Source organism: Canis lupus, chromosome 18 (assembly GCF_011100685.1).
Source record: "Canis lupus familiaris isolate Mischka breed German Shepherd chromosome 18, alternate assembly UU_Cfam_GSD_1.0, whole genome shotgun sequence".
NCBI classification, from domain to species: Eukaryota; Metazoa; Chordata; class Mammalia; order Carnivora; family Canidae; genus Canis; species Canis lupus.
In genome coordinates, this window is record NC_049239.1 from 15,661,876 (window position 1) to 16,524,068 (window position 862,193).

At 40.8% G+C, this 862,193-nt stretch overlaps 2 protein-coding genes, 7 long non-coding RNA genes and 2 pseudogenes across 17 annotated transcripts; 7 read left to right on the forward strand and 4 right to left on the reverse strand.

The window, feature by feature from the left end:
* The first annotated feature begins 42,844 nt into the window (after nucleotides 1-42,844).
* Nucleotides 42,845-42,967, forward strand: LOC119864321 (annotated as a pseudogene).
* Nucleotides 42,968-45,470: 2,503 nt separating this feature from the next.
* Nucleotides 45,471-45,832, reverse strand: LOC100684455 (annotated as a pseudogene).
* Nucleotides 45,833-49,658: 3,826 nt separating this feature from the next.
* On the reverse strand, nucleotides 49,659-611,705 carry LHFPL3 (LHFPL tetraspan subfamily member 3). Of its 3 annotated transcripts, none has more exons than XM_038562767.1 (4): nucleotides 611,232-611,705; nucleotides 220,491-220,727; nucleotides 110,735-110,762; nucleotides 49,659-51,987 (listed from the first exon to the last, which is right to left on the reverse strand). In XM_038562767.1, the coding sequence occupies exons 1-3, from the start codon at nucleotides 611,668-611,670 to the stop codon at nucleotides 110,746-110,748; spliced, it is 693 nt and encodes a 230-aa protein (XP_038418695.1). In that variant the 5' UTR covers nucleotides 611,671-611,705; the 3' UTR covers nucleotides 49,659-51,987; nucleotides 110,735-110,745. The 3 variants fall into 3 exon arrangements, with proteins under 3 accessions (XP_038418695.1, XP_038418694.1, XP_038418693.1); XM_038562766.1 differs by having other exon boundaries at nucleotides 110,715-110,762; XM_038562765.1 differs by lacking the exon at nucleotides 110,735-110,762.
* Nucleotides 105,023-106,775, forward strand: LOC119864180. Its single transcript, XR_005373196.1, has 3 exons — nucleotides 105,023-105,330; nucleotides 105,574-105,896; nucleotides 106,455-106,775. It is a non-coding gene; the product is annotated as an uncharacterized LOC119864180 (long non-coding RNA).
* LOC102152655 lies at nucleotides 108,551-110,984 on the forward strand. Its single transcript, XR_005373192.1, has 3 exons — nucleotides 108,551-109,403; nucleotides 110,070-110,657; nucleotides 110,836-110,984. It is a non-coding gene; the product is annotated as an uncharacterized LOC102152655 (long non-coding RNA).
* On the forward strand, nucleotides 110,997-115,191 carry LOC111090905. The gene is made up of 2 exons (XR_005373198.1): nucleotides 110,997-112,498; nucleotides 114,273-115,191. It is a non-coding gene; the product is annotated as an uncharacterized LOC111090905 (long non-coding RNA).
* On the reverse strand, nucleotides 121,741-132,121 carry LOC111090904. The gene is made up of 3 exons (XR_005373197.1): nucleotides 131,999-132,121; nucleotides 128,410-128,487; nucleotides 121,741-122,625 (listed from the first exon to the last, which is right to left on the reverse strand). It is a non-coding gene; the product is annotated as an uncharacterized LOC111090904 (long non-coding RNA).
* On the forward strand, nucleotides 130,240-180,326 carry LOC119877233. Of its 3 annotated transcripts, none has more exons than XR_005373195.1 (5): nucleotides 130,240-130,719; nucleotides 147,188-147,335; nucleotides 163,651-163,757; nucleotides 166,987-167,271; nucleotides 177,427-180,326. It is a non-coding gene; the product is annotated as an uncharacterized LOC119877233 (long non-coding RNA). The 3 variants fall into 3 exon arrangements; XR_005373193.1 differs by having other exon boundaries at nucleotides 130,240-130,713; nucleotides 177,427-180,325; XR_005373194.1 differs by lacking the exon at nucleotides 163,651-163,757 and having other exon boundaries at nucleotides 130,241-130,713; nucleotides 177,427-180,325.
* LOC111090906 lies at nucleotides 521,620-543,350 on the reverse strand. 3 transcript variants are annotated; one of them, XR_005373190.1, is made up of 5 exons: nucleotides 543,245-543,350; nucleotides 541,452-541,652; nucleotides 524,738-525,206; nucleotides 523,989-524,148; nucleotides 521,620-521,817 (listed from the first exon to the last, which is right to left on the reverse strand). It is a non-coding gene; the product is annotated as an uncharacterized LOC111090906 (long non-coding RNA). The 3 variants fall into 3 exon arrangements; XR_005373189.1 differs by lacking the exons at nucleotides 541,452-541,652; nucleotides 543,245-543,350 and adding an exon at nucleotides 541,109-541,238; XR_005373191.1 differs by lacking the exons at nucleotides 541,452-541,652; nucleotides 543,245-543,350 and adding an exon at nucleotides 541,071-541,221.
* Nucleotides 611,706-705,505: 93,800 nt separating the features above from the next.
* Nucleotides 705,506-784,782, forward strand: ORC5 (origin recognition complex subunit 5). Of its 2 annotated transcripts, XM_038562768.1 has the most exons (14): nucleotides 705,507-705,679; nucleotides 709,024-709,116; nucleotides 710,301-710,501; nucleotides 718,669-718,743; nucleotides 722,243-722,354; nucleotides 728,053-728,183; nucleotides 735,850-735,898; nucleotides 735,988-736,078; nucleotides 740,828-740,880; nucleotides 742,643-742,755; nucleotides 743,737-743,784; nucleotides 748,294-748,404; nucleotides 773,917-774,029; nucleotides 783,982-784,782. In XM_038562768.1, the coding sequence occupies exons 1-14, from the start codon at nucleotides 705,608-705,610 to the stop codon at nucleotides 784,025-784,027; spliced, it is 1,308 nt and encodes a 435-aa protein (XP_038418696.1). In that variant the 5' UTR covers nucleotides 705,507-705,607; the 3' UTR covers nucleotides 784,028-784,782. The 2 variants fall into 2 exon arrangements, with proteins under 2 accessions (XP_038418697.1, XP_038418696.1); XM_038562769.1 differs by lacking the exon at nucleotides 773,917-774,029 and having other exon boundaries at nucleotides 705,506-705,679; nucleotides 783,982-784,247.
* A 15,341-nt stretch (nucleotides 784,783-800,123) lies between these two features.
* On the forward strand, nucleotides 800,124-837,995 carry LOC102152765. 2 transcript variants are annotated; one of them, XR_005373200.1, is made up of 4 exons: nucleotides 800,124-800,734; nucleotides 800,821-801,740; nucleotides 820,286-820,370; nucleotides 836,696-837,995. It is a non-coding gene; the product is annotated as an uncharacterized LOC102152765 (long non-coding RNA). The 2 variants fall into 2 exon arrangements; XR_005373199.1 differs by having other exon boundaries at nucleotides 800,317-801,740.
* The last annotated feature ends 24,198 nt before the right edge of the window (nucleotides 837,996-862,193 follow it).

The following is an 862,193-nucleotide window of genomic DNA, read 5'->3' on the forward strand; positions in this document are numbered from 1 at the left end:
ATCTGCCTTTGGCTCAGGTGGTGATCCTGGGGTCCTGGGATAGAGTCTGGGTGGCTCAGCGGTTAAGCATCTGTCTGGGCAGGTGCTGGGCCCCCGGGGCCGCGGCTCCCCACCGCTAACCGCCCCCTGAGCACCCCCCCGCCCCGGGCTCCCGCGTCGCAGCGTTTTCTCCCTTCCCTTCCACTGCCCCGCGGCTGTCTTGTGCCTCAGTTTCCCTCCTTCGGCCCGCAGACCCGCCCCCTAGCCCGGGTTTCTCTCCCTGCCGGCTGCAGGCCTCTCCCCCGCCTTCCACCAGCTGGGGCTCCGCGCGCGGCGCAGGTGCCCAGGCCCGGCGCCCGTACCCCAAGACGCTGGGAACCGCCTGAACCGCATCCTAGCTTGCACCCCCCGCCCCCCGCTGAGCCCACCTGCTCGTCCCTCCAGTACCAGCCTCACGAGGTAGTGCCACTGCCTCCCCCTGCCCGCCCAGCCCCGGGGGTGCGCTCCTCGGCGGGCCGTGGGAGCCGGAACATTCCCCAGCAGTGACGCGGCTAGGGCTTGGCAGAGAAAGACTTGTCCTAACTATCTTGAGAAACACATGTGGTCTTTCTTATCAAACCTGGTTTGTTCTTGGAAAAGAGAGCTCCTGGCTCTACCCCAGCGGTCTACGGCTTTTTAACAACTGCTGAAACAAAACGAAATGGAAAAGTTCGAGTGTTAAGAATAAGTGAAATTACTTGGCCTGCAGATTTCGTGGAATTTCCCCAAATCATTTACCCAGGCTCGAGCCTCGGTAACGGTTTCAGCTCAAACTGGGACTTGTTTCTCTTCGCTTAGAAGCAATCCCGGAGTCCTGCTGTAGACTGTGTTACCAGGAGTCTGCAAGTTTATACTACGAATTTTCTGTCATTTTTTCCCCTCTTCATTTGTTCGTATGCACGCGCTGCCCACAAGGAGGAGGAGGAGGGAATAATATCTGGCACAGGTGGCGGTTTTCCTAAATTTCTGAGGTTTATTTTTATTGTTTTTAACTTGCTAAGATTTTTGCTTAACGCCTCTCTCTTTTTTTTTTTTTAATTTTTTTTTTAATTTTTTTTTTTTATGATAGTCTCACAGAGAGAGAGAGAGAGAGGCAGAGACACAGGCAGAGGGAGAAGCAGGCTCCATGCACCGGGAGCCCGACGTGGGATTCGATCCCGGGTCTCGAGGATCGCGCCCTGGGCCAAAGGCAGGCGCCAAACCGCTGCGCCACCCAGGGATCCCTCTTTTTTTTTTAAGATTTTATTTATTTATTAATGAGAGACACACAGGGGGTGGGGTGGGGCAGAAACACAGGCAGAGGGAGAAGCAGGCTCCATGCAGGGAGCCCGACGTGGGACTCGATCCCTGGTCTCCAGGATCACGCCCTGGGCTGAAGACAGATGCTTAACCGCTGAGCCACCCAGACTCCCGGTACTTACACTTATTTAATGATGACTACACCCCTTGGAAAACCGGGCGCTGGGAGAGGTTAGCAATTCATGCAAGGTCACCCATACAGCAGCACAGCTAGAATTTGAGCCCCGAGCCTTTTTTAAAAAATATTTTATTTATTTATTCATGGTAGACACACAGAGACACAGGCAGAGACACAGGCAGAGGGAGGAGAGGCTCCACGCAGGGAGCCCGACGTGGGCCTCGATCTCAGGACCCTGGAATCACGCCCTGGGCCGAAGGCAGGTGCTCAACCGCTGAGCCACCCAGGCACCCCAAACCTCGAGCCTTCTGGTGCCAGGTGCATTTCTGTTCCCAATCCTAATGTGTAGGCTTCTTCTCCACACCAGGCGGTTGTCAGATGCCAACGGGGTGTCCCACAATCCAACTCAATTCTGAGACGATCTACCTGGAAAGAGCATCCTGTCGCACAGGTGAAGGGCTGTCCTACGGCAGTGCTCTCCCTGCCCACCCCACCACCACCCTTCAGGGGACAACTGCAAGCAAGTACAGGTTGTCACTTGTACTTCTGACCAAGTGACTATAGATTGGAGGTTCTAACTACCCCCTCCCTGTGTTCCGTTAATTTGCTAGAGCAGCTCACACAGCTCAGTTTACCTAGCAGATGGGTGACTTACTGTGTAACTCAGGAACAGCTGGATGGAACAGATGCATAGAGCGAGACACGGAGAAAGGAAGCAGAGTTCCCATGTCCTCTCTGGGCGCGTCACCCCCTCACAACTCCACCTGCTTAACTGGAAGCTCTCTGAACTCCTTTTGGGGTTTTATGGAGGCTTCATTACTGAAGCATGATTGATTACATCATTGGTCGCCGGTGATGGCCCCCACCCTCCAGCCCCTCTCCCCACCCTCAGGACAAGGCCATGGGTCTGAAATATTCCAACCCCTTTAATCACCTGATTGTTCTGGCAACCAACCCCCATCCTAAGGTAGGGATCTAAAAGCCACCTTGGGTTGTTTTTTTTTTTTTTTTTTTTTCCTGGACCTTTTGAAAAGTTTATTTAAATTCAATTAATTAACATAAAGTGTATTATTAGTTTCAGACGTAGAGTTCAGTGATTCATCAGCCTTACATAACACCCAGTCAAAAGTCACCTTGTTACCATAACAAGACACCTTTATGGATCTTACTGCCTACAAAACGCCAAGGGGTTTCGGACGGAGCCCTGTGCCAGGACTAGAGTCAAAGGCCAAATAGGTATTTCTTAGTGTGACTCGCAGTGTCACTCCAGGTATAAGCTCTTGAACCTGGGCCAGTCGGGGCTCCCTGGGTGGCTGAGCCCATTAAGGTGGAAGGGTCCTGGGTCCCTGCCCAGCAGGGAGTGCTTCCCTCCCCTCTCCTCCTCCCCCGCCCCTGTGCTCTCTCAAACTCTGCCAAATAAATAAAAATCTTAAAAAAAAAAAAAAAAAAAAAAAAGCATGAGCCGAGAGGTCCCAGTATGCCCTTGGTCTCCACGCCGCCCCCAGGCGCCGTATGTTTGCGGGGCCTCTCCCGGGCTTGCGGGATCTCAGGCACGCGGCCCCCGCACCGACGGGAGGGCAGGGCTGTGCGTGGCCCGTGGCCGCTGCCTCTGGTCCGGGGGGGCTTCTCTGGCCCCGACGGGCCGGTCGGTGAGGACCAAGCCTCCCGCCTGGGGGTGCCGTCCACCAGCTGGGAGGCCTGTGCGTGGGTCCCTGGGATCCGGGAAGCCCCAGCTTGGGGTTCAGGCCCAAGCCTTCAGTCTTCCTATTTACAGCCAGACTCAGAGAAGCCCCTTGTCCTGTGTCAAAGAGCTGGTTAACGGCAAGGCCAGGACCGGGCTTTCCGGGCCGCCGGCCACGCAAGCTGGAGACAGGAGTCGCTTTTCGTGCCAGGGCTTCTGAGGGTGGGCTGCTGAACCTGTGGCTTTCGCTTCTATATCTGTTTTTTATTTTTATTTTTTTTATTTATTCATCAGAGACACGAAAGAGGCAGAGACACAGGCAGAGGGAGAAGCAGCCTCCCTGCAGGGAGCCCGATGCGGGACTCGATCCCGGGACCCCGGGGTCACCCCTGGGCCGAAGGCAGACGCTCAACCACTGGGCCCCCCAGGTGCCCTCATCTCTGTACCTTAATCTCTGACACGGAGCGGCAAAGCAGGCCTAGGTAAAAGGGTGACACATGGTGCTTACAAGGAGCCAACTGTCCTGGAGGAGTTCCTGCTACCACATGCCTTTGGCAAGGGCCCGCACTTTGGGAGTCTGTTAACCGCTGTGGAGGCCAGCGCGGTATTCGCATAGTGTGATCTAACCTACACCACAAGGCCAAAGCCGTCTGGGGGGCGTCTGGGGGGCTCAGCGGTTGAGCACCTGCCTTCGGGCCAGAGTGTGATCCCGGGGTCCTGGGATCGAGTCCCGCATGGGGCTCCCTGCATGGAGCCTGCTTCTCCCCCTGCCTGTGTCTCTGCCTCTATCTGTGTGTCTCTCATGAATAAATAAATAAAATCTTTTTTTAAAAATGGGGCAGCCAGGGATCCCTCGGTGGCTCAGCGGTTTAGCCCCTGCCTACAGCCCAGGGCGTGATCCTGGAGCCCCGGGATCGAGTCCCACGTCGGGCTCCCTGCATGGAGCCTGCTTCTCCCTCTACCTGTCTCTCTCTCTCTCTCTCTCTCTCTTTCTCTCTTTCTCTCTCTCTCTCTCTTTCTCTGTGTCTATCATGAATAACTAAATAAAATCTTAAAAAAAAAATAAAAAGACCAAAGCCATCTTACAATGAGAACAAAATTTTGAGCATTCGCTCCACACCAGAGACTGCTCTAAGGAAGCGCTTTCTGTGCACTAATTTATTCAGTGCACCCTGCAGACCCTGTCAACTCTAACCTACACCCTGTCAACTCTAACCTACCTCATCATCTGCATTTTACAGATAAGGAAGCTGAGCCACAGAGAGGTCAAGTAGCTTCCCCAAGGTCGCATAGCTCGGGAGAGGCAGAACTAAGGTCCGGAGAAAGTATCTGCTTCTAGTGTCTGCACGCCTAACCCATGCGCCAGACTGGCTTTCATGGGATGTGGGGTATGGGAGTTTTTGAAGACACCCAGAAAGACCTAGGGATTTGGATTTTTTGTTCAGGGAGAAGAGACAGAACCAGTTATCACAGACATCTATATTATTTTTATTGTTAAGATTTTATTTATTTATTCATGAGCGAGGCAGAGACACAGGCCGAGGGAGAAGCAGGCTCCCTGCAGGGAGCCCGACGCGGGACTCGATCCCAGGTCTCCAGGATCACGATTTGAGCCAAAGGCAAACGCTAAACCACTGAGCCCCCCAGGTGCCCCCAGAGCTCCATATTCGTAGGTTCAGTCACCCACCCAGGGGAGACCATGCACAACCTTGATAGCCTACAGTCAGCTTTAGGGAGCTTTTCACTTTGCTTTTCATTTTAAATGGTGAGGAACTGCTATCTAACCCCTGTGGTTTCTGGGCCACTCTCCAAGGGCTATAAAGTCACCTCAGTTCCCAGGTTAAAGTTCAGAGCAGATAAGGTGCCCAGGAACACAGAGAAGGAACCAAATAAAACTACCAACAAAATAGAAGTTTGGCAAGTTTCAGATCTTGTTGCATAACGCCTTGCTTGGGAAGAGATACTCAAAAATCAACAAAAGGAGGAACAACAGGATGTTAAAAAACACTTTTATTATGTTTTTAGAAGTTTACTGCCAGATTATTTCTACCAAAAAAATAACATGCCTCCTCCCTCCAAACTACACAATTTGGGGTTTGCCGGGAATTTTGTGGAATGTTTTTTGGACCAAAACCTAAGTTCCCACCAAATTCATTTTCAAAAAGAACGTCCCAGAGCTGATCCCGCAGACAGGGAACAAGGCTCCTGGATGGGAACAGGGGCCCTGCGGCCCTATCGTGAGTGGCACGTCCCCTGAGCTTTGGCCTGGACACCAGCACCCGTGGAGCCCCCTCCCCGTGCACACGCAGATGGCAGGTCACCCGCTGACGGCCTCTGTCCCAAGGGCCAGGGATGCAAAATGCCAGCTGATCGTGCAGCCCGCACACAAAGAGGGGCTCCGATCCCAGACCCCCAGCATCTAGCGCTGTGACCTCTCTGAAGCTCCATTTCCTCATCCATGAAATGAGTGCTAAAATACAATCAGGATTGTCGTGAGGCTTTTTTTTTTTTTTAAGATTTTATTTATGGGCAGCCCGGGTGGCTCAGTGGTTTAGCACCACCTTCGGCCCAGGCCCTGATCCTGGGGTCCTGGGATCGAGTCCCGCGTCGGGCTCCCTTGCATGGAGCCTGCTTCTCCCTCCTCCTGTGTCTCTGCCTCTCTCCCTGTGTCCCTCATGAATAAATAAATAAAACCTTTAAAAAAAGAGAGCAAGAACCTTTACATTTAACTGCAGAGTTCGGACAGTCGAACAGAAATGCCGCTGATGTCAGAAAACCATGCCATGTGCCAAAGGAGCAGCGTGGACAGTGCATGTCTCAGAGGCTGGGAGGTGAGAGCACCCGCCACCCCATCTTTGGCTGGGCTTTGGGGCTCCTGTTTCAGAGAATGCAAGTATCTGTATATTCCAAAGAAGTTTATAGTTTGTAGGAGGAGTGACGGGTGGAGGTTATTTCAAAATGTGAGGCCCTGTTGACAGCTGAGCATGATCGTGTGTGTGTGTGTGTGTGTGTGTGTGTGTGTGTGTGTGTGGACTCTCGAGAATTGCTGTTCCTTGTTCGGGAAGCTTCAGGAGCCAGCTTCCAGCATCCGAGGTGGCCCATAAGGCCGATGTCTGTTGTCCTTGCCCGACGATGGTTGATTAGCTATGTGTACAAGGAGCAGCAGTTTGAAACAGCTCCTCCCAAGGCCGGAGAGCCAATGTGGGGTGACCCTCCCCAGAAGAAGCACTTTCTAGATGGACACTTGGCGGGCAGGACTTGCTTTGGGATTTGAGTGAGCACACGCTTCCTTAAGCAGCAGAAGCCATGGGTACGACTTAGAGGCACGGGCCTCCCGGTCCCCGCGTGAGTTAGAGTCTCACCTGTTTCTCCCGGGGCGGCCTCACTAAGCTGCCACATGGACGCCCCGACTCCTGCTCAGGAAGCTTCTGTCCCTGGCTCTTAGTCTCCTTATGGTGAGGTCAGAGCATTATTTCCCTTCTGCTCCGAGTGTCCCTCCCAAAGACAGAAATGTAGGCCTGTATTAGGGTTCACCAGGAAAACAGAACTAATAGGATGTATATATACAAAGGGATTTCTTTTCAGGAGTGTGCTCATGCCGTTGGCCAGGCTTGGCAGGCCCAAAATCTGAAGTGGGGGGGCCGGCCGGCTGGAGACTCAGGAAACGGTTGCAGTTCAAGTATAAAGGCTCGGCCCGCAAGCCGGGAAGGGCCAGTATTGCAGATGAAGTCTGAAGGCAGGCTGCCAACAGAATTTCCTCTTGCCCAGAGGAGGGTCAGCCTTTTGTTCTGATCAGGCCTTCAACTGCTTGGACGAGGCCCACCCACATTATGGAAGGCAACCTGCTTTATTCCAAGCCCACTGGTTTCATGGAAATCTCATCCAAAACGTCCTTACAGAAACAACCAGAAAAAATCTAACCAACTCTCCCAGGCACTGTGGCCTATCCACGTTGACACATAAAGTTCAACATCATAGGGCCTTCTTTCTTTCTTTCTTTTTTTGGTTAAAGATTTTATTTATTCATGAGAGACACAGGGAAAGAGAGACAGAGACACAGGCAGAGGGAGAAGCAGGCTCCATGCAGGGAGCCCGACACAGGACTCGATCCCAGGTCTCCAGGGTCAGGCCCTGGGCTGAAGGCAGGTGCTCAACCACTGAGCCACCCAGGTGTGCCATCACAGGGCCTTCTTACTAAGTGATGGGGGAATTGTCCCACGTCCTTGTGCTCTGACTTCACCCACTTCCAGGTCAGTCAGTTCACTATAGGCGACCTCCACCCCCCTGGCCTCCTGACCTAATATGGTTTCCCTTGGGGGTCAGGGATGGGGGAAGTGAAGCCGAAGGGCGGTGCTGGGCTGCCAGTTAGTCAGAAATGCTGGGCTTGGGGCACCTGCGTGGTTCAGTCAGTTGAGCTTCTGCCTTTGGCTCAGGTCATGATCCTGGGGTCTGGGTTCCAGTCCCACATCAGGCTCCCTGCTCAGTGGGGAGCCTGCCTCTCCCTCTCCCTCTGCCCCTTCCCCTGCTTGTGCTCTCCACTCTCTCAGATAAATAAATAAAATCTTAAAAAAGAAAAAAAAGAAAGAAAGAAATGTTGGGCTCAAAATGAGCTTTTCTCACAAATTCCCAGTCTGTATATCCAGGTCAAGCCAGAGCACACTCTTTCCCTCAGGACTCCTTCCATAGCAACTTTCCACCTCCAGGTCAAGGGAAGGCAGTTTTATGTCCTTCACCAACATCTCGCCCCGGAGCTGAGGTCTAGCCGACCACTGTCCCTCTGCAGAGCCAAATCTGCAGCTGGTCGGTCCCACGAGCCCCAGCACACTTCCGGAACTTCCTGGGTCCATCTGTGTGATTGAGCTGAGCCATGGTGACATCAATCATGCTATTGTTGACCAAACACAAAGGTCATCTGTAACCAAGGCCTTTGTGGGTTTTGACCTAAATGTTGCTCACCGGCTATGACACAACTATAAAAAGGCCCCAAATAGAAACTGTGTTTACAGTACGGGTGGACGGGATAAGAGACTAGACTTCTTTAGTGACAAAGTGGTTTGTCTCCTTCACTGGAATAAGTTTGAGTACATACCCAACTCAGTGTTGCCTGTGTGGTTTTTGTTTTCTTTTTTCTTTTTTTTTTTTTTAAGATTTTAGTTATTTACTAAAGAGAGATTGAGAGCACAAGTGGAGGAGAAGGGCAGAGGGAGAGGGAAAAGCAGGCTCTCTGCCGAACAGGGAGCCCCACAGGGGGCCGGATCCCAGGATCCCTGGATCATGACCTGAGCTGAAGGCAGACGCTTAACCGACTTGAGTCACCTAAACAGCCTTTAAAAAAAAAAAAAAAAAAAATAGCAGCTTTCCTGGAACACCTGGGTGGCTCACTTGGTTAAGTGTCTGGCTCTTGATTTTGGCTCAGGTCGTGAGATAGGAACACATGTCGGGCTCCATGCTCGGCACAGAGTCTACTTGTCCCTCTCCCTCTGCTCCTCACCCCTCACGCGTGTTCTCTCTCTCAAATAAGTAAATAAATAAATAACATCCTTTCAAAAATTAGCAACTTTACTGAGATATAATCCACATTCTATACAACTCCCTCATTTAAAATGGGTGACTCAATGGTTTTTAGTATATTCATTGAGTTGTGCAAACTTCACCACAATTTTAGAGTATTTCATCACTCCCAAGAGAAACACTATACCCCTAAAAAGCCATTCTGATTCCCCTCTCACCCCCAAATTCCCCAGATCCTAGGCAATCACTAATTTACTTTGTCTCTACTTTTTGTCTTCTGTCCAGATTTGCCTATTCTGCATATTTCATATAAATAGCGTCATAAAACATGTGGTTCTGACTCATTTTTACAAAGGTAAAATAAGCTTGGATGTTGTCATGACAACAAGATAACCAGAACAAGCATTCATTTCCCGGGGATGCGGGTCACACTGCTCAGCTTAGGGGAATAGGCAAAAAAGCATCTATGCAGTAAGAAAGACAGAAATCCCAGATTTCTAGCAACACTAAGCATGTAGAGATCCTGGAATCTGAGTAAATTTGATTTATAATTCAAAGAGATCCCAGGAGGCTTTTGGTGGACGAGGCACAAAAGCCCATTGAACGGTTCTGTCTGGAAGGCCAGGTGGCACATTTCCTGGAGTCTAGCTGCAGTTCAACATGCGTCTCATGGGACATTAACTCCCTTACCCCTTGCGGTTCTCTTCCCAGGGAGAATTCAGTAAGCATCAAACAGGCATTTTATTTTATTTCTATATTTTGATTGAATAAGAGTCAGGCACAGAGGGTATAACATCACACGTGCACTTTGAGGGGATCGCAGCATCAGAGCCTAACCCCAGGACCAAGGATCAGAGCTTGCTGTCTTGCAATGTTGTGCGTTTGACAGGTTATGAGACAGAAAACACCAAGAATGAAAGTCAGGGCTTTGAATCGATGTGACAAGCTGGCTGCTTGAAACAAAAAAATCGAATTAGCTGGCTCTCAGACTCTCTCTGGGCCTTGGCCTGTGGATTTGCTTCCTCAAGAGTTTGAGAATTCTTTTTTTTTTTTCATTCATGAGAGACACAGAGAGAGAGGCAGAGACCCAGGCAGAGGGAGAAGCAGGCTCCCTGCAGGGAGCCCGATCCTGGAACCCCAGGATCACGCCCTGGGCCAAAGGCAGACGTTCAACCGCTGAGCCACCCAGGTGTCCCAGAGTTTGAGAATTCTTAAACATTAAAGAATTTTAATGGGGGATCGCCTAGGTGGCTCAGTCGGTTAAGCGTCTGCCTTCAGCTCAGGTCATGATCCCCGGGTCCTGGCATGGAGCCCCACATCCAGATACCCCCGCAGCAGGGAGTCTGCTTTTCCCTCTCCCACTGCCTGCTGCTCCCCCTGCTTGTGCGCCTTCTCTCTCTGTCAAATAATAAATAAAAAATATTTTAAATGTACATGGGGCCCCTGGGTGGCTCAGTGGTTGAGCATCTGCCTTTGGCTCAGGTCATGATCCCGGGTCCTGGGATCGAGTCTCACATTGGGCTCCCCTCAAGGAGCCTGCTTCTCCCTCTGCCTCTCTCTCTCTCTCTTTCTCTCTGTCTCTCATGAATAAATAAAATCTTTTTAAAAAAACTTTAAAAAAAGAAGTGTACATGAGAGCTTAAGTGTGCTTTAGCCAATACACAAGGTGAATCAAGGACCTGCGTTAGTGACAAAGCTCACTGCAGGCTTTACAGCGTCGAGGTCACAGAAGGTCCCTGGGGAAAGAACTCCCTGGTGACTTGAACTGGAGGGAAAGGGTGCGCGAGCTTCCCGAGCAGCCGTGCCTGCGGTGAGAGCGAAGGGGAGGACGGCGGACATGGCCCCGGCACTGGCTTTCTCCAAACACTCTCTCGGTAGCATATGCCAGGGATGCCCCAACTTTGTACAGAAGTTTAGGGGACAGAAGACCATGGTGGCTCCCTTCTGTTTCCTGAAGATTCATACAAAGTGCAGGTTGTCTCACAGACCCTGGAGAAAGTGCCAGATTGCTTTCTCTGAAAGCTCACCCTTGGTCAGAGAGGGCTGCAGGGAACCAGCCAGTCCAGCGAGGCAATTCAACTGGCAGACAGGGCAGCCCGGGGGGCCCAGCGGGTTAGCGCCGCCTTCAGCCCAGGGCGTGATCCTGGAGTCCCGGGATCGAGTCCCGCGTCGTCGGGCTCCCTGCATGGAGCCTGCTTCTCCCTCTGCCTGGGTCTCTATAATCTCTTGCTGTTGCCTTCTCTCCCCATCTGCATGTGCATCCTCAAGGTGGGGGACGTGTATCTGCCTTTTATCTGTCACTCAGTGTGTCTGGCCACACAGGATGAGGCGGGCCATCCTGTAGGCTGGGGGCTGGAAGCAGGGACACCCCCCCCCCCCAATGCGCAGGCAGCTAGGGCAAGACCCGGGGAGGCCAAAATTCCAACAAATTTAAATAATCAGCTTGCAACTGTCAATAGTTCACTGTAACACCTTGAAATCCATTCCAAGACTTGGAAATTAATCCTGTGAAATGGATTGCACATTTTAGTGAACTAAAGCAAAGTCAGTTGTATTTGTTTTTGTTCTTTTTTTTTTTTTTTAAGATTTATTTTAGGGCACCTAAATAAATCTTAGTGGCTCAGTGATTGAGTGGCTGCCTTCGGCCCAGGGTGTGATCCCGGAGTCCTGGGATCGAGTCCCGTATAGGGCTCCCTGCAAGGAGCCTGCTTATCCCTCTGCCTGTGTCTCTGCTTCTCTCTCTGTGTCTCTCATGAATAAATAAAATATATATATTTTTAAATTTACTCTAGCGAGAGTGAGCGAGCATGTGTGGGGGAGAGGGAGAGAGAAAGAGAGAGAGAATCCTCAAGCCAACCCCACTGAGTGCAGAGCCTGATAACGGGCTCCATCCTAGGGCCCTGAGATTATTACCTGAGCTGAAAATCAAGAGCCAGCCGCTTAACCAACTGAGCCACCCAGGCACCCTCAAAGTCACAGTTCTAGAGAGGAATTTATGTTCTAATAAACCATGTGTATAATTCCTTGAAACAGTGTAGAAAATTTTCTTAAGTGGGTGCAAAGGTGATAAAAGAAGATGAAGGAGGGCAGCCTGGGTCATGAGCTCTGCCTTCAGCCCAGGCCTGATCCTGGAGTCCCAGGATCGAGTCCCGCATCGGGCTCCCTGTGTGGATCCTGCTTCTCCCTCTGCCTGGGTCTCTGCCTCTCTCTCTGTCTCTCATGAATAAATAAAATCTTTAAAAAAAAAAAAGAAGGTAAAGACTGGGAATGAAAATACTAAAAGCCTTGCACTGAAGAAGAGTTTTCTCATTCTGGGAAGAAAAGAAAAATCCCCAAACTTCATGCTGCTTTCCAAAGTCTTCAGCCAAAGAAAATAATGCAAGTATAAGTTGGATTAACTCAGATGAGTACAAAATAGTGAATATGTCTAGATGTGGGTGATTATGATGTGCGGGAGACTTAATATCTGCCCAGGAAAGGGGGCTGGGTGCTAGGACTCAGAGTCAGGAAGTCTGTTGGCCCTATGTCCTTCAACTCCGGAAGCAAAAGAAATGCAAGATAAGGGGCGCCTGGGGGGCTCAGTCAGTTGAGTGTCTGCCTTCGGCTCAGGTCATGATCTGAGGGTCCTGGGATTGAGCCCCACATCCGGCTCCCTGCTCAGCGGGAAGTCTGCTTCTCCTTCTGCCTCTGCCCCTCCTCCCGCTTGTGCTCTCTCACTCTCTCTCTCAAACAAATAAAATCTTTTTAAAAAAAATCCAAAATCAAAACAAGAAAGTAGAAACTGGGGGCATGAAGCTGGGAGTGGTTGGGTGGAACAGGTAAAGGGGATGAAGAGCACACTAATGATGAGCACTGACAAATGTATAAAATGCCTAACTCACTATGTTGTACGCCTGACACTAATGAAACACCATATGTTAACTCTACTAGAATTAAAATAAAAAACATAAGAAAAAAGTTTTGTTTTTTTTTTTAAAGATTTTATTTATTTATTCATGATAGTCACAGAGAGAGAGAGAGGCAGAGACACAGGCAGAGGGAGAAGCAGGCTCCACGCAGGGAGCCCGACGTGGGATTCGATCCCGGGTGTCCAGGATCGTGCCCTGGGCCAAAGGCAGGCGCCAAACCGCTGCGCCACCCAGGGATCCCAAGAAAACAGTTTTAATTAAAAAAAAAGAAATGGAAGCGGGCATGGAAATACTGACCTTATGAAATTTACTGTTTAAGTTGCTCCTTCCCCAGGTGTGGGTGCCCCTCCTGGCCTGGTCATTTCTCAGTCAGTGGGTTCAACAAGGAGGCTCCAAAAAGGGATCAGGAAACTATTAAAATAGTCAGATGTCGGGGCACCTGCGTGGCTCAGCTGGTTCAGCATCTGACTCCTGATTTTGGCTCAGGTCATGATCTCAGGGTCATGAGATTTTGGGTCCATGCTCAGTGAGGGGTCTGCTTGAGATTCCCTCTCCCTCTGCCCTTCCCCTCCCCAGCTCTCTCTCTCTCTCTCTCTCAAATAAATATATTTTTAAAAAACAATAAAATAAAAAAAAACAATAAAATAGATGCCAGGGTCCAGCTTGGCCCTCTTGAATCTGGGGCAAAGTTTCTGATATTGAGTATTTTTGTTTTTTATTTTAGAAACTGAGAAAGAGTGTGAGGGGAGGGGCAGAGGGAGAGGGGCAAGCAGACCCCGACATGGGCCTCCATCCCACGGGCCTGAGATCATGACCTGAGCCAAAACCAAGATCGGGTGTTTAACCACCTGAGCCACACAGATGCCCCCGTATCCAAATTTTTACGTGGAAGTCCTACCCCCCCAGTGTGATACTACTTGGAGATAGTGCCTTTAGGAAACAGGTTGAGCCCAGACCCTGAGGAAAGGGCCTTCGCGTTGGGATTAGAGAACAGACACTGAGGCACTGTCTGTACCCAGGTGAGGACACAGCTGAAGGCTGCTGCCTGCCAACAGGCAAGAGGGGTGTCGTCAGGAGCTGAAACAGCGAATGCCTTGATCTTGGACTTCTCAGCCTCCAGAGCGAGGAGACATTAATGTCTGCTGTTTAAACCACCCAGGCAGGGGGATGTCAACACGGCGGCGTGAGCTGACGAGGACAAGTGTGAAGCAGATCCGCAGAGCTGACCACCCCTCGGTAATGCCAGGGGTGCAGCCACCAGGACGCAGCCACCAGGACGCAGAGGCTCTTCCAAATAGTTTGAGGCCGTATTTTCCACACAAGTTCAAACCCATGTTATGCCAGGTTCTGGGAGACTGGGGCGTAGATGCCGAGGAAAGCTCTCGCCCATGTGGGATCCGGGGGGCTTCCACCAAGATATGCTCTTCCCTGAAACTGTCCTAGACAGACAGCCTGTTACTTGCTGGGGCACTCGGCATTTTCTCTCCTATTTCATTTGTGTACGTGCTTTCTTTGCCACTAGAGAAGACTATGAGCTCCCAGGGGGCCGTCATGACTGACCCATGTCTGTAGCCTCAGAATTTACCTTAGTGCCTGACCCAGAGTAAGAGTTCGAGAAATGTTGAATGGAATGCATATTAAGTGAATATTTTGAAGGATAAAATTTGCTGCTCAACAAAGCAAAACAAAATACGTCCTTGGGGCACCTGGCTGGCCTAGTCAGTAGGGCATCGGACTCTTGATCTTGGGGTTGCGAGTTTAGCCCCATGTTGAGTGTTGAGATTACAAATAAAATATTAAAAAAAAAAAAAAAACCCTCATTAAGGGGCACCTGGGTGGCTCATTTGGTTAAGCATCTGCCTTTGGCTCAGGTCATGATCCCGGGGTCCTGGGATTGAGCCCTGCAGTTGGACTCCCTGCTCAGCGGGGAGCCTGCCTCTCCCTCTCCCTACCCCCTGCTTGTGGTCTCTCTCTCAAATAAATAAATAAAATCTTAGAAAAAAACTCCACCCTTTTTATTATGGACACTTTCAAACATACAAAATTAAAGAAAATAGTAAAATAAGGTCTGGGGACTCATCGCCCAGCCTGGGACCAATCATGTTTCATCTAGACCCCCCTACTTCCTACCACCCCGCTCCAACACTCATGATTATTTTGGCAAAAAACTCGCATATTACATCATTTCCATTTCCTTCAGCATCTATCTCCTTGAGATAAAGACCTTTAAAGCAAAACAAAACATAACCACAGCAACATCAAACTTAAAAAAGATTGACCATAATTTCCATACCATCAAATGTTCAGTTAGTGTCCACGTTTTCCCAGTTGTATCATGAATAATATTTTTGTTTGGATCTGTCTGCATCAGGATCCAAACAAAGTCCATGTGTCAAATTTGCATAACCGATCTGTTTCTCAAGTCTTTTAACTTTTGAATTCCCCTTCTCTTTCTCTCTTTTTGCAACTCTTTTTGATGAAAAAGCCAGATCATTTGTCCCACACAGAGATTTCCACATTCTGGACTTTTCTGGTTGTATTTCTGTGGTGTGATGTTCCTTTTTTTTTTTTTTTTTTTAATGATTTGAAAAAAAAAAGATTTGTTTATTTATTTGAGAGAGGGAGAGAGCATGGGAGCACAAGCAAAGGGAGGGGCAGAGGGAGAGGGAGAGAGAATCTCCAAGTGGACTCCCCACTAAGCGAGGAGCCTGCCATGGGGCTCGATCTCATAACCCTGAGCTCGTGACCTGAGCTGAAACCAAGAGTCAGATGCCTAACCAATTGAACCATCCAGGTGCCCCCTCTATGTGTCCCTTAATCCTGCAAACTGGTCAGTGGAATTACACCTCGAGGCTTGGTAAGATCCAGGCCCCCCTTCTACTGGGGATGAGGGCTACAAAATGCTTCTGTTCTGGTTAGTATGGTTGCATCATAAATTATCCCCAGATTCAGCAGCTTAAACAAATTTTAGAGATTTCTGGGTGGCTCAGCGGTTTAGCGCCGCCTTCGGCCCAGGCCATGATCCTGAAGTCCTGGGATCGAGTCCCATGTCGGGCTCCCTGCAAGGAGTCTGCTTCTCCCTCTGCCTGTGTCTCTGCCACCTGGGCTGCCCGATATATAAATCTTTAAAAAAAAAAAAACAACAAAAAACACCCAAATTTTAAATTTTGCTCTTGATCTTACAGGTCAGGAATTTGGGAAGGGAAACAGGTATGGCTTATCTCAGCCTCACAGTGTCTAGGGCCTTAGCTAGGGGTAAAACTTAACCCCCCAAACACACACACACACACACACACACACACACACACACACTCCTAATACCAATATTACTACTACAACACAGAATATAAAGTTTCTTTACAGTTTGTTATGGGCTGAACTGTGTCCCCCCCAAATTAATATGTTGAAGTACTTCAGAATGTGACTGTATTTCGAGGAAATTAAAGTTAAATGAGATCATTAGTGTGGGCCCTAATCCTGTGTACTGGTGTGCTTAAGAAGAGGAGATAAAGACGAAGCCAGGCACAGAGGGAGACCATGTGAAGACGTGGGGAGAAGACAGCCGTCTACATAACAGGGAGAGGGGCCTCAGAAGAAACCAACCCTGCCGGCTCCTCGATCTCAGACTTCTAGCTTCCACGACTGCGAGACAATAAATTTCTATTGTGTAAGCCACCCACGCTGTGGCACTTTGTTATAGCAGCCCTAGCAGACTGACACTCAGTTCCTTTTTATCTTTAGGATGTATCACAGTAGGGATATAGTCAGTTTACTATATTTTAAAATCATTATGGGCAGCCCAGGTGGCTCAGTGGTTTAGCACCTGCCTTTGGCCCAGGGTGTGATCCTCTCTCTGTTTCTCTCTCTCTCTCTGTTTCATGAATAAATAAATAAAGTCTTTTAAAAAATAATAAAAATAAAATTATTAGAAACAATTCCTCTCAGGGTGCCTGGCTGGCTCAGTTGGTGGAGTGTGCAACCCCTGATCTTGGGGTTTTGAGTCAGGCCCTATATTGGGTATGGAGGTTACTTAAAAAATAAAATCTTTTAAAAAAAATCTTTTATTTATTTATTCACGAGAGACAGAGAGAGGCAGAGACACAGGCAGAGGGAGAAGCAGGCTCCCTGCAGGGAGGCCTGATGTGGGACTCGGTCCCAGGACCCCGGGATCACACCCTGAACCACTGAGCCAAACATGCCCAAAAATAAAATCTTTGAAAAAAAAAAAAAAAAAAGAAATAGTTCCTCTGTAGAGTTGTCATTAATTCAATACACAATTAGATTCATTAATTTCATTTACTTTCAATTTTTAGGAATTTTTTAATAGTTTTTTTTTTAAAGATTATTTATTTAAGCAAACTCTACACCCAACATGATGCTCGACCTCATGACCCTGAAATCAAGAGCTGTGTGCTCTCCTGACTGAGCCACCCAGGAATTTCTTTTAACCATCTCTATTAAATTTTGTTTTATAATTATTTAAAATATGTACATGGTTCCAGAAGGGCACCTGGGTGGTGCAATTGGTTAACAGTCCGATTCTTGGTTTGAGCTCAGGTCATGATCTCAGGTCCTGGGATCCATCTCCACATGGGGCCCCACACTCAGCATGGAGTCCGCTTGAGATTCTTTCTCTCCCTCTCTCGCTCATGCTGTTTCTCTCTTTAAAATAAATAAAATCTTTAAAAAAATTTTGAGAGAAGTCAAGTCTAGCTTCTATATCTCACCGCTTTACTTTATCCCCCCACCTCCTTACGGATAACTATTTTTTACTAGTGTTTGGTTTATCTTTTCATTAAAGAAAAGAAGCAAATACATGTTAGTAGTTGTATGTCCCCTTCTTGGATAATAATAGCATACTCCGCACACTGTTCTGTACTCTGCTTTTTTCACAACACATTATAGAAATCATATTAATATACAGAGCTACTACTCTTACTTTTCACAACTGCACGATGCACCATTACATGGGTGCCCTGTGGATGGACATTTGTGTTATGTCATCTTCTACTATTGTATACAGTGTGTGTTTGCTTCTTTGGGTGTCCAAGACTTTAGAAGGAAATTTAATTAAATTTGCCAGAGTTCTACATCCATCCCACCCCTCAAAGTAGGCTATTTCTACAGTTTACCCTCCTTGCTAAGATAGTACATTTCCACTTTTTCTTATCTCACATTACATAGGAAATCTTTAGCATGGGTAACTGAAGCTCTCACATTCAAAATAATATGCACTGGGCCTTCAAAGGAAAAAAAAAATCAGGAATCGATAGTTCTCTGGATAACTTTCTCCTCTCTTCCTCCTCCTTTAAGCAAGACCAAAATTAGGGATTATACAGATGCTCCTGGTTCAGCATGCCTTAGATGTAGAAAAAAGTCAGACCACCTCCTTTTTTTTTTTTTTGAAGATTTTATTCATTTATTCATGAGAGACACACGCGCGCACACACACACACACACACACACAGAGGCAGAGACACAGGCAGAGGGAAAAGCAGGCTCCATGCAGGGAGCCCGACGTGGGACTCGATCCCGGGTCCCCAGGATCACGCCCTGGGCTGAAGGCAGCGCTAAAGTGCTGAGTCCCCTGGGCTACCCTGGACCACCTCCTCTTAGGCACCATCTCCACATGGTTGGTGTGCAGAGCAACCTGATCCATTCTCTGTCTTATTCAGCAAATATTTAATAAATGTGGGCTGTGGGCCACCCACCACGATAGGTGCTAACAACAGTGAGTAAAACAGCCTCAGTGTCAGTCCTTCTGGAACTCAGACAGGGACTCTTAGATTCTGAGACTTGCTCAAGCCATCCTGGTCCCCACATAAAACAGCATTCATTTTCTTTTCCCAAGGAGCTCACAGCATCCGGACTGTCATCATCTCAAGACCCGGGTAAACACTGGACTTTTTCCTCATTTTAGGGAAAGTGACAGGAAAAGGCCCAAAGTACACCCAGGGCTTCACCATCAAGTGTCTGGATGTGGATCCCATGGGAGCAATCGCTCTAACGGGTGGCAGCCAGCCTTTCTTTCACGTATCTCTTCGAAATCAATCATGTCTCCATCTTAATTTTGCATTTATTTTGCTTTGGACTTCCACTTCTTTTTCTAACAGCAGCCGTCACCATACATTGAATACCTACCATGTTGCAGGTGTTGTGCCAGGTCCCTTACGCTTAGGTCATGTCGTCTTCCAAGTATTATTACACAGGAGGACGTGGGCTTCTGGAGGTTAATAACGGGCTGAGGTCACACGTCTAGTAGGGGCAGACGCAGAGCAGTCACACTGGTGCAGGTAAAGCGGCCTCTCTGGTAGGACGGAAAGGCCAGACTAATAATAGAAACGGCTACCATTTACTGGGCACTTCCCGTTGTACCCAGTGCTGGTGCTGGTGCTTAGAACAGGGTCGAAAAAATTTCTTCCTCTGCCCTGATGTTCTCTTCCAGCCCAAGATTTCTGACCTCCCTCTCTCTACCCCCCCCCCCCCCCCCAATCCTCCTAGTTGCGGAGGGAGCAGCAACTTCTCAGGGAGGAAATGGAGGAAGGAATCCCAGACCAGAGCTCAGACGCTCTCCTCCCCTTGGCAGCTGGCTCCTGGCCTGCGCGGCCGCTCCGGGTTTACAGGGCGGTTTGCCGAGGCTGCCCCAGCCTGTGGGGCCCGGCCCGACCCGACCCGGTCACTTACTTACAAACAGAAGCCACCGCTGACTCCAATATAAAATTTATTAGTGATAAAGTTACTATTTCTGATCTCATATGTTTGATTTCTTCTTGCCTATCTTACTCAAAACTTTTTTTTTTTTTTTTTGAAGATTTTATTTGACTGAGAGAGCACAAGCAAGGGGAGCCTCAGGCAGAGGCCGAGGGAGAAGCTGACTCCCCGCTGAGCAGGGAGCCCACGTGGGGCTGAGGCTCCATCCTAGGACCCCGGGACCATGACCTGAGCCTGGGGCTCCATCCTAGGACCCCGGTACCATGACCTGGGCCTGGGGCTCCATCCTAGGACCCCGGGATCATGACCTGAGCCGAATGCAGATGCTTAACCGACTCAGCACCCAGGCGCCCCTACTCAGAACTCTGTAAGGGATAGGGGTGCCCTTTATCCTATCCTCTTGGGTCCCCAAACTACTACCTCATTTAATCCTAACAAGAAGTCATTAGAAGACTACTGTTCCCTCCGACGAGGAACCTCGCAGCGCTGACGGGGCCTCTCGCTTGGAGAACCAAGAGTCCTTGGGGGCGCTCAGGGTTGGGGGGAGCGAGCTCGTGAGGAGGATGCAGACCCCACAGCCTCCGGCCCGGGCATCTGCGCGCTGCTCCCTGCGGGGGCCCCTCCGGCCCAGGCCTTTCCGACTCGGTTCCTTTACCAGTGAAGTCCGGGGGGGGGGGGGGGGGGGGGGGAGGCGGGCAGCTCCCTCCTGCTCTGAGCTCTGTGGCTGTGGGTCAGTGCTGAGCGGCCGCTGTCTCCCCGCTTCCTCGGCGTCCCCGAGGTCTGTCCGAGGCCCACTGCTCCCCTGACTGAGCGACACCCAGTCCTGGGGCACGAGGGGCTTGAAGCTCCGCGCGCTGGAGGGCTGGGCCTTCCAGGTGGCGCTCCGAGGCCTTGGTTGCCACGGCAACAAAACAGGCGCCCACGCTTCCGTTTCCGAGAGCTTGCTGGGGGCGGGGGGAGGGGAGGGGAGGGGGAGGGAGGGGGGGGAGGGGGAGGGGCGCGAGCTGCGGGGCGGGGCGGCCCGGGGAGCACCCCCGCTGGCCATCGGCGCGGCTCGTCCCGGCGGAAGCGACACCCGGCCTGTCGGTGGGTGAGCGCGGGGGGAGCCCCGAGCAGCCCCCGCCCCTCCCCCACCCCCGCCCCTCCCCCACCCCCGGCTCCGGGGCCGGGGCCGCACCTGATTCCGACACTGCGGCTTCTCGCCGGAACTGGACGAGTTCGCAAAGAACAGGAAGTGGAAAAAACACTTTGCCTGCTGGAAACCACCTCGTGTTCCCCGCATTCCTCCAAGACAGCGGTCAGCTCGGCCCGGAGCTAACCTGCTGCGGTGTCCCCAGACGGCGGATCCCCGAAGGGCTAGTCGGGGACTTTGAAGCCCTGGGTTTCAGGAGAGAGCTCCAGAGGCCATCAGGGCAACTTGGGGCCCGTGTCTCCCTGCCCCTATAACGGGGTGGCTCACTCTTTTTTGCATGTTTTAAAGATTTTATTCACTTATTAATGAGAAACACGCAGAGACAGGCCGAGACAGGCTGAGGGAGCAGCGGGCTCCCCGCGGAGAGCCGGCTGTGGGGCTCCCTCGGGGACCCCAGGGTCTCGACCTGAGCCAAAGGCCGATGCTCAACCACTGAGCCACGCGGGTGCCCCCTTTTTTTTCATTCTCTGAAAAAAAAAAAATTGCTTTGGCCAGAGAGGACAAAAGAAAGAAGACAAGCACACTTCTGACCCTTGCCCTCACAGGGCCTGTCCCCACTGGTAACCTGCAGACACTTCCTCACTTGGGTGGGGGCGGGTGGCTGCAGCCCTCCGTGGCATTGTTCCCAGAATGGAAAATGTGGGTGTTGGCAACCATATCAAAGGCCTTGGATTGTTCAAAAACCTTTGCACCTCTGATCAGCAGACCATAGAGCCCAAGGGCTGGTCAAGGTCTGTGGAAGCTTTGGAACAATAGGCTTGGCCCCCTGCCTATCTCTTTGCATGACTTTCTGAAAGAGGTAAATGGGCCCCCAGACCAGTTACCACCTGACCAACCTCCTTGCAGTGGCTCTCAGCAATTAAAGTCAGTGCCAGGCCGACACCAGTTAGAGACCCCAACTTGACCCTTGGGACACAGACTTAGAAGGAGGTGAGCAAGGTACTCACTAAACAGAATTTAAGGGGGTGCCAGAAAAACCTCAGTCATCAAAATAAATAATATTTTAATCGAATCTTTAAATTTTTTTGACATTTTCCTCATTGTGAGTTACTTTGCATTAATTTTGATTTTTTTAAAAGATTTTATTTATTCATGAGAGACACAGGGAGAGAGGCAGAGACACAGGCAGAGGGAGAAGCAGGCCCCCTGCAGGGAGCCCAATGTGGGACTCGATCCCAGGACCCAGGGGTCACAACCTGAGCCAAAGGCAGCCGCTCAACTGCTGAGTCACCCAGGTGCCCCCATAATTTCGTTTTTTGAAATGATTACATCCAAATATTATTTATCTCGATAACTGAGTTTGGCTTCCCCCACCCCACACTTAAATTTGGCACGGGGGGGGGGGGGGGCCGCGGGGGAGGAGCAGGAGCCCGCTCTCCTCACCCTGGTCTCGGCCCTGTTGAGAAATGGTGTTGTTCACAAACACTCAGAAATAGCAGACAGGGAGAAGCCCCACGATGATTCATCAGGAGGTGAAGATCCTTCCAGAAGGTGTGGAAAGTGTGGCCCATGGTACCCAGACCTAAATATCAAATATGGGCGGAGATGAGAGAACAGTCAGCCTGGTCACAGGCTCCAGACACCTAACCACTCGGCCAGGGAATGCCCCTGGCAAGCGGCCCCCAAGAGCCCCAGTCCGGCTCACCTGCAGACTTCCGCAGGGAGGCTGGGGCAGTTGTTAGCAGGGGGCAGGGGGCGGTTGCCTACGTACGTATTGTCTGGGAGAATTGGGAAGTCTCCCTTTGCTTAAGGGTCACAGCAAGTATGCTGTCAGAAGAGTGGTCAATTCCTTGACTCTTGAATTGTCGTGTTTTGGGTTTTTATTCATTTAAGATTTTATTTATTTAATAGAGAGAGAGAGAGAGAGAGAAGGAGCAGGGCGAGGTGGAGAGAGAATCACAAGCAGACTCCACGCTCAGCGCAGAGCCAGACACAGGGCTTGACCTCACCCCCTTGAGATCACGACCTGAGCCAAAATAAAAGTCGATGCTTAACTGACTGAGCCACTCAGATACCCGGAAGTTGTGTTGTTATTTATTTATTTATTTATTTATTTATGAGAGAGAGAGAGAGAGAGAGAGAGAGAGGCAGAGACACAGTAGGAGGGAGAAGCAGGCTCCTTGCCAGGAGCCCCATGCGGGACTCAATCCCAGGACTCCAGGATCACACCCTGGGCCAAAGGCAGGTGTTAAACCGCTGAGCCACCCAGGGATCCCCAGTTGTCTTAGTTTTAAAGAACCTTCCGTTAAAATGCAACCATCTTTGTAGGAAACCGTTATCTGCCGAGATCTTAGCAGAGATGAACTCATTCATTCAGTCAGTCAGTCAGTCGTCCAACAAACATTTACTGAGTACCACACACCAGACTAGAGTCGGAGCTACCCTGCCCAGTCTAACGACAGTCGGAAGTGTCAGCTTGGCGTGCTAAGGGCAGGCCTGAGTCCGGGGCAGGGTGGGGGACGGGCCCGCCATCAGATCTCCTAGCTGGGGCTGCACCTGAGGGCGAGCTCTGCTGGGGATTACAAAAACAGGAGTGTGCAGAAAGGGATGGCGAGAACCCTCCTGCTGCTCTGAGCTGCCCGGCCTACTTAGGGCCCGAGGACGTATCCAGCAATTAGCTGTGGTTCAGAGCTCTCCCCGCACAACATCAGAGGGCGTCATTCTCAGAATCCAATTCTGGCATCGGGCAGGTACGGAGGGTTCCGCTCCCGCCCAGGAAAGACAGTCTCTGAGACAGGGTGAACTTCTCCCTGGCAGAGTGTGACCGTGCATCCGGGGGTCTTGCACGAGGACTCCTGTCCCTTGGGGTAGGGGGAGCGGAGCCCAGAGGGACCCCACCTCAGGATCTCTGCCCGGCTCTGTGGCCCCTGCCCAGGTCCTGTGGTGAGAAAGGGTCTGTGACCCCAGCGAGTCCGCCTCCCTGGGAGAGATGCGCCTTCCTCGTGTGCTAGCTTCCCTGTGCCTCCCAGGAAGGGGCCCGGGGGCTAATCACGGATGTGGCAGCCCTGGGAAATGACAAGAGAGGGGACGCCTGGAATGTTTCTGGATCCTGACACCTCTCTCTAATTTTCTCTCTCTCTCTCTTTTTTTAAAGATTTAGATAAAAGATCTTATCTATTTATTTATGAGAGACACAGAGAGAAACAGAGACACAGGCAGAGGGAGAAGCAGGCTCCTTGGGGGGAGCCTGACGCAGGACTCGATCCCAGGACTCCGGTTCATGACCTGAGCCAAAAGCAGACGCTCAACCACTGAACCACCCAGGTGCTCCCTTTTTTCCCCTTTATAAACAATTAACAAACAAACATTGATGCCACACTTTAATATATATCATCCTATTTCTTTTTCAAGACCTCTCTGTTAGGAGAGGTTCTGTTTTTTCCATTTTCTAGCTGAGGAAATTGAGTCCCAAGAGGTGATCTAACTTCCGGATGACACAGTCAGTAAATGGAAAAGTTAGGACCTGAACATTATTACCTCTGTGCCGCCTTCCTGTGTCGCTTAGCCCTGGGACCCCCAAATGCTCCTGTGCCTCAGATGCCCGGGATCATCTTTTCTCCCTCCTCCTCACTGCTCCCTACACACAACTCACACCGAGTACTTCTCTCTGAGAGTCTATCTCGTCTGCCCATTTTTCTGTCTCCCTGCTGCCATCCTAGTGCCCAGCAACCCTCAGGGCTCACCTCACAGGTCTCTCAGCTGCCACTCCTGCTCTCCCTTGCATTCTCTTCTCTCCTTACCGGCTGTGTGTTCTTGGGCAAGTTTCTTAACCTCTCTGTGCTGAGTGTTCTCTGCAAAATGGAAATGAGAACAGCACCACTGGGCTGGCTCTGGCTGGCTCTGGCTAAGGATTTGGCGTGATCCTGTGCTGAGGGCAGGCCCTAGAGCAGCGCCTTTCAAGACAAATACAAATGTGAGACTGATGTGTCATTTGAACTTTTCTAGTTGCTATATTAAAAAGGGTAAAAAGAATTAATTGTAGTAGTGTAATCGATTTAACACAACATATAAAATAGTATCCATTTAGCATGTAAACAATATTTTTAAAATATTAGACATTTTTAAAAAGATTTTATTTATCTGAGAGAGAGTGAGAGAGAGCACGAGTGGGGGGAGGGAGAACCAGGGAGCCTGCTGCCGGGCTCCATCCCACCCTGAGATCATGACCTGAGTCAAAGGCAGATGCTTCACCGACTGAGCCCCCCAGGTGCCCCTATATTCCTTTTTCCAAATGAAGTCTTGACATCCAGTGTGCATTTTACCTTTACTACGTATCTCAGGTTTAAGTGTCTGGTAACCCCACGTGGCCAGAGGCTGGAGGACCAATTCGGAGCATTCCAGCAAGGCCCAGTGCCCGTGCTGGCGGCCCCACTGGTCGAGGTTCTGGGGCCCGGCCTCCCCAGCGCACCCCGCTGGCTCACACCCTCAGCCTGTGCCCTCGGCCTTCCCTGCGGGCGGCTTCGGTGTCCTGCCAGCGGAGAGCCTTCACGGGAGGCCGCCGAGCCTCCATCTCCCTGTTTGCTAGTGGGGAGCCCTTACACCCTGCTAATTACATGGAGTCAATCTTGGCACAATTAGCAGGTCTGTCCAGGGCTCCCGAGGGGTGGGAGGGCGTATGTGGGATGAGGAGGGTTCAGGAAATGCCCCTTAAAGCCTGGAGGAAAGGCATTTCCACATCCCAGAGCCCCCCCTGCTGAGGAGGAGGGAGCACGGGGAGCACAGTGGAAGGTGGTAATTAGGGAGGAGTTTCCAGGGCAGAGCCAAGCGCCTCAGCGGAGTTTAAGACGTCCTTCTCTCTCTCTCTCTCTCTCTCTCTCTCTCTGCTCCGAGGCTCCTGGGGCCTTGGCTTTGTCCCCTCATGTGTCTCAGGACTCAGTCTCTAACAGCACCACACACTGGTCGGTTTAGAACAGCAGACATGGGTAATCCTACAGTCTGGGAGCTAGAGGTTGGGTATCGAGGTGTCGGTAGGGTGGGTTCCTTCTAAGATCTGTCTCAGGCTACCCCCTGCCCCCCAGCTTCCGAGACCCTCCAGGGGTTCCTGGCTTATAGCTGATAGCCTTCTTGGATCCTCACATTCACTTTTGCTCCATGCACACGAGTCTCTGGGTCCGCGTGTCTCCTTATAAGGATCCCAGTCAAACTGGATTAGGATCCACCCTACTGACCTAATTTTAAAGACTCTATCTCCAAATAAGGCCACTTTGAGGATGAGGACTTCAACATATGGATTGGGGGAGGGGCACGATTCAATCCCTAACACCAGCCTAAGCTCCTTTTGCGAGTACAGGCATCTGCTCTCCTGCCCGGGAATTCAGGAGGTGGGTGAGCTTTCGAGCCTTCCAGGGCCAGTGGCCACATCCTCAAGGGTGTAGTGTATCCGACAGGGCTGCCAGGGCCATCGGCGGTAATTACCGAGCCAGCTCCCAGAAACTCGGAATTTCCTGGGGCTGCAGGCCCTACAATGACCAACAGAACTCAGCCTCCACCCTTCAGGAAATGTAGTCCAATAGGAGAGATAAGACATTAACTGGATAATAAAATCCAGGGCAGTGAAAGGTACAAAGAATAAAGCCATAGAAGAGGGAGTGCTTTCTGGTGGTTGAGAGATAAGCCAGGGTCGGGGAGATTTGCTTAGAATGGTCATTTTGGGATCCCTGGGTGGCTCAGTGGTTTAAGCGCTTGCCTTTGGCCCAGACCGGGATCCTGGAGTCCTGGGATCGAGTCCCACGTCGGGCTCCCGGCATGGAGCCTGCTTCTCCTTCCTCCTGTGTCTCTGCCTTTCTCTCTCTCTGTCTATCATAAATAAATAAATAAATAAATAAATAAATAAATAAATAAATAAATAAATCTATCTTTAAAAATAAAAAAAAGAACGGTCATTTTGACACAGAAGGTAAAGATGACAAAGGGGAGGAATTCCAGGGAAAGATGGGGATCCCAGGGAAGACTGGGTGGCTTGGCATGTTCGGGAGATGCAGGCAGCCAGGCGCAAATAGGGTGGGAGGGCAGGACAAGCCTAGCTGTGGTGGGCTCCTCCTGCCAGGCCGTGGGACCCACTGAGAGTTTTCCAGCAGGAGGACAACATCATGCACATCATACATCATACACTGGGGCTGTTAGTCTGGTCGTGAGAATGGGCTGGGAGGCGTTAAGAGGTGGAGTGGGGAGACGCCTGGGTGGCTCAGTGGTTGAGCACCTGCCCTTGGCTCAGGGCGTGACCCCGGGGTCCTGGGATCGAGTCCTACATCGGGCTCCCTGCATGGAGGCTGTTTCTCCCTCTGCTTGTGTCTCTGCCTCTCTCTGTGTGTCTCATGGATAAATAAATAAAATCTTCTTAAAAAAGGTGGAGTGGGAAGGGTGAGGACACACAGGAGGCCTGGTAGTCCTTCCAAAGGGAGGGAAAGGCCTGAGCTGGGGCGATGGAAACGCAAAGGAAGAAATGGCAATGGGGGAGTGGGAAGAAAGGGGAAGCTGAGGCGTAGGAGGACAAGGAAGAGCAGACAACAGTGGCTTCGGCTTTTCAAGTTGGGCCATTCGAAGAGGGTGGCTGCCACGAAGGGAAGGAAACAGGGAAGCCACGGGTGTGGCTGTTGCGCAGCCTTGGGCCCTCCCTGCCCACCGGCCGGAGTGGCCTCCCCCTCCTACCCCAGCTCTCTACCTCAGAGGCGGAATCTTAGTCATTTAAAGGCACACGGCTGTCTCCAGGGCGTTCTTAACGTCACAAAGAGGAAATGAGAAAGGGAGAGACCTTTCTGCGGTGTCTTAAAAAAAAAATTGAAGAGCCTGCAGTGGTGTGGAATGTGTAGTTGACAACAGAACCTCAGCCCTAAGCTGCCTCCAAGGCCACAGGATGCCTCCCACACAGGCTTCCCCCTCGGGGGCAAAATAGACACTTGCATTCAGTCCCTTGGTCCTGGCTTTTCTCCCTCTGAAATGCGTAGGACACAACTTTGTCTCCTTATGAAAGCTTTTAAAAATTTTTTTCTTATTTTTTTAAGGTTTTATTTATTTATTCATGAGAGACACACACAGAGAGTCAGAGACACAGGCAGGGGGAGAAGCAGGGATCCCTGGGTGGCGCAGCGGTTTGGCGCCTGCCTTTGGCCCAGGGCGCGATCCTGGAGACCCGGGATCGAATCCCACGTCGGGCTCCCGGTGCATGGAGCCTGCTTCTCCCTCTGCCTATGTCTCTGCCTCTCTCTCTCTCTCTCTGTGACTATCATAAATAAATAAAAATTTGAAAAAAAAAAAAAAGAGGGAGAAGCAGGCTCCACGCAGGAAGCCCAACATGGGACTTGATCCCACGACCCTGGGATCCTGACCTGAGCCAAAGGCAGGTGCTCAACCACTGAGCCAGGATGTCCCATCCTTATGAAAGCTTCTTATCTTCTGTTGTGAAGGGTCTGGAGCATCCCTGTGTGTGCGCACCTCTGTGTGTGTGCATATGTGTGTCCCTCTGTATGTGCCTTGTGTGCATGCCTGTGTGTGTACCAGCACGTGTGCCTCTCTGTGTTCCTCTGTGCCTCTATGTGTGTGTGCCCCCTGTGCATGCCTGTGTGCACGTGGGCGTGTGAGTGTGCTCTCTACTTGGCATCTCCTCCCCCCACCCCGTCCCAGCCCTGTCTCCCTGCAGGAGTGTGTAAACCCCTTGCTAGCTGTTTGTCTGGTCAGTCAGAAACTCTCATTTGGGCAGAGAGATGCCAGCAGTGTCATCTGGAAGTCGCTGTCCACTAATAAAAAATACAGAACGCTGGAAACAACATCCAGCTAAAACTGCCTGTTTTTGTGATCTATTATGTCCGAAGGTTAAGAAGGGAAGGGAAGTAAGATGATGCTATGGCCCCGACGACGCGTGTTCCTGGACGTGGCTCTACTGGATGGGATCTGAGTGGATGGCAAGGGAACATGACGCACAAAGTGCAGAGTACTTAGGCTGGAATGGGCCAGTGAGTGGCGCAGATGGCATGATGGGTTTGGGAACTTGAGGAGGCCAGGATGTCACCTCCGCTAGTCTGTGTCTGCTACTTCATAAAGGAATTTAAATTCCAGCCAGCAGGCATTCGAATGCACAACAGTAGGGCATTGGCTTAAGCCTTTATCTTTTATCCATATAAAGAAGCTCAGTTGGTGGAGCACATGACTCTTGATCTCAGGTTTGTGAGTTCGAGCCCCACTTTGGGGTATAGAGATTACTTAAAAATAAAATCTTAAAAGAAAGAAAGAAACACAGTGGCCACTAGACGGGAGGTAGCAGAGCAGCGTCCTGGCCTGGAAAATGTGCACCATCTGCTCCTGAGGATGCATAGAGTGGCACCTGGTTTTTTTGTGTGAAGAGCGTATGAATATTAAATGTTGGAAGTAGTTATGTCCTGGTTGTATTATGAGCAACTTTTCTCTCTTTTTTTGTAAAATTTTTAAAAGTTATTCTTCTTGGGACTACTGGGTGGCTCAGGGGTTGAGCATCTGCCTTTGGCCCAGGGCAATGATCCTGGGGTCCCGGGATCGAGTCCTGCATCCCACTCCCTGCATGGAGCCTGCTTCTCCCTCTGCCTGTGTCTCTGCCTCTCTACCTCTGTCTGTCATGAATAAATAAATAAATCTTTTAAAAAATTTTAAAAATAAAAATTATTTTTCTTTTTGGGCGTCTGGGTGGTTCCGTCGTTTGAGCATCTGCCTTCAGCTGAGGTCAAGATCCCGGGGTCCTGGGATAGAGCCCCACATTGGGCTCCCTGCTCAGCGGGGAGTCTGCTTCTCCCTCTCTGCCTGCTGCTCCCCCTGCTTGTGCTCTTTCTCTGTCAAATACATAAAATCTTTTAAAAAATTATTTTTCTTTAAAATTTCTTTTCTCCAATGAAAGAATACCACTTTTGAAATTTTGAAATAAATACAATTATTTCACAATAACACGGACCCTCAGGAATATTCCGTCGGTGCTCACGTGGAGAACAGAACTAGACGAAGCGCATCCCTTGACTGCCCTTCAACCCCACGCTTGGGGTCTCAAGCTTCCCCGGGATTTGTCCTCTGAGGCCTGCTGCGAGGGCCTAGTGACTCTTGCTCCGAAATCCCCAGTTAATTGGGTCCCGTAGGAGGTACCAATTGGCCTTCCTTTCTCTCTCCTTCTGTCTCCCAGCTGCCAGCTGCTCTTCTCATGAATACATTTTCTTCTGGTTTCAGTCCCATGGTTTTGCTCTCTAAGAGCTATTGTACCCACGCCAGCTGGTGAGCAGGACTGGCTTCTAGGGTCACGAGGGGTTAAGCGCCATGAGAAAGGCGAAAGTAAAGTTAGAAGGTCACCAGGAAATCTCGAGCAGGGGCAAAGGTGGGAGGTGAGGGCCGGGGAGGAGCCCGGCTTGACCAGCTCAGGTTAGGGGGACAGCGCAGGGGCCCCCTCGAGGCCTCAGGGCCGTGAGCCAGGCACCCATCCTCAGCTGCAAAAGTAGCTCTGCAGACTTTTGCTACTGCTTTGAAAGGTTAAATGGGTCATCCTTACGTGCTCCTCCTGCCTTCCCCTGCAAGGGTACCACAACCGCAGGTGCGGGGGTCCCCTGGAGTTCCAGTAGTTTCCGTGGTGTAGCTCTAGAAAGCTGCTGGGTTGCAGGAAGGACTGCTTGTTCTTTGTGAGTTGTTACTGTGAGTCAGCACCTCCACCAGCGCTTTCATAGGGCGAGATCTTACCTGGGAGAAGGGGAGCCCTGGGGACACCCAGACTCCCTAGGTCCCGGGGACCTCTGGGCTCTTTATGGCTGCTCGGTTTTCTTCTTCTTCTTACCCTCCTCCTCCTCCTCCTCCCTCCTCCTTCTTCTTCTTTTCTTCTTCTTTGATTTTATTTATTTACTACAGAGAGAGAGAGAGAGAGAGAGAGAGAACGAGCAAGTGAGAGCCCAAGAGCAGGGAAAGGGAGAAGCAGGCTTCCTGTGGAGCAGGGAGCCCAATGTAGAACTGGATCCTGGGACCCTGAGATCATGACCTCAGCTGAAGGCAGATGCTTAATCCACTTAGCCACCCAGGTGCCCCACTTTTTTTTCCTCTTCTAAGGATAAAATAATTCTGACCTCCTGATCCTACATGGTACAATCAGAAAATATGCAGCAGTGGTTTCGAGCTCTGCCTCTTGGGCTAATTACTTAATTTCTCTGAGCTTAGATTCTTCACATGTAAAAGGAAATATGAACAGTACATGCTTTGGTGTGGTTGTGAAATAGTGCATCTTCAAGAATTTAGAGGATGGTGCTGGGAGCATAGTAAGCAGAGATGGACTTAAAAAGCATGTCACAACTAGCAAGGGCAGAGACAGCGTCCTTCTTACTAGAATAGAGGGCAAGACCATTGTAGCAGCTTCTGGAGGACCTTTGGGTGCCAGGCATTGACTCATTAGCTGCTGGATCGTGGGGAATTTCCAGAGAGGGGCCAGGGTGATGAGAAGGGTAATGATATTTATCAGCAGGTGTGATATTCAGATATATTCAATATATGTCAGATATATTCAATTTATATGTATCTGTCTATTTCTGGAACCATTTCAAAGCTACCTCTCGGGATCCCTGGGTGGCTCAGTGGTTGAGCGCCTGCCTTCGGCCCAGGGTGTGACCCTGGAGTCCCAAGATCGAGTCCCACATCGGGTTCCCTGCATGGAGCCTGCTTCTCCCTCTGCCTGTGTCTGTGCGCCAACCCCCTCTCTCTGTGTCTCTCATGAATTAGTAAATAAAATCTTAAAAAAAAAAAAAAGCTACCTCTAAATACTTCAGGATACATTTCCAAAAGTAAGTCTTTTAACATAACCACAAATGACATTATCATACCTAGCAATAATTCCCTATATCTCCTAAAAGCCCATATTCAAATATCTTTACCAACCAAGACACACACGTTGAAATGGTTATGTCTCTTCAGTAGCTTGTATCTCTTAATTTTGAATGCATTCCTCCACCTTTTATTTTCATAGTATAGACTTCTTGAAGACATGAAGCTTAGAATTAGAACGTTCCAATTCCTGATGTCTGGTCATCTCCCCTGAGGTGGCATTTTATTTCAGGTTATTATGATAGGTAACCACACAAAAACCACTTATTTATATTGTTAAAAAGTTGTCGAGGACGGGACCTGGTGTAGCTGCAGTTCCTTATGTATGTTCCATATGAGAAAATTTCACCAGGATTTAGTGTCAGGAAAGAGTTGTGTCTCTCCCTACAAATGAGCATTTTCTTTTCTTAAAAAAAAAAAAAAGAAGAAGAAGAAGTTTCTTTTAAAAGATTTTTTATTTATTCATGAGAGACATAGGGAAGGGGGCAGAAACATAGGCAGAGGGAGACACAGGCTCCATGCAGGGAGCCCGATGTGGGACTTGATCCTAGGACGCCAGGACCATGCCCCGAGCCAAAGGCAGACACTCAACCACTGAGCCACCCAGGCGTCCCTTTAAAAAATTTTTTTTAAGTTTATTTAAGTACTTTCTACACTCATCATGGGGCTTGAACTCATGACCCTGGGAGCAAGAGCTGCATGCCCTTCTAAGTCAGCCAGGTGCCCTGGCATTTTATTATTTTCCAATGAGAGCCAGGAAACTTACTGTCTGTCTTTTTATTCAAGAAGTGTAGAGGGGCACCCGGGTGCCTCAGTGGTTGAGTGTCTGCCTTGGCTCAGGTCGTGATCCCGGAGTCCCAGGATCGAGTTCCTGGATCGAGTCCCATGTCGGGCTCCCTGCATGGAGCCTGCTTCTCCCTCTGTGTCTCTGCCTCTCTCTTTGTGTCTCTCCTGAATAAATCTTAAAAAAAAAAAAAAAAGAAAAAGTGTAGAGTCAAATTTATAACTGTGGTACATTTTAGGGGCATCACATCTGCTTCTCCTTTTTTCTTTAATCCTGGGTTCTATTTTGTTAAGTTGTATCTTTCCCTATAAATCCTCCTCAAATTCTTTTTTTGAAAGTTTATTTGTTTACATATTTTTAGTAATCTCTACCCCCAGTGTGGGGCTGGAACTTATGACCCTGAGATCAAGAGTCGCCTGCTTTCCAACTGAGCCAGCCAGGTGCCCCTCAAATTCTTCGTTTGTTTGTTTGCTTGCTTTAAAGATACAGGATATAAATAAATCCAGCTGATTTCCCCAAGGCCTTCCCTTTACCTCCAAGTTAAGAGATGAAAAGGTAGTGCAAAGGTGCTTTGCAGCCAACTGCTTTCAGGGAACCAAAGGATTGAAGAAAACTTGAGAAGACCAAGCCTCTCCCTGGTGCAGAGAGCTCCTCAGCACCGTCCTGATATAACACCCATCTGTCTTCTGATGGTGAGCAGGAAGTCGGCTCCCCCTGGTAATTTCCTAAGGCGATCCTGGCTCTCTGGAGTGACTTCAGGCCCACGTGTACTTGCCAACATTTAATTGTCCACCAAGCTCTGTGCTGGGAATGGTGAGGAATCGAAGGGAGCAGTTATGGCTTCTGACCCAAAGGGTTTAGGATTTATGGATCATTTATATTTCCCGGAGATTACAATAGGTCTTGATTTTCAAGGACTTCGGCACACCCATCTAAGGGAGCTACTAATCTCAGTGGAAATTCAATAGCCAGAAACACCAGAGGTCCGATTTTAGCAGCTGCTTTTTTTTTTAAAAAGATTTTATTTATTTTATTCATGAGAGACACAGAGAGAAAGAGAGAGAGAGACAGAAAGAGAGACAGAGACAGAGAGACCGGCAGAGGGAGAAGCAGGTTCCATGCAGGGAGCCTGATGTGGTACTCTATCCTGGGTCTCTAGGATCACACCTTGAGCTGAAGGCGGCGCTAGACCATTGAGCCCCCCACCCCCACCCCCCCACCCCACCCCCCCCCCGGGCTGCCCCACATTTTCTAGGCTAGAAACCAGAGGTTCAGAGATGCTAAGTAGCTAGCCTGAGTAAGTGGTAAAGCTAAGATTTGAACCTAGATCTGTCCCCTAAACTCGTTCTTTAATGTTATACCATATTGTGTGTGTTTTACTCCTTCACAGGAGATCGAAGAGGAGAAAGACACTACTCCTAAACTCAGAGTTAGAGGAGAGAAACTATTTTTTATTTTTTGACCTGGCCCAGTACCCATGGGGCCGGACTCCTCGAGAATGGGACTGGGGATGGGTCGATTCCGGCTTTTTCTTGGTCCCTTGGCTGCACGTGGCTTCTCCCCACCCCAGCTGCCAGTGGCACCTGACAGCATGTAGGGCAGCAGCCACGCCATCTGGTCACGGCCTTCCTCCAGAAGGCCCGACCCCCAGCCGGCTCCCCTTCCACCCGCAGAACAAAAGCATCTGCAGTCCCCCACCAGCACACTTGCCAAGAACTCAAATCCTTATTCAATAAAATGTATGTGGTTGAAGAGAAAGTTTGTGATTTGAATATGTATGCAGGCCGCATGGCTTCCTTCCGCCCCCCCCCTTGATTATCTCTACTAATGAGGTTATTGGGACCTGGATGCGAAATCCCCCTACCCAGACCCTTTGTACCCAGAGGAGGGGGCCCTTTACCTCTCTGGAGATTTTGAGGTCAAGAGGTGTTAAAGTGGGGTTCTTCCCTGGGCTCCGGGAAATCCCTGAAATTCTATATACACTTTATATCTGTGTATATAGGTGGATCCTTCTAGGAAGGTGGATCCTTCTAGGAAGAAGGGCCTTAATTGTTGGAAGACTTTCAGAGGTTAAGAGTCATTACTTTGGGACAAATTTAGATAATGTTTTGTTGGTTTAATATGAACTTGAGCTAATTTAAAATTAGTCTACCTTTCCTGAGAGATTTCTGTTCAGTTGCCTCAGAATTTGGCTAGGTGGTGGGAAAATGTTAAGTAGAGTGAAAAATGCATCACTGATTAACCAGTGAAAGCTGAACACAGTGGCTAAGAGCCCCAGGTCTGGAGTGAGGCTGGGCAGGTTCAGGCCCAGCTTTGTTGCTCAGTAACCACAAGATCTTGGGCACATTATTTAAACTCTGAGCTTCAGTTTCTTTGTCTACCTTACTACCTTATAGCATTGTTGCGAGGACTCAGTGGGTTAACCCACACCAAGTCGTCAGCCAGTATTGTTATTCCTTATTAAAGAGAATGGAATCGTTATTGGTGGCAGTGTCTTTGTGGCAGGGAGATGTCAAGGCCATTCTTCCAATTCCCATGTATGCTCAGAACATGCTGGGTCCTCCTACCTTACCCCTTCTTTCTCCTCTCAGGTCATTTATTTATTTTTTTATTTTTTAAAGTTTGTTTATTTGAGTAATCTCTGTACCCAGTGTGGGGTTTGAACTCACAGCCCCAAGATCAAGAGCTGCTCATTCCTCCAGCTGAGCCAGCCAGGTACATTTCATTCCAGATCATTTAAAACTGGCTTCGGGGGGCACCCGGGTGTCTCAGTGGTTGGGCATCTGCCTTCGGCTCAGGGCATGATCCCAGAGTCGTGGGATTGAGTCCCATTTTGGGGTCCCCACATGGATCCTGCTTCTCCCTCTGCCTGTGTCTCTGCTTCTCTCTGTGTCTCTCATGAGTAAATAAATAAAATCTTTAAAACAAAAAATAAAGCTGGCTTGGTCTTAAAGCCAAATCAAGAACCACTTTCTCTATCTCCTAGCATATTCCATATTCCAGCCTGGTTTATTTCTTTCTTCTTAATAGCCTGTAACCTATATATTAGAAATGGAGCATTCCTCCTCTATCAGGCACTATATATATATCATATATGTAATAATTATATATAATATAGAGCATAAATATATATGAATATACATATGTGTATATATATATTTGGTCCTTATAACAACTAATTGTTGAGGCATCTCATTAACATCTACCTTATTAGCCCAATTTTACAGATGAGGATATCAGGGCAGATGAGTAAGTAATTTTGCTTAAATCCTAAATCCACAAAGCTAGAAGACTGCAAATCTGAGATTAAGGTCCAAATAGCTTCAAAGCCAATCTGGTTTGCTGTGTTATTCAGTCATTTACTTTCTCGCAACTTCACTTATAGCATTATCTTATGGTATTTAGGTTTTCATGTTATTTTACCTAAAGAAGTCTGTAAATTCCTTGAAGATAAAGAAAATTCGTGTTTCATACCTTGCAGTACAATGTCTTGGGTATAATGGGTACCTCATAAACACTTGTTTATGGGCTATTGAATAGGGCACCTCGCCGGCTCAGTTGATAGAATATGTGACTCTTGGGTTCAGAGTTCAAGCCCCCAGTGGGGTGTGGAGCTATTAAAAAAAATACACACACACACACACGGGTTACGGAATGATTTATATACATGGGAAGCAGCTGAAACACATCGTGTGATTTTTTAAAAAATTTAACTACTTTCTTATACTATACACAGATAGGGTTTTAAAAAGTATTTCTAGGGCTGCCCATGTGGTTCAGTTGGTTAACGTCTGCCTTCCACTCAGGTCATGGTCCCAGGGTCCTAGGATGGAGCCCCATTTCGGGCTCCCTGCTCAGTGGGGAGCCTGCTTCTACCTTTCCCTCTGCTGCTCCCCCTGGTTGCTCTCACTCTCTCTCTGTCAAATAAATAAATAAAATCCTTTAAAAATAAAGTATTTCTATAAAACAAAATTTATTTTCATTTTATTTTAAAGGTTTATTTATTTATTTATTTTAGAGAGAGAGTGAGCAAGAGAGTGTGTGCTAGAGTGTGCAAGTTGTGGGAAGGGCAGAGGGAGACAATCTTTAAACAGACTTCCCAGTGAGCACAGAGCCCAACAGGGGCTTGTTCCTACAACCCATGAGATCATGACCTGAGCTGAAACCGAGAGTTGGACGCACAGCTGACTGAGCCACCCAGGTGCCCCCCATTTATATTTTAAGTATTTACATTCAATGCAGAGCTCAAACTCAGGACCCAGAGATCAAGAATGGCATGCTCTGGGACGCCTGGGTGGCTCAGCAGTTGAGCGGCTGCCTTTGGCCGAAATTAAGAGTCAGATACTTACCCAAATGAGCCACCCAGACGCCCCAGCCTGAGGAAATTCTTCGCTCTAGCTTTAAAATGTTGCAAAGAGGACTATTCTCTGTTCTAACTCCTTTCCTTTGATCCTTATGCAGCTTTTCGAGTGTTATGTCCCCAGTCGCTCGTGAGCAACCCGAGGCTCAGGGAAGTGGTGCCATTTGCCCAGGGAGTGGCAGAACCAGTATTTAAGAAACTGCTTATCTCCAAAACTCCAGCTCTTCTGCTAGTAGCACAGATATCATTACTGTGTGCCAAATGACCCCTTCTGGTAGCACTTTAAAGCAATAAGCATTTGTTATCTTCTGTGGTTTCTGAGGATCCAGAGCCCAGGAGCCCACAGCTGGGATTGCAGCCAAGCTGATCAGCAGGGCACAGTCCCTGAGAGGCTCGACTGGGGCTGGAGAAGCGGCTTCTGAGACCACTCACATGTGCCGGTGGGCTGCAGTTCCTTGCTGGCTGTTGGCTAGAGATCTCCGTTCCTTAGCATGTAGGCTTTCCATAGCCTTCCTGAATGTCCTCAAAACATGACAGCTGAGGCCTCTGTGAGTGATAAGAGAGACAGTGCAAGGCAGAAGTCATAGTATTTTATAATCAAGTTTGGAAGTTGGCCTATCACCTCTTCTGCTGTACGCTGTTGGTCACTGAGACCATCCCTGGTGGACTGTGGGAGGAGGTTATGCAGGGCTGTGAGTGCCAGGGGGGCAGGCTTCACCGCGGTCATCTTGGAGGTTGGCTTCCAGAAGTAAGCGGGCTGATGTGGGGGGCCAGGTGGATGAGGTCCTAGTGGTGGCAACTTCCTGCGCCAAGTGCACTGGCTGTTTTGTGGGGACTCTTGGGCTTATTCTTCAGGGGCACATGAAGCCCTTAATGTGTCCTTTGGGCTAAATGGGTACTTTGTACTGTTCAGCCTGATACAGTATTTCTTTCTTTTCTTTAAGATTTATTTACTTATTTGAGAGAGCAAGCATGAGCGGGAGGGGCAGAAGGAGAATCTCAAGTTGCCTCTGCACTGAGCCCGACGTGGACTTGATCTCACAGCCCTGAGATCGTGACCTGAGCCAAACCAAGATTTGGGCACTGAACCAGGGACGCCTGGGTGGCTCAGCGGTCGGGCATCTGCCTTCGGCTCGGGGTGTGATCCTGGGGTCCTGGGATCGAGTCCCGCATCGGGCTCCCTCCATGGAGCCTGCTTCTCCCTCTGCCTGTGTCTCTGCCTCACTTTCTCTCTCTCTGTGTCTCTCATGAATAAATAAATAGAATCTTTAAAAAAATACCTGTTTGAATCTCTGTTTTCAATTCTTTTAGGTAGTTACCTAGAATTGCTGAGTCACATGGTAATTCTAGTATTTAGAGACCTGACCATGGGTCCTGTGTGTCTAAAGATCTATTTGCAAATGGGATACAACAGGGGATCCTCTGCTATCCCAGCATCCTGGAGGGCTTTGCAAATTAGACTCCCAGTGATCTATGGATGTAATGGTACCTTGTGTTTCCGTTGAGAGCTTACCTTGTGTTAGTTTCTGGGGTGAACGTAGTCTTTTATACTACTCTCTGAGGCAGATTTGGTAAGTTTTACAGATTATGAAACTGAGTCATGGAGGTCTTATAACTTGTCCAAGGGCATTGCAGGTTCTGAGCTAGCATTTTAAAAAATGATTTTATTTATTTATTTATTTTTTATTTTATTTATTTATTCATGAGAGAGAGAGAGAGAGAGAGAGAGGCAGAGACACAGGCAGAGGGAGAAGCAGGCTCCATGCAGGGAGCCCAAAGTGGGACTTGATCTTCGGACCCTGGGATCAAGCCTTGAGTTCAACCACTGAGCCATCCAGGTGCCCCTCTGAGCTAGGATTTGAACCCAGACAACATTGTGTTAGTTGTCATGTGTTTGGCCTTTACACAATCCTGGCTTTCTAAATGGAGTGACCATTAAATTAATCAGCCAGGATTGGATTTATTTATCTAGGAGAAATGAAATGGCTTATGTGGGATAATTGTGGTAAAATTTAAAGGTAAAAGTGAAAAAAAAAAAAAACCTAATGTTAGGAGCCTCTGTGGTTTAAGAGGATCTCTATTGGGAGCTCCCTTTCATATTTATGTTAAGATTTTTTTCTTAGCCTATCAAGTATACGGTGGGACTGGTCTGTTTCACAGAGGAGCTAGTTCTCTCTATATTTGCAAGCATCAACCCTTGAGTCTACAATGTTTTTAGGGGTAACCCAGTGGACCCACAGAAATGCTCTACAGGGTGTTGAAATTTGCAATGAAATATAACACTAGGTGGCAGTACAAATCAACTTAAAAAATCCAACTGCTTTCTACATCTACAGTAAACTAAGCTCTAGGAAAGCAACTTCATCATTTTTGACATGATGAGGTCAACTGTATTTATTTATTTACTCATTCGTTCATTCATTCATTCATTCATTCACTTGATGGAGAGAGAAAACAAGCAGAGGGAGCAGCAGGCAGAGGGAGAAGGAGAAGCAGGAGCCCTGCTGAGCGGGGAGCCCGAGGTGGGGCTGGGTCCCAGGACCTGGGGATCACGACCCTAGTGGAAGGGAGTCCCTTCACCGACTGAGCCACCCAGGCGCCCCAAGGCAACTGTATTTAATTCCAGATGGGTTTTAATTATCTAGTAAAGAATCACAAGTTCTTTAAAATAAAAAGATCCTGAAAAGTATAGAAGCTTTGATATAAAAAAAAAAAATGAAAGCTTTGATAAATAAGCTGTTTCGAAAATTTTAGAAATTCCTGCTTTGGAGGAAGCAAAAAATTTAAGTAAATGTTTTGACTTGAGAAACCATCAGCAAGAGAACATCACAACCACATTTTTCCAGGATCCCTTCAGTTCACCATGTTGGCTTGGCAAGGATCAGCCGTTAGTCCATAATTGCAAATATAGTTGCCAATTTGTCCCTGAGGGTAAGTTCCTTTTAGTTCTTGCCAGAGGAAAAGGCCAGCGCTGAGCCCAGAGCCGACTTAAAGCTCAATCTCAGGACCTTGAGATCATGATGAGCTGAAACCAAGAGTGGACACTTAACAGAGTGAGCCACCCAGGCACCTCTCAGGGCGGAGTTTAATGATCTAACTGGTCTCCTACCCTGGAGAGAGAATGAATGTTTTATTTCAGAGACGGCAGTACATTTGTGCCTGGATGCGAAATGCTCTCAAAAATGAAAAACTGACTCAGCAATGCGTTATTTCTTTGTAGCGATCGTATGCAAGTTACCCTCTAGAAGGGTCACAGAGAACCAGCATGGAAGAAATGAAATCCAGCCAATCCCTCCAAGAAACTCAAGTTTCAGGACATAACTTTTGAAAGACAAACCGCAGGCTGACTCCTGCCCACAGACCAGTAAAAGCCAAAGCGTATCTGAAAGCCTTTTTTTTTTTTTTTGAAAGCCTTTATCAAAATAAGGAGTGAGGACATCTGTGGTCAAGCCCATCCTCGGTGATCTTTTTTTTTTTTTTTTTTTTTAATTATTTAAAGCAATCTCTGCACCCAAAGTGGGGCTTGAACTCATGACCCCAAGGTCAAGTCTTATGCTCCTCTGACTGAGCCAGCCAGGTGCCCTAGTCCTCTGTGATCTTAGGGGCACATTATCTGGCCTCTCTGAGCCTCAGAGCACTCATTTGTTAGATGAACATGAAAATACCTTCCAGGGTGTTGTGGGGGCAAATGACGTGAATGGACATGAAAGTACCTATAGGCTACGTGGTGTTGTCCAGATGTTGGCTATCATTGCTGTTATGTCAGCCTCATTGTCACCTCTACCCCCCTCAACACTCTTCTCATAATAATTTTGGATTGCCATCTCTCTAACCTCTTCCTCCTCCGCCTCTTCCTCCTATCTTAGGAACCAACATCACTTTCAGAGTAAGAAATCAGTAGCTCCCTTTCTTCATCTTCCACATCCAAACCACCAACAAGTGTCTAAAACACCTGTCTGTGGTAGAGGCCCCAAGGTGCCCCCCCAGGGCCCTCTTGAGACCCAGGCTTTATTCCCACAGTGACTGGCTGAGCTGCCCCCTCACAGGCCTCTCTGCCCTCTCTGGAAGCTGTCCTCAGTGGAAGAGAGTCACCACACCCATGCTCAGACCCCCTTCCTGGGGGCAAGCAACCCACATAAAGGGACTGATGATGGGAGCCCATCCCTGTCATGTGATGCAGGACAACCCTGAAATGCCATCCAAGATCTATGCTCCCTGTGGGTCAGGGGAGGCCTGCGTGGGGAGGCTTCCATCATCCCAGCCCACCTTCTCCTGCCTACCCGGCTGCTTCTCTGCCCAAGTCTGAGCCTGAGAGCCTGTGTAATAAACTTTCACCCTGATCTTCCCCAGTTGGCTTCCCAGGAAATCCAGCCTGCAACACCAACTCTGTTCTGGTTTCAGCCAGCACCTTTCCTCATCCCAACAACAGAAAGAGTCTTCCTCCTGTCTCCTTGCTTTTGCTATCTTTTTTTTTTTTTAGATTTTATTTATTTATTCATGAGAGACACACACACAGAGATGCAGAGACACAGACAGAGGGAGCCTGATGAGGACTTGATCCCGGACTTGGGATCACACCCTGAGCTGAAGGCAGATGCTCAACGGCTGAGCCACTCAGGGGTCCCAGCACTGTGATCTTAACCCTACTGGCAAACTAAGAAGCTGGCCTGCCACAATCTGTGGATGCAGACGGAACACATGAGACAAGGGCCATGAGAAGAGGACCGGGTGATACTTGTAATGGGTTGTGTTACAGAAGAGGAACCCTGAGCCTTAGGGAACCTGAATCTTTTATAATGGGCAATGAGCCAGACTAGCCTAGAGGGAGATGTTACCTTTATTACTGAACAATACAGAAATCTACTCTTTGCTCTAGAGGGAGATCCTGTCTCTATCTTCCCAAACTGTTTGCTATACAGAGTCTTGAAAAGACAGCCTGGAATAAAGGCAGTTAGTGTTTCTGCTCACAAGATATGCAGAAACACCAGTCTCATTAGAATTATCTCCCAACAACAAGCAAATGTTCCAGCACCATTTACTGACTTTTTCGTACTGATCTATCATGCCATTTCTTCTTATTTCAGTTTTCAAAAAAAAATACACTTATATACTTCTAGGCTTTCTATTTTGCCTCACTGGTTTGTTTATATCAATTATTATAGTCTATTTAAAAAGATTATTTATTTATTTATTTATTTATTTATTTATTTGGGGGAGAGAGAGAACGTGTGAGAGGGGTGAGGGGCAGAGGGAGAGGGAGAAGCAGGCTCCCCACTGAGCAGGGAGCCCAGCTCTGGACTCCATCCCACGACCCCAGGATCATGACCCAAGCCAAAGGTGACTGACCCACCCAGCCACCCCTCAATTATTATATTTATTTATTTATTTATTTATTAAATATCTTATTTATTTATTCATGAGAAACACAGAGAGAGAGGCAGAGACACAGGCAGAGGAAGAAGCAGGCTCCATGCAGGGAGGCCTGATATGGGGCTTGATCCTGGGTCTCCAGGATCGTGCCCTGGGCCCAAGGCAGGGGCTAAACCACTGAGCCACCCAGGGATCCCCTTATAGTCTTATAATAAATCAATATCTGATTGAGTAAGTCTTCCCATTTTGCTCTTTTTTAGGAGCATCATGGCTATTCTTCGCATCTGTGCCTCCACAAAAATTTTATAGATCTATATTTTTCATTATTATTATCTTTTTTAAAATTTTTTAAATTTTTTATTTATTTATGATAGTCACAGAGAGAGAGAGAGAGAGAGAGAGAGAGAGAGAGACATAGGCAGAGGGAGAAGCAGGCTCCATGCTGCGGGAGCCCAACGTGGGATTCGATCCCGGGTCTCCAGGATCGCGCCCTGGGCCAAAGGTAGGCGCCAAACCGCTGCACCACCCAGGGATCCCATTATTATCTTTTAAGTAGGCTCCATGCTCAGTGTGGGGCTTGAACCCACTAACCTGAGATCAAAGTCTCATGCTCTACTGACTGAGCTAGCCAGGTACCCTGTGTTTCCACAAAAGTTTAGAATTAGCTAGTCAAGTTCCTCAGAAAGCTCTAATGAAATTTTGGTGGGCATTTCATTGATTGTACAATTTGAGGAGAATCAGATCTTAATGATATTAAATTTTTCTATTAGGGAATATAGTATATTTCTACAGTTTTAAAGATCTTTAAAGTATTTCAATGAGGTTTTCTAATGTTCTCCATTAAGGTGCCATACATATTTTGCTGGATGTATTCCTGAGTATCATGATTTTTGTTGCTATCATTAAAAATATTTTTTGAAATTGTGTTAAAAAAAAGAAATTGTTTCTAGCTGCTTGTTGCCGTGATAGACAAATGCAACTTTAATACATTGATCTTAAATCTAAACATCTTGTTAATTTCTTATAGATTCTAAAAATTTCCACCTGTATTTTTGGTTTGTTTGGTTTTTATGAGGGCAACTATATATCACTTTTTGGCCTTTGACTAAGATCAAGAGTAGTATCTGTTCTTATTGGTTTAATATGAGGGCAATTACGATCATAAAATGGTAACAGCTTTGTTTTTTTCTTCAAATTCTTATACCTCTTATTTCTTTTTCTTATTTTATGTGTTGGCTTTATTAATATAATGTTAATGAACATGCTGATGGTGGGCTTATTTGTCTTGTCCTTTATTTTAACGGGACTACTATTTATTATTTATTTATTTATTTTTACATTTTTAAAATTTAAATTCAATTTGCCAACATATAGTATAACACCCAGTGCTCATCCTATCAAATGCCCTCCTCATTTCCTGTCACCCAGTCACCCCAAAGGACTACTTTTAACATGTCACAATTATAGGTAAAAGTATTGTTTGGTAGAAATTGTTTCTTAGGAAATTGTCTTTATTTCTAGTTTTGTAAAAATTCTTACTATTATAGATGATATTAAGTTTTATCAAATGATTTTTTTTGCATTTGTCAGGTAATCATATGGCTTTTACCTGTTAGCCTCTTAATGTGATGTTTGTATTAGGACACAGGTTGGCCTATAGTTTTCCTTTTTCTTTTTTTAAAAGATTTTATTTATTCATGAGAGACACACAGATAAAGGCAGGGACACAGGCAGAGAGAGAAGCAGCCTCCATGTGGGGAGCCCGATATGGAACTTGATCCCAGGACTCCAGGATCCACCTGAGCCAAAGGCAGACGCTCAACCACTGAGCCGCCCTGGCATCCCAGTTTTCCCTTTTTAAACTGTGTTGTGGGAGCATTGTTTCTTTCTACTCTCTGGATAATTATGTGCTAGATTTAAATAATCAGTTCACTGAAAATTTGATAGTTGTTGTCTTTGTGGGTGACTAACATTTAAAAAAAATTGAAGTGAAAAAAAAAATTGAAGTGTAGGGGCGCCTGACTGGCTCAGCGGTTAAGCGTCTGCCTCCGGCTCAGGTGGTGACCCCAGGGTCCCGGGATCAAGCCCCACATTGGGATCCCCACAGGGAGCCTGCTTCTCCCTCTGCCTGTGTCTCTGATTCTCTTTCTCTCTCTCTCTCTGTCTCTCATGAATAAATGAATAAAATCTTAAAAAAAAAATTAAGGTATAACACATAAGGTACGTAGACTTTACTAGAATAGGAGCAATATTAAAACAAGATTTGATATGTAGCAGTTTTATTATTTTTCGGGTACCAGTATGGCCTTTTACATGCCATTAAATTAGGCTTATAATTGAATTATTCAAATCTTTCCTATGCTTACTAAATATTTTTGTCTCTTTTTAAAAAATGATTATTTATTTATACATGAGAGACACAGATAGAGAGGCAGAGACATAGGCAGAGGGAGAAGCAGGCTCCATGCAGGGAGCCCGATGGAGGATCCCAGGATCACACCCTGAGCTGAAGGCAGATGCCCTACCGCTGAGCCACCCAGGAGTCCCTGTCTTTTTAATCTATTAATAGTTTGTGAAAAATTTGTTAAAGTCTTCCATTATGATAGTGGATTTATCTATTTCTCCTTGTAATTCTTCCACTTTTGCTATGCATATTTTGAAGCCATCTTATTAAATGCATACAAGTTTAGAATTTTAATATTCTGTGCGTGAGTTGGAATTTTCATTATTGTGTTTTGATTGTTGAAAATTCTTTGCTTTTTGGTCTGCTATTAAAATAGCTTTCTTTTGGTTAGTATTTGCCTATTATATATTTTTCTATTCTTTTCAGTTTTTCAGTGTCCATGTTTTGTATCTCTCATTTAAAAAAAATATTTGTTGGGCAGCCCCAGTGGCGCAGCGGTTTAGCGCTGCCTGCAGCCCAGGGCGTGATTCTGGAGACCCAGGATCGAGTCCCGCATCGGGCTCCCTGCATGGGGCCTGCTTCTCCCTCTGCCTGTGTCTCTGCCTGCCTCTCTCTCTCTCTCTGAATGAATAAATAAATAAATCTTTAAAAAATTATATAAAAAAATATTTGTTTATTCATTATATATTGAGAGTGTGTGTGTTGGTGGGGAGGGGCAGAGGAAGAGGGAGAGAGAGAGGATCCCCAGCAGACTCCCCACTGAGCACAGAGCCTGACTCTGGGCTGGATCCCAGGACCCTGAGATCTTGACCTGAGCCAAAATCAAGAGCTGCTTAATCAGCTGAGCCACCCAGGTGCCCCTATATGTATAAGCAGCATACTGATGGGTTTTCAAAAGTCCAATCTCACAATCTCTCTCTTTTTTTTTTTTTAAGATTTTATTTATTTATTCATGAGAGACACAATGAGAGAGGCAGAGACACAGGCAGAGGGAAAAGCAGGCTCCATGCTGGGGGCCCGATGTGGGACTCGATCCCAGGACCCCAGGATCACGACCTGAGCCAAAGGCAGATGCTCAACCACTGAGCCACCTGGGAGCCTCTCACAATCTCTTTTAACTGACAAATTTAATTTACTTATATTTATTTTGTTGTCTGCTTTGGTTTTCTTTCTTCTATTTTACATTGTGCTTTTTATTCCTTCTCCTCTTCCTACACTTTTCTTTTTGTAGCTTTGAGGCATTTTATTATAAAAAGCTGGCACTTGTATGCATGAACTAATAAGAACTTAAAATTCATCGCAGTTACTTCATTTTTTAGCTTGACCTTCTAGAAACTCTTTAGCTTTATTGATTTTGGCTGCTATATAAGGAGATCCTCTCCTGTCTGGGTGATTTCAAAGCATAACTCATCGATGAGCATCCCTTATTTTTTCTTTATTGTTGGTAGGGCTTATGCCTAGTATTAATGTTGCTTCTTGTTTTGTCATTTTGGATTCAAACCCACCTATATAGTAGCTACCACTGATGGCAGATTTTGGCAGATTTTGGTAGACTTTGAAGAACTTGTTTTACTTCCAGCTCCATATGTTTCATAGTTTGCTTAAACATAATGGCCTGCAAATCCTGCAGCAGCAATGGTCAGTCCAGCTGCTACCACTGTGTTGGTCATGGCTGTGGCTCAGCTCCGCAGCCTCCACCAGAAATGCGTTTCATCCAGTCCCAAGGGATGGGTGGATAAACTGCAGCCACCAAGTCCCTTCCTCTACCAGACAACAATGTGGCCATCACCTCCTTTAGGTTTTCTTATTCCACTTCCCCTCATTGTTTTGAATCTGTATCTTCCATTGTTCACTTTAAAATTTATCCTTTATATTTAACATTTTAAAGTAGCATAGAGGGTAATAAACTGATTTTAGAATCATGTTATCTGGGTTCAAACCCAGCTCTTTGCTTACTAGCTGTGTCACCTGGGGTAAATTATTTAATCCCTCTGTACCACAGTCTCTTCATCTGTGAACTGAGGATAACAATAGTATCTAACTTACAGGGTTGTTATGAGGAGTAAATGAATTGTTACATATCCCCCGCACACTATAAATAATCAATGGTTAGTTATTATTATTAATCTATATCTTAACCCTCTTTCCAATTATCATAAATTCCTTAAGCTCTGATCTCATTTCAATTGACATGGTATTGTTATCCAGTATGTTAGCTGTCTTTTTATTTTTTTTTCAGTTCTGTAAATTAGATGTTTTATTATTATTTTGTACAATGTTTGTTTAGATATGCCCACATATGTACCAAATTCTTTTTTGCATCTTGAATCTTACTTGGTTCGTTTTCAGAAATTCCTTCTGTGTAGCTTTATTGCTGGTAATCCCCTTAACTTTGTTCCCCTCGAAATGATTGTATTTCACTTTTAGTTGTGGAAAAAATTTTTTGCTGAAACTCAATTTTAGACTGAGAGTTATTTTACTTTGGCATTTTGGATATATATGCTAATGTCTCTGGTATTTATTATCAGTTTAGATATTCCTTTGTAGGCAATATGCCATTTCTCTTTGGTTACTTTTTTTTTTTTTTTTAAAGATTTTATTTATTTATTCATGAGGGATACAGAGAGAGACGCAGAGACACAGACAGAGGGAGAGGCAGGCTCCTTGCAGGGAGCCCGATGTGGGACTTGACCCCAGGATCACACCCTGAGCCAAAGGTAGATAGATGCTCAACCACTGAGCCACCCAGATATTCCTCTCTTTGGTTACTTTCATGGTACTTCCTTTCTTCTGTCTACACTTTACTGTCATGTTTGAATTTACTTTTTAAAAAATATTTTATTTATTTATTCATGAGAGACACAGAGAGAGGCAGAGACAGGCAGAGGGAGAAGCAGGCTCCATGCAGGGAGCCTAATGTGGAACTTGACCCCAGGACCCCGGAATCACGACCTGAGCCAAAGTAGATGCTCAACCACTGAGCTACCCAGGTGCCCCTTGAATTTAGTTTTTTTTTTTTTTTTAAGATGTTATTTATTTATTCATGAGAGACACACACAGAGAGAGGCAGAGACACAAGCAGAGGGAGGAGCAGGCTCCATGCAGGGAGCCCGATGCGGGACTGGATCCTGGGACCCCAGGATCACTCCCTGGGCTGAAGGCAGATGCTCAGCCACTCAGCCACCCAGGTGTCCCCAGCCAATTTCTATTCAAATATTGTCTTTCCCTTATTCTGTTTCTCCTACTGGAACTCTGATTAGACATATATATCTTTTCTGTTGCTGAACTGATTTCCATATTCCAATCTCTTGGCTTTCTGTATTTCACTCTGGGTAATTTCTTTAGCTCTGTCTTCTAGTTGACAACTTCTCTCTTTAGTTATACCTAATTTATATTTGACACATCATATTTTAAATTTCCATGATTATACTTTTCAACTCTTAAATTGTTTTGTTTTTTCTTCAAGTCCAACCAGTTATATCTACTGGCTTCTTTATATTGTTCATATTTTAGATACCATCTTTCTTTCTTTTTTTTTTTAAAGATTTTATTTATTCATTCATGAATAAGAGAGAGAGAGAGAGAGAGGCAGAGACACAGGCAGAGGGAGAAGCGGGCTCCATGCAAGGAGCCCGACGCAGGACTCAATCCCCGGTCTCCAGGATCACACCCTGGGCCTAAGGCAGGCGCTAAACCGCTGAGCCACCGGGGCTGCCCACCATCTTTATTTCTTTACATATAGAACATGATTATTTTACATCCTGTGCCAGGTAATTGCAAATCTAAACTCAATGGGGCAATAAATTTGTCGTTCATGATTTCGCTGATTCTCTCTTGTGCCTTATTTGTATGTTTAGTAATTTAAAAATTGCGAAAATATACCTTGTTGACTGAATTGGTGAGATCTGTGTTATAAAGACGGTTTCTTTCAGAAAAGATGTATATTTGGATCTGCCAGCTGCCAGGGCTCTGGCAAACTTTAATTTCTTGGTTTGAAGTATCTTTGACTGTATGGAGAGTGTAAGATTGAATCCCAAGATTTGAGGGGAAGGAGGGCATATCCATGGATTTCCTTTCTCCCTTCCTTCTGCCACCAATTCTATCTAGAGCTAATGTGGAGACAATTCTTGACAAGGCTTCTTTTGTTTGCTACCTTGAACATTTTTCCTGTGCTATATTTGTCTGGAAGTTGTGGCCTTTTTCAAGGGGCCTATTCTTGGGTGGGGCTTTCAAATCTAGCTCAGCCCCTCGCAGTGGCCCCAGGCTCAGCCTCCTGCTCCCTGCTCTGATGTATGCATTTGCCTTTGGGCAATCCCAGTTTCTGCATTTGCTTACACTTCTTGCTTAGTTTTCAGTTTCCTCTTCTTTTTAAAGGCCCTTGGGATTTCTCTTACTTTCTTGCAAGCTAAGTTGTGTATTAAAAATAAGCTCATTGTAATTTATCCAAGATCTGGGAGCAGTCTGTAAGGAAGGCTTTTTAAAGTATCTAGTTTATTCTGCTAGACCCAGAAGCCAAGATTCATCTTTAAAATTATAAAAGAGCTGGCATCAGTCCCCGTTAAGACCCTCCCCCCCATGGCTTTGTCTCACAAATGGTACCTCCTGGCCCACCTCATTCCCAGCCCCAATCAGGCCACTGGCTTCTGTGGCTTGCCCTCCTCAAGCCAGTGCAGGGGCCTTCTTGCCTTGAGCCTTGACACTTGCGCCTCCCCCGGGGCAGGTGATGTTCCCCCTTTCTTCACAGAGTTGGCTCCTTCTTATTCAGAGCTCACTTTTTTTTTATGTTTTAAAAAGATTTTATTTATGTATTTATGTATTTATTTATTTATTTATTCAGAGAGCTGGGGGAGGGGCAGAGGAAGAGGGAGAGAATCCCAAGCGGACCCACATCCAGTGAGGAGCCTGGCATGGGGTTCCATTCCATGACCCTGAGATGGTGACCTGAGCCCAAATCAGGAGTTGGACACTCAACTGACTGTGCCACTCAGACACCCCCAGATTTCACTTTAAATGCCATCTTTTGGGTTGAGTGTCTGCCTTTGGCCCAGTGATCCTGGGGTCCTGGGATCAAGTCCCACATTAGGCTCCCTGCATGGAGCTTGCTTCTCCCTCTGCCTGCATCTCTGCCTCTCTCTCTGTGTCTCTCATGAATAAATAAATAAAATCTTAAAAAGAAGGAGATTTTTCTTCTTTTTAATTTTTTTTTGTTGTCAGAGAGAAAGAGAGCATGCACACAAGTGGGGGTGACAGGAGGGGGCAGAGAGAGAGAATCTTAAGCAGCTTCTACACTCTGATAGGAGCCCAATGCAGGGCTGAATCTCTTGATCCCCGAGATCACAACCTGAGCCAAAATCAAGAGTCAGACATTTAACTGACTGAGCCCCCCACCCCTAGAAAGGAGATTTTTCTGAAGATAGCCATTTTGGTCACTGTCACTGGCTCACTGGACGAAGACACTGAAAGCACCGAATGTGAGCCACACATCATCAAGCCATCTTTTTAAGTAACAAAATCTTATTTTTATTTTTATTTTTTACAGAAATTCAGATATTCCAACAAATTTCTTTACATTTCCTGGACCTTAAAAAAATTACACACAACTTTTTGGACGCAATACAACAGAACAGAATGAGAAAGGGAGTCACTTCTTTTTTTTTTTTTTTTTAAAAAGATAAAAACATACTTCTTAACACTTAGTGATTTACATGTGTATTACCTATGTACAAATGGCACATCATCAATGATCCATCCTCAGAGCACTGTGGTACGCTAAATTACACTTAGGTTTTATGGAAAGAAATTTTACAAAACATTTGCGTGTGGATAGGAAGCACTTTTTCATTTTTGCAAACACCACTATCAGTGATGTAGGACTTCCAATGGAATCTGTAATTTACATGGATTAGAGAAAACCAACACCTTCTAATTTTATTGTAGATAGAGAGGTACCTCCCTTTAAATAAAAGATGAATTGTTGAAAAGTTGTGTGTAATTAAATTTAGTTAGGGGGTGTTTAGAATGCAGTGGGAGAGCTAATATTTAATGCAACAGGTAACTCCCAGAATGGCTAATGCTTTAGAGATAATAAGTATTTCCTTAATTTGGTTCTTTAGAAAACCCATATGTTTGTGATTTGGGGTTCACTCATTTGAGCATACCTATCATACTCCTAGCCATTTAAAACATAATCTTGTTTATGGTGAAAAGATAGCTTTAGTACCAGAAACATCTGGCAAAAATGAGAGTGTTGTCTTAATAGAGACAGGGAACAAGAAATCAACTCCGATCTGTATCACTTCTTGTCTTACCCTCCATCTGGTGTTCCAGTATGCTAATATATGCTAATTTGATCTTAATTTTGAGTCTAAAAATGAAGGCATTCTACATGTCCGTGTTTTCTGCTCTGGTATAGAACATGGTTTGGCTCACACTGACTACCCCCTGCATGTACATTTTCACTTGTGTCCATTCTCAAGAAGTTGGCTACTTCAGTATTAGGTATTTTTCTGCTGTTGCATATTGGTGAGATATGTGATGAGGGTGATGGTAGGGGAAGCCTGGGAGCAAAAGATTGCTGAAGACAACTGACCAGTTGTAACTACTTCCAAAAGCTCAAGGAAATCTGTGTATTCTTGAAACCAACATTAATAAACAAAAAGGCAACTTACTCCTACCAAGTTTCTTGACCTGTATAAGTATATATTCATTTATTTCTAAGGCTATTAAATTAGTATTTATTTTGTTAGTACCACTTACTATCATTTAGAAATAAGTTTAACGGAATGGTTTTTTTTTTTTTAAAACAAAAATGAGTACCTGTTAGTAAGGGAAAGAATGGATATGGATTTCTGATGACATGTATGGCAAAGAAATAGAAAAAAAAAAGAGCGCTTTTCGATGCCTATTTATAAAGGATATTAAATTCCTATGCATTTACTAGGGATAATTAGAAAAAGGTGTTCATTTGACAGCAGCCTATATATTACATGTGAGCATCCAAGGTGAGAATGAGCTTTCTAAATTTTTCAGAGTTCCTTGGTGCTGTTTTCCTGATAGGGATTTCTATGTTGCTTGGGAACCTATGATGTAAAGATGTACTTCCTGTAATATACAGCTTGATGGAGTTATAGTATATGTCAAAAACACTTTCTCAGTAATAACTTGTACAGACAGATTAAACTGAACACAGACTCTGTAAAAAGTTTGAAGTGTTACATCTCTTAACTGAGTGGTTGTAACTAATTACACAGTGAAATAAACGCACGGCAGAGATGGGGAATCAAAGATCAGGCTCCTGTGAAAACACTCAGAGGCATTTCCTAAGCTGCTTCCTCTGTAAATGATGATCGATCAGCCTCTTGGCTATTGAGATAGGAATAATTTAGGGTCGACTGCCTTTTTTAAAATAAGGTTGAAAGATTAAAGCTTTTTGTTTTGATTAAAAAAGGACAGTTTACAAACCTCAGTACATACATATTTTACATGTTAATGCTAGCACATTTCTATTCCTCATTCTTAAAGTATTTCCTGAATGTGATTTCTCATGAATGTGGTCTGATCTTATTCGATGATAGTCTCCCATGAGCTGGTGTTTAATCCATTATCACAGCTCCTTCCAGAAAATCACTCCCATCTCTGCCGATTCAGATTTAGAAGGTGCTTTGACAAGCAGATGTTTCCACTCTTGTCCAGATCTGTTTCTGTACTCTGATTTCTCCCAAGAGTCTTCCTTCTTGATGTTGATGTACAAAAGCTCTTATTCGATTTGTTTAGCTGTTATTTGATTTGTTTTGTGCTCATTCTAGAGAATATTGGCTTAGCAGAACTGCAGAAAGGGATGGGATGGGGTGGGGTGGGGCGGTGGGAGGAGAAAGAGAAAGAGAAAGAAAAAAAAAAACGCATCATTTTCTGTCAGCAAGATTTTTGTGCAAACTTGTCACAGAGAAACCACACCAGCAAATGGTTCAAATGCACTTTAGATTTGTTATCAAAGAAAACTGAAAAGTTTGAGGCTCCGGTTCCATAAACAAACAGCACAGTCTTCCAGCAAGGGGCCCTTGTAACCCAGACGTGTGGATTCTCCACATCTAGGTGAAGACTACAGGCTGCTACGCAAGAGCATGGAAGAAAGCGACACGATCCCAAGCATCAGAGATTTTTCTGCCTGGCACAGAAAGTGTCTCACTTGAGCGTTTTCCTTTTCTTTCCAAGTATTATTTATTTATTATACAATCAACACTATAATAGCCGCAAAAGAGATATTGTTTTCTTCCCACATGTCTTTCCATTCCTTATCTAAAAGTGCACTTATTTTATACAGTTGGAAGCACAGCATAGATGACATTTTAAAAATATTAAAAACAATTTTCTACATTTCCACTCTATGTCATCAGCATCTATTTCTTTTTCTTCCTATTAAAGAGTTTTAAACTTTAAAGTAATCTCTATACCCAACATGGGGCTCAAACTCATGACCTCGAGATCAAGAGCCGCATGCTCTACCTACTGAGCCAGCAAGGAACCCTATCCATCAGCACCAATCTCTAATAGCTACAGAATATCCCATTCCATTCTCATTCCTTTTACTATATGCTCAATATCCCATTCTCAACTGCTTGACCATTGTCAGATTGTAGGTAGGGTCCCCCCCACCCTTTTTTTGTTATCAAGAATAAATATCTTTGCATATAAACCTCTATTTGTTCCTTTAACTTCATTCTTAGGACAAATTCTCAGAGGATAAGGTGCTTTTCCTTTTTCTGAAGCACTGTATTAGGGACTATTCCTGTATTGACACAAGTAGACTACAAATAATACAATTGACTCCTTTCTTTGGATGATTTCCATGCACTCTGGCACTGCTCAGCAGGGTGGAGGGTCCCTTATATATTGTGAAGATGGGTAAATGCATCTAGCTGGCCAGAATTGGGCTGAAAGGAAACAGCCTGTTGGGTCTTCATCACAGAGTACTTAGAAACACAAATGATAATAAAACAATTGGTCCATTATCCAGTTATAGTCCTCGTTCCACATCACAAGATAAGATTATGGTTTCTGAATGAGTGCTAGAGAAACCTCTGGAAGACTCTGTTGTTTCTAGCATTTATCCCCTTGTTGTTTTCCAATGCACTTTAAAACACTTTGAAATATCTTATGCACATTATGGCTTTAATGAACTTCTCTCAGCGAGAGAACTGAGTTGCTTTAATGTACCCAGACTACACAGGGGATAATTGAAATATGATCATGTCGTAATGATGATTAATCTGTAACGATTCTCTGAGATTGCAACACGCTGGTAGAAGCCCTATGGAAGGGAATGCTCTCTTCAGATATTATTAAAAGCAACATAAGCAACTGATGGGTTTTACACAAGCTATAGGTGCTTTGGAGCCTTGAGTAGTCTCTGCTCTGCTGCCCTGGAGGTGGTCTTGCCAGATGGAATCCAAAGTCGGTTTGTGAGTCCATGATTCCACTGCTCTAGCATTCTCCACTCCGAATATTTTTCTATTTAAAATTCACAGAACTAAGTGTCAGGGTTTTCCAGTAAGATCCATGAAAGGTGTTAGCTGGGGTGAGGGAGAGGGAGGAGCTGGTGCAGGTGATAAATCCGTGACGGAGAATAGGGAAAGGGGTTTTGAAAAATGGCTATGCATGTGGAAGAGAAGGGAGCATATGGAAGTGCCAGGGCCATGTGTGTGTGATGCAGGGGAAGAGGGAGACGAGAGGGGAGCCTTCATTTTCTTGACGCTTATAAATAAATACATTCCTGATTTCATGATAGAAAAGCCAGCTTTGGTGCGAACCCTTTGTTGGCATCCAAGAACCAGAGACTCTCACTTTCTCTTTCCCTGGCTCTAGGCTGCCTGATTTGGCTTTGATGACATCACAGCGGGCTGGGAAGAGAGTAGACAGGAGTGGACGTGAATTAGGGACAAACAGGGCTAGGCGGGGCTACGCATCAGGCTCACAGGAATCCCAAAGATGCTGAAGTGTAAGGAAACTAGAGATAAGGGAGCAAGCCAGACCACGCTGCCCTAGGTGTGTGTGTGTGTTTTTTTTTTTATCACAGTCCTCTGTGACCAACAAAGAATAGCCAATAATAGACTCCAAAGAAGTAACCCATTAAAGATGTCACCAGTCCTAACTCAAACCAAGACAGCACAAGAATCTCGAGGCCACAAGATTCCCAGTGAGTTCTCAATAAGACTGCCACTACGAGCCTTCAGGGACACCCCTGTCGGGACCCCTCTCACTCCTGAGAGCTTTCTCTGTATCTTTGCTTAATAAACTTCTTTTGCTTTACTCATTATCCTTTGTCCAAGAGATTCATACTTGAGACAAGAATCAAGCTCTTCCCCACCAGAAGGCCTTAGGTCAGTGCCCGCCCCCTCCTACCCTGCCCGGCCCCAGCCCTGACACCCAAGCCTGAGGAGGAGTACACGTCTCCCTGGGAAGATCCTGAGCCTCCTCGTAGGAAGGGAATGATTGAAGCCAACCTCACAAGGTTCCTGTTTATACCCCAACCATCTGGGGTCTCACCCAGTTAGGGGCTGCCCAAAGTAGGTCATTCGTCACCAATCCTTCTCCCATCTGCTGCCATCCAGTCACCCATATCCTCCATGTGACCGGATCCCTCACTGGGTCCCTCACTAACCTCACCATTGATTTTTCAACCCTTCCCCCTGAAAGCCCTTTGTTGACTTTGCTAGCCTTTGGAAGTGCCCACCCCACCAGCAGGGTCACTGCTGGGCAGGGAGCTGCCTAGCAGATGCGCAATGAGAGAAGCCAGGGAGCCAGGCTGGACTGGGGCCGGCGGTGAGGACTTCAGGAGGTGCTCCCTCTGGGCTCTCCAGCGAAGGCCTCCCGACATTTTGCACACACGGTGAGGGTTTGCTTCATCCTAGTGCAGTGCTCCTCATGAGGCCTCCTGAGAATCTGGGCCTGGAATCTGAGCTACTTAGACATTACTAACCCTGGGGATTTTTTTTTTTTTTTCCTAGTGCATGACACCACCATACAACAGGAATCCCAGGGTACTGGAGAATTCTGCAGACTGCAAGGCTAAAAATAACCAGCATGTTGGTTCTGGTGGTGACTGGAACACAAACACTCTCCACACCATATCAGGAGGACACCTGGCTGGGGGCGGCAAAATTGGACCGCCACTAGGATGACTCAAGTAGCAGGCCCCGAGAAGACCCTCCCGCCTGCAGGCTTGGGAGGGGCTGGCCCTGCGCACAGATTTGGGAAGCCCGTAGGTGGAGGAGGATGAAAGGCCGGGTTTTCCTCTCCGGATGGGGCCCTCGGGTCTGTGGGCCAACGACTGAGCTACCAGGCAGTCTGCAGAATTCCGTGGAAGCGCTGGCGTGGTTACCCGGGGATCTTTGCTTTGTAAAACCCGGTTTCTTCTCGGGTCTGTTGCACCGTGGCTGTCGCGCAGCTCAGGGGAGGCAATTTAAGGGAGGTCAGGCCCCCCGGTTAGTAGGGCGCAGGGCCGCGCCAGTCAGCGCCGCTCTGGATCCCGGGGCGGCCGGGTCCTGGGGCTGGGGCTGGGGCTGCCCGGCTCCGTTTCTAAAGGGCTCTCTGCAGACGCTTTCCGAAGCTGTCATTCCAGGGGCTGCTCCTGCGAGCCGCGTCCTAACCGCCCCGTGGCGCAGACCGCATTTCCCACGTGTTAGCGGGCTTGGAAAGGTCTCCGGGGCCGCGTCTGCTGTGGCTCCCCCCAACCTACTCAGTTAGGCCCCCACCCCCCCCTGAGAAAGCGCCCAGCGGGAGCGGTCAGACCTTAGCGACCCGCCCGCGGGGCCTCGGGGTGACGATGGGCAAGCTGGGGGGCCAGCCCCGCCCACCTCTCCCCGGGCCTCGGGGCGCCCTGCGGTCCCGGAGGTGCAGCAAGTTGGAGCAGGTCCCGGAAAGGGCCTCGCAGGTGCTGCGCCCCGCGCCCCGTGGTGGGCGTGGCACGTTAGAGACGCTGCGGGTTCTTGGGCCTTCTCATTGACAGGTGGGGTCTGCGCCCCCCTCCCTTTGAATCTGGGCTTTTTTCTTTTTTGTTGTTTTCTAAGATTTTATTTCTTTATTCATGAGAGACACACACACACAGAGCAGAGACACAGGCAGAGGGAGAAGCAGGCTCCATGCAGGGAGCCCGATGCGGGACTCGATCCCGGGACCTGGGATCACGCCCTGAGCCAAAGGCAGGTGCTTAACCACTGAGCACCTAGGCATCCCTTTTTTTCTTTTTCTTTTTCTTTTTCTTTTTCTTTTTTTCTCTTTTTTTCTTTTTTCTTTCCTTTTTTTTTTTTTTTTTTTTTTTAAGATTTTACGTATTTATTTGAGGAGAGAGTGAGCGAGCACACAAGCAGGGGCAGCGGCAGAGGCAGAGGGAGAAGCAGGTGCGCCCCGGGGCAGGGGCCCGACGTGGGGCTCTATCTACCCCAGGACCGCAGGATCATGACCTGGGCGGAAGGCAGCTGTTTTACCAGCTGCGCCACCTGGGTCGCCCCTGAATCTGGGCTTTAAGAGTACTGGCAGGGGTGTCTGGGTGCCTCAGTCGTTAAGCCTCCAACTGGTGATTTTTGGTTAAGGTCGTGATTTCCCGGGTCGCGAGACGGAGCCACGTCCCCAACACCCGGCTCGGCGGGACTCCTGTCTGAGATTCCCTCCCTCTGCTCCTACCCCTCCCTACCCCACCCCCCCAATCTCCTAGAGCACTGTCTCCAAAATAAATAAATAAATAAATAAATAAATAAATAAATAAATAAATAAATAAATAAATAAATAAATATTTCGGAAAAAGAAAGAGTACTGGCAGTTTTGTTGTTGTGGCAAAAAACCCCACATACAATCAAATTAATTCACCATCCTAACCACTTCAAGGTATTGCAGTTCAGGAGGGTTTCTATCCTGCAAATCTGAAACTCCATATCCATTCAACAGCACTCTTTTCTCCCTTCGCCCATCCCTCAGCAACTGCCACTCCTCCTGTTTCTAGGGGTTGGACAACTTTAGTCACCTCCTGTGAGCGGAATCAGAGAGTCTCTGCCTTCTCGTGACTGGCAGATTTCACTAGCACAAGGTCCTCAGGGTTCATCCGTGTGGGGGCCCGTGGCAGGATTTCCCTCTTTTTTATTATTTTATTTTATTATTTATTTATTTTTGATTTCCCTCTATTTTAAAGGCTGAGGAATACTTCATTGTAAGCATATGCCACCTTTTATTTATCCACTCATCTGTTGATAGACATTTGGTTTGCTTCCTTCCACCTTCTGGCTATCGTGAATAGTGCTGCTATAAGTGGGAAGATTTAGGGTGCCCCGTTAAAAGAAAGATGAGGCATAGCTTTTGAAGGGGTTCAAGACAGCCACCCCCCTCTGAATGTGCTACTTTGGCGCATGGAGTATTTTGAGCTGAAGGCACTGGAGACTCTTCACGCTCAAGAGAAACTTTTGTTCCTCAAGCACACAGGACAATCTAAATTGGGGGTCTTTCCCAGAATAAGAGTTATTAGCATAGATCAGTTTTATCTGAGTGAGTCATCTGTATGGAAGGACAAACATCTAATTACCAAACATCTGCTCTTCCTATTGCCCTGTAGGCCTTCCTCTGATGTTCCAGGCCCCTACCCACTGAATGACATTTACACCCTCTTTTTTTTTAATTTAAAGATTTTATTTATTTATTCACGAGAGACACACAGAGAGAGGCAGAGATGCAGGCAGAGGGAGAAGCAGGCTCCCTGTGGGGAACCCGATGTGGGACTTGATCCCAGGACCCCAGGATCAAGACCTGAGCCAAAGCTCAACCACTGAGCCACCCAGATGCCCCCATCTATACTCTCTTTTGCCTGTCTTTGGGATTTCCATATCTCTGTGGATTCCCCGAGCATATATAGCTATTCTCCTGTTAATCTGTCCCATGTCACTTTGATTTTTAATCCAGCTAGAAGGACGTTTTGAAGGGACAGGAATTCCTATTCCCTGATGCTTTCTTGATCTAAGAGAAGTCATGTTAGGCCCCAACTATTCTGTGATCTATCCTTGATCAGCACTACTTGCCCAAGCACATCTTTTGCAGAACTTCCTGGGATATATTTAAACTGTAGGAAAAAAAAGACGTTGGTAGTTGATGATTTTCAGTGAACAAAAGAATGCAAGAACAAACAGCCACTACCAGGCCAGGAGATAATCTGACTGTATGATTAGGTAAAAGAAAAGTGGTAAAACTCTCAGTGCTGTTTTGAAAGGAAAAATTGAACATACACTCTTGAGTTGTTTTTGCAGGATATGAACCCCTTTGAGCATTCGAACACTGGACTAATTGGAGCCAGAGAATTAATGATGCTGACCCTTGCTGGCCTTGTGACTTCAATCATCTAGCACCTGGACTTTGTTCACGTAGGATGACTTTTGCCCCAATTCCATATGGGATGCTCCTTTGCCAAGCCCTTCCATGAACTATGCATGGACCCTTAGCTTAAAACTTCTCCAATTTTATTGTTCAGGGAGACACTGCTTTGGGAAATATTCCTGGTGTTCTTACTTGTTGCAAGGGAAATCCTTCCTTTTCTATTCTTTGGCTTGGTTGTATCTTTTGGCTCAACACCCACCAAGAGGCAAACCCAGTTTCCGGTTATAGTGCTATAAACATGGGAGTGCAAATTCCTCTTCAAGATCCTGCTTTCAATTCTTTTGGATGTATACCCAGAACTGGGATTCCTGGATCATATGGTAGTTCTATCTTTAATTCTTTGAGAAGCTTCCATACCGTTGCACCATTTTACAATCCTACCAACACTGCACAAAGGTTTCAATTTCTTCACGTCTCTCCGACACTTATTTTCTGTTTGTTTGGTGGTGGTGGGGATCATAGTGTTAAAAACAAAACCATAGGCCCCAAATGGTGTCAGTTAGGTTAAGGCCCTAAACAGTTAACCAAGACTTAATCCTTAACCTAACTGCAATTTTTTTTAATTAAAGATTTTATTTTTAAATAATCTTTGCACCCAACATGGGGGTTGATCCCACACCCCAAGATCAAAAGTTGTATATTCCTCCAATTGAGGCAGTCAGGAGTCCTGACCTAACTGTAATTTTAATTTTAAAAAAATTTTAATATTTAAAAAAAAGGATTTTATTTATTTATTCATGAATAACACAGAGTGAAAGCAGAGACAGAGGCAGAAGGTGAAGCAGGCTCCACGCAGGGAGCCCGATGCAGAGCTTGATCCCAGAACCGTGGGATCACGCCCTGAGCTGAAGGCAGATGCTCAACTGCTGAGCCACCCAGACGCCCCTCAATTTTAATCTTTAATCAGTCACCATGGGAATTGGCTGCTCAGTAGAAGGAAGCTGACTGATAGACCCTTTCCATTCCCCTTAGGAGGGTGACTGTGCGTAAAACAATGGGTTATTTGCTAGTAATGTCCTTTTTTTCTGCTCCCTCTTTACCTTTAAAAACATGGCCTTTTCTATAGAAAAGAAACCTTTGGAGCTCCCCTCTACTTTCTAGATGAGATGCTGCCCAAATCATGAACTGATTGATAAAGCCCATTAGATCTTTAAAATGTACTCGGTTGAACTTTTGTAACATAATAGTAGCCATCCTAATGGATGCAAGGTGACATCTCACTGTGGTTTTGATTTGCACTTCTTTGATTATTAGCGATGTTGAACATCTTTCGAGTACTGGCAGCTCCTGATTCCTCTGCTGGAGTGACCATATGGTGAGGCCTCGGTAGTAAGTATGTGGAGAGGGAGAGAGGTGCAGCTGAGCCCAGCTTTCCAGTCATCTCTTCCAAGGGGCCCACGTGTGAGAGAAGTCATCTTGGACCCTCCATGCCATCCTGCCACCTGCTGAATGCCACCAAATGATCCTGGTTGATGCTACGTGGAGCAGACAAATTGCCCAGCTGGATCCTTCCTGAATTCTTGATCCACACAATTATGAGATATAATAAAAGTGGTTGTTAGTAGCAACCCTAACAGGTGTGAGTTTTTCCAACAAAACTTTGACACAGTTTTGGGATCCCTGGGTGGCTCAGCGGTTTAGTGCCTGCCTTTGGCCCAGGGCGTGATCCTGGAGTCCCGGGATCAAGTGCCTCTCTGTGTGCCTCTCATGAATAAATAAATAAAATCTTTGAAAAAAAAAAACTTTGACACAGTTTTAAGCCACAAAGTTTTGGGATAGTTTGTTAACATGGCAATAGATGAACTGGAACAGTGGGCAAATGCCCTTTCTCCGGTTGTGGTTTAGAATTGCTGCATTAAGCATACTGTAAATGACATGTGTGGCTGGACAGCTGGCATGGTGCTCACAGGTCAGAGAGAGCACTGCCAGCTCTGACTTGCTGTTTTCTTCCTGGCACAATTTCTAGAGAAGCAATACTTGAAACCCCAACATCCACTTTACTATTCCATCCATAGTCTCTCCCTGGGCAATCATTTGTCCCTCAAGTGGTCTAACTGCAGGGGATTTGGATCTGTGCTGAAAATAAATGCATGCTCATTATATACTCTGGTGCTGAATTAAGAAGAAAATCCATGGTCACCTGAGTGGCTCAGTGGTTGAGTGTCTGCCTTTGGCTCAGGTCATGATCCTGGGGTCCTGGGATCAAGCCCTGCATCGGGCTCCCTGTGGGAAGCCTGCTTCTCCCTCCGCCTATGTCTCTGCCTCTATGTCTTTCATGAATAAATGAATAAAGTCTTTATTTTTTAAAAGATTTTATTCATGAGACACACACACACAGAGAGAGAGAGAGAGAGAGAGAGAGAGGCAGAGACACAGGTGGTAGGAGAAGCAGGCTCCATGCAGGGAGCCCGATGTGGGACTTGATCCAGGGTCCCCAGGATCACACCGTGGGCCAAAGGCAGGAGCTAAACTGCTGAGCCACCTAGGGATCCCCATGAATAAAGTCTTTAAAAAAAAAGAAAAAAAGTCCAGTACTGATTTTGGTTGCAGTATGATCACCACTAGCTTTATAGGTGATTTATAGAGTCTGTATTTGTTGTAGTTGTCTGTTGTGTAATTGGCCAATGGGTTGATGAAAGTCAGGGTATATACACTCCATCTTTCCTTGCTAAATCTTTCCTTGCATGCCACCCTCCCACTCACTACCCCCATCAGCACAACTCCCCAGCTCCGAGTATGGTGCTGTAGGAATACAGGAGGGTAGGAAGCTCCCTCCCAGTCACCGGCCCATCTCAATTCTCTAATGCCCTCTTACCCTAAGCAGAAAGGCAATAGCAGTACTTCTTTCCGGGTGCTATAGTTTACTTTGCATCCAAATTTTTATTTGGGAATGAGCTGGTGTGTGTGACTGCTTGCTCAGTGGCATCTACAGTGTCAGTAATCGCTGCTGAGGCAGAGGGATGGAGTGTTGGGAGAAAGGAAAGAAGGCAAAAAATATAGTAGTTCCCCCTTCTCCATGGTTTTGCTCTCTGTGGTGTCAGTTGCTCTGGAAGCACATGGTTGCCCTCTGACATCTGGTCAGGAGGTCAATCATTGCCTAACACTGTGTCACAAGGGCTGTGTCATTCACGTCTCTTCATCGTATCATGTAGGCACTCACGATAGGTATCAGCTCACCTCCTCGCAAGAAGGAGGAGTACAGGACACCAAGATATTTTGAGAGAGAGGCCACATTCACCTAACTTTTATCGTAGTGTATTGTTATGATTGTTCCATTTTTTTATTAGTTACTCTTGTTACTCTCTTACTGTGCCTAATTTATAAATTTAACTTTATCAGAGCTATTTATGATGAGGAAAAAAATATAGAGAAAGGGTTCAGTATTATTTGTGGTTTCAGGCATCCATTGGGGATCTTGGAACATGACTTAAGCTCTGTAGATCTGGCTTTTTTTTCAGGTAGGACCTGAAAAACAGTGACTGTTCACATTTTTAGAAGAGAAAGCAAGATACAAAATGCAAATAACTTACTCCTGAAGACTTCTACTGTGCTGTCATAGTTCATTCTGGTTTCTCTCTATAGTATTTATAGTTTATTTGCTTCATAGGACTACTTACAATCTGTAACTATTGACGCATTTTCTTTCTCCCTCTCCCATCAGCTCCAGGGGCTCCTCTGTCTTGCTCACGAGTATACCCCCAGCTCGTAGCTCAAGCCTTATCTGTGACAGGAGGTCAGTAAATACTTGCTGAACCGATTATAAATGGATATTTCAAAATGCTCACAAGCAAGCAAGCCTAAGAGAGTCTCTTTTTAAAACGGGGTCAGGGGGCTCCTGGGTGGCTCATTGGTTAAGCATCTACCTTCTGCTCAGGTCATGATCTCAGGGTCCTGGGATTGAACCCCCTGTGGGCTTCCTGCTCAGTGGGGAGTCTGTTTCTCCCTCTGCCCCTCCCCTGCTCATGCTGAAGCTCCCTCTCTCAAATAAATAAATAAATAAATACATAAATAAATAAATAAATAAAATATAAAAAATGGGGTTGGGAGGCCATAAGGGAGGAGGAATTTATGCATGTCTTCACCTCAGGAACCATGAACAATTTGCCAGGTGCAAGCCTTTAGCTGGGACTTAATTCTTGCCTCACCAAGACACCTGAATTATTAGCATCTTTCTGAAAGGAATCAATGATTCCACAAGTTTCCCTCCCTCATTTGCATATTAACCCAACGAATCCTAGTTAACCTACTTTCAATCCTTGTTTGTATAAAGGACCTAAATGTGAACTGTACTTGTGACCCTAAGCCTTTACAAGTCTGCCCCTTCCGGTGTCTTCCTCAGAACAAGAGCCAGGTTTCTACCTGAGTCTGTGTCTCTGGAATTGCAATTCTAACTGCCCAAATAAATGCCTGTTGCCTTTTTTTTTTTTCCTGTTGCTTTAATTTTCAGGGAATTCTTTCTGAGTCGACACAACAGAGGAGTTAAGAAATAGAAGAGAACCTCCCTGCCCTTGTCAATAATCCACCGGGTCAGTGCTTCAATACATCTAAGAATCACCTGGTTATCCTGTTAAAAATGCAGATTTGGATTCAGTAGGTCTGAGGTAAAGCCTGAGAATTTACATGTCTATGTCCCAGGTGATGCTAAGGCATTGGACTGCACTCCCTGGGTCATCGCGTCCTCTTCACCTTTGTATCCCCAGCTTAAGGAAGTGCTTGGTCTGTCACAGGTGCTTAAAAGGTGTTTGTTGAATAAAATAATGAAACCAGACCAGGCACAAGCATCTATGAAAAACCTGGCCAAACAAATCTTGAGCGACTAGGAGAGGTATTCAGTGCAAACTCAGTGAGGACTTCTAGAGAGGTTCCATTCCTTCCACCACCATGTAGGAGGAAAGGCCGGTGAAGGGCTCTCTCACCTTAGCCCACAGTTAGGGATTTTAACACTTGGCTTTAACCAAATATATAGTAGTATAAATATGTCAAGAGGTATCCGGGAGTTAAAAATGCACCATCTGAGACAGTCCTACCACATTTTCTTCCTTTCTTCCCCTAAGTTCTTCTTTTTTCTTTAAAAAACAAAACAAAACAAAACAAAACAAAACACTGGGGGTGCCTGGCTGGCTCAGGTGGAAGAACGTGTGGCTCTTGATCTTGGGGTTGTGAGTTGGAGCCCCACACTGGGTGTAGAGATCACTAAAAAAGTAAACTTAAACCCCCCCCCCCCATCTTTATATTCTCTGCCTTTCCCATGATCTTTTTCCATCTCCTACCTTCCTTTCAATCTGACATACTGATTTTAACACAGAGTTGGAGGATATTTGCCTCACTGTTCTTCTGGCCTTTCTTCTGGTCACTGATCTTCTTGGCCGGGAAGGGGCAGAAAGTGGCCTAAGAATCAGGTGCTGATAATCGGGTACTAGTCCTGTATGCAGCAGAAGATTGGACTTTGACATGAGGCACAACACTTTCTCATGTGACCTTTTCTAGGAAGTAAGTAATTAATGAGAAGGAATTTTGATCGTTAATTCACGAACATCTCTTTTTTTCCTCTTCTTGTCCCCATTGAGAAATACTGCAGAATCTATTATAAGCAAGAAAAAACAGGTGCACTTCCTTGGTAGATGTGTCAACAATAGAATGTTGGTGCTGGTTTATTAATCCTAATAATATGTCCAGCTGTAACATGAAGCCATTCCATATTGCATACCAGTTGAAAGGTTTTTATTAATGAAGCCCCCCCAAAACATGCATGGCAGGGTAGGAGGGTGGCACCCTCAATTCTTAGTGCATTGCACAGGAACTAATAAATCCCGTGTCAATCTTAATGTGCCAGCCCTAGTTTAGCAACGTCTATGTGCTCTTCTGAAATTTTTCATGATTGTCTTGCTTTTCCATTTTATGAACTAGCTTATGACTAACACGTCAGTGTGTGGTCATGACAATCCTCTACAAATATAAATAAAAGCAAAACCAAATTGGGTATTGCCACACACGAAATTGCAAATCATGCAACCCAAATGTGTGTTGGCTTCTCAAAATAATAAATATGTCTCTGTTGACACTGAATATTCAGCCTCACACATCTGCTCTCAAAGCTTCTTCCCCTTCCTGTTCAGGGAAAGACTGATAATTTGCATCATTTCCCTGTGCTCATGCACACCTCTCTCCCTCCCTCTCTTTCTCTCTCAAGCACAAACTCACAGGCTCTCTCTTCTCCAGACACTATCTTAAGAGTCACCTGGCCTTCCTTGATAATATGAATTTCCTGATTTTCTTGGAGGCATACAGTTTACTGTCAAATATATGTGTTCTAGAGCCATTTTCTCTGGCTTTGAATTCTAATTCCACCATTTATGGGTTGGGTAACTCTAAAAAAATTCCTTAATATTTTTGTACTTCATCTGAAAGATGGGAGTACCCCGTTCTTGGGGTACTCCCCCATCCTGGATCGAGATGATGGATCGAGATGATGCTTATAAGGTGTTCATGACTCAGCAGGCAAACCTGGCAAATAGGAAGAGCTCCATAAATGTTGGCAGGTTTTTTTGTTTTGTTTTGTTCTGAATGCACAATAGTGTTAAGTAGTACTATGTCATTCCAGAAATACCACGCATTTATATTAAGCAACAGTAAATCATGTAAACATTTACTTTTCCCTGACACAGGAGGGCCCAGTGGTTCCAACTGGTGACAATGGACAGAGAGACTGGTTGTGAACTACAATTTTACTCCCCACTGGCTCTGTGACCTTGGGCACGTGACCTGGCCTGTTGCCTCACGTATAAGACGGGGTGGCCTAGCCCTGCGTATACAGCTGTTATGGGCATTGCATAAGTTCCCACATGATGATTGTTCTTGCCGAGAGGTGGAGTTTTGCCAGGTTCCCACCTGGCCCCTCACTCCACTTTTCTTAGAGCATTTATGGAAATCTTGCAGTTGTAAATTTTCTCTATGTCTGAAATGTGTGTAAATCCTTTTAGAAACTATATAAGGCTCTTGACAGGTTTATGACTCAGGAATGTCTTTCTCAAGGACGGGAGGCAGCTCTTTGAAACATAAACGTCAAGGGAGACAGCTCCCCGTTGTGGGGTTTCCGTGGGAGGGTAGGAGCTGACCTTCGGTGACACCTGCTCCAAGTCGCAAAACTACTTCTGTCATAAAGATAAGGGAAGCTTATTTTTCCTGTGCATAAAACCAATTAACACAGGTGGTCACCCTCAAATAACCAGCTCAATCTAGGGTGAACTGTTTATAATAAATGGTCTTGAGGACTGGTTACTGTTTATCCTGAAAACATGCATGTAATGGGTTGTATCTGCTTGGCTTTATCAAAAGGTGAAATTGCATCCTGTCTTGGACATCTCTAAGCAGGTTGCCTGTGCTGTGCATCACATTCTGCTTTAATGCTTATTCAATAATGAAGCATTGAATTTTTTGTTTTCTACTAGTGTTATGGAGAGATTTAATGGGGGAAAGATTTTGTTTTTAATTGTATCACCTGAATGATATATGTTGATATATCTGCATTTGTGTGTCAGATTGCTTTATTTAACACCTGTCCTCTTTTAGCACAGAATTTACAAGAGGGAAGGGACTTATTAAAAAACATTTTTAAAATCAGTGTTATTAAAAACGGATTTGCTAGTAATTACTAGTAAAACCCAGCTGATGCTTCCCGGGCTTCTTTCAAACTAGTCTACAGGCTTCTGTGAAATTATGCAAAGGTACAGCTCTTCAACACCTAAACTCATTCTCTCTTCCAGGGAACAGGGAAGCTTTTGATCCTCAGGATAAGGATCTATGGGTTTGAGTGAGAGTCATTAGCAGGGAGTTCAGGATCATGAGGCTTTACATGGCCATTATTACCACAAATTTAATAGCCCTCATGCTAATTATCCATATGGGTGTTTGTTGTAATGAAATAAACATTCAAGCATGATGTATGCTTCCCCTCTAGGCCAAAGGGAAGTGGACTGCAGAGTCCAGGAAGCGGTGTATAATCAAGGTCTAATCAAACACACACACACACTACCGCCCCTATTGGGGAAGTAGCTAAGAATCCATGCATCTAGTAAATGTGTGATCCATCACTGATTGGCTGACACTGGTTTGCCACAAATGACATAGTGGTAAGGAAGAGCCAGAGATCACCTGAATTGGAGAATTTTAGGGCTCTCTATAATGCAGAAGTGAATAGACTGTGGTTTGCTTAAAACTTTTTCGGGGAGACTCTGCTATGGAATCAACCCTGTAGCTCAGTGCCACCCACCAGGCCTTCCTTGGCCTTTCCTAGTCACTCCAGCCTTCCCTCAGGGGTTCTTCACCCAGACTGTGTTCCCCTCACCGAATGTGACCTGCAGGCCTCAGAATAGATCCTCCAGGCCTTCCTCCCTTCTGCTGGAAACACCCTCTATCCATTTTCCAGCTGTTGAGCACCCTCTCCTGTTTCACACATCATCTCAAGTCACTTCTCCAGAAGGCCTGCATTTGCCCCAATCATCTGCTATCAGAGCTGCCTCGTCCTTCTATACAGCAAGCCCTCTGAGTGCAAAAGCCTCTGCTGATAAGCCTCTGTGTCCCAAACACCCAGAGCAGTGCTCAGCAGATAGTAGATGCTCAGTAAGCCTCTGGTGCTTTTTGAAAGGAGCTCCCCTAGGCATAGTTATGGACTGAATCATGTCCCCCATAGTTTCTATGAAATTGAAACCTTAACGTCCAAACGTGACTATATTTGGAGATAGGGTCTGCAGGTAATTAGGGTTAAATTGGGGTCGTAAGGGTGAGGCCCTGATCCAATAGGAATGGTGTCAAGAAAAGAAAGTGACAACAGGGGCATTCAGGCATAGGACAAAGGCCATGTGAAGACACAGCAAGAAGATGGCCATCTGCGAGCCAAAGAATGAGGCTTCCGGAGAAATCAGACCTGCCCATATCTTTGATCTTGGACTTACAGCCTCCAGAGCTAGTGAGAAAATCTATTTCTATTGTGTAAGCCACCCAGTCTGTGCTACTTTCTCATTGCAGCCGGAGCAGACAAAGGCAGGTATCAACAAAGCCAAGGTTTTGTTTTTCTTTGTTGATAGGTAAGTTCTCAGGGAGATAAAATTTCCCCAAAACATTCAGCTACTTAGCTGAAGACTTGGATTAGAATTCTGGGCTAGACTAGTATTTTTTTCTCCACCAGCTTTTCTTTTTTCCCCAGAGAAAAACTTTCTTCAAGAGAATCTCTTAGGGATTCCAGTTCTACACATCAAACAGAATTGAGGGCAGTTGCCTTGGTCTCGGGTTCTGAAACCCCCCTTCCCAGGCTCTCCCCTCTTCCTGCCTCTCTGCATTGTATCTTGGCGGCTCTCTAAGGATTCATAGTATTGAGTTTGAACTATTGCTATATCCCACGCTGCCAACTGAGTCAGCAGGGGACAAGGTACCACGGCACAGAAGGTGGAGGATAGGATTCCAGGGAAGGAAAGGCCACTGCAATTGATTTGACTCTATCCTGGGGAGATGATAAAGATGACTGCAATGGATAATATAGAATCGTCCAGAAATTGGGTGTGTCTCAACCACAGTCTGGGATCCATTTCCTAAGTCTGCAAATATATAAAATATACTCGTGGCTTCCTTTATTGCAAGGTGTACTGAGGTTTCAGTAAAGCTGCTTTGGTGATGACCAGGAGAAAAAAATCCTATGGCCTTAGAGAGCCCTGCCTCAGACCTGGGCTTTGTAAATGCTGTATGGCCAAGGGCCTTGCTTCTCCAGATGTGGCCTCTGGATCTTCTTGGATCTCACTCACTTGGGTATTTGTGAATATGTAGGTTCCAGGATCTTGGCTTGGCTTAATCCCCAGGTGATTCTCATTTGCACTGAAGTTTAAGGTTGTTAGCACCTGGGTTTCGGACTCAGAGAAAAGTCTGAATTTTAGATTGGCCACCTCCTAGATGTGTACGAGTAATTTTACTTGTCATAGCTTTGGCATTCTCATCTGTAAAATGAACATAATACCTATTTTATAGGGTTGTTTGAGGAATCAAGGTCAGTGTTGAACACTCATTCTCCCTCGGGAAAGACTGAGAGGAGATGAAATAGAGTAGAAGTGAGAAAGACCTCCCTGTGAATTTTTTACTATTTTGACACACACACACACAAATCCATATAGCCTCTAAGGGCTTTTCTGGAATTAAGCACTTAGAAATAACTCTTGAGGATTTTATGGGCACCAAGGATGACATTCAAGTGTTGGAAATACAACTCCCTTTAGGGGAAAGCCTTTGGCTTGGGGGAGGAGGGAAGGAGGAAAGAGCCATAGACTTAACCCCAGGAGAGGATGGTTCACTGTTTTATGGATGTGGTCATACCCTGAGTCAATCATGTCCCCAGTAAGGACATCTCCCCAAAAAGCCTAGAAATCAGCTGTGATCCTTGTTTCCTGTAAGACTACTGGCTGAAATTTTAAGGTTTCTCTATGATGATAACAGCTACCTTTATAGAGCAGACTGCAGGCCAGGCATTGTGCTAAGTCCTTTATGCACATTATGATGGTCAATGTATGTGCATAAAGTGGCAGGTAATATCATTAATTCCATTTTACCAATAAGAAAACTAATTCAGTGATTATGACCCTGAATAGTACTGTAAGGATAACAAAGACCAAAGGCAAACAGGATCCTGCTCTGCTGTTTTCTTGAGCATTCCACTTTGATATTGCTCGCCTAGATAATTCTGAGTCTTGAGATAGCCTTGCCTGTCACTCTCTTCCTTCCTCTGCTTTATACAGATGAGACAAGGGTTTCAAATAATATCAGGTTGTGAGCTTGAAGTTCAATAAATGGGATTTAGTGAGCATTTGTAAAAAATGCTCCGAATATACAATGATAACAATAAAGTTGTACACAGAAGATTGTGTATCATACAAAAAGTTGAAAGTAACCTTAATGCCACAAATATGAGGTTGGATAAATAAATAGTAGCATTTTCATATAGCCATTTAAAAGGAATGTAGATCTAGGGGTTCCTGGGTGGCTCTGTCACTTGAGAGACTGACTCTTGGTTTTGGCACAGGTCATGATCTCATGGGCTCATGAGCTCAGTGGGGAGTCTGCTTGAAGATTCTCTCCCTCTGCCCCTCCCCACACTCGTGTGTGTGTGTGTGTGTGTGTGTGTGCGTGTATGTACATGCTCATGTGCTCTCTCTCTCTAAAACAAATCTTAAAAAAAAAATGAATGTAGAGCCAAATTAAGTGAGTGAAATCTATAACATATTAAATGAAAACTGCAGGTTATTAAATAGAATGTGTGATCCTTTTTTGAAAATAAAATATGTTTATATGTACATAGAAAAAAAACATGGAAGGATCTATCCTCTACTAATTCAGTTCTGAACAATAGACTTAGGATGCTTTTCCCTCTCTGTATTGTCTGATTTTTCTTTTTTCTTTTCTTTTCTTTCTTTCTTTTTTTTTTTATAGTGAGCTGAGCATGCATTATTTTTATAATTAGAAAAAATCCTCTAGGGGATCCCTGGGTGGCTCAGCGGTTTAGCGCCTGGCTTTGGCCCAGGGCGGGATCTTGGAGTCCTGGGATTGAGTCCCACGTTAGGCTCCCTGCATGGAGCTTGCTTCTCTCTCTGTCTGTGTCTCTGCCTCTCTCTCTCTCTGTGTGTGTCTCTCATGAATAAATAAATAAAATCTTTAAAAAAAATTAGAAAAAATGCTCTATTATCTTTTTGAAAATTAAATGTCTTGGAAAGAAAAGGAAATTAAACATTGTGCCATCTGCAATGTCTTCATGGATTTGTTCTTGTTTTTCTAAAAGGGTGATTAGGAGATGATCTGAAAAGTGAGCACACCAAAGGGAGAGAGCCATGCGTGTATTTGTAAGCATCCCTTTTAGCACCTCCCATATACGCAATGCATACTCAATATATCACTCAATACATTCTTGTTGAATGAATAAGCCCTGAGAAGAAAATCTGTGATCCATATGCAAAGTATTGCAAAAGAAGAACACTTATAAGGACTGGAAGAAGTCGTAATGATGGGAAAGAAAGAATCACTCTCGCTTTCTTTTTCTAAGATTCCTGCTAACAGGATTAGCTTGTGTTGAAAGTGATTCAACAAGTCCAGCAGATAGGTCCCAGAATCCATGCAGAGCAGGCCAGGATCTGTTTAAGTCACTGCAAGAGCTGGCCCTGACATGTTTCCCATCAACCTGTCTACACAGTATCGGTCTTCTTCATTATTGTTGCCTTTGGTGGCTGTCACAGATAGGAGGGCTGAATAATGCTCCCCACAGCACACCCCATTTCTCCTTTGTCCATTGCTTGTTCACTGTAATAGGACATTATTCTTCCATAGATAGGGAACAGAATTCTGGTCTTCGGCTTCCCAACCTCCAACCAGACTTTGATGATTTTATTTGTGATTCAGGAGAATGGTGCTTGGCCAATACAATAGAACGCCAATCCGGGGGATCATTCAAAACTGACTCTTAAAAACAAACAACAAAACAAACAAACAAAAAAACCCTGCTCGAGACTATTACTTTGGCAATTGGAGGTCTCTGATGAGAGAGGAAAGTTGGGGCGCACACAGACATGGCACCAGATCAGCAGAAAGGCTCAACAGATTTGCCCAGCAACATGGTAGAAACAGAAATCATCTACCATGGGGCATTAAAATTAAATGAACATTCAAAGGCCATCAACTCTGGCCCGTGGCGGAGTGTAAGGCACACAGGGGGTGGCTGGTCAGTTCCAGGCCTCACATCCTGTTCTTAATCAGCCAGACGCAGGGGAGCACATGCAGCGCCCCCCATGGGCCATCCTGGGAGCCACATTCCATCTCCGTTTCAGGTAAACAAAGGCAGTCCTCCCTGTCCTGCTGAGCCTGCCTGGCTGCTGAGGCGCTTTGGGCTGAGGAAGCTTCCCTGCTGCTCCCTCTGTGGCCTCTGGCTTGAAATCTGTTCCTTTCTGCTACCAATTTATCTCAGCTCTGGGCAGTGAAGTTTTCACCAGGCAAGTGTTCAGAACCCAGTGAGGGGGAAAGACTGACTCATTTCTAAAGGGACCAACACAGCCAGTTTACGGGCATAGTGTCAGCCCCTTTGTGCAATCATCAAGCTAAGAGCTGTGGGTGAGGCTCCTGCTGGAGGCAGCGATTGAACATTTCCCCCTGAGCTCTCTAGGGTGGGTTGTAATGCAGGGAAGGAAGGGGATGGCACACAGATTAAGGAGGTAAGTAGGTCTAATGGCCTGTGACAACTTACAGCCTGCCTTGGGGTCCCCCTTTGGCTCTGCAGGGGTAGGGCAGTGGGATGCCTTCCCCACTATTCTGCTAAGCTGTGAAATATTCCTTTTAGATGTTTCCAGAGCCCAAGGACTGGATGAGGAAAGAAGAGAGAAGGAAAGACAACCTCTAGAAAACAGAGTTAAGGTTGTTCCCTTATAAGGAAAACTGATTAAACTTACATAGCTTTGAGATGGGCACAACATACCAGGTGGAGTATAGCAGCTTGAATTTTCAAATTTCTATTTTTCCAAGGCACTATGTGTATATTGTTAAAAAAAAAAATCAAAGCATGAGGATGGTCGTGTGATGAGAAGAGCCTCCTCACCTCATCCCTTCTCATACTGATTCTTACTCCCAGGAGATGTTCTCTTATCATAGCTTCCAGCTTTATTATGGTAGCTCCTTTGATAGTTGAAATAGTATGCTAATATTTCCCTATTTATTAATTTATCATATTTAGATAATATCTGCTGAGTCTCTTCTAGAAAAGTGAGAATTTACCTCCATTTCCCCTCACCTTTCTCTCTTGATTTTTAGTTGGTTGCCTGCATGTTCGTTTGTTCTTTCTTTCTTTCTTTCTTTCTTTCTTTCTTTCTTTCTTTCTTTCTTTCTTTCTTTCTTTCTCTTTCTTTCTTTCTTTCTTTCTTTCTTTCTTTCTTTCTTTCTTCTTTCTTTCTTTCAAGATTTTATTTTATTTTATTCATGAAAGACACAGAGACAGGCAGAGATATAGACAGAGGGAGAAGCAGGCTCCCTGTGGGAGCCCAATGCAGAACTCGATCCCAGGACCCTGGGATCATGACTTAAGCCAAAGGCTCAACCACTGAGCCACCCAGGTGCCCCTGTCTTGTTCTCTTTCTGACTTTAGTCAGATTCAAGTCATTTCTATTTGAGGTAAAGCTATCATATATTAAAAAAAGAGACAGATCCAAAATTGAGTCACTTATGCTAAGCCCATGTCATCAAACAAAGACTTAATATCTAACTTAATTTCAGTTTTAACCTTTTCTAGGAGTGGAATCTTAAACCTGCCAGTCTGGAATTAACTGGTCAGTACTGGTGAGGTCATCTGCCTGACAGACCCCTTCGGGCACCCAAAGGAAGGTGACTTTGCCACAATCTACTTGTTGCTAGGAACCTCGTTAATCTACCCCATTCTCCTTATAAAAGTCTTTCATATTGTATAGCTCTTCAGCGCTCCTTTCTGTCTGCAAGATGAGATGTTGCCTGATTCATGAATCATTGAATCAAGCCAGGGAGATCTTTAAAATTTAATTATTTAAATCTCATTTTTAACACTTATGACTGTTCCTTTCCCTTCTACCTTTTCAGCTTTGACCTTCTGACATGAACTTGACTTTTCACAAGTCAATTTGGGGATTTTCAGCAGATTAATCAATGAAAACAATTTAGAGAGGAACCTCCCCTCTTCCTTCTCCTGGAAAACCTAGTCTCATCCCAAATACGCAAATACCTTTGGAGAATGCTTTCTAAACATGATCAAGGGTAGTTTAATGCCTCTGATATCTACATGCCTACAGAGGATTGCTCATGCAGAGTTCACATGTGTAGCAATGACAGTACTGGAGTACTGTGCATCTGTGACAAGGGTACCTTTTACTGGTCCTGTGTGAGCCTTAATGACAAGAACTGGGCACATCATATTCTCGTGACCTAGTGGGATACCTGGTGCATGTTAGGCCTTCAGTATTTGTCTGCTGTGGAATATATGTACTTTTCTGTTATATATTTTTATAGAATTAGACCATTTACTGTTTAAAGGGATGAAGTACCTAAAAAACATGTCTAAATAGGAAAAAAATAATTGATGTTGTGTTTCTACACTCATGGTCCCCTGAGTGAGCAGGAATATATGCGTACATGTGTCTGAGGTTCTTGGTCTTGGAAAAAGTGGTCAGAATGGTTCTGAAAAGGAGGGTCAACCCAAGCAGGTGGCTGCCCTTCTGAGGGCCACCCCAGGGGAAGTGATAGCTTCTAGAATGAGAGCCAGGGTTGCTTTCTCTGAGTGTGTACACCAGATCCACTTTTGTTTGTTCTGACTCTCAGGCTGTTGAAATTTGTCACAAACAAAAGTCAAACCCAACTCAGAAAGCCCCACCACTAGATCCAGTCCACTTACCCTGAGCCAAGGTGACCTGCTTTCCAAACACTTCCCCAAGATTTCAGTTCTCACTGAAAACTTGCCACAGATTCCTGTTAAGCTTTGTTAACACACAAGAGGACTTTATTGGGGAACACCCATTTTTAGGCAGTGTTTTTTGGAAAAGCCAATACTCATGGAAGAGGCTGTTCGTTCTCTACTACTTTCCCCTTGGGCTTGACCACTTCAATGCCCACTGGACCAATGTCCAACTGCCAGCCCTGGCTTCTTTTTGCCAGAGGAATATCTCTGAATACTAGAGCTGTCTCTGTGTATCCATGTGGCAGACTGGAAATGCCAGGGAAGACTCTCTCTTACCCCCAGCAGTCCTTAGTCAATGGCTGATGAGAATTGATGTATAAATATCGCCTCTTTATCCCTGGACTCCTAGAGCTCTCTGGCGAGATTGAGCTTCACTTACCCAAATAGTGACTTGCTTGAGAACACATTGGCTGCCCTCCCTTTACTGCTTCACTTTCTCACCCCCTATCAGTGTTTTCTGGGATCTCTTTCTCACCACCACTTATCCTTGATTTCTTGTTTCAGGGTCTGCCTATGGGGGAACTCAAGCTAAGATGATATTCTTTTTTTTTAATTAAAAAAATTATTTATTCATGAGAAACACACACACACACACACACACACAGAGAGAGAGAGAGAGAGAGAGAGAGAGGCAGAGACACAGGTAGAGGGAGAAGCAGGCTCCATGCAGGGAGCTGAATGTGGGACTTGATCCCGGGACTCCAGTATCATGCCCTGGGCGGAAGGTGGTGCTAAACCGCTGAGCCACCCAGGGATGCCTAAGATGATATTCTTATAGACCAAGTAAGATGATCACCTTCGTTCACTCCAGCTATTCCTACAAAAGAGATAATTTTTGCTTTTTGCTTCACTCTACAGAGTAGCTACTGATGTTGTTTCCAGTGGAGGTTATGACCATCTTTGTGGGTACCATTTATGGGAAATGGCTGCCAGCATAACAAGCTTTGGCATGAAAGGAGAAAATACTATAAATTTCTTTAAGACACAGAAAGAAAGTCACAAAGCAGATTCTCCCACCCATAGTTAAATGTTGAGTGTAGTAAGCTGCTTTGTAAAGCTACATCAGGCTTCCCTTCCCTTGACCCCTGAGCCCCAGGGGGGCCTGAAAGAGTTTTAATGTGATTTCTGGAATGTGCTTAACTTTCAGAGAGGGAGCAGCTTAGCTCCTGGGAGAATCCCATTAATATATTTTGCAGTAGAAAGGCTTCCTATTGCCTAATCTCATTAACTCTGTTTTATGTACAGTAAGTGGGTAAAAGCTGAGTTTGTGACTCGGTAATTGTGAATACATAATTTTTGAGTGCTTGGTGGAATAAAGAAGAGATGTTCTTGCTTGCGAAGAGGAGGTCCAGAACTCCAGAAATGACCACTTATTGAAAAAGGGAATGAAATTGGGACATGCCTTATCTTTGCGTAGCCACCATAAAATAACACAAGGGGTGGGTAGGGTGGAGAGAGGGGCGAGTTATCCCATTCTTTCCTCCAACTCTCCTAATAAATAGGACCTTCAATGTAACCTGGAAACCACCTCTCAGTAGCCATCTTTATTCACGTTTGTAGTTTTGCTTCATTCATTCAACAAATATTAATTGTGCACATATGATATATCAGGCACTGTTCCAGGCACTAGGGTGGTGGGCAAAAAAGGGCATAAGTCCTATTCGCATCAAGCTTACATTCAAATGGGGAGATAAATAACAAGCAAATACATATATACTGTTATATATCAGATAGTTTTGAGTGCTATGAAGAAATAGAAATCGGGATAGGAAGAGAATTGCTATTTAGGGGGCAGGTGATCAGGGAAGGGTTCTCTGCATGAAGTGAGGGAACAAGATATTTGGGGGATCTTCACCTTCCAGGTGGAGGCCTCAGCAAAGGCAAGGGCAGGAGGAAGAGTAGAGTAGCCAGGGTAGCTGGAGATAGGAGATGGGGCAGCAACATGGATGGGGCAAGTCCAGAAGGAGCCTAGGACCACAGTCAGCTGTTTTGATTCTGAGGACTAAAGGGGGAAGGAGGTGATGAGAATTATGTATAAGGTTCAACTGTGGGGGCAGCCCAGGTGGCTCAGCGGTTTAGTGCTGCCTTCAGCCCGGGGCCTGATCCTGGAGACCCAGGATGGAGTCCCACGTCGGGCTCCCTGCGTGGAGCCTGCATCTCCCTCTGCCTGTGTCTCTGCCTCTCTCTCTCTCTGTCTCTCATGAATAAATAAATAAAATCTTTTTTTTTTTTTTTTTTTTAAAGTCTCAGTTGTGGCTGTGGGTGGCAACCAGACTAGAGAGGACAGGAGGCAATGAAGTGTTATGGGTGAGAGGCGATGCTGGCTTGGACAGGCTGGTAGTGGTGGAGGTGATGAGAAGGGGCCCAGATTCAAGATGCATTCTTAAGATAGAGCAGCAGGATTTGGGATAGGTTGAATGCAGTGTGTGTGTGTGTGTGTGTGTGTGTGTGTATGTGTGTGAGAGAGAGAGAGACAGACAGAGACCAAGACACACAGAGAGAGACAGAGAGACATATATATATATATATATATATATATATATATATATAGAGAGAGAGAGAGAGAGAGAGAGAGAGAGAGAGAGAGAGGGAGAGGGAGAGGGAGAGAGAGAGAGAGATTGATCAGTTGATGGATGACTCCAAAGTTTTTGATCCATTGTATGAGTGAGATGCTATTCACTGGGTTGGGGAACACTGGGGGAGAAATAGGTTATTTGGGAGAAAAACCAGGAGTGTGGTTTTGTACCTGTCAAAAGTATGAGCTGCCATTAGACATCTAAGTAGAGATGAGTACAGTTAGAAGGATCTGGAATGCAAGGCAGAGGTAGGGACTGGAGATTCATAGTTGGGAGTTTTCAGTTGTTCAGATGGTCTTTAAAACCATGAGACCAGAATTCACTTTACAGGTCATGAGACCTGTAAAAGGGAAGGGGGTGGGGTGGCGTCAAGGACTGGGGTCTATGCCAGGCTTGCCTTTAGAGGGAAGAGAAGTAGTCTGGAAACAGGAAAGGAGAACAAGGGAACGACTGCCCCCTTGCAGCTTTGTATTAAACGATTAAACTGAATAGCCAATACAATAGAAGTGTCAGTCGTGATTGTCTCTGGGCCTTCTGAACCTACTGAAGACAGAATGGAGTGATGGAGAAAGGACCCAGCTGCTGTCCCTGTCACTCCATTCCAAAGCTGTGCAAGTGGGGATCTTTGAGAGGATTCTTCCAGTCTCTCCCCTTCCGCACTCTTCCCTCAAACCTTCCTCAATTTCCCATTTTTCCTCCTTTGCCTTCCATTTCTCTTCCTCCTCTTTTCCCTTCTCTCCACCAGCTGGCAAGCCTGGCATTGAATTTCCGGTGGTTGGAGGAAGGGGGATGAGTGTGCTCCTACATCACATGCCCTTCCTTTCACCGCAGATCAAGCCTTCCCCTGAGGGAGTGGGTCATAGGTGAGGTCGCTTTTCTGTAAACATCCATCCCAGGCGGTTCACTAATTAGAAATTCGTTCAGGTTTGGAAATGTCAGAATGCAAATTCTACTGGAAGGGGAGTTTATTTGTTCTTCACAGTTCAGTGTGAATTACTTTAATCAGATAATCAGCTAATTTCCCTCCTAACAGCTGGTTGGGATCAATCTGCACTATATCTCTATTAAAAAAAATCTCACTAAGAATATGGTACATAAGATTCAGTTAGGAAACATTAAAATGCAGAATCCTAGGTTCCATCCCCAGAAATTCCCAACTTTGTAGGTCCAGACGATCCTGGTGCAGTGGCTCGTGAACCACACTGGGCAACACAAGGGTACATACAGAAGAGTGAATAAACTTTGAGGGGCATAGGGTATTTCTAGCAAATGGACAGAATGCAGATCTTTGAACTGACAGTATGGAGTAGATCTCAGGGTGTTCCTGGGGAAGGACCGAGGAAGGGGGAAGGGATCCCAATACATGCTTCTCCCTCTGCCAGTATCTCTGCCTCTCTCTCTGTGTCTCTCATGAATAAATAAATAAAATCTTTAAAAAAGAGAAGAGAGAGGGACGCCTGGGTGGCTCAGTGGTTTAGTGCCTGCCGTTGGCCCAGGGCATGATCCTGGGGTCCCAGGATCAAGTCCCACATCAGGCTCCCTGCATGGAGCCTGTTCCTCCCTCTGCCTGTGTCTCTGCCTCTCTCTGTATCTCTCATGAATAAATAAATAAAATCTTAAAAAAAAAAAAAAAAAAAAGAGAAGAGAGAGAGAGATCCCAATACAGAAGGGAATGGAAGGAAGCTAATATCTTCTCTCTGATATGGTCATTAGCACCTGACCCCACTCTATGACTTGCAGGGTGTACCTGGGAACTGAATATTTATCACACACCGGCATAGGATTGGTGTTTGTTGTTTTAAAGATCTTTCTTGGGCAGCCCGGGTGAGGATCTTTCTTGGGCAGCCCGGGTGGCTCAGCGGTTTAGCGCCGCCTTCAGCCCAGGGCGTGATCCTGGAGACTCGGGATTGAGTCCCACCTCAGGCTCCTTGTGTGGAGCCTGCTTCTTTCTCTGCCTCTCTCTCTCTCTCTCTCTCTTTGTATCTCATGAGTAAATAAATAAATTTTTTTTTTTAAAAGATCTTTCTTGGGACAGCCCGGGTGGCTCAACAGTTTAGCACTGCCTTTAGCCCAGGGCCTGATCCTGGGGACCCAGGATCGAGTCCCTTGTCGGGCTCCCTGCAGGGAGCCTGCTTCTCCCTCTGCCTGTGTCTCTGCCTCTCTCTCTCTGTGTCTGTGTGTGTGTGTGCCTCTCATGCATAAATAAATTAAAAAAATCTTAAAAAAAAATAAAGATCTTTCTTTCTTCCTTTCTGACAGACAGCAAGTGCATGATGGGGGGGGGGGGGGTGTCCATCCCAGGACCTGAGCCCAGAGCAGATGCCTAACCGATTTAGACACCCTGGTGCCCTCAGGATTGGATTTTAAGAACTTTCCAGGTACTGGGGTGCCTGGCTGGCTCAGTTGAGAGAGCATGTGACTCTTGATCTTGGGGTCATGAGTTTGAGCCCCACAATGGGTGTTGAGATTACTTAAATAAATAAAACAAAAGCCCCCCTCCCCCCCCAACTTCCCAGGCACGATCTCATTTAATTCTTACCACCTTCCTTTGAGAGAGGTACTTTATAATCCCTGTGCGTGGATTAAAGAAGCCATAATGGGGGATCCCTGGGTGGCTCAGCGGTTTGGCGCCTGCCTTTGGCCCAGGGTGCTATCCTGGAGACCCGGGATCGAATCCCACATCGGGCTCCCGGTGCATGGAGCCTGCTTCTCCCTCTGCCTGTGTCTCTGCCTCTCTCTCTCTCTCTCTCTCTCTCTCTGTGACTATCATAAATAAATTAAAAAAAAAAAAAAAAGAAGCCATAAAGGTTTTAAGTGGGAGATCCAGCTCTGTCTGGAATCCCTGCACTGTGCTGCACCTTTGAAATGCACAGTGTAGGCAGGGAAGCTCAAGGGGAAGGCTGTCGGGTCACGGGGTCACCGGGGTGCTCAGAAGTGAGCCGCAAAGGCCCAGGGACTTGCACTCTTTCCCCCGGATGGGCTGCTTCGGTGCCCCCTGGTGGCCACTAACCTAGTGTGCTGAGCAATTCCACGATGACCCATGAAGCAGCGGAACAGTCAATGAACCAAGTCATGATAGAGGGAAACAGGAGGTCTCCAGGACAGAAGCATAAGTGATTTTTTTTTTAACATAAGTGATTATTAAAATACTGGCCTCTCACCCGATCAAATACGCAAACCCTCTACTCCCAGTATCTGAGCATTTCCAGGGAGCTTGAGTTACAGCTATGTTCCCATCTTCTGCCTCAGGGACCCATGACACACTAATTTCCAAATTATAAGCCACAGCCTTTTAACCTGATCACAGCTGCATCCACCTTCCCTCCAACCATTAGAGTCAGAGAACTGGCTTCATTTTCATTAATCAGTAAGGAAAAGCTCCCCAGCTTGTCTACTCTACTAGGCCTGCTTCTATTTTTAACAGTCTGCCAAAGCCCTAGTAGGCTAAAAATAGGCTTACTTATAATACAATTCATCATGTACTCAGCTGCCAGGAGGAAGCTTAATTTAAGCTTCATCCAAGATGAAATACCTTTGAGAAACACATTATTTCATGCAACTATTTATTGTTTTTTTAGGAGTCTTTGATATGAACCTTTTGCCATAGATCTTGGAAATGAGAGAAATCCTATCAGATTTGAAGAAGTTCCCACAAAACTATTTTGCCATCGTACTGGCCAAGGTTATACAATGCCTTGGGGCCTCTCTTCCCTGACTTCAAACTTCTTTGGTCCCTCCTTGATTTTAATCCATTTTAATTCTTGATCTCTGTTTCAACCTGATCTAGGTGAATTGGATCATCTTGTAAAACCAGAGTTGCCAGATTTAGCAACTAAAAATACAGAATTCAGTAGTTAAATTTCAGATAAGCACCGAATGGTTTTTTTGATATAAGAGAAGCTTTTCTAAGTTTTACTGAGATGCAATTCACATACCATAAATGATGTTTTCAAATATATAATTCATTGATTTTTAGTATTTTCATGGAGTTATGTAATCAGCACTACCAACTAATTGTAGAATATTTTCATCACTGCAGACACCCTATGCTTTCCCAATCTCCCCTCCCTCCAGGTGCTAGAAACACCCATCTACTTTCTGACTCCATGGATTTGCCTATTGTGGACATTTCATACAAATGAGGTCATGCAATAGATGTTCCTTTAGGACTATTTTTTTTTTAGTTAGCATGATGTTTTCAAGGTTTGCCTATGGTGTAACATGAACCAGTGCTTCATTCTTTTTTTCTTTATTGCCAAATAGTATTCCATTGTATGAATATAGCCCATGCTGTTTATTAATTCTTCAGCTGGTAGTTATTTGGGTTGTTTCCATCTCTTGACTCTGATGGATAATGCTCTACTAACTGCTGTACACATTCTTGTGGGAGTTTTTTTTTTTTTTTTTGACAGGCATAAACATGTTTATTAAATGAAATGTATCGTTTAGAAATAAAAAAAAAAAGGGAAGCCTGTGTAGAACTTGTGGATTCAGTTAGTCAGAATTTATTCTGACTTGCACCAAACCACACAAAATCTTTTGAAGTCTAGTTAGTGTAGTCTAAATGGACACTCCAGAGTCTGTTTATGAATTCCATTGCAAGATCTCCACTTTCTACTTTCAAAAGGAAGGGGGATCAGGATGAGGGTGGATGGATGTTTTCACTTCTCTTGGGTATATACCTAGGAGTAAACTAGCTGGGTTTTACTGCCACTGTTTAACTTTTTGAGGAATTTCTAAACTATTTTCCCAAATGTTTGCACCATTTTATATCCCCATCAACAATATAGGAGGGTTTCAACTTCTCCACTTGTTATCTCCACTTGTCAGTTTCTCCACTTGTCTATCTTCTTCTATCTCCACTTGCCATCATGTGGGTGGGAAGCGGTTCTTCTTTGTAGTTTTGATCTGTATTACTCTAAAGACTGATGATGTTGCGTATCTTTTCATGTCCTTCTTTGCCATTTGTATATCTTGTGCATATCATTTGGAGTTTTTAATTGGGTTACTTGCCCTTTTGTTGTTGACTTTTAAGAATTCTTTATATATTTTGGACAAAAGTCCCTACCAGGTATGTAATTTGCAAATGATTTTCCCAGTCTGTGGGTTGTCTAAGAAACCTGCTTTTAACCTAGTGTTTCCCAAGTGTTATTAGATTGTGATGTTCTTCATTTTGAACACCCATACAGTGTTGAGTTTTATAAATTTTTTTAATTTTTGTATTTATTTATGATAGTCACACAGAGAGAGAGAGAGAGGCAGAGACATAGGCAGAGGGAGAAGCAGGCTCCATGCACCGGGAGTCCAACGTGGGATTCGATCCCGGGTCTCCAGGATCGCTCCCTGGGCCAAAGGCAGGCGCCAAACCGCTGCGCCACCCAGGGATCCCCCAGTGTTAAGTTTTAAACTGTTTGCCAGGCATGGGGCTCCCAGGATGAAGAGGAGCTGCCAGGGAGGAGCTCACAGTCTGGTGCAGAAGAGAGAAGCAGGCAAACAAATGATTTTAGGGAGACTAGGGAGGCAAAAGTTTCATTAATATAGGGTGCATCTTCATTTATCTCTAGCCTTTGGTGCAATGTGGGACACACAGTGGTGATCAATAAATATTTGAAATAAGAATTGAATCAGTAGCTTTCTAAATTGGAAATCTTCCCGCCTCTCTTTATTGTGTGTGTGAAGTTGCAATATTTTTGTTTGTCATGTAATTTAAAGCATTTTAAAAGGCTTGTTAAGGTCTGAAAAATCTCCTCTCTCTGCTACTAGCAAGTAACATTTCCATCACCTTTAAACATGCCTAAAGCTTTGAAGATCTTGGTTAAAATAGAGCTATATTATCTGGGAGCTATTATCAGGTAACATTTTCCTTTGAATTAATTCACCCATATGGGCTCTAATGACCTGTCAGAACTCAGGACCAGTAAATGTTCCCCAGAGTGTGAAGCAGGCTTACATCTTGTAGGCTGGAGGGAGGGTGGCAGGAGGGGTGAGGACTTGGGGGCGGGTGCAGGGAGGTACAGATAAGGGGGTCAAAGAAAGGAACATAAAGAGAACACTAAATTCTGTTTGCATAATTGTGCCAGGACCTGCCTTGTTTATGGGGAATGAGTATTCCACCTATGAACAGAGAGGACAAATTCATGTAAAATTGCTCTCTGCAAGAACCATCAAACTACGGAGTTTTATATATTTATTAAGATTTTATTTATTTATTCGTGAGAGACAGAGAGAGAGAGAGGCAGAGGGAGAAGCAGGTTCCCTGTGGGGAGTCCGATGCGGAACTCGATCCCAGGACCCCAGAATCACGACTTGAGCCAAAGGTAGACGCTCAACCACTGAGCCACCCGGGTGCCCCAAACTACAGAGTTTTAATGTCATGGGATTAAGGGCAATGGATGACTCTGAATTAACATTGCACGTACTGTGACGCCTAGAGCGTCCTGAAACCCAAATCACTGGAACAGAAGAAGGAATGACCTTAGCATTTAAAGGCTCCCTTTTAGGCACCAAAACACTGTCAGCAGAAAGACACTCTTGAAAAATCTCTCCCATCTCTTTATATATAAATCAAATATTAATTAAAGCAAATAAATTAGATTGCAATTATGTGCAATTGTGAATTGTAGTATGAAGAGGAAATGCTCTTCAGTACAGTTAATTGGCAGCAATTGTGATTTGTCCAAATTAATTTAATATCCAGAATGAGGTTAATATTTTGAACATTTTAGTAATAAAGAAAATTAGAGGAATCAGATTAGAGCAGCTGCCAGATATATGCAGATGACATTTCTTGGGAGTCCTATCACATCTCCAGGCTCACCTTGTGGTCACACCATCAATGCTTAATGTCAGGGAGGGGGGGCTCCACGGGCCAGTTTTCATTAGGGATCTCCAAATGCTTGCTCACCTACTCTCCTCTCCCCGCTGCCCCATTTCTCCACAGAAGCACTGTCATGCCCTTCCCGCAACCTTCTGAGGGCTGCAGAGACCCACTAGGTAACTGGGTGCAACTGTAAGCCTGCAGACGCCTTGCTCCCACTCTCATCTCCTGCTCTGTGAAGCCAGTGTGTGAAGACAGAGAGCATTTACTACCTGAAATCCCTTTGGAAATGCAGGAAGAGAAATAAAATGTGTGTGGGAGACTGTATGAGCACATTCATATATTGTTGGGTTTTTTTTGTTTTTTTTTTTAAGATTATTTGCTTTTTTGAGAGTGTGCCCGATGCATGAACCCAGTTGGGGAGGGGCAGAGAGAGAGAGAGAATCTCTAGCAGACTCCCCATTGAGGGTGGAGTGGGGTGCGGGGCTTGATCTCATGGCCTGAGATCATGACCTGAGCCGAAATAACAGCACGATGCCCAGCCCACTGAGCCACGCAGGTGTTCCACATTCATATATTGTTACAAAGCAGAATTTGAAAAATTAATTTACTAGTTTTAGGTGTTCTTCATTTTCTTTGTTTCTTAATAGGATCATCTGCCACTGTTTTTCTTGTTTTTTTTTTAATTTTTATTTGCTTATGATAGGCACACAGTGAGAGAGAGGCAGAGACACAGGCAGAGGGAGAAGCAGGCTCCATGCACCGGGAGCCCGACGTGGGATTCGATCCTGAATCTCCAGGATCGCGCCCTGGGCCAAAGGCAAGCGCCAAACCGCTGCGCCACCCAGGGATCCCTCTTTTTTTTTTTTTTTTAAATAGATTTTATTTATTTATTCATGAGAGACACAGAGAGAAGCAGAGACACAGGCAGAGGGAGAAGCAGCTCCCTGTGGGGAGCATGATATGGAACTCGATCCCAGTACCCCGGGATCATGACTTGAGCCAAAGGCAGGTGCTCAAGCACTGAGCCACTCAGGCATCCCTCACCATTTTTCTTTTAAAAATAATCTTACTAACAATATATTTACCTGACACATACTCCTTTCACAAAGATGAGTTGAAGACCAAATAAACTAGACAGAAATATTCATATAAACACACACACACCTGCTTTGTCTTCTTGAGACAGTGTTAAGCAGCCCAGTGCTTCGACCTGCACTGGCTATTAAAAGGATGAAAGCAGGATGCCTGGGTGGCTCAGCGGTTGAGCACCTGCCTTTGGCCCAAAGTGTGATCCTGGAGACCTGGGATCAAGTCCTGCATCAGGCTCCCTGCACGGAGCCTGCTTCTCCCTCTGTCTGTGTCTCTGCCTCTCTCTCTGTCTCTCATAAATAAATAAATAAAATCTTTAAAAGAAAATAAAAGGATGAAGGCACCCTGGTCCAGTATTTGGGTGGCCAGGGAAAGCGAGGCTGAAGGGGCCGCCCCTCAGCCAGTTGCTGTTTTGGCTTCAGTCCCATCCTGAACTAGGCAACCAGGGCCTCTGGGCTCTGGTCCATCTACATTGTCTATACAGCACCTGCCCTGCTCTCACTTTGGTGAGGAAAAAAGGGCAGAGTTGGGATCCTGCCCTTCCTTTAGGATCATTTTTGGGGCTGCTGTACATCTTTCACCATGGTAGATTTGGGGTTGGTCAAAGCCTCCAGACACCTAGGCCCTACATTCCAGAGTGTGGATTTGCCTCAGTGAGCATCCCAGAGGAAGTCAGAGTCCATGGAAAAACTGTCCAGGGCTTCTTTCTTCCATACATAAACTGGGCCTTCCATCTTGAGTGAAGTTCCTGCTGTCACAGGACACTGCACTTTAGGGGCAGTAGAGTTTTCCACTTTGGTTCTCCCACCTGGTTGAAAGGTCCATGAAGTCACTTTCTTGGACCTGAGTCAATGCCCACAAAGACACTGGCGGTTGACATATATTTTGCCCTTGCCACGTGTGAGGCAGGTACCATGCAAAGCCTTCATGCATTTTCACCTGTAACCCCTGCCCTGTGAGACAGATACAATGACTATTCCCATTTCTCAGAAACACAGGTGGGCTTAGAGAGGATAAGAGCTTGCGGTGGTCTTGGGCACTATGATGGGGTTGGTTAAGTGGCAGAGCTGGGATTTGCACAGCATTTGTGCCATGCTGTTGGCGATTCGTATATGGTGCTTCTTGGTACTCAGTACTGTCTCCTGCACAGAACTTTTACACAGAGGGGGCTCTACACGTTTGTTGATGAGCTAACTTTGTGCCAGGCAGTCATCCAGGTACTTCATGAACATATACATCCCAACGATTCCAAAAGAGGATGTGCGGAGAGGTTATGTACCTTGTCCAAGATCCTGTAGCTAGCAGGTGGTGGATCTGGGGTCTTACTGTAGGTAGTCTGGTTGCTCCAGAGTCTCTGATCCTGAACACAATGCATACCACCTCTCTCTTTCTCTTTTTTTCTTCAGTGGGCTCCACAGTGGGTATGGAATTCAATGCAGGGCTTGAACTCACAACCCTGAGATCAAGACTTGAGCTGAGATCAAGAGTTGGACCCTATGACTAAGCCACTCAGGCAGTCCACATACCACCTCTCTTGAGTAAATGCAAGCACATCTGAAGAGTGGAGGTTAGATTTTTGTTTTGTTTATTTGTACAGGATTCTGCTGGTATAGAAGGTGGGTTATCTTGGATGAGGAAACTACTCTTGGAAAGTCTCCTGACCCCTGTAGGCCTGCTTAGCAACTTCTCTCTGTTCTGAGAGTGACCAGTGCTTCATGGTTGGCTATCTTGATGACCTCTCCTTGGCAGGGAGTAGGTGAATAAATCCATGTTAATGAAGTAACAAGCTAAATGCAACTCCATCCACCCATTTCTTGACAGGGTAAAAAAATCAGCTAAGAGGGGAAAAGGGGGAGTTGATTTGGAAATGAGAAAGAGAATGAAAAAAGGCTGGGAGGCCAGATGAAGATGGGATTGTGGGAAAAAGAATAGTAGGGACAAGATTAGAATAGCATGAAGTTAAAAATGGAGACTTTTTTTCCTCCCAGAGAAATATATCCATCTGCATCAGGATGGGACCTGCCCAGCCCAATACGAGATACTTCCCTAGGCCTGCTTGCCTAAAGTGAATGACCGATTCCAGTTTTGTGGAGTTGAGTGCCTGATTCTTCCAGGGGTGAAATGGAGTGAGGAGCATGGCAGAAGGAAGAGGAAATGGGCTTTGTAATCAGAGAGAACTGGGTTCAAATCCTGACACAGCCAGTGACTGACTTACTGTGAGCCTGAGCCAGTTACCTGACGTCTCTGAGTCTGTGCTGTCACCTGTATGATGAGGACATTAACTCCGACCTGGGCGGCGGGGGGGGGGAGGTATGTAGAACTAAAGGTGATAGATAATTAAAAGAAAGTGCCTGGCATGTAGTAGGGATCCAGGAAATGTCAGCTGCCTTTTTGGCTGCACCTGGCCATCCTGACCATAAGCCGCCCCGATGCAACCCAAGACTTCTGCCTCTCAGAGCCCAGCCTAAGAGGAGCCAGTATAAGAGACCCTAAAAACACAGCACTCACATTTTAGTATGCCTTCAGTGTCACAGAAATACAGAGGTTTTAACTGTGCAGCTTTCCTTGTAACTGGCCAGTGACCACAAGGTGTTAGCAGATGGTCATTAAAAATGGAGGCAAGAGAGTCAATTTTGTTTGACCAGAATGCAATTCTATAAACCCATAGGAATACATTGAAATGCCTCCAACCAGAAGATCAAGCCGCCTCCCCATCATTTTTGCATTGTTCACTTTATAGGATTTTGGGATAAAAAGAGATAAGTCAAACAGAAGTCAAGGAAAACAAAAAAATATGATCTGGAATCACTAACACAAAGCCATTTCTATTCTTAATTTCTTTTTTGGGCAGGTCAGGGCTCTAATTAGGAAAACCCAGTATGCCAGATATGAAGGGCAGTTAGCAGAGCATGACTCCAGCTCAGTGTAATTGGGCTCTGCTGTCCGCATCTGAAATAGCGTAAGGGTGCTTAGAAGTTTCTCAGCTGTACAACATACTGTCCTGGGGCTGGGCAGTCCAGCTCTGACATGGGCGGGGCTGTGTGTGTGTGTGTGTGTGTGTGTGTGTGTGTGAGAGAGAGAGAGAGAGAGAGAGAGAGAGACTGCTCTCTTTGACTCTCCTGTAATGAGTGCTGTTTATCTGGCTCTACCTACTTCTGGGTTATTGTAAGGGCCCATGGGAGGGGTGGATACATCTCCTGGAAAACCTGGCCTGGGTGTGGCAGGTCCAGATCTGTGTCTGGCTTTGAGCTTTGCAGGGGTGAGGGGCAACTGGGCCCGGTACCCAGTCCGGGCCTGGGACTCAGGCAAGACCAGACAGGTGGCCAGGGAGCCCAGACCTGCCCTTCTCCAAATCACAGAGGCCAAGTACCAAGCCGTCTGCCGCCTGGAGGGGAGGGCAGTGCAAGCCCCCGCCTCAAGTCAGAGAAAGCGGGGCTCTCTTAGTTTCTGACCCTGGGTGATTGTCTCTCATCTCGGAACATCATTTTCTTATCTGAAAACTAACATGGATGTAATACCATCTACCTGAAAGGTAAGTAGGAAGATTGGGATAATGTGTTAAAGTACTCGGGGCCTGGAAATGGTCATATGTGACAGTTCCTACATTAGTTCAAGTTCACCCCTGAAGTTCATCCTCATCTCCTTTCATCTGCATTACAGCTCAGATGTTAGGGGGCTCTCAGTAGCCCTGGTCTGTGACTCCCAGTGAGAGGGAGACGTTGATTCTCCTAGCTGGCATACTACGTGGCATTTCTGGGCAGTTAGACTTGAGGTTTCTATTTGAAGGAGGTGACTATGAAGAGTATTTCCTATCCTCGAATCACTTTGTCTCCTTTCCCCCCTTGATAGTTGAAAACAAAGTTCTGGAAGACGGGGGAGGGAGGCAGTGCACATTATGGGCTGAGCGAGCTCTAACCTGCTTCCCGCAGGCCCTGTTGTCCCCGAGTGGGAAGGCACGAGCCATCCGCCTGTCCCTGGACACCTTCAGCAGCCCCCCACCTGCCCTGCTCCTCAAGGCCCAGGACTGCCCTAGGTCAGCAGTGCTGGAGCCCCGGCACTCAGTGCCCATCTGGCAGGAGAGAACCACCTCTGGACATCTGTGCGGGTCAAAAGCCTGCCTGACAGAAGTGCTATGCAGGGAAGGTTGTCTCAAAGGGATTGATGACCTCTCTTCCTCCCTTAGGCTCTCCGAGGTCACCATTGACCCCATTGGAACCAGGGAGACTGATGCTTGGACATCACCTTGACTTCTCCCAGAATCATCTTCACTGGCATGTACTTGACTTTTAAGGATTTTTAAAAGGGATGCCTGGGTGGCTCAGTGGTTTAGCACCTGCCTTCGGCCCAGGGCCTAATCCCGGGGTCCTGGGATCGAGTCCCGCATTGGGCTCCCTGCATGGAGCCTGCTTCTCCCTCTGCCTGTGTCTCTGCTTCTCTCTCTGTGTCTGTCATGAATAAATAAAATTAAATTAAAAAAAGAATTTTTAAAAGATTTTATTTATTTGAGAGAGAGAGACAGAGAGACAGAACAAGCAGAGGGAGGGAGAGAAGGACAAGCAGACTCCACAGACTCTACAGGGGCACGGAGCCCCATGTGGGGCTCAAGTCCAGGACTCTGAGATCATGGCCCAGGCTGAAATCAAGAGTCAGACGCTGAAATGAATGAGCCCCCCAGAGCCCCCCCTGGCATGTACTTTAAGTGTTATGCTCTGGGGGCGCCTAGCTGGCTCAGTCAGTACAGCATGCAACACTTGATCTCAGGGTTGTGGGTTTGAGCCTCATGTTGGTGTAGAGATTACTTTAAAATATTATGCTCTGATTTTAAGAAATGCCATGGAAAACACTAGTTTTTATTAATTATAAACCTGCTGTCAAGGCTACTGTCCATTATGTCACTCGGTGTCTTATATGAAAGGAAGTTTCCTCCATAAGAAATTTATTATAGTTTTTTTCTGGGAACCACCCCCACCCCCCACTTTCTTCTCCTGAGAAAATAGTATGTCGCTTCTTTTCTGAGAATGAGAATTGTTTAATTTACTGATCCCAAGAAACTCAGAATTGAATCTGATGCTCAGACACAGCAACCACAGTATTTATTTTTTAAATATTTATTTGTTTATTTGAGGGGGGAGAAGCAGAGGGAGAGAAACTCAAGCAGACTCCATGCTGAGCCTGGAGCCGGGTGTGGTGCTCAGTCTCACAAACCTGAGATCATGACCTGACCCCAAACCAAGAGTCAGACGCCCAACCCAAGGAGCCATCCAGCCTCCCCCAGAATAACTTTTATGATTAGCATATTGAACTTTGCTCCATTTCTTGTTTCTGATTTTCTCTTTCTTTTTTATTAACAATACATCTATCGGGGTGCCTGGCTGTCTCAGTCGGTGGAGTATGCAACTTTTGATCTCAGGGTTGAGTTCCATCCCCACTGGGCACAGAGCTTACATAAAAATAAAATCTTAGGGACACCTGTCTGGCTCAGTAGTTGAGCATCTGCCTTTGGCTCAGGTCGTGATCCCAGGGTCCTGAGATCGAGTCCCACATCTGGCTCCACGAAGGGAGCCTGGTTCTCCCTCTGCCTATGTCTCTGCCTCTCTGTGTGTCTCTCATGACTAAATATATGTGCTGCCGAAGCGAGCACTCTCATGACTAAATAAATAAAATTTAAAAACAAAAAAAAATCTTAAAAGAAAACCAGTATATGTTTTGTTGTATATATATCCTTCCTTATAAGTAACATATATAGAGATAAATGCGTATATGGTACATACACACTTTGATACTTTATTATACGTGGAGTCAAATCCTTGTTTGGAGGTGCAGTCCGTCCACCCCCAACCCACCTGCCCCTGCCGTGGAAGTAGCTGGCTGGCTGATGGTAATGTTTAGGATTCATTTAGGATGAATGATCAAAGCATTCATCACAAATAACCTTTGTCAGCATCTATGTCTCTGCAGATTCCCACAAATCTCATGAATCTGGGTTATAGCCTTGGACCTTCTATGGTCTTTGAAGGGCCATTAATCTCAAGCTTCAGTATAATCCCACTTGCCCCATTTACCTAATATAATGCTATGGGGATCAAATAAAAAAAATAATGAATGCCCTTTGAGTGGAGCCTTTTTGAAAAGGTATGAGTGGCCAAACAATTTCCAATTTACAGACCAGCATTGCTTGATGAGCAAAATGCGCCTGGCGGGGAGTGAGGAAGCCAACTTAAACCTGTGGAGTGCTCTACTTGATATTTTCTGATTCCTCCCCCCACCCCCCAGCTGCATTCTCCACTCCTCCACCCAGCTCTGATGGGGCCTCCAACTCTTCTCCCCCCTCCACCCAGCTCTGACTGGCCCCCCAGCTCCATCCTCCACCCGCCTCTCCTGAGCTCTGTGTTCTAGGAGGCACACCGTCTAGACTGCAGCAGCTGGGCTCTTTTGCCCTCAGGCTTCAGCCATAGGAACAGCTGGCAAAGAGGCCGAGGGATGGAAGCAGCAGCGGTGGGATGCCTTCGCTGCTTGGGGCCACAAGATGGGGGCCGCGTTGCCCATGGCGCCTGTGGGGCCTCCTCCTGCAGCCAGGTGCAGAGAGAGCTGAAGCTACACTTCTCTCTGGCTTCTGGTCACCACTCCGGGAGGTGATGGCTCCCTCGGAGGCCAACAGGGAGGCTCAGCACATGTGTTTCCTGCTGGGGTCTGGTTGTGTCCCCAACCCCCCCCCCCCAAAGGCTCGAGCCTCACAAAACCTCCTTAAGGTAGATATGCTTGTTTTATAGAGGAGAAAAAAAGACAGGGTTAAATATAAGTTCTTTCCGGAGTCATATAAGTTCTAAGCTATAGGTATCAAACTCAGATCTGTCTTATGCCCTTTCTACCTGTTCTCTTCGGTGGGTAAAGTGTTTTTGATGCTGTATTTGTTTACCTCCTCTTTTTTCCTCCTTCCACACTAAAACACAACCTAATACAAATCGTATACATTTAAAAATATCTGGGTTATATTATATTGAGATAAAGCCTTTATCAACGCTGAGATGGAGACTTCACCTGCTGTATCCTATCATCTTGTTTTACTTTTCTTTTAATGATAAATAGCACCTAATTGTATGTGACGGTGAAAGCATAAGATTGTCAAGGGAAGTCAGGCACTGCCTCTGGTAATTGTACTGATAAAAACATTTCAGAAAAGGAAATAAAAATAAAGAAGATTAGATTTTTCTGTCTCCTTCAGGCTGGGTTCTTAGTATTCTTTCAGTGTCCTACAAAATCTGGAGACAGGAGACATCAGTCTATCCAGATATTTGATTTGATTTTTCTCATTGTTAGCACGAGCAAAGAGAGGTGCTAGGAGAGAGAAGCATTCACTGCAAGAGCTTGGATGCTTATGTAATTTACATCCTATGGGATAAAATATACATCCTGATACTTTTATTATTTTGTTATTTTTATTTTATAAGGTTTTATTTATTTATTTGAGAGAGGAGAGTGAGCCAGAGAGAGAACACAGACAGAAGGAGCAGCAGAAGGAGAGGGAGAAGCAGGCTCCCTGCTGAGCAGGAAGCCCAATGTGGGGCTTAATCACAGGACCCTGAGATCGTGACTTGGGCCAAACGCAGATGCATAAGCCACTGAGCCACCCAGGCACACCCAGCCTAATATTTTTAATCCATTACATATAGCTGCCACTTATGGTAGAGTGGGCTCTTATTTTTTCGTCTTGGAGTGTGTAGTAGGAAAACCTAGATGCTTTTGCTAAGAGACTGCAAAAAGATGGAGTTGGTGTGGGAGGACTGGAGGGGGGCAGACCCATTAAGTAAGTCCATTCCCAGGGTTGCCTCCAGAAGACTGGCCCCAGGAACCCAGACATCTTTATAGCCTTGTGCACATAACATATAGTGACCCCCCCCCCCCCCCAGGATGTGATGAGCTTCCTTTAATAGTGGTACAATGCTTGATCTGCCTTGGACAAAGATACAGCAAATGATTAGTGGGCACTCAGAGCTACAACAAATATGATGCTGTGAGTAACCACACCACACAGAGTCTATTATTCAGCAGTGGATTTTTTAATAATCAACCCTCCTTGCATTAGGCAAAAATCTTAGGTGACCTAAAAACCTAGTTGAGTATCTATATTAGCCATGACATTTCCTCCTCTGTGAATTTCCTAATCATTTTTTACTAATGTAGAAATTTAAGCTTTTTTTTTGTAAGCACTATGCCCAACCTGGGGCTTGAACTCAGAACCCGAAGATCGAGAGTTGCATGTTCTACCAACTGAGCCAACCAGGTGGCTCCAGAAACTTAAACTTTTAATGTAGTTAAATCTATCATGCATTTCCTTTATGATTTGTGCTTGTATGTTTAAGAAAAAAATATATACATAAATACATATGGACTATGTATATATTTATGTTGTGGATATAACAGTAGTCTAAATATTCCTCTAGAAGGTTTAAAGTTTTGCTCTTTCGATAGGTATTTAATTCACATAAAATTTACTGTTTTGTGTATGAAGTAGGCATATGATTTAACTTTTCTTTCTCCATTTGGAGGGTCATTGTTCACTAATAATAGTTAAAAAGTTTACCCCTTTTTCATGGATTTGTAATGTCACATATCATATATCATGTATGTTCATCTAAATATGTCTGTTCTGGGTTCCGTCTATCAGGTTTTTGTTTTGTTTTGTTTTGTTTATCCAGGTGCAAAAAAATGTTTTAACCATTCTTAGTCCTTCATTCTTTTTTTTTATCAATATAGGATTAACTTGCCAAGTTTTGAGAAAATTCTATAGGGATTTTTACTGGAATAAAATTGTATTTATAAACTCACAATTTAAGGAGAATTGACATACTTAAGATTCTCAATCTTCCCATTCATGAACATTTACTTACACTTCTTTTTATACCCTTTAGTAAAGTTTTATAATATTTTCTTAAAAATCTAGAGCACATGAGCTACTTTGTAGTCTTCTTTGCTACTGTGAACAGGACATATAAAACATTTATATTTTGATTGATTGTTGTTGTTAGACAGGCACACTAAATTTTTGCATACTGATTATATGTTTAAGAAATACTGCTGAACCATCTTATTGATTCTAGTAGTTTGCCAGATTTTCTTAAATTTTATATAAAGACAATTATATCTTCTGTGAGTGATGAAATTTTGTTACTTCTAGCGCAATCCTTATATCTCTTATTTATTTTCTTGCCTTATCGCTCTAGCTAGGGCCTCCAGCATAATGTTTTAATGGTAGCGGTGGTGGAGGCATCTTCTTTTGTTCCTGACTTTAAAGGAAGGATGTCTAATATTTCATGATTAATAATGATGTTTGCTGTGATTTTCTACTGGATATCTTATCAAGGGTCAAGGAAGTTCTCTTGTATTTCAAGTTTTCAAATAAAAGAAAAATGTCTTAAATCACCAAATCCTTTTTCCTATGGCTTTAAGAATGAGCAATGGTTTTTCAACTTTAAGAAGCTGGAGAGTTCAGGTCCAGGCAGGTACACACAATCAAGGATTTCAGTGGCAGCAGAGATTTGAAGAGAGAAGGCTGGAATTGTCATGTTCATATCCACTGAACTTGGAAACCTCCCCTGGTTACCCACTAACTCCCCAAAAAGTCCCTTCTATGCTCTGCATCTTAGAGACTTGACAAGTTTTTCACTAGTCTATGCTGACACTACAGTATCCTGTAGTGTCTCCTCCTGGTGCTATATAATATGGAGTTACATAAAGCCTATCTAATCTCTCTTCTTCTGGATAGCCCTTTAGGGCATGGCCATAGGATCTGTTTTGAGTACTATCATGGTCCCAGTTGTTCCTTTCTGAATGTCCACCAAGCCTTGCTTTGAGTATGGTGTCCAGAGCTGAAATCAGCACTATGGGCAGACTTGAGTTGAATACTGTTCAATTGAAGAGAACAATCCTTTCCTTGCAGTAGGTACTTTATATTTCATAGCCCAAGATCCCATTTGCTTTTTTTTTCTAAGATATTATTTATTTATTCATGAGAGATACAAAGAGAGAGAGAGGCAGAGACACAGGCAGAGGGAGAAGCTGGTTCCACACAGGAAGCCCGATGTGGGACTCGATCGTGGGACCCCAGGATCACGTCCTGGGCGGGAGGCAGATGCTCAACCGCTGAGCAACCCAGGCATCCAGATCCCATTTGCTTTTCATAGTATTGGTACCCAACGACCTTGCCGTTTAACTAAATCCTTTCTGCCTTTCCTCTCTATAGCTCCTGATTATGACCTCTTTGTGTGGCTGGGTATTTCAAACCATGGTCAAGTCTTTATATTGACCTTTGTTAAATTTCATTCTGTTAGAGTCAACCTGTTAAAATCTTTTGGATGCATACTCTTCATCCAGCTATACAATACTCTGCATTTATTTGACATAATACTGGAAGTCCACACCATAATGGTTAGACAACATAAAGAAGTAAGAGGCACCGAAACTTGTAAGGAAGAAGTAAAACTCTATTTGCAGATGACATAATATTCTATATAGGAAACCTTAAAGACTCTACCAAAAATTCACTAGAACTGATAAAATTCAGTGAAGTCACAGGATACAAAATTAATGTGCAGAAATCTGTTCATTCCGGGATCCCTGGGTGGCGCAGTGGTTTGGCGCCTGCCTTTGGCCCAGGGCGCGATCCTGGAGACCCGGGATCGAATCCCACGTCAGGCTCCCGGTGCATGGAGCCTGCTTCTCCCTCTGCCTGTGTCTCTGCCTCTCTCTCTCTCTCTCTCTCTCTGTGACTATCATAAATAAATAAAAATTAAAAAAAAAAAAAAAGATTCTTGTTTAGAAATCTGTTCATTCCTATACACTAATAAGGAAGCAGCAGAAAGTGAAATTAAGAACACAATCTCATTTACAATTGCACCAAAAATGATAAAATATCTATGAATAAACTTAATCAAAGAGGTAGAAGATCTATACCCTGAAAACTATGACACTGATAAAAGAAATTCAAGATGACACAAAGAAATGGAAAGACATTCCATGCTCATGGATTAGAAGAACAAATATATTTTTTAAAGGATTTTTAAAATTTCCTTATTCATAAGAGACACACAGAGAGAGGCAAAGACATAGGCAGAGGGAGAAGCAGGCTCCCCATGGGGAACCTGATGTGGGCCTTGATCCCAGGATCCAGGATTACATCCTGAGCCAAAGGCAGAAGGTCAACCACTGAGCCACCCAGCCGTCCCAGGAAGAACAAATATTGTTAAAATGTCCATATCACTCAAAGCAATCTACAGATTTAATGCAGTCTCTATCAAAATATCAATAGCATTTTCTACAGAACTAGAACAAACAATCCTAAAATTTGTATGGAATCACAAGGGACCCAGAATAGCCAAAGCAATCTTGGAAAAGAACAACAAAACTGAACGTATCATAGTTCCAGATTTCAAGTTATATTATAGGGCAGTAATAATTAAAACAGTATGGTACTGGCATGAAAATAGACACATAGATCAATGGAATAGAACAGAAAACCCAGATGTAAACCCACAATTACATGATCAGTTAATCTTTGACAAAGGAGGAATGAATATACAACATACAAGGGAAAAGACCGTCTGTTCAACAAATGGTGTTGGACAGCTTCAGGCAAAAGAGTGAGACCCTTTTCTTTCACTATATACAAAAACACACCAAAATTGATTATTGAGGGCAGCCGGGGTGGCTCAGCGGTTTAGCGCCTGCCTTTAGCCTGGGGCATGATCATGGAGACCTAGGATCAAGTCCCATGTCAGGCTCCCTGCATGGAGCCTGCTTCTCCCTCTACCTGTGTCTCTGCCTCTCTCTCTCTCTCTCTCTGTGTGTCTTTCATGAATGGATGAATAAAATCTTAAAAAAATTGATTAATGATCTAAATGTGAGATCTGAAATGATAAAAATCCTTGAAGAGAGTTACAGGCAGTAGTCTCTCTGACGTTGGCCATTGCAACATTTTTCTAGATATGTCTTCTGAGGCAGGGGAAATAAAACCAAAGATAAAGTATTGGGACTACAACAAAATAAAATGTTTCTGCACAGCAAAGGAAACAACCAACACAATTAAAAGACAACCTACTAAATGGGAGAAGATATTTGCAAATGACAAATCCAGTCAAGGGTTAGTATCCAAAATATATAAAGAACTGATACAACTCAATACCCAAAAAACAAATAATCCAATTAAAAATGGTTAGAAGACATGAAGACTTTTCTCCAAAGAAGGCATAGAGATGACCAATAGATACATGAAAAGATGTTCAACATGACTCACCATCAGGGAAATGCAAATCAAGATCACAGTGAGATATCACCTCACACCTGTCAGATTACCCAAAACCAAAAACACAAGAAACAACGAGTGGCTGGCAAGGATGTAGAGACAAAAGAATCCTTGTGCACTGTTGGTGGGAGTGCAGACTGGTGCAGCCACTGTGGAAAACAGTATGGAGTTTCCTCAAAAAGTTAAAAAAAGTACTACCTATTATCCAGGAAACACATTTACCCTAAAATTACAAAACACTAATTCAAAGGGATACATGCACCCCTGTGTTGATTGTAGCATTATTTATAATAGCTAAACTATGGTGGTAGTTCAAATGTCCATGGGAAGGTGAATGGATAAAGAAGAGGTGAGATTATACATATATATATAATATATATATCACCTCTCTCTCTCTATATATATTATATATATATATATATAATCATGGGTAGAGCTAGAGGGTAAAGGGCATAATGCTGAGTGAAATAAGTCAGAGAAGGACAAATACCATTTGATCTCCCTTGTGTGGAATTTCAGAATCAAACCACATAAACAAAGGAAAAGAAGAGAGAGACAAATCAAGAAACAAACTATAGAGAACAAACTGATGGTCATCAGAGTTGGGAGGGGTGGGGGGCCGGGGGAAATAGAGCATGACGACTGAAGAGTTCACTTATCATGATGAAAAAAATCCAAAGTAAAATAAACTGGTTAAAAAAAAAATCATAGGGGGCACCCAGGTGGCTCAGTGGTTGAGCGTCTGCCTTTGGCTCGGGTTGTGATCCCAGCGTCCTAGGATCAAGTCCCACCCTGGGCTCCCTGCTCAGTGGGGAGCCTGCTTCTCCCTCTGCCTCTGCCTCCCTCTCTCTCTGCCTTTCATGAATTAAAAAAAAAAAAAAAAAAATCAGGGGATCCCTGGGTGGCTCAGCGGTTTAGCGCCGCCTTCGGCCAGGGCGTGATTCTGGAGACCCGGGATCAAATCCCACATCAGGTTCCCTGCAGGGAGCCTGCTTCTCCCTCTGCCTGTGTCTCTCATGAATAAATAAATAAAATCTTTTAAAAACAATCATAGAGACAGAAAACAGAATGGTGGTCCCAGGGGCTGGCTAGAGGGATGGGGAGGAGTCTCTGGGGCAGAAAAAGGAGAGAGACAGAGATGAAGGGATAATAAAAAAAGGGTGATGATAAAGAAAAGATTTGAGGTGGACAAGAGGAAATTTGAAGTTGTCACTGGACGAGCTTCATCTTGGCAGAGGGGCTGGAGGGGTCCACCCTGGGTGGAGGTGTTGTTGCAGGCTTGAGCCCAGAGCAGGAGGTTTGGGGCTCCTTGTGGAAGGCAGGTGTGAGGGGCCAGGAAGGATGTGCCCAGCGGCAGGGGATGCTCAGCAGAGGTTAGCTGTACGGAGGTGCAGGTGCGGTAGACGCAGCACTGCCCTCGGGGTCTTTCCCCAGCTATGTGCAGCCACCCAGGAAGGCAGGTGCAGAAAGCAGACAAGAGTGTTGGTGGCAATCCTGAACTGAGGGTTCTCAAGGTGGGGGAAGCAGCTTGGGGTGCTGACAACATCTGAGTGGGGACACTCTCTCTGTCTCCATTTATATTTGGGAGGGGGTCTCTGGAGATAGCCTTGCTTTGGGGGGACAGGGAGGCCTGTGAGTTGTGTTTGCTGTGGGTCTTTGAGCCTGTGGCGGAGTCCCTAGGAGGTCCCCTGCCCCACTGGAGCACCCCTGTATCGTCTGAATGTAAAAGGGGCTGAGGAAAATATGTACAGATTGATTTGTTTGGGTGAAGAACGTCGGCCACGCTCGCTTTCAGGGCAAGTCTGTGGGATCTTCAATACAGTTGGACACAAATTTTCGTGGCAACAGTGAGATATCCTGGATTGTGTTCAGCCTTCGGAGCAGGAGGCAGCCTGGGACGCAGCTAGAATTTACCAACTGATTTCAACTAGACTTTTAACTATCACGGAAGCTGCTGCGTAGTAATGTCTGCAAACCCTGTTTGTCTCCTGCAGAACCTTCAGCTAGAAACCTCTGCTGTCCTAACAGAGCTTTGTGATTAGGGATTACGTGGAGGGGGCCAGTATTGGGAGCCCAGGGCATTTTTTTCCAGCCTCCAGAAAGAAGGAAGAAGAAAAAGACTGACTTTAACACGCTGAAAGGGGTTAAAACATTATAATTCTCCAGATGGCACGACAAAGAGGACTCAGTTCCAAATCTACTGCCCCCAGGAGTGGTTTTGCTTGAGTGAGAAAAGCCCAACTGGCAGAGTTATTCTGACATCCTAAGAATGCCAGGGAGGTGGAGCTACCTTCCCTAGGAGAGTTTTAGAAAGGCAGGCCAGGCAGCTGACGGCCTCAACACTGCTCAAGGACTTTGGGGGGTTCTCAGTTCTAATTCTAGATTTTCTGTGTGACCGAGTGACTTGGTAATGGGGAGCCTCTCGAAGCATACAACTATTTGTCTTGTTTCCCCAGAGCCTGGCCTGTGCACACGCTTCATAGATTTAATATAGAAGGAATCACCAGTGGAATTGAAATGAGGTGGCCACATGGTGGTATAAAATATTCACATCTCATAGTATCACCTCCTGGTTTCTGCCTTATTAGGGAAAGGAGCACCACTCTGACAGCTGGAATGGTGTTGAATCAGAGCCTGCATTCTAGAAGCAGGCTGCTGGGAGGGAATCCCTGCTTCACTGCTTTCTAGTTGAATAGCCTCACGGAGCTATAGTGTCATTATATGCAAAATGGGGACGATATATTTGTGAGGACGAAAAGAGGCAATATAGACAGAGCCCCTGGCACACAACAAAATCACAATAATGCACAGGAGCTGGGAGTCTCTTTGTCGCCAGGATTCCCTTTTTTCCCTAATCCTAGGATTCACTTTTTTTTTTAAATAAAGATTTTTAAAATTTATTTATGAGAGAGAGAGGGAGAGAGAGAGAGGCAGAGATACAGACTGAGGGAGAAGCAGGCTCCCCACAAGGAGCCCAATGTGGGACTCGATCCCGCATCCTAGGATTAGGCCCTGGGCCGAAGGCAGATGCTCAACCGCTGAGCCACCCAGGTGTCCCCCAGTATTCACTTCTCATCCTTGTTCTGCAGCCTGGGGTCTTCCCAACAATGCCAAACATGCAGAATGTTACTGCTCGTAGAGCTGTGAAGGTCACTTAATCTACAGAACCTTGTGCAGTGCCCCGGTCATAAAACATCCTAAAAACCTGCTTACTCAAAGAATGAAGGTTGAAAGACATTTGCTCTCAATTTCTGGGAATTACAAAATGTGCAAATTAGTCTTACTGAGCAAGTGATTTAAAGATTTCCATGTGTGCAATAGAACTGTTGGACACTTAGGTGTTGAGAATACAACAATTCACTGAAATTTATGAAAGTATCTTTAGGTCAGTGGTTCTCAAGTTTGACCACCTAAGAGTTTCTGGATTAACTAAAAAATTCCCAAAGAGTCAGACTCAGAAGATCTGGGAAGAAGGTCTTCTTCAGCATTTTATTTTATATATTTTTTTAAAAAGATTTTATTTATTTGAGAGAGAGACAGCACACAAGCAGGGGGAGGGACAGAGGGAGAGGGAGAAGCAGACTCCCCACCAAGCAAGAGACATGGGGCTTGATCCCAGGACCCTGAGATCAGGAGCTGAGCCGGAGGCCGACTCTTAACTCACAGAGCCACCCAGGAGCCCTGTCACCAATGTTTTAAACCAATCCCCCAGGTAGTTGATGCAACACCTTCAGGCAGCCTAAAGGTCTCTATTGAGAAACTCTAGAAGTTACTTAAAAACGTGATGGCTGCTCATCTAAAAGCAAGAATCTGTTCTTTTACTTTTAGGTGTCCTTTTTTCTCCAATAGGTGAAGGAAGAACAGGATCGAAATTATCTTCAGTCACAGACTGGGCTGGGAGAATTGGATGTCGGGTAAGTCTGGACACGCTTAAAGGATTTGGCATAAAGATCTAGGGTCATTTGGACACACTATATGCCTGGAAATCATCCACAAGGGTCTTGCTTTTGGTTTGTTAAGCTAGGAGCCTATTTATCTGATTCTCAGTCTGACATTTCAGGGGGACTGTATTTTCTCCTTCAGGATTAAGGAAGAAATATTCCGCGGTGCTGTTGTAAATAATCCAAATTCTGGGATACCTGGGTGACTCAGCGGCTGCCTTCAGCCCAGGGCATGATCCTGGAGACCCAGGATCAAGTCCCACATTGGGCTCCCTGCGTTGAGCCTGCTTCTCCCTCTGCCTGTGTCTCTGACTCTCTCTGTGTGTCTCTCATGAATAAATGAATTTTAAAAAAATTTTTGAAAAATAATTTAAAATCTAAGAGAGGTTGATATGAACCACAAGAATCTGACCCAGAGCAGAGTTCCAAGTCCAAGGGGAATGCCTCTAGATCAGCATTCAAAGTCTATTACTAGGAAATAAATGCTAGGTCCATCATTCAGTAGGGTAGAAGTTTCTGTGTATTTCTACGACTTTTCTAAGGAATTAAAGTCTCCCAGAATCTAGACTCCACATTTAACCTCCATTTGAGGTCATCAGTCCGGGCGATCATGATACACACGTGCTACCTGGCACCACTCTCCCCTCCCTACTAATCTGTTGTTGTGAAATGTTGCCTTGAACGGATCTTAAGATTCAATTATTAATCAGAACCAATTTAACAGGCTGTTGATGCCAGGAATGAAAATTTTTTTTTCAATTTGCAAAGCTGGGATAAGCCGATCAAGGAGAATGGTATGATTTCACAGGAAATACATTAAGCTTCCCACGCCTGCCTGAAGAGCTAACCGAAGTTCACAAGAGTGCAAAGAAAGGTGTGTTTGGGTGGATACATTACCAGTGGATGGAAAGTAATTATGAGGAATTTATAAGCTATGGCAACCCCAGTTTACATAAAGTTTTCTTACCCTGGAAGGAAGGGTTGCTATCCTCTCTCTCGTGGATATGAGAAGCTATGAGCTTATTAATCACCCTAGGAGGCGCCAGATTTCAGAAAGGAGGGTGAAAAATGACCTAAGTCATTTGCAATATGCTGGAAACGCAGACTGTTGTGTTGAGTGTGAGGCAACTACATTCTTGAAGAGGGGCTCTCATAATGAATCGATCTCACCATGGAACCTCACGCTGCCCAGGGCATGCACAAGGTCACCTCAAAAGGTGACAGGTGCTCATCCAAATGCAAGAATCTCTTTGTTTTCTTACTTTTACATTTCCTCCTTTATTCTCCTGGTAGATGAACGGATGCTAAGATGGAAATTACCTTTAGTCGTCATAGACTGGCGACTTTTTCTCCCCACAGGATTAGAATTTCACCTCAGGGTGCCTGGGTGGCTCAGTTGGTTAAAGGTCAGCCTTTGGCTCAGGTCATGATCCCAGGGTCCTGGGATCAAGCCCCACATTGGACTCCTTGCTCAGTGGGGGGGCTTGCTTCTCTCTTCTGCCTCTGCCCCTCCTCCCTGCTTGTGCTCACTCTCTCAAATAAAATCTTCCAAAAAAGAAATAAAGAATTTCACCTCTAACACTGTGTAAGAATTAATACGATCATCTCCTAGTCAGGCGAGACTGTGAGGTACAGGCAATCAGCTGCAAAATTTGCAGGCCTAAGGCTAGATGAAAATTGTTCAGAAAGCCGGAAGCAGTGCCATTAAAGCTATTATAATACGAAGCTTTTCCCTTTTTTTTTTTTGTGGGCTCTCTCTTGCCTTGTCATGGCATTTGTTTGCATTTATTCTTTTTTCAAAAGATTTTATTCATATACTTGGAACAGAGAAAGAGCACGAGCATGAGCAGGGGGAGAAGGGAGCAGAGGGAGAGGGAGAAGCAGGCTCCTCACTGAACAGAGAGCCCCATGCAGGGCTCGATCCCAGGACCTTGGGATCTTGACCTGAGCCAGAGGCAGATGCTTAACCGACTGAGCCACTCAGGTGCCTCAACCTTTTCTTTTTCTTATTGGAAAATACATAGAACATAAAATTTGCCCTCTTAACCTTTTTTAGATTTGTACATTACATGCACATTTTGCACATTTTTAAACGGACAGGTTAGTGGTATTAAATATGTTCACACTGTTGTGCAACCACCACTAGTCACGGTGTATTTTATTTGCTATTTAATGTCCTTCTGGGTACATAAAGTTAAAACTTGTAATTATTAGCATGAATTTTATTCGTTTTTACATTGTGCCGTGCTAGTTTTAATGTAAATGTCAGAGCATTTAGCTCATTTGTGTAATCACTGAGATCACACAGTTTGTATTTAGTCTCTGGAGGATGCCTTGAACTGGCTGGAAAATACCAACACAGATTCAGGAAGACTGGGAAGGAAGAGAGGGTTCCCCGGGTGTAGAGCGGGCTCCAGGGGGCTGGCTGGGAGCCCCTCGCTGTGTCCCCACGCGGGCCTGATGGCTGCTGGCATTCCCCCTCCCATCGGTTGATGGACCCACACAGCTGGCCTGAAGCGGGTCCTGGGGAACCTCTCCTTCTCACTGGTGGTATCCCCAACCAAGGGTGCTGCCTACACCCCAGGGTACTGCAATCTCAGTACTCGGTAACGGGATCGGGAGTGGGCCGTAGGTTCATCCCTTACGGAGTTGTGGCCTCCTGCCCGACGTCCACCACACAGAGGCTGCACTGCCACCCCGGCCCGGGGCCACCAGCACCGCGCTCCGCCCTAAGACGCTGCGGAACAGGTGCACCCAGCCCGCTTCGTCCCCACTTGTGCCAGGCCCTTCCTGGGGCAGAAGGTGCCAGGGGGTCACTGGGCAGGCCCAGGTGCCAGGGGACAGGTGGAAGAAAGGCCCTCCCCCTCCCACCAGGGACAGGGGACAGGCGTGGGGAGGAGGAGCAGGACGCCGAGCAATTTCCGAGCCTCCCCACACCCCCGCATGCCCTGAACTCCCGCTGCCCCTCGGGCCCCAGGGCTCCCGCTGCCCCCTCACATGCCCCAGGGCTCCTGCTGCCCCCTCAGACCCCAGGGCTCCCGCTGCCCCCTCGGACCCCAGGGCTCCCGCTGCCCCCTCGGACCCCGGGGCTCCCGCTGCCCCTCAGACCCCAGGGGCTCCCGCTGCCCCCCAGACTCCGGGGCTCCCGCTGCCCCCTCAGACCCCAGGGGCTCCCGCTGCCCCTCGGACCCCGGGGCTCCCGCTGCCCCCTCAGACTCCGGGGCTCCCGCTGCCCCCTCAGACTCCGGGGCTCCCGCTGCCCCCTCAGACCCCGGGGCTCCCGCTGCCCCCCAGACTCCGGGGCTCCCGCTGCCCCTCAGACTCCGGGGCTCCCGCTGCCCCCTCAGACCCCGGGGCTCCCGCTGCCCCCTCAGACTCCGGGGCTCCCGCTGCCCCCTCAGACTCCGGGGCTCCCGCTGCCCCCTCGGACCCCGGGGCTCCCGCTGCCCCTCAGACCCCAGGGGCTCCCGCTGCCCCTCAGACTCCGGGGCTCCTGCTGCCCCCTCGGACCCCGGGGCTCCCGCTGCCCCTCAGACCCCAGGGGCTCCCGCTGCCCCTCAGACTCCGGGGCTCCTGCTGCCCCCTCGGACCCCGGGGCTCCCGCTGCCCCCTCAGACCCCAGGGGCTCCCGCTGCCCCTCAGACTCCGGGGCTCCCGCCGCCCCCTCACATGCCCCGAGCTCCCGCTGCCCCCCGGGGCTCCACAGAAAGCACAGCTCCAGGCCCGGGGGGAAGCCCAAGCTCGGGCCCTGCGGGGCCACACTGGTCGGCCCTCCCGGCGCAGGCCCGGGTGCAGGGGCGAAGAGCAAGGGAGGCCGAGGAACGGCAGCGCCCCGTGAGCCAGGCCAGCCCCCGCCCAGCAGGGTGGCTCGTCACCCGCCCAGCTCCCCGTCAAGAGAGGGTGTGTTCCTTGGGCAAAGCCTTCTCTTCTCCTAGGACTGCCCGCGGTCCCCCCCCCCGCCCCCCGCCGCGGGCTGCCCTCCTCTGGACACACAAGCCCGCCTGTGGGCTCCTCTCGGGCCTTCCTCGCAGCCCTGCCCTTGCAGCTTCTCCCTGTCAGGGGCGCGGGGAGATCTGCCGTTAACCGCGCTTGACAGCAGGGGAAGGACGCGCGGGGCGCGGCGCTTAGTGGGGAGGCCCTCGGGCCCCTGAGGGGTGGGCGCCCTTCCCGGGGCTGAGGGAGGCCGACGCGGGGAGCTAACGGAAGGGGAAGGCTGCGGAAGGCCCCAGGGCCCGCCGGCGGAGCTGGGCTGAGGCCGCGAGCCGGACACTTCGCTCGCAGGGCGCTTCAGGCCAGCGCCCCTGCGTTTCCGGGGTGACCGGTGCGGAGGTCACGTGAGCCAAGGGCGCTCCTCGCCCCTTTCTTCCCGACCGAGTATAATGAAACCGCCTCCTGCGCCCTGCTGGGAAAGCGCCCCCAGGGCTCCGGCTGCTCAGGCAGGGAGAAGGGCGCCGGCTATTGGGCAGGCCCGCGGGGGTGGCAGCTCCTCGCCGAGCCGGCCCTCCCCGCACCCGGAGCGGCCTGGGGCCCTGGGGGCTCAGTGGGGTAAGTGTCTGCCTTGGGCCCAGGTCATGACCCCAGGGTGGGGCCGGCCCCGAATCAGGCTCCCTGCTCGGCGTGGAGTCTGCTTCTGCCTCTCCCTCTGCCCTTGGCCCGTGCTCGCTCTCTCTGTCTCTCAAATAAATAAAATCTTAAAAAAAAAAAAAAAAAAAAAGAAAGAAAGAAAGAAAAAGAAGCCGCAGGCTTCCTCTTCTTCCCATTTTCTCAGTAATTAACATCACTTTCCAGAGAAAAGACTTCACTTTTGGATTAGGATCCAGATTCCACGGAGATTCTCCTCACGGTCGCAGGGAAAACGAAGTCCTCAGGGGAACAGCCCGGACGCCCCGGCGTTCTCCGCACCGTCCTGAGGCCTCTCACCACCAGCAAGACGCGAGAACGATCCTTGTCTCTAATTGAAAGGAGGAAGCGGCCCTGGGCCAGGCAGATGACCCTGCTCGTCCTGGAGCAGAATTTCTCAAAAACGGCGGCCTGTGGATCGTCCACATCGGAATTGCGTGGAACCACGGTTTAAAATCCGGTTTCTGCACCCCGCTCCGGGGCCACTGCAGGTCTGTGGGGAGGGGTCGGAATGTACGTTTTCAATAAGCCGAGGGGCGCGGTCCGGGGCGTGTTGGCCTGCGTCCGTGCCTGAGGCGGCTCTCAAGGCTGAGGGGGCCTCAGGATCACCTGGAGACGGGCGGGCCCCATCGCCAGAATTTTGGGTGCAGCGGGCCTGGGGGGGGGGACCCAGAGCCTGCCTTTCTTCTGAGTCCCTGGGTGATGGCGACGGCTGCTGGTCGGGGGGGCCCCACCTGGAGAACGCCGCGGGGTTAGGACGATGGAAACAATTTCGCTTTGTGTCGTCAGAGGTAACCCACTTGCTGTTCTCAGGAGGCCCTGAGGATGGCGCGCGGGAGGCGGAGGGGCTGGAGGGCCTGTCTGTCCGCTGGGGGCCGCGGGCCTGCTGGCCCCCAAGCCAAGCTGGTCTACGCAGAAAGGCCCTCGGGGAGCACACGGTGGGGGGGGGGGGGGGGGGCGAGTGCGTGGCTCAGGCTTCTGGTGGCTGGCTCCTCAGACTCAGGGATTCAGGCCGGTTTAGGTAAAAAGGGGGTTACGGGTCGTCCTAGGGCAAGATGTGAAGGATCGTCCGGCACTTCCAGAAGGTCCCAGAACTGAACTGGAATATCCGCAGCACAGAGGAGAGCTGGGATCTCATCACATTGGCTGCCAGCCGGACTGCGCACACGACAGGCCACCAGCCCTCCAGGCTGCCGCTTCAGGGGTCACAGACGCTGCCCCTAGTCCGCATCTATGCAGGGTCTCAGGCCGCCGCCGCCGCGCCCCGCCGGCACCTGCAGTTACCGACACGGCCACCAGAGGGCCCAGCAGGACCACGATTATCTTCCGAAGCCCCGACGGCGCCTCCCGGGCCCCGTGCGCCCCGCAAAGGGGAGAGTAACGGGGTGGGGGGTGGGGGGGGTGGGGCTCACGCCCTTGCCTGCCTGTCCCGCAGCCTCAGTGTGACCACGGGCCTCGCGGGGCTGCGCAACAAGGCCATTTTCCTCTTCAAACTGCGCTGATGGTTGTCACTGGAGAAGGGATGGGACTGCTGGGCGAGGATGTGCTTGCCAGGAAGGGGTCTGCAGGCCCTCAGCATAATTTCCAACAGCTGCTCCCCGCAATGGACCTGGTGGATCGACATTTTTCAATCTACTTCGTGGTACCGCGCAAATGCCAGAGTCCTCTGGCACAGGGGTGCCTGGGTGGCTCAGTGCTTGAGCCTGGCCTCGGCTCAGGGCCTCATCCCAGGGTCCTGGGTTCGAGTCCCGCTTGGGGCTCCCCTCAGAAAGCCTGCTTCTCCCTCTGCCTGTGTCTCTGCCTCTCTCTGTGTGTCTCATGAATAAATAAAATCTTTAGGGGGGAAAAACAGAGTCCTCTGGCACAACCTTTCCAGCCAGATTTGCCCTCTAAAGTCCCAGCTCCACCAAAATCTCGGAGCTGAAATTCTATCCCAGTGATACTTTCTGAGGTCACAGCTTTTTTGCAGGGCTATGTTTTGTCCGGAGGCATTAGAAGGTAGGAAGTAGGAGGCAAGTATCCCCCTCCGTGATGTTTCCCTCCCTGCTATATCCTGGCCTGCTCTTTCCACTCAACTCTGAATCAGGGGAAGCTCCAAGGAAATGGCTGCAGACCAGACGGGCTACTTTGAAAAAAGATGCACATTGAGCTAAACTTGATATACGGAAACCAGTGTGGGCCAGATTGTTAAATCGAGTAATGATTCTCTGCTCCAAAAATAAGATTCATCATAAAAGTGTCACAGATTTACCATGGAAAAGGAAAGCCCTGTGAAAATGACATTGCGAGTTTAATATCTGCATTTCTGTAATTTAAAAACATTATTTAGTTTTATTTTTTTCTTGACTAGCTCTGGTCTTTAATATCGAGTGTCCAAGATGTGATGGTGGGTAAGTGTCCATGATGACATCAGACAGATTTGGATTCCAATCCTGTCTGCCCCTTACTAGCTCCAGGATCTTAGGCAAAATGATGAACTTCTCTGTAACAGAGCTGAGTATCCCCATCTGTAGATAAGGGTACTGATTTGTCCCCTGGCTCATGAAATTGTTATAGTTGGTTTAAAGAGTGGGTAAATTTTCTGCTTGTGTTTTTTTTTTTTTTTAAGATTTTATTTATTTATTCATGAGAGACACCCAGAGAGAGGCAGAGACATCGGCAGAGGGAGAAGCAGGCTCCCTGGCGGGAGCCCGATGCAGGACTCCATCCCAGGACCCCAGGATCACGACCTGAGCCAAAGGCAGACACTCAACCACTGAGCCACCCAGGTGCCTTCTGCTTGTGGCTTTTTAAAAATTAACACATATAAGGTACAAAAAATAATAACAAATAATTGTGTTTAAAAAGTAGAAAATTAATAGCACCTTAGAAACCATTCATTCATGAGAGGCACAGAGAGAGAGGCAGAGACATAGGCAGAGGGAGAAGCAGGTTCCCTGTGGGGAGCCTGATGTGGGACTTGATCCCAGGACCCTGGGATCACATCCTGAGCCAAAGGCAGATGCTGAACCACTGAGCCACCCGGGTGTCCCTGTTGGGTTTTATTTTTTTTATTTTTTTAAAATTTAAAAAATTTTTTTAAATAAATTATTTATTTATTTATGATAGTCACACAGAGAGAGGGAGAGAGAGGCAGAGACACAGGCAGAGGGAGAAGCAGGCTCCATGCACCGGGAGCCCGACGTGGGATTCGATCCCGGGTCTCCAGGATCATGCCCTGGGCCAAAGGCAGGCGCCAAACCACTGTGCCACCCAGGGATCCCTCCCTGTTGGGTTTTAAATTATTCTTGGATTGCCTCAGAGACTTCCCCGGCCCTGTCAACCCAGGAAGCAATATACTGAAAAGAGAAAATGTAACCTTGTTCACATACTGAGCCTGGTGTCTTGTGACGGAGAAAAGAAGACATGAGCCACAGAGCCCCAAAGTGCAGAAATCGGACATGAGCAAGTGTGGAGTTCGCCGTGCCCACCTCGGTTTCAGGGGCCCGCGTGAGGAGGGAAGGCTACTTGCTTCTCACCTACACCTTCTCCCTCCTGCCCGTGTCCACCTTCAGTTCCTAACAGACTCCCGGGGCTCTTGGTCCAGTTTGTACAGCCCGACTAGAAGTTTTTCCATAATTCTGCAGTGCGAAATGAATACGGCGGGGAGGACCCCGCGTGAAAGCAACTGGAGGTTCACGAGCAAAGTTAGCGTCACATACTTGCTGTAATCAGCTCCTCTTATACTCGTGTTACAGGCGAGGAGCCCGAGGTCCAGAGAGGCCCAGTAGCTCTGCCAAGCTCACCCAGATGTTTATGGCACAGCCAGGACTGGGACCCCAGTGTTTTCTTGGGATGTTGGTTCCTTCACTCTCCTTCACTTCTAAATACAAAAGCTCTCCTGGCTGTGTGTGGGGGGGCCTCTCCCAGAGAGAAACAAGCTGGGATAATACACACTGAGAAGATCTACGATGCCAACAGGAGGGTCGAGTTTCAGTCGGGCCTCTGTCCCGTCCTGGGTAAGTTACTTTCCCTCCCAGTCATCTTCTGTGAGTTAAGGGGTTTGGAGTGAAGGACCCAAGGACCCGTCAGCTCGAAATGGTAGGTTGGGGTCTCAACACTGAGCACACACATCTCATGAGAGCCCCTTCAATTTCAAGTTCTTATCACCTCTGACAGCCAACTTGGAAAATGTCCTTCTAATCCCCCCTGAACACACACTTGAGATTTCAGTGAGACTGAGGACAAAGACTGATTCAACCCTGAAGTTGTCGGCAGGTGGAGAAGGCTGTACAGTAAGCCAGGGTCATTTTTTTAAATAAAGATTTTATGTATTTATTCATGAGAGACACACACAGAGAGAGGCAGAGACACAGGCCGAGGGAGAAGCAGGCTCCCTGCAGGAAGCCTGATGTGGGACTCGATCCCAGGTCTCCAGGATCATGCCCTGAGCCGAAGGCAGACACTTAACCACAGAGCCACCCAGGTGCCCCAGACAGGTTCATATTATAAATTCCTCCTCCCCAATTTATTAATTCTGGAAGTCTGGTTGATCACATATTAGAATCACTCAAAGTGGAAATACAGTTTATGTGGAGTCAAGGAACACCAAAAGTGACTGTGTGTGTATGTGAACGATGAAGGGCCCATTATTTGACTTAAAAACCATATCCTTTCTCCTTCAGGATTACACATTTCATAGAAGTATGTGTCTCCACTGTATACGTATGTACAGAGAGGAATCCTAAGTAAACGAGAAGATTACCACTTCTCTCCATGGCTCATTTCAGCCACATGGCACAGTGGCATTTATTTTCATAGCTTTGACTCCTAAAGAGGCTCACAGGACAACGAGCTGTTTAAGGGGGGTGGCCCCAGAAGAACACGGCACAGCACAGGTGTGCTATTGGTGGCCACGACCAGTGTGGAGAAGCCCACAGACCCGTTTCCACACTGGGAAGGAGTGCGTCCCTGCGAGAATGAGGCCACATGCCTCCATCCTGAGAGCCAACAGTCAGGGCTCATTGTCAGAGAACAGTAACCAAGCGCATTCCCCAGGAGCCCCCAGCTCCTTCCTGGGCAGGTGCCAGGCTCACAGCTGCAAGGGCTCTGGCTCTAACTGGGGCCGGCGATTGTGGGAGAGAGAAGCACGAATGTAAAACCAGGAACAAGACACGCGATCTAGGGCTTAAAAGCGACCGTGCATGCGGCCCAAGCGCCAAGCGGCGAAAGCGGGAGTCAGAGGCGAGCAGCGGAGAGAACATGCGGGAACGGTAGGCAGAAGCGCACAAAACACAGCCGGACCCACAAGGAGCCATGCTCACACTTACATGGCGTGCTCTCACACTACCTTGGTTTGCTTTAAGCATTTCCATCGTCTGAGAGTTTGGGAGGGAAAAACAGAATGGTTAAAGGTAAATTACATTAAGAGTTTGCACTTGTTTGTTAAAGGTCAAAAACAGCAGTGTCATTCCTGGCCATCCCAGTCACGGTGTGCACAAAGACACGCGTGGTGATCCGCCGTGATGAAAGGCACAGGTCTGGGAGCCAGACTGTGGTTTCATACCTCGCTTCTGCCGCTCGCTGGTTGTGTGACCCTGGCAAGTATCTTATCTTTCCACACCTCAGCCTCCTCATCTGTAAAATGGGTCTAACAGAGGGGCACTTACCTCGTAAGGCGGTGGTGAGGATGGCATGAATTAATACACGTGAAATACCTGGACCAGTCCTACCCACCACTAAGCATCATCTAAGTCTCAGATGTCACTGTTACCACTAGTTTTACCCTTGGCTTCCTCAGGCAATACCACCCAGATTAGCCAGTCAAACGTTTATGGAAGGCCAAGGACTCAGAGATTTTGAGATGCTCAGTAAGAAAAAACAATAGAAACAAATCAAAGCAAGCATTCAGGAGAAATAGACAAAGTGAGAAGTGTACAGGTTGGGCAATAATTTCATGTGTTGCAATAATTCTTTGAGGACATAATTTCAAATTCCAAAGCAATTCAGAGTAGCTTTTAAAGAAAGATAAATAAAAATCAATCACATTCACACAGATCAATTAGAACCCCGAGGCCTGGTTCATTTTGGACAATTCAAGGCTATGTTTACATCATCAGGGATTACCTTTGCCCTGATGGTGTCTTGTGTTTTCTAACTGGCCTCCATCCAGTGAATTGCTTAAAGGCACCAGCACAGGGGCGGGAGGGTCATGAGTACCAAGTGGTTTACACCAAGTCATGTAGGAGGACAGACCTCATTCCTCTGTTCCTTCCTAGAGCCATTCCATCGGCTCCCAGCTCCCTTGGCAGGATACTGTGGTCATGGGGGCAAGAATGGGACTCTGGTGCTCTTCCTGCTTCCTTCTTTTGGTTGCTACCTATGGCACTTCTTATTCATCACTGGCCTGAGAAAGTTTCCCAGATGGAGGCTTCAGGTTTCTCCTTTGTTACTCTAAGTTTTCCCACTCTTGCAAAGACGCGGGGGGACTGTGTTGGCTCTCTTTGGAACGTGAGTATCTAGATGAAGCAACTTGGTTCCTACAGTTGGGTGAGTGGATGCTAAATCTTTCCAAGGAAACATTAAAAGTAACGTTGGAAGTCTTCAGCTGGTAGAGTACAGAAGGAACAAATGGCAAGGAACAGGCCAGCATCTGTTTCCCCTAATCGACCTTTGCCAGAAAGTAGGAGTCACAGGCTGCCCCTGAAGGAGGACACTTACTCCCTAAAGCACAGATGCCACCATGGTGTTCAGCTTCCAGCTACGTGCAGGGTGTGTGTGTGTGTGTGTGCGTGTGTGCGCGCGCACACATGTATATTGGTGGCGCCCAACCATGGATGGGTGTGTTCTGAGAAGGCCCCTGCTTTAAGCAGAGTTTTAACCTGGGTAATATATATATATATATATATTTAAAGATTTTATTTATTCACTTGATGCAGAGAGAGAGCACAAGCAGGAGCAGAAGGAGAGGGAGAAGCAGGCTCCCCGCCAAACAGAGAGCTTGACATGGGGCTGGATCCCAGGACCCTGGGATCATGACCTGAGCCAAAGACAGACCCTCAACCAACTGAGCCGCCCAGGTGCCCCAACCTGGATAATATTCTTACGTGCAAAGGTACCCCGGAGTTGAACTGTCCAACTGCCAGTTGGGCTGCAGGCTTGTAAGGGCTGGGTCTGGGCTGTCCTGTGTCAGGCAGCCTCTCACCCTGTCAAGCACAGCATGCCCCCCATGGCAGGAGTGGGTTAGGGCTGCCAGGGATTGCAGCTTCATCTTCATTTGGGAGGGAAGCTGGCTTTTTAAAGACACAGTCTGAGATCTTTCCCAATCACAGGTACTGGTTTCAGGGACACAGATTACAGGTCCTGGGCTCTAGAACACAGAGAGACACCTTGATTTGTCCAATATCTTTTTGAAGGGATGCAATTTATGTCATCAGAATGTTGCTTGGGCAAAAGTGCAAATGGGAGAAAGGGGCAGAGGATATTTAGAGAAGCAAAGAGGTTTCCAACCAGGAAAAGTAGACCTAATGAATTGATGTTTGCAGAAATGGAGACATTTAAACAGAATTATTAAGCAATTAGCCAAATTATAACTGGGATGGGAAACACAAGATGATCTCAAAGGGAATCATTTCAAACAAGTCATTCTTTTGCACTGGAAGGCTTTCATTCTATGCTGTCTGGAAGGTCATTATTTTAGCAGAAGAGATAGAGGCAGTTATGTTTTCTGGTTGATGGGACAAGCAATGTCATGTTTTCAGGAGGATCAGGGAGCCCATCAGGCCACAGGGCCATATCTGGAAGGCTGGAGCCCTGGATGGAGTGAAGCTGGCTGTGGCACCAGCGTCCTGTAGTGTGAGCTTTTTAGTACGGTCCAATGGCAGTAGCTTCTAAGCACTACTCTGGGCTGCAAGGTCCCATCCTCATCAAGGAAGAGCAGACAGACCCAGGCATCAGGCTAAGCTTTAGTGGGTAGCCCACATAGGAAGAAGGCCAAAAGAATGGGTTCTATCACTGACTGAACGGCTGATGCCAGCGTCATTTTTGGAGCATTCAGATGTTCTAAGCTCTGCTTTAGCTATACACTCAGGTCTCAAGGCAAACTTCTTCTGGGTCCCTCTGACCCCTGAGAGTTATCCCCTGGACCACAGGTATCATGTTCCAATCAAGGCCTAAGCCATGGGACACACTTCCATCGACAGGGAGAGGACTTCGCAAAGAAAAGGAATCGCATTACCCCTCCTGAAAAGTGGGTCATGGACATGTGTGTGCAACAGCTCTTCTCTGCTACAGACACGTCTTGTACCATCCCTGCTCCTACTGGACACTGCTGACTGTTTAGAAGGCTCACCAAATACATCAGTCACTCTTACAGCAGTAGATCAACTAACAGCCTGAGAGTCTACTCATTAAATAATTTTTTCTATAATACTCAAAACACAGAAGCGACATAGCCTTTATGCTTCCCCTTGATTTACTCACACTTGAGTGAACAGCTGTCTCGTTCATTAGAAACTTTATAAAAACCCCAAATGTCCCTCTGAGTGAGTATTTCTTTTATATCTGGGTGATTTGCACTAAGCCCTGGGAGTCCGGGTTCGATAGTTTAATTTCCCACTTCCCAGGTGGTAGCAGATAATAGGTGGAACGCTGAGTGTTGACTGATTTCCCTTCAAATGCATCGCCTCCTGGGCCTTTAGTGTTCAGTGGCAGAGGGTAGCAATGAAAAGAACAGATATGAAACAGAGTCCTAGTGAAAATGATTTTTAGTTGAGAGGCCTTTCAGAGGAGAAATGCAAGATGGCACTGTAATTTATTGTTGGAATCAGAAATCTAGGCTGGATATGACCTTGGTAATTAATGACCCCGTCTGCTGCTTTGTTTTATAGATAAGGATATGAGGCCCCGAGAGGACAAGTGTCCCAGCCTGCTGGAGAGTCAGGGTTATTGGTGGACCCCCTGACTCATGATCCAAGACTACTGCACCGTGCTGCTCCCCAGTTGCAAGAGAAGAACATGATTTTCTAAGCAATGACATCCATTAGGAGTAAAATATGAGCATTATGTGCAGCCTGCCCTGCTGAGTTTAGAAAGGTTTAATCTCTTCACAAGCTAAGGGCAAAGTTAGTTAGGAAGCTACTTTAATTCTCCCAATAAGATAATCAAATGGTGTATATGGTCTGCCTTTAGGTCACTGATCCCCAAAGCTGAATAAACTATGGACCCCTTTAAAGGAAAATAATCCTCAAAGACCTATGGTATACTTCCTTAGCCAGCACTGGAGAATAATTTTTAAAAAATATTTATTCATTTATTTGAGAGAGAAAGATAGCGAGCAAGAGAGAGAGAGAGCACGACCAGGGGGAGAGAGGGAGAAGCTCCCTCCGTCAAGCAGGGAGCCCATGATGGGGCTCAATCCCAGAACCCCGGGACCACGACCTGAATCAAAGGCAGACACCTAATCAACCGAGTCACCCAGGCACCCTGAGAAACATTTTCTTAAGAAAGCTAAAATCTCATTCTTTGAACATGAGTTTCAACTGAGAACTGTCACTGATAAAGGACATTTGGTAAAATGAAAGCATCAAACTTAAACATCCTTCCTAACCCCTGTGACCCCCACCTCCTCGCAAGAATATGTCCCTGAAATTCAACTTGAGAAACACTGTTCTAGCTCAGAACTCATCTCTTGTTCTCTTCTCTGGACCCATTAACGAACTCCTTTCCAGTTTGTTCCTATCCACCTTTGCTCCTGGGATAGCTACCTTTTGTACAGAATGGATTAAAACGATATTTATTTATTTAGTTCACAATTTTGCAATGGGGCCTGTGTGTCCTATTACCTTGTCACCTGATCTCTCTCCGGAATCCTGGGTCCTCTGTGATTTTCTTTCTTTCTTTCCTTTTTTCTTTCTTTCTTTCTTTCTTTCTTTCTTTCTTTCTTTCTTTCTTTCTTTCTTTCTTTCTTTCTTTCTTTCTTTCTTTCTTCTTTCTTTCTTTCTTTCTTTCTTTCTTTCTTTCTTTCTTTTCTTTTTTAAGATTTTATTTATTTATTTATGAGAGACATAGAGAGAGAGAGAGAGGCAGAGGCACAGGCAGAGGGAGAAGCAGGCTCCCTGCAGGGAGCCTGATGTAGGACTCTATCCCGTGACCCCAGGATCACACCCTGGGCCAAAGGCAAGCACTCAACTGCTGAGCCACCCAGGCGTCCTGTCTGGGATTTTCTTAATCTTTGCTTTAGATGAAAATCCAGCCCAATCCTGCCTTGGCAGAACAGTATTTTTTTTTTACTGGAAATGCTAGTTTTGTAGAAAGAAGGAGCTAGAGGTCTGCAGTCTGACGTCCACTGGCCATCAGCCACTGTCTGGATTTCAGGAATGAAGTTCCACCAGTTAAAATGCACTTTAAACACCTCAGCTGGCCGTGTATGGTAGTTAAGTTCTGTGTTTTACAATCTTGCCAATTTAACATTGCCATCCTGTCCTCCCTCTGGGGTGACAGGTGGCTAAAAACACATTTAGATTTTCCTCTGAGGGGGACTTACTCTCTCCTTGACAGGCTCTCTCTGCTCCATGTCTCACAGACGACTAAGAATTTGCCAGGGACCTCCCCTTGGGAATGTCTCTTCAGGCCTACCTGCTTTCATCTACTCCTGGGTCAGAATTCACTTCATTAAGAATTCATTTCCCAGCGGTGAATGTAAGCATGCTAGAATTTCTTCCTGGCTCTTACAGTTGTTATTGTTTTTATCTTGGATTTTATGGAAAGCAACTTAAAAAAAATAGGATGGGTCTCAGTTCTGCATAATTGTGGTTAAAAAAAAAAGAAAGGCTGTTTCTTCATACTCACACATTCCAATACGGTAGCCACTAGACACACGTGACTATTGAAATTTAATTAAAATGAAATTCAATTAAAAATCTAGTTCCTCAGTCTCTTCAGCCACATTTTAAGGGCTCAAAAGCCACATGTGTCTGGGGTACTTACTGGATAGAGCTGACACAGAATATTTTCATCATTGTTCTTTGGCACAGTGGTGCGCTAAAAACATTTATTATGCATTAATAAAATTTGAATGCAAGATGCGTACGAGGCTCTAGAAGTCAGATTCTGAAAAAGATACAATGAAACATAAATATGTAAGACAACTTCAGTCAAAACCCGTCTGTAAAATGTTGAGAGTTATTTAATAAACAATACAGTTGGAAGTCTGGGTGTCTTTATGTTCAAGTCACACAAAGCCTCATCATTTAATTTAGATTCTAAGAAGATCAGCCTTTATTTAAATGAAAAGACAGAACTGACTTTTACTAAATGGAGTTTGTGTGTGTGTGTGTGTGAGGTTGGGGTGGTGGACATGCATGGATAGACCTATCAGAAGCATCTGGAAACCTGTGTCATACTAGACATTTTCTCCCCTATCCAGGTAAGACTAGGATTTTTTTTTTTTTTTTTTTTTTGGCGGTGGAAGGTGCTACAGGTGGAACTTTTAATTTGAAAAAGCTCAAGTGGAGTTTTCTCCATCCCAGCCCTCTAGTTGGGAACCGCTGCTCCCCCAAATGGCTAAACTGTGCAGAACGGCTAGGACCCTTTATGTACTTTATTTTTATTTATTTATTTATTTAAAATTTTTATTTATTTATGATAGTCACAGAGAGAGAGAGAGAGGCAGAGACATAGGCAGAGGGAGAAGCAGGCTCCATGCACCGGGAGCCCGACGTGGGATTCGATCCCGGGTCTCCAGGATCGTGCCCTGGGCCAAAGGCAGGCGCTAAACCGCTGCGCCACCCAGGGATCCCTATTTTTATTTTTTTTAAAGATTTTATTTATTTATTCATGAGAGACCAGAGAGAGAGAGAGAGAGAGAGAGAGAGAGAGGCAGACACACTGACAGAGGAGAAGCAGGTTCCATGCAGGGAGCCTGACACGGGACTCAATCCTGGGTCTCCAGGATCACATCCTGGGCTGAAGGCGGCACTAAATCGCTGAGCCACCTGGGCTGCTCCCTTTATGTACTTTAAATACCTAAGTCCTATATAACTTATGTTAGAATTCTCTAGAGAAGCTGAGCCAATAGGACATATTGGAAATATATTTTCCTGGAGAACCAGGAAAGCCAGTGGTATAATTTGGCCCCAGTTCAAATGTCTGAGAACAAGGGGAGCTGATGGTATAAGACTCAGTCTGAGTTGGAAAGTTCGAGAAATAGGAGTGCTGATGGCACATGTGAGGGGTAAGAAGAGGTGGACACCCTGCCTCAAGTGAGAGAGCAAATTCACCCTTTGACTTTTTGTCTATTCAGACACTCAGTAGAACACCCACTTGCATTGCTGTGGATGGTCTTTTTTACTCAGTCTATTCTATTCTGGAAATAGGCTCACAGATACACCCAGAAAAAATGTCTTCCTAGCTACCTGGGCATGCCTTAGCCCATTCAAGTTGATTCATAAAATTAATCATCACATGGGTTAGGTTGTGATCACAGGATCTCAACCTGTGTCTCATGGGAAACTCTGCACAAACTCTAAGTAGAGTGGGTATGCCTCTGGTTATATTACCTCTCCGAAGCAGCATGGGTAAATGCTGAAGGCAAGTTAGCAGAGCATTAAACATTTATGCATTCAAGGATGACTTATTGAGCATCGAGTAATATCTGCCCAATTCCTTGATGTATTATTGTGGAAATATATGTATTATTGTGGAGTATAGCAAAATAAGTAAGTATGATGCTCGAGTGTGGCATTGAGTGAGGCTCAATTCCTGCATGTGCTTTGGAGTTGAAGTCTGGTATGCTTCAGCTGAGTCCTTAGGCAAATTAACTTTTCTGAGGTTCAGTTTCCTGCATTAGATTGGGGATAATGCTTATTTCATGGGGTTATTATGAGGACTGAATGATATAAGGCGAATGTTCAGTAAAATCTAGTGACTACATTATTATCAGAATTTATAGTTTGGTGATGAGGATAAACTCACTGAAAAGCTGTACTCTTCCTAACTGCAGAGGTGGCTGGTCCAACTGATAAAATGGCGCTAAAGAAGTCAAAGCTGTAGGTTTAACAACATGGCATCCAATTAGCTGTAGGGTAGACCAGATGGCCCTGCCTCTAGCTCTGCTGTCTTGCAAATGTGGACCACCAGGAAATCAGGATGGTGGTTTATGGACATTCAAATGTGAGAGCTAAGCGTGATCCAAGATGGAGTCAGGTCAGGTTCCTTCCTTCGGAGATGAACAGACTAAGGATCAAAGTGCTTTCTCAAAATTTAAACAGAACCCGTCAGTGGCAGCAGAACCTAGGGTTCCCGATTCCTTGCCCCATGTTGTATATACATCAATAGCCTCCAAATGGAACAGAAACCTTCATCACGATGAAATATTAGGAAAGGTGCTTATGTTACTGTCACTGGGCTGTGGGGTTATTTTGAAACACACTGCATTGACTTCAGAACCACACTGGGTGCAATTTTCATGTGTCCCTAGAGATAAATTGATATCCTATGAGACGTACTTCCTACAAGGGACTCTAAAATGGCAGAGTCATAATCTATAAGAGCCAAGTGTTCTTGGGATCTAGTCTGTGGTACATCCCAAAAGTTGACCTAGGATTTCACTGCTCAGCCAGGGTAACCCTTCAATTCCTTCTGGAGTATGGCAATGACTAGGAGAGCACAGTGGACTCCTGAAAAACAGGGTGCTGGAAGGTAAGACCCAATTTTATGTTCACCACAGCCTTGGTACTATCTTTCTTGGTTTTCAATTTCCAGGGCAGGTGGTAAACTTCTTGCTTAATCCTTGTTTTTATCTTGTCATGTCCTGAAAGTGTGAAAGAACTGTGGGCTTTTCAGAGTAGAATATGTTGGCCTCTTGGTCTTCTGAGCACTTATTTCCATGTGGCGGCTGTATAGGATAGCATTTTCCAAAGATAATAAATACCTCAGCATGCAGGGCCAGCCACACCCAGTGACAGTAAAGAGAAGGGCAAGACAGTCAGGAGGCACCTTTAAAAATTTAACTATATTTTATCATTCCCTGTTCATAGTGATCCAATGGCTCCCATCACAGTTGAAATGAAATCCAAACTCCTTTCCCTGGCTTATGGAGCCTATGGGATCTGGCCCAAGCCTCCCTTCCTGCTTCCTTTCATACCATTCTCCCTCTTACTACCATTCAACCAAACGGCTCTTCATTCCCATCTTTGGATCTTTGCACTTACTCTTTCTATTGAATGAAATTCTTTCTCACTGGCTATTGTTGGATCCATATCCAGGTTTTGGCTTAAATGCCACATCTTCAGAGACCCTCCCTGAATAAACAACCTGTGGAGGAGTTTGGTCACTGTCTAACATATTACCTGGTTTAAATTCTCTGTATGGCACTTTGAGCTCTCTGATATTGTCTTGCCTTTTAAATTTCTTTATTGCCCATCTCTCCCCATCAGAAAACAAACTCCAGGAAGAGTGGGGTTTTGTCTACCTGGGTCTATCTTCTAGAACTGTGCTTAACACATAGTAGGTGCTCAAAAAATATTTGGTGAATGAAATGAATGGAAGAACAAGTGATGACCACTGCAGGCTCATATCTCATTTAAGCTTACCTTCTTGCTAGTGCTATTCATGCCTGCAGGGAATCTCACAGGCTCTGGACATTGCCTACCTAGATGCAAAGTGTGCAGCACCATGGAGAGCAAATCTAAACATCACTCTTAGGAATAAAACACACAGCAAACATTGGTTGATTGAACAATATTTAATGTGTACCTACTCTGTGTCTGATACTAGGGTCTTTATGAGGATTAACTCAATTAATCTCAAGACATCAATCTAGTAGGCCCTATTTTCATTTCCACTAGTGAGGATCAGTAAACTGAGGTCTTAAGGGTTAAATGTATCACCCATGGCCATATGGATGGTAAACTGAAGGGCCAAGATTTGAAGCCAGGGCATTTGACTCCAGAGGCTACACTGTGAAGTGTTACAGAAAATTCACAATGGAACCCATCCAAGGGAAGAGAATGCAAGGAAGGAATGAATGGCAAAAAGAAAATGCTAGAGAATGTGAACTTATATGTATTTATGAAATATAAATCTGGGGGATCCCTGGGTGGCTCAGTGGTTTAGCGCCTGCCTTTGGCCCGGGGTGTGGTCCTGGAGTCTCGGGATTGAGTCCCACATTGGGCTCCCTGCGTGGAGCCTGCTTCTCCCTCTGCCTGTGTCTCTGCCTCTCTCTCTTTCTGTGTCTCTCATGAATGAATAAATAATTTTTTTTAAAAAAAGAAATATAAATCTGGTTGACAATCGTCTCCTACCTGCATCTCCAAGGCTACAGTGCCTTCAGCGATCTGAGAACATCACTGTTCATTTCAGCTGAGATGACCACACTTTTCAGCATTACAGAGATCTAATAAATCCCTTGGGCATGTTGCATCCAAATCATCATGAAACCGAAGCTGCCTTCTCTGCCTCTAGGATCTGAGCAGGCTACACTGAGTGGACCATGCATATACGTGTTTATTTGCTGGTCAGTGGAACATTGGAAGTGTTTCAGCTGGCTATTGGCCCTAGATATTCCTTCTGTCCACTTGCCACTGTGCAAGTGTTTGTCTCTATAGGACAATGGCGACTGTCACACCTTATCTGGCATATGGGCTTGCCATCTTGGTCCCTCTTGCCCAGCCAGACCCCATTGATGTCTAATAGGTCTCAGCAAGTGATTTCAGGAGGCAAATGATGTTATAGAATATTGAAAGTCAGGAGGCAAATGCACTGGTGCTGTCCAAGCACATCTAAGAGATACAGAAGAGGGAGATAGAGGTGACGATTCAGAAGAAGCCTCAGGCTAGGTCCTAATGGAACCCAGAGACAGGAAAGTCCTCCTGAGGATTTAGTTATTCTAACCATCTGGTCTGACCTTTGCATCAAGTAGAAATACTAAACAGAAAGATCCCAAGACAAAGTAGCGAGCCATGACAGGCAAAGAGCTTGCTGAGGTGGATGAAAGAGTACTCTAAATGAGAAATAACAGAGCGAAAGATATGCTTTAAGACTCAATTTGCTAGGTTAAATATGCTTTACAGAAGTATTACTCTGTGACACATTTGGACAGAATGAACATGGGTTGTGAAGAAAATTCTCTCCTCAGATGTATGCACTCGAGCCCTATGAATTAAAGTCCCTGAACGTGTAGCTGGGAGCAAAATTTGGTCCTTCATAGTGACTCTTTATGTTCTGTTCTTTATGCTCATTGGAGGATGTAATGCTATGGGTATTAATAGTGGCTGACAGAGTGATGGACAATACGACCAACCTTAGGTTTTCCACCAGAAGGGGCCACTGAAAATTATCTGATGCATCTCAACCCTAACACGCCAAATATTCAAGTCTATCTTCTGTGCCAAGCTCTTTTATGGGAGCAGAAAATAACAAAGGGCAATGCTGATTTCTAGAAGTTTCAAGTTCTTTTTACTTCAAAGCTTTCTCGCTATTCCAGCCTGGCTTTCACCCATATGCCACCGAAATGGCAAAAGACAGAAAAATAGGAGAAGCAAGAGGGCTGGAAAAATTTACTTTACACACACATCATTAGTCCTCAAATAACTGAAGGGCTAATCATGGAGAGAGACTGAGAGAGTCTCTGGTACGACAGGCATTGCCTCACACTGTCTTACCCATTTGCTTGACATCCTAGAAGGTATTTCCAGCCCTCCTTTTACAGATGAGGACAGCGAGGCTTCAGTCTCTTACCCACAGGCACTAACTAGCAAACAGTAGATCAGGTTTGGTAAGGGTTCAGATTCATGTTTGGCTGCTCTGAATACAGTATCTCATATCTTCCTGTGTTGTACAGCATTCTGAACACCCTCTGCTGACGTATGAAGATGTTCTCTGAGACATTACTTCATTAATCTTCACAATCTTTTCACAATGCAGGAAAATCCCACTGCCTCTTATTCTTCAAATGAGAACATGGTGCTGCATGACGGCTCTCAGAGACTGGCAATCCTGTTGGGGTGCCTGGTGGTTTGGTGTAAGTAAGTAGGGCTCCTGGGGAGATGGCATGTGGGGGGTTGGGGTGAGGGCACGCTGGAGGGGGGAGCTGCAGGTTACTCTCCCATCATGGTGTTGTGCTGCCCTAGACTTTTTCTCTGATATAGGATATGGTTACACAGAGGCTGACATATAGCTCTTGGGTCCAAATGTTGCTCCTTGCTTGTCTTTTTTTTCTTTTTTAACAATTTTCTGTTTTTCCTTCAAAAGAAACAAACCATTTCTTAGAGAAAAAAAATACTTGTAAGTACAGAAAAGTTCTGAGAGCACGAGTAGTTCCTTCAAAGCTCTCTTACCTAAGTTGGAACTGTCTGAATTGAATTTTCTAGCAATCAGGGGGATGAAAAACTAAACTGTGCAGGCTGCACTTCTGTCAGAACTCTCAGTTAATTTCATATCATCATTATGCCTGGACAGTATTTTTTGTTGTTGTTGAGAATAAGAGGGCAGATTGATGACACAGTACTTTGATTAAGATAGCTTGGACAAGACTAAAATTTTTAATTTATAAAGCTGAACATGATCACATGGTAAAATGGTCAATTTCTTGGTATAAATATGAGTTACAGGGGAAAAGTTATCAAAACAATGATTTTTATTGCTCCTAGTCCCTCCCCAAGGTGGAGCCACCCTGTCATTTGTGGTCCAATCAGGTCACTCTTGAGAGTGAAACTGAGTGCTATCAGTAATTATTATTATTACTATTTTTAAAGATTTTATCCATTCACTTGAGAGAGAGCAAGTGAGGGGAGGAGCAGAGAGGGAGGGAGAGGGACAAGCTGACTCCATGCTGGGTGCAGAGACTGAGGGAAGCTCGAGGAGGTTGATCTCAGGATCCTGAGATCATGACCTGAGCTGAAACCAACAGTCAGACACTCAAACTGGCTGAGTCACCCAGGTGCCCCCTATTAGTAATTTCATCAGGTCAGCAGGCATAAACTGGGACTCCTAGGGAAACCAGGAAGGATCCTCATCCTATGCAAAGGGAAGCCACTCTTTCTTCTTTTTTATATTCCATGAGCAGCTCAGCAACCCATGACTTGAAAGGCACCTGTGTGTGACCTTGAACACTCTCTATTATAAGAGTAAGTCTTTTAATTTTTTTCTACTCTCTTCCCTTTATTTTTGCCCATTTCTGCTTGCCTTTGATGATGGGCAAGCCAGGCTGTGGACGCCTTGGTCAGTGAAAGTTGAACCCTCTGGGAGGCCTTCTTGGGGGTGCTCTGTCTTCCCAGAGAGTGAGAGCTGTGTCTCAGTCCTGAGACCAGTGGGCCAGACTGCAGCCTGGACCTCTTATGAGGCTTTGGACTTTGAGAGTCGGTATGTTTGACAAGTTTTTCCTCCTACCTTCCTATTTATTCCATATGTCTGACCTCTTTAGCTGCTCTGGCCTGGGGAGACTGCCCAACACCCTTATGGTTAGATACCAGGAGGGCCAGCTGGCTGTGCTTTCCTGAGCCCTGGTGGCCTTACTCCCTGGGAAGGACTGTCAGGCCAGTGGCTCCTGAACACATGTCCTGTACCCTTGGGACACTGCTCTTTTGCTGGAAGAATATCTGAGCATCTAGGTCCATTGGTTTCAGACAAGGGGACAAAGGAGAGGGCTAGATGTGAGTTACTGAGCTCTCAGTTTCTTGGGGTTGGGACTCTTCCCTTCCCATCCTGAGAGACTGTCCTCTTGACCTTTTTTAAAAAAAGATTTTATTTATTTATTCATGAGAGACACAGAGAGAGACAGAGACATAGGCAGAGGGAGAAGCAGGCTCCAGGCAGGGAGCCCAATGTGGGACTTGATCCCAGGACCCTGGGATCATGCCCTGAGCCAAAAGCAGATGCTCAACCACTGAGCCACCCAGGTGTCTGTCCCTCCTCTTAACCTTTTCCCTGCTAATTCAGTGGGCAGCGACACCCTCCTGCCTGCCTGAGAACTTTGAGACCCAGGAGTCCTGGGGTCCTCCAGCTTCTCTGCTCTGAGGACACAGAGCCAAGGGAAGTTGACCCGAGCTGTATCAGAGTCTCTGCTAAATGAGGTCCCCAGAGCTGATTTAGAAGTCAGGCATGGCAGGAATGAGTGGCAACGAGAGGGTCTGAAACTAGGAAGCTGATGAACCATTTCTGTTTCCTCTTGGGTTGCCCATACCTGGATCATTGAGTTCTACTGTGGGAGCCACAGCTGAAGAGAAATTTAGTTTAGAGAAGAATGTGCAGGACTCTGACAATATTGTTTGACCAGAAGGACCTGGGGCAAGCAGTATGGAACTGAGATGGCCTGATGAGCATAGGACAGCTGCTTTCAAATATGCAAAGGGCTGTGGTCGAGGGTCTAGACATCTTCTGAGGGAGTCAGCAGGGTGAATTGGGCCAAATATTTCTAAAATAGCTTTAAGAATGAGTGAAATAAAATAGCTATTATTCATGGAATGCCTTGCATTTGCTAGGTGCTTTACATAAAAGGAGAGATTGCTAATTAATTGTCCACTACCTAGTCTCCCCCTTTGCCATAATCTCCTATATTGTTGGGGGTACTGATGTTTATAGCTAAAATCCTAACTTTTCCAGTCTCTCTTGAAGACAGGTATAGCCAATGAATTAGAAATAGTTGAGTGAATTATAAATAAAAGCTGTGGGTTAAAAACTCAGCTGGGAGGCAGGTTATTTTGTTTTTCCCTCTTCTTCCTTCTTCCTGTCTGAAATGCAAATGTGATGGCCAGAGCTGCAGCAACCATCTTAAGATCACAAGGTAATCTCAAAGATAAAAGCCACATGCTAAAGAGAATACAGCACAATCAAGAAGGAAACTGGAGCATCCTTGACATTACAGAGTCCTCCTGTCTACCCTAAACTGCTACCATTAGGCTTCATATTATACAATGAAAAGTCAACCCCTATTGGGTTTAACACATTATTAATTTGTTTTTTTTGCTACATGCAGCTGACTTGATCCTGAAACATACATTATTTCATTTAATCCTCACAACAATTCTGATGATAGGTCTTATCACATCCATTTTACAGATATGGAAATGGAGGTCCCCAGAAGTTAAATACCTTGCCCAAGTTCACACAACTAGACAGTGGTAGAGTTAAGATTTTATCCTGTGTCAGTCTGATCCCAAGTCCATCATATTTCCATATTGATTCCCCTTTCACAGAGCAGCTAATGTGTGATGGTGAATTCTGTACCAATATATTGGACATAATGTGGACGACTCTTGGTGTCTGCATACACTCCAGTCCGTCAAGCTGACTGTTGCTATGCTTGGCCCATGCCAATCTGAGTGGAGAAGTGAAGTGAACATTTTTATCCTACTGACCTCAGTCCCAGTTCTTTCTATCTCTTTGCCACCTGAGAACATACTGTCTTTTTCTTTCTCATACATGCCTGCTCAAAATGGATAAAAGCTAAATCCTATTCCATCCTGAGTTACTAGACCTTCTTCCAGTGTCCACTCTGTGTGTCTAGACACCACCTGAGTCACATGAGCATAATTCAAAGAAGGAAAGTCACAAGCTGGGACCCTGTGCTTTCCAAGCTCCTTAATCTTGTTTGAATAGTTTATTAGACATCTCTCTTTTTTTTTTTTTTTCCAGCTTAGTGGCCATATCAGCAAATGTGGAGGTTGATTTACAGTTTGTACTTTGTGCGCTCTCTGAAGTGGAGCGAAAAATTGAAAGGCTTATGTCAAGCCCATTCATTCACAGGCACATTCAAGATCAAATTAATTTTAAAGCTCTTATGGGCTAATTTAATGTTTCTAAGTTTTACTTCACAAATCTATAGTGATTTTTATGGCATAATATATATTTCAAGCTAAAGATATTGCAGACTTGGAAATACAGATTTTTACATAGCACATTCTGAGATGAAATACATCGTAGGATGATAAATTAAGCTCAGAATAGAGAAAACCAAAACTGCTTATTAAGTACAATCACCTGGAGACACTTAGCCAAAAGGGCTCAGAGTCAGGGAATGTGGTAGCTAGAAGGGCCTGAGGAATGATCCAGCCCAGCCCTGCCATTTTAGAGATGGGGAAACGGAGACTTAGAGCAGTTAAGTGGCTGTCAGGGGTCATGTAGCTGGTTAGGACTGGACTAGGCCTACAACCTGGGCCTTCCAAACTCTTCGTTCAGATAAAAGATACTAACAAAATATTTGGGCAATAGAATTTAATGGAATGAACTCACCTTCCTTCTCTGAAATTACTTATTAATCACAGGAGCTTGCAATACCATTCTCTGCATATGGTGCTGCAGGACTGGCTCTGTATCCGACGTATCACTATTTCTGTATATCACATGCTGCTACTGTGTGTAATCCTACCATTGGACATGTCTCTGATCACCTCCTCATGCAGGCTATAAAGTTCTGCAGGCCTGGAACTCCATGATAGTATGGTTTTGTAGGCCTTACAGTGTATAGCCCCAAGCCAGCCACACAGTGGTCACTCAACAAACAGTTCTTGGGAGAATGAACAATGAAAATGAAGCAACCTCTGGATTCATTGTCCTTTAAAATTCTATCTTTTTCCTTCCCAGCCATGTCCCTTCTTTCTGGGTTAGCCTTTTTTTTTTTTTTTTTTTAAGATTTTTATTTATGAAAGACACAATGAGAGAGAGAGGCAGAGACACAGACTGAGGGAGAAGCAGGCTCCCTGCAAGGAGCCCGATGTGGGACTCGATCCCGGATCCAGGGATCACGCTTTGGGCCAAAGGCAGACGCCCAACCACTGAGCCACCCAGGTGTCCCTCTGGGTTAGCCTTTTGCTGAAGATCACAGCCATCTGAACCTCTGTTTCATCTAGAATTCCCCCAAGATGATATGGCTTATTTGGTGTTAGGGGTGGACACAGATGGGTTTGCTAACATGCTACCACCAGCTCATAGGGTGCTTTTGTATGAACTAGAAAAAGTAGCTCCTTCCTCTAGGCTGGTGGTTCTCAGCCAGGGGAAATTTTGGATCCTAGGAGATACTTGGCAATGACTGGATATATTTTGTTTTATTGCTACTGGCTTACAGTGGGTATAGAGGTCAAGCATGCTACTACATACCCTGTCATATACAAGAAAACTCCCCTCCCCACAAAGAACCAGTTGGTCCAGAATGTCAATTGTGGTGACAATGAGAAACCGTGCAGCAGAAAACAAACTTTCAGAATTAGACGAAGATGATTTAGGGACTTTGTTTTTACCTGATAAATGTGTTATACTAAGCATTTAGCATTTCCTGCATTGACTACCTCCTTGGACCACAACTGAATACTTCTGGACATTTGCATTTAGACACATCATGACTACACTAGAGTCATACCTAGGCTCTGTGTTTTCCACCTTTGATAAGATCTTTCAGACAAAGATCGCTTCTGGAATTCAGTCTGAGCCCTGGGTTACTGAAGCCCCATCCAGTCACCTAGTCTCATGGAAGACTCCTCAGGGTATAAAGCTCCACTTATGGTCATTGGGTTTGAACTGCCCCCCACTTCCTTCTCCGGATGATACTGTCACCAAGCTCTATGTTACAGTCCCTTGTGCCTCGCTAAATACACAACTTCTCTCTCTGGTGTTGATGCCTTTTTAATATATACAGGCTGTTCTCATCTCCACCCTACAATTCAGGGGAACTAAATAGCTCTCTAAAACTCTTGGTAAATTTACCAGCCTTTGATTACCGTACTTAATCTGTGTTTGCAAAGTGCTTCACCTATATTCGTATTTGTGCAATTTATTGTATCTAAATGAGGTTTCACCTGGAGCTGGGAGAACTGGTTATTTTATTCATTTCTTTGGGAACCACTGCTTTTGCAACTCTAAAAGCTCAACCTCTTTAAGGCCTCTAAAAATTTGCAAACAAGGTTTTATAAAGCAGTGTCGTGAGGTGGCCATGTCATAGGATAAATCAGATACCTCAAATTTAGTGGTCCACCTCATTCACATAACATGAAATACCCTTTTTTTTTTTTGGTTTTTTTTTGGTACATGAAATACCTTTAAAAAATCCAGCCTTTGTCTTCTAGAACCTTTGGCGCCACACAGTTTTATCTTCTGGGACTTGAAGATTTGGTTCTGAGGAACAGGGACAGGGACAGATAAATGTTCTTAGGGGGTAAATCACTATCCTATTTCAGAATATTCCCCACCTCAGCCCTCACATCAGAGGGAATCTGCATTAACTGTCTCTTGCCCACAGCTGCAAGTGCTTCTGAATCAGAACTCTTTACTTCCTTGCCTCTTCTCCTTCTGCAGAGAAGCCCTGCCATGCCCTGGGGTGGATGCTCTTAGCAGAAGCCTGTGCTGCTTAGGAGTGGTCCACAGGGCCTTGGAGAAGGATGTGGGGCAGCCTGCCCAGACTCAGTTTCCACTGTCTTCACCACTATGGATACTTGCTAAAACTCACAGAATGGACTTTCCTTGGCAAGCACACCTGTTAGACTTATTAAAAAATTCAACACCACATAATTTTTTTTAAGGCAGAAAACATGCCCTAAAGATTAGTCTGGGTATTCAGAAGAAGTGATATGAGCAAGATGGCTGAGTCAAGCATTTGTCACTTGTATCCCCTCCTCAACAACAGTTTGGAATATGTTCAAGGCCAAAAGTGCCTTTGTGGGAGTTGTGGGGTCTGGGTGGAAAACTGTGACACCCTGGGGTAGTTCAAGACGGAGGAGAACTGTTTTAGGAGACAGGCCTGCACCCAGGCAGCTGAGTTACCAACTGTGGTCCCAACTATATACCCAGAAACAACTCCATACCTCTGAGGACTAGGCTACAGACCTGTTCAGCTTTAGTTCTATCACCAGCATCATATGCTAAGGGATCTAGGTGGAGTCTTGTCCACCTGTGTGTCATGTCACAGACATACAGGCCTCAGACATACAGGCCATGGACTCCAAAGCGCCCCATGAACCAGATCCAGTCACTCTCAGCCATTATTCAGCAGTCCTGGGAAAACATCATCTTAGATAATCACCCAGGGATGAAAGAGCATGTGGTTAGAACCAAAAAATTTGAGATCGGATGCACTGAGAGAGTAAAGTGTGACTTTACTTGCATCACCCTACCCCCAAGGTGGCACAGCTCAGGGCTCAGAGAACCCTTCTAGGCCTGCAATTTCTCCCATGGGGGAAAGTAAGAGTGTGAACGAGTGAGTGGCCAGTTTCCTCAGTTGTGTGGGGTGCTGCCAAAGAGGCAGCCCATTTCTCTCTTGATGAATCTTGATAAGCTGCCCAGTAAGGTAGCCAAAACATAGCAAGGGTATGTGGATCCTACTAGTCACTTCAGGGAGTCTCCTGGAAACTATCACAACAAGCAATCTGAATTATTGGAGTTCCAGAAGGGAAGAGAGAGAGAAGAGTGTAGAAGGTATTTTAAAGAAATAATGGCAGAGAACTTCCCAAATGTGGGGCAAGATTTGGGCATCCAACTCCATGCAACTCATCAGTCTCCAAACTCAACTTAAAGAGGTATAGGCTCCTTATCTTATAGTAGTCCCCCCTAATCTGCAGGGGACACTTTCCAAGACCCCATTGGAGACTTGAAACTGTGGATAATACCAAACTATACAGACCATGTTTTTTACTATACATACATACCTATGATAAAGCTTAATTTATAAGTTAGGCACAGAGATTAATACGTAATGATAAAATAAAGGAACAATACATTGTAATAAAAGTTATGTGATGTGGTCTATCACTCAAAATATTTTATCTTAGTGTACTCATTCTTCTTCTTGAGATGATGTGAGAGAATAAAATGCCTCTTTGATGAGATGCCAATGTGATGAGACACAGGCTTTGTGACATCATGTAGGCTGCTATTAACCTTCTGATGGTACGTCAGAAGGAGGATCATCTACTTCTGAACCACAGTTAACTGTGAATAACTGAAACTGTGAAAAGCAAAGCCATGGATAAGGGCAGGGGGTACTGTGTAATAAAACTGTCAAAGACAAAATCTTCAAGGTAGGAAGAGAAAAAAAGCTTGTAACTTAGAAGAAAACCCCAATGAAGCCAACAGTGGATTTCTCAGCAGAAACCTTATAGGCCAGGAGAGAGTGGGATGTTATACTCAAAGTGCTCAGGTTTAAAGACTGCCAACCAAGAATACTCTATATGACAAAGCTGTCTTTCACAAATGAAGGAGAGATAAAGACCTTCCCAGAGAAACAAACGCTGAGAAAGTTCATTACCACTAGACATACTTTAAAAGAAATGCTGAAAGGAGTTCTTTAAGCTCAAATGAAAGGACACTAATTAATAACATGAAAATATGACAATCTACAACACACTGGTAAGAGTAAGTATATAGTCAAATTCAGAATACTCTAATATGGTGGTGTGTTAACAACTCTAGTATAAAGGTTAAAGGACAAAAATACTTAAAAAACTACAGCTACAATAACGCATTAATGAATACATAATATAAAAAGTAGTAAATTGTGACATCAAAAATATAAAAGGGGGAACTATAACAGTAAAGTTTTTGTATGTGATTGATATTAAGTTGTAATCAGTATAAAACAGACAGTTATATCTATAAGGTACTTTATGCCAACTTTATAAGCCAACCTCAAAGCAAAACTTAGAAAAGATAAGAAAGGAATCAGAGCCTACCACTATAGAAAATCATCATTTCACAAAGGCAAACATCAGGAGAGGAAGAAAGGAACATGGGAACTCCAAAGCAGCCGGAAAACAATCAGTGTGATGCCAATAGTAAGTCCTTACCTATCTGTAGCTACTCTGAAGGTAAATGGATTAAATTCTCCAATCAAAAGGCATAGAGGGACTGAATGGATAAAAACCAGACTCAGCCACCAGATGTCCACAAGAGACACTTCAGCTTCAAGGACACATGTAGGTTGAAAGTGAAGGAAAGGAAAAGATATTTCATCCAAGTGGAACCAAAAGAGAGCAGAGAGAGCTACATTTATATTAGGAAAAATGGATTGCAATTCAAAAGCTGTAACAAGAGATAAAGGAGGCCATTATAGATAAAGATTGGGAGATACACACACATACACACACACACACACACACACTAATATTACTTAGCCATAAAAAAGAATGAAATCTTGCCATTTGCAACAACATGGATAGAGCTAGAGGATATAATGCTAAATGAAATAAGTCAGTCAGAGAAAGACAAATACCATATGATTTCACTTATATGTGGAATTTAGGGAACAAACAAATGAAAAAGGGAGATAAACAAAAAACCTCTTAACTCTAGAGAACAAACTCATGGTTACTAGAGGAGACGTGAAGGAGGTTAAAAGCACACTTATTGTGATGAGCACTGAGTAATGTATAGGATTGTTGAGTTATTATGCTGTACACCTGAAACTCATTTAACACTGCATGTTAGTTATACTGGAATTTAAATAAATAAAAAACAAACAAATAAATAAATGGCCATTATATAATGATAAAGGAGTCAATTCATTAAGAGGATATAATGATTGTAAATATAGATGCACCCAACATCAGAGCATTCAAATATATTATGCAAATACTAATATATCTCAAGAGAAAAACAGATAATATAATACTTGTAGGAGACTTGAATATCCTACCTTAAAACAATGAAGAGATCATCCAGACAGAAAATCAGTTAGGAAACATTGGACTTGAACTATATTTTAGACCAATGGACCTAACAGACATATATAGAACATTCCATCCAAAAGCAGCAGAATACACATTCTTTGCAAGCACACACAGAACATTCTTCATAATCAATTGTTTGTTAGGTCACAAAACAAGTGTTAGCTAGTCTAAGACTGAGATATTACCAAGTATTTTTTTCCAACTACAAATCAGAGAAAAATGGGCAAGTTCACAAATATGAAAATTAAAGAATACACTCTTGAACAACCAATGGGTCAAAGTAGAAATCAAAAGGGAAATAAAAAGTAGCTTGAGATAAATTAAAATGGAAACACAACATACCGAAACTAATGAGATACATCAAAGGCAGTTCTCAGAGGGAAATACATAGTGATAAATGCCTACATCAAGAAAAATAAGTATCTCAAACAAACAACCTAACATTACACCTCAAAGAACTAGAAAAAGAAGAACTAAGCCAATACTAGTAGAAGAAAAGAAAGAACATAGAGTAGAAATAAATGAAATAGACACTAGAAGGACAATAGAAAAGATCAATGAAACTAAGAGCTGTTTTTTTTTAAAGATAAAGCTGACAAAACATTAGCTAGATGAAGAAAAAAGAGAAGATTCAAATAGATAAAATTAGAAAGGAGAAGACATTATAACTGATACCACGCAAATACAAAGGATTATAAGAGAATACTATGAATCAGTATATACCAACAAACTGGATAACCTAGAAGAAATAGATAAATTCCTAGAAAAATACAATATTCAAAGACTGAATCATGAAGAAATAGAAAATCTGAACAGATCAGTAGTAAGGAGATTGAATTAGTAATTAACTTCCCAACAAACAGAAGTTCACTACTAGGTAGTTTCCCTGATGAGGTCTATCAAACATTAATTCAAAAAAATATTTATTTATTTATTTATTTATTTATTTATTTATTTATTTATTTATTTATGAGAGAGAGAGCCTGTGCATGTATGAGCATGTGTGAGCAAGGCGAGGGGTAGAGCGAGAGGGAGAGAAAGAATCTCAAGCAGACGCCACAGTAAGCAGGAGCCCAGCTCAAGGCTTCATCTCTCCACCCTGAGGTCATGAGCTGAGCTGAAACCAAGAATCAGACGCTCAATTGACTGAACCACCCAGGTGCCCCTCTACTAAACTAATGCCAATCCTTTTCAAACTCTTCCAAAAATTGAATAAAAGGGAAAATTTCCAAACTCCTTTTATGAGGCTGGCATTACTCTTGTGCTAAAGCCAAAAAAGACCACTATAGGAAAAGAAAACTATAGGTCAGTATCCCTGATGAATAGAGATGCAAAAATTCTCAAAAAATGTTAGCAAACTGACCCAATGACATACTAAAGGGCTTGTACATCATGACCAAGGTGGTTTGTCTCTGGGATGCAAAGATGGTTTAACATTAGCAAACCAATGCTACACCAATAAAAGATTAAAACCATATGATCATTTCAGTAGACGCAGAAAAAGCACTTGACAAAATACAACATCCTTTCATGATAACATGTTCAACGAATTAAATATAGAAGGAATGTGCTTCAACATAGGAAGGGCCGTGAATGACAGATCCATAGCTAACGTTATACTCAATGGTGACAAGTTGAAATCTTTTCCTCCAAGATCAGAACAAGACAAAGGTGCCCACTTTTACTACCACTATTCAATATAGTACTGGAAGTCCTAAATGTACAATGAGGCAAGAAAAAGAAATAAAAGGCATCTAAATTGTTAAGAAGTAAAATTGTGTCTATTTGCAAATGATATGATCTTAAAGATCCTAAAGATTCTATCCTAAAGATTCTAAAAAAATTGTTAGAGCTAGTAAATGAATTCAGTAAAGTTGCAGAATACAAAATCAATATACAGAACTTAGTTGCATTTCTATACACTAAAAAGAAAGAGAAATTAAATGATCAGAATTTAAATGAAATTTAAATTTAAATGATCAGAAAAAGAAATTAAGAAATGCCATTTACAAATGCATCACAAATATTAAAATTCCTAGGAATAACTTTATCCAAGGAGGTTAAAGATCTATGACATTGATGAAGGAAATTGAAGAAGACACATATAAATGCAAAGATATTCTGTGCTCATGGATTGGAAGAATTAATATTTTTAAAATGTCCATACTGCCCCAATCTATAGATTCAATGCAATCTCCATCAAAATTTATTTATTCATTAAAGACACAAAGAGACAGAGGCAGAGACATAGGCAGGGGGAGAAGCAGGTTCCATGCAGGGAAGCCCCTCGAGGGACTTGATCCTGGAACCCCGGGATCACACCCTGAGCCAAAGGTCAATGCTTAACCACTGAGCCACCCAGGTGTCCCGAGAGAGAGAATTTCAAATAGACTCTATTTGAGCGCAGAACCCAACACAGGGCTCGATCCCCCAAATCTGCAATCAGGACCCTAGCTGAAATCAAGAGTTGGAAGCTTAACCAAATGAGACACCCAAGTGCCTCAAAACTGTTAAATTATTGAAGAAAACATAGGGAAAAGGATCCTTGACATTGGTCTTGGCAGAGATTTTTTTGGATAGAACACCAAAAGAACAAGTAACAGAAGCAAAAATCAACAAATATAAGTACATCCTTCTGCACAGCAAAAGAAGCAATCAAAAGAATGAAAAATCAACCTATGGAATGGGAGAAAAATATTTGCAAACCACCATCTGATAAGAGATTAATATCCAAAATATGTAAGGAACTCATGCAACTCAATAGCAAAACAAAACCAAAACAACCCTCCCCCAAATGAATCTGATAAAAAATGGGCAGAAAACTTGAACAGACATTTTTCCAAAAAAGACCTAAAAATGGCCGATAGGTACATGCAGCGGTGTTCAGCAATACTAATTATCAGGGAAATACAAACAAAGCCACAGGAGATATCACCTCACACCTGTTTGAATAGCTGTCATCAAAATTCAAGAGATCCTAAGTGTTGGTGAGGACAGGGAGAAAAGGGAATTCTTGTGCACTTCTGGTGGGAACATAACTTGGTACAATCTTTATGGAAATACAGTATGGAGGTCCCTTAGAAAACTGAAAATTGAACTACCATATGATTCAGCAATCCCACTTTTGGGTATATATTCAAAGGAAATGAAATCAGGATCTCAAAGGTATATCTGTACCCCATGTTCATTACAAAACTGTTCACAATAGCCAAGATGTAAAATCAACCTAAGGGTCGATGTGTGACCCTTAAATGGATCAAGAAGATGTGGTATATATTTGCATATATATATATTCAGCCATGAGAAAGAAGGGAATTCTTTTTTTAAAAACAGATTTTATTTATTTATTTGTCAGAGAGAGAGAGAGAGAGCACAGCAGGGGGAGCAGCAGGCAGTGCAGGCAGGGAGAGAAGCAGACTTTCTGCTGAGCAGGGAGTCATATGTGGGATTTGATCCCAGGATCATGACTGAGCCAAAGGCAGATGCTTAACTGACTGAGCTACCCAGGCGTCTCAAAGAAGGACATTCTGATGTTTGTAACAGTATGGATGCACCCCGAGAACATTATGCTAAGTGAAATAAGATAGAAAAGACAAATATTGCATTATCTCATTTACATATGGAATCTTAAAGAGCCAAAAAGCTGACTTCAGAGATGAGTAGAAAGGGACAGATATTGGTCATAGGGTACAAACTTCCAGTTATAAGATGAATAAATTTTGGACATCCAATGTATAGCATGGTAATGATAGTTAACAATACTGTATTCTATACTTGACAGTTGCTAAGAGAATAGATCTTAAATGTCTCACGCCTCCTCCCCCCAAAGATAATAACGTGCGGTGATAGAGGTGTGAACCAACCCTATTTTGGTAATCATTTTACAATAGGCATGTGTATCAAATTGTCACTTGTACACCTTAAACTTGTACACTGTTGTATGTCAGTTCTATCTCAATAAAACTCGGGAAAAAAGAATAAGTTTAGATAAAGATTACCCTAACTGCAGCAATGCTTTGAAGGTTCCATTTTGTGACTTAGCACGACAGAGGCTAATGTGGGGAAGCAAGCATCTGTGTGGTGTTTGAAGTTCCCAGAGAAAGGGAGAAATGCAGTCAGGTTTAGGCAGAGGAGACCCTGGGGGTGTCTCTCTATGCTCCTGTTTGGGATCAATTCCTTTTTTTTTTTTTTTTGTATTTTTTTATTTATTTTTTATTTTTTTATTTTTTATTTTTTGGATCAATTCCTGAAAATTCTCAAAGTCTATGTCAGAACAAACTTGTTGACAAGCTGTGTTTGCTTTCCTTGGCAGTGAGTGATTGCAAGGGAATGGGAATCATTTCCTTTTCCCCTGGAGAGGGTGCGGCCAGGATCTCACAGCACAGAGGTCTCTTGTTTCTTTTGCCTAGAGGGGGTGGGAGGGCAGTGGGGGTAGGGGTGGGCTTATGGTATCTCCCTAAGTTGGTGCTCATTGAGGTGACCCAGAGTGAGGCAAGCCGTCATAACAGAGGGGGGCTGTAGGCTCTGCACAGGAACTGAAGAAGGCTGGGCACGAGGTGGGCTGCTTGGGAGCCTTGGCGAAGACCCCTGGAAACACCCATTCATCTGTCTCCCCACTCAAGGACTTCAGCCTGGCCTAGAACCCCCGCAGCATCATATGGCCTACCGACTTGCCAGGGTGTGGTTGGCATATGAAAATGTTCCTGAGCACTTCACATTTCTTTGAGTATCTCCCCTTTCCTAATCAAAACCCAGAGAAGCATTTCAGCTTCTCAGATGCTGAGCAGCAGCGCTGACACTTTAATCTGGAGCCGTGGTACGTTATTAGCACTCTGCTCACCCTTTCATTCATTTGCTTCTCTTGCAGAAGAAGCCGCCTGTACAATTCTTTTTCATGGAGAATGATAAATGGGCTCGGTGTTTCCCACTCTCATTTTTTGCATGGTCTGTGAATGCACGTGCGTTTTCCAATTTTCAGATATAACATGTCCAGATGTGTATGAGTGAGAAGGTGCAAACCTCCCAATAAGCCCAATTTGCCTGAAGAGAATTCTGCAATAATATAAATATGGAGCCCACACTGTTAGACACACAAGGAAGGAGAACAGAGACAAAGCTCTCTCTCATTGAAAAAAGTCACAATCAGCTCATTTTGTGCCTTGCTCTGATCCTAGTTCTTCCATCAGAAGCCTGGTGATGGTGGGGACAGTTGTGGTCAGTGAAACGTCCCCATAGCCACACTTGTCTCTTTGTAATTTTTGAAACTCATCATTCCTTGACAAATGAAGGCTGCAGTGCTGGATTAGTAAAGATGGTGTGGCATCTCTGTTACAATAGGCAAATATCAACAAACTCCAGTCTAAAAGAACCGGAATCCTGGGTGGTCATGATTACTTTCAAGCAAAGGACTTCCCTGAGAACATTGTTTAAAGTGAATAACCTGGCTGCTGTGACATGGGGTATTAGTGTCTCAGGACATACACTTTATATTACAGAAGTAATACAACTGCTACTTTTCATGAGAGAAGACGAAAAAAAGGCACAGGCTTGCTACTATAATTTTTTTTTTTTCCTGCTGGGATATTGAGAAATCATTCAGAAGCAAGGGTCAGAGTTTTTTTGTATGTAATCACATCGGAGGCTCCTGTGCAGGCTGAATGTAAGTAGTTGAGAGAGCAGGTTGGTTGGTTGGTTGGTTGGTTTTCCAGATCCAAATGGACAAGAGGAATATATTCTTTTGGAGACAGATAAAGGACAGCAGAGATGGTTGCATAAAACTGAACTGTGGTGAGCCATGGTAGAGTCCTAGTGGTGATATGTTAATTGTGACGGTTGTAAATAGGGACCATCTGTTTCAGAATTATTGGAAATGCAAGCACATTCCCTATCATTCATGTGATTTACTACTTTCTTAGCAGGATCAAGATGAAAAATTTTCAGTTGCATTTACAGGGATCAAATTAAGCTGATATTAAATCCAGTTAGTAATGCTAGGAATGGTTTGGGCTTTGCTTAATGCTTGAAGGCACGTAAAATAAATGTTGTGAATACTGACAGGGGACCATGATCTATTTTCTCATAAAGTCCTACGTAGCTATGGAATGTACAAGAAGTTTCTTCTACATAGCAGGCGTACGATGACAGAAGAGAATCTCACAGTTGGTGATGGCACTACCAGATTTAAAAAGGGGAAGAAGCCTAAAAATTAGCACTTAGATGAAATCTTCAACGATCTTGAGTTTGCATAGGAAGTCCTCCTCCCTCTTTTTTAGCGAGAGAGAGAGAGAGAGAGAGAGAGAGAGAGAGAAAGGAAGGAGAGAGAAAGAGAAAGAGAGAGAGAGAGAGAGAGAGAGGAGGAAAGATTTACTAAGACAACAAATTCCCAAACCCAACCCATGTAAATAACCTCGTTATAGGAAAAGTGAAATGTCTTCTGTTTTTCTGGCTTGCTCCTGTTTTCCCTCTCTGTGTTCTTTTGAACACCTGAAATTAAGGGTATTGATTATTTTACTTATAAACTTGAGTCCACAATGCTATGCTCACCCCAGGGTCAAGCACAAAAGCAGCTCAGCAGAGTAAAGCATAAAACTGAAACTGCAATGCCCAGCATTAAAAAAAATCAAGACAGATATTTGAAGATGCGATGATACTGGGCTGCCCAGGTCAGCTGCTTTGGGCAGGCAAGGAATTCCACAAACAAGGCAAGACTTTAGGGAGAACTTCCTGAACCTGTCGATTGCAACAAGTTTGATAAATTGCCCAGGGGCTGGTGAAAAGACTCACTTCGAAACTGACAGAAAATGAAAGAGGATGGGAAAACGAACCACCATGTTCCTCAGGGAGTGTAGGCACATTCAGCCCTAAGAGCTCCTCAATAAGCCAGGTGACCCTTGCTAGCTAAATAAATCCTCTCTTCTCCTGCTTTCTCTTCACTTCTACTTGCTTTATGTCAGCACTGTCCAACAGAACTTCTTGTGATGTTGGAAATGTCCTAGGCCTGTGCTGTTTAATACGATGGCCACTATTCATCATTTGAACTGTAGGCCAGTACAACCGAGGTAATGAATTGTGTTTAATTTTGATTAACTTCAATTTAAATAGCCAGCATGAGTCTAAGTGCTTGGTATTGGAAGAGTGTTTCAAGTAAAGACTTTATGATAAGTCAACAATGGGAAGATTTCAAAGGACAGCTGGTGATGTCATGTCAGGGAGGGGCTGTTCGGAGCAGGGAGAAGTGATGGTGTGGCTGAGGGGGTTCCTATGGGATAAGGATGGGCAAAATGGTGCTGTCTGGGGAGGAGGTTTCTATACCTAAAACTGTCAATCAGCCAATCAGGGAAGGCCTCAGGGAGTCCCTGTAGGATGTGAAGCCCTTGGGGCTGTAATAATAAAGCATAGGCATAGCTTTGGTCCTCAGTTTTGTTCCCAGTCAATGGAGAGAGAGCTACAGAGCAAAGAATATACTATTGATCTAAACACGAGCAGATAAGTATCTCACTAGACTGGGAAGGGATGCCTGGGTGGCTCAGCAGTTGATCCTCTGCCTTTGGCTCAGGGCGTGGTCCTGCAGTCCTGGGATCGAGTCCCACATCGGTCTCCCTACAGGGAGCTGCTTCTCCGTCTACCTATGTCTCTGCCTCTCTCTCTGTGTGTCTCTCATGAATAAATAAATAAAATCTTAAAAAAAAGAGAGACTTGGAAAAATATGAATTCAGAGACTGTGTTGGAAAGCAAGGTTGTTAAAAATAAAGGTGGCATTTAATGAGAAAAGTTCCCAGGGAATCAGAAAGACATGCTCTTCATTTGGGGTTGAGCTGCGTCAAGACAAAGGTTAGAGATAGTGAATCAGGTGAGCAGGAAAAGGGGAGGCATGCGAAGGTGATAAGGTAAGGCTAAAAGCAATCCGAGCCTTCAGGCAGCACATCAGTATTGAACACCCAGCATGACAGAGTGCCAGCTGTGCACACACATCACTGGACAGGTTCCGTCAGGGAAATGGGAGGAAAGGCGGGCGCTCCAACCCTACATAGACAGAGACGAACGGCAATACAAAACAACACTATGTGAAGTGATAGGGAGGCAGAGGTGGGGAGGTCCTAACTTCAGAGCAGGGACACGCCCCCATGGGTTGAGGTTGTCCGGGTGTGTGTTGGGGGGTGCTGGGGGTAGGCCAGAGTCTGGGCCAAAAGAGGATGAGGGAGGAGGAGACGTTGGAGGGGAACCACAGAATGACTGGAGAGGTAGCTGTCTGGAAGTTTAAGTAGTCATTGCCAGAAGTGTGTGCTTGACCAGACCGAGGACTCTGGAAGGCCAGAGCAGTTAATGAGGCAGGCTTGGAAAGTGTATTTTCTTTACTTACTTTTTTTTTTTTTTAGTTTTAAAGATTTTATTTGTGTATTTGAGAGAAAGAGAAAGAATGAGCAGGGGAAGGGCAGAGGGAGAGAAACTCAAGCACAGTCTGCACTGAGTACAGAGCCCTATGCGGGGCTGGATCCCACAACCCTGAGATCATGACCTGAGCCAAATGTAAGAGTCAGACACCTAACCAACTGAGCCACCCAGGTGCCATGGAAAGTGTGTAGTGGTGTTAAAACAGCCTGATCCTGGGAGGCTTTAGGGAGAGGCGGTAACTGGAGCAAGATGGGATGTTGCCACCAGGGCAAAGATGGTTTGGGCCTGAGCCTTCTGGCATGTTGAGTGTCCTGAAAATGAAACGCTCAGCTCTGACAGCCTCTGTCTGCCTTTGAAAGCAGCTTCTGAAGTTCATTTTATAAGTGAGTTGCCACCCAGACCAGTGCAGAAATTTCAGAGGGGGCTTAAGAGATTAAACCCAACATCCCTTTTATGCAACACCTCATAGTAATTGAAAGAAGGATTCTGAAACCATGGTTACCATAGAGGACTAAAATTAAGATCAAAGGTGATGATTTCAAATCCAAGGAAATAGAATAGGTTCAAGCTAGAGCTCACATTTATGCTTTGTATAGACTATCTGATTATCTTTGGCAAATGCATCCTTTTATGAAGCAACCTCAGGAGACAGCACAGTGATTCACACAGCCCTGAACTTTCATACAGACCCTGAAATCCCAGGTAGCAGGATGGAATCCTGTTAGGCTGAAAGGAAACTAGGTTTGTAACAGGTACAAGAATTGTAGACACAATTCTTAAATCATGCTGCTGATTCTTGTCACCCATGGTGGGCCTAGCTGGGGAAAAGCTTGGAATCTACTAGCAAGGGTGGTTGCAATAAAAAGATTTTCCCAGGAAGACTTAAGAATAAAGATGCTCCTGGAGGGCTTAGCTCTTCAGGTTGTTCTTTTCTGCAGGGATCTCCATCTCATACTCAACGAGGGGCAAGACTATTGTAGAATGTCTCAGAATAGGTAATAGGAAGCAGACATCATGGGGCTAACTCCCCTCACCAGAAAGGGGGTGCCGGCCTGTATAGAAGGCTGGCCAGCTGTAAAGAGGGGTTTGGCCTCTCCATTCTGAATGAGCAAAGCAGTTCCATGCATAAATCTGTCATTCTTCAAAGAGGGGGGGTACACTGTCAATACTGTTAAGTTTGATGGGAGGCCAATTCTCACTAAGGAGCCTCCTCCCTGGTACTGCTGTGAGGCAGCAAGGCGGTTTTCCTACATCCTCCAATCGCCATACCTGCAGCGTGCCAAGAGGTTGTGTCAGAAACCGAGAGAGAGGGTTCAGGGTGTGAGACCCTGTGGATAGGGGTGAGGGGACAGCACGAGCGGAAAGAAAATAAAGGTCTCGGGATACCTGGGTGGCTCAGTGGTTGAGCATCTGCCTTTGGCTCAGGGCGTGATCCCGGGGTCCCAGGATTGAGTCCCATATCGGGCTCCCTGCGTGGAACCTGCTTCCTCTGTCTCTGCCTCTGTCTCTGCCTCTCTCTGTGTCTCTCATGAATAAATAAATAAAATCTTAAAAAAAATAAAGGCCTGATTGCGGAGAGGGTGGCATAGGGGAAGAGCTCTGAACAGAGGGAGGAGAAAGTAGAATTAGAAGAATTCCTCTTCCCTTTGGATAAATAATTATAACTAGAACTTTAAAATGTACAGATTTTGGTCCTCCCCTATTTAAAAAATACAGTCTAACAATTATAAAGTGAACACTCATGTGTAGTTCTCTCCAATCACATGCCAGCCCCTTCCCCTGGAAGTAGCACTATTCTGACTTGATGATCTCTTCCTTGCTTTTCTTTATGGGGTCATCGGTATGTAACACATCTCAACATAATTCTGAGTCTGGTTTTTGATCCTCGAATAATACTATATTTATTCTTTCGTGTTTTCCTTCTTTGGCTCAACATTGTACATTTTCAGGCTTATCTATGTTGATGTGGGGAGCTGTGGTTTTGAAATTTCCACTGCTGTATAGTATTCCACAGCACGAATATGCCAATTTATTCATCCATTCTACTGGGGAGGGCCACTTGGGTTGGTTGCCCTTTCTTTTTTTGAGATCACTGCTCTCTCAGCAGCTGCTGGCTTTCAGTCAGCAGTGGTCATTGCCCCCCTAAAAAAAAATCACTGAAGTTTTAATGGAGACTTTCCAAATTGTCATAAGGATCAGTTACTGAGGAAGTGTCATTGACCACTTTCCAAGTAAGACAGCCTATGCAGCAAATGGTAGAGGTCATGGTGGCTCAGATGCTGGAGAAGTCGGAATCTCCATACCAGCCACTCTTGAATTTTAATGAACTGCAGTTCTGTCAGCATTAGAGAAATAATTATTGCAGTCAGGTTAACAAATTATCAAATAATAATCTAAACCTTGTTTGTAAGATGCTTTAATTCTGCATGCTTACCTGCCAAATCTTTCACTGTTGTGTGCATTCTCTAGAATAGCTTTCTCTTAGAATGATATGATCAGCTAGTAGGTGACAGCAATAAATGTCTTCATGTTATTTTCAGGTTGAGCCTTCAAAATGAGAATGAACTAAAAGTGGAAAGAACTTTAATATATGCATTCATTTACGCTAGCATTGACAAAGACTAATGCTTAGCATCACCATGGCATCTGTCATAATAATAATGATAATTGCTAATGATTATAACAACCACAGCAACAACATGCTGTCATCCAGATATAAAATGATGCCACTAATCCAAAGTCAGTACACTATCTTTTTTGAGCTTCCCTTCCCCTCACCCCAGGATTGGGGATATATGTGTGCTCATCCATCTTTGCTTGAACTGATGTCCATTAAAAGTCTGACCTTAGGCAAGTTGCCTTGATCACATTCATTCTGACTTCAAGCTGGAGATGGTTCTCCTGGGCCCACCTGATAAAAGATACACTGTAAGCGAAGGATGGAACAATAGTCCCTAGCTGCCAGTTTCTTTTGGCATGCACAGTGACAACAGTCATAATATGTCTCTTAATTAAAGATCGTAAAGCAATTGGGAAAACCCACCTTCCTAAATTGTTCCCCTGGTGGAAGACTCTTTGGTCAAGAATTTCACCTCAAGGTCAGACACATTATCTGCTGCCCACTTATTATCTGCCCTTGGATATATTATCAGTACCTCCAACCTCAATATGTCCCCGAACTAGAATGACCAAAAGTCTGGTTTGCAAGGTACAGTTTCAGTTTATGCTGTCCGGATAGCACCAACGGTGCCTCCTCCTATTGTCCTTCTGTCAGTCTGGACAATAAATGATATGGTCGCCCTACCAAAGGGAATTCATGGTCTTCTTTCTCCAATCTCTTTCATGTCTCCAACTTGTCACATCCCACTGATGTTCCTTTTCTCAGTTATGATCATAATCATTCTTCCTGTGACCCAAAGTGAACCAGAGGAATGATCCTCTCTCATCAAGTCTTGTGAAATATCCTCCAAAAGAGCACTCCTCTATCTCCCTGCCACTATACTTCTCCATATGCCATTATCTTTTGCCTGAGCCATTCCATGAAGCTTCCTCACTGATCCTCCTGCCTCTACTCTTCTCTATGACTTGATTTCTTCCCTTTGAATCCAAGGGTGCATGTCACCTCTGCGTAAATCTTTGCAATGGCTCTCATTGCCTTCAGATGAAGTCCTGTGGTTCACTGGACCCATCATGGCTAGACCTCTGGATGCTTCTTTTGGCCACATGTTATCCTTTGCCTTCCAGGCATTCGGGACCTCAGTGTTAGGAAGCACTGTGCCCGTTCTCTCTGGTCATTGCATTGACATCTCTGGTCTGGCACACACTTCTCTTCACCTGGCTTGCTCCTTTAGATTTCAGCTTAGCTGTTGCTTCTTTCAAGAAGCCTTCTCTGACCCTTCTAAACTAGATTCAGTGTTCCCACCAAGTACAGCCTGCATTTTTCCTAGCGGAGCACTTACCACAATTTATTCTAATTGCTTTCTTATAGACTATGAGTAGCTCTGAGTGGCTAGGAACTCTGCTTGTCTTGCTCATGATTACATCCCCAGCACCTGGCTCAGTGCACATAGCACATTGTTGTGCTCAGAAGAGTCATAAATGAAATGACTAACATTCAAATCCAGGGTGTCGGAGCCACAGTAGAATGAACTTCCTCTGTGCTGTTTGGGTCAGACTTTTCTTTACCTTCCATAGCAAGTTCCTTAAGCTATTCATTTGGTACATATATATATTCATATATAAAACATATATATATGGATGTGACTCATATTATTGACATGATTTTTTAAAAAAAGATTTTATTTATTTATTCATGAGAGACACACACACACAGAGGCAGAGACACAGGCAGAGGGAGAAGCAGGCTCCATGCAGGGAGCCCGATGTGGGACTCAATCTGGAGACTCCAGGATCACACCCTGAGCCAAAGGCAGACGCCCAACCACTGAGCCATCCAGGCGTCCGGACATGATTGTTCTTAAAGGAAATACTATTCAACAAATAATTCAAAATTAAAAGTGTTGCTGTTGTGAGAGTACTGGCAAGATATTTTAAGAAGGACATGTATCAAGACCTGGGGTGGGGGACACTGTTGACCTTGGGATTTTTCCTAATAGAAAACCTCTTGTGTCCAAGCTCAGCCCCTCAAAGGCACATGTGGATAGTTCCTCTAGTACCTACGGCAACATTCACTAATCTGCTCTCCTAAGTGGGAACTGGAAAGGACTCTTCACATTTTGCTCTGTCTCTTCAGCACATGTACTAAAAAAAGAATCAGAAGGCCTATGTGCCTCTTCTTCCTGTCTCAGGAATCTGACATTTAGGAAAAAAGATGTTAAACGATTTACAAACTTCTGGAGAGCCCCAGGCTGGAAGACCTGCACTTTACTTTTTATTTTTTTTTAATCTGCCCCTCCTCTCCACTACACAGCTTTATTGAGATATAACTGACATATACTGTTGTGTGAGTTTGGGGTGCACAACATGCTGATTTGATACACTCCTGTATTGCAAAATGATTCCCACCTCAGGTTAGCTAACATTTCTATCACATCATGTAATTATCATTTCTTTTCTGTGGTCAGAACATTTAAGATCAACTCTCTTGATGACACTTAGGTATGCAAGTGTTTCAAGTATAACACAGTATTATTAACTACAATCACCAAGCTGCACATTGTATCCCCAGAATTTCTTTGTCTTATAATTGTTTTTAGCTTTTTAAAAAAATTTCTTAAGATCTTATTTTTTATTTGAGAGAGAGCTTCAGCAGAGGTTGCAGGGGGAAGTAGTGGAAGGGCAGAGGGAGAGGGAGAAGCAGACTTTTTGCTGAGCAGGGAGCTCGAAGCAGAGACCTCAACATGGAGCTCCATCCTAAGACCCTGAGATAATGACCTGAGCCGAAGGCAGATGCTTAACCGACTGAGCCACCCAGGTGCCCCTGGGAGTTCGTACCCTCTGGTCAATATCTCCCCAATTCTCTAGCCCCAGAGACCTCTGGCAACTGTCATCCTACTCTGTGTCTATGAGTTCACCTTTTTAAGGTTCCACACAAAGTTCCACATTAGTATTTCTTTTTCCGAGATCTATATTTTTAGATCCATTCTTAAACTCTTGGCAAGATGATCAAAGACCAATAGGGTTTGTGTGAGGGGACAGCAAATGACCAAATGGTAATTAGTGGAATCAGTGTTTTGTGAAGGGGTTACCCTAAAATCAAAGAGACATTCCTTATGACAATAATCTTTGCTGTTGTTGTTATTCACCTGTTTTGAAGACTCACTAGCGTAAGGTATCTAATAAATACTGCCTTGCAGTGTGTGTAATTACTACAAGTTGATTAAATCAGCCATTGGTAGAACAAAAAGAATGGAATACTTATCTCTCAATACACAGACTCCTGTCACCCAGAGCTTTGGCCTTAGGTTTGTCAGCTCCAGCTCTTCTCCAGTTCCAGAGAATTTTACCATGTTGTGGAAAGAGTACAGGCTTTGGGAGTCATGTAGGCCACAGAATACTCATTATGAACACCTATTACATACCAGTCACCATTCCAGGGATTGGGTCCTAAGCAGGCAGTCACAGAGGCACACGTTCAAATCCCAGCTCTTTCACTCCCTAGCTGGATGGTCCTGGGCAATCCAGACACTTGTGAGGGGGGTGGTATTTCAAAAGATGGGAATAATAACAAGTCTTCCATGCTGGAAGTAGGGGTTGGTGGGATTCATTGGAATTATGAACACTAAGTGTCTGACCATGTTTTAAATATCTAGCATGTGCTTGATAAACAGCACCACTTAAAATAACCTGGACACACTGGTTCCTGTGGGATGTGGGCATCATTTGCTGTTTGATGGCTCCTCATCTCTATCCAAAAGGATGTCACTGAAGGGAGAGCAGAGTAGTCAGAGAGTCAGAGCATTTAAAACACAGACACAGCCCTTGGGTGAACATATCATACCACTTTTCTCCTCTTCTACTTGGCTGGAGGATAGTACTGGCTAACGAGGCAGAGTTCCAGACTACCTGACCACAAATAAATACTTCTGTTGAATGAACAAGGGGACCATATACTGTGATTTCCTCTCAAGGGCATCCATTAATGGTCAATGATCAGTGCCCACCAATGTAGGAATGGACATTCAGAAGGTTCAGTCATGAATCTGCTCTATAATTTGGGTGGGTGGATGTGTGGGGGTGGGGAATACATAGATAGAAAAGACACCCATATTGCTGTGACCATTAATATCTCTTGTATTTCACAGAGAGGAGCCAGGTCCGTGGATTCATTCTCTTTTTCTCCTGCTTTGTCTTTTGCTTCTTCTCCCCCTTCTTCCTCTGCCATGCACCATATTTATCATCCTCATCCTCATCCTCAGCAGCAGCAGAAGTGAGAAGCACCATTATGTTTCAGTGAGTACTTGTGAGGGTACAAGCATTGGGTTCTAGAAGCCCTTTCCGTGAGTTTGAGAAGGCTGTGCATCCCTTGTCAATCAGGCAGGTTTGAAGAAGGTTTTGAGGTAGAGATGACAATTTGGGAGTTGAGATCTGTATTCATTTTCTAGGGCTGCCATAACAAAGCCCCATTGACTGAGTGGCTTATATGACAGAAATTTATTGTCTCAAAGTTCTGGAGGTCAGACGTCTAGGATGAAGGTAGTGGCAGGGTTGCTTCCTCCTGAGGGCCATGAGGAAGAATCTGTTACAGGCTTCTCCCTTCTGGTGTTGTGGTGGCCATCTCTGGTGTTGTGAGGCTTGCAAAAGCATTATCCCTATCTCTGCTGTCGTCTTTACATGGTCTTCTCCCTATGCTTTCTGTCGTGTGTCCAAATTTCCCTTTTTGGAAGGACACAGTCAGGAGTGGTCCTGGCTTAGGGGCTAATCTGTGACTGCACTGTAACCTTATTACCTTTGTAAAGGCTGGATTTCCAAATATGGTCACACTCTAAGGTACTGGCAGTTAGGAATCCAACAGTTTTTTTTTTTTGGCGGGGGGGGATGCAGTTCACCTCACAACAGGGTCATGGAAATAAAAGGAATTGTAAGAATATGTAGAAAGAGGACTGAGAAAAGGAGAAGAGAATTTCCAAAAGTAGTGTTTAATGCCTGAGAGGCATTATGAATAATATGAGGTCATTGGCTGCGGCAGCTCTGAGGGGGAAGGCAGATGCCTGATTTCCTGATCTGTGCATGGCCCCCAGTAGGCCCTCATTCCAGGGCCCAGCCCTACAGGTGCTTGATAAATTTTTGTTCACAAATTAATGAGGGCAAAAGGACCTCCTTGTATTAACACATAATTAATTTTCATTCTAGATGTGTCCAGAGAATTTAATTATTTTGGTTTGTTTTCCATGTTGAAAACATTCAGATGATGTTCAGATCAAAGAACATAAGGGACAAACATCCGAAAAAGATCCTAAGTGCTCTTTGTTTTAGTAGACACTCCAGAGAAAATGTTCACAGTCACCAGGAGAGCATGTATCATTACTAGAAAGAGATTTTTTGATAATTCAGTTCCCAGAATCCAGAACTCGTATTTTTGTCAAAAACAACTTTGGAGTCAATGCAATCCCTTTATTGGTGTAAGAAACTGCAGAGATCAAGAACCATTTGCAGATTCTTGGGATAGACTGTTGTAGAAAAATCCCTCCCCCCATCAGAATGAGTTTTATCTTTAATTAATAATTCAGAAGATGTAACACATCTCAAAACAGTCTATGAATAACTCAGTCCTGGACAAATTGACACTTAAGTATGAGTGAATCATTATGCTCCATAGCATATTGCATCAGAACTCTGGGAAAAAACCCACAGTGAGACAAATGCCTAGCATTTTCAAGTGGTTATTACCCAAATGACCTAAACATCAATTAGGAAAAAAAAGTAGTGAGCCTCCCCCTCATCCTATTCTTTTGTCTGAAAGCCTGCATGTAGCAACAGCTATGTGACAGGCAGAGCTGTTTCTTCACCCAGGATTGCTGGAAGTCCTACATCATCAGTCTTATGCATTATAACACAGCCTATGGCAGGCTTTAATTACCCACAAATGTGCCACCTGTCGCCTTCTTAGCGCTAAATCATGAAATGCACCAGGGTTTACTGTGCAATGAGATTCAAACACTATACAGAGTTGCAGAATCACAGAATCCACAGAAGAATAAAGCTCAGGCTTCAGATGAAGCAATGTGGCTAGGGCAAATCTGGTCGATCCTATTCCCTGAGGGGTAAGGGATCCAGTCTGAAAACTGCACACAGTGCAGAGAGGAGATGGGTGTGAGCAGAAAGGGGACTTGGGGCCAGCCTCAAAAGCCCCATAGGAGAGAGAAAATATGACTCTCCATGTAGGATTATGGTTCTCCGAAGAGCTGAGAGACCCTGGAGCCTGACTGAAGGAAAGGCTTTGTGCTTTGGTGGCTGGAAGCTTTTGTGTAGCACTATGAATCCTCCTTCAGTGCAAATGCAGTGTGGGCTCTGTAAGGCTGCAGCTGGGCATCCTGAAAAGCATTAAAGAGAACAAGAGGAAGGAACTGAAGACAGAAAGAAGACTGAGGTGGGACCACGTAGGTCAACTCTGGCCATTCACGGTGACTCCAGATAGGAGAAGACTTCAAAACCAGTAACAGGTGATGATTGCCCACATCATCACAGGCAGTCATGATTTGCCATCAGCAAGAATTACCTTTTCACTTGAGTCATTTCTGTCTCAGAGCAATTATTTTGGGGTCGAAAATGCTTCTTTACCCTTCAGCTCTGCAGCGTGGAGCATACTAGTGTAACAGACCCTAAAGGATGCCAGGAGGGCCCCAGATACCATCAATGAGAAATGTCACCAAAAATCCTTTCCTTTAAGACCTGAGGCATCTGTGATAACAGGCTCAGTCAGATGCTTTCTTTGAACAGTAAACTGAGGGCAGTGCATAGCTGAAAGAGGGGAGTGCATGGGGAGCAGAGAGTGCTAGACCTTTCCCAGGGTATAGAAGTCTCTGGTTGTTTAAGATTAGTATTGTGTTCTGGGTAGGGGGGACCATGGTAGAGCTGGGAGAGATTCTGAAAGAGATGTGGGAGGGAAAAAGAAGTGCATTGGTTGTTTACTGCTGAACAACAACATGAGTACAAACTTAGTGACTTAACACAGGACATATTTATTAACTAACTTTTATGTCCCCTGTCCCAGTATCTCTCACAAAACAGCAATTAAAGTGTTGGCCAGAATGGAAATCTCATCTGAAAGCTCGACTGGGGGATGATACAATTCCCAAATATATGGTTGTCAGCAGACTACAGTACTTTAAGGGCTCTGGGACTGAGGGGCTCAGTTCGTATCTAGAAGGTATCTTCAGTTTAGGGCCATGTGGGCCTCTCCAATGTGGCTGCCTGCTTCATTCCAGCATCCAAGCCAAGAAGTTTATAGAGACTCTGCGAGTAAGATGGAAGTCACAGTCTTACACCCTAATTGCAGTAGTGACATTCCATCACTACTGCCATATTCTGTTGATTAGAAACAAGTCACAGGTTACACCCACTCTCAAGGAGAGGGCATTACAAAAGGACAGAATACCAAATGTTGGGGATCAGTGGGGGACCACTTAGAGGCTGCCCACCACAGGGAATAAAGAGGGATAGCAGATATCTGGCTTTCTTCCCCACTGCTTTCTATCTCATATTTCTTCTGGTAATTATACCTAGATTTTCCTTTGAGGGAAAGCACTTTCTATTATTCCTTTTAAAGTAATTCTGGCAGTCTCAAGTTCAGAGATGGACACGTTACTCAAGTGTGGTCAACTGGAATGTCCTATGCCTGATGATAGTGACTGGCTTAGACTTGGACACACGACCCAACAAGAGCCAATGAAAAACAATGAAACTTTCTTGGGATCCCTGGAAATATATGGTTTATTTTTCAGAATGATTTAAAGCCAGAGAGGACTTAGGGTCTGGAGCTGCTACTCCATTTTCTATGGCATAAAGCCCAAGACTGAAGGTAACATAGCAGAAGAAGAACCAAGAAGAGATACCGAGTCTTGATGTTATTGTTGAACAAGCCTTGAATCCAACTGTGCCTTAAGTGAATTATTCCTACTGTGTTCAGTCCAGTTTGGGTCAAGTTTTCTGAGATTTGCAGCTGAAAGTGTCCTAATTGACAGATAGGAAGAAACTAATATTTATTTGACACATTTTAGGGTTATGAACATCCCATAGCTTATTTGAGGGCAACTTTTGACTCCTCCATAGTTTTTTTTCTTGAAGATTTTATTTATTTATTCATGAGAAACACACAGAAAGAGAGAGGCAAAGACATAGGCAGAGGGAGAAGCAGGCCCCATGTAGGAACCCCAACATGGGACTCGATCCTGGGACTCTGGGATCATGCCCTGAGTCAAAGACAGATGCTCAACCGCTGAGCCACCCAGGCATTCCACTTCCACAGTTTTATTTAGAGTTGACAAATTATTTTACCCATACTGATAAATATTTTACCCAAAATATTTAGCCCATTGTGAATTGTCCTAATGTGAGGCATACAAGAGTAGAGATAAGGGGGGTGGGATCACTTTCCTTCCATCTTTGACTTTGTGATATTTTTAGCAGCCTAGAGAACCATAGGGATTCCAAGATATTTATATATCCTTCATAGGAATTCATAGCTTCTTCTAGAGCAGATTTATGGCAATATACCTTATTTTTAAAAAAAAATCAAGGTAACTTCCAGCACAATGTCTTTATTGATATGCATTGTGTGCTTTGTACATTCTAATATTCTCTCACTCCCTTTCTGTACCTTCACTCCAGAAATGAAGGAATATGTGTTGACATTTCATTTTATTTCAACTTGCATCAGAGTCTTTTGGTGGCTTTGCCTGGCCTCTAAGTTAGCTCGAAGGCTGAATGTGTTAATAGGCTGTGTCAGGTGTGGGTGCACACACCAACTGGTTGGGTGTTAGGGCCATTAGTATGAAAAACAAACAGACCTAACTTTAATAAGCCACTAATATTCAGGTTGCTGTTATTTTTATGATATAGCTAATTGGTACCTAAAATGCAATCCCTGAATACAGTTCATTTATTTTCAGAGATAAAATGGGGATAATGGTTATATTGCAACCATTAAAGGGATTGCAATATAATGTCAAATATTAATGCAGTTTTATTTAATAAGCATAGACTGGTTACCTGTGCTGAGTACTCAACAAAATGTTGGTAAATAATTAATTTTTCAATGATGCTGCAAACATCATAGTATAAGTTTCTCTGAGTAAGTCTGACATTAGTTTATTAATGGCATGCTGAGGATTGTTTGATTATTGGATATAGTGTGATATAAAAACTATATAAATGGCAGAAAAACAGTTCATATAATATAAAAGGGACAAAGGTAGGGGCTATTTCCTAGACAAGTTCATTTATCAACAGTGATTTATTTTGCTCTTATTACAGCTTAGATCTAGGACTGTTGCATACCAATGGGTAGTTTGTCCCCTAAACAAAGGCACCTAGCCAAGGGGGTATTTCCATTGGATATAGAAACCAATCTTCCTTCTATTTATCAATCCTTTACCCTGGTGTGGAGATGAATCTACTATGGCTTGGGGGTGAGTAGGAGTTCTGCTCTGTGAATAGCCCATCTGTCCCTCTGTTAAGGTGAGTTGGGTGGAAGGAGTGAGCATAGTAGAAAGGTATGGCTGTAAAGATTAATCCACATATGCTTCCTGATCTTTAGGAGTTTAACTCAAGTGTAGGGTTTAGATAGGCAAACTGAAGATGCAATAAAGGCTAATGATGGTGTTGGAACATATGGTCCTGGCCTTGGAACCATAGTTGAGGAATATGATCTACAAATGAAGAAAGGGTACCTGGAATGGGGGAAACAGCAAGTGCAGAAATAAGTGGAGTGAAAGCATCTTGTCTATTCTAGGAATGGTAAATAGTTGCTACGGCTTGAACTTGCAATGTGTGAGAGAGGGTGGAGTGGTAGTAGGACAGGCTAGACCAGAGCTAGATAGAAAGGTGCTTCTAGAACAAGATATGGAGTTTGAACATCACCTTTTAGTCATGGGGCATCATTGTAGATTTGAAACCTGGAGAGCAGAGTGAATGAGGATGGGTTGTAAAGAGGGGATATAGAGATAGGGTCACATCATTCAGGTAAGAGATGACCAAAGTGAATCTTGGCATTGGCACTGGGAATGGAAAGAATGTAACATACACGTGAGATAGTTCAGAGGTATACAGCTGACCCTTGGACAATACAGGACTAACCTGTACAGTTGAAAATCTGCATATAACTTTTGACTCTCGTAGAACTAAACAAGATGCCTACTGTTGACAAGAAATCTTACTGATAACATAGTTGATTAACATATTTTGTTACATTTTGTATGCATTATGTACTGTATTTTTACAATAAAGCTAAAAAATGATAGGAAAATTATGAGGAAGAGAAAATACATTTATAGTAGCATATTATTGAAAAAAAATTCATGTATAAGTGGACTTGCACAGTTCAAAACTGTTGTTCAAGGGTCAACTTTAGTCAAGGGTCAGCATGTAGTCTACATGCTCTAGTCTACTGTTGGATGGTGGTAAAGGGAGGGGCTTGGGTAGAGGTTAATAGCAATGTCAAAGGTATAGCAATGTCAAAGATGTCAAAGATGTACTACTACAACTCAAAGTGTAAAAAAACCCCACAACTTTTTAAAATTGTCTATTACTTAGTTCATTTTTGATAGCTCTTAACCAATAGTGAGGGAGAAAAAAACCTATATGAAAGAAACACCTTAGTTCAATTAAAGAAATCCCACTCTTCCATAGATCCTTTCAGGTTAAATCTATTTCTTCTGGTTAGACTCAGACTTTCAGGGTCTTTTTGCTTTACCTTGCTCTCCAACCTCTTCTTTCATGAGTATACAGATCATCCTTGGTTTACTGAAATCCACTGTAAGTTGAAAATATGAAAAGCCAAAAATGCATTTAATGCACCTAACCTACCAAGCATCATAGCTCAGCTTAGGGTGCCTTACACGTGCCCAGAACACTTACATTAGCCTACAGTTGGACACAATCATCTAACACAAAGCCTATTTGATAATAAAGTGTTGAATATCACATTTTCATTGAATACTGCAGTGAAAGTGAAAAACAGAAGGGTCATCAGGGTATTGGTTGTTCACCCTCATGATCCCATGGCTAACTGGGAGCTACAAGTCATTGTCCTCACCCAGTATCATGACAGAGGACTGTCCCATCTATCACTAGTCCTGGGAAAAGATCAAAATTTGAAATTCAAAGTACTGTTTCTCCTGAATGCATATCACTTTCACATCATCATGAAGTCAAAAAATTGTGAGTCACACCATCATAAGTTGAGGATCATCTGTAGAAGAAAGCTCATCTGTTCTCATGGTGATGGGAGGGGACTTTCTGGGTCTGGGCTGGTCCATGGTGTGAGGGCCCTACATGGGCTGTGCTCGTCCTGGGGCCTTGGTGTTTGTACTGGTGTCTCTGCAGTCATGTTTGGTGCCCAGGTCACCTGCTGCTTGCATTCACCATTTCGGCTAATATCCTTCCCTTCCAAGTCCTCACACTCTGTGGCCTCTTTTTTTAAAATTTTAATTTTTATTTATTATTATTTTTTAATAATAAATTTATTTTTTATTGGTGTTAAATTTGCCAATATACAGAATAACACCCAGTGCTCATCTCGTCAAGTGCCCCCCTCAGTGCCTGTCACCCATTCACTCCCACCCCCCTTCCTCCTCTACCTTCCACCCTCCTCCCCTTCCACCACCCCTAGTTCGTTTCTCTGTGGCCTTTTTGACCAGCTCCCTAGGCTCAGCCTGGCCACTGGTTTTTCCAGAACTTCTCTGGTCCCCTCTGGGACAGGCAGGAATTTCTGAGGCCCCTACATGCCTGAAGCAACCCTTGGGAAAGTGGAAACATTCTTGGGCACATTTGTCTGGTCGCCTGTCTTGGCTATTTCTAATCTGTGGCTCAGGTACCAGATGACGTAGATTTCTGGATGAGGCTGGCAGTTTCACAAAGGAAAACCAGGCCAAGGTCCTATCTGCTCTGGGGTCTTCAGAACCTATCAGGGGCTTCTTACTGTACTCTTGCCTACTGTCCACTCCCTGGTTTTGCCCCAGATTTGAGGGTATGCCTAGAAACTCTACCATTTTAATGCCTACCCCTAGTTCTAGCTCCTCCTTCCCACACTGTCTTACTTTGGCTAGAAAGGAGAGGAAGTAGATCACTGAGGAGTACTCCAAGATGTGTTTGCAAAGGTAGGCTAGATGATAGTGGCAGTGGGCAAAGTTATGGGTGTGGGGATAAAGGGACAATTCGCTCAGTTTAGACAGGGTGAATTTGAGGTGTCTGAGGTATTCTAAGGCATTCTGCATTTGGCAGAAAGAAATCAGATTTGTAGACAAGAATGGTTGTGGCCAATGGTGGTGATGGGGGGCCTCCTTTGTAACAAAAAGAAGCCCCTGAAAGAAGAACATATTCTATTTATTTATTCATTCAGTCATTCAATAAACATGAACTGAATGCCTGGTATGTGTCAGGGCCTGTTTTTGACTCCAGAGAAAGCAGTTAATAAATAACAAAAATCCTTCCCCTCATAGAGCTTACATTCTTCTGTTAGCACAAGAATGCCAGGGTGATTACAATTAATAACATCATTTTAACAGAAGAAAAATGCATTTCTTGGATGAGAATAGACCATACTATCCTCAGAAAAAAAAAAACAAAAACAAATATTTCACAATGAGGAAAAAAAAGAAAGAGTAGTTGTGGCCAGAGTTGCAGGTTATGGGTAGTTCAAAACAACAGAATGGGTCAAGTTAAGGAAGGCACAAGAAAGAGATGGAGGGGAGGAGACCCTGGAGGATGAGGAGCTAGAAGAACCCTGGCAAGGAATGGTTGGGGAGGCAGGAGGAGGGTTCTCGCTGTCTCTTAGGCACGAAGCCTGAGCCCATCACATACAGACTCCGGAGAGCTTGAGGCCTCTTGGAAAGTGCACAGAAACCCACTTAAAAGGCATTATGGAAAGTTCATTTTGCCTTTCAAATAAAGAGGCATGCACTAGGCAAGCTGAAATGGAAGCTCAGTTGTCGGTAGGTAGGTTTTCAAAGGGAACAGCAGTAAAGGACAAAATTGGGACCCAGAGTCCTGTACTTGCAAGAAGGAAGGTCACCTGAGGAGCTGAGGAAGGTCACCTGAGGAGCTGAACGGGAGATTCCGGCCCCCGCGGGCTCTGGGGCAGGAGGAAGACGGATGCCAATGCCATTGCCAAGAAAGAGGGAGACCGACTCTGAAGATCAGGGCAGCGAGTGTACGGCTGCAGGGTGAGTTGTGGGAAGGCAGGCTAGCATGGGCATTAATCAAGGGAAGAGCAAAAGGAAAATGAGGTGCTTCAGGGCAGAGTATGTGGGAAGGAGAGCACCACGGAGATCATTAGGAGATGACCATGACTCCCTGGCACAGCAGGCTCTTGGGTCCGCAGAGGGCTGCTTCCTGCTCCAGGCATCGGGGCGGGTCTAGAGGCCCAGATCCTCAATGCCAAGGGCATTCTAGAAGAGCCCCCTGCTGTGCCATGGAAGGGGGAGGGTCTGAGGGCCTGGGGGCTTTGCCATGCAGCTGGGCAGTGCTGGCACTTCGGGGATCCATAGTGACCCCACCGACCTGGGAGGGTCATTATCAGAGGAAGGGAGTCTCTTCTCCAGGTAAGGCTGGTGCAACTGCCTGGATGTAACTGTGCTGCACACCTTTCCCATCAGCAAGTGTCTGAGACTCCGCTCACATCCAAACTTTGCTGTCTTGACCATGAGCCAGCCAGGACAAGGGCCCAGAGCCCATAGCCCAGAGCCCAGAGCCCAGGCCTTCTGGTTCCTGGGCCAGTGCCCGTTTGCAAGTCAGCAGACACCCTAAGAATAATTCCCATGCTTTTGTATTTTCATCTCTGAAAGGAGGATAGTAAAAATAGCTCTCACATAGGGGATTAGGACTGAATTTCAGAAGAGGGCAAAAAAAAAAAAAAAAAAATCTGAGAAATGAGCATCCTGTCACTAGGCAATTGTTCCCTGTTTTGAAGATTATGACCTAATCAAAATTACCCAGGTATTCTGCTCTGGAAGCTCTCAGCAACCAGACAGGATGTTTTTGAATGCAGGAATAAGAAATTAACTACAGGAGAAAAACCCCACTGAATCTTAAACATTATTCTCAAGGAAAAAAAAGAAACCTCCTCCAAATCATTTTCAGATTATACCAAGGAATTCTGTACAACTTATTTCTTGCTGAAGTGGTTAGGAAAATTTTATAATATGCACAGGTGAGTCAATCCCCAAAAAGCAGTAGCAAGGACAGGAGTTGGTTTTTGAATATTTTTTGAGAAAGAAAATACGGATGGATATATGGAAGAGATATTTTAACTATTAATCACTAAAAAAATTGAGACTTTTTCTGTTTTATTTTCATTTGAGAACTAGGCTATAAAAACTCATAAAATGAGAGGCTTTCTATTACTTCTCTTTCCTGGTTCTAAGATAATTCTATATAATTCTAAGATATATAATTATATAAATAGAATCTTAAAAACAAAACAAAACAAAAACAAAAACTAAAATTTATTTCAGTGAGTGTTAAAAATTTTTGTTTTTTACTTTGTAGGCTATTTTTTCCCATAATGTATCTATGGGAAATATATTTTCTGATCTTAAATAATGTTTTTAAAAGATTTTATTATTTATTAATGAGAGACACTGAGAGTAAGAGAGGAAGAGACACAGGCAGAGGGAGAAGCAGGCTCCATGCAGGGAGCCCGATGCGGGACTCGATTCTGGGACTCTAAGATCACACCCTGGGCCGCAGGCAGGCGCTAAACCGCTGAGCCACCCAGGGATCCCCTTAAATGATTTTTTATAGGAATTCAGATTTCCCTGATCTAGATAATTCTTTTTTTCCAAGTTCTTGAGTAATTAATTAAAAAAAAAAACACACCAGAAAGCAGATTCCTTTTGTTTGTTTTATCCTTTTTATTTCTTACATGTGAGGCACATATTTTTGTCCTTAAGATTATTAGACTTTTTTTTTTTAAAAGATCATTAGATGCTTTAAAAGGACAAATGAGGAATAGTCTTTTTCTTTTCTCATGAGGACAAGAACCATAGTGGTAGCTCTGTGTATAGGAGGGGAGTCTCAGGGAAACTTTGCTTTTTTCCTCTAGTGCATACTTGCTCCCCCTGGCCTGGGCATACCTAGCTGATATGTGACACTGGGTTCCACCTAACCTGGCCTCCCTACCTAGGACAAGACGTCCATGCTAACATCAGCTGCTGCCATGTATGTTGTTGAAAGCAGCATCAAGGATAGACTAAGATACACTGGGGGAAAAAAAAGAAAAAAAAAAAAAGAAAAATCTTAGTGGTTTTTAACAGCAGAGGTTTATTTCTTGTTCATCTCCATCATGGGTTCTGCTCTATGGAGGCTCTGCTTCACATCTCCTCATTTGGGGATATATACTGGAGCAACAGTGACCATCTTGAGCAATCCTGGTCTCCCAGGCAGATTAAAGACAGGTCTGGAGGCTTCACATTGGCCATTAAGCTTTCTGGCCTGGCAGTGACACATGCCACTTCTGCTTGTCACTTACTGACTATAATTGGTCTCATGGTCTCATGGAAGTACAATCCCCATCATGTGCCAGGAAGGTGGGAAGCCAGAAACACTTGGTGAACAGCCTTAGCGATGGCTATAGTCATCCATGCAGAATGCATGTCCTTTTCCTTCTTAGGAGGATGCTGACTTTGATTAGTTATCTATCTCTCCCCCATGCTGCCCATGAAATTAGGTAAACCTGACCCTATTTTCCTGTTCCTGGAATAGACCTTGATGCACTTTAGTCAATTGAAAAAAAAATATTTTAACCTGGTTGTAAATGGTTCAGGAAGGAAGACAAGACAATTCAGGCCAATGAGAGGCTATGAGAGCTTTGCAGAAGCTTTGGGAAGGTTTCTTCTCATTCTTCTGGGACAGCTTCTAAGAGTAACTCCCTGGTTTTCCCTGGATGTGAGGAGGAAAGCATGTAAGTCCAAATGTAACTCGCAGCCATTCTGTGACCCAGAGGAGCCAGCCACCATGGTTGTTGAGCCAACAGGCAGAAAAACCTGGGTACCTGATGAAATGACTGGTTGGAAGGTCAGCCAAACCTAAAGCCTCTCCTACCTTAGGATTTCCAGTTATCCTTGCCCAAAGCATCCAAACTGATTTATCTGCTTACCTGGGTTTTCTATCATGTTTTCCCTCCTCATGTGTAGTCCCTGATCCCAACCTGGGCTCCTCATTCACACTCTACTAGCTGCCTCTCCCTCTTGTCACAATTCACTGATATAGAGAATATAGACTTGCCTCAAACTCCCAGAATCATACAAATTCCTTCCTTTGGACACTGACTTCATGACCTTTCACATGTTGTCTGCTGATCTTTAACTCTCTGCCTCCAACCACTTGGACCATTCCTGGCCTGTTTGGAGTAGCAGCCCCCACACCAATGCTAAGAAGGGGACCAGCTTCTCAAAGACATTTTTGCTTCTTTAAGGCATGTCCTTTGTATTTTGTATGTCGCCTACACACTGGTTGAAACTAAAGTGGCCTGCATGGTCAAATGCAATAAAATACAAAAGGTCAGTGGAAAAGTCCCTTCACTCTGTCAGGGGCACATAGTATCACAGAGCTGTGCGCTTTGCAATTGATTTAATGACTGGCTTGCTTGAGCCCAAAATTAGGGTTGCACTATTGAAGCCTAAGCAAACTGATTTAAAGCTGCCATTGAAACATGTCATCATATCCCATCCATGAGCTGAAGGGTGACAGTAGGGCCCATTTCCGTGGCACTTGTCAGAGCAAAGAGCAGAAAGCCCAGCACCAGTTGGGCTGGGGTGTGCTTTTCAGATTCAGATTTTAATGGGCACATTTTAGGTGAATTCTAATAGGCATGAAGTTAACACATTTTCTGTGTCTCCCAGCCCAGCTCATTTACCATCCTAAATGTAAGAAGCTGTGCCAAGTTAACTTACCTCAAATAGTTGAGGAAAAATCAGGGATGAGGCAAAGCTGCGAGCAGTCTAAGAAACAGGACTATTCTGGGAGCTGTGTGGGGGTGGAAGGCATGGTGTTACTGATGTGACTAGACATGTGGAGTCTGAATTGGCCCTTTTCTTAATTATTAATACTTTCTAAAGCCATACCACGGAAGACCTGGACCTTTTACATTTGCTGCCCTTGTATCTAACAGGAATGATTCCAGAGAGACTGCTGGCAGGTTCTAGGAAAATATTCTGAGACTGACAGTTGCTTTGGGGAATAAAGAGACAGCATGTGTCTGCTTTCCCCCCGCCCCCCATTCCGTTTCTTTAGCTCATTTTATCAAGTCATGCAAAGCTTTCACTAATACAATTGAGGCTTACAAACTGTTAGAAGAATTGCTGTCTTAATGAACATCATTTAAGGAAGAGAGGAAGAAAGAAAGCAGGCGAGGGATGGGGAGAGAGAACAGAAGGCTGTTATCTCGCTGGTTTGGCTCCCTCTCATCCAGAAGGCCTGACTTTCCGGCAATGGGAAGGAGGCCGGGTCAAATTATGGTAATTAGGATCTTATGTGGCAGCTCATGATTTGCATTTCCTTCATTTCATTGTTTCTCTTCATGTTTGCTGGAAGACTAAATAATACACTTCTATGTTTGTACCAAAGGATTATTCTTGGGATTCAGAAGAGGAATGGCCATCAGAGAGCCTGTCTGGCTGGGTTTTCCAGAACGGTTTTCAGGGGGATGAAGGCAGGTGGTTTTGTAGAATAAGGTGACCAGTTTCCAAAGGACTTTAAAGACTTTAGAAAAGGATCATAAGATTTTAAGAATTTCCCTGTGGATCTATTATGCAGGTGCTGACTACCTAGTTTGATTGTGCAGGGGATTATCAAAATCATTTATTTTCCCCTTCTGTGTTCTATTGAACATATTTTGCCTTCCAAGAGACTTAAGTTGTAGGTAAAGCCCACAGAGAGTTAGGTATAGCTTATTTTCTCATCAAATGGAGGTCACAGTAATTTCTCCTATCAATCCAGCAAATGCCCTCTAGCCCAGGCTCTGGACTTTCCCATCCATAGTGAGATGTGATTGGCAACTTCTCGCTGATAAATAGAGATTCTGATTCTCTTCAGCTGCCAATCAACCACCATACAGATCACCTTTAAATTCACTTTATATTAAACAAGGATGAAAAAGAATAGCTTGGAACACCAAACTGCAGGATTGTTTGGATGTTCCTGGAGTATATTTTAACAGAATCATAATTTCCAGGGGCTACTTTTGAGAAGAACCCATTAGAGAAACATTGGCTCTCAAATTTAGTGTGATTGCACACATTGCTGTGTGATGAACATCTGCTTTTAAAGTAGGGGTCCATACTGACAGCCATCCTAATTCTACTTCTTTGCTATCAACACCAGCTCTGTAATTCCAATTACTCTACATCATTCCCCACCTAGCAAACTTACAGAGCCTTTCAGTGCATAGCCTTTTCTGGGAAGGCCTGTGGCAACTTTGCCCACATTCTGATTATTATTCAAGTCACTAATGGTAGGAATATCAATGCTATGCATTCATCTTGTGCCAATGATGACAGCACTGAGGAGCGTCGGGGCTGGGATCATCTGGTCCACCTTTTCATTTTGCAGAAGAAACCAGGGCTCAAATTGACCTCCCCCCAAATCTGTTGGCTATTTAGAGCAGATCTGGCAAGAGAATGCAAAGGCTTCTTTATGTGAACGATTTACTGAAGTATGTGTATTATACAGGAAAGTATGCGTGTCATACGTGTAAGCTCAGGGAATTGACAAAGTGGGAACACCTGTCTGGATAGCACCCAGCTCAAGAAACAGAATCAGTACCTTGAATCTCCCTTCCCAACTATACTATGCCCCCCGACCCCATCTTGACTTCTAGTACTTTAGACTAATTTTGATTTTATATTAATAAATCCAAAATCCTGTAAATCAGCACTCCCTGCATCACCCCAGCTTCTTTGGATGCCACATTCTCCTAAAGGGGGTAACACAAAACAGTTCAGGGGTTTTAAAGGAGAGTCAAATGCTACCGGGAGGTCATATGTCCATTATAACCATGTTGGCGGCTCTGTACTCTTTCACAATTAGGGACAAGGCCACTTGATTGGAGCCAATGTGCTAAAAAACCAAAACAGGCCAAACCCAGCTCCTGTCTAGTCAGCTGTGACTGTAAGGCCACCTAGTTGGTTCTTGGCCACTCTGATGACAGTTATAATTCTATAAAGTGTGAGTTACAATCATTCTTTAGAAAAATTTATTACCATTTTTGTGGCTATTGATTTTCCTTCTGATATATTACCATCCTTGATAATATTGCTTTTTCATCACTAACATCTTAGTGGATCCAGAGAAAGAAATATCATGAGTACTTAGTAAATTTCTTCACAATGAATAACCAACTTTCTATATCTCATTTTTGTAATGCAATGCTAGTCTTTCTGTTTGCTTGTTTTCATTTTGGTTGAAATAGTCAGTTTTCTGTGACAGCTGAAATGAAATACTCAGTTTTCTTATCTCTCCTCTGTTTTCTCCCTTTTCTCTGGGCAGTAATATAAATCTACATGCTTCATTTACCACCCAGTTGTGCAGTTGACTGCATCTTATAAATGCTAGCAAATAGCAGGATCTGATACAGACGGATGGTCAGCTCACAGGATATCTGTGAGATCTGCCTGTTTTGGTCACGTATCCCTTTGCACAGATACTTATCAAAGCTTTATGGATGGAAATATAAGTGGCTGCAAAATTGGGTCTACCAGCTGTCCAAACTCTTTCAGCATGTCTGTGGATTATCTTATTTTTCTGCTCTGTAAGTTACTGAATATGGGAAAAACAGAATAGATCTTCCTCATCTAGTAAATGAAGGGGTAACATTACAGTAGTAAAAACAAGGTACAGGAAAACAAAGTGTTTGGGTTTCCTCTCCCGAGAGCATTTTATACAGCTATGTGCCTTCTTCCCCAGAGGCAGCAGAATTCTTTTGATATTTGAGTCTGGAAGCATGGGTAAGAGCCAAAAATGAAAAAGCTATTTAGTCATGGATAGTACCATGTCAAAGTGAACTGAAATAAGTAGCCATGACGGAGGTGATGAATTCATCTGTAATATAGTTTGGACTCACAGAGAATTCTAGCAATTTTTGGATTCAAAATGGGAGAGATATATGTTGTAGCTTCCAAGAAAGAAGCTGGCCATACAGAGATCTCTCAGATTAAAAAAAAAAAAAAAAACCAACCAACCAACCAAACACCCTAGGCTGCCAGCATGCTAGCTAATGAGGAGGCTAAGAGGCACACACTTCTATCCACTCTCCTTCCTGGGGTGTATACCTGTGTGGCGCTCTATCCTTTGGATGGTTGTAGGCAGCAAGCCCCTGTCTATGGAGGGAGGGATGGAGGGCAGAGATAGCACTGAGGGGAAAATGCTTTACCTTTGACTTAATTAAACTCTTTTAAATTATGCCAGAACTAGCCCCATCAATAAAATGTTGCCCACATGCTCGGTTCCCAGCCTTTTGAAATTTCCTTTGTACTTTTGTGTTTGTTTTGTGAACAAACAAAGTTTCCTGAAGCCAGGGAAGTCTAAGCCAATGACCCCTCCATTTCCTCAGATCAGATCACAGGAGTGACAGCTTGGTTACTGGAAAAGAATCAGCTCAGAAAGACAGTTCCAATTACACCGACAAGAAGCATGGAGAGAAAGGGGGCAGTTGTGGAGGTAACAAGAGAATATTAATCATAGAAAAACAATGAGAAAGTCTGGAACTTATGGAAAATATTCCAGAAAGTTCAAGATGCTCTATTCATGCTTTTCATTTATGTCAATGACATACAGAAAGACCAAATGACTTGGTGATAAAGCCACACATTTGAATAATATTTTTATAGATATGAACTGCTTTGCTTATCCTGTGTTGTTTGATTCTTATTTGAACCGGCAAGTAGAGAGATATACAATATATTCATTTTGTGTACAAGGAAATGACGCTCCAAAAGGTTGTCACTGGTTCAAAGTCACAAATGACTAGAAATCTGGTCGTCTAGCAAGCAGTCAAGTGTGAGTTTCAGTGCACTAGAATGTCCTTTTTAATGTATTTCAGGCGGGTAAGTTATAGCAGATGACATAAATTGTAATAACCAAGATTATGATAGCCTGTTCTAGACACCGTGGGTTTCAAAAGGAAGAAATGATGTGATGTTGTTCACAGGTGGTTTACAATTTGGTTGTAGAGTGTGGCCTCCATCCTGACACTGCAGGATTGGGTGGTACAAAAAAAAAAGTGTAAGCAAATTCCAGAAAGGAGACCTAAATATGGCCAGGCCAGGCTGGGAAGGTTTTCAGATGGAAAGCAGGATCTAGATGAACTGAGCAATGTACAGAAGCAGGTTCTGCCTGTGGGGAGAGCAGTGGGGTGTCTGAATCTGACCCAGGGAGCAAAAAAGCTACTTGGGAAACATCTTGATTTTTAGTTACATATAAGAAGATTTGGGAATTTGTGGGGAGAATTGCCACGGGTGGTGAATAGACCAGGCTATGAGGACTCAAATCATTTAAAGCCTCAGCATACACTTCAAGACTCGGATTTGCTTTTGGAAGCAACCAGGCAGCCAGGCCAGAGCACAGAGCCCTGGCAAACACAGATGATCCATTTGGCTTCTGCTATTCAGCCCTGTTGCCACCAGCTTTCTTCTTGTCCTGCAAGGCAATTTTGAATACAAAAAGATAGCAGGATAAATCAAGAAATTCAGAAACCCAGTGACAGATTTGGTTGGCTGGCAAATTTCACAATGTGTAATGTTACTTTAGTGCCTTCGTTACATGGTAGAGAGAGGAAAAACTCCTGGAAAAAGTTAGGGCCTGAAATCAATATGAATGTTGACAAAGACTCTTATATAGGACTTCACTCCTCCTCGAAGATGTATACGGAGGGGAATTCTCTCAAAGAACATCTAAGTCAGCCACAGGGCTTGTAATAACGGAAAGCAACAGCTTATGAATGGAGTAATTTTTGTTTTCCTACAGTTCTTTAAGGTATCCAAACCCTTTTTAAAAAAAGATTTTATTTATTTGACAGAGAGAAATAAAGAGTGAGAGAGGGAGAGGGAGCGCACAGCAGAGGGAGAGGGAGAGGGAGAGGGAAACGGAGAAGCAGGTTCCCTGATCAGCAGGGAGCCCAATGATGGCCTTGATCCCAGGATCCCAGATTATGACCTGAGCCGAAGGCAGATGCTTAACTGACTGAGCCACCCAGGTGCCCTATTCCAAACCCTTTCTAAGGTACACATGGATTTCGCAGAAAATGATGGGGAGACAGCGACTGGTGCCTGACAATAGGAGCCAGTTTCTTCTGGTAGGTGGGGTAGTAGGACATGCAGCTGGAATCTAGGTTGCTCTGTTAATTTTGTTTTTCTCATGGCAGCATCCTGTGCAGATAGTTGAAGGTGGTTGGAACATGAAAAAGGCCAGAAACCCAGTAGAGTTAAAGAGGTCCCCATTAGCATTTCTCCCAACCTCAGGAGTCTGTTGGGGTTTACAAGCCTTAAAACTGACCTATTCCCTTACCTCTGTCCCTAGGACTGTGCTAGATTGTATCCATATATTTTATCAAGAACATCATATCCTCATGAGGTATAGTATGAAAGAGAGAAAGAGAGAGAGAGAGAGAGAGAGAGAATTTAAGTTGTGCAGGTTGGCTACTGGCCTCCATTCTAGTTAGGGAAGGCAAGCTCTCAGCGGGCATGTGTCAGGGGCTATAAATTCATCTATACTTGCTTCTTCTCAGGTCCCCTGTGCTTTCCATAGTGTGAGCATCTTGCCATGGTGTGTATTTTAGAGTTTAAAGAAATTATTTTTCCATAAATACAAGAATGGTGCTCAACCAGGAAGCAACAATTGCTTCCCATGCTGGTGGGAAGAAATGTTTGATGTGTTGGATATAGAGACACGGTGGTGCTTTCCTAAAGGGATTCTCGAGGGCAATTGGCTCTACATAACTTTTTGCCCCGACACTGACTTTATCCACAACTCCTGTGTAAATGCAATCTTGTTGAAAGATGAGAGAGAGAATGAGTGAAGGTGAAGAGAAAGATGATAGAAGCAGCAAGTATGGCATCGAGGACTCTTTCACCAGCACTTCAGGACACTGAGTCCTTGCCCATGAGTGGTCCCAAGTTCCAACTGTTCAAGTAGCATCTTTCTCTCTGGCTTTAGCAAGTTTCAGTGCATTCATATGAGGAAGGCAGGGAAAAGACAGCCCTACCCTCATTAAAAACAAAAAAACCCCCACGAAAGTCAAGGTACTGACTGGCCTCAGTCAGTGAGAAGCATTAGACATTGAACTGTGGATTCAGTTTGTCTTCTTACATGTATAATTTAAGCACAAAATAGAGCACTACATGCTTTCTCAACAGCGAGAGAGCAAACATAACAGAAAAAGGTTTTTATAGTCCCATTGGAGGAAGCCCTACAATAGATTGAAAAGATAAAGTGTGAAATGGTGTGTGAAGAGAATGAGCTAAGTTAACGGAGGAGTCAGTCTGAAAAGCTGTAGCTGACAGGATTCGGGATGGAGGATGCTGATGCCTTCTGGAAAGCGTGGTCGTGAATAGTCTGTTGATACTCCTTGATACATGCTGAGCTCTCCAACAGGCTGTAGGTGATTCTGTACTGCTTATTTGACTACATTAGTTGACCTAAGTCACATGTCAGAGATTATGAGAACAGAGCTAGGAAATCTGCTGAGAATACTCGTCATGGAGGAATTGCGTTTTCTTCCATGTGTGAACAAAGAGAAATGGTTTCTACTCTGTCTATGGTACTATGCATGATTTATAAAAGCATCACTAGGGACAGGTTGTATTGCATGGGGTTTAAGAATTCAATGAGAAAGAATGTAAGGAAGACAATCATCTCAAATCTATTGTTCTCATGCTTTCTATTGTTTTAGGACATGTGACTACACTGGGAATGAGCTCACATTACTTTTTGGCTTCATACCTGCTGTGTTTCAAGAAGTCACCCGAATTATACTGAAAGCACTTGTAAGACTCTCCTATACCTGAAGGGCAGAGAGCCGAGTAAGGAGAACAGGAGGCCTCAGGGATCATGCTAGGAGGGTTTCTGCGTGATTCCCAATGCAACGGTGAGCACGAGCCCACTTCAGAAGGGAAGAATATCTGCCATATTGCCCACTGCTGAAAACATTTAAAAGACAACAAAACAAAGCATGAAGGTAAGTGGCTTGCGATAGCAAAGATGCAGCATGATAATTACAGGTTGTAACTAGGCCTAGTCGCACCCGGGGCATGATGAGAGAATTTTCTAGAACTGTCTTGTTGGTTCTGAACAATGCTGGGTTTTAGTAAATATATTACATTGTCTCTTTAAAAGTTATTGTTCTAATAATGCAAATGCATTCATATGATCTGGGTAATTAAACTTAATTGTGTAATTAGAACAAACGAGCAGAATTAGATTGCACTAACCATATGTAACAACATTATTAGGTACATAAATCTTTTCTCCAGTTTTATATGGAACCCATCCTCCTGCCCCTCAGAGTAGCCCACAATGAACTGTCCCACAAGACCATGAACTGTCATCTTGTGTTGTTCAGGATGGCACCTATCATTTCAGTCCCCCTTACTCCCCCCACCTAAAAGGAATTATACATGGCACTAGAGGTATGCTAGTGAGGACCCATGCCTAAGTAACAGATTCAGAAAGTCGATTCTATGACAGTAATAATAGCTGCTATTTATTAAGCAATACATTACACCAGGTATTATATTAAAGCAATCATTTAATATATAATTTCATCCAAAATTGGATAACTCTAAGAGGTAGATGTTATTCTTATACTTACTTGACAGAGGAGGAGGCTGAGCAGATAGCAACCCAGCTACAGGTTATTCTAAAGCTCAGCTCTTAATTATGCTACTTTGATAAAACTGACTATTTTAATTCTAAATATTGCCAGTTAAAGAAAGCCTCCACTCCCTGCCTTTACATCTTTCTTTGTAGACAGCTGGATTTTATATAAACATTTCAGTCTGTAACCAGTAGCTGAGCCAGGTATGGACCATTGAGCTAGGGTAGGAAAATTTTCAAAGTGAAATTGTTTCCATCTAGTTGTATTGCTCCTTGCTGAGTGTTCATTTAATACCCATGGATCATGAGTTGTTTCCAAGAAGGGAAGTTGGGGATAGTGGAGTCTCTGTCCACAGAGAAGGTCTGGCATGGACACAGACATGGAATTATAGAAGGGCCCAGCACACGAGGGTTAGTGTGTCTGCAATGTAGGGGATTTGGGGTTGGAGAGGAGGACTGGTGGAAAAGGTGGGGGTCAGAACACAGGGGCATTGTTGGTCTCGCCAATGCTCATGGAATGAAATCTGTAGGAGGTGGGAGTGGATGGTGGTGGTGGTGGATGTGCTAAAGAGGTTAAAGCTTAAGCAACATTACTACTACTGAGATTTGTCCTTTAGAAAGAAAAAACTAGCACTAGTGTGGAGAATGAACTTCTTGGGGGAGCAAGTGCAGACAAGGACTTACTGCCATAGTCCACTTGAAAAAAGATGAGGCCCTGGAGAAGGAAAGAAGTGGCCAGATTCTCCAGACATTTCCAGCTTAAGGTCAACTGGATTTGGATAATCAATAAAAACAGGCTGGGAAATTTGAGGACAAAATTAAGCAAGATTACAGGAAGGAGGTGGTTTTTCTTGTTGTTGTTTTTTTTTGGAGAGAGGGAGAGAGAGAGAGCCTGTGAATGAGCAGTGGGCAGGGCTGAGGTAGAGAGAGGGAGAGAATCTCAAGCAGACTCTGCACTCAGTGCGGAGCCCCAAGTGGGGCTCGACCTCATGACCCTGAGATCATGAACTGAGCCGAAATTAAGAGTCGGATGCTTAATCAACTGAGCCCCCCAGAAGCCCCAAGAGATTCTTTGCTTCCCCTAGGAAAGGTTAAATAAATTAACTCTTGGATATGTTGAAGTTGAAAGAACCATGGGATAGTTAGCTGGAGGTGTTCAGACAGCAGATGGAGCCTCAGGTTGAGTAGGGCTAGAGATCTAGATATTCATTTACTACAGGTATTTACTGAGTGCCTACTAAGCTCCAGGCCTATTTTAGAGACTTGGGATAGAGCAGAGTAGAACCATCAACATGTACGTGGCTAGTAGAGCTGGGGTGTGGCTGAAATCCTCAGCAGTGCAACAGCAGGAAGAAAGGATATCTGAGGCCAGAACCCTGAGGAATCTGCACCCAAAATGCGGGTGGGGAAGGGGGAGGAGAGAGGTAAAGGGACTGAGTCAGAGTGGTGAGAGGGGTAGGAGTACACAGCATTATAGGGAATAAAGGGAACAGGGTCCAGCTTTTTAATTTAAAACATTTTTTAAAAAGATTTTATTTATTCATGAGAGACACAGAGGAGGAGAGACATAGGCAGAGGGAGAAGCAGGCTCCCTGAGGGGAGGCTGATGTGGGACTCGATTCCAGGGCCTGAGGATCATAACCTGAGCCAAAGGCAGACGCTCAGCCACTGAGCCACCCAGGGGCCCCTAATTAAAAAATTTTTTTAATGTGGTTGAAAAAACCCAAATAACCTAAACTCCACCATCCTAACCATTAAGTATATGGTTCAATTTTATTCACACTCCCCATTTCTCCCTCCCCCCAGCTTGTGGAAGCCAACACTCTGACTTCTATGGGTTTGGCGACTTTAGATACATCACATAAGTGGGATTGTGCAGTATTTATCTTTTTGTGATTGGCTTATTTTCTTAGTGTAAAGTTCTCAAGGTGCATTCATGCTGTAGCATGCGACAGGATTCCGTTCTTTCTTAAGGCAGAATAATTTTCCATAGTGTATGCCATGTTCTGTTTATCCATTCATCCATCAGTGGCCACCTGGGTTGCTTGCACCTCTTAGCTATTGTGAATAATACTGTCCTGACATAGGGTGGCACATACCTCTCTAAGACTCTGCTTTCAATTCTATTGGATATACACCTAGAAGTTGGGGTACTGCCTCCTATGATAGTTCCGTTTTTAATTTCCTGAGGAAACACATACTGTTTTCTACAGTCCTTTTATTTTTTTTTTTGCTTGTTTGTTTTTTCCACAAACTGTTTATTTTTTTATTTTTTTTGTATTTTCTTTTTTTTTTAATTTATTTTTTATTGGTGTTCAATTTACTAACATACAGAATAACCCCCAGTGCCCGTCACCCATTCACTCCCACAAACTGTTTATTTTCCATCAACCTTATTTCCATTTTGTTTGCCTTTGTGGAAGAGCAGTTTAGGATGACTCAGTGGTTGCTCCTATCCATTCAGTGGCCTGAGGAGTGGGAGCCGTGGGCCAGTCTTCAGTGGCAGGCTGGACGCTCTAGTCTTGGGTAGGGAACTGTTGAAAGGCACAGAAGGCACCTGCCTGCCTTCAGACCAACCAGTCTGTGACTTCAGGTTGAGCAGCAGCGAACTCAGGAGCTGGAGCAGCCACTCACCCTGAAATTCCTCCTTGGTCACAGCCTGTTCAGCAGCAGCCTGCTCTTCCTTTTCAATGTCTTCAGGATCTCTGTAAGAGTAGACCCCAGGCATGACCTTCCATGGGTGCTCATGGGAAATGGTGTCGCACACTTGCAGAACCTCCCGGGCCAGCACCCACCACATCAGACCCACTGAGTGAGCTCCCTTATTTGTGGCAAGGGATGGCAATGCCACACAGCACAGAGGAGAGTCTGTGTTACACAGAGTGATGGTAGGAAGGTCAGCATAAGACTCAGGCTGGTGGTCAGTGCTGGGATCAGTAACCACCAGAAGTCTCAGCACCTGGAAGGCTGCCTAGATCTGGTTAGTGAAGGTTCTAGGAGTGAAGTGGCCAGCCTTGGGAATGGTTCCAGTAGCAGCAGCAAACTTCATGTAGCTCGCCGGCCATATTCCTGGATGATATGACATGACGTCAACTGGGTTTTCAGTGGCAACAATGACATAAGCTGCCAGCATAAGCTTCTCTCAGGTTCTCCTGAGATTCGTGATGTAGATCCCATCGCCTTTCCCTCTGTAGATGTACTATTCCATTTGGAAGTCAACGTTGGTCCCAGCTAAGTGGGTTCCCTGTTGCAAGGAATTTGAGGACATGCTCATCCTTCATATGCAGGACACCAAGGTCTCCAGATATTGTCAAAGTTTCCCTTTCAGTTACAACAGGAATGCAAACAGTGCCAGATGGACGCTTCCCTGGGTAGCACAGAAAGGCAATCCACTTGGTTTTTGATATCATTGTCTTAATTCTGACTACAAAAGATAGAAATGACAGCTATTTGGCATAATATTTGGCATAAAAGCTGCCTGTGTGTTGAGTGGAAATCTGCATCATCTTCTTTAATCCTCAAAACAACATTCTGAAGCGGTATTATTGGTACAGTTTGCAGATGAAGTATAGAAATGTTAAATAGGCCAAGGAACTAGTTAGGGCCTGGGACTTGAATTCAGGTCTCTCCTGATTTTCAGATGCAGCCATTTTCATGTTTTATTTCTTTTTTTAAAAAAGATTTTATTCATTTATTCATGAGAGACACACACACACACAGAGGCAGAGACACAGGCAGAGGGAGAAGCAGGCTCCCTGCAGGGAGCCCAATGTGGGACTCGATCCCAGGACCCCAGGATCAGGCCCTGGGCTGAAGGCAGCGCTAAACCGCTGAGCCACCCGGGCTGCCCTCACGTTTTATTTCTGGTGCCAAGGGCCTGTTTTCCCAAATTCCCTAGGGATTTACGAGATGTTTTTCACCATTTGGAGAGTATTTCATGAATTACAAGGTAACATTTAAAAGAACTGGGAGTCAGGAGTCATATTGCCACTCTCATAATTCTAGCCCCAAAGTCTTAAGTAATCATCTCTCTCCATGCAGCACGTGGAAGCGGGTCGTTCCTACACACTGCCAGCGACACCCAGGCTGGCACCACAACAAGCCTCTCTTCTTCGGCGCGGTGTCTGCATTGTAACCGGTTGCTGTCATTGTTCAAAATTAATGAATAGTTTGCAAACTAGCATCACTTCTGTGAAAGTTGATGGACATATTAATTATACCTTATTTAGATTTCACAGTTGCGTGACCCAGATTCTTCTCTTCTGCCAAATTTCCAAAGAGGCAGTGGCATTTTAAAAACTTCAGTTAAACATAGTTAGTGTATTAAAATGCAAACAATGGAGGAATTGGCCATGCAGAAATGGGAAGATGATGAGCTTAGTTTATCTCACTTCAGGACTTGAGTCAGATAGTCCATTTTCAGGGTTTTTGGTTGATTCAATAGAGCACATATTTCCCTTCTGGGGTTTTATTAAAATCTTTTGTAGGCACTGTATCTACTCCGTGTCTCCTTTCTATTATACAAGAATCAAGGCATTTACTGGAAGACTGATCCCAGCTGCTGATTAACAACATCCTCAGTGCATTAGATCTCTTGTTTTGGGTGTTTATAATCTACATTGATAGAAGATTGGGATGCACACAGGGGTTTGAATCTTGGCTTCACAATTTCATATTGAGCTACTGCCAATAGGACAGGCATTATGTAGATGCTGAGGATATGGTAATACTTATGATACAGCCCCTGCCTATGGGAGCTCAAAGGGGGCCCTGCTGGGGGCATACAAGTAAGCAGGTAATTACAGTACCCTATGATAGGGATATGATCGCGGGGAGAGAGGGATGACAGGAAATCTGCAGGAGAGATCCCTATCCTAGTAGTTTGGTGGAGGATTAGGTCAGGGAAAGCTGCCTGGGGAAATGTTGTCTAACTGTTTCAGTGTTTCTCAGGCATCAGTATGCACCAGACCCAGGTGACTGAATCAGAAGACTGTCAAAATAGACATTTCTGGGCCTCACCTCTAGAATTTCTGATTCTGTACATCTGGGGCCTGAGAATGTGAATTTCTAACAAGTTTCCAGTTGATGCTGATGCTGCCTGCTTTGGGACCACATTTCAAGAATCATTTGTCTAAGCCAAGATCTGAAGGAGGGTGAGAATGGAAAATGTGTGTGTGTGTATGTGTGTGTGTGGTCCATACTTGTGCTCAACCATGGGAGGTGGAGCATGGGGAGTGCTGGGTAGAAGGATATTCCAAAGGGAAAAGAATGTACAAAGTCTTGAAGATAAAAGAGAACATGGCATACCTGGGGACATCAGTATTGTAGAGTTGAGAGTATAAGAAGTTGTGAGGGGTGAAGTGATGGCATCAGGAGTGACAAATTGCAAAGGACCCACAAAGGACTCCATGCTAAGGAGTTGAGTCATGGCAGTGGGAAGCTGCCAAGTGGTTCGGTCAGGAGAGTAATGTGATGGGATATGCATTATAGAAAGGTCTCTCTGGCTTCACTGTGGATAACAGGACGGAAAGGGCAACATAGGAGCAGGGAGACGAGTTAGGAGGGCCTTGCAGTGACTCAGGAGAAAGATGATGGTGGCTGTGTGGAGACTGCTCTTTGCCAAGGAGAGGGCTGTGGTGGATTGAAGTCAGCCACAAAGTCCTAGATCCCTCTTTCCATTGAGAGATGAGGTCTATATCTCCTCCCTTTGAATCTAGGTAGGCTTATGATTGGTTGGCCAACAGAACAAGGTAAAAATAATGCTGCATCAGATTCCAGGCCCAGTTTTGAGAAATTGGCAGCTTTCTCCAAGATCCCTCCATCTTGGAGCACTTGTCATGGCTCCCTGGTCTGCCTCATGAGATGACCAACAGCCTTGCTGGAGAACCTCTGTGGAGAGGTCTAAGACCCCCTGGAGAGGGAGGGTGCCAGTTTTCTGCTTCTCCCTGCCAAGTGCTGGGTATGTGAGTGAAGACCTCATGGACCTTTCAGCTCAGCCGAGCTGCTGGCTGAACGTCACCAAGTGACCCCTGGCAATGCCATGTAGAGCAGAAGAATTGCCTTGCAGAGCCCTGCCTGAATTTCTGACCCACAATATTATGAATGTAATAGAATGGTTGTTGCTTTATGCTGCCAAGTTCTGGGGTAGTTTGTTCTGCAATAATAGATCACCGGAACAGTTTTAGTAATTGACACACACAGAGCACCAATATCTAAGGGGCGGGTGGGGGGAAGAGAGACCCTCAAAGCAGAATACATTTCAATGAAAGAGAAAAACAAGAAGAATATGGTGTCGTGGAAGCCAAAAGAAGACAGGGCTCTAGGCAGGAAGGAGTGGTTAGCAGAGACAAATGCTACAGAGGAGCAGAAAAGGATAAAGACCAAACAGTGTTCCTTATATTTAGTGGCACAGAGGTCACTGGTGACATTGGTGAAAATCTAATAAGCCAGAAGACAGCTTATAGTGAGGAGACAGAAGGTGAAAGTAACTCTGTCAAGAAGCTTCAAGGAGAGGGGGTAGTTCTAGGGGTTTGTAGGGTTGAGAAAAGGTTTTTATTTTTAAGTTATCAGACTTGAGAGCACATCTCATACTGATGGGAAGAATGCCAGGAGAGGGTAAAGAGAGGTCCTGGGGCAAATGATACTGTGAGGTTCTGCAGAACACAGAGAGCTGGGTTCCAAATACAGGCAGAGGGATTTGCTTAGGGTGGAAGGAGGGACCCTTCTTCCACTGTGACAGGAGAGAATAGGAAAATGAGGGTGCAGAGGAAGAGAAATGTGAAGATGCATAGCAGCTGTAAGGTGACGCTTATCTGATGGCACCTCTTTCTCCTCTGAGGTGGGAGACAAGGCTGCGTGCTTAGAGAGGTGGGGGAATTGGGGAGATGAGACTTTCAGGAGTTTGGGAAGACTTGGGATAGCCACTGTGGGGATAGCAGAGGACCAAGCAGAGAGACCCAGGACTGCATCCATGAAAATGGTACCTACTTCTATGCTTGTGTGATCTTCTTTTCCCTTTGGTCCCATCTAATGGTCCAGGGCTAGAATCAAGGAAAAGCAGACAGTTTGGATGAATGTTGGGTTGGCATCTTGGAGGACTTGTATAAGGACACATAGAAAAAAAAAAAAAAAAAAAAAAAAAAAAAAAAGGACACATAGTAAAGGACTTCAGGATGCTGGCAAAGGAAGGACTGAAGTGAGGGTGCACGCATCAGAAAGCCAATGATGACAGAGAAGAGTCAAGTTTGAGGGATCAAGGTCTTGATCAGCTTGAAGGAGAGAGGATAGGGATCTGATTTTGCTTTTTCAGAGGTTCTAGGTAATGGCAGAGTCCAAGGTCTAGAGTTGGTGGCTGGGGTGCACAGGAACTGAAGGCAAGACAGAGAGGAAATCTATGTGGATGGTCTCTGACAAGGTCTCTGGAGGTGGCAGGGTTTGAGGGTGAAGGAAGACTAGGGGGCAGCTGCCAGAGTGTTCACAAAGTGTGCAAGCCTGGGAGGTTTGACTGTTATCCCATTCTACAGGAGAAGAAACTGAGGCATGGAGGTCACATAGCTATTGAGTAGCAGAGCCAGGCCTCTGAACCCAGGAAGTCTGGCTGCAGAGTTCATGCTCTACAACACGAAGCGGCCTGTCATCACATAGATGGGAAAATAGCTGTAGAAGGCTCACGTGTGGGGAGCAGAAGAGGGAAGGCCAGGTTTCTGAGGACACGTGTAGCATTCCAACTGGATCTTGAAGAATAATTGTAGTTCACACATATTTGGCCAGGATTTATGGCAAGTAATGTACATGAAATCATTCCATTGAATTGACCTCTCCTGATGTCCCTCCATGGTGGGCTCAGTCATCACTGTCTCCATTTTATTTTTTAAAAAGATTTATGAGAGAGAGAGAGAGAGAGAGAGAGAACACACCTGCAGGGGTTGGGGAGAGGGAGAGAGGGAATCTCAAGCAGATTCTCTACTGAGTATGGAACCTCTGTGGGGCTCAATCCTATGGCCCTGATTCATGACCCTGAGATCATGACCTGAGCCAAAACCAAGAGTGGATACTCCACCGAGAGCCCCCCAGGTGCCCCTCACCACCCTCACGCTAGAGAAGAGGACACTGAAACACAAAGTAGTTCAGCACTGGCTGAATGTGACAGACCACATGTTAGAGCCTGGATTGTAACTGAGGCAGGCTGGTGCCAGAGCCAGGGCACCCAACCACTGCCCTGTAGGTGCCTCACCCTGGAAGCTCCGGGAGGACGGTGGGAGGGGAAGGAGGCCTTGAGGTCAGCGGGAGTGTGTGTTGGCCATGGCTGGAGGAGCTGTGTGTGGGAAATCAGTGGATGTTATAGGTTCAGGGAGCTCCTGTAGGGTACACATAATGGCTGGAAAGCTGGAGAAACAGAGTGAGGGAATCAGGATAAGTATTCCTTCTAGGTGAGTATGAAGAGCTTGGGTACTTCTTGGGTCAATTTGTGGAGTGGTGATGTCTGTGGTTGGCATGTCCCTGCCTCCCCTCCCCCTACACCAGACCTCATGCCCCTTAGTGACAGTCAACCAATGATGGCTAGGTGATGCAAATGCTCATCGAGGCACAAGGGCCTGAGGTGGTGTGGTCGCCACCCACACATGGGGGTGGGGAGAATCAGCTGATTCACAGTAGAGTTGGGCTTTAGATGAGTGGAGGTGGGGACCACTGAGAGCTCCTGACAATGACAAATCTGAGCCCCCCACCCTTGCTCAATCTTGTGGTTCCAATGGCATGGGAAGGACATTCTGAGAGTGGTGCTCAGGGTCTGTCAACTGTGGCACCTGCGGCTCCACCACCCTGAGAGGTCCTTCTCTTTCCTCTGAAGCAGGGCTGTGGCCCCAGGAAGCTGAGCCCAGGTCCTCATGGAAGGAGCTTGTGGGAGCACTGTTTGGAGAAGGAGAACAGATTAAATACACCCCCGAGTCTCTCCTCGACATCAAACCTGCACAGCCCAACAAGCAGCTGGTGACATTAGGCTGCCACAGTGCCTTGGTTCAATCACAAGGGGTCCCTGTCTTCCCCTTTCCTTTCACGTGGGGGAATTTCTCAAAAGAACACGATTTCTGCTGTGTCTCCACTCCACCTCTGCCTCCTGCTCAGTCACTCAGATAGGGAGAAAGAGAAGACAAGAGGTTTTCTCAGCTAGCAGCAGCCAGAGAGGACTCGGATACGCTCTGCCCAGTTTTCTGTGCTGTAATTAAGTAAGACAAGCAGTTTTCTCTGAAGTGCTGGTGATGAGCCACTGGGGATTTCTGGGAAGGTTGCCTTTGGGAGTTTGGATCAGGCCAAGGGAATAATTAGCTGCAAAGGGAAGTGAGGAGCTGCAGACAGAGCAACGGGGAGAGCATCCTCGGGAAAAGCCTCGTGACTCCTTACTCCCAACAGGCCCTGGGCCCACGGTGACCGAATTGGGAGGGATGGGGCTGTCCGCCAACGGGCTTCAGGGCTCATTTGAGTACCATTCCCTGCTTACCCCTTGATCCCTGTTTTCTAGGAGCACCGGGGAGGAAGATACCAAGTGCTCAAGCCTGAGTGCTCATCTCCAAACACATCAAAGAACATACAAGGATCCATTAAAAATGATACATGGAACATGGTCCTTTCAAGTCAGAATATGAAGACGAGAGGCAGCTTCTTTCTCTGCAGGCCGCACTGTCACCTGCAGGGCTACAGTTGAACTCCCTGCGACAGTGGCCCAGACCACCTGACGCTCGGGACCAGATAGCCCTGTGCCCTCTGGAAGATGCTGGAGCATAACGGTGCTTCCCAGCAGGATGGCCAGGGATCACTAAATCTGAGCACGGTTTTACTTCTCAATGGGGCTGCTTGTCACAGTTGAATCAGGAGTGAGGGGTATCCAGCCTTGAGCTGTGTTTGTTCCCCTTGTAAAGGCCTGTCACAGCTTCATACCTCATGAGATTAGTTACCCCCCAGTCTAACAGCCCGGCCACCCACGGTGACCCTCACAGTCCCACGTGCTGTAAAGTAGGAGACTAGGCACAAGGGAAATATGCGATGAACAGAACCCCTCACCCAAACGTCAGGATAAATATCTGGGACATTGCAGTGGCATTTTCTTGTCAGTTTAAGAGCGGAGATTCTTCAGGTGTGGTCCTGGGACCACCAGCAGATTCATATAACCCGGGAGCATGTTAGGATTCTCACTCTTGGCACCTCCTCCCCCACCCCAGGTAACAGACACCCTGGGAGTGGGGCCCAGCAGAGGAGGCCTTGGGAGATGATTCTGAAGCCCAGGGTTATGTGGGAACCACGAGTAAAAGAGTGAGCAGTCAGGGGGCTCTTGTGCCCGGACTAGGACTTGGGGTGTTTCAGACCCGAGATGTCTTTGCGAGAGCTTGGGAGGAAGGCCTGAGAGAGAGGATCATATTGGCAGCAGGGGTGGGGGGACCCATAGGTATCTTGGTAGCACGGATTTGAGGTGTGGTTTAAAAAAATTCGCTCTGTTTGGTATTGTATTGTAGTAACGGCAAAGTGTAGTATTTCCAAATAATTTGTCAGTGTAGGCAGATAATTTCAGCTGTAGCCCAGATGACTTTGGACCCACAGAAGGGATTTACTTCCTAGTCCTTCATGTCTATGATGTTCACCACAACAAAGCTTTGATGTTATTAGGAATGCATTTAGATTTATATCCACTGGATCTAGATCCCCTCTTTGGCATTGGTCTGGTACTAGCTAGCTCATACCTTAAACCCAGACTAGAAAATATGGATAGAGGCTATTTTTGAAATTACATTCTCCTTCTCTTCTTCCCAAACAATGCATTCTGAGATTCTGATACGAATAGGAGGCATTTTAGGGCACATGTGGAAAATCACGATTTAAGAAAAATGTGAGCATGCATTTTTTATGTTCTGAGAAGCTAAGAAAAAAATACGGAAGAGAAAGTTCAGAGAATCTAGGAGAAACCCTGAAGAATAGCCTTTTAGCCAAGAAGAAAAATTGTTAGTTGTTGGCTATATTCAGAAGATTTGCATTTTTAAAGTTAATGACTTATATAATAAAAGGTTCCAGTTAAATTATTATAGTGGCTGCTTGCTTCAGGGCAAGTGAAAACCTTTGAGGTTTTAAATCATATTCTTCAGTCTGGCAGGAGAGGGCATTTTAAATTCTTGCAAACTATTTCTTTAATCTCTGTAACTTTTCTCTACCTGGTCCCCTATATGTAACTGGCAGGAAAATGAAAAAAAAAAAATTTTTTTTTTTTTAACCAAAAATGTTGGTATTCAGGCACGAATGGGTAGGTAATGTTAAGATTGCTGAGGCTTCCCTGGAAGTATTATTTGGTTGGTAACCTATGAAAAATTAGTAGCTGTATTTAACTGCCTGAATATAGCATATTATGGTTATCCTACTTTTGAGCCTTGGTGTGATTCAACCTTTGACCTGTGCATTGACAATGACTCTTGAAATCAAACCCGTCCCAGAAAAGCTAGCGATTTAACTGTTTTAACTGTAACGATGGCTCAGCATTTGCCTTGCATCAAAGAGGCAGGGCAAGTGGAAATTTTACAGTGTGGTTCTGCTCTAATGTAGAAAGATGCTAAGAGTCATATATTTTGCCTCCTGACTGAGGACTTTAATCCAGCATGCTCTGGGTACTGCAAACAGAGATCCTCAGAGCAAAACTCCATAAAAGGAACAAAATCAGATAGAATTGAATATACAAAAGCACTTGAATAAAATGGACTGTATCTTGATGCCCAGAATATAAGTAGTCAAAAAACTCTTTTTCCATAAAGCTCAAGTTCTGGAAAAACACTGGGACATAGTGATGCGCATTTACGTAGAAGCTTTACTGGGGTTTAAGCTCTGGAAGCCTGATGTGGAGCTTGATCCCAGCACCCTGAGATCATGACCTGAGCTGAAGGCAGACACTTAACTGACTGAGCTACTCAGGCTCCCCTGTATAATATTTCTTAAATTTACCTAACTGGAGAGCACTTTGGTTCTGCTGTGGAGAATCATGACAGCCTGATGCTAATTGTGATGGCCTTTTGGGTGGTGCTGATGGGGCTGTGACTTCCCCGTCATGAGTAAGGACAATCAGGGCTGATCGGGACCAGGTATAGAAGGTCCCCCTCCATATCAGGGCAGGGCCCACCCTGACTCCCCCACAGCAGCACCCTGCCTGTCTGTGGTCAGCTCACCAAGACGGTGGGTGAGGTACAGCCAGCAGCCCCTCATTGCCCCATCAGTTCCTGGGTGGGGGAGAGACCCCCCCAGAGGGCCACTCTGGCTCTGAGACAGCTGCTGTGGATGACAGGGAGACTGGGTGGCTTCATTTACATTCAAGCAGCTGTGATCCCATACAAGCTAGAAGGGAAAGCCCACAAGGGAGAAAATGACTTACTCATAAAATTTTAATAAATAGGTTAAAAGAAAAACCTGCCTCAGCTCCTTTTTGTGTTGCCGTCAGCAAGCCCATCTCTTGTAGCAAGCTGACATTCTTGTCGGCAGTACTGTTAAGAGCACTCCAAATAAGATAATTACCCAATAAAGTTAATATTAACCAAATTGCATGGGACTTGAATTAAAAATATATTTGATTGCAAGATTGAAGTCCAAGTCATGTGTCTTACCCACCAAATGTGCAGTTTGCCTGCCTCGAGAGTAGGAAGTGGCATGGGGAGGAGGCTGCCATTTATATTCTGAAGGTGAACCCACTCTCAGAAGGAGGACCTCCAAGGATGCTTTATTCTCTACTTCAAGGCAGCAAGGGAATGAGGTTTCTGCTTTCTACTTTATCTCTGCATGATGTTTCCGTTCACTTTGCTGGGCAGCAGTGCCGGTTAGCACAGCCAGTCCTTTCTTGTGAAGAGTGAGCTAAGGTGGCCTTAGAATGGGAAAGGGCACTGCTGGGTGGGTTCCAGTGTCCTTGTAGGGCTGTTGCGAGGAGGCAATCCGAGCCATTGTCTGAGCTCTCCTGTCAGCATGCCCTGGGACTGCATGGCTGGAGACGGCACACAAAGGCCATTACATTTGAGCAGAAAGAGCTCAGGACGTGGGGTCAAAAGACTTGAGTTCTAATAGTCTCTGTGTCATTAACTAATTCAATGATTTTTGGCAAGTCAGTTCCCTTCTTTCTGCCTCATTTTTCTTTTCTGTCAAATGATGGTAAAAAATTCACTCTATCCCTCTAGGGGAGAGAATAAAAAGAATAATAGACATGGAAGTATGAATTTAAGTAGTTATCATTAGCCTCAAGTGATTGGTCAACAGGAAAGTCATCATTTTAGGGTATTAAAACAACAAGATGAAACAGAAATTGATAAAAATCAAAAATAAAACTAAAGAAACAAAAGTCCAGGACTAGATGGCTTCACTGGTGAATTCTACAAAATGTTCAAAGAATTAATACCAATTCTTCTCAAACTCTTCCAAAAAACAGAAGAGGAAATATTTCCAAACTTACTTTACAAGGCCAGCATCACTCTGATACCAAAATCAGACAAGGATGCCACAAAAAAATTATAGGCAACACACATGCAAAAATCCTCAACAAAATATTAGCAAATCAAATTCAATAATACATTAACAGGATCACATACTGTGATCAAGTCAGATTCATTCCAGGGATGCAAGGATGCTTCAACATCTACCAATCAATGTGATACACATATTAACAAAATGAAGGATAGGATTATGTGGTCATCTCAACAGATGCAGAAAAAGCATTGACAAAATTCAGCATCCATTTATGATAAAAATTCTCAACATAGAAAGTACAAAGGTGGGGACACCTCGGTGGCTCAGCGGTTGAGCGTCTGCCTTTGGCTTGGGTCATGATCCCGGGGTCTTGGGATCGAGTCCCACATCGGGCTTCCTACATGGAGTCTGCTTCTCCCTCTGCTTGTGTCTCTGCCTCTCTCGCTCTGTCTTTCATGAATAAATAAATAAAAATCTTAAAAAAAGAGAAAGTACAAAGGTAAGGTTTCTTAACATAATGGAGGCCACATATGACAAGCCTGCAGCTAACATCATACTCAATAGTGAAAAGCTGAAAGCTTTTCCTCTAAGATCAGGAACAAGACAAGGATGTCCACTCTCATCACTTTTATTCAACATGGTATTGGAAGTCCTAGCCAGAGCAACTGGGCAAAAAAAAGAAATGAAATGCATAAAATAAGATGGAATGGAAGAAGTAAAACTGTCACTATTTTCAGATGACATGGTATTATATAGAGAAAACCCTAAAGACTCCACCAACAAACTGTTAGAAGTAATAAAGGAATTCAATAAAGTAGTAGGATACAAAATCAATATGTAAAAATCCATTGCATTTCTGCATATTAATAATGAACTATCAGAAGGAGAAATTTAAAAAATCCTATTTGCATTTACATCAAAAAGAATAAAATACTAAGGAGTTAATTTAACCAAGGAGGTGAAAAACTTGTATGCTGAAAACTATAAGACATTAATAACCAAAACTAAAGAAGACATAAATAAATGGAGAGATATTCCATGCTCATGGATTAGAAGAATATTGTTAAAATGTCCATACTATCCAAAGCAATCTACAGATTCAATGCAATCCTTGTCAAAATTCCAATGACATTTTTCACAGAAATAGAACAAACAACTCTAAAATTTTTATGGAACCACAAAGGACCCTGGATAGCCAAAGCAATCTTGAGAAAGGAGAACAAAGCTGGAAGCATCATGTTCCCTGACTTCAAATCATATTACAAAGCTACAATAATCAAAGCAGTATAGTATTGGCATAAAAACAGACACAAAGATCAATGAAACAAAATAGGGTCCAGAAATAAACCCAAGCAAATATGGTCAATTAATTTATGACAGATTAGCTAAGGATATAAAATGGGGAAAGGACAGTTTCTTTGATAAATGGTGCTGGGAAAGCAGGATACCATACACAAAAATTAACTCACAATAGATTAAAGCTTGAATATAAGACCTGAAACCATAAACTCTTAGACGAAAACATAGGTGGTAAGCTCCTTAACATTAATCTTGTGATGGTTTTTATTGTATTTGACACCAAAGCAAAGGCAACAAAAGTAAAAATAAACAAATGGGACAACATTAAACTAAAAAACTTCTACATAGCAAAAGAAACCATCAACAAAATGAAATGCTATTGAATAGGGGATCCCTGGGTGGCGCAGCGGTTTGGCGCCTGCCTTTGGCCCAGGGCACGAACCTGGAGACCCGGGATCGAATCCCACGTCAGGCTCCCGGTGCATGGAGCCTGCTTCTCCCTCTGCCTGTGTCTCTGCGCCTGTCTCTCTCTCTCTGTGACTATCATAAATAAATAAAAATTAAAAAAAAAAAAAAGAAATGCTATTGAATAGGAGAAAATATTTATAAATGATATATCAAATATGGGCTAATATCCAAAATATATAAATAATTCATACAACTTAATAGCAAAAAACCCAATCTGATCAAAAAATGGATAGGGGATATGCATAGACATGTTTCCAAAGACATACAGATGGCCGACAGACATGGGAAACCATGCTCAACATCACTAGTCAGCAGGGAACTGTAAAACCAAACCAAAATGAAGTACTACCTTACACCTGTTAGCATGACTATTATCAATAAGGCAAGAAATAATAAATGTTGGCAAGGACATGGAGAAAAAGGAACCTTCATGCACTGTTGGTAGGAACATAAATTGGTGCAACCACTGTGGAAAACAGTGTAGAAATTGCTAAAAAAATTAATAACAGAAATACCATATCATCCAATAATTCCACTTCTGGAACTTTCACTTCTGGGTGTTTATCCAAAGAAAGTGAAAACTCTAATTCAAAAAGATATATGCACTTCCATGTTATATATTGAGCAGCATTGCTCAATAGCCAGGTCATGGAAACAACATAAGTAAATACTGATGGATAAATGGATAAAGAAGGTGCAGTATATGTATACATGTATTTGTTTAGCTATAAAAAGAATGAAATCTTGCCATTTGTGACAACATAAATGGACCTTGAAGGCATTATGCTAAGTGAGATAAGTCAAAGAAAGACAAATATGGTATGATCTCACTTATATATGGAATCTAAAACAAAACAAAACAAAAACACAAGCTCATAGATACAGAAAACAGATTGGTAGTTGTTGCCAGAGGTGGGGAGTATGGGGTAGGGATAACACGTGAAACGGGCCAAAAAGTACAAAATTCCAGTTATAAAATAAGTAAGTCATGAGATGTAATGTATAGCATAATGACTCTAGTTAATACTATATGGCATACTTGAAAGTTGCTAAGAGGACAGCTCCTAAAAGTCGTCATCATAAAAAAATTTTGTAACTACGTATGGTGATGGATATTTAGACTCACTGTGGTGATCATTTTGCAATACATACAAATATCAAATCATTACATTGGACACCTAAAACTAACATAATATTACGTGTCAATTATATCTGAATAGAACAAACTAAAATAAATAAAACTAAGGGTAAATTCTGGGCCTGGGGCGGGGAAAAATCCAAAGTCTCTTATCTTCTTCAGAGAATAAGGAAAAGGAATAAAATAAGCAAATCACTCAGAGTTATGAGCAGTATGTATTAGTAACTACCATAATAGAGTCAAAATACCAATATTCATTAGGCTAAAAAACTAGTTTTCTTTTAAAAAAATCTAGAGAAATACTCAAAATGCATTCTAACTACAACTATGTAACTAGTATATATTTGCAAGACTGCAGACCTGGAGAATTTGATATAGTCTCAACGGAAGCAAATGATACAGAAAAATGGCAGCGGTCTCATGGAAAGAGCACCAAGCAGACAGGTACGACCTCTGGCACAAGCAAGTCATGAGAAAACCACCTGTGTGCCATGTTCTCACACCTATATAATGGAGACAATTCCCAACCTAATCAACTCACAGGGTGGAATGAAATGAAATGAAACACCTATCTGAAAATGTGCAAGTACCATATCTCTGAGAAGTGCCATTATTTTAATTACTTAGTCAAGTCTCTGTTCTTATTGTAATTCAAGTCAACAATCATTGGTTGAGGGTCCACAGGCCAAGTGTGGTAAATTTGGTCAAGAGGTTACTCATCCTGTGTGGTTTTGTCAAGCAAGAGGAGATGGAGAGGGGTTGGTTCCTTACAGAGGTGGTGTGTGAGCTGATCAAGTAAAGAGTCATTCATCCCGTCATACTGTCATTCAGTCAATATTTGTGGGGCTCCATCCCTGTTCCAAGCACTGTCTGAGGGCCTTCTGCATTTATAAACAGAAAGAAGATCCCTGCACTTCAAGAATTTATATTCTAGTGGATGAAGGTGGGGGCTAGGTAAAGCGGGTTGTCAGGGTGAGGAGAGACCATTTGGGTGGTGTTAACAAAGACAAGAAGGGGAACACAGAAAGGGAAAAGTTTATTTTCTAGGTTTACTTTGGATTACTTAGTAGTGACTGTTGGAATCTACGTCAAGAAGGACTCTGAGACTTCCTTCTGGCTCCAGTAGAAATGTCTGGCCAGAATCAATTAATTATATCTGCAATGGTGTGGGATTGTAGCCTGTGTGCCAGAGACCTGCTATTCCCAGTGAGGTCCCACGTGGCTGGATTACACCTGAGTCATCATGGTCTGTGTCCTTCCACTCTCCGGGGACTGTTACGAAGCTCAATAAGTCAGTTTATTGAGTCCAGCATTTATGTGTATGTGCAAAATTATTTGAATAATCTCAGAGAAAGCTCTTCTACCAACAGGGAAATGGTACAGGTCTACTTTCCCCATCTTTCGTCTCCTCTACACTGAAACCACAAGCAGTCATGTGACTCAGCTATGTTTCATAGAACGTGTGCCTGTTTGCGGTTACACTTCTTTGCACCCTGGGCCCCAACTCAAAGTGATCTTCAACCTCTTAGACTCACAGAAGTTTTAGTTCCTTATTTGCTACTTTTGGAGTATCTAATTCATCCCCATCATAGCATTTTAGAAAGAGAGTGGTCTACTTCTCTCCTTTAAGTCTCCCGAGGAAGCCATATAGTCTCCTTGTTGACTTATTTCCCCCTCAAATTTCTTATGGTGTACTAAGGTTCTAGAATCTTTCATACTAAGATGACTCTAGCCTTCAGGCTGGGCCTTAAAGGGAGATGGAAGGAAACACTCTTACATGGTCTTTGATATGTCAAATTTAGAAAATCCTTTCTCTGTTGAGATTGTATTACTTTGAAGCTATCTTCTTAGAGTAAAATTTATTTTGTGTATCAAAATTGCTCATTTTTTTCCCCTGTTGGTTGAACTGTGGGAAACTGCCATACCTTAGGTCAAAGGTTGACTGCCAGAAATTTCCTATGGCTCAGTCTACTATTTGTATACCTTCTGTAACAATCCTAATCTTGAGGATCTGAGATGTTTTATGGAGTACTATGCTTTAAGATGTTTTATGGAGAATACCTAGTACTTAGAAAGGCAAAAAGAAATAAATATTAATATTTTGTTAAAACATGTCTCTCTGGGGGTGTCTGGGTGGCCCAGTGGGTTAAGTATTCCACTCTTGATTTTGGCTTGGGTCGTCATCTTACAGTGGTGATATCAAGCCTGATGTTGGGCTCTATGCTCAGTATGGAGTCTGCTTTAGATTCTTCTTCTCTGCACATCCCCTCCCCATACACACATGCATGCACATGCTCTCTCTCTGAAACAACAACAGGGGCACCTGGGTGGATCAGTGATTGAGCATTTGCCTTCAGCTTGGGTCTTGATCCCGGAGTCCTGGGATCAAGTCCCACATAGGGCTCCCTGCATGGAGCCTGCCTCTCCCTTTGCCTATGTCTCTGCCTCTCTCTCTATGTCTCTCATTAATAAATAAATACAATTAAAAAAAAACCCCAAACAACAAAAAACATCTCTCTACTTTCAAAGTCCATTCTTCCTATATTCCCTCCTTAATGACAGTAAGAAAAGCTGCTCAAGGCTTTTCTTTCCAAACTTGAAGAGTTGGAATACTCTTCAGCTTGGTTTTTATAGATGACATAAAGCCAGAAGGCACCTGTCCCCTTTAGTGTTCACTGGTTGAATGGTAAAAGGAAGCATTTCATGAGAAACTCCTGGGATGTTTGAAATGACATCCATACCTATATTTGTTTCTCAGAAGTCTGAGGGCAAACTAGTTTCTCTATTTGCTACTGAATAGCATCTGTATTTAATCTGATGGAACCTTCCAGGAAGACAAAGCTGGTGTTTATAGAAGTTTTATATGATCATCCCTTTTTATTTTACTCATGGCATCCAATGGCTGTGGTGTGCATGCAGGTGTGGTGTAGAAGTACCTGAGTATTTTAACATTTGTATGAAGGACTGCAGAGCAACTAAATAAAGCAACAGGACAGGCTAGTTGGAGAAGGCTGCTTTCATTTGATAGAAGGTGATAACAAGCCCTCTTCCAAAAGGGGGGATGCTAGGAGTAGTGATCTATTTTTGGAAATAAAAGTCAAACTTATCTTTTTCTGTGCCAGGGGCTTTGCTCACTGGGCCTATTTCTCGTGGTCTGAAAAGGGTCAATCATAGAAACAATGCCACCAGTTGGCTAATTAGCAGAGACTCTACTGCTCAGGAGGGGAGCATCTACAGATGACAACGAGAAACTAAGAGACCTTAGTTCCCTGCATTGCCATCTCATACCTCTACCTCTGTGGGCAAAGGAGCATATGCTCACACCCAGCCCTGCTGACCACTAACAAAAATGGCAGCACTGAGAGGAATCTTCACTCCCCAGAGATAGGAGTGTGAAATCAGTTCACAAAAAGCCAGTGAGATGTTGCCCTTGGGTGTCAACTTTTTCTCACTGAGCCAAGAAAAGTGTTCTCAGCAAATTCTTAGATTCTCTCTGCCAACTCACCAGGTGCTGTACTAGGAAAAAAAAAAAAAAAAAAAAAAAGAACATGAAGATCAAAACTAGAGACCTGAGATATTTCCAGTAAGAAGGAAGAAAGAGGCAATGTTCCCGCCCCACTTCGTGTTTTTTTTTTGTTTTGTTTTTTTGTTTTTTGTTTTTTGTTTTTTTTAGAAGAGAATTACAAGTATTTGGATGTCTGCTTCAGTCTTTCTTTTTTTTTTTAATTTATTTTTTATTGGTGTTCAATTTACTAACATACAGAATAACACCCAGTGCCCGTCACCCATTCACTCCCACCCCCCGCCCTCCTCCCCTTCTACCACCCCTAGTTCGTTTCCCAGAGTTAGCAGTCTTTACGTTCTGTGTGGGAAATATCAGAAAGGGAGACAGAACGTAAAGACTGCTTCAGTCTTTCATAGGTACTTTCCTTGGAGGCTGATGTGGAGGTCAGTAGCTTCCTTTTACTTTGCTGAAAGTCATTATCCCAGAGATTTAGGGATTAGAAAACTAGGAATGCTTTGTGGTGGGAATGAGAAGATAGAGAACAGAATCTGGGAGTATTTGCTTTTAGGGAAAGATAAAACCACATTTCCTCTATCTCTGCTTTGCTTTACCATTTCCTTAAAAGTTATGTCACTTGGGGGTGCCTGGGTGGCTCAGTCAGTTGTCAGTTGGTCTTCTGACTCTTGATTTTGGCTTAGGCCATAATCTCAGGGTGGTGGGATAGAGCCTGGTGTTGGTCTCTGTGCTCAGTGGGGGACTCTGCTTCTCTCCCTCTGTCCTTCCCCCAGTCATGCATGCATGTATGCACTCTCTCTCTCTCTCAAATAAATCAATCTTTTAAAAAAGTTATGTCATATGAAGATAATATAAATAAAAATTATCTTACAAGGAGGGAAAAAACCTCAAATTGAGGTGTGATTATCAGGAGAGGGAGTCAAAAGCCACTGAACCCTGGGCTTTTATTTGCAAACCAACCTGTGGATTCATAATATGCTTTGGCCAATTCATTTGACTTCCATGATGTTTTTCAACAGAATAACTCCCTGCCTCATGTGGAACTGCAAAGTTGGTTTAGTTAAGTTTTGTACTTTGAGAGGTTCAATGAAAGGTGCTTAGAAATGCAAGGCAGCAGGGCACCTGGTGGCTCAGTTGGTTAAGCATCTGACTGTTGATTTCAGCGCATGTCATGTTCTCAGGGTTGTGAGATCAAGCCCTGCATCAGGCTCTGCACTCAGTGAGGATTCTGCTGGAGTGTCTCCCTCTCCCTCTCCCCCCTGCTCATACTCTCTCTCTCTCCTCCTAAAAAACAATACATCTTAAAAAAATAGAAGAAATGCAAAGTAGCATAAGAAAGTAAGCTGAGGACAACTTAGAAAAGAAATGTATACATGGTACCTAAAACCCATTTTTGAGTTGCCTAAATGCAACTTTTCCCAGAGACTGCATATATACCAGCTGGAGAGAATCAGATCAGCTTCCACATGCCTCATAGGATCAGAAATGGGGTGATTCTGTTAATCTTATCCCTCTGGGTATTACCTTAATTTTCAGGCCTTCTCTCTAGGTCCTCTCCAAGATGGAAGCCATCTGTCAGAGGCGCCTCTGGGTTTATAGCTCCTCCAGCATTCACACTCCATCTTCCAGAGCTCATTCCCTAACTGCAGGGCCAAATCACCTTTCTCAGCTCCATCTAACCCACAGCTGTTCTAGGCTTGACAGTTTCCATCGGATCACTACGAGTCTCCTGAGAACATTGAACTAAAAGACTGTAGGGCCTATACATGGTAGTTGCCTTGACAAATATCATTTTCAGAAAGCACCAGCTTATCCCATTTGATCTTTAGCCTTTTGTTATTGGTTTGGATTATAACTTCATCATTTATAATTTGGAGACATCCAGTTATTTTTTTAACTTTTACAAAGGAAAAATCCAAGTTTCTTACAATAAAGACAAGCAATTACAATGCTTCCCATGGTTATAAGTTCTGCTAAATGCAAAGAATAATGAAAATTAAAAGTATGAACTTGGTATGCAAACCAAGATTAAGCTAGTTTGGATTTGGTGCCAATCAGAGATATTGACTAGAAACCCCTAAAGTGGGTTTTCTGTCCCAAAATATTATTCTGAGTGAGTGAGTTTGATTTTTCAGGGACATCTTGTATGGTTTTCTAAACCCACAGTTCGAACTTTGCCACAGACTGGTGGGGTGATAGAGGAGAAAAATTGAGAAGGAAATTAGGAGAAAAAAATGGGAGCGGGAGATTGAGGAATGAAAGAACAAATGTTTGCTCTCTTTCTCATCATTCTGATGTCACACTTCTGTCACTCATTTCAGAGGCCCAGAATTAGAGGATCTTGCACAAGGCTAGAAGTATGACAGTGATTTTCAAACCGTGTGCCAAGGAACCCCAGAGGTTCTTTTCAGGGGCTGCCTCATAGATAAAGAAGGAGGGAAAGGCTCCATTTCCCCTTTTCTCCAGACCTCTCATGGACTTGACAGTAAGATGGAATCCTAATGAAAAAGCCAACTGTAGTTTTCTAGGTGAAATTTAACCCATTTAGTATTTTAGTTTTTAAAATTAGAATTATTGTAAAATGAGCAAGGTAGAGAAAATCAGCATAGGTCCCAAGTGATCCAAGTGAAAGAACCTCGTCTTGTTATTGGTTCACGCCCCTCACAGTTGAGCTTTCTAAACTCAGGGCTCCTCATACTGCTTCTGCCAAAGCCTTGGTCCCGTAGCATTCAGACTCCCAAGAAAGTGCAGGTTAGCTCTGGGGCATCCCACTCCTCAGGCTTCAGGTTGTCTCCCACTCTCCTGAGTTTCTTTTGTCCTCTATAAAGCCAAGAGAACAAGTGAGCTCAGCTTTATCATTGACAGAAATTACCTTAGGGTCATTCCAGATAATCACTGGGGATTTGTGTGCCAATTCAATAACAAAGAATTTTGTTATACAATGATGATGTAGCAGAAAAGATACTGAACCAAGCCGTAGAGCAGGGTTATGGAGCTATGACAGCTGACTACAAAGTAGGGAAGCATATGCTGGAGTTTTAAAACCGTTCTCGAGTAGTGGTCAGAAGTGAAGTGGGTTGCATTGAGCCTGATGTTGACCATGGGGGGGCTGCCAGAACTTTGCCAGAAAAAGGGAAGGATTTCTGCACAGAGACTGGAGCCTGGACTCCCATCACCGTGCCAGAAAGTAATCAAACATCTGCACTGCACATAAACAGTAGGAGTGGAAATGCCTGCTGAAAGCTCCACTGAGAGAGAATTATAATAACGGAGTTTTCTATCCCGGGGCTCTGACCTGCTGCCACAAGGTCACCATGGAAGAAATAATGGAGCAGCCTGCAAAAACCTAGAAGTATTTGGTCCTTTGCATGCCCTGTGTTGCACTTTGTATAAGATAGCAGCTCAATAACTATTAAAGACAGTTGGATCCCTGGGTGGCTCAGTGGTTTGGAGTACCTTCAGCCTAGGGTGTGATCCTGGGGTCCCGGGATCGAGTCCCATGTCGGGCTCCCTGCGTGGAGCCTGCTTCTCCCTCTGCCTGTGTCTCTGCCTCTCTATCTCTCTGTGTCTCTCATGAATAAATAAACAAAGTCTTAAAAAAAAAAAGGATGGTGCAGAAAATGCCCTAGTAATTTCTCTTGAGAAATGTCTTTCTTTGCAAAAGTTAGGTTAAAAAAAAAAACAAAAAACCCTTTAACTACATCTCTGAGTGATGACAAAAGCAAGGATGAGTCCTTCATGCTAATCCTGTCCCCCGACAATAGAGATAATTTCCAAGGTGTATTAGACTAGGAAGGTCATTCAGATATCTCTTTGAAGTACAGGAAGACACTATAGCAAGGTCTGTGACCAAATACGGAGCTCAACAATGCTCTGCAGTGCATCCTCATCTTTAAACAGTGAAGAGAATCATCAAGTTCAGGAATGGATAGCAAGTCACCCAATGTCTGTAGCATCAATTTTCTTATTTGTAAAATGGGGATAATGACAACAACGAGACTGTTGGAAGGATTAGATGAGTTAGGGGATATAAAAACACACTGCAAATTGTGAAATGCTCCTGAGATCTAATTATGAATACTAAAGAAGCAGTGATGGTATGGTGGAATGAGCCTCAAATTTGAGGTCAGGAGATATGGGTGTAAATCTTGAGTCTTCTGCTTACCCGTTGTGTGACTGGGGCAAGCCATGTAAACTAAGACTCAGTTTCTTAGATTGTAAAATGTGAATTAATGAACTACCAGAAAGCTTCACAGGATTTTGATATTGTTAGAATAGCCGACTGAACTAGAGGTAGAAATCTAAACTATGCCACTCAGTTTCTCAGTTTTTCTCCCTCGGGAATATGGGATGAGGCATAAAGGACCGTCCATTATTTCTGAACAAGGCTATCATAGGAGAGCTCAAGGTGCCTTGTATGAAGGATGATGAGTAGAGGAAGTAGGTTTACTGAGAAGGAAGGCTGAAGGAAGTGAGAGAGAGAGATACATGCATACACAGAGAGCAAAAGACTACTTCCATTTCTAGGTGACATCCCCAAATATCCTTATTGTAAACTCCTTCAGGATATCAGTCAGGGCTCAGTTGCAGATAAGAGAATCCATTCTAGCTAGTTTAAGCAGAAAGGGATTTAATGTAGGAATTGGGTATTTACAAAGTTGCTGGAAGGGAGAGAGCAGTCTCTAGGTCAAGCTTTCAAGACAACAACCCTAAATAATCCCACAGAAATGGCCCATGGAGAGAGTTACTCCCTACCCTTCCAGGAAGCTAGGAAAGCTGCTGCTCCCATGGCCACATGGGTTTTATCCAGATCCACACCAGAAGAATTCTTGACACTTGTGAGGCCAAGACCTGGCCACGGAGATATCTGTTACCGCTCTCAGCCTCCATCCCACACACATCTGCTCACCAACTTTGGAGCATGGCTCCAGCTTTTGAGGTAAACTCTGCTGGCTGGAAGCTAGGCAATGTGCAGAATTATGCTCTAAGGAGTCTAAGCAATGTAGTTTCTACTGCCCCGCCTGTGGCATGCAACAAATCATGCATGGAATAAAATGTGATTCAATGAGTGAATCTGTATATCTCCACCATATCTACTTTGCTTTCTTTTTGAAAAATTATTTATATATTTGAGGGGTGGGGAAAAGCAGAGGGAGAGAAACTCAGGCAGACTCCATGCCAAGCACAGAGTCATCTCAGGGCTTGATCCCAGGGCCCTGAGATGAAGACCTGAGCCAAAATCTAGAGTCAGGTGCTTAACTGACAGAGCCACCCAGGTACCCATACTTCACCTTCTTTCCTCTCACGCTAGGTCCAGTCAATTTCTATTTATTTCAGCTGAAGAGTAGTCATCAACACATGCACATGACATCTTGAATATGCTGCAGTGGAGCCATTTGATTTCCTTTAGTGAGCTGTGCAGAGATAGCCAATTCAGAGACCAACATACAGAAATCAGGACACCGTCTGGCTAAGGTTGGGACACTGTGACCCGTACAGTGTCTCTCCTGTCCTCTTTCAACACTTTCTGTGAATTATCGACAAGCCCAGAGCTTAAGATAAGGTACTTCCTAGAGGAAATGAGATAACTGCAGAACTGCTAACAAAAGAGATTGCTCTTGGCATAATCACAGCAGATCTTCACTATGTCATGCAATGCCTGGCACCTCATCCTCCCCTCCCTCTTCTATCTTCAGTTCAGGCCACTTGCCACATATAAGGCTCACCTCCTTTCTTGGATCCAGGGGCAGATTGTAGGAGCCCGGGGTTGACATTAAGTTACCTCATCAGTGTGCCGGTCGGCCTGCATGAGGTCATGAAAAGAGTGTAGACTATGAGTTGTTTGCTTTGCCCTTTATTAATAAGGGATCTTTGGCAAGGTATGGAATCCCTTTGAATCTCGATACTTGTCCAAAATGGGGTATTAATGCCTGCGATACAGATTCATGAGAGTGACATATAACAGTATGAAGCCCTTTGCAGCAGGGTCTGGCACATAGACCAAGCATACTAAAGAACAGCTTCTTTAGGGCTGAGTCTTTTTTATTTATTTATTTATTTATTTATTTATTTATTTATTTATTTATTTATTTATTAATTACATTTTTAAATTGGAGTTCAATTTAAATTTTTATTTTTTTTAAAAAGATTTTATTTATTTAGTTGAAAGAGAGAGAGCATGAGCCAGGGGGAGGGGGAGAAGGAGAGGGAGAAGCAGATTCCCTGCTGAGCAGAACGCAAGGTGGGACTCAATCTCAGGACCCATGACTTGAGTCAAAGGCAGACTTAACTGACTGAGCCATCCAGGTGCCCTAGGGCTGAGTCTTTCTATCTGTGGGCTCAACCATATTTCCAAAACTCCACTTTTAGTAAATGAATGCTTGTCTTGTGGACCTTGATTTGAGTCTGTGTCTTAGCTCCCCACCATCTTCTCGATCTCGCTGAGACCTCTATCACCCTCTCCTGTCTTCTCCCTCAACTCTTTGTCTCCTCTTTCATGTTTAGTTCTATGGCTACATATCCATGACTCAGCTGTCTGCTCATGCAGATATCGGATCTTTTTGAGATTCCCCACTGCATACATTACCCTTTTAATGATCCTCACATCCTAGACTGCTACTGCTTGCCTAGCTACTATCACCTGCTATTTGTCACGTTACCCTCCGGATGCCAAGTTCCACTTGCCTTTCTCTGGTCACTTGTAGTTGGGTGCTTATTTTCCCTCCTTGCCACCTGTGTGTCTTAACAAAAGAGACTGTTTTTGGCATAATCACAATCATAGGCTTAGTACAGCAGGTCTTCACTATGTTACGCGACACTGCAGTGAACGATCTACTTTCAGCTCCTGGGTCTTAACCTTGCCATGCCAGGCAGTGTTTCTGTATGTGAAACAGTCCTCCAGGTTCTTGCTACCCCAAGTGTGGTGCACTGGCATCATCTGAAGCTTTTTGGAATCAGAATCTGTGTATTAACAAGATCCCTAGTCGACTCAGAGGCACATGAAAGTTTGAGAAGCACTGAGCTATAGCCAGGAAATGTGGCTAGGTGGTGCCTGACAAAATCTATTAACTTCTTCTTTGTGATGTTCTAGAGATGAAAGGCTGTTTCCTAATACAGCCTGCTGGTGCTGCTACCAAAGGGACTGCAGTCTGGTATTCCAGGTCTCTTCATCCTAGACATGGCCTTCATGTTTGAAGGATGAAGTCCATGCTTGTATGAAGATGCAGTTAAGTGGAAATTCTTGTAGGCTATGGATCTAAGGAAATTCACTTGAGGGCAGTTCCACTTGCTTCTGAATCAAATCCAATGAAGGGATTCTGCATTTATGAACAGCACTCCAGCCTTCCCTAAACCTCCCTTCTTTTCACCAGTTCCTCTGGAACTAGCACCCAAGTACAGAGCAGGGTCCAGGGGTTGAGGGGGAAAGCTTGGAGAACTGGCAGGTATTTTTGGTGATGTGACTGACTGGGTGGCCTTTCCTTCTAATGTTTTTGTTCAAAACATGTCTATGTGAGATGGGGCGTATTATAATTTTTAGTCTTTTTCATTTATTCAGATACACCAAAACCTCACCCTGTTTCTTCTTAAAAGCTCTCAGAGCTGGAAGGATGAACTATTCTAAATTTATAAACATCCCAAAGATTTTGAACGGTTGTATCCATTGGAAGAAAGACAGTCTCTTCAATAAATGGTGCTGGGAATATTGGACATCCACATGCAGAAGAATGAAACTAGACCACTCTCTTTCACCATACACAAAGATAAACTCAAAATGGATGAAAGAAAGATCTAAACGTGAGACAAGATTCCATCAAAATCCTAGAGGAGAACACAGGCAACACCCTTTTTGAACTCGGCCACAGTAACTTCTTGCAAGATACATCCACGAAGGCAAAAGAAACAAAAGCAAAAATGAACTATTGGGACTTCATCAAGATAAGAAGCTTTTGCACAGCAAAGGATACAGTCAACAAAACTAAAAGACAACCTACAGAATGGGAGAAGATATTTGCAAATGACGTATCAGATAAAGAGCTAGTATCCAAGATCTATAAAGACCTTATTAAACTCAACACCAAAGAAACAAACAATCCAATCATGAAATGGGCAAAAGACATGAAGAGAAATCTCACAGAGGAAGACATAGACATGGCCAACATGCACATGAGAAAATGCTCCACATCACGTGCCATCAGGGAAATACAAACAAAACCACAATGAGATCCCACCTCACACCAGTGAGAATGGGGAAAATTAACAAGGCAGGAAGCCACAAATGTTGGAGAGGATGCGGAGAAAAGGGAACCTTCTTACACTGTTGGTGGGAATGTGAACTGGTGCAGCCACTCTGGAAAACTGTGTGGAGGTTCCTCAAAGAGTCAAAAATAGATCTGCCCTATGACCCAGCAATTGCACTGTTGGGGATTTACCCCAAAGATACAGATGCAATGAAACGCCGAGACACCTGCACCCCGATGTTTCTAGCAGCAATGTCCACAATAGCCAAACTGTGGAAGGAGCCTCGGTGTCCATCGAAAGATGAATGGATAAAGAAGATGTGGTCTATGTATACAATGGAATATTCCTCAGCCATTAGAAATGACAAATACCCACCATTTGCTTCAACATGGATGGAACTGGAGGGTATTATGCTGAGTGAAGTAAGTCAATCGGAGAAGGACAAACAGTGTATGTTCTCATTCATTTGGGGAATATAAATAATAGTGAAAGGGAATATAAGGGAAGGGAGAAGAAATGTGTGGGGAATATCAGAAAGGGAGACAGAACATAAAGACTCCTAACTCTGGGAAATGAACTAGGGGTGGTGGAAGGGGAGGAGGGCGGGGGGTGGGGGTGAATGGGTGACGGGCACTGAGGGGGGCACTTGACGGGATGAGCACTGGGTGTTATTCTGTATGTTGGTAAATTGAACACCAATAAAAATAAATTTATTATAAAAAAATTTATAAACAAAAATCAGGAGTGCCGGGGAGGCTCACTTGGTTCAGTGTTGGACTTATGATTTTGGCTCAGGTCATGATCTCAGGGTCATGAGATTGAGCCCTGCATTGGGGGCCATGCTGGGCATGGAGTCTGTTTCAGATCCTCTCTCTTCCTCTCCTTCAGCCCATCCCTACTCCATATCTAAACAAATATAAAAAAAAAAAACACCCAAATCACTCAATCCATATTCAGATAAGGAAACAGGCTTAAAGCATCTGCTATGAAAGGTATAGCCTCTGAGTTAAGTAGCATAGCCATGAGGTTTCTAGTCTAACTGCCCCATACCACCACCCTTTCATTTACATCACCATCTGATGACTAAGGAGAAAGCAGGCCTTGCTGCCCTTTTTCTGTTTGGAACATACAGATGTTACTCAGATTTTGGCTCTATCATCTAATGAAGGCAACTCCTCCATTCTCAGTGACATTTTGGCCTGGTCCTGGCCCATTGGCACACTGGGGACTGCTGCCATATTGTGAAAATGATGGGCCCCATGATACACAGAAGGTGATCTGTTGTTTCTCTTCAGACATGGCAGGGTGTGGAGCTGGGGTACAAGAGAGGGCTTAAAAGTCATTAAAAATAAATGAAAGGAATGGAAAAGATCCTCCCATCCAAGAATGAAAAGGGCCAGAAGTCAATGGCTAAGAAGACTGAAAGTGCTCCTAAGCTACTTCGCATAGCAAGAGGTGGTGGAGCTTGTGGTTAGGTGGAGAGGTAAATAATTTCTTGCTTTTTGAGCACAGTAGTAGTGGTTAGAATATAGTTAAATTGCAGACTCAGATGGGATTTTTCTTTCTTTCTTTTTTTGGGGGAAAGATTTATTATTTATTTGAGAGAGGGGGAGTGGCAAAGAGCCAGAATCTTCAAGCAGACTCCCTGCTGAGTGCAGAGCCCCGCCTGGGGCAATATCCCACAACCCATGAGATCATGACCTGAGCCAAACCAAGAGTCAGCAGCTCAACTGACTAAGCCAGCCAAGTGCCCCCCAGATAGGATATTTTTGAGCTGTGGCAAATACACAGTGACTCTCACTTGCCTTTTAAAAATGCCACTGGGAAAGTACTTGGTGATGTGACTGCATCTTCAGTGAAAGATACTGTATGAGTTTTTCAAAAGGCAATAGTGATGACTTAGAAGTGTCTGTACTTTAGAAGAGACTACCCAATGTTTACACGGTACAAGACATCCACATGTATAATTTCCTCTTCCTTGATTGTAATTACACATTGAGAAGAGGTGCATGCTTCCCTACCTGCAATGAAGAACTTATGTTCAATGGTTAATTATACATGAATAAAAAGGTTCAGAATGAGGCGACCTGGTTCAGTCCAAACTACGTGGTAGTCAGCTTTAGCTAAGAGAACAATGGATACATTTATAAATCAAAGTTTGGTTTCTGGCATCACAGGGAAGCACCACTATTGGCTTAAGACAGACAGGCAAACAGACCCCTTTGATTCAAAGGCATCAAATCCAGTCTCTATGTGAGAGGTTCTCAAAAGGGTCATTGTTGGACCAGCAGCATCAGCATCTCCTAGGAATTCAGGAGGCTCCACCCTGACCTGCTGAATCAAAGACTCTGGGGGGTGAGGGAGCCCAGCAACCAGTGGGCAATAAGAGCTCTAGGTGATTTGGAAGCTCATCAGTTTGAGAATCACCTGCTACTCAGTGATGCCAGAGAGGAAATGTGATAGAATGGAAGTGCCTGGGCTCTGAGCCAAGCCTGAGTTCCTGCCTCCCCTTTGCCAGCACTGGCTGTGTGACCTTGGCAAGTCCTTGGGCTCTCTGAATCTTGACTTTCTCTTCTACGAAAGGAGGACCATGTCCTCTCCTCACAGATCTGTTGTACAGCAAATGAGATGACCCAAGTCCTTGCTTTTATAGTAGCTTAGGAAATAATGGTGCTTCTCCTCTTCCTGCCTGGAGGTGGGTTCCTGCTGGGAAATTTAGCAGGTAGGATTCATCAACATTGGGGAAAATTAAGAGATTTTTCACATGAATATTCCTCAGTGCAAGTCAGATATCTTTTTTTTTTTTTAAAGATTTTATTTATTCATTCACGAGAGACACAGAAAAAAGAGGCAAAGACACAGGCAGAGGGAAGAGAAGCAGGCCCCATGCAAGAAGCCCCATGTGGGACTCGATCCCAGGAATCCAGGATCATGCCCTGAGCTGAAGGCAAACCCTCAACTGCTGAGCCCCCCCAGGTGTCCCAGGTCAGACATCTTGTACTAAGTGGGCTGCCTGCTGCCGAGGCCCGGGCTGTCCTACACGGGAGCCACTGGCCATGTATGGCCACTGAGCCCTTGAAGTGAGGCTCATCTGAATTGAGATGAGGTGCAGGTATAAAATACGCACCAGAGTTTTAAGACTTAGTATGAAAAAGCGAACTATAAAATTTATAATTCCTTATATATCTTTTAATTTTAAAAAATATTTATTTATTTATTTATCTATTTATTAATTTATTTATGATAGAGAGCATGATCTGAGGGGGGATGCAGAAGGAGAGGGAGAAGCAGACTCCTCACTGAGCAGGGAGCATGACTCAGGGTTCCATCCCGAGTCCCTGGGATCATGACCTGAGCCGAAGGCCGAGGCTTAGCCCACTGAGCCACCCAGGTGCCCCTAATTTCTTATGTTGATTACATGTTAAATTGAAAGTTCAGATATAGTCATAAAATTAATTCATCAAACGAATTTCATCTTAAATCAAAACGCGGCCCATGAATGGCAAGACTTGAGCGAATTTCAGGTATACAACGCAGTGTTATTGTCACTGTAAAAAAATGTGGCCACAGGAAGATATAAATATGTGGCTCACATGACATTTCTGTTGTGCAGTGTGGGTCTAGGCACCCCCAGATTCACTGCACTGTCCTCATGTCACACCCGGGGAACAAGGGAGGAGGAGCCTTTGCTAAAAGCTGCTTGTTAGCTTCTTGGCTACAAAACTTCTGATATCTGTGGAATTATTCCTCCTCATCATCTTTGCAGCAGTTTGTAGCTGCAAAGGATTCCATAATCTTTTTATCCATTATTCCTCATGACATAGCCTGTGAAGCAGGTCACTGCTGAATTATGAGACTCTTGATGCTGCTCGTCATCATTCAAAGGCTCTTGGAGCCCCCCTGCAGACACCCCACCCCCCCACCACGGTGGGGAAATGAGAACTCAAAGCAGAGGCTGCAGTAGGGAGCAAAGGCAGAGGTAGGGAGCAAATGCAGATGGGGGCCGGGCTCCCCACCCTGGGCTTTGGTACGCCCACTCTCGGGGTGAGTTCACTGAGCCCTCCTCCTCCCATCTAGCATCACCTCTTGCCCAGTCCCCACCTTGCTTTCTCACAGACAGAACTTGGAGACCTGACTAACCCTTCAGACATTTTTAACAAGTCCATTTTCAGGAAAGGAGGGTTTCTTAAGCATCAGCCCACTCCATCTTCCCTTGCTTAACAAAAGACAGCAAAATGCAATTCCCTCAGATGTCTACTTGTCCTCGGCTCGACTTAAAAATCAGCTCGGGAAATCATCTGTCAATCAAGCATCTTACAGAGAGAAACACTCGTGGAATTACCTGAGTTGAGATGTTTCAAATGACAATTTCGTATTTGTACCTCTTAAATTATTCAAGACGACATAAGCCTGCTCTAATCTTTAAAAAAGATAGGAGGATTAAGGAAACTTGGCACTCTGTGTTTTAAATATTTAGTCTTATTTTAAGACCTAACTCTTACAGGAGACTGAGAGAGCATTCTAATAATAGGAAGAAGCCCCTTGGTGTGAGTTCCTAGGATGGATTATGTGCATCTGTTTCATAGCTTGTTTGGGTGATATTTCCCCTTGAAAAGCAAACAATGACATGTGGACCGGGCCAGGTGGTAGAGACAAATGAATCTATGCCTGGAAGACTGCATGTGTAATATGTGGAATATCTGATCACTCTTTTATTTCACATTTTTCATTTTGGGTGGAGTGCAGAAAGTTCCTAGTTACTTAACTCCAAAAAGGTAGTGACCACTTGCTGATGCCAGGCCCTAAGGGTGCAGAACTGAGCGAGACACAATCCTCATTGCAAGTTAGACTGAAATAGAAATAAATGATAATCCACTCTACATATCCAGTACTATCATTTTGTTGATTTTCATGTATTGGGCTCTTTGCCTTTTTTTTTTTTCTTGCTTGCAGGGCACCATTCCAGGTACCAGCCATTGGGTACATCATATATTTGAAATATAAAAGGCACATTTAAATTGAATTTTGACACAGAGAAAGGGATATTTTACACACAGCAAAACGTTTTCAGCATCTGTCTTTGGTATGAATGCTTCTTTAAAGGTAAAACTATAGCATTCATAATATAATATGATAGACATTTTTGGCCGTTTAAGCAGGTCTACCCCTTCTTTGGGACCAAGGATTTATTTTTCTCTTAAAAGAGACTTGTGGATAATCCTCTATTTCATTAGAAATGGACAGTTTTGTATTTAGATTTTATATACATCAGACTGTAGCTGTTGATAGATATTAGTATGAACATCAACATTAGGCCATGACAGTGAGCCTATCAGATGTTCAGGGCAATATACGGTTCCTTAAAGGTCAGGAACAAACTTTACAGAAACTTGTAATTCAATCTCAGTCCTTCAATGTCTTCACCTTTGTTCTGGATTCAAGAAAGTTTTCCCTTTTTCAAAAACCTCCCCTCACAGCACTATCGATCCAGCTGTCCACTTCTTTAAGGACTGATCGACCCCCTGGCCCATAGTAAGACCTGTGTATCCTTAGTTAGCAACTGACAGTATTAAAATGAATGCTACACTAGTCGCTAGGGCTTCCGCCATAATGTGGATAGGTATTTCCTGGTGTGTGAGAGAGGCCTTCTTGGGCCTGTTTTCCTCCTGTTTCTCCAGCTAGGCTGTGTTTCCTCTCTCTTGTCACTCATAAGTATGCTGCTCTCTGGGTGGATTGCATCAGTGGCTCCAATTCTTCACCCTTCCCTGTTCTTTGCCTTCTCATTTTGTTGTGCCTTCCTCCTGTGTGTGGGGGGGTATAGTTCCCCACCCAGGATGACTTACTTAGACCAATGTTAGCAAATGTGATGCAGCCATGGCTTCAGAAGTCCCTGTGTTACTGAGCTTGGTTTCTCTGTGCCCCTGTTATCACTGCAGGAAGGATAGCCTAGCCTATTAGTTCCAGGAAGAGGATGAGAGACATGTGGAACAGAAACACCCCAGACAAATCTAATCCAGATGCTCCAACCATCAGATAATGCACGGGCATGTCAGGGATAACACACGATGGTCTTAAGCACTGATGGTTTGTACACAACAATAATCAAACGACATGTTCTCTGCTTTCTCATCTCCTCACCCCACACCCCAGGTCCTCCTCTTTTCTATTCCCTGGGCTTTTCCCAACTAACCTTGCTCTGTCCTAGCACCTGGGGGCAAGGAGTGGGACCTGCTGTGGTTCTGGGGAAGTAGCGGAGGGCATAAGGGGAGGAAGCTGGACAAAGGAGAGAAGAGTAAGGCCAACTATGAGATTCTCACGGGAAACTTGGAGAACTTAATCATCACCATCCTGCTCCTGCCTCAATTCTCCCATCACCTTTCTCTCCCCAGCCGATTTCCTACTCTTAATTCTTTCTTGTTAAAAAAGATTTCTTTATTTTATTTAGAGAGAGAATGAGAGTGCAAGTAGGGGGAGGGAGAGAGAGAATCTCAAGCAGACTGTGCTGAACACGGAACCGGGCAGGGGGCTCGATCCCATGGCCCCCGAGATCACAGCCTGAGCAGAAATCAAGAGTCAGAAGCTCAACCAACTGAGCCCCAGCCCTTAATTCTTTATGTCCCCACAACCAGTCCTTGTGATAAGGCTGAAGGTCTAGTATAACTATTGCTAACATTTATTGAACACTCACTGTATATATTAAGCACTGAGTTAAGTGCATTACTTGGATTATATCTTTTAGACCTTGCTATGCTGCTGTAAGATACATAATATGATCTATATTTAATGCATGAAGAAGCCTGAGGGACATCAAGTGATTTGCCCAAGATCCATAGCTAGTGAGTGGTGGAGTGAGGTTGCAACCTTGGCAGTCTGATGACACAGCCCACTCTTTACATCTGCACCACTGCTGCTTCTACCGGGAATTCCCTCGTCCCCATTTCCCACTCATTCTGCTCCCCCATCTGCAGGCAACCAATATATTTAGATCTCTATCTATCTGAAAGTAAGCTCCACGTCCAACATGGGGCTTGAATTCATGACCCTGAGATCAAGAGTCACATGCTCTACCAACTGAGCCAGCCAGGCACCTTTAATGTATACATTTTTATTTGAATACATTTTTGCACAATGTGGATAGTTGCTTGGTATGTGCTAACTTTAACCTACATAAATGATATTTTATTACCTGTTTTATTCTGTTTCCTTTTCTTCATTAAGCATTCTTAAGATCCATCCAGTTGCTATGTGTTCATTTAATCTGCTGTCTCTGACCTGCCACACAATAGTACAGTTTCCATGCACCCCAAATGGTTTACTCACCCCTGAATAAGGAACATCCAGATTTTTTGCAACTTCCCACCACAAGTGATACTTTAGTAAGCATCCTTGTACTCAGTCCCTCCTTAGGACCCTAGTGAGAAATTCCTGGATATAAATCCAGGACCAGAACTGTTAATGCCACAGTGTATGTTTAACAATTGGACTAGATTGCTCTCTAGAACAACTGCTTCAGTCCACACTCCCCCTAATAGTGCACAGAAGCAAATCTGGACCTGTTATCTTGTCTAAATTCTGTGAACCTAAAAGGTCTCAGTTAACAACTCATTGCTGTTTTAATTTACATTTTTCTAATTACCAATGATTTGGGACATTTCTTCATATGCTAGTTCAGTTCTTGAGCTTCCTCTTTTCCAAACTGTCTATTCATTATCTTTGTTCATTTTGTAAGTGATTTTAGTTTTTTTCTTATTAATTTGGAGGAGTTCCTTACTCGGTCTAGATACTTGTTGGCTTGATATATTCCAAACAACTTCTCCCAATCTGTCACCTAGTCTTTGTCCTTGTTGTCCTTCATGTACAGAAATCCTATTTTGATGTAATTCAATTAATTTTTTTTTTTTTTGCTTAAGGTCTGTGCCTTTGAAATTTTGTTCAAAAATCCCACCCACCTCCAGTTCTCAAAGATTAAAAAAAATATTTTTGTCTACTAACTTTATGGGTTTACATTTCTCTTGCTTCCTTTTAAATTGTAATTGTTAAGTAAAAAAACCAAAAATAAATAAAATGCAATTGTTAAAATAACCTTAGTCCTATACATTATGAATGAAATAAGCTCTAAAGGGCAGGTCCAAGAATTTGATTGTTGTGTACCTCAATTCTTTCTATGAAAAAATATGTGATCTAAAATCCAAAACACCAATCTAGAAATAAACTTTTGGAATAGAGCCTATTTCCCCATGGAAGATAGCCAAGATATTTATGAAAAGGAACTCTAAAGCAAGGATACTGGTCTGGCTATGGTCATTGGCCTCTGTATCCTTACATTTTAATTTTAGTGTTAATAGGTTACAAGTGGCTTAGAGCAGTGTTGCTTAAGATGTGGTCCTCGAATCAACTGTATCACATGTATTTAAATGTGCTTATTAGGGCGCCTGGGTAGTTCAGTTGGTTATGCATCTGCCTTTGGCTCAGGTCATGATCTCGGGGTCCTGGGGTCGAGCCCTGCTCATCAGGGAGCCTGCTTCTCTCTCTCCCTCTGTCCCCCTCCCAACTCGTGTGCACATGTGGTCTGTCAATTAAATAAAATCTTTAAAAAAAAACAACAAAAGTGCTTATTAAAATAAAGATTCCAATTATCAAAACCCAGAAAATGTACAGCACAAAGAGTGAACCCTACTGCAAACTATGGACCTCGGTGTTAATGTTGGTTCACTGATTTTAACAAATGCACCACACTGATGTGGGATGTTGATGGTGGGGGAGGCTGTGTGTATGGGAGAAGGGCTATGTGAGAACTCTCTGTGCTTTCCCTCAATTTTGCAGTAAATCTAAAACTATTTTTTAAAAATAAAGTTAATTAATAAAAGATTCCAGATGTCAGAATTTCATTTTACTTTAAATAAGCATCCCAGGTAAATTTTGTGCTCCTAGAAGTTTGATGGTTACTGTATGAGAATTATTATCATTTGAATAATAATCACGGCAAGGCTTGCTATAGGTGTTACCTAGTGGGTGTGAGGGAGCTGATGAGCCAAGGGATCACTTCAGAGGGCAGCAGGAGACACAGCTGGAGAGACATGGATTTTATTTTATTTTTTAAAAAATATTTTATTTATTTATTCATGAGAAACACAGAGAGAGGCAGAGACACAGGCAGAGGGAGAAGCAGGCTCCACGCAGGGAGCCCGATGTGGGACTCGATCCCGGGTCTCCAGGATCACGCCCTGAGCCACAGGCAGATGCTTTAACTGCTGAACCACCCGGGCGTCCCGAGAAATGGATTTTAGTATGATGGGGGAAGAGTCTCACAATTTGTTTTAACTTCAAATAAAAATTTCGTTACTTGGGATGCCTGGGTGGCTCAGCAGTTTAGGGCCTGCCTTAGGCCCAAGGTGTGATGCTGGAGACCTGGGATCAAGTCCCACGTCGGGCTCCCTGCATGGAGCCTGCTTCTCCCTCTGCCTAGGTCTCTGCCTCTCTCTCTCTCTCATGAATAAATAAACAAATAAAATCTCAAAAAAATTATTTCTTACATTTGTTTGATATGTGGTTTTTATTAGCCATGTTTATAGTGGGTGAAATAAAGATGGGTTCTGATCCAAACACAGGGACCTGCCAGCCTCGGGGCACTACATTTTTATCACCTGTGAAAGAACTGAAGTGATCATATCCTCTTACATTCAGGAGATGTAGGAGAATATGGGTGGACCCCGTTTCTCCATCACTTCTGAAAAATACCACTCAGAGGCATTTTAAATGTAACAGGTTGGTTTGTCCTTCATATGTCCAGTAATACAGCGACAATAACTCTTAGGCAGGTTAAAAATAGGTAACATTGTAAGGAGCAAGTCACATTTCCATCAGGGGATCACAGGTTCTCCTTGGTAACTGTCACTGCATTTCCAAAGCCAGCTATGGAGTGTGAGCAATCTGGACAGTGAATGTACATGGATAAGCTCCCCCCAACTCATCCCAAGATATAGGCTCAGGTGGGAAGGTTACACACAAAACCAACCCAACCCACCAACAAATTAACCCTCATCAGTCTTATTAAAAATATTCATAAAGCTTCTGGAGGAAAAATATTATATTTAAGCATGTGGAGAAAGCAATCTCTTGACCTTAATAAGGCCCTCATTATGACAACACACAGACGTAGGAACAAAAGGTAGGGGAAGGTGGTTAGGGCATGTGCTCTGCATCACATGAACATGGCATATGATAAGCACTATATATGTGTCAAATAAAATCAAAGCTCTAAAAAGAACAATAGTTGATACCTGCCAGAGACTGTGACAGTTTACAAGCATGGTCTTATTTCTACATGCCAGTTTCTATGAATGTCCTTACAGTGGGGACACTGAGCCTTAGAGAAGTTTGCCCATGTTCACATTGCTAGCAGGTGGGACAAACCAATTTCCCAGCGCTGGCAGAGAGGTCCTTCTCCAGAAAAGGCTGCAATGGAGCCATATCAGCAATGATTATTTAGCCTATTACAGAGTGAAACTGGACTACTGTCATGGGTTACTAATGATGCGATGCCCTTTATTTTCCCTTTCTGGGCCTTGCTTCTTTATCTGTAAAAGGACGGTGTTGGGTGAACCCACTGGTCCTCAACCAAAGCTGTACATTAGAACTTTCTGGGGTGTTTTCATACTTGGGTCCACCTCATGCTAAATGAATTAGAACCTCTGGGATGGGACCAGAGAATACTTTTCAAATCTCTCTTGATGGTTTCTGGCTCTAAATGTCCTCCCTCTGTGATTGTATTTCTTTAAGATTATTTATTTATTTGACAGAGAGAGTGGGAGAGCATAAGCAGAGGGAGCAGCAGAGGGAGAGCGAGAAGGAGGCTCCCTGCTAAGCAATGCATGGCTTGATCCCAAGACCCAGAGATCACGACCTGAGCTGAAGACAGACACTTAACTGCTGAGCCTCCTAGGTGCCCCTGATTGTATTTCAGTGTTCCTTTAGCTTGATCTCCACTAGAGATACCAATAGGTCATTATCACCCCACATCTGACGAGTTATTAAGTCTACCACCAAGCTGACTAAAAAACAAAAACAGAAAACCTGGCTGCTTCCAGTTACGGAATGAATGTCATGGGAATAGAAGATACAGCATAGGGAATAGAGTCAAGGTAACGCAATAATAGCAAGTAGGATGGGATGGGGCCTAGGCCCGCTGTAGTGAGCCCAGCATGGAGTACAGACTTATCAAGTCACTATGCTGTACACCTGAAATTGTGTGTCACTGTGCATCAACTATACTCAAAAAAAAAAAAAAAAAAAAAAAAAACCCACAAGAATATAGGAGACAGAAACAGAAAGAAAAAAAAAAAAAAACCCAGCTGCTCATGCTTTTAGAAAATTTTCCCAAAAGACAGACTTTGAGACCGCTTCATTGATTCATACGCGATCTTTGCACCCCACGCCCCTTACAAGGTCAGGAAAAGCTTTTTTCCTTTTTTTGTGTGTATGGGTGAGCGAGATCTAAAGCTCCCAGAGGCCAAACAATTGCACCTCTATCTGAGCAGCCGGAGAAACCTTGGATCTTTTTGCAGGGGGCACCGGCACGGCCAGGCCAGCCTGGGGAGGGGCAGGGAGAGCAGCCGCAGAGCTTGCTCGCGGGCCTTCTGGGCTCGCCTCCTTCTCTGGCAGCGGGGGGTTGTCTCGGGTTTTCTGGGGAGGATCTGGCCCTTTAGGGGGCTCCAGGTAGGGGCGCTGCGTTCTCACCTGCCGCGTGCTGGGCTCCGGTGGCTCTGCCGGGCCCAGGTCACGGGTGACACGGACACCGCCGCTGCTTCTCCCCGGTTGACCCCCGCCCTCCGGATCGCCGGCAGCACCCTCACCCCTCCGACGGCTGGGGCCCCTGCACCCCGGGATGCACCCCTCACCTCCTGATTGTTCCAGGCCCGGCCTCAAAGGGGACCTGGTCAAGCTAGGTTAGGGAGGGGATATGTCTCAGGCCAGACTGATTCTCCATCCTGTGAAATGTGAGGCCCAGACTCGTGGTCAGTAAAGCCGGAGGAGACATTGGAAGCTGCACAAATAGAGCCCTTGCCAGGTACCAGCTGGCTGACCACGGTTCAGGGGGGATCGTGCTGGCCCTTAGGGGTGACTGTTCCCCAAAGTCACTTTGGAGGGCTAGATTCTAAATAGGCTGCTCTAAAATTAATATTTTAGCAAGAAGGGAAAACTTCCCATCTTTCCTATCTTTCTTGTCCCTGCTTCACATCAGTCCTATTTTTTTTTTTTTTAGATTTTATTTATTAATTCATGAGAGACACACAGAGAGAGGCAGACACAGGCAGAAGGAGAAGCAGGCTCCCTGTGAAGAGCCCAACAGGAGACTCGATCCCAGGACCCCAGGATCATGACCTGAGCCAAAAGGCAGATGCTCAACCGCTGAGCCACCCAGGCGTCCCTATTTTTTTGTTTCTTCATAATTGTGTCTTCCTGTGTTTATTTAATACTAATAGACTGTGGATGTATTTCCAGAGCTGACTTTTAAAAGCCGTTCAGGGGATGGAACTTGTAGGTCAGATTGTCCTTGGGAAACCATTTCTGCTTATCACAGGCATCATCTTTCCCTGGTGCAGGAGTAAGTCCACTGTTGGGGAGGGACATTTACCAACACAGTGAAGCCACGGATATCAGAATAGGATTGGGCTGGAGAGATATAACCTCATACCTAACACTAAGTGTCTTCCCCCAGGAGACTTAAGGCAAAGCCTCTCACACTCATTTTTGAACGTCCAGTGTCTATCACTAGGCTGGACATGCATGAGGCGGGCAAGAAAGGTCTGGTGAGTTGAATGTCATACTTTTGGCCATTGCTTGGCACACAGTAACTGCACCATTTTTGTGGCTGTTGAAACAAGGCTGAAAGAGGTGTTATGACTGGCCTAAAGTGGCAGAGTTACAGTATATTTAGTATTCTAATGTACTACTTTAGGATTCTTTTTTTTTTTAAGATTTTATTTATTTATTCATGAGAAGAACAGAGAGAGGCAGAGACACAGGCAGAGAGAGAAGCAGGCTCCATGCAGGGAGCCCGATACAGGACTTGATCCCAGGACCCCGGGATCATGCCCTGAGCCAAAGGCAGATGCTCAACTGCTGAGCCACCCAGGTGCCCCCACTAGAATCTTTTTAAATATGCATCTGTGTGTAATGTGTAGGCAAATTTATTTTCTTTGCAATTCATGAAGGGACAAACTGCTTCATGTATACAAGTGGGGACATTCATTAAATATGTACACATTTTTTTTCATCAAATTGAGTCAATAAAAACAGTAAATACTCAAATTTAAGCATTTACTAGGTCCCGGGATTTGTGACACCAGAGATAACAGAAAGAGAAGATATGGCCCTTGTTGTTAAGACAGAGTAAAAAATGAAATGTGTAGGGTTTGGAAAGTCGTATTTTAAAAATTTTACTTATTTGAGAGAGAGAGCATGCATAAACAAAGAGGGGGAGGAAGAGGGACAAGTAGACTTTGCGCTGAGTGCTGAGCCCACTTTGGGGCCTGATCTCAGGACCCCCGAGATCACGACCTGAGCCAAAGCCGAGAGTCTGTCGCTTAACCAACTGAGCCACCCGGGGGCCTCTGGGGAGTCATATTTTATGAAGCATTATAGAGGCAATACTTACTTAGGCAGGTTTCTTAACATTTATTTATCTCAGCAGAATTTTGCTTGGCACTGGGTTCTTACCCACCCCACCAGATGTTAAGAACAACTATGTTTCTTCTTTGTGAGGGCCAAGTAACAGGTTACATCTTCACTGTGTTCTTTGAACTTAGAATAGAATCACTGAATAGGTAGCAAGAGTGTAAATGTCTGCTCTGCCAACAAAATTTTACATATCTTAAAATAAATAAAATCTGAGGGGGAAGCTGAGGCCAAGGATATTCAACAAGAATTAAGCCCAGAATACTAACATTTCCTTTGGTACCTGTTTGTCTCTGATAGGGCATATGGAAAGAACCAGAGGCTTCAGAATGCACAGAAGTAAAGAGGTTCATGGTTGGGAAACTGTATGAACAGGAAAAGAAACTACTTTTGGTATATTTATGCTGGAGAAAAAATTTCCAGAGGTATATCTGTGGTTCGCAAGCATAGATAAATGGGCTTTAAACAACAGATGTGCCCTGAAATAAAAGCGGTTTACTTTAATGAGCAAGTCTGTATTACATGTTAAAATAAAAATAGCAAATGTAGAAAGAGATAACTGATCACTAATTGACTCCAAATATTGAGGCACCTATTGAAGCTATCCAGAGTGTTAGAGATCTGAAATTAGACCCAGTCTTAATAAAAAAAGATTTGGCCACAGAGCTATAATTTAGAAAAAAAAAATCCTTAAGCCTGGGCTGTGTCTCTGAAGGTCATGATTCTCCCTGTTTTCAACACTCACAATGTTACTGTTAAAAGGGAGAAGGCAAGAGATGGGAGGGCAAGGCTGGTTTTAACCTAATTACAAGGCTTCATTTAAGGTTATGCTGGAATGTTGACTGAAAATTTATTAGTAGGGTTAAATCTCAGACATCCTGACTCTGTTATATAAGGTTTCTTTATTTTTTATATACTCTCTCTCCTCCTTCCTTTCTTCAAGCTGATGTAACATTTGCCCAGTGATCCTTTCTCTGGCACTGAAAAGATCATTAAAACGTGAAAATAATTTTGTCTTTTGGAGTGGAATGGATAAGGATGGAGCATTCAAAGTCAGCACTACTTTTGCCCTCTGATTCATAAACCACTTCTGCCTGCAAGTCCACTAATTGGGGAAGGCTGAGAGGAATACACTGATTTTGAGGGTATCATCTGAGGTTGGGTACTGGTCAAAGAGAGAGCTCCCTCCTTGAGCACACCATGGTACATTTATGACCTCAGTGTGTATTTGTCGAATGGACTGGAGTTAATCTTGCAACTCAGATGTTCTCCAAATTACCACTAGGCATGGAGGGTAAACTGAAGGAGACCATCACTGACAACACATTCATGAGTGACTCCTGTAGAATTCTCTTCCTTCCACCACACTTCTGGATGTCCTGTCTCTTTTCTCTTTCTTCCCTGGTGCCTTGGGTAGATAGAGAACAGCAGTGATGACACAGACATCTCCAGATGCCCAAGACATGGGGAACTATGCCATTTGGCCAATGTGCAACTTTAGCCATTACAGACATGATAACTATGTCTAAGTAAGTCAATAGCTTAAAGTATAAGAGGGAATAGCAATGGATGGACATTATAAGAAGGTGTATTTCAGCTCAACCAAGACCAAAAGTTTCTAAGGTTAAGATCTGTGCATCAATGGAATGACCTCATACAAGAGAGATCGGAATAGATGCATTCTTTCATTCAATAATTCACTCATGCAGTGCATAGTTATTGAAGCCCACATATGCCAGATGTTATTCTAGGCACCAGGAACATAGTGAACAAGAGACAAAAATCTCCACTCTTGGGAGGTAAACTATTCAGTGGGTTAGATGGAATACATACGTATATGAAATTTTTGAGAGGCTGGCCAGGGAACATCTCATTGAGAAGGTGCTATTTGGGTAAAACCTGAAGGAGATAAAGGAGCAAGCTACATGGTTTCAAAGGAGAACATCTCGGGCGGACAGGACAGCAAACACAAAGGCCCAGAGGGGACAACCTGGTGTGTTTGAGAAACAGTAAGAAAGTTGGTGTGTCCGGAGCAGAGGAAATGAAGGGGAACCAAACAGAGAGGTGGTCAGAGTGGCAAGGTGGAGGCAGGTGTGCATGGTCTTGTAGACTGTATGCACTGAAGGACTCTGGCTTTCACCCAGAGTAAGATCACCAGAGGGTGCAGAGCCGCACAGTGCGGCTTACCTGTCAACTGCACCACGTGGCTACTCTGTCATGATCCGACTGAAAGGACAGGCGGTGGGACCTGGGAAACCACGTGGGAAGGTCTTCCAAGGATCCCTGAGCCGGGACAGCAGCTGCGAGGGGCGGGGGTGGGGAGGGGTGAGAAGTCGGAGGATTCTCACTCTATTTTGAAGGTAGAGCAGCCATGACTTTGGGATGGGTTACATGCAAGTTATGGGGGAAAGAGAGGAGTCCAGAATGATTGAAGTTTTGACCTGCGCAGCTGTTAGGATAAAGCAGCCATTAACCAAGATGGGGAAGAATGGGCGACATGGGGCTTCGTGGAAGAAGAGAGAACAGCAGGAGCTCAGTTTTGGAAATGTTCAGTTTGAGATGTTAGGTAGAGATCCAGAAAGCGAATCAGTGGGCAGTTGGGTAGGGGAGACCAGATTTCACTGGAGGGGTGCAGGTGGATTAAACCTGCGGGTCATTGGCGTGATGTCTCCTAAAGCCTTGGTGCCAATGAGATAACCTAGGGAGTGAACACAGGGAGCAAGAGTGGAGACGTGGGGAGGGAGCCCGTAGGAGACTCTGCGGCAAGGGGATCTGGGCCAGGGCAGCTGCTGGAAGTCAATGAAGAAGTCTCAAGATGCTGTGGATTCTGAAAAGGTAATATAAGAATTATGACCACGAGGTCCGACACTAACCCCACTGGGAAATAGGGGCCTCACCATGGCCTTCTTAAAGCTTTGATGCAAGCATTTGATACTATTTGCCAGGTCTTCCTGCTCTTCCTCACTTGGTCTTCATAAAGTTACGTAGTCAAGTAAGAGGATCAGCTTTAAAGGCTGTTTCTCAGTTTTGCGACTAAACAACATGCTACAGAACCATCAATGGGTCACCGAAGACACCAAAAGGGAAATGAAAAAAATACCTCGAGACAAATGAAAGTGGAAATGCCATATACCAACACTTACAGGAATAGTCTGTATAGTAGAATTTTTATTAAAGGATGTTATCTAAAAGCTACCAAATGAAAATGAGACTAAGCTCTTTTCTTGTACAGGGCTAATTGGTCAAGTTGAAAGCAACAGAATCAGCATATTTTAAGAAATGATTCCATCATCTTGTTTGGTAGGAAAAGTTGAAAGTTTGAGTAAAATGACATGTTTGAGCCCTGGATTCATTCCTTCCCAGCTGCGGAAGTTTAGACAAAATATTTAACTTTTCTGAGCCTCAGTTTCTGATGTGTAAAACTAGGAAGATGATAGCTATCTCACAGGATTATTGCCAAGATCAAATAAGATGTCATACAAAAAATGATTAGTAATGAGTAAAGCTTTCAAAGATATTATTGATTATATTATTGATTATATTAGTAATGAGTAAAACTTACAAAGATATTATTGATTATGTTTCCACGGACATACTTTCACTGGACTCTCCCAACCCTATGGGGAAGGCAGACCTGGGTATTATTCTCATTTTACAGAAGGGAAATCTGAGGTTCTGGGTAGAAGGACTTGCTCAAAGTCATAATGACCCTGTGTGCTGGAGGTGAGACCAGAAACAAAGTGTTGAAACTCTGATCTGGGGCTCTGTCTACCGTCAAGCTGTCCACACAGGCACCGCATAACATGGGGGTTAGTGGGGCTAGGAGGTGCCTCTGCTGAGGGCCAGACTTTCTCAATCTGACTCTCTCCACTTGGGGGTGTGAATGAAGGGGGTGTGACACACCCTGGGTGACCTAGAGCTCCTCCTCCTTGACCTTCATCTTTCCTATCTCTTAGTTACTAAGAGTTACTCTTAACTTGTCGCTAACAAGTTCCTAAGAGCCATCAGTGTAGTCACTGCTCTGAGGGCAGGAACTCTTACTGCCTTTGGAGCATCGTTAATGAACACCTGTGAAGATGTCTCCAGAATTAGAATATCTTAGAGTTGGAAGAAACCTCAGGTGCCATTTAGACAAGTTTGCATTTTCTAGAGGAGGAAGCTTAATTCTGGAACTACTGAAATCTGGGGGCAGGGCTCTCAGGTAATGTCAGACAACACTAGCTCCAGGTAGCACACGTTCCTTCCACTACCCCTTGCTGCCACTCACAGTGTGGCTGTGGTGTGGCATGCCGTGGCACCTTAAATCAAAATTCCAAAGGGGTTCTCAATTAGTTTTTTGAGTAAAATGAATTTAACTCCACCTATTAGAGCATTAAAAAGAGCTTAAGCCACTTAATAAATGGTAGCTAGAGTCACCTCTTAATGGATAATCATGTTTTCTCATTTGCAGTTTAAGTGCTAGAAGACAGAGTGACTTTAAAACTGCTCATGAGAGGACCCAATTATCTGATAAGTAATTCCAAAGACCATATACACAAATGCAGAAACATACTTTTTTATGAACGCCGTCTGACAAGGAAAGAGATTTTTGTGGTGCAGGAGTTCTGGAAAATGTAATTATTTATCCTTTCACAATTAATGAAAGAAACGGAAAATGAAGCTTTCATTTCAAATCCTTTTTATCTGGATGAAACTTTAATTTTACATAATTAAATTGACTTCACAGTTCAGTGTGTTAAAATATGCAATTAAGCAGCGTATCAAGGTGAAATGCCTACTGTTGTTGGCTCATTGAGAAATTATACTGCTGAGCTCCCAAACAAGAATGAACACCTGCCTACCTGCTCTTATCCACAGAGCCAGGGATGGCACACATCCTGCAGGGCTGGCTTCCCAAAATCATAGTCGAATTTTCTTACATGTGCCAACTCCTGTATAAGTTGGATATTTAAATATTTTTCGCTTTTTTTTGTCAGTGCCTTTTTTTTTTTTTTTTTTTTTGCATAAGAACATATTGTGGGACTTTGATGATGCAACATAGATGATTAACTTTATCTCTCGCAGAAGTTCCTTCTAGGGCAACTGTTGCATCTGCAAAGTTGCTGCCTTCTATTGGTTGATACTCTGTTGAAACTCCCTTATTCCAATTTTGCCATTTTACAATTTGTGACAAATTTCAGCTGAGACTTCTCTCAATTATTGTTGCACTCCTGGAAAAGGCTTCAGAAATGTTGCAGGCAGTGTTGAAGGGAGATGCTGTAATGGGACTGGGGAAGGTTCCCTGGAAAGTTATCTTAACAGGCGATGGTCTGTTCAGGTAGAAACAGAGCTAATCTGTGTGCCTTCCCCTTGTTTTCCCTTCGAACAGTACCTTTTTGATGGTTAATTTATGGCTCAGTAGCATCCTCTATTCCCTTAAGGAATCTATGAGTGGAGTACAGTTCAACAATTAGAATGGAGTTCCCAAATCATCTTAAGATTTGTGTGGAATCAGAAAAGACCCCGAATAGCCAAGGGAATATTAAAAAAGAAAACCAGAGCCGGGGGCATCACAATGCCAGATTTCAGGTTGTACTACAAAGCTGTGGTCATCAAGACAGTGTGGTACTGGCACAAACACAGACACATAGATCAATGGAACAGAATAGAGAATCCAGAAATGGGCCCTCAAATTTATGGTCAACTAATACCCAACAAAGCAGGAAAGACTATCCACTAGAAAAAAGACAGTCTCTTCAATAAATGGTGCTGGGAAAATTGGACAGCCACGTGCAGAAGAATGAAACTGGACCATTCTCTTACACCAGACACAAAGATAAACTCAAAATGGATGAAAGATCTAAATGTGAGACAAGATTCCATCAAAATCCTAGAGGAGAACACAGGCAACACCCTTTTTGAACTCGGCCACAGCAACTTCTTGCAAGATACATCCATGAAGGCAAGAGAAACAAAAGCAAAAATGAACCATTGGGACTTCATCAAGATAAAAAGCTTCTGCACAGCAAAAGAAACAGTCAACAAAACTAAAAGACAACCTACAGAATGGGAGCAGATATTTGCAAATGACGTATCAGATAAAGGGCTAGTTTCCAAGATCTATAAAGACCTTATTAAACTCAACAGCAAAGAAATAAACAATCCAATCATGAAATGGGCAAAAGACATGAACAGAAATCTCACAGAGGAAGACGTAGACATGGCCAACAAGCACATGAGAAAATGCTCTGCATCACTTGCCATCAGGGAAATACAAACAAAACCACTATGAGATCCCACCTCACACCAGTGAGAATGGGGAAAATTAACAAGGCAGGAAACCACAAATATTGGAGAGGATGTGGAGAAAGGGGAACCCTCCTGCACTGTTGGTGGGAATGTGAACTGGTGCAGCCACTCTGGAAAACTGTGTGGAGGTTCCTCAAAGAGTTAAAAATAGACCTGCCCTATGACCCAGCAATTGCACTGTTGGGGATTTACCCCAAAGATACAGATGCAATGAAACGCCGGGACACCTGCACCCCGATGTTTCTAGCAGCAATGGCCACAATAGCCAAACTGTGGAAGGAGCCTCAGTGTCCATCAAAAGATGAATGGATAAAGAAGATGTGGTTTATGTATACAATGGAATATTACTCAGCCATTAGAAACGACAAATACCCACCATTAGCTTCGACATGGATGGAACTGGAGGGTATTATGCTGAGTGAAGTAAGTCAATCGGAAAAGGACAAACATTATATGGTCTCATTCATTTGGGCAATATAAAAATTAGTGAAAGGGAATAAAGGGAAAGGAGAGAAAATGAGTGAAAATATCAGTGAGGGTGACAGCACATGAGAGACTCCTAACTCTGGGAAATGAACAAGGGGTAGTGGAAAGGGAGGTGGGTGGGGGGTTGGGGTGACTGGGTGATGGGCATTGAGGGGGGTACTTGGCGGGATGAGCACTGGGTGTTATGCTAAATGTTGGCAAATTGAACTACAATAATAATAATAAAAAAGAATGGAGTTCCCTTCCCTTTTCTGATCTATTCTAGAGTTTATGTAGCCATGATTCTTGTTTTATCCATTGGAGAAGTTGTTACGAAACGACTCATGGATCTCAGCAGTATCCTTACTGTAGTGGACACAGGGCAAGCCTGAACCCATTGAGGGGCTTTTCCAGATACACAGAGAAGTGTGTTGCTAGATTAATTACAAAAGCCACAAAAAGAAGATACGATCTTATCATGAAACTACTCAGGACAAACTTCTTTGAATTGGGGACATATGCTCCACTTGCAGGCTTATTATCTCTATAATGCTCCTGCTATTTATTGTAGGATGTAGGTTGTTAGGATGATCAGCAGACCATAAAACTAGAAGATTGTAAAAGGTATGTTGTAGCATGTATAGTAATATAATGTATATCAGAACATATGAATGTTTTACACTTTTGAGCTAAGACTTGAGATATGGTATCATCTGCTCTAGGATACCAAAGGCATTATGGAATTAGCAAATTCTTTTAAAATTCTGTGAGTTAGATTGGCCTCTGTCTCATTGCATTACTCTGAAACCCAAAGGAGGCCTTGGCTACCAAGGGACAGACAAAGAATAGTGAAAAAAATAGTTTTAATAAGTGAAAAGTTATATTAATGTATCCAAACTGTAAAAGTACATATTTAAATATAATCAATTCTATATTTAGAAATCATCTCCACTTATCAGATCTCTCCTCCCCTAGGATTTATAGAAAGTAATAGTGATATAGTTTTGGTTATTGCATGCACTTGAAAGCAAACTACTGTTTAGTGAGATTGTTCATACACAAACATACAAAACCACTGACTGGTCCGCTCTCAAACAATCCAACTTTGGAAGTTTCAACACTGAACCAAGTGTTTAAATAATACCAAACCATAAATGCAATTTTGTATAGCTACTACAAGTGTTGTACCATTTCTCAGAAACATGTAGGTTTGATTACATTTTCGACAATTCCAGTCTGGTTTTATACAGGCCCTATCGTATGAGGATCTGAAATGTCTACACAATAGAGCTGCTGATACTTTCTCAGAATTCAGATAATCGAAAAGAATTTCGACTGTGAAATAAGAATGAAGCACAAATGAAATGTTCCTCAGCATGGCCTGATGCTCTCTGCTTCTTTACTGGATCCAATTTGATACAGATGAACTGCTATAGATTTGGGTCCTTCAGAACCAGATAGAAGAAACTATGGACTCATGCAAGTGTGATACAAGCAAACAAAGACGAGAAACACAGAAAAATCATGCCCAGATAGTCCTCAAACCTTACACTGGCTTCTTTTAAAAAAAATTTTATTTGGGAGACAGAGACAGAGACAAAGAGGGTGGAGGGTGAGGAGCAGAGGGAGAGGGGCAAGCAGACTCCTGGCTGAGCACGGAGCCTGACTTGGGGCTTGATTGCATGATGCTAAGACTATACTTTACCTAAAATCAAGAGTTGGACGTTTAACAGACTGAGCCACCCAGGCGTCCCTTTATTGGCCTCTTTTGACTTCCTTTCTCATCAACACTTTTACCAGGGCGTTGGAGTAGAAAACGACGCTTTTTAAAACGAAAACCTCAATGGAAGGGATCAGACATCAACATGCCAACTGAATCTAGTGGAAGACCCATTTTGAAAACTGTTGAGGGTTATCCTCTAATATTGTTGTTTCTTTCTGAAGCATGAATTCAGAATTGTTGTCACTCATATATGTGGAGAGAAGTTAGAATTCTCAATTGCCAACTTAAAAAAAAACTTCTTTTGTTATTTAAAAAGTTTTTTTTTTTTTAATTTCCTTATTTGGGGTCAAAGGATGTCTGGAAAGTTAAACACTGTCAATATACCTTTAAATTGTACAGTGAATAAATAGCACTCCAGTCCATCATTAGGTGGTGGTGGAAATCAACCAGTTGCAGAACAAAGCGGAGTTTTCTTTAATTTACTCCTTAGTGAAAAGTAACTTGTTCTAATATTGAGCTGTTCTTATTAACTTTGAAGCCAAGTTAGATCACAAAGTGGAAAAGGGCTCCAAATGAATAAGCGCATGTGAAAGCACTTTCGATCTGTAACAGGCTTCAGAAATTATAATGGTCATCTTCATATCATCCTTTTTATCTAGAAAAGACAACCATGAGAGGGAAATAATTGTGTTGTGTTTTGTCTCCTCGTGACAGATTTTTGTGTTTAGAATATTTAAAAATTATTTTATTTATTTAAATATTTTATTTATTTATTCATGACACACACACACACACGCACACACACACACAGAGGCAGAGACACAGGCAGAGGCAGAAGCAGGCTCCATGCAGGGGGCCTGATGTGGGACTTGATCCTGGGTCTCTAGGATCACGCCCTGGGCACTAAACCGCTGAGCCACCCAGGCTGCCCCTATTTATTTATTTTAGAGAGAAAGTGCGAGTGTGGGTAGAAGCAGAGGGGGAGGGAGAGGGACAAGCAGACTCCCCCCTGAGTGAGGAGCCTGACACAGGGGTTGATCCCATGACCCTGAGACCATGACCTGGGCCAAAACCAAGAGTCGGATGTTTAAATGACTGAGCCACCCACGTGCCCTGTGTTTAGAATATTTTGATGGAGCCAAGTAAACTAGTATGTGTTCTGTCCATAAATCAGGAAGATAAAAAGCTCAAGGATCACTGTACTTTCCCAGACCTTAATTTTCTCTCTTCATAGTTCACAGTTTACAGCATCAACAGCGATGGTCCAAATACAAAGCTTGCTACACTATCATTACATGTGACATTCCTGTAGACGCAAATACATATTTCTATCTGAGGCCTGTTGAACCACTGAAGAGTTTCTGAAGTTGGCAACTACTTGAAATCGTAAGTGAAATTTCATAATTCAAGGGTGGATTTAGTTTGAATTAGAAATAAACACTAGAAGCAGCAGCCACTCGACTGAAGGTGCTGATATAAATCCAAAGTATTGATGTTAAAAATAACATAAAGACAAAACAGTGAAATAAATCTAAATCTGCGACAGGGATGGTAAAATTCTATCCCCCAACAAGTGGTTTAAAAGTCTAGAAAGAAAAAGGAGATTCATCTTGAATAAAGACTGGCTACTTCTTATTGGCACAATAGAACATTTATGTGATCATTCACCAGCCAACTTCCTATTTTTTATTCTAGTTTGTGTTTCAGCAGACATTTTCTTTTTGAAAAGAAATATGAGAACTTTTCAATCACCCAGACAACACATTTAAAATTCAATTCATCAGGTAACTGTTGAAACCCCTAACTGTAATGACTTAGGGTCAATATTGTTCCTTCTCTCTGAGAGGAGTCTGAATTCAAAGAAAATGATTAGGAACAGTTTAATAAAGACATTTTTAGATAGTTTTATGAGATCCCCCGGGCATTTATTTCAATCCAGGAAAACAGCAGAAACACATGGAGAGGATGTACGCTCTATTTAACCATATAGACAAAATAAATAAATAAAAAATAAAAAATAAAAAAGCTGTATAATAGCTATTAACTTAGGGAAAAAGAAACTGAAAAAATGCATTTAAATAATGATAATAATAGACTTGGAGAGCCTTATAAAGGGAAATGTGAAAATCCTCTATTTCAATTGTGTCTATGGGAAATTTCTTGCATTGAGTCTATGGGAAAGCCTATGAACTTGACAGCATTAAAAGATGCAGCAAATTAGCCCCATAAGAGAAGCACTGGTACTTGATGTGCATGAGGCATCCAGATAAGAGTTCCCTAAAGCAATCTTACCTTTGTTTTCTGCCTTCAGTTCCTCTGCCATCAAGCTGTCTTGTCGGTTACCAAGCACAAATGCCAGAAACGAGAGGATCAGGGCATCCAAAATCCCAATAATAGCCAGGATGTACGCCCAGCGGACTGAACACGCCCCCAGAGTGTACTTGTCTGTCTTTTCTCCACACATCCGTTTTACTTCATCTGAATCCCAGCCATCAGGGAAAATCATACAGCCAAGCACAAGGCAGGCAGCTGAGAGAGAGAGAGAGAGAGAGAGAGAGAGAGAGAGAGAAGTAGTTAACATAAATGTTACTTTAGCAAATATTGGTTCTATGTGTCAAACCATTGCTTCAAATTCTTGCTTTAAGGAATAGCAAAGCTTACTACTGTCCTACCCTAAATATTTGTGTGTCGCCCCCCCCCCCCCTCCCCCGCCAGTTACTTAAAAGCAACCTAGTCCTGCAGCTCTGGGAACACTTTTTACTGCAAACCTGAACATTCTGAGAGAGGTTAAGGTATGTTGATCTAAAAGAAAATGCTAAAAAAAATTGAATTTTGGTGTGCATTTGCAGAAAGGCTTTCATTGCAAATAAGCCATAAGAAATCATAACACCGCAGAATGACAATTCAACACTGGCTTTGAAGAGCTCAACAGCAGCCAGATAAAGGATTAGGATAACATGGAAAATACCACAGTATATATTGACTTTGAGTCATAGTAAAAAATAATTTCATATTGCAACCTCCTACACACACACACACACACTAAAAAGTTTCTTGAAACTATACTTAGCAAATGCAGTGCACCCTGATATTTTCTTTTCTATTTCATTTCTAAAAAGGCTGAAAAACACTGCAACATGGTGTGGTACCAGAGTTTTTTTAATGGAAATTCAGGAATGGAAGCAGAATGCTTATATTATGTCTCCCAAATATCACTATGGGAATCCTATGAACACTATTTATAGAATACGTCACTTAGCAGATGAAAGGTGGTAAGTGACTATTTGTTCCCACTCTCTATTTAATTATTTAGGGGTAAAGGAGGATAGTTTTAAGTTATATAGGGCTTTCTGAACAGGTGTCTTCATGAATTCACTAATTTGTTAATTCATTCACTCATTAATTCAACAGCTACATATCCATTATCTCCTATGGAGTGCCAGACACAGTTCTCATTGCTAGAGATACAGCAATCAAGAAAAGAGACATAGTTTATATTATGTTTTAGAAGGGAAAGAGGCAAAAAAAATGAGTAACATACAAATAAAATAGTTGGAGGCTGAAGTACTACATAGGAAAAGAAACAAAAGGCTCTGATAAAGAATAACGGTATGGCCTCTTGAGAGGGTGACATTTAAGCTAAGACCAGAAATGGACAGGGCCCTAGACCTGTGAAATTGATGGAAAAGATGTTCTAGGCAACAGCATGTGCAAAGGCCCCAGGGTTGGAAGGAGGCCTGGGGTATTTGAGGATTGACCAGGAGATCAGTGATGGGATGCTCTGAGAACGTGGTCATGTTGAGGTTGCAAGGGAAGCAGGCGTGAGGCATCCAGGCAGGTTATGGTTTCCAGGGCATGTCACTTAGGAAGACTCTGATGGCACAACCAACTTAGAGCTGTGTGATGGTCAGGGCCAAACAATTCCTGAAGCTGGCAAGCTGCTACCTCTTGAACAAGCCAGCAGTGGACACCTAATTTCCTTTTTTAACAGGAGCATGACTCTACAAGGCAGGCGTGGAGGACACAGAGACCAAGAGGGGTGACACATAGGAAGACTGCCTGGGAGAACTTAGATGTAGGGTCCCTTGTTATTTTACAGAATAGCATTTTACAACTTTGGGTCATACATGGTTCTTCTTTCCTTTGCCCCACAGCCCAACTATAGCCATGCTTTTCTCATCTACGTGTGCAATATCTCTGCATAGGGACGTGTCATGGACGCTCCTCTACTTTATGCCTCATTATGTCTCAAAAGGAACTCTAACTTCCCTCTGCCTTCAGTTCACCTCACTCTAATCTCTAATCCAGATCACCTATGACCACAGAGACCATCATGCTCCAAACCTTTGGTGGCTCCTTGCTGGTACTGAAGAACATGTAGACATCTTAGGTATCCAAAGGCTTCATGACCCAGCCCCCACTTATCTTTCCCAGTCCCCTTCCCTTTTATTTATTTTTAAAAGATTTTATTTATTTATTCATGAGAGACACAGAGAGAGAGAGGCAGAGACACAGGCAGAGGGAGAGGCAGGCTCCTTGCTGACAGCCCGATGTGGGACTCCATCCCCAGACCCGGGGATCATGCCCTGAGCCGAAGGCAGACTCTCAATCGCTGAGCCACTTAGTCATCCCCCCCCTTCCCTTTTAGATGCTCCATTTCACTTGGGTTGAGCTGCATCTGACTCCCCATCTATGCACCAAGTCTTTGGATCATTTTCTTTTTTCTTCTGCCTTGATTACTTGCCACCATTGTCCTAAATGTTCCACTCTTAAATATCTTTCAACCATCAAGTCAAATGTAACACCCTCCACAAAGCAATTCATCTTGAATTCTTCTTGACCTACAATATTGCCCTTCTCAGAACCCCTGTAGCTTCTTACTGTATCTACCTTAAAGTCCTTTTAGCTTTTTACATTTGTTATTTATTTATAAGTATTTCAATTAACAAACTGTAAGCTTTCTGAGGAAGGAAGCTTTGGTAAGTTGCTATACTCATAGCACCTAAAACAATGTTTTGTAGATAGTTGGCATTAGAATACTTTTGAAAGGGAAAGTAAAATGAATGAATAAATGAATTCTAACACCTAGACAGTATACTCTGAAATACAGCTTAGAGAAGTCAATATCACAACTACCCAAGGTCACAAACCTAAAGATTCATCTTTAAATGGTGACATTCAACAGAGACATTTTTTTTATGATCAGACCACAGATTACAAGTACTAGGGAGAATAATTAGAAAAAAGTAGATGATTTAAAAATATTTCAAATTCCCACTCCTTTATTGCCTAGCACTCAAAGCAACATCCTCTCCAAGACCTTTCTAACAATAATGATCTGTGTGATTTTTAAAAATGTGATTTCCATTAGCAAAAAATAACTTTATTTGGGAAGACACACAAGATGCTTGAATCCGAACCATAGTTGAGAAAAATCTCCTCTGAAAACCTTATGTTACTTGGAAGATTTAAAAAATATTCTAAATGCCATTTTATACATTAATGTTTATGAGAAAATTACTTTCTTATATAGAAAAAAGAAAACCAATTTTTCCCCTTTATGAATGGGAATAACTTGGAGAAGGAAACTACCTATAGCTCTAGCAAAACTTAATAGGAATCACCAAGTGACACAGTTTGGGCAGGTTATTGGCCATTGCACGACAACCTCACTGGAATAGGAGGTTTGTAAAATGGTGACATCAACAAAGACATCTTTTCTCAAGGTCTTTCTTGGTACAATTGTGCTTCATTTTATGTAATGACTGTTTTGCTCCAAATTACAAAAATAGAATTTTTGAAGTGCAATTCTTGTTTTGATAAGCTAAGGGAGTAGCTATTTAGAGAAATCTTTTTTTTTTTTTTAAGATTTTATTTATTTATTCATGAGACACAGAGAATGAGGCAGAGACACAGGCAGAGGGAGAAGCAGGCTCTGTGCAGGGAGCCCGATGTGGGACTCGATCCAGGGACCCCAGGATCACACCTCAGGCTGAAGGTGGTGCTAAACCACTGAGCCACCCGGGCTGCCCTATTCAGAGAAATCTTAAGATAAAAACCTAGGCTAAAGGGGTCGGGCTCTCGCTTCCTAGGGAAAATGTTTAAGTTGCCGCCCCCAACCCCCTGAAGTAAGGGTACTTCACTCTAGGTATCCTGTAGGCCGTAAGGCACCGGAATGCGTCCTGGATACCCCACCCACTTCTTGTTGGCTTTCTCTTAATTTAGAAAAAGACCAAATATTTCACCATATCTGTTTTGAAAACTGAAGGCCATATAATAGAATAATAAAAGTGAAGCTCAATTGCATTTAAAAACTTTGAAAACTTTGTAAGTGAAATCTGTGATTAAAATCCAATTTTTAGGGACGCCTGGGTGGCTCTGCGGTTGGGTGTCTGCCTTTGGCTCAGGCCATGATCCCGGAGACCCGGGGTTGAGTCCCACGTTGGGCTCCCAGCATGGAGCCTGCTTCTCCCTCTGCCTGTGTCTCTGCCTCTCTCTCTCTCTCTCTCTCTCTCTCTGGGTCTCTCGTGAATGAATAATAAAAAAAAACCTTTAAAAATCCAATTTTTAGGGGCACCTGGGTGGCTTAGTCAGTTAACTGTCTGCCTTTGGCTCAGGTCCTGATCCCAGGGTCCTGGGATTGAGCCTCGTATTGGGCTCCCTGCTCAGTGGGCAGTCTGCTTCTCCCTCTCCCCTTGCTCATGCTCTCTTTTTATCTCTCAAAGAAATAAATCTTTAAAAAACTAAAATCCAATTTTTAAATAAATAAATCCAATCCTTTTTTAAAAAAAAAATCCTATCCTTTTGAAAACTGTGCTTCTAGATGGCCATTACATAACAAAAATTTTAGTTTCTGATAATGTATTATCAAAATATACATTTTTCTTCTCCCTCCATCCAAACTTCCCCTACTTGGCTCTTTTAGTTTTGAAATGCGAAGTCCCCCAAAAGTTATAATGTATTTAAGATTAACTGAAGCCATTAAAATAGTTTAGGCCCTGTTAGTTTCTTTGGAAAGGTATTATTATGTTCTGTGTTGATGCTTGAGTGCTATAATAAATTCTGTTTTCTGGCATCCTATTAACCAGAACCTTACTAACCTGTATAATGTGTATAGCCGGTGCAAACCAACAGCTGTTCCTAATCCTAAGTACCTGCAAGATCCTAGCCGAAGGTCTCAATGAAAAATTAAATAATATTCCTCTTGGTTTTATAATTATTTCTAATTCTTTACAAATCGATCATCCTAGAAGATGTAGCAGCATCCCTATACTAAACATTAGAGTACACAAGGCACTGGAACATTTGATTAATTTGGATGCGCTACTTCCTGACCGTGGGGGATACGTGGAGAATTAGTTCCGACTGGACTATTCTCCCCAGATGGGTTTCTTATTAGAATGTCACCTAGGAAATGACTGACTGACTTAGGGCTATGTATTCCTTCATTTCATCAGCAGGTTTTCTGGAAGTATATCAGAGAACATGTTGAATGTTAAAGAGCTCACAAGCTGGAGGGGAGCAGAGAAAGATGATGGAAGGAGACCCGGGCCCTTACTGTATATTGTCATGACATCTTCTAAGTTAGAACACACAATAAAGGTGTCCTTGTGAGGACAGGACTGTTGATTTCGATTTTAGGCATATCCCAAATGGTTAGGAACCTTTCACATTCTAAAAGAACCCTCTGTCTAAAGGACGCTGATGCCCACAGTGGGTTCTTCTGAAGTAGCACACAAACAACTAGTGGCTCCCTAGAGCCACTAATTGCTCTGGCAGTTTTCTGGCCAAAGAGCTGAATGTAAGCTCTGTGAAGGAAACGTCCTTAGAAAAAGCCACAAATGTTTTTAATTGGGTCTTTCTGCAAAGGAAAATTAAGCAAGATGAGAAAAGCAATGGATGGGGAGGGGGGCGGTAAGGCTATGATTTGGGTCACAGGGGCATGTGGATCCTGCTGGTCCAACTCTCCTAACCTTTTAACCCTGGGGACCTGAGAATGGCTTATTTTTCAGACAGAAGAGGAAGCCTAAATTCATTCTTTAAAAAGTCTACGCACTGTTGCACAAAAAGCATGATAAATTGCCTCGTGTTGCTGAGGCACTCACGGGGAACCTGCTGAAAAAACGAACCTGCATTCACTTCACTCTATCAATTATTCAGGTGTGCGGTAATGGAAGGAACTGATGCCAGCAGAGCCGCTGTGCCCTGCGAGGGGACCCTCACGCGACTGCCACTCTGAACACCTGGGGAAGGGACGCCTGCATTCCCACAGCTTCTTCACTAGCACACGGCCAACCGGAGCTGCAGGATTTCTCCATCTGGAGAAGGGGTGGTACTGATACCTCAGTTTACCTCTGGACAACTGAGCTGCTAGGTAACCCAGGACAGGAACTACTGTGAGTTAGAGTCTGCTGGGGAAAACAAAGGGGCTCCTGATAAATTTTTGTTTTAAACCCAGTCTAATTTTATGAGCATTTAACTTGAGGTCATAGCACAAAAAGTACAAAATCCCTTAGAAAGTGTGTGTGTGGGGGGGAGACGGTGTAAATAAACCCTGGGCTCTCAGAAGACAGAGGAGTCAGGGTGTGTATGATGATGATAAAAGCTCCTCTAACGCTGCCTGGGTGCTCAGCTCTAATTGCCCGAGCGCAGGCCATACATCTATCTGAACCTTGTGCTGAATCAGCCGCGTGGCCCTGGGCACAGCTGAAAGGAGATCATCAGGAGTCTGCCCACACATGCACTTAGGAGCCACACAGCGGAGACAAAGCTTTCTAGAATATGATGCCAGACAAGAGGAAAAACAGTTCACGGTACAACATCACTTGCTAATTTACCCAAATGTTGAGACTTAATAGCCAAGTAGAACACAATTCAGAAGTTAGGATTGAAAAACACAATGCAGTCCTGATCTCTAGAATGTTCACTAGACAGCTTTTGATATGTATCTTAGATCCAATCAAATTTCTCAAGCTCTTGATAGTGACATAGTTAATAGTAATAACACACATTGTAATAATAGCTAGTAATTATTGACACTTGCCACGAGTGGGGTCCACGACACATGGTTCACTTAATTCTCAAAGCCAAGAGAAACATGCAAGCACTTGCTCCTGGCTTTTCTAATTTCCACAAAGCAGGGTTTTTCCTAAAATACCCTTGGCCCCATCCCATACCTTACTCCTCTCTATGGAGATGGAGTGATTTCCCCAAGGAAAAAAATTTTTTTAAAGATTTTATTTATTTATTCATGAGACACACACACACACACACACACACACACAGAGAGGCAGAGACACAGGCAGAGGGAGAAGCAGGCTCCATGCAGGGAGCCCAATGTGGGACTTGATCCCAGGACTCCAGGATCACACTCTGAGCCAAAGGCAGACGCTCAACCACTGAGCCACCCAGGTGTCCCTTCCCCAAGGGAAATCTGAGCATGCCAGCCCAGCCCTCTCCTGACCTTACCTTGGGAGCTGTTTGCCTACACGGGGCCTGTGTCCCACTCTTCTGGGCTGGGGATCTAACGTGGGGCAGGCTTGATTTTCCAGTGCTGTCTAGGAGTAGGAAAGTAAGTAGGCCTAATTTTGAGGTAGCAATTTAGGAAGTCCTTTTGGCTGAGAGACCCAGGGCCATTTCTTCAACCTAATCTTTCTCATAATAAAGGAGATATTTTGGTTTCCTGCTGCCAGTTCTTCTCTCTCTCTGTGGGTTCAGAGCTTAGGAGGATTTCCCAGTTTGGGAGATGAAGTCTTTAATTAGAGTACCAGGATGGTTGGGTTGGGGCAAGCACCTCTTCTTCTTCTTCTTCTTCTTCTTTTTTAAAAGATTTTATTTATTTATTTATTTATTTATTTATTTATTTATTTATTTATTTGAGAGAGAGAGAGAGAGAGAGAGAGAGAGAGAGAGAGAGAGATGCAGAGACCCAGGCAGAGGGAGAAGCAGGCTCCATGCAGGGAGCCTGATGTGGGATTCGATCCTGAGACTTGGGGATCACGCTCTGAGCCAAAGGCAGATGCTCAATAGCTGAGCCATTCAGGTGTTCCAAGGGTGAGCACCTCTTCTAGGTGGCAGATGGCTGGGTTGTATCCTCACAGGGTGGAAAGAAAGCTAGCATGCTCTCTGCCCCTTCTATGTAGGCACTAATCACTCATGGAGGCCCCATGCACACGACCTAATTACCTTCTAAAGGCCCCACCTCCTCATACCATCATCACGCTGGGATTAGAATTTCAACCTATGAATCTCAGGGAGACATAAAAATCCAGTCCATTGCAGAGAGGGGACAGAGGACTTTCATTGCTTCTCAGTCAGCCCCAACATTATTTTCTGTTTTACATCTGAGTTAGCTGAGGCACAGAACTTTCAGAGCTTGCTGAAGATTGTACAAAGCCCAAGAATAGGACAACTAGATTTGAATCAGACAGTCTAGTTTTGGAATCTATGCTTTTAACACCAACTATGCTATTACCCTTTCCTTATCAACAATAATCATGCACGAAAAATCACTTTAGAATATTGGTTTTAGTCCTAAGAACACTTTCAGAATCTTGGCAGAGCTTAGCATGGTGTTTCTAATTAGACATTTATTCTCTGAGTTACAAGAGCTCCTACTAAAATGATACTTAGAAACTGTGCTTTTATATGTATAAATATTTCCTTTGTTTACACTACTATTCACCTAATCAGTATTTCATCTTACATGTAGTGCCAAGATCATTAGGGTAATTATAATGTCTACATGGGTGGAATGGGAATTAATGAGATTTTACTACATAAATGCACATATATTTGGATTTATACACATTTCACAAGAAAATCCACCCTGATTTTTTGGCTTGATATTTTGGCTTGATATTTTAAGTTGCCTATGTGTCAGCCAAACATTCTTGTATGCTCTTTAATGGTATATATTCCTTTTGAGATTATATATGTAAATATTTATGTCTATGAATATATATGCACCTCCTTAATTTATACATGGTTACTTGTATGTAAGATAATATCTGCTTTGGGTAAAAATAAAGATATGAATCAATTAGGTTCTGTATAAGTTTTTGGGTAACTTGTCTGGATTTTAATAGACACGTTGTTTTAATGAACCCTTTGATAGACATAACTGAAGGTGCTGGCAGGTCACAAACATGTCTGATAATTGTTTTCGGGTGCTTGTTTGCAGGAGAGTCCTTGAATCAGGCAACATTTTCATGTGCTAAAATCTACGCTGCATTTCAGCTACAGGACCTGAGAAGAGATTATCTTTCTCCATGGCCATATGAACAGAATCCTTTGTAGTGCACGTATCACCATTCTCTCAGCAAAATCCGCTCAAGCCAGGATAACACCGAAAGCAAAGCACCACAGACTAATAATTACCCAGCCTGCAGTTTTCCATGTGGCTTGTCATGCCACGGCTATTTTATCTCTAAAACAAGGAGGCCAGTGGAGATCATTGAATGTTACCTCCTATTTACCTTGAGTTAATCATATTCAGGAATAAATCCATACTTATTTGATGCTCCATATGTACCCATATTATGGGAAAGGATGAGCTTGTAAAAATGCTTCACAAACTGACCCAGTGTCTTCCTGCACAGCACGTGGACAGAGGGTGGCACACTCGCTCTCTGTCCTGATTCACCATGGGACTCTGGGAAAATCACTGTTGGCTGCAATTGGACAAGGTCAGGGATCTCATGCCAATCTGGCTGCCAGTATTTCATTTCTCAGTACAAGGGGTAACTTGAGAAGCAACTAAATGCCTTCCCAGGGAGGATGAGCTCTGTGAAGTCTGCTGGACCCCCTGGAAGCAGAGCACCCATTTCTACACACTTCCCTGAAAGAGAATTTGGCACCAGTACAGTATTATGGTGGCGAGCTTTTCTTTGACACAGCTTGCTCACCTTTTTATGTCGTTTTAAAAAAAGATTTTATTTATTAATTTGATACAGAGAGAGAACAAGCAGGGGGAGCAGCAGGCGGAGGGAGAGGAAGAAGCAGACTCCCCGCTGAGCAGGGAGCCCGATATGGGGCTCCATCCCAGGACTCTGGGATCACGACCTGAGCTGAAGGCAGGTGTTTAACTGACTAAGCACCCTGGTGCCCAGTTTATGTTTTTTTTTTTTTTAATTTTAGTGCAGTTGACAATATTATATTAGTTTCAAGGATACATAGTGATTCGCCCTTTATGTACATTAGAAAAATGCTCACCATGACGAGTGTAACTACTATCTGTCACTATATGTAGATATTACAATATTATTGACTATATTCCTTATACTGTACCTTATATCGCCATGACTTACTTATTTTCTAAGTGGAAGTTTGTACCTCTTAATCCCCTTTCCCTATTTTGCCCATCCTCCCCCACCACCAACTCCATTCTGGCAACGACCAATTTGTTCTCCGTATTTACGAGTTCGTTTGCGCACTTTTGATTTAATTCTCCTGAAGTAACATTTTAATGCTTTAGAAACTTCAAATGGCAAAAATTGATTGTTGAAAGGAAACTGGAAAAACTAACTATTGCATGCTAAAAATGTCAGAAGCAGAACCAAGCTCAAGAAAGGCGAATGCTCCTCCATCCTTTGTAAGGAAGGATCTCACTTTCAAGGGATTATCAGATAGACACATTTATACATTTCTAACAGACTCCCAGGCTGTGCTTTTTTCACAGTTTAGCTGATTTTCTAGCTATCTATCTGTCTGTCTGCCTGGCTGCCCATCTATCTTTATCTACGTATCCCTCTGCACCAGTTCTGGTCCTTACACAGTTAAAGAACAGTTGTATAGGCTATAGAGCGCTGTCATTCTCTTCGCAGAAAGGACTCATAATATCATTCAGAACAGACATGATCAAGACCAGATACTGAATTATTTTTCCACCACATTGAAAAGGGCAGAGCAGCATGATGGGGCTCTGGGTAACAATCTTCAAGCTGACTGTTCCTTATGTCTATTCTGCTTCTCTTCAGCGTCACTTCCTCCCTCCCATCCCCTCATTCCTTGGATGCTTAAGATCAAGGTTATATGGACTCAGAGGAACTGATTTATGACATTTAAAACAAAAAAATATATAAAGAAAAGTACAACTGTGGCAAATTGTTTAAATCCCCCACCCCCCCTTTTTTTTTCTTATTTCTTGCTCCTTTTTCCCCATCAGATTTTCCTTAAAGTGTGTTTTTAGGCTTCCATTCTCTTTGCTGTCCCTTCAAAACAAATTATGCAGACTTTGGAAAATAAATAATTTGAGATATATTAGGCTTTGACCGATCGATGGCAAGATCTTCTGGTAATTTATGTATTTATTGCTGCTGCTTTAGAACAAGAAACTCCCCAGAGAAACTGAATTGGAATTGGCAGTAGGTATCAAAAAAAGTGTAGGACAAAAACCAGGTCAAAAAAGGGTAAAAGAAGTCAGTGTGTTAAATGTTCTGTCAAAAAATTTTCACACATCTTTCAACTTCAAATTCTGAAAGCAGTAGCCAAAAGTTTATAGATAAAACCTTGACCAGTGTGACATTTGAACAATGCTTGAATCAGAACAATGACTTCCCTTGACTAAAATGAAATTTAACCCAGTCTTAACCCACCAGTGAAATGTGCACAAGGTGGTTTTGCTTTGAACTCAGGTGCTACACAGTGGCCTCCGGCAGGGCTGAGAGTAAATTCTAGAGCCTGAGGAGGAGCTTGAGCTTTTGCTCTCTGCCCTTGGGGATATTTCCTCCCCACAGGGCTCTGTCTTTCACCCCTTATCCACAGGGTCCGGGTTCCTTCTGGGAATACAAAAGATCTGTTGTGATTCATTTGCTACTCTCCCATCTGAGGCTAGGGTTTGCTGATGGAATTGTAGTACTGGGATGATCTAAGGCATTTTAAGTTCTGGGGTGAATTACTGATAGACTCCACTAGTTAGAAACATTTAATAAAGTGATAGGATGGTGCACTTGTTCCAATATATTTCACTAAAGAATTTCCTTGTTCTTCTTTTATTTATATATTTTTACTACTATCTCAATCTAGACACAGTACCAGTTACCTGTTTGCCCAGACAGAGTAGGAGATACTAGTTCTTGTTGAACACATATATGACCTGCGCAGAGCTTAACATTTCTGAATGGATACTGAGAACAGTCTAAAATAGCCATCATCCAGGCTTGGTCTTGGGTCTGGTCCCTATCTTTACTTGTGCCCAGCTCAGGGGAGTCAAGAGAAGATGAATACACGTTCTCCACCCTGCAACACTGCCTGCTGCCCCTCTCCAAGGCCTCGTTTGTAGTTCTTCAAAGAGAAGTCAACTTATTTTTAAAGATTTATTTATTTATTTATTTATTTATTTATTTATTTATTTATTTAAGAGAGAGAGAGAGACAGGAGAGAGGAGAGAGTGCATGAGTGGGTTGAGGGAGAGGCAGACTCTGCTGAGCAGGGAGCCTGATGCGGGATTTGATCCCAGGACCCCAGGGTTGTGACCTGAGCCGAAGGCAGATGCTTAACCGACTAGCCATCCAGGTACCCTGGAGAAGTCAATTTTTATATATAAAATAAATAGCATTTAAGACAAATATGGTGTTGATTCTAGAGTCACTTGCAATTTAAACATTCCCTTATTCATAATGTGTATTTGTCTTCTATTGTTACTGGAACACGTCACTACTGCAAACCTAGTGAGGGTAAGTTAAACACCACAAATGGATTATCTTATATTTCTATAGATTGGAATTCTGATATAGGTCTGAGTGGGCTAACATTAAGGTGTGGTAGGGCTGCGTTCCATTCTGGAGGCTCCAGGGGACAATTCACTTCCTTCTCTTTTCCAGCTTTAAGACACTACCAGCATTCCTTGCTTCATGGTGCCTTTCCATCTTCAAGGCCAGCAATAGCAAGTCAGGTCTTTTTCATGAGCCATCTCTCTAATCCTCTCATTTGCTTCTTCTTCTAGTTTTAAGAATTCATGTGATTATGATCCCAGGGTCCTGGGATTGAGCCCTGTGTCAGGCTCCTTGCTTAGTGAGGAGTCTGCTTCTCCCTCTCCCTTGGCTGCTCCCCCGTTCTCTAAGTAAATAAAATGGTTTTTTTAAAATGTATCATTAAATATATATATATATATAATTCATGTGATTAGATTAGGCTAACTTGGATAATCTCCCCATCACAAGTTCTGCTGATCAGCAAACTTAACTGTGTCCACAAACTCCCCCTTCCATGTAACCTAATATAGTCACAGGTTCCCAGGGCCAGTGTGTGGACATCTTTGTTAAGCTTTATGCTACTTGGCATCTAATATTACGTATATTGTGTGTTGTTAAAATCTTGTTCCTGTCTTCCGATTTGTAGTTACTGGGGTCCAGATTGAGGCACATAAAGTCAGCTGTAGATTTATTGTATGGGATGAACCCTGAGTACCCGTGCCTCCCATGGCTGGCCTTCCATGATCACTGCTGGGTTTTCCCAGCCTGTAATATGGTTCTGTCTTGGTTTCTTGTTGGGACCAACATTTGATCTTATTTTGAGTCTGCTTGTCTGGAGTCCTGATATTCTGCTTGGCTCTGGCTGTGTAAAAAAAAAATTTTTAAGTCCTTAAAGCAAGCTTGAGTTATGTTCCAAGAAAGTGGATTGCCTTGACCAAAGCAAGTGATGTTCAGGAAGGCCTTGACTTGTGGGCCTTGTTGCTGCAGAACCTAATCCACCGCTTGCCCACTCTCTGGCTTGGATACTACCTCCAGCTTGATCAAGCCTGACTTTGGAATCCTTTGTGCCACTGGCTATTCCCAGTAGTGGCTCAGTGTAAAATCAGTCTTGCTTGTCCCAATATTCTCCCTTTCAGCACTGGCTTCCTGTTGGGGTTACATCTGGCTAAACCCATCGAGACTGCAGCAAACAAGACCATCTCAACAGCTTCAGCCCTGTAGAGGTCATCACCAGAGGCTATATTGTCTCCATTCTTTCTTATAATGTGGGTGATACAACACACAAAAACTGTGACATCTGCAGAGTGACAGGGCTAAAGAAAAGTTTCCTGAAACTTCTGCCACGTGACACACTTGGAAGTTTGAGTAAGAATACATATGAGTTGTCCCCTCATCTCTAGGTACTGGGGTAATCAACCTGTGGCCCAACCTTGACACCTCTGAACCTATCTTCATGAAGGCATGAAACACACTGGGAGGTCCAGACGTAGTTGCTGGGAGTTAGTTATGGGTCTAGTGTATAGAGTGAGCTCAATATCTCAATTCTTACCCATGACTCCCATGTGATGAATGCTGATCTCTGGACACTAATGACATTATTTTATATGAAGCCAGAGTCATCCTTTAGGCTTCCGAGAGTCCAGAATCCCCAGTGAAATTATTAGTTTGAACAATTTTGAAGAAAATAAAAAGATCTGTCAGAGGAATTGGAGCAACAAGCAGTAGTGCCTTCATTTGCCTGGACTATTCTGTAATGTAAAATAAGAGCAAACATCATTGAATACTGGTGCCAAGCATTCTCTTATATGAACCAACCCATTTAAACTGCATCACATCCCTATGAAGTAGGTACTATTATTCCCCGCATTTTATAAAAGATGAAACAAGAAGGGAGATCTTAAGTACCTTGAAAAATGTCACAGTACATAAGTAAGGTGCCAGGACTGACACCTTGGGTACTCTGACAGCTGTTCCATCTCTTAACCATTATATGGTTATAGAGTTTAATTTTTACTATTCTGGGAAAATACATGGCTTTCCTCCAACAGTAAAATTAGAATGCTAAAAAAGAAGTAGATTCACCCAAGAACTGGTGAGACTGATGTAGATAATCTGGCAAAGACTGGTCTGTGACTTCATTAAGTGCAGTCAGCATGTAAGGTCAAAGTCGGTTGGAAGGCATGCAAACATTGGACTCACCAACAAATATCTGTATTGCAGTACATCGCTAGAAGGCTATTACTGAGAAATTGTCTTGTGGTGGAACAATGCTAGAGCTTCCACGAACATTAAGAAATGGACCAACTTATCTCAACGTATTGGCATTCTGAATTGTCAAAATGACATCCCTAGAAATAACTGGCAGCAAAATCTCAGTAAACTAAACATAGGAACTTCATTGATTTTTGTTGTTGTTGAACGTTAGAGCAATATATTCCCAGCTAAGGGAGTTCTTGTCAGGGGCTGATGGGAGTCTTGAAAGGGGCCATTTTTTGAATAGCCAGACATAAAGCAATTTTACTTATCCTTGACAAACAGACTCTTCATTCAGGTAATTATTATTTATGTCACAGATCTGGGGATATCAATGATTAAAACAAATCTAATTCCCTTTGTCAAGGGACTTGTGATCAAAAAAGTTCCCCACTTTAGCTGCTGTAATGAGTAACCAACCAAATGAGGACAAAGGGAGACAGAGCCTGCTGAGTGTAAATGAACATATAATTTTGAGCCTCCAAGCTATGCTTTGTTTGGAATCTCAAATTTAAGATTTCATTTTGTTTTGTTCCAGACCATTATTCTTTCCACCAGATCTAAGATTTGGATGAGGACGGGGCACAGAGGACTGAGATTTGGAGGAGGGAAGTAAAACAGTATCGGGGGGGTGTCGATTTCATTACAGCATAGAAATATATAACTATAGGTATAAATATAACTGTTAAGAATAGGAAGGTAACTAGTATCAAAATAGAAATATGCAGTGGAACTTCCAATTACCAGGGAGACAAAAGAGATTTTTAAAAAGATAATAAATTTAGCCAAAGAACTGTGAACTTAGTTTAGTCTCAAGCTGAAGGAGGTCTGGGAATGTCTCTGTTTTATTGCAGTATGATTCAAACGCCAGCTCCCTATATCATCAGTAGTGTGGTGTGTGGTGTTCATCTCTTCTATTGAAGTGTAGACAACAACAGATATCAATGTCAGATGTTTCCAGAGTGAAGATATGTTTCTTGAAAGATCCCACAAACAGGGAAAATGACTTACCATTCCTCTATTTTGGATGAGGACACCTCATATCTTCTCCAGTGCCAGATCCCAGAATGCTACCCAGAAACCTGAAGTGATCTATGGACTGGAAAAGCTGACAAGAACCTCACTCTTGGGCCTTTCTGTAGTGATGGGTTTTTGGTTGTTTCTGCTAGCCCTCTAAGCTGGCCGTTGAAGGTGAGGGGGAGAGAGTTCTAGGCATTCACACTTCTGCTCTCCTCCTTCCCTTTTATTTCTGACATATCCTAGGCCTTTCACCTCTCTGATGTCCCTCTGAATTTTCTTAGTATTTTCTGGAATTAAGCACCATTTCATTTTTTTGGACTACTCTTGCTTGGTTTGGATTGGATTGGCTTGGCTGGTAGCGTCATGGCAAATATGTCCCCCTACACCTCACTTCTTCTTTTATGCATCCCCTTTCCTGTATTGGGTAGAGAATCACACTAGTTCCTTAAATTCTGAGGGAAGTTTTTTTCAGTCATGCAGATGATATCAGTGGAGAACTCAGCATGTCTTATTTATAAGCCAGGATGGAGCCGGTGTACTGAAATATCTAAACAATATCTAAACAGAGAAAATGGAAAAGGCACAGCTCTGTACCTAAAACTCTTCATGTGTAAGAGGGACAGAAGAAACGTTCTCTTTGTGGTCCCAGCAGGACCTCTTCAGGGGTAGTTAGATTCCTAAAGGCCACTGAGTTTCCTTGAGGTTCCAGCTGACATGTGGCCATTACACCCTGGTCTTCCTAGGACATCACTTGCAGCAATATCATAGACTGCTCTCCTCTGGATTATGGCTCTTTCAACCTCATGGTTTCTATGGGGTTCCAATTATGCACATCAAATGTGACCAGGAAGTTTCCACATCTGGCAAGGAGGTGATGTTTATTTTATTCATCTCTGGCTGATACAATTCTAAATTTGTCAGAATATATTTTTCATTGAACAGCTGGTTAGAAAACCTATGCTTCTGGCTCTTCCCTGAATGAACCCTATGTACTCTGGGAAGTGGTGTAGTCTAGAGTGAATTAAACCTAATGGAGCATGAACATAGGGCTCCATCCATCTGTTGTCAGGCACTTTGAGATATTGGGTTTGACTGGAGGTGGTGCTTTGGATGTGCTTGAGTGATGATGCCACCATTCCTCTGGCACACCCGGGATGCTGAATGCTTGGTGTCAAATTGAGAATGAAGATCTAAAGCTTCTTTTTGTTTTCTCCTCACCATGCACTGAGAAACCAGGACACTGGTCTGCATGATATATCAGTGTACTTGTGCATCAGAGCTTGTAGCTACCACCCCTAATTCCCCACCCACTTGGACAATTGCCACTACTCATCTTTACCAGTTTTAATTTTTTTAAAAGATGTTGCCAAGGGGAGCTCCTGGGTGGCTCAGTGGTTGAACATCTGCCTTTGGCTCAGGTTGTGATCCTTGGGATGGTGTACCGCATCGGGCTCCCTGCAGGGGGCCTGCTTCTTCCTCTGCCTATGTCTCTGCCTCTCTCTCTGTGTCTCTCATGAATAAATAAATAAAATCTTAGAAAAAAAAATGGCTGGATCCTCAGTCTAGAATGCTACTAACATTGATGCTGACCCCTGAAATTTCATTACCAAGACATACATCACCCACACAACTGACCAATGATGACCTTTCTCCTATTTGAAGAGAGCAGGCCATTATAGGATATTTCGTAAGCTTTTCCACACCAACCTGAAAACTGGCTTCCGGTGAATAGTTAATGCCTACATTTTACTACCCTAACACAGTCAGTTCATACATCCTCAAATGATGCAGTCCTGGAAAGTGATCTTTCCTGAAGATCACTTGTGCTGGTAAATTTTAGCTTTGCCTCAACCTGGAGAAAAAGCTACATCAAGGATGCATGATTTTGCACATGAGACCTTGTTGGTCAGGAAAGTGAGAATATTGCCCATCTGGCCTGACTTGTCCAGCTCTGACAATGTACAGAGGTGCTGGTGATTCTCTTACCCAGTGGTCTGTTGGGCTGCTGAGTCACAGGCCAGGGCTAGATACTACACAGCAGTATCCTGGTTGAGGCCTCCCTGTGAGTGACATCTCTGGCTGGTTTATCCACCAGTGGTGTCACTAGCTGGCAGCAGTGGATATTCTGGAACTTTAGGAATGACAAGTAGCATGCCTGTCACTGCTTTGGTCTGACCATAGGTAATGGCTACCATCACCTTGAAATAGGGTCAGACTGCAGGCCTAGGACATCGTTAACCACTTTGCCACCAAAAAAACATAGGGATATGGAGGCCTGAGAACAGGTCCCTGACTCATTGCTCTTCTTGAAAACACAATGAGCAAGATGAGGCTGCCAGCAGAGCCTGGAAACCCTGTGCCAACCTGAGAGTTAAGGTCTTTGCTCCTTGTGGTAGAGGGGGGAGTCAGAAACACAGAGAAAGGGGTACTTGGGTGGCTCAATCGGTTAAATATCTGCCCTTGGCTTAGGTCATGATCCCGGGATCTCCGGATGGAGCCTTACATTGGGCTCCCTGCTGAGCAGGAAGTCTGCTTCTCTCCCTGCCCCTCACCTCACTCATGCTCTTTTTCTCTCTCTCCCTGCCTCTCTTTCTCTCTCTCAAATAAGTAAATAAAATCTTAAAAAAAAAAAAAAAAGAAAGAAACACAAAGGAAGGGATCCCTGGGTGGCGCAGAGGTTTGGCGCCTGCCTTTGGCCCAGGGCGTGATCCTGGAGACCCGGGATCGAATCCCACATCGGGCTCCCGGTGCATGGAGCCTGCTTCTCCCTCTGCCTGTGTCTCTGCGCCTCTCTCTCTCTCTGTGACTATCATAAATAAATAAAAATTAAAAAAAAAAAAAAAAAAGAAACACAAAGGAAGAAGGCAAAATTGAACTGGATCTGAGGACTTCTACTGCCACAGAAGTGAAAAAAAAAGTGGGACAGAACACGGTGACGCATTGGTGCTCCTTGAGGAGATACAGCTAGAATATACAAGACGTCCTCAATTTATAAAGAAGGAAAAAAAAACTAAAGATGGCTGTTCTTGAGGACTGGAAGAGGGTTTGGAAGACCTGGTAAAACAAATGGCACGAAAGAACAAAATCCCAAGGACAGGAGGGAAAAGACAAGAGATTTGGAGGCTAGAGACCTACGATATAAATATAGTAATCCTTGCTTTCTCTCCCCTTATCTCCAGGGGATACATCCCCCGACCCCCAGTAGATGCCTGAGACTGTAGATAGTACTGAGGCTTACGTATACTGTTTTCCTCTACCTACATACATATGAGAAAGTTTAATGTCTAAATTAGGCACAGTAAAAGATTAACAACAAGAGCTAATAATAAATACAGGATGATTATAACAATATGCTGTAATAAAACTAATGTGAATGTGGTCTCTCTCAAAATAATTTATTGTCCTATGTTCACCCCTCTTCTTGTGATGATGTGAGATAATGAAATGTCTATGTGGTGAGGTGAATGGCATAGGGATTGTGACATAGTGCTTGGCTATAGTTGACCTTTGGATGATTTGTTAGAAGAACTGTCTGCCTACAGACCCTGGTTGACCGTGGGTAGCTGAAACCACTGGCAATCCAACTGCGCATAGGGGGCTACTGTGTTAAGAGCTCCAAAAAAGAAAAAAGCAACGTCGTTAGAAATACATTTTTTTTTAAAGAGGGAAATTTCTCTGGAGAAATGTAAGTTTTTAGATTAACAGTTCCCAAGACTCAGGTGGGATTAATGAAAAAAAAATTACATACCCAACTTTATCTTGATGAAGTTTATAAATTACTCAGATCAAAAAAAATCTTTTAAGTTCTCACACAGAAAATGACAACAACAATGACAGCAAAAATAGATTAGTTAAAGCAATAGTTACTGCATGTTACGGAGTTTTGGGAAAAAAAATACTGAAAGCGTAGATACTATCCCTGAACTAGAATTTTGAGGCAGCCCAGCACAAAATCCACACCCTTCAGTGGAAGCAGAAATGCAGCGTTGTGCTGGTAAATGATTAATGACTCACTCTATAGAATAATGATAAACAAGAACCAAAGCCCTGCTTTGTAGTGCTTGCCAATGTTCATGGTATAAATACTCCTTTTGTGGCCAATTTCAAACTATCAAGGTGATGTCTCCGAACACAGAGTTGGGAAGGGAAGAGTTGATAGGAACTGGTTTCAGGACACCACGTAGACTCAAGAGGCGGGTACTGTAGATAGGAAGAAGTTACAACAGCCTCAAACTTCCATCTTTGTAGAATGTGGGATGAGTAGGCCAAGGAAATAGGTGGGAGGATACTTTTAATTCTGATATGTTAATAGAGAAATACAAGTATGACTACACCTGTTTGGGGGAGACGGTAAGCCTTGGCAGAATTGAAAACAATCATTAGTACTGCCAAGTCGACAGGGCAAAAAATGCAATGAAGAGAGAACTGGCCAAGCCAGAAAAGTAATTGTCATTGTTGTCACTCCTGTCCATCATGTAAGGAGCTTGGAAGTCACCGCTTCGTCCTAAGTGTAAGTAAAAAACAGAACGAACTAAAAAATCAACAACTTCTCACATCTGTCAGGGAAGTGAGGTCACAGGGCAAACCCAAAATCCGAGAGACAGACAGGCAGATCCAGAGCATCACAACTTACTGGAGCAGAAACCTCCTCGGGAACCAGTTCTGGGGCAGGAAGAGCTGACCTGTAATTGATGAATTGCTGGAGGCTCAGTGTGGACAAGTCTGGGAGTTAAAAACTCCTGGGGACCCAATCATAGCTCAGCCCCCACACTTCTGTGAGTCCTGCATCCGGGAGCTTTGCCAGGGCCTCAATAAAGATGGGAGCAAAATTCCCTCATGCTTCCAGCAGGGGGAGGGGAACAGGAACCATTTTGGAATATGCTAGAGCATTCTGTTATTCTTAACAAGGCCTGCTGCCCTCAAGGGAAATGGTTTTGTTTTGTTTTTTAAAGCTTTTGTTTATTTATTAATGAGACACACACAGAGAGAGGCAGAGGGAGAAGCAGGCTCCCTGTGGGGAGCCCCATGCGGGACTCAATCCCAGGACCCTGTGATCATGACCTGAGCCAAAGGCAGATGCTCAACCACTGAGCCACCCAGGCATCCCAAGGGTAACTGTTTTACCAGAGCCTAACCTATTAGGATTTTATCAGAACCTAATCAACCTGGGAGAAAGAAAATGCACTCCCTTCTAGCGATGCTGTCCCACCTAAGGGGCAGGAGTGGAAACAGAGGCACATGTAAAGAAAAGTAAGTGGACAGAAAAATAAAGGATGTCAACTATTAAATCTAAAATAATAAGACAAAGAGTATCAGTTATTACAGTAAATATGAAAAGTCTGAATTTCCCTATCAAAATACACAATCGTAACAGACAAAATCCAACTACATGTTAACAAGAATCACAGTTAAAACAAAGTGACAAAGAAAGGTAAAAAATAAGGTAACGGGCAAAGAAAAACTTAGCTCATGCAAACACAGTTAAGGAGGAGTAACAGAATTCAGTCAAAAGCATTTAATGGGACAAAGAAGCTTATATACTACCAAAGATGACATCTACGAGAAAAATAAGCTATAACCAAGTTATGTACAAACATAGCCAGCAATGGATAAGGAAAAATTTGCTAAAAATTTGAGGACAAAATGATAAAATTACAGTGGGAGATGTTAATAAATCTCTTTCAGAATTTGACAGATAAAACAGTCTAAAAATAAATAAAGGATTTGAATATCATAATCAACAAGGTCAAATTAATTGACATTTATAGAATTTTTACCCTACAAACAGAATAGAATAGAATAGATCATCTGAGTCCATAGAATACTTACAAACATCAATTTGGTGATAAAGAGCCTAAAGAAATTTATCTAAGTTGGGATTTTAAAAGCTACATCTTGATTTGAAAAGACCAGAAATCAACAATAAAAAGATGACCCAAAAAAACAACTTGGAAATTAAATAGATACCAGGAGCTAAAAAAAAAAAAGATCTTGAACAAAAGGAAAGAAGTCTCTATAACAAAACCTACAGGACTAAGTTTTTCAAGACAGAAGTCTGATGACACATGTTTATTTCATTGTTCTGAGATTCTCATTAAATTGACAATAGGGAGAAAAAGATAATCCCAAAATAGGAGAGTAGATGAAGGGGAGAGTTGTTATTGGCAGCTGAGACCTTCCAGAATTCTACAGATACATGGAGCAGATGGAGGAAGAGTGAGTGGTTCAACAAGTTGCAAGCAACCACAGCTTCAAATGTGAGATGAAGGGGCCGGGGCTGAGGAGGGACCCTATCAGGAAACTAGAAACATTAGGTAGAACAAGGATGAGAAACGAAGTGGAAAATAGGAGTTAACTGAAGGTATCTGTCTGGAACAGTCAGCCCATTCCTTTCCCAGGTGCGTAATGGCCCAGGCAAAATAATTGGAGAATTTTTTCTAACAAAATTGAACCAATAGTCTGGGAAGAACTAAGGCAACCAGAGTATGGGAATTGACTTTTAAGAGAAAAGAGTGTCTTGCTTTGGTATTTTTGTTTTTTATTTCAAAGACCAATTTATTGTCTGCTTATCTTCAAGTGAAGTCCACCAGTTATTAGTAAGCCCTATTCAGATATGCAAGGTTTACAGAGCTTCTTTTTGCCTCACTCTGGATTTTGAATGGAAAATTAAGGATTAATAGATATTTGAGGAGAGCCTGTGAGATAAGCAAGAATAAGAAAAATAAACAGAAAGAAATGACACCGAAGGAATAAAAAATAATGTAGGGAAAAGAAAATAGAAAGGAAAACAGAACATAATCCTATTGTTCCCCCATACATAGAAATTTCTAGGTAATATCCTCTAAAGAGTTAGAATGGGAGTCACAACAAAAATAATTTCTCAGAAATACAGAATTTCTCAAAGCTGAAAGATGTAAATTATTTTTTCCTGGAGAGAATCTTTTATTCAAATGTTCAAATCCATATTTCCTTTTCAAAAAAAGAAATTTATTTATTTATTTCTAGAGTGTGAGTGGGGGGAGTGGCAGAAAGAGAGAGAGAAAAAGAATCTTAAGCAGACTCTGTGCTGAGTATGGAGCCGAGGTGGGAATTGATCCCAAGATCCTGAGATCATGATCTGCACTGAAATCAAGAGTCAGATGCTTAACAGACTGAGCCACCCAGGTGCCCCACAATCCATATTTCTTAAATATAGTGTGTTTCATAATTTTCTGCCACAAGGTAATTTAACAAAATTGTTTTAAATTAGAAATCTAGGACAGCCCGGGTGGCTCAGTGGTTTAGCGCGGTCTTCAGCCCAGGGCCTGATCCTGGAGACTCGGGATCGAGGCCCACTTTGGGCTCCCTGCATGGAGCCTGCTTCTCCCTCTGCCTGTGTCTCTGCCTCTCTCTCTCTCTCTCTCTCTGTCTCTCATGAATAAATAAAATCTTTATAAAAAAATCGAAATCTACCTAATTTCTATATAGTTCTTTTTTCCAATTGTTTTGTTTATAGTAACTTTTTATTTGAGTATCTATCATTGACTATATTCCCTATGCTGTGCCCTTTATTTCAGTGACTTATTAGTTCTATAAGTGAAAGCCTGTACCTCCCACTCTCTCCACCCATTTTGTCTATCCTACCACCCTCTTCCCTCTGGCAACCATCATTTTGTTCTCTGTCCTTATGGGTCTGATTCAACTTTTTTGTTTATTTATTATTCATTTGTTGGTTTTTTTGTTTTGTTTTGTTTTTTCAGATTCCAAGTATGACTGAAATCATTTGGTATTTGTCTTTCTCAATTTGACTTATTTCACGTAGCATAATATTTTCTAGGTCCTTCCACATTGTTGGAAATAGAAAGATCTCATTCTTTTTTTTTATAGCTGAGTAAACCCTTCCCCCCCCCATATTTATTACAGAAGATGTGAAATTTTGGATTAAAAAAAAACCTCACTAAAAAAAAAAAAAAAAAAAAAAAAAAAAAAAACACCTCACTAAATATTGAGAAGGATGAGTGGAATGGAATTCGGTGACACATGTCTTTGTAAAACTGTAGAATGCCAAAGATAAGGAAGTGATGTTAACAGTTTCTAAAGAGAAAAAAGTTCACCCACAAAAGAAAAGCAGCAGGCGGACATCAGGCTTATTAGCAACACCTGGATGCTTGAAAATAAAATGGCAATTCCTTAAAAAGGAAAAAGAGATTTTCATCCCACCATTCTACACCCAGAGAAATTATTTATCAAATGGGAGAAGTGAGTAAAGTCCTTTCCAGGCATGCAAAGATTCAAAGTTTACCACTCACATACCTATTATTAGGAGTTATTTGAGGACATACTCTAGCAAAATGAGAGTATAAACAAAGAAAGAGGAAGGCATGGGATGCTGAAACAGTAGATCTACACCAGAAGAGCCATAAAGAGTGACTCATGCTACTGAATGCAGCAGGCCTGGAGACAAACTGGTACAGATTGGATAGGGGGATGGAGGGCTCTAGAAAAAAGAAGGAATTTAATAGAATAGAGAATACAATGGATGTTTGGGGAGAAAATGGAGGACACAATAAAATCCAATAATAAGGGATCCCTGGGTGGCGCAGCGGTTTAGTGCCTGCCTTTGGCCCAGGACGCGATCCTGGAGACCCAGGATCGAGTCCCACGTCGGGCTCCCGGTGCATGGAGCCTGCTTCTCCCTCTGCCTGTGTCTCTGCCTCTCTCTCTCTCTCACTGTGTGCCTATCATAAATAAATAAAATAAAATAAAATAAAATAAAATAAAATAAAATAAAATAAAATAAATCCAATAATAATGCAAGACAAAAAGGTACCTAGAACTAGAAATTAAATTCTGTAAATTAAAATATGGCATGGATTTAAACAACTGACGGAATGTAAGAAAACTCAATCCATTAATTTCTATGCTAAATATATTCTCCTTTCAGTCACCCATAGAGGAAGGAAATATAATCAAACATATCATGTGACCCAAGACAAAAGCACATTTGCAAGTCATGTTAACATAAAGGCAGTTCAGACATTTTCAACTTTCAGAGTCACCAATGGATAAAGTACAGGTGATGTAATAGCGCTCGCAGAATACGTCATGTAAGAAGTCACATTCATTCTCTCCATCCCAGGGCAGGAGTAGTGAAATCAGGAGAGGGGGGATTCATGGGCAATGAGTAAAGGGTGAAGACCCTGACTGGGTCCCTCATGAACCCAGGGGCTCACCAGTCCGGGCCTTGGTCAAAGAGGTTGGGTGTTAGAGAAATTATGGAAACTTCAGATAGGCTAAAACGAACGCCAAAAGTAGGGGGGAACAGTATTTTCTTTGCTGATCATCTTTGAGGCAATATTGGGAAGGGAGGGGAGAAAATGAAGTGGTGGTATGGCCTGTTGATTTTGGGGGGACTCAAGACAACTCTTGGCTATTCCCCACAGCCTGTAGATCCTACATGGCCCTCATTTGTGGGGGATGTGGAATATGCCTCAAGATGTGGGTAGACTCCCAGATTGGGGAATGAATGCAAAGTTCAGCTGATTCCAGGGAATTTGTGAGGCCTGATGGCTGAGGGGGAGCCTACTCACCAGAGGAAGATAGAGAACTCCCCAGGAGAACACACTAAAGATATAATGCTGGAGGCAGTATGAGCAGAGCATCTTTGGGTCAAGATACCCCAACTAATGTCAGCATGCAAGGCTATGAGGATATCTAAGTCCTGGGAATGAGGCATACAGCCAGAGAAGTCTGGAAAATGGGGAAAACTGCCCTTACAGGTGTTTTGTTTTTTGTTTTTTTGTAAATAAATTGTGGTAAAGTACGCATAGCTAAATTTACTATTTTAACAATTTCAAATGTACAGTTCTACGGCATTAAGTACATTCACAGTGTTGTGTGACAATCACCACCGATCATCTCTGGAACTTTCTCATCTTCCCAAAATTCTGTACTCATTAAATACTATTTTCCTCAATTCCCAAACTCCCCAGACCCTGGCAATGACCATTCTAATTTCTATCTCTGTGAATTTGACTACTGATGGAATCTCATATTAGGGGAATTACATGATATTTGTTCTTCTGTGACTGGATTATTCCACTTAGCATAATGTCTCCAAGGTTCATCCATGTTGGAGCATGTGTCAAAATTTCCTTCCTTTTATTTATTTTTATTATCACGATAGATGTACTCTTTAATCCCTCTCCTCTATTTTATCCATCCCCCAACCAACTCCCCTCTAGTGTCCATTCATCAATCAATGGACACTTGGGCTGTTTCCATAATTTGGCTATTATAGATAATGTTGCTATAAACATTGGGGTGCATGTATCTCTTTGAACTAGTATTTTTGTATTCTTTGGGTAAATACTCACTATTGCAATTGCTGGATTGTAGGGTTGTCTTATTTTTAACTTTTTGAGAAACCTCCATACTGTTTTCCATAGTGGCTGCACCAGTTTGCATTCCCCTCAATGGTGCAAGAGGGTTCACCTTTCTCCACATCTTCACCAATACCTTTTATCTCTTGTGTTGTTGATTTTAGCCATTCTGACAGGTGTGAGGTGATAGCTCATTGTGGTTTTGATTTGCATTTCCCTGACAAGTGCTGTTGAGCATCTTTTCATGTGTCTGTTGACCATACAGATGTCTTTTCAGGAGCAATGTTTGTTCATGTTGTTTGCCCATTTTTAAATTGGATTATTCATTTTGTAGGTGTTGAGTTTTGCAAGTTCTTTATGTATTTTGGATACTAACTCTTTATCAGCTACATCATTTGCAAATATCTTCTCTCATTCCTAGGTTGCCTGGTTCCATAGTTTTGTTGATTTTTTCCTTCACTGTGTTGTAGCTTTTTTACTATGATGTAGTCCCAGTAATTTATTTTTTATTTTGTTTTCCTTGCCTCAGGAGACATATCTAGAAAATGTTGCTATGGTTGATGTCGGAGAAGTTACTGCCTGTGCTCTCTCCTAGGGTTTTTATGGTTTCAGGTCTCACATTTAGGTCGTTAATCCATTTTGAGTTTATTTTTGTGTATGGTGTAAGAAATGGGTCCAGTTTCAAACTTTTGCATGTTGCTGTCCAGTTTTCCCAACACTATTTGTTGAAGAGGCTATCTTTTTCCCATTGTATATTCCTCCTGCTTTGTTAAAGATTGATTGGCATATAATTGTGGGCTTATTTATGGGTTTTCTGTTCTATTCTATTGATCTATGTGTCTATTTTTATGCCAGAACTGTACTGTTTTTATTACTACTGCTTCACAGTATAACTTGAATTCTGGAACTGTGATGCTTCCAATTTCACTGTTTATTTTTTTATTGTTGTTGTAGTTTTGTTTTTAGGGGATGGGGGAGCAGCAGAAGAAAAGAGAGAGAGAATCTTAAGCAGGCTCCATGTCCACGCTGGGCATGGAACTTGCCCTGGGGCTCAATTTCATGATCCGGAGACCATGACCTGCACTGAAATCAAGAGTCAGATGCTAAACTGACTGAGCCACCCAGGAGCCCCTTATTTTTCTCTTTCAAGATTGGTTTGGCTATTTGAGGTCTTTTTTGGTTCTATAAAAATTTTAGGATTGTTTGTTCTAGTTCTGTGAAAAATGCTATTCATATTTTCATAGAGAATGCATTATATCTGTAGATTACTTTGTGTAGTATGGGCATTTTAACCCATGAACATGGAATGTCTTTTCATTTCTTTGTGTCATCATCAGTTTCTTTCATCAGTGTTTTATAGTTTTCGGAGTCCAGGTCTTCCACCTCTTTGGTAAGGTTTATCCCTAGGCATTTTATTGTTTTTGATATAATTGTAAATGGGATTGTTTTATTTTCTTTTAAGATGTTGTTTATTTAGTCATGAGAGACATAGAGACGCCGAGGCATAGGCAGAGGGAGAAGCAGCCTCTCTGCAGGGAGCCTGATGCGGTACTTGATCCCAGGACCCTGAGATCACAACTTGAGCCAAGGCAGACACTCAACCACTCAACCACCCAGGTGCCCCTGGGATTGTTCTCTTTTCTTTTTTTTTTTTTTTGGAGGGGGGATTGTTTTCTTAATTTCACTTTCTGCGGTTTCATTCTTAGTGGATAGGAATGCAACAGATTCCTGTACATCGATTTTGTATTCTGTGACTTTACTGAATTCATTTATCAGTTCTAGTGGTTTTTGGATGGTCTTTAGAGTTTCTCTATATAGTGTCATCTGCAAATGGTGAAAGTTTTACCAATTTGGATGCCTCCTATTTCTTTTTGTTGTCTGACTGCTGTGGCTAGGACTTCCAGTACCATGTTGAATATTAGTGGTGAGAGTGGACATCCTTTTCTTGTCTTGTTCCTGATCTTAGGAAAAGCTCAGTTTTTCACCATTGAGTATGATGTTGGCTGTTGGTTTTTCTTTTTTCTTTCCTTTCCTTTATTTTTAAAGATTAATTTATTTATTTGAGAGAGAGAGAGAGAGAGACAGAGACAGAGAGCATGAGTGAGAGGGGCAGAGAGCCAAGGAGAGAGGGAACTCAACATAGGTGTTAATGCAGGGTTCGATCCCATGACCCTGAGATGATGACCTAAGCCAAAACCAAGAGTTGGATGCTTAACCAACTGTGCCACCCAAGTGCCCAGGTGGGTTTTTCATATAAGGCCTTTAGAATGTTGAGGTATGCTCAAAGTACAACTTCCATTCATGATAAAAATCCTCCACAAAGAAGGTCTAGAGGGAATATTTCCTTCCCTTTTAAAGCTGAATAATATTCCATTGTATGTTGGAATACATTTTCTTCATCCATTCATCTGTCAATGACATTTGGGTTGTTTTCACCTTTCAACTACTATGAATAAAGCTGCTGTGAATACAGGGGTACAAATGTCTGTTCAAGTCTGCCTTCATTTTTTTGGTATGCCTATTTTAAAAATTTACACAGAGGTAGAACTGCTGGATCATATGGTAATCCCATATTTAATTTTTTTGTGGAAAATTATACCATTTATATTCCTATCAGCCATTTACAAGAATTCCAATTTTCTCACATCCTCACCAATACTTGATAGTTTCTGGCTTTGAAGTAGCCTTCCTAATGGATATGAAGTGATATTGTGGTTTTATTTTTTTTTCTTTATTTATTTATTCATGAGAGACACACACAGAGAGAGGCAGAGACACAAGCAGAGGAAGAAGCAGGCTCCATGCAGGGAGCCCGATGTGGGACTTGATCCTGGGTCTCCAGGATCACACCCTGAGCCAAAGGCAGATGCTCAACCCCTGAGCCACCCAGGCGTCCCAAAGATGGGAAATTCAATGGAAGTTTTAAAAGGCAAAACAGAATTTCAGAAGGAATCAATCTGTGGTCACATCTGTTGCCTTCCCACCAGGTCCCTGGGACACAAATTCATTAACTGGTATTCTCTCTGTTGCCGATATTCTGTGGGCTCAAGTTAAGGAATTGACAAACTGGCATATTTACCTTCATATTTAATGATATAAATATTTCATCAGCACCAGAGTAAAACTCAACTATAATGACTAGATGAAATGCTCAGAAAAGCTTTGCTCTATAGTTTTATTGTCCTTCTTAAGTCCAATATAGAGAAACGTGTCCCAAACTCCAAAGTACACTACTATTTTTGAAAAGGCAAATGAATTATTTTTTAAAAGGATTTTATTTGAGAGAGAGAGAGAGACAAAAAGAGAGAGAGGATGAGCAAGGGAGCAGAAGGGGCAGAGGGAGAGGGAGAAGCAGACTCCCCCCTGATCAGGGAGCCCAATGTTGGGCTCCATCCCAGGACCCCAGGAACATGATCTGAGCCAAAGGCAGACAATTAACTGACTGAGCCACCCATGAGCCCTAAGACAAATGAATTATTATACTTACATTCTTCTAATACATAGTAAATCTGATTTCTGTGTTACTGGTGCGTCTAAGAAGGCTATAAATCTCCTTTTGGCAGGAAACATCGCTTTATATTTTATTTTGTTCTTAAATTATGTGCTATTAATACTCTCAGGCAGTGTATTTTCTCAATCCTCGCTTGTGGATCCTTGCAACATATGAATTACGTGACCGTCCTCCTAGATCTGCCAATTTGAAATAAATTGTAAGTTGTCATACAGACTGTGTAAAGCACTTGAGCTGTTTGCTAAGTCTTTTGCTCAGAGCTTCTCTCTTATTAAATGGTAATGCTTGCCTTTATTTTTGGAGCCGGTGTTTTCCTGACAACGTTCTCCTTGTCATTCAAGGTCTCCTTGACGTGGAAGGAAGAAGTCCTACCCTGAATGACTTGCTTCTGTCCTCGCCTCTGGCCTGTTGATGGGAACGTTTCTAACAAAGTGATAAAATGATGGGTGATTTCACTTTACCAACGGATACAGCTTAGGCCACATTTATTTTTCCTTATGGTTCCTACTCACCCTTTACTAATTAGTACTATTTTTGTAAGTTCATTCCTGTGCTATGAAACCCCTCTGCAATGAGTCTGTCTCCTGCTATGCATTTATTTTTCATAAAACAGCTCAAATGCCAACTCCCCAAACAAATTCCTGGTTTAGAACTCTGCAGGGACACCCATTTTATCAGTGCTAAAAAATCCTCAGAGCCATCAATTTCTTTCATTTTTGGTGGCATGACCTTGAGCTTTTCAGTTCTTGCTGCCATAGTCCTCTTCTCTAGTGGTTGTGAAGCAGGATTTACACTTGTTTACACCTTCCCTTCCAAGGCGTTTCCTCCCCACCCCCTTTGCTATGTAAACCCAGGCTCTCAACGCCCTTTATGAGGGAAACTTTGATGAATTTTACAAACACACATATGCCCATACAGACACACTCAGTTTAGTGACATTTTATCTTTCTCCACTTCATTCTTCTAAATTTTCACCCACTTCTTTATTTAAACTCCCATTTACTGTACTTATTAGACACTGCTTCTCTGCAATGTATGCTCATTTAATCCTCAAAACAATCTTGCAAGTAGGGATTAATTTTGGTTTGCAAACGAGAGGCTTGAAGCTCAGAATTGAAATTCTCTGGCAAAGGGCATGCACATTTACAAAGTGGGAGAGCAAGGATGTGAGCCCAAATCTGCTTTTTCTTTCTATCGCCTAACTGCCTTTGTATATGGCTCTCTGCACAGCTTCCAGCCCTTCTGCTTATTTGCTTGTTGTCCTGGTCTTTCTAAGCTAAATATATGCTAGGTTTAGTAACTGCATTGCTTATTGCTGGTAGGTCCCTTGGATAGGTGGTAAATCTCCCCTGGACACTTGCCATTCCACCTGTCACCTTACTTCACCCCCATGGACCTTACCCAGCAGGAACAATGTGTCAATCTTCCAGACTGGAAACACCTAGACACTTGGCCCTGTTTACAAATTAGGAACTTTGCATCTATTCATTGGCATTTCTCACCAGCTAATTGTTCTTACCACAATATTGAGGATTCAAAAAGGTAGGAGACCCAGCATCAGGTCCTACCCTTTTAGCGGTATCATCTGTCTTCTTGCTTCTTTGTTGCTTTGCATGTTTTACTGTAATACTCGCAGTTCTGCTTCAATAGGGATGGCTCATCTACAGCAATTATACTGTATCAGCAAAGTTGATCCAGTTTTTATTTGATTAAAAACCTGACAAACTTCCTTTTCCTTTCTTAGGGGTGGTGGTGGTGGCGGTGGTGGTGTTAGACCTCCGAAGCACTCTGAATTTTTCATTCCATTTTGACACATCATGTCCACAAACCTTTATTTAGATTTCTATCATCACCACTTTTCTACTTTCAGAAAAAGAAAAAATGGGCGGGGGAGGGGATTAAGGTTTTTATTGAATAAGTAAATTGATTATGTTAATTCAAGCTGTTAATGAGTGTTCTTTGGATATACTTAGGCTAAGACTATTCAGTCTGGGTTCCCAAATTTTCCAGGTAACAATAGACCAGTGTTTTTCAACTTCTGTTTTTTTTGTTTGTTTGTTTGTTTTTTTTTTTGTTATTCTCCTCCAAGGAGCATTTTTTTTCCTAAATGGCTCCCTAAAATTTTTTTAATATCTGTTTATGTACTGAAGCCCTTTGGGAAGGGGACAGAAACCAATAAATGGATACAGCCCCCATTGAGAAAGTATACACAGGTGATCAATGTAAATTCTATGACATCTCAATTAGATGTTAAAAAATTCTAAACCACTTTTTATGGCCCTTGCTATTTTGGAACAGGGAAAGTGAGGCAAACACTTCTCCATTACGACTCTATCAGCAGACCTAGCTGCATTCCAGTTTATGTAGGACAGAAACTAATCCCTAATTATGTGTGTGGTTATTAAGAATCTCAGATCACAAATTCAGGTATGCAAGAAACTCAAATTCCTGTATTTTTCTATAACGGAACTTAATTTCTATCTCCCCTTCCGCTGGATGTTAGAATCAGCACCTGTTATTATCAAGTCAGGGGCACCTAGGTGGCTCAGTTGGCTAAGCATATGCCTTCAGCTCAAGTCATGATCCTGGGATCCTGGGATGGAGTCCCATGTGAGGCTCTTTGCTCAGTGGGGAGTCTGCTTCTCCTTCTCCCTCTTCCCCTGCTTATATTCTCTCTCAAATAAATCAATAAAATCTTTAAAAATTATTTATTATCAGGCAATTTACGGGTTGTTATCTCTCTTTTCTCTTGGGTTTTGTTTAAACTCCAGGTAGGCTTACAGAGGTCTGGGCCTAAGTTCCCTGTCAATGCTGGTATCTGCTCAGATTCCCAGGCTTTGAGCTGCTGGTCCAGGTAGGGCACTCTTATATACACCCTGTACCCAAAGGCAAAGCCCTTCAGGTTGGCCAGCTGTCTGTCCTGGGCAGTCCCACTCTTGGCGCCTGGGAGTCACACAACTGCTCCCATACCATGGTGTTGTAGTGAGTTTTACTTCTCCCCCATACCCCTCAAGGGTAATGTAGGGACCCCTGGATGCTGTTTGGGGCTTGTCTGCCTAGATACCCAGCTATTCTTTATTGCTGGCTCTGTGCATATTGAGGTTTGGAGCACACCCTGCTAGAGATGTGGCCCCGGGTGGGATGGGGGATAGGACTTCTCATTAGAGACCACCTGTGCTCTCCTAAATCTTCCTCATACCCTGGGGGCACTTTGCTCTCATGACTCACACTGCTTCCAAATCTTTGGTCATATGTTAGGAAGTAGGCTTTTTTTTTTTTTTTTTTTTTTTTTTTAAAGCTTGTTTGTTAAGTAATCTCTCCACCCAATATGGGGCTCAAACTCATGACCCCAAGATCAAGAGTTGTGTGCTCCTCTGACTGAGCCAACCAGATACCCTAGGAATTAGGCTTTTGAAACCCAAGAGTCAAGAATTTGACTCTCTCAAATACCAAAGAGGAAGGGTAGTAAAAAAAAAAAAACAACGAAGGAAAACATAAATCTCACCCATCCTTGGGTACTTATTTCTCATACGCTTCTGGATAAGGGACTACTTCCTGACCTTTTTGTTGATCCAGTTTCCATGCTTAACAGATTCCTATCACTACAGTTCTGTTTCAGTAGGGCAAGGCATGCTCCATCATTGGAGAATCAAAGATAACTATCCCTCAATGAATCTGGTGAGGTGTGCCCATTTAGATCTCAAATGCATAAGCCACCTGAGAATCCTTCCTCCTTTCTGAGAGTCTGCTGTGTTGTTTGGACTTTCATCTTAGAGTCTAGACCCTGGAAGCAGAGGCCAAGTTTGAGATTGGGGTTTAAAATGATGGCGAAGGACTGACTCTGTCCAATTTGTACTTGGTCATTCTTAGAGACAGTTGGTGAGGGCAACCCAGGAAAGAACAGACTTTTTGTGGATCAAACAGTTGAGCTGAAAGTATTAACCCTGAGGCTAAAAGCAGGAGGATGGCCACTCGCATGTACTGCCTGGTTAATTCTGATCATACCAGTTTCATGGGGAAATTTATTCTGAACCTGGCCTTAAACATTGAACTGAAATTTCTGTACACACTGCTGAGTGTTTGAAACTTAGTCTTTACCACTCTTCTCCGAAGACGGACAAGGTCCCAAGTAGTAGACAGTGCAGAGAGTTTAAGCAGAAATTTATTTTCTTAACCAGAAATTTCAGAAGGTACCCATCCAATAGAAAGTCATTTCAGAAAGTATCATTCCAATTTTAAAGAAAGACAGGGTCACCTTCTATTCTCTTCCTCTTGCTATCCCTTCCAGCTAAAAAGCACACTTTGGGCTTCCGTCTTCCTCTGCAACACCGGTTGAAAGATCAAACCATGATCACATGCTTGGAATCTTTAGCCCCGCCAACTGTTCTCTGGAGAGGAGGGGGCTAGAAATGGGGTTTGTGATCCATCATGCCTCTGGAATGAAAGCTCCACAAAAATCCCCAAACTCCAGGGTTCAGAGAGCTTCCAGGTTGGTGAACACATGGAAGTGCTGAGGAAGTGGTGCACCACCAGTGTGTTCTCTGCATTTGTAGGTCTGATTCTGCTTTTTGTTTATTCAGTTTTTTAGATCCCACTTATATGATATTTGTCATTCTCAGTCCTACTTATTTCACTTAGCATAATATCATCTAGGTCCATCCGTGTTGTCTCAAATGGCACAATCTCATCCTTTGTAATGGGTATGTAATATTCTATCATATACATATATGTGTGTATGTACACACACTCTCCACATTTTCCTTATCCATGTGTCTATGATGGACATTTAGGTTGCTTCCATATCTTGGCCATTATAAATAATGCTGCAATAAACACAGGGGTGCATGTATCTTTTTCAATTAGTGTTTTCATTTTCTTTGGGTAAATTGTTGGTCTTTTTTTTTAAAGATTTAATTTATTTATTTGAGAGAGATGGAAATAGTAACAGAGATAGTGAGAGAGAACAGAGACGGGTAGCAGAAGGAGAAGCAGGCTCCCCAGTGAGCCCAGAGCCTTATGTGTGGCTCGATCCCAAGACCCTGGGATCATGACCTGAGCTGGAGGTAGATGCTTAACTGACCGAGCCACCCAAATGCCCCTGAGTAAAAACTTAATTGGATCATATATTTCCATTTTTAACTCTTTGAAGAAACTTATGTTTTCCACAGTGGCTATAGCAACTTACATTCTCACCAACAAGGCATGAGAGTTCCCTTCTCTCCACATCTTTGCCAACACTTGTTATTTCCTGTCTTTTTGATTTTAGCTATTTACCAGTGTGAGGTGATATTTCATTCTGGTTTTGATTGCATTTCCCTGATGCTGAGCAATGTGGTGTATCTTTTTATAGGTCTGTTGACCATCTGGATGTCTTCTTTGGAAAAATGTCTATTCAGGTCCTTTGCCCATTTAAAAATTTTTTTTGGTGCTGAGTTGTATAAACTCTTTATATATTTTGGATATTAACCCCTTACTGAATATATAGTTTTCAATTATCTTCTCTCATTCAGTAGGTTGCCTTCTGTTTTGCTGATGATTTCCTTTGCTGTACAAAATCTTTTAATTTAGATGTAGTTCCAACAGTTTATTTTTGCTTTTGTTTCCCTTGCCTTAGGAGAGATATCTAGGAAAATGTTGCTATGGCTGATACCAGAGAGTTATTGCCTGTGTCCTCGTCTAGGATTTTTTTGGTTTCAGGTTTCACATTGAGGTCTATAATCCACTTTGAGTTTATTTTTGTTATTGTGTTAGAAAGTGGTCCACTTTCATTGTTTTACACGTAGCTGTCCAATTTCTCCAGCATCACATATTGAAGGGACTGTCTTTTCCCCTTGTGTATTCTTGTCTCCTTTGTCAGAAGTTAATTGATCATACAGAGGAGATGTGGAATTTTGATAGTTTTTTTTTTTTTGTAACTTGGTGATACTATTGAAGTTTACTAAGAAGCAAAGAATGCAAATCAAAATAATTACCCATCATTATATTGCCCCTCAATTAGTAGAAACTTAAACACATGCACTATCTACGAAAAGCCCACAGCAAATATAATTCTCAATGGGGAAGCACTGGGAGCCTTTCCCCTAAGATCAGGAACAAGACAGGGATGTCCACTCTCACCACTGCTATTCAACATAGTACTGGAAGTCCTAGCCTCAGCAATCAGGCAACAAAAAGACATTAAAGGCATCCAAATTGGCAAAGAAGAAGTCAAACTCTCCCTCTTCGCTGATGACATGATACTCTACATAGAAAACCCAAAAGCCTCCACCCCAAGATTGCTAGAACTCATATAGCAATTCGGCAGTGTGGCAGGATACAAAATCAATGCCCAGAAGTCAGTGGCATTTCTATACACTAACAATGAGACTGAAGAAAGAGAAATTAAGGAGTCAATCCCATTTACAATTGTACCCAAAAGCATAAGATACCTAGGAATAAACCTAACCAAAGAGGTAAAGGATCTATACCCTAAAAACTATAGAACACTTCTGAAAGAAATTGAGGAAGACACAAAGAGATGGAAAAATATCCATGCTCATGGATTGGCAGAATTAATATTGTGAAAATGTCAATGTTACCCAGGGCAATTTACACATTTAATGCAATCCCTATCAAAATCCCATGGACTTTCTTCAGAGAGTTAGAACAAATTATTTTAAGATTTGTGTGGAATCAGAAAAGACCCCGAATAGCCAGGGGAATTTTAAAAAAGAAAACCAGAGCCGGGGGCATCACAATGCCAGATTTCAGGTTGTACTACAAAGCTGTGGTCATCAAGACAGTGTGGTACTGGCACAAACACAGACACATAGATCAATGGAACAGAATAGAGAATCCAGAAATGGGCCCTCAAATTTATGGTCAACTAATATTCGACAAAGCAGGAAAGACTATCCACTAGAAAAAAGACAGTCTCTTCATTAAATGGTGCTGGGAAAATTGACAGCCACGTGCAGAAGAATGAAACTGGACCATTCTCTTACACCAGACACAAAGATAAACTCCAAATGGATGAAAGATCTAAATGTGAGACAAGAATCCATCAAAATCCTAGAGGAGAACACAGGCAACACCCTTTTTGAACTCGGCCACAGCAACTTCTTGCAAGATACATCCATGAAGGCAAGAGAAACAAAAGCAAAAATGAACCATTGGGACTTCATCAAGATAAAAAGCTTCTGCACAGCAAAAGAAACAGTCAACAAAACTAAAAGACAACCTACAGAATGGGAGCAGATATTTGCAAATGATGTATCAGATAAAGGGCTAGTATCCAAGATCTATAAAGACCTTATTAAACTCAACAGCAAAGAAATAAACAATCCAATCATGAAATGGGCAAAAGACATGAACAGAAATCTCACAGAGGAAGACATAGACATGGCCAACAAGCACATGAGAAAATGCTCCGCATCACATGCCATCAGGGAAATACAAACAAAACCACAATGAGATACCACCTCACACCAGTGAGAATGGGGAAAATTAACAAGGCAGGAAACCACAAATGTTGGAGAGGATGCGGAGAAAAGGGAACCTTCTTACACTGTTGGTGGGAATGTGAACTGGTGCAGCCACTCTGGAAAACTGTGTGGAGGTTCCTCAAACAGTTAAAAATACACCTGCCCTACGACCCAGCAATTGCACTGCTGGGGATTTACCCCAAAGATACAGATGCAATGAAACGCCGGGACACGTGCACCCCGATGTTTATAGCAGCGATGTCCACGATAGCCAAACTGTGGAAGGAGCCTCGGTGTCCATCGAAAGATGAGTGGATAAAGAAGATGTGGTTTATGTATACGATGGAATATTCCTCAGCCATTAGAAATGACAAATACCCACCATTTGCTTCAACGTGGATGGAACTGGAGGGTATTATGCTGAGTGAAGTAAGTCAATCGGAGAAGGACAAACAGTGTATGTTCTCATTCCTTTGGGGAATATAAATAATAGTGAAAGGGAATATAAGGGAAGGGAGAAGAAATGTGTGGGAAATATCAGAAAGGGAGACAGAACATAAAGACTCCTAACTCTGGGAAACGAACTAGGGGTGGTGGAAGGGGAGGAGGGCGGGGGGTGGGGGTGAATGGGTGACGGGCACTGAGGGGGGCACTTGACGGGATGAGCACTGGGTGTTATTCTGTATGTTGGTAAATTGAACATCAATAAAAAATAAATTTATTATTAAAATAAAAAAAAACATGCACTAACTCCAAACTTAGTTGGCTTTGTGTTTAGATTAGTTCTTAGACTGCTTTTGGCACCATGAATGGATAGCATGTATCAAAGTAAAGGTATCAAATACTCTTTGATTCAGTAAATTTTAGGCTGCAACCAATAGTAAGAAATCACCAGTCACCAACTATAAATAAGAATGTTCATCATAACATAATTTGAATTGTAAACAAAGTTAGAAACTACATATCTTTCCAATTAGAGGTGGTTAAATTTTGATACAGTCACAAAATTAAATAATAGAACTCCATCTAATTATCTTCAAATTATATAATATGGGAAGTGTTCAGGACAAGCAGAAAAATCGGGTCACAAAATTCCCCAGTATAATCACACTTCTGCTTGAAAGAAGACTAGTAAGAAACGTACACATGCTCACAGCAGTGGCTCATGTTTTCTAATTTGACTATAATAAGCATGTATTGCTTTTATAGCTAGATACAAATAAGCACCATGAGAAGGAAGAAAAACCCTCCATCTGAATAGGACCTTGAATTCAAATTGTTGCATATTGAAATTAATGTCAAAGAATATGACACAATCAAATCCTAACAATGGCTCAGCAGTTCAGAGGATAAAAATAAACTTGCAAACACACACTAGAGCAGAGGGAGGGGGCATATTTATTGAAAAAAAATGTTTTTTCTGTTGGCACAGTTCTAGTCCAGGACTCTATAAAGCCAGACCCTCACTTGACCCTGTGGCACCAGAATAGTTGGTCTTCCCAGAGACTTCAAGGTAACTGTTATCGTAGGGGCTGTAGGCATAAAGAACAAAATCCTGCTGAGCACTATCAGGTACTCTTTCAGGCACTTGAATTCTCACGTTTTACTAGATGAGGTCGCTGAGACTTTGAGCTGTGTTTCCCAAAATTTGGTATATCTACAAGTCACCTGGGGATCTGAAAATGCAGATTCTGATTCAGGGGGCCTGAGGTGAGGCCTGGACTCTGCATTCTAACAAGGTCCCTGGCGAAGCCTGCACTGTGCTCCTCAGATGACACGTTGGGGGAACAAGAATTATAGAAAAGAGTTCTTGATCCAAAGTCCTATAGCTAATACAAAATGGACATGGGAAGACCTTTTGCCTTTTCTGGTTATTTTAAAATAAAGTAAGATGAGTTTGAAAAAAAGACACGTAAAACATCAGTTTTTCCAGATGCCTACTGAATTATTTCCCACAACTAGTGAGGCTGCTAATAACAATGCTTTGCAATTATGTAGTTCAATATATTTTCAAGGGTTTTTTTTGGCAACTATTAATTTGCTAATCCACCAATTTATCTTGAAGAGCAGCAACTATTATCATCTGTACACTATGACCCAGTTAATTGTATACAGTATCTCCAAATCCATTATAGGATTTAACTTGAATCTGGATTTTAAGTAGTATGCACGAGTCACATAGAAGTGTATGAGAATCTAAACCAGGACCGTGTGTGTGGGATCTGCCCTGTGTGTGACCAAGTGTTTTTTTTTTTTTTTTTAAGGTTAGAAGAATGATATTTGTTGAGTGAATACATGTGGAAATCAAGTCTTTTGTTAGCTATGTGGTTTTTTTTTTAATTTTTATTTATTTATGATAGTCACACAGAGAGAGAGAGAGAGGCAGAGACACAGGCAGAGGGAGAAGCAGGCTCCATGCACCGGGAGCCCGACGTGGGATTCGATCCCGGGTCTCCAGGATCATGCCCTGGGCCAAAGGCAGGCGCCAAACCGCTGCGCCACCCAGGGATCCCAGCTATGTGGTTTAAGCTTGATAAGCCTCAATATCCTTCTTTGTAAAAGAGGGAAAAATAAGACCTTGTGGGGATTAAATGTGGTAACATTTCCTGCCTTCCTTCTTCCTTTCTTCTCTCCTTTCTTCCCTCTTTTCCTTCCTTCATCTTTTTTTCCAGCTTTATTAAGATATAATGGACATATAACATTGTGTAAGTTTAAGGTGTACAATGTAATGATTTTTTAAAAAGATTTTATTTATTTATTTGAGCTAGAGCACAAGTGGAAGGGAGAAGCAGAGGGAGAGGGAGAAGCAGAGTCCTCCCTGAGCAGGGAGCCTGAAGTGGGGTTCAATCCCAGAACCCTGGGATCATGACCTGAGCCAAAGGCAGATGATTAATGGACTGAGCCACCCAGGTGCCCCTACAATGTAATGATTTGAAGCACAAATCGTTAAAAAGCAAACCACAGGCCCAAAACAGCATCACTTATATTAAGGCCCCAAGTCCCAGTAAACCAAGACTTAATCTGTAACCTAACTGTGTAGTGTCAACTCTCTAGGAATGTAGCCTTTAACCAGTCCACGTGGGAATTTCCTGGTCAGCACCCCTTGGGTTTCCCCCTTAGGATGGCGACCTTGCCTAAAAGAATGGATTCTAATAAATTCCTTTTTTTTAAAAAAAAAAGATTTTATTTATTTATTCATGATGGGGAGAGAGAGAGAGAGAGAGAGAGAGGCGGAGACACAGGCAGAGGGAGAAGCAGGCTCCATGCAGGGAGCCTGACGTGGGACTTGATCCCGGGACTCCAGGAGCATGCCCTGAGTTGAAGGCAGATGCTCAACTGCTGAGCCACCCAGGCGTCCCTCTAATAATTTCCTTTTATCTGCTCCCCTCTACCTTTAAAAGCCTTTCCTCTTCTGTAGCCCCCTAGAGCTCTCCTCTACTTTCTAGATGAGATGCTGCCTCATTCATGAATGGATTAATACAGCCAATTAGATCTTTAAAATTTACTCAAATTTTTGTTATGTAACAGTACATACTGAGAAATGATTATACAATAAGACTAGTTAACACATCCTTTACCTCAGATAATTACCACTTTTTAAATTGTAGTGAGAACATTTAAGACAAACTCTCTTGGCAATGTTCAAATATATAATACAGTATTGTTAACCACAGTTACCATGCTGCCCATTTGCTCCCCAGAACTAATTAATTTTAAACTGGAAGTCTGTGCCCTTTGACCTTATTCTTCCTTTTTTCAATAAATAATTTTGGAATACATACTTTGTGCCAAGAACTATTTTAGATGCTGTTTAGAGATACTACAGTAAATAAGACAGAAAACACCAGGGCTTACTAGCACACAGAAACAGAAACAGAAACAAAAACAAAAATAAAACAGAAGAAAACCAAAAAGCAAACAGGTAAGATATGTTAAGTATTCAGAACAATTCATTTCACTTAATGACTGCTTAATGAATTAAATATTGTTATTAATACACCAGAAAAGAGGCTGTATTTTATATGATGCAATCTTTTTAAATATATGTTTACTTTCCTATATGAAATAACAATATTTGAAAAACTTAAGTTTGGTAGAGGTTTGATGGATGCTATAGTTCTGTGTAGTCAGCCAGTAACTCATTCATTCAAGAAACATTTAGAACCAGACTAACTTTTTCTCATTCAGATGTTTTCCTTCTTGTGTTTTGGCTCTTGGGGAGAACTCACCCAGTCTAGGAACTTCCAAACTTCACTTGTCTTTTTTCACCTCCATCAAATCATCTTTTTCTTTTTTTTTTTTTTTTTTAAGGTCCTCGTTCTTCCAAGCAATGGCCTCTCAGAGATGACAGCGAGCATCTCCCATTAAATGGTTCCAGGTAATGTGTAATTTTGTAATGTAAATACTCTTTCCTGTAAAACTACAGAACAAAACCTACAATAGGCCTTTGGGACCAACTTCCCTAGAAGGAACACACACTTGAGGTGTGTTAGGCGCTGCAGGGGTAGTTGCTTTGAAGCCCCCTGAGGTATGAATGATATGTGAGAACCAGAACATAGTAGGGCTTGGTAAAAGGAAGTATGAGGGGATAAAAGGAGGTATTCAGGGAGCAAAATGACTTCAAAAACCCTTAAACCACATCAGAATATGTGCTCATGTCGCCCACAATCCTGAGCAGAAATGATTAATGAGCAATCCCCTGTGCTGGTGAACATTCCTGCAACCATGACAAACGATAAAAGCTGTCACATAGGAAGTGCTATACCATCCAAATAGGGCAAATCTGTTTTTGGCCTGGAGACCAATTAGGAAATTACTCCTGCTGCCAAAGGAGTGGGATATAACTCCACCCATTCCCCTGGCACAGGGAGCAGCACAGCCAACAGCAGAGGCAGTGAAATAGGGCCCATTTTTCAGGGGAGCACCTAACACTCAGTGCTCTGCACGCTTATCTCACTGCTTTTCCTCTTCCCTGTGACTCTCAAGGAAATATCCTGCTTCGGACAGGGTAAGTTGGAGAAGCCAATTAATCAGACCAGCAGAGGTGTTGAGCCATCGGGTAGACGAGTCCAAAGCTCAGGGAGAAGTCTGAGCTGGGATAAAATGTGAACCTTGTTGAATTGCATGAGATCACCCAGGGAAAGAACGCAGGCATGGAGAAGCAGAGGGCAAGGGGTTATTTCAAATAGAAAGCTTCCATCTGAGAAAGCAAAGCTCCAGAGCACTCACTATTATACTATTTGGCCCCTCTTTCTTCTGAGTTGAGAGACCACCTGAGTTTTCTTTGAGCTCTTCTTTCATAGCGAGCCTAGTAGAAATCTCGAAAAACAGAGTGGAGAGTGCATTTTTTTGACTTTCGATCTCACCAAGGTACATTCTTAGTGGGAAAAATGTGTCAGACACAAAATGACAAGTACTTGCCTAACAGAACTCCAAGAAACAAGGGAAGAAAAGTATATGCAAATCTGACGTTTGGCTGTGGACCACAGCGAGTAAGTTCCATTCAAGTTCTAAGTGTGGCTTTGCCTCCTCCTATTTGACCAGCATTCCATTTATGTTTTGATTTAAAATTTTAAAAAAAAGATTTTATTTATTCATGAGAGACACACACACACACACAGAGAGGGAGGGAGAGAGAGAGAGGCAGAGACACAGGCAGAGGGAGTAGGCTCCATGCAGGGAGCCCGATGTGGGACTTGATCTCGGGTCTCCAGGATCACACCCTGGGCTGAAGGCAGGCACTAAATCACTGAGCCACCCGGGCTGCCCTATGTTTTGATTTAAAGTGAGTAGACACATTCCTATGGTCTTCAAGAGGTAGAATGTCATTCCTAACTCTTGAATATGGGAGTGACTCTTCTCATGAACACGATAGCCAGAAATACAGCTATGTGACTTCAAGGTTGGGTCATAAAAGCCATTGAGGTTTAAGACTTCCTCTTTCGGGTTACTAACTCTGGATGAAGTCAACTGCCATGTAAAGAGGATATTCAAGCAGCCTTGTGGCAAGATCTATGTGCTGAGACTTCGGTTTCTACCAACGCCCAGTAAGGAACTGAGGCTTCTTGCCAACAAGTCATATTTGAAGTGGATCCTCCACATGGAGGCTCAAGTTAAGGCTTCAGACCACCAGAGCCCTGGTGGACAGCTTGACTACAATGTCATGAGACACTCTGATCCAGAACCACCCAGCTAAGCTGTTCCCAGATTCCACACCTTCAGAAACTATATGACTAAGATATGTTTAAGTTGCAAAGTCTTGGATAAATCTGTCACACAGCAATAGATAACTAATAAATATACATTATGAATTATTATCATTTGAAGTATATCTTCTACTTTTTGCTATTTTTTTTTGAAAACTTATTGGGATCTTAATTTAATTTCCCAGGGGACTTCTCAGACTAATGTGAAAAGACAAAACAAAAAATATTCATATGTTATTTTTAAAATGCAAAAACAAGTGAAGCCTATGGCCACACTAAGTTAAATGCAGAGTTAATTGCAATGTAATGGAAGGCTAATTGAAATTTTTATTGTGGGTATATAATTATAACTAAATGCTTCTGCCATAATTTCATTATTTTTAAAACATTATTCTCCCATCAGAGTATAATCATTATATTACCTCAAGCGTTTTAAAATTTAATAATCCTGGTTAAAAAGAATTAAGAATTGTGACTTTTTATCCTAGTCAAAAACAGACTGTAGATTTTTGGGAAGCTTTTAAATACATTAACTACAACAAAATAACTCTTAAGACATAAGCCACATACGCAAATAATATCAGAAAAGAGAAGGTCTTCTGTCCTCTTTTTAAGAGGTTATTATAGGGTAGTACTTCATATGAAACTCTTAAAGTTGCACAGTCGGTAGTAGTAATAAGTCTGTTCAAAAAGCAACATTTGGGGGAAGGGGTGCCTGGGTGGCTCAGTCAGTTAAGTGTCTGCCTTCAGCTCAGGTCATGATCCTGGGGATTGAGCCCTGCATGGGGCTCTCTGCTCAGTGGGGAGTATGCTTCTCCCTCTCCCTCTGTGCTCAGTCTCTCTGTCTCAAATAAATAAAAATCTTTTAAAAAGGCAACATTTTAGGGCTTTATCCCAGGACCCTGGAATCAGGACGTGGCCAAAGGCAGATGCTTAACTGACTGAGCCACGCAGGTGCTCCAAGTTCTGGCAGTTTTTTGGTGGAGTCTTTAGGGTGTACTATGTATAGAATGTCATCTGCAAATAGTGAAAGACTTATTTCTTCCTTACCAATTTGGATGCCTTTTATTCCTTTTTCTTGTCTGATTGCTGTTGCTAGGACTTCAGTACTATGTTGAATAAGAGTAGTAAGAGTGGGACATCCTTGTCCTGTTCCTGATCTTAGAGGAAAAGCTCTGTTTTTATACCATTGACTATAATGTTAGCTGTGGGTTTTTCATATATGGCCTTTATTATGTTGAGGTATGCTTCCTCTAAACCTACTTCATTGTAAGTCTGATGAATGGATGCTGTACTTTGTCCAGTGCTGCTTCTGCATATATTGAGATGATCATATGGTTTTCACCATTCTCTTGATGTGATATATCACATTAAATGGTTCATGTATACTAAACCACCCTGGCATCCCTGGAATAAATTCCACTTGATCATGGTGAATGATTTTTTTTTAAATGTATTGTTGGATTTGAATTGCTATAATTTTGTTGAGGATTTCTGCATCTATGTACATAAAAGATATTGGCTTGAATATACAATGGATAAACAATGGGGAAAGACACTCTCTTCAATAACTGGTGCTGGGAAAACTGGACAGTAACATGCAAAAGAATGAAATAAGACCATTTTCTTACACCATACACAAAAATAAACTCAAAATGGATTAAAGACCGAAACGTCAGACCTGAAACCATACAACTCCTAGAACAAAACATAGGCTAATGCCAAAGAAATATTTTTCTAGATATGTCTCCTTAGGCAAAGGAAACATCAACAAAATTAAACTATGGAGACTACATCAAAATAAAAGACTTTTGCCCAGTGAAAGAAACCATCAACAGAACAGAAAGATAACCCACTGAATGGTAGAAGATATTTGCAAATGATATATGTAATAAGGGGTTAATATCCAAAATGTTTAGAGAACTTGTACAACTCAGCAACAAAAACCTCACAAATAATCCAATTAAAAATGAGCAGAGAACCTGAATAGACATTTTTCCAAAGACGACATACAGATGGCCAACTGACACATGGAAAGATGCTCAGTATCACTAATTTGAGGGAAGTGCAAATCAGAACCACAATGAGAGATCACCTTATACAAGTTGGAATGGCTAGGATAATAAAGACAAGAAATAACAAGTGCTGATGAGGATGTTGACCAAAAGGAACCCTTGTGCACTGTTGGTGGGAATACAAAATTGATACAGTCACTATGGAAAACAGTATGGAGGTTCCTCAGAAAATTAAAAATAGAATTATCATATGATGCAGTAATTCCATTACTGGGTATTTACTCAACGAAAATGACAACACTAATTTGAAAAAAGATATGTACCCCTATGTCTACTGTAGCATTATTTGCAGTAGATAAGATATGGAAACAGCTTAAGCATTCATTCATAGATGAACGGATAAAGAAGATGTATTATATATCATATGGAATATTACTCGGCCACAAAAAAGAATGAAATCTTGCCATTTGCAATGACACATAAATGGGACTAGAGAGTACAATGCTAAGTGAAATAAGAGTGAAAGACAAATACCATATGATTTTACTCATATGGAATTTAAGAAACAAAACAAAAAAGAGACAAACAAAAAAATAGACTCTTAACTATAGAGAACAAACTGATGGTTACCAGAGGGGTGGTGGGTGAGGGGATGAGTGAAAGAGGTGAATGGGATTAAGAATATACTTATGGGGGCAGCCCCGGTGGCGCAGCAGTTTAGCACTGCCTGCAGCCTAGGGTGTGATCCTGGAGTCCCAGGATCCAGTCTCACGTCAGGCTCCCTGCATGGAGCCTGCTTCTCCCTCTGCCTGTGTCTCTGCCTCTCTCTGTGTTTCTCATGAATAAATAAATAAAATCTTAAAAAAAAAAGAATATACTTATGGTGGGTGATGAGTAATGAGTAATGTATAGAATTTTTGAATCATTTTATTATACATCTAAAACTAATATAACACTGTATGTTAATTATATTTTAGTTATAAAATGAATAAAAAATACCAGATATGCTTGATAAAATATTTTCTACCAAAATAGAATATGTGCATCATAAACACATGATATGGGAAGTTTCTTGATGAGACTCTTTATTCTATCTTTGCTTTTTTTTTTTTTAAGATTTTATTTATTCACGAGAGACACAGACAGGCAGAGACAGAAGCAGGCTCCCTGAGGGGAGCCCGATGTGGGACTTGATCCTGGGACCCCAGGATCATGATCTAAGCCCAAAGTAGAGGCTTAACCACTGAGCCACCCAGGTGCCCCTCTAACTTTGCTTTTAATTTAGATTAGGTACTTAAAATACTGTGTTTTTCACTCCTTTGGAAGCCAAAGATGAATTTTTTTATTTTTTATTTTTTAAATATTTATTTTTATTTATTAATGATAGAGAGAGAGAGAGAGAGAGAGAGAGAGAGGCAGAGACACAGGCAGAGGGAGAAGCAGACTCCATGCGGGGAGCCCGACGTGGGACTCGATCCCGGGTCTCCAGGATCGCGCCCTGGGCCAAAGGCAGGCGCGAAACCGCTGAGCCACACAGGGATCCCCTAAAGATGAATTTTTTTTAAAGAAAAAACCCGATAAACATAAAGCTTATGATTTCCTGATTTCATACTTGTTCATATATGTAACACTTTTCTGCACTTAGTGTTTCTCTTAGACATTTTTGAGGTTTTTGTAGATCAGGGATATTAACCCTTTGTTCAAAAAACTCCTCCAGTCTTGTTTTCTTAGTTTTAGTTTGTTGTTGTTGTTGTTGTTGTTGTTTGGTTCCAGATATAATGTGCAGTGTCCGCAGCAGTGGAGAACACTTCATAGGCATCAAATGAGTAGGTGAGTATAAAAAGAATAGAGCAAACCATGAAGTAAAAATCCGACATACGTGGCTACGTAAAAATGTTACTCCTCTATACTTCTGGGTCTTGGCTGCCTCGTCCTCAGGAACCGGCACAATGGAAGGGAGGGACACCCTGAGAAGGGTGGAGGAATGCTGATACTCAGCATAAATATCGGAAGGGAGAGAGAAAAGAACAAGAAAGGAGGGAGGGAGGAAGAAAAGGCAGGTGGAGGAGAAAGATGTAGCTTAAGGGGGGCAGGCTGGGTGGTGATGGGGGGAAGGATAGGACCCCGGGTCGCTGCCTACAAAGGAGGCTGGGATTTCATCTTAAAAGCTGCAGACTTTGAATGAGGCAAGAATGACGCGGCAGTGTGTCTCGGAGGTGGGGTCTGAACCCACCCCCCCACGGGGAGACCAGCACCCCCGAGGTGGGAAGCAGACCCGAGCGGCACCAGCCCGGCCATCGGCCCCACGGGCGAGGAGCCATCAGTGAGCTGCGGCCTGACCGCGCTGGGCCAGACGCCTGTGGGAGACGCGGGCAGGGGCGCTGGTTGGAAGCCAGAGGCTGACCGGGGCGTGACCCGGAGCCTGACCCGGAGGCTGACCCGGAGGCCTGACCCGGAGCCTGACCCAGAGGCCTGACCCGGAGGCCTGACCCGGAGGCTGACCCGGAGGCCTGACCCGGAGGCCTAACCCAGAGGCCTGACCTGGAGGCTGACCCGGAGGCCTGACCCGGAGGCTGACCCGGAGGCCTGACCCGGAGCCTGACCCAGAGGCCTGACCTGGAGGCTGACCCGGAGGCCTGACCCGGAGGCTGACCCGGAGGCCTGACCCGGAGCCTGACCCAGAGGCCTGACCAGGAGGCTGACCCGGGACCTAATATATAATAAAAAGATTTTATTTATTCATGAGAGACACACAGAGAGAGGCGGAGACACAGGCAGAGGGAGAAGCAGGCTCCATGCAGGGAGCTGGATGTGAGACTTGATCCCGGGACTCAGGATCACAGCCTGAGCTGAAGGCAGGCGCTCAACTGCTGAGCCACCCAGGTGCCCCTAAAAATCATTCTTACCCCGATGACTCCCAGTGTCTATTCACAGTGCCATCCTTTCCTCTGAACTGTAAACCCAGGCACCCAACAGCTGTGGAGGGACAACTCAAACGAGGTATGCCCTAAAGGCAAGTCCTGAGCATTCCTCTCAAACCAAGTGTCCCCACGCTGGGGACATGCTGCAAATCACTTCTGGTTGCTCAGGTAAAAAAAACCTAGGTGTCACTTGAGAGTCTTCTCCTCACATACCACGTTGGATCCTTCAGCAATACCTACTGACTCTGCCTTTAAAATAGATCCAAAATAGATCCAAAAGTGATTTTTCACCACCTGCCCTCCCCTTGGTCATCCTTGTCCAAACTACCCTCATGTCCTACCTGGATGGTTACAATTCCTCTTAACTCTTTCTGCTCTAGCCTTTGTCTTCTCCACACTTCACCCACATAGCAAGCAGAGCAATGATACCTTGAAACCTTATGTCACTCTTCGCTCAATTTTTGAGGGGCTTCATATTTCACTCAGAACAAAGGCAGGGGGTAGCAGGGGTAACCCTGTGTGGCCTGCTCCTACCTACAGCCTTTCTGACCTCATTGCCCATTGTTCTCCTTTTTGCAAACTGTGCTAAGCCACACTGGTGGCTCTTATTTTGAAGACATGAACTACTCTCTGCCTCAGGGCATTTGCATATGCTATCCCACTCTTCAAGAAAGCTCCCCTCTTAGATATCTATTTTTCTTTTAAGATTTTATTTTTATTTATGAGAGAGAGAGAGAGAGAGAGAGAGAGAGAGAGAGAGGCAGAGACACAGGCAGAAGGAGAAGCAGGCTCCATGCAGGGAGCCCGACGTGGGACTTGATCCCGGGTCTCCAGGACCAGGTCCTGGGCTGAAGGCAGCGCTAAACTGCTGAGCCACCCGGGCTGCCCCTTAGATATCTAATTAGGAGTGTTCTCTCTTCCCTCTGCTCAAATATCGCCTCCTCAGAGAATATACAGTCTATCAACCCTTGGGATCCCTCATTGCTCTGCCCTGCTTTATTTTTCTCTAAAGTACTTTTCACCATCAGATATACTATGTTTTCACTTCCTCCTAAAATTTGCTTATTGATGGTCTTTGCACATCACCATGTTTTTTTTCCACAAAGGCAGGAACTTGGTCTTTTCTTAATGTCATACCCAACCACCTAGAATAGTACTTTGCTACACAGTGGGTGTTTAATGAGTACATTTATATTTCTTCTCTTGTGAATGGCTCAGATCTTTGATTCCTTTTTCTTTCAAGTTTTTAGTGTTTCTCTTATTGGTTTAAAAGATGGATTTACATTTACCATTTTGGGGGGACACTGTCTCCTAATTTGGATTTTCATTGAAATTTTATTTAGTGTATCCTCTGAAACATAAAAATATTTAAATTTTATATTGTCACGTGTTCATTTTTCTGCCCCATAGTTATTCCATTGCTTTTATGCCAAAGTCCTTTGTCCATTTGAAATCTTAAAAAATAATCATACACATTTCCTTGTGGAGTGCTTTTAAAATGAACTTTTCACTCTACCTAGGATCTCCTTTGCTATATGACTGATAGTAAGACTGAGGTATGTGAGAACTGACCAGAGCAGGATGAAGAAATCAGAGCTCCTAGGGGCACCTGGGTGGCTCAGTGGTTGAACATCTATCTGCCTTTGGCTCAGGTCATGATCTTGGGGTCTTGGGATTGAGTCCTGCATTGGGCTCCCTGCTCAGTGAGGTGGCTGCCTTTCTCTCTGTGTCTCTAGTGAATAAATAAATAAATCTTTAAAAAAAGAAATCAGAGCTTCTAGAACACATGGTTCATTTTGAAATTACAGTGAGCTTGTATTTGGAAGTTTTCCTCATCATGGACAAATCAGAAGGTGCCCCCATCTAGGCTATTGCAATTTTCTCCTTCTGAGCAGATCCTGGAAAAGCCATGAAGGTCCTGTTGAAAGCTGAGCATGTCACGCCAGGGATCTGAACAGTCCTGCAGAAATCCTCTTCAGCAATCCAGTTCCTTCCTTTTTCAATGGGCACAGGATATTGTTTGATGGAATACATGGATGGGCGACAAGAATCACGGAGATACAGTTCTAACAGAGTGGCTAAAGGGGCTATGCTTTCATTCCATTCCCAAGTCTAATTGAGGCTCTAGCTTCAAAAGAAAGAAATATCTGTCTTTACTGTTCTCATTCAGTTCTGAGCTCCTGCCACTAAATGAGGATGCTCTGGCTTCAGAGCATCAGATCCACAGCTTACTATGGGCAGTGTCTCTTAACTCACACAGCACTCCACAGTCTCTAGCAGGCAATTTTGCCTCCCATCAGATTCTCTCTTCTGTACCTGCATGTTCTATTTCCCCAAAGAGAAACAAAGTGTGTGTGTGTGTGTGTGTGTGTGTGTTTCAATGTAATGCACACTGCTTTTGGAAAACATCAAAAAGCATTACATCTGGCTTCATTTGAGCTAAGATTTCATGCAGCGCATGTGGCAAAGGTGCAAAGACAGGTAGTAACTGCCAGCCAGAAGGTTCCCTGTGTGCCGCTTTTGATTACAAAGATCTCTGATTGTATATCAGCCATTTTAATCATAAGATTACATAAAATCAGTGACCCTCCAAAAAATGTTGGGTGAGAACACATAGCATAGATAAAAAGCAAATAATTTCATACTTAATATTCTATTTTACTACTTCTTCAGGTAAACTGACAAAGTACTGATTTAGTGTTTCTCCAAAACTTTATACTATGTGTGGCTAAGTCACTTTGCATCTATATATAAACTCTTTTTATATTCTGCTTGAGTGTTTTAAAAAAACTAAATTCTAATTTAGTTCAGATTGCAAGTAATTCCTAGACTTTTCAGAATATACAACCTACATAGAGGGCAAGCTGTGAACCTGTAGGGGGTCTGCTGGATGTCATAATGGATTTGTATGTAAAAGAAAATTAATATCTGCAATAGCTGCAAAGGATAAACATATAAGGTTAAATGAAAACAGGAGAATTATTTCACTCAGAAATAATTCACTTTAGAAATAAAGAACAGTCTTGGGAGAATCATGCAGAGAAATGACCATATTTAGGACCATATTTTCTTTTTTTCCTAACTGGGTAGAGAAAAGATGCTGGAATCCTGAGGGCTCATGCACTCTAAAGAGGAGGGCAGGATATGAAGCCATTCCTGGAATTGACCAAAATGGTGGAAGAGTAAGAAAGATGAAGGAAAAGCTAAGGAAATTCTCAAGGGTTCAGGATGAAGTGAAAAGGTGAGACCACAAAAAGCAAGACTAGATTATTTTGTGAATCCACAACTTAACAGTACTTTGGGAGACAAGGGAAAGAAACAAATATTTGGAGTTCCCAGTAAGAGCCAGGAACATCCATGGTCTTTGGATGCCAACTCCTCACCTGTGTAAGAGGCAAGGAGAAGAGACAGGGTTGGTGCTGCCACTTTGTAGTCATGGACCTTACAGATTTCATTTCTCTGAGCATTGGTTTCATGTCACTTACTTTTTTCTTTGTTTCATCCCCCCCTTTTTTTCCATAAGATTTCTTTACTTTAGAAAGAGAGAAGGGGGAGGGGCAGAGGGAGAGAGAGACTCCCATGCCAGGCTCCCTGCTGAGCATGGAGCTCAATCCTGAGATCATGACCTTAGCTGAAATCAAGAATCTGATGCTTAACCAACTGAGCCACCCAGGTGCCCCTCATGTCACTTAGTTTCTAGAAATTTATCCATTCATCCAAACAGTTACTGATCACATTCACTGTGCCAACCACTATGCTTGGAACTGAGAACGCAAAGATGAACGTGGATGTGGCATCTGGTGCCCAGAAGTCCTCAGTTCAGAGGTGAGAAACATGCACTTAGTATACATGATGGCCCGTGCAATTAAGAGGACGAGGTTCTGTGAGCCCAGGTCATTATCATGGGATGATATTCAAAATACTTGTTAACGTGGGCCCAGTGAGTCAGAAAGAATGCAGCCAGAGAAAACTAACCCATTGGCCCACCATTTTGGCTCCTTCTGTGCCTACTGGCTGAATGTCTGACCTGTGTATCTCACCACAGAGGAGGTCTGCACGATAACTATTGCTGTAGCTACAACAACAAAGGATGTACTTAGAAATAAAGAAAGGAAAAAATATTAGAAGAAATACTTTTCCACTTGCTTGTATCAATACTTCTTTGGTCCTGTCATCATCATCATCCATAAGAGTAGTAGACAAAAGGCACAATTCTTTCAAAAGAAACAGGGATGTTGATATTAGAGAAAAGGAAACGCAAACATAAATTTTCCAACAAATCATAAAATGGATATAGTATGATGTTGCTGGATGTTACTAGGAATAAATTAAAGATGAAGAGCTATTTCAATGCTTAGCACGTACAGGATCCTAAAAAACTGGGGCTATTAATGCCTTTTTACCAGATGAGAAAACTGGGACTGAAAGAAGTTAAAGAATTGGTTCAAGTTCACAATGATTAGTTATTGTTAAAGCCAAAACTTAATATCACTATATGACTGTACAGTGGAAAGTTCACAATTTTTCCCTGTATTTTTAAAATTACTCCTCTAAGCTATGAATTGCAGATATAATTGTGTGTTTACCTTAGTTACTATTTACCCTTTGTGATATCAACAAGTTCAACATTGTACCCGAAAGGGATAACGAACATTAGTTATGCTCATATTTGATTCAATTACAGGGCTTATAGGAAGACTGGCTAAGCTGACCACAAGTTCATCACCCACATGACATTGATCCTGCTGGGGCAGCTAATTTAAATTATAGGCATAAGCACCCAGGAGGATGATGAAAGCAGCCTCGGGGTTGTGAGCCTTGAAAAGTCAAATCGATAAAGTGACAGCAATGGCCCATAACTGGAGATGCTTAATACAGGCAGGGAGTGTGAAAGTGATTTGTGATTGAAGAATGTGAGCGTAGCCACATAAAATATCTTTATGTGCTCATTTGTTCCAATGCTATGCAAGCCAATTAAGGATTTTTTACACTCTCTCTCTCTCACACACACACACATACACACACACACAGATGATGGTAGGAGGGGATGTTTGCATTGGGAATTTTTGTGTTGAAAAATGTTTTACCAAAACTTATTTAGAAGCTGTAATAGGACATTTTACATAGGATTTGTAAAGGTAATGCAATGTGCATCTGCAGTGAATGAGTTGGTTTGAAGCTTTGTGCCCAGAGGGAGAACTCCAAGAGGGAGACAGAATTGGTAAGCAACAGCAGAACTCACGACTCACACTGTTGGAACAGGCAGTCTTTTCTGATAGTTAGGAGATTATGAAGATACCTGTCAATCTAGGCAACTGGAAAAAGTCGAAAACAAAGCCCAGGATCGATTCTTTCCTTATCTACAAGTGCATCAGAGATAGATCATTCTCTCCTCATGCATCTGAAATAACTTACCTTGGAGCAGAGATAAAATATATGTAAAGCTCTGCCAAAAACCATCACATTTTCTTTCAGACAAGTCATGAAAAAGGGACACATGTGAACTAGGGTGTCTGTAGTCATGGCTCTTGCTGCTTTGGACACAGCTCGGTCTTGATATGGTATCTTTGTAGCCACACAAAGCAGTTTATGCACATTGAAGAGTCAAAGTTACCGTGGAAACTACAGTTTTAGAAATTCCTGGGATTATTTTTTCTTACAATTAAAAAAATCTCTTGATGGCTGTATTTTTTAATCGAATGGATTGCTAGCTTTTTAATCTCTGAACCATATTTTCCTCATCTTCTGAAGAAAACACTTCAACCATGGAAACAAGGCAAGGTCTTCATGGATGGATCCACCTGCTGAGTATTCTGATGAAACCTCTACAGAAAAGCCAACATGTAATTATAGATACACAAATGGCCACTTTCCATTAGATGCTATGTGTGCTGATAATATTTCAATAAAAATACCATCTATTATTTCCTATACAGAGTGAATTACTTCTTTTGAAACCTAGTTTTATAACAGCAGCCTGGGCCAAGAAATTTATAACCAGTAAATCAGTGATTATGTGCTAACATTCTTTTCTATGAATAGTACTGCTTTTAAGAAACCTGAAATTCAACATGCATTCCTTTTATGGGACCAGCAGAATAAGTTCTACGTGTGTGCTATGCCTGTGGCTGAGATGGCTAAATGTCTATGAAGGAAAGATTCATATTTCTCTTCCATGATGTAGAGGTATTACAGGGAAATGGCTTTCCAGCCGGGGACTTCATTTCCCAGGGACCCTTGCACCTAGGTGCAGCCAGATGAGTTCTCACCAATGGGAGTAATGCGTGACACTTTCAGGGCAAAGCGACTCAGTAAGGAGAATGTGTTCTCTACCTTTTCTAAGAAGATTCTGAGACTTAAGGGCAGGGGCCAGCTGCATATAGGCTGTGGGATAAATTTAGACTGCCATTTGTTTTTATAAATAAAGTTTTATTGGAATAAAGCCACACTTAGCTGCCTGTGGCTGCTTTCTGTGTTATAACTAGAGTTGAGGAATTGCAAATGATTGTGTGGTCTACAAAGCCTAAAATATTTGCTGTCTGGCTCCTTAAAGACAGAGTTTACCAATTCTTGCTATAGGGGATATTGGAGACAGATTATAGAAGGAATCTGGGTTCTTGATGAGGATCCTTCATGAGATTCTATGATAATAAATATAAATACAAACTTATCTTTAATAATACACCATTGAATTCCCAGGCCTTTCAGTTTTCTGGCTATTCGCTTTCACCATAAAATACATATTTTCCTAAATTTACTCTCCCACACCTGGAAAATTTTGGCATATGCTCAAACTCCCCTTGGTTTATCCATGACTGCCAACAGGATATATGACTATAGCTCTACATGTTGTATATGAATTCTCCAGCCAGATGGTGTAGCCATGTTTCCTTTGTAACCAGCAGCCTGCTCTAGGCTCAGTGAGGGATGAGTGAACCTTGGCTTCTCCTGCAGACGGGGAGTTCCATCCAGAACTGATGTGTGGTATTCTTTAGCTAAACCCCTCCAGATAAAAGTTCAACTCTTTCTGGATGGGAATGTTAATACTGGCCACCCAAAGGTGTTGAGGAAACAAAGGAGAAAGCCACATGGATTCTCTTTATGGGTTGGTTTTTTGTTACTTCTGATGTGTTTTCTCCCCCCAGTGTATAAGTTGGTCTTGTAGCATGTAGTTAGAATAATTTGTTTTAAAAATCCATAAAGGAGGGCACCTGGCTGGCTCAGTTGATGGAGCATGAGACTCCTGACTTTGGGGTTGTGAGTTCAAGCCCCACATTGGGTGTAGAGATTGCTTAAAAAATAAAATCTTAAAAAAACCCATATAGCATTTCAGATTGAAATTCACATGCACTATAAACAAGTTTGACTACAAACTCAAGAGGTTGAACTAGAAAACCTTCAAGTTCTTGGGTTTGTGATCAGGGTTATTTTATTTTAAGTACTAAAGTTAACATAAGAGAAGTAGTCATTCAAATAAATAGTTTTCCAATGTCAAGCATGGTTAGTTTGGAGAAGAAAGGTTACATGAGGAATTAAGACGAGACCTAAATCATTGTGGAAGGGAAAGTATTTTTATTTATATTATTATTTTCATAATTTTTATTTTTATTTTTATTATTTTTGATTTTTAAATAGGTTCTACATCCAGTGTGGGGCTAGAACTCATGACCCAGAGATCTAGAGTCCCATGCTCCACTGACTGAGCCAGCCAGGCACCCATGGGAAAGTATTTTTAAATATAGCTGGGCATGACTTATTTGAGATAACTTTGAGAGAATGAGTTAAAAATGTCTACATAGTGTTTCTGGAAAATCACACATTTTGATTTAAAATTTGAAAAATTGATGATCTAATGGTAATCCTACAGAGCTTTGATTAAATTATTCTTTTCCAATGTTTGGGAAAATAGATGCCATCAATAGGAAGTACCCAAACACTTCTTTTTTTCATTGCACGTTGGTTGAATATTCACTTGTTTGCTTACTCATTTGTTTGTATCATTCATCCAATGAACGTTCAATTAAGTGCTTATAAAGCATCTTCATTACTCTGGGAGCTGAGTATTGCTCCCACATCTCACGGGGCACATAGTTATAGAGAAAGTTAGCTCCAGAGCCAAGCTGCCTGAATTTGACTATAGGTACTTCCATTTATTAGCTGTGTACCTTGGACAAGTCATTAAAGGTCATCATGCTCAGTGTTTTCATCTGCAAAATGGACCTTATTAACAGTAGCTACATTACTGGATCTTTGAGGGGATGAAATGAGATGATTTGTGAAAAATTCCTGGAGCAGTGAAGACAAACAGCAAGTAATAATATAATTCTGCTATAATATTTACCTATAAGATGGTTCAGTTCAAACACATCACCGAGCTGAACAACAAAATATCACAAGCTGTGCCCTTGTTATTATACCAGTTATTAGTATCTACACATTATGCAGAAAACACATTTTGGATTTATCAAATATTTCTGTGTCTCCATCCCAACATAACATATTATTTTCTCCTCTCACCAAATAAACCAAGACAAAAGAGTCAGGATATGGGTATTTTCATTTCCTGATTTACTTGCCTATAGTTCACAGAAGGGCAGTTCACATGGCCTGTTTTGGCAAATGGTGGTTGAAAATAGCTCAGCTCAGTAAGTAACATGTCCATGTATGTTGTAACTAACTGGGGGCGGGGGGATCCAGGAAGAGAGTACAAGGATGAAATGGGTAGGACAGCCACCTTCCCAATCCTCAGTCAGCAGAATGACACTTCCAGAGGCCAAGATAGATAGATAGATTGATTTTTCTTTCATTTTTTAAAGGATTTATTTATTTATTTGAGAGACAGAGAACATAAGCAGGGGGAAGAGCAGAGGGAGAGGGAGAAAGAAGTCTCAAGCAGATTCTTTGCTGAGCACAGAGCCTGACATGAGGCTTGATCCCAGGACTCTGAAATCATGACCTGAGCTGAAATCAAGAGTTGGACGCTCAACCGACTGAGCCACCCAGACACCTCCAGAGGCCAGGACTTCTGATGATAGTCTGCATCTACCTATCCAGCCACTGCTGCTACCTCATGGGACCCTGAATTTCCCTCAACACCACCTTTTTTTTTTTTAAAGGTTTTATTTATTTATTCATAAGAGACACAGACACACAGAGAGAGAGGCAGAGACATAGGCAGAAGGAGGAGCAGGCTCCCTGTGGGGAACCCGATGGGGAGTCCATCCCAGGACCCCTGGATCATACCCTGAGCCGAAGGCAGATACTCAACTGCTGAGCCACCCAGGCATCCCTCCTTCAACATCATCTTAATTAAGCTCACCATGCTCTGAGTCCAGAAAATTCATGGACTTACTGTACCATTCCTAATCCTGCCTGGTATCAGTGCTCACGTGAGCTTAAAATGCAGGCATCTATCTCTTTAAGAAAGTTAGTTGTACGGGCGCCTGGGTGGCTCAGTGGTTGAGCATTTGCCTTTGGCTCAGGGCATGATCTTGGGTCCTGGGATCGAGGCCCAGATCAGGGTCCCTGCAGGAAGCCTGCTTCTCCCTCTGCCTGTGTCTCTGCTTCTCTCTCTGTGTCTCTCATGAATAAATAAATAAATAAAAATCTTTAAAAAAAAGTTAGTTGTACTACTAATGGAAATGTGATGTCTCCATGACCACACTGCCAACGGCAGTTGTACCAGTTTTAAGATTTAAGCCCATCTGAGTTTGCATTTGTAGGTGAATATGAAGATGTGTGGCATCTAGGTGTAGGGGAAGTGCTCTAGTGTAAGAAAAGAAGACCAGATACAATGGTGTACAATGGAGTTTATGACCTTGGGAAAACCATTTGACTTGTGAGATGAGATGAATATTGATGCCCAAAGGGCTGTTGTGAGGCCAAATGTGAAGTTTTTGAAAAAGGAAAGAGCTATGCAAACATGACTATTAATATAACCTTCAAGGCAAAGATGAAAGTCTTCAAGGATGATTTAATTGACACTGAATAGAGAGTAATCTATTTCTTTATGCCTCCACATGCAACAAAAGGTGACCAGGAAGTTCACATTGGGTTGTTTACATAGCAACTTTCTAACCCACTCTGACATGCAAATCATGTACCCTCTGCTACATTTGCATCTAGTTGACAGAAACAGACAACTCAGCATAGTACAAATAGGCAGCGTGCTATGACTAACAATCCTCCCCCACACTGACCGAGGGAAAAAAAATTCCACGTGTTGTCTAAGCCACACATGATCAGATCTCAGCCTGGGCAGAGCTGGGCTGGTTGTGCTGACAAAGATGATTGTACACTGATCATATGCTGTACATCAAGTTTGACTAAACAAAAAGGGTAGCTATGAGAAACTAGAGGGCTGGAAAGGAATCAATTTGAAATACTGCGTAATGATTAGAAAACAAAAGGTGACAATGGGGCCCTTCTCTGGGGTCAGTGGGCCAGCAGAGCATATAGATGGCCACCTCTAACTAACCCTTTCTCTCTAATATTAGTGTTGGTTGGCCCAGAAATACGGTCTGTGGCTAAGCAAGATAGTTTTCTATGGTATCAGCCTAGCATCTTCCTAATGTTTTGAGTCTGCAGTTTTGAGAAGTCAATGTGACAGCCTCCCATCAGTTCGGTTGCTTATTTAGAACATTCATAAGGTACCCAGACTGATGATTTCAATATCTGTGTTGAAAAGTAGTCCCTTTTATCTCTTTCAAGGCCTTATATCATTTCCTTAATCTTGCCAAGCATTCCTCTACCACTGTGGATTTAAGTCACCAGCAGTATCCAGGAGAAGCATTGAGTATACTGTGTATTATGGAACACTTGTGGAGGGCATCTAAAAGTGCATGGTCTGCTGGAGTAGTGTGAAATTTCCTGGTGAGAAGCAAAGAGCATGGAATGGTTGACAGAAGCTGGTGGTCTGGATCCTGGCTCTACCAGCTGGGTACCATTTTTAAGAGGCACCTCCTACCTTCCAGACACTGGAAAAGGCACTGGGGATCTGAGATGAAGTCTGCCATGGAGGAACTGAGTCTGTGGAGGCACCAACAGCTATAGAATCAGACCTCTTCAATATCAAACCCTCGGAGCAAGCCAAGGGCACTATAAGCAAGAAGAAGATGAGGAGTTCTGCATAAACAGAGATGGGACCTGAAGGGCAAGAGGGGTTTCATTAGAGTAGAAGAAAAGAGGGTTCCAGGGGCACCTGGGTGTCTCAGAGGTTAAGCGTCTGCCTTTGGCTCAGGGCATGATCCCGGGATCTTGGGATTGAGTCCTTTATCAGGCTCCCTGCAGGGAGCCTGCTTTTCCCTCTATGTCTCTGCTTCTCTCTGTGTGTCTGTCTCTTATGAATAAATAAATAAAATCTTAAAAAAAAAAAGGACATGGGAAGATCACATGTAAAGGCACATGAATGGTGTGCTTAGGGAACCAGATGGAGTAAGTAGTGGGACCTCACTGAACCTCAGATTTTCCACTGGTAAATTTTGATCTCATAGGCCCATCTTGAGAATGAAATATGGTCATGTTTGTTATGCTAGCTCCTCTTTGGCTTTTCTTAAGGTAGGGTTTGGGGCTCACCTGTGTCAGAATCATCTTGTCAAAAAAAAAAAAAAACTTGTCAAAAATTCAGATTCCTGGGTCCCAACCCAAATATCCTGAATTTGTATCTGGGGTGTGGATTCCAGTGATTTTTAAGTAAGTACTCCAGATACTAAAGACAGAGAACCACTGATACTGTCTATAGGGATTCTGAGCAATTCAGAGGTGAACTAAACTGATTTCACAGGCTGTGTAGTTAAAGGAGTAGGTTAGCATGTTTTCAATGTTGGACTAGAGTAAAAGAAAATACAGAAAAGTGTATGTTTATACGTTTTGGGAAAAAGTATCCCCTGAGTCTTTCTTCTTGATCCGCCTAGAAATGCACTTGATACTTAAAAGAAGTCAGAACTGAGAACTTGCAAGAATATATGGATATACTTAGTGGGACATAAAATGCTACATGTATAGCATTTGACCAAGTCAGCATCCAATACCACGCAATTTTAACTGCAAGGCAGCAAGAAATTTGAAAGCTCTCCATAATTTTACTTGAAATCATGTATTATTTTCTTCCAATGAACACTTTATGATTTAATATTATAGCTCTTTTTTTTTTCCTACCAAAGGCTTAGCATTGAAAACAACTGCACTAATATCTGCAGGAAAATATGCAATTAAGTGGGCCCACCTATCACTGTAATTGTTTTCTATTGGAAAGTTAGTAACCAAATAGAATGGAACATGATTCAACTGCCAAGACTCAGGATTTACTATCATTAGAGCAGTTCAAATAGAATGTGATTGTGGAAGCTTCCAAGACAATGGAGAACACAGAGTTTAAAGCCATGACCTCTGAGTTGGGGAAGGGGAAGTCTTCCCAAAGCCAGGAAGGAAGCTCCAGAGAAGGAAGATGGAAAGCCAGAAGGGTGAGTGGGAATGAAATATAAAGAAAGAAAGAGAGAGAGAGAGAACAAGAGAGAGAGAGAGAACAAGAGAGTGAGAGAGAACGTGCAATTAATTGTACTGGAAAGGATGTGGGAACCAGAACCAGACCTGTATCCACATGGAGGCACCTTCATGTATTTGGCAAGGTACCTAGCTATAGAGACCTCAATTTCTTTAGTAAAGTGAGGATATTACTGTCTCTGTCGCAGGGCTTCTAGGTGGGTTCAATCTCTGTAGCTATTGAACACTGAGTAAGTGATAACTCTTGAAACTAGACACTGGTATATCTTATAGACACTTAAAAAAACCTTAGATTTTTAGTCATAATGAATTTCAGCCAATGATTTGCTGCCTAAAGAGTCAAACTGAAATTTCGCTTCTCTAATATCATCAGCGACATGGGCCTTAGAACAGGTGAAACTACTGATAGGTTTACGAGAGCATGCCTTTCGAAAGCAAAGTTTCTTTAGCAGCATTTAGTCTGAATTCTTCATAGATAAGGTTATACAAACAAACTACTGGTTTTAGAAATACAGGGTTGAAAAGCAGGTTGGTGTTGGAATATTTTGATGCCTCAGAACCACCTGGAGAGGGATTCATAACACAAATTAGTATGCACATAGACTGCTCAGCATGCATTATCTTCTGTTATATTATGCATGATTGAAAAAAGATAAATTGAAAAAGGGTATGTGGAGAAATTGAATCATCACAATCAGCCAAGCTCCTAGTCATAACCTTTAAAAAAAGGTAAATGGAAGGCCAGGGCTTTGTTTTCCAGCCAGGTGTGTTCTTTCTTTCTCAGGGGTGGATTTGTGGACAAGCAGAGGTTCAGGAAATGTAAATAACGTGGGTTCCAAAAGGCAGTGGCAGGCACCCATGACCTTTCTTTAAAAGGACAGTAGAATGTGAAGAATGTTCACATAGAGAGTTAGAATATCCATGTGATGTCTTAAAAGGAAAATAAATTGCAAATTTAATTTGCAAATGGTCTTACAATGAACAGATATTTGGCCTGATGTGTCCATGGTCCCTCAGCTCATGGAGTTCTAGAAAAGTCTGGCGGGAATGCTGTTAGGATGGAGAGCAGAGTAGCTTTGTGGTGCATGGGTTGTGGATTGCCTCTGGGCAGGCTCTTCTCTGGCCGAGCAATGTCCAAAGGGCCACCCCTTTCAGGAAGCATTGATGGGGACGATGCCCATGCGGGTCATTGCCAACTCAGGATTGTATATTAGCCTCTGCCAGGAGATCTGGGCACTAGGTTCCAGGCAGCAAGGAGGGAAATCTAGAAGCAGGTCTGTGAGCAGGGAGGCAGTAGGGTCACATCCCTGAAAGCAACCCCAAGGTTTGCTCACAGACATTTCTCAGCAAGACCCACTCCAGCTCATTTTACCTCCTCTAGGATCTACACCAGACCTCACCAGACTAAAGGATTCAACTGGGTTAAGCTCATGGGAACTCACTCTTGCATATAATAGTACTTAGTCATCATGCAAAAAATATGGGTATTTCACATGTACTCCCTAATTCCCATCTCACCTACTTCCTCCTGCAATCATATAAAACACATTTAGCCAATTCAGGGATGTTGGAGGGTCTAAAAAAACATAGCAGCAGTAATCTTGTTTATTTTATTTAAGCGGAGAAACTCAAATTATTTTTTGTGCAACCAGACTGATTATATAGAGTTTAAATCAAATGTCAAAAATTCTGAAATCGGTGACAAGAAATAGAACCTCTCCAGTAAAGAAAACCTCTATGAGTCATTTTCTATTCTTTTGTTACTGTAGTAATTTTATTGAAAAAACAAAATGCAATGCTTTTCTGAAGACAAAAGCACAACCACTAGTTCTAACCTTTGTCAATGCAGCACAAAAGCAGAGAGATTTTTGTTTAACACCAGAAACCCACAAATGAAAAACTGAAAGTCATTGGTAACCAAGGAAACTAACAATGAATGGTTGGGTGTCGCTGGAACTCTTTCAGAGAAAGAGAAGAAGGGGCAGGAGGAAGATAATACAACTATAGGTTAAATCCCACTGCAAGAAAAGATGCGCCATGCCCAAGGATCCTGTAAATAACATCTCTATTTGCATTTTGCTGATTCCCTGTATCAAAATTTCCTGCTACAAATAATTCTGCATAAGGAATACCTATTTTTGGCTTCAGCTCATAGCAGCATTGTGTTTTATAATAACACCCATTTAATGTTTCATTTTGCCTGTGGCCTTTCAGGTATCCCCAATTTTGCCCTCAAGCGCTGTTGTCCCAATGTTCTATTTCCTGCCAAGATATTTAGTCCCTGCTGTGGTTGCCAAGTTGTCACTCCTGGATATAACATTGCCAATCGCACCTCTTCATGAGGCACACCCAAATATCTGCTCACACAATCCTCTCTCTTGCTTTTCAGTCGCCAAACACGTTGCCAAGATGCCAGCCGTGCACCGAGAGGAAAGACAGAAGAAATTAGATATAGAACCCCAGGCCAAGGAATTGACAACCATGGAGATGGAACAAACATATGGAATGGAAAAATAAAAGACATCCAACTGGAAGTATAGCCAGAGAAAACATAAAAACTCTCCTTTGCCAAAGCTGGCTACACAGCACTGTATGCCTGTGTGGGAGTCAGATGGAGTAAGGGGAGCCAGGGCTGTCATCACTCAGGGCTGGCTTCCTGGATTAGCTGGAGGAGGCGCACGGGGAGGTAGAGATGGAGGGTCCATAGGAGGTTCCTGAGGTAGGGAATGCATCAGGTGTTAACGCTCATAGGTATGAAAAGAACAATTTGTACTTGGTATAAGGGGGGGAGAGAGAGAGAGAGAGTGTGTGTGTGTGTGTGTGTGTGTATTTGTATGCATGCACACACAAGGTTTGCTTAGCTTGTATATGGAGTAAGCATACATGATAAGGAGGGTCTGGTGGGAAAGCACCATGAACAAAACAAAAAGGCAACAACCTACTGAATGGGAGAAGATATTTGCAAATGACATATCTCATATGGGGTTATCCACCAAGATATATAAAGAACTGATCTCAACGCCAGAGAGCAAGTAATCCAATTAAAAAATGGGCAGAGGACCTGGAACAGACATTTTTTCCAAAGAAGACATACAGATGGCCCACAGACGTACGAAAAGATGTTCCACATTGCTAATTATCAGGGAAATGCAAATCAAAACCACACTGAGTTATCACCTCACACCAGTCAGAACGGCTAGGCTAAAAAAAGACAAAAATAAAAAGCATGGGCGAGGGTGTAGAGAAAAAGGAACCCTCGTGCACTGTTGCTGGGAATTTAAATTGGTGCAGCCGCTGTGGAAACAGTATGGAGCTTCCTCAAAAACTTAAAAATGGAAGTATTATACAATCCAGTCACTTCACTATTGGGTATTTACCCTAAGAAAGTGAAAACACTAACTCAAAAAGATATATGCCCCCCCATATGCAGTGTTATTTACAGTAGCCAAGATATGAAAGCAACCTAAGTGTCCTCCCATGGATGAATGGATAAATAAGAGGTGATACACACACACACACACACACACACACACACAGAGGAATATTACTCAGTCATAAAAAGGATAAGATTTTGCCATCTAAGACAACATGGATAGACTCTAGAGGGTATTATGCTAAGTAAAGTCAGAGAAAGACAAATACCATATGATTTTGCTCCTATGAAGAATCTAAAAACCAAAACAAATGAATAAACAAAAAGCAGGATCAGATCCATAAATACAGAGAACTGATGGCTGCCAAAGGGGAGTGGGATGGGAGGGTGGGCAAATGGGTGCAGGGGGAAGGGAGGGAGGGAGATACAGACTTCCAGTCATGGAATGAATAAGCCATGGGGATGAAAGACACAGCCTAAGGAATATAAGCAATGGTATTGTAATAGAGTTGTCAAATCACTCTACTGTACACCTGAAACTAATTATGTGTCAACTATACTCAAGAAAAGAAAAAAGAAGAGGCTGGTGGGGTAAAGCAGCACATGATGAGGAACCCGGAATTTATAGAACTAGAATGGAAAGAGACTTTGGAAAATAAAATCACGCTAATCAGCCATTCAGCTTCAGGTGAATGAATATCCAAACTGTTGGGCATAAACCACACCTAGTTTCTTTTCTATTTTCTGAAATGAGACTCTACTACTATTATTACTACAACCACTGAATGTCTTCTGGGCGCTGGATGCCTCATTTGGAAGGTTACAAGTATCATGTCTAATCCTCATGATAATCAGGCAAGATACGCACGATTATTCTCATTTCACAGTGGAGAAAGTCCATGATTCAGACAAGTAGGGTAACCTGCTCAAGGTGACGAGATCTCGGACTCTGGGATTCCCACCCAAGTCTGATCCTAAATTGGATCAGTCTGGATCCTAAATTGGAACGTTCCCCCGATGACATGCTGGTTCTCTGAGAGGTGCCCTTCAGAGGGGACAAGGTTCAGGAAATCATTTCTTCATGGCACCCCACCTACACCCCGTGGTCCCAGAAACAGGTCAGAATATTTAAAACAAACAAATGACATTCTCAGACATCGTTAGCTGAAAGGTGCAGATTCCTTTGGTCAGCCAGCCCTTGGCACCTCTGCCAACGACACAGGGCTGAAGTATTAGCACGACGCCTCGGACAGATACCGCCTCTGCGTGCCCGTTGCTGTTCTTAGATGATGCAACCAAGAAACCCATTAATTAAATCACATGTGGAGCTGCAATCCAAGGGGACCTGGAACTGCCTACTGGTGGTTTCTTTCTGGAAGCAAGTCAGGAATTCCTTGGCACACGGTGAATGGGCAGACCTTAGGTGCCATCCTAAGATATTTTTAATGTGAGTGTTGTCATGCAGGAAGTTGCTCCCAATCAGGCTTAAGTAGTGGGCAAAAAGTGCTGTCTCCAAGGAGACAGCATCACCTGGCTCTGAATGGAGACTGCTGGCATGCCGCTTGATGGAATGAATCCGGCCTGAGGATTTGGGGGGATGCCAAGCAACAAATTAGTTCTGCATCAAGTAGATGAGGTTGTAATTTATTTTTCTTGGCTGGGAGGAGGGGATGGAATTTTGCAGGTGAACATTCTGAGAAAGTCCCCACAGACAGGTGGAAGTGTACAGATGGGGTGCACGAAGGGTCATCTTCACACACACACACACACACACACACACACACACACACACACACACACAAGGGATCAAACCACAGCTTGGAAAAGGGATCAGCAAGCGATGGCAGGTTCAATCCAGCTCACAGCCTGAATGACTTTTGTGTTTTTAAAGGGTCAAAAAAAAGAAGGTTCTGCAGGGACCGTAGTATACGGTTTGTATTTACTCTCTGGCCTTTTACAGAGAAAGTCCCGCTTACCCCTGGTTTGAACGTCACCACTGTGAGACTTAAGACGTCCCTGCCGGCCTCCTACTCCCACCCTGTGTATTTGCTTTGTAGCCTGTTCTCAGTTTCTGGTTCTTTCTTCTGTGTCTGATCCTTCCACTCAGTTTAAAAATATCTTTACGTTTTCATGACCCTGACTCCTCTGACAAAGACTCTCCTTGACCAAACTCAGGCTCCCCTGAGCCCTCCTCTTGACTAGGCCTCTCCCCGGCCCCCAGCCTATCAGAACCGCAGACACTCACCCAGATTTTGTCTACCCTCCATTCTACTAGGAGACCCGAGCAGACTCTAGCATGTTTCTAAGGCCACGTCCTTGGGCCGACCCAGCCCTTCCTTCTGTGCGTGCTCCGGAGAACTCAAGGCTGCCCAGAGAGTTTACTGTTTGCTCCAAAAAACTCTAGAAGAGAACACCCGTATCTGCCGGTCCCTGTGGGAGCCTAATTTCCATCAGCGTCGGTGAGTAAAGCCACATGGCCTTATCACACTGACCCACACCTTTACCCACATTTGCTAAGCCTCTACTTCCCGGACAGACCCCGCTAGAGCCCTTGATCGATCCCCCTGCCCACTCCCTTCTTCTCCCTCAAAACTCCAGGCACCTTGGCATGTCTCAGTTTACAGTTTACACCGGACAATCTTTTTTTTTTTTCTAAAGATTTTATTTTTATTTATTCCTGAGAGATACACAGAGAGAGGCAGAGACACAGGCAGGGGGAGAAGCAGGCTCCCTGCAGGGAGCCCGATGCGGGACTTGATCCCGGGACCCCAGGATCACCACCCGAGCTGAAGGCAGACGCTCAACCACTGAGCCACAGATGCCCCTGGACCCTCTTTCTACTGCAGCGGTCACAGAGTAGAATCAAAGTGCCTGCCTTTAGTTAGTATCCAGCTTTCTCTCTTTGACACCAACCCCAACTTTGGTCCTCCCTTAGAGCGGCCTTCATTCACCACCTCTGATCTCTCACCTCCCGCCCACTCATCAGTCCCCAGCCATTAACACCCTGATGATCTCACTGACCACCCCTCACACCCACCTCCTACCCCATTGACCTCCTTTCGTCCTCACCCTCTCAGGCCTTTGCTGCCTCTGCTCCCAGGAGGAGACCTCGTTTCTGAAACTTCCCGAGTCTAGGGAACTGTCAGCAGCTGTTTCCGCTCCTACTTCTCTGACTTATCTCTTTTCTCCACTCCACCTTTCAATGTTGGTGCTCCCTGGAGCTCTTTCCTTGGCCTTTTCTTCATAGTCTACATGCCCTTGCTTTTTTTTTTTTTTCAATTTTAAAATTTTATGTATTCATTTTAAAGAGAGCGCCCATGGGTGCATGCACATGAATGGGGGAGGGGCAGAGAGAGAGGGAGAAGCAGACTTCCCGAGTACGGCCTGTGGAGCCCAGTATGCAGGACCCTGAGGTCATGACCTGAGCTGAAGTCAAGAGTTGGATGCTTAGCTCCTATATGCCCTTGTTAATGCTTTCACCCGACACCACCCACTGTCCAGGCTACCAGTTCATCTTTCCAAGTTTCTCTAGACCTCTCCTCCTCTCAAACTCAGCATGTGTCAAACCACGCATCTCACCCCATACTTAGTGCTCCTGCTACATTTCCTTCTGAGTTAAAAGCAGCCCCTGGAACCTACTCACCAACCTTAGAAACTCAGAGCCTTCTCTCCTGCTCCCTTTCCACGTCGCATCACAAAACCTCTACCGCATAGGGCAGACACAGATGCGGTAACTACCAACCACGGAGCTTCTACTATGGGTCACAAAACCACACAAGACGCCCCACGTATGTGATGTCGTTTAACCTTCACCACTACGTGTGAGACTAGAATTTTTATCACCATTTACAAATCCGGAAATGGAGGCTCAGAGAGGTTAGCGACTGCCTTTCCCAGGTCTCACTGCTAGTGACAGGCAGAGTGATTCTAGAAGGCCTGCTTTGATGCGCTTCATGGGCGGGCCCAAAGCGGTGGTGTAGGCTGGAAGCACAGAAGGTGGGATCAGAAATGTATCTTTGTGTACAGACTTGGAGACAGAAGGACGAACACCTGGCTCAAGTCATTTGTATTTCATTTGTACACCTTTATGAAAGACATTGTGGATCTTTTTTTTTTTTATTTTTTTAATTTTTTTTATTTATTTATGACAGTCACACAGAGAGAGAGAGAGAGAGAGGCAGAGACACAGGCAGAGGGAGAAGCAGGCTCCATGCACCGGGAGCCCGACGTGGGATTCGATTCCGGGTCTCCAGGATCGCGCCCTGGGCCAAAGGCAGGCGCCAAACCGCTGCGCCACCCAAGGATCCCCACATTGTGGATCTTTTGTATCGAACCTAGCTCTGTATGAAAAACAAAGACAGGCGGTGGCCTCCCCTCCCTTGCCAGGCCGTACAGCTGAGGGCACGGGCCACAGGGAACGGCTGATCCACTGCCAGGCACAGAGGGACCTTGGGGCAGGTGCCAAGGCCCTGGGGTCAGAGCTGCAGAGCTGGGTTTCTCCCCGCATCTTAATCCCTCCTGCATCCAGGGTTCACACCCTCCCAGGGCCTTCCAGCCTCCTAGCCTCCGCTTTAAAATCTCTATTTCAGAACACTGCCAACAAGTATCCCAGACAATCGAGTCTTAGTGGGAATTGCTACCAGTTTAGAGCTTGGGGAGGTTTGAGTTTTAACTCACGGAACAGAAACCGCATCACCAGGGAAAGCGCTTCTCCACGTGGCCCCATTGAAAGGGTAGCCTCTCTTCCATTTGTTCGAAGATCTGACAAGCTTCCCTGACGGGCTGGGTTCAAACTCACCCTTGTTCCGCACCCCACGTGGCGCTATGCAGTCTGACTTATTCTGATGGTGGCTGCGTCCTCACCCCCGCGTTACTCAGAGGTGACCCTGCCCCACGAAGACAGGCAGTTAGGTTCTTAAAAGTCCTTTGAGATGAAGACAGGCCCTTACTGCAAGTCACCTGCGAGTTTTTTTTTTTTTTTTTTTTTTTTTTAAACCAGACTGTCTTTGGTAACCGGGATCATTCGTTTCAGGGGCTCCAGGGTGATGCCCCATAGGAGCCTGAGTCACCTTAAGGGACACCCACTCTGCTTTTACCGCCTGTTCCTCTTCCTCCCCGCATCCAGGGGGCCCTCTGGGGAGTTTCTAGCACCCACCCCGGGTCTCCGCTGATGGTAGGAAAGGCCAGCAGCAGCTTGTAGCATTAAAGGGCTGGCTTTCTGCAGGCTCTAGAAGAGTCTTTGAAGGTCGCCAACTCTAGGAGGCCTGGCGTGTAATGGAAATCACGCTTTGAGCAAGGAGTTCAGGAGTGTGGCCGGAGTAACTGCCTACGCGCAGCTCGGGCCTGGAGCCGGCCGTGGGGCAGGTGCCCCCTCATGCTCCCGGGTCACTAATTCAAGACATTCCCCAGGGGCCTCCCGAGAGCAGGGCTGCTGGCCCCGGAGGGACAGGGATTGCTGCTGCGGCCCTGCGGTCTCCAGCACCTTCGGAGGCTGCCGGGGAGGCGGGTGGGTGGCGGGGTCGCAGCCTGGAGAGCCCCTGCCCGGGGCCTGGGGCTCAGGACGGACCCTCCTCCAGCTCCTGTTGCCCGCAAACTTGAGCGGGCCCAGGCCTTGCCCGCGCACCCTATTAGAACTGCAGACGTGTGGACACCGTCGGGGGCTGCAGGCTCGCCGTCCTGCCCAGGCCCACGTCCTGCCGGAGGACCACCCACCCGACTCCAGAGTCAGACATTCAGGGACACTGCTAGGGCACCCTCAGGACATCCCCCTTCCCACCAAGCCCACGTTCCACTTGGGGTGTCAGAGTCACTTTCTTTTCTTTTCTTTTTTTCTCTTTTCTTTTCTTTTCTTATTCATTTATTTATTCACAAGAGACACAGGCAGAGGGAGAAGCAGGCTCCATGCAGGGAGGCCGACGTGGGACTCGATTCCGGGTCCCCAGGATCACACCCTGAGCAGAGGGCAGGTGCCCAACTGCTGAGCCCCCCAGGGATCCCCATAGTCACTTTCTTTGCTCCTGTGCCTCCCCGTCATGTCACACTTCTGTGCTGTCGTGTACACACCAATCCATCCTCCTCCCTGGACCTCAGCGCCTCTGGCAGCCTCGTGCCCTCTCAGCAGGAGCTCAGATTTAGTTTGTCAAACACCAAATCCAGCAAATAGCTCGGTTCGACCTCTAGCTTTCTGGGCTGGTCTCCTGCTCCCCCCCCAACCTAATCACCATGTGGAGAGGTTGCTCCAGGCCAGGCCCTGCCTTTTCCACCCTACAGACTCTCCAAGCTCTTTTGTTCTTCAGGGCTCTTGTGCACACCACCCCTTTACCTGTCCTCTCTCCCCTTCTCTGCTGTTGAGCGGTAACAGGTCCATGCCACCTCCTCTGGGAAGTACTCCTGGATTTTCGGCAGAGTTATTTTCTACTATGTACTCCCACAGCTTTCAGGACAGATCACTTTGTTCATTTGCTTGTCTCTCTCCCTGAAATGCATTTTCCAGATCCTGAAAATGGGACTTTTTTTTTTTTTGGTATTTTTTTTTATTGGAGTTCGATTGCCAACATATAACACCCATGCTCATCCTGTCAAGTGCCCCCCTCAGTCAGTGCCTGTCACCCCATCCCCTTGCCCACCTCCCCTTCCACTACTCCTTGTTCATTTTCTTTAGGGGCCTTCAATGTATTTTGTTGTTCCTAGCATTGATCCCGGAGCCTTTCCCTGCTCTTCAAGTTAATGCAATAAAGTGAATTCTGCTAGTTAACCTATTTGCTCTACTGGAATACAGGAGAAAAAAAAAAAAAAAAAAAAAAGGAAGGGAAGGCACATAAAAGAACTGAAGGCTGGGATGTGTCCAGAGAGGCCCCTCTGGTGTGGGCCCCATGGGGAACTGACAAGTCATGTCAAATACAGGAGAATTAAATGTTCCCACGGGTCCCTCTAGGAACTAGTACCACACAGTGGTAAAGGATATGGCACCTGGGAACAGGTAAGTTGACTTTAATATAAGTAACTTTACTTTTAGAATCTGTTTTCCCAGGACGCCTAGGTGGCTCAGTCAGTTAAGCATCTGACTTTGGCTCAGATCATGATCCCAGGGTCCTGGGATCAAGCCCCACATCAGGCTCCCTGCTCAGTGGGAAGTCTGCTTCTCCCTCTCCTCTCCCTCTTCCCCTGCTTGTGCCCTCTCTCTGTCAAATAAATAAATAAATAAAATCCTTAGAATCTGTTTTTGGATGGGACTTGTGCTGACTAGGACCAGTAGTCACTGGGCAGCTGCTGTGTGGATGAAGCAGTCTTCTCTATGACCAGCATGTAGCTCAGTGCCTGGCACAAAGTGAGTACATGCACACAGTTGTTACTATATCACATAGTACCATGTCAGTCTGAATATAAAAAAATTGTGCTGGCCTCGATCACACCAGCTTGGTCTCTAGAGCTGGAGATGAGCACTGGGCGAGTTATCAAAACTTACCTTTACAAGCTTTTGTGTCTCAGATGGAAATAATACTATAGCTCTTGGTTTCTTCGATGCCACTGATGGAAAGATACTTCATTGATTTAAGGACAGCTTTCCTTTTGGTGGGGGTCAGGAGAAAGAAACTATTCATTGTAGACATCTCTACAGAGCTTGGTCTTTGGATTGAGGAAATAGAGCGATTGGAGGGCCCAGAGAGGCCATCCCGGGTAAGCTCACTTCTGAGCACAGGGCTGGGCCATGGGCAAGCACTCAGTACAGAGTTGTTATTGTCACTTTTATGAATAGAAGCAGCCCACGAATGGACTAGCACTCTTCAGAACTCCCACCTCTGCCACTGGTTTCCTACGTAGGAGAGGTACAGGGATAAGTATATTGATGCTTTGATTTGTCAGATGGAAATGGCCCGGCCTACCCAGTAAAAAAGGTGGAGAACACACATCTAAATATCTAATAGCAATAATATATATTTCACTCTCCAATCAGTTCATTGGAAGCCTCCTGCAGAAACCAGGTATCACTGCCTATAAGAATCAATTTGTTTTAATTAGCAGACACGTGAAGCCAATTAACCATTTATTCCAATATCATTCACTGCATCCATGAGAGTGGTGAAGAGCTGACTCTGGCGGTTGGCTGACTCACTCCCTTCCCAACTCCCTTTCCAGCCTAATAAATTGTCAGCAGAAGCCTGCTGTAGGCTCCCTGGGAAGCTTTTGCTTTCCTGATATGAATGTTGCCCCTCCCTCTACCTCCTTCTTCCTAGATGAACATAAAAACAGTGGCAGAAACTGCAGCAGCCAACCATGACTGTGAGGACAAGGACAAGAGAATCAAGTTTTCTGCACTGGCCTTATAGGATTATTGAAACTAATTCCAGCAATTGTACATGAGAAAACTATTCTTTAAGTCACTCTAGTTGAGCACTAAAACATTTCTAAATATCATATGGCACTTTTTAAATGAATATTTGATATAGCAAAACCCTGCAAACATGTGCTAAGTACCAAGGAAACAATAGGAAGACAAACTGGGCCTTTCCTAGATGCTTGTAGAACTCAAATTCATAATTCCAGCCCTAGTTCATTATATTTCTTTGGATGCTGAATGAGTTCTTTCTTAGTCAGGAATCACAGCTCAAGCTGAATCCAGCTACTAGAGGTCCAGAGCTACCTTGAGTTGGAAATGTATCAACCTGACTTAGTTTAGGCCCTTTTACTTGCAGTGCTGGGGGGGGGACATGAGCCTTTGAGATCTAAGGAGGAAGCTTTCCAGACCTGGTCCAGAGAGAAGAATTTCTCGTCCTGAAAAACTTAGGTTTACAACTCATACATTTAAACTATTACAGATAGTTAAAAAAAATAGGGAGACTTCTGCTTTTATTAGGCTAAATGAACAGAAGTAAATAATTAAGACTTCCCTGAGACTTCCAGACTGTTCTGTGATCTTCGCTGGGCAGAGGATAGGATGTTTGACTTCAAGATAATCAATGCCTGTTTCTAGTGGTGCTATAGTGCCCTGTAGACTGAATTGAGATATTCATGCTCACAGCTCCATAGAGGCTCCCGGGGGTGATGTTTGGGGCAGGCACTGTGCTTATTCATCTTTGTATTCCAGCACTTAGCACAGAACTTGATATTCAGTAGAAGCTTGCTGAATACTGAATAAATGAAATAGCTTCTATTAACAGTGAGCTGATAATTCAAATCTCATTGTTATATTCTAAGTGTATTAAACTTGCAGAAAACCAACTTAGAGACTAATGATTTAGGTTATGTAAACATTCAATAGCACAATCTCCTATAATTATATTTATGTTTGATTAGGACAACTATAATTTGTGCCTGCCCATTTAACTTGTTTTAGTACAATACACATTAGAAGTAAATTTGGAGAGTCTTCCCAGTTAAAACGATTTTCTTGTTGAGTTTAGAATCTATTTTTCCCAATGGAAACCAGATAATGCAGCCAAAAAGTTTTCAGATCTTTTTTCTCTCTGTTTGCCAATTTTTATACTCTATTTCACAGAAATAAAACTGTGAATCATAATTCCTCATTGTACGCATATATAGCACTATTTTTCTTCACTTACAATGATGTTGATGATCATTTGGAAAATGTTAATAGCACACAGAGTGTGCTGCAGAAAATAATTGGTGAGCAACTAGCAATCCAAGTGGAAGTGAACAAACTCTTTAAAATCCACATTTGCAAACTGAACAACCAATTTGTTGATCACTTAAGATACACCTGGCGCTGGTGTTGTTGCTCTACATAATTTACTTAAGTCTCATCAGCATCAATGGAGGTCAGGATATGCCGTCCTCTCATACGTCCTTTGACATAAGGATCATTTACAACTGGATCAGCAGATCAGCAGTTGCAGAAAGAGTTATCTGCCTGAAAACCAGGCATAAATTTCCCCCCTCTCCTGTTCTAGGATAAGGAGATCACAGGGGATGGAGAGCCATCCCTGGCATGAGTCTGGATAAAGGGATCTTACTAAAATACCCCTATTCTTCCATTAATTCCCTCTCCTCTATGTCCTAGTCACTTCTCCACAATTTATCATCCCTTGAAGCCAAAACCTTCTTTATTTTGTTAAGAAGAGCATATAAGCTCCTGAGTCTAACCACTTCTTTGGGTTTTCGTTTCTTTTCTGGGAATTCCCATGCATGTAAGGATATGAATACGTTTATATCCCTTTGCTCCTGCTAATTTGTCTTGTGTGCATTAAATTTACAGGCCCCCACTGACCTAAAAGGGCAGAGAAAAATTTGTACTCCCCAACAGCATTATTATGGCTCTCTTCTGTAACTAGGGAAAATGACCTCAGAAGATTAAGTATCTTCTTTTTGGTTAGCTAGTTAGGAAGAGGTAATAATACCTGGAGTCAAACCCAGATTTGTCTGAGAGAAGAGCCTCAGGTTTCCAGAGGCCACAGCGCCTGGAGAGTGGTGGTGGGGTCTCTCCGTGAGGCATCGCTCTGCTTTCTGAGGGTGATCCTGGTCCTGAAGAGCAGCAGTATGGAAAACCTACCCCCGACAGAGCAGAAAAGCCTCACATCACATCACAAGAGGAGTTAGATATGATTTTTTAGAAACATTTTTCTGTATTTATAAATGATTTCTTTCACAGAATCACCTCACATTCTTTTTGTCAGGAACACAATTATTGTGAGATATTCTGAGAAAACAGTATTCACCAAGGAATTTCTAAAGATTTCTTTAAAAAAAAAAAGATTTTATTTATTCATTTGAGAGAGAGAGAGAGAGCATGAGCAGAGGGGAGAGGCAGATTCCCTGCTGAGTAGGGAGCACGATATGGGGCTCAATCCTAGGACCCAGAGATCATGCCCTGACACCCCTCTAAAAATTTCTTTTCACTGGCAATTATATTTCAGGTGACAAGACCAAATATCATTCAGTTGAATTTCTTATTTCTATGATGAAGTAAAGGATGAATCTATTTTGAAAGATACCACTGAGGACTAGATTGGGAAGGGTTTGGAGTGCCCACAAGGGTTGAGGCAACTACTAAATTAAAAAAAAAGAGAAAAAGAAAAAAGAAAAGGTCTCCTGTTTTATTTTTTAAACTGAGGCAAAATTTTTATCTTATGCCAACATATGTTTATTCTGTAAAGCTGTACTTATTGCAAGTTTTGACTACATTATAACACATGCATATAGCTCAGACAGAAAAAGTCTAAAAAGCTTAACAAAAAATCTTTATGCCCACCTTCCCACTTGCTAGCCCCCTGCTAAAGAGATCACAGTAAGTTTCAGTCACTTGTCTTTCCTTTCAGAGATGTTTAGACAATAATGAAGTAAATACAAGTGCATGCCCACACATGTATTCTTTAATCCTCTTAAAATTATATTTGGCACATGATACACTTTATTCTGCACCCTGCTTTTCTCCCCCCACCATTGCTTTGCATTGTGTGTGTGTGTACGTATATATATATATATGCCACCGTTTATTGAACTAGCTCTCATTTGATGGACTTCTAGTTTCTAATTTTTTGCTGCACTGAAAAACCTTGTGCAGACATTTTGTAAATTTCCAAGCCTATCTGTGGGATCAATTCTCAGAACTTCAATTTCTGGGTCAAATGATGTGTGCATTTCATTTTATAGATATGGCCATATCTCATTCTTTGGAATTGAGCCAATTTACACTTCATGAGCTACATACGAAAGGTGATCTCTCCATGATTTCACAAACATAATAGCTTATCAATTTTTTGATGGTTTGCTAATTGATAGGTGAAAACTGGTGTCTCAGTGCAATTCAAATTTGCATTTCTCTTATTATGAGTGAAGCTGAACATCTGTTCAATCAAACCATTTTTAATTTTTTTGTGACCTTTTTCATATCCTTTGTTTTCCTTCTGTTTCATTTTTTCTTTATTGATTTCTATGAGCTTTTCTATATAATCAATATATTTAGCTCTTTGTGATAGGAGTTACAAATATTTTCCCCACTTTGTTTTTCAGTTTTTGATTTTACTTAATGTGCTTTTTAGCCACTAAGAAGTTTTTTGAATTTCATGTATTTGAATATATCAATTTTTTACTTTATTACTCTTTGATTTTTAAGTCATAGTTGGAATGTCTTTCTTTTTACTCTGACATTATATAAAAATTCTTTCAGTGTTTTATTGAATTTCCATGGCCACATTCTTTAATTTTTAATTTATTGTGATGTATGGTGTGACATGAGAGTCAAATCTTGTTTTTATTTTCCAATTGCACTCAGGTGTTCTAACATCATTTATTGAGCAGACCACCCCACTGACTTGCAATACCATCTTGGTCATAGAAAAATTCCATCTAGGAGTTATGATATTTACAGGGCATTCCATTCAAAAACAACAGAATGCATATCTTTTCAAGTGCACATGGAATAGTCTCCAGAATAGATCACATTAGGTCACAAAAAAACTCAATAAATTTAAGAATATTGAAATCATATCAAGAATCTTTTCCCACCAAAATGGTATGAAACTGAAATAAATTACAAGAAAAAAAAATGGGAAAAAACACAAATACATGGAGACTAAACAACATGCTACTAAGCAACCAATGGGTCAATGAAGAAATCAAATAGGAAATTTAAAAATACATGGAAACAAAAGAAAATGCAAAAACAACAGTCCAAGATCTTTGGGATGCAACAAAAGAAGGATGTTTATAATGATGCAAGCCTACCTCAAGGAACAAGAAAAATGCAAAAAAACAAAAACCAAAAAAACCAAAAAACCCCCACAACAACCCAATAAAACTTTCTACCTAAAGAAACTAGAAACAGAAGAACAAAGGCCAAAGTTAGTAGATGAAGGAAATAATAAAGATGAGAGTGGAAATGAATGATATAGAAATTTAAAAAACTAGATAAGATCAATTAAACCAAGAGCTGGTTCTTTCAAAGATGCAATTGATAAACCTTTAGCAAGACTCATCAAGAAAAAAAGAGGACACAAATAATTAAAATCCGAAATGAAAGGGGAGAAGTAATGACCATCACCACAGAAATACAAAGGATTGTAAGAGACTACTACAAAAAATTACATGTTAACAAATTGGACAGCCCAGAAAAAAATGAATAAACTCCTAAAAACATACAATCTTCTAAAACTGAATCAGGATGAAAGAGAAAAATTACAACAGACTTATTACTAGTAACAAAATTGAACTGATAATCAAAAAACTCTCAACAAAGTGGGTTTAGAGGGAAGATATTTCAACATGATAAAGTCTACAAATGATAAATCCACAACTAACATCATACTTTTTTTTTTTCTAACATCATACTTAATGATAAACAACTGTTTTTCCTCTAAGAATAGATACCCTTCTCATGTTTGTGATCTTATCACTTTTATTCAACATAGTACTGGAAGTCCTAGCCACAGCAATCAGACAAGAAAAAGAAATAAAAGGCATCCAAATTAGTAAGAAGGAAATAAAATTGGCACCCTTTGCAGATGACATGATACTATACATAGAAAACTCTAAAGAGTTCACCAAAAAACTATTAGAATAAATACATTCAGTAAAGTTGCTGGATACATAATTAATAAACAGAAATCCATTGCATTTCTATACACTAATAATGAAGTAGCAGAAAGAGAAATTAAGAAAACAATCCCATTTACAATTGCACCAAAAAAGAGTAAAATGACAAGGAATAAACTTAACTAAGGTGGTTAAAGACCTATATTCTGAAAACTATAAAACACTGATGAAGGAAATTAAAGGTGATACAGGAAAGATACTTCATGCCCAAGGATTAAAATAATTAATATTGTTAAAATGTCCACACTATCCACTGAAATCTACAGATTCAATGCAATCCCTACCAAAAGACCAACAATATTTTCACACAACTGGAACAAATGATCCTAAAGTTTGTATGGAACCACAAAAGACCCTAAAGAGCAAAAGCAATCTTGAAAAAGAACAAAGCTGGAAGTATCATATCCCAGATTTCAAACTGTATTAATTAAGCTGTAGTAATCAAAACAGCATGGTACTGACACATAGATCAATGGAACGGAATAGACAGCCCCCAAATAAACCCATGCTTATTTAGTAAATTAATCTAAAGGAGGCAAGAACATACAATGGGAGAAAAGACAGTCTCTTCAACAAATGGTGCTGGGAAAATTGGACAGCCAGATGCAAAAGAATGAAACTGGACCACTTTCTTACACAAAATACAAAAATAAACTCAAAATGGATTGAAGACCTAAATGTGAGACCTGAAACCATACAACTCCTGGAAGAAAAAAATAGGCAGTAATCTTTTTGACATGAGCCTTAGTAACATTTTTATAGGTAAGTCTCCTTAGGCAATGGAAACAAAAGCAAAAAATAAACTATTGGGACTACACCAAAATGAAAAGTTTTTCCACACTGAAGAAAACCATCAATAAAACAAAAAGGTAACCTACTGAATGGGAGAAGATACTTACAAATGATATCTCTAATAAGGAGTTAATATCCAAACTATATAAAGAACTTTACAACTCAACACCTAAAAAACAAAGATTCTGATTAAAAATTAGGCAGAAGACCTGAACATTTTTTCAGAGACATCCAGATGATTAACAGACACATGAAAAGATGCCTAGCATCACTAATCCTTGGGGAAATGCAAGTCAAAACCTCACATAGTCAGAATGGCTAGGCTAAAAAAGACAAGAAGTAATAAATGTTGGTGAGAATGTGGGGAAAAAAGGAGCCCTAATGCACAGTCTAAAGGACTGTGGGTAGGAATGCAAATTGGTACAGCCACTGTGGAAATCAGTATGGAGGTTCCTCAAAAAATCAAAAATGGAAATATATCATACAATCCAGTAATTCCACTACCGGATATTTACCCGAAGAAAATGAAAAGACTAACTCAAAAAAATATATGCACCCTTATATTTAATATAGTATTATTTACAATAGCCAAGATATGGAAGAAACCCAAGTGTCCATCCACAGATGAATGAGTAAAGAAAATGTGTGTGTGTGTGTATATACACACAATGGAAGGAGATCTTGCATTTACAACAACATATTTAGGTCTAGAGGGTATTATGCTAAGTGAAATAAGTCAAACAGAGAAAGACAAATACCATATGATTCACTTATATGTGGAATCTAAAAAACAAGACAAATGAGCAAACAAAAAAAGCAGAAACAGGCCCATAAATACAGAGAACAGATGGTTGTTAAAGGGGAGGGAATGGGGGGATGGGCAAAATGGATGAAAAGGAGTGGGAGGTACAGTGTTCCATACGGCATGTGTAAGTCATGGGGATGAAAGGTACAGCAAAGGGAATATAGTCAATGGTATTACATGGTGACAGATGGTAGTTATCTTGCAGTGAGCATAAAATATATAAAGTTGTAGAATTACTATGTTGTACATCTGAAACTAATGCAATATTTTATTGAAGTACAGTTGACACACAAACACAAAATCCCACTACTAGAGTCCACTTCTGAACTTTCTACTTAATTACATTGTCTAATTGATTCTTTATACACCAGTACCACACTATACTACTTGTTAAGGCTTTATAGTCATAAAATCTAGTTGAGGTTAGTTCCCAATAACAGGTCATTTTCAAACTTTCCCTAATCATTCTTGCTTGTCTGTTTTTCAATTTCAACCTAATTACCTTATTTGCTTCCAAAAAGGGAGGGGGGGGCTCTTAATACCTTTATCGATTATGATTGAGCTAAGGGATTAGCCTAGGGAGAGTTGATATCCTTATTACATTCAAGTGTTCCCATCTACAACTTGGTCATTTGCACAAATAATTACATTTACTTTAATATCACATAAAATTCTTCCTCATCTCCAATCCAGGAAGATTTCTACCAGTCACATTTCTAGATCATCCCTGGAAGTACGTAAACCTACTTTGGAGCAATTCAAGTTCTAAAGGACTGTATTTAAGACAAAAAAAAATTTATTCATTATAATATAGTTGGTTCACCACATGAACCATGATCATTTAAACCGCAGATTAGCTGTGTCTTCCAAGTTACCTTAAGATCCTCCTCAACTCTTTCTTTGTAGGATTCTACTTACCCAGAGCCCACATACAGTGGTAGGCTCCCAGCAGCCATTTATAAAACACTGCTCTGCTCTGGAGTTCATGGGTGGCTTAGTCAGTTGAATATCTGACTCTTGATTTTGGCTCAAGTAATGATCTCAGATGTGAGATAGAGCCTTGGAATCTGCACTGTGTGTGGACCCTGCTTAAAATTCTCTCTCCCTCTCCTTTGATCCTCCCCCCACCCCCACAAAACAACAAAACAAAAATAAAACAAATAAAAACCTCCAAAACATTGCTTTGCCCTGACCTCAGTGACTGGAAATCTGAGACCTGTATCAAGAAATTTAGGGTTGGGATTGAGAGAGACCAACTTGATTTCTTTTGGTAACTGGGCCTGTTGGCAGCTAAGTTTTGCTAAATGACTGAGGAGGAGATAAAGCTGGTCTAGCAAAGAGGAAGGAAGCAGGTGCACAGAGAATGAGAGCAAAGAGGAGAATCACAGAGCAGTCCCTGGCTCTGGTCCTTTCCAGGCTGTGTTCTGATCCTTGAATTCTATTAACATCTCTTTGTATCCTCCTAATAATTCAGGCTGCTTAAGCAAGCTGGCATGGGTTTTTGTTTCTTGCAACCAAAAATATGTTAATACAGCCAGTCAATGCTTCTGTGTAACATGCTTTATATTCATTCCATGGTTATATGGGAAAAAACTTCCAAATTAAAAAATGCTCCTAAATACCTAACAATAGCAATTATAAACATAAGCTGCATGCTTACCACACATACTGTCTCATTCAACCCCCACAACAGGCCAATCCTATTTGGTCCATGTGGACACTGGGGCACAGGTATGTTCAATAAATTGGCTGTTCCTAGTTTTGAGAAAGTCAAGATTTATACCAGGGCCAGAGGTATCACCCGTGAGCTACGCTGTCTCAAACACACTTTACTTCACAAGAAGCGGTGGGAAAGTTGAAACCAACACATCCTTGAAGCAGCCCAAATTTTCCTCAATTGGACAGCTGTGCTTGCCAGGGCAGTTCTCTGATGGAGGAGTTGAGGGTGAAAGATGTGGCCTGAGTACAACTAACACGGGGGCGCCTTGGTGGCTTAGTCTGCTAGGCCTCCAACTCTTGATCCCGGTTCAGGTCATGATCTCAGGGTGGTGAGATCAAGCCCCAGGGGGAAGGTAGGGACACTCTGCACTCAGCAGGGCATCTGCTTAAGATTCTTTCCCTCTGTCTCTCCTCCCCCTGCCCTCTCTCAAATGAATGAAGAAATCATAAATAAAAAATAAAAAGAACTAATATGTAATCCAGGAGACCCAGTGGGTTTTGGACTGCCTACTCCTCTCCGCCACCAGAGGATAAGACCAAATTGGAAATGTGCTCTGAATCTGGACACCAGGTAGCACATTCTCCCAGAGAACTGCCTATTTGGAACTGACATAAATCTAGGGACATGAAGTCCTGGGAAAGAACGATTTCCAACTACTGAAATTTACTTAAACACAAATTAGGCCACGGGCACACTGTTTCATAATAGGAGAGCCTTTTGGAGTCCATTCTCCATTCAGATAAATGTCTCATTCTGTTTTTCAGGTGTGCAAGCAACATTTACCTTCAGATAAAATTGAACTAATTTGCAAGACACGTTAAAAAGAAAATTTTAAAGAACAAGGATTTTAGAAAAAGAAGCCTTTGCTGTACCTTTGGGACTTCTAGCCACGGAGGTCTTGAACATTTCACCTCTGCTGAATACCCAGGGATGGAGGGGTGTTTCCGTGACGCCACCCTTGTTTCAAATGCTAACGAAGGCCTGGATCATATGCACACCATCCACCCTTGTTCCAGTTTTGCTTCTAATTCATTTTTGTGCCCTGCTGTCCTTTTTGAAAAGAATCATGAACAGGATGAACAGCAAGCTAACTGAGAGCTTGACCGCTGGGCACAATTCATCTTTGCAAATCAAGTTAGAGCACAGTTTTTAAAAAACAAGAGTCAGACAAATGCGTCAGGATAGAGACCCGTTTCTGCTGGGAGCCTCGTTAGGAGTGACCCAGCCCACCAGGTAAAAAAGCATTCGAGGTTGCTCTGCAGGTGTGGAAGAAGCAGAGCATAGGCTGGTCCCACATGGAGGAGGCCATAGGGAGAACCTAGATAATGCAGATTCAACGGAAAAGCCTGGGCGATTGCTGCTTTGTTATGGGGGAAACATTTTTGGAGATTGGGGCAGAGATGAGGTCTGAGAACTGGGGAGGGGCTGGAGTGGGGTGAGAGCCAGGTCAGTGATTTGAAACACTCACTATATATCAAAACCATGTGGGAGCTTTTAAGGAATACCAATACCCAGAAGGTTTTTTCAATTGATCTAGCATGAAGCTTGGGCCTCCTATCATTTAGAAGTTGCTCCAGGTGATTCTTATGTTCAGCTGGGGCCAGAAAACCACTGTGAACGATGATAGACGTCTCTAGGGGAAGTAGCAGGTGCAGGCAGGGGAGGGGCGTCTGCCCCAGGGCCTCACTTACAGCTCGGCTCTGAGCAGGGCTCTAATGGCTGAGGAGAAAGCCATTACTTCTGCTGGATGTCACACACACTGCCTGATACCAAGTTGTCTTTCTACCAAGAAAATGCTGCTACTGGCTCAGTTTTGTTATCACCAATTCTAGATGTTGCTTCTTCCGGGAGCAGGCATGGATGCTGCTAATTAACCTGTTTTTTTTTTTTTTTATGTGTGTCAGCTTGCTCATAATCACCCAATACTGTTTTGTGGCTGTGTTAGAGGCAGTATGTAAAGAAGAGGTTTCCTGGGGACCATTGGGTAAAAGAAAGTTAGTGAAGAACTCTTAACGGTGCTGGCAGGTCACGCCTGGGTTTTACTTGAGCAAGAGCCCTGGGTGAGAGGCTGTGGAGGATGTGTGAGGTTGGCACCTTGCAGCCATGGGGCTGATGATCCGAACAGACACAGGTCTTGAATCTAATGGAAAGACTCAGAAACTGCAATTGGGATTTATGACTGTGGCAGTGTAATATTTGTCTGGTGATAGAAGAGAAACTTGATAATTAGTATTTTGACTAATCTGTGAATTCAATGACAAGTTATTTTGACTACTGTCAATTCAAAAATGGGAAATGTTTTATCAGTGGCTATAGTCTCCTACGACAGGTAACGTCAGCAAAGAACTAGTAGTTGATACAATGATGCTTGGATCTGAACTATGTTAGCTTATAAGAGCTCACTAATAGATTTCTCAGGGCCTCTCGTGGGTAGGATCATGGTTCAATAGCCACCCGAGAACATCCTCCAGTTCTTACCAAAAAAGGTGGAGAGTTCTTTCGTGAATGGGCTACGCGCTGGCATTTTTTAGAAGCTGTATGCTGAAGATAGAGCCCTGTGCTAGATTTCGCTCAGGGGGGCTTGAATCTAAATCTAAACAAAAATGGTTGTTTTCATCCTCAAGTTACCTGCTGAAAACGCCTGGGGAGTTTTTTTTTAATGCCAAGCTGCATCTCAAACTGAATGATTTAATAACTCTGTGGGGAGGGGAGAAGTTTCTAGCCATCAGGAATCTGTGATCCTCTCCAGGTGATTTCAGTGTGTGACCCCCCTGACCTACACCTCTCCGTAAGACACTCGATTTCTCCCACTGCTCTAGCTTTACTCTGGAAGGTGCAAGATAAATGTAAAAATTTCTAGAAAACTTTCAAGAAAATCCATACGAAAGAATCATCACGTATGCAGGAATCGTGATGTATATGACATACACAGAAGGTTCTTATTTTTTTTAATTTTTATGTATTTATGATAGTCACAGAGAGAGAGAGAGGCAGAGACACAGGCAGAGGGAGAAGCAGGCTCCATGCAGGGAGCCCGACATGGGATTCGATCCCGGGTCTCCAGGATTGCGTCCTGGGCCAAAGGCAGGCGCCAAACCGCTGCGCCACCCAGGGATCCCAGAAGGTTCTTATTTTTTAAAAAATAAGAGCACTGAGGCTTGTGAAGGCTGCAGAAGTCTTAGAGGAAGGCTCCAGAAGTTTTAGTTACTGTCTCCCTTTTCAATTTCCTGCTTTGGGAACTTGGGAGAGAAGAGGTCAGAAGAAAATGAGGCCAGAGGAGCTGCCTTCCTGCAAACAGCTGGGTGAAAAAGTCAAGGCTCCCCCAACAACACAAGTGATGTGAAGGAGAAATGCCTCCCTGACGAGCCAATTTTAGCCCAAGTTTAGACTTCAGATTCTGGTAGGTGTTCACCCCCTGTCCCTCCTGCAGAATAGAGACCACGTTAAACTTATTTGAAAAAGATTGAAGACAAGAGAGATAACAAGTAAATAAACTTGAAAAAAAGCCTTGGCTAAATATCCCTGAAGTTAGACTACAAAGGGAGGTCAGCTTTTAATTTCATAAAACCAGAGAAAATTAAGGAGAAAAATCACTGTATGTTACAAGATTTTAAGAAAAACAACAGCTCCAGAGGCAGGTGCCGGGTTATAGTTTGATCATCTTCGAATGTTCGGAGCGCCAGCTGGTGAAGGGTAAACTTTCAGAGCTGAGCCTTGCACCAGATGTCTCATAATCAGCTCTGGTGGCAGATGGGAGCGTGACGTCCTCCAATCCTCTCCTATCGTGTTCTGCGTGCACAGTGGGACCCAGGTTATGGGAAACAATGGGGGTGGGGGAGAGTGGGTAAAAAGTGGCTTTATTTCCATATGGAAGGGAAAAAAAAAACACTCTATATGGCTAACAAGGAGAAAGAGGAGAGAAACTTCCCAAGTGAGAGGCTTCATTCTGGAAATGTTAGAGGTAAGGAGCCCTGAAAATTGAGAGCGAAGTAAAGAGAGATTTTTCAGTTGGAAACATTCTTTTTTTTTTTTTTTTAAAGATTTTATTTATTTATTCATGAGAGACACACAGAGAGAGGCAGAGACACAAGCAGAGGGAGAAGCAGGCTCCCTGCGGGGAGCTGGATGTGAGACTTGATCCCAGGACCCCGGGATCATGACCTGAGCCAAAGGCAGATGCTCAAACACTGAGCCACCCAGGCGTCCCAGCTGGTAACATTCTTACTTATGTTTATTCTCTACCATATTTATTCTAGAACAACCAGATTACTCCAGGGGAGGAAGAGAAAATAAACCAATTTGTGAAACTCACCAGTTACGGGCCAGTAGAAAATCTCAGCGTGAAGCATTTTAACTATTGTTCCTGAGGAATTTAAGAGCAGTAACCAAAGACTTATTATTTTTAATGTCTATTTTGTTATGTCTGGCTATAAAACTTGGGTTGTTTTTCATTATTTACATATTACTTCAAAAACAATGGCTGATACTGTCGTACAAACAACAGATACCCATCACACCCATAAAGCAGTCTTTTTTCTACGTATATAATAAAAGAACGTTCTTTTTTTTTTAGAGATTTATTTATTTATGATAGACATAGAGAGAGAGAGGCAGAGACACAGGAGGAGAGAGAAGCAGGCTCCTTGCTGGAAGCCTGACGTGGGACTCGATCCCGGGACTCCAGGATTGCGCCCTGGGCCAAAGGCAGGTGCTAAACCGCTGGGTCACCCAGGGATCCCCTATAAAAGAAAGTTATGATGTACACAGGATTATATGCCAATCATATCTCAATAAAGACAGAAGTGCAATATTTTATTTTATTTATTTATTTATTTATAAATTTTTATTTATTTATGATAGTCACAGAGAGAGAGAGACGCAGAGACACAGGCAGAGGGAGAAGCAGGCTTCATGCACCGGGAGCCCGACGTAGGATTCGATCCCGGGTCTCCAGGATCGCGCCCTGGGCCAAAGGCAGGCGCCAAACCGCTGCGCCACCCAGGGATCCCAGAAGTGCAATATTTAAAAAAAAAGTTCTGAAGAGCCTAATCCTCCAAGGAGGTGAATGAGTAGAATTGTAAATAATTTAGCATGGAATTTTATAATCTCTCTCATTTATTTCTACTTTTGTATAAAGCTTTCCCCATTCAGTTTTAATTTGTCACTGAAACCACAGGCCAGAGCACATTAACAAAAGAGAGTGATTAGGCACCAGAGAAACCCTGTCATATTTTACTTAAAGGAGACTGCCAAAATAATGAGAAGTACCATCCTCTCCCCAGAAGAACCCAATTCTGGTTCCCAAGTTCACCTCCAATGAAAATGGAACAAATGAAGGCTGTGTACTTACTGAGAGATAATCATTCTGTAAATAGTAGGGCTGATGCTCTTTGATAACACAATTTGCGCACTCATGTATCCTCTACATAATTTACTGAGCACATTCTATTCGCCATGGTGCGTGAGGAAGGGGGTAGCATGGTCCCATTCAAGGGAAGCTACTCATGATTCTGATCTCACAGACTGATGATCTGAAGCCTGGGAGTGCCAGCTCTCTCTATCTTGTGCATTGCTGGGGATCAGAAGGAAGGCCGGGGATATTTTGACATTCAGACTTTTGTTACTTTTGATTCTTCTCAAGTTGTGTGGGATCCCACTTGGAAGTAAAATAGACTGTCTAGGAAATAATGTGATGCCAAAACACAGTCAACATACGCTTACTTAATTCGTGTCCTACTTTCAACCTAGCTCACCCACTTCTTGCTCCCCCACCCACAGCATATGTTCACTTGGGAAAAGCATACCCATCTTTCATGCGAGTCAATCTAAGGAAGCATCATGTAAGGCGTAAATATGCTTCTAAAATCATGTAATGTGGTTCAAAACCAAACATAAATATTTTCCAGGCAGTGTTTAGATTATCTATGCAATTTCCTCCATTAGCAGAATCAATCAAAAGTTAACTATTATGTGCCTAATTGCTCAAAGTGTCCTTATCTGGGGAAGAAGGACACAGTTTTCTTTGGAATTAGGTGTACTGCTCCTAAAAATGCAAAATTCTCAAAAACTATAGAAAGCCCTGTGTCATCTATGGATGGCAGGTTTTCCAGCTATGCTTGAGAGGAGAGAGACCAGACTCTACATAACAGATGCTAGTACCGGATACTCTAAATGAGACTTACTTACAAACATCAGTCTATTTGTAATCCAAAATATTTTCCCCAACACCTTAAAACTGTAAAAAGATCACAGAATAATTCAGGACTTCTGAAAATTCAAGTACATTCCCAAACGTATAGCTGAGTAATTATTTGATGTCAATGGTTTTACATATATCAATTCAAGTTATCAACCCACATGAATCTGGCATATAGATAAGTAAATATTAATCTCTGATGTGTGTGGCTTTCAGCTTCTTTCCAAGAGCCAAATGATAGTTTCTATTGCATTGCTTTTACTTTATTTTTTTTAAAAGATTTTATTTATTTATTCATGAGACACAGAGAGAGAGAGGGAGAGAGAGAGGCAGAGACACAGGCAGAGGGAGAAGCAGGCTCCATGCAGGGAGCCCGACCTGGGACTCGATCCCGGGTCTTCAGGATCAGGCCCTGGGCCGAAGGCGGCACTAAACCACTGAGCCACCCGGGCTGCCCCATTGTATTGCTTTTAAAACGTTCCTTCCTGCTCCAAAATACTGCTCTAAATATGAGGTGAGGATTTGTATCCACTTTCCCCCCACAAAATATTACTTTAATAAGAATGTTACATATACAAATAGTTCTAAAGTCAAACAGTACTACACTTCTTATAATAAAAACTATCAGTCTCCTGTATCCCATCTTTTCCTCATCCCTCAGAGGTAACCCCTTTCAACATTTGAGCTGTTTCTTCTGGCATTAACTTCCATATTTCTAAGTAGTACAAGTACTATTACCTTTTAACATATCTGCTTTAGACACTGACTACTGAAAAAAGGCTGAATTTCCCTTATGATAGGTGAATATTATTCCTCCATTCCCAATATAATTAGACTTCAGCTTTCGTTAGGTCCATACATATTCAATGTTTTCATTATAATGACTACGTATGAATTGTTCGCTGCTGAACCAGAAAGTTAATATGACTCCATTTCCTCTCTTGAATTATATTTTATTGTTCCTAGAGATAATAACTGCTTTTTAAATTTACTCATTTGGAAGGGGAATGTCTGATTGTCTTTCCACAACCTCCAACAGCTCTATAAAATATCTCTCAGTATGATTTTCTACATGGTCAAATTTGTCATTTAACTTTTTGGCCTGTTTCTCCCCTGGACATATGCCTCCTAGAGTCCTCTGGTTTCCTGCTCCCATCTTGACTGGCTATGTTCTGACCTGGAGCAGAGCTGTCATGCTGGGGCTTCCTTTGATTCTCATACTGGAGGTTTCCTTCATCTCCTTCTTATATTGGATCTACATTCATCTTCCTCATACTTGGTTCACTCCCTTTGGTTATGTGGACCATATTCTTTCTTTCTTTTTTTTTTTTTTGTAAATGTATTTTTTATTGGCGTTCAATTTGCCAACATATAGAATAACACCCAGTGCTCATCCCATCAAGTGCCCCCCTCAGTGCCTGTCACCCAGGCACCCACAACCCCCTGCCCTCCTCTCCTTCCCCCACCCCTAGTTCATTTCCCAGAGTTAGGAGTCCTTCATGTTCTGTCTCCCTTTCTGATATTTCCCACTCATTTTTTCTCCTTTCCCCTTTATTCCCTGTCACTATTTTTTATATTCCCCAAATGAATGAGACCATATAATGTTTGTCCTTCTCCGATTGACTTATTTCACTCAGCATAATACCCTCCAGTTCCATGTGGACCACATTCTTCAGTAACTTCTTGAGTAATGGTGCAGAGAGAGAGATTTTTTGTGTGCTTTCCTGCCTGAAAATGTCCTTTCTATCTTCCCATTTACATGACAGTCTGGCTAGATATAGCATTCTTGGTTACAGATCATTTTCTTTCAGTATCTTGAAGTCATTGCTCTATTGCCTTTGAGCTTCCAACATGTCTGTTGGGAGGTTAGATACCATCTCATCCCTTTTCCTTTAAATTTTGTCCATTTGTTCTCTCCAGAAGCTTCTGGGCATCCTCTCCTTCTGCCTGGTGTTCTGAAATTTCATTATGGTGTACTTTGGAGTATACCTTTGTTCATTCATTGGCTACTTGGTAGCCTTCTCAAACTAGAAATTAATATCTTAGGAAATGCTGTGCCATTTCTTTTAAAATTTCTTCCTCACTCTCTTTTAAGTCATCCCTTTCTAAAACTCACATTAGTTGGATGTTGGGCATTCTGGATTAATAGACTAATTTCCCACCTTTTCTCTATATATACTGTCTTTTTTTGTCCTACATTCTGAGAGATCCTTCCGTTGAAAGACATTATTTGGCTACATCATTTAAGATTTACAAATGTTTTTTTTTCCTTTGTCTTTAATTATCTTTATTTTTATATAGCACCTTATTCTTGTTTTGTGTTTTCTTCTCTTAGCTTTCTGAGCATTTTAAGTATAGTTTCTTTGACACTTGATTCTGTTCTGTTTGGTACTGTTTCTGTTTCCCCTGAGCTCTTTTTTTCTGCTTATTTGTTTTTGTTTCTGCATTTCATGCTGGAGACTTGATTCAAATGTCACATGGTCCTTTTGTGTCCATTAATATTTAAGAGTGAGGCACTTAAAAGAGTGCCTTGGAAGTTCTTCGGGTACAGGCAGGGCTGGTATACTGAGGGGCTCTACTGTAGAGCAACAGGATGGCCAGCTGGCATCTTGGGGGAAATGTCAACATTTCAGTACCTGTAGTTGTTGGTGTGGCTCATTTGCTTCACAGAAGGATCTTACAATCTTCTGCTTGGGAGATATGATTCTGGATGCTAGAGCTGGAGTGGAAAAGAAGACTCTAAGAGTCTCACTGTTCACTACGAGGCTGACTTAATCCAACCCCCCCCCCCCAACTTTAAGTCCAACACTCTTTTTTCCTTGGTGCTTGATGCCCTTAATCTGGAACTTATCTGATTCATTTTTTCCAGGGCAAAAACCTTATTTTCTATAGAGGTGGGAGAAGATTTGTCTCTTACATGGGGTGGAGGTAAAATTCTGAGAGGTTCTATTTACTCCTTATACAGACTTTTAAATATCCTCCCCTCTTTTTCAGCCACAAGCCTTCTTTCTCCTGTGGTGCACAATGTCTCCAATTTCTTTCTTTATTATTATTTTTTTAAATATTTTATTTATTCATTCATGAGAGACACATACAGAGAGGCAGAAACATAGAGGGAGAAGCAGGCTCCTTGCAGGGAGCCGGATGTGGGACTCGATCCCAGGACCCTGGGATCACGACCTGAGCCAAAGGCAGATGCTCAACCACTGGTGCCCAAATGTCTCCAATTTCTAAGACTTTTCAAGACTCCCACAGAAGAGAGCTTTGTTTTTTTGTCATCCTTCTTCTTCCCCTTGTGTGTGGTAAAGAAGATCAACTTTACTCTTTTTAGGTAATTCATCTACCATTCTTCTATTTGCTTTCTCTTTTATATTTTTGTGATTCAGGATGGTATCTGCCTCTTTGTTTAATTCAAGATAAAGTTTTTGCTTCTGCTTTTGTTCTCTCTGTTGTCAGTGTGTGTGTGTGTGTGTGTGTGTGTGTGTGTGTGTGTATGTTTTGAGAGAAGGATCATAAGTTATAGGATCAAAAAGACAAGGGCACAATTCCTCAAATAACCTGTATCCATAGGCCAAAATAGCTATTCAAATCATTGAATAAAATGTTAGTCTAATAAGTTGTTTGCTCATAAGGTATGGACAATGTATTTTTCTTTTCTTTCTTTTTTTTGACAATTTATTTTTCAAGGCAATTTGGGATAACTGGAAAGAACACAAACTCTGGGATTGGAGGGAGCTGAGCTTGAATCTGAGCTCTCAGTTTTCCTAGCTTTCTCATCTTAGTCTATTTCTTAACTTCTTAGATCTTAAATTATCTACACTATTACTAAATTCAAAGTCATAGTAAGGATTAAGTGAATATATGGTAAAGTTTTTAGCATAGTTCCTGGTACTCTGCAGCTAATAGTTTAGGAATCCTGAAGACAGAGTATATGGACTGAACTGTGTCCCACCAACCCCCCAAAATCCTGTGTTGAAGCCCTAACCCCCAATGTGATTACATTTGGAGACAGGATCTGTGAAGAGGTTATTAAGATTAAAGGAGGTCATAAGGGTGGGGCCCTAAGCCAATAGAGCTGGTGTCCCTGTAAACAGAGGAAAAGACACCACAGCTGTCTATCTCCACCATGTAGGACACAGTGGATAGAGGCTATCTATAAACCACACAGAATACTATCAGCAAGAGTCAAAACTGACCATGTGTGGCACCCCAACCTCAGACTTCCAACCTCCTGAACTGAGAAAATACATTTCTGTTGCTTAAACCATCCAATCTATGGTATTTGTTTTGGCAGCTTGTGCTGACTAACACACATGGTGACCATATATTTTACGAAAAAAAAAAATGGTTATCAACGATTGAACTTTACATTTACTACAGAAAATGAGGAGGACATCAGTGAGGAAACAGAGATGTTTGTTATATATTCTTCTAAGAGTTTAGGCTAATTATGGTACTCAGCCTGTGCTGTATTAGAATCACTGAACTATAGAGGGGAATAGAGAAAGGTGTTTTGCCAGTGGTGTTCCCACCCACTTGAACAGAAATAGTCAAACAAAATGCCTATCACAAGGTAGGTGCTCAGTTATTGGTTGTGGAATGAATGAATGTTTTTCCCTAGAAAGTCCTATAAAAAAAATCAAACGAAAGTCCTATTTGTTGAATATAATCTAGGAACTCAGAATGGAAGACAAATCACTAAATTGTGCTTCCAAGTGTTTAGGACTCAGATTGATGTTTTCCAGAGAGTATCTGACATTGAGAAATCTAATAACTTGTAGACATCCCAAACAGAAAACTTAGCCAGGGTTAGGAAGGTTTCAGCAGCCACTCTTAGCACTAAAATTGTCTTTAGACATCATTATCATCTTTATCATTATTAAAATCATCCTTTGTATTTACTGCAAAAACACCTACTCTGATGTGCTCAAGCATTATTGAGACTGTCCAGCTACTTGCATAAAATCCATAGTTTCCATTTCTATACTCTTATCATTTAATGATATCATTAGATATCACTAGATACCAGTTATCTAACCTGTGACCTGAATTGTATGTAACTTTGACTTAATTTAAAAGAGTTATCCGTATCAAAAACTAGAGAGACCGAATCAAATTTCTTGGAAACATTTATGAAAGTTATTCACCTTTTAAATCTAATCGGGAGGTGGGCGCTTGACGGGATGAGCACTGGGTGTTATTCTATATGTTGACAAATTGAACACCAATAAAAAATAAATTGATAAAAAAATAAATGTAATCGGGTTATTTTATATAGTTATATTTTAGAAATTGCTTCCCATTATAGGACTATAATAATCTTTAGGCTAAAGAATTCACATACCAGTTTAAGATGAACCATCAAATCCTTTCCTTTTATTATAATAATGTCTACATCCTGAAGAGCATATTCAAATAGTAGTCTTAGCAATGGCCCTATGCAACTTAATTATGCGCAGGGATTTAATTATTTGGATCTTTAGGACTAGGATGATTGAAAGTTTTACTGCTGTCTGGATATGAAAAACTGACTTTAGAGTTCTCTTCATTGTTTTCTTCCTAAAAGAGATGTGACCTCATCAGGCACAAATAACTTATAGGGTAAGTTAACTATGAAGTTTGAGGCTTGTCTCTTTGATGGAATATTGGGGTAAATAGAGCTGCCCTGGCCTGCTCACAGAATCTCATAAAGGACCAGAGAAAGAAGGAAACCCAAAGAAATGTGCCCCACCTCTACCCAAAGATAGGTGACTCGTCAGCACCTAAAGCCATCCCTGACCTTTCTCAGCAACACTAATGTTGAGAAAGGCCCTCTAAGATTGCATCTCACGTTCCTTCCCATAACTTTTTCCTGATGGTTCCTCTTCTGTCCTAAATTATCCTCCAATGTGAAAGTGCTTGTGAAGGTTGCAACCATGTCTTGCTGGTGCCTTCTTTTACTAAGGCTAATGTCCTCAGGTCCTGTCACTCTTCTCAGGCTCCTCATCATACTGGTTTGGAAGCGCTAGAGTTCTTCACTGGCTTTCTTTAGTGGGTGTGCCTAGATTTGAATGCAATATTCAGGCCATAAGAAAAGCTCTGGAGATAAAAACAGGCTAATATATCTCTTGCTCTGAACCCCATTAATGCATCCTAATGTATTAGTGGGTTTTTGTTGTTTTTGTTTTTTTTAGGGATCATATCAAATTATAGGCCCATAATATACTTAGAGCAAACGAACTCCCTCTCCCTAAGTTCTTTTTCCCCAAAACTGATAAACTCATTCTTCCTCCATCCCTTCCATGTCCCTACTAAATATCAGCATGTTAATTTAGACTGCTGATTCTCATTCATGGGTCATGCTCCGTCCAAGGACCATTCAAGATCTCTGGAGGAGATGGAGTTAGGTTGACAAGCAGGGCACTGGTGACCAGTTTCAAAGGGATACCCAATATGGCTTTATCTTTGAAAAATAAGAGGATATCAGTAAATTTTCAGGAAATGAGAAGTTACAGTGTTCCAATTATCAATTTATTACCTCAGCTGCAAATCCATTCTTCATTGCCTGCAAAAATTGAGATGGACATTGTAAATACTTTCCTTTGTCAGCTGGTATGAGGTTAAGTGTGGTCAGAAAGGGGTGTTGCAGAGATACCACAGGAGATGAGATACCTCCTCGTGAATAGCTTTTCCTGGCACCCAAGGGCAGATTCCAGCGTGTTCTATCATCACCACACCACAGTGACTTCTCTGCCATTTAATGAGTCATAGTTCTTCCCTCTCCAGTGAGGTCTGGATATTTCATCCTGAGGTAGGGGAAGCTCTTCCTTGGATAGTTTGTCTAAGCTCTAAGGGGAGTGACTGCTCCTTATAATCTGATTTTCTTATCTTCTCTAGAGCTCTTTACTTTTTTACTAGCCAATCTCTTGTTGCTCCAATCCCCTCCTGTAAATAATAATTCTTTATATTCAATTTTCCCAGTTCAATTTACTGTGTATTTTTTCTCTCCTAATAGGACCGTGAGTGTCATACAAGGGCTTTGAGAAAGAGCTGGCTCCGACTTGAAAAGATCAGGTAAGTAAATATCTCTGCAAAACCTGGCAAATGCAAAACACAGCAATGGAGCTGTGCTCTTGCCTTGAATTGTCTGGTGCTGAGTCACTGGATTCAACTCCTGTGCCTGGTGTTCCAGGTGTCCCATTGATGGTCTCTGTTTTTGCTCTACGATCTCAGAAATCTCAGTTTTCCTTTATCTCCTGCCAGCATTCTTTATTCCGGCCCAATCTGCAATGCTGCCCCTCAGAAGGTGACCTAATTTCATAACCATCCATGCCTTTCTTGCATGTAATTATCTCCTTCTTGATGCGGTTTTTTCTCCTCTGAATCAGTTCTGCCACCTTACAAAGATGGCTTACCATTCAGTTTCTCTAAAAAGAAATATTTCTAGGTGAACCTAAACACATATGATTCGCTCTCTTTTTTTTTTTTTTTTTTTTTTTTGATTTGCTCATTTATCCTGCAATTGCCCTTGGCAGTTCTGGGGCCCTGGTGCTAGTGCATTTCAAATGTTTGAAATCTTTGTAAGTCCATTGAGACTCTGACAATAAATCACAAATTCCTCCAAAGCAGGGATTTTCTCTTTTATTTCTCTTGTATGCCTTCTTGAGGGACCTGGTTCTATGCTCAATGAGGTCAGAGCTAACTGAATGACTAGGGACAGCTGGAACCTTCAGTTCTTTGACAAATGATGTCAAAACAACATGATGTGTTGACAACAGCTGCAGGAGAAGAAAAATGCACAAAGAAGTACACACACTCTTGAGGCATGTGTGATGTTCAAAAATGCACATGGTCCATTTTATATACTTCCTACTTAAGAGTAGTAGTCAGAAGTGAATCCCATCCAATACGGCATCAACCCTATCAAGATGGAGAGTCAGCTAGCAGTTACAGAACAGGGGCTGCATTTACTGGCCAGTATTGGCTAGGATACAGACTGGCTCTGGCTACTCTAAGTGGTTTCTTAAATAGTTTTCTCAACACCTTTTATGCATCAATTGGCAAGTCTAAGTCACGAGTGGTGAACTGGAACACAGCCACTATATCAGTATTGAAGCCAAGCTTGGAGTAGCATTAGCTCTGCGGGGTTGGAAATGTTCAAGTGACAGAGAGCAGAAGGCATGCTAACCAGCCTCCATGTGGGGAAGGGCAGGCGAAGACTTCTTGAGGAAGACATAAGGTGCTGCTACCTACACTATAAATATTGCTAAAGCAGCGAGCTACTCAACCTGGCTTGTGGCCCTCTGAAACCAAGTAAATCATTCTGAATGGCAGGACCACAAATTCTGGAGAGTAGAGAAGCAGAACTATGAACAGTGACCAGGCCAGCAGCTAACTTTCCAGAAGATGTGCATGGATGCAATGAGTGGGGAGCTGATGAACCCTCATCAGCCCTTGTCACCAAAACACATGAGTGTCAGTGAATCCAACAACATTCTGCTATGAATACAAAAAAGCAGTGAGTGAGACAGGTCTAATATGTTAGAAGAAGTATGGGAGAACATTGACCCTGTAAAGGGGAGACAGATTTTTCTGGTCATCAGCTGGTAACACCTATATTTTTAGTTATTACAGTGACACAAGAGGAATAAAACCCAAACAAAATTTATCTGACAGAAGGCAAGATGGTATTTTATTTTGCAACATTCCCAGATACTTAGACAAAGAATATTTTCCACATATCTTAAGTCAACACTGATATGATCAGTCATTGATCCCTGGATCTGAGAAGCTTGCTTCATATCTGATATCAAGAAAGATTCCTCTTTATGGTGTAGCCTCTCCAAATTATGGCCTAAGTGTCCAAAGTCATCTTAAAAATAATCAATGAGAGTAGAATGGAGGCCAGTTCTTAATTTCTTTAAAAAGAACTAATATTTGGCTAAAATTACACAGAAAACTCCTACAAAAATGATATTTAATTTTACCTGAAAAAAACAAGTTTAACTCCAGGGCATCTCGGTAATATGAAAATTTCTCTCTCTCCCTCCTGCTCTCCCACTCCCTTTCCAGCCCCAACACATATCACACAGGGCCACTTATTTCCAATGACCAAAAAACACTACTACTAGTTGTAATAATTTAGCAATTCTGCACATGCAGTAATATTTTTGACAATTTTTACCTGATGGGACCACAAGGGAAGATTTATTAACTAAATTTAGTATTCCGACAACACAGGTTCAAAGTAAATATTACTTACATCATCACAGAGATCTCCCCAACAAATATTTTGTAAATAAAAAAGGATCCTTGGTACATCATCAGATAAAAAATAATCCTTGAGCATTTGATTTTTGTGGCTTGTCAAATTCTACAGCTTGATTTAATGCCAGTATCTGGGGATTATATATGCCAAGGCAATGCTGTATTTTGATTTCTGGTGCTTTATCTTAGCTGAATATGGAAGTGATTTACGGAAGGTTTTGTCTAGAGTAGTAGCTGCAGCAATAAAGAACCATTCTATTTAGGGCTTGCTTGGTAATGTACCTAATACAGCATCACCTGCAATAAGACTCCATATCCATGTATAATTACCAGCATTGATGTAGAACAGGAGTGAGCCATGTGTATCTGATTTTCAGAGGACAAGAGAACACTTCTCACTGTCATATACTCCAGCCTTGTGCATTCCCTCTGCCTGCACTTCAGGCATTTCTATTCAAGACATTTAAGAGTTACCTGTGGACACAGCTTCCTTGACCCCTGATGATTCAGGTTGAAAAAGATCATACATTTACTCCCTCTAATGGATTATGGACATCTGGTTTGGATAATTCATAGTTATGGTTATTTCCTTATTTCCTTTATTGCAAGAGCAGTAGACAACTGAAGAAAGAGAATATTTGATTTTTCAATAACTCTCTGCCTATCATACCACATAGTGAGGCAAAAGTGCTTTCTTTAGGTTCTGCCTTGGAGGCAGTATAGCCTAGAAGTTTGATCATGGTCAAATTTTAGAAATTCAGAGTTTTTTAAAAACCATATTATCCAATTTAGTATCACTATTAATGGAACTGATTAACAGCATGTGATTCCTGATATGAAGTACTAAGATACCCTCAACACTTGTATTACTACAAAAGGTATGAAATATAATCATAAAGAAACATTAAACAAATCATATTATTTACTTGGCTAAAAATAAAAGAGTCATGGTCAATAGCTAATGGCTTTTCAGGATATTGTCAGTACCTCCCATGTGGTTTTTCTGACACATACCAACTTGGCACTTTTCAAAGGATCATATTCATAGCTTGTGTTAGCTGAGATATCTAGGATATATGAGTTACAGGTAGACACAAACCTATAACAGCTCAATATAGGATAAGTTTTTTCTTCCTCACAAAAGTCAGACTGCTTAGAGGAAGTAATTTTTCTACAAAGTAATTCCTGAGTCCTGCTTCTTCCATGTGGTTGTGGTACTCTTCCATCTTCAGTGTAGAGACAAGAGACCGAATATAAAGGATGAAGTATTTCGTGGGACTTATTTTAACACTGACATCTACATTCTACTACATAGAATTTATTGCAGATTGACTTCTGTTAGAATTTCCCAAATCCATTACCTTCATAAGATTTTTCATCTGGTTGACATACTATGAGTTCTGAGTTCTCTACCACTCAATGCATTTTCTGTTGTCCAGAGGAAGGTGGTTTTTGGCTGTAGTTATCATACATTTATTACTTCCTAGATTTTTTTCATTCTCTACTTACTGAGATTCAATCTTTCAACAAAAAATTATACATTATTATTACTTTCTGTGTTTCTCCACAATGGAAGTTTACTGAGGGTTGAATTTATACACAGTGTTTCCTATATTCATTACCTCCAGTGATTTTTTTTCTTTCAGAGAATTTCCTGATGTCCAATAAGACCTAAAAGTATCCTTAGTAGCTGAAAAGCTGTTTATGTACATTTCAAGAGTCTCCTTCCAGTGTAAGTTCTTGCTCTAGACTGAATGTAGGTATTCTTCCAAAATTCCTATGTTCAAACCTAATCCTCAATGTGCTGGTATTTGGAAGCAGAGGACTTTAGGAGATGATTGTTAGGAGAGTAGAAACTTAATAAATGGCATTAGTGTTCTTATAAAAGAGGTCCCAATGGGCTCCCTTGACCATTCTTCTATGTGAGGACAAAACAAGAAGATGGCCATCTATGAACCAGGAAGTGGATCCTCACCAGACAATAGCTCTTGATCTTGGACTTTCCAATTATCACAACTAAGAGAAATAAATACCTGCTATTTATGCCGCCTGGTCTTGGATATTTTTCTTACAGCAACCTGAACAGGCTAAATCAGTTCTCTTATGAACAGTGAGGAACTTCTTGAGGAACATCCTTGTTTATTAACTTAATAGCTTATAGCTCCTTCTCTGAGTTCTGTTATCTTTTCTTAGCCCTGACATGTGGCTGATAAATTTCCCTACATACGTTGTCTTTATACTTTCTCCCCTCTGAGTTACCTGATGTTCTCAAAGGTATGCTTTCTGGCTGAAAGCATTCCAAGACCCATGACATTTACTGGGCTATTCATGTGTTTCAGTTGTCTGATGTAATACAATATTTTATGTCTGGATGAAAGTATCTCCATATTCATTATATTCATGTTTAATTCTATGAGTCTTCTGATCCTGATGTTTTTTTTTTTTTCCTGATCCCAACGTTTAACTCCTGTGGAAATCTTCCCTATATCAATCACATTTATATGGTTTCTCATGTATGATGAAGGGGATCAGAGATTATGGGAGAATATGCCATGCCAGTTTGGCATAAGTATTATTTTGAGCTCAAAACAACTTAAAAAGAGCAAATGCAGAAAAATCTCTCCATCTTCCTCCTATCTACCAAAAGGTAGGGCATGAATCTCCTTTTGTGAGGGTGTCCCACATCTCCTCTCCCATGAGAAAGAGAAGATGGCACCAAGTAACATCTGCATAAGGAGACCCTACTGAAATAACCTTTATCTTACATTCATTGGCTCACATATTTACCTTCCCAGAATATACCACCAGTTTCCTTTGTCTGGACACTTCTCTGCAAATGAAAATGAAAAGCTGTTTATGTACATTTCAAGAGTCTCCTTCTAGTGTAAGGTCTTGCTCTAGACTGAATGTCTTTGGTTAAAGTGGCATATAAGCCTCCAGATCTGATGACCTCTTTGGGGGTTTTCATTTCATTCCTGTGAGACGTCTCCATGTGCATGTGAAATAAACCTTCTTTTCCTGTTAATGTCTTTAAAATCACATGGCCCCAGCCACTCAGCCTGAGAGTAAAGTTATTTTTCTTCCTCTTAGCTTTTTACATATGACAACCCTCTGAAAATCTTCCCATGTTGCTACATCATAGGCTGTCTCTTCTTCCTGAGTTTTCTGACACTTTCATAAGGTGAGACTCAAATTCAGAGTTCTAATCTCAAATTCTCAACACAGAGCAGCTACAGCAGGCAAGGAACTGTCCTGGGTGCTGAAACTCCTAGTGTGTCACCGAGAGTGCAAGTAATGAAAGAAATGGCACCTTCATGAGGGCCTAGCAAAAATAAGGAGGGTCTTTGCTTTTGAAAAACAGCCCAGTAGGACACCTAATTTTGTGTATAAGTCTGCTCACCTCAACTCTGTCCAGTGGTGCAATATCTTCTCGTTCTTCCTGAAGATGTCCCTTCCATCATCATAAAAAGCCACACTTCATAATTTGGTTATAAAAGCAGCAGGATGTGTACTCTATCATTAAATAGTTTTGTTTTTGGATGTTCCCAACCAGGACATATCAGCACTTCATAATGTCTAAACTCCTCTTGTCCTCACAATGTCCATCATTCACATGTTAAAACTCCTGAAGTACATAAATTTGTATATTAGATTGGACTTCAGGTCAGAGGGCCTTAAAAGTGAAAGATGGAGGGGGGAGGTAAGTACTCTAAGGTACTTGATGAACAATGAGAGAACAAGGAAAGGATATTATGCAAACCTGAGCAATCAGCTTATTGTAGATTCCTATTTGGGAAACTGAAAAAAATAGAATGAAAGTTTGAAACTTTCTGCCTCAGATATTCACACTTGTAACTGTGAACAGCTGGACTCTAGAGGCAGGAAGTCTGATGCTCAGAGCCCTGCCATGAAGTGTCTTTGGGGCTGATAATGAGTCACACACATCACCCTCTCTGGAAAGCAATCTTGTAAGGAGCAGACACTCATGTCTAAAATGTTCAGCTCTGGAGCTAGTACATATTTTGATTAAAGTGAAAAAATTACATGGGCTTGGAGGATGTTTTTCTCATAATATTACTGTCTTATTTATATAAAAGGAATAACTATAGTACATTGTGTTGTTTATTCTTACTGAGTATATATGCCAAGCATGAGAGCAGAGCTTATTAAGGCCTGTCAGGCAAACTGGTTCTGGCAGGGCTATGGGAGGAAAGATGACAGCTGGCTGGCTGGGGTGTTATTTTGGAAACTTTGAAGAAGTTTCATGATGAGAATACCATGTGAACATTTTATTTATTTTATTTATTTTTTAGCAGACCTTATTTATTTATTTGAGAGAGAGAGAGAGAGAGAGAGATCACAAGCAGGAGGGAAGGGTAGAGGAGAAGCAGACTCCCCTCTGAGCAAGGGAGCCCAATGTGGGACTCGATTACAGGACCCTGAGATCATGACCTGAGCTAAAGGCAGATACTTAACTGACTGAGCCACCCAGAAACCCCCCATGTGAATATTTTAAACATCACCCTCTTCCTACAGACACATGTAAACATGATCAACATCTGGTGGGAATGCATACTGGTGCAGCCACGGTGGAAAACAGTATGAGGGTTCCTCAGAAAGTTAAAAATAGTAATCATGTTACTGGGCATTTACCCCCAAACACTAATTCAAATGGATACAAGTATCTTATGTTTATTACAGCATTATTTACAATAGCCAAATTATGGAAACAGCCCAAGTATCCACTGATAGATGAATGGATAAAGAAGACGTGATATATAAATATAGATAATATAATATTATTCAGCTATAAAAAAGAATGAATTCTTGCCCTTTGCAACAACATGGATGGAGCTAGAAAGTAAAATGCTAAGTGAAATTAGTCCGAGAAAGACAAATGCCATATGATTTCACTCACATGTAGATTTAAGAAACAAAACAAGCAAAAGGGAAAAAGGTAGACAAACCAAGAAATAGACTCTTAACATAGAGAACAAACTGATGGTTACCAGAGGGGAGGGAAGTGAGGGCATGAGTGAAATAGGTGATACGGATTAAAGACTACACTTACCATGATGAGCACTGAGTAATGTATGGAATTACTGAATCACAACACTGTATGCCTGAAGCTAATAGAACACTGTATGTAAATTATATTGGAATTAAAATACAAATTAATAGAAGATGCTTAACAACACTAACCCTCACAGATATGAAGATAAAACCACAGTGAGATATCACTTCACACCTGTCAGAATGGCTGGACTCAAAAAGACAAGAAATAACAAGTGTTGGCAAGAATGCGAAGAAAAAGAAACACTTATGCACTATTGGGAATGCAAGCTGGTGCAGCCATTGTGGAAAATAGTATGAAGTTTCCTCAAAAAATTAAAAGTGGAACCACTATATGATCCAGTAATACTCACTAGTGGGTATTTATTTACCCAAAGAAATGAAACCACTAATACAAAAAATATATGCACCCTACATTTTTCACATTATTTATAGTAGCCAAGATATGGAAGCAACCAAAGTGTCCAGTGATAGATGAATGGACAAAGAAAATGTGATATATTTATAACATATACATAACGGAATACTACACAGCCATAAAAGGATGAGTTCTTTTGCCATTTGTCATAACATGGATGGACCTAGAGGGTATTATGCTAAGTGAAATAAGTGAGACTGAGAAAGACAAATATCATATGATTTCACATATGTGGAATCTAAAAACAAAACAAAACAAAAAACCCAAATCAACGTACAAACAAAAAGCAGAATCAGACCTATGAATACAGAGAGCAAACAGATGGTTGCTGGGAGAGGGTGATGGGCAATATGGGTGAAGTGTTATGGGAGACACAGGTTTCTACTTACAGAATGAATAAGTCATGGGAATAAAAGGCGCAGCATAGGAAACACAGTCAATGATATTATAATAGCATGGTACGATGACAAGCTACCCTTGTGGTGAGCATATAAACATAACAGAGAGAAGTTGAATCATATGTTATATGCCTGAAACTAATGTAACATTGTGTGTCAACGATACTCAAATTAAAAAAAAATTAAAAAACCATCAACACTGCCATCTTTGTGTGCACAACCTTGATTGTATCTGTTTGGCAAAGTCACATGCAGTGCATGAAAGAGCCCAGGGAAGAGCTCACATGGTGGTAAAATTTCCTCTTGAAGTTCCAAATTTAGGTAAGCCATTGATCACTTAGTGATTGAAAGTTGTTCGTAATTTGGAGGTGGAGAACAGCCAATGAGCAAGGGAGCCTGGTGTTCACATCACAAATAACTGGTGATGTCACTCTCAACAGAAAGACCAATGCTAAAAAGGATAACATGATCTTCTCCTTCCTTTATGCATAAAATATAGAGGAACAGCAATAAGGGAGTTGTGGTAAACACTTTGAAGATAGTAAATGCCAAGTGTGACTTCTCTCTTTTCTGGAATGCCACGCTTATTACTGCTTCTGGGCTTTTGTTCGTGAATGGGAGGATTCTGGTCTCCAGTTACCGTGGAATTGAGATGGGCAGCATTTTGCTCACAGAACAAAAAGGCAAAATTATAAGTTTGCTGTTTAAACTGGCTCTTTCTTATGAGAGCCCCCAAAATGCCAAAAGTAATTAAAATCATTGTTTTCAAATAGATGTCATAATTAATTCAGAATGGTTGCCTTCTTTTCATATATTTTGTTGGGTGAAGGAGGACAACATATTCAAATGCAGTTGGTATCTTTTAAATAATTGCCTAATATTTAACACTATCCAGGTGGAGACTTAATGCAAGGACCATCTTAAGAGAAGAGTTCATCTGACTATATATGATTTTCTAAGATGTTTTAATAAGTTAGAAGCAGGAAGATTCCCTCTACATATAACCTTCAGGCAGATGTCATCTAACCCATTGTAGGAAGATAAATATTTAATTCTTCATAATCTTTTAGGAGGTGAAAACACAATGCTTATTATCTACAAACCATCTCAATGATTAATATCCTACATGATCAGAAAATTCTTTTTATACCTGAACCCAGATTTATTCTCCACTTACTATTTAATGAATTCTCTGGACATAAATATCTCTCATATATGTTAAACCAATCTATCCAGCTTTTTCCACTAGGAAAGAAAGGAGAAAAATACACCCTTTGTAAATCTCAACCTGCCACTTTTTGTAACACTCAATTTTTTTGAGTTGAAGGGACACCATTAAATGGTCTCTCAAAGAATATTATTATTTCTCCTTCCACCCACCCATACGTCCACCCATTTATCAATCCATCCATCCTACCCCATCTTTAAAAAAATTATTTGAAATAATGACTCTTCTTTATTACAAATTTAAATCAGGAATAAGTAGAGCTGCTTTGCCTAAAGGGATAGTGGTAATGGGGAGGCCCACTCATGGCCTTGTCCTCCTTTCTCTTCACTTCTTTCCTGCTGGGAGTGTAACTGAAGTACCTCCACACACACTGTGGGACACTGAGGAAGATGAATTCCAAGAAGAATTCCCCGAGTGACTATCAGAATAGTTGAAATTCCATGGGAGTTCTTGAATTTCGGTAAGTCACTATTTACAGACCACAAGAGTTGATTAGAACACTCTGATTCCTGATTTGACTACTAAGGTAGTAGCTGGGTTGCTGAGCATAGCTGCAGCTCCACAAACTGCTCCCTGAATTCTTTTTGGAGGTGGATTTTTCACTTTTAGATGTATGTAAAAGTCTCAGGATATTTGGTTTATTTTATTTTTAAAAAACATTTTATTTATTCATAAGAGACACATAGAGAGAAGTAGAGACATAGCCAGAGGAAGAAGCAGGCTCCCGCAGGAAGCCTGATATGAGACTTGATCCCTGGACCCCAGGATCATGTGCTGAGCTGAAGGCAGATGCTCAAATACTGAGCCACCAGGGCGTCCCAAGATATTTGGTTTAAATTTGAAGTGATATAGTGGTTGAGAAGTCACTACTGCCTAAATGCCTGAAAAACCTCACATCGACAATATTCAAGACTAGGATCCTTATAATAACACCAAAGAAAACCATTTCTTCTATAACAAGTTTCTTCAATAAATATAACCTGCTGTTTCTGAACTAGACGCAACTAGTCACTTACTCAATATTTCAGTTACCCATTTTTATGAAACAAACAACACTATTTTATTTTCTCATCATTCTGAGTCAGGAATTTGGGCAGGGCTCCTCTGCATTCCCCTGCTTCACTTGCATTGACTGGGGTGCTGGAGTAAGTACCCAGAAGGCTCCAAATGGCTTCACTTACATGACTGGTAGTCATGCTGGCTTTGGCTAAGAGCTCAGTCAGAGCTGTTGGCCAGGAGCCTTGGACCTCCTCTATGTGGGTTTCTCCACGTGGCTGCTTAGCCCTCACAGCATGGCAGCAAGGTTCAAGAAGTTCTTGAGATTTTAAAGGGAAATTCTGCAGACCCTGCAAGATACAGTTTCAGAGGTTACTCAGTGTCACCTCTGTCACATTTCCTTGGTCAAATGGGCCAAAGAGTCAGCCCACACTGAAAGAGGAATGTCCACATCACATTGTAAAAGAACATGCAAAAGGAGAAAATAATCTGCTCATCATATACGATTTGTACCTACAATCATAAAAAAATCTCAAAATTCAATAAAACCCAAATAACCCAATTAAAAAATGGACAAAGATCTTAAATAGGCATTTCTCCAAAGAAGATTATATTAATGGGCAATAAATACATGAAAAGAAGCTCATTAGCCACCAAGGAAATGCAAAGGAAAACCACAGCGAGGGAACACGTCACACCCAGGAGGATGGTTACAATAAAAAAGACAGATGATAACAAGTGTCAGTGAGGTTGTGGAGAAATTGAAACCCTCATGCACTGGTGGTGGAAATGTAAAATCGTGCAGCCACTGTGGAAGGCATTCTGGTAGTTACTCTAATGGTTAAACACAAGAGTTGCCATATATTCCAACAATTCCACTCCTAGGTGTACACCAAAGAAAAAGAAAAACGCATGTCCACACAAAAACTTTTACATGAATGTCAGAGTAGCATTATTCCAAATAGCAAAAACAGTGGAAACAACCCTAAATGTCCATTAACTGATGAATGGATAAATAAAATGTGGTACATTCATACAGTGGAATATTACTTGGCAATAGAAAGGAGTGAGATATTAATGCATGCCACAATAGGGATGAGCCTTTAAAACATTATGTTAAGTGAAAAAAAGTGGCTAAAGAACACATATTATAGAATTCCATTTATATGAGATGTCCAGAATAGGGAAATCTATAGAGACAGAAATTTTGCCCCATGGATTGCTTATGGAAGAGGAAATATATAAAAATGCTTGAAAAGAGCCAACTTTGTGAACAGGGGATGAGGGCTTTCCTAAAAGGGGTGGTTGTGTAGGGCTGTGGGGTAGAAGGAGTAGCAGGGAAGGGGAGAGTGACTGCTAATGAGTATGCAGATTTTCTAGGAGGGGGAGTGTAATAAAAATGTTCTAAAATCAATTGTAGTTGATGGTTGCACAACTGTGAGTATACTATGAATGGCTGGATTGTGCACATTGAATAGGTAAATTTTATGGTTATATGAATTATGTCTCAACAAAGCAATTTATAGGATTGGGAATATTGTTGTAGCCATTTTGGAAACACAATCTACCACACTAAGAGGGATTCATTGTTTATGCCACAATAAGTGGAAATCAAAGGGATTAGTTAATTATAAACACATGTGTTGTGTCTTCCGGGGTGGGGAGAGTATTTTTTGATGGGTGGAAGATGTTTTTTATGTTGATATGCTACTCAAAGACTGGGCAGGAGAGTCCAATTTTCCTTCTTTCTTTGTTATGTTATTTGGGAACTTAGAGCTCAAAGTTGCTATAAAGTCAAAGTTTTATAACCTCTATTTATTAGAGGAGGAGTCCTCTGTTCTTGTCCTCTTTTCTTCTAACAGTTCTACAATAAAATAAGAGCATTGACGTTGGAGTGTACATGTCACCTCTGTTCCTAGTTACAGACCCAACCAGCTACAACTGACAAGCCAGCTACAACTCCCTTGTGAGAGAACAGTTCCCTAGTATGACATCTCCACAGATGGCAGAAAGTTTAAGTGATCATCCAGCTCCATGGAGGGAAAGGTATCAATGACAGCACCTCTGTTGGGAGGTTCTGGGCTCCCCCACCTTGCTCAGCCCACTCTCCGATGGTCTTTCTCATTCACTGCAGTAGCAGCTGCTTCTTTCAATCTGAGTCTGCTGGAGTGGGCAGCAGTTCAGTTTGCAAAAGCGTTAACTCTGGGAAATCACATGTTAGCATGGTGCTTGCAGGAAAGGCCAACAAAAACATAAGCATGCTTGCTTCTGGAGTGGCAAATTCTTTCAGCGCAACCTCTCTCATTGAATATTAGAGCTTTCCACTACCCATCAGAGAGAAAGAACACAATTCTCAGTAAACCTCAAGAGCCACAAAACTAATTTTCAGTTCCAGATCTCATTCGTCGCCTTTTGGATGGGTGACAGAGGCATCATGGGATTATGGGTGGGGTTGAAGAAAGGGTCCACAGGTTTGAGAGGTAAAGAAATGGAAGACTCCAAGTCCTCATATTGCTCCGCGGATTGCCATGTAAGAGGAAATGTATAAAGATGCTTGAACAGGGCCAACTTTGTGAGCTGGGGGTGAGGGTTTTCCTAACGAGGGAAAGTGTTGAGGAAAAGGCTTTCTCTGTGACAAAGGCTTCTCGTTAATCATAAACCCCCAAATGGGGCTCCTACAGAAATTATTGCCATTTCAAGATCTTCAATGATGAACTAGAGAGCTCTGGGCCATTATGTACCTAGAAATGGAAAATCACTGGGGGGAAAGTGCTACACTAAAGATAAAATGTATTTCTACATGGCCAGAGTTGCTGCATATAACAAAGGAATTAGTTGAAGGCTTAGGCAAGGGGTTAAAACTGATAAGGAGTACCAGTAGAAATGAAATGGATGTTGATTTATGAAAGTATTCCAAGAATCACAGACTTGAAGGAAGAAAGCAAAGACTGTCATACAGTGATAAATGGTCAAATGGGAAGCAAATGTTGTACAGTTTGACAATGAAGCAAAAGGTGAGGTAGAAGCAGAAAATATGTAACACAATCTATATAGACAAAAGGGTATATGCATCATTGTTCCATCTAAAATACTTTTTAAGAAAGATTTATTTGCTTACTTATTTTAGAGAGAGAGCGAGAGAGTGAGCAGGTGTGCAAGTAGGGGGAAGGGCAGAGGGCGAGAATCTTCAAGCAGACTCTCCACAGAGTGCGGAGCCCTAGCAGGGCTCAATCCCATGACACATGAGATCATGACCGGAGCCAAAACCAAGAGTTGGCCGCTCAATTGACTGAGCCAACCAGGTGCCCCCCCCATCTAAAATCCTTGACAAATACCTTTATAAATCTATAGTATAGTGATAACTGTTTCTTTTTTTTTTTTAGATTTTTCAAATTTTTATTTTTTCAGAATTTTTATTTTGTTTTTTAAGGTTTATTTATTTGAGAGAGATAGAGAGAGAGAGAAATAGCGAGAGATAGACTGTGAGCAGAGGGAAAAGGAGAAGCAGGCTCCCTGCTGAGCCAGAAGCCCAACATAGGGCTAGATCCAGGACCCTGGAATCATGACCTGAGCCGAAGGCAGACACTTAACAGACTGAGCCACCAGACACCCCAGTGATAACTGCTTCTAATAACAAATCTATAGTACTATTAGATCCCAACATGTCCTCTGAGTCGCTCAAGATGAAATTATATTTAACGCGATGTGCCTGCATCCCTGATTTCCCAAGGATGGGTTACAGTCTTGTCTAAAGGTGCCTTAAGTGCTATGTTCTTACCCTCATCATATGACTCTTGCATTATTATGTGATACTTGTCTAACACCCCAAGGAGACCATAAACTCCTTGAGGAGCAATATTGTGACACCGTTATTTTCCCAGTATCTAGAACACTGCTTGATCCATGTAATAAATGATTTCTGACTTAATAAATTAATGCACATTAAGTAGTTACATATGCTTACTTTGAGTTATTTGAGAATTGTTACCTTAGTATGTTGATTTAATACATACACAGTATTCTATTAACTAGAATATCAATGGTTCTATTAACCAGAATATCTCTCATCCAAATCACTCTGATTTAATATAAATTTTAATTGGATTATATAAAAGAAATATGATGAGCATTTGGCAAAAAAAAATTTCTAAAATAAGAAAAAGCTGCTATCACCACAAGCTGATATGTAACCTTAAAATACCAGTGGTATAATATTAGAAATTTTAAAGCAAATCACAGTAAAAGGAATATATGAAAAATAATAGAAGTACAGAGAAGGGCTAAAGAAAATCAACAGAATTAATGATAACATATTTCATACCTGTGGTCTAAAAACAGCATCAGAAATAAGCATTATTAGAGACAAATAAAGAAGATTATAAGTTGGACTAGATGTAGTATGTGAAATGGTATTACTCTTACCAAATCATTTATATCTAAAAAATTGATTTTTACAGTCTTAAAAAAGCCTTGAGAATTTCCCACTCTCCACGGTACACACGGCATGCTGTCTTGTTTCTCATGGAGTCCAGAGGGAGGGTGTGAAGCCTGAGCAATGCTCCTGATACAACCACAAATAGTCTTATTTGATCACTAGGTGAAAAAACTAGGTGGAGGATGAACTGAGAATCCACCAAGGGGCCTGTTTTTTTTTTTTTTTTCCAGCTGTCTTGCATTCCACTGATCTACCCTGTTAGTTACACGTCATTTTGAATTTAATTAAGATATCCCCAAACTTAGCTAAGTAGCTAGCATGATATGTGGATACAAGTCCCAGCTCTACCATTAAGGGGTTTATAGGACTTTGGCTAAGTCATGTGACCGTTCTGGATCTTACAGTTTCCCATGTGGACCAAATAATCTGAATCTAGTAATTTTTATATTACTCTTCCCTTTCAGAATCCTAGGATATAGCTTTTCTCCCTGAAAACAAGAACCATTTTGTTTTGTTATTTTTATTTCTATTTTTAAAAATATTTTATTTATTTATTCATGAGAGACACAGAGAGAAAGAGGCAGAGACACAGGCAGAGGGAGAAGCAGGCTCCATGCAGGGAGCCTGATGTGGGACTCGATCCCGAGACTGCAGGATCATGCCCTGGGCCATAGGCAGGTGCTAAACCACTGAGCCACCCAGGGATCCCTTCTTTTGTTTCTTTTGTTTTTAAACTAATATGTTTCCTTAGGTTATTTAGGTCTGTGACACAGCCCAAGTAAGTTTTTCATTAGGAAATGGGAAGACATGTAAAGTTAAGATGATCAAACAACATACAATGACTTGGAAAAGGTAGGGTCTTCAAAATGAGCATGGTGTTTAAGAATGTGGACACCACAGACCGATTATCTGGGTTTGCATCCTGGTCCTGGCACTTACTAGCCATGAAACTTGGGCCAAGGCACTTAGCCTCTTTATGCTTCAGTCTTATCATCTGTAAAATGGAAGTTATAATAGTAACACCTCCTCCAGGGGGACTGTGGTGAGGATTATGCAAGCAGGGGTCAGAAAGCCTATGGTAAGCACTGGGTAAGGTGGCGAATATTGTTGATCAAGCATGTGTTCATTACAGCCCTGGTAATATTGTTTTCCTCATTATGGAATTTCTTTATTTTTACTTTTTTTTCATGGTTTTAAAACATACTCCCTAAAATATAGCGTATCTAAAATATAGTAATGGGTATCATATATTGCAGTAACTGAAAAGTCTCTAGCCATTAAGGAAAAAAGGAACAGCTGTTTTATGGAACTAGTGTGGAAAGAAATTATAGGGGAAAAAATTCAACAGGCAAGGAATAAACATAATCCTTTCCCCCCCGGGTCCTACCTGGGAGTTGTACTGTTGTGAAATAAGCATGCACTCCACAAACAAATATGTATTAAAATCCTACCCTGTGCTAGGCACTCTTCTGGCTGCTGGATACAGTGGTGAATAAAATGGGTCACATGTAAGAAAATAATGACTTTTGGAATTGTTCATGATGTTGGGGAAAAGGTGTGGGAAAGCGGAACCCTTGTTAAAACAGTAATTACCTCTGCTGCCAAACCGCTGGGCAGCAGGGCCCACCCGCCAATGTCGTCTCAGGATGTGCTGCTCCCTTCTGCCCACGTCAAGTGTTCTGGCCGGACAGATGGGAGTTTTATCTACACGCACTTCTGGGCATAGTGTTTGCTAGGGGGCTTGGCTTTCACCACTTTGGTTTTTGAAACAAAGATGTTGCCATCCTCAGCCCCATTCCTCAAGGGCAGGCAGGTGCTCCAATGAGACGTCCATCTCCTCCATTTAACCACAAAAGACCCTGCCAAGGTCCCCAGTGTTCGCCTGTTGCTAAAGCCAGTGATCCGCACCCGGACCTTCCCTCCTGATGCCGACCCTGGCCCTCATCCCTCATCTGAGTTAATGGGATACTGTTCTGCTGGCCGCCCAGCCCAGGGTCTCTGCAGTCACCCTTGACTTCCTTTCTCACCACCACATCCCATCCTCCAACAGCAAACCCTCTTTTCTCTATCTTCAAAACATATGCGGAGTGCCATCGCGTCTCACCCCCTCCACTGATACCCTGAGTCAAGACCTTCATCATCTCTCACCTGCAATGTGGCAATGGTCTCCTCGGAGTGTTCCTATGCCAGCCCATGCCCACCCAGAGTCTATTTTCTAAAAAACAGAAGTCTGGGGGCACCTGGGTGGCTCAGTGGTTGAGCGTCTGCCTTTGGCTCAGGTCGTGATCCCAGGGTCCTGGGATCGAGTCCTGCATCAGGGTCCCCACAGGGAGCCTGCTTCTCCCTCTGCCTGTGTCTCTGCCTCTCTCTGTGTCTCTCATGAATAAATAAATAAAATCTTAAAAAAAAACAACAACGAAACAGAAGTCTGGTCACATTAACTCTTCTGTTCAAACCCACCAATATCTTTTTTCTTTTTTGTATATTTTTTTTATTGGAGTTCGATTTGCCAACATATAGCATATCACCCAGTGCTCATCCTGTCAAGTGCCCCCTCTCAGTGCCCATCAACCAGTCACCCCATTCCCCCGCCCACCTCCCCTTCCACTACCCCCTGTTTGTTTCCCAGAGTTAGGAGTCTCTCATGCTTCGTCACCCTCTCTGATTTTTCCCACTCATTTTCTCTCCTTTCCCCTATAATTCCTTTCACTATTTTTTTTATATTCCCTGTATGAGTGAAACCATATAATGAATATCTTCTTTTTTCACTCATAATTATATCCCAAGTCTCTGCTCAAGTGACACTTACCAGTGCGGTCTTCCCCAAATGCCGCATATAATATAGTAACATCCCCCGCCCCCAGCTACACCAGTACAACACACTGCCCTCAGAACCAGAAAATCCCTAGCCCGTCACCTCCCCCCACCCCTCCCCAGCATTTATATCCTAGTCTATCAGGTTTTTGTTTTCAATTTTAAACATCTCCTGCCTCTAGGCTATGCACTCAATGTGGGCAGGGCTTAGCTGTTTTGCTCACTGCTCCATCTCCAGGGTCTCCAGGAGGCACTGAGAAAGCGGCAGCTGGCTGAACTCCAGGAGTTTCAGAATTCCCTGGGGGTTACCTACTCAAAGCCATCCCCTCCTTCCTTGCTGGAGAGCCTGGCTCCATCCGGGCATCCTATCAGGGGAAATCCTGATGATTCTGTCTTGGACGATGGTCGCATTCTTCTTGCAAGTGACTGGCTTAGGCTTGTCCATTTGATAGAACGATGTGATATGATGCAGTATGAAAGACTGCTGGGAAAGTTTCCTTCACTGATAAAAAGACACCTGTAGGAAAAGGTGTGCCTTCTTCTCAACACACTCTATCTGGTGCTGGGGAAGTTAACTTTTGGCCTTGAGGCCAAGGAAACCCCTACTGTTAACCTTGCAGGTTCAACTAGTCTGGAACTGCCTCACCAATGAGCTCTTGTTCAGTGAAATAATTTAATTCCTTATTGTTGAAGCTTAAGGCTTAGGATATTTTGAGTTTGTTTTCTATTACTTGGCAGTGGCAAGCATTATAATTGATACGCTGTGCACAGATTGCAAATTTCCTCTAGATACACGGACACTGGCTCAGTTTTGTCTTCAACAAACTATGGAATTACTGTTGTAGTGAATATATTAAAGAAAACCCTAAAAATCTAAAGTCTCAGCTTGAAGTCATTATTGAAGGCATGGAGCAGTGAGCTCTGGGACTAGGTGACATTCAAACACTTGGATGAAAGGCAGATCATTCATCTAATTATTTACTGTGTCAAAAGTTCAGAAAAAGGAAAAAGAAATTCAGGAATAACAGAAGTAAAATCAATGAGGGCACCTGGGTGGCTCAGTGGTTGAGTGTCTGCCTTCGGCTCAGGGTGTGATCCCAGGGTCCTAGCATCCAGTCCCACATCAGGCTCCCCTTGGAGCCTGCTTCTCCCTTGCCTGTGTCTCTGCTTCTCTCTCTCTGTATCTCTTGAATAAATAAATAAAATCTTAAAAAAAGATAAAATAAAATCTTAAACCAATGAATCACCAAAGCAGTAGCTTGTATAAGTTTATCATGTACGCACCCAAAAAAATGCTTTGCATATGAGAAGCACTCAAACCAAAACATGGAATGAGACTCAGGAGTGTATTGTTATAATTAAATATGGATTGTATAATTAAATTGGATCTTAAATACATGTACAGTGGGAAATCAGTGATTGTCCATCCTTCACAGTGATTGGTTTTATTAGAATTTTCTTGAATAACAGGGAATTGGTCAGCGGTTACCTCATATCAACCTTGGGAAACAGTTCCCAAGGAAACATTTGGAAACATTTCCCAATAGCACATTTTTTTCATACTTAGTAGAGCTTATCTATTTGAGCCAGCTCATATATGTGAAAGAATATTTTGTGCATCTTGTGTGTAGACTTTTCGTATAATTCAGGTTTTACTTATCATTTCCAAAAGCACAAGCAAGAAATGACTCAGGTCAAGTTAGTCTTGCAAAATAAGCTAATTTAAACTTTGTTTGTATGACTAAACGAGTTTTGTCTGCTCAGGGAATTTTCACGGCTGGTCTCGGTTTTTATTTTAACAGGGGACAAGTATGTGTGATTCAGGCATCTGGAAATATTTGGATATTACATATTATCTAGAACAAATCAGAAGGCTTTGAATTAGAGTTTTCTCTTTGTGTCCAGATGTTTTATTATGAAGTCAACATGAATTCTATCTAGAGAAAACCAAAGAAACGTAAGATGCCACTCTTATAAAGCTCTCCGACTCAGAAACTTTGGAAGGGACGGATTAAAAATGCAGAGGAGAAAATCAGCTTTTGTTTTCTTTATCGTGCAATCACAGGAGGGTCTGGCAGAAACGAAAGCCTTTATTTCATGTTGTGATTTATGATTGTTGGTCCTTATGACACATGAAAAGCCACGAGTGATTCTTGGTGGCCAGGGAAAGTGCTTAAATTTCTAGATTGATTGTAAATAAAGTCTGTTTCGTGGGGTTTCACATTTAGTCAATAATCAGCTTCATTTTATTTAAAAGGCAGCTGAATCCCTGAATTTAGGGGATCCATCCCTAGTGACAAGCTTGTGCTCTACATTCTGTAAATACTTTAATTCTTCCATTAGAACTTACTCTCCTAGGCCAAGGCTAGACTTGAGTGATGATTTAAAATGTTTCTAAAACTACAGTGACTGTTTCTGAAAAAGAATGATCAGTGGGTGATTGGAAAGGCTTTTACTTGCCACAGGGAAGTATTTTCAAGAAAAGAAAAAATGACATTAGCACAAACATTTCCCAATAGCAACATTTTTTTCATACTTAGTAGAGCTTATCTATTTGAGCCAGCTCATATATGTGAAAGAATATTTTGTGCATCTTGTGTGTAGACTTTTCATATATCATTTTTATTTGACTTACCAAGGGAAAATCAGGTAAGATAGATTCTACTGGGACAGGACAGTGCTCTAGTCATGGTAAGAAATATTTATAAATTAATGAATGAATTCCTTCCCTAGTTATCCAATATTCAAATGAGTCTTTAACCCTGTGATACCAAAGAAAGAGCAGGAAAGAACTCTGAAGAATCTGGGATTTTATAGAACTCTCTCCTTTTCCCACAAATATTCAGTGAGAGTCTACAATGTGCCAGGTACTTTGAACTAAGAATATAGTGGTAAACAAATAGAGACATTGTCCCTGCCCACATGGGCAGATATTAGACAAATCACTTACAGTCAGCACAGGCACCTTTGGGGCTCTCATCAAGAGCTCTTCTGAAGATTATAAATTCACAATAAATGTTTAGAAGCCAAAATAAAGAATTATAATTAAAGCAACTATTATAAAAGTGCCATGACAACATAAAATGGGCAGATTCTAACCAAGTTGTCCTTCATATTGTCTTCATTTTGACTAAACCTTAGACAGGTTGCTTCCTTACTAATTTGTAAGTTCTTTCTGTCCCTTTGAGATGTAAGTTTTCTCCTAGCCTCTTGGTGGTTTTACAACCAAACATATCTTTCTCAAAGACCTGGAAGCCATCCCTTTGAAATATAATCATCAAGAAAGATAGCACCTCCATCTTTTAGTTTGGTAGTAGAGGTCATGGTGGTGGTAGTGGTGGTAATTGTGTAGGAGTCTAACTTAAATGCCAATGAGCAAACAGAGATGGCCTAATCACATTGACTAACCTTGCCTCTAATGTCCTCTAGGACTTTCCCACCAGCATACCCCAGGACTTAAAAACTCCTCCTCGTTTTCTTTCAACAGAGTTGAGTTCAATCTCTCTCCCCTATGGGAATAGTCTTGAATAAAGTCTTCCTTGCTCAATATAATTTTTCTTTGACAACCCTAATCTAGACTGAGTGGCAGAGCAATTGAGGACACTTCATGGAGGAAGTGATGATTAAGCCAAGGTCTGAAAGTTGGAATTACCTATGCAAGCACTGACTGGGTATGAGTAGAGGGTAAGTGGGTTGATGCTGGGGTGGGTGTGCAAGGCAAGAAGGGATATACTATTCTCTATTAACACCTTTCATCAACCATTGGCCACTTTTAGCCTTCCCACTGGTTCTGAAGAGGTAATTTCAAAAGCATGATCAATTTCTAAGGCCTGGATCTTTTTTTCTTTGATAGCAACAATTAAAAGGTATTGAGGGTCATTTGCAATTACACAGAAAAGAAATTATAGGATTCAAGACAGTAAGGTTCATGTTCTTAAAATTCTTCTTGAATAGCTCAAGTTGCTTTTAAGCTAGATCTGCCCTAAGTTGACCTGTGGAGTTTTCACTTGAGCATTGAGCTTTTAAAAAGTTCTGGGGTCTGGCACTATTTAGTACTGACTGGTTTTTCTTTCCCTGCCCCCAGCTTTATAACTGACAAATAAGAATGGGTATATATTTAAGGTGTAAAGCATGATGTTTTGACACACGTATACACTGTGAAATGATTATCACAATCAAGCTAATTAATAGCCACCATTTAGTTATTTTGTATGTGTATGTGTGGTGAGAACACTTGCAAATTTTAAGTATACAATACATTATTATTAACTGTAGTCATCATGCTATACATTAGGTCTCCAGAACCTATTCATCTTCTACCTAAAAGCTTGAATCCTTTGACCAACATCTCCCCTTTCTTCCCCTTCCCCTAGTTCCTGGTAACCTCTATTCTATTCCCGTTACAAATTTGACTTTTTATGATTCTATATATAAGTGAGGAACTCTCATTACAAGCACTGTGATTGTTAAATACATTTCTTTGCATATTTGTTTCCGAATGAATTACTCCAATTCCACCTCTCTATCATAAACATGAGAGCTGAGTGTAGCATGGGAAAACACTGATATGAAAAATTCTGGAACAAAGAAGCTATGATTAATGCCACAGGTTAATTCACAACATATGGATTTTCAAAGATAGTCTATGGAGGAGGAGGAAGAGAATCATTTGGCAAGGCAGTTAGGAAAATGAAATGTCTCTCTGGGCAAGGCAGTGTCAACATCCTTCATAGCACTCCACCTCCCTGTATTGACCTACAATTAAATGATTAATCAGTTGAGAGGTGTGACAGTTTAGATCTCTACACAGATGCCTATGGAGCTCTCCTCAAGAGCTCTTTTTAAGCTTTTAAATTCATAGTCAAATTTTAGAAGCCCAAGCAAATCATATGGGCATGCAAATACTTTCAAAATTACTAGTAGCTAATACCGAGGTCCTAAAAATTCTTAGGACCTCTCTTTATTCCAACATAAGTCCACTCATTTTTTTGAAGCATTCACTGACTTGTTTTGTTTTGGTTCTTGGTCATCCATCCATCCATCCATCCATCCATCCATCCATCCATCCATCTATCCATCCATCCACCCATCCAATCTATTCCTCCATCCAATCCATCCATTATCACTATGGAGGCAACAAGATAATTCTTGACACATTTTGTTCAATTCTCAACAACCTGGGAGGTAACTATAATCAGCAGTAGTCTACAAATGTGGAAATGAGGCTCAGAGAGATAATCATTCTAAAGGTAGAGGAGCTGGTATTAAAAAGCTGGTTTGACTACAAAGTCTATGCTCTGAATCTTTGGTCTTGAATTTCAAAACATACATAATTAATCCCCCTAATGTTTCATATTTTATGTTACTCCAAAAGAAGAAAATTAGACTGTTGCTTAATAATGGAAAAGTAGTTGTTGAGATAATCATCTATTTCAATTTGGGAGAATGACAATATTTTACTGTATACTTATTGTAGGCAAATTGCTATGTCAGACGCTAGATGCCAGAAATGATGACATGCTCTCAATAGCCTACATGCCAACATGAAGTGTCCAAGGCAGCCCAGGATTGTATTATCTATTATACAAACCACAACACCTCAGTATTATCTTCTTTCCTTCAAATGACCTAAATTGGAATTTAATTCATATAATTGTAACTACTCTTGTTCTATTATTGTTATCCCTCCATAGAAACCCATCTGAATCTTTTTTCTGCTAATATTTTCTGCCTTTTAATCAACTATCTTATTTTTGACCCCATGTTTCTTTTCTTTTCTTAATAATTAATTTCAAACTTGAGGATGGGAAAATTGGGCAAAGATGATTCTATTTTAATAGAAACCCATCTGAATCTTTTTTTCTGCTAATATTTTCTGCCTTTTAATCAACTATCTTATTTTTGACCCCATGTTTCTTTTCTTTTCTTAATAATTAATTTCAAACTTGAGGATGGGAAAATTGGGTAAAGATGATTCTATTTTCCTTTTACCCTTTCTCTTTTCTTTATTTGCTACATCAACTATCCTTACTGACAACTTCTCTGAGTTAAGCTAAACATGAGACTAGTTTTCCTTGTTTTGCCTTTGGATTCATACACTTTCAAGTGTTCTAACAAGCACATCCTTCCTCGAATTAGTTAGAGCATAACTGTGCAATGCATGCTGTGTGTTATGATGTATTTCCTGCCTGTATTTCTTCCCACGCAGCCTGCATTGCTTAGTATTGATATGTCCTTCCAGGAGTATCACATAGTAGTCTGGAATTTCAACCTGGTAAATGACCAATATCCTGTGACTTCAGATCTAACCTCCAGAAGTCTCAATTTTCTTATTTGTAAATGGAGATAATAATGGTAGATACCTCATATGATTGAATAAAGTTAGGGTTATCATAGTACCTGCCTAATTCATTATAATCATTTAATAAATTTTATTTGCTATACCCATCACCACCACCACCACCACTATTACCACCACCATTGTAGTGTTTACTCCAACTCCTTATCAGCTTATGTCCACCTTTCCTGGTCCAGACATCTCAAGAATTCAAGAATGCTTTGTTTTCTCACTCTTCCTGTCTCACTGAATTTTAAAATTACCAGCCTAGTATCTCATTCATAGCACTCCAGTGATTCATGCTGCTGTTCAGCTGGAAAGACAATTAGAAGGTTGTTCCAGACAACCAGAAACTAGGTATTTAAAATGAGTGTATGTTTTAATAAAGGAAGGTGCTCCCCTTTTTCACATTCACGATGTGATGGGTAATTTTATATGTTGACTTGACTGAGTCATGTGGTGTCCAGGTATTTGGTTAAACATTATTTCTGAGGGTGCCTGCAAGGATGTTTCTGGATGAGATTATAATTTGAACTGGTAGACTGCATAAAGCAGATTCTCCTGGCCAATGTGAATAAGTTGCATCTAGTCCATTGAAAGCCTGTGTAAAAGAAAAGGCTGAGTAAGAAAGAATTCTCTCGAGCTGCCTGTCTTCAAGGTGGGATATCAGCCTTCTCCTGCCTTGAGAACTCAGACTCGGTCAGACTGGAACTTACATCATTAGCTTCCCTGGTTCTCAGGTCCTCAGCCTCAGACAGGAACTGTATCAGTGATCCTTTGTGTCTCCAGCTTGTCAACTACAGATCTTGTACTTCTCAGTCTCTATAATGGTGTGAGATAATTCCTTATAATAAGTCATATATGTATATATACATATACTATTGGCTGTTTCTCTGAAGAACCCAGGCTAATGCAGATTTTGATATTGAGAGTGGTTCTAGAGGAACAGAATTATAAGGATGAGTCTTCTGAATTCATTCTTAGGTTTCTGGAATTGGCTCTCTAATCTGATAAATTTAAACATGCTAATAACTAATTCTAGTAGTACTGATAGTTCATGGCATGCTCTGACAACAGAGGTATGCAAAATATCTCTGTTGGGTACCTGTGATGAAACCACTTAGAGAAATAAGAAGCTAAGCGGCTCTATATATGATACCTATGAACATTTTTGGAACTCTAAAGAATAAGGTGTTGGCTAGTTACTCCTAATGTCTCTTGACAAAGTGGTGAAAGAAAAGGATGAGCTCAGGAATTCAAATTCTCAGCTCGAGTGTCACAGAAATGACTGAAAGCTTCTGTGTGCCCTGAAGGAGACCCTTATCGCCTGTAGCCCCAGGGCTGGGGCTGCTGAACATCAAATGCAGAATCTCATTCTGCAATTGGTTAAAATATAATGCAAATTGAAGTCCCAGTCTACTGTTAAAGTGAGGGCATTGATTGGAAAAAAAAAAAGGGATCCTGTTAAGTTGGAATGGAGATATGTGGGAAAACCCTGATGAAGATGGGGACACTGTGCCCCTAAATTCTGATATGTCTTCTTTGCCAGTGGAAGAAGTCTCTCTATGACCAGAGAACAGCCTCCCCTACTCCAGTGGTAGCAGTCCTTCCACCCCTGTCTGAGGGAATTAACTATGAATTGTCTGAACAAAGTGTAATGACCACAAGATAATGCTGATTCTCTTTAAGACCGATCTCACTCTTTGCTTCTAGACCTATAACTAGACTCAAGTCCCAGCTGGCACTTAAGGATGGGGTGTGAAGTATTACCCATGTGGAGGTGTGCTACATTCCAAAAGAACTACTTGAGTTTTCTAATTTATATAGGCAGAAGTCCAGAGAATGTACGTGGGAATGAATATTCACAGAATATAGGATAATGGTGGAAGGAATGAAATTTATTTATTAATATGAGCTTATTAAGCAGAGATTTTGCATTTAATAGTGCAACTTGGAAAAAAAAATAGTGCAACTTGGGTAGTCAGAAAGGGCTGTCACAGAATTAGACCGATAAATACGGAGAACAAACTGATAGTTGCTAGAGGGAAGAGGGGTGGAAGGAGGGCAAAATGCATGAAGGGGACTGGGAGACACAGGCTTCCAGTTATGGAATAAATAAATCATAGGACTAAAAGGCACAAAACAGGGAATATAGTCAATGATACTGTAATAGTGTTGTGGGGGGACAGATGGTAGCTACAATTGTGGTGACCATAGTACAACATATAAAAAAGTTGAATCACTATGTTGTACACCTGAAACTAATATAACACTGTGTGTCACCTATACTCGAATCAAAAAACTAGAAAGAAGAATGGGCTGTCTTGGTTGGTTGGTTAGCTGAAACATGAACCAAGAGGTAGCCTATAGTAAGCAAATTGGAAATACTGGACAGGCTTTAATTTAAGATATAGGAAGGGATTCAAAAGCTCAGGGAGATTATAGTGTTAGAATGGATTTATCACTTAATACTATTCACCACCCCACCCTGGGAGAGTCCAGAAGACATATCTTTCACCAGTACTATAAGAAAGAAGTTTGTGAGGGGACCCCCAACTCAACATCCTTGAAAAGCTCTGTGATTGCTCTTCTATGTAGGCCAGAACTTACAGTAGGGACTGTAGTCACTGAATTCAGTAAACCAAATGTTCTGTGAATAATTCCAGGATGGCAGGGGCCAAGTGACAGCATTCATCTGCTAAAGGCAAGGTGGGTGTGGTTATCACAATGGTCAAGAGTCAAAGCAGTTATCAGAACAATCCGACTCCTGTAAACCTATGGCGTTGGATAGTTGTTCAAAGTGTTCATAGAAGTAAAACAGATAGGAAGTCTACTCAATTCTTGATCTATATAAGCAGAAACCTTCTAGGTCAAGTATTCAAAAGTCCAACCTAAATCACAAAAACAGAATCATGGCACCTCAACCAATTCCCAGATTTCAGCTAGTTTACAGACCCAGAAGTTCCTGAATGAAGGGGAGGTAGGGCAGCCTTGAGGAAGTACCCTGACATACTGCCCCAAATTTGTACTATTTATCTTTCTTCTAGCCTTCCTCAAAGGGATCAATGGTCTTTAACCAAAGTAAATGTACCCTGAAGAAAAGGAAATAATTAGACTTTTTTAGGGGGCCACTGGACACTGATTCTGAACTGACATGAATTCTGAGAGATCCAAAATGTCACTGTGGCCCACCAGAGGGGGTGCTTAGGGAGGTCAGGTGATCAATGAATTTTTAGCTCAGGTTTATCTCACAGTGGACACAGTGGGTCCCCAAGCCCATTCTGGTTTTTCCCTCTAGGTTCAGTAGGCATAATTGGAATAGATATACGCAGCAGCTGGCATAATCCCCACATCGATTTCCCAACCTGTGGAATGCGGGATATTATGGTGGAAAAGGCCAAGTGGAAGCCATTTAGGAAAATAATAAACCAAAGTAATGCATTCCTGGAGGAGTTGCTGAGATCGGCACTGCCATCAGTGATTTGAACCATGCAGGCGTGGTGATTCTCATCACATTCCCATTCAGCTGACCTACCTGGCCCATGCAGAAGATGGATCTTGGAGGACGCTGGATTATAAGCTTAACCAGGTGCTGCCTTCAACTACAGCTGCTGCACCAGATATGGTTTCATGGCCTGAGTAAATGAACACATCCCCTGGGGATGCAGCTATTGGGCTGGAAAATGCTTTTTTTTTCCTTTTTTCTTTTTTTTAAATTCAATACCTATTAGTAAAAACCACCAGAAACAGTTTGCTTTCAGCTGACAAGGGCAGCACTGTACCTTCTCTGTCCTACCTCAGGTGGATAGCAAGTCTCCAGCCCTATGTCTGAATTTAGTTTGCAGGAATCTAAATTGTCTTTTCTTTCCTTCCATTAGATATCACGTTGGTCCATTACACTCATGAAATTATGCTGCTTGGACATAGTAAACAAGAAGTAGAAACCATTCTAGACATATGAAGACATTTGTGTGTTAGAGGGTGGGAAAATATCTGACAAAAATACAGTGGCCTTCGAACTTATTGATATTTCTAGGGGGCCAGCGGTAAGGGGCATGTTGTGATGCTTCTTCACCTTTTAAAGTGAAGGAGATGTTGCTGCATCTGGTCTCTCACAACCAGGGCAATATATTCCTCAGTCGGGTTTGTTACTCTAGCCCATTTACTGAGTGACCCAAAAAGCTGCTAGTTTTGAGTAGGGTTGAGAACAAGTCCAAGCTGCTATGCAAGCTGCTTGCGTCATATGATGTAGCAGATCCAATGGTGCTTAAAGTTTGTCAGTGGTAGATAAGGATGCTGTTTGGAGCTTTTGACAGGCCCCATAAGGTGAATTGCAGTGCAGGCCCTTAGAGATTTAGAGCAAAATGACTACTCTCCTTTTGAGCAACAGCTGTTGGCTGGCTAACAGGCCTTAGAAACAGGGGCCACCAAGTTACCATGTGATGAGGTGCCCACCAAAAGCTTGGTGTTAACTGGTATACCAAGCCGTAAAGTTGGGCATGCACAGCAGCCCCCCATCATCAAATGGAAGTGGAATGTATGTGATTGGAGTTTGAGAAGGCCCTGATAGCACAAGTGAGGTACACGACTAATTGGCCCAAGTACACTTGGTCCCCACACCTGCTACGCTGCCTTCTCTCTCCCAGCATGAGGCTAGGATCTCATGGGGAATTCCCTATGATCATTTAACAGAGTAGGAGAAAACTGGGGCTTTGTAGGATATGCAGACATCATCTGTATATATCTTTATCTCTCTCTATATATCTATATCTCTAATTGGTTCTTTCTCTCTGGAGAACCCAAACATATATCGACCCCATAGGAATGTGTTGTGATTAGAATTCCAATTGATTAGTAGGGCAAGTGGCAAGTTGGTGGGGAAAATATTTTTGAGTAAGTAGGATCTATAAGGTGCTTTATTATTTTTTTAAAAGACTTTATTTATTTACTTGAGAGAGAAAGCACGTGCATGCGTGTGCGCACACAAATGAGGGGAGGGGGTGAAGGAGAGGAAGAAGCAGACTTCCCACTGAGCAGGAAGCCTGATTTGGGGGCTAGATCCCAGAACCCCGGGATCACAACCTGAGCCCAAAACAAACACTTAACAGACTGAACCACACAGGCACCCCTATATAAGGTGTTTTAAATCATACCACCTATTGGAGAGTGTTGATTTTGCTTTAGTGAGTTAAAAACAAAAACAAAAACAAAAACAAAAACAAACCCCCCAAAACCCTGACTAATTCCATCAAAAATACCCTGATATTTAGTGAGTCTCTTAGACGATTCAGGATACTGGGAGGATTTTTTATTTACAACTCAGAATCTAACATTTACTCCTATGTTTTAATTTATTGTATTGGATCTCTAGTCCCACAAAATAGCTATATAGCCAAGTAGACTCAGAACTAGAATAACAGAATAATTGGATATAGCTTTGGCTTTAGCAATACCTCTGAGGGAATTGAGGGAAAATGTTGATGTCTATTTAATTTCAGTGGTGAGAAAATGTATCATATTAGTTTTGGTACTTTTTTTAGTTTGAATAGTTTCATTATGAAAAAGTAAAGAAGTAATTCTGCTTCCCTCACAAGCTCCAAACGTCTCTATGGACAATGTCTGAGAACACAATCCTGTGTCTTCTCAGCTTTGTTTCTCCCTGTTATCCCTTCACAATTGCATTATTTAATTACTGTACTTTTTAACTAAAATATTTTAAAACTAATTAGATACTGTTTTGTTTTAACCATTTTTCCAGATGTCTTTCTTGCTTACCAGCCAAATTTTGGAAGTGATGGCAAACAAGTTTGGCAGGAACTGCATGTTTAACTGTTTTATGGGCACTGTGTAATACCAATATTGTCATTTTAAATGTACTTTACTGTTCTCCTGGGTTTTTACACTCTCTGCACCATTTCCATTACTGTGATTCTGTGCCCTTTCCTGCTCATTTAAACTGAGACCCCTTATTATGTACGACTTGTTAAACCAAAGGGAGTATTACTCTTGAACAATATTTACTTCAAAATTTAAAAAAATCTACTTATATCTCTCAAGCCATATCTCAATTACAGGAAAAAAAAACTATTTCCAGGAAACGTGTAGTTGCTTACATTTATATTATAGATGAACAAATAGAGTATTGGAGTTTAAAACCTGAGTAAGATAATTAAAAATAAGACTAATTGTAGCTAACATTTATTGAGACCTTACTATGTTGCGGGCATTGTTCTAAGTCCTTTATTATCTCATTGAATCTTTTTAATAATCCCTTTGCATGGGCATTATGGCTATCTCCATTTTACAGATGAGAACACCCAGGCACAGAGAGGTTCTGTAATATACTCACTGGTTAGGTGGGTGGAGCAGAATTTACTTTTTAAATTCTATACTTGACTGACTTAACCACCGAAACTAGATTTGAGTGGGTTTGCTGAAAAGGTTAGATTTCTGCCATAGTTGTCCTAATTCTTCCTACGGGACTGACACAGTGTCTAAAACAGGGTCCAGGGATGCCTGGGTGGCTCAGCAGTTGAGTGTCTGCCTTGGGCTCAGGGTGCGATCCTGGGGTCCTGGGATCGAGTCCCGCATCGGGCTCCCTGCCTGGAGCCTGCTTCTCCCTCTGCCTGTGTCTCTGCCTCTCTCTGTGTCTCTCATGAATAAATAAGTAAAATCTTTAAAAAATAAAAAAGGGTCCATATCTCTTACCCCTGCTTCTCAGTCAAGAAAATGTCATGTACTCCTAGATATTGGACGTGGTAGTGCCTTTGGTGTCATGCTTAGGTGAGATTGACTCTCCTCTCCCGTGAGCCCTGAATCTTCAGTCTTATTGGACCCAGCCCTGGTGATGGTCTATAGAGGGGATATCACACAGGGGGTTTTGCAAAGCCTTTGGCAGACAGGCGAGCGACCGATCTGAACACATGGCTCTGCACGTAGTTAGGGTTTCAGGATTGCTTGATGTGTGTCAGGCAGACAGCTCTTCTGAGACCATCAGAACGAAACCATACATTTGTGCAGTGCTTTGTGGCTTTCAAAGCTCCTTATCATAGAGGATCTCATTTGACCTTCCTCCCAATCCTTTGAGGCAGGCAGGAGTGGATTATCATTATCTCTACTTTTTACATTTTCGTGGAAACCTGAGTTTTCAAAGAAGATAAGTGATTTGCCCGCTCACAAAAGATGGAGCATTTCAAACACAGAGTCAAAGCTAGTCCAGCGCTGGACACCTGTCAGTTATGCTCAAAACAACAAAGCTAGTTGTCTATGGACTTGACCAAATGATCCATTTATAAAGAAAAAAAAAAGAGAGAGAGAGACAAAAGAAACAATGCCTTCCAATAGCTCTGTTTCTCTATTTCTAAATCTTCCTACTGTCTGTCCAAGCCCGAGGCACCATGAAGTGACCCAATCCATAAAGGTGGCTGATGAGGAGACAGGTGTGGCTGATATCCCAGGTTCTCAGGTCCCCGAAGCTCCCAAATTCTGCCTTCCAGACAGGTCTTCTCGGACTGGCTCTAACCAACACCCTCATATATAATAACGAGAGCTTGTCAAAGTCTGTGGTAGCTTTTCAATATTTTTAAAGACATTTATTTTTTAGAAACTGTTATTTTGATTCCGACCAGCTTCAAAAAGGACTTGAATTTTCTGCGGTCTCCATATGACAGCAAGTCTGGTATTTTTTCCTGTGGTTGTATCAACTGTGGTAAACATTACTTTATGCAAGAGTAATGTTCTTGAAAGTTATCTGTAAACTAAATCATCAAAAAATGTGATTTGAGGCTCTTAAAGGAAGATTGCTTTTATAAGAAGTATCACATACTTAGGTTGGTGAGTTTACAATTTTACAGTTGGCTTTATCAAATCAGAGTACACCTCAGAATTTGTGTGTGTGAAAGATTCTGTATGCAATTTGTAAATATATACTGATAAAATATTTTTCTCTCATTACTCTATAGCCAGCCTGCTTGCTTATTTATTTATTTATTTATTTATTTAGCACGAGCAGAGGGAGGAGCAGAGGGAGAGGGGGAGAAATTTCAAGTGACTCCCTGCATGCGTAGTGAGCCTGATGGAGATTCACAATCATGAGATCATGACCTGAGCCAAAATCAAGAGTTGACCATTTAATGGACTGAGCCACCCAGATGCCCCTGTAGCTAATATTCTTAAGTTATAAATTTGTACAACTGCAGTAGTTATAACATGAATGAGCATGATTTTGAAAAACTTAACGGAAGACAGAGTAGCCATTAAAAAATTAATATACGTGCCTATCACTGTTACTGGAAATCAGTGGAATTGACCATTTTCCTTACTTGCTTTAATAGGAAAACATGGTTCATTTTTTTAAAAAAAATTCCATGAATAAGAAGGTAATTCTTTGGAAATTTGAATTTTTAGAAAATTAATAAATTCTTAATTCCAATGTAGCTAACAGTCAGTGTTATATTTGCTTCAAGTGTACAATGTTGTGATTCAACAACACCATATATTACTCAGTGCTCATCAAGATAAGTATACTCTCAATTCCCTTCACCTCTATCACCCTGTGCCCCACCCACCTCCTCTTTGGTAATCGTCAGTGTGTTCTCTATAGTCAAGACTCTGTTCTTTGGTTTTTCTGTTTTTCCGGCTTTGTTTGTTTTGTTTCTTAAATTCCACATATAAGTGAAATCATATGGTATTTGTCTTTCTTTGAGTGACTTTTTTCACTTAGCATTATACTCTCTAGCTCCATCCATGTAGTTGCAAATAGCAAGAATTCATTCGTTTTTATAGTTGAATAATATTCCATTGTATATATACACCACATCTTCATTACCCATTCATCAATAATTGATGGACACTTGGGCTGCTCCCATATCCTGGCTATTGTAAATAATGCTGCTATAAACATAGGGATGCATGTATTCCTTTGAATTAATATTTTTGTATTCCTTGGGTAAATACCCAATGGTACAATTACTAGATCATAGGGTAGCTCTATTTTTAACTTCTTGAGGAACCTCCGTACTGTTTGCCACAGTGGCTGCACCAGTTTGCATTCCCACCAACAGTGCATGAGGGTTCTTTTTACCTCCCTCTCAAAGAAAAAAGAGGGAGGTAAAAGAATTGCCTTTATGAAACAAAGTGAAAGCCATTATTTCGATTGAGAACGGTCAATTAAACATTTAAGAACCTTATTTGATTGTGTAGAATGTCTCTTGCAGATTAGGAAAAAAAAGATAGCTTCTGTGTTTTTACTACCCAAATCTCGGTTATTTCAATATTTAGTTATCGATACATTTTATAGATAGTTGAAAATGACGGAATTGTGTGTATTGAAAAACCTTTCAGAACCCTGAAAGATGAAGGAAATCATTGGTAAATCCCAGCAGGAAAGTATCTATTTCCCCCCCCCCAATAAAGTACATTTAATTTTGACAGTCCTTTGTGACCATTTTGAAATAATTCTCAGGCTCCCTGGAGACTGACAATCCTGATTGCTTCATATGACAGTGGAGCAGTCTTGAAACCAGTTTGGCATGGCCCAGCAGCTTCGACGGCTGAACAATTGAATGGAAAAATCTATTATTGGAAAAATTGGATTTTCCTGCTATTTGCTTTCCCCAAAAGTTAAAAAAAAAATCATATCATAGTGACAGTTTATCCTAGTCTCTTGGAGGAGCTTATTTCAGAGTTTCCTGTCAACTTTGGTAGATTCAAATGAGATATTTAAGAACTTTTAAGTCATAGAAACCTCAAAATTAAATCATCAGGACTTACACAGATTTCAAAAATGGTTAAATGTTATTTTTAAGTATGTATTTTAAAATCTGCGAGAGGCAAGCTGATCAGCATAATATATGGTAAGGGACACTTAATGAAAGAATAGTACTACTTGAGAAGCTCATCTTAGAAATTCAGAATTTTGTCCAAATGCATCAATGCAAAAAATTAGGAAATGCCTAAGGGTCTGAAGACAACAAATTTTATTCAGCAAATCTTCGTTATCTACATACAAGACACTGGGGGGTTATGAAGGTGAAAGACGTCTGTCTGTTCACGTTGAGATGGGAAAGAGAAACACAAATTACAGATTAATGCAACTCAATACAGAGATGCCATTATAGACACACCAAGCATAGTGAGAGGGTGGGAGTGTGTGAATTCCAACTTGGAGTCATCAATGCAGGTGCAAACCCTGAGCCCAGACAGACAAGTTCTACAGGTTCTACTTTATTTAAAGATTGGCTTTGTGAAAAACACTCTTCCAGCAGGTTCCAGCATTTTCTTTCAGCTCCAACACAGACCAAGAGGAGCAGAACTGAGTATAATGACTGTCATATTTCCATTGTATGCGTTCTTTTCTTTTCTTCCCTCACAAAGAGAAAAAGGAATGTTAATTTGAAAACTCTCCCTAGGGCCATTGGCCTCCTTTACTCCCATCACTGATCTTTTAGGTTAGAGTCTGAAGTTTATGTTTCACTTTTAAACATAAACTTGGTTCCCATTCACTTTAAGCCCTAGCCTGATCTATTTCAGTGATTGCTTTGCTATGAAACACTTCTACTGATACTGAGAACATCATTGATTCTGTGTCCTTGAGTTTTAATTCTAGGAAACCACCACTTAGTCACCTTACCTGCAGAAGTTACAGGACACGGGATATAGACATGTCAAACAATGAATCATGAGCCATGTTGCTTTCCAGAATCTAGTTGCTACCGGCTCCACAGATCACCTTGTTTCCAGCGTGTATGTTAAGTGCCATTCAGAGGACAGGGAAAGAAAAGAATCTGAATCCTTAACAAGACAACTTGATTTATAGAAAAATCAACTGCTAATGTAAATGCTTTTCAGTTTTGAAAGAACTGATATTCTGAAGTCAGCTCTAACGTGAGTCAAGGGCTCTCTCTGTATAGGTTCCCACCCATGCTGCAGAACAACAGGTACTCCTGCGGATCTGGGGAGCTGTGGGACAATGTGTGGGGCAGTCTGTGATTCCGGGTCATGGGAACCAGAGCCAGCTCCAGGCTTCCATGAGAGAAAGGCCTGGCTGGCACTTTCCCCCCGACTGGCCAGAGCTGGGAGTCAGGAAGGCTGAGTTTGTGCTTGCTGCTTTTGTGGGATGATGAGAGCACTGCCAGTGCCAGCCATGGATGAGAAAATATCCAAGATCTGACTCCAGCTCTTTGAAAGACTGACTGCTTTTTGCCTTGCAGTCTTGGCCTCAATGTCACTCCTCAGAGAGGACATCCCTGACCATCTTATACAGCAGCCACTCTCTCCTCTGTCTACCTCATCATTCTGTTTCATTCATTCCAAGAACTTGTCACTCACTGGAATATAAGCTTCATAAGTGTAGGGGCCTCACAGATTTTGCTCATTACCATATCTTCAGCCCCTAGTACACAGTTGGCACACAGAAGTACTCAATAGATTTTTGTTGAGAGGACAAAACAGAGATAAAATTGGATCTTAAAAAAAAAAAAGACTATTGTAAGAGTGAAGAGATATAATAGTCACTAATCAGGGAGGGGAAGAGTGCGGATTTAAGCTACTCTCTCTCCTGAATGCCCCTCCTCACAGCAGATTCTGATATACCTCCTAGGGGACCAAACCGTTCATCAAAAATCTCTGTGGTACAAGAAGAAATATTATCAATGAACATGGGCTCTGCTTATGAATGGATTGGAGATGGGAAAAAGCTGAGAACTTCTAGCTTAATGAAAAGAACATGAGAAAGGAGTTTAAAAATGGACTCCACTGCTGGTTAGTGGAGGTGTGCATTATTAACTGGTTTACTCTTCCGTCAGATATGGATAATGGTACCCATCTTACAGATTGCTGTGAGATTAGAAATAACACTATATGTGAATGTACTCAGCACAGTGCCTGGTCCAAAGAAGCTGCTTAATACCTGTTGGCTGGACGTGAATATGTATGATCTTGGGTACCTACATCACCTCTATCACCTCAGTTTCCTTATCTGTAAAAGGGTGGTAATTCCAACTCACAGGACACTGTGAGGAATGAATGAGATAACATAGTACAGCCACTTATGAACTACTGAGTGCAGTTCAAGCATGAGACTCTCTATTCCTGCCTTCACCAGGAGCTAAGTGACTGAGTCAATCTTTGGTGCCTCTAAATCTTTATCAGTAAAAAGAAGATTTTTATCTCATTATCTACTTTTTCACTCTGAGGATAAAATGAGATAGGAGTTTGGAAAATGTTTTGTAAAAGTGAAAAGCATTATGAAACGAGCTTTTTGTCATTACTATCATCAACATCAAAATGACAGCTCCAATGGCTCTGGTGACAGCTCAATTGAACATGAAGGGTCCTATTAGAACCTGCATGACAATAACTTTTCAGTCATAGATCAGCCTGGTGATATGGAAAGTATATAGAATTAATGGTAATTCCTTATACTCCACAGAAGAGAGCTCAGTATCTCAGTAAATGTCGAATGGAAAGAATGAAGGATTAATTCTCAAAAGTAGCCAGCCCAGTATGTATTCAGTAGTGAAACAATGTTATGATGAATGTTAACCATTCTCCTACTATGACTTCAGATATCTTCCCTGTCCCTCACTCCTCAGCATTTCTGATGAGTCAATGCCAGGAGTGCCCTGGAGTTACAGTTCCAAGAGTTAAACATCAAAGTATGGCAAGGAAGGCCAGGTGCATTACCATACAGGATATCAGGCCAAGGACAAAGAGGCCTAAATCCTTATCTGAGGCTTCTGGCTTCCATTCAGATGGAAGCCAAAGTAAAGTTTTCTATTATCAGTAAAAATAATATGTTGATGTGGTTGGGAGAATATTTACCAATTTAAGATATTTTTTTAGTTTAAATAAATAGTTTAAAAATTTGAAAAATTACAGAGCACAATGTCTAATCTGAGAGAGAAAGAGAGAGAGAGAGAGAGAGCACACAAGAAAGAAAAGCAAAGCACAGCTTTCTGGTCCCTTAGAAGCATTCATATACATGCAAAAGGGGCAATCACAATGTTAGCAGAAACCAGTATTCTCAATATACAAAGTAATTTTATATATTGATTGAAAGAAGATAATTCTAGTCAGAATTTTGGCAAAGATAAATCTAGGTCCTTAAAAATACAGTCTATTTCATACTTAATTACTGAAGATTATTTTTCCTCTGAATTAATGTAAGTAAGTAACCACATTTTTTAAAAAACGACATATCTCAATAGAGACAGGCTCTACTTGTCTATTTATGTAGTGAAGTAAAGTAGACTTGAACAATCTAATGAGAATAATAAGCATTTAATTCCTCCTGGTATGACTGTATTATCAGGAGCCTGCAAACTAGCTTTAATCAAGGGGGATCAATTTAAAGATGCATCTGCAAGTCTTAACTAAAGTGCTTAATGATTCAGTTGCATGGAAGCTTGAAATGTAAAGAGTGGATACGGAAACTTTATTTTGTAGTTAACTCTAAAGGCAGCTCTAATGAATATTCACAAAAAGAATGACTGAAATGAATGAAGTAGTATTCAAAAGACAAGAGGAATGAACAACTACCCAAAAAGAACTTTCAATGGAGAGAAATGCTTTCATGTGCTATATACACAAATTAATAAAAGGATGTTACTCCCATTAGGCAAATTATTATTGTTATGGAATCTTATACATCCATTTATCATGCTATAGCTATGTGACTTAAAAACAGATACAACATTAATTTATCTGGAGGGCAAATGATTACAGCTGCTTTTAGAAGGAAAGAACAGAAGAGACAGTGTTTGTGAGTGCCTGTAGTTCAACAAACATTTATTCAGCACTCAGATGTGGGTCAGACTTTGGGACTCCTGCTGGGGATAAAACAGATGAACAAGGCAGGGTCACTGATTCTCTCAATGAGCTCATGGTCATTTAGGGGGATGGAAAAGTCAGAAGATAATGATTTAGAGCTCACTGGACACTCTATTAATAAAGAGCGCAAAAGCCTAGCCACACATCTATAATCACTTTTTAAAGTTACTACACTAACTGTTGTTGAGTGCCTTCTATAAAAATGCAGTGGGTAGGGGTGCCTGGGTGACTTAGTGGTTAAGCATCCGCCTTCAGCTCAGGTCATGTTAGGGTCCTGGGCTTGAGTCCCACATTAGGCTCCTGCTCAGCAGGGAGTCTGCTTCTCCCTCCTCCTCTGACTCTCTTCCTCTGCTCATTCTCTCTCTCTCTGTCTAATGAATAAATAGAAGATCTTTAAAAAAAAAAAAAACGCAGTGGGTAGACAACACTAATTCTAAAATATGTAAGATGTTGTACTCATTGGAGATCTTAAAAGATTATTTAAGTTCCTTAAAAAGACACAGATTTAAAACAACATTTAAAAAGGGGGATCTGAATAAGGTAAGATAAATTAAATTCAAATGTGTTTTACTTTAAGTCATCTCACCTTTTTATTTTGGAATGCTTTGTATAATTATATTTTTTGAACAGGAAGGATAATTTACATACACATCATGTTATCTCTTCATTGTAAAATAGAGAAGAGAAATAATCACCATATTGTACACCTGAAACTAATATAACACTGTAGGGTAACTACGCTGGAATTAAAATAAAGACTTAAAAAAACACAAAGGAGAAATAAAAAATGTATGTACAGATGACATCAGGGAGAAGAGACTTATACGTGGAAGTGCTACATGAATTATAGTAGCTGTTTTCAGCATCTAAAAAAGTGAGAGAAGCAGGGGTCCCTGGGTGGCCAGTCAGTTAAGCATCCAACTTTTGATTTCAGTTTGGGTCATGATCTTAGGGTTGTGGGATTGAGCCCTATGTCAGGTTCCACTGTACTGGGCGTGGAGCCTGCTTGAAGTTCTCTTTCTCCCTCTCCTTCTGTCCCTCTTCCCTACCCCCCACCTCAAAAATGGAATAAGTGGGCATAAAATGAAATAATGTGGCTTACCCAACCATCCTTAACTCCTCTTTCTCTTCCTCCATTAGAACTGTTCAATCCTTAAAATTTCTCCAGGTTCAAATTCCAACACATTTTCTTTCATTTCCTCCTTCTGAATTGAACATAAATGAATTTTATTTTCATGGTTCACCTTCCCCACAATTTATGCACGTTCTGATATCCTAATTTGGATTTTCATTCTATTCACTTTTCACATTAATTCTCAACTGACTGACCCTCTTCATCTGTAATTATTATCATGAAGGTTTTGAATATCATTAAACTCTTCTCACCGACTGCATTAACTTTAAGGTAATTTGATTAATTTGGCAAGCCACGGGTAGATGCAGATTTAACACCTCACAGAATTTGTGCATTATCACTATTTTGCAGCAAGTAGATCTAAAAGATAAATGTAATCCTTGGAGACCAGATAAAAACAAGGCTGCTTGTTTCCCTGTGAGATTTCAAGTAATTTTGTTAAGCTTTCTAAAGTGTGCTCCAAATTGTTTCCCCCAGAATTACAAATAGAGCATTCCTCTGCATTCCCCTGCAGTCTTGGTTTAATAACTTTTCATTTCTGTGGAGTGTGTGTATTTCCAGGGCTCAGCCAAAGGTTCTTCACTTGGGAAAACACAATGACTTGGAGGCAGCAAAACTTATCAGCTGATAAATTGTAGAACAATGTAGCCTGCCAAAACCTTTACTGTGGAAAGGCTTCTGTTCTCTTCAACGTTCATCAGGGACAAGACCATGTTAGTGTGTGTGTGTGTGTGTGTGTGTGTGTGTGTGTGTGGTTTTCCCAATGTCATACTTCACTTCCACATCCCTAGCTGCATCATATTCAAACAAAGTGGCTATATCAAAATGATGTGGGAGTTGATGGAGAATGCTGAAGAGCCCATTAGAGATCTGACAAAAAGGAATACGTGTTCCTGGCAAATGTCAACATCTTCCTTTGGAGGAACAAAGAGTGGGTTATAAAGTTTTCTTGGGTAGAATCCTTTTAGACACAGGCATCCCCTCAGGCAACAGTCTTAGACATCCCCCAGGCATAGTAGCCCCGTGGGAGTCACCAGGTACTACAAGAAGCTGTGATAGAACCATGGCACAGGGAAGACAGAAGGCAGATGGTAAGAGGAAGAGAGGGAGGACAGGTAACATACTACACAAGAGTGCTGGGAACAGGGAGAAGGAGATAGGATAAAAAAGTGAAAAAAGCACCAATCATGGCAGAGAGCTGTGAGGCTCGGGTGCCACTGAGGGACTATAGTGTCATAGAATGGCCATCCTTCATGTACATGCATGAGGCTTTGTTGTAAACATAAAACATATGAAAACATAAAGCCAAAAAAAAAAAAAGTCCTACTGATGCTACCTATATTGGTAAGCCTCAATATTTACTTGATTTAGGTTAGTTGGGTTCACTGAACTACTGTGCTGATTCCTATTTATCCTGTGGACCTCTAAGACCAGTGAGTTTTTTTTTTCTCTCTCTCTTAAAGACTTACTATATAATGAGTCTTTCTTATTTTGATGGCTTCTGGGTCTATTTCTTTCCAGTGGTAATGTGTGTGTATTTCCTTAAGGAAATGCATTTTTTTCCCAAATAATCAGGATTCTTTACTAAGAACTCAGTGAGACTTTCATTACCTTGGTTAACCTCCTAATTTGATATATAATAACTGAACTCTACTACTGGATAATGTCTTAACAATTGTTTTACATTTAGATGACATTTTAGTTAATTGCTAGGGAACAGAATTAAATCATGTCAAAACTATTAATAAAGATGAAGTAAATTATCTCAATTTTCTATTTAGTTATTGGACTAAAGGGGAGGAAATGGATGTTTGCAATGTTTTGGTTTGGACAAGCCAATTTTCGCAGAGCTCAGCCAAAGGTGAGACCTCACCTATCCAGATGCTCTCTGAAATGGCTTCAGGGGTGCCAGACCAACTACTCAATGATTTTAAATATTATATCTTATTTTATTAAAAGATAACATAAATTCAAAAATTCTTGGCAAAATAATCAATGTATTCACTACGTTAACAGACTAAAAAAGAATTACAGAATAACCTCAATAAACACAGAAAACACATCCGACAAAATTCAACATTCATTCTAATTAAATACTTGCAAAATAGGAATAGAAGGGCTTCCTCAATCCAGTAAAGAGTATCCACGGAAAACCTACAGTTAGCATCATTTCCAATTATGAAATGCTGAGTATTTTCTCTTATGATCAGGAAAAAAGCAAGGAAGTCCATTCTTACTACTTATATTTAATAGTGTTCTGGAGATCCTAATCAGTGGAATAAGGCAAGAAAAATAAATAAAAGGCTCATAAATTGAAAAGAAAGGGAATAAACTACTTCTACTTACAAGTGGCATAATTACATAAGTAGAAAATATTTAAAAATTTAAAAAATAATTATTAAAGTTAATAATTAGATTATAGTAAATTGGTAGGATATCAGGTCAATATGCAAAAATTGGTAACCATTCTATGTATTAGCAGTGAAAGATAAAATTAAATAACATTTCCATTAATAATAGTATTAAAAACACAAAATAAATTTTAAAAAGGGATTTTAAAAAGAGGAATAAATATTTAAAGATGTACAAACCTCTCTACTGAAAACTATAAGATACTGCTGGCAGAAGCTGAAGCTTGGATTGGAAGACTCAACATAATTATCAATTTTCTGGATATTGATCATAGACTCAGTGAATTCTGATAATAATCCCATCAAGGCTTTCTTGGGTAAAAATACAAATTTTAGATTTTTATGAAAATGAAAAATATCCAGAATATCCAAAGCAATTTGAAAAAGCTTTAAAACTTAAAAACTTACTATCAAGTTCATTAATCAAAATAAGGTGGTAGTGGCATAAGAAGAGACAACTAGATCAGTGGAACAGAATGGAGAGCTTAGATATAGACCCACACTTACAAGGATACAGATCTTCCTCAACTTAGGATGGACTTCTGTACTGATTAACCCATCATAAACTGAAAATATGCTAAGTCAAAAATGCATTTAATACACTTAGCCTACTGAACATTATAATATGTTCAGGACATGCATTAACCTACAGTTTGGCAAAATCATCTAACACAAAGCCCATTTTTAAATAAAGTATTGACTAACTCATGTAATTTATTGGATACTATACCGAAAATGAAAAACAGAATGATTATATGGGTACAGAATGGTTGTAAGTATATCAGTATTTTATCCTCATGATTGCATGGCTGACTGGGAACTTCACCAAGCACCATGAGAGAGTATTGTACCATATATTACTAGGCTAGAAAAAAAAATAGAAATTTAAAATTTGAAGTACAGTTTTTACTGAATGTCTATTGCTTTTGTATCATCATAAAATCAAAAAAATTTAAGTTGAACCATGAAAAGTCAGGGACTTTCTGTGTTTGTTTTTTGATAGATGTGCCAAGATAATTCAATGATTAAAAACAGTCTTTTTAACAAACAGTGCTGGAACAACTGAATAACTATATGGAAAAAGTGAACTTCACACACAGAAATTAAGTTGAGATGGATCATAGACCCAAATGTAAAAGCTAAACCTATACGTCTTTCAGATGGAAACAGAGAATACCTTCACAAACTGAGAGTAGGAGAGGACACAGCAAATATGCACAAAATTGAAAACATGATAAACTAGTCTTCACCAAGATTAAAAACTTCTGTTCATCAAAAGATACTGTTGAGAAAATGAAAAGGCCATCTACACCATAGGAGAAAATATTTATAAACCATTTGAAAGAACTTATATCCAGAACATTAAAAAAAATCTGCTACAAAATAATAAATGGCATACAAATCAATAAAAATGGGCAAAATATTTGAACAAACACTTCACAGAAGAAGAGATATGAGTGGCCATTAAGCACACAAAAAACTGCCCAACATCATCACTCTTTGGGGATTTATAAAATAAACCAGAGTAATACAATACTACACATCCACCAGAATGGCTAAAACTGAAAAAATTGACAATATCAAATGTTGGTGAAGATGTGGAGCAACTGGAGCTCTTATACTTTGCTGATGCAAATATGCAATAGTTCAACCACTTTGGAAAATGTTTGTTCTGGTAGTTTCTTATATAACTAAACATATACCTACCTGTGACCTAGCAATTCCATTTTTAGATTCCTACCCAGGTATAATCAAACATATCCACAGAAAGACTTATTCAAGAATGATCATTGCAGCTTTATTCATAATGATCATTAACGGAAAATAACAAATGTCTATCAGCAGGAGAGCAGATAAACAAACTGGGTACATTCATATATTGGAATACCACTCAATGATAAAAAGAACTAGGATACATACAACATCATTAATGGATCTGAAAAACATGCCAAGTGAAAGAAACCTGACATAAGAGTTCATTCAACATATGAAATTTTAGAACAGGGAAAACTAATCTTGGATGGAATAAACCAGAAGAGTGGTTGCCTTTGAGAGTAGGAGTTGGGAGTTGATTGGGAAGAATGGGAGTGAACTTTCTAGGGTGATGGAAATGTCCTAAATTTTTACAGGCATTTGAGCTATTTGGATGTATATATTTTCCAAAATTCACTGAATGGAATGCTTAAGATTCATACTTTACACTATAACGAAATATTGAACTCTAGTTAATGATATGCATGCTAAAGTGCTTAGGTGTTAAGGTCACTAGTGCCCACAACTCACTTTGAAATGTATAAAAAGATGGATTAATGGAAGGATGGATGAAAAGATACATGATAAAGCACAAACTTGTTAATTCTAGAATCTACATGGCAGGTAGATGGGGGATCACTGCACAACTTTCAAATTTTCCTACGTTTAAAAATTTTCATAATAAAATTTTGTGAATAAGGGAAAAATAACATGTACTGCAATTGTCATTTGTAACACACTGTACTCCTGGGCCTTCACAAATAGTAACCAATAATTTGCATATATCATTTCAAAGGGAGCCTGACTGGTCAGCTGAAAGAAGTTTAAGCATAATCACATTCTCAGAACTTATTCTGACTAAAGATGAGTGAGTGTTTTAATTTCTATACATCTCCTGAGAGTCTCTGCAAGTACATTGCTGGGCATCTCACCTTTTCCACTTAGGATTGAACATTAGAAAGGTCTTTTACTTATAGCACTGAATCTACCATCAATTCTTTTTTTTTTATTTTTTTTCTACCATCAATTCTTAAGCTAAATACTGCATTACAAAAAGTGTAGTTTTGAGTTGTAAATCTTGCAGTCAGCTAGTAAAGAGACATAACTTTTAACCCCCAAGAGCTATAGCACATCCTCTAAGCAAGCTTTAGCTCTAGCTTAGCCACATAGTGACTTCCAGGAAGGTGGAAACTCTGTCTTAATTTACTACTGTGTCCCCATCGCTGACACAACTTCCCTGCACATGGTAGATGCTCAGTGTTTATTTAATATATAGTATGCATTTAATACAATAATTACCTCTTACGTTAAATGGCAGGGTAACTTTATGGATTGGATTCAGTTTTCTCACTAGAGGTGTAATCCAATTTGTGTAGTTTGCCTCTGAATGGAGTAAGTTAGATAACTATAAAATACAAAGTAAGTGGTCAATACTAATGACAATAACAATGGCCAATGTTGGCTCAGTGGCTGGTCTTTAGTATCTGGGCCTTCAGAAAATGGGGGAGAGATCAGCATAAGCTAAGATCAGGCAATGTAGTCCAGGCCAGTAGACTTCTCGAATGCTTCCAAAATCCATTTTTAAAATCCTCAAAAACTTAGTCAAAGAATGAGGACCCCCTAGGAAATTGGTGGGCAAGGCACTACAATTAAATTAGGAGACTTCAACTCAAATTCTACTTTAGAGGTCCTGGGGGGTTCTGTCAGTTGAGCATCTGAGTCTGGGTTTTAGCTAGGTTATGATCTCAGGGTTGTAAGATCGAGCCCTGCATCAGGCTCCCTGCTGGGCAGTTGGCCTGCTTAAGATTCTCTCTCTCCCTCTGCCTCTCCAATCTCTCTCTCTCAATCTCCTTCTTTAAAAAGAGAAAGAAAGAAAGAAAGAAAGAAAGAAAGAAAGAAAGAAAGAAAGAAAGAAAGAAGAAAGAAAGAAAAGAAAAGAAAAGAAAAGAAAGAAAAGAAAAAAAAGGAAAGAAAAGAAAAAAGAAAAGAAAAGAAAAGAAAAGAAAGAAAGAAAAGAAAAGAAAAGAAAAGAAAAGAAAAGAAAAGAAAAGAAAAGAAAATTCTACTTTAAGCTCAAGAGTAGCCAAGCATGGTTTTTTGGCTGACCACTCTTAGTTGTTAATCAGTTGACTTTGACTTCATCTGCTCATCTGTCCATCTACCAATTCTAACTCTATTCAGAGCCACACCTAAATGCAGAGTGAGAAAGATAAGGTATAGAGTGGTTTTTCCTGGGGACACAGTCCAGTGGCATCCAACATGCCCTAGGGTTGGGAACAGGTGGGCAGGCCCCAAGAACATATGCTGGGGACTGGCCAGGAGAAACAGTGAAGCAAGGTTAGTGGTGCAAAATAGGAGATGATAATGTAATAGGCCTGGATACGACACAATACAATATAATGTGATATAATACAATATAGTATCAGACATTTTAAGGCTTTGAGATATTTTCAGATATTTTATTTGATTCTCCGAACATTATTGTCTGGCTGCCTTGAGGCATAGAACCCACAGGTAAAGGTAGGGGGTGCCACTGGCTGGAGAGGGAGAGTGCAGATGGGGTAGCCGAAGGCAGACTCTGTCTACCATGAAAGGGAATCCAGTGTTCAAACATCTGTTGAAGTGGGATGGAAAGTGACAAGGATTATAACGGAAGCAGGTTAATCACACATGTTTCTACGGAGCCTTCTTGGCAGTGGGACTCACTAGGACCTACCCCGACCTGGAGAAGGCCTTTTGAGAACAAATCTATAATACCATGAACCTTAAAACACAAATCACGATGACTCATTCTAAAACTACTTCCCTAGAAAAGCGGGCTACAACTGTTTCGTGACCCATGGGGCACAAGCAACCAATATTAAGTGACTTAGAAAAATGCCTTAAATAATTGTCTTCTACTGCCTTTCTTTATCTCAGGTACCATTTGCCCCTATATCCTATATAGGTTTCTCCTGACATCTGAACGTAGAGCATTCCTACAAAAATGTTTGTAAGCTGAAATGGTATAAAGCAAAGATGCAATTACCATTAATTTATATGGAAAAGATTTTGAGTATTTCTAGACCTCAAAAATAATATTTCTTAAGCTCTTTTGATACCTTAGGACACATCTTACTAATGGATGCATGAAATAAATAGAGATAGAGCACAGATGCTGCTCACAGGCACAGCTCAAAGCTACCAGGGCTCGATGCCAAGATGCTGAGTGTGGTTCCCCAGAAGAAGCTTGACGGGGCCATTCTCACCATTCAGGGTACCTGCAGCCTCTACAGAGACCGGCTGCAAAACATACAGTGAACTTTCACTTTTCACCTTTTTCTCACCAAAGCAAAAGTTGGATTTCCTTCAGTGAGTGAAAACAGGTACTAATGTAGGTCTTTTGTAAAAGCAAACTTTCAAAAACTAGGAGACATCTGCATGTGTCTCAATAAAAACTGATTAACCGACAGAGTTTTCTTCCAGATTTTTGTTTTTTGGTTCCTCCCTAGAGAAACAGACTCAGATATATATTTCTCACTTCCCCATGGTTGAGGGGGGTAAAAAAGAATCTGTATGACACTGGCATGCTTTAAATATTATTAAAGATGTCAGAATGCATTAGGGGTCTTGGGGCAGAATGGACACAGTGGTGGTTTTCTAGGAAGTCCAAGGTGATAATGACAGTGACCACTCACAGAAACCACAGAGCAATATGCCTCACGTTATGAAGAATAAACCCTATCTCCTGCTTAGGTGTTTGCATTCAATTTATGAAACCAGAAGAGAGCTTCTAGCAAAACCAAGTATCAAGGGGGACCCTAAAAATAAGGGAAGGTAGAAGAAATGTGTGGGAAATATCAGAAAGGGAGACAGAACGTAAAGACTGCTAACTCTGGGAAACGAACTAGGGGTGGTAGAAGGGGAGGAGGGCGGGGGGTGGGAGTGAATGGGTGACGGGCACTGGGTGTTATTCTGTATGTTAGTAAATTGAACACCAATTAAAAAAAAAATAAAAATTAAAAAAAAAAAAAAAAAAAAAAAAAAAAAAGGGGGGGACCCTAGTGGAAACCACCTGCAAGTTTAGATAAAATTTCTGAGGCAGCCTGGGTGGCTCAGCCAGTGAAGTATCTGCAAATGCTTAACTGCATTTGCAGATCAGGCTCAGGTCATGATCACAGGGTCCTGAGATCAAGCCCCATTAGCCCATGTCAGGCTCTGCACTGGGTGGTGAGTTTGCTCTTCCTCTCCCTCTGCCCCTCCCCCAGCTCATGCTCTCTATTTTCAAATAAATAAATAGCTCTTAAAAAAAATTCAACAGCTTTAAAAGTAAACCAATAAAAATTCATTTCGCAAAGGAAATCCATACATGCACACACATAGACATATATACATTTATAAATATATAAACTACATATACTCGAGGAGGAGGGGCAAGATGGCAGAGGAGTAGGGTCCCCAAGTCACCTGTCCCCACCAAATTACCTAGATGACCTTCAAATCATCCTGAAAATCTACGAATTCGGCCTGAGATTTAAAGAGAGAACAGCTGAAACGCTACAGTGAGAAGAGTTCGCGCTTCTACCAAGGTAGGAAGACGGGGGAAAAAGAAATAAAGAAACAAAGGCCTCCAAGGGGGAGGGGCCCCGCGAGGAGCCGGGCTGAGGCCGGGGCGAGTGTCCCCAGGACAGGAGAGCCCCGTCCCCGAGAAGCAGGAGCTGCACCAGCCTTCCCGGCAGAAAGGGGCTCACAGGGAGTTGGAGCAGGACCCAGGAGGGCGGGGATGCCCTCGGGCTCCCCGGGACAGTAACAGCAACTGCGCGCCCAGGAGAGTGCGCCGAGCTCCCTAAGGGCTGCAGCGCGCACGGCGGGACCCGGAGCAGCTCGGGGGGCTCGGGGGCGGCTCCGCGGAGGGGGCTGCGGGGGGGAACAGCTCGGAGGTGCTCGGGGGCGGCTCCGCGGAGGGGGCTGCGGGGCGGGAGCGAATCCACCAGCGCAGGCCCCAGAGCACAGGGCGCCGGGACACAGCCCAGGATCCCGCCTTCCCCAGGACAGGCAGAGGCCGGGAGGGCCCAGGACAGCGAGGACGCTCCTGCCCCAGCTGAGCAGATCAGCGGCCCCGCCCCGGAGCCTCCAGGCCCTGCAGACGGAGAGCTCTGGAGCTACTGCGGGGGCTGACTCCAGGGCTCCAGAGCTGGCCCCGCCACTGGGGCTGTTGCTCCTGGGGCCTCACGGGGTAAACAACCCCCACTGAGCCCTGCACCAGGCAGGGGGCAGAGCAGCTCCCCCAAGTGCTAACACCTGAAAATCAGCACAACAGGCCCCTCCCCCAGAAGACCAGCGAGACGGACAACTTCCAGGGGAAGCCAAGGGACTTAAAGTACACAGAATCAGAAGATACTCCCCCGTGGGTTTGTTGTTGTTGTTGTTATTGTTTTTCTTTTGTTTTGTTTTGTTTGCTTTTTGATTTGTTTCCTTCCCCCACCCTTTTTTTCCTTTCTTTCTTTTTCTTTCTCTTTTCTTCTTCTTTTTCTTTTTTTCTTCCTTTTTGCTTTTTTCTTTTTCTCTTTTCTTTCCTTCTTTCTCTCCTCTCTTTTTCTCCTTTTCCCAATACAACTTGCTTTTGGCCACTCTGCACTGAGCAAAATGACCAGAAGGAAAACCTCACCTCAGAAGAATCAGAAACAGTCCTCTCTCCCACAGTTACAAAATCTGGATTACAATTCAATGTCAGAAAGCCAATTCAGAAGCACTATTATACAGCTACTGGTGGCTCTAGAAAAAAGCATAAAGGACTCAAGAGACTTCATGACTGCAGAATTTAGAGCTAATCAGGCAGAAATTAAAAGTCAATTGAATGAGATGCAATCCAAACTAGAAGTCCTAACGACGAGGGTTAATGAGGTGGAAGAACGAGTGAGTGACATAGAAGACAAGTTGATGGCAAAGAGGGAAACTGAGGTAAAAAGAGACAGACAATTAAAAGACCATGAAGATAGCTTAAGGGAAATAAACGACAGCCTGAGGAAGAAAAACCTACGTTTAATTGGGGTTTCTGAGGGCACCGAAAGGGCCAGAATATGTATTTGAACAAATCCTAGCTGAAAACTTTCCTAATCTGGGAAGGGAAACAGGCATTCAGATCCAGGAAATAGAGACATCCCCCCCTAAAATCAATAAAAACCGTCCAACACCTCGACATTTAATAATGAAGCTTGCAAATTCCAAAGATAAAGAGAAGATCCTTAAAACAGCAAGAGACAAGAAATCCCTGACTTTTATGGGGAGGAGTATTAGGGTAACAGCAGACCTCTCCACAGAGACCTGGCAGGCCAGAAAGGGCTGGCAGGATATATTCAGGGTCCTAAATGAGAAGAACATGCAACCAAGAATACTTTATCCAGCAAGGCTCTCATTCAAAATGGAAGGAGAGATAAAGAGCTTCCAAGACAGGCAGCAACTAAAAGAATATGTGACCTCCAAACCAGCTCTGCAAGAAATTTTAAGGGGGACTCTTAAAATTCCCCTTTAAGAAGAAGTTCAGTGGAACAATCCACATAAACAAGGACTGAAGAGATATCATGGTGACACTAAACTCATATCTCTCAATAGTAACTCTGAACGTGAACGGGCTTAATGACCCCATCAAAAGGTGCAGGGTTTCAGACTGGATAAAAAAGCAGGACCCATCTATTTGCTGTCTACAAGAGACTCATTTTAGACAGAAGGACACCTACAGCCTGAAAATAAAAGGTTGGAGAACCATTTACCATTCGAATGGTCCTCAAAAGAAAGCAGGGGTAGCCATCCTTATATCAGATAAACTAAAATTTACCCCGAAGACTGTAGTGAGAGATGAAGAGGGACACTATCTCATACTTAAAGGATCTATCCAACAAGAGGACTTAACAATCCTCAATATATATGCCCCGAATGTGGGAGCTGCCAAATATATAAATCAATTATTAACCAAAGTGAAGAAATACTTAGATAATAATACACTTATACTTGGTGACTTCAATCTAGCTCTTTCTATACTCGATAGGTCTTCTAAGCACAACATCTCCAAAGAAACGAGAGCTTTAAATGATACACTGGACCAGATGGATTTCACAGATATCTACAGAACTTTACATCCAAACTCAACTGAATACACATTCTTCTCAAGTGCACATGGAACTTTCTCCAGAATAGACCACATACTGGGTCACAAATCAGGTCTGAACCGATACCAAAAGATTGGGATCGTCCCCTGCATATTCTCAGACCATAATGCCTTGAAATTAGAACTAAATCACAACAAGAAGTTTGGAAGGACCTCAAACACGTGGAGGTTAAGGACCATCCTGCTAAAAGATGAAAGGGTCAACCAGGAAATTAAGGAAGAATTAAAAAGGTTCATGGAAAGTAAGGAGAATGAAGATACAACCCTTCAAAATCTTTGGGATGCAGCAAAAGCAGTCCTAAGGGGGAAATACATCGCAATACAAGCATCCATTCAAAAACTGGAAAGAACTCAAATACAAAAGCTAACCTTACACATAAAGGAGCTAGAGAAAAAACAGCAAATAGATCCTACACCCAGGAGAAGAAGAGAGTTAATTAGGATTTGAGCAGAACTCAACAAAATCGAGACCAGAAGAACTGTGGAACAGATAACAGAACCAGGAGTTGGTTCTTTGAAAGAATTAAGATAGATAAACCATTAGCCAGCCTTATTAAAAAGAAGAGTGAGAAGACTCAAATTAATAAAATCATGAATGAGAAAGGAGAGATCACTACCAACAACAAGGAAATACAAACGATTTTTAAAACATATTATGAACAGCTATACGCCAATAAATTAGGCAATCTAGAAGAAATGGACGCATTCCTGGAAAGCCAGAAACTACCGAAAATGGAACAGGAAGAAATAGAAAACCTGAACAGGCCAATAACCAGGGAGGAAACTGAAGCAGTCATCAAAAACCTCCCAAGACACAAGAGTCCAGGGCCAGATGGCTTCCCTGGGGAATTCTATCAAACGTTTAAAGAAGAAACCATACCTATTCTCCTAAAGCTGTTTGGAAAGATAAAAAGAGATGGAGTACTTCCAAATTCGTTCTATGAGGCCAGCATCACCTTAATTCCAAAACCAGACAAAGACCCCACCAAAAAGGAGAATTACAGACCAATATCCCTGATGAACATGGATACAAAAATTCTCAACAAGATACTAGCCAATAGAATCCAACAGTACATTAAGAAAATTATTCACCATGACCAAGTAGGATTTGTCCCTGGGAAACAAGGCTGGTTCAGCACCCATAAAACAATCAATGTGATTCATCATATCAGCAAGAGAAAAACCAAGAACCATATGATCCTCTCATTAGATGCAGAGAAAGCATTTGACAAAATACAGCATCCATTTCTGATCAAAACTCTTCAGAGTGTAGGGATAGAGGGAACATTCCTCAACATCTTAAAAGCCATCTACGAAAAGCCCACAGCAAATATCATTCTCAATGGGTTAGCACTGGGAGCCTTTCCTCTAAGATCAGGAACAAGACAGGGATGTCCACTCTCACCACTGCTATTCAACATAGTACTGGAAGTCCTAGCCTCAGCAATCAGACAACAAAAAGACATTAAAGGCATTCAAATTGGCAAAGAAGTCAAACTCTCCCTCTTCGCCGATGACATGATACTCTACATAGAAAACCCAAAAGCCTCCACCCCAAGATTGCTAGAACTCATACAGCAATTTGGCAGTGTGGCAAGATACAAAATCAATGCCCAGAAGTCAGTGGCATTTCTATACACTAACAATGGAACTGAAGAAAGAGAAATTAAGGAGTCAATCCCATTTACAATTGCACCCAAAAGCATAAGATACCTAGGAATAAACCTAACCAAAGAGGTAAAGGATCTATACCCTCAAAACTATAGAACACTTCTGAAAGAAATTGAGGAAGACACAAAGAGATGGAAAATATTCCATGCTCATGGATTGGCAGAATTAATATTGTGAAAATGTCAATGTTACCCAGGGCAATATACATGTTTAATGCAATCCCTATCAAAATACCATGGACTTTCTTCAGAGAGTTAGAACAAATTATTTTAAGATTTGTGTGGAATCAGAAAAGACCCCGAATAGCCAGGGGAATTTTAAAAAAGAAAACCATATCTGGGGACATCACAATGTCAGATTTCAGGTTGTACTACAAAGCTGTGGTCATCAAGACAGTGTGGTACTGGCACAAACACAGACACATAGATCAATGGAACAGAATAGAGAACCCAGAAGTGGACCCTCAACTTTATGGTCAACTAATATTCGATAAAGGAGGAAAGACTATCCAGTGGAAGAAAGACAGTCTCTTCAATAAATGGTGCTGGGAAAATTGGACATCCACATGCAGAAGAATGAAACTAGACCACTCTCTTTCACCATACACAAAGATAAACTCAAAATGGTTGAAAGATCTAAATGTGAGACAAGACTCCATCAAAATCCTAGAGGAGAACACAGGCAACACCCTTTTTGAACTCGGCCACAGTAACTTCTTGCAAGATACATCCACGAAGGCAAAAGAAACAAAAGCAAAAATGAACTATTGGGACTTCATCAAGATAAGAAGCTTTTGCACAGCAAAGGATACAGTCAACAAAACTAAAAGACAACCTATTGTTGTTGTTGGAGAATATATTTGCAAATGACATATCAGATAAAGGGCTAATTTCCAAGATCTATAAAGAACTTATTAAACTCAACACCAAAGAAACAAACAATCCAATCATGAAATGGGCAAAAGACATGAAGAGAAATCTCACAGAGGAAGACATAGACATGGCCAACATGCACATGAGAAAATGCTCTGCATCACTTGCCATCAAGGAAATACAAGTCAAAACCACAATGAGATACCACCTCACACCAGTGAGAATGGGGAAAATTAACAAGGCAGGAAGCCACAAATGTTGGAGAGGATGCGGAGAAAAGGGAACCCTCTTACACTGTTGGTGGGAATGTGAACTGGTGCAGCCACTCTGGAAAACTGTCTGGAGGTTCCTCAAAGAGTTGAAAATATACCTGCCCTACGACCCAGCAATTGCACTGTTGGGGATTTACCCCAAAGATACAGATGCAATGAAACGCCGGGACACCTGCACCCCGATGTTTATAGCAGCAATGGCCAGGATAGCCAAACTGTGGAAGGAGCCTCGGTTTCCATCGAAAGATGAATGGATAAAGAAGATGTGGTTTATGTATACAATGGGATATTACTCAGCCATTAGAAATGACAAATACCCACCATTTGCTTCAACGTGGATGGAACTGGAGGGTATTATGCTGAGTGAAGTAAGTCAATTGGAGAAGGACAAACATTATATGTTCTCATTCATGTGGGGAATATAAATAATAGTGAAAGGGAATATAAGGGAAGGGAGAAGAAATGTGTGGGAAATATCAGAAAGGGAGACAGAACGTAAAGACTGCTAACTCTGGGAAACGAACTAGGGGTGGTAGAAGGGAAGGAGGGCGGGGGGTGGGAGTGAATGAGTGACGGGCACTGGGGGTTATTCTGTGTGTTGGTAAACTGAACACCAATAAAAAAGAGTAAACAATGGAAAGAACAAAACACCAATATCTACAAAGGACATGATTCCTCTGTAGAAAATCAAAGGCAATTTTATAAAAAAACTAAGACAATACCAGCAAAGTTGCTGGAAACAAGATCATATAAAACACAGTATAAAGCAGTAAAAAACTGATCAGGAGGGAGTTTTTGTTTTTTGTTTTGGGGGTTTTTTAATTTAGCATTTGTAATAGAAAAAAAACTGAACTGTACATTAAGATGAATTTAACAACAAGAAAACTGTATAAATAAAAAAAAACTACATATACTCATACTTGTATTTATCTATATCTATACCTATATCTGTATCTATATTTATTTATATACTGCTGTAACTTAATCATCCATCCATTTAGCCCACCTTCCCAAGCACAGAACATTCTATGTCTTAAAATAGAAAGTATCATTGATTAGGTTTCTTAAACTATCCCAACTTAAATAAAATCTCAAACAAGTTTTAAAAGCTAGAAGCAAACCATCAGGTTGAAACCTACTGTAGTGTTGCCCCAGAGGAGGAATGTGGGTATTTTGCCTGTGTCCTACTTCATCCACTGCTTCTACCCCTGGCCTGGAGAATTTTTCCCAGGGGGGTTAGAAAGACCCTCTAAGTACTTAAGAAAACTCCATCTACTTAGGTTATATAATTTTAGTTGCCCCTAGAAATACCTTCACAGAATTGCAGTTTAATACCATTCTCATTAGAATATGCCTTTTATGGGCACTTGGATTACTGCTACCTTGGCTCTGCTATGTCCAGTTACCACTCCGCTATCTGCTCTTCTCTGTCTTGTGAAAATATATTTTTTCATTTGAAACAGTCTTTCTAGTTTTTTGGGTGGGAGTGGTGGGTAGTCGGGAGTTGTATTACATAATTCCTGCATTGTCACTGTACTGGGGTTTCTGAAGGGACTGCCATGTTTAACGGGTATCCTACTTATGTTTTTAGCTAGCCCTAGTCTCCGTTTAAACAAAAAAAAATTTTTTTTTTAATTTTTTAAATTAAAAAACCTTTTTTCATTGAGGTATAATAGATATCCTAGAGTTTTTTCACTTTTAACTATTTTAGGTAACTTTAAAAAATCTTTATTATAATTATTCTAATGTACTTTATTTAATCCAATCTAAGATTATAAAACATTATTCTATGAAGAACTCAGAAAGAAAAACACTGCCAATTAACCTATGAAACAATGCTACAATCTATTCATTTTATGAAGCATACTGATTTCAGAGAAATATAAATGAGAAATGTATATTTTTAGAATTGATAAAATATGGTATCTCTCTTGTATTGTTTGCTCCTCATATCCTGTTTGGAAGCAGGTGGAATGTTTATAATAAATAAGCAAATGAGCCTCCACACTGCACTGAGTTTCCCACTTGGATTGAGTGCAAGCTATTGACAAAAAGGGCAGGCTCCCTACACCTCTGGCATACGCATTCGTATCCTGGTCACACAGGGACACACTCATAGTCTGAGAAGTGTCTGAGATGTACACAGTAAAAAATTTTTTCCTCCGACATCTGTATCTTTAAATCCCACAACAATTATAGACCTTGCAAATGACACACACTCAACATAGATTTGTGGAATTAATCTCTAAGTAACTTAAATGATAAATGTACAGAAAAAAAGCCTTTAGGCAAACTTCTACTGGCTACTTTTTAAAATAATATGCCAATTCAGGGATGCCTGGGTGGCTCAGCAGTTGAGCGTCTGCCTTTGGCTCAGGGCATGATCCCGGGATTCGGGATCGAGTCCCACATCGGGCTCCTTGGAGGAAGCCTGCTTTTCCCTCTGCCTGTGTCTCTGCCTCCCTCCCTCCCTCCCTCTCTCTCTCTCTCTCTCTCTCCACTCCCTGTGCCATGTCTCTCATGAATAAATAAAATCTTAAAAAAAAATAATATGCCAATTCAAACCACTGATTAAATTTAAAGTATGTTTTGATACTATTTAATGATAGTAAATATTTCACTGAACACAATACCTGACCCAGAGCAGGTCTTCAGTGAACATTTGCTGAATAAGTACACAAAATTACTAGATCTTTCTAAAGTCATCATGAAACAGAACTTTGAAATGTTAACTGGTACAGTTGAAATGGACAAAACACCTCACTTTGTTCATTCAGATGATTCTATGATCTTGATTCTTGTATCACTATAGAGTATCACAGCGCCACGTGGATGATGTTTTTTAAGACTAGTCAACACAGTATGGACTTCAGCACCAGGTTCTGTTCTAGCCCAGGAGCCAGACAGCCTTGTGACCTGGGCTGACAGCTACAGCTTAGGACCCTCATCCAGACAAGGAAGGAAACTAACTAAGTGAGGTCCTTGACCCTTTCAGCCTCTGGTGTTGAGTTTTTAAAAACTTACAGATGAAGTCATGAGGAGATCTCTCATTGAATTGCCATGCAAGCCTGACCCCTTTGCTTTCCAAGGAAACTCCAAGAACAGATGTTCAGGGACTCTTGGGTGGCTCAGTGGCTGAGCCTCTGCCTTTGGCTCAGGTAATGATCCCGGGGTCCTAGGATCAGGTCCCACATTGAGCTCCCCGCAGGGAGCCTGCTTCTCCCTCTGCCTATGTCTCTGCCTCTCTGTGTGTCTCTCATGAATAAATGAATAATCTTAAAAAAAAAAAAGAAAGAACAGATCTTCATATCCTTCAAACATACCTTTTCTCATTAACATTCATGGAACAGCCTTTTATTAAATACTCTGCCTTCGGTAATAATCATAGCTTCCTTGAAAATGAACCTATCAAACAAAATATCAACAGTAATGATTTTAGGTAAGCGAATACTATTTAGCTAATAACAAGGACTGAATTTAAACCAGAACATAATTCAATTGATGGTGTTATATAATGACACCTCTGATCACTAAATCTCTCCCTAATGGGGCCCCCCAGCAGTATGTAGGAAGGAAATCTGTTGTTGCTCTGATATGACAGCCTATTTTTCCACTCTTTTAAGCACCTCATAAGGATACACTCACGTGGAAAATATCTTAATTGCCTATTACTCGCACAATCTATTAAGCACAGAGAGTAGATTTTCACTAATAAAACAATGTAGTTTAGGAATGCAAAAATAAATTTCTCTGACATAGCCAAAGGGGAACAAAACCCCTTAATTTAAATGTTTGATAGTGTATCATCCAATAGGAGTTTAATGACACTCAGAAAGTAGGAGTTCAGTGTAGGAGGGACTAGATAACTCAAATTGCAGACTCTGAACAGAAAGAAAAACCTTAGAAAAGGGTGAAATATTTGAGCATGGGTAGAAAATAAATTGTATGTGGTCTCACAATGAAACGCAGTGACTCAAAATTTTAAGATCCTGTAAACACAAAGGTTAAAGTACAGAGGAGAAGGATGTGATTCTTTTCTTCACATGCATCAAGATAACTCTAAGTAGAATACAGCGTTTTCAATGTCAAAGGAGGTAAAAAAAAAAAAATCTTGGCATGAATTCAGAGAATGGCAGCAGCAAGTGATTAACACAAACCAACTGAATTATGAGACAAGATTAAAGGAGTTTATCACGGGTAGGCAGGGCACGTGTGACCCAATGCCACAGAAGAGAAAGGCAGGAAAGGATTTTGAGATGTAAGAACATTAGTCCCACTGTTGCTTCTGTTGCTTCTGTTTACATGGTAGAGAAACTGAGGCACAGAGGGAGGTTATATGATTGATCTGAGAGCTTCAAGCAGAAGTGTGCTGAGATGAACACTTAGCTCTAATTTCCAGTTTTTTGGGTATCCCGTCAGGTAAGATAATCAGAGAAAATCGAGCTCATGTAAGCATTTCTCTCATTAAAGTGCTGGGGGGTTTTGGGATCTTGAATTTTCCTTATTTTTTCATTTGCTTACTTTTTCCTTACTTCATTTCATTTGATTTTCCTTAATTGGTCATTACTCTGTTTCTGGACTGCTAGCCGTATCAGCCAAGTGCTTTTGAGTTTTGGCTCTAGACTATTTAAATCCCTAAGCAAGAATGAACTTTCTAAAACAGAAACTTAATGATGGCACTGTCACCTTCCTTTCCCAAAGCCTCTTGCTGTCGCAGCTGTCTTCTCACAGTGACAATGAGGTGGGCACATCTTTGACTCCTTGAAGACATGCTCCATGTCTTGCTCACTTCTGTATCCCTTGCAACCAGCACACAGTCTGGCACATGCTAGGTGTCTAGCAACACCAATTTAGGTGTTCTAAATATTTGTTGAATCATAAAGCCAATACAGTTTTCAAAGAGGATGTTTCAAGCAGTCTAGCTAATTAACTAAAAGAAATACAGTCTAAGTATGTGGAAAATTTCCAGTCCATGAGTTCTGGAGGGAAAACACTCTCCTAAAAACTTTGATGAAACTCCTATTCATTTCTCTTATTCCCAGAAAATTTTAATATGAGCAAAGGTGGCTGATCAAACATTTTAACTGTGACTTGAGAAATCTTCTCTATCATGATAATGATCCTTGACCCTAGATCATGACTGATTCTTAAACTACAAACTCAACAGGATCGATGATTCCAGATTTTTCAAATGTTCTCAGAAGGGAGAACTGTGCAAGTCGGTCTCACTGTTCCTTCTGTGATGGACTCTGACCCACTAAGTAAAAGTGTCTCTGACATACTAGCTAGTCTGTGGTGAAGGACAGGCCAGTTCATAGATGAGCCAAAAATCCTGTGCTGCTGCTCCAAGTCAGCAGCCATCTGAAGTCTGATGCCTGAATTTTAACTGCCAGAGTTCAAACACTTTCTCTGACATCAAATACTTTTCTTTGACATCAGTTAAAATACAGCTGGCACTAGAACAAAAAAGGTTTAAGCTCTCATTTTCCCATTGCTGGGAATTAAGAATCACAGAACAAATTTAGATCCAGGGGAGAGAAGAGGTCAGAATAAAGAGAGGAGAACAAGAAGGTTACAACATTAAACTCAACCGTTGGCTCTTCATTAATACCAACGACATAGATGGGCGCCTGGGTGGCTGAGTCAGTTGAGCGTCTGACTCTTGGTTTTGGCTGGGGTCATGATCTCATGGGTCGGGAGATCGAGCCCTGGCGTCGGGCTCCACACTCAGTGGGAGAGCCTACTTGAGGATTTTCTCCCTCTGCCCCTCTCCACCCTCTCTCTCTCAAATAAATAAATCTTTAAAAGAGATCCCACCACAGACATATATGCACAGACACACCACTGACCATGGAAAGCAAGTCTCTGAAACATCACCGTGAAAACTGGCCTGATTTGCTCACTGTTAGCATCAACTAAATTATCCTCTCCAGGAGCATTAGTACTTTCAAAGACAAGGGAGAGTGATTCTCTCTTTCTTTTTACATCCCAGCAACAACCCTCTTCTACCCCCATCACAGCTTATCTGCTACCACCACCTACTAGGAGGGGTTTGAAACTAAGACAACTCAGGCCCTTCCTTTATTGGCTAATGAGGCCCAGCATCAATGCCCATCCTCCCAAGTGGCCAGAAATCCCCAGAGAAGTGTCTCTCTCATCAATCTCTTTTATGTCTTCAGTCAGCTCTTTCCCATTTCCCTCTCCTTTGAAGTCTTACCTCACAAGGGGCCACTGGGTATGATCTCATGCAACTTCCTGTTCCAGGTGCCCCTAATATTCTCCCGTTTCCATATGCATACTCAAATTTCAGAGGATGAATTGCGTGAGTCCAATATTCTCTCTGTGCCCTTCACCACAACCTCTCCAGTAAACTCTAGAACCATGTTTATCTGACAGCACCTTGTCCCTTCCCTGAATCTTCAATCACTACCACTCTTCTGCTGGTTTCCTTCCATTGGTTGTATCCCTGTAATTATTGATTCATCCTCTCTTCCCTTTTCCTTTTTTTTTTTTAAAGATTTTATTAATTTATTTGAGGGGGGTGGAGAGAGAGAGAAAAGGAGAGAGCACAAGCAGGAGGAGGGACATAGGGAAAAGCAGGCTTCCCGCTGAGCAGGGAGCCCCACGTGGGGCTCGACCGACTGAGCCCCCCAGGTGCCCCTTCTCTTCCCTTTTCATCCATGATCTCAAATATACCTTTGCTTCTTCCCATCCATTCATGCAATCTGGCCTTCATCTTCTTCCTCACTATCCTACTAAAAATTCTTCTGCATTGGTTTGTAAAATCGAATGGGCATCCTTTCATCTTTAAACTACTGAACCTCCCTGTTGAACTTAACTACTGATGATCTTTTCCTTTCTGAAACACTCCCCTTGCTTGGCTTTCATGACACCATGGGCTCTCAGTTCTCCTCAATTCTTTCTAACCTTTTTTAAAATCTTTTTTTTTTTTTCCCCTGGATTTTCTTCCTCTGCTTGCTCTTGAAGTGTGTATTTTCCCCGGAGTCTCATTCATATCTTACTCTTTTTATCATTCCATAAAATTTCCCTGGATGATCTTATCCACCTAAATATTTTTGCCCAGTACGTAAGGTTCCTGTATTTCTAATTGTGTGCTACACTTCCACATTTGAATGTCTGATGGTCTCCTCAGACCCACACAGTCCAAACCAAACTCATTATTCCTCCTCTGAACCAGCTTTCCTCCTTCATTGTCTGTTCCAAAGACAGATGGTGCTGTCACTATCTACCCAACCCTTAAGCTAAGAGCCTGGTCCTTAAGCTAAGAAGCCTGTTGCTTCTTTCTCATACACCCCAAGGCCAATCAATCACAAAGTCTTGCTTATTTTGATTCTTATCTAGCTATCACATTTGCCTTCCCCCTGGTCTAGTTCAGGCCCTTACACCTTTTTTTCTTTAGATGATAGCCACGGCCTCTTCACTTACATCTCAACTTCCAGCTTTGGACATCTCAATTCATTCAGTCTTTAGTGAGAGTGATCTTTCTAGACTATAAGTTTGACATTACTCTCATGTTTAAAACTCTCCAGTGACTGCCTAGCCGTGCACTTCTTCCTAATGCTTTATGTTCCCAAATGCCAACCTATTTGAATTCTCTATATTCTGTACTGATTTTTTTTTTAGATTTTAAAATTTTATTTATTCTTGAGAGACACAGAAAGTGAGGCAGAGACATAGGCAGAGGGAGAATCAGGCTTCTTACAAGGAGCCCGATGCAGGAATCGATCCCAGGACCTTTTTGATCACGACCTGACCTAAAGGCAGATGCTCAATCACTAAGGCACCCAGGTGCCCCTTCTGTTCTGATTCTTATTTCCAGGACTTTGTGTATGGTATTTGTCTGCCTGGATACCTTTCTCTCTCTAATCATTCTTTCATGCCTACTCATCTTTTAAGATTCAAGTCAGGATGTGCTTATCTACACACTCCCATAGCCTCTCCTAAAGCACATTATTGATTATTTTCTTAACATGTCTGGCCCCCAATATATGTCCCTCTTCCGAGCAAAAACTGAGTGTTTATATCCTTAGAATTGAAGTTTCTGATTCATGCGTGATGTTTAGTAAATGTATACTGAATGAATAAATCAATGAAATTCTGGATCCTTTACATGGAACACAGAAAATCTATGAATTCAGTTGATTTTGAATTGCTTCATAAGAGAAAGAGTCATCAAAAGACAACCAGTTAAACAGAGGATTGAGCTAGAGCCCAGAGCCCAAAGAAGTTAGAAGAGAACCTTTGGGAAAAGATTCATTGTGGACAAGGGTCCAATGAGAGATGTCAGAGAGATTAATACCTGGGTGGCTCAGTGGTTGAGCTTCTGGCTTTGGCTTAGGTTGTGATTCTGGGGTTCTGGGATTGAGTCCTGCTTCAGGCTCCCCCTAGGGAGCCTGCTTCTCCCTCAGCCTATGTCTCTGTGTCTCTCATGAATAAATAAATAAAAGCTTTAAAAAAAAAAAAAAAAGCTCTTGGTGGTACTGTCTGCTATTTTACCCACTTCCTGCACTTTAAAAGCAGGCTTATTTGCCAATAATACACAAAAAATATACACAGTACTTCCAGAATTTTACGGTCAGAATTGCACAGCTAGTCATACTCCATTTCTATTATTACATTCCTTAAATAAACTAATCTTCAAATTTCTTTTCAAGATTCATCCTTTCAAAGTAATTAGGGGTATTTCATAGACTTCATGCAAACCCTTAAGGAGAATTCTTAAAAGCAAGGGAGAAGAATAATGGTGCAGCACAAAGAGAGAGAGTTTGACAGGCAAGAGTCTTGATATGTAGTTCTGGTTTGGTGGTTAACTGAGTCAGACACAATTTCACTGGGCTTCAGTTTTCTGATTTGCCAAACTAGAGAAATTGGATTCCTTCTAAGAATACTTCCAATTCTCAATTTTAAAGAACTAGTAAAATGCAAAATATCCTTAGCCTCTTTTATTTTTTTTTATTTTTTTAAAGATTTTATTTTATTTATTTATTTATGAGAAACACAGAGAGAGAGATACAGAGACATAGGCAGAGGGAGAAGCAGGCAGCCTTATAGGGACTTGATCCCTGGACTCCAGAATCATGCCCTGGGCCGAAGGCCATCTAGGTGTCCCTCCTTAGCCTCTTTTAAAAAGTCTTCTCTTGGGATCCCTGGGTGGCGCAGCGGTTTAGCGCCTGCCTTTGGCCCAGGGCGCGATCCTGGAGACCTGGGATCGAATCCCACATCGGGCTCCCGGTGCATGGAGCCTGTTTCTCCCTCTGCCTGTGTCTCTGCCTCTCTCGCTCTCTCTGTGTGACTATCATAAATAAATAAAAATTAAAAAATAAATAAATAAATAAATAAATAAATAAAAAGTCTTCTCTTACATGTGTTGCATTTCCATTCCCTCACAAATATGTAAGTAATGTGTTATTTCCATTAAATATTAATGATGATTAAAGAGTTAATATTTATCCATCGAAAGCAGTGATCATTTTCTCATAGATTATATTGTGGTTAAAACACACAGAGCACCCTTTCTTATCCTTTCCTTAGGACCTGCATGCAGAGAGGATCAAATTTTCCATCCGTCATCCTACTGCTCCTCTTTCTCAGCTGCCTTCTCTTTTACAAAACAGTGACATATACAGAATATTACTAGTGGCAAAACCCTAAGAGTATGCAAGACTGGGGGAAAAAATCCTAAATTAACAAATAAATTAACTATTAAATAAAGTAAGCTTTACAAAATCAAAAAAGATATTTTAGCACCTATGCCTTCAGAGTAGGTAGGTAGGTTTTTGTTTATCAAAGAAACTTATAAATGGATGGACTTTTGACAATATCTATGTTTACCATTCTCAAATTCTTATGGCATTGTTTTCATTTTAGTGTTTAGAGGGCATCTTACTAATTCCTCTCCCTTCTCCCCCTTTTAAAAATGAAAAGACTCCAATAGGATTGGGAACTCTAATCTGTTAATTGCTTTGAGTAATCTTGCACACATTTAGCATTTACCAAAACTCTTTCTTTAAAAATGTGAAGTTCAGTGTGTCTGGGTGGCTCAGGTGGTTAAGCATCTGCCTTAGGCTCAGGTCATGATCCCCGGGTCCTGGGATAGAGTCCCACATCGGGCTCCCTGCTCTGCAGGGAGTCTGCTTCTCTCTCTGCCCCTCCCTCCTGCTCATTTGCTCTCTCTTTCTCTCTCTTCCTCTCTCTCATAAATAAATTAAAAATCTTTTTAAAAAACCATGAAGTTCTTTAAGGGATTTTCTGAATAAAAAGGTAAGAGTTACCTTTTCGGCAAAACTTTATGTTAAGTGTAATTTGCTCTACTTTAATTCTCTAAAAATTAATAATCCATTAATCATATTCTAGAATTTTTATGTATATTATTCTTACTTCCAAGACTTGTTCCTGTCCCTTAATGAAACTCCATGCATGAGAATGCATGCTGGTGAACTGTTGTTGTATGTTTCTTTTCAGCTGAAGCAATGGTTACTGGGAAGACAATTAAGTCATCTTCATGACACTTAGATTATTGAGAACATCTACAATTTCTTAATTTTGCTGGGGTTTTTTATAGGTATCTATTTTCAGGACCACTTGTATTGCTTTGATCACAATCAAGAGATCTGAATTAGCAGTAAGTATTTTTAAGCTATGATGCATTCATCTTTTATCGCAAATGTCCGTGATTCCCTCCTTCTGTCTCTTCCAATTTATGCTCTTTTGTGAATGGATGTCATTGTCACTGATACCAAAGTTAAAGTCAAATACTTTTCCTTTTTAACAGTCTTTGCTAAGGAGTAAACTTAGATGGGTCACTCTGAAAGGAGAAAGGAGCACCCAGCACACAGCTGTGCAATGCAAAACACTGTGGCCAGAATCAGTGATGGTATTGAGAGAGAAGGGATATGTCCCCCAGGAGACACCTTTCCATGGGGAAGGGCCACTGAAATGAACTTGTTGAAGAAAAACCAAAACAGTCACAGGTACCACCCCCGTGCCCCTGCCCCAGATTCTCACTGGTAAGACGAAGGGGCCATTTCATGACTGGTGCTGATTGTAGCTGAGACCAGGAGAGACCAAAAAATTCCAAATGGAGCTGATGCCTAAATAGGATTATGCTCTCATACTACCTGGCATATCATTTACATGTGGGTTTCCTAAATCCATCCAGATATGGCTTAATAGCCAAATACCACCTGTGCATTACTTATTAAGTATTTTTCTTCAGATCAACGCATTTTTCTTCCCTAAATGAACTGATTGAAAAAAAAATTCCTATTCTAGCTTCAATAGAAAATGAGGGTTAATTGCCATAAATATAAGGTAATTGTTAATGTAAATAAAGTGAAAATAAAACAATTCTATCTAATTCTAGCTAAATCTTGTGGTCAGGCAGTGAAAAAAAGTCATTCTTTCTACTTAAAAGGAAACTGGTTAATGTTAGAAACCAACATGTGATTTTGTTCTTCTTTTAATTAACAGAATTGAATGAAAATTGAAGAAGAAATACTTTTCTCACTTATGAATCAATGTATCGATGGTGGTCCCTAGAATGCCTAAAAATCATCTGCTGTAATACCAGTAGTGAAGTTCCACACTCAGGAAAACACTGATCTACTTTAATCCCTGTACAAGATCAACCCACTGAAGCAGAGCACTATTAGGAAATAGGTGGTGTCATGAACTACTAAGAAACTTTTTGCTCTTTTGCAAAATTATCAAGGAGGAATACAACAGAGTAGACACATTTTTCAAAGAGAAAACATAACTCTGTGGCATTATTTTATATAAAAATTGTTGAACACTATTATGAATGTTCCCAGTGTTCAAAGAAAAGGAAATCTCTGCAAAAGTCTTGAAGTCCATGAAGCTATAAAATTCCTCTTCTCAAGTAGAATCTCCTTTTTTAAAATTGAAGTATAATTGATGCATATTATCCTCTTAGTTTCATATGTACATGATAGTGATTTGATATTTTTATACATTACAAAATGATCCCAGGATAAGTCTGGTTACCATCTGTTACCATATAAAGTTATTACAATATTATTGACTAAATTCTCTATGCTGTACATTACATCCCCAAGAATTATTCATTTTATAACTAGAAGTTAGTACCTCATAATTTTCTTTATCTGTTTAACCTGCCACCTCTTCCCAATCTCTCTCCATTCTGGGAATCAATAGTTTATTTCTTGTATCTGTGAGTCTGTTTCTGTTTTGTTTTGTTTTTTAAATTCCCCATGTTTGTCAAATCAAGATGCTTGCCTTTCTCTGTCTGGTTTATTTCACTCAGCATAATACCCTCTAGGTCCACCTAGGTTTGCAAATAGCAAGATCTCATTCTTTTTTATGACTGGGTAATATTCCATTGTGTTAATAGTAGACCACATCTTCTTTATCCATTCACCTATTGATAGACACTTAGGTTTCTTCTGGCTATTAGCAATTGTAAATAATGCTGCAATAAAAATAAGGATGCATACATATCTTCAAGTTGCTCTTTTGTTTTCTTTGATTAAGACTAGAAATTGAATTGCTTGATCAAATGGTATTTTTGTTTTAATTTTTTGAGGAACCTCCATACTGTTTTCCATAGTGGTTACACCAATTTATATTCCCACCAACAGTATATGAGGGTGCCCCAATACTTGTGGGGTTTTTTTCATCTTATTGGTAAGAGACAATCTGACTGGTATGAGGTGATAGCTCATTGCTATTTTGATTTGTATTTCCCTGATGATTAGTAATATTAAAGCAACTTCTCATGTGCCTGTTGGCCATCTAGATGTCTTTGAAAAAATGTCTATTCAAATTCTCTGCCAATTTTTTCTCAGATTTTTTACTTTAAGTTGTGTTCTTTATATGTTTTAGATATTAATCCCCTAATGGATGAATGATTTGCAGACTTAATCATTCCCCAAATGGAAACCCACATTTCTCTCTTGCTTCCAAAGCCACATCTCTAAAAGGTGGGTCATAGATGAGCCTAAAATTATAGTTGTATGTTATTTTTTTTAGGAGTTTATTTATTTGACACAGAGAGAGCACAAGCAGGTGGTGTGGCAGACAGAGAGAGAGGGAGAAAGTAGGCTCCCCAGTGAGCAGAGAGCTCGATGTGGAGCTCAATCTCAGGGCCCCTGAATCATGACCTGAGCCAAAGGCAGATGGCCAACCAACTGAGCCATCCAGATGCCCCAGTTGTATGTTATTTTTTAAAACTTAAAAAAATAACAAAATATAGTTTCAAATCTGTGAGGAAAATACTTGAAAACACCACAATGCTTTTTGATTCCACAAATTTGTTTTTTCAAAACTTGGGTGGTACGTCTCATGAAGGGAACAGAATTACTCAGTTAAAATCTGTACTAGAGACAGACTGCAGACAGAGGAATACACAACACATGGCTCAAAATGGTTACCCCTTGGGGAGGGTGGGGAGATGTTTCCATTTTAGAAGGCTTTATAATCTACTTTACATATTGCATATTTTCAGATTTTTTTTAAAATAAGAAAAAGTATAATTTTAACAAAGATGTTTACCAAGATAGAGTGCAACTAGAGAATCAACAGGATGGTAAATATACTAAACACCATGCTTCTGAGGGAGGAAGAGACTGAGAATGTTTAGCCTGGAGAAAACATAGTTGTCTGCAAATACCTACAGGGTTGCCAGGAGGGAAAAAAAAAAGAATGAAATGTATGCAGTGTTTCTTCTGAAGGCAGGATTCAGGTTAATTGGTGGAAATAACAGGGAAGTAGATTTTTATTTCTATTCAAAGAGCATTTTTCTTATAACACGAGCTACCAATTGGTAGATTTGGCTTCCTTCAAAGGAGTGAGCTCCTTTTCACTAAATGTGCTCAAGAAAAGGCTTGGGAACCACTTGGCAAGGACTTTAAAGATGAGATGGCTGCACTGGAAAAAAGCAAAGGATGGAGAATGGAGGAGCTTTGAATCTCCTTCCAACTGAAATATTCTTGGATTTATGCTGAAACACAGAACTTCATTCCATACCTCATCTTTTGCCATTGATTGAAGACTGAAAAAAACAGAAGTTTGGTTTAATGGAGAATCATTTACAGCCTTTGACTGGACAAAATGATGAATTCTTAACTTTTTCATGTCCTTTTTGTTAGATAGTCTAAAATAGTCACTTCAGGGCATCATGCAAAAATAATAAATATGAATTACTGACAAACCACTTAGGGTGAGGCTGCTGAAGGAGTTTATACAGGGTTTTTAACACTGAAGTAAGACAAATTTAAGCAAAGTGTGAAATATAATCAAATTAACATTTTTAGTTCAGATGCTACTCTTATTTACATATGCTGGGTTCTTCAAAAGAGCTCTTTTTACAGGTGAACACTAAAGGCAGGATGTCTGAATAACCTAAAAATGCCTGAATCTTTTTAAAGATAAACACAGCCAATATTCCAGGATGATTATTGGAAGGAAAAGCAGAATTATTTAGGTAGAATGTATATTTACATATATGAGTTTGAAAAGAAAGCAGCATAGAGTTTGTTAGGAACACCTCTACTGGTAGAAACATGATAGAGACTGCATAGCTCCTAGGCATCACCCTAAGATAAACAGGAACAGGCACTGGAAGTAAGTTATTTTCAGATAGAGCATCTGTCCTTTTACAAGAGAGATGGAAGTTTAAGACAATTGCTCCAATTTTTGGCTTGTCACATAATAAAAAGTGCAAAACCCTACCATCAAGGCCAAGTCCTGATTTGAATCCAGATCTACTGAACACATTGGCTGAGTAAACTGGTGTCAATGAAGACATAGCCAGCTGAAATTTCACTGTAAAAAGCCAATCTTTGGGGCAAAGCATTCTCATACACGTAAGTCACCAGGAAAATCTGATGCACAAGCCTTTCTTAGCGGACCTTTCTGGTGCCACCGCTAGGGGTATAAGGGGTGCTAATGACTGCTGAGCATGCGAGGGCCAACACAGCAGGCAGAAGGTAGAAATGGGAAGACTTCAATCAATCCATCAGTTGAAACTGCTCTGTAATGACAAATTCCATTCATCTCACAATTTCCCAATGGCTGGTGGAAAGTAAAGCTTCCGTAACGCAGAAACAGTCTAATTTAAGCAGCACTTTAAACATTTAAGAGCAAACATATTTTGGAGAAATTAACATTTTCCTATAAGACTCTGGTGCTCCAAAACATAATGAGTCATGACTTTGCTACAGCAAATATTTATACGATTCTCATGAGTTTGTTTTAAGATTATCCTTGAAGATAATCAGGAAATTGGGTGGCAGCAGGGCAGGGAGGGTAGTATAGTGTAGCCGTTGAGACGATAGTTTCTGGTGTCAAGCAGAGTTGGGTTTGAGTCTTACTTTCATTATTTACAGACTACGTCACCTGGGGCAAGTAACACAACTTCTCTAAATTTGTTTCATATCAGATACACACAGGGGAAACAGTAGAATCTACCTAATAGGGCTCACTGTTGGAATTAAATGGCATGGTATCCAAAACTAAGCATTGTGCTCAGCAAATAATAAACTCTCAACAAATGTTAGCCATCATTATGCATACTGTATTTATGATTATTGCTATTGAGAACACTGAATGATGAAATGTGGGACTAAGTCATGTGCAATTCTTTCTAACATTGGCATGAAAGTAAGAATATTTATCTGGAATTTGTCGGTCAAACATCATCCATTCATTTAAATGTGTTTATTATCAGTTGGGTGCTGATTATACAAAGATGGACAAGATATTTCTCTGCCCTTATGTGGCCTGGAGCCTAGGAGAGGACATGGTCATAAAGACAAATATTTGTCTTTGACATTTGTACAATGTCATGGTGCTACACTAGAGATCACTATAAGAGAAACCATGGCCCGAGGATGGAAAGTAAGGACACAGTAAGACTTCATCCTCTGATTCTCTGTACTTCAATCACTATATTGTCTATAGTGGGCCATCTATCCAGGGCTCCAATATAAAAGATGAGTTGGAAAACCTAATTTAAAAAAATATGGCAATAGAGGCTGTAAATCCTCTAATGAAGACCAATCACCAAATCTATTGATTCTTAGGGGAATCTTGTTGTTAAAAGATATTTTTTAGCCTGTCCCTTTCGCATATATTCCATACATGTGTCAATATTTAGTCAATACAGAGATTCTTTTCTTCTTAATTCACATAACTCAAAAAGAGTCCACTAGATTCTTAGTAACATTATGTTGTTTTGCATCCCAAGAAACAGCATCATGGGAAACCTAACAGGAATCTTAGGAGCTGACTGTAAAGTTTAGTCATTGACTTATAATGATTTAGGAGATGAATTCTGGTTCCTCTAACCTCTGGGAGTGCACCACCTATGTTTCTTGGAAGATAAGAATCTACACCATATCATGGATGTTAAGAAGACAGAGACAACCAGAAGGGAACAGAACATTGCCAGATGGGCAGCACGGTTTTTAGCATGTCATATCAGCTTCAGTTTGGGGTTAGGTCCCAGCAGAAAGAGGATATGCAGATATTATAAAGTTAGAGGGTAAAGCTCAGATGACAGTACTGGAATAATAAAAAGAATAATGAACTGAGATGATCCATGCAACAAATTCATTCTGTGACCTTGGCTAAGACATTTAACCTGCAGAAGCCTTGGCTTTCTGAGCTAAAGAACTTCCCATCTCTCCTATAAATACTGACTACCTACCATAAGATAGGTGCTAAGATTCAGGGAAGACTAGGACATGATCCCTGCCTTCAAGGAGCTCGTAGTTTGGTGAAGGAGAAGAGTAAAGCCCGAGTACCTTTGCACAAGAAAAAGATTGCCACAGGACTGCACAGCAGAACCACCTTGGGAGTTGCACCTGCCAACTCAGTTGCCACCAGTGGAGTCTGAATTTGAAAATTCTCCCCAGGTGAATCTCAGATATATACCTCAAGGATCCTTCTAGAATGAAAATCTGTTTGTCTCCAGGGTTCCTTGAGAGTCCATGGAATGGGGGACAGGAGAGCTGAAAAAAAAAGGGTAATTTAAAAAAAGATTTATTTATTTATTTGAGAGAGAGAGCACAAGAGCATGAGTGGGGTAAGGGACAGAGGGAGAGGGAGAGAAGCAGACTCCTTATTGAGTGTAGAGGCCTCTCCCAGGGCTTGATCCTGCAACCCCAGAGATCATGATCTGAATAGAAACCCAGAGTTGAACACTCAACCAACTGAGCCACCCAGGCAGGCATCCCTAGGAGGGAAATGTAAGTAAGGGTATGAGATTCAGGCTCTTTCCGTCGTGACATCTTTGAACCTATAGAACAGCAAAGCACAGCTCCTGGGGAAGCCACTGTTGGTACCTGGAGACCTGACTGAGATGGCAGCAGACAGGAGTGCAGGTCCAGGGCTCAGAGACATGGGAGGAAAAGTATCTCAGGTCCTGGAAGAGGTGGAAAGGTCCACTGGACAATGCAGGTGGCATGACTGCTAGTTCAACAGCAGAGCTTGTCTATTTGTACCAAAGGTACACCCGCTACAGCACGAGGAGAGTCACAGGGGCACATGGAAAGTGGTACTGGATCCCTGGGGCTTATATCTCCACACACAGAGGTAAAGAAACCTGCTCACCCACCCACCAGCCCCACTTGCTTTCTTCACTGTGGGCTGGTCTTTGACAAAACAGCCTTCTCAGGGGGCTCCTGGGTGGCTCAGCTGGTTAAGCATCTAACTATTGGTTTCGGCTCAGGTCATGATCTCACAGTCATGAGATCCAGCCCCACATCTGGCTCTGCACTGAGCTGAGCAGGAAGCTTGCTTAGGAATTTTCTCTCTCCTCTCCCTTTGCCTTTCTGCCTCTGCTCTCTCTCTCTCTCTCAAAAAATAAAGAAAATATAAATTTTTTAAAAAAAAAAACAGCCTTCTCAGAGTGTCTAAATAAATACTAGAAACTTCCAACCAAGAAAATTAAACACATCAACCTTTGTGCCTAGAAGAATACTTTTGTCCTAGCTGTCTGTTGGAATACAGGTCCTCATTTGATGCAACAGATGGACTGACCCACCAGCTTCGGAGATGTGAGTCTATTCAAAGAGAAAAATCCGGAATGTCCACATCTCCAGACAGTGTGGTGTGGGTCTAACCAAGGCAAATGACAGCTGCACTTCCTAAAGAAGACTCATCAAATCAGTGGCCTTTCCTAAGAAAGGCTGATTTATTTAGAGGGCCTGAAACGTTGCTCTGATGAAACACGCTCTATTGCACATGTGTTTCTTTGGATACAAGTTTCGAGAGGTCATTGAACTCACTAGCAAAGGAAATATAATCTTCTAAAATATGCATGGGATCTCAATCACTAGAAATCACTTTGGAAACTGCTTTCACAAAAAGCCTGTATCACCTAAAAACTTATTTTGATATAAAACTGACTATATTTTATATATATCATATATTTATATATAAAATATATAGCTGTCTGGGGAAAAAGCTATGCAAATAAAGCCACGTTTGCCAATAATTCTAACAGTCATTGGGGGAATTCTGGCTCGAAGGAGTGTGAGGGATGAGCCACAAGCACATTACTTGGAGAGAAGAAGAAGGAGAATTTTTTTTTTTTGTTTCATTTGAAAGGTTACAACATTTTCTCCTTATGAAATACCTCCTGCCATGTAGTTATGAAATGAAAAATTGCATTTAGGAAATCAATAGTGTTTTCCCTTGGTGTGTGGGTAAACAAAGAAAAAAATAGCACAGAGAAGACTTGGTCCAATCACATGTAGTATTTCCTCAGAAGTTCTCATCTTAAAAAATGCTAATTTATTCTCAATGAATTAGGGTACCCAACTGCCCCGGTGTCATCTTTGAGGGAGAAAGGCAAGGCTTCCAGGGCCATGGATTGACTAGTGGGAAAGAGATTACAACAAGGTGGTTGTTCTTTCTCCACAATTCTCAGTTTTAATAATATGAGCAATCTTTGGATCTTACTCAAAAAAACCACTGTTTTTTTCTCCATAATATTAAAAAGAAACACTGAAAGCCCTTGTATAAGTATTATTTACAACCCAATTTCTTTTTTTAAAAAAAGATTTTATTTATTTGAGAGGGAAAGAGAGCATCAACAGGGGGAGGGGCAGAGGGAAGAAGCAGACTCCCTACTGAGCAGGGAGCCCCACAGGGAGCACGATCCCAGGACCCCAAGATCATGACCTGAGCTGGGAGGCTGATGCCCGACTGAGCCACCCAGACACCCTTACAACCTAATTTCTAAATGTGCATAGAAAGACTTGTCAGGAAAAGTATGGGTATTTTTATTTCCATGATTGGGAAACTGAGGGTAGCCAGTGAGTGTAGGGAAAAGGTGGGTTCTGAGCCACAACATTGATTACAGCTGACCTCGTAATTCCTATCTCTGGCTCTTCTAGTTGAAATGCCATTTCCCTTTGGTGAAGGTGCAGCTACGGGCATTCATGGTGTCCCGTGCTTGCTGGCCGTGTCACATATGGTCACAGTCATCACTCATCAGCGGTTGCCGCAGAATGGGAGTCCAGAGTTCTATTCACTGATAATATGAAGGCTTATAAAAGGGGAAGATGAACAAAAACTCATCTATACCTTCACAGACACACAGTTTTTATATAAAAGCCACTTATTATCATACTTTCTGATAAATAAAGCTGCAACCTGACACATTCCCTTGACTACACTTGTGCCAAAATTGATCCTTTGGAGTGATAGGTCATACGGCGAGATAATTAGAATTATAGACAGTCAGGAAGATAAAGCGTGGTGCCATTCATGTAAGGAGGATACTTGTTATCCAAGCAGATGAAGTACATACATTTGCTCAATGACCTTCAGTAACATGCCAAGCAATAAGTGATCTGTATTTTAAATTACTATTTCCCCAGATATAAACATTCTGGGGGACAGCAGACAGCTTCCATCTTTCCCCTTCCGTTTCTAGTCAATCATTTCTTTTCCCTCCTTCCCCCAACACAACTTCTCCACCCATCTGCTGAACAAACCTGCTGCAGACAAACTCGATCAATTTATCTAATAGGCCAGTTTAGTCCTGCATCTTAAATACAGCCTTTTAAAGAATGTTCAGGGGAAACAGCAGCATTTCATTTTATGCATTAGCTTCTTAAACATATTATTTGAACCACAGAGCTTTCCAAACAGGAGGTAGACTTAAATTTATGATTTTCTGGAGGGCTTTAGTTTCTTTCAAAAATATCTATGAGCCACAATGCTGAATAAGGTTATCTCCACAGGACTTAATGTTTTTCAGTAAATCTGATTCATTCATTCGAATGCTTAAATAATTTCAAAGCCTTACTAGTATTTTTCTAAAAATTACTGGTCAACTCTAATATTAACTCTAATTACTAGTATTTTCAATCGATGATAAATTAAGCCATTTGCAAAATGACTTTCCAGATCAATGCAGGCCACACACTGTTATTTAATTTTCCAGGTTCACAAGATTACATCACTGATGTCCTTCAGCTTATATTTTATTGTCACTACAGGAGAGTTGTTATAATGGGAGCAATGAGCATGGGTAATTCATGTTCACACAGCCAGATTCCAAGCCCTTACAGCAGCACTGAAAGGATGGTGCTTTCTTTCCTAGTGTTCTAGACCCCCTGGGAATCTAGACGCACTTCTCTTCTACGCAGAGACAAGGTGGGTGTCATGGGGTGGCCCTCATGGGCTTCAGAACCAGAAAGCCCAGCAATATGTGATTTCAAGGCCAGCCTTCCCACCCTCAGCCCCTTCCCAATGCCTTCTGAACTAGACTGGGTACAGACCTACATCTGATTGCCTGGGTAAGGCATTATTGAAAGCTTACAGGAAACATTCAGAACACATTATTTTTTAAAAAGATTTTATTTATTTATCATGAGAGACACACAGAGAGAGAGAGGCAGAGACACAGGCAGAGGGAGAAGCAGGCTCCATGCAGGGAGCCTGACATGGGACTCGATCCTGGGACTCCAGGATCACATCCTGGGCTGAAGGTGGTGCTAAACCACTGAGTCACCACCCGAGAACACATTTCTTTATGTCCAATTTTGTCTGTTTTCTTTCTCACATAAAAACATAATTTTTATTTAGATGACCAGGTATCTCTAGATGAGTTCATTATATTATTCAAATATCTTTGCATCTTTTCAACAACCAGTTCTATATCTTAGAAACCATAGGCCCTCAGTCAATATGTGTTGAATTGGATAAAACATAACTGAATGTCGTAATTTCCTAAGGCTGGCTATTTCACCCATCTTAGTGATATATTTTATAATGCAGGGAAGTGGTATCACTTCTAAAAGTGGTATCACTACATCAAGAATTACTGAGTCTTGGATATGACAAGTGAGGCTGTGACTATACCTGAGGCCTCTGAACATCAATCAGTAAAAGTAGAGGCAAAAGAGTCTAGAACATAAGGGTCATGGACACAAGTCCTAAGTCAGACACACCTAGGTATAAATCCTAATTAAAAAAAAAAAAAACTAATTCTATCTGGTGTGTAACTTTGGTCAGGTTGCTTAATCTCTCTATTGTCTCTTATATGAAATTACAATAGCTATACCATAGGATTGTTGCGAGAATCAAGTGAATTATTACATGTGAAGTGTTTAGCATAATGCTGGGTACATAATAAGCACACAATGGTTATTAATAGTAAATTATAGATTTAAATGGTAGCTATTACTATTGTTATTAGAAATTTTCTATAGTGGGAAGATCAGTGATTACAACTTCATTAGCCTGATATTCAATCATTAAGTCCTTGGCTGAATGCCAACTTTAATATTTCTGCTTAGCCAGTTGATTTCTTAATTATATTTATTGAGTTTTATATGATAAAATATATTCCAGTGGTCTTTCCAATCAGGTTGTTGACTTGCAATTTGGTTAGTTGCCTTGCAAGATTTGGAACATGATGACAAGATTTGTAAATCATCTAGAATGCACAGGAAAAACAAATATTCATGAAAATAACTATATTATTGGGACGCTTGCGTGGCTCAGTGGTTGAGCATCTGCCTTCAGCTCAGAGCATGATCCCAGTGTCCCATGATCGAGTCCCACATAGGGCTCCCACAAAAAGTCTGCTTCTCCCTCTGTCCATGTCCCTTGCCTCTCTCTCTGTGTCTCTCATGAATGAATAAATAAAATCTTTAAAAAAATAAATAACTATATTATTATAATACTTTTCCTAAGTGAAGGTAAGAACATCAAATCAGCTAAGATTGGTAACACTGTGTAAAAAAACAAACGAAAGGGATGGCTTAGGTTTCTAAGGTTGGTTAAATGTCCAACTCTTGATCTCAGCTCAGGTCTTGATCACAGGGTTGTGAGTTCAAGCCCCACATTGGGCTCCACACTGGGAGTGGAATCTGTTAAAAAAAAAACAAAAAAACAAGGGGTGCCTGGCTAGCTTGGTTGGAGGAAAAAAACAAAGGGTGCCTGGCTAGCTTAGTTGGAGAAATGTGCAACTCTAGATCTCAGGGTCGTGAGTTCGAGCACATTGGATGTGCTCCACATTGGATGTAGAGATTACTAAAACAAAACAAACAAAACAAAACAAAAAACTTTAAAAACAGAAACAGAAACCATATTTGCCACAAAAATCTTGAGCTGTTCATTACGACCAAATAAATAAGAACGACTGCTTTAAGATTGGTGAACAATACAAAAGCATGGTGCAAAAGGTCAGATTCTTCTTCTTTTTTGTTTCTTTCTTTAAAAAATTATTGAGGTATAATTGACAGATAATAAATTGATTTCAAGTGTACAACATAATAATTCAACTTTTAGGGATCCCTGGGTGGCACAGCAGTTTGGCGCCTGCCTTTCGTCCAGGGTGCGATCTTGGAGACCCAGGATTGAGCCCCACGTCGGGCTCCCTGCATGGAGCCTGCTTCTCCCTCTGCCTATGTCTCAGCCTCTCTCTCTCTCTCTCTCTCTCTCTCTCTGTCTTTCATGAATAAATAAATGAAATCTTTAAAAAAATAATTCAACTTTTATATGCATTATAAAGTGATCAACACAATAAATCTGGCCACCGTCCATCCCCATACAAAGTTAACTTTAAGGATTTAGTCCCTTAATAACTTTTAAGTATTACAGTATTGTTGACTGTAGTCACTATGCTGTATACTGCATCCACATGACTTATTTTATAACTTGAAGCTTGTACTACTCAACTCGCTTCAATTATTTCACCTACCCCAAAACTGTCTTCCTTCTGGCAGCCACCATTCTTTTCTGTGTATCTATGGGTTTTGTTTCATTTTGTTCATTTTGTTTTAGATTCTACATGTAAGTGAAGTCATTTTATTTCTTCCTGTCTGACTTATTCCACTTACCAGGATTCCCTCAAAGTCCATCCATATTGTCACAAAGGGACAAGATCTCATCCTTTTTATGGCTGAATAATATTCCAATATTCTACTACATATATATACCAATTCTTCTTTATATGTTCATCCATCCATGGACACTTAGGTTATTCCCATATCTTAGATAATATAAATAATGCTGTGATAAACATAGAGGTGCATATGTTCTTTCAAATTAGTGTTTTTGTTTTCTTTAAGTAAATACCCAGAAGTGGAGTTTTCTAGATCATAGGGTAGTTTTATTTTTATTTTTTTAAGATTGAAGTATAATTGACAGAGTTAGTTTTATTTTCAATTTTTCAAGGAACCTCCACACTGTTTTCCATAGTGAATGCAACAATTTAGATTCCTATCAAGAGTGCATGAGGGTTTCCTTTTCTCCACATCCACACCAATACTTGTTATTTCTTCTCTTTTTGATAATAGCCATTCCAACAGGCGATGTCTCATTGTGATTTTGACTTGTATTTCCCTGATAATCAGTGATGTTGAGTGTTTTTTTATGTGCCTGTTAGCCATCTGCATGCCTCTTCATCTCCTCTGGCTACTTTTAAATCAGATTTTGGGGGGTTTTGCTACTGAATTGTGTGAGTTCTTTATATATCCTAAATGTTAACCCCTTATCGGGTATATGATTTGCAGACCTTTTCTCATTCAATAAGTTGCCTTTTCATTTTGCTAATGGTTTCCTTTGTTGTGCAGAAGTTTTTCAGGTTGATGCACTCCCACTTGTTTTTGTTTTCATTTTCTTTGTTTTTTTAAAAGATTTTATTTATTTATTCATGAGACACACACACACACACACACACACACACACACACACACACACACGCACACAGAGGCAGAGGCAGAGACACAAGCAGAGGGAGAAGCAGGCTCCATGCAGGGAGCCCGATGTGGGACTCCATCCTAGGACTCCAGGATCAGGCCCTGGGTGGAAGGCAGGCGCTTAACCTCATACTAGCTTTATAAGTAATTAATTCACTATTTTACTATATATATATATATATATATACCTTTACCATTGAGATTTCTACTTTTATAAGCTTTTTTGTTAGTATAGTGCCTTTTCTTTCCAGCTTAAAGAAGTCTCTGACATTCCTTACAAGGCAAGTTTAATGGTGATCAACTTTTGCTTTTGCTTGTGTGAAAAATCCTTTATATCTCCTATTCTGAATGATAACCTGTCAGGTAGAGTGTTCTTGGTTGGAAAGTTTTTCCCCTCAGTACTTTGAATATATAGGATCACTCTTTTCTGACCTGCAAAGTTTCTGCTGAAAATTTGCTGAGACTCTATTGAGGGTTGTCTGTATGTAACAAGTTGTTTTTCTCTTGCTTCTTTTCAGATCTCTTCTTATATACAATTTTTGACATTTTAATTATAATATGTCTTGGTATATAACTATTTGGGTTCATCTTATTTGGAACTCTCAGTGTTTCTGGCACCTGGATATCTATTTCCTCCCTCGGGTTACAGAAGTTTTCAATTATTATTTCTTCAGATAACTTTTCTTCCTCTTTCTTTCTCTTCTCCTTCAGGGATCCTATAATATGGATGCTATTCTGCTTAGTGTTGTCCTATAGGTCTCTTAAGGTATCTTCACTTTTTAAAATGTTTTTAAATTTGTGCTGCTGTCTGGATTGGTTCCATTGCTTTGTTCTCCAGCTTGCTGATCCATTCTTTTGCTTCATACAGGCTGCTGTGGAACCCTCTAGTGTATTTTCCAGTTCACTTATTGTATTCTTCAGCTCTGTAACTTCTGTTTGGTTACATTTTTTAAGTCTTTTATTTCTTTACTGAAGTTCTCATTGTATTTCAGGCATTCCTTTTCTAGGTTCAGTAAGCATTCTTATGACCATTACTTCGAATTCTGTATTAGGTAGTTTATTTATCTTTATTTCATTGAGGTCTTTTCTGTGGTTTTATCTTGTTCTTTCATTGGAACATATTCCTGTTTCCTTATTTTGCTTGACTCTCTGTGTCTGTTTCTATGCACTAAGCAAAACAGCCACCTCTCCCAGGTATGAAGGAGTGGCCTTATGGAGGTGATGAACCTTATCCTTCAACCTTGCCCTAGCTCTTGGTTGTCTCTTGAACCTTTGAGATTGTATAAGCAGCCTGATTTATTCTTGACAGGTCCTAGTTGTTGAGGTTGTGCCAAAACTCATTAGTGTTCCAAGGTAAAGGATCTCAGCATCTAGTTTCTGGCTGATTTGAAGCCAGACCTTCAGGAAGTAGTTTTTAAAATATGCAAATATATGCAGTCCTGTGCAGTCTCAATGATAAATCCTGCTGGCCTCCAGACCAGGAGATCTGAAGATGTTCTTGGGCAACAGCTGCAAAAATTTGACTCCAGATGGGTATGTTAGCCCCATCAGTAGAGATGGGCATATCAGCAAGCTGTAGTGAGGGTAGGAAAAAGCACAAGGATAGTGTCTCCCTGTGTACATTTCCTGAGAGTTCCTCTATAGTATCTAGATGTGTGGCAAACCTGAAGCCTATCCTCAGGCTGAAGCTCCAGGATAAATAAAGTCTTTCTTTTTCATAGAAAGACCGGGAGTGTGTCAGTCCATTGTTTGTGCAGTGCCCTGGGAATGGAAGTCTGCCAAGAACCATCTCCAGTTGTTCCAGTCCTATGCAGCCCAGAATTATATGACCCCTGACCACCAGGGTTAGGTGATCAAGGAGTAGTCCGCTGGGTGGACTGAGTGTACCCTCTGGCTTTAGTGTCACAGCTGGAGAGTGTGGAAGAAGTGCCTTGGTTGTACACACCTGTCTGCTTCAGTGAGGCAGAAGGAATGTGTTGTGTCTGCACAAGCCCATCAGCTCCGGTAAGGTAGTGGGAGAGTGCAGCATCTATGCATGCCTGCCGGAAATAGTAGAATACAGGAAGAGTGCAAAAATGTTGCTCACCAGTGTCTCTGTAGCTGGAAAAAGTTCCAATTATTTCCTGCCTCTCCAGCAGAAGATTTAAGATTAGCAAATAAATCCCCTTCACATATAGTCTAGGTACTTTTCAAACTCCTGCTTTTGTCCTGGGTTCCAGAATGAGTGAGACTGCATGGGAGTCCTTTAAAAGGATTATCTCATTTCCTTACAGCCCTCTGGGTCCCTTGGAGGTAAGGCCTTTTGGTTTTCTAAGCCAGATATTCTGGGGGCACATGTCTCTGGTGCAGGTCCCAGGGGTTAGGAGGTCTGATATAGGCATAAGCCACTTGCTCCTTTGGGGAAAACCCTGGACTTGTGAGATCCCATCCTATTGTGGGTCACCATGCTAGCATGGGGTTTTTAGTGAGACTGCCCCTGCCTCTCCTACCTTTTCAATGTGATCTTTTATCTTTTGTTGTGGAGGAGCAGTTCAACCAGTTTTCAGGTCTCTTCAGAGGGAATTTTTCTATATGTAGCTGTAGATTTCGTGTGTCCCTATGAGGAACCAAGTTCAGGGTCTTCCTATGCTGCCATCTTGGACTGCTTAATCAGAGATTCCCTACTGATGAATTGCCATCAGCCAGAAATAGTCACATCACAAAGAATCTTGAGAATCATTTGGAAAGGACTTTGGGACAGAGACATCTTGAGCAAATACTGGGAGACAGAATAAATCAGAATGAATCCACAATCCATAATAATTCACATTCACGCTGTCAACAGCTGAGCCTCTAGTTTGGCCAGACACTGCTTACTGGGAATGAAAGATTCCTTCAGGCCTAGACTAATAAAGTTCCAGTGTTTACTTCTCAGCATGAAATGTCAATAACAACTGGGATGTTAGTATGGCAACAGAAGGGACTTGCTAACTTGTAGGGTATGAAATGATCTCAATATTTTGTGGTTTTAATTTGTAAATTGCCTTAAGGCTCGTGAAGAGTGTGATGTAGAGCAGTAAGGCACAGTAAAAGAAAAGTTCAGCTGAAAAGAGAACTGGGAAGAAGGTGACTTTAAACCACTTGAATTTATTTTTATTTATTTATAATATTTTTTAAAGATCTTATTTATTCATGAGAGACAGAGGCAGAGACATAGGCAGAGGGAGAAGCAGGCTCCCTGTGGGGAGCCTGATACGAGACTTGATCCCAGGACCCTGGGATCATGACCTCAGCCAAAGGCAGATGCTCAACCACTGAGCCATCCAGGTGTCCCAAAACCACTTGCATTTTGGATTCATTTTCCTAAGCATGTACTGGGCATAGTGGCATTTTCATATCCAATCAGGGCAGTTAGGGTTAAAAATGTTCTGTAAAGTGCTCAGAGACGAGGGAAGTAGCAAGTGGTCTCAAGTCATTCCTCCCCCGCTCCCCATATTAGGGATAAAAAAGGGCCTAAGTCTATCTAAGTGGAGGATGCTGGTTCCTTTATAACTTATTATCAAAATAGACAGAAAGGTAGCAAAGCAGCAGAGGAGAGCATATTTTTGTGTTTCACAGCACAGTTTCTATGGGCTGCCTTCTGCCCTGAGTTATTAATCTGAAGGCCAAACTCTGGCTCCAATTCAAAAGGTGTGAACTCTAAGAATGTGAAATGTTGTTTCTTTGGGCAAGGATATTGCAAAGCATCTATAAAACAAGACCTGGATTCTTATTTTAGATCCAGGATCAAAATAACATGGTAGAAAGCTGTACACTGAGCTGGGGGTATGGAAGGATACCCTACAATGAAGAAATCTAATATATAAATAGCCATAATCATAATGCAGATTAATATGTAAAGAGGCAGCCATCTAAGTGGATAGTTATGGATGTATTTATGGATATTAACGCATCCGATCATCAAAATAACACAGAAAATATGTACCACTCATATCCTTGTTTAAAGAGGGAAAACTGGGATGTAAAAAAAGTTTTAGGGACTCCTGGGTGGCTCGCAGTTGAGCGTCTGCCTTCAGCTCAGGGCATGATCCCACGGTCTGGGATCGAGTTCTGCGTCAGGCTCCCTGTGAGGAGCCTGCTTCTCCCTCTGCCTATGTCTCTACCTCTCTCTCTCTCTGTCTCTCATGAATAAATAAATAAAAAATCTTTTAAAAAAGTTTTAAGAGGCATGCTGGTCACACAAATAATAAAAGGTAGGACCAGGATCTGCACCCATCAGCTTAATTCCTACTTTATATTTCTAGGTGATAAAAATCTAGATTAATAAAAGAAGAAAATTAGGAGAGAGCAATTTACTTCATTGGATTCATTAGATTACAATCAGCAAGCTTAAAAATCTGCCACACTTAAAGATATTTCCATTGTAAACCCTCCACATATATAAATTTCACAGCTTAGATTAATTACAGGTAACATAGGCACATTCTTAAAAATGGCCCCAAACTGAGTTTGTTCCTTTTAAGGCTCCAACCCTAATTCGGACCTCTGTTGCTTAGCTCAGAAGCAACAGTAAGTCCCAAAGAGGACTTCTAAGGGGAGAGAAAGAGATGCCTTCCTACTCCACCCATAGGAAACCTAAAGTCTCCTCACAGGAGTCTCGGTGGTATCTCAATCAGGTCAGAAGATGTCAAATAGCCCAACCATGGACAGAGTGACACTCTGGTCACCTCTAAAATACAGTGAGGACTAATCAATTAGGAGGAAACTGCTATAGCAGGAAGTCAGAAAGTGAACCATTCCTTAGTGGAAAGGCCACTGTCTGCCTGGTTTCTGTGGAGCTGTCAGTGGTGCTCACCTCTGTCTGAACCCGGCTGCTGAGCCAAGGTTTTGCCAGTGTCTTTAGCCCTCATATCTTGATTACTTGGTTCATGTCTTGTTCATTTGGTTGCTGTCTGATACGTCTCTCATGTTGCTGAAGACTACTTTAAGCCCTGGGGCCAAGCTGGTGGCAGAGACCATCCCCTTGATATCCACATAGAACCACTTTCCTGAATAAAGGTCAACAGACTTGAGGTAGACCTCCAGAGAAGCAGGCAGGAGGCAACAGGCCAGGAAACTGAGAGTCCTAGAGCAGAGAAGGTGGCTGATGAGCATGGCACACCACATAATGAGCAAATGACCAGTTGGCCAAGTTGCTATAAAGTAAGAATCTCCTCTTGGAAACTGATGTGCTTCAAAAGTAGTCTTCCTGTCCTCACACTCTTCCATGGGAGAAATACTCAGCATTTCCCCTGATTATTTAGCTTTCCTCTATTTTTATTTCTGAGAATCACCAATACCTTTTATTTTAAATAGGATTGCCAAGTTCAGGTTATTTTTGAGTAGGTGTGCTGCCAAAGGGTTAGGAGAGTATGCTTGGCTTCCCACATTGTCATCCACACTGTAACTAGTATTATTATTAATACAATAATAAATAATAGAGTGGAGGCATTTGTGAACAAATGTGATTCTGCAGTAAAATACCTTGATACTGTGACAGAGGTCTCCCTGAGCAAAATCAATCCAAAGAAGTAGGGCCAGTAAGGCTGAGGGAGGACTGCGACAGAGAAAAGGGGAGGGTTCATGTTCCCAGGAAAAACACTATACCCCTGCAGGTCCATCTCTGCACACAGCTCCTACAAACCAAACCCAACCTGAAAAATAGAAGCCAAGGGAGAGCTATTCAAGGTAAGATTTATAGCAACTGAAAACATGCCAACATTATTCAAACAGAAAGAAAAATTTCCTAAGTAAGGAAGACATACAACTCTATGCCTTCGCTAAGCTCAAAGAAATAAGGCCTATTTAAAAACCTATATCAGTGGCAAAATTACACAACATCTGTCATCCCCTGGACCAACTTGATAGTTGTTTTCCCAAATACTCTAAAACATGAATGAGTGTATGCTTTGGGCGTGTGTGTGTGTGTGTGTGTGTGTGTGTGTTTGTATGTGTGTGTGGATGAGGCTGGGGTTGGGGCTACTAAGTGCTCATTCAAGTCTATTAAGAATCGTTCCGATTAGTGCATCGTGTTGTGTAGTCTATTCAAAAGGTCAAGGTCTATAGCTGAGCTAAATATAACCTAGTGAGAGAGAGCTGAGAGAGCTCTGGAAAATTTTGAGAGGCTTTCATACTGTTTGGCAGATAAGAACATTTTTTGAAGGGATTTCATTCTCTTTATGAAGTGTGTGACTGAAAAAAAGAGGTATCAAGGACAAATATAACTTCCTATACAAATAGCTTTAAAGAGAAATCTAGAATAATTTTTCACTGTTTAAAAAATCATAAAAATAACACTATACTCCTCCGGCTGACCTTTCTCTAAGAACCTGAAATCATTTTCACAGGTTTCAATAGAGCTGGTAATCTCGCTGCTTTTGTGAGAGCTGAGGTCAACGTGACCTTCCTAAGACACACAGCTGACCAGGATGGTGTGCTGCTAACCCCAATGACTCCTCATGGCCTATGGGAGAAAGTCCAAAAACCCTTTACCCTGCAATCAAGGCTTTCGGTTTTCTGGCCAGTAACTACATTTCCACCTGTGTCATATACTATATCCCTCCCACTCATTCTGTTGTCCTTCAAATGACCCATGATGTAACTGCGAGCCTTTGGACAGAATGTCCTTTCCCACATCATCTGCAGACTCTTCCTCACCATAGCACACTACCTGACAGCCCTGCCCCATCCTCTATTCCTCTCCTCAGGGTAAAAGTGATTTGATTGTCTTTTCCCTTTGGCCTCCACTGAACGTTTTGCAAGCCTATGATATAGCAACAGCATGTTTATGATATTTATTGGTTAATATCTCTGTCCACCCCTTGGCTGTAAATTCCAGGAAGACAGTGCTCACCTAGAACACTGCCTGGGACATGGTAAGTTGAATTATAAATAATCAAGGTCTCTAGATAGATATAGAAATACGGAATTTAAGCCAGTTTTCCCCATTGTATGAAGACATCCTCAGATTATAATTTTTATTTCTAATCTGATCTCTTACTCCTCATTATCTACCAATTATAAAAGCAAAACCTTAAAAGCAATGTCCTTTGTGATTTCCTACCACCCCAGCACATATTTGGGTAGAAGTAGCACATAAGAAATGTGTACTGTATGTGTAGGTGCACGTGTGCATGCTTGTGTGTGTGTGTGGCGCTGAAAAGTATACCTTGAAAATGTACTAAGCTAGTGAGTGACCCCACTAACCCTCTTTTAATCAATTTTGACTATCTGTGCCAGGTAATGACAGTTACCATGTGTCTAGCATTACAGAATGTTAAAAACGATTCCACATTATTTTCGTACCATTTTACATGGCAGGAGACTGAGACTTCATTTGCATTTATCAAGACTCTTCAGGTCTCCTGGACCAATTTCTCTCTTCTTCCCTTGCACTAAGCTGAGCTCAATGACAGAAAATCACATGTAATGTTCCTCTAGTACTTCACTTCAAGAGCACTATAGGGTAGTAGTTGAAGGTTATGTGTGGAACTGACTGCCTGGGCTCAAATCTTAACTCCATCCCAGGTTGGCTGTGAAGCTATGTTGGTTTACTTAACCTCTCAGGGCTTGAATGTCAGTATCTGTTAAGTGGAGATTAACAACATCCACTTCATAGGGTTGTGGCAAGGGTTAAATGATCTATGTATTTATATAAATATATATTTAAATATATATATATCTATTCCTAATCTTCAGCAGCTCACCTTGATTACTGCATCAAGTCTGAACTTTCACATTACTTTAAAAATCATCTTTGTTACTTACTCCTTTCTCTACTGATGCATCAGATTCCCCCATCATTCCCTGTATAGATCTTATTAACTCCCATTTCAGCCTATAGAGGTCTCTTTTTTCCACAAGACCAACTATTGGATCCTATAAAGTTATGTAAAGTCCAGTTCTTCTATTTTCTTGACTCTAAAATTCTGCTCTGAGAATCCCTTACGGACTGCACAACTCTATCAAACACTTAAAATAAATGTACTGAGCTACTGTCTAGCTGTTTTGTGTGGGCAGCCAGACTGTAGGGTCCTTGAAGGCAAGAACAACAGCTGCAGGCTGCGTCTCAAGCCCTCCCTGGGCTGGCTCACAGTCAGCTGGTCTTACTTGTGTGCTAATTGGTAGAGAATCAAAGGCTGCTTTGTCTCTCTCTCACACAGAGAGGCACAGAAAAGGAGTGTGGGCACCTCATTCTTCCTCCCACTTCCCTGGACTGGCTAACCAGTCCAAGCTTGGCCAAGCCATGTCTCTCCTTGGCAGGTCTTTCCTCTGGAGCCCTTAAATAGGAATTTCTCAATAGCAGTTACAAATAGAATGCTTAATTTAAAAAAATCAGCAGTTATTTATTTTCTTTTAAGCAGCTTGGGTCTCTATGTAGATTATAAATGTTTATATTTACTTGAGCTCACCATTTGCTTCTTTTTTCTCTTTCTTTCATTTTGTTGAAATTTATGTTTTATTTATGTGTTTACACACACATGCAACCAGAAAACAAATGTTTAAATAAAATAAGAAATCTAGACTGAGAGGAAAACATTAGTTATTGGAAAAATAATTTTATGGTTAAAAGAATATTAGTTTCAGACATTTTTGTTCTGATTTAACTTAAACATGGGATGAAAATACTATTCAGATAAAACAACACCCTAAAAATGTAGTAAGCTTTAAATTTTAATAAATACTTAATTACTTAATTAGGGATGCCTGGGTGCTCAGTGGTTGAACATCTGCCTTCACCTCAAGTCATGATCCTGGGATCCCGGGATCGAGTCCCACGTCGGGATCCCTGCATGGAGCCTGCTTCTCCCTCTGCCTGTGTCTCTGCCTCTGTGTGTGTGTGTCTCTCATGAATAAATAAATAAATAAATAAATAAATAAATAAATAAATAAATAAATAAAATCTTTTTAAAAATACTTAATTATATATATTATCATAGTTGCTTAGATGCATTTTATATTTCTAAAAATCATGTTATATTATTTTTTCCAGACTAGGCATAGCAGGGATTTAACTTGTACGTGCTGATGTTCACCATAAGAGGAAATGAAAATATTTTTTTCTAAAATTCTATAACTCTAGCTGGTTGTTATATTAATTTTCACCAGATGCATTTGATATAAATAAAATCTGAAAAGGAATGGCCCAAATATTCCTTCTGCACACTTTTCTGGCTCCTGGAACTTGGAAGGGTATAAATCCTACTTTTCCTCATGTCCTATGCTATAAGAAAGGCCAGCAAACTGGTAGGTCAATGTGCTGTTTCCTAAATCTGGGAAGTGTATGTACAGACATGGCCCCCAGACAGCTACAGAACCCCACCTACTCTCACCATCATCAGGAATCATGACTAATTTATGTAGGATATATATGTACACAAACTCCTCTTATATTCAAGAGGCAACCTTGAAGGATAACCCCAGATACATGTCACACCTATTCTAATTCTCCTACTCCCAAGTCCAGATTCTAATCCCTGGAATACACAATTTTTTAAAAAATTTTATTGATTTGAGAGAGTGAGAGAGTGTGTGTGTGTGTGTGTGTGTGTGTGTACTTGAGAGGGAGCACAAGTGGAGGAGGGACAGAGGGAGAGGGAGAAGCAGGCTCCCTGCTAAGCCTGACTGGCAGCTTCATCCCAAGACCCTGAGATCATGACCTGAGTCAAAGGCAGACACCTAACCGACTGAGCCATCCAGCTCCTCCTGGAATATGCTATTGAAAAAGAACTGAATGACGGCCGATTGAAGTAATCAATGCAACCATCCACCCTGACAAGGTGAATACATTAGTTCCACCTGCAAACAGGGGAAATTAACTGGCATAAATTATACTTATTTAAAGCCACCATTTGCTGAATTCTTGTTAACATACGTAACAAACCTTACATTTTCTTCTCGAGTCCTCTTAACAACACTATAAGGTGGTACAGATTATTACTTTCATTTTACAGAAGAGAAAACCAAGACACAAAGTAATGATCAACGCTACATTTCTGAGAGCAGGCCATGGAACTGGAACCTGAAGCCAGGCCTCCCAATGCAAAGCAGGCATGTTGTGCTGCCTTGGGAGGACCTAAATTTATGGTAGGTGATGAGCTCTCTGTACGCTCCTCTAAAGCTACAGTGAATCTTTAAGTCAATGTGGTGCTAAGAAATCGGCTATAGTAACAATTAGTACTACCGTGAAAAAAATCTACATTATCACTTATATTATAGAGAAGGACTTACTCATTAAGAAAGCAGTCCTCATGTCAATTACTAGTTTCATTATCTAACTTTTTTTGTGTCTTTTGCCCTCCCCCCATTACATTATCTAGGACTCATGAATCTTCACATACACAGTGGGTTGGCAACGAGTCTTGGATACATATCAAGGGAAATTCAAAGATAAATTAGTTTACTGATCCAAAGGAGCTAAATTAAATATTTTGTTGTGGATTCATGTATTTCTATTAGAAATATACAATCATATGCAAACCACAAATGAGGTGTTAAATCAAATTCCATGGTTCTTTCCCTGGGATATTTCTTTCAAAGTCAGGCTGCAAACAGCAGGTGCCCACTAAAGACCTATTAAGTACATTCTGATTCAAAAAGTTAGTTAAAACATTTATGTCATAACGGAACATGCCTCAACAGCCCGGAACTAGTCTCTGAAACAAAAATTTAGTTTGGTAATACCAGGCCAAAATTTTCTCCTTTGTAATGTGTGTATCTGTGTGTGTATCAACTATGCTTTGTAAGATTTTTAGCTCACAGTGGGCTCACAGGCAGCCAACAATCCTTTAAACATTCATGTCTGAAGATTTTCACACAGGTAGAGAAAGAAAGGAAAATGCCTGCTGTTCCATGTGGAAGAGAGGTGCTTGGCTGCTGTGAATGTTTCAGTCTGCAATGCCCCATGGGAAACAGGCCTGGTGGAGGCAGGAGACAGACGCAGGAAGACTGGCAGTCATTGCCTCACTCTCAGGCTTTTCCAATCAATATGCTAAAGCACCAAACTCCAATTCTTTGGAGGGTGAAGGAAGGAGCCACTGGTGGAAGGATGCAAATGGCTAGGCAAAGTCCCCTTGGTGCAGGAGCCTCTCTTGGGGCCATCCCTATGATGGGAGGGCAGGTGGTGGCTCACACAGCTTTCTACCAAAGCCAACCAGATCACAAGCTGCCTAAGGAAAGCCTCTACACCCCTGCTGGAAAGCCAGCAGGCAAAGATGCAGATGAATTGACTGGTGACAAGATTTGATTATCCTCCGAGGCCAGTACTAGAGGAGAAAGAGGATTGAGGGTGTGATGGGAATTTGCAAGGGTGAAAAATGGAGAGGAGGCTGGGAGCAGGCTCTTCAGAGGTAAAAAGCTTGTAGCTTGCTGGGCAGATACCATTTGGGGAGACTTCTATGTGACGGTGGATCTTCTGCGACAAGTAACAAGGCCACAGAAAGATGAAGATAAAAATGGGGAGAAGCATGTATTTTTAACAGGAATGGTGTAAGTGGGAATGATTTTCTTCCTCAGGTGGCCTTAAAAAAAGGAAGAAATTGGACAGCTTTCAAAGGTAATGATGACGTAAGAGCTCGGTGGGAGAGACCAGGACACAGAGGCTTGATTGCAAGATGAAATGAGGCAGCATCCATTTTGGTATGAACCTCAACGGACACACTCTCAGGTTTTATGTGAGGTCCTCATCCAGAAATCTTATACCTCAGGTCTAAATGAACTTGCCCTCAATTAAGCCAGATACCTTTTCAAAGGGTTAAAAGATACTTCTCTGTTACTCCAGAGCCTGCTTTGTGACAACAATTCCACTTCCGGTATGGGGCACGGAGAGGACATGTCATTTCAAGGAATTTCACAATTGCATACCCCTTCCCCCTCAAATGATTTCCCACTGAGCACCTGAAAACACACCTCTTTTCTTCAGAAATCATGTGTGCAGAAAAATAGAGTATGGAGGATGGGATGGAGGAGAAATGACCTGTGGGGTGTGCTGTTTTTGTCTTTGTCAAGAGCCGGCATCATTGAGGCTGAACTGCCCTCACCCATCATTTCTCCGCTAAAACTCCTGCTTGTCCTAGAAAGAGCCAACAGAGAAATGACTTCGGGGCTTGAGGTTAATGGGAAAAGAAAATGTTATATTTCTGAGGGAGAGGACAACAGATGTCCCATCAAAATGCATCTGACCTATAATGCTCCAAATTTTCGTCTTTGCGAAGGCAAATTATAATCTTGTGGTTGCTTGCCTAATCACCATTAGCTACATAAAGTGACTTGTGTACATAGTTAGCTTGTATCCTGAGATAACCTCGAAGTCATAAAACTTTCCCCCAAAACCTATAAATGTGAATTTGAGTTTTCTGCTGGAGTCACTTTCATTTCTCTAAAACTGGGATCTTAAAGTTCACTGGAAAGGGACTGCAATTCCAGTTATTAATGTTTTATGACCATCAGCACTGGAATTATAATGCGCTAATTATTCCCACTTGCTCAGAATGGCATCTAGTTTAGATAGAAAAATGAAAAGCAGATGATTCTGTTCTTCCTCACCCCACTTTTGTGGGCTGAATGAACTGAAATCTCCTAATAGTGGGTATTCTTCAGGAGCTCTTGCACTGAGGAAAGTCAATGAAAAAGGAGGCAGCATCAATGCTCTCCTGAGTCCACCGCACACGGGGTGGGCCCAGCCACCTCCCACCTGGGACAGGTGTGCCTGGAGAGAAGGCAAGGGCAATGCCTTACTGAAGACCCTGACTTGTCTTGGCCAAGATTCCATTTTAGGGAAGGTGGGGCAACAGAATTGGGTATCAGAGCACGTTCTGCACAAGATGAATTTGGGAAGTCTCAAAGAGCAATCTGGGTCTGTGGGGTTTTTTTTTTTTTTAAAGATTTTATTTATTCATGAGAGAGAGAGAGAGAGAGAGAGAGAGGTAGAGACACAGGCAGAGGGAGCCTGATGCAGGACTCGATCCCAGGACCCCGGGATCACAACCTGAGCCCAAGGCAGACGCTCAACCACTGAGCCACCCAGGTATCCCGGTCTCAGGTTTTTTAATGGCAGTGCCCACACCTGCTTCTGTGCAGCTCATCACTGGCTCATCCATCACAGTTATTGAATGAGCCCTGCACCGGCGCCTCAAGACACTCAGACAGGTGGAGGGCTTTAATCTTCATTAGTTGAGCTGGCTTATCTTGTTTAGGACAACAAAGTCATATAAGGAATGAAAACACTTTTAGGCCAGGTCTCCATGACCAGGTTCTGGAAAACCAAGCTGCCTCTCCCTTTAGCAGTCATCTGTGCTCCTCTCAGTGGCCGCTGGAAAGCCTCTACACCCCTGCTGGAAAGCCAGCAGGCAAAGAGGCACTCCTGGCACTCCTGGACTTCCACTGCCAGGGAGGAAAGCTCTGGAAAATGGCCACTTCCTGCCAGTGGCTCCCTCTCTCTCTCGGCAGCACAGCTCGGACACAACAGTTTCTTTCCTCAAAAACTCTCCTCTCCTGGCTCTCACAGCACACTCACTCTTCTGGTTTTCTGCTACCTTTTGGCATCTGCTTTTTCCTCCTCTTCCCAGCCTCCTCCTTTAAAGACCTATACCCTGGGAAATGAACTGGGTGGGGGTGGAAGGGGAGGTGGGCGGGGGGGTGGGGATGACTGGGTGACAGGCACTGAGGGGGGGCACTTGATGGGATGAGCACTGGGTGCTATTCTATATGTTGGGAAATTGAACACCAATAAAAAGAAATTTATATAAAAAAATAAATAAAAGATCATTCTGAACACACACACACACACACACACACAAAATAAAGACCTATACTTTTTGGAGTTCCCTGGGTTTTGTCGTAGGCTCTCTCTCTTCCTTCTAGGTGTTACCGCTCAGGGATCCCATTTATTCCTATGGTTTTAAATACCATCTGGGCTCTATTTAGATGTTTCTCAAATTTGAAGAAAAACAGCGAAGTTTATTTCCTCGAAATTTACTGAGAATTTGCAATAGAGCAGCATGCTTCTCTGTTATCATACCTGACGACCTTGGCACCCCAGTCCTCCACACTTGGTCACCAAGCATCCTTCCTTCGCAGTTCTCGCTCCCCATCCTCCCACACTGTCCATCTGTCAACGAGTCTTGGAGACTTGTTTCCTTTGTGTATGCCCCGTCTTCCCTCTCCTTCCGCACGGTCAGACCTTATTCAATATCCTTAACGCCTTGTGTCTAGAGGGAGAAAACGGTCTTTTGTCTGGCCTTCCTCGGTGGAGAATACCGAGCCTGACTCGATGTGATGTGTAGTGATGACGGGGTCATTCACCCAACACATACCATTTGGTGCCTACTATGTGCCTAGCGCTAGGGGAGTATATCAGAATTGTGCCGTGCTCGCTCTCAGGTTGCTTACACATTAGAAGAGAGACAGGTGCATCACTGACACACGGGGTGGCTGAGGCAATGATGGCATATGCACAGGTACCCTGAGGGCCCCCACGTCACCCTTGGGGATCAGGGAAGCTCCCCTTCTGAGAGTTCTGAAGGAAGTGGAGTAGGAGCTAGCCAGAGAGGTAGGGGTATGTGCGTGTGTGTGTGTGTGTGTGTGTGTGCACGCACATGCATGCTGTGGAGAGGATGTGGCTACGAGAACAAGCACAAGCATAGTGAGGCAGAGAAACTGCCACGGCCTCCTCACTACAGGGCTTTAAGCAAAGTGATGGGGTCAGAAGCACTGTTTAGAAAGCTCCCCCTGACTTCAGCAGGGTCCTTGAAGGTTGCTGCATTCGGTAACCCGGGCAACAAGGCTAGCTTTGAAGTAAGATAGCGGCAGTGTGGACGGACAGAAGTGGAATAATCAATAACTGACTGGCCTTGGTGAGTGATTAAGTTGGACAGGTCCACGTTCAAATCTGATCTTGGTCATTAAACGGACTGCAGGCCGATCACTACCTTCCCTAGCTGCGGGTTTTCGCATTTGTAAGAGGGAGAGAACAATAACTAACACAGGATCACTGTGATGGTAAAACAAGATATACACAGAGTCGTCAATAAATTTTCATTTCTTTCCTTCCTCAAACCTTGTATTGATCTTGTAACACCCTACCCCAGAATGTGTAGAAGTTCCCTGTTATTTTATTACATTGAAACTGACTTCCTGTAGAGCAGTGTTTCTCAGCCCTGGCACTACTGACATTGGGATCTGTGAATTCTTTGTGGGGTGGGGGGCAGCGGCTGTCCTATGCATTGTGGAATGGCCTCTACCCACTAGATGCCGGTAGTACCCTGACCCCAGGGATGACAATCAAAAGTGTCTCCGGACATTGCCAAACATTCCTGTAACCTGGAAGGAAAATCAGCTATAGTTTAGAACCATTGTTCTAGAAAGTGCCAACCACAATCTCAATCCCACGTCTTATCCTCAAAGCTACAGCTTCTTGATTGCTTTCCTCATGGACCACCACTCTAGCCAGGAAGGGTATGTTACAATCTCATCCCCATCTCACTCCATGTAATTTCCCCACACCTTAAACAATGCCTAGCACACAGCAATGACTGTCATGGAATGATATATTCATCAGTTCTCTATTATCAAGAGATTAAAGCCTAAACTCAGCATGGCAGTCAACCTAAATCCAATCCTACCAACTCTCCAGCGGAGTCTCATTATCTCCTTTTATTCCCTCAATTCATCCTTTGCCAGAATGAAAGATGGCAACTTCCAGACTTCTACAGTTCATGAATCAGGGACCACTCCCCACCCCAGCACACCTCATGAAGAAAACCAACATAGGCTTGCCAACTTTTAATTTTTCCAGATAAGAGCATTTCAACAATAGTAATAGCAACAACCACCCACCATCATTTTGTTAAAAGAAATTTTAATATCAAAAGATAGAAATTTTAATACCAAAAAAGACAGAAAACATAGTCTCAGGATAAAGGAAAGGGATTTAAATGGAATGAATTTAGCTTTATAAAAGAACTCACTACATTGTCCTTATTTTCCTCATTTCTGAGAAAACCCTGTAGAGATTTCATCATGCATCAGCATTTAGGAACCACTGATCTCATTTCCAGGCCAATGTGATCTGACTTATCCGCTTTCTTGACCTGAACCTCTTGGCCTATGCCTTTCTGTATGCTCCCACCCCAATACATTCTTCCGACCCATCCCTGTCTGGAAATCTTCTACTCTTTCTTCAAAGTTAGCATTCAAAAATTAAGTTGTAAAAAAAAAAAAAAAAAAAAAAAAAAAAAAAAAAAAAAACAAAAATTAAGTTGTGCCCCAAACCACAGGCAGATTTTTTTCATTCCTTAGCTTATGTCTTGGGGACACTTCCTGTATTCTACTTACCAGAGTTGTTTTTATATAGGTCACAACCACCAGCACAGCACCTCTTCAGTTTTGAAGAAAAGGGCCTTGCCAGTTAATAGTGTGCCCCTGGAAAATGCATGCCGCATTAAGTGGTCAAATTGACTCTGGGTTTGGATATTCCATTCCCTCTAACCAGGAATAACTATTCTTAGTTTTCTATTGCTGCCATAACAAATTATCACAAACTCCGTGGTTTAAAGCAATACAAATTTGTAATCTTAGAGTTCTGTATGTCAGATCCGATGCAAATCTCACTGGGCTCAAGTCAATGTGTTGACAAGGCTACTACTGTCCTTTTTGGAGGCTCTAAGGGAGATTTTGTCTCCTTGTTTCCAGCTTGTACAGGCCACCCGAATTTCTTGGCTCATAGTCCACCCCCCCACCCCCTACAAAGCCAGCAGTGTTGCATCTCTCTGATCATTCTTCCATAGGCACATCTCTCTCTGACTCTGACCTGAATCAGAAGAGCTTCTCTAATTTTGAAGATCTACAATTAGAGTAAGTCCACTTGGATACTCCAGGGTAATCTCTCCTCGAGGTCCTTAATTTAATCACTAGTGCAAAGTTACTTCCACCATCTCAACTAACACATTCACGGATCCTGAGGATTATGCCGTTATTATGCCTACTACACCCACACTCAGTTCTTCATCAATCCACATTCCTTACTCTTTATTCATGATCGGAGACTTGCTCAAGATCACAAAAATAACAAATGACAGAGTCAAGATCTGAACGCAGGTCTATGTGGGATACAAAGCTCCCTCCAATGCCTTTGTGATGAAGAAAGAAATGGCAAAACGTCCACCCTGTGCAGTGGACAGCTGCCATGTGGAGTGGATGATGAGGTCTTGAAAATATCTTATTCTGAGACATTTGAAAAGGCACTGATGCCTTCCTCCAATTCCTAGGTAAGTATGGTTTTATGTTCAAAGACAAATGTTCCTGGCCACACAAGACATCTGAAAGACAATCTTCTAAACTGGGCTCCAGCTTTTCGTAACTTGGTTCTGTGCGGTCGGGCGATGCTCATTCCTAGGTGTCACTGTATTTTTAGCATCTTGGAACCTTACACAGTGAGGCTTCCTGAGCTTTGATCTAAGAACACATCCCTCTCAAGCTCCCCTTTAGCTGTCACACTGTTCAGATTTGCAAAGCCTTTGTGGGGTAGAAAGGGCTATTTTTGTTTTAAAATTTAGCATTCATTATGCAGTGGTGATTCACGGCTTGGGCACTTCAGGGCTTAATTAATATAATAGTGCATGGTAAGTAAGGTCTTTGTGGCAGCATTCATCACTAATTACCACTGAACTGAAACCCAGAGTTCAGTCTTATTTTCTTTAGCAGGGCTCAGGAGATACTTTCTCACAGAAGAAATCTTGCCTTGATTTCTACTCACTGTGACCTACTATCTGTTAGGTGCTTTGACAATGACTAAAGCTACCTCTGGCTTCCAAGTAGCCTTTATCTACCCAAGGAAGACCTTGGTGGTAAGGAATCTAGAGAAATCACCTGTTTGTAGGCAGGACTGTACGTTAAGCTATCCTAGATAAGTCTCTTCAACTTCCCTCAACCATTTGCTCTAGAGACCAATAGGGAAAGAATGTGCTCTCCTTTTTGTTTGGCCTTATTGAGGTATAACTGACAATGGAAATTGGATGTATTTAAGGCATACAACTTGATGTTTTGAAATATGTATATGACGTAACATAATCAGCACAATTAAATTAATTAACAGTATATACCCATCACACAGCTACCATTTTCTTACCTTATTTTATTATTATTATTGTTATTTTTTGGTGTGTGGTAAGAACTTAAGATCTACCTTCTTAGCAATTTCAAGTATATAATAGAGTATTGTTAGCTACAATCAACCATGTTGTACATTAGATCTCCAAAACTCATTCATCTTGCATAAATGAAATTTTATACTCTTTGCCCAATACCTCTCCATTTCCCCCACCCCTCTGCCCCTGGCAACTACCACGCTACTCTCTGCTTCCAGGAGCCTATTTTAGATTCCGTGTATATGTGAGATCATGAAGTATTCGTCTTCTCTGTTTGGCTTATTTCACTTAGCAGAATGTCCTCCAGGTTCAGCCATGTTTTTGTAAACAATAGGATGTCTTTTTTCAAGGCACAATCATATTCCATTGCAAATATATACCACATTTTGAGAGTGCTGTCTTGATTAAGGTTAGCAAAAGGTGTGTCATTTATGATAATCCATCTACATATGATTATCTGAAATTCAAAGCATTCACATTCATGAAGCAGGGAACCGACAATTTTATTTACATTAGTCAAAGCTGACAGATGCATCACAGATTTACATGCACAACCTTTATCAGTCATCAAGACAGAACAGTTAGACACACTGGGTGATGGTTCAGGTGCACACTTAGTGAGATCACCCTGTTCTATCACATAGGCTTCAGATATGGGCAATGCACCTTGGAAAACCAAACAACTGGGGCTGGCACCCATAAACAACTGAGTAGGAGGAGGTAACAAAGAACCAAAAAACAAAGCCAAGGCTGCCTAACTGAGGAAATGTAGCACCAGAACTTCCTTCTTATAATCTCATTTTCTAAGAGTCCTCTGTGGGAGATGGAAGCATCAAGAAGGAGGAGGAAACATGAAAAGAAGCTGAGAGCTTTTAGATATAATTACTATTAACTGGAAATGTCACTCTCCCCCACATCCCCAAGTCTCTTTTTAGATTAGCAAGCAGCAGTGACCAGATGGAGGCTGTGTGCTGAAATGCCTTCTGTGATGTGAGCCAAACAATTACAGTAGTCAAGCTCCTCTTGAACAGATGGACCACCAATTTCTTGGGTTAAAGATCAGCCAGGCTCATTAAAGAAGCTGCAAGGGTTCAACAGTTAAAATTCCTTTTTGCCTTACATCTTGAGTAACTAAAACATCTTTTGGAACCTAAGGAAAAAAAATAAAAGGCTAACTGGAGTTGGGGGATTAAATAGTCCACAACATTGATACCAAGGACTACAGGAAAGAATACAGAAGAAAAAGGATGAAATCAATGGTCATTTAAGCCATTAATGCTATTGCTCATCACTGACATTCTTCGGTACTTTTCGATGTATTCTGTTATAATTAAGTGTATCGACAGGAAAGGCAACAGTAGAAGAGCTCTCCAGTAAATGCAAGCTTACTCTGCTACCGTTCTCAAGTAAACAGTACAGGTTGGATAGGGAAAGTAAACGGTAGGGGCATCTTATCAGTGTAGAAGGATTAAATTAAATAGAAAACTTGAGGCTGGCACTCAAGGGGAAACATGTGAGAGGCCAGAAGTCCAAAGGTATGTTTCCTGAGCAAGATCAGATCACAGAAGTTTGGATCAATAGCTTCCTCAACAACTTTAATTGATAGTGAGAAAGAGCCAATTATTTATTCCTACACTAGGAGAAGACTTTGTGTAATGGTTTGGGAAATCATCCTTGGGGGAAAAATTTTCAAATTGGCCTTGAGATGAAATCGCAAGTGTTCCCAGGCACGTGGGCTGTGTGAAACATGAAATGATGCGTGAACTGGTCAAAATTTAACTTCAAAGTCCTCTCCCACTCATCTGTCTCCCATCTTCATTTATTGCAGCTTGGGGTGGCAGGTGTCTCTGGAAAAGATTTTGTTCTTTTCTATTTTGTGTTCCTTGTTTGAGGGTCCATACAAAGTATTTCTAAATTAGAAATCTTTAAAAATGTACTATATACGTCTGTGACTTTTTTTTAAAAAGATTTTATTTATTTATTCATGAGAGACACAGAGAGAGGCGGAGACACAGGCAGAGGGAGAAGCAGGCTCCCTGTGGGGAGCCTGATGCAGGACTCGATTCCAGGACCCCGAGATCATGACCTGAGAGCCAAAGACAGATGCTCAGCCACTGAGCCACCCAGGCGCCCCCATCTGTGACTTTCTAAACAGAGAAAACTAAGTGGCTATTTTATCTTGATTTGGGTTTGGTTCCTCTTTATGACTGTGAATCATTTACTCTGCCCTCCATGCAGCTATGGCTACAGACAAAAGCAAAAATGGTGTGGGCCGCAGGCAGATGAGGTAGCTTATTCAGGGGGCCCTGTAGACACAGGGATGGCCCCTAGTGTGACAGAGCTACACTAACCGTGCTAATGAGCACACACAGCTGGCTCCGGGGTTTGCTAAGGCAAATGCGGATGCTAGTTTGCGTCCCACTTTCCAATGATGTCTTTCTGTCTTTCCATTAGCTTATATCTCAACATCTGTAACAAGCCTATGATTTCCACGGCTTGTTATCCCTGCTGCTTCTAACATTCATCAACACGCTCTTCTCTCTGCATTCCTTCTTTCCTGCCCCTTTGGATGCCCATGTTCCACCCCTGTTCCTTAGCTCTCAAAAGCTAGCCTGGTCCTGAGGCCTTCCTCCACTGGCACAGGGCCTTGTCCCTCATAATACGGCTAACAACTAATCACAGTGTTCTCTGTCTGATATTTAGGTGTTTGTGGCTTTCACTGTTGCTGGGCTCCAGGGTTACTCCTCTGCTGATAAAGACCCTTTTCCATTTACAACTGTGATTAGAACAGAACTGGATGCTTGAGGAGGGCTGGCGGTGGGGTGAATGTCTATGAATTAGCAAAAATGTACTGAAGTGGGTCCTGAATTATTTCACTCAGTAATAGAAACTTAATGAATATTTTCCAGCTACTACATGGGCATGCACAGAATCAAAGGAAGGGTACAGTGCTGAATGAATGCCTTGGAGATTGCATTTTGGTACATTTTATTGGATTGTAGCCAAACAACCTCTTGTAATACAGACCCAGAATGACAATTTGCACTGCTTGATAGAAGCATCATTTGGATTTTTGGCAAATTCTCAAGTTATAAGATGTGATCAATCCTTTTCCAGAGATAAAAATATTACAAAGTATTCCATTTTCTCCTAGATTTTCTTTCTTACTGAAGAATAATGGATCTTGAGCGAGCTTATTCACAGTTCAATCAGAGAAATACTGATGCCTAAAAACACCCAACGGTAGGAGTAATGAGCATCTTAAGCATGGCTTAACATGAAAAAGATGACCAAAAGGGGAATTAGAACTTATGGTCCCTAAATAATCTTGATAAATCCACCCTATCGTCTCCTCTCCATATTTTATGCCCAATTCTGGGTAAAGCATGGGAAATATCAGTGAAGCTGGAGTCTTAATTGTGAGTCATAATTGCTATCCTCAACGGGCTTATAATCTATTTATCCAAAGCAGAAAAACCACAATTTAAGAACTACATAGAAGAAGAATGGAATAATTCAGGAAAAGTTATTGCCTTATGGAAGAATGGATTTCTAAATTAATAGCGTGGAAGCAAAATGCATACGGCTTAGTTAAGTGATGACTAAGTGAGGACATAAAAGCAGTCTATAAATACTTTAAAGGTGTAAATACCAAGTAGGGTGAGGAATTATTTTGTCTAGTACTCGACAGAAATAGCACTGAACATGAAATTAGAAAAGGAATACACGGAATACAGTGTGAACAACTGCAAAGGAATTCTTTCAACTGTAGCTCCAGGTCCTTAATGACCTCAAAAAACAGCTCTTGCTCTTTGATAATACTTGCTGTCATCCTGCAGCAGTCCAGTGAATGTCAAAGAACATCAAGACTCTAACAGACCGTAGGATAGGGAACAGTAAGAGATACCCTCCAGCTCTCCGGGAGCCAGAGGTGGGATAGAAATGTGGGTGGAGGCAGGCCATGGTGGACTTGGCAGGGCCGTGCTAAGAGATTGCCGATCAAAGTCACTCAAGGAGGTCTTGCAGCACACTGATGACACAGCTCTATCTCAGATCCCCTGAATTATCCTCCCTGGTGTTGAAGCCAAAATCAATAGATTTGAAATGTTTCATGATTTTTTTTTCCTAATGAGATACCAGGATTGCAAATATTTGCTGATGAGTTTTAAGCAAAGGAATGTTCAACACTGCATTTTAGAACCATCATTCTGGCTGCTGTGTGGGGAACAACATGGGACACTGGAAACCACGTGGAAGTTGTTTGAACATTCCAGGGAGAAGTGGATGAGGGCTTAAATTAAGGCAGTGTCTGCAGAGTCCAGAACAGGTTCAATGAGGGGTTAGAGATTAACTTAATGTGAGGAGGTGGAGGCAAGCAAGGAATCAAGCAGAGCCTGGAAGCTTAGAAAGTTAGCCCCACTGGTGGAGGGAGGTTTCTTCCAAGATTGCGTTGGACAAGAACAGTCAAGTATTAAAGAGATAGAATGGGAGCATCTGGGTGGCTCAGCGGTTGAGTGTCTGCCTTCAGCCCAGGTTGTGATCCTGGGGTCCCAGGATCTAGTCCCACATCATAGGCTGTTTCTCCCTCAGCCTATGCCTCTGCCTCTCTCTCTCTGTGTCTCTCATGAATGCATACTACATATAAATAAGTAAATAAATAAATAAATAAATATTTAAAAAATAAAATAAAAAATAAAGAGATAGAATGGTCAAGTGTTAAAAGGGAAGGTGCAGTTCAAGAAGCAAAAACAAGGGATCCCTGGGTGGCACAGTGGTTTGGCGCCTGCCTTTGGCCCAGGGCGCGATCCTGGAGATCCGGGATCAAATCCCACGTCGGGCTCCCGGTGCATGGAGCCTGCTTCTCCCTCTGCCTGTGTCTCTGCCTCTCTCTCTCTCTCTGTGTGACTATCATAAATTAAAAAAAAAAAAAAAAAAAAGAAGCAAAAACAAGACTAGAGAGGACCAAACCGGCAGGGTCAGGCACAGAGCCGTCACCCCTGAAGTCCCAAGGCCAGCAGGATGAGAGCCGTGATGAACAGTGCGGGAGTCCAGCTGGAGCTGCTGGAGCCATCCCTAGCACAGCTACTGATTCTGTGTGCCTGGATGGGCTGGTCGAGATTAAAGAGCAGGGAGGGAATTCCAACCGTGTGGATAAAGAGAAATCATATGGAGGGGGTACGGTTAGTGGGATAGAAGGTGAGGCATTTTGCTTGGGAAATGTTGAGTGTGAAGTGTCAGGTAACATTCAGACAGGTGTTCTGGAAAGCTGACCCTCCCTTCACTGTCTCCTCATTGGCACGTTAAACTAAACTCCGTTTCTCTTTCACCTTGAAAAGTGACAAATTCCCAAGTTACTGAACACATACGATTTGTAGGCCCTTTTGCCTAGTGTGCATTTTATTTGTTTGGTTTGTTGGGTATTTTTTTTTCCAGGGCAAAAATGAATCAATGAGGCATTTGCCTTTGAGAATGCATGCATACATTCTATGCTAAGATAGCTTTTTGTGGTAGTAATTTATGATTTTCACTCTATATTTTGTAGTTTCTCTTCCCTTTCAGGGAAAGAAACAAAGACTTGCCTATCCAAACATCCTTTCTTGACTTCTGTTTCCAGAAGCAAAAGCCCATTGAGAATAATAGGGTATTGAGGACATGGGGTATTTATAAGGAAATAGGAGAGAAAGGTTTTTCCAGGATAAAAATAGATTCCTAGGGGTCCAAGGACGAGGAAAGAGACTAGTCTATGTGGGTGCTTCTGATGGAAATAGGGAGAGAGGGAAACTTTTCCAAAGCTAAAAACAGATTATCTAGACCAAAAGGAGGAGGGAAGTGTGTGGTTCCTCAGGCATTAGAATCCATGTGCTGGTGCCTGACACTTCCAAGAAGTGACTGAACCCAGGAGGAACCAAAGCCCAGGACTCAGCCTTGACACAGTGTCTTGTGTGCCCAGTGTCAAACTAAAGCCATTCATCAATGTACTAATGACACAGGTTGGCGTAATGTGGAAACAGAGGCTTAAAGGCTAGAGGGGCCAACCTGCCTCCTATAACCTGAGCACAACCACAGGTGGGTGGGAGAGCCCCACAGAGAGCTGAGGTTATAGCCTAGCCAGATACGGTGTATCGCAAAGTCATAATTAAATTGTTAACTGAGAAATAAAGAAATATGATATATCCTAGGCTCTTGAGTTTGTGGCCTTTTAACTCCAATCCCCCACATAAATAATTTCCCATATAGACTCCATCATTACACATCTGGATAATCCTCAGGAAAATGCTGTTGTTTGCAGACAACAGGTGGGCCAGGCTGTCTTTGTGAGGATCTCAGGTTGCAGAGAAAAGGAAAACTGACACTGAGGCATCTCTGAAAGTCGATTCTCATTTCAAGGCCAATGACATAATTATGTGAACATCATGCCCAAAGTTCATCAGGATTCTGAGTGTGTTAATCAGCAGAACTTGAACCCTCCTACTAGGAAAATAATCAGCTCAGACCCGAGGGCCCTTGCCAACTCTTATTTTATCTAGTGGTTAACAGATGCTGTGATTGTTAGTTTAGGATGACTGCTTTATATCTTCACTCCAGTCCTTACAACTCCCTGAAGTTCGTAGCCCACCAAGTGAGTGGGTTTGTCTGGACATCTCTGTGGAGAGGAAAGCGTTGTAGAGAGAAAGAAAAGAGCACTCGGTACTAATAGAAATAAATAAAAAGTGATGCATTATTGTCATAAAAATCATACACCAGAGATTTGGTGCAAGAAGCATTAGGTGAGCATCCTTGAGCACAGACTTGACCTTGGGAACTCAGACCCATTCCAGGCCCTGTTCTCACTTTCAGAACTCTTATTTATTTTTTAAATACAGACCGTATTTTGGTTTCAGACATTAGATAATTGTAAAGTGCTTTCCACTAGAACAATGCAGGAGCATTATGCCCCTGCCATGATGAGAAAGTATAAATGCAAATCGATATTGTGTATTGTAAATTACTTTTTATTATAAGACAAGTAAATGATTGCCTCTGCAAGTGGACTTGCTTGCATGGTGTAGGATTAAAAGAATGTTTATTGTTGCAATTTAAACCTTTAAAACAAACCCCTCGGAGGTAGAAAGATAGATTTTAGTGCTTCTATTACTACTCCAGGATACGCTGTTGAATCAGTCCCATTTCTTAAAGCAGCCAGTAATTTATTGCTCCAAATATGTTGCAGTTGTCATCTGTGGATTCGGAGTCACACAACTGTTAAATTTAACGAACTATGGTTAAGAAATGAATGAATAGTTATGAGCTTCACAAATCAAAGTCTCAGATCTACACTTGGCTTTTCTTGAATTCTCAATGTGTTTACAACAAGCACAGCTCCACCCCTCATTGGCTTGTCACACTCAATTTTACAAGGACAAGCAAACAACCAGCCGTACTCGCTGTCTGCCAATTACAGTGGTGGCTGCGCTGGGTCCTGGGTGTACCGGAAACGTAACTACCAGGGGGAAAGCACTTTCCGGGCCATATGCTTGCTGTTTGTGGTCATAAAGAGCCACATGGCCTCCACTGAAAACAAATTTTGGCTATATTTGAGTCGCTGGAAAATAGAACCAATATCTCATCTTCTGCAAATCTATGGGAATGAGCTTGTTTTCATTTCAGTGGGATGTAAAAATGGCTTAGACCTACACCTAAGGACCGAGTCTCAAACCCTGGTTGCAGTCATAAACAGGATTATTCAATCATAACATCTTTCCTTTCTATGTATCTCCCTTCCGATGCTACGCTAGTCTTAGCACTTCAGCAGAAGCTCTACAGACCATTTAGACTAAGAGGATAAAAACACAGCACGGGAGCATGCGTGGATGGAAAGCACTTGAAGCAATACTCCCTCCTGGCTCCGTGTCCTCTGGGCCTCGGTACCTGCACAGCCTTGCTCTTCTTGTCAGGTCTACACTCCCTTCAGAGCCTGACTCATTCTACCCGAGTCTGTTTCAGATTTGCCCCTTGTTAGCTCCTCCCACCTCACTTGTTTGACACCAGACTCCCACCCAGCACCTCTAGCCTCTGTGAGGATTCAGCCTTTCCTGAATTCAGTCCTATACACAAATAACTGCTTTGGACTCCCCACGCCACCCTGCAGGCCAACTGAAGAACTGGCCTGAGTCTTCCGCCATCTTCCCAATGAGTCTGGCCTTCAAACTATGGACTGAGTCTCCCAACACGCTCTGCCTTTCATAGGGAAAGAGGGATAGTCAGCCACAGATAGGTGGTGGGAACCACCTGATGACGACTTTCATGGAAGAGTGTGTAATACCCAGTATTTGACATAGGTCCTTCCGCCAACCACATACATGATGTGTCTTTCTCCACCACACTTCTTGGAGGACCCTGCACTGGTCAAGCAGGAGCTGGATCTCAAAGGGTGACACTGAGTTTTCCTGAGGAGAGGAAATGCCATCACAGGCAGTAGGACAGCCACTGACCTAAGTTTATAATCCTGAAGAGGGCTCCACGTCCTTAGGGAAGAGGAATTACTTTCTGGTCATTGGAATGCTGGGGGATGAACAAGGAATAGCAAGCAAGAGACGAAGCTGGGGATTTGAGGCTTCACTGAGGAATCACATGTTTAAGGTATGTAGCTTTGCTGTTCTAAAGACAACAAAAGAATATACAAGGGGATCTATATTAAGAAGGTCTGGCCAAGTAGTAGCGCACCCTTCTGACTACGGTCATTGGTTCGGAGATGGACATTTGATCCAATCAGATTCAAGAGATGCAATGAACCTCCTGCAGGACCTCTTGGGAAGAAAGCATATGCTGTTTGTCTGTGGAGACTGTGAGCCGAGAGCTGCCACGAGCTCTCACGAGTAGAATCTGAGACTGAAGAAGACTGTAGGAGAAGGTTTCCCTGAGAGCTGGGGAGAAATGAGCTCCTAGATCAAGCCATGCATGAAAATAGCCACCTCCCAACACCCGCCCCCTGCCTCCGACAGGACGGGTTACGTGAACTGATAAATTTCCTGTCCTGCCAAGGCCAGTTTGACTTGGGTTTCGAATTCCATACACCTCTCAAAATTCTTCAGCCATACAGCTTGGATGGAACACTAAGGTGTTTGGACTTCCTTCCATAGAAAATAAAAAGACAAGGCATGAGGACATGGAATTTCTGTCATTACGACTATCTAAATGACTAGGAGAGTCATAGTTGATGTTTCACAATCCTGAAAATGGCTCCATGTTCTCAAGGAACAGTAAGTCATTCCATGTGATTAGAAGGTTCTTTAACATATTTTGTGGGACGTGGTTTAACCCTTCAGTTATATATTACCTTAGATGGTTTATCATTGCTTCTCGCATGCTCACCTGTTCACTTGCTCTTCCCTTTTTGATACCAGGGCCTGTGATTCTGTTTGCACTACATGGTCCTAAGCGTTAGGTAGGTGTTTTTCAATTGCTTATCTGCCTACGGTGAAAAGAATGAGAAACGGAAGGCAAATCCTTCTACTGGAATCTGTGAACCCTTCTCACCAAATTTAGCTTCAGTCCCTGTATCACAACATTGCTTATTCTCCAAAAGGAAGCTAAGTGACTCTATTTACAGAGCTGCAAAGTCCTCCTACTCCTGTGTGTGTTTCTACCAATCACAGCAACTCACCCAATTGCTTTGAAATATGTTGATAAATCCCCTGGTGGCTGCCAAACCCCAAAGGAAAACACTGATCCTTTTGAAATGATCAAACCAACAGAGTTCCTGATGTAAAAACAACTTATTTCGGTTTCCTTTGTGAAAATGTATCACAAGGTCTAAAGAGCTATTAATTTAATTATCAGCCTTCTACACGAATCCCCTGCTCTCTTGAGAGATTAATTAATTTGGAACAGCCATTTCTAAGAGATGGAGAAGGATCGAGATCAATGTCCCCAAAGATAACCATGTATAAACTTTGATTTGTGGTTTACATTCAAATAAATATGGTCACCCACTTTGAATATTAAAAGTACAGGTTCCTGTCCTTTTCACAGTAATTTGTTTAAGGTCCTATTTGTTTATTTAGAGAGAAAAAGAAGGCGGGGGTGGGGGGAGAGAAACACGAGCAGGGTAAAGGGAAGAAGGAGAGAGAATCACAGGCAGATTCCGCACTGAGTGAGGAGCCAGATGTGGAGCTTGATCCCACGACCCTGAGATAATGACCTGAACTGAAATCCAGAGTCATACAGTTAACCAACTGAGCCACCCAGGTGCCCCTTTTTTCATAGTTTTTTGAGTCCCAGGCTATCACATGTCAAGAGGGGAGGGAGAAGTAAATGGGTATTTCTGAAAAAGTTCAGGAATTGAGAAGTGACTTTCCTTCTACATTCAGACCTATACCGGAGGTGAAGTGAGCTGCATGGCCATATGGAGACCAGGCTTTCAGAGGGGCCATTGTGGGTCTGTGACCTGACCGTTTCTCATAACCCAGCCCCATCCTCACTCCTCTGCTGTCCAGCTTTGTCTCCAACACTCTCCCTGCACCTCTCAAAGATCACATACTTCTATTTAAAAATAATAACTGACCTGGGACATCTGGGTGGCTCAGTCAGCTAAGTGTCTGACTTCGGCTCAGGTCATGATCCTGGGGTCCTGGGTTCAAACCCCCCACATAAGTCTCTGCACTCAGAGGGGAGTCTGCTTCTCCCTCTGCCCCTCCCCACAGCTCATTCTTTCTCTCTCTCATAAATAAATAAATAAATAAATAAATAAATAAATAAATAAATAAATAATAAATAAATAAAATCTTTAAAAAATTCTAATAACTTACCTACTGTTCAATCCAGGGTCTTCTCCTCAGGCATCACTCTCCCTATTTCGGGAGAGTCTTAACATTAGTCCCTACCCTCTTCTTACTGAAACTCTCTTCCCCTTGTTCTCCAATCTGGCGTATTACCCTTCATAATATATCCAAAATCTGTCCATGTCACACACACCACCTCCACTGGGGACAGTGTTTCATGAACTCCTACCCAATCATTCAGCTTCTACTTTGGCCATTCAATCTATGCCCTACACAGAAGCAAGGGAGATCTTACAAAACTTAAAAGCTGGAGATTTTAATCAATCACCACTGCCACCCCTTACCCCAAGTCCCCCAGCTGCTTCCCACCACATTTGGAATATAGCCCCAACTCTTTGCTGTGGATTGCAAGGCCTTATAGTATCTGCCCCCTGTCCACCTCTTCAACCTCATCCACACCGCCCCCCCCCCAAGTGCTGCTCTAGCAACACCGGTACAAACACAGCAAACTTGTGCTCACCTCAAGGCCTTTGCCTTTGTGCTCTTACCCCAGATCTACACTGGCTGGCACTCTCACTTCATTTCGGTATCATCTTCCTAGACCCTTCAGCTAACATAGTCTCCCTGACCCCTTAACGTTCAGCTTCATTTTTCCTCATTGCACTCACCACTATTTGGCCTTTTATTATATAGGGTGTATTTAGTTACTCTTTCCCCTCTAGAATGTAAGCTCCATGAGGATAGGAATTTTGAATCTTCCTCATCACTGGAATAATGTCTCTCATTCAATAGGTACTCAGTACAACCACTGAATGGTTTAGTGGTTCTCTGTCTTCACTGATAAGAATTCCATGTTATTAATATCGGGTCCACAGAAGCAGAACTAATTTCTAAATCTTAAAATTGCTTTCTGGGCTCTGCTGTCAGTGCACCAAAAAAATCTTAATTGCAATGTCAACAAAAGTCTGCATAACACTTCTCAAGCGGGTCAACAGCATTGTTGATTAGTATCTCAGATTGGTAGTTTATTTCTTACAATTCTGGAGGCCAGGAAGTCCAGATCAAGGTACTAGCATGCATGGCCAAGTGAAGGCTCTCATTCTGGTTCACAGCTTGTGCCTTTTTGCTGTGTCCTCACGTGATGGCAAAGGGCAAGGGAGCTCTTTGGTGTCTCTTCTATAAAGGCACTAATCCCATTCATGATGACCCAAGCACCTCCCAAAGGTACCACCCCCTAATACCATTAAGTCAGGCATTAAGATTTCAACATATGAATTTAGGGGGCAATACAAACATTTAGAACATTAGCACTTAGCATTTTAAAGAAATGCTTAACTAACTAAGGGGTGTGCCAACCTTCCAAGTTGACACTGGCCATTATTTATTTAACTACCGAATTGGCATTTCTGCTGGTGGTACATGGGAATCTGAATTTTCAAAAGTTGAGAAACCCTGATCAAAGGGGTAGGAATAGGAATCATGTGAGACCAACCCTAAAGCCAAGGAGAGACAAGCAGGTTCAAGAGGAGATAAAGATGGAGATCTGGAGGCAATTACTCTGGACTTATCCCCAGGACCTGATTCCCTAAGCTCTTCTTTCAATCTTGTGAACTAGCTCTGCTGCATGAGCCAACATTTCCTCCTTTTGCTTAAATTCACTGACTTGGATTTCTGTCACTTCCCAAAGAATCCTCCCTACCCTAGAGTAAAACAATGCCCATGAAACTCACGCTCTGGAAGACTCCTTGAATATTTATCATGTATGTTTAAACAAGTGCTGTTCATCTTCAGACTTCGAATGCCTGATGTGGGTATATTCCATTAGGAGTGGAGTAAGTACATATAGAAGTGGTGATGTGAGCCAATGGAAGAGGAGGGGAGTTGCTTCTTTGGGGATGCTTTGAATTTGGTAGTTTTAGAGCTAAAACAGTGAGCAGCATATTGAGATTTAAGATGTGTGATGCACACCGAGGAGCTCAACTCTTGAGTGGGAAACAAACACACCCACTCCTATTTTAAGGGGAACTGTTACTCCAACAGAAGCTGAAGGAACTGTTAAATCAGCACCACCTTCTCATATTTCCACTATGATGTGCATGGCCACAGCGCATTCTGCTTCTCTAGGAAGCCAGCATTACAGCAGAAAAACTAGGTGTACGTAATTTGTCAGGGGTTGAAGCACTGTGGAAGCCAAACCAGAAATTGATGAATGAAAACCGTGTGTGTGTGTGTGTGTGTGTGTGTGTGTGTTTAAATAAACTGCTGAGAGTTAAAAGAGAACGAATAGGTTGAGATGAGTAGGAGTTGAAAGAGTACTTTACGGGAAGCCCAGAACTTAAAAAATTTTGGAAGAAATCTGAAAGATTACGGGCCAAAACAATGCAGTCTTGGTCTTTATTCAACGTAGCATTGTAATTAGTGTTCAGAATTAAAACACACTTTCTTCCCTGTGGATAATATTTTATAAGACTTTTGATCGATCCTAAGGGTCTGAGTCTGTCAACACTTGTGGATTCAGTTTAATTCAGATCAATAAACTGACAAGCAGTGGGCTAGGCCTGAGGACATGAGGGTTGAAGGCATGGAGCCATATGCAGATCATTTCACTGATGTTAGGACCAGAGGGCCACTTGCTGGCCCCTCATAAAATCAGTAAGGAAATTGGCCTCCTATGAAGAACAGGGGATAAGTTTCAGATTCTTGAGAGCAAGACTTCCCTAATTCTGGGTCTTTTGTTGCCTGGCCTTCCCTTAGCTATCTTCTTGTAAACTTAACTCCTCATGCCTCAGCTCGAAGGTCTATGTGTGTTGTATGTCTCCCTGCCTCTTTTGTTGCCATAAGTCTTGTTTGGGGGCTTACCATCCTACTTGCCTTATCCTCCTCCTCTCATTTATTTTTAAAGATTTATTTATTTATTTATTTATTTATTTATTTATTTATTCATTCATTCATTCATTCATTCATTCATAAGAGAGAGAGGCAGAGACACAGGAGGAGGGAGAAGCAGGCTACATGCCGGGAGCCCGACGTGGGACTCAATCCCGGGTCTCCAGGATGGCACCCTGGGCCAAAGGCAGACGCTAAACCACTGAGCCACCCAAGGATCCCTGTCCTCTCCTTATTTTATCCTCTGCCTCTGTGCTATAATCTGGCCAGATTTGATAACTACATATATATATATATATATATACATATATATATATATATATATGTATATATATATATATATATGTGTATATATATATATATATATATGTATATATATATATATAACTGTCACTTAACTCAACACATATATGATATTGCCAGAGTGTAAGGCAAAGGAGAAAGGAGTCCTGTTATATTCATCAGCATTCTGTAATATTCCTGGACAGAAATGGTTCCTGAACACCAGTCTGTGGGACAACAGACTGCATCAGAATGATTAGGAAAAAAAATTTAAGCCTTTGGTTCCTGAGATGGATCCAGAAGCTTGTTCCTTAACAAATTCAAGATGAGAACCATGAATCTGAATGTTTTAAACTCTCGCTGGCAGTGAAGCCAGGTTGGAGGATTACCACTTCAGAGGCCCTGTTCCTCTATTACCAAACCAGAAGGAAGGCAGCCCAAGTCCTGGATCGGCTTGGACCCTTGCATTGTTGCAGTTACTCACTAGAGACTGGTCATCTGTTTCCAGGTCAGAAGGGACCATGAAGCATGTGCATGCATCGCATATCTAAGTGGCTACATGTATATTAAACATTCATTATAAAGAATCTGTTTGGGGAGCATAGAAAAGATGCCTGGACACTGCAGATGAGGGGACCAACTGGGGAAGGAATGAGAGGCAACATCTGGATGTTTCCTGATCAGGATTCACCCAAAGCTTTGGTGAATGGATTGGTCATGAGATAAGCTGTGCTTCACTTCATACATTTCCCACTGTTAATACACATGATACACATGTAAAGGAAAATCCAACTGATATCATAACTAATTTTTTCTCCCTAGTCCTAGAAAGTGTCTTGTTTCGTTATAAAAAGGGTCAGAAAATACTTTTAATTCATTTACTTTTTTTTCAGTTTTATGGAGAAGGGATTGACATACATTACTGTATAAATTTAAGGCATACAGCATGATCGTTTGACTTACTTATATTGTGAAATGTTGCCACCAGAGGTTCTGCTAATATCCATCTTCTCATGTAGACATAATAAAAAGAAAAGAAAAAAATTTCTCCTTGTGATGAGAACTTTTAGGATCTGCCCTCTTAACAACATTCCTGTATACCGTACAACAGCGTTAACTACAGTCATCAGGTTATCCATTCCATCCCAGGACTTATTTTTATAATCAGAAGATTTTACTGTTTAACCGCCTTCCTCCAGCTCCCCCTCCACTCATCCCCTGCCTCTAGTAACCACAAATCTGATCTCTTTCTATGAGTTTGGTGACTTGTTTTTTTTTAAATTAGATTCCATATCTAAGTGAGATCATAGAGTATTTGTCTTTCTCTGTCTGACTTATTTCATCTACCATGTCTTCAAGTTCCATACAAGTTATCACAAATGGTAGCATTTCATTCTTTTTAGGTCTGAGTAACATTCCACTGTGTATGTGTAACAACTTGTTTATCCATCCATCCATCCATCCATCAACAGACACAAGCTGTGCAAGTACTCTTTCTAGATTCTCCAGTGTTTGTGTGTTTTATATAATCCAGAGACAAATTTGCCACATGAGATCATTAAATTTAATAATAACATAGTTATTCATAGGGTCTATTGCAGTGTCTAGCACATGGTAGGAGTTCATGAGTGGTTAATTATTATTACTCAGGAAGGTGCTATTAATCAGGATCAATTTGAGAAGCATATTTTATATAAAATTGTGAGTAAACCATTAGAAAGTAAGCTCATATGTATCTATCTCTCTATCGTCTATCTTTACAGTTCACATTCACTAATTTTTTTTTTCAGTGAGTTGATACCTTCCCACTTAGCAAGACCTTGACAATTGCAGAAGTCCAAAGAAATAGGCAGGATGAATTCTACTAGTGCCAAGTACAGCCCTGTTTATAATTTATAATTGTTCATTTGTAAAAATGATGCTCCTGACCATTGCCCAGTATGACCAGCTACAGTTGTTTTCCCCAGAAGCACAAGGAGGCATCTGTGCACAGCTGGCTTGTCTTCTCTATATCAATTATTGTCTATGGCTCCTAGGCAACATAAGATTAATAGCCAACACAGTCATCAAAGCCATGACCTTGACCTACTTAGAGGAGTTTTTGCAAAGGAAAAAGAATCAAAAATGTTTTCTTGACACAGTGATCTGTTGGAAGAAAACAGAGTCAGTGTAACATAAAAAAGACCCACAAACAAACCGAAGAATGCAAATCATCAGCTTCCTTAAAGTGTTGGAGTGGGAAATGTCAGAAACATCATAATTAAAATATAAAAAGCAACACATATCTACTGAATTTAATTTTCTTAGTCACAAGTTTAACCGAAACTCTCTTTGAGCCATGAAGCTGTCTGTCCATGCCACCTCTCCTGACAGGGCAGTGTAACCTGAAATCAGAGAAGGCCCAGCAAATCTCAAAACACCCATGTGAGTTCTGGGAACTATTCCTTTTCCCTCAGATGTCTTTGTCCCTGGCTGAAAATTCTTATTCAAACATCATTCTTTGAAGCTACATTACTGTTTCTAGGAATACTTGGTACAACACAAACACCTTTTGAGAAGACTAAGTAATGAGCAGTCTCCCACACCAGAGTGAGAATGAGCCTGTCAGGCTGTAAGGGAGCAGTGAGGGTTCTGAGGGAAGGAGGAAGAGAGTTTTGATGGAAAAGAAAGAAAAGTTCTAAGGCAAGGGTCTCCAAAGCATTTCTGTTCATATATTCCAGCATCCCCCCCCCCAAACTTGAAGCTATGCACCTCCTTTGTATACTTCTCGAGTTAACATCTAAAATTCTTTATTGTAAAATTGAGAAATTATAAAGGAAGTATATCAATATTCTAAAAAACTGTTACATCACTCTTTTAAACATATCCAGTGGAATTTAAATATCATAGAGATTGGATATCCATTATGATTCATTTAAAGAAGACAGGCCCAAGATCTTTTAAGCAGGTATTTTTATATCATTTCTTTGCTCCTTTAACTTGTATTTGCCTTCCACTGTCCCCACTAATTATTATTCAAACATGACATATTTTCACTCCTGAAAATCTTTTGTTGATTATCCTATCCTAGGTATCTGAAACAAGCATATAACTTAGAGTTTTTAAAATATACTGTTATTATAGGTTGCAAAAAGTTTAAACACTTTCTTCCGAATGAAGAATTTATAATTATTAACATATAAATATTAGTAGTATGAGTGATCAAAACAATTCATGCAAATCATAAATTTTGATAAGTTATCAAAGTAAAATGTTACTAGAAATGCAGCTCTTAATGTTTTGTTATTATTATGGTTAATCTAGTTCATATGTTCCTAGATTAATATTTACTACTAAGATGAAACAGAGCTCACTTTCAACTTGATTCCTATTTTTCATTTTTAATAATAATAACACCAACCAATTATTTGAACAGATTTTGAGTTATATGCCAAAAATGGCAGGGTGATCTATTATAAAAATTACTTAATAATTTAATCAATAACATTTCATTGTATTTATTTTGTCAGATAATTTAATTAAATTTAGTATATTATTAAAATTAAGTTTAATGTTTTAATTCATTTTTTTAAATTGGGGCATAATTGACATATAACATTAGTTTCAGGTGTACAACATACTGATTCCATAGTTGTATATATTGCAAAATAATCACCACAGTAATTTTGGTTAATATCCGTCACCATACAACTACAAGTTTCTTTTCTTGTGATAATAACTTTTAAGATTTACTCTTTTAGGGAGTTTCAAATATGCAATACAGTACTATTAACTATAGCTGCATGCTGCACATTACATGCTCATGGCTTATTTATTTTATATAACCAGAAATTCCTACTTTTTGACTCCCTTCACCAATTTTGCCCATTTCCCTACCTCTGCCTCAGACAACTTTTAATTCATTTTGGAAAACAGAAACCTGTCTAGTAAAAACATGTGATACTTATTCATTACAGAGTCATTAGCTTATTCGTTAGAATCATTAACTTTATCAGGTCTAGGAAGTGTACCAAAAGGATTTTACAAAGACTTTTCAAATGACTATCCATTACACCTGTTTTTCTTTCACTTAAAGGCGTCTTATTTAACTCCATGTACTCAGAAATAGTTGGGGAAGGATCCCTGGATGGCGCAGAGGTTTAGCGCCTACCTTTGGCCAGGGCGCGATCCTGGAGACCCAGGATCGAATCCCACGTCGGGCTCCTGGTGCATGGAGCCTGCTTATGTCTCCGCCTCTCTCTGTGTGACTATCATAAATAAGTAAAAATTAAAAAAAGAAATAGTTGGGGAAATAAAAATATTGTTCATTTCAATATTCGTTTGCCAATACAAACTTTTATAGAGCATAACAAATTTTGGTCAAAACTTTGGAGCCTAAGATCTAGTCATTCAATTTATGGAAGATCTCTTTGATATCATACAATCGGCAAAGCAGTCCTTATTGTCAAACAATTGGCTTGACAAGCTCACATTTCATGAGAAACAGTCTAGCCTCATGTTTCAGTTTAAAAATTGTGCTAATATGCATCTTTGTGGCAGCTACCTCACTTCAGATTTTTAATTCTCAAATAGGTGGATAGGGTATGAAGCTCTGCCAAGAGTTTGTTGCAAGGAGTTTGTTGCAAAACTAAACTAAACCGCTGTCATCTTCAGTATTTCTTTTTATGATTTGTTTACTTCGCTCTCAAAAAAAAAAACAAAAAAACAAAAAAACAAAAAAAACCCTCTTCCTTAGGAGCAACGCATTCTTTGATAATAGTTGGGGAATGGGGGAAATGAGGTCATTAAAGGAAAAACTGCCATCACTCTGGGACTTTAGAACATCTCAACAGGACCAGCACATTTGCTACCTAAGACCATGCTTGGTCTGTAACAGAATTGTGCCTAAGACAGAGAAGATGCATGCCCTGCCTACGTGTTTTAAGGGAGGCTTCCAACTTCATTATCTCCAGTTGTCCCTTTGTTTGACATTCTGGAAGTTATGGTAGTAAGACTGCAGAAGGGTAAAAGAAACCTTCTTTTATAAAGCAGGAAAAAAATAAAGCAGGAAAAGGGTGAGTATGAAGGAGAGGCAGGAAGGAATCGAATCCCAACATGGTCACTGCAAGTCTGCTCTCTGGCAGTTCAGTTTTAGGAAAGAGCACATGTGCACACCGAGGATCTAGAAATGGATCCCCTTATATTCTGTGTGTGTGCCTCCTGCATGGACACTGGACACTCTCTGGGAGTCCTGGGAGCTCTCGACGCCCACTCTGGAGTTCTCTGGCCTTTGGGAGCCAAGAGGAGGATGGAAGGCAGTGGTACAATCAGTGTTTGAGTATCCAGACACAGAGATTATGAGGGCAGTTGGCTACCCTTTAGCCAACTGTGCAAGTTTTCCTGAGTAAGTCACACTTCCTAATTTTTAGGTTAAGAGAACCAAATCTTTTATTTGCAATGTACACACATAATATGGCAGGAGGTATATTTTTTGCTGTTACATTGTTCAATGGTTAAATTTAGGCAAATATACAAAGTCAACAAACCTTATTCTAAATGGCCTCTAGTCTGTCCTATCTGTAACATTCCTGATTCCTGGACCTCATTCCTATGCTCGGGCATCAGGAAGTCTCGGACTGATTCTAACCATTTAAAATTGCCCACCCTGGAATGCCGCTCAACCTTCTTTCCTTAAGCTCTGAAAGTAACCTCACTCATCTCCCTCCCAATCCAGACTCCCAGTCTCTCTTTATGGCTGACTTTCCTGAGGAGGAAAGTGACCGGATTTTCTAATTTGCATAATTCAGACTAAAGTGTGAATGGTCAAAAGGCTTAGTTATCCCAGAGGTTGCCTCCGCTCTAAAAGAGGAGTGCAGGGATCCCTAGGTGGCGCAGCGGTTTGGCGCCTGCCTTTGGCCCAGGGCGCGATCCTGGAGACCCGGGATCGAATCCCACATCAGGCTCCGGGTGCATGGAGCCTGCTTCTCCCTCTGCCTATGTCTCTGCCTCTCTCTCTCTCTCTCTCTCTGTGACTATCATAAATAAATAAAAATTAAAAAAAAATTAAAAGAGGAGTGCAATACGGCCAGAGTTATTTTGTTTGAGGGGTGGAAGTAAAGAAAGGCAAGTTTCTTTTACTCATCACCCCTCCCCAATACAGAAAAATAAAAAGTCAAGTATTCTGTTTGCCTCCTCCTACTCCCAAAATAAAAGGTCTTCCTATGCCTAACCTACTCAGGAGTACATTCAGGCCTCTGTCTTTTAATGGTACATTGTACACTCGGGAGGATACCATATAAGTAACTGAATGACTGAAGAACGGGCTCAAATAGCACCCTTCTGTCTTCATGAAGTGAACAGGCTTCTTAGACACTCACCTGAGTATCAGAGTGACTCAGGCTGGGGAGGAGATGTATTTGTCTATACTCCTGAGGACGAAGAGGGCAATCTTCCTCATTACCGCCCAAAGACCTACAAGGTCCTGGTGCTCTCCCACATGGTTCCCACATACCCTCTGGATGGACCACCATAGAAGCGGATCTCATCTCAAGGGCTGCCAAGACATGGAAACAATCCTTCCTCCTCATACCGCTTTTTTTCCTTATGCCAATGATTTTTTCTAATTAGAATGAAATCACACTACTACTTCAAACCACGATTCCTTTATAATTCCAGGCATTCTACTCATCAGTGGAGTTAATGTCACAATGCCAGTAAACGACAGCAAAAAAAAATAATACAACCTGGAGGGAAGGGGAGAATGCAGCCCTGACTTTTTACTTCTGGAACAGCCTCTTCGATGCCTGGCTAACAAACTCCCTATTTGCATTTTGTGATCCCAGTTCTTTGAACAGGGGTACTGCTCTGTTATGGATAAAAGTCATGGAACCCAATGAGTTCTTTTAGATCTTAGAGTCAATTACAGCTCAAGAGTGACAACAAATGAAATGTGGCGTTAGGCTTTATTTTTAGTGCCAGATATTAAAAACCAAACCAGGAGACTGTTAAAGAGTGAAACATCTCAGGGAATTAATCTTCAATGCAGATTAATCCCTCTGGGCATGTGGATGGAAAGATGTGTTTTTAAACTCCTATTCTGAAAGAGCAGAAAGTTAACAATCAAAGGGGCAAATTTTTATTCGTTCTGTTTTATGTCAATAATTAATTCCCAATTTCCTTGTACCACATACAGCACCGTAACACAATCTCACTTCATAGGGTGCCAGCAGGCCAAGTCTGTGGAGAGATGGCCCCCCATCAAACACCACCACGACTGAAAGCAAAAGAAGCAGGAAAAAAAAATGAATGTGGTAGGTTATAAATACCTTTCACTTTGTGTCTGCCCCTGAAGTTATCACGAGCTTGGGTTCCCTTCAATGCACTATCCCAGCGGTAAAGGAGGGTTATTTCAAAAGGAGGTAGGTTACTTTATATGACATTAAAATTTTATAATTGTGCCAGATTTTAGGCATCATTAAGTTCAGCTAGCGGTTCTCAGCTTTGACTGTGTATCCCATCACTCTAGAGCATTTAAAAATGTCCAATACCCGAGTTCTACCTCAAATCAGTTAAAAATATCTGTGTTGGTATTCTAGGTTTCCCAGGGTTTTTATTTTTTTTGAATTTTTAAAAAAGATTTTATTTATTCATGAGAGACACAGAGACATAGGCAGAAGGAGAAGCAGGCTCCCCGGGGGAGCCCAATGCAAGACTTGATCCCAGGACCCCGGGATCATGCCCTGAGCTAAAGGCAAACATTCAATCCCTCAGCTACCCAGGCGTCCTTCCCCAGTGGTTTTTAACATGTGCAGCCAACTTCCAGAACCGTTTTCATTGTCACAGACACAAACAGTGAGCCACAGGAAGAACCAGTGACCTGCCCAAGGTCCTGTTAACTGTTTTAGAGTTGAACCATGCCTAGCTAACTACTTTTGTGACATCCTCTATCTCTGGTGAATACTTCCCAAGCTTCTAAACAGAGACTAGTTGGTTCATTCAGGCAAAAAAAATATTCACAGAGCACCTACAGTATATGAGGCACTAGGCTGATGGCTGGGGAGCTTTTTACAGGGGAGATACCTGCCATCAAAGAGTTCCCAGTCTAGTGGGAGAGACAGACATTATGGAATAATTATAAAATAACCGTAAAATTGTAACTGTGACATGTACTGGGAAGGAGAGGTTCATGGTAGCATAAGACACTGGTTGACTTCTCTTCAGAGGTGAAAAGTGAATGAGAGCTGAAGGAGATTTATTAGGCAAAGGAGGGAAAGAAGAATGGGGTTGTATGAGAGGGAGGGAGCGACTTCTTGCTCTGGGTAGGACAATGGCATGTATCAAAAACTCTGTGGCAAAAGAAAATGTGCAATGTCCTAGGAGCTGAAGGAAGGCCAGTGAGGCACACTGGGAAGTCTTGGAGGAGTGAACAACCATGTTAGTTGATATGATTTATAAATATAACCTCTACCTTAAAAGATGTACTTAACCTTGTCTCTACAGGTACAGTGAAACAATTTATACACATCACAACCTTGTCCCTTCACATTCGATTTAAAACAAATGCATGACGTGTACCCACAGAGAAGATTCAGACAGGCTGTGGATCCCCACTTGGCCAGTGGTTCTCAACCCCAGCTATGCTTTACCCACTTCAAGACCTGTAAAGATGCTGATGCCTGGGGTGTCTGGGTGGCTCAGTCAGTTAAGCTTCCAACTCCTCCTAGTTTTGGCTCGGGTTTCTATCTCATGGGTTGTGGGCTCGAGCTCCAGATGGCTCCACACTCAGCAGGAAGTCTGCTTGAAGATTCTCTCCCACTCCCTCTGCCCTTCCCTCTACTCCCACGTGTACATGCTCGTGCTCTCTCTCTCAAAAAATATTTTAAAAATATAAAAATCTTTTTTTTTAATGCTAATGCCCAAGAGATACCCTAGATGGACTTAATCAGTGTCTTTGGGGTGGTTGTGGTGGGGAATCAGGCATCAGCACTTTTTTTTTTTTTTAAAGCTTCCTTGATGATCTCAAGGGAGAGCAAGCCAAGATGGAGAACCATTGAGGACTTGATCTGGAAGGACCAAAGGAGGAGAGAGATAAATTGTGTTTGTATTTGCTACTCTCCATTTTTAATTATTGCCTCCACTCAATGCATTAGGGCTCACCATGTAATGGAGATCTCCTCTGTGTTATAACTTCTTAATAAACAGCTGGATTGGAATTAAAACTGCAGGAACACCAGGGACAGCTCCTAAATGAAAAGTAAAACTCCCTGTTCCCATTTCTTCTTTACATTCTCTCTTCTCATCTTCAGTCTTTCCCTTTCTACTGGTTCTGTGCATGTTGTTTAAAAAAATTTAAAGCTTTTATTTTGAGATCAATTATAGATTCATATGCTGTGTAAGAAACATGTACCTTTCATCGAATTTCCCCCAAAGGTAACATCTTGCAAAACAACAGTAGGATATTACAACCAGGATATTGACATTGATACATTCAAGATACAGAACACTTCTATCAAAAAAAAAAAAAAAAAAAGAACACTTCTATCACCATGAGGATCCCTCATGTTGTCCTTATTTTTTAAAAAAAGATTTTATTTATTTATTCATGAGAGACACACAGAGAGAGGCAGAGACACAGGCAGAGGGAGAAGCAGGCTCCATGCAGGGAGCCCGATGTGGGACTCGATCCCGGGACCCTGGGATCACAACTTGAGTCCAAGGCAGATGCTCAACCACTGAGCCATCCAGGCGTCCCTTTCCTTGTGGTTTTAATTTGCATGTCATTAGTGGCTAATGATGTTGACTATCTTCACCCATGTTTATTTACCATTTGTGTGTCCTTGATAATGAAATGTCTTTTCATGTCTGTTTTCTGACTGGGTTGTTTGTATCTTACTGTTGAGCTTTGAGAGTTCCTTATGATGCCCTATATGCTAGTCTAATACGTGGTCTGCAAAATATACCTGCCCATTCTACAATTTACACTTTCACTTTCTTAACAACAGTTTTATACTTTAACAAAATCCAATTTGCCAATTTTTCCTTTTATGGATTTCATTTTGATGTCAAGTGTCCTTAGCCTTAGCTCACAAATATTTTCTCCAAGGATTTTTTTTTCCTAAAGGTTCTATAGTTTGACATTTAAATCCATAAACTGTTTTGAAATAATATTTGTAAAAGGTGTGAGACTTAGGGCAAGATTGATTTTTATGCCTATGGATGTCCAATTGCTCTAGCACCATTTATTCAAAAGGCTATATTTGCATCATTAAAATGTTTTTACACCTTTGATCATTTTGGGGTTAATTTGTCCCATTGATCTATGCATCTATCCCTCTGCAAATACCACTCTACCAGTCTGTCTTTTATTTCCCGTGTTTAGAACCATTGACACTTAATCATTAATATGTTAGGGCTTAAGTTTGTCATTTTATTTTTTGTTTCATTTGTTCTCTTGTTTTTGTTTCTCTGTTATCTTTTTCCTGCCATCCTGGAGTAACTTGAATATCTTTTTTATAATTCCACTTTGATTCATCTGTAGTGCTTTTTAGTGTCTCTCTTAGTATAGATCTTTTTGATAGTCGCTCCAAGTAGCCTATTATTTATACATAACTTGTAATGGTCTATCAGTGTCATAATTTAAGCAGTTTGACTGAAGTATAGAGACTTTACCACCATCCACGTCTCTTTTCTCTCCCTTATTTATAAGATTGTGATAAATACTTCCTCTATATTCATTTAGAATTAATTATATGTTGTCATTTTTGTTTCAATTGCCAAATATAATTTAGAAAATTCCAGGGGAGAAAGAAAGCCTGTTGTATTTACCTATATTTTTGCTTATCACATTCTTTCTTCAATCTTAATGTTCCAATGTTCATTTTCTTTAAAAAAAGTTTTTTACAGATTTTATTTATTTGAGAGAGATTGAGCATGAGCAGGTTGGAGGGGCAGAGGCAGGAGGGAGAAGCAGACTCCCCAAGGAGCAAGGAACCCAATGTGCGGGCTCGATCCCAGGACCCTGAGATCATGACCTGAGCCAAAGGCAGATGCTTAACCAACTGAGTCATCCAGGTGCCCCGCAGTGTTCCTTTTCTTACTGTTTCCTTTCTGTTCTGAGAATTTCCTTCAGCCACTCTTTCAGGATAAGTCTACTGGTGACAAATTTCTTAGTTTCCTATTACCTGAGACCATGATTTCTTTCTGATTCCTAAAAAATCTTTTTGCAAGGTATAGGATTTGCGGTGGATGGTCTTTTATTTCAGCACTTGAAAAATAAGGTTCTAGTTCTTCTTTTCCTCCATGGCTTCTGATGGGAAATCCAACACCATGTGAATTTTTTCCCCTATGAGTAAGTTGCCATTTTACTCTGACTGCTTTAGAGATTTTTAATTTTATTGGTCTGTTTTCATAAGTTTAATTATGAAAAGTCTCAGTGTGGGTATCATTGGGTTTACCCTGTTTATCCTATTCAACTTCCTGGATCAATGGATATAGGTTTCTTCCCAAAATTGGGAAGGTTTTAGCCAATGTTTCTTCAAGTACCTTTTCAGCCCCGTCTTCTTTCTCCTCTTCTACTGAGACTGTAATGACATGAATGCTATATCTTTTGTTTTAATCCCATAGGTTCCTGAGGTTCTCTGTTTTTTTTTTTTGTCTCTTTTTTCCATTTCTTAGACTCAGTAATTTCTATTGTTCTCTCTCAGTTCACTGAGTCCCCTGACCTCTACATTCTGCTGTTGATCCCATCCACTGAGCTTTTAATTTCAGTTAGTATCTTTTTCAGTTCTACATTTCCATGCAGTTTTTCTTTATATTCTCTGTTTATTTGCTGGGACTTTCTGCTTCTTTCCTGAGGCTGTTTTATTTCACTTGTTTCAAGCGTATTCATGCTTACTCATTACTCATTTATCATAGTTGCTTTCAAACCTTTGTCAGATAATTCTAACATCCCTGTCATCTTGGTGTTGGCATCTATTGATTGTTTTTTTTTCCCCCCGTTGGCTTGAGATCTTCCTGGTTTTTGGTAAGACAAGTGATTTTTTATTAAGACCTGAATATTTTCTTGGTATGTTATGAGACTCTGAATCTTATTTAAACCTTCTTTTTTTTTTTCTTTAAAGATTTTATTTGACAGAGTGAGCTAGAGAGCAGAAGCAGGAGGACGTCAGAAGGAGGAGGGAGAAGCAGACTCCCCACTGAGTAGAGAACCTGATGTGGGGCTGGATCCCAGGACCATGACCTGAGCCAAAGCCATACACTTAACCAACTGAGGCACCCAGACCCCCTTGAATCTTGTTTAAACTTTCTGTCTTTGCTGGTTTTCTCTGACATCATCTGGCAGAGGAAAGGGGAGATTAATCATGCCGCTACTTCAAGGTGGAGGCAGAACTCTACATTCCCTACTTGGGATCTGTTGACACCCAAGGGTGTGGGCTTCTTGTCACTCCTGGTGGAAGAATGGGAGTTGTGCTCCCCATGAAGCTTCCACCGACACTGCAGTGGCGTGGTCTGTGGACTCATTGCTGCTGGTGATAAGGGAAGCCCTGACTCAACATTAGACCTCCTCTAAACCAATCCAGTGGGGAGGGGCGGAGTACCTGGTTACTGCCAAGTAAAAATGGAAGTCGAGGCTTCCCCTGTGGTCTCCTCTGACACCAAAGCATGTGGAGGGGAGGAACTCAATACAGTGCAGAGAAGAGTGGAAGAATGTGCAAACATAAGGTCCCCATTTGGCTGCTGTTGGCATGAATGAAGGTGGGACCATAGCTTCATCTGTAATGTTTGGCTGGAGTAGATTGGTTCTAATCTAAGAGTTTTCTGTTTGCTAGGCTGCCTCTTCCCTGGTGTTCTGGCTAGCAAGAGCAGGCTCTTGTTAGGACGTTTGTTTCATCAGTGCCCACTGGCATTTCTGTGTGCCTGGTCTCTTCAGTTCCAAGTCTAGGAAAACCCTAGGAACTCAGTTCCATATTATTCTTTGAAGCCTAAAGGTCCCTAGTCCATCTGATTTCTTCTCTGCATTGTTCAGAGTCTCCTTATGTTTCTTTTATCTATAACATCCAAAGTTTTTAGTTGTGCTTAGCAGGGAGAATAGAAGAAAATACACCTCTCTATCCACCTGGAGGCGGGAACTTGGCTCCATGCTAAATGTGCACCAGGTCTTTCATTCTGAAAAAGAATTTTTTAAATATACCTTCTTAGTGACTACCACATTTTTGTGGCCTCCGGTGAACAACTTTGTGAATTAGCTATTTCTATTATTCCCTCTTTATTACCATTTGTTTTCTCTGAATTTCCTGGATTTGTGTTTCCATTAGACTATTCTCAAAGATTACATTACCCCACACCCTTTTCTTTAAATTAAATCCAAATGTCTGTTGTATTTAGAACTGTTCGGCCACTCCTGTTAAAATTCTATCTCCCTTGGTTTCTAAGAACAAATGTTTGAATCCCAGCTCTTTCACTGTCTGTGTGTGCTTGTGCAAATCACAGAAGCTCTTAGAGCCTCATTTTCTTCATTATAAAATGGGGATTATAATCCTGACCTCTACCTTTTAGGGTCAAATTGAGGCCCAAGTGATACTATATGTATTTAATGAATACCAATCAGTGTCACACACTATGGTAGAATATACACAATGTGAGTATATACAACTTCAAGGACTTGACATATAAGAGACAAGTAAACACACATGGAGTAAGTAGAAGGGAACATGACATGCATAGCAATTGTCATGGGAATATTTAGGAGACTTGAGGGCTCAGGCAAGGCTTCCCAGAGGATGTACATCTAGGCTGAGTCCTGAGGAACAGGAGTTTAGGGACAGGAGAATGGATGCAATGTGCTCAGCAAACTCTGAGGTATTGTGAGAAAAAAGTGTATTTTCCATATAAAAACTTTTCAGTTTTCATGCTATTCCAACGAAATGAAAGTGAAGCTCAATTTCAAAGAAATGTGTACATATTATATATAATTAAGTCCATTTTCAGCTTTGAAGAAAGAGATCTATACAAGATGTCTTTTCACTATATAACTTCTGGTCTCTAACTGTGATCTTTGAAAATGGAAAAGTAACTTTTTAAAGACTTGTCATTAATCTACTTGAGAAGGATTAGCAATGGCATGCTCTGATAGTTTTAAGTGATTAATTCCATTAATTGCCTTTTATTCATATTTGAATATTTGATTGGGTTCTTCTACTACTGCCATACATTCATTACCTTGTGTTTACTTTTTTGTATATATAAATATATTTTATATATATGATAATTAACCAATTGCCATATTCCCAGAGAGTTTAAATTTCTTCTTCTCAAACAAAATAACTCAGTCATCCATACTCAGACAGTTTTCCCCTTGACACCCAACACAATCGATGTTATGCCTTTTTCATCTGGAGCTCACTGACAGCTCACCGTTCTCCATCTTCACCAGCTCCAACTTTGTACCCTCTGCTTTCTCATTACCTTTAGGCATATCCGGGAGAACACAAGGTTGTGCTTTGTGATTATCATCATTTGCTTCTAATTTGCTCTTCAACATCAGCAATGTGAAAGCTTTTCATTTCCATATCTCATTTCAATGTGATGGCTTTAAAAATAAATGCAACCCAGGTAAGATGTTTTCTCCTATTCATGATTGAATGTAATCATGGAGTTAGAAGACAAAAAAATCCCACTGGTTGTATGATTTATGTCCCATAGGACAGAAAAGTAACATATATTTTCTTTTATGCTCATCTTGCTGAATATTGATTTTGGGAGTCAATGCCACTCTGACACAACTGCAAATGTTGAAGAGATTTCCTCTGATGCACTACCTCCCACATATAAGCAGTGTGACTTTGTAATCCTTGAAGACTAGGAAAATTTCATCAAACTTACTGTTCCATTGCTAATGATCAGCCAACAAAAAACTGCCACAATAATCCTATGAAGAACAAAGCATGTTTTGATGATATTACCACACAGTAAAAACAAAGGGATAGTGACTCCAGTAGTTTATCTTGAAATATGTATGGCAAAGGCTTTAACAACATTATACATCATGTCTCATCAATGAGACAGGAAGTTAGGTTTTTATTGCCCTTTTGTAATATGGGTAGATAGTTGAATCAAAGATGCAACCTGGAGGAAAAAGTGATGTGGTGTGTATTGGAATTAGCCATGAGGCCACTGTATTTATATTCAACATTCATGACCCAGAATGAGGAATACATTTACCAAATCTGTGGAGAATTCTCAATCAGAAGGGTTGTTACAGCTCTTAACGCCACTGACAGCATTCAAAATGACTTTGGCATTTTTTGAGATAGTTCAGTGTCAAAAGAATGCAACTTAATGACATAGAGTAAGCATATAAGTGAGAAGACATTTTGGACAAAAATCTAACAGCAGAGATTAAAAATCGGGATAAAATATAATAAGATAAAAATATAGCAAAAAAAGAGAAAATCCTGGGAAATATTAACTACTTCTAAGCGTAAAGTGAATACACAATGAACTATGACTATGGGAAAAAACCCATATCATATTCTTGAATAGCTAATGGTTGAGAACAGCTCCTTCCTCTGTAGTCAGTCTTAGCTACGTTTTTCTATGATTGTCTCCAATTTGCTCACTGCATTTTAAATTCTACACAAAAAGAGTTAGAGAAGGTTCAGAGGTGAACAGCAAATAAAGATTAAAGGAATAGAAAATCAGTTCATGAAGAAAGATAAAAGGAATGGAGTCTTTGTAGGCCTGGGGAGAAATATGAGTAACAGGTGACTTGATTACTATCTTCAACTACAGGATGGATCATGCAACTGTGCTGAAGAGTTATTTTTCATTATCAATCAAATAAAGACAAAACAAGACCTATAAAACAAGAGCCTAATGAAGCAAAATGTTGGTTGAGACTTAAGAAAAAATTTCCTAAATAGGGACACCATCAGACTACAAAATAGAATACTTGAAAGCATCTTGGAAATCACTGCCTTGAACATGTAAAAGTGATTTTACTGTTGGGGGCGCATAGTTGGCACAGTCAGTTGGGTATCCAAGTCTTGGCTTCAGCTCTGGTGGTGATCTTAGGGTTGTGGGACGTAGCCCTGCCTCTGCTCTGCACTCAGTGTGGAGTCTGCTTGTCCTTCTCCCTCACCATCTCATGAGCATGCAGAAGCATGTGCATGTATGCTCTCTCACTCTCTCTAAAATAAATAAATAAAATCTTTTAAAAAATGATTGTTTCTTATAAAATGAATGTTCATTATAGAAAATCTGGAAAAAATTGATGAGCAAAGAGATAAATATGCAAAGCATCTATAATCCCACAAGCCAGAAAGAGCTAAATTATTCCAGTCTTTTATTCACATATATGTATGTGTGTGCATATCCATGTTTATTTTACCATAATGAGATACTTTATTCATTCAATTTTTTAACCTGATTTTTCCATGTAAAATTATATGTGATCATCTTTTCATAACTTCATAGTATTCCACTGTCCTATAAAGCCTACTTTAGTTAACCAATTCCATATCTGGGGTATCTAAAGTATTTCTAGTTTTTATTTTTACAAACATGTTTATATCATTAAGTATTTGCAAACATATGTAATTACATTTTTAATATAAATTTCTAGAAGCAATTGCTGGACCAAGGGTTTGTAGAATTCTAAAACTGTTATTAACTCTTTTTTCATTATATTCCAGAAAACTTGAAATGGCTTACACTATCACTGAAGTCTGAAAGAATGCCCTTTTCTAAGGACTCAGATATAACTGGGTATTATCATTTTAAAACATAATGAACATAAAGCAACCTTTTAAAACTAGACCTACCCAGAACCGCCCTAAAACCCAGTTGGTATGGAGAGTTGAATAAAGGAAAAAAATACTATTTATGGCCCAACAATACTGACATTGGAAAAATAAATAGTTCTCTTTGGTTGTAAGGGTTAGAAAAGCACTTTGTGCAAGTTACACTGCCTAAGTGTATTTCACCTTCTTTACCAAGAGCATACCCAAATTCTTCAGGAGATGATGCCTATAATGGGGTAGGTGGAACACTGGCCTCCTAAATCTACCAGGTACAACAGGTATAATCTTCTGTAATCTTAATGTTGAGCAATAATTCATGTTGTCAGAATCAAGAGCTCTGTACATAACATACCTTACTGGCCAGATGGCTTAGTCAACAAGCAGACAAAACACTCTTTTTGTGATCTTTTCCTGCATATCTTTTTGACTTCAAATAAGAAGGTTATAAAATCATTTCTTTTATTTGGTGGTAACCATTATATCTTTTAAGAACTGAAGCCCGAAATATTGACTTCTTCCCTACTATTTAGGTAAAAGTGGAATGTATTTTCAAATTCCAAACAAAGACAACAAATTTTAACTAGTTCAAGCATTACCAAAAACAACTGTGCTTTGCACTATTACATTTTATATGTAACACAGAAAATAATGTGCTATACATTTAGGACACCAGGTCTATAGTTCTTGTGGACATGAACCATTCTGAATTAATTGTTTCAATATCCATAAAATCTCAATAATAATATGTGAAGGTTTGATAATTCATGTCTATTTGCACTGAATCATTTTCCTTATAGGTATCTCTAGGAATCTAATTTTCACTCCTTTGATCACATGTATTTACAATAAATAGACCACAATCTGATGATTTTGAAATTCCATTCAGTTAGTTTGATACATAGCACAGTACAATTGATCTAATTTACTGTCAGAAATCCAGTTATTATAGCCAGAAAAAGAAAAAGAAAAGAAAAAGGACAATAACCATCAAATCAACTATGTTACAGCTAATTCAATAGCAGAGCTAGACCTAGCTGCAGAATATATTTGGTTTTCTTTGAGATTTTTCTTGAGTTACAAGGTTTCCTTTCTCTCCTATTTCAAACAGAAATATCATTTTTAGAACTCCCTTTCAGAAATTTCTCTTAACATACCTGAGCCTTAGGTGTATCATCAAGTCAACTAGCCCAGAACCTCTGAACTCAGGGTATTTTTTTTTAATTCAGGGTATTTTATGGTCGACCTCAGAGAAGAACAGGGCCTGGGTAATAATCCCCAAGCCCCCAGAAAAGGAGTGAGGGCTTGTCCAGTATGATTCACCATGACACTTAAGGGACAGGGATAATCTTGAGTTCTACAATTCACGATAAAACCACATGTAAAATATTCTATTTAGATGGAGCCCAAATTTTATTAACATAGTATTTGCTCTTACTTCAAATCTAAAAATGTTTGCCTTCAGTTTAAATCATATTAGCAATTTTATAGAGCACTAACTGCTCCCAACTGACAGGAGCAGTTTAGTTGACTGGTTTTGAAGGCTTCGTCTTGCATAATAGCTTTTAAATTAGTAGAACAAATATTGTTGAAAGAAAAGCAGCATTAAAGTGACATATAGTATTGGGTTATTATATTGTAAAGAGTGCAAAAACATACTTCTGATTAACCAAAGAATAGTATTTGAAATTCAAAAGTTGCTTATTCCTTCCTTTTTTTTATTCTCTTCTTCCTTCAATCAATAAACATTTATTGAGTACTTCTGGCAGACCCTGTGATAAATCTTAGGGATATATAAATGAGAAAGATGAGGAGGCAAGAGGTAAATACAAAGTTGCACAAAATGACAAGGGTACATACCAAGATAACTATATACCGGATAAGCTAGTGGGTGAAGCTGCCTGGAAATATAGGAAAGATGGGTTAGGTCTAAGAGAGCATCTTGGGGACACAAGACACTTAAAGGATAACAACACATTTAAAAGGTCAGTAGGGCTATTCCTGGGAGAGGAGGTTAGAAGACATGAAGGAGCATGGAGTAGTCAAAGAACTGCACACACATATGAACAGAAGAGACAATTTATTCTACAGGCAGGGGTTTGCTAAGGAATTTCAGGCTGGTGAATAATCTGATTTGTACTTAGAAAATTCACAATCTTCTGTGGGGAGGGAAGAGTGTGGAAGAGGGAAAGATATAAGTATGAAGGACCAAAAGGCGCTCATTTACAATGGTCCTGGTGAGACAGGATGAGTCTTGAGGAGCCCAGAAATAATGTGGAAAGAGACACAGTGGGTAGATTTAAGAGACAGCACAAACCACAGAGATCTCAATCCCGCATCACTGCACAAAATGCTCAATGATGAAATTGTAAAGATTATAGATATATGTATTTCACTTCATATATATATTTCACTTTCATATAAATTTCACCAATCATCTTTTTGCTACCTTCATACAGGTGAAACATTAGCATATCTCCAGCTTTATAAAGCAAAATTCAGTAAGTAATAGCTATAGCAAATTCTATTTTGTTTTTCAAAATATCTAATACTTATCTCCAGTTGATAAGAAGGGTTACAAAGATGTTGATAAAATCAGCAGACTGCTGGAATACCTTTCCAGAAGCTGACTAACCCCCTCACCTGTCTCTGAAAAGAACAACTCTGAAAACAACTATATCACCATTAAAACTAGAGGTTTAGGATCACCTGTGAAACCTCTGAGGTGCCAATATTCACCCATATTCCCACTTCTTGGACTCAGTCATTCCTGGAAATGGCCACCCAATCAAGGATGACACAATCAATGTAAACATTTACCCAGCTACATACCATACTCATCTTTATGATTCAATCCTCTGTTAAAAGGATTCATAATCCCTTCAAATATATTATTGTGTTTAATAAGTCTTTAATAGGATAACACATTTACTGCATTTGGAAAAATAAAAGTTGTAAAACGTCTTTCTAATCTGTTGGTTCATTTTGTTATTTTATTTCTGGCAGTGTTTTTGCTTCTGCTGTTAAGAAAGCATTATTAAAAATATAATGGAATCTTTTAAAGCAATTTACCAAGTTCAGTAGAGTTTTGGGGTTAAATGTAATTATAACTGCATGTGTTTTATTATCTTGCTTCGAAATATGGATGAGATCATTAGTTTAATGATTTAAACCTCCCAATAAAAAGAAATTAACGTAACAGATCAAGCCAATTCATCTTATTACTAGTCACCAGGCCTCTTCGGAGAGGGAAAACACTCTGTAATTAATGATACAGCACTGGTGCACTGAAAGCTAACACAAACACCAAGAATTCCCTCATTTTCATAAAGGCCTAGGAGCCACCAAGACTAGCTGGTGGTATATATTTCCAATAGGGCCTGTACAAGGTGACACCAAAGTAGTTACTTAAAGGGTAAGACCTGAGTCATACTTCATTGTAACTTTAACAGGTTTCCTCCCTTATGAGCAAATAACTAACAAAAATGTGAACAATCCAAGTTTGGGCTAGCACTAAAAAACAAAAATCCAAAAAAACAAAACAAAAAAACGCCACCTTTTTTCAAAGCCCACTGACATCAATCACTTCCTTTTATAGTAAGAGCTCTGCTAAGACAAGTGGGGGAGGTGTGATTCATTTTGCAGGACATGAGGGTTAAGTGGGTTGGCCAAGATCACCCATCAAGTTGATAGCAAAGTAAAGCTGGATGCCATGTCTCCTGACTCTTAGCTCTGTGTTCTTCTTTTCCTCCCAAAGTAGTTAAGATGACATTGCTTCCCTTGGGAACAAAAGTAAGGGAATACAAAGCCCTCTTAACCATGTTCTATGCCATCACTCTTGGAGTAAAAATTATTTTCAGTCATGCTTTGCTTCATTTCAGCTTCCATGAGTGACTGACTATAGCTGGGAATGGCCAGGACCAAAGCTCAGACCCACTGTCGTCATGGAAGGAAATTCACTGCCCATTGTTGGAAGTGGTCCTCAAAGGAGAAATAGATGAATACATCTTTCCATTTAAAAATTTACTTAAATGTTCCATTTTTAGCTTAGAATTGACTGTGGACCCATTTTCATCCTAACAGCTGGCATTTCTAAATGTTCTTATTGCCAAGGGAAAAGAAAACTTTATTAAAAATTCTTTCCATGTATGGAGAGTGAAACATAGGGAATGCAACAAATGAAGATTAAAATTCATTTCAGATGAAAAATTCTTGGCCCAATTGTCTTCTAGTGCAAAGGTAAGATACCCAGAACAAGTGCAGAAGCGGGTCACAGGAGAGACCTCAGGCTTCTCTGTCAAAGCTTCAGATGGTTTGACAGACACATAGGGATTTTTTATCCAGTTCATGGTTGTCATGGTTGATTGTGTCGTCATAGTAATAACCATAACCACAATGATTAAAAACGGTATTTTACAGCACTGTGAGCACTGTGAGCCCACAAAATATATCCACAATGGTTATCCCATCTAATCTTCACAATAACTCTGTGGGGTATTATTTTTTTGTCTTCACGTTAGAGATTAGGAAATGGAGCATCAAAGATAAATCTGTCTTAAAACAAAAACCAAACCAAAACAACAACAACAAAAAACTTGGCAAAAATCAGGCAGGCCTTGGGCACCTATGCCTGGCCCATATCCATGCCTAGCGCTCTTGACTTCCTTAAAACCCAGGCCTTTGGGTTCTGGCTTCTCTCTTGTCATCTGTGCCAGACTATGACAGGTTAGGACTCTGGGCCTCAGGGGCCCAGCGTCCATTATCAAAATGAGCCATGCAGGGCTCTGGCTTGGCCTCGTCAGCCCTTCGGGTGTCTGCTGCCTTCCACAGGGGCACTGGAGATGGGGTCAGAGAGCAACAGTGGCAATCCGTGCCAAGGGATTTCTAACCAGGCTCCAGGCAGGTTCCCAGCGGTGGAGAGACCTATGGCCAGCTCTTTCCACACCCCAGCGTATCCCGTGTCTGGTTTTGCATAGTTAAGGAAGGATGTTAATATTGAAATGTATGTTTGTGCTCTTTTCCTCTCTTTTCTATTGGTGTGCACAAGGATCCTGTAGGATGGTAACCATAGTAACAACAGAATAAGAGAAATGAGATTTCACCCCCAAAATGCATATCATAGGCTGTTTACTAAAAGTGGCAGAGCTGTCAGGTCTCCCAGCTGAAGACAAAGGCTTCTAATGTGGCTTCCAGTTGGCTTTATCATCATCCTACCTTCAGTACAGATGCCTCCACATTATACATGTGTAGGGGTTTTTGTTGTTGTTGTTGTTAATGTTCAAAGGGAAATTTTGCTTTTTGAGATTGAAAATGAAGAATCTTATTCATCAGATAAATGAGCAAAGCTTTGAAAATATATATACCTTCATATGATGTGTGTTTATTTTTTAAATTAACAATGTTCAAAAAGAAATTTTACTTACCTAAGAATATTCTTTATCTAGTCAATTAGCAATGCTTTGTTCCGACACATAAATAAACACTGTAAATGCATAAAACATGCTCCTGGAAAAATGCTTTTGTTTTTTGCTTTGTCAATCATACTTGATGACCATAATAGTGGTAATCAGATAATCTAGTCTTCCACTCTCTCCTGGCACCTCAGCCTCCCCGTAAATCACCTGTAACAACCAGAGTCTCTAACCACAAAATAGGCCGAGGGATGATTTCATCTGGTTCTAGGGAGACTGGGAGATGTTTAGGGGAGGAATGATAGATTGAGCAAAAGAAACCTTGTTCTTCATTTAGGCCTTGAATTTTATATCATAAAAGGTACAAATGACATCTGGGAAATGTTTTGGAAAAGCTCCTAAGATTTGAAAAGTTTATAAGAACTTATGCTACAATTTCTCCACATTCCCCTCCACCCCTTTCCATGAATGTTTTGGATTCACATCCTACCTGCACTGCTCTATGCAAGGCATGGAGAAAGAGCACTGCTTCTGCCCTCTGTGGGCTCAGCATCTAGCAGTGATGATGAGATACACAGTCAAGGGCATGGGTTCAGTTACATTTAAGCTGAAGGAAGTACAGATTAATGGCTAAATACAGACTTTGGAATCAGTAAGACTTTGTTAAAAATCCTGGTTCCTCCATTTAGTAGCTATGCAATTTCAGGCTATTAACTTATTGTTGCAAAGTGAAGTAATAAATGAGGATTAAATGAGATAACACACAGAGTATCTGGCGTGCACTGACAACAAAATGAAATAAAACACTGCTCAAATAAAGGTGCTGTGAAAATCCAAATAGGGTAGAGGCTGTGTGGCTGGTGGGGGATAGAAGAGGAAGGTGTTGAGCCTTCCCTGAGAAGATGTTTGAACTGTAGAAATGCTGTAGGATGGCTAGCAGTGCAGGGAGATAAGGTAACACATTGGGAAATCAACTGTAATACTGGCTTCCACCTCTTACTACAGATTTTAAAAGAGGAAGGGGATCAAGCAAGCACAATTTTCCTGAGGCTCGTGGAACAACTTTGTGCATACTATGCAGAGTGCTAAGGAAGTTGAGAGTGGATGGAGGAGTCTTTTTCAGGCCGGGCAGATTCACTATTACGGATAGTGAAGGATGCGAAGGTATGGATATGTGAAAATGAGAAGAGAGTTCTAAATAGAGGGAACATTATAAACAGGGGATTGGGAATGCAAGGGCACAGATGGGAAGTACATGGCCGGCAAGGTGTTGACTATGGAGGGTACAAACAAGGAATAGGGGGATGGTGCACAACTGCTGCAGGAATGCATGAATAAATGAATGAATGGGAAACATGGGTTGGGACCACATGGTTCAGGGGATGGAATATTGAAAGAAATGATTTGGATCCAATACTAAAGGAAGCATTACATAAAAGCATACACAACGTATGCTTCTACTGCCAATATCATTTCATGGTAAGGAGACACAAAGTTGGTGAAAAACATCAGCTTCACTGTGTGCTGCGGTGATGCTCCCTAATAGAAATAGATTTAAGGCCACCTATGTAATTTTAAACTTCTGAATTACCACCATAAAAAGATGAAATTAATTTTAATATATCATATTATCATTTCAACATGTAATAATACCAAAATTATTGATGAGATATTTTACATGATTCTTTCAGAATTAGGTACTCAATACCAGGTACGGATTTCACACTTACTGAATATCTCACTAGGGATGACCCACATTTCAAGTGTTCAGTAGCACTTGTGACCAATGGCTCCTTATAGGTGGCACAGGTCTCTAGGATGATGTGGAGAAGTAAGAGACCAGGAGAGAAGAATAATCAGGAGATGGCTGAAGCAGCACGGGAGTAACAAGGGCCTGAATCTGGATAGACAACAGCAAAAACAAAAGATAGCTGCTAGAATTGCTGCAGAAGTAAAACCAATGGGCACCTGAAAATTAACTTGACAATGGGATCAAGGGCTAGGGAGCAGCCAACGTTGATCCTAAGGGCTCCAGGCCTGGGATGGTGGGGGTGTCAGCAGGACTAGGAATGCAACAGGACTAGTGGCTTGGGAGGGGAGTTGGATGGCAAGTTTAGTTTTGAATGTATCTGAAGGACACATAAGTTGAAAAGGCCAGCGGGCTCTGGGGATACGAGGGTTCTAGAGAGAGGATGGGCACTGAAAGGTAGATCAGGAGCTCATCACCCAGAGGAGACACTTAAACCCAGAAGTGACATCTCCTCTGATGGGGAGCTTTGTGGAGAGAGAAAGGAGCCAAAGATTAAAAATCCCACCTACACATAAACAGGGAGGAGTGGGAGAGGAAGAAGAGATGGAGAAGGAGCAATCAAAAAATTCAAAGGAGAACTGGGAGAGCCTTATATCCAAGGTGAAGCACACTTTGAGAAGAGAAGGGGTCAGATTCTGCAGAGAAGGGGAGGAGGATGAGCACCTACACCTGAGAGGGGTTTTAATGAGGTCACTGTTGTGAACTTTCCAGATTCCAGGGCATACTGGGAATAGTAACTAATTACATGGGGTTAAAGAGCGTGTGCAAAATGAAGTGGAACAGTGCAAATATTACTATTTTAATACATTTGAAAAATAAATAAGTGAGGAATAAGGGAGAACAGCTTGAAGGAGAAAGTGAAGTTTTTGATGCTTTGTCTTCTAGGATCAGTGAGAGTCATCCTTGTTTATAGACTCAGGAGAAGGGGCTGGTGGAAAAGGAGGGATGAAAGCAGGGAGTGATAATGGATGGATGAAGGCTCCCGAGGAGGCTGGAGGGAATAGGATCAAAGATTCAAACAGAGGGAACATCCTCCTCTAGGTCAGAGAGGAAAGGACAGGGGGTAGAGTAAAATAACACACTTTAAATTGGAAAACAATGAGGCTCTTATAAGTCAAATATCTTTTCAATTAGTGGGCACAGTAGTTACAAATGAATGTGAGCAGAATAGATTTTCTTTTTTTTAAGTTTTTCTTTTAATTTTTATTTATTTATGATAGTCACACAGAGAGAGAGAGAGAGAGAGGCAGAGACATAGGCAGAGGGAGAAGCCGACTCCATGCACTGGGAGCCCGACGTGGGATTCAATCCCGGGTCTCCAGGATCGCGCCCTGGGCCAAAGGCAGGCACTAAACCACTACACTACCCAGGGATCCCCAGAATAGATTTTCATAAGAATTTACATAAGAATCTGGAACCCATGTCTTGAATATTTATTAATTTACAATATTTATTAAGCTCTCCTCTGCTAACTGTTGAAGGTTCCAAATGGAAAACACAGCCAACGGAAGAGTTGGAATGTGCTAGCCAAAGCCTGAATACAGAGCTATTGCCCAATGCTCCTCTCATGGTAGCTTTCTTTGGTAAATTCAATATAGTCTAGGGTCTGACCCCCAGTTTCAGGCATGTTTTCAATGAACTCATCTCAGAGATACCCAGTTCGAAACATTCTTCCTAAAATGAATAAGTTGGGTCAAGTCAATCTCCTCCTCAGAGATTAAAGGGACCAGTGCTTCAGCGCACTAGTATCCTGCTTCAGTTGTAGAAATTTTGATGTTGTCTCCTGTTGCCTACTTGTAAGTAAGGAGAATAATCATTTAATGAAACAACAAACATAAAACCAACATTTAAAAATAAAATCTGGGATCCCTGGGTGGCACAGCGGTTTGGTGCCTGCCTTTGGCCCAGGGCGCAATCCTGGAGACCCGGGATCGAATCCCACATCAGGCTCCCGGTGCATGGAGCCTGCTTCTCCCTCTGCCTATGTCTCTGCCTCTCTCTCTCTCTCTCTGTGTGACTATCATAAATAAATAAAAAATTAAAAAAAAAACAAAAAAAAACAAAAATAAAAATAAAAATAAAATCCAATTCCTAATAGCATCATTACTCAAACAATCCTGTAATTTTTAATCTACTGGTTGAGAATTTATGGCAGAACAGAAAAAAAATTAATAATTTTAAAATAAGTTAACGCCTGGTGAATCAGCACATACTACAGGAAAGAAACATTCAAACCCACTTAACATATTCTACACACACATTCTAACAGTAGTACACACACACACACGTTTCCTTCGAACACAGACCTAATCTGTGTGTGTGATTTTTGAACAAATAATGTCTGTTAAAAATGTGATGGGAATTAAGTTGGTATAGATAAATACAATACTTACAATAAATTAGTAAGTATAAAGAAGTTTCTGATTAGAAAATTTATATTTTGTGTTCTGTGTTGGTCATTTTAATTTGGATGGGAAAACTTTAGATGGTTTTGGATATAACATTTAATTTGGATGATATAAACACACACTGCAATAGAAATCACTTTTTAAGTAGAAAAGAATTATAATTCTGTACTTTTGTTTATTTCATGCCTCCATGCTTCCTCCTACATTGCTTAGGATTTTTGGTGCCGAGAGAAATGGTGGGAGAACCTTGCACGGCTGGTCAATCAGCCTTCGTCTACTGTGATTCGAGCTACTCTCCTGCCCTGATATCTCCCTGCCCAGCCTGAGGCAAGATGTGGGCTGCTGTTTTTATGTCTAGCTCCTCTCACTCCATCTATATAATTTTTTCCATGGAAAAGTTACTATTACTTTGCCAAGCCTGACAGGGTCATCTTCTCATTTGTAATACTAAATGAAAATACCCAGAAAGGAATATGAATGTGGAACTTCAGCAGGAACATATCCTGATCTACAAGGGGAGATACCTAGGCACACGTGAAAAACCCTCTAAAGCTTGAATAAAAGGGATCGTTTTCCATTCCATTTCCTCTAACTCTTCAGTGGGGAAGTACTATTCCGCAGAATTCCTAGTGAACTGATCACTGATATAAAAGGTAAATTTTTGGAGTTGGGAAAAAATGAAACATCAGCATGGCATGTCTGAGTCTCTGGTCTAATCTAAACCCTAGGTTGTCTCCTAGAGCCACAGCTGAAGTGAGGCCATGGCTCCTTCTCTCTGGGGTCTGCTCTTCTGGACCTGAGCACTCCTAAGGGTAAATCCTGGGCCCCTGGAATCTTTTTTTTTTTTTTTTTTTTTGAGCCTCTGGAATCTAACTACCAATCCTTACAGGAACTTTCTCTGAGGCTCAAATGAATTTAGTATGTAAAAGCACTCTTATGAAAATTCCACAGGGACCACAGGGTCTACAACAAGGCAGGAAAAGGACCAAGCATGGGTGGCTGTGGCTATTTTAAATGTAGCCCCCTAAGAAGGCCTTAAAAATAGGAGGTGGCACCCCAAAAAGAAGCATGTGAGAGGAGGAGGAAAGAGTGAATTTCAGAGAGTAGTATTTAGATAGAAGAGAATCAGTGTTTACATTGTACATTGTTCTATCTGGAAAAAGAATTAGAGCAAGAGTTTTGGCAAAACAGTTGAATCCATTTTTTCCTGGTTATTTTTCTGATTATTATTATGTCTTAAACATAGAGATTGAAGTTTTTATATTAGAAGCTTTAGATCTTTAGGCCCTTCCATGGCTTTCTATGTACCCAATGGAGAGTGGAGAGCTCGATGCCCGTGTGTTTCAGGGCTGCTTAATGTGACCAGGGATACTTCTTGGATCTGAGTCCCCACGGGCTGATTGTCAGATATTCTGCTGCAGGTCAAAAAGAATTAATATCCCCACACATTTGCTACACCCTCCAGTCTGTCTGGAGAGGGAGCATTATTTACGTGTACATTTCTTATGAATTAGAAAGAGGTATCACTCTACCTGGGGTGACGTGGCTGATTTCATGTAAAAATCACCTACTAGCATGGGAATAAGAGGGAAGTACCTAAAAGGATGAAGGAATGTTGGTCACTCATTTGTGGATTATTTTCATCTTATTTTTTTTTATTTTCATCTTATTTAGTAAGGGGATTAGGAAAAGAGGGTTGATCAAGAAAAGTCTAGTTTTAGGGGCTCCTAGGTAGCTCAGTTGGTTAAGCGTCTGCCTTCGGCTCACACCATGATCCCAGGATCCTGGGATCGAGCCCAGCATTGGGCTCCCTACTCAGTGGGGAGCCTGCTCTTCCCTCTCCCTCTGCCTGCCATTCCCCCTGCTTGTTCTCTCCCTCTTTCTCTGTCAAACAGATAAATAAAATCTTTTTAAAAAGTCTAGTTTCTAAATAAAAAAAAAAAATGTGGACCACTAGGAAGGTTAAAAGTGGGACTGATGATAAACTATATAAGAGGTCTGAAAATTAGCCACAAAATGGCCTAATAAGGGCTTGATGATGAGGTAAACACACAGCTCTTGGTACAAGCTCCTACACTAGGCTGGCAGGTGGCTGGCAGGTGGCTGGCATATACAGCAAGACTCACCTGATAAGCACATAGTGACCCTGCAGTGGGCACAGAGTGAAGCAGTGGGAGGAATCAAAAAAGCCTAAGGTGACAGCAGTAAGGAGGCAGCAAACTGCAGAGCTGTTTACGCTCTGCCACAAGGCAAGTAAGAGTGAACAGACCCTCAACAACAATCCCTCAGCTCCCAAGTATTCCAATGAACTGCAAGGTCATACCTACCTGGATTCGGGGTAGGAGGGGCTCACCAAGGTACTATGGTACCACCCATGTGGTACTACCCTGCATCACCCACCCAAGGTCTTCAACAGCCCAGCCCCCTGTTCCCACACGTCACGATGCCTAGAGTTGAGAAACCCGTGCTTCTATTCCCTCCTCAGGTTCTGAATTCCATCTTACTCTTGACAAAGGGGGAACTGAAAGAACCCAAGGTCAATTACTTGAACCTTAAGCTCCCCTCTGGTGACCATCACACTAATTAAATATTTACAGTGGTACACTCAATGACACATCAGAGGCCACAAAGGTAAGAGAGGATATAGTAGAGTGTTTGAACTGAAATGTAAAGAATAAACAGGAATTCCCAGGGCTCTATCCTGACTTACACAAAACACTCACTAGAATTTGCAGAAAATCCAGGGCTCCTTGTTCCAAAACTATTAAGTATTTCAAGACTGTGACAGTAGAGCAGTTGAAGGGGCCCCCAGTTGATCACCTGGGGGCCCCTTCTGAGCATGGAATCCTGTGACTGCAGCACTGGCTAAATGCTCACGAAGCAAGCCGCGGCTACACAACCTTATTTTCTTTGCCTAAAACCCCAGACTCCCAGGAATTTGGAACCTGCCTTTTACCACTTTCCACTCACTCTGAGTGGTGGAGTCTGCACCCTACTAAGTGCTGGGAGACGTTACTGGCTGCCTAGAACACTGTTGTATGCTGTGGACTCTCAACACGCAGTGTCACTGCAGCAGGGGTTGAGGATACCACATTCCTACCTGAACTATGCCTTCAAACTTTTGCCATATGTCTAGATGCCCTATGTTGCCCAATCAATAGGACCTCCATTTATGGTCAGCTGGACTTCCTCTCATCCCTTGATCATCTGACATCCTCCCTAAGGGGCTGAAAGGGCAAGTTCTGGACCTTCCAAATTCTTAGTCCGGCTCTGGAAGTATGACAGATAGTGAAATCATAACCCTATGGTGAAAAGAGTTGTCCCAGGATCCCAAACTGTAGTGGATCAGATGAAAGGAACATGACTGCTTTCCTGGCCCTTTGATATCAAAGACCTTACCACTCTCCAAGGAAAAATGAGCCGGTATGAATAGCATTGCTCCCTTAAGATCAACAAGGAATTCTGGTTTGAACATAGCTGCATAATTCAGCATTCTCCCTTTCTCCTCTTGAAAATCATCCAAAAACATACTCAATTTCTGGCAAAACTAGAAGAAACTCTAAAATACTTGTTAAGGGTTGCCAAAAGCAATCAAGTTCACTCAGGAGCTTCATGGAGGATACTGGAGAGAAGCCAAACAGAGATTACTATGGCAAGAACACAGCTGTGGGAGGTCTCGCAAAGAACTGGCAAAAATAGACTCTTGGATATCAGGAGGTCCATTCCAAGGAGACCTTGCCTGCAACAGTGGGGATGGAAGTGAGAGTGAGGCGACCTGATTTGGTTCAGAGAAGCAAAGGAGAATGAATTACATGACGAATCACAAAGACAAGCCATATTTGCAGGAAGCAGCCTGTCTTGATGGAAGCCAAAAAGCAGAGAGCCTCAGGTTTCTGAATCCCAGCTGCATGCAAAACTACCCTTGCCCCTTCCTGCCTTCAGTTAAAAAAAAAAAAGTGATAGAAAATCTAAAGTGGGGATCCCTGGGTGGCGGAGCGGTTTAGCGACTGCCTTTGGCCCAGGGCGTGATCCTGGAGACCCGGGATCGAATCCCACGTCGAGCTCTCGGTGCATGGAGCCTGCTTCTCCCTCTGCCTGTGTCTCTGCCTCTCTCTCTCTCTCTCTCTCTCTCTCTCTCTGTGACTAACATAAATAAAAAAAAAAAGAAAGAAAATCTAAAGTGTCTAATTTCCATAAATGAAATAGAGGAAGACACTATCAAGGGATCCCCACCCCAACTCCTAAAAAGAGTTGCTACCAAAGGAAAATTTTACCAAGTCTTTAAAAGGAATATAATTATACTGTTATATAAACTGTCCCAGAGGAAAAAAATAATTAAGAAACACACGCTTAATATTTTTATATAGCAATCATAATATTAATACCAAAAGATGATGAAGAGTCCACGAAAAACATTCTCAAACTATAGGTCAGTATCACTCATGGATAACATTCAGAAAATCCTAAATAAAATACTAGTAAATGGAATCCAACAGTACATTAAGGAAAACGACCAAAGGATGGTCTAGTGTTTAGAATCATATTAATATAATCCACCACCAGTAGTTTCAAGAAAATAAAAACAGATGATCACCATTAAAAAATTTTTTTGAAGAATGCATCATAAAATGAGAATTAAGAGACATCACCTCTGCATAATAAAATATATTTTTCTTTCTTTTTTTTTTTAGAAATTTATTTTTTTTAATTTATTATTTATGATAGTCACACACAGAGAGAGAGAGAGGCAGAGACACAGGACAGAGGGAGGAGCAGGCTCCATGCACCGGGAGCCCGACGTGGGATTCGATCCCAGGTCTCCAGGATCGCGCCCTGGGCCAAAGGCAGGCGCTAAACCGCTGCGCCACCCAGGGATCCCTAAAATATATTATTCTTAGTGCAAAAGTGAACATAATGCCTAGGAACTGATACAATGAGAATAACATAAAGGAGAAAGTGCTGCCTATGTCTCTGTCTCTGTCTCTGTCTCTCTCTCTGTGTGTGTGTGACTATCATAAATAAATAAAAATTAAAAAAAAAAAAGGGATCCCTGGGTGGCACAGCGGTTTGGCGCCCGCCTTTGGCCCAGGGCGCAATCCTGGAGACCGGGGATTGAATCCCACGTCGGGCTCCCGGTGCATGGAGCCTGCTTACTCCCTCTGCCTATGTCTCTGCCTCTCTCTCTCTCTCTCTCTCTCTCTCTCTATGAGTGTGACTATCATAAATAAATAAAAATTTTAAAAAAAAGGAGAAAGCGTTTTCACTGTGTATTTTTATATATATATCTCATGATGTTCAAATCACATGAATAAATTACCAATTAAAAACTACAAATAATATGTTAAAAAGGAAAGACCTTTTAATCGGGCTTTTATTTTTTTTTCAATTTATTTTTTTTAATTTATTTTTTATTGGTGTTCAATTTACCAACATACAGAATAACCCCCAGTGCCCGTCACCCATTCACTCCCACCCCCTGCCCTCCTTCCCTTCTACCACCCCTAGTTCGTTTCCCAGAGTTAGCAGTCTTTACGTTCTGTCTCCCTTTCTGATATTTCCCACACATTTCTTCTCCCTTCCCTTATATTCCCTTTCACTATTATTTATATTCCCCAAATGAATGAGAACATACACTGTTTGTCCTTCTCCGATTGACTTACTTCACTCAGCATAATACCCTCCAGTTCCATCCACGTTGAAGCAAATGGTGGGTATTTGTCATTTCTAATGGCTGAGGAATATTCCATTGTATACATAAACCACATCTTCTTTATCCATTCATCTTTCGATGGACACCGAGGCTCCTTCCACAGTTTGGCTATCGTGGCCATTGCTGCTATAAACATCGGGGTGCAGGTGTCTCGGCGTTTCATTGCATCTGTATCTTTGGGGTAAATCCCCAGCAGTGCAATTGCTGGGTCATAGGGCAGGTCTATTTTTAACTCTTTGAGGAACCTCCACACAGTTTTCCAGAGTGGCTGCACCAGTTCACATTCCCACCAACAGTGCAAGAGGGTTCTCCTTTCTCCACATCCTCTCCAACACTTGTTGTTTCCTGCCTTGTTAATTTTCCCCATTCTCACTGGCGTGAGGTGGGATCTCATTGTGGTTTTGATTTGTATTTCCCTGATGGCAAGTGATGCAGAGCATTTTCTCATGTGCATGTTGGCCATGTCTATGTCTTCCTCTGTGAGATTTCTGTTCATGTCTTTTGCCGATTTCATGATTGGATTGTTTGTTTCTTTGGTGTTGAGTTTAATAAGTTCTTTATAGATCTTGGAAACTAGCCCTTTATCTGATATGTCATTTGCAAATATCTTCTCCCACTTCTGTAGGTTGTCTTTTAGTTTTGTTGACTGTATCCTTTGCTGTGCAAAAGCTTCTTATCTTGATGAAGTCCCAATAGTTCATTTTTGCTTTTGTTTCTTTTGCCTTCGTGGATGTATCTTGCAAGAAGTTACTGTGGCTGAGTTCAAAAAGGGTGTTGCCTGTGTTCTTCTCTAGGATTTTGATGGAATCATGTCTCACATTTAGATCTTTCATCCATTTTGAGTTTATCTTTGTGTATGGTGCAAGAGAGTGGTCTAGTTTCATTCTTCTGCATGTGGATGTCCAATTTTCCCAGCACCATTTATTGAAGAGACTGTCTTTCTTCCAATGGATAGTCTTTCCTCCTTTATCGAATATTAGTTGCTCATAAAGTTCAGGGTCCACTTCTGGATTCTCTATTCTGTTCCACTGATCTATGTGTCTGTTTTTGTGCCAGTACCACACTGTCTTGATGACCACAGCTTTGTAGTACAACCTGAAATCTGGCATTGTGATGCCCCCAGATATGGTTTTCTTTTTTAAAATTCCCCTGGCTATTCGGGGTCTTTTCTGATTCCACACAAATCTTAAAATAATTTGTTCTAACTCTCTGAAGAAAGTCCATGGTATTTTGATAGGGATTGCATTAAACGTGTATATTGCCCTGGGTAACATTGACATTTTCACAATATTAATTCTGCCAATCCATGAGCATGGAATATTTTTCCATCTCTTTGTGTCTTCCTCAATTTCTTTCAGAAGTGTTCTATAGTTTTGAGGGTATAGATCCTTTACATCTTTGGTTAGGTTTATTCCTAGGTATCTTATGCTTTTGGGTGCAATTGTAAATGGGATTGACTCCTTAATTTCTCTTTCTTCAGTCTCATTGTTAGTGTATAGAAATGCCACTGACTTCTGGGCATTGATTTTGTATCCTGCCACGCTACCGAATTGCTGTATGAGTTCTAGCAATCTTGGGGTGGAGGCTTTTGGGATTTTCTATGTAGAGTATCATGTCATCGGCGAAGAGGGAGAGTTTGACTTCTTCTTTGCCAATTTGAATGCCTTTAATGTCTTTTTGTTGCCTGATTGCTGAGGCTAGGACTTCCAGTACTATGTTGAATAGCAGTGGTGAGAGTGGACATCCCTGTCTTGTTCCTGATCTTAGGGGAAAGGCTCCTAGTGCTTCCCCATTGAGAATGATATTTGCTGTGGGCTTTTCGTAGATGGCTTTTAAGATGTTGAGGAATGTTCCCTCTATCCCTACACTCTGAAGAGTTTTGATCAGAAATGGATGCTGTATTTTGTCAAATGCTTTCTCTGCATCTAATGAGAGGATCATATGGTTCTTGGTTTTTCTCTTACTGATACGATGAATCACATTGATTGTTTTACGGGTGTTGAACCAGCCTTGTGTCCCAGGGATAAATCGTACTTGGTCATGGTGAATAATTTTCTTAATGTACTGTTGGATCCTATTGGCCAGTATCTTGTTGAGAATTTTTGCATCCATGTTCATCAGGGATATTGGTCTGTAATTCTCCTTTTTGGTGGGGTCTTTGTCTGGTTTTGGAATTAAGGTGATGCTGGCCTCATAGAACGAATTTGGAAGTACTCCATCTCTTTCTATCTTTCCAAACAGCTTTAGGAGAATAGATATGGTTTCTTCTTTAAACGTTTGATAGAATTCCCCAGGGAAGCCATCTGGCCCTGGACTCTTGTGTCTTGGGAGGTTTTTGATGACTGCTTCAGTTTCCTCCCTGGTTATTGGCCTGTTCAGGTTTTCTATTTCTTCCTGTTCCAGTTTTGGTAGTTTGTGGCTTTCCAGGAATGCGTCCATTTCTTCTAGATTGCCTAACTTATTGGCGTATAGCTGTTCATAATATGTTTTTAAAATCGTTTGTATTTCCTTGGTGTTGGTAGTGATCTTTCCTTTCTCATTCATGATTTTATTAATTTGAGTCTCCTCTCTCTTCTTTTTAATAAGGTTGGCTAATGGTTTATCTATCTTATTAATTCTTTCAAAGAACCAACTCCTGGTTCTGTTGATCTGTTCCACAGTTCTTCTGGTCTCGATTTCGTTGAGTTTTGCTTGAATTTTAATTAACTCTCTTCTGCTGGGTGTAGGGTCCATCTGCTGTTTTTTCTCTAGCTCCTTTACGTGTAAGGTTAGCTTTTGTATTTGAGTTCTTTCCAGGTTTTGAATGGATGCTTGTATTGCGATGTATTTCCCCCTTAGGACTGCTTTTGCTGCATCCCAAAGATTTTGAACGGTTGTATCTTCATTCTCATTAGTTTCCATGAATCTTTTCGATTCTTCCTTAATTTCCTGGTTGACTCTTTCATCTTTTAGCAGGATGGTCCTTAACCTCCATGTGTTTGAGGTCCTTCCAAACTTCTTGTTGTGATTTAGTTCTAATTTCAAGGCATTATGGTCTGAGAATATGCAGGGGACGATCCCAATCTTTTGGTATCAGTTCAGACCCGATTTGTGACCCAGTATGTGGCCCTCCGAGCTGCTCCCGCCCCGCAGCCCCCTCCGAGCCCCCCGGAGCTGCTCCCGCCCCGCAGCCCCCTCCGCGGAGCCGCCCCCGAGCCCCCCCGAGCTGCTCCGGGTCCCGCCGTGCACGCTGCAGCCCTTAGGGAGCTCTGCCGCGGGGTGTGGGGCTCTCCCGGGGCGCAGGTGTCTGTTACTGTCCCGGGGAGCCCGAGGGCATCCTCGCCCTCCTGGGTCCTGCTCCAACTCCCCGCGAGCCCCTTTCCGCCCGGGAAGGTCGGTGCAGCTCCTGCGTCTCCAGGCCGGGGCTCTCCTGTCCTGGGGACACTCGCCCCGGCCTCAGCCCGGCTCCTTGCGGGCCCCTCCCCCTTGGAGGCCTTTTGGTTTTTTTTTGTTTTGTTTTGTTTTGTTTATTTTTTTTATTTTTTTTATTTTTTTTTTTTATTGGTGTTCAATTTACCAACATACAGAATAACACCCAGTGCCCGTCACCCATTCACTCCCACCCCCCACCCTCCTCCCCTTCTACCACCCCTAGTTCGTTTCCCAGAGTTAGCAGTCTTTACGTTCTATCTCCCTTTCTGATATTTCCCACACATTTCTTCTCCCTTCCCTTATATTCCCTTTCACTATTATTTAAATTCCCCAAATGAATGAGAACATATAATGTTTGTCCTTCTCCGATTGACTTACTTCACTCAGCATAATACCCTCCAGTTCCATCCACGTTGAAGCAAATGGTGGGTATTTGTCATTTCTAATAGCTGAGTAATATTCCATTGTATACATAAACCACATCTTCTTTATCCATTCATCTTTTGTTGGACACCGAGGCTCCTTCCACAGTTTGGCTATCGTGGCCATTGCTGCTATAAACATCGGGGTGCAGGTGTCCCGGCGTTTCATTGCATTTGTATCTTTGGGGTAAATCCCCAACAGTGCAATTGCTGGGTCGTAGGGCAGGTATATTTTTAACTGTTTGAGGAACTCATGGATTGGCAGAATTAACATTGTGAAAATGTCAATGTTACCCAGGGCAATTTACACGTTTAATGCAATCCCTATCAAAATACCATGGACTTTCTTCAGAGAGTTAGAACAAATTATTTTAAGATTTGTGTGGAATCAGAAAAGACCCCGAATAGCCAGGGGAATTTTAAAAAAGAAAACCATATCTGGGGGCATCACAATGCCAGATTTCAGGTTGTACTACAAAGCTGTGGTCATCAAGACAGTGTGGTACTGGCACAAAAACAGACACATAGATCAGTGGAACAGAATAGAGAATCCAGAAGTGGACCCTGAACTTTATGGGCAACTAATATTCGATAAAGGAGGAAAGACTATCCATTGGAAGAAAGACAGTCTCTTCAATAAATGGTGCTGGGAAAATTGGACATCCACATGCAGAAGAATGAAACTAGACCACTCTCTTTCACCATACACAAAGATAAACTCAAAATGGATGAAAGATCTAAATGTGAGACAAGATTCCATCAAAATCCTAGAGAAGAACACAGGCAACACCCTTTTTGAACTCGGCCATAGTAACTTCTTGCAAGATACATCCACGAAGGCAAAAGAAACAAAAGCAAAAATGAACTATTGGGACTTCATCAAGATAAGAAGCTTTTGCACAGCAAAGGATACAGTCAACAAAACTCAAAGACAACCTACAGAATGGGAGAAGATATTTGGAGGCCTTTTGTTTCCTTATTTCTTTTTCCCCGTCTTCCTACCTTGATAGAAGCGCAAACTCTTCTCACTGTAGCATTCCAGCTGGTCTCTCTTTAAATCTCAGGCCGAATTCGTAGATTTTCAGGATAATTTGAAGGTTTTCTAGGTAATTTGGTGGGGACAGGTGACTTGGGGACCCTACTCTTCTGCCATTTGCCCCTCCTAATCAGGCTTTTATTCCTTAGCTCATCACCTCGGGGAGAACACTTCCTACTATGTGTGAGGTACCTTAAATTCTTTACCTCACCAGAGAGAAGAGAGACTTCATGAAGGTAAATCCTAAATAAATAAATAAATAAATAAATAAATAAATAAATAAATAAATAAAAATCAAGAAGCCAATGAGATCAAAAGGAATCACTCCTTGTGGGCTTTAGAGTTTTTACCTTCCCCTCTTTCCTCTTGCCCCATGATTCTCCATCCCCAGCACTTTGGCCCAGAAATGTCCATGCTCTGAGAGATAAAGTGAAGGAGGGGAGGAGATAGAAGATGACCCTTCGTCATGTCAGGCTGAGTACAGTGGGTAGTGTGCTTTGAGGCCCTCTGTACATTGAGGTATACTTGTCTAGCTTCCCTTTCAGAGCCAGAGGTACCATTCCAATCTGATGAGGGAAGAAGTAGAACACAGCCAGGTGAGTTATCTTATTAGAGAAAGGACATAAGAGCTTAAGGAGCCCCAAATCATTGAAAAAGAAGGGAAAGATATTAAAAATGCTACTCTCCAGACCTATTCTGAGTAATAAGAATTGAAAATCTCAAGGATACTGCAAAGACATATCAGTTGTTACATAAGCCAACTCTGCTCATCTACTTAAATCAATATCTTGTGTAAAATGATTACATGTCTAAAATACAAGTTTAAGATTTTTTACTAAGTTGCTTGGAAGAGCTACAAATATATCAAATGTGCCCACAGTATCTCACTCACATATCTTACTTTCATATCTTCTTTACATGATATACCTTTTTTTTTCCCTGAGACCAACAGTAAAAATTACTGTGTAGTTTTAAAAGTCTGTGGATCATCAATTTTAAAACCTTGCCCTTTGGTTAAGGAAAGAAAGGAAATTACAACTGAACATGAAATTTATAAGATGGTGAATTACAGTGGTAGTCATAGTGATTTATATCTTTCCTGTTTAATCTCAGTACCCAAAACCAGTTTTTCAAGACTTAATTAAGCAACACTACTAGCTGGAGGTTGTTTCTATCCTACTTTAGGACAAGAAGGGCATCTAAGAGAAAGGAATCAATTTTGCAAAAACAAATCAGGAGTAAGAGTGAGAACAAATAACTGCTCTCAGACTTTTGTTGTGATTACAAGGAGTATATTTTTACAGAATTTAATGACTTTCATCTATTTTGGAGTCTATATGCTGTGATCACTTCAAACTCTCTACAATACCAAGGTTGAGAGCATCCATGTGGTTCCATATATGTCCATATCATCAAGGCACGAAGTACATCCAACATACTTCTTATAATCCCATGTTCATTTCCATATGGGTAGGAAATAAACACTGTCCAATGAACTAACCCAAATGAAGACTTGGCTTTGTAAAAAATTTTGTGAAGTATATTTTCCCAGGTCTTCTCCTCGGACTGGACCATTAACCAGCCCATGAGCGGCCAGTCAAGAGGCAAAATACCTATAATGGAAACAGGGGACATGTGTACACACTGGGGAACGTTGACAGCTGCCTTCTAGGTTCTAGATCTGCTCAATGTCCATGGGATGCAAACAGTTGCTCTTTTAGGGTGCGAGGAGGTGGCAGGGAGAAGGAACAACATGAAAAGCAAAGCTTAGAAAGGCAATATCTTCTTTTAGTCCCAGATGTGGCCAAATGACTGACTCAGTCTGCCTCCTACACACAGCAAAGCAGGGTGTAAACACATGGGAGTCTAAAAGGACAGATCCAATGTAAAGAAGGTTTTGCTAACTACCCCACCGATGGCACATTTATTCAGCGCGAGAAGAGTGGCTTGAAAGAGGCTCCATCTGGGTAAATGCACGACTTGCAGCAGCAACACTTAGGAACCCCTTATTCAGAAAGATCTGGCTCCAGAGAGGACTTCCAGGCCACCCATGGGGCTTAGACTGGCTCTTCTTGGAAGCAGAGGCCTTGCCAAGTAATTATGCAAGTGATTTGTGAGGCAGTGTTCTCAAGAGACAAACTTGTAAGGAAGTGAGGGAAGAAGGAGATGCCAGGGGAAGGATAAAGCAAAGATAGGAGTCCACTGAAATCTAATCTCAGTGTGATCCCCTGAAGGGCTCTAGAGTGCAAACAGATGCACAGCAGAGTTCTTTCACCTTGAGAAAAAGGAGCTGGGCTTTTGTATCCCTGGTACAACTCATCAGTTGCAGGTCCCCTCTGGAAGGAGGGAAGTGTGTAACCATTCAGGCAGGACAATGACCCTTTAATATAGACAACTCTGCAGTGACAGCTACATGTGTGAGCCCACAGCAGCCAACGTTCATGGAGCAGGAGGGGTAGGTGGGTGCGCCCTAGCAAGTGTGTGCAGGGCATAATAGCTGCTACCACACGGTGGCATAGCCTTGACTACAAGATCAACCACTTAGTGCTCAAGTCTACATCCTTTCTAAAATAGCTATCTATCTTCATAAGTTATGGCTCTTATATTGCTAAAAAAAGGCCTGGAGTGGGGTGCCATATTTCTTGTATTTAGGAGACATTTAAAAATTTCAGCTTCCCATTACGCATAACGATAGTCTCTTTAAAAATATTTCCATGAACACACTACATCCCTCACCAAGTTCCCACGCCCTCATTCTCTTTTCTGATTCCTAGTCTCCAACCATATCTCTTTTCCCATCTCCTTTTGTAGCCATAAGACTTCTCAGGTCCTACCCTTCCTCCTCCAGACTGATGGTATCTATGCTTTCTAAAAGGAAGCACAAGTGACCCAAGCTTAGAACTTCTCCCTCAGAGAACAAGGAGTCGCCTGTCTGTACCAGTGATCTCCCCAAAATTAACTGCATTGGGTTTCTGGATTCCGAATTGCCATTTTTACGGATCCAGGTGTGCCTGGAGCCCTGCAAATATTGTTTATGGCTGGAGCCTACTGTGAGAGATCAGGCAGGAATGAGAAGCAGAGCGTGATCATGGAGAGCCTTGCATGTCCTTATTCAAGGCCTTACTCATGGACATGTAGAATGCCTGTGTGAGAATAAACCAGCATTTAATAGATGAGAATTATATTGCCCAGTAAGACAAGTGACATGACTGACCAGTGGCAGAAATGAGACCCGAATCTGGTTTTCTTGCTTCATCCCAGTGTTTCCTGACATGTTGTTTCTTAAAAGGCCAGATCTGGTGCTTTTATTTCATGAGAATTTAAGTCTCACACTTTTCTAAATAAATCAGAATTCCCACCACCCAACCCTCAGCCATTCTAGTTTAAGAGCCAGCACAAATACCTACTTACCTAAATTCCTGATTTTGCCCACAGGTTATTCAAGATTTCATTACTGTTGGCTTATTTGCATACCAAACATCTTGTCTGGGCCAAAATTTCAGCTCTGGGATGCTCTGTGTACAATAGCAATAGGATATGTTCCACAATTTGTTATTTTTTTCAGACACTTAACTTTCTAATGAAGTGTTTCAAAACAGCTTACGATGGAAAGTTGTACAAAGAGGCGACTCTCAACTTGCCAACTGGGCATAAATAACTAATGTCCAAGCCTTAAAATCACACATCCTTGAAATATTCTGAGAATAGTCCACTCCAATTGTCTAAGGAAAGTCATTTATTTTCTTTTCTATTCCAAATATATTTTCCATTTCATGGAAGGGCATTTTCTCTGCCAGTTTTCATCTGCAGGTGGGCAGGGATGTGTCACCATTAGTCTACTCACAATTAGGTGTTAATCTGAGTACCATTTCATTTTATGCCTTTGGATAATTGTGGGGGGGTGACATTCGTCGAGCACCTACTATGCATCAAGTACTGAACTAGATGACTTGCGTATGTAATCTCATTTAATCTTCACAATTCTGTGAGGTAAAATCTTATTTCCTATTTTATAGTGAAGGAGAGAGGCTCAGAGAGGTTAAATGATTAATCAAGTTCTCATGGCACCATGATTCACATTGGAGTCTTTTTTCTTCAAAGGTCTTGATTTACCTACTACGCGGTCCTTTTTTCTTTCCATACTTGTATCCATGATGGAATGCTTCAAAGTCTTGTGTGGTATAAAATTGTGACGAGTAAATACAACTCAAGCAATAAACTTCACTCTAAAGTTCCATTTTCTGTTCTGTTTATGAAGATAATAAAACCTAATCTTACAGAATAACTCTGAGGAACAGATTTACTTTTGATCAACAAGAAAAGTTCTAGAAAATAATCAACTGCTACACAAACAGAAAGTATTATTATATGTGTGGCATATAATAAGTACAACTGTGAAATTTGAGGGTAGAAAACAGATGCTAGGGCTGAAAGACTTCAAAAATCATGCAGGTTTGGCAGACACAGAGTCTGGGAACTGAACACATTTCCTTCTTGGGGCTGTTTAATGTTGGTACCAGTGGAAGAAGTGCCCTGTATGTCCTCTCAACATTTCCTGGTAGTTTGGTGTGCTGCAGAGCTAGTAAACCTAAGAACCCCTAAGGGATCCTTAGAGTGGCCATTTAGACAGTTAAACACCTGAGGAAAATAATAATTCCCTAATGAAGACTGTTGGTGCTAATACGTTAGAGCTTACTATGAAGGACACACAATGACTAGATTTAAATAAACAGAGCCCACTCTTTTCTCTGCTTCCAGATAAGGGTCCTGTGGGCTCTTGGAGATTTCTTCTGGCATGAAGTCCTTTACCAGGTGAGCTGAAGCCAACTGGCAATCCCAGCTTCACCAACTCCAGCTCACTGCAGACTCCAGTCAAGACAGGTTTGCTTGGGAGTGGTTCTCCTCGACGATGAAGGGAAATTTCCCATTACAGCACCAGCATGTGGCTTCACCAGTTTTTCTGCACAGCTCTTAAAAGATCATTGTATTTTTAAACAATTTTTTTTAGATTTATTTATTTGTTGGGGGGGAGGGGCAGAGGGTGAGAGAATCTCTAAGCAGACTCTATGCTGAGCCCGGAGCCTACTTGGGGCTCCATCTCATGACCCAAGATCGTGACCTGAGCAGAAACTAAGATCACGAACTGACCCGAAACTGAGCTGGATGCTCAATAGACTCTGCTACCCAGGCACCCCACAAAAGACTGTTTTAACTAGATCACTGTCCCCTAATTTGGTTCTGGGACAGTGTTGTCCTGTTACCACTTGCCCTCAGGCAGTGTTCACTATCTCCATAGGATAGTCTTGCACCTTCTTTGTGATTTAGAGATGAGACTAATTAAGAACCGATTGCAGCAACACACTAAGGAGTGCCTGAGACTTGGGAAGGCTCTTTGATTAGTACCCTTAGTATTTATCTAAGTCTTCCTAAGAGAGAGATTTAAGCTGCAAGGACAGAACTCATGGACAGAACCCACTTGTATATAGCACTTAGAGGACGCATATATTGCCTGTTGCATGGGAGCCTCACACCGGGGACATGCATGATACAAGAAGAATGAAAAAGGTAAACCACTGACCAGTGATGGGCCAAGATGAGCAGAAGTGTCTTCACCTCCACCCTGCTGCCATGTTCCCACTGGAGGACTCCATGCCTCATTAAGACCTTCTGTGTCCAAGTGAGTGGAGCAATGGAGAAAAAAGGACAAAGGACCAAAAAGCAAACACCAAAACTGTTCCAAGAACCACCCCCCAGGGCCATGATCTTGGCTCTTTCCTCCTTTAGGAGCTATGATTTCCAGGAACCCCTGATGACTGAAGCTCCAGAACCCCACAGACCAAACATCTTCCCATGCTAGATAATTTTGTGCAAGTTGAATTCATTTCTCAACCAGTCATGAGTTTTATTAAAATAATGGAGCCTCATAAAAGGGTTTCTATAAAACCTTCAATCTGATAAAGTCCTTTTTGATTCAAGGGGATTTTTATAACCTCTTTTTTTTAATTTTTATTTATTTATGATAGTCACACAGAGAGAGAGAGAGAGAGAGAGAGAGAGAGAGAGGCAGAGACATAGGCAGAGGGAGAAGCAGGCTCCACGCACCGGGAGCCCGACATGGGATTTGATCCCGGGTCTCCAGGATCGCGCCCTGGGCCAAAGGCAGGCACTAAACCACTGCGCCACCCAGGGATCCCTTTATAACCTCTTAACTTTAAAAATATTTTATCTTCATTGTTAAAGTGGGGAATAGGGCAGCCTGGGTGGCTCAGCGGTTTAGCGTCGCCTTCAGCCCAGGGCCTGATCCTGGAGACCTGGGATCGAGTCCCACACCGGGCTCCCTGCATGGAGCCTGCTTCTCCCTCTGCCTGTGTCTCTGTCTCTCTTTCTTTCTGTGTGTCTTATGAATAAATAAATAAAATCTTTAAAAAATAAAATAAAGTGGGGAATAAAAACAGAAAGGCAATAATACACACACACACATACACACACACACACACACACACACACACACAAAGCACTGACATTTAACATTTTTATCCTTATTCTTCCAATCTTTCCTCAATGCAAAATGGAAAGAAAGCTTCAGAGATTTCAGTATTATTTCCCCATGGGAAAGGGGTCACCATGGACCAGTCCCTACTGCTTTTCATAAGCTCTTCATATGTTTCTAGAGCTTTTCCTCTCTCTCAACATCTGGTTACTTTCTGGTCATCCTTCAGATCCCAGTTAAGTGAATTTCCTCAATGAAATCCTCCTCGACCTATCATGTTCTTTTGTTAATTCCCTTATAGGACAGCATTCCTTTATAAAAAGCCACATCATTACGTTCATAACCATTCACCCATCCATGTGATTATTTGATTAATATTTATCTTCTCTTCCTAATGGTAGGCTGCATGAGAGCAGAAACCACGCTGGATTTGTTCACCACTTTATGCCTATAGCCAAGCACAGTGCCTGGCACACAGGGATATTTGATAAATATTTACTGAATGACTGAATAAATGAAGAAAGAAAGAAATTATATTCTGTAGAGACCAGTATCACAATGAACTATATAACACAGATCAACAGAAAGTCGTCAAATGGTCCCTTTCCTGCCTTAAAACAGCAATTGCCCAGATGTGTGATCCCATGCAGTATATTTGTTTCTAACTTATCTAATAATAAGACTTTAGTGAAAAGAATTCTTCCAAAACATTTCCTTTCTTTTTTTTTTTTTTTCATTTAGCAATAAAAGAAGAGGGAAGGTAAGGAGTCATATCAGGCTTTTAGAAGTCATATTCCCATTTCCTCCAACATTTGGGTCTTGTCACCCCATGGGTGACAAAAATCAGGAGTAGTATCAACAGTTGACATCTGAAATCTAGTTTCCCAATCCTTACACCGGAACAGTTCTGTGACATTACCTTGTTAGTTAACATCTCTTGTGTGGGATCTCCAAGTTGGAAAATCTTTGATGGGATTTTGCATTTGTTTAATTTTTTATTTTTCTATGATAATCATTGAGAAAGAGGCTCCTTTGGGCATGTCCATTTTAATTTTTTTAAGCTTTTACTTATTTATTGGAGAGAGAGAGAGAGAACAGAAGTGGGGTGAGGGGAAGGATAGAGAGAGAGAAGCAAACTCTTGGTTGAGCAGGGAGCCTTATGTGGGACTCCATCCTAGGACCCTGATATCACCATCTAAGCCAAAGGCAAATGCTTAACCGACTGAGCCACCCAGGTACCCCTGGGCATGCCATTTTAGATGGAAGTAAGTAGACATCTGTCAGTGAAAAATGCTTGGAAGACCCTCTAATAAGGGTTTTTGAAAGTAAACAAATGCTATCACTCCAATTTCTCTAGGCTCAGTATGCACAGGTTCAAGACAGGCTACCCTAAGGCAAGAAGAAAATTATTTCTTAAATAGACTAATGTCAGTGAGAATACCTGTTTGAAGTTTTTCTCAAAAATAAGAGCCTAAGAATCAATAGCAAAAAAAAAAAACTGTTTTATGAATTTCATATTATTCCATTCAAGAAATACAAAAGAAATCATCCACCATTTTCTAGTTATATAGACTAGACAAGCATTTCCAAATACTGTCATGAGAAAAACTAATGTATACTACTATGTTTAGAAATTTAGCTCTAAACAAAGTTAAATGGGTTCCTTTATTGCAGGAGTTCTCAGTGTCTTTGTGAACTGTTAAGTCACCAGAATGATATCAGAAGTATGCATGTTTCAAAAGCATATTAGACCACACAGCCCTTTCTGTAAGGTGTTTTTTAACTTTTAATTTTAAAATGTTTAATTGGGTTAAAAACACATAACATAAGATGTATCATCTTAAATATTTTAAGGTGTATAGTTCAAAAACATTTGATAAAATTCACCATCCATTCACGATAAAAACTCCCAACAAAGTGAGTATAGAGGGAACATACTTCAACAGGATAGAGGCCATATATAACAAACTCAGTTAATATTATACTCAATAGTGAAAAGCTGAAAACTTTCCTCCTAAGATCAGGAACAAGAAAGGATGTCCAGGCTCACCATTTTTATTCAGCATAATACTGGAAGTCATATTGCCCATAGCAATCAGACAAGATAGAGAAATAAAAGGCATCCAAACTGGTAAAAACAAAACTAAACTAAAACTAAAACTCACTATTTGTACATAACATGATACCATATATGGAAAAACCCTAAAGACTCTTAGAGTCTTTAGAACTAGTAAATAAATTCAGTAAACTTGTAGGATACAAAATTTATATATTAGAACTAGTATATAAATTCAATAAATTTACAGGACAAAAATTTATATATGGAAATCTGAGGGCACCTGGGAAGCTCAGTCAGTTAAGCATCTGACTTCAATTCAGGTCATGATCTCAGAGTCTTGGGACTGGGCTCCACATCAGGAACCCCACTCATTGGGGAGTCTGCTTGTCCCTCTCCCTCTGCCTCTACCCCCTGCTGTGATCTATCAAATAAATAAATAAAATCTTTTAAAAAGTACAGCTTTGGGGTAGCCTGGGTGGCTCAGCAGTTTAGCACCAACTTCAGACCAGGGCCTGATCCTGGAGTCCCGGGATCAAGTCCCACATCGGGCTCCCTGCATGGAGCCTGCTTCTCCCTCTGCCTGTCTCTCTGCCTCTCTCTCTCTCTCTCTCTCTGTCTCTCATGAATAAATAAATAAAATCTTTAATGAAAAAAAGTACAGCTTAAAAAAAAGAAATCTGTTGTGTTCCTATACAAAAATAACAAACTAACAGAAAGAGAAGGTAAGAAAATAATGTCATTTGCAATTGTATTGCATCAAAAAGAATAAAATACCTAGGAATAAATTTAACCAAGGAGGTAAAAGATCTATACTATGAAACTTGTAAGACTCTGATAAAAGAAATTGAAGATGACACAAATAAATGGAAAGATATACCATGCTCATGGATTAGAAGAATTAATATCATGAAAATGTTCATACCATCCAAAGCAATCTACAGATTGAATGCAATCCCCATCAGAATACTAACAGCATTTTGCACAGAACTAAAACAACCCTAAAATTTGTATAGAATCACAAAAGGCCCTGAATAGTCAAAGATATCTTGAGAAAGAAGAACAAAACTGAAGGAATTACAATCCCAGATTTCAAACTATATTACAAAGCTATAGTCATCCAAACAGTATGATACTGGCACAAAAATAGACATACAGATCAACAGAACAGAATAGTGAACCCAGAAATAAACCCATGCTTACATGGCCAATTAATCTATAACAAAGGAGACAAGATTATACAATGGGGCAAAGAGAGTCTCTTCAATAAATAGTTTTGGGAAAACAGTTATACACAAAAGAATGAAATTGAATAACTTTTTTACACCATATACAAAAAAAAAAAAAAAAAACAACTTTAAATGGATTAAAGACCTAAATGTAAAACCTGAAACCATAAAACTCCTGGAAGAAAACATAGGCTAAATATTGCTAAGAAAACTTAGCAATATTTTTTGGATCTGTGTCCTCAGGCAAGAGCAACAAAAGCAAAAATCAAAAATTGGGACTACGTCAAACTAAAAACTTACATCAAACTAAAACCTTTCGCACAGTGAAGGAAACCATCAAAAAATCCAAAAAGGCAATGTACTGAATGGGAGCAAATATTTGCAAAGAATATAACCAATAATAAGTTAATACCCAAAATACATGATATATATCTTAAAACATAATATCCAAAATATATAGAATATGTAAAATGCTAGCAAACAGCATCACATGCTACAGAGAAATCATTTGTGAAAGGAAGTCAATTGATACAGCAAATATCATTGCTGTCTTACTTTAATTGTCACAACCACTCCAACCTTCAACAACCCTGATCAGCCAGCAGCCATCAACACTGAAGCAAGACCCTTCACCAGCAAAAAGATGATCTGAGCTGAAAGCTCAGATGATAGCACTTTTTAGTATTATTTTAGTATTTTAGTATTATTTTTTAAATTAAGGTACACACATGTTTTTAGACAATTGCTATTGCTATTGCACATTGAATAGACCACAGTACAGTGTAACTATAACTTTTATAGGCACTGGGAAAGCAAAACATTCATTTGACTCACTTTACTGCGATATTTGCATTATTGAAGTGGTCTTGAACCAAACCTGCAATATCTATGAGGCATGCCTGTATGTTTCAGTTGATCAAATAATGACTTCTTAACGGTGGTTCTCATAGCCTAAAAGACGAAGTTCAAGTTTCTTTGCAAGGGTCTGTGCCCGTTGTGATTTGGTCCTGGTTTACAGTTCTTTTTTTTTCAATACTCAGTGCTGCAGACATACTGCTATTCCCCACCACACTGTATGTTATTTTTAAACCCTTGTACCCTTTTATGATTTTATCTTGGAATGTGCTTCCCCCATGCTTTCCACTAAAGAAGAACTCATCTTTGGGGCCCCTGGGTGGCTCAGTCAGCTAAGTGTCTGACTGAGGCTCAGGTCATGATCCGAGGATCCTGGGATCAAGCCTCACTTAGGGCACCCTTCTCAGCAGGGAGCCTGCTTCTTCCTCTCCCTCAGCCCCTCCCCCTGCTTGTGCTCTCTCTCTTCTCTCTCTCAAATAAATAATATTGCTAAAAAGATGAACTTACCTTCTCTCTCCATTCCAGAAAATAAAACCTCTATTTATATAACTCCTTGCTTATGTCTTTTCAGCATATATGTCTGCTATCTACACCCCTATTCTAAAGCTGCAGGATCTTGGAGGTCAAGGGTAATTTCTTAATATTTTCATTCACCTTAGCCCTAGCGAGGTGTCTTTTTTTATAAGAAATATTCAAATATTTGTCCAACTGAATTGAACTGAATTCAAAAAAAGGTCTTTAGAAGCATATCAAATTCTAATTGTTCAGGGATGACTTATATCTGTGCTTTCCAGAAGGCCAGGAACAAGCTAAACTGGGCTACAATGATTTTATTGTACTGTGGTGAATTGGGGAAGAAGCAAGAGATCTTTGGATTAATTTTACCCAAACTTCTCTGCTGAGTAGATCATATGTGCTTCCTGGCTTGGGAGGTTTTCCTGCTTCCTTATACAGGTAGGTTTGAGGGTTGAATGGTGAGCTTATGGACAAAAAGTACACCATGTGCGCGCGTTTGTGTGTGTGTGTGTGTGTGTGTGTGTGTGTGTAAGATAAGGAGGATATATGTGTCATGCAGTTTTATAAACACTTTTTTTGCAAATAAATGTTTTAGTTTTCTTTCTTCTCATAGTGAAGGATAAATATCAAGAAATATGTTTCAGTGCAGCGCCTTCAGATCCTATTTGTCAAACTCAATTTTTAAAACAAACTTACTCTAAAATTTATTTAGTCCTTTCCAGGTGTTAGCCACTACTCTATATGATTGACATGAGTTTCTCACCGAATTCCCACAACAACCACATGAGATGTAGACTGTTTTAGTCTAATTTTACAATCAAGAAGAATGAGGTACAAAGTGGTCATGTAATTTGCCCAAGGTTACACTATAGAGAAGGGATTTAAAAACATGATGTTCTGACTCCAGAGCTCAAGTTCTCCACCACAGTGCAATGGATAGATAGGCACAAAGTTAGAATTCAATAAATATCTGTTTTCTTGGCAAATAGTGAAAGCAACTGATGATAGGAAGATTATAAGAACCAAGCATAATTGCAGTAAAGCTCTGATAATGTTAGTTGACTTAGTCACCATTTGCTATTCATTGTGTAGTAGACACAAGTGAAAAAAAAATGTAGGGTATGTAGGTGTTCCACTGAGAAGAAGTCCTACTGAGAAGACTCTACATAAAGAAAATCTTTATCTTCATTAAGAGAAAATTTTACAAAGACCAATCACAAAATACACAGGAAAACATTTTAACAGGTGGTAAAACTTAAGTTTGAAAGAAGCATGTATTCCCTACAGAGTTCCAATAGTTGTTCTGAATGCTGACAATGTGTTGGTAGGATTTATATTTCATAATCATATATTTCACACATATAAATATGTGAGTATAATTCTGAACCATTTGTTTGAAAATAGTTCTCCATTTCACTGCCTCTAGTTCCACCAAGAATAAAATCATAATTTCATTAAAATTTATAGCTATTTGAAATTAGGAATTTCTTTTATTAGTATCGTTAATATTTGTTACCAATCATGTAGAGGCTCTAATGAAGGAGGCTTCTGTAATGCCACTTCAAATTTTATTTTGATCAGGTTTGAAATCCTCAATCAAGGATTGGATTGTGACATTTCACAATGAAACTACATTTTTTTTTTAAACAAGCCAGTGTCATAAAAATGGACTGTGTTAAATTAAAAGAGACTTAAAGGGATAATAACCAAATATAATGATACAGGTTTGAAAAAACCAAAGTACAGAAAAATCCTGGGTCATTTGGGAAAATAGGAATATGGACCTGACTGAGATGACATGAAACTTTACCTAAATGGAAAGGAAATCTTTGGTTGAAAAACCAGATCACCTGATTGTATGCATAGGAGTATTAACATTTTGATTAATTAAAAAAATAGTCACAAATACTCACATACCTATATTCATATAAGGTATATGAAAAGATCCACAGAATGCTACAGTTATGATCTCTGAGTAGTAGAAATGTAATGATATCTTGTATTCTTTATTTTTGCTTGCCTATATTTTCTAATATTCTACAAAACACATGTAGTATTTAAACGTTACTGAAAATAGAAGAAAGTAACTTTTGAGGACAGTACTTCATATCCATTTGATGAAAAGGGAAGTTAGCTTCTTAAAAATGCAGCTTCCCTCCACTTCCTACCTTTCCTTCATAAAAGCATATAAAATTCATCAGTGGCAAGAGGCTGTTCTATATTATTTTGCTCAATGATAGTGACTAAAATAGCATACATTCGGTAATCTTGAGTAATGAAAATTTTACCTGGAGTAAAACACTTGATCAAAGCATTAATGAACCAACTTCAGTGTGAGATTTTTCATAGCATCTATTTGTTAATGTAATTCAATTTCTAAGTATGAATCGAAATGGAAAGTACTGAGTGTGAAACTGCATTATGCTGCTTTCTGATTCTATTAATTAAAACAAAGTGTATCTAGGAAAAATGGGGCAGAGAGTGGTTATGTAATTTCCCCAAAGTCACAGAGTAGAGAACCTTTTATCTGAGGTTCATCAAGGCTTCTGTAAGCTAAATACAGTAATTATCAAGACCACAGATTCTGAAGTCATTGTCTTCATTTTGATTCCTGGTATTCCCATCTATGAGCAGGGCAAGTTATCTAAACATCTGTTGTACACTGTTGAGGAGGCTTAGATGAAGCAACGTGTATCAGAACTGTGGCTGGTACAGTGTAAAACATAGTCACAAGGATGGAGGAGAGGGAGGAAGAAGACAGCAATGAAGCCATCTCGCTTTGTATCAACAGTAACAGCAAAACATCACGTTCCCATCTGGCAGGTAAATTTTGTCATTGTCAGTAACTGTTACCACAGCCATCAAAGGTATTTATTAAGAACACTCCATGGGATGCTTTGAGCTGAATTACCAGTACTGTTCCTGATTTCTAGAGTCTACAAGACCATTAACACACATAGAAAATATACTACCAACAGTAAAAGGGCATACCTGATGGAAAGAAATATTTAACTGTCTTAATGTATGCAGCATGATAATCACACATCAGGAATATGACGAATGAGAAAACCATGAGAATTCTCCATGGGAATCCATGGAAATGTGTTTATAAAGACAAACTGTCTTTTTATTGGTCAGGGATACCTCTGCGGAAAAGCTGAGATCTGTCAGACTCCTCGGAAACTAAGAAAGCACCAACAAGAGGCACCTGGGGGCTCAGTTCGTTGGGTGTCTGCCTTCAGCTTGGGTCATAATCTTAAGGTCCTAGGATGGAGCCCCACATCGGGCTCCCTGCTCAGCAGGAAGTCTGCTTCTCTCTCTCTCTCTGCCTCTACCTTCTGCACAGAAAAGCTCCCACCAGAAACTGGATGAGAGTTGGAGTAAAATGGAAGAAGAGGAGAAGCCAGAGGAGTTGCTGTGAAGAGAAAGCACCCATGAAGATAAATTACAAGCATTTGTCCATGTGGTGGTGTTGCAGACACGGCCTGGTTCAGAACATGGACTCTAGGGCCAGAGGACCTGGGTGCAGATTTTGCTTCAGGACTCACTAGATGCATGACCTCGGTCAGTTCCTTATCCTCTTTGTTCCTTGGCTTCCTCATCTGTCCCACAGGGAACAACAGGGTTGTTACGAGAGTTCGGAGAGGTCATATTTGTAGAGCTGTCTGTAGTCGCACAAAGCAAGCACAACAAGTGCTCGCTAGATATAACCCCCTGGTTCTGTTCCTGGGCAGGTGCTCATGAAGATGAGCCGCTCTATCTAAGCCAGGTTAGTTTCAGCTGAGACACTACAGATGCCTTAAAATCCTGTCTTACACACTGCATTACCTGAGTGGGAAACAGAGGGTCACAAAGGAGTAGTTATTTAATATGGATTAATTCCTGTTTGTGAAATAGTTCATTTTCTCACATTCAGAATTATCCCACCAGAGAGAAGTAGACAATTCTGGCCAAAGCCACCCAAATTGATCATTTTCCCTTTTCTTGCTTTTGAAAATATGGGGCCAGGTACAAAGAACAGAGGGGAAGAATTCCTAATAATATTCATTTTCTTTTCTGAGTACCAACCTGCTGGTTCATTCTTTAACCTCTCAGTACTGGTCTTTCCTTTCAGAAGGAAACATAAGGCAATGTATGCTCTAATCTAACATCTGAACGCCCACATGACACACTTACCTAGGGTCTGGGCATTCTCAGAGTACGGCATTTTATTGATCGATTGATTGATTGAGAGGAAGGGTAGGGAGGCAGAAGGAGAGGGAGAGAAAGAATCTTCAGCAGGGTCCATGCCCAGCACAAAACCCGATGCAGGGCCCGACTTCACGACCCTGAGATCATGCCCTGAGCCCAGATCAAGAGTCAGATGCTCAACCAACTGAGCCACACAGGTGCTCCTCAGAGTGTGGCATTTTATTTATTTATTTAAAGATTTTATTCATTTATTCGTGAGAGACAGAAAGAGAGAGAGGCAGAGACAGGCAGAGGGAGAAGCAGGCTCCATTGCAGGGAGCCCGATGCGGGACTTGATCCCCGGGCTCCAGGATCAGGCCCTGGGCCAAAGGCAGTTGCTAAACCGCTGAGCCACCCAGGGATCCCAAGTGTGGCATTTTAAATGCAGCCACCTACTTTCCTACACTTTTCTGTTATTATGCTACAATTGTGTTCAGAGGAAATGGTAGACTAGGGGTAGATATTAACACACTATTTGTCTCACATTTAGGATGATAACTGTACTTCATTCATGCTGTGGAAGTTAAGAAATGTCACCTTTGTCTAACCAACCAAAAAATGCTACTTTGATTCAATTCGGTTAAAGTTTCTCTGACAACCATTTTTCATAGACCTTTAGGAAACAAGAAACAAAATTTAATGCTTACTATTAGGGAACAGAGTTCTACCACTATTAAAGGTAATTTAGAAGGGGGGGGCATCATGAATCCTGGAAATCTCCAAGAGCTGAATTCAATTAGAGTAGGCAAGAAAATTGATGGGAAATGCAAATTTTCAGTTACCAGCTACCTCTGTCATACTGCCGTTCTTCGGAGATTTATACCAAGTCTTAGGAGTTCTGTAAACTGGGTAAATAACATTAAGGATGGTTAATAGGGTATTTATTTGAGGAGGAAACTTTTGCATACACAAGAAAGAAAAAAACAGGCACAAACAAAATCCAGTTTGACACCACTCCCAATTAATGCCTACCAGGAAGTATTCACAAAATGAATACCGTTGCACAGGTGCTTCAAGTCTACATCATCAAATATGCTGATCATATAGGTCCTGCCACAAAGGGTGGCAGAGGTTTAGACAGTCCCTGACCTTTTCCTATGGCCATGAAACACTGCTGCTGAGCCAGGAGAAGCACCATCTACTTTTAGCCCCCCTGCATGACAATGCTTCTCTGTTTCTAGAAAGCACTTATAATGATCCACAGCAGCCATTTCAGAAATAAATCCGTCAGCTCAGAAGCTGTTGGCACTCTTTATTTACTCCAGTGTCTAGAGGCTGGATCAAACGGTCCATATGTCCACAGGGCAAAGGTCTGATGTGAGCTTGATAAATTGGAGTCCCCATAGAATGAATCACACAAGAGCCAAGGGAATCAAAGGGTCCTTCCCTGGGAAGCACCTCAATGGTTAAAGGTAGGAAATGTTTTCACAAGTGCTTCCTACTTAGGGAATTTGTCATTCTCCATGGAAACCATTCCATGCTGAAACATGCCTACAGCACTCTCACGCTGGTGGCAGATCTTCCTGTCTTTGCTCTTACTCACAAGGGTACCTAGTGATGCATCCATTTTATTGGTTTTCTATAACTCAAAGCCCTTATTTTCGCCCTTTCATTTCTGAAAACTTTAGAATGACCTGGCAACGTAAGCCAGCCAGCTTCTCAAGCTGAAACTATTGGCAATAGTTTTCATTCTCACCCCATTCTTGTAGAGGATGGGAATTTAAAAACTGCGTTTTTAGATTCTATAGCAATGAGGTTTCTGGATGCAGTGTATGTTCTGCCAATGAGATGTCCTCATGTGAGTTCTGGCTGGCAAGATAGGTACTTACAGCCTCAATAGCTGGATTTCATATTCTGGTGTCCAGTTACCAACTTTCAGGGTACAAGCCAATTAAGGCAAAGGGAGGAGGGAGTAGGGGCAGAGAGAGGATACTAGCAGCTTCCTGACCTCTGGCTTGCAGTTAAGGTAGTTAAACCTTGAAATCAATAGACCAGATTTCTGCTCCTCCAGCCCTTTCAATAATTTTGTGAATATCTAATTCTCTCTATCAAATCCTTCTGTTTAAAATATCTCAAATGGTCCCCAAAGGCAAGGAAAACAAAAGCAAAATGAACTATTGGGACTTCATCAAGATAAAAGGCTTTTGCACAGTAAAGGAAACAGTTGGCAAAACCAAAAGACAAATGACAGATACTTCCAAATGACATATCAGATAAAGGGTTAGTATCCAAAATCTATAAAGAACTTATCAAACTCAACACTCAAAGAACAAATAATCCAATCAAGAAATGGGCAGAAGACATGAAGAGACATTTCTCCAAAGGAGACATACAAATGTGAACAGACACATGACAAAATGCTCCACAGCACTTGGCATCGGGGAAATACAAATCAAAACAAATGAGACAAATACAAAACAAAACAATGAGACACCACTTCACACCAGTCAGAATGGCTAAAATGAACAACTCAGAAAACAACAGATGTTGGCAAAAATGTGGAGAAAGGGGGACCCTTGTATACTGTTGGAGGGAATGCAAGTTGGTGCAGCCACTCTGGAAAACTCAAAAAGTTGAAAACAAAGCTACCCTACGATGCAGCAGTTGCACTACTGGGTATTTACCCCTAAGGTATAAATGTAGTGATCCGAAGGGCCACCGGCACCCCCCAATGTTTATAGCAGCAGTGTCCACAATAGCCAAACTGTGGAAAGAGCCCAGATGTCCATCAAGAGATGAATGGATAAAGAAGATGTGGTGTATATATATATATATATATATATATATATATATATATATACAATGGAATATTACTCGGCTATGGGGGAAAAAAAGAAATCTTGCTATTTGCAACAATGTGTTTGGAACTAGAGGATACTATGCTACGTGAAATAAGTTAATCAGAGAAAGACAATCATCACATGATCTCAGTCATATGTGGAATTTAAACAAAACAGGATCACAGGGGAAGAGAGGAAAAAATAAAACAAGACAAAATCAGAAAGGGAGACAAACCATAAGAATGAAAATGATGAATGAATCATGTTATATATGAATCACTGACCTCTACTCTGAAACCAATAATACATTGTATGTTAATTGATAAGTTTAAATTTTTTAAATGAAATAAATAAATAAATAAATATAATATCTTGAATGCACTGAAAACTGACAGATCCATCTCTCCTGGGTGAGAATCAGAGAACGACCTGCCCAATACTGCTAATGTTATAGGAAAGAAAAACACTAAACAGGAAGGAAATCCATGAGTCAGCCTACAGTTGAAAGACATGGTAAACAATACAGAGACCTGGGGAGAGGAGAGGGAGAGAGAGAAGGAGGGAAGGCGAGAGAAAAGGAGGAGGAGGAGGAGGAGGAGGAGGGGGAGGAGGAGAACGTAGAGCAGAATGAGCGGGAGGGATAAAGAAAAAAACCAAATGACCTAATGTCTAAATTGCTAATTTGCTCAGAGCAAATCCCTGCTTTCAATCTTTCTGTCCTCAAATATGGTCCTATCCAAATGTATCTAATTTCGTGATTGGGTGAGGAGAAACCAACCCAAGAAATGTTATTAAATTGGTTATGCATCTATACACAGTTTGCCAAATCACAGAATATAGCCTGTTTGTCATGCAACACAATCTAATGCAGGGATAATGAAACAGATTAATCCCCCATAGTCAATTTGCCACTTTCTTCTTAAACAGAGATAAGCCTGTATAACCTACCCTGTATTGCACTTCACAGTGTACGAGCTATATTTACATATCGTATCTCATTTGCTCCCGATACACTTTTCTGAAATGGACGGGTAGGAATTATTATCACTCTTGTTCTCCAGTGTAGGAAACTGACACTCAGGAAGACCCCATGTGACTGAGTTACAGAGCTGTAAGTCAAGCTACAGTTTTCTGCCCCTCCCTCAGTCCTAGGACCTTTCTGATACCCCCCAACCTTCCCCCCGCTGCCTCCTATGACTCTTGTCTGAGTGCCACACCAGCCACGCGAGATAAGGGAGGCCAAGCAACGCCTCCCTTCCCACTTCTAAATGAATCATATGATCCCACCCAAGAATAATAAACTGAAATCATGGCCCTTGCACTGACTAATGACCAATGTTAGACACTATTTGACTTTGTAGATGCAAACACAAAAATGAGAACCATTTTGTTCTAGAGAGAATGCTGGGAAGGAAGGACACTAAGATGAAGCCAGAGATGAAACTGATGTAAATGAAGGAGTTGAACACTGGAGAATCGTTATGATGAGTAGGTTCCTAGCAGAAGTGAGGGAGATAAAATTAAAGGGAAGCATCAGAAATACCATCCTTGAGAAATGAAACCATGAGAATAGTAACCAAAACTTAGATGCTGATTCCGGGCAAATGCTATATGCTGTCGGGACATGTGGAGTCCTGCAACATGGCATCATGGACTCTCATCAGAAGATCTGAATTCCAAACAAAATCCCTTTTAATCCATAGGCAGGGATTATAGCTAGGTCAAACATCTAACTCCACTTATCATAAAGTCTCAGCCCAACAAATGAAAGGTGACATAAAAGCCAGTTTGCTTCAGCTGGATAGAACTGATAGAAATATTAGCAGGGCCATACCCAAAGAACTGACAACAACACGGGAACTTAACTTGATGGTATAGAATTTGGGGAAAAAAGAAAGAAAAAGCAAAAAAATTTAAAAAGTCGCTTTTTAACAGTGGAAGAGCAGATTATTCCCAGATGACCTAGGTATTTGTATTAGGTATTTGTAGTAGTAGCATTAGTATAATGCTATAGAATAATTTTGTCTCCCCAAAATTCATATGTTAGGATACTAACCCCCCAATGTGATTTATTAGGAGGTGGGCCCTTAGGAGGTGGTTAGATTATGAGGGCTAAACCCTCATGAAATGGGATCAGGGCTCTCAAAAAAAAGATGCCATAGAGCTCCCTCAAACTTTCTGCCATCTGAGGACATGAAGATGCTGTGAATCGGGAAGCCAAAGTCTCCAAACTCAAAATCTGCCAGTGCCTTCGCCTGGCCTTCCCCGCCGCTAGAACTGTAGGAAGTGATTTCTGTTGTTTGTAAGTCATGCAGTCTCTGGTACGTTGTTATGACAGCCTGAATGGACTAGAATATACGCACAGTTGTCTGTGTAACACAGTCTACTTATTCTCGTTTCCAATGTTGATATTTTCTGCTCAGCTGGGAAAGGGCAAAGATGTTACATACTGTCTTTAAAAAATATATATGTATGTCCTTCAGTTATCCTTTCAATTCAAATGTATACCTAACTTCTAGGAGGTCTTCAATAACCACATTTTTAGAAGACTGGAATCAGAAACGTACCTGCACATTTCAACAATATCAGGGTTTTGTTTGGTTTTTGCACATTAATAGCAAAAGTTAGAGATTTTTAGATATGTAAATTGTTGCTGAATAAAGGTGTTACTGACTTTTTTTTTTTTTTTTTTTGGTAAATCTATTTAAGCAAAAAAGGTTTTTTAAAATCAAGGTTAACACTCTAATACTCTACTGGAAAATCATATACAAAAAGGAGGATACCCTGCTCAAATGTTAGATCTCATTATTAATCCTGGAACAAAAAGACAAGCATATAGACACCTAACTACTTATTTCCTCTCTGGTGGCAGTCACCAATGAGACCCTTCTCCTTTTGCCACTTTTCAAGGCAATTGCTTGGAGCGGGTGTGATGTAGCTACAAACAAGATGGGTAGAGCCAGCCATAAAAGTACTTGGGTCCCTATACCTCCTGCCTTCCACATCCTCCACAGTAAAACATTCAATAAAGTATTCTTTGGGTGGTCAATGGTGGCAGCTTGCATCATGAATTTTGATCTCCTCAGACCAGTATTTCTGTCCACCTCACCCTGTTATACGGACTTCTTTGAAGAATACTCACGGTGAAGTCTAATGCCCAAGGCTGCAATTCCATTTGCATTTAAATCTGTTACTTCAGGTAAAACTCAGGGTGCATTAGCATACTAGGATTTGGACACATTAACAAGTAACAAGTGGTACTTAAATGTAGGATTGAATGCCATGCATTAGGAACTGAATGGAAAAAGGAACCACTCTAGATATTTCACAAAGAAGAAATTTAATAGAGGAATTGGTTACACAGGTGTTGGAAACATTTAAGAAGCCAAAGCCAACAAGGTCAAGTTATTCAAAGATCAGTAACTGTAGGAAACCACTGTGCCCCTGGGTGGAGGAATAGAAATACTGGGAGGCCAGGGCCATCTGGCACAGCCTGGTTCTGTGCACCTGCTGGGGGAAAGCTCTGCTCCCCAGGCCCCCGTCCCACCCCCACTCCCATCACCAGGACACACAGCACTGTTACCTCTGTTGCCCTGCTGGAAATGCTCCCAAACCAGGATGCCTCCCATCTCCTTATCTTCCCTCCTCCTGCTAATGCCTTTCATTAGTAGACTCCTGTGAAAAGGCCACTGACAACAGGGTGTGAGAAACACAGTCTGAGAGCTCTGGGATGGAGCAGAACACAGGATAGCTGAGAGCAAAGAGGCAACAGAGCACACAGGGTTTGAAAAAAATAGAAGACTCTTTCAAAAATGAGTTGGGGATGAAAGCTGAGAACAATCCTGAAATATTGAAAACTACAATGTGAAGCCACTATATATTTCCTACCAGGTCTTTGGCAACATCTTCTAACTTTGTTTTTATATATTGGGTTTTTTTTTTAAATTATAGTCTGAATACACTTACATAATATATCTCTTTATTGTTTTAATTTCTTAAGTAACCTTTTTTTAGAAAGGTGTACATTAGTTCTCTGTGCATTTCCTCTGTCCACCCTTCAATCTTTCAGGTAAATCAAAGCTCTTCTAAGAGGTTTTTGTTCTGGTGCATTTGTCTGCTTATTAAACAATTTTTTAAGTAGGCTTCATGACAAGCACAGAGCCCAACATGGGGCTTGAACTCATGACCCTGAGATCAAGACAAGCTGAGATCAAGAGTGATGCTTAACCAACTGAGCCACCCAGGTGCCCCTGAGAGCTTCTTAATAACTCCATCTGGAGTTAACTACTGCATCATCATTTTTGAACTTCAAAAACATAAAGCATCAGACTATATAAAATACAATTTTATAAATGAAATATGTATGCATAGGTGTATATATATGTATTATTCTTTTTTTATTCGTGGAGTGCATAAAACTGTAAAAGACACTTTTCATCTATATACGCATGACTATAATAATCAACTTTCTGAAAACTGACTCCTTGATCATATTAATAAGTACAGATGACAAGAGTATTCCTGGCACTTAGGTGTTCTATGCTGTGTTAGATGACAGAAAAAAACAAAAACAAAAAACTTCATAATCAACTAACTAAATTGACTTAAAATATAAAGTAATTACCACTGGATAATTACATGCAATGATTTATGAAACTAGAGGTTGCTCTGACTTCTTGAATATTTTTCTTACAAAATATTTGTACAATCTTATAAGGAATATACTTTCTCAAGCAGCTTAAGAGAAGTAACTATTAAATATACAGAATTCAAAGTTTAAGTCTCTTTTTTTTTTTACGGCTCAAGTTTTAGATTCTGTTTTCTGAAGGGCCTGCTATTCATTGTCCAAATTTTAAGAACAGAATTTTTTCAACTAGTTGTGAATCAACTAATTTGCACATTACAGACCTGGGCTAAGCTTTTTGTGACTCAATTAATTTGCCTCATCACCAATAACTCATTAAATGCAAAATGCTAATTAATGTGCATTTTTAAATCACAAGATCCATTTTTGGCAAATCAGGCTACTTATAAGTCAATGTTGATACTGGTGATGAAGTGAAAAGTTGTGATCTACACCTAGGTCGTGCATCAAGATTAAACGAAACTATAAAGGAAAAACACTGAGGAGGCTCTGAGGCAAAATGACAGACACAAGACGAGGACATCAACTAATTCATCACAGCTAATAAGACGGGATGGAAGAAGCAGGTAACACTCTTGTTTTCTGTTCATTCAGCATCCATATACACTACAGACTGGGCCATGAAATCAAAGGATAGGATTTCCAAGTAATGTGTAACTTTATAGATGGGCACTACAGGAATTAAAGAATCAGACAGGCAATTATGCTCTTCATGTCTTTTAATCAAAATAGGAGTGCCACTTATGGGGTTGAGAAGGCCATATGGTAGGGAAGGAAACAAAAATTGAGTTCATTCTATGGGAGATACATGGACCGTGCATTTTGTATACATGATCTTCATGAACTATATCAATGATCTTGAATAGAGTTATTACCCCCATCTTAGAGGAAAGGCTGCTGAGCCTCACAGGTTAAATTACCTGTCTACAGGGTACTACTAAATAATAGAGCTGTGATTAGAACCCAGGCCTGCGTGCCTAAAGGCTCTTGCTGTTCCTTAATGTTATGGGTACCAACTCTAGATATCCTTTACCACCAAAATTTGTGGCAAGTAAGGATACAGTAAGTCCAGTAGGAAATTGCAGAACCCCAGTTCTGAGTGTCCAGTAATAATTCCCATTTCTCACACATGAAGACTAATCTTAAAACATTTGACTGCCTGCTTAATTTGCCACAACTTGACCTTGACGGAGGGCTTCAGGGAGATAAACAAGGGGTTACCTATGATCCCACTGATGTCCCGACCATGTTCCTTTTACTTTGGTACATACAGGACATGAATTCCAATCCTAGCTCCTGCCTGAGAAGTGCTTCCGTTGGTACACGGAAAAACCAGACCTCTTCATTTCTCCCCCATCTCTCTCTTTGATCACCTTCCCTATTTCTGAGAAGGCTATGACCATCCCCTGGTGAGCAAGATAGGAACCTGACTTCCATAACTGCTGATTAATAAACACACATAGCCTCAATTGCATTGACTGCACTCCCCCTAGTCTAAAGATCCTCCAGTACTTTTGTACTACTTGATTCAAGTACTTAAAACACCACCTTCTGTTTCGGTGAATTCAATCTCTGCCTATAACATAGTCTTAAATAAAGTCTTCCTTGCCTGTTTAACCGATCCAGTGCAATTTTTCTGGTTCACAAGCAAGTTGCAGATCAAGAACCAGCCGACTCTAAAGGCATTATTACGTAGGTTTTTAAAGACCGATCGCTAACTGGAGAAGTAATTGAAAAACAAAACCGGGTTAATATCTACTTCTTTAAAGAACTTTTACAAATCAAAAGGTACAAAATAGGCAATTCATTAAAAAGGATACAAATAAAAGGATAAGCAAAACATCACTAAAATATAAATAAAAGAAAAACATGCAAGTGGATAGTTAATATATGAAAAGGTTAAGTCCATCCAGTAAACAAAGAAATGTAAACTGAAACTATAAAATACCAGTTTGTCATTAGCTATAAAACGTCTTTAAAATAGGCACTGACCTGGAAACTACACTTCTGGAATTGGCCCTAAGGAAATAAATTGAACAAGTGAACAAAAGTTCCAGGTACAAAAATGTTACTGTACCACTGTGAAAACTTATAAACAACTTCAACGCCCATCAATAAAGCAATGGTAAAATAAAACTCACCCCCAGAAGGAGATACAATGTAGCCATTAAAATTGATGTTTGATTTGAAAAGTACCCATGCTATTATATTTCGAATAAATAAGCAGATGTCCTTCACATAAAAGTCACATAATCAATCCACACCCATGCTTACAGAGAGACATGCTTCTAAGAAAAGAACACCAAAATGTTAGTAGTAGCTATTGCTGGGTGATAATTTGGGAGAAATTTTCTTTATTTTGGGTACTTGGCCATATTATTTGAAGATGTTAAACAAGGAACATGTGTCATTTTTATCAAAACAGTAAAATATTTTAAACATAAAATACATATTCTAGGGGGACCCTGGTGGCTGAATCAGTTAAGCATCTAACTTTTGCTTTTGGCTCAGTCATGATCTCAGGGGCGTGGGATGGAACCCCACATCCAGCTCTGCATTCAGTATGGATTCTGCTTGAGATTCTCTCTCTCTCCCTCTCGCTCTGCCCCTACACTAGTTTACACACACAGCTTCTCTCTCTCTCTCTCTCAAAATAAATAAAATTAAAAGAAAACAAACTCTAAAACCAATTTTATCATATATATTTAGGCATAGAAAGACATTTTTACCAAAATGTTGACAGCTATTATCTATGTGTACTAGATGGTTATTACCAATTTTTACTTTTTTCATAATTTTTCTGTGTTGTTTTCATATATATTACTTTTAAAATCAGGAAAAGCTATTGCATTAGAAAACAGAAAAAAGCTGCATCACCAGCATCAAGGCATTCTTCCTTCCCTAATACCCCACTAGTTTGCATATTAGACATGTTTAATCAATTTGTAATTGATTAGCTTGCCTTGCTGATTCCAATTCCTTCTGTTGTCTTAACTTTATTTTTTAAAGATATTTTTATTTATTTATTTATTTATTTATTTATTTATTTGAGACATAGGCAGAGACATAGGCAGAGGGAGAAGCAGTCTCCCTCTGGGGAGCCCGATGTGGAACTCGATCCCAGGACCCCGGGATCACCATCTGAGCTGAATGCTCAGGTGATCTACCAAGGCAGATGCTCAACCACTGAGCCACCCAGGTGCCCCAATAAATAAATCTTTAAATCAATCAATCAATCAATCAATCTCGCCCCATGGCTATCCCATCTCAGTCCCAATTTCCCAGTCTTACAGGGCTGGGGTCTTCCCTGATTCCTCTTAATCCTTTTCCCCCACCATCCACTGTGTTACTGTGTTGTCTTAAGTTTAAACATGGCAGCCAAGTTCACTTTCCAGCCTTGCCATCTTCTCACCAAGAAGACATTATAAAGGTCGTCATCTGTATGAGTGGTGTCCCCTCTGTTAACACTCTGACATTCTCCATGAACCATCAAATTAGCCATTACATTAATTTGACATCCAGAAAAACAAAATCTAGGTCTATGATTCCAATTGCAGTTTCACTTCTCTCTGATCCTAGTCCTACTAGATTTTTAGGAGGAGCTCTGGGCTCCTTGCTCAGGACACTGGTCCACCTATGAGCCTCCCACTCACGAGGGCCCCACTGGATGGAACAGGGAAGACTTAAAGCAGGGTTTATAGAAGCTTTATTCATCCATTTCCAGTCTGTCTCTTCAGTGAAGGCATTTCAGAGGGAGAGAGTAAGAAGACTCACTGCAGAATGGGAATAAGACATCCAAAGGTCAAGCCATGAGGCAGAGGCAGAGCACAGACCACCATTCTTTGTCTTTTGTCTCTATTTAGAAGGGTAATTTCATTTCCTAGCACTACTTTTTAAAAGGTACTACTTGAAATTTAGAAGTCAGGAGAGAAGGGTCTTTTAATGCTAAGGATAGCACTTTAAAATATATATATATATATATATATATATTATTTATTTATTTATTTATTTATTTATTTATGAGAGAGAGAGAGAGAGAGAGAGAGAGAGCGCGCGTGCGCGAGAGCACACAAGCAATGGGGAGGAGCAGAGGGTGAAGGAGAAGCAGACTCCCTGCTGAGCAGGAAGCCGGAGGCAGGTCCCAGGACCATGATCTGAGTCAAAGGCAGATGCATAACCGACTGAGTCACCCAGGCGTCCCAAGGATGGCACTTTTGATGCCAAGCACCATAGCAAAGCTTTTTTTTCTCTGCCTATCCCTACTTTCTAGATTTCTCTCTGAAAGGTTCAGGAGATTCTTCTTCCTAAGGAGTTCTCAGGGAAACTCATTAGACCACAGATCTTTCTGGGGGCTTGGTGGGGAGGGAGCACAGAAAGATCATTGCCATATAGTAACCATCATAAAGGGATTTTTTTTTTTTTTGCCCTTTTCCCTGAATAGATCCATTAAAACAAGGGATTAAAATGTGAAAAAAAAAACCAGAAAGTTTTATGCACTGAAGGAAAAGGTTGAAGTGTCACAAACTGTCCTCCCCATGTGTCAGAGGCCAAGAGAATCCAGGAAGGATCTTTTGATTATCAAACAAGTGACTGTGCAAGATGGAAATCGCTACTAATATTTCACCATGCTTAGGGAAGACAGCCTACAGTCGTTGGCTGGAGAGAGAAGGTGTACCCGCAGGGGATGACAGGAGAGCACCATGGGGAGATGTCCTTTGTCCTCAAACTCCATTTTCTGCCTGGATTCTGATTAAATCACACCTGGATTAGCAAGATGGACTGAAAGAATATTCTCAGGAATGTTGGTGGATTAAGGCAAACTGTACAGCTAAGACCTAAAAGACACACTGAACTAGGAACCACTAGGTGAGGAGCAATCAAGATTTTCTTCTCTGTCCTTGTCCTCATAGAGTTATGGAATGCAGCAAAGCTTGATGTGGTTTGTGGGATTCCAATCTGAAGTCCTTATGTGATTCCATCCTAATTTCCCACTCCTGTGCCCTGCAGAGATTTGCTAAATATACTTACATTGTCGCACCTGTACTCAATATACATATCATGCCATCAGGGAAAGAAGCAAGAAACAGCATGATATTTTCCATCAGGGCCCGGCAGCACCGTGTGGCAAGGAAGCTATTTTTGTCTTTCAGGGAAAAAAAAAATCATTACAGTGGGTAGGAACTCGGTCTACATCCTAATGCGTTGCTTTGTTAGAAAGCCTTGCATGACGCATCACTAAAAGAAATAAGCATAGGATCCTTACCAGCATCTCTCTCTATGGGAATTCTGTCTTTGAGGTCTGAACTCTACTTCTTGGGTGTTTGTCCCTCAGGAAGGCAGGCCAAAAACCCTACACTGTTATTTTATCGTGGAGGAACTAAAGCCTTTCAAAAGATACATAAAAACATCACCTTAATTTTTTTTTAAGATTCTATTTTATGTATTCATAAGAGACACAGACAGAGGGAGAAGCAGGCTCCCTGCAGGGAGCCCGATGCGGGACTCGATCCCAGGACCCCGGGATCACGACCTGAGCTGAGGCAGACACTCAACCACTGAGCCACTCAGGCACTCCAACATCATCTTAATTTTAACCTGAAAGGCATCTCTGTGGAACTGACTACAAGCGTTAACACTCAGCCTCATCAGTGCACACCGGCTTGGAGACAGTGACAACAGACACATCAGCATACCCTCCTAAATGGGTTTGATAATTCTGTCATTAAATGACCCTAGATTTAAATGATCAAGTAAAAATTTGGCTGGGCCCTAAACATTATAAAATCATTTCTTTTCATTCCTTAAAAGCAATCAAGCCATTTTCTTTTCTATCAAAGCAATTCACGTTAATAGCCCCAATGCTGAGTCCTGGTATCAGGACTGGTATCAGTCCAGGTATCAGGTGTTAGAACACGAAGGGGGACCGTTCATACCAGAAATACCTATAAAATCAATCATGCTAAGTGATTTTTACACTGGAATAGACCACTGTATGGGCTTCATATAGTACAGTGATAGTTTTCACAAAGAGGTTCCAAATATTCATAAGGGGTGATAGGGAATTAGCTGAATGCTGTGGATTGACAGGCTATCAACGAAATAACACACATTTTTCATGAAAATGGCTAAATCACTATTTACTTGATGAACTGCAATGTAATGGCTCTGAAGGAGCCATTTTGCTGTATTGGCTAAATAATGTGTGTTTACCAAAACTGGGTAATTATAGAGTCATCATATAAAGCACTGTCTGTGCCTGCCAAGGAGCACGATGAACCTGCTACAGGGTGAGACCTTGAAATTTGGCTATGATTATTTCTAACTCTGGCACTGCAGACAAGAATGAATAAACTACATAGTAAAGAAAAACAAAGGAAGGAAAAGAATTTTCCTGTCTTTTTCACTATTCAGTATTACTCAGGAGAAGACAAAAAAGTCTACTGGTTTAAATCTGAGTCCAATAAATTATTTTACTGGAAAAGAACTCAAGGATGCCCTTTTCTCTTGCAATATTTATACCATATTAATGATAGTGGAAGTTATCCACATGACTTGAGGAGGGAAATATAACATCAAAATAAATCAATTTAGTTGAAAATGAGAATTTTTTCATTAAAACGTATTGGAAAGCCTCAAGGTAAATCGTATCTCAATTTATAAAGTAGAAGATGGATTTCCTACATGGTAGTAGAGAAAGCAAATAAAATATAAAAGGAAATTACAAATATGTGACCATTTTTGACCTACAAAAATAGTAATTTCATATGGTCCAACTTAATATTGTACATGTGTCCTGAACATTTACTCGCAGATAAGTGGCTATTTTCATTTATTCAAACTGACTGATAGAAAGATGTAAAAAGTATAAAGTAATGTTCTAAAAGCTTTTTTATAAAAATGAACGCTTCAGAGGGAATAGAAATGCCTGAGACATGAACCTTGATAAAAATCTCTCTTCAGGGAACACAGAAGTCAAAGGGTAAGTAGAGTACCAGCCTAGGGTTCTCAGAATGAGGGGCTGGATGATGCTAAACACTACTGGAGCTAAAGAAAACAGTACTCAAGAAAATGTCATTGGACTTCAACATTTAGAGACCATCGGTGGCCTTGATTTATAAAGAACCTGACTGGCTTTCTGACTTGTACCTGCAAAGTAGATGAGAAACTTCTTGAAAGTAAGAAACTGGCAATAGGTTCTTGTATATTGTTCTCAACAAAAAGAATCGTGAACTTTTTAGTCATGTAATTAGATCACAGAATCTTAGAAATCAGATCACAGAATCTTAAACTTGAAACTTGAAGATAATCCAGTAATCCCTTCTCTCACTAGAGACATCTATTTCACAACAGATTGGCACAGAAAATAACCTAGACTTTCTCTGATTACTTCCACTAACAGAGATCATGACTTTAGGAGGCATCCCATTCTATTTCTACGTGAAGCCAAATATTAAGCGTATCTTCCTTATATAGTAAGGAGTTAAATCGGCCTTCCTGTCATTTCAGCCCCAGGGATACAATACTTGTCTTTAAAATTTTGAAACCTGCAGTTTTTTCAATCATTCACCTAGTACCAACGTCTGCATCCATTAAGTGCTTTGACCAATTAGAGAAAGTATTATTTTTTTTAAATGCAGGATTTAGAAAGTGAGTCCCGAAGACCACCAGGAAGGGAAATTTGTAACTTTTTGTTCACTGCAGATTAAAGTTACCATTGGAGGTTTTCAGAGAAAGAAAGAACCCTACCCCAGAAACATGGGCAAGTCCCCATACTCTGCAGTCTCAGACCCAAGCTCAATTTGATATTCAGCTATCTATATAATACACTAGAACAAGAGTTGTAAAAAAAAGGCAAAATGTATCAGAAAATTGCAGTCAGGACCCAATGCACAACAACAAGTACAGATTTCAATACTGCCCCTCAAGTGACATAGTTTTCCTATCTGTGTTTTTCAAAACTGAAGTTTTCCTAAAGTTAAGAATTCACTTATCTATTAGCATGAGTTAATCAGAGCAAGCATTATTTTGTCACTGATAGTTAAAAGAAAAAAACAGTGCCAAATACAACTGTTTTCTGTTTTCTCTGATGAAGAATCTTCCTACTCAAAAGGTCGTAGATAAAGAAAAAATATTACATAGCCCTGACTGATCTTCTGCTGGCCACATCTTCAGTGATGGTTTTTATCATTATTTCTCCACTGCTCCCTTCCTCCTGTAATCTAAAAGGCCAATTCCAAATGATCAGAGAGCAGAAAACACAAACAGAACTGATTTCACTTAAGTCAATTTCTACTGAAAATTACGTCTCAAGTCCAAAGATTTTTTTTATTCGTTTTTGGGATAATTCCTAGGCCTCTTGAGGAAAAATCATAGAAACTGACCTATGAGGCGTTTTATCAAATAAATATCCAGCTTTGTCCAATTACCCTGTGTCCCTCTGAAAAGGTACTGACTAATAAGCCTTCCTGGTGATGAGAACAATGTCTTATAACACTTGACTTTCATTAGTGGCTCCTGCAGAAGATGAAAGGTATTGCTTTACGGATGAGGGTCAAGTGGCTCAGATTAAATCAAAGGACAGAAAAAATGGTCTTGGTTCTCTCCTTGCTTTGCTACTATCTGCAGGAGAGATATTAAGAGGGCTGGGGTCCAAAAAATTGGTGGAGTATTGCAATGTGCAAAATCCCCTTTTAAGTTACATATAAAATGGGATGTCTGGGTGGCTCAGTGGTTGAGCATCTGCCTTCAGCTCAGGTCGTGATCCCAGAGTCCCGGGATCAAGTCCCACATCGGGGTCCCTGTGTGGAACCTGCCTCTCCCTCTGCCTGTGTCTCTGCTTCTCTCTCTGTGTGTCTCTCGTAAATAAATAAATAAATAAATAAATAAATAAATAAATAAATAAATAAATTTATTTTTAAAACTACATATAAAATAATGAAATTAACGGTTTCTAAGTCTTATATATTCAACTTTTCCTGGGCAAAAATTTGATTGTTATAGATGGGGGAAAAAGTATCTCTATATAAAATAGGAGCTCTAGGCTAGATATCTGACCATTCTGTGTCACTTCTTTAAGATAAATGCAGCACCCAGATAAGGAAGCATTAACTCCAGGGGCAGGCACCATTTCTCAAGCCCATGAGTAGGTTAACAGATGAGATGATAAAAGTTTCGTGAATGTCTACTGAGTGCTAGGTCCTGTGTTTAGTGGATTACTTCATTCAATCTTCACAACAACCCTATAAGGTATGTATTCAATATCCATTTAACAGTGAAGAAATCAAAGATTACAAAGATTAAGTGCTTGCACAAGAACACCTAGGAAGAAGCAAAGCAGGAGCTAACCACAAGGACTCTGACTTCAGAACTAGTGCTCTCATCCATCATGCTACCCTATTTCCCCATATACTAAAGCTTGCAAAATTGATTTTTCCAAAAAAAAAAAAAAAAACCATCAACCTGTGTTTTAATAACATAAGGTGTTTAAGTTTTGCTAAGAACAAACAGATACACAAGACTACCACGTCTTGGCCAGGTGACCAATATTGTACTAAAAACAAAAACAACAGCTACCATAAACAAACGAAAAACTTCCCAGACAACACAAAACTTCAGATCAACTATAGAGTACATTCAAATTAACAGAGATCCAGAAGGATTGCCACATCTATGGTACTCTTTAAAAGAAATGAGGGGATCCCTGGGTAGCTCAGCAGTTTAGCGCCTGCCTTCAGCCCAGAGCATGATCCTGGAGACCCGGGATCGAGTCCCGTGTCGGGCTCCCTGCATGGAGCCTGCTTCTCCCTCTGCCTGTGTCTCTGCCTCTCTTTCTCTGTGTCTTTCATGAATAAATAAATAAAATCTAAAAAAAAAAAAAAATTACCAAGCTACCCTTATCGGGTTCCTTGCAGTTTGATCCTGCCAGTCCATGTTTATGATTCAATAAATATGGTGATTGCAAATCATGGTTAAGAATCTTTGGAAAAGGACCAACAGTTAGTGTTAAATTAATTAAAGGACAAACAATCTATGTGAGGTTGACAGAAGGTACTAACACAGTAGTGGTGCCTAGAATCTTCAATGAAGAATTTGAAAAGTCCTTTAAACATAATCCATATGCAACAGATCTCTAAATATACTGAGGAGTGGCTTCTAAGGCATGCACAATGTAGGTAACACTCAGGGAAGGGATTTCAGAGCAATCACAAACTAGCACTCCTTTAGCTGACACACATATTATTGTCCTGACAACACACAAAAAAACAATGATATTTATTGTTTGCTTTCTACAGGGATGTGTACCCAGCCAGAGTCACCAGGCATGGATGTCTTTTAATGAATGGTGATGGGGAAATGGGGTCACAAGTGGCCCCTTTGATGGCATCTGCCTCTCTATACTGAACCAGGCCTGAGAAGGGGACTCAGTTTCACAGTATTTAACTGCTTGTGGAATGACAGGTTTCCTACCCTGTATGAAATGCCCAAAGGTGGTGTTAATTTGCAAACAACGCAAATTACATAGTAATGATGAGTTGACTTTTGAGGGATGAATATTGCATTAATCTACATTTTGGTTCAATAGGTCCATCAAGGTGCCAGACTTTGATAAATCATCCTTTTATCACTACCATTTCTCTTGTGCTTTCTGTATGTTCCTCTATTACTCTCTTTCCATTGTCAAAAGAAACACACCCATTCTGCTTTTTTCTGGCCACTGAAGAACATCTCTATAATTGCTTCTGTATAGGCTACCAGCATCTACAGAATACTGTTAGGGCAGCCTTAGTCTGACATGAGGATGGAGTTCCAGATTCCTCATTTAAGCCACCTGCCAGGGGCCAGGAGTCAGAGCTGCTCTGGGATTAAGGAATTCTATAATTACATGTTCCTATTGGTTAAACAGCAACAGTTGGGGTCAATCTCCTTTTCTTTTGTCTTGAATCTTCCTGAATTTTCTCTTGGCTGTTATAGAGGATCTCTTTAAATGTTCGACATTTCTGAGTCATGTGCTTGATCTATGAGTATGGACCTGGTGGGTAGAGGGGTTCGTGCCAAGATGTCTAACAGTGCTTACAACCAGTGCTAACACAAAATAATTAGAACTCACAGGAGAACACAGACCTGCAAGGTCAACTGCCCGTACACTGGAAATAATGGTCATGGACTCCACTCCTCCTGTCTCACCTGACAAATTGTTCACCCTAAACTATGCCATCCAGTGTGGGTATAGTCCTAGTATGGGGATGGGATGCTAGTATTGTGTGACACTGTGCTATTCACTTTGGGGACAGGCTTGGGGCTACATCTTGCCTGTCTTTCATCCCCTTAAATGGCCACAAAGGACCACAAAATCAAGTCTCTCAGGCATCTACCAGCCACACTGGTCTATGTCTTCTTAGGTTAACCCTAACCACACTTTCTGAAAATGGGATTCTGACATGGTTACTAACTGTCCAGGTAAAACTTATTTCTACTCCTCAAGATGACTCGAATCAATGAAGGGACTTGAGGTCCAAATCACCAATCATTAGATCATCTACAACAATCACTCCAAAGGAGCTCCACATATTGCAAAAATTAAGACTTAAAAATCAAAAGTAACCTTTGCAGGAGTACAGTGAAGTCCAAAGGTAAGGAAGCCCTGTTCTTTGGCATTCTAGAGCATGGGAGAGTAAGTAGTGAACTCTGGCAGCCCCAGTTATATACTTAAAAAAACAATCACCACCCCAAACTCAGCAGTTCGCCATGGAGACACTAAAAAGGTACAGTATTGTTGCCAGAAAGAGCAAGCTGTAATAAACACACAATTAAATAATCTAACTAAACACTGCCTGGTCAGATGGCACCCAGCCTGCAGAACCATCTGGCTAAAGAAATAGAGAATTATCAACCTAAAAACCCAGATTCTACCTGTAGGCCACAAATCTAGGCTCCTAGATATAAATTGCTTCATGAAAAGATGATACAAAAAAGCCTAGCAACCTATTCTTTTACATATTTTCTTCTAAATTTTGTATACTTTTTTCCTCAGCCTCCATAAACTTCTCATTCAATTCAACATATGATGTGTTATCCATTTTATCTTTTATTTTTTTTGAAGATTTATTTATTCATTCATGATAGACAGAGAGAGAGAGAGAGAGAGAGAGGCAGAGGGAGAAGCAGGCTCCATGCCGGAAGCCCGATGCGGGACTCGATCCCGGGACTCCAGGATCGCGCCCTGGGCCAAAGGCAGGTGCTAAACAGCTGGGCCACCCAGGGATCCCCCCGTTTTATCTTTTAAAAAGCAAGAATCCCAGTGGCACCTGGGTGGCTCAGTTGGTTAAGCATCTGCCTCCAGTTCAGGTCATGATCTCAGGGGTCCTGGGATCAAGCCCAATATTGGGCTCCCTGCTCAGCAAGGAGCTTGCTTCTTCCTCTTCCTCTGCTGCTCCCTCTGTTTGTGCTACCTCTCTCTCTCTCTCTTTGTCAAATAAATAAAAATTTTAACAAAAATAATAAATAAATATTATATATATATATATATATATATATATATATATATATATATATATGAACCCCGGAGCACCTGGGTGACTCAGTCAGTTAAGCGTCTGCCTTTGGCTCAGGTCAGGATCTCAGGGCCCTGCTCAGTGGGGGAGTCTGCTTCTCTTTCTCCTTCTGCCTCTCTGCCTCTGCCTTCCCCCCGACCCACACTTGTGTTCTCTCTCATTCTTTCTCTCTCTTTCTAATAAATAAAATCTTAAAAAAATAAAAAGCAAGAATCCCTGTATCAAAGCGTCAAGTTGATGTCCATCAGCATAGGCTGAAATGGAGAAGAATTACAGTCAGACTAGGATTTTCCAAAAAGAACTGAAGCAGATAAGGGGTTAATATGGAAAACAGACAAGGAACTCCTACAACTTCATAGCAAAAAGTGTAAATAATCCAACTGAAAAACTGGCTCAGGACATTGAAATAGACATTTCTCCAAAGATGACACACAAATGACCAGCAGGTATATGAAAAGTTTCTCAACTAATCATCAGAAAAATGCAAATCAAAACCACAATTATAAATTATTTCACAACTCTTAGAAAAGCTATTATAAAAAAAGAAGTGTTGGTGAGAATGTGGAGAAACTGAAACCCTTGTACACTGTTGGTGGGAATGCTAAATGGTGCCACTACTACGGAAAATAGTATGGAGGTTCTTCAAAAATTAAAAATACAAAAAAAAATTAAAAATACAACAACCGTATGATCCAGCGATCCTAATTCTGGGTGTATATCCAAAAGAACTGAAACCAGGATCTCAAAGAGATGTCAGCACTCCCATGTTCATTGCATTGTTATTCACATTAGCCAAGATATGGAAAACAGCCCAAATATTCATTGAAGGATAAATAGATAAAGAAAACATGGTATAGGGGCACATGGATGACTCAATGTTGAGCATCTGCCTTTGCCTCAGGTCATGATCTCAGGGTCCTGGAATTGAGTTCCACGTCAGGTTTCCCAGGGGGAGCTTATGTCTCTGTATCTCTCATGAGTAAATAAATAAATAAAAAATTTTAACAAAGAAAAAGAAAACATGGCATATACATACATTGAAATGTTACTTAGCCTTTAAAATAAGGAAATCCCGCCATATATGATAACATGGTTAAACCTGGAATTTGCGTCAAGTAAAATAAGCCAGTCAAAGAAGGGCAAATATTGCATGATTCCACTTATAGGAGGTAACTAAAATCAAATTCATACAATAGAAGAGTAGAATGATGGTTGTCAAGGATTTCGTGAAGGGAAAATGGAGGGGTGTTGTTTAATGGGTATAAGGTTTCAGTTATGCAAGATGAATAACCTGCACAGGTCTGCTATACAACATAGTACCTATAGTTAGCACTGAAGAAAAAGAGGGAGAGAGAGAAAGAGGGAGGTAGAGAGGGAAGGAAAAGAAGGAAAGAAGAGGCACAAGGTAACTTTTGTAGGTGATGAATACATCTTACCTTGATTGTGGTGATGATTTCACAGATATATATATAAATGTCTAAACTCATCAAATTGTGTATATTAAGTATATGCTGTTGTTTTGTATATCAATTATAACTCAATAAATCTGTTTTAAAAACTTTAAAAAAATAATTGAAACAAACACTCATATGATTGAGGTCACAAATCAGACATTGGCATATATGGAGATATCCTACAAGAAGATATACCATCTTCCTTAGGATTGATGGTTAATCCAGGTGATCACACAATTCCTTATAAAGAGAGTCCCATAGTCCGTATGTCTTAAACCAAACAGAAGGTGTCTGGGGTGATGATCCCTCCTGACCTCTGCCCCCCAGCATTCTAATTCAGTCAACAAGCAATCGTATGCCATGCTACTAAAAAGCCTCACCTTCTCTTCCTTTTCCCTTTCCCCCTTTCCCTCTCCAACCGTTTCTGTGCTAATTAGTGCTACTGTGAAATAAACTGGAGCAAAGAGAAAATAAGCCAATGAAGTGTTCTCTTCAAATGATGAATGTCCAAAGACAGAATGTTTAAACTGAAGGTTGACAATCATTTGCATATGTATATAAGTATTTATTAGCTATATAGGAACTTAAATTACTCAAATTTTCCTTTCCCGTTTCATTAGGCCATTCCAGATAACTGTAGTTCAAATGGGTCAAAATTTCATATGGCCAAACAAATACTTTATTGTTTCATTTAAAACCATAATCTATGGGTGACAAGTTTATGATTTTGTATGTATACTGACCTTGTATTCTGAAACTCACTTATTTATTTGAATAAATAAATATTCAAATTTGTATTGTATACTGGCCTTGTATTCTGAAACTCACTTTATTTCTAGTGTGTTTTGTTGTGGTGGTTGAGGTTGGGACTACTTTAGAAATTTCTATGCAATTGTGTTGTTTATTTATTTATTTATTTTTGGGGGGAAGATTTTATTTATCTATTAGAGAGAAAGAGAGGACATGGGGAGGGGCAGAGGGAGAAGCAGACTCTCCACTGAGCAGGAAACCCAACACAGGGCTCCACCTCAAGACCCTGAGATCATGCTCTGAGCTGAAGGCTTAACCAACCCTTAACCAGCTGAGCCACTCAGGTGCCCTGGGTGCAATTATGTTGTTTATAAATAGGGACAGTTTTACTCTCTCACCAATTTTTAATTCTTTTTTTTTTTTTTTTTGCCTTATTCATTGGTTAGGATCTCTACCACTATTGTTGAATAAAAATAATGAGAATAGATATCATTGCTTTGTTTTTGATCTAAAGGGGAAAGCATTCAATCTGTCACCATTGCTATTTAGCTGTAGGCTTTTTGTAAATGCCCTTTACCAGATTATGGAAGTTTACTTCCATTCCTCATTTACGATAGTCGCTTTTTTAAAAATCATGAATGAACATCAAGTTTTGCCAAATGATTTTTCTGCATCATTTGAGATCATTGTATGATATTTAATTTGTAGTCTGTTAATACGGCAAGTTAAATTGTTTAATTGTTAAATGCTAAATTTTTTAATTCCTGGGATAAATGTATCTGGAATTTATTTAAAATATATATCATATGTATAATGTTTTTATAAGTGTTGATGGATTTGACTTTCCAATTTTTAAAGGATTTCATGTCTATGTTTATGAGGGATATTCATTTGTTGTCTCTTTACCTGGTTTTGGTATCCAGGGTTATTCTGGCCTTATAAAATTAATTACAAAGTATTTCTTCTTCCTCTGTTTTCTAAAAGAATTCATGTAAGAGTATTTTTTTTCTTTATTTCTTTGACATAATTCAACAGTGAAACTACCAGACCTGAAGTTCACTTTGTAAAGGGACCTCTGTTAATAAATTTAAGACTGTTTATTGAAATAAGCCTATTCATATTTTCTACTTCATCTTATGTCAATTTTGATAAATTGTATTTTTCAGGAGATTGTCCATTTCACCTAAGTTGTTTATTGGCATAGACTTGTGTGTATACTATTTCTTCATTATTATTTTTAGTTTATAGAATTTCTAGTGATAAACCTTTTCCTTGATATTGGTAATTTATATTTTCTCTTTTTTTCTTGAACGATTTTACTAGAGATTAATAATTTTGTTAATGTGTTTAAAACCCAACTTTTAGCTATGTTAATTTTCTTGTTGTGTGCATTCCATTTCATTTATTTCTTGCCTCCTTTTTTCTTTCTTCTACTTACTTTTGGGTTAGTTTGCTCATCTTTTTCTACCTTAACAAGGAAACTTAAATCACTGATTTTTAAGCATTTACTCCTTTCTAATATAAGCATTAGAAGCTACAAATTTCTCTTAGATATTGTATCTCCAAATTTTGATACATTGTATTCTGTTGTCATTTAGTTCAAAATATTTTTGGGGCACCTGGGTAGCTCAGTTGGTCAGACTCTTGATTTCCACTCAAGTCATGATACCATAGTCATGGGATCAAGCCCCACATAGGGCTCTGCACTGAACATGGAGTCTGCTTAGGATTCTCTCTCTCCCTCTCTCTTCCCCACCACTTGTGCATACACTCTCTCTAAAAAAAAAAATAAAAATAAAAATAAAATAAAATATTTTCTAATATCCCATACACAAAATACACCTCAATAACAAAATCATAAAGAATTATTTTTGTAAACCTCTAAATAAAAGATATATCAGAAAATTTATATGCTCACAGTACATGAATTATTTGACGAGAACAATGTTTTACGGAAAATCTGTGAAGTGTAACATGTAGTAAAGTTAACTTTTATAAAAAAGGTTTTATTTATTTATTTGGGAGAGACAGAGCATGAGTAGTGGGGGGAGGGGCAAGGGGAGAAAGATAAGCAGACTTCCAGATGAAAAGGGAGTTCAACTCGGGGCTTGATTCCAGGACCCCAAGATCATGACCCGAGCCAAAGGCAGATGCTTAACTGACTTGGCCACCCAGGCGCCCCTAAGTAACTTTTTAAGTAAGGATTATTTTTTAAAAGTACTTCCAAGGTAAAGTTACAGAGAAAGCACCACATGTGGTCATTCACTGCAGTCAAGTGGAAAGGAAGATAAAAGTGTACAATGTGAGAGAGTATCATCAATTTAGTTCATTTTGTATCATATTTTAAAGTAGGGGCACTTGATCAGATGAGCACTGGGTGTTATGCTATATGCTGGCAAACTGAATTCCGATAAAAAATAAATAAAAAATAAAGTAAAATCTTATAGAATCTTTACAATACTTTCAAATAAGATTGTTGCTAATTATAAAAATTGTTTTATCTCTGGTATCTTGTGACAAAGTACAGAACTTAATAAAATTGTTGAACTTAAAGACGTCACACCTTTTTTGAGAAAGGACAAGTGCTATAAATTTTCTGAACTTATCTGTGATGACAAGTGGTTAACAGTAGTATGCTATGGTCATAGATATTTTGAAAAAATGTAATCATACTTTATTTGTCCTTAAAAGTAAAGGTGTCATTTTTTGCAAAAAAGGAAAGAAAGATTTAAAACATAAGCATATGGAAATATTTAAACATACGGAATTTTAAAGATAAACATATGGAAATGTTTCCACTTCAAAAAAATTGCCTCTAAAATCTCACATCATTTTAAGCCTGTTTAAAATCTTTCAAACAAAGAGTTTTAGTAGGACCCATTTGATAATATAAAAATGCAACATCATGCAATTAGTTTGCAAGAACAACTTAATGACATGAGGCGAAATAGAAATCTACTAGCTGAATTTCAATAAAAACCTCTGAATAATTAATGAGTGGATAAAAAGATTGAGCATCATGATTTAATATATGCAGTCAATGATGCTTTTCCTTCTACGATGCACAGATCTTTGTAGGGTATGTATTTCAGCCATCGGATCCATTAAATGCATGCATTTAAAAATGAATGAGACCTTCAAACTGCTTTATCGCAAAGTAAGAAACCAAGATTTTAAAAAATAAAGAAGGATATTCAATCACATTGCTGTCCCTGGTGGCAAAAAAGAACTGACAGGCATGCTACCAGAAAGGCTGGAGACTACTGGTTAAGAACATAAACTAGGTTTGAGTATTGGCTTTACCATGAATCACTTGGGATAAGTATTTAATCTGTCTGATTATCAGTTTCTATGAAAAATGAGAATATTAAAGATACATGACTCATAGAATTGTCACAAGGATTAAATGAAACTAAAATGTATACAAAGTGCCTACACCCATGCTGGCCACTTATATAACTTTATATAATAATATTGTGCAATAATATTACATTATATTATTATAGTCATAACAATAACAATACAATTTTATATAATAAATAATACAAGCCACATATGTAACATTAAATATTCTAGTAGATTCATTAAAAAAGCAAAAAGAAACAGATGAAACCAATTTTAATAATGTACTCTTTTTAACCCTGTATCTCCAAAATACTGTCTTTCAACATGTGGCATCGGTCACATTTCAAGTGATCAGTAGCCACGTGTGGCCAGGGGCTACCACATTGGCCAGTGCAAATCTAGAATATAATAAATATGTATAATGGCTATTATTTGAAATATTTTTATTATTATGACCACTACTAAAATTGCCCAAATATCAGATATCCTTACATTCAAATGCAAATCAAACTATATTCCTAGATCAAATATAATAGTATTATTTTTGCCATTTATCTCCTAGAATCTCGGAAATGACCTTATTTTTGTTGTTTAAAAATCATAAGGTATGCATTTGACCTTATTAAATGAAATCACAGACTATAAGGCCAGTCTATAAATAATCAGTCATTTTTTTTCAGTCATTTTATAATTACCTAAAACATAAAATGAATGCAGGAAGAAATGTACAGTTGAACAAGAATTCAACAAGAAACATACTTTCTGGAGGTGAACTTTCAAAATAGAGGAAAAAAAAGAAAAGATATTCAACAAGCCAAGCAAGGGGCCTTTAACTGGGGACACATTTATGCTCTAAAAAATACAGAATATGGGGCGCCTGGCTGGCTGAGTCGTGGAGTGTGCAACTCTTGATCTCGGGGTTATGAGTTCAAGCCCCACAGCTGGTAGAGAGGTTACTTAAAAACAAAATCTTAAACAAAAATACAGAGTATGTCCTACAATAATGAGTACAAGTATGTGTATTTTAGGCGGGGGGGGGTGATAAAAATTTTTTTTAAAACTCTAATCTGGAAGAAAAAAATATCAAAGTCACCTTTTAACAAATGAATATTAGAATATTATGAAAAGCACTTAATCTCACTTTTCATTTCATTTTCACTTTTAAATGTTTGCTTTTCCTTTAACACTGGTATTAAATATGGAAGTCACATCTTTAACAAGAAAGATGTATCCCAGATGCAAACAAAATACTTATTAAACAATAAATGGAACCGTCAATTAAACACTTGATAAAATGAATCATATTATTAATGAGTATCTATATGAAAAATATTGGTGTTTTTAAAACTGTCTACTGAATTGGTCAGCAACTGAAATAAGATCTTACAAAATAGCTTTTGGAGCATGAGGCTATCTTGGATGTGATTTATTCACATAACCTGAAATTTTGGGTCTGAATTTACCTCTAATCACTTTCCATTTGCAGAGTAGCTGTGCACAGTCTATTTGCACAGCAGCTGTCTGATTTAGAAAGATTCACACCCTCAGTTCCTATTAGATACAGTACAGAATCCCACATATTCAATAAAAAATTCTCAGAGAGTCATTGTAAGTACAAACATGCCATTGTAAAACGCACTTGGGACCCTGACTGAACTTGCACCTAAGCTCACTCGTTTTCATAGAAAATAGTATAGCCCATTACATACGGAAAACAAGTAATTAATCGTGAAGGAACTCCTACACTTCTCTGAATTCCCAAAAGCTTTCAAAGGTAAAAGCCGTGTGTCTCCTTCTCAGAAAAATTCACATCTTCAAAAGGTTTTCCATGCAATTTCCATAGTGTCTCCTCTGGTCCTCTGCCCCTAGATTAATCTATCACTGGCACAGAAAGACAGCCCACAGGCAAAGAGTCCATAGGTCTAGTGGCCCTTAGAAAGCAGTCGCACATACTTAAAAGAGTCACACATCCTCTTTTGATGTCCTAACCCCACCACACGGATTTCCTGGTGGCTAGGGTGAAGGCGGACAGCTAGCCCCCCCGGCACCATCCAATAAGCTGGTCCACAGCATATATCCAGTAGCATCCACAACTAACACCTCACCAGTGTTTTCAAATTTGAATTTTTTAAACAAAAGGAATGAATTTTAATATATATGTAATAGAAAGCCATAACCCTAGCTTGCGAAGAAATTAAAGGAAAAATACATAAGTCAGTTATAAATGTCCCCTACTACACTATACATATACTTTTTAGCCACTGATTCAATAATGCTATTAATACATCTACTACGTGCCTGGCACTGTGCTAGCCACTCCCGAGGAAGACCCAAGGATCTTACAGTCCAGAGAGGAAGGTGCAAATGAACAAGTTACAAAAGAAGTGGATAAATGCTGAAATGGGTCTAAGTTCAAAGAAAGCAGAGGAAGGTCCTGGTTTTCAGGGAGGGCCTCAAGCATGTTGAAGATAAAGCTGAATGCCAAAGAATGAGGAGGGGTACGGGCATCTCAGGCCAAGAGAAAAGCAGGAGCCACAGCCAGGAGAAGAGAGACCAACAGGCAAGTCAGTGCTTGAGGCTCAAAAGCCTTTCAGGGCAGAGGAAGCAGAGTTCAGAGGGCAGGCATCGCAGGAGGGGAGTCTGGAGAGATGAGCAGAGACTGAAGGGTCTTGCATGTCTGGCTGGATTTTCCAGACGTCATCCAGAGAGACAGTGGCAAGGCTTAAAGTGATTTAAACTAGGAAGCAAAGGGGTAAGATGGAACAATTAAGAGTGGTTCCCAAAGTGTGGCCCACAGAATGCTCTGGGGGACTCCCAAGACTTTCAGGAGGTCCGCGAGGTCAACGACATTTTCATAATAATAGTAAGACATCAGGGCACCTGGGTAGCTCAGTGGGTTAAGCTTCTGCCTTTGACTCAGGTCGTGATCTCAGAGTCCTGGGGTCAAGCCCCTCATCGGGCTCCCTGCTAAGGGGGGTCTGCTTTTCCCTCTCCCTCTGGCCCTCCTCCCTGCTGTGCGCTCACTGTCCCCCACCACCCCCCATCTTAAATAAATAAATAAAATCTTAAAAAGAATAATAGTAAGATACCATTTACCTTTCTCACTCTCATGCTCTGAAGAGTGTACAGTAGAGCTTTCCAGGGGCTACTCCTGGAGTGATGATGCCACTGGTCTGATGGCTCTCAGAATAGATGCTGGTGTTAAATTTTCTGTTTTAATTTCTAATGAAGTAAATGTCTCTATCTATATCTATAATGTCTGGATCTATAGCTGCATCTATGTTTACGTCTGCGTATCTATGTAGACCACATACGTGAAGCTCTTTGGGGCCCTCTGCAAATTTTAAGAATGCCAAGGTTGCCTGAGACAAAAAGTTTCAGAACCACTGAATTAAGTGTTGCTTCAGGGGCCCCGGGCTGGCTCAGTTGGTGGAGCATCTGACTCTTGATCTCAGAGTCGTGAGTTCAAGCCCCACACTGCACATGGAGCCCACTTAAAAAAATAAATAAATACAAATTTTAAAAAAATAAAGGTTTCACTTTAACAGAACTGAATGGATACAGGGAGACAGAGGGCAAAGCTGGGACAGTTAAGAGGATCATTTCCATTTTGGGTAAGTGATGACTGTGGCCTGGCTTAAAGATTAACGTAGAGTAGAGAAAGGGGGGCGGGGCACCTGGGTGGCTCAGGGGTTAGCATCTGCCTTGGGCTTGGGTCATGATCTCCTGGTCTTGGGATCAAGCCCCACATCGGGCTCCCTGCTCAGTCTGCTTCTCCCTCTCCCTCTGCCCCTTGAGTCCTGCTTGTGCTCTCACCTGAGGTCTTTTTTTTTTTTTAAGCTTTTATTTATTCACTCATGAGAGACACAGAGAGAGAGAGAGAGAGAGAGAGAGAGAGAGGCAGAGACCCAGGCAGAGGGAGAAGCAGGCTCCATGCAGGGAGCCCGACGCGGGACTCGATCCTGGGACTCCAGTATCATGCCTGGGCCAAAGGCAGATGCTTAAACGCTGAGTCACCCAGGGATCCCCTCACCTGAGGTCTTTAAAGGAAAGGAGATCATCTCTGAGGACTGGGGAGGGTGACAAGAAAGCAGGATTCCAAAAAGAGACGTGGGCAGAAGAGAAGGACTCTTGGAGAAGAAAGTATCCCCTAAATGCACTGTCAGGAAGGTAAGGCAATTGTGTTTGAGGAAAAAGGCATGAGTCAACCGTGTCAAGCACCGCTGAGAGGGGTCTCGGGGGCCTGTCAAGATGGCGAACCAAACCTGGTTGCTGCCTTCCTTCCCAGGATCAACACTGGAGAAACTAGAGAAGCAAGCGGATGCACAGACAGAAAGAAGCAGCAACACAAAAACTGAGAAGATCCTGGCTTAGCCAAAGTCTGCCATGAATCAGCAAGGTCAAGTACAGCCTGGTGCAGTGGGAGAACAGACTGAAGGGGAGCGTTTATTTTATTTTCTAGATTTTATTTATTTATTTGAGAGAAAGAGAGTAGGAGGAGTGGCAGGCAGAGGGAGAGACAGAAGCAGACTGTCCTCTGAGCAGGGAGCCCGATGCTGGGCTCGATCCCAGGACCCTGAGATCAGGGCCTGAGCTAAAGGCAGACGCCCAACCCACGGAGCCACCCAGGCATCCCTGAGGGGGAGCTTTTATTTATTTATTTAATTTTTTTTTTTATTGGAGCTCAATTTGCCAACATATAGCATAATACCCAGTGTTATCCCGCCAAGTGCCCCCCTCAGTGTCCGACACCCAGTCACCCCCACCCCCCAACCACCTCCCCTTCTACTACCCCTTGTTCATTTCCCAGAGTTAGGAGTCTCTCATGTTTTGTCACCCTCACTGATATTTTCACTCATTTTTTCTCCTTTCCCTTTATTGAGGGGGAGTTTTTAAATTCTGCTCTAATCTCCATCACCTTTCTGATGACAGAGCCAGCAGCAGTAGCCTTCTCCTGTGGTAAGGTAACAGCAGCCCAAGGGCCAAGGGTGTGTGTGTGGGGGGGGGGTGCTGGAATATACCAGCGCAGCTGACCAACCCCTGGAACATTTTCTCCTCCACCCCTTCTCCCTTGCAAGCTTCCAGACCAGGAGACCAGAAGCCAAGAAGACTGGCGGGAGAGTGAACTGTAAGGCAAGAGAAAACAAAGAACCTTGCAGAAACAGCTTATCGTCTCCAAAGGGGTAAAAATTTGAATGAAAACATCTCTCTCAATAGAAAAATTGGATGCCAAAATATAATTAGGTAATATTTTTAAATGCTGAAGAAAAAAATCTTCAAACCTACAATTTTATGTCCAACAAATTATTATATACTTGTGATGGTGAAATAAATATACCCTCGGTTTATACGTTTGCCACACAAAGGCCTACTTTGGAAAGATTTTTAGAACTGCTTAAGGGGTGCCTAGGTGGCTCAGTAGGTTAAGCTTCTGGCCCTTGATTTTTGCTCAAGTCATGATCTCAGGGTCATGAGATTGGGTCCCCGAGTGGGGCTCTGTGCTCAGTGGAGTCTGTGTGGATCTCTTCGTCTGTACCTCTCTCCCGCACTCATGTGCTTGCTTCTCTCTCAAATAAATAAATAAATAATTTTTCTTTAAAAGAAGTGCTTTAAAAAGACAAGAAATAAATTCAGGAGAATCAGACAAGAGAAACAGGAAACAAGAATAATCAAATAAATTATAAAAACATAGAATCCTTGGGGACCCTGGGTGGCTCAGTCACTTAAGTGTCCGACTCTTGATCTCAGCTCAGGTCTTGATCTCAGGATCGAGAGATCAAGCCCCATGGTTGGACTCCATGCTGGGTATGGAGCCTACTTTAAAAAAAAATAATAATTTGATAACAATGAAAATAGTGATCTCACAATTATGACAGAGGCCAAGAGAAACCATAAGAAGTATCTACTGATGGAGGTCATTCTTGACTATCATGTTAATCAGTTTTTAAAAGGCGGGCGGGGTGGGGGGGGGGGGAACACCTGGGTGGCTCTAGTGGTTGAGCATCTGCCTCTGGCCCAGGGCGTGATCCCAGGATGCTGGATCAAGTCCCACATCGGGCTCCTTGTGGGGAGCCTCCTTGTCCATCTGCCTATGTCTCTGCCTCTCTCTCTCTCTCTCTCTCTCTCTCTCTCTCTGTGTCTCTCATGAATAAACAAATAAAATCTTTAAAAAAAAAAAAAGGTAGGGGGGGGGGAGGCTAAAGCCAGACAGTCATGAATTTAGGAGTGAGACATAAACACAAACAGAAGTTATAGAAAAATCTTTTAAAATTGTCTCTAAAGGAAAAGAGAGGAAACCACAGACAGGTGAAATAACAGGTTGTGGGAGGGCATCTCAGACAAGAAGGAATTGAACATTTTTATTCATTTTATTTATCATCATAAAATAAATGTGAGGTGGTTTTGAGATACATACAAACCAGATGAGCAAGTTAGGATAAAGGGGAAAGGAACATGGAAAAACCTTGAACCAAGGGATATACAAAAATGCACACCCAAAATGCACTTGCAAAAATGGGGCAGAGGTGGGTGCCGGGCTTCCTAGCAGCCAACGCAAAGCCGAGAACCCTCGGCTTAAAAATCAACCTGCTTAAACACGATTTTTAACTAGAACACAGGTCTGCCTTCACACAAGATGCTGCCACAGGATCTGGAAAGCTGGCTAAATCCTTACCTTGGTCCATCATTTTTCTACTCTAATGTCCTCATTAGCTTCCACAGAGAACAGATGTCTCCTGGATAAAGGATCAATTACTCCCACTTGAAAGCAGACAGGACAAAGATTGAAAGGATGTTTTCTGCAAACCTGATCTTTTAAAGAATGTCTTGAATTTAGTTTTTTTTTAATCTTTCCATTGTCTCATTTATTCCTTCATGTTTTCCAAATGACTGTCACTGTCACATTACATTGAAATTGAAGCCCTGCCAGGAGTAATGGCCAGAGCAGCCTGAAGAGCCACTAGGCTGTTTCTCCTTGATTTTGTCCTCCTGTATCTCAAGTAAAATAAGCTTGCCTTTATTTTTTTAAAGTTTGTTTGTTTTTGTTTTTGTTTTGTTTTGTTTTGTTTTTTATTCATTCATGAGAAACACAGGGGGAGAGAGAGGCAGAGACACAGGCAGAGGGAGAAGCAGGCTCCATGCAGGGAGCCCGATGTGGGACTTGATCCCAGGACCCCAGGATCACGCCCTGGGCCTAAGGCAGGCGCTAAAGGGCTAAGCCACCAGGGGATCCCCATAAGCTTGCCTTTAAAGAACAGTTCAAACATCAACAGACACATCGCTTTTCATAAACCACAAGTCTACTTCTGTCACTCTTCTTTCTTTCCTAGATCTGTAGACTTACTTCATTGTTCTTTGTTGATTTGCTTCAGTCCTGTTTCAAATTCATATACACACATAATTTTGTTTAAGCTTCAAAACAACCCTATTATGTATTATTACCCTACCTTTATAGATAAGGAAAAATAAAGTCAAAGAATTTGCCCAAGTTGCACTGCTTATAGCCCAAGTAGTGGTGCTAAGAATCCAACCTTTTCATTAGAAATAATTTTTAAATGTCACAAAAAAGACCCATACATGTGTGTGTTCTTGATCCTTCCCTGAATCTTTAAATGTCTATTGCTCTTCTCTGGTATTTTCCACAATATTTTGTTTGTCTATTTTTGTTTTTATTTTTGTTTTTAAGTACCATCAGATATGATTAACATATAAACTTCTGGCTAGGAGTGCAAATCTATTTCCAAGTGCCTAGCAAGGGCATGTAGGGAAAATTTCCATCCCTTGACTGATTCAGAGGAAATTTGTTTCCTTTAGAAAGCTGAGCAAAGGGGCAGCTGGGTGGTTCAGTCGGCTAAGCGTCTGCCTTCAGTTCGGGTCATGATCTCAGGGTCCTGGGATCGAGCTCAGTGGGGAGTCTGCTTCTTCCTTTGCCTCTCTCCTGCTCATTCTCTCTCTCAAATAAATAAATAAAGCCCCTGGGAGCACATCAGTAGGTGTTGAAAACTATTTCTATAGGAAAAAGGCCACATTATACATGTAGATTTTAACTAATTGTAGACAGACATCTGTAAAATTACTATCATTTAGGATGCTAGTAGGCAAAGACAGGATAATGTGACTGCAGTGTCTAAGTCGCTAAATGACCATTTATTTTTTTAAATTTTAATTCCAGTTAGCTAACATACTGTGTCATACTAGCTTCAGGTGTTCAATACAGTGATTCAATACTTCCATACATCACGCTGGGCTCATCATGACAAGTGCATGCCTTAATTCCATCACCTATTTCATCCATTCTCCAACCACCTCTCCTCTGGTAACCATCAGTTTGTTCTCTATTAATTAAGAGTCTGTTTCTGATTTTCTCTCTATCTCTCTCCCTCTTTTTTTTTTTTGCCTTTGTTTTGTTTCTTAAAATCCATATACGACTGAAATCATATGGTATTTGTCTTTCTCAGACTTTTTTTCACTTAGCATTAATATTCTTTAGCTCCATCCATGCTATTGTAAATGGCAAGAATTCATTCTTTTTTATGGCTAATGTTCCACTGTGTGTATGTATGTGTGTGTGTACATGTATGTGTAAATACATTTCACATCTATGTATATATCACATCTTCTTTATCCATTCATCAATCAAATTGATGGACACTTGGGCTGTTGTAAATAATGCTGCTATAAACACAGGGATGCATGTATCCTTTTGAATTAGTGCTCTCATATTCTTTGGGTAAATACTCAGTAGTTTGAGTGCTGGATCATAAGGTAGTTCTGTTTTTAACTTCTTGAGGAACCTCCATACTGGTTTCCACAGGGCTGCACCAGTTTGCTTACCCACCAACAGTGAGTGAGTATTCCTTTTTTTCCACATTCATATCTATACCTCATTTCTTATGTTGTTGATTTTAGCCATTCTGATAGGTGTGAGATGATATCTCATTTTAGTTTTGTTTTGCATCTCCTTGATAATAGGTGATGATGAGCAGGTCTTCATGTGTCTGTTGACCATCTGGATATCTTTTTTGGAGAAATATCTGCGCATTAAATGTCCATTTAAAAACTACATGACCAAGGTGAAATGTTACCATTACCTACTGGTGCATTATGATAGCACTTTCCATCTATTTTAATTAGACAAGTTCTATCCCAGTGTGTGCTATATAATCTCGTCTTTCATATTTTGAAGAAGCAGTTTAGACTGCTGGTGATAGTTCTCATTCATGATGCTCATCACAGCAAAAACTGATTCATGAGGTGTTTCAAGTTGTGATTGCTTGAATTGAACAATCCAAGCTACTTTGTCCATGACCTTGCGTATAAAAATGTCAAGTACTTGAAGAACTAGATGATTTGAATCTAAAATAAGAGTTCAGAACTTCTGATTCCACATAAACCACAGGTCTGCTTATAACTTCAGATGGAGAGAGCACAAATGATTTCAACTTACAGCAAAGAAGAGCCCTAATGTGGATCGAATCAGGCAGGCTGCATCAGTACAAAGCATGAACGTAGGATGTTTTTTTCAGATATGAGGCTTACCTCTTTCAAATTTACACAGTAATTCAAACTACATATTGACAAAACATTTTCAAGTAAAGACCCTGCCAGACCTGCTTTAAAGAATGATCTGACACCAATACCATCTGTTTTTATACAAGCAATTTAACAGATTAAAAAGAATAATTTGCTTCCTTTAGGAAGTGGAGCAGAAGCTCTACATCGATTCACCTCTTATTTTTTAGCATAACCTCTACTTAGATAGTTTAGTGTAGGCTGGGATAGATTTAGGAATAATGATATTTCACTCATCCACAAAGTTAGCTTTTCAAGTTCACAGAGGTTTCTTTTCTGTTTTTAAAGATTTTATTTACTATTCATGAGAGACACACAGAGAGAGGTAGAGACACAGGCAGCAGGAGAAGCAGGCTCCCCGCAGGGGGCCCAATGTGGGACTCTATCCCAGGACCCCGGGATCATGACCTGGGTCAAAGGCAGATGCTCAACCACTGAGCCACCCAGGTGCCCAAGTTCACAGAGGTTTCAAATAAGAACTAGACTGGTCTTCTTGAAGAGATTCAAGGACATCGAATGCTGTTTCCCTCTCATCTTCTCCTTCTTCCATCTTGCCTCTCACCCTTCCATAAACACCACTGACTATTGGCCATGAACCATAGTCTGGATTTGACTAGACAGACTCTGAACACCTTAAAATATAATATTTTGATCCCTATAATTTAGCAAAGTACCTAGAACACAATAGTTACTCTATAAGTATTTACTAATTATTCATTAATTTACTTCTATTCACACATTTTTTGAATGCTTATTACATGTCATGAATTAGGCTAGTGTCAGCTGGGACAACAGTGAGAGTAATGAAAAATACATGATTTCCCCTCTCTCAAGGAATCACAACTAGTAAAGAAAAAATACCATAGCAAATAATTATAAAGCAGTGTAGAGGGATCCCTGGGTGGCACAGCGGTTTAGCGCCTGTCTTTGGCCCAGGGCGCAATCCTGGAGACCCGGGATCGAATCCCACATCAGGCTCCCGGTGCGTGGAGCCTGCTTCTCCCTCTGCCTGTGTCTCTGCCTCTCTCTCTCTCTGTGTGACTATCATAAATAAATAAAAATTTAAAAAAAATTTTAAATTAAAAAAAAAAAAGCAGTGTAGAGGTTCAATGCTAAGACATTCATCATGCAGTTTATTTTAACCTACTAATGTAAATGAAAGCATGAGTTGGTACAAAGAATAAAGGATGTCTTAGGGAAAGAAAATTATTATTCACAAAATATATACATGGTAGAAAACCATCAGTACAAAGTTACTCCCTGGTACACCTATTTTTAAATTCTTTGATCTGTTCTTAATTTGGTTCATTTTATAAACACTGAATTTGTTTTTTTGAGACTTTCACCATGTTTCGAAACATAGTATAGGACATAGGAATAAAAATATCATATATAAGTCAAACTAAAATCCCAATCCTTAAAAAGCAAAAAATAAAAAAGAATTTAAATCCCACCATACAATAGAATACATTGCTTAAATGGACAGTGTTGAAAATGCCTTAACAATAAACTAGAGGCTACCCTAATGCCACTTGCATCACCTGAGGTATAGTAAGGCATTTTACACTACAGTATGGGTACTTAACTACAATTTTGCCATTGTGAACAGAAGTAATAGGTAGTGTTGATGGAACAATTTTCAAATGACGGAGAAGTTTCCCTGAAATTTATCTTCTACGTATAATACTTTCAGAGTATTTAGCCCAATATAAAGGAGAGCTGGGAAAAGATAAGAGCCTATCTATTTTCTAAGTAAAAGGTTAAAAATGGGAAGATGAAAGAAATACTTAATTTGGTCTTCTACATAAAAATCTTCCAAAAAGTCTTGAAGAAATAAATTTCACCAAATCATTTCTTCCCAGAGTTAAAAGAATTCCTCAGGCATTCCCAACTGTGAAAATAAAAATATAATTTCATCACACAAAAATATAAATTAGTAATATAATTAGTCACCTACAGATGTAACATTAAAACTAAGAGGGAAGCCAAATCTTCAAGAAAAGCATTTCACCTAGACTCTTTTCCTTTTTCTTTCATTTCTTGCCCCTCTTTTCCCCCTCAGGTAACAATATAGCAAATAACCATAGCTGTCTTCTTTCTAACCATCAACATAATAATGATAACATTTATTGTGTACCCAATGTGTACTACACAGCACTATATTTAGAGCTTATATAGGAAGCAATTCAAGATAGCCTTGTAGGAAGATCCTGAACTTATACCCTCCTACAGATACAACAAATCTGCAGATACATATGGAATAATATCCTCTGAAAAAGTCCTGAAAGCTAAATGTATAGTGCCTCCATAACAAGGATAAAAGGGCAGAGGCAGAGAAGTGCTCTTGCCAAAAATCTCACCATAGGCATGACAACCCACAGTTACAGGGATCTCAAAAGTACAGAACTTTTCCTTCTGAGGAAAAGTGGTTTAGCCTCCATATCATGCACCCCAATGCTTGGGTCCTGCACTGGAGGGAAGAGCTCCTTCAAATGTTTGGCTTTGAAAATGAATGAGGAGAACCACAGATCTATAGGGAATAGAGAACCTACTTTTAGAGGCCTGGTTTGCAGAATCACCTACCCATCCTGGGGTCCAATGCAAAAGCAGCAGTTTGAAAAGTGTCTACACCATATGTGAATGAGACACACTTACTAATCTTAAAGTGACTGTGGGGGAGGCAGGAACCTGATGGGATGCTCTCCAGGACAAAAGCACTGGTAAGCACCATTCTGTGATCTCGCTCTACTCTGCTAATGCTAGTGGGATTGGGCACCATTTTGGCAATCTCCTTCTAACCTCCATGACCCACACCCATCCTGTAGCCACACCAAAATGGGTCAAGCAAGCTCCTCCATTCCCATGCCAGAGTGCCAGAGGGAGCAGGGTTAGCACCTAGCCTCATCCCTCCTATCCCATACCCTGTGCTGTAGCTGCACCATAACCAGCTGGATGAGTGCTCCATATGCTCCCTGAGGCACAACTAGCACATAAGCAAGGGTAGCCCACAGACCTCCTAAGCACCTGAGCACCTGGTGGGTAGAGGTGTTGTACTTCTAGGCCTCATAAGTCATCTCCTACACAAGGCCACTCCTTTAAAACTGGGAGAAATAGTTACATTACCTAATACATAAAATTAAACACAGAGAATGAGGCAAAATGAGGAGACAAAGAAGTATGTTTCAAACAAAAGATCAAGGCAAAACTTCCAAAAAGGCATTAATAAAATGGAGATAAGTAATCAACCTGATATACAATTCAAAGTAACAGTCACAAGCTCAGGAGAACAGATGAGCTTAGTTAAGAGTTTCAACAAAGAGATAGAAAGTATAAGAAAGTACCAAACAGAAGTCACAGAACTGAAAAATATAGTATTTGAACTGAAAAATTACACTTGAAGGTTTTAACAGCAAACTAGATAAAGTAAAATAATGGATCAGAAAACTGGAAGACAAAGCAATAGAACTCAGAAAGATAAAGCCCCACAAGAAAATATATTTTAGAAAGAGGCAATACCTTTGGGAGGCCTATGGGACATGTAGTGAAATAATATCTGCACTATAGGGATCCCTGGGTGGCGCAGCGGTTTGGCGCCTGCCTTTGGCCCAGGGCGTGATCCTGGAGACCCGGGATCGAATCCCACATCGGGCTCCCGGTGCATGGAGCCTGCTTCTCCCTCTGCCTGTGTCTCTGCCTCTCTCTCTCTCACTGTGTGCCTATCATAAATAAATTAAAAAAAAAAAATTTAAAAAAAAAAAAATATCTGCACTATAGGAGTCCCAGAAGAAGAGCAAGAGAGAAAGAAGCAAACAAGTTTTTTTGAATAAATAATGGCTGAAAATTTCCATAATCTTGGGAAGTGAAAAGACTCTCAGTCCCAGAAGCGCAGAGAGTTCCAAATAAGATGAACTCAGAGAGATGCATACCAAGATACATAATTAAAATGTCAATAGTTAAAGAGAGAATCTTAAGAGCAGGAAGAGAAAAACAACTTGCTATGTTACAAGGGAAACCCCATAAAGCTACCAGCAAATTTTTCAGCAAAAAGTTTGTGGGCCAGAAGAGAAGGGTAGGAAGTATTCAAAACACTGAAAAGAAAAACTTCCAAGAATACTCTTCCCAGCGAGGTTATCACTTAAGTTAAAAGAGAAATAAAAAGTTTTCAAGATAAGCAAAAGCTAAAGGAGTTAATCACCACTAAACTGGCCTTACAAAAAATCTTCAAGGGACTTCATTAAGCTGAAAAGAAATGGTACTCATTAATAACCAGAGAACATATGAAAATAAAAATATCACTGGAAAAAGTAAATATAGAATAGATATAATAAAGTAGTAATCATTTATAAAGCTAGTATGAAGATCAAAACTACAAAAGTAGCAAAATTAACAAAAATTACAATTAGTAAATGGATATATAAAATAAAAAGATGTAAAAACACAAAATGTGCTGGGGGTTGGATAAAAATGTAAGGATTTGGAGTATGTTCAAATTTAAGTTGCTGTCAACTTAGCATAGACAGTTATATATACATAGGATATGTATACATAGGATAATAAACTTAAGATAATATAGGTGAACCTCACAGTAACGACAAGCAAAAACTTATAGGGAATACACTAAAGAAAATGAGAAAGGAATCTAAATATAATAGTAAAGGAAGTCACCAAACCATAAAGAAAGAGAGAAAGAAAGCAAAAGGACCAGAGAAATGAAAAAAAGACAAAAAAAAATCAATTAAAAAAATGGCAATAACCACATACCTATCAATAATTACTTTAAGTGTACATGGACTAAATTCTCTAATCAAAACACAGAGAATTGCTGAATGGATTAAAAAAAGCAAGACTCATCTTTATGCTGCCTACAAGAGACTCATTTCAGAAGTAAGGATATTCACAGAATGAAGTTGATGATGGGATGAAGGTGAAGGGATGGAAAAAATATTCTATGCAAATAGACATGAAAAGAAAGCTGGTGTTATATTAGACCAAAACAAAATCCTATTAAAAAAATCAATAAAAGATGAAGAAGGGCATTTCCTTATGATAAAGGGGTTAATCTAGAAAGCTGATATACCATTATAAATATAAATGCACCCAATATAGGAGTACCAAAATGTAAAAAATGAATAATAACAGACCTAAAGGGAGAAATTGATAGCAATACCCTAATAAATAGGGGATTTTATTTTTTTTAAGATTTTATTTATTTATTCATGAGAAACAGAGAGAGAGAGACAGAGAGATGGGCAGAGGGAGAAGCAGGCTCCCTATGGGGAACCCATTGTGGGACTCAATCCCAGGACCCCGGGATCACAACCTGAGCCAAAGGCAGGCACTCAACCACCAAGCCACCCAAGTGCCCCAAGTAGAAGACTTTAACACTCCACTTACATAAACAGATAGATCATCCATACAGAAAACCTATAGAAATTGGCCTTAACCAACACCTTAGACCGGTAAGACTTAAAAGATACCTAACAGAACATTTCACTCAAAGGCTGCAGAATACATATTCTCTTCAAATATATATGGAACATTCTCCAGGACAGATGATATGTTAAGCCACAAAACCAACCTGAATAAATTCGAGAAGGCTGAAATCATATCAAGGATCTTTTCTGCCTACAAGGGGATCAAACTAGAAATCAATTATAAGAAGAAAACCTAAAAATTTTTAATAGGGAAATTAAACACATGCTACTAAACAACCAAGAATCAACAGAGAAATCAAAGGACAAATTAAAAATACCTAGAGATAAATGAAAACAAATATGAAGTGCCATAATCTATGAGATATAGAAAACACAGTTATAAGAAGGAAGTTCATAGCAAAATAGGCTTACCTCAATAAACAAGAAAAATATAAACAAAACAATTGAACTCTGCTCCCAAAGGAAATAAAAAAGAACAAATGAAACCCAAAGTTAGTAGAAGGAAGGAAATAATAAAGACCTGAACATAAATAAAGACTTAAAAAAAAGAGGAAAATATCATTGAAATTAAGAACTGGTTCTTTGAAAAGATAAACAAAATTGACAAAACATTAGCTAGAAAACCAAAGAAAAAAAGAAGGGAGAGGGCCCAAATCACCAAATTAGAAATGAAAGAGAAATTACAACTGACAACACAGAAATACAAAAGAACATAAGAGATACTGATAAACAATTATATACCAACAAATTATACAACCTAGAAAAAATAAATTCCTAGAAACATACAATTTTCTAAGACTATTCATGAAGAAATAGAAAATCTGAATAGACCAATACTAGTATGAAGATTGAGTCAGTAATCAAAAACCTCCCAACAAACAAAAGTCCAGGACCAAATGGCTTCACTGGTGAATTCTACCAAACATTCTAACATTTAATATCTATCCTTCTCAAAATCTTCCCAAAAATTGAAAAAAAACTCATTTTATGAGGCTAGCATTACCCTGATACCAAAGCTAGAGAAGGACACCAGAAAAAAAAGAAAAATACAGGTCTATGATAAATAAAGATGCAAAAATCTTCAACAAAATATTAGCAAATCAAATTCAATAATATTTTTAAAAGACCATACACCATGATCAAGTAAGATTCATTCCAGGGATTCAAGGATAGTTTAACATCTGCAAATCCATCAATGTGATACACCACATCAACAAAATGAAGGATAAAAATCATATGATCATCTCAGTAGATGAAGAAAAAGCATATAATAAAATTCAACATTTGCTCATAATAAAGCTTTCAACAAGTGGATACAGAGCAATGTACCTCAATATAATAAGGTGATATATGACAAATTCACAGGAACAGGAATAAGACAAGGATGATCACTTTTGCCACTTTTACTCAACACAGTATTGGAAATCCTATCCAGAGAAATTAGACAAGAGAAAAAAATAAAAGGCATACAAATTGTAAAGGAAGAAGTAAAACTGTCACTATTTGCAGATGATATGATCCTTTACATAGAAAACTCTAAAAATTCCATGAAAAAAACCTGTTGGATCTAATAACTTCAGTAAAGTAGCAGGACACAAAATTAATATACAAAAATCCACTGCATTTCTATACACTAACAAAAAGCTATCAGAAAGAGAAACCAAGAAAACAATCTCATTTATAACTGCATCATAAAAAATAAAATATCTAGGAATAAATTTAACCAGGGAACTGTACACTGAAAAATATATGATACTGATCAAAGAAATTAGAGATGACACAAAAAAATGGAAAGATATTCCATGTTCATGGGTTAGAAGGATAAATATTGCTAACATGTCCATATTATACAAAAATCTACACATTAAATGTAATCTCTATCAAAATTCCAGTTTTATTTTTCACAGATCTAGAACAAATAAGTATAAAATATATTTGTAGCCACAAAAGACTCCAAAGAGGCAAAGAAATCTTGAGAAGGAAGAACAAAGTCAGAAGTATCATGTTCCCTGATTTCAAACTACAGTACAAAGATAGAGTACTCAAAACAGTATGCTAGTACACATTAAAAAAAAAAAACACCTATAAACCAATGTAATGGAATAGAGCCTAGAAATAAATCTATACATATATGGTCAATTAATTTATGACAAAGGGGGCAAGAATATACAAGTGATGTTGAGAAAATTGGACAGCTATATTCAAAAGAATGAAACTGGACCACTTTCCTATATCATATACAAAAATTAACTCAATATGGTTAACAGACTTGAATGTAAGATGTGAAACCATAAAACTCCTAGAAGAAAACAGGCGGTAAGCTCCTTGATATAGGTCTTAGCAACGCTCATCTGACTGCAAAGGCAAGGGCAACAAAAGCAAAAATAAACAAGAGGGGCCTTAATCAAAACTGAAAAGCTTCTGCTCAGTCAAGGAAGCCAACAATAAATGAAAGTCAACCTCATTAACAGGAAAAAACCATTTGCAAATCATATAGCTGATAGGGGTTTATATCCAAAATATATAAAGAAATCATACAACTCAGTAACAAAAAACCCCAATCCAATTATAAAATAGACAGATAACCTAAATAAATATTTTTCCAGAGAAGACATAGAAATGGACAACAGATATATAAAAATATGCTCAACGTCAATAATCATTAGAAGAAAGTAAATCAAAACCACAATGCTGCACCACTTCACACCCGTCAGAATGGCTATTATCAGAAAGACAAGAACTAACAAGGGTTGGAGAGGATGCACAGAAAAGGGAACCCCTATACACTGTATATTGGTACAACCACTATAGAAAACAGTATGGAGCTTCCTCAAAAACCATATATGATCGAGGAATTCCACTCCTGAATATTTACCCAAAGAAAATGAAAACACTAATTTGAAAACATACATGTACCTCTATGTTTACTGCAGCACTATTTACAACAGCCAAGATAGGAAACAATCTAAGAGTCCATCCATGGATGAACAGATAAAGAAGATGTGAAAATATCTAGATCTATACCTAGTTCTATATAATGTAATACTATGTAGCCATAAAAATGATTTTTTCCATTTGCAACAACATGGATGGACCTAGAGGGTATTATGCTAAGTGAAGTAAGACAGAGAAAGACAAATACCACATGATTTCACTTATAAGTAGAATCCAAAAAACAGCAAAAGAAAACTCAGACTCATAGATACAGAGCAGTGTGGTAATTGCCAGAGGGGAATGGGTTTGAGGGAAATGAAATGGATAAAAGGCATCAAGAGGCACAAACTTTCAGTTATAAAATAAATAAGTCATGGATAAGTAATGTACAGCACAGGGAATATAGCCAATAATATTGTATTAACTTTGCATGGTGACAGATGGTAACTGGACTTATTATGATGATCAATTTGCAATGCACACAAATGTGGAACCACTATGCTGTACACATGAAACAGAATATTGTATATTAATTATACTTCAATTAAAAGAAGTGTAGTATGATCATTTAATCCTATGTCTAAAAATACAGTGAACTGGGGTGCCTGAGTGGTTCAAATGGTTAAGCATCCAACTCATGATTTCGGCTCTGGTCATAATCTCAGGGTTATGAGTTCAAGCCCCAAGTCTAGCTCTGGATGTAGAGCCTGCTTAAGATTCTTTCTCTCTCCTCTGCTCCTCCAACCCCATTCCAAACCCCCACTTACACATACTCTCCCTTCCCTACCAAAAAAACAAAACAAACAAACAAACAAAAAAAACCCTACAGTGAACTATTAATGTATGGTACCACAGAATGTATGTATTCTTTATCAAAGAATGTCATTTCTCCTGCAATAAGCAATTTAATTGCAAGCAATAAACACTGTACTGCTCCTGCTGCATAAAGAATACAGGTAGTAAAATGAAAGAAACCCAACTTGTACAATTTGAGCTTGGGAGAAATAATACACTGCTAAGCAGGCCAGTTTGAAAGGCTTGTTTCCTTCATGCATTTATGGCCATGATCTCTTGTCCTCATAAATCCAATCAGACCTAAGACGTGTGGATGATGCCTGGGAGCTCCACTGTTGCTCCAGCATTCTTAAAGTGAAAAAAAAAAAAAAAAAAAAAGAAAAGTAGAAACCTCTAAGTCAGAATTCATCAGAATCTCTAAAAGATGGCCATGCTTTTCCTCTCTTTGTATTCTGCCAAAGTCATTTTCAACACCTAATAAATCATCAGCATCTAAACAAAAGGAAAGAGCTTACGTATACCATCTCATTCAATATTTCTAGGAGACAAATGAGGAAAACATCCAGTTTTTGCAGATAAGACAGGCCCAGAGAAATTGATGAAGATCACAAAGTCACTACACGTTGGAATGAATGCTCAAGTTCACATCTACCAATGTTCTTTGTCGATATCAATAACTGGAACACTCCCCCACACACACAAAATCCTTTGAAGCATTCCCACTCTCCACCCCCGCATCTACTTTCCACAATTCCAGGACACTTTCCCCCTTACTGGACTCTACAATCAAGTCACTCCACCACTCTTCACTGCCCCGTGTGTACTCCATGTCTTGCTCACTCCTTTCCCAGCTTCACATCCTTAGCCTTGGCAGGAGGATGACTGGGGCTGGACAATTCCTTGTGATGGGGGCTGTCTGGTGCACTGCAGGCAATTCAGCAGCATCCCTGACATCTATATATCCTAGGGTTAGCCTCTACGCACCAGACGTCAGTAACTGACATCCAACCAAAAATGTCTCCAGACCTGGCTGACTGACCTTTTAGATAAACCAATATTTGGATGTGTGGCTTGGGAGGCTACAATGGATTTATTCAGGTAGTCTAGCCTTTTATTATGTATCTTTCTTTGGTTTTACATAACCTCCTCTGTAAGGGAAAGCTGTGAGCATTCTGAACAAATTCAAAGGCTGGCTAGTTCTGGTGCAGACCCCATGAGTCTCTTCTGTGCCTCAGTGGAAGGCCTTCTTTCTTTCGGGATCTTCATTCAGCAGCATTTCTGTGAATTACAACAGACAATTCTCAGGCTCCCCAGCAGAAGTACCTCAAGCCAAGTGGGTCTTGCCCTCTCTTGCACAGCAAGCAAATGCCTACCAAGAGATAGCTAAATCACAAAACCAATTTCTCTGTAATAATACCAGTAAATCACACACTTGGTAAGGTAGCCACAGTCTGAATAAACTTAATGTGAAAAACACTATAAACTAAAGCCCCCCCCCCCCTTTTCGTACAGGAGAAAAGCATTCACAGGATCGCTTCATATCTAAAGTACTAGTTGAGTGATTTTTTTTTTTTTTTACTATGTTCTGTTTTAGGAGAGCACATTAGGGTGTATCGTATTGCTTCTTTTATTAACAAAATTAAAGCCCTCCCAGACTACTCCTTCTCCATGGGCCAGTTCTACGCAGCTTTTCTTTCACTTTTTACTCCTAGCTTTGTTGAGATACAATGGATACACAACATCACCTAAGTTCCAAGTGTACAACGACGTAATTTTATATATCTTATTACAAAATGATTATCAAATAAGGTTAGTTAACACATCCACCACCTCACAGATTTAGTGTGTGTGTGTGCATATGTGTGTGTGTATACATGTGTTGAAAACTTTTAAAATCTATTCTCTTAGCAATTTGCACAAATACAGCACAGTATCATTAACTACAGTCACCATGCTGTACACTAGATCTCCAGAACTTATTCATCTTAGAACTAGAAATTTATATCCTTTGGCCAGTCTTTTCCTACTCACCCCCACCTCCGACAACCACCAATCTGTTCGCTGTTTCTATGAGTTTGCTTTTTTCAGATTCCTTGTATAAGTGAGATCATACAGAGTTTGTCTTTCTCTGACTTCTTTCACTTAGCATAATATCTTTAAGGTACAGCCATGATGTTGGGAATGACACAGGATTTCCTTCTTTTTATGGCTAAATAATATTCTGTTGCCTGTATATACCTCATTCTCTTTAGCCATGCATGTACACTTAGGTTTTTCCGTGTCTTGGCTACTATAAATAATGCTTCCATGAACATGAGAGTGCAGATATCTCTTTGAGTTGGTGACTTCATTTTCTTTTGTTTATGGCCAGAAGTAGAATTGATGGATCATATGATACTTCTATTTTTAATTTTTTGAGGAACCTCGGTGCTGTTTTGCACATTCTTTCAGCCTTTCTGATGATGGCTGCTGGCCCTTTCTAGAACAGACATCCTCTAGACTGGGAACCCTTTAATTTCTCTCATGGCCAGGTCAAGTTGGACAGCCTACGTCTGTACTTCCAGAAGCACTAACCCATCTGATGACTTCATTATAACTGTGCATCACAACCCCCACACATCTTGCTCAACAAGGCCTACCTTCATCACTATTTCTCTATTTTAACAGGCAAACCCATCACTGCTCCTCATCCTAATTATCATTACCATTAGCTTCCATTATCATTCATTTCCATTACCATTTACACAGATAGCCTCCTAATAGACTGTAATTATTTGCTCTACCATTTATTTATTATTCTTCTCTCCCCTTCCCCTAATGCAAACTACCTGAGGGTAAGGAATCTTGGGATTTTCACTCACCAACATATCCCCAGCACCAGGAACATCGAGAGGGCCTCAATAACTATTTGCTCAAAGAATCAGTTAATTTTCATGTAACTGAGTCCTTGAGAACAGGGACTATGTTTTATCCATCTCTGAGCTTCCAGTGTAGTTGGCCATCACCACCACCGTCATCATGGTAACCGGGAGTATTAACAACTGTGTACTAGTTGCCAGTTCTGTGACCCTTCTTTTTGGTGTAACACCATATTTAATCTTCATCATGAGGGAGGCAGTGTACTATGATCCCCTTTGTACAGGGGAGCAAACTGAGGCTTAGAGAAAGAATAACTTACCCAAGTCACAGAGAGACAGTACACCATGGAGCTGGGATTCAGGCCCAGGCAAGTCAGAGTAGTTCAACTCTAGAATTCTTGCTTAATTATTTTTGCAATAAATGAGAGGTGAAGTGAAGTGAATCTCTACAAGTCACATAGCCTAACCTCATTATTTGGGGGTAGTTGGAAATTAGAGAGACCATCATTAAGAAGACTATGGCAATTTTGCTTTCCACGTCTAAACAATTTCAAAATCCATCTCTCCCTCCAATGTGTCTTGATGACTTACATTATTCTTCCCCCCTTGTATTTTTCTGCTGAGCTTTTTTTTCTCTTGCAGTACTTTAACTCTCTATTTCCAGTGTTGACAGCTATCATCTTCTCTTTGACTTTCCTGGCCAAGCCTCTTAACCCTGGTGAAGACTTCATTTCCTCTCATCCAAGATGCTCTGGGGGAAAAAAAATCCTTTCTTGGCCTCTCCCCAAGAAGACTTCTATATGCCTTTCCCCCATCCAATGCAATGCTCCTCCACTGTATCAGGCCTGTTCAGCCCATTTCTTCCTCCCCATTGTGTTTCTTTGGGTCTTTTCCCTAACAATCACCTGCTAACAGGAGGCCATCAGCACATCTGCACCATAAGCATTATTCTTTCTCACATCCTTCAGGATCATACTTTAATAGGTACACATTTCCCTTTCGCATAAACTTACTCTACTTGTAGGTTCCTCTCTTGGCCAGCCTTCCCCACCTTTCAAACAACATACAGTAATAACGTCTTTGAAGTCTCAGGCTGGCTAGGTCCTGGGGTCGTTAGCCCATCTCATTCCTTTGGATCCAGAATTACTCCCAAGTATGGTTGACATTGATTCTTTTCCATGCCTCCCACCTCCCTATGTTTCGATCCTAGCCATTTGATTCAAACCTACTGTTCTACTAAACCCACCCTTTGGAAGGCCACCAGTAACCATCTAAAACTTAAATGTGTACCTGTCTTCAGGGCTGGCCTTCCTCCGTCCTTCTATGGAGCTGACACTTACCACTTCTCTGTCTCTCAGCTCTTCTTTCCTCTCTGATGAGCTTCTTTGTTACCCAGCTGTCCCCATGTCTTGTCTCTTTCTTAAGCAGAAGGCAGAGTGCAGCTTTAACTGTTCTATGTCCTGCTTCCTTCATCTACAAGCAGAGGGAAGGCTGCCGTGGACTCTGCTAACCGCTCGCTGTGCATGTGGCATGGGCTCCACTGCTAGTGTGGCCCTCTGGTTTTCTTCCTTCTGTGTGGTAAAGCAGTAAGAAGGCCTGGTGGTAACAATTGGAAGAAAGCCCAGAAAAGTGTTTTCCATCCTGCTTTGCCTCTGGCCTCTAAGACTTATCCAGCCTGGGCAGATGGAATCCTCCACATGGCCGAGTCTAGGCCCCTGGACTTTTTCTGGGGTTGGAGCCAAAGTCTTCGACTAGTAAGTGCTCCTCTGCCTTTGCCTTTCTTGAACTTGTTTTTTTCCACTTTGAGGCCTGAAGATGAGAGTAAATTTGTCAAGGGTTATGACTGGGGTATTTTCAGGTATTGTTTGTATCCCTCCCTGCCCCCTTTCCTTCCTCCCTTCCATTCAGTATATTTCCCAGCTTCCAGCCTCCAGCTCATCCCCTACTGCTTTGCCTTCAGTCAATGCATATGGCCACTGTCTTCAACTAATATTTCTACTCAGAGGACCCTCAAATCTGTGGCATTAGCTTCATTCCTCCCCCAAGGTCTAGTTCTGAATTCTTAAACTTTTTGATAAAGACATCCACATGAAAATCAACATGTTTAAAGGCAAGATTATAATATTCCCCCTAAAACCCACTCTCCTTCTAACATCTATGTAAGTGATTTTAATGGTATCATAATCCTCCAGTGACCCAGATCTGAGACACTGGTACATCTTTGACTTCATTTGACTTTCATTTTCTTTTCTCCATTTTTCCATGGGTCACTAAATTCTGTTCACTCATCTTGGAAATGTCTTTCAAATTCACAGTTGTTCTATATGAATCTCTTGACTATATCTAAGTTCTTGTTACCTTACTAGTCAATGATTATTATTTCTTTAAGTGAACTCCTGAACTCTGGTATTTCTCTTTCCAATAAATCCTATACAATGTCACCAGATCATCCTTCCAAAGCAACACTCCGAACCTCTCGCTCTCCTGCTTTAGAATACCAGCAGCACTCTAGTCCCTACTAGAGCTCAAAATCCTTCATCCAACACTCCATAGTTTTTCGTCAATATACCTCTTCTTCTGGTTTATCTTTCATCAGTTTCCAACTTGCATTCTAAACTGCAACCAAATGGGATCTGCTAGTTTTACTGTGTGAGACAGTTTCCTCAAATATGGTAAAGAGCCTGGGCTCTAGAGTCAGGAAAACAAGGATTCAAGCTATAAATTCTGCCAATTGTGCCTGTGTGTTCTTGGGTAAATTACATAACCTCTCTGAGATATAGTTTTTCATCAATAAAACCAAAAAAAATAAGGGTATTTATCTCATGGGATTTAAACTGATAATGCATGTGCAGTGCACAGTTAGCACATGGTCTGCTGTCCAGAAATGCAAATTGTAAACTACATGTAGAAAATATTTATTTCTTTTAAAGATCAACCAAATTAAATCAAATCAACTGGAAGGTACCACTTTATACCTATTTTTACCAGTTAAAAAAATATTTTTTTAAAAAATCATTTAATACTGGAATTATGAAGAAGCAGGCACACATTTATACTATTTATGAAGTTGTAAACTGAGAAACTGCTTTCAAAATAAAATCTATGAATATGCAGTGGTAGTCATGAAGGCTCTAATATTCCACTCAAGATAAAGCTCAATAGTAGCAAAAACTTACAGGTCCTCAAATGTCACCATGTAAAAACCAGCAATCTGAAAGTTACTCTAACTTCTCGATTAAAGTGGAAAAAACTTTTTATTAATGGTATCAACACAATGGAATATTATGCAGCCCTTAAAAATTATAAATATAGGGGCGCTTGGGTGGCTCAGCTGGTTAAGCATGTGACTCTTCAACTCAGATTATAATCTCAAGGTTGTGAGATCACGCCCCATGTTGGGCTCCATGCTCAATGCAGTCTGCTTAGGACTCTCCTTCTCCATCTACCCCTCCCCTCCAACATGCACACACACTCATTCGCTCTCAAATAAATAAATAATACAATTCATAATTATGAAGTCAATTATATTGGACATTTGTCACTCTTTTTGGTTGCCTGGCATTTGAGCATATGCCCTAGAATTCACTGCTCAGATGCTCCTGCCATGCTGTCGAGGAGAGCAGATGATCCCAAAAGAGGGAAGAGGCCCAGTTTCTTTCTGGAGCTAACAGGGGAAGAGGGGTATGAGGAGGGTGGGCAGTGAGTAGGTGATATGGTGGTAGGTGGTTTAGTAGTTTGCTAGGGCTACTATAACCAAATACCACAAGCCAGATGGCTTAAAACAACAGAAATTTATTATCCCATGGTCCCAAAGCCAGATGTCCAAAATTGGTGTCAACAGAGCTACAGTCCTTCTGAAACATGCAAGGGAGGATCATTCCTTGTTCTTTTAGCTTCTGATGTGTGCTGCCAGTCGTTGGCATTCTTTGGCTTGTAGCTGCATCACACCACGTTCTGCCTTTCTCATTACATGGCCATCTCCTCCTTGCATGTCTTTCTCCTCTTACAAGGATACTATTGGTCATGTGGGATTAAGGACCTGCCCTATCCCAGTATAATCTCAATTTAACTAATTACCTCTGCAACTATTTCCAAATGAGGTCACATTCTGTAGTACCAGAGGTTAGGATGTCAATCTACCTTTTTGGAGGGACACAATGCAACCATACCTAGTATCTACTCGAAGCACGCCAGCATATCTCCAATGCAAGCTGCAATGTCTAGCGCTTGGTGGCAGGTGGTAGGGCATCCTTACTCCTAATGGTTGTAACCTGACCGGAACATTGCCTTGGAGTCTCAGGTCAACTATAGCCCTTCTGGAAATTCTAGAAGCCACCTACTGTCCCTTAATAAATCTTTTTCTACTTGAATTGGCTATATTTCTATTGCTTCCAAAAAAGAATGTTCTACAACTATTCAAAAGTATAAAAATATTTATATATCGGGGTCCCTGGCTGGCTCAGTTGGTTAAGTAGCTGACTCTTGATTTTGGCTCAGGTTATGATCTCAGGGTCATGAGATTGAGTCCTTGTATCATGCCCGTCACTGGACTAGGCACTGGGCTCTGCACTAGGAATGGAGCCTGCTTCTCTCTCTCCTCCCTCTCCCTTTGCCTCTCCCCTCTGTCTCTCTCCATTAAAAAAAAAAAAATCCCCAAACAACTTACATATCTATAGGTTTTGACAAATGTCTAATATATCGACTCTTACAGTACCATACAGAATAGTTTCACTGCCTTAAAAATCCCTGTTCCACCTATTCATCTTCCCCTCCCCACTAACCATGGCAACCACCGATCTTTTTTTGTCTCCATAGTTTTGCCTTTCCAGAATGTCATATAGTTGGAATCATACAGTATGTAGCCTTCTCAGACCGACTTCTTGCACTTAACAATATGCATTTAAGGTTCCTCTATATCTTTTCTCATCTTGATAGCTCATTTCTTTTTATCATCGAATAATATTCTCTTTTCTAGATGTACCACAGTTTATCCATTCATTTTTTTTAAGATTTTATTTATTCATAGAGACAGAGAGAGAGGGGCAGAGACACAGGCAGAGGGAGAAGCAGGCTCCATAAGGAAGCCCGATGTGGGACTCGATCCCGGGTCTCCAGGATCACACCCCGGGCTGCAGGCGGCGCTAAACCACTGAGCCACCGGGGCTGCCCATATCCATTCATTTATTAAAGGACAAATGTACAACATTTGTTGAATGAGCTCCAAGGTATATTGTAAACTTTAGTTACTATCAGTGCGTCAATGTTGACTTATCAACCGTAACAAGCAAGCATGCCACGAGATACAGGATATTAAGAGAAGAAACTGTCTGCAGGTCAGGGGGTGGGGGTTAACAGGGGAATTCACTGTACTTTCCGTCCAGTTCTTCTGTTAACATAGAACTAACTGTTCCCCCAAAATCTGTTACCTAAAAATATATTGATGGCTCACTGAAAGAGACCATAAAATGGAATGCATTTCAGGGTTGTAGGCATATGAAAATATGTACTTAGGTAGCCAAGAAAAGGGAAGTAACACTAGGAGAACACCGTGTTGTATTGGTTGGGGTGAGGGAATAGCAGTGGTTTATTAGTTTTTCACAACTATCTTTCACATTATATGAGTCTCTTAATTTTCAAAAACTGCAGAAGAGGTAGAAAAGAAAAAATAAATGATCCAAAGTCTGCCTTTAATCTGATACTGTAATTTATTATTTTCTTAGCAGGAATTTCATAATAGTGTTTGGACATAGGGAATACCAACACTCTAGTATTGAGAAATAAAATATGAAGCATCATTCATAGAATAGTAAGGAGTGACAGCCAACCAACCAAGCTCTCAAGGCAAAGATTATATGTTAACTGTTTTGTTGTTAGCATCTAGTATGGACAACACAAACAGAACCATGCTCAACATATATTTGTTGTTGAATGGTTAAATCATTGATAATTGCACAAATAAGCAAGTATACTTGATGTAGGATTAAGAATTTATTCTCCCATTTTTCTATTTCCAATTTCTTGGCTCCGCTCAAACTGATACCAATTGATGATTTTTTAAGTTATGCTCTTAAATCAATTTCTGAATTTATTGTTTTCTGGCATGATCTCAATTATATGCTAATCAGAGTTAACATTTACTGGTAGTCTAGCTACATGGGGCAATTTGTTTTCTGAATGAATGCTATCATTAAATCCAAACACACTAAGCAATGCCATTATTAAATATTGGAAATACACCCATTTGGAATGGTGGATACAACTTTTAGATGGCAACATGTTCTGAATTTGTCAAAGTCCTTTTTAAATTAGTAAGAGAATTCAACCCTCAATACCAAAAAGTTAAGACCGCTGGTTGGCAGCATGAATTGAAGGCAATGAGCCTGTTTTTGGATCACCGCTTGGCCGCTAAGGTCAATAAGACCTTGTTTGTGCCATCTAGAGGTTGTGCATAAATCTAACAGCATAAACAGATACTCTAGCCAATTTACAGTCTTAACAGCAACTCTGCATTTACAAATTGTTTCTGTCTTCTGAAAGGGGAAAAGAACAATTTAATTGATTGCACATAGTGTCTCCCTCACAATTTTCTTAAAAATATCACAGCTGTGTTTCATTTCAGAGTTCCCTGTCCTCAGAGCTGGGCACAATCATACGTTGCTCAGACTATAGAGGCTCCCCAGAACTCTAGGAGATGCCTAACAATGTTCTCCTTCTGTAGGATTCTTTTAAAAATCAACACAGAAATTCCTCTGCTAGGGGATCATGAAAAACTCATCAGTGGCAATTTCCTCTTCTTATTCCTGAAGCTCTGTATTTTTCTTAAAAAGCAAAAGGGAAATTCTAATTAAGAGCATATTTTTTACGTGGGTAAAATATGAAAGTCACTGTGACTGATGGTTAATCATTTTTGGCATAACTTTGATTCCCTATCTACTATTCATGCTAAATGCCAATGAGCAGGTTTTAAAGAAAAACTTTTGTGTGATACAGTTCTCTTTCACTGAAATAATGAAAAAATATAGTGCCACATTTAGAAGAGATAAAAGAATTCACTTAAGTATTCATCTATACTGTAATATCGTACCTTTAAAAGCCTACCTTTTCTAATGAATGAGAGATTCTTATATTTTAAATCATTTTATCTGCAGAAAAGAAATTCATCTGGACAGTGGGTCAAATGGAAAGTAAAAATAGGGTTCCTGGCAAAAAATAGGTGATCCCATGTACTGGAAGCTTTGCCTGTTGTTTGACCATGATGGGAAGAGAAGAGGGGTCACCAATGATGACCTTGGGATACTAAAAACAATGTGAGATGGTATTTCTATGAGTACACGCAGAAGGTTTGCCACGCAGAACCACCATTTGGAGCATCCCAGAAAGGTTTCACTGGAGGTCAGGGATGTGGAGTAGAATTCCTTTAATGGTCAAGAACATGGACTCTGGCACCATATCATCTGGGTTCCCATTTCCACTCTACCCTGGACAGACTATGTGATCATGAGCAAGTTATCTTGCTGCTTGTACCTCAGTTTCCTCAACTACAAAACAGGTATGCTAGGGTTCCTCTGAAGATTAAATGAATTAATATAAAAAGACCTTGGAAGAGTTCCAGATAAATAAATAACTTTCTAAGTTTTAACCACTGTAACTATTTGTAGATGGTGATGATTCAGAGAAGCAGAACCAAAGGGCAAGGGCCTACTAGGGGAATAGGCATAACCTGGGCAGAGACAAACATGGTGGGGGAGGGGTTACCTACATCATGACATTTATGGCAACATGGGTTCAATAATAACTAATTCATCCAAGGGAAGAAGCAGGACAGTCCCACCTGGGGTCTCACTCTGCTGGCTGATGTTGGCTACCACGCTGACTGGTCTGTTGGGGAAGGAATCTGCAAGTAGCAACAAACAAGGCCCTCTCTCCTTCTGTTTGTCTGGCATATTTCTGATTTTGAAAAGGGACCAGCAGCTACCTAGAATTCCCATACCTGGAATCTGCAGATTTATGGGGCATGAAATAGAAAATGTCACATAAGCTATGGAACTCTCTAGTATAAAAATGGAGATCCTTCTTCTGTGCAAGTGATGTGAACTCTACCCATCACTTATAAACCTCCTGTGTTGACCCTGTCTAAGAGTATATCTTGGTGGAGCAAGAAATGACCCAGGGTGCCACACTGGAGGTCCAACACCACTCCCAGCTCAGCCTGGGCCCTGCAATTATATATCGTTGAAATTACTAGTGAAGCTTAACACTGGATTAGCATCTTCAAAATGTGTGAGTATGGATGGGGGCATCTGGCTGGCTCAGGCCATAGAGCATGTGACTCTTAATCTCAGGGTCATGAGTTGGCCATAAAGATTGCCTTAAAAAATTGTTTGTAATGGGGCGCCTGGCTCGTTCAGGTGGTTAAGTGTCTAGCTTCTGCTCAGGTCATGATCCCAGGATCCTGGGATGGAGCCCCACATGGGCTTATTGTTCAGTGGGGAGCCTGCTTCTCCCTTTCCCTCTGCCCCTCCCAACTGTTTGTGCTCTCTCTCAAATAAATAAATAAAATCCTTAAAATCTTTAATTAAAACATTTTAAATAAAAATGTAAAATGTGTGAGTATGATTTCACTATCTGATGCTTTGTGTTATCTAGGCTTATTCTGAATAATTGATGAGGAATTCTAGTTTCTAGTGCCCCCCCTCTGTGACAATCTTCACACAGGAAGGCAGGGGAGTGGAGAGGACTGGTAAAGAGCAGGGCTCTGGGTGTGAACTCTATCCCTCAGTGTTTGCAAAGCTACGGGCGAGTATCCAGCCTGTCTTCACTTCAGCTTTCTCATTTATCAAATGGGGAGAACCATGCCCGCTCTGGAATTGCTGCAAGGATTAAATGAACAACGGAGTATATTGAAAGTTTAATACAGTGCTCAAAAACCACAGTAGGTGTGGCTAAATCACACCTCCTGTTAAAATTAAGGGGAGATCTGACTAAATATTAGATCAGTGCCGTTTGCTGGCAGATAAGAGAGGGGACCAAGACAATAAAATGAGAACAACCTCGTTTCTTTTGCCTTAATTTTTTGCCAATGTTTTCCTATTCTGATCTGAACGGTCTGAAAGAGATTTGCACAAAGAACTACAGCCACATTTTCTGAAATAGATTTTTTAAAAAGAATCTAAAATATTGCTTCTTGCTTTGTGTGTTTTTTGGAGTTAGCAAATCCAGGTCTATAGACTGCACCAATTTAAAGAATTGTTGTTTTTTTTGGTTTTTGTTTTACTTTTTAACAGCTGACTTGCAGTATTGCAGTACCACTTCTAAAAGGAAAATAATCCTTTGGTTTATTTACAATACGACCCTTGTCTGAACTTCTTTTCACATGTGTGCTATTTGTCCTGCTGATATTCTGAGAGCCTGAAATGAAATTAGAACAAACTCACAACCATTAAAGAAAGGAGTTGGAAAGAGCAAATTTTGTTTTCTGAGTACAAAATTATTATTCTCAACCTCAATTAGATTTATGATGGATGATTTTAGGAGGAAAGTAGGAAGGCTGCTTAAAGGACAGACATTTCCCCTGCATGTCCCAAAGAATTAAGACTATCGAATTCCAAAAACTGACACCAACTGTTTCCCCTCCAGCCATCTCTAGGTCTACCTAGAGGTCTACCAATCAACCCTTCTGGTTGTTACACTGCAAAAAACATAAACACATCAGAGCAAAATAACCTCATACCAAGGAATGACTTCAAGGTTCATAAAACAGTCATTGGCACTGTAGCTATATCTTGTTAATCCTCTCACATATAAAGATAAGTAATCAGCACTCTTATCAGTTAAAAAAAAAGACTACTGGCACTCAGAACTGAACTTCTAAGTCATACATCAAAAAGTTAAATACATTCAAAACCAACTGATCACCGACAAGCATGAGAACAGCTATAACATGTTCCACACAACTAAGCTCATATTATCTTTTAATTAAAATACCCTCACTGAAATTAATCCACTTAGAAAGCATCTACTTTTATGAAGGCATAGTCAATATGTCTTTTCTCTTCCTCAGTCTTTCAATCACAGGAGGAGGTACTTTCCATTAAAATAATTCCTAGTTGGGTCCTATTTTGCCCGGATGGTTGAAAAGATGAATCACATTTCTGAAAAATCATTCAGAATCACATTGAGACACTCAAGCTTTATCAGCATTAGACATTTTGCTTTGCCAATCCGTATTTCAAGTGTTTTAATTTACATGTTTACTAATAATGCTTCTTAGCTGCTTCCTTGTTGAGTTATTAAGATCATTTGGTGATTATCTTTGTATGATCCATATTAATCAACACGATATTAATATTTTCCTCGGTGCTACAAAATAATGCACTACTCATGTCCTTTGCATGACCTTGTTTGAATCTTTAATACGATGTGTTATAGCTATGAATGATTTGGTGGGTCAGTTTAACGGCAAAATATTTCAACTTGTGGATTGTTACTTTCTTTAGTCACTTAACAGACCTATATTTATGTTAACTTTTGACTTGCTTTCACATTCATTACTTTTATGTCATCCAGCTGATTCTCATAACAACCCTGTGGAGGTAGGATAGGTTTTTCAATGAATAACACAGACACACGTTACATAATTTGTTCAAGTCATGTAGCTGGTTAGTGAAGTAATCCGGACCAAGTCTCCTGGTTTGGGTTCAAATGCTATTCCTAAAAATCAGAAGATACCACCTCACATCTGATAGGATGGCTATTATCAAAAAGATGAGAGATAACAAGTACTGGCAAGATGTAAAGAAAAGGGAACCCTGGTGCACTGTTGGGGGAAATGTAAATCAGTGCAGCCAATATGGAAAACAGTACAGAGGTCCCTTAAAAAATTAAAAAGAGAACTACCATATGATCCAGCAAGCCCACTTCTGGGTATATATCTAAAGGAAATAAAATCACTAACTGAAAGAGGTATCTGCACCTCGTTATTCATGCAGTATGCAGCATTATTCACAATAGTCAAAACATGATAACAATCCAAGTGTCAACTAACATAAATGGATAAAGAGGTTGTAGTATATATACACAATGGAATCTTACTCAGCCATAAAAACAAAGGAAATCCTGCCATTTGGGAAAATATGAATGGACCTTGAAGCATTACACTAAATGAAATAAGTCAGATACAGGCAAATACTGCATCTCACTTACATGTGAAATCTAAAGATGCCAAACTCATAGAAACAAGGAATAGAAGAGTGGTTGCCAGTGGCTGGGAGGTAGGGGAAATGGAAAGAGGTTCCCCAAAGGGTACAAATTTCCAGTTACAAGATGAATAAACTCTGGGGATCTAACGTATAGTATGGTTACTATAGTTAACAAAGCTTTATTATAAACTTGTAATTTGCTAAGAGGGTGGATCTTAAGTGCTGTCACCACCAAAAAAAAAAAAAAAAGGCGATTATGCAATGTAATGAAAGAGTTATCTAACCTTACTGTGGTACTCAGTTCATAATACCTAAATGTGTCAAATCATATTGTACACCTTAACTTTACACAATGTTATCTGTCAATTATATCTCAAAAAAGCCAGGTGCAGAGGTGGGGGTTAAACTTAATGAACATTGTTTAAAAAATGGGTATTGAAAACAAAAAAGATGGAGCACCTAGGTGGCTCAGTGGCTAAGTGTCTGCCTTTGGCTCAGGGTGTGATTCCGGGGTCCCAGGATGGAGTCCCACATCAGGCTCCCTGCAGGGAGCTTGCTTCTTCTTCTGCCTGTGTCTCTGCCTCTCTGTGTCTCTCATGAATAAATAAATAGAATCCTTAAAAAAAGGAAAACAAAACAAAAAAAAGAGGTCCCTCCACATGGAAAAAGCTGGGGTAGGAAATAAGTGTTCCCCTCAACATTATAAAAAAGGAGGGAAGAAGGAAGGAAGGAAGGAAGGAAGGAAGGAAGGAAGGAAGGAAGGAAGGAAGGAAGGAAGGAAGGAAGGAAGGAAGGAAGGAAGGAGGAGACATACACCAATATTTTGCTTGAAATAGTATCTGGTTATCAATCCTTGACTGATTGTCTTTCTTTATCCCTTTTACATTTCTACACACACACACACACACACACACACAGTGGGGAGAAGAAGGAAGGGAGAGATAGAGAGACAGAGAGACCTCATAGGGCCATGAAATGGCTCCAGAAATGGAGCTTGCCACACACCTCCCACTGAGATAACCACGGACTCCGGGAAGACAAGAGGGATGTTGTCCCCACAACTGAGCTCCTGCCCCCACTACCCTTGCCACCTGGCTTCAATAATCCAGCACCTGAATCAACCCAAAATCTTTGTACTATCTCTCTGCCATGTACTTGCCGCATGTGCCTACTGTCACCAAGCACTGGCTCCATCCTTTCTCTTCAGGTGCTTCCTGCTACATTCATTTGGAAATTCTTACAGGCAGAAAACCACAGGAACCAGGAAGGGAGGAATGGGAAGAGAAAGGAAGCATACCAGCCGTGCATTGCTTTCTGAGAGGTGTAAGTCCTAAGGAACTTGGCAGGAGAGCAAATCGATACAACCTCTCTAAAAGAAATTTGTTGGTCTGTAATAAGAACCTGCTCATTTATAACACCCCACTAATTCCATTTCTAGGAGTCAAGAAAAATTGTCAGACATACAAGCAAATATTTATGTTCAAAGATATTTGTCACATTATTTGTAAGAGCAACTAATTGAAAATCACCTAGGGGGCAGCCTGGGTGGCTCAGTGGGTTAGCCACTGCCTTCAGCCCAGGGTGTGATCCTGGAGACACGGGATCAAGTACCACGTCGGGCTCCCTGCGTGGAGCCTGCTTCTCCCTCTGCCTGTGTCTCTGCGCCCCCCCACTCTGTGTCTCTCATGAATAAATAAATAAAATTCTTTTTTAAAAAAAAGCACCTAAACATCCAAAAAGAAGGTGAGATTTAAAATATTTCAATTATTTAAATACAGTGAAATAGTATGCATTCATTTTATTTTCAAGACTACTGAACAACAGGAAAATGCTTGCAATCTGCTCAGAGGATAACATCTGCCAACAGTGCTTATCCCTGGGTAGTGAAATTATGAAAGATTTTTAATTTCCCTTAACTTTCCAGCATTTTCCATTTCTTAAAAAGTCTATTTTGGGGGCACCTGGGTGGCTCAGTCACCTAAGTGTCTGCCTTTGACTCAGGTCATGATCCCAGGGTCCTGGGATAGTGTCCTGTATTGGGCTCCCTGCTCAGCAGGGAGTCTCCTTCTCTCTCTCCTCTGCCCTCCCCCTCATAACCCCACGGGTGCTGTTTCGCTTTCTCTCAAATAAATAAATAAATATATTTTTTAAGTCTATGCTTCATCAGAAACAAATCTTCCAAGAATCAGAGCAATGCCAAGGGCTCACCCAAAATTCTCTTATATTTGTAAGACAATGACTTTCAGACATACACACACACATAAGTTTTAAACTTTTTGGTAGATTTTATGAAAGCAAGATGTAGGAAGACCAAAGAGTAGGGTTTGGGAACTACTTTCCTCCCTTTCAACAGGGTTAAACAATTACCTGACTAGAGCTGCCACTCATTCTTTCTTCCTCCCTCCCCTCACAGCAAAAAAAAAAAAAAAAAAAAAAAAGGTAGATATTGTCAGTTTGTCACAGCACTCATTCCAATGAATGGGGGACATGTTTCAGCCTTCTGCCTCAAGTAGCCTGATAGCCCCTATCCCATTGTTCAGAATTGGCATGTGTATTGTAACCAATTTGCTCTTTCTGAGACAGACTCTATTGATCAGCATTATTAATCTGTGATACAATTAATTTGACCAGATGACTGTCTGGTTCAAGAGCTTATCTCCAAAGATAGGGCTCATGGAGGTAATCTGTTCAATTCACATGACACGATGGTTAGAACATCAGAGTTGTATCACATTGTCCAACATTGATCAATATTTCAGAGATGCAGAAGACCACATCAAATTTATTCCAGATATCTTAAGATTTGGCAAGCAAATCTACTAGCTGGTATGTATAAACACTACAAATTCACATGTGAAAGTTAAATCCAACCTGGGGAAAACCTGTCCCACAAGAACCAGATGGCTCAAAAATTAACCCTTGTCATTGGCTAAAATTGAATAATAAAGGGAATCTAAAATAACAAATGAGAAAAAAATATATTTTAAACACACTACTCTTATATAGATTAGAAATGCCATTACAGCCAAAAAAGGGGGGGGGGTTCAAGACTCAAAATAATGGTCTGAGTCATTGCATACTGTTGGAAAACAGCATTGGTTAAGAAAAGTCTCTGGGTTAGCTGAGCCAAGCAGATGGGTCAACCATATGCAGCAAGGAATTTCTGGGTTTCCTAGACCATCCCATTTGAGAAGAGGGCTCAAAAGAAGAACAAGTCAGAAGTAACCGATTGGAGTTCCACAGCCAGAGAGTGAATAAGATGACAACCAGGATGTTGAAACAAACATCACTGGATTTAGAATTATAATACCATCTGGGTCCAACTGCAGGCTGCGCCACTTACTGGGTGTTCAGCTTTTTTTTTTTTTTTTTTTTTTTTTTAGACAAAAGAAATGTATGCTCTTTATTGTTAGGAATTATGTAAATCTTAGAAATTAAATCTGAACATCAGCACTTTGAGGACACAATTTAGCAAAGAGATTAAAGATTCTGTTTTTAATAAGGTAAAGAGAAATAATCTTAATTTATTTCAAATTACATAATGTAGCCAAGGATTGAGAAGAATCAAGCTGTACTGTAAGCTCCTTCTGTGAGTTAATCTACCTTTTTATAAAAGCTCATAGCCACTTTGTAAGCTGTCTGGGCTGCCTTACTTCATTTTGCAGAAATAAATAAATAAATAAATAAATAAATAGTAATTCTTTTAAGCTGTAGCTGGGTCAAAGCTAAGTTTTATGCCAAGAGTAGTTTAGACTTGGATAATGAAAAATTGCCCTGAATTTTAAATTAAATTTAAATTTAGTATACATCCATGTTTCAGCATATCTGAAAAATATACATTAAATTTCTTGAATGATGAGCCTATTATCCTCCGTTTAAAAGGATGAAAATTGGGGACGCCTGGGTGGCTCAATGGTTGAGCATCTGTCTTTGGCCTAGGGCGTGATCCTGAGTCATGGGATTGAGTTCCGCATCAAGTTCCCTGCATGGAGCCTGCTTCTCCCTCTGCCTATGTCTCTGCCTCTCTCTCTCTCTCTCTCTCTCTCTCACTAATAAATAAATAAAATCTTTTAAAAAAAGATGAAAATTGTAAAACAGCTTGGTTATATTACCTAAAAACAAAGCAGAACTCCTGTTTTGCCCCCCACTACTTCCTTTCCCTTCCCCAGTGTAACAATGTTATATGCTCTTTCTTTCCTCACTACACCAGCTGGTCACCTTTTGACTTTGTATCTTCATTTTGCCGCCTTTTATCCTTGAATTTATTAACATCACTCTTTCCTAGTACGTCTTTTTTGTTGTTGTTTTTTCCTCTCTGATCACATCTTAGACTTCTACATGTTCCACATTTGTGTTTTTTATCTATTTCCCCTTTAAACTGTTGCTCCTTTCTTGTTTTTCTACTGAAATCACTGAATTTTCGGGGGCACCTGGCTGGCTCAGTCAGAAGAGCATGCAACTCTTTATCATGGGGTCATGAGTTTGAGCCCCACCTGGAAGGGCAGAGACTGCTTAAATAAATAAACTTTAAAAAAAAATTTAAGATTTTAAGGGTATGATCTGCCTTTGGCTCAGAGCATGAACCTGTGGTCCTGGGATCAAGTCCTGTATTAGGCTTCCCACAGGGAGCCTACTTCTCCCTCTGCCTATGTCTCTGCCTCTGTCTCCCGTGAATAAATAAATAAAATCTTTTAAAAAAAGATTGTATGTATATATTTATTTTAGAGAGAGAAACCACCAGCAGGGGTAGAGAGAGTGACAAGCAGACTCTGCACTGAGTGTGGGACCCCACACAGCGCTCAATTCCACAACCCTGAGATCATGACCTGAGCGGAAACCAAGAGTCCGACACTCAACCAACTGAGCCACCCAAGCACCCCATAAGTAAATAATTTTTTTTTAAATCACCTAATTTTCTTTTGTAAACTTATTTTATGGTAAGAACATAACATGAGATCTACCCTCTTAACAAATTTTTAAGGATACATTATTGTTGACTGTATATACAATGTGATACAGCAGATCTCTAGAGCTTATTTATCTTGCTTAACTGAAACTTTCTGTTCTTTGAACAGTAACTCCAAAGAAAACATGCAAATGACCAATTGAAATAGAAAAGATTGGTCAATATCACGAATCATCAGGGAAATGCAAATTAAAAGACAATGAGATATCACCACACATCTACCAGGATGGCTATGACCAAAAAACAAAAGGCAAATGTTATCAAGGATATAAAGAAATCAGAACCCTGGTGTGCTGTTAGTGGGAATGCAAAATGGCAAACCATTATGGAAAACAGTATGGAGGTTCCTCAAAATATTAAAAATAGAACTACTGCTTCTGTATATTTATTAAAAGAACTAAAATTAGTGGGGCACCTAGGTGGCTCAGTCAGTGGCTAGCTCAGCATCCAATTCTTGATTTTGGCTCAGGTTATGATCTCAGGGTGTTGGGATCAAGCCCCATGTTAGCGGGGAGTCTGCTTGTCTCCTTTTCCCTCTACCCCTTCCCTTGCTCATGCATTCTCTGTCTCTCAAATCAACAAACAAAACTCTTAAAAAAAAGAACTAAAATTAGTATCTCAAAAAGATATTAGCACTCCCATATTTCCCATATTTTCCTCCCATATTTCCTCCCATAATTCACAATAACCAAGATGTGGAAACAACCTAAACACCCATCAACAGATGAATAGAGGGGCGCCTGGGTGGCTCAATCAGTTGAGTGTCTGCCTTCGGCTTGGGTCATGATCCTGAGGTCCTGGAATTGACTCCTGCCTTGGGCTCCCACTCAGCGGGGAATCTGCTTCTCCCTCTCCCTCTGCTCCTGCTCTCTCCCTTTCGAAAATAAATAAATAGCATCTTTTTTTAAAAAAAATAGATGAATGGGGATCCCTGGGTGGCGCAGCGGTTTGGCGCCTGCCTTTGGCCCAGGGCGCGATCCTGGAGACCCGGGATCGAATCCCACGTCGGGCTCCCGGTGCATGGAGCCTGCTTCTCCCTCTACCTGTGTCTCTGCCTCTCTCTCTCTCTCTGTGTGTGACTACCATAAATAAATAAAAATAAAAATAAAAAACAGATGAATAGATAAAGAACATGTGGTTTATACCACAATGGAATATTATTTATTATTAAGCTTTTAAAAAGGAGGAAATCCTGTAATCAGTGACAACATGAATAAACCCTAAGGACATTATGATAAGTGAAATAAGCCTGTCATAGAAAGATAAATACTACATAATTTCACCTATATGAGGTATCTAAAATCAAATTCATAGAATCAAATAGTGCAACTATAGTTTGAATTCTACTATATAACTATGGGCATATTATTCACCCTCTGACTCTGTGATAATATGTCAGTTAAAATAGAAATAGTTATAACATCCCACAATGATTTTGAAGACTCAACATGAATTTCCTGGCATATAGTAAATAGGCAATAGTCTGTACAGGCTGCTATACCAGAATACCATTAATAGGGTGACTTATAAACAACAGAAGTTCCCACAGTTTTGAAGACTGGGAAGTCCAAGGTCAAGGCACCAGCAGATTCAGTGTGTGGTAAGGGCCCAATTCCCAGTTCATAGATAGCCATCTTCTCGCTGTGTCCTCATATGTCTGAAGGGGTGAGGGAGCTCTCTGGAGTCTCCTTTATGACCTAATCACCTCCAAAGGCCCCACCTCCTAACACCATCACATTGGGGATTATGTTTTAACATGAATCTGGGGCATGGATGGGGACAGACATTTAATCTATGGCAGCAATTCATAATCGATTATCACTTTGACCCTTTCTTGGACAACTGCTGCTAGTGTCACGTCCGAAATTCTGTAAAGGTAAACAAGTTTACCTCCACCTGGATTCCACAGGTAAAGCGCTCCCCCTATCTCCTGCATGCAAGGAAGCTTCACTGGTCCAAGTCTGCAATCTTCAGATTCACCGTCTTCTCCAGACAAATAGGAATGTATCTGTAGCACAATTATGCTTCTGTTCATACAGGTCCCAGCTCACTAAACAGCTCTCAACTGGCAAGGATCTAGGTGGAGAATGGCTACATAATAAATGGAAAGCTTTAAATTATGAACGACTCCAACTTGACAGCATACTTGTTGAAAGTAATGAATCCTTATCTAGAAGACAATAAAGGAAAAAGAGATCCCCAGCCAGATGCATTGAGAGTTGCTGTGTGTGAGAATTCCGGCTGTTGCTTTACCTGTTTAACACAGGGAAACCCGCTAATGTCCTTAAAATTTGGTTTCCTATTTTATAAAACAAGAATAATGAATCTTATATCTCAACACTCTTATGAGGATTAAAGGGAATTACAGGAAGCGAACATCACTGGCCTAGGGTCTATCTAACATGTTAAAAACAATTAATGCAGGCTGAATCCAAATGGTCTCAAATATAACCATGCTTTAAATGTTTTGTTCCAAAATTCTAAAAACAAAATTTGTAATTAAAAAGTTGCCAGGAAGGGGACCCTGCCTGGCTCAGTGGGTAGAACACACAACCCTTGATCTCAGGGTTGTGAGTTTGAGTCCTGCACCAGGAGTGGAGTTTACTTTAAAAAAAAAAAAAAAAAAAGTTGCCAGCAAGATAATGATTAGGAGGCAGCATAGCATAGTGTTAAAATCACAGACTTCTGATTTAAACAGTCTGAATTTGAATCCTAAATCCACAGTTACTTTAAACAACTTACCCTCTCTTTGCCCCAGTTTATAGAATGAGAATAATCACAGTACCTACTTCATTAGACTGTTGACAGGATTAAGGGAGAATTTTAATGGAACGCATTAGAGAATGCCAGGCACAGAATTCCCCAGTAAATGATAGCTATCATTACTCGGGAACATCTGAATTTTATTTTCCTTTGCTGGTCATCTGATAAATTAGGTATTAAATGTACTGCTGAAGTCAGCAATGAAAAACATTTTAGTCTCAGTCAATTCTACATTATTTATAAGTAAAAGTACAGGGGGGAGAAATAACTGTTTTTACACCATAAAATATTCATTAGGAGAAAATAATATTTCTCTTTTTTTTGAAAATAATATTTCAAATGTCAGTTTCACCTCACTCTCTAATTCCATCCCACTGAAATTGTTTTTGTAGGCTCAAAAATCTACTCATTAGAAAAACAGACTGACAAATCCCATCTTGATTTTACCTTAAGTAAAAAGTAGTATCTCACAAATAGTATCAACACTATCTTGAAAACTACCTATCTGAATTTATTAGAAACAATCACATGGACACACATATGCATGTACACACACACACACACACACACACACTCACTCCCTCACACATCTCTCCTGAAAAACAAAAATAACTAAAGTAGATGGAACTACTTGTTGAGTAGGTTATATGGACTTGATCAGTCAATGCCAACTATCAGCAATACACCAGGGTGAAACTACAAATTTGGGAACAACATAACTTTCCTGCCCTTTATCTAGGTAATTCCACAGATGTTTCTTTGATTATTTTTGTTTAAATGACCTGGAGAATAAGCTATGAAATCGAGGCATGTATGGTCCCTATAAGATAGCATAGGATGAAAATACAAAATGGCTCAATAAATATTTAGCTAGGTTCCTAGGTGGCTCATTACTGGCAAGAAAGGTACCACCTACTCACCCGAATTTTTCAGGTCAGAATCATGGAGCTCAGCTACTTTGCCTCTTAAAAAGGCTCCTCTCTGACACAGGCAGAGGCAAAACATCAAGGCGACAGAACCTGCTAGTTTGAACTAGTGTAGTTTGTCTTGCACTTTTATGGCTCAATTCAGATTCTTTCTTTATGACAGGAGAGGTGACTACTGTGATTTATTGCTACTAACCAGACTCAAAAGTCAGTAACCTTGATTCTCAAGCCAGACTTTGTGCCTCAAAACACTGTCTCTAAAATGATGCATTTTCCAAACAACTTGACATGAGTAAAAATGAACGTATAATCAAATCATCATTGATCATTTAAAAAAAAATTTAAGCATTAAAGAACAAATCTTTGCTTCATTTGGCTAAGAGTCCAACTTCAGAGATTCTTCATTAAATGTAATTACATTTTGAAAATGAAAAAATGTTTAGTTTCAAATATTTAAACCATGCCTATTTCACCAATAACTATCACAGAAAGTAAGAAAATCCAAAAACAATTAACTAAGTGATCTCATTTAAATAACTATTTAATGATTGAGCTTACTGGGATGCCTGGGGTGGCTCAGTCAGTTCAGCATCTGCCTTCAGCTCAGGTCAGGATCTCAGGGTCCTGGAATAGAGCCCCAGGTCGGGCTCTCATGCATCAGAGACTCTGCTTGTCCCTCTGCCCCTCACCCTGCTTGTACTCTCTCTCTCAAATAAATAAATAAAATCTTTAAAGATTTAGCTTATTAATCAAGATACCATTCTTCACAACAGTTTGTAGAACTCTATTATCTCCCTAGAGCAAGGATCAGCAAACTTTTTCTTTAAACAGCCAGGTAGACATTGTAGGTGTATGAGCCATAGATCTCTCTCAACTTCTCAAATTATGCTGTTGTAGCACCAAAGCAGCCATAGATAATATGTACACAAATGAGCATGGCTGTGTTCCAATAAAACTTTATCAATGGACATTGAGATTAGAATTTCTTATATTTTTACGGATCCACAAAATATTATTCTTCCTTTGCTTTTCTTCAACCATTTAAAAATATGAATATAACTCTTAGATAATAAGCTATATAAAACAAGGTGGCAGGCCAAAGCTCTGCTTCAGCCAACTCCTGTTCTAGCCACAGCACAGGTATGGCACCTCTACCCTAGGCATATTGCCATATAAAGAGAGAGGGGATCCTATGCTCGCAAGAGGACATGCTTGGAACCCCAGTGCCACCAAAACCACAAATTGTAGCAAAATCCTGGAGGGTTACCTTAAAGTCTTTCTCTCCTCCTTTTTTTTTTTTTTCCTTCAAAGGTATCTTTAAACACAAACAATGCTACAAAGAATCTAATAATCAAAAACTTACCCAGAGACCAAACTAATGCATTCAAAAGAAGAACTGAATAATATTGTCATTACTTATATCTTTTTCTCTTCATTCATTGATTCATTGATTCATTCATTCATTCATGTAGTAGACTTTTAGAGTGCCTGTTTTGTGCACAGTGCCCTGAGACGTGCTGGGGATGCAGAGATGAATAAGACACAGTTCTTGCCCTGAAGGAGTAAAGAGTCTCGCAGGGGAGACAGACAGGTAGACTCAGGACTCCACCACACTGTGCTGTCATCCTAGGGTACAGCCATCCTCATTCCATCTCGGGAGGACCCAAGTCAAAGGCCCAGCCCTCACCTGGTGCCAAAGGGTTCTCCAGTATAATATCTACACTGGGTCTCAAGGAAAGAATCAAATGTGACAGATAAAGGTGAGCTAGAGCAGCATCAGCTAAGATTACTGGCAAAAGCCCTTGGCTAAGTAAGCCTGACACAATTTCCTAATTTAAACTTCTGTATAAATTTACCTTAAGTAGGTTGTGGGATCCACCTCCCTGGAATTTGGATCTGGGATGTTCATGGACTAAGTGAGGAGACTAATAAGTAATAACAAAGAGGGCCTTTTTATGTTTTATTTGATCAAAAAGCCCAATGTTTAAAACCTACAGCACTTCTAGTGGGAGTAAATATTCAGTCGCTGAAGTATTCACTGGTTGGAAGCCGTTTTGATAGCCTTTTTGCGTTTATCCTGTTATTTTTGATTTTACCCATGTGGCATCATACTATATAATTCCTCTTTCTTCTCGGTGTTTTACACCTTTTAAATGTTTGTAGACTGTTATTATCACTCCCCTGAGTCACTTGTAAGCAAAGCTAGACGTCCTTTGCTACTTTAATCTTTCCTCATAAATTAATTCCATTGTTCCCTTAATAATTTGTATTATTTATTTTCTCCTCACTGGATTCTTTTTTCAATTTTCTGAATCTTTCTCTTAATGAAAGGTCCACAATTGAGCCACTCATATTAACAATAAAAACAGAGAATGTATTAGTTTAATTATGGCTGTTTTTATAAATCTAATTTGTCTTGACTTTTATTTTCTAAATATTCTCTTTCCCAAATTGAATTTTGAAAAAATATCTGGTACAAGGTATCTTCTTTTTCCTTCAATAAAATTCATTTGCGTTTAGGACTTCTGCTTTTGTTTTTGTTTTTTAATTCTAAGTCACCCAAAAGGTTACACTCATATATTTTTTTTTCTTCTCCATTGGTCTCTGTCCTTTTCTGTTTGGTAAATACAAATTATTTTCTGGTCTTCTGAACACTGCTGAAATTGATTTGGCTGTTTTTATTTAATGAAAATATTCGCTTAAATGTTATGCCAAACACATTTTAAAAATTCCATCCTACAGTCTTTGAAAAATGCATAAAAATAGTATTTTCTTATTTTCACAAAAATAAAGTCCTCGTTTCCTCAAGAATCTCAAAGATCTTTATAAACCAACTTGGGGTAAATATTAGGAATGGGCTTAGAATAGCCGTGTTCTATCATGTTTAGAGTTGACAGCTGAGGATCTTGATTTTCTCCACACAAAACTCAATAGTTGTGCTACTTCTCATCACTATGTAGGGATGAGAGCCTTTGCCACTGACAGGGGAGAGGTAAAGTGACCCAACGGCCAAGCCCAGGACCAGGGCCTACCCCAGACTAGAACTGGTTCTAGGGCTTCTCTTCTATCTAACAAACAAGACAATTACATACATTTTGCCCCTTCTGTAGGATTCCATGTAGATGTCAATGTAAAATTCATAGCTCTAAATTAGAACAATGTAATAAGGCACACTGAGAGGTCAGCACATCTTTACAGATGGTGGCTCTCCTCACCAATGGGGAGTATTTACAAAATAATTCCAAATGATGTATAATGGGAAATTCATAAACAGTTCCTTATGAAAGGTTTGGAGAGGACCCCTGGGTGGCTCAGCGGTTTAGCGCCACCTTCAGCCCAGGGCGTGATCCTGGAGACCCGGGATCGAGTCCCATGTCGGGCTCCCTGCATGGAGCCTGCTTCTCCCTCTGCCTGTGTCTCTGCCTCTCTCACTCTCTGTGTCTCTCATGAATAAATAAATAAAATATTTTTTAAAAAAGAGAGAGAGAAAGGTTTGGAGAAGGAGGTTGAAAATTTTTAGATGAAAAGATTGAGAAAAGTTTTTAAAAGCCTGTGGTTTTCACAGGAATTGTAGAGGAGAGTAGGCCATTTAGATAGTGTTAAAGGGTATTTAAGTTTGTTGGTTTGGCTGAGTGGAAAGCATATTGTCTTTGGGTTCAATTCTCTGGAGTTTTTAATTTACCACTTATGCAACCTGGCAAAAATCAGATGACAGGTAACAGAAAATGGACATTATTGGGCAAACACTACTGATAAACTGAACAACCTCATATGTTCTGTGTATATGATCTATTTTCTTTTCTTTAGTAAAATGGCAATCAAATGACTTATCACGAGCAATTTTAAGAATATTCCCCTAGGTAGCTGAAAAAAATTGATGTACCTGATAGGGTTAATAATATTCTCCCGTTGAGTGTCGGACAATAGTATAGTTGTAATATAATGTATGCCAAACTGTTCTAACAAGTTAATTGTAGGTTCAGACACTTCTCGTCTCATCATCACTGCTGAGAATGCATGTCTTCTTTGAACTTCAATACGTAACTCAACACTGGAAGACTGCTCGAAGATAGTATTCTGAATAAATGTATGGCAAGACAAGTTGGCGATTTTCTCATGGAGTCTTTATACAGCCCTCAAAACAACATACGTAAGATACCCTTCCAGGCTAACGTAACCGTCTTACGAACAGAAGAATGAAATGGAACTCTCAGACAGTTGACTCTGATTTCACCCAGGGATAGGTGTGAAAAAAACCATCCGAGCAATAAGAAATGATAAATAAAAATCTTAAGTTACTCAGCAAAAGTAAAACTGCACAAAATACCAACATTTGTTGTAACTCCAAACAATCTGGTGTCTCAGTCCAGCAGTCAAGAACCCAGGATGTCCAGGGAAGTGAATGGACATCAGGAGTAGCAGCTTCTGGACCAGCACACAGAAACCATCCCTCAGGAAACTGCTGGGGGACGCCTGGGTGGCTCAGCAGTTAAGTGTGTCTGCCTTTGGCTCAGGGAGTGATCCTGGGGTCCCGGGATCAAGTCCCACATCGGGCTCCCTGCATGGGTCCTGCTTCTTCCTAAGCCTATGTCTCTGACTCTCTCTGTGTGTCTCTCATGAATAAATAAATAAAATCTTTATTAAAAAAACCCCCAAAAAAAACAAACAAAAAACTGCTCTGGAAGCGACATCCTTCTTCACCACTCCTTGCCACCTGCAGCTGCACACAGAAGCTCCTGGAAACTGGTGCCTTTACTCCAACCATGACTATTACCCCAGTCAGTAGAAAGGAATGGACCAGTTTTCAGCACCTACTGTACATCAGACCCTATGGTAAGCATCGAGGGTAACAAAACAAGTAAGACTCACTCCCTGTTCTCAAGATGCTGAGACCAACATGGGAGAAAACTCTGCAAACAAATCCTTGTAAGACTGTGTGACAGGGGCTGCGATACGGGGGTGCAGGGCTTCTACGACAGCACCAGGGGGGACACTCTTCTGTCGGAGAGTTTCCTGAAGGAGGGAAAATAGAAGCTCACCAGCGAAGAACAGAAGAGTAGGAGTGAAGTATGGGGTTACAGCAGCTGTCCACTAGACTGTAAGAAGCTGCAAAGGGCAGGAAGACTGGGCTTGAACTTGCTAACAGCTGGAGGATACTGAGAAGTTGCCTAATCTCTCCGTGTCTCACTTTTTTCTTCTGTAAAATGGGATAATAAACACAGGATGGATGTGAGAATTAATGAGGTGATACACTGGAAAAGCTCTGTAACTGAAAAGCTTTAAAAATGTTACTGCTTGGGCAGCCCAGGTGGCTCAGTGGTTTAGTGCCGCCTTCAGCACAGGGCGTGATCCTGGAGACCTGGGATCGAATCCCACATCAGGCTCCCTGCATGGAGCCTGCTTCTCCCCCCCTCCCCCTCTCTCTCTCTGTGTGTGTGTCTCGTGAATAAATAAATAAAAATTTTTTAAAAAATGTTACTGCTTTCACTGGGACAGTTCTTCCCCAGCCTCCTCACTTTGCCCTAATTTTGCCACAAAATGAGAAAAGGGAGATGCATAAATAGCGTGAAAAAATGATCTAGGTGGAACAGCAATAGATTGCTGATGCTGACCAAAATTCCTTTTGCATGCGCAACACTTGTGGTCCCTCTGTTCAGGGAATATTTGAAAATTAGAGAGTGATCCCTAAAGCTCTGCTTCCTCATGCTTTTCACATGGAAGATAATCCAGAGTTGCTTCCCAAGGAAAGGGACTGAACTCTGATCCAGTGAAAAGACTCCTGTGAGCTTTTTACAAACTGGCAACAACTCATTCACTCATACAATTCACCCTGGTATGATGACTGGTAGTAAAACCTTTATAGGAGGATCTTGCATAGTTGTGAAACTTATGTTTAAAAAAAAATTGAGGAAAAGCTGAAAAGGCTTATCAAAAACCAAAAACCCAAAAACCAAAATGAAACAAAACAAAACCCACTCACTTTTCAATGAATAGAAAAAAATATACCCACGTTAAAAATTAAAAGGGATTGGTTTCTCATCGTGGAAGAGAGAAATTTAAAATAAACATTCATTCTTTCTATTATGAGAAACTGGATGTAGAAGTGTTTTCGGGTTTTTGCTATCTCCATGGAGCTCAAGATAAATTGTTTACCCACAGAAGCCTTTACTTGTGCTGTTAGCTTAACATGGAACGCCTATTCTCTGCTCACTATCATATGCCCACTCTCCCTTCGACACCCAAATCTATTTCATCTCCTTTTTGAACTACACATGCTGGTTTATTCCCATGAACACTGCTTCTTTTTGGCTTGTTCACACACACACCCCATCTGCCTTTCAATTAGTAGATGCTCAGTAACTGTTTGCTAAATAAGTGGGTTATTGGAGGGTAACAAATATGCCTTCTGATCTGAGCAGGTGCAGTGGGAGGACATACTGCTTCCAGAGAAGGGGTAAAGGAAAGTGCTGTCACTCGGGAAAAACTAGAAGGCAATGTGAAAAAGTAGGTGAAGACTTTACCAGTAGTTACAGTTTTCTTTCCCTGCTACCACTGAGGACGTGGCCACCACCTCCCCGGAATTCCCAGGAATGTCTCTTGGGTTTCCTTAGGCGGTGTGGTGAGAAGGTCAAAAATCAAGTATAAATTTAATCCCAATTTATATAAATTTTTTAATGACTGTGGAAAGTTAGTAGGAACCTAGTGAAATGGTCTGTTGGGTAATGAAACCCAAAAAACCAGCAAGATTCTCTACTCTTGGTATTGCAGCTATATAGAGTATTTTTTAGAATGTTAGATGATGTAAAATTATAGCCTCTAATTTTTACTTTAATATGATTTGTATAATTTTATTGAAAAACTCACTTTTTTTTATATTTTATTTATGAGAGACACACAGAGAGAGGCAGAGACATAGGCAGAGGGAGAAGCAGGCTCCCTGCAGGGAGCCCGATGTGGGACTCGATCCCAGGATCCCAGAATCACAACCTGAGCCAAAGGCAGGCAGTCCCAGGAAAAGTCATTTGTTACTAATTACTTTAAATTAAATGCATCCCAAAATCTATAAGAATGTTCTTTATATTCTAACATGTGTTTTCACCTTTGATCTTATTTTCGATCTTCTCTGATTTCAACTTTTTACTGGGACTCCTCGAATATATTAATCTGATGTTTTTCAACCAAACCAAGCAAAACACTATGGCTAACACTGAAAGAAAACCTCTGCACATTTTTTTACCTTCTTTTCCCTTTCTTAATTCTTTATTATCATGCTTTTATATCCATATTTCAGGATAAAAACAGAAGATCTAATGAAAAATATGGGTTGGAGAAAAGAGGATGCTCCTGATTTCCCTAGATTGAGCAGTGACGAACCTTTCATTCGATAGCCCTATCACTCATTCCTTCTCTGGAGGAGCTCCGAGTAAAGCACCATAACTTTACCACTGCCACCCACCACAAGTGCTTCTGGTCAGTCTGTTGATCTGTCACATTTCTCTGGTATCCTAGAATATCCACTCCTCCGAAGTCCTTCATTCCTGGGCCATTATCTCTACTGTCAATGCCATTTCATGTCATTTTGTGCCCTTTCCATCTTCCTATATTTGACCTCCTTCAACAGCCCCATGTGGCAGTGGGTTTGAGGAAGCCATTTTGTACAAACCTGACATAAGGTGGGCAACTGAAAAGAAATGGGCCAATTCCCTTCCTTAAGAATCGAAAATAGGTCTAAGGGAAAGTTGGTCCCTCTTAGTGTGACTAAACCTATAGGCTTATGAATACAAATTCAGAGGTGATGGGAGTAGTGAAGTTTTCTATCACATGGACTCAAGGGCAGGGAAAGTTGCTCTACAGAGAGAGAAGAATGAAGGAGTGAGTCTTGGGTGGTCTTCCAATATTCCTGCCTTCAGACATACCAGCCTTCTTGTTCTTGAAGCCAGTGAGACAACCTGGATTTCCCCTTTAGGACTTAGGTTTATGTTGCCTATTTCTCTCACTTTTAGCCAGAAAGAGCCTTTATTAATAAACACACATTCATCAAAATCAAGGTTTTATTTTGGAGGATGTTGAAAATCTAAAGCTAGCCAAAGACCATAAACATTAGGAAATAAAGAGAAATTGTCACTCTGACTTCATCCAATATGAGAAATAACCTAGTATCCTAGAAAAAAAAAAAAAACCAGGCTGAGAAAATCTACTCTCATAAAGTATTGAAATTTATTCTCATAAAGTATGTTTGGGACTGAGAGAAATTGAGACAGAAAAATATGGAAGACAGTCAGTAGCTCCGCAGCTGACAATTTATTTCTTCCACTTGTTATGCAATTACTCCCACCTGTCCTCACCACTGCCAGTCAGTGGGCTCTTCTGATAACTAAGTAAATAGAAACTGTGGAGAATGTCTCTGGGGTAAGAGTAGAGGAGAAAGTCTGAGAGTAGGTGGCAAAGAAAATTGGCTTCCAGTTTCAGAAAAAATTATTCCCTGTAATGATACAAGTGACACAAGTGGCAGACTGGCTGGAGCACACAGGTACGTCACTGAACATACTCAAGGATGTTTGTGCGCGTGAAGGCAGGGGGATTCAGCTCCTGCAACAGCTGACCTGCTCTGAAGTGACAAACCAGGGGTCAGCCTTGCAAAATGCCTATGGACACATCAGATATAATCTGAAAACCTCCATGTTTGTCCATCATGTTAAAATGAGCCTTGGGGCAGCTGGGTGGCCCAATCGCTTCAGCATCTACCTTCGCTCGGGTCATGATCTCAGGGTCCTGGTATCAAGTCCCCAGTCGGGTTCCCTGCTCAACAGGGGGGGTCTACTTCTTCCTCTGCCCCTTCCTCTGCTTGTGCTCTCTCTCTCAAATAAATAAATAAAATCTTTAAAAAAATAAAAATACAGGGATCCCTGGGTGGCGCAGCGGTTTAGCGCCTGTCTTTGGCCCAGGGCACGATCCTGGAGACCCGGGATCGAATCCCACGTCGGGCTCCCGGTGCATGGAGCCTGCTTCTCCCTCTGCCTGTGTCTCTGCCTCTCTCTCTCTCTCTGTGTGTGACTATCATAAATAAATAAAAAAATTAAAATAAAATAATAAAATAAAATAAAATAAAATAAAATAAAATAAAATAAAATTACAATAAAATAAGGCTTGTTATTTAACAAGGTATCCAGGTGTTAATAAATAACTATAAGCTTCTCATAAATCAAATCTTTAGAATCCCTTCTTCTTTGGTGTCTTTCATAGCAATGTAGCATAATAGGTGTTGGTAATTGTGATATATTTTAGCTAATTTTCTAGTTCTCTGGGCAAGAACCAGTCATAGTATATGGTAGTGTTGATCCTTAGCAGATAACAGTAGTAATTATAACTAATCTCAATTGCCTTATTAAAGCTAACGAGAATGTTTAAGAAGGAAATATAAAATCAATAATAATATGAACGTATATATTTAGATTTTCACCCATAATTGCTTTACAAAATTAATTCTCCTGGCAGAAATGTAGGATAGAAAAATAACTCTAGCATAAAACAAACATAACATACTCACAAATAATTTCTTTTCCTTTTTTAGAAATGGTTATTTACTTCTTTCTGATTCTTTTTAATCTCTATCCCTAACGTGGGGCTTGAATTCATGACCCCAAGATCAAGTCACATGGTCTACTGATAGCTAGCTAAGTGCCCGTCTGATTTTTTTTTTAAAGAACATTCAAAGAATCAGAAAACTTAGAAAGGTATAAAAAAATTAAAATGATCTAAATTATACCACACCCATTAATAATATTTCAAAAGTTCTTTCTAGACATTTTTTTTTCTGTTTGCAAGTCTAATACTTTGGGGACTGGAAGCATCTATGTCACCTGGAACTCATTTGAAATGTTGAATCTCGGACCCCAGCCCATACCTACTGAATCAGAATTTTAATAAGATTCTCCAAGTGATTTGATGTACACTAAAGTGGAGAACTACTTACTAGGTAGACTCTTAGTTTGCTTTACTATAATGTTGAACCAGAACTTTTTTTGTAACAGTTTTATTGAGATATAATTCACATACCATAGGATTCACCCATTTAAAGTATACAAATTGGGGTACCTGGGTGGCTCAGTTGGTTAAACATCTGCCTTCAGCTCAGGTCATGATCTTGGGGTCCTGGGATCAAGCCCCACATCAGGCTCCCTGCTCAGTGGAGAGTCTGTTTCTCCCTCTCCCTCTTCCCACCTCCTCTTACTCATGCTCTCTCTCTCTCTAATAAACAAAATTTTTTAATAAATAAATAAATAAAAAATAAAGTATCAGTAAATCAGTTTTTAGTATATTCATAGCCTTTTGTAACCATCACTACTATCAGATTCTATAACATTGTCATCATCCTCCCAAAAAGCCCATACCCATTAGGAGCTAGTCCCCACTCCTGCTTTCCACCAAGACTCCAGCAATCATTAATCTATTTTCTGTCTCTAAGGATTTGGCTATTTTGGAAATTTTATATAAATGGAATCATACAATATGTGGTCTTTTGTGGCTGGCTTCTTTTACTTAGTATAATGTTTTCAATATTGATCATGTTACAGCATACATCAGATATATCAGTACTTCATTTCCTCTTTTAGCTAAATAATATTCCGTTGTATAGATATATGACATTTTGTTTATCAATTTATCAGTTGATGAACTTTCTTTTCACCTTTTGGGCTATTATGATATTCATGTGCATGTTTTTGTATGGACATATATTTTCATTTCCCTTTGGTACATAGCTAGGAATGGAATTACGGGGTCATAATGGTAAATATCTGTTTAATTGTTTGAAGTCCAGACATTTTTCCAAAGTAGTGCCACCATCTTACATTCCTATCAGCAGGATATGAGAGTTTTGATTTCCTAAATCCTCAACAGCACTTGTTATTATCTGACTTTCTGATTCTAGCCATCCTACTAGATGTGAAGTGGTATCTCACTGTGGATCTGATTTGCATTTCACTGATGATTAATGATGTTGAGTATGTTTTCATGTGTTCATTGGCCATTTGTATATCTTTCTTAGAGCAGTGTCTCTTCTGATCCTTTACTTAAATTGGATTGTCTTTTTATCACTGACTTACAAGAGTTCTTTATATATGCCACATATAGATCCTTAACAAATATATGATATTGTCTCTCATTCTGTGGGTTGTGTTTTCACTTCTTACTGACGTCCTTTGAAGCCCAAAAGGTTTAAATTTTATCTTTGATGAAATCTAACATCTATTTTTTTCTCTTGTTTGTGCTTTTGGTGTGTTTACAAAGCAATCATTACCCAAGGTCAGGAAGATTTATAGCTATATTTTCTTCTAAGAGCTTTATAGTTTTAACATTTAGGTCTGGGATCTTGTGTGAGTTAATTATTTTATACAGTGTAAGGGAGAGGGACCAATTTCATTCTTTTTTTTTTTTCCAATTTCATTCTTTTGCATGTAGATATCCAATTGTTGGATAGAATTCTTTCTATCTTGTTGAAGACTATTGAAAAGTCTTGTTGAAAAGAAGTTTGTTGAAAAGACTTGTTGAAAAGTCTATTGTTGTTGTTGAAAACAACACTTGTTGAAAAGACTATTCTTTCCCCCATTGAATGGTCTTAGCATCCTTGTTAAAAAATCAGTTGACAACATATGCAACAACATGGATGGATCTAGAAGGTATTATAATGTTAAGTGAAATAGGTCAGAGAAAGACAAATATCATATGATTGCACTAATTTAAGAAACAAAACAAATGAACAAAGAAAAAAAGAGACAAAAAAACAACAGCAATAACAGACTCTTAACTATAGAGAATACACTGATGGTTACCATAGGGGAGGAGGATGGGGGGGATGAGTGAAACAAGTGAAAGAAATTAAGAGTAATTTGCCACGATGAGCATTGAGTAATGTATAGAATTGTTGAATCACTACATTGTACACCTAAAATTAATACAACACTGTATGTGAATTATACTGGAATTAAAAATTTAAAAATAAAAGATAATTAACAAAACAATTGCAGATAGTTAATTAAGGAAATGTATATTTCTGGATTCTCAGTCCTATTTCCTGGTCAAGGTGTCAATTCTTAGACCAGTCTTCCATTGGTTTAAATAATGTAGCTTTGCAGTAAGTTTTGAAATTGAGAAATGTGAATCCTCCAAATAACTTCTGTTATTTGTTTTCAAGATTTTTTGGTTATTTTGAATCCCTTACATTTTCACAGGCATTTTAGGAGCAATGTGCTGATTGCTGCAAAGAAGCAAGCTGAGATTTTGATAGGGGTTGCATTGAGTCTATAGATTAATTTGAGGACTATTGCCATCTTAATAATAATATGCCTTCCAGTCCATGAATTATAGGAAGTCCTTATACTTATTTAGCTTTTCAATTTTTTTCACACTGTCTTATAATTTTCAGTGTACAAGCCTTACATTTCTTTTTTTAATTTATTCCTAAGCATTTTTTCTTTTTGATACAATTATAAGTGGAATTGATTTCTTTTTTTTTTAAGATTTTATTTATTTATTCATGAAAGACACACATAGAGAGGCAGAGACATAGGCAGAGGGATAAGCAGGCTCCCCACAAGGAGCCCCATGTGGGACTCAATCTGGGACCCCAGGATCACACCCTGAGCTGAAGGCAGACGCTCAACTGCTGAGCCACCAGGCATCCCAGTGGAGTTGATTTCTTAATTTAATTTTCATATTGTTCATTGATAGTGTACAGAAATACAATTTGATCATTGTATATTAGTTTTTTTTTATTTTGCAAACATGATAAACTCATTTATTAGTGCTAATCCTTTTTTTAATGGATTCCTTAGGATTTTCTAAATACAAGTTTATGATACAAGTTTATGTCACCTGCAAACAGATAGTTTTACCTCTTCTTTTCTAATCCTGGTGTCTTCTATTTCTTTTTCCTGCCTAATTACCCTGGCTAGAAAGTACTGTACAATGATGAATAGCAGTTGTGGGAGTGGACCTTCTTGTCTTGTTCATGACCTTAATAGCCAGCCAATGATTGGACAAGGATTTTAATTGCCTTGAACCAACAATCTCCTGGCCTTTGCTGAGGGACTCTATGTGTGTATTGGGGCACATTTATAATTCTCTGAAAGTTTACAAAGCTGCTTAGTGCCTTCCCTTCCTGCTTGTACAGAGCCTCAAGGTCAGCCAAACATGAGAAATTAGGAGATTCTCTGGTCTTTTTTTGACATGATTACAACCTTGCATGTATATGTGGCCTTCTAGGTCCCCTGGACTACAGCAGAGCTTTTCAAAAAAGTCCTATGGACATCTTGCTTCTTGCATCTTCCTTGTAAATTTTCTACCATACTCTTGTCTACTCCAGTTGGCACTTGCAGCTTCAGAAAGCTGTGATACTAAACAATTGTCAGTGATTATTTTTTACCTGCAGGACGAGCTCCAAATCAGGTCAAATAAGAACAATGCCCTGCGAATAAAGTTTTTCTAAGGAACTGTAAGACAAGTCAAACAATGACAATGCTCTGGAGATGGGACTTCTTAAAGAGTTCAAAACTTATGATACCCAGTGCAGAGACTGGTAGGCTGCCATTTTCCACAAGGCCATCACAGAGCTGGGAACAGAAGATGGGTATAGGACAAGTAAAAATGCCATAAATCTCACTGTTCTAAGATTCAACAATTTTTCTTGAATAGATGCTTCTCAGCTTTTGGCAAGCCTGCTGGTAAATTTCCAGGACTCTGAAAAAGTTGATTTTGATTACTTTTACCAGTGCTCTCATTGCTTTTAAGGAAGTGCAATTTTTGAAAGTCCATTCCAGAAGTGTTTCCTCCTTTCAAACTTTTAAAAATAAGTATTTTAGTACTTACTTCTACACTAAAAAAAAACCACAAAAGAACAGAATGTGACATTTCTTGCACTGATCTTCAGTTTAGAAGCACTTGTAGGTCACAGTATTAAAATGTAGGCAGGAAAGTGTAGTTACCTTAATTCATCCTAGCATTAAAGTAAAACTCACTCTATTTCTTGAATGAATAAGTGAATTGGTACAGGAGTGGGTGAATGAATGAGTGAACATACGCATAAATGATGAATATCTATCCTCCTAGGGATTTCAAGTGTCATCAGGAGAGGCAGGTTGGCTGCCTCCCAAAATGCCTTCTAGAGAGACAATCATTATCTTGGTGATTTTACTCTGGTGCCAAGTCTGGCCTTCAGAGCTGCAGACTCAGCCTAAAGCCAGTCTGTCAGCCTGTAAGTGGGGCCACATCTCTCAGACAGCTTCTCATTAACCCAGCTCAGAGAGATCGGAATGCCAACATATTAATTTACAATAGGAACTATAAATGCCATGAGGACCATAATATCAGCAGGCCTAGTGCCTTTTCCGCCTGTAGATAGACCTACATGGGAACACAAATCCTTTTGAGAAGTCTGCCAGATGAGCACACTGAGAAAAGGACAGTGAGAAATGTTAGAGAATTCAAATGTTTAATGATAATTGAGCTATTGAGGTCTAAAAATGTATTAAAATCTTAACTTCTGCCTTGTTCCTGTTGTTTTAGGAGACTGGGAATTATAAAAAGGTAATCTTCCCAAGCAATATCTCATGCTCCTCTTATCTAGAGGAATAACAGGCAGGGAGGTAGAAGAGACAGAGGGGAAAAAGCACCCTCTTTATGCTCCTTTGGGCCACTCCCAGCCTTGGTGCAGTAGGCTGAGCTCAGCAGGGAGTCAAGCCCGGAACAGCCACACTGGGAAGGAGAGATAGATGTTTAAACACGATGAGGGGGATCCCTGGGGGGCTCAGCAGATTAGCGCCTGATATTGGCTCAGGGCATGATCCTAGAGTCCTGGGATTGAGTCCCATGTCGGGCTCCCTACATAGAGCCTGCTTCTCCCTCTGCCTGTGTCTCTGCCTCTCTCTGTGTCTCTCATGAATGAATGAATGAATGAATGAATAGAAAGATAGATAAATTAGTTAATTAATTAATTAATTAATTAAATCTTTAAACACAATGAGGAAGTGGCCTGAACCAGGGAGTACACGGTTTCCCTGAGCTTGAGAAGGGTGAGAAGGACAGAGTTTGGGACAGTAGTCTACAGCTGTCCTTTTGAAAGCTAGACATTCAGTGCCTGTCTTCTCAGCAGCCCCAGGTTCTCAAATGGACCATTCCAGCCACAGAACGAAGGCCTACTGAAAACCAGAGACCCTCTGGTCTAGCCTGGGGACCCCACACAACTCCCCACCACAAAACACGACAAAGATTTAATCTCCCAGCTGTTCCTTACCCTTCTGGGGCCAAGGACTTCCCTCTCATGGGCAAGGCTTGATGGTACCCTCAGACCCCCTGTGCCGACTTCCCTTTTAACAGATGCTGTTTCTGAACACCCACCCCCCTTTTGATATGGTTAACTCTTTAGGCTTATGTTAGCTTTATTCAAGGTTCTCCAATCAACTTTAGAGACAGCTGCCCTGACCCAATTTCGGGGAGACATCTCAGTTTTGCCACCACCTCTTGACTACCATTGTTTTGTATTTATGGGGTCTGCACTGAACAGGTTACTGTGGTATTTTGTGTCCAAATCCCCTGATCCTTCTCTTCTCCCCTACACCCTCTGTTGGCTATCCCCCTTATATTCTTCAATCCCCCTCAATTCAATCCCCCTCAATTTCTAGAGTTAAAAACATTTTTTGACAGGCTTATCTACTCAGAACCTCCGCTTCTTCCATCCTCAATATGCCACATGGTTGGTTTCATTTAGTCTCCTTTTTCATTATTACTGGTTTAACTTACTGTTCCCATGTACTCTTCTCTAATTATTCTTTCTCTCATTTCTATTCTGCCCCCCCCCCTTATTGGTTACAGGTGGAAAAAGTAAAGGCAGGTGAATAATACGTCCACCAACCTTCCAGGATTCACCAGATCCTCTTTTTGAGAACTGAATGGTTAACACTAGAGATCAGACAATGGAGAATGTGCTTAAAAGTAATTCCACAAGGCAGAAGAAACAAGCTCTCTTGATCTTGAAGATTCAAAACTAAACTTTAGGGCAGCCTCAGTGGCTCAGCAGTTTAGTGCTGCCTGCAGCCCAGGGTTTGATCCTGGAGACCCGGGATCGAGTCCCATTTTGGGCTCCTCGAATGGAGCCTGCTTCTCCCTCTGCCTTTGTCTCTGCCTCTCTCTGTGTGTCTCTCATGAATAAATAAATAAAATCTTAAAAAAAAAAAAAAACTCTAAACTTTAATGAGGGACCATAAGACCTCCTCCACGCCCTTTGATAAGGAGACAAATTAAAAAACAAAACACAGTGCCACTCCTTTCTTGCATATTTAAAGCTTTTTTTCTAAGCAATACATGCAATTCCTGTAATTTTACCTTGAGGCTTTAAATACTGTCAAAAAGAGGGGCACCTGGGTGGTTCAGTGGTTGAGCATCTGCCCCTTGACTCAGGTTCGTGATCCCAGGGTCCTGGGATTGAGTCCTACATCAGGCTCCCCATGGGGAGCCTGCTTCTCCCTCTGCCTGTGTCTCTGCCTCCCTCTCTCTCTCTCTCTCTCTCTCTCTCTCAGGAATAAATAAATAAAATCTTTAAAAATATTAATAAATACTGTCAAAAAGAGCAGCAAACTCACAACAAGGTCCAGGCTTTCAGAGACCAACATTTTTCCATCCAGAAATCAAATGAATTTAAAAGGCTGCTCCTTAGAAGACCATTTCTTTCAGAGTAACACTTTGAAAGAGAAGCCAGGTGCTGTGTATTCAATCATCAAATGCTAATGAAATGCTAAGATCTGAACACAAAAACTGCTGAACAGAAGATCTCGAAATGCTGGTTCATCTGAATATGTGGTTAAAGGAAGTAGACCCACAGGGGTCAATTAGCATGTTCATTTAAAAAAAATTAACTTTAATGATGACTGACAAGGCCAGCCTATGTCTGAGCCAATTAGGAAGCCACGAATTTGTGACAGGCATAGACCATCCTGCGGCCAAGACCCCATCTAAAGTTTGTCTTGGCACCAGAAGCCTCAACATGGTTGTCACTGTGTTAGAAGCCTCCGTAAGGACTGAACTAAATCATGCACTGTTCATAAGAGGAAAGGAACGGGAGGAAGAGCACAGATATTAAAGTACCGCTAGGGTTTCCCACATTCGGTACTAGGTACACTCCTCACCAAAATCTCACGAGGTCTAACTGACAGTTGTGACACTGAGACATTCAAGGCATGGTGGTAAGGAGCAGGGCCTGTAGAATTACACTCACTGACTCAAAGTCTGGCTCTGTCGTGCACTAGTGTCTCACTGGTCCTCGTCTTTTTCATCTGTGAAAGGGGGCAACTAATGTACTGATCTCATAAGACTGCTGTAAACAGTAGATTACTGATGGCACATAGGCAGCCTTTAAGAGTGGCTGGCACGTGGTAAGTATGGAACAGGTATCTTGATTAGTATTTTTCAGATGAGAAGACTCAACCATAAGGAAATGAGGTAACCTGCTGACAGTCATAGAAGGTAAAGTGCCAGAGCCTTCAACAGCAATCAAGGCCATCTGCCTCGAAGCCCAGGCATGCACTTTGCCTACCATCTCACCACAGTAAGATTTTAATGAATCTGGCTGTTTTGTTTTTCAGATTTCTTTGTGGAAATGGGATATAAATATGCAAACTGTGATCAGAAATGGGACAGAAAGAGAATGACAGTCTATAAAGAACAAGGCCAGTGGCACTCAACCTTGTCTGTACAAATTCAAAATTCCTGATGCTCAGGCCACATCCAAGAACAATTAAATTCAGCATCTTGGAGGTGAGACTCAATCAGTAAGTGGCTAAACTCCCCAGGTGATTCCACTGTGCAGCCATCTTGAAGACCGCCAGATCATAACCACCTGGAGAACTTGTTAACTACAAACTTCTCTTTTTGTTTTTTTTAAGATTTACGTATTTATTTGACACACAGAAAAGAGTGAGCAGGAGGCGAGGCAGCAGGAAAGAGAGAGAATCTCAAGCAGACTCCCCACTGAGCATGTAGCCCAATGCGGGGCTTGATACCATGACCTTGAGATCAGGACCTGGACCAAAACCAAGAGTCAGATGCTTAACTGACTGAGTCATGCAGGTGCCCCTAAATATAAACTTCTAGGCCCCACCCCCAGGGTTTCTGATTCAGTTAGAGATGGGATAGAGCTTGAGAATTTGCATTTCTAACACAATTCCCTGGTAATGCTCATATTGCTGGTTCAGGAAAATCCTTGAAGAACCACCGTCCTAGATCATCAAGAATCTCTTCTGCTTCCAGGCACCTGGATGAGTCTCAGGAGCCAGAATATTGTAGGACAGCAAATATATGGAGAGATAGGGAAAGCAAAGTATACCAGAATGGAGTCAGGGAACACACACTGGGGAACAAAACTCACAATTTCCTTACAAAGGCTCACTCAAATGATAAACAAGGGTTTGCATTTTGGGCCTATCTTTGGGAGTTTTAATCAAATTAATGTCTTTCATCATGCCGCTGAGTCTGTTCCAGTGGAAGCAGTGAGATTTCACCCAACACTGAGCTTACAATGAAAGAGATTGGATTTTTAAGTCAAAGTTGACTTACCGTTATCCATTTACAAAAATATTTTATGGTAAATGGATGAGCAGAGATTCATCAGGCAAATAATGAAAACGGGAGTCACAACTTAATTTGTCATTAGGTTTTACGTTCTGTGAGAGCAAGAACACAGTTGTTTTACTTACAACTTTATATACAGGATAAGTACAGTGCCTGATATCTACTAAAGATTCAATAAGCTGCATGTTGAACAAAAAAAATGAAGAAGAGAGGAGGTTAAGAGGGGAGGAAGGGGAGAGGGAAAAAGAAATCATAACGTCACGCAAGGCAGAAAAATAATAAGTGGGCAAGGGGGATTAAGTGGACATAGTCTACAGTAGAGAGATAATAGTCATTATCTTTATCTATTGAAAAGTATAACATGGCAACATGGAAAAGACTGAGGCCTGTGGGGGGCTCCCTGTTTAGTGGGGAGTCTGCTTTCCTCTCTCCATCTGCCCTTTCCCCCACTCCTGCACGTGCGTGCTCTTTTAAATAAATAAATAAATAAATAAATAAATAAATAAATAAATAAATAAATAAATAAATAAATGGCAGAAATGCTAGAAGCTCAATAGTAGTAGAGCTTTTTGAGTCACATGTGCTCTTATATAGAGCATTCTGGACTTGATCTGTGAATCTTGGTTAGTACATAGACTAGCAGCACCCATTGGAACTTACAGTCAGAACTAAATATAGTCATCAATAAACACTGGGTTTTAATCGTGTCATGCTTCATGTTTTTTATTCCGTATAGTACCTTGCTCTTTCCTTGGCAGTCTGTCTTTTTAACAACATGGATTATATTTTATTTTTCTATACTTTTTAAAAGCATCTTTATTTTAGTATAATTTATAGGCCTTAAAATTCACCCATTATACATGCCTATTGGCAGTCTCTATGCTGTTTGGAAGATACAGTTCTACTTCAAATTCTACTTACGCATACCTTAAACAATTCATTGAGCCTATGACACTAATTAGCAGCAGGAGAGTCAAACAATACTTATTAACTCCCTCTCTTGACATTAAAAAATGAATGTATTTACTATTTTTCTCCTTACCACTTCTCACACTTGCTATTTTAAAAAATAATTTAAGATTTTTCCAAGTTTATACATTCTAAACTAGCATTTATTTTCTCTCATAATTATTTATTACGATTACATTCTACTCAATAAACAAATTTTCAACAATTAAGAATGAAGTCTATACAGCGATTTCAATGTTCACAATGATGCCTTTCATGACATGAATTCCCCAAGCTTCTTGCTTTCTTTGTTTTTATTCATTTCTTTCTTGGCTAGAGAATGCCTTTAAGTAAAATTTTCAGGATTGTATATAAATGACATATTTTCTAAGCCCTTCCAAATCTGAGAATGTCTTTCTGATTCCTTCAGACATATATAGTTTAGAATTCCTCTGTCACAAATGTTTTTCCTAAAATCCTGTTGACACATGGTCTTCATCTTAAGGAGATGTCTAAGATTAACTTGGCTTTTTATGCCATTGTATGAAACCTTTTTCCCTTACTGAATGCTTGCCAGAATTTCTTCTTACTCTTGAAATTCAAAAATGTCACACAGATTGTGTTTAGATTACAGCTATTTCCATTAATTTTTCCTGAAACATGGTAAACTCAATCTGCAGATTCAAATCTTCCTGAAGCCCTGGAATGCTTTCCTTTACTTATACTATAAATTCTGCTTATGTTCCATTTCTTCTTGAACCTTCTGTTAGAAAAGTCAGTTACCAAAAAAAAAAAAAAAAAAGAAAGAAAGAAAGAAAAGTCAGTTACCACGTGCTGGATTATTTTTTCCCATCTCCACATCTAATATCTCTTAATTTTCATCTCTCCATATAGATATAAATATATCTCTACAAGCATATTAATTTTAAATAAAATAGTAGTTATTAATATGCCCTTAACCACCAGGCTTACCAAAAAGAATATGATATGTATCATAATGAAACAGATAAAGTTTTAATATACCAACAAATAGAAAGCTAGTTGTTTGTTTGTTTGTTTATTTCAGAGAGAGCAAGAGAACATGAAAGAGCCTGGAACAGGGGAAAGGGAGAAACAGACTCCCCACTCAGCAGTTAGCCTGATTAGGCACTCTACTCCAAGACCCCAAGATCATGACCTGAGCTGAAGGAAAACGCTTAACCAATGGAACCCCCCCAGGATCCCCTAGAAAGTATATTTTTCTCATTAAATCCATGCCATGGACAGAATTCAATTGTCTGTTCTAGTCAAAGAATTTTCATATAAGCAGTCCAATAAATAGTGGAATACGGCATTTCCCATCATGATAAGCACGAGATTTGGTGAAATCTGGGCTGGTACTGTGACCAAGAGTCCCAGACTATGGCAAACACTTTCTCCCCATCTCTACCTCCCCTTAAGTTCCAAATGGATCTGCACATTTACATGAAACTTTGTGACTTCCTTCCAAAGAGGTTCAGTGGCTTTTGCTCTGTTAGATCTTGTCCTAGGAGCATTAACTGGTGCACCTACAGGAAAGTCCATCAGCCAACTTCCTCCTGAGATGCCCCACTTCCTTACTGCCAGCTTGGACAATAGTTGACTTGTCCAAGATTTGAAAAAAAAAAAAAAACAAGCAGTTTATTATTTTAGATATAGCACTTCTCTCAGATGCATCATGATATTAAAAAAAAAACTCCTTTTTCTAGCTTCTTGGAATAAGGGAGGAACTCCATTGTCATGTTCAAGAAAGCATCAATAATGGACAGGAACACTAACAAACTTAAAAGGGAAATTCCCAAATATCAGCAGTGAGTTTGGTCTGGTTCAAGCTGATCCACACTGAGGAACACCCAGAAAGTGTAGACTGTTCCTCCAGATTACCTCAAATTCCCTGAGAGACCAATTTGGAGACCTGGCTCAGTCCTGGAGCAGCACCAACAATCTGCCAATCAACCTAGATTTCCCAGCTTGCCCTAGACGTGGACCTGGTTGGACTGAAGGAAACCAGGCAGAAAACAGCAAGGTCCGTAGGCCTGGAGAAGCCACCTGGCACCATTTCTTTCAAAAGTTCTGTGCAAAGTTTATAAACCAGAAGTCAGCACTCTCACCCGATGTGATTGGTTCCTGGTTTCAGAATTTAGGAGCAATACAATGGATGATGTGTTGGGAGACTTAAGAATAGAAGTTCCCACATTCCAATGATAATTGCCAGAAATCAGAGCCAGTTTTCAGTTCAATGGATCAATGATAACTCACCCCGCTGAACATGCTTTTGCAAGCCCAATTAAGACAACCCCTTGATTCTGAAAATCAGCCAACCAAAAAGAGACTCACTTCAATAACCATGCCTCTGAGTGCCAACCAATCAGCAGTAGTCTCACCCAAGTTATCACTCCTCTAGATAACGTCAACATATTTAGAGCTCTGAAAGTTCACCAATCCCTAAACTCACCACTTTCTCAAAATCCAATACAAGATTAACAATCTGGTCTGCTCAAAGCCTGTGCCTGAACAGTATGGCCCTGTCTCTAGTAAACAACTAGCTGTGTCTTTTCATTTCAAAGAAAAAATTTTAAAAATGATAAATTGATCTAAAGTATAAAGAAACACATTGACAAATTGAATACTTTGAAAGACTCCATTAAGAAAAATGAAAAGGTGACTCACAGACTGGGGTGGGGGGAGGTTGGATATTCAAGATCTACATATATATCAAAGGACTGGTATCAGGGATATATGAAGAACTCTCACAACAAAATCTTACAGAAGATTTGAAAAGACACTTCACCGAAGAAGATACACTAGTGGCCAATAAGCACATGAGAAGATGTTTAACATCATCACTAGTCATCAGAGAAATGCAAATTAAAACAATGAGATACCACCATTACATCCCTTGAATAGCTATAATCAAAGGACGGGCAATACCAAGTGTGAACAAAGAGAAAGAGGGACTCTCACACATTGCTGGTAAGGATGTGAAATGATGCAGCCAGTGTAGAAAACAGTGCAGCAATTTCTTGGAAGTTAAACATGGACTTAACCCATGTCCAAGAAATTCCATTCCTACATATTTGCCCAAGAAAACATGTTTTCTTTGTGTTGACAAAGACTTGTACATGAATGTCATGACAGCTTTATTCGTAATAGCTAGAGCCTGGAAACAACATCCTTATCAACAGATGAACAAATATTGTACAGCCATGCAACAGAATATCATTCAATGATGAAAAGAAATGAACTACTGATAAATGTAATGAACTGACGAATCTGAAAAAGAAGCAGAAGACTACACATTGCATATTCCAATTCTCTAAAAATAAAATGTTAACTAATCTATAATGACAAAAAGTAGATCAGTGGTTGCCTGGGTCCAGAGTGAGAGGAATGATGGCAAAGTAGCAGGAGAAAAACCTGAGGGGTGGTGTAGTTTGTCAAAACCTAGGGGTACAGTTTGTCAAAACTCTCAACTGCACACATGAAGTGAGTGTATTTTTTAAATGGAAATTATACTCCCCAAAGAGTTGATATATTTAAAAGATTAAACTGAAAAAAATTTTAATTTGGGAAAAGTTTAAAATTCTAGTGCAGTGCTGCATCCATTTTATTTTCACATGATGGAATTTTTTTCAAGATTTGAAGAAGCCACAGGCACGTAAACTCTAAGTCTCCAAGTTTAAGGCAAACAAAAACTTATTATTATTGAGAAGACAGGGAAATGTGGGAAGCATTCTTAATTTTTTTACTATGCAGATTTGTCCTTCCCAGAGGTTATGTAATGCTGAGGAGGCGCTGCAATGATTAGGGTGGGGATGGAGGTGAAATGTGGAGCAATCACTGTTTTACCAACTGTCACGGAAAGCAGGGAGTCAACTTATGTTAATTGACCCAGTTCCTTACAGGTGCAAGTTGATTCTTCAGAGACACCAATAGAAGGTTCTAAGTCTTCCAAGCAATGAGGATTCTGTTGTTTCTTTAAAAACTGAATCCAAAGAGTGAAAGGATATTATGATGAAGAGATGCTTTTCCAGGCATTCAGTTTGAAGTACCCCTTCTCTCTCCAAAAATTCTTCCTTTTCCAAATTACATGTGCCTTTGTGAGGCATCAAAACCTGATTTCCCTCCTTTGCCTATAAACGATGGAACTATATCTCCCTCCAAGTAACAAACAAGCAGGGAAATAAAAATAGTGTTTTGCAAGAGGTATTCAGCATTTTACAGCACCCCGTGATCCCTGTCTTGGTCACCTTTCACGCACCTGGAGGATGACAGATGAGTCAGCAAATTCCTTCCTCCTATCCCGCGATTACACAAGGCATGGAACTTTACAAGATGTCACAATGCATCCAGTTCCCTGCCACCCACAACTGGGATATTTTTGACCTTCCTGCAGTCCTAATGGAGTTAGTGGAAAGCTGGCAACTGTCCAGATATTTGGGAAAATGTGGCCAATTTGTGATGTTTCCTTTTTGTCCTTACCAAGCAAAATTACCACCATGAAAATTAAACTTTTTTTAAAGGTCATATTTATTTATTCACAAAAGACAGAGAGAGAGAGAGGCAGAGACATAGGCAGAGGGAGAAGCAGGCTCTCTGCAGGGGAGCCTGATGCAGGACTCTATCCCAGGACCCCAGGATCACGACCTGAGCCAAAGGTAGACACTCAACCACAGAGCCACCCAGGCGTCCCCAAAATTAAACTTTATACTGCAACACACATTGAAATTTTAAAGGGATCACCCAGGTATGCTATCTACCAACAACAGTGCTAACGTTTTGCAGGACTCCTAGAACTTTCAAGGGAAAAAAACAATATATTATGAACCGTAGATGTAGAAATATCACTGGTAAAATGACTAAAATAACATAATTTATCAATATATTCTAGCAATGAGGAGGAGGACTCTAGCCACAGCTTCCTTGCCAGCCAAGAGCAGAAGTTTCACCAACTTTATTACTTTATTGATGTTCACCAAGAAGTATACTTTAACAAAAACTTTAGTAGCGTAGAGATTCCTTCTCTGGATTCAACTTTTCACAACCCCCTACCAGTTCAGCACCAAGTTACCACCATGATAACCTACATTCCAAGAAAAGTAGCAGAGATCCTATCAGGAGAATGGAAAGGAGAAAATTTCCAGTGTTACCCTTGCCCCTGCTGGGGAGTTGGCTGATGTCAAGGATCTCATCAACCATCTCCCTTCCTATGGGCTCCTGGCCCTGAAGGATGCAGGGAAAAGTTATGTATGAAAAATTTCTTTACTCTTTATTCATTGCAATTAAAACTATCTGAAAAGGGGTGCCTGGGTGGCTCAGTTGGTTGGGTGGCTCAGGTCATGATCTTGGGATCCTTGGACAGAGCCCCAAGTAGGGCTCAGTACTCAGGGCAGAGACTGCTTCAGGATTCTCTCTCTCTCCCTCTACCCCTCCTCCCATTCACTCACTTTCTCTCTGAAATAAATAAGTACATCTTTAAAAAGCAAAAACTATCTGAAAATACATGCTTTTTACTTGTGTAGTCAGTCTTTCACATTAAGATGTACACTTAATAGGGGTAGGGTCTTGATCTTGTTGAATACCTCACATAACTCCAGCATGGGGAGCAGAGACTACCACATAAAAGTGTCCACAAACTGTGTGCTGAATGATTGGATAAATCAGTGAATAGATGACTTTGTGCTGTCCTAACATCCTGCCACCATTGGTACTATTTTTTGTCCTTTGCCATACCCAATATCACAAACCCTACATATTAACCAGTAGTTCCCAAACTTTAATCTGCGTAAGGGTCAGTACAATGTAATATGCAGTAAAGATGCAGATTCTTAAGACAAACCCTATAATTTCAGATTTAGTAGTTTAGGAAGAAACTCAAGAATCCAGATTATTAGCAAGTATTTTAGATGATGCTAAAGCACTTTGGGAAACAGTGAGCTAGGGAAGAGAGGATGGCAAACAGTTTAATACAGGAGATGAAAGCAGCAACTATAATGATGCTAGAGAACTATAATATTGCATTTTCTAGAAAACAAAGTGAGAGAAACACCAGCCTTTGCAGGTTTGCCTCCAGAAACCCATTACCAAAGTGAAGGATTCAGGTTAGTGTCTATGAGATTTCCTTTACATCCATTGTTTCTACCATATTCAGTTATTTTCCTGGGGTCAAATCTTGCACATCTAAATACTGTCATGTGAACTCTTCGCCAATAATAAATTTGACCATGTGTGATTCTGAGTCTTGTTAATTTTATATCACTTTGATTACTCTTCATCAAGTCTAATTTCTCCCAGGTCAAGTTTTCACAGATTCAACTTTATCACACAGATTTGGTTTTAAAACCAGCTTTCCAAACATACCAAGTTTTACCATGCACATCTTCATTCTTATTTTGCATTATCATTTCAATAAAATTATTATGAATTGCATTTAAAGTAAACACATAGTTTGTATTTAGTGCTTGAAGCAAGTAGCATTAGCAAGGCAAAGAAATAGAACCTGAGTGACAGGTGGGGTCAAAACATTCTGCTTCTAATCCTACCAGTGCACTGAAGAGTAAAAAAAAAAAATCATGTTTACCATGTGCCCAGGACCTAAGAATGGAAAAACACAAAGTCCATCCTAAGAAGCTCATAGTCTGGCAGAGGAGCCCACACTTCTAGTGGCCTCCAAAATTATTTGCAATAACATTAGTGCCTGTGATGGCCAATCATAGGAGCTTGTTACCAATATTTCCCATTAGATCAAGACAGGGATCTGTGTATTTGTTATATCTCAAGCAACCCCCACCTAGTGCTTCTCATGCTGTCTTAATGTTCATTTTTAATATATGTCTTTTGCCTCTCCGACCCTAGTCTGAAAAGAGACTTTAATATCCATTCATAGATAAGGGATTTATCCTCCAAATCAACAAATATTCAGGACATGTTTATTCCAGCATGGGAGTTGAAGGGATGGCAGGTTATAATATACCATCAATAAATAGAAACCAAAAATAACTTCACAAATATTAAAAACTTACATAATACTTTCAAACCAAGTGCTTCCTAGGTTCATCTAATCAAAGGTCCATTTCATTCACTTCATAATTTGTCCTGAAATGGGGCTTCTACTGTGCAAATATGTACGGAAAGATTTTTTCCTTTGATGTTATTTCCAAGTAAAATTCAAGCACCTTGTCTTGAAAATTTTGCTTAAAGCAGAATATACCAAATGGATACACTATTCCATTAGATGTTACATGAGAAGAAGATCTAACAGTCACATAAGTAGAACATGTTGGATTAACAAAGTTCACCAGCATTATTTATTGTGGGGCTTCTCAAAACCTTTAATATGCTAATAAGCTTTATGAATCTTTAGTAGAAGACTAGGGCATACAGCATTTCACAAACTTATTTGCCTATGGAATCTTTTTTTAAAAAAGCATCTCTCGGGAAAACTTTGGGAAATACATGTTTAAATCATAGACATTTTCCTTTACTCAGAAGCATATCAATGACAGACACAGTGTTTTATTTATTTTCATTCATTATTCGACCATTCACTAGATAATGTATAATAAAATCACAAACAGCTAATGCTAGAAATAATAGGATGTAAATAGCATCCTGGGAACATTGAAGTCACAGATGAATCAAGAACTATACTAATACCTAAATGCAAGTATCAGATTTATTGCTCCTGTTGTTCTCTCATCAACATCATACATTTAGAACTGTGACCTCAAAAAAAATTTAAATTTAAATTTAAAATTTAAAAATTTTAAAAATTTTAAAAATTAAAAAAAATAGAACTGTGACCTTGAATTTCCATTTTATAAGCTCCCTGATCAGAAAAGAACAAGAGCCTAGAAGACCAAACGTATGTGAGAAAGTAGCTTCCTCACCATCTCCTGGACCATCAGAGGCTGGATTTTTGTGTTGTGGGTGGACCCACGCATCCTTCCAGCTACAATACTGAAGTCCAGTTTAGGTCCTGACCACTCTGGATGAATTCACACTGTTTTTAGTGGCTGTTTGAAACAGTAACAAATTATCATCAAAGAGCAATGGTTCTCGTGGAGCCAAACACAGGGCTTGAACTCATAACCCTGAGATTAAGACCTGAGCCAAAATCAAGAGTCAGACACTCAACTGACTAAACCATCCAGGCACCCCAAGGGCTAGATTACTCCTAAATATGCCATAATGTTTGCTGAAATTAACTGATAATCAACAATCCACCCACCAAAAAACGTTATCTTCTCTGATGTTCTCAATGTGTGCTTAAATATTGTGGGCCAGCCTTTTGGTCTGGATACATCTGTGAAGGAAAATATCTATCTCCTGTCTATCCATAAAATGGGGAAATACTCATATGCTATGTGCATATCCCAGGCAGCTGACTTTATTTTGTTGCAACACTATTTGTCTATGCAAAGTTCTGTGCCTATACTCATACAAGAATTCTAAAATGTCACTTTCAAATGCTAAGCAAAGGAGTACCACACAGACTACTGAACCAATTGTGCCTGTGTAACATCCATATTGTGACTCATTTGGAAAAAAAAAAAAAAGAAAGAAAGAAAATGTGCTTAATTTCTCAATTGGGAAAAATATAACTATTCCAGTACTTGCAAGCTAGGCAACGAAAGCATCAAATTCAAGCCCAAAGTTAAAACAGTGAGCCGCGTTTTGAAACTCGTAGAACTAAAAGCAACTAAAAATTAGGAGAGAAGGGTATACTCAACTAGAAAGCATGGAATCAGGTGAATTAGAATCTTATCATAAGAGAGAACTGTATCCTAATGATTGTCCTCTAATGCCAAATACCTCCACCCCTCATGGGTAACAATAGGGAGAAAAACCATGTGCCCTTGATAGTAAACCATTTTAATATTGTAGGAAGTGGAAAATCAAAACTGGGAGACAAAGGTATGGGGGAGAAAACAACATAAATCGTGTAGATTGGCTTCTGTTGAAGACCGGATCTGAGTAGAATCAAGAACGCTACTGTTCTCCTACACTTTCAAGAATTCAAAAAAACTGTGGTCTCTCTCAACTAACAAGACCACAGGACCACAGAAGAGCCAAGAATTCAACAGGAAGGAGCACTGTTTGCATTTGTTTTACTACAACATATGGCCGGATGGGAAAGGCAGACTAAGTAGCAGTTAAGAAAAGGAGCTCTGGAGCCAGACACGTGAGTTCAGATCCCAGCTGTTACTTATCAGCTTGAACATCCTAGCAAAGTTATATAACTTCTTTATCCCTCAGTATACTCCCCTGTAAAACGGGAAGAGTGGCGGCACCTACTCATGTTGGTCATTACGCCACAGCCTATCAGCTCCAATCCCTCCCTCTGTGCTCTATGCTTTGATGCTGGCTCTGCCTACCACATTTCTGCTTTTGCCATCTCGTTCCCCTTGGGTGGGCGGGGTGCTGGATGGAGACAGGAAGGCTGGAGGAGGAAAGAGGAACTTCTTGTTCTTTAGCCAGTGGTCCACCCTTCTTCCCATCAGTGGCAGTTAGTTCCAGGGACAGCACTTGACTCTGGTTTGCAGTTTTCCCAACACCGCAAGAACCAGCCTCATTGTCCTCAGAGCCACCAGCACCAACTGGACAGCATCCTCTCCTCAAAGGATTAAGTTTTAGTTCTTTCTTCATGCTTCTAAGTCCTGTGCTTTCAACCTCTGCCCTCTGTTCCTCCATCCTTAGAGGTGTTAGCTGCCTCTTGCAGTGGTTGCCTCCGTGAAACTTTTATGTTCTTTTTTTTGCCTTTTCAAGACTTCCACATATGGTTGACATGTATGTCCACATGGTTAATAATCCTTCATATTAAATTTTCTCTACTAAAATAATTAGTGTGCAGAAAAAAACCAGCTATGAGTTGGGAGAAAACATTTGCAAATTATATATCTCAGAGAATATATATCCAAAATATATAAAGACGTCTTATAAGTCAAAAATAAGAAAACAATAAACAAAAAACATGAATGGACAATTTTCCAAGTAAGACATGAGAATGGCTAATAGGCACATGAAAAAAAAGTGCTCAGAACCATTATTCATTTGAGAAGTGCAAATTAAAACCACCACGAGATGCCATTGCACACCTATTCATATAGCTATCATCAAAAGGACAAATAATACCTAGTGTGGACAAGGATGCGGAGAAACTGGAGCTCTCTTATATTGCTTGTAAGAATGTGAAATGGTACATTCACTCTGGAAAAAAAACAGTTTGGTAGTTTCTTAAGTTATGCATAAACTTCTCATACAACCAAGTAACTCTAGTCCTAGGATCTATCCAAAAGAAAAGAAATATATGTCCACATATTTTTTATAGTAGTCAAAGCTGGGAAAAATTAAAGTGTCCATCAACTGGATTTATAAACAAAATGTATTGCATCCATACAATGAAGTCCTACTTAGCAATCAAAAGGAATGAACTTTGATACACGCAACAAGTATAATGTTCAAAAGCATGATGCAAGTGAAAGACCCCAGACACAAAATACCATATGGTATAGGATCCATTTCTATGAAATGTCCAGGAGAAGTAAACCGATAGAGATATAAAACAAATGAGTGGTTGCATGAGGCTGGGAATGGGAGCCAGAATTAACTGCAAACAGGCTCCAGGGGATTCTAGGGAATGACGGAAATGCTCTAAAACTGGCTTATGGTAATGATTTCACAATCTACCAATTTACTAAAAGTCATTGAAGTGTATAATTACAAATTTTATGTTATACAAATTATACCCAATAAAACTATTTTTTAAGCAGTGTGGGTTCTGTCTCCTGGATAGACGCTGCCTGATGTAACTCTCATAGGGTTGCTGTGAATAGAAAACAAGTCAATACACAGAAGGTATGTACAGTGGTGCTTGGCACATAGGGTTACATAAGTGTTAACGCTTGCGTCATTATTACTTTGCCTATTGCAAATTGAATATTATGTGTACATAGCACTTGACACAATGCTTGACACATACCAGGTGCTTAATAAATATTAGCATCAGCAAAGAATAAGCTGTCCATGCCCTCCTAGGAGGTCAGCAGAGAGTATCCAAAAGGAGGTATCCATTTGGAAATAACAGAACCGTCAGTCTATGGAAATGCTATGCAAAGAAAAATAAAAACAAAGCAAAACAACACACACATATGTCTGGAAACAGGGCAAAGATGCTGTGGCTGGGAATCAGGGGCAGAAATGAAAAGGAAAGAGACAGAGGCAGGAACAAAGAAATACATGAAAGTCAGGAGGTGGTAGTGAGCATAAAGGAAGAGATGATAAGCCAAATAAGTCGGTCCCCACCTCCTCCACCCCATTCAGGTAGTTGGGTGTCTACAAGCATCTTGCCTTGGCCAAGGTCTGGAAGCTTCTTGCTAAGCTAAAATTTGTCTTAAAAGTCCCAAACTGAACCATTCCGTTTCCTTCCTTCCTTTTTCCCCCTCACACCTCCTTTCAAAATATGCTGGACAGGGGTTTTCACAACAAGGTAAACGTTATTCAAATCCAGATTATCCTGCTGGGGAAAATGAAGTGCAGGACCCACAGCAAAGCCTGCCTGGCAAGGCCTCCTAAATTCAGCCCTCCTGAATTCCAAGTACACCTAAAGCCCACACCCTGCTGCTAATGAGCTGACAGCTCCATTCAGTACCACTCTCTGCGGATAAACAACCCAGCAAGAGCACCGAACACCCAACAGAGGAAAGCTGGCTTCATAGACAAGAAATGATAGCCAAAGAATTACAATGACAAATTTCTGAGTGCTTCTGAGCTAACAGCTCAAAGTTCAGAGGTATGAGGGGAAAGTAAGTCTTGATGATACAGCTACTTAAAGTAAATGGACCATTACAGAGAAGCATTTTTTTTCTTGCGTCAATTGAAATTTTTTAAAAAAATATGTTTACTGTGAGATACTCCCCCAAACTCAAGGCCCAGTAATCCCCTAGCAGCAGCTATGTTCATCTGCAAGTAATGACAACTCAATTTTATTTGTCTGGGTGGCAAAACTAAAAACAAATAAATCAAAATACACACACAGTTTTTTTCTTTAAGAAAAAAAAAAAGGATTTATTAAGTGGGGAGAAAGGCAGAGGAAAAGAATCTCAAGGAGACTGCTGAGCACAGAGCCTGACCCAGGGCTTGATCTCATGAACTGAGATCATGACCTGAGCCAAAATCAAGAGTCTGACGCTTAATCAACTGAGCCACCCAGGTGCTATCACATACTTTTTTTTTTTTTCTAATACTTTGTGAGCAGCTTTAGAATTTCTAAATTAGAAAACACGTATCCATTGTGCTGATGTTTCCAAATCCATTATTTTTTGTTCTGGTTGTCAATAAGATAGCAGTCTTCCCACTTCTACCTGCTTATAATCTGACAGTCTGTATCCCAACAACATCGATACTAGGTAGGGGTTTCCACTGAATCCCACCTTACAACACAGAAGCTTGACTATAACAACATACCAGTTCTTTAATTTGGAAAGAGGAGAATAAGAAAGATGTTCACTCAGGTTATGAGTGAAACAGAGGGTATCCCATTCCCAAGCTGGCAATAAAAGGGTTGTCTGGACACTTATAGCCCATAAGGCCCTCAGAACTCAACACCGAAATAGTTCTCTCTGATGATTAAATGCATTATTTGTGTGTCGTAAAGCTAGAAACTTTATAGAACTTCTCAAAAATTAAGAATGTCTGTCTGGTATTTTAGTTTGATCATCATAGCCCAGCTACACCCACCCCAATATAATTAATCCACAAAGACCATAGCAAATTTAAACCACTTCCTAGGTCAAATTTAATAGCAGAACAGTGGAACAAGACGGCACCATGCAGTCCAGACTTTATTACATTTAGAAAACATGCTTCAGGATATCCACAACTAAGCTATGAAGTATTATCATAAATATGTAATTAACAGCCATCCACACTTAGCAAAATAAATGAAAAAAAGAAAAAAAAAAAGAAACCCTACATTCGTCAGGGCTAGTTGTTTATTTCTTTTCTATTTCTTGGCTATTTTTCAAAATTGAGCAATCCACAAATGGACTCACCCATCTCTAATACAAATTAGCTGGCTTCTCATTTTTTGTTTCATCTTCTCTGTAGTGTATTTACCAAGCCTCGACGAGTGACTCTTTAACAAGAATATCGTCAAAGTCATGACCATAAAACGTATTCACGTATTCATGGAAATTTGGCATAGTTAAGGAGGCTACCCCTTATTTGTGGAACCAGCTGTTTAACAGTTGTTAAGGAAAGCCTTCGAGGGGCTGCCTGACGAGAGAAATTAGGTCACCTCCTCTGAATGAGATGAAGCCAGCATACTCCAACCATGTGTACAGCCCCATCACTGAGGAATTTACCTCCTGACTCCACCTTTTGCCACCATCTCCTGGATAACATTAGCTTAATTGACTCTACGAAGATTGAGCGTCCCCAACGTGCTTGATGACATGCCAAGGGCTAGGATATCCAGGTAAAGGAGTCTTTGGCCCCGGCCTCACTGGGCTCACGGTCTGGCATTCTGCCTCCCCCTTCCTCATCCTTCTCACAAAAAGAGTTTAATTCCGACCCCACTTCAATCACTCACAGATCTTAGTACCTCCTTGCCAACTATCGGTTTTCCTCCGGCGTTCCCTGTGTGTCCAAAGCTTCTGTCCCTCCATCTTTCCCACACTCCGGTGCCTACTAAACCTTTTCTGTTTCCTCACAGAAACCACAGGAAACCTTCAACTCTTCCGTTTTCCTCTCAAGCCAAGTTGCCAAGGGCCCTCATTCCAAGATGGCGCCGTCTTACACCTGGACTCCCTCATCCCTTGTCCTGGGGCATTAAATTATGAAAAACATGGCAACCGGCTCCAGCACAATTCCTGTCGTTCGACTTCATTTGAGTCCTTGCTATGTTACCACTTGTTTCCACTGCTCTCTGAGTAATTGTCTTGATGGCTCTCCACACAGGTGTTCCGCACTTCTTCTCTACTCCTTAACATGTCCCTCTGTCCACCCCACCAACACATTCTAGGTAGATGATCAAGCTGGCATGAGGCTTTTTATCCCCTGGATGCTCCCTCATCTTTCTCAACATCTGTACCCCCACCCGTGGCATCCTCACTCCAGCCTGTCATAGAGGGAGGGGCATCCCAGCCACTCAGGACTGAATCTTCCACCCTGGCCTCCTAATGCAATTCTCTTTCACCTCCTCCGCAACCTTGCTACAGCACAAATTCTCCTTCCCTCAACCCTTCAGAAACTCTCTCAACCAACTCCTTCACTCAGCCTTTCCTCTCTACAAACTTCTAACATAAGAAAGAAGTTTCTCGGTCCTGCTATCCCTTCTGAACTGACAAATCTCTTCCTTTACTTTCATCACCAAATTCAGAGCTACAGTCCTTTCCTCCAGTTTCATCTTACAAGGGAAGGAAGCAAAGTTAAATGGTGACACAAATGTGCGTGCTACAGTGGACAAAATGGGAGGATGCAATACTTTTTCACCGTGATACAATTCCCTTCCTCCTAATACCCTGCCCTCTCCCCAACATCTAAATTCCCCAACCTCCCCCCGACATCTAAATTCCCAACATCTCCCCAACACCTAAATTCCCCAACATCTCCCCAACATCTAAATTCTTTTAGTTGACATGTTGTATTAGTTTCAGGTGTACAACACAGTGATTCGACAATTCTGTACATTAGTCTATGTTCACCATGATAGGTGCAGTCACCATCTGTCATCATGTCACCGCGATATTATTGACTATATTCCCTGTGCTTTATTTTTCATCCCCACAACTTACTTATTTGATAACTGGAGGTTGGTGCCTCTTAATCCCCTTCACTTATTTTGCCCACTTCCATCCCCTTCTTCCTCTGGCAACCACTACTTTGTTCTCTATATTCATGACTCTGTTTCTGTTTGTTTGTTCCTTTTTTTTTTTTTTTTTTGGATCCCACGTATAAGTGAAATCATGGTCTCTCTGTCGGACCTATTTCACTTAGCATAATATCCTCTAGGTCCATCCATGTTGTCACAAATGGCAAGATTTCATTCTTTTTATAACTGGTTATTATATGTATTATATATATAATATATATACAATGGAATATTATATATACACTTTATTATATATACATGTATATGTATATATTACATATTATTATATATACAAAGTATATATATTTACTTTATCCATTCATGTATCGATGGATACTTGTGTTGCTTCTGTATCTTGGCCATTGTAAATATAGCTGCTATAAACCTAGGGGTACAGATATCTTTTCCCATTAGTGTTTTACTTTTCTTTGGGTAAATACCCAGCAGTGGAATTACTGGATCACATGGTATTCCCAGTTTCAATTTTTTGAGGAGCCTCCATACTATCTTCCACAGTGGCTGTACCAATTTACATTCTTACCAACAGTGCACAAGAGTTCCTTTTTCTCCAATTCCTCATCAAAACTTGCATTTCATGTCTTTTTGTTATTAGCCATGCTGACTGGTGCAAGGTGGCAGCTCTTTGTGATTTTGATCTGCATTTCCCTCATGATTAGTGATGCTGAGCATCTTTTCATATGCCTGTTGGCCATGTGTATGTCTTCTTTGGAAAAATTCAGGTCCTCTGCCCATTTTCAATTGGATTATTTGGGGTTCTGATGAGTGCTTAAATTCCAATCTTAACGGTACCACACTATTTTTCACCACCAGAACTTGGCCCCAAAACAAAAGTAGAATTTTGGTAGAGGATCTGGACTTCTGAACAGGGATGAGCAGACATAAATACCTAACATCTGTGATCGGCTTTACTATTATTTGTTCAAAGCCATTTTTCTCCTTGCAATACCTCTTTGAAATGCATGTGTGCGTGCAGCTAATGTTCCTTCTACATTTACTCTGGTTGTGTGTCCAGCTCACAGAGAAAATGTAGACTACAACAAAAGAAGTTGCTGAGCCACATGCTGAAAAGGACAACAACTCACAAATGAGCCCCCACCACTATCACGCTGTTATAATATCAAACTGTGCCTATTGCCAAAGGCTATTATTACATGTTCAAGACAAAAATCTTTGTGTAATAATTGCCTGTCTGTCTCCTCTGCCTCCACAGGCCATCTAGGAAATGGCTAAATCCCAAGATTAGCTTTTGACTGCTGATTTGGTAGTAGGAACTTTTACAGAGCACCTGCCTTGTTACTCAAATACCCAAATCCAAAAAGTTTCAGCTACAGCACTTGGTACTCTGAATTTTCCATAAGACCACAAAAGGAAAGTCAACATTTAAATTAAACATATTCCAAGTCATAATGATCTGCTTCATAGCTTAAACTTGTTCATCTGTTCACAAGAAAAGGAAGAGGCCTGTAAAAATGATTTAAGTCAAACCTACTCAGGGAGACTCCATTACTGCTCACCAATATCCGATGTCCTTCCTGCTTTCTCAATGAAATGTGAACAGAAACAGCATGTCCCCCTGGGTGAAAGTTTTAAGAGGCTATGCATACTTCCCCAGGCCCTCTTCCCTCCACTGCTTGGATTAGACTAGGAAGCAAGGCACCTATGGTACAAATTTTAGGAAGCACTCATTCCCAAGGTCATATGAATGTAGGGTCACCACTTGCATGACCCTGAGAACGAGTGCCAGAGGTGCCTCGCTTGCCATACCCCGAAGCCAGAACTGCCAAGACAGTGGCTATCCCATCAGTCTGAAACCTCAACTGAAGATGCTCTTAACATGAAGCCACCCTTGCCACACACATGGACACGTACTAAGAGAAAAAAGCTGTAGTTAAATCACTGAGATTTGGGGGTTATCTGTAACTGCAGCAGAACTTCCCCAATATACACCCATCTTCCCAACATTACAAATTAGAAACAACATAAATTGTAGTAGGAAGCAGTTACATTCTTATAGAACATAGAGGAAAGAGCATGAGCAGGGCAGTTAGGCACACCTGGATCTGTATGTATCCTAGACCTAATACTTGCCAGCTAAATGACTTTATGTAATTTATACTAGGTTCTTATTGTAAAATGTGACTAAAGGTGCCTTTCCAGATCTTTTTCAGATTTAAACAAAACTACTTAGGGGCACCTGGGTGGCTCAGTGGTTGAGCATCTGCCTTTGGCTCAGTTCATGATCCTAGGTTCCTGGGATTGAGTCCCACATCATGCTTCTTGTGGGGACCCTGTTTCTCCCTCTGCCTATGTCACTGCCTCTCTATGTGTCTCTCATAAATAAATAAATAAAATCTTTAAAAAAATTTTTTAAATAAAACTACTTAGACAAAGCTCTTGGCACAATGTAGACCTCAATACCTGACAATGGTCATTTTTCTTATATAATGAGTTGACTAACCCCAACTTCCTTCAAAAGGACAATTGAGGCTTACTCTGCCCAGTGGCTCAAAGTGTCCTCAGTGACGGAGCCAGAGCCTTGGTTGTCCATAAGTTAATCACCAAAGGAACACACCCTCTACTGTCTGTTCCTCTTCCTTATCCTCTCTCTGCTCCCACACTTTTCTTTCTCAGCAGCACCTCCCCCAAATTGTCTTTTTAAAAATCAAAACAGATTTATATATCTTGAAGTCACTATGATCTCGCTCATTGCTCCAAGATTTCCTTGCTACCTTAGCTCCATCACAAACACACACTTAATCATCAAATCTAAACGGTTTTAATAGAAACCTATTATTTTGTGAGTCAGAGATGAAGATCACTCCCTCAAGGCCCTCTGTGTGTTATTAATAATAATGTCTTATGTAGCACCTTTCCTCGAGAAGCACAAAATCCTGCCTATATATTATCTCATGGCAGCCCATGAGGTGGCCCAGGGCCAAAGGCTGCTATTCCCATCCCACCCTTTTCCCTCAGCTCCCACTCTCAGATGCAATGGTTCAAAAGCAATTTATAAATTAAAACTTCTTTACCAAAATCAATCATGAGAGATTTTCCAGATGCTATTAGAATGTACCTTCACAATGTACAGCAATTACTCCAGTCCCTTCACATCAACACAGATTCAAGTAAGACCAAAAATCAATAGGCATCTATAAATAAAATTCATATGCTCCTCTAAAAGGCTCCTGAAACAATGGAAACGTTATTTTGTTTTCCCACCAGCCTTAAAAGGGGTGACACTACTATGGCGTAGAGCTAGGTGGCAAACTTTTTCAGCAGAGAAGCTGACAGTAAATATTTTAGGCTTTGTGGGCCATGTGGTCTCTGTTGCAACTACTTAGCTCTGTGGTTGTAGCACAACAGCAGCCATAAATAATACATAAGTGAATAGGTGTCACTCGGTTCCAATGAAACTTTACTTATGAACACTGATGTTTGGATTTCGCATAATTTTCACATATCATGAAATATTCCTCTTTTGACTTTTTTCAACCACTAAAATATGTAAAAATTGTTCTTACTTTGGTTTTTGGAGGACCATAAAAACCAGACAGCTAGCGGGGCTTGGTCTAGAGCTTACAGCTACCCAATCCTTTAGCTTATAAACCAAAATGGGGGTTTTTGAATCTTCAGAGCAGATGACCTCCCCATTTTCACTCTCCCTGAAGTCTTTATCCATATTCTTTCTTGGTTTTCATCTTGGGCAAGAAGGCATGTGAATGGATGAATATGAGTGCAAGCGTGCACATGCACACACACACACACACCTACACACACACACACACACACACACACACACGAGAAAGCCCTTACTTAAGAAAACAAGTCTGCTGTAGAAATCAACCTCCCTAAAGCTGAAAATACAATGAATAGAAAGCCTAGCTGTAGGGACACCTGGGTACCTCAGGGGTAGCTCAGTGGTTAAGCATCTGCCTTTGGCTCAGGGCATGATCCTGAGGTCCTGGGATCGAGTCCCACATCGGGCTCCCCACAGGGAGGCTGCTTCTCCCTCTGCCTATGTCTCTGCCTCTCTCTGTATCATGAATAAATAAATAAAAACTTTTTTTTAAAAGAAAGCCTGGCTGTATCATCATGTCTGTCACCATATTTACATTTCAGGTGCCAGGTGACCTATTCTCAGGAAAACACAGTAAAGAGTGGCTCATCTTCTGGCTCTCCCACACTCTGAAATGAGCCTGGATGCCTTAAACCTGATTAATTCAATCAGCACTCATTAAGGTCTCACTCTATGCCAGGTTCTGTGCCAGACACAATAAAGTATGACAACTGTGAGTAGAGACATATGGGCAGGTGTACAGCAAGCACAGAAGACACGGTTAACCGTGGAACAGGATGTGTGGGAGCACAGGGCTCTGAGCGGAGGAGATTATGCTTAAGTTGTATTTTCTCAGAGCCCAGAAGCTCTTCAGGTGAATTACTTGCCATTGCCCAGATCTTAATCAGGAAACTTCCCTGGATTGGCCTCTCTCCTCTTAAACTGTAGGTGCCTTTTGTGCTGTTTCCTGGCGATTAGCTGCTACGGTTTGAATGTTTATGCCCCTAAAATTCATATGTTGGAATCCTAATCCCCAAAGGTGATAGTATAGGAGGTGGGGCCTTTGGAAGTTACTTAACGCATGAGGAACCCTCACGGATAGGATTAGTGTCCTTATAAAAGAGGCCCTAGGGAGCTTGCTGGCCCATTCTACAATGTGAGGATATAAGATGTCCATGACCCCAAAGAGCTCTCACCCAACCATGCTGACACCCTGCTCTCAGAGTCCAGAACTGTGAGTAATAAATTTCTGTTGGTTATAAGTGACTGACTCTGTGGTATTTTATTCTAGTAGCCAGAACAGACCCCGACATCAGCTCTGTGGCTAAAAGTTCTGAAACCCTTGTTACTTTAGCATGGTGCAATGGAAGTGACTCTTCCAGGTGGAGGATCAGACTCTCCTAAGTCTGAAGTCAGCTCTTGTCACTTAATACCTATGGGGCGGCGCTGAGCAAGTTCCTAACCTTTCTGACTGTCGGTTTCATGATATGACACATACTGCACAGAACTGTCAGAAAGATACGTCCTGTGTATGGAGTGCCCAGCACATCTTCAACATCTCACATACTTACGTCACACTCCTAAATAACTGTCTTCCAACAGGTGTCTCCTCGAGAGAGGACAGCCTGAAGTGAGGATTCTGACAGTGGCCATCTGAGCACTGCACTAGGCCTTTGGTATACAAAGCTCGGTAGAATTGTTCCTCCCATAAATACAAAGCTGTCCAAGACCCTCGTGTGTAGGACTCAGGGACCTGAGTAAGTCAGAGGATGCCTGAGCTAGGTAAGTTGGCTGATTCTATTTTGTGGAAAGAACCACATCAAACTGTTAGTTTTTCACACATTTATTGAGTCATTAAGGATGGGAATATTTACACCTCAAAATATTAATTTTGTCTAAAATCTGTTTCTTAAAGGCTGAAACCAGGGGCGCCTGGGTGGTTCAGTGGGCCAAGCGTCTGCCTTCAGCTCTGGTCATGCATGATCTCGGTGTCCTGGGATGGAGCCCTGCGTTGGGCTCCCTGCTCAGCTGGGGGTCTGCTTCTCCCTCTCCCTCTGCCCCTAACCCCTGCTTATGCTCTCTCTCTCTCTCTCTCTCAAATATATTAATAAATAAAATCTTTAAAAAAAATAAAAACAAATAATAAATAAAGGCTAAAATCAGTCATGTGAAATCAACATAAATGATGGTTTCTAGTAACTTTTAAATTTCATTTTTAATTTGTAAAATGACATAGACAAAGCTCAACACCGATCCTTTCAGTTGACTTAAGTCCCTCTGATGCCACTAAATAAAATCTTCCTTAGTGACTTCAGATACTTAACGTTGCTTTAAAAAGTGCTGAACATGAAAGACTCCTAACTCTGGGAAACGAACTAGGGGTGGTGGAAGGGGAGGTGGGTGGGGGGTGGGGGTGACTGGGTGGCGGGCACTGAGGTGGGCACTTGATGGGATGAGCACTGGGTGCTATTCTATATGTTGACAAATTGAACACCAATAAAAAATAAATGTATTTTAAAAATAAAAATAAAAATAAAAATAAATAAATAAAAAGTGCTGAACATATGTCCAAGGAGAGGGCTCTGTATTGAGGGCATTAAACATGCAACATGTTGTTTCCAGTTGAGAAGGAAGAAGCATGGACACAAACAGAACATAAACATGCCAGTCTGGCCCTCTCTCCCCTCTGTGCCACCGTGAACATATGCCCCACGCAGCCTCTTCCAAGGAAGGTCCATTTCACTCCCTGGCTCCAGGGCACTGTCACAGCCCATTTTCTTGGCGATCCGTAACTCTAGTTGGGAATTCATCTGTGTCTGTCAGTAGCGACAAATTTGAAAAACATTTCTCTGAACTGTCATCACTGCAAAAGGATCATTATGCTGACATCCTCCATACACTGAGCGAGAGCGTATGCTATACACAGAGGAGGGGACCCACACGTCACAGCTCCCAATAAAGAGCAAGTCTGAAAAGCATTTATCGAGAAAAGAGCCATGGCAGTAAAATATTCCCAGGAACCCAAGTACACCAGTCAAGCTAAATCTCCGTTTTCTTTCTGACAGGCCAGAGCTTCATGACCATCTTCCCGATCAGCACACTCTAAACAAAAGCTCCCTGTACCTGAAGATCTCCACCACCAGCTCTGTGAAAGCCACCCCGTCCTCTATTATCTTTATTCCTCGATTCACTCTCAGGTCATCTAAGCAAAGCCTGCCTGTGCCCTCACATTACAAGTGGGGATTCAGAACAACAGGTTTGAACGATGTCCACCTCAAGTGTCTAAGGCAGCTGGGGTTGCCACTTGTCAAGCCCCTGAATCCCTTGCTAAAACAAAGGTAAACACACGAAATTGACACTTTTAAATCACAGCCTGGTGACCCTCAGTAGGAGATGTGTTCCAATTTCGGGGCCGGTGCAGTTGGATGTACAGAAAATTGTTTAATGACAGTTACATTTGGTTATTTTTCTATTATGGTAAAAATACACAAACCATAAAGTTCACTATTTTATTTTATTTTATTTTATTATTTTATTTTTTAAAGATTGTACTTAGTTATTCATGATAGACAGAGAGAGAGAGAGAGAGAGAGAGAGAGAGAGAGAGAGGCAGAGACACAGGCAGAGGGAGAAGCAGGCTCCATGCCGGGAGCCCGATGTGGAACTCGATCCCGGGGCTCCAGGATCAGGCCCTGGGCCGAAGGCAGATACTCAAACCACTGAGCCACCCGGGCTGCCCAAAGTTCACTATTTTAAAGTGTATAATTCAATGGTACTAAGTACATTCACAATGTCATGCAGCCATCACCACCGTCCAGTCCCAGAATTCTTACTTCATTTCTAAATGGAAACTCCACACTCCTCTCTCTCGAATAAATAAAGCTATTAAAAGGGGCAAGGAGGGGAGGGGTGCCTGGTGGCTCAGTGCATTAAGTGTCCCATCCAGCTCTGATTTTGGCTCAGGTCATGATCTCAGGTTTTTGGGATCAAGCCCCACCTCAGGCTCTGCACTCATTGGGGAACCTGCTCCTCTTCCTCTCCCTCTGCTTTTCCCTGACTTTTTCCCTCCCTCTCTCTCTCAAATACATAAATAAATCTTTAAAAATAATAAATAAATAGAGATCACACACTTATTAAACAGTCACCCCACTTCCCCCTTAGCCTAAGCCATAATCTACTTTCTGTCTCTGGATTCGTCTATTCTGGACTGTCCTCTGCATAGATTCACATAATATGTGGCATTTTATACCTTTGATAGATTCCCCTCTGCCTTTGCCGTAACCTGCTTGATCCTGTTGTTAAGAGCCCTCACCTTAACATCAGGGTTGGTCTGTGGGAGGGATGATGATCCATTTTACCAATGTCAATTTGTCTAGGCTAGAGGCCCCAGTTATTCATCAAACATGAGTCTAGGTTAATCCACTTAGGTATTTTGTAGATGTGAAGAAGTCCATAATCAGAAGGCATTAAGAGAGAATCTGAGGTCGAAGAACTTCCATTTATGGACAGCAGCTTCCACTCATGCCGAGAGTGCCCACCTGCCCTTCCTGACAGCCTAACCTACAGATCTCAGACTTGCCCAGCAAGTTCCCCACAACTGTGTAAGCTAATTTTCTGGAATACATCTCTTAATATCTTATCTCCCATTGGTTTTGTTTCTCTGGTTGAACCCTGACTGATGCAGAAAGAAAAAGACTTAACTACATAATATTCCAATTTGTCTAGTCCACTGAAGTTGGCTCCCTAAAAGTTAGTGCTTATCTTAATGACCTATTTTAAAGGTCACTTTAGTCATTTGCCCCTGATGCCCTAGTCAATACCTATTAATTACCATTAAGAGCAGGGAAAAGGCCTTATTCCACTTGTATCCAGGTTCAGACTCATACGTGCTGACCAGGTATCTGGCCGATACTGCACATGACTTGTCAAAGAAGCAAGGAAGCCCTTGTCTCACAGCTCTGGGTAATCTTCACAATGTATGAGGCCGTAGAGCATGGCCGCAGACACCTTTACTACTTAGACCTTTAAGTATAACGGGCAAGAAACTGCCTGCCTAATACCATTTGGGACCCCCCTCTGAAGGAAGAGCCTAGCATACTTTTTCCAGCTCATTTTGTCTGTGGAAATCCTTTAAAGTTCACCTAGAAGACTATCTACTTGATAGCTCACCCCAAGTCCCCAAATTAAATTAAATATGAAGGCTTCCCCCTTTGAACTCCTATAGTATTCGGTGTCTCTCGTAGGCCACTGAGCACACTCTGCCCTTGATTTCATGTCCATGTGTTTGTGCCATCTCTCCTCCATTAGATTGTGGGGGCAATGGACCATTCATCTTTAAGATCCTATACAGACTAGCACAGTGTCTGCTAGGAGACTGTTTGCTGAAGTGAATTAAGTCCTAAGAATGTAGGGAGACATGAGGGCCAGAGACCATCTTGAATCTTTTAGGGTCAGAGCTAGGTTTTTCTTTATTGTTTTCTCCCAAACACCTTTCCTCTTCCTCTGTTTATCAAAGCTAAAGGAACTCCATGGCTTCCATGGTCTGAATGAAACTCTTCCTAGAAATGATAGGAAATGGGAATTGAAAAGGTTCACATAAAAATGATTTTAGGCCTACATATCTTCACATTTCTTTAATTATTCCTTTCCACCATGTGTTTCTCATCCTGGTCCTCATCTGATTTAAGGATGAATGCCATTATCCCTTTCTCTGGATATACGGTCAGGGGAAATCAGTGGTCAACACTAAGGAGCAGAGAAAACACAGAAGGTTCTTTTATCTGCTATATTGTTGTCTTTCTCTTCCATCCCCTGGACTGAGCAGTGACCAAGTCTGCATATGTGACTGCATGTTTCAAGCAACCACATTTTTCTTTCCTTTGTTATAGCATGTTTCCTCCTGTTAAAAAAGCTCTATCCTAATATGATCATTTTAATGATGCTACATTTTCCTACAATCTTTCACATTATCTTTATTATTATGCCTACCATATTGCATATCATTATCTCTTAATTTGGTTCATCTGTGTAATGAACTATATCGGCATCAAGATGAAAATTTATCTTTCCATATCATATTTTTCTTATTAAAATGAGATTGTGTTGGCTTTCCCTTTGCAGTAAAATATGCTAATCCTTATATCAGGTTAACAGGACATTCAAAGACTGTCCTATCCACTGGATCTAGACTCTTGGCTGAATGGGTACTAATGGGAGAAGATGCTTTCCACCAATTTCAGGTATAAAAAATTTCTCCCGTACTTAAGATATGCTACAGTTATTTCTGAAGATGGGTCTCTGAGGGCTTTTGGGGAGGAGTTACAGTGGAGAAGGACTATTTTACTTAAAGAAATTTTATTTTTATAAGCTTGATTCTCTTTGCTTAGAAATTACTGGAAGTAGGAGGTCACATCTGATCTGTACCCTTAGAGGCATATTAAACATACACCGGATACCTGAAGAACATCAACAGATGAATTACCAGACAAGATGCAATGGCCGACCAAGTCCAAATGTGACTCCAAAAAGCTAACTTAGTTTCATGTTACACTGGTGGTAGCAGAGTGTCTGGGTCAGAGGAAGCTAAAACTCATCTGAACACCACCCAATGTATAGACTACATCTGAAGAAACATGCTGCTTCTGGTGCCCCATCTTAGAAAGATATGGACAACCTGTAATGCAATCAGCCCAAGGACTCAGAGTGATTAAATGAAGGAACTATGTCATGTGAGGTATAACCAGGGGATGTGCAATGTTTCAGACTTCGTTTGAAAAAATATGTAAAATATATCATTAATAATTGTTATTTATTACTTACATATGGAAATAATAACTTCCATCTATTGCATTAAATAAGACATGTCATAAAAAATAATTTCGCCTATTTCTTTTTACCTTCTTTAAGGTGGCTACTAGAAAATTTGAAATTATATAGGTGGTTTGTATTATATTTTGAATGGTCTGGAGAGAGCGGCAGGGCCCTGACTACGATCTTCCTCCCTTCAACGGGAATACAATGTAGCAACAGAAAAGAGTGTGGCTAACAAACCTCTGAAGAGATGATTTTTGAAAAACTTCAAAATTTTAGAGAAATACAAACTAAAAACTAAGATATCACTTTATACATACAGGCTGAGCAGAGGTAGAGAATTAGAAAAATTCGACAGCTGGAAGCGTCAGTGGGGATGAGAGGATTTGGGGTGCTCCTCCGTGGCCAGTGGTCATGTGGATGGAGCAGCCAGCCTGGACAGCACACTGATCCCATGTGGTCAAAGCCAGTGTATGTGTTCCCTCTGGCCCAGCAATTCTCAAACAATCTCCCTCACATTCATCAAGGGATGTGGACAGAGTATTCACTGTGGGGTTATTTGGTGTGGTGGAGACCCAGGGGCAACCTGAGGTCTGTCACCAGATGAAATGTGGTGGATGCTACTCTGGAGTCCTGTGCAGCTGGCAATAGTGGGCCTGAAGTACATAAAGCCCCACAGATGGATCTTTAAAACCTAGTGCTACACACACACACACACACACACAAATGTTTTAAATAAATAAATGGATAACAAAATGAAAAAGAAATCTATAGCAAAATACCATTGACTGAAACTTAAAATACAGGAAGACAAAAGAGAAAGCTTTTTTTTCTTATAAGAATCCACACGAACAAAAGGATACACAGCAGACTCATTCTAATGGTTTGTCAGTGGGAAGGCAATGTGAGTGGGAAATGAGGAGAAAAGGAATTAACCAGAAAAAATACATGGGGGTGCCTGGGTGGCTCAGTTGGTTAAGTGTCCAACTCTTGACTTCAGCTCAGGTCATGATTTCAGGGTCCTGGGTCAAGCCCACACATCTGTTTCCAGCTCCGCCCTCAGCGGGGAGTCCCCAGGAGGATTCTCTCTCCCTCTCCCTCTGCCCCTCCTCCTGCTCAAGCAATCTCTGTGTCTCTCTCTAAAATAAATAAATAAATCTTTTTTTTTTTTTTTTTTTTTTTTTTTGCAAAGAAAAAGAAAAAAATACACAAAAGGGGAGAGACACAGAACAGAGCCTTGCTTTTCCGCTTGGTGGCCCTGGACAAGTCACATAACCTCTCTGAGCTTTGGTCGCATCATCAGCAAAATAACAACATCCCCCCTGAAGAGTGTGAAGAGAAGCAAATGTGTGGTGTGTAAAGCCCCCGGCACAGTGCTGGCCTATCCCAGGGTTTCTTCAACGACAACAGCCATTATCACTTGGGGTTCATGCAGGTTCCGCTCGCCATTTGAAGCAAATCCTTCCTCCTCTATCAGGCAGTGATGCTCACAGCTTACTTAATCTCTGGCTAACCAGGCATCGATGGAGGAAATAAGGTGCCATCATTCAGCGTTTAGGTAGTTATAAAGGATTATCCTTTATCTTACAGAAATTACTCCCACTTTGCAAATACTTCTTGCATCCAGAGTGTGCTCTTTATTTATATACAGATGAATAATTTATCACTGTATCTATCAGGAACACAGACCTAAATTAAGGCCTGCAGAAACATAAATAAAAAGAACTAACATGATTCAATGTCAGAATATTAAGAAGTTCTAAGAAAACTGTGATCCCTCCATACATTCCGTCATTTATTTCCTCTCATTGCACATCACACCACAATGGCATAGGGTACTTGAATTCACTCCTCCTTGGGGCAGTTGCCTATAAGCTCAGCTAATTTTAAAATGTGAATTCCTAAAAAATAAAAAATAAAAATAAATAAATAAAATGTGAATTCTGGAGCAGCTGGGTGGCTCAGCGGTTGAGCGTCTACCTTTGGCCCAGGTCGTGATCCTGGAGACCAAGGATCGAGTCCCATGTCGGGCTCCCTGCATGGAGCCTGCTTCTCCCTCTGCCTGTGTCTCTGTTTCTCTCCCTCTCTCTGCGTCTCTCATGAATAAATAAATAAAATCTATAAAAAATAAAATGTAAATTCCTCCAACATTGGCTACTGCTAAATATCTTACATTTCCTCACAGAGTGGCCCGCAGTGTGCTATATTTCTCTCTCTCTTTCTCTCTCTCTCTCTCCTATTCTTTTGGTAATATAAAATAGACAAAATGCCTGGCTTTGTGAACATGTCAGAGCTTTCAGTGCTCCCTCCTCAGCACATTACAAACAGAAATCAGGAAATTTCAAATTTCTGTGAGGCGTCCAGAACTGCAGAGGGAAAGCAGCCTTTCTGTGTCACACTCACAGGCTCCCCCCTCCCTTGAAATCAGGTACCTACCCAGTGCAGCTGAAGACTCACTCCTGCTCAGCTGCCAACTTTCAAGCTTTTCTGGGTTGTATTGAAATAGGGTGGGAGCCTCAGCTGTCACTGGAAGATTAGTAAGGAGCACAACAGACTGGTTCTCCCTGGATCCCGCTCACACCCACTGGACCCAGATTCTTGGCTGGAGACTCAGTGGTGGGCCCACATGACCCACCCTACATTGAGAGAAAAGGAGGAAGAAAGCTCTGTCCCTGAAGAAACAAGCTTATATTATTTTCTGCCTTGAGGCCTTCCCTTTAGATTATAAAATGCTTGTGAATAAATGAAATCTCAACAGGACCTAGCACAGAATTTTTGAAAGTTGTGAGGGTAGAGGAAACTTCCATCTGCAGGACGGATTCAAAGGAAGAGGAGGGCAATCAGCGCTCACCAAAGGAGATGCGTACTTTGTGTGAGCTGCTGGGAATACAGAGGTGGGACTGGAAGAGACAGGTGGGTGATTTAGTGAGGATTGGATTGGGCAACATGCAGAGCAGAGCAAAGTAGGACGCACTCAGGCAAGACGGCATAAACAAAGAGAGGAGGGTACTGGGAATAACAGTAATAGCAGCTACCATTTAGGGAGTGCTCACCATGTACTTGGTACTATTCTAAGAATTTTACACGTAAAAGTATTCTGTGGGTAAAGTGCTTAGAATACAAATATAAAAGTAATATTTTACAGTCTTTCATTAATTTTGTCCTCACAGCTAAGATGAGAAAGTTGTACTAGATCATAACAGAGAAAAGGAGACATGGACTTGCACCACTTACAGGATGTAGAAACAGGGAGGGGAAGTGCTACAGTCAGGGAGGACAGTGCAGGCAAATTCCTAGATATTGTCCTATGGAGCAAAGCTTTCCTAACACTTGGCAAACAGAAGGTTCAATGTATCCTTACGAGTTGCCAACATAGTTGCCATCTGGAAAGATTTAAATTTACTCAAAGACGGGATTCATTTTCCATGTTAAACCATTAACAGTGAAAAATTAGATTCATAAGACTGTTTCTTGGGTCTAGGAATAAAATTTTAGACCACGGGTTAGTTTCTTTTCATCTTAATTTTCTTCTAAAACTGACGTTATTGTCCTGGCTTTACATACAATAGCTTTTGATCCGAGAGGGTCGACTCTGTTTAGAAAGGGAAGAGGGCCATGGAAGGCAGAAAGACTTTTCCATCCAATATGATCCTGTGATCCCATGAAGACAAGGTCACTCACACAAGGGGCCTAAGATTTTCTTTTATGTTCCAAAGTCTGCAACATCCAAAACTGATAATATTTGCAAGAGAAATGCAACGGGCTCCGATGGCACAAAGGAAGAGGTACAGGAACTGGGCAAGAAAGGTGACACCATGCCAAGGGCAAGGAAGGCTGAAGAGTTGTATGAGAATCAGGAAGAGAAGGAATGTCTGTGGGTGCCCACCCTCTTCTGTGGCACTCAATTATGTCAAGGATGACCTAGAACAGTGTCTCTCACTCCACAGGGGCTCTAGAAATATCCGTGGAATGAATGAATGAATCCCTCATTCAGTCTTTAGTCATTAGTCTTGCTCTTTATCCTTCATTTTAACATTAACTCATCAACTGTCAGTACAAATCCTTCTATTATTAATAGAAGGAGAAAATAAGAAAGTGCAGCATCGCAGTGATGAGTTTGGACTCTGGAACCACACCACCTCGCCTTACCCTGGCTTCACTGCTTCCTTCAACAGCACTAACCAATGGAACTTTCTGCAATGATAGACGGTCTCCATTTCTCCATCCTACACAATCCAACACAGTAGCAACTACCCACATGGACCCTTGAAGTTTGCCCAGTGTAACCGAGGAAGTGAATTTTTAGTTCAACTTAAATTTACATTTAACCAGCAGCACGTGGCTAGAAGTTACAGTATTCAAAAGTACAGTTCTAGCTGTGTGATCCTGGGCAACACTTCCCAATCTCCTTATGCCTCCGATTCTCCATCTCCATCAGTGAGAGGGTGGTAGTAATCATCATAATAACAACACAGCAGCAGCACCCCAAAGGATTTAGTGAGGACTGGATTGGGCAACATGCAGAGCGCTAAAACTGCACCTGGCACATAGTGAGCTCCCTGTTCACCAGTAGCTCCACTGCAAACAAAAGCAGCAGGCTTTGCAATAGCACTGGATCCTTACTCGGACACAGCAACAATATTAATCTAATATATCAATAGACATAGGGAAATAGGTGCGGTTCCAAAAAGTAAGAATATATCAAATATGTTTTAAGTCAGAAAACTGGTAAATGTTAAGGGACATCTGGAATAGCGTGCCAACAAGCTGACGATTTTAGTTGACGATCAACGATACTCTTTAATAAAATAGCAGTTACCATAGCAGCCAGACATCGCAAAGTCATTTCAAAATCAGAGACAATGAGCATCTTCTTAAAAGAATCCTTGTGAACAATGTAATGGAGCAATATAAGGAAAGGGCTCCCCTGTCTGCCTGGGGTTGATCATAGGGAATAATTCACTCCCTAGCACTTGCCCCTAGTTTTCCAGATCGATTTTACTGCATGCAAGATTTGACACATTTTGCTCATGTCTGAAGATTTATTTATGTGTTTTTAAAAAGTCCAAATGGTGGGGCACCCAGGTAGCTCAGTCGGTGAAGCATCCAAATCCTGGTTTCAGTTCTGGTCATGATCTCATGGGTCATGGGACTGAGCCCCCGTGTGGGGCTCCTTGCTCAGCGGGAAGTCTGCTTCATAGATTCTCTTCCTCTGCTCCTCCCCCCCTCATGTACATGAACTCTCTCTCTCTAAAAATAAATAAATACATCTTTAAAAAAAAACTCACAACAGTGAAAAAGAAAACAACTATTTTATAAGAAGAAAATGGTTAGAGAGTATATCTTATGACACCACTTTCTTATTGCTCTGGGAAGCAGCAAACTGATGTTATTGTATTTTGAAGGAGACTTGAATTAATTTTTTATTATTTTGTATTGTCTTCGTTTTAGCCTCCAAATAAAATGTTCTCTCCCTACCTACACAGGTGTTTTTTTTTTTTTTCTTTTTCTTTTATAAACGTTTCAATTTGTCACCCTTCTCAGAGAATTTGAATGTCAAGATTACGGCTGCTTTGTCCCTGCATGCCAGTTCCCTCTGCTTAGCGCCTTGACCTGTACTCCCCTGTGTCTTGTCTTATTCCTGTCCTTTCCCACATTGCTTGACTCTCAGATTTTGTGGTTGTTACGGTAAAGGCAGAGAATTAAAAGAATTCATTTTGGAAAATAATCTGTTTAAAAACAAAGTTTATATTCAAATGTGTTTAGTGTCTCCTGGGTTCTACAACATTTTTATTCTTTGTGTTAAGGTAAAAAATTACAAGCCATGGGACTCACGTATCCAGTTTTAACAAAATATCTGCTTTTCAATGCCAAATTTCTCCAGTCAAGGTGAGCCATTTAGAATGTGCCATTCTATATTTATGTATATAAGATATTAAAGTATAATCAAGTTTGGTTCACAGTTCATGATTTTGAAACTTGAAATAAAAATAGGACCTTGTTTTCTTAAGTAGAGCTTAAATCATATGAAAATGAGAAGATCTCCGGATGTACTGACTCTGTGGGAAAATCACTATGTTGACTCCTTCTCTAAAAAGAGCTGAGAAATTAAGGCATTGAAAGAGGAGGCAAACTGCAACAAAACCACCCTAAGCATTAAATGTACAACAGTAAATTAAACCACCATGATCCCTGCCCTCAGGAAGCTTCCAGTACGTAGGGCACAAGGAATCACAATCTCTTAACTGCTACACTTCTTCTCTGAGCCCTAGTAATATCATTCTACAGAACCCCAATCTTCAACCCAAGAAGAGGACTGAAAAGGCACCCACTTCACAGAAGTTCCACAGCTTCCTTCATTCTCTGTTATAAAATTCCCACATAGACCAAGAATGGAAAGGGCTAACCTCACCCAATAAAAAATGGGGTAGCAACGAATTTACACCTTCAAAATGTACATGATTTCTTTTCTAGATTAAAAGAGAAATAATGTTAAAATAAATAAAATAAATAAAATAAAATAAATAATCTGAGGTGATATGGGGTTTCTATAGAACAGCAGTACCTTATACTTTCTTTTGTTCCTTCTGGGACCAATTTCTAATGATGATGATGACAACACTGATGATGGTCATATGCATTCCTAATATTTATGAGTGTCTTCTGTGTTCCAGACTTGAGATGGGTTCTGTATTTATGCTCACTTTACAGATGAGGAAACTAAGGCATAGATATGCTAAAGAACTGGTCCAAGGTCATACAACGACCTTGTAAATGACGCAGCCATCACACAAACCTAGTTTTGGTTTCAGAGCTCATGCACTTCTCTAGTATGTGATAGCTGCCTCCACATTTTTCTTCTTAGGAATTCAGAACTCTTTCCAATCCTAAGAAGAAAAATCAATCACGAAGAGATATTTAGTATTTAATATTAGAAGTGCTTTAGGCCCCATATCTTCTCTAATACACATACTAGGCATGCAATAGGGAAAGATAAATGAATGAATGAAAGAATAAAAGAACTGAGAACCCAATGACAATATTTATGTCAGGTAATTTGGTATTTTTATATTAAAGCTGAGAGGAGGGCATCCCGAGTGGCTCAGCAATTTAGCATTGCTTTCGGCCCAGGGTGTGATCCTGGAGACCAGGGATCGAGTCCCATGTCGGGCTCCCTACATGGAGCCTGCTTCTCCTTCTGCCTGTGTCTCTGCCTCTCTCTCTGTCTCTCTCTCTCTCTGTTTCTCTCTCTTTCTCTCTGTGTGTCTCTCATAAATAAATTAAAAAATATTTTTTAAAAAAGCTGAGAGGAATCTATATTACATGCATATGTCACTGGAAGTAGAGACTCATTCTTTTGCTTTTACTACATGGCTTATCTTAGAAAAATATGACTCTGGGGCACCTGGGCAGTTCAATTGGTTGAACATCCAATTTTTGGTTTTGGCTCAGGTCATGATCTTAGGGTTGTGAGATCAAGCCTCACATCAGGCTCTGCACTGGGCATGGGCATGGAGTCTGCATTTGATTCTCTCTTTTCCCCCCACTCCCACCCCTCTGTCCTTTCTTTCTCTCTCCCTCAAAAAAAAAAAAAAAAGAAGAAGAAGAAGAAAAAAAATATGACACTAACTCACTATGGGACATTCATGAATTTTGAGTAGTAGATTCAGAAAGTATAATTAAATTATATGCATCAATCCACACACACTCTTTTGATCGTTCCCCCTTTCAGCAATGGCATAAATTGGTGACTTGGCACTTGGAAGTTTAGAGTCCATGTGGCCATAGAACTAAACAAAGTCAACTGAATATTACCCATGGGATCTACATTTTGGGAAACATGGCAGATAAGATGACCCAAAAAACACTCCCACATAGAATACCTAAAAATGTTGGATAAAAATTCAAAACTTTTTTTTCATGTGCATGGCTCAGCAATAGTAAAGTAAGAAAAGTCCTTTATAGGTAAGGAAAAAAAGAAAACAAAAATCCAGAGAAGCAACTGAGCTCTATAGCAAATACTGACCTTGGTGGCATCCACTGATCTTTAGTGATCTTGAGTTTTTCTTATATTTTTCATATCATGATGCACACAGAAAATATTATTACAATAGCAATTGCTAGAATAAATGGGAGCATCTATATGTGATTTTGTAAAAACATTCAAATTTACTTCATAGAAGACACATAGAATATAAAGTATTAATACAAAATATATTGAATATATATCCAGTATTAAATATAAATATGTAATTTGAGCTTTCTTTCATGAAGAACATATATTCTTTATTTTGTGTAATGCTTGAGATGGTTGCATACAATTCCCGATCAAAATTTTTAAGGATGGTCTCTTCAAAAGTCTCACTAGAGATAAAGGAGTTTTTTCCATAAGCTTGTAACAGATAAGAATTAATGAGCTTGGTAACCAATTAAGAAGTTAGGAAAAGAACAAGAGAATAAACCTAGAGAAGATAGAAGGGGAAAAAAGTAAAAAATAAAAGCAAAAATTAATGCTATTGAACAGAGAAATGTAATGCAGAAGAATAACAGAGATAAAGCAGGTTCTTAAAAAAAAATTAATAGGGAGGCATGGGTGGCTCAGTGACTATCTGCCTTCAGCTCAGGTCGTGATCCTGGAGACCCGGGATCGAGTCCTGCATCAGCCTCCCCACAGGGAACCTTCTCCTTCTGCCTGTGTCTCTGCCTCTCTCTCTCTGTCTCTCATGAATAAATTAAAAAGTCTTTAAAAATTAAAAAAACTAGTAAACCTGACAAACTTTTGGCAAAATTGATCTAAAGAAAAGAGGAGACAAACACAATTATAAGAGTATAGTACAAACAGGGATCCCTGGGTGGCGCAGCGGTTTGGCACCTGCCTTTGGCCCAGGGCGCGATCCTGGAGACCCGGGATCAAATCCCGCGTCGGGCTCCCAGTGCATGGAGCCTGCTTCTCCCTCTGCCTGTGTCTCTGCCTCTCTCTCTCTCTCTCTGTGCGACTATCATAAATAAATAAAAATTAAAAAAAAAGAGTATAGTATAAACAGCTTTATGCCACTAAATTTGACAATATAGATGAAATGGACAAATTCTTAGAAAAATATATCTTTATAAACTGACTGAAGACAAAATTAAAAACCTGATTCTAAGACAATTAAATATATGTAATAAGTAGTTTAAAAATCTTCCTATAAAGAAATATCAGGCCCAGACATTTTTACAATAGAATTCTATTAAATACTCAAGGAACAGATAATTCCAAGAATACACAAATTCTTTCAAAGAACAGAAAAAGAGACTTCTCAACTACTTTTATGGATCTTACATAACCCTGATACTTAAACTAGATGAAGATATGTGACAATGCAAAAAATTAAAAATTGAAAAAAAATAAACAAAAAAACTCTACCATCCACACAACCTTACACATGAAAATACCTTAAAAAATAATACAATACAAGAGACTCTCATGATGGGTGTGAAAGTTGGCTTTGGTTTTAAAATGTATTAACATTAGAAAACCCAGTATTATAACTCATATCATCAGTATTAATTCCAAAAAGTCATTTGACCATCTCAGTAGGTACAAGAAAGTACATTTAATAAATTCAACATACATTCAAAATCTAAAAACTTCTTATCAATGGAGGAATGTTAAGTGAACTTTCATAACCTATTAAACAGTATTTGCACCTATTGCACATGTCATACTGAACAGTGAAATATTGAAAACATTTCTTTTAAAAACAGAAACAGTAAAACATTAACTTGTTACTTGGGAATATATTGGATATATATTCAGTATATTTAGTATTAATGCTAACTATAAGGAATGTAGGTTAATAACACAAAACTCAGGGAAGTAGCTACCTCTGGGCAGATATCATCAGGAGAGTGGTTAGTGGATACACAAGTGGTCATTTTGTTAATATTTTTTAAACTGTACACATAAAAACACACAGGTATGTACACACAAATATAAAGTATATTATCCATAACGCGTTCGCAGATAAACTGAAACGATTCATTCTGCAAATGTTAAGCAAAACCGGAATGATAGCTAGTCTAAATAATGTGGTAACTGCAATAAAAATTTATTTTTTTTTATTTTATTTATTTATTCATGACAGACACACAGAGAGAGGCAGAGACACAGGCAGAGGGAGAAGGAGGCTCCCACAGGGAGCCTGATGCTGAACTCGATCCCAGGACCCTGGGATCATGACCTGAGCCAAAGGGAGATGCTCAACCACTGAGCCACCCAGGCGCCCCTACAATAGAAATTTAAATCACCTCCTCTTTTCATTGGACAAGTTCAAGCTTGCCTCCGTATAAGTCATATTTCTACACTAAACTTAAATAATATTTTAACATATTTAGGAATAAATTCCAAATGAACTGCTCATGTCACCATGAGACTTACAGAATTAGAACCGTATGTGAGACTCACTCTATTTCCTAAATACATCTATCACGATTAAAACTTTAGTGTTCAGGGACTACTTCTCACAATCATTAGGTTAGTTTTTTAGAAACCTTTTGTAAAAAAAATCAATTCTTTAATAGTACACAGAGGAAGGGAACAGCTCTTGTCAAATGAACTCCTATTGATTGCAGAACATTTCCCCTTTGTTCGATGCACATGAAACGCAGCCCCAAATCCTAACAGGTCCCACAGTGATGCTAGTGTGCCATATTAAACCATATGACCAGTACAATTCCAGATTTTCTGCTTGGCCTGTTCAGGAACAGACACTTTGTCAGGCACTAGGGCCAGAGTGGGGGACCTCGGGGCTAGGTAGGGGGAATTCTGGTGAGGTTTTTTAAAAATGCTTTTTGAGTATGAGATGGAAAAAAGGCTTTATGTTGAGCAGGCAGTGTGCTTTTTGAGTTTTCCTCTAAAGAACTTTCTGCACTTCGGGTTCCTAAAGAGATAAAATAGAAACCAGACTGAGTTCAGGTCCCACTTAAAAAAAAAAAAGGAAAGAAAGAAAAGAAAAGAAGAAAGGAATTTGGAATTTGTGTTCTTTGGGTGCTTCCAGTGGAGAACAGTATGTGTGAGTATAGTAGGCACTCACTCCTTCTTTTCATTTTGCTGTATTTAAGGAAATGGAAACTAGGATGTATAGGTAGGAGCTCGTAATGCAATTAGGTGCCCATTTGCCTATGGCTGGGGTCTGTGTTCTGAGTTACTGTAAACATTATTTTTAAATTCTGAACAGTCCCTAAAGTTTCCCAAGGAATGTAATTTGCAATTCTGCTTTTCTCATTTTCAAAATGTGCTCAGGCTGCTGCAGAGAGGCAGCCATAATGCATAGTTCATGACCACCAAGATCAAACAGCTATTTCAAATTCTGCAGTTCTGTATTCTTCTATTTCTTTTGAATTTTCCAGTAACCTACTATACCAGGTCTCCAGGGACCTGCCTATTCTCCAGGTGATGTCCAAGTTATTCCAAAGTGTCCATCTCCAGACTAAGAAAAATTAGCCAAAATGTTCTGATGGGGAAAGACCATCCCAATGAGTCCTCTACAAAAGTAGGTCACTGGAAAGTCAAAACAGCTTTTTAAAAGGTCAGAGAAATTACAGAGAATAATTTCAAAAAATTTATATAAAGACAAAGGACTACAGAAAAGTCTAGGAGGAGTTGGCTTTTTCTTGGTAGGTAAAGGAACTTTTTGTTCTATTGCATGTATTCTGAGTGAATCCATTTTCTTATTCTTTTGCACCCTTCATATTTTATCCTCCACTCTCTACCCTCTAAAATGTTATCTTGCAAGTAGTATCAGGGGGAAAATGACTCTGGACCTGACCTTATAAAAGGGAAAGTTCTGAGAAACACAAGATGACAGGGCTGGAGCTCCCTCTAGAGCCCATCCTGCACTCAATGGAGGGGTCTCAGTAAAGTGAAGTAGGGCTCCGTAGAACCTGGCCCATTTCCCCATCTGAGTTCATCTTGCTGGAGAGCCCTTTCCAGAAGACTGAGAGGTCGGGAAGAAAAGAGTTATTCATTATGACCTCCAGGACACAGTTGGGATACTGCCCGGCAGTGCTCACCAAATATCTCTTCACCAGCGGTCTAAAAGCAGAGTCTGATGGAGCATCACCATTTAATAAATTCTCTTGTCAACCTCAACTCTAGATATTTACTACAAAAGGCATCTTGATACTATGTGGAGCAGAGAATGTTCATTTGTTAAGTATTCGATTCAGTGGTTTGGGTCAAGTCATACATGTAGCCATAACAAACTGCTATTCTCCTTTTATAAAAGTTGATGACTTTAAACTTGAACTAAAAATATTAATAAGAAGCAATGTTGAGTTTGTTTTTCTTACCTTCTTTAGGAAAGCTAAAGAAATTCAAGGAATTAACATGTTAATGAAAAAGAGAACAACAATCACCATTTGACTATTAATCTGAGCATCTTAAATCACTTCTTTCTTTGCTTAGGAAGAAAAAAATAAAGACACACACATAACATTGAGAAACCTAATTTTCAACATATTGCAGCTACATTTAAAACCGTACAGGAAAAAAATGCTACTTCTAAATTGTTCCTGTTCCAGGACGTTACTAAAGATCAAGAATATTCAGTGTTGCTTTTGATAACTGTCAAGAGGAAATATTTTGAGTAATATCTGATAATATTTCCCTATCATTTGGGGGGGAACTTAATAAGAATGCCTAAGTACTTAGGTCTTGACATGAAAGATTGTCCACATTGCCTTCAAAACATGGCTTCTTGTGATAAGTTTGTTTAGCTTAAGTTATTAAGCATTCAAAATTATCTCCAAAATACATTTTTGTTACTTTGAGCCATCACTCTAGATAAATAAAATGGAAGAACTAGACACTGTTAACACAAACTTAAACTCTGTTAGTGATGTAGAAAAGCCATTACAGGAAGCACAATGGCATTTATATATAACACCGTGCTGTTTCTAAAAGGCTTTCACTGCCATTATCTTACTGGATCCTCAGAACAAGTTAGGTCTGACATACACAAGTTGTGAAATGAAATCGTCCTTCTTTACGTTGTGTATTTGGAGTTCAGTTCTTCTGTCTACTAAATTTTCTGAATCCTACCCATTGCTCCAGCCCTGCTCTCTTTAATAGTAATAGAGTAACAGTAACAACAGTAGACTCAGCCAGTATTTATAGAGTGCTTACTGTGTGCCAGGTCTAGTTATACATTTCACATGCATTAATTCAATAATCCTAAGAATCCTCGTAGATAGGTAATTTTATTTAAAGTTTCATTACATTGAGGAAATCTAATTCTGGATACCTATCGTCTAGGATTGTTCTATATTTGCTTTCTCTTTTAAGTGCACCCTACCTTTGGTGGTTTCCCTACCAGTTACTTTGTCAGTAAATGCACAGCAACAACTAGTTAGCAGATGATGTATTTTTAATGTCCATAACTTGCAATCTCTTTTTATGTATCTGTAACACAGTTATATACACCTTAGAAAAATGAAAGGAGTGTAGAAAATGAAAAGCCAAGAGTAATCAGATGACTTGCTAAGTGGACAGGTCAAGATAGACATCTTCTGACCACACACCAGTTCCCCTTCCCCACCCTGATGCCTCTAGAAGCTGTCCACATCTATTATTAACCTTCCTGGAATTGTGTCTGTGACTTGGCAATCCTGTCCAGGGGCATCACCACCTTCGACACCACCATTGGTAAGCAAATCTACTAAGAACATTTCTGTGTTTGAGCCAGGGCAGGAATGGGTAACAGAGCCCTTGGTCCATACGAATTCAGTCTAAGGATAATAGCAATGAGCCCAGAGGCATAACCAAGAGGATGCTGTGGGCAAAGAACCACCCAGGCTCTAGGTTAGGAAAATGAAAAGGAAGAGATGAGGAACACCTCCACACTCCTAAGCAGGCTTGAAGAGAAGTCTGGTAAACATTTGGCAATTATTTTCCCTATAAAGACCAGCCTCTTCCCTTGACACGGCATGATGAAAATGCATACTGGAGGCATATACTACGCAAATGCATGTCAAGTTGGGAAACAAAAGAAAAATAGTAGAAATAAAACTGCACTGGGAATCAGATGTGTTAGTTTTAATTCTACCAAAGTGTAATTTTGGCAAGACTCCTCTCTCAGATTCAGAGGCAACATTCTGCAGGAAAGGGGAGAAAGTCTGATTTTGGCTCAAACCACTCACTGGCACAAGCCCTTGAACAATTTTTCAGGCCTCAATTTCTTCATCCGCAAAATGGGTATAATAATACTAACCTTATACAACTACTGTGAAAGCTAAATATACTAAACAAAAGGTTTTTGCAAATGGTAGTTGCTCAGTAGTATTTTCTATCACTTTTTCTTTATCTAGAAAATGAAGAAGCTGCTAAATAATTATTAATATCCTTCCAACTCCTAAAAGCTTTTGAGTCTATATCCATTTGGCACTGGGTTAAGTACACTCGTTTAAATGTTTGCTTAGAGATGGACTGTGTCATTTCTCATAGCATGAATGGCCAGTCAATCACAGCTGGAAAAATAATTCTCTTTTTCAATCCACCCACAATCTAATTGGGACACATCAGTAATCAAGGTCATTGATAGAAAAAAGAAAAGCAAAGAAAAATATCTCAAATATACTTAGGTTAAGTATATTTTACCTAATCTACTCTCTAAATACAAAATTACCTATGAATTGGTGCCAAACTTCCACAATTTTCCAAGAAGAGATCATTATTTTTCTAAACCCATCCAATCGTCTTTCCTCTAGAATAGCATCTTTCAAACATTTTGAATCCAGCCCACAGGTAAGCAATACATTATATATTGTGATCTAGTCCACATACACATATGTAAATATCGTAAGAAATAGAGGTTTCACAAAATCCTTACTATTTACATTATGTTCATATTTTCTATTGTTTTAATTCAATATCAACATAATGACCCATCAAAAGGTCACCAACCATAATTTGCAAAACGCTGCAGGGCAGCCTTCCTTTCTCTACAAAGGTTTTTAAGAAATGCTAACTATTCAGTGCTACATCTTGCTCAGCCAACTGGTTAAAGTGTAGAACTTCTATTAACTGATATTTGGCATTACAGAGATTCATAATATTGCTGGGTCTTAATCACCTGAATCTTAAATTTAATTAGTCTAGCTTGCAACTCTCCATGTTCTTAAAATGCTCTGTAAATATATTTATCCTAAATACCGCCTGTAAGTTCCCTTTCCCCATTAAGGGCATTATAGAAATCCATTTAGCTTCACAATCTGTAACCAGATTTTCAAAGAGAAACTATAGGAATTCTATTTATCAAGTTTCACAATGACCTTTTCTTTCTTTGGTTGGCTTATTTTAATCCTCCATATTTTCATCTGCTACAGGAAGTTCGATCATCTCTCTCTTTGAATAGCTTGATATTAGAATCTATTATGACTCCTGAGAGGTAGGGGGGTGTACAGCACAGCCTTAATCTTTCCTTCTTGGGAATTGGGATTTGCACACAGCTTTGCCCTACAAATGCATATTCCAGCTCTCTGCTTGTCCTGTGCCAATATATTTTTAAGCCATTGATGATACCAGCCTCAACAGGCTTTTAGTGTTGTCAAATTCCACAGGCTTTGCAACCCTGAATTTCTTCTCGTCTTTTCTATTCATATTTCATTTATTGGTGTCACTCTTTGCTTTCCCTGTCATTCTCCACAGCTGGATCTATTTGCCCGTTTCTCAAAGGCTGAGCCTTCTGTCAATGATGATACACGTTTCTCATTTTGATTTCTGCAACCTCACTCCTGATCTTCATTAAAGCAAAAAAGGGAGATGCAGAGCACCCTGCCCCCCAGACTATTTCCACAAGGCATCTCCAGACACTTAGGCAAATGGGCCTGTGATGATTCTATATACCAAAACTAAGGTAAGCCATTGTTTTCTAAGTGGACAAAGAATGAGGAGAACTCTCTTGATTCATTAAGATCTCTCTGTTTGGAGCTAAGGCCTCTTTTCTAATTGACCATCATTTACCACTAATTTCACTACCTTTCATGCCTCTGCTACTAGCTCTTTTATTGATAAGTCATAATCTCAAAATTCCATGCAATTAGCCTAATTTCAGGTCCTATTCGGCATATAGAGACGGCCTCTATGGTGCTGCAGACCTGGTTTCACTAGTGTGGGAAAGACGTCAGAATCCAGGTACGTGAGACCTAGTACGGTCATCAAAGGCCAGCAACTCCACTTCAGAAAGGTTTACTTTCTTCTTTCATTCTGTCCAAAAGTAGTTAGACAGGGTTCATGTCTCTGGTGGTCCAAAATTTATCTTTCTCTTGCAACCACCCATTTTTCTGTTCCATTTCAGCAGAAGAGATGCAAAATGTGTTTAAGATTACAGTTAGGATGGTTTAATCTAGGAAGATGCTCTGACCCGGAGCAGTAGGAGCATCACAGAATCATAGTCACAATTGGAGAGCTGCGTAAAATTAATTACATGAACATTAAGAATGCTAGCGGAGGTTGTTTTGCTTATTTCTTTTTTGAATCGCCCCAGTGACTCTTCATAATAGTGTTCTGTTTAAGCCATCAAACAACTTACCTACTATTTGCTATATGAACCAGCCTCTTATTTTCTGTCATTATTTATACCTTCTTGTTATTATTAAGAATAAAGGTCAACTCCTTGGTCTTCCCTCGTATCAAATAAAAATTCCAGTTGACTCATGATAAGCAAAAATCACATTAATTAAAGCTGGTGCTGACCCCCAAAGTTCAAATGTATTATGGAAATTATGCTTTAAAACTCTCCCAGTTATCATGCTATTAAGCCCCCAAATTAGAATTCTCTCAGGGCGTTTGCTCTTTGCTTCATGCCAGTGTGATGTGAAGTTCTCTCTACTACTTTCTCCATAGCCTCACATCACACACACAAGTGCCCAGACCTACACACGCCACCCACAGCTATATGCTCTGCTCTGCTCTTTTCTCCACTTAAAATTTCTTACTCACTTTGAAAGATTTCTAAGGTAGGAACATAATACACTGGCCTGGCCATCTGGATTCTCTGATACAACGTCATACCAAACGTAAGCACTAAACGTATGACTAAACGTCATACCAAACGTAATCACTAAATAATTGTTTTCATGTTAAGCATCTGATTCCACATTCTGGTTAAGTATTTATTTATTTATTACATAACAGAAGTATGTGAGCACCTTGTTAACATTTTTTCAATGGGTAAAAAAAATTTCAATGGTTAACTTGTCATCTTGGTGGCTCTTCTTGTTGGTATACTCTAAGTGAAGGGAGGGACGAGGCACCTTTGTTCATATTTTTCAATGGGTAAAAAAGCCATTTAATATGCAGCCCTGCACCAAAGGAAAAAAACACCCAATAATACACTGCATGGGGTTATACAGGGTCTGTTATTTTTAACAGATGTTCACTTAAAATCTGTTATAAAAATCATTTGTTTTGACATTCGCATTAATATATTTTTCAACATCTCTTCAATTGTCACATCCCTTGTCACACTGCATAAAAGCAAAAAAAAAAAAAAACAGTTTCTAAATTCTCATTTCAACTCACTTTCTTGTAAGTCTGACTTGGTAAACAGAAAATTCTTAGAAGTAGAACATGTCGTTAGAAAATGAAAACTGCCCTCAGCAGTTGTACACTCTTCCCTCTGCATCTGGGCTAGTGTTTGGAATGCCTCGACAGAGGAAAACCCCCTTTTAAGGTCATCCTGCAACTCTGAACATAGAATGGATTTGCAGCTCTTTGAGGCAGACCTCATTCTCTCAGATGCCCAGTACCAGCCTAACAGTAAAAACTGGTGATGGTGGGGATCCCTGGGTGGCTCAGGGGTTTAGCTCCACCTTCAGCCCAGGGCGTGATCCTGGAGTCCCAGGATCCAATCCCACTTCGGGCTCCCAGCATGGAGCCTGCTTCTCCCTCTGCCTGTGCCTCTGCCTCTCTCTCTCTCTGTGTATCTTTCATGAATAAACGAATAAATAAAATCTTTGAAAAAAAACTGATGATGGTCCTGAGGGCCAGTAAATCCCAACCTGGTCCCCTCTTTGGAAACCAGCATCATAGCTCTGAACACAAAGGCCACCCATCTGAGCAGTCTGGCAGGACCTCTAGCAAGTCCAAGAACACATCTACAATGATGTGCTACATCATTTGTCTTACAGAAAGACAAAAGGAAAGCCTAGACGATACATCCTCCTCCATCTGAATTGCTCCTGAAGGTATGTAAGAAAAGTCAATCTCTAATGGGGTCCTTGCTCTTATGAAAGCCTGATCTTTTGATTCTTACATAAAACCTCCATTTTGAATTATTTTTTTCATGAGAGATCAAATGGTAAAGAAAAACCTGCTGAATCCTGAGTTATGATTATGTCCTATGGTTGCAATAAAGGTTGTTATGCCCACATCAGAAGAGACCTCCACTTGGAAATAAGTTCATCACAAATTAGGCTGTCAAGTCACAATCATTGCTGTCAAAGAATGTTGGAAGAGATCCTTTAGTGCAATTACTGCCGATGCCACAAACCAATGAGAAAGATGAGCGTCGTGACTTCAAAGAATATACAAGATTTACTTCTCAACATGACATGTGGGAAATGTTAAATCTCTCCTTTCATTCTTCACTCCATTAATCATTCTTTCTTCTATTCAGTAACAACAATTTATTGAATATCTGCTATTCAGTATATGGCATACACACACTACAGTGTGCCAAGACCAAGAAGTAATAGCACAAGAACAGTAACCACAACTAACACTCATATAGTGCTTGCTTACTAAGTGTACCAGGTACCGAACTCAGTAGACACATTAGCTCTTTAACCCTTGCACCAATCTCCTGAGGTAAGTCCAAGTACGTGTCCACTTTGCAGATGAGCAATTGAAGTATAAAGAAATTAATTCCCTGGGTCATACAGTCAGTGAGTGTCAGAGCCAGGGTTGAAACCCACATATTTTTACTCCAGTGTCCACGATCATGACCTTTGTACGATATGAAGAAAAACAGAGATGGCTTTGTGGAACTTTCCATGCACTAGAGATGACAGACGCACAAACAAGTTTATCATCTCAAATGTTGATTAAGATATCAAAGAAAAGAGGAGGTGCCATGAGACAGTATCATATAACACTGTATAAAGGCTCTTCTTGCAGGCTAAGAAATGCAGGGATTACCTCTGATGATCCTCATCTCACCTAAACAACTAAGTCATAAAATTTAAGAAATCAAGTTGGCTAAAAAGAGCTGGGAAAAACTAAGGGTGGGAAGCCGGGGAAAGTGACGAAGCAATTCAGCCCTTGCCATGGAACCTTGCCATCTTGGTGGCTCTTCTTGTTGGTATACTCTAAATGACAAGAGGGGAGGGATGTGGCAAATGTAATCCCTTCTCCTAACCTTATCCCTCCTGAATAAAGAAATCCAACCTGGATCTGGTGCCCCTTCTTCACAGGTGAAAGAAATTACCTCCCCATCTGCTGCTTTTGACCAAGAAGCCCATGGTGGATGCCTAGAAAACCTTATATTGTACCTTAATGCTTTAGCTTATTTAGTTTTTTAAAGATTTTTTTTTATTATTTTTAAGTAATCTCTACACCCAGTGTGGGACTTGAACTTACAACCTCAAGATCAAGAGTCGCCTGCTCTACTGATGGAGCCAGCCAGGATCCCCTTAATGCTTTAGCTTATTAAAAAAAAAAAAGAAGAAGAAGAAGAAGAAGAAGAAGAAGAAGAAGAATAAGAAGAGGAGTGAGAGAGGAGAGGAGGAGAGGAGGATTCGCACCCCTGTACTCCTCCTCCTCCTCTCCTCCTCACTCCTACTCCTCCTCCGACCTCTCCTCACTCCTCTCCCTCCCTTCCGTCCTTCCTTCATTCCTCCAGTTCCTTCCAGGCAGCCTTACAATATGAACGATTTCTTTGGTCTATAATGGCTAACACTTGGGCATCTAGAAACAATTCCAGACATGGTTTATAGTCAATAAAACAAATAAACAAAACAACACCTTTATGAGACTTGGCTATTAATAGACTTGCAAACCGACCAAAACTCACTGACTTAAACGAGAACATGGAAACAGAGAACCAAGTTCCCAGAGCAACAAAATTCCCTTTCCATCCTGATTATAAGTAAAAAAAAAAAAAAAAATCTGGACTTTATTACCCTACTTGACCAATTACAGATCTACCTCTTTCCTGTTAATGTTAGAGACATCATACAGAAAAAAAGAAAGGTCTCTTTTCTTCTCAAGTTGTTTCTCTGTAGATTAGGAAAGGTTTGCATCTCTGATTGTTATTACTTATTTTATATATTTTTGTCTTCAGTCTTTATATTAGGCATGGCCCATAAGTATAGGATTATATCCAGAAGTAGTATGACATATTAGATCCTAATTCAGCAGCTTCACTCTACTGAGGTTAATAATGATTTACAGGGGAGAGCAAGAGGGACAGGGCAAGGTGTTCATAATAGCACCATTAATTATATGTGCTTCACATATCTAGCTAGAAGAGCAACATCATTTTCAGGTCCAATAAATTAAGTACTTTTTCTATTCATTGTTCAGAATCACAAAAAGGATCACTCTTGGTACTGTAATGCCCCCAAAAAAGTCTCCTGCTTCATCATCTTCTTATCATTTCATATGGGATTTTATGTTCTACTTGGCTCTGGTTTACAATGTTACTACATGAAAATGCTTAGATACCTAAATACACAAGTTAATCCTTTGACCTCCAGTGAGGGTTAAATAGTCTCTAATAAGCAAATAGCACATTAAGTCTCATCTTTCACAGCATGCAAATTACACTTGAGATCAGCCTAGGTACAGTTAAATTATGAGGAAAGCTTAACATTACAGTCTAAAGGTTAGAACCAAAACTCTGAAAATAACTTCCATCATGCGAGATTTCTCGTTAGTGCCATGAGACTTTAAAAAAGAGAACCACGGTAAATGAGATATCCTTCAAAAATATCCTCTATATCCCACTCTTTCAAAATCTGTGGATATAGCTGACTTTGACTCTTAACTGCCCATCATCATAATCATTCTTCCTTAATAAATTGTATTAATAAATAAAATTATGCTCTTCTGTAGCTTATTGAGGAATAAATACAAAATAAGTTGCAAATAAAGGTTTTAGAAAGTATGCCTAGAACTTAACGACCTGGACTCTTCCAAAAATGAGGCAAACATCCAAATATCTTCATTAGTACAAAGGCCATCATCACATTTGATGTTGACATATGGGAAACAGGATAGTATATTTATGTGAAACTTCTGAAAACATGACATCGCATTTCAACTACCCCAGAATGATTCCTGTGTGCTCTATTCCAGAAAAAGGAAAGAAAAAAAAAAAAAACTCTATCATAGTTACAGTTGTATTAACTCCAAAACTGGTCATTCTTTCCCAAAGATTGTTTTCTTTCCTTTTGAAAATAAACTAAAAACAAAAAAAAAGCTTGGGTTTAGAGTACAAAAACTCATTAAAATAAAATAAGGACATGTTGTTCAGCAATCACCTGCAAATTTCTTTTAAACCTTCAAAAAACAATCTAATTTGAATCATCAGTCTAAATAGGTCATTTAACTTAGAAAAATTAAAATTAGCTGTGCAGGGTCAATTCTTTTTCTAAAGCATCTGCATCCTCAATGTCTTATTGTCTTCAAAGTCAAACCGGAGCCAAATGTCAAGAACTGTAATAAATGAATTCATTCCCAATGTCAAAGTTAGTCTGCTCCTGAAATTGCCATAGAAGTTAACATTATAGATAAAAACACAGGGTGTCCATGGAGTGCTTGGAGCATTTCGGGAGGATAGCAGTCTGGAGAAGGGGGGGGGGACGCATGTTTCTCAGCTGGTGCTCACTTCTTGCCTTTCACCTGCACGTGTTCTCAGAAAGAACACGGCAAATCACAATCAGCTGAGACACACTTCATACAAAGCAAATACTTCCATAACCCAAGCTTAGTCTCCCACAAGTTTCTCTTATATCAACCAGCAATAGAAGATCAGGGACCTTAATGCTCTCACCCAGCACCTCTAAAAGGACTTGATCATCCTACAACACTGGTAAACTCAGGAATCAGATCCCTTCTCCCCCAAAAAACCTCTCCAGGCAGAAGTACAAAATCTTTGAAGGTAACAGCTTTTAAAAGGGGGGGGGGGCAATAAAACAGGACACAAATTAGACAGCCTGACTGCCTGAGATATCCTACGGTCTTCCACAACCAGACCATCCATAAAACCAAAAGACCCCCGCGGTGTCGGAACAGGAGGGTGTCCAGTGCCCGAGCGACGAGGCTGCCCTTAGAGGGCAGGACACCCAAGGTGCCAGGCAGAATGGGCAGCCGAGAGGGGCGTCCGTTTGGCCCCGGGCGTCTCCAGAGCCACCGAGAAATGCACCTCCCATCCTTCCTGGGTTAAAAGTAACTTTGATGCTCAGGGAAAAAAAGTACTTTCATATCCTCCAGCTCGCAACAATCTCGCATGCACGGGCAAAAAAAAAAAAAAAAAAAAAGTGATCAGAAACGCTACAGAAACGAGACCTTCCCTGTGAACCCATGTCCCTACAGCCCCTTCCCCGGGATGAGACCCCGAGACGTCCTGACCCCCTGGGGCTCTCCGTTGGAGGATTTCAGGTGAGGACCTTCGCGGACAAGGGAGCAAGCGGAGGACGTGACACCTGGGGAACTGCGAAGGGACGGTCTAAGCTGCTCTGTTCTTCAAAGAGCGGAACCCAAAGCAGAATCGGCATTTACTCCCTTCCAGGTGGAGGATGCATTATTATTATTATTTATTATTTATTTTATTTTTTTATTTTTATTTTTTTTTTTTGCATAACTGCCCGGGACGGAGTGAAACAGTTTCCCTCCCGCGCCAGCGGCTCCCGGGGCGCGGCCGGGCCCTGCTCCACGGCGGGCTCCCCCAGCCGCCCCCCCCCCCCCCCCGCCTCCCGCTCGCGCCCCGGGCGCCCGGGGGTCGCACCCCCCGGCCCAGCAGGCGCCCCGCCTCCCGCGCGGCCCCCGCGCTCCAGAGCTTGTGGGAAGCCCGGGACAGGGCGCCGGGGCCGGGCTGGGGAACCCCGGGGCTCCCCCCGCCGCTCCCGCCGCCCCCGGGGCAGCGCGCACTCACCGGAGGTGAGCTGCATCCAGGCGCAGATCTTGTACACCGTGGCCGTGTTGCAGAAGAAGAAGAGGGTGAAGCAGACGATGCAGGCGATGATGAGCATCATGGAGAGGCCGATGAAGAAGGAGGCGGCTTTGAAGGCGCCCGAGGGCAGCGTGGAGAAGTCCGTGAAGCTGCCCCTGCAGGTCAGCTCCCGGGAGAAGCCGTTGCCGATGCAGTAGTGGAAGAGCCCGAAATAGCCGGCTTGCGGGGTGTCCACGCCGTCGCCGATCCAGTAGGGCTGGATGAAGCACACCACGTTGACGATGGCAAAGCAGATGGTGAAGATGGCCCACAGCACGCCGATGGCCCGCGAGTTCCGCACATAGTTGCTGTGGTACAGCTTGGCAGCCTCCTGGGCCGGGAGCATCGCGGCGGCGGCGGCGGCGGCGGCGGCTCCGGGCATCTCCCCCTCCTCCCGCGGCTCCCCCTCCTCCGCCTCCTCCGCGGCCTGCGCCTCCCCCCGCCCCTCGGCGCTCCCGAGACGCCCTCGCCGAGCCGCGCGCGCCGCCCCTGCCCGGCCTCGGCCTCAGCCCCAGCCCCGCGGCGCCGGAAGGAGGGCGGGGAGCGCGGGCCCCCGGGCTCGCGGGGCGCGGCCCCCTCCCCCCGCCCCCCCCCCCTCCCCGGCTCCGGCCCGCCGCGCCGCCCTCCACCCTGCAGCTGCGGCAGCCGGGGCGCCGGATCCCGCGCGGGGCAGCGGGGCTCCGGGGCCCCCGCTCCGCTTCCCGCCTTCCCCCCCCCACCCCGACCTCCCCCCGGCAGCGGCGGGCGGGGGCCCGACCGGCGGGCCTGGACTTGGGGATCCCCGGCTGGTGTTGGGGAGCACTTGGGCGCCGCACGGCAACGTGCCTGGACCTCGGCATCCTTGCAGGGGCGGCGGGTGCAGGCGAGAGGCGCCAGGCACAGGGGACGTGCGGCCCCCGAGAGCCTCCCGGTGACCCCCGCAGAGCTGCCCGCGGCGGGGGCAGGAGTGCGCAGGGGCCCGCCGGGCGGAGGAGCAGAGGCACACCTGCAGGGCGCTCCGTATCTGCTCCACCGAGCTATGCCCTCTCTGCACCCCCCACCCTGCCCCGAGCCCCAACACGCAGCCCGAAGAACTGTAGCCCGCGGAGGCCCTACACTCTCCTGGAAGTCAGGTCATTTCCCCCAGGAATCCTGCCTTAGATGGAGACTGCGGGGCGTGCAAGTGACTGTGTCACGGGAATGTGTAGTTTGTCTGAAAACACCGGGGACTTGGGCTGCTGTTGTGTTTCTTACGCAGATACTCCCTGGCAACTGTTCCGTGTCGAGGCGCGGTGCTGGGGTGCCAAGGCTCCGGTGAGGAGGAGGCAGGTGATCGTTTGCACCGTCCGGGTCCCTCCCCTCCCTCGCACCCCAAAGTTCCAGCGACCCCGAGAGTTGTCTTCAGAGCAATTTCCCCGTGAAGCAGCCACAGTGTAATTCCTTACACTCTCGTGTAGCATTGCCGTTTTACACCTGCACTTCGTACTATTTCCTTAGCTTAATGTTTTCCCTTTACAGTCATTCTGTTGCTCTTTTAACAGTTCCTGCCTTTCCATCTCCATTCCTTTATTTCAGTTGGCTCCTTTTCTGATTCTTTCGGATTCCGATGTAAAGAAATAGGCAACCTGCACTCAAAGCAATGAAACCAGAATGCGCAATAGCAGCGACCCCATTGGTAATAAACCATTTCGGGCCATATGACCGTTGAATTCTCTAAGCAGAAAGGAGAGGATTCTGTTAGAATTTGACCCATAAGTCTCCACTCACTTCCACAATTTACTATGATGAAAAACATATAAAAGCTCCTGGACCTCATCTTGCCATTATGCCCAAATTGACCACCTTACAAGAGCAGTGAGTAACGGGGAGTACCAGGTGGAATTTGAAACTACTAGGAATGGATAAGAAAGCTAAAACGGTTCAATGAGGGGCAGAGGGTGTTGGGGAGGAAGGAAGGGGAGAAGGCAGGCAGGCAAGTTCCAAAAGGTACTGGGCTACTTACGCACCTATCATATGGAAGAGGATTCAGATGTACCCTAAATGATGAAGACCAACCATGCCCATCATTTGATAACCTGAAGATTTGAGATTGTATGGGGAGAGAGAGGAAGTGGAAATAGGGATATGAAGGCAAGAAATAATGAAGGGGCAGTTGCTGGAACTGGGAAAGAATCTAAAAGGATTACTGTTAAAAAAAATAAAATAATAAATAATAAATAAATAAATAAATAAAAGGATTAGTGTTGGAATCTTACATCTGGTGTGTCCTATAAGCATGATGTTCAGGTATTACAGTTCCAGGTCCTTTAGGCAGGTCTTTGGAGATTAAGGGGACAGAATTAAACAGAAGCATGAGTGAGACTTGTAAGTTTAGGAGGCTAAGAATTTTTTTGCAAGTATGGTCGTAGATTCTCAGAAGGTCTTTAAAAAATCAGAGGGATTTGGAGGAGGTGGGAAGATGACCTAAATATCAGCCAGCCCAATATAACACTTGTAAGCCTCTAAAAATATAATTCACAATGATGCATCATCAGTGCATTGGTGGCAATGGAGGGTCAGAACTTCTGTTAGGTTTTATTTGTTTTAACTCCCCTGAAGTTGCTGGTATATCAGAAAATCAGAAGAGTTTTAGCATGGAAGAAAGAAGACGAAAGGTGAGGGTAATCAGATTTATGGGGCCATCTGGCAGGCCATGGTTCCCAGGGGCAGACATAGCTTTACAACATGAACTGACAATAATTTCTAACGATTCTCCCAAGCCCTCAAATCCCCCCAAACTTGCTTGTATGAAGTGGTCTTTCTTTAAAATCAATGCCTAAAAGAGATCTTACTGCTCCCATGGGGTAGTTGAGATAGAAGGTTGCTGAGAGGGGAAAGGCAGAGAATCAGAAAGCCTAGTTTAGACCTCAGTGCTTAAATTGCCTTTATAGGACAGAGAAAAGACTGGCGAGTGACTCAGATTCAAATGTTGTGATTCAAAGAGCTTTTCTATTTGAGTCATACCCAAGGAGAGCCTTATTCTTATTCCAGGTTCAGAAATGCCTCTAGGTTCGTGCTCAGAATCACTACACCAGGGGACACACTCAAGGTGTCTACTCTGGTCAATGGCAACTAGAAACAGACTGGTGTTGGTGTATTGATGAACTTAAGTGCGTCCATGGATTCCCCTGAGAATTTGAGTTCTTGCTCCTTGAGATGTGGTGTCCATCAGGGATGAACTGAATGCTGCCAATGGCTGTTCTCTGGAACTTTATCCTGCCCTGTACCACAGCAGATTTCCAGGATGAGCAGGAGTTCCCAAGATTCTTGGAACTAAGAATGAGCCAGAACTCCTGTAAACTCTTCAGTTCCCATCCGTGAATGCAGATTATCCTTCCCCATCTTCCCAGAGCCTTCCATTGCCCATCTCAATCTTGCCCTTTGCAACCAGAAAGCCCAGAGGTCGCACCGTCCCTAAAATGAATGTAAAGCTTTTGTCTGGCACCATGTAGACTTTAGGACTTCAGACACCTAAGCACCTGGGCAGCTCATTACATTTATCAAATATGATGTGACCAGGAAAGCTGTTTTGGGGAAGAGGAAATAATAAAATTAGCCTGATTCATGCTAAGAAGTTACTATTGATAGAAGAGTATTTTGAAACTATAATATGATTCATATGTGCTAAATAACTAGTAGAAGTCAGTGTCACTGACAGCCTCAAATTAGACACACTGAACATTCAAATCTCAAACCTGACTGTTAAAAATGCTTTTCCCTTACTGCCACAAAGAGTCAGTAGTGAGACCCACTCTTTTCCCAAACTGTGTGTTAATGAACGAGAGGACCATAAAACAGAAAACAACAAAAGAAGAATAGTTGGATTGTGTAACACAACTGAAAAGATTCTGGGTAAGTTAAAGAATGAGATGTTTTGATCCCAAACTAATCTGCGACGGCTTGGGAAAGTGTGAAAGCCTTGGATGACAAAAGACAGGATCCAGATGCAATTGTCATCTCTGCCTAGCTGGGAGAGCCTGAAGCTCTTGGGGCTCCATTTTCTCATCTTTACAATTATGATGAGGGAAAGAGGATATCAGATGAATTCCAAGGTCCCTTTCCTCAGTAGAATTCTATTCTGTTCTACAAAGACTATTCTATGCTGACTTTGCAAAATAAATAAATAAATAAATAAAAAGATAAAACCCAGTACTTGCAGAAAAATGAGGCGAGACCTAACAGAGATATCAGACTCGAGATGCAGACATTTTATTTGAAACTGAAAATCCGTCCTGAAGTCCAACTGTGATCATTTTTCAGGCAATCGGTACTTAGTGTTTTCGGGTAACTCATTACTGTGACCTTGGAAAATGGAGAAAGAGATGATTTCTAAAATCTGATATTTCATCAATTTCTAGGGCTATTACCAAGGTCAGTATCAGATCCCACTCCAGAATATATAGATTCTAATATTGAATCTCTTTTCACTGACCAGGGATTTCTCTCTGTCCCTGCCCCCTCTCAGTTCTCTTTTAGGGCTTTTCAGATGTCTGGAAACACCTCTTAGTTCATCAGTTACTAGGTCAGTAGTGGCAATCAGAAGCGTTGAGTGTTTCAACGCCCCCTGCAAATCAAGATCACATTGATCACAAGGCTCTGATTTCATGGCACCTTAGAAAATACCACTTGCAAAGAGATATGAGTTCCACGTATGGGAAGAAATGGGAAATAGGAATATCAATCATTCTTCTTTCACTTTTCCTCTGTTTATGCACCACAATGCCTCCTCCTTTTTCTTCTCTTTTGAATTGTATTCTATGTAAGAATCAGTCCTTTTATAAGTTCTTTCCACTTTTCCAGATCCCAGCAAAGAACAGAAGTTGTTTTCTCATAGGCTGAACACCTCTACAGCCTGTGCTGGAAGAACCATTTCTCCGTTAACCTTTTAAAGATGATTTCTGAACAATTCTATCTGAGGTTAAGTAGTGACCTCTATTGAATAAAAGACTATAGGTATGTAATCATCATTTGAAGTATGACTTTTTAAGTCTGTAATGAAGCAATTATATTAAAGTTTTCAGTTTGGTATGTGTGTTCTATTCTCTTTCCATCTTGCACTCATTTCATCTTCCTGATCTTTAAAAAAATTGTATCTGCTGTTAATTCTGAAACTGCTTTATGGAGTTTCCATTCAATGTGTGCACTTCGATTGACAATCAACACCTTCATTTGGAACATGTACCCTTGTGCTTTCAGTTTTGAGCTCTTATTTGAAACCACTGCTTGGATTCTCTGCTAGACACATCTTTATTCAGAAACCTTGTCTCTCCCCCTTGACAATCACTTGAGTCTCTCAAACCTCAGTTTCAGCCTTTCTGAGAATATCCCCAATCCACAAAGCATGTATTTTAAGTCTTATCACCCCAGATACCCCTCTTAATGTAAAGGAAACCCACCCACATGCTTTCTTTTACTGCTATAGCAATACAGAAATATTAATTTTGATGATTTGGTGCTTTTGTTGAAGAGGCACATTTTTATGCCAATTTTAGTCAGCTTTAACCACAGAAGGGCACCCAGATTCACGGCCTCTATCCACAAACATTTACCTCCACCCTACAGCGCATGATGGTCGCCAGTTGGCTAAGGTTCTGCTCTAGGCAGTGGACCTAACTTCAGGTCTGCTTGTCTTGTAATTCTGAGGTCCAAGTTGAAGGAGCACTCTCCTACCTGGGATGTGTTGGCATAAGGACAGAAGTATAAGAGGCGGAGGGAAATTATAAAACTGTATCTAAAACTTCTGCTCAAATATAGCATGTCATCTCATATTCCATTGACCAACACACATCATATGCAGAAACCAAAAGTCAATGTGCTAGAGACATAAAACACTCTTACAGAAAACACGTGAGTGAAAAATCAAGAACTTTAATAAAACCTACCACATCCAGCCTCTGATAAAACTTTAACACCAACTTACTTTTCAAATGTTTCCTGGAAAGACTATATGCATATTTGATTTTCACCTGAATGGTACAGACTATTTCACTTTATATAAACACTTCATCCCATTTATTCTTTATTTTTTTAAGTATCTGCCACTTTTTATTTCATGGAAAATTAATACACTGCAAAAAAGTTCTTATGAGAAGCTAAATTCATAATGAATTTCCTCACTCTACAGTATTCAGACACGATAGGTGATTCTTCCCATTGAGGGGTGTTTGATCAGAAACGGCATTCAGTTTCAAAGTGAAGTAAATACATGTTGCCTTGTGAATTCTCACACGTCTACAGTGTTTCACAAACTGTTTACATCTTTTTAAAAAGTAAAAACAACAGGGCACCTGGGTGGTTCAGTAGCTGAGTGACTGCCTTTGGCTCAGGTCCCGGGATCCTAGGGTCTTGTCCTACATCAGGCTCCTCACAGGGACGCCTGCTTCTCCCCCTGCCACTCTGTGTCTCTCATGAAAAAATAAATTAAACCTTTTTTAAAAATTAAAAAAAAATAAAAGCAACAACAAAAAAATGTAGTACACTGACAGTAATGACTTGTAATTATTATTGCAATGTTACTTAAATGTACAGAGTAAATAATAAAGGAATAACAATTAACTTTCACTCAGGGCAGCATGAAGAAGGCAGTGCATCCTCTCCCCCGAAAGCAAATATAAAACCGAATGAAAGTGTCAAAACAGCCATTTATTTTAAGGCTCTGAAGTTTGACCGAAGGCAACAAACTGAAAGAACTTCTGGAATTTGGTTAGATCTTTGGAAGTCTGTGGTCTTTTTGCCTGGGGTAACTTTCTTCCTACTTACCCTCCCCCACCCCCAACGCTGGCTCAATCAGCATATCGTTTTAGCAAAGCAGGGATGACAGTGAACACCACCAGCTTCTGCCTGAAGGAGAAGACTTCATTGGAGTGGAGTACATAAGTCCATGCCAAACAACTTTATTACCAAAATTAGCAAGCTCAGTAGGAAATGAGTGTGGAAAATCCAGGGCTCTACTAGCCTGAGGTCCCACTTGGGACAAGCAGCAGATGAGATACAAATTTGATGGGGATGGTCTGGAAACGAGAGAGCCATACACAAGCTAGATAAGCTCTCCAACATATTCCTGGACAAGTGAGGAATAGTGTGCACATTCAGGGGAGGCAAAAAAGGATTTGGTGGAAAGTGAAAGCTGAGGAAGACTTGGGGTGCTCCTGGACAACTCAGTCAGTAAAGCAGGAGACTCTCAATCTCAGGGTTGTGAGTTCAACCCTCACACTGAGCATGAAGCATATGTTAAAAAAAATTAGGGGAAACCTCTAGGAAATCAGATTAAACAAATATAAATATAAGAATAATAATTTGGGGCACCTGGGTGGCTCAGTGGTTGAGCATCTGCCTTTGGCTAGATGGATTCAGTAATATCAGCAGATTTGATATCATACAAGAAAGCATCAGTGAGCATGAAGATAAATCAAGAGAAATGATCTAATCTGAAGAGCACAGAGGAAAAAAGATTTAAAAAAAGGAAGAACTTCAGACATCTGTAGGACAATATCAAATGTACCCAAGAATGTGTAATGAGAGCCCCATTAAGAGGCAGGAAGTTTATGGCCGAAAACGTCCCACATTTGATGAAAAACATTTCAGATCCAAGGGCAACAAATCTCAAGTAGGATAAACACAAAGAGACCTGTATCTAGGCATGTCATAGTTAAACTGCTGAAGCTAAAGACAAGGGGAAATTTTTGAAAAAAGCAAGAGAAAAACAATTCATAGGAACACTGGAACAACAATGCAATTTATGGATAACTTCACATCAGAAACACTGGAGGCCAGTGGCATTTGGAGGATATATTCAACATGCTGAAAGGAAATTAACTATAAGCCAAGACAGGAAAACTGTCCTTCAAAACTGAATATCAGGGACGTCCCGGTGGCTCAGTGGTTGAGCGTCTGCCTTTGGTTCAGGGCCTGATCCTGGAGTCCTCGGATCAAGTCCCGCATGGGGCTCCCTGCACGGGGCCTGCTTCTCTCTCTGCCTGTGTCTCTGCCTCTCTCTCTGTGTGTCTCTCATCAATAAATAAATAAATATTTTTAAAAAACTGAATATCACTTAGAAATGTTTACAAAGGAAATATTGTTACATGCAATAATGTAAGTGAATATCCAGTTAATTAAACTGAGTAGAAAAAAAAAACCAATTCCAGAACATTACATACTGCATGATTTTATTCATATGACATTGTTAAAATAACAAAATAATAAAAATGGAGACCAGGGCTGTCTGGCTGGCTTAGTCGGTGGAGCGTACGACGCTTACTCTTGGGGTTGTGAATTCAAGCCCCATGTAGAGTGTAGATGTTACTTTAAAATATTAGAAGGAAAGAGAGAGAGAGAGAGAGAGAGGGAAGAAGGGAGGGAAAAAGAAAGAAAGAAAGAAAAAAGAAGAAAGAAAGAAAGAAAGAAAGAAAGAAAGAAGAAAGAAAGAAGGAAGGAAGGAAGGAAGGAAGGAAGGAAGGAAGGAAGGAAGGAAGGAAGGAAGGAAGGAAAGAAAGAAAGAAAGAAAAAGAAATGGAGACCAGATTAACAGCTGCTAAGCATCAAGAAGGGAATAGTTATGGGAGGTAAACGGGTATGACTGTAAAAAGGCAACTGGTTGGGGGAATCCTTGCATTTAAGGAAATGTTTTGTATCTCGACCATATGGATGTCAAGATCCTAGTTGAACTATAGTACTAGAGTTTTGCAAATGTAACCAATTGGGAGAAAGTAGATAAAGGGTAAGAATCTCTCTGTATTATTGCTTATAACTGCATGTGAATCTACAATTATGTCAAAATAAAAGTTTAGGGATCCCTGGGTGGCGCAGCGGTTCGGCGCCTGCCTTTGGCCCAGGGCGCGATCCTGGAGACCCAGAATCGAATCCCACATCGGGCTCCCAGTGCATGGAGCCTGCTTCTCCCTCTGCCTATGTCTCTGCCTCTCTCTCCTCTCTCTCTCTCTCTCTCTCTGTGTCTTATGAATAAATAAATAAAATCTTAAAAAAATAAAAATAAAAGTTTAATTTTAAAAATTATGTGTAAAAATAAACATATATATCTTTTAAAAAAATTTATTTTTAGGGCGCCTGGGTCACTCAGTCAGTTAAGTGTCTGCCTTGAGCTCAGTTCATGATCTTGAGGTCCTGGGATCCAGCCCCGTGTTGGGTTCCCTGCTCAGTGAGGAGTCTGTTTCTCCTTCTCCCTCTGCCTGCCCCCTCCCCCGCCCCCAACTTGTGCCCTCCTCTAACTCAAATAAATCAATAAAATCTTTTTTAAAAAAAGATTTTATTTTTAAGTAATCCCTATACCCAAGGTGGGGCTTGAACTCACGACTCTGAGATCAAGAGTCACATGCTCTAGGACTGAGCTATCCAGGCACCCCTAAATATATACATATTTTAAACTTAATGGGGCACCAGCATGGCTCAGTTGGATGAGTGCTGGACTCTTGATTTCAGTTCAGGTCATGATCTCGGGGTTGTGAGATCAAGCCCCAAGTTGGCTGTATGCTCAGTAGGGAGTCTGCTTGAGATTCTCTCCCTCTCCTTCTGCCCCTCCCTCCACTCCCATGCTTCTCTCTCTCAAATAAATAAATAAATCTTTAAAAAAAGTAATGGATCAAACACTCCAATCAAAAGACAGAAACTGTCAGACTGGCTAGTAAACAATACAAATATCTGATAATTCATAGACAAAATGTATTTTACCTAAACAACAGAACTTATTCCACCATAGACATGAAAAAACTGAGACATACTATGAGATGTATGAACCTTGAAAGCATTGTGCTAAATGAAAGAAACCAGGTGCAAAAGATTCCATGTGCAAGAAGTTTCCAGAAAAGGGAGCTATCTAGAAACAGTAGATAAGTAATTGCCTGGAGCTGGAGCTGGGAGCTGCGATTGACTTCACATGGGCAGAAAAGAACTTTTTGGGGAAATTAAAATGTTCTAAAACTGGGTTATGGTGATGGTCGCACAACTGTAGAAATTTAGTAAAAAGTCATTGAACTGCAGTTACATTGGTTGACTTTTATGGCATATAAATTATACTTCAATAAAACTGTTTACAAAATTAAATTTAAACTCCCAATCTTTACATTTTGAAAACCTACTCAATGAAATTATCAACACAAAAGTTATTTACAAATTAAGCATAGGTCAAACTACCAAACTAATAAAATTCAAATTAACATTTCCAGAATATAACTGAGAAATTTAAAGATATTATCTAATAAAATTTTTTTTAAATTTTTATTTATTTATGATAGTCACACAGAGAGAGAGAGAGAGAGGCAGAGATATAGGCAGAGGGGAAGCAGGCTCCATGCACCGGGAGCCCGACGTGGGATTCGATCCCGGGTCTCCAGGATCGCGCCCTGGGCCAAAGGCAGGCGCCAAACCACTGCGCCACCCAGGGATCCCTTAAAAATATTTTTTAATATTAGTCATTTATACTAATGCCACAAGTTGATATGCATAAAGATAAGATCAACTCAAAAACGTCCTCTCTCCCATGAGACACTCTTAATTCCGGGAAATAAAGGGCTGCAGAAGGGGAGGCAGGTGGGGGGATAGGGGTATCTGGGTGACATGCACTAAGGAGGGCACGTGATATGATGAGCACTGGGTGTTATACTATATGTTGGCAAATTGAATTTAAATAACATAAAATAATAAAAAAAATAAAAAATAAATAAATAACATAAAATAAATAAATAAATAAATAACATAAAATAAAAAAAATTTTTTTAAATCCTCTCTCACTGTAAATGTAGTCATGATTGATTTGGCACTGGTTTTTTGAGGTGACAACATCTGTAGTAAAATGTGCCCTGTGACACTCAATTCTTTGACCACTTTTTTCCCTTCAAACTACTGCAAAATTTTTCTTGACACAGTTGGATCATAACGTGATTGATTTGGCTTTATTTGGTGCCTAGATGTCACTCACTTGAATGTAAGCTCCATAAGGACAGAGACTTTTTCTGATTCACTCTGTGTCCCCAAAGCAGAGAACAGTGCATGGCATATTGCAGATATTGAAAGAAAGGAAGGAAGGAAGGAAGGAAGGAGAAGGAAGGAAGGAAGGAACGGAAGGAAGGAAGGAAGGAGAAAAGAAAGAAAGAAGGAAAGGAAAGGAAGGAAAGTAAAAGTAAAGAAAAGAAAAGGACAGGAAAGGAAAGCAGGAAGAAGGAAGAAGGAAGGAAGGAAGGGGAAGGAAGGATGAAGAAAGAAGACGAAAGAAAGCACGCAAGAAATCCAAGACCAAGACTAAGAAGACACAAAAGAATAAAGGAGTAAGTACATTAAGAAGTCAGGAGGAGGAATAACAGAAGAAAGAACAGAGAAAGAAAGAAAGAAAGAAAGAAAGAAAGAGAAAGAAAGAGAAAGAAAGAATTTGCACATAAAGACCATTTCTGGAGAGCCTGGCTGGCTCAGTTGGAAAGGTGCCTGACTCTTAATCTCAGGGACATGAGTTTGAGCCCCATGTGAGGTGTAGAGATTACTTAAATGAATAAAACTTAAAAAAAAAAAAAAAGACTCCTTCTATTATGTGTTATTACTTCACCACATGACTCTGAAACTATCACTTTCAAATGATAGTATCATAGTTAGGAAATAAGAAATTAACATCTTATTCTATGAAAATGATTTTCAATTGCAAGTTATCACAGCAAAAATGAAGAGGTGTGTTTTGTTTTGTTCTATGTTTATATTTAGTAAGAGTTATATAATGGTAGTTGTGGGATGAGTGTCATCATCTAGACGTTAGGATGTGTCGTGGAGCTGGACATGCTTACCAGTACATTTAAAACTAAACTCTTGGGTGGATCACTGAGCATCAAAGAGATCATATAGACGAAGTCTTCCTTTGTTCTAAAACTGTCAGTACTGCTTTTCAGCCTGTTTCCCCACCAGACAGTAAATGTATCCGATAATTTGAGTTACGCTATATTAATTTTTAAATTAGCACCTAATTAAAAACTAAAATTAAAAATCCTTCTAGAGAACTCATAAATGCTAAGAACATGTCATGCGGATCTCAGTTTAAGAGACACTGGCCTAGATCATTATGCATTTCACCTGGTGGTATTTCTAAGTTTTATGAGGCTATTTCGTTAGGGTCCCCACCAAAAGCATGAAATAGTGCTTCAGCGAAGTATTCTGTTGGGAAGGTTAGTCTACATATTAAGGTTTTTATTGAAAACACCTGCTTTTAAATATTTTTCAGGCCCAACTCCTTGCTACTGTATTTTATGATGGCAAATTCTGAAATCTCAGCTGAGATTTGAAGTATTCCTTCAAGTGCTGAAGCAGATTCTTGGCTGGGGGTGAGGTGTGGTTGCACACTGGGGAGGGAAACAGTTCACCAGCAACCTTCTGGCCTACTCTGCGCAGACGCAGCAGCAAGTATTTATGAAAGTTGTCCTCTGAATTTCCCCTCACAGAATGTCAGCCGTGACACCCTCTTATGTGGGGGTCTTACACACAGAGACGTCATTCCCTCTGTTCATTGATGTAAACAAATACTAACGAGGGCCTCCTATAGGCTGTTGACTGTACTTGCTGCTGGGGCAACACATATGAACAAGACACGATCTCTGTAGGAGGGAGCTCACGCAATCAGGTAAAAGAGACAAATGGAGTATTGTAACGTGGTGTGGTAAGTTGTGACAGATGACAGAGAAGCCTTCTGAAAGGGGAAACATCCAACCAGCTCGAGATCCAAGAATGCTTCCTTGGTGAAGGATGGGTTGACCAGGGGGTGGGGTGGAGAGATGTGAGACCATGAAGGCAGATGTTGCAAGAAGAGAGCAGTATAAGAAAATGCAGTAAGGCAGGCGGGAACTAGGGAGATTGGAACTGAAAGGGAGGTGTGTCTGTTTTCATACTCATTCTCCATCCATCCATCCATCCATCCATCCAACCACCCTCCAGTAAACCCTCCTTAATTACCTCTCACATTCCAGAGGCCGGGCTAAATAGTGTAGATTCAAACGCTATTAAGATTTGACCCCAATTGCTCTAGAGAACCAGAATCCAGTGTCTGAGGGGAGCCCTAAGTAAATGCAGAACCTCTGACCCATTTCTCAAATCTGTTCGGTTCTCTCCATCTCTACCAACCAGGCTAGTGTGTGTTGTCTGTCACCTCTTGCCCAAACTGTGACGACAACAGCCACATCCTGTTCTCTCGCCTTCCCCCACTGCTGTTTACCCTCCACGCCAGGACAGGGTACTTTCTGAAATGCAAGTCTGACTCTGTCCTCTGCTCAAAACATTTCAATGGCTTCTTGCTGTTTTGAGACTTAAGGCAAAACGCTCTTGTGCGTCCCTGCTTGGTCTTCTACAGCTCTTCTACCGGCCTCTCCAGCCTCAACTCCTACTTTCTCTCTCATTCGTTTCTCCAGCCACACAGGCCTTCTTCGTGTCCTTGGTCTCACCATGTCCCTCCCTTCTCCGAATGGCCTTTCACATGCTGTTCCCTGTGCCTGGAATGCCATTTGAGAAATTTACCCTTCCTCAGCCTTAAGATCTCAGCATAACTCACATTTCTTTTTCTGGAAAGAAGCCTTGACTGACGTCTTAGATCTCCTCACATTCTCTCCTGGTCTCTCATTTGCACCATTTATCACTGTTATAATCTCAGATCTATTTCTGGGACTGTTCGAATAAAGCCTATTTCCCCCACCACACAGTAAGTGTATATTTTTCCTCACTACTGAAAACAACTCCTAATTCAGTGCTCAATAAATATTTATTGTATGAATGAATGAATGAACACATATGGTGTGGCAAGTTGCACTTTCCAAAAATGGCCACAGAATCTCCCATCCCACAAGCTTTCTTAAAGTGTGGCTTCAAGGCGCCTCCTGTTGAGAGGTGGGAACCATGTTCCCTCCTCTTGAATCTGGGCAGGCTATGATTATAGCAGAAGTGATGTCGCGTGATGCAGAAGCAGAAGCAATGCTAGGCCATAAAAGGCAACAGCTTGTGCCTGGTTCTTTTGAGATTTTTGTTCTTGGAACTCAGCCACCAAGCCATGAGGAAGTCCAAACAGCCTATGGAGAAGCCCGGAAGATGAAGAACTGAGCCCTTCATCCCACAGTCCTGGCTGAACTCCCAGCTGACGGCCAGTGTCATCTCGTAGTGATGTTTGTGACCCATCTTGTAAATGGGTCCTCCAGCCCCCCGTTGAGCCACCCCACTAGCACAGTGTCGAGCAGTGATAAACCACCTCTGCAAAGCCCTGTCCACCAATATATGATTGCTGCTATTTGAAGCCTTGAAGTTGGGATGGTTTGTTACACAGCAAGAGATAACCAGAATACATAGTAAAAGAGATCCATATCTAACCGACAAAATAGCCAGATTAGGTTGTCAAGATCGCTGAATCTTTAGTATCTGATCATTCACTTAATGCTTTTCAATCAACCATGTTAAAACTTGAATAGAACAGAAGCAACCATTCGAAACAGCATAGCAAAGAGTCATAAAAGAAATCATATTAATGTAGAGGATTTATGCTTTTCACTCAGTCCAGACCCCTACTGTATGCTTTGTTTCTGTCTACTCCATTATTTTTCTTTAGTCTATCACTTCCTGTCTTCATCTCCCATTCTCGTACTATTTAAATCTAAATTGCTGTATATTCATCTTTGTGATACAGGGTTCAAGCCAATGATAATTTTGGGACCGATAAAGAAGCAGCTTAAAAGAGTTATTACAAGAATAATGGAAATAGCTTATCAAAGGAATTTTCAGTGACATCTCTTCTGGATGAAAGTGTCTGGAATGCTTTAGGTTCTTGATTTTACTTTTGAAAGTTTTGTGACATGTGTCTTGCAGGATATGTATAAATTGGACCTTGTGAATCCATTGCAAGATTGCTGCTAATTAAGCTGGTAAGGTTATGGTCGTGGTTGGAGATATATAACTAATCTCTCTCCAAAATATACCTTGAGAAAAATTGCTCCAGTCTCCCCCAAAAGGTTAAGTGTCGACTTACAGGGTGCAAATAGAGTATAGAGCAATTGTGAATAAAGAATGTCAGATCTTTGGGGCACCTGGGTGGCTCAGTCAGTGAAGTGTCTCCCTTTGGTTCAGGTTGTGATCCCAGTTCTCAGAAATGCCTACCTTACTTTCAGGGAACCATTTAATAAAGTTTAAGTAAATCTAGATGAACAACTGTTTAAATGTGATCATAAGAATGTTTTCCCAGTGAGATTAAAGGAAGAATAACGCAGTACGTTTCCTTTTTCTAAGGTTTTATCTACATAATGCAGTGGAATTTCACTTCCATTAATGCATAACTGATACAATAAAATATAAAAATGGATTAAGACAACTGAAGACTTGGGACACCTGGGTTGATCTATTGGTTGTGTCCTGCTCTTGATTTCACTCAGGTCATGGGCCTGGGTGGCTCAGTCAGTTAAGCACCCAACTCTTGGTTTCTGCTCAGGTCTTGATTTCAGCTCAGGTCATGATCTCAGGGTCATAGGATTAAGCCCCATGTCAGACTCCGAGCTGAACAGAGAATCTGCTTGAGGTTCCCTACCTCCCCATCTTTCTGCCCCTGCCCCCACCCCATCTCTCCCTCTCTCTAAATAATTAAATCTTAAAAAAAAAAAAAAAAAGAAAAGACAACTGAAGACTCAAAATCAACTATGCTGGAAAATCAAATAGATTCTAGACAAGGAGGAAATTCTCTTCAACTCCACTGCATGACCCAGGCCTGCAATACAATATCAGTGTCAGAAAATTTGTTTATATATTAAATTTATATGAACAAATTAATTGTGTTTACTCACGATGCGAAACTATTAAAATTGTGGTTTTACTACGTATATATTTTAACATGGGAATAAAATAATGATTATTACATTGACAATGAGTGGACTATAATAAACAGTTTGCATACCTAGTATTATTCTAGATGCTTCACACAAATGGTCCCCTTAAATCTTCATAGAGAGTTAGGGACAGATAGGGCTAGGCAGGAAAAGATAAGGGGAAGGCCCCAGAGTCAAACTCCCATAAATCCCAAGGACACCAAGATGCAACAAAAACAGAGATAATGCCAGAAAAGGGAGATAAAGAAGTAGATCCAGCCACCTTGGCCCCAAATGTTAGGGAGTATCTTCCTTTGACGGCTACAAAGTAATCACAGAGACTCACCAGATCCCCCCAAAAAGCCATATGTCATTCACTCAAGAAGCATAAGAAATGTCAAGGCCGTAAACTCCCTGGTCAGGTTCTGTATAAAAGGCCAGCCAAAAAAAATCTTCAATGGCAACCCTGTCAGGACCCTCTCACTTCTGAGAGCTTTCTCTGTATCTTTGCTTAGTAACCTTCTTTCGTTTCTCCTCTGTCTGAGAGATTCATTCTTCGACTGCGAGACAAGAACGGAGCCCTCCTGCATCAATAGCACTACCATGTAGGAGATGAGATTACTGATTCCATTTTATAGATGAGAAAACTCAAGTTTAGAGAAGTAAAACAACTAACAGAAGTAGGATTTTAACATACATCTCTCCAACTTCAGAGTCTTTTTTTTTTTTTTAATTCATTTATTTGTTTTAGAAAGAGAGCGTGTGAATGGGGGGGGGGGCAGAAGGAGATAAAGAGAGAGAATCCTCAAGCAGACTCCTCAACGAGCTTGGAGCCTGACATGGGGCTCAATCCTATGACCCTGAGATCATGACCTGAGCTGAAATCAAGACCTGAGCAGAAACCAAGAGTTGGGTGCTTAACTGACTGAGCCACCCAGGCGCCCAACTAAGTGTAATTTAAATAAATACGTGAAACAACAAAAGAAAGAAGAAAGAAAGAAAGAAAGAAAGAAGAAGAAAGAAAGAAAGAAAGAAAGAAAGAAAGAAAGAAAGAAAGAAAGAAAGAAAGAAAGAGAAAAAGAAAAATGTGCAAACGGGTCTGGCTATTGTCAAGCTAAGGTTGCTTTTTCCCCCTCTAGCAAAGCATTAACATTAAGGCCGTGGTGCACATCTTGAGGAAAGTCACACTCTGCCTGTCTCAGGTATTTATCGATGGGCTGCAAATTGTAAGGAAAGTTAATTTTGTCTACGTTTCTTTTGCCTTTGTTCTCATCAGATATAGCTCAGGAAAAGCCAGATGGAAGAAATATATAGGCCAAGAAGTTCCCCGCTCTCTTCCAGGTGTACCACTTTCTGCCCATCTTTATACATCCACCAACAGGAAGATCTCGAAATCCCTGTCCTTTGGGGGGGTTTTTTTTGGAAGCTTCATTACAGTCATGATTGATTAAACCATTGGCCACTGGTAACTGATTTAACTTCCAGGACCCTCCTGCCCAGGTTAGTTCCCCTGTACTCCCGTGGTTGTTTCCCCAACAACCAACCTCCATCCTCAGCTAACCTAAAGGCTTTCTGTAAGTCACCTCATTAACTTAACAAAAGACACATTTACCGCTCTGACCTTAGGAAATCCAAAGGTTTTTAGGAGCACTATGCAGAGAATAGAGTAGGAAATCAAGTATATATTTATTTTTTTTCTAAATTTTAAAAAAAGATTTTACTTATTTGAGAGAGAGACAGAGAGAAAGCATGAGCAGAGGAAGGGCAGGGGGAGAAGCAAGCTCCCCACTGAGCAGGGAGTCTGATGTGGGGCTCCATCCCAGGACCCTGGGATCATGACCTGAGCCAAAGGGAGACGCTTAATGGAATAAGCCACCCAGGTGCCCCCAACATATATTTCTTTTTTTTTTTTTTTTTTATATATTTTTTTTTTATTTATGATAGTCACAGAGAGAAAGAGAGAGAGAGGCAGAGACATAGGCAGAGGGAGAAGCAGGCTCCATGCACTGGGAGCCCGACGTGGGACTCGACCCCGGGTCTCCAGGATCGCGCCCTGGGCCAAAGGCAGGCGCCAAACCGCTGCGCCACCCAGGGATCCCTATATTTCTTATTATAAATCACAGTATTGCATTCTCACAGGATATTGTTGATAAATGGAAACCAAACACAGAAGTAATCAGATGATTCTATTTGCAGAATTTAAAAAGGCAGAACTAATTGACAATGACAGAAAAGGGGTAGGACAGAAGGTGGTAGTAACTCGGAAGGGGTCTAAAGAAGGGTTCTGTTGTGCTGATAATATTCTATTTCTTTATCTGGGCAATGGGCACGTGAGTATGTTCACTTTGTAAACATTCATCAAGCAGTTCACAAAATATTTGTGCTTCTGTATATATGTTATACCTCAGTTTAAAAAAAGAGCGAGAGCAAGCAGCCCGACTCAAGTTTATACTCCTAATTCATAGCTGTCAGCTGATGGTACATCATATAGATTTGCAAGTTGTCCAATATCCCATTTTTTAATATTCATAGACATGACATGCTTACATTATATCTCACTCACCAGACTGTGGTCAGAATAGGAATTAAACTGAGCTTTGTCTCTTAGAAAACTTGCTACTCTTTTTTTTTTTTTTTTAATATCCCCACATCAAACTTATTTATTTACTTTTAAGTAAGCTCCACACCCAGTGTGGGGCTTGAACTCATGACCTGGAGATGAAGAGTCAGGTGTTCTGTCAACGGAGCCAGCCAGGCGCCCCCAGAGTTTGCCACTCTTAATTGTGATTGAGATTGGGACCCAAACAAGCATAATAAGCAGTGAGAGCTATAGAGGAAGGCTGGCAGAGTGGTTTTTGAATAGTGCTTCCAAGCATTAACTGAGAAATGAAACACCAAATCAGAAATAGAAACAGTTGAATAAAGTAGCTGAGAATTACAATTCTAAGAACTCCAATTTTTCTGTGACTTTCAACTGTTGCTTGAAATAGCCATAACTACAGGTTATAACAGTATTTTATGTATAATAATAATAAATTAATATTTGGAGTATTTAGTATGTGTCAGGAGCTGTGCTAGTCCTTTTCAAAAAAAATTTTATTAGAGAGAGAGAGCCTGTGCGTGCACCAGCAGTGGGGAGGGGTACAGGGAGAGGGAGAGATAGACACCCCACTGAACAGGGAGCCTGATATGGGGCTGGATCCAAACTGAGACCCTGGGATCATGACCTGAGCCTAAGGCAAATGCTTTAACCAAGTGAGCCACCCAGGTGCCCCGCTAAATGCTTTTATACACATGATCACATTTAGCCTTCACAACCATCCTGAAAGAGCTATCATAATTATAGTCCTCTCCATTTTACAGATTCAGAATTTGAAATTTGGAAATATTAAGTAAGTCACCCCAGATTGCCCAGCAAACAAGTGGTAGTGTTTGAATTTGAGCTTGGATCTCTGGCCCAAAACCTCACTATCTTAACCAGTATATCCTACTACATACTTATTGTGTAATAGATAAGGTGTATGCTCAGTGGAGATCAGGGTGAGAGCCTATACGTGAGGGTTGAAATGAGTGTATTACAGTAAAGTGTCATAAAGATGGAGCAAAATCCAACGCTTGAAACTACACATGATGCTAGTCAGGTTTGATATGCACAGACCATCATTAAACCCAGCCATATGCTGTATTATTTTATTTTATGAGACCTAGATGCATTGTACATTCATCAAAGATGTCTCTACTCTCTTAACATTCATCAGCATGTTATTTGTTTAGAAACTCAAGGTTGTTGTATGAGTTAACTGAGACTAATTTATAAACATTATGGGTTTTACACATCATCTGGGACCATTCTTTACTATTTAGTGCCAGTACTAGGAAAGAGAAAAAGGAGACTCAGAGACTGGAGGCTTACTTTTCCCCATATTACCGTTGCCATGACAACTCCTAGGCTCTTCTCTGATGAGCTGCTGTTATCACTCAAAAAAAAAAATACTAAGTTTTGCATTTTTATTTTCTATCATTGACTTTCAGTATGTTTTATTTCTTATTTCTTATGACCCCTGACCAAACTACAATGCATAAATAATCCTCTTAGTTGCTTTGGGATCATGCTTATCAGTTTGCATAATTCAAAAATTCTAAAAAAAAAAAACATAAAATAATTATTGTGCTTTCATTTTAAATTTAAGATATGTTATGGTTGAAGTAGTCATAATGTTGGTTTGGCTGGTTCTGAAAGATTATGGCAAAATCAGTAGACCACTGTATAAATGACCAGGACCAGGCTTTTCAGTCTAGTGAGCTGGACTGCAGAGAGGGAGGTTGCCTATGTGAGAAGCAGAGTAAACAGTTGGATATGTAATGTTCCTGAAGGGAGTATGGATCTGCCCACCCTACCCCAAAACATCTTTCCTGTTACATGTCAGACATGGTGGCTGAAATGACACAATTGGCAGCTTTATTTCTGTAAATCTCAAAAGATTTCCTTTAAAAAGATTTTTTTTTGGTGTGATATATAAGATACATGTTTAGAAGTGCATAAACCATAAATGAAGTTTAGTGATTACAGTAATTATTAAGTGAACATCTAAGTAACGACCACTTAAACCAAGATATAAAACACTGACAGCACTTTCCAAAAGCCTCCCTGTATCCCATTGATGTGGGAAACAAAGGGAAAAAAAATATTAAATTTTCTTACTACCTACAGCCCATTGACAAGTCCTTGAAACAGGCAGAGACATTCCTCTAGGGACTCAACTGTCTGAATATAAATACCCTGCTAAGGGCAAAAGGCAATCATAGCCTGACCCCACCCCCTCCTCCCCAGGATCCTGTAAGTCTACTTTAGCATGTAAAAATTCCTTTGGAAATTTCCTTTATCTCTAATCCTTCCAAAATAGTGTTGGCAATCATCCCCCAAGCATATGGCCCACACCCACCATACATATCTGAAGGCTCTCATGACTTAGGTTTTATTAGACAGAAATAAATGACCCTTTCCCAATAGCAGCTAGCCCCCTCTAGGTCCTAGAAACCCTGCTTCCAGAATTCCTTACTTATGCTTTCCCTAACCCCCTCCCAACTTGAAAGTACATCATGGGCCACTCCTCATGACCCCAGTGCAGCTCTTTCTGCCCACGGGTCCTGTTCCTGTGCTTTAAAAAAAACACCTTTTTGCACCAAAGACGCCTCAAGAATTCTTTCTGGCCATTGACTTTGAACCCTAACGTCTTTTCCTACATCATCATCAATTCACAGCCCCTTCCCTCTTTTCCAGAGGTAATAGTGTTCTTCTATTTACAGTAATAAATTTCTTTTCTTCATACTTTTACCTGCTTTGTATGCATTCCTAAAGAACACAATTACATTTTGTCCATTTTTAAAAGCTATATAAGTGGAATTCTGCTATAGGTATTCTTGATGGTCTTGCTTCTTTTGCTAAGATTATATGTAACACTTATTTGAGTTGTGGCATTTAGCTACAGTTAACTCACTACCCATGTTCCCTGAGCCTTTGGGCTCTCTAAGCAACAGAAATTGGCCAGAGCCCAAACAGGAGTTTCAGGCAGAGCCTTGGGGGGGGGGGGGGGGGGGGGGGGGGGGGGGGGGGGGGGGGGGGGGGGGGGGGGCTTATGCTGGAGAACAAGAGAGACAGCACAAAAGAAATTATCCTCAGGCTAAGTTTCCAAGGAGAGGTCAGGGAGATTTTCTTAAAGAAACTGAGGTGGGAAAAGGATGATATTAAGCATGGAGAGGCAGGGATTTTCAGCACCCGTGCATTTAAAAGTCATGCTTCTTCATGCACTGTGTGTCTAATGAACATGCACAATTTGTATTTCTAGAAATGATTGTTATCATTAGAATGAGAGGGAAAATTGGGTGAAAATTTGGCTCTGGGGTCCATCTTGGTGCTGACTGGTTTGATCCAGTGCTGGCCAGTCTTTGTAGTCCAGTTCCTCCTTTCAGCAAGCCTCCTGCCTCCATTCCTGCAAGATGTGTTATCCAAGGGCAGAGCTTTAGCTATTGAGGAATGCTGGATTTGGTGGTCAGGGTTGAGAGGATCTGAATTAGGTCCCTGCTCTGTGTCATCATGGCTCTATAGTGGAGGGTACATACGGTATTCCATTGTACCCTATTGGTGACAAACATGGGCTATGTATTCTTCATCTTTTGAATTGATCCTATGATCTTTCTAGTTCAGTCTTTTGTGTGCTAAATTAATTGATTCTAATGTTAACCCCATCTCACATTCCTGGGGTTTCTGTTTTCATTTATTGAAATTAGCCTTACTTTTTCTTGTGCATACCATCCTCATGGAGCTTTGGAATCAAGGATATGCTAACCTCACCAAAAGGAGTTGGGAAATGTTCTCTCCTCCTATTCTCTGTAAGAGTTTGTATCAGATTGATTTCATCACTGAAAGATTTCGTTGTTGAATATTAGGTAGAATTTGCTGGTAACAGACTTGATTTCTGTCCCCTCAACCCCTGAGGCTGAAGAATCCAAGTTTGGGTTTCCCGGTATGTTTTCTATTGCTGGCAAATGCCCCTCAGTCAGCATTAGTGCCTAGTGACTCTCCTTGCCTCTTTGGGATTAGGTTTTCTTGCAGAAATTTGTCTGGCACTTCTCCACTATTGTGTCAGTTCTTCAGTGTTTAAAGTTGAATTTTTAATATTCTTAATTTGTGTTTTATTTGTTTTCAAGTCTGCATTTTTATTTATTTTCAAGTCTTAGGAAGGTGTATTGGAATAAATGTTTAATTCCAGAAAGAGTCCTCCTTAAATGCAAATAGACTGGGAAGGTAAACTCTTTGAATACCTGATCAAGTCACTTGAGTTCATTGTGCTCCTGCTACATTCCAGAACTAAGCTGGGTAGGGACTGGGGACTGATCGACCAAGGTAAAGAAGGATGCAAGGCGGTAGCCCTAGTAAATAAGACTGACCGTGGAAGTGACCCTTAGTTCTATGCTACACCAGCTTCAACTTTTACTGGAAGAAGCAGTAGGTATTGTTGCTCTCCCACAGCCTATTTGCATCATTGTTTCAGTTTGCTTTAAAAATATATATATATTTTTATTTATTTATTTGAGACAGAGAGAGTGAGAGAACAAGCAGAGGGAGCTACAGAGGGAGAGGGAGAAGCAGTCAACCCGCTGAGCAGGGAGCCTGATGCAGGGCTCAATCCCAGGACCCTGGGATCATGACCTGAGCAGAAGGCAGATGCTTAACCTTAAGTGACTGAGCTGCCCAGGCACCCCATCATTTCAGTTTTGACTACAAAGTAACTTTAGTCTCTGATGCCACGTGCTGACCCCACTTCTGGTCCCACACTTTCTCTGGTCCCAGCACTGCCAACCGGCTCTGTTTCCATCTCTACCACACCTTCAATCTCTAATGCATCACAGCTCATTAGTCTCTGGAAACCATGAGGGCACCCAGCCTTTGAACCTAAGAGAATTCACTTCAAAAGTGAAGGGATTCAGGTGACCCAACTTAAAGAGTCATCACCTGGTTCCATGGGTAGAGTAGACAACCCTGGCAACCACTCTGTATTTTGAAAGAGGGCCCAGGCTATCTGGGTCAGATTAATTTCCTGCATTATTGAGGCTTCCACCTCCCTTAAACATTTCCTTATAGCCCTGTCATCACTTTTTTTTAATGTATTTTACTCTGAAAGTGAGGAATCTGACCATTAGTCTCAAACCCTTTCTGGAGGCCCTTCCCATGAACCTTAAAAGAAAGTGGTAATAGAGAGGCAAAGAGGAATATACGATGATAAAAGTAACATTTTTTGTGGGGAATATACATAAATCTGAGAACCAACTCTTTTGCACATAGACCACAGCTATCCTGAGAGCAAAGACAAAATCTCCTTTTTCACAATCTATCATAAGCCAAAGCTGCCCATCCCAAAACTTCTGGGATTTGCCATCTTGCTGAAATATACAAGCTATTTCCTTGTCTCTATTGCTCAGGACTTGATGGAATCTGGGCCACTGCCTGAAATAACCCCACAATTAAGAATCTCTATACACTGACATCATATTGCCTTTCCTTTTCTGTTAATCTCTAGTGTAAATAGACAAATGTTTTTGAAAATCTATATTTTGAGACATTCTATGAGTGAAAAAGTTACCAGTCTGGTTGTCATCAGACCCAAGCAAGCTCTAGTGCTGTTACTCACTAGGTGTACAACATTAAGTGAGTGGCATTTCATATCTCTGGACTTCAGGATTCTTATTTCTTAGATGATGAGATTCAACTAGATGATATTAAGAATGTCTTGATTCTGAAGGCAATTGGGATGACAAACTTTCTTATAAATTCAAGAGGTGAGTGGATAGACAGTTGCCATTTAGAGGTGGGCATTTTAGTTTGGAGCTATGAGCCCCCTAGAGCACAGATGTCATCCCTACTGTCTACCTGAGTTCCCAGCTGTCCACCAGAGATTATTGAGCTCCCAGGTATCAGGAAAGTTTGGAGGATAAGACATCATAGGTTACATTAGCTGCTGAAGAGACTCCCATATGTCTTTGGTTTATAGCACTTATTTTGCAATGCCATTTCATTTATCACCTGGATAAGCTTAGACATCACTTATAGACTTTTTAGCCAGGCACTGTAGGAGCTCTGCTTCCATTTTAAACAACTTTTTTTTTTTTCAATTCATGAGAGACTTTGAGAGAGAGAGAGAGAGAGAGAGAGAGGCAGAGACACAGGCTCCAAGCAGGGAGCCCGATGTGGGACTCAATCCTGGGACTCCAGGGATCACACCCTGTGCGGAAGGCAGGCGCTAAACTACTGAGCCACCTAGTGATCCCTTTTAGTCAACTTTTTTTGCCTTCCAGTCTATTGCAGGATTGTCATGGATATGTATGCATAGCAGAGTTTGGTGTGATGTATTTCTAATAGTTAACAGGGCAATAGGACGTGAACTTGTATAATGCATGAAAATTGGGTCACAAACTCAGGTTTTCAAGAAATATCACTTTTCCATTTCTCTCTCTTTAATATTTCATTTTTAGCTTTAAGCCCTCATTCCACCAGGGTAGCAGGAAATTCCACTATAGTTACTTTGGAGTTCTCTCAGTTCCCCATCTTTCACGCTCATCCTTGAGTTATGCCAAGACCTCACTTTCACTAGTGAACCACACTAGATGTGAGCAATGGGGAGGAGGATACTCCGATCATCAGCCATTGGTTTACATTGGTCATAGTCTTCAGGTAGCTCCTCTGAGTTGTCCAATGTTTCCTCCAGATCCACAAGCTCCCAGTAGTGTGTCATGTCACTCATGGGTGAGGCCAATAACCTCAAATCTTATGTTTTTTCTAGACCAGTGGTTTTCAACAGGGGCAATTTTGTCCCCAGGAGCATTTGGCAATATCTGGAAGTATTTTTAGTTGTCACAACTTGGAGTGGTTGGGTGTTACTGGAATTTAGTGACTAAAGGCCAGGAATGCTGCCAAACATCCTACAATGCAAGGATAGTACAACCTCCCCTGCCACCAAAGAATTATCCATCCAAAATGTTAATAGTAATGAGCCTGAGAAATTCCACCCTAGACCAGTGAATCTGACTACTCATTAAATTACCTGGAGAATTTTTTAAGAAATACCTATTCTTGAAAGAAAAAAAAAAAACTACTCTATTCCTGGGCCCAAACCAGAATGTATATATCTGAATCTTTGGAGGTAAACTTGGATATTGCTATTTAAAAAAACAAAAAACAAAGTGCAAAACAAACCAAAACAAAAATAAATTTTAAAAAATAAATAACCAAAAATTCCCTCTGGATTACCTGATGTGCAATTATGGTTGAACTGTCTCAGGATCCTCTAGACCACTTGGCTCTTCTTTATCCCAAGAGAGTCTTCTTTTAATCTGAGGGAGCCTTTCTCTCCCTTCTACTTCTCTCAGTCCACTGTTTCATGCTTAAACCTCTTCTAATGGACTTCTGCTTTTAGAGATACTAGGTCTTATAGACTATTTTTGGAATTTTTGCCTTTCCCTTACTCTCCCATAGTCAACCAAGCATAGAGTCTACTACTGAATTAATGGAAGAAAATGAATAGGAAAACGCTGGGGAGGTGTGCAGAATATGAATTAACGTCTCCAAATATTACCCAAGCATATACTTCATAAACATTGTACAGTTTCTCTCTTTTTAAAAATATTTTATTTATTTGAGAAAGAGCATGAGCAAGGGGAGAAGGAGCAGATTCCCTGCTGAGCAGGAGCCCAATGTGGGGCTCAATCCCAGAACCCTGAGATCATGATCTGAGTTGAAGGCAGACGCTTAACCGACTGAGCCCCCAGGTTCAGACCCCTATTCTACAATTCCCTAAAAACCATCACTGTTATCCTCCACTGAAGCACCTGAATGAGTTCTAATTGATCTCTGTAAAAGGGTTCCTTTAGGGCACCTGGCTGGCTCAGCCGGTGGTGTGTGTGACTCTTGGTCTCAGTGTTGTGGGTTTGAGCCCTATGTTGGATGTAGAGATTGCTGAAAATAAAATCTAAAAAAATTATATATAAAAGCATTTTTTATAGTTTTAAGTTTTTATAGTTTTACCAAATGCTTACCCAAGTCTATAATTTCACTTTTACAATTGTTAAGGGACCATTCCAACAGCACATTCTGCCAATAACCTCATGCTCAACATTTCCAAATCCAAAGCAAATTCATCATCCTCCATTTAAACACTCCCCTTTTCTTCTCCACCTCTTCCTTCATTTCCAAATTATCCTAAAGAGGACAGCATTCCTCCACCGCTCAGGGGTGAAAGGGTGGAATCACTTTTGACAACTATCAATCCTTCATCTGCTGATTCTATTACATTATCAAGATCCATTGTTTTTACAGATGTTCCTTATTCCTACCCCCATTTTTCCAATTTCTACAGCTACCACTTGAGCTGTCACCACAGGCCCGTGATACTGCAGTGTCTTCTATCATACTTGGCCCAGTTGACTGCCATGCTCCATCTATTCTTTGGCCAGGATATTTAAGTCATTTAGCCCTACTTTCACCAACTCATTGTTCTACTAAAGAAATTCCCTACTGTGAGTTGGATCAATTCCAAACTCCCCTATGCTGCCTTCAAGTCCCCCACAAGTTGGCTCTTTCATGTCTATACCTCTCTAAACCCATGGAAATGCTACCAGCCTGGTGCTTCCCACCATGTGCTCATGTCTTTCAGCAGTTCTACTGCAAACTCAACCGAGGAAGAGCAGCAAGCCAGATGTGGTGTCTCTCCTACAGCAGATTAATGCAGCCTAGTGATACAATATGCAGTCATTGATCCGGTAAGTGCACTTTTTAAATCACTCTCAGGAAGAAGAATCAGGAGTCATTTACACTAATGTGGCATAGACAACAGTATACATTTGTGTCTTGATCCAGGCCTGTATTAATTCTCTTATTCTCTGCCACAGTCTGAAGGGCGTAGAACATCGAGACATTCTGCAGAACATCCCACTGGCCCATTATAGCAGTGGGATCACGTTAATCAGACTGAGTTGAGCAAGAAATGATAAGTATGTTGGAGACTTTGGTAAGACACACACTGCAGACAGTAAGAGTTCGATAATAAAACGTAAAGTCTTGACCTCCTTCCTTCAACTAGGGATGACTCTGAAGGAACATCTCAACTCCACTGCTATCTGTGGAGTGAGCTGAGGCCTCTCCCAGGGCTTCTTCACTGAACAATTTCTCCTCAGTCTAACCCTACTTCCTTCCCTGCCTCACAAGTGTTGTGCCACAACGCACTCTCCTGCATGCAAATATTCCAGAGTCTGTTTCATGGGGAACCCGAATGTAAGATAATGACTAAGGTAAAATCTTCAAATAATGAGAGTCGGCAGGTGATATCAACCAGAGAGGTAGAGGATGATGGCAGATTCCAATGACTCAAATTTCTGAGCTGGTATTTGTGGGCTGGAGGAAAGACCAAGAATGGTCTACAAGTGGCAAGGAGAGGCAACAACCACCTGCAAGCCCAGTTGCTCGGAGTGTGGGCAAGAGAGCAGCCTTCATTTGAAACCGCCAGAGAGGAGCAGAGTCCTGAGGGGAATGCCACCTATTGGGAAAGGAAATGTTCAGAGAAGATTGATGAGAGTTCCTGATGGTGGCGCATGAGTTTCAGAGAGCTGGCAGGAAGAGAGGGAGTGAGAGAAAATCTAAAAGGAGGATATGCCAAATTGCTTGGAGAGTAGGTGGCAGAAAAGACCACTTGGCATCCTGGACTCCTGTAACTCAAGTAAGCAGGGATAAAGAACCGGATGAAATCAGCACTGAGATTGTCAGAGCAGGGCAGCCCCAGAGGCTGTGCCTGTGGGGAGCAGCAGGGGTGGGGGTGGGGTGGGGGGTGTGTGGGGGAGAGACAGGTGAGAGCCTTGGCAGGGTTGCAGCGCGTTGGGGTCTCATTGCCTTCCACCAGAGTTGATGTGAAGGCTTGGAGAGAGTGACTTATATTGAGCATCAGACACTCTGCAGCCCTTTCTTCGATTCTGCACAGGGGAGAAGCAGTGTTTGCCTAATTTAAAGCTCGCCGCACATTTATGAGATCAGGTGAATGATTTTATTCTTTCTCACAAACACAACAATCAGTAACTGAGACATTTACTCCTCATCACAAAAACTTTCCCTTTCTAATTGCTGATATAGCATCAAATTAAAGATGTTTGGTTATAATAAGAAGCTTCAGAAATTGAAGTTGTCAAGCAAAAATATCCATGTTAATCTCAGCTCCATTAAACATACACACACAAAGGAAAAAACGGTTATCTGCCAAGTGGAAAGAATAAAACCAACAAGAAATGAAAATATTTTCATATTTATTAGAAGCTGAGATGAGGAATAGACACGGGCAAAAATAAGGAGTAAATTTCAAAATATAATCCTGGTGCTTTTTTCTATAATAGTGTTTACATTTGTTATTTGGAAAAACATTTCTTCTGACAACTTCGGTCAGAACAAAGCCTTTCCTTTTTGTTCAAAGAGCTGATCAAATACCTATGGAGGAAAGGTCTTAATTCTAAGGTCATCTTTGCCCTGACTAACTTGGGAGAAAATCATGTGTCGATTCATTCATAAAGCAAATTATTTGTCTTGTACCTACTATGTACCAGCACTGAACTTAGTTTTTTATTTTATTTTTTTTAAGATTTTATTTATTTATTTGGGAGAGAGAGAGAGAGAGAGAGAGAGAGCATGAGCAGAGGGGAGGGTAACAGAAGAGGGAGAAGCAGACTCCCCGCTGAGCAGGGAGCCTGATATGGGGCTCAGACCCAGGATCCTGGAGTCATGACCTGGGCCCAAGGCAGATGTTTAACCAACTGAGTCACCCAGGATCCCTTTCTTTTTTTCTTTTCTTTTCTTTTCTTTTCTTTTCTTTTCTTTTCTTTTCTTTTCTTTTCTTTTCTTTCTTTTTTTAAAGATCAACTTACTCTTGAAGATTAAACCTATGGAGGAGACAGAGATGCTCTTTCTCCTCATAGAACTGGGGGTAAGTAGCTGGACACAGACAAAGAGGCCACTATGGTTCAGCATGATGGGAGCTAAGGGAGAAAGCACGGGCATTCCCAAGCACACGGGAAGGGCCCTACATTAAGATAAGTAGGAATGGGATAGTAAGATGAGTAGTAGGGTGTGTGAGGCAGAAGCAACAGCTCCTGAAAATGTAGAGGGGATCTTAGCAAAACAGATTCAAATATTTGATATGTGATGGGTGGGTGGGTGGGGAGGACCAACTAGAGTATTATCACTGGGGGAAATGGTTTGGTCTTTCCCTTGAGGATGGTGAGTCATTGATTGCATCTGCATTTTAGAAGGATCGCTCTGACTACTTAAGGAAAAAAATAGACCGTGCTGGGTGGGGGTGGGGGGAGTTGGTGCTCGAAGGAGAGAGGCAGTCTTTGTTTAATGTATAATCAGGTGATATTTAAGTTTTTCCTTTCCACCACAAACATTCCATGATTTGATGAAATAAATCACACAGACATTCTGTAAGTCATCACTAGGTCATTCAGAACAGCCACAGATTTCATAAGGGCTAACATTTATTACAAGCCTACTGCAGATCAGGACTTATTCTGGGTACTTTGTATTAATCAATGAGTTTTAAAACTCATCAGGACCCTATGACCCATGTTCTGTTATTGCTCCCACTTTACAGAGAAGGAAACTGAGACATAGTGAAGGTAAACAGTAAGTGGTAAATGTGGATTTGCTGCCAGGTAGTCAGGTTTCAGTGCCCAGGCTTTACACCTTCGGAGGGAAATACACTGACTACTTTCCTTCCCATTATTCAGAAATTTCGTGTCCTACAGGAAGTGTTTCCCAGGTGAAAGGAGAAGAGATTTTCCTTCATGACTAGGAGTGACAACCTGTAATCTGTACCCAAAGTTGGAATGAACCCAATAGGAAAGCAGGAAAATAACCAAGCTGATTTCCTTCAACGGCTGTGCTCAGAGATCAACTTTGTTTTGTCATAAATAACAAAGGTTTCTAGCTTTTATTAAATCTGTTTCCCAAATCCTTCCTCTTTTTGAGTAATAAAATTAGAGAAAGAAAAGTGTAAGAAGCAATCTGAGCCTTTGGTCATGTCCTTTATAAATAGAGGTACTCTTTTTTTTTTTTTTTTAACTAGGAGTAATTATTCCTAATTTTCAACTGAATTGAAAGTGGCTTGCCTTAAGTAAATTAAATGCACGACAAAGAGGAAGTCACTTTGATATACCAGTTTTGGTGGCCAGAAGTGTCACAGTTCTTCTCTAAAATTACTGTTAATGACCGTTTCAGAAAACCTGTAGTTTCTAGGCAGCCTGGTGGTTAAAGTGAATAAACTTCGCATCTTTACGATTTTTCAGAAGAGAAATGGTCCCTGAAAATTGGGAGCCATTAATGTACTAAGATATCAATTTAAAAAGCCACCAGTTTCTTAACCTAGCAGCAATGCTCCTAAATACTCAATAGTTTAAATTCCTAACATGTGGGTTCAGCTTGGGGAAATTTATCTAAGTGGTCTACATTGGAAATACTTCTTATTTTATTAATTACTTTGGTAAAACATTATTCAAGATCTCAACAATCTATTTTTTCCCTTTCCTTCTTGGCTTTTGGTGTTCTCTCTCTCACTCTCCATCTCGGGTTATTTTATCCCACCATAGGGAACAAAGTGTTAGGAGTTTACACTTACAAAAACACACACATCACACCATATCGTGTTAGGACACTTCATATTTCCCTTTTAACGGAGGAATCAGAATGTAAAAGGCAGAGAGAAAGTAAGGACATGGGACTTAGGAAACTTACTAGTAGGTTGATAAGAATGGAGGACAGGAGGTCTGTGCAAAGGAAAAAGATATCTGAGCTGCAGATAAAGGTGGAAAGTTATAATAAGAGGAACACTCTGAGAGGCTTTGCATGCCATGCAAATGATGTAGCTTTGTTCTCTAGGGAATGGGGAGCCAGTGAAGACTTTCCAGTAGAGAAGACAGATGCATTAGATGGGAGCTATGAAGGGAGAAGGGTGGGGGTGGTCGTGGGAATGACTGGAAGGAGACTAACTAGAAGACTAGCAATAGTTCAGGTAAAGGATGAAGGTACCCCAAAGTGAGAGGAGTCAAGGTGAGAAAATGAGAGGATAACTGATTCTAGAGTTTTAAAGGCAATGGAATTCTACATAAATGAGGCAGAAGAAAAAATCTAAGGTGACTTGTAGGTGACTTGGTAGCTTGATGTTATACTTTCACTGAGAGCGGGTAAGGTCTAAGCTAGAGAAATCAATGGAGGCATTGTTAACACAGCGGTGGTAGGTGGAGAATGAACATTTCATGGGCACATACCTTGTGGCAGACCCATGTCTTTCATGTCTTTGTGAAATTCATAGTCTCACATTTATTTCTTACAGGGACTTGATGACTTATGCATGATTAGTCCCATCTTACTGAGGACAAGGAGACAGGTTCTGAGAGGTCAGTACTTTGCTCAAAATCATATGGTCAATAAGTGCAAGAATCAACATTCCAACCAATGTTTCTGGGAAGTGAGAGGATCAAGAATTGAAGAGGTGAATGGAGCAAGAAGGGTCCTAATGAGGGTGGTCTGAGAGAGGGGGGCAGTTAGAAGGAGTGCTATCATAAAGGCAGTGGGAAGGGAGAGAGATTCAAGATGGAAGGATGGCCAGCATGATCATTGCTCTGAGATGAACCATAGAAAAGTGGTTGCTAGTGATCTTAGGAGAACAATCTCGATAGTGTGCTGCCCAGTTGCTGGTGCCTGAGGTGAAACTTCGACAAATGAGCAAGGGCCATATGTGCAGACAACTCCTCCTTCCTTGAGCCTGGCTGTGGATGGAAGGAGGATTAAGAGCTCCGTCCCAGGTGCTCAGCGTTTAGCTAAGACTTTGCTTGTTTATAGGATTAGTCTGGACATAAGGGTGTTTATCACCTTCTGTGCCAGTGGTCAGGGAGGTCAGAGAGATGTGTGGCAGATCTGGGAGAGGGGAACTACAGAGGGAATAACACTTTTCAGGTGACAGTAGAAATCTCAATCTGGACAGAAATGTCAGACTCCACCTTGGTGTTCAAACAGAGTCTCCTCCCTGTGTGGCCAGGAGTGACTGTTCCTCTGCTGTCTTGAAGGTGACCTACTTGGTTCCATGACTATGCGTGCCCTTGAGGACTGAAATCTCTGAGGCCTAATTCAAAATTCTACTTCTGCAGGGCAGCCCCAGATTACAAAAAAAGAAGTTCTAATACGATTTCTGGCTCGACCACAAACATTCTGTGTGATCACTGTTTCTTAGTCTTTGCTCCTTATCTCCCTAGATCCCTGAAATATTATAAGGATTTGAAGGATCATTGTGTTCATCTTTCTATGTCTGTCTCGTGCTCAGCACAATTTTATGCACACAGTGGGGGTGTAATCGTGTCGATTTGCATGTGCTTTGATCCTGAGGATCAAGTCCCTGCGACCCTCTTAAGGAAGACTTCCATGTTTTTTACTTGGGAGGAAAATATATACCCCAGAATTTAATTCCTGCAATTCGTAAGCTAGATGTGAGGTCATACCATATTATCTAAGCAGCCTTTGTTGTATTTCTTATTAGGTAAAATTGTAACAGCATCTAAATAGACTGTGATTTAGTAGTAAACAGAGCCTCTCCCAGAAACTGCTAGCTCCTCTCTCCTTCAGACTCTGGAGATGTCCTTTCCTCAGCGTGCAGGGACAGAATAATTGCTAATTCTATATGTATCAGTAAGTTGTTTGCAAGTGGCCATTACCAAAATGAGTTAATTAAATAATAGCATGACGAGAGTGAGTTGAGGTAGAAATTTGACCCAGAGGCAAATCCATTAACGTGTTGCTGCTTGCTTCCAATTTTAGAATTCTATCAGATTAAGGCAAAACTGAGTCAGTCAAATTATCATTCAGTTTGACATAAACTGAAGATAAGAGGTTGCTCTTCTTCTATGTGGAAACTTATTCTAGCCAATATTTAAGTTAAATGTAATATAATAGGCATATGGTTGGTACATGCAGGATGATCAAGCGAATTTAGAGCAGCTCACATCTAGAAGGGGAGACGTATCCAGCTCTCCATCCAGGCATTTTTCATATAGTGGTTGATTTTTTCAACTCTTCGTCAGGTTGCTTTGATAGTGGGTAGTGACTCTCTCCAGATCGTGTATCCACCTGTAGAAGAAACCCTGACCCACCTCCCACCTCGGTAGCCCTTACTCTTCAGCCACAATGAATGTGGAAATCCCAGAAGGAAGCTGTCAGGGTGTTTTCCACTCTAACCAGACCCAGGACCGAGTTGAATCCCAGTAACAACCCTACTGCACTGGACAAAAAGAAACACTCTGGCTGTCTCACATTGTATTCTCCTTGTGTCCCTGGGTAGACAGTCTGGTGGTCAACCCTGTTTGGAGTCCAGGGATAGAAGAATAAGAAGGGACCGCCTCTCTAAAGTCCTGAACAGCATTCCTGACTCTGTCATAAATCTTCATTGCTGGGAGTACTTGGAAGCCACGTGCCCGAGGGGCCAGCCATCCGCCTAGACATAAAGCAGTGCTCTTGGCTGCATGTGATCAATAAATATCCCTTGGCCCCTCTGTGAATAGCAAAGATGGTGACCTCAGTGTCACAGAAAATTTCTAATTTGGATAATTACATTCTGCTTCTCTCTGTTGCTCCTGTGGCTTAAATAGAAAATGGAATTCTTCATTTTTGTTCGTCAACTGCTGCTTAAGTGTCGCTGCTGTGAGGTGTCACTGTGGGCTGTTGAACATCTGCTGTGCCCCACTTCGGAGGTGGTTGCATTTTAATTGAATTTGACTTTAATTGACTTGAACACACTACATAGGTAATAAATCTGTTTGCAAAAGGCTTTTGAGTCTCTTTAAATAGAAAGATTCACATAAATATGAAAACACAATAATTAGCTTTATAAAAGATATTTTGGGGATACATTTTTCTTAAAAGATATTTTGTGAAACAAAGTCTATTATTGTGTGTTTTCCATAAATGTACAATAAAATGCGTATTATTTTTCTTTATGAAGCTAAGAGTTTTGGGGTAGCAAATCAGTGAATCAGTGACTATGTTCTCTACACCTGCCTAGCACAGGCCTAGGCTCTGACTCTTGTAAAAAGGTGCTGAAGAGATAGAAGAATAAGTTTTTTCTTCTAGAGGTCCAGCCTATCTTGCTAAGGCAAACATTGGTGGATACCAAAATACGGTGGGTAGGAAGGGTATTGGATCCTCAGCTTGCCCCAAACCACCTCTCCTTCCATTCTCTCACAAATATAAAAAATCCCACTATTAAAGTTCTGTGGAAGATCCATAGCAATGAAAATTTATGTCTTGAAAGGACCACAAAACTATTGAATAGTCTTGCAAGTTTTTCTTTCTACATTTGCTGAGAGCCTTCTATATACTAGAAAGCTTGCCTATGGCATCATCAGTATTGGGCAGGTGAGGACATTTTCTATAAATTGGCAAGGTTGCATTGTTAACAGATACTAGAAGGTGGATTCAACTCTTGGCAAGCTGTTTCCACCTCCCCAGCCGGTCTTCCCACTGATCAGTTAGATGCGGCTTTGTCCCACAGGCTGAGGGGAATGTAGATGCCTACCTAACTACACAACAGTGTGACAAGAACTGCCACAGAGAAGTATGTACTGTGACACCAGAACTGGAAGGAGGAAATGACTAAGTCTGCCTTGGGGGTCAGAAAAATTTTTCTGAAGAAGGTGGCATTTCAAACTGGGTCTTAAAGGACAAAGAGAGTATGAGACTGAGAGCACAGTCTGATCTTGTGAAAAGTGCTTGCACTTTAGAATCAAGAAGATTGAAGTTTGAATCCTAGTTCCAGCCCTTAATCATTCTATGAATTTGAGGAAGGTTTTTAATTTTTTTGAAGCGTGATTTTTTCCCTTATTTTCAAAAGGTGAAAAAAAACTAATTTCTAGGAGTGCTGGAGGACAAATGGGTAGAACAATGGCCTCATCCATGGCAGACAGTCAGTGATGACCCATCACCCTTTCCTTTCTCAGGCAGAGAGATGTAACATGTACAAAAGTTGGTTAATGTGAGAGACAGAAATTTGGTTTGGCTCCAATAGAGGAAGAGTGGGATATCTTGGTTGGAGACAAAGTTTGCCCAGGTTCTGAAAGGGGTTGGGTGTTCTGCAAGGAGTTAGTATTTTATCCTGTAGGAAGTTGGGAGCCATTAGCCATTTGCAAGCAGAAGAACACCATGATCAAATTTCTGTCTCAACATAACTGGTGTCAGTGGGGAAGTTGGATATAAGGGTGACAAAGAGGTCAGTAAGGACACCTATATAGGTGATATATATATATATATATATATATATATATATATATATATAGTGAAAATAGAGATAGGAAAATTACTCAGTAAATGAAATGCCATTGACATTTTTGACTTCTATAAAGTAAAGTGACTTGAGATTTTTAATTAATGGGTATATGTAAATGGTGCTGCTACTAATCATTTCAGGGAAGCAAAAATGTTTGGGAAAGAAAGATTATTAATCTTATTTATATAATAGAGTTTGATTAGCTTGCATACTTAGAAATTAATAAGAAAAACAATATTTCTATATAAAGAACCTTATACCAGCCTTCTGTACTTCATACCAGAAGTCTTGATGTTAAGAAAAGTAAATGTGGAATTGCAGCTGGAAGGCTTTGAAAGACAAGAAATTATGGGAGAAAAGGTGGGAAAAGAGAAAGCTTTGAGGGGGCACAGTTGGTTCTCACCAAGGTGGTTTCCAGGAAACCCCTGAAGGGAAATCTCCCACCTAAGCCTGCCCAGTATACAATTTACTAGAGAGGAGTAAGCAAGAACCATTCCTGACAATAGTAGGGTGTGCAGAGTTCTCAGGCAGCATGCCAGGAACTTATTTGAATTGCTGATGGTTGATGATGAGCATTTTTATTTGAATTGCTGATGAAGCAGGAGGCAATTTTGGTATATCAAGGTTCAGATGTGTAAGGAAGTACCTCCAATCTTAGGGAAAAAAGGGATCGGATATCCAACACACTAAATATCTGTTACTAAAATCCTTATTCATCTCCTTTCCTATCCTTAACTATATTCTCTTAAAGAATCTCGACCCATCAGTCTTCAGGCTACTCACCAAGAGTCAATTAGAGATTTCAAGGAGAGTGGAGTGAATGCAGAAGATTGGCCTTGGGGACAGGTCTTCCAGACAGAGAGATTTTACAGACCGAGAGGCGTAACTCAGTGGTTAAGCTTCTTTGCAAGCAAGAGAGGAAAAAAAAAAAAGCTAATTTAAGCCAAAAAAAAAAAAAAAAAAGGAAGGCAGAAAGAAAGAATGTCATTGAGGTGACTTACAAATTCAAACCAGCTGGTAATGCTGTAAGGACAGGGTCCAGAGCGGTCTGGGACACCAATAACAAAAACCAATGGACAGTCTCTTCAAAGTGCCATCACTGGAATAGGCCAGGTCCCTTGTATCAGTCTTAGTTCAAGAGTCAGATTGCCAGAAGTAATCCTCCAAGGACCTAATGTGGGATGGCAGGACATTTTGATAGTTATACCACCTTGCTGGAGATATACATATATCTATATCAAGTCTGTATCCGGTGAACGAAGGAGGGCTAATTCTCCCACGCAAACCTGGGGCAGGCACACTGACATAGTAGGGATCAGATGCTGATTAGGGGACAAATCACTGTGCCAGCACCTCCTGTATTCAGCATAACATGCTGATAATAAAAAGGCAATCCCAGGAGACCTTACTGGGCCCAGAGGGGACAGAGCAGCAGGCGTGGATTCCGAGAGGCCTGGGATCCTCACATGGCTCATGTCCAAAGCAAATGCACTTGACTGCCTGCATTCCTTTCCAGGACTGAATTTGGAATTCAAATCAAACATTATTTGGATGGGAGAGATATGACTTTGCTGGGCTGTTTCAAAGAGCACATCAAAGGAGCTCTTTGTAAATAAATCATACTGTTATAAGTGTTACATAAATCTTGAAGGACTGTAACTGCTCTTCATTATGCAACTGGGTTATGTTACAATTAATGGCAAATGCCAAGACATTGCTGAATATATTTTTTTTCCTTTTCCTTTTATCCTTTCAAGAGGTGAAAATGTTGATTCCCATGCCTTTGGGAATTATGGATCAACTCATCTATTCTTCTGTTCATCACCTTCCATGCCATCCCACCTTTTAACACTCTCCCAATGTAAATTTGGCTTTTTCTTATGCAAATACAGGTCTTTACTGTGAATACTAGATTATTTTTAAGTCAGAGGAGAACTGGTAATGCCACTTTCTGAAATGAACAAACTTCACACACAAATGGAGATGCATCTCTTCAGTAAATGTAAGTAACATACTACCAGCATACAAATCCACACTGTTCCTACTACTGCTGCTCCTTCTGCTTCTGCTGTTGCTACTTCCAGAGTCCATGAGCCCATCGGAGGCTGAAATGTCCATTTGTGATCAGACTTTCTCTTTTCTTTCTTTTAAGATTTCATGTTAAGTAATCTCTATACCCAATATGGACTTCACTTACAACCCCGAGATCAAGAGTCACATGCTCTACCAACTGAGACAGCCACAGGCACCCCTGTGATCAGCTCTTCTTTCCCCAGAAGACAGAGGTATATTAGGAAAGAGTGCTATTTGCAGATCTTGAGTTATATAAAATATGAGCTCCTGGCCTCATGATCTGTCCTTATTAAACACTTTCAGTAATCCTCTAATTGCCACTCAATTTGCGGTCTCTGCTGCTGCTGTTCCCCAGTAAAACCACACCTTTGGTGTGAAGACAATGCCAATTCTTATGTTAAGGTCAATGGTATCTGATCTTAGTGCTACATTGGGGATGTCAAACATGGAGCTACTTACCCAGATATTCTCATGAAGTTTAGGACTAAAGAACCTCCAGATTCCAACTTCTGGACCACTTGCTTTCATTGTTAGAGAGTTCTTTAATGTTGCATAGGACGCTTGGGACTACCCATTTGGCTAAGACTATTTCCCCTTATAAGAATAGATAATCCATTTCTGAAGAGTGATTTCTGACTGGTTTCTATGAGGCATATTAAAAGAGAGAGAGAAAAAAAAGAGAGAGAGAGAGAGAGAGAGAAATGCAAAAGCTCACAGTAGAGCAACAGAAACAGTGTAAGGCCACCATCTCTTTAAACCTATGGATGTTAATCGTAGTCAGGGTGGAGGAAAACAACTGAGGGATAATGAGGGATCTGAGAAGGCCATCTGCTTTGTGTAAGTGGAATTAGATATGTCATCAAGTCATTCATGCATTAACATTTGGTCAGAGGACGATGTCCTACCTTCTGATAGAATACCAATTTCACTGAAACTGGACTTACGTATTTACTTAATGGATTTCATACCTTTTTCTGGTTGCAGTTTCCTTGAAAATATGCCAATATAAATGAATGAAGATAAATATATCTGTATATGCAGTTCCTCTGTACCATTCTAGGGAAGGCTTTTTCTAAAAATATTTGCTCAGAATGTCTAAGCAGAAAAATTTTGTGAGATTCACAGAAATTTCAGCAATCTAGGTTTTATTTCATTTTCCAAAAATGAATCAACCAAACAAATATAAAGTTCCAAGTTATTTCTGTATCATAAGAGTGTAGTGTATTTCAAGTTACTAGCCTTCCTCATACATTATATGTAATAACCATGGATCCTCACTGTGCCTGGGAAAATCTATACTAATACTTTATATTTTGTTAGTATAGATTTAACATAAAGTATTTATATCTAAGCAACCAACTAATTCTGCTAGCACTAATGTCAGCCTTACTGATATACCACCACTTCAAAATGTTGAATATTGAAAGTTCATATTTGGTTTTTCCAGATGAAATATTGCATTTTTCATGACTTGGGTCAACTTGAGGGGTAGACTAATTTTTTTTTTTATAAAAGAAAGATTACTTTCATATCTCCTGGGCTTTCTCTTTCCTGAAGATGGTTATTTATGGGGGCACCTGGGTGGTTCAGTACGTAAAGTGTCTGCTTTTGGCTCAGGTCATGATCTCAAGGTCCTGGGATCTAGCCCCACAGCCTCCCTGCTCAGCAGGGAGTCTGCTTCTCCTCTCCCTCTGTCCCTCCCCTCTGACTCATGTTCTCTCTCTAATAAATAAATATTAAAAAAAAAAAGACTGGTCATTTATAGGGAATCACCAATAATTTATCATTACGTAGACTGCTAACAAAATTTTTGGTTGGAAGAGTCATCTTCTGATCTCCAACATAGCCACTTGTCAGAGGCTCTCACTAAGAGCCATGACTTCATCATTTTTATCAGAAATTACAGTTGAACTCATGTGAGACTTCTTCCGAGGGGCACACAGAATCAACTTAAGTCAAATGCTTCTCACTATGCTCTTCAATAGTTCATTATAACCCATGAGGTTTGGGAAAAAAAAATACAATTCAATACAGTTCTTAAGTTCTTAAAAGACTTAATTAGAGGCCTGAAAATTACAAAGGAGGTATCAATTGTTTGACTTCCTTTTGGCTATTCTAGAGTTGAATGGCAATTTCAGTTTTCACTGTACCCTAGAGATTTTTTATGATTCCCTGTCTTGGATGTCTCTGTACCTTAGGGTAACTATCAATCTAAGAATTACATAATTAGTTAAAAAATGGCCACATATGACCAGATTTGGGGGGTAGGGTTGTTTCTTTTTGTTCCCCCAATTTTTAATCTATAGTTTTCTTTTTTAATTTAATTAATTAATTAATTTATTTATTTATTTATTTTTCTTTAAAAAATTTTTTTTTAAATGATAGAGAGAGAGAGAGAGAGAGAGAGAGAGAGACATAGGCAGAGGGAGAAGCAGGCTCCATGCACTGGGAGCCCAACGTAGGATTCGATCCCGGGTCTCCAGGATCGCGCCCTGGGCCAAAGGCAGGCGCCAAACCACTGCGCCACCCAGGGATCCCCTGATCTATAGTTTTCTTGAAATAGTTGTCTTAAGGGACTGGTTCAGACTTTCCACTGCTCTTTCTGGCCAACCTCCCCACTTCAGAGCCAAACTTTATGTATATCTGGCTCAAGAGCAAGAAGAAAATAACTCCCCTACCAAAAACAGAACCTTCTACCTGCTGACTGTGGCCTGAAATTCTTTTCACAGGAATCAAAGTGTCTCATTTCACAGCTAGAAATCAGGGGCAAACACCTGGAAGAATTAAGCTTCGGTGTGGATGAGATTGGATCTAACTGCAAATGTTGCTTATGAGGGTTGACTGTTAGGCTTGAAAACATAAAAGATAGACCAATAATTGTGAGGTTGGGATGCTGTCGGTGATGGGCAAGAGACAGGAAAGGAGGAGTTCCAGCAGAAATATAGCCTGATAGCGGGTGGCTGGAAGACTAAGAGAGCCCCTACAGCTGTTCTGTCCTCTTGGGCAACTCTCTAATGACAAATAGATCAGGGGAAGTCTAGAAGAATCAAAAACAGAAAGGTAGTGGCATTTATACTTGTGTATGTGCTTGGCTAAGATGTTTCTGGAAAGCTGTGAAAATTGGGAAGGATCCTAAACGATCATTTTTGAGGCAATATTTTGGAATGTGCAAGAATCTTGAGGCTAAGCATTTGTACTCCAATCAAAGTGTTTGGAATGTTTGCAACGGAGTGTGAAATGAACCCATGATATGAACAATCAGTTTCCTGAATTATACTTATGTTCATGTGCCTGGGTTTAAAATACCAAAGAAAAATCACACTTTGAATCTCCTAACATACTGAGGAGACTCTGATTTGTAAGGGACAATGAAAACATGGTTTATATTTGGGGAACTCTTGTGTGCCACATAAGACTTACGGGAGAGGAGGAATCTATATTATTCAGGTTATAGAGAGGTTCTCATCACTGTAACAAACCATGCTGCAGAACTGTGTCAGCAAAGTGTCCTAGACATATTTTGATGTTTAATAACTATTTGATGAAGATTTCCATGACAGTCTTATGGATAGGTTGTTGGCATGACAGCAGCATTGGTGAGTTATAGCAGCTTACACATCCACGGTTGATGCTAATGAATGATACTGTGTGGGTCAGCCGCTTCCAGAGCAAATCCTGAGTAAAGCACACAACACAGCCAGTGAAGCAGCATCTTCAAAAGAGTATTAGAGGCTCTTCCTTGATTTCACCCTATTCAATAATATCAGTGACTTGGATAAAGTCCCAGAAAGCAAGATTATCCAAATTTCAGAAGGTAAAATTAAGAATAATGATTTATTCAGTAGAAAGAAACTACACAAGAGATTACCTAAGTGCAATTTATTATTTCTATGAGCCAGAATACTGGATTAAAAGTCTGCAGAATGAACTTTAATAGCGATAAATAATACTTCATGTGTTTTTCAGTTTTATTTTTATTTTTTTAAAAGATTTTATTTATTTATTCATTAGAGACGCAGAGAGAGAGAGAAAGAGAGGCAGAGACACAGGCAGAGGGAGAAGCAGGCTCCATGCAGGCAGCCCGACGTGGGACTCGATCCCAAGACACCAGGATAATGTCCTGGGCAGAAGCCAGGTGCTAAACCACTGAGCCACCCAGGCGTCCCTGTTTTTCAGTTTTAAAAATACCCCAAACATGTGCTTTGGAAGTGTGGTTTGGAAATAGAACATCATTCTATCTTTCAAAGAATAGAGTTCAGGCATGAAACTAATAATTCATTCAGTCTTAGAATATTGTAGTTGATTTTCTTAGTAGCACATTCTAAGAAAGACATTGACAAATACTGAAGTATCCAGAGGTGATTGGAGCAGCCTAGAGTCCATAGCTACTGAAGAGCAATAGAAGATAATATGCTACTAGTATTGATAATAGAAAATCAAGAAAGTCAATATTAAATATTTTAAAACACAAACTTCAAGAGTTTTGCTACAGACATGAGAAGCATTCGTTTTATATTGCCACAAAAGGAAGAAACCATAATCACCAAGGTGGCAGATTCCAATTCTATCTGAAGAAATGTTTATTTAAATAACATGGACAGTGGTACAGATTGCCTGGTAGACAAGGAGCTCCCTTTACATCATGGACAGAGAGGTCCATGGGAAATCTACCACAGTATAGAGGCAATAATGAAGACATGGGGGTAAGTAGAAGAGGAGAATATAGATTGAACGGAGAAGGGCACTAAGGATGGAACCCTGACACTGTCCCCGAGGAAGACAATGCAAAGGATATTAAGGAGAAACTCCAGAGCTAGGTGAAGGCAGAAAACAGTATCATTTCTTGGAAGCCTGAGGGAGAAGCAACAAATAAACAAAATGGTCAATAGCATTGGCCAAGTAAGTCAAGAACTGAAAAGGAATCTTTGAACTTCACAAACATATCTTAGATGTCACTTACATTATAAGGATAGAAGCCAATGTGTGGAGAGGTGAAGGAAAATGAGAAGTGAGGTAGAGGAGCAGGAAGGAGAACTATCCTTTCCCAGATGTCATCTGAACAGCTCCAGAGGAAGGAAAATGAGGTGAAAATTAGGGATTGTAGGTTGACGTTCCTTTCCACCAGATCCATATGTTGAAGCCCTAACCAATAATGTGAGGATATTTGGAGATGGGCAGATGGAGGTAATTGGGGTTACATAAGATCATTAGAGGGGGGCTCTCATGATGGGATTAGTGACCTCATAAGGAGAGGAAGAGAGAGAAATCCCTCTGCCATTTGAGAACGTATCTACAAACCAGGAAAAGAGCTGTCACCAGAACATGATCATCCCGGCACCCTGATCTTAGATTTCCAGCCTCCATAACTGTGAGAAGATCAATTTCTGTTGTTTAAGCCTCTCAGGCTATGGTATTTTGTTATGGCAGCCTGAGGGAACTAAAACAGATAATAATCAGGGCGCCTGGATGGCCAGTAGAATAAGCATCTGCCTTTGGCTGAGGTCATGATCCTGGAGCTCTGGGATTGAGTTCCACATCAGGCTCCCTGCTCAGGAAGGAGTCGGCCTCTCCCTCCGCCCTGCACTCTGCTGGTGCTCCTGCTCTAGCTCCCGCTCTCCATCTTTCTCAAATAAATAAATAAAATGTAAAAAAAAAAAAAAAACCCACAAAACCCAGACAATAATCAAAATAAGGTCTATATCAAGGGAATGGCTTTTAATTAATTAATTTTATTTTTAAAAATATTTTATTTATTTATTCATGAGACACACAGAGAGAGATGGAGACACAGGCAGAGGGAGAAGCAGGCTCCCTCCAGGATGCCTGATGCGGGTATCACTCCCTGAGCTGAAGGCAACCACTGAGCCACCCAGGCATCCGGGGAAAGGTTTTTAACTTAATTTTTTAGGATGGACAAGATTATGCACACTTCTAGGCTAAAAGAAGAAGTCAATGGAAAGGAAAAATTGAGGAGACAGTAGACAGGATGGATAATTAGTGGAGCAAAACTACAAAGGAAGTAGTAGGGAGTAGGACAAAAAACATGACTTCGGGATTAATCTAAAAAATAGAAAGAATAGGGATCCCTGGGTGGCGCAGCAGTTTGGCGCCTGCCTTTGGCCCAGGGCGCGATCCTGGACACCCGGGATCGAATCCCACATCTGGCTCCCGGTGCATGGAGCCTGCTTCTCCCTCTGCCTGTGTCTCTGCCTCTCTCTCTTTCTCTGTGTGACTATCATAAATAAATAAAAATTAAAAAAAAATAGAAAGAATACATATTATGTGTATATGAAGCAGAGTTTTCAAAATTGTTACTCATAATTGGTTGTTGAAGTGTTTAATATTCTGCATTCACGAAGTGTTAGAAGAAAATAAAGTGTCAGGGTGGAGAAGAGTGGATTCTACAAAACGCTTAATTAATCAGGAGCTATGGTGGTTGACTACTAAGTTTCCAGAAATTATTTTCCTCCAATTATAGGAACATCCACCTATTTCTAGGGATAATGACAAAAAATATTTTCATTGTAGCTATATGGTGAAAAACCACAGTGATGACCCCCACCCCTCCCAAAGCAAAGATCAAATAACTGCTTCTCAGTGAGGTTGGTAAAAGCCAGACACATAGGTCTATAATAGTCAGTGAAAATGAATAACATATTACTGATGCTGCACAATACTCAGCCAAAAGCATTTTCTAAAGATTTCCGATGCAAATCCACGTGTCAGAATATTTTTCAATGGGGAGAATGATTTCACCTATCCCAGGTTACTAACTCCCCATTATATAAAACATAAACCCCTATTTCAGTAATGGTTTTTGTAAAAACACATTTAATGTTGTCTGGGCTCTTTTAGTCTCCGCTGATGACCATCTTCAGCACAATTTAACCCTGACTTTTCCTGTTTTCATGGCTCAGAGAAATCCTTGTAGTCCCCAAGTTAACACCCAGCACCTCTCAAGTATACCGATGTTTGTTAATTCAAGTTTTATTGCAGTTTAGCATTTGTCCAGGAAGTAAGAAATGTGAGAATTAAACCATGACTGTTTTGTATGGACTCATCTATATAAAATATAAATAGTCTGATTAAAGATAATCATCCAATTGTCCTGATTGCGAAGAGGAAGTTTTAAAATACTGCCATCTACTGCGGTAGCCACAAATTGCACAGGGATTTTATGAACTGAGATACAAGAGAAAATATTTTACCATGCCATACCCAGTTTTATCATTAAACTATTGAAGATAATTTGAAATAATAATTGTTATTGTTCTTCTTAAGTGCTCTACCATGAAAGGTTCATTTATTTATGCACTGCCATGACACTTTCGAGAGTGGTCAGGCTTCTTCAAAGGCAGTGTTGAGGAGCACCTGTAGGTTCTGACAAAGGGAAGCCTGATGTGAAACTAGTGTGTTTAGGATACCACTTCTGTTAGTGGGCAAGAACCTCCTGCTGCGAGTCACTAAGTAATAATCACTTTGAATGTTAAATCCAAGCTTGGTTTAAAGGAGACATTCATACAGCCTTCGGTGAGACTAAATAGCTTTTTGTCTGGCTCTCTGAAGTCCTTAAGAGTCTCGGTTCAAGGGAGGTCAAATAATTATATCCTAATGTATAAAGTTAATTCATCTTTTGCTGTGGATTTTATTATAAAAAAAGTTGCTTTCAACAGAATAATTCACCAATTCTTTTTATATCTCATTTGAGTATATGTATTTGGTAGAGAAATTTTTATGAGAATATTATCTGTAGGGCCTCTATCACCCTAATATCACGAAAAAGTAACCCTGGCTGAATTAAATAAAAAGAGTGTACTTTCATTGTTAAGTCTGCATTTGTCTGGGGACAAAAATGTTCTCTAAATCTCATTTTTATCTCTTTGCCTCTCCCTCACTAGAGTGTATGATCTATCCCGTGATTTTGTAGTTATTGTCTATAATACACATCAAGAAGACATATCTTAGGATTTCCATTGGCAAGACAAATATAAACAAGAAAGATCAATAGCTTGATGACCCCATGGATCAGAACTTTAGAGTTTTAATGTTTACCCATTATCTTTCACAGATTTCTATTTAGAGATGTGCCATGAATAGCAAGTTTACCTGCTTGGAATCTCTGAATAAACCATATCGACTGAGAAAAGAATTGAGACTAAGCATGGTAGACTGGTGCCCTCCTATTCTAGCCATTAATCATCAGAAAAAGCAATTTTAAAAAATGGATAGTACAGAATTTTGTAGTTTTTAAATTCAACATTTTAAACTAGACTGAAAATTACATTGTCTTAGTCATTCACTTTTTGAGTGACTTACAAAAAGACTGAATACAGTCATCTCTAGAAATAATTCTGATTTATAATGCAGATGTTCAGTATTCTTCTGATAAAAAGCTTTTTAAAATCTGGTGTGAGAGTTAATTTGATCTGTCAGTTGGCTGGGCCAAGGTGCCCAGATATATGGTTAAACCTTATTCTGGATGTTTCTGTGAGAAGGTTTTTGATAAGACAAACATTTAAATAGGTGGACTTTGAGGAGAGCACAGTGGCCTCCATTGGATGGGACTCATCCCATCAGTTGAAAACTAGAGTAAAACAAAAGACTGACTTTCCCAAAGCAAGAGGCAATTCTGCAGCAGATAGCTTGTGGATTTGGACTGTAGCACTGGCTTTTTCTGGGTCTCCAGCCTCTCAGCCCACCATGCAGATTTGGGACTTGCGTTCTCCATAATAGCATGAGCCAGTTCCTTAAAATAAATATCTTTCTATGTATATGCCTATCCTAATGGTTCTCTTTTTTTCTGGGGAAACTCGAATAATACAACTTACTTAATTTTTAAGATTAAAAATACATATTGTCTTAGAATCTTCGGTTTCAAGTAGCCATATCTGATCCTGGCTGAGTTAGTTACATTTTCCACGAGCCCCTTGAGAAAGCCTTGGACTGGCAGAGGAAAGAGGTTACCTGACAGCCTCTACATGTGGATCCAGGGGATCATCAGAGGGCTGGTAGGTGCTGCTAAGTCTGGTTTCAGTCAACCAACTAAACAACAGTACTTATGTAATTCAAATATTAATCCAGAAACTCTGGTAAGTGTACTCACATAGATAAATTTTGTCCAATAAAATTATTTACTCTCCTCTCTTTATTTTTTATATATCTATTATTTATTTGACAGAGAGAGAGAGAGAGCACAAGCAGGCAGAGCAGCAGGGAGAGGGAGAGGGAGAAGCAGGGTCCCTACTGAGCAGGGAGCCTGGGGCTCAATCCCAGGACCCTGGGATCATGACCTAAGCCATCCAGGTGCCCCTCTCTTCTCTTTATTCTCTCTCTTTTAGAATATATTTCAATGCGTATTCTCTTTTCTTTCATTCATCAACACAGTTAGAAAATCTTGCAAGACTTTTGGTGTGTGTCTTTGATTGTTGGGCTTGACATTACATTTGTCTAATTTGGGTTTGTTGGGAACTGATTCCAGGTAACTGATTCTCCAGGTCTGGAGATGGAGGGAGATGGTATAAGTGGCAGGAGAATTGCCTTCCCTTTGTAAGGAAACTGTGATAATCACAGGTCTTTTCACAAGGCAGGAGTCTCAGACAGAGGAGCAGATGGTGCTTCTCCTAAAGAGAAGCTCAGCTGAGTTTATGAGTTGGAGTATTCTGAGTCACTCACATCTTCCCAGAAGTTCCCATTCCAGTTCTTGGGGTCTAGTTTTTTACCCTGAACTTTCTTACAAGAAAACAGACTTGGCTGTGAATTCCACTCATATGATGAAACAATTCAGAGAATCAGATGTTTGATTTGATTGAGTTTGATTTTGTTATGTTTTCCTGCAACTACGTTTGGTGAGAGGTTCTTATATCTTAATCATGGACCGGGCACGGTGTTCTGTGAGGTTGAGAATAGATTGAGACTTTTCTTCTCTTACTTTAAGCTATCTACTTCAAGTGGTAGCAACCATTTATCCCATGGCCCTTAAATTCCTCACAACATTCCTGTTTTTTTCTGTGCTGTGGTAGCAGCCACTCGGTCACTCAGAGTCTTGCCTTCAATGGGCACTTTATTCCACACATCTACGGGTGTTCGTTGTACTACCTAACTTAATTAGCTCTTTTGTCATGGTGCTTGTCATGTAATGCCACAGTCCCTTAACATTAGCTGGATTTTAGGAGCTACTAGCCCCAACTAGGCCAAATAACCCATTTCAGATTTTCTCCCTTTCTCTGAGGTTCTGTTGCCAGTAGCGACTTCTTAATTGATTTCTGTATCATGAGCTCTTAATTGTAAAGAAGAGAAAGTTACTTGTGCTGACTAAGCATAAATTTAGGAATTAAGAAGCTCATGGAATTGTAGAGATAACTAGAGAATGAGGTTTGAGGCTAATTTTCTAGGGGAAAATTGCCTCAAAGCATACTTTAGAACTACTCTGATAAGGACACATAGCTCTCACCAAGCACTGACATCAAGACTTTGACTGCTCTGCAAACATTGCTACTTCAGCACCAGGGACTTGACCTTGTAGCCACTGCCTTCCCTCAAAGCTAAATGCCTCTTGTTTTACTCTGGGTCCTACTAGAAACAGACACATTTTATTAGGGGGAATACCTCTGTGAGAGAAAATGGGAAGGTGCTGGAATAGGAGGAGAGAGCTATCAGATCTCTAATCAAGTCTGATCCTGAGTGAAGGGAGAAGAGAGGAAAGCTGAGTAAAGTGTGCTAGACTGCTACAGTCTAAAGAAGTTTCTGGAGGGTCCTTCGGGGAGTCCTGCAACTGAAGTTGGTCATCAGAGGACAGGAATGGACCTTCCTGAGTGTTTCTGTGTCACTCACTGACATGTAGAAAGCATGGCAGCAGTATAACGAAGCAATGGTTCTCAGGGGGCAGTAGCTGGGGTCCATGATCAATTATGCTCCCCGTAGCTGGAGGTCTGGCGTGCATTCTCATGGTTGCCACACTTCTGTCCCCTTGCTTTGCCTTCATGCAGAGTCTCTGGCTCCATGTTATCTTCTTCCAAATTGCAAGTCTCTGTGTGGGTAAGTCCATAGATGGAAGCTAACTAAGTCCTTTGCCTATGATTTAACTGCAAAGAAGCCTGGGATGGGGTGGGGGTGGGGGGGCACACTGAATTCATAAGCTGTGACTTCCTCAAAGATAGCAAGGGTGTTAAAAAGTATGTTGGGGAAAAAATATGTTGGACAGTCAGAGCACATGACACATGCCCATCGCAATAATGAAAAAAAAGACAAACTGTGTATACCTTTATTATGAACATTTGGTTAATGGTTAACAAAGAAAAGTTTTGTGAATATCTTTCAGAAATAGAAGGAGAAAGCCATAGGGGAACAGTGACTAGGGGAAAGAGAAGGAGAAAGCACAGAGGGCAGAGATGGAAGAGACAGAAGCAGAAGGGAGAGGAATGGATTTAAGACATGTTGGGGAAAGAAGCTAGGAGACCTTGAGGAAGGGAGAAGGACTGGAAGAGGAGGTCAAAAACCACATCCAGGAACCAGCCTCCGGTGGTCATACTTTCAACATTACAATCCAGGATTACACAACTAATAAGTGGCAAGAGGACTTGAACCCAGATCTCTTAACTCTTTTTGTGAGAGTCTCGATTTCATTAAAATGCCCCCTAGATGACTCAGAGATACAAAAAGAACTTCTTACAAGCTTCTTTTCATTGATTTGGTGCATAGAAAAATCATAAAACCTTGTACAAATGAGGGTGGGAACTCACTTCTTGAACTATGCAGTTTACTCCATTCACGGAACTCAAAAGTTGTAATTACCTAGCTCCTTTGATTCTGTATTTTGCTTTGCCTTTTGAGACTTTGCTTCTACATGTTCTCCATCCTAGACATACCCTATAGGTTTGCCTCCTGTTAACTAGATATCCCGGCAATAGATAACCTTTGCATTTTCTGTGATACCCTGTAGATGGCACCTTGGTTAGTACCTTCATTTTCTACCAAGTTTGTACAATTCTAATAGGGCTATGTGATGTACAATTTAGATATGAGGCATTTGAGTTAAGTCAAATGCAAAATGTAAGTAAATGGATTAATTTTTTTTCGGGTACAAACTCTCATTTTATTTAGGCCAGCATGATTACAGTTTTATAACATGATTTCAGACTATAATGACATTACTGTGCTAATCCTGAGGAAGTCAATTGGATTTTATATACTAGCTATAACAATCAGTAATATTTTATAGCTATATGATGGCTGTTATGAATATTAATTGCCACTATCAACTGTTCCTGGACTGCCACCATTTATTTTCCATTCCTTTGGCTTTACAATGAAGGCTCTATAATGAAATCTACTTATTATTATCTGTGCAAAGCAATTTTTAAAAATGCCTTTTAAAAAATCTTTTGGATTACTCTAATTCCATCTTCCAATTTTTAATGAATGAATATTGTAGGAGTAGATTATTTTGGAGTTGGAAGCCTGATTTTACCCTTCTACAATATCAGCCAGTCTTTATCCATACACATAAAATAGATTAGTTTTTAGTTTTTCTAAAGAAAGAACATTTTTAAGAAAAAACTTGAATGGAAAGAAGAGTTAACACATAAAAGAAATGAAGTATAAAATTCTGGAAAACCACGTAAGTTTCAGAATAAAATAATTATGTTTAAAATCAGTAAGTCAATAATATTTAAGTTCTTTACAGTATTACTATACATAAAAACAATACATCCCAACTATAACTATAATCTTTTTGTCACAAAATTTTGTCAAAATACTATATGATGGCACTCATATGTGGAATTTAATATACAAAACAAATGAGCATAGGCAAAAAAGAGAGAGCCAAACCAAGAAACAGACTCTTAACTATATAGAACAATCTGATGGTTACCAGAAGAGGGGGGTGGGGAGATAGGTGAAATAGGTGATGGGGATTAAGGAGTTCGCTTGTTCTGATAAGTCCCAGGTGTTGTATGTTAAGTGTTGAATACTAAATGGTACACCTGAAACTGATATTACTGACAATTGTACACCTGAAACTAATTATTACATTGTATATTAACTGAAATTTAAATAAAAACTTAAAATAAATTTTTGTTAAAAATAATTGGGGGCCCCTGGGTAGCTCAGTTGTTAAGCTTCTGCTTTCAGCTCACATCATGATCCCAGGGTCCTGGGATAGAGCCCCAAATTGGTCTCCCTGCTCAGCAGGGAATCTGCTTCTCCCTTTCCTTCTACCACCTTTCCCCCAGACCCCTGCTCATGCTCTTTCTCTCAAACAAATAAATAAAATATTAAGAACATTTTTAAGCTTTTTTTTTTAATTTTTATTTATTTATGATAGTCACAGAGAGAGAGAGAGAGAGAGAGAGGCAGAGACACAGGCAGAGGGAGAAGCAGGCTCCATGCACCGGGAGCCCGACATGGGATTCGATCCCGGGTCTCCAGGATCGTGCCCTGGGCCAAAGGCAGGCGCCAAACCGCTGCACCACCCAGGGATCCCAAGAACATTTTTAAATGGACTCTTAAAACTCAATAATAAGAAAGCCAACAACCCAAGAAAAAAAATTGGGCAAAAGATGTGAACAGGCACTTCACCTAAGGATATATACAGATGACATATAAGCATATGAAAAATGCTCAACATCATGTTTTAGGGAATTGCAAATTAAAACAATGAGATACCACTACACCTCTATTAGAATAGCCAAAAAACAAAAACCAAAAAACCAAACAGCTGAGAATCATGACACTAACCTGGCAATCATGTGAAGCAACAGGATTATTCTTTCATTGTTGGTAGGATGGCAAAATGGTATAACAGCTCTGGAAGACAGTTTGGCAGCTTCTTACAAAGCTAAACAGACTTAGCATATGACTCAGCAATTGTGCTCATAGGTATTTACCCAATTAAGTTGAAAATATGTCGATGCAGAAACCCGCACAGAAATGTTTATTGCAGCTTTATTCATGATTGCCAAAGCCTGGAAGCAATTAGATGTCTTTCAGTAAGTAATCAATAAACAAACTGTGGTATATCCATACAACATAATATTATTTAGCAATAAAAATGAAAGAGCTGTCAAGTCTCAGAAAGGTGTGGAGGAGCCTTAAATGCATTTTGCCAAGTGAAAGCAGTCAGTCTGGAAAGACTGTAGGATCCAGTTTTATGATATTCCGGAAAAAGTAAAAGTATAGAGACAAGAAAAAAGATCAATGGTTCAGGATAGAGCAGAAGGAATAGAATAGGTGAAGCAGGGGGATCCCTGGGTGGCTCAGCAGTTAGGCGCCTGTCTTCGGCCCAGGGCGTGCTCCTGGAGTCCCAGGATCGAGTCCCACATCAGGCTCCCTGCATGGAGCCTGCCCCCCTCCCCCCTCTCTGTGCCTCTCATGAATAAATAAAAAATAATAATAAAATAAATTTAAAAATCTAAGAATAGGTGAAGCATGGGCAATTTTTATGGTGGTGGAACTCTTCCGTGCGATAGAGAATGGCAGATACATGACATTATTCGTGAGTCAAAACCCATTGAGTTCTACAACACAAAGACTGACTTGGTGTAGGCATATTTTAAAAATATATCATTTAGGAGGTTTGAAGATCCCAGAAAAAAAGTAGTCTGTGGAAAGAGAATCTAATTGTATTGCAAATGCATGAAATGGCCTCACTGAATGTGGTGGGGAGAAGGTACTGGGCTAAGTAACTTTGGAAATGAATGAAATGAATGTAACATGAAAGGTAAAAGGAACTGTACATAAATAATGCACTCTGGTCTATAGAGTTGTTTCCCCCAGGAATATGGGTTAACAATTCAGAGATATCTATACGTGTTTACTGGAATTAGACGATTAAGTAAATGGATGGCTGCTGGTGGGAGCCAGATACCTTCCTGCTAGAGGGGAAATTGACAGATCAGCAAGGGGAGAAAGCTGGAATGATCTTTGTGGTAATGCGTGAGAGTTGGGGATATCCGTAAGAGCTCATGTTTATTTATTTTTTTTAATTTTTTTTTATTTATGATAGTCACAGAGAGAGAGAGAGAGAGAGGCGCAGAGACACAGGCAGAGGGAGAAGCAGGCTCCATGCATCGGGAGCCCGATGTGGGATTCTATCCCGGGTCTCCAGGATCACGCCCTGGGCCAAAGGCAGGCGCCAAACCGCTGCGCCACCCAGGGATCCCAAGAGCTCATGTTTAAATTCATATCGATAAGATGGTTCCATGTAGAAATATTTATAGGTTATGTGCATATGCATAGGTTAGTATACGCTTATGTATTTCTTTTCTCTGTCAGCTGATAGAGCCTTTAAAAATGATACTCCAATAGCAATGAGCACACCTAACACCTAGTATGCGTTTCTAAAACCATTTTCCAATAAAAGGAAGAGAGGTCTTAGAAGAAATGATTGATTCTGGGACTGGGAAAGGAAATATGTAAGAGGTGCCCGGAGCATCTTGTAGCACCAGAAAGGAAGGAAACTCTCAAAACAAAGCAACCTACATCAATAGACATGTCAAAGGGGCACAGGGTCGACTAAGAGAGCTTCCCCTGACCAAGGCAGCACCAATCTAAGCCATAAAATAAAATAGTATTGGATTATAACTCAAAGTTTAAATAAGTCTCCATGAGTCCATACTGATATAGACAAACGATTGAACAAATCAACAAAGCGGTGGGAAGAGACAGATCTCCCATGGGGAAGAAGTCCAAGTAAGTTATGTAGATACTTCACCTTAAGGGAGGGGGTATGTAATTCCTCTGTCTCTAAGTGTGGGATCACACAGTGACATTCCCGCCCGAAGGTACAGTATGGAAAGTGGAAGGAAAGGGCAACTTCACAATGGAGAAACCTGACAAACACCACTTCAGTCAGATGATCAGGGTCAGCGTCAATAGTTATAAATCATGGTGATAGAATGTAGCCTTCATATGATATGATCAAAGTGGAACTTTTCCTCTGTGATCGTCCTCTGAAAACCCCAAACTCCGGTTTAACCATGAGAAAAACATCAATTTCAATAGCAGAACATCCTATAATCTACCTGACCTGAACTCCTCAAAACTTTAAAAAAAATTTTTCTTAGAGAGAGAGAGAGAGTGTGAGTGAGTGAGTTGGGGGGGGGGAGGAGCAGGGAGGGAGAGGGGGAGACAAAACCAAGCAGGCTCTATGCTCAGCGTGGAGCTCAACATGGGACTCGATCTCACAACCCTGAGATCACAACCTGAGCCAAAATCAAGAGCCGGAAACTGGACTGACTGAGCCACCCAGGTGCCCCCAAACTCCTTGTTTTAAGGAAGAACATCTTAGAAACTGTCATAGCTAGGAAAAGCCTAAGGAGACATTATGACTAAATGTAATTTAGTATTCTGGGTGGAAAACCCTGGAATAGAAAAAGGACATTAAGAAGAAACCAAGGAAGTCTGGATAAACAATGGACTTTAGTTGATAACAATATATCGATATTGGTTCACTAACTGTTAACAAATGCACCACACTGATATAGTTAATAGTAGAGGAAATTGTCAATAATAGAGGAAATAGTAGAGGAAACTGTAGTTAATAGTAGAGGGGATACATAGGGGCTCTTAGTACTAGCTGCTCAATTTTTCTCTAAATCCAAGACAGTTTTAAAAAGTAAATTCTATTCATTAAAAAGAAAATAGATGCCTGTTATTTACTAGAGACTGTACCTGAATTAATTCTAATATTACTTCATCTTATCCTCAAAATTAATGGCAAGAGATGCAGTACTACTAAGTAAAAGCAGGGATTTAATATGTCTTAGTTTGGTTGCAAAGCCCACCGTCTTTTCACTAGATCAGCATTTCTCAATATATGTGCACTGGAACACTGAGCCTATTAAAATCTGTTGGAGAAAAAAACGACTTTCAAATAAATGACTTCCTTGTTAAATGATAATGGGAAATTTGTCATAGAGCTCCCTGGGACCTTTGAGAGATTCCTAATAGACATTAACAAATAAAGGATTCTGGGAAATCTTACAACAAGGAAACCTGTCTAACTTTGTACCACGATTTTCCCCAAACTTGTTTTATACAGTATCCACTTTTCATAAAACTTTTACTCCATTGGCCTTGCTCCACTAGGCTGCACTCTGGGGCTCTAGGAGACCGTGATGTGGTGGTCTTCAGGCACTGTGTGTTCAAGTCCTGGTGAGTTGACAGTCTGTGACAGATACTGCTCCTTGCCTCCAAATATCCACTCACTCTTTCTTCCTTGGTAATAAGCTCAGTTTTTTTAGTTTGACACATTATTGGCTGGCTAAAAGACTACTTTTCCCAGCCTCCCTCACCATGAGTTCTAACCTTGAGACTAAGTTCTGGCCAATGACACATAAGCTGAATCATCTATGGAACTTTACCAAGTACCCTTAAAAGATCGGGAGATCTTTCTGTCTCCCTTGTTTCTTCTTGCTGGGTACAGTGCATGTGTGATAGCCGGAACTTTGACAGCTATCCTAACTGTGAAGCGGCATACTAGGCCAAGCGCAGTACAGCAGCCGAACAGGAAAAGCCAAGATCCTCCACAATCATGAAGCTACCCTCCCAGCTCTAGAGTTCTGACCTCCAGAGTTCCTTTACAAGAAAAGAAAGTACAAAGACATATACTCCTATCTTGTTTAAGCCACTTTTGTAGATTTTTAAAAATTTAAAAATGTGATACGTTGCTGATTTGGTTGATATGAGATATGATAGTTCCCTAAAGGGAACTCTAAATGAGACACATTCTGATTTATTATTTTTTTATTTTTTAAACGATTTTATTTATTTATTTATTTATTTATTTATTTATTTATTTATTTATTTATTTATGTGTGTGAGAGAGAGAGAGAGAGAGAGAACAAGCAGGGGAGTGGCAGAGGGAGGCAGAGAAGCAGGCTTTCCACGGAGCAGGGAGCCCGACGTGGGGGTTCAGTACCAGGATACTGGGATCATGACCTGAACTGAAGACAGATGTTTAACTGACTGAGCCACCCAGGTGTCCTGAGACACATTCTGATTTAAAATAAAGCCATCAGAAGAAAATAATACATAAGCAAAAAGAAATTCATTAAAATGTCGATTATTTGGCTTTTAGGAGAGGAGATAGTCTTTCTTTGCTAATAACTGGCACACAGTTTCAATAAGCAAAGCCCTTGGGAGGTCAGTGATGGCAACCTCTTCTTTCTTCAAGGATTAGCACAGAACATCACCCTCTGTCAAAAATTTCCATCATTTCCCAGCAAGATTAAGATGCTGCTATTCTAATTCCTACCACACCTGGAGATATGCCTTATAAAACAACCATACACTGTGGTAAACGTCAATCTTCCAGTTAGAATTTACTACGTAAAGAGAAAATTTTAGATCCTTTCCTCTGATCTCCCATGCCACAGGCCAGGAAAATCATTGAAGTTCAAGACACACCTGTTGGATGAATGAATGAATGAATGAATGAGCAAACAAATGAACAAAGAAACTTGCTTGAGCATTCCAATTAGCAAATATGTTCTTTTCACTGAATCTCCTGTATCGGTGAGACAACAGGGAACAGACACAGTTCCATGTGGTCTTCCTTCTAGCTTTTGGTTGTTCCACTTGAAGTGGTTTTTCCTACGGACATTTCCCTTTTCACACTCTGCTTTTTCCCTCAATGGAGAGTGACTACTTCTTTGTCCCTTGTAAAGCCATGGCAAGCCCTTCTCTTTTATCTCAGGTCTGATGCACAGGCCAGTACTTTAGAAGGGCGAAACTGAAGGGTATTTTGACAGGGTAGAAATCCATCAGGGCCCTTTGCTATTGGGCACAGCTTCATAGGTGACACAGGCTCATGAGAAATGTGCCTTGGGGTTGGAAGATGGATTACTTCATGCTCCTAGTCTTCTTGGCTTTTTTTTTTTTTTCTTTTCTTTTTAAAAATATTTTATTTATTTATTCATGAGACACACACAGAGGCAGAGACATAGGCAGAGGGAGAAGCAGGCTCCCCAAGTGGGCTCCCCTTGGGAGCCCAATGCAGGACTCGATCCCAGGACCTGGGATCATGGCCTGAGTCAAAGGCAGATGCTTCATCAACTGAGCCACCCAGGTGCCCCTCTTCCTGGCTTTCTGAGCCCAGACTTTCCAAAGTTCATTGGATTGGGGGCTGTGGGGAGAAATGGTAGGTCCCAGAGGTCTCAAGACTCTCCAGTCAGCTTAGGTTCTCAGAATATTTTTGAGACCTTTGCAAGAGGCAGGATTCTGGACATGTTTAAGACTGAGAGTCTAAGAAAACCCCTAATTTCAGTTTGTCTTTCTCTAAATGTGTAGGTTCTTTTGCTTTCCGGTGTAAAATATGCTTAAATGTTGCAAGTAAGATAGGGAGGTTCTATTCTCTCATTTTTTACCTGAAAGAGAAAGCAACCAATCTAGAATTTTGAATGTGGCCACCTATTGGAAGGGCCAGCAGTATGCTTTGCTGTGGACCCCCTACAGTCATCTAGAACTTTACATTTTGGGTTACTTGCCTAACAATAGAGGTTTTGGGGATCTCTGCAAGTAAAACTATTTTCAGAACTCTTCTTTTTGTTTTGTTTTGTTTTCTGTTTTTTGCTTTTTGAGAGAGGGGAGCAGAGGGAGAGAAAAGAATCTTAAACAGGTTCTGTGACCAGTGTGGAGCCCAATGCGGGGCTCAATCCCACAACCCTGAGATCATGACCTATACCAAAATCAGGAGTTGGATGCTTAGCCTATTGAGCCACCCAGAACCCTGAGAATTCACTTCAGTAAGGAAAAATTATGTTTCAAAAATTTCTATGTGGGGGCACCTGGGTAGCTCAGGGGTTGAGCATCTGCCTTTGGCTCAGGTCGTGATCTTGGGGTCTTGGATCAAATCCCACATCAGGCTCCTGACAGGGAGCCTGTTTCTCCCTCTGCCTATGTCTCTGCCTCTCTCTCTGTATCTCTCATGAATAAATAAATAAAATCTTTAAAAAATTTCTATGGGGAAAATAGCCAGGGATGTTCATACCCTGTCTGCCTTCCCCTTCATCTCAGCGACTAGACTGTCCCTCAGATGCCTGTAGGAAAACGATCAGAACTTGATTCAGTTTAGGTAGTTTTAGTTTTTAGAAGGACGGAGGGGGAAGAAATTGTGAAATCAGGTAAAGCTTAGAGTAGAAGTTCTTAACCATTCTGGAATCATGGGGTATCACTTTTAGAATCTAATGAAAGCTGAGAATCCTCCCTCCAGAAAAAATGTATATGTTAACTCATGCATCTTCAGGGTGTTTGCAGACTTTATCCAGAGAAACCCAGGCTTGGAAATATTGACCCCAGCAAGAACCTCCCAGCAAGGACCACGTCACCCCAGGGTGAAAAGAGGGAAGATTATTTTTTTCCCCAAGATTTTATTGATTGATTGAGTATGAACAGGGGGAGGGAGAGAGAGAGAATCTCAAGCAGACTCCACACTGAGCTCAAAGCCCAAGGCAGGGCTCCATCTCAGGATCCTGAGATCATGACCTAAGCTGAAATCAAGAGTTGGACAGTGACTGAGCCACCCAGGCACCCCAAGGGAAGATCATTTTAAGAGAGGAAATGGAATGGCATTTTCTCTGCCTGCATTTTAGCTGAACTGTTAGAGATTCATTTGGGTGATCTCGTAGTTCTTTTTGAAAATAGCAATAGTATTTGGTGAGCCATTAACACTGTAGTGTAAATTAATTCAATCACATTGCTTGGGTGTTAGAAAACACCTGGGCAAGCAAGATCAGCTGAATGAGAGAACAAGATTTTTAGTTGGTCTGGAGCTTGGAGTACTCTGGGCAATAAGATCGACCTCGACAAGGTTCTATATCACAGATCTCTACGGAGTGAAGGTGCTAGAAGTGAATAAGGCGTGCAGAAAGGAGGCGGCAGCTTCAAATGTCAATTCCACCACTGCCCAGGCAAGGGGAAACTCGATTTTTTAAATCTCTAACATGTGCCAGGAATTGTGAAAGTCAATTTACGTATATGATCACACTTAATTCTCCCAACAAAATTTGTATCATTTTCCTCCACTTTATAGATTAAAAACAAAACAAAATCCCCAAACAAAAACAAGTCCCAGAAGCTTGGCAAGAGAGAATAACTCGCCCAAGTCAGCTGACTAGTGACATAGCTGGGACTGATTGAACCCAGATTTGTTTTCCTCTAAATAAAGTCCTCCTTGCCACAGTGGAGTTTTTGGACTAGAACCTAGCTATTCCCCATGAGAGTATTTCTATGCAGAAACGCCTGTCAAAGTCTTGGCTTGTAAATAAATTCTGAAATGCAACCTGTGTTTTAAATGGAGGCTGTCTACGTTCATTCTGAGCATAATGCTGTTATCTGCCCTGGGGTGGAAAGGGGATTCTTCATAATATACAGAATTGGCCCGATGGGCTTCTTATATCAGCACTTGCTTTTCCGATGATCTCCCTGCAAATATGCTGGTATTTTCCAAACAAACATATGCCTGGGTGTTATTTAATTAACCGTGGAGTTATGAACATTGTGAAATTCAAGTTTACATATGTTTTCAAACACCATATTTTAAATAAAATTATTTGCAGCCAGAAGAGGAAGCTCATTTATTCTTCATTCATTTAACTAATATCTGTAGAGCATTTCCTCTGTGCCCAGCACTGCAGTAGGAGGAGACCGCAGCAGTAAACCAGAGAGTCTCTTTCCTCAAAGAGACCTTGTCTTCTGAAAACCTCTTCAACAAAGTTTGAGATGTGGTTTTTTGCAATTATTTTTTTTTAAATTTATTTATGATAGTCACACACAGAGAGAGAGAGAGGCAGAGACACAGGCAGAGGGAGAAGCAGGCTCCATGCACCGGAAGCCCGACGTGGGATTCGATCCTGGGTCTCCAGGATCGCGCCCTGGGCCAAAGGCAGGCGCCAAACCGCTGCGCCACCCAGGGATCCTGAGATGTGGTTTTTTGAAATGGTGCCCCTGTGAAGTAAAACTTTAAAAATTCAACGTATTGAGAAAAAAAGGCATGGAAATAGCCTTTCCATCACATAAAATAGAAATCACTTCTAGATTTTCCCACTCATCTGATGCACTTGAAAATGTTCCTTGGATGGATGCCTGTCATTCAATCAGAAATTCCACTTTTCCATTGTATGGGGCGTATTCAAAGTCACAAAGCGGGAGATACTGGCCTGTTCTTAAGCAGGCTGCAGTGCGATGGGGGAGACCAGACAGGCTAAAATAAGGAAACTTTAGGTCAGGTGTTGGCAAACATTCTGCAAAGGGTAGAGGCTGAATTTCAATTTTCGGTTTTGCAGGCCATATGGTCTCTATTGCAACTGCTCAGCTCAGCCATTGTAGCATGAAAGCAAGCATAAACAGTATGTAAATGAGTGCGTGTGGCTGTGCTCAAATAAAGTCACATTTACAAGAACAGGTGGCAGGCTGAATTAGACCAGCAGGCCCCAGTTTGCTGACCGCCTGCTCCAGGTGAAGGTAATTTTGCTCTATCCACCCTCCTGTGGGTGGTGCAGGGACTCCCTTCCTTTCTTACCATAGGATGTGTGTCCTTTCCATTTTTTTTTTTTTTTTTTTTTTATTTATGATAGTCACAGAGAGAGAGAGAGGCGCAGAGACATAGGCAGAGGGAGAAGCAGGCTCCATGCACGGGGAGCCCGACGTGGGATTCGATCCCGGGTCTCCAGGATCGCGCCCTGGGCCAAAGGCAGGCGCCAAACCGCTGCGCCACCCAGGGATCCCTGTGTGTCCTTTCCAAAGAGACAAGGCCATCCACCTAGAGAGGCGAGCCATGCCTAGGACCGCTACTTTCTGAGTCCATGCATTCCTATGCCAAAATATCTGAAAAGCACTTATAGGGCCATGTTTCAAGATTAACAACCTTTAATTATCTTCCTAGTGGGAACTTTTTCTACTTTACATAAAAGTTCTGTATGTGTAGAAATAAATAAATATAAAAAAAGAAATAAGTAAGTATATAACAAAGTATGATTTTCAGGAGGAGGTTGTAAAGGCCATGTTGCTAACCTTACAGAGATGTTTTAAGTAATGGAAGAAGCATCCGTCAGTGTCTTTCCCCCGGTTACACCAGAGGCCTGAAGCTAAGATTGGTCTTTAAAATCTTGTAAATATATAGTGGCCATTTCAGTATCTCTTATCAGGCCTCATATTGAACTTTAAACATTTTCTAGAATTTGCCTAAACATCCAAGTATCATGGGTCAAACCATATCGATCGACAGAGAGAGTGAGGCTGCCAAATCAGGAATAGCCCGCCCCAAGAGCTTCTACTCTGGTCCTGAGCTGACTGGTTTGGGGTGATCCTCCTTCTTGGAGAAGCTCTTTTGGATGGCAATGTGCTACTGCTATCTATAAATTAAGGCATTTCTGAATTGTCGTAAATGGAATATTTTAATCTAAAGATTTTCGGGCTACTTGAATTTTTTTTTTACATTGAGCTTTATTTCTGCTATTTACCCTTTCTTTTTTGTTTATCAAGTTTTCATTATACTTAAAACTGTATCTTGAAACATTGTGAACCAACTTGCTGTATTTGCACTTTGAACTATTGAAATAAATGTGATTTTTTTGGTCTGATTATCTAGTTTCTGATTTTGAACATCATTAGTGATTTTTTTTATATCTTATTCTTATAAGGAAAAGTACAGAAGTCATTAAATTACTACGTTTTGTAATAAAAGGAATAATTTTCCTTAAAAAAAGAAATATTAAATTAAAATTACAATTACAAATGGTTAGTGAAGAAAAGTGGGGAGCCCATTGCAAATGGGAAGTAGACGAGACCCAGCCTCAGGAGAGGGAGACTATGAGGGCAAGGGTAGTGACTTGATGGGGCAAAGGGTGTGCCTGGGCATGAATGAATGCAGCAGGAGGTTTCCATGGGAAGATAAGGATGGAATTTTACTTTGATTTTAAAAACAAGTGAGGGCCCTCAGGTGGAGAGAGAAACCCAATGTAATAAGAGTGGAGGCAGAAAGAAGACGTCGGAGTCTGGAAGCCAAGAGGTGTCTAGACCCAAAGTCCAGGCTGTGGCATGGGATGCTTGAAGCTTACTCTCCAGTCCAGTCCGTGGCTTACTGCTGAGGGATTGCCAGGACCTTGGGGAGCTGTGGGTGTGAAGTTGAAGGAAAGAGAAAGATCTAAGGCTAATAATCCATGAGCTGATCATCTGTACTTAGAGGACTGGGTGACATGATCTCCATGAGGGCACCCTGCAGAAGTGAGCTGAACACCCTAATCTTTACACTGGCATCTTATGTAAGCAGCAGAGGCAGGTGATGTCATAATCCTGAATCGGGTGCCTGCACGTATGCAGCACCCCACCTCCCGCTGCCCAACACGGGGCATCCAGTGCACCCAGATACTGCCTTCCAATTAGCAGCACTCAGAAGCTGTGCTTGCCTCATATAGGACTGACACGCTTCTCAGTATTTTGTCTTTCAGAGACCTACTCCAACTCCCTTTCCCTGAACCTTACCCCTGGGGTTGAAACTGTCCTCCCTGTGTCTCCACGTCCACTTGGTGCTCAGAATTTGTTGTCTTGTATTTTCTCTTCTCTATAGGTATTTCCACATTTTTCATACTTCATGACTTTTCTTTTTTTTTCATTTCCATGTGTTGCTTCTCCTTAACATCTACCCTGTTATAATGACCGACTTTCCCCACCATCTGGTTCAATTAGGCCCAAGAAGTATTTATTGAGCGTTCCCAATGCCCAGATACCGTCTTAGCTTTTGGAAGATACTCTATTTCTCCTCAGTGAGTTCATAGTCAAATGAGATGCATTTACAATTGATATACAGAGAGATTTGTTGGGGGACGCCTGAGTGGCTCAGTCCATTAAGCATCTGCCTTCAGCTCAGGTCATAATCCTGGGGTCCTGGGATCAAGCCCCACCTTGGATTCCCTGCTCAGCAGGGAGCCTGCTTCTCCCCATCGCTTTACCTCCACCCCTCTATCTCTTTCCACCTCTCCTTTTCCCCCTCCTCCTTCCCCTCCTCTCCTGCCCCCTCTCATGATCTCTCAAATAAATAAATAAAATCCTAAAAAAAAAAAAGAAAGACTTATCTGTAACTTATTAGACATTGTTAGGGACGCATGCACCATTATAATAGTGGGAGTTTCTTTTAAAGCATTGATAATAAGATCTTACATTTGCATAAGCAGAATTACAAGCAAAAGCCTTCAGGGCCAGGCAGTTTATAGAAATTAATGAAGCCTACCAGGTGTTAAATCCATTGGGGACTGTCATTCATCTGAAAGTGCCCAAATTTTAAAACATTACGATACTGTTCTGTCACAACCCAACATGTCTCTGAGCTATGTGATTGAGATCATTGGCTCAGTGCTTTAGTTTTTATGAAATGAACTCCTATGTTTTCATTTGAGCAGCATAATAAACTGTGAGGCAGCCTGGATAGGCATTGTTGTGCTTCTTTTACAAACAAGGAAACCGATGTTAAGCCCCCTTCCATCTGCCTGGGTGAAGCTAGACCTATTATTCTGATAAAACAATACAAGGTGTTTATCAGGAGAGCAACTGGTCTCTGAGGGAGAAGAGCATGTGTGTAAGAGTGTGCAATGCTGAACATGACTTTGCTTGTCTGTAACCAGGATTCTGGGCCCTGACCTCTTCAGTTGCTGTGCTTAAATGTAGGCCGATGGAAATAGACTCTTAGGGCCACCCAGCCTTAGGAATTACTTGGCCTACGGAATAGGGTTCAGTGATTGGTACTTGGTGAGCACCCTGGATGAAATCATCATCCTCATCTACCACCCAGTGAAGATAAGGCAGGAGACCCCCAATTGTGGTATTTAGTCCATTACTGGACTCAGGCTTGAAGCACCTCTGTGAAGGGAACAGCTGGATATCTGATCCTGTGGTTGGGAAGACAGAAGGGCAGACAGGCTGGGATGAGTTCAGTCACTCTTTCTGAATGTTGCTTTTGAAGCTCACAGCAATAGTTGCACTCCAAAGGAAAGGAAGCATGTAATGTGTAAAAACCTAAAACGTTTTGCTGCTCCTGGGTTAGTCTTCAAAAGAGAAAATTACTAGTCCAGCACATTTTTGTAAGCTCTTTGGGAAAAGACTTAATTCATCTCTGTAAACTCCCAGATGGTAGCTGGGTATCTGTGCTGCAGTAGCTGTTCAATAAACATTAGTTGAATTGGATTTCCTTTTCTGTGTAATCTTCTGAATGGGATTCAACCCCTAACCAGACTTGTAGGGTATTCCAAGGCTCCACATCTGAATACAGCAGCCATGCTGGGGAAAATGTGAAGGCTTGAAATGGGCTGAAAGATGGCAGGCCAGATCGACTTCACCTGTAAGAGGACCCTATGAGCTGAAAGCAAGGACTTTGACCTTCAAGAGGATTGATGCCAGGTCTAAGGAAATGATGAACAGTGTGTGAAGATAACCCTCATCCAGGACTAATGATGTGATTTGTCATTAGGGAAGAGTCACAGGTTCCGTTCCCAAGGAAGTAGAACCTTAAGTTCCAAATCAGAGCAGAGGCATGCAGATGTCTGCTGAAAAGAGTCCTTGAGGGCACCTGGGTGGCACAGTCAGTTAAGCATCTGCCTTTGGCTCAGGTCACGATCCCAGGGTCCTGGGATTGAGTCTTACATCAAGCTCCCTGCACAGGGGAGAGTCTGCTTCTCCCTCTACCCCTTCCCCCTGCTTGTGATCTGTCTCTCTCATTCTCTCTCTCTCTCTCTCAAGTAATTAAATAAAATCTTAAAAAAAAGAGAGAGAGAGAAAGTCTTTAAGATCAATACCTGTAGAAGGTAGAGGAAGGAAGGTAGACTGGAAGGGGGAGAAGTGGAGCTTCAATGTAGCCCAATGACGGACAGTCTTGGCTGACTGCAAGGAGGACTCAGGCTTCAATGGACCTTCAAGGTTAGTTCAAGTTGCCCCAGGATAGCCAGGCTTTTTTACTTCCACACTCACTGATTATCACATGTGGGCTTCCTTGGGAAGGGGCATGACTTTGGGCAAAGCCACTGTCTGCAGCTGAGGCAAGCCCTGGAAGGGCTGACAGCTGAAGACCATCTGCAGCTAGCACTTCCAGCAACTGGTGCAACCAACCCTTCATTGAAGAGGGATCTGGGCAGTGCATCGCAGCATCTACCACAGTGTCGCTCAGATCCACTTCTTTATATTTATTCTGGAAGTGGATCTTCCTGGAGGAACTTTGCAGAGAAGGTTAGTGGGGTAAGTTATACCCCTGCCCCTCCAACTGGGCTCAAGGCTACAACTGATACTCATCCCCTCCCTCCGAACTGTCGATTCTAGATTCTCTTCACCCTCACCTAGTACCTCTGCTGGTTTCAACATCACATCACAAGGTCAGACCCCGATCACCATGATTTTCTCAGGATGAGATTGCTGTACTTCCCCATCCACCATAAAAATTGGGCATGGAAGTACCAAGTGATGGCCCAGTGGGTCACCCAAGTGTCACACATATTCCTCCCTGCTCCCATTGTGTAGCTCTGCCTCCGTAAGCTCTGCTTACGGTCAATTACCATTGCCAGGATGGTGACTCCCCTTCCTACCTGATGGTCCCTTGGCTCAAGGATCCATGCATGGCAGTCATAGTTTATAACTCAATGGGACTTTTACTTTGTCCCCTGGTAGAACTATTTCCCATTTTGGAATTAGAACTTCCAAACCTGCCAAAGTCAGAGTTGCATGGATAGGAAAGACCAATGCCTCACATGGAAAGCCATGGGAGTTACTTGGGAATGATGGCAAGCAGAGCCACGCTTGCTTTCACCTCTTTGTTCTTGGACCCATCTATTTTTCCCACTGAAGAACACTTCATTAAGTTCTTTGACTTGGAGTATATATATTGCACACTTTCATTCTTGTAAAGTATTATCTCCAAGCTTCCATGTTAGCTACATGTTAGCTATGCCTTTAATAGGATGTTCTAATGCTCTCTCAGGCTATTAACTTCCGGGAAGTGCAGGGTGACAGGAACAGTAGATCCCTCTGGTTAAAAGCCATTCTCCTCCTCTTCTTCTATAAAGTGAGTCCCCTGGTCTGAAAGGATATTATGTGGGATCCTACATTTGTGGGTCAAACATTCTTTAAGCCCTTGAATAGTGGTGCTGGCTGAGACCTTGCAGAAAGAAAAGGCAAATTTATACCTGAATATGTCTCCCTTTCTGTCAACATGAATTGCTGGCTCTTCCTGAGTGGAAGAAGTCCAGCATAGTCAACTTGCCACCAACTGGTAGGTGGATTCTTCAAGAGATCATAACATAACAGGATCTTAGCATTGGTTTCTACTGATAACAATTTGAAAATTGTGCTGATAGGTTGGATAGATATTAGCATTGGTTTCTACTGATACCAGTAACTAGAACAGTCTTGGTAAGTGGTAGTCCATGCTGCTGGACCCATTCTTATCCTCCATTCCTGCCACCATGGCAATTTCACTCATGGGCCTTCCTCTCCAAACCATTTTCTTGCTTAACTGTGAAGATGTAAGAATCCTCTGGTTTTTCATCCATCACCAAGTTTCTTCTTCTCAGTAGCTTTCTGATTCATTTTCCTCTGCTTAACTCTCATATATTGTTGACACCTAAAGTTCTGTCCTCTATCATCTTTTTTTGACTAATCACATATTACCCTTGGGTGAACTTATCCATTGCCAAGGCTTCACTAATCGATTCCACGCTAATGGGTCTCAGCTTCAGGGTGACCATGATTCTTAACTCCAGACTCATATTTACATTTTAGGAAGAGAACTGTTGGGACATTATGGAAGATGAGTTCAGTCAACCATACATTCATTTACTTGATGAATATTCATTGAGTTCCTATTATCCAGTTACAAAGGGAGAGATTGGAAGCAGAGAGAACAGCTTCGGGCAGGTGGTGGTTGAAGCCATGAGAATGAATGAGATCGAGTAGTCTGTGTGCAAGGGTAAGACAAGGCAAGTAAGAATCAAACCTTAGGATTCATTAACATTTAACAGACAGAACATGCTCTATAGAACCTGGATGAATTGAAGAAGGGTTAAAATCAGCAGATCCAAAATTCCCCCTGTATGTTTTTTTCCTCTTCCTTTTTTCTTTTAAGATTTTATTTTTAAGTAACCTCTACACCCAACATAGGGCCCGAACTCACAACCCGGAGATCAAGAGTTGCATACTCCATCAACTGAGCCAACTAGGCACACTTCCTCTTTCTCTTTTATCCTTTTGTTAAGCATCCCATTCTCTGAGTTGGAAACCTGGATGTCATTCATGTCACACCCTCATCCTCATCTTCTACATCCAACTGGGAGCAAAGGCCCTCCCCCCCCCTTTTTTAAGTAGGCTCCACATGGATCATGGGGCTTGAACTCAGGTGCCCCCAGGTGGCTAAGGCCCTTTAATTCTTCCTATGACCTATTTGTATTCCCACCCCTCAGCCCCCTATTTGTTTAGTCTTTTATCACCTCTCACCTAGAAATGACATTGGCCTTCTTACTGTCTGGGGCCAGCTCATGGAACTAGAGAAAATCTGGTTTGAGCAGCCTCTAAGAAACATACGTTGATGTGAGAGGTCTTAAGTCTATGCCAAAGGGGTTTGTAGCCAATTATTACTCTGTGAGATTTCCTACAAAGTGAGAGATCTTAATCAGAATTTAGGCAGTGGTTCAAAAGGGCATGGGCCAGGAGGAAAGTCAATTTGTGTGGCAGTCGAGAGGAGCTAGGCTGGAAACTAGAGATACACATATATCACTTGCATCCTGACATTCTTCTCAAGTGTGTTTTAATTACCTATGGGAGCAAGAGCCAGATTTTAAAGAAACTAAGTGGAGTGAGGTGTTAATGGATCTCTTTGCCTCCAGCCTGTCCTTCAAACCTGGCACATGAGAGGTGATCAAGTGACATTCTCTACTCTGCTGTAAGAGTAGTTTTTCTAAACCACAAATTTTATTATGTCACTGCAGTGGTCCCTACTGCCTTCAGCAGGGTTCTTAACCTGAAGACTTTAATGAAGGGGGTGGGAAATGGGGAAAGGAAATCTATGAATCATGCTGGAGTTTTTTTTTGCAGTGAGCTATATGTGCACTTCCTCAAGCTAAGAATCACTGACCAGTTGGATAAAATGCAAACTCCATCTGACCTCCATTTATCTTTCTTGTCTCCTTAACTTTAGTTAACCTCCAAGTTTTCGATCTCTGTTCTAGCCAAATTAAATTAATTGCTCTTCTCCAACATTCATGCATCATTCCATGCTTTTGCATAGGTGCTTCACCTTTCTGGAACTTTCTTTTTTGTCTGTGAGACTTCTAATTATTCCTCATGACTCAACTAAAACATCAAATACCCTCTGAAACTTTCTCTTGACTCTCCCTGGCAGAGTTAGACTCTCCTAAGCATTTAGACATGTTTCCATGTCTGAACCTATATGTATACAAATGTCTTTCTTCTTGGCTAAACTTTGGGCAACATATTTTGGAGGAGAGGGACAGTGGGTGAGAGAGAATCCCAAGCAGGCTCCATGCTCAGCACAGAGCCTGATGCAAGGATCAATCTCATGACCCTGAGATAATGACCTAAACCAAAATCAAGAGTCAGAGGCTCAACTGACTGAGCTACCCAAGCACCCCAACTTTGAACTTCTTCTTGTTTTTAAGACTAGGACTATTTTTTTAAAAAAGACTGTATTTGAGAGAGAGAGAGAGAGAGAGAGCAAAATTGAGAGAGCACAAGAGAATACAGACAGGGACAGTGGCAGAAGCAGGCTCCATGGTGAGCAGGGAGCCTGATGCAGGGATTGATCCCAGGATCCTGGGATCATGACCTGAGCTGAAGGCAGATACTTAACCAGCTGAGCCACTGAACTGCCCCAATTTTGGGCTTCTTGATGGTCAAAATCACATCTCTTTCATCTTCATGTCCTCGGTATCTCTACCCTGGTATCTTAATGAATATTTGAAGAATGAAAGAGTAGGTCCAACATGTTTGGAGGTGGAGGAATCTTGCAGTTATATTGCATTATCTTTAAAGATAATGCCCAGGGGCTCCTGGCTGGCTCAGTCTGAAGAGCATGCCACTCTTGATCTCAGGGTCTACACGCTGGGTATAGAGATTACTAAAATAAATAAATAAATAAACTTAAAAAAAGATAACACCCAGCTTCTGGATGCCATTTCAACAGAAATGGAACTACTCAATGGTACTTTTTGCCATGAGCCTCTCAAATATAAACTTGGAATTACAAAAACACCATTTTTCATTTATGTGTTTTACAAGTAATTAACATTTGAATTTTAGCCAGAAATGTTAAATTTTTAATCAACTCATTAGACCATAACAATTTAAACTCTAGGAGCTTCTTTTTAGAAACCACAGCCATAACTATTGTTTGGCCATCAATGATGTTTAACTGTTTCCTCCAAACCTACTGACAGGTAACACTATTCCCATGTAGAACTGATTACTGGTTATGATGTGATTGGTTCAAGTGCAGAATGAAAACTGGACTTTGTTATACTGAATATTAAATGGGAAGGAAAAAAGTTCCATATGTGGGCAGATATCTTCACTCTAGTAGAATCATTTCAAATCTTAATACTTTAGATTTCCTTTTAAAACACAACTTTTAGGGGCACCTGGGTGGCACAGTTGTTGAGCGTCCCACTCTTGGTTTCAGCTCAGGTCAGGATTTCAGGATCTTGAGATCAAGTCCTTCATTGGGCCCCTGCATTCATCATGGAGTTTGCTTGAGATTCTCTCTCTCCCTCTGCCCCTTCCCCTGCTCATGCTCTCTCTCTCTCTAAAATAAATCTTTAAAAAATAAACTCAATTTGTAAAATTATTCTTACATCCAGACTGAGACACAGTGTTAGTATTTAAAGATCACATCTATTTGTGACTGATGAATAAGGTGTTCCTGAACAAAATAAATAAAGCTTTTCATTTTAGCCTAATTTTCACATAGTTCTCACATTTTTCTTAGAGAAATGTCAGATCCTAAATATAAATTTCAAAGGAGAGATAGAGGAGAAAAGGAAGAGGTGAAGGAGGAAAGGATACTATATCACCTGGCTATATAGGAAACAAACTTCTTGAACTTTATTTACATTTTGAAATCATTTTAAGCACATGGTTACATAAAAAATTAAAGATATTACATAGAAAGTTGAAAGCTTTTTTCTTAAGTTCCTTATACTGGTGTGGTAAAAATAAGACATTCCAAATTTAAAAAAAACAAGCAAAAATCGCATGTAAGAAAACTATGTGTAAATCAGATATTCCAACCATGTGCCTCTATTAGAAGTGAGGTTGTCTATCTGGGCACTTGTAAACCTGGAGCAGATGCCCAAAGATACTGCACCCAACTGCTTCTCCTGTTTATGAAGTAAATGATGAAAATGATTTCTCTTCAACTCCTTTATACAATTCTCTTCAATTCATACATATTTCTTCTTACATGCTTTCATGGTGAAAGTACCTTGTTTTTCGAAATTGTGAGATAGTTAAGATTTTGACTTAATATTTGTTAAAACACCGACTGCTTAGACAGTGAGCTACCTCCCTTAAACCATTTTGTTAGATTTACACATGAGCAGAAATGGATTGCAACAGTATCATGAGTCTAAGGAAAGAATTTTGCTCCTCCTCCCAAAGTGTTTTTTATTCCATTAACTTAAAAAAGGAAAGAGAATCCTAAAAATCTGTGTAGTTAATAGACATTTAGTAGGCTTTGTCTCTGTGCCCTTCCTTCATTTTTACTGCAAATTCCAGGAGCCATTTCTTCTTCCAGACTGCTCCATCCAGATTGCTTTAAAGCAAACTTCTGGGGCACCTGGGTATTTCAGTCTGTTAAAGCTGTCAGCTCAGATCCTGATCCCAGAGTCCTGGGTTCGATTCCTGAGATCGAGCCCTGGTATCGGTATCCGGTATCTCGCTCCCTGCTCAGTGGGGAGCCTGCATCCTCCTCTCCCTCTGCTGCTCCCCCTGCTTGTGTTCTTCCTCTCTCTCTCTGTCAAATAAATAAATAAATAAATAAATAAATAAATAAATAAATAAAATCTTTAAAGAAATAAAAAAATTTGAAAAGTTAAAAAAAAAAAAAAGGCAAACTCCCTGCTTTAAGGGTGGCAGCACGTCCTCTCCTGTCACAGACATTGTCGTAGTCCTCAGCTTTCGCCCCATCGTCTGACTGTTCTGACTTTATTAACCTTTTCTAACTGATGGCTGTCGCCACAGCTCTATTTGAGGTGCCTCTAAATGAGACATATTTTGTGTTTCTCTAATTACAGAACTATCTTGACAATGACAGTCACTGCCTATAATTACTCACCCTGGTTTCCTCTGAATCTGAAAAAAAAAATTGTCAAGGCTGACAGGCTACTCTAACATTTCAAAAATAGTTATTTCCTTAGGTGCAAAATTGTCTCCTATCTCGCCTTCCCCATCCTGCCTGCTTGGTCGTCCTCATCTCCTCCACCCCAGAAGGTCTCTATGCAAAGAGTGGCTACACTATTTCTCCTCTCCGTGGCCACTACCCCAGAGCCCCCAGAATACTGAGTTGAACACGTGCATTTGAGGGCCTGTGCACATCTCTGCAGCCAGCCTACAACCCACTGCATTTTCCACCAAAGAGTGGGAGTGAGAGGAACGTAATGAAAATTTACCAAGACATCAGTCTCCCAGACAAAGAATCTCACATCTGCTAGTCTTGTTAGTGTCCCTATGAAAAACAATGAACAGACTAATGAATTATCTCGAAGCATACCAAAGAGGAAAATAGACACAAATCTGTTGAGGTAATGAGACTTATCTCTGTGGGTTTTTTTTTTTATTATTATTAATGAGAGAAATATGCCTTTTCTATACAGAATGAACTCTTCAGGCAAGAAACAATTACTCAGGAAAGATCACTGAGGTCAATGTATTATCATTTGGCTAACAACTCTGATTTATATGTGTGCTCTGACACAGGGAGGAAGTGAAATGTGTCGCTTTCTGGCACCAGAAATATTTGTAACAATACAAGACAAATTTAATCATCTGACTTTTCTTGCACTTATTTTTTTTTTTTATTTCCATACTCCTCCCCTTAAGCCTCTCAGGGGGAGAGAGAGAGAGAGAGAATTATGATAGCAGGCCATACCGTGGGTGTCTGTGCTGAGAAAATATGACTGATGCGTTGGTGGGTGTTACTTCTCTATAAGGCTAATTAGGAAGAGTGATAGCATATCTTTATTCGTCGTTATTAGCATTCGTATGACATCACTGATTTCAGGCTAGTCAATAAAAATAGCGTGAATCCAGAGTCTGTGTTCGTCACTACGTCAACCGCTGAAAATCTGATCAGGTTCTGTTATGTCAGAAGAGTCACAGAGTACTGAGTATTAGGGTAGAAACTTAGAGACAATGTAACTTACATCAGCTGTGCATCAGAATCATGTGTGGTCCTTTTACAGTGACAAATGCCTGCCTCAGCCACACTCCTATAAGTTTTGATTCAGGAAACCTAAGCCTGGCACGGAGCTCAGGCATCTACATTTTCTAAAGCTCCACAGGGAACTCGGATGACCAGTAAGGATTGTGAGTTACTGTCTGAAGCCACTTATCTTTTTTCAGAGGAAGAGAAAACTGAGATCTTTACAGCTTTTGATCCTCTCCAAGAGTCCTATAACCAGTACGTGACACTATTAGGCCTAAATCCAGCTTTCCCCACTCCTTGTCCCCTGCTCTTTCATATTAGTTGGGATTCTGGTTGCAAAAGGCAAAACTCCAATTTAGACTAAGGAAGTACACTGACTTATGTAATGGGAAAGTCCAGGATAACACTGGGACCAGAGGCAGTGTCTCTCTCTCTCTCTCTCTCTCTCTCTCCAAGTCTCTCCAATATGCCCACAATTAGTCTTAAAATCACAGTATACCAGTTTGGCAATTCCAGTGGAAAGAAAGAGTTTTTCTGATAGCTCTCGGGGAGCTAGAAAATCTCAAGGAACACTCTGATTGGACTGGTTTGTGCCACTTGCTTCTTCCTCAGCCAGTTATGGTGACAAGGGGATGGGTTTCTCTAGCAACATGGCTGGATGGGTGGGGAAAACACTGACTGGGTGGGGGTAGGGTGCCTGAGTGGCTCAGTCATTGGCAGAGGGTGGGGAGGGGAGGTACCTGGGTGGCTCAGTCCTTAAGTGTCTGCCTTCAGCTCAGGTCATGATCCCAGGCGTCCTGGGTACAAGCAAGCCCAACGTCTTTGGGCTCCCTATTCAGTGGAGAGCCTGCTTCTCCTGCTCCTTCTGCTGCTCCCTCCACTTGTGCTCTCTGGTTCTCTCTCTTTGTCAAATAAGTAAATAAAACACTAACCGGGAATGAAAGCAGGGAATGGAAGTGGTTCTGTTGCCAGAAATACGGCTGGAGATGTTACACAAACAAAAACAACAAATGTCTAGTTCATCAAATCCACTCTGCATTTTTTAACCTTGACCTACAGGGATGAAAAAGAACTGATCCTAAGATTCCTACCCTTTGTGAAACACAAATTTTAGAAAATAATACTCTGTTTTGCAAGGTACCGGATATTTTTCATTCTAGCATATTCTACTTCATTAAAACAAAACAAGCCAAACCCTAGTCCTAACTCACCAAAGTGTTTTCATGACCACAACTGATTGTGAGTGGTTTGAAAACGAGTTTGATTGATATTCAACAAATATTCAATGAGCAGTTAATAGTGTCCAGCGATGTAGATAGCTATTATGCAGAATTTAAAAGACATGTAGGGGATCCTAGAGTGGCTCAGCGGTTTGGCACCTGCCTTTGGTCCAGGGCGTGATCCTGGAGTCCCAGGATCAAGTCCTGCATCGGGCTCCTGGGATGGAGCCTGCTTCTCCCTCTGCCTGTGTCTCTGCACCATCCCCCTCAATGTGGATCATGAATAAATAAATAAATATTAAAAAAAGACATATAAGGCAGTCTCCAGTCTCTGAATGTGTAAATAATCAAGGAGAGACTGGTTAAGAGTGTGACATAGAAGGAGGAGGCTAATCAGAGAGAAATACAGCCTCTTTTAGGAAGAGGACTGAGTGAATGGGGGTAAACTGGATCTAGCTAGAGACGATGATGGATGGGAGCCAAGCAAGCAAGCAAGATGGATGACACTGCAAAGCCAGGAAGTAACAAAACTAAGGGTGAACAGAAGGTAATCTCAGGAGGTAGCCCCCCAAAAGTGAGAAAACAGAAGCTGAGAGTAAAGACAATTAGCAAGAATGCTGGAGGTAATCTCAGATGAGAACCAGCAGCTCCTGAAAGTAGGTCAGTAGCCCTTTATATGTCTTGTGTCAGGGGGGCCCCCTGTGACACAGACGGGTGGAAGACCCCCTGCCACATCACAACCTAGACAAGAGAATGTGACCCTTACTTCAATTGTTCCTGAGCTGTTGAGGAAATCAGCCTGCGAATATTGCACCCTGTCTCCACCTCTTGATGAGAATGTGCATCATGTGCATCATTCCTCTAGTGTGTATGGTTTATAAGGATCCTACGGGAAAGATAGGTTGATAAGTCTCCAATGCCGATGAAAGATCCTAAGCCCATCAAATCCCCTGGTGAGTTTCCTAAAGCTCACAGCAATGGCATGGTATAAGAAACACACTAAATATCTCCAAGATAAGTATGTTCCATATATGTTGTGGTCTATGACTTTAAATGATACATATTTATTTACTTATTTACACCTCTTTTGTTTATCAAATCATTTGAACCAGCTCATGTTTATACTTTCTGATGCAATAAAGTCTTCACATTATGGATGCTTCCTCCTACTGTGAAAATAACCCTCAGATGTCTTTTCACACCGTGACAAAGCTGTGAGGTAATCCGCGTGCTGGTGCCTTTCCTTTTGATTTTCTTGGATTCTTGTCTGCATTTTCACCTCTTGGAGAATTTCCTCTTTGTGTATTAACTCTCATCTGCTCATGTAAAGAAACAACCCATTTCCTATTGAAATGCCTGCCATTTCATTTCCTTTACTGCTTTCTTTTGCTCAATTACATCTTTTTCATATAAAGCTGAGATCTAATAAGCTTGTGGTCTCTACTGGGCAAAGCCCCTTAGTAAGTTGTAAGACCTTGATTTGTATTCTCCAAAAGATCTCTTTGTGCTAGAAAGCTTCCTGCTGGGCAACAGTGACTGCCCACTCCCTCCTCCTTCTACCCTTCACCTCCATCTCAAGGCCATAGAACCCCCCACCCTTCCTCTGTCATTCCTAATGGTTGAATAAAGCCCAACCAGCAGGGAGGGAATTACTGAGTCCTGAGCCTATTGCTTCTTTGGCCAGTAGACTTACTTACCGCACAGAGAGTCAGACCTGGCCACAAGCTACCTCTCTTTATTCATTATCCTCTGTCTGCCCTTAGGAGAGACCAGGCTCTCAGGTTCATCAATCTTGAGAGTGATTACTCAGAACTTCTGTTCTGATGTTATATTTCCTTGTGGTTGGAAATGAGTGACTTTAGGAGTCCACCTTGGAACAATTTTGTGCATGAGCCAGTAAGTTCCAAGTACACGAGTTAGTTCCACAGTCATTTTTCTGAAATCCTTATGGTTTAATCTTTCCAAATTCAGATTTTTTTCAATTTTATGAAGAAAATACAGTGCATGGGCCATCTATTATTTAACACTCCCAGCAAATCTGAGACCACATCCTTTCATCAAACACATTAATACCTCCCCAGCAAAATATGTGACTACTTACAGAAACAAGGCAAATAAAGACTATAAACTGTTTCAAGATGGACCAGGCCAGAGTTTGCTTCCAAATGAGTACCGAAAAGCTTTTATTTTTCAGAGCTTTCTGGATTTCAGACATGTATTATAGATAATAGCTAATAATGGATTGGGTGCCACTGCTTGGTTATTTATCCAGCACTGGCCAATCACCTGCTGGGTTGGTTGCATTGCTAGTATTGTCAATCGGGGGCTTTGATCAGACACTGTCCCTTTTGAGTCTGAGAAGTGCAAGCTGACATTCCTGTGTGATCCATTTACTGACTAATCAAGGGTGCTGAGCCTGGCGGAGATTATACAAGATTTCTTCAACTTTAATGTGAAAGGATAATTTGTGGAGATATTGATTTTTGCTTTTTTTCTCAGATTTTTCTCCAATCCTCCAGTTTCAAGAAGGTAGGCAGCTCCTCTGTGTTCCTTTGCTTCTGGGTAGACAAGAAGCATTTGTTTTTGGTATTTGTTTCTCAAAAGACTGAAATTCTTGAAGGAATTATATTAGGAAGAACTAGAAGTAAATGATTTTGAGGAGTGACAGAAGAAGAGAAAGCAGATTTTTCTAGTACTTGGATGAGTCTGGCGGTCAGCAGTTTCCAGAGGGAGTGAGGATCTGAGGCTGCACTGGGAAAGGTGGCATGACTTCAGTGGGAGGTTGGCGGCACAGGCACTGTCATGGACAGAACACTTGTGTCCCCACCTCCAAACTCATATGTTGAAACCCTAACCCCCCATTTTGATGTTATCTGGAGGTAGAGACTTTGGAAGAAACTTTGGTTTAGATGAGGTCATAAGGGTGAAGACCTCTATGTGATTAGTGTACTTAAAAGAAACCAGAGCACTTGCTCTCTCTTTCTCTGCAGTGTGAGGACACAGCAAGAAGGTAGCCCTCTGCAAGCGAGGAGGAGGTTCCTCATCAGATCCAAATCTTCCAAGCTTGATCTTGGACTTTCCAACCTCAAGAACTGTGAGAAAACAATTTTTTGTCCTTAAAGCTACCCAGTCTATGATATTTTGTTATATAGCAGCCTGAGCTTAGGCAGTAGCCTAGCATTGACAAAATTTCACATGCCCAAAGAAGTAGAAGAGCCCTGCCAAGGTCTAACAAGGACAATGGGGATATTACTGGTAATCAGGGGGGATGGAAGATGGGAGGTGCCACCCCCAATATTTTGTAAATCTCCTGGCATAATTCATAGGATTGGGTGAGAGCAGAAGTTTCCAACATGATTGAGATTAAACTTTCTGCCAACCTGGTCATAGAAATTGAGACCAAAGTCATATTAAATTGAATTTTAAAGAAATAACATGAGGTAATGATTTTGCACACCTGAGTATATAGATTCATATTTACCATCATTGATTTTCCAACATCTCTCTCTCTCTCTCTCATACACACACACACACACACACACACACACACACACACACATTTCTTATCTCTTGGTTGCTTTTAAAAATAATCTCTACACCCACTGTAGGGCTCAAACCCATAACCCCAAGATCAAGAGTCATACAACTCCACTGACTGAGCCAGCCAGGTGTCCCTGGGCTGCTTCTCTGGATGTATTCCCATCTCACTCCTGATACCTACAGTTTGATTTGTACTTTTTATTTTTTATATTTTATGCTTTTTCATGTCTTTGCATTTCTTTCTTAGCCCTCTATTTTATTCTCTTTTCTTGATAAGGATCCATCTGTGACGTCTCCTAGGTAAGGCTCTGGCTTGGGCTAGGATGTGGGAACAGAGACTAAATGTGAGAATGGAAAGGCTCTAAGAACTTAGATCTGTGCTCCTTGCTTCTGTGCTGACAGCAAATAGCAGTATAAGAAGGTGTCAAGTGTCCTAAACACATCTTCCATAAGTACAACAATACTTTACAACTGACACCACTCAAGTAGTGTTATATCTTTGAGAACAAAAAAAAATTGAAGTATGAACCTCAGTAATTGTGTATCAAGGTCTAGGAAGGGCATCCTAGGCACTAGAAAGGTTTTCCCAAGAGACCATGGGATGTCCCTCAGGAAGAAGCCACCAGTAGATGCTTTGGCTATCATTGCACATCTTGAATGGGCCATAGGTGTCTGGCTGGGAGGTACTGCAAAGGAGGAGCAATACATACAGAGGGCTTCCTGATTGGACAAACACCCAGCTTCATTTAAGGTCTTCTTGGCATCCTGCCTCCCTACAGGGTCTTCCTGCAAGTGACCCTGAGGATTTTCCCATGTCTCTCCTGAGCAAGTGCAGGCAGGACCAAGTAGCTCAAAGTTTTCATACAGGTATATATTTTTAGAGGGCTAAGCTCATGGTTTCTTTTTTAAAAAAAATTATTTAAATTCAATTTGCCAACATATAGTACAACACCCAGTGCTCATCCCATCAAGTGCTCTCCTTAGTGCCTCCCATGCAGTCACCACGTCCCCCCCATCCTCCTCCCCTTCTGCATTCCTTTGTTTGTTTCCCAGAGTTAGGAGTCTCATATGGTTTGTCTCCCTCTCTAATTTTCCCCCACTCAGTTTCCCTCCTTTCCCTTATAGTCCCATTCACTACTTCTTATATTCCACATATGAGTGAAACCATATGATGATGGTCCTTCTCCCATTGACTTACTTCACTCAGCATAACATCCTCTAGTTCCAGACACACTGAAGAACATGGTGGGGATTTGTCCTTTCTGATGGCTGTAAGCTCATGGTTTCTTTTCTTTTTTTTTTTTTTTTAAGCTCATGGTTTCTTAAAAGTCTTGATTATTTTCTTAGATTTACTGTTAAAACCTTATTTTATTGCTACTGTTGTTTGGCAAATAATTTCTAAATTACATTCTTATACTGTTTATTACTGGCTTAAACATTTTTTACTTTTGTCCCTTGTGCTTTCAATGTTGTGAAATATTTCTGAGCATTCCTTTAAGGAGAAGATTTTTGTTGGTGTAATTTCTTTTTCATTCTTTTCATTACAACTACTAACCTTATTTATGTCAATAAGTTCACCTTCACAAAGTTCCTCTGGCTATGTGCCTAGAATTTCTTGAATGGCAACACTGGCAAGTTACCCACAGTCACCTGTAACTTCTATAAATCCATTTGTGCAATGACTCAAATTTCTCTTCCAACACTATCACTTTTTCTTTGCTGCACTTTTACCTTTGGTGACAATTTCCCTCTTTTTAATATTCATTTTTGTAAAATGTCATATGAATCTATCACCAGGAGACAGCAAAAGGAGGCAGCAAAACTACATGCTTACCATTCCGTGTTTGAACTTAAGAACAAGTGCAAGGTGACCAATCAGGGACAGATTTTGAAGGAAGTGATGTGATTGGTCACTGATCATGATGTTCATCTGTTATGTCTGCACTGATTTGCAGACTGAGTTCTATATGCCATTACTCAGAGCCAATAAACCCTGGTAACTGAGATTTGAATCACGTTGTTGGGGAACTGGTGTTATATAACTAAATCATGGTACCTGAAATTGGATATTGCATTGAAACTGTGCAAAGTGGGGACTATATTGATGACATGAAATTATATAAACCTATAAGACTCAGAGCAACAATCAGAATGTACATTTTAATCTGGTTAGAAAACTGGTAAGAGAAATACAAGGGAAAATATTCACAATAACCCCAAATAGTAATTGTTATGGGTAAGGTCAAAAGAAAAGGACATGTTTATATTTTAAAACTATAGGGACACCTGGCTGGCTTAGTCAGAAGAGCATGTGAGTATTGACCTCGGGGTTGTGAGTTTAAGCCCTCTGTTGGATGTGGAGATTACTTAAATAAATAAAACTTTAAAAAAAAACAAAACCCTATAACACCCTACTGAGAGACATAAAGGAAGATATGGAGAAATGGAGAAACACATGTTCCTGGATAATAAGAGTCAATATTATAAAGGTTTCAATTCTTTCTCGAGTTAATCTATAAATTTAATTTAATTCCAGAAAACAGGTGCTAGAAGATTCTTCAGTGTTTTTATAATTGTGGGATGGGGGAGACCTTTTAATTGTGAATCCAAACATAAGAGTCAGGGATCCCTGGGTGTCGCAGCGGTTTAGCGCCTGCCTTTGGCCCAGGGCGCAATCCTGGAGACCCGGGATCGAATCCCACTTCAGCCTCCCGGTGCATGGAGCCTGCTTCTCCCTCTGCCTGTGTCTCTGCCTCTCTCTCTCTCTCTCTCTCTGTGACTATCATACATAAATAAAAATAAAAAAAACATAAGAGTCAGATTATAAAGTACAATAATCCACAATTAAATATAAGCAGAACTTTAAGAACATCTTAGAGAAATTATAATATCTTCATTATATATAACAAAGGATTCATATTTAAAATACAGAATGAGCTTTGGGCACCAACATGAATGAGTCTCAAAGTAATTATGCTGAATGAAAAAAGCCAAACAAAAAAGAGACTACATACTGCATTATCTCCTTTATATAAAATTCTAGAAATTATAAACTAATGTACAGGGACAGAAAGTGGATTATGTTTGCCCGGGGCTGAAGTGGGGTGGAAGGGCAGGAGGATGGAATTATAAAGAAATATGAGGAAACTTTTTGCAGTGACAGAGATATTAATCATTGTGGTGATATGTTCACAAGTACATGCCATACCAACATTTCTCAAGTTGCACATTTAAATCACTTTAAATATGTACAATTTATTGTATATTGATCATATCCCCCCCCCATTAAAACTTAAAAAATCAACTTAAACCAGACTAAAAGCTAATAAAAACAAGAAGAGGAGATATATAGCCAATTTGCAAAAGTAAACAGCCAATAAAATAAGAAGATACTTTTATTAAGTCAAGGTAATGAAATTTAAAACAATACATTTCAAACTCATTTTATAAATCAAACTGGAAAAATCCAAAAGATTTTAATTCCTGGTGTTGAGGAAGTTGCAGGGGAACAGACATTCTCATTTATTGGGCTGTGAATTGGAGATGAATTTGACTTTATCAAAATTAAAGTTACATGTAATCTTTGATCTGTTTCTCATAATCTACCCTATAGAAATGATCACACAAATTGTCAGAGATATATATGGGACTATCTATTGGGACACTAAAATAACAGTGGTAACAACAAAACCACCAAATTATAAACGAATGGAATTAAAAAAAATTATGGTACCTTCAGACAGTAAAATATTATGCAGAATTAAACAGAATGGGATATAGTGTATGTGTATACACACACACACACACACATATATATATACTGAATTACATGAACTTAAGTATATATCTGTTGATGACAAATTCTCTAAGTGTCTATTTACCAAAACAGATTCATTCATTTATCTGGCTCCCATTCTTTTTTTTTTTTTAAGATTTTATTTATTCATTCATTCATGTGAGACACAGAGAGAGGGGCAGAGACATAGGCAGAGGGAGAAGCAGGCTTCCTACTGGGAGCCTGGTATGGAATTCGATCCCAGGATCCCGGGATCACAACCTGAGCCACCTAGGTGCTCCTTTGGTTCCCATTCTTGACAGGAGGTTTTCTGGGGACACAACTTGAGACAGGTATTTTCTCTCAGCTCTTTGTCTATGGTCTTCCTTCCCTGGTCTTTGTTGTTAACTAGGAATCTCCGATCAGTCTATTCGTGGTTTCCTGCTGGGTATCTGACTTTTCTCTTGGGCTATCTTTATGATCTTCTGTTTGTTTTCACTTTTCTGCAGTGTGGTGAGGTGGATAAAGGTAAATTCTGCAATATCACATGATGTGGTAGGGAATATGCTTTATTGGGGAAAACTCAAAAGCCAAAGGCATCAAGCAAAGACCTCAGTGCCCTAATTCCTCCTGCACCCCATTGAAATCTGTGCTACTGTGGGCCACACAACCAAGCTGCAGCAAAGAGACACCCGCCTCCTCTCTGCTCCCTTTTTAGTGGGCAGCAGGAGAATACATTTCTCAATGGGGCAACTGCAAGCTACTTGGTTTCTAGGTAATCCTGAATCAGATATTAGGTGTTTACAAGGGGCTTTCTGAGAACCTCACTGCCCAGCACCTTGAAGATCTTGGGGCCAATAAGACAATACAGCCCCTCTTCTTGGGGGGTATGAGGTAGCTACCAGCCCAAGCTAGTTCCTTGTCCAGGCCACAGAGAGATGGATTCTTTTTCAGGTAATTCAATTGTTGTACCATAATTCCAGCCCCTAAACTCCCTTCTCCTCACATTTCTGACATAGGGAAAGAGATGGCATTTATGTGCCCCCATTTCCACCTCCCTCAGCCCACAGTTTTGGGGTGGGATGTGTGTAAGTTCTAATTAGGGTTTGTCATCCTGCCTGAGGGATAGTAAAGGTAGATTTAGAAATCTAGGAGGGTTGTGCTCTCAGGGAGCCACGATTTGTTATTCGGACTCTAAGGGCGACATCTAGAGGCAGAGAAGAGTAGTTACAGGGATGCGGGGAGCCACCTGTGTCTGAATCATCCGCCGTGTGCTGAGGTCCTCTTTCCCCCACCAAGGGCTCCTGCCAAGGGTAGAGACTGCTCCCTTAATATCTGACCCCCTCCCGCCCATTTCAAACTCATTCCGGTTGGGCTGGGCCTCCATTCTGAAAGCTAACCCTAACCCTAACCCTAACAAGGAGACGTGATGAGCTCTCCTGGTTTAGCCAAAAGCCCCACGACTAAACCTGGTACGTGGGGTCCTCCCTCTGTGAGCATCAGCAACCCAGGGTGGGGGTGGGAGGGCGTGGATGACCAAGCTCCACGTCTAGTCCCAACAGAAGCAACCAGAGTAGTGACTGTCTGGTTCTGGAAGGACCAGGTTAGTAGAACCTGCACCAGACCTGGAGGGATGGGGAACAGCCTAGTGAGTCCCCCTCGTCTTCAGAGACTGCAAGGGTGCGGGTTTGGAAAGCAAGGACAAGGGCTTGGATCTCTAAAAGGAATCTAATTTCCCCATCCCCAGGGCCTCCTCATGCATTATCTTTCTTCCCTCCTCATTGACCCTCCAAGAGGTTTTCTTTCTCTAAAAACTGCATTAACTTTTCCCTTTCCCATTTTCCCAGCCTGGAAAGTGTTGTGGATCGGACCAAGGTTTTTCCCCCAGTCCTCTGGCTTCTCTTTCTCTACCCTACAGCTGCAGCTGCCTGCAAAACCCAAAGACTTCGGCCCAGAGCCAGAAGCACATCACTCTACTTGACAATCCTGCTCAACTGAGGGATTTTCCTCATTTGGCATGATCTCTCCAGATGGTACAGCCTCAGGCTGGGAGAATGTTCCTCTGCTTCTGCCCGTACTGTTCGAGAATGTGGGGAGCATGCCTGCCTCCTCCTCTTTGGTCAGTCCAGCAATTTTATAGTAGGGGCTGGGGTTGGCAGGTTTCAATCCATGGAGACCCTGATAATAGATGCTTTTCTCTAGAAAGCATGTCCATTTCCTTTTGCCCAGAATCAGGTGGCATTACTGGCTTGTGACCACCCCTTCTCTCTCCCAGTCACTCCCTGGCTTAATTCAGAAGTCTCAGGTTTAGCTAAATGGAGCAAATTACCAGAAGGCAATTTGGTAAGTATATATCAAAAATCTTCAAAATCTACAGACATTTTGACCTAATGATTCCAATTCTAGGATTTTAACTGAAGGACATATTTGAACACATGTCACCGTCTATATACAAAGATATTCACAGAAATTTTTATAAAAGCAAAAATAAATAATTTTGAGTTTCAGTTGATGATTGGTTAAATAAATTATGATGCACCCATACAATTGAATTCTATGTAGCAGCTACGTTGTAGCTATTTAAAATTATAATGCAGATCTATAGTCACTGAAATGAAAAAAATGTTTGCAATATCGTTTAAAGAAAAAGACCATTTATAGAACACCATTTTTTTTATATGATCCCGATATACATTTCATTTGTCCTCTGCAGCATTTGACATTGCTGATCATCCCTTTTCTTGGAACTTTCTTAGTTTTATGACACATCTTTCCTCACTCCTAATTTTCCTGTTCTCTCTCTGGCTGTCTTCTCAATCTCTTAATCTATTCTTTTGCCACTTCTGAATGTTGATATTTTTCAGATTTCCATATTCACTTTCTTTTATCTTTCTCATTCTATCCACTCTCCTTGAGTGACTTCATTTTTAAAAAATTTATTTATTCATGAGAGACACACAGAGAAAGGCAGAGACATAGGCAGAGGGAGAAGCAGGCTCTCTGCAGGAAGCCTGATGCAGGACTGGATCCCAGGAGCCTGGGATCATGACCTGAGCCAAAGGCAGATGCTGAACCACTGAGCCACCCAGGTGCCCCACTTTTTGTTTTTTAAAGATTTATTTATACATTTGAGTGCGAAAGAGTGTGTGCTCGCACCCATACTCAGGGGCAAGGGGCAGAGGGAGAGGGAGAGAGTCTTCATCAGACTCTGCGCTGAGCTCAGAGCCAGAGGTGGGCTCGACCTCATGTCCTGAGATCCTGACCCCAGCTGAAACTAAGTCAAATGCCTAACAGGCTGTGCTCACCCAGGGACCCTGAGGGACATAAATTTTTACATGAATTTAACAACCATTTAAGTGTTAGGGAATCTCAAATCTGTTTAGCTCCAGTGGCTTTCCTAAGTTCCAGAACCATTCAGCCAATTGGGCATCACTATTTGGATATCTTCCAGGATCCTCAAACTCTGCTTGCCCCAAACAGAACTCATTTTCCCTGTCCTTCCAAAACTGCTCTGCCCAGTATTTCTCATTTTAGGGATGGTCACCACCTCTATTCAGGATCCTAGCAGCCACTCTTCTCTACTTTCTCTCCTTAATCAAATAAGTCTGTCAATTCTACCGTCTGAATAGCTCTCAAACCTGTTTATCTTCATTTCCCTTCCTGCTGTCAGATTATCTAACAGATGGCTTCACTGCATGACTAGGGCACTAGCAGAATATGGGGTCCCAGGAAATCCTCAAACACCTACCTTGTGGGCCAAGACTCTTGACTATTTGTCATGTAAGAATTCTACACTCACCTAAGAAAAAAATGAACTTGATAAATGGGCACTGGAAGACCAGTACCTTCCCTATCTTGTTCCCAAGAAATAATTGATGTGTTATACAAGAGAAAGACACTAAAACATTAGATGTTTTTCAGAATCTTCTTATCTTGCTCAGTCACGAGAATTTTTATATATTTGTTCCTTAGTAATATTTTTAACAGACAATAGAGGAAGCCCACTTCTGAGTGTCCCAAATAAGAAAGGAAAAGTTGTATTTAGACATCGTAACTGTCAAACATCTCAGATATAAAAAAGAGAGGCACTCAATTTGCATCCCACCCCCAACTCCCCTGGGAAGCATTGATAAGATCATGTCTGCAATGTTTACCTGTAAATAGATATCATTTTATCAGCCACCCCAGTGATAGGAGAGGCATTCATTAGAATTATGGGACAGTTCCAAAAAAGAAACCTCACCAATAGAGAACTGAGAACCAGCACATAGATAAGAGTTGATATTATTAATAAAAATATTAAAGAAATGAAAATTACTTTAAAAAAACCTTTTGACTGATTTTTATCATTTAATGTTCTGAGTCTTAATTGACACCGTGACAAGCAGGAGGAAGTCTTACCTGATATTTATTTATTTATTTATTTATTTATTTAAAAGATTTTATTTATTTATTCATGACAGAGAGAGAAAGAGAGAGAGAGAGAGAGAGAGAGAGAGGTTCCGTGCAGGGAGCCAATGTGGGACTCGATCCTGGGTCTCTAGGATCACACCCCGGGCTGAAGGCAGTGCTAAACCGCTGGGCCACTGGGGCTGCCCTTACCTGATATTTATTAAATAATTTCTCTAAAACCTCAGGAATCAAAAACAAACAAAAAATCAAGACAAAATTTGGAAGGAATTTTAATATTTTCTATATGAAAAACATATTCAACATAATTCAGGACATAATTGAATTTCTTTACAAATATTTTTATGGATTAATATAGTTTTTATTTGAAATATGCATGGGGGAGACTTGAAAATGTCATAATGTTTGCAAGATTTGAGTCCTTAATCTGGCTCTGCTTCTGCTCTTTCCTGCTTAAATTCCTTAAATATTCTAAACCAGTTTACTAAATCAGATATTTAAAAGATCTCTGTGTTTTCATTCCTGCTTATTTCAATGTTCTCAATACTGCTGCCACTGTGATCTTTCCAAGGTGCAAATATCCATGCTTAAAATCCTTCAGTGGCTCTCCAAAATCTTCAAGATCATGTCTAAGCTCCATGTTATGGCATTTAAGACCCTTAGTGCCCAGGATACTCTTACCTCTCCAAATTTTTTGACTTTGTCTCTTAGTCTTCTTCTTCCATTTCTTTCCCTCTACTCTGGTTCTGCCAAGACATCTGAAACTTTGTTTTCATGCTCTTTTGCACATTGAACCTTTACACATTCTTCTTATTTACCTAACTTCTACTTATATTTCAGTATTCACATCAGATACTATTTTCTCTAGAAAGACTTCTATGACACACACTTTTAATTCTATGCCCCATATTAGCATTTCTGTGTGAATTGCCCAAACATTAGTTCCTGAAAAACAACACAACAAAGACCAGACAACATCCGCACACATGGTGAGTTTTGTTACATGAGAGGGAACCCTGAGTTTGGGGAAACTGAATCTTTTATAACAAGCAGTAACAGGGATCCCTGGGTGGCGCAGCGGTTTGGCGCCTGCCTTTGGCCCAGGGCGCGATCCTGGAGACCCGGGATCGAATCCCACGTCAGGTTCCTGGTGCATGGAGCCTGCTTCTCCCTCTGCCTGTGTCTCTGCCTCTCTCTCTCTCTCTCTGTGTGACTGTCATAAATAAATAAAAAAAAATATTATAAAAAAAAAACAAGCAGTAACATGCCTATTTTTTATTTTTTATTTTTTATTTTTTTGGCCCCTGAGAGATGTGTTATCTTTACTATACTGGGCAGAAAGTTTGCCTGTCCTCTTGCTCCAGAGAAAGATGCTATCTCTATTTTCCAAAGCTAGACAAACTTCTTAGAAGAGATAGTCTTGAGAAAAGGGCAGTCAGTGACTTGTTCACAAGATATGCAGAAATGTGAGAGACGCATGAAAAAGTATTTCACAACAGTAATTTGAAGACAGAGCCAGGGTTTATGATGGATTTTATTTTTTAAAAAAAGGAAATAAATATGGCTTCCAACTTTTTGGCCTAAGCCAGTGGAAAAATGTAGTGCCAATTTACAGAGATGGAATGACTATTGGAGCAACATGGTAAGAATTAAAAGTTTGGTTTTGGTCAGGTTAATTATTCAACAAAATAATTACAACCATAATGATATTTATTGGGTATTTGTCATGTGCTGGGTACTCTGATAAACATTTACTTGACATTAACTTATAAGGTGACTGATCACCTTATACAGGCTGGTCACTATCCCAGGATCTGGAGTTACAGAATTGGATAAAACCAGCAAAATCCCTGCCTTCTATTATAGTGCTTGCATTCTCACAAAGGACAGTCAGCCTGCTGAGGAGGTTCAATGTGAGTGGGCATCATCTCTTCCTGGAGATAGAGATGTCAGCCTCCTGAAGTAGTATTTTTTATTTCCCCCCACATTATAGATGAGGAATCAAGGCTTAGAAAAGTAATATGCCTAAGGTCACATTTAAGAAGTGTAGGAGCCGGGGATCCCTGGGTGGTTCAGTGGTTTAGTGCCTGCCTTCGGCTGGGGGTGCGATCCGGGAGTCCCGTGTCGGGCTCCTGGCATGGAGCCTGCTTCTCCCTCTGCCTCTCTCTCTATGTCTATCATGAATAAATAAATAAAATCTTAAAAAAAAAAAAGAAGTGTAGGAGCGAAGACACTAACTCATCTGTGTAACACTGGAGCCTATGCTTCATTATTTATCTTTTGAGTAAGAGTGTAGTCATGAAAATTCACTAAAGGGAAGATAATGTCATTTAAGAAGTGTTCAATTAGCCATCCAATAAACTGTCCTTAGAAATGCAGTACTGAAAATTTAAAAAGATGTAATGTAAAAATAATGGATCTGGCTATTGCAGTGGAAAAGTTAACTGACTTGCTTTTTCTACTTAATATTGATTTAATCGCACTCTGATATTGGATTTTCTTATATTTCACTACATAAATTACTTTAAATATAGTTTCATTACATATTTTTATTAATTTTTCTTTTGTGATATAATTTTAAAAATTATCTCATTGAAATAAATTTGAACTGAGCTGAATTTCAAAATACTTGTCCCATTCAATGGAATATTTAAAAAGATTTCTAATACATATTAGTTGCTCTCAGAGGGTAAGGTGCACTGAAAACTGTGGTCCTGTTATGAGAACCCAACATTGGGAAGAGCTACTTTTTGATCACTTATCAAAGAAGAAACTCTGTGAAAAATATTTCCTGAGGCTATATTCAGTGAAATTCTCAAATAATGTGCGAGGGGCCATAGGAAACATTACATTTTAGGCTAAATGTAATACAAAGAAAAGAGGAGAAAATTGTGAAGAAGGTTATTATTCATATATTTATTCTATATTCACTCATTTATTCTATAGGCATTGTAGTAGTTTATTATTTTTTTACTGAGGTTTGGGATTTGTAGGGCTTCTAATAAGCTTCTAATTATGTCTTCCTTGTCTTCCCCTCTGGATTGTAAGTTTCACAAGGACAGAGTACAATGTCTCTCTTGGTCATACTGCATCCCTGGCACTCCAGCATGGCAGTCCACTTAAATGCTAGATTAATGAATGAAGGAATAAATAAATGAATTGGAGTATTTTAATCCCACTGGTGCCCCAAAAACTGTCGAGCACAAATATCCATAATACAAGGCTGAGAATTTCAGGTGTTGTAGAGTGTAAAGTAATGAATCCTATGAGACTTGAGAGATTGGAAAGTTTTTGCTGAGAAAATTGGAGAGTTTCATGGCACTGGAGCTTGGACTTAAAAGATGCAGATGTCTTCGGTTTGGTTTCCTATAAGATACAGCTTAAGTCAATGATGAAAATGCTTTCAGATGAAAGGTTCGAACCAAAGGCACAACAAGGAAAAAAGGAAATGAGAACATGTGTGAGCTTGGATTTAAAAAATAACTGGTTGAGGTGTCCCTGGGTGGCTCAGTCGGTTAAACGTCTGCCTTCAGCTCAGGTCACAATCCCCTGGGATCAAGCCCTGTATTGGGCTCCTTGCTCAGTGGGGAGCCTGCTTCTCCCTCTCCCTCTGCCTGCTGCTCCCCTTGCTTGTGCTCTCTGTCAAATAAAATCTTTAAAATAAATAAAGAAAAATAAGAAATAACTAGTTGAGTTCCACTATAATCCAGATTGTAAAAATCTGGAAAGAGCATTACTCCCACTCTAACAAGAAAAAGTAGACAAACTAACAATTTTTCTTTAACCCATAGGAGTTAAAGAAGAGCTAAGGTCACAGGGAAATGCAGTAGCATGAAATCTAAGGAAAGATGGGCTCACCTGTAGCAAAATAGGAGGTAGGAAAGAAGGTAGGTGCCATATAAGCAGGTAAAAATATTCAGCTAAAATTTTTAATGATTTGGTGGCTAAAATAAAGCCACAGACACAGAGGGAGCTTACATTCACAGGCTCATCTCCATCGACCTCCACTGGATGCTCACAAGAAAGATCAAGGAGGGGACAGCAGAAGAGAACGTCCCCCAGAGGTATAAGATAGAGGACATGAGAAATGAGAGAATTAGAAATGTGGAAATTGGGACATGAACAAAATACTGCCCTGACTCTTGTTCTGTATAAAATAAAAGTCTTAAGCCTTCAGAAGAAAAGCAACTAACCCTCTTACCTACAGAGTACACATGAAAAGCTAAAACCACAGCGGGGAGAAGGGTTAATGGAAAACACCCTCTGTTCCTAGGGTCAGAGCAGGGAATACTCTAACAAATAAGATTCCCCCCAACACTGCAGAGTTTAGCTGCTATGGAGAGAAGGACAGGTTTACTGAGAAAAAACCCACCCCTAAATTCCAGGGCCAGCCCAAGACCGCAGCAGGACAGGACAGAAGAGAAAACTCCCTAACCCTCTGATCAGACAGGCAAGTAGTGAGTAAAAAAAGTAGCATTCTGTCTCTGGGGCAAGAGTCTAGAATGTGGAGAGAGACCACCTCTGAACTGCAAGTCCACAGGAAGGCTCAAGGGTTGAGGGTGGAATAAGAATTTTGAAAAAAGGGATACCTGAGTGGCTGGCTCAGTGGCTGAGTGTCTGCCTCTGGCTCAGGTCATCATCCCAGGGTCCTGGGATCGAGTCCCACATCCGGTTCCCAGTAGGGAACCTGCTTCTCCCTCTGCCTATGTCTCTGCCTCTCTCTCTGTCTCCCGTGAATAAATAAAATCTTAAAAAAAAAAAAAAAGAATATCGTAAAAAGCAATGGTTTTATGTATGTCTGGCAAATCCAGGTTGTTAATTGTGTTTGTAAAACCTCCTATATCCTTACTATTTTTGTCTGGTTGATCTAACAGTGTTTAGAGACATTTGGTTGAAATCTCCTGCAATAGTAGTGGGTTTGACATCTTTTTCTTGAATTTCCACCAGTTTTGGAATTTTAAGTTTTGATGTAATTTTAATAGGGTTGTTTTATAATTTGATGCAATGAAAAATTTATAATACTTCAAGGTCCCTTGTGTTATGATCTTCACCCTTGAAATCCATGAGTAGAGACAAGTATCCTTTTTAACCATTTTAATATCCCTAAATTACTTTCAAACATGATCACTAGGAAGACTAACCAATATGAGTACTAAGAGTGGCGTGTCTATATATTTTAAGCCAGCAGAAAGGTCAGGATGAACTCTAACGTAACGAGTGGTCCATTAGTTTTCTTTTGTCACTGTAACAAATTACCACACACTTAGAGGCTTAAAACAACACAATTTTTTTTTATAATTCTGGAGATGAGGGATCTGAAATGAGTCTCACTAGGCTATCATCAAGGCTTCAGCAGGGCTGCGTTTCTTTCTGGAAGCTCTGGGTGAGAATCCATTTTCTTCCCCTTTGCAGCTTCTAGAGGCTGTATGCATTCTTTGGGGTCATGACCCAACCCTCCAGCCCCCATTTCCAAGCCAGCAACATCAACCCCAGTCTCTCTCACACTGCCACCTCTCTGGCTCTCCTTCTGCTTACCTCTTCCAGTAATAATGACTCTTGTCATTGGCCCATGTGGATAATACAGTTTAATCGCCCCATGTCAAGGCTAGCTGATAACCTTCCCTCCACCTGCAACCTTAATTCCCCTTTGCTGTGTAATCTAACATATTCATAGATCCTGGAATTAGGTTATGGCTATCTTTGGGAGGCCATTATTCTACCTATCATGAGCGGTAACTGGAAGGAGCTGAAAAAATGGACATCATACTTAGATTGAACTAATGAGACATAGAATAAGTTAAGGTTAGAGAAGGTACATAAAATACAGCAATCTGCGAAGTATGGCACTGTTTTCAATATAGTTATCTATTACTTAATTAGTATTTATTTACATGTTATTAAAATATATTTATTTTGGAAAAAAAGTCAATATTTGGTGTATTTTCAAATAATACTGTTAGCAATGTCCTCATGTACCTGGAGGGACTTTCACAAGAGCATTATGTGGTACTGAGGATATATTACCCCATTTCTTTCTCTTTAGTAATCTGTATAATCAACCAGGTGCTCAAACTAACGACCCCCTGAGATCAAGAGTTGCATGCTCTTTCAACTGAGCCAGCCAGGCAGCCCTTTTAAAAAAAAAATAGTTTAATTTTATTATTTATTTATTATTAAATAAATAAATTATTTAATTTATTTAAACAAATAAATTAATTAAATAAATAAATTAATTAAATAAATAAATTTATTAAATAAATAATTATTTATTATTAAATAAAAATTTAATTTTATTATTTATTTATTCATGTGGGGAGCTTGTGCAGGACTTGATCTCAGGACTCCGGGATCATGACCTGAGCCAAAGGCAGATGCTCAACCACTGAGCCACCCAGGTGCCCCTTTTATTATCCAATTTCTAATGACCATGTTGGTCCTTTACATTCAAACTTCAACAGTCAATGGCCCAAGGACCTAAGGGTAGTTTCATTTCAGAATAAACTGCCTGGATATTAACCCAATTTTATTTATTTATATGCTTATTTTATGGACAACCATTTCTACTTTCTTTTGAGCTCAGGGTAGTCTCCAAAGTGGCTACAACTACCATAATCAGACTATTGAGTAAAAATGGGATGCTAAATTTCAAGGCACAGAAAACATTTTTGCAACTAAAACTAGGACATTTGGGGCTTTTTTTGGTGTTTTAGATTTTTTCCTTAATAGTTCATTTCATAAAGCAAATGTGATTAAACATTACTGTGTACTAGAACTCATGCTGGTTATTTGGAATAAGTCACTAATTAATTCAATAATTATGTATTTTTTTGAGAGACAGCACATATGAGATGAAGGGGGAGAATTTTATTTTATATTATTTTATTATTTTATTTTAGAGACAGAGTATGAGCATGGGGAGGAGCAGAGGGAGAGGGACAAGCAGACTCCTGGTTGAGTGGGGAGCCCAGCCAGCACAGGGCTCCATCCCAAGAACCCAAGATCATGACCTGAGCCGAAGGCAGACGCTTAACCAACGGAGCCACCCAGGAGCCTCTCAACAATTGAGTATCTACTCTGCACTAGGAACTTTTTTAGGTTATTTAAGCTCCTCAGAGACTTTACATTTTAATTTTAGTGTAAGAGACAATTAAAAAGTAAAATACATACTTAAGAAGTACAGTGAATAAAAATAAAGAAAAAAAAGGGGGAGTGTGGGACATTAGTTTTAGAGACATTAGAGACTTAAGGGGTCAAAGCAGGCCCCTTTAGTAAGGTGACATTTGAGCATAGACAGTGAGTTGAGAAGTGAACCACATGAATAAGGTTGAGCAAATGATCTCGGAGGAACAGCAAGCTCAGAATCACAAGAAGCTGGAACATGCCTAGCCTGTTCCAGAGAAAGCAAAGATGCCAATATGGGTGAAGGAGAGTGAGCAGATGAGGTGAGCGAAGAGGTGAGGTGGGGAGCGGAGCATGTTCTACAGGGTCGTGTACTTGTTGAGGAATCTGGTGGAATGGGAAATGAGAAGGATCAGAGCAGCGGGATGACAATTTACATAAGACTAGATTATTGCTATACCAAAATATTGTTTTCCATCTACATTTGGGTTTATCTCTAGTTTATTTGATGGCATGGCTAAGTTCCACAATCATTACTTGAGATTTTCTTACTTCCAGATTACTTTTTCAACAATTTATTTTTATTTTTTATAAGATTTTATTTATTTATTCATGAGAGACACGCAGAGAGAGGCAGAGACACAGGCAGAGGGAGAAGCAGGATCCCTGCAGGGGGCCCGACGTGGGACTGGATCCCGGGACCCGGGGTCACGCCCTGGGCTGAAGGCACACGCTCAACCACTGAGCCACCCAGGCGTCCCTAAACTAATCCTGGGATGCCAGTACATCACCATGTACATTAGACTTTCACAATGGTATTGAAACTCCGTATCTCAGGACTAAAACATCTTTGTTTGATAAACAAAACATTTAGTTAAAAACCAAAGAATAAGTAACTGAAGATCCTTTAGACCACGATTCGGACCATCATATGCACAATTAACTCTATGTACCAGACACTAAGTATATGACCTTTTACTCCTAGCAATATCCCAGCTATTATCATCCTTATTTTACGATAAGGAAGTTGAGGTTCAAAATGAATGGTTCAACGTCTTTACGGAGGTCTCTCTGCTCTTGTTTTAGGACCCCAAGTTCTTTCTCTTTTCACACACATTTCTCTTTACTTCTGTATCTTTTTTACAGAATCTTCCAGGGTCTGTTTTTTTTTTTTTTTTAAAGATTTTATTTATTTATTCATGAGAGAGAGAGAGAGAGAGAGAGGCAGAGACGCAGGCAGAGGGAGAAGCAGGCTCCATGCAGGGAGCCCCACGCGGGACTCGATCCCGGGTCCCCAGGATCACGCCCCGGGCTGCAGGCGGCGCTCAACGGCGGAGCCACCCAGGCATCCCCTACTTCTGTATCTGTTTCACAGAATCTTCCAGGGCCTGGTTTCTTCCTAGCAGGTGTTCCTCGAATAAATCCACAGAAGGCCTTACGCTAAGGGCAGCATTACTGTCATCCCCGGCGCCCGGCCAACACCTTCCCCTTAGAACTTCATCGCTTTGGAGGGAGAGGCATTCCCGGACGTGCACGTAGGCTTGCGCGGAGACCAGGGATTCAGCTCCTCCTCGGCACCGGGGAGCCCTGACTGCCACACCCTCGTGGCGGCCATCCAGACGACGGGTTTTCTCAGCCGGCCTTGCAGGCCCCGTAAGGAGAGGGCCTCAGCCGCTCGCCGGCCTCGTCTTCCTCGGTGGTGCTCCACGATGAAAGCTCCTGGGACCTCAAGTTTCCGCAGGCAAGAAAATCGAACCCAGGGGCTCCGGCCAGCCGTTCTTCGGTCGGCGACGGCACCCCCGCCTGGTCTCCCGGCCTTCGGGCGGCGAAAAGCGCGACCCGAGGCGCCCGGTCACCGACAGCCCGCCTCCTCCGCCTCGGGAGGGAGAGGGCGGGGCGACGCCGCGCGTGCGCGCTGCCGTCACGCCGACGCACGGGGACGCCGGCCCCGCCCACAGCCTCGTAAGTCTGGTTTCCGGCGGGAGCGCGGACCGAGGGCGACGCGGTCCTGCGGCCCCGCGGTGGCGCCGTCCCGTACCCGCCGGGATGCCTCACTTGGAAAACATGGTGCTTTGTCGCGAGCCTCAAGTGTCCACCCTGCAGGCCCTGTTTGGAGAGGTACTGTGGCCGGGCTGGCTTTTCTCTTCCAAATCCTGCGACGCGCTCCTCTGAATTTTCCGTCTCCGTGTTGGTGTCATGAGGGGGCGGTCCTCCGTCGGTCGGTTGGTGGTTTTGCCTCGAGAAAGGGGTTGTTGTAGGTCGGCCACACTCCCGCACCCAAAGTAACTTCTGATGAAGCCCTTTTGGGGGAAAAAAAAAAAACAAAACGACCCGGCGCAGCAGGGGCGGCCGGCCCCTCAGGAAGGTGGCCCGGGCCGGCTGCGTTCCCACACGCCACGCTGCTGAGGTGATGTTAGCGCGGCGTCGCCTCTGCCAGATGCTCCGAACAGGCGTGTTCGCAGGGTCGTCGTTCTCTTCACGCGTCCGCTCGCACGTTTCGTTGAGGGACTAGGTGATGAGGTGGTGGTTTTGAGGCCTCGGGGGGCGGGGCAGAGCAGGCTTCAGGTTAACGACTAAAACGGCTTTTCCAGAATGGCAGAAGCCTTGCAGAGATCTTGTCTAGAACTCTCTCTCTCTCTTTTTTTTTTTTTCCAGGATTTTATGTATCTCTTCATAGGAGACACAGAGAGAGGCAGAGACACGGGCAGAGGGAGAAGCGGGCTCCATCCTAGGACCCAGATCACGACCCGAGCTGAGGGCTGAGGGTGGATGCTCTGCCAGTGAGCCTCCCGGGCGCCCCCGCCCCCGCCGACTAGAATCCTTGACCAGCAGTTCAGGGGGAGCCCGGGAGAAGAGATGAAGTGTGTTTGAATGAGCACAGCTTAGGGAGTCCTTTCCTTAGGAGGTAGCATTCACCAATTCAAAACATCTCTTTTTGATTATATTCTGGTGGCCTTTGAGGAGTCTTTTGCTTCAGCCTCATTCCTTAGACATGGAGTTATTAAGTTCGTCAGACTTGGGTTTTATGTGTGAGGGGAATAACTGATGGTTTAGGCTCATACTCCGCCCTCCTCCCCACCCATCTTTTGGTTTGCTTTCTTAACTACTTAAAGCACTTGAATCCAGCAAAAAAATGTTGGATGGGAGTCTGAGTCTGTGAAGTAGTGAAAGAAAAAGTACCACCCTTCTTCCAAAAGCGCACAATGCTTAGGGAAATAAGAGGATAAGGACTGCATCTCTAGTGTTCTAGTTTTAATGCTTCCAGATAGAGCCATCCATACCATCGCAGAAATATTTTCTTGGTTACAGTCTATGCATTCCTTCCTTGGAGATGATAAAACTAGGTAACTCTGAGAGCCGTCCTCCAGGAAAAGCATATTGTCAAATAGAGATGACTAGTATTGGTTTAGTGTTGATAACATAAAGGGTCCCGACCTTTGCTTTTACAGCAGTTCACGTTTAACAGTCATTATCATCGCTTTTCATCAAGGTGTGATGCATGTTGGAGATGCAAAAACTTTAAAAAAACAAACAAACAAACAAACAAAAAACCCAGTTCTTATTTCTAAGCAGATTCATTTATTTGCTCAACAGATATTTACTGAGCATCTTCTCTGTGTTAGGCACCTTCCAGATACTGGCTAATTACAGTTTGTTAAGGAGATCTAGGAGGGTGAAAGATTGAGTAACAGGCAAGAGTTCAATACGATTCTAGGTAATGTTGTAAGATGGAATATCACTAAGCAACAAACAGTGGATGCAGACTAATTTCAGGATTTCAGAAAAGGAGTGTTTAGTGTAGCTTGGAAAAACTTCCTGCAGTATGTCTTGACCTTCTCTTTAAAGGTGAACTATAGTATTTGGATAACAGATGCTCAACAAGCATACATTTAATTCTTGGGATAGCATTTTTGAGCCAGTTGATTTACAGCATTGTTAGGTATTAACATAAAGGATTCATATACTTAAAGATCCATCTTAAGTCTCTTTTGGGACTGCTTTGGCACATGCTATTAGAAAATTTTCTCCTGTAGGGGATCCCTGGGTGGCTCAGCGGTTTGGCACCTGCCTTTGGCCAGGGCACGATCCTGGAGTCCCGGGATCGAGTCCTGCGTCGGGCTCCCAGCATGGAGCCTGCTTCTCCTTCTCCTGTGTCTTTGCCTCTCTCTCTCTCTCTATGTCTATCATAAATAAATAAATAAATCTTTAAAAAAAAAAAAAGAAAATTTTCTCCTGTATAAATCTTAGGCCCTAATTTGTCTTGCAAGAGGAAATGTGTAACTTAGTGGCTAGAATGTAATAAATGTTTAATAAAAAATAATAGTAAATATAGAGTAAATATGTAAATAAAAATAAGTAAATGATTATTGTTGCAGTGGTAGATCATGATGATACTACTCTGCTTTCTTGTGGGAATTGCATCATCCCATTTTTTTTGTAATTATTTTTTAAAGTGAGTGCATCCCACTAGGCTATAAACTCTTTCAGAGCAGATTTTGTCTTTAACAGATATTTGTACTCTTCAATCCATCATGGTTTTCAGCATTGATGAGTGTCTAATAAATGTATGAAACATATTTGGAGTATTAATGAGTCCATTTGACAATCTTTACTTTTCAATAGGCAACTGACTCTTAACACATAGCAAGAGTTTCTTGGGAATCAGTGTTTTGAAATATACATAGATTTTATCATTGTTTTATTTGACGAAATGTGTACATTCAGGCCAGGGTAAATATAGTATGCATAATTTAAAAATACTCTGTTAAGTATAAAGGACTCTTAAAATTCTTTCCAACTTTGTGATTACATATTCTTTGTTTCAGAGATTTATTTATTTTAAAGATTTTTATTGAGAGCGTGGAGAGAGCACAAGACAATAAGCACAAGCGGAAGAGGGAGAAGCAGGCTCCTAGCTGAGCAGGGAAGCCGATGCGAGGCTCGATCCCAGGACCTTGGGATCATGACCTGACCTAAAGGCAGATGCTTCACCGACTAAGCCACCCAGGCAACCGTTTCGGAGCTTTAAAATGTATAGTGAAGTTGCAGCCTGTGAGATTAGATTCTTTAAAGTGAGATTAGATTCTTAAAAATGGAGTATGATCAAAGTTATCCTTGAAAAATCTCTGAAATCTATATATTTGAAAATACAGGAATTCGTACATATAAACCTACACAATAGTAACAAGTATAAATATATATGTTATACGTATCGTATCATACATGTAGTGTATACTAAATATGCCAAAGAATAGTTTTTCAGAAATTTTAATTTCCTAACAGAGAAAGTGCTTAGAGTTCAATTCAGGTAAGTTCAAAGTGTAATCATGGATCCAGTATGGTCACTGTTGAAATAATTCGGATTGAATGTTTTACTTTGCCACGTAAAACTTTCTCAAGAGTTGATAATGATTAATTTTCTGTTTTGTATGTGCAGACTAATACTTATCTTTCTCTCTTAGAGGCATCATTTCAGCTTTCCATCAATTTTTATTTATGGACATACTGCCAGTGGAAAGACCTATGTAACACAAACTTTGTTGAAAACTTTAGAGGTAAGAGTAACCATTAATTGTGTTTTGTTTTGTTTTGTTTTACTCATAGACTCCTAGAAATGGAAGGAATATGGGAGATTATTTAGAACAGTTTAGCTTTCTTTGAAGGAATATCTTCTACATGAAACATTTCTGACTAACTTTTGTTTTCGTTCGAGATCTTGTGACTCTAGTTCATCAGGGAATAGGGATAAAAAAGCCCAGCAAGTGTTAGTGAAACTGTGACTGAGAATATAAGGTAGCCTTAGTTACATTGTTGCTCTGAAAAGAGAAGGAAAAGCTTCCTTCTTGGGTGAGATTTATGGAATGTCACTAAAATTAGTTACAGGTTCCATTACTTGTGTTCCATGCCAAAAGTTATCTTCCTCAGATTGTGATTTTGTGATTTCATTTCCAGAACAGACTATATTTGTAAGGAAGTCTTTGTTTCCTTGTTACTTCTGGAACTACATTTTGATCTCTAAATGAAGAGCTAGCTTAATCCTCATAGAAGGATTACTATGGTTTCAATTTCTTAAAATTCTTTTTGATCTAGGTTAATTATTAGAATATTATCTTAAAATAATTAGTAGGAAATTCCTGCTAAGAATTTTAACATGTACTAGGATTTCTTTCTAAGAATTCTTTAAAGTATAAGTTTGCTCTGAATCTCTGTAGGAAACAAATGGCAAACTCAAATAATTGAAGTGAGTTTAATGAAGATACTGTTGTACAAAGGTTGAAGAAATGTTAAGGGAACCGGTGAGGGATGGTAAAGCACTGAGAACTTTTACCTCCCCCAGATCTGAACAGACCATGGGAAGTAGCTGTTCCCAGATCAGTGTAAGAGCTGGAGCCTTAGATGAGGGGCTGCCCAGCTGGAGCTGTGGCCTTTGGTACAATCATGTAGCCATGATAGAACTGAGGGCCAAAGGGTAGGTTAAGGGAATATCCATCTTGTTTCTTCTTATTGCTTTCCTTCAGGCTTCAGGTTCTTCTCTTTGGCTGAATCCAAGCAGAGCTAGAAAATAAGAGTCTAGGTGATGCAGTCTGTAGTGGTCAGCCTCCTGGGGTGCACAGAGTCAGTTGGGGGGTTCGGGGTGGGGTATAAAGTAGAAGGACCAGTGGGCAATATCCAGCAGAGCCATTATTGTATATGTGGATTTTCTTTCCTGTTTACACGTTTTTTAAATTTTTGTTTTCAGCTCCCACATGTCTTTGTGAATTGTGTTGAATGCTTTACCTCGAGGCTACTTTTGGAACAAATTTTAAACAAATTGAATCATCTTTGTTCTTCAGAGGATGGATGTTCTACTCAAGTAACCTGTGAAACATTTAATGATTTTGTTCGCTTGTTTAAACAAGTAACCAAAGCTGAAAGTCTTAAGGATCAGACTGTATATATTGTGAGTAATATAATTTCATTACCACCTATTCGAAAACTGCCTATTAGGTCAATTTCTGTATATTTGTTTCAAGTCTTATTATATTACACTGTGCAAGGTGCTTTTGGGATACAAAAATGTTTTAGATATATTTCTTATCCAAAGGGAACTTCAGTTTAATGGAAGAGTTGTGTCACATACTACATGTGACTGCGGAGTGTGATAAGTGATAGCCATGAGATGCAAAGTACGGACTCGGGCATATGTGGCACAGCTTCATGAAGTGATAACTTTTGAAGACTTAAGAGGATGATTAAAGGATTATAGAAAGAAACTGAAGAAGGGGAATTTCGTATGGTAGTAATTATGTAAGGAAAGGTATGCAGATCAGTGGAGGGTAGGAAATGCAGATAGTACAGTTTTAGTTGGTAACAGTGTATGAAGCGAGAATAAAGCTAGGAACGTAGGTGAGGCAGGTCATGGAGTATCTTGAAAACTCTACTAAAGTGCTATATTTTATTTAGGCAGTGAGGAGGTAGTGAACATTTTAGAGCAACATGTGTTTTGGGAAGATTACTTTGCAAAGCATGTTAAGTAGATGGATTGAGGGGTGGCTGTGACAGACAGTCTGAAAGAATGGTGGACCTGGACTAGACCTGGGTGGAAGATGCAGAAAGGAGTAAATGGAAGAGACCTTGAATGTCAAAATATTTAATTGTGTGTGGAATAGGTTTATGGGGAAAGATGAATCATTTGATTTTGGGGTGGCTACAGTCTGAATCGTAGTTGTTACATCAATATGAAAATGATTAACAGACAACTGAGAATGTGTAAGGTGTTTTATTTTAGTGGATTTTTTTTTTTTTAATTTATTTATTTATTCATTCAGAGAGAGGCAGAGACACAGGCAGAGGCAGAAGCAGGCTCCATGCAGGAAGCCTGACGTGGGACTTGATCCTGGATCTCCAGGATCACACCCTGGGCTGCAGGCGGCACTAAACCGCTGCGCCACTGGGGCTGCCCTTTAGTGGATTTTTAAATAATACTGTAGTCCTTTTAAAAAAATGATTATCTTTAGAATTGGAATTAAATTTTAATATAATGCCTTATTATAGCAGCTAAGTTATAACACTAAAAGGACCAAATCTTAGGCATTCTTGCATCTCCTGAAATGTATAAAACTGTTCCTTCCACATTTTAGTTTCATTTATTTATCCAGCAAATAACTATTGAGCACCTTATAGATGCCAGGTACTATTTTAGATACTGGAGATAGAACAGGGAACAAAATTAGTCTCTGCCTTCCTGCAGTTTATAGTGTAGTTAAGGAAGGTAGATAAATAGCAAGTTAATATGTAGCATGTCAGACACAATATGTTAACAGAGTAAATTAATTGGGTAGGGGAGAATAGTTATTTTTCTAAAAAGGGAAGACAGAGAACTCACCGAGATGATAACTGTACTAAAACCTGAGGAACAAGGAAGGAAGTTAGGAGCAAGCCATGAAAATATGTGGAAAAGAGTATTCCAGGTAAAGAGACTTACATAAGACTGCAAAGGAGACTGGACTCTGCTTTGTGAATTCAGAGAATACCAAGGAAGCCATTGTGGCTGGATTAGTTAAGTGTGGGGGAGAAGTAATGTTGAGAATGAAATGAAGGGTAGAAGAATAGAAGTATGCAGACTAGTGTTACAGGTTGAATTGTTTCGTCCAAGAATGCATATGTTGAAGCTCTAACCCCTAAAACCTCAGAATGACCTTATTTGGAAATGGAATCATTGCAGTTCTAATTATTAAGATGAAGTTATACTTCGAGTAGTTTGGACCCCTAATTTAATATGACTGATGTCCTTCTAAAAAGAGGAAATTTGGAGATTCACATGCACACAGGGAGGATGCCATGTAAAGGTTGGAGTTAAGCTGCTGCAAGCCAAGGGACTACTAGAAACCAGGAGGGAGACTTGGAACAGACCCTTCTCTAGCATGTTTGGAGGAAGCATGGCCCTACCAACACCTTGATCTTGGACTTCTAGCTTCTGGAACTGTGAGATAATAAATTTCTGTTGTTTAAGTCACCCTGTTTGTGGTACTTTGTTATGGCAGCTGTAGGAAACTAATACAACTAGTTCTGAGGAATTTATAACAATCTGGGCAAAACATCACATTGGCTTAGGCCAGGGTGGTAGCAGTAGATGTGCTAAGAAGTGGTCTCAATATATTTTGACAGAGTTTTCTGATAGAAGGACTACAGAGGAGGAAAGAACAAAGTTAAGGGTGGCTCAGAAGTTTCTGTGCACTTAAAGTATATAGTTGTCATGATAGTGGAGAAAACTATAGCAGTTAGGGTCTTGTTGGGCAGGAAAAGAGTGATCAGGAGTTTGGTTTGGCATGTTAAATCAAAGTACAGATGTTCAGTTGGCACTTGGAGACTGGAGTCCTACGTCAAGAGAGGCCCATTGTGGAGATAGGATTTGGGAGTTGTGAGTATATAGTAGTTCTTAAAACTGTGAGACTATTAGGTTACTGGGAGAGTGAGTGAAAAGAGGTGAGTCCAAGTGCCTGAGTCTTGTGGCGATCTATTGGTTATGGGAATAAGGAGATGAGAAAACAAATGAGGACGGAGAAGAAATCAATGATGTATAAAGAAAATTTGGGTAAGTACAGTGTCTTAGGAAAAAAAAAAAAAAAAAGAAGTCTCACTATGCTGCCCCATTCCTACTCTTGACTATGAAAGGGTTTTTTGGGGGGCATTTTTGGTTTATGCTCATCAGCCTTTCTGTGTTGCTGTCTTTGACAGCTCCACATATGGGTTGTGTGAGGCAAAAAGACAACTCAGACAATATACCCTCTGAAGTGAGCATTCCTCTGCTTTTGAGGTCCCTAGATGGTTTGTCTCCTTTCTACCTTTCAGAGCTCTGTTTTGTTTGGTTTGTTTTTAAAGATTTTATTTTATTTATTTATGAGAGATGCACAGAGAGAGGCAGAGACATAGGCAGAGGGAGAAGCAGGCTCCCTCCAGGGCGCCTAATGCAGGACTTGATCCCAGGACCCTGGGATCATGACCTGAGCCAAAGGCAGACACTCAACCACTGAGCCACCCAGGTGCCCCAGTTTTGTATATAATATTCAAGATTCTTAGTTTTACTTAGCAGAAGGAATGGGAAAAAATATATCTACCCTCATATTCTTCAAGATAGAAGTCTAATTTCTTTTAAAATGCAGTGCATGGTGATGAATACAGCTACTATTAGTACAGCACCGCACCATTATTACCTTGATTTATGCTAAGGCAACTCCAGTTTAACCCACCATTACTTGCACCATCAGTGCAAATATCAACATGGTGAAAAAAGGCAAATAATGTTTCAGTATTATTATGATAATAGTTTTGACCTTGCTATCCTTTTGAAAGGATATCAGGGACCACCCTTCCTACCCCAGGGGGCCGCAGACCAAAGCTCAAAAATCAGTGATCTAAGAAATACAGTTGGTCTTCCAGTGAAGTAAGGTAGGAGACAAGATCACTAGTGGAGAGGAATTTAAGGAATTAAGAGTCCCTATCAGAAGGGGGGCATTAATGTGGGTTTTGAAATATCCAAAAAAAATATAGGAGCTATCATAGGGAAGTGTTAGTAAGAAACTGTTACATTTAAAGAATGAAGAGGAATGATCTCTGTATATATGACAACAAGGAGAATTTCAAAGCTAAATGTCTTTAGGTAGGAGGGAAAATCAATATTTTGGAAACAGCCTTGACGAGTAAGTAGGGCTGTTCTGTTTTTCAGATCTATTGGGTAAAAGTAGGTATTCAGTAAGTATTTGTTAGATTACTAAACACTAAGTGTGAGAAAGTATGCAGGTGTTTGGAACATATTTTAGAGTACATCTGTAGATGGTTCGGCTATCTAATATATGAATTGGTAAGCTTCAATATTTAGGAAATACAGAAAAAGAAAGGTGGCTGAGAATGTTTTTCTAGTCAGTAAACCAGCTTGCAAATCAAGTCTGTTAGAATGCCTTTGTGTAAATTATTAAGATAAATGTTTGGATCTGAATTAAAATTTTTACTTCTCTGAATATTATCTGATAATTGCTTTTGAAGAAGGATCATTTATTAGAATATCATGAAATCATTAATTATAGTGGGTTAACTAAATTAGAAGAATGAACTATTAATTTATTGCTTCAGCTTTGTGATTCGCATTAGAATGGGCATAAAAATGGACCAATTATTTGAATTAATCTGTGTCCTGGATTAGAGAGTTATTCAAATGGAGATTGATGGGGAAATTGTATAATTGCATACTGGAGAAAATAATTTATATCTTTTTAGCAGTAAATAATTTTAGCTTTATTTTGTCTAATTAGGAATGAGATGTCTTAAGTTGATTACTCTCATAGATTGTTTCAAGCTGTCAATTAATAAAACCTATAACAATTTGGAATACTTAGGGAAACAATATATTCTTTGCATTTTAATTTTATTCCTAATTTAAATGATTATAATTTCCAATAAGATTTATTAACAAAGTGTAAATGTGAGGGATCCCTGGGTGGCGCAGCGGTTTAGCACCTGCCTTTGGCCCAGGGCGCGATCCTGGAGACCCGGGATCGAATCCCACGTCGGGCTCCCGGTGCATGGAGCCTGCTTCTCCCTCTGCCTGTGTCTCTGCCTCTCTCTCTTTGTGTGTGTGACTATCATAAATAAATAAAAAATTTTAAAAAAAGTGTAAATGTTTAACAAAACAACAACCCAGCTTTCTTTATTTCAGTTCTGAGAAGAAAATGTACAAGATGAACCCAGAGAATTTTGCTATAATAGAAAGCTAGGAAACTATCAACTCTAATGAGGGTCATTTCAAAAAGACACAGAAGCTCATGTTTTAGAAAAATTAATATTGTTAAAATATCCGTAGTACCCAAAGCCATCTATAGATTAAGTGCAATCTCTATCAAAGTCCAATGACATTTTTCACAGAAATAGAGAAAACAATACTAAAATTTATATGGAATCACAAAAGACAGAATAGCCAAGGCATTGCTGAGAAAGAAGAAAAAAGCTTGAAGCATTGTACTTCCTGTTTTCAAACTATACCACAAAGCTATGGTAAAATAGTATGGTACTGGCATAAAAATAGATACATAGACCAATAGAACAGAATAAAGAAGATATGTGTATATATACAATGGAATTTTATTCAGCCATGAGAAGGAAATCCTGCCATTTGTGACAACATGGGTATATCTTGAGGGCATTATGCTAAGTGGAATAAATCAAGCAGAGACAATTATATATGGAATATAAAAAGCCAAACTCATAGAAACAAAGTAAAATGATTGGTTACTAGGGGTTATGGGATAAGGAAATGGCAAGATGTTGGTCAAAGAGTACAAGCTTCTAGTTATAAGATGAATAAGTCTATTCATGTAGTGGTCATAGTTATGCTATACCGTGTTACATATACTATGCTATATTGTATATACATATATGTTGCTTAGAGAGTAGGACAGACCTTGAATGGTCTCACCACAAAAAAGAAATGAGGTGATGGAGGTGTTAGCCAAAGCTATCATGGAAGTCATTTTGTAGTATCTAAGTGTATCAAATCAACAGTTGTGTGCCTTAAACTTATGCAGTATTATGTGTTAGTTACATCTCAAAGCTGAGAGTACAAAAAGGACCTAAAAGCAGTTTGAAGGGGCTTCTACTGGCCAAACATACTACAATTTGGCCATCAAAAAGAAAAATCAACTTAGTAGATAGAAGCACATTAGATGTGTTAAAATCCATGAATTTATAACGATACTTAACAGATATATAAAAAGCTACTCATTGGTTAACACAGGAGTTTGATTTACTAGAGCAGCGCAGTAGGCTGAATAATGGCCTCCGAGAATATCCGGTCCTAATCCCTGGAACCTGTAAATAATTCATTTGGAAAGAGGGTCTTTGCAAATATGATGAAGTTAAGGTTCTAGAGATGGGGAGATTTACCAGGTTTATCGGGGTGATCCCAAAATGCAATCACAAATGTTTCTGTAGGAGAGAGGTCAAGGGAGGCCTTCACTAAACCACACACACCCAGGGGGAGGCCAGATAATGGAAGCAGAGTAAGAGAAATGTGAAATGCTTGCCTTGGTTATGCAGTGGTGCAGCCACAAGCCAAAGCATACTGGCAGCCACCAGATCTAGAAGAGACAAAGAATGGATTCTACCTTAGAGATGCTGGAGGAAGTGTGGCCCTGCAGACACTTTGGTTTTGGCTCTGTGAAGCTGATTTCAGACTTAAGACTTGCAGAACTGTGAGGGAATAAACTTTTAGTCTATTTTAAGCTACCGAGTTTGTGTGGTAATGTGTTACAACCACCACAGAAAACTAATAGAGGCATAAACTTACTCTGAAAATTGATAGATAAAAGAACCAAGCATTTATCCCTTCTGTCCTGTGTGAGCTTTATTTCTGAGTAACTAAATAGCAGATAAGGGCAAGTTCTTTGTAGAAGAATGTCCTTCAATAATGCAGAAAGAATCATAGAAAATTATAGTTTTGCAATACCTAACAAAATTCTGGGTAAGGCAATGATCATCAATTGATGCAGAAATCATTTGGTGAAAGGCTGCTGGGGAACCTTATAATGAATGGATGAGACTGATACTTGAACCTCTGCATCATTCTTAACATCTCAGAGACAGCCAGGTATTCTATTCCTGCTGATGTGATTCAGTAAGAAATTTGCTCTTTGGAAGTATTTTTGCCCAAAACTTGAACCTGAACCTGATCAAACCTTTAGATTTATTGACCTATTTTACAGGAAAGATAGAAGATGTAATACATAAAGTAAGGCATAATAACATGTTAAGTGGTACTAAAGAGATGTAGTCAGCCAATTTAGGATATGGAAAATTCTACATGCCAGATGACCTATTTTCTTCAATAAGTACATAACAAGTAAAACAGGAAGGGTCAGAGGAAATGTTATAATTTAAAATTGACTAGATGACAAATCAAATATGATAAGATGTAAAATACCAATCTTTTTGGATCTTGAATCAAGCAAGTGAACTCTAAGGAGACTTTTGTGGGACAAGTGGGAAAATTTGATTATTGGTTATTACATGACATTAAGAAACAATACATTTTTAAGGAATGATAATGATACTGTGGTTATGTTTTAAAAAATAGAAGGTTTTCATCTCTTAGAGCTACATACTGACAAACTTACAGATGGAGTGGTATGTCTGGGATTTGTTTTAATATAATCCAGAGAGATGGTGGAGGAGAAGAGTGGAGATGTATAGAAGAAACAAGATTGACCATATGTTGATGTTAGTTGGGGTTGGATGAAATATATGTGGGAGTTACTGATCTCCCTGTTTTTGTATATACTTTAAAATTTCCATAACAAAAAGTAAAAACAGGATTAGATTATTTTAGTGCTATGAAGACCTTGATTTCAGTTTTATGGACTAATGGATGACCTCTTGAAGCAAGTTTTTTTTTTTTATAACATTTTTTTATCATCACGATTTCAAATATATAAATAGTGTAATGTACTCCAATGAACCCATCATTCAGCTTCAGTTATTATTAACATGTGGTAGACTTGTGTCATCTTTACCCCGTACGTTGTTCCTTGCCACCTATTATATTATCCATAAAAACATATATGCATTCTTTCTACATATCTGTATGCATTGTATATGTGTTATCCATGAATATATGTGCTATATCTATACGTACTATATATCTGTGGAAGAGAAGTATCTTTTAAAATAACATAATACCAATGGTTTTATAATTGAACAAAAATTTAACTTTTATTAGATGGAATCAAAAATGCATCCACCAAAGAAAAATACATCCAGTTATTTTTCTTGTATGCCTTGTAAGGTAGCCTTAGAGTTTGATAATATAGCTATAAAAGAAACCTTTTTAATGTAGCTATGATTCATTTTCTGTTCAGAAGTTTGGGTTCCAATACATTGTAAGTAGTCTGTTTTTTAATTTACTAATTTGACTTGTTTGAAATATCTTCTACAAATGTAAATACCAGTTAAAAATTAATTCATAGGTTACAGTTTTTTTAACATGGAAAATTCAAGTCTTGAATTATGTAGTATATAATGTAAATGTTTTATAGAGAGTTTTGTAAATTGATTTTGACACTGCATTTTTTTTTTATAAGGTTCTAGATAAAGCAGAATATCTAAGAGATATGGAAGCAAACCTTTTGCCTGGGTTTCTTAGGTTACAAGAATTGGTAAGTAATGTATAAGTCTTTTTGCCCTGTGACCTAATCAACAGATGGTCTTGTCAGAGCTTTTTGTTTTGCCAATTTGACAGGTGAGAAATGAAGCTTATGTAATTTATATTTTCATTTCTCTATTAGGAATTTTATTGAGCATTTTTTCCAAAATAAAAACAGCTTACAATTTGATAACGTTTATTCTTTAATTATTTTAGCTTTCTATTTCTAATTGTGAAGTGACTATGCTTTCTTTTAAAAGTTGTAGGTGTTTGCTAGAGTCAATGGTAGGGGCCTAGACTTTAGACTTTCTGTAAGAATTTTTAAATTTTCAGTAATCTAGGAAAAGAATCTCAAGTTCTACTATCTCATGGCCAGTCAGTGTCAGAACCAGCTTTGAATTACAATTTATAATTGTGCTGGCACTAAATAGTATTAATACCACTGTTAATTGTCATGGAGTAATGAGAAAAGAATAGGGATGGACTTAGTGTGCATATGTGCCAGGTCAAAACCAAATAATAATATTATGGCAGAAAAGGGTTTTGCAGAAGTTTGAGTAAAGACAACTGGGGAGAGATTTCATGGTCTACCAATACCTGTTGCATGGTATGGCAATGCTAAACTCAAAAGTTTTGAGTTTTCTGTTTGTACCATAATCACAAGTGAGCAAATATTTAGTTTGATCAAAACAGTATTGTTAATCATATTTAGTTACTGTTAATTTAAGTTTTATTGATTTTATAGTTTTGTATGTAACTTACAGGTTTATTTTTGTTTTATAATCCTTTAAGTGCTTGGAGCATAAATAGTTTATACCTACCTAGTTTTATGTCTGCGTTTAAGTATTAAGTAACATTATAATGAAAATTAATATTTGGAGAGACAGAGCTTATGACATTTCCACTTTTGAAAAGTTAAACAGTTACTGAATATAATTACTGAAATTTGAAAAACCGTTAGAAGTTGAGAGAGGCTTTGCAAGTGCTGTTGAAATCATTATGTGCCTAAGGTTGATTCCTGAAATCCACTTTTAGTAATAGTATTGGGTGGGGGTGCCCAATGGGAAGAAAGGAGGAGGGACAGGTGTAGCTCTTGGTAGCCATCCGTAGCCATCCTGGAAATTTCCTCATACAGTCTAGCCTTTGCTAGTTAGATCAACTCTTGGCATTTTACTACTGAGACCAGGAACTCGTTGTCTTTGAGTAGATGCCTCCTCCTTCATTTCCTTTTTTCTAGATTTATTCATTTATTTTAGGGGAAGAGAGAGAGCGAGAGAGCGAGCGCGAGCAGGTGTGCACTTGAGTGAAGGTAGGGGTAAAGGGAGGGAACCTTTTGAAACAGACTCCCTGCTGAGCATGGAGTCATAAGATCATGACCTGAGCCAGAACCAACAGTCAGACACTTAACCTACTGAGCAACCCAGGCATTCCTCTTTATATTGTTTTGTTGTGCTGTGTTTGTGTTTTTGTTTTTGCATACCTTCATTCATTGTCCCCCATTGCTCTAGGATTCCTTGTCTGGTGTCTAGAACACATTCTTGCTGTCCTCTTGCTCTTCCACTATAGCTTTCCTTGTTTCTCCCCCCTCATGCCTAGTGGTGGTCCTCATGTGTCCCTTCATAGTAGTTAGGCCTTTCATATTTTTTTAGTTGTAATTATGGAAACTGAAGAAAATGAAGATTTATAGTAACCTAAACTCTACCAGAAAAAAGAAACATGCTTGATTTTATTTTATTTTATTTATTTTTTTTTTACATGCTTGATTTTAAAAAGTGTATTTCATTTAGGAGAAGTCAAGTAAAGACATATCATGATTTTTTTTTTCTTTTAAGATTTTATTTAGTTAGAGAAAGCACATGTGTGCACACGAGCGGAGGGAAGGGCAGAGGAGAAGAGAGAAGCAGACTTCCCACTGAGTGTGGAGCCCAATGAGAGGCTCCCAAGGTGGGACTCAATCGCAGGACCCTGAGATCATGACCTGAGCCAAAGTCAGATGCTTAACTGGCTGAGCCACCCAGGTGCCCCAGCATTTTATGTTTTTTATATTAAATATTTATTTGAATAAAATGAAGTTTGAGTTATGATAGATATCATTGTATATTGAATGTACTTTAACAGATGTGAATATTACCAACTTAAAATCCTTAGATAAATATCTTCTATTTTTTTAGACCTATTTTTGAACTGATTTTATCAAATGCTTTTTTCTTTTTTTAAGATTTTATTTATTCACAGGAGACACAGGCAGAGGGAGAAGCAGGCTCCCTTGGGGAACCTGATGGGGGACTCAGTCCTGTGACCCTGGAATCATGCCCCAACTGAAGGCAGATGCTCAACCACTGAGCCACCCAGGCATCCCTCAAATGCTTTTAGATAATCTTTTTTTTTTTTTTAGATAATCATTTTTTAAAGCAAAATAACTCCATGCTTTGTAATCAAGATTGTATTTGGAGCATACTTTTTTACCCCTATAGAAATTAATTCAAGAAGATAAAAAGCATTTGAAAGTAAAAATCTTTTCCTTTTTTTCATAAAGAAGCTAGATTTTTGTGGAATTATTAATTTATTGAACTCAACTATCTTTGTTAGCCAAAAAACTGATTTTCTAAGTAATGAAAATTGGAGCATAAGATTACATATGAGTTAGGAATCAATAAACAGCAGATCACCGTCAAAGTATGGTATAATTTGAGTGTTTGGATCCTAAGAATAGTTATAGAACAAAACAGTTAATCATGTCTGCTCTGTCACCTTAGGAGATGTCAAAAAGAATATGGAGAAAAATAAAAACTTGTGTTGAAAATACAGAGGCATGTCCATAGATAAATTCTTAACTGGCATGCATAGGCCATTTGTGGCCACTCTGTAGGATAGTATACATATTGAGCTTGTTTTCTTACCCTTCCTTTTGGTATACTGATAATACTTTCTAAATATACTTCAGAAGATGACTGTTCACTTAACAGTGGTGTTTTGTGTGTATGTTTAATGTTTTTAATGTATATTCAACATGTTTTGCTCAGTAGTTTGTATGAAAATAGCCTTTTAAAAAAACCCTTAAAATTTCTCAATATATGGTTTTAAGTATGGCATATCTATTTTCCTTTAACTCTTATTTCCTCTTTGGGTTTCTGTAGGTATCTTAATGATGAGGTAGATATATTCCACACCTTTTTATTAATTGAAAGCTAATGATTTCTTTGAAAATTCCCATAAAAAGACCTTGTCATTCCTATAAAGCAAACCCTTGTGTGACTGTCCTAGCTTTCATGGGTAACTGAAATGTCAATTAACCTAAAAGTTCTATGGAAATTCTAAGTAATTAGGTATGAAAATTTGCAAGTGGATGAGCTCCTTGATTAGGTTTTATAAATAAGGCTTATTAATATGCAAATAATTTGTTACACCTTGTAACTTTGCTGGATTTATTTGAAAGAAAAATTCAAATGGAATTGCTATTCTGATTAAGATTTTCAAATGCAAAGTTACTTTTATTTCTCTTTCTTTTACAGACTGACAGAAATGTGACTGTTCTGTTTCTCAGTGAAATTGTTTGGGAGAAGTTTCGTCCAAATACTGGGTGCTTTGAGCCATTTGTCTTGTATTTCCCTGATTATAGCATAGGTAAATTTTAAAACTTCATTTTGATAGATGATATTCACCAGAAGAGTTTTTGTTGTTTGAAAGATTAAGCTAGCATATTCAAATGCAATTCTTTGATATCTTAATCTGTTCAGGTGTGATGCCAAACTCAAAATGTTATAGATCTGCACTTAGAGAGGTTTTATTTTGGAACTGTGAGGGGTTATTCTCATACAGTTACTAAAATTTTTTGAGTGTATTCCTCACATATTTGTGCTAATAATGGTGTATTATCACATTTTTTAATCATACTGATTACCATACTGGTAAGATGCATATATTATGATGGTAACATCTGTGTAAGTAAAAGTTAGACTAGGTTGGCAGAGCACATTTAAATTGTATAGAAATCTTTATTTACCATGTATTTGGGTTAAGTACTATGTGAAATGTGTCTTTTAACTTTGTAAATCTCATTTTATTTTTCGTTAGTGTTCCTCTTATAATACCAGCTGCCAGTTGTGTTTCTTATTTCTTTTTCGTTAGTATTTAATCTTAAATTTCATAGATCTTGATTATTTTTGTCTTTGGAAGAACACTGTAGCTTTTTGTGTTGCTGAATAGTTTTGTAGATTAGTATTGTGTTGTCCCTATACAAATAGGACACTTCTGATTCAGAGTTTATAAATGCGAAGCTTAAAGTGGTTACAAGGCTATTAAAAAATAGCATTTCTTGACCTTGGCCTCATTAACACTAGCCCTCTGAACTAATCAGCTGTGAACATTCATTGTTAAGATAAACACATTTTTGCCTATTTACACCCAAACAGCAATCAAATGACACATTCCTTTAGCTAATTAACTGAAATAGAAGAAAGGAACCCAAAATAGATGAAGGGAGCCCTTATTTTCAATAGTTTCTCTTCCATAAAAATTGTAAAAGAAAGGGGTAAGAAGAAAAGGAATAAATCAAAGGAATTCGTTTAAAATATTCCTTTGTATCTGTGTCATTACTGTTCAAAGTTAACTTTTTTCATGACCCTTTCAGGGTGTAAGTACTGGAAAACTATTTCGAATTTAAGAAAATTATTTTTTAAAAGCTGATTTTCTACATCTTAGTGAAGTATTAAAGCATGGCATAATTGTAGAATATGATTGAAAATTTTAGAAAGTAAAGATACAAAGCATCATAGATGGAGAGAATTTGGGGACATAGTTAAATAAAGCGATCTTGCCAATTTCAGAGAGTATAGCTTACTAGATTTTGAAGTATAATAATGGAGTCACATTTAATCTGATAATCTGATGATTTAATTTAGGTCCTTCTGTATGCCAAGATTTTTTTTTTTTTTAAAGCAAAACACTGTAATCACACAGAAAGGACATTCAAAAAGGAAACATTAATTGATAAACCAAATTGTAGTTAGAGTAAGCATGGAACCAGAGCAAAGGGATAATCTTAGTGGCTATGTCATCCAATCATAACTTGAATCACATACCATCTGTAAGAATATGATATTTGATGTTCAGAATGCCCTCTCTCAGCAGTGAATACTAGGGGCCCAGTTTGGAATTCTTGTTTCTGACCTCTACCACATACAGACTACTCATCTTTTGGTAAGGCTTTTTTTTTTTTTTTTTTTTTCCTTCTGGTGAATTATAATGTACTTCATCAGCTTTTTGGTTTGGTTTAGTATTGTATCATTCAGGATATATTATACTCCAGTAAGCACTCTGAAAATATCAGTGACGTAGCTTCCTATCTCACAACCTTTGTCTATTGTCCTGTGTTTTACTTCTACATTTATTATAAACCCTGTATTTTTTCAAAAGATTTTATTTATTTGAGAGAGAGAGAAGGAGAGCATGAGCAGGAGGAGAGCAAAGGGAAAGGGAGGGAGAGACTCTCAAGCAGACTATGCGCTGAGCATAGAGCTTGACTTGATCTCACCACCCTGAGATCATGACCTGAGCCAAAATCAAGAGTTGAACACTTAACTGTCTGAGCCACCCAGGTGCCCTATTATAAACGCCATATTAAATTATTTGGACTTGAAAGAAATAAAAAATCTTTTATTGTTTATCTTGCTTGAACTTCTTGGAAATATGAATTGTATAGTTTCATCGACTTTGGAAAATTTTCAGCCCTTATTTCTTCAAATACCTTATCTTTGTTACCTGTGCCCCCTTTCCTTTCCTGTTCCTGGGACTGCATTACATGTGTGTTAGACCACTTGATATTGTTTCACTGAATCTGTTTACTTACTTAAATTTTATTAAATCTTTCTTCTCTCTGTTTTATCAAGGATAGTTTTTTTCTGTCTTTAAGTTACTTTTTTTTCTACAAGTGTCTATTCTGTACTTAATCCCATCCAGTGGAATTTTTCATTATAGATCTTGTACTTTTGTTTTCCTTTGTATTTTTGAGATTTTGAGCATGTTTATAATAAGTTGTTTTAATATCCTTATCTATTGATTCCATGACCTCTTTCATTTTGGGTTTGTTTCTGTTGAGTAATTTTTATCTGTTATTGGTATTCATTATGTTACTTTGTGTATTTAGTAATTTCTTTTTATTTTTTCTTTTTTTTAATTTAAATTCAATTGGTCAACTTATAGTGTAACACCCAGTGCTCATCTCATGACATGCCCTCCTTAATGCCTATCACTCAGTTACCCTATCCCCCAACCCCACCTCTCCTTCTGCAACTCTTTTATAATTTTTTATTGAATAATAGATACTGTGGTTTTTGTTATTATATGCAGGACATTTTTCTAGGTAGCACTTAAATTTCTTAAAGATATATCTGATTCTTTTAGGGCAGTTCTTAAGCTTTTTTGAAGGGATGTGCTGGAGTAATCTTTATTCCAGGGGTAATTTAAGCCTTCCTTCTAAGACATAGCCCTTTTGAGATCTCTACTTGGTTCTACAATATTTTGTGCATTCATTCTGACTGGTGGCAGTATGAATGATTTATAGTTCTGCATGAGCTCTGATAATTGTTTGATTGACACCTTTCCACTAATTGTTTAACCCCAGAAATTGTTCTTACTTGGCCTGTGGGGTTTTACTCTGTGCATATACAGATTGGTATTCAGACAAGACTCGGGGGATCCCTATGTAGATTTCTGGAGCTCTTTCTTTCCATAGCTCTTTCTCTCTTATACTCTACCCTGCACATTCTAACTGCCTTAAATAGCTCCCTCTACTCTGATCTGTATCTTCTCAACTTATTGGGATTAATGATTCCTTGGAACTTTCCTGTACCGTAGTTCTAAAATTACAGTTACCTCTTATTAGAAAGCCTGGCTGATGGCTCATTTGTTTCCTTTTTCTCAGATATCACAGTCCTTTATTGCCTGTTGTTTGAAGTCTGAAAATAGTGTTTTTCTGTATTTTGTCCAGTTTTTAGTTTATTACAGGAGAGTATTTCTGGAGCTTCTTACTTTTTCATGACTAGAAGCTGAAGTTCCTCTTCAAGTTAGAAATGATTGTTCTTTGTGTGTAAAGCTGTTCTTTGATAGTGTAATTTTAAGACAACAGGAGACCAATCAGATGGTTTCTCCTTCCCTTTTACTACCTGCTAGTGCACTATTTTTGGCTTCCTATTAGAGATAGCATTTTTCCGTAAGTTTGAACAGTCCCAGATAATTAGAGTTTCTATAATGTACGGTTGTACTCTGCAATTTTGCCTGTAGTCTAACTAAGCAGCTGGTTTATTTTTATAGCCACACAATGAGCTAACTCTTACAACACTTTCATCAGGATTGGGCCAGTGGTAGCACCTAATCAACTTTCACGTGAAGCACTTAGAGTCACCAATAAGGGTTATCTAGATAGAGATGTACAGGAGGATGTTAGGAGTGCAGTCTCAGCTGGAGACTGTTTTCCAGATTTCTGCACCCATGCATTTGTAGAGCACTTTTTTCGCCTACGTATGTTCATCTGACCAACCATTCATCCCTTCTATCTCCAAGTTTTAAGGCACCTTTTAGAAACTTTCAGGTATCCAGTATTTTCCCATGCATAGTTTTAAAAAGCTTAGTAACAATAAATTTAAAATGTCTTATTAGAATGTAAAAAATACATAGACTTCAAAGTTAAGTTTTGGACTTTGTGTATTTTTTTTTTCAGTGGTCATTATTTTAAAAATGCAGATCTAATAAGAGTCTCCCATCTAGAATCCCTTCAGGGTAATATTCCAAGGATGTGGCTAGGCTTTGAAATGTTGTTCTATGTTTTTTTTTTGTTTTGTTTTTTTGTTGTTTTCCCTTCAGCAGCAGCCCTATCTAAAAGAGCCCCTTAATATAGCTATAAGTTTATATGTATCCAGTGATAGGCCATATATATTGTTTGATCTTGCACCTATATCTAATTGATGTAAGGAACAAGAGAGTGATAGAGTCAAGGGCTGATGGTAAATAGCATAGTGTCTATGGTAAAAATACTCACCTAAAGGGAACCCTAGTTAAAAGGAAATTGACTTGATCAGAAATCTTCTAAGACTTTTTACTTGTTAAGTATTACAAAAATCCTGAACCTGTGGAAAGAGGTTTAAAGTATTAGTCATAGGGAATCCCTGGGTGGCGCAGCGGTTTGGCGCCTGCCTTTGGCCCAGGATGGGATCCTGGAGACCCGGGATCGAATCCCACGTCGGGCTCCCAGTGCATGGAGCCTGCTTCTCCCTCTGCCTGTGTCTCTGCCTCTCTCTCTCTCTCTCTCTCTCTCTCTCTCTGTGACTATCATAAATAAATAAAAATTTAAAAAAAAAGGTTTAAAGTATTAGTCATAGTCAAAGAACTCCTAACCAAGGAGTCTAAAGACACCATTCATTGCACCAAGGACTCAGAGGGAATTATAATAAGGAATGAATGACTGATTTCATATACTATACCTGGGAAATTTTGAATAATGGGTGGTTGTTTCTCTTTTAATTTTAACTGTGCTTCTACAATATATTTCCAGCAGGATAAAAGAAAGTTTAGGGTTCTAAACCAATGATATTATATAAAGAGTTTAAGATAGAAGAGAAATAAAGATACCAAAGCTTTAGGCAGAAAACATGAATGATTGATTTAAAAAAATTTTTTTTAAATTTATTTATTCATTCAATCATAGAGACAGAGAGAGAGAGAGAGAGAGAGGCAGAGAGAGAAGCAGGCTCCATGCAGGGAGCCCGACGTAGGACTCGATCCCGGGTCTCCAGGATCACATCCCGGGCTGCAGGCAGCCCCCTAAACCGCTGCGCCACCTGGGCTGCCCCGAAAACGTGATTTATAAAAGGGGGAATGATAAAGTAACGATGATGATTTTCATAAAAACTTATGAATTCTTTTTATTTTTCAAAAAGTGAAGAGCACTTTCCAGTTTGGTGGTAGTTTGTGTAGTACTCTTGTTTTTCTTAGTTGATTTACTTGTAGGCAGGAAAATAAGTAGAATATATATTATTTTCACTCTTGATATTGATTTGCCTACAGGGATTCTTGAGATTTTCTTTAGATGTCATTGTTTAATATTTGTTTTAAGCAATTTTTAGTACCTCTTTTTGGAACATTAGATTCATAATTCTTTAACCTTAGTTTCAAAAGTTGTGTTATATTTCTAATCTTGTAGCAGTTTTCTTATTCTTTAATATTTGCTGGGCTTGTATATTTATTATTTTATACCTCTGTTGTAAAATGCTAGAAGATAACTGGGGTTCTGGGTTAATCCTTAAGTTCATTTTTGTCCTCTGAACAGGGAACCTTCAAAAGATCTTGTCACACGATCATCCTCCAGAGTATTCAGCTGATTTCTATGCTGCCTACATTAATATTCTTCTTGGAGTTTTCTACACTGTCTGCCGAGATTTGAAAGAGCTCAGATACCTGGTGAGTGAGCATTTTACTTTTTAAAAAAGCACATCTTTTAATATTTTTCCACATAAAAATGGTGTGAGGTAGGCTAGCCGCTGAAAATTTATTCTGGAAATATGGATAGGCTTTTTGAAGCTAACATTAAGTAGGTGGGTGTCTGTGCCTTAATTCAAACTTCAATCTGATCAGAAAGCCTTCATTCATTTTTAGTTCTATCTTTTCACTCTTCCTTAAGAGTGTTTTTGTTTCCTTTTTTCTCTTTTTCTAATTGCAGAAAATGTAAGACTTCATTAAAATCAAAATGAAGAGAAATAGAAGATGTAAAAGCTTAATAAGTAATTGTCTTTTAATTTTTTTGTAACATTTCTTTCAGGTTTTGTGTATGTAACAGTCGTGGTCTGGCGTCTAGATGAACTTGAGGATAGTCAGAAGCCTTAATTACAGGTCTTTCATGAGCTACTGACCTTGAATTAGTACTTTACATAAGGGGTTACTTTTAATATTTATATAAGTTTACTTAAAAAGTTATTTAAAAGAGCAGAAAGCTATTTATATTGCATAGGTAATTTGGAAAGTAATCATTTAATTTTTCTTTGATCTTTCTACTTTTTAATTGGATGTGAAGGGGAGGGGGCAAGAATATCTTGTTTCCTTTTTAGAAATGTTCCATTAATACTAAGCTTTTATCTACATGTAAGAGAAAGTAGTAATATATCTTAGGCTGGAAAACCTTTATTTTAAAATAAACGGATTCTATAGATCTTAGCACATTTTCTTTTACTTTTTGCACTGAAGAGTCACTTAGAGGGATTCAGTATGTGTTTGAATGTGTGTTTGAGACAGAATGTAGAAGAAGGTGCCCGTTTAAAATTGTGTTCACATTTAGTATGTTTTCTAAGTTTTAGATTTTAGGCTTCTTCTGATTTAAATGTAGCTATTAAGTGTCTTTTCAGTAGGGAAGAAACAAGAGACAAGCTGTTCTAGTTCAAGCTCATCACTAACATCTGTCCAGCAGTTGAACGTCTTGGATCCCTGGTGCCCAAAAGGGCTTACAGAGAGGAGGGAGGGTCGGTACACAGTCCTTGTATAAGGTGGAGTCACAGGAAAATACTCCTCCATCACCTGGGATGTAACTCGCAGTTAACACAACTTAGCACTGATGTCCTTGAATCCTGTAGGAATCTGTCCTGGAAGATTGTCCCATGGACGTTTGGAGTGTGGGAAGATGTGGGTTCCGGGCTGCAGGATGGTGAAGGCAGCTGGCACCGAGTTTTCTGCCTTGCACATAACTCACCTGTCTCACATGCCGCTGACCAACCCAGCATAATTCTACTTCTAATGGTCATGACTCTCAAATCTGAAATTCTTTCATGTATTTTTCAAACTATTATTATTATTTTTTATGAGCAAGAATTGTCACAATTCTGAAATGGTTGCAGATTTGTCCCCTTGGTCTCTGTTGACTCAAGAGGACAGTATACACCAATGTGTTTCTATACATATTAGTTATTTTTACTTATTTATGATATGATTGTATGCTAGGCAAAAATGGTCCCTGAGAACTAAAATGAATTAGATTATAAAATTTTGCGAATAAAGAATCATGGGGTCTGGCTTCACAACATAGTTTCATAAGTATTATAATACAACTACCTCTTAATAATAGCCAGTTTTATTGAGTACTTATTGTGCACTGGCCACTGTTTTAAGCCTTTTACCAATATTGACTCAATTCTTGTAACAACCCTCTGAAGGAAGGCATTATCACGAATTTTCATTTTATAGATGAAGAAACACAAGATGAGTCATTTACCAGCCGTATGTTCTTGGCAAGTTAACCTTTTTGAACTTGAGTTTTCTATTAAGTAGGTTTAATACCTGCCTCAGAATTTTGTGAGGTTAAAAAAATCACACACACACAGAAGCAAACACATGTAAAATGCCTGATAGCTGAAGGAGATCAGTTAATTTTAGTTCTTTTCCTCCCTCTGTTGAGCAGAGGTTCATAGACCTAAAATCTATTGTAATCTTACTGTCTTCAATGACATCAACCATGGCTTGGCTATGGAGACTGCTCACCAAAACTGCTGTAGGATTTTGCATCATATTAAAGTCATGTTATTAAAGAAATATGAAGTTTGAAGGATGACCTGTCAGAACAGCTATCATTCTGTTGATTGCCAGGTTTGGTTTGAGAGATGGCTGGGTGAGTGGGTGTCCTTCATCATTCTTTTATATCTTCATACTGATTGATTTATGAATGAGGTTGTCTTTTCCACATAGAGAAGAGCTATTTTTTGGTGAAAGGTACTTAAGGGGGAAGCACAGAGTCTTCAATTAGGAGAAATAACTTAGTTTGGTTTGTTTTCCTTTTATTTTTTCTTGTTTTTTGATTAAAGTATAGGATATATAGAGAAGAGCACAAAGGGTGCCTGCATGGCTCAGTGGGTTAAGTGTCCAACTTTCGATCTCAGCTCAGGTCTTGATCTCAGGTCATAGTTCAAGTGCTACTTTGGGCTTCATACTGGCTGTGGAGCAGAGTTTAAGGAAAAAAAAAAAAGTAAAGCACAGCACAGAAACAATACATATATATCACAGTGAATTATCACAAAATGGAAACATATGTAAACATAATCCAGATCAAAAAGTAGAAAATCCAAGGAACCCACTTCATGCTTCCTCCCAATCTCTACCTCTTCTTCCCTCCCCAGAAGTAATCAGTATCTTTGCTTTGAACATTAAAGGTTGGTTTTGCCTGTTTTGGACTTTATCTAAATGGAAACATATAATATGCATTCTTTTTTATCTATCTACTTTTGCTCAACATTTTGAGATATTCATCCATGTTAAATGAAGCTGTGGCATATTTTAAGTGGTCTCGTAGCCATCTTTAGACTTGGGGTGAGCAAGAAGCTGTATTTAGCTAGCTTTTCCAGTTGGGCTTTTACTGGATACCTTTATTTTTGGCCTTGAATAATTAAGAATTCTTTTTGTATTACAACCATGTTCAGTGGTATTGGCATGTTAATAGTTTGCTCTCATTAGTCTATTAGATACAGTATTTATAAGATAAAGAAAGTATTGGATAGTTTTAAATTTAAAGATTTCAGAAGCAATTTCTAATTTACAAAAAAAAACTGCAGGTACAATAAAAAGAACTTTTCCTTCTTTTTTTTCCCCAGATAACCTGAGCTGAGTTTGTGATGTGATGCCCCCCCTTGACCCCAAATACTTTAGTGCATATATGTGGAAGGCATTCTTCCACATAACTACAGTACAACCATCAAAATGAGAAAGTGGCCTTATTGCTTCAACCTAATTCAAACCCTATTCAGTATTTGCCAGTTGTCACAGTAATGTACCTGGGAGCAAGAGTCCAGTTCAGGATCACAAACTGCATTTAGTTGCTGTGTTTCTTGAACTTTCATCTGGAAGAGTTGTTCAGTCTTCGACTTTCATGGTCTTGAGTGAGACCTTTGAAGATTACAGGCCAGTTGTTTTGTGGAATCAACTTCAATTTGGATTTGTCTAATGTGTGCTTGTGGTCAGATTCAGGTTATGCATCTGACAGGAATATCACAGAAATGATGCTTTGTTCTCATTGCAGCTTATCAGATGTTACAGGATTTCATTTTGTTTTGTAACTGATAATGTTCACTTTGATCATTTGGTGAAGATGGTATTTTTTTCTCCTTTTTGTGGGGAAGTACCTTTAAACCTTATAAATACCTTACTCTTCATCATATCTATCTGGCTTCAAGATATCCTTATTTAAGATTAGGGTAGTTACCAGGTGGGTGACACCTAATCACATGAGCATTTTAAAAGCAGAATTTTCTGTGGCTGACCAAAGAAGGGGAAGTCAGAGATTGGAAACATACTTTAACTTCTCTGTAAGGTGGGGATGATAATAATGTCTACCTCATTGGTTCATTTAGAGGATTTTATTTTTTAAAGATTTTATTTATTTATCCATGAGAGACACAGGTAGAGGGAGAAGCAGGCTCCCTTTGGTGATCCCAGGACCCCAGGTTCACACCCTGAGCAGACACTCAACCATTGAGCCACTCCGGTGCCCCTCATTTAGAGGATTAAATGAATTAATGCATGTAGTAAGGCATCCATTGCTTGATTAATGTTAATACAAATGTTCTCAGTTCTGATTTTTATTTCTCTAATGTTTCAGAGATGAAATGTAGTCTTAAAAAGGCAGAAGAGTTCAGAGATTATTTCTCTGTGACCTTGGAATATTGGAATATGTCTTTACATTTGTACTTGAACATGTGTATTATTAGCTTTCTGTGGCTGTATAACGAAATGCCATGAATTTAGTGGCTTGAAGCAATACACGTTTATTAGCTGACAGTTCTGTAGGTCAGAAATGCAGGCACTGTTGCTGGTTTCTGCTCTGGATGTCACTGATGAAATTAAAGTTTTGGCTAAACTGTATTCTCATATTGAGGTTCTGGGAAAAATAGCTTCCAGGTTCATTCAGACGACAGAATTTGGGGGTTTTTTGGCTGTAAGAATGAGGTCTGAAGCTGTCCTGCTGGCTGTCAACCCAAGTCTCAGGCCTCTTAGAGAGCGCCTGTATTCTTGGCATGGACCTACCCATTTATCAGCCAGCAAGGGTTTATTGAATCCTGTACTCCTAATCTCTGATTTCTGTGACTGGCCAGAGAACACTCTCTGCTTTTGAAGGGCTTGTGTGGTTAGGTCAGACTCATCTGATTGTCTTTCTCCCATAAATAGTACAGTCTTTGAGACTTTGATTACATCTACAAAATTCTTTTATAGCAGTACCTAAATTAGTGTTTGAATAACTGGGAGAAGGTGTGCCTGTCTGTCAGGGGCTGACAGTCTTGGGGAACTATCTTAGAGTTCTGCTTACTATAATATACATGTATTAGATGAGGTTTTTTTTCTTTTTTTAAGTTTTTATTTGAGTAATCTCTGCATCCAACATGGGGCTCAAACTCACGATTCTGAGATCAGGAGTGACACACTCTTCCGACTGAGCCAGCCAGGTGCCCCATCAGATGATTTTCTAATAAATAATTTCAAATAGAATAATGACGTTTTAGTGAAAATCTCCCTGAGGAAGAGTTGGAAGTTTCCTAAATTGCCTATCTCTGTCTTGTGGCAGCTTAGTCACTATTCACAATGGATCTTAAAGCAATGTAAGTTTTCCTTGGCAATATGGGAAGTAGTTTTTTCACCTGGATCAGGGTTCAATAATATTGCACCCTCAGTTGGGACGCCTGGGTGGCTCAGTGGTTAAGTGTGCAACTTTGGCTCAGGGAGTGATCCTGGGTCCTGGAATCAAGTCCCACATCAGGCTCCCTGCATGGAGCCTGCATTTTCCTCTGCCTATGTCTCTGCCTCTCTCTGTGTGTCTCTCGTGAATAAATAAATACAACCTTTAAAAAAATTGCACCCTTATTGATTTAGAAATAAATTCCCAGAACATCTTATAAATCCATGATCATGAATTCAGGGACTGGAATCTGTCTGTAGGCAAATTACTCGGCTGATAAATGAGTATCAGAAGAGTGCAAATGTCAGGAATAAGTGAGATAATAGGTGGCCATAACTAATAATTATCATACTATACTTCTCCTGTTAATATTATGAGCATGATCATTTGCTGAGCACATGGTCATTTCTTAAAGTTATGCCTCTGTCTTGCCTACCGTGCAACCCCTTTTCATGAATGTGACCAGGTAAGAGTATAATATATACTTAAGGTTTAATGGAGAGATAAATGGGAGGAATGTTCCGTGGGAGTGAAAATTTATTATATAAAAAAATTATCTAAAAATTATATCTGCCTGGGCTTTGGAATTATTATTTTTTTTATTTTATTAGCAGCCTTTTTATTTCCATTCTCTGGGTAGTTGGGAAGACAGTTTAAAATACCAGTGGACCTGAAGTTAGATTTGCTGTAAGTAATCCTAATACAAGGCAGTAAGATTCGCTTATATTTGAGGATTTATATTGGGCATAATATTGGAGAGCACATTTGAATGTTAATAGTCAAAGGTGTGAAAATAATTATTTTTTAAAGATTTTATTTATTTATTTGGGATAGAGAGCACAAGCAAGGCAGAGGGAGAAGCAGACTCCCTGCTGAGCAGGGAGCCCGATGTGGGACTCCATCCCAGGACCCCAGGATCATGACCTGAGCCAAAGGCAGACACTTAACTAACTGAGCCACCTAGGCACCCCATGAAAATTATTTTGTATTTGGACAGATTATTTTGTCAATTGCCTTTTTTAATGAGGTCTAGGATTTATAGATTTCCTTAGATACAGAGCTTGTATTTGGATAGTTAAGGGTACTCACAATTATAGTTTTAATATACTCAGCAAGTTCTTATGGAATGACATGGGGGAAAATACTAACTTACTAAAGTAAAACAGGAAAATAGTCTCCTAAAATTATCTTCATTACCTCTTTACTGCTATTTGTAAATGATTAAGTATATATTTTAATGTTTGGGCCAAGAAAAAAAAAAAGCAGTTACTCAATTTGTTTACCAGTTACTCCTGATATTGTGACATGTTACTGAATTATGAAGCAGTGTTCTGATCTGAAAACCTGAAACTAAGTTAAGAAAGTTGGCCTCTCTACACTTAATATTAACAGAGTTTGGAAGATTTTTCTACCCTAAACAGTTGCTTTTTATGGAGTAAAATAGGAAAAACTGTTTAAAGGATTAGTTCTCAGCTCCCTCTTACCTTCTAGATTTGAGGTTGGATAGTTAATACATTTACATCTCTCTTTCACCAGGCTTTATTATGGAATCATTTAAGTAAGAAATACTTGCAATCAAGTTCATAGTAATAAGTGACAGCAGTGTGTTTTTATCCGTTTCCTCAAACTACCTCTCAGTAGAATTCCAGTGTTGATTCATGAAAAATTATTAAGTAATTATGATTAGTTAGTGCTTCTTGGGGGTGCCTGGGTGGCTCAGTAGGTTAAGCATCTGCCTTCAGCCCAGCCTTCAGCTCATGTACCCAGGGTCCTGGGATGGAGCCCAGTGTTGGGCTTCCTGCTCAGTGGGGAGTCTGCTTCTCCTTCTGCCCCTCCCCCCTGCTCATGTTTGTGTATGCTCTCTCTCTATTTGGAAATAAGAGTTAGTACTTCTCAGACTTTGGAATACATAGATTTTTGGAGAGATTGTTAAAACATGGATCCTGGATCTCATTCTTAGAGATTCTGATCTAGTATGCCTGGCATGGTGCCAAAAACTTGAATTTATCGTCGTTTCAGGTGGTATTGCCAATCTCATAATTTTGAATTGTACTGAATGAGATGATGTTTGTTTTGTGAGAATGTTCAGACCTTAGAAAGTAACAGGTTAATTATTTGGGCTAGTGGTATTGTGTGTTTTATGGTCCTTTGCAACAGAATTATAAACTAAAATGACAAATTACGCTTTACTATATTACTTTATATCTAGAAGCAAATACATTAGGATTTAGTCAATTCAGGAGTATTTTACATGTTTTACTGTCATTTTCGATATTTGTTTTATTGTTGTAATAAGCTATAATAATATTTTACTTTAATTATATTGAAATAAAATTGCCTACATTCTAATAAACATTTTACTTGAAAATAATTCCCAGTTGTGGTAGATAAGTGCTTTTTCTCTTTTTTTCCTTTTATTTACAGGCAGTGCTTAATTTTCCTAAATATTGTGAACCTGTGGTTAAAGGAGAAGGTAACTATGTAATTTTACTTCTTAATATTTGTTTTGAAGCAATTTCTGTAAGATCTGAATTTTTGAAATTTTTCTGTCTTTTGGAGTAGCAAATGAACGTGATACTCGCAAACTCTGGAGGAATATTGAACCTCATTTGAAGAGAGCTATGCAGACTGTTTATCTCAGGGAAATATCAAGGTAATTTTCTGTTTAGTGTGTATAATATTTTTATCTTTAGTTTGGATGTTTTTTCTACTAAACTGTATATGTTTTCCTTCACCTTCTTCACATTAGGAAAACATGAGTTTTGAATCGTTTCTTCTTACTTTTGGAAGGACAGTTTTTAACCAGTATATCACACAGTTTGGAGCAAGGCATATATCTCACAATTGCTGTTTTTTTTGTTTTTGTTTTTGTTTTTTTTAAGTCTGGAAAGCTACAGAAAAATCAGCTTTAGCTTTGTTTTTTATATTTGTGTTAGATATTTGAATAGGTTTAATGAAAACTTGATTATTAGAGCAATGTGTAAATCAAGTTGTAGGTCTACACTTGTCTTATTAGAACTTCATAGGTAGTGAAACTACTCAGGAGATATGGTAGCATTTAGTGCAGTGGGAAGAACGGGGTTATGATTTCTATTTCAGCCATTTTCTGCCTTGTGTGATCTTAGCAAGTCACCTAGAAACCTCTAGGCCTCAGCTTCCTCCTCTCACAGTTCTTCCAAAATTTAAAGGATGTGTGTGAAAATGTTTTGTGAATGATACAGTGTCTTACAGGTGAGTAAGCCTCAGTTACAAAACAATATAGGAAATTTAAAAACATCAACAACACAATCTACTTTTCTCACTGGTCAGTACAGTAGTGTTATGATTTTTCTTTCATAAATACCTTAATCTGTAATTACTTTTCATACTAACTTTGCTTTTCATTTAATTAACTGATTAGGGTGGCTGGGTGGCTGACTGGGTGGCTCAGTTGGCTAGGTGTCTGCCTTTAGTTCAGGTCATGATTCTTGGGTCCCTCTGCCCCTGGAACTGAGCCCTGGATCTGGGGCCCTGCTCAGCAGGGCGCCTGCTTCTCACTCTCCCTCTGTGCCTCGAGCCCTGCTGTGCTTTCTCACTCTCTCTCAAATAAAATCTTAAAAAACAATTAGCTGATTAGACTATAATTCAGGGAGAAATTTACGTTTTTAAATAAATAGAAACATTACAAAGGTACTGTTGTTCTCTTCAATAATAAAAAGTCATTTGATGATTTTTGGAAGTCACAGAGTAGAAAAGCTTATGATCTGTTCTTTTAAAGGTAGGAAACTTTGGATGCTTGTTAAAATGATTTTACATGATAATGAAAGTACTTAGAGTTTCCTGTAGGGTAGTGATGGCCACATATCCAGTTTTCTTCACAAGGTCAATAAGAGCAGAGGTACTCCTGGGTGTCTCAGTGGTTGTGTGTCTGCCTTTGGCTCAGGTTGTGATCCCGGGATCCTGGGATCGAGTCCTGCATCAGGCTCCCTGCGTCTGCCTATGTCTCTGCCTCTCTCTGTGTGTGTTTCCCATGAATAAATAAATAAAATCTTTAAAAAAAAAAAGATCAATAAGGAGAGCAGATAAAATCACTCATAACTCTTGCCTGCCTTATAACTAGGAGACTATGGAGTTAACTACAAACTTCAATTTATATGTAATTAGTGAAAGGAAGGCAGGGGAGCCAGCTCTGGAGCTCATGCTGATGTAAAACATTAGGCAGTGACTGCAAGGAGAGGACAGAGGAAGTAGGAGATGGGGTCACTAGTAGTAGTGAAAGACAGATGAAATCACTTTAGGATTTTTGGACCGGTCAGTGAGTTTTGGCTTCAATGTAAAGTCACCAGCCTCATTGGCCCCTTATAAGAGAGTCAGCTCTCTAACTCCAAAAGTCCTAGATGGCATCTTCTGATAGAAGGCTGTTCCACCTAAAATGAAAATCTGTTGCTTAGTGCAGCCACTTTCATTCACGATCTTAGCCGGATCTGGAATAACGCTGCAGCTTTTATGTCAGCACCTTCTGCTTCACCTTGCACTCTTATGGAGACGGCTTCTTTCCTTAAATCTCATGAACCAACTTGTTTTTCTTTGGCTTTCTCTCCTCTCTCAGCCTTCATAGAGAGTTAGGGCCTTGCTCTGGATTATGCTATGGCTTCAGGGAGTGTTGTGGCTGGTTTGATCTTCTGTCCAAACCATTAAAATATTCTCCATATCAGCAGTAAAACTGTTTTGGTTTCTTATCATTTGTGTGTGCACTGGAGTAGCACTTTCAGTTTCCTTTAAGAACTTTTTTTTTGCATTTACACTTTGGCTAACTGTTGGTGCAAGTGGCCTAGCTTTTGCTTCCTCACTAAGCTTAATCATTTCTAACTGGTGATTTAAAATGAGAGACCGGGACTTTTCCTTTCACTTGAACACTCAGAGACCATTGTAGGGTTATTAATTGGCCTAATTTCAATATTGTTGTGTCTCCGGGAATAGGAAGGCCCAAGGAGAGGAGGAGATGGGGGAATGGCCAGTCCATGAGCATTAAAGTTTGCCACCTTCTGTGGGTGTGGTTGGTGACCCCCAAAACAATTAGAATAGTAATATCAAAGATCACTGATCACAGATCACCATAAGAAATAATAAAAATGTTCTTTTATCCATTCATCTTTCGATGGACACTGAGGCTCCTTCACAGTTTGGCTATTGTGGACATTAGAAACGACAAATACCCACCATTTGCTTTGATGTGGAGGGAACTGGAGGGTATTATGCTGAGTGAAATAAGTCAATTGGAGAAGGACAAACATTATATGGTCTCATTCATTTGGGGAATATAAAAAATAGTGAAAGGGAATAAAGGGGGAAAGAGAGAAAATGAGAGGGAAATATCAGTGAGGGTGATGGAACATGAGAGACTCCTAACTCTGGGAAATGATCAAGGGGTGGTGGAAGTGGAGGCAGGCGGGTGGGGGGTTGGGGTGACTGGGTGACGGCCACTAAGGGGGGCACTTGACAGGATGAGCACTAGGTGATATGCTGTATGTTGGTAAATCAAACTCCAATAAAAAAATTTTTTTAAAATAAAGAAATAGGGATCCCTGGGTGGCGCAGCGGTTTGGCGCCTGCCTTTGGCCCAGGGCGCGATCCTGGAGACCCGGGATCGAATCCCACATCGGGCTCCTGGTGCATGGAGCCTGCTTCTCTCTCTGCCTGTGACTCTGCCTCTCTCTCTCTCTGTCTGTGACTTAAATAAATAAATAATAAATAAAATATTTAAAAAAAAATAAAAAAAATGATAAAAATGAAAACATTTGAAATAGGGGGTGCTTGGGTGGCTTAGCTGGTTAAGTGTCTGCCTTTGGCTAAAGTCATAATCGAGCCTGCTGAGCAAGGAGCCTGCTTCTCCCTCTCCTTCTGCCATTTCCCTCACTCATGCTCTCAATCTCTCTCAAATAAATCTTTAAAAAAAACTGAAATAGTATGAGAATTACCAAAATATGACAAAGAGACATGAAGTGAGCAATTTTGGGAAAAATGGCACTGATAGACTTACTTGATGCAGGGTTGCCACAGACCTTCCATTTGTAAAAAATGCACTATCTGCAAAGCACAGTGAAGTGAAGCATGGTAAAATGAAGTATCCCTGTATTTCCATAATTTTCAGCTATGCTTGTAGGTTTGAAAAAATACATTCAGTTTGATTTGGGATATTTAGTCCTGGTCTGACATTTATTTTTAAATTAGTATTTTAAGGGCAGAGTTACAGAGTTGAGAAGGTCCTTAGAGATCATTGCATCTAACTGCCTTATTTTTTGGTGAGAAGGTTATTGATTTATTCAAGGTCATACAGCTACAACTTGTCTTTCAGGGCAGGTTTTTTCCTTGCACTGTAGTATATTTCCTAATGAATTTGATTTGTCATATCATTACTTCATATTCTTAATAATATTTGAGGCCGTTTAATAGTTTTAATGGTAAGATCAGAGGGAGATAGTGGAAATGGCATGAACTTTATAGGCATTCTACAAGGATTCAGTTCTTAGCTTCATTACTGACTGGCTGGGTGTTCTGGGGCCTGGGGCAACTTAACCTATGGTCTTCAACTTTCTATTTTTTTTTAATAGTTTATAAGATTTTACTTATTTCAGAGAGAGAAAAGGAGCAAAGGGAGGAGCAAAGGGAGAGGGAGGAGCAGGCTCCCTGTTCCACAGGAAGCGCAATGTGGGACTCGATCCCAGCACCCTGAGATATGACCTGGGCCGAGGGCAAGAACTTTAACTGACTGAGCCACCCTAGTGCCCCCTATTTCAAATTTTTTCATTTTTATTGTCTCTTATGGTGATCTGTAATCTGTGATCTTACCATTTTAATTGTTTTGGGTACACAAACTGTACCCATAGAAGATGGTTGCATCTGATACGCTCACTGGAGCATTGGGAGTTTTACTGAAGGATAGGTGATATTTATTTATTGGTACTTTTTGGTAGCTTCAGAATTATGATCAGGAAAAGAGATTAAAAAATTATCATTTGGGGGACCTGGGTGGCTCAGTGGTTGAGCGTCTGTCTGCCTTTGCCTCAGGTTGTGATCCTGGGGTCCTGGAATTGAGTCCCACATCGAGCTCCCTGCAGGGAGCCTGCTTCTCCCTCTGCCTGTGTCTCTGCCTCTCTCTGTGTGTCTCTCATGAATAAATAAATAAAATCATAAAAATCAGCATCTGGATATTGCTATGTAAGTTTATATTGTTCTAATACTCACTAAATGATTTCATTGAGGTATCAACATGTACAGTTACATGTATATATTGTCTTATTTATAAGGAGATAGACTATTTCCTTCAATCAAAAAATTTAGTTTTTCTAGAATTCTTTTAAGTACAGTATATTGATTTTTATATATATTTTCAAACCATTACTGCTCTTCTATTTTCTTTCAGTTCACAGTGGGAAAAGCTACAGAAAGATGACACAGATCCAGCACAACTGAAAGGTATCAAAGGAAGTATTGAGACAGTGAACAGAGACATTTCTTTAATTACTAATAATCAAGATACTGAAGTTAATACTAAAGATAGCATCAGTCAATAAATAGTGTTACAGAAAAGAATTTACAAACTACGATGATACTTTAATTAATGATTTTCTCTTAAATGAAGCTCCAGTTTATGAGAGGAAATAATTTGAATACCAATTTTACATTTTCTAAATGTTGGATTATATCATGTAGAAATTAAGCAGTTTAATTTCTTTAAGTGCTTTTGTTCAGTTGGGTGACACAGTTTTATCATATATGTATTTCTTGAGTTTTATGTTAACTCAGTTTAGGGGTTGCATTTCTATTGGTTATATTTAAAACTGCTTTGTGCTTTTGTTTTCTTTAAAGAAGCTATTACTTTGGATTTATCCCAATAGAACAACTTTACTTAAAAAAATGAGCGAGTATCTAAAATACTCTTATTTTAAAAAGTAGATCACTGGCTAGTGATTGAAAGAAATAGTGTGAAATTAAGTGGTGTTGCAGTTCTTTTTACCTATTTTGGTTTCTAAGTGCCCTAGATGCTATATAAGTAATTTTCAATTGTGTGTTCTAGTAGAAAGAAATAGATGCTGGGCATTAGAAAATCTCAGTAATTGGTCCCTAACTGTATGACCTTGAGCCCAACTCAGTGTCTGCATCTAAAATGAACAGAAAGGTGCCTAGGTGGCACAGTCGCTTAAGTGTTTGACTCTTAGTTTCAGCTCAGGTTATGATCTCAGGGTACTAGAATTGAGCCTCCCATATCAGACTCCATGCTCAGCATGGAGCTTGAGATTGTCTCTCTCCCTTTCCCTCTACCTCTCACACTTGTGCTATTTCTCTCCCTCTCTAAAATAAATAGATCTTTTAAAAAATAAAATGAGAAGAATATCTAAGTTACTGTGAAGATTTAGAGATGCCTCGGTAATAAGGTGGCACCTCACAGTGTCTAACACATACTAGATATTCAGTAAACATCAGATTCCTAACTTTTCTGTAAACATCAGTGCTATTTGACCTTTGTTTTTCTTATGCATTCAGTTATTTCCTTTGTATGGAGTACCGTAGGGACACACACACATACAAAACCGTATTAGATGTGATTTCTTCAGTAAATAGTATAGCTTGGTAAGAAATAAAATTTACGTACAATTAACTTAATACAAGGTATAAAGTTACATGAGTCATAAGAGAAATTCACAAAGTAGGAATTCATAGGGATAGATTTTTCTATTTTGGTATGATAGAAAAGCAGCAGGGAAAGTTTAATGGAAAGTGTGGCTTTGAAGGGAAGAATGGGTAGGATTTAGGCTTCTGAATAGGAGAAGCTAAGCAAAAATAATAGAATGAACAAGCATATGATTGATAGTAATGTTTATCACCACTGCCGGTGCATTTTAATGGCACTTTAAACTCGGAGAGGAGGTGATTTTTACCAGGGAACACCATACAGAAGTCAAAAGATCAGTGAGAAAAGATAAGAGATACTTAAAATCTAATAGTAGTTTATTAAATGCCTTCATAAGGACGCCTGGGTGGATCAGTGGTTAAGCATCTACCTTCAGCTCAGAGTATGATCCCAGAATTCTGGGATTGATTGCCGCATTGGGCTCCCTGCAGGGAGCCTGCTTCTCCTTCTGCCTTTGTCTCTGCCTCTCTCTCTGTGTCTCTTCTTGAGTAAATAAATAAAATCTTTAAAAAAAAAAAGGCTTCATAAAAGATTTTTGTTACATAGGTCTCTCGGCATATACTCATGTGGAACTTCCATATTACTCTAAGTTTATTCTAATTGCTGCATACCTCGCTTCATACAATCCAGCAAGAACTGACAAGAGGTTCTTCCTTAAGGTAGTTATTAATTCTTTTTACTTTGTTTTCAAAGAGTCCAGGAGTGTTTTGAAGTTTCTAAACACCTCTAAGTTTTTCAGGGGCAGAGATTAGATTGCTAATATATACTTATTATATTTAGCACTTATTCTTCAAAGACTTTAAATTATGGTCACAGCCTAAATGGGGGAAGTAGGTAGTTTCACAGATGAGTTCAGATATACGTTAGGTAATAATTCTAGATTTAAAAAATAAATAAATAAGGTTTTGTGTAAAGTATGAGAGATGGGAATAATTTTAAGGATGGTAACTCCTTTATTGTTCTAGAGCTTCTATAGTAATAGTGCCATGCACTGCATACAGCATTATCCAGAGCATTCAGAAGCTGCTTCTGCATGTACATTAGTTGGAGAAATCCCACTTTGGAATTGTTTTCTTTTTGAAAAAAAATATGCAATTTGATTTATTATTAAATGTATTTGTAATAAATTTATTTGTTGTTTTGCTTATGTCTTGCACTAGTCTTTAGTATCATGAAGGACCACATCTGTTTGTTTCTCTACAAATAAGTACCACGTGCTTAACTGAATATTCTCAATCTGTGTTTCTATGTGAATTGACAGTCTACCTTAAAGATGAATAAAAACCCATTTATCTTTGGAAGTTTTGTTTTTATAGAAACAAATATGTTGTCAATATAAGTTAATCTTTTAGGAAATACCAATATTTTATTTTAACACCTTCTTCTTTACGTATGTAAAGAAGTAATCTTGTATACAATCAAAATCTTAAGTCAAAGCAGCCTAAAATATGTTGATATTTTAAGTGTTAGTAAATAAAATAAGAAGCCTAAGATACATAAATTAGTATTATATTTTTTTAATTGTTTTAGATTATGTTTTAAATTAACAGTTTTTTTTAACTGTTTTAAATTATATTTTCTGTTTTTGTGGACTCTTACCTTTTTTCCCCCATCTTAACAGTTATTTTCCTTAATTGCAGCATCATGGGAAAATTAAGAAAACGAACTTTCTAAAGAAACATGAAAAGGTATTTACATTTTAATTTTTCTGATGAGAAAAAGTCATGAATTCAGGATACTGTAGGAAGTGGATGAATGCATGCTTTTATTAGTCATTTGGATGTAAGAAGTTCTTTATTGGTAAGGTGCCATTATAATGTTCTATTAGTATTTGGTACAGTGATGAAAGCACATTAAACGAGCTGGTAGTAGATATGAAAGTGAGTTGACAAGTTCTTTTAGTGAATTCATAGATGAAAAAGACTACCCTAGAATTTTTAACTAAACACAGCTGGTTTTCCTCTTTTACCCTTTGAAACCCCCACAAAAATGACACTGAAGAAATAAGAAAGACGAACATGGAGGGACTAAGAAATATACACAACGTGAAACTGCATTGTAGGTAGATGCATAGATGACCAAGCGGCACCTAAGCCCAAAAGCAAGCAGATTTGACCTGAGGAATCTGGAGCAGCTTAGAAATTAGGGGACCTTAGAGTGTTTGTAGGCCAGGTATGGGGCCACAACGAAATTGGCTGAAGGGGAATTTGGACCATCCCTTTGGAAAGAGTGGATTTGTACAAGTCCCCAAGAAGGACAGTCTTGACAGAGGGAACCATGTGAACAAAGACTTCATGAAAATGTCTTTAGTTGTAAAGGGACTGTAGTTCTTTTGATGTGATTCTTACTGATTTGACTTACAGATTTGACTTTTGCCTCTTGTCTTTGGTTCATGTCGTTTTAAAATCTGAGCTTAACTGAAAGCTCCCTGTGTATACCTACTAGTTTGTATTTTTGTTCCTATCTTCCTGAAATCTTGATTGAATGCTTATTTTATGCCAGGGACTCTGCTGGATGCTATGGATAGAGTGGAGAACAGAATAGCCATTGTCTCTGCCTTCATGAGGCTCTCAATCTAATCAAGACTTTAAATATTAGGGATCCCTGGGTGGCGCAGCGGTTTGGCGCCTGCCTTTGGCCCAGGGCGCGATCCTGGAGACCTGGGATCGAATCCCACATCAGGCTCCCGGTGCATGGAGCCTGCTTCTCCCTCTGCCTGTGTCTCTGCCTCTCTCTCTCTCTCTGTGACTATCATAAATAAATAAATAAAAAATTAAAAAAAAAAGACTTTAAATATTAAAAGGAAACCACATGAATAATTATAGTAACAGTTGTTTTAAAAATACTATATATCTTCAATTTGTTTTTAAGATTTTATTTATGTATTTGACAGAGAGATAGAACACAAGCAGAGGGAGCAACAGAAGGAGAGGGAGAAGCAGACTCCCTGCTGAGTAGGGAGCCTGATGTGGGGCTCCATCCCAGGACCTTGGGATCATGACCTGAGCCAAAGGCAGATACTTAACCAACTGAGTCATCCAGGCACCCCTATATATCTTCAATTGTATAATTCTTTTTCTCTGAGTATCCTTAGCTGACACTTATTTTTTAAGAGTTTGCTTTTTAATTTGGCTAATGTATGCGTGATACCAGATTACTTACCAATCAGTTTATGGAGAAAAGCAACAGTTTTTCCCCTCTCCTCACCATAGTCTCATTCCCCTCTTCTTTGAATTGTTTCTAGTTTTAGTTTTTCTAGTGTAAATATCTATAACTCTAAAGTTTCTGTCTCTATTTTTCTTGGTGTAACTTGACAGCAAATTTGATGTCATTTAACTCAAGAATTTGATTTCCATTTTTGATTTTTTTTTTAAGATTTTATTCATTTATTCATGAGAGACACAGAGAGAAAGAGAGAGAGAGGGAGAGAGAGAGGCAGAGACACAGACAGAGGGAGAAGCAGGCTCCATGCAAGTTGCCCGACGTGGGACTTGATCCTGGGACTCCAGGATCATACCCTGGGCCGAAGGCAGACGCTGAACTGCTGAGCCACCCAGGGATCCCCTGATTGTTCTCTTTTGACAAGCCTTCATTCTCTTTAATAAGCTCTATAGTGGATTTAGTAGGTATTTCTCAGACTTTTCCATCTCCTCTAGGAGGGAATCCAATTTGCATGTATAGCATCAAAACCTATGGTAAATAGGAAAATAAATATCATATACCTTATATGCCACTAGAACACTTTAATTTTAAATTGGATATGTATTTTCTAATCAGAAAAATGTAAAAAGTGAAAAATTTTCCATTTCAAGCAAATGGATTTGGTGAGGAAATTTCCCTGCTAAACTCAGACCCTGTATGAAGAGAGGAAAAAAAAATCTTCACTGAGAATTTCAACCAGAAGCTAGGGCTTAACACTGATGTGGGGGGCAGAATTCATAGTGTAGAGAGAGGGGGGAGAGAGAATCTCAAGCACACTCTGTGCTGAGTGCGGAGCCCAGCGAGGGACTTGATCTCATGATCCTGACTTGAGCTGAAACCAAAAGTCAGATGCTCAGCTGACTATGCCAGCCAGGTGCTGTGATGTTAACCACTGTTCTTAAACTCATGCAACTGACAAATGTTTGGTAACAAATGTTGAGTATCTAGAATTTTTTTTAAAGACTTCTTTAAACCAGTAAGAAGGTAAAAATACAATCAATAAGTGGGTAAATGATACAGAAAAGAACCTGAATGTCTAAAAAACCTGACATGATTATCAGCCTCATTCACTAGTGAGAGAAATGAATCTTTATTTTTATTTTTTTGAGAAATGAAACTTTATACAACAGCTGTTATTTTATGTTCTTGGATTGGCAAAAGTAAAAAAAAAAATCTGAGGATTTAAAATATTAGTGATAATGTAGAAGAGTAAGAGCCTGCATATTCTGTAGGTTGGTAGTAATGAAGTTAATATGTGAATGTATTTTGTATTGGTCACGATAGGCCAGACTATGCAGTAGCAAACAACAAACCCCCAAACCCTCAGTGGCTTAACATAACAAAGATTTATATGTTGCTCATGACACAATGGAGTGTGGGTTGGGTAGCCTTTTATAGTGATGCCAAGTGAAACATGGTGATTTCCAAAGTGGCCTCCAAAGGGCAAGAAGATTAATGGATTAAAAGGAGATTAAAGGTTTGAAAGGCCAAGCTTAGAAGTAGGTGACATCACATTCACCCACAGTCATCTATGGGCAGGAGATACTAGTCTTTTCTGCGCCCTAGACGAAAGTGTTGCTTAACACACAGCATTATCTCTGCCTTCTACTTTAATTTCTCAGTCCCACTTAGAGAAACTCACCCATGTGCTGAAGGGGAAGTGTACAGGATTGTCTGTCACAGGATTATTTTTGATGAGTTATAGTGATGAATTTTTAGGAGTAGATAGTGATTTGTCATAAAATGGAATTCCATAGGGTTTAAAAGTGGGACTTAGAAGTGCATGTATCAATATGGATAAACCTCAAAAACCTATTGAAGGATAAAAAGCAACATGATTGAGTGGTATGTCCAAAATAATATCATTTATATGAGATTAGATCTTGCAAACTGTGCTATATATTGTCTATGAATACATATGTAGTAGTAATATAAAAACTGTCATGAAAGTGGTAAAAACATCAAATTCCAGATAGTGGTTCCTTCTAGGGAGAAAATGGGATGTGAGAGGAGTGTAAGGGAGCTTCAAATCTGTAATGTGATCTAATGTTTTCTTTGCACATATTGCATAATGTTAGGGATTGATAAAATTGGGTGCTGGGCCCACTGTTATTTATTGTATCAGCTTCTGTTGATATAATAAATAGAGAAGTAGAGAAGCCTCTACTTCTCTAAATGTTTGAAGTATTTAATGAGAAAGGATCTAAAATTTAAGATTGGAAAATGATTTCTAAACTATTTTTTAGATATAAATAGCTAAAGTAAATACATACTTCATTTTGTAATTATGTGTATTTTTCTTTATAGTCATTCTTAAATAATTTTTCTCATGCATGTAAATATAGATTTCCATTTATTTGCCATCGCTAATAGAGAGTACTTACATTCTAACAGTACTACTAAAATTATAGAGTGGATCTTGAGCACTTCAGTTTTCTGATGACAAGAAATTGTACCATATGGTTTTGTACACAAGTGTTTAAATTTTACATTGTTTCAGGCTGATATTCACAAACTATCAAATCTTTTATTAGTTTTCTGAGCTGGTATTTACTATAACTGATCTTTTTAGAACTATTAATGTTGAACAAATATATTTTCCTGGTGATGGTACAAAAAAGAATGAATAGATGTAAGCAGTAAGTTCTCGTTGAGTTAGTACCTGGACCCTGGTTTTGGTTATGCACCATTTTGACAAATGACTTGCCTTAACTCACCATCTGGTTGCAAAAACAAAATAGGTGTGATATTCAGGATTAGGAATGGATCACTGTGAGTTGTTCTCTTTAATATCTGTTTATGCTAAGTCAGAAAATCTTGAAGAAAATGTTGAAAGATAAGTCATGATCATACCAGCTAAGGTTTTAACGTAGGGAATGGAAGTTAGAATTGGTAGGATCTTTGAGGAGCACTATACATATATTGTTACTGGGAATTTGTGGTACAGAAAGCAAGTGCCCTGATATAAGAAGAAAACCATGTTCTTTTTGTTACAGACAAGCAATCATCTTCTTGGACCAAAACCATTTCCACTAGACAGATTATTAGCAATATTATATAGTATCGTGGACAGCAGAGTTGCTCCAACAGCAAATATCTTTTCCCAGGTAAGCTTAATGATAGGTTATCACTTGTCCCCTCTGTCTTTATGGAATTCTTAAGGTAGCATAGTTGGTATAGTTCCAGGCATTTAGATATTCAGTCAGCAAATGTTACTGCTTGAGCTAAGTAATGAACAGTGTTCTTGGTAAGTACTTGAAAGTTCTAAATATATAGAATCTTTGAGGGTATTCCTGAATTTGCTTCTATTTACAGGTATAACTTGATGACAAAACCAACTTGATGTTTCTGATGTTTTCTTTTTTCAGTAAAGGAATTTTTAAATTGTTAGAATTTTCTTGCTGATTAAATAAGTGGCTTTGTGATTAAATTGATGAATTATAATGTGGAAATATATAATGAACACAACATTTTAAAAAATTTATTTGTAAGAAAGTAATCTGTAACATCCTTATTCCTTGACAGTGTGATACAAAAGATTTTCCAGAATGATTAAGTTCTCAAAATTTTCACTAGATGGCAGCAGTAGCATATAAATATGAAATATGACTTTAAAAAAATAAAGTTGTTCAGTGTTTTTTTTTCAGTTGACATTTTAAGAAAAACTATTTATTAAAAATATAGTCACAATAGAGATCTTCAATGGTCCAGAAAAACAGTTCTTAGCATATGATATGAATGACTGGAAGATAAAACAAATGATGTGAGTAATATTCTTGAAAAGCATCTTAGATTTTGCAATGAGTATTTTGTTCTATATATATATGTTTCTAGGTTGAGAAATATTAAATAATAACATTTGCATTTTAATTCACTGCAAATAAATTTAGTACCTGAATGGATGTTTGACTTGTAATCCAGTGTATGGTGGTGACTTAATTTTTCATGTAAAGAAGACTTTGAGAACCAAACATAGATGTGTTCTCAACATTGAAGTTAGATAATTTTTTTATGTAAATCAACATTTCTAGAAAATTGTGTCTTCACGTATTGTATTCTTGAAGAAAGGTAGTCTGGTTGGTTGATTAGGTTATGTACATAACTAGCTTAGGTAGGTAGATTGGCAGCCCCTAATGCTGGTAACTTTAAAAATGTAATTGAGTTTTAATCTGTATTATAGTGATTTTTTCCCCATTTTTTAAAAAGCTTTGTCTGAAATTAGGTTTTAATAAAAATTTACACTGTTAATAACTTTCTACATATTGTAGATGATTTTTTTTGTCTTGTTTTTGCTGCTGCAGTAACTATGAAACAGAAAGCAGGTATTATTAATCTTTATTAAAGGAATTGAGCTTTAGAGATTAAATCATATTCCCAATATGATGCAATGAGTATATCTTTGAGAACCAAAGCCTAGAGAAATGAAGTAGGCAGTTCTTTTTAACAGGAAAGGAGGGACACCTGGGTGGCTCAGCGGTTGAGCATCTGCCTTTGGCTCAAATCGTGATCCTGGGGGTACCGGGATTGAGGGCATGGAGCCTGCTTCTCCCTCTGCCTGTGTCTCTGCCTCTCTCTCTCTCTCTCTCTCTCTCTCTCTGTTTCTGTGTGGCTCTCATGAATAAATAAATAAAATCCTAAAAAAAAATAAACAAACAGGAAAGGAAGACGTTTATATCACATTTGATTGTACTTCTCAAGTGCCCAAAAATTACCTTTGTGGGAGACAGAAGGATAAGATAGTGATTTATTCTGAAGGGATAAAACATGTACATTAAAATAATGATGTAGGGCTGTAAATGGATGCTGGATAGTGCTGCTGAGAATTTTAGAGTAGACAGAGATCGCTTCTGGACTGGGCAGAGTGAAACAGATTCACAGAAAAGGTGAAAAATGGAGCTGGGCTGTGGAGGATGAGCAGGATTTTTGTTTTTTTAAGTATTTCTAGTTGACGTGATACCCGTCATTTTTATTTTTATTTATTTTATTTGGTACATTTTTTATTGTACCAAAAAAAAAAGCACAAAAGGGTAAATGAAAAAGTAATAAAGTTGACACCTTCCTTTCCATGGATAGAGTTCAGTTAGCCTAGAGATTTAAGAAGGGGAGATGAGGGGATCCCTGGGTGGCTCAGTGGTTTAGCACCTGCCTTTGGCCTAGGGTGTGGTCCTGGAGTCCTGGGATCGAGTCCCACATCTGGCTCCCTACATGGAGCCTGCTTCTCCCTCTGCCTGTGTCTCTGCCTCTCTCTCTCTCTCTCTCTGTCTCTGTCTCTCATGAAAAAATAAAATATTTTTTAAAAGAAGAGGAGATGATATGAGCAATGGGTTGGGAGTAGGAAAAAGCAAGGTACATTTGTGAACTAATGCACTGATTTTGTTGAGAGTGGATGGGATGTATTGTTACTAGTGGTAGCAGTGCTTGTCACTGTGGTCCAGTAGTAGAAGTACTGCTACCACCGCACATCATGCCTTGCTGTTGATGCCTTACATATCGTTCCTTACATGTGTAGAACACTTTGCATTTTATAGTCTTGCCATGTACTAAGTTAATCTTCAAAAAGGAGAAGGAACTGAAGCTCAGATTGCCTACAAGATCTACCCAAGGCCACACAGCAAATCATCGTCAGGATCTGGACCTGGATGCTGATTTTCCCAGCAGCAGGCCTGGGCTTATAGGGATAGACAATCAAAACCAATAAGAGGTTACTGATTTGGAGATTTACTAGTTACTCTGAGGCTTTTATTAGAGAAGAACAGTATCACCAGTCTTTAGGCTTTCAACAGTGTCTGTAATGTAATTAAGCAACAGCTTGGCCTAAATGTATTTTTACTTTTTAAATGAAGTTAAATTCTCTTCAACCTTAACCTATACGAAGGTTTTATTCTTTATTTCTTTAGTAGTAATCAAAATGATAGTTTTGTGTGTTTAAAACATGACTTTAAATGAATTTAAAAGGATTTGATTTCAGTGATTCCCTTTTGGGATACAAAGGGTGAGGGAGTACAGTGGGATTAGATGCAACTAACCCTAAGAAGTTAACCTCTACTTTTGCTTGGTCAATAAAGTATCCAAGAAAATCAAGAAACATACATACAGTATTTGAGAACAAAATGTGACTAAAGTCACATTCAGAAAAAGGGTATTTCTCCCACAGTTTTATTTTTTTCCCCTCCCATTGAGTCCCAGTGATCTTTTCTATTTTTATCATTTCATTCAACTGTCAAACTCTACTCTTGCCCGCAGGAATGACAATTTACTGGTGTTCACTTAATTTTTTAAGTCAAGTATGCCCACGTCTGTATTGGCAGTGCTTATTTGATACGAACACTAGATGGCGATATTGCTGCACTCTAGCTTTAAGATGAACTAGGAAAGCAGCTGTACTCAACTTCATAGTCTTTCATGTTTAGAGAAAGCTGTTAATTGAACACATTGATTTATTTGAACAAAAATACAATTGCCTGAAGACGTTTAATGATATATGTGTGTATGTGTAATGTGCACACATATTTACACATTCATGAAAATGTAAATAAGGTTGGTAAAGAATTATGTTGCATGAGTATTTTCCACCTAGAAGTAAATTGCTTTCTATTGGCTGTAATGTGTCTATGTGAGATGATAATATATTATTTTTCTAATCATTCTATATACACCTGTTTTAAGATTTATTTCATAATAGTGTGCTGTTCTTATAGTTTGAATTATCAGTTTATAATTATTTTTACATATAATAAATTGATCAAATGTATATATGTTCACAATTTTCTTGAAGTGAAATTTTATTTCCATTGCATTATATTCAAATCTATTTAAATCTACTCTGTAAAAAAGTTACAAAAATAGTAGCTTAAGGAATTTTTAAAGTTAAAATTTCAATTGAGAATAATAATCAAATTCATAATAGTATTAGTAACAGTAGTATTGTATTATAGTTGGTATTCTTAATTTATTTTTATTTAATTTTAAATAAAATTTTATTCATTAATTTTTTAGTCTCATAAATCAGTAAAAGAATATTAGCATATTTAACATTTTATATAGATTGTAAAGATTAACAGATTAATGGTCAGAGTTATTGAATTGAAATAGGTTTTTGCAGTTTTTCTGAGACTTTTAAGATAGTCATAGCCTTATCCAGTTTAGTATAATCTTGTAGTCAAGATCATGGATCATTTTAAAATTGTCACTCACATAAAACAACGTAGCTCTTATATATGTATCTGAACTTTGTGAATGGCAATGCATTAATTCTGGTGTTTTCGTTCTTTTCTCCTGTCACTGTGGTTAGAATGGATGAACTATATGCCATTTAGATACAGGAAGTAGTAAAGTTTAGAGATATTACTTTCAAATTTTAATTTGACTAGATGTTACTGAAGACCATTTACCATCTTTAAAAGAAATACTACTGAATTGTCTTTTTTTTTCAGAAGTATGTCAAAGCCACGTTATGCTTTTTTATTTTAACTTTTTTCCTAGAAAAAAATGATAATTTGCTTGGAAATCTTTACATGATCTGTTTCATCCTTTTGATATGCTGTGTCTTACCCTTGCCTACCTCCTCTATAGTCTTGTAGTTAGGTGAAGATAGTAGGAATACAGTTCTTTAAGATCTTAGAGTATATTACTTATTTTAAAATGTTAAGATGGGAATCCCTGGGTGGCTCAGCGGTTTAGCGCCTGCCTTTGGCCCAGGGCGTGATCCTGGAGTCCCAGGATCGAGTCCCACATCGGGCTCCCTGCATGGAGCCTGCTTCTCCCTCTGCCTGTGTCTCTGACTCTCTCTCTATGTGTCTTTCATGAATAAATAAATAAAATCTTAAAAACAAAAATGTTAAGCTATATTGCCTTATCTTTTCCCAGTGGATAAACTTGCTGAAGAGTTTATTTCTAAAATTATTGGCATAGGTTTCTAAAGTGACTTTTAAGAGGAAAATTGTCTTTAAAAAATTAAGGACATTCAATTACAAAATATTACATATTATCATTGATCTTATTAGTTACCATTTTGGAGAATTATTTTTGAAGATAGTTCATTATAATTGTACAGTTTAGAAGTTTGTTGTTTTTATTATTTTATTTTTTAAAAGATTTTATTTATTCATGAGAGACACAGAGAGAGAAGCAGGCTCTTTGTGAGGAACCTGATGTGGGACTCCATTATAGGACCCCGGGATCGTGACTTGAGCTGAAGTGCTCAACCACTGAGCCACCCTGGTGCCCCAGTTTAGAAGTTTATAATTGTTATATTGCTGTATTATAGCAATGCACTCTAAATTAGTATCTTGAAATAGCTGAAAGAAAAGGAGCGTGCATTATTCCTTTAAAAGATAGTTCTATGTACCATATTGATAAGTTGAATTTTTTCAGTAATTTATATCTAATTTCTGAATGGCTTCCTAATTAGGTGTATATAATCTCATAAGGAAAAATTAAATCAAAACCTCCTTATTAATTAATTTTCATTCTTAAGAGTATAAAAATTTTTTTGAGCAAAGTGTAATATACAGATACATTTTAAAAAATATATACATTTCATTTTCTCTTTGCTCTTGAATTCACATATGATACCATATACATCATGAGATATATTTGTACTGTATCTGTTACATCAGTTTAATTTTTTGGTCATGAATCAACTTGATCTTTCCCCATAAAGGTTGCATTAATTGTAGTAGCATTTAGATAACCTTAAGCTTTCTGCTCATTTCATTGTTGGTTTATAAGCATATTATACAAGAAATGTTTGAGCTAATAATTGTGATATTTTCCAAATCATCATCAGTCAGAACACAGAATGATAATTTGGTTATCTGTTGAGAACTTTTTGAAGCAGATGCTTCATCTCTAATTTACCATAGCTGGAAGATGTTTTTGCTATACTTGTCAGGGCCACTAACCTTTCATTCAACCAGTAACAGACTTTTGGCATTTTTCTTCAAATATAGGTAGATGCACAGTAAATGTTTATAATTTCCTGTTTTTTTAAAGTATAGAAGGGATTTTGTTAATATTTAACTTGAAAACATTTAAAAATTAAAATTTTAATCTATTTAATATACTTAAATTCATACTTCAGATTCAAAGTTAGTATTAATCTTTTTTCCCTGTTTGGAATTAAATTTCTCTTTCTTTGCTTAAAATTTTATTTAACAGATCCTTATTGAGGCCTGCTATGTTGCAGGCTCTGTGTTAGATCAAGAGAATACAAATGTGAAGAGAATGCTGTTCCTGCCCTCAGGACTTTCTAGACAGTCTGTGGCTTCCACTGCCCTTCATTTGGTCTTGGCGCAGCTGCCAGCTTCTAGCTTGTACTAGGGTTAATGGCCCATGTGTGTATTTATTGGGAGGACAAACGTGCTGAATGAAGGAACTAATAACTTAAAATACTTAAAGTGAAAATTAATGCTTAAATATTAAAGGTGAATAGTTGAAAATAGGATTTTTCCCTTCAGTAGTTGCTTTTATTTGATAATATATGTATTTGAGTGTCTTCTTTCAAGTAAAATTAACAAACCTGTTTGTTGAATCTTTCTGACATGCCTGTGTCATAACCAAATTTTGCTAATACCCAATTAAATTTAGCTGTAACTAAATTAGATTTGGTTAGTTGTGTCTATTGCTATTGAAACAATCTCAGTTAAGACTTGAAACTTGTTAAGTTATGGACAGATAAGTAGTGTATTATATTTGGCTTGTTGTATACTAAGTGGGTCTTAAAAAGTTACATGGGCGTATTTCAAATACTTTATGATTAAAAATTATGCTATTATGTCACTCTTTTATATACAGTATTTCAAACTTTATGTAAATTTTTAACCAAAACTACTTTAACCAAATAAGATGATTTTATAGACTTTGCTTATAAACCTCTTTACCTTAAAAAAAATCAGTTTATTGTATAGTATTACAGTTGTTTGATTCATATTTTTAGAGAAAAAGTAATTACATTTGTCAAATGATACATAACACCAGAAATTATAGTTAATGAAATATTGTCCCATGCATATATTAGGTAAGAATTTGAACTTTGTAAACATAAAGGGTAACATCCTAAAATCTAGCTGTAATATATTCATATAAAGTGACATTAAGTATGATAATTTTCTTTATATTTAGGTTGGCAAACAAAACAGTTTTCTTGAGAACAAATTCCCTGCATACTAGAGTATTAGAAAATGTGAAAAGGTATTCTTTTGTGATTTCTCTGTGCTTCATGTGGCTTGTACAAGCATTCCAGTCTTTCTGTAATATCCAACTTAAATACTTGATGCTATGAAGGTAAATTATATAAATCACAGAAAATACCTTGAATGCTAACATTTTCTAATAACTTACTATTTTTTTAACTGCAGCTGAGACTGTGGAACATTTCGTTGCAAACATGGTAAAGGAGGCTTATTTAATGCCTACTTCACTGATGAATAGATCGGCAGGGGTGCTGTTTGACAGAGGCAGACCCTTACCTCGCAGTGAAGGGCTTGCCTGCCATGGAGCTCTGTCTCCACTGGTGCAGTAAATTAGATTCTCAAATCCACTCCTACCCCTGATGTGGGTGTATTACTCTTCTACTATGAGACCACTCTGTTTTCCGGAGATTTTTAAAAAACTATTCTGGGATATTTCATATTTGAAAAGAGCAAAGTTACTTTGGTGGTAAGGAATACTAATATTAATTATTACTAAGTATGAAAAAAAAGCACAGTATATTATACTCTATTGCCCAGGGGTAAAGGTTAAATTTCTTGTTGTCATTTGTAAAAGAACAGTGTTTACCCCTACTCCGCTCCTCTCTTGTCTTCCCTAAATCTAATACTAAATTTCTTTGGCGTAGCCATTTTACCTTTGTGAATATATCAGCCCAGCAATAGGTGTTTTTACCTGACTCTGGAAAAATGGGACCATTGCTTAAGGGCAACATGTAAAATACTGCCTAAGGGATAAAAAAAAAATTGCATAAATTATGCTTTCAACTTCTAAGTAAAATAATACATTGGTACCTTATTTTCATAGGCAGTATTTTATAGTCACCTTTCTCAAAGCTTCATAAGACTTCTAATAAATATCCCAAATGTATGCCTTTTGTTCACATTTTAGGGGGAGATATATTCAACACTAATAAATTTTATTTGACTTGGCAGATTTTGTTTTGCTGAAAGCACGAAAGAATGTATGGGAGTATGTGCCTGTACATGCATGTACAGTAAAACCTGTACTATTATAGTGACTATATGGGCAAATGTGTACTTAGAGCTTTATGACTAGTTTGTTTTAAAGAGGAAAGAAGTTTTTTTTTTTTTTTTTTTGGAAAGAAGTTTTAATAACAGATTAGGAGATAAGTGATTTGGAAAAAATCTATGTTACAGGAATGTGTACTGTATTTAAAATACTTCTTCAAAAAATGATAATGACAAATGTTCATGCTTAAGGGGATTTCCTTTTTTTTTTTTTTTAAAGATTTTATTCATTTATTCATGAGAGAGAGAGAGGCAGAGACACAGGCAGAGGGAGAAGCAGGCTCCATGCAGGGAGCCCGATGTGGGACTCGATCCTGGGTCTCCAGGATCACGCCCTGGGCTGAAGGCGGCACTAAACCGCCAAACCACCCGGGCTGCCCCTTAAGGGGATTTCCAATGAGAAATTGTCTTGATTCCTTGTTGGCTCACAACTAATTGAAGTCCTTTGGAGAACATTGGCCTCACCTGCCTATACAAAGACATATTTCAGTTTTTCAGTAAGAAATTGGAGTTCTCAGTGCCAAGTCATCTGTAGAACCTAATAGCTCCCTCACCGTGGACATCCTAAATGTGATAGAGTTGAATTCTTAGGATCAAAAATAACCATGCTCTTGTTAGGAATCAGAAAGTGAAATAAGTGTACCCAGAACTATCTTATCTATTCCCTTCAAATGCTGTGTGTCTACTGATATCTTTTGAATCCTGTATTTCTAGCCATTATCCTCTCTAGGTCTGGACTCAGATTGTCAACTGAATAATCATACATAGGGGTACTGGTTCCATCACACACGTGTATATATCCAAACAAGAAATTATTCCCTAAACCTTTTTTCTGTTTTTCAGCCTCACCTAGATTTCAAAATTATTTATTCAGCCTTTTACCAAGCTCAAACTTTGTGGCGTACAGGATGTTAGGTGCTAGGAAAGCAAAGATAATACTGGTTTTTTTTTAGTTCACTGGAGAAATCATCTCTGAACACTTCTGTTTCCCCATAGTTGGTCACCAAGTTCAATCTTTTTTCTTCCTAAATACGGATGTCTCTTGGACTTATTCCTTCCCACTCACATGGCCTTTGCCTCAAATACATAGATTCATTAGCTCTTAGACTAGTGTACCAGTGTCCTGACTGGTCTCCCTGTCACCATGTACTTTTAAATTTATCTTAAAAAGAAACTTGATCTTGTTCTACTTACACTTTTTAAAACCAGTTACATGGGGCACCTAGGTGGCTCAGTGGTTGAGCGTCTGCCTGTGGCTCAGGTCGTGATCCTGGGGTCCTGGGATCGAGTCCCACATCGGGCTCTCTGCATGGAGCCTGCTTCTTCCTGTGCCTGAGTCTCTGCCTCTCTCTCTCATGAATAAATAAATAAAATCTTAAAAATAAAAACCCCAAAACACAAAAAAATGAGTTACTTCATCTGTAAAATCAATTCACCATTCCATAGCATTTCCTCTAAGGTTCTTCACAGACCGGCCCCATTTTCTGCCACTTCCTTTATTCACCATCTACACCATTCACAATAAGCTGTTTCCTGTCTGAAAACACACCAGTTTGTCTTTTGTATTGTAACATGTGCTGTCACCTTACCACTGTTGAGCTCTCTTTTATGCTTCGTGATCCACACTCCAAATGTCTTTTCTCAGTGAGTCCACATTTTGCCTCCCCCCTCCATTACTCACTCTCTCCTCTGTAATCAGATAGCCGAGTTTACACACATCAGTAGCATCTCTCATATTGTGTCATTACCATTTGATTTATGTGATATATTGAATCCTTTGAGGTCACAAAGATTCTTGTCTTTTCATTTTTGTGTCTTGCACAGTGCCTTCAACATGAGATTCACTTATTGAATGAGTGATTTCCCATTCTCCTAACTTTGCAGTTATCGCCTTCTAGATATGGACAATTTGCAGTCATTTATGTGCTAATAAGTTCCAGGGATTATAGGCACTCTCTGGTTCCTCTGTGTGAAAACATACATGCCAGTTTTTGTTTATCTGAGCGTAAGGGAAGACTAGCTACTCCTCGCCTTTTCTTTGGGAAATAAAATTCCAAAGGTGATGGTTTTAAGTTGAGCAACTTTGACAGTATTTGCCTGTCCCTTCCACTGCCCCACTCATCAGCCCTACCTTGTGTGTGTAAAACTGTCAGTTGAACTCTTGATGTCCGCCACATGCTCATGAACTGTCACGTCACCTGAAATCAGATCAAATGTGGTGCTGGTTGGTTTGTATGAATCTCATGTATTAACATGTCACATGTTAAGTGCTTTTATTTAAATAATTTAATATGTTTCAGGTTGTAAAACTCCTCCAGGACAAACAGGACAGGATATTTCACAAATCAATTGACATAGATCTCAACCTATGAAAGTATAAAAATAATGAGCATGTTAAAAATTAATTACAGTTGTAAATTGATTTCCTTTTGTTGGCAGAAAGAACATAGTTTATTAGCCCAGGAGCAGGTTCACACTGTTTTAACATCAAGCACTTCCAGCTGAAGCTTGTTAGTGACTGCCTCTCAGATTAAGAAAAAAATCCTCACTGTGGTTACATGAACCCCTCTTGTTAAGACATAAATAATCAGCTCATCCCCTACATGGATGAGAACAAAGAACATAATAGTACACAGAGCAAAGATTAATAACTAAGTAAATATTGCACGACCCCATTTAACATGTAAATTTAAAAATTTCCAAGCATAAGGTTTTCACTTGTAATTTTTCTTTGAATACCTCCCTTGTGACCTAGGAGCTAGGCAGAGGGGAAAAATATACTTTGGCATTTGAGTTAGGCAGATTGATTATTTAAAGCTAAAGTGAAATGAAAGTATTTAATTATGATCAATATGCTGCTAGTACATAAAAGCTAGGGCAATACCATTCTCTTTGATAGCAAGATGCTTCAGACTTTTAGGAGTTTTGTTTATTTTTAAATCAAGTACTAAAACCCAGAAATTTTGAGGAAAAGCATCAGTGGCAACATACGACTAAAACTTAACACTAACATTAACTGTTCCCATAGCTCTTTTTCCCCCTTTTCTCAAATTTAGTCCATATCCTCTGCTAGATCCTGACTTCTTCCAGTACAGCTTTTATTTTTTTAAAAACTTTTTTTTTTATTTTTTTTATTTTTTTAAAAACTTTATTCTGTATTTTTAAAACTTTATTCTGTATTTCTTGGCACAAAATCTAAATCCTGACTTGAAAAAAGAAAATCCACTCTGTAGGCTACTTTGATGTTGATTTGAATTTCACTCATTTGAATTTCAGCTTGACTCACTAGACAAGAGAAACAGCTGTAGAAAACAGTATATACCCTCCTAAAATCTGAAAATTATTGGCAAAAGAATGTGCCTTATATAGGTAAAAGAAACCAAAAAAGGGCGTAATAATTTCCACACAAATATTTAAACCTACTTAAATAATTAAAATGTTTCATTAACTTTGCTTTTTAAAATTTTAATGTTTATCCTAACTTAATGTTTTAAACTGTTACTTACATATTATGATTTTTTTATAAATGATCTTTAATCCACAAATGGGAAATTTTGCACTGGGATACCATTTTGAGTGTTATGTAATTTCAGATTTTAAGAAATCATGTTTTTCCCCACCCTTAATTATCTTTTAAAAATTAAGTCTTAGAAGCAGTAATTTTATGTCTAATGTCTAGTCTGATTTATGAAAAGTTAACATAATGAAATTCATTAGGCTATTAAATTCCACTCAATATTTTACTTTGGTGACATCACACCCTCACATCTGACAGTTTTGTTCATGAGGTTGTTGATTATTAATTCTCAAGGCTTTTACATGTATCCATGGGGCTGGACATTTGCCTGTGTTGAAATATTTCTTTATCCTTTTTGCTACAGTTTCATCAAGGTCTTTGTTTTGACTGCAGTATCTTTGCTGCTGGGTTTCTAATCTCCAGCAAGCATACTTACAGAACCTACTTTCAGTGTGTAATGTTTCCAGAGTTGTATTTTACTCCTTCCATAAAGCTTTCCTTAGTCTGTCCCAACAAAGTTACCTTTTTCCTGTATTCTGTAGCTCCCTTTTGGGGTAGTATAAGGACTGTGGGCTTTGGATTCAGATGGTGTTCACATTCAGTGCTGCTCTTACAACTATTAACTCAGTGACCTTAAACATTTACTAACCTCTTTGAAGTTGTTTCCTTATCTAGAAAAAGAGGTACATACCTGACTCGTGGGGTTCTTGTGAGGTCTGAAGAAATTAAAGTGCCTACCACAGTGTCTGTATCTATAATCTAGAGATCCAGATCTGTCAATGTCTGTATTTGATCTATAGAGCTTGGATTCAATAATAAGTTGCAGTCCCCATGCTAGTGTTACCCATGGTCTCTGATATTAACCAGTCCTGTAGCTCTTTTTCCCTCCTCTCAGGTTTGTCCATATCCTCTACTAGGTCCTGAAGGAAAGAAGGAATGCTAGGTTACATATATGTCATTCTCAGGAATTTTGAAGGACACTAGAAGAATAGATTTAAAAAGCACTGACTGGGGTCTTTAGTACAGTAGCTAGTAGCCTTGGCAGACCATCTTCTAATATTCACCAACACCCAAAGTGAGGCATTATTTTGACTAAACATTTTTAATATGTTGAAGATTCTTAAGATTAATTGCTTAATTTAAAATTTATTATTACAACTCTAAGATGTTTTTGTTACTTGTAAATCTCTAGTATGATATACATGTTATATGTATTTTTCACTGGGATTTTTGGATTAAATAATTTTGAAACATCTGCTAGAGTGCCTCAACATATTTGTTTGGGGTGACTGACCAGGGACTGATAATGCTATTCATCCTTTTATGATGTCTGTTTTCTCATCCGTAAAACGAGGCATTGATCTCCAAGGTTCTCTGTCCTGATGGACTAGCTTAGGTTTTTATTTTGTAGTCATTTTTATATTGAAACATTTTGTTTTTTAATAAATTTGAAGCGTTTGGTTTTTATAGACCCAACACAAAAACTTTCACAGTTTTAAGAAATAGAAATAAAAAGTAAATTTTTGGAAAATGTGGAACATTCAGGTTGGGATTTACATAGTAATAATTTTGCTATAATCGTATGGTCTAGAGGAAATAAGTTGTACAAGTCATGGGTTTCGAGAAACTTTGTGAGACCTTTATGGGCTCAGAGCATGAAACCGGCAGCTACAAATCCTTTGCTGCTGAGCCACAAGTTGTAACTAATTATCTGGCTTTCAGTAAGAAAACCTGTAATCTATATGCTTTTTAAAATCCACGTAGCCTCACCACAATAACGTCTCTAATTTGCCCATTTTAAGATCAAGTAATTTCTTTAAGTCCCTGTAAATATGAGTCAAAAAATGTTTTTATTTCTACAAGTAGATATTTCTAACTTCATAGGTACTTAAACATTTTGAGAAAAAATTTATTCTGGCAGGTTTTAAGGTTTTTCTCAAAGCCCTCTCTATTTTGTGTATTTTATCAGTATATTTATGTATGTATGTACATTTTTATTGGGGTATAATTGACATACAATGTTATTCTAGTCTCAGATATATAACACAATGAATTGAGATTTGCATACACTGTGAAATGATCACCACAGTAAGGTCTAGATAACATTTTTCACCATACTTCCTTACAGATTTTTTCTTGTGTATTTATTTTATTGGATCTTGTATGTTTATTTTAATTAATAAACATTATTTAATTATTTAATTAAACTTTTGGGGGGAGGCAATTGTAGATTCACATGCAATTGTAAGAAATAACATTGGCTCTTTCTGTATGCCCTGTATTCAGTTTCTCCAAAAGGTTATATCTTACAAAACTATAGTGTCACAACCAGGAGATTGGCATTCATGCAATCCACTGATTTTATTCAAATTTCCCACTTTCCTATATATTTATTTTTGTGTATATCTATCCATGTATATTTGGGTTATGTGAAATCTTATCCCATGTGTAGGTTTGTATATCCACCACTATAGTTAAGACACAGACGTTGACATCACCACAAGGACCTCTGTTTTTATAACCGCACTCACCTCCTTCCTGCTCCCTCTGCCAGTATCTGGCAACCACCAGTCTCCATCTCTGAAGTTTTATCAGTTCAAGAATTTTTATAAACAGAATTATATAGTATGTAATATTTTGAGATTGGCTTTTTTTCCACTGAGCATAATTAACTCCTTTGAGATTCATCCAAATTGTTGCATGTGTCATAGTTCATTATTTTTCTTATTGCTAGATAGTATTTCATGATATGGAAGTACCACAGTTGGTTCAACTGTTCACTCCTTGAAGGACATCTCAGCTTTCCTACTCTTTGTTTTGTTTTGTGTAGTTTCATTTTTGGCTATTACAAATTAAACCTGCTATTAGCATTCGTGTGTAGGTTTTTTTTGTTAACATGCAGCTCTCTGGGATAAATGCCCAGTACAGTTGCTAGGTAATAACTGTATATTTGTTTTATAAGTGGTGTCCGTGTTTTACCACTTTCTGTGAAGTATGGTAATCTTCCATTTAAAACCCTTTGCTTACCCACTGTTTTTTTTTTTTTTAAAGATTCATCCACCTTTTTTTGGCATTGTCTTTTTTTTTTTTTTTTTTTTTTTAGTTTCAGAGGTAGGATTTAGTGATTCATCAGTTGCATATAACACCCAGTGTTCATCACATCAAGTGCCTTCCTTAAGGGCCATAACCCAATTATAATTATCTCTTCCCCCATACACCTCTCCTTCAGCAACCTCAGTTTGTTGCCTAGAGTTCTGTGTCTCTTATGGTTTGCTTCTCTTTCAATTTTCATCTTATTTTTCCTTTCCTTTCCCTATGTTCATCTGTTTCCTAAATCCACATATGAGTGAAATCATATGGTATTTGTCTTTCTTTGAATTAATTCACTTAGCATAATACCCTCTAGTTCCATCCATGTCCTTGGAAAATGGCAAGATTTTGTTCTTTTTGATGGCTGAGTACTATTCCTTTGTGCACATGTGTGTGCCCATGTATACCATACCTTCTTTATCCCTGTCGATGGACGTATGGCCTCTTTCCTGGCTATTGTGGACATTGCTGCTATAAACATTGGGGTGCATGTGCCCCTTTGAATCACTATATTTGTATCCTTTTCATGAATACCTAGTAGTGTAATTGCTGGGTCATAGAGTGGCTGTACTATTTTGCATTCCCATCAACAGTGTACGAAAGTTCCCCTTTCTCTGCATCCTTGCTAACATATGTTATTTCCTGAGTTGTTAATTTTAGCCAGTCTCATTGGTGTGAGGTGGTATCTCATTGTGGTTTTAATATTGTCTTGAATATCAAATGGTGGTATAATTTTTAATCAGATATGATTTTTTAAAGATTTTATTTATTCATGAGAGAAGCAGAGACATAGGCAGAGAGAGAAGCAGGCTCCCTACTGGGAGCCCAATGCAGGACCCCAGGATCACAACCTGAGCCAAAGGTAGACACTCAGCCACTGAGCCACCAATCATACATGCCCCAATCATAGGATTTTAAAAACTCACAAAGAGATAGTCTTTTTGATTTATCTATATATTCATGCTCTTTCCACTGTTTTGTCTTGTTTCTCAGCACTCAGGTTTCCTCCTTTGATCATTTCCTTTTTGTTTGAAGAAAATCCATTAACCATGCTCTAAAGGTAGATCTGCTAGGGACAGATTCTTTAGTTTTCCCTCATTTTGAGAATATCTTTATGTCCACTTTATTCATGAAAGACAGTGTTTTGAGACATAGAACTCATAATTGCCAGTTTTGTGGAGGAAGGGTTTGTGTTCAGTTCAGGGAGAAATTAGGCCTACGTGGTTAGGTTTCTGTTCTGAATTGAGAATTAGGGGTCATTTTGTGCTTGTTGGGTGGGGAATCCCAGGACTCCTTGCTTTTATATTGTTCCTCTAGTTATGGGTCCGTAAGTGGTTCATCCTCCTCTTTCTACCTTTCACAGTCCTCCTTTGATTGCTTCCTAGGTTATTTCCAGAGTGTGTGGTTGTCCAGGGAAGAACAGTAAATATGAATCTATGCCATTTTGTCTGGACCAAAAGTTCTCCTGTATTTTAATTTTATTTTTTTAATATTTTCTTTCTAACTTTACTTTCTAGGCTCTTTGTTAGTATTTGTTTATAAAATATATTCAAGGGTAATTCAAAGTTCAATTGCATGAGAAACCTTCTGAAAATTAGTGCTAAAATTATTTTCAGAATATTCAAGTATATTTTACCATTGTTATTTAGGGAATTTATACCCAATCAAGATTAAATCCTTTTAAGACATTAATTTTATTGACTGCAGTATATTGCAATTTATTTTTTGCTAGAAACAGAGCCTTACTCAGAATCATTTCTTGAATTTGGGGTTTTAACAATGGTAGTAACTAGCGACAAGATTGGTTGCTGCGACAGATGGGAGAGACTGTACCCATCTCACCTGTACCTTCTGTATGCATAGGTACACACACAGAACTGAGACACTATAATGAATCTGGTCCTGAGTACCTTCACCCCTCTGCCATATTCCCACTGACCATATCAAACTATTTAGGTATTAATGCCAACCTGGAGATAGGATTTCATTATTCTGTCATGAACATTTAAAGTTGGGCAAAGAAGTAAATCAATAGATGCACAGTACTTAAAAGTTAACTGAATATGCAATTGGAAATAAAAATTAGATAATTTTTAAGAATTGGCTAATGAAGAGAAGAAGGTAGCTATCCTTGAGCTTATGCATATATAGAAATAATTTTACGAAAGCTTCATATATGAAAACCTCTGCAAGTTTTCATTTACGTATAAGTTAATATGTTTGAGATTCAAAATGTTGATACCACAGGTTAATCTTTGTACATGGGTTTTTTTTTTTTTTTCAGTTTTACTCTAGTGATATAATAAACTGGAGAGTACTTGTAAATTGTTGGTACATTTGTACACTGCTTTATGTGATACTCTCTTAAACTCTGTTTCTATGTTTTCATGTGGTAAAGTCAAGGAATAAAAAAATCTTAGAAGTTAATAATTTTTAATTTGAAAAATCACATCCAAATTTAATTGCTTCATTTTGGTTTTAGATATTTTTGTGTATTAACCTTTCCTAAATCATCCCCCCAACCCCCAGTTGAGCAGTAATCTTACAGTAATCTTACTAATAGTTTGGAAATGACTTTTGACTGCTACATCTTAAAGCAATATTGTATCCTTTGCACAATTTACATGATTATTCATGCAATTCTGGTAGTGACTTTAAGGAACTATCTGGTTCTACTTACTGTCTTTGGAATTTTATTGTAACTAATATGATAAAAGTAATAAAAGTGTAAGCTATCCAAAAATATTCTTGAAATTCTGATTTAACTAAATTAAACACAGATTTTTGCGTTTTTTATGAAAAAATACGTAAAAGTAATATAGCATACAATTTGAGTTAAAAGATTAAATATGTGAGAGTATTTGAATCACAGGAAAGTAGAAGTTATAAGAAATATAAGGAAATGCCACTGGCAGAGTAACGGTAATTAATGTTTTCTTATATTTTAAAAGAAAACTACTTAAGAAAACTACATTTAACAATAAGATTAATGTGAGTTTCAAATGACTATTACTAACCTACTTTAGCAAATGAATCCCTTACAGAAAAATAGAGAAGATTGAAGTTAATGAATTTATTTTGCTATAGGAAACTGTGTTTACTCTTTTCTGTATATCCTTCTTGAAATTTCAGGCCTACTTTCTTACTGTGATTCCTACCTTTTTCCAAAATAGGAAGGATAATGAGTTTGTCTTGATTCTTAGTGATTTGTACTCTTTCCCCAAAGACCCCCATTATTCCTTGGCTGCTGATCTTGTTCTGTCTCATCCCTTTGTAGTAAAGATCTCAAGAGAGACAAACATGGGGCCTGCATGTTGTCATTATTAAGCGAACCTTTCTTTAAATCTCTTGTAAAATTAGATTTATCTGTGTTGATATACTTTGATTTTTCTTTTTTAGTTAGTATTTGATGTATCTCATTCTGTCCTTTGACTTTTAACTTTCCTGTATTCTTCTGTTTTAGAAATATCTCTTCTATTTTTTAAAGCCATTTTATTTTATTTTTTAAAGATTTTATTTATTTATTTGAGAGAGTGAGCATGAGTGGGAGGAGGGGCAGAGAGAGAGGACTAAACAGACTCCCTGCTGAGCAGAGAACCCAAGAAGCAGACTCCTTGGCTCAGCTCCGCTTGATCACAGGACTCTGGGATCATGACCTGAGCCAAAGGCAGATGTTTAACTAACTGACTGAGCCACCCAAACTGCCCTTGAGGTATCTCTTCTAAACAGTGTATAATTGTTCTTTTTTTTTTTTTTAATAATCTTTGTTTTTAATTTTCAGTAGTTTACTTTTAAAATAATGACTAATAGAATTTTATTATTTTCTATTTTTGTTTCTTACTTTATTTTTGATTATTTTTATAATTCAGTTTTTTCCTCTCTAATTTAGGAGTACATCCTCTTGTTTCTGTTCTCTTGGTTGTTATTCTAAAAATTATAACATTCATACTTATCAAAGTAAAATTTAATAATACTGTTATTTTCTCAGATACCATGGGATCTTGGAACATTTCAACTTCATTTTCTGTACTTCCAATTTATATATTTTTGGTATTGTGCACTTTTAATCTTTTTAAACCCATAATACAATATTGTTAACTCTGTGGGCACATTCATTTAGGTTTACCGTCATATTTTCCACTCTTCATTCTTCATTCCATCTTGCATTTCACCTTTTAACTTTTTGCCTTGCCTTCACCTGGAGGCACATTTTAGGAATTTCCTTGATTTTAGGATCTCCTGGTAGCAAACTTTTGGTTGTTCTTAGTTTAGAAATGCATTTAATTCATCCTCAGTATTAAAAGATTGTTTTTCTTTGTGTACAGTTCTGAGTTAACAGTGATTTTCTTCAGTACATTGAAGCTATCTTTTCACTATTTTATGGCTTTCGTTATTCTTAAGAAATCTGTAGGTCCAACTGCCACTTGTTGGAAGGTAATGTGTTTTCTTCTCTAGCTACTTTCAAGAATTGTTTTTATCTTTTGTGGGCTACACTTTCACTATGACATGTCTGGGTATGGATTTCTTTTTATTTCTCCTTCTCTGGATTTATTTACCTCTTTAATTCTGTGGTTTATTGTTTTTTGTCTCCTCAAATGAATTCCCATCTGTTATCTCTTCAAATATTGCTTGTGCCCCCTTTTGTCCATCTCTGTTTTCCTTCTAGATCTTTGATTAGAAATATGTTCAATCATCTCTTTCACATTTTCCATGTTTCTGCATTTTGGGTTGTTTCCTCAGAACTATTCTCACATTCCTTAATTTTTTCTACATGTGGGTCCAAGCTGCCATATAATTTTTAATTTTACATTTTTAATACTAATATTTTTAGCCTGCAGATAGTTTTAAGTTTTACTTTGTTTCTAAACAAGTCAAGCATGGTATATTATTCAGAGCGCTATAGGAAATTCAGTGTTTTCAAATAAAATAATATAGTTTTAAATAAATTAATGGGCTGTTAGAAAAACTCATTAAATTTGAAATAGAAAAATAAATGCTAATAGGTAGTAATAATGTAAATAATACTTCATAATACTGAATACTGTGTCCCAGGCACTGTGCTGAGTACTTTACAGATGACCTCATTTGATAGGTACATCACTATTTCACACTTTCTTAACAACCAACTTAATTTTAACCATTTTTGTTTCATTGAACTTTAACTCCTACACTAGGTAAATGGAAGCTTTTATCTTTCATAAAAATGCTAAATAACTTAATTTTTTAACCATTCATTAACTTTACTCATATGTGCATATAAAATGTTACTAAGAAAAGCATTTACTGGCTTATGAAATCATTTTTGCCTTGAATCAGTTTTACTTTTCCTTATATCTTCATGGGATAAGGTAAGGATGCTAACAATAGAAATAGCTTCACTTAGAAAAATAATAGTAATCTGCCACCTGTAGTTTACTTCAGATTCTCTTTGATTTTTGTATCACCTGGATTCCCATTCCTATCATTTCATTTTCCTCTTAGCATTTCCAGTGAAAATGTGAAGGAATCTAATGGGATTGAAATGATTACCTATTTGACTCTTTTCATTTGAGTCCCTGTCTTATTCAAAATTTGTCAAGACAACAAGTTCTTTGACTTTTCACCTAATACGTATTAAATTCTCAAAAATAAAAGTTAAAGGTAATGATTTAAAAATACTCTTTTTATATTTCTATTGTAATATGTACCAATTTTGATATTTGTGAACACCATTATATTATTTGGGGGCAAACACTAGGATAGAAGGGATATACCATTTGTAATTTTATGAACTGGAAGATAGCACATATGCCAAAATGGTTAATGCATAGTAAGTATGCAATAAATATTTGTCTAATGAATTTTAAAATGTATGTAATAGGTCATTATAAAACAAATATTACTCATTTTTGGCTTAAGTTGAAAAGAGAAATATGATTAGTTTCTAGTAAAAGTCTAGATGTTACTTTCTTCATATAAATAATAGTGGAGTTTTGTATTCCCTGTGGTGAATCTCTTCTGAAGTGTGGCTTAGAAGCTGGGCAGGTAATAAACAGAAGTGGTTCTAGAGGTGAGGTCAGTGAATCTAGGAAAAGTTTTTAAAATGATATAAGGAAGCACTTACTTTTGTGCTTCATATTGAAAGGAACTTTCATTTATTCATTTCATGTCATTCATTGTCTGATGCTCCATTCTTATGGTGATCATAGGAGATACATTAAGGTTTGGCTCTTTTCCTCTGTCTACCCTTTAACAAAGGCTCTCTAAGATATAAATGTAAATTTGTTGACAAACAATAGGATTGCCTCCTAATGATTTTTATCCCCTTAGAAAATCTATGTCTGATGACTAAGTTTCTAGATAGGTAGCAAGTGTTACCAGTTCATTAATTTTGGCTATTTTTTAAACTTTTCCTATCACTTATTTATATAATTATTTGAATAAAGGAATTGATTTCCCTTCAGATACAGTTTATGAACTTCAAACACACCAGTGTCTCATCTAGAACACTTGATGTTTATAAGTACTAAAAACAAGTTTAAAATTTTCATGTCACAGTTTGGAAAATTAAATGGAAGTTGAAAGCTCAGTGTGAGACTAGGGGCAGCAGTGGTAAGATCTGGTTCGTGTAGCCTATAGAGTCAGGACTCCAGAGCAGTTTTTTGGGCGGCCCTTCAGGAACTGGCTGTTAGCTTTTAAGTTTTTTGTAGGGTTTTGTAGATTTTCCTATAGGTGATCAGTATCTCAGGAATATGATTAGAATTAATTATAAGGAGACAGATATGTAAGCCAGAATGCCAGTTTATTGATAAATATTGTTATATTTGAAATATTGAAAAAATTAAGCAGATGAGACATTTAAGTTTACTGATCAGTTCAATAAACTCAATAAACTAAATAAATAATAATAATAATGAATCAGTTCAATAAACTCAGAATTAAAATACTGATTATTTAATAGGTATGATTTATTAGGCAGTTCCTCTGTGCTTGGCATTGAAATAGTACCTTGACTTTCTGCTCATTTTTTGTCATCTCATAAATACTTAGAACATACTACATTGTTGGTTTGTTGTTATTCTGATTTTTAGTTTTGAAAATTGAGGCTCATATTGTTGAAGTGACTAATCTGAATTGTACTAAGTCAAAGAAGATAGGTCTTCCTAACTTTGTTCTTTCTTTCTCATCTGAAATTAGAAGATTAAGCTTGGAATCAGATAGGTTCAGGAGTGGGAGTGGAAGGAGATTATTGGATGATCTTAATACCTTGCGTGACAGCTAAACAACTCCACCTCCACAATGAGACTTACTCAGAAAGGGCAAAGAGTCTTTTCGTCCTGTTGCTGGAGGCACACCGCCAGTTCTGTTCTCGGGAATGCTTCCTTTTTTTACAGATCATCCCCATTCAATCAACACATTCTTTTTTTCAGACAGAAGTCTAATACAACTCATTAGATGTTAGCTCTCTAAGCTGTGATCACAGTTTAGTTACGATTTTCAAAAGTTTTGGAATTACAGTTAGGAAACCTAAATCCTAGCCAATTGAGTTTCTGGCACTGTCCAGTCATAATCACTTCGGGCAAGTCAGTGAGCATCTGGATTTCCACATTGGTTAAATTAATTACCTGAATCTAGCCATTTTCTAATGAGGGTTTGCAAACTTTTTAGTAAAGAGCCACACTAAGTATTTTAGGTTTTGTAGGCAGAGACAAAATGGAGGATATGCTATATAGGTACTTCTGTAAGTAAGAGAGAAGACTGTTATCTCATTCCAGTCTGTTTGCCTGGTGTGAGGTCATCACATTTGTGGGCATGTTTTGTGCTCAGTTACTATCAGCTGGACACATGCTGGAGACAAAGAGGGAAGGGGCCTGGCAGGCAGGACAGACAGGGTGACTACTGTGGTCATTTTCACTCTGTTGCAGTGACATTCGGGTCCCTGTACATTCTTTGCTCCTGGACAACCCAGGTGTCTCAACAAATTTCAAAGGATTGCTAGTATACAGACCACATCCTGTGATTTGCAGCAACTCCCTCCCATCCCCACTCCCTACAATCTTCAAATTTAAAAATACTAGAAAAACTTCATGAGTTGGAAGTTAAAGAATTCTAAAATGCCTTGGGGGCCAAAGAAGAAATCAAAAAAGAAATTAGAACTGGAGTGTATAACTACTTCCAAGATAGTAGAGCAAATGACAAAATGGAGAAGTATTATAATTCAGTTCAGTAAAAGGCAAGAAAAAAGGGTGCCTAGGTGGCTCATTTGTTTGAGCAATCTGGCTCTTGATTTTAGCTCAGGTCATGATCTCAGGGTCCTTGGATTGAGCCCAGCTTCAGGTCCCACACTCAGCAGGGAGTCTGCTTGAAGATTCTCTCTCTCTCTCTGCCCCTCACTCCACTCATGTGCACACTCATGCTGTCTTAAATAAATAAACAAATAAATCTATCTTTTTTTAAAAGGCAAGAAAGACAAGAAAAACAAGTAGAAAGATTAACAATGGTAGGGATAAAATTTTAGAATGTCATTACAGTACAAGCAAATGGAAGCATATAGTCTAACTAAAAGATAAAGACTCTCAGACTGCCTATAAAAAGATAATCCCACTACATATTGTTTACATAACTGTCTAAAGTTAAGAAAATGTAATATTCAGGGATCCCTGGGTGGCGCAGCGGTTTGGCGCCTGCCTTTGGCCCAGGGCGTGATCCTGGAGACCCGGGATCGAATCCCACGTCAGGCTCCCGGTGCATGGAGCCTGCTTCTCCCTCTGCCTGTGTCTCTGCCTCTCTCTCTCTCTCTCTGTATGACTATCATAAATAAATTAAAAAAAAAAAAAAAAGAAAATGTAATATTCAAAAGTAAAATGTTAAAAAAGGAAGAAAAATTATCACCTAAGAGAATATTGATACAAGTATATTAATATTAGAAAAGATACATTGTAAGGCAAAGGCATTACTCTAGAAAGCAACCATTAGATAATAATGAAAAGGTTTAATTTGCTAGCAAAACAGTGATTTTAAGTGAATGCACTTAATAACAGGATCAAAAATATAAAGCAAAAATTAAGTTACAAAAAGAAAAGGACAAACTTCTCATAATGGGAAAATGTTAATGCCTTTGCCAATTTTGATAGATAAAAAAATGGAGTATGTAAGATTTCAACCCTGCAAATAAGCTTGATCTAATAGACATGTAAAACAGCGTACAACAGCTGCAGAATGCATAACTCTTTTCACACAACATCTATAAAAAACATTTCAAGGCATAACCTAATTTGTGATATTGAATTAAAAATTAAAGTCTTAGGGTTTTGAGTGAGAGCTTCATATTTTGATATATTAACACAAAATGTTTTTTCTAATTAGCAAAAATGCTTCATATTTGCTAAGTATAGAATTCTCTGTATATAAAATACTGTGGTATCTACCATCTGTTCATTTTTTAATTTGTTAATAAAGTAATGACAGCTGACTGAACACTGCATAACACTTTTCTCTTTAGAATTTTAACAGGAGACAGAATGGTGTCTGTGTAGTATAGTAGGATGAGCAGGGACTCTAGGTTTGAAATCTTGCTAAGCCACCTGCTAACTCTAGGATCTGGAGAAAATTACTTAACACCTTTAAGGCTCATCTATAAAGTGAGTGTAATAATGTCCACCTTCTAAGATTTTGAGGAATAAATGAGATACTGTGTATCAAATCCTTGGTACCAAGCAAATCATTACTGCTATTATTTTTAATCACTCATAGAATGTTTACCAAGCATCTGCAAAATATTGGTATCAAATTAAGTGAGTATTTTTAATTGCTAAGACTTGCGATTAGGTATTATAGATTTAAAAACTCATCCCTTATGCTGACACAAAGCAAAGTCTCCATATCTTTTCTTGTTGCCATTGTTGACCTCTTCTTCTGTTGTCCAAGAGATGAGAATAAGAAATTGGGGGGTAGGGAGAAGAGATTGCGCTGCTCAAGGAATTCCAGCTCTTGGATCAGCTTGCTTTTTGGATATTAGCATACATAATGCTTTTGTTGGGCTTATGAATGTAAAGTTACCTTATATTTTGGTTTGACCTATCAAAATGCACTTTTGGTTTTGCCAGTATTTTTTTTTTAAGATTTTATTCATTTATTCATGAGAGATACACAGAGAGAAGCAGAGACATAGGCAGAGGGAGACAGGCCTGTGCAGGGAGCCTGATGTGGGACTGGATCCTGGGACCCTAGGATCACTCCCCAAGCCAAAGGCAGGTGTTCAACTGCTAAGCCACCAGGTGTCCCAGGTTTTGACAGTATCAATCCTTTGGTGTTTTCCTGATTACCTAGTTGGTGATCAGTTTTAATGCAAGACTAAGCCCAGGTCTGAAGGATGTATTTCTCTCTCATCTAACCAGCTACCTACCCAACTCTGGAAAAGGCCCACATCTACGTTTTAACTGCTCAGTTCTCAAGGGAGTGCAGATTTGATATTCTGAAGTGTTACAACAGAAATTCCCTAAGATTCTGAGTACAGAGGAATATGCTTTAAAGATTAGCAATCATGTGAATCATTAATGAAACAAACCTGTTTTTGGTGGAATCCTTAAAGACTGATAATTTAACTAGTACTTCAAGCATATATACAGATTTCTGTATACCAATTTCGAAGTTATATTTTCTGCAGTTATTCATATGAATTCAGTTATATGTCTTTACTAAAGGGACTACAAAACGTTTTAGATTTGAGAGCTTCACGTAATCTCATCAAAACAGCTCATAAAAATGTTTTTATTTTATTTTTTTATTTTTAGATTACCTCTTTAGTGACCCTCCAGCTCTTAACCCTAGTTGGCCATGATGATCAGCTTGATGGACCAAAATACAAATGCACAGTATCTCTAGATTTCATCAGAGCTATTGCTAGGTAAGCATAGAATAATCGTTAATGTAAAATGTCTTGAATTATGTAAATGATATACTAAATATAAAAATTAAATGTTCTTCCTAATGTAATGTCATTAGTCATTTAATAAGAGAAGATCATTTAAGTGCCAAGAGTGAATCAGTTTCACTGTAGAATGAATCCTCTCATCACTTTACAAATGACATAAAATTGGGAGAAGTAGCTAATCTGTTAGAAACAAAAAGGAAGATTCTGAAGGACCTTAAAAGACTGGAAAATAGTCCCATAGAAGCAAGGTAGGATTTAACAGACAGTTGACTACAAAAAACACAGATGTCCTAAAATAAGGTGGGAGAGGCCTGGCTTAAGACCTGAGTATTTTAGCTGGCTGCAAGGTTTCAACAATCCTGGTGTCTCATTCCGGGGATGTAATAGGTGTGCTCTGTTTTCCTATAGGCATAACAAATCTGGTGTGCTGTCCTGTGCTTGGTGCTTTAACAGGGGCATTGATAAATGGGCACATGCCAAGGAGGGACAGGAGGAGAGTGGTAGAATGGTAGAATGAGGAGTCAAGTCACTTCCCTGACTGACAGACAGGGTAGGAGAGAAAAACCCTAGGAAGGATGTATTCACTGTCTATCGAGTATATCAGGGACTTTCTTGTACAGTATGGATGAGACTACTGAGTAGTTGTAGACCATTAGAAGTTCTAAGGAAGAAAGTATGTCTGTCAAAATAAGAGCTGTCTAAAAATGTAACAAGTTTCCTCACAAAGAAGTCTACTTACTGTCATGAAAAATGTTCCAGCCATTTATACTAAATCACCTCATCTCATGGTTGCAGCTGGCTAGCAGTCTGTCAGGCCTTGTAGTAGCAGTAACATGTGTGGAGACTGGTAGGTGGAACAAGACAGTCTGTAAGACAGTGCTTTTCCAACTCATCTGAATATGAAGATTTAATTTTAGTATCTTTCAAAATTAATCTTGAAAATATTTACATATATTTCAAAATTATATATAGGCATGAAACATTATGTATTCAGGCTTAAAATAGTGCCTGACATGGGTATGGATTTGCAGGTCTCCTCAAATGAAGTTAAGAGCTTCCTAAAGTTGTAAAGTCTGTAGGTTGGCATCCTCTGCCCTGAAGTCTCTTCTGTGTAGAGAAAAAGTTCTGTGATATTATGATGCAGGTATTTGAGATATTTTGGTGGCATGTGGACTCTGAAACATAAAATGGGGGTTTTGAAATGTGTTGTTTTGGCAAAACTAGGCAAACTCTTACCCAAAAGAAATTGAACAGAAACTTTGAGTGTATTCAGTGTGGCTGTAAAGCAGTACCTTTCTTTTTCTAAGCAATGATTTTAAAAACTTCTGTATCTAAGAGCCTCCATCAAAGACATAATTTTTGAATGAAACCTATTTCTTCCAGGGATTTCATCATTACTCTGAATGTGTTGGGTTGTGCCCCAACATAAACATATACAGGACAGAGGCTTATGAATGCCCAATATGATAATATATAGTAAACCAAACAGAAACTTAATTCATAGCATCAGTGATATTAAACACATCCAGAGAAGTGCACTTCCATTTACCACCTGAGAAGGGAACAGGACTTGTAGACCTCGGATTCTGTCCTAGAACTTGGGAACTCTACAACTTGCTTTGTTACTCGTTTTCTCTTCCTTGCTTTCCATGGGCAGTGTCCAAAGAATAACCACTTCCTTCTTCCTACATCTTCCCTCTTCCACTCCCTTATCCCATGTTTTGTGTTCCTTTTCTGCTCATTTAACCTATTTTTTCTTTCTCTCCCTCCCATATCCTGCTGTCTTCTAATATCCTTCCTCATTGCCTTAATGAAAACCTGACTCTTAACTGGGGACACTCCTTCCCCTGAAGTTACCTGTAATGGTAGCTACTTATTATCTCAAACGCTAATCCCTCAAGGTTGGATGCTCCTGAAGTGCCAGCCTTCCTTCTTGTTGCCACTTCCAGATTGTGTCAGCCCCCCGCTTGTGGAAACGTGGACTTCTTTGAGACTTGTACAATCTGGCTGTTTCCCCATTTTCCTTTTGTTTGATTAACTTCTAGCGGCCTCCCACCCATTCCACCCTATTCTGTTGAAGAATAGAACACATGATTCACAGGCTTCTTTTTGAAGATTCTTGACTATTCAAATGAACTCTGTTCAGCATTCACTCTTTTACAGAACAAAATTGAAACCATCAGTTGAGAACTGCTTTAGCTACCTACCTGGTGCTCATCTTCTCTCTTTCCTTTTTCAGTAGGGTGGGGTCTCTCTTCCCCTTGTGATCTGAATTTTATCTCCTACCTTTTCTCCAGAACCTTTTTTGAAATGTTCTCAGGCTGTTTATCTTCTCAGTGGCATCTAACACTGGTGACCACTCCCCTTCTTAAAACTCTCTTTTCTAAGAGCCCATGATTCCAGTCTTCTGGTTTTCCTCTTTAATTTTTGTTTTTTTTTTTAAGACTCTTTTGCCAGCTTATCCCTTTTACCCGACCTTTAAATGTAGCGGGTCCTTGAGACTTGGCTCATTCCTCTCTTCATACCGTACTTCTTCCTTAGGCAATTTTAGCTATACCTATGACTTAAACTACCATCTCTGTATTAATAACTCCTCAGTTTTTAAAGGCCAGACCTTTATTCTAATATTTTTGACCTTTATTGGATGTTTCAGCTACATCAATACATTTCCAAAACTGAACTCAGGAATCCTAACCTTTACTTCTGCCTGCCACCAAAAAAAAAAAAAAAAAAAAAAGAATGACCCAGCTTTCCTCCAGTGTTGCCTGTTTCAGTGGTTAACATTACAGTCAGCCACATCATACAGGCCTGAAACCTAGAGTCATTCTTGACATTTCTCTCCCACACTCAAACAGTATCCAAGCATTAGTCCTTTTGACTACTAAGTCCCTCCTATAGATCTCAAATTCGTTCACTTTTACCATTTGTAATGTTACTCCTCTAAACCAGCCGCCACCATCTTTTCTCTAGTAGTCTCCTAATTGGTCTTTTGTCTACTCTTATCCTTTATAATTTGTTGTCCACACTATAGCCAGAATGATCTTATACAAATTTAATGGCACCCTCCTACTTAAAAGTCTTCAATGTATCTTTTTGAATTGGTGTTTTTATTTTTTTGGATAAATACTGAATAGTGGCATTTGGGGGATCCCTGGGTGGCGCAGCGGTTTGGCGCCTGCCTTTGGCCCAGGGCGCGATCCTGGAGACCCGGGATCGAATCCCACGTCGGGCTCCCGGTGCATGGAGCCTGCTTCTCCCTCTGCCTGTGTCTCTGCCTCTCTCTCTCTCTCTGTGTGACTATCATAAATAAATAAATAAAAAATTTAAAAAAAATTTAAAAAAAAGTGGCATTTGGCATTATTATATCTCATATGGTATTTCTATTTTTAATTTTTTGAGGAACCTCTGTACTGTTTTTTATAGGGGCTGCACCAACTTCTATTCCTAGCAATAGTGCATGAGCATTCCCTTTTCTTCATATCCTCTCAAGTACTTGTTATTTCTTGTATTTTTTGATACTAGCCATTCTGACTGGTGTGAGGTATTATCTCATTGTGGTTTTGATTTGCATTTTCCTAATGGATTCATTGAGCATCTTTTCATGTGGATGTTGGCCATCTATATACCTTCTTTGCAAAAGTATCTGTTTAGGTCCTCTGTTTATATTTTAATCTCTTTTAATCTTCTTTTTAAAAAAATCATCTTTTAATCCTCTATTTTTTAGTTGGATTGGATTTTTTTGTGTTGAGTGGTGTAAGTTCTTTATATATTTTGGACATTAACTCCTTACAAAAAATAGCTCACTAATTTGAAAAGATATATGCACCCCTATGTTTATTGCAGCATTATTTTCAATAGCTAAGATATGGAAGCAACTCAAGTGTCCTTTGATAGATGAATGGTTAAAGATGTACATATATGCAATGGACTATTACTCATTCATATAAAAAATCTTGCCATTTCCAACAACATCGATGGATCTAGAAGGTATTATGCTAAGTGAAATAAATCAGGCTGAGAAATAATGATTTCTCATTATTTGAATGAAATGATGAAAATGAAATTATATGATTTCATTTATATCTGGAATCTAAAAAACAAACTCTTTAAAAACAAACAACAAATTGGTTATTTCCAGAGAAATGGTGGGGGAGACAGATGAAATAGATTAAAAGGATTAAGAGGTACAAACTTCCAGTTACAAAATAGATAATTCATGGAGATGAAAAATACAGCTTAAGAAATAGTTAATAAGATTGTGATAATGTTGTGTGGTGACTACACTTAGTGTGTGAACCCTGAGTAATGTATAGCATTGTGGAATAAATATGTTGTACTCCTGAAACTAATATAACATTATACATCAATTTTACTTTAAAAAAAAAACAAAACAGAGTCCTCAATAGTTTCCTATGACTCTTGGGATAAAAAAAACAAGAATCTTTAATGTAGCCTATGAAAGCCCCTATGATTTGGCCCCTGCTGCATTATTGTGTTGCCCAGCCACTTCTGGTACGAAACTGCTCCCCCAGGTGTCTGTTCTTTAACTTGGCTGGCTGTTTTTTTAGTTCTTCATATTCACCATTTTGCTTCCTATCTTTGCAAACGCAGCACTTTCCATCTCCTCCTCTCCTTTATTTAGCTAACTGCTGCATAACCTTTAGATTTCTATTTAAATGAAAAGAAGCCTTCTTAAACATACCATGACCGCCATCATCCCCCCACTCCAGTCACACTATGTAGGTATACAGGTCTCATTGTTTTCTTTTGATACTTAACATAATTATAATTAATTACTTAATAATTAGAGTTCATCTTTCTTTCTACAGTATAAGTCCATGAAGCTCAAAACAGAGATTGTCAAACACTGCCTTACCTCAAACTTAAACAATGCTTTAAACTTAGTATGTGCTAAATACATAAATAGTTCATGTTTTCCTATAATGATTAACATTAAAGCTTCAGGTGAAAGGAAGCTTTGTAGGCTTGTTTTTTGGGCAGCAACAAGAAGGGCACTAAGGAGACAGAGTTTCATTCCAAATCAAGGTGTGGTAGAGATGAGAGATCTCAAGGATGGTTACCATAGAAGAGGTAGATATGCCGAGTTCCAGACTCCTGTGGTAGAGAATGAATGATTAGATCAGAGGACACAGCCTAAATGTCCAAAACAAGGGAATGAATCAGTAATTTATTGTACATTCTTATTTTTTTAAAAACCACTATGCAGTTACTAAAAATCATACTTTTGAAGCATAAAAACACAGAAAAATACTAGTGAAAAATACAAGCTTAAGTTGGTAAAGCAGTTATATATAGGGAATTATATATCAAAAAAAAAGTAGGAATATCTAAGGGAAGCGAGTAATGATCAAAACAGGCAACTGATGCCGAGAAATCAAGCAGAGTCCATCTGATTTAATGATAAAATGGTCATTTGTAACTTTATCAGGAACACTTAAGGAATACAGTGAGTTAGAAGTCAGATTATAGCATACTTATATAGTATTTATAAGAAAATTGATGCAGCAAATAGAATACTTTTAATTCATTTGTTTACTTAACATTTGTTCTGTTGCCCATTATAATCACTGCGCTGGGCTTTGAGGATATAGTGACAGATAGAACAGATCTGTATCCTATCCTCATGAACCTAGGATTTTGTTGTTGCTGTGAAGAGAAGAGAGGATTGTTACCTACTGAAGGGATTGTGGAGTTGTGAGAGGGTTGTTATTTAAAGGCTTGAACATATTTAAGTGCTGAATGGGAAAGGGATGATAGAGGAGAGTTAATGGTACAGAGGACAGAGAGAGATTAAAGCCTGAAATGGTATATTAAGATGGGATCTTTCAACAGAGTTGAAAGAAATAGCCCTGGATGAAAGAGGGGACTCTGTGCATTATAACATGAGGAAGAAGTGGATTCAGATGGAGCCAAGTTTAGAAGTTTGGTGGCAAGAAGTTGAGGGAATTGTGATGTATTCTATTTTGCCTTTAAAGGAGTAGACAAAACTGAGACCAAGGATAAGGTAGTAGCAGTTTGAGAGGAACGTGGATATTTGAAATAGCTGCTGTGGGGAATGGAGGAAGGTGCTATCAGGGGAAGGAACTAGCTGGGAGTACTAAAGGCCCATTTAAGGTTCCTGATCTTGAATTTACAGTGACACCAATCTGTGAAACTTAGAATCTTCTCTAATAGCATTCCATGGGCTAAATGCTGGGACAGCAAAGGGATAGTGTTCAGTAGTTCAGAGCCTAGCACGGAATACTCAGTAAGTGTTTGTAGATCAGGAGAAAGTGAGGGGGTTTGTGAACTGGTTGTGTCAAGTGTTCCAGAAAGCTTAGAGAAAGAGCTTGGTGATCAGAGAATAGAATGCCTGAATTTATGTTTTTAGAGGTAGAATATTTCTGAATATGATCATGAGAGTAGAAAAGAAGGTCATTTGGAGTTAGGAAAGACAGATGTGCAGTGAGGTCACTAAAGGCTGATGCTGATCTTGGGATGGAGAGGAACACTGAACTGAATGCTGCATGATTCAGTGACTAAGACAGAGTGGCAAGAGGACACAGGGTGGTGAATGGAATAATCTGAGTCTCGGAGGAGAGCAGAGCTTTTTGCATCAGGATACCGACCCCCACCCAACAGGACTGCCTGGAGTCTAACCTTATTGGAAAGAGTTGAAGAGAGGCAAGGTCCTTTAGGGAGCCAGATTTCCGTTAAGCCCAGAAGAGAAAAAAACATTCATAGAAGAGGTGGAGGACATAGAGAACTTTATTGACCAAGGAATGGTGGAAAAGTTTGGACAGAGAAGCAGTAGGAGTCCTTAAAAGAAGCACAAAATAAGGAGGTAGAATATGGGAGAAGACAGATGATGAGAAGCTTATTAAATACTGTCCTTGGGTTGTTCTTAATGTGAATGGTAGTTTTAAGTTTCTTTCTTACACAGTCATTGGGGAAGACAACATAAAATAACAAGGTTGCTTGAAGTTGTCCCATTGCAAGTTGTAAGTGGACCCAAACCAAAAAAGAACCCAAACTGCCCACAAAAGTAGAATGGAATAAAATAGTATCCCATGAGAAAAACAGCATTTCTTTTTTTAAAAAAATATATTTTTTTAAATTCAATTTGCCAACATACAACATCCAGTGCTCATCACATCACGTGCCCCCTGACTGCCCATCACCCAGTTACCCTGTGCCTACCCACCTCCCCTTCTGCAGCCCTTTGTTTGTTTCCCAGAGTTAGGAGTCTCTCATGGTTTCTCTGAAAAACAGTATTTCAGTGTAGTAAAAGAATCAATAAAGTGAAATAGAGGATAAAGGCAAAATTAAATCCTTAGATATGCCATTTAACTAACTTGTATTAAAGTATTCCAGATTCTGATTTAAGAATTAATTATCCCTAGGCAAATTGTCACTAATATTATTTGGTCTTATCCTATTTTTTTTTATATGCTTACTTTAGAAAATAATTCATTTCAGTGCTATGAATCTTCTGTATTAAATGAAAACTATCCAGAATCTTAAAATCATATTTATATAAATTTAATATGCATCTGAAGAGAAAGCACATAGAAAGTACATAATTGTCTTTGTAGAAATTTAAAGTGTTCTTTACAGTGAATTGTTTGTCTCTGAGTCCTGTAAAGCTCAAAGTTATCTTTGGAATGTGTGACATAATTTTTGATGTTTTCCTTGTAGTTATTCTTTCAAAATCTGCCATATCTTAGAATAATAAATATGGGGACCAGATAGCAAGTCACCTGTTTGTTTACACTGGGCGGGGGGATGGAAGGATGATAAAGACATTCGTACATCTTGGGCAGTAAATGTTTCTTAAAGGAATGATCTTACATATTCAATTCCTGAATAATTTACTGTCTTGAAAAAAATCCAAAAATCTTAATGGTATCATTCAGTTTGCTTGAGTACCTTCTAGTGGCAAAGCAGAGAAATGAAATGTAGTGAACTTTTATAAATGAATATACCTAAATAGTGTAGTGTTTTTAAGTCAGTCCATTCATTCTATCAAAAAACACTTTATTGCAGAAACTCAAAGTTACACAGCTAGATTGAGTAAAGTAAAGGAGTCCTGCCACTAACAAATCACAGCATTTCATTTGTTCATGTTCTCTTCTAGTCCAGGTCACACAGATGCTTCTCCTGTGCTGTCACTACCGACTTGTAATTCTGTTCTCCTTTTCCCTCTTAGTATTGTAGGTGTGTCTTTGTATTAGTCATTTTGTGTGATTGTCTCTTACAATAGTTTCTAATCATGTAGTTTTGAAATGTATATGTTTTAATCTTACCTGCGTCTAAATTTTTTCCACACTATGTCAAAAAACCGCAAAACAAAACAAAAACAAACAACAAACAAAAAAACCGCAAAACAATAAAAGTTAACATTAAGTCCACCTTAACTCATTACTTTAGGTTTATAACCTTAAGACCCAAAGTTATGGTGGTGGGTATATGTGCCTGAAGAAATATACAAATACCCCTTCCCTTTTTGCCTGTGGTTAGAAATAGCCTTTATGTCTGTTTCCTTCAAAGATCCTCTAAAAAGACATTGTTTCAACCAGTGTGATTTATGTTTTTTTTGGCAATTTAGTCCAACTGGAAGTTTGTACTAATTATGACTTTATTTAAAAAAATGTTTAGTGGTACTTTGTTGCCAGTATATTTGGAAGGTCCTAGAATTGAACAAAAGAAAAACATTAAAATAGATTGAGATGATAACCATATATTTTATGTCGTTATGCCTGAGATTTTTTTTTTGAGTAATTGTTTTTAGTTGTTTTATTACTGTTAATGATAACAGGATTGTCTTGGCAGTGTTTTTATACCATTTGGAAAGGCTTAGTATTCTTCAGAAGCACTATTGTAATGAAACAAGTAAGGTATTCTTTGGTCCTACATTAGGTAACAATAGCTGGAGCATCTCATTTGAGCTATTTTTAAATGTGTTTTCATAAGCAGTATCCATAGTTCCCTGTTCCAAGTTTTAAACAATATTTAATATGTCAGTCATTTGCTTAGAAACTTTTTTAGAAAATGTATTACAAAATGATAGACAAAAACATTAATCGATGATGGTTTAATAAATAAGTGTGCAATTAGTGAATCTTTAAAAGACTGTTCTCCCATGGATGATTATTTTTGTAGAATTGAATATGTTAAGGCTTTAATTTTATACTTATCACTAGATCATTATAACTAATTATTTTGACCACTTATTCAAATAAAAAACCTCCAAGTCTGAATATTTATAGTGAAGAATGAGTTTGGGGGAAGGAAAATAATTATATGGCTCTGTCTCTCTGCTATTTTATTCTGCCTGCCATCAGAGTACAAAAATATACATTCGCATCGTCTGTTTGTTGTATCATATTCTTGGATCATACAGATTTAGTTACAATACACATACAGGTCACCAGTGTTAAAAGACTGAAAAGAATGAGAGCTACAAATGAGGACAGATGAGCTATGCATTATGTAATGATAAAACAGGTGTTTGGGAAGATAAACAATGTTCAGAAACAGAGAAGATTTAAATACTTTTGCATCTCTAATTACTTTATTCTGGTTATTAGACAAAAAGCAAATAGCTTTGAAATGAAATCTAAACTTTCTGTAGTGCAATTGAAATACAGAATATTGAGTAGTTCTAATTCTAACTTTGTTTCCTTTTTTCTTTCAGAGAAGCAAACTATGCATAGGAGAAAAAAGGAAACTTCTTAAAGAAACTTTATGCCTAGTGACATTTTATAAAATTAATTCTGTTCCTATCATGGTGCTTTTGATAGCACTATAGGATTGGTTAGCATTAGTTGTCAACTGTTTCACATGTGCTTCTCAGAATCACACATACAAAGCTGAGCAGTCTAGGGGGTGAGGATGCTAACATATTATCTATTTTTGTTTATAGGACGGTGAACTTTGACATAATAAAATACTTGTATGATTTCTTGTGAAAACAAGCTTCAAAGCCATATGGACACTGTGACAATGACTAAGCCAAGCTGTGTTCATCCAACTACTTAGCTGGCCAGGGAGAGGAGTTCTTTGGCTCTATTGGATTTGTCCAGACAGGTGCTGGCCCAGCATGGAATCTGATGAAAACACTCTGATTGGTCTGGGTGGATGTGAGCAGAAGACTATTTACCAGGGACCCTGGAGTATTTGGAAGCAACGTGTTAATTATAAACAGCAGGGTTTGAGCACAATCTGTTCTACTCTTAATGATGTTATCTTAACACTGAAATTGCCTGAAACCCATTTACTTAGGACTACATTTTGCTCTGTGAACTATCCCCTGCGCTTTGAACGTGCCAGCAGCCCTTGTATATAAGCCCAGTCTTTTCACTTCCTCTCCACAGGAGCCTCTGCAGTTGCTTGCCAAAGCAGATTTTCCTAAGGCCACCGTTTTAAAAGATCATAGTTGCAAAATATAATAAATAGAAGTTTTTTTTAAATCCACGCTTGTATATGCTTATCCTTCACCCTGATTTTCTCAAAAAGCAAAAAAGCACAAGGTAGTTTGATCAGATATAGGCCAGCTTTCCATCTCTAAGCCTGCTTAGTATCTGCAGTATGCCTGTGTGTGGTTTTTCTGGTCACTCTTGGAATTAACCACCCAACCTAGCTTTTTAATCTGCATGATGGTTTTCTTTTCTTTTTTAAATCATTGGTCTTTAAGAGTTCCACAATAAAATGTTTTCTTATATCAGTTATGGACCTTGGGTCTGGTTTTCTTGTTTGTTCATATTTTTGAAGAAGCCTTCCATTAGCAGTTGAATACTTGAAAATTGTTCTGAACAGATTTAAAGTGCTTAATTATAGAGCCTAGTTTAAAAAGGCATTTACATTGCCAATTCAGGCTTTGGTTTCATGCACATAGAAATCCAGGTGTCGGGACGCCTGGGTGGCTCAGTGGTTGAGCGTCTGCCTTTGGCCCAGGGTGTGATCCTGGAGTCCCGGGATCGAGTCCCACATCAGGCTCCCTGCATGAAGCCTGCTTCTCCCTCTGCCTGTGTCTCTGCCTCTCTCTCTCTCTGTCTCTCATGAATAAATGAATAAAATCTTTAATAAAAAAAAAATACAGGTATCATTAAAGTAGAAAACAACATGGGTAGCTGATTCAAGGAGGAGCAATGCCACCTGGGGGAGTCTTCAGCACCTCATAGTTAGCTGTAGAGTGGCAGGTCTGCTGTGCAGCCTTCTTGGATAGGCTGGGACCAATCTGCATTTTGAGAGAACTGTGGGATGTCACAGGGGAAAGGGATTGTCAAATAGGGCACTGAGGTGAAGGATAAAAAGGAGGCAAAGTACACTTCCAGGAATGTGAGTGACTCCTCACTGCTCGCTACCTGTCCCCTGTCCAGCACCTCGCCTGTCCTGTCCAGCCCTATATGTGGCTTCCCTACAAAGACCTTGTAACCAGAATTTCCTTGCTCCTGACTGGACCATAGGAACTTCTGTTTGTTATTTACTTTCTAATGGATTGCTAAATGACTCACTAATTTGATTAATTTATTTAAATGAAGGCTAACAGAGCTTAATATGGATATTAGCATTTTAAGAAGGGTCATCTGCAAATTCTGTAATGGGAAGATACGAATCTCCAATTATAAGAAGGAATCTAATGAGAATTATGCTGGCTGATGGGCCAGATATTTGCATTAAGAGAGGAGGTGCCTTGGGAATGGAAATTGGTGCAGCCACTATGGAAAACAGTGCAGAGTGTCCTCAATTAAAAATGGAACCACCATATAATCCAGCAATTCTATTTCTGGGTATTTATCTGAAGAAAATGAAAAACTAATTTGAAAAGATATATATGTGTCACTATGTTCACTGCAGCATTATTTACAGAAGTCAGGATATGCAAGCAACCTAAGGGTCCATCAATAGATCAGTATATAAAGAAGATGTGGTACATAGATGCAATGAAATACTACTTAGTCATAAAAAGGGATGAAATCTTGTTATTTGCAGCTGTGTGGATGGACTTTGAGGGTTTTACACTAAGTGAAATAAGTCAGCGCAAGACAAATACTCTGATTTCACTTACATGTGAAATTAAAAAAAGAAGAAACCAAATGCCTAGATACAGAGAGCAGACTGATGGCTGCCACAAGGGAAGGAAGGGCATTGAGGTGGTGGGGGCGTGGGGTAGGAGGTGAAATGGATGAAGAGAGAGTCAAGAGGTACAAACTTCCAGTTGTAAAATAAGTCATGGAAATGTATTATGTAGCATGGTAAATATTGTGTTGAGTATTTAAAAGTTGCAAAGAGAGTAAATCTTAAAAGTTCTCATCACAAGAAAAGAATTTAACTTTCTTCAACCCTAGTTTTAATATACACTTTATAAACATCTTAGGGGTGGCCTGGGTGGCTCAGATCATGATTTTAGTCATGTCATGATCTCAGGGTCCTGGGATCGAGCCCTGCCTTGACCGTCCCACTCAGCAAGGGGAGTCTGCTTGAGATTCTTTCCATTTCTGTCTCCCTCTCCTTCTGCCTCCTCCTCCAACCCTCCCCAGCTCATATGCTTGTGCTCTTTATCTCTCTCAAAATAAATAAAATCTCTAAACATTTTAATTTCTAACACCAAACATGGCAAAATATATGAAATATACTATGTTGGGATATATCAGGAAATCATTTTGTTTTCTATATAATTAGAACAATGTTATGGTGCATCATTTGTAAAAAGAGAGAAGCACTTAAATTATGCTCCACAAGTGTTCTGCTTAGATCTAAAAATGATTTAGGCGGTAGGAGAAGAAAGTTAACCACACTGTGGGGTTTTAGATATTATATATATATATATATTTGACTAGCCATTCAAAAAATATTTTCTTTTAGTTACTGTGACTCAGGTATATACCTAGTTAGGTGAAGATCCTGTGCCCTCTTCCCTCTTACTTTCAAGTTAGTTTCAATTCCTGAATTGGTCTTCATTGCTGAAGCAATTCCTTTTCAAGAACTCTGGAAGCGATTCTGACCTAACAAGCCTCTGTTCATGAAGCCCTGAAGTCAGAAGGGGCTCAGGGCTCTAGGGCGGCAGTCAAGAGTTGGGGCTCTGGAGTCAGACTGCCCTGGATGGAAGACCAGCTGTATCTCTACAAGCTGTGCGACCTTGGGCAGGTTGAATCTGTGCATCTGTTTTTGCACCTGTACAGAGGAGAGTAGAACTTACCTCCTGGAATAGTTCAGAAGATTAAATAAGTTGATATATCTGAGGCAGTGTAATTCTCAACTGGGGGCAGTTTTTTCCACCAGGGGATATTTAGCAATTTCTGGAAATATCTTTGGTTGTCACAACTGTGGGATGTGTAAAGGGATGGGTGCTGTACTGCTACCATCTTACATGCCTCCCCACATCAGAATTATCTGGTTCAAAATGTCAGTGGTGCTGAGGCTGAGAAACCCTGATCTAAGCAAGGTACCCAGCATAGTAAGTGCTCAGTAAATGTTAACTATTGAGGATATGAAATATTTGTGGCCCAGAAAGCAGGTAAGTGAGGGAATGTAGCAACGTTCCAACTAAAAAGGAAAGAGGTCCTCTTACCTAACCATACCTAAGGAAAACATCTCTTGTTTGAGATTTGGGGATTATTCAAATGGACACAGTACCTTGGAATTTTATTTTTAAAACTGAAGGATTATCTACTGGGTTCTAGTTCACACGCAGATTTCATTACTTATTTTTCAGAATTTTGTCCAATAGTGAAAAGCATGTGCTGAGGGTGATCAAATCAGAGAAAAAGTGACACACTGTTTTCCCTCAAGGTGTGATGGTTGAGCAATTAATGGTATACCTCCAATGGATTTAGTTAACTGACAGCTGTTTAATTAAGATGGTCTGGAGCATGGAAAGCTTGGGCTTAAGAAGCAGCTTCCGTAGTCCCTTCAAGGTGTGTACTACTGCTTGTACTATGCAGAGAAAAGTAATGCACCGAGTCCAGGGATAGTGCATCCCTTATTGCACCAAGTGCTGTCTCTAAAATAGTAGGTAGAATGCAGCAGCTGCCCCCACATGTGCAATTAGAGCTTTGTCATAGTGTCCTCTGCTACCTGAATACTCACACTATTATGTATCATGATTGCATGTTATGCCTTTAGCCATGAGCAAAGACTCGGAAGTAATTAGACCAGAGGTTGATATTATTCAGCTTCATCCCCTACATTTTGAAAGCTTCATCTGCTACAAAGTGGGACTGTCTATCATATGTAGATATTTTAAATAATTTTGCATGTAATTTCAGTCTGCTGACACATTTTGCTTTCAAAAACGCTTAGTAGAGCTCAAAAAAAATCTTTCCTATCAAGATACCAACATTCCACTCAAATTTGCTATTAAATGCCCTGAATACACAGTTAGTGTTCATTTTCCAGCAGTGACACACTCATGAAGCACAGTATGAGAAGCAGAAATTTGGTAGAGCAGAGAAAATTATAATCAATTCATTCATTTAACTGCATGTTGCTGCACAGTAATGATGGGAATTTTAGAAGGCATTCAGCTGTTTGAGTAAATAGTGGTAGCTTTGGCATAGGGGAAAGAGTCTGGATTTTAGACACAGTGAAGATTTGCTTGGGTTTTAGATGAACCACAATCCATTTCATTGGTCTTTGAGGGACTTGAGAGTCTAATGGCATTTTCCTTACAAATGTTGAATATTCATCCAAAAAATACTAAGTCCCAGCTGTGTGCCAGGCATTGTGTTGGGGAGGGAGGAGATAGAGCAGTAGTCAAAGGAATCAGATATCTGGCCTGGACAACAAGGGCTCTCAGCATCGGTAGAACCATTCTATGAGATGGGAAATGTTGGAGGAAGGACTAGATCTGTGGGATGAGGAAGATCATGAGTTCAGTTGTGAACATGTTGCCGTTGAGATGCTTAGTCAAGTGGAAGTGTGAAATAGTTGCATCTAAGAGATCCGAGTGACAGCCAAGTATAAATGTAGAGGTCATCAGAATAGAGGGGGCTATTTAGTGAGGCCGAGGTCTCTTAAAGTCGGATCCTTGACCTGGTGAGGAAGAAACCATCTGGAAATGAGTTAAAGAAAATAATACATAGAAGGTGGCCACAGCTATTGCTGTTCAGCTCACCACAGAACTGCAAGTTTATTTTTTTTCAAATAACAGATCTCCACTGTTCATATACACCCTGTTCTCTCCAGTATATGAAGCGGCAGCAGAACAGACATGGGCTAAGTCCCATTTAGTATCTGATCCCAAAATGAAAAATCAGACCCACTTAAGAGTCTTCCGTGGAGAACCATTAGTTCCAAACACATGATTTCATTACTTTTGGCCAACTGTTAAAATAATAGAGGTGTTGCTGTTGCTCAGGTGTGCCCTGGAGTTTCTGAAGCCTCTTTACGTTCACTTCCTCTGGGATGGAAGGTTTAGCCATCCTAGTTCCTGGGACTCATCCAGCCAGAAATGAGGGGAGCCTCAGAGGAACCCCAATATACCAACCCCATAAACATCCAGGAAGAAGGGAGCTAAAATAGAAACCCCTAGTACCTTACTACATCAGTCTTTTTTAAATTGAACAACGTCGACTAACTGAAGTCTTGCCGAGTGGATGGAAAGACGTGAGAAAGAGCCACATGTCCTCAGGGATAAAACAGGCAGCTGCTATGAATGCCTCTGAATGTATAATTAAGCTGAAGTGACCTACAGAGAAAGGAATTAAGTGGATCTAAGTAATTGCATTATTTTTTTTAATTGTGATATAACTAAAAGTTGTAAGGGAGAAATGAAACATGAATCAATGAAAAAGACATTTTCTTAGACTACTAGGGTAGGAAAGCCATAACAGAAGCCCCCAACTGAGGTAGGAATGAAGCTTTGGAACTGTTGAAAGGAAGAGGACACTTGTCCACAGCTCCCTGCAGCATGGGCTGGTTGCCTGAATTTCTTTTATGATCAAAGGTCTGGGTTAAACTGGAAAGAAATTAAGAAGGAAAGAATGTGAAGAGACCTCCCGAAGAAAAAATGCTTTAGAACATGTTTTTCTTTCTCTTTTTCTTTTTTTTTTAAGATTTTATTTATTCATTAGAGAGAGTGCGCATGAGTAGAGGGAGGAGCAGAGGGAGTGGGAGAAGCAGATTCCCCGCTGAGCAGAGCCCGATGTGGAGCTCGATCCCAGGACCCTGAGATCAAGACTTGAGCAGAACACAGACACTTAACTGAGCCACCTGAGTGCCCAATAGACCCACCTTTCTTGATAGGGTGGCAAAGGATTTGCAAAATATGCGTTAAGTCACTACACAAAACATAACAAACTGAAAATAATATTTTTATGGAATGCAGATGAAGTATATTTTATGTCATCTTAGAATCTGAATCAGTGCAGCAGGTTCTTCCAAAGCACAGGAGCCCTGGCTGCAAGGAGGCCAGTGCAGTTGAGCATAGGGAGCAAAGGCAACATGATCTGGTTTAGATTTTGAAAAGGATCACTGGATGCTACGTAACTCTAGGCCATAGAAGAGATGAGACTGGAGGCAGAAGGAGCAGGTAGAAGGCTATCAAAGTAATCCAGGTGAGACATAACGGTGGCTCAGTTAAGAGTGTTAACAGTGGAGGTGGTAAGAAGTTGTCAGATTCAGAACATAATTTAAAAGAAATGTATAAAGGACTTGCTAATTAATTGGGTATCAGTTGTGAAACAGAGTCAAGGATAATGCCAGGGTTTTTGGCCTGAACGTCTGGATGTGTGGAGGGGAGAAAAGATCAGGGGTTCAGGTGTGCACATGGTAAATTGGTAATTTCTGTTAAGTATCTAAGAGGAGATGTCATGGAGGCAGTTAGGTAGATAAGTCTGGAGTTCAGGAGAGAAGCCCAGGTGGAGACATAAACATGAGTGTTGTCAGTGTCCAGATGAAAGCATATTGGGGAAATGTGTATAGAAGGCAATATGGTCGCCTCTTCTGGGTTAGAAAACTTCCTGTTCACCAGCTGAGTTCCTTTGCAGGAGCATTCAAACCCCTCAGGAAAGTGACCCCATTCCCTGGGAGTTGCTACTAAACTGTAAGGAGCCTTCGGTCAGTCTTCGGTATGGGAAGCTAGGATGCGTATTATAGTTAGAATTTCTTAAATACTGAAATCTCGCATACTAAATTTTAACCTAAAATTTCAAATAGTCATTGCAATATTCAAAAGAAAAATGACAGGAAAGGAATGAGTGGGTCATAGATTTCAATATAACAATGTATATCATGCCCAGTCTGGAAGAAATGGCTTCTAAATACTGAGTTCGCAGATTAATAAATATGTAATTAAATGTCAAATGCCCATTGTTTTTGTTTTTAAAGATTTTATTTATTTATTCATGAGAGACACACACACACAGAGAGGCAAAGACACAGGCAGAGGGAGAAGCAGGCTCCATGCAGGGAGCTCGACGTGGGACTCGATCCCGGCTCTCCAGGATCACAGCCTGGGCTGAAGGCAGGTGCCAAACCCCTGAGCCACCTGGGCTGCCCAAATGCCCATTGTTTTAAAGCCATTCCTGTTACTACACATTTACTTTCTTTCCATTTCAGAAATAGGATTGTATGAAGAATTTCTCCTATATATATAAAAATTCCTTCTAAATGGATCTGAGTGTGGAATATTTGGTTATTAGTAGCTTTTTTTTCCTGGAAATATCCATCCTTCCACCTTTGGTTATATATTTTTTTATTCATATCATGATAAATCCACTTCTGAATCCCACTCGAACGGGGACATGCTTGGAGTTGTGGCTCAAGATGTTGGGCTGGTTTAGGGCACTTGAGTGGCTCAGTCCATTAAGCATCTGCCTGTGGCTCAGGTCATGATCCCAGAGTCCAGGGATCAAGCCCTGTATCGGGCCCCCTGTTCAGCAGGGATCCTGCTTCTCCTTCTCCCTCTGCAGCATCTCCTCGCTCGTGCTCTCTCATGGGTGCTCTCTCTCTCAAATAAATAAAATCTTAAAAAAAAAAAAAGATATTGGGTTGGTTTGCCTTGGTTTTCTCTTCATTGCAATCGTGACCGATTGGTGCTCATTAAGAAGACAGTCATATGAAGCAGAATAAGTGAAACTGTTGGACCTGTGCAGTCGTTACAACTGTAAATATGGTTCCATCATTGTCACACCAGAACTCAGGGCCACCTGAGTAAGGAAGATGAAAGTTATGGGGACTACTGGACACGTACTCTCCTTTGAGATGGAAATTGATTTTTCTTTTCCTCTTTTGATTTTCACTGTTAAAACTGTGTGAGTGTAAGAATAACAACCAACTGGATGTTTATGTGCCTGGCACTGGAATAGATAATTCACATACATCATTGGTTTGGATGAAAAAAAAATGAAATCAATAAAGAACTGAGCCTAGAATGCCTTTTAAATCTTTTTTTTTTTTTTTTAATTTTTGTTTATGATAGTCACAGAGAGAGAGAGAGAGAGAGAGGCAGAGACATAGGCAGAGGGAGAAGCAGGCTCCATGCACCGGGAGCCTGACGTGGGATTTGATCCCGAGTCTCCAGGATCACGCCCTGGGCCAAAGGCAGGCGCTAAACCGCTGCGCCACCCAGGGATCCCTAGAATGCCTTTTAGGGAAGAAAATACATATGAGCAACTAGGACCCCCAATGGAAAAGAAGCAGCAGAAAGGGCAGAGGATGAGACCCTGGGAGGAAGTAAGGCAGCAGAAACATGGCTAAACCCTTCTGCATTAAGCCATAAGAATTTAGTTTTGCTCCCGAGGATCAGGGCAAAAACACAAAAGGAGTCTTTAAGCTGGGCCACTGTATGGGTGATACGTCAAAGAGAAGTTTTAAGTTAATGCTTTACAATTCAAAAAGTGACTATTTTGTGGAACCCTTAAATTTCCTGTGACAGCTGCATGCCACAGCCATGTTTTGGGGGAGATTGTCAAAAAGAGGCGGTTTCCTACTAATGGAGTGACACTAGAGTAAATTCCTTTTAAAGGATACCAAGCAGAGATCACAAAGTTAGCTGACGTTAGAAATTGGTTAGAAGTGAGCATGAGAATTTAAGGTTCAAACCCCTTCCTTCCCGACAAGGGAATTCAAATACATCTTGGTCATGACAAACCCAAGCAAAAAGCATCACATGCTTGTTTGCTCACTTTATCTGTGTGTCTATGTATCTATGTATCTATCATCATCTATCTATCATCTTTTAAAGATTTTATTTGAGAGAGAGAGAGAGAGCATGAATGGGGAGAGGGGCAGAGGGAGAAGCCGACTCCCCGCTGAGCAGGGAGCCTCATACAGGACCAGATCCCAGGACCCTGAGATCATGACCTGAGCTGAAGGCAGACGCTTAGCTGACTGAGCCACCCTGGCGCCCCAATCTATTTTGAAATTCACTTAGCTTTTGAGCCCTCACTTCTGTTGCTAGTAAAAACTAACTGGTCAATTCAAGATTAACTCAGCCTCTTCTAGTTTAAACTCAGCTCCTTGGATTCTTTTCCACCCCCTCCACCCGTATTTGTTAGGCCCACGCATAGCCTGAATCTGTGCTATTCCTGAACCTATTGTGCAGGTATCGGAATAGCTGAGGACAAAAACTGGCTTTTTTCCACTTGGTGATTCAGCGCATCCTCTGCATTTGGATGTAGAAGATCCTCACGGTCTGTGCCCACTGTCCTCTGTCCCTCTACCTGCCTTTTCCACAGACCCCCTTGTCCCTGATTTTTCAGCCTTGTTCCTTGTGAGTTTCTGATCAACCAGCCAAGCTGTACACCAGTGCCCCTGAGTCTGTCTGTAACCTTATCTGGGGCTCCTTTACTCACTCCTCATGGAATGGGTTACCACTCAAAACTATCCACTGGGAGGATGTCAACTCACTAGTGTCTTTCAATTCCACTGAGTAGGGCTCTAGTTCAACAACAGTCGATTTTCAACTTGGCACCAACATACAGAGCTTACCCATCCATGCAGCAAAACCAGCCTTTTTCCCTCATCAGTTGATCCTGGGGGAACCCCCCATGAAACCATAGGTATGAGCTGCAGGAGAGGCGTTAGTGCCACAGTGGTTCTGGGCCACATGTTCCTGCAGCTTTCTTATGTTCTCTGGACCTGTTTGAGATTGATCCCCATTGTATCCCTTCCATTTTAAAATGGATAGCCACGGGTGAATTGGTGGGTCTGTGAGTCCGAAGCTCATCGCAGTGGGTAATCTTGGCCATGTGACACTTGATGTTTCTTGGTGAGAAGCTCACCTTCTACCAAAGCACTATAGCACCCCAAGAGTTGCTTGCTTGAGCCCTGAAAGGGGCTCTGCTATTGGAGCTTGCCAGAGGCTCCACACAGCATCCTACTCTCTAATCCAGAGGCTCCATGCTGCATCCACACAGATCTCTATTATGTGATACTGGGTTGTATGGCCCAAGAGACAGGGTTGCTTTTACACAGCCTTGATCTTCTCCAATTCTCTTTCTTGCTCTGCTCCCCATTCAAAAATAGCAGCCCTCCATATCACTGGTAAATGGGTAGAGATAGTGTATGTTGCCCCCAGAACCTGAAGAAGTATTGTGTTTCTTTGTTAGCAATTGGAGATACAAGGGTGATAGATTCAAATTTACTTTTTTTTTTTTAAGGGAGAATGGGAGAGGAAGCGCAGAGGGAAAGAGACTATTAAGCAGACTTCACGCCCAGCACAGACCCTGACATGGGGCTTTATCTCATGACCCCAAGATCATGACAGCTGAAATCAAGAGTCAGACACTTAACCGACTGAGCCACCCAGGTGCCTCACTTACATTTACTTTGGATAGGATGTCACATTTTATCCCAGACCACCAGCTGCCTGAAACTTCACTGATGTGGAAGGATTCTGAATCTTCATGAGGATTTCCCATCCAGCACATGGAGGACATGTGTGGTCATACCAAGGCATCCAGCTTCCTTGAAGTTCTTTCTCAGTTGGCCCGAATTAATACCATATCATCCACACAGTAAACCAACATTATGTTTTACATGATATCCAGATGGCTCAGGGCCCTTTGGCTATATTGCAACAGAGAGCAGGAGAATTAGCATAATTCTAGAGTAAGACCATGAATATATATAATTGTCCCTCATATGTGAATGCAAAGTGCATGTGATGCTTCTTCCTGATAAATATTGAAAAAAATTATTTGCTATACCAAAAGCTGCACTTTTAGCTTCTGTTTAGAATGTAGAAAATCAGAACATTCCTAACCTTGTATCTGGAAAAAGTGTGAAAAATCATGACATCTCTTGAGCCCATCAAATAGCTGAGGTAGCAGAGCAATAAACTAGCTTGAAATCTAAAGAAAGACAGATGGACTTGAAATCAAAGAAAAATGGGACATGAACATTTGTTTACCTGGGTCAGATGCTGGGTGTCATATAAGCTGATAAGAATTCAGCTGAGTAAAAAAAAAAAATAAAAAAAATAAAAAAAAAATAAAAAAAAAGAATTCAGCTGAGATTTTTAACAAATTACTAAAGACTGAATGTGGGCTGGTATGAGAATATAGAATTCCTGGGAGATGGCAGATACAAAGACAATTTGCATGCATTCACAGGCTCTTTACCAAGTGTTCGCAAGAAAGATTGGAGGACGAGAGACTGAAGAAATCCTTTACTGTGCAGACCTGGGGCAGGAGAAGCAGGTGCTGTGGAAAGGCATGAAGCCTCTCTCATGTGTTGCTCTCCTACCTCTTCATGAAAAAAAGGCATACACCACTGGCCACTGGAGGAAGGCACCAAGTCCAATAATCTTTAGGGACACACTGCAGCTAAGGGAAAGAAACAGAAAAAAATCTGTCTACCATTGGGAAAAATTAGCCAAATCTGTTGTCAAGCTAACCAAGAAAAAGAGAAGACATAAATTACTGTGAGAAAGGACATAACCACTGATTGTACAGCCTTTAAAAGGATAAAAGAGAATACTATAAACAATTCTTTGCCTATAAATTTGATTATTTAAATGAAATGGACCAATTCCTAAAACATAGACTACTGAAACAAGAAGAAATAGAATAGCCATATCCTTCACTAATGATTCTAATGATTATTTAATGGAGAATTAATACACAATTTCTAGCCTATACAAACTCTTTCAGAAAAGAGAAAACATGAGAATACTTTCAACTCATTTTAGAAGGCCAGCATAACTGACACTAAAACCAAAGGCATAACAAGAAATCTGCAGACCACTATGCCTTAAAAGACAAAAAATTCTTAGCAAAATATTAATGGATCACAGCCAGTAAACATATAAAAATAATTATACATCATGACCAAGTGGAGTTTTTCGAGAAATGCAAGGCTGATTTAACACTCAAAAATCAATCAATATAATTCATCATGTCAATGGATTAAAGAAAACCACATGACTATTTTAATAGTTGCAGAAAATCATTTGACAAAATTCAACATCCATTGATGACTTAAAAAAAACACAACTCCATGTAAATGAGAGAGATTTTTTTTGTACTTGAAAAAGGGTACTTGTGAAGAACCTACAGCTAGCATCATACTTAATATTGAAGGATCTAATGCTTTCCGTCAGCATCACAAATAAGGCAAAGATGTGTACTTTCAGTACTCCTATAAAGTATACTCTTACCATTCCTATTAAATATAATCCTGATAAATAAACATACGAGAGGTTCCAGCCCATATAATAACAGAGGAAATGGAAATAAAAATCATGCAGATAGAAAAAGAAGAAAATAAAATTGTTAGTATTTGCAGAGAACTTTTATGTAAGAAATTCAAAAGCATCTACAAAAAACCTTCTAGGACTCATAAATGCACTTAGAAGTCAAAAATTCATGTATAACTTTTGACTCCCTAAAAACTTTACTAAATAGCCTACCGTTGACTTGAAGATTTACCAATCACATACACAGTTGAATAACACCTAATTTGTATGTTATATATATATATATTATGTGCTATACTCTTACCTTAAATAAGCTAGGGAAAAAGAAAATGTTGTTAAGAAAATCATAAAAAAGAGAAAATACATATATAGAACTGTACTGTATTTATTGAAAACAAATCCACATATAAGTGGACCCATGGAGTTCAGACTTGTGCTGTTCAAGGGCTAACTGTATACTGTGCTCATAAATCGAAAGACTCAACATTGTTAAGATGTCACTCCTCCCCAAATTTATATGTAAAATCAACGCAATAACGTTCAGTGGGATTTTTTTTTGCTGTTGTAAAAATTGACAAAGTGGATTATAAAACCTACAAGGAAATGTGAAGGAAGTTAAATAAACAAAACAATTTTTTAAAAAGAAAAAATTGGAGAATTTACATGAACAGATTTAAAGTATATATACTTAGTCAATGGAACATAATAGAGACTCCAGAAATACACATTGTATATATTATAAATACATTATAAATTGATTATAGATAATACCAGTTGATGTTTGACAGAGATGCCAGGATAATCCGATGGAGAAAGGATAGTCTTTTCAATGATGCTGGAACAATTGGACATCCATACACACACAAAGATGCAAAAAGAACCTTGACACATAACTTGAATCATATATAAAAATTAATTCAAAATGTATTGTAGATCTAAATTTAAAACCTAAACTATAAAACTCTCAAAGGAAACGTGAGAAAATCTTGGCAATCTTGAGTTAGACAAAGATTTATTGGGATACAAAAATCACAGAACACATAAGGAATAAATGATAGAACACATAAGGAATAAATGATAAGTCATTCTTCATCAAAATTAAAATTTTTCTTCAAGGATACTGTTAAGAAAATGAAAAGAAAACTAGCAGACTGGGAGATCATACTGGCAAAAGGAACCAGGCTGGTAACCAGAATATATAAAGAACTCATGCAACTCAATAATAAAAATAAAACAAACAATCTATTAACAGTTTAATGAAAGATTTCAACAAATGCTTTATCAAAAAGTATATTAAGAGGGTAGAAAACACAGGAAAGATACTCAGCATCATAAATTTGTGGAAAAATGCATGTTAAAACCATGGTGAGATACCTCTACACACAGATGAGATTAGCTAAAGATAGCAAACAGACAACAACAAACTGAAAATAATAAGTGCTAGCAAGGCTTCAGAGCGACCAGAAGGGATTCTCGTGTTGTTGATGTTGGTGGGAATGCCAAATGGTACAGCTACTTAGGAAAACACTTCGCCAGTTTTGTAAAAAGTTAAACACTCACCATACAATCCAGCAGTTCTCCTAAGATTCTATTCAAGAGAGATGAAAATCTTCACCCAACAAAAATGAAACAAAAGAAACCAAAAGTTTATAATGGTTTTATTCATAATAGCAAAATAAAAGGCAAAAATCAAGAGGGGAAAAGAAAATGCTAGGTTTTTATTTCCCATTTAAAAAAAATTCTGCTACAATATCAACAACCTTGAAAGGAAGATACTCTTCTTACTTCTAATCAAGGAAGAAACCAAGGCTTTGGAGTGGTTACGAGGTTATTTCCTCTAAACTGAGATCAAGAGGTACAAACCTCAGTTGTAGAATAAATAAGTCATGGAGATGAAAAGTACAGCGTAGGGAATATAGTCAGTTAATATCGTAATAACGTGGGACGGTGACAAGTTGGTGACTGAACTTACCATGATGAGCACTGAGTAATGTACAAAATTGCAGAGTCAATATATGGCACATCTGAAACTAGTATAAAATTGTATTTTAATTATACTTCAATTAAAAAATGGTAGGGACAAACCTGCAACAGGGGCACCCCCCACCTCTGAAAAAAAGAAAAAATGTTATTCCAAACATAGCTGGTAAGATGCAGAGCCAGGTTTCAAACCCAAGCCCTACATTATTATTATTCTGGCTATCGTTTTGATGAATCTGGGTTGATCAATATATTTTCAATACTGTGTTCTCTAGAAACTGCATATGTCACAGGTTGAGTCCTTGAGATAAACCTGGGAACCCTAGTTAAAGGGAATGTAGGCACGTCAGATGTCAGTTGGGCGGTGGGGGGCTCTTAGTTTACCTTTGCCAAGTGCAGAGTCCGCATATCTGCATGGTGTTGAACTCCAGAGAGCCCAGCGTGTTCGTGGGCTTCAGACTGTTCCTCATTTGAGGGCTTGCCCTTGAGTAGCTCGGGAGGGAATTCAATCAAGAAGCTCCTGTGTGGGGAAGGCATGTCTCCTTCCCGCCGGAAATGCTCTTGGGTCATGGGGTGGGGCTGCCGTGGAGCTGGTGCCCCTGCAAATCAAGCTTAGCTGGGTTTTCAGTCTTGTAAGTCATGAGCAGCAAGCGGGGTTCAGTTGTCACGGGAATCTGTTTTAAATGCTGACAGAGGAAGAAAAGGCACGGCTCATAACACGCTACTTTTAAAATCTATGACTTGTGACATTATTAAGAACACAGCAAGGGTTTGAAAATTATGTCCTGAACATCCCGGCCTTGTATCTGTAAATTCACAAACTAATTGAATGAGAAGAGTCAAGGCATGTCTATATCAAAATTAAGTCTTCTGGGGAAAAAAAAAAGCCTTTCCCAAACTAATTTTTATAAACCAATACATCTAAAAGTGCGCTGATGAAAATATTAAGCCCAGAGGCCCCTGGTGGCTCGGTTGGTTAAGCATCTGCCTTTGGCTCAGGTCATGATCTCAGGATCCTGGGATCAAGCCCCGAATCGGGCTCCCTGCTCCATAAGGAGTCTGCTTGTCCCTCACCCTCTGCCCTCCTCTCCACTCATGCTCTCTCTAAAATAAAATAAATAAATAAAATAAAATAAAATAAAATAAAATAAAATAAAATAAAATAAAATAAAATAAAATAAAATAATAAATAATAAAATAAAATAAAATAAAATAAAATAAAATAAAATAAAATATTAAGCCCATAAAAGGACAATTCGGTAGCAGCATCCTCAAGGGTGAGGAGTGCTCAGGGGAGACTGGGACTTAGGTTAGGTCTCATGTGAGAACTGGGTCTATAAATGTGCTGCGTGGGACGAATGGAGGATTCAGGATACTTTACAATTATCTTGGTTGCAAATCAGTGTCGCAAGCCGTAAAATTAAATTATCAGTGGGCAGGAAAGAAGAGTAGATACAGTGGAAAATAACCCATCTAGACAAATAACAGCAAACATAAGCATTTAGAAAAAAACAAAGACAGGTGCCCCCATCACAGAGGGTTTCCTCATCTGACACAGAATCACTTACTTGAAGGATCATCCCGCCATGTCCTCAATAAATTCAGGATGTCGCTTATAGACGGTATATTTATAACCACGTCTACTGAATATTTACTGCTGGGTGCAAGGAGTCCCAGGAAACTGTAATGCCACCGTGCGTGCTGGATGATGGGGACCGGGTGGTTGACCTTCCCAGCTTCCCACGGGCTGGCACGGTGGCTGTCCAAAAAGATTATGCTTGGGGCAGAGGTGGGGCTGTGTATGGAGGACATCTAATTAGTCCAGTTGATTCTATTCCTTCAGAGTTTTCCTCCACCTATTCTCATGTCAGGTGAAGAGGAGACTGTTTCCGGCTCATTGTTTGTTGAAGGATTTTTGAAACGAGGACGCTGACTTACAGCTGGTGTTCGTGTCCACAGAAGCCTGAGCGAGACACCGAAGTAACGCAACCACCTTCACTGAGGACTGGTTTGACAGATCAAGGTGGTATGTCCGGCTTTGTCAGGTGGCAAGGTCAGGAAACCATTTGATTTTAACAGATGATTTAGGGCTCGTCATGTATTACTTTGTGTTGTTCGAGATGATTCTTCCTGTGTCAGGCTTGCCCTACAGTGGTTAGCTACCTCTGAGATGCCGAGTATCTCTGAAGAAATTCGGAGCTGGAGTCGATTTGGGGTAGATTTTTCATCAGTTTGTGGACGGGAGCTGAAGCTCTGACCAGGAAGGAAATCCTGCAGGGAGCAGTGGTGGAAAGAAGGGAAGGCCGAGGTAGGCGCCAGGGCAATTTGGGTCCCGGATGCCAGTGAGAATGTCACCTGGGAGGAGTAGAGGGCTGTCAAATCACAAAGGTCGAGGGGCCGCAGTGCCCGGGAGGGTGCTCCCAGCCACGGGCCCTCGGAGGTGCCGCGTCAGACACCCAGGAACGCTGCTTCGGAGAGCTCGTCCCTTCTGGGCAGTGCCGGCGGCGGCTTCACGGACTCCGCAGAGGTGGGCAGAGCACGTGGGTCACGGGGGAGCGTGTGCTGGGCCCGCGAGCCGGCGGCAGGGAGGCCGGACCCGGCTGGGACAAAGCCCACACTCGGCAGGACGGGGGCCACTGCACGGGCAACACGGTAAACTGAGGAAGGGCGGTCAGGGAGCCTGGGCCGCCGCCCGTCTGCGAGATGCTCCGCGGCCTGCAGGCAGCGCGGAGGCCCCCACGGCCTCTGGCCAGACTCAGGTGTATCGATGTCTTGAATAAAACCCTCCGTCCTCAGGCACAGATGCTCCTTAAACAGGGCGAGCCCTGCGCTCCGGGGAGGTGGTGGCGTGACCTCTGACCCCGTGGGACCGGCCAGGGCCCTGAAGGAGCAGCGAGCGAGGTCTCGGCGGTGTCAGGCCGAGGGGCTCGCCCGCCCGCACGGGAGGCCCTGACGCCGAGACCCGCCGAGACCCGCCGAGACCGTGGAAGGTTCGAGTCTCGAGTCTCCCCCCGCCGCTGGACGCAGGACCACGCGACCCGTGCCTCCCAGTTCCGCAGGTGAGAGGTCCAGGCCCGGCTTCCTGGGCGCCGCCTGCCGCCCTCCCCCGCCTCGGAGCCCTCGTGAGCCCTCGTGGGTCCCCACGCTGGGCCCGCCCGGACACCCCAGGGTGCCCCCCCCCCCCCCCAGCCCCGAGCCGCCTGCAAAGATGCTTTGGCGCCCGGGCCGGTGTCCCTGGGGATTTTGGTGACGGGGATGCCACCCCCCCACCCCCACCCCCACCCCCCGCGGTCCCTCGGGGCCTGCGCAGGGAGGGGCGCTTCCATGGGGGGCCGCGGGGCGGGGGCGGGGGCGGGGAGCCCCGGGGAGCCCTGCAGGAAGGGGCGGCCACGGCCGGTCCCGCCGTCCGGCCCCGCCCCGGTGTTTGAGGGCAGGTGGGTGCACCAGGAGACTCCAAAGGAGCGTGAAAATGAGGCAAGGGAGGGACCAGTGCAAAAGGAAAAAACGGTTCGTGGGGAATCAGTGTTTGTAGCTGTTCCGTCCAACACGGCGGCCACGAGCACCTGTGCCTATTTAAATTTAAATAAATTAGAATTAAATAAACCTGCGCCTTCCCTCCCTCGGCCGCCCTCGCCCGGCTCAGGCGCAGTGGCTCCCGCGCAGCGGCTGTTCCTGGACGCGGCCCGCATGGGGCATTTGTGTCCCTGCATGGAGTTCCGCGGACTGCACGGGCCTCTAGCGATGCCGCAGACCCCTAACGCCCGTCCCCTAGAACCCAAAGCCCCGTCCTGGTCCACCCAGTGGGTTCCGAGGCGGGAGTGCTTCTGCTGGGAGGTTTATGGGAAGCAGTGGAGGCGCTGCTGGCACTTGGTGGGGACCGGGGACGCCAGACGGGATGCAACCCAAAATTGTCCCGTTTGCAGGCAGACTTTTGAACGTCCTGAAATCTATTGATTACGACCTAAGCTTAGATCCCGAGTCCATTTAACACGTAAGCACAAACTGCTTCTTACCGTGCACCTAGTTATCCAGGAACACAAAAAGCTAGTCTTCGAAATCTAGTCGCTATTTCAGAAAATCTCTATACTGACGGCAACATTATGCTATTGCGTCGCCAGCACGCTGGCATCAGTTCGCTTCAGATTCACAGGGATTTTACATGCGGGTGCAATGATCTTACTAAATCATCATAATTTCTGGTATGGCTGGGGAATACTTGACTGAAGGGCTTCTACTTCTTCCTGGAGTTAGGATATTGTATTCATTTTTAAAAGTTATGAGTAAAGGTTGTATTAGCAACAGATTTTATTACAAGAGAGTCAAAGGGCCATTTGAAAACATTTATGTAGAAGGGGCTTCGGTTTGATAGCATGGAGAAGCAGCGTCAGGGATGGGCCCCTAACACTCCCCCACCCACCTTGCACCTGTTCCCTTGCTCCCTGTGCACCCCCCCCACACACACACCACCTCCGGCCCCCCTCCAGCCCAGCAAACAGGCTCCTGCTTTGCCCTCTCTCCCCGCCAGGCCTGGAACACTCCTTCCCGGTGCTTCTTCACTCTCTTCCCTTAGGTGTCAGCTCAGACATCCCAGCAGCCGTCCCCTGCACCCCCATCTGCGGTGGCCTCCCACGTCACCGTCACCCCCTGCCCAGGTCTGATGCTGCCTGTCCATCCCCACCGCCTCACCTGGCAGCAGGGACTTTGTCTCCTTCACCCCTACAGCCGACACCCCTAAACCCGACTGCTCAGGCAGTCACCCCCCAAAGGAAGGAAAGAAACCTAAGTCCCTTGGAGAACTCGAGGCACTGATAGGTAAGGATTATTTTTTTGAAGGTGGGAAAACCATTTTCTAGAAATGTGAAATGCAGAAAGACTTAGGACTTCGGCTGCTGTCAGCTTTCTTCTTTGTTAGATTAGACAACCCCATTTTGCAAGTTGCTTGTTCTCTTTGGGATTTAGCTCACGGATGATAGGGATGCTGCACAGGGAGCTTCGGGTTTTGCCCCGTCGGCCCCAGGAAGAGTTTGACAATCTCCTCGCTGCGCGGATCGGGCGGTTCCCTACAGAGGCCTCCGTTCCTCCGTGCGCTGTGCCAACTGGTTGTCACGGCATTAATTAAACTGCAAGAATAAAGGCATTGCATGTCATTTTCTATATTGGATGCCTTCATGTTATGGCCATATCTCCATGGAGAAATCCCTGTACATAAAGTGAAAACAAATGCCTGGTAATTTCACAAAAGCTCAATTGGGGTATTGTTAAGAGGAGAAATTGCAGCCTACTGAATGTGAACTCTGACGCCTGGATATATTTTGTAAATGTCTAGAGAAATATGAGTGGATCACATTCTTTATTTTCTAAATCATATTTTCACTTCCTTCCCCAAAAAACATCTGTGGCAATTTAAAGATGGTCACACCACTTCGTGGATATGATCCTCCTGGATTCCTGTACCCCAGTGATAGACTATCAACTGCTGTGACATCAGAAAAATATACTGTCCTGTGACTTTCATGCATAGGGAAAAAACTTGAGATATATTTTGGAGGTTCCCTGATATACATACACACCTTGTCAGGCATGCTGCATTTTAAGAAATATGGCTTTGGTAACAGCAGCATAATGAAATATAAAATAAAGTGCAAAAACCATGGCCTTGCTGTTCCCCAGCAGAAGAATAAAAGACTTTGGAAAGATAAGGCTTTATCTCCACATTCCAAAGGTCAACTCACTGGGCTTCTGTTAAACTACCATTGGCAAAAATTCCACAGAAGCTCTCTGGAAGCTTCCTCCAGAAAGAAACTGTGGACAGGGTTAGCAAAACACATAGGCCACCCCTCGTTAACCTGAGGGCGCAAGGGCAGCGTGAGAGCCTGGAAGGCAGGAGAGGAGTGGGACCCTGAAGCATAGACAAGACTAGTGCTCCTTGCACTGTCGCCACGTGTCCACCATGACATAGGGTAGGAATTAAGTGTTCAGAATTTTTATCACAGTTGGACAAAGTAACCATATTAACATTGAACCCAATAATAATATATTTTATTTATTAACTCAACTATTATGTGTGTGTTTTTAAATTTTATTTTTCTAGTAATTAATTTTTATTGTAACGTTTAAAAATATTAGTCCACTGCAGGTTGTAATTAAAAATCCTTCACTGCACAGGCACCTGGGTGGCACAGTCAGTGGAGCATCTGACTCTTGGTTTCCGCTCAGGTTGTGAACTCAGCATTGTGAGATGGAGCCCCATGTGGGGTTCTTTGCTCAGTGTGGAGTCTGCTTGAGATTCTCTCCCTCTGCCCCTCCCACTGGTTCTCTCTCTCTCTCTCTCAAATAAATGACTGAATCTGTAAAACAAAATCCTCACTGTAGATAATTTTAGAAGCACTGGTCAAAATCAATCTTGAATGTAAACAACTCTGTTGCCAAGGAGCGCACTCTTAGCGGAACTGAATTTAGAGCACTTGGAAGTACAGGTTGTTCTTGGGTTGTGTATTAAATGCATCCTGGAAAGTCTGAGTTATCAGTTGGGAGGTCAGATTATTTCGAAGTTAGCTAACTACCTTGGTTATGTGATTAGTTCATTCATTTAACAAATATGTATTGTTAAATATTCTAGATGCTTAGAATACATGAATGAATACATAGAGTGAATAAAACAGCAAAAAAAATGGAGGTGACATTCTAGTGGAAGGAGATGAATAGTAAACAATAAGCAGAATGAGCAAGTAAAGTACACAAATGTAGAGCAGTAAATCAGTGATAGAAAGGCACTAGGTAGGAGTACCAGCGTGCCCGAGGTGGTGTGTATGTGCATGTGTGTGTGTGTGTGTGTGTGTGTGTGTGTGTGTAATGAGGATAATTTAAAATACTGTGGTTAAGGGTAAGCCTCAATGAGAAGTGATATTTGAATAGAAGTTTGTACGTCATGTGGCTTTAGGGGGAAGAATGGTGCAGGCTGAGGGAAGAGCTAGTGCAAAGAGCTGGATTGTGATAGCTGGGAGGACAGGTCAGGGAGGAGCAGGGAACCCGGGTGGTCAAGGGGAGCAAGTAGGAGATGATGTCAGAGAGGGAATGGGAACCCAGACCTCCTAGGGCCACTGTGAGGACTTTGGCTTTTACTCTGAGTGAAACAGAAAGCCCATCATAGAGGGCCTTGAGTACTTTAAATGACCACCCAGGCTGCTGTGTTTAGGTAGAGTACGATGGGAGACCAGTTTGGAGGCTATTCCATGTGAGAGAGGATGATGGTTTGGTCTATGGTGGTAGTGAGAGAGGTGACGAGAGGTAGGTAGATTCTAGTTCTATTTTTAGGGTAGAACTGACAGGATTTCCTGACTTATGAGGACATAGCATGTAAGAGAAACAGAGAAATTTTTGGCCTCAAGTCCTTTTTTTTCTGCCATTATAACCTCAGAGCCATATTAGTTAAGCTATGATTTCTGATTTTTATTGGAAGTCTCAGCTAGAAGAAGAAAAAGGAGATTCTTTTGTAGGATCAATCTTCTGTCATCAGTGCCTAGATCCTGGTGATGGCTCAGGATGAGCCCAGAAGACCCTTACACACGTACTGTCTATTGGAGTGGTGTTGGGGCCTTTAGCATTCTGAAAGGTCTGTTCATCAGACATGCAACCAGAGAGCTACATTTTTTGAGTTTCAACCATACTCCTTCTGAAATTTAAACTTCAATTGGACTTAAAATCTGACCCCTTCAAAAATCTGCCTTTGATCATAGGGCCCTGAAATCAGCAAGCTTCTGCATTTAGCACCAGAGCAGCATGTGGTTTTAAAACAACCTCAGACAATGAGAAAAGGACAGTCTCTTCAATAAATTGTGCTGGGGAAACTTCTTTTGCACAGCCACATGCAAAAGAAAGAAACTGGATCACTGTCTTACACCATACACAAAAATCAACTCAAAATGGATTAAGTCTTAAATGTAGGACCTGAAACCATGAAGATCCTAGAAGACATAGGTGGTAAGCTCTCTGACATTGGTGTTGGGAATGCTTTTTTGGATTTGACGCCAAAGGCAAAAATACACAAGTGGGACTACGTCAAACTAAAAAGCTTCTACGGAGCAAAGGAAACCATCAACAAGATGAAAAGGCAACCTGCTGGTCATGATCCCAGGGTCCTGGGATCAAGTTCCACAGCAGGCTCCTGACAGGAAGCGTGCTTCTTCCTCTGCCTAAGTCTCTGCCTCTCTCTTGGTGTCTGTCATGAATAAATAAATAAAATCTTAAAAAAAAAAAAAAAGAAAAGGCAACCTACTGAATGAGAGAAAATATTTGCAAATTATATCTGATAAGGGATTAACATCCAAAATATATAGAGAACCTATATAGCTAAATAACAAAAAACCAAACAGTCTGATTAAAATAGGAGAGGACCTGAATAGATGTTTTTCTGAAGAAGAGAGAGATGGCCAACAGGTACATGAAAAGATGCTCAATATCATCATTTATCAGAGAAATGCAAATTAAATTAGATATCACCTCACACCTATTAGAATGGCTATTATCAAAAAGACAAGAGATAAAAGAATACTGGTGAGGGGATATAGAGAAAAGAGAACCCTTGTGTACTGGTGGGAATGTTAATTGGTACAGCCATTATGAAAAACAGTATGGAGTTTCCTCTAAAAATTAAAGTAAAGCTGCCATATGATCCAGCAATTCCACTTCCAGGTATTTATCTGAAAAAAAAAAAAAAAAAAAACACTAACTCAAAAAGATGTATTCACTTCACATTCATTGCAGCATTATTCACAATAGCCAAGGTATGGAAACAACCTAAGTGTCCATTAATGATGAATAGATAAACAAATGTGATACATATCCAATACATATGCTTTATCCTTTATATATATTTTTATATATTTATATATTTTTATTACTTTATCCAATATATGTATAAATATGTATATGTATAATATACATATATATAATATCCTTTATATATAATACACACATATACATAATGGAGTATTATTGACTATGAAAAAAGAATGAAATCTTGCTATTAACAACAACATGAGTGGACTTTGAGGACATTATGCTAAGTGACATAAGTCAGGCTGAGAAAGACGAATACCATATCATCTCACTTATATGTAGAATCTAAAAAATAAAATCTCATAGATACAGAGAACAGGCTAGTGGTATGTACAACATGGCAATTATAGTTAATAATGCTGTATTGCATATTTGAAAGTTACTAAGAGTAGATCTTAGTAAGATCTTAAAAGCTCTCAAAAGATCTTAGTAAGATCTTAAAATCTCTCATCCCCCCCCAAAAAAAGGTTCTGTAACTATGTATGGTGATGGATGTCAACTAGACTTATTGTGGTGATCATTTCACCACACGTATAAATATCAAGTCATTATGTTGTATGCTTGAAACTAATATAAGTCACTAATACATCAATTAAAAAAATTTTAGTGTAAAAAATTAAAAACAGAATCCCATCCAGAAGAGGTAAAGACACACGTCACCCAAGTTGCTGTGCTAGATCTTGCACCAAGCCCTTCCCATACGCATTCCACGGAGTGCAGCCTAAGAGGCCTGCATTACTACCCAAGTGACAGACCGGTGAAGAGGCTTTGGTTTAAGCAACTTGCCTACTGCCACCCAGCTTGTTGATGCAGCCAGGGTTTAAACTCAGATGGTTTCATCCAGAGCCCTTTGATGTTCACCATCTCACTCCTCTGCCTCTTAACACAACCTAACACTTGCCAAATGGCGGTCCCATTCTGTCCTCTGGAACACCAACATCCCCCCGTGGAAAATCCCACGTAGGAGGGACCAGGACTATCTCTTCCAATTTCTATAGTTTACCAATGCTGGGCATTCATCTTGTCTGGATTGAACTTCAGCCAGTTCATTTTCAGCCAAGTCTCCAATTTAAGCAGCCAGTGGGTAAAATACAAAAACCACCCCGTTGGAATCAGATGAAAAAGAAATACAGGCTGGGAATTCTTGGCATAATGATGAAGCAGGAGGCCCAGGTCCCTTGCTGGTGTTTCAAATGGTCTCCTATTGACACTGAACAGGGAGGATCCCTCCGGCAGGAGACACAAGAGCAGCATCCCCTCGGTGGACGAGCCATCACCACAAACCACCTTTCGGGTTTTTGGAGAGAAGGCTGTATTGGCTGGAGCCAAAACAAAACAAAGAACTCTATCCACTCCACCTCGGCCCCCGAAATTGAATGGCACTTGGCAGTGGTAAAGGAGCACGGTAGATATTAAATCACCCACACTCAGTTGGATTGGCCACAGGATTTGAGGGAAGCCATTAAAGAATTAGTTGAAATGGTTTAGCCATTTCATCCCTTGTGTTTAGCCTGCACTCACGTCTATCCTTCCTTTTATCTTTCCTTTTCACCTGCTCAGCCCTCAGCCACCAGTGGTGCTGCAACCCACGACCCCCAAGGAAGCCCACCCGGGGGTGGATGCACACAACACATGAGCAGAGAACACAGAGGCTTCAGGCCTTTGTCTCCTCTCACCCCGGAACCTGGGGTCAGTCAGAAGGGAAGGATCCAGAACATGTGGGGTAGGGGGTGGTGGAGAACCTGCAGATCCTCATGAGAGGAGACCAAGGAAGATGGGAGAGTTGAGAGAAAGGGAAAGTAGAGGAGAACAGGGTCGGGAGTGGGCGGTGGAAAAACTAGAAGGGAGATGAGGATGGAATTAGCTGAAAGGGAAGGGAAGGCCCTCCAGCATTTTCCGAACAATGCTGTTATGTCCTCCTACTCTTTCGTCAAGAGAGAATTTCATAAGACGTATGAAGACGTGTCTGGAGAGCCTCTTTAATCTACACACTGAACCCCAGTGGGACGGAACCCCGTTTACTTGGAGCCCCACTGCCTTCCTTCAGAGAACCGCTAACAGGCACCTGCCACCATCTGTGTGCAGGTATATGTCTCCCCACCCCCTCCCCCAGCAAGGACTGAAAGGCTGTCAAGCCCGGGGTGGTCTCTAATAGGTCTTTATAGTCCCTGCCCTTAATGTGATTCCCGCCTCATGGCAGGTACTTAATAAATAATAAATGAAAAACCGAAGTCCCATAAAAGCCAAATCATTGGGCAGACACAGAATGCATCCTGTGTTATACCAAATAAAGAAAGTTCCAGGGGCACCTGGGTGGCGCAGTTGGTTGAGCACCCGACTCTCTGTTTCCGCTCAGGTGAAGCCCCTGTCCTGAGATCAAGCCCTGTCTGCGGCTCTGCACACTCAGCTCAGAGTCTGCTTGAGTTTCTCTCACTCCTGCCCTCCCCGGTCCCCTCCCCATAAATAAATAAGTCTTTAAAAAAAAGAAAGAAGAGTTCCAAAACAGACACAACTAATCTGAGGATGGGAGTCAGGATTGCCTTTGAGTAAGTGTGATAAATGGGAAGGGGTAGAAAGGGCCTCTGGAGAGGGGGAATGTTCTATGCCTTGATCTGGGTGGTAGTTGTTTTGTGCTTCCTTTGTGAAAATTATTGAGCTATACACTTGTGATCTGTGCAGTTTTCCATTTATCTGTTATGCATGCTTCAATCAAAAGTTCACTAAAAGAAAAAAAGGAAAAATCAAATAATTAGCTGCTCCAGAGAGACCCTATCAAAAGCAATTGATGTGGATGAGCGATTCAAATTCTACAATGAGCTGTTTCTCCTTTCTTTTGCTGAGTATGAATTAAAATGGCTTGCAAATTATATGACCAGCCTCACTAGCACTTCCCAAACATAATTACTCAGTAGCCTATCTTATTGCAGTGCCGATCAATCATTGATCCTTAATGAGTCAACAAAAAGAAATGCATCCATATGTACGTACAAATTATAATCTAACTAAGGACCTCTATAGTCCCATGTTTTATATTGTTGATTCCCCAAAATGTTGTTCCACTGGAGGTGAACAAAAAAGACTTCTCTGCATCGCTAAGCTTTCAGGATGTCAGACACTGAAAAGTGAATTGTGCCTCTGATTAATTGATTTTAATAATAATAATTTTATTTATATAGAGACCTTGCCAAGGTATTCGGGGAGCTGTAAAGCAACCCATAATCCATGATTAAAGCATTATACAGGCAATATATAACAAGCCTCCCTCCTAAAGGAAAACAAAGGGAAGAGATGGATGGTACTGAGATATGAAGTTGCAGGAGAGGGAACAAGCTGTAGATTCGGTGTGGAAGGGGTGATAAATGCTTCATTAGGGAAGAAGGGGAGTTTCCTGGATTTGGCGCAGGAGTGTAATTTAGCAGAGCTGGATGGAAACAGTGGCCTGTGGGGAGTCAGCCCTAGCCCTGCAGAGATGTGTGCGCTTCCTCCCCCCTGAGCCTGGTGGAGGCAATGCAGATAATCATCACATCTTTCCTGCCCGCTACATCCTACCTGGGAGTGGGATTTTTTCATAATGATCCAAATAGCAGAAGTTAAGGAAATATGTATAAATTATTCCTCACTTCTTGACATTGGCGAAAGATCTAGATAATTTTCTCTTTATCGAAAGGTCCCAAACTAAGTCCTGGAAAATATAAATGCATGCGGAAGTCACTGTGAAGGTGCATAAGTGTCAAAGTTCTGAGAGGACAACAGCAGGAGCAGAGAATTAGGAATAATTTTTGGGAACTTCCTTCCTGGGCAGCCCCTTCTCCACCCCCACGCACATCCCCTTCCCTGCCTGCAGCCCACCACGCAGCTGCCCCTGCCGACCCTGCCACATGACCTCTCCTGGCACTGACACCACAGCTCCTCGGTTGGTTAGACTTGTTAGTTTCTGGCTTTCTTTTACTATGACTTGTAACCATGCAAGGACAGTTAAAAAGTTGTGGAAAGGGGATCCCTGGGGGGCTCAGCAGTTTAGCACCTGCCTTCGGCCCAGGGCGTGATCCTGGAGACTGGAGATCAAGTCCCATGTCTGTGTCTCTGCCTCTCTCCCTCTCTCTGTCTGTGTCTCTCATGAATTAAAAAAAAAAAACTGTGGAAAGCAGAGAAAGATCTAAAGAAGTATTTAAAAATTATCCCTAGTGCAACCACCCAAAGCCAACTGCTTTTGAGATTTTCTGAAATATTGTATTCAAGTGTGTGTGTGTGTGTGTGTGTGTGTGATGTGTACACAAGGAATATGTCTCTGTGGATATGTAAATTGTCAGTGGTTATTTCTAGGTGGTGGAACAATTGTTGATTTTCACTTTTATCTCTCTACCTTTATATAATATTGGGAAAAATTACATGTGGCCATCTTTTCATTAAGATCAAGGAAAAAATAATAAAGTAATAAAACAGGTGAAGCCGGTTATTTCTCTGTTGGGATTTGTCACCTGGTAGGAAATGTCATGCAGTCCATCTTTTTCAGATGTGATGATGTGAACAAATATGACTTCTAGAAAGGTGACATAGCAGATGCCGAAACAATATTTTTGAGCAAAAGGTGACGGCCTAGTTCTACTCCATTTGGGGAGTAGATACAAAGTCTACTTTGTATTGAGTTTAGTCACGCAGGTAACAAGAAAAGGAAGACTCACTGTAGAAAGAGTAAAAGTAATTAACAAAAAACGACCAAGTGATGAGATGGAAGATTATCAGTGACATAGCCTCGCTAGCAAGGTGATGTGTGTGATTAAACAGAAAGAGAGATTCACTGAAGGCAATTTTCCTCCAGCCAGAGCCAGGGCAGGGAATTCCCTGTGGCTCAATTAGTTTCACCTAATCCTTGGGCAAATAAAATAAAACCTTTATCTTATGCTGGGTAGATACAGTGACTAATATGGACCCAATAGACTATGATGTGGTCTGTAATGCAATTAAAAAATTTTAATCCGTCTTTTGTTTCACGTTATTCTTATCTAGGTTGGCTATGCGGTCATGTGCCTTTGTGTGATGAGAGCTAGAGAGATGTGGTGGCAGGGGAGGAAGGGGAGCCAGAGTTTACTGGGAATCCTTGGGCAATGAGTGATTGATTAGTGGGTGAGGAGTCAAGTGAGAGCTAGTGCCCTGGATTGAATAAAAGAGTTTCCATTATTCAGTGAGCACTGGGGAAGGACGGGGAGGGACTGCATGGAAGGCTGCCATGAGTCCAAGAGAAAAGCAACTTTCTGGGAAAAAAGCAGACATTAGGGCAAAGAAGGCAACTGTATTCTACCCACGGAGCAAAAAATTAGACATTACAGAGGAGAGAGGGTAAGAAATGAATCTAGGCAGATTGTAGAATTTTAACACTATGCATATTTTGCTTTTGTGGCTCTATTTTGGCTTCAATATTTGCCCTTCTCCTGATTGCTGATTACACAATCATCAATTTTATAGATTGTTATGTGGGAGACGAGGGATTTTTTTTAAGCCTGTGACTGATGCTACAGGATTGCTCAGTTTTATCTCCTTGCGTGTTTGTATGTCCCTGCAGTGTGTGGATGGGAGACTCCTACAGAAGAAAGAAAACGGGGAAGAATGTAAGCTTCTCTGTCACTCAGAGTGGGGTGGCCTCTGGGTCATAGCGGAGGTTATCAGGCAACAAACTGAAGTGCGAGCCTTGGATTACTCTGTGGTGATAGGACTGTCTTTCTCTGGACAGTGTTGCAGGCTGGGAGCTACGACTGATTTGTGAAATCAGCTGGGTGGATTGCTCAGCATTTTTACAAAATCAAAGAAATAGAATAGAAACTACCCGAATGCATTGCATGTAGTAACGGTTTCATTTAAAAAATTGTCATTTCATGCACACGCGTGTGCACAATATAAAATGTATATTTTATGTGGGTCAGAGTGAAAAAAAAAAGGTTCAAAGCTACTGTCATAGAGTACAGTTTTTAATAATACAGGTTTAAAGGTTTGGAAGCAAAATAATCACAGGTTTAAAGGTTTGGAATCACAGGTTTAAAGGTTTGGAAGCAAAATAAATATATAATTAAAAATAAATAATAAATAAATAAATAAATAATAAATACATAAATAAATGTTTGGGAGCATTAACATCCCAAGTCTTTGGGCAAGTGTATTTTATTATAATAATTTTCCATAAGGATTCTGTAGCAAGGAGAGTTAAGGCATGAATTGTTTCAAAGTAGGCTAAATAACTTTTTTCTCTCTCTCTTTTTTAAAAGATTATATTTATTTATTTGAGAGAGAGAGAGATAACGAGCAGGATGGAGAGGGAGAAGCAGGCTCCCCACTAAGCAGGAAGCTGGATGAAGGACTCGATCCCAGGACCCTGGGATCATGACCGGAGCCGAAGGCAGATGCTTAACCGACTGAGCTACCCAGGGGCCCCAAGAATGTTCTCAGAAACTGCACGTAGGCAGCAGGGAGCAGTAGACAGCAGCTCTTTCTGCCCACGGGTCCTGTCCCTGTGCTTTAATAAACCTACCATTTTGCACCAAAATAGAGAGAGAGAGAGAGAGAGAGAGAGAGAGAGAGAGAAACTGCACAAGACCAGCCAGTGCAGCCTTTCAGTACAAAAGGTGAGGGTGAACGTATCTGTGTGAGTGGTTATTTGACTTAACACCTGTTCCCCTTGGAAGCCCAACCCCATTAGATCTACATACGTTCAACTTGTAGTGATTTAGGATAATACCGGGGAGGCCGGAGGACCAGAGAACACAAAATATTAGATAAGAAAAATATCACTCTCATTTGTTTTGGAATATGCTACTTGAATTTTCTTACAAGACTTACTTCCCTTCCTCCCTTTCCTACAGAGTTGTGATAAAGTGAGTTTCCTCCTCTGCACCCAGACTCCGACAGTGGACAGAAGTAGGTGACTCAGAAACAAACCGAGTGCTGCAAGTTGCCACTCAGGTTACATTTCACCTCCTGTGGTCCAGAGAGTAGCTGTGTCCTAAGAGATTTTGCAGCTGGCACAATTCACGTTTAGGACATAGACGTTTGGATATTATGTCTTCTATTGCATAGCATTTGCCGTAGGGAAAAATTGAATTTGTCTAAGCAAGGGTGAGTCCTGTTGAAGATGGATTTGTCTTGGAAGTTCCAAAAGATTTTTATTATTAGGAAATTTTACGCCTAAGACTGTCTTGCTGTGGAGTGACGAGGGTAGACAGCATCGTATCTCAGTATTCACACACACGCTCACCCAAGTTGATCTGTATGCTCCCTCCCACCCCCCGCCTCCCACCCCTGTGCCCGACTCCCCCTCCTCCATGCCCTGGACCCCTGCCACTTTCCCAGGACATGACCCAAGAGCTTGGTGTAGAATGAGTCAACACAGATCTAGATGTAAAAAAAATAAATTATTTCAGTAATGATGTATTTTAACTTTATTTTAAGACACTTTTAAAAATCTATACTTAAAAAAGATTAAAAAATAATAAATCTATACTTGAAATTCCCTGGAGGGTGAAAAAAAAAAGAGGCAGCAGTCAGTGAGGATGAGATAGAAGTGAGTGATGAGGAGGCGCAGAGGAGGAGAAAGAGCAGCGAAAACAAAATCAGTTGCAAGGGTTTGGCACCAAACTCATAAGGAAGCATTTTTAAATCTTTTTCTTTGACACTATTGCTAACTGAAGTCCCAGGCAATCAGGCTTCTGTAAAGTAGCATTTTAAGAGCTTCCACCAACAGATGGAAGTGAGGTTGGTGCATTTTGAATTTTCATTCGCTGAAAACTCATCTTTAGTCTGTTTCTCACTTAGTTGCCGGAGCTATGTAGTACTCTCTTTAATAATTAGCAATCAGATTTCTTCAAAAGGAAAAAAAAATCCCTGGCAAAATTATCTTTTTTTTTTTTAAATAAAAAAGTTGCTGATTAAAGAGCACTAGTTCTCGGTAAGAGTGCTGTAGATTACTTGGCAGCCCACATCTTTATTCATGAACACCCTTTGAAATTCAGTTTTGCATGTATTTAATGTATTTTTTCTTCAAAATGAATGAAGTTATTTAAAAATGAGAATAAATACCCCACATTTAGTCCTTTGAAACAATTAAGATAGTTAAAAGTGATTGTCCTTGAAAAACCTCTTTTCTTAGAAAAAGCTTATTGGCTATCATCTAAAAGTCACTCTTTGGAAGTTTTAAAAATATTAAACATAGTCTCTATCAAAACCCTCGCTGTCCTTTTTTGAGAAATTGACAATCTGATATTAAAATTCATTTGGAAATACAGGGAGCCCAGAATAGCCAAAACAATCTTGAAAAAGAAGAGCATGGTTGGAGAACACAGGACACACACTTAACAATTTCAAAACTTACTGCAAAGCTACAATAATCAAGACTAGCATAAAATTAGCATCTGTTTAGACATAGAGATCAATGAATAGTACTTAGAGTCCAGAAACAAACCCACACATTTATGGTCAACTGCTTTTGACAAGGGTGCCAAGAGAATTCAGTAGGGAAAGAATAGTCTTTTCAGCAAATAATGCTGGGACAACTAGATATCCACGTGCAGAAGAATGAAGTCTGACCCCTACTTCACACTGTATACAAAAATTGGTCCAAAATTAATCCTAGACCTAAACAGAAGAACAAAAACTATGAAATCTTTAAAAGAAAAACATAGAGGCAAATCTTTGTGACTTTGAATTAGGCAGTCATTTTGTAAGTGTCACAGCAAAAGGACAAATAACAAAAGAAAAACTAAGTTTATTGAGTGTCATCAAAATTGAAAATTTTGAGCTTCAGAGGATAGAGTCAAGAAAGTGTAACTACACCTCACAAAATGGGATAAAATATTTGCAGATCATATAGCTGATAAGGGTCTGATATCCAGAATATGTAAAGAACACTCACAACTCAACAATAAGAAATAACTAATCGTACAATGAACAAAGACTTTGAATAGAGCATTCTCCAGAGAAGATACATAAATGGTCAATAAGTACAGGAAAAGATTTTCAGCATCATCATTATTAGGTAAATACACATCAAAACCACTTTACATATGTTAAGATAACTATGATCTGAAGGATGGACAATCATAAGTGTTGGTGAAGACGTGGAGGAACTGGAATGCCCACATAACGCTGGTGGGTATGTAAAATGGTTTGGCTGCTTTGGAAAACAGTTTGGTAGTTCCCCCAAATATACACAGAGTTATCATATGTCCCAGTAATTACACTCCTAAGTCCAGACTCAGAGAAGTTGAAAACATACATCCACAGAAAAATTTGTACATTAATATTCTTTTTTTGTACATTAATATTCAATAGTGACATTATTCATAAAAGCCAGAAACTAGAACCAACCTCAATGTCCCTGGATAAACACAACATATATCCATACGACGGAGTCATATTCAGCTATGAAAAGAAAAGGAGCGCTTGCTCATACATCCTACTACATGGATCAACCTTGAAACCATTGTACTGAGACAAGCCAAATATAAAGGCCGCCTTCTATGTGACTCTATTTATATGAAATGCTCAGAATAGGCAAGTCCACAGAGAGTAGATTAGTAGTTGGTGGGAGGGGGGTGGGAGGGAATGAGGAGTGACTGCTAATGAGTCAGGGATTTCCTGAAGGGGTGAAAGTATTCCGGAATTAGATCATCATGATGGGATATACAGATCCCACTAAATTGTGCACTACAAAAAGATTAATTTTATGGAATGTGAATTATATCTCAATAAAAAACAAAAACAAAAAAAGACCTTTAAGGGGACAATTGAGGGAATTTAGACATGATCTAAATATGAGACAGTATTAGGGAATAATTGCTAATTTTTGTAGGGTAAGAATGATACGTCTATAAAAGAAAATGTCATTATTTTTCATTGATGAATTCTGTAATATTTAGGGATAAAGTTTATGATGTTTGCAACTTATTTTCAAATGGCTTGGCAAAAGAGAAATATCTTTATACAGGTATGAATAAACCAAAGTCAACAAAATATTAACAATGGTACAATCTACGTGGTGGGCATCTGAGTGTCCCCGTACTCTTTACTTTATTTGAAAGTTTCATAAAGTAAAACTGAGGAAAAAAAGAACAAAAGGTAAGTCCCCCAAAGTTTCATCATTTGTCACATCATAAATAGTCCTTGGTGGGTTGATAATGAGAATCAAGAGGTAATTTGCAAAAGGCTATAAAGATTTCAATGGTTTTATTTAAAAACTCTGCATTTTGAGAGATTGGAGTGGTCATCACGAATGAATTGTGACATCATTTTATGCTAAGTCAATTTTCTACCCTCATTCTTTTCTTTCACAAGCTTATGACATACTTTACTTTTCTATTCAAATTCTAGAAAATCTCAGGGCCGCTTAGGGTCAGATGATGAATAGTTAGCCCTAATTATTTTGATGGCTAACTTTATTTTCCAAGTTGCTGGTGGAAAAATATTCATCAGGGCGGTCTTCCAAGAGTAGAAACAGAAATGTTCGACTCAGCTGGACACTCACATCCTGGGACTCCTGAAATATTTCCTTCTCTTGACTAGAGGCCAGCTGTGATTTTCTCTTTCTTTCTTTTTTTTTTTTTTTCTTTTTTAAAAATTTTTTTTAAAAGATTGTATTTATTTATTCATGAGAGACACAGAGAGAGAGAGAGAGGCAGAGACATAGGCAGAGGGAGAAGCAGGCTTCCCGTGAGGAGCCCCATGTGGGACTCGATCCCAGGACCCTGGGATCACGACCTGAGCAGGTGCCCGGTTTCCTCTTTCTGAAAGAAGCCTCTCCAATTCCTCCTGCTGGTTGGCCGGGCCTCTCAGATTTCCCTTTGGTTCAGTGGCTGAGCAACCCAGTGAGACAGTGATGGGTCAGAGATGGCACTGCAAGGCAGCACTTGGGCAACATTGGGTTCCTTGTAAGCCCCTGTCTCTCATGTCTCCTTCCTGGGGTGTGTTCTTATTCTTTCTTTCCATTCCTAAAAATACAGTCCTGAGACGAGAACTGAAATTCATTCAAGTAAGATACAAAGAATTGATAAGACTTTAAATGTCTCCTTTCCTTAGATCAGTAGCAACTCAACAGAGCAAAGTCTTAGACTAAAGAGTGAAACTCAAACCATGGAATCTACAGTGATACGATCCTGCAAGAGGAGGAAGTCTTTTCTGGCCAGCTTAGTTTCCTTGCCCATCTCAGCACACTTCTTACTTACATCTAAAGCCAGCGTGGGCCCTGGGGGCCACTGGTCCCTATCTGCAGTTGGCATTAGGTGTTGCCTTCTTGGTGACAACTTGATATTTCTCTGAAATGAAGTGGTAATTTCATTTCCCGTTCCTTGTTCAAAGATGCCCAATGCACAAACTTCATCTAACAGGTTTCCACCAATAATTAGCACTCCGTGGGAAATCAGACACAGGGGACCGAATAGTCTGGAGGAAAAAGCCTCTATCCCTTGAGCTCTTCTTTTAACAAAAAGTTGACACATTCTTAGGCAGGGAAGGCGGAGAGGAAGGGGAGAGGAAAAACTTAATGTGCAACTTTCCTGCCGGCGCAGGGGATAGATTGGGTAAGCATTGGGATTCACCAGAATCTGGTTTTTTAATCATCATCTCGAGAAAGCACCTTATAAATTTAACATGAACTTAGAAAGGCTCTTGCAAGGAGAACCAGGTAGCACGAGTGTTAGTCTTGCTGATTTACAGCTGGAAGAGCAGACCCTGAACGTACTGTAGACGTGACCATATCCTAGCAAACCCCACGGCTCCAGTGTGGTCTCCGTGTGGATCATTGACTGACTCTCCTGATACTAAGGACATCAGAATATGAACATTTCTTTTTTCAGGCGCTAACAGAGACAGACCCCATACGCTGCTGTAAACGCCAAAATACTGTCATCAATCATCCAGAATAACTGGGACCACGATAAAAGTTCATTTGGATCCAGGTCATAGAAGTATTTAAAGTCAGAAAATTGAAATCATTGGTTAGAGGTACCAACGGTCATGAGGAGTTCCTGCAAGCTTCGGTGTCCGAAGATACTGCTTTTTAAAAGAAACCCACGTCTTAGAATAGTTGTTAAATCACAACTGGGACACTTTCCGTGCTAATTTCTTCCAAGTAATGATAACGCCTTACCCGTAGTCCGTGTTCTACTCCGAATAAGGCCGCAGAGTGCAACGATTAAGGATACTGACGTCGCTAATTACTACCTGTGTGGCCTTGGCTAAGCTTCTTAGCCTCTCTGTGCCTTGCTTTCTTCATAGTTAAAATGGGAATAGGAGTAGAGCCTACCTCCTAAGGTTGTTGTGTTGGGCTGAGCTCGTTGGACAGTACAACACTTGCAGTGGGGTCTGACGTACAGTAAGGCCTTCGTAACCCTTAGCTCTTAATACTGTTTTCTTTTTCATACCCTACATCCATTTGTCATTCACAATAAGCCGCATTAAAGTATAATGGTGTGGCCAGAGAGACAACTAGTTTAGGAAGAGAGACAGCTTACTGATTTATGGAACCCAAGGAGACTGGACACCCTGAACTGTGGGAAGATTCCAGGTGTATCTCACGCTTAGGACCTCTGGAATCAGGACCTGAAGGCCCCTCAGGACATGTTTTGTTTTTCATTCCTGCCCCTTCTCTGAGATAAGCTTAATTTGCCTCTCACTGCAGACTGACTTTCCTTCCATGCAATGTAACAGCTTCCAATTTCCAGTCAGGCTTAGCTCTAACAGCCTCTAACACTGATGAAGAAATGACTGTTTCTTTATCTGTTCCCAGGTTCAAAATCGTGGAGAAGTATCCTGATTCCTAGAGATTCATGGGGACCAACAGATGGAGTCCAGGAAGTAGGGTTTATACAAACGTGAGTGTCCTATTAGATATTCCCATGATGATGGGGTGGGGGGGATGGGAGGTGGTGAGTGAGGCAAGTTCAAGAACATCAGAGTTGGGGAAAGTGAGAAGTTGATATGCACTATACCCAGAAAGAATTTTTTTTTAAGATTTATTTATTTATTTGAGGAGGGAGGGCAGAGGGAGAGGTAGAGAATTTCTCAAGCAAACTCAAAGTGGGCATGGAGCCTGACACGGGGTTCAATCCCAGTACCCTGAGGACCCCTCAGATCATGACCTGAGCCTAAATCAAGAGCCCGACGTTGAACTGACTGAGCCACCCAGGCACTCCTACTCAGAAAGATTCTTAAAATGTTATCGTTGTTACAATCTACATATTATAAATATATATACATATATGTTTATATATGTATATATATACATATTATAAATAAACATATACATATTATAAATATACATATTATAAATTCACCCTTTTAAGATGTACAATTTGGTGAGGCTTAGTATATTCACAAAGTTGTGTAACCATCACTGCTGTCTAATTCCAGAACATTTTTCTCACCTCCCAAAGAACCCCCTCACCCACAAGTGGTTTCTCCTCATTCCCCCCTCTCCTGGCCCCAGCAACCACGAAGCCATTTTCTATCTCTATGGATTTACCTGGTCTGGACATTTCATATAAATGGTATCCTACAATAATGTTTAATAATGTTCTTAATCTTAAGAACATTAATTAAGAACAATAATGTTCTTAATGTTTTTAAGACTCATCCATGTTGCAGCATGGATCAATACTTTATTCTTTGTGGTAGCCTAATACTAGTCCACTGAAAGGGTATACAACATTTTGTTTGTCCATCTGTCAGTTGATGAGCATTTGGGTTCATTCCACTTTCAGACTATTATAAATACTGTTGCTATGAGCATTTAAGTACAAGTTTTTGTGTGGATATGTGTTTTCATCCTCTTCATTCTATACCTAGGAGTTTAATTACTGGGACATATGGGAATTCTATGTTTAATATCTTGAAGAACTGCCAAACTGTTTTCCAAAGCAACTGAGCCAGTTTTTACATTCTCACAAGCAATATATGGGGTTCTAGTTTCTCCACATCTTCAACACTTGTGACTGTCCATCTTTTTTATTATAGCCATCCTAACCTGCGGTAATAATGTTGACCATCTTTTCACGTGCTTATTGTCCGTTTGTATATTATTTTTTGGAGGACTTTCTATTTAAATCCTGTGCTCATTTTAAAAATTGGATTTAAAAAATCCAATTTTTTATTGGATCCAAGCCAATCTTTTTATTGCTGACTTGTAAGAGTTTTTTTTTTTTTTAATATGCTCTGGATACGAGGCTTTTATTAGATACACGATTTACAAATATTTTCTCCCATTCTGTGGGCTGTTTTTCACTTTCATGATAGTGCCCTTTGAAGTATAAGTTTTTAATTTTGAGGACATCCAATCATTTTCTTTCTTTTGGTGTCATATCTAAGAAGCAGTGGTCAGTCCAAGGTCACAAAGATTTACCCTTACGTGTTTTTTTTAAGAGTTTCATAGTTTCAACATTGAACTTTTACTAAGTAAAAATGTGAGTCAATTTTTGTATATGGTATGAGGTGGGAATCGAACTTCATTCTTTGTATGTGAATACCTAATGTCTCAGCGCTGTGTGTTGAAAAAACTATTCTTTCCTGTGTTGAACTATTTTGGCATCCTTGTCAAAATCAATTGACTGTAAAAATATGGGTTTATTCTCTATTCTCAGTTCTATTCCATTGGTCTCTATGTCTATGTCTTATGTCTATACTTGACTACTGTAGTTTTGCAATACTGTTTAAAATGGGAAGTGTGCATATTCTAACCTTACTCTTTTTTTTTTCAAAATTGCTTTAGAAGTCAGATAAGATTTTAATAAGAGTTACGTTGAATCTGGAGGAGAATTGCCATCGTGACACTATTAAGTGTCACAATCCATGAATATAGGATGACTTTCTCTTTACTTAGATCTTTTTTCTTGCCTGATTTCCATGGTAAGTTAGATCATCAACCATATTCTGTAGATTGGAAAACTGAGATTCAGGGAAGTTACTAGCTTCTTAATTTTTCTGTATACTTAGGTGGCTTGGGTTTTAATCCTGATTCTGATAATAGCTTCCTGTGTGTCCTGGACCTGTTTACCATCTATAAACTGTACATATTGAGCAAAGCAAGTCAATGAATATATAATTTAAATACAAGTGATAAGTGTATTACTATGAAGGATATGAACGGGGTGCTATGATGGGAGGATACCCGTGTATGTATTGGGGGCAGGGTCCAATTTAGAAAGGGTTGCTAGGACCGGCTTCTAACATTTCAGCTACATCCTAGAGAACATTTCAGAGGATACTTTCATTTGAAGTTTCTTGCAGGCAGGATGAAGGCTCAAAGACAGGAAGGAGTTTTACTGTATCTGCCACTAGACTGAAACTTGGTGAAGGCCAGGGAGCAATGAGCTTTGATTCATCAGTGAATCGCCAGAGCCTAACACTGTACCTGGAATATTGTATGTGTTCAGAAAATTGAATGAATGGATGACTGAGTGGATTTATAAATCAGGTAATATATAAGGTTCTTTGAGCTCTGACAGTCTACCCTTTTCAGTGATTAAAGCTAAGTTTCTGACTTTAAATTTACTGTGGCTAATAAGTTCATCTGGTTTGTTTCGTTCCACACAACAGGGTTTTTTTTAGCCTCTATGTGTTATCTCTGAGTTCTGGTTCTGTTAGGCTGTACTGTCATTCAAGGACCTCCCTTTGTAGGGTTTTGGGAATGAATTTGGCCTTCTGTACTTGAGATAGAGTTGGTGAGGGCTGAGAGAGTGGGTCGTGTGGTGTTTTGGGGTAAGGGGACAGAAGGAAGCACAGGGAAGATGGTCACAACCTTAGTCCTTGGTGTCAAGTATAATTGTTCCAGTCCAGCTGCTTTTTTTTCACCCTTCTTTGTCTGTCATCGGCCAGTGTCCTAACCTAACATTACAGTTTATTACCAGTCTTAGGAACTGATCCCTGGCTCACTGACATTTTCCAATGTCCCACCATGTTTGTGAATGAAGAAATCAGTGCTCCCAGAGTGTCTTTCTGGTGAATACCTCATCCCTGACCCAGACCATAAATGTTAAGTATCAATAAGTACCTCCAGGTTGCTTTCCAGAATCATTGGACCAATTGTGGGCAAGGAATCCTCTTTCCCAACATCAGCAGCAGCACTTAATGACACTTTTTTAATATTTTCCATTCTAATGTACAAAAAATTATCTCATTGTTGTTATGTTTAGCATATTGCTGCCCACGACTAAAGTTGAGGATCTTTCCATGTATTTAATAACCATCTGGTTTCTCCATTGGCTAAATTATCTTTTTTTTTCTTGATAATTTGAAAAGTTTTTGTATTTTCCAGACATTAATACTTGTTGGTTTCTTGCAAATATCTTATTTCCCCTCCATGGAAAATTTGACCGACAGTGCCTTTCATTTAGGAAGAATCTTTATTTTACTGTACTTTAATCCATCCATTTTCCTCTTACGATTTGGGTTTTTTATGTTTGGTTTCTGATACTCACCTTCTTCCCACTGCTCCAATATCGCAAAGATATTCTTCTATATTTTATCTTATTATTTTATTATTATTATTTTTAAAGATTTTATTTATATATGTGAGAAAGAATGCACAAGGGGGCAGAGGGAGAGGGAGAAGCAGACTTCCTGCTGAGCAGGGAGTGACTCTGGACTTGATCCCAGAACACTGGGACCATGACCTGAACTGAAGGCAGACACTTAACCAACTGAGCCACTCAAGTGCCCTCATCTTATCCTATTATTTAATTGACTCTGTATCTTTAATCACATTGGAGCTTATTATTTTGTAGTCAGTATTGAATAGTTACTTCTCAATACTCATTCTCCTCTGTTCTTTAGGAGCCTCAATTTTAGTTGGGCATATTGCTACCCACAATAAAGACATTTTCCAGATTTCTTTACAGTTAAGTGAGGCCACATGACTTAGTCCTCAGCAATTAGATATAATCAAAAGTATGTGAAAGACTCCTGGGAAGACTCTTTAAAATGGAGGAGACATGTCCCTTCTTTTCTCCCTTTGAATCTTTCTGTCTCCACCCTGGACTGCTAAAATGACACTGGAGTATCAGTAGCTGTATTGAGCCATAGAAGGATCTTGAGGTTGGATGCCACATGCTGAGGATGGCAGATCAGTAAATTAGAAAGGCTTTGGTGAAATTACAGAGTTCCAGTACCAGCCCTGCATCCTACTTCTGGATTTCTCTTATAGGAGAGAGAAATAGTTTATGCCTTATTTAACACTGTCACTTTTTTTTGGTGGCGGAGAGTAATATATAGACAGCTAAATCTACAGCCCTAATGTTAACTAACATAGTATAGAGAGCCAATCTTATTTTTCTCCATATAGTGAGCCTGTTCTTCCATTCCCATTTGCTAAATGACTCATTCTTTTCCTACTGGTTGTGATATTATCTAGATCATGTATTAAGTTCTTATATTCATGAATCTATCTGTTGGTAGGATCTCAATTATTAGATCTTGCCTATGCTTGTTTTTCTCCAACAGTATCTAAAGGTCATCAGAAAATATGTGTTCCTGTGAAGAAGATAGGAACTTTGGCATACTATCATTTCCTCCTCCCTGTCCCCTTCCCCTTCCCTACCCTATGGGTATCAGCTAAGATTTTAGTTCCAGATTATTATGGATATACTTTTTGTAATTTGTCTTGGGCAAGGCTTAACTAAACAAGAGTAAATCCTAATATATTCTTTATTCATCCTTTCATTTCATACCTTGTTGCTTCTTCCTGTATTAATTTCTCTTCTTGTTGGAGTGCAGAGTCCAAGAGGTCTTTCAAAATGTTGGCATGGTAAACTTTCTGAGACATACTTGAGAATATGTTTATTCCAATTACATTTAAATGATAGATTAATTAATATAAAGCTCAAGATTAAAAATTGCTTTCTTTTAGTACTTTAGTATATAATGAGATTATATATCTATCTTCTATACAATTTTGCTGTTGAGAAATCTGGTTTTCTTGTTCTTCGATGTTCTAAAATTTCACTATAATGTGTTTAGAATAGGCTTTTTTCTTCTGGGCTCTAAATCAGCATTAACAATGTTGTCATTCTGGAGTCTTAGATTTTTTTTTTTTAAGGGGATGTATAGGGGGCAGAGGAAGAGAGAGAATCTTGAGCAGGCTTCTTGCCCCCATGTGAGCTTGACACAGGGCTTGATCTCACAATCTTGAGATCACAACCAGAGTAGAAATCAAGAGTCAGATGCAGTCACACCCACTGCACCACCCATGCCCCCTTTAGGGGTTTCTTTAGTTCGGGGAGACTTTTGGGCATTATTTCCTAAAAACATTCTTGTTTTCACTTAACCCTTATCTTCATCTGGGACTGCCAGCAGATGGAAACTAACATGTTTTTCATGTCTTTTAACTTCTCTTTCATTCTCCTAAACTTTTTACCCCATCCAAATAACTTCAAGACGAGTCCCTTGACCTGATCTTCCAGCTCACTAATTTGCTCTTTGACTATAATCATTCTGCTATTAAGCCCATCTGTTGTATTATTCTCCATCACAATATATTCTATTGCCTATTTTTCATAATTATTTTCTTCTGTATCATATTTCCCATATTCCTCTTTATATCTCTAAATATTATTTACTTATTTGTTTAAAAATCTTTTAGTTACATAAATTCTCCTTTTTTTCTTTTGAGGGCAAGATTTTTATTATTTGCTCCCGTTTTATAGTGTTTAAAATGCTTACAAAATATCTCATTATTTGTCCCTTGAGATTATCAGCTACCTTGGTGTTTCGGAGGTTTTCTGTTTGCCCTTCTAGATCCACTTTCCACCATCCCCACCCTGCTCAGTGTTCCTGAGCCTGACCTGTGCAGATGACATCTACAGGATCCCTCGTCCTCTGGCTTCCTGTTGGGTTCAGCCACTGGGGAGACCCAACAGGAGAATGGTGGAAGGGAAGAATGTGCAGTCAAGGATACTTATTCTCTCACTTCTCTCTCTATGATGTTGGCTGTGTCCTTGACCGAAGGTCAGAACTCCTGTCAAGACAGACCCCTTCAAAAGGCTTTCTCCCTATGAATCTGAGACCTCCTACCTCCTCTCCCACTCCCTGGCCTTTTTCTAGCACTTGAGTACTGCTGTATGTTGGCCACATAACTATAAATAGTCTTATTACTGAAGTCTTCTCAAATCATCGTTTTGAGTATGCCACCATTTCCTGCTGGGGCCCTGACTAGTATATTCAACTAGGATTATTTACCTGGAGAGAGAGAGACAAAAGCCAATTAGGCCCTGCCTAGGGTTTCTCCAAGTGCATTAGATAGGGAGCATTATACCAAGTGACTTAGGAGGAGTGCCCCATAGTGGAGAGGGCCTTGTTTTGACATTCAGGATTAAGCCACTCCTCCATCATTCTTTCCATCTTGGAAGTTCACTCTTCCCAGGAACTGCTTTTATCCAAAGATGTTACAATTGCTCAAACTGAGGAGGAGCAGGTTTCTCAGGGATTTGCCAACTCATCTGCACTTATGCTGTCTGTTCTTTACCTCCTGAGCTTCAGAACTTCCAGAATATTCTCTTATTGGTCCCATGGTTGTGGCAGAAAAGTCAGTGACCTGTTCAGGGCAATGCTGGGGAGAAAAAAGAGTTAAACTAAAAAATTCTCACCGGCCTATCCCAATTTGGAGCTTTAGAGCACGCATTATCATCTACCCACCCCAGACACAACCACCTCCTATTTCTCAGTTTCCCATTATTTTTGTTTTGTTTTGTTTTTTAAAGTTGCAAAGCCATCTCTGAGCTCTTCGGCTTCTCTTGGATTCAGTTTGAGGACAGGAATCATCCGTGGAATTGCCTGGATCTGTAAATTGAATGCGGTTGCTCAAACAGATACCTATGTTTTCTTAGCATTGACAATCTGATTCACAAGGGCAATAACTGTTTGCCCAAGGAAACCTCTCAACTGCCATTGACTCACATGCTGATAATAGACAAGGCCAACCTTCAGAAGTCATCGAGTCTATCCCCCTTGGAAAATCTGCACCAAACTATATCACAAAGAGACAGATAGGAAATATTTGCCCAAGTGAGGGAAGGTCTGGCTCTACCTTCTGTGGATATTATACCAACCACTATCTTGGATAGTAAAGTGGATGTTCTGATATATCATCCAGGTCCCCTTCAGGAATGAAGAACTTATTACCCCAGCCATTGGGAGTGCTGCCAGCAATCTTCAGCACCAGCCCTTTTGGGAGATTGTCTTAGCTGAAGAAATAAGAGATACGATGGTGATGACAATGGGGATAATGCTAAGTGTAAGGGAGGAATCAAAGAACTATTAAACATAGCCCTCACCTTTGATGGCTCACAGTCTTGTTAGGAAGATGATGCAGAAATGAAAGAAGTATAATTGAGAATACAAGACAGTATGTGATAAACCACAGGGTTGAGCCAGGCAGCAGATACAGTAATTTGGGAATTTGAAGGAAAAGGCATGATGTCCTTTCGGTCAAGGCTAGTCATGGTAGATTCTGTGTATAGGAGGGATTTATAAGGGGTCTTGAGGCTCAATGAAATTAGCTAGGATATATTGCAAATGTGATTGATTTAGATATTTCTTAACCTATCAGATATCACCTATCTTATTTCAAATAAGATGGATACATACTTGGAAGAGTTTATTCCTGCAATATCCATGGGAGCAATCAAATAAAGCTGAATTTTATTTTTTAAAAAAATGCCTACTCATCCTCATAAAACCCTGTGAGATAGGCACTATTACTATTCCACCTTCCAGATAAGGAAGTGAGGCACATGATGGCTAAGTGACTTCCCAGATTACACGGCTAGCAGGTGGTTGTCTTGGATTTCAAATCCAAGCAGTTTGAGCCAGATCGAATGTTTTCCTACACTATTTCCAAGGCAGGTAACTGCTTTCCTTGGAGACACCAAAAGATAAGAATTGGATTGAATCTGTTTATGAAGTGGTAGTTATGGATAAGATACTATGCTTCTGGGAAGAGGAGCTTGTTTATCATTTCTCATCTTTTCTGCAAAAGCAATTTTTGCAGCAGCTCAAGTTATATCCCTAGTAAATGAAACAGGTGCTCATTAGGCCTCCGGGCTGGTGTAGCTCTCACTTGGCAATTGCTGTAAGAGGTGGAGGAGATGAACAAACCTAAATGTTCACTCTGGAAACCTGGACATCATTTCCATTTATGTGGAGTTCATTAACCTCAGTTTCTTTAGACTGAGTTTTAGAAAACAGGCAAATGTTTCTGGGTGTGGAAGGACAAAGGAGAGGAAGTTTGTATATCTTAGACAAAGAAAAAAAAAACAGAAGCAATGGAAAAATATCCCTTTCTCTTCCCTTTTATGGTAGGCTCTGAAGCACATCTACATAGACTGCCTTGAGGTTTTTAGTGAAAATTAATAATATTTATTTTGGAGATAGGACAATTCCTGACCTAATGGCTGAACTATCTTGAGTTCAGTGGCTTTAGTTCAGGTAACCACCTTGAGTTTTGTGGCTTTAATGAGCAGAAAATGTAAGGTATGGAGAGATGTCTGAACAGACCCCATCCACACTGCACAGGGACAGATGACAGGCTTTTCCAAAAATGGAGAAAGCTATGTATTGATCCCAGGGATTCCTGAAGTCCCTGATTTCATTTTAATGACTCTTCTTTGGTAAAGCGTCTGCTGCCATTCACCTGAGGGTAAACATGGGATCAAAGTTCTGATTCCTCCAGGATTAATCATTTTCTTCTTTATCTGCTTCAAAGTTCTTTGATATGGCAAAACTTCCTTTTTCAGTTGAACTCCCCGTATGTTTAGATTTCAATCAATAATAGTAAATATTGACTTGAGGGGTCATTGTTTACTCAGGGGGGAAAGGAACTTACCATTTGCAAATTTTATTTTTTACCCTACTTCTTTCCATAAAAGAGGTTTATTTTAAAATCCTATTAATCTGAGAAAAGAGTTTGGTTAAAATTCTTTCACTGTTTCATCTACTTATTTCAAAACACTGGAGGGAATTTTTCTGGTTTGGTTTGTGGTTCTACACCTTCTCATTGGGCCACATAACAGGCTCTGTAAAAGGACATAATGATAAGACCTACATTTTATGGTGGTTTTGAGCTTCAAAAGATAAAATTATTATAAAGAATTTAGTTCAGTGCCTGGCACATAAGTGCTCAGTAAATATTAGCTATCGATGCTATTCTATTATTTCAAAATTTATATGTATGCAAATTAGAGTGTGTGTTTGCATAATCTAAGAACTACTATAGATTACAGATTCTGAATTTAAGTGGGCTCAGCAATTTTCTTTAAAGATCAATAAGTCTCAAATACCCTTGAACAGAGATGTCATCTATATAGGGCTATCCAACATGATTTGTAAAATTAGGCATGCACATCAAGCCAAGTTGACTTTGTACTTTAAAGTGGTGAACATATTTTCACTTTATAGTTCAAATTCGTAGATTCACAATGTCCGGTGTAGTGAAAATAACATGTATATAAAAAATAACATAAACATAAATGCAAAATCATTGAAATGATTATATGCTAACTGAATATGCACACCGTGTGCATATGTTTCAACATAAATGTGACCAGCAGTATTTCAAATAGGGAACCATAGGCCTGTCATGAATGACAATGGCCTTATTATTTTTCTTAATCATAGACAACTGGGGAACTGCATTGTAGAATCACTGATGCATATTTTTTTCAAAAGGCAAATCCCTGGGCCTTACTCTGGACTTACTGAATCAGAATTTCCAGGAATGGGATCCAAACACTTGCTCCTTTAATGACAGTACTGCCATAAACAACTAGAAAACGAGGGAGCGAAGATGAAAGTATGGTTTTTAGACATTGGGTAACAGGCCTTGCAAGACTGTGATCCACGAAGGCAAACAAATGAAGTGAGCCCTTCAATTGCTTCAGCATCCTGCCTGGAGGCTGTTTCCAGTCCTTAGCTCAGCAAGAGGGAACCCAGAGTCTGAGGGTCTTGCTGAGGAGTTCTGGGAGGCTAGGGGGGCTAGAATTTGGGAAGCAGCATATCAAAGAGGAGGAAGTTGCACAGAGAAAACTCTGGAGATTAGCAAAGTGTTTGCTGAGTCTGGCTGAATGCTGACTTGTGCTTGTGGAAGCTCCATGAGCCTGGGGACAGACCCACCCTCCGATAGACCTCCCCCGAGCTAGTAGAGGCTCGGTCCTCCCCAGAGATAACCATTCAAGGTGATTTTTTCCTGTTTTCAAACTTTCTGAAAATGGGATCACATACTGTATGTTGCCGAGGTGGGGGTAGTTGACGGTTCTGCTTGACATTATGTTTGTGAGGTGGATCCGTGTTGTGTGGCAGTAGCATTTGCATGGTCATTGCTGTGTGCTCGTTTATTCTATGATTCAACCACATGGTATTTATCATTTGGCAGTTAGTGGAACTTTGGTTTTTATTTATTTATTTATCTATCTATCTATCTATTTATTTATTTATTTATTTATTTATTTATTTATTTTTAGCTATTACAGATAATGGTGCTGTGTCTTTTGGCTCATATACATACATATTTCTCTTCAATATAAATATAGGAGAGTACTCGTTGGGTCATAAGATAGATGTACATGTAATGCACACTTTCCCAGAATGGTTGCACCAGTTTCACTCCCACCACCACTCGCTGTCCCATATTCCCACCAACAAATGATATTTCCAGTCTTTTAATTTTAGCCATTCTGGTGGTGGGGTAGTAGTATCTCATTGTGATTTTAGTTTGCATATTTCCCTGATTCATCATAATATTGAGCATCTTTTCAGATATTTATTGGCCATTTGGATATGTTTCTATAGGATTTCTGTATTTTTCTTATGGATTTATAGACATTTTTACATATTCTGGATACAAGCCCTTTGTATATGTTTTTCAGATTCTAAATATAAAATCTCTGTGGCTTGCCTTTCACTCTCTTTTTGGTGTCTTTTCCTTTTGGAATGGGAGTTCCTACATCTAATTTATTCTAATTTATTCATTGTTCCCTTAATGGTTAGTGATTTATGTGTTCCATTTAAGAAATTTTATCAACTTGACTCCATGAAGATTTTCTCCTTTTTTTTTTCTAGAATTCTTTTCCCTTAAAGATTTTATTTATTGATTGATGAGAGACACAGAGAGAGAGGCAGACACAGGCAGAGGGAGAAACAGGCTCCCCGCAGAGAACCTGATGAGGGACACGATTCCAGGACCCCAGGATCACACCCTGAGCCCAAGGCAGATGCTCAACCACTGAGCCACCCAGGCATCCCTAGAAAATTTTCCTACAGTCTAAAAGTAGCTGAATCTTATTTTCAGTGTTCTCTCGTGTGGATATCCAACTGACTCAACAAAACTCTCTTCTCCCTTCTCTGCTGTGCCATCTTTCACATAAATCAGGTGTCACTTATTGATGGGCCTTTTGCTGGATTCTATTTCATTCCATGTCTGCTAATCTATCCCTGGGCCAACCTCACAGTCTCCGCTGTAGTAGCTTTATAACAAATCTTGATGTTCAGGGGCACCTGGGTAGCTCAGTGGTTGAGCATCTGCCTTTGGCTCAAGTTGTGATCCTGGAGTCCTGGAATCGAGTTCTGCATCGAGCTCCCCACAGGGAACCCACTTCTCCCTCCCCGCAGGGAACCTCCATCTCTGTCTCTCTCTCTCTCTGTATCTCTCATGAATAAATAAATGAAATCTTTTAAAAAAATCTTGATGTTCAGTAATCTGGCTCCTCCAACCCTGTTCTTTTTTCATCGAGATTATCTCAGTTATTATTCTTTCCATATACATTTTAGAATGTTGATCAGTTTCTACCTTTTGCTGTCAGTGGTAGCAACTGTGTTCTGGGAATTTCTCTATTTTACCTAAACTTTCTAATCTCTCATCATAATCCTAATATCTTTATATTATCTCTTTTATTGTCAGAAGGTCCAGTGGTAATATTTCTTTCTCATTTTTATTATTGATTTTTTGTGCCTTCTCTTTTTCATTGATCAGTCATGTCAAAGTATTACTAGTTTTCCTAGGCTTTCCAAGGAATGCTTTTTGTGGCTTTGTTAATCTTTATTTTTCTTCTTAAACAATTTCTGCTCTCAGAGTTATAATTTCCCTGCTTCTATTTACTTTGGGTTTCCTTTGATTTTATAACTTCAGATAGATACTTAAATCACTGATCTGAAGCTCCTTTGCTTTTCTAATATATATATTGACATCCATTTACTTCCCTCCAAGCACTGCTTTGGTTTCATTATTCAAACTTTCTATGTCTGATTTTCATTATTATTCAATTAAGTATTTTCTAATTTCCATTATAACTTCCTTTGGATCACATGTGTTATTTAGAAGTGAATTAAGTTCCAAACGTACAGAAATTTTGTAGTTTTTTTTTCATGGTGGTGTTATTGATATTTGACTTATTTCCACAGTGGTCAAGGAATATACCCTCTGATTTTAATCTTACAAAATTTATTGGAGAAGCTGGTGAACTAGCATGTGTCCAGTTTTTTTTTTAAAGATTTTATTTATTATTCATGAGAGACACAGAGAGAGAGAGAGAGGCAGAGGGAGAAGCAGGCTCCATGCAGGGAGCCTGACGTGGGACTCGATCCTGGGTCTCCAGGATCATGTCCTGGACTAAAGGCGGCGCTAAACCACTAAACCACTGAGGCTGCCCCCAAAATGTTTTTGATTTGGTACCAGGCACTATATATAAAAATGGAGAGGAAATCGAAGCTCTGCATAATGTTATCTTCCTTCAAAGAATATGATCTTTTACTTCTGGAAGTGGACCTTGAGCTAGTGCCTCCAGATCACCTTATGACCAGAAATTACAGTGATTTGAATGAAGTTGGACGTCAGTATCTGGGATGACCGATCTATTTCCGGTCTACTCTTAGTTCTTATATATAGTCCTATGGAATCCTTTTAGAAATAGATTCCTTTTCTCTGACATCCCTTGAGCTTCAGCTTTTGCCCCATAGGCCTGTGTCTGCTAAAAGTTCTGCTTAGCTTCTGATTTACTGCTTGTAATAACAGTGCTCTTTCTCTTGAAAGGATAGTGGCACCAAATGCTAGAATCACCTCTTTGGGCTTCCTTCCTCTACCTAAGACATTTTCCCTATACATCTTAACTGTCTTGGTGTCTGTGTATGTGTGTGTGCGTGTGTGTGTTCCAGCTTTTTAGTTCTCTGTGGGGAGTTTGGCCCAAACAACTGATTTTCAATGGCAAAAAAAGTAGAACTCCTAGACCAGAGAACTTTATGCTAACAGAGTAATCTCATCTCATCTTATGTGTTAATTGGTTCAGTAAACACAGACTTATGTCTGGAATTATCCTGGCAGATTCAAGAGCTAAAAACAAAAAAAACAAACTCCTCCCCCCACAATTGTTGCTGTGTTAAGTCATTAGGTTTTAGAGTGACTTGCTATATCACTGTGGCCAGCTGATGCAGATTTTGGTACTTGTGTCTGATTTGGGGACTGCTATTAGCGAAACCCCAAACATGTCTTTGGCTTTGGTACCACATGGAAGCTGGAAGGGTCTCAAGGGTCACAAGAATGTTAGTGAAAACTAAAGGGCCTCAAGGAGAGTGTTAGGAAAAGTCTAAAAAGTCTCAAGGAAGCTGTCAGTAAGAGCCTAAAGGAAAGAGAGGAACTATTATTAGAAGCTAGAAAAACAGGACACTTGTTATGTAGGATCAGAACATGAAAAATAGAAAATATAATCTAGTAATAAACTTGATGATCTAGCTAAGGAAGTTTTCATGAAGAGCACTGATGGTTCTGCTTGGGGTTTTTTAGCTACCTATAATAGAACAGGAAAAGGAAAATAACCCAAGAAAGGAGCTGTGATCCCAGAACCCTAAGATGGTTCCCATGATCTCTACCTCCTGCTGCTGCATGCATGGTTAGGTTAGGAGAGCAGAAAGAGATATAGCAGAAGGCATTTCACAGATGTAGTTAAAATCCCCAATAGTTAACTTCCAGGTAATCAAGAGATTATCGTAGATGGGCTTGATCTAAACAGATGAGCCCTTAATCAGGCGAGTCCCTTTCCGAGAAGAGACTTGAAGTGTGAGAGGTCATGGAAGAGCCACATGGCAAGGACCTGAGAGCTGAAAGCAGCCAGAAGTGGGACTTCCATTACACAACCCAACGATATCAATTCTGCTATCAACCAAGGGAGTGTGGAAGCAGGTCTTTATCCAGTGGAGCCTCCAGAGAAGAATGGCTGGCTGGCACCTTGACCTTATAAGACCATGAGCAGAACACGTGGTTGAAATATGCTGGTCCCCTGATCCACAGAAACTGTGAGATAATAAATTTGTGTTGCTTTGAGCTACGAAGTTTGTAATAATTTGTTACGCAGAAATAAAAAATGAATACAGCAACTGTTTGATTTCAAGCAAAATTTGAAGAAATGTAAGGGAGCCAGGACTCTTTAGACTTGAAGATAAAAGTATGTATTTTCTCAGTCTCTTAAGATAGCAAACTATTCTCACATTAAGAAATGGCTTCCAGGCAAAGATCAAATCTAGGATGGACCTGTAAGAGTCATCCTTTTTAAAACCTCAGAATAATTTAAGATGCCACCTCCTAGCCTCTTTTAAATAGACAAAACTTCTAAAGATGTTAGGGTCTTTAGATCCTAACAGAGAGTCTGGGATGTGCTTCCCAGACTCTCTGTTGAACAGGGAGGCTTCTTAGACTCTGGAGGGATTGTCAAGCAGCAACTTCGTAAGGACTGCAGGTAGAAGAGAGCTCATCTTAAGGAGATCTGAGGTTGTGGCTGTCTTGGCCCATACTTCGCATCAGCAAGTACACGTGGGTGAGCGCATGACACTTACAACATGATGTGCAGAGAAGCCCCAGAACACAAGAGAATTTGGTTGGTGGGAGCACTGCCAGCTTGAACTGAGAGTAAGAACCAAGCAGCAGCATTGGGCTTTCATGAACAAATCAACAGTACGCGCCTGACCATTTCCCAGACCTACCACAGACCACTGCGTGCCTACCCTTGTGCCTCCTTCCCCTTTCAGCTTCAACCTTTGAATCACCTTCCTGACTTCCAACCCTCTCTCTCCTCCATGATGGCCAAAGTCACTTGTGTCTTGCACCTGAAGCGCATGGCCCCTGAGGGATCTATGTTGCTCTGAAGGTCAAGAACTTTTGACACGAGCTTTTGTATTTTAAATCAGTGTTCTGGCTCAGGTGCCCTTGAGCTGCCAAGGACCTCTCCAAGTGAAAAGAGAGCAAGGTTGTTGGGGAAGGGGATGGACTGGCTGGCTCCTCCTTTTTTGCCTTCAGTATTCCCCATCCCTCCCATCAAGTGAGCATGAATACTTGTGCAAGCAGTGTGTATGCAAATATACGTATTTGGGGGAAGGGGGAAGTGCATTTTCCAAGAGGATCTCCAAGCAATCTCTCCTCCCCCAACTGATATATACCCTTCTCTCCAATGAAGCAACCTCCTTTGCCCCTTTATAACCAAATCCATTTCCCTTACTTTAAAAGAAGAACCCAGAGAGCTCTTTTGTTGAACACAAGGCATATAAGAAAGACAGGGGCTCATATCAGACATTGCATAGAACCCAACCTACTAATTACTCTCCCAGCGTGGTATCTCCGTTGGCCAATCACTCGGTAGCCATGCCCAGACATCCTCGATGTGGCCACTGAACTCCCAGGATGTCCTGGTTAGCAAACACCAGCCTCCACACCGATACAGAGAGAAAGCAAGAAGGAAACCCCGCCACTCAGGCACATTCCTCTCAGATCCACTTCAAAAAAGAAAATGTGGGCCGACTGACTACATAACTCCCCTTCGACCACCGCACCAGAAAGTTCCTACTTCCTTAAAACCAAAGAACCTAAGAAGAGAGTTGTCTACGATGAGCTGCATATGTTTTTTCCTTCCCCGAGGGAAAACCTGTCCGACTTTGGGTTTCACCGCTCATAAATTATCAAGTTATTTCTCACTTGTGGCACAAATATCAATCTGGTTGGTGTACGCACCCACACATCAGCCCAGACTCAAGAGAGCTAAATTTACAAAACATTAAATCAATAAGCATGTGTGAATGGGCAAACAGCGTGATATCCTTAACTTAGGAAGGCCACAGCATTACTGTTAATCATCTGTTTTGCAACTTCTGAAGGTTTTTTTTCCTTCTAATTTTATAGTGTTGCTAGAAGCCTAGATGAGTGCGGGCCCTCCTGTCAGAAGAAGAGAACAACGTGCCTAAAACTAGGAAATGGGAGCTAGTTCCAGGGAGATGGAGCCGTGGTCATCTCCAGAGTGTGGCAAGCATCGCACGGTGCTGTATTTATAAGGAAGAAATAATAAGTACTGTGAATTGTTGTGTTGTTTAAACTAATGAGGAGGGATCCCTGGGTGGCGCAGCGGTTTGGCGCCTGCCTTTGGCCCAGGGCACGATCCTGGAGACCCGGGATCGAATCCCACGTCAGGCTCCCGGTGCATGGAGCCTGCTTCTCCCTCTGTGTCTCTGCCTCTCTCTCTGTGTGTGTGTGACTATCATGAATAAAAAACAAAACAAAAAAAATTTAAACTAATGAGGAGCCCTGGAACAGACAGGGCTGCCAGATGTCTCTCAGGAAAATACCAAACTTCCAGATGGGGAGTAGAAGAAGATGTAGGAACAGATGAATAAAAATAGCATTCCTCTCCCGCCTGTGTTCTGGGGCTCCCCCCAAAATATGTCTCCAAGTCCACAAGAACAGACTTTCATCTCTTCACATGAAAAAAAATATCCTTCTATAGAGAAGCCCCCACCCCCGCTATAGGCTATCCTTTTACGTTACTACACAAATGTCCTGACAGGCTACTCTGGGGCACTTACACTGCAGTATTTTCCAATGGCCAGAACTTTTTCCAAGCCCTGGGTACTGGAGGGCACCACCAGCAGGTGGGAGATTCCATCTGGTGGAGGAGCCTCATGATGACTACAAACTGGTGGAGGCCAGGGGTGAATGCAAAGAAGGACAGTAGCATGGAGAGCTCTGAACTGCAGAGCGAAACCCCGAGAAACTCTGGGTCAAGGAATTGGCAGGGGTTGAAGGTGGGAGTGAGGAGTGAGATGGGCAACAGACATTAATTTGAAGTCTGTGTAAACACATAGAACAGAGACCGCCTGACAAGAGCTGCCAGGCAGCTTGTAGCCCCTCCATTTAGTCATTTGATGAGCACAGAGACCAACTCTCAACCGCTCAAACAAGTCCTTCGTGTTGACTCTACCACTGTTACCACATGTGAACACAGCTCCTGGGCAGCTTTTCTACTACTAGAATATCAAGAAAATATACTAACACTTGCAACAGGAGAAAATCCACTAAATACGAGATAATTGGGTACCTGGGTAGCTCAGTCAGTTAAACATCTGCCTTCGGCTCAGGTCATGATCTCTGGGTCCTGGGATAGAGCCCCTCCTGGGACTCCCTGCTCAGCGAGGGGTCTACTTCTCCCTCTGCCCCTCCCCTTGGTTGTGAGCCCTCTCTCTCTCTCTCTCTCAAGTAAATAAATGAAATCTTAAAAAAAAAAAAAAAACGAGATAATTTAGGAAAGAATAAAAAAAGGAAAGCAAAACTGAAATTACATTTTCAGAGAGATTCAAGACTGTATCTTGAAGGGTAGGTATGTTTTTAAAACTCTTGAAATATCTCTGAGGGATTCACAACAAATTATTCACAAAGTCATCTCTAGGGCCGGGAACTGAATGAGAGAGAGAGCTTAGTTGTCACTATCCATTTTTTTTTTTTTTGAACTATTGAGTTTTGCCCCAGGAGCGTGTATTACTAGTTAACTTACTAAATTTATAAAATATATCCATAAATTAAGAACAAAGTACTATAGAAAAGGAACAGACATGGGGCTCCTGGGCGGCTCAGTGGTTGAGCGTCTACCTTCGGCTCAGGTCGTGATCCTGGGGTCCTGGGATGGAGTGCTGTTTCAGGCTCCCCACCAGAGCCTGCTTCTTTCTGCCTATGTCTCTGCCTCTCTCTGTGTGTCTCTCATGAATAAATAAATAAATATTTTTTAAAAAAGAGAAAGAAGAAAGAAAGAAAGAAAGAAAGAAAGAAAGAAAGAAAGAAAGAAAGAAAGAAAGAAGAAAGAAAAGAAAGAAAGAAAAAGAAAGAAAGAAAAAGAAAGAAAGAGAAAGAAAGAAAGGAAGGAAGAAAGAAAGAAAGAAAGAAAGAAAGAAAGAAAGAAAGAAAGAAAGAAAGAAAGAAAGAAAGAAGAAAGAAAGAAAGAAAGAAAGAAAGAAAGAAAGGGAACAGACAACAAAAGGTTTTAGAAAGTACACTTTGCCTGATCTGAGGAAAGCAGCCACATCCTAGAGACTGACAGGGAAGCCAGGGCTGTGGATGAATGCAGTAACCTGCCCTCTAGACTTCTTCCAGCCTGATCCTACCTACAAGTCCAGGCCTGAAGCCGCAGCCTCCAGCCCAGCCATCCCTGCTGTGGACCCCACAACCCACGTTCTTCTATCCTGCCCATTTCTCCTGCCTAATGGGCAATTTGGAGTTTTTCCCATAAACTGACCTTTGTATTATTAGAGTTTGGAGGGTTTTGTTAGGAACTAAGGACCTCCCCTCAGACTTAAAAACATTTTTCCCTTGATTCCAGCTATCTTTCTAGTTTACTCAATACAGTTGTGGATGGCTTCACCACCTTTACTATCCTACATTCTTAGTTCTATGTTAGCTTTATGTTTCAGAAATGGTGAAATGTACATCAGTCCAATAAAATATGAAATAACAAAAAAAAAAGGAAGTAAACGTTGGTTGAATAACAGAAGAGTTCAGATAGCAGAGCAAAGCTACAAAGAGACAACAAATCTCACTAATATGAACTTTATGAAAAGAAAACAAGGAAAAAAAGGAGATACTATTAAAGAAATAATAGAAGAAAATTTGTCAGAGCCAAAGAGACATGAATCTTTAGATTTGAAATTGCCTTTCTCATAATTCTTCTCTTTCTGCTTTAAAGGGTAACCACATAAAACTATAATTAATAATAATCATTTATAACTAATTAAACTATACTGTTGGACTTATAATATGTAAAGATGTACTTTGTGTGGCAATAATAGCCCAAGCAGGAAGGAAGAAAGGGATATTGTATTGGGGTAAAGTTCCTATATAATGTTAAAATTAAATTAGTATTCATCTGAGTTGAATTAAAAAAAAAATAATCGCCTGGGCCAAAGGCAAACGCTAAACTGATGAGCCACCCAGGCATCCCTGAGTTGGATTATTTTAAATTAAGGGTGAATTTACTCACCAAATTTCAAGAAGGATGCATGAATAAAGACCCACAAATAGACATACCATTGTGAAATTTCAGGACTTCAGGGGTAGAGGAAAGATCCTAAATACTTGCATGGAATAAAAAGAAGTCACCATATAGAGGAGTAAGAGTCAGACTGGCATGAAAGCAAAGTTTTCAAAATTCTGAGGACAATAGTTTTCAAGCTAGGATCCTACATCCAAATTATCAATCAACAATGGTGGTAACATAAAGACAATGTTAGATATACAGAGTCTCGGGAAATTCACATGTAAAATTTTCCATCTAAAGAATATCCTGAGAAAATAAGATAAAAAGTAATGTGAGAGAGGTTGTCAGATGTAAGAAATGATGCCACTAATTCAGTGCCCACTAAAAAAAAGAAATTCCAGGGGGAGAATTCTACAGCAAGCCTGGAAAGCCATGCTCTTGGTCCAAATTGGAAGAGCAAATCACGGTCTTCTATAAGAGTGGATTTAAGTGAAAACCAAAAGAGAGCAAAGGTAGTTTTACCTATTTCTGCAAAATCCCATCAATATCTTCTCTTCCTCTGATTTACTCACCTGACAAAGCATAGCAGGTTAAGCTCAGCTCTCTGCCTCTGCTATATGTCTGCACGTCAGGGGCTATCCATGACTAGGGAGGCAACTGTGACTGGGGTGACTGGTCTCTAATACAGGACCACAAATCCCACAGGTACCCCCAGAACAGACTATCAAGGCTATAATACTGAATTTCCAGTCTCACTCTCCCATCCACCTGTTTTACACTATTGTCCTCAAACCTCATACAGCTGTTTCCCATTCCTAACACTTGATAACCTACATTATTGCTTTCTTGATACAATATACACATTGTTCTATATGATTTTTCTCCTTGTGGTTACAATTGATTGGATCATTGCGGACACCCCCATCACACACATACACACACACACACACACACACACACTCACACCACTGTATGGTCTGGAGAAGCAGAGAAAGAATGAAGCAAGTATACAGAGACGCCAAGACAAGGGGTGGAAAAGATTCCATTTGGGCTTGCATTTCCTGGTTCTAGTTCCTTCCTGAGGACCAAAAGATTTTTCGCCCTGAGTTCAATAAAATAGGACTTTATCTTCATGTGAAATTACATATCATCCCTTGCCCCAACTGAGTTGGGTTCAGTTGGCTAATCAGAATCATTTAGGCCCTTTTTGGGGACTTTACAAACTGTCTTCCGCACACATTCCTCTAGTTTGGAGGTAGATTTCTGGCCTGAGTTGGCATACCTCTTCCTCTCATACCAAGTTCTGAACCAGAAGATAAAGGAGTCAGGCAAATGAAGATAAAAGTATAAGGTTTATTGCCGACTAACATTGAATTGAAGGATATAACCTAGGTATGTGACAAGAGAGGATTCCTGATGCTAAATCTCAGAACTTGACCAATTTCTCCACCCCTAACAGGTAGCATAGAAAAACTATGACCTCCCCCTGCAGGGGCAGAGTCTTTACCCCTAAGTTTACATTGTGGCATATCTTCTCTGCAATCAGAAAAATCCTAGAAAGAAAAGAGAGAAAGGAGGGACTAACGTACAGAGTCATAGTTCCTGTTCCTAAAGTCTCACAGCACATAAGAAATTTGTTCTTTCCTGGGGATGAAGAAGGGGTGAGAGAGTCCAAGAATGTAATGCAATGGTTCCTCTACAAGGACAGAAACCTGTGGATGGGGAAATACTTAGTTCCACATAGTTCCCCTTGAGCCTGGGAAAATTGCTGATTCCCTGTTCATTGTTGTCATACTGAGGCAGGGTCCCTTTTTTTGTATACCCTAATGCGCAGTAAGGCTGCCATTGTGTAAAAAAAAGGAGACACACAAAATTTCAGTAAATAATGGGAAACCATTTTGAGACAATCTTTAAAAATAGAGATTTCTCCATCTAGAGTGGGTATGGGAAGTTGACATATATGCTTGATCAAGACTTCTTAATCACATCTCATGAAAGATGATTTCCTTTGATGAGTTATAGTCAGTATTCCTTTTTTTTTATTTATTTATGATAGTCACAGAGAGAGAGAGAGAGGCAGAGACACAGGCAGAGGGAGAAGCAGGCTCCATGCACCGGGAGCCCGACGTGGGATTCGATCCCGGGTCTCCAGGATCGCGCCCTGGGCCAAAGGCAGGCGCCAAACCACTGCGCCACCCAGGGATCCCTATAGTCAGTATTCCTACATACACCATAGTCTTTTACAACCCTTAGAATAATGTAATCAGTTCTGAGTCACCAAAAGTAGCTTATGGCCAAGGCCTTCTTGCAAACAATTGCTTCATTATGTTTCATCTATTGTAGCTAAAATAATATGACAGATGCCTCCTGAAATAACAATGAGATTTTCCCCATAAAATTAATTCTTCATAGACAGATAGCTAATGATGGCAGCTTGTTAAAAGCTTGGTTCTTCTGCCCTTCTCTCCTGGCTACCCTGTCCATACTGCATTCGAATCCACGCAATTAATATGATATACCTAGCCCCAAAAGATGGATCAAGGAAGTATGTGACATTAAAGCTCTTGCCAGGGAGGTAGCTTACTCTGGTCTGGAGACTGCTGGTATTGGTAGCTCAGGATACTGGAATTAGATATTGTTCTTTCAACCTGCTAATAAGACTAAGATAATACTAAAAACAACAAGATCCAGGGGCAGAGATCTTTATTTTGCATATCTCTCAACATAATTAAGGTACAAGCTGATCTTTAGAAAAAAAAGCACTCAAAGACCCCTGCAATCAGCAAACTTTTTAAAGACAATACGTGGATTAGCTACAAAACTTTAACTCCTCCAATAAGAGAAACTCTTCTTTCCTGATTTATTCCCAGGTTGGTAGTGAAAATAAGACTTTCCCTAGTGGTGATATATCTCAATGCCATCTGATATTTATGGCTGTATTATTCAGAGTAATTAGTTGCAACAGATAACTTTGAATCTCAGGGGCTTAACACATTAAAAGTTTCTTTCTCACTTTCATCACAACCCAGCGTTGCCCAGGCTGGCCTCCATATTCTAGGACATCTGTGATCTGTGTATGCTCTCCAAGGTTGTCTCTGCTGGGGAAGGGAGACATGGAGAAGGCTCCTACATGCCTCAGCCTGGAAGGGATATAGTCAGAGCCCATTGGTCAACTTACTCATATATTCCTAATCTAACTGCAAGGGGGATGGGAAAATACATAATGAAGGTGTAGGTTGATCTTTAGAAAAACATACCCTAAGAATGCTATGCCAAATAATTTTCAAAGGCACTACGATAGAAAGACCACTGAGTATTTGGTAAGCACGATCTCTGTCACTGTAGCTAAGCACAGCTCTCATGCTATCATTTAAATCAGTGATGGTTTATTTTAGCAAGGCAGTCTTACTGTGTCAAAACCTACATTTTATATCTTAAATCTATAGCCAGAGTAGGTATTGGCATGTCTAATTAAATCTTCAGAAATTGTGAGATACACTTTCTTTTTCCCTTTGCTACACCTGTTAATAAAAGCTTATTTTCACGGATAGGATATTTATTTGTACTGAGTCCTTTAATTTCCGAGACTCATTGGTTAGCACCCTCCTATCAAGTTTGCTTTAGTCACAATGGGTTGGAGGGCCACCGACAATGCCTCTTAAAAGATGATCCTGCAACGTTATCTAAGAAATCTTTAAGATTCCTGGGTGGAGACAGATGGTGCAGCTCAGCAGTAAAAGAATCAGAGTGTACCAGACTGTTTATCTTATATGTGGATCATAAATCTCCAGACAATGACTGATCGTGCTTCTGAACTTCTCCAACTAGCTCCTCCGATGTCCTCGTCATAGTGCAGAGAGAACCAAGTGCCCTTATTATGGTAATTGTGAATTACACAGGCAATGGAAGCACAATGCACTTGACCAAAACATAGTGTTTGATTTGCTTTAAGATAGAAGTGAGCCAAGAAGTTGCCTGACAACAGATTGTCCTCATACTTGAGGTTGTATTCATTTACTTACTAGTAATGTGTGAAGCAGATTTGTACTGTGTTGTTTTCTAATATTTGGGGAAAAACATGTCCTCTGTGATGTCCTCTGACAAAGTAAGAACTTTTTACGTATATAATATGTTACTTATAAGGGAGGCAGAAAAATACAGTGTAAAAATCTTCGGCTTAGAATCAAATTTCCTGGGTTTCAATTCCATCTCTGCCACCTATTAACTCTGTACCTATGTCTCAAAGCCTCAGTTTCATCTGTAAATACAGAAAAAATGATATTACCTACCTTATAGTGTTATTATGGATAATGAGATTGTTTTAATAAAGAATTTAGCAATTCATGTGCTAACATGAGAACTTAACCAGGTGCTGCTGTCCAAGGTGCTGAGGTGAGCTCTGAATCATAGACCATTATGACACAACACAAATGGCTTGCCCAGAGGGGTACAGTATGTGGAGTCAATCAGGTTGATGGCCTTCCATTCAGTCAGGCTAGATCTCTTTCATTTTGACTAAATTGAAACGGGACTACTGATAAAATGCTCACAGAAGCTGTATAATGAGATTAAGTGCCACCAAAACACCTAGCCAACTTGAGAAGACAGCTGTTTTGACTTGATTTGTCCCTCTTCTCAATGAATTGTCTAAACTGACCAATGAATATCTTTGTGGACACACTTTAATTTTTAAAATAAAATACATATGCAAATTCATTCATTATATGAGTTTGATGTATGAAAGGAAATTCATTATGAGAATGTGTTTAACCTGCTAGGCATCCTATCAGCATGTTATACTCATTTATTAATTTATTATGATTGGAATATAACATCCAAACAGTTGATAACTATCATCTATTAAATTGTACTTAATAATCAAAACTCTTTTTGACATCTTATTATGTATTATATGATTTATTTTTTTTATATTTCTTGTCCACCTCTCTTATGAGAGAGTGTATACTCCATAAGGGCAAGGTATTGTCTCTCACACACCCCTTATCCCTAGAGTCTGAAACTGTGCATGGAATATAGAGGACATGCTAACAAATTAGGTAACTTAAATGAAATGGACAAATTCCTAGAAAGACAGAAACTTGAAATTTACTCACAAAGGAATAGAGAATCTGAAAAGACACAGAACAAGTAAAAGATTGAATTTGTAAGTTTAAAACTTCCTACCAGGAAAATCTCAGGAGCAGGTGACTTCAGTAGTCAGTTCTACTAATTGTTTAAAGAAGAGTTAACACCAATCTTTCACAAACTTCCAATAATTAAGGAGGGGCACACTTCATAACTTATTCTAAGAGGCCATGATTATTCTGATGGCTAAACCAGACAAGAGTCACCAGAAAACTACAGACTATATCTCTTATGAATATATATGTAAAAATCCTTAACAAAATACTATCAAACTGAACCCATATAAAAAGATTATATAACATGACCAAGTGGTATTTATCCCAGAAATGCAAACTGGTTCAATATACAAAAAATCAATTAATATAATATGCCATATTATAAAATAGAGGACAAAAACATGATCATCTTAACAAATCCAGAAAAAACATTTGGCAGATTTCAATACTCTTTCATGATACACACATACACATACACACACACACACAACAGAAGGGAATTTTCTCATGAAAGACATTTCCCCAATTCACAGAATGGGAAAAAATGTTTGCAAACCATATGCCTGACAAAGGATACAAATAATCCATTTAAATATGGGCAAAGGGGACACCAGGGTGGCTCAGCAGTTGAGTGTCTGCCTTTGGCTCAGGGCGTGATCCCGGAGTCCTGGGATCAAGTCCCACTTCCTGCTCTCTGTGTGGAGCCTGCTTCTCCCTCTGCCTGTGTCTCTGCCAATCTCTCTGTGTCTCTCATGAATAAATAAATAAAATATTTTAATAAATAAATAAATATGGGCAAAAGATATTAAAGGACATTTTTCCTAAAATATATACGAATGGATAACAGACACATGAAATAATGCTCAACAGCATTAGATTTTAGGGAAATGCACATCAAAACCACAAGATACCACTTCAAAATGATTAGGATGCATATAGAATAGCGATATAACAAGTTTTGGGGAAGATGTGGTAAAATTGGAGCTCTCACATGTTGCTGATGATGATGTAAAATAGTGCAGGAGTTTGGCAGTTTCTCTAAATGTTAAATATAGAGCTAATACAAGACCCAGCATTTCTACTTCTAGAGAATTGATACCACCTGTCCTGTACATGAATGTTCAAAGCAGCCGCAGTAAATCAAGAGTTGGACACTTAACAGTGGGCATCAGGTGCACCGAACCTTGAAGTCCTTATGCTAAGGGAGATTATTATGTTACAAAGGGTCAAATATTATAATATTCCATTACAGAAAGTGTCCAGAATAGACAAATACACAGAAACAGAAAGTATATTGTGGTTGCAAGGGTGGGGAAGAGGTGATGGGGAGTTACTGATAGTGGCTATGCCATTTCTTTTTGGGCGATGAAAATATTCTGAAATTAAATAATGGCGATGTTGCAGAACTCTGTGAATATGCTAAAACCCAATGAATTGTATGCTTTAAAGTGGCAAAATGCATGATCTGTGACTGATATTTCAAAAAAAGCTATTTTTAAAAATGTGAATAAAGACACACAGTTAGTTAATAGCCAAAAATAGTCAATAGGGAATTCCATTCCTTATGATTCCCTCTTACAAAACAAACAATCAAAAAATTAAAAAAACTGAAGGGAATCCAAATATGTAGTTCTCTATCCATTGCCCTATCTCTTTACATCTGTTCTGCCACCTTTTTCTTGAACTTTGCAAAAAATATTTGTTCTTAGTTTCTTTTACTACTTCACTCCCGGCTTCCCAAGAAGCCTGCTTCTCCCTCTCCCTCTGCCAGCTACTCCTCCTGCTTGTGCTCCTTCTGTCTCTCTCTGTCAATTAAAAAAATTAATAAAATCTCTTCTAAAAACGGTAGGTAACATTTGATGGGATTTTGTACCTGTTTTTGATTAGCTATAGACATGGATAGGTCACCCTTACCATCACTCCCAGATTACCAGCAGCAAAACTCTTTGGTTCTTCCAGTCTGAGGGTGGGGAGGTGAAAAGAGCCATGAGTGGGACCAATGAACATTCTCTTCCCTGATACAGGGCCTAGTTTCTTAGTTTCAATAATATAAATTCATGTTAGGCATGAAAGCTGAAATTTTCTATTTTCTTTTTTAAAGATTTTATTTATTAATTCATGAGAGACACAGAGAGAGAGGCAGAGACACAGGCAGAGGGAGAAGCAGGCTCCACGCAGGGAGCCCAACGTGGGACTCAATCTCGAGTCCAGGGTCACAACCTGGGCTGAAGGCAGCGCTAAACCGCTGAGCCACCTGGGCTGCCCTTTTTTTTTTTTTTTTTTAAAGATTTTGAAAGCTGAATTTTTCTCTTTGGTTTTGTATTATCCAGACCATGGTTACATACAGTTTTCATATGTTGGAGGATCAGCTGTACAGGTTGCTTTATGAGGTGACCCTTGATTACATTAGTAGACAAACACATTTGGGATGACAATGAGAGTGATTTCAACTTAGGAGACAAGAAAGGAATTGAACTCAGAATTAATATCTTAACTGATAGGAAAAGGAAAAACAGTCAACAATTTTACAAAAATGTCTAAATGCCAATGCTACAGGGTAAACATCCCAGGAAAACCTGACAAAGCTAGGGGCCCGTGAATTTGGCGTGGTCCACTCGTCCTCATAAGATGAATCTCCAGATAGCTGTTGTAGCCATCTAGTGGGAAATATGTGCTAATAAAACCTGCGACAGAAAAGGTCTAAGTTCCTTTTGAGCAATCAAACAAAACCACCGTCCTCACACCTCAGAACTTGCAACATTTTTCATTCTTGAACTATTCTGACATCCCAAAGATTCGAGTGTGTCCAGGAACCAAACACACCTATTTTTATGAGGTGAAGCAAGATGACTCTTGTGCCCAAATAACTTAGCCTTGGCAGGGGCTGGGGTTCTTTCACTGGTATTGTTTTAATGCCCAGAAAAATGCTTTGTTTGACACATATTGCAAGACAAGTACATCTTTCAAGTGTCAGATTTCAGATGCCTGCATCTTTTCCTAGTCCCTTACCTGTCATTATATGAAACTTTTATGACTGCTTGCAGATAAAGACCAAAGACACAAAGGGAAGAAAAAGAGAATAGTTTAGTAAATAACAGGTCAGCAGTTTCAGCTCGGCTGAGGAGCTGAGCTGCCCGGCCTGAGACTGCCCAAGCGGCTGGGTTCAGGGGTCCTTAATACCAGCGAGGGAGAGGGGGACTTTAAGAGCTCTCATGTCCTACTGTTAGTGGGGCTACCGCCGCTTCAACTAAGCAAATCACAGAATCTCAAGCCAATCCGTTTGCCTCTTTCTTTATCTGCAAAATAAATCTACTAACCTTGCACTTTCTTCTGATATACACTCTGGCTACAAACGATTGCTGATGAAAAATAGTTAGGAAAGCAGATGACGGCTCTAGATGGAATAAATACGAATTAAATAAATTAAATAAAGACAGCACACTGCAGGCACAAAGAAGAGAACTTCTTTGGTTTCTCCGTAACAATAACAGCTTACATTTATGGAAGGTTTTGCTATGTGCCAGGAATTATTCCAAACACTTTACTTATCTAACCACTTATTTAATCCTTTCAGAAGCCCCATGAGTTCAGTATTTCATCTATAACACGCGGAGAATAATAATTCTACATCACAAAATCGTTGGACCAATTCCAGGCATCGAGGAAGCACTCAATAAATGCTAGCTGTTATTATTCGGTTCACAATCTTCTCTTTTTTGCTCCTTGAAAATTCAGGCACTTGCTTCTCTCCAGTTTTCTTGTGTTGTTTTTTTTTTTTTTACCTTTGTGACATCCCCAAAGTCATAGACACGACCTCTTTCCATGTTTTGGGATACAGTTTGTAGAGCTTGAAAGGTTGGACACATTTAAAGCAACAAAGGGCATGCTTTCTTGGTATCTCCTCTTTCCTCCTATCTTTCTATTCTCCTTTTGCTGAGGTCCATGCCATGCTTAGTCCTGATATTTGAACTGTACATTCAGATTTACCAGGTAATTTTAAGTGTGCTCTCTCCATACAGCAGAGTGGTTTCTAGGCTTGGGTCCTGGCTCAGCATTTACTGGGTGTGTAATTTGAAGTGATTCACCAACCTCAACCCACGTTTCCTCACGTGTAACATGACATTCTTAAAATTACATATCTTCTGGATTTATTTTCAAAAGATATAACACTTATAGAGGATTTACATAATTCCCAGCACAATGGAAATACGCATAGTAACTGTTAGTGGAGGTTGTTATTTGTAGTGATAATAGTGATTATCTCTCCAATATCTATTCCACCCCAAGGGTTCATCTGAGCTAGTCATGGTTGCACACTTACCCTTGTTGTGCCTGGCTGTATCTTTACTGACAGCAAAAGGAAAAAATATTCAATAATTTTATAAAAATGCCTCAATGCCAACTCCACTTGATAAATATCCTTGGGGAACCTAGAAAGCTAGGGGGTCCATGAGTCTGACATGTAAATCCCCAGAGATTTGCTGTGGCCATGTAGCGGGAATTGTGTCAATAAGACTGGCATGTCACCCAATTCTAGACAATAAGAGCAGAAGTCTGCTGGCAGGTTTCTGGGAAAGATTTTCTTGCTGCCAAGAAAGAGCTACAAGAAAGAACCGGTCCCTCTTCTTTCTTTGGATATTGTCATGCCTGGGGTGATAATGGGAACAGCTGGAGCCATCCTGCTGCCAGCCTGTGGACGAAGCCAATACGCGAAGGAGGGCGGGGGACCTGGAACCTTGAGGTGCTGGGCTTGGAGCTGCCCTACCTCTGTGTTCCTAGTTACATTTTTTACTGCCTGGGTTGTTCTGGGCTAGGGATTTCTTTTCTCTCACTTGCAGCCAAAAGCACTCTCTGATACAAAATGTTGATAATAATAATAATAATCAGCAGCAGCAACATTTGAGAAAGACTGAGGATGATTCTCTATAACAAACTTTCCAAGAGGTTCTACAAGTTGTGTTATAACAGTGGTCCCCTGACAAAAAACCTGAAAAATCTTAGAAATGCAAGTTTTTGGGTCCTCCTCCAGACTTCAAGTTTGCCAGCAATCTGTTTGGTTGTTTTTTTGTCTTTCGTTTTTTGGGTTTTTTTTTTTTTTTTTAGATTTTATTTATTTATTTGAGATACATAGAAAGTTCTGTATAACAAACTTTCCAAGAGTTTCTCCAAGTAGATTATTTAATCCAAGTATTCACAAAGGAACAATCCAGTTCTTATAACCCATTAAAAGGTGCCATGTTCTCAGTTTATGTGTGGCAAATTGGCTTTCAGAATTTCTTGGGCTTTATTTTTCGGCTGGATGTGCTGGAGAATGAGGTGAGAAAATATCATGCTCCGTGGGGTGTGATTTTGTCTCCTCTCCCATCTTATTATGAAAAATAGGGGGTTGGTTAGTTATAGAACTCTACAGGGTAATGATCAACTAACGGTTTCCAATCACCTCCTTGGTCTTTTTTATTATGACTGCTTCCTAATATAAACATTGGCTTTGATGATAGATTATCAAATAACCAACATATTTTCGGGAAAGTAATGCCTGTTCTGAGGATATTTTATCAACATGATTCTGTATTTGATTTTACATTTAGATTGATTTTTTTCTGATAACCCGATAGCAAACATCCCTTAAATCAGACGATCCATCTCTTACTCTTTTCAACCAGTACTGAGAGTCTCTGCTAACTATTATGACCATTCTTTTCCTAACTTCATTGTTGCTTCTCAAACTTCAGGATGGTACAAAAATCCCCTGGAGGGCTTATTAAAACAGATTGCTGGCAGGGGCAACTGGGTGGCTCAGTCAGTTAAGCGTCTGCCTTCAGCTCAGGTCATGATCCCGAGGTCCTGGGATTGAGCCCCGCATCAGGCTCCCTAATCAGGGGGGAGACTGACCCCTCCTCCCTGCTCATGCTCTCTTTCTATCTCAAATAAATAAATAAAAGCTTAAAAAAAAAAAAAAACCAAGCCAGATTGCTGGCAAACTTGAAGTCTAGAACGGGCTCCAAGAACCTGCATTTCTAAGAGTTTTCCAGGCGGGTACTCAGGTTCTTTGTCCAGGGACCACTGTTATAACACAACCTTCAAAACACTCTAGTTTAATTTTTAATACATTGGATATTTAGAAGCGAGTAAAGCCCACCATAGGTCAGAAATATTTTCTGATTTGAGGTCTTAGTATAGAATTTACACTCAATATAGAATTTAAGTGTAGTGATTCATTGTTTTTAACCTACGTCTAAGAAAACACTGCTTGGGCTTTTTTTTTTTTTTAATTTTATTTATTTATTTATTTATTTATTTATTTATTTATTTATTTATTTATTCATGAGAAACACAGAGAGAGAAAGAGACACAGGCAGAGGGAGAAACAGGCTCCCTGCAGGGAGCCTGATGCGGGACTTAATCCCAGTACCCGGGGTCATGACCTGAGCCGAAGGCAGACACTAAACCACTGAGCCACCCAGGTGCCCCCAGTGCTTGGGCTTTTACTGTGGTTCTTCTCCAACACCCTTCGTCTCTCACCTGGTAATCTCACCAATGTTCCCTGCACCACGGCTTCTGCATAGCTGTCTCTGACTCCCCTCCTCACTTTCACGCCACCTCTCTCAGGAAACAAGCACTGCAGGAAGCCTCAAACTTAGGATGTCAAAATACAATTCCCTCTATACCTATTGCTCTTGCCTGCTATTCCAAATTCCTCTGGACCTCTGGACCTTCATACTTTCTGGCCTTCGTTCAGGCAACTCTCTGTCCTTAGAGCCCCTTGTGACGGGCTTTCCTCACTTTGGAGACTCAAACCAAATCTCTCTCCTCCAGGACCCTTTCTCAGTTCTCCCTGAAGGAAGGTATTTCTTTCTTTTCCATTCCTCCCTCTTTTCATGGGTTCACTGATCAGATCGGGCCCACCCAAAATAATATCCTTTTTCATTAATTCAAAGCCAGTGATTAGGGACTTTAATTACATCCACAAAAATTCCTTCACTTTGCTCTGTAACACAGCTTAATCACAGGGGCACAATCCTATCATATACTTAGTCTCACTGAACATAACCGAAAAGGAGATTATTCAGGGTGTGCACGTAGGGAGTGAGGAATCTTCGGGAACTCCACCCCAGATCTATTGAATCTGGAACTCTGGAAGTAGGAATCAGCAAACTTGTGGTTTAACAAGTCCTCCAGGTGATTCTAATGCAAGTGAACACTTGAGAACTGCTTTAGACTATTAAATGAAACAGGAGTGCAAACAGGAGGTTTAATGATACTGGGTGGTCATGGGGAATTCAGTAACCTCTCTGGGCCTCAGCGTACCAATCTGTAAATTGTGGAGTTGGGATTCATCCTTTTGTTTTTATGGCTTGGCTGTAACTGTAGCTGTTTGCTTATTGTTTGGGAGTCCAGCCTCCTCCCGGTTCCCATTAACCCTGGGAGTCTGGGAGCCTCCAGGCTTGTGCCAGAGACATCTCCTACTGGCTTGGAAGAACTGAATGCTAAATATCAGGACTCCTGGAAGTTGGTTGTAAATCTTAGCAGCTTGAAATTGGCCATGCTGGGAGTGTTTACTCCACAAAATTGGTAGATGTTACAAATATGGGCTCTCCTCACCCCTTCTCAGTATATCACTGCCCTGGTGAATTGAGTAATGCCTCCCCTTTCCCTGCCATGCTAATATTCTGTACTGATAAAGAAAATGCTTGTCCTTCTTATGTTCTTCCAGAATTTTCAGGGGCACAACACACACATTTCTTTTAGCCGTGGGCTAAAGGAGAACAAGACTATGTTAGAAAATGCTTTCGGGACTGTGAAACATGGAGAATTCACGTTGCAGCCTTAAGCTCCGAGTATTGGGAATGAATACACTCGCTGTAGGGTGGATTGGTCGTGGCCAAACTTACGTGATCACTTGCTTGCTCTAAACCCCCCACCCCCCACCCACCCCTGTGTCAGCTGCCATCTTCTTTCCCTGTCCGTTTTTGCTTCCTTTCCTGCTTTGAGATCTCTAGACATGGGGACTGAAATGTGTAGGCTGCAGGTGCAGTCACCTCCCCCGAGGCCGGGAGGGTACTGGCGCAGGGACTGAGCGCGTGGCTCTTGGTGCCAACAGCCCTCGTGCAAGTACTGGTTGTGCCTCTTTTGAACTAATCTTCAAGAAGTCCCACCTTTCTGCTGCTTTGTTTCCCCGCATCTGGACTAGAGATAGAGTTGGCTCTACTCTCCTTGCCTGTTAAAAAAAAGTGAATTTATTCAAAGAAGTGGAGCACAAGGCCCTGTTTGGGAGCAAGAGATGCTGGAAGAATGCAGGAAAGGGCACCAGCTGAACAGAGGCCCAGTGGAACACACACTCACACTCACACGGGGGTGGGGGGCAAGGCCCTGCCCTGGGGGGGGGAACCAGGACCCCGGCCTCCCCACTCCCTTGCAGACACTGCTCCCCTGTTGTTCATTTTCCTTCTTCCCCCTCCACCTATTTCCTACTTTCCCTCTCCATCTCTTTTTTTTTTAATTTTTATTTATTTATGATAGTCACAGAGAGAGAGAGAGAGAGAGAGAGAGAGGCAGAGACATAGGCAGAGGGAGAAGCAGGCTCCATGCACCAGGAGCCCGACGTGGGACTCGATCCCGGGTCTCCAGGATTGCGCCCTGGGCCAAAGGCAGGCGCTAAACCGCTGCGCCACCCAGGGATCCCTCCATCTCTCTTTTTTTCTCATTTTCTTCTCTTTTCTCTCGCGCTCTGTACCTCGGGCGGTGGCCGCAGGGCGGGAGCCGGGCAGGTGGCAGCGCCCTCGCCGCCCGCAGCCTGCCCCCGGGCGGTGCCCATCCTCTCTTGCCCTGACGCTGCAGCCCCTCGCTCTCCCACCTGCCACACCGTGCCAGCACTCGTATCGGGTTGCTATCTTTTTGAAAATGTGAGACTGCAAAGTCTTTGCCTGTTGTACCCCAGTCCCACTTTTCCACGCGCTATTGCACGATTTTGCCTCGAGTGGTGAATTTTAGGACCGCGGACCCGGTGTGGCGGCCTAAGGGACCGTCTCTGTCATAAGGAGAATGATCAGCTCACACGCGCACAACCCTTAGGAGACACCTGGCTGTAGTAATGGTAAATTAACAATGGCTATTTTTGTATGAACAAAAAGTGGATTGAAGTATATAATACTCTCCAGAGACTTAACAACTCCAGTCTTTTGTGCGTTCTAGAGTCTAGGCCGTAATTATACCGATGAGATGGAACATTCGAGGCCTGCTCAAGGCCTATACAGCTGGTTAATGAGGCAATGAGAAAGCACTAGCATTCAGGGCTCTTACCTTCTCTACAAACCAGTGGCCCATGGACTGAAGGCAATAACCAAAAACTAATTGCAAAGTCATTAAACAATCTCTCAATTTCTAAAATACACGTTAATAAAATAAAATAAACTACATATTAAAGTGTCCCAGGGGATCCCTGGGTGGCGCAGCGGTTTGGCGCCTGCCTTTGGCCCAGGGCGCGATCCTGGAGACCCTGGGATCAAATCCCACGTCGGGCTCCCGGTGCATGGAGCTTGCTTCTCCCTCTGTCTGTGTCTCTGCCTCTCTCTCTCTCTCTGTGACTATCATAAATAAATAAAAATTAAAAAAAAATTAAAGTGTCCCAGTTCCAGGGCACCCAGCTGGCTCAGTCAGTAGAGAATGCGACTCTTGATCTTGTGAGTTTGAGCCTCATGTTGAGTGTAGAGATTCCTTAAAAATAAAATCCTTAAAAAATGAAAAAAAAAATCTTCTCCCATTCTGTAGGTTGTCTTTTAGTTTTGTTGACTGTATCTTGGTGCAGCCACTCTGGAAAACTGTGTGGAGGTTCCTCAAAGAGTTAAAAATAGACCTGCCCTATGACCCAACAATTGCACTGCTGGGGATTTACCCCAAAGATACAGATGCAGTGAAACGCCGGACACCTGCACCCCGATGTTTATAGCAGCAATGGCCACAATAGCCAAACTGTGGAAGGAGCCTTGGTGTCCAGCGACAGATGAATGGATAAGGAAGATGTGGTCTATGTATACAATGGAATATTCCTCAGCCATTAGAAATGACAAATACCCACCATTTGCTTCAACGTGGATGGAACTGGAGGGTATTATGCTGAGTGAAGTAAGTCAATCAGAGAAGGACAAACATTATATGGTCTCATTCATTTGGGGAATATAAAGAATAGTGAAAGGGAATAAAGGGGAAAGGAGAAAAAATGAGAGGGAAATATCAGAAAGGGAGACAGAACATGAGAGACTCCTAACTCTGGGAAACGAACTAGGGGTGGTGGAAGGGGAGGTGGGTGGGGGGTGGGGGTGACTGGGTGATGGGCATTGAGGGGGGCACTTGAGGGGATGAGCACTGGGTGTTATTCTATATGTTGGCAAATTGAACACCCATAAAAAATAAATTTATTTAAAAAAATGAAAAAAAATAATAAAGTTGACTGGTTACAATAAGTTGGAAGGGGCTCTAGGGCTCTTAGCAGTTTGAGCGGTGTAGAAAGCCGTAGCTGGAAGGCAGATGTCTAGCCTATTCAAATTTTACTCTGAATTTGAAGTACCTTTCCATCTTTGTGCCTGAAGGGAGGAAGCCATGCAAGGGTAACATCCAGTCATTGGCAGAAGAACGCCTAAGGGGCAAAAAGAAATTTATTTTTATCTCCCCCATCACATTATTATCTTTTCAATAGCAACTCCCTCAACCTCTACCATTCAGAACACTTCTGCCCATGGATGAAGACTTTTCTCTGTGTTGCTTATGGTACACAGTGGTGCCTAGCAAGGGAATATATTTTCCTTTGTGATTAAACAGCCTCAAGAGCCACAGTGACCTAAACTTCACCTAAACTCTTTTTAATCCTTTACTGTGTGTGGAGCCAAGAGTGAAACTTAGAGTGAGTGGATTCTCCATTCAGTGATGCCTGGGTTAGTTATCCCCCTTTCTCTAAACGGTAATGAGATTTTATCCCAAATTGCATAATTCTCAGCTTGCCAGCTTTACAAGGACACATGATAGTTTTAGTTGGTTTAATGGGAACGACGGTTTAATTAATTGTACTCGTGTGTTACCTCTGGTGGAGATGAAATAAAAATGAGGACAACCTGCGAAATAGTTTGTGTTATTTTCCGGGCTGGAATATATCAGAACAATGACAAACTGTGTTTTATTTTTTTAGAGCAGTGGTTCTCAAAGTGTGGTCCGTAGACCCTGGGAGTGCTAGAGACCTTAACAGAAGGTCTGCGAGGTCAAAACTAGTTTGTAAAAACACGAAGACATTATTTGACTTTTTTTTGCAGCATTGATGTTGCCTTGAGAGTACAAAAGCAGGGGGTTGGTGACTTACCCCAAATCAAGGAATGGTACCACATTGTACTAGTTGTTCTTCACCATTATGCTCTTGCAGTTAAAAAAAAAAAAAAAAAAAAAAAAAGTTCTAGATTCAGTTAAGAATGTCCCTGATAAAGCAGGGAAAATTATTAATTTTGTGAAATCTCAATCTCTTAAGAACATGTTTTTTTAATCTGTGTGACAAAATGGTAAGTGCTCATAGGGACCAAAGTGTAAGGGAGAGCAATAGTGCAATTGACTTGTGAGCTGAACTAGCCACTTATTTTATGAAACACTATTTTAATTTGAAGAACAACGGACATATACAATATGGCTTTTTAGACTTTTCAAAAACGAACCAAGCAAGCCTTGGTTCTAACTTTAGATATTTGTTGCCAGTGATAAATATGAGCTTTCAGGTGAAAATTAAGACTTTGGAAAGATTGTATCTGCCACCAGGAGCTTAACAGTGTCTCAAAATGTAATGATTTTTTCTCACAACATCCGGTGGTGATATTAACAAGTGTGATTTTTAAAAAATATTGTATAGTGAAATATGCCAGAATTTGGAAGGTCTGCATAATTCAGTGAAATGATATTTTCCAAATGACTAACATATGATGTTAAATCAGGAACAGATAAAAAGGATAGTTAACACATAAGTGAGACCAGTGGGTCTCAATGCGATAGAACACGAAAACTTTGTTAATATGGTTTCAGATTCCACATTGCAGATAACCTTTCAGAAATTTCTACCTGTTGAGTTTTGCTGTAGTATCAAAAAATGTTCACAAGTACATAAGAAGGTTATTAAAATAGTCCCTCTTTTTCCAACTTAAGTATCTGCATCTGGCCCAATTTTCCTTATGTACTTCAACCCAAAGCAACATTTTGCGACAGAATGAATGCAGAAGCAGATGTGAGAATCCAACTGTCTTCTATCAAGCCAGTCATTAAAGATATTTGCAAAAATATGAAACTATGCTACCCTTCGCACCAACTTTTTTATTTTAGAAAATATAGTCATTTTTCACAATCAGTATGTTTATGTTAACATGTCAACATGATTTATTATTTTTAAATGAATCTGTAAGTAAATATCTAAATACCTCCACTCATACTTCTAATACACTACATATAATAGATATGACTACAAAAACTAAATCTTTGGGGGATTTTCAATATTTTTTAAAGGTTTATGTGGTTCTAGAAACCAAAAATTTGAGACTCTGTCTTAGAGCTCTGAACTGAATTTAAAGATACAGCTTTTGAAGTATGGCCCATGGACCACCAGCCTCAGGGTTATTACAAATAGCACACATAAATATATATAAAAATGAATATTCCTAAGCCATTTCCTATATTCCTGAAGTGCATTCTTGCAGCATAGGAATGAGAAAACCTCCATGTCTGAAAAGCTTTTCAGTCATTCTGATGTGGGTAAAGAAACCTGCCCTGGTGAAGGGTCCTGGACTCCATGTTTGGATTGGCTACAGTTTATTAAGTGATCTTGGGTAATTCTGTTAGCTTCTTGGAACCTCTGTTTTCAACATAAGTTGGATCTGTGGGCTCACTGCAATAAAATCTTATTCAGAAAGCCTCTGATAAAAGGTTTTTTGTTTTGTTTTTTTTAATGATAGTTACAGAGAGAGAGAGAGGGAGAGACACAGGCAGAGGGAGAAGCAGGCTCCATGCACTGGGAGCCCGATGTGGGATTCGATCCCGGGTCTCCAGGATCGCGCCCTGGGCCAAAGGCAGGCGCCAAACCGCTGCGCCACCCAGGGATCCCTGATAAAAGGTTTTAAAAACATCCCACATGTCATTTCTTAAATCATATGTGTTGAAATAGATCCCGAAAGAACATGCTGCTAACCCGTATCCTTGACTTTTAAAAATAATTGTCAAAGTAGTCTTTTAAAAGACTTTTAAAAAGTAGTCTACTGATATATTATCCATCAATTTCAAAAACTCATGGTGGACATTCTTGTCATTGGTGTGTATGAGCTGGGTTCTAACCCAAAGCATGTCGCCTAAAAACAATACCCCAAAAGAGAGCACAGAAGGAAAACAGAGAAAAGATAAATGTAGACAAAAAACATATAAATGTAAATAACAGCTATAAAAATCAGATGTAAAATGAATCTGAAGTATCAAGGGACCCTGAAAAATGAAAACTTTATAAAATGAAAGATAATCCTCAGCCTGGAGGCTGCACAAGGAAAGAGATGTACAATCCCTTTAATGTTCTAAACCCCAAAGTCCAACACTACATTCTCTCAAACCCCTGAAGGCAAGGGCTGGCCCTGAGGTCGTAAGCTCACTTGCAAGCAGTCCTTTAGGAACTTTAGAAGTGGGAAAAATTTGAAACAATCTATTGCTCACACAAGTATCCATGCAAGGAGGTGCAGGGTGCAGCTATGGGCAGACTGCGTCCTCTCTGCCCATCTTGGGAGCCCATGGGGCTGTTCCTTCCCAGGTTTCCTTCCAATAACAGACCCAAGCCATCCAGTAACTCCTGGGGAAGGGGGGGCGCTCATGAGACGTCTTTGTGACCTACACCCTGGTACACCTCTCAGGGCGAACCGTTTTTCCTGAGCTAGCAGCCCCTTGATATCCTACTCTGTTAACAGGGAGCATTGTTTTTAAAGATTTTATTTGTTTGTTTGTTTGTTTATTTATTTATTTATTTATTTATTTATTTATTTATTTATTTATTCATGAGAGACACAGAGTGAGGCAGAGACATAGGCAGAGGGAGAAGCAGGCTCCTTATGGTGAGCCTGATGTGGGACTCGATCCCAGGACCCCAGGATCACAACCTGAGCCAAAGGCAGATGCTCAACCACTGAGCCACCCAGGTGCCCCAACAGGGAGCATGTTTAATATTAATAGGTCCCATTTTTTGGATCTACATGTCAGGTACAGAGCTTAATGACACTCTTGACAATTCTATAAGGGCAAGACTGTCGTTATATCTACTTTCGCTTGAGGAAACTGAGGCACGGAGTGATGGAGTCACTTCCTGAACACCTCCCAGCCAGTAGGGAGTTGCATCAGATTCAGTCCTACAACTGTGTGACCACAGGCCTCGAGCTGTGAACAGCTACGCTGTGATTTTTCCTTACCTAGAGAACTGAGAGCGGAATAACCACCCTCCAGGTAGGGATGGAGAGCGGAGGGAGCCTTTAGGTAAAAGGCTTTCATGTCCAATAATAAGTCTGCAGAGAACCATTCTAATATTTAATAAATCTCTAGGTTTTTAATAAAAATCCCGAAGACATTTTTTATTAAAAATATTTATTAAAAATCTCCCCTGCATTAAGCTTGATTGTTTTAATGACTGGTTTGTCGCCTGTTTCCTTTGAAAACGGTAGAAAAGCGACCAGTTTCAGGCAGAACCGTGACAGCCAGAGGTTTCCAACTCTGCTTCCTCCCTTTTATATTCTTTTTTTCTTTTTTTGGCAGGCCCATGGTAAGGATTCAGGGTAAGGTTGCAGGTAAGGATTTTGTGCCATGGCCTAGACTTACACACAAACAGCATTGGCCTTTAAGTTAATTCTATATTTATTCTCTGTTTCCCAGCACCCTAGTAGCTCTCACAGACAATGTCTAAAAATGCTTTTTGGGGGGACACCTGGGTGGCTCAATGGTTGAGCGTCTACCTTTGGTTCAGGTCCTGATCCTGGGGTCTTGGGATGGAGTCCCACGTCGGGCTCCCTGGATGAAGCCTGCTTCTCTCTCTGCCTGTGTGTCTGCCTCTCTCTCTCTCTCTCTCTCTCTTTGTCTCTCATGAATAAATAAATAAATAAAATCTTTTAAAAAATTAAAATTAAAAAAATGCTTTATTTTTTTGCATGGCACCTGAAAGGAATGGTGGTTGGACAAAGTGCATGTGTCTGAGGGGAATCAAGTTCTTAGAATTCATTACAGGGACTGTTGCTGGATTCTCCAGAGTTATGGCCTTTCTGATTTTTCCTGTTCTCTCCCAACCTCCAAGAGGAGACTGAAACCATAGTTTTTAGCCTCTCCCGTCATTCTCTTACTTTGTGTCCTCCAGTCTTTCCCCGGTGGAGTCCTTTTTTATTTCTCATACTCTTAACACTGACATTTGTTTTTAGTCCAAAACTTACTTCAGTCATTTGGGAGTTATATGATCATTGACTTGAAATGTACAGAGTAGATGTACTGCAAAAATCTAAAGAAATAGTCCACTTCTGTGCTCCAGGGAATGTCAACAGATAAGGGGAAGTGGGAAAAAAAAACCAACTCTGATATTCTGGAAGCATGTATTAGTTTCTCAGGTCTTTTTTCCCCATTTTTTATTATTATTAAACTTCATTTCAGTAGAAAGAAGGAATCTTTTGAGAGTTTTCAGTCTGAATTTATAAGATAGTTGGAGTATACAATATGCTAAGAGAGAAGGTCTCTTACTATCAAATCCTCAGAGTGAATTATCAAGGCTTGCCTTGTTGGCATGGCTAAGGTGATGCACACATGCTGTCTAAAATATTTGCCCAGTTGTAACTTCATTTATTCAGTAAAATAAATTATATGGTGCTTTTGCATACATTGCTATGTTTGCACAGAATGCTATGCAGTAGGCATCGTTTATAATGTTCAGAATGAAAAAAAAAAATAATGTTCAGAATGCTGAAGAACTTGAAGTTGTGCAGCCAGAAAGCCAAGGAACCAGGAGCGCTTTCCTTTCCAACAATACTAATATAAAATGTTCAATTTGCATTTAATGAACATCCTATCAGTCAACAAGCATTTACCATGAACCTAAATCACTAAAGAAGTTTTCTTCTCTGCCCTGAAATTTCGTGTTGAGGAAAACAAACCTGTGAACCCCCCTCACTTGTAACATAGGCACTCTCAAGCAGATAGGACTTTTAGAAGGTGAGTGGAAGATGTATTAAAAATTGACAGAGGGGAGCTTCTATTTCATGGAGTACTACCATGAATTCTATTCTAATGTGAATATTCACATTATTTTGTTTCCTTTGTCAATTGAACTTAAGTAATACTCTGTTTTAACTCTAAAGTTTAGGGGCAAGAGAATTTAGATCTTAAAATATCTTTTTTATGTCACTAATCTGTAAAAGAAAAAAGAGAAATTTAACTCATTCCTTTTCCAAATTAGAACAAATTCCAACTGGGTTGAGTACTAAGTACATTTTAAGAAGATTTGAAATTTAGCTCTGTTCCAAGTGAGAGAAATCGCTGGAATATTACCCATGCGGCTACATACAAAAATATCTCCCAAATGTCACTTGGCCCAGTCACTATCCTTGACGGCAATGACAATCAACTCCTGACATTTTGTCCTCTATATTTTGGCTGGAGCAGAATGATTTGACCAATGAGCCAAGCACAGAACCTGGGGTTACCTTAGTATCCTTTGCCTCACATAGTTAACTGGTAGGAGTAACCGGGACCTTATCTCATCTCGATCTCCATAATTAAGCATTTCTCACAAGCTCTGTCGGCTAGCCACCACCTCCTTCTTCTTCTTCTTTTTTTTTTTTTTTTTTTTTTTTTTTTACAATTAAATGGTTTTTATTATGTTCACAGAGTTATGCAGTCATCACCTTCTTTAGATTGCTGGAATGCCCTCGCTCAAATCTTCCTCCGACAGCTTGTGGTTAATTGTGAATGCTATGATTCTTGTTATATCATTCTCTCCTCCAACAGGAGACATCAGACCGTGGAGGAAAGCTCAGGATTTGGCTTCAAATTCTTCTGCCAATTACTACCTGTGATTTGGACAATTAATTTCTTTGATTCTCAGATTTCTCATCCATAAAAGTGAATGATAATGATAAAACTCACTGTGCTAGGTTCTTGTGATGATTGAATAAATGAAATACATTCAGCATCTGACACATTTGCGACAACCAGCAAATGTTAG

What these genes read in the sequence shown, in the direction of transcription:
- LHFPL3 (XM_038562765.1), bottom strand. Translation starts at nt 611,670, where the DNA reads ATGCCCGGAGCCGCCGCCGCCGCCGCCGCCGCCGCGATGCTCCCGGCC. An exon ending in CTGGATGCAGCTCACCTCCG is followed by an intron (nt 220,728 to 611,231) that starts GTGAGTGCGCGC and finishes TCTCTCTCTCAG; the next exon opens with CTGCCTGCCTTGTGCTTGGC. An exon ending in ACTGAAGGCAGAAAACAAAG is followed by an intron (nt 51,988 to 220,490) that starts GTAAGATTGCTT and finishes CCCTTTCTGCAG; the next exon opens with TTCTGCTAAGCCAATATTCT.
- ORC5 (XM_038562768.1), top strand. Translation starts at nt 705,608, where the DNA reads ATGCCTCACTTGGAAAACATGGTGCTTTGTCGCGAGCCTCAAGTGTCC. An exon ending in TTCTTAGGTTACAAGAATTG is followed by an intron (nt 718,744 to 722,242) that starts GTAAGTAATGTA and finishes TTTCTTTTACAG; the next exon opens with ACTGACAGAAATGTGACTGT. An exon ending in TTCTAAAGAAACATGAAAAG is followed by an intron (nt 743,785 to 748,293) that starts GTATTTACATTT and finishes TTTTTGTTACAG; the next exon opens with ACAAGCAATCATCTTCTTGG.